At 40.0% G+C, this 905,606-nt stretch overlaps 91 protein-coding genes, 10 long non-coding RNA genes, 2 other non-coding genes and 2 pseudogenes across 228 annotated transcripts; 52 read left to right on the plus strand and 53 right to left on the minus strand.

Annotated features, from left to right (window-relative positions):
- Window positions 1–685: 685 nt before the first annotated feature.
- Cph (BCL11 transcription factor chronophage) lies at window positions 686–155,166 on the minus strand. 3 transcript variants are annotated; one of them, XM_077424082.1, is made up of 8 exons: window positions 154,935–155,166; window positions 153,937–154,010; window positions 153,449–153,536; window positions 152,752–152,861; window positions 152,345–152,487; window positions 152,017–152,068; window positions 15,526–15,975; window positions 686–6,434 (listed from the first exon to the last, which is right to left on the minus strand). In XM_077424082.1, the coding sequence occupies exons 4-8, from the start codon at window positions 152,807–152,809 to the stop codon at window positions 4,255–4,257; spliced, it is 2,883 nt and encodes a 960-aa protein (XP_077280208.1). In that variant the 5' UTR covers window positions 152,810–152,861; window positions 153,449–153,536; window positions 153,937–154,010; window positions 154,935–155,166; the 3' UTR covers window positions 686–4,254. The 3 variants fall into 3 exon arrangements, with proteins under 3 accessions (XP_077280208.1, XP_077280207.1, XP_077280209.1); XM_077424081.1 differs by lacking the exon at window positions 154,935–155,166 and adding an exon at window positions 154,540–154,634; XM_077424083.1 differs by lacking the exons at window positions 152,017–152,068; window positions 152,345–152,487; window positions 152,752–152,861; ... (1 more) ...; window positions 153,937–154,010; window positions 154,935–155,166 and adding an exon at window positions 34,203–37,914.
- On the plus strand, window positions 52,508–143,918 carry LOC143907360 (uncharacterized). The gene is made up of 3 exons (XR_013259835.1): window positions 52,508–52,554; window positions 96,173–96,297; window positions 141,319–143,918. It is a non-coding gene; the product is annotated as an uncharacterized LOC143907360 (long non-coding RNA).
- Window positions 155,167–155,270: 104 nt separating the features above from the next.
- Window positions 155,271–159,259, plus strand: Tip60 (Histone acetyltransferase Tip60). The gene is made up of 6 exons (XM_077424085.1): window positions 155,271–155,314; window positions 155,395–155,463; window positions 155,569–155,626; window positions 156,099–156,167; window positions 156,244–157,333; window positions 157,418–159,259. The coding sequence occupies exons 2-6, from the start codon at window positions 155,419–155,421 to the stop codon at window positions 157,524–157,526; spliced, it is 1,371 nt and encodes a 456-aa protein (XP_077280211.1). The 5' UTR covers window positions 155,271–155,314; window positions 155,395–155,418; the 3' UTR covers window positions 157,527–159,259.
- Rsh (Rap GTPase activating protein radish) lies at window positions 158,979–286,079 on the minus strand. The gene is given in 22 exon segments (XM_077424079.1): window positions 158,979–165,625; window positions 165,802–166,323; window positions 166,735–166,844; window positions 167,122–167,273; window positions 168,528–168,683; window positions 169,121–169,360; window positions 169,706–169,877; window positions 170,320–170,554; window positions 170,699–171,095; window positions 171,406–171,910; window positions 173,948–174,120; window positions 177,448–177,550; window positions 191,507–191,618; window positions 192,089–192,296; window positions 192,727–192,901; window positions 193,190–193,331; window positions 193,578–193,983; window positions 194,240–194,480; window positions 195,072–195,515; window positions 196,239–196,375; window positions 285,975–286,045; window positions 286,047–286,079. Coding segments are annotated over 22 exon segments (4,890 nt in total). The 3' UTR covers window positions 158,979–165,469.
- LOC143907362 (uncharacterized) lies at window positions 204,807–248,280 on the plus strand. Its single transcript, XR_013259836.1, has 3 exons — window positions 204,807–206,070; window positions 207,174–207,342; window positions 248,041–248,280. It is a non-coding gene; the product is annotated as an uncharacterized LOC143907362 (long non-coding RNA).
- A 28,406-nt stretch (window positions 286,080–314,485) lies between the features above and the next one.
- Window positions 314,486–323,338, plus strand: LOC143907428 (uncharacterized). 2 transcript variants are annotated; one of them, XM_077424230.1, is made up of 10 exons: window positions 314,486–314,883; window positions 316,391–316,588; window positions 316,693–316,839; window positions 316,930–317,250; window positions 317,348–317,471; window positions 317,555–317,766; window positions 318,039–318,184; window positions 318,892–319,436; window positions 319,514–319,935; window positions 320,729–323,338. In XM_077424230.1, exons 2-10 carry the CDS (start codon window positions 316,463–316,465, stop codon window positions 320,846–320,848), a joined length of 2,163 nt encoding a protein of 720 aa, XP_077280356.1. In that variant the 5' UTR covers window positions 314,486–314,883; window positions 316,391–316,462; the 3' UTR covers window positions 320,849–323,338. The 2 variants fall into 2 exon arrangements, with proteins under 2 accessions (XP_077280356.1, XP_077280357.1); XM_077424231.1 differs by lacking the exon at window positions 314,486–314,883 and adding an exon at window positions 315,062–315,635.
- Mrpl41 (mitochondrial ribosomal protein L41) lies at window positions 323,237–325,829 on the minus strand. Of its 3 annotated transcripts, none has more exons than XM_077424234.1 (3): window positions 325,697–325,829; window positions 323,885–324,054; window positions 323,237–323,666 (listed from the first exon to the last, which is right to left on the minus strand). In XM_077424234.1, the coding sequence occupies exons 2-3, from the start codon at window positions 324,042–324,044 to the stop codon at window positions 323,329–323,331; spliced, it is 498 nt and encodes a 165-aa protein (XP_077280360.1). In that variant the 5' UTR covers window positions 324,045–324,054; window positions 325,697–325,829; the 3' UTR covers window positions 323,237–323,328. The 3 variants fall into 3 exon arrangements, with proteins under 3 accessions (XP_077280360.1, XP_077280358.1, XP_077280359.1); XM_077424232.1 differs by lacking the exon at window positions 325,697–325,829 and adding an exon at window positions 324,283–324,435; XM_077424233.1 differs by lacking the exon at window positions 325,697–325,829 and adding an exon at window positions 324,250–324,365.
- A 324-nt stretch (window positions 325,830–326,153) lies between these two features.
- Crag (DENN domain-containing protein Crag) lies at window positions 326,154–335,825 on the plus strand. Of its 3 annotated transcripts, XM_077424226.1 has the most exons (19): window positions 326,154–327,166; window positions 327,265–327,864; window positions 328,001–328,581; window positions 328,660–328,900; window positions 328,986–329,256; window positions 329,324–329,415; window positions 329,511–329,761; window positions 329,841–330,011; window positions 330,087–330,215; window positions 330,328–330,574; window positions 330,654–330,804; window positions 331,044–331,247; window positions 331,611–331,838; window positions 332,244–332,339; window positions 332,512–332,753; window positions 332,842–333,100; window positions 333,169–333,570; window positions 333,776–333,945; window positions 334,113–335,825. In XM_077424226.1, the coding sequence occupies exons 1-19, from the start codon at window positions 326,839–326,841 to the stop codon at window positions 334,247–334,249; spliced, it is 4,800 nt and encodes a 1,599-aa protein (XP_077280352.1). In that variant the 5' UTR covers window positions 326,154–326,838; the 3' UTR covers window positions 334,250–335,825. The 3 variants fall into 3 exon arrangements, with proteins under 3 accessions (XP_077280352.1, XP_077280354.1, XP_077280355.1); XM_077424228.1 differs by lacking the exon at window positions 332,244–332,339; XM_077424229.1 differs by lacking the exons at window positions 331,044–331,247; window positions 331,611–331,838; window positions 332,244–332,339.
- A 1,028-nt stretch (window positions 335,826–336,853) lies between these two features.
- Window positions 336,854–377,385, plus strand: LOC143907257 (unc-112-related protein). Its single transcript, XM_077423903.1, has 8 exons — window positions 336,854–337,541; window positions 371,644–371,877; window positions 373,403–373,671; window positions 373,959–374,378; window positions 374,986–375,414; window positions 375,689–375,901; window positions 375,982–376,218; window positions 376,620–377,385. Exons 1-8 carry the CDS (start codon window positions 337,403–337,405, stop codon window positions 376,818–376,820), a joined length of 2,142 nt encoding a protein of 713 aa, XP_077280029.1. The 5' UTR covers window positions 336,854–337,402; the 3' UTR covers window positions 376,821–377,385.
- Window positions 361,099–373,393, minus strand: LOC143907262 (uncharacterized). Its single transcript, XR_013259810.1, has 4 exons — window positions 373,283–373,393; window positions 362,482–362,552; window positions 361,472–361,583; window positions 361,099–361,373 (listed from the first exon to the last, which is right to left on the minus strand). It is a non-coding gene; the product is annotated as an uncharacterized LOC143907262 (long non-coding RNA).
- Window positions 377,386–379,449: 2,064 nt separating the features above from the next.
- On the minus strand, window positions 379,450–382,265 carry Tssk (Testis-specific serine/threonine kinase). Its single transcript, XM_077423916.1, has 4 exons — window positions 382,128–382,265; window positions 381,689–381,862; window positions 380,737–381,402; window positions 379,450–380,285 (listed from the first exon to the last, which is right to left on the minus strand). The coding sequence occupies exons 1-4, from the start codon at window positions 382,209–382,211 to the stop codon at window positions 380,124–380,126; spliced, it is 1,086 nt and encodes a 361-aa protein (XP_077280042.1). The 5' UTR covers window positions 382,212–382,265; the 3' UTR covers window positions 379,450–380,123.
- Window positions 382,266–382,386: 121 nt separating this feature from the next.
- Window positions 382,387–391,044, minus strand: Gluprors (Glutamyl-prolyl-tRNA synthetase). Its single transcript, XM_077423898.1, has 13 exons — window positions 390,819–391,044; window positions 389,561–389,743; window positions 388,989–389,389; window positions 388,548–388,899; window positions 388,296–388,467; window positions 387,609–388,010; window positions 387,081–387,534; window positions 386,788–387,000; window positions 385,260–386,726; window positions 384,786–385,184; window positions 384,307–384,695; window positions 384,077–384,220; window positions 382,387–383,243 (listed from the first exon to the last, which is right to left on the minus strand). The coding sequence occupies exons 1-13, from the start codon at window positions 390,859–390,861 to the stop codon at window positions 383,075–383,077; spliced, it is 4,788 nt and encodes a 1,595-aa protein (XP_077280024.1). The 5' UTR covers window positions 390,862–391,044; the 3' UTR covers window positions 382,387–383,074.
- Window positions 391,045–391,600: 556 nt separating this feature from the next.
- Pkd (serine/threonine-protein kinase D3) lies at window positions 391,601–400,128 on the plus strand. 3 transcript variants are annotated; one of them, XM_077423901.1, is made up of 14 exons: window positions 391,665–391,978; window positions 392,252–392,533; window positions 392,930–393,214; window positions 393,317–393,448; window positions 393,577–393,782; window positions 393,930–394,209; window positions 394,290–394,444; window positions 394,541–394,602; window positions 394,736–394,865; window positions 394,960–395,092; window positions 395,248–395,427; window positions 395,619–396,374; window positions 396,512–396,597; window positions 396,680–400,128. In XM_077423901.1, exons 2-14 carry the CDS (start codon window positions 392,530–392,532, stop codon window positions 396,791–396,793), a joined length of 2,523 nt encoding a protein of 840 aa, XP_077280027.1. In that variant the 5' UTR covers window positions 391,665–391,978; window positions 392,252–392,529; the 3' UTR covers window positions 396,794–400,128. The 3 variants fall into 3 exon arrangements, with proteins under 3 accessions (XP_077280025.1, XP_077280026.1, XP_077280027.1); XM_077423899.1 differs by having other exon boundaries at window positions 391,601–391,978; window positions 392,930–393,448; XM_077423900.1 differs by lacking the exon at window positions 392,252–392,533 and having other exon boundaries at window positions 391,639–391,978; window positions 392,930–393,448.
- Window positions 400,129–400,564: 436 nt separating this feature from the next.
- On the plus strand, window positions 400,565–401,891 carry LOC143907264 (uncharacterized). Its single transcript, XM_077423917.1, has 5 exons — window positions 400,565–400,692; window positions 400,760–401,033; window positions 401,135–401,408; window positions 401,479–401,639; window positions 401,748–401,891. The coding sequence occupies exons 1-5, from the start codon at window positions 400,580–400,582 to the stop codon at window positions 401,889–401,891; spliced, it is 966 nt and encodes a 321-aa protein (XP_077280043.1). The 5' UTR covers window positions 400,565–400,579.
- On the minus strand, window positions 401,084–405,962 carry Dhap-at (dihydroxyacetone phosphate acyltransferase). Of its 2 annotated transcripts, XM_077423905.1 has the most exons (7): window positions 405,660–405,962; window positions 405,002–405,332; window positions 404,356–404,766; window positions 403,769–404,282; window positions 403,299–403,579; window positions 402,818–403,071; window positions 401,084–402,735 (listed from the first exon to the last, which is right to left on the minus strand). In XM_077423905.1, exons 2-7 carry the CDS (start codon window positions 405,291–405,293, stop codon window positions 402,400–402,402), a joined length of 2,088 nt encoding a protein of 695 aa, XP_077280031.1. In that variant the 5' UTR covers window positions 405,294–405,332; window positions 405,660–405,962; the 3' UTR covers window positions 401,084–402,399. The 2 variants fall into 2 exon arrangements, with proteins under 2 accessions (XP_077280031.1, XP_077280030.1); XM_077423904.1 differs by lacking the exon at window positions 405,660–405,962 and having other exon boundaries at window positions 405,002–405,609.
- On the plus strand, window positions 405,890–407,837 carry LOC143907265 (uncharacterized). Of its 2 annotated transcripts, none has more exons than XR_013259812.1 (4): window positions 405,890–406,022; window positions 406,744–406,883; window positions 406,961–407,218; window positions 407,483–407,837. It is a non-coding gene; the product is annotated as an uncharacterized LOC143907265 (long non-coding RNA). The 2 variants fall into 2 exon arrangements; XR_013259811.1 differs by lacking the exon at window positions 405,890–406,022 and adding an exon at window positions 406,091–406,216.
- On the minus strand, window positions 407,589–423,580 carry Kua (Plasmanylethanolamine desaturase Kua). Of its 5 annotated transcripts, none has more exons than XM_077423907.1 (5): window positions 423,442–423,580; window positions 413,375–413,973; window positions 412,715–412,926; window positions 412,412–412,630; window positions 407,589–412,223 (listed from the first exon to the last, which is right to left on the minus strand). In XM_077423907.1, the coding sequence occupies exons 2-5, from the start codon at window positions 413,604–413,606 to the stop codon at window positions 411,963–411,965; spliced, it is 924 nt and encodes a 307-aa protein (XP_077280033.1). In that variant the 5' UTR covers window positions 413,607–413,973; window positions 423,442–423,580; the 3' UTR covers window positions 407,589–411,962. The 5 variants fall into 5 exon arrangements, with proteins under 5 accessions (XP_077280033.1, XP_077280036.1, XP_077280032.1 ...); XM_077423910.1 differs by lacking the exon at window positions 423,442–423,580 and adding an exon at window positions 422,536–422,554; XM_077423906.1 differs by lacking the exon at window positions 423,442–423,580 and adding an exon at window positions 417,771–417,910.
- LOC143907261 (uncharacterized) lies at window positions 413,440–423,445 on the plus strand. Of its 26 annotated transcripts, none has more exons than XR_013259788.1 (6): window positions 413,440–413,582; window positions 415,193–416,677; window positions 417,631–417,774; window positions 419,039–419,189; window positions 420,495–420,714; window positions 423,222–423,445. XR_013259788.1 is itself a non-coding variant. In XM_077423912.1 (4 exons), exons 1-4 carry the CDS (start codon window positions 416,570–416,572, stop codon window positions 423,229–423,231), a joined length of 246 nt encoding a protein of 81 aa, XP_077280038.1. In that variant the 5' UTR covers window positions 416,459–416,569; the 3' UTR covers window positions 423,232–423,445. The 26 variants fall into 26 exon arrangements, 3 of the variants coding, with proteins under 3 accessions (XP_077280038.1, XP_077280037.1, XP_077280039.1); XR_013259789.1 differs by having other exon boundaries at window positions 415,193–416,430; window positions 417,631–417,804; XR_013259787.1 differs by having other exon boundaries at window positions 415,193–416,430.
- A 1,652-nt stretch (window positions 423,581–425,232) lies between the features above and the next one.
- On the minus strand, window positions 425,233–425,622 carry LOC143907266 (uncharacterized). The gene is made up of 2 exons (XR_013259813.1): window positions 425,411–425,622; window positions 425,233–425,341 (listed from the first exon to the last, which is right to left on the minus strand). It is a non-coding gene; the product is annotated as an uncharacterized LOC143907266 (long non-coding RNA).
- Window positions 425,623–432,186: 6,564 nt separating this feature from the next.
- LOC143907068 (uncharacterized) lies at window positions 432,187–432,588 on the plus strand. Its single transcript, XR_013259709.1, has 2 exons — window positions 432,187–432,410; window positions 432,480–432,588. It is a non-coding gene; the product is annotated as an uncharacterized LOC143907068 (long non-coding RNA).
- An 8-nt stretch (window positions 432,589–432,596) lies between these two features.
- Window positions 432,597–434,334, plus strand: LOC143907067 (U6 snRNA-associated Sm-like protein LSm4). The gene is made up of 5 exons (XM_077423581.1): window positions 432,597–432,723; window positions 432,803–432,844; window positions 432,944–433,042; window positions 433,604–433,781; window positions 434,050–434,334. The coding sequence occupies exons 1-5, from the start codon at window positions 432,721–432,723 to the stop codon at window positions 434,148–434,150; spliced, it is 423 nt and encodes a 140-aa protein (XP_077279707.1). The 5' UTR covers window positions 432,597–432,720; the 3' UTR covers window positions 434,151–434,334.
- A 572-nt stretch (window positions 434,335–434,906) lies between these two features.
- On the minus strand, window positions 434,907–440,909 carry Hel25e (ATP-dependent RNA helicase 25E). Of its 2 annotated transcripts, none has more exons than XM_077423564.1 (11): window positions 440,757–440,909; window positions 439,552–439,784; window positions 439,120–439,340; window positions 438,642–438,825; window positions 438,320–438,438; window positions 436,519–436,650; window positions 436,003–436,149; window positions 435,742–435,879; window positions 435,389–435,506; window positions 435,238–435,297; window positions 434,907–435,150 (listed from the first exon to the last, which is right to left on the minus strand). In XM_077423564.1, exons 2-10 carry the CDS (start codon window positions 439,751–439,753, stop codon window positions 435,284–435,286), a joined length of 1,275 nt encoding a protein of 424 aa, XP_077279690.1. In that variant the 5' UTR covers window positions 439,754–439,784; window positions 440,757–440,909; the 3' UTR covers window positions 434,907–435,150; window positions 435,238–435,283. The 2 variants fall into 2 exon arrangements, with proteins under 2 accessions (XP_077279690.1, XP_077279689.1); XM_077423563.1 differs by lacking the exon at window positions 440,757–440,909 and adding an exon at window positions 440,278–440,299.
- A 537-nt stretch (window positions 440,910–441,446) lies between these two features.
- Window positions 441,447–445,301, minus strand: LOC143907061 (N-alpha-acetyltransferase 30). Of its 2 annotated transcripts, none has more exons than XM_077423574.1 (3): window positions 444,683–445,301; window positions 444,121–444,293; window positions 441,447–443,904 (listed from the first exon to the last, which is right to left on the minus strand). In XM_077423574.1, the coding sequence occupies exons 1-3, from the start codon at window positions 444,996–444,998 to the stop codon at window positions 443,587–443,589; spliced, it is 807 nt and encodes a 268-aa protein (XP_077279700.1). In that variant the 5' UTR covers window positions 444,999–445,301; the 3' UTR covers window positions 441,447–443,586. The 2 variants fall into 2 exon arrangements, with proteins under 2 accessions (XP_077279700.1, XP_077279701.1); XM_077423575.1 differs by having other exon boundaries at window positions 444,713–445,292.
- An 804-nt stretch (window positions 445,302–446,105) lies between these two features.
- On the minus strand, window positions 446,106–447,549 carry LOC143907064 (uncharacterized). 2 transcript variants are annotated; one of them, XM_077423579.1, is made up of 4 exons: window positions 447,338–447,549; window positions 446,981–447,103; window positions 446,629–446,895; window positions 446,106–446,535 (listed from the first exon to the last, which is right to left on the minus strand). In XM_077423579.1, the coding sequence occupies exons 2-4, from the start codon at window positions 447,099–447,101 to the stop codon at window positions 446,366–446,368; spliced, it is 558 nt and encodes a 185-aa protein (XP_077279705.1). In that variant the 5' UTR covers window positions 447,102–447,103; window positions 447,338–447,549; the 3' UTR covers window positions 446,106–446,365. The 2 variants fall into 2 exon arrangements, with proteins under 2 accessions (XP_077279705.1, XP_077279704.1); XM_077423578.1 differs by having other exon boundaries at window positions 446,981–447,116; window positions 447,338–447,545.
- A 49-nt stretch (window positions 447,550–447,598) lies between these two features.
- LOC143907059 (epimerase family protein SDR39U1) lies at window positions 447,599–449,234 on the plus strand. Of its 2 annotated transcripts, none has more exons than XM_077423571.1 (6): window positions 447,599–447,911; window positions 448,017–448,123; window positions 448,205–448,475; window positions 448,544–448,809; window positions 448,887–449,000; window positions 449,075–449,234. In XM_077423571.1, exons 1-6 carry the CDS (start codon window positions 447,887–447,889, stop codon window positions 449,177–449,179), a joined length of 888 nt encoding a protein of 295 aa, XP_077279697.1. In that variant the 5' UTR covers window positions 447,599–447,886; the 3' UTR covers window positions 449,180–449,234. The 2 variants fall into 2 exon arrangements, with proteins under 2 accessions (XP_077279697.1, XP_077279698.1); XM_077423572.1 differs by having other exon boundaries at window positions 447,599–447,907.
- A 217-nt stretch (window positions 449,235–449,451) lies between these two features.
- LOC143907060 (uncharacterized) lies at window positions 449,452–450,692 on the minus strand. Its single transcript, XM_077423573.1, has 2 exons — window positions 450,418–450,692; window positions 449,452–450,193 (listed from the first exon to the last, which is right to left on the minus strand). The coding sequence occupies exons 1-2, from the start codon at window positions 450,512–450,514 to the stop codon at window positions 449,463–449,465; spliced, it is 828 nt and encodes a 275-aa protein (XP_077279699.1). The 5' UTR covers window positions 450,515–450,692; the 3' UTR covers window positions 449,452–449,462.
- Window positions 450,693–452,845: 2,153 nt separating this feature from the next.
- On the minus strand, window positions 452,846–469,847 carry LOC143907069 (uncharacterized). Its single transcript, XR_013259710.1, has 2 exons — window positions 467,448–469,847; window positions 452,846–460,526 (listed from the first exon to the last, which is right to left on the minus strand). It is a non-coding gene; the product is annotated as an uncharacterized LOC143907069 (long non-coding RNA).
- A 3,762-nt stretch (window positions 469,848–473,609) lies between these two features.
- Window positions 473,610–475,820, plus strand: Emc (Basic helix-loop-helix domain-containing extra-macrochaetae). Its single transcript, XM_077423580.1, has one exon. It carries the CDS (start codon window positions 474,179–474,181, stop codon window positions 474,623–474,625), a length of 447 nt encoding a protein of 148 aa, XP_077279706.1. The 5' UTR covers window positions 473,610–474,178; the 3' UTR covers window positions 474,626–475,820.
- Window positions 475,821–477,737: 1,917 nt separating this feature from the next.
- Window positions 477,738–482,983, minus strand: Psa (puromycin-sensitive aminopeptidase). Of its 2 annotated transcripts, none has more exons than XM_077423551.1 (4): window positions 482,599–482,983; window positions 481,857–482,101; window positions 481,500–481,647; window positions 477,738–481,146 (listed from the first exon to the last, which is right to left on the minus strand). In XM_077423551.1, the coding sequence occupies exons 1-4, from the start codon at window positions 482,944–482,946 to the stop codon at window positions 479,062–479,064; spliced, it is 2,826 nt and encodes a 941-aa protein (XP_077279677.1). In that variant the 5' UTR covers window positions 482,947–482,983; the 3' UTR covers window positions 477,738–479,061. The 2 variants fall into 2 exon arrangements, with proteins under 2 accessions (XP_077279677.1, XP_077279678.1); XM_077423552.1 differs by lacking the exon at window positions 481,500–481,647 and adding an exon at window positions 481,311–481,461 and having other exon boundaries at window positions 482,599–482,976.
- Window positions 482,984–483,712: 729 nt separating this feature from the next.
- Eip63e (cyclin dependent kinase Eip63E) lies at window positions 483,713–492,344 on the plus strand. Of its 4 annotated transcripts, none has more exons than XM_077423553.1 (7): window positions 483,713–484,556; window positions 486,141–486,230; window positions 486,598–486,729; window positions 487,235–487,419; window positions 487,523–487,908; window positions 487,994–488,538; window positions 488,640–492,344. In XM_077423553.1, exons 1-7 carry the CDS (start codon window positions 484,511–484,513, stop codon window positions 488,729–488,731), a joined length of 1,476 nt encoding a protein of 491 aa, XP_077279679.1. In that variant the 5' UTR covers window positions 483,713–484,510; the 3' UTR covers window positions 488,732–492,344. The 4 variants fall into 4 exon arrangements, with proteins under 4 accessions (XP_077279679.1, XP_077279681.1, XP_077279680.1 ...); XM_077423555.1 differs by lacking the exon at window positions 483,713–484,556 and adding an exon at window positions 484,940–485,160; XM_077423554.1 differs by lacking the exon at window positions 483,713–484,556 and adding an exon at window positions 485,352–485,451.
- Window positions 488,755–499,887, plus strand: Znt63c (solute carrier family 30 member 1). Of its 5 annotated transcripts, XM_077423557.1 has the most exons (9): window positions 488,755–489,711; window positions 493,659–494,077; window positions 495,590–495,781; window positions 495,883–496,105; window positions 496,951–497,212; window positions 497,306–497,423; window positions 497,519–497,734; window positions 498,181–498,291; window positions 498,367–498,871. In XM_077423557.1, the coding sequence occupies exons 3-9, from the start codon at window positions 495,605–495,607 to the stop codon at window positions 498,607–498,609; spliced, it is 1,350 nt and encodes a 449-aa protein (XP_077279683.1). In that variant the 5' UTR covers window positions 488,755–489,711; window positions 493,659–494,077; window positions 495,590–495,604; the 3' UTR covers window positions 498,610–498,871. The 5 variants fall into 5 exon arrangements, with proteins under 5 accessions (XP_077279683.1, XP_077279687.1, XP_077279688.1 ...); XM_077423561.1 differs by lacking the exon at window positions 493,659–494,077 and having other exon boundaries at window positions 498,367–498,874; XM_077423562.1 differs by lacking the exons at window positions 488,755–489,711; window positions 498,367–498,871 and adding an exon at window positions 498,915–499,887 and having other exon boundaries at window positions 493,688–494,077.
- A 512-nt stretch (window positions 499,888–500,399) lies between these two features.
- Window positions 500,400–503,794, minus strand: LOC143907057 (inactive CLIP domain-containing serine protease A3-like). Of its 3 annotated transcripts, XM_077423566.1 has the most exons (8): window positions 502,979–503,794; window positions 502,736–502,892; window positions 502,482–502,581; window positions 502,086–502,171; window positions 501,624–501,856; window positions 501,220–501,450; window positions 500,796–500,994; window positions 500,400–500,664 (listed from the first exon to the last, which is right to left on the minus strand). In XM_077423566.1, exons 2-8 carry the CDS (start codon window positions 502,772–502,774, stop codon window positions 500,506–500,508), a joined length of 1,047 nt encoding a protein of 348 aa, XP_077279692.1. In that variant the 5' UTR covers window positions 502,775–502,892; window positions 502,979–503,794; the 3' UTR covers window positions 500,400–500,505. The 3 variants fall into 3 exon arrangements, with proteins under 3 accessions (XP_077279692.1, XP_077279691.1, XP_077279693.1); XM_077423565.1 differs by having other exon boundaries at window positions 502,736–503,794; XM_077423567.1 differs by having other exon boundaries at window positions 502,708–503,794.
- Window positions 503,795–503,944: 150 nt separating this feature from the next.
- Window positions 503,945–505,752, minus strand: Pex16 (peroxisomal biogenesis factor 16). Its single transcript, XM_077423568.1, has 5 exons — window positions 505,482–505,752; window positions 505,153–505,399; window positions 504,793–505,069; window positions 504,378–504,481; window positions 503,945–504,291 (listed from the first exon to the last, which is right to left on the minus strand). Exons 1-5 carry the CDS (start codon window positions 505,603–505,605, stop codon window positions 504,036–504,038), a joined length of 1,008 nt encoding a protein of 335 aa, XP_077279694.1. The 5' UTR covers window positions 505,606–505,752; the 3' UTR covers window positions 503,945–504,035.
- Window positions 505,753–506,395: 643 nt separating this feature from the next.
- On the plus strand, window positions 506,396–511,258 carry LOC143907063 (lysoplasmalogenase TMEM86A). Its single transcript, XM_077423577.1, has 6 exons — window positions 506,396–506,785; window positions 509,059–509,222; window positions 509,316–509,509; window positions 509,619–509,734; window positions 509,899–510,009; window positions 510,095–511,258. The coding sequence occupies exons 1-6, from the start codon at window positions 506,765–506,767 to the stop codon at window positions 510,197–510,199; spliced, it is 711 nt and encodes a 236-aa protein (XP_077279703.1). The 5' UTR covers window positions 506,396–506,764; the 3' UTR covers window positions 510,200–511,258.
- Window positions 511,259–511,589: 331 nt separating this feature from the next.
- Window positions 511,590–513,255, minus strand: LOC143907062 (3-oxoacyl-[acyl-carrier-protein] reductase FabG). Its single transcript, XM_077423576.1, has 4 exons — window positions 513,116–513,255; window positions 512,381–512,697; window positions 512,068–512,269; window positions 511,590–511,975 (listed from the first exon to the last, which is right to left on the minus strand). The coding sequence occupies exons 2-4, from the start codon at window positions 512,695–512,697 to the stop codon at window positions 511,733–511,735; spliced, it is 762 nt and encodes a 253-aa protein (XP_077279702.1). The 5' UTR covers window positions 513,116–513,255; the 3' UTR covers window positions 511,590–511,732.
- Window positions 513,256–513,789: 534 nt separating this feature from the next.
- Window positions 513,790–517,339, minus strand: LOC143907071 (tetratricopeptide repeat protein 27-like). The gene is made up of 8 exons (XM_077423584.1): window positions 517,124–517,339; window positions 516,135–516,987; window positions 515,995–516,061; window positions 515,592–515,924; window positions 515,346–515,519; window positions 515,122–515,274; window positions 514,875–515,036; window positions 513,790–514,652 (listed from the first exon to the last, which is right to left on the minus strand). The coding sequence occupies exons 1-8, from the start codon at window positions 517,194–517,196 to the stop codon at window positions 514,089–514,091; spliced, it is 2,379 nt and encodes a 792-aa protein (XP_077279710.1). The 5' UTR covers window positions 517,197–517,339; the 3' UTR covers window positions 513,790–514,088.
- Window positions 517,340–518,382: 1,043 nt separating this feature from the next.
- Window positions 518,383–525,338, minus strand: Mdu (mitotic spindle positioning protein meduse). 3 transcript variants are annotated; one of them, XM_077423586.1, is made up of 6 exons: window positions 524,545–525,338; window positions 524,148–524,206; window positions 520,569–520,706; window positions 519,874–520,319; window positions 519,323–519,488; window positions 518,383–519,139 (listed from the first exon to the last, which is right to left on the minus strand). In XM_077423586.1, the coding sequence occupies exons 4-6, from the start codon at window positions 520,308–520,310 to the stop codon at window positions 519,035–519,037; spliced, it is 708 nt and encodes a 235-aa protein (XP_077279712.1). In that variant the 5' UTR covers window positions 520,311–520,319; window positions 520,569–520,706; window positions 524,148–524,206; window positions 524,545–525,338; the 3' UTR covers window positions 518,383–519,034. The 3 variants fall into 3 exon arrangements, with proteins under 3 accessions (XP_077279712.1, XP_077279711.1, XP_077279713.1); XM_077423585.1 differs by lacking the exon at window positions 524,148–524,206 and having other exon boundaries at window positions 524,545–525,337; XM_077423587.1 differs by lacking the exons at window positions 524,148–524,206; window positions 524,545–525,338 and adding an exon at window positions 521,890–522,320.
- LOC143907073 (uncharacterized) lies at window positions 523,947–528,266 on the plus strand. The gene is made up of 3 exons (XR_013259711.1): window positions 523,947–524,078; window positions 524,171–524,337; window positions 528,041–528,266. It is a non-coding gene; the product is annotated as an uncharacterized LOC143907073 (long non-coding RNA).
- On the minus strand, window positions 526,923–534,207 carry LOC143907070 (uncharacterized). The gene is made up of 6 exons (XM_077423583.1): window positions 534,039–534,207; window positions 532,834–533,208; window positions 532,271–532,647; window positions 532,032–532,140; window positions 531,432–531,873; window positions 526,923–531,179 (listed from the first exon to the last, which is right to left on the minus strand). Exons 1-6 carry the CDS (start codon window positions 534,085–534,087, stop codon window positions 529,781–529,783), a joined length of 2,751 nt encoding a protein of 916 aa, XP_077279709.1. The 5' UTR covers window positions 534,088–534,207; the 3' UTR covers window positions 526,923–529,780.
- Window positions 534,208–534,992: 785 nt separating this feature from the next.
- On the plus strand, window positions 534,993–548,517 carry LOC143907394 (UPAR/Ly6 domain-containing protein crok). Its single transcript, XM_077424171.1, has 5 exons — window positions 534,993–535,137; window positions 535,941–536,064; window positions 536,311–537,058; window positions 542,256–542,417; window positions 543,163–548,517. The coding sequence occupies exons 3-5, from the start codon at window positions 536,989–536,991 to the stop codon at window positions 543,423–543,425; spliced, it is 495 nt and encodes a 164-aa protein (XP_077280297.1). The 5' UTR covers window positions 534,993–535,137; window positions 535,941–536,064; window positions 536,311–536,988; the 3' UTR covers window positions 543,426–548,517.
- On the minus strand, window positions 537,454–543,156 carry LOC143907398 (uncharacterized). The gene is made up of 3 exons (XR_013259842.1): window positions 542,934–543,156; window positions 542,161–542,435; window positions 537,454–541,990 (listed from the first exon to the last, which is right to left on the minus strand). It is a non-coding gene; the product is annotated as an uncharacterized LOC143907398 (long non-coding RNA).
- Window positions 548,518–550,699: 2,182 nt separating the features above from the next.
- Gcl (germ cell-less) lies at window positions 550,700–553,691 on the minus strand. Its single transcript, XM_077424145.1, has 8 exons — window positions 553,290–553,691; window positions 552,998–553,121; window positions 552,316–552,412; window positions 551,827–552,196; window positions 551,441–551,719; window positions 551,137–551,355; window positions 550,967–551,057; window positions 550,700–550,885 (listed from the first exon to the last, which is right to left on the minus strand). The coding sequence occupies exons 1-8, from the start codon at window positions 553,433–553,435 to the stop codon at window positions 550,760–550,762; spliced, it is 1,452 nt and encodes a 483-aa protein (XP_077280271.1). The 5' UTR covers window positions 553,436–553,691; the 3' UTR covers window positions 550,700–550,759.
- Window positions 553,692–554,413: 722 nt separating this feature from the next.
- On the plus strand, window positions 554,414–557,848 carry Mppe (Metallophosphoesterase). Of its 2 annotated transcripts, none has more exons than XM_077424160.1 (7): window positions 554,414–554,900; window positions 555,128–555,337; window positions 555,458–555,638; window positions 555,714–555,845; window positions 555,922–556,056; window positions 556,381–556,612; window positions 556,690–557,848. In XM_077424160.1, exons 1-7 carry the CDS (start codon window positions 554,884–554,886, stop codon window positions 556,860–556,862), a joined length of 1,080 nt encoding a protein of 359 aa, XP_077280286.1. In that variant the 5' UTR covers window positions 554,414–554,883; the 3' UTR covers window positions 556,863–557,848. The 2 variants fall into 2 exon arrangements, with proteins under 2 accessions (XP_077280286.1, XP_077280287.1); XM_077424161.1 differs by having other exon boundaries at window positions 554,416–554,900; window positions 555,458–555,620.
- A 207-nt stretch (window positions 557,849–558,055) lies between these two features.
- Window positions 558,056–560,087, plus strand: LOC143907390 (DNA polymerase beta). The gene is made up of 6 exons (XM_077424165.1): window positions 558,056–558,588; window positions 558,699–558,898; window positions 558,974–559,134; window positions 559,196–559,490; window positions 559,561–559,756; window positions 559,837–560,087. The coding sequence occupies exons 1-6, from the start codon at window positions 558,522–558,524 to the stop codon at window positions 559,929–559,931; spliced, it is 1,014 nt and encodes a 337-aa protein (XP_077280291.1). The 5' UTR covers window positions 558,056–558,521; the 3' UTR covers window positions 559,932–560,087.
- LOC143907380 (heparan-alpha-glucosaminide N-acetyltransferase) lies at window positions 560,084–586,071 on the minus strand. Of its 4 annotated transcripts, none has more exons than XM_077424143.1 (12): window positions 585,938–586,071; window positions 562,914–563,115; window positions 562,732–562,844; window positions 562,534–562,643; window positions 562,337–562,446; window positions 562,164–562,258; window positions 561,980–562,087; window positions 561,652–561,904; window positions 561,275–561,566; window positions 561,062–561,186; window positions 560,787–560,970; window positions 560,084–560,567 (listed from the first exon to the last, which is right to left on the minus strand). In XM_077424143.1, the coding sequence occupies exons 2-12, from the start codon at window positions 563,055–563,057 to the stop codon at window positions 560,389–560,391; spliced, it is 1,713 nt and encodes a 570-aa protein (XP_077280269.1). In that variant the 5' UTR covers window positions 563,058–563,115; window positions 585,938–586,071; the 3' UTR covers window positions 560,084–560,388. The 4 variants fall into 4 exon arrangements, with proteins under 4 accessions (XP_077280269.1, XP_077280266.1, XP_077280267.1 ...); XM_077424140.1 differs by lacking the exon at window positions 585,938–586,071 and adding an exon at window positions 563,709–563,865; XM_077424141.1 differs by lacking the exon at window positions 585,938–586,071 and adding an exon at window positions 563,523–563,698.
- LOC143907383 (caspase-1) lies at window positions 565,197–574,533 on the plus strand. Of its 9 annotated transcripts, none has more exons than XM_077424151.1 (8): window positions 565,198–565,584; window positions 569,600–569,697; window positions 569,988–570,128; window positions 570,934–571,073; window positions 571,518–571,762; window positions 571,917–572,095; window positions 572,259–572,394; window positions 573,147–574,533. In XM_077424151.1, exons 2-8 carry the CDS (start codon window positions 569,680–569,682, stop codon window positions 573,392–573,394), a joined length of 1,107 nt encoding a protein of 368 aa, XP_077280277.1. In that variant the 5' UTR covers window positions 565,198–565,584; window positions 569,600–569,679; the 3' UTR covers window positions 573,395–574,533. The 9 variants fall into 9 exon arrangements, with proteins under 9 accessions (XP_077280276.1, XP_077280277.1, XP_077280274.1 ...); XM_077424148.1 differs by lacking the exons at window positions 565,198–565,584; window positions 569,600–569,697 and adding exons at window positions 565,603–567,151; window positions 568,495–568,601; XM_077424149.1 differs by lacking the exons at window positions 565,198–565,584; window positions 569,600–569,697 and adding exons at window positions 565,603–567,151; window positions 568,504–568,601.
- Window positions 578,078–596,959, plus strand: LOC143907374 (high-affinity choline transporter 1). Of its 4 annotated transcripts, none has more exons than XM_077424125.1 (13): window positions 578,078–578,284; window positions 584,208–584,439; window positions 585,954–586,061; window positions 586,326–586,554; window positions 587,369–587,597; window positions 587,899–588,136; window positions 588,275–588,381; window positions 588,456–588,559; window positions 588,889–589,019; window positions 589,412–589,683; window positions 589,758–590,366; window positions 591,035–591,284; window positions 591,719–596,959. In XM_077424125.1, exons 2-13 carry the CDS (start codon window positions 584,262–584,264, stop codon window positions 591,997–591,999), a joined length of 2,736 nt encoding a protein of 911 aa, XP_077280251.1. In that variant the 5' UTR covers window positions 578,078–578,284; window positions 584,208–584,261; the 3' UTR covers window positions 592,000–596,959. The 4 variants fall into 4 exon arrangements, with proteins under 4 accessions (XP_077280251.1, XP_077280252.1, XP_077280253.1 ...); XM_077424126.1 differs by having other exon boundaries at window positions 584,214–584,439; XM_077424127.1 differs by having other exon boundaries at window positions 578,079–578,284; window positions 591,035–591,285; window positions 591,729–596,959.
- Window positions 596,960–597,090: 131 nt separating this feature from the next.
- Window positions 597,091–608,437, minus strand: LOC143907371 (uncharacterized). Of its 4 annotated transcripts, none has more exons than XM_077424116.1 (4): window positions 607,749–608,437; window positions 607,505–607,641; window positions 605,092–606,772; window positions 597,091–604,993 (listed from the first exon to the last, which is right to left on the minus strand). In XM_077424116.1, exons 3-4 carry the CDS (start codon window positions 606,770–606,772, stop codon window positions 600,234–600,236), a joined length of 6,441 nt encoding a protein of 2,146 aa, XP_077280242.1. In that variant the 5' UTR covers window positions 607,505–607,641; window positions 607,749–608,437; the 3' UTR covers window positions 597,091–600,233. The 4 variants fall into 4 exon arrangements, with proteins under 4 accessions (XP_077280242.1, XP_077280243.1, XP_077280241.1 ...); XM_077424117.1 differs by having other exon boundaries at window positions 607,477–607,641; XM_077424115.1 differs by having other exon boundaries at window positions 607,459–607,641.
- Window positions 608,438–610,158: 1,721 nt separating this feature from the next.
- Window positions 610,159–635,147, minus strand: Nab (NGFI-A-binding protein homolog). Of its 2 annotated transcripts, XM_077424139.1 has the most exons (11): window positions 634,252–635,144; window positions 615,756–615,857; window positions 615,304–615,441; window positions 614,494–614,867; window positions 613,859–614,095; window positions 613,351–613,601; window positions 612,723–612,825; window positions 611,638–611,708; window positions 611,123–611,234; window positions 610,961–611,017; window positions 610,159–610,711 (listed from the first exon to the last, which is right to left on the minus strand). In XM_077424139.1, exons 1-11 carry the CDS (start codon window positions 634,562–634,564, stop codon window positions 610,604–610,606), a joined length of 1,866 nt encoding a protein of 621 aa, XP_077280265.1. In that variant the 5' UTR covers window positions 634,565–635,144; the 3' UTR covers window positions 610,159–610,603. The 2 variants fall into 2 exon arrangements, 1 of the variants encoding a protein (XP_077280265.1); XR_013259841.1 differs by lacking the exon at window positions 610,159–610,711 and having other exon boundaries at window positions 611,123–611,229; window positions 634,252–635,147.
- Window positions 635,148–640,523: 5,376 nt separating this feature from the next.
- Girdin (protein girdin) lies at window positions 640,524–648,320 on the minus strand. Its single transcript, XM_077424123.1, has 23 exons — window positions 647,629–648,320; window positions 647,408–647,496; window positions 646,992–647,301; window positions 646,765–646,878; window positions 646,474–646,661; window positions 646,225–646,306; window positions 645,986–646,164; window positions 645,761–645,887; window positions 645,549–645,672; window positions 645,141–645,475; window positions 644,774–645,055; window positions 644,603–644,709; window positions 644,310–644,501; window positions 644,059–644,206; window positions 643,801–643,983; window positions 643,419–643,706; window positions 643,110–643,310; window positions 642,877–643,022; window positions 642,666–642,758; window positions 642,502–642,565; window positions 642,326–642,434; window positions 642,144–642,244; window positions 640,524–642,062 (listed from the first exon to the last, which is right to left on the minus strand). The coding sequence occupies exons 1-23, from the start codon at window positions 647,677–647,679 to the stop codon at window positions 641,802–641,804; spliced, it is 3,774 nt and encodes a 1,257-aa protein (XP_077280249.1). The 5' UTR covers window positions 647,680–648,320; the 3' UTR covers window positions 640,524–641,801.
- A 170-nt stretch (window positions 648,321–648,490) lies between these two features.
- On the plus strand, window positions 648,491–649,626 carry LOC143907397 (baculoviral IAP repeat-containing protein 5-like). Its single transcript, XM_077424174.1, has 4 exons — window positions 648,491–648,704; window positions 648,938–649,138; window positions 649,223–649,343; window positions 649,443–649,626. Exons 1-4 carry the CDS (start codon window positions 648,685–648,687, stop codon window positions 649,551–649,553), a joined length of 453 nt encoding a protein of 150 aa, XP_077280300.1. The 5' UTR covers window positions 648,491–648,684; the 3' UTR covers window positions 649,554–649,626.
- An 805-nt stretch (window positions 649,627–650,431) lies between these two features.
- LOC143907395 (baculoviral IAP repeat-containing protein 5-like) lies at window positions 650,432–651,666 on the plus strand. Its single transcript, XM_077424172.1, has 4 exons — window positions 650,432–650,685; window positions 650,847–651,047; window positions 651,155–651,278; window positions 651,397–651,666. The coding sequence occupies exons 1-4, from the start codon at window positions 650,666–650,668 to the stop codon at window positions 651,526–651,528; spliced, it is 477 nt and encodes a 158-aa protein (XP_077280298.1). The 5' UTR covers window positions 650,432–650,665; the 3' UTR covers window positions 651,529–651,666.
- Window positions 650,482–651,458, minus strand: LOC143907399 (uncharacterized). Its single transcript, XR_013259843.1, has 2 exons — window positions 651,299–651,458; window positions 650,482–650,516 (listed from the first exon to the last, which is right to left on the minus strand). It is a non-coding gene; the product is annotated as an uncharacterized LOC143907399 (long non-coding RNA).
- A 321-nt stretch (window positions 651,667–651,987) lies between the features above and the next one.
- Window positions 651,988–653,474, plus strand: LOC143907391 (exosome complex component MTR3). The gene is made up of 4 exons (XM_077424166.1): window positions 651,988–652,194; window positions 652,533–652,786; window positions 652,929–653,075; window positions 653,153–653,474. The coding sequence occupies exons 1-4, from the start codon at window positions 652,047–652,049 to the stop codon at window positions 653,450–653,452; spliced, it is 849 nt and encodes a 282-aa protein (XP_077280292.1). The 5' UTR covers window positions 651,988–652,046; the 3' UTR covers window positions 653,453–653,474.
- Window positions 653,475–653,586: 112 nt separating this feature from the next.
- LOC143907372 (putative ATP-dependent RNA helicase DHX57) lies at window positions 653,587–662,253 on the plus strand. 4 transcript variants are annotated; one of them, XM_077424122.1, is made up of 10 exons: window positions 653,587–655,374; window positions 655,681–655,992; window positions 656,095–658,475; window positions 658,552–658,868; window positions 658,946–659,441; window positions 659,778–660,154; window positions 660,227–660,345; window positions 660,453–660,772; window positions 660,853–661,437; window positions 661,535–662,253. In XM_077424122.1, the coding sequence occupies exons 2-10, from the start codon at window positions 655,941–655,943 to the stop codon at window positions 661,676–661,678; spliced, it is 4,791 nt and encodes a 1,596-aa protein (XP_077280248.1). In that variant the 5' UTR covers window positions 653,587–655,374; window positions 655,681–655,940; the 3' UTR covers window positions 661,679–662,253. The 4 variants fall into 4 exon arrangements, with proteins under 4 accessions (XP_077280248.1, XP_077280247.1, XP_077280245.1 ...); XM_077424121.1 differs by having other exon boundaries at window positions 653,587–655,176; window positions 655,267–655,374; window positions 655,681–658,475; XM_077424119.1 differs by having other exon boundaries at window positions 655,681–658,475.
- Window positions 662,254–663,409: 1,156 nt separating this feature from the next.
- On the plus strand, window positions 663,410–666,032 carry LOC143907384 (uncharacterized). 2 transcript variants are annotated; one of them, XM_077424156.1, is made up of 2 exons: window positions 663,410–664,623; window positions 665,472–666,032. In XM_077424156.1, the coding sequence occupies exons 1-2, from the start codon at window positions 663,577–663,579 to the stop codon at window positions 665,511–665,513; spliced, it is 1,089 nt and encodes a 362-aa protein (XP_077280282.1). In that variant the 5' UTR covers window positions 663,410–663,576; the 3' UTR covers window positions 665,514–666,032. The 2 variants fall into 2 exon arrangements, with proteins under 2 accessions (XP_077280282.1, XP_077280284.1); XM_077424158.1 differs by lacking the exon at window positions 665,472–666,032 and having other exon boundaries at window positions 663,411–664,931.
- Window positions 666,033–666,731: 699 nt separating this feature from the next.
- On the plus strand, window positions 666,732–671,783 carry Cass (apoptosis inhibitor cassowary). The gene is made up of 9 exons (XM_077424144.1): window positions 666,732–666,947; window positions 667,803–667,964; window positions 668,084–668,249; window positions 668,369–668,529; window positions 668,609–668,806; window positions 668,930–669,121; window positions 669,257–669,640; window positions 669,773–669,923; window positions 670,012–671,783. Exons 1-9 carry the CDS (start codon window positions 666,873–666,875, stop codon window positions 670,098–670,100), a joined length of 1,578 nt encoding a protein of 525 aa, XP_077280270.1. The 5' UTR covers window positions 666,732–666,872; the 3' UTR covers window positions 670,101–671,783.
- Window positions 671,784–672,253: 470 nt separating this feature from the next.
- On the minus strand, window positions 672,254–673,596 carry Med7 (mediator complex subunit 7). 2 transcript variants are annotated; one of them, XM_077424170.1, is made up of 3 exons: window positions 672,917–673,596; window positions 672,671–672,823; window positions 672,254–672,572 (listed from the first exon to the last, which is right to left on the minus strand). In XM_077424170.1, the coding sequence occupies exons 1-3, from the start codon at window positions 673,244–673,246 to the stop codon at window positions 672,405–672,407; spliced, it is 651 nt and encodes a 216-aa protein (XP_077280296.1). In that variant the 5' UTR covers window positions 673,247–673,596; the 3' UTR covers window positions 672,254–672,404. The 2 variants fall into 2 exon arrangements, with proteins under 2 accessions (XP_077280296.1, XP_077280295.1); XM_077424169.1 differs by having other exon boundaries at window positions 672,254–672,602.
- A 172-nt stretch (window positions 673,597–673,768) lies between these two features.
- On the plus strand, window positions 673,769–708,677 carry Btk29a (tyrosine-protein kinase Btk29A). 7 transcript variants are annotated; one of them, XM_077424129.1, is made up of 15 exons: window positions 673,769–673,906; window positions 674,448–674,630; window positions 676,725–676,989; window positions 677,750–678,064; window positions 704,578–704,639; window positions 704,730–704,813; window positions 704,945–705,009; window positions 705,343–705,408; window positions 705,622–705,750; window positions 705,883–706,076; window positions 706,217–706,388; window positions 706,558–706,726; window positions 706,829–706,947; window positions 707,059–707,311; window positions 707,389–708,677. In XM_077424129.1, the coding sequence occupies exons 1-15, from the start codon at window positions 673,904–673,906 to the stop codon at window positions 707,488–707,490; spliced, it is 2,181 nt and encodes a 726-aa protein (XP_077280255.1). In that variant the 5' UTR covers window positions 673,769–673,903; the 3' UTR covers window positions 707,491–708,677. The 7 variants fall into 7 exon arrangements, with proteins under 7 accessions (XP_077280255.1, XP_077280256.1, XP_077280257.1 ...); XM_077424130.1 differs by lacking the exon at window positions 673,769–673,906 and adding an exon at window positions 674,064–674,180; XM_077424131.1 differs by lacking the exons at window positions 673,769–673,906; window positions 674,448–674,630 and adding an exon at window positions 675,780–676,132.
- On the plus strand, window positions 687,831–689,425 carry LOC143907387 (uncharacterized). The gene has a single exon (XM_077424162.1). The coding sequence runs from the start codon at window positions 687,902–687,904 to the stop codon at window positions 688,940–688,942; it is 1,041 nt and encodes a 346-aa protein (XP_077280288.1). The 5' UTR covers window positions 687,831–687,901; the 3' UTR covers window positions 688,943–689,425.
- Window positions 690,193–692,421, plus strand: LOC143907385 (uncharacterized). The gene is made up of 2 exons (XM_077424159.1): window positions 690,193–690,526; window positions 691,042–692,421. Exons 1-2 carry the CDS (start codon window positions 690,263–690,265, stop codon window positions 691,861–691,863), a joined length of 1,086 nt encoding a protein of 361 aa, XP_077280285.1. The 5' UTR covers window positions 690,193–690,262; the 3' UTR covers window positions 691,864–692,421.
- On the plus strand, window positions 697,343–700,529 carry LOC143907389 (uncharacterized; annotated as a pseudogene).
- LOC143907388 (uncharacterized) lies at window positions 700,669–702,920 on the plus strand. Its single transcript, XM_077424163.1, has one exon. The coding sequence runs from the start codon at window positions 701,065–701,067 to the stop codon at window positions 702,100–702,102; it is 1,038 nt and encodes a 345-aa protein (XP_077280289.1). The 5' UTR covers window positions 700,669–701,064; the 3' UTR covers window positions 702,103–702,920.
- Window positions 708,678–708,786: 109 nt separating the features above from the next.
- Impl2 (Ecdysone-inducible gene L2) lies at window positions 708,787–712,514 on the minus strand. 2 transcript variants are annotated; one of them, XM_077424167.1, is made up of 7 exons: window positions 712,121–712,514; window positions 710,413–710,589; window positions 710,213–710,280; window positions 710,038–710,122; window positions 709,743–709,926; window positions 709,342–709,655; window positions 708,787–709,143 (listed from the first exon to the last, which is right to left on the minus strand). In XM_077424167.1, the coding sequence occupies exons 2-7, from the start codon at window positions 710,587–710,589 to the stop codon at window positions 709,126–709,128; spliced, it is 846 nt and encodes a 281-aa protein (XP_077280293.1). In that variant the 5' UTR covers window positions 712,121–712,514; the 3' UTR covers window positions 708,787–709,125. The 2 variants fall into 2 exon arrangements, with proteins under 2 accessions (XP_077280293.1, XP_077280294.1); XM_077424168.1 differs by lacking the exon at window positions 712,121–712,514 and adding an exon at window positions 711,137–712,068.
- Window positions 712,515–714,295: 1,781 nt separating this feature from the next.
- LOC143907378 (uncharacterized) lies at window positions 714,296–719,979 on the minus strand. 2 transcript variants are annotated; one of them, XM_077424136.1, is made up of 12 exons: window positions 719,847–719,979; window positions 718,750–719,744; window positions 718,460–718,619; window positions 718,096–718,370; window positions 717,705–717,889; window positions 717,421–717,571; window positions 717,291–717,344; window positions 716,998–717,169; window positions 716,392–716,789; window positions 715,951–716,246; window positions 715,763–715,870; window positions 714,296–715,687 (listed from the first exon to the last, which is right to left on the minus strand). In XM_077424136.1, exons 2-12 carry the CDS (start codon window positions 718,831–718,833, stop codon window positions 715,552–715,554), a joined length of 2,019 nt encoding a protein of 672 aa, XP_077280262.1. In that variant the 5' UTR covers window positions 718,834–719,744; window positions 719,847–719,979; the 3' UTR covers window positions 714,296–715,551. The 2 variants fall into 2 exon arrangements, with proteins under 2 accessions (XP_077280262.1, XP_077280263.1); XM_077424137.1 differs by having other exon boundaries at window positions 718,750–719,899.
- A 351-nt stretch (window positions 719,980–720,330) lies between these two features.
- LOC143907416 (type I phosphatidylinositol 4,5-bisphosphate 4-phosphatase-A-like) lies at window positions 720,331–722,920 on the minus strand. 3 transcript variants are annotated; one of them, XM_077424210.1, is made up of 6 exons: window positions 722,607–722,917; window positions 722,372–722,529; window positions 722,065–722,271; window positions 721,838–721,987; window positions 721,706–721,757; window positions 720,331–721,592 (listed from the first exon to the last, which is right to left on the minus strand). In XM_077424210.1, the coding sequence occupies exons 2-6, from the start codon at window positions 722,429–722,431 to the stop codon at window positions 721,507–721,509; spliced, it is 555 nt and encodes a 184-aa protein (XP_077280336.1). In that variant the 5' UTR covers window positions 722,432–722,529; window positions 722,607–722,917; the 3' UTR covers window positions 720,331–721,506. The 3 variants fall into 3 exon arrangements, with proteins under 3 accessions (XP_077280336.1, XP_077280338.1, XP_077280339.1); XM_077424212.1 differs by lacking the exon at window positions 721,706–721,757 and having other exon boundaries at window positions 722,607–722,920; XM_077424213.1 differs by lacking the exons at window positions 721,706–721,757; window positions 721,838–721,987.
- A 656-nt stretch (window positions 722,921–723,576) lies between these two features.
- Window positions 723,577–725,322, minus strand: LOC143907417 (type 1 phosphatidylinositol 4,5-bisphosphate 4-phosphatase-like). Its single transcript, XM_077424214.1, has 5 exons — window positions 724,917–725,322; window positions 724,432–724,521; window positions 724,089–724,226; window positions 723,948–724,005; window positions 723,577–723,834 (listed from the first exon to the last, which is right to left on the minus strand). The coding sequence occupies exons 1-5, from the start codon at window positions 724,926–724,928 to the stop codon at window positions 723,716–723,718; spliced, it is 417 nt and encodes a 138-aa protein (XP_077280340.1). The 5' UTR covers window positions 724,929–725,322; the 3' UTR covers window positions 723,577–723,715.
- Window positions 725,323–725,544: 222 nt separating this feature from the next.
- Window positions 725,545–728,766, plus strand: LOC143907414 (protein odr-4 homolog). The gene is made up of 8 exons (XM_077424208.1): window positions 725,545–726,033; window positions 726,508–726,687; window positions 727,037–727,242; window positions 727,331–727,502; window positions 727,585–727,764; window positions 727,843–728,056; window positions 728,132–728,314; window positions 728,404–728,766. Exons 1-8 carry the CDS (start codon window positions 725,938–725,940, stop codon window positions 728,586–728,588), a joined length of 1,416 nt encoding a protein of 471 aa, XP_077280334.1. The 5' UTR covers window positions 725,545–725,937; the 3' UTR covers window positions 728,589–728,766.
- Window positions 728,767–728,977: 211 nt separating this feature from the next.
- App (Palmitoyltransferase app) lies at window positions 728,978–737,248 on the minus strand. 3 transcript variants are annotated; one of them, XM_077424203.1, is made up of 9 exons: window positions 736,257–737,245; window positions 734,756–734,916; window positions 734,434–734,592; window positions 734,145–734,282; window positions 733,883–734,037; window positions 733,689–733,806; window positions 733,442–733,554; window positions 733,203–733,305; window positions 728,978–730,824 (listed from the first exon to the last, which is right to left on the minus strand). In XM_077424203.1, the coding sequence occupies exons 1-9, from the start codon at window positions 736,403–736,405 to the stop codon at window positions 730,520–730,522; spliced, it is 1,401 nt and encodes a 466-aa protein (XP_077280329.1). In that variant the 5' UTR covers window positions 736,406–737,245; the 3' UTR covers window positions 728,978–730,519. The 3 variants fall into 3 exon arrangements, with proteins under 3 accessions (XP_077280329.1, XP_077280326.1, XP_077280327.1); XM_077424200.1 differs by lacking the exon at window positions 728,978–730,824 and having other exon boundaries at window positions 731,969–733,305; window positions 736,257–737,246; XM_077424201.1 differs by lacking the exons at window positions 728,978–730,824; window positions 734,145–734,282 and having other exon boundaries at window positions 731,969–733,305; window positions 736,257–737,248.
- Window positions 737,249–737,500: 252 nt separating this feature from the next.
- LOC143907413 (uncharacterized) lies at window positions 737,501–743,618 on the plus strand. 4 transcript variants are annotated; one of them, XM_077424207.1, is made up of 7 exons: window positions 739,344–739,605; window positions 739,709–739,909; window positions 740,806–741,047; window positions 741,173–741,691; window positions 741,794–741,901; window positions 741,990–742,154; window positions 742,247–743,618. In XM_077424207.1, the coding sequence occupies exons 3-7, from the start codon at window positions 740,811–740,813 to the stop codon at window positions 742,631–742,633; spliced, it is 1,416 nt and encodes a 471-aa protein (XP_077280333.1). In that variant the 5' UTR covers window positions 739,344–739,605; window positions 739,709–739,909; window positions 740,806–740,810; the 3' UTR covers window positions 742,634–743,618. The 4 variants fall into 4 exon arrangements, with proteins under 4 accessions (XP_077280330.1, XP_077280332.1, XP_077280333.1 ...); XM_077424204.1 differs by lacking the exons at window positions 739,344–739,605; window positions 739,709–739,909 and adding an exon at window positions 737,501–737,669; XM_077424206.1 differs by lacking the exons at window positions 739,344–739,605; window positions 739,709–739,909 and adding an exon at window positions 738,780–738,935.
- Pcna (Proliferating cell nuclear antigen) lies at window positions 743,536–745,821 on the minus strand. Its single transcript, XM_077424209.1, has 4 exons — window positions 745,455–745,821; window positions 745,040–745,205; window positions 744,825–744,969; window positions 743,536–744,317 (listed from the first exon to the last, which is right to left on the minus strand). The coding sequence occupies exons 1-4, from the start codon at window positions 745,673–745,675 to the stop codon at window positions 744,064–744,066; spliced, it is 786 nt and encodes a 261-aa protein (XP_077280335.1). The 5' UTR covers window positions 745,676–745,821; the 3' UTR covers window positions 743,536–744,063.
- Window positions 745,822–746,872: 1,051 nt separating this feature from the next.
- On the minus strand, window positions 746,873–750,485 carry LOC143907239 (uncharacterized). 3 transcript variants are annotated; one of them, XM_077423875.1, is made up of 6 exons: window positions 749,934–750,485; window positions 749,005–749,658; window positions 748,446–748,936; window positions 747,888–748,338; window positions 747,285–747,656; window positions 746,873–747,199 (listed from the first exon to the last, which is right to left on the minus strand). In XM_077423875.1, exons 1-6 carry the CDS (start codon window positions 750,030–750,032, stop codon window positions 747,134–747,136), a joined length of 2,133 nt encoding a protein of 710 aa, XP_077280001.1. In that variant the 5' UTR covers window positions 750,033–750,485; the 3' UTR covers window positions 746,873–747,133. The 3 variants fall into 3 exon arrangements, with proteins under 3 accessions (XP_077280001.1, XP_077280003.1, XP_077280002.1); XM_077423877.1 differs by having other exon boundaries at window positions 749,824–749,951; XM_077423876.1 differs by lacking the exon at window positions 749,934–750,485 and adding an exon at window positions 749,814–749,932.
- Window positions 750,486–750,714: 229 nt separating this feature from the next.
- Window positions 750,715–754,018, minus strand: LOC143907240 (uncharacterized). 2 transcript variants are annotated; one of them, XM_077423879.1, is made up of 6 exons: window positions 753,676–754,018; window positions 752,756–753,415; window positions 752,167–752,675; window positions 751,621–752,095; window positions 751,066–751,392; window positions 750,715–750,985 (listed from the first exon to the last, which is right to left on the minus strand). In XM_077423879.1, the coding sequence occupies exons 1-6, from the start codon at window positions 753,685–753,687 to the stop codon at window positions 750,917–750,919; spliced, it is 2,052 nt and encodes a 683-aa protein (XP_077280005.1). In that variant the 5' UTR covers window positions 753,688–754,018; the 3' UTR covers window positions 750,715–750,916. The 2 variants fall into 2 exon arrangements, with proteins under 2 accessions (XP_077280005.1, XP_077280006.1); XM_077423880.1 differs by having other exon boundaries at window positions 753,589–754,018.
- Window positions 754,019–754,152: 134 nt separating this feature from the next.
- LOC143907307 (uncharacterized) lies at window positions 754,153–766,517 on the minus strand. The gene is given in 4 exon segments (XM_077423991.1): window positions 754,153–755,631; window positions 756,704–756,933; window positions 760,748–761,868; window positions 765,281–766,517. Coding segments are annotated over 4 exon segments (3,429 nt in total). The 5' UTR covers window positions 766,479–766,517; the 3' UTR covers window positions 754,153–754,751.
- Window positions 757,263–759,474, minus strand: LOC143907243 (uncharacterized). The gene is made up of 2 exons (XM_077423883.1): window positions 759,159–759,474; window positions 757,263–758,642 (listed from the first exon to the last, which is right to left on the minus strand). The coding sequence occupies exons 1-2, from the start codon at window positions 759,405–759,407 to the stop codon at window positions 757,821–757,823; spliced, it is 1,071 nt and encodes a 356-aa protein (XP_077280009.1). The 5' UTR covers window positions 759,408–759,474; the 3' UTR covers window positions 757,263–757,820.
- Window positions 762,169–765,274, minus strand: LOC143907242 (uncharacterized). The gene is made up of 2 exons (XM_077423882.1): window positions 764,060–765,274; window positions 762,169–763,549 (listed from the first exon to the last, which is right to left on the minus strand). The coding sequence occupies exons 1-2, from the start codon at window positions 764,312–764,314 to the stop codon at window positions 762,728–762,730; spliced, it is 1,077 nt and encodes a 358-aa protein (XP_077280008.1). The 5' UTR covers window positions 764,315–765,274; the 3' UTR covers window positions 762,169–762,727.
- A 1,264-nt stretch (window positions 766,518–767,781) lies between the features above and the next one.
- Eif4e4 (eukaryotic translation initiation factor 4E4) lies at window positions 767,782–769,407 on the plus strand. 2 transcript variants are annotated; one of them, XM_077423888.1, is made up of 4 exons: window positions 767,782–767,940; window positions 768,451–768,632; window positions 768,746–769,063; window positions 769,142–769,407. In XM_077423888.1, exons 1-4 carry the CDS (start codon window positions 767,911–767,913, stop codon window positions 769,254–769,256), a joined length of 645 nt encoding a protein of 214 aa, XP_077280014.1. In that variant the 5' UTR covers window positions 767,782–767,910; the 3' UTR covers window positions 769,257–769,407. The 2 variants fall into 2 exon arrangements, with proteins under 2 accessions (XP_077280014.1, XP_077280015.1); XM_077423889.1 differs by lacking the exon at window positions 767,782–767,940 and adding an exon at window positions 768,187–768,320.
- Window positions 769,408–769,454: 47 nt separating this feature from the next.
- Window positions 769,455–772,453, minus strand: Fadd (fas-associated death domain protein). 4 transcript variants are annotated; one of them, XM_077423886.1, is made up of 5 exons: window positions 771,190–772,453; window positions 770,679–771,045; window positions 770,410–770,601; window positions 770,205–770,335; window positions 769,455–770,070 (listed from the first exon to the last, which is right to left on the minus strand). In XM_077423886.1, the coding sequence occupies exons 2-5, from the start codon at window positions 771,001–771,003 to the stop codon at window positions 769,936–769,938; spliced, it is 783 nt and encodes a 260-aa protein (XP_077280012.1). In that variant the 5' UTR covers window positions 771,004–771,045; window positions 771,190–772,453; the 3' UTR covers window positions 769,455–769,935. The 4 variants fall into 4 exon arrangements, with proteins under 4 accessions (XP_077280012.1, XP_077280013.1, XP_077280010.1 ...); XM_077423887.1 differs by having other exon boundaries at window positions 771,201–772,452; XM_077423884.1 differs by having other exon boundaries at window positions 771,185–772,452.
- A 227-nt stretch (window positions 772,454–772,680) lies between these two features.
- Window positions 772,681–775,552, plus strand: LOC143907241 (RNA-binding protein NOB1). Its single transcript, XM_077423881.1, has 6 exons — window positions 772,681–773,217; window positions 773,435–773,567; window positions 773,821–774,032; window positions 774,104–774,548; window positions 774,855–775,189; window positions 775,274–775,552. The coding sequence occupies exons 1-6, from the start codon at window positions 773,146–773,148 to the stop codon at window positions 775,532–775,534; spliced, it is 1,458 nt and encodes a 485-aa protein (XP_077280007.1). The 5' UTR covers window positions 772,681–773,145; the 3' UTR covers window positions 775,535–775,552.
- A 227-nt stretch (window positions 775,553–775,779) lies between these two features.
- On the minus strand, window positions 775,780–775,852 carry Trnam-cau (transfer RNA methionine (anticodon CAU)). Its single transcript has one exon. It is a non-coding gene; the product is annotated as a tRNA-Met (tRNA).
- An 81-nt stretch (window positions 775,853–775,933) lies between these two features.
- Window positions 775,934–778,508, plus strand: LOC143907405 (ribonuclease P protein subunit p40). Of its 6 annotated transcripts, none has more exons than XM_077424186.1 (8): window positions 775,934–776,176; window positions 776,476–776,638; window positions 776,719–776,863; window positions 777,196–777,360; window positions 777,512–777,637; window positions 777,725–777,914; window positions 777,998–778,281; window positions 778,369–778,508. In XM_077424186.1, exons 2-8 carry the CDS (start codon window positions 776,519–776,521, stop codon window positions 778,494–778,496), a joined length of 1,158 nt encoding a protein of 385 aa, XP_077280312.1. In that variant the 5' UTR covers window positions 775,934–776,176; window positions 776,476–776,518; the 3' UTR covers window positions 778,497–778,508. The 6 variants fall into 6 exon arrangements, with proteins under 6 accessions (XP_077280312.1, XP_077280314.1, XP_077280313.1 ...); XM_077424188.1 differs by having other exon boundaries at window positions 775,934–776,169; XM_077424187.1 differs by having other exon boundaries at window positions 775,934–776,109.
- An 8-nt stretch (window positions 778,509–778,516) lies between these two features.
- Window positions 778,517–783,694, minus strand: Kap3 (kinesin associated protein 3). Its single transcript, XM_077424176.1, has 16 exons — window positions 783,454–783,694; window positions 783,136–783,253; window positions 782,879–783,047; window positions 782,605–782,811; window positions 782,310–782,446; window positions 781,719–782,231; window positions 781,443–781,611; window positions 781,211–781,311; window positions 780,912–781,130; window positions 780,669–780,834; window positions 780,417–780,542; window positions 780,230–780,334; window positions 780,015–780,100; window positions 779,746–779,932; window positions 779,570–779,660; window positions 778,517–779,468 (listed from the first exon to the last, which is right to left on the minus strand). The coding sequence occupies exons 1-16, from the start codon at window positions 783,477–783,479 to the stop codon at window positions 779,333–779,335; spliced, it is 2,556 nt and encodes an 851-aa protein (XP_077280302.1). The 5' UTR covers window positions 783,480–783,694; the 3' UTR covers window positions 778,517–779,332.
- A 320-nt stretch (window positions 783,695–784,014) lies between these two features.
- On the plus strand, window positions 784,015–785,370 carry Med9 (mediator complex subunit 9). Its single transcript, XM_077424195.1, has 3 exons — window positions 784,015–784,174; window positions 784,918–785,023; window positions 785,085–785,370. The coding sequence occupies exons 1-3, from the start codon at window positions 784,053–784,055 to the stop codon at window positions 785,223–785,225; spliced, it is 369 nt and encodes a 122-aa protein (XP_077280321.1). The 5' UTR covers window positions 784,015–784,052; the 3' UTR covers window positions 785,226–785,370.
- Window positions 785,371–785,602: 232 nt separating this feature from the next.
- On the minus strand, window positions 785,603–790,337 carry Gtpbp1 (GTP-binding protein 1). Of its 4 annotated transcripts, none has more exons than XM_077424185.1 (11): window positions 790,320–790,337; window positions 789,230–789,545; window positions 789,029–789,140; window positions 788,770–788,950; window positions 788,496–788,674; window positions 788,268–788,420; window positions 787,848–788,097; window positions 787,605–787,749; window positions 787,209–787,527; window positions 786,862–787,133; window positions 785,603–786,709 (listed from the first exon to the last, which is right to left on the minus strand). In XM_077424185.1, exons 2-11 carry the CDS (start codon window positions 789,308–789,310, stop codon window positions 786,527–786,529), a joined length of 1,875 nt encoding a protein of 624 aa, XP_077280311.1. In that variant the 5' UTR covers window positions 789,311–789,545; window positions 790,320–790,337; the 3' UTR covers window positions 785,603–786,526. The 4 variants fall into 4 exon arrangements, with proteins under 4 accessions (XP_077280311.1, XP_077280308.1, XP_077280309.1 ...); XM_077424182.1 differs by lacking the exon at window positions 790,320–790,337 and adding an exon at window positions 790,141–790,292; XM_077424183.1 differs by lacking the exon at window positions 790,320–790,337 and adding an exon at window positions 789,978–790,115.
- A 77-nt stretch (window positions 790,338–790,414) lies between these two features.
- Window positions 790,415–792,335, plus strand: LOC143907406 (18S rRNA aminocarboxypropyltransferase-like). The gene is made up of 5 exons (XM_077424193.1): window positions 790,415–790,609; window positions 791,181–791,408; window positions 791,473–791,636; window positions 791,716–792,103; window positions 792,183–792,335. Exons 2-5 carry the CDS (start codon window positions 791,276–791,278, stop codon window positions 792,290–792,292), a joined length of 795 nt encoding a protein of 264 aa, XP_077280319.1. The 5' UTR covers window positions 790,415–790,609; window positions 791,181–791,275; the 3' UTR covers window positions 792,293–792,335.
- A 436-nt stretch (window positions 792,336–792,771) lies between these two features.
- Window positions 792,772–799,339, plus strand: LOC143907402 (protein Aster-B). 5 transcript variants are annotated; one of them, XM_077424178.1, is made up of 14 exons: window positions 792,773–793,174; window positions 793,283–793,375; window positions 793,521–793,797; window positions 793,880–794,078; window positions 794,260–794,540; window positions 795,315–795,467; window positions 795,882–796,062; window positions 796,374–796,532; window positions 797,011–797,132; window positions 797,213–797,405; window positions 797,853–798,077; window positions 798,215–798,368; window positions 798,449–798,569; window positions 798,888–799,339. In XM_077424178.1, exons 2-14 carry the CDS (start codon window positions 793,326–793,328, stop codon window positions 799,017–799,019), a joined length of 2,247 nt encoding a protein of 748 aa, XP_077280304.1. In that variant the 5' UTR covers window positions 792,773–793,174; window positions 793,283–793,325; the 3' UTR covers window positions 799,020–799,339. The 5 variants fall into 5 exon arrangements, with proteins under 5 accessions (XP_077280305.1, XP_077280306.1, XP_077280304.1 ...); XM_077424177.1 differs by having other exon boundaries at window positions 792,773–793,023; XM_077424179.1 differs by having other exon boundaries at window positions 792,772–793,375; window positions 798,449–798,597; window positions 798,888–799,123.
- A 181-nt stretch (window positions 799,340–799,520) lies between these two features.
- On the minus strand, window positions 799,521–801,551 carry Rps27a (ribosomal protein S27A). The gene is made up of 4 exons (XM_077424194.1): window positions 801,451–801,551; window positions 800,393–800,506; window positions 799,817–800,034; window positions 799,521–799,694 (listed from the first exon to the last, which is right to left on the minus strand). The coding sequence occupies exons 2-4, from the start codon at window positions 800,493–800,495 to the stop codon at window positions 799,545–799,547; spliced, it is 471 nt and encodes a 156-aa protein (XP_077280320.1). The 5' UTR covers window positions 800,496–800,506; window positions 801,451–801,551; the 3' UTR covers window positions 799,521–799,544.
- Window positions 801,552–801,910: 359 nt separating this feature from the next.
- On the plus strand, window positions 801,911–802,029 carry LOC143907438 (5S ribosomal RNA). The gene has a single exon (XR_013259846.1). It is a non-coding gene; the product is annotated as a 5S ribosomal RNA (ribosomal RNA).
- A 168-nt stretch (window positions 802,030–802,197) lies between these two features.
- Window positions 802,198–804,560, minus strand: Ip259 (NSA2 ribosome biogenesis factor-like IP259). 2 transcript variants are annotated; one of them, XM_077423800.1, is made up of 2 exons: window positions 804,298–804,560; window positions 802,198–803,460 (listed from the first exon to the last, which is right to left on the minus strand). In XM_077423800.1, the coding sequence occupies exon 2, from the start codon at window positions 803,416–803,418 to the stop codon at window positions 802,639–802,641; it is 780 nt and encodes a 259-aa protein (XP_077279926.1). In that variant the 5' UTR covers window positions 803,419–803,460; window positions 804,298–804,560; the 3' UTR covers window positions 802,198–802,638. The 2 variants fall into 2 exon arrangements, with proteins under 2 accessions (XP_077279926.1, XP_077279927.1); XM_077423801.1 differs by lacking the exon at window positions 804,298–804,560 and adding an exon at window positions 803,932–804,078.
- On the plus strand, window positions 804,325–806,281 carry LOC143907308 (uncharacterized; annotated as a pseudogene). Its single transcript, XR_013259829.1, has 3 exons — window positions 804,325–804,402; window positions 805,049–805,429; window positions 805,511–806,281. The product of XR_013259829.1 is annotated as an uncharacterized LOC143907308 (transcript).
- Window positions 806,282–806,338: 57 nt separating this feature from the next.
- On the minus strand, window positions 806,339–807,667 carry Rpl30 (ribosomal protein L30). The gene is made up of 4 exons (XM_077423808.1): window positions 807,570–807,667; window positions 807,423–807,470; window positions 806,889–807,034; window positions 806,339–806,561 (listed from the first exon to the last, which is right to left on the minus strand). The coding sequence occupies exons 2-4, from the start codon at window positions 807,441–807,443 to the stop codon at window positions 806,384–806,386; spliced, it is 345 nt and encodes a 114-aa protein (XP_077279934.1). The 5' UTR covers window positions 807,444–807,470; window positions 807,570–807,667; the 3' UTR covers window positions 806,339–806,383.
- A 457-nt stretch (window positions 807,668–808,124) lies between these two features.
- Window positions 808,125–818,501, plus strand: LOC143907186 (uncharacterized). Its single transcript, XM_077423784.1, has 5 exons — window positions 808,125–808,769; window positions 809,891–810,012; window positions 810,116–810,268; window positions 810,351–810,718; window positions 810,804–818,501. Exons 2-5 carry the CDS (start codon window positions 809,892–809,894, stop codon window positions 814,533–814,535), a joined length of 4,374 nt encoding a protein of 1,457 aa, XP_077279910.1. The 5' UTR covers window positions 808,125–808,769; window position 809,891; the 3' UTR covers window positions 814,536–818,501.
- Window positions 818,502–818,590: 89 nt separating this feature from the next.
- Window positions 818,591–820,231, minus strand: LOC143907197 (COMM domain-containing protein 3). 2 transcript variants are annotated; one of them, XM_077423804.1, is made up of 4 exons: window positions 819,982–820,231; window positions 819,525–819,814; window positions 819,165–819,439; window positions 818,591–819,023 (listed from the first exon to the last, which is right to left on the minus strand). In XM_077423804.1, the coding sequence occupies exons 2-4, from the start codon at window positions 819,655–819,657 to the stop codon at window positions 818,856–818,858; spliced, it is 576 nt and encodes a 191-aa protein (XP_077279930.1). In that variant the 5' UTR covers window positions 819,658–819,814; window positions 819,982–820,231; the 3' UTR covers window positions 818,591–818,855. The 2 variants fall into 2 exon arrangements, with proteins under 2 accessions (XP_077279930.1, XP_077279932.1); XM_077423806.1 differs by having other exon boundaries at window positions 819,977–820,231.
- A 199-nt stretch (window positions 820,232–820,430) lies between these two features.
- LOC143907189 (F-box/LRR-repeat protein 4-like) lies at window positions 820,431–824,824 on the plus strand. The gene is made up of 8 exons (XM_077423789.1): window positions 820,431–820,886; window positions 821,789–822,036; window positions 822,157–822,259; window positions 822,355–822,805; window positions 822,893–823,124; window positions 823,213–823,570; window positions 823,651–824,011; window positions 824,123–824,824. Exons 1-8 carry the CDS (start codon window positions 820,883–820,885, stop codon window positions 824,466–824,468), a joined length of 2,103 nt encoding a protein of 700 aa, XP_077279915.1. The 5' UTR covers window positions 820,431–820,882; the 3' UTR covers window positions 824,469–824,824.
- Window positions 824,825–824,857: 33 nt separating this feature from the next.
- Window positions 824,858–831,802, minus strand: LOC143907190 (polypeptide N-acetylgalactosaminyltransferase 1-like). 4 transcript variants are annotated; one of them, XM_077423790.1, is made up of 12 exons: window positions 831,595–831,747; window positions 831,288–831,357; window positions 831,002–831,137; window positions 827,659–828,077; window positions 827,172–827,360; window positions 826,868–827,034; window positions 826,429–826,603; window positions 825,957–826,287; window positions 825,648–825,833; window positions 825,337–825,585; window positions 825,095–825,238; window positions 824,858–825,018 (listed from the first exon to the last, which is right to left on the minus strand). In XM_077423790.1, exons 4-12 carry the CDS (start codon window positions 827,862–827,864, stop codon window positions 824,869–824,871), a joined length of 1,797 nt encoding a protein of 598 aa, XP_077279916.1. In that variant the 5' UTR covers window positions 827,865–828,077; window positions 831,002–831,137; window positions 831,288–831,357; window positions 831,595–831,747; the 3' UTR covers window positions 824,858–824,868. The 4 variants fall into 4 exon arrangements, with proteins under 4 accessions (XP_077279916.1, XP_077279918.1, XP_077279917.1 ...); XM_077423792.1 differs by lacking the exon at window positions 831,002–831,137; XM_077423791.1 differs by lacking the exons at window positions 831,002–831,137; window positions 831,288–831,357; window positions 831,595–831,747 and adding an exon at window positions 828,172–829,442.
- A 123-nt stretch (window positions 831,803–831,925) lies between these two features.
- LOC143907188 (ribosomal protein S6 kinase-like 1) lies at window positions 831,926–835,876 on the plus strand. Of its 2 annotated transcripts, XM_077423786.1 has the most exons (7): window positions 831,926–832,130; window positions 832,225–832,383; window positions 832,452–833,570; window positions 833,763–833,896; window positions 834,127–835,255; window positions 835,343–835,438; window positions 835,630–835,876. In XM_077423786.1, exons 2-7 carry the CDS (start codon window positions 832,279–832,281, stop codon window positions 835,732–835,734), a joined length of 2,688 nt encoding a protein of 895 aa, XP_077279912.1. In that variant the 5' UTR covers window positions 831,926–832,130; window positions 832,225–832,278; the 3' UTR covers window positions 835,735–835,876. The 2 variants fall into 2 exon arrangements, with proteins under 2 accessions (XP_077279912.1, XP_077279914.1); XM_077423788.1 differs by having other exon boundaries at window positions 831,927–832,374.
- On the minus strand, window positions 835,874–840,530 carry Smc2 (structural maintenance of chromosomes 2). The gene is made up of 8 exons (XM_077423785.1): window positions 840,239–840,530; window positions 839,704–840,126; window positions 839,342–839,620; window positions 838,225–838,998; window positions 837,549–838,136; window positions 836,714–837,335; window positions 836,396–836,649; window positions 835,874–836,299 (listed from the first exon to the last, which is right to left on the minus strand). Exons 1-8 carry the CDS (start codon window positions 840,404–840,406, stop codon window positions 835,874–835,876), a joined length of 3,534 nt encoding a protein of 1,177 aa, XP_077279911.1. The 5' UTR covers window positions 840,407–840,530.
- Window positions 840,531–840,793: 263 nt separating this feature from the next.
- Window positions 840,794–843,579, plus strand: LOC143907193 (uncharacterized). The gene is made up of 7 exons (XM_077423795.1): window positions 840,794–841,260; window positions 841,609–841,785; window positions 841,914–842,295; window positions 842,449–842,642; window positions 842,748–843,086; window positions 843,161–843,289; window positions 843,389–843,579. The coding sequence occupies exons 1-7, from the start codon at window positions 841,069–841,071 to the stop codon at window positions 843,461–843,463; spliced, it is 1,488 nt and encodes a 495-aa protein (XP_077279921.1). The 5' UTR covers window positions 840,794–841,068; the 3' UTR covers window positions 843,464–843,579.
- Window positions 843,286–847,688, minus strand: LOC143907194 (uncharacterized). 3 transcript variants are annotated; one of them, XM_077423798.1, is made up of 4 exons: window positions 847,441–847,688; window positions 847,205–847,331; window positions 846,631–846,888; window positions 843,286–845,794 (listed from the first exon to the last, which is right to left on the minus strand). In XM_077423798.1, exons 3-4 carry the CDS (start codon window positions 846,718–846,720, stop codon window positions 844,487–844,489), a joined length of 1,398 nt encoding a protein of 465 aa, XP_077279924.1. In that variant the 5' UTR covers window positions 846,721–846,888; window positions 847,205–847,331; window positions 847,441–847,688; the 3' UTR covers window positions 843,286–844,486. The 3 variants fall into 3 exon arrangements, with proteins under 3 accessions (XP_077279924.1, XP_077279923.1, XP_077279925.1); XM_077423797.1 differs by having other exon boundaries at window positions 847,434–847,688; XM_077423799.1 differs by lacking the exon at window positions 847,441–847,688 and having other exon boundaries at window positions 846,631–846,884; window positions 847,205–847,415.
- A 170-nt stretch (window positions 847,689–847,858) lies between these two features.
- LOC143907196 (uncharacterized) lies at window positions 847,859–850,705 on the plus strand. 2 transcript variants are annotated; one of them, XM_077423802.1, is made up of 3 exons: window positions 847,859–848,619; window positions 849,730–849,921; window positions 850,055–850,705. In XM_077423802.1, the coding sequence occupies exons 1-3, from the start codon at window positions 848,347–848,349 to the stop codon at window positions 850,289–850,291; spliced, it is 702 nt and encodes a 233-aa protein (XP_077279928.1). In that variant the 5' UTR covers window positions 847,859–848,346; the 3' UTR covers window positions 850,292–850,705. The 2 variants fall into 2 exon arrangements, with proteins under 2 accessions (XP_077279928.1, XP_077279929.1); XM_077423803.1 differs by having other exon boundaries at window positions 850,109–850,705.
- Window positions 850,706–853,069: 2,364 nt separating this feature from the next.
- Window positions 853,070–856,163, plus strand: Rbsn-5 (Rabenosyn-5). The gene is made up of 7 exons (XM_077423794.1): window positions 853,070–853,584; window positions 853,707–853,829; window positions 854,030–854,170; window positions 854,280–854,441; window positions 854,533–854,884; window positions 855,048–855,444; window positions 855,754–856,163. The coding sequence occupies exons 1-7, from the start codon at window positions 853,449–853,451 to the stop codon at window positions 855,979–855,981; spliced, it is 1,539 nt and encodes a 512-aa protein (XP_077279920.1). The 5' UTR covers window positions 853,070–853,448; the 3' UTR covers window positions 855,982–856,163.
- Window positions 856,164–856,392: 229 nt separating this feature from the next.
- Rps15 (ribosomal protein S15) lies at window positions 856,393–857,453 on the minus strand. The gene is made up of 3 exons (XM_077423807.1): window positions 857,296–857,453; window positions 857,014–857,099; window positions 856,393–856,789 (listed from the first exon to the last, which is right to left on the minus strand). The coding sequence occupies exons 1-3, from the start codon at window positions 857,302–857,304 to the stop codon at window positions 856,441–856,443; spliced, it is 444 nt and encodes a 147-aa protein (XP_077279933.1). The 5' UTR covers window positions 857,305–857,453; the 3' UTR covers window positions 856,393–856,440.
- Window positions 857,454–858,259: 806 nt separating this feature from the next.
- Window positions 858,260–862,696, plus strand: LOC143907424 (uncharacterized). Its single transcript, XM_077424223.1, has 6 exons — window positions 858,260–858,489; window positions 858,575–858,871; window positions 858,975–859,105; window positions 859,179–859,428; window positions 859,492–859,607; window positions 859,705–862,696. Exons 4-6 carry the CDS (start codon window positions 859,283–859,285, stop codon window positions 862,323–862,325), a joined length of 2,883 nt encoding a protein of 960 aa, XP_077280349.1. The 5' UTR covers window positions 858,260–858,489; window positions 858,575–858,871; window positions 858,975–859,105; window positions 859,179–859,282; the 3' UTR covers window positions 862,326–862,696.
- A 462-nt stretch (window positions 862,697–863,158) lies between these two features.
- On the plus strand, window positions 863,159–873,315 carry LOC143907423 (uncharacterized). 2 transcript variants are annotated; one of them, XM_077424222.1, is made up of 15 exons: window positions 863,162–863,361; window positions 863,756–863,819; window positions 864,006–864,076; window positions 864,181–864,319; window positions 865,303–865,492; window positions 865,612–865,725; window positions 865,805–866,083; window positions 866,250–869,585; window positions 869,993–870,107; window positions 870,938–871,151; window positions 871,267–871,447; window positions 871,636–871,821; window positions 871,898–872,050; window positions 872,137–872,235; window positions 872,366–873,315. In XM_077424222.1, exons 2-15 carry the CDS (start codon window positions 863,817–863,819, stop codon window positions 872,548–872,550), a joined length of 5,265 nt encoding a protein of 1,754 aa, XP_077280348.1. In that variant the 5' UTR covers window positions 863,162–863,361; window positions 863,756–863,816; the 3' UTR covers window positions 872,551–873,315. The 2 variants fall into 2 exon arrangements, with proteins under 2 accessions (XP_077280347.1, XP_077280348.1); XM_077424221.1 differs by lacking the exon at window positions 863,756–863,819 and having other exon boundaries at window positions 863,159–863,361.
- A 426-nt stretch (window positions 873,316–873,741) lies between these two features.
- Window positions 873,742–902,369, minus strand: LOC143907426 (uncharacterized). Its single transcript, XM_077424225.1, has 7 exons — window positions 900,714–902,369; window positions 884,814–885,500; window positions 882,786–882,957; window positions 880,415–880,476; window positions 879,624–879,756; window positions 879,364–879,466; window positions 873,742–879,236 (listed from the first exon to the last, which is right to left on the minus strand). The coding sequence occupies exons 1-7, from the start codon at window positions 900,814–900,816 to the stop codon at window positions 879,138–879,140; spliced, it is 1,359 nt and encodes a 452-aa protein (XP_077280351.1). The 5' UTR covers window positions 900,817–902,369; the 3' UTR covers window positions 873,742–879,137.
- Window positions 902,370–905,606: the final 3,237 nt, after the last annotated feature.

The following is a 905,606-nucleotide window of genomic DNA, read 5'->3' on the forward strand; positions in this document are numbered from 1 at the left end:
GCACGTGGAGGCAAATGATAGTGATTCGGGACGAGTTAAACAATTTATGTAACGAGCTTTCTACGCGCATGTTGAACAGAGACGTATCAGAAACCAATGTCGCGCGGACAGCTGCGAGTGTTTCGTTTTCCGAAAAATCAATCTTCATGGCTATTTATAAAATATATAGTAAATTACAAATAATTTCACGAATATAAATACAATTCACATAATGTCAGGGCACGTGGAAAGTTTCGACTTTTCTTGGAAATTAAAAATGTATAATTATAAATATATTGTAATTGATAAAACTGTTATTTAAATTGATAAAAATATGCACAGTTACTATTTATTATTACTGCCGAAGAATTATAATATCGAAAAGTAAAAAGTTAATAATTAAAGTCAAATATGTCTCTATAATTTATCATTTATTTTAAAATCTAAAACGTAGAGAATTTGAACATAAGAATATATATAATTACAAAAAGTTTGAAAGCGATATATAAAATTCGTTAATTGATATCGAGAATCGGAAGGATAGGTGCAAGAGAATAAGAATAAAAGGAACTCGAATAGTGTAGGTTATTTAAAAACAATGTCGTTTATTTGAATCGCACAAGACACACACATACACCGTATCTGCTATGTTTACAATTAGGGACCTCTGCGAGGTAAAGCTCGGCCAACGTTTGTCGCAAGCCTCGGCCGAAGTTTACTCGGAGATGCCTCGGGTTTCTTTTTTTTTTTTTCGTATTGCCTTAATGTCGATCCTCGGTTAAAAGTGTTCAATGCCAGGTTTAACCCGGTCACGTACTGTCCTTAGAAACCGAGCTTCGGATTATTTACCCTGGATCAGAAGATTTCCTAAAAGTCCAATTTCCCTGCTACGATATTATCGTTCCCTCTTGCATCTCTTTTTTTCTCCCGTAATCGACTCTATGGAAAAAAAATTCTTTCGTTCGCTCTCTCTCTCTCTCTCTCTCTCTCTCTCTCTCTCTCTCTCTCTCCCCCTTATTATAATTATAGGAAATACTTCGTAGCTTTAAATTATATCGACTGCCTAGATACTTCGCTCGACTATACTCCTGACGTTCGTTCTGGGATTATCTTTTAGCATTTTACGTGATTTACCCTGTAGAAACGTTAGAAACCAACCGGAGGACACGACGGGACAGTCGGATTAATTTATTATTTAATTATTAATACGTCAATTAATCGAGATAATGAGGAGTCGGTGCAATATCATATATTTTAGATTACACATTATATAAACGCTGATGTTCCGCGACTGGTGCGAACCGAGCAGGAGTTGCCAGTGGCAATCTCCATATCGGATTCGCATTACGATTTATCATGACTGCAGCGCTTACCGTGTATCTCTCTAACGTGAGGACATTCTTCCGTGTCGCATAAATTCGTTATTGTCCTCGTCGCATCCCACCGGTCCGATCGCCCGCCGCGAGATTTGCATTTGACACGTGTCACTCCTTTGTTTCGGTGAGGCAGGGAATTTGGTCCTAGGGTGGGATAAAACTTGAATAAGAAAAGTAAGAAGAGAAGGAGGAAGAACTTTCCGAAATCAAAGTACGCGTATTCGTGTATGGTACGTGACGTGCCGCAGGATTTTTATTTCGTCGATTACACACACGGTGCTCGTCAAAATTTTCTCTCTCACACCCACACACACACACACTTTTTCTCTCTCTCTTTCTTTTTCTCTCTCCATTCATTCCGCGAATTCTCGAAGAGGATTGTCGTCCCCATATCTCCATCATTATTTTAGATCCAATCTCCGTTCACAATCGTTGTGAGCGACAAAATACGCCGTTGCACGAGAAAAGGAAAAAAATCACCGTTTAAACTTATCTTTTTTTTTCCTTGCTATGATCCTTTAATAACTTTTCGACGACGCGGCTCTTTCTGCTTCCGAATCATCGCTACGGGCAGTGCCATTATTTACAGTATGTCGTATAAACGCGGAGCCTGGCATGTACGTATTTCAGGAATCGATCTAACAAACTTTTAACTAGATAACGAGAGGTTTTTCTTTTAATCTAGGGCCGTACACGTCTAACACCGAGAGAACTATCTGATATGAGTTTTTTTAATCGCTTTTATTTTCGCGTTCTCGCCATCGAACTCACGCACACGCGCGCAACATTCATCCCCGGAACGAGAAGGATAACACGCACAATAAAATCACATAAAGACACGCAATCGACATTCTCGCACTCCTTCGTCGTCTCTCACGCATCGCGAAGTTATTTTCGTTTTTATCTTATTGCCTACGTATATATATATATATATATCTCTCTTTAGGAACAGTTCTCTTCGAAAACGTTTACGTCGACGAGGCGTCGTTGAGGAAAACAAAAGGAAGGGTAGAAAGAAAAATTATTTCGCTACTTAAAATGGAACGCAAAAACTTGAAGAACAATCGTCGCGTCGCCCGAAAGCCTCAGTCTTGGACGAGGACGAGAGAAAACGGAAAATCGATTCTGATTGCGCCTCGGTCTGGCCGTGGGACGATTTTCGCAGGATCGATGCTCAGTATCGATTCTGCGAAAGCCGAGCACGGTTCGACACCGTGACGGCAATAAATATAATCAACGAACAAAGCGCGCTGATAATATTCTCGACGTGGCTACGAGGTGACCGTCGAAGGAGGAATTTTTCCGATTGGGATATTTTCTCCACAGGATTGTCCATAGGATCGATTAATTTATCAGCTTAGATTATTATCACGATGGTCTTCATTGAAATGCTGCGGCAATTTTTTTCAGACGATTCCTCCACCTCGACGGGCGCGTCGTGCGATGCAAAATCAGCGGCTATAAACCTAAACAACTTTGGCATTATCTTAATCTTTAAAAAACATCTGCGATAATAATTTAATATTAGAATAAAATAATGAAAGCGGCGCTTAAACTTACTGCAACCGTAATGATAATAGTGACAAACGTAATAATAATAGAATGGTAATAATAATAATAATAGCAATAGTAATAATAATGACAATAATAATCATGTTACAAAACAATAATAATAAAGACAATATAATAAGTGCAATAATATTAATAAAGGTAATAGAGTCGTCGATAATAGATATAATACATTGTACATAGGATCGAGCTAGAGCTTATAGATACTAGCTTCTTCTCATATATTACTTAAATCAATAATTCACAATTATCCTATATATTGATACATATATATATAACAGTATTTCGAGTATCGATGTTTTTAAATATGTACATACAGGATCATTGAAGGTGCCAGTTCTCCTTATGTTCTAAGGAGAAATCGATGCATTTCAAAAAGAAGACGCGTCGGTTCCATTGACGCGTTCTTACGAAGCGACGTCGTGCGTAATGTACAAAAAGACTCCATTCCAATTTGTCCCTATATAATACACGGCGAGTTGCAGATTTTCATAATATTTATATATATATATTACGTTATACAATATGTATATATATATATAATCTATTATTAAATAAATAATCTTCAAATGCGAGATAATAAAGTCACGAACTATTGTTCGTTATCTTATTTATAATATTTATATTCTTTGTGTATTTGCATTTCTTTTTATATCTATATATATATATATTTATATATATTCATTTATCTGTATGTATATATATATGCAGCTTTATATTTATAGTTTATGTCTTTTCCCGTTATTTATAAACTATATTTATAGCGATATATATAATTTAAATAGCTGAGTGTGTGCTGAGACTTGCAAACTGGTAACCATTCGTTCGTTTTTTTTTAGTAAGTTAAAATGCGGAGCAGGGTTTCTTGTCGAGTACCTTCTTTCTTTATTCGATCGCTTTGTTCTCGCGTCATCTGGACATCATCTTCGCATCGCGTACAATCCTCGGAACCGTGTGAGGATCCTTCCTTGCTCAAGCTAGTGGAAACTCCGGCTTCGCTAGATCTTCCAGCTCTTAATAATTTTTTTTACAACTTGTCGACTCGATCAGCCATTTCCAGGCCGTTCGGTCGGAGATTCTCGAGATCACGCATCGACCTACCACCTCTCCTAATCCCGAGAGGTGACCTCGGACATTCCGCGTCAAGAGATCCTTCTGAGGTCGCGCCGTCTCGATAAAATCGAACCGGCCTTGCGGGACTCAGGGTTCATCAGGTATCTCTTCTTCTCTCGAGGTCCCTGAAGAGGAAGATCTCTCGTCTTCAGTACACCGGATAAGGCGGCCTGTGCGGCCACAACGGCGGAATCGGCGGTAGGCTTCCGTTCCAGGATCAAGTATCCTTACTGCTAAGTGAAGAATCCTCGTCCTTGATTACTGGGTAAGGTATGTCCAGCTTGGGGCCCTGCTGCACCACCACCACGCATTTCCTCATGTGCTTTTCCAATGTGCTCGGCACCGAGAATGGCATCTCGCAAAAACGGCATTTATACGTGTCCTTGCCGTGTCGGCCGTGGGTCTTCATGTGCCTGGTCAGTTTCGAGCTCTGGGCGCACGCGTACGAACACAGCTCGCACTTGTACGGCTTCTCGCCGGTGTGCGACCGCCTATGCACCGTCAGATTCGAGCAGTTCTTGAAAACTTTACCGCAATACTCACAAGTGTCGTTTCGGCCGCTCCGCTCCTTCTTCAACAGCGGACTTGGCAAGCCCTGAAGCGCCAAGGTGGACGTCGTGGCCTTGGACGCCTTACGGAATTCATTGTTCTCCAGGTAGTGCGGACTAGGTAACCAAAGACCTGTGAAATCCGGCCCTGAAGATCTAGGAAATCCCTGGCCGGAAAAAATATTCGGCGTCGTTGAGGAATTAAAATTTGTCGGCGAGAGAGCACTTTCTTTCTCCTTGTTATTGTTGAGCGAGTTAGTTAGGTTGCACGGCGAATCGGTTTTGAGGAAGCCGCTGCGATGATTTTCCTGCAACGCTTGCCGATAAGCTTCCGAGTATTGAGCGATGTTGCTCAAGCCAAACTTCTCCATGAGATCGCCCACCAGGCTGGCCGGCTTCTCCACTCGACCTCCGCTCTCCTCGCCGCTTTGCCCCTGAGTGGTGCTTAGGTCCTCCGGCGTGTTTTCCTCCGCGTCCTCCCGCTCGGCCTTCTGTTCGCTCTCCTCCATCTCGTCTAGGTCCATGTTTTCATCGCAGCTGGATCCGTCGTCCGGCACCGTTTCGACGCTGCCCTGCGGACTAGCAGCTGAATTCAAGTGCTCTTGGTGTTCCTTCCTCATGTGCTTCCTTAGCTCGGCGAAGTTCGCTACCTCAATATCGCACACCTCGCATCTCGTCGGCGTACCTTGCCCGTCCTGCGTGCTTTCTCGTTGCTGGTATTGCCTTTCCTTGTCCCGATGACTACGACGATGGACGATCAAGTTCGATTGGAAGCGAAACTTTTTGTCACAAATCTCGCACGTGTACACCGTCTCGGACGAAGAATCAGTAATGATCGGCGTGGAGGCTACTGGCGGGCTGGTCTTCTCGCTGTCGGTCGAATTATTGTTGTTGTGATGACCCACCGGGCTTTGACTATAACAGGGCGGCGAGTTCTCTTTTTGATGACTGCCATGGGTTAAATTCGCGGGGTTGGCCGAGGCCGGACTAGGCGGTTCCACAGATTGTGAATGGGGCTGTGATTGTTGTTGCTGCGACTGCTGTTGCTGCTGTTGCTGTTGTTGCTGCTGCTGCTGAACACCGCTGGCGATAGGGACTGGCGGTACCGGCGGTACCGACGGAGGAGGGGGATTCGTCGTGGGATTACCGCTAGGTGTAGGTGGAGCCGCGCCTAAGGACGGATTAGCGAGGCTCCTTAGGCGCGCTGAGTAAAAATCCAGGTTCGCTTCGAGTGGTGGTGGGTGTGCTTGGCCCGCGAGGCCGCGGCCGTGCGACAGCTCGGCCAGATTCGCCAGGTTCCGGGCGTTGTTCAGGGAATCCAACGAGCTACGTACCAGTGGATCCCCCAGATTTAAACCGTCCATACCGCGAAGCGGGTCGCCCAGGTTTTGCAGATTTCGTGTAGCCGTCTGCAGCTCCTGAAGACCTCTGTATCCCGCCAAGGGATTCAGGGTGAGGAAGTCGGGCCTGAACATAGGCGGGAAACTTCGCTCCAAGTGCTGGGGTAACCTTAGGAAACTGTGAAGGGGATCGCCCACCAGGGACGAGGTCTGAAGCTGCTGTCGGCCACCGCTACTGCCACTCGTATTCGTACCGCCGGAAGAATTCGCCGCCGAGGAACTTCCGGTGGACTTTCCGCTCAAGTTTAGATGATTCGGCGGACTTAGATGGTGCGCGTGCGTCGGCGTAGGCGTCGGTGGACTAGGCGCCGGAGTGTTCGACGATGAGTTCGTCGACGAGGAGGGGGAGCAGTAGAGGCGGGCGCCGTGCATGCTCTGTACATGCTGAAGGAGCTCCCACGCCGAACACAGCCGCCGAGAACACTGCGAACACTGCAGCCACCTTGGCTCTGAAACAGATTCATCGACGTCGTGATGTTAAGGGTCACATTGTCTATGCGCGGGATGAATTTTGTTTTAGCGTTTTCGAGAAAATTTAAATGTAGCGAATTCTACAAAGTTTACGAAACATTGAAAAAGAAGATTGATGCGTTTGTCATTCACGTATAATCACGAATTCAACTTTCACACAGACAAATTAATTATCAATTTTAAGTTATTAAGATAAAACATTGGAATTCTCATCATTCTTTCGGCTTAAACGTTTTCAACGTGTAGTCCACGGCTATTTCAGAGATTAAAGTTTATTTTTGAATGAGAAAGTGAAAGAGGGTTGTGTTGAAGCTGATATAATTCGACGGGTTATAGCTTATAGCCACGAATAAGATGATTATAAGGCTTTAGATTATATATCTGTATATCTTTAGATATATATCGTAATAATCTGACGACAGAATTTGAAGCTTCACGGTGATTTCGCGAGCATGTGACGGCAGCTCGTAAAACCCGCACGTACACACATAACATGTGCGCGTACATGCCCCCGAGCCACGCTATCAATTTTCGAACCACCCTTAATTTCGCGGAATCGGGACAGAGATCGGACCCGGCCGATTGAATTCGGAATTCAAACGGCGCGTCTGTGTCAAATTGCGGTTCGGGCCGGGCGCGGCGAGTTGCGGGGGCTTAAAAATAATATCCTCGTCGAACGGCGGCCGACAGGGAGCGCGGGAGGGAATCGTTGCGGGCCAACGGGGGTCGGTTACTATGGCATGCGGCTGAAACTGACCCTTAACGACTTCTCGACCCTCCTTCCCTATGGCGCGCGCGAAAGCTTATGATGCGGGAGGGACGGGTTTTGAATTTCAATGTTTTTAATCCGGAATATCAGATTTTCGGCCATTTTTCACGCTCCGCGTGGCACAGTAGACGCCCGTCGCGCGAGTCTGTGGGATTTTATTAATTCGACGTCGCCTCGGTGGCGGGAATGAGAGACTGTTGAGAAAAGGGAGAGAAAGGCCGAGGATGCACGCACCATGTGCTTAAGGGCGACCCTCACTTTGCGAGTAAAAGCACCGTGGAACATTACCCGGGCAGCATATTCTCTTGGACCATAATGCCGGACGTTAGGGACTGAGGAGGAAGATTTAAATTTACGTCTTAAGAAACACTAAGAATTCGCTTAAGATGTGAATTAATTGTTTTTATAGAAGTATTCTTTTACAATATATGTGTCACTTTCTTAATTCAATAATCTCATTTTTTCCAAAATGCTTAGATAAAATATATTTTTTATTTAGAAAACAATTTCTAACGCGGGCATAATCTTTTTACAGAATAAAAAACAATTCTTAAACTGTCTTAATATAAAAAAAAAGAAACATTTTGGCTATAAAACTTTTCTCGAACGACCACGAATTTCTTTTTCTTTTAATTCAGACTTGTCGAATTCGAGAACGCGAGCATCTCGCACAGACGAATAAATACGCACGCCGCATTATTCAGGAAGAAACTTCTTAGACGAGATAAATACGAGCGCGTTGTAGGGTATACTTCCTCTTGTAAGAGATTAAAAAGTTCAGGACTCGCCCTCTCCTCCCCATTGTACCTCACTGTCTCGCGGTACTTGGACGACGGGAGGGAAAGTCAGCCGGAGACAAAAGGCTGCAGCAAAATAAAGTGGTCCTAATTAAATGGCCGTTCGGGATACGGAAAGATCTTTGTTAGAAATAAAGCTTCAAGATCGTCTTAAAGCCGAACGATCGCCGAACTGAGGCATATTTTTTGTATATTACACTTATTAAGAACATTATTATCATAAAAAATAATTATTTTTTTTAACGTAGTAGATAATAATATTTATTGATTTAACCTAAATATATAGCTACCCGATCATTTACCTGATACTACATGAATCATACAAATATCTTCACCAATCTCAGAATTTTACTTCCTCATTTTTTCGTACACGATTAAAATTTTACATTGACGTAAAATTACTCAGAGCAATTCGTAAAAATGTTGCTGTGAGAGATCAGCCCGATGACGACGAGCAGGATGCGAAGACAATGAATCTTAAATAAAATTAGGAACAACTCAACGCCGTCAACGGGTAAATGATAGTTTATCTCGCGACAATACACAATAGAACACATTTCGTTGCATGTAACAAGGTGCTAAGTAGAATAACGAGCCCGACAGTGGGCGAGGGACTTTTCTTCCTCATCTCGCTGACCTTTCACCAGGATTACGCTTACAGCGTTTTACGCGTCGAGCGTGGAATGAGAGACGCTCGTCGCAATCTCATCTCATTGACGCGCGCGATTTTTCGATTGATAGAAAGAACGTGGAGAAAGTCACGGAGAAACAAGGCGCAAAAATTGCGAGCGAATAGGCAAGATATTGTCGGTGATTTCCTGAATTGCTAAGAAGTTTGCATGCTCGAGGGGAAAAAGCGTGTATAAAAATATGAACTATTATAATTGTACAATCGTATTTCTGACAACTTTACTCCAACTTTACTTTCAAATTCATTTAAATTATACTTTTATAAGAGTTTCATAATTCTTTTTAATTGAAGTTCCAACTTGTCTCAATTGAATTTTTCTTGAAACGTTTTTTATACTTATTATTTAATATTTGTATGATGTTATTAATTTATATACTTTTCTTAGACAAACAATATTTGTTGCAAGTTGTTAATATTGAATACTAACTGTTTTAGTAATTTAATCAAAAATATATTTTGTAAAAGTTAGTTTACAAGAATTTATACAAAATTTTATCGAAACATGGAATTTTTTGAAACTGTCTTTTTTTTTATTTTATTTTTTTTTGTTCGTGACTGTATAATTCTCATCACTTTAAATCAGAACCTAAAAAAACAATGAAATTTACGTAAAAATGTTAACGAAAAGACCAGCGGTTCGAATTGAGCAAAACTTCTCAGACTTCAAAATTTTCCGAGTCATCTTCAGCTTGATCCTTCGACAGAAGGAACGTGAAATACAAATTGGCTCACGGTTTCGGCTCCGGACAAAAATTAAAGTGTGAGAGAGAGAGAGAGAAAAAATCATGCGAGGGAGAGAGAAAGAAAATCATAAAAGAGAGCGAGGATAAGACGGCCGAGTCATTCCTGAAACAGGCGTCATATAGCCAAGTGGTGAAGCGCAAAATTCGACGTATTGTTTCACGCTTCGAGCGTTCACCACGTTGCTTTCCTTTGCCCTCGTCCTTTCTCCGTGCGGCTAGCCGGCTCCTTTTTTCCTTGAAAGTCGAAAATATTGCCGACTTCCCCGGGGAGGAAAGATGCCGGCGGGAAGACGAGAGAGATAAGCAAGTGCTTGAGCATAATAAAAGTGTATCGATTCACGGCCTCGCGCTTTTCATATGCAAACCTCACGAGTGGCCATCTGTTAGGATTATTTCTTCAGATTTTCATGGCCGTGTCTACGAGAAATGGTTGGCTTAGCTGGTTGCAATTCGGGGACGCGTTATCTGCGATGACTTTTTTTTATCGGAGACAGAGGTGAAGAATTCAATATATGTTGCACAATTGTATCGTCTCGACGTAATATCGCGCAGTAAATTAACGCAATATTGTAAGTTCTTTTCAAAAGAACTTTATTTATGTTGAAAACAGTTGCAGTAGATGTAATGTAAATAAAAATTAAAATAGTTACTGTGATCCTCAATTCGATATTACATTATAGATTTAAAGAGGCTGACTATCCTTCAAAGACGCGTGAAAGTAAACAACATAATAAAATTATTGATCGATGAACATACGTGCACATTAAAATTACAATTTACATACAACTCCAATATTTTTCAAAACGCATGACATGTATCCGCGTAGAGAAGTTTATAAAGATTTATACCTAGAAGGGACAGCAGAATCAAATGAACAATATGTCTGCACATGAGACTCGGCCCTCCGTCGGTAGTGACCGACCGATTTTCTCCAGAAATTGCCCGACAAATTGGCCTATGCGACGTTTACGGGCAAATCGTTCGGAACGCCATTGTTTAACAACGATTCGAGTCCCGGTCATCCTACGAATACTTCCTCTCAACTCTCAACCCTTTTACGGGAGACTTAACACGAACCCAACTGTCTCTATTCAATTTTTCTCAAAATACGTTTCCACGGGCTTTTTAAGTTTGTCTCTCTGTTACTAAAATACAAATGTTTCAACAAGTAAATTATTTCTCGCAAAATTTTCAAATAAAGGCCATCGAGTAATTTTCATACGATTACCAATTAATTATGATTAAATACGTTAAAATAATTGAAATATAAGTTTCAATTTTAACAAAAGTTTAAATTAAATCAATGTTATATATTTTTAACAACTCTGTAGTAATAAGAGTATAACTGTTGTGCTTTATTATTGCTCGAAAAATTTACACAGGTTGAAAGGAATTATTTGCGATTACACATATAACCGTAAATGTTATGTGTATACGAGCAAATTTTAATCGTGTAAAGAACGTTGCGCCGCGCTCTCGGAAATCTTTTTGGACGGGACACATCTGCCGCTCAATGACGTCATGATATACACATACACGCACACACAACAAACACACATAAAGGCCTTTAATCCGGAATGGCGTGTGACAATATTAAAATATCGATTAGCTAACGTATGCGACGTATGCACTTTGTCGTCGATACAAGGGCTACACTTAAAAGGGACAACGCACAGCGGATCATGTCCACGTGGGTAGTTTGCGGGTGATTTTAATCATTTTACTGGACCCATTAATTAAATAACCAGCTGAGATAAATATCACGCAGTAACGAGAAGTATCCAACACGTATCAAAAAGAAAGTAAACAAATTGCATAATACATATAAAAAATAGCAGACAATATATAGCGACTTTCATTAAATTAAAATGTATCAAAGAAATTGTTCAGAAATAAGGCAAGTTATTTTAGAAATGCGAATGGATTAAAATGATTTATTTTTTAATAATAATTTTATTTAAATATATATATATATATATATATATATATATTAGGCATGTGAAACAATTCAAATAAAATTTAATTAAATATCAATAAACTCCAATTAAATGTTAATTTCAAAATTTAATTAAATATCAATTAATATATATTGCATTGTTAAAATATAAAAAAATCGTATGATTGCTACTAATATACGTTCAATATCGTGTAACCGTATATGCAGATTTTTTCCAGTAAATTTTTATTTACGACCCGTTCAACCGCAGAGTGTCGCACGACAAAGAGCCAAAGCCGTTATAATCGCGAATATGTCGACCGGCGCGATTCCATCCTCTCTAAACGAATATTCGAATGGTCGCGTAACATACTCCTTGTGGTCACTACAATTCCGCGATAGGATTGGTCAGGCTGCGCTTCACGAGCTTTTATGTCTACCGTTACTCAGTTTGTCCGTCCAAACCGCAAACCTTGCGAATGGACCACTGCTCGCTATTAACCCTTCCCAGAGAGGGCCGAGTCTTAATTTATTAAAAGAATTTATTATTTGAGTTTTTCACGACTTAACGCGACGAAAACATGTACTTAAAGCGAAGCTACAACATCGAGAATATGAAATTAAATATTTTTACACATATTATAAATAAAGTTAAATGTATAATTACGGGCATATACTTAATCTGAAATAATTGAGTGATAAAAACGTGAAAACGCATCTTGCTATGAGAACGTTGGAAGTTTGAAAAAAATCTAGTGCTGTCTATCCTTCATCGAGATCTGCTTTTGCAGCTACTTCGATTTTCTTGTAGTGCAGTGCACCTTCGAGAGAAAGAGGAAAACGCGGATGACGGACTCGTTTTACGACACAAGGACGTAAGGAAAAAAAATTAATCAAAAAGTCACTCGACCTGGCAATTTAAACGCATCGCAGCGTGCTGAAGTCGTGTATATTGAACTTCTGAGCTTTGTAAGCTTTGATGACGTTCTCTCTCTCTCTCACTCTCGCGGGCTTTCTTTTACACGGGGGCGCGCGAGGTAAGTGCAAAGGAAGCGAAGAACGCAGTCACCTCGTCATTGTCAAAGAAGAAAGAAGGTAAAACATGAACTGAAGTAGTCGAAACGGAAGTAAACTTGTCAAAGAATCCGCCTGATGATTCGCGATACTGATGAATACACGTTGATTGTTATAATGGCACGCGCTCACGTGTCGTTTTTCTCGTGATTCTATCGACGGAAAAAATATTATTCATAAAACGCGCGCGATTAAATTTTATATTATGTATATAAAATATTGAAATTATCAAAATAAAACTAACCAAAATACATGAAATAGCGATAAAGTACGAAATAAAATACAAGCAGGCTGGTATCCGGCGATACGCGTGATATATATAGCTGAAAAAGTTTCTGACGCCGGTTTTTAGGCGTATCGCTCGCGCACCGTTCTTGTCGACTTCCTTCCGCGAGAACGGAGGAAACGGAAGGATGAAGGACGCGAAAGTTGCAGGATCCCGAAACCCCGAGCGACAGCCAATTCGCAAGCAATTCTCCGCTCACCTCGGGCGGTCCGGGGAGTCGTCGACTTTGCTAGGCAGGAAAGAACGGCGAGAGAGAAACGCGGGAGGGTCGGAAAGGAGCCATAAAGCTGCCAGAGAAAAACCTCACCCACGGACGAGAATTAATATTCCCAGACAAACGTGACAGATAGATCAAATCTGCATCTCACCGGGAGCGCTGGTTGGTGTCAATTTCGACGGATTATCGCTCCTTTTTCGTCGCCCCTCCTCTCCGTCTTCCTTCAGCCTACGCTACAGCCTTCCTCCGGACGTATATCGTCCGTCACGGTTCTCCAACGCCGTTCTCTTACGCGACGCGCGCTCTGCTTGTTCTCTATTTTCGCGTATAACCGAAATCACAGATTTTTTAAATCAAACGTGCATCTTTCCTCAGCCCAGTTAGACGAAAATGAAAAAAGTTTTCTAGAAAGCATAATCCTACTTTTCGAAAAAATATCATATTGTATTACGATTGTTATTTCTCGATGTGTTTCATAGTCGAGAGAATAAAAATATCAGAATTACTGGAAGGGAATTACAATACTCCGAACCGAGTACCGAGGGTCCTGGCACATCCTGTCAATGTCACCCCACGTGCGCGTTTCTGATACGCGTTGCTTTACCTGTTCGCACGTAACGCTCGAGACTCGCGATCATCTAACACCGGCGCGTCCGCCCATATGGGCACGCTCTCGCGTGGACGGCTCGTGCGGACCACGTGGCCGAACAATAGGACGATTCTAATTGGGCTTTTCGACGTGGTTGTCCGGTAGCAAAAAATCCGACAAAAAAGGCGACAAAAGGGGCTTAACCGGCGGACGAGCGGCGGGATGAGCACGAGCGAGGAGTATTCTTATGGTCGTGGACCAGTTCGGAAAGGGTTAACTCTCTATCTCGTTCCCGGAACGTGTAGCTGGCAAAAGGGGGTTTGGGGCGAGTGCCCCGGAGCGTGATGAAACTTTAAAGAGACACCGGTGCGCGAGAGCGACCGCCGACGCGACGCAGCGACGTGCTGCTCCTCGAGAGACACAGTTATGGTCGTCCGCGATAGCCGCCCTCGTTTCTCGAAACGATGCAAGTTTACACATTCATTCTTTAATTTTTTTTTTTTTTTTTTTTAGAATTTTGGATTTTGTATTACAAATATAAGAGCTTAAAAATTTACATAATATCTATAAGATTAACTTTTAAATCGAGGAATGGATTTGCATGCGCATGTATTAATTCATGATTTGTTAATATTTTCTAACTGTTGAAATTTTTTAAATAATATTTGCAGCAAAAATTTTATCTCATATATGATCGTAAAATATAATTAAATTGTGAAAGAAAATAAAAGAACTAGCGCTGGTTGTCATCGGAGGAAGGCCAATTTCGTTCTACATTGCAAAACTCCTTGCGACGATTTGTACACTTAAGTATTGCATAAGAATTTCAAAAAAGGAGTGACAGAGAATGACTCATCGAGAATCTTGTAGGCAAACTTGAGGCCAATAGATTCTTTAAATTGAAATAAACTTCAATTCCGGGATTATTTTATCGGTTGCAAAATTAAAACTAGTTTTAATTATTCAAAAAACTTATAATAATAAATATATATTTCTTCATTTAATATAAATAGTATAATATAAATTATCGTAATTCATGAACTAAAGACAATTTATCAATTATTATATAAATTATTGTTGAAAAATTAATATGTCAATAACGATTTTTATTTGTAAAAAAAATACTTATAGCTGTTATATTTATAAAAACGAAGAGAGAATTACAGCAATACATTTCTAGATCTATTTCAAACAATACAATATTCTCTAAACTTCTCTCTTTTTATCTTTCTATAATGATATTATAATCGCGCCAACGTGTATATATTAAATATACAAACTGCGAACAACAACAACAATAAAAGTTAAAAACGAACAGCGTGACTTTTTAAACTTCGTTTCGATGTCACATAAAAAAAAAACGCGAAGATATCGTAGCACTTTCATATCCAGGGTGTCGCGTCGCCGAATGAGAACGCTCGCGCGTTAAACCCTTCGACGTACGACAATGTACTCCCCGACAAAAGGGGGTCAGAAGAACGGCGGGAGGGGAGATACGAGGGGCAGGTTCACCCCAATCCCCGAGCGGGCGGTTTAAATTCAAAAATCGAAATCCACCGATCTATTGTTCGTGTCCGTTCGACCAGGTTCGACATCACATGGCAGCCCCCTATAACTGTACTTTAAAATATCCTCTTCCACCCCTCTTTTGAACAAATCAACAACTCGCCAAACCAGAGAGATTTCGAAACGGCACGATAGTTTCCTCGATGCACCTCTACTACGATCAGAAACCCTGACATATATTTTCTCGTTCTGATCGCGTTGCCAAAATCGGAATCTATGATACAAAAACCGAATGCAAAATTGGAACTTGAAATTATTTTGTGGCCGGATCACGTTACGTATCTCTTTTCACGACACGATACAAATCAATCAATTGATTCTAATAAAACGCTCTAAGATTTTAGTTTAATAATGAAATATGTAATAATAATCCAGAGAGAGAAAGAGAGACATAAATTTACCGGAATTGACTGTGTTTGTGTCGGCGTCCACGGACTCAGTCTTCTGCTTCTTCGGAAGATCTTCCTTGTCCTCATCCGGTGCTTCCGTCCGTCTTTTTGGCGTCGAGCTGGCGCTTGCCTTGAGGTCGATCGGACTACCGGTATCCGGCCCCGGGCCCTGAGGCGCCGGCGGACTCTCCAGTCGGCCGCTTCTCTTGTTGATGGGCGCGGAGATGCTGGGCACCGAATTCAGCTTCGAGTCCGGGTCGACGGTCTTCAGGGTGAGGGCATCCTCCGGATCGGAGTCCTCCGGCGCGGCCGTCGCCGGTGGACTGTGGCAGCCCTGGAGGGTGCTCCGACAGTGGTTGACCTTGTGTTCGATGAACCGGACAATTTCTCCGAGGGGATAGGACGCCCTGCAGCCCCCGCATTGGACGGTGTCTGGGGAGGTGGTACTTTGCGAGGTTTCCGCTGTAACAGAGAGAGATATGTCTCGTTTAGATGCATGGGAATTTTTATTAAGCGGATGGCGAGTTAGTCTGATTATAAAGATGCACGCGCAGCATCGAGTTTGGCATACTCTTTCTGTTATTTAATTCTGATATACTTGATTATAATATTGCCATAGTAATGTTAACTGTTCATGAATTCTTAATTGATACTGATTTAATAAAAATATTGAGCAGTCGAAATTTATTGATGCACCTATTGATTTTCAAAAATAACGCTCTAGATATTCTTTTGTGCTTTTTATTTGCAAAAAAATGTAATAATATAATGTTTTTATCATTGTTATTTAGTTAGGAAATAATTTTCTTTACAGCAGAGCAATTATAAAGTTACGTTATTCGAGCGATGCGGAATCTGTGGTGGTACACAATATTCAATTCTGTTGTATAATAATATAACTCATTAATGCAATTGTATCGCAAAAAAATTAATTGTTGTTTCCCGACTCCGACTATTTTTTGTGAAAGCAACATCAGTATCGGTTTATTACTATCGATATGTACATGTTACAGATACCATTATATAATCAAGTGTAGACATATGTCTCGCGCATTATTCACAGCGGGGCATTAATCATCGCGATTTACGATACCTATTAACTGACTGCAGCCATAATCCTGTGATGAGATATCAAAACGAAAGATTCTATGACTCGGTAGCCGTAAAATTTATGTGCGTATATATGTGTGTGTGGATATATGTGTATGATAGTGCATGTGTGTGATTAATTGAATTATAAAAATATAAAATTAGATCTATATTTTGAGCAACAAGTTTGAAAACATTCTCTGTGCCACGTCCTATTATTTTTTCTTTTCATTCAAGAGATGGTAAAAAAATATATCAATATCACACATATGTATATGTATACGCATAAGTGACGGGATTCTTTTATCTATCTCTCCTGAAAAATTTCGGTTGTTTCTTTTTTTCACATTTTCATGATTCAATCTCCATCACTTCCTTTCGACGATAAATAGACCGCAGACGCGCGGTATTCGCCTAATCTGAGCGAGCAAACTTTCCTCGTAACAAACAGGACTAATTTCCTCTTACGCAACCGTTATAATTCACCGTCGTCCGAGGGGCAGAGGGCCCGAGGTCAGCCGCAGACGTAACAATTCACTTTTGAGTGTCCTTCAAGAGAAACTACAGAACTCCTCGCGATGTCTTATGTCCTTCCTCTCGTACGTTTCGCGCATTAACATAGAGATTGGCAGAGAGTTTCATACATCGATCTTTTCCCTCGCGTCGAGTTGAGTATCCGTATCTATATCCGAATATGGGGACGCCAGGCTCGCGACGAAACAAGAAAAATCCTCCACCGTCTTGGCAGTCGTTTTTCCTACCCCCTTCCACCGCCTTCATTCCTATCTCGCCCTTCGAGTTTCTCCCTTTGTCTCCGTTCTTGTTACGTATCTTTGTCTCACTTTCGTCGTCGCGCTTCTCGAGGGATCTCCACTCCTTCTCTTTCGTGCGCTTCTTTTTTTGCTTCCTTTACACCAACCCCTGTTTGTTTACCCCTGGCTGCTGCTATCTCCTTTTTCGTTCGTTTCTCGCCTTTCGTCGGTGCGCCGACGGCGTTCGATTCTTTCTGGGCGGAGCTCGCTTGACCATTGGCCAGGGCGCAAACTCGAGCACGTTTCAACCCTTTAGGAGTTGCGAGTTACACCCCGATCAGTGGGTTGAACTTGAGTTATAGTCAGCTTTCTCTCTCAGCCGATTATACAGCTATTTCATATACTCTCAATTATTCTTTATTTATTTTATAGTTATTTGTTTTTCTCTGTACATAAAGTATCTCGACAATTTGTTGAATCTATATTGTAAGAATTTTTAGTTACAATTGCAATGGTAGCGTGAATATAAATTCTCTTGAATATAAAGATTCTTGGCACCTTATTTTGCGTGCATGCATTATTGCCGAACATGAGAATTTATTGAACATAAAGATTACCCTCTGATCTATCATACATTACTTGTAAATTCTCTCAACATTGTCTCAAAAATAGATAACTTCCTAATGGCATCGTAATAGCTCAAATGACGAATGTAACTCGGCAATATTCCATAACATATATCGTTGATATCGCGTTTCGATGTATCTTCTCGACAACAAGCCAAGAAAATATTTTTATATTTCCAAGCCATGAAAATATTTTCGTGGGTTCAAGTATATCGAGAGATTCCGATAAGAATCTATTTCTTGGTCCTTTACTATTCAAAATCGGTCCAGTCGAGCCGTGAAGCTTTTTTTCACGCCTCCTATCTGCAACTTCTCGTTTTTCACCGGAAGAATGACGGTAGCAAAAAGCGAGATAAGTTTCGCAAAGTCTCGGTGTGTCGAGAGTCGTGTTCGGACGAGACAATTGCGCCTCGACGACATCCCGCATTCTTTGTAGGAACGCGAGATTTTAATCGCGTTTGTCCGAGATCGTCGTTGACATTCGAATGCGAGAGAAAGAAGGGAGCGAAATAACGATGGTAAAAATCCGATAAAATTTTTGATAAAAACTCCGAAGGTAAGGCGAGGCGAGGCGACGTCTGGCCACGTCTCGGTTTGTGGTTCTGTTGCCGGTGAAAAAAGGAAATCGGTCGAGCTGGATGCACGACGAGCGAGCAGAGGTTGAGCGAGAGCGAAAGGAAGAAACGGTGAGTCGCCTGAATGGACGGGCCTCTCTCGGGATCCGTTATTCGCCTACGATTCAAAAGCGCTCGGTTAGAAACAAGAGACGCGCGACCGGTCGTTAGCGACAATGGGCTTTTGTTTTTTCGGAGGCAGATGTTGGACCAAAACTGTCGGCAGCGTAGAGAACCCTCCGCAACCCCTGCGCGAGGACCGGCATCAGCCTCGCGAGCTTAAGGTGAGCGAAGGAGGAAGAACGGGGTAGACACGTGTCTCTTCGCCACTTCATAAATCACCCGCCTATTTATCCGCGTGCGTCTTCTGGCCCCGTTTAGTGTTCTTTTTTACGCGATGTGACCCACAGGGTGTTTTAGTTATATTGCATTTCTTTGGAATCTGTAAATGTTACCACTCTTTTTCTCTTTTTCTCTCTCTCTTTCTCTCTTTAGAAATTGTTCTAGAACGATAACATACCGATAATATTAAAAACTGCGATATAAGTGCACTTATATTATTAAAGATACAAACATAAAATTCGGGAAAAATCATATGCGGGGAACTTATAAATTATTATAACTTCTTCGCGTTAAAATTTATGCTTAGATATACACAGGAAACAATTATGGAACAAAACTTGATATTAACATTAAGAATTCTAGATAATTTATAGTGCATCAATTTAGACATATTCAACAAATATTTTAAAAAATATATATTTATAAATAGGTATCTTACTACACAACAAAATTCTCATTAATAGAATAAAATATTTTACGTAAAAAAATAGAAAGCAAATTTTATTATCAGTTATCATTATCAGTTAGCGGAAATATCAGCTTGCGTACATTTACGACGCGAAGCACATTTCCGATTTTGATGACGACAATTACTTGCCGCATAAAAATGAATGCGGTTGCATCTGGACGAATCACGTATATACGAGAAAGGAGGGAGGATGTGAATTGCCGGGAAAGAAGATAACGTAAAAATATAATATTGCCCGGCGAATCTAAGTCGGATTGCTTACAAATTGGCCTATACATCCGTAATGTTGCGATCACCAAGCCCGGTGGCCCCTCTATTGCGGGCGTCCTTGTAATTTCTATCTACGAGTGGGAAGGACGCGTACCGGAATCTCTGCGGGAAATGTTCCGAGGTTATTAGTTTTCCACATTAATTTTCCTTCTTATGTCCTTAGTAAGAGATACGCCAGACCAATCGGAGAATCGATTCTCAGCGATAGTTCGCGTACGACGCTATCAATTGTTTAATGTCCAACCCGAATAAATCTGATTCTTCAAAATCAATCTAATTCAAATCAAAATCAAATTTTATGATTTGTGATACTGGTTGATATAATTCTTTTCAAGATGGATTTAAATCCTGATCTTATCATTTACATATCTATGCCGTATGTAATATTATTACATATATTAATTCGTTAAACGCAGTAAAAAAAAATTATCTCTTTTTATAATTTAGAGTTAAAAGTTGAATATAAATTTGTTCCTAAAAATTAAAATTTCTTGCTGTAATTGTAAAGACTACATTCAGTGTAGGCCATAATATGCCGTAATGTCGAATCGTATAGCCCAACATTTAATTGTCTCCAATTTCGCGATACGGATAATTAAAGCGTTAATGATAATTCTTTACAATATGTTTGACCGTCGATGGGAAACCACATTCGTTACACAATTCGTCGTTTTTCCACGACATTTTCGTTTAGCTCCACGCTGTGCACATTCGCCTGCACACAGAGAGACGGGCGAAGATATCCCGAGGCGGTATCCTTGTTAGGACATCCGTCCTGTCAAAACGTCCAGAGGACACATCGGAGCAATTGAATTACGATCATCCCCAGGGCGAGTTCCGACCGTAACCAATAATTCCATTATCCATTAGTATTGGGTCGCGGCAATTTCCTTCGCCGACCGAGGAAGGCATCGGACGCCACCGCGCGCCGTCGCCGCCGCGACGTACGTGGCAACCGATCTTCCGGCGAAATACAGAGACTGATCGGAAAACGGATAGATTCCCGGCACACGTTCGTATCGACGCGCGCGAGATGGACAGATCCGTGACGCGATCGCAAATATCATTTTATCCATAATAGAACGTCGTCGCGTCATTTATCGGCGCCTGGCACGTCATACTTTCGCTGTTATCTAAAAATGATTCCTTCTATCACAATTTTCTGTAATTCGATATAATACGGTGGTATATTCGTTTTTTTTTGCACTTATCATCTTTGAAATCCTTCGAATCAATTCGTAAAAAGCATAAAACAAATGTAACAATGTTTTATAACGGTAGGGCAAATTGAAGATCCGCGCTAAATCCAAGCGTGAAATTGAAATCTGAAACATCTCTTCATCATGTTCAATCAGTCGTGATAACATTCATGTGGAAACCACTCTACAAAAATACCGTCCCAAATTATGTACCTCCAGTACCTCGGTAGCAAAATCATATTCACGTAATTCTTTGCGACTCTTCATCGCAGGTTATCTGGTTATCGCCGCTGTATTTATGTCTTGCGCAAATCGCGCCTGATAAGAGATAACATCGCTTACTTAGAAACTGCCGACTTTGCTCGTATCGGCCATAATTACCTTTGTGCGCCATTACCCGTCGTCCTGCGTCAGTTATTGCGTCACGTATCCGAATATTTATTTGTCTGGGCCAAATTCACTGTCAGAGCCAATCGTGAGGATCGATAGCGCGATCGCGAATTCGATTGAACGCGACGCGAAATCGCCGTCCTAGCGGGGCCCTTCGTCCTCGCGAGCGACGCTTTCGTTTGATTTTCGGGGGACGCGAATCGATTCTCATTGCCGTGCACGAGGTCTCATTTCGCCCATGCTCGGATGCTGACTGGAGCATCGGGACGCGTACAAGGCCGGCCAAGGGCCCCAACAGGATATCAGAAGAATAGAAAGGACCTACCGGCATGCGCACCGATGGAGGGGGCAATTTTTATACGAACCCCCACTTTATATTCTGTCGTCCTCTTTTTCTCTTTCCTTCTCTTCCATTTTCTCTCTCCGCCCTTATTTCCCTCTTTCTTCCTCTCCGAGAACACCCTTCGTCGTCGGGTTTTTCTCGCGGGGTCGAAGAGTTTTTCGAGTTAACCCCGACATGTTCCACTACCGTGCGTTTCGTTCGGCTCCGTACAAAGGATCCAAAATGGCGCTTAGTGCGTAGGTCGTTTTTTCTCTCGTACAGGGCCTTTCCACCCTGTCGTGTGTGTGCGCGCACGTCGTGAAAAAACAAGACCGACTAGAATCCGTTTGTGCGAGCGAGCTAGATTCGAGAAAGACCAATGGTAAGATCTGAAGGTCCATCGACCTCGCTCTCACAATTGGATCGATTTTTTTATTTCGCCGTAGGTTTTCTCAAATTTCTTTAGCTACCTTTTTCGATCTAAGGGCCTCCCCCCGTATATCTTCGATATCACAAACGGTACCTCTAACGGGTTTTCTCTTTTCAAGCGAAATAGAGGCTGAACGTTTTTTTTAACCGTCATTGACCTTGTTCTGAAGAGTGAGGGTGCGTTAAACTGGATGACCACACAGGTAATTTTCTGAGATTTCGAATTATGTCTCATAAATTTTTTATAGAATGTTGATTTCATTGAAACTTCATTTTAAGAATGTTAATATTGAGATGAAGCAAATGAAAATAATCTTTTTGTACACAGAATAACAGTCCGAATAGAGTCTATAATTATGTCTTGTAAATATTGCAGAATATTAAGAAAGAAGGACTAAGAAGCACTAAGTTAGTACTTGCTATTTTATATCCTTACTAATCCCATTTTTATGAATGGTGATATTAAAATATGCATGACTGCAAATTATTTTCTTGGATTCCAACGATATCGAGATAAATGCTGCAATTACATTACGTGCATGAATATCTAATTTAGGGATGTCTAATTTAGGGTACATAACAAATATGTTGATCTCGTTCTCTTAAAAACAATAGAGTACGTACAAATCTGTTATGACTGTTAAATACTCTCTTGGATTTAAAATTGCACATTCAGACTAATTTTCTTTTACACCTCTCACATATATGAAATATGAATTATTTAGAACCAGCATATGATCAATTTAATACTTAATAAAACAAAAAATATAGAAGGGGTTTGATAATAACCTCGCCACATATTGTCATTCGAAATTCTTCCTGCCATGATTCACCCCATAGGGTAAACCTCTTTTATGTTCCATACATCGCACGAACTCTTACGGAACAGTGCCGTCCTCGGAAAGTGAAACGTATCGCCAAGACGTACCAAAATATCAGCTCGATCTCAAGCCGAGCGCCGAGCTACGAGAATGTGTCCCGAACAAACGGGTGAAATCAGTGACCACATTGGATATCAGAAAGGCCTCGGGGAGATCGGAGTCGGTAGAAAACTACGTTCCACTGTTCCGCGCTCGGCGGCCAGACGGTTATGAGAAATATGAAATCTGGTTCTCACGGATTCTGAATGGGGTACAGGCCGTCTCTCTCCCGCGTAGACGCTCGTCATCTCGCTCGCTCTCGCGATCCATCGCTCCACATGCGTATCGTGGGAGGATCTCGAGACCCGCGGGTCGCCCTTTGTGAGCCCGCCAGCAGGACATTGTCCATTGAGAGAACGGGCAAACAGGTCCTAGAGAGAGAGTTGACCTGTCCCTCCCGTCCCTTTCATTTCGCGCTCCTTTCAAGAAAAACCCCTTTCCCCGATTTCTCGATCAAAATAAATCATATAGGCATACAGTTATGTGTATCCGCGAACATACAGCTGCGTCGCTTCTTGACATGCGGCGCAGCTTGGACATCGCGGATTTCGTATGCGCGTCTGCCCTCGTCCCGTCGTGCCCCCGCCGTGTTTTCCAGGGTATTTCTCAGGCGCGCATGGCCATGCGTGGCCTTTAATGCGGCGCACGATGCGTTATTTCACCTTTCGTGAGACTCAGCTTCGACGTTTCTCGCATCTCCGTGGACTCCTGGGAACTTCGTCGCCATCGCGTCTCCAATCGCCGCCGCAATCGTTTTCACAACTGTGCCGCGGCTTTATAGCAGACGTGGGAAGACGATCGGCGATACGGAACGAAAAAATTTCGCGATTTCGGTTTCAAAATTCCGCACGGTTTCATTTCAGCGCTTATACAAACGGGCGATGATGATTGATTAAGAAGAAATCATTAAGGATATTATATGATGATATTATTACGCATTTTTATTTTTTAATCATACACAGGAGGTCTGAGATTATTTTAAATTAATCTGATAAATTAATGTCAAGTAGAATTTGCGTCGGGAATAATCGTTAAAATCCGATAGGCCGATGCCGACGTGACACCGCGTGACACCCCATTCAACTATAGGACCGCGGACATGTTTTTCGTCCAATGATGATGAAACCACGCACCGATGGTTCGCTTCCATGTTGGCCCACCGTGCCCGACAATGGCGGAAAAACAAACGGCGGGCAACGAGAGCGGCAACGAGGATCGCCAATGGGAAACGCGACGGAACGCAAAGCGCGCAAAGCCGCGCGCCGTGGCTTTGTATTGTCCGGCACTGTGGTTTCTCCCTTTTCCTCTCCCACATCCTCTCTCATCTCTGCTTTCTCTCTTGCTCTTGCTGGTTAATTAGAAAGTTCCGCGGTAAAGAGACGAAAGAGGGAAGCAGGGAGGGGGCGGCGGGCGTAGGGAACGGCGGAGGCTGGGGTTTCGTTGTTACATTATTCAAAACGTCCCCCCCCCCCCGCGACGAAACTCCGCACTGTGCTACCGCAAAACATCCGAATGCGAACTTTTGACAACGCGCGAAGTGCCGAAGCGTGTCACGCGAAATAATTAACGATCGCGCGAGTTTTCTCGGGCGAGAATTAATGCGCGCGTGGTTCGCGAAGCTCACCGTAATTTTCGAATTGTGCGTCTCCGACGCGTCGTCGCGCGGAGATGCTATAGTTGCGAACGCCATACAACGACCGCCTCGATACGCGAAGTGCAAATTTATTCGCGGCACGACACTTCGCGACTGACGAACGAATTTTGTGTTTGTAACTTTCCGTACCCGCGATTACTAGATCAAAATTACTATATATTATTTATTTTAACGCTGTGAAACGATATTACTTCTTCAGAAAGATTACATGTGTTAAATATCTGGGCTGCATCTCTTTCGTGTTATTTTGCCTGTTATTCTACAAGAATTTGCAATTCTGGAACTTCTTATGTATATTATCTGATTATTGAAATTAATTAAAAAAGATAAGATTAAAATTATATCAAAATACTTATTGACAATAAGTTAAGATTTGTAGCAAATTTTATTAGTGTAAAAATAACATTTATCATGTTACGATGATTATACAGTGCACAATACATCTCAATAATTTTCTCAATAATTTTGCCGATTATTGATAACTGCAATTGGCGCTAACGGATGCGTAAGAAACCGTGACCCCAATTTTTTTTTTTTTTTTATAATAGTCCCACGTCCGGGGCCTCCTGCTGACCCATCTCGCAATTGGTCCGGTCCCGTAACAATGGACTCTCCTCGGCCAGTCCTTCACGCGTTTTCCTCTCTCCTTGTCTCGATCGCGCTTACTAAAAATCGAGAACCCCGCCGTGCAATTCTACGTCTCGCGACCAATCGAAAGCCCTCGCGTTTCAAAGCTGACGCTTTTTCCACGTTTTATTCCGCCTTCGAGCCGTCGAGCAATGGCCGGACGTGATTTCTCGCGCCACCTTTTGTTTCGCCGCTTTGCCTCGGTCTCGTCTTTTTGACCATTACGTCGCTCCTTTATGTCGCCCATTATCGCCTCGTCAAAGCAAATATCCGATCTGGCTCGACGACCCGAAAATCACGTTCGACGGCGTCATTTCCCCTTCCGGTATTCGATGACATATTCCTTACGCTATAGATCAAAGAAATCCTGATACTCGAATGTGATTTCTTTAAATTTAACGCGGATAAATGCGTCTATGCGCTTACAATAAGAATACAGAATATTAAAAAAAAAATGTTAATGACCGCGTCTTGTTTTAAACTTGTTAATAAGATAATGCATAGTCAAGACTTTGGGGAACGAAATATTTAATGAGCTTGATCTTATTTCTATTTAAGTATATAATCCCGAAACTTATATTCGATGTTGTGTTATATTAATGCTGATTAGCTGAGTAGCAAAGATTTTCAAGGAAAGACCATAATGCGAATGTATTAATAGATAACATTTATTAGTAATATTATAATTTGCACTAATTCTAGCGCATTGTAACATAAATAAGAGAACGTAATGTCGAAAAGATGCTTAATGTTTATCAGCTACGGATTGCACGTGCGAGATTAAGAATTAGTAGTAACGTCGAGCAACCCCATCGCATTGTTGTTTCCTTACAGCGATCTTACTGCGCGGAAACATTAAGAGCGTGGGGACAATTTCGGAGAAACTCGGCTGTGCTTCAGACACTTCCTCGGTAAATACGACTTCCTCAAGGTCCAACCGACGCGCCTAGGAGGCAACGAACCCGCCAGGTATCGAACGCATACGCCTCGCGTGAAAAGTAATGTTCAAGGACGCGTCATTATGCGGGAGATCCTTTTTCCTCCCTTTTAATTACGCGCTTCCGGCACTCCGGAACAGCTCCGCGAGTGTTCCCATTAAGAAGCGGGAAAGTAGCTCTCTGGCCGAAGTTTCTGCGGGGCCAACGCTCGCCGTGGGGCCGAAGGCGAGAGAGTATAGAGAAAGAAAGAGAGAGAGAGAGAGAGAGAGAGAGAGAGAGAGAGAGAGAAAGAGAGCGCATAACTAGATCCAACCTCGAACCCGACACGACGAGTCCAAGGGAATATCTATAAAAGCACCACAATCCTCCCTATTCCCCTGAACTTGGTCTCCAACATGTCGTATTTATAGAATGCCGCGAGACGCCGTGTATATATGCACCACGTGGTTTACATACGCGCGCCGGTCGTGGAGGATTAGATTATAACGGGTGGCCACACGAGAAAGGAAATCCCCGTATCGGTAGCCTAAGAGAGCTTTGACACGTGCTTTGACACACAATATAAATTACCATTCTGCTTAATGATGCTTATTATAAAAACAGGCAAATCGTAGTTGGTCCTGTGGGAAACGTAAATCTTTCCCAAATTTCTTGTTATATAATTTTGAATTTGAATTTGATTTTCTATAATTAATTTTCTTTATTTGTTAACTGAAATAAAGCATAGCAAATTAAAAATTGTTATAAAAAAATTATTTTACTTATGAGTTCTTAAAGTACTTCTCGCAATGAATAACGTATGACACGCTTTTCCGAAAGACAATAAACAATTAAACTACTGCGTGATAGCTATTCTATATACGTTCATGCGATGACAATGACGATGGGGAATAGATAAAAAATCTTAATTAGATTTGACTCAGTGACGAATTCACTTGTGAACCGGTCAGATCAGATTGCTTCAATTTCTCGGCTTGGGAGGGAGACACGCCGAAGTGACCCTTGTCAGGTGACCTACGAGGTGTCGTCGATGATCGCCGGAAAGGGGACCGACCACCTTGTACTTCCTAAGTGGAAGGAGGCGCTTCGTAGTGACCCTTGGTCAGGTAGCCGGTGGAGAGTCGGTCCATCCCCTCTTCCTGCTTACCGACAAGTGAACGGCCGACAAAGCGTATAATAATACGAGCAGATTATCGTTTCGAAAGGTGTTCGCACCTCGGGAGGAGGGTCTCGGACAATGGTGGACAATGGACCAGGAAACCGACACCGCAAACAACATAAATTTTCCTCGCAGCGCCTTCTCGTCGCGCGGACAGTCTCGACTTACCGAGGACGGACACCTCCGTGCCCTTCTTCTTTTTTTTACGCGGCAACTCGATGCTCCCCGGTGCTTTTCTTCGGGGCGACCGTCTTTCTCGCGCGACAAGACCGGCCGGCCACCGTCGACGCGCTTGTAAATCCATTATTTTGAATAAAAGTCGAAAAACGACACGATCCTCTTCAAAGTCTATTCTGTCCCCCATAGAATCGCTATTTGAGGGGACAAAATATTTTCGCTTGTGGACGACATTAAGACGATGAACGGGGATTTATCTGCGATGCATACATAGATCATCTGCAAACCATTTCTCCCTTTTCTCTTAATCCCCTAAGTATTTAATCTCTTTAATGAGATACTTTCCGTTTCTCAATGAATATCTCAATAAAAGTTCAAATCAGCATTAAAGATTTTTTTGAACACTTCGCATATCGTCAACATTTCTTAACTATCAGGCGAGTTTACAAGCTCCAACTATTTCTTTTTACCTCGCACAAAGTATATGAATATAAAATCAATGTAAGAAGAGCGATTTCTCGAATAACGTAGCTTAGTCGATTCATTGCGCATCACAGATTTACTAGTTTCCAAAATATCGATCGTATTCTATGTTTATCATTTATATTCGCATTCGTCATGAAAAGATGACTGTTCGCGCGCGGTTTCGCGATCTTAACCCCCTTTTTAAGGGTGGGAGTACCACGAAGGCCAATAAGCCCGGACGAAGAGTCTCGCGAACGAACCAGACGACATCGTATTTCAGCCGAAATTGCCCACCAGCAGATTGGATGGACGATATACAGCCCCGTTGTTACCGAGTTCGGCGAAGACGTGGAGAAACTGTATCGACGTCGTCTGTCCTAGCAGTAGAACCAGGAGGATTGAAGGAGAGTCCGATGAGTAATTAATGCCTGTCCCATGTAGTCTGCCCCATTTTCCCCTGGTAACTGGTTCGATGCTCCGTATCGGAAACGTAGTTTTCCGTCCTGCATTGTTTCACCTCACCGCCAGTTTCTTTTTGGCGTATCTAATCGCGATAATTAATGTGGCGCAAGCTAGGCGAGCTTGCTTTGCAAAAGATCGAACAAGGAGCTTTATTAATTTTCGCGTACCATATGGTATCATATCTGCTAATTTTAATAGCCCGACTAACTAAAATTCGTGAAGTGAGAAAATATTTAAAGTACTTCATCATCAGCGTTTATTCTTATTTAATTTTGTTCATCTCGCTATTCTTACGCGGGTAGTTCTATATTTTTGTGTTTAAGGAAAACCGTTTCTTTCTTATTCACTATTTTATTCACCATCTCGTACTCCATCTTATAATCTATATTGTAATTTAAATTTGCGAAAGCTTTTTTCTCATAACAATTATATGTGGAAAAATTGTTTTTCTTGTTTTGCTTAAGTGAGAAAAGGCTTATCGGAGCAAGTGTTAACATTCAGTAGCGAACGTCAATGCGACATCAGACAGTGATGATAAGTGGTGCCATCTCGATGTCGGGCCCCGAACCGATTGATTTCTCGAATGCATTATTAATTAAAATGTATTAATGAGAATATCATATCATTAATTCCAAGTGACATTCTCATATCAGTTATACTGCGATAAATCAATAATATATAATACCTCTATTTAATTTCTTTTATTAACCTGATATACATGATATATGCCATTGAATTATTTATTTATCAAATATAATAAGTTTCTCTCTCAGTATTAAATAATATAATTTTTGCTTAGAAACTTCGATTCGATTAATGCAAAAATTCTCACATGCGAATATCGATAATGCTACCAAGACGTTTTGCTTGACTAACAATAAGTATAACTAACTCAAAATTGGCACCTTTTATCGTTACAAATATCACATCTATCTACGACATGCGTCTTCTCCGCAAAGCAAGCTCGCAAGCTGTTTCTTCAATCGGCGTCATAGTGCATAAAAAATCGAAAGTGCCTTCGCCTTACCTGGTCGCGTGCTGGATCCCGATGCAAAGGCGAAGGAGGGGAAAGCATGAAGAAGAGGGCTCGTGAGAGGGAGACTAAAGGAAAGGGTTCGCCACGCGCCCGGCGCCCTAAAGGTTAATCTAGAAAATCAAATCAAAGCGGTTTTTTGGTCGAGGGACTTGCTGAAGACGCGCTAGAGGAGTAAGAGGAGAGGACGGAGCCGTAAGAGGACGGGAGGGTGACGCGAGAGAAAGGAGACGCGAGGAGGAGACGAAGGGCTTCCGACGGGCCGCGCATCAAAGACAATATTCAACACGTACGCCGCGCCGTACGCAAAAGGCGCATATGCCGCGCACGTGCCGGCGGGGGGGCAAAGCTTTAGCGCTCTGTTTGCTAAATAACATCCTCGGGAGTACCTCGAGACTAGATACGGGGCGAGCAAGAAACCCTTCTCGCGGGTCAGCGAGTGTAATTGCGCGCTTATTAACCTTTGCCGCGTCTACCTATCAACAGAAGAACTTCGCTTTAAATTAACATAATTAACTTTCGTGCATTTTCGAACTACTTCTGCAAACTACTTCATAGACAAAATATTCTAGGCATAGTTATCCATTTTCTGAATAATTATCATTTTTATAATTGCAAAAAAAATAAAATAATTTTTACCTTATTTAAAGTAAGCAGTATATATAGAAGAATAGAATTTTTGCGTTGTAATTTTAAAGCAGAAAAATAAACGCTGGCATAAGTCGGCGGTCTGATTGCGCGATGATCATCGTTCATGACAAACCGCAAACGCGAATGGACAAAGCGCGTGGCCAGTTGAAGAACTTTTCGATGACGAGTGACTATGCGGGCTGGTCAGTTAATTGATCATTCGGCTTCTAACACTTGAAGGCTTATTGCGTTGTTGCAATACCTACGGCAACTCTATTGACTATGACATTATGTGGTTATCGTGGTCGAAGACAAAACGCGAGTGGTGGATGATTTATAGCATTAGATTGCAGTGATATCTTGTTATTCAGAATTTACGAAAGACGTACATACGGTATAAAATGACGACCTTAACGTCACCTCGACGTTGGCAGTGATATATAATTTCGCATTCGGAAGAATACATCGGGCTGATTTCTCATTGCCGCTGTTTAAGAAGCGAATATGCATGTATATAATGACGAGCTCGTACATTATCTCCACGTAGAACACGTAGCATACGGAGCATTAATGAAAGTTTCTAGTATCAGCGATACGTAAGCGAGTATATTTTTCATATCGCATTTGAAATCACGTTCACAACTAAATTCTAACAAATTAGCGTATCGAGGGATCGAGGGAATCTACGTATCAACGCGTCTATATTTAAATCACAGTCAAATTAATTTTTCACCATATATTAATGATTTTTATTTTCAGATATCTTATTAGTTTCATCGTGTTTATCTTCCCAGTAATTTCCGCTAGATTTTCGCTTCGAAACGTTCAACATTTCTCGCGACGGTCACCGACGTTAACTCCGCGAGTTTCGGCTGACCAGATAGCTCGTACACACACGTTTCTTTTGCCTGGCGCGTCGTTATGGGAAGGTGATCGTACGATAGGATATGATACTTGCCGTTCGACGAACGTAAGTAAATGCGCGATCTATTTGCCGCCGCCTGTCTATACGTATGCACGTCGGAGGGAACACGGGTTAGCGGGGAGACGGGTAATCAAAGTGTAGACACGCGACACATCGTTTCGAGAGAGAAAATAATGATGCGTTGGCAAACACGGATTTAAACTAGAAACGACGGTTTCTTGAGACTTGAGACGTGAACGCGATGGTACGCCCAATGGCTGCAAAGTCTGCCGCATTTTCTTTAATTACCGCGTGATCGAATTTTCATGGCATGCATTCCGATAACTTTTACCGCTAGTCGACAGATCTGTCCGCGATTTGATTGTAAAAAAGGAAACAAGGTCTCATTTAACGCCAACGGAAACTCACCTTAACGCGAACGATGGACGATACCATTCGCGTCATCATCGATTCACCGGGTATCAAGTAAGCTGCGGCAGAACGAGGTGAAGCACATCCGTCATCATCATCGTATCTACGTTCACGAGGCCGTCACTTCGTTGTCAGCCGTCAAGTAGTTGGCCGAGAAGTAGACAGGACTGTCTTAGTTATCGCGAGAAGAACAGCAGTCCTTTCTCGGCATCGTATTCTAGAGGTCGATTCAAATTAAAGAGAAATTGATCTCGATTTTGCCCGAAATATATGTCATAAATATGGCCATTAATTGGCTTCAAGGGGATCGACACTGTCACTGTTCCTCATTAATTTCGCCTCAAGGTGGCAGATACGCAAACTCGCGAATTCGCGATCTTGTCCATCGCGTTGCTGTCATCTTTCTCCTCCTAATCGCGACGATCGATCGTCGCGCGCTGTTATCGGTCCTCTCCGTCTTAGAAACCATGGCCGTTACGTTGCTCGTCGTCACTCATCACGGAATCAACGTGGCCCATTGATCTATCGATCGCTACGCTACCCTGTGACGAAGATCAACCAGTAAGGAGTAATCGGGACGATATGAGGGGATAATCGGTGCCGGAGAAATATTCCGGTATCTTTTCGCGGCGGCGTCATCGCGCGAACTAAAGAATATCGCAGTTGTAATTAAGAAAACGGAGCCGCCGCCGCCGCCGTCGCCGGCGTCGCCGCCGTTCCGTAGAGGCGAGGGGGTGTCTCGCGGACGTCGCGGGGGCGGGTGTTGCCGACGAGGGGTAGCAGTCGCGGGGGTGGAAAAGTCTGTGAAAAACGCGCGCATGACAATGCCGCCCTTTCTAGCCCACCCCGCGTCGTCACCTTCTCCTCCTCCTTCTCCTCTTCCTCCTTCTCCTCCTCCTGCACCTCTACCTCCTGCTTCTCTCCGACTCCTTCTCCACCACCTTCGCCGCCTCCACTCTCCTCGCCTGGTGGGGACTGTCGCGGACTAATTAAAAATTCAGCCGACGAGTTACCCGAAGACGTTGGCCTTCCATCCCTCTTTTCCCTCTTTCGCTCTCGTTCGACCTCTTCTTCTCCCCCTAGTTCATTCACTCACACACACACTTTCTCTTTCTCCTTGTACCCCATACTTCTCTCTTTCTCTCTCTCTCGTTCTCTTTCCTTCCCTCCTTCTGTCTCTCTCGCACTTAACTTTCTCGCGCTTTTCGTAGCTTTTTTACCTTCTCTCCGTCCTCGGCCACGCGACCGCCGATCCTTTTCACTTTTTTTTTGTTGCACCACGCCACGAGGAACGGCCGCGCGCTTACCTCATCGACAGGTTGCCCTCTTGATCGAGACGCGGATGCTTTTTTGCAAGGAAACGGAGTTAATTACCGGATCGCGACCGGGACACCGACCCGATGCGGAAGACTTGTATTATGACTACCGCATTCAATTCTTTTCCCCCAGAAAGCATCGCTTGCCAAGAAATTAATCGCGAGGGGGATCTGATTTTGAAGTTTCGCTTTATTTTTACCAGAGCGCACCGATGACGTACAACGCCAATGAACCGAGACGGATCATAAAATGATTAGGATCGAAGTAGAGCGTGCCGGACTTGCGTGACTCGATTTTAAAACGATTTACGACGATCCGATCACGGATCACCGTGCGGAAGGATTTGCTGGCCGCCGACGAGCGCCGAGAGTTTCTCGTTACAAATGGCACGAATTTGTCGGCGGCGGTTAACAACCAGGAGAGAGATTGCTTTTGATCTGCTCTCGGAGAAAACTTAAAATCGAGTTACGTCAACATAAGCGATTGGATCCGCAAGTAATTATGCTTCTGATTAACGATCTTGTCTACACACATTGATACGAAAAATTAATATTAAAATTTTCCGAAAAGAATGCAGAACATCTCAATACACGAGAAATATGAAATTTCTTACGATAAACCAAAAACACTTTATTTTACTGTTTTTTCTAATATGGTAACATAAAAATTTGACGCATACACAATAAGTGTAAAATCTATAATAAAATGAAAAATACTAACTTATGAAAAGTATATGTTTATTGAAAGAAATCTTTTTGAAACAACGATTGCGTTTCAAATATTTATGTTTTTGATCAAGTTTTCCGTCGTTTTTGTTTGTTTGTTTGTTTGTTTGTTTTTTAAATTATTCATAAAGTTATCTACGGAGTGATGAAATCGATCTAGTTATCTGGTCTTCTTGTAGGTAGACATTTATCAAAAATACAATTATGTTCTAATTATCGAAAACACTTAGTTATCTTGGTCGTCAAATTGGACAAATAGAGAAAACGTACGAGCGTACACGGTCAAATCTAATCTAATCACATACCATTGGTTGACACACCATTAGACTAAGATAAATTTGAAACATTCTAAAGTATGGTGGCTTTATGATTTTAATAATTTCGTTGTCTCGTTTCATCCAACCGCGTGGCACAATAAACACGCTCATAAACGCGGTACACGATTTCGAGCGCATCGTCTTCGCAAACGTGATAAATATCACGCATTTAGCGTGTGTCTAATCGCGTGTTTTCGCACCATCGGCCGCCACAAAAAAAGTGTTTTGTTTCCGTATCAGTTAAATCCATAGTGATCCGCAAAGTGGCCAATGATTTCGGATTGTATTATAATCGGCTTTAGCGCTTTTGCCCAAAAATTACATCGGCCATGTAAACACGAAAGAAAGAGCTCGTATCGGTCGACGGGCAGGTCGACGGATAATATTTCGTGGCAATGTGTTTTTTTTTGTTATTGTCGTCACTCACCTTGCGCGATCCTGACCGCGGGCATTTTGATCCTCATGGTGGCGTTCGCGATTTTCGACTCTCGTCACGAAACACTTGTCTCTTGAAGAACGAGCTTCAGCTCCGGTCGTCCAGGACGGAAAAGGGGTTGCAGTTGCCGTTGCAGTTGTTGTTTGCTGGGACCAAGGGCCAGTTCTTCCGGTCACCTGGATCACATCCGCGGGAACGAGATGAGGAAGGAGGAAGCGACAAGCGCACGTCGGTGACAGAACAACAGGACAAAGAACCCGATCCCGATCTCGGCCGTCGTCACGCTTCCGCCCTCCTCCCTCTCACCTCCGCCGCGTGTTTTCGCCCTCCGCGAGAGGGTCCATCCGATTTTTCCCGAGATATCGAAACACTGTCTTCCCGTCCTTCTTATTTCTAGGGACACGCCGCGTCCGGTTCTCTCTATCTCTATCACGATTCGCGCTCTCTTCTGGGATATCTTATTCGATACGTCTCGCGCACCTGGGCACCGCAACCTGGACACTTCTTCGTCAACTAATATCGGTCCTCATGGTCCTCAATGGCCGCATTCTTTCGCGGCTGATGCACTGCGTTCACCACCGCGAGAAATACGCGCGACATATATGACACCGCGACTCCGCGAACGATAGTGTCAATATCAGGTTGACCGAGCGACTAACTGACCGGAACACGATCGGCCGCGCACAGGTGCGGGATAACGTTTACGCGCCCGTCCGGCGGGAATGCTGGCGCTTTCCCGATTGACAGTACTTCTGCGCGTCGACTCGCCGCCAGCCGATTTCCCTGCGGCACCTGCAGAGCACCGATGTTGCGCCGACACGCGACAACAACCGCAGGAACTTTTGATCGCAACCGAACGCGGTGGTTCGTCGCCGCGGTCAGAGTTCACAGTCACGGTGGGACTCCCGCGGCGAATTCACGATATCCCAGAATTGCTCCTCTCTCGTTGACTGTTCGCTCACTTCTGTCACCTTCGCGAAATGGCGAAAAGTGAATAGGAAAAAAAAAAAGGAAAATATAAACAAGTCCAAAAGCGTCGCGCCGCGAGTGTCGCGCAGAGTGTCGCGGCGCGATGTTTCACGCGGGTTCGATGAACCGCAGTTCCCCAGACGGTCGTCGTCTGGCGGTATCCTCGAATCCTTCGACGTCTCTCTCTCTCTCTCTCTCTCTCTCTCCTCTCCGTAGCTTCGTTTCAGTGTTACTTTCTTTTCTATTTTTAATTGCCGGCAATCGGCGTGGCGCACCCGCGGTCCCTGGACCGATCACGATGACGCGACGTCGACGACGACGTGCAACGACACCGCGTCCTCGTTGACGTACGACCTCGACGGGCTGGTGCGGCCGGGTGCGGCTGTCTGGTGCGGCGGCCTAGTGCCGACGGCGCGGGTGCTGGATGCCTGATGCCGGCGTGGACCAGAGCGACGACGGTCCAGCATGGGTCGTATCGCCGAGTGGACTGTGCCGGACTGTGCGCGCCTCTAGTCGTGTGCCGTACGAGGCCTGGTGTGTGTCGGGCACTGCGCTCGCTTCGGACGCGTTCGGTTCGCCTCGGCGCCGAGGCCGGACACCCCACGCGCTCTCGGGGTAGTTTTCACCCCCCGTGGTGGGGGTAACGCTTCCTCTCTCTTTCTCTCCCTATCTCTCGTTCTCTCTCCCCCTTCCTACGTCGCGCGCGCTCCCTTTCTACACCTCCTCCCCAGTTCTTCTCCCTCGCTTTCGCTCTCTCTCCCTTCCACTCGCGAGCGTTTGTGTAGCCGCGAGTACACCTACGGGGTCCGCACATACACACGCCCGCGCGCTCGTTTCTCTCCGTTTAACGTTGGCCATCCAGATCCGCTTCTCTCTCTCTCTCTCTTGCCGTCTCCTCTCGCTCACTGATACCGGCGCCGGTGTTCGTCGTCCTTGTCGCGCGGGAGATAACCGCGCGAGGAGGGAGATCGCGTCTTCTCTCGCGCGGGTATCTCTAACGCGACGGATAGTAGGGGAAAGGCGCGCTTTTTCCAAAACGCAACCCTTCCTTCGCGTCGCGGCGCGAACGCGGCGGATACGATTTTTCCGGCGCGTTCCAACGGTCGCGAGGAGCCAACGGTTCTGCATCCGGCGCGAGAAAATCCGCCGTTGTACGGGATGCTCGGAAAACAAATGTGAAATACTATAGTTAAACCGATATTTTTATCGAATTTCGTATTTATTTAATCTGTTTTTGATAAGACAGTGACAATTTTACAATTTACTCATACTCTTGCAACTATCTTCGATGTTAAATAAATCCTTAATTAAGTTGCGATTTAAATATCTACAAGACTGCTTACAAATTTGACAAATACATTATTCGTGCTTCTGTTACAATCTTCTGATAAGACCGCCAGCCTTCACGACTGCTGACCAGGCGTTTAAGTTACCGCAGTAATATCCAAACGTATTAATGTTGTTTGGAGCGGTGCCAAGTTTTCGTTGCTGATCGTTGCCGCACTCGTTATACACCGACGATGAGTTTCTGTAGCAGAATTCCGGCGCGCGTGACAAATTGCTTCAAGTTACTTTTACTAACTACAGAAGACTTTTTGAAAGTTGCAAGTCCAATTATATTTTATCAAAGCACGAAAGACAGAAGTTCTATGTATAAAATTTACTTCAATATCATTGATTTAAAAACTTAATTATAAATATAACGCATAACACATTTGATGTTAATAGAAGATGTTAATTAATCTTTTGGCAAAATAGGTCATGCTTTCTCTGATCACGACACGAAATAAAAAAAAACTAAAAAATTTGAACAAAAATTTGAATAAAAAAAAAGATCCAGATATAAATATATAATATAATAATAAATTTATATTTTCTAGTATTCGAAACTGTGTACCGTAGAATGAAGAAAAAACGGCGCCCCGAGCATCAAGCGCGCGACGCGAAATGGTGCTAAATGCACGGGTCGCAGCCAGATTTACGAACCGATCGTAGCGCGATGCACGCTCGTCGTCTCTCGAACTCGCCGTAAACACACGGCGTCGAATCACAGAGAAAGCGGAGAGGAGCACACAGAAGTACCTGCTCTCTCACATTAATTATTCCGCGACTAAAACCCCTCATTCTACTTGTGGGATCGATATCCGCGACGCGGATCTTTCCACGTCGGGATTACTCGCTGGAGGATCTCGATCCTGCGACCAGGCGAGCGGGATAAGATGCGGAACTGAGGTAGGAAGATAGCAGAGAAAAGAGAGAGCGAGAGAAGGAGAGGAGAATGGAAAGAGACGCAAACGTGGCGAAGAACCTCGCATTATCCTGGATGCGAGACGTTCATCCGTCTACAAAGAGACACGGCGGTCGCGATAGGAAGTTCGAAGTTTCAAAGGAAGCGTGTACAGCTTACGTCATACGTATGCGCATTCGTGTATCTTACGTATTACGTATATGTCGTGTCTCTCTCTCTCTCTCTCTCTCTCTCTCTCATCTCCGATTCGTGGTGACGGACCGCGCGATAGGATGCGCCCTTTAATTTTCCGTCGAGGTAAGGAGGGCGATCTCTTTTCTACTTTCCTCGAGTCGTGTGGCGAAGAGGGGGCAGGAGGGGAGAAAAGGGTGCCGAAAACGCTTCCCAGGCCTCAAACGCAGCCTGTCCTCGGTCTGTTTCTCGGTGGAGGCGTCTCTGAAGTGACTTTTAACAATCCCCAAAAAATTATCTAGTGCTGGCCTTAAGCGTTTCGGGCCTCCTGGACAGTGTTTCGTGGGCCCGTCCAGCGTATCTCGACCAGCCAATCTGGAAAAGGGCGAGAAAGGTTTTCGAGAATTTAATTTATTTTTCGATTAGCCTCATGAATTCTTCTTCTCTTTTCCATTTCACAAACTATCTTAACTGTTTACTGATAAATATAACAAAAAAGTCTGTTAGAATTTTCCTGCGCAAAAAGAAAGAGGGAGATGGAATAGCTTCAATCTTAAAAAGTCTGATTGCAGGCAAAAAAAATTCACTCTTCGTTTTATACAAATGATTTGACCAAATTATTTATTATAAACTTTTTTAAACGAAAACGGGTCAGAGATTACTCCGAAGAATCGCAGTGCAAATTTTTCTATTCATTAAGCAACATGGTCAATGCGGCGGCATCGTGATCGCGCCTAATCGACTGATCTCGAGGTTCAAAAGAGAACTCGTTACTACTATTGCGATTGCCGAACGTATGTAGCGCAAAAAATAGAGATTTCACAATAAAGAGTAACGAATGCACGGCACGCGAATCACCAGTGTAAGTTTAAACCCGGCGAAGTGTTTCGAAGATTAATTCCGCGTTCTTTACGACGCGCTTGCATAAACGTCGCTTATTAGCGCTTATTTGAATCCATTACCTTTTCTCGTTTTCATTGAGATGACTTTGCAACGAATAGTTTTCAGAAACAATTTGTTATACTCGATCCAGGGAATTCATTCGCAGTTAAATTCACGGCAGGTGCATTTTGAAACTGATATACGATATGATATGTGATCATATACGCGATCATATACAATAATTTATTATTAAATGAACACGGAGCTGTGTGAGTGTATGAGCGCTAGAGAATGTCTCTCTCGGTTAGATTGCCCGCACTGGATGAATTAACGAATCCAGATCGCGCGAGGAAAGTTGCCGACGCGCAATTTAGCGAGTGCCTTTCGCGAAACATCGCGTCGAGAGGACCGCGCACATTTATACGATGCGCTCGCGAATTTATATGCGCCGCATCCAGTTTGTATATCTTATTTACGGCAGCGCTATAGATAGATAGTATCGCTCGTTCGGAATGCATAAGTTATCAAGCGGTTTATTACTAGCGCACACATTAGGATACACTTTGACTCGTCTTGCACCGGCAGAAGGAAAGAGAGAGAGAGAGAGAAAGAAAATGAAAAAAGGAGGGTGGGAAGGAGAGAGGGAGAGAGAGAGAGAGTGTGTGTGTGTGTGTGTGTCTGTGTGTGTGTGCACTCCAAGTGCACCTTGCACGTATCTCTAGAAAAGGCAGCGATCCGTTGACCCGTGTGAAATTCCCACATTCATTACCGTGAGGCCACTGTATTCCGGACGACCGCAAGTTCATAGAATTTTTCCGCGCTCTATGGCTCTCGGCTCACGCGTGTGTTTCTGCGATTCTCCTTCAGACCGCGCAGACAGCACGGTTCCTCAACAAGACGCTCCTTCCTTGGCCTGCAACGAAATAGGCGAATAGAAATGGATTGACAGAAAGCCCAGTTCCGGCAGATTATGAATGCCTCAAGTCTCTCCGACTTCGAAGTCGGAAATAATTCTGAAATGTTCAAGTTCCTTCTATATTTATCCCATTTTTTTATTATGACGTTTAAATTTTTAACAAGAAGTAGAACGTGAACGTTATATAACCAGAAGTATTCTACAAAATTTGATAACGCAACGATTACGTTATTAAAAAGTTACGTATATATTGACTAGGCATTGAGTGAACAATTTATCTACTAAATAATATCTAAATAATTTTTAGAGGTTTCTTCAACTAATTATGCGAGTCAATAACGTATAAAAATTAGTCTCTAATTTCAAGAATTAAACGTTTAATTTTATAGAACAAATTTTCTATCCATACAATATACAATTCTTTTTAATTCCTTTAATCTTTACAAAAGAATTATTCGCACTTGAGTTATTATATTTTCCGGAGCATTCTGAATCGGTTTTGTCGTGTGACGACACATGCCCCCGTACATTGGCGCGTTCATCTAGTTAAGTCAAACAATACCAACAGACCGCGATAATGTCCTCGTCACGCGCCCGCCGAAGTGTGTCGCCGATACGACGACCACCGGGTGATCTGTGATAGCATAATGGCACACGATTGCGAGATGTCGCGTCTTCTCGGGTCAGTTCTTTGCCGTAGCGTACAATAAAAAAATATTATTTTAGTTTCCTCGAGCTCTTAATCGTTTATACGATAAATATTTGCCGATCGAAAAAAGTATGAAAATATTTTTATATTTGACAACTTCTTGTCGAGCCCTTTTTTATCGGAAGATCATCCTCCAGTATTCTCAACCTCTCCCGGCCGCAATGATCATCGCCCAAGCCGCATTTCCGACAGATGCGGCCGAACGCATCGTTCGAAACGGAGAAACAAGTTGGGCGCGAGCCGGGCGAGCGAGGGACCCTCCGTGTCGCAGGACGTTAATTTCGGACACCCGTTACAAGAAGACGAGCCGTCCAAAGGGTGAAAAAACCGTGGCTGCGTGGACCGTCTTGGTGACGATGCCCGCGCGTTATCCTCCTCTCCTTCCCCCCTCAGCTCCCCTATCCATGATCCCTGCCCTAACAACGCATCCTGTTCGGGGTTTTAAAGATTATTTTTACTTCGGGACAAAAAAGATCTGTCTGGCGACTCGGCGACGTGCACATGTGCCTCGCACCGACGACGACGACGACGACGACGACCACGACGACGACGACGACGACCAAGACGGCGGCGAGGAGGAGGTCCAATGGTTTCGGCCGCGCTCCCGTTGCCCGCGTCCAGCTCTTCGTGGGAGTTTATCGTTCCCTCTCCGTTCCCCGCGAGTCGCTCCTCGGTCTCTCTTGACGCTAGCGTGAAAGAGGGACAAGGAGGTTCGGAGATATAAAAGCGAAGCGATCCCTAAAGCGACTGCGCGCCGGCGTTGGTAATCGTATCGGTGACCTGAGATGGTCAAGGGGTCACCCGAAACCGTACTTTGGTCTCCCGAACTGCTTTCGAACATTTTTACATTTGGAGATCTAAATAAATCTTAATACATAACTTTTGAGAACTGCGTAAATCGTTTTCGCGTTTTATCGAAGTAAGTACTTCATGTTATTACGAAATATTTAACACCGTCTTTCCTCGACACATTCTTCAGTTGAACTTGATATGATATTTATTTTTTACTTTATTGTTGTGTAACTTAGAACAAGAAGATAACTATCGCGGTAGCAATTTTATTGATTAGGCAACTCGTACATCGTCGTTTCGATTATATGCGAAGCATGATTCAATTTTGTTAAAAGAAAGCAATTGACCACGCGGACTCGCGATCTATTCGTGGCTACGCCACTGCGGCATGTGTTGTGCTTGAGAAGAGACAGTTACCAAATATAACCGGAGAACGGACCCCTTGCCAAGGGTGTTTAGAGAAGTTTTGGACCTTCCTTGTCGCAAGGGTTGGCCCCCGGTCCTCGTGCACGGCGCGGCCCATTTTTCCCGGAAAGTCCCCATCGGCACGCACGCACGGGAAATCGGCTATACCCTGCACCGCCTTATCGTTTTTCTCCCGGCCGCGGGATATTTCTGGACGAGCCCTCGTAACCGGATATGCCCTGACTAGCCGCCAAGCAAATTTTTGACAATCGTCAACTGCGCCGAGCTGCGCCGCTGCCGAAACCCGCGCGAACCTCGAAGGTCATCGAAGTAATTATTAATACATCTCAATACATTTTATATACTTCGTGCAGCATACGTACATATGCGTATATGCATGATCGCGATTTTTAATGTCGCTGTTTTTTTTTTATAAAACATGAATTATTTAAAATGGCGATGTAAATATTTTTATTAATATATACATATACAATATGCATTAATAACGTTTTCTTTAAAATGATATGTATTAAAATTAGTTGATTCATCGAGAAGTTTTGTTTAATTATTCAACAGTATCGAGAAATCTTACTAATCATGAAAATATATACCTAATTATATTTTTTTTAAAGATGACGAGTTTGAAATATCGACAAATCGAAAAGTGTGAGAAACTCTGTCGTGCATGTGTGCGCGCGTATATTTTCTTAAGTTTTTTTTTCTTTGACGAGAGTTCGCCTGGTGAAAATTGGATCGATATGTATCGGTATGTGCATCGACGATGCCTGTCCGATCATCGCGGATGATTAACGTCACGTAGAATTCGCATTTCCATAGGACACCTTTCCGAGGACAGGTCGCCATCGATGATTTAACGGTGTACTAAATCAGAACTGCAGGAAACAACGGAACCAAAGGAAGAGAGCGAGAGAAAAAGACAGACAGAGAGAGAGAGAGAGAGAGAGAGTTCACGCGAGAAAAAAAATCTATATATTTATTTTTTTAGTTTTAGACCAAACAGTATCAGAACATAAGTTGCTATAAACAGAATATACATAAAAAATAATAATAAAGATACATATGCGAAATATTATATAAATATATATAATGAACAAATAATAAATTATTAAATATATAATAAATTTTAAATTTCTTCTAATTTATTTATAGACTGTAAGATTCGCGCGCGATTTCGTACTATTTGAGATGCTTGTCGATAAATCTATCTTCATCTCCAATATACAGATTTCATAACATGAATTGTGATTCATATCGCCAGCTAGCATTATATGTATGCTTTATGGAATTTGTGCATTATAATCATTAGCGCAAGACGAATTATAATTATCTACAAGATCCGGCTGAACTCTGATCCCAAAATTTTAATTTAACTTCCAGCGTAATCTGATTTCCGTCACCACAGATAGTGAAGTGGGTCATTAGATTCTGGTAGTGAACCTATAGTCCATTTTGTTCGGAATTAATGAGATCCATACAATTGCTGTCTATCAATGTATCTCAATATAACGAGTCAGAAATCTAATATATATTATTTTGCGTTTTATTTTCGACTTGTTACTGAGATTCGTCTTGCATATTGTATGCAACTATGTGTAAAGGAAAATTTCGAATGACACTGATATTTATAATAAGTATGTCATGACAAAACAATCCATTTTGCATGTTTAAAAAAATTTCTGTCGAAACTTCATAATTTATACGTGCATTTTAGTAAGTTCAGCACAACTTACAATTGTAAACTATATCTTTAATTATCATAACGAATACGATTCTCTCAATGGATTGGAAAAAAATCACGTCCAATAATAATTAAAATATTTCCGGTTACTCTCCCGACGCATCTTATCGACGCATCTGGCATGTGACGTCGACGTTCGACCAATGTTGGTCCATGGACTCCCGTTTTTTCCCATGTCCATTTTTGCATAAAAAAATTCTCACCGCGCCGGCTTTCGCACGGCCCACCGCGGCGCACCGGAAAAAAACATCCTGCGCTCCTCCCGGGGGTAACGCACCGTCGTGCCGATGCTGCTCTAGGTGCATTCCTCGTCTATCACGATACATAGTGTGTACGCGGCGCGAACGGGCACCGTAGGGTGGTGGCAGCCACCATCGAGGGTGCCTAGGCATTTTTTTTCTTTCCCTTCTGCTAGAGGCCAATAAAGACAGAGAGAGGAAAAGGGGGGTCAAGGCGCCGGAACTGCATCAGGGCGGAAACACCTTGTGGATGGTGAAAAAAAAACAGCGGGAACAAGGGGGAACGTACTAGAGAGAGAAAGAGGGAGGGAGAAAGGAAACGACCCTTACGGTACTCCGAATGGCACAGATTCTTCTCAGCGGCGGAAGGTGCAAAAAAAGATTTTCGGGAGGGGAGTAAAAAAACTAAAATACTGCTAGGTTGTTAGCCCGAGTCTACATACCCGCACCGTGGATCGACGAAAAACTGATGGCAAGCTCGCCGCTGAAAAATTTCGGGAAAACGCACGGTCGCGCCTCCCGTTCGTGAGAACGGACCGCAGTTGGCGTGGCACTGACTCTTAAAAAAAGTCTCTGTTTCGGGATAACAGCGCCGTTATGAGAAAAGGTGTTTCACGTTACATCCAAATTACTTTTAATAAATAGATAAATCGATACCGCGCGCAAAGGCGATGCGATGTGAGAAAAAATACTCGGTTAATTGTTTGGACAATTAAATATATATAAGAGAACTATGATTTATTAAAATAAAAATTTTTTAAATTTACTTCAAAAACAATTTTTTTTATAAAAAGATAACTGAAGTAAATGAAGTAGAAGTAACTTTTTATTAAGCGTTATTAAATCAATTAACTTCTCGTTATAAATAATCATAATTTTACTAATTTTTGTAAAAATTGTTCTTTATCTGTACTAATTGCAATTAAGCCGCATTATATAGAGAATATTTTTTATAAAGTGTTATTCAAATATTGGCTATTTGGCCACTTTTCTTGTAAATCTCTTCTAGTCGCAGGCTGCACATCGGCGTCATCGAACCGATTCTCATATAGATGTGAATCTCGTCCTACAGACATAGAGAAGCTACTGGCTGAGATCTTAAACTGGGCCTTAAGCCATTACCCCCGGATGATGGGCTTCCTCGATCGCCTCTCTGTTCTCCATCCGTCTTTCTTTCTCCTGAATACATCCTTTGCTCCATCGTGGATCATCTCTCGCCTGCCGTTCCACCGTGTGCGCATCCTTCTTCTTCTTTTCTGGCCTAACCCCTCCTCATAGATCCTGCATCTTGGCCGCCCCTTCCGTAGCGGCAGATGGCCGGCCAAGGGGTAAGAAAAAAATCCTAGGGCCCCGTAAAAGGAGGAGGTATATAAAAAGCGATCCGAGAAAAAAGTGGGAGGGGTGGGGCGCCGGGGGCGACACGAACCACGTGTGTTCTTGAAAATTTTCCCGAGCGAGGACCCTGTCCTTCTTCGTCGTCCAATATGGCCGATCGCCCCCTTTGATCGAATTTCGGCCATTCATCGGGATCGATTATACGATCGAGCTTCCATTCTTCGTTACCTCGGCGACTCGATCGCTCTCGATATCCAGATCTCACATTAGCGTCTCCGGTGACGGGCCGCGTCAATTTCCGAAAAATTGACTCCACACAGCTGGGAGTAATCTCTGCGCCTCTCATTTTCCTCTTTCCTTCGTATCTCGCTCGAATTGTTCCTGTAGGATTCTGCAGCGCACGATTTGCATGATATTGTGAGGCTTCGTGATGCATTTGATCATGTCAGATTTAATCGTAATCGTACAGCCGCAGCACATCGCAAAGGAGTACATCTCAGTATTTAAAATGTAATATGCTATATTAATAATTAATATACAATTAGAATACGTCTAAGTTAAATTTGTGAAAAAATATTTTTTTTTTGAGTACTTTATACTTTACGTGCAAGACAAAATGATTACTCCATTGATCGAAAATATATTCAACAATCTCTTGCGGTTTAATTTATAAAAACGCACGCGTCAGAAACAGAGTTTAGGAAAATTCTATGCCGGGGCTACAATGAGGTGATAAGTTCTCATCCGGTATCTCATGTGGGAATCTCTTCGCGTAACTGTAAAAGAGATCTCGTACGCTATCCCAGATTTCGGATGACTCGAGATAGATCCCAGGTAGAAAAATCGAAATTCGTAAAAAAAAAGAGTGAACAAGAGGAAAGTAGAGGAGAATCAGGCGAGATGGGCGGATAGAGCGAAAGATCGTCGCTTCTGGACGCAGGCCAGCTGACCACCAACCGTGGGAAGACGTGATTTGGACGGCCTCTTTTTTAAAAGGATTCGAGAAAATTACTTTTAAATTGGCGAGCCACCGGAATCCCTAGATGCACCTGAACAGGTAGATCGGTCAGTCCCGTCGAACGTTTCCTCGTAGATCTTTTCAAAACGGTTCGCCGACGACTTTTGACTTTGCCAGCGCGACTAAACGATTAAATCGCTCTTATACACGTAATGAATGTTAAATATAATTGTTTTTATTTTTTATCTTTTTCTCATTTATAAACGCTCATTATGTTCGCAGAATTTCGTGCAAGATTAATATATCGTTATATTAAGAAATCGCGAATATGTTTACAATAAAAAATGTTCTTAATTTAACCAGAAAATATAAAGTTTTTGAGAATAGTATTATATTATAATTTTACGATTATTCGTTTTTCGTACGCCGATTACTACTCGCATTTTTTTTCAATTTTGTTGTACCGCAATCGAGCGCGTCATCAGGATGGATATCGGACACCTCCTTGAAGAAGGGATTTTGGTATTTGTAAAACACTTGAGAAGAGCAGAAAGTTTTCTTGACCGGAATACGTGGCCCGCGTGGCCGTCTCTCTGAAATAAACATTGTCAAGAATATCGACGACGGATAAAACAACCTTTCTTTTTCCTTCTCTTCTCGGCCTCCTTTCACTCGTTCTCTTTCTTTTTCTCACGCCATTACTGTACAATAAAATTCGTTCGCCCGTTTTTCTTTTCTCTCTCTTTCTCCGTTTCCTCGATTTCTTTCGGAAGGGAGGCTATGCATTTTTCGTGCGTTTAAAAATAGGCGATTCGCTGTACCGCAGACTGGCCAGAGGTCAGTAACTCCTTGGGCGCAAGACTGCGCAAAAATAGCCGGCAAAACGGAAAAAAATAATGTTCTTCTCCCCGAGAGCTCTCTCGTCGACAATTTCAGATATGCAGCGTCGTCTCCAATTGAATCCGTCGTTGATTCACATTTAATGATTTTTAATCTTGTTTATATTGGATTTTATACGTCAGGTCGCATATTAATTTAAAGTATCTTATTATGGCTAAAATATTTCATGCTAATCAGCGCAAAATTTCTAGTAATCCATATAAAATCCATATAGAATGTTCCGTGTAGTTATCACAGCTATTATAACAAGAGATATACTGCGTAATAGTGTTATAACATATATACTTTCATAATAAATATTTTCTTTCATAATATTCTTGCGCCACATCTCTACGCCTTAATAGAAGTACGTTAAAATCTATTTCAAGCGAGGATCGTAAACGATTTAACGGCGTTCAACGATTCGGAAGGTGTCCAGTTGCAGCGCATGTTCCTAAAGAAAGTCACACATTGGAAAAGGGCCTTCTTTCTCCTCAGGCTCCTTTCCCTTCGGCGGATACTCGCCTCTCTTACCTCACTGGGCCCGCCGATTGCGAGATAGGTCCGAATCTGCAACGTCAGTTCTGCCAGATTTTTCACGGTGCCGATGCCCTTTTGTGGGGGGCGCTGCCCGCTTGTCATATTTGCCTATGATGGACGATTCGTCCGAGAAAGAGCACCGCGACGTGACACGGAGTCCCCAACAGGAATGACGAACGCACTTCTCATTCAACGCGCGCACCACATTTCGGCAATTCCGCCGATCCTGATTATCGCCGCTTCCTCGGATCGGCCAGTCGGATTTTTTTTTCCTTAGGGCCCCGGAACCAAGCATCGCGAACACCCTGCCTTTTCTCGGCTGAAAAGCGAATCGTCGCCGCCTCCGATTCGTGGCATTTCTCGCACGATTTGACCGCGAGAAGACCCGCAGCTGGACAGTTACGTCGTAGGTTGAGTAAAAATAGACACCAGAGTGTCCTAGCACCCGCTTCTTTTGGTTCCCGAGACTGCAATCGTTGGGTCCACTGCAATACACGAAGAAACCTTCAGAAAAGTGCGCTCGATATGTCTGATTTTACTTGTGAAAAAAAAAGAGCAACAAATTTGGAAATTGATTTAAAAATTTCAGGAAACACAACGCAAAATTATTTAGTGGAGCACCATTTGATTATTACTCGAAAATGATGCATTTTTATTAAATACAATATATATATTTACATAATGAGAGTAGATCAAAAGATTATACGGAAAAGAATAATAAATTTTATTAGTAGTATATTTCGTGTGACTGACAGTTGTTCATCTATAGAATCGTCTATCCTCTAATCGTAATTGGCATTGAGTTGAAAAAAGTCAAGTTGACATTGTACTTATTCATCGATACAAATCGAAATTAACATAATCGCATAACGGTTCCGACCCAATAGTAGTTTCGTAATTAGGAGATGGATCGGCGACAGAAGGAATCAATTATCATCAACGATCCAGCGTTCGATGTCCTTTCGGAGTTCCTTGCTCTTAATCCTCTTCCTCCCCGTAATCCTCCGCATCCTAAACACGCGATCTCAATTTAGAATTGAATCCCGGATCCGAATAAGCGATGGTGGAAAAAAAATCCCCCATGCTCCCTACACAAATCACGCGCTCTCCCCGCGCGTTCTCCGACAAAGGAGAGGAAAAGGATCGAAAGGAACGATGAGGAGACAATCGGCGATATCCTCGCGGCGGAAGCGGCTCGGCGCCCCGGGCGTCCAGAGAACATTGCTGCAACTCCAGATCCGGCAAATCGCACGAGATAAATTTCCCGATGACGTCGCGTCTTCCCTAATTCCACATTTCTCTTGCCTTGTCCGAGACTCACATATCATACAATATCCTATTGAGAAGAAGAATAATGCAACAAGAATAATAATAGAGCTATAAGAAATAGGCGTTACGAAGTATGTGATAAAAATAGAAAATCTAGAAACTGTAGATATATCATGTAACTTAATCCTTACTTTTTTTACTATTAAATTATACTTTTTACTTTTTATCCTTCTATATTTAATTATTATATTTCTAATTTTCACATTTTTGTTAGTACCTCCCTTCTGTATTCTCATTTATTTTAAGAATGCTTTTACATTCTTACGATTTTCCTCGTTTCTAAAGAAATCTCTGTTGGCTCTCTTCCGGCTATTCTCTATAGATTTAGATATTGCTCGAGGGATACTGCCCGAGGGACAGAAATTCAGAATACCCGGACCGAACTGTGCCGGAATGAATGTTAGGTCATATACCGATGCCCTCGCACCGAACTCGCCGCGACTTAATCGTTTTAGGAGTCGACAACGGCGACGCGTCTGCGGATGATCCCATCGGGCGGTCGAATCGGCCAAGGAAAGTACGTGAAGCTTGCGAAATTTTCGTTTACACAGCCGCGCTCGGCGAACCGGCGCGCTTTTGCCCGTATATCAAAAGTTTAATTGAATTTTCGGCCGTGGCCCCGGCCCGAGAGAGATTAGGATCGCGTCCGCCGGTCCGTTCTCTCTCTCTTTCTCTCTCTTTCTCTCTTCTTCCGCCGCTCAGGTTCACCACCGCCTTCTTACATCTAACGGATGTATTGTGCCCGCGCCCTGATCGTCTTGGCCCTGTTCCTTATCCACACCTTTATCTCGCCCGTGTGCATCTTTACGCGCGTGTTATTCTAGCTGCCGTACGGTTTTGTTTCGGGCGCTCACGAACGCGTCGTAATGTTCCTCTCGAAATGTTCGCTTTCGTTTCGTCGTCTCTGTCTTAAAAATTCACACGCGGCTTCGTATACAAAATGTTCCACAAATTTCGTGAGTTAATATTTTGTCTTAACAAGACTCGATGCGCTTAATCGTTTTGTTTGTATCTCTTTAGTTTTAAATATATCAATAAAAAGAAACTTAACCACTTAATAATATATAAAATTTAAATATAACATTATCTCACAAAAATGTTTTTACTTAAAATGATCTAGCATTTATGGATGAGAGCAATATTCTCGCGTAACTGCGAAGATACATTCGTCGTGCGACCTTCTTTCCGCCGGAGACTTCGCATCGCAGATTTACATAATTACGCGTTTTAATGTACCCTCCGGTCATGAGGGTCAGATCGAATTTATCTCATTGGCCCTCACCTGTCCCATACGATGCGGGCCTCGTCGGGTCGGGGCAACTGACCACCTGTACAGTCGCGGCAGCAAAAAAAGGAGGACACCGGTCGAGAGAACGACCTGCGCTGTAATAGTAGCCACTTTTAGAAAAAAACTAGCAATCGGTGAAATCTCAGGTGCGTACATGATTATGAGTGGTTTTTTTTTTAATTAAAAGGATGGTAAGCCAATTCTCGATCCTCAAATTAAATAAAAAACTGCGATTAATCGTTTTATTACCAAAAATAAATCGAAAATTTCAAATAGACGCTAAAATTGATAGAAACTAATTACTGAAAATTAGTTTCTAGCTCTCCAATTTTTTCATCGTAAATCTAATTACGCCGGAATAAAGGCTGAGCGGTTTTTTAACGATCTTTTAACACCGGCGGGGGGTATCATTACGCGCCTCGTTCGAATAAGACGGGGCATATCCTCGTCGCGGCGCTTAATTCAACAGCGGCCGTCGCGTTGGCCAGGTCGAGGCACCCGCGCGAGACAATAGAAAAGCCATAACTTTCTCCGCTGTGCTCGTACAACCTATATCCTGTCCCCGCAACGTCGTCGTCGCGGACGACGCGGACGCGCCCAAAAAGATCGCGCGCGCCTTCTCGCGCTCGGGGATGCGAAGGGAACGAGCTGCGGCTTGCGCACGGCGTTTATGACGCACGCCTGTCGATGCGTCGGACAGAGAATTGCTAAAACGCCGCCCGAGCAAGGTCGTGAAATTCGGCACCGTTATGCACGCAGTTTAATCAGAAAATTGAATCGCTCGTCGCCGGCCCTTTCGGCTCACCCGGTTTTCGAACCTCGTTCCGACTCTTTCTTCTCTCTTGCTTTTTCTCACAATGATGACCGAAAAAGAGTTCGTGTCCTCGTCTCTGTCTTTCTCTCTCTTTTACATTAGTTTTTTTTTTTTTTTTTTTTTTTCGATCTCGGACTGTACGACCCGCATAGTCCGCGTTGTGACGCGCGAAGAGGTCGAATAGGTCCTCGTACGTGAATATGTGTCTGCGCGTCTGGAGAGGCCGCACAATGGGGACACATGTCAAAACAATTGGCACACAGGTGTATCGAATTTACCGAGGAACCGATGGAGGACGTCCACGTCAAAAGAATCGTGGAGTTGCGTCACGGCGTCCCGGCCGCTATCAATGAATTTCCGTCGGCCATTCGGGCGACGAATCATCGAGCCAGCGGCTATTAAGGACGCGTATTTACATTCGACAAATGTTCTTTTTATCAAGAGTATGTTACTCGCCTACCTCTTATTTCAGACGAAGACAACTACTCGAAAATAATTCTTGCCTTCTTATACGCATGTATGAATCAATATCATTATTTTTTGTTGGCACGACAAAATTAACTCGAAATTATATTTATTTGAGAGTAACTGTGTCACATTGTTCAGGCATTATTTGTGTTTAATAATTTTTAATATTTCTTTGTTAAAAGTCTCGTATCTGATATAAATTCCTTTTTTCTTTCATATTTTTTTTGTTTATGTCGCCTTTACAAAATTGATTTTAAATTAAATTCAATATTATTTCATTTTGAATTAAAATTATCTATATATGTCTATTGAACTTCTCGGAAAAACCATGGCTGAGTCATACAGGTACATAAACTCCGAGAAATTGAATGAACACGACTCGCTTAAGTCGGCGAACGCCCGCGGTCGATTCGTCTCGCTCGTTCGTAACGGCCGATCGTTTTGCGCATCATCGCCAACGAAAGTTACGATTATTGTCGCCGTTTGTATACGACGTACGCAGGTACGCGGTCCGCGGTCGACCAACAGAGGCGCGCGCGCGCGCGCGGCGCGGCGATGAGCCTTCCTCAGCACGCGCTGAAAGACGCGGCACGACGAAGATAGAGACCGGCGCGAAAACCTTTGGACGGATAGAGGGGAATCGTTGGACGCGGAAGGGGGAAGGAACGAGCGAGTAAGAGGCGGTATGAGGGAGAATGACACGCTGCGAGGGACGTAGGAGTAAGCCGAGACTCTCGCGCGCGCGCGCGCGACGATGAGCGGGACCAAGAGAAAGAAGAGAGTAAACGGGACGAGAAGGAATTTCTGAGTCCTCCCCCTGTCTCTGCGTGTCTCTCCGTCGCCGGACGAAGGAAGGAGAGAGAAAGAAACGTCTCTCTTTCTCTCTCGCACAGGGCCCACGGACGGAGATTGTGTGTAAGTGTCGGTGACCGGCACCGGGCACACCGCGCCGCGGCCGGGTAGGCGAGGAGAAGACGGCGCGCGGCGGTGAGAGGGAGGGCTAGTGGCACTCTCGAGAAGAGGAGGAGATGAGGGGGCGAGGGGACAAAAATGACAATCATCGTCATTTTAATAATATGCAAAGGCACAGTCGACTTCCACGCCGGGCAAGTGCGGCCACAATGGCGTTATATAATGACAAAGACACGCCGGGTCGGCTGGGTGCCTTTCGCTCGACAAAAGGCGCGGCGTTAGGGTCATCCTACCGGACCGGAACATGTTTTGTCCGGCGCGGACAAATGTCACCGATAATGTTCTCCAGTGCCTGCGGCCGTAAAAGTCAAAATAACAGTCGGACCGAAAATACCGTCGTCAAGTCGAGCGCCGCCAAGAATTGCGTACGGTGCACGCGCTGTTGCTAGCCTCTCTGCTCTTTTGGACATTCGCAGAATTTCGAGTTTTAAGACGACTCAATCAAAGAAAATAATTCATTCTCACATACACACATCTGTCCTCATTCCTTTTTACTTTTTATTTTTTTCTTTAGGAAAATATCTTAAGTTTTACATAAAGTATTATATCATATTTTATCAAGTTTAGTTTGCTATATTTCATACCTGGCTTTAATTAACAATATAAATTTTTGTTTCAGATAAATGCCTTTCGATATATGATTTGGACGACAGTGATTAAGCTATATTGGGTATGTGCTTTAATCTTTCATTTTTTTTCATCAATCTACTCTCAATGATAATGGCACGATTGACATAATGGGCAACGACCAAAATTACGTTGAATAATACTCTACATCAAATTACTATTATAATATAGCCTGCCAAATCTCGTTTAACTTGGAACGTAAAAATCGAGTTAAGTTTTAAGCACATTTCTTGATAGTCCATTTGGCCGCACATTCCAGATTCGCGTTGCGCAATGTTTAGATATTTTACAATCGTCTGAGCGACTCGTTCTTTTCTCATTCTGTGACAGTAAAGTCGATATGACAGTCGCACCGAAAATATCATGGTACGTATGCGGAGGAATCGCGCAAACGCCGCGCCGCGCCGGCACGTTCGATAGTTGTCTCTCGGCACGTCTACAAAAATTCGGGTTTGAAATAAGTTAATCGTGAAAGTTCAATTCTTCTCATTTTCTTCGTATTTTTCGGAGCCGAAAGTAGATACATCTCTCACACACACGGATAAAAATTTGGATTCAATATTGCGTCATATGGCGAGTAATCGCGAGGAAGCGAAACATCTGAAGATATCTGATACAATACTTTCCAAAATTGAGAATTTTTGAATAACAAGATGAAGACGTTTTAATGTCGAAAAAAATTTACTTATGTGAACTAAACTAACTATTTTATACTGTACTTTCAGGCTATTATTCGCCGAAGTTGCCTTTTATCTGATTAAATGAGGAAATTTGCAATCAAGCGAAAATAATCAGCAAAAATTCTACAAAAATATGTATTTTTGTTTGCACAACGGGGTTTATTTGGCTGAGTTTTTTCACGAGCGTACTTTAACACGTCATACTTTAACACTATGACGCCACATTGCTGAAAACAAAGATGAATTACGTGAATTCGGAACGGGCAATTGCGAAACTGTCGGAACTATATACACACGTCTTGAGTACGACGATACATCAAAGTAGGAATTTGTTTATGCTAATAAGCGTTTTTTCCGCGACTGACACGATGAATCGGACGATCTCGCGCACATGCAAATAGAATTGGTCTCGTCTCGCTCGAATATCACACGCCCGACAAATTCGTCTTAGCGGGGCTATGCCCGTTACGAGAATCCCCTTGTCATCGTGAAAAAGACACGGGCACCCCGTTCGTTTTTCGTTTCCATCCGGTGTTCGTAACCTTTCATTGAATATAAACTGGTCTTGTAGAACTCATTTTTCTTATTTCGATATGTTCTTTGCTTTAAATTTAATTATTTTAATATTTTGGTGGTGTTTTTTTCTATTTTTTTTTTTTATTTTTGTATGTCAATGCCAAACATATAAATTTATTTTTATTTACACATGTCTTACCTCAGTTGTATGTAATTTCATTTATTTTTCGTTTTCAACTTATTTTGTTTTCACCAGATGCATGCAATTTGTTCACGCGCTAGTTCTTATTTTGTATCTGATGTTTGTTAAATCGCCTTTTGCTTTTTGCTTGGCGAAAATTTTCTCAGAACGCAACAAATTTCCCTCTTTCTTCTTATTATACATCAGGAGCAGATGCAACGGGCGAACTTTAACGCACCAGTGGCCATACCTACGTGCCATAGATTCACACCCACCAATCGGAATGTACAGACGGTCATAAGCCGTCAGAAACGCTAAGCGCGCGCCACACTATACGCGAGGTTTATGATCACGAAGACCAAAATGATCTTCAACATCGGTCGTCTTCAAATGCTCGTCTTCAGACATTCGCTGTAGCTACTAACTGTATGCACTCAGTTATCATGTTATTTAATTCGTTATTTTCCTAAAAAGTTGCTCTTTCTTTTAGAAAATTTGATTTTATTATTTCCATCACTTAAAAGGTCTGCAATTTTCAATGTTACATGTTCTTGTAACGGAATTATGAATGTCCGTTTAAGATTAACATAAAAGAAGAGTAACACCTTAGTAATTAATAACTCAAAAATTGATATTCCAATAAAGTCCACAAAATGATGCTCCAAAATTCAAAAGATGTACTCTTTTATTGTTTATTAAATGCGATGAAACAGCCCGATCGATTTGTTGTCACGTCAGCAGTCGTGTTATCGCCACCTCCTTAATTTTGCACGTTTCGCATCTGCTCGAGAATTCTCGTACATTTTTCCATGTAATCGTAGTTTCTCCTCCATTAAAGACCGCGACTCGATCTATCGCGTGATGTTGGGCTCGCCTAGGTACGTGCCACCGATTCACACCCACCAATCGGAATGCATGGGCAGGCAAAAGGCGCCAGAAACGCTATGCTCGCACCGTCCTCGTATCGCTTATCGCGATAGGAAAATCGCGCTAATATCATTTGGCTCAACTACATTCCGGCTGTAAAGCGCAGTTTATTATATTCGAATATTCGGAATTATAGCCGAATTAGTCTTACGATATATAATGATCCTCTGATAATTAATATAAATCAACTCTAGGTAAAACAAAAATTTGAATTATAATAAACCAAAATTTTGGTAAAATAAGTATTCGTCTAACTTGCGATAATTCAGTTTTAGATTAAACAGGCAAACAATCGAATGATCTGAATGTTGTGTATTTAAATTTTTCACATTACACGATTCCATAATTTAGTTGACTCGCCCGAATAACAACTTAATTCATTTGAATTACTGATATCTTTAGATCTCTAATTCTGACGCGATGTTTACGATATCAGCCGATTTTGCTTTTTGTCGAGCTACTACAATAATATCTCACTAATTTAATTAGTATTATTATTAACCTGTGTATAGGTCGATTAGCATTCCTCGACGGGACATTCTATTCTATACGCGATCTATTCTGTACATGATCTTTCACGATCGATCTTCTGAGATACGTAATATAAGCACCATATATCGAGGCATCATGTAGCTCCTCTCTCTCTCTCTGTCTTTCTATCTAGTTTATCCCTTTCTCGTTCTCTCGCTTTCTTCCTGCGAATCTATATTCAAATTGCGGAAGAAGGCTAATCGCAAATCTGTTCTTAACGGTACAAGAGCAAACAGCGTCGTAATTCTCCATGATTATATCAGGAGGGGATACAAATTTCGGTGTCGCCTTTTATCTAGTCACGGAGTACCCAAAGTATTCCAATTCACGCAGGCAGCTATATCAAAGTATTTTGTCGCTCGTAAATGTCGCGTATAAGAATAAAATAATTGTTTATGGGACATCTTCATTACAAACTGCTTGTGATATTGCACAATGAATCCTTTATCCTGCACGCCGTTGTTGATGCTCTATGTCTATGATATCCATTATTCTTTTTATTGTTGATCTAATAGATCTATTTTTCCTACGTTTCCCATTTTCTCTCTTTTTCTGTGCGAATATATACATAAGCGCTTCGTTTCAAACGATATAGAAAAATACGATTATAAAAATAATGCACCTGTTACGTCGAGAACGCGATATCGCGATTTCTCACCCGGCTAACGCTTTCCTCAATGTCTTACTCGGGCTTAATGAAAACCTCTCCGCTCATGCTTCAAAGATCGAGCGACGAGTTTTCCGATTTCGACGATGAGACGCCGCGGCGTCTTCCTCCCGGCTTTTTCCCTCCCCGCGGCGCATAAATTTACATGTTCCGGGAAACAGGTAGGACACCGAGGACGGGGTGCGCGAGGTACGGGAAAAAAATGTGGAGACAGTCAGGTGTTTTCGCGACGAGAGCTCAAGAAATATCGGTCACCCGCGGGGACACGGAGCTCCGTGACGACGCCGACGGGCTCTCCCGCTTCGCGGCTCCTCGCGCGCGAAGCCGCTTAAAAACTCGGACAATACTTCCCCGGGCAACGGGGCGCATTTAAATGTATGTATTCATACGTTCGTGAATCGCTTTGACGAGAGGTGTGGTCAAAATTATTCAAACTGACCCGGACTCTTTTTTCTCCTCTCAGTCTGGGACACTTTCTAGCACCGCTGCACCCACGTACCACCTCGCCCCTTCGCTCTCCTCTTCTGTTGCTCCGTCCTCTTCTCTCTTTTTTTTTCTTCTTTCTATCCTCCTCTATCCCGACGTCTTCCTTCATCGTCATCGTCTCCCGCTTCCTCCTCGCATCCTCATCGTACTCTCTAGCCATTGTCCCGATGCCGAATTCGAGATCGCGCCCGATGACCTCGTTGCCTTTATGTATTAGCTTCGTCGCGGGTATAGAGCGATTCGCGAATCACCGCGCGTCGGTGATTATTACCGGATACAATTGCGAGATCGGGACGACAAGGGGATCGAAGAAGATGCGTGTCAATCGTTGTAATATATACTCGACGCCTACGTGTATAAATCAACTTAATGATATTTGAGTTTTACGAGTTAGGATTAATTAATTTACTGGTAACCAACACGATTTATTGATGTACTTGCTCGATTCCTAAATGATAAGAAATTTTATTATTTCAAGAGCAAAAAATATTCGCGAAGTATAAGTACTCGCGCTACTTAATATCACAAAAAATTGAAAGCTCAATCACATTAAAGGAATTCTTTTACGGATAGGATGCGCTTACTACCCGTCAAACCGACTTCCCGCTAATAAACCGTTGTAATCGAGTAGATGCATCCGCGCGTCGAACGAATAATTTCGGAGAAAGGATCGGCGAAAGTGCTATCGTCGAAGAGTCGAACGTCGAACGTCGAACGGTTAAAGCGAGAAGGGAGAGAAGTGACGCGCGATGCGGCAAGATGCGCGCGATTATGGCACCGCCGATCCTCTCGTGTCGGCCACCCACCGAATTTTCTGCTACATATCGTGAATGGACAGAGCAGAGAGAGCCCAAGCTGGGCTCTCTATGCCACGGCATGCTCTCGGCCGGGCCGACTATGACATATGGGTAGCGCAAAAACCGCCAATGCTGATCGATCGGCCACGCTAACCAAGCCCCCTCCGATACACTCTTTTTCTCTCACGTTCCGGCTTTATGTGCTAGTCGCTACCTTTCTCGGGGCTGCTACCGGAATAGCGCCGACCAAAGCAAACAGAGAAGATGAAACTGTGCTCGCGCTGCAGCAAATTTTGCTTTTTTTTTCTCTTCCTCTTCGCTGACTTCTCTCCGCTCTCGACCGACCACAACACTCGTAATGAAGTAGCAAGGATTTCAAATTATGACGAAACTTTTAATAGAGTAAATGACCTACGGCGAGACAATTATTTTCTTATTGTGGGCTTTTCTCCTTAAAGTTATTTATTGCGAAAAGAGCGAACTTATCGTTCGACAATTTCGCAATAAAATGGCATCCTAACTGCATCGGGGCAAATATGTGGGAATTAAATTGTATTATCGAATGTCTAATAAGTAAAGTTCACACACACTTGAAGTTACGTAAAAATATTATTTTTCTTCTGTTTGAGTTTTTGAAATTTAATTTGCGGGACTCCACAGATTTCTAAATAAATAAAAGACTGGCGCCTCTAGCTATCCGTTAACAAAAGATATATTTCAAATTGTAAAGAATTGTTAGATATTTTTAAATTATTCTGGTTTTTTTTTTTTAGAGAGAGGAAGGATTATAGCGTATGATAATATTTTCCCTTACGATACCTTAATATCCCCGCGATATTCTCAACATGCATAAGTGTAGGTTTGCAAAACGATCTCAATCTCAGGAAACGAACGGGGAACCTCGATCGGCGATGCGCGCGATCGGCATCGCGTCCGATATATCGAGTCCTACAAACGACTATAAAAGGTCCCCGTTCCCTTTCTCCTACTTCTCTTTTCACCGTTCCGCAGGCCTCCACGCCGCGCCGCCTAGGCCGCATTCGCACGATCCTCAACGCCGGGCCACCTTCGGCACGACCTCTCCGCGGTGCACCTACGGTGAAGGTTTAGCTAGCCCGTGTCGTAGGTGGCCGCTCGCGCGCGCGATAGTGCCTGGTGTCTATACGATGGTCGTAGCTGCATCTAACTGCACGCGCGCCTATGCACGTTCACGTACATACATAGCGTGGTAGATGGACGGCGGTCACTTAGTCATCGCGCTCCACCGGGAGCCGAAAGTTCATCGGTACGGTTAGCCGGCACGACCAGGCATCTGGTTGTTTTTGTTCCTCCTCCGTTTTTCTCTCCTCTCGCTCTTCTGCATCTTCCGTCTTACACCCTCGTTTCTTTCCCCGCGCGTCTCTCCAGTTTCTATACGTGCCCTGGAGAGCGGCGATCCTCGGTGAGCACTTTGACTCGGCGTGCTCGATAGGTCGGCCGAGTTCTAGTTCCAAAGGACATCGGGTGCCTCGTTGCGCTTAGCTACCTGCCCTGTGATTGATCCGACCGCCATCGCGCACACTTTCGAGGCCTGTGCAATTCACAAATTAATATAAGCGATTGTCGCGCGTTCAGATACGTTCAGTTGGGAAATTGCGACGACGCAGGTCGTTAAAGAGAAATTAGCGATCGTCGTTTTCTAACGTCCTGTTGTGCACGTGTTTTAGTTCGATAACCGCACGATTGCGCAGAAAGTCGTCATTGATGTCTGTTATTGGTCGTATTTTTTAATCATAAACTGTTGTGGAGTCAATTTTTCAATACAATCAATTAAAATTTTTTTCTGAATTGATATGAAAAAAATTAAACAGATTTGGTCTAAATAAATGATCGAACTATTATTTATGTAAAAGCAAAAAATTTAAGTAGTTTTTTATCTTATTTATCAACTTCGGTTTTATTTTCCTGAAATAATGATAATTTAAGCATTTGCAAAAACAATAATGAAACGAGAATACGAATGATTTATGAGATCAATGTATATGTAAGCGCAAATTATGCACGATAGTTTATCTATTTATTACTGTCCTACGTATCTTTAAAATCGATAATTAAGAGATTCGTAAATATTAGCGAATTGTTTCTTATTGTGATCCATTATAATAGAAGCTGAAGATAAGCATGTTCAACGGTCTCCTCGGCGAATCTAAGATGACATCTCGCACCTCCATCCTTCGCGATCGGCGAACTGCATGGTAGCGCGCGTGCGAGCAATCAACGCGGGCTATAAATTACGATGTATAACTCCGACTGTCTGCGGACGTTGAATTACGAAGCGTAATCGGTAACGTGATAACTGGTCGCGTCGGACTCTTCCTACAACGTCATAAACCGTCGTAGCGGACAGACAACTTCTATAGAAGCGGCATAAATCAGGCTCCCCTGGAAGTTGTCCTTAATTCCTCCGCGATCGTGTCACCGAGTCAAAGGTGAGCACCGGGACCAACGATGGACGTCGGCCAGCCGGTAGAATCTAGCGCGCGTTCAGAAGCCAAAAGTTCATTGGCGGCTACCGTCCATTACCGGCTCAACCAGTAGATCCGCTATATATTAGGTCAAAGTACTCACGCTTGCTGCAGGTATCAATATTGAATGATGATATTTGTGTTAATATAGTTATAGTACATCGCGCTAATAATCTATTGACGAAAGAAGATTATTGCTACTAAAATTAATATTTTTGAACAGGGAGATAATGACATGAGGTCTTCATGAATTATTCTGTTGGAAGAATGACGCGCACGTAAAAATATAATTTTTATTTTTATTTAATCTTCCAATTTATTTGTTTTAATTACTATTTTTTTAAATGCTCGAATTTTTCCTCTATCACAAAAGCGCGATGTGTGACAGACGCTAATGCGCCGGATTGGGCAGAATTTATCGAGGCGAAAGTACCGATATCAACTTTGTATTTTGATATCTCGATTTGGTATCTTCAGCATTCCTATAAGCACGGTCTCAGGCTCCCGCTTGTCTCATCCCTACATTCCCTACCTCTCGCTCTTCTTACGCACGCTTTTGGCCGCAGTATAGCGAGCAGCAATCTGACGATTCTTCGCCGCTGGCGAAAAGTCGAGCAGAAACCATCCGTCCATCCTGTCGACCGACCGACCAACCGAGTGACCGACCGACCGACCGACCAACCGAGTTCGAGGTTTAGAAGACGAAGCGACACACGGCGCACACATGAGAAACGTGAGCGAGCGTCATTCCTCTCCCGGTGATTCTACTGCTCCCGATATATAGGGCAACCGCGTAGACTCTCACGGTTTCTTCGAGCTATTCATCTGCATATACGCTCCTCCGCCTGCACCTACCTATCTTCACCCGGCCTCTCTAGCCCTCCTCCGCCGCCGCCGCTCCTTGCCTCCGCTCGGCCACACTCTTCAAGAAGCGTTTCCATTATCGCGGCCGGACCTGGCCAAATGTCGCGACCCCCGCGGTGTTTCTCGCTGTAACATCGCTTTACTTGATGTATGTACTTGTCTCACTGATATTTTTATCGTCGCGTCTTGGCTTATACGTTCTCAAGGCGTTCGTCTAACATTTTGCTATTTATTTCTGCCTATATTAAATTTCATGCTTCTTCTCCTAGAGCTCGAAGTCTTCATTTTAATGACAGATTTCTTTAATCAATGTTACATTGAGTGTCTCACGAATGTTAATTAAGATTTATCTACGAACGCATTAATTTAATTGTCATTAAAATTGAAGTCAATATTACACATGCAATTAGTCTTTCAATAAAAGTTATACATGTTTGGTTTATTTTATTTTTATAAATTGATAAAAGCCTTGTGATCTTATCCTCATAATAATTTTATCACATCTTCTAATTCCACATAGAATCATTTATCCTAATTCCGCATTCTCCGGATCACAAAAAAATACATTTTCTTGTTTTCGTGCCAAAATGTTCCGTTCTACGTTTCTTATTGCGAGAATGGAGATACTTCTTTATTTTTCTCTTTAACGGCGTTCTCCAATCCGCACGTGCACACCGACGCCGAAGCCGTGGAAGCCCGCGCGAATTTATCGTGATAATCATTGTCGTCTCGCGCGACGTTATATCGTCAATTTTTTTCGAGAGACTCGCCGCGCGCGTCCGCGTGGGCGGCCGGGTAATTATCGAGACTCGTTACAGAGGCGGACTCGTATTGAAAAGAGGAAGACAATACTCGGAGGGAGAGACAAATACGAATCTTTAACGCGACGGATATTTAAATTCGAAATGAAACAGTTCTCCAACATATCCTCGACGATATTTTTCACGCAAATCGATACATCGATCTAATAAATATGATCATCGACTTTATTTTTATATAGTATTTTTATATCCATATAGTGGATAATAGAAAAAAAAATTGTCACAAATTAAGAAGATATTTGCGAAATATGTTAATTGACTATAAATATCAATCCGTTAAAACAATCAAGAAATAAGCTTTGTCGACTTCATCGTTGCACTTTTAGATTGAGACTAACTGAACAAACGGTTTTAGGATATGTACGCGCGCGTAACGTAGAACTTTCTACGATATAGAGTATAGAGTAACAGCTGTGCGAGTACTTGGACTCGTGACCGAATGATCGAAAGATACTTATACTGACAACGAGAGAGAGACCGATTAATGATGTTATACGGAAACATCGATGAATCGAGAAAACCATAATCGAGAAAAAAACAGGTGCGCGCGACGTCTCTCTATCTATAGACAACGATAACGCGTGCGAACGGCAAATAAACGTTATTTTAAAAAACACTTGTTACTATAAAAATTTTTTTTTCAAAACTAACCTGAAGATAAGTTACGTCTGAGAAGTGAACATTCCGTAAGAATCGAAACACGACCCAGTAGTGCGGCTATATAGACTTTGCGAAAAGATTATATTCTTGACTTCGCAATCGCCTTTGTCCTGCGAAGGAGAGAACCGCGGGAGTAAATTCGTCGTCGTTGTCACAATAGTTCCTTACGGTAATGTATAGAGTGTCCCAGACTAAACGCTTAATTTTTTTGATGATATGTATTTGAAGCAATTTAAGAACTAAAATCTTAATCAGGTTGTGACAACTTTAAATAGGAAATGATAACATTTAAGCAGGTTAATTAAAATCCACATATACAGAACACAAAATATATTAAAAATTTTTCATACATCAATATATAAATTTTACATATTGTTAACTTAGTTTCTTAAACATAGATTTTTTTATTTAGAAGTTATTTTGTTATTTAAAAAAACGTAATTTATAATATAAATTTATACTAATATGTATCATTGAATATTATAATGTACGTTAATGAATATAAATGTAAAAAATTCAAGACATATTTACATAGAAGTCTCACGAATCCGCTATTAAAAACTAGGTGTTTACTCCGAGACACTCTGTATGAGAAGTCCGCATTCTAACCGGGAGAATAAGGAGAAGTAGGAAGCAAAACGTCGAGGCGGCGGCGGCGGCGGAAAAAGAATTGGCAAAGCACATTACGCGAAATCACAATGTTTAATGAAAATTGCGAATGGCGCGGCACACGAGGCGGCCGCGGCGGGCGGCGGCCGCTTGCGGCGTCGCGTGCGCCGCGTTGCGCCGCGTCGCCTCGTGTGACATCGTCCCGCGCGGAATCGTGACGCCGCGAAGCGGTATTCAGATTGCGCTCTTAGCGGTTTCGCCGACTTTTTTCCGCCGCGACAAAAGGAGGATCTCTGTGTAACCGCTGGTCAAAAGCTGCGCGCCGCGGCCGCCTGACAAGCAACGGCAAAAACGTGCGATGGACATATCGCGCGCGCGCGCGCGCGCGTTTCTCGGTTTTCGCCGCGTTCCGTGTCGCAAGAGAAATTTCAGTTGCGGCAGACGCTATTATCCAAATAGGATGGAATTGTGAGGGGTTCTTCCGTGGAAGAACTTGAGTCCGAAAATGTGGTAGTGAGAAAATCGAAAATGTATAAAGGAATCCTCATTTTTCAGTCAAGTTTAACCATAGATTTCTTTTCGCATTTACGAAAAGAATATAAATAATATTAGTGCAATATATGCATTTTTTATAAATTGTTAGTTTTTAATTTCAAAATCTTATTTAAATTTTTTTTGTATTTATTTTTTACATTTTATAAATCACATTAGTTTTTAATTTAAAAACTAACAATTTAAAAAATTGTACGTATTTTAATTGAATATATTTACAAAAGTAGAAAATAAATACGAACTTCAAAAATCTCTTTCCACAAAGTTAATGTTTTTCTTAAAGTTTCAGTATGATTGAATTCTCGTAAATAAATTGGAATTAAAAGTTATTTAGCCGATCTGTCAATTGTGATGTCATGCACGAATTAAATGTATAATGCTGATAATTTTCTTTCTCTATAACAGGATATTAAAATTCAGAAAAACAAATATTTATAATCCCACGTGGTTAAGTAGGAAACACAAGTTTAAAGTCATACGTGAAAGAGTCCTGACTGAGTCACGCAATTGTTACATTGATCGTAGACAGCGAGGAAACGCGCTCGCGTTTCCATGATTACCTGGCCGACTCTATCAAGCTCCGAGTCGGCAAATTGCGTATCTAATAGGAACATTAGTTTCTTGACCACGTAAGCGATATTAGTCATCTATTATCCGTTAGTTAATATTGCCGAAAGATTATAGAAGCAATCGACCGACTTCTTTCGCCGCGTTCAACACTTTTCCTCGCCTACGAGACGTCTCTAATACATAAGACATGTCTTTAAATGGCAGAAGTTATTATGATTAGATAATCATAATCTAATATCAACTCCCGACTTTGGAGAAATTTTTTTAAAAATTAACAGATATAATTATTCATTGTGAAAATCTTGAAAATTTTCACAGAATTTTCTTTAGGTATCAGGTTATTGAAAGTTCACATTCTCGAGAAATATTTGATTGTGCAACATTTCTTTTAGAAAGGAGAATTTTGCCAAGTTGATTTCGTCCCATATGAGAGCCCCGCACGAAAACAGCATCCGCGAAATCGATCCCTCGGATCGATCGTTTCCACCAGATCAGCGACAAAAATTCTATTCATCGTTACAACTCTTACATATATAGAAAATCGATATTTAACGTACGGCCGCTATATATCCGATTGAAGAGAGCACGGTGCATTTCGATCGTTACCGAAACGAGATTATTATCGCGATACAGACGCGCGATATATCACCGGCGTTCAAGACTCGCGAGCCATGTTCCAAGGATTTCCCTCAAGACGCAAATCTGCCGCGCCGAATATCGCCGCCGTTCTCCAAACCGTTGTCACAAATCTTCAAAGACGCCGATCAACTTTTCTCACGTACCGACTTTCGTTCGAGGATGAAATCTGTGGTCTCGACTTTATTACTTATTATAACTTTAGAATTTGATATTGAACTCGTCAAAGAGAGAGTACGTCTGTGAAATATCGTACAAAAATAAATTTTCCAAATTCTTGATTAATGACGTCTTTCTCAAATCAATGGAGATCGATCGAGCGTGTTCCCCCTTCTCTTCTAGAATTCACGTGACACCGCGATGACAATCCGCCGAGCGAAATACGCTCGAAACCTCGCTCTTGTTTTTCTTTTCCCTCTTCCCTCGGTTCCTGCCTCCCTTGCGAGGATTGTGCTCGCTATTTAAAACGTGCCGAGCGGCGCGCTCGCTCTCGGTTGGGCCCGGCGTCTTCGGACGTATACCTATCTCGCGGAATCGCGCGAAGCCCGGCCGCGGCGCGGCGACGACGGCACGGCGGCTGCCGCACCGCTGCCCGATCCCCGAGCGAAGTGAAAGTTGGACGTGTGGGCACGGGATGCGCACGAATTCATTTTTTCGGCCTCGCGCTGGACGTTTTTTCTCCTCTTCTTCCCGGCCGGCGCGGCGCGGCGCGGCGAGGCGCGCGGCATCAGTTCCCATGTATGCACCGCCGATCTAGCCTACGCGGCCGACTCGCGCGCGATACCCTCGCGCTCGTGTGCATCGCACGTTTCTCGCCGCTTCTCACTCTCTCCCTCGCTCCTTCTCTTTTTCCCCGCTCTCATCCTCCCGTGTGCATCGCACTCGCTGCCCGTGTGTATACGCGAACACACGTGCGTCTCCCATCCCTGCGCACACGTACGTACGCGCACGTGTGTGGTACAGATGGTGCTCTAGCCCGGCTCTAGCCCGTGACTTATCGGCTCCGAGCGCATCTTACGATGTATCCTTGTGCCGCACGCCCGCGCGAAGTATCGATTCCGGATGACGCAGAATCGATGAACGCTACCGCGCCGCACTGACTGGGATGGAGATCTAGCGGTTCTCGCGAATCCTTTGACCGCCGAATAAACCAATTTTCTTTCGACTCGCATTTAACATTCATTAATGTTAACTGAGAGCCAACTGTCTTAGAAAGAAATTTTATCTCGTATTTTAGGACATGAGTTCTCTCAAAATGCAAAACAAAGACATTCGTTAATATAACGAAAAATATGCATTGCTGTTTAATTTGAATTTTAAATATGCAAATATATAATAAAAAAAGTTAACATGTAAAAAATTATTAATCGATAAAAATAATTGAGTAATTTTTAATGTAGGACAAAACCGTTAGAAAGTAACGCTATCTCGGTTAATGAGTTAAAGTTTATGAGCGAGCGACGAGTTGGTTGTCCACGCGCGCGCGGGCGCTCGTGACACAATAGCGTAATCAAACTGAAAAACCTGTCACTTTTGACGGCTAATGCGTTTGCAATATAATAATGAAATAACAGTATCCATTCTGTAAGAACCTGTAATGTGCTACCTCGACAGAATGTTCTATTACGTGATTAACTCATTCATTCATCCATATCCGCGTGTATCGATAAAGTTTACTCGGCAGATTCATAGATGTTCCATTAAGATTGTAAGAACGTGATAAACTTCTTATGTTATAAGATATTTAAAATGCAAGAAACTGAACCGTAACTTACACGGCGCGATCGAGATGTTGAGAAAGGAAATAACATGATTGCTTCATTATCCGTATTAGTCTGACGTTTTATTTATGAGATAATTGACAGATTTTTTTAAAAGTATATCTATGTCTGCAACATTTTTCGACAGATTCGGGATGTTGTGCACAAGCGTTGCGCAAAGGAACAAAGTTGCTCGCGTACGAGACTCGCTCTTTGTAGCCGGCTTTTCACACATCTTCCAGATTAGAAATTGCCATTACTCTTTACCAATACGAACGGTATAGCCGCGCTCTGGTTTTAACCGTGACTTATCAGATCGGTGCACGTAAGAGACGTGCTCCAAGCCTGAACCGATTCCGCATGACGCGCATGGCGGGCTCGATGAGCGCGCGCTAACAGCGTCGTGGGATCGTACTCCCTCGCCGTTAGATCTTCGCGATCGAGATATATTGGGCCGTTGCGCGTCAAGAGAGAAAGAGAGAAAGAGAAAGAGAGCGAGCGCAACTCGCCGCGTCGCCATAAACACGAGGCAAATGTGCGACCTTTCCGATTAGTCGCGATCGCGCCGCATTTTTCCGGTTTCCATCAGTCTCACCGGCAACGGTGCGGCGATCCCATTGTTTCGCGGGATTATCTTTGCGACCGGCGGCACATCCGCGCGGACTGCGATTTATCAGTTGTTAACTGCACCCGAGATGCAACCGGTAGATCGATCCCGGATGACGTTGAGAATCGACGAGCACGATCGCCACGCGAGGGGATACCCGTCGTCGGAACTCTCGGGCTACAACCCGTAGAAAGCAGCTGGTCCCGCATCGGCCGCTAATTATCTTCGGGAGGCACGTTGCTTTCTATCGCCGGTCCGGTGTCATTTAATTTGAAGAATCGGCATATGCCTGCTTGTACTTGCAAAAGCTGGTACGCACTATAGGCCGGGTTATTAAGTTGCAAGGTGTCTCTCTCTCTCAGAGAAGGAGAATATAGGATAAATGACATATTATAAGCGCTCGCGACACAAGCTTAAGCTATATTTACGAGAAAAGGCTGAATACGCTACTACCAGCCGTTCGGATAAAGAAAAAGGATTATAGGGAAAGGATTAACACGATTCAACTATTCTTATAGCCATATTATAATGATATAATAATTTATTATCATATGATGTATGTGCATTATAATTAGCAAATTAATGAAAACTATTTGCGAGATGTTTGAAGTTTTCCTGAGTTTTAGATTTATATTATTCTGTGATGAGATCATCTATATAATGAAAATCACGTAATCATCGCTTAGCTTTTTAATCGTAAAAGACTTTTCAGATAAATTGCAACACACACGTCATTCTCAAAGCTCTTTATCGTGCGAAAAAGTATATCCCGAGTATATGCCGTATAAAAATAAACAATATCGCAGGGAAAAAAGGAGGGTGGGTACGAAGGGAGACAGGGATATGTAGGCGTAGCAATCAGGATACGCGCCGGTCGTCTTTCACTACGGGGGTTGACGAAAACAATAATGTACAAGAGTATGAGGGAACTATCGATCGACACCCGCGAAACAATGGCTCCGACTACGACGTAACAAATGATCGCCTTCTTATCGGCTATACGGTGGCGCAACGTCACGGTCAGCTTTCCCGCGATCGTGGAAATCGTTCTTTTTCGCACAATGCGCAAAGGACAATACCTATGTCTTTACTACCACTACCCGCATTAGTTACGTGCTGTCCTTATTGCAAGAAATTGCGAGACTTCTTTACTGTATCTTAACTGTACGAGTCATATCGTATACAAATTTTAACATCTTTAATATTTATATTATACGCCACAATAGTCGCAATAATACTTTTATGAAACGTATAACGGTATAGTGATAATTAGTTTCATATTTCTTCATTTTCGATATATATATTGTCTTAAATTTTCTTTTTGTGAAAAGTGTGGAAAAATACATATTACTAGATATATTATTTATTTTATTTTTATTTCTTCTCTGTTTACAATCATCAGCAATTTCAAATCACCGGTATTAACTTTTCTAATTTTATATCAATATTCAATGGCCGTTGCATTATCGAATACAGACTCCATCATCCTCGATATTACCCATCCCATGCATTACCCCGTAGCTGTTACGACGTCGTCGCTACAAAAGAGACTTAGAGACGTTTTTCTGTCTCCATTTTGCCTCGGCGGAGCCGAGCAGTGTAATACGTTATATCATAGAACAAGAGGACTTTCCAGGTAGGATCCGGCGAATCCCCTTGTCCGCGAGTATACGTGACTCGGTGCCAGTATATGTGTGTATGCACGCCGGGCGAATAAGCAGCTCGACTCCGAAGCCAATCAGTTCGCGTAATGGAGATCGATAGCCATAAGCCGATCTTCGCGAGCACGATACACGTGGTGCTCCAATATAATGCACCGTCGTCGTACCGTTCCATCGACAGGCGCGAGAGCTCTCCTCCGAATCTGCCTGCACGTCAACCGAATAGCCGCGCGTTACTCGGCGTGCACGCACACACGTGCGCACGGAGTAAAGCGATAAAGTAATGAGATCCCGTCAAAGTATTGTGAAAATGCCGGCCAATGGCAACCTATTCTGGGAATATTGTAAATCCACGGAAAGAGCGACCGTCGCGCGCGCCCGCGCCGCGCGCCGTCTCGATCCGGGGAGTCTTTATGCGCTATAAATTTCCCATTACGCTGCGCCTCGCCGCTAACAACGTTCGCCGATGTTCTCTATTAATGCGAAAGGTGACAGAGAAGTTATTATTACCGTGTGCGGATCTTCATATCTTGCAAAAATTGTAGAAGTTGCAAGAATCGCTGATAAAATTATGGGCATGAAATAATAAAATTACCGATAACGTTGACGTCTCTGGAAAGTTTCTTTAAATTTTACAGCAAAATTTTAGATACCGTCCGTAATATGACACATCTTTTTCTAGAAATGTTGATAATGTTTTATCAGTCTCTTAATTTTTATGCCAAGTTTTAGAAAGTTGATTACTGAAATGTGATTTTTTTCCATTTTTACGTAAATTTTTTCATCCTAAAATTTAATTTCTTATAAAAACGGAGTTAAAATTAAAAGTAACGTTATATATTTCTTAACTAATTACAATTATTTTTTATAGAATACGTAACCCAGGCAAATTAAAAAGTTAAAAAATGTAGCTTTGGGATTTTTGTTGTATACTCACGAGTTATATATATATTTTTTTTATTTCTTTCATTCAATACAATTTCAAATGTCCTTCCTGCGGCTTTTTTAGTCTTGCCAAGTTTAAAGTCGAAGGATAAACGCGGATGTGTTCATAGGAAAAATATTTGTGGCCGCAACGTATAGAGACAACGTTGCGTCTTTTATAGTTTCCGCGAGCGCGTAGAGTCCGTTCTTATCGTTGAATAAACCGAAACTAAAAAACGGACGGACGAACGGACGTCGCCGAGATGAAATACCAGCACTGTCCACTGTGCCCCACCTGTACCCTTATCTGAACAAACACGCGTATCCCGTCTCGGTTACAAAGAAACGTGGGTCAGTCTAATGCACGAATATTTCCTCTTTCCTTGACTCGCAGAGCTCCGAGGCGTTATAATGCACATAAGCGAACAAGCAGAGATAAGATATGACGTGTTATAACAATCATTAAGATAATAATGCATATTTCAGCGATTAACGCGGAATTAATCATCGTAGCTATCTACTGTAGAGATTATTATTGATTGCAGACTTACTCTTACATTTAATATAAGCCTATTTCAAAATTAATTTAACATGAAAGATATGTCAAGATATTTTTATATAATTAATAAATTTTATTTATTATATATATATTAATTTAAACATTTTATAATGTAATTAATTGAATTATAATTTATATTTTATATTTCAATGTTTTTGTTGTCTTTTTATTATATGAGAATCTCGCAGTATTACTATATCTTAATTTAAATGTGTCTTATTATATTGTATTATTGTGACATATTGATTCGATATTGAAGCGAATAAGTGAATCTTGAAATATGAAGACAATGAATCGGGTATTACCGGTCGGAAAACAGTTAATAATGTATAACTTAATGTACATTGCCTATGCGCTCAATCCTATAGTATACCTCTCTTTTTCCGACGCGATCGCTCTTGGAAACCACGGCGCGCGCGGTCATAAACTGCACATATACACGTAATAGAACGACGTATCTACAATGCATCGTATCTCAGAGTTACAAGGGCCCGCTGGTGGAGAGTGTTAAGTGAAAGTCTGGTAAAATCCCTGACCACGATGCTCTCCGACCCTCCATTTGCTTCACTTATCCGTTGAGAGCCGCGCTGCTGCGATGCGATTCGCAGGCACGTGACTGTCGGAAATGATATGCAACAAAACCCATTTGCAGGGACGTCTTTGGGAAAAAATCTATGGACCATCATAAATGATGCCTAAGAAATTGGCTCTGTTAAATAAGGCGCGCTCTTACTCCTCGAGGCCATTCTCGTATTCTCGAATCGAATAGTGCGGTAATGTCAAATCTTTAATGTAAATGCCACTGTTCCTTTCTGCACAACGATTATGTGTCCTTTATCTCGAGGGAAATCTTAGGAGATTAATTTAAGAGAACAAACACACACACACACACACAAATCGGGAAATAGCCATTTCTATATCGGTTTATATAACGAATACGTGATATCAGCTATCTTTATCTGTTTAACTTGTTGAATAAATTGAGTCTGTATATGTACGTTTCCATTTTTGGACAATCGAAAAGATTGGTTACGACGAGTTTACTCGAGCGAATATGTCCGTGATGATTCTGAGAGGTGAAATTTCCTGAGACCCGCGAGAAGCAGCGACGGCGACGTCTGCAGATGCGAGAAAAGAGGATCCATTGATGCTAGGACAACATCCTGCCGTTGGCACGAGATCGAGTCATGATCTTCTTCCGACACGTTCGTGGACAGTCGGACGCAGCTCCGCGTGACAAATTACGGATCGTTTCACGCCTATGACGTGCCTCCTCGCACGTCGAGCAACCAACTCGTCGCGGCGGGTCGGGCGCGGTATAGTAAGAAGAGGCGTCCGAGGGTGGATTTTTATCCGGGTCGGCGACAAAGCGAGGCCTTAAGTCCCCGGGACAGTCGTGGCTGGAAGAATGCCCCCCCGGATTAGGATTATAGCAGCGTGGACCACCCAAAAAAAAGAAAGCTGAGAAATCGCGCGTAAAATAGCGTGGACTATTTCATGTCCATTCAAAGTCTAGTACGGAAGCTTTAACAACTGAAATTGAAACCTGTGCCCCAGCTAACATTCCGACAATTCTAAAATATTTTCTTCGATATTATTTTACGTACGGATATTTCCAAATACTTTCAATGACATGTAAAATCTTATCAAGCGATAAATTGTAAAGGAACAAAACGTATGTGAAGTATCACATGTGAATGTTCCTACAGCGGGCCGTATCTTTTAAAATTACCGTTTCTCCTGCCCGTTTATCGACACACATCGATCTCACCCCTCATATATAGGAGTGGAATAAAAAAATCGTCGAAACCAGCCGAATCTCACCGAAAGTTCCCATGCGCCTAACTGTTCGGTCTAATATTTGAACGGATCTCTGGTTTCAATTGAAAATCAACAACGGAGAAGGAGGAAAGTAGCCTGGTCCGAGAAGGAAAAGAGAGAGAGAGAGAGAGAACGAATAGACGATCGACGGAGAAAAACCGGCGACCGGAGTCCGAGACAAAGATTTTTAGGCAGAGAAGAGGGGCGGAAAAAACTGTCTGCCCTAACGGATTCTGGGGTGGAGCGAGGGGTTCTGGCGAAGGTAAAAAGGGCGAGCTGCGCTGCGAGGGGAGAGAGAAGACGAAGACGAGGAAAGAAAACTACACGGTGTTCCGTTTTTCCTTTGGCCAATGCACCTTCGCGGCTCGTAAAACCTTCATCTCGCTTACTTCCCTCTCCCCAGCCTCCCCAGGGTTCCCCCTCTCTTTCACGTTTTCTGGCTCGCTCGCGCCTCGGCACAATCTTTGGTCTACTCCTGACCTGGAGTCTTATCTTTACGATATTTGCGTGCATTATCTCGCGCAAGAAGTACAAGGCACCGGGATTTCTTCGAGAGACGAGCCACGCCGCTTCGTGGAGAGAAAAGGGAAGAAGAGAGCGCGAGAGTGCCTTCTTTATCTGCGAGCGAGGAATTAATCCAGCCGCCAGAGACGAGCTCTTTCCACGATCTACCGCGTTCGGGGAAGAACAATTTCCCTGGCTTCCCTCCTCTCTCTCCCCGGGATCCTCCCTCCCTTTCCGGAGGGCGTTATGCTGAAAAATAGTCGTCGGTACCTTCTCCGTTAACCCCTGGTACGATACCTCCCCATTATGACGTTACGCCGGTAATTAGCATAGTCATCCACAGGTGGTTGATCGTGAAATATATCGCTACCGGAATACATAGTTATAAGTTATGTATGTATGCGTGTAGGAGTAACTCGGCGAAGCCGAGAAGAAAAGTCTCGTCCTTGAATTTTACAGAGTTGGCGGTTCTCAAGCGCGAAGAAAATACGGCTTTTAGTAGCTAATCGAGATCGACGATGCTCGTTCAATTAAATATTAGCTTTACGAACGAAACTGGGCGATAAAATGTTGATAAAACTCCGTAAAACTCCAACAAAAGGAAATTAAGGAAGATTCTTTTACCATCAAAAAAGTTATAATACATAAAAAGTGGAAAAATACATTCCAAAAATAGAATTGTTAAACAATTTAATTTATGTCAAATAATTATAGCGAGGAAATGTATACACACACTTGGAAAGTGTTATCAAATTTTTCGAAAAATAATACATTATTTTTACAATCATTATTTTATAGCAAATTATATAATATATAATTGATAGGAAAGCGTAATTATTATTTCGTTACGTATCGCAATTACTGCACTATAAACTTCCACCTTTACTAAAAAAAAACTTGGCTGCGATACCCGACACAATCTGCGCGTGCATGATATATCATCAAATTCGTGAAGTCACGAAGATAAGAGATGAGTCTACTGTCGGCACGAATAACGGGATAGTCTGACTGTAAATAAGTTAGTCCGACCACGTCCTTGATTTGTTGTCGCTTGTCGTGGAAGGTGCAGATCGCCGGACGAAAACTCGTGTCGTAGACTCATAGCGTTTTTCACTGGCAGAACTGGTGCGCACTCAGTGCACATTAAACCCGTTGTACACTGATGTCTCTAATATTTAAAGTAAAATGCAAATATTTCGACTGATAAAATACTCAGTACATATTTTACCAAATAGTGCAATAAAGAATATTGAGGATTTCATGATTTAACCCGATTATATTAAACGTACACTTTACGTTGGTTTGTGCGTACGACGGCTTTAATGTGCACTGAGTGCGCACCGGCTATCATTCTCGCCGTAACTAAAAACCGCTCCTCCGTTTCTCGGGCGATGAACGCGTCCACTTTAAAACAAAGGACCCTATCAGATAAACGCTTTTTCGATACGAGAAGCGGACGCATGAGGGCTGTCCACTGCAGACTGATGCTACGGCGCGATTAGCTTCAAACATAACTGCCCGCCCGTTGTCCAGCCTACGCGTATTATTCTGGAAAAAAAAAGATTTATTTACGCTTCCTTTCTTTTTTGTGATAATGCTGGGGACAAGTCGGGTCGAAATTTATCTCGATCTGCAATCTGAAAATTATTTACTGCGAAGAATAGGAACACACACAAAATTGTCACGAAGTAAATTTAAGTGTCAAAACTTTGACATTCTTCATTAATTTTGTTATTTTCATTATTTCATAAATATATTTTTAGCAGAAGCTTCTGTATTGCTTCTAATAAGTAAGTCGAAAGAAAAATATTTTTTAAGAACACGTGTCAGAGAAGATTATTTTCTCAAGTATATTTATAGGAAAAAAATCAATGGTTGGTGCAAATAACGAACCGCCAGTTCGTTTGGAGTATCTCGGAAACGGGTCGTGTGAACGCCATAGAAAAAGAACATAGCGAAAAGCGCGTTATATACTATTATAGTAATCATAAATGTTAATAGCTTGCGAGATATGTCTGAAACTTCGGGACATCCGCGAGAGAGCTGGTTTGCTCGACTTGAATTCAATGTGCGAACCACATGCAACAAAGAAGGTTATACCGCGTACTCTCCCGATGCTAACAAGGGATTAGAGCCTCCACGATGACTACTAAAGAAGCAGTTTTCTCAAAATTTACCAATTTGTCGATACCTCGCTACGTGGCAATTGTCCATACAATTCTAATTTAAAATATAAAACTAAACTTCTCTTTGATGAGAAAAATCAATTCTTTCAACGTAATCAAATTTCAATAAATTAACGGTTTGATTTATTATGTACTTTACTTGATATTAATATTTTCTAAAGCTAATCCTTTTCTCTCTTTGTATCGAGACACTTACTTAGGTAATTCAGCATGGCTGCGTCAATCCATAAAATCACCTGTTCCTGTTTCTCCTTAAGGAATCTTTAAGTCGTACCATTTAAATCAACAATTTTTGAATGTAAATTGTCTTATCCTTATCGCAGTAATGTATCTACACGACTTAAGACTTAATCATCATCGACAAGGCGTAGGTAGGTCAGATATGATCGACGAGAGCCGCATCTAAGCCATTCGCGGAACGTTTTCGCGTGCATCGGTAACGAGAGGCAACGTTAAAGGCGCAGGCAGGGCCAGTTTCTCACAGAGGCATCGGGACTTTCTCTGTATACGTCGCGGATTTTTCCGAGTGTATTCGCATAGGTCATGGCACGGGGTCAGGAATGCCCTTAATAAAGTAACCGCGTGGTTGTAAGTATCCGTGCCATGAGGCGCTCGTTACGCGGAATAATGCCACTTTCCTAGCGAGCGAACGCCTGGACATGCCCGTTAATTTATGCGAATATCTTTTTTTTCCGTCGTTGAGGATATTTTAATACCGTTTTGCAATTCCGTCAGTCGGTTACGCACTGCACGCGACCGCGACGAAAATAGCCATATCGTTGACATTCGCAAGATACGTATTAAAAGTCAATCGTTTAAAGTTAGAGATTGATTCCAAAATTAAAAAAAAAAAGATTATTAAATATGATCTTTAATTTAACCATTGTTTATGATGTAATTTAGAAAATGAAATCAAATGTTTGGAGATATTATTTTTACATTTTTTTTAATGAACATCTCTCCTATATATTAATAAAAGTAAATATCTAATATTTTGTAATATTTATATATATATAATATTTTTCGAAGTGAGATATGATCTAGTGACAGATTAAAATAGAAATAGAATGTGTACATTATGTAATATTCAATATCAAATTGCCGTCGAGATTGAAGAAAGCCGAGAAAGATGCAAAGATAATCACTTCCGGATTGTTACGGTATTACGCGATTATTTTCGCGGGGCGCAATTTCTACCGTTGCTCCGAAAATCCTGATAAGCGCCGAGGGAAGAAGCCGGGAAGATCTCGCGTCGTAGGCGGACAGTTAACATTAATGAAACGGAGCGTACCCTACCTGGTGTCTCAAGACGAAGCGAGCGGAGATCGTAGATAAGTTACGTGCTAAAGGAGCATACGTCGTAACTACCTGTATAGCACACGGAGCACCGTGTTCCGCGCGCGGTCATTCGCGTCCTTCTTTGAAACTACCGAGTTTCCCAGGCGCTCGTAATGTAGCGTGAGGCATAGTACTTTCGCGCCATTGATAGCACTCGTGTGTCGCTCATTAATTTAATTAAAAATTTATGAAGTCCATAAAAAAAGATGTATCCCGTTGTTGCATTAATTGAAAAAGAAACTAAGATAGCAGGACTTAAATAAACGATTAAAATATATGATTATTTTAATTAAAATAATCACGTAAAATAATAAAAATTATTTATCCATTTGAGAGAATATATACTCATCGAGATACACTCGTTCTCAATCGTATTAGCAACAAGAATTAGATATTTTCTCATTTCATGTTAAAATTTATTTCCGTGGAATTTATATCTTCAGATTACTACGATCGCGTTCATATGTTCTACATTGTATAGCACTTTATATTTCTAATCTGTGATTCAAGTCGCACATATATCATCGATTACTAAACATTCTGAAATCCATGCATGCATTCCTCATCAGAAAGGTCTCGCGCTATCCTTTAAATCCGTTCGGAAGACATATTCACGTGTTACTGGATTTCGCATATTAAATATAGAAATTTATATCACGATCTTATAAATCAAATGTGATTCGTGCACACTGAAGAAATATAATTTTAGCATCGAGACATCAAGATATAAAATTTAATGTATCTGCCGCTAAAGGCGAGATGCATATACCTCTCTTAAAATACGCGCTTATGCCGGATGTATTAATTAATAATTATGAAAATCGTTTGGTTTAATCCACCCGAATCGATCGCTTTCATCGCTTTTCGCTTATGGTTCGTCATCTTATCCGCGGTAGCAGCGGCGCGATTATATATAATAAATGTCTCGCTGAAATCTTCAAATGGGTCTCATTTTACCAGAAGGACCCGCTCTCTCGCGAGGCCCGGTCGCTCGTTCCCCGGAGGTTCGTTCGGTCTCGCGAACGTTCGCTCGGAGGTCGCCTCGTGAAACGCTCGCGGACGCTCTCCTCTCTCTGGGGTCCTCCGCGCCGCGTCGAGGAGGAGGATGTAAGGGCGTGAGACTCTTTGAGTGTGGGAGAGTACAAGGCGCATTGTAGAAGTCGGAGCGCGCCGACATCGCCGACACCGATGCGGCTGCCGTATAACGCGAGTCGACGCGAGCGGCGGCGCGGGCCCCCCCTTGCGGCCCCCTTTTCCGCTGCTTTTCCCCCCGCGTCGGCTCCTCCGCCTCCTCTCCATCGTGAAGCGGGGAGCCCCCACCTCGCCCCGCGGGCCTCGCTCGTGCGAGGCGGCAGGTCGGCGTGCACCTCCGGAGGGTACCTCCGCGAAGTAGTCTCATTTCTCGTGTGAACTGACCACATGGGTCACGTACCTATTATCATTTCCCGGTGTCTAAGTCGTAGGAAAGAATGAAATCTAGATCGGCCGGAAGCTCCTCATAATTAACGCGCCCGCGCGAATGGTATGCTAGAGACGAGGAGGGGACGAACGGAGGGGGGCGGCGGGGGGGGGGAGTTTGCGGGTAACACCGCAACACCGGACTGATGGGAAGAAGGATACGAGAAGAAAGAAAGGACGGTGGAAGCGCGATGAGGACGCGCGAGGTACAGATTCGAGTGAGTGACCCGGTAATATCGCGTGCGCCGCGCCAGTACGCTGCGAATATCCGATGACCGATATACCGGGTGCTCGAAGTGAATTTATGGCCGGTCTATCGCGATATCGTGCTAGGTAGCGGAAGTAGGTCTTCGACGGAATATTCACGAGTGTTTCTGATCTCCGGTATCGGAAGAGAATAGATCTACATCAATGATTGGTTTCTGAAAATAGTATTTATTTATCGACAGTGTAAATCGATATCCTTATTCATAATTAAATGTTTTTATCGGGAACTAAAAATTAAAAATTAATTTCGGATCAATAAGCTTGAGAAAACATCATGAGTTATTTATCTAATCAAAATGTAATGTTTTTCTGAATAAATTGGTAATATAAATATATAAAACTTTCAAAAAGGTTCTTGTCTGGCTAACTTTATATATTTTCTATATATTGTTTAAATCTTTCTCTCGTTTAGATTCTCCTTAGTTTTCCCTTTTCAACTTTAAATAAATGAAAGTAAGAAACCCGAAAGACATATGTAGACCATACTACCACAAGTCCATGATTGTTATTTTACACTTGCCTTACGGCAATACATTGCTTTCTACTGCCAAAGTCTACAATATGAAACTCCTCGACCAACCGCGACATTAACGCGTTGGATTATTAAACGTGTCGTGCCTCAGATATTAGATCGATTTTCACGGTCGGCGAACCGTGGAATTCATCCGGAACGTCATTGCGCACGGCATTGCCATCCGAAAATCCGTGTGTCTTGCGTAACCTCCCCGCGGCTTCGAGGCCCCAGTGGACCAGTGATGGTCAGGCGAAGGGTTGCGCTGTTTTGACGCTCTCGCTGTCGTCGTCTCGCTGGCGCAGCTGTTGTTTTGTTGTTGCGCAAACGGACCCGCACGGGGGATTTTCATGGGGACGTCGGACGTCGTCGAATCTGTCCGTCCGTCCTAAGCCCGAAGAAAGGGTTCCCGTTGTGCTGCGAAGTTCACACATGTGGAACTGAAAGCCCCCGACGTCCGTCCGTCCGCCTGCTTCCATTATATCACCTACCACCTTCGTCCACCCCCTCGAATACATATGGCCTACGAGAGAGGGCAAAGGGAAGGCGCGTCATCTTGCAGCTTGCGTAATGATCGCGAGGACCAGCACAGCGGCACCTCGCCCCCTCCCCTATCTCCCTCTGTGTTTTCCTCTCATTCTCGGCAAACGATCATTTTCGTGAAAAGGGTGGGGAACTCCATTAACGGCCGCAGCGTGAACTGCTTCGCTTCCGGTGTTAGCTTTAACCCTAAGTTTGACAGTATATTATACATAAGATAAAAGTTTGTGTGTGTAGCAGAAAATATTGAATAATAAAGTAAAAAAAATATATATAATATTAATAATAAGAAGATACGTTAATAACGAAATTAGAACTTTTATAAATAAAATTTGCATAATTTAAAGTATGCAATTACGCAAAATATATTTTCAATTTATATACTTTTTATATAATTCTCATGTCTCTCGTTTATATTGATAATAATTATATTTTTATTTTTATTTAAAAAATTATTTTGTCGGCTTTCAATTAGTATTTCTTTTTTGAAAAAAATAAATATGACAATTGTAAACTTTAATCAGTAAATTTTAATTGCGTAAGAATGTGTGTGTGTGTACACTACGTCATGTATCAGACTAATATGTAAAACCGCGCATATTTATCGCGAGGTGCAATGCATTTTAAGCATTAACCACATAAACTTGCAAAATATACATGAAACACGTTTTATCGCTGCACAAGCATTTATACAATTTTCATTTATATGCTTGATTTATGTTCAATTCAATGATATTCGATCCATGTAATTTAATTATAAGAATCGACTAACGGATTACAGTTAATTGCGCGATTTGGGTTTCAGGTAGCAAAACATGATGCAGATTTTCAACGACTGTCCTTTTTGAAAGTCGATGAGTGCCGGCAGGAAAAAGTCGTTTGTTCCAATGGAACCGACAGGCAGCGTGCTATCATGGATATATCTTACCACATAAGGGCTACTTACGGGGGTAAAACTCGCAACGGGGAGAAAGAGAAAGAGAGAGAGAGAGAGAGAGAAAGAGAGAGAGAGAGAGAGAGACAGGGGTGAGCGACAGGGCCATGAAAAAATTGGGAGGCTGGATGGCTATTAATATATTTTTTTTTCTTCGGCCACCCCTATTTAGCATAGGCACGAAAGCGGACTCCGCTCCTCTGGTGTCTCATCACCCCACCGCGCGTAATCTAACCCTTTGCAAACAGCCTGAGAGAAAAAAAAGAGACAGGCTATATCAACCGACAGTCGGGAATCTTCTGGAACGAAAAAGCGCGTCTCACGGTACGCTCCTTCTGTCCACTATCTCGTGGTAAAAAAAAACGTATCAAAAAAGCACGATGCACCGTGCAATCGCGTGTATATGTCTAAAAAATTATAATAAAGTATCTATGATTAGTTACACGTATATGGAGGGACATCGTCGTTAATGGCGTGATTTAATGAGAGATTAAATTTCGTGGGGTCACAAATTAAATAATGAAATTACTCATAACGTAAAAATAAGATAATATTTAAAAACATAATATATCATTAATTAAAAATTCCTTATTTTTTTCTATGTGTCACATTTTTAACACAAACTAATTTACATATTTTTTAATTATACTCAATTATTCAACGTAAAAGAAATCTTGTGAAATAAAGGATTCTCTCTCTCTCTCTCTCTCTCTCTCTCTCTCTCTCTCTCTCTCTCTCATAATCTATATTCTACTTTACTCTAATTTATGTATTGATTTGTGTGTAATCCTTTGCTTTGTGGTCACTTCCACTGTCGAGAGGTCACTGGATGTTGATCCTTTGATCAACCGGTACACATTGCTCGGTCAATAAGAACGAACAGGCCATTTCATTATCCCGACATTAATTAATTATTCTTGTCCATCGTCAGAGTAATTAATCTCCGCTGAGATAGAAGCTCTCCGCTTCGCAACCACCTGACAAATGTATTCTTTTTGCTGAATCGCGCGAAACCCACCCTAATCCATCCATTAATCGAAAACTGATCACGTTGCCATACAATGGACATGAAATAGATTTAGCTCGCGTAGTATATCTGCACCCATGTGTATTGTATAGTAATAAATTTATGACTTATGACGCGTTTACTTCAAGCAATCACATTGTTACGGATATCTAAACATTCAATGTTATTAATAAAAATCACAATTTCTCTGATCCAATAATTTACGATAAAGTTTATATCGAAATGCTCAAAATAGTGAATCGCGTATTTTTAAATACCTCTGGAATAAGTTAAGATATTTTGCAATTTTTTCTTGTGAGCATAATAAAAAAAATACTAATTTATTTATAAGAGAGTATAAAAGAAGAGAGATTAAGGAGTGAACCAACATTAATATTCTCGATACGATTTAGCTGAAATTAAAACGGTTGCTTAACATTTATTGAACTAGAACTCGGAGCGAAATGTTGCCATTGTCAAATAGAAACAGCCGGCTGCTTTGCCACGAAAGTCAGAATAATCCAGACACGTCAGATTTGCCTCGCCATCGAAATCTCTCCCAGCGGGCAAGCTTAACGTGTCATTACCATCGAAGGTCACTGCCGTCACCACCGCGAATGGTGGCGTAATTTGACTAAAGCTAAACGGAAAGAGGGAGAGAGATGGAGAAAGAGAATGGTCGGTTATTCATGGTCGTTCGCGTTTTCACGAGGGTTTTTCGTATCTTTTATTGCGCGAAATCAATCGATCGCCGTCAGTGCTAGGGCCCGAAATTGGTGCAACAACGCCGTCACATATGGTCAAACGGCCGCAAAAAAAAAGAGGGTGGCGCGGAATGACCAAACAGCGGAAGTACGTCGAGGAGGCGACCATGCGAAGAACGATGTTTGGACGCACATACGCATTTTGTTGCATCCACAACGAGACTTTTTTCCACGTGTTAATAGAATGGGTGCATTCTTGAACCGTTGAACGATGTTATTGGAGAATTCAGCGAACTTGTCGATGTTGTTATTCTCATATCACATATACTTACCGGATTTGAATAATATATTATCTTGAAAAACTGATCGAAAGATACAATGTTTATGAGATACTGATCACTAATTCCGCGGAAACATTGCTTCGATCTCTAACTATAATAATTGCGGAAGTTAATATCGTTATTTTCGAATAAGATATAAATGATCGTGTTATATAATTGTACGACATAAATATAGATTGAATAATCGCTTGCCAATGCACCCACGCTATTTTCGTATCTAATAAAGCGATCGGGATGTAAAAGCATTCATCAAATACGTAACAAACTTTCTTGAAGAATTCGGTTTGCTCCCTCTGTCCGAAGAGGCGCATAAATCTTTAAAGTAAACGCGCCCGGTCTCGAATTTCACGTGAGTAATTTTACAACCGTAAATCGATCTTTCAACGATCTTACAACCCGCGGAGAAAGAATGACGGAGAGATGTGGAGAGAGGGAGGGAAGAAGAAGAGAGAAAAAACGATTGAAAAACAACGGCATAAAGAAGAAGCAACGCGCGACGCTTCTTCCCGTCTTCCTTTCATCCCGACGGAAAAGCTGCAAAAACCTGCGTGTATAAATCGTATGCAAAGACGAGGTGAAAGCGCGGTCGGGCCCTTAATTTAGTTAATTTAGATTTTATCCGTTGCCCTGAGAAGGAGCTTTTTTCGTCGTGCGCCGATTCTTCCGCGGAGGGGAAAAAAAGCAGTCGGTACACGGGAGACAACGAGGAAGGGGTTGAAAACAAGCCGACGGCACCGCCGGCATTATTATATACTTATTTAAGATATGCAATGTGCGAGGGTCCCTCCAACGGGACTCTGCTTTCCTGTCTTTTTTCGAGAACCCGCATGATTTTTTTCTGTCGCTCCATTCCCGCTTCTACGTTTCCCCTCTCTCCCGTTGTCGTCTCGTGGAGGGCCTGTCCTAAAGCAACGATAAATGCTGCTCTCTCTCTCTCTTTCTCTCGAGGATTCTCTTCTTTTCGCTCGCTCGCGGCTTTATTATAATCGGTGTGAAATGATAACCGATCGCGGGATCTGGTTCTCGCGCGACCAGACGATACGGCACGACGCCACTATGTTTTTGTTAGCGCAAAAACAAAACAAAACCGTACCCCGCGCGCAATCCGTACGAGCGGGTAGCGGGTTCTAAGGGGTGTAAGAGCAGAAACGGGGCCGGTGGTTACGAGGTAAAAAATTTACGGGTTTAAAATCACGCGAGAAATTATTATGCCCGACGGAGCCGGCCGCCGAAGGGTTGAATCTGCGTGAGATTTCCGACGCGACTTTTTGCATTTTGCGCACACACTTTGTTTATCGCGGTATCGCCATTCCCGACTCTATTCGTATAATTCACTCGGCTTCATCGCCAACATCTTTGAATACTGATGAACGACTTTGATTTTTTCGCACCGAGGATCGCGACTATTTGTCTCGCATAAACTATATAACCATTATTTATATATTTTTGTTGATAATATTTACATAATCTCAACATTGATATGCGTATTTCATTATAATGGAAATAACTTTAACAAAATCGAGTCAATCGTGAATTAATGTGGTGTAATATTATTTAAGTCTGAAAATGGAACACATTATTGAATAATAATTTTGCAATAGTTTTTAAATGTTCCTTATATATTTTCATTTTGCAACCTTACATTTAATCTGTTTTAGAAATCAACTTTATAGAAATCATCATTATTAAAATTATGATTGAAGATTCTCTAATTCTGTGAACAGTTAGTATAATGTATCATGAATCTTAACTGTCTAAACATGATTCGCTTGTGTACGTTTTTCATCGAACCATCTTCTATTAAACAAATTTTCACATTTTATTTTTACTCATTGCTCATCTAGAAAATTAGACCGTAACAGTTATAATTACCAACTCTAGCTTTTTCCGTGATTCTTGAATTGTGAAGAACGACATGGAGCTGGGCCAAGTGCGAATATACGTGACTTTCGGAAAAAAGGGAAGACTCACGTAGAAGATAGGGCGCTGCGGGGTGTGCTGGGGTAGAACAGAGGGGTACGCGCTGGCTGACCGTGCCCGGGGGTGACTTACGATGGACATGTGCAATTTGACCTGTTGACCCCGGAGGCCCGTGGCGCGATGCATGGGGGCGAAATGTATTTGGGGTAAAAATAATACAATTTACACATAATAGGGGAGGAGGACGAGACTGCGCCGGGGATACGTGCGCGTATTCAAATGACGTGAGCACGTGGGGCATACGTATGGGGCGAAGATGCAACGCGGGGGGGAATGGGGGAAGGAGGACAGTGTGCCGACTGATGCACAATAGCCGGGCCGAATCGATCGATACCTCGTCACCTTCGATCGCTCATGAATACGAAACAAACGCGACTCCGGTCACTTATGGTGTTTTCCCTCGTTCGTGCGCGTTTTTTCTTATCGATATGTTTGGTCTCGTTAAACTTGGAAAAAAGTTGTGCAAGAAAAAATGAGCGACGAGCGAAAGACGATCAAAATTTCTCACGAGTACCTCAGCTGCTCGGTGCAAAAAAAGCAGCGCGAATATTACCACGAAGTCTCGAATCACGAGATTAGGGAAAATTTTCGAAGAGTGTTTTACCCCCGCTGGACGCAATTTTCTCACGAGCTCTCTCTCTCTCTCTCTCTCTCTCTCTCTTTCGTACGTAATTTTTTATTAGAAAAGTTTTTTAACTTGCATCATAGTATTTTTAACGCTGGACGTCAGCTGTCTTCAACAACTCGTATAGCAGCTAGAGAAATCTGTCACGTAAATTAAGCGCATTTCTTTAGACATCTGCTGCTTTTTCGGCTGCTCCTGACCGGAAAAACATTCTTGAAAAAAAAAATGTACTGCTCTTTTTCTTAGACGACAATGGCGCACTGTTAAAAACTTGGACTCACACTGCAAATCCAAGTGTGTTATTTCAACTGAAGCTCTTCCTCACACATTTCTTGCCGTTTTAAATCACGTCGTTTAACACGGTTGAGCGTATTAACTTTCAATTTAATATGCGAATTAAACGTGTTATTTTAACACGCAACAAAACATGTAAAACGAGCTTTAGTCAAATGTGTCATTTTTAGACGTTTATGCGTGTAGAAATAACACACTTTACAGTGCATCGTCCTCTTATACCATCATTTTATTTTGACTGAATTCTCGTTTTCCGCACGGATTAACGCTTGAGAGATAATTACACTCACAGGGCAGCGAGATCGTCTTCTCCATATCTACGCGAAAGACTCGAATTTTGTCGACCGTGTCTCAAGACGGGAACTTGAAAATAGCCCCGGGACATACATACATCCGTTGCAGGGGCTGCGCTACTGCCGCTACTGCGTGCACGCAACGGAACCCCGAGTTCTACCCGGTGACTATTTCTGTGCCGGCTCACAGATTCGTGTGTTATGTCTTGTCTCGCGTGAAAATCCTAACATCCCTCACACGGTTCCTGCCTCCGCCTCCTTCCCCTTTTGCTTTCCTTATCGGTTACCTACCCCTAGCCTCGTCCTTTCTCGTCTACGAGGACGTCAGCCCATTCGTTCTGACTCACTTAACGTAGCCGCGGATAAGAACGACGAAAATAACCGACGCACCCTACGACAACGGGGAAAACATTGCATCAAACCGTTCGCATCGTCATTTCGTGAGTTTGCTTCTACGCTCACTCAGTCTTTACTCCGAGTAACCAACAGATTTAGCATATACTTATTTATAAAATATCAAATCTTTTATAAAAGAATAATTTGCTTGATATCTAAAAAGTGTGTTAATTCACTAATAAAAGTATATTCAAATACATATACAAATATATATATATATATATTTTTTTTTAATAAATAAAACTAAATAAACTAATAAAATTATATTAAAAAATATTTAATTAATTAATTAATTAATTAAGTATATTAATATACTAAAAACAAAATTGAATATTCGAGATATACCATAATGTGCTGCAACTTTCTTTTCTAACTGCTTAAAACATGAAATTAAAAACTTCTATATATTTACTATATAGAAGTACACTCTATTAGTACACAGTATTCATAATTGATTACAGTTTGACACGAGAAAATTGAATCTTTTTTCAATTTTACAGAGCCTCATCGCTTTTTACTTCCTCTGATTTATCGCTCTAATCGGCGTGTAAATTGTTTGATATGTTTTCAACTGCGAGACAATAAGCAGCGTGAATACGACAATATTGTATTTATGTATTCGCGATAACAAGTTTTTCAGTTTTAATATCTGTGATTAAACACGCGTTTCTTATCTGATGCTAATTCGGTGTACCGAGTCGCAGAATTTACAGACGGCCGCGGCAGGCGACACGGTATCCGAAGACACCCGTTATCATCTTCACGCGCGCATACGTATGTAGGTATATCGCACGTGAATCCGATCGGCGATAATAAACAAGCCATTGACAAACGATAGAGAGCTACAGCATTACGTGACTCCCTCGCGACGACGACACGTATACATACGCATGTACATATACGTGAGTGCGCGCGTACTCGCAGCGATATTTATCGCCTCCGGTCGAGCACAATTAATTATCCTCCGATGGGAATAATTAGCCTGGTCACGGAGATACGCCTAGAGAGAAGTCACGTCCGCTCGACGATCTCGTACGCCGCGATCTCGAAACTTCGCGATGAGGCATAACACACTCGTGAGCGACTTTTTCTTTCTCACTCGACGATAGCGCCGAGCGAGTCAACCGCGAATCTGGGAACACCCCATTTGTATGGCATTGCGCGAGGCGGCCAGGCTGATTGATGCCTAATTGATGTTTCGCGACCGGTTAATTATAATTAACCCGGCCGGAAGTAATTAGAATAATTAGTGAGTCTAACGACGAGAAGCCTTTTTACGTACGCTCACATATACACATCAGAGAGTAATGAGAGAAAAAAGACCGTAATCGAAATGACGGTTTCTGATTAGCCGTCTTGACACATATCTCTATAATGATCGCACCGGAGTCTTACTATATTTAGAAAAAATTTAAAAATTTATCTAAACTTATATTATTCTGGAATTTTATAAAATATTGTGTAGTATAATTAAAAAATACATAAAAGAGAAAAGGCTTTTTTATATTATTAAATTATTAATATTATAACAAATAAAACGATGTTTTTATACAAGATTTAATTTTTTTTAAACTATAGTATAGAGAATTTATAGATAAAGTTTTTCAAATTAAAGTAGGGCTCTGTTATAGTTTATAACATATTGCGACGAATCGTAAAATAAATAAAATAAAAATATATTTTTGCCCGTCACGCGTTCTCGGTATATTTTCGATGCAGTCGGTGTCGAGCGCCACACACGATCGCCCACATCGACCTGGCTGGTTACGTTTTTCGCGGCTTGTTCCCGCGACGTGTTCCGAAGGTCTGAAGGTATTGACCGGTGGCCCTCTTGGCACAGCTCGGTACCAAGGCCCCCGGTAAGGCGCAGCGGCTATATGGCCATCCGTGCTGGCTGGCACCGACTATCGAACAAACTGACCAGTAGTCACGATATCCAACCGAAACCAACCCTCGCGAAGCACTTCACCCGCGATAGACTTAGCAGACGCCGGACTCTGAATTTGCAGCTTGATAGCCGCCATGCACGAAGGAAGATATAATAATGAAGTATTAAGAAAATATAACATGAACAAAAATATAAACGTAATAGTTTATATTACAGTTCACATGAGATGTGAAGATTCTTTTCTATTTAAATATCTGTTATTGCATTTTTTTAAAACACAAGTTGATATATCATTATCATTAAAGTAGCATTATTATTCTTAAAAATTACACGCTTGCCAAATGCGAAATTTAAACGGATTATACTTAAAATCTCAATGGATTAAAATTTGACATGTGCACGTCACGCTAAATGTTTTAGCAGATTCTGGAACTCTATCGGAACAGTTTTGTATGAAATTTATGACGTGCTCGGATCTTACAAACTCCTCGTGTGAGACGCGGTATCGATTCATACAGGCCAGTCAAAAATAACTATTTTCACGTGAAAAGATTATAAGATTTAGTTCGACGTGACAGATAATTTACCAAAAAGACTCTGATGTTTTTTTGCTTATTATTTATTTTTTGCAAATAACGCGATATTGTAGACTGTGACTTTCTTGTTTCAAATATCAACGACACATTTTTTAGTTTATCTAAATGACAATTGTACCTTAACTTATTGTTCACACAAACAATATGATCATTCAGCATTGTACTATTAGTTCGGAAAATATAAACTTTTAAACGCATTAAAATTATTTGGATGAAAAGAGTTCGTAACTCATTTTGCTTGAAATATCTAATGCGTCTTTCGTTCCGAGTCCCTTCGCTTCCATTTGTTATTGTGTTTATCTGTAGTTATGAGGACCGGGAGAGAGAGGGAGAGAGAGAGAGGACACATCTCGAATGCGCGTGATCCTTTGTCCCTATGAAATTGGAAGAAACACTCGGCAGGACAACGAGGCGACGCGACGGTCGAACTCTCTCACGAAGGTGCATCCGTTCTTCCGTGAATGGGAAGCGCATGTAATACATACGCGTGCTCACACGCTCACGATCGCAACCGGAGGAGATTCAGGGCGATCCTTTTGCGCGACCACTGAGAAAGAGAAGGCAGGACGAGGCGAAAGGCGACAGTTGCGCGAATGGGCCCCTACGGGTCGCGAATGGGACCCTCGGCTCCTTGGGACGCGAGAACGGCGCGGGAAAAAAGGGTTCGTAAAAAAATGATCGGCCAGGATCTAAGATATAAAAAAAGATTTGTCCCCCTCGCGCCGGTGCGCCCTTACGATATCCTTTCCCCGAGGGCTAAGAACGCACGGCGATCACGGACGGGCCCCGAGGATCGAGGGGGTTTTTGCAGCTGGCCCCGTCCCGAATTACGGACGAAAAGGATTCGGGGGTCCATTCTTCTTCCCTGGACGAATAAGCTCCAAAGGACCTGCGTCCATGCGAGATGCCTCTGACCTGCACCTCATCCTCTACCGCTGCCCTCGATTCACGTCGGGGCCTCGAAGCCCTCCACTTATCGGTCTTTCTACCATTATGTCCCCTCGACTCAGAGACTTCTATATACGTGTCTTCTTTTTTTTTATTGAGTTGGTTCTCACCCACCTCCACCTATGATATGTATTTCATATGCGATCATATTATCATAGCTTTGTATTCTATTGTGACGAAAGGGTATAATCAAGAGGACTGTCAAAACTCTCGACATTTATTCATAATGTTTACATAAATATACATAAATTGGTAAAATATTTATTTTAATGAATGGAGGTGTTCTTTCTTTAAAAAAATTATTCTATCAACATTTTAATCGAAAATCTATATAAATGGCAGAATTATCGCGCAGAGTTACATGCAGTAATTCACGACATAATATTATGTTATCCTTAGAAACCGTTTTATATTGTACGCATAAGATGCTATTACAAAAGTTGCTAGTTTTTGTGAATATCATACGCATTGTGCATTATCTTTTGTTGATATAACGATTTCAACGGACTAAGTCCATATTACCAAGTAAAACAAATAAATTGTAAATTGCTGTCGGTGGCGACCATATCGTACCAGGAAATTTTAATCACAAACCCAGATAAGCTTCTAAACAAAGATACCGGCAGATCATCGCGTATCTTTCTGCAGCAATTTTTTTTGTCACTCTTGGAAAGTCCCTTTGTACACGGTACGTTTTTGTATTTACGAAACTTGGCTGCGTCCGCTTCTTTCCCGGGATTCTTCGTCAGAAACGCGAAGCAGAAAAGCGTCCGACAGGATTATGTCACATGGTCTAGCACGCCGGGCGTCCTCAAACGAGATTCGTTTTCGTGGTCCAGCGAGAATCGTGAAAGATCACAAATTGCTCGGACAATTTTCTATGGGGGATCGATCTTCCTTACTAAATGCCCGCTCCTAGAGACGTCGAATGGGATTACGTCGCGTGAAACGAAATGGATTCGCTCGACTTACACGCTGGAGGAAAGGTGTTTCTAAATAACGGGCGCTAAAAGCAATTTTATAAAAACAAGCCTAAAAAATTGTGACCGATTGATTACTTAAAATCTTAATAAAAGTTTTACCTTCAAACAGTCATCGATCGACTAATGTCGAATGCAATTGAAAGAATCTTCTCTTATTGAATAGGGAATTGTTATTTTTTTAAATTAAGTATACATAGCAAAATTAAATTAGCGTTTACGTATTTTTTTCGTCGAAATGGTAGTCGCCATTGCGATTATCACGAGCTCGAGTTGCACGCCTTAATGGCGGAGGAAGGAGGAATCCGAATTCTTATCTGTCTCGAGTCTGCTATCGTCGTTATTGGAATATTAGCGCGCGACGTCATTGGCTCGGGAATATTTTCGCTCTGCGCCGCTTAATCCGATGAATAATCACGTGCTCGCACTTCGACCGATCCGAGCGCGGCGGCTGCGATTGATAACCCGAATGAAGGCGAGCGTGACTCATCAATGTTGGGCGGAGCGTTACGATGCGATTCGTGCAAGTCGGTAGAATAATTGAAAAAACCGCAGATTGCACAAACGTATGGATTATGAAAGGTAAATATTATAAAAATTAATTTAAAAAAAAAACTGAGAAAGATATGTGATTAAGCGATCTGCATGCATTTGCTCGTGACAAACGTCATCTCTTGGGCAAGATCCCTTATCAAACGCCATTGCCGCAACCGCAATCGTGGAGAACCCGCGGTTAATACTGACAATAAATTAATTCCAGATGGCTTAAATCACCGAAAAACCGTCTGCCCAGAATTTTTCGTGGTCACGCAGAAGGTGGTGGCATTGCGCCGCGTCGCCACACCTCGGGTGAGGGAGCAAACAATTGTACAAATAGCGCCGTATTTCATGATAACACATGTACAAACAGCCTTACGTAAAGCTGGCAATTACGATAAAACTGGACGGGCGAGAAAAAACATGCGCGCCGCGCACTTTTCGTGTACACAACGAGGGAGAGGGAGCTTGGCGAGAAGACACGTGGCTCTTGGGTCATCGCAAGCAACTTTGCGTAGCAACTGATTATGATTGTGGAACGCCCGATAAAGTTCGGTATAAATAACGAGAAACTTTTAGAAAATCCATGTCGCTGTATGCTAATGAAAATGCTTTATTTTACGAGAACGTCAAATTTGCGCCTCTTAAATTGGCAAAAGGAAAAGAAATTAAATAATAGCTAAAACAGTGGTACATATGGTGTATTCTTCTGTTAAGATTCACCCTTATTACAAGTGCGGACTTCTTTTTATATATAAAAAATCTGTACTGGCGGAGATGACAAACTTTAACAAAGTTCTAGCAAACATTGAAGAAAACTTTATTTCTGTCACGTTTGAATCTTTATTATTTCGCGATTTATGCGATTTGTGCAAAAGGCAAAACAGCAAATTACCGTAATTTGCCGTAACGTAAAATAGAAAACGGCTTATACGATTAAACGCGACATAATCCGCGATCCACCAAACAAGTTATTTTGGCGCCAATTAAGGCCTATTATCCATCAAAAATTTAATTAAATTCACATCGCACGTTACGAGCGCATGTGCAACGCAAATTAAGCGCATACGTGCTTGCCTCTGTGATTGTCACTGGGCTCTTGTTGAAACGCCCTACGGTATAGGCCCTTTGTGAACATGTGTGCAGGGTTGCTTTCCCGCAGGTGCAATCCTGCAAGCCTAAATTAACATTCCTGCAACCGTCTCGGCGGAATTGTGTTTGGACGGAAGGTTGATTAATCATTATCATATCTTAGGTAAAGAGAGCGACGCGTGAATCATTGGCTCGTAAAATCGCGAACTAATCGAGTCGTAACAGTTAATACGTTGTTAGGTTTTCTTAATTTTTTCGACGCGATAAAAAAATGTATAGCATTGTAATGTACAGTGTATATTAAACAGAAACTTGCTATCACCTTTTGATATTTATTTGTCTAGTAAGTATCTAATTTTATATCTAATTAGACTTATACGTATATCTAACTTTTTTTACATTTGAATAACAAGTTAACAAGACGGGAAAACATGTCTCAATGTATCTGGATTTAATATTATTTATAGTCGTCCGATGTTGTTATTATTTCTGCGGACAGGGCGGTCGATACAAATTAAGCAAATTAAATTCGTGAATGACGGATGAATGCATGCAAACACAAGCGTAATTGAATTCTTGCAAGTACATTTTCCATCTGTATTTCTGTAGCGCATTTTCATCAAAAACTGATTAGCATCCCTCCGATCGACCAAGATTAACCCTCGAACCACCCTAGGAAACGGAGGTAGGTGCCCTCTGACGTGGAAAGGGAGAAATCTCTGCTGCTCGATTCGGTTTCCAGGCGGGGCATGCGCCGACTGTACGTCAGGCATCTGCCCTATCGATCGTGTGTGCGACAGGGGTAACAGGAGACTCCAGAAGATCGGTTCGGGGAAGAGCCCGGGCTGCACAACTCCCGACCCCGAGTCCCGTGGCTTCGTGTGAACGGGCCCTAACGCGCGCGTGTGTGCGTGTCGCGTGTATGTGGGGCTCCTGCGGCTAGGCAACCCAACTTACATGAGATTACGCCGAGCCAATAGCACGGCAGGAGCGCCCGTCAAAGGCATATCTCAATGTGTGGTATGAGCCGAGTCTCTAAAAGGGGATTAGAGCTCCTCGTATTCCAGAATATGCGGCATGCGGCCGCACACGCGCGCCTCGGCAGACACGTATCCACGTCGAATATACGCGCGAATATACGGACGTGAGTTTGCGTTCGCGTGTGTGGGCGTGTGCGCAAACGTAAACGCGTACGTAAGGGTGTGCGAGGCTCATCGAACACCGCGCAGGAAGTCTCCGCGAAAGAACGGATTCTCGAAGACGCGATCAAAGAAAAGAGCGAGGGGCCACACACATAGGTGAATAAACGGACGGATAAAATGGGGAGAGGGGGGGGGGTGAGAAGATACGTTTCGCGAGATACGTCGAGCGCACTCGCGACCCGGTATGTTTTTGACAAGGAGCATTACGTGGATTTAAAGGGCGCATTCGCGATTTGACATGTTGCACCGATCTGTTCGTGGATCCACGTGAATTTCAAGAATCAAAAGAATAGGAACGCGCTTTAAAAAAATTATAGAATTTAAAGTTGTTGTCAGAAATCAATACGGTTAATCGGAAGAAAGATATTGTATAATCTGAGATTGCGATTTACATGACAACAGGATTATGAATAATATTGTGTGCCATTTTGAAAATCATTCTTTATTATAAATTATTTGTTTTTTTATTCTAAAACTAATTTCATCTTTATATGTTTATCAATGATAAAATTTCACATTTCACAATTATTAATTGCTTTCAATGTATCATGACATTGCAAAAATTGTCCAAAAGATCATGACAACAAGCGAGACGTCAAACTACAATAACATTTATCAATTGCCAATCAATCACGCCAGTTGATACGGCATTTCTGAAATCCAATTAGGAATGTCATTTCCGATTTACTGAACGGAACCTACTTACGCTATTACGAGGAAGATTCGATCGTTCATTCGAGGCTTATCGCTTATTCCTCCCGCGTCGCGCCCGATGCGATAGCGGGAGAAAACTTTTCGCGGCATTTCGCCGCGAACGAAAGTTTAACCGTCGAACGAAACTCCGACGATGAAATAGTGCAACGGTGTGGGGGGCTGGTTTTCAAAGTCGCCGTTGACTTTCACCGTCGCCAATTATATACGAGTGCGGCGTTTTGCGGCGCTTTCGATTTTTGCCGTGTGGTCCGCGAAGTCGCGCGTCCGATACACCTTAATTTGAATAAATTTCCGAAGGAAAGTGCTCGCGGCTTTCCACCTCGGTCTAGCCCCTTTCCCACCCATCGCTTTCGAGCCTCATTCAACCACCTTCCTTCCAACTCTCTCCGCGGCGGCGGTGTCGTAAATCGCGAGTTCACTTTCCGCACTTTTCACCTAGTTGGCGCGCCGCCAGAACGACGAGTAAAGGGGTGAGACGCCTGAAAAAAAGCTGCGAGGGGGGAGGGTGGAGATCGCGAGGAGGGAGAATGCCGAGCCGTGGAACTTTACCTTACGGGGGTGCGAAACTTCCCCTTTAAGACGCAACGGCCCACAAACCGCCGCCGTCGCGTCGGCGCCAGCGACATTTTACTACATTACTTCATGCTTATCCCTGCGTATTACTTCGCTCGTCTCCACCGACTCTGTTTTTAACCAGCTTCGCGAACAAATTGCCACGTTTTGCGGAATAAATTCAAGGTTTGTAACGTGAACAATTGTGGCGTGAAAGATTATAAGACAACGTGTATCAAAATTAATCCTTCAGGCATGTAGAACTCTCTTTATCACGATCTTATCTCAAATGCGAAAAATAATCGTTTTTAAAGAGGCGATATAATACTGTCAGTGCAATTAAAATTGTATTGCTAAAAAGATTGTAAATATTATAAACAACATACACATGTATATGTAATAATATTTTTAATATACTATAGAAAAATAATATATATTCTACAACGTATATTAAAAAATTGAAAATTACACAATTACAGTTGCGCATGAATGATCATTGCAGGTCGATAATCCATTTAAAGTGCTCTTCCCCCCTCTCTCTCTCTTTCTTGGGCACACATATAGCAAATACCAAAAATATCGAACGAAAATTCCGCACGTGCGGTCACGGGGTGGCACGGGGGGAGATCATCCCGATGTCCAGTTCGTCTAGTGCCGGACCTGCGCGTTTCGCGTGGCAAGATCATACGGTGAAGACCCGGGATCCGATTGGGCCACCGGGTTTCGCCGGGGCGGGTTCTAAGCCGGTTTAGGGGCAGTTTGTGCGTGGAGCCACCCTCCCATACCACTCTGGCCATAGGGGATATGCGGCACTGCCGCGGTCGTACCGACCTACGGTCACGTGCTGGACAAGACGCGATAGCTCCCTCGTCATACTCGGCACGTGCTGGACGCGTGCTGTCAGGTGACAGCGAAGATTTATGACGACGGTGTACGAGAGACATTGGTCAATTTTCGTAATTATTAGGGTCGAAGGAAATTCTCTCATTGCTCGTTGCACGAATGAGCTAGCCGGATTCCGCTTTTTCTCTGAATTATAAGTTCTTCAACGAGAACTCATCTTTAAAAATTTCGTAATGTCTATGATATATATTGTACCGTTTATTTTTATTATTATATCTGCACGAGAGAGAGAGAGAGAGAGAGAGAGAGAGAGAGAGAGAGGACGCGATATACATTTGTCATTGTAAAGAAGTTCTGCTAAATAGAAGACATACTATAAATAACTAATTCATTTCTCAATGGATTATATACAATACATCATTCCTATATATATACGTCGATTTAATTTCATATGTATCTTCTAGCTGTGCATGTGACATGAATTAAGTTGACACCTCAGTCTTCGACTATATCTTGATTAATCCTTTACGAATTCACTTGCCCTTGATCCCGAAATTCGTCCGTTAATTTCATTTCGCTTTGCTCAAACATTTGCAAACCACTCGGGACGCGAAGTACTCGAACGCACAAGTCCAGTGTCGTGTCCGCACGATGGACGAATCACGCGCGCGAAAACACACCACTACGTTTTTCCTCGCGGGTGGCGAGGAGGGAAACGGCGGGTCGGGGGTTGGTTATGTGACACACGAGCCACCCCTGCGAATGGCCGAGCGGAGCCCGGCCGCCAAACAATCGATATATGCGTTCAAAATGGCCGCCAGGAACGCCACCCACCCTACTTCAAATCTCCCTTCGCCCCGTCCCACGTATACCCCTTGCCACCTCCTCCCCCCTTTCAGCCACAGTCCTCACCCCCGTCGAGCTCTCTACATCCCTCTCACGTATGCCCCCGAAGCTCTTTAACTTCGAAACCCAGCCACTGACTGCCAACCAGCCAATACTACCCTCATCGTCCCGCGAGGGTGTTTCGTTCTCTCCTTCTCTCTCTCCCCTTCTCTTTCCTCTCTTCAATTTATCCTCTTTATCCGTCTTTCGACTCCTTTCTTTTATCTTTCTCGCTTTTTCATTTCTCTCGATCCTCTTTTTTTTCTCGGATATCTGTTCTGTTCGTCTCCAATGAATGAGCTTGGTTTCTACCCTCAAAAATGACGCCCTCGTAGATAGGTAAAGCCTGTAAAATTTATTGCCGCGCGCAAAGTGCTGCGACTATCGCGCAAGCCGTGCATGAGTCGTGATGAAAAACGAGGGGCCAAGAAGCAGTCTGGGCCCGTAATCCAATTTGGATGCACGAGAGCGAGTTTAGATTCTTCGTCTTACCGATGTGCCTTGAGACTAGAAATATGCCCCTGTACGTTACATATTATTTCTTTGTTATATATTTTAACGAAATTGGAACCAGTGACTATCTTTAATTGTACAACGAAACGTTTCTTTTGTAAGTTTAATTTGGATATTAATTGCGATAATAGCGAACGGTCGAGTGATTAAAAATGATAAGTGATAACGCACGCTAAAGAAACTTTTGGCTTTGTTTTTTAGCGCTGGAGTATATGTGGACTCCTCGAGGCGGAGGTCTCATCTGACGTACTTCAAGTTCCGAAGAAAATGGAAGGAGACGATAGCGGCGACGAAAAAGCGAGGCGGGAAAAGGAAGGAGGAAACTAGTGAGTTTATTAAAATATAATAGCGTTATCAGGACGGCCGCGAGAGAGTGAAGGGAAAGGCGTCAACTTTAAGAGGGAAGTTTTCTTAAGTGTTCTTAATTAGAAGGGACCTGTTGCTTCGGAAAAAACCAGGTCACGGCCGTAGACACGCCGCCGACGACGACGACGCCCCTACCCTGCCCCCGTCCCATCTCCGCGACGCTCGCCACCCCCCGGCAACCCCCTGGCTCGCCCCGACGCCCCAGACTCGTAACAGTCATTATTTTCTTCTTATTCTTCTTCTCGTTCGCGCTCCTTCTCACCTTTCTTCGTCATCGTCAATCTTCTCTTGTTCTTCTTACCCTCTTCTTCTTCTTCCCTTACTATACGCCATCTTCTCTTTTTCCGCATTTACTTCTTACCCTCGGGTACTACAATGCTCCATAGAATATTTAGCAGGTCGCACCTCTTGCTGAACGTAGTCGCTTTAAAAGAACGTCACCGCGACTGAGCGAGTACTCGAGCGTGGTAACGAACACGGTAATATTCACGTACCGGGTGCCCCGAGAAAATTCTCGTAACCGTGAATGGTTACTTCGATTCTGGAGCGATTGGTTGACGAATTCTGTTGATGCTTACCCCAAAGTTAAACCCTGTCGCGATCCTGCTTATTCTTTCCTTCCGATATACCCGTTTGAGTTTTCTAAAAATTGATATCCTCGGATCCCTTCTTGAATGATAGTCTATTTGATTTATTGAAACCTGGAGTGATCTGTTTACATTGTTTCGGTACATTCCACTCGAGTATTTTCTTGTTCGCGAGCTCTGGAATGTAGAATGCCGTAAATGATGATAGCACAGATATAATTTCATGAAAGACATAATAGATCTAAGTTTGTAATTAATTAATATCTTTTAAGGGAAAGAATAAGGGTTAATACTATTGTATTATATTATATTACTTTCAGAGATGTGGCAACTGCTTTAAGCAGATATCACATGCAACTTTTAATGCGTCAGGGGTTTAAACGTTCTATATTTCAGAAGAAAAATGTATAAACATTCTCAATGTAAAATGTAGTATTATCATACTATAGAGTGAAAAGCAAGAAATGTAAAACCATCTAGCCAATCGTCGAATCTTACCAATTAGGTCGCTATAGTTTCCCCATAACGCATTTCAATAAAAATCGGCGCGCCCATTGTATCTTTTGCTTCGAGACTCTTGTTCGCGTCGAAGGACCTTGTAACGCGACACCGTCTCTTTTCTCGAGATCTAGATCTTCCGGCGAAGGAAAACGCCGCCCGAAATATCGACGACGAACAGTTACCACGTGCGGATGCGCGCATCTGTCTCGGCGCGGTTTCCGTTCCAGATCTAGACCGCGAGTATCGACGGCCGAAGGAGGAAAAAAAACGAGCGAGATGCAAATTCTTTTTTCCCCGTGCCCTTGCCAACCCCCAGTAACTCGCACCGGTTACGTGTAACGGTTTTCGTTGCGGAAAAAAAACGCGAGGAGAAGAGAACGAGAGAAAGAGAGAGAAGATAAGAGTACAGGAGAAGGGCGGGCAAGGAAGGGTTGAAGGAAGAGGAACCTCCGTCAAATAAATTTGAATATCGATGCCCATTGAATCCGATCGAAGGGGTTCGGCAGAAGTCTCCTTTCACATTGCGAAAGGGTTGCAATTTGAATATTCTCGCCGGGGTAACTAGGACGTATCGTACGGGATACCGGAGCGAGGGGGGAGGCACCCGGGACGGGCACGTAGCGACCTCCCCCTTGCTTTTTTCTCTATTTGTATACTTCGCGTAAGGCATTGTACCCGCGAGGAAAACCCAACACCCAGCCACCAGCCCTGAGGCCATTCTGTTCCCTTATTAAAGTAATCAGCGTCATTGTGACGGGCGTTCGGTTTTGACTAATATAGAATATCGGCGGAGGGATCGAGTCCCGATCGGCAGGTAACCCCGTTCAGAGGTTAAATCAACTTCTCGCGAGAGAAACAGTTTCCACGACTCCGTACGCTTTGCTATCGCAACGGGAGATTGAAGATCGAAGTCTTTTCTCGTACGTTATCGCACCTCTCCGACGGTTGTATATATCTTCAATAATATAATAAATATATAGATCTAACTATATATATTCCGTATAGTAAAATTAATTACGATGTGAAGAATATGCATTTTGGAATTAAAATTTCTCGTGAAAAAGTTTTGTAATTTGTAATTTTCATAATTAATAAATATGTTTTTGCAAAGTGACAATATTCAGTGGTCTCAAGTAGACGAACATTGTTGTAGTCACAATTAAATTTAATAAACTTGAAGCATGCAAATCACTTGACTAAATGTGAAATCAAATTCAAACCTTGATACCAGTCATTGAATAAGCTTACGACTTCGGACGGCAAACCGGCTTAACTTTTCATTTGCCGTTACGCAAAAATAACAGAGAGCGCACAACGAAGAGGACGAATGGGATATTAAAAATTACGACGGGCTGCGCATTTGTGAGCGCGGCCGGCCCGGCGCGGCGCGGCGGCCGTCGGGGCCGGAATTAAAAGCGGCGAGAAAGCCGAGTGTCCTGAAGTACCCTCGACGCGATGCAGACTATCTCCAAATCGCGAGGCCCATCGAGTGCCCTCGAAGATAAAAATCAAATTCTATGCGTAGCGGCAGAGGTGCGAAGCCCGTGCATGCATGGGTGACCGCATTGTCGGTCCCGGTGACGTCTTAACTAAGTCCCACGTACGTACGTACGTACATGGGAAAGGGTCGCTCGTCACCTAGGCCAAGGTTCAGATACTCTATCGGTCAGAGATTGCGATTCCTCACATCTGCCGCGAGAATGGACGTCCACGAACGGAATTAGAACAGATCCTTGTCAACGAACGGCTTTAATACAATTCAAACGTCACGTCAGAACGTACGAATGAAATGTAACATTGGCGAACGCTCAATGAAACTACATAATTGATATATTAATCACATACACGTAACTGTAACATTTTATTTAAATGTAGCATTCCTAATTTTTTTCTATCACTTATTATGTAATTACTTCGGCAAGTTATTTGATGAAGGAATTATATTAATGCAAATTTCTAAAAATTTTACCGTACATGATATAAGTGTACAATTGTTAACAGAAATCGATTTTTGATATTTTAAGAAAAAATTGAAATCTTAATGCGTAATAATAACGTATCGAGTAAAAACAGTTTGGAAAAAGATTTATATAGTTTAATTAATATGGTGAAATCTTTTATAAAAATTGAGCGGATAACAGGTAGAACATATAATCAGCATGGTATTTTTTTTCTATCGTATCAGATAATATTTCAAAATATCCAGAAACTTTGAAATTATTTGTACACTTCGTGTACTTTGCATTCCTTCAATTATCTTGTTAGGAAATCGGGGGAATCCACTACCGCTATTCGGTCGATGATCGCAAAAGAGGAGTATCGAATCGTATTTTTTACGGCGGATAAATAGCTGTGGCGATTCGATGAGAGATCAATGCTTTGGACGAATCATTAATTATCGACACAGGTATTTGGAGATGTGCGGATATGTCCGTATGAAAATCGCATTACGATAAGCAATAGTTGTCAGAATGACTGCCTCGGGGTTCACAGGGCCTCTCTTCTTCCCTTCCTCTTTCTTTCTCTCTTTCTTTCTCTCTCTCTTTCTTTTTCCGTATGGCTAAAAAAACTTTCAGGTAGCTCGTTTCCCGTATATACGTACACGGGGGGGGGGGCCCATCTGGGCCCCGTGCGTGTACACTCGCACGCGTACACGCGCGGCGTTAATGTGAGCGTGCGTAAGCGCTGGTATCAGGGTAGGAGACGCACATGGGACCCTATGGAATATGCATGCGTTTTGTATTCAGGAATATGTTAACCCTTTCGCTTAGTCTTTCGATTGGCGTCGCGGAGGCAACACCTCGACGATGGAGCGACGGTGTTCCAGACTGAGACTGTCGTGCCTCTTCAGGTGAGATTTTACGTTCTCTATACTTTCGGTTCGCGACAAACGTTGCATTATGCGTTACTCCCGCGCGTTACTGTCTCGCGCGACGTTACGAGTTCGTTCGCGATGACGGAATATTCGCGTGTCTAAGATAACATCGACGAATTGTGTTACACGGGTTGACATTGAACTTTTCGTTCGTTTAACAAATTTTACAGATATTAGAGATATTATTTAAGATATAGTAATTGAAATATTTTTAATATTTAATTACGATAAACTACGAAAATATTATATATAAAACAATAATTACGTGAATATACAATGTCGTGGTCGTAAATCTTAATACAATAACGGAATATTATATAAGTTGTGTTATATTTTTCAAATTTATCTTATTTTTGTGCAGTAAAGATTAAACATGATACGTTTAAAAAAATATATAATAGCTTTACATTCAATTAGAGGTTACATTTGTTTTATAAACAAAAGTTTTTCATCAACTAGTAATAGAATAATCTATTAGATAAATTCTAGCGAGGAAATATGTTTATTCTCTTCCATAAAAAGAAATCAATTTGATTCGTTTGTTGTATCTCTGCAAATGTTTATATATTGACACGCCAGGAAGTGCTTTCAGCAATAGCTTTCAGCAATGACGAGTATGCGCGCGATACGCGTCACGAAAGATGGAAGTAATGCAAAAGTAATATCACGCTCGGAGAGCATCGCGCATGTATAATAGCCGCCTGAAAAATATACGTCCATCGACGCGAAATGGCGCGGTAAAACCTCTCATTGAATTACCGGTCGTTAAGCAACACTCGAATTCTTGCGCTGCGATAAACCGCTTTATTTGGACTCGATGCAAATAAAATTATCGTGATGAGCTTTGCCTCGTAAAAAGGATGCAATTGCAATGATATCAAACATTCTGAAGTTTCCGGCTGAATCGTTCGACATTAATACAATTACGATGTCGCTAATAAAATGCAATTTTAAATGAGATCCTTAAGATATTCCTCGTTTGCATTTGCCTCGATGTATAAACTAATTTAATGAATGATTAAGTATAGTGAATGATTTAGCGAATAATTAAGTATAATATTATATATATTGAAAAGATGTGTCTTATATTTTTCTTTAACACTTTTTAAATATATTTTCTATATCTTAATAACACTAAATTCTGTTTCAATTTGCTCTAAAACATTTAAAATATTAATATTTGTCACATTTGAATATCTCAGCTTTCAAAAAATCAATCTTACTTGAGGCACTTTAGCTCGATTCTCTGATCCGAAAATGCAACATGGAGCCATTTTGTAAAGATTACCCTTCATCTAAGCTTCGACGGCCATCTCTGCACCCCCGCGGGCGCCATCCACGAGGTCATATTCCGTCCAATTGCCTCGAACTGGCGTGGTTTGTCGACTTCTCCCCCAGACTTCCCGCTGGCAGGCAGTTGACCGCTGGTCAGTTCTTGCTTGACCGTGAATAATTCGATTGTCGACGATAGTGAAAAACCTTTAGACGTAAACCGGGCATGCGCGAAATTCAATCAGACGTTAAACAAACTGTTCAGTAAGCTTTTCACCACCTACGGCGTTCGATTTGTTACGATTTTCTGTTAATATTTGTTAATAACCATCTTAAAAACTAATGCAAAGAAAATAGATATTATTGATGGTGCATTTAGTACACCATCGATAATACTTAAGTAGAATATTGATGAAGATTGATGATATTTTAAAGGAGATTGCTTTTAAAAAATTCAACTTACAATAATCATGCATATACACGAATATATTAATACTGCAATACTTTTCCGCTGCTATAATGTTCATTTGACTTACGTAAAAACTTCATGTTGTCACCGGTTCTTTTGCGTCACGCTTATCTCTTCCATTATTCATTATGAATGTCGGTGAATTAACCACGGTGACGCACCTAATATTTAAATTACGCAACAGACTGTCACCCAATTGAAGATTTCGACGCCGCAGCGACTGTTGTTTGACAAGCTACGGTTTGCTCGGCTACGAATCACGTGGCTCGTATAAAACTCGAAAGAGTCCCCCTTTCCCAAGTAAACTTGCCGAATGCTCCGGGCGAATATTAATTTTCGCGGGCTCGAGACGGGACGGTAGGTGCTAATAAACGATTAAACATCGGCCCGCCGATAAATCACTCGCGGAATATGGTGTCGGGCGTGTGCCGTGAAAAGGAGTGACCGAGCATTATCGTATTGGCTTGAGTCCAGGTCAACCTGGACGAAGGGAGAAAGACAAGCGCGAGTAGGAAGAGAGAGGGAATCTGGTTGGCGGTTGAATTTCCGGTTTCGCGTCCCTCGGCCACTCCGGGGGTCATTCGGGCCCCCTGACCCAGGTCGAGGGTCAGCCCAAACAACCTTTCCTCGGGGTCAGCCCACCGCGCATTACGATTCTGATTTACGGCCTACGTTTCCACGCTCGATCTACGCGGACCGCCGAGAGTCGATGACCAGAAAGTGACCAAATTGAAGTGACGCGGTCCGACAGCGTTCAATTAATCGCGATTGTACCTCGCTCGATCGTCATAACGATGAATATTCTGTAATGGGCATGATGCATATAATAATTTCTATTTGGAATACTTTTTATGAAACAAAGGATAATATTGTATATTAGAAAAATTACATAAATTAAAGTCTGAAGGATGGATTTAATTTTCATTTTAAATTAGATATTTGGACAGTAAGAAACATAAATATATCCAGAACATGTAAAGAACATTAATCAAGAACCTTAACATTTTGCGAAAACCAAAGCTCTACCGTAATTAATTATATATTAATATCATCGAAAGCTAATTAAGTCAACACATAATGCGCCAGTATGCAAGAAGCAGGCAATTAGCGATGAACACTGGCATACACCGATGAAATCTTACGAGAGAGCGAGATGTAAGAGAGACATGTAAGAGCCGTTCTAAAAGAGATTACTAGAATTCGTTGTCGGCTTCGGAAGAAGCCCCGACGCGAATCCCCCTGGCGAGCTGAGGGGCGGGAAGACGAGCGAGAACTAGCGAGCGGTTTAGAGCAACGACAAAGATTTCTAAGAAGCGATGCCAAACACAAATTGGCGCAAATTGGCGGCGGTTTCCGCGCAGGACGCACAACGCAACTGCATAAGACGCTAAGCCACCGGCAAGCAATTGCAAAGTCTCGCTACATCGAGCCGTACCGGAGTTTAGATGTGAAGGCCGAAAGAGGATGGGGAGAGAAGTAGAATAGACAGAAGGTAGAGCCGTAGAAGGCAGCTACGGCGAAACAGGACAGACAGGAGGAAAAGGAGGGCGAAGGACGAGAAGAGGAGAGACGGGAGAGAGAGAGAGAGAGAGAGAGAGAGAGAGAGGCAGAGAAAAGATCGTTAGGCGTCTTACGTCTTGCATCCTGCCAGGACGACGGAGGCTTTATCGTGCACCGTTGCACGTACAGCATGCCCCTTCTGCTCCTCCGGTACATGTACGCGCGAGAACGTACAGTAGGGTGGTTTTGGCAGGGCCACCCTCCCGCGTCTCGACCCCGAAAACCACCCCCTCGCGAGTAGCGAGGGTCACAAGCCGGCGTTGCATCGGTTCAAGGCGTCCTCCGCCCCGACAACATGGCGCTGATCCATGTCTCGTGTTATATATTTGTGTATCAAGAATTGCCTAACGTTACACAACATATCAAATAGCGACTTGTAAAAATTGACATTGAAATCTACGAAAAGAAATTTTGTGCATAGATATCTTTTATAGGTGAACTTATTATTCGTAGATTCAAGAGAATTACGCGGTAGTAAATATAATATTCGCAAAATTCAAGATATTTCCAAATAATTAGGCATGAAGGATAATTCCCATTGACTGTAATATTGATTATAAAGGCACGCGTGATTATTCTCTGCTTGATTATTCTGTCTCAGATTGTCTCGGAGTTGCTATCGGCTGTGGCTTTTTCCGAGAATCGCGTAAGGAGCGGAAATTAGAGAAGCTTCCGAGAGATCGAGTGGTTCGAGCACTTCCCTAGGTACTTCTCCGGCGTGCAAGTTCGAAACTGCTTCGTTGGGTATTCCTTATTGACTGGCAGGCAGTGGGAACAGGACATCTTGTGGCACGCCAGGGGGCGGAGGTATTGCCGTATTGCTTAGGTAACTTCAAATTAATTTCAAACGCAGTTTGAAACAATACCTAGTACCGATGTAAGTCGCGCGTCGCGTACTACGATAAACAGTTTTTATTAGGAAGTTCAAGTACCGGAAAAGCGAATCCGTCTTATCGTCACAATGCCACAAAATCAGTATTTTGGAATTTGTCTGTCAAAAACGCGAAACGCGTTTGTGATTTTGTTGGATTCCGTTAATTTCTATCATATCTAACTTTAGAAACGTAAAGTATAATTGATCATTACAAAATCTTTCGTGTTCAAGAAAACGAATGGAGTTATTGTCCTAATTTCTTGATAACAAATATTTCATGTATCTATACTGAAGAGTTGAAATTTCTTTAATGAAAATTCTGCATCGTGCAAAGGATTAACGTGCGTGCGAAGGTATTAATTGCATCCATAGTGAGCACCGTTTGGCGAAATACGAGAGCGCGATGTTAATGGAATTCGACCCAGACGAGGTGGTTTCGAGATTCTATCTACTAGAACAGGGAGAAAAGCAAGGAAGTTCGAACCGCCGCGCAAGAGAGAGAGAGATAGAAAGATAGAGAGAGAGGAGGAGGGAGCGAAGGAGAGAGAGAGAGAGAGAGAGAGAGAGAGAGAGAGAGCGCTCATGTAATTACGACGTGAAGACTCAGTGAGGCTGCTGCAGTTTCGTACTTTGGTAAGGACGCTCCCGTGCCGGCAAGTGCAGGCACTCGTGCAGCCTGAGGACACGAAACATCCTTTCTGAAGGTGCCTCCGGGTCTCGTTGAGTATAGGATCTCCTCTATTCCACGAAATACTCTTGCACACTTAATCGTGTCGCATCTTGTTCGCCGATACTCGTGGATGCGCGTGCAAAATCCGGTGTACTGATGTAAAAGTTCGTGTTAGTTCTTGGAGAATTAAACTAGCCCGAAGTCTTCTCGTACTGATGCGTCTCTGCCATGTCTCTCGAAGAAACGTTTAATAAGAAGGACATGTAGCAGCGATACTGATATTCACGTGTATAGTGAAACGCGAGATTTTATTCACGTTTCACAGTTAACTAGATTAAGAGAGGCAAAGAATTGTCGTGATTAAACCAAACACGGTGAAGGTAATTAAGATAATTATGTAAACAGATAATTGCATGATTACTAATTTGTTTTAAAAAGTCTGAAACAATTTCGTGCCTGAGTATTTATAAAATTAATTCCATTATAAGATAGAAAGATGGGATTGTATTTTATCCAAAATGCTCCCCTTATCACGAATGTTATTAAATTATATCATCATAGAGGTAAATTTATATGTGTGTCATAATTATTAGATCATAATTTCGCAATAAAAATCTACATCCTGAAAATGAGATTGAGATCAAGCTATCTATAAACTGCTGATAGAAATAATTCATTCACATAAACCTCCAAAAGTCATCTCAACTCAATTAACTCTTAAATCGATGTTGCCCCGATATCAAAATTTAATCTCAACAGAATCTATAATAGGTATAAATCTCACGGTAAATGCAGCGATTTTAAATTTGTGATTATTATAATTATATTTTCAGCTTTCTCGCTCGTCACAATTTCTAATGCCGCTTCCATTACTGCTATTTTTACTGCGATCATACTACCAGTCGACAATACTGACGTCGGGATTTCGCGCAGTGATGCGATGTCGCGAGAACATCGAGGAAACTCGACGCATAATGCGTTATTCACGCGCGGCACCCGGCGTCGTCATTTATTAACAATTTGTTACGCTCGCGCGACGCATGCGAGCCCGATAACGGATTCCGCGCGCGTTTCGAGGGCGCATCGCGATACGAAACATTATCACGCGGTCGGTCGGTCGAACCGTCCTGACGTTCGATGATGACGAACGACTTCAAAGGCGGAGGAACCGACGATTTCCGCTCGAGGGACGTCGAATCTCCTCTCCCCCGTTCTCTCTCTACCCCTTCCTCCCGCCGTCTCACTACCCTCCGCGACTGGGAATCCATGTGCATAGGAGATCCCGTAGGATCAGGGTCTTTGGCCGTCTTAACCGGCAACACGATGGATCCCCTCTTTTGCAAGCCCAGAAGGTTACCATGACGACCAACACGTGACGTAACCACCCACCGCTGTGCCCGCTGAAACAAATGAAGGCACGTCCTTCTACCACCCCCGCAGCCCCTGGCTATTGCCGTCGCCACCGCCTGGTCTTTCTCCTCTTACACCTTCTGCCACCATACCCGCGCTCCTTCTTCCTCTCTTTTTCTCCCTCCTCTCTCTCTCTCTCTCTCTCTCTCTTTCTCTCTCTCTCCCTCTCTCTCTATTTCTATGCTTCCACCTTCCGCAAGAAAACGTGTGGTGTAGGACGACATGTGGTGGCGAAGAGAGTGCGGAGAGGAACGTAGAGAACAAATGCTGTTAGGCAAAATTGAAAGGATCGCGACTTGAAAGATATCTGATCTGATCCGCAGATATCGTAAATGGAAAGAATTAGTCTATGTCTCGATCAATGTAGGTTTTTGAAACTATGTAATGAATGTGTGTACGATGTTCCAAATTTTTATGACAAAATAGCATAGGAGATAGCATTTTCCACTGCATTAATGATTTATCTGAAGATTTTATATAATAAATTATATAAAAGATACGTTGCTCACATGTGAAAAACGTAATTGCCATTATGTGAAGAAAGCATTAACTGCATTAACTGCATTAACAGACATGAAATCTATGAGCAATAATTTTTCTTTATATTTGCATTTTGTTTTCAAACGTTCTATAATATTCGGCGAGTGAAAAGTGTCAAAAAGTATAATAGAACCTTAGATATAATGTAAAATCGTGTCTATCATTTCTTTCGATATATCCGTAAGACACACTGTCCCATTTCTCTTTGATTTTGTTCTGCCTTTTCTGATTTCACCCGGGTACACCATCGCCATTTTCCCGACGCGACGGGGAGGATTCGATTCCGTACTCCCAACACGCCCAGATTTTTACGAAGTCTTTTTACCGATTTTACCATTCCCTCTGTCTTTATCCTCCTACCCTCTTCCCACTTATCAGCCTCTTTCTGCAATCCGTCGGATCCAGGACGTTATCCTTCGGCGGGAATACATAACGAGAGGACGCGCGAAAAGACAAACTTCGAATCAGGGTGCCTGAAGGGACGGAAGTCTTCGGGCCGAAGGGCAAAAGGGCGGAAAAATATTCCGGAATCTTCCGCCGAATCTACCAGTATCCACTGGTTTCAAATGATTTCCTCTCTGTCCATCTTTTTATCATCGACAGGCGCGATTCCTTAAAAGAAATTTGTCGCAAATTCTTGCAACATGACTGTCACGAAAGGAGATAAAAGAGTGTGCGTGCCTCTTGAATTTTAGACAGAAAATAGAAATATCACCGTTATCAAATACGATTTTATGTAAGATTTGTTGTTAATATTGTCTTAGAAATTTTGTTTTCTTGCTGTATTATATATACTAATTCTCTGAAAATATTTAGAAAGCACCGCAGAGATAAAATGATACATGCGCTTTTATATGTATCAAAAATATGATGATAGAGATAGAACTTCTGGTTACATAGTACATTTCATTTTTGTTGTTGTTAATTTTGTAGTACATTGGCATAGCACTATCTGCTATAAATATTTCACATTACAATATCATTGTAAATCCTGTCTATATTATACTAATTAAGAGATCACTCTGTTTTAAATAATTATTATTAATTATAGTATGAACTACAGCAACATTGAAATAAATATATATATAATTATAATCTCCTAATATATTTTAAACGAAGTATAAATGATATATATTCTATCGACATGCATGAGGTACCTCGGGAAAAATTCTGGCAGGGTTCAACCTGCAGAAGCGTACAAACAGGGATAACTCGAGGCCGAGAAAAAGGGAGCAGAATTTCCGTATTAGCAGCCGTCTTTGATGAAATTCGCCCTTCGATTTCTTCCAGCCCATCGCTCTCCCCGCCTCTCGTGCACGCTCATATGCGTGCGCGGCCTTTTATTCTTCTTTCTTCTTGAAGCAATATGACGCGTTGGAGGAACGTCTTGGCGCCGCGTGCACGTGACACGCTCAAATACGCGCGATTTCCTTTCCTTCGGGGGTCAATTTCCCTCGCGAGCTACATCAAGAATCGCACGATCCCACGAGCTTGGAATTCCGCTCGCGTCTGATGTAAAAGCAACAAAAGAACAAATCCTTGATAATAAAAAACGATCCGTGACTTCATAATTGTCTATCGAGGAAAAACTTCACTCGGAAGGCTTTTATTTCAGCCAATACTTTTCGTCGATTTTAGGAAAAAGAGAATTATTTATGCTAAATTCGAATGAGAAATGTATTTTTAATAATAGTTATTGACAGTAATATAATTGTTTCAATATTAATGGGATATTAATGAAGTCTTAATAATGGAGTAAAATGTAATCTCTTCTCAATGATATTAGATTTAATTTGTCATTTAATATTCATGTAATATAATAAGAGAACAATTATCGTCTAGATCATAATATTATAGAGAGCAAAGTATATAAATATAACTTTAGTATATCAGAATTTTCAAAATATATCTTTATTTCGTAACAAAGTTAAATTTGACACTTGATTCTTTTTATGTAAATACCGTTTATTTGAAATAATACTATCTCACGAAACAAAGACATTATTCTCTTTTTCCATCTCTTTTCCTTTGAGTCTTTTGCCTGCATATTAATAATTTGTAATAAGATATACTCATATTAGTATGAATCGCGTAAATTATTATAAATTAAAATTGGCCTATACGGTCGTGCTTTATGATACTCTTGAAATTTATTAGATCCACGACTGTGTAAATAATAGGCTATTGAAATCAACATTTAATTTTGTTAATAATGTTGTGTCACAACATTTAATTGACCTTTGAACCTATCAATAAATACCAATTAATAAAAAAATAATTGATTTTAAAGCCAAAATATAAACGATCGACGGGGACTCACGTGAGTGAGATTCAAGAGAAATAAAGGGCACCGATCGTTTATCCCGGGTGTTACGAGTCGAACCATTATCCCTTCAGATTGGTTATTTTCCGTAAATACCATTTTGAAAAGCCAATAATGCTGTTCCCCATTGTACTGGCTTCGTTTCTTTGGTGACATGTTTTTCCTTCTCGCTCTTGCTCGCGCGTGATTTTCGCGATCGCCACGTTCGCTCGTCCTTCTCTCTACGGGGTGCCCCGACAACACAAACCGACAAAAGTAATCCCGAAAACGGCACAGGTGATGCAGCTTCCAGTGGGAAAAAAAGTGGGTCCGGAACTTACTGCGGAAAATGCGTCGCGAGGGGAACCCCAATTCAGATAACGGGTTAACCCCTGTCACTTTCGAAGGACTGAAGGGAATAGAGAGAGATAGAAAGAGAAAAGGAGAGAGAAAGAGGAGGTGGAGAATATATCCGAGCATATACCTGTAGTTTATTGCGCGCGTATCGGGAAATCTGAAGAGGAAGATAGAGACACACAGGGGTAGATAGAATGTGCGAAGGCCAATTTTCGAGTGGTGCCGCCGAGGATCCTACACGCACATGTGTTAGAAAAAAGGGGCATACGCTCCTGCTGTCGAACGAATCAGGAAGTCACACTTTACAAATACCTGCGATGTTTCGCGTAAACTATCGCTTTCAAGACTGAAGGTATTAGAAGAAGCGGAGTAGAAACAAATGATCTAAACAAAAATATGAAGCACAAAAGTGTGAGGAAAGTCAACGACAAATCACAATTAGTTGTAGATGGAAATATGCATCACATTAAGCGCTTCTATATTATTGCTAAATATTTCAATTGTATATTGAGCGACGTATTAGTTAGAGCTCGGGGACCAATTTTACCACTTTTTCGAAGAGCGGCATATTCGATCACTCATTTAAATGTTTAAACTTCATTTGCTGAGGCTTCAACGTCAAGTTAACAAGTCGACGTATCGCGGAAAGTTTCATAATAACGGCAGCGTAATAAACTTCGGCGCGTATAATGATGACAGCGAGTATGCATGAACTTGGCGCACACTCTCATGTCATGTGTACTTAGTGGATTAACATACGTTGCTTTTTCATCGCGAATATGAAAATTATAATGTATACATTTCAGTAACAGGATAAACCGTTTCCAGTGATTCATAAATAGTAAACGCCATTCACGATAGAAATAATATAGAAATCATAGTTTTCTCTTTGCTAACATTATATATTTAATATTAAGTAAATGTGCGCAATATTTATTCAATATACATTCCCTCTTTTTTTTCTTCAAAATCGTCATTTACTTACTAAGAATTATCTATATATTTTTTAAAACTAAATAAATCCCTCTACAAAACTATTTTAAAAACCCCATAATTGCTTAGATATCTGAAAATTTATTTAATTTAATAAATTGTATAAAATTAAATAAAATGGATATACGTGATATATTAAGATAATCCCATATCGTAGTCGCGAAACATTGAGCTTCTGAATTTAGCAGAAAAAAAATCGTTGAAAGTTCTCCGAGAAAGCAGCGAAAAATCCGAACGACGCTATTACAAAGAGCGAGAAAAAAGGAAGAAAATGAATGAGAGAGAGAAAGAGAGAAAAGGGGGAGCTGAGAGACCTGGTAGGCAAGGTGGGAAGTGCAAGTGAAGGTGCAAGCGTTGAAAGAACGAAAAAGAGGAGCCAAGGTGAACCTCCCTCGAGGCGTCGGCCTTGAACTACATTTTTAATTGCAACTTCCTCGCGCAGCTCTCCTCACTCCCATCAGCATGCCAGCGAGCTCCTCTGGACGATAAGAACAAAAGGGAAACAGTTTTCTGTCGACGCCGCCGCAGACGCCTACCTCGTCACCCCCTCTGCCACGGTGTCCGCCTACCGAGCTCCCTCTCCCACATTAAGTCTCCCCGCGTATTCCTTCCCTCGCACGGGGGCCAACTTTTGCCCCCTACCTCGCTGAGCTGTCCCCCGCCGCCCCCTCATCCTTCTCGGAGCTATCGCGGCCCGTCTGCACGGCCCACCCCTTTTCTCCGTGCAACAAGTAGCGCGTTCATTTAAGACGTGTCGGCGTTCTTTTGTTCGTTTTAAAAAGCCAAAGCACCAGCAAAGTTCCGCTTTAAGGAGGCAAGACCGTTATCCCCACCGTGAGCAAAGTTCAGGGGTGGTTGGCGGGCGGAAAATGCGGTAGCGTCTGTTCCGTTAGCTTCATGCCAACAGATACAGTTTACAGCTTACGTTCTCTGCCTTTTTGTTCTCTTTACCAGCTCGTTATCCCTCGATCGATTTCAGCAGTTGCATAATTTATTATTCGACCTAACTAAATTGTACAAAAATTACTTACGATCTTGTATTTCCGTTTGTCGCGTAATTGATTAAAGTTATACGTAAAAATTTGCGTTGCAACATAGGCTATCGAAGGAATATTTAACCGATCGTAATATTCGTATTAGAAAAAAAATGACTGTGAGAAAGATAAAGGGGATTAAAAATGGGGCAGGTTGTATTCTCAGGAAGGGTATCTTGGCATATGGCCGCTGTGCCAGTATCTACCTAGTTAGCGTTAGCTTATGCATCAATATTCTATACTTGGCGCGCAACGCCATACGATCGGAGACGGTCGTCCCAGCATCCCATTGAGATCCATTCAATGGACCATCGCGCTTCGTTAACCAGTCTGTCGCATTTTTTACCTATCACCTATATAACCTTCCCGCAAAAGGTACAACCCTTTTTCTCGCAATTTGAATACATTGTACCCTCGGCCGACATACATATGTATATCCGACCGATACTCTTCCCCTCCTCCCCCCGTCCGTTCTTTCTCTTTCTCTCTCATGTCGAAGCGCTCCTTCCTGATACCTCTGTATCTTCCTTCTCTCTCCCTCTCTCGTTCTCCGCGACTCGCTTTCGCACACATATCGCAGTTTCTACCTGGCTAACCCTACGGGGGGTTTTGTTGTAGCTTGACCGAGTTTTTCCTCCTTTCTTCCATTCTTTTTTTCCCGTCCTACCCCACTCTACCGCGCGCCGCCCCTCACAATACGCCTGATTTTGATTTATATGACGCGACCGACAGCTCAAATCACCGAATCACCAACGAGGGAAAGGGGGGAGAGGGTATCGCGGGATGCGTGGAAATTATAAATTCATGCTTCCCGTGCGTGTATAATGTATACACGTATATGGGAATCTGAAGACCGCGCGGCTCGTCTCCATGTTTCAGAGACCCCCCCTGCGCAATCCCATCCCTTTCCCTGTTTCCGTCGCCTTTTATGTCACCCTTTTTGGTCCGGCGAATATGAAAACGATTTCGATGACGCGCATCGCGCGGAAACGCCCGAGGTATTGTTCGTAAGAGCATCCTCCGTCGATTGAAGCCACATAAATATTTCGACGGATGGATGAACGGTTAGAGGAGTTTCAAGCATTTCAACTGTAACTGTTTCTAAAATAAAAAAAAAGGAGAAATCCAGTAGAGATCCATTTTAATCGATGCCCGCAATCACTGTTTTTTTTCCAAGATACATGTTTTATCTCTAATTGTGTCAGTCGCTATTTCACATTATGTATTTTTTTTTTAATTCATTTCCACCACCGCTGTATCGCGCTACGCCCACTTTTCCATTGATGAGAAAATCATTGCACGTTTCTCCATCTACGGCATGAATTACGACGATGACGCGTGCTTCTCCGTCACATTTCATCCCGCGCCCGCGAACATCCGCACTTCCACCGCAGACGTCACTCGAGAAACCGGGGAGTACTCCCCTGATCCGCGGCGTTATCGGGACACGCGACACGCGAAATCGCGATTCGGAATTAACCACGTACATAATTCCGCGTGTCGCGTCGATCCGACTTAACCCAGCCCGTTTTGGCCCCGTAAGCATCACGGGGAGCATAATTCCATCCGTGATCTCCCCTTGATGTCGTCGGTCCCTGCCACCGCCTAAAGACGCGGCTGTGCCATCAATAACTGATATTCGTCTTCCGCTTAAAGACCCCGAGGTCCCGAGACCCTCGTGACACACATAAGCATTATACGTTTACATATACGCATACGTAGACACGCGCGCGCACATCTCACCTCTACGAGCAGACAGACATTACCAGCGTCGCTAATGGGAGCGGAAAGTTCTCTCCGAGCGACGAATCTGCCCGATAGAAGGTTAGCGGGAACGAAAGAGACTGTCGATCTTCTCTGTCGAGAAGAAACAGTGAAAAAGACGGCGCGGTGGGACCGTAGTAGAAATTCGAGACACACCCTTTCGGAGACTTTTCACGCAACCCTTTGCCTCGCAACCCTCTCGCGGAGGATGCGCGTGGAAACCGTACACGATCTCCGGGCTCCCTCGTGTGCCTCTCTCGTTGGCCCGAAAATTTCGTACGTGACGCTACATCCGGCGGATGTTCCTTGAGAATTGCCTTCCTATAGATCACGCTTCAAAGGGTTACGGAACGAATGGATCGTGCGACATCGAAAAATATTCCCATGTAAATGAATGACGGGAATTGAGATAAATTTAAATGGCAATACTCTCCGGTTTCTTTGTAACCAAAAGCCTGAAGCAACGAAACGCGTGAAAGAAAAATACGAGATATTTAGTTTACATTTATTTGTTTTGCGATGTTAAATTTAAAATCCTATTAACTCAAAGTCACATTAGCCTTTTAACACATTTATAATTTTAAAGCCAATAAGTAATTTTTTATTTAATTATTTTGTGTGTTTATGTATTAAATATATTAATTTTTAATATATTTAACGTAATAGATAATAGATTTACAAGTAATATTTCAAACAGCAAATTACCTGATTATTATTTGTGAAATAGCGCAGCTACAGATTGTAATATTTCAAATGTCCACAGTGATCTTCGTATGGATTAGATATGTCGAATCATATAGTTTTATTTGCAACAGTTCGCAAATACCGACACGTTCATCTAAACATTCAAATTCAGAAGCCGCTGGGAATAATGAATGCCAGCGGGTTTTGTTGCGAGGAACAAGCAGCTAGCTAGAATAACATCTCTCGTCATCGCACAGAATCCGTGGCACAAAGTAGTTAGGAAAATATCTTACTTAAGAGAAAGTTCGTCGACCGACAAGGGTTGGTGACGCGGTAACGGGGCGAGGATCGTTGCAAGCGACCCTGGCCCAGAAACAAAAGCGAGAAGAAGCTTGTGAATAATTCAACTATGCGGGAAATGAGGAAAGAGTTCGTTGAGAAGTTTTCGCGAAGAATTTTACACGCCCCGCGCTTCTTTGATCGCCGTATCCTTGAAACTCGAGGAGAAAGTTACGATTAATCCTTTGCCACTTCGTTTTAGCCAATTAATACTGCGAACAACCCGCCCGTTTATTTGTACAGAATGTCTCCGAAACGTACGTGATGAAATTTCTCAGAAAATGGTAATACTTCTCCGTAGCAGAATTTTAACTCACCACCATATTTCCTCCGCAACATCTTGATTTTCAGCATTCAACATCTTACTGACTAATTGTAAATTTCGTGTTAAACACTCAATCAATCTTAAAATCGTCAACATATAGTCAAAAAAATAGAAAGGGTTGCAGCATCATAAAATTCGCGTTCAAGGAAAAGTTTCTGGGGTGTCCGTTGAAAGAAAGATGTATGTGCCGAGGGGGTCTAAAACACAGGCAGGTGGAACGGGTGCGGCTCTGATGGTGGCAGGCTACCGTACGGACTACGGTAAAAGCGTAAAACAAAGGACCACGGGGACAAATTACGGATTCAAACGGCCGGCCTTTGTCTTTCGGTGTTTATTTCTTTGTTTTTGCGCAGGCTGCATTGTTTTAGGTTAGACGGCGCGAGAGGGGAGAGAGCGAGAACGGTAAAGCCCGGGCAACGGGCTTTGTGGGACCTCCGACGGCTTTGTTGTGTGCCTTATACCCCGGCTCCTCGTCGCACATTCGCGACTTTCTTCCTCGCTCGAGCTGACCCGCTCGCTCTTTCCTTCGCTCTTTCTGTTCGCGTATGAGCTGCACCGACCGACAAAAATTGTGGCACGATTGGACCCCGGGTGATCAAACGACAATTTGCCGTCGCTAGTCATCAATTGTTCTCCATATATCACAAATTTGCACGTCGCTAAATAATATTGTATCGCTCGCGGAATAGTAATGGAATAACTTAATATCCTTCATCATTATAGTTTTGATCCTAAAACCAATCGAGACCGAATCGAATAAATTCTGAATAGGTATTATTTTTAGAATAAAAACTGTCTGGACATGTCAGGATCTATCTACTAACAGATATATAACTACGTCTGATATCATTGTTATACTCTCGGTTATACTTCTTTTAGTACGCGAATAACATTAATCCGATTTCTCTCTTGATATTGTTTATCCGTCATTGAACGTCTGACCTAATAGTACGGAAGCAGATCGTTCTTTTACTTCCTTCCTGCAATATTCACGTCGCGAAATTTCGTACAGCCAATGATTCAACCAGATCTCACGAAAGAGAATTACTGCAGACTTACAGGATGCAGACGGGTTAATCTTAATACCGACGAATCGACTAGATCGGACGGTTATTTCGAGCCGATTAATTAACGAGACTATTTGTCAGGCCGCCGACTCGAAGAATATAAATCTTTCAAGAACGACGGTGGCAGGGGAGGGGAAGGGGGGAAGAGGAGAGCGATAAAACGGCTTTTGGGAACGAAAGCCGTGAGAAGAAGCCGGGGAGAGATGGAGGGCAGATGGAAGGAAGGCAAGTGGAGACGGAGCTTGCAATTTAAACGTGCAAACGCGCGCCTTCGCGGTAAACTGACAACGAACGTGACGTCGTTCAAAGATTCACGAGGCTCGCTCTCCAGCAGCCTCGGAACCTTGCTTTTCTTGCGCGGTTGCCGCTGGGACGAACGATAACGAATAACTCAACGACGTAAAATTCTGGCGACGGCGAGAGATGCCGAAAAGTCGTTCCGAGACGGAGGCGAGGACGAAGACCTCGCGTCGAAGATGAGAATGTTAATCCGGGTCGAACCCGTCAGAACGCTAAATGAATATAGACGAGATGGTCTTGCAAATAAAGAAAAATTAATGCCGTACGAGATGGGATGAAATAACTAAGTGACATCGTTTGAAATTGAATGGAACAGTACTATTAATTAAATCCCATGATAAAATTATATATATGTTTATTAAAGAAATTTGGTTAGAAGAAGCCGAACGTGCGGCATTTAATTCTATTAGTTTCCGTTTATATAATATCGTGTATAATTTTATATTTTGATATAAAGAACTTTAGATTTCCTTATAGATATACAAAAATATATTATATAGTAATTGTATTTTATATTAAATATTTCCACAAGAGCTCTTCCACTACTTAAAATAAGGGAAACACTGTTACAATACTGTTCTAACGTATCCAACGGTTTACATAATCATTGTTTTTAATTTCTATTTTGGTCTTCGCAAAAATTCTCGCGATAAGTGCACAAAGTTATTGCTTTCCGATATTTTCGTATATCAACGCGACGTTAGTATGACAATGGCGATCCAGTTTAAAAGCTTCGTTAAATATTAATAGTCACTATATCTTACGTGCGTACAGATGCTTCTAATTGGGCCGAATTCGCAAATTGCATTATACATAGCTGAAGCTAGCCGATTTATATCGAATTTCCGGGCTTTAAAAGCCTCGTTTTGTCTGATCCAATTTCCGGATGCTTTAATTAATACAGACGCAAATAGAATAATGCCGGCACAAATGACAAGTGCAATAATTATCCGGCGACCAACTCATGATAATCGTGTTTTCAAACGCGATTGAATAATGAATTGCATAAATTATTCAGTGTGGATTCTTCAGGCCTCGACGAAGGAATTGTGGTACGATAAATTGGCCGGATGACCTGCTTCGATTCAACTATTTGTTTTCGAAATCCAAAGATTGTCTGCCGAAAAAATGGTCAAAAGGATATATTTTTAATGCCAGCGATAATAAAAATATTATTTTAATAATATTATTATAATAATAAATAATAGCTTCGTAAATTTTTAAAAGTTAAAAAAATTGTTAGTTGAATAATTATACATATATATCTACACTAAAACAGTATTTAGAAAATGAATTAAACAATGATATTTTTGCGGAAAAATATTTCAAGGAAGATTATATATATAATTTATCGCTGTGTTGAGAGCAAGTAAAAAAAAAAGTTGAGACAGCACGAACGGAATTACGTTACACGCTGGTCAGGCTCGACCTTTTTCGGAGGTTGACGACGAGGACGAAAGAGCAGAGCGAGGACGCGAGGGCGAGAGGGGTGAGGTGCGGAAGGTGAAGGGGAGAAGACGACGGTGACGGAGTGCGGAGGGGTGGCGTGCGACGGTCGGCGAGGACCACGAGATCAATATGTATGTTGGGGGATGTGGACCACGTGGGTCGGGGGTGGCCAGCAGCCCCCGGCTGCTGATTGGCCAGCGGCCACCCTAACGCCACGCCCACTCCCACACACGCTGTCTTAAGCTCCCCTCGTGCCGTACAGCCACCCTGTACATCCACCGTAGTGGTACCACCGCAGTTGGCGGGACAAGGGGGGAGGGGGATGCGGGGGTGCGGGCCGCACAACTCCGGGCAAAGAGACTCTACCTACTACCCCCTAACACTGTTACCGAATTCGGTGGAATAGTCGAGAATTGAAAACTGCCTTAGCCCGCGCCGCGCGCCGCGGTCCCGCTAAGTTTCGCCGGTGTACTACGAAACTACCATCTCGTGCTGTTCCCTATAATCCGATTAAATATGTTACGCCCGGTACGACCCTCGCGCGCTGGAGGAAATTGCTGGAGCACGGCGGAGCTTGGCGCGGACCCGGAAGGGCGGAACTGGGTTTACCGGACGACACACACGTCCCGGGTGTAATCGTCCAGAAGCGATTTCGGAGAAGCCACACGATAAATTTACCATGCGCGCTTCCTCCAAACTGAAGTTATTTCGTCAATAAAGCAACCGTAGTAGGGTTCAACCTGGGATACCTGAACCTTTGGCTTTATCTCTCGCAAAACATGAGCGATACATTTATGATAATGTCATTGAAACTGCCCTAATTATGTACGCGTTAAAATAATTCTTGACACAATTAGAATTCGGGAAATTAAAAAGCGCAAAAATCTGAAGAAATTCTAAATTTATCTTACCGTGCACCGATTCTGTGCATCTAATTTTTTCTAGATATTAGATATTCATAAGGAAAGAAGTAGAAAATAATTCATAGCTTTCTCTCTCTCTCTCTCTCTCTCTCTCTCTCTTTTTTTTTAAAGACGAATAATACAATATAACGTTATTTACTTAGTTGACTTTAATTGACTCTAATATTGAATGTAATATCGTAATTATGAACGATATATCTGTTGCATATTACCGTAGTTATTTTAATTTTAAATTAAACAAAAATTTGTTAGAATTTAAAAATTTTTTGCACATAATGGAGAATCACAGAAGATACATTGTCATTGACAAATACATCACGTTTCATAGAAACCCGCGAAAACAAGGATTGAATAGCGAAGTATTTAGTTAATCGATAAGGCAACTTTGAATGAGAAATTAATCAGCGGCGTTTTCATTCGTCGCCGACTACGACATTGTCGCTGACGACGCAACTGCAATTGCCAGCTTGTTATTGGCAAGTTAGAGAGATGCCGAGCGATGCAATGGATTTAATTAGCCATATAGATCCGAGTGCGGATGTGGGGCGATGAGGACGAGTAACGACGTTATCCGACCCTCGTGACGATCGTCGATAAACGAGAGCATCACCTTCGTCTAATGCTCATTTGCTCGCCTGCTGGAACGAAAGGAAGAAACCGGAAATTGTACGCTAGATAGGCAGGAAAACAACGCGGTCGTTCGCTCGATAAGTGTCGATATACGAGAGGGAATAAAGAGCTCGATATAAAATAGGCATTTTACACGTGAAAATTCGTCGTCAAAACTGGAGGCATTTTTTGGGAGATCAAATCGTGGAAGATACAATTAAATTTCACGCGCGCGTATAAAATATTATCTTGTAATATATAAATTCAATATTAACAAAAATATCAACTAATCTTTTCTAGATATTGTACATTGAAAATTATATAAAAGAATAATTTAAGCCACACTTCTCTCTAACGAGATTTAATAAAATTATTTTAGCAGACTATTGATGAAACGCTAATGCGCTGCCAGTATTGCACGCGACGATGATGACACCAATATATTGGCGTTTTCTAGCTATTTCGATAGTCATCGTTAAAATAACGATTGTTCTCAATATATGGTACAATATTCATCGCAGTTATCAAATTAATATGCTTATTTAAATTTCACTCCTCGCAGTTTAGATCTGCAATTATTTCCAACACAGTCTCTTCGTGTTCTCGAAGAAATTATATTTTCCAGCATGTATACCTATTTTCTCGCATTCCAAACGGAACGATTATACGTCGTTTACGCAAATCCGCGAAGCGCGCGATCCATGTTTCTCTCCCACTCTAGATTCAGCGCCATCAATACTTCCTCACTCGACGGCATTCGGAATCTAATTGCGCCGGGCGCAATTATTCCATATTTAAGCAGCAAATCAAAGAATACGATCATGATGGGATCGTCGATCCGTGGGCTTATTGCAGGCACTGCGCGCATAACGCCGCATTCCCCGTTATGAATGCAATATCGCCGTCGACATCGTCTCCTCGCAAAGGCATTCTTCGTTTAATGACAATTAGCTCGCGTATGTCTCCCGTAAGATTAACCGGGTGCCTCCGTACCGCGTTCGCTCGCGCGCACCGATATATACGCGTCGCCGGTAGCTAAGATCATTGGAAACGCATTCGTTCTCGAGAACGGCCGTCGCAATTGCGGTTGCCCATTAAATTTGCTAATTAGTCGATGAGTCTATGAGATGCCACTTACACGCACGGAATTAATTATGCCCCGTGTGCTGTGCCGACACGCTTGGATGCACCGAATAAATCGTTCATCCCTCGTCGGGACAGCTCCACCTTGGAATCGCATTCTGTAAAACTTGTGCATCGCTGAGTAAATAATTTGCTGCGTGATACGTTTGTGATCAAGATTGATTCGGAATTATGAAACTTATAAAAGAATTAAATAATTTTGATTATTGACGCACGTTTCTTAAGATTTCACGAATTTGTTATATGTATTTATCCCTTAATACTTTTAACATTTCACATATGCGATTATATGTTTCTAATATATCGTGAAGCGTGACATGTGATAAGACTTTATGACTTCGCAACAAATACACACAAAACGCGATATGTCACGGTTTATCCCGTGCTCAGCGGGCACGGTGTAATTTGAATTTTCGCCCGCGGGCAAGACGGGCTTAAGACAAACGAAACGGGGCCGCCGTCTTATCAAAGCGAAAGCGGCTGGCTGATACTGACGAGGCAATTTGTGCGCGTAGCGTAGCGGCTCGTGCAAACATATATGCTCGCGCGATGGTGCACAGCCGTCTGCCTGCACGCTCCCAGGATTCGTTAAGGAGTAGATGGAAACAGACCCCCATAGGTACACTTCGGCTTAAGCTGCATAATGGAAAACGACACTCCGGCGACTCCCGTAAGTCTTGAGGATTCGCGCACGGTTGACGTAGAAGCGACGTAGAAAGACGACAGATGGAATTAATTGTTACATATAAATCGTTACAAGCAAAAATTGAATTTTTTACGCGGGTTATTTTGTGTGTCAATATTATCACTAATAATTACTAAAAAGTTGATTTTGTTGAGCAATACCCTTTACATTTTATTTTATAACCGGTTCCTATATATAGTGCTATATGATGAATATATTTTGTAATCAGTATAATGTATAACAATATTATTATAACGATCGTTCTACGCAGCTTTGTTATATATTTATCTTGCTTTAAAATTTAAGAATATAAAAGCGACCTGTCCGCAACAAAACTCGGGCCTTCTGCGGCGGGTGTGGTAGCATGAAACTTTATGATAACGCAGTTTTCCTGCGGAAGAAGAGTTTAAGGGACAACGACTGACTTTACGGGGTGGAATAGATTGTGAAAGTTAAAATACTACTAGCCTATACTTGTTTCTACCGAAATGGCGGAAAAGTTCATTCTTCGTAACTGTTTGAATAGGTAACTCTCTCATTCATAATTGCAAGAAAATGCAAATAAAAAGATATGCTGGTAACAAAATACATATTAATAACAATTAACGGTCTCATGAAAAACTATTAGGTTCAAGTAGAAAAGTATTTTTCAAATAATAAGAAAATGCATTTAACAACAAACTACATATTTTTACTATAATTAAATATCTTTTTTTTTTAATACTGTAAAAGTTTTAGGTTGATAAACACTATAGTTTAATTCCACAGTTTCAAAAATATAATTTTTATAATAACATTTTTTAAAGTATTTTTATCTCTACAGAGAAAAAGACATATTACCTCCTAAATATAATCCTCAATTCAACAATAATACATATGATACATGTGTCATATAGAATTTAACATTGAACCAATAAACTCTCGCAAGCATGGAGCGCGCCGCAATTAAGTCGTCATCGACGGCGGAATCCTTGGTCTTACCGAAGGCGGCGAAGAAAACGCGGAAGAAAAAAGAGGAAGACGTATGCAAAGCAGGGTTACGTAATCACAGTTGCAGCGCTTAACTGCGCCAAACTCTCTTCTCGTCGCGATGCCGCGGGGATGGCGAACTACTACTACTACTACTACTACTATGCTTCTCCCGCTCCTCTTCTCTGCGTGCTCACGTGCACGCCTCACGACGCTTTCATTCATAATTAGAGAAAAAACAGAGGAGTAGCGAGAAAGAGCGCGCCGTCTCGGAAGGAAGCGTGGAAAGAAGAGGGAAACGAGACGCGCGAGAGCGAGACTGAGCGAGACGAAAGAAGCGCGAGCGAGAAAAGCGCGGTACGGCTCGCGCGTAGTGGAAAGAAAGAGTCAATGAAGAAAGTGGCGTAGTAGGGCGGGGGTTGGGGTTGGGGTTGGGGGGGAGGGCGGGGGTCGGTTGCTCAATGAATAAGAGAGTAAGAGCGCGAGAATGCCGGCGGATGAGGATGGCGGTACTAAATGGTGGCAGGAGTGGCAGGCGAGGTAAGAGGGTGAGCTGAGACGCGGCGAATCTTAAAGACTTTCGCCGTTCTGTTAATTTTCTTCTCAAAGTGGGTTAAATTATTTTACGACTTCCAACGCCAGTTTCTCGCCACGGGCGGCTCTCATTCTCTTTCACTCTTCCCATTTCCTCCCCCCTTTCATTCTTTCATCGGTGCAACGTGCGACGGCGGCACTTAGCGAGGCTTATTTTCTCGTTGGACCTATCATTTTCTCTCACCGCGAATTCACGTTCCTTCTTTCTTTCTCGCGAATGCACCACGAATTGCGCGCGAAACGTGTAGAAACTTTTTCATTAAACTTGTTTCAACTTGTTGGTTATCCACTTATTTTAAGATTAGGGTGAAACGCTATTCAGAGACTTTCGATAGTTGTGTCTCAAAATGATTTTGCGTCTATTAACTAGATCCAAAACAGTTTAAAAAATATGAATTCTGCTGGTGCCTTTGTATTAAACTTTCACCAAATAAAATTTAACTTGTGAGTTATTTTAGGAGAAATATTACGTATTCTTCGTGTGACTTTTAAATATTGATAATTTATGATAGTAGGAAATTATCAATATTTAAAAGTCACACGAAGAGTACGTAATATTTTTTAAAAAATTATGTTATTGATGGAACGTCAGTTTTATGTAAAAGAATTTTACTTTATACCCCAAGGGGCCTTAAGGGGCGTTTTGAAGGGACGTACCCAACCCTAACCTCTAATTCATTCACTACCTTAACTGTTTCTTGCTTTGGACCAACGGTTTAACGTCTCTTCCGAAAGACGGAGCCCAGTTTTCTCCGCATCTTGCACGGAGGGGCGCGGTTTTTCGGAAAAAAACTTTTCCATGTTACATGGCTCTAGTGGACTCGAACCTGGTTCTTTAGATTACGAGTCTGGCGCTCTACCACTAGACCATACCGCCGCCCTAGTCAGTTTTATGTAAATTATATAATTAAAAAAATAAGATTAATGTTATAATTTTAATGATAATTCCATAGATACTTTTTTAACGAGCAATTTATCTTGTTTGGAAGATCTTCATTTAACGTGACGTCATAAAAATGTTGCATCAATAAATAAACTCTCTCGCAACTCCCACGCTTAAGTAATAAAAAAGATTTCCCAGTTGGCTAACCGAGATCTTAAGCGAGAATCTTTAAACTCTAAACGCTTAAACGAGCGAAATTAGGTGACGAGAGTTGATAGTGAAGCCGTAGAGATTTTCTCGGGAAAGTGCACGCCACTTCCGCCGACTTCCGTTTTAAATAAATTCACCGCCGTAGCCGGCCTGATATTTCCGACGAGAGAAAACTTAGCCACCGCTGAGAACTTTATAAAGTTTCTCCATTTACTCGTACAAAAAGGAACAAAGTGGCACTGGCAAACAGAATCATGCTTCAAAACGTAGTCTTCGACCTTCAACATCTTTCCCGCGCGTAAACGATGCGATCATTTCCCGCCGGTATTCCGGACTCTTTATTTGCGCCCAGAATATACTAGTGAAACTATTATGGACAAAGTGATGCTTTATCCAACCCATTTGTCGACCCTTTTGTCATTAAAATAATTACAAATCTCTGTAAAAATAGTAATTATTGTGTATAGGCCACGATATATAACATCACAAAAAATTTACTTCGAACTTTCAAACATTTAGATTGCTACTTGTCTGACTTTATCTATAAAATACTTTATCTACTTACGCCGTTCGTTATATCTTCTATTAATTGTTATTTATCTGAATGTGTGTTAACGCTAGGATAGAAATAAATTTTTCCTAAATAAGGTTGTAAGTAGATTATTATTAAAACATTATATTGCCACATTTTAAATCCTTTTTTAAGCCTTCATCTACGGTTTAATTACGGATTTGAGGATGTGTGATATCGGAGATTGTCGCAGACGGCCATCGAGAGAGCTTTTTCCCGAGCGAATTTTCTCCCCCTGGAGAGGGCTGTTGGGGATATGTGCAAATCAACGTGGACAGTGGCGAGAGAAAGCGAACGCGCGCGTGCACATATACACACACACACGCGCATGCATGCACGCATTCACGCACACGTGCGAGGGGGATCGGTCGAGGTCCCCGCGCCGGCCAATGGCGTTTCACCCCCGTGCCGAGGGTGGGTCGCCATAGCAACCCCTCGCCATGCCACATATACGCGCGCGTAGAATCACGTGTACATGTATACGTGCGCCACTCGCGTTGGGCGCTTTCGTGAGTGAGTCGAGGGATAGGGGGAGGACGACGAAGGAAGAGAGTACCATGGGGGAGGATGAGGACGGCCACGGGAGGGATACGGGGGAGGGGGGGTACCTCTTCCACCCTTGGACAAGCCCAATCGATCGAGGTGTGCTTCGACCGGACGAAACTCACCCCCTGTCGGTCCGCCTCCCCCGATCTACCGCTACCATCCACCCAACTTCCACCTACATCCTCCTCGCCCCTCATCCATCCTTCGAAGCGGCGGTGCCTGTTATTTGAATGAGGGGCTGCCGACGGTGGTCGGGGGTTGAATGTGACAGAGTGCCACCCCCGAGGGCCTCTCCCGCCGCCCGTGGAAAGTGCGGCGAGCGAGTCCTATCTCCCTCCCCCCCTCCCCCGCTATCTTCCTTCTATCTCCTGTCAGTCTTGTTCTCTTGTGCTCCTTCTCTCTCTCTCTCTTTCTCTCTTCCCGTCTTCCTCTCTCTTCTCTTTCATTCGCCCTCTCTTATTCTCTCCTTCGGCTTTTCACCTCCCTCATCCCCCACACCTGACGCTGCCACCTCCCGTTCGAGCGTAGGACGGCTCGCGCGGAGGTTACGGGGGGGCCGGCGGGGATGGCGTGGACAGAAATCAATATAAGACGGGCCTCTACGTACTCCATCCCTCTCCTATGTAGCCCTCGCTTTCGCCCTCTCTGCCCTCTCTCACCCTCTCATCCTCTCTCGTTCTCTAGCTCTAACCCCCCCCGGTTGCCCCCTTTTCCACCCTCTCTTACCTCTTCAACCCCAACATTCCTCATCCTCTCTACCGCACCATGTTCCCTCGAGGGTGGACTAGCATACATACACATGCACATATACACGCACACATGCATAAACATACGGCTGTACGTGTACGGTGAGCACCAACGCGCCGGCAAACCAAGCATTTCTGTACAGGGTGTGTTTCGCTATGCAACGGGTGACCCATGAGTGCTGCTGGTGCTATAGTAGCGCTTGGGATAAAGTTGTTTATTAAGTAAAACTGATAACGATAAATTTATATAAAATAGTAATATCCTAGCATTATTTTACATTCCGTTTGGAAATTTAACATTCTCAAACGTTCTCATCCTATTATTTAATATATTATGATAAACTTTTTTATTACAAATCCAGAATTATCAATTGACTCTGATGCTAAATCAATTTTTATCCGACCATCGTCTATTAATTTCAGTTGAATTATGTTATTTTCATGAATATGTTTACGCAAAAATTTATTTTTATACGTATCTTAATGAAATGCTTATCTGCACAATATATCTATACCGGTACTTCTTATAAAATTGGTAACGTAACAATCGAATGATGATCAGTACAGAATGGAGATGATTCGACGATGCTATCTGTCCCTACCCGTTCCAGCAAAAATTGAAAACCGATAAGTCTTGAGCGACACGAATTTCCGTGAGAGTCTGGCCGAGCGACACTTTGCGGACACCCGTTTCGTCGCGGTATATATAGGATCGATAGAAGGACAGCAAACGTGTGGGGAGAGTGGAGTTCGTATCCTGCGGATAAGGGAACGGCATCCATAAATTACGACGCAACTCTGCAGGGTAAAAGTCCTGTACGGAGAGACCTCCTATATACGGCTGAGGTCTCTTCCACCCACCTTCCTCTTTCTTTCCCCCCTCCCTCCCCGTGCCTCACCCTCGTCTTGGCTCTTATTTCCACCCTTGGCATCCGACACTCAGCCCACGGTCGTCCTTTGCCGGAGACGACCCTCCTCTCCGGCCTCCAGGCCCCAGGGAGGGCTAAGGGTAGGCGTGCTACGGAACTATAAATTTTATCGTTAAGTTGTTTAGACCCCGCGGTCCGCAAACTGCTCGAGCCGCCGTTCTACGTTATCCCCCTTTGGGTCTCCTCGGCCGCCAACCCCTTGTCCCCCCTTCGTCTTCCTACCTTCTTGCGCTTAGGGGTTGATTCCGAAGACTCACTTTCTACCAATTTCTCTGCTCTCAACCCACGATCCCGCGGGGTCCACCGATACTTCAGCCATATATACGCTCGATGGGACGCGCGCGACTGAAACGACTGAGCGAAATCGTATCTTTCCGGGAAGCGCCATTCTATCGGCAGGAAGCTGCTCGACGATCGCGATGATCGAATTCCTTTTGCGCGCGAAGTCGGTCCCGTGGAAAGAAACTGCTCTCGATCTGTAGAGAAGTAGCGATAGCCTCTCATCTGATCGAACTCGATGCAGAATTTTTATATTATAGCAAAGAAAAATATAAAAAATATATATTTTAGAATATTACGTTACAAGTTTGTAAAATTATGTAACGCCTTAATGACTAATTTTATAAAAAAGAGCGAATTTTTAAGGTTAATATTAATATTTTATCTTTAACTAATATTAATATTGTACCTCTTGACTTACAATTAGTAAAAAGATATTTTTATTTCGATGACAAATTCTGCAATTATATTCGAAATAAATGTTACTTATTTCGACAGTATATGTGAGTTTATTTAAAGATGTTCAAATATTATAACAGTTATTACATTAGGAAGTATTTCAAAGTTATATTTGTTAGAAAAAAAAATCTTAAATCTTGGACTTCGTGATATTTTTCCAAGGACTATTTCAATTTTATTCGGTAATCTCAAATGTTGCACTTATCGGAGCGCATAAAAATCTCGTGCTATCGTCGCTTTTTATATAGGCTAGGCAGATTTTCCCCGAAAGAGACGCTCCGTGAAACGCGCGAGATCCTCGGATGAGTGGAAATATTCCATGTGCTATGCGGGGACAGAAAGAAACAAAGAGAGAAGCCCGCGTCGTCGTCGGGGGGTTATCACGTAGACGTATAAGGGAACGAGAGCGGACATGGGGGTGACAGTGGTGGGATGCCGAAGTCTGCCGAACAGCCAGAGGGCGGTAGGAGAGGGTGAGTTCGATTCCGCGAAAACTGTACGTTTTTCTCGCCGATAGAATGGCCGGGACGTCACCTGAATACATTATGTGTTTTCCACCCCTGGGGCTAGGATATTGAAATTTTTAATATCGAGGGCTGGCGACCGGGAAGGAGGAGGATGAGGGGGCGGACGGACGGAGCCAAACGTCTATGGCTTCGCGAGGCATCCCTCGTGTAACCACCCTCCCATGGCGATCCCTTATTTTGCTGTCGATATAGCTGGCTACCGATATATTTTTATATACGAGCGCGAATGTGTCTATATGTATGTGTATGTTCACTTGATCGTGCGAAAACGTCGCCACTTGCACATTTTATTGCATTATCATCGGTTGTCTCTTGAATATTGCCAACGAGGGTCTGAAGTGGCAGAAATAACGAAATATTATTTTAACGAAAGTATCCTTGAACTTAATCTTGAATTGTAAAAATTAGAGTTGAACGAATATAATTCATAATTTTTTTTAAATTTTTAAGTAGTTTAATTTTTGACAAAATTTATTTTTGACAAAAAATGCAGATAACTGGAGAAATAAAAAGGATTTGGAAAGCTGTTATATAAAGTAAGTGATTTTGCAGCATTTATGTAGTTTGAAAAATAATGCCCTTTTAGAGATTTCGGTGATAAAGCTCACTTATCTTTGATAAGAAAATCCTTCTTTATTCGTGAAATATAAAACAGATTGTGTGCACAGTGAAAGTGGCTACAAGAAAAATGTATTAGCTTAAAAGTAGATGGGCAGTCCCGGCAATGAGACCGATTGTAAGTTAGAAAAAGGCAACTTTTGCCAACCGCGACTAACGGTTCTCCACGTCCACGTGCCGCTTTGAAAAGAATCCAGTTTCGCCGAAAATGACGCAGGTGCCCGTCCGTCCACATACTCGACGCCGCTATCTGATCCCTACATGATCGTTGAAAACGTTAGTACGTTTCACGATGACCTACATTTCGACCGTCCGTGTCGTCCTCCAATTGTCCTGGTTGTCTACCTGGACGCTCCGTACCCGCCGGACAGTCCGATAATTTGGACTTCTCTGACCGGTATCGCGACGCGACCCTGGGCCTACGAAGCTCGGATCGGACCAGGCCGCCGAAATGGGCCGGGCGCGTGCTAGCAACCCTTTTCGCGCGAAATTTCGGGGCGCGACCGGGTTGCCCCGCGTCGGATCATCCCTTGACCCTGGGCGTGCGGCCCAGCCTCGGGCCCCTTCGGTGGTCAAAACAGGCGGAAACATGGCCTGACCCTCGTACATCATATGAGTCGCCAGCGGATTTTACCTCAGCTGGGCGTTCACCAATTAAAAGGAAATTCGTTTCCTCGGCGATCACATTGATCGGTTGATATTCTTCCAATTTAATTTTCACATTATTTAGTTAATGTATTCATGTGGACACACACACACATATTTCGATTATTTCAACAAATTTCTCGAGACGCTATATTTTACCTCATTTTCTTTATATTCTCGACGTAATGGTCGGTGGTGTTTTATCGGGAGTATATACGAAATAAAATTTACATACCTTTGCAAATACAATGTTATATTTATACAAAACGGAGCTTCATTGCATCATAAATATCAAACTGCTCTTTTTAACTTACACGAAAGCGTATTAACTTTTCGCAACCGCTATAAACCGCTAAAACACGGTTGCCTGTAAACATGATGCAAGTCATTACAGTATCATGAGATGAAGATGCTAGAATTATTATAATAAATCAAACGAATACTTTATAAAAAATTGGCAATCGTACAACGTTATCTAAATATCTGTTTTATCTTTCCAAATAAAAAATTCCTAAATTTCTTATTAAAAAAAAAATATCAAGGTCCTCATCAACTTTTCGCACGCCATGTGACACGTTTAATACTGAAAAGACCGAATAAATTCATACACTGCTTTTTTCTCCGCCATGCATCTACACGGTGGCGGATGATTTTATTCAGCAGAGGTGCCCCGGCCGACCGGGGTACGATGTTGACGACGACGTTGCCCGGGTTGTGGCGTTCGTGCTCTCGTTACAGCGCCTCCACTCTGCGAGATTCAATATTCTAACCAAAATCCCCGGGGCAACGGAAGGAGGGGGCCGGGGATAAGGGCGGTCTCTATGAGGAACGGGCGAGGGGGTGAAGCGGTGGTGGTTCGCAGAGGGGGTGTACAGGGCAAAACTTTCCAGGCGTGCAGCCACGGGAACGCTCGCTCGACATGCAGCCGTGAACGTGAACGGGAGGCGCATCCGGGACTAAAGTTTCCCGAGTAGGAGCGACGTCGCCGATGTCGTCCTGTCCTCGTTGACGGTAAACTCGCGCGGTCCACACACGAGAACTCCGAGGGACAGGGGGGGGGGAGGAGGCGGCGTGAGCGAGGGTGGCTTTACGAGCGAGTTATACTTGACGGACTCGACGTCGCTGCCTCGTACAGCTACCGCCAGGAATCCGGGCCGAGGGAGAAGAGAAATTTTCACCCCTTCCTACCGCGCCCTCGAGGAATTTGGGATAACGACAGACGCGGCATTCGGACATCACGAATCGGAGACATATTCTGGAGTCATTTCAATGACGATTTGACTAAGCATTCTTTATTTAAAATACAGCCATTTTTCGCACTTTAGTTCTGATTTTAATCTTACTGTTAGCTCTGAAAATAATTGTTATACATTTTTGGGAACCATATAGTATTTGTTTTAGGGGGAGTTCCGTTGATAGGATGTCCCATCATCGAACGTTCTTTCTGATTGAGCGAGCGTTTCGAGCTAAGAAAATTGGCAATTATTTCAATGTAAAGTCGTCGACGTAGTTTAATACCTGGCGGGATTTAAAAGGCTTTTAAAAAACTTATTGAAATCGTTGTCGACTGTGTTGCGAGTGCGTATATACACATGTTTCGCTCCTTTAACGTTCACGCCGCCCTTTAAAATCTGAATCTCAGGATGAGTTTTGCGAAATTCTCGCTACAACAATCACAAATACATCTGCAAAGTGCAAAATCTCATTTAATCCTAATGGAGCTTGCGCGTTGAATTAACCAGGCGATGAACGCGCATACACATTCGCGCGTGTATTCGACGATTTTTCACACGTACGCGCAATATTTCTCGCGTCAAGAAAAACCCGAAAGCTAAAGTACGACGAAAGCTCTTCCTTTCTGAGTTTCCTTTTCCTTTTTACATATTTCTCTTACGATATATGCGTAGCACACATATCGATATACTTCTTGAATTCACGAGCAAGCCAATCGAAGTCATTGGTTCTATATATCGGCGAAAATAAGAATGTCACGCATGTCACGATGCAATGGCTTCAAATACAGAGAACGTCTCCTAAATTTATCATTCCACAAATTTTCGAAATTCGCAGCCTGTAAGCAAAACGATGCTATCGCCAAACATACGCGGATAATATTTCGTCAATTACGTCACTAATTACACATCTATAAATATCCTTTATTATTGGATATTTCAATACGATTAAAATTAAAATAAAATTCTGTTTAATCTGCATAATTCTTTTTAAAATAATTTTTTGATGTCTGAATAAAATTATACTTTTCGGTTTACTTTTTTAACAGTACGTTATTTTTTGTAACGATATAGCTGCAGAAAGATGAAAATAATAAAAGAATTATATAAGAGATTTTACGTTTCTTCTCCTATATACTTATATTAATAACTTATATAATAACTTATATATATATTCTTCTCTAACATTTTTTTATATTTCCTCTGACAGTTATTTTGCTCAATTCGCTTCAAGTCCGGGTACCCAATCGAGCTCGCCGATCGTATCGAAAATGTAAACAACGAAAGCGGAATGATTTTGCAAGGGAGTGGTGTACACTTTACCACCGACTGTACTGCCTCGGAAGTACGTATAGAGCCTTCCCTCCGTACAGAAGGAAAGACCCGGGGCTATGGCTTCCCATCTTACTCCGGGTCTTGTCCTCTCTTTTTCTCCCCGTTTCGCCCTCCGGCGACTACCACCCCTCCCCCCTTCTCTCCTCTCGTCGTCCTCTCTTTCCGTCTGGTTGCGCGTGCATTCTACGAGATATGGATAACAAAATGCACCGGTGATGGTGCACGCTCGTCCGTTACAGGGCGCCGTAAACTTTTGATGTGAGGCACTCGACGACGGAGATCCCCCACGTGACCTCGTTTCTTTAACGCCCTCTGATGTGACGTAGGGCTCTTTGAGCATCGTGCAGGGAGGGTTGGCGGCGAAGTATTGGTAAGAGGTATCAAGATTCGGACGCATTACGTGAAGTCGAAGGTTATTTCAGATACGCGGAGTCGCAACATTTGCATCAATAATGATTTCTGTATGATCGATTTGCATAAATTTCGGATCACTTTTTTGTAGACTTGTGTAAAATTCATTCCGTTTATTTCACGATGATGTTTGTCAATAAATATGATAAGGGAAGATAAGTATTAAATAGTGAGAATTCCTTGAAAGTATTATGTCGACTACACTGTGAGTTGTAAAGCACATATAATATTATGTATGTGTATGTATGTGTGTACATAACATAGTTTATATACATATATCTAACTACTATTCTAAATTACATATGTATACATATATAAATATTGTTTTATAAAATATAAAAGAATATAAATTTAAATATTAAACAAGAGATTAAACAACAGTGGCAGAATTTAAAATAATATCTATTTTCACACATAACACAAAGTATAAAAAAGAAATATAATAAAAATTTAAATAATATATATAATATAATATAGCCGAAATGTTTCTTGACCTTTCTCGCTTAATGGAAATGCAATTGCTGAAAGGAATTATAACTCCAGAACTAATTAACCAAATCTTAACGAATTGTATATGAAATAGGGGTAGAATTTTCCGGGGAGTACTATAGAGTGTATAGTTTTTTGTTACCGATTTTCTGGAAACCGTTTTTTTTTTATTTTTCTAATTCTTGAATAAAAAAAATTTGACGAAGCAAAAAGAACCCCTTGATTATTAGCAATTTTTATTAATTCTATATATTCTTCAGTTTTTTCTACCCCTATTTCATATATAATTTGTTAAGATTTGGTTGATTAGTTCTGGAGTTATAGAAATTTCGGTAAATTTGGCACATACATACACACACACACATACACACATACATACACACATACCGACATTTTTTTAAAATAGCGATTTTTCAACGTTTTAGAACATTCTGAACACATTGGTAAAAGCAACTAAAAAAAAATTTTTTTTACGAAAACTTCCTCTATGAGGAAGCAAAAAATGCCATAACCGACAAATAGATCATATAATTTGATCGGTAATGATTCTGAATAAGACACATATAGACGTCTTGAAAAATTTTGACCGAAGAACCAAAAAAATATCCTTGTGGCTTTCGCACAGAATGAACAAACAGTTCTCGAAATATTTGGAAAAAGTCGACTGTATCGAGAAATTCTGCCGTCTGGCACTAAAACTAATTACGCACTACAAAATAAAAGAAATTAAAACGAAAACACTTCACTGTTTCAAATATCTTTTTAAATCTCAAAATTATGAAATGGAGGATAAACGAATCGAGAAGGTCGTTTCTGCATTGTGATCATAATAGAACGATACATGACGCTATTCCGCATCAGGAACGAAGCGGGAAATCCAACAGGGCAAGAGGGGAGGAAAAACTCTTGGTGCGCCGGATTTAACGTTTAGCGCGACTCTAATGAGGTGCGTTCGCGCACTCTCGTCGTAACCCGGTATTTCTGCGCCAGGTAGACGTGCCCGATTTTTAATAGGGCACACGGCTCGCGTGCTCTCCTTTTTTTCCGATCTCTCCTCACTCCGCTGCCGCTCACGATCTCGCAACCCTTTCCCGTCTCTTACCTGAGGACGTTCTAGGTAGGCAGGCAGATAACCCGCGGTCCGGGGGCCCCCAAGGGGTGAAAGCACCGCGCCGAAAAGTGTCCGCGCGCCACGCCGTCGAGATTGAAATTCAAATGAGACCGCGAGGATATTCTAATTCCGTGCGGCAACCCCTTTTTTGCATATCGGGACCCACGCAGCTGCCATCGGGGACCCAAATTATATACATCGCCTTTTCCATTCTCTCGTTGCCGCCTTTCTCGGTTTCCTTCTCTCTTTTCTCTCTCTCTCTCTCTCTCTCTCCGCTCGCGCTGTAGCTTTGTTTCCCTCTCTGTTTTCCTCATTTGCCAAGCGCACGTTTTTCGACACTTGCATTTGCGTACAATCTACAACAATCGAGATTCGATAATAAAATTCAAATTCGTCGATGTAACCAAGGGTTACTTGGACCCGGATTAAACCCCGGATGACGTGAATCCACGAATTATACCGTTACTTAATGTTACGCACGATATAACGATCTTTATTTCTGCAATAAGAGCTTCAATAAAGTGAGATCAAAACTTTATTTTACTGCGCTGCAGTAGATGAGAAGTTAAGCATGTTTTATACGAATTCAGCTAATGTTAATAAAATTTTACGTAAAAATATATAAATGCAGGCAACACATGGAATTCTAATGACGATGACAATACAGTTTTATTTAAAATTCAAGTTAAGAATAAAATAGAAAGCAAATTGTTATTCTGAAACTAAATGCTTGACATTAAATAGTTGTGAATACCAAAGATAAAAATCTTAAAATAATTTTCTCGACACTTTTAAACAATGTGTTGAGAGAGAGAAAGAGACAGAGAGAGAGAGAGGAAAGCGTACAAAAACAATATTTCCTACATTTACTTTGCACGTTATGAATATTTTCATGAATGTACATGCAACTTTTTGCAACACGTATTAATTTAAGGCATCATATAAATTATTTTACGATATAAAAATAATTTTACTTTTTACTTAAAAGCGTCATTTTCAATTATAGATATTCGATTTTGTTTTTTGTTTTATCAATTCTCCTGTCTCTTGAGCTTTATCCGCCTTTTTCTTTTTTATTTCTCATTCTTTCGAATGCAGTTTTCGATGGTGCGTTATCCGCGACAATCGAGAAACGACAGTATGCAAATCTAGTGACGTATATACCACCTACAGGTACCTAGGCTCGAGGTTTACCGGTTACCTCAGAGGACTTCGATCAATTTTGCGTTATAACCAAGAATAATGAAAAAGGAAAATGGCAAAAATGTGAAATAATACCTTCGATGGTGCCACGATCACAGTGCCAACGGAAAAAATATTGATCTACATGTTATATTATGTACCAAGCCTTTTTCTGCCTATTTCTGTGTTTGATAAATAATAAATAAAAAAAAGTTCATAAATTTTGAATAAATTTATCTGTGGCGCCAATTTGGGCAATTTGTATTTCATACTGAATTTTGATTATGAATATTCTCATAATACTTTTATAAATTTTGCGAACTATATTGGTGATATAGAAGCAAATAGAGCGTCTAATTGAGAATATTAAATATAGTTTATTTTAAATAATGAGTCTCCGCGCAAGCAGAAATTCTTCCCGCAATATATTCTTGCGGAGACACCGGCGCCGTTATGGAAATTGACTTTCGTCCTGCCGGAAGTAATGACCGAATGCTGTAGAAGAAAATCCATTTCCGGCCGGACCGGAGCGATCTTCGGACAGACAAACGCGAAGAAGAAACGTCGAAAGATGAAGTATTTCATCGGCGATACTTCGAAACGCGCGTTGGTTATTACTTCTGAATAATATGATGTCGGAAGAACGCTTTGTTTAGTACCTCGTCGCGAGCCCGGAAAGATTTATGATTGCGACAAGAAGTTGCTTCGATATAAAGTGTACAGCCGCGCTTTTAAAATGACAGCGGGTGTTTGCCGCGTCGTTTCAGACTGCAGTGAAAATTACAGAAAGAAGTGTGTCTCGTCTGCCGTTACAAAATAAAAAGCCTAAAAAGAGAACCAAGCACATTATTCTACATTTAATTTTAAATTTATTATTATTATTTATAGCTATACATATTACTTGGTAGTTAAATAAGTATATGAAAAATTGTTGAATGATGAAAACCAATACTCGTTTATGCATATGACATGCTCGCAAAACCTTCACATGTTAAAGTGATTGAAAAGGACGTTCTTTTCAAATATATCTTCAGTGCTAAGCTATCAGAGATCACGTTAATAAAATTTTCAAATTTATTTTTAATGTTAAAAATTAAATAATCGGTATTAATGAACGAAAGTGGTATAGAGCTAAGAAATTACCATCATCTAGCATAAATGGCAGCGCGAAACGAGATACGGTAAAACGTATCGAGAGAAAAAGTGGAAACGGACTAAGAAGGAGACTGCCGCTTTGCATAATCAAATCCCACGACAATGTACTAGAATGCGAAGTGCACCCCTTGTAGCGCCCGCCGGGAGGGTGAAACCTCGCCGCGAACACGCGAGGCTTCCGAAAAATGCAGTTCGCCCTTCTACAATTGTTACATGGACCGATGGGCCCCGCGCGGTCATAAGAGGGATTCTTCACGGGGTGCGTTGTTGGCGCGATCACCCTTCACAGCGGAATTCCGGGAATAAACCGGAAACACCCACCCATTCTGCGCGCGCGAGATCTCATGAATTCTCGCGGCGATGAGTGTAAGGGTGACTCGGAGTGGCCCCCGGCGCAATCAAAATGGAGCTCTTGTACATTGACTGTGCAACATATTCAGACTACTGAATAATGGTCGTATCTTTGGCGTGGGACTAAAAATCGGCACTAAAAGTCGAGCGGCGTTGCAAAATAGAACGACTGTTTCGTGTAACATTAAACGGGGTAAAGTAAAATAGCGCGAGAAATTCTATTTAACTTCTTAATTTTTAAAATTTTTAAATCGTCTGTTTACTAAAATTATAGCAGTGTAAGATTAGAGTTGGTAATCTTGGATAATGAGAATGCGATAGAAATATAGAATACGTAGCACAGAAATTGCTTTTCAATTTCTATTATAATAATATGTTTATTATGAATTTTTATGTCTATTACAGGTTTTTGTAAAAAATTAGCATTCCTACAAATTATAATAATTACGAAATTTATAATATATATCAAAAATTGATTAATTCTCTTGTAAAGTCAATTCTTTTTCTATTCGCTTACACAGTTAAATGCACTGGTAGAAGTATCATCGGTTAATACGATAACTACTAATTACAATTAATTGACAAAGCAACCTTATTGAAAGTTGCATCCTTATTGAGAGAAAACTCTACACAATTACGAACGTGAAATGTAACTCCAAGAAATATTTGGCGTATTTGGAAAACAGCAGCGGATGCTTCGACAGCGCAGCGAGAGAAAAAAAAGCCCTACGGAATTCCGTAAGAACCGGAGGGTGGCTGGTGAAGGGTGGCACGCAGCCCGTCGTCAAAATGGACGGGCTAAGCCCGTATAAGTCTAACGGGATTTTCGATCGTAGGTGGGCGGGTGAGTGCAGGCCGCAGTCCGGGGATGAGAAGGAGTAAAACCGAGGGGGTGAGTGCGATAGAAAGGGTGAGAAAGGGACAGAGAGAGAAATAGAGCAGGTAAGGGGAGTCCTTCAAGATGGCGGCTATAAGGGATGGTTTAGGGCGCGTGAGGGTTGCGGGTGAGGCAATATATCAGAGGAAGACCCTTCTCGAGGGTTGCTTCGCTTCCGACCGTGGTGGCCGTTACCACCCCCTTTTCTCGTACTCCCCCTTTTTACTTCTCCTTCCTCTACTCCGTTTTCCTTGCCACCTTCTCCTCCTCCTTCTCCTCTTCCTCCCTATTTCTCCCGCATCTTTTCTCACTCCCGTCTCTGGCACCCACTCGATCACGACCACCCCCTTAACTCGGCCCCGTACAGCCCCCGGGTCCGTTCTCTAAAGTATAAACGTCACTGGAGACTGATGGAAATGGACGAGATGAGGGGGAAACGGACAATCGGGAAATGGTAGAAAATCGAATGGGGGAGGAAGAAAATACGAAGAACCAAGAGATCCCGTAGCTGTTAAGGGGGGAGGGAATTGGAAATTCGCCTGATCCTTACACAGTAACTGCTTTATTTTTTAGGTGAAGAGATATGCGAAATAAAGTACATTAGAACCATACTCCCGATGTCGACGAGACTAGGATTTCGACTATTGATTGCGAGTATCGAAGATATAAATGTCTTTTAATGCACACGTGAATTTTCAATGTTTTAGAGATTGTTTTATGTCATTTCATGTAATTAATCAATTTTTAATATGATATGACTATTAAAAAGGAGATCATTGTCACTATTTTAATATAAAGGATTATTTTTAACAATAAAATGTATTAAAAATGTGTTTTAGCTGTTGAAACGACTTCAGTATTGTCATAAATAATAAAAATATTTTTTATAAAGCTAACATTAAACTTTTATGCACTCTTAGCGTTATGTATCTATTGTTTATTATTAATAACGGCGGAGAGATATGTTTCAGTGCTTAATAAGTACATATTAATAGATATATAACAATATATTTATTCTATCTTATAATGAAATACACAGAAGGAGATAAAACGTACTTTGCTGAGTAAACACGTGACAAATTTTTTCGTAATTCTGCGTAAAGAATGAACATCACGAGTCGGTTCCTTTCTACTTTGAATTGAGCTCAAGATGAAAGTGCAACTTGCCTCGCGTTTCGAGCATAGAAAACGCGATGTTTAAGTACCCTGAGACGCCCGCATTTTCCCGCCTCGTGGCTCAAAACGAGCGGTAATGAACGTCGATTTTTTTTGCTCAGCCACGTTTTGCGCTCGCGCCTCTTTGCGCACCTTTTTCTGTAATGTTCGCGGAAGGGATAAAACGTATACCTATAATTAAGTAAAAAATGCTAAAAATTAATTTTTTTCCACTAATTATTTTTTGGAAATTTTTTTGTTTTGACTGGTCTTCTATTGAAATTAAATTACAATTAATTTCAGCAAATGAAAATAATTAATTGTTTGTGCTTCGTGAGGTAGTAATAAAATTTTCGGTGCTCGCATAAAAATGTACAAATTATAAGCATAACAATTTATCGTGAGTGTAAAAATATTGGATTATTTTTGCAAAAATAAAATACTTTCTTCTCTTCTTCCTTATTGTCTTACTTAACAGTATAACTGTTACAGGAAAAATGATAAAAGGACCTTCCTTGGAGAACTGGCTTTCTTAACTTGCTAGTCTCACTAGGAAAATTCTTTTTCCGATACAAATCGCTATTCTTAGTCGTCTAGGCACAGTTTGAATAGATCTCTCTTTTATTCCCGACTTTTCCTGTCTTCAAGTCACCCGAAATGCATAAGAATTGCAGAAATGCAAGTTGCATGTAAAATATAAATATATGGAGAATATCTGTATAAATATCTACATGTAATATGTAAATATGTAAGAAAACATTTACTTTTTATAATAACTGAATAACGTGACAGATTAGCTAGATCAGATATAGAGAAGATTGTATTAAAATACTTTTAGAGATAAAATTATTTAATTTTAGGTAAAAAATTTTTTTCATTTATTAACAGTTCAAAAACTTAATTTGCTAAATATTTAACTCGAAAATTGTTAGTGACCTGAAAAGATAAGTTTCAGAATTCATTATTACAATTTAGAGCAAGAGAAACATCTATTACGAGAAATAAGAAACTCGATTATATTTTTTGAAATTGATCATGTTTCTTTTTTCAATGTAAGGAGAATACACGCATGAAAACAGGACCAAGAACCGAGGGAAGAATGCTAAAATCGTTACGCAACGCAAACATGATATAAAAGAAATGACGTTAGTGAACAACTCGCTTCTTCCATTCACTGTCTTTTTTATTCCTTGAATACATCAAGAAGCGCAGCCGCGAAGCAAAACGGGAAAAAGAAAACGACGCGACGAAAGACACGACGAAAGTGAAAAGCTCGCGGTAAATATCGAGCGTGTAATTTACTCTTTAAAGAACACTCGAACGATAATTAAGCCGACCTGCCAGCGCCGTGCCAGGAAGCTGGAAAAAGCGAGCAGGAATACTTGAACGGATGGAGTGAGGGAGAAAAGTAGAGTGCGGAAATATCGGGGAGGAAAAATAGAGAGAGATTAATGCAAAGAAAGAAAAACGAAAAAAAATAAAAGAGAAAGAAATGATGAAGGAAAATGAGGAAAGGGATGCAGAGACTATTGCAAGCAGAATAGGCGCAACTTAAAAAAAATCTTGTGAACTGCTTTTAATTAGCAACCAGGTTGTACTTGGAAAAAAAAGCTAAAATTAGAACTTACTTATCCATCTGAGTGATTTCTCTTCGTTTTCTAGCTCGTTCACAACGTCAAGATTTCTTAATTAGAAGAGAAAGCGCTGCACTATTGCCAATGTAACGGCCAGAAAAGGAAAAAGATATAATATTGACCTTTCTTACTTACAAATGTCAGTTGTTCGCGTTTACTTCGAAAAATTTGATGATTAACATCTCAAGAATACATTCGATTTTTGACACATTTCTTTCTGTTGTAATAAATCATGAACACATTTTTGGAGTAATATCATTGTTCAATTTTCGTTGACAAGTTATATCAGACGAACACATTTTCGAAGTAATATCATTATCCAATTTTAAAGTACTATCAAAAATACACATACAAGTAACATTTATTAGTGTTATAAGAATTTGGAAAATCGATATAATTCTCATGTTTATTTGCAATTTTAATTCTTTACAATTGCTTTTAATAATTATTATTCTTTACACATGTTATTAAAAATACTGTATCCATGATATTTCATTTATTTTACGCATAATTTTAAATATTTTTTAAGCAATTCATTACTATCAATAAGTAAAAGTTTATTTATTCACAATTTGGTTGTTCATATGCCACCTGAGAAAATATTTCAACGTCTTAAGAGACGAGATAGCAGTCTAATAAATAAATGAATGCAGTCTAACTCTTCGCCTAAATAAATAAAAGCAGACCGAAAGGGTGTCGACTCCATGCATTTCTCCCCTTTTTTGCGCGGGGGTGGGCGAGCCGGAGGAGCAACAGCAGCAGCAGCAACAGCGACAACGGCTGCGACGGGAGGGTGAGTCGTACTCAGCGACGTTTTATACGTCGTCGGGTTTCATGCGGCGGGGCAATTTTTTTATTAGCTTGAAAACCACTCGACCCGTCGTCGTCGTCGTCGTCGTCGTCGTCGTCGTCGTCGTCGTCGTCGTCGTCGTCGTCGTCGTCGTCGTCGTCGTCGTCGTCGTCGTCGTCGTCGTCGTCGTCGTCGTCGTCGTCGACGTCGTCATCGTTGTGTCGCGCAGCATGTCGGTGAGATCTACCCTCCCCTCCCCCCCACCGAGAAAAAGATCGACTACTCCTCGCGCGCTCCTGTGTCTATGTTTTTACTCTTTTTCCTCCCGCTGTTCTCCACACCACACACCGTTGCCACCCCAGTTTGCTCTTCGCGGATTAATCGCGACTTCTCCCCCCGTCCATATTTCGCCCGTCAAACAGTCAAAAGAACCACACATTCATTTGCTTTATTAAGTAGTTTTGCGCGAATTTTAAGAGCACACTCGCTCACGGCTTTATTAACTCGCGCGTTCTCATCTTCTCTTACTCTCTTTTTCGTTTTTGTTTCAGTTTGCTATCCAACGAGAGATGAGACCAATTATGCGACACGACGATCGGCGCACAAGTACGAACATGAGTGTGGAACACATTGTTGAACTTGGAGTTATTTCGGATGGCAGACGGCCGATTTCGAAGACCGTTAATGTTAGGCACTCAGCGTGTCTGCGATATAATTATCACGAGCGCCAATTAAGTATTCTCGTTTGCGGTCGATTGCTCATTCGTTATTAATCGCGCACGTTTAATGCAATTTTCAACGACAGTTTTCGTTAGGCATGATCCTGAAGACCATTATACTATTACGAAGATAATTAATTCCTTATTAATAGTCTTTCAAAAAAAAATACGCCCTATTAAATATTCACAATTATCTATTTACGGTAATCTTTAGCAAATTATTACTACTAAATATTGAGTAGGTACCTAAATTTCTTTAATTAAATATTTTCGGTGAATGTGTGTGAGATATATGAGCAAAAGAATTGTTCGCCACACCATCCTTAAGTGTGTAATCTGGCGCGAATGGCAAATTTCAGCTTCGGCAAATTCCGGAGGAAAATTAAGGTACTTTTTCTCGACAGGTTAAAGTGTCAAGAACTTAAGACCTCGCGAGCAACCCCTTCTCGGGGTGTCGAGACTGCTTAGAAACTCTTAAAGGGTAATAAACTTGTTTCACGTGCACGCGTCGCTTATTATAACGAGTTTGAGAAATGCCGACAGGTTCACGTTCTTCTGTTCAAGATATTCAGGTTACCAAACAGGATTGCAAAACGTGAACTCAAACGTTAACGCGGACTCTTGTATTTCTCGGGTTATTTATGTAAACGACATATAACAATCGCTGTACACACATATATTCTTTACTTCGCGCAAAATATCGTATAAAAAAATGATGTTTATGTTTCCGTTTGTAGCTCAATATCTCAGAAATGTGTGAAGTTAAACGATCCTCGCGGTTTTCGAGAGGTACGGGCTTCCCTTCGCGCGGCAAAATGAGACCCGATGCGCGCGATGGTGTCAGAATCATAGGAACGGAAGCCATCCTACGGAGGGCCCTCCGGTATTAATGCAAAGGAGAAGCCCTCGGTTCCCCGATTCTCCCAATCACCGGCATAAATAAATCGTGCTTCCCGTCTATTCCTTCGCCGTCGGCCCGGAATCCCCGCCACTCGATCAGGCATCGCGAATACGCCGCCAGCGTGCATAAGAAGAAAAAGGAAAGTGATCGGATGGGACGATTGTGCCGCTTCCCGCGATCGGATCGGAGATCTGTCGTTAAGCCGCGCTTATTCTCTGCCAGTCCCGCGGAACGATGTGTAATCAGGCCGACGTTCCCGATTTATTTGAGACAGCTTTATCACCGCCGCCGCGACCGTACAATACTTACGGCCGATATATCGACGACGATAAAAGAGATATATTTTTGCACTTTCTCCCGGGTGACACATCGTACGCGACGCTCTCGCCTCGCTCGCGAAACAGATTTATCGCCGTTTCCGTGATGTGCATACTATTAACGTATTATATTAGCGAATGTGGATGGTGTACATATCTTTATTTATAAATTACTTTCTCAGTTATGTCTTTTTTTTTTAAATCGTTCTTGCTTTAATATACATTTCTTCCCAGATGCAGATTTCTTTATCTGATTATAGGATTATTTTTAGACATTATCATTTTAGCGATATTTTAAAAAGCATTCATTTATGGCACATTTTAGCGCGCGCTATTGACGTCGAATAGTGAAAGTAACTTAACGAAACACCGTAAATTGGAACATGAGAAGGCAACTATATGAAATCCCGAGGCGAATTCTTAAGGGGGAAGGGTTCTTGGTACGACGCTTAAGCATGGACTTTAACCATTAGTCTACGAGCCATTAACTAAATTATGCAAGCACCGACGAACTCCTGCAAACGTAAGCACGCGTAAACTTCAGCCATCGCGTTGGGATCCGGATCGATCGAATTATTTATACCATCCACATATGCTGCTCTAACTTACGTTCATCATTAGCCCTTCGCGACCTAGTACGAAGTTTCGCAGTTATTTTTGCTCGTAAGCTCCGCGTAATAGATATCGCATGTACATTATAATGAATCACGTTAAAATGAATATCAACGTACGTCGTTGTTCGGTTTCTCGTGCGTTTTATATTATTATAGATATGATAAAAAGAATCTCGAACGTGTTACTTTGGTACTGCTTTGGTGAATAAATTAGCAGTACTATTACGAATAAACGCAATTAAGAAACTTGTCCATGTGACCATTACTTTGCTTAGAGTCTTTTGCGGCGTATGTCTTTCAAGAGAGGCAATTTATCAGAGGTAGTTCGAACACGAATTGATTATGGATTTATTTACAGCATACCCCGTCCGAGTTTTTGAATTACGAGAAACTAAAAGCCCCCAAAGTTGGACTCGACCCCGAGAATGTCCCGCTAGTGCACAGGTGTGGGTCACGAGAGGGTCGTTAACGCGCAGCCTTAACTTAACTCCCGGCGATTAATCTCCCCACGCTAATTATTTAACCGGTTACCGGGAGAGTCCCGAACGGTCGAATAACGGCGTTCCGTTATCGGATGTAGCAGGATCGTTCGAGTGGAGTGGCGGCAGCGGGGGGTGCGGGGCAGAGGCATCAGTAGCGAGTAGGGGGGTTTAGGGGGGTGAGATCTTGAGGTTCGGTCGCGCTTACGAGGATACGCTTGCACGAGGGGTTGGGATCTCGCGCAAGAATAAATTGATTAGAATTAAAGGGTTGGCTGGCAGGTGCTGCTACGGAGGCTGTTGCAGACCTACCCGAGGAAGAAGAGACCTCGAGAGGAGAGCGAGTAGCGGCGAGGAAGAGCCACGTCGCGAGAGGAACGGAGGGAATCCCAAGCCAAGAGGGAAAAGCAGCAGGACGTGGGAGGGAAAGGGGGGGCGAAGGTACAACGGTGACCACAGCCTCGACGCTGATTGGTCGAGTCAAGTTTGTGGCAAGATGGCTGGCTGGCTGGCTGTTGCCACCGCCGTTGCCGCAGCTACTGCTTCTGCTTCTGCTTCTGCTTCTGCTTCTGCTACTCTATACTCACGTCGTCCTCCCTTTCTAGTCCTCGCGCCCACCATTACCCCCCTTCCCGCCTCAACCCTTTCTCCGGCTCTACGGAGCCGCGCTGCCGTAGTTCCCTTCTACGCGGTCTCTAAGATGCTTTACCTATGTGCCAAATAGATGTATGTACGTGTACACGCCTGTTCGAAACAATGCCGAGCGTGCAACCACTATCGCGCGCTCGCCCACTACCCTTTCTCCGGCCCACCACCCTCCGCGACGCGCCCCCTGCCCTCTTCCACGAGGCTGCCACCATCCTTACGTGCCACACCAACCCTTACCGCTACCTATACGCTCTACCGCCGCGCCGACCACCCACATCGCCCGTCTCTTCCTCCGGCTACCCCACCCTCCCCCTCCCCCCGTCACCCACAGCTTTCCATCTCAACTCTGTGAGCACGGCGTCACTGCTTCTACCATCCGCAACGCACACCACCACCCACCCTCCTTTCACCCATCACGTACGCCGTCCTTCTCCCCCCTTTACCGTACCTTTCTCTTTCCCTTTCTGTTTCCACTTCCGTCTTCCTCAAACGCCCGATCCAATCCACCCGACGGGTAAGACCGTACGGTGCCGTAAGTACGGGAACACCGGCGCGGTCTCTCAAAGAGAATGCGATAATACGAAGAACTTCGACTAATGAGTTAATAGTTGGTGCCTCGTGTTACCGGCAGTACCGGGAAGTACTTTATTCGACGTCGCTGGGAGCAACGAGATTATAACGCGGCAGAGTGGGTGTGAGTGAAGCCACACTCACACACACACACACACATACACATACATATTACACGCGCGTGTATACACACAGCCACACGCTCGCTGATATCCGGAAGAAGTATATGCGTAACGGCATTGTCGACAACGAGCAAGACCGTTGAGAAAATTCGTCCGACATAATCAGACGACTATCTCGTTTCCATCGCCCACCTTCCGAGTTCTTCAAGTAGCGCCGATCTCTCTCTCCTCAGCCTTGAACGACTTTTCCTCTTCTTTGCCCGCAAGGTCGCCCGCGGCGGCAGCTGATTTACTGTCGGCGCGCGCCGCTGACGCCGATCGAAGCGGCGTTCATAATCGCGCCCTCGCCCCGTGCTAATTAACAGGCCTTTGGATCCTTCGCAACTCTCGCGGCCGAAACGAGGGTAAAAAGTAACTAATGGGTAATGCCGGCTAATGGAAAAAACTGGGGTTGACATTTTGATTGTTTCTTCTCATTGACTCACGCGCGTGACCCGAGGCTATAAAACGTTATAATAAATATGCAAATAAACATATCGAAGACTTTCAACCCTAGCTAGCCACACTTCTTTTCGAATCATTAATTCACCACACTCCGATCTGTGAGACCACTCGGCTTTGTCGCACTGTCATTTTCTAATTAATATCCTTAAGCTTGTAATGTATTAGAAATTGGAAATATACGGAGTCTGAAGAGGTTTATGGTAATATCAGGCCAAGAAAATAATTTGAGTTTAAATTGAATTTATTGTAAGAAAACTAGAAAATTTTATGTTATCATGTGAAAACTAGAATACCGAAAAACGTTTAACGGTCCACTAGACCGGAATGTGGCGAGCTAAGGTTAACTTTAAAATTTTGTAAGAATTTACGCCAAGCAACACAATAGTTATATTTGTGATTGTATCAATAAATAACAAGCTATTCCCCGACCATAATCTTGATCAATTCCGAAGTTGTTTGTTTTTTTTTTTTTTGGAAAAATTTTAAGAAAGGTTAGCAGATTATTTTTATTAACAAAGAAAAGCGAATTAGAATCGTTCCGCTATCATTCATATTAATGCGAACACATGCGAGATTCCTTTCAGTTTGACGAATATATCCGGTGAGGGAGGGAGGACGAACGCGGCGTTCAGAGAGCCTTCTTGCATGGTTTAAACGTCGCGGAAAAATTCACGCCTCGAGATTCTCTCGTGACAACACGAAAAAAGGAACGGCGCGAACATGCCCGCTCCATAGCCGTTCGCGTAGAGAAAAGTGCAACCAATAATTTTATTTTCCGCGATAAAGCACGGCGCTCGCGTGGCGTCGCCAAAGCGCGGGGGTGGCGCATGGGCCACCATGAGGGATACGGGATTGGGGTGCGACGGGGGCAAGCCGCGTATCTTTAGTAAGTAAACAGAGCGCCTTATGAATTTTAAGCAGCACGACGGAGAGAGTACCAGAGTCTCTCTCTGCAGCTCGCTTATTTTCGTCATCTCTCTTTATCTTCTCTTCACACGCTCTTTTTCTCTCTCTCCTTTTTTCACTTCTCTCTCTTTCCTCCATATCTCCCAGCACTCTCCGTTGCTCGTTTTCACTCACTTTTTCTCCTTTGAGGCGACCTCTTATATGCACGAACCGAGACGGTGAAGAAGGGCAACGTAATTTAGAAAAGTAGATGCGCCAAGATTGTGTAAGCGGCGTTCTTTTCCTTCGGCTTGGCGGTCAAAACATGAAGATGATGACATAGGCAACGAGGTCGTTACTCCGTGTTACTTGAAGAGCGATCCGTTGCGAGATTCTCTCTTTTGCACGTAAAGAATATCTTTGTCAATAATTACAAGATAAAATATTATTACTAATAATAACGTTAATTATTTTCAAAAGTTGTTTAATATAATTTAATATAGGAAGATGATATATATATAATATATATATATATATATATATATATATAACTGTACCTGAGAAGTAAAGAATCGTATCTTTTCATTATTATAAATGTAGAGAAAACAGGGTTTAAAGTTTATTATTTCTATGAAAATTTCCAATACGACTTTTCCTAAACATTGTATCTTAGGAACTAGTAATAATGAACATTGACAAAAACTGGCGATGACTTTTTACCTCTAAAAAGTACAGATATATAAATTATATTTTATTTTGTATCTCCCTCTCCCCTCCTTTCAATTCCCCGGCGCTTTAGCAGACCGTGATTTCCGCAATTATTCGCACCTACATCAGAACCTGCTGCTCGACGAAGCAATTCTGCGCACGATGGAGAAAAGTATTCTCGTACTGACAGAATTCGTTCGCGAGACGACGACAAAGCCTCGGGATTTGCGTCGTCTCACGATTGTGGGCGGTCACGCCGTTGTTTTGATATTGATCTCCGGATAGGACAGCGTCGTCGTCTAAGCATTCTAATGGCAAGGGATCGGGATTCTGCGCGCTGCGAGGCGCACGTGCTTCTAATGATTTTAGTATACCGTGGTATACCCTCACTGGCAATATATAGGCGGGCACGTATAGCCACGTATCGTATCCACGTTACCGGGGCGCGGTGTAATATGTCCCGGAGAAGCCCGAAAGGGTGGGTGCCAAAGAAGGGTGGGAGGGAGGCACTCCCCGGGACGGTCTTGCGGGATTCTTAATGGCGAAGGGCCTCCGAGGTAACACTACGGCTATTAAACGCAGACCCTACCACTTCGTCTTCTCTTCCGACACACACTCTCCCCATATACGTATCTCTCCTCATCCCCTTCCGTGCAATCCCCGATATATAGTTTCAGACTTTGCGACCCAAAATTTCGATAGGAAACTCGTGGAAAGTGTCCGGAAAGAGTTTAGTTTCCGTAACATTTTTGCGAGAATCGATTAACTTTGATCGATCTTATCTTATGAGAATTCAGAATTGCCATGAAGAATTATGCAGAATTATTTTCACAAGTTTTGGCTGTTGAGCAACCACGGTTGCACAGCTATTAAATAAGTGCAAGTTTTGTACAGCTCTATAGCCAATAATTTTCTCGTTGAATGAAGATAATAAAAGTCGATCTTATATAAAATAAGATTTTAACTAATTTCTAATTAATAAAGTTTGCAAATAAAGGACAAGACAATTGAAATGTAGCTAGAGAACTTGAGTTCGCAAAAAAGCGATAAAAAAAAAACGTTGGGCAGTGAAACGAGCCTGCAAGTAAAATTACAGTTACGCGTGAAAGATCGTTCGAGAGGAACGGGATTCGGGAGTGGCGTGCAGGCGCGGCGCGGCGTAGGTTGCTACGGGGGGTAAGTAAGGAAAATGTAAGCCTGGATCAACCGCGCTCATCCCCTTTGGCGTCGGCGTTTGACGCGACCGCTGAAATTTTTACTTCGTTCGATTTGGTCTTTCGGTGAGATTCTCCCCGTCCTCTGATTGGTGGACCCTGGCCACGCCCTGCCACGTAAGGGTAACTCGCTCGCCCGAGCACTATCAACCCTTATGTAGATATGCCCGATGCGAGCACACTTATGTGTGCCGGCACGCGTACACATGTGTATACGCGTTTATTTGCGGATGTATGCGTCTATGTGTGTATAAGTACGTGTGCGTATATACGTGTGGGGCCGCAGACTTCACGGGTACATACGTGAATACATACGGCCGATACATAAGCATATATAGGGATGTATATACCGGGTGGGGTTCCCGTTCGAGAGACGGCAGTGGGCTTTCGATACGACACGGTCGATCGAACGGCTCGTATTTTCGGTATCAAGGCGTTATCTCTCGGGAAGATAAGCGTGCACCACAGAATGCCTGAAAAATATTTCGACACCGTTTACCGGTGACTGCGTGCACTTATGCACGTATGCACAGGTACATACGAGGAGTGTGTCTGAGATAGCATTGCAGAGATTGTCGATAGGACAGAGAAAAAATTTCATGCGAAACAGTTATGCTTTATACCTACTTTGGAATTCAGATATCGGATTAATATTTTTAAAAATTTTATACGAAAGTTTAGCCCAACAAATTATCTACTTTATAATAATAATTACATTTACATCATGATGCAATAATCATGAGAGAAAGAGAGAGAAAAAGAGAGAAAGAGAAGAGAGAGAGAGAGAGAGAGAGAAAAAAAGAGAGAAAGAGAAGAGAGAGAGAGAGAGAGAGAGAGAGAGAGAGAGAGAGAGAAAAAGAGAGAGAGAAAGAAACAATTTGACAAACTATATTAATATGATATAAGAAATTAATTTCTAATTCGAAAAAATCAAAATCTCGATAACATTCTTCTAAAAATTAATTATCTCCATTCAAATTTAAAAAAAAGATGTACAATAATTCTGCAATGTCCATATATTGTTACAAATAATGCTAAAGATCCGTATAAGTCATACGTTCGTTAGCTTGTAAGTGAAATAACGAATTCAAAGTACCCAGACAAATTCTATTATTTTTACTTTCGACCACCGAAGTGGGACAGCTCGTATATGTAACACACAACGAGTAACAATAATTAGCGACGTTAACGTATAAGCAACGATAATATATTGCCCGGATGCACGTCGCGTTGTGTTCATATATATTTCGAGAATGAATTCCATGTATAAAAATAAAGAAATCTCAATGCGAAATTATATATATCTGGATCGCCTGATTTAATTTTCGGGTACACCCACCTAACGTTCACCACGCCAAGTTTAGCTTCCCTGTATTTAATTACATATAGCGTATGATATCTCATTCAGCGTTGCTATTCCGTAGCAATTGTACGATATATTTAATATTTATGCGATTCCATGTATTGATTTGTTACAGATCTATCTACATTGTGACATTTGCCAAAATTAGAAGAGTACAGGCTTGCCTCTTTTAGTATACTTAAGTATGTTTTATAAAATATGTATATACATATAATATATATCTTATAAAAATATGAAAATAACAAGCATTATATATGTAAATAATGATGTCATAAATATGCAATATTAAATAAACGATTACGCAAATATAAAAGTTAAAATATTATTTAAATAATTCTTTCTTTATCTTGTATGAATTTGTGTACAATAACTTTTAATATGTGATAAGATAGCCGTTATAATAGAATAACCATTAAATGAAATATATATATATATATATATATATATATATATATAAACGACTGACTGCCAGATTATTGCGACTTACACAGATTATTAATTATTATAGAATATTTTCTATATGTGTTAAAGGAAAGAAATTTATCTTTTTAATTAAGGAATATTAATAAAAAATAAACCACCTTTGGCTATCCTGTTCTTATACATATATATCATAACTTTTTTCTTATTCTTTCTCTATTTCTTTATCATTCTCATCAGATTATATGCTTTTATTCTTTCTCAAATATTTATACTATTGCTCGTAAAAATGTTTGTATGCGGATGTATATATAGGGGTGTATAAATATATGTAAATATCCGCAGTATATTGAGCTCGGGTCCGTGGGTTCGCTAACAATAAGCCTAAATGACTGTGCGGATCAGTCATCCCTGCGGAACCGCAGATTCCTAGCAATCACGTAAAGTGCCATCTAGACCTACGATCATCATTCGGAACCTTGTAGAGAACAACTTGCTATACCGATAATGACATCATTTTGACTGCGATGCGTCCCTTGGAAATAAATGCAAACTCGATGAATAACTCGGTGAATTCATACTATTCATAATAACGAATTACGAATCGCGTAATCTGGCGCAAACTTTAAGATTAAGAAATTTTGATATTGGACACTTTCTTTATACTCTAAGATTTTATTCTTGAAGTGACTTTCAAAGTTTGCGAGTTGTGAAATTTATCTTTTCTTCCCGCAGATGCCTCTTAAATAGCAATATCGAATTACTTATTATTAATAAATCATATTATTTTCCTAACAATACTATTTTTTAATATTAAATATTCCACTTCTTTTTTTAAACATAGACTAAATATAGTATGTAATGTCCGCGGTGAGAACGAGAGAGACGCGTTTCCCTCAATACATATATATTACATACAAGTATATATGATAATTTTGAGAAAATTAATATTTACATATGTAATCTGAAAACATTAGCAAGTTAAACTGTATTACTTCTATTTTTTATTTACGTATTTATCTATTTACGTTTTTTTTTTTAATTCTCAAGGTCCAAAAATTTATAGTTAACAGCGCCAGTGATATGTAGCGCGTTTGGACGATTAAACGGTTTGACTGTGTCTTTTTAGAATTGACCACCGGAGTTACAAAATAAGATATAAAAGCAGAGACAAACAGGTATATTTTCTCTCATAAATCTGACCGATACCTGTAGGCCTATTCTGTAATTCTTAATAACAAAGTCTTTAGGACTGCGAAATCATTTTTGGCCATGAGAAGACAATGAATATTCATCACTGTAACAAAACAAATGATTGCGAGAATGTCTGTACCAAACAATATTCGATACACCAGCGAGAAGAAAAGATCTAAGTTGTGATATCATGAAAAATAATTCTAAAGTATGCATAATCACGGTCGCATGACAAAAATTTCAATATGAATCAAAAGTGACCCCAGTATCGGTCCCCTGCGTTGCTGTTTATGGTTGTCATTCGAAAGTATCAATAATATTCACCCCATTCGCTATATCAATCTTGGAAGAGTTTCAGGAATATTGAGAATATTCTTAACTTTTTCTACTAATTCTAGAGAATCTAGAGATTCTAGAGAAACTAATTTATTCTTTTTAAGGCAACGGATGTATAGAATGCTATATTCTTATACATATGTAGACCTTCGTATTGTTATCAAATTGTATACAATTATCTGGATATATGGTAAGTATATTTAATAATTTTCCACACATCCGTTACCTCAATAAATATGTAAATTCATCACTCACCGACCCTGATTCGCAACAGCGGAATTATATCTGCCACGTAGCTACGTTGAATCTGTAACATACAAACATAAAATTCATATTAAAATAGTGTTAAAAAAACCAATGTTTTAAAACATATAACTATGGCATCAAATCTTTTATCATTTATCATTCAATTAGATATTTATTTAAATAATTATTTTCCTAAAAAGATCTTTACAATAATGAGCTTTTATAAAACTTCAAATTACCACTTTCTTTCTAATTATTATGTCTGAATTATTGTGAAATAAAGCGATTCAAGAATAAACAGAAAAAAGTTGCTTTTACACAAATAAATAATATTTACCGCAAAGTTGTTCCGCTGGTGCCTGATGCCTCTCCCAGGCCTCCTCCTCCTCTCAGGCTGTCCTCTCGGATTATCAGCTCCCTCGATGCAACACTCGTGTTCCCTCGATGCGAAGCTGATGCTTCTTCCCGCGTTGATATTTTCTGTAACATAAAAATTATCGAATCGATTAAATATATAATTGTCACGCGCATCGAACATCTTATTCGTTATTCAGATTAATATACTTTTAAATTACTTCTTCGCAAAAAAGTTTCTATGTTAGAATCAACTTGAATCAAAATTTTCAAATTACTTCTTTTTACTAATTTATATTCCGAATCACGGTTTAACATGACAACTGAATAAAGATAAACAAAAAAAGAAATTCTATAACATCTGTAGAAAAAATAAAAAGTAACACTTACCAGAAATGTTGGTACGTCGATGCCCGATGCCTTTCGGGATTCTCTCAGGTTCTTCCATCTGAACCCTTTTCTTTTATATCACACAACAGTTATATGTATACAAGATTGATCTGTAACATACGAAAATATTCAAATAAAAATAATGTCTAAGATAAATATCCTGATATCCTAATATAATTTGAACTACTATACATTTTAATTATTGAGAAATTATTTAGAAAGATTTAGAAACATTTTATATATTAATAAGTAATATTTTATACAGTATACCTATAAATTTTATATTAATCAAGTCATAAATAATTTATTATATATTTAAAAAATCTTCTCAAACAAGCTAAAATATTTTAAACAACAAATAAGTAGAATAAGTAAGTCCGTTTGTGTTTTTTTTCCGAAAAACTTTCTGAAATGGTGCAATAAGTTAGAGTGAGACAAGTGTATTTTGTTTCACTTATATTTACTGCACTAGTGCACCAGTTCAGGAAGTTCTTCGAAAAATAACAAACGAAGTGAAATACGACCGTATGAGATATACAATAAAATTACGGAAAAGCTGTTAAAATATTTCATTAATTACACAATGTATTAGACATTTAATACACTATTACATACAGTGATCTGAAAACGATATACTCCGCAAATAAATAATTATTTCCTTTATTAACAATTAATGAATAGATTATGAAATGCTCACCTTATCTGTTAAACCTGGCCGCCTCCTCGGCTCCTCCTCTTCTCTTCTTTCTCTGTTGCTATTTCTTCTTAACATTCACATCTGTTTCCTAAAACACACAAAATATTGATTACAATTAATCGATTACGAGCAATCACTAGAATACAATAATCGCGCGGCTCTGCCTCCTCATTCTTTCCTATACTTTCTACGATACTCTCGAAATTAATCACATGAGTACTTAATCATATTGCGACAGCGGAGAAATAAGAGAAAAAATCATAGTTCGATATCAGCGATATTTCACAAATAAAAATCAATACAACGAAATGTATCAACAAAACGCGGCGTCGCTAAATTGATTCGCGCGATAGATCTTCGGCCGACCAAGACTTTCGAAATACGCGTTCGAACGGATTATCAATATCCGAGCGCCGAATCTATACCTTTCGTGATAGGGGTACTGCAATAGATATTAAATGCAAAGTTAATTTACATGTTATACTCACCAATATCACTCATTCCGGAGCTGATCCGAGAGCTGATCCGTCTCATCGTGTCTGTCCACTCTGTCCGCCGCGTTCTGTAAATGAAAGGGGATTCGAATGTTAGGCGCTTCATCTTCCGCGCGCGATTAACGTCTCGCGGTCTCGCACCAAAAGCGACGCGGCGCGGCGGCGCGGACGTCATAATGCGTCTTAACTTCGCGGTTATGCATTTCTCGCACTTCGAGTAGGAAGTACTATAGGTGCGTTCGGGAAGACGCTATTAGTGCTATTTGCTTATTTTATCCTTGTTTTACACCTGACGAGCGATAAAGATAGAATGATGCAATAGCGCTAATAGCGCGCTTCCCGAACGCAGCCTATATATGCTTGCCTTTTACTACAATTATTATTTTATTTGCCTCCTAATGAATAGGCGTATCCATATTAGCAGATATCCGCGATTTCGCGACTGACCGCACGACGCGCCTTCGGCCGAACAAGTACCGCGAATATGTATTTTCAAGAATCTAACAATACCGAGCGCGCCAAATGTGTACTGTACGCGCTAGATAGTATAGTTGTAAAGTAAATAACGAACGCAAGGTTAATATATCTTATTTTTACCAGTTAAACGAGTCGCGACGCCACTCGTCCCGGAGCCGATCCGCCCTGTGTCTGGACTGTCCGCCGTCCGGGCCCGGAAAGACCGTGACGTAATCAACATGGCGGAGGCGCCTCGTTCCCCGCGCGCCTCGCGGTCAACTTCACGCGACAAGATTGACGCGGCGTCGCTACGCGTCTTGTTCTTAACTTCAACGCGATTATACATTTTCCGTACTCCAAGTAGCAAATACTGTGTATGCTCGCCTTTTATTACGATCGTCGAGCATCGACAATTAAGTATTCTTCTCTTTACAAATTACTTTAATTGTGCAACGCAAATATTACTTATATATTACTTATTTCCTTGCCTTCTATATGATGCAAAATTTACGCTCGAACGGAAATAGCGTACTTACAATCTCACGACATTATGGATCCGACCGACACTCGTCGACGTTCCGCGTGAATGCGTGAATCGTGAATTGCGCGGTCAACTTCGCGCGATGCTACACCTGTTTGCTCTCAACTGCACTTTCGTTTCGCGGACTTTTCACATTTTGGGTGCGTTCGCACCCAATAACGGAGCGCGCTATTAGGGCTGCGTTCGGGGAGAGGAGACGCTATTAGCGCTGACAACGTCATTCTGTCTCTGTTACTTACTGAAAGTTGAACAAGGACAGAGCACGCTCATATAGCGCTAAAAGCGCGCTCCCCGAACCCAGCCTAGCAGTTCACTGCAGTTCACCGACCGATGCCGAATGCCGACCGAGCAGACCGAGACGCTTCCTCGCCTCAGGTAGTTCCGCACGAACGGCGCTCGCGTCAGTACTGTGTGGTACCGTGAAAGCTTTAAAATAAAATTCTGCTTGTTGACAGGGTTGAACCGAATTTTAGACTGAAATGATCGAGGAGCACGACGAACGCGAGACAATATGCGACTCGGTGGTAAGCGTACGCGATACGCCGTGGGCGGGAACACCGGCGGGTCGCCCGGGGACGCACGCGACTCGCAAATGCACGTACACGATGATGATCTAACCTAATTTTCAGAATTCACTGGTAGAAGGCTGTCGTTTGCCGGTCAAGATGCACAGCACGGACGATTGGCGTAAGTAAATTGTACGCGCGTGTTGTTCTGTTCATCCCAAAGAATATGTCGTTATAAAAGGCGTGGCTTTTTCTCTGAAATCCACCACAGTGAGCATAGTTGCGATCACCATGTGGCGAGATTGAGCTATACATTGTATTTTACGCTACTCTGTGATGAAGATATTCTGATTGCAATTATATACATTGATCTTTATTGAATTATAGTGATAAACAACACACTTGATAAGGCCGATTTTATTGCACATGTATATATCACATTTCTGACTGAGATACTTGCTCCATATATAAGATTTAAGAATACATTACATTTGGATGTAACGTAATTTTGTTTACAATTTTGTTACAATTAATATATTATATTATATGCAAATGTGTGTGTGTGTATTATTCTTAAATATATAATAAATAATATTGTAGATTAAAAGTCACAGCAACACAATTTAAACAAAATCTTTTTGTCCTATCTGTAGCACTAGCTGAAATCATCAGCGTTAAGGAAGTACAAGGCGTCAAGTGCTATTACGTTCACTATGTGGACTGTAAGTAAATCGCTTTGGCGTTTAAGTATGAGAATCATAAATATCGACAAGTGTTATCAAAACTGCGCTATTTCAGTCAACAAACGATTAGATGAATGGGTTATGGAAGATTCTCTGGACACTAGAAAAGTCCAGTATCCTCGTCGCGAAGGAACAACGCCCGGAACTGGTGCGGCGACCCCCAAAAAACAGGCCGTTAGTAGACCTCCTAGTCCCAGTAACGTTAGCAATGAGCCAGTCAACGGTAACGCCGTGCTACAAGCGGCTCTGCAAAAGAAAATGTCTAGAAAAAGGAAAGCGACGTTTCTAGAAAATGAGGACTCCCAAGATGCCCCGCCGCCGCCGCCGCAAACGCCGGGTCCCAGGCCCACTGGCTCCTTGGTGGCGCATCATCACGATGATGTAGTCACGAGAATGAAAAACGTAGAACTAATTGAATTAGGCCGCCATAGAATAAAGCCTTGGTATTTTAGCCCATATCCGCAAGAGATGGTAAACTTAACTTGTATATATATCTGTGAGTTCTGCCTAAAGTACAGGAAAAGTCGAAAGTGCTTAGAAAGGCATTTAGTCAAGTGCAATTTACGTCATCCACCCGGAAACGAAATATATAGGAAGGGATCTATATCGTTTTTCGAGATTGACGGCCGCAAGAATAAGAATTACGCGCAAAATCTTTGCCTACTGGCAAAGCTATTCTTAGATCACAAAACTCTTTACTATGACACAGATCCATTTTTGTTCTATGTAATGACAGACTTTGATAGTAGAGGGTTTCACATAGTAGGCTATTTTTCGAAGGAAAAGGAATCGACGGAAGATCACAATGTAGCATGCATTCTTACACTGCCACCGTACCAGAGAAGAGGTTACGGCAAGCTTCTAATAGAATTTTCATACGAGCTGTCAAAATTTGAAGGAAAGACTGGTTCTCCCGAAAAGCCTCTGTCCGATTTGGGTTTACTTTCGTACCGAAGTTACTGGGCTCACACGATACTCGATATCCTGCTGAACGTAAAGCCCGTGGTAGAAAACGAGAAGCCGCAGATAACGATAAGCGAAATCTCCGAATTGACGTCGATCAAGAAAGAGGACGTAATATCGACTCTGCAAAATCTGAATCTCATTAACTACTACAAGGGACAATATATTGTAACATTAAATAGGTAATTTACGGTCAAAATGAAAGAAGATTATGATTTATCTGAATTCGGTGAGATCTTCATAATGATGCATATCTTTATTCGCAGGGAAATTATCGAACAACACTCAACTGCAATGGAAAAGAGACAGATCAGAATAGATCCTAAGTGTTTGCATTGGACACCGAAAGACTGGAGTGTTAGAGCCAAATGGTGAACTTATAGCTCGAGTTGACAATAAAACGATGCTGATTTGTCTTGAAATTATTTTTCAGGCATTCTGAAAGCGAGTATGGTTAAAACGGGTGTACAAAGTTGTACATATATATGTTAATTTGACCTTGATGGTCTAGCGTTTTAATAAGACTGTATCTGGCGTTATTTACGCTTATTGCAATGCTTTAGAACTTGTCGACACACGCAGATCTCGATTACAGAGGACTAAGATCGTACTGCGCGAGCGCTCGCGAATTTTACCTGACAAAATATTTGCTGTAAACTTATATCTTAAAAATGCAATGTTTTAATATGACGATTAGAATTTTTTTAAAGATTCACAAACCGCTGTACAGTGGTCGAATTTGTACAAATAGTCTACCGCTCCTGTAGAATTGTAAATAAATGTGATTTTATAACATACAATTTCCCCACAGCTCAATTGTATACAAAAATTTTATACAGAACTTTATATATGTAGATGTGATCAGAATACAGATTGCTATTTGTAATCCGATTTTTAGCACGCACGGAGACAAATGAAGACGTGCATCATACGTATTGCGTGTATGTAAATATGTACACATCTTTTTCACACTATATATGTATATTATCTTGACGTAGTACCGTCACGAGTATTATAAATTATATAAGTACATAACGCATTAACGTATTTATTAATATTCATGCAAGATGTAGAGATCGCGTAAAGCAACTTTATTTTAAAAACTATTTCTTTGGACAGGGACAGGCTAAATAGCCTGTCCAATATAGAAATTATTTTCTAAATTTCTAATTAATGTTATTGAATGCCGTCCGGTATTTACTTTTCAGTAACTTTATTAGAAGCTAAAAATTAAATTTTTATGTTTTACAAGTAGTGTAGTATTATAAGTTTGTAGATAATGAATCCTCTCCATGTATATTGATATTGATTTTCGTTCTGTAACAGAGAAACCATATAGAGTTACCAATATAAAATAAATTTCAACTCAATTTGCCAATTCGCTCTTTTAATGTCGTTATTATATATTGAATGCAATATTTCTTAATTTTGGAATATCATTTTATATAAAAGTTTTTAATAGGAAATCTTTTGGTACAAAATTCTGAGTTTGTTTTATAAATTTATAAAATTAAAAAATTGCATTTATAAATTTTATATTGGTACAAACTTTTAAAACAAGATTTGATTCCTTAATCATGCTTTAAAGAATAAAAAAAAGATTATCAAATCTCACGTAGCTTATTCTCGATTTCCTCATGATCAGAAAACGTCCATATAGTATATTGAAATTCTACTTTTAAAAAATTAATTTTTATGATTTACGCAAAATGCAATAATGTATACCAAATGAAACGGAGGGAGGAAAAGTTCTACTAGTTCTACAAGCACTTACATTCCATTATGCACTTTGACGAGGTTTACACGAGCATACATATAGAAAAGATCTAGCACAATACATTTTTATTGCCTATATTACATAATAGATCAGTCACGTTGTCATCTTTAAAAAATAGTTTGCTTGTACGAATATAAATTACAATTTCACTTTCACAGATTCACGACAGACTTTGTTTCGGTGAGCGAGGAGATAAAAGAAAACAATCTTTAGACACGACTTTAAATACAGCATCTTTTATGTAATATATATATATATATATATATATATATATATATATATATATGTATGTATGTATATATATATTATATATTTTTTTTTATATTCAACAGTAACATCACAGTAGCTTCATATACAATAAATCTTTGTTCATAATTTTATCTGTATTCTTCTTGTATTCGTTACCACGTAAGCGCGACACGGCGAGTTCCTAAGATTCATCACGACGATAAGCGGAAGGAAGAAACTCGTGTGCACGCACTTTTCACAATTGTCAGGTCACAATGATTTCACATCGATATGATCGCATGAAACTCGAAACGCTCTTTGATATTTTACGAAAATTGATATCCGGTAACACTGTCCGTTACACGCACTATTTAGTAACTTGAATCCACGTATACAACAATGTGAATGCGATATATCAGGATGAAAAATTATATATCAATCAATTAATATAATACAATATCATGGCGAAGCAAGTTGAAATCTGATCAATCGATAAACGATCAATCATGTTATTAATATAGTGGAATTAAACATCCGAATGAACGAAATAACATTTGAGCTAATTACAAACTGATATCGATCACTCAATATTTTCATACTGACAATGAGAGAAATGTATAGTTGCAGGAATCGAGAACCACGACTTTTACTTTTATATCGACCACACTGTGGAAATAATTTGAATATCGGTTGGTTATTCATAACAAAATAGATCGTTTTCAGTTTAAGCATATTTAGGAATGATATTTTGTCATTATCATTAAAATTAAATTAAATGCTTTGCAAAAATCCGAACACACATTCTATAGAATTTTTTTTATAAAATTATACAGGAGTAAAATTGAAAATTTATCGTGGTTCACGGGAAGAGTACAGTGCCGCGAAGTAAAAAAAAAAAGAAATAGTCGTGGTATCTCGTCGCTGCCGTCTGTGCGTGCAATTGAATGAACGGACAATACGTTTCCCCCTTAACAATAACGACAACAACAACAACGAGACGATGAAAATCCAATGGCAGCGATATAATGTCGAGAACAACAGCGAGTATTTAACAAGATAAGAATGACAACACGTACACGGCATCACGACAACGGCATTTATATAGACTATCGCACAAATAACCAGACGCATACCGGAGAATTCGCGAGAAGCGCTTAAGATTATGCACAACCCTCGTACATCGCACAAAACGCAGAGATTATCCTTAGCCAGGCACACATTGAGTCCTGCGTGATACAGTGGCACGTCCATGCACATGCATCGTCATTCTTAATTCCGCGGAACGTCAGAATTTATATAATCGATCAACGTATTTAACAGCCTATTGTAACTTATATCCAAACAACGACTTACAACTGTTTGATAAAATTTATAACAGTATTTTGATTTATTAGAGTGAATTAATCGTTAAAAACTTGTCCACTATAAAATGTACAACAGAATGTTACCAGCAAATTTTATATATACAACACAAGCAGCCAAGAAAGATTAAGAGACGATAAACCTTCAGTTTTAATCCTTCATGATATTCCATTTGATAGCAAATTATTGGCAAAATTGATAAAAATAATCTTACATCCTTTAGGGCAAAAAGATTATTTTAACGACGCGATTTTTTTCCCTTTCGGAAATCCGCCTCAATGTGCGTCTGATATTACACTTACTTACGCTACTTATTCGCCGGAGTCCGCTCACGTGGCTCACAATATTTCGTTACGCAGTTTTGACTCGTCGCATTATACTCTTTCTCACCCCTCTCTTTATACGTGTGCAGATGTAAATCATGTGTACGTGTGTGTTTACATCTTAATATATATGTATACGTATATATATATATCTCTCTCTCTTTCTGTTTATTTTTTTTTTCATTTGCCTCCTCTATCCCTCTGCGAAACAATTCCTTTACACATTTGTGTGAATGTACAGTTGAACAATAGGCGGCAATGGCTGGACAGAATGGCGTTCGATGACTTTTTTCAAATTTCCTTTTTTTTTGGGTGTTCTCGAGGGGGTACCTCGGCTTGGCGCCCTACATTCCCCCCCTTTTCGCTCTATCTTTCTTGACAACGAGCAACGCCTGGACTGTCGTCGAATACAGTAAAAAAAGTTTCGTTTTGTACATTAGTATATATACTCGTACCACGGCGCGAGAGGAGGAAGAGTTATACACACGACAGGCGTAAGTTTGTACTGATTCGTGATATTTTTTTTTTTTAGCAAACTCGAGCGCAGGTTCAGATCTTTTCAAGCAAAGATATTTGATATCGGTATAATTTCAGCTAGTTTGATTTTGATGCTACAGATAGAATAAAATAAACCACACTACGAGAATGTCGAGAATGTTTTTTTGCGTGTCTACGAAATCGAAATACAAGCTTGTCAAAATTATGTCGGTTTTCCAGATATGCTGTGTTTCGGATAAACGCGAATAGACGACTCGATGCATTTACATTTGCCAGCTAGATGTTCGCAGAACACAGTTGCCATCGAGTCGCGATCGATTGAATATCGTAGATTAAATTGTTTAAACGCACATTACAAATATTACATATCGGTTCTTAAGCGCAATGCTTATGTCAATTTTATCGATAATCATATTTGAATAAATCTCGAATCTTATAAATCACTACGCAATTACGTAATCGTAATCGTAATCAGCAATCCTAAGTGAACCTGCGCCGAGTTTTACTTCGATAAATATAACGAATGAATAATGAGCTTATGGCGCGTCTCTACATAGATTGGGAGACGTCGTAGATACAATGAACAATCGAATACACTTCGATCACACACTAAAACTACGCTTACACACTGACGAAGTAGAATTTCAAATTTCACCCGCTTCGCGATCCGTTTTCTATTATCGTGTCCTATATTTGAATTTGTTTTCTGGAAATTATGATTCACTTATGTGAAGACTTTAATACTCATCATTCAATCTCCAAGAAAGTTACTAACTAAAATTAATTAAAAAAATAATTATTATATCCGGGAATTATACACTTGTATCTTAATTTTTTTTTTGTTATGCGGTAAATATATTTACAAAAAAATTTTTTTTGTTAAGAAAAAAAGCGAATCTGCATAATAATAAGAGTAAACAAATACATGAATTAATCTGGATAATCGGATTTCGTCGAATGGCGATATTTCGAAACTCTACTTTCGTCCAGCCGCTTGCCTGAACAATAAGACACTTAACAGTTTAGCGCCCTCCGTAGCGGGAGGAGACCGATTTTAATCCTCAACTACTATAAATATATGTATTTGAATGAAATAACAACTACAAATGAGATCAATTTTGGACCCAATGACAGAGTACAATCATTTTTGATTATTATTGATGTGCCTGTCTGGTTCTATTATTATGTTCGACAAAGAAAAAATCATTACATCTTTCTAGTAATAGTAATTTTTAGTAGAGAGTAAAAAACAGAAAGAGAGAGATAGAGAGAAACTCATAATATTATATATTACTATAACTAATGGTACATAAAATGAACTTTCACGTAGTTATATGTAAAGTAGTCAAATTATTTCATTTCAAGCCCAAAGGTTTGAAAAACATATAGATTGTGAAGCACAAACAATAGTCAGATATACAATCAGACACTATTTCTGGCGCAAAATTGAAAACTGAGAGATCTGCATTGGGAACAGATTTGAACTCACCGTAGTGGTTGAGGATCAACGGTCTTATACCTTTACGCGCATTATACAAGTACCATAATATTACTTGTTACATATATAATAACATAATATACAGCGGGAAATCGGCGCTGGAAAATATTACGTCGCATCGCGGACGACCAACCGAGATCGTGTAAAAATATTTCCTCCTTTGGAACATCGAAGAAGAAATCGACTCCTGAAAAATATCTTTGAAAAAGGAGATCGCGGAATACGTGTTCTGCGTGTGAAATCGCGCGATTTCTATCCCATTTATTCTCTTTTCGCCTCTCTCTCACTTTTTGATATAATCGTTACTGGAGCGCTGCCGGAATCAGGCTAGTCGAGGTCTCGTTTGATATTCGCAAAGATTTCGTCGAAATCACGAAGTGACTCTAATGAAAATCCTCTTCCTTTCGGAAAATCCATTCTCCCATCGGAGAGAGATCGTCGATATGTCTCTTCTCTTTGTAGAACAGGAAGGTCGAGTGATTCACGATCGTGTGATAAAAAATTTTGCGGCCACGATTAAGTGTTTCCCCTGTGGGAAAAGGGAGTCATTTTGCTAAACGAAAAAGAGGCCCGCGCGTTTTTTGTCGCGCGAAAAATTCTTTCTCCAGCCTGCCCTCTCCGTGGATTTTAGAATCTCTGTCTTAGAGTATTTGAAAATATAAAATCTACGATAGAAAACAGAACAGACCTCGAATATATATATTTATATACATATACATATGTATGCGTATATACATATGTATACGTATACGTATATTTTTTTCTCCCAACATTCAACATCAATTCGCTTGCGCTATTATCGTTATTATATTATATTTTACACCTCATTTTCATTATTAGCGTTATTATTTTTATTATTATTGTTGTTATTCATCGTTTATCGTTTTATTCTTATGTATATATAACGATACGTATATATATTATATGTATATTTATATATCTTCTTTTTAAGCTTACGTAATAGTAAACCATCTTACGTGTTATTAGTAGCGTTTTCTTTTATGATACAGATTGTCATGTGTCGGCAATTTATTAAGTGCCGCCGATACGATGCGCGCTCTCAATCAAAAGCCTTTTTGATCGATGATCATTAAAGTGAATATTTCTTAACTCTTTACGTCGACAACGCTATCGTCAAGTGATTCGTTCGCTATTTTTGTCTTTGTCGTTTCACCAAAGACAGAGGACAGATGACATTGTCACACGATAAATATTACTAACCAGATTTGTCTTCGTCATCGTTCACCTGTGGTATTGAAATATAAGAAGTATTCCTTAAATAATTACCTTGACTTTTAACTGATCAGAGATTTTAGTTGCGTGATTCTTCTCATTAAAGGTATGAAAAATTATGCTTTTCCCACGTTTCTCGCGTTACTCGCGCTCTCAATCAATACTTTACATTTAATTTTATCAATCACGTGTTAAGAATATATTAATATAACAAAGTCTGCGGAGATTGATAACGCCTATTTACGAAACTTTAGCATGAAAGTGACGTAACGTATTTCTTGTTTTATTCCCTGCTTGATTTATTGATATAATGTGTACTTGCTGTCTTATGACAGCTTGGAAGAGCTTATATTATCAAAAATAACGCTCCTTATAATGGGTGCATTCCGATATTCACTGTCAGCAACTTTCAGTACTGAAAATTTATAGTATACGTGACGTAAAATATAGATTTGCAGTACTGACAGTGAATATCGGAATGCAGCCAATGATATCGAATCATAAAAATTCATACGAATATTGAATTAAAATAATATAATGTGTATATATATTCATAAAAAGATATAGAAAAAATAAGCAATAAGAATCATCTTTAATAATGCTAGATATTATCTAATTTTATGTTTGCTCCAAAACTAAATGGGAGATTACGAAATGTATGTCATGGAAGCATTGTTATAAGACAGTTTCTGTATATTAAAAATCGAAAACAAAGTACATATAAATTTTTAATTAATAATAGAAAATTTTGTGTTATTTGGAAATAATTATTTACGGAAATTATTACATGTTGAACTCTTATTTACAAACGTAAGCTGGTATTCCACAAATTTAACTGACATTTGTCGGATAAGCCAAAAGTTTCTCGAACAGGAAACTTTTTCAAATCTGTCAAACTTTTTAAAGAAACTTTTAAAAATTCTTTATCAAGTATACCTCCATTAATATCAGCTTTATAATATTATTCTCCTCACAGACGATTCACTTTGATAACAAAACAAGGATGGCAGTCTGATACGCCACCTGATATAATTGAATTACTATAGACGAGTAATTTCAAATCAAGTTTATGCGAATGGAGCCGAGATTATGTTTAAACTTATTATTCGTCGAGTGGCTCAGCACAACGACCTTGTGTAATATCGGAGAAATCTATCATAATTCGTGTCAGGCCTCGCAGTGTAATTATCGACATATCACGGTCGTAGTCGGAGTGATCTAGTTGCAGGTCATTGCCGTGAAAAGACTTCGATTATTCGCATGTAATATCAACTAACGCGAAAAGGATGCCGCAACGTTACAAGAGAATAATCATCAGAAAAATTCATGGGTCCTTTATCGTCACGCGTTTTTCAGGTACACTTCGTCCTTGCGGCACCTTTCGCGTGTTGGTTAACTTTCATAGTCCACAATCGAAACTTTCTTGATCCTGCAGATGCATCCTCTGATACGCCTCCAAACAGCTGTCGATGTTTCTGTATATGCCTGAATTCGCTTGGTACATCAGGGTGTCAAGGATCCTCTCGTTCTTTATAACTTTCGATGGTAATACAATCTGAAAAGACGAAAAACAATTCTTTTTGTATTTAGAATAACGAAAGAAATAATTTATAAATCTATTTTACAGTAGGAGTTAATCGCGCCATATGATTTTTAATCATTTACGTAAGTTATACTTAATTGCTACTTTTTATTCTTTAATATCATTCACATTTTTCTTTTAATATCTACCCTGATTAGTTCTTGAGGCGTTATCTTATGTAACTTGAGGTCCCTGCTGAGCCTGTCCATGATGCACTTGAACTCCACCTTGGCATCGATCTTGGTCGACTTAGTTTTGATTCTGTGCTTCGCCCAGTTCAGCATCGCCTCAAACTTCTTGACCTCCGCTAGTTCGAGGCTACGGCACATGATCATCTGCACCATCGATTCGCTCAGAGTAACGAAGTCTGGATGGTTAAACAGCAACTCGGCCCGCGTCTCAATGAACGCGAGGATCATGTTGACCAATTCCGAGGCGGACGTGTAACGCCAGTAATAATTCTCAAGGGCGCACAACATCACGCAGACGATCTCGACCCTGAGGAATTGCTTGGCGTGATGGAAGCAAGCCTGAAGAAGTTCCGGCAGGTCGTAGTGCTCCGCGGCGCATATCAGACCAGGTATGTTGCTGCATGTCAGTGGACAGGACCCGGTGTGCAGGTAGTCCAGCAGAATTCGGAAAGTCTCTGGATCGAACTCGATGATGTCAAACTGAAAATATTGATATTTATTAATAGAGGATCAAAACTACAACCACGTGGCCAATTGTGGCTTCGAGATTTTTTTTAATTGGTCTATAATATTTCTTAGAATATTAATTTAGTGATGATTTAATATTAACCACATCACTGGTTATATAGCTGGAATAAACATATTAAACATTAAAACTTATTTTAGGGCAAAATAATAGAAAATAAAAACATTTCATCTTACAGAAAATATATTGCAAAATATTATTAGCTGTTTAACATAACTTTAACATAATTTTGATACAAGTGATAAATCGATTATGTATTTCTCAGCAAATTTTAATTTCACACGATAACGTGAACTTTCTAAAAATCCTCTACAATCATTTTCCTCAGTATCGAGATATGCATTAATCGATAACGTCTCACTCACCTCGGTCTGTGCAAGTTTGGTTCTATCTACTTTCTGCGCGTCCGCGCAAACGCTGAGTCGCGGCACTGCCAATGATTGGGCTACTTTATCCTTATCCTTTGCTTCCTTATCTGTAAAAATGATAATATTTAAATTTCATCTTTTCACCCTTTCACTCAGTCGCAAAGAACGCAACATTATGGTACGAATACATCTTCATATGTCGTGTTATTAAACATTCATCATTACTATTTTATTATTACTATTTTATTATCCCTTTATACGACATATTTATCTATGAGTTTAAAATTATGCATTTTAGTAAAATTAATTTAGTAAGAGTAAAACTAATAAGTATCTGATACGAGATAAATTGGTCCTTTTCTTCGTAAGAATTGAGACACGTACTACTGCAATCCTGCGAGCTGGCCCATCGCTTTCGATCCTCACTCTGCAGGGTACTGCCATGTTTTCTGATACTCCTTCCCCAGCCTGCCGTGATCGTACCCAGTCGAGAGAAGGCCCGTTTCACCATCGGCGACGAAGGGACACTTTTGGGCCTAAACACATCAGAACCAGTATCTCACAGAAACCGCGGAGCGGCACCTCAAGGTATGGAGATGGGATTTACGGGCATTTCACGCAGAGACAAGGACGACTCCGGGTCCAAGGGAGGGGAAGGAGGACTGAGTACAATTGTAAGGGACAAATATCGAATATAAAGTCACGAAAGAAACAAAAACGAGACAACGACGAAAGCTCACTCTCGAAATTTGTACTGGACAACGTGCGAAAGATCGAAACAATTTGTGCGCATAATTCATCGAATCCATAGCAGCGATATAGAAACTTCTTGTCAATTTAATCAATACAGTTGGCGATTATTACATGAAAAGAATATAAAAAGAACAACGGTGAATTGCACTAATCTAAAATTATTGGCAATAATGCCACAATAAAGGTAAACGAAAGAAAACATACGTGATATCAACATAATTGACGGAAACGAGTGAGAAAAGAATATATATAACAGATTATAATATACAGATTCTTATTTTTCTAAGATACAGATTATGAGAGAAAAAGAACGTATCAGAAAAATATTGACGAGCAAATGACAGATTTCATTCGTAGAATATTGAACAAGAATTGTCGTTTTTTTCTTCAGTGATCCAAGCGAAGCGAATTCGCCACGTGAATCGTATCATTCGACAGAATATTGCAAGTGCCTCTCAGAGAAGAGCATGCTTACATAAAGTCCAATATATTGATGATACGTGTTTTGATTAAATTTGCAATTTTTATATTACACGGTAATAAATAAAAAAAAGTTACGAGATAATCATGCGGTGCCATGAGGATAGGAGACATGGATGTGCCGTGAAAAGATACATATATTACGATCAAGTAACTATATAGAAGAAACATTCGACATTGAAAATCGCAGGCATTAGTCTCACCGTTCAAGATTTTTCAATTTATTCTCATTAGATAAATCCAATTTCTATCTCACGTAAAGTATCGCATAATCCACATTCTTGCTCGATCTTTGATTGAGACGAGGCCGTAGCCGGCGTTCTAAGCAAATGCTCACAAATCGCCAATCAATTTCGCAACCAATATTTTGCGGATTTGTTTAACATTGTTCTCAATTCGTTTAATGATTTTAATTTTTAAAGCTTACCAATTTTCATAATGACGCATTCCAACGCTTTAACGAAGCGAACTTCAATATCAACGATTCCGAACTGGATTCATGAGACTAACAGATAAATAACGGGCTAACGACAACATTCATGATTATTGAAACGCACCTAGGACTCTCCATGTCGGGAACTTGTAGGAAATTCGAGCTCTTCGGCTTCTGCGGGCTAAGCAATGTCGGCGCCGGTCTTGCGAGCAACTCAGCAACCGGTACTTGCGGGCTTCCGAAGCCCGCTTGAATTCCATATAACATTTCTTGAAACACTCTGTATAAAGACAAATGCATATCGATCAATTTTCACAATAATGTTAACGTTAGAACATAAACAAGTGTTTTACGCTCAATTATTTTTTAATGCTTCTGCTTAACAGATATGTCTTTTACATTGTTAATCAACCTGTCTAATTAGCGGAGTTTACTTATTCATTTATTCTCTTGGCTATTTCATGCGCATCTGTGAAAAACGTTGAGCTAATTAGAAAATACTTATTAATATTTTATTTGAAATTAATAAACCGGAAAAGAGGAACCGTTGTTTCTGGCCAATAAATTATCGAAAAACATTTTTCAAAATTAGACAGATATAATCAAAGACAATAATTTAAGTTTGTTAGACATTAATTTACATCTTCGCAAAAATTATTATATCCTAAACTTTATTTTGTTTGCGAAACAAGCAAATGTCATGCTCGTATTTGTTACCTGCTTCTTACTGCTAGAATCGCCCTAACACCGATGAATCGGACTTTTTGTTTTTGCTGTCCCGGCACGAGGAAAGACACGTCGAAAAGACTAGTGTTTAGCGTCACGTTCGCTGAATTATTGAGGAAGACCCTAGTAAAGTCCTTTGCAAGTTGATCATAGTCTTCAAACTGATCTCGCACAGAGTCCAACAATGGTGAAGACGGTCTCATGTGTCCAATCGGTCGCCAAGAACCTCGTCTGAGAATCAATAATCATAAATTTAATCCTACTGATCGAGCAATATTAATCGAATATTTTAAAATCGACTACGCAATTAACAAATTACACGCAGAGTTCATTAAATAAGTTATTTATTAAATACATTTTAATGTAAAAATAATATTTTGTATACGTTATATAAAATATACAAGCAATACCAAGTCAAATAACAAAAACTTTAATGGAATTAATGCATTAATGCATATTAATTTAATGCAAAGTATTTTCAGATTGCTTTTTTACACATACAATACCCGGTTTTACGTATACAGTATCATTTTAGTCGAAATTTTGAAATATTATTTTGTTATGATTGCGTCTCACCTGTATGGTTTCGGAATCTGGCCCGTTTCCGCGTGATTAGCGAGATTCGCCACGATATCCTCCAACATTTGACTTCTCGTCCGTTCCTGCATTCTCGCGAATTTCGGCGCGGAGTAACTCGCCCTTTCGCCATTCACGATTTTCGTTAATATCCATTCTCGGAACATCGGACCTGTTGCGCCCGAAAATCCAATTCAATAGATAAGTTCAACGTAAGGGAGATTTTAAATTGATATAATCTTGAGATAGCCAGCCAATTTAATCTTATCATTTACATTGCCATTATTATTTTTCTAATTAAAAGCTCGATAATTGTAGCGTAACGTCAAAGTGGAAATTAACAAAATAATATCAAATTTATTGAACTTTGTCGCAAACCATATATAGATTATAATGAGGATTATTATGCAAATTATGTAATTATATTGTCATTTAATGCATCTATAATGCCAATGATTAAATGTTAAATAAAATATTTGCTGTGGTAGAAAGAAAGAAAAATGTATAACTCTCTCTGTTTGATGTGATAATTTTTTATAAAAACAGTTTTAAATCGAATAAAATTAAATTCCCTCGGTCACGCTAAATTTTTTTATATGAAAATGTAATGATACCTTTTTCGAAGACACTTTGCTCCCATAGATACGGTTTGTAGGCCCCAACTTCATCTCTTGTAACTACGGACACCTCGTATCTCGTGATTTTCCGCTTTATCCGTGGACTCACTCGCACCAAGATAAATGTGTGCAAAAAGTGCGACTTGATGCAAGCTGGACTGAAGGTCGTGTTGTCGGCTTCCAAAAATACGACGCACACTATATCGTTGCCAATGTGCCTTTTTCTCTGAAGCTGCGCGAGCGAAGAGAGAGAGAAGGAAGAATTTTTCAATTAAATCCTCTTGGCGCGTTTTATCATTTAAAATTTTTCTATCGCGTTAAACGAAATAGTTCGATAAAACTAAAATTGAGACAACAGTGCAAATAGATAGCTCACTTTTTGTGGATCGTGTTTCTCGTAAGGCAATAAGGTAGACACGTGGAACATTATCTCGATGCCCCTCCAATTGGTGTAGACAGAATATAGGCCCGTCAAATCGTGTACGGTGTCGAGACCACCTTTGTACTTGTCAAATCCCTTCAGCCTGATCTTGTCCCCGAGAATCTGCAGGAACTCCTCGAAGAGCAGCGAGTTGTCGTTGTTATCGAGTATCTCCTCCTCGGTGTACTGTTCTTCCTGGACATAAATCAGCCCCACCTTCAGCTCAGACTTGATAAAAACTTGATCGAGCTTCAGAAGTTCTTCGGGCGTATCTGGCAATTGGCCCAGGGTTAACGGCGGATTGATGTTCACCTCCTTGCCGAGACTACGTACCACTTCTTCTCGATTATACCTGCAAAAAATATATGTCTCATGTATCCTCGAAGAGATATTGATTGTAACATTCATTCAACTGACAATTTTAACTTGTTGAATGTATTTGACTGCCAGAATAAATTTCCAATGCAATTCTAGTACATACATGATTAACAACGTGTTTTACCACAACTTTCATTATTCTAGGAACATCTAAAATATTTATATTTGGTGTAATAATTTATTTAGTCTTATTAACGTGTGTAAATTAATTCTTTTAACAAAAAATATTCCTAAATACGAAATACTACATATACGCTAAAATAAAACATAATTTGGGGAATTACCGGTCGGCAAAGACGCAGCTGGCGGGGATAAGGCCGTGGACCGTGTAACTGATGGCTCTGACCAAAATCCTGAACTGGTCACGATTGTTGAGCGTCTCTTGTTTGATGCTGAGTATCACCGGCCCCAAATCCTCGTCGTTTGTAAAATAATTCCAATGCTCCGAGCCATAGAAATATTTCTCGTAGGTCTCCTGTTCGACGGAGGTGAGCTCGAAACCCTGATTCTTTTCCCATTGCTCCTCGATGGTGGTCTTCTTTCGAGGTGGATCGTCCGTGTCGCCTGTCTCATTTTCCGCTTCGAATAGGCAGGAGCTCTTATCCTGCCGCTTCAGCATCGACGGACGCTCCTCCACGCTTCGTCCATCTACCTGTTCGGGATCGGTACCCTCGTGTTCGCTCTCACTCTCGTCCCAGATCGTGTCTGACGTGATCTGTTGCCGCGAGCATTCGATCCAGTAGCCGGGTGTCGCTATCAGGTTGTGCGGGAACTCTTGACAGAACTCGTCTACGGGGAAATTTATTTTCAACTTACGTCTATTTCTAATTCCACTCATTATAGACTTTATTTTCTAGAATGAGCAGTGACGAGCAAATTAAATCTCTAGAAAAAATACAATTAGAGTAAATCGTTAGAACGAGTACAGGATTTCTATGTGATAAGCCGTACTTGCCGGAATTCTGTGAGCTATTTCGATTCTGCCTTCGAACAGTAGAAGTTTTGTAGATCAAGCGAGAAATCATTAAAGTGTGTAATATCATAGCGCAAAAGTTATTACATAGTCGTGGCACATCGTTGTACGTAAATGCAATAATCCTCAACGTTTTCATCATGAAGCGGACGTCGATTGGGCAATTTCGCTCAAAGCGAGATTAACGTTAATTAAACCCGTTCGACCAGCGCTCTTCTCAGCGAAGCAAATTGGTCGGCAATGGCGCCGATGATGTCTTTGTTCTCCGCGGATACGAAAAGAATTGGTCGGATCATCCTCGAGGCAAGACGAGGGTTTGTTTAGGAATTAGTGAAACGAAGAAAACGAGATGAGAGTAAGAGGTAAAGAAAGAAAGAGAGATGGACATCGAGAGGAGAAGATGGAGTAAATAATATCCAAAGACAAGCACTCTGCCTGAAAATAATTAGAAAGGAATCTGATCCAGCGAAATAGCGCCTCGAGAACAAATCGACCGTGAGGTAGTTATTATTTTTCAGACAGAGCGCTTATATTTTTGGATATTATTTGCTCTGTCCCCACCTCTCGATGTCCATCTCTCTCTCTCTCTCTCTCTCTCTCTTATTATTGTAGAACCCAGATGCGGAGATTTTCCTTCGCACTACAGCGCCGGACTCACATCCACTTAAGTACGTATCTCCGGTAATATGTTTCTTCTTGTCCGCCCCCGCGCGCTCTGTCGCCTCGTTTTATCAATCTTCGTCTTCCTCTCTGCCCGCTGCTCCTTCTCCCGGCTGTCGACGATACCGCAGTCGATTCACTGTAAGGTAGAACACCAAGCTGTTTGCAAACAGGGCTTGGTATTCGAACTTAGAGTGAGCCGCCCGCGGTGCCCTCCTCTTCTATGGCTCTACGGTTCCGTTGCTGCGAATCGACCTAATTGCCGAGCGCTTTGTTCGCACATAATGGCCATCCATATCTCACTGGCAACCCGAATTTCGACACGCCGCCGGTGGCTATGGTTTCCTCGACCTCCTTGAGGAAACCGTGAGATTTCTTCAGTTCCCGAAAGGGATTGTACGTCAAAGAAATAGATAAGATTTCTTAACGGATCAACATTTTAATACCGACTGATATGTGTATGACACGCGGGGTAAATAAATATATTGGTATTTTTATCGATCAAAATCCGACGTCTAATAATAATTTTTATAAATTTTACTTTGCCTTCGTGCCTTTGAAAACTGAATAACGGCACGTTCAAAAGCATAAAGACAAAGTGTATAAAATTCACCAAAATTATTATTAGACATAAGAATCTCACCCGATGACCGAACATATCAATATTTATTTATTTTAGGATGAATTGTTATAACGACGATAGAAATTTATGCGAACATTATTTCAATGATCGCTAATTAATACTTGAAGATTACATCAACGCTCGCAATTTAATTTGCTCTCAAATTATCCGATGCACGCGATGACCCAATGCATCGAATACAAACTGGAGAAACGCGACGGCCATTATTTCTTTTTTGACAATCGTAACTCTACCACATTTTTAGACTGTGAGACCTACACTCGACTATTCGAATCCGGCATGACAAAGTAACTTCGTACATATAATCATGCGTAATCTCAAGACAAGCGGAACCACCTGTAGCTTCATCTCATACATATGCACACTTCCAAAAGTCGGTGACACCGGGCTCGTTTGCGAAAACACGGCGCGACGATGAGAGAGAGAAAGAAAAAGAGAGAGAGAGAGAGAGAGAGAGAGAGAGAGAGAGAGAGAGAGAGAGAGAGAGAGAGAGAGAGAGAGAGAGGAGGAGGAGGAAATGACGGCCACCGGCAACGGTGACAGTACTTACCGGAGCACGCCTGAGGTGGCAGCGGGAAGATCAGGGTGGTCGAGGACTTTCTTCTCGCAACTGCACAGCCTAAACTTTGTGGTTTGAAGCTGCGCAACTGCTGCATGAAGTCCGAGCACTCCATCAGCGCCACGTCGGCAAAGTGCAGATCGCAAAGTATCTGGTTCTTGAATCTGAAATGCAGAACAATCCTTAGAGTCATTCGTTGAAAACGAGCGGTGCTTTCACGCGGCTGCTTCTCACCCAAGAATTGTAGAAAGGCATCTCTAAAACCGCGTTTACAGCATCAAAGTGAACATCAGCTAATGGCAATGAATGACAATAGAATTGTTTTCTTGAAATTAATCGTAAAAATATGAACAAACGGATCTTATATCGAGCGAATATAATAATTGCGATATTTTCATTCGGTGGTGCGATAATATCTTCTTTTATCGTGTAATCTTAGTTGATTGAATTTGATCATGTCAATCGTGGAAACTACAAACGATCGAATCAATATTCGCAGTAAAAGCTAAACGTACTTATAAAGAAAGAAATAATTGAGTGGTCGGATCTGATTATGTTAGACGACAAAAAACCTCTTCGATTGATGCATTTCATTTCATTTCAACGTGATAAAGCTCGCGAACTGAAACGAGTCTTATCACGGATGAAAACAATCAAGAGGAACGAAGTTTCGCGAGAGTTGAGATCGCTCGATAAAACGTGAATCCGTTCTGGCGTCCCGACGGCGCGGCGGCTGTTATTGGAACACGTCGCTCCCTTATCTCCTTTATCGTTCACTTTTATCGCATGGATTTACGCGATACCAATTAAAATCATGGATCACGCCGAAATTCGCTATAATAGAAATCGTGATGATCCCTAAAAGACCACGTTTGATCTCTTTGCAATTTATTTATTTTCCGCGATATATCATTAAATTTCGAAAAATATTACTCTTTATTATCAAAAATATATAATTATTTGTCTCAAAATTATAATATTTATAAATTTAAATTAATATTATAGCAATAGATATTTCTTCCTTTACACTTTGCATACAATTTACAAACGGGCCAAAATATCGATTTACTTCTGAAAAATTTCAATTTATATATATCATATAGTATCACACTTGCAACTAAATTTCTCAATGTACTCTTATACTCGTTAACAGTCTCGTTAATACTCGTCGATATTTTGCGAGTTGTGTTCGATAATGACGACTGCCACGGACACAAATCATAGAAAATATTATTTCCTATAGGCTTCACATGACGTTTCTATTTATATTTCCCGTGCGGTGTCAGGCGGCGGCCTCATAATAGTGACGCATTAGCGACTTGCGTAAAGGTTGTAGAACGACCGGTAATCGCATAACGTTATACATTAAAATGTCCGTTCCAATTCCGGTTTGCATCTGACAGGATTCCGCGCGTTATTTCCACGGCCTGCCTGCCGATCCGCGCGACGGAATAATAAAAATATTTTTCGATAATCCCTCGCGCTCTCGGCGGAGAAAGCTCGTCGAGGGATGACATTATGACGCACTGTGACGCGGGGTTTTCAACGCGCGGCATTGCAGCCCGGCGATAACGCCCGTCGTAACGTTCGTTTTGAATTCGCAAATGGGCTTCTGAATCGGCCGGTCCGATATGGAAGGATATCGTTCGTCCTTTTATCCGCGGGAAGGCCACGTTAAAATCGCCGATTCAACTCCACGTCGCACGTGACTCGCGATGAGATGGCTTTCCGATCGACCGAGCCTCGCCCCGATGATTCCCCCGTATGTGTGACGTAAACGTTCTCGAATGGGAAACGCGATATCGATAGCCGGGCATTCATTTCGAGACACCGAATCTCATCGGCCATGTAAATTCGATCGGATGCACGAGCGTGCGAAAGTGCGACATTCTCGCGCGGAGGCGGCATTTGCGACCGGCCGGAACATCAGAGCGCTCGCGTGACTTTCTAACAAAACCGAGATGATTTTCCGTGAGAAGCGTGTCGCAATTTCGTGGAATTTCAGCCGCGTCCAATCAGATTAATCGGGGATCGAATTTGCCGGCGGCCGAACGCTTGATTTCGCGCTTCGTCTTTCGATTGTCCCCGTGTCCCGTCATGTTTATCGGACGCGGGATTTCTACGTTCGTCGAGAAAGTGGTATAAAAGTCGAACGGCGACGTGATGTATTGGCGGCGAAAAAAGCGCGCCTTCCTCTGTCGCGATCTATTGACGTCTTTCTCACCCTGGCGAACAAAGTGTTAAATCGCGAATGGAATCTCTGTTTGTACGGCGATGCGTTACACAAAAGCGCGCAGCTGCGCGACTGACTCCTCGACTGACTGACAGTGACTGAGTTTCTCGCGCTATACATCAAAGGACACGCACGTGTTACTCGTTCTCGTATACCTTTATTTCATCTGCGGATTACTGCGCAGATTGGTGACACAGAATTATGCAACACATATTCAAAAGATGAAAGAAATTATTATGTATTGTATACTTTTCACTCCAAAAAATAGATCAAGTTACATTTATTTATCGATTATATTATTTTAGGCGTCCGTGAAATACGACATCCATCTCATCATGTCTTGAGTATTCGCTGCTCAATCTCCAAGACTGAAATATCTTGAGAATTCAGCATCATGGGACCGCGCGTTCATGCCAGGGGGATCTCGTTTCATAAGCGTCGGCTTGGTTTTTAAAATATGAAAAAGGAGTCGAGAGTATAATAGCATCGAGAGCAAATAGCATGAATATAATCCTGTTGAATGCCGTATATAGTTATTTACGTTCCCCTTCCGGCAAACAGTGTTAAATTGTAAATAAAAATTATTCTCGCGCGCAACATTTCGCGTTGCCAATATTGTAGTTATCAACAATAAAACTTGACGCGCTTGACTGTATGATTTACCGTTATCCAAAATAATAGCGCTCTCAGACATACAAAATGTAAAGCGTATTCGCTCGTCGGACGCGGCTCCATTTTGCACGCGGCTGAATGCAGATTGCGTGAAATCAGGTCGGGGGTAATAAAAAATAATAAATCGACGAGCGAAATAATAAATGATAACCCGGATGATGCAATCGCAAATTGTGACTAAGCATTTTTCTGGCAATTTCCGGGGGCATGCATTACCTTTCTGATGCACACCGCGAACCGCGAGGCGATATAAAATCATAGAATTTCATGCACATACTATAAGCAATGCAAAATCGAAACCTTTCAATAACCGGAGTGTCCAAGAAAAAGTGTATCTGAAGATTTTTACGAGATTAGCATTTCTCGTAAACGATTGGGTTAACAGGCGAAATCATTACAATCACGTGAGCAGTTTCGAATGGGAGTGCAATAAAACGAGTATGATAATAAAAGGATAAGGAGGCGTGCTCCCACGCTAATGAGCCGCGGCTTACGACAACACTGATTAAGGACAATATCCGTTTTACGAGTTTGCCGAAAGCGTAAACCGTACCGAGAGAGAGAAACGCGATTCTATCTTACTCACCGTCTCGCCCGCTTTTGATTGGGTCCCGTGAGATTCAGGCCGCAGCTGTTACATTTTAGGCACTCCTCGTGGTAGTGGTTGTTGTCGTACAACGGCGACGGTTCTTGAAACAATAAGCCAAGAGATAGAGTTCCGTCTTCAAAAGGTGTCGCGTATTATGTGGGAAATGCTTGCAGCGAATAGATGTCAAAACAAGAAAGAAAATCCATAAAGTTTTCAGAAAAATTTTATCATAATTGAACGCAGATTCTGCAATGCGGAAGCAATTCCAAAATCTTATCTTTCTCGCCGGAGCCATGTTCGCGAAACAAGAAATAAAATTATGTGCCAATGTTATTTCAAATATAATATGTGACCGAACTATCCTCCTCAAATATATACAATTCCACGTGTTACATGGGTTTTTAGAAAATCTCTGGCTATCCACAAAACAGAGAATAAAAATCAATACAGAACTAAAAATTACGAAAAAGTGGCGCTTGATTCTTTATTGCACAACTGCATCCAATTAATAAAGTATCTCTTATAATAATAGATACTCCGAATGTGCGCCCTGTATTCGGTAAACAATTCTGGGGGTCACAATTTATGCTAGGTTTCGTGAGGGAACTGCAAACATCCAACGTAAATAAATCATTTGTGCAGTAATTAAAAAGAATAAACGTTTCTCTTTATGTTCGCGCGGATTTTTTGCTCGTTTTCGCATCCTTCATTCAATAAGCATCTCTCACGCGCGCGTCGCGCGCGTAATACCCTCTTTCTCATTATCGCGCCATTAAAACCACCCGGCTGTTCGAGAGAACTTGCGCATCATCCCGTTCCATTTACACTATTTTTCTACCTCCGTGTTTCCCGACACCCTGCCCTCCCCCTCTCGTTCTCGTGTCCTTACTTAACTATACCCGTTCCGCGAGGTCGTGTCGAGCTAAGCTGGGGTGTGGTCGGCGCTCTCTCGTGACACCGCACACCACCATGGCACGGCACGGGACGGCACGGCACACCGGAGGCCGTAAAGAATTCCAGCGCATGCCAGGCATGGAATTTTGATATCGAGAGGAAAACGGGCGTCACGGCGCCACGCCGGTCTCGCCAGGAAGCAGGACGACGCGACGTGGCGTTCGTGACCGCCGCGATATGTACTAATTGCACGCATGCACGCATGCACATCCGTCAATGAGAGGCTCTCCTCTCTCACACATATGCGTACTCCATTTCGTGACTACAGAATTAATGGAGTTGTTCCAAGTTAGAAATATTTAATGAACGTGATTCCCATTCTTAGTTCTGTATTTAGCAAAGCATAAGGATCTTAAGACGGTACGTAATAAAAAGGAAATATGTTGAAATATAGAGGAGACGTAATAATAAAAAATCTAAAAAATTCCTTTTTTCCTTTAATTCATTAACTTAAAATAAATTTTTTGCAAAACAAAAAATATTTATAATATGTAATTAGAAAATAATTTATGAATGTTAATTTATAAAACCAGATGCAGAATGATGCATTTTTCGGAGGAAAGTCGCGATATGAATATTCGTGTAATGTTTGTTATATATTTGTAATATTAAAAGTTGTTCGAAAAGATTATTCGTACGCTTTACAATCGCTCAGATCAAGTCAAAGGTTACAGCAGAAAGTCAGGGAACGCTCTAGACGTGACAAGTGTAACAACACTCCTTCCCGCATATATACGAAGCATATTATAGATTATGCCGATTTGTCTCGTTGTTTAACTTGAGTTGTTGTTAGAAAGTTAGGTATATACAATGTAATTATTATTATGTTTTAACAATGACGGCGTATATCTTGAATAGAAATGGCGAACTCGTACTCGATAATTGAAATTTGATGAGTTAAAATTGTAATGGCTTCATCACATACACACGCGCGCGCACACACACACACACACACAAAAGATGTTTGTTTTAAATTAAACGAGAAATTCATATGTATTAAAAATCATATTTAATGTAATTTTAATTGGTGCAGCATTTTGCATAATTCAAATTGTAATATTAATATGATATAATAATATTCTATACAAATAACATGTTATAGAATAGAATAGAATAGAATAAAATATATTGCTATTTCGCAAGTAAATATAATTACGGTATTGTAACGTTATTTTCATTGGCAAGTATATTTTTAGTTTACGACGGTCTGACAATTTTATAGTTTAACATTTTATTTTTTTGAATAATTTTTCAATTAAAATAATACAAGAAAAAGTATATGTATAAACTCTAAGTATGTACAAGTTTTATAAAATGTTTTCAGCAAAATAAGTTTACAAAATCGACTTTACCAAACGACATCATTTCGAACGTATTCCGAAAAGAGAATCGTATCGAATAAGTTATTAATATTTACGTGCTGTATCAAGAAAAGTTTAGGAGGCGCCGATGAATTTGAAATATAAAGTAGCTATACATCGCGACAATCTCGTTACAAGTTTTCACGGACCGCAATATATTCCGTGCAAAATATCCAGATGACGAACGAAATTATTCGTGGCGCAACTGTAGCACGTGATATTGCTTCACCCAACGCATTATATTCTTTCTACCCTCGATTTACGCCATCCAATATACTTTACGTGCGAGCTTCATGTACTTTAAGCTTCTCCCTTTCTCTATTCTAATGTATTTTAGAAATCAAAATAAATTCCGTGCTTCGCAAAAATCCTTTTTTATCGTAAATAAAATTTAACGCGACGCTATCAATCATCGCGTATCGCGTATTAAACGTAAAACATAAAATTTTCAACACCTTTTTTGGCGTCCTAATATCACTGAAAAGTACTTCGTATCACGCATGATTTTTGGCGAAAGCAAAAATTGAAAATTTGGTGGGATAAAACGGATAGAATAAATTCGCAAGAAAAAAAACATGAAGCAAAAACGCTCGCATCGTAACGCGAATCGACGAAATGAAATTGCATAAGGCCGCAAACGAAACTGCGAGAAATGTCGATTAACCCGCAGTTTGTATGTGCAGATGATACATGTATATGTCAACACACCCCCGTCGCGGTAACGTGATGTGTACATATTTCTTCAGGTTTCGTTTTTTTATATCTCGAAACACGGCGCGATGCAAATCTCGTCTGAAATATGCAGGAGCCAGGTCAAATTCTAACGAGCGTCAACCACCGAGATAAAACATGCGCTTTACCTCGATCTCAAGCAAAGATTCGGAAAAAAGTAGGAGGTGACGAAGGAGTCTCCTACTATTCCACACGTGCCGCGACGGCCTTTTTAACTCTTCACCTACGACGATTATGCCACGTCCAAAGATAAAAAACCGTGTTCTTATTTGTACATCATTACGCGACAAAATAGAGTGTCAGGAAAATGTCAAGTAATATGAGACGTGTAATCAACATTTTACAGAAAAAAAAACCTTGCAATATCTCCGCGCCTCTAGGTAATTTCAATCGCAATACTGACAAGGTACGTTCGAAAGTTGGACAAAGTAAAAAACAATGATGATGTTAGAGGCGCGAATGAAATAGAGGACTTCAGTGTATTGCACCGGAAGTGTTTGAAAGTATTACTTTGGAGTTGCGTGTTTGTTATTCCAGGCAGGTTTTAGTAACGAGGGAAAGTATAATAGCGTGCACGTACGAACGCGGTGATATTGACGCAGCCTTTATCAGTACTTTAACACGTTAACGGCGGACTCGATTTACCAGGGGTCGGAGCTTCAAATTTTCGGATTCGTTCCATTCAATGAAAGGCCCTAGCTTTTAGATAGAGCGTGTTTCATTTCTATTTAGTTTTTTTTTCCAAATTACACTTAAAAATAAACAGAATAAAAAAAAGAATTTCAGTAACTTTTACTCCTGCATTAAACATTTTAATCTCATTTAATTCCGTAGCTCTTGTTACTCATGATAATAGGTAATTGCAACAATACATTTTTCTCTGCATAAAAATGAAGACACGCGCGGGAAAGCAAATAAGGATACCTTGGGAATCTAATCTGATTTATACAATTAACGTAAATACATTTTGCAACATAAAGAAGGTAGCCCGATTTCAAAGAAATTAGCAAAGATTGACGATCACATGGTTCTGCAATTAAAAATGAAACTTTACGATTTTTTTTAGGAAACATTTACTGTACGTTAGATAGAATTTTTATCATAATTCCTCATCTTAATTCCTTTTTATGATGGACGTCGTCGCGACAATCTTCCGTGTTATCTCACGACTACCAATGGAACTAGCGTTATATAGATTGTATCTCTCTCGCCACTCCTAATTAATTAATTCCACGTTGTCGTCCCGTTACTCCCGTTTCTACCGACAAATGCAATTTCGCGCGCATACAATGCCCTTCGTAAAGCATCCACCGCAAATAAAATTTGCGAGCTTTATTCCCAAGAAAGAAAATAAAAGCATGAGCGTGTGTAATATCACTATCACGGCCGCACGCTGTCGCTCGCGTTGTCTCGATAACTTTTATTGACGCTTTGACCCTCGTCTTTACCACGCGCTCAGATCAGGTGGTTTATCCGTCGTCGTTAGTTTACAGCGTCTGAGTTCAGTCGCGGTTAATGATAAAATAAAACTCGTCACATCCAAAGCGACAAGAAAGCCGGATCCGAAGCAAACTCCGAGAGCGAGTTACGTCGCTTAATTCGCATGTAAAACGCAATTACACGCACGTGCCGAGTGCGTAATGCAATTGTATCTGATAGTTCCAGAAGATGACGCCTTTAGGCAACGACGTTCGCAGTAAAAACCGGAAAAAGATGTTAAAGCGAGATGCTTTTTCAGCGTTACCTATAACATTAATTTTATTATTAAATATTATTATATCTATCACATTAAAACGAGAGAAAAACCTCGCGGTAAAACTGAAGGTAGAATTAATTATTAGATAATTATTCCAGGCAATTTGTGCTCGTCGTTCCTATGTTATCATGCACGTATATATTCGACATTTTAATAATAGCATGTAAACGCATAATTAATGAGAGCTATATATGTAACCGCAGTTAACCAACTTTAACCTTTACCAACTCAGGAAATTCAATTAAAATCGGATACACACAATGTATCAGATTTCTTGCGCGTTTCTTTTTACTTGCAGATTATGTGTATTCAATTAGGAGTCAATTATTACCTGATAAAAACGTCGAGGCATTAATATGTCTTGTGTTCTATAAGCGATTGAAATTTCGACGAACTACGTGAGGAACCTGACACATATTTTGCGTATTTTATTTTGTTTTATACGTAAGTAAATATATGTGTACGCTATAAAAATGTTTTTTTCAATATTTTTAACTTGAGATGTTTTCAGATTATTTTTCAGAACAGATATAAAATAGCACGTGCAAACTGTAATAAAATTGGAATCAAAAAGGTGGAGATTGGTGAGATATGATATTAATTTAGGGGCAGTACAGCGCAAACTTTCAGACAATATAAACCAAATTTCCCCGATTATATAAGTCCGAACCACATGGCGGCACAATATTGACATCGGATCATTTATAGAGTTTTCCAATATAGAAACGAGGATGGAAACTCGTTACGTATGGTATTAGGCGCATTGAGTGCGATTAAGCTGAGTTTATACGGTACATTCTCACAATGACCATTTGATATAAATCATTAGAAATAAACGGAAAATAAACCTTAAACTTAACGTTTCTGCAATAGTTATTTGTGCAACAAGTGCTGTAAGATGAAAATTCCCGGGTGCGGCGTTGACGCACGAGCCGAAGGCGATTCCCGCACCCGAGAATTTTCATCTTTACACACGACTTGCACACCCTAATTTATGTTGCACGCGTAGCGTGCGCAATGGGCCACTTTCCATGCACGTGTTACATAAAAATAATTTTCTGTACTAAGGGATGAAATCCTCGTGGAAAATAATTATTATTAGCTTAGCGAAGCAAAAATTCGGGAAATCCTTATAATCAGATGACTTAAATATGCGCACATATGTTATAAAAATTTCGAAATTAATTTTAACAGATAATTCTCCACAGGTATATAGAATTGATTCTCTCTAAAAAGACGCCAATAACTTTTGAATTACAAATCATCGAAAACAAAGGGCTCAGGATGAACTTGAGCTTGCCGATAGTTCACTTCCGATTCATTCACTTGGGACGATTTACCCGGGAGGTTCGCCAAGAGCGAACCGCGTAAATTCGGCTTTAGCAATGAACGCGGTCTTGTCGTTGGGAATTGATGACCGGAGAGCGCGACCTCGGCTGGTCGCTCGGCAGAATTGATCGAAACCAATGAAATTCCCGAGAGTTCTCCCGGCGACGATTACCAACGGTCGCCTTCGATGGAAATAATAATTACATCTCGCACAATTATTACACTTGGAATTCTTCCGCGGTTCGCGCGTCGCGGATGAAAGAATTAGACCGCTCGTGAATCCACGTTCTTTTTTTGCCTTTTTCTCTCTTTCGCACTATATTCTTCCAAACTAATAAATCTGCACAGATCTATCCGTACTTCGAGAATAGCCCGTGCACCAGGAAAAAGCTTCGTGCAGGTTTACGACCATATAAAATTTTAGATTCCAAAATTGGAATTTTAGAAATGGCAACTTTTCCAGGGAGAGAATTTTTATGTGCTTCATGAAATCACAATGAGGAAATTTTATTCTCAGTGTCGTACATCATGTGTCAGTTTGCCAATTAATCTGTGCATGGATTTGCACGGTTGAATAAATTGCGGAGAGAGAGAGAGAGAGAGAGAGAGAGAGAGAGAGAGAGAGAGAGAGAGAGTGGGCAAGCCTTAATCACAATACACGCGGTTGCGAACAAAATGACGATTATTTACAGCCGTATATGCCAATCGGAATTCCTTTTTAATTCGCGAGCACGCCGCGCCCTTTCCGTCAATACGATTAAACGAATAATTGATTTGTAATTACCGCGAGCAGTTCAAGGCGGATTAGAGCGCAAATGAATCCTTAATAAACGCACATGCGGGAGAAAGCCCGAGCAACGGCCGAGATTGATCGACACGTGATTGATACCGAGATGAAATTTACGGCCACCAATCATCAACACCCCAAGCGTCTTCTCGAGCATATCGATTTGTTGCTCGATTCGTTATTATCCTTTAATCTCGATCCTAGACTCGATGACGCACCTTCATACAGTCAACACATTTCGCGGCGGTCCTTTATTTGTGTTATTAATAAGAGAATACGGCAACACAAAATTATCAGCTATAACCATCAATTAATTATTTGTACGTATAATATTCGGGAGATAATGTAACCATTATGCGGAAACAATAAAGCACAACATGAATTATTAACAATGGATACGAACCTTGTTTGCGATAGCTATAATAATTTTCAACGTTGAGTGACCGGAATATTAGATTATATATTATTAGAATATCGCCCACACATAGCCGAAGCCGATATATACACATATATATATATATATATATATATATATATATATATATAATACTCTTTCAAGTGATAAATGTCCTCCGCATTACAAACTTCGTTTTCTACAGATTTATGATAGGGAATTTTCACTGAGACACAGATTACTCGGATATCAATAATGCGACATCACAAAAGAGATTGCTTCTTATCCTCATTATTATCATTTTATCGACACATCGCGTATCGACAGAAATTTATTAGCTTCATTGTTAACGCGCGTTTGCCAATGAAAGCATTCTTCATAGCTGAAAAATGGGTAAAGGACGATTGGGAGAATTTTCGAGATTGACGTAAAATAAGCTCGGAAATTTTTCCACGACGTCGCGTCGGCTACGGCCGATTTAATATGTATTTCTCGATTAAGGACCCATTAGATCGCGTTACACGGTGAACGAGCGAGGAATATAATACGATCAGGCCGTTCCATTGAATTTCAACATTCGAGGCGCATGGTAATTTCCCGCACTTCGTCCGTTGTCACCTTCCCTTTCGTCGCTTCAATCTCGTGAGACGTGAAACAATTGTGTTCCATTTCACGTTTACAAGCGGTCGACGCGATCCGCTATCCGAAAGGCTTTTTTTTCATTTAGCTCTACGGCGAAACGGTAAGGTATTCCTATCCGTTCCGCAAAGATAATCCCAGGGGAGCGATATAAGAATACGAAAGAGCAACAGCTACGGTATTTCAATGATAAAAACATAAAAAACATCGTCTGAAATTAAATATATAAATGTACAATTGAAAAAATTTAACGTATAAAATCACGGAAATATTCGCGGTCAGACAATCTCGAATAAATTAAGTAATTAATACGGCCAAGTGTATTATTGAAAACAGAATGCGGCTTAAGAATGTCTTATTAAAATTCTAGTACTGTGTATTTTTTGTCTTAGCATAATCTTGAATAAAGAAATTTGAATAAAGAATAAAGAAAAAAACCTTAGAATTATGAGATAACGAGCGGACGAACGTTTAAGAATTAATTTTCAATTACTATTCTTAAAACCGAGGCGCCTAATTACCGTGGATTTTTCATTGTCACATTGCACAAATAACCTTGTTTATGTTTTAATAAAGGAAGCTACTTACAATTAGTAACGGATATTCTTGCAACCCTTATCCTATCTTAAAAAATATCTGCCGCGGGAAAACAAATTTAACTCTATTGCTGAGAGTAAATGTCCTGCATGCATTTCCCGACAAGAAAAAGGTTGAGAATGGGATAAACTGAAGGACGAAGCGAAAGTACTCAACGTAAAAGTCAGGGCTCTCTCACCTTGTTTAACGGAAGCCCTCCTTTAACGGGAACGCGAAAACACACGAGAGCAATTTCGAAATGGACGCAGAGTCGCGCGACGAAGAGACCATCAGGCCGATCTGGAAAATTACATTTGCCAGTGGCGCACAAATTACGAACAATTTGTTCATAGTCCCTCTGCCACCTTTCCCTGGCCGTGTTGGCTTGAAATGTGCATCCACTAAATTATTACGCGAGCGCTGGACGAGTCTCGAAGATAAGGAAAACATAATTAAGAGCGCATTGCGGTAAAATAAAAAGCTTACCACAAAGCTGAAAGTTAACGAGGTGTTGCGCAGAAAGAAGATAACGAAAAATGTAATAAGCCGCAGATCTCTCTCGATGAACATCGCGCAGCGCGGCGCACGTAATGAGTTCTAATTGCTGCTCCGGTCGGTAGAAGTACGTCAAAGTGAAATACTAAAGAGTTGTATTTTTTGTAGATAGAAAAAATTACGGCACAACAAGCAAATCAAATATAATTTATTTTTTGCGAATTGTTTTATATAGTAACCGATGAATATTTTTTGCAGTTGAAATATTTTGATGTTATACCTGCACGCACGGGTCGGTTAATTCAGAATTATTGGAAATGTTCCAGGTGGACACACGAAGTTAATTCAGGAACATGGGTCGGTGGTAACTCTATTACAATTCGCGTGTTTCTGCGTATTCGATAATTGTCTCTAATTAAATCGTCGATGGGTTCGATTGGTTCATTTAAAAGTACGCACTTACTACGCATATATACATAGGCGTATAAACGCATTAACATACATACTTAATGTTACCCGCACGAGAAAGGAAACGATTGCGTTCGATGTAGTCACGCGTTCATCATTGATGAAATATTCAACATTTCGTAAATTAAATTGTTACAAATTGTTTCTACGTCGACGACCGAGGAGCAAAATTTACAAAAATGATTTATTCCCCATAGCTCCTACGCAAATCTGTTCGTACGATGGAAAATCACACGTTTAAATGATTAATCGGCCGTGATTGTGATAATCAAATTAATGAAAATCCCGCGTTAATGAGCAAAAATAAAAAACCGCCCCCGGATCAATCAGCGAATGGGAAACCCGTTTGATTTACGAGAACGAATAATCAACGTTTTAATCTCGCGGTGCTCGAATATTAAAAATAAGAACGCGCAGCAGGACGTTAACACCGAAAGAATGATTTTTATAATTGATTCCGACATGCGCAAAACACGCGTAAATAAATAAAACTTCTCTCTCGATGGCGCGTATTAAACATGACTCACGCATGAAAGCGCTTTAACAATTCTCCGCGCGACTGATTACCTCTGTCGTAAAATTCGCAATGAAAATATTTATCGTTTTCGATATCATCGAAAGTGTGTTTCGGAAAACACAATTACGAGTAGGTACATCGCGCGTCATAACTTCTCGAACGCACTATGAGCTCGGCTAAATTACCCGCTCGAAATGTAAACGTGGTGCACTAAAATTCTGTAGTGTTTATATCATCGATCCGTAAAAAGACGACACGCATCGCGAATGAGTATGATTAATCGTCCTCCACACGGATACGGCGAAATAAGGCTGAATATCGTACCTTGAGAAATTCGCGAGTTTAATTACGGATTCACTGAAATGGACACGTATCATATATATATATATATATATACGCATGTATTAAGTTTTAAGTAGATCGGAGCAAATTAAGTCTCCTCGGCATATATACGTCCGCAAAGATTTAACTTTGACATTTGAACGCATAATGCGTCGGTATTCGTAATCTAAATTGGCGACTAACCATGAGTTAACATGTATAATTCGTATTGACTTATTAATCTCAAGCATCGTGAAACACGACACGTTACAAATTGCGATACGACACGCGATAAGCTTCGCTCTAACTTCTCATGAACGTTCAACACGTGACACATATCATTTTACTTTCCTTTACTTTATGTTATTTCATTGTCCGTAAAATGAAGAGAAAATTTTATATCAGAAGCTGTACAATACCTACTGTAATGTTGGCCATCAAATTTCCAAAAAGTATCATATTAAACTTTGTCTCGCATAAACTTTGTCACTATCGTAAATATTACATTTATAAGGGATAATTAGGTGCTTTCCATTTACATCAAAACTCAAATAATTCTCACTCGTGACGTCGTTCTATCCTTTTTGGCAATTAATGAATAATAAAGACAGAATGACGTCACAAGTGAGAATTATCTGAGTATTGATGTAAATGGAAAGCAACTATATTCACTCTCTTCCTCTTTCTTAAACATAATTTTAACTTAAGATTCATATTCCGATATATCTAATCTTTCTTTACATTAAATTGTATTAAATAAAGTGTATCAAAAGAGATAATGAGAAAGATATTTATCAGAGTCTAAAAGAAAATCAACTTTAAATTAATAATATATGCGAATTTTGAAACTTTACGTTGCACATAAAAAATGTCCTGTTACGCATCAATGATCACACGAACAACGTATCGCGTTATGCAAGTCAGATTGTCAGAATATGGCTTGAAAAAATGTATCGTACCGTAGTGCTGCAGTAGTACGGATCAATGATATTCGTGGACATGAATCGTTAACATAAACTGAATTCTTAAGAAGACGAATGTATATACGTATAATAAATCATTCGCTATGACGCTTATTCGGAAAAATATTGTCAATCCGATATTCCACGTAGAGTATCGAATTCCACGAATATCAGATATAAAATAAAATATATTCGAGATACATTCTTATAATAATGATCGCGCATTGCGTTACACGCGGAAGGAGAAACGGGAAGTTTTATGCTAGAAATAATAGCTGATACGATCGGGTCATACCTGACGTGGATCGTCACTTTCGTGAAAGTCTCCGGTGTCACGACGGGAAAGCAACGGAGTCCTCGATCGCCAGGACGAGTCCTCCTCGCCATCGCTTACGACTTTCGCGTTGCACAGAGAAAACACAATCGCGGCACGCTATACAGCCAATCTCACGCGCGCGGCCGCGGCTGTCAAACGATCGACATAACGCGTCAAGGACGTCCGGCGTCGCCTCGAAGGTCACGGAAGGACCTTTCGGAACGTCCGATGATAGGACGCGTTAATGCCGCGCATTGGCCGATTTCCAAATCGCTCGCTTTGATATCGGGGGCCGATATCGAAATATATACCGTTCGCCGGGCACCGCCACAAGTGGTTGTGTCCCGCTGCCACCGGGAAAACACCTGATCCTGCGCTCCGTAAAGTGAAAATGACTTGGACGAGTACGTGGGGGATATGCTATGCGCGAGAAAACACCTTTTGTTCGCGCGAAGATCTTGACAGTCTCGGTCTTAAATCCGGATTTGTCCCCACCGATCAAAGCGTTTTCATCGCTTTAATGGGCAAACTCGAACGGTGTCATCCTTCCGCGGGAAGACCCGCGCATCGCACCCTCTCCTGACAGCGTGGCTCGTCAACGAGCCCGTTTGTTCGTTCGATCGCCCGGAGGATCGATCCTCCGACGCAAGTAAACACGGATGAAGAGAAGAAAAGTGGGATGGGCAAGAGTATTTGCTGCCGCGCACCTTCGATTGAAGCACGAGGGATCAAGCGTGTCGTTCGATCGCGGAGCAGGGTCCTTTCCCCTTCGGGAGCGATCCTTTTCTTTCGCTCGAATTCGATCGTCGATCCTCCGGGACGGCGCCGGCGAGACAAAAACACTCGTCCCTGAGTTCAACAATTATTTTCGATGTCTTCGTCTCAATGTAAAACGCGTCCTAGCCCGGCTATCCTTGCGTCTTTCTGTAAAACGACGCGACGGGAGCACCTCGCGCACGAAGCGGAGCCGCGACGAGTGTACACACGCTACACGCTCACGCTCGTCCGCTCGTCCTTAGCCGACCCGAGGGGGTGTCTCGCGACTCGCGAGGGCTAGCTTTTTCTGTTTTCCAGCCTATCGACTGCCGTGCACCCCCGCGTTATACCGCAGGTACTAAACCGGCCACGATGACGCCTGCGTCCTGCGTCCTGCGACCCCCCGCGTCCGATCGCGCATGACGTAGCAATAAGGGCGCGAATTTAGCGCAACATTCGAGATAGGGAACACCTGATAGCGAATACGCCGACTTGCTGGCTGTCTACTACGATTACGTAGTAGATTACGTAGTAAATCTTTGATTCGAATGGGTTCCGGGTTTAGTATGAAGGTGAAGAAACCTCGTCTACGTTTGTTCTAATTATATGTAGAAATGAAATTAATAAAATCCCTAAATTGGAAAAAAAACTCGTTAAAAATAAAAGAGAGATAAAACGCAAGATTATATATAAGTATATGTGTATGAAATATGATATATAATGATATGCGACGTATGAAGTAGAAAATAGTTATGGAAAGGATATGAAAAATTAATTATAAAAATTATAAAAAATAAGTTTGAGGAAACAGAGATTACTGACAATTTTTGTGTTCCGATCTTAAAAAAAAAAGTTGCACTAAAAATAATTTTTTTTACGATGGGAACACTGAGATACGATACCGCATTGAGAAATATCATTGATACGTACTACTGTGGCATGTCGCAATCCGATTATAAAAATCTCACAAAAAAAAGAGATAAATTTATTTATATCTCTCTTCTTCGTGTGTTAAATAGTGTGAGAATTTAAAACTTTTTATTATTCTTTTGTCGCTTAAATTTTTGCGAGAATAAATATTAACGAATATCTATAAATAATATTCATGCTTAAACGATGTAACGACGACAATAGTTTTTAAATTTATAAAAAACAAGTTTCGATTTAAATTCCCGTTAAACGAGACGGATCAATAACGCTGCGTCAAGGTAGCTTTGTTCATTACGTCGTTCATTACGGTACAAAATTTAACATGTGAAACGTATCACATGAGATTAAAAAGAAAGATGTAGGATTTTTTTCAATCGAATCAAACAGAATAGTGAGTATTTGAGACTGATAAATGGGAAACAAAATTAATACATATTGGAACAAATAAAAATGTGCAATGTGTCCTATGATTTCACGGTGATATTATTCCCGTGTAACTTAATCGTCGAATAAAAATAATTGTCGTTTCAAGAAATAGATCCTACAATGCAACGCGGAATGTCTGAAGTATATTGAGAATTATAAAATCGTTCTCGTAAAGAATCGCTGTTATCGGAAGTCAAAAGTGAGCATGGATGGAACTTTAATTGGCATACGCTGAAATTCGCTGTGCGCACGAACGCCGCGATTTAAAATAATAATACGCGACCCCTCCGCGCGCGATAATTGTTATCGATCGACAAAATTCCTTTTAATCACTTACCAGTTTGGGTGCTGCTGTCGAATAAGGTGCTGGACGTTTCAACCGTCATCGATGCGAAAGTGCCATCCGTGATTTGAGCCGAACTGTCTCTTCGTCCGCGAAATCTCTGAGCCTGCAAAACACACAATACATAAATTTCTAATAACCAGATTAATTTAACTCGTCAAATTAAATTAAATAAAATTTAAGTCATTAATTAAAAGAATTTAACAACTTTTTATTAAAAGAATAAAGAATTTCTTTTGTGTTTTTTTTTATGTAAGAAAGATAATTTAAGGTTTCTTTTCCTTTTAATACTTGATTTTTAAGGGAATATTTAAAGAAAACATTTTGTAAATATTGTGTTTAAACTTATTTTTCTTCTCAAGAATAATTTTTGCCTTATAAAATTCCCTTTCGAAATAAAGAAAAAGCTAGAAATTAAGGAGGTATCTATTCGATGTCTTCCATCTTGGAAATTTTTATAAAAATTCTTTGCCGACTTGATAAAGCTTTTGTTAATAGAAATTCGAATGGTTACTTTTCTTAATGCGTTTATCGTAAGACGGGGTTCATTACTGCGAGTTGTCAAAAGAAACAAACCACGTCGTCACTTTGAGAGCTCTGTCGTCTAAAGTTGCGGCATCGTATCATCTCTTCGGTGGTGCTCTGCCGTCGAAAACCGCGCGCTATCAGAATCTCTTCCGTGGTGGATTGTCGTCGTACGATTTTCGGCGCACGGTGAATATTATCGGGTGCGCGGGCGCAAGGACTGGGCTCTCTGGACGAACACGAGGAACTATCCGGCGATCTGCAATACAAAGTTCAATATGAGACACGGATCGCCTAATAGTGAAAATTTAAATTCAGAATTATAATGTTTTAATTAATTTAAGTAAACTTCACCTTGTGCAATTACAAAATAAATAAAAAACATCTTAATTATAAATTAATTCCATTACTATTTTTATCTTGTTTAGTAAAAAAAAATTCGAAATAATATAGGTATCTAAAAATATTATACGTGTATGTATTATAAATTTATAAAAATAATTTGTAAAAAATATTAAGTAATTATGTAACAATATTTAAATACACAAAAGCTTAAGCGTACGCAACGTTAAAATAAAATATTTAAAAATAAACAATTTAAAGTGTCGATAATAATTTCTCAGATCAAGAGTCTATCGAAGCATCGGTGTTCTTACTGTACGTTAAAAAAATCAATAGAATGTAGGTACCGTGGTGGCCGACCAGCCATGGAAGTGGACTGTCTTCTTAAACGACCTTTTCTCTGTCCGATAGGACTGATGTCTCTCTTATCGGTTCTATCAGGACTCAGATGACTTTTTGAATCGCGACGTCGCGGGTAGGAAGCAGAATCCGGGCTCAAGGAGTCTCTCCGTGCTTTCCGACCTTCAACCAAGATAAATGTAAGCCGTCACTTATTCAATTATAGAAATATCTTCTTCAATACTTTTGCCAATCGTTATTTATATATAAGAGAAATTTTTGCAAGACGTTTAATTTACGAAAGGTTTAAATTTTGACATACTGCAATTAGCAAAGTTTAAAAAATTTTGACGATATGTTTTAAGGTAATCGTAAAATAGATAATAAGATGAATTACAGATAATGTACAGAACTTTGCTTTTATATATCGTACAGAGAAACAAATCAGCTGTAACAGCCGTTGGTACCTACCCCCGTCATCGGGATCCGGTGACAAAGTTGGCTGGCTGCCACGACGTCCCGTTGGTGGCATCGATTCGTCAATCGCTGCTTGCTGGCGTATCAACCTCGACAGTTTACTCGGCGAGACTTCTTTACCCTTTGCGAAATTACACTGTCGAAAAAATCAATGAACGTTATAAAAGCTACCCTCGAGTGAAATTAAAGATCTTTAATCGAAGAAGCAATGAGCTCACTTCTCTCTCTTATTACAATTATTAAATAATTATTAAAAAAGCAGTCGAAAGGCTTTCAATTGTTCGTTAAATATTGATCAAGGCTCAGCTTATATCTCATCGCAAACTAAGTTACTAGCTGCTACCCTTTGCCGCTAGAAAAAGACTTTATCGATAACCGCTACCTGCGTGGTCGAGTCTCTTCGAGCGTACGGATGCGTAGGTGTGTTGTTGACGTTCGGGGAGCCGACCGGACTGGAGCTACCGGAAGTCGAAGTGCCGGGAAGCGGAAGGCTACTTCCGGCCGTCGGTGAGATCGCCGGTGGCGTTACCGAGGACATAACGATGGTCGGTGGGCTCACGTCCAGGCTGGATATCACTGGCGAGGTGTCGATCGACACCGTCGTTGTCCTCGTTGATTCGGTCGCCGTTGTAGTGACCACGGACGCCTTGCCGTTGACTATCAAGGACGACACCGTCATCACCGTTTTTGTATCGATCATCGTGGGACCCGTCGGTTGAGTCTTGGCTTCGAAACTACTCGATCTCTCGCTTCTTTCCGTAGAGTTTCTCGGAGCCTCGAGATGTTCTCTACGATGGGAGAAAATTAATGCGCGAGACGCGTTTTATTATTCTATTGATACGCAAAGCCCAAAACATGAATAATATGTTGTTCTAATAGATACTGAAAAATATCTAGTACGTTATATTATACGTAACATACGTATACAATTCCTTACGTATCAATTATTTTGAAAACAATTAATTAGAATAAGTCACTTAAATATTTCAGTTATATTTATTAGGTACTTATGAAGATCTAATTGACTGTTGTAATTTAACTAACCGAACCGTATTACTGCCCGCGCTGTCTGTGCTGGAAGCGCTCGGTCTTTGATCCGTTCTGTAATACTTGGTAGGCGTGACGCCACCTCCGTCGACAGACTGTTGAGATTGCCTACGTCTGTGATGACGACAATTGTGCTTACGGTCGCCGGGACTCTGAGATTGTCCGGTAACCACCGAATCCCTCCTGGATCTCGCGCTCTCGCCCGAACCGCGACGAGAGTTTCTCGATTCACCCGAGCCTGCAATAATATAGTAATTAACAAGATGCACATGTACACAATTCGTTAAATAATTTATATATATATATATATATATATATATATTTATTTATATTTCTTTCGTAAATGATTGTCTTTATATCGTTGAATAAAGTTCACTTAAAGTAACGAAATCCGTATAACATAATTTATAAGATTCCATACGAGTCTATATACGTATACACGCACACGGGTTAGGTTAGGTTAGGTACTTATCGCCATAACCGTTTGGACGAAGTACGCCGGTCGTCTTTTCCAAGTCGTTTTTTTCCCACACTCGACTAGTCTAAACCGAACTATAGCGAGCAATGAAACTTTATTTTTCCAATATAAAATCCGCGATTCCATATTCAGGACACATCGACCCCCCAAGGTCTACTTTCAGCGATATCATGACTCGCGAAATTCGCGAATCCGTTTTCGCTGAATCCACGAAACGAGGGACGACCGGGCGAGGGTGTCGAGGTCGAGGGTTTCTATATGTATAGCTCAGTAGCTGCAAACGCGCTATTTTTAGACTAGTACTGGTATCGAAGAGCGAGGTGCTTTCTTCTCGCTTCTGAAAATTTTCACCTCGACGTGGCGTGGGCGAGATGACCGTGGGCGGCGGCTGCGGCTGCAACAGCACATCCTTCTTGCTCCAGAGTCTGGCTATGTCGTTCTTAAGGTCACTGATGGCGGAGTCCCGTCTGGACTTGCTCGACACTTGACTCCGAATCCCGCTGTCGACCGAGCTCTCCCGCCTCTTTCGCAGACTGACCAGGTGGCTGGCATCGGTGGTGGTTTGGCGCGACCACGGCAGTGACTTGGCGATGTCCGCCAAGGTCTCCCTTCGGCAGAGCTTGTTGCTGCGGCTGCTTTTCGTCGAGATACCCCCGCCGCCCCATTCACGCAGAATGTCGGTCAGCTGAGCGAGGCTCGATCGCCGACGACGCTGGTTCGTCGGCGAGCAATCCTGAGCCTCGTTCGGTGGCGAGATCGACGTGATCTGCGCCGCGGAATCTCGCCTGCCTGTTCCTACGAACAAACGCGTTCGGCTAAAGAGAATCGTCGTTCAATAAAATTGTAAGATATGACGTTGTCTATAGTTATCGAGTTGCTACAGGAGAAGACTGGGTGCAATTGTAGAGTTGTTATTGAGAAGTCTGATGCAACGGTAATAGGAGTTTGATGGCAGTTTTTGTATCCTAGGCTTAAAGTCTATCCAGACAAACTTGCATAGGTGCATAATCATGTGCATAAAGAAGTTTGGATTATTGGTCTATTTCCTTATGCACATGCATATGGACCACGCAATTCTCTTATGCTTATGTTCATGCGCTATGCAGGTTTGTCTGGATTGACTTTAATAAAGAGTAAATTATAAATAGTGAGATATATTATATCTTGCGTATGTGTAACGGAGGAAATTATACAAAAAATAAAAAAATAAAAAAAAAATATTAATCAATTTCTTTATACTTAAAAAACATTCGTTTGTACACTATGATGTTCGTAATATTAAAAAAAAAATGCGTTTTGCTCGAAAGAGGCGGAAAAGAATACAAAGAATATAAATACCATTAACTTTCAGACTTTAATATTCCCGCAGAACGCACACGCCGCCCGTTACAATCCGCATGAAAATAAATGCAAAGCACTTTTGCACGAGGAAGACCAAACGAATTTCCATAATGTGCTTTCGTGCGAAAAATTCCTGGTTACGGACTAAAAGCGTGTGAGCGTGTCTAATGCGCATACCCAGGCGTTGCCTCAGAGTGGACTCCTCCACCTGCTCTCGCACGAGGTCGTCCCAGCCATTGCCGCCCTGCCAAATCAGCCCGACCTGATGACTCAGGATCGGCAGGTTGCACACGAAGCAGATCGCTGTCATGGTCCTGAAAAAGAGGAAGCGCCCGGTCTCGGTTTAAAGCCGGCAGGTAAGCGCGACGTCCGCTCGCGCGCAAGCGGTATTACGGCAGAACTTTCAACGGAAGAATAAGAAGGTGCATCTCTCAACGATATAAAAGTTATGTGAAACCAGGCCATGCCAACAGAGCGCTTAAAAGTGATATAATTTGTCGAAGTCGTGGTTTCTCTGATAAAACCCTCAAAAGAACAAAACAAAAAAAAAACGGTGAACGAGAGACAAAATTGTCATGCTCGATTTTGCTTCAAGCTATTTTCCGGTATTGCAAGATACAGCGGGCGGAGGCGCGCCAAGTATTTTGATATATACAGATGCGAGCCTCTTCCTGCCTCCTCTTATCGTCGCGAAACCACGCTTCGTCTACTTCGCCCACTTCGTGGATACGATCGAAAGAACTTAACGAGATATCCAAGATAATACAAACGTAGCTAAGTAGAACAACACTCTAACAATGTACGATAGACACAAGAACGCAAGTGTATAGTAGTCAAAAACGGGAGTGGCACAGTTGTGTAAGCTCGACTATGTCGACTTTTGATAGAAACGCATGAGAGAATAATCATGATAGATCTCTTAGGTTTACATTAGCGCGAATGTGACAATTTTAAAACAGCGCGGAATACTTTTGAAAAATTGATACGCCACGAGCAGAAGTTAGATCTTGCAACAAATATCGTAAACATTCTCACATTAACATTTAGATATTTAGAAAATCAAAGGAATATTTAACATCAATTTGTGATCACGAACACGACACTTATAGATATAAAATACTGGAAAAAAAACAACAATTTTTTCACGTTTTATCTTTAGTTTTAAAACACACACGCACACGCACACATTCGCGCTATATACTGCGGCCGTGATATACATGCCGTTTAATGTTTAATATATGTAAAATTGAATTCTTTACGTCGTCCGGAATTAGCATAGATTTAAATATGAAAGATATGTAGACTTCGGGAGCGTCGAGTAAACGCGAGCGAACGCATTCTAACATATGCAAAGCTCGAGATCGTCGAGATCACACACGTCGATATCAGCCTCCAGTTTAGAAATGTTACCGCAGCGTGTTTCGCGAGCGCCGATGAACGTCATTCCAAAAAGCGTGGATGCATAAAGAAACTCGAGATATATATATTATACAATTACTATATAGAGCGAGAGAGCCGCATATATATATATATTTTTTTTTCTCATTGTATACAGCACATACTGAAAAGTTTTTTAGAAGGCATATATCTGATTTGATGTTTCGACCTGTAATGTCGAAGTCTGGGGCTCTGCAACGACATCGCATGGCAAGGGCCTGGCCGACCTGCAAAAGATACACACACACAAACTTTTTTTTTTCGATCGACCGCTTCGGTAGTAAAGTAGTTGATGTAGAGAGGCATCGCGCTCTCGATGATGCTGTATCCTGAAAAGGCGCATGATACTCGAGATAGCGATCATCACTTTTAATTACAAGAGTCACGTTGTTTTTATACGTAAACCGACGCCACCATCGGTTTCTTATAAGCGTTATCGATAATCGATGACGTGGTAAAGAGACTGGACAATGGGAGTTATGATAATGCAATGCGAGAACATTGTAAATAAATAACGTATGTTGCGACTAGACAAAATGTAACGTGATATAATGTTTTATTTATACATGTATATGTGTGTTTCGTAGAATAATCCTGCACACGTATCATCAAAATGTTTCAACAGTTGTTTAACAGTCAGCCGGATCGCTATGTGATATCAAATTAAATATAATGTTTCATCGTGTATATGAGAAGAAATGTGTGTTTAATTATTAAATCTATTTTTAAGTACGCGGAATATTATCATAAATGTTGCGTGAGACTTTCCGCATCACTTTGGATCTCACCTCCGGTTTCATCCACATCCGATACTCGTACATTAAGTGAAATTTGATAGAACTGCATTCCCGTCGAATATATACGTGCAAACTTTAACGCTAGAAATTTTACTCAAATACGCACTTTCGTCTATAATCATCTTCACACAATTCCCGCGAGAGATCGATTCGCTACAACCTTTGCCATATTAATATAACATTCCCACTGTGAAACCCCCCACTGTGTCATAATGGTATTACCTCGTTAAAACTTAACTGTCGCGTAGCCTTGTGTTAAGAGAAATCGCAAGTCGACCAACTCCAACCCATTCGTATGCTAATACAGCCGGTCGTTAACGGCGAAGTTTAACGGCCTGTAAGTATAAGACGAATTAAGAGAAGTAATTCGAATGGGTGACAAAAGAGAGAGCGTTTCGGTAAAGCGCAATTTCGCCAGAAAAACCGTAGACCGAAAAAAACTGCAGCTTGTTTGAAAGCCGGACTCGAAACGTGAGCGGACAACAATTAATTAATCTCCCTGTCAAAGCCACAGGGCTTACTTATGCACAAAGTGACCTAATTAGCGATTCACTTGCCCCAATTACTTCGCTCCGCCAAACAAACGAGCATCAGTAACGAACTCACGTTTAATATCGATTGTCAATAAGTTTGGACACAAAACTTCTTTGAAAATACGAAAATTTTGCATATTAGAAAGTTTCAGGTAATATTACTTGCAAATTACTCAATTAAAACTTGCAATTTTGTGATTCTCATACTCTTTGTTCTCAATTTGAGTATTTTATTTCATTTCTTTGATTTAATATTAGTTTTAATTAATGCTGCAATTAATACCGAGTAAAAATGGGCGGAACGTGCCCTGGATTCTTTAAAATTCTTTCTCTTGAAAAATTCCTGGACGCGAGTGTTGTGAAACAATTTTCCGTCTACCGTCTACGTAAGTACGTATATAGCTGTAGGTGGTCTGGTAACTGAGTATTAAATGTGTAGCGTGTGCGAGACAAATAAAAATTTAAATAAAATGGAGAAATTCAAAGGAAATTCATAAGAAAGCGTTAACAATATTATTGTTGTGAATAATCTATTCTGGAATACAAAAAATTTCCTAGTACAAATCTCAACGAGAAACATAATTTTTTCCCTGTTTTTTTTTTAGTAATGTTATTTGAAGCGGGAACGTATAATACAGATGCAACGCAGAGATTGCAAACTTTTATTTGTCTGCGTTAAAGCCGCATCCCAAGCCATGCTGAGGTTTGTAAAGCGCGAGAAACTACGCGAAAAAGTGCATTACGATAAAGAATATAAAAAGATTGACAGCATAAAAGTTTCAATTTTCCTACTATTACATATAATCATATTAAGTATATTTAATCGAATTAATTACGGTTTTTATAATGCAGCGTGATAAACGAAGAAATGCGTATAACAATTTTTTTATTGGCCATCACGATTTCGTGCATTATTAAAGGCGATTGTAGCGGGAAGTGTGTTTTAATCAATTTTACAGAATGCTTTTCAAATCGTGAAAGTCAATCTTGAAAGTAATGAAATTAACTTATTGATATTTAGAAAAACAAATTTTAAAAGTTAAGATTTTTTTCTCATTGCACTGATTTTACATTGATATTGAGATGTATCAAACACATCTCTTTTTAAAATTACAAAGCATACATGGGATATAAAACTGTCTCTGGTAAACTAATGCGGTGTGAGAAAGTTTTAGGGATTTAATAAAATTTTTAATAAAAGACTTGGTTAAAATAATTAGAAATAATGGTACTTGGAATTCTTTTTATGTTCGTTAATCGTGAAAGATCGAAATTTATTTTGCATTGTTAAAAGAATATTACGTAATTTTAAGAATGCACGTACGGAGATATATTTTTGATTCCTTTTTATTAATGAATATTGAGTGGATTATGCGTGTAATATATTTCTTCGCGTTATGACTTTTCCTAATGCTCGATTTTAAGATATACATTATGGTAACAACCTAACAACGCATGCCAAGTAGACCATCCGGATCACCACCTCGCGTCGCCATAATACGTGGTTTAACGTCACATTGTGGCTTGTATTATCGGCCAGCGAAACGTCATTAATACGACAGCTTTGACATTTCCTGTTTCAACATCCATTGTACGTTAATAACGCCGATTGCGAGAGCTGAGTGGAAAATGGCTTGCGTTACGCGACGATAGAGCGAGACAGAATTATTTGAAAATCAAAACAAAAAATAAAATTCATTTCTGTAAAAAATTGTTTATATTTTCTTGTTGTTGCAGCAACGTATATTTTCAAGAGAAAAATGCTAGGTGGAATGATTTTAAATTATACGCCGCGAGCAATATTAAAATGAAGAAACTTTTCTTATTCTCGTATCGTGAATTATTATATAATATCCTTTATTTTATTATCCTCCAGTTCCGCAATTGTGTGGTGTAACTTATTTACGCAACGTGTATAAAATGAATTACTCGCCTCACGTTAACATTAAAATTATGAACGCGCAATAGATATTCCGTGATATCATATTCGCTCCTAAATGTAATTTTGCGCAACACGACACGCGTGTGTAATTCGAAGCGTCGTAACCGGAAACTACCACATATAGGTAGGGTACAAGAAACAGGATTGCATATTTCAAAAATTTATGTGAATATGCATTCGTCAGTCGTTGCGTTCTCAATTATATAACCAGAAATAAAATGTAGCGATCACATTTTACTTACTTAATCTCCTAATACTAGTTCTTTTCAAAGTTTAAACCATTATGTGATAAAACAAAAACTTGGGGAGCTCATTTTCCAGAATAAAATATTTTCGATATTAAACGTGGAGTGGTTTCGTACATGTTTTACAGCACAAAGTGTTTTGTATTTCGACGATTATATAATTTCTCAGACATTACGTTTAGTTATACATATATATACAACGGCACGTGGTAAAGTCTCTCGTAATGGCGAGAAATGTCTTAAGACGTGTTTGCTCGAAGGTAATAATAACTCCTAGAATATCGCGAGAGATCACCGTGATTGCGGTCTCGTAAAAACGAGCAAAGTTTATCCGCAGAAGAATTCGCGGAGGACTCGGCAAGGTATAGTACCTGCGCAAATTGAAGGACTCCGTTTTCCTCGCATCGCGGATCTCGACGCAGTCCACGCGAAGTACCTTAATAAAATCCGACCCCAAAACTCGTCAGAAGGAAAAACTCATCCGGCATCGTTTCGAAAGCTCATCTACGAACAAGCTGACGGCCAGTAACGGTTAGATGAGGGAGAACGAGATGCAAAGAAAAAAAAATACGAAAAAGAGTCATCCTTGAGATAAAATAAATCCTCTCTGCTTTCATCCTGGATGAAAATCGCGAAAGGTTTTCCAGGTGAAAAAAAAGTAGAACAAAGAACTTCCCGAGCAACATTCATCTAGCCTTTCTCGATATTTTTTAATTGACACGATACTGTTACTACGCTCTTTTACAGTTAAGCTGTAAGTTTTGTTTTACTTGAAAATATTATTATTGTCTTGATTATTCTCTGTTTACGCATTGCTTTGTAGTAAATGACGTTACATGATAGCATTCATTTATTAGAGAGAACGTGAACTAAAATAATTTTTTGAAACAAACTTAAATATTTTTATAAATTAAAAACATAATTAAGTCTATGAAAAATACATAATGTAAGTAAAACAACAGAATAATATTCATAAAAATGTGGCGGTGCAATGCGAAAACGAGTTTTTTTCGTGCTTTATTCGGAAACGTCAGAAACGTATTACGAGATGGAAACGGCATTCTCCACGTAAATGATGATAAAATATCCCTTTATCGAGACGGTGCGGTGTGCACATTTAGTAAACTCGATCATGTCTGCCACGCGTTAAAGCTTTCTATCGAGTTAAATATTTGAGGATGACAGGGAATCGATAATGGAGGTATCAATATATGCTTTACACGGAGATGTTTGTGTGTGAAGTAGCAAATATTTAAAGAATATTGTTCGAAGAAATGCGATTTTTTAACATATATGATATAATATATATATTATATGCACGTATATATGTATATGCATACACATGTATATGTGTATGTATACACACATATATACATAGATGTATATGGGTATATAGAAAGTTTTAAGTGTTTTAATTATACTGAATAATTATACTGTGTGTAGTATACTGAATCTATATAAATGTCAATCAGTTTATAATCTATATTAATTGCAACAAAGTATGATTATTACTGCGGAACAAGAATGTTTAATAAAACCAAAGTTTTAAAAATATTGCACAAATTAATCACCTGGGAAAAAAATGAAAATTTTAGGTCGAGTATTTGATTAACTTTTTCACTACTCTTGGAATATGTATGTTTCATGGAATTTCTTTCGTTTCTAGAACGAGGTTTTCCGTCCACTCATACATATTTTTAAACTCAAACGACTTCAAACAATGTTACAGAAAGATTGTAGCGTTGAAAGAATTAAAGACTGTTGATATCGTCCAAAAACGTATAACATATGTTGAGAATCGCTCGCTAAATGATTTAAATTAAAATAAAATTAATGTGTCACCAATGGGAAGTGTAAAATAAATGGAGGATAAAATAGATCGAAAGGAAAAGAAAGAGAGCATTATATATATATGTACGAGAACAGAGCCAAATACCAAGAGGATCGCTAGCCTTTTAATATTGAAATTGGCATTACAGCCGACGATAATTGCTTCCAAGAGAACTCCCTTGACTCGCAAAAGACCCTTTCGTGCGAGGATCTATTTTAAGTGTTTATTTTCTCTATCGGACACGGTTCTCCAATTTTCTGCTAACCCTGACTGATGTTTTCTACATATATCGTAGGATAGTGGTTTCCACCAAATCAAGCCATTCGAGGCAAATCGAAAGTAACTTATACGAGGGTAGCGGAACGAACGGTCCATATTCATTTCCAGTCGACGACATGCGACTCGCGATTATTTCCTATCGAGGGATCACATTTCGTGATACGATCGTTCGTGATGGACGTAACAATACGAGCGCTGTTAGATACTCGCCCCAAGTGGTCGTATCTAAGGGGCTTGATACTTGGGAGAAATACTCTGATCTACAGGTGGGCGTTAAAAGATGAAAGACATGACGGCGCCGTCGGTCGGTAAATATATCTTCCTCGAACATCTCCACCATCGGGAAATTCTATCACGAACAATGCAATTTTTTGTCTGGGGGATCTACCGTCACAAGTCAGTTAACGCGAAAAATATCGTGTACAATTGTTCATCGATATCCTCTCGAGCTTCGCAAAATTACAGGAAAAGTGACAACAAAGTACAATATTATCTGAAAAATGGTTACACGCTAAACATATCGATTATCTATCGCTATTTTATGATGCTAATACACGGTTTGTGACAGAAAGTTAAAAAAACCAGCGGGAGAGAAGAATTTCAATTTCCTACGCAAATATTTCCTCTTTAAACGATACTATGATGTTTATCACGATATTTCCCCTCGGAATCGTTCCGAGGAAAATCCATTCGGTCATCCTGAATAGCCAAAGAATCAAAAGATGATATTTGGAATACGATGATGACGTCCGAAGAAAAATCTGTGGCTACCCGCGCTTCCGGAGGATTTATCCGGAGAGATAAAACACGAGGATATATAAGACGCGCGTAACAACGTTTTCTTCGAGGTTGGACAAGAAGCGATCTCGCTGACGAATGAACAACGTTTCAACGTCGCGCGAAAATCCCAGAAGGCTCGTGGAATGCGATCGATGGTAAAAGAGGAAGGAAACGAGGGACGCGCATCGAGCCACGTGGATCAAACACAAAGAGTGAAAATCGGGCACACCGTTGCTCGACGCCGAACGAAAGCTGCGAAGGGTATTCCCATAGCAACCATCGCGACAACAACGTTGTTCGCTATAGGAGTAGGAGAGAAGAAAGAGCGAGACGAGCGACGTACAACGGAGACGTCGCGATGACGAACGGAACGGGGAGGAAGGAACTGAAGGATCCGCGAGATTCCCGAGGGCGAAGGAGAAACTAATATCCTTTCTCTCGTACCGGCAAGCGGAATTTATTGTTCGCGCGAAGACCGGATTACGGATCAAGCCCTGTGACCAAATGAAACTTTCTCTCTCGCCGCAGCATATATAAATATAAATATCAGATATATTTCTGTCTTTTCTCCTCAGTATTACATTTAGTGCTATGAATACTGATAAATCGGTGCTACTCAACCTGCGATCTTATTGCACGCTGCTTCACATTTATATCTCGCTGTACGAATAAATCGAGGAATCTATTTGTGATTTGTAAGTTCAACGACAATTCGCCCTTCGACACAGCGCGAAATTGTAAATTGTATATAAACCAAAATTGCTCGATCTACGATCTACTTACCGCGATTGTCACGCGTATTTCAGAATAAGTGACATAAATGTAAAAGATTATAATAATAATAGAAAATTGTATCATTTATAAATTTTATAATAATTATAAAATATTTTTTACACGCCGACTAAACGAGATGCAACGCAAATAATATAAAGGCAGATACGATAGTTTTCTCTCTCGAAAAAGAAAATCTGCCCTTTTTTTATAAATTCGTATAACGTAAACAGATTCGTATGCGCGTAAAATGAAACTACTTAATATATTTTCAACGTTGTATTAAAAATATCAGGAAACATTCTTGTTCGTTATCGCAATTAACTGATAAGAGAGAAATTCTAAAAAATTTTCACGAAAACTGTAATTGATATAAAAGTATCAAACAACGTCTATATTGTGAACAACGTCCAGGCGAATTTTGGATCGTAAATAAAACCGGCAGAAAACAGGCGCCATTTTATCGTCTGGAAATACGTGGAAACTGCAAGAAATGTTTTCTACGTAAACTTTTCATACGTCAAGTGCGACGACGAAAATATTCGGCGATGCTTCGAATACCCGGCATCGTGAGAACCTATTAAACGCCGAACTAGACGAAACTTAATCAGACACGAGCGAGATTTCATCCGTTTATTCTAAAATCTAATCATTTCTCAATGTATTCATTCTCATTAATAATATTCCAAATATCGCGCCGCTAAGAAGTTTTCCCGCGCGAATGAGCGAATAGGAGCGAGTAGGATGCGTCACGTGACTCGTCAGCCTAGCGCTTGCCGATTAGTTCACGTCGTACACCGTATACACGTATATGTGCATCATCGCGTCGCGGATGATTGCTCGTCGCTCCGCGTTTCCGCGTCTCTTTGACCGATCCGGGCGAATTTTGCGCACACGGACAAGTGTCGAGTGTGATGTCGGGAGTGTCGCGTTCGGCTGCGGACCATTGTCCCGGCCGGGGTGTGTGGGAACAGTTTGGTATCGATCGCGATCGAACGCGATTAACTCGCCCGTCGTTGGCGTCGTGCGTCGTTTCGGCATTCGCGATCCGCTGTCTGTCTCGCGTTTCGACGTCGGTCGGCATGTCGGCACGTCGCAGTTACTTACAGGCCGTTGTGTTAGTTGGGTATTTCACGTGTCGCGAGTGTCCGGCGACCGTGTGTTACTGCCGTTCAGCATCTGGGATCGCTGAAGGAGCGTCGAGGGATCACCGCGAGGGAGATTCGTCGGGACAGGGTGATTCCACCGAGGATTACGCTTGTCTGCGATATTCGCTCGTGTCCGCCATAATCGCCCGAGACGTGATACTTTTCGTGATTTTCTCGACGTTAAGTGGCGTCAGAATTGCCAGAAACGCGCGTCGCGTCTGACGATGACTCCGGTTAAATTAATCGGTAATTAATTTATTTTTCGTTAATTTCTTGTTTAATAATATATGGAAACAGTTTTGAGAGAGAGAGAGAGAGAGAGAGAGAGAGGGGGGGACAGGGGGAAAGGGAGTGAAAGAGGGGGGAGGGAGAGAGAGAAGGGAGAGAGAGAGAGAGAGAGAGAGAGAGAGAGAGAGAGAGAGAGAGAGAGAGAGAGAGAGACAACGAATTACATAGTTGAAAATTTTATCTTAATTAAGCAATCCTGCCGATTAATACCTGTACTATTTTATTAACATAGAAAATTATTAATTTTTTGTCTGACGCATAGAAAAACATATTAGATTACAAGCAATGTATAATTGGTGATTAATTTATTTCTGGTCAATTTATTAATTTCTTGTTTAATAATGCATACGAGAAAAAATATTAGGAGCAACGAGTTATACATTTAGAAATTTTGTTTCAAGCTGCATTTTTGCAATTCTATTGAATTAATCGCTCCGATTAAGGACGTTCTCCGATCCTTATACCAGAGAAAATCGATTTTCTTAGGATTTTCTTGAAACTGGGAATATACGTTAATTTAGGTGTGCTTTATGCGTGGTATAACGTTCAGCACCTCTTCCGGGATAAAAAATAAAGATACTGAGCTTCAAAGTTTCGAAAAAAAATTTTAATCTTAATTTTTTTTAGTTTTGGCATTTTTTCCTTACAGAACTCGACGAGAGCAGGAGCAACTTTGGTCCTTTTGGCCAACCTCGTATCTCTTACCGTTTGGCCTGGAAAACCTTTTCCGTAGTAAAAGTTGAAACTTTGAGGCTCAGTATCTTGATTTTTTATCCCGGAAGGGCTACTGAACGTTATACCACGCATAAAGCACACCTAAATTAACGTATATTCACAGTTTCAAGAAAATCCTAAGAAAATCGATTTTCTCTGGTATAAGGGCCGGAGAACGTCCTTAAGTTGATCGGAGTTTCGGCGAAATCGTCCTAAATCGGAGTCGATGAATGCCGGATGAATCTGACGAGCAAACTGTACTGTATAATAAATAATTGGTCCGCCGCGCGATCGCGTCTAAACGTATGTCTTATTTCTGCATCCACGCGATTGGCATCGTTCGACAGAGAAATTCATTCACTGGTTTGCGCATTTCACGAACGCGTCCGCGAGTGTGTTGGAGTATATCCCAGGTGCATCGGAGAACATCAAAGAAAATCGTGGCGGTGAATTATACGGAGTACAGAGGCGAAACATTTCGGGTCCACGACACGCCGCTCGCAACACCGGATGACGGTGAGTATCCTTCACTTTTTTTTGCCCGCTAAATTATTACCGGAATATTTCCGTCATGCAAGGTAAAAAAGTTTGCTTGACATAGAGGTCCTTTCTTTTTACGGCATCTCTGTGGCTGACGTAAATAACGAAGTTGCTTCAGATATACCTGATGTGATAAAAAAGAAAATATCAGTAACTCTTACTGTTACTCGTTACCAAAAAAGAGAGATAGAACGACGTTTGTGTCGTTTGTTGAAAAACGCGCACCAAGCGCCTTATAATCCTTATAAAACGTGTGTGTATCAAACAACATAATCGCGGCGACGACAAATGTATCTGTTTGATATATTCGTCTCGCTATAGAAGCGAGTCTGGCGAATCTTCTCGCGAACCAAGTAAGTAAGGTAAATGAATAAAAAAAAAAACAGATTTAATTGTTATTTTTCAATTTTTATCGAACAACAAATTTTCTATGTATTTAATTAAAAAGCCGGAATAAATTTAAAAAAAGTCGAAAATCGTCGGGGGGCGCAACTGCGAAATTAAACGTCAAAAATTCAGGCCGATCTCTTGTATATTTCGCTATATCTATAAATTAAATCGTTGTTGCCCACCGGTCAACTACTCGTCAAAACTGTGGAGCAAATTTTTGCGAGGGGAAAAACTATAGGAGGAGCGGGGAGGGAATAGGAATGACGCGTGCACGCCCCCGTTTTCCCGCCAGCGGGCACGAATGCGATTTAAAAGTCAAATTTTCAGCGACCGTGAACGGGGACGATAAAGCGAGGCATTAAGTGATAAACGGAGGAGGAGCGAGGATGACGCGCCTCGCTAATAATTCACAATAAGAACTCCGCGCGATTAATTAGGCAGACGCTGCCTGTCGCTCGGAGACGGGGAGGGGGACGTCGCGAGAAAATATCTAGCCGAAAATATCACCTCGGGGAAGGAACCGTCTCCCTCGACTTCGGGCTTGATGAAGCGTTTTTTTTTCCGAGGTTAATGCACGTTATCACGCTTCAAAAATAGAACGGAATGAATCGTCGAAACCAGAATGGAAGGAATACTCCGATAAACGGGACGACGGCCGCGAATCGGGGCTCGACGTGTTCGATGAAACAAGCAACTTCGTGGTGCATCCGAGCGTGAAAATTGTACGCGAGCTATAGGACGCGCCTTCGGTGAAATCAATTCCAAGTATTTCCATTTCCGCGGGGAACTCCGAAAGAGTTGTTGATAATGCATGCGACGCAACACTCGGAGATTTATCAAGTGCGACCAAGTATTTGCGTTAATTAATTATTCGTGTGGACATTTAAGAAACAGGATTAGAATGACGGATTTAAACTTGTTAAATTTCAAAGATGGCTCTTCGAGCGATGGCTGCGTATGTATCGCGCGCGAAGCCACGCGGTTTCGGAGCCGTTTTTCAAAAGATTAAAGATCTTGATCCCTTAATCGGCTTAATCGTTCGAATATTTCAACAAGAAATCTCCTTGTAATTATCATCTTTAATGCTCGGGGATCAAGATATCTCGTAACTTTTAGGCAAACTTCAGTTACTTACTCGGGAGTTGTTTACTCAGCAATCTCGCTCTGTTCCGTCCGTATTATTAAGACGGAGGCGCGTTGAAGACGAAGGTATGGGGCGTTGATGGAACGTGCTACATATCAATTTCACGATTGTCGCGAGGGATAAAAATTGTAATGCGTAATGCAGACGTGTGTATACCCTTCGCCGTTGGGGAGCGATATCGCATCGGAAGCGATATATAAGCAGGAGAAAAATAATGTGGCGGCGTTATTTATAGTCCTGCTTCGAGCAAATATATCACAAGCCACTAGCAGAATTCTCTTTTATCTAAAGGAAAGCAAAAGAAACTGACAGACATCCCAATTTCTTTCGTGTCCATCTCGAGAAAAATAACTACTTTTTTAAAATTTTAATTTGAGATTTTTCTCAAGGAGATATTTGCCGCAAGCTCAAAGCGCAAGTCAAAGAATTGTTCGTTAAAATGATGAATACAGATTCTATAATATTCTTTATATGTGTTACGGTTCTGCAAATAACAAGAGATTTGTTTATCGACAAGACTTGTCGAAAAGATTCGACACATTTCGACAACTAACGCGGCCCAGTTGACGGATCGTCAAATATAACAGGGAAACATTTTCGGATACGGCGTCATTTTTACCCATCACTCATTCTCAAAGGAAGATCCATCGCTATCGATTCTTCTACGCAAAATTGCAAAACATCAGCGATTCTACTTGCGCCACGCGGGCGCGCATTTTTAAGCCCCTGCGCATTCAACTATTTTCCGCTCTTAACCCAGGCAGACAAGATTTTCCATTTTTTAATAGTCTGCTCTCGAATTCCCTTTTAGTGAAATGTTTATAAAGATGTCGTTTAATCCTCGCCTTTATCCGCGCAGCAAGATACGTAGAAAAATCGATAGCGACACTTTTAAAAGCATACACGGCAATACGCGCAAGATGTAAGCAACGCGGAAGCTTTCGCTCGAGACCCTTGCGCTATATTTCATCTTATAAGAAGGATATAAATAACGTCTGTGTGATAACGAAGCAAGTTAATCGTTACCTCTATTCGTATAGGTACGAAGCAATTCATATTCCGAACGTGTGTTCGCGCGATTCTCGCCCTATAAGCAGCTTTGCACATACTTTCCACACATTCGGATGCGTTTTCGATTATTTCGGAAATAAACGAAACGACGCGTGCAAAATTAGTATAATTCTCCGCTTTCTATATAGCATTCACCAGACGCGTAAAAGAAAACGACGCGGCAGTCCGATGATGCTTTTTCGTGATATATATATAAGTTATACCACAGTGCGCACTGCGCCTAGGTCATTCTCGAGCTCTCTCGTCCAGCCATTATCCTTGGAGAGGATTCTGTGCTGCTCGTATACCTATCCATTCTGGCGCAAAAACGCGGACGTACCGATTCTCGTACATTGAAAGCACCTCGCGTTGCTAGAGGCGAAAAAAGCACACGCATCTCTTCAACGGCGATAGAGAGGACAAAGCGTGTTACGAGAGGTCTTATAAGACTTATTTTTTTATTCGAGGAAATGCGCGAATTAATTTTTCGCAGGAAATCAACGAAGAGAAAAAGAGTGAGCTTGATTCACCTCTCTTTTCGGAATTATAAAAGTTACAAAAGTCCGCGTTACAAATATATACTTCCGAAGAATGGTGGAAAGAATTAATTTAAAAAAGTCAAGATATTATGCGTCACACACGCTTATAATCTCCGATTTGTTAGTAAAATGCATTCTGGGAATAAGAGTTTAATGCACTAAGCACTAAGCACTTATGGTTTTTTAATCTGAATCTTTGTTCAATATTTTTATCGCATACATAAAATATAGTTGCCTAATTCCGAATTTTATTTGTATAATATTGAAATAAAATGACGACTAGACAAGTATATTTAGTGATAAATGTATAATTCAAATATAAACTTTTTTTATCTATTTATTAGTACTTTCTATATATCTAAAAAAAAATTTTGTTAGTGGAATTAGCTATTCAAAAAAATAGATATCGGTTCGATATCGTAAAAATCTGTTAACTCCTCGACTCGGAACGCCTAAACTGTTTTCTTTTTTTTTCTTTTTTTTTTAGTAGCGTTGAATTACTCGAGAAAGCGTTCGATCTCGCAACCGATAATTCATTGTTAGGAGCATAAAGATACGGGAGGAAGGTGGATTGCATTGTATAACCAAGGTATTCGATTCAGCTACAAGCGTTTATTGAAAACTACCTCTTACCGAGTCCATATAACGTTTCATATTGAATCTGTTAGAAAGCTTTTCGATCTACTCTCAGCGCGATGCGATTAAGCGATTTAAATCGCACGTGTCAGCGAAGCGCGTGCGGGCTCTCGCACGCGCAGCTGAGCGACAGTCGTAATATAAAACTTATTGGCGTTACAGCATCTGGCAGTCCTAATTTCACAGCAGACATTTTGCAAATTCTCCTCTTTGACATAGATTTAGCTGGGACAAATTTTATTTGCTCTTTTCTCGCAAGAAGTCGACTGCTGAATCTCCGACGACGAAATAATGAATGATGGGTTTCTAAAAAAGCTTGAAGACGACTTTCTTCCGAATCCTTAAAAATGAAGCTTCGAAATGTATCTTAAATTGAACCGAGGGATTTATATGGAAAATATAATTCATAGATATATCAATATCTCGAGTTTTTTTATCGTTTTACACAATTGAACTTTTTTTTACCTTATATTGTCGTATACGCGAGATTTCAATATTGAAAGAAGATATACTTTGCTCGACCAGACAATATGTATACTCGGCAAAATACCGCGGTTGGCCGCAGTACGTCAATAGCTCTCATAATCATCTATCGAAAATCGATACTCGACGGAGGGTCCTTATAACATTTCGTCATTTCAAGGGTCTTCTCTCCTATACATATAGTTCCGTATCGGGTGCCATCCCGTGATGCCGAAGAAGCGAAACTTCGATCGTGCGATCGTAAAACAACATATAAGATTGCCACCTATATTAGAGTGTATTTTTTCTGCTTTATTGCACCATTACGATAAAGCAAACCGTTCACAAGTCGCGCGTGGAACAAAATAGAGCTTAAATGTGCAATCACTGCCAGGAGTATTCCTCGTAACTTAACACGTTAGAAGAGAATCGTAATTATATAAAATCTCAATAAAAATATCGTCGGTTTTCTTTTTCTATCGACGTTCTCGCTACTCTATCCACGTGTGTTTTAACTATTGAAGAGGAAGAAAAAGAGAAAGAACGGCGACAATTAAAATATTTTATATATTATAAATCCATTTAATGTCATCAGAACAGCTTTTAGCATATGATTTTTATTTTAATTTCTGAAGTATTCTTAAATGTTGAATAATTTCTCTTTCTAACGAAAAGTAGCCGTAATACATGAAATTAAAATTAAAATGATATATATATTAAAGCTTAATACTGAAAGTATACTTTCAACCATAATTCTACAACGCATATGACGCGCTTAACATCGCGAATGCAACGTCGGATTAAAAAGTCTCTCATTCCGTATTCATGGAATGAAATATCTCACCGACGAAACTACTTTAGATATAATTATAAACAATTCGAGTATTGAGTTGCCAAGAAATGGATTATTATAGCATTACGTTATTTTCGATAAATCGTGATAAGTATATGCAATATAGTCTTTGGATCGATTTATCATTATACTATATCGCAATATATATTGTTAAGGAATCTGACATTTCTGTATCGTGATACTTGGGCGAGATAGGCGATTTTCAAACGCTGTCACCGATACCCAATTTTCCTTAACGATCGACCCGTTCGGCACAATACGATGATGTATGATCCGGCGATCGCGAGACCACGAATGGTCTCGGCCCGATCGAGTGGGAACGAAAAATCGCCGACCCTCGAAAGAGATTGTCGCGACGAAACACCGTCGTGCGGTAAAAGGGTATACACTTTCACGCGTAGACCGCAATATGCACGTTTTTCAGGCAGCGCGGCGTAAAGCTCAATGGCGAATTGCCGTTACGAGCAAGCGAGCAAGCTTTCAAATCCAGCCTTTTATCGCTCTCTACGTGACGGCAATGAGACCTTCACGTTCACAGGGATATGAATTCGCATTTTTCCGACGCGACGCCTTGTCGGTACTTTTTCACCTTTGAAATAGCGATGTTCATTGTCCTAACGCGATACGCGCAAATACAAAGAGAAGACGAACAGAAGACTGTAGGTCTTATACTTAAGTAGGACAGCATTTTGCACACGTCAGATTTTTCGCGACCCGACTTGCCGATGTAGCGCGAAATAGATAAGTAAAGCCCAGAGGAGGAGGAAAGGACGAGGAAGGTGCGGCCGAGATGCGCTTTTGACACTCCGCAGAAGTCGCACGTTCTTAATCAAGCTGCGAGATGAGAGTGGTTCCCTTCTTATTTACTGTCGTTTTATTTTATTCTTTCACGAAGAAGAGGAATAAGGTGTCTTGGGAAAGAAAAACGCCGCGAGATCTTCGGAAACGATGTCGTGAGGCTGCGAGCTGAATATTAATACCATCGTAATGTCTAGTCGCGACTTTGAAACTATGGCGGTGAGCACGCGGCGATTTATCTCTTCGGACTTCCGGACGAAAGTCCGAAGAGATGCAGCGATGCACTTTATCACGTACTCCGTACGAGAATAGCGAGGTATTATGAAGTTTCTATCGAAACCGACGGATATATAAATTCATACAACATAGATTTCAATTTTATTTGTTTTAGGAGCAGAAAATTGCCGCTATTAATATCGACAAAAGTATATTTTATAAAGTTTCTGTTTATATAAAAAAATATATCGAGAAAATCGCGAATAAAGATTTTAATTTCAAGTTTAATTGTGTTTGCTGAATATATATACAGGGGATTCCGGATCAATCAAAAAATATATTTTATAGATGAATATGAGAATAAAGATATTCTAGAAATTAATTCTTTATTAAATTTTATGAACAATTTTTAGTTTTTTTCTTAAAGAAATCTTTAACGTCATGTTATTTATTTAACATTCGGCAGACGTAAAAAAAATACGATAGATTTGGAGTAAAAAGAAAAATTTTCCCCTTTTGATCCCAATAATTTATCAATATCTTGTTCACGTTATCGTCGAAATTTTCTCCGTTCATCCGCTGACAACGTAATTTGTCCGGGCACATATTTCCCGGACCCCTGCAATATCCCTCCATCACCGTCTGGTGGGAAATTGCAACGGCGGTGATTCCGAGGCTTTCATTGTAACGAAATTATCTGTAAAGATGTCTCGAGATGTCCCGATAGAACATTTCTCCGAGATACGCGCGGCCCAATTTCGGGTCTTATCGGTCGACCAAGAACGGCGCGAACATCTCGTGACTCTTCCTGCTCGTATAGGAACCTCGGAAATTTTTAACCGACGAAGGGACGAGAGCTCGTGCATTATCCGACGACACTGTACAAGGCGTCGCACTCGTACTCGCAAATTGCGCGGCCATCCGTAGCCTAATCGAATTTCGGCTCAATTTCGTGCGCTGCATATCCTGGGAAACTTTGGCATTATCGGCTACCGGTTTCGCATGCACTGGATTTCTCGCATACTCCAGCTTTCGATAAAGTATTTATTTCGATCCGTTATCGAGACAGAATTATACCGTACTTTACTTTGAACGAGATGTCCGCCCGACGAGATTTTTCCGTATAATTATCGATTATATAGAGTTATGTAAAGTATCGATTGAATCTCTAAGACATTTAATATACATATCTAATTTTTCTACATAAATTCTTATGCAAAATGCCTTTGCGAAACGTGCGAGGAAAATCTTGTGCTATATGCTATAAAATGTTTCTCTCTGCGGTTATATTTAATCCTGACGTAACAAATTATGTTAAGATATTAATAATCGATTTATTATTTTCCATTCATTATTTTATTATATTATCTATAATAAAAATTTATAAGAGATAGATCGAATTTAATTCACGTTGGATATTTTGCATACAAAAATCCAAAGTCTTAGCAGCAGAAGTTATACACGCGAGTTTAAAAAATACGTATCTATTATCAAACGTGTATCATTTTCTAACTTATGATATATAAAAAATTATATACAGGCACACACACGCGCGCACACACACACACACACACACACAATCAAATCTATTGGCTTCTGGGCTTGACTACGTATGCAATTCACGTGCACGTGTCAGAAACTACCGACGCAGTCTGACCGCAGTTACGGGGCAACTACTGGCACCGATCAGACACGTACAACATAGCGGAAGGAACGTCGAAGTAAGCGGAGTGTAACGGCGATAGCCGCTTGCAGCAGGCAGTGGTAATACGTAATACCGATAACTCAATCGACACGACTGCATCGCGCATCCGCGTATATAACGGAATCCTTGTTCAGCCGGGATACTCCCGCGTAACAGGATATAGCGTGCACAGCCAGCAACAGCGAGAACTGCTGCTCGCAATCGCGCCGCGCGATCCGACTATTAAGTCTGATTAAGACTACATCGAGCAACTCGTTAGCGACTTGTTACCGATGCCGAGCGACGCTGAGCATTAGTTTCTGTCTCATCTACGAACATCCGAGAGCAGCTTGGATTGAAATAATTGATTGTTGCGGCATGAACGCGTGCCTGCAGCAACCTGTAACATCTAAGTTTCGCTGCGGTTGAATTAGAAATGCATGCTATGATTCGCAGAATAGATATTTGTACACTGTATTAACGCAACTGAAAGCAGAGTATTAATGCCTGCAAAAAATTTTATGGGACGAGGTACCGAAATCTATTGAACGCGCGTCAGTAAAAAGATATCTATTTTAATGTCTTAATTTGGATTTTATTAGAATGACGAGAGAATTATGAATATTATAAAATATCCTGCAGCGATTTTCGCGAACGTCAACGAGTAGAACGAATTAATTTTATTCCACGAATTCAGTCATTTGTATTATTTTGCAATGATACAAAATAATATTGTTTTTATGTTTAGCAGAATATGTATGGAGTAAATCATCTATCAATAAGGTGCTTATGATACGTAGTTTTATGACAGTCTTTAACATTGATTACTAAATTCGTTATAAGCGTCATATTCAAAAGTAATAACGATTTCTGACAATATGAAACAAAAATAATGCCACGGAAAAATATTCACTCAGCTTTTGTCTCGAGCGCTCGTTATTTCTGTCGAAGAAATTTGATTCAGATGACTAAAAACAAAACGACTGGAGAAATAAATGCGACAAATCCAATTCGTTCTTATTAAAACGTTAAACCGTCAGATAAATTACCTTTTTTCCATCTTTTAGCTCCATTTTCTTAATTTCGTTCTATTAACGAGACATTATATATATTAGTAGAATAAAATTAGTAAAAAGTAAAAATTAAAATATGCGGCAGTTGCACTATGACTGCTAGGTCTCTGTTTATATATATTCTACGTATATATAATACCATTGTCTAATGCAGACTTGGATCTATGTCATCTAGCGGTAAACGCGTAGGATTGTGGGCGACCGTTATCTCCGATGAGGGAGATGCGTACTGACCTAGTGATTGCCACGGTATGCACGCACTCACTCTTGCATGCATGTCGAGTTTACCTGCAACCTGCAACAATGCGGGACGGCACACAAAGCGTGGGCGCGCAAAGTAATAATAAACTACGAACAGCGCGCTTTGTGAAGGTCCGCAAAGTTTCGAGGCGCGCACGTTAGTTAGTTTGGCGTCGGTCATTTCCGATATAAAGCGATGAAATATAAATTTGGAAGGTCGCGAGGGGCTGGAGTAAATGACGTAGATATGTCGTTCTCGTTGCCGCGACCCTCGCGATTAGTGCACGCTGTTATTTGATATTAATTCAGCATGGCTTAGCATGAGTTAGCAACATGGCCCAGGCGCGGCGGAATAAGCAGCCGGCGCGCATAAACGCTTTGCGTTCATTCAAAGGGATTGTCAGCGACAGTCCTTCGTCGGAATCTAAATCGCACTGTATATAAACGCATGTATAAGCCAGCATTGTAAATTCCCGCTTTCTGCGTATGGCATTAATTCACGAGGAAACGCTGACTATGAAACAGCTAAACGTCCCAGTCGTTAATAAGGGCGACAGCACAATCACTGTGAAATCGTTTCCAATGCCGTTTTGAATTAATTAATATTAGTGTCGCTCCTATTACAGAGCGACTTCCATTGCATTAATTTTATTTAAAATCCAAAAAGATACTTATTATATTGCAATAGATCAATAATGGTGAGATATGAATTACATAAATGCCTCGAAAGAATTTGCTCCGTTTTCTCTCTCTCTCTCTCTCACTCAAACACACACACACGCACACAACACACACACACACACACACACACACACACACACACAGAAGATGATTTTATAAAATATTGTATACATAAACAAAAAAATTTTATTTTAAATGGAATTTCTCTTTCTAAACTGTTCTTTTGATTTCTCTTATTTTGATACATGTATAATAGTTTTTATTACGTAAAAAATAAAAAATAAAAAAAAATCAGACAAGTTTTTTTAAATGTACTGACATTTTTTCTACTTTCTATTATAGTTTCCGACTTTGTTATGCTTAATGTGTATGTGTAGGCGAGATAAGAATATCTATTGAAATGGAATAATCGTTTTAAAGGTTGGATAGAGTTCTTGTGACTTTTATGGCACTGCAAGCATGCAATACCATGTACATTGACCTTTAAAGGCCAAAACAGTTATTTCCATCTATGCTAACAATAAGAATAAATTTAATCAATATTAATGAAGTTATTACTGCTTCTTATTTACTTGTAATCTGTAATTAATTAATGCATATGAAAATTAAAAATGTTTTTGAATAGTTTTGAATTAAATTACAGCACACACATATAATTCTATAACTTATATAATATTAACGGACTTAACATTTGTATATACGCAATCTTTTTTCTTTATTTAAGATTTTTGAAAAAGGTGTGTCAATTCGGAATTTTCATTCTATGTATAAGAAAGTAAATTTTTAGCTGATAGTAATATACGGATCTATTTATACCAAAACTAAAAAGTATAAAAGATATTATTACAGCTCTCGTATTTTATATTCTTCGTGAGTTATTACTCAGTGTCGAAAAATTTATATGATTATTACAGAATCCTAAGCACAGGGCAGTGCTCTAAGACGATTACCGTCTTTTGCTCTAGTTTTGCTTACTAAATTTCCTCTGAAATTTGATCAGACTTTCCCATGGGGAATTGTTGTGGTATCGTAATTGCCAATATATTTGCACTTGGAAACCGATCATTCAATATATCGATCGCATGACGTCATTAAGCCTCTATCATTTATTTTATTTTATTTTGAGAGAGATGCGTGTTTCGTGCAGTGACATTATTGCTTTTAATGAAGAAAAATGCGTAAAGATAGTGAGATTTTGATACTATTGATACTATTGAATTTTGATACTAAAGTTTGATGCTATAGTATGATTGTCGTCTATTTGGATGCTATTTGAAAGCAACACCATGCAGTTGACAGTTAAAGGGGGTTCGCGCGAGAGTTTGGACAGTGAACGTGAGTTTCGCCTGAGCAAACGATCGATTTATGAAGCATGGCAATACCTAAAGGTTTACTCACACAAGTCAAGCGAAAGGTACTTATATAATCCAAAGAATACTATCATCGCTCAATAAATTTGTTTTAAATACTAAAAAAATAAACATTCTAAGAATTAGTAAGAAATGCTTATCAATGATCTCTATCTCAAATTTCAATTATAAGCTTTGTTCACACAAAAAAAATTTTATAAAAATAAATGTACAGTTATATATTACATGAACCGATTTACACAGTTATAAAGTTTCACTTTTTGTCGCTTATTGGATTATTTAGTAAAAGATTAGTATCGCGATTTAAATTACTGATGAAAAAATTTGTTCGTATAGTAACGCATGGAATCGACAGTAAAAGTTCCCGCTTATTACTATAGGTGTAAATGCACCTTTACGCATCGCTTGAATCGCAGGTGTGTTTCGCGTGCGATGTACGTATTGCGCATGTGTATCCAATAACGCCAGGCATATTATTAGGCACGACACGTTGACCAGCCGATCGAGCTCCAATCGAGATAATGGAGGTAACATGGGCGAGCACGCCCACGCGCGTACCGAATATTCGCTCGCATCGTTTATGCAACTACCAAAACTAATGGTATAATTTATGGACGACGTTCACTCGCGTGGAATTGCAATCAAGATGCAATTGCTATGCCCCATGGCTTCGACTTGTGGCTTCGAGTTGTTCGAGTTGCGCGATGCCAGAACGGCATCTTCTCGCTCGACATCAGTAAACGCGATCGCGTGGGAAAACGAATAAAGAATGAACGTCTACGTCTCCAGAAACATAAATATACGTCTTTGCTAGATCGTTTGTTAGCAACAGTTAATAAACTTGGACGAAAATTTATGTCCTGGAAACGTTCACTCTCATTTATACAACATTACATTCACAGACACACAGAATATAATTAATTATTAGAAAAAAGACACCGGAAATATAATCCTAATTAATCTAATTTAATTCGCGTTAACGAAGTTTAACGAAGCAAGCAATAATGCACGGCATGTTGTATAACCTTTTAGTAATTAATTTAGTAGTAATAATATATTATAATGTAGCGCAGTATATATGCATAACTGCAATATGTCTCTAATAGAATTTTATACACCGTATCCGGAGAATTGGCCGTGAGCGATAATAAAATTTATTTTGTAATAATTGTAAATTTATATATTCAATATCTTAAGTAAATAGAGGAGAAATAATTAATCTTTGACTGTCGAAAATCTCGTATTTGTTTCCGGCTTCGTCTAATTGCCATGCTGTGGATCCGTAATTTAGCATGTGTGTCGGCATTTGCCTTAACTCGGATTATATAATCTGTTCTACAGCTCTCATCCTGTGATAGTGCTATATAACACTATTGTTTAAGCACATACCGCTATATAGTTTAATTTTGTGGAAATTTTAGAAAGACAAGCACAAGCTTGCGAAGGTTATTCCCAGTAGTTATTCCCTGCATATTATCCATCGATCGAAATATAAACAAACACTTACGTAAGTTTAAATTAACTCAACAACATCTGTCACAATATTTATTACGCTTAAAAATTGTTAAATATTTTTTTATTACATAATAACCATGTTGATTTTTTAACGAATACGCGTAAAGATTAATGCGTAAAAATAATAATTATCACATATTATTTAATCATATAATATACTAGAATGCACTGAATGAATTTATACGTTTTTAATTGAATTTTAATTCACGCGTATAGATATATCTCTATCTTTTAAAATCTGGAATAATAAATTTTCATATATGTGAGTAACGCATATTATGCCTCTCAATATTTGCCTTGTTGATTTATGCAGCTATCAATTAAAAATTAATTAACCATTAATTTAGATTAATAATTAATTGTACCTACTCATATTCGTGTAATGCAAAAATAAAAGTGATATTGTACGATAAATATTTTCTATCACTTTTGATCGGCTCACAAAAATCAGTTTTTACACAAAAGCGATTGTCCTACAGTCGCAGTCCTATATACATTATTTTGTCGCTAAAATGTCCCTCTGCCATAATACAACTGCAGAAAAATAATTCGTTGTAATGTGAGACTACTGGCCCGTTTTTACGTCGCGAATCGTCAAAGGGACTCGATAAGCACGAAACTTTCGTGTGGTGATTGTATCGTGATTCTGATATGACGCGGCATGGAGAATCTGTGAAATGCGCGAGCAACGTACGCCGCACTAGCTACATTGTTTCTAAACAAAGTCGCCCTCTTGGCACAATACCGAGCGTTAACAAAGGTTTCGGAGACAATGCATTCGCGAAGGAAGATTGAATTTCCCGCTAATTCCGCTGCCTTTTGAAAACTCTTTTAGGCCTCGTTTGACGAACACAAACGCGGCATTTCACTTCGATTACCTCATTCTTGCATCATGTATCTTTAATAAACAAAAAAAGTGCGAGACAAAACGAATGACGCAAGCCAAGAGACAGATCCACGAAGTTCAGCGATGAATGTTTAATTATCGCGAGACGTTGACATTAATTGCGATCGTCGCGATTATTAGTTGAATAAAACAGAATGAGACATGCTTAACGTTACATGTGCAACGCAAGTGGAAAAATCAGAGTATCGCAGATCGAATTAATTTTAGCTGTTTAATCACATTGAGTAAGAAACTTTCTAATTAAGTAAAGTATAATATGTTTTCGAACTGCAAGAGAGATATTCAAATGTCCTGAATTTAGTGGATTTTGTATCTTCCAACTGTTAGCATTTTTCGGTTTGCCTGAAGTTGATAAACAACCGGACTGTTACAGTCATGAATAAATGTACACGAGTTCATTAAGCAGATACGCGCGCGAGTGGCACGAGGCAACAGTAAATAAGGCGGTGTTCGTGCCTAGGCGAGATGAAAACCCGAGTAAAACGTAGGGTATAACCACCTTTTGTCGTAAACGTCACGGAGGGAGGTCTTCCCTTAGATATTTGCAAAAGTGCTGTTACGTGCCGTTCCAAGCGCAAGTGTTGTCCACGGTTAACGGTATATATATATTTTTTTTTCTTTTCCTTTTTCACACACAAGGCGCAGCCTTTTGTAACCATAATACCTCAACGTTCTTTTGCTCTTTTTGAAGAGCCCTCTCAAACGTTCCCCCTCGACCTAAGAAATGATAAAGGATAACTTAACGAAATATTCACGAGAATCCCAATTACGTATATACAAAAGCCGAAAGTGCCGAAAGTTCAAGGTTGGCCGAGACGCACCTGTCACGCGTGGTTAATAATTCCGTCTCAAACGAGAGAGGACCCGAAGCGATCCGAATCGCCTCCTGACGTTTCAACGGGAGCTTAATGGATCAATAGAAATAGAACGCGCTAAGAGTATCACCGAGAAGTCCGCGGGATCCTTTTTTAAAAGCCGTCCGTTGTATCATCGACCCGCCGCCGGCGCCGCGCGCGCGACCAATATCGCACACTTTGTTGACGTCTCGCGGCTGACCCAGCATTCCCTAATGGCTTTGAGGGAAAGTCCCACCCCACGTGATTTCTCCCCTGCGAATGCCAAAAAAAGAAATGTCGATTTCAAATGGTCCACTCGAGGTTTCCTTTTTCTCATTTTTGCAAGAAACGAACGGAGGGTAGGTTAAGCTCAACAACGAAAGCGATAAAAGATGAAGAGGGGACGACGATGATTAGTTGTCATTGATATACGAGACTTAAGCGAGAGTTTCTGTTCTTCAAGTTTCATAGCCTCAAATCAAGATTGATTGTGACTCAATGTAAAGCTTGAGAGACTTGAAGGAAAAAAAAAAGAAACTTGCTTCATCTTTTATAGTTTTAATCGTAAGTGATATTATGCCGAGTATTTCCAATAACTAGGACGAATTGTCGTTATTTTTCGCTTGGAAAATGAAGAATATGGTTAAGGAAAATATTAAACGATTTAATTTTTTATTTTTTACCTTTTAACAAACAATATATATCGTAAAATATTTATTTTCTTTTTTTGGTGAGTTTTAAGTATCTTTTTATGCAAATTAATTGAGAAAATATATATTACCAGTGTAAAAAAAGAACATATAACTGAATGCTTAAAACAGTGCAATTGCACTGCATACATTGGCTTCTGTTATTTTTATCTGTTTCCCCTTCGAAAAGAATGTCAATCCATTTCATTCCTTGCTAGAATCGTCTCGTTCCTCACATTCCTGAAAAAAATAAATCTACCCTAAAATAAAAAGATTCCAACCAAGCTATTTCCATGAAAGCACGAATTTGCACATCAGCGAATCGTGTAAAAGTACGGTTGCAAGTTATATATATACATATATATATATATATATATATATATATATGTATATATATAACTTGCAACCGTACTTTGCATGATTTCTCCGCGATAAGTACTATATTCACAATATTCACTACGATATGAAAACAGCACCCGTTGTGACCATGATGAACAATCAAAGTCCACGCAATGTCATCGAAAACGCAAAAAAAAATATTACTTTATTTCGAAAACTCGTTTTATAGAACTAAATTTATCAAGAAATAATTTAGTACCTATATATATATAAATAATTTAGTACCTATATATATATATATATATATATATATATATATATATAAAACGAGTTTTCGAAATAAAGTAATATTTTTTTTTGCGTTTTCGATGACATTGCGTGGACTTTGATTGTTCATCATGGTCACAACGGGTGCTGTTTTCATATCGCAGTGAATATTGTGAATATAGTACTTACCGCGGAGAAATCATGCTCACATCGAGCGCGCCGCATGTCACCGCTCGAAACCCATTCATTGGGATGAAATTTGGGGAATATCGCCGAAGTAACTTCACGTAATGTTTTGAGGTACAGCATCATACACTTGGTGTATCCGTCACACGCGTCGAAACTACGTTTGTAACTTTGTAACACTCAGATCAGTATCACAGCTGGCCCGTCCTAACAATCATGATTTTCTCATGCATAACGCGAGAATTCAAACCGGTTGTGACAGATGTAAATTTTCCAAATTTCGATGTTATGGACAGATAAAAATTATCTTCACGTTTATTCATAATAATAATGTATTAAAAAATATTTAATGGAAAAATTGATCAAAATAATTTATCACATTATTTATTATACACTAAAATAAACATTGTTTCATGTAGATATTTTTTTTCATTTAGGAACACAATGGTACACGTACGTGCGTATACGTATCATATTGCTTAAATACCACATGCGCACGAATTCAATTTTTTACAAAAAATAGCCAAAGGCAACTGCATGAAAATTTAAAAAATCCACATAATTCGAATGATTGTATTACATTTTTGACCGTGTTATCCTTTTAAACAAGTTTATTTAAACAAGTTAACAAGTACATTAGTGTTAAAGCTATGTTTCTTTAGGCAAAATATAAAAGTTACGACATATCTATATGCTTATGTAGATTTAGAAATATTCGGGAAATTTCACGTAACATCCTCGAAAAATGTTTAAAGCACGGAAAAACGAGCTTTTTGTCAGATAAAATCCTACTTCAAAAATGACGAGTGTTACATAATATCCATTAAAACAACATTCGCAATCCTTTCTCTGCGATGAGAACAGCTCTCTGCAAATATTCGAGCAGGAATATTTGCAGCCGTGAATGACGGATTAATAAAATATCAAATGAAAGTCGTTATTAAAATACATCAATTAAATCGCAGTTGCTTAATTGGAGAACGATCGCCTAACGACTTCCTGGGGATGTTTTAAAAAGCGTTCTCGCGCTGTGAAATCCGCGCTAGGCAAATTTAGAATGTAATAAAACGAGAACTTGTTTTATGTCCGATGAATGATCGATTAAAATGGTAATCGAGGAGCAGCGGTATCAACAAAACAGTGCACGGCATCCGTCTAGACCTACGCGTGAAATTAAATTGCATCGCGATTAGGGCCGATTAAACGTTAATTGCAGGAGTTTATGCCAATTTACGCACGCGTTCGCGGCGCTCGACGTGTGTATAACCAGATCTCCGTATACGCTGTGCGCGCAATCACAACGTTCTATTTCCATTTGTCAATTGACGTTTGCTTGCGCAAACGTTCGCGCTACTCCGGTTTCATTATTTTCTAAACATGCCCGTTATTATCGCAATGTATTCACAAAAATACTTTACAATATAGCTATTTACAATATTTACATGTATGCAATGCTAAAATCAACACACATTCCTAATTCTTTTACGGAAAATTTTTTGAAATAATTCTTAATTACGTTTACTTAATTAGTTAAGGAAAATAATACGTGCTTGCTAATGCCTTTATTAAATACATATACATATTGAAGTATCTTATACTAAGAAGTAAATTTTTAATTCTTTAGTTTAATAATTTAATATTTACTCCGTTTTTTTTTACGCGCGCGTATGTTCGAATAATAAACTAAAATATTTGATTTTGATCCCATCTACCAAGAAACCATAAAATCAATTTTAATATAATTACAGTTACGCGTTTACGGTGAATGCAGTATGTTTGCATATATTTCTATGTTTCGTTAAAAAAAAAACGTTCTAAATACATATAACCATAACACCATTATGATTATTATATACAATATGTTAAATTTGTACAAAGTTTTATAAGTCGCGAATGTCCGTGGTAGTATATTAAGCTCGGATGGATTCGCTAAACGCAAATGACTGCGGATCAGTCATCCCTGTGGGATTCTCACTTCTCACAAATCGTATACGGTATACGAGGAATCGCTCGCTCTCTGTATTTCCGAGCACGGACTTCCGTGTAAAGGTCCGATAAATGGCGCTTTTCGCACCGTTTGATGGCTTGAAACTGTGCCGTGACCGCGGAATTAACCGCGCTGGAACTTTCCCGTCTCACCGACGTGCTAATCTGTCCCCGCTAAGTGCATTATCATAATTGAACGGATTCCATACTCCGCGTCGCCGTTAATTTAATCACCGAGTGAACTGAGGACATTTACGGGCACGGGTCCGTAGAGGAAACGATCAGCTGCTGTCGCCAGATCCTACGCCACAAGGTTCTTTGAACTGTTCGCGACAGTATCACGAAAGTGCCACGGCAACTGACTTGTTGAGCTCGTTAATGGACACTTCGTAAATTCGTGAAATGAACAACTATAATATATATAGTCGTTACCACAAAAGCAGCCAAAACTTTCAATTTTCACAAAGTGTGGCTTATTAAAGATTCTTAACAATTTATTTTAATAACGATTATATCACCAATTATGCTATTTCTTACATTTCTTTCGTTTTTCTATAGCGCTTATCGATTCTATTTATTTGCATTTAATCGGGCGGTAATTAGCAATCTATTTTTGCCGGCACAATGACAATTCGTGGATTTATTAAGCGCTATTGGAATAAGCCAGCAACAAGTGAACATTTTGTGATTGAAGCCGCAATCAAATATATATTAATGAACAATCACTATTAATAGAACCATTATCAATTTTACCCCGATATAGAATAATTCATGCGCATCGGGGTTGAAATGTTTACTTCAACATGGGGAAACATTTAGTCAAATTGCTGATATAGATCTTGTATTCATACACCAGTTAATCTGATTTTCATTAGCTCGTTGAAGGATAACTCTGATTAAGGCTACTCGATTTAACATTCAAGCGAAAGAGTGAGCCAATTTTCACTCTTGGAAGGACAAGAGGATTTTACGGGTTGACGAGGTTTAGCACGCTTATAACGGGGCAGATTCGCTGCTCGGCGTCCACCACCGTTAATTTAAATTGATTACCGTCTAATTAGCAGTATCGTTTATGGTCACGGCCAGCAGAGAAAACGATTTACCGGTGGCATCGTGATAGCAAGACTACCAGCGTCGTATTTAAGTATTTGTGATACTATTACAGAACTGCCATTAAGGGTTTATTGAGTTTCCCTTCGTACTAAATGGCATTCGGTAAACGCAACCAAGCCGCAACGACCGCGCGTGGCTTTCTCTTTGCCTCTCTCGCTCTTTTCATCTCTTCCCCCCTCCTCTCTCTCTCTCTCTCTCTCTCTCTCTCTTTCTCGCTCTCTCTCACTGCCAGGTGTGGAAAAGCAACTAAATTGCATGCACCGATAGAAAGGCATTCTCTAATAGGTCTACCTCGAGCAGGACCAACGACACGTCCCGCAATAAAACCGCCCACATACACCAGCTTTATTAGACCGCCGTTGTTGCAATATATTACGCACCAATACGTTAGCGGTAACGTTTCATAACATTCGCGCTGCAATTACTTTAACAGAATATTACGTCTTAACTTCCAACGTCACGCGTCGAGTAACGCGATATATTGTTATAGTATTGAATTTGACTTTAGTAAAAATCGTGTAATATATATCAAAAGCAACAAGGAAATGTCATTTTTTTATTGTCGATCTCGATGACGAATATAGACCTTTTATGACTCTACTACTCGTTAAGTTTATTAAATTGTTTATACAGATAACGTAAACGCGCTGATCAAATTATCTATTTTTGAGAACCAGCGGAGCAATTCTCTCTTTTTATGATGTAGAAGAATTTTGTTTGCGTCATTATTTCATAGTGATTTTCCGCCTTTAGTTATAATTGTCGTCTCTCAAGCACTTCCGCATTATCATTGATCTCGTCTGCGTGGTGTGACTATTTGTCACATGCAAACATATCGGTGTCATGTTTGCAAATGTACGTGTGCATAGACGGGTCGGATGTGTTGTAGGAGGCTAACGAAGCTCCTATTTTGCGGTTCGTAAGGTATTTACGAGGAGGATAATTAGATTCTCGCCCTCATCGATAAATTACTCCCGTATCGTGCATTAAACGTATTTGTGGTGATGAAATAGGTAATTATTAGTCTAAAAAAAACTTTAAAAAAATGTATCCCCAGGATCGCGTTCTATAATTATTAATTTTGTATTCAATTTTATTCATATATATTAATTTATTTAAATTTGTTATCTCACACACACACACACACACACACACACACACACACACACACACACAGACACACACACAAATAAAATTTGCAAAGTGACAGCGAAATAATTTCGAAATAATACTAACTCTAATTATAATGCCTACATGTAATATATTACTTTATTCCTATACAATCGTTATAATTAATTATCTACAATTTATCTTTAACGAATATTTCACTCGGTTTATCTTTCTAAAAAATTTTTACTAAAATAACTTTTAATGCAACGTGTTTAATATATATGTTAATGACTAAAGTTATAACTGATGTACACGTGTAACTCGCTTCGGGCGTAAATATTTTCAACGCAATTGTAACTTAATTTTTTCTTTAAATTTTACGGAGTATGCCGGAGGCACATGGAAAAGCGATTTACACGAATATTAATATGAGAAAGAGAGAGAGAGGAGGAGGAGAAGGGAGAAGAAAAGGGAGAAAGAGATAGAGTTGCGGGATGTATCTAATATGCGTAGGTAATTCTTTTTCTATGTGAATATTCATTTCCTTATACCAGAATAAATAAGTTTTAATGACAGCACGCTGGCTGCGTTCACTCGTCGTCGTCGTCAGCGGTCGTAAAACGATTGGAGATGTAACTTTTTTTTTTACATCCGCATCCCATGTTATACGCGTTCTTATACTCCCCCAGGAGGAGTGCATACGCAAATACTTTTCTGCGCGACCATAATCACCGCTCCGCGTTCCTGGGCATTGTGTAAATACTCGTCGTCGTATTTGCGGCGTTATGGCGAACGACGGTGTACTTAGCGGCCCGGTATTTCCTCGAGGCTCGTTCACGTTTCGCAAAATGAGGCTTTCCTGGCTGTCTTTCACCCTTGTCGTCCCCGCCGCGAACCAACTTCCGCTCGTATCTAATTGACTTCCGACACGTGCATCCTGACGAATAGCCAGACGGACCTACGTGAGGTCACCCTTTAATCGTGTTTTGCCTGTGTTCAGTGTGCCTCCAACGTAACTCCTCTCTATGCTAGTTTCTACACTGTCCACACTTCGTTTAAATTAACGAGCGCGGACACAGTCGAGGTCGACACCGGGTTTATGAAATCAACTGTATAATTCACCTTCGTGCGGAAATAGTCAATGTCTAGCTATTAACAATATAAGCAAATGGAGTAATTTAGACGATTCAATTGAATTGAACTTTTACATGTAATTGAATGCTGCTATACATATATAACTTAACTGCAATGGAGATAATTTAGAATTCTTACATTGTCCTTTAATGAAATATATAATGGCCAGAAATATATATAAACAAAAGAATATCCAGTTCTCAATGCTTGTTAAATGATATATATAGTAGATCAAGTTAATTATTGACATTATTAAATTTATTATTGAAAATAAAGTACAGTTATTTTAAAAACCTATAGTTATCGCGTGCACACTTTTAAATCAATAAGAAACTTATTAAACTTATCACTGACAAAAGTTTCAACGCAACATTATAAAATTACGCGATATACACTCTGTTTCTTATATTCTTAATAATTATTATTTTATTGAAATTGATGGAGAAAATATTTATAAGATTATAACAAAATTAAGAAATTATCAAGACAATTTTCGTGGGCCTCTTTTAACAAGCTCTTCAATAAATTGACATATTGATTTATCACATTGTCAGTCATATTACAGATCTAAATTTTTCTTATATAAGCTTTACTTTAATGGCAAGAAGCCTTCTGATTTTTACTCCTTATATTTGTATTTGTCCTGTTTCGTTCATATATACGTATAATATTGAAGGAAAAGAAATTATTTGGAACATCCAGTGAAACATGAATCACCGTTGACATATTCGATCATAGAAACCCGCGTTGACAGATATCAGCCCGGACATCCCGGGACATACGCCTTGAATATCGATCTTCCGAACCGTGCCGCCGCGCCGCTCAGCTTGCAAGCAAATCAGACACAAATCAACGACGCGACGACGCGATATCTCCCGGGAGCTTTGCGTCCACCGACGCATTTGCTCTCACCCGTCGTTTTCCTCGCGATAATTTCTCGTAATAATCTCGCGCTCCATTAATAAACTCGTTCCCCGTAAAGAGATTTTATTCCGCGCATTTGAACTATGCAATTTATATCAATAATTGAACTCGCAACTTAATTGAAATTTCTTCCGTTCGACTTGTACATCATTTGTACGCACCTTATTTGTACGTACCTCATTATATTTCTATAATGAGTTCTATAGGTATTTACTTAAATTTGTAAACGTTATTGTCATGTACGGCACTGAAATCCTACTAAGTATAATATATATCTGAAGAGACAGTAAACCCAGTACAAAAAGTAGGTCAAAATTGTAGAATATACGATAAAGCAGTTTTCGAGATGAGGGAAACGATTTTAACAACTTTCAAGGAATTTCATTGCAATGCTTATTGCTAAGCTCTATGCTACGGAATAAGACACGAACGAATATATTGCATATTTCGCGAATAAAAAAAAAGAAAGGATATAACAATCATTATATACAAAATTCTTCGCATATTGCGATAATCGCAAAAAATATTCATCATAAACGAGCTTGCAATTGTGAAATGAGAAGCTATTCGTAGAGTCCTCAATTTCGACGGGATTATAACGATATTTGTAACGAAGATCCATGCCCTTTTGCAAGCTAATGAGCTATATGCGAAATTATCTAATAACGAATGGCGTCATCAGTCTCTCGCACTGATGGGTGCGTGTGACGGTTTATACAGTCCCAGTCTGTATAATAGTCGATATCAGAGTTGTAAGCTTAGAAGAAGGGAAGCGAGGAAATAGGAGACCCGGTAAACCCTCACTTGGTCTTGCCGAGTTTGACAGCTCTGTCGATGCGAGAACTGTTTCACTGGTCGCCGTTCCACTGGTGCGCTCGGGAGAACTTTATTCTCCAGCTGGGGAGAATCACCGAGCGATTAAGAAACTCTTGAATTGTATATTTAAGTATTTTCTTGTTATTTTTTTCTTCTACTCTATGTAGACTTAAACAGAATTTCGATTTTTAATAAAATTGTTTATTATAAAAATATTTAAAATTGAATATTAAAAAGTAAATGTCTAAAAAATTTATCGTTAGTCATATAGTTTAGGAATCCAATATAATTATCCAAGTAATACTTTAAATATTATTAAAGTGGAGTATATTCAAGTGGGATATATTTTTCGCTAACAAGATATTATTACGAACGAAGGAAATACAATTTGTTACAAAATAACCCAATATCTTGTATAATAAACGAATATTATTTCACATTTTAAGGTATTATTTAAATTACGGCTCGATATTTTTTAGATGTTACAAAAGGGGCAATTTTTATGCGGAGCTGTGCATCGCCATTAATTAAATTCGGTCGCATCTATAAATCATAATATCCGCAATATTTAATTAAAAATGTAACGCTGAGAGATAATTCATCTCTAATTTAGGTACCGCTGAGGAAACGATAGCACGTAATAAGCTGGTTCATCCAATTTGAGATACATGCCGGGGAATGTACAGTAGGGGGACGGTGGGTGTGACACGACGTCTAAACCACGGTGGTGGAATGGGGAAATAATAACCGGAAAATAATGGTCGGCCGATGACCGCAGAACTTCTAAACTCGCCGCCATGCATGCCCATCCCTTACTCAAATATCGGCAAATATTTCAATTACTGGGCACACGAGGTCGAGCGATCCCTCAATATCCGATATCGACTACACGCTCTTTCCATTATATGTTAATAAATTTCGCAGTGTTTCGGATAGTTCCCATCTCTCTCGAAAGTTCCTATGTATGTATAGTGCTCCAATCCTGTCTATCTTTTTGTTGATTAAATCGGCTCTCTATCCACTTCAACGCGTTTACATGTTTGCAAAAGAGAAATCAACCTGTAGATGTTAAAATATCTGCGTGGATGTAAACATCTGAAGACGATGAATGAATAATTATTGATTTTGTGAAAATTTATTTGTATTAATTTGTATTCTATATATTTTTATACTTTATAACTATGGGAAAAATAGAATTTTTGTCATTTACACAATTGTTCCTAATTTGATATGAGTTTCAAAAACAAATATAAATATTACATAGTCAGAAATATTCAAATATTGCCGTGAATTCGTATTTTGTACTTTACAGTCTTTACAGAGTATTGTACAAGCTTATAATTTACAATTAGCTTATATAACATTAGTTATATAACCGAAATAAGGATTCAAAGCTATCATGGAACAATGGTATAAAATGGTTTTACCGTAACAACGGTATTATGAGTCGACTTAAACTATCATCGTCTCAAACGCTTCGGCTAACTCAAAGCCATCGCGTAACAGACGCACTGACAGTAACTCGACCTCATAGTAACGCGAGCGTACCACTAGTCAGCCCAAAGGGGTTATTGCGGATGCACCGCGGTAGTCGGACAGACAGTTAGTACGAGCGCTCCGCGGGTCATCAGAAAAGTAGTGCTGGCGCGCTAGTCAGCCAGTGATACGAGCGTGTCACTTGCCAGCCACATCGGCCGAGCCTACATGCAAAGTATCTGCAAAGTATATGCCTACCCGTTAAGAGCACGTCAAATATTTTTCCATCGCTTTTGCAGACATGCTTTTGAAGAAATCTTTCGCGACAAAGTTGCACAAAAGGACACTTAGAGCGGAAGGTACGATGATATAAAAATAAAATTTCTACGAAATTGCTTTCATAATTTCTCATCCTTTGTCGAATGTATGCTCATAATCCGTAAAAGCAATCTTTCCGCATTCCCTCCCACGTTGCGAGCTATACGTGTGCGTTTGCAGGAACGATGTTTCGGCGTCCACGCCCACGCCAGCGGCGCGCGGCGCGATGCCGCATCTGGACGCGTTCATCGAAATTCCACGAGTTCCCATACATGTAGGAGGTCGATTTCACGATCCTTTTGTAACCGTTTCTCGCGTCGAGCATCGTATACTCACACACACGCACGCACGCACGCGTATCATCCAATACCATTTTCCGCTAACTCGTGATCGACAAACATATCGCGCCCGCGCGCGCGCATACGGGCGCGCACGCGGGCACAACGTAGAGCGGAATTTCTTATAAGTCTATATTCGCCTTTTCTCACGCGCGTCTCATACATGCATGCATGCGATTGTGGTGTATAAATGTAGAGAATCGCGGATATGCAACGCGACTGTCGGAATGCGGCGCATTCGGTTCTCGCGTGAAATATATATGTATCGGGGAAAGGGAAAGAATCGCATGGCTAGCAATTTTTATGTGAAACAACGATCGCGTTACGCAATATATGTATATATATATACGTACGACTGATGCGCGTATACATGCATATAAACAGTGATGAATAAAAGAATGCATTGATGCGATAAATAGTACTGTGTGAAATTTCGTTACGGTGAAGGTATTTAGGAAAAATTTATTTTAAAAAAGACAAAGTAGGATTACTGCAGCGTAACAAAAATCTATAGAAAGTTTTAACGACTTTCATCAAAATTCCTGATTTCCATTATGCAGAAACATCTTCAATAATCTTTCTTTTATCTTTTTCAGAACGACAAAATGCAAATCTGTAAGAAACGTAGGAAATAAAAATTCGTGAAAGAAATGCAACATAAATAATAAATATCCTGAAAAGTTGTCGTCAAAGAAAATTGCGACATGGAGAAAAATGTGACAGAATAAATTTAAATTTAAATGTACTCTTTAATACAAAGCGAAAAGTTTTGGTGACTAACAATATTTAAAATATAAAGTTATTGCACGATATATTCTTAAAAATTTATCTTCGCAAATTTATAACCTATATAAATCATTTCTTTCTGTTTGTATTTAAAATTGTTGAATGCATTTGTTTTAATTATCATGCTTATAAAATAAAATAAATTTTTCTACGTCACTTTTAAATTGGTTGATTTACTCGGTCGACTCGGAAATATTCAAATGCTTAATACTATATAATGTACCGCGAGGATGATAAATATATCGAGCAAATTTGATGGATATTATAAGCGCGCAATGTACAACGCGCGGAACGGAGCAAGTAAGAAAATATTCGTTCCTTTATAAGAACTGTGCACGATGATATTGAATGGAAGCAAAATGCAGAAGAACACTTCACTTTCCGATGATTTTACGCGGCATTTCTCCTTTCATTTCACACGGAGCTAAAGATGCACAGCATAGCGGAAATGATTCTTTTGCTTCTTTTGATAGAAATGTATAAATGGAATAAAGCAGCCTTAAATGACGATTATTTTTATATGTCCGCATTCTGCGCTGTTATATATAATCTTTTGATCATTATTGTCTTTTTTTAAATCATTATGTGTTACGCGTAGATATTATATACATTGAATTTTACGTAAGCAGTTTTAACTCAACATCTAAGTAATAAAGATGTTTAAAGATAAATGTTAAAAGCGCAGGAAGAATACAATATATGTTCCGTAACGTATAATATATTATGCGTGTCACGCGAGATAAATTTGTAACGCTCCAGTTAATCACGCTTTATTCAATTTGCATTAATGGTATCTTAACTTACATCCACCTGCTGTAGAGTACCATGGGAGAGATTATATCAATTTCCATATTCTGCGCCCCAAAGAGACGCGAGAGAGAGGGAGGAGGAGAGATAGAGAAGGGTAGAAGCAGAGTTCATCGAATATATCGATCATGCTAATATCGTATTCGACACCACGGCCTTTATGCGTCGGTATCCGTTAACGTGATGCCCATAAAATTGTCTTTAAGGTGATTTGCATTTAATCGCGCTCGGGTCGACGGCGATCAGGGACGTCGACCGTGATCAGTGCTGGCAATTAACCCGAAACGGGTGGCACGATCGTTACAATGGAATTACCGCGAAAAAGGCACATTTCTGTCACGGGGATATAGAGTACGACCGAGGCCGAGGGTTCGAACGATTCAATTCAACCGCCCCTCATCCGTATATAGGTACGTAGCTTCGGGTACGAGGGTTCGACTCCAGTAAGTGATATTAGTCGAAATGAATCAAGGGCCATTTGCACGTTTTCGCAGAAATCGCGATCGGAAGTAACGAGAGAACGAAGAGAATTCCGAAGAGAGGCTAGCGTCATTTGCACATTCACGGGCATTATGCTCGAAATTTGAGGTAGATGTGGAAATTAAGGACTGTGGTAATCGATGGCATCATTATTTTAACAATGTTTTAAATTAATATCGAGCGAATTCATTAAAAATATAAAAGAACGGAGATACTATCTCTACTCCGTATATTCCTGTAAGACATCATTCCACTATAATTATCCAAAATTATCCATGAGAATTTTTTTCACTTCACTCGTCTGCAAATTAATTATCAAAGTAATTATTAAAGCGGCTAATGCCTGATTACCTTGTTAAAAGAATAAAGTCAATTAAGATTAGTATATATGAATTGCGATACTCTATACGCGTTCGAGAAGTCCTTTTCCAGCCTTTTTTGCCTCATATATTTTGCTCATCCTCCCGCACCGGCCCCATTGAGTATTCATTAAGAATTACTCACACAGCGTCCGAATAGCACAATGGGATCCAATTACATTCGGGCATAAATTATTCTGACCGCTCGTTATTTAGACGCTCGAGATACATCGAGCGTTCTCGTGACAGCCTGTCACCGCGTTATCAGTTAATTTGTCACTCGGTTAATCGTTCGTGTACGTAACACGTTCTTTCCTCGTTTACGAGTACCTAATACGATGCACCACGACAATGAGCGCCGGGAAGAAACGAATAACGTCGCAGTAACATCGCAGAGTGCCAATTAGTATACCTACTGTAATTAGCTGTTTTGCTCTACTCGCGTGAACGATCGGCACTCGCAACTAATCACGTATTTTGCCTAATCAATTTTAGAGAACGAACGGTTTTACTGATACGTCGACGGACCTTTAATTCGTTGAAAGAAGAGATTACGGTCTCGTAATTAAATAAAGAAGAAGCGGAAGAGATTTTGTTCGCCGATAAATCTCTTCCTCTTCCAGACTAAAGGATAATTTGTCAAATCCGAATTACATTTAAATGAACTACAATATATATTGTCATATTACATATATATTTCTTTTTCATAATTTCCGTCTATAATGCCAGCCGCAGAGCTTTTACGAATCTTTAATATTGTGATATAAAGGCCATTAGATATTACAAAACTGATTGCGTAATCGGTTAATTATTTCAACTGGCTCTCCCTTTCTTTCAAATAAACCGCATATCAGAGCGCGTATATAACTATAAAGTAAAACGACATTCGGTGAAGTTCTCGACTGTCTATAGAACAAAGAGATACTCTTTTGTTCTTTAATCGAATCGGACAGACAAGAAAGTTTTTTGTTCACGCGTTTGCTCTGTCCATATGAGCAGCGCAATATATGAACCTCATAAAAGCGAAAAAAAAAAAACGTCAAAGTCCGTCGATGGTATAAGTTAGCGCAAAGCTGATTGATCATCGACATTAACGAAAACATCTATAGCAAGTGTTATATTCTGCATTTTAATCTGGAATAACGAACACTTGTCGGATATCGATGGGTATATTAATAATATGTTAATAACACAACTATGTAAAATTTCATCACATGAAATAAACATTACAATGACGAAGCAAAATCTTTTTTGATTGCTAGCGGTAATTTTATGTTTGAACATAGTATATAGATGTGCAAATGAGATTTTGTATATTTTAAATTATAATTAAAATATATTATTAAATGCAGACTGAAAGACTGAAAAAGAACGAGGAAAGAGGAAATACTGAATTATAGATGGGTAAAACGAGAGATGGATAAAACAAAAATATTTAATGGAAGATAAAAACAACGCTATATATCTTTTCGTGTGGAGAAGGTGCGAGCCACTTACATTAACGACAGGACCATCTGTCCCTTGATTATCTTTAAAAATTGTATGTGTGCATGTAAGCGTGAAAAGAAGAAAAAGGGGAGAAACACGTGTTCGGATAATGCGTCCGTAAATGCTGTGTTGAAATGGTAGCACGTTTTGCCGAAAATGCACACTCTCGTGAGACGATGATACCCGCTAATGGAACACGTATTCGTAAGATTAAAGCACATGCTGTATACCTTTGTGCGTATACGTAACAATATACCACACGACCATATACATATAATAATTTCTTTCCCGAAGAGCAACGATAAATAATATCTTAGATTAGAAGAACGATATGGGCCACGATGGAAAATATAAAAATGCGAATGTACAACAGTATAACAGATACTGTTTCATGCATAATATTACACAATTTTAGATTCAATATTCTTTGGTAAAAAGCCTAACATTTTCCCCTGCGGCACACGTGTGAAAAACTACATTTACTTGAATAATAATAATCTCTTTCGGTTAGAATATGTTTATCCACTCTATATGTCTAGCTTAAATATTTAAGAAGATGGCCAATAGGGGGACCCCTTGAATCTGCCCCAACGGGCTTTGATATAAATAAAAAATTATCATCACTGATGTTAAATAATTGAGGAGAAATTAAAGGACTCGAGATGGCGAAAGCCCTGTTTTAGCGGGATGGATCCCACGGGCGGATAACCAACGGAGGAAAATAAATTCTTTATGTTTGTGAAAAGCAGTGCGGCTTCCCGAGGGATACCCGAGAGAAAGGCGACGGCGGGTGGACGTACGCGGACGAGTGTGTATAATACATTCATGTAAAACGGAGATAAATAGGGTAAACACGTGACGCGCAAAAAATGTATTCGTCTCGGTGCGGCAATTTGATTAATATTTATGATACCAAGATCCAATTAGAGAGATCGTGGCATTTCGAGGCGAGGGAAAGGCTATATGGAGGCGACAAATATTTGCGTTACTCTCGTTCGCAGTAGTGCATGGACGTCGTCATCTCGGGACATAAGTTTATACCCGAGTTTCTGATTACAGACGGCAGCGAGCGAAGATGCATTTTGCGCCATTCTCGTAAGCAACGGCGCAATTTGTTTTTCTCTCTTCAGTCGCGATCGCTATTGTTATACTCACGGCCGTTCGTGTCACGATGAAGGAAAACACGGTAAGTACGATCCAACACGGAGGATAATGATGAAATTCTTTGTCTTCTCGTCGCCGAAGGACGATGTTGCAACGGTATCGTAATCAGATACGGGTTCCACGTAAATGGCGGTTCAGTTTTACTTGCTATGTAGTTCGGAACGTATGAACAAGACGAGAGTTATCGTCCACACTTTTCAACTTTCAAATATTTACATTTGTTGTTGTGAAATAAGATATGGTCGAGTAGTTTTAAGTATAGAATTGATTTGAACGGGAGAATGCGAATTTATTTAAAAGCCGAAACGTCTAAGAATGTTTATTTCAATTTCAATCAGTTGAACATTTTTCTGAAAAAAAAAAAAATATATATATATATATATTTCAGTAAAAGTTTTTTTAATCAGAGAGAAAATGTCGGGGACGGATATTAATATACTGACATAAAAACAAAGAAGAGTTTGCTCCCAAATTCGAACAAATTACGTGCCGAGATAAACAAGCAAGCTGCAAAAGGAGTTCCAATTAAATGCCAAGCAAGCACATGTCAAGCTTTATTTTCTCTATATACGGAACTGGCTTTGTTCGGAATTTGTGCGGCTCGCTGAAATCCTCCGATTGACCGAAAAGCGTTATCGAAATAATTGCGCAATCAATTATCTGGAACATTCCGAACAAACGATTTCGTTCGGCAATTAGCCCGGCTAAACGCGCTCTTTGAATTTCACGCACGGTCGATTGCAGCCGATCAATTGTGACGATGAAGATCTATGTGGGCGGAACAATCTTTTGGATTATAACGTCAGAAGTGAGGAAATACACGTGAACGAGTAATTTTTCAATCACGCCAAGAGCTATTCACACAAGTGGATGTGAAAGAAACCTATTTAATTAAGCAAAGTAAAGTTACAAAGCACATGCACCCAGAAATACAATATATTACGCAAAAGAGTTTCCGAAACCAATTATATTTTTTACAGATATATAAAATAGATTTTTATAATTGACCTAAATGTTAAAATTCGCTTTTACATGATACATCGGTTAATGCAAATTATTAGGATATCTAGTTTCTATAGATAAATAATGGTTTTTAAAAATCCGTATTTCTCAAGAATTTAAAATGATAAGTACTTTATTACGATCTGTAAACTGTACTTGTTGTACATACTTTCGAAGATTTTTCCAAATGATAGAAACTGTTTGATCCATATGTCGCTTGTTCGTTGCGTAATATCGATAGCATCGAATGATCGAAATTGTCTCGTATCGCGCGGGTTAAATGGATCTTTAGGGCAACACCTCGTGTCGATGTTCGTCGCCGGCATTGCATCGGCGCCGCCAAGAAAAGGAATCTGACAAGTAAATGACAGCTTTTCCGCCTTCCACTTATCGCGCCCATGATACCTAGCTGTCGATACTCGACACGACGGATATAAGAGGTGCGAGATATGCGAACAGGCGTGAATAACGAATAGAATACATGAGGATTCGTATATACCGCTCGCTGATAATCATTTAAATTAACGAAAATCCGCAGCAACGTTGGCTTCCTAATTGCAATTAATGCAAATTTACACATGAACGATTCGGTAGCTACGCGGACACTATTGTTTTTCGTCGTCGGTACGCTGTATACCTGTATTGTAATGCGCTGCATCTGGGGTGGAAAATTCTTCAGGAGAAAGAGACGTATACGTTCACGCGCGACACTTTTTTGGATATTCTTGCAGTAGATTTATAATACGACATTACTTGCAGATTTTAAACGGGATAAAATATGCAGCAGTACGAACGAATAGATTCAATTTTTACCTTTTTGAAAAATTCTTTCTTATATTTTTAAAATAAATAGTGATTATCTCTCTGTATAGAATGATGAAATTATAAAATTCTAAAAGCGATAGTAGATTTTAAATTATCTATATTGTTCATCCGCAAAATTTAATGTTTAGCTTTTTATGAAATAAATTTTTTCAATATATCCTTATACATTTATATTATATATATATTTTTTAATTTGTGATATTGAGTCATAATGCCGATGCAACGCGAACACGTGTGCGGTAGAATGGGATCTAATTTTCTCTTTAGAAATGAAATCAGCACGAGTATTTCCATTTGTAAACCACGATAGCGTCTATATCACTATAGTAACAATAAATCATTATATTAATTAATCCATTAACTCGAAATACGAAAGTACAAATATACGAAACGGTCGTCACGGGAGAAATAAAACAGTACATCGAGCGAAAATCACTATGCATTAACGTGATCAAATTTCTCGCTAAGTGTAACCGGAGGAACACGAGAGCATTCAAAATTTAATTTGCCAGTATTCCGCTTTACCGCAGGCCATAATTTAATTAACTTACACACATTAGTACCGCGCAACGACCTCATCAGTTTAATGGTTACGCAGAAATTATTTTGACAATATTTACCATGCATTTACGACCATTTAAATATCAACGCGGGGTGGGCATAACATAATGACGCAAAAGCTATCGACGTCCTTGGTTTTCGCGCATCGCTAAATTCACCGGCGAATTCCCCGGCATGGAATATTTTGCGCGCTCACCAGCACCGCCGTTTTCTATCTATCCACTGATAATCTATCTCTCTATCTATCTTTCCTTCTTCGGTAAATGCGCTTTATTTATTTACATACCTCGCTCGTGATCATCCTCAAAGTTCGAGGGCGAGCGCCGGAGGTACTTGCGGGTACCGGTCCTAATTAATAATTCCAGCCGATTAAGCGGCAGGCAACTCGTGATTCACAGATTAAATCAGCGCTACTGGGATTATCGCTAGCGATTACATCCACGCTTTGACTCGTTAACGAGATTGCGCGAGATAACTTCCGCGATGTCGTTTGTCGCGTCCTCTCTACATTGACTCTTCCAGATCTATGCAAAGCGCGTAACAGCTGCCAACATTATCGTGTTATCGATTAATTCAAAACTGCCATCGTGGCGCGTCGGATCCATCAGCAGAACCACAAGTTTAGTTCGAAGCGATGGGCCATCGGTTATTAGTTGCGCGCTGGATTGGATTTAACAAAGCATAATTTATTAAACCTGTCTTCCTGTGACAACGCCGTTCAAAATTAAAAGCGATAAATACGCGCGATTATCGCGCCGATAATTAGCGAATATAATAATTTCAAATGTTACACGTGGTAAAACGTGTAATTCCATTTCTCCTACCTATAACATTTCAAAATCAGCTTTGAATTAATTTGAAACAAATAAATGTGTTTATGTCATAAGTAAACGATTTTATACACAAATGTAACAAATAAAATTGCATTTATAGAGAAACCGTTTAAAATAAAAATTAATTGTAATTTCTACTTTTTCCAGTTTATTTAACAATTAATATTTAAAAAATATGTTTGTACCGGTTGGATTGTACTTAATCCACTATCGCGATCTATCAAGTGGCAGATTCTGCATAATAAACATCTTTATGTAAATCGAATTGGAAAATCATTCCGCGCGCGTTATAATAGTTTAGAAACGAGGATAGGATGCTTTCGTTTGCGAGAAAACCGCAATCGCGGAAAGTCACATCGGTAGAAAACGTTACGGGCTATTGGAATATACGTTTTCAGCGACGATTTCCCGGCGACGCAGCGGCCACTTTACCTTGACACGTGCTTTGCATTCACCGTTTTGCTCATGACCGCGATCGATCAGATTCTACCGCGCATCTTTCGCTCGTCTCTTACCCCGCTGCATCACGAAAGATCACCCTCGATATACCGAAATAGATGCGACAGATGAAAATCGTCTATATATTGAGACGGAGCCGATATGTGCGTGCATCGAATCTGTTGTCCCGCGCGCGTCTATATACCGACTTACTTCTATATCAATTCTGTTTGTGATTTACGAACCGAAACACGACTCGGAAGCCGAATAGCATCTCAGCTCTCTTAGCATTCATGGAAACCGTTTGAGATAAGTGATAACTTGGGATGGTCGTGAGTGCACCATTCACAACCTGTGCTACGTTGGCGTAGAAAATAGTAATGGCATGCCATAACTATTTTATAATATGTCATTCTGTAATAGTAATGTACAGAACATTCGACAAAATTTAAATAAAATAGTTCAATAATTAATTTAGCGCTCTACAGAAAACAATACCTATTAGAAATCTCTCTCTCTCTCTCTCTCTCTCTCTCTCTCTCTTTTTCTCTAAGAGTCTTTTATTATACTTAATTAAAGAAATTAGATAAATATATACAAGCAGTTTAAATAATTGAAGATTTTATTTAATTATTAAAAAGGGAGACTATAGTATATATTCTTTTTTCGTGATATTAACTTCACAACTTATACGCGATATTATGTGGTAATATACATTTAAATACTTTACGTAGCGACTATAAAATGGGTGACTAACATTACTTCTTATCGGTATATGGCCAGAATCATGTTACGAACATACACACGGCGAAATGTCCCTCGAATGCGGGTTACACACTTCAACATTCAGCACCCGAGCATCATCAGCCGAAATAGTCCAGTCACTATGTACAAAAAAACGGATTATAAAAGACATAATTCTGACCCAGGATTTTTCTTTTGGGGGGTGTTGGGGGGCTCAAGAAAAGCTTAATCTCAAGTTTTCGACCTCTGTTTCCCGCTTGCTTTTTTTACGGGAGTAAAAAATGTGAAAAAATGGTTTTTCCGCGATAACTCGGTTTCTAATAAAGTTACAAGGTCGAATCGGAGCTCATTTTAAAGCTTTTTTTACGCTCTACAAATTATGTCGTATGACATTTTTACGTATGATTGATTGTTTTCGAGACATCGAACGAGAAAGGGAAATAAAAAAGTATGAGAGAGATATATTTAGTTTTTTCTTTTTACTCATTATTGTCGTCCGAACTTGCAAAAATGCTTCAAATAAAACTTGTAGAGCGTAAAAAAACCTACAATTTTTATTTGTTATTTATTTTATTTCGTTGAAAATTACGCCTTGTAGAGCGCCTCAAAGTGGAGAGTCGTCGTCATCGCGTTAGCGGCGCGTTGGTTACGTCGATACGCGGCACCGAACGCTTTCGCTAAGATTTCCGACTTCATTGACGCAAATAAGTAACATAATAGGTGTTTTTATAGGATTTTTCCCGCTCTACAAGTTACGTTCAGTGATATTTTGGCGTACGATCGATAGTTTTCGAGATATCGAAAGAGAAAAGGAAAAATTGAGCATTTTTGTTCGTTTTTTTTCTATTTTATCGTTTTTCGCACACGAATCTGTATAAACGCTTCAAATAAAACTTGCACAGCAATAAAATTCGTAAAATGTTTTTATTTATTACTTTAATTTCGTTGAAAATTCCATATCGCACTACGCCTCAAAGTTGCAAATAAATCTTGCAAAGCCTGAAATTATTGTAGCGATTTTGAAACCGTCAAGTTTTCTTAATTACACTTACCGTTTCATTGAAGAATACATGAAAGCGTGCAGTTTTATATCTAAGTGACAATATTTGTGAAGTAAGTTTATAAGAAAGAAATACTTTATCGCTGACGCGATGGCGACGACTCTCCACTTTGAGGTGCTCTACAAGGCGTAATTTTCAACGAAATGAAATGAATAACAAATAAAAATTGTAGGTTTTTTTATGCTCTACAAGTTTCATTTGAAGCATTTTTGCAATTTCGGACGACAATAATGAGTAAAGAGAAAAAACTAAATATCTCTCATACTTTTTTATTTCCCTTTCTCGTTCCATGTCTCGAAAACAATCGATTATACGTAAAAATGTCATACGACATAATTTGTAGAGCGTAAAAAAAACTTTAAAATGAGCTCCGATTCGACCTTGTAACTTTATTAGAAACCGAATTATCGCGGAAAAACCATTTTTCACATTTTTTACTCCCGTAAAAAAAGCAAGCGGGAAACAAAGGTCGAAAACTTGAGATTAAGCTTTTTTTGATCCCCCCAACACCCCCCAAAAGAAAAATCCTGGGTCAGAATTATATCTTTTTTAAATGTACATAGTGACTGGACTAAAAAAGAACCGCAGAATAGCCTCGGCCGAAGCCGTGATGTTGGAGCATTCTGATAACCCTCGTTGTCCAGGGTCTTAAGCTCTATCGATTTCGGATGAGAGTTGCTGACTCTTTCACTCGCGTTCTTCTCTCCCTCTCTTTTCTCTGTTTCATTCTCTCTCTTTCTCTCTCTCTCTCTCTTCCTCCGGCCGCGATATTAGTCCCCTTGCATCGATGTATATCTCTCGCTACTACAGATTCTCACAGGGGTTTTAAGTCGTGAGAATCTTGAGGGCGTGAAAGCGGCTCGAGGGAGCGACATCGAGAGCGAAGCGCGAGAGATCGAGAGTTGCGAACTAAGACGAAAGGTGATATAACAAAGAAGTCGAATGCGCACGACCAAGGCACGTCGAGGCTTTTAGAATATTGCTTGTCGAATCTCCCCCAATTGTGGAGTGGAAACTAGGTGGCCGATATCTAATTTCACGAAAACCCCTGTAAAAATAAAATTGTGATTTTTCGTCACGAAAACACGCAATCTCTCGGCGTCTTTGAACAGAAAATGAGTAAAGAAAGGAAATAAGGGTATCAATCAGTAGTGTTCATCAATAATTTCATATCCATGTTTACATAAAGTATTAACATCATTTTTTTAATTAATAAAATAGAATAAATCTGGATTTTTAATAGTAAAATAGAGTTTTTAAAAATATTTAATTGAATTTAATTAGCAATTAAATAAAAAATACATATGAAATAAATGATGACGAAATAAAAATAACATTTTTATTTAGCAATATAGAATATTAAATTATCTATATACTGATATTTCTCGACCCTTCATTGTTACTCTGCCTCTTCCTTACGTAGCGCATGACCGTCTTGGGATCTTTCTTCCTCGTGGAATGCTCGGTACAATTACGACTTAACGAGGAATGGAGCTTGCGATTCGTATTTATAGTGAAAAGAAGAAAAGAGGAGGGAACTAAAATGTTGCTATTGCGACCGGAATTCGTGTTCGAAGGAACGGCCGAAGAAAGCGAATTTGTGAGGGTATATCGGGGGCTGCTTTTCTTTCTTGCAAGAGGATTATCCGCGGGCCCCTAGAAAGACGGTCATGACCGGAAAAAGTATAACGATGGAACTTTTAAACTGGGCACACAAACGAATTATATGACATTTCTCGTTAACAATAAGCAGGGCGAATAGCGCGCGCGATTTATTCGAGGGTAGCCCAATATGTGCGTGTGCGAAACATTTGTCAAAAAATAACATATTAAGATATTTAACCATTTATACCCAAATACATAACAAACTAATTGTAAGATAAATTTAATATTTTTAAAAGAATATTAATCAGTAATTTTTTGCACAGGAAAACGGAGTTAAAATAGCAATATTATATATATGCGATTAACCGTTTACTCATGAATTGGTATTTGGATACTATCGAGATACTTCTCGGTACTTAGATGTGAAAGCATCGTATCGCTATATCAAACACGAAGTTTCTCGTAAAACGATTATCGTGTTGGTGATGATATTATCCTCTCTCCATGTGCTAATCAAATTTACAGGTTTCGAGCAAGTTGACGCATCTTGTCGAAAGGTCAGGAGTTGCGTGCACAATTAGACGTTACGCGTAACTTCATGATACTTAAACGTGCGTATTTGCACGTTAAAGTGCATTAATTAATGTGCTCTCGCATATGTATAGACGCTTTCTAACATCGAAAATCGAACTGTTTTAATTAACCGATTATTTAATTATAAAACTTATAAAAAAAAAAGAAGATACTTTTATGTCTCAGAGATCTCATCGTTCTTTTTAGTTTTGAATACGCGTGCATACTTAAGAGAATAAAATTAGGAATGCATTAGATAAAATACTTTAATCATCGTCGTTTTGAAACTTCTGCGTTCCCTCTTCTATTTAACATTTCCTGTTTCCTGTAAACAGATCGATAGCACTCGAGATCGATTGATTTTTTCGGTGTATTCATCAGTTCGCCTCTCGCATCGCCAATAAAATCCGTAGTCGTAGCCATCATTCGGGCCAGAATCAACAGTTTGCTCTATTGATTGCTGAATATGCCTATTGAAAGAGGCAGCAAACGTGTCACTGACAAATGTTACATCGCCCATTTATCAAGCACAATAAAAGATCAGGAAAAATCCTTTCAAATGTAATTTTTTTGCTTAATATTTATCACGCAAAATTAATTCTACTGGCGTAATCTAATCTCATGTTACGTTTATTAAATTTTATATGTATTTTGTAATTTGCTGAAAACTGCACCTACATTATCGTCTTACAATTTTCGTCAACAAGTAAATCATTTATAAACAGAACAGCTGCTGAATCGCATATTGCTATAGAATTATCACAAAATCCAAGAATATCTCTTGTTCTATAGTATTAAGACTGTTGATGCGAGTCGATTTCTTACATTTCTTCCATCGCGATTTAGTCTAATGATACAATCATCCCCCAATTTCTTTTCACCCTCTTAATGTCCCTATCAAATCTTCCTCCCGGTTAGAAAGCGAGCATTATGGGATGATAAAAAGCGATTTCGACGGCGTGTCTCGCCGAACGCGGAAATCCGGCAATCCGGGTTCGGCTTGCCTCTTCCCGAAATAGGAAAGGTGGCGGCAATTTCCGGATAAGTTTTGCTCGACGGTCGAAAAATACGGAGGGTTGAAGCGGAGCTGGGATATCGACATCGAATCGGCTGACACAATTTCCTCGAGTGAAATTAATCGCGTCTGAAGCTAATTATCTTATTAACGGTATATTTATGTCTATATAATCTAATGCGAGTAGGGATTATAGTTTCATAAAATTTTTCATAAAGTTTTTATTTTTAAGAATTTGAACACGAATTTTTAGATTCTCTGCACTTTCTACTAAAGTATTTCAAAGATATCTTTTATTTATTAAAAAAAACGTGTGACATTGCTTTTGAAATGTCATAACTAATATTCTCTTTATAAGATTACATGATTCAAAATAACTGTTTAAGTAGTAAGTACAGGTGTATCATGGATTAACAATTTTAAGGATCTTTTAAAAAGTTAGTTTTGCAAAATTTCAGTCAAGTTTCAGAAAGTCAATAACTGGAAGAGTTTGTAAATCACTCTCGATGGAAGTTTGCACCCTTCGGAGAAACGAAAAATGATGCTAATGTTCTCTATCCGATTTTATCGATTTATGGAAATTTTAAAAAGCTCCGGAAGAAGGGTCAAGTTAGAATACGTGCTTAACGCGAATTCTTCAGAAAGTGAAAATTGATTATTGGACTAAAAAACCAGACTCGCGAAACTGAATTGATCCATGTATATCTCAAATAACCTCGAAATGCAATTTGCAAACATCTGTTTACCTATACTTCTATACCATGTAATTAAATGAAAAGAGTATAATATTTATAATTATCTCATAATATGCATACTGTACATTTATCGAAACTTTACCGACGCCGTTTTCAAATATTTAGCGCAAGATTATTTCGTAATTATGATCAAACGAGTCTTTATCTGCCTCATGTTTCATTAACGGTTCGTACCGCAATTATACACCGTAATACGAAGTTTTAGTTTGATGATTATGACTCCGTATTTCCGTTTGCATCCACATCATCAAAACGAAGTTATTAAAACGAAAAATATTTTCCTCGCGTAATTTTACACGTTCAACGATACTTCTCAGCTACGGAGCCAAAACTACTTTACCAGATTGAGCGACACATACTATCGAGAAGTAATATTCATTGACGTGACTTTTATTAATATCCTTTGATTTATGGAAAATCGATTTTGTGTATTAAGTATGTAATAAATCTTGGATGTTGACATTATATGAACGCGGTCTTTTGTTTAAACTCCGCAATGAACCAGCGGCTGTTCGACAAGCGCAATAATGCGCTATGCTATGATGTTACAAAAAAATCTCGTCAATCAAAATTAATCAAGAATTTTGATCGAGTGCAATATCGCGCAGCAATGTGTCAGTGCTAAATAAAGTAATTTTAATTATTGAGATTCACGCTGATTTGATTACGATCGCATCTTGTTACACATTATCCGTTATAGACCGTATGTCAATATTTATGCAAAATGAAAGATTCGCCGGGAGCCAGAGCGTTGAATCGATATCATATTTCTCGTCATACGACGTTACTAATTGGGAACCGGACGTTAAAGCATTTCACTTTGCCGCTTTGTTGAAATTTCAAGCGAGCTTAGCGAGCTAGCGATGTTACTTTATACTTTATGTTAGCGATTTACCCGTTTGGCGCGCCATTTTACCGCGCCATTGAAGCTAACGAATCCGACGATAAGCTCGTCCAACAACGCGTTATGACGCACGTATGAAGCGCTTTATTGTCGACTGAATCAAAATAATTAGTGGTTCTTTCACGTTCTCCCTCTTGTGTCAGACGTACTCGAAATTATATTTTTCATTTCTTTTTTGTTACAGGATGGAAAGCCAGAGGGACTCAGCAAGTCAGCGATAATTTAAAGCGCGAGACTGTGCTTCGCGAGTGCTTCATAGAATCACGAAATATTACTACGCCCGGAACTTCAAACATCTCTAAACAGGTCCGGTAAGCTCGATTTGAGTTCACAAATGAAATTCCTTTTCTTCCGTTGGGATCATTAAAAGTTCGCTGGTGCCTCTATTTCGTGATTGCGGCGCGTGAAGATATAAAGCATTGCACGAAACATTATATAATATCAGCGTTACGTTCTATCAATCGATATGAATCTAGCAATGAAGCTCTTATCATCATTTCAATGTTTCCGAAAAGCGCATAAGAAATAAAAACACATGATATTGATCGTTAAGAAGCTCTTAAACTGTATTAATATCTTTCTCTGATTTATATCCATAATTATCTTTCTCTTACATAAAGAGCATATCGCAGTAAAGTTATACTTTAAAAGAAAAAGGATATTTGGATATTTTTTAATATATATCTGTGACGTGATCATATTTCACAAATATTTCGCCCACAGGCATTGTTAGATAATTCCAAAATTATCCCCTTGCTTTAGAGTTAAGAATTGCATACGCATCATCAATTTAGAATTAGAACGGTATAGGTAACGAGAGAACTTGGTAGGCGCGCGATAGAACGAGAGAAGCTCCATACGCGGCAGACGAACGTATATTAAGGATTACTATCGCAATTGGAGTTCACGAGAGACCCGACCGTAAAAGCCGACTTACACTGCCAGCAAAGTTCTCCACTTTAATACCACCATCGCAGCCAAAAGCCCATTGCTTTAATAAAACTCGGCGCGAAAAAGGCGCACAACGAAAGAAAAAAAAGAACGTTTTCGTTGAAAAATATACTTGTGCACTAAATATCATTCGCGAGTTTATTTAAAAATCGCAGTTACCTTTTTATCGGTATTAAAACGGCAAGGCGGAATTAAATATGCACATATTCGGGCTAGGGATAATAAACTAGGTCAGTTAAATCGCTATCGCATTACAGATTCCATAATATCTTTCTTCCGAAAATAATTTCTGCGCGTTTACTTCAGCGAGCGCATTACGCGTTATTACGCCGTCTAATTGCTGCCATGCGCTGCCCATAGACTCGTGAACTCCCGTATCTCCCGCGTAATTTCGGTGTCAAATATTTGAATTATGAAGGATACTCGGTTGCCGCGCTATTCACCGTATTATGTCCTGCTCCATTGCTTATTAATCTATCATGAAGAAGGAATGGTATAAATTCCTTATTCAGACCTTGTTCGAGTTTTAACCCAGCCCGATAGTATTTCAATTACCAAGAACACCTCTGACGTAAGTGAATATATTGATTCCACGGTACTCGCTTAAAAAAAAGGAGGAAATTATACCATATTAAGATCGTCCCTGAGTTGTCAGTTAAATTTACGGGACAATGTGCAGCGTACTGGGAAATACTAAGAACCGCTGTCTCTTGGACGATGAATAAAAGAGCGTGACGCGTTCATTACGTCTTTTTAAACGGACATTTCATTACACTTTGTAAAGAAGCAGACGCAATCGCATTAACATTAACTTACTATTATTAAAATTAATATTGAACATTATATATAAAAATGTTTATACATTTTTTTATCATACTTTAACAAGTGATTGTTATGAGAAGCAGCTCTCAGGTAAACGTAAAATAATAACCGTATAATTACTCCCAAGAGTGTCTACAGTAATACTTAATTATTTTTAAATGTAATATAAATTCAGAAAATTAAATGTCAGGAATAGAATATTTCGCTGTGCGCAAACGCTATCGTAAAACGATTGTATTTTCTCTATTTCTGTCATCTTTTTAACTTATTCATTAATTTTTTATATTTATTTTATCATTCTCAATTATATACACGAAGAAAAATCGTAATTAAATTAACAGGTTTATCGTTACGTTCCTTTGAATTTTGAAAAGAATCAGGAATAAAGACGATACGTGTTCAAAAGTTAGACATAGTTCTTAAAAATATCTTTATACCTACATTTTTCCCTTTGATTATGCCAGAAAATGTTTATCGTATTCGAGATGTAAGTATATGCCTCAACAGCAACTCATAAATTTTGTTGCGAAAAAATATCGGTGTAATAATTTTATTCACGTGTTTGTCCTCCGTGTTTTTTCATGCCCAACATTCTACATCATCATTCTTCACAATTTTCGAATTTTCGAAAGATATGCGCGAACTAAAAATAAATTTGCTCAGTTTATTTTTAAGATTCGTTACAATAAAGACGATAAATAAAGGTTAGATAGATAATGAAATCTTATTCTTCATTTTATATATCGAGCAGATTTTTATGTCAATAAAATTTTATATCTATGTTCAATCAAGAGTTTGATATTTGATATTCAAATTCACTGTGGACGTCGTTATTCGTTCACGAAAAATACAACAATACACCATGCAGAGACTCGCCTGCGTTTCCAACTGCGACCGTACGTGTGTCCACGTGCGAGCATGTTTCGAGCAAGTGCAGTGTTGGAGTGTTGCCAGTGTTGCAAACGACAGCCGAGTATCGTCCATAAAAAACAAAAAACTGCGATGAAGAGGAAACAAACGGCACGATCCGCCGTTAGACATCAAAGGGCCAGTCGCCCGAAACGGCCGTTCTGAAACGCGTTAGATTTACAGCTAGGTGCGTTTAACGCTGTTACGTTGACAAACGCGATCCCGGCAGGCGATTTCCGCCGGCCGAAAAATATTTAATCGCGCGGATTTTTATGATTAATTTTATTGTCCACTCGATACCATCAAAGAGAGTTCCACGAGAGAGTGTACAACTCTCGCGGAAATGAGGGAAAAAAGGGATCCGCGCGTTCACGGTTCGCTGACGATTCGGGAAAACGGTACCGTCACGCGGGATGTGGAACGGGAGAGAAAAGTTTCATCAGGCTAAAGCGCACGACTAGAAATACACCCGGGACCCGAAGTTTCGCGCGGTTTGGCACGACGACGGCAACGATGGCGGTCGTTCTCCAAAAATTACAATTTACGGACCAGCCCAGAAAATTGTTACGAGCAAGCATACGGGTCGATACGGCGCAATTCCGCGGCGACAATTTCACCGTTTCTCTTTTCACCGATTGCTTATTCATTAAGAGGAGAACATGGATTTTTTGGGGTTTTGTTCTAAAAATTAAGAACAGCTAGACAAGATGAAAGAATCTTTTTATCGTGTGCTCTGCGCGTGCTACTCGAATTTATACGTAATATTTCTTGATAATAATTATTTATAATTTTTCCTATTATGACGAGATTTAATAAAAACCTGCGTCATCGCGGCGATTCATCACCTATAATTAAATTCAATGCAGCCTGAAACAATGGACGCGCGTTTCGTTTGTGGTGCATCGTATTATTTAAACATGCAGCTTACATTTACATCATCCGTATATAAATCAGATAATACTTTCCACGGTTCCCTGTATTTTTTTGCCGGATTTCAATCCCAGCTGTACGTATTTATTTCATGCCGAGATCCGAACGTCCGATACACAGGTGCAGGCCGCGTCGACTGCCAATAAGTAAATGAGAAACGTGTTCCATATAAACTCCCGAGTTACATTAATTCTTGAAGGCACATGCGACTCGTGCCTTCGATAAATTTATATAGATCGGGTAAGCATATCCCGCAACACCACTCACAAATCTAGGTGGGACGCACAATTGCGAGGTATAAATCGAAGGTGCATGTCGAATGTATGTCACGCGCGATTTGATTTAGGATGCCAACCGAATTGTAATCAGACGTGACAACGTTGCGATCAAACGTCAACGAGTCAATTTTAAGTTATGAATCAGCAGCTACCGTTAAGAGATATGCAATTTATCAGGAAATTATCCGGTATATACGAATATACTCAGAATAAAAGTCAGAGCAAAGATGAAACACTTGCAATGCATAATTTTAACAACGTACACGGATTATTCTGGTCTCAAAATTGCGTAGCACAAAGACGCGATGCCAATTTATTTTTAGTTACGCTTTTTTATATTTTACTTTATAATTATATCTGTCCTTTTTTTGTCGCGTCTCGTTTTACTCAGGAATTTTATCGTGCGCATTTTACGATTACCCGAGCCAACTTTAACACCAGTTGAGTATGGCCGGAAGTGTTACCTCGTATGTGCAAATAGGCGTTGACGCGTACGTGGGGTGGTTTGGAAGGTGGCGGCCGTAAGGCGACGGACGAGTCTCGCCCTCTTTAATTGTTGCTTTTCTTTAAGTGGCGCTTAAATGGCTCGCGTTTCCTCATTGAAAAACACGCCGTGAACGTGCGTCGCTGCACCGCCTTTATGCGAGAAAAACAGGACCGCGCGTCTGTGCTGGCACCGAGAATGCGCGCATGCAAAATTTGCATGAAATTTGTCGCGCGAACGAGGAGAACGTTTTACGGTATTACAGCGACGACGAGTCCCGAATGTCAATTCGAGTGCGACGCGCACGTGAACGAATTACAGGACGGATTGCGGCGGCGAATTACGTCGCGAGAGAGCAAAGCAGGAGGAGCCCAGGATCGCAAACCCTAATCATATAACACACGGAAGATTCGTATAGCCTTCAGACCTGATGGTTCGCGCTACACTCCGTGACGACAATCTGCCGCCTGATTCAGCCTTCAGGCACTGCTGCGAACACATAGCTAAATGAAAGTATCGATCTCTTCTCTGACAGGATTTTAGATAGCTTATATAGACGAAGGCACGGCGTTGTATACAAGTCGTCTGTGTTAATCGCAAATAAAATAAAATGAAAATTTCGCGAGTTCAACAAATTGACACGTTTATGTTTGTGTTTAAGCTTTATTATACTTGATCAATAGAAAATTTATTTCTCACAAGCCTGATCGATGTAGAGTCGGCGCTTAATCAAGGAGGAGCTAATCGTATCTTAGCAAGTAGTCGCGGTCGGTTATGTAGTCGGCCGTATATAGTCTCTTCATGAAATGCGGAAGATAGCGACATTTCATAAAAATTGACCTATGCTATCGTACTATTTGCTCTACGTGTTATCTTCTCCGAATCTTGTTTCCTTTTATATTAAAATTCATGCAGCAGCAGGATATTAAAGAAAACGTAATGAAAAACCACGGTGGAATTTGCACAAGCATCAGAACAAATTATTGCGCCCACACGTATATATCGTATACCAATCGTATGTCATGAACGCACTTTCCCGTAATGAATCTTGTATAAATTTCACATCAAATATAGAAGTAAATTCAACGTCATACCTAAGTGCTTTAAAAAGTTGCGGATAAAAAATAAATTATAAAAAATATTTCTTGAATAAGTTTCTCCCGTTTTTTTTCTCCGTCGGCTTCTCTCTATAGATCACTTACTTCAACCGTGGAAACATGATTTAACGAAACCATACTCTTGACCGTTATAACCGGTCATAAAGCGGCCACTTGCAAGCATAAAAAATTAACTGTCGGTTCTCCGGTCGGGTCGCGGAAAAGGCTGTTAACGGTTCATAATTGCGTACAATAAGTCGAGCAACGTAAATTAAAAATTAATCCACGTAGTTATTGTACGTATACCCCGCTGAGAAATTATATCGTTCTCTAGTTATATACTTTTATGTGAAACACAAGTTTTCATTACGATCATACGGGAGCAATGGGAAAACCATCGTCTATATACACGCGTTCGCGAATATAACGTATAATCTATTGCGACGCGAGTACCCAAGCGCGGTTCGTTTTTACTCTTTTATTTATTTCCTCGCCTTGATTAAATTTCCGTCGACAGCGGGCAATCACTGGTTTTCCTCTCGCTCGTTATTTACGCGTAAAACGCTTAATCGCCTTTAAAAGAGGAAAGCCGCGATGCTAACTTTTTATATCCGAGATCAGTCGCCTCAAATCCGAAGGGTCCGCGTATAATCCCATATTTTTTGTTTTCGTTTCGCGGTAGATATCAAAGTTTCGAGACCTGAATTTTAAGAGTAAATCGAATAGTAATTGAACTTTAGTGATCAATTTTCATAGATAAAAATGCAAATAATCGAAAACCGTTGTTCACACATAACTATTTTTTAGTGCTTCTCGTTTGAAGCGCCGTTAATAAACTCGCGGTGTAAATTTATTGCGGGAGTAAATTATCTATTTATGAAATGTCATGTTTATCTGCATTAATCTTGCGTAATGATACGTAAGCAAATTTACATATATACTTTACATATGTTTAACACAACTTTAACAGAACCAATTCTTCGAATTAAAATAAGAGATAAATTTAACACTCACCGATACGACGCGCAGCAGTATAGGAGTGTTATGAATATATCAACTAAGTACGTTGAACTATAAAATACGAATGTATCCAATTTAGGCAATTTATAAAATCGCTCGAAATATATATAATTGATATTTTCAAAAATAATTATTACGCGGATCGAATAATTAGAAACAATTAATTTTGCGTGTAACAACAATAATAAGTTACTCACTTCATGGTTGCTCCGCTGTCTCCTGGCTTCCAGATTTGCTCCTCTCTTCCTCTTGCTCTTCCTGTCAGGCTCCTTCGTCGCACTCACACAACACTCACGAGAACACGGTTAATTTCGATCGCGCGCGCATTATAATCGCTGAAATACAAGAAACGCCCGGCATTTCGCGCAACACTCCCGGCCTGAATTGCGTGTGACGTGCGCTTTAATTATGCTTTATTCCGTACAACAGAAGGGTAACGTTTGTTAGTCATTACGGCGCGGCGTGCCAATAATCGCTAATTGTAATAATCGTAATAATCGTGAGGGATGATTGCGATCGCAATCTCGAGAGATAATAACGCGCGGAGCGTCTGACGCGCCACTAACAATAAGTACCTGCCGGCTCGAGTCTCGTCGCGTGAATGATAACAATCGTCCTTGTTTGTTGCGTAGAGAGGCTTGAGTGCGAACGGTTTGTCTCGGCGAATAACAAAGCAAATACGCACATACGTTCGTCATATATACATAAGAAGATAAACCACGCGTCTTAATGCCAAGCAATTCTCGCTACGAAATATTTAATTTATTAAATATCTTATCTAACTGTGTGTGAACATTCTCCCTATTTCGACATCTTAAATTATTCACTAATAAGCATATCGATATTTCTGCACGATTTTCTATTATTTGAATCACACGATTTGACATCTCGTGGATTATTCCGCGTTCTATCTTTATCCGACAATAATATAGGCAAATATTTTAATCAGCAAAATTATTCAAAGACGTTTTTAAAAGACATTCATAAAAATTATTTAAATTTAAGTCGAAGAAATTAGACTGCATGTACATATGATGAAATAATTTTTATAATTCCGATCTTCGATCTCTTTGATTATCATTTTAAATGTAAAAATGGCATAAGATTCTATTTCAAATGAGAGCCACCGTTTCGATACAAAAGTTTACAAATCATTAATTAATTTCAATAATTGTAAGAAGAGATATTGTTTAGTCTTTCGGTCGCTATATTCGGTATTATCGCGTTTATGTGTAAAACGATTCTTCTTTAAAGATTTTTACTTTCTATATACGATACGCGCGGTACCACGTTTCGGAAGATAATAACGATAGTACCTCACGAAATCGCGTCTCGAGTATTAATAGATAACACAATAGGCGGGGCGGCTCACCGCTCATCTCCTACTTTTTGCCGTCTCAAGAATGATAAACAACCTACAGCACGGTGCTACGTCACGCGTCGGCCTGCGTAGTACTTAAGTACTTAGGGAGGGCAGAGCGCGTGGGCGCTCTGTATATCTTATTTTATTAAGTACGGGACGCGAGACACGGTCATCACGAGTACTAAAAGAGAGAAGACGTTACTACTCTCTACATATACGATATATGATTAACAGATCCTTCAATTTCCGCGATCCGTAGGCGTATCAAGGCGACGACAAATGAGCGATATAAATACCGTACACGACTTACTTAAAATGTGTAGCTAATGAAACAGTAGTGGATGGGAATTACAAATTATTTTTCAACCGGAATTAGAAATTATGGTTGTTTTAACAATGCCAAATTTTTAATACGTCTGACATCTTTGATTCTTTTGCTGATTTAAATATAATTTGCCCGCATTTCTTTTAATCGGAAACGCGAAATAATGCACGATAGAAATCTCCGGATAGAATAATATAAAAAAATGATGAGAAAGGCATGGCACGGTAAATCGATCGTTAATAATACGCATATTTAACAAGATTTATTTATTTATTCAAAATGTATTTCTTATGCGCAATATTTGAATTCGTATATATTTTTAACTATTTATTTTAATTAATTGTACGTCTTAAGTCTTAATCACTAACTTTATTTTAGTAAATGTCTTTCACGATATTAAGATATAATTGCCGATGCCATTCTCGAATTTTTCTTTCGTTAATTAAACGTCGCGGAAGAGATCAATTCTGTATCGAACGGTGGCACGACGCGTTTAATAAGCAAATATAATCGTAATTTATATATTTGTCAGTATTTTAATTTGCGAGTCGCAGTTTGGATTGTAGCTTTGTTTCATCTTTCCTCTTATTATTCTTATGTCGCGCGGTAATGTAATAAGCGCACGTCGTTTGTTATTAATGTAGGAAGTGCTGTACAAAGTGCCGGTCGTCGTATTCTTATGATTAATGCGCCGTGCGATCGTAATTGTGTTTTCGCAATTTAAATATTGTGCGAGTGTTACGGAGAAACAAAAGGAAACGGAAGAATAAGAGAAAAGGAGGCATCAGGCAACGGGACCATCATGGGGTAAGTTGATTATTTTTTATATGCTGAATCGCATTTGTCCCCGCGATGATCGTATTGTGCTCTTTGTGCATCGTTTGCATCATTGTGAAGTCTCTTTTGCGTAAGAAATATCTCTAATCTTGTTTTATAGCCAGCTCTTTCTGACGTAATATATTTTTTAACAAGATTTATAGTCATATTGTTTACTTGTATGAGAATTAAACTATTGAATTGAGGCTCGGTGATCTTGCGCTGAAATTGAATCCGGCTACTAAAATCAACATAGAAATTGTTCGTCCAATGTATAGATAGTCCTATTACCGCATCACCACTCGCGATGAGGGACGTGAAGCTAAACGCGCGACGGTAAACGAACAATGCTTCCTGAAACGGCCATTTTCCCGACGGCATAAAGAAAACCGATGAACACTTCGTGAGTACACAAATAGACTGCGTATATTCTAAAGCTGCGTGCATCTACTCGGCCACTATTCACGAACAATGTCCGTCTTGATACGTGCTTGAGTTTGACGAGAAGCCGATATGAAACGCTTGTGCTAGTTCATATTACTGTTGACGAGCTGTAGCGAAACTCGTCGTATACTCGTCTGATACAGACGAGATTGGTTAATTATTACGTGTAAGGAAATATAATTCAGGGGATACTATACGTGGTACAGTATTAACTTGAATAAATTACCTGAGATAGAAGATAATTACTGAGAAAACGAAATTAATAAAATTTCTAACACAATCTACTTTTATTTCCCCCAAAAGTATCGTATCGGTTAACTTATCTAATTCTACAAATAACCGGATATTTATTACAGAATTAATCTCTTGATATTACCTGCCTTATAATTAAGGTTAAATAGTTAAAACAAATTTTAAGTTATCCTCATGGATAGCTGCAAGCAGCTTGAGAAAAGAAATGCAACCTCAAAAATGATGTCTAGTCAATCTGTCCATAAAGAAAAAATGAGTCTCTTAATTTGAATAATTTATTAGGTAAGCTAAATAAGATAAATTTTCCAGAATATAAAGTTGCAAAAGTGTTTTCTGCGATTTTAATGGCTTCTCTGAAGATGTTTCGTTGGTGGACATTATAAGTCGACGTTAAGATGGTTCTCGTGTCCGTCCAATTTTTGCTTTTAAGCGCAACAGTGAAGTGAAAGAGGAAACTTAATTGGAAAAATGTGTTTATCCCGCTATTCGAAGAAAAAAGAAAATTTTTCGAGCATCTCGCGACTTGACAGACTTTATTATATGGAACTGTTTATAGGCTGAGTAGGTCGCAATCGATTCCGGAGGAAAACGGATAGAAAATAGATGGTCGTTACGTGAAGGGCGAGGCAAAAGAGCAGAAATATCGTCTAGTGGACCTCCATAAGACGCGTTTGTTTTCTTGAATGCCACGAAACAGAAAATAGAATACAGGGCAAATCGAATATTACCGGCTAGTATGTCGCTATTGTAGAATCTTTGTACAACTGATTGAAATTGAAGAAGTTGCACTGTGAATTTTATTCTGTTGCTTGATAATATTGCTGCTCAGTTAACATTGATTTTATTATACAGTTTATACATATATTAAAGTGTGAACATTTTAATTCTCTATTATTCTTTAATTTAATATATAAAACTATGTTTATATTTGACAAAGTAGCGAAGACTAGAGAGAATTATTATAGAGTAAATTATTAGATTAAAAACTAGCGTACTAATTTAATTTGACCCACTCTAATTTATTATTCCATTAACTTGTGTTTTCTAACCATTAATAAATAACGGTCATTATTAGACCATTCATTATTGGTCAGAAAACACAAGTTAATGGAATAATTATTATTTCTATGCTTCTTCTAACACGAAAGCTTTTTTCGTATTAATGAAATTCACCCTCTAATTCTAGTCCTCGCCTCTACATTATTACGAAGTTAGCGTAACACTGTTACAAGGTTTGACACGAATAAATTTTAGTATTTTGGAACCGAAAAAGTTCTAATAGACGCTCCCGGAAGGGACGAAAGAGAGATCTATCAAAATAAAGAAGTTTCCCCCAAGGAAGCCTCGTGCCACGCGGTCGAACACCGCGCGTGGAGGCAGCGAACGAGAGCGAAAGGAGGTAGATGCGTGAGGCGTTTCGGCAATTCCGTGAAAACGAGAGAATAAGGAGAGACCGAGAGAGAGAGAGAGAGAGAGAGAGAGAGAGAGAGAGAGAGAGAGAGAGAGAGAGAGAGAGAGAGACCGCATGACTGAGGGGGTAGTTTCAGGGACGCGCTAGGGGTGGCGGGGGTAGTGACGACGACGACGGGTGGGAGAACAGAGTCGGGGCGACCCGCGGTCGGTCCAGGGATGATCCCGGCTGTGTCTATTTATATGAGAGCCAGGGGAGCGCGCAACCTGTTGGCCATGCTCCAGACTGGTGTGCTGTACAGCGGGGCGCGCGTCATCGTTCTACACGGCGTTCTCGATACCGTGTATACAAGCTGGTTGGCTGGCTGGCTAGCCGGCTACTTCTCTCTTCGTTTCTCATGCGAGTTGCGCGCACGGGCGCACCATTGTACACACACGCACGGCCGACCGGGCGCATACGCGGCGCTAAACGAAAGTGGGTCAGCCACCAGCGTGTAACTGGGTCGACACTCGCCGACGCGACGCGTCGTACTGTTGCATCCTTAGTGATATCAGACTCTCGCCCAGACAAGTTCCTCGTGGCGAGGAACCGACACAGAATCCGGTGCTTCGTATGCAGTCAGACTATATTGATAATAAATAACGCGGAACACGCTTGCCGATAAGAATTTCTAATGAACCGTTTCCGAGAAAATTTGCATTTGCTGGACTCTAGAATTTAATATACGATAGGTAATCGAGAAACATACAAAAATCAACATTACATTGCTTTTGTTCATACTTATTTGTTATTTATGACTCTGACGTTGAATACAAGCTTCATAAAACAATCTGGTACAGGTTGTCCGAAATGTAATAGTCAATAAGAGTGTTTGAAATGATGCGAGCATATATCAACAAATTTCGATTTTAAAAGCCAGTGTGTTGATTTTATAACGAATACATGCAATCTACGGCTATTTATAAAATGAGAACTCAATATTCTACCAATTGTGTGAAATGTACAGTTTACTCCATAAAAAAAGAAAATTAAGTTATTGTGAAAATGTAGAATAAATTTATTTTAAAAGTACACATTAGCAATCATAACGGTTCGGAATAAATCGCATTATAACTTATATTGTATACGTGCTATTCGTCACTGTCAGCGAAAAGAAACTTCAGATTGCGCTTGTCTTTTAATTTTACAAATTTTGCAGGATACAAAACAGATTAATTTTGACATAATAATATTGCGAAATGTCAGGATGCCTCTAAATCCGGTTCAGACAAGCGATTAATTATTTTTCATGATAAAATTAACGTTTAGGTCGCCTAAATAAGGGGAAATATCTATTGCTGGGGCTAGCTAATCCTATCATCTTTGTTGCGTTTTCGTAAATCTCTTGTACCTTTGGCATTATTTTATAACACGATGGAGTGTTTTTTACCCCTCTGACCGATTATCCTCACGAAACTATTTTCTCATTATTCTGACACCTGAATTTGTATTCATTTAATTTAGGCCTTTATATCTTTCTACCATTTTGTTCTTTAATTCTAGCATTAACCGATGATGGCGATGATTAATTTCTACTATTTAAGTATACTATACATATTATATTTTTTAAAGAGTTAACGGGAGAAAGTAAATTGATCGATTTTTAATCATTTACATATTGCAACAAAATGGAAAATCTTACAAAATGCACCGTATAAATTTTGAATCATTAAAAAAAATTAAATCCTTTTTGGGCCTATCCGATTGACGATCGTCTGGATTGTCTGGATTGCCGACCTGACTCGATATTGAACAATCAATGTGACGAGGATTCGCTCCACTTCGTAAACAACTTTCGCACGAGCGGGGCTTATATTAGGAATGTTAAGCAGGTCAGACGCAGCGAGCTTATTTAGAAGCGCTATTATATATATCATTCATTGCAATCATTTAATTACATTCCTGCACGGTTTCCTGTGAACGCCGTAACTCCGTAAGTTTCGAAGCATCCGATATTAGAAACCCATGATTATATTATACGATCGGCCGTGGCGTACGTTATTATTCTATTTCTATTTTAATATCGGGTATCTTATCGGTAAAAATAACTAATACGAAGGACGTGGACTGACCTTTGTCGTTTTAACCGCATCTAATACCTTGCAAACCCGAAATGTGCGTATTCCGTGCGTTTTTTTTTTACGTCGGTTCGAATCCCCCACTTTGCTTGTCCCCTTCTGGAAGTTTTATCAATTCAAATGCTGTGCCAGAAATTGTTTGCAATTTAGAAGATTATACCTGATTTTAATCGGACAGCTTTCTCAGGGGAAAATATGCGCTCCGATATAAAGTCTGAGAAGAAAAGTTTAGAAAAGAAACTTTAGAAGTTTCCGAAGTTCTTCCTAGAGAAAAGAATGCGTTATTGCTTTGCATTCCGCAAGAATTATAAATTTACCAACTTCTACTATAGTCAAATTATACATATAGTTAGCCTGTAGTTAATAACTGCAGTGTATTATTTACAGTAATCATATATACAGTAATTTTCTGCTCTGGGATCTCCATTTACGTAATTTCTGTATTCTGTACACATATCGACATGCTGGGCGAAATTCGAATAATATCGGTTATTCAAATTACTGACCGAAGTCGGATTAAGTGAATTTTTTTTCAAAATGTTTAAATTACCTTTGCATCCGCTCGATCGCATTCCGCGCGCAAGTCACCGGAATCAGTTACCAGCCGCACAAACGCAGGAGTATCGCTATAAAAGAGAGGAGGGATGCGAATGAATTTAAACACCAGGCTCATATTTAAACACCGGGTCGCGTTCGCGCGATCGAGTAAAGTCTCGCGCACGCGACAATAATATACGTAACATTATAGGTGAACACTACACGCGTGTTCGATTTCACGCATACGCGTCCATAGACCGGTCGGTGTGTTTTATTAAACGCTTCGCGAAATAACGCGCGAGAGATCGCGCTTGGAGCCGTAATGAGACGCGCATGAACTCTTTCGCGTAATTCTGTATTATTGCCCTCGCATTGCGCTTCGTGTCACGCTCCGCTAATTAAAATGTCCACTCTCGCGGTAGAAAACAAGCATGAACGTCGTAGTCAAACAGAGAGAGAGAGAGAGAGAGAGAGAGAGAGAGAGAGAGAGAGAGAGAGAGAGAGAGAGAGAGAGAGAGAGAGAGAAGGAAGGAAAGCGAGAAATGCGGAGAAAAAGAGAAAAAGAGAAAAAGAGAATATTATTACGACGAGTTTATCAAAGCTCGCGCCAACTCTAAGACGAACTTTTCGCATCGCGAAATACCGTAAACTTCCTAAGGATTCCTAATTCGGGCTCAGATAAAATCTTTAGCGAATAAACTTACGCGCAAGTACTTGGCAAATGCACAAAGTTTCGAAGCTTGTCGAGAAACTCCGCGTACCCGCTAATAAACGAACATATGAATCAAAGAGTTTGGCGGGTAGGTGCTTAATAATTGCAACGTACAGAGTCACATTATAGTCGGAACGCGTTTACGTATATACACGTGTGTGTGTGTGTGTGTGTGTGTACGCGCGCGTATTTCCGTGTGTGTTATATGTTCGCTGCTGCAACTCGTTCCCGCAAATTCGTGACTAACTTTCCGGGAATGTTCTGGTTTTCGTGAATTCCACTGCAATGTTATGCACGCGGGACGAAAGCATTATGTACATATACCTTAACTGAATATGGTTTCTAAACAAATGTGTATAAGCACGCAAAGATCGAATAATATCTTTAGGAATATGTGATCGAAATTGCTTTCAACTTGAATGTGGCTCTTTCTGTTTCTTCCATTCCAATATTACGCGTATTTTCATTGAAATCGTAATATAACGTGATATCCACGGTACATTGCTGCTGTTTTGTTTGAAATATAAAAATACGCGACCAAAATCGCATGAAGGTAAATTTTTTACAGCGGTTATTATGCTTTTAATTAGTTTATTTTTCCAACCGTGTATGTCACAAGAAGTCAGGAAAATAGAACATGAAATTATTCTTATTTTTAAAAATGTTTTAAAGAAAGAAATTGTTTAAATTATAATACTGACGTATATATATCGCGCTAGTAGTATCATTAAATATTCGTGTCAAACGCACCATAAAGCTGCGAGTAACGACATTTCGGTAATACCGTCGCTAATCCATCTCGGGGACATTCGTTCGTTGAGCCGTTGCACGTCCACTCGACAAACGCACGTTCGACGTGACATTCAAACATTCCCGATTAATCCGTATTACGTCAGTTTTACGATGACAGAAAAAAATATATAAACCGATATAAGTATCAGCGTAGCGGGAACAAATGGGGATTAAACCGAGCGCGAACGTGTCGAAAGCGAAGAGAGATTCGTCCGGAGCCGAGTCCACGCTGTGCGTACGAATGAATGCAGGAGAGGGCATTTAACGTGGCAAAATCCCCCGCTACGCAACGATTAAATTCAACGAGTAGACGTATATATGCGACATTATATCCAGCGTACATAGTACATACGTTGGCTAACAGAATGAAAGAGTATATGTAATCAGGATCCAGTTTGCGACGCAATTGCGGCCGTCGAATGAATAACTGATCCGCACTATTGATTCGCATTTGTTAGTAATGAAAGAACGTCATTAGACAGAGTAGATACGGTTCCACGGTTGTTGAACGAAATAATTGATTATTACAACGCACATGTTCGTTCACGCTGGGCAGTAGAGGAATGCTGTTTAGTCGGACTGTCGGACGAAGAGGGTGCTCGCGCACCTGCGGTCTTTACTCGTCAGTAGTGAAAGAACGTCGCTGATCCGGCTGAGGAAGAAACCCGCGATCGACGAGCAGGTTCTAAGGTGATCGCCGCGGAAAATCCGTAATTTCCTCGTCGCCAGTGAACCGCCGGCGGTCGATATTACACGCCAACGGCGCGGTTGCTCTCTGTCGCGCGATTGAATACCCGGCGAAGCTATCGTCCGATATTGTATTTACGCCGATAGCGGTTACCAGGAGTAGGCGGTAGGCACGGCGACGCGTTCTCTCTCTCCTCCGGCACGGTCGAAGCGTTCTCCGGCGAGTGAACCAGCCGAGAACGGACGGAGAGAGGCCTGACAGGCTTGCAGAGAGACTATACAATGCCGCTATTGTGCCAGGAACTCCATTAGAGGCACCAGACGATTCTGCCGTGCTTGGGAGACAGCGAGAGGGAGAGCAAACGCGGGCGAGAGCGAGAGATCGAGCCCGGGGAAAAACAAAGAGCCCCCGACGTCTTTTATCGAGATTTCGCGCAACCGCATACCGAGTACCACTCGACGATTCATTACATAGGTACGGAGAATTGCCCGTCTCACATCCCGAGATCGATTTGATTAACTCGGGGAAGAGAAAAAAAAAGGCTCGATTTTTTCGCGACGTAAGCGAAAGTGGTCCGTCAATCGGTCTCTTCATCGCCGGCCGCGAATCAGCGCGATAATTCGTGTTTTCTCTTTCGATGATCGGACTTCATTCGTTTTGGTCGAATTTCAATCGGAAGCGCGTTGTATTCATCAATGGCCTGGATTTACACGTTTGGAAAAAGGGGAATTCCGCTCGCCTATATTGCGAATGAACAATACCGTGTAGAATGAGCGCTTTAATCACTTGGACACTAATATCTGCCTAGCTAATCCCCCCGCCCCTATTTTATCAAAATTTAACGAATAAATTATATAATATTGCATAAATAGCGCATGCGCCAAATCGATTATTCTGAGCAGGAAACTCTGAACAGGAAATCGGTTCAGAATTCAAGATTAACGGCCGACGAACCTTGGCCCAGATTATTCACGACATTGCTGATCGTTCCCCTGGGTGAAATATTTACGGCAATGAAAGTGGGCCGGAAGAATAATTCCTCTGTGATTGTTTCTCCCTTAGGGGAGAAACGTGCAGGTATAGTCGATATTCAGTTAACTCTTCGGCCTAAGACCCTTCGAAAGATCCGCGCGAGGGAAAATCTTTTCAGAGGAAAATTCTTTCTCTTCCCGATTGGTGGTATCGACTACCTCTCCGGAAATTCTCATCAAATCTGAGGAAATCACGCGTACGACTACCGAAATTTCATCCCTCTACTGTCGCATTTCGATCAAATTGGATCAATGAACGTATCGAAAATTCCATCAGGAAATCTACGGACAAAAATGGTAGTACAGATCAATGCGATATTCGAGGTACATACCTACATTAAATTTAATTTCATAGCAATAGATACAAAAAAGAATTGAATTTTAGTTGCTTTTTCTTTTCTTTTTTTCTCATCTTCAATAAAAATACCTTAATAAAATTTAATACTTTAATAAAAATTTAATTTGAGGAATAATATTCTAATTACAAATTTATTTATATATGTATACTTAACTGATAGACTTTTTAAAATAAAATTTTTATTAATACAAAATCAATTTTAAATTTGTCCTAATAATTATATGTGGCTGCAAGAACATTTGATGAATTTTGTGATACTCTATATAAATGCTATCCAAGTTCGAAATTTTATTAAATTATCTGTTTCATAATTCTCTTGCGGGAATGCGAAAATCTTTTACTTTCAAAAACAGGACAACTTATTAAAACTGCAATTTATCGATGAATAATTCACATAATAGAATGTGCATATGTCGCAAAAAAGTCTGTACGCTCGAAGCCTGTAAATATAAAGTATGCGTATAAAATAAACATTGCATCGCTATCTAGTATATAAATTTTATTCGCGGATTTATATGTTCGGCCTGTTCAATATACGCTCAGATACGTCGAAATATTGCATGGCTCGAAAGATATTTCTTTTAACTTGCACCATGTTTGATTTTACGTGATAAATCCATATTTAAAATATGAAAAAAATATTTTGCTATTGCAAATTTATATTTGCAAATTTTATATTTTTTACCAAAAGAATCATTACTTTGAATCATTCATTTCACTTATTAAGAAGTACCTAAATTAAATGTAAAAGTCGTATATGCATGATTGGAATCTACTATATATTTAAATAGTACCGCGCGCGTGTCACATCTGAGATTTGGTGGATAATGGAAGAAAGTAAAGCAAAGGGTCCTCCAAAAAAGATCCTCTCTCTTCGGGGAATATCCTTGGATCACGACTTTGCTGGCGTAATCTATAGATGGCTGCGCAAATTGAATGAAACGTCGACGCAAATTTTTGGAACTCCCTTTGACATATATCAAGATTATCAAGCTTACCGCTGTGGATGGCGAATCCTTACTCAAATTCGTTGTGCGAATATAAGATTTAGTTGGATCGTTGATCTGGGAAATTTGCTTGATTTGAAAAATTTTTATTCTATTATAGGAAATAGATACGTAGATATATATATATATATATATACTTACACTTGAGATGTTACGTATTGGAATATAATAATTTTTCTTACATTTACGCAGCTTTGAGGAACATTTTTATTGCGAATATAAAGATTTCTTTTTTCTGTTATTGATAGTCAATATATATTTTTAATTATTATTCCATTTAATATTTTTAAGATTATTTTAAAAAATAAATTATTAAAATAACTAAATAATCTTTTTAATTGCGATAAACTCGCTAAATAAGTATTTTCAACACACCTTTAAAAATCTAAAGTATTTAATAGAAAAGATCTGCCTAAAATTTATAAGAATAAATTTGATTTTAATGCTTTAAATAATCAAGGTATCGTTCAAAACAGTAGGAATTAGCGGAAAAAACTGGGAGATTTTTTGATTTTGACAACCAATAAATCCCGCTCGTTTACCTTTGAAGGTTATTCAAACCGCAAACAGCATAGCGGAAATGAAGCTATCAACATGAAAGAGAAAACCGCACGCGAGGGTGGAGACAGAAAAGACTCATTTCGCCGTAATCTTTTTCTAATCATTCTCTTGAAACGCTCTATCGACAAATCTCTAAATGAACTTCTCGACGTGAAAGCGTTAATATTCGATATCGGAATGAAGTCGTGACGTTCGTCCTTCAATGACGAACGTACTTCAATGAAGCTTTATAGAAATAATCTTCGGAATTATGGGAATTATGCAATTTTCTAAGAGAGAACTCGTGAATTCATGAAATTGTATCTCACTAAATTAACATTTCCAACTTAATTAACGTTGAAGTCAAATATGGTATATATGTGCGTTTAGATGTACCTATATATTGTATTCATATTCTGATCTTCTTCCACCTACTGACACATTTCTTTCTTTATATCCGCTGCACGAAAACGACATCTTAAAATTCAAACTCTTACGGAAACATTTTCTTTTCGCGTAAGAACTCGATCCAGCGTTAAGCTCTATAATATGCTATTCCATTGTCGGACGCAGATCTCTCCCATGACTTATGGATTATTTTACAAGAGCTTATTTCACAAGACCGCTCCCCTCGTCTCTCGCGTTCAAGTGCAAGACTGCAAGTGTAATTCTTTAAAAGTTTTTTCGTTAAATATTTTCTTGTTAGAATATATACCACGATATAATTAAAGTATTACTGCATAATATTTCATGGGTGTTGAAATAAACCTTAAAAATTAATATTATAAAAAACGCTACTATATTCTTCTCTCACATGATAACGAAATGTTTGTTAATTCATTACAAGTAGTTTAACAAGATCTTGATTTTTTAGCATTGTCAATTTATTAATATAATTACCATTCTATATATATCTGTCTCTAAAGAAGATTCTTATGATAAAGCCGAGAAACTTCGAAGTACCCTGTACGTCATATCCCGACACAATCTCGAGTAACTGACACTCAAGCACCGACGAGCCTCGAGACTTTTCTCTCTCAACAGGTGGTGCTGGGGGGATTTGAAAGAGAGGTGGTAAATGTGTACCTTGGCTTTCTCAAAATTGAAGCGAAGCCAACAATCACTTAGAGATTGGCAACGTACAGCTATAGTCGCTCTGACTCGCATGAATACCCGATCGAACATCCGTGACGATCCGTGACGATTCACAGTGAAATTTTCTGTGACACGACTGAATTTTCTAGCTAATAAAAATAATAAGTATGTAAAATTGCGGAATATAATTTTGGCTTACCGTTTACGATAGATTTACAAATCGACCGAAAATCACATTGCTTTGAAACAATTACGAGACATTTTCCGTAAAGTAAATGAAAGAGGCAATAAGATAAAAATAGTTGAGTGAAAATAGCAGAAAGTTATAAAAAGTAAGAATAAAAAATATGGTATATGAAATTAATGAACATTTGCAAATTAATAAGTAGAAATAGATTTTTATATTAAATTATAATTATAATTATATAGATATAGATAGTTGATTTTTCAAGCTTATGGTGCACGTTAAATGTGTTCGCACATTAATAAGATAATTGACAGATTGATCAGAAAATACAAAAAAAAAACAAGGAAGAAAGTTTAATTATCTAAAGAATAAGAATTGTCGTATTGTTTATAATATTTATTCTTAAAGCTAAACTGACAATCTCGAGGGGAATCTTCAATATATGTTATCCTGTAATTATGCTTAACAGGACATGAAAAAGCCCTCCGTTAGTGGCCGATTGGAAGATAAAGAACATGAAGCAGAGTCCCCCTAACATGTGGATCGCGTATCGATACACTGTTTGCTCTGCGTCGGATTCTTATATATTTACTCCTTATATCCTATTCTCTTATATTCCATCATGCTTCGAGCCGAGACAGCGGGAAAGGGACTCGATTTTCTCGAGGCTCCAGTCGACCCAAGTTATTTTCAGAGAATCGATAACGTGCACTCCGACGGGATATACAGAAGGGGGAGGGAGCCGCTGAACTTTGTCGGTTCCAAACGCCCCGCGGGTCCGAAGCCACGCGTCTAATTCGATGGCGTAATTTTGGTGGGCGTTAGAAGGGCTGTCGGCTAGGTACACAGAGAGGCAAGAGAAAACAAAGGCAGCAATTTGCGGTGGCAAACGTTTGAGAAGGTGGGAAGCGAGGGCCTACGAGATTATCTATAAACCGTAACGTGTCGTTGCGATATAAGCCGGATAGTGTATAAATCGGGTGATCGAGAGACCCCAACCCTTTCCGCCGGCACATAATGTACTTGAAATTTTCCTAAGTCATGTCCCTTCGGTGAACTTTTTTAAGTGTCGTGCCTACGCAAAGAAAACGAGTCTTTCGTTAAATAAGGAGAGAGAACCATAATTGATACGGGATTACACCTGCAGGGAGACTGTTGATATTTCTCGCTCAAATAAGCAGCGTATAATTAATGTTTTTTTTTTCCCAGATTTTATCCTTATATATTTCGTGGAAAAAATCAAGAAATTAAATAAAAAAGTTTGAACTTTTAATTATAAAACTTGTATTTCCTACCGAGTTAAGATAATTATTTCTTATTTTAAATGTTTATTGTGATATATGTATTATGTTTTTGGTCCTGTAAAATTTGTAATGAATTTTCCTCTTAATTATAAAAGATTATAATCTGGAAGAATTCAGTAATACACACTCTCTTTTAAGTCAAGTGAAATTTAATTTAAAAAGCGTTACGTATGTGAAAATGCGGAAGAATAATTTCCTAGAATTATATTATCAAACCCTTTCGGAAGATTCTCTCTAACAGATCCTGCCCTTGGCAAATGATGGAATGTTCACGATTCTGAATGCTGACAGTAAAAAGAGACAAATCCAGTCTGAGTAGCAATTCGCAGATGGTGCTCGTTTCAAATTCTACGGGGAAACCAGGTGGAAAATTTATGTAAGACGAATGTAAACGCCCGCAGGACGAATTTGCATTAGCGCGCCGCGAAGACAAAAGCGCGAAAGAAAAGATCGAGGCAAATGCGCGTTTGAAGGCAATGTCATTTAACGAGATAGCAATTCAATTCAAATAATATCGAAACACAGGGGGAGGCGAGAGGAGTGTAAATTGGCAGAACCGAGTGGAGTTATCTGGGAAATTCGACTTTTGACTCCATTAGAGTAGTTAGAGTATGAGATATGACATCACGATAAGTCAGCCATCAGTTAATGTTACTAACTTAATATATGTGAAATGTTAACATAATTGACGACACGGAAACCCACAAAATTCAATGAAAGAGTAATTAGAATTCTATTATTTAATTTTTCCTTTTAATTTTTTATTCATATAAATATATGTATATTCTGCAATAAAAAGCAAACAAACAACAATAGCGATCTATGACGTGTAGTGCGATTGATATTTGCCATATCGTGAGATTGAAAATCTAATTTCCGTTTGTAATGTTTATGCGCGCATTAACGAAGTAACACAGAACGGTCGTTGCGATGAAAAACGTTTCGCGATTCGTGAAGTTATCTGGGCTCCACTCGCGAAATAACGGGGCTACCGCGCAAAACCCGTGAGAACGATTTCGCGGCGACGTTAATTACTTTTGCATGTTACGTCTAAAAACTGACGGTAATTATTCAATTTAGCGGCTAGCCCGGTGAATAACGCAATTGAATTGTAAAGGAGTTGCCTTGTGATGTACAATGTGCATAAACCGCAACGATATTTCAGACGTTACACCGGGATTTCTATGTTTTAGCATAATGGATACCAAGAGCTGGAAATTCGCGGTGTGCCTTCATTCAGGCAGAAATAGATTCCGCATAACGGAATCGTGGAATTGGGATTCCCACGGCGAAAGAGAGAAAGAGACGCGGATTTTCAGCCGCTATTACGTGACGATATTTTACATTTGATGGAATTGTGTACATTAGATTTTATAAATATTTCGTGGCTACGCGTAACTTTATCAATGTCAAATGTGTGTCAATTTTGTCGTATTTATAAAGAATGATCAGGGCGATCCTGCCGCATTGATTAACTGAAAGATATAATTGTATCACAAGATTTATATGGCACGGCTTATCTAACGTATTCATCAATCACGCGTCGATCTCGACGTGGAGCTGATTTATACGATCGTTCAATATGTTTCGCCTTAGCAATCGATGTAAGGACTAATTGAATCCACAATGGCACAACTGTATTTTTTGCTACCGCGTTATTCAACCGTTGTTTAAACGTCACATTTGCGCAATAACGATTTAATGAGAAGCTGTTATCGCATATTCATGTTGTATTCTATGCGGTTATCCGTCACCGTTATATCATTGTTGCGCGATACACAGTGAACTTTACGGATACTTCAGTGAAATATTACATCAACTCGAAATAGAAACTTGCATGAAACCGCGTAAAATAGCATTTTCTCGTTAAGCTCGTATTAGTTTGCGGTAAAACTATAACGTGCTCGAAAATTGTTATTTAACTATGAAACTTATTATTATCTGATTTCGATATTATACATAGTAAATCGTTTGCCGATAAAAAATTTATGGACACGTTAACGCACTTTAACCGTACTACTTTACGATCCATCGAGGCATGCTTAATATAAAAACAAGTTAGAAATATATATTGCACAATGTTAAGAAAATTTTATTATAATTCAATACGAAATTTCAATAATTACCAAGATATCTGATCTGTTTAAGATTTATTATGAGGTTACTCAAGTTAAATTCTAAAAAGGGAAAAAGTTTAAAGCAATTTTTCATACTCATATTGTCTAGCTGCATCCGCTAACAAAACCTTTTATCTCTTACCTTCGATATAATTTAGGAGTAATCATTTAGAAAGGGAGACAATAAAATAATAATTCAGCATTTAGCCAGAACATCGTCGATGTGATCGTGTCGTCTGACAACAAACGTAATCGCAAGCGTTACTCTCGTATTTAGAGATATCCAATGTAACACTTTGTACATACGCACGATACGCGTCCGCTTGCTTTAACACTGGCGATCGCCCGTCACGGGGTATTTACGTACCGGAACGCATATCGGCGACGTACGCTCATAAACGGAGCTCTTCACATAGTATAGTAGCTGCGCTCTGTTGCAACTAGGTAACGATGTTACCGACTACCATTCACGCAAGCATAATTGATTGCGGTCGATTCACGTCGAAACCAACTATTCAAAACTACACAAGGAAATCAGTCATTTATTAGCTAGGCCATTTTTAGACTTCTGTATTGTTGGAACGAAATAAGCACTTACTGTGCAGGGGGAAGGGGAGAAAAATCTATAAAGTCTTTTACTGATTTATTACGCTAAATAGAGTGGTTTATCAGAAAAAATCTGAAATATATCGAGACATCAAATGTCAGAAACAAATAGGTAGGTATCCAGGTTTTATCGACAAAAAATAAATTTCTAGTTTTATATACAATCGCTATATAATAATTTTGTAGAATGTTTCTCTAATCATATGTATTATTAAACAAGTTTCCTTATTATTGCATATATTCTTATCACACTTTGCAAAAAAATACTGAATATTTGAAATTTATTCTACATAAAAAGAAATTAGAATTAATTTTTAAAAATCGAATTACTTTTGTGAGTTGATTATTTGTGCATAGAATGTTAAAATTTTTTCTGGCATTATTAAATTTTAACGAATAATCGTAAGATTGTCAATATCGCATTTTCAAGAAAATAGACGATTATACCCATTTATTAATTTTTTAATGATGAAAAGCATTTAACAGCATTTGTGCGCATAAAACTCGTTAAGTTACATGATTTGCCCGATAATTACAAAGAATGCGTAATGATTTTTTTTTTTTTCAATTGAAATTGACTTTTAAACGAAATTGAAAATGTTATGGCCACGTGTTTGACAGTCGAGCGGCAATTATTAATCGCGCTGAGCTATAATTTATACGCATGTACATAATGCAACGCATACGTGGCCGCAGAAAGAGAGCTGCGCGATTTCGCTGTGGCGCTTTCCGTTATACAATTTCGCGAAAATCCGATTGTACGCGCGTTCCGTTTAATTGTTCACCTTCTGTAGTTGACAGATCGCCGCGATATTTGTCGAGAGCAGAGAACAACGTTTTTACTCGCGCGATTTCGCGAGGTTCTTGCCGCGAGTTTGGCGGACTTAATTGCGTTCCGAACGTTGCAAAGCGAGTCGCGAGCGCAATCGACCTGCACCAGATGCATGCATAACTCGTTGCGTATTTAGAATCTGCAAGAATATGCATATATGTATTGGAACGGATAATTAAGTTTTTTGATTAATGTTTAATGTTTCTTTATAAAAATGGTAGAGGTTGCAATGCTTGCAATAACTCCTTGAATGTAGAATATATATATTTTTTTTAACTTTTTCTAATAACCCCCATACATCATCCGAGAGATATATCGAAAGACATTTTAAACAAGAAATTGAAAATACTTTTAATTAATTTTGCGCTACCGACAATTTAAGGAGAGAAAAATGTGTATCAAACATTTTTTTTTATTAATATTTTACGCAGCAGGTCAAGATATAATAAAAACATTATTTTCATGGAAAAGCATTACTTCCAAGCTGCAGAATGAATATGATATACAGTTCGTGTCTTAAGATATAAAAACCGAGTACAACTGTCTTACATAGCGCAAGCTGCACGTATCTCCACCTCGTCTTCTGCATTCCAGAACTGATGGAATTTCCGACCGTCTGGAATTTCGTTCTGTTTATATAAGAGCGGAGCAAAAGAATAGAATAGAACTATCCTGCGGATGGTTAAAGTCGAATATCATTAAATTGGATGATAATCTCGAAAATGATACATCAAGATAATTACAGCCTTTTAATTCACCTGCCGTGTCTCATTTTCTACTTGTTGCAATTATATTATCGTAAAATTGGCAAAAAAATTTTACTGCAGAATTTCTCTTCTTTTTTTTTTAAGGTGGCCTTAAAATTACAAAAATACAATCGAACTATTTTGTTTGTCTCGTTCGATATGGCTCTCAATTATATAATGGCGGATTGAAAGTGCATCAGTATCGGGCTAGGTACACGAGTTCAAGGAATAACCCTCAACTATCGAGATAGACACGACAAAGATTCCGATCCCTTTCCTCCTTATCGGTGTTTTCTCCTTTTCTCCGCTTTCAGCGTTCTATTGAAAGCCAACCGGGCTTCTTGTCTTCTCGAATTTTGTTACGCCATGAGGAAACAAGTTTCAAAGTACAAGCAGAGTTATTTCGTGCCGTTGGTTCTTCTGTCTGAAGAAAAGCAAAAAATAATGTAATTAAGGAAATGACTGCAATAACTGCGGAGTGAGCGAGAGAACACAAAATCCACACACTTTTTTCGCGAAAGTATATACGAGATGTAATAATGAAATAACTATTTTTATACTTATTTTAAATTTTAATATTACAACTTTGTGTCATTTTTATATAGTTTAAATATTTTGTGCAAAATCTCTTTAATAATAAAGTCTATAATAATGAAGAAACGAAATAAAAATTTATTTTGTAATGTTTTCATATATTATTATATTTTCATTATTTAAATACATATTGTTCTATACATCTCTTTATTTTACGATATATATGTTTGATTGGACGTTGAAAGTATTTCGAATTTTAAGGCATTTGATCGATGAATTGAAAGAACAATCGAATGATATAAAAATATCTGCCTACTTTTCTTTACTGCTTTGTGGATAGTCATTTACTTGCAATTTATTTGGAATTCTTTTTTATCGTTACTTAACTTTCCTCCCGAAAAACGTTTGCACCGGCTTTTCAACAAATTCATTTAGTGTCTCACTCTTACACATATACGTACAAAAATAATAACGAAGATAAATTTTCTCTTAAAGAAGAAGAAAAAGTTGTTTTTTTTATGCGCACGATATAATTACTTTCATACAGCTTTAATGTGCAAATTTTAATTAATCCGAGAATTAATCATAAAATAATGTTCAAAACTTGCAAAGTTGTGCACGATAAATTGGTATTAAAAAATACGAAAGTTATTACATTATCGCACATTACAAAACTTTGCAATGGTAATCTCTGCATAAAACTAATTTATACCTATTTTACATCCATCGAATATAATAAATTTATCAAAAATTTTTTTTATATCATGTATTATAGATAGATAAAAATAAGCGGATTTAACTTCAATCTAAAATATAATCTATTTAATCTATCAAAAATTTATTTATTATAGACATAGTAGGCTTTATTGATGAAATTTTTAATTTGCTCATCTATGAAATTTTTTAATTAAGAATATTATAAATATATATTTGACATTTTATTACCAATAAAGCTAGTCATAATGAGGAGCGATTATTTAACCTAAATTTTTCACACCATCTGTTTTAATTATCACGAGACGTGGTGAGAAGAAACAATTTGAATTGCACCTCTCGCGAATTACGTATCGTAATCGCTGGCACGTTTTGGCTTTATATGATTTTCTCGGATCTGTCCAATTCTTTTTCTTCGATAACTCGATGGTCGTTAATTAACCGCGCAGAGCTCACTAATCGAATAACGAGAGGAAATATGATTTATCGACGATATTGGTTGACACGTTGGAATTAATAAGCCGACGGTGACAGTTAACGATCAGCATGAATGATTCGTAATGGCACGAGAACGACGACGACGACGACGAGAGAAAGCAAGCCGAAGAGGGGAAAAAACAACTACGAGGATCACAGTTTGCGCGGGACAACTTTTATTTCATCTTGTTGCAGCGCTGCTCGTCCAACCTACTTAGCGTCAATTAATGGATTTAACGGTGATAGACTAACGGGCAGTCAATATCGGCGAGGACGCGCTTTGATAAAACACCGCGGTGGCGATAATTATAAATCCTCGTTCTCCCGACACGCGAAAAGAGCGGAACAATAAGCCGAATGAAAAGTACACGTCCTTGGTTCAGAGAAATTGCAACGAGCGATTATATATATCCATCTCCTTTTCATACTAATGGCGTGGCGCGATAATTGTCATCGACATCGTTCGATATGGCATACACCGCGTAAAAAGAGATAGTATCTTATTGATTAACGTGCATTCATTGTACTGTAAATTAGCGGAATCCCTGGTATTATTCTAGCTATTTTTGTAATCTAACTAACATGGAAACGAATCAAGCATCTATAAATAAACTAATTACACTTTACAAGCTAATAAGTATATGTTTAAATTTGTAAATTTAATCGATAAAGAAGTGAATAAAACAGGGAATTTTATAACGACTTTTTTTCTTTGCAGCTATCGATTTTCATTAACTTAATTATAGAATTTATCGGAGAGAGAAACGTTCGTTAAGCACTGAAATATATAGAAAAGATGACTATTCAATTAAATTTTTGTCCAGAAAAGGGCGATTTCAAATTAGCTGGGAAACTTACCCCAGAGATATAATCAAAGATATAAATAATCCAGAAACTCTGTATGCATAGATCTGTGACATCTAATAATTTTGTGGAAATTATATATTTTTTTAAAGAGCTAATATCTCCTTTACAAATGTCCTGCATTTCTTCTTTCAAATACATTCGCATCAGGATTACAGGAAGAAATTTTAAAGGCGAAATGCATTTATGTAGCGACGTGACGATTATTGCGAGGGAATGCGAGCAAATTCTCTTACAATTATGCAACAAAATGGCCCGTCCGAATCTGGCCGAGCGAAGTGATTAATTGCTACTGATCGCGCGCAAATCCGACAAATAAACGTTTCGAGAACACCCATTACTGACACGTTGACAATCTCCAATCACAATGTCATGCGATTACCGCCGTCAATTTGCCCAGAGCTAATATAAACGGACGTCGTTTTGTAAATCTGCGTGGCCGCGATCGCGCAATAAGATTCATTTCACTCGCGCATTAACATATTAAAACGAACGCCCGCGAACACACGTGCGTGTTTCGTTTGTCGTGGAACATTGGTATTAACGTGTTGCAAAAATTCCGCGACTCGCAAAGCATTGCCGCACCCCCTGCTGACTGCCGCTTCCATTTGCAATAGCGGAAATAATGCGTGCCGTATTGCCATCGCCCGAAATTGCGCTGTGACAGTTCATTAACGCGTCTCGCACGTCATGTGTCCTGCGAAAACTCCTCGCTGGTCGAATATATTGGATAATAATGATTAAAGGTATTTGTATCAAAAAGATTCATCTTGCGGATCCTTTTGATCAATCAAAAAGAAAGTTGATTGAGTGAATGGAAAAAATATATGAGAAATAAATTTTTGCAGAAAGGAAAAAATTCAGCCATTGGTCCTAATAATAGAGTATATCACATACTGTAAGAAATATTAAATACTAAATATTAAAAGGAAAGTGTGCAACGCAAATTTCTCCCAGCTATTTCTATTATAGTTTGATAAATAAAAATTTCATCAAGTTTATTGCATCAAGATAAGAAAATTGTATACAAGAATTTATGTGTACCAAGATTTCATACTCAAGTGACACACCACTATTTTAAAAACTATTTAATGCGACTATATCGTCTTAACTCTGTAAAGTGTAGCATCTCGTAAACGATGCATAAAATAACTGCACATAAAACGCTGAGTGTCCCTATATCTTACGATAATTACTCTATCTAACTATAAACGGATAAATTCCACCGTAGGCATCGCCTACGTCTCGGTGGTGCATTTGCGAACTTTTTCACTGTGTAGCGCAGCGGGGAACGCAGAGAGAAATGTCAATGCCTATCACGGGCACACACATCCATATATATACGCACGCATGTATGTACGCGCACCTGTTAAACGACGGGACAACTTCGTTACTAGACACGTGCACACACTAATTAAAACGTCCTAGTTCTCTGCGGCTGGTCGGAACAACAAGTGGCACACGGCATCTCCTCCGCCAACTTCATTTTGCCCATTTACCCCGTTATTTAAGCGACCTATTAGCAAAAGCAATTATTTGTCGATTAATCGCAGAGTTGTAAAAAGAATTGTAAAAAGAAATAGTTCCGCTTCTCTTTATACATATATTATACGTTCGTCGGTGTCGAGAAACGATTTCGTGCGTGGGCCCGGACCTCCAGCAATTCGTTGCACAGCTGCACGACATTTTTAGCTCAATCGAGCAATTTATTTATTACGAGATGTTGCAATATTTGACATGAAAAGCACGTGAGAAATCCGAAAAAGGAATGACGGTGCGGCACATTTTTCACGCGAGTACGATTACTTACAAGGTAAAATGTCGCAGCATCACGAAACGAAGTATCGCTCATTCTCGATAATAGAAATTTTTAGCGCGCAATCTGACACATTTTTTGGAATATTTAAGTAGCAAAATTGTACTCTCTCGATGAGAGAAGATAAATATTTGACGGCAAGTGCCTCTTTGCGCCCGCTTCGAAAACCGTGTAACAATCGAACACGTGGATTACACGGTTGATTGAAAAACTTTGCGCCAGTTAAGCACCCGGAGTCCCTTTATCGATCGAATTTACGTTAATCTGAAATCCCATCCGAATGTATAGTCTGCCTCTCTTCTTGTCGAAACAATGAAATTTCAAGCAATAAGTTTGAATTTGGTATTTCGACTGGCAGGAATGTCATCGAAATGTATCTTTAATCTTTATATTTTTTTATTTCCGACAATGGAGAAGCGTTATAATTGATGCGATAACATAGAGCGTTTCATATATTTTCAAAAATAACATGAAAAAACTTTGTCGAAGGTAAAAAAAGAGGGTAATTATTTTAATTACGAATTTAATTAGATCCGATTATCTTATTGTATTTTTTTTTGCCGTACTTTTTTGTGGCTCATTGCAGCTCCGCAAAATCTAATTATAAGTCCTTGTATTTACTTCGACATTCTCTATTTCTCTCTTGGAAACGTCGTATAGATGTACATTATCATGGTTGCATGCTGCTACTCAGCATAATGCACAGCTAGAACGACCTCGAGAGAATGCCGAGGCGTGTGTTTACGTCGCCGTGATAACGAGGGCCACGCTTCGGGGGAACGGAGCTTTGATCTCGCATCGTCGATCAAAGAAAACGCGACGACTCGCACTTCGTGCTCTCGCGTTACATAAATGCCTGTAACTCGTTACTTTCCGAAAGATTACTTGGCGCTACGGTAACGCGATGAAGCCGAACGTCAAATATTAGAGAAAAATTTAATAAACCGTAATTCGCAAGAGAGCGCACAAAATTCGCAATAATGTCGTTAAATCACAAAATCAGCATTTATAATTTAAAAAAAGATAATCTAGGATTGTCGTGGTTAGCGGTACAAAGCCTCGGGCGATTTATCCAACGATGTAATTCATTTTAATCAACGAATCGCGCTTTGAGTTTATTGTTAATGCATTTACGTTTACAATAACGCTTGATTCCTGTCACACAAGTCGCGTACAATGTAATCCCGCGTAGAAACGCATGTTTCATTGTGCCTGCCATGGCTGCCATCCTTTATGCATCCTATCGCCGATCTGCGCGATGTAGGTATAGACGCGGGCTCACGCTTGCGAGTACCGACGCTGTCGCATCGCACGCAACGCCATGCATAACCGGAATCTGCAATAGCGGGATATAGTGACGAGCCTAAACGGTCGATACCGAAGTGAAACCGGGGCGCAATTCGCTTTTGCTTTTCACAGAGAACAATACTTCGGCCGGACCACCGGCGGATGCGACACCTGCGTATAACGCAACTTCGCTCTCAGTAAATCGAGTTTGTCTCGCCAGGTATAAAGTGCCGTTGGATATCACAAGGGGTTTATATACGTCAGGGAAAAATAGCCCCTATATAACAGGCGAAAACACGCAACTGTCCTTTCTCGATAAACTTCACGATAAACTTCACGATATGTCATAGATTAGCTCGAAATAATATAGACTCGTCTTTATCGATCAGGATATCTCTCTGATATCACATCTCGGAAGCGCAACGTTAAAAACTTGGAGGAACTTGTTCTTAAATTCTCTAAAAATTTTATTTTACGTGAAATATATATTTTCAATTTTTTTTTTAATTTGTGTTAAAAGATTGCTATAATTAAAAAACATCTAATCATCTTATAACAAAATTAAAATTTTAGCTGTCTTAATATTTTATAATTTTACGTCTGTATTGCAGATTTTTAAAACTCTTCAATATTCCCGTTTGTCACAAAGATATATGTTTTTGCATATTTAATGTTCTTTCCCCGTAAACCCACGACATTTTGCGGTTGAATTGCGCATTCTTCACACAAAGAAAAAAAAATTGAATCATGTTTGGCGTTAATTAACGGTCAATATTCTCCATGAAAAACGAAACATGTCGATGCATAATATCCTTTAGTATGCATGCATGAGAATTTTTGGGAAACGAACTTTTCCGCCGCAGGAAATACATCTCGGGCACTACAATTTGCAATGACTCGAATTAAATTATTTGAAAATAATTTTTCCAATTTTCGTATTACATTATTTAAATTATTTTATGTTGCTTTTTTCTACCAATATTTCCTCTCTACAATGAATCAAACCAATTTTATTTTATTCAAAAAAAATATATACGTATATTTCGCTGCAAAATAAATACTGCAACGAAAACATCGCGCGAATATATAGATGTTGATTAACGAACAGATATTAATTCTTTTCTGAAAAAAAAATATATGCGCAAGGGCAATAATTTATGAGCAAACGTGACAGAATCTATAATGCGATCGACACTACACGCAAGAATCCATACATCATTTCCCGGCACAGTAATAAGAATAGCATCTCGTTTACCTCGTCTACCTCGTCCATGAAAAATCTCTGCGCAAACGTAACGTGACCTCCCTCAGACAGATTTCCCGGCGTCTCCCATTTACAGAGAGATTACTCTTCGCAGTTGCCTGATCGATATTTCCATATTCAGAAATGTCTGTGTGTCCCCGGCTTAACTCGTTCCAACTCCAAAACATTGTCTTTTTTGTCGTTTCGCCGGACTAATCCTTAAATTTATATTCAACGACGGCCCGTCCGATGCCCGAGGGAGTCCGCGAGGATCGGCGTTGCAAAAGGATGCATCGGAATAGGACGATTCCAACAAGGAATAAGTTGATCGATATCTCACCCGCCCTGTACTTCGCGACTGGGATATTTTCTCCCTCCATCTGCTGCTCCTATCGCAGATTTCTGCTTATCCGCCGAAACGACGTTGAATCAGTGACACGTGGCACGCTTTTATATCGCCGCTGGATTCGGCACACTTCGATGCCATCTACACTTCGATACTATCTAAGCACTCGCGTAAGCACTTCAACGAGAAATGATGAAGGGTAGGTGAGGAGAGCGATAAAGGGGCGTCATAAATTGCACTTTTCCCTCCTTTTCGCTGTTCAGAGAACAAACCTCATCTACTCTTCCGCAATGTGGAATAACTGACAAGAGCGATCAAGTAGCTCCTCGAAACCTCAAACAACGCGCTGGGAAGATGATAAATTTTGAGCGCAGAAACATCTTTCACACAAAGTTCTCCAATCTTATGTTCCAAGTTTTTGTTTCGGCTCTTAATATGAATTATTTATCTTGAAAGCGATATATGTGAGATTCCATGAAGAAATTCTATCGTAAAAATATTTTCAATAGATGACCGTTTTATATCGTCAAAATAAGCTACATCGTTCTCGGTGCTCCATGATCGCTTGTTTGGAGGGGAGGAATTCGAAGAGGAGATGCTTCCGAGAGACATTACGTTATCCTTATTTACCCAACTGCTCATCTATCAATAAAGTCATCCAACCGACTGTGACGACATAATATTTTCCAGCCAATATTTGTCCGCGATTTTGCGTATTGATATGGAGAGCCAGCGATGCATCACGGAAATATCGAGTCAATATTGGCAGGTTATTGCGATACTGATCCGCTATATACACCGGATATTGCCGCGTACGTCGTCATTATTGTCGTCGTCCTCGTCGTGGTCATCGTCGTCAGTAGCAATAACAACAGCAGCGTTTTTTATTATCCGTATTGTCTCGAACAATATAAATGACCGACCTTTAAAAATAGCCCGTGTACGAGTTATAGTGATTGCGCCATCGGCGGAAATGCACGACTTGCATTGGAGGCAGATAGACGCGGATCAAAATAGCGATAAGCCGAACGGATCGCGAGCGAATGGACAGAGTCACTGTTTCATCCATTTTGAGGATATAAAGTCCATCCGGCGCAACATTTTGATCTTGTTTACGATTTTACCCGACACACACACACACACACACACTCTCTCTCTCTCATCTCTCTTTCTTTCTCTGCGATACAACAATACGTAAAAATTCACGGTTCGATTTCGTCGTCGAATCACGATTATGTTGGTTCTAATTCCGCTAATTGTCAGTAACGAAACACCTAATTTTAAAGTCACATCGTTATTTTCAAAGATAACATCATTAAAACTTTTTGATATAAAAATATTTCAATTAATTTTCAACTGTTGCGATGAAGCAAGAGAAATATTTATGTGATAAACGAAATATAGAATAAAATTTACTTGTTTTTTTATTTTTCTAATATTTTTGCGCGAAATATATATATTTTTTATACATTGTTGCAGTAAATTTAAAAAAAATAAAGAAAAATAAAATGGATGATCGTTGATTCCTCAACTTATGTTAAGATAAATTATATATCATGTATTTATTGAGGCACTTATACGGCAAATTGATCAATTGTTACGATATAGTAGTTAAAAATTAATCATTAGCGCATTAAAGGCAATAATACGTAATTTTAATATGAAATTAAAACAAATATTGATCAAGCGATTAATTATTAAATCTCCAAATAGCAGTTTGGAACGCAGCAGTTCATAATTTTGCAACGAGGCGCTAAAGTTCGTCGAAATAATGGACAAGGACACTTGAATGATCTTTTATAAAACCCTAGTGAGAGTGCGTTAGTACGTCGTATTAGCTTAACCCTCGCATAAAGCTCCCCTGCGCCAATGAATTTTCGCCGAACAATTATTATCGGTAATCCATATCGTGTATTTTGTGCTACCTGCCGCAATATTCTGTGATATTCTATCCGGGCTGATACGCGTGTAATCAATTGTTCGTTACAGAAGGTAGATTCAGAATTAGCAATCGCCCTATGGTCAATCGCGTATGTTTTAACCTCCAATTATTATGATAATGCCGAAACCGATCCCAACGTAGATATTTTATATCGGTATTAAAAGCTTTTTAGCTTTTTTTTTCCCCCCCAATTTCTTCCCCTCCCGTTTCATATAGAACTTACTTTTATCTACTCGCCATGAAGGCGAATTATTAAAAGCAATTAACACAAAATAACAACGCCATTTCTTTGTTACGGTCAGTTTGATTCGCAAAACGTAATTACTTTGTTCCAACTATAATAGTTGAGAGTTAATTACATAATTACAGTTGTACAGATGTACTATTATCTGCGAAATTTTAGATATTTTACAAATGTGTGATAATAGATGTTTTACGTGTGGGCTATGTGCAGATTATATATTTGATATATTTAAACAGGGTATATATATTTTTTTTTTAGGATAACTATAACGACCGCATACATAAGTAAGATTTGGTGCTTAGATATTTACCGTGTGATTCACATCTATAAGATATACATACTCAGGGGAACAACGTATCATGAAGGGGGTTCAAGCTTTCGATTTTTATATCTAGGGTGTCCCAAAAACCAGATGTTTTTTAATAGGTTTTGAATTAATTATTAATTATTGAAAATGTCGAACTCTTAAAATTTTGAGCTTGAAAATATATAACTCTTTGATTAAGTTTTAAAACAAAAATTATATTACAAAACTATATATTTTTAGTGATCATTTTAGGTATGTTTTATTTTAACAGAATTTTAATTTCGGATTTCGAAAAGTAACGGTAAATATTGTGGTGAGCAGCGATAACTTTCTCGATATTCTTGATGCTTCAAAAGAATCGAATCCCCTTTTTTGCAAAACCAAGGAGTTGATGCTTCAGACATCCGACGGTTTTGGGACACTCTGTATAATATTTTGCACATAATGCATGAAGATGTTCTTATGAATTTTAACAGATTGTGTACATAGATAGATCTTGTGAATTTTCTAACGGAAGTAGGACTCGTGGTAGGCGGGTCAGACCGCTGTTTCTTCTGCAGCGAAAAAAGAAAGGGACATCCAATATATCGTCGCGTAACATAATCGCACGCTCGTCTTAACTTCGTTTCCTTGATAGTCCGGAACTGTAACCGCACCTGCCGAATCGGAAATCCTTAATTCTTCACTATCGATAAAGGACGCGATACTATATCACTACAGCGCAACAATATATCCACGATAATCCTGGATGACCACCTCATAGTTGACCAAATCATTCGCGTGACACAATCCTGTGGAACGTAATATGTGCATACCGAAGTGAAAATTATTTCAGTTTCGTTTTATTCGATTTTTTCACGCTAAATTTGACAAATGCATTTTTTTGAAATACATTTTATTATTTCTTTTATCTACATTGCAATTTCTTGTGTAAGTTTTCCAATAGCGATTGAGATCAGCGTAATTTATATTCACATATTCTATTTATCTTTATCTATCTAATAAAAATTTCAAAACTAAGCTAATTAGAAAGCTAAAAAAATTTTAAATCTTTACTTATATTTTTTGGACTTGATGGCGTATATTTTTCGCGATACAATTTTTTTTCTTCTTTTCTTTTAGCACACTTTTAGAAATTAAAATATTTAGAGTGTTGCAAGAATATAAATTGAATATTTCCATTGCATTTTTAAATCATTTTTGGAGGAACGACGAACAGACGAGCCGTGTGGCAAACCTGTCGAATGTAGATAACTGTGTTTCTAATATAAAGCTAGTTTACGAACGTTATCCGAGTTTGAAAATATTTCCACGAAGACTTTATTACTAACTTTGCCTGTGAGTTTAGCTTACCGGATAACGGCACGATCAATAACGTCTTCAGATCTACAAACTCCACGTACATCCATCGTCGTGATTTAGAAAGATACTTCCCGACTGATATTTTTCGAATAAGATTTACTCGAAAGAAGATTTACTTTCTTTAAATCTTCAAAATTGTTTCTGTTTTCTTAAGCAATAAATTATGCAAAATTTTGCGTAGCATCTTTTAATTTAGCAGACAATTGCATTTTTAATTTCGCGAAATTTAGCGAATAAGTGTAAGAAGATTTAAGTCGATTTAACGTATCATAACGAACAAGGTAAAAGAAAAAAGGTGCGAGATAAATGTTTAGTTTTTTCTTTATTCTTTATTCTTCATAATTGAGATTTGATTGATTTGAAACACATTTTTTATAGAGATATAATAATGATATTAAGTAGAAGAGGTGAGTAAATGTAACTTACGCGAAACGTAAGAATCATCTCTTATATACGATGCTATATAAATGATACGAGGGTGTTTTTACTTTTTATACACAGCACTCAATTGTAAGACCGCTTCAGCGATCAAGAAAACTATTTGCCGCCGATAAAAACCTGCAGCAGCCAGCAAGTCCTGAATGAAGAAAATGAAGCTTACGACTCGCACGTTATTCGCTACTCTAATCTCATTCTCTAAAGTTATCTCTCCTTTAAAGTCATTTCTGCTCTATAATGGCAAATAACGTGAAACTGTTTCACACAATATCACGCGACTCAGTGTAAACTCGCAGATTATTCCGGTTAGATTTACAGCGGTAAATCTGGACCAAGGAAATGAAAAGCTTTATAACGCGCACATTACCCTCGCTCTAAGGTCGCTTTCTACAATCGTCTCCGTTATTCCGACAACCGTAAACGACCACGAAGCGCATTTCATCCGGATGTTTTCCGATCCGGCGCGTACCAAACGGAACGGCGGAAAACTTGGCCGGCGCGTACCACGAGATCCCCTTCGCGGACACTATGTATACGGGTGATAAAATCTCGCGACGATGAATATAAGAGTAAAAGACGCGAGGTAGAGGGGAAAAGAGACGAAGAGAACGAGAAAAAGGGTAACGGTGAGGTGAAACGAGAGAGGATAAAGAGATATATAAGCCGCCGGAAAGCCACCGTATATAAGAGACGGCGAGAGATAAAAGAGGAACGGAGAAAGAGAGATAGCGGAAGAATGAGCGAGAGATCAGCGAGTGTGCAAATTTACTCACGATTGTGTGGTACGTTTTGGCGGTGCGGCAGGACTGTCGTCGCCGAGGGTGGAAAAGCACGTCGGATCCCCCGCGAAAGAGGCTCACTCCTGTCCCGGTCCTCATCGCGCAGACGTGCTTTTCCATCCCCTCTGCGTTTACGTGTATACACGGCTGGAGAGCGGGCGCGGGGGTTGAACGTGGGCTGCACGACGGGAGCGAATGGAGGGAGGGTGGTCGGAGGCCGACGAAGGGATGAGGCTCTCCTCAGGATTGATAGGTGGGACGTGGCGGCTGGGAAAACGAAGTGAAGAGATCGCTTCTTGCAACGGCATTACGTGATATGTACAATTAAATGTTTTGCGTATATATAGACAAAAAACTGTTTCTCTCAACCGAGGGAAAAAGCAGTCTATTTATTTTCATTTAGGGAAAATTTCGAACGAAAGGGTCCATTTCGAGAAGATTTTTAATGGAATTGCAATGCGAGTATTAATTAGGATTACATCTTAAATTATGGATACATCTTCTAATTATTTATGGATATTTCCATTTCCTTATAACTGTTGAAGAGGTTTAGAAATTTGTTTTGTTTGAAAATATATCTTAAACATAAAGTAAATTCTTTATGATAGCACAAACTAGTGGGAAAAAAAACTATTACGTGCATCCGTACGATGGAATTCTAACAGTGCATCTCGTTGATTGGAAAGAATTGTACGGCTCTGTGTGCGTTTATCATGATTTTCAGTGATTGAAACATAAACATGTTGCGATACACAGATATGTTTTGATCGTATTTTCCCATACGGATTTATGTGCATTGTGCACATAGAGTTAGAAATTATGTCGCTGCAACGAACCCTCGAAGAGGGTCTCCCCTAGGGTTTGTCTACCCTACTTTAATATAATGATAACGCTATAGAAAATACTTCACACCCGATCGTCTCGTGTGGGCTGTGCGTCATATTTCATTAATCTCTTTCTCTCGTATTTAGCCATAATAAGCAAAAAAGGAATTCACTTTAACTTCCCGCATATCAAAAAGAGAATTCCGCAAAGTAAGCAAATATTTGATCATTAATTGTATGTACAACGATATCGCATTTGCCGAACGATATTGCATCCGCTGTCTATGTCTATATTGCGCACGATATTTCATCTGAAATATACCAAATGTTACGTCGACAATTAATTGTATGACCTGGTACCCGTATTTACATTTGCTTTTTTTTTTTTCCGACGCGCACAGTTCAAAAGGACACGGAATTATTGCAATCCGATATAGTTTCCTTAACATAATCACGTAGAAAATGTAATTTATATTATCATATTATTCATAATATAATATTTTTGTGAATAAAAAAAGATATATAGAATATACGGTTATATCCTCTTCTCATTTACAAAAATAATATGAGCGTATGATAATATAATATAAATTATATTACATTAGTGAAAATTATATATATTTTTATATATATTGAAGAGGAAGCTTCAATTTTTTAATGACATTACATATTCTTTGACGAACTAGGAGCCTATTACGCGAAGCCATAAAGGCGAGATTTATTATAACTTCTTTATTAAGATTATGTATCTTAGTAATTGGACGAATACATCGAAGACATAAAAAGTCTATCCGATCTTTGATCACAAAGTTTTACTTCTTATATTCTTGTTATCGAAAAAAAAAATTAGGTCCATATGTTGATCAAAGAAGCCATCTAAAATGAGAATCGAAAGTTCCGAAGCGTTTTATATCTTCCGTGACGCTTATTCGAAAATTAGCAATGATATAGATGTCAAAGTTTCGATTGACTGAAGAAAACCCTTGAAATCGAGTTTCGGTCCAATACGTCGAGGGTGTTTCGAATTCGAAGGGGTCGCGCGACCTTTATCGCAAGATGAAATTCTTAATCACTCGATCGAGACAATATGTGGTAGTCACACGAAGCGAGCTCATCAGGTAACTGTCTTCCGTCGAGGAAACGGATTCTGTAACAGCAGCCCGAGATACCTCTTTGAAAATTGCGGCTAATTCCCGCCGTTCATGCGGCATGCCAAAAACTTAATTGCGCTACGGGCGCCGCGGCACCGGGAACGGCAACCCTCTAATATAATTGAGATGCCAAGAAATGTTAGAAGCTTCATTTTTCAGTCCTTACGGTATTAATGAACTTTGTTACCCATCGGTGAAATATTTTGTAGAATAGCTGTTACGAATAGCTGTTATTCAATAACGTACGTCGGTGGTGCGTCAGGAAAGTTTTTAATTACATTATAATAGTTACGTGTCGTCGTTTCCAACATTTTCCTGTTAAATTTAATTAATCTGATAAATTTCGCATTTGTGCAGGCTCGGCTATCGCGTTGTTGCGCGTCTTCGAAATGCAACGCGTTCCCTCGACAAAGTGGCAGTATCTGATAAAACAAGAAAGCGTCATGAAGTTAGTAACGGATTCATTTTGCTACACACGAGCTCGTTTACGGTGGATCTAACGCGATAATTTACAGGAAGACAAAATTGACCGTTTTCTCAGCCGCTTCCCTGGTAAGAGAATACAACCTCGAAAGATCGTATACAAGGAAAGAAAATAATGACGGGCATTATTCAGAGAGATCCCCGCGCTCCAAAGAGCTGCCTCAAAACTGACTTTTCAATATCCACAAATGATGCTCTCGATCTTTAACGTCGGGAAAATAATAAGAAGCTTTACGTTATAGATGATTACTTATATTACATTCCTCCGCTTCTAATTGCTCATAAATTGCTCGAGAACACTTAAATCTTCGCAATAACGCGCAACTACTACTTCCTTAAAATATTACATAAATTATTACAATATTAATAATCGAAACATAATACCAATAATATAAGAAAAATGAAACCTTTTATAGCTGCAATTGATTACAGCCGGAAACGCATACGCTTCAGTTCTATTTTTTTCGTTGCTATAATCGTCGAGAAAAGTAGAATTCTCTGCAAATTGATAATTAGAAAATTTGTCAAATATATGAGCCTAATTTTCTTTGCTTCTGTAGACAAAAATTTAAACAAGCAAGACATTTCTGCGAAGAAATTTTGGCGGTTGAACAATCTTGATCATTCGTAGTACGACAAGGAATTAGGCAGAAAATGAAAATGCGGACAGTTATCGTATATTTTAAGAGCACGTATTCTCGTCCTGAGATATTCATCTCTATGAAGCGCAACGTCGAGAAAGAACCATTGTCTTGATTAAGTTCCTGATGACACCCTGCCGAGGGAATCGTCGTCGTTTATCGATGATATTATTCCCTAGAGAATATCCGCGTTTCCATTTACGAGATACTGTCATGGTAAATCTCTAACACTTTAATTAATTAATACTGCCTGCAAACTGTGCAGATATTTTTACAATCCTTTTCGAGATATTCATAATAATAATATCCTCTCCGCAGGGACGTATCCTGTAATTGCAATTTTTTTGTTTCAAAATGTGATGAACATAAATTATCCTTGCAGACGTACTTTCTATAACTCTAATATACAAATTGCTCTTCACAGAATAACCATAAATTCTCTCTCTCAAGGACAGAATGCGTCTTGTGAAATATAACAAAGTGTATTTGGTCGGGTTAACTTCGACGTAACTCTCTAGAGCATTAAATCTTTGTTTCATCCAAACGCGGGCGTAAACATTTGCTCATTTGCCAAATATACAGCGGTAGTAGCTCTCTGGGCGCGATTTCGTCTGTATATAGACTGCGCGATGAATCAAACTTTTAGCATCGTGCTAAAATGTACTAAAACGTTACAGGCCGACAGGCTGCGCGTTCCGTAATGGATGAGATAAGTCTGTAGTATACTAGCAGCGCATCTAGACGCCGGAAAAAAGGGGGGGGAAACGGTGAAAAAACGCGACAAGGTTAAAGACGAATTTATACGGTGAACTCCTGGTGAACCGGAGCAAAAGAAAAGCGACTTGCGTGTACCGTAAAATTGATCATCCACGCGGCGTTGAATGATGGAAGAAGTAAAGTCACCTTTCTTTTTTAGCCTGATCCAAGATTCGAGATTCTCTTAATCAATTATACAATTACAGGCATAATTAAAGTTATAAATATGAAAGAACTAAAGTGTCGCGTTCGACGCAAAAAAAGGTTTTATCATTCCGCCTTCAAGTTTGTCAAAGAATATTTACATGGATTCACCGCAGGAGCGAAGAAAAATCAATTTTAATATCCGCCAGATTTTTATCTGTGCTCGCATAAATGCATGCACATCTCTTTTCAATTCTCTCTTTCGAAATACTCTCGCTAAATCTGACCGGATTACGTTTCGTTTCGTCATGGGAAATCCACGACGTGTTTTGCGACGTTTGCCGGCGCTCATTAAGCTGCGACGCATCAATTATGCATCGTGTCCCTTACACGCGGCTATAACCCTGGAAAAATCGTCTAATTAAAAAGTTGCGACGACGAGGTGCGTCCGCTCGTGAATCTTTCATGTCCGCGCGAGAGACTCGCTCGTCCATTAGGACGCCGCCGACGTTCCACCTGCTCCCGAAAGGCGGAAGAACAAAAAAGAGGAAGCTAAAGCCGGCTGGCAGGCAAGGTGAGAGGACAAAAGCGCAACCGATTGAAATACGGTCTTCTCAGATCCGACTATAGACATTCGTGCACCCTGAAGCACTGCATCAAGACCGAAAAAGAACCAGAAAAGATCTGCATGTAAATTAGTAATCAGAAAGTATTATCATATTAAAATTAATATTGATATTCTCGAATTAGTTATCGCGATTGCTTTCAACATTATTGTAATCGACACGCAATGTGTTACTATAATAAACAGATATTACGAGTGCGTAAGTGTGATTCATCAATAATATCCCGAGATAAATGTAGATTTAATTCATTCACGGCCACGTCTACGTAGCGTAAAACTATAGAATCCCCCATTTGATCTGCTCCATTTATCTCTGAAGACTCTGAACACTTTGAGTGCCATATATTTTTTCGAAAAAGAGCCATATGCGCGACGGAATTGCCCCATGTCCCAAAAACTGATATCGAAGATACAGAACGGTGTTTCGTATGTGACAAAGTTTTGGCGAAACAGTATGCCCGATTGATACAACCCCAGGAGACGTGTACCGTAAACGCGCTTGCAGCCGGCCCTGCACATCTGCAGTTCGCGTTATCGTCCGGCAGCGAGCGGGATAAACGAGCGGAAAGCGCAAGCGGGAGCAAGCGAGATCGATCGTTCGCGAGGGGCGCGAAGCTTCGAACTTGGTTGCCTTGGTTCCTTTTTCACTCAGCGTAGCTCACGTCTATTCGTCTTATTGCCATCCCTGCAAATACGAGAAATCACACGCGTGTTTCTCCGAGGGAGCGCGTTGCCAGTCCGTTGACAGGCTTCGAGGGATGACGAAGGATTTGACGGCGAAGAAAAACGCAAAAAAAAGACGAATAGACAGACAGAGAGAGAGAGAGAGAGAGAGAGAGAGAAGAAGAAGAGACGGCTACGGTCTCTCAGGTAACGATTGGTTCGCTTCGTAAGTTCATGGGGTATTTTAATAAGGGAGCTACTCATATCCTCTGCACGGCGCAAGCGCCGAAAAGCCACCTGTAGCCCCAGCCTCCAATCAATACATTACATACACACGGAAAGAGAGGCAATATCGTGGAGATCTGCCTGCTTGCCTGCCTGCCTGCCTGCCTACTTGCCTGCCTATCTCCCTGCCTGCAAAATGGAAATTGGAATAGACATGAAAAACAGAGAGAACGAGAAAGAGAGGGAGAAAGGGAAAAAGAAAAGAGCGAAAGAGGGAGAGAGGAAGAGAGAGAGAGAAAAATAGAGGAAAGAAGTCTCGAGACCTCTATTCTGCCTGCGTCGGCCAGAAGTCGCCTGTTGCTGCCGCCGCCGATGTTATATGCAGCTCCGTTACCGCCGACCGCTGCGTTCTGATTTTAGACGATTGCTCGCCTCGAGCAACGAGTATCCGTGCAGCCACAATCGATATCACTTTCGCTATGCGAGAGTTCGCTGGGTTAAATACACAATTTTGCCCGTCGGTGGCTCGGGCAAAGCGTAGCGCAACGTTTTTCACATCCCGTCGTCGTATTTCGTCATGGAGAGTAGGCACGCGGAGTGGCGCGCCGTCAGATTAATCACAGATTGTTCTGGACGATTTGTTTGTTATTAGCAAAACTGCGTGATGCTTTATCGGCTTTAAAAAGTAATCAAAAGTAAAATTATCACGTCTCAATTCAAATGTCAGATTCATAATAAATTTTAAATTTTGTATAATAAACCTCAATGGTACCACAAAGATTACGGTGTAATAATACATTATATGTGTGTATTTTATATATTATTATTTAATATATCATACATATATTTTATATATTAGTTACGTACTATTATATGTGTGCAGTATTTTACTCTTAATATTACAATATCGTACAGGCTGGCGAGTTTTTCGCTCGAAAATTGACTTTATTTCACCGTGTGTTGCAAGCAGCTTCTTTACGCCGCAACTTCTTTGTAGGCCGCTAAAGCGCCGACCGGCGCGTGCCCTCTTTCTTACACCCCAAGCGCCGCGAGCATGATTGCAGGCACTTCGTTGAGGCCACTTGTTACGCGGTAAGAGGATCTTCGACCCTCATTCCGCCACGATGTTCCCTGAAGAAACTACATAAAATCGCTCTTCTTATATACGGCGGCCGACTTAACTTCGACATCTTCGCGGCCGCAAATACGAACCGGATTTATTATTTAACTTTGGGACCCGCGTCGATCATCTCGATCGCAAAACTTTATCATTCAAATTACGCCCATATTCCCACCAGTCACCAGTTGCCCCTGACAGCCCGTGTTCTGCGTCTTGCGATCGTAATTTTCGTGGTACCATAAAGGTTTATGAAAAATATGTATCCACGTGTTTTTAAATTTATTATGAATCTATAGCCAACCAGCGGCAGATAAATAATTGAACGCGTATATTTGCAAACACAAATACTCGTCGGGATTAATTATAAATAATTCTGCGTGTATAAAGATTATATGGCACTTTAGAAAGGCGATTTCGAGGAGATGTATGAAAATGATCGAGCAATCCCTTTACGACTGCAACCGTATCAAATATTGCAAGAAGTACAAAGACAAAATAAAAAGGTGGGAAATAATAAAAGACTTTTGAGATTTTTGAGAACGTAAAATATCGGGCATCCAAAAGCGAATCCTTTATCATGAGACAAACATAACGGCATAATATTTTAGTATTTCTAAAGTCCCGATGTACATATACAATACCGAAACTGTCATGAAAGAAAGAGAGAGAGAGAGAGAGAGAGAGAGAGGGAGAGAGAGAATAAAAGTAAAAATAATTTCCTGTGCAAAACATGAGTTCTATTGATCACAAATATTCAAAAGGGGTTGTATAAAAATTATTTAAATAAAATTAAAAACATATTTTGTTTAATTAAAATTGAAAACATTTTAAAACCTCTCTTATTTTTTATGTGATTGTATTTTTTATTATTATATTATATTAGATTATATACGAACAAAGCGCGCACGCTTTTAGCAATTAACGAGATTAGCACAAAAGAATTTTAAGATATAAAAAAGTAAGACAAGAAAAAATTTCTTTCTGCATCTCTTTCGGATCGTCAACTAAAATTTACAGACAAGAGACAAAGATGCAGAAACTTGTAAAAGCATGGCATAGAATCTGAAAAACTAACTTTTCTGCAATACAGGAATAAAATTTTATCAGAAAAATAATGTGAATATCTAACTGTCGTGAAAGAAAAAGTATTCTGAAGAACGACTTAATTGTAGTTCTTTTATTTTACATGTTATTTTTTTCTTTTATTATAATAAATAATAAAGAAGTTAGTAAAATTCTATACTAGATGCATTTCGTATTACATATATTTTATACAAAAAGTAAAATATGCATAAATTTATAAATTTCATAAATTTCTAAGATGTTTTTAAGCCTAAAGAATATAATTCGTTAAATATAATAAGAACTATTTTTGAAATAATTGGAAATTTCTGTATAAAATTTCCGAAATTCTAATATAATCTTCCGAGTAACATGCAGTTACCCAGGCAGTAACAGTAAACACCAATAACACTTTTGACATAAGGTGCGAAAATTATTACCGCACGAGGGTGAAACTTGTCTCTCGACTCGCACGTTTCTCGACTCGCACGTTCTCCCTCTGTATCTCTATCTTTCTTTTCACTCAATTGCGGCGTTTGCGACTTCTCTTGTGCTCGGGCCTATAATAAAAATATCGAACGACCTGCCGCGAGACTGACAGACTGAGCGATCGACGTAGTGGACTCTCATCGAGCAGAGAAAGAATCAACCCAAAGTGCTGGGCCATATGTCAGAGTGCTCGAGGATCCCTAGAGAAGTTTTACGCTCTTGGTTTCCATTTAATTATTGAACCACCCTTTTTGCTTTATTCGCGCTGCAAACTCTTGTTATATTTTTTTAAGAGTACACGTGCTTAAGCCATTATTACAAAACAAAAAGTGACCAATGCGTCACAAAGAGTATAGGGAGAAATATAGATAGATAGAAAAAAAAAACTTTTGAATAAAAAAAGCTAAAAAAATTATACGATGCTTGTACATGGAAGAGCTTTTTTTTTATTTAACGCACAAGAAATTACTAATACATAATTCAATTAACGCGCGTTTTTTTCTTTTTGACATCTATTTTTGGCTGTGTATGCAATAATAGAAGCACCCGAAAAATTTAGCGAAGCGAAGTGACAAGGCAAAAACAAAAATCTTCGGAAAACTATTTTTAGTCGACAATACCCGATACACAAATTTTTTTCGCGACAAAAATATTTCGCACATGCAAAAGAAAAGCGCAAAAAAGTATAGGCAAGGCAAAAAAACCATAGAGAGATCCAAGAAATTTCGCGCGTATTGTAATTTTATTGTTGCACTCTTCTATCGATCGCATAAATTAATGTACAGTATTGTATGTCGGACGATTTGATGTCGATGATATATATAGCTTCAATATGAATCCCCCCCCCCGAATACACCTTTTACAAACACATATGTTTCTGGCTGGCTCGAGCGGGCGGAAAATAACTCTTGTTATTGCGATATTCGATAGCTATGGTAACGTTAAACAACGGGATACCAAATCGAAAACGCTTCCGATATTCAGTTTACTCTTTTCCCAGAATTCGCACATGATATAGCCGTCCGTGAGAGTTGAAACCTACAATATATCGCGATACGCGTGTAATTGTGCTAAGAACACTAGAACCGTACACAAGTGGCGGACACGAACGAATTGCCTACAGTAACATAAAAAAATATCCGTAAATCCCGTGTGTCGGAGTCGATTGAGCCGTTTCCGGACGCCGATATCGCGCGTTTGCGTTTCCACGCCTCATATCGTCATCAAAATCACGCAAACGTATACCTTCGATATTTAATATCGGGCGCGAGTTATATATATATAGCTTTCGACGATTCGCAAACGATATTGCACACGCACGTCGCAATAAATAAGCGCGTGGTTACGCACTTCTATCTCGTAATTGGGAGCATCAGTTTGCGCGCTTAGAGTCGTGGAATTAATTTATCATTCGGTAGCAACGCAAACGATATTGAAGTGCTGTCGACTCGTCAACGATTATAATTTGCGCGGGGATTTGCGGCGAAGCGCGCGGAAACGCCGGTGAAAAACAAACGAAACGCCGTAGGCGGAGAGTGTAATAATACTGCAGAATAGTGAAAGATAAAAATTTCACATTTGTGATATATATATATAATATCCAACCTTTTGTTCATCCATATTACCGATCAATTGATGTAAAATAATCAGATTTTACTGTGGGAAAAAACGGCCGTTATATACATCCCTATCGTCAAATGAAATTGAACTATCGAAATGTATTTGTTGGCAAATAGACTTTATAGTATTACATATAGAAAGTATTTTCGCGCGCGCGCGCGCGCGATAATATGACTGCTACAAATAATAATAACAAATATTTAATCTCTTGCGCTGGCATTTGATTCACAGACGCGCGTACCCAAATCATCCGAACCAATTCGCAGTAAACATTTAACTTGAAATTATTTCTATAAAAATTTTAGACAGACCGCGTTACCTACTGACTAAATTGCATATTTCACGCAGCAAAATAAACGACATGCTAAACATGTCATTCAAGGCATGCGTTTGTTTATTCCCCATTGGAGAAGCTATTGGAAAAATAAATAAATATATAATACATGTAACGTGTGTATTATAGATACACGCAAGCCTTAAATTTGAAACAAATAGCAATCGACGTGTTATACGCACGTCATTTCAGCCAATAGGTTAATGTTAATATGCGGCAGGGAACCGATTATAGTCCAGAAAAATTAATATCTAACAATAAGTTATAAAATAAATTATATTTTGTTTGAAATGCATTCTTTGTGAAATGAAAAGGAAATTCTGCAGATATTTTTCAATTCACAGGATTCATTTTTGAACCCTTGAAATAAAATGCATGGATCAGATCGATTTCGCCGTGTGACGGAATATACTGTATGAATGCATAAGGTCGCGAGAGATGCATCGTTCTCGGGCAGGATTCAATTTCGCATATTGTATGTAAAGCCGCTTTCTGCTCTGAAGATGCTCCATGTGAAGGAGCATCGCTAACTACGTTAATATCGGTTTCCACAGCGGCAATTGAGCGAGCCTCACCGAGCTGCACATTGCCACTCGACGACGAGGGAAGGGTCCATCTAAATATAACGTTTCAGCGAGGGCTCGCGGGTATCGAGGCAATCCTGGATAATATTGATCTTCGAACACGCTCTGGCGACGCACGGTAGGTACTCGCGAAAGTATAAAATACCTGGTCGAGAGGAGAGGAAGTAGATATCCACGGTGGGATAAACCGCTTTCGGTTGATAACAACTCCTCGCAGCAGCGACTGAGGTTTCGCTCGATCGATCGCGATTACAGCTGACTCCTCGATAGATATGCTGACGAAAGTTCAAACGGATTGTTCGTTAAGTTAAAAGATAAATTGTGGATTATACTATGTAAGATACAAGAGCGACATATAAAGGGAAACTTGTAACTTATTGTAAACGTTATATTTTAACATAAGCACAAATACATATGCGTATACATCTAACGGCTTGATATATTATAAAGCTTTTTTTAACTACATTTTTGCAAGATTTATTACTATTCGTGCTGATTTAAATTTGTTTTTAAATTTTGATTACGATATTTCCCAATGGAAAAAGGTAGCTTATGATCTAGAAAAAATAGTATAATTTAATTTACACTTTTTGATTTGTCTGGAATATGAATTTTTTTATAGTGGGTAAATTTAGATCAATAAAAGATGGGAACTTATAAAATGTAACAGACTAATATGGCAGTTGCTACCGTCTGCTGTTATTATTTACCGATAGCGGGGAATTAGTATTCTTCTCTGATGATAATTTGCAATTATTTTATAATCTCTTTTTTCCTACAACTTATTGATTTAATAATGTAACAAAAAAAGGAGCAAGAGTAAATCTTCTGCATATGATTTGTATAAAAAATAATGAAATACAATTTGTTGTGTCAAATGACATTTTATTATAACAGATAAGTCCGGTTAAAATTTTATCACGAATTAAAATTAGGTATGTCAAAATACTCTCTGTGGCACTATAATAATATTGCATCGTTGACATTAACTTAAATTTAGCAAACATTTATTTTTATTACATTTGTTACAGCAAACACTTTGCTGTATAAAGCGTAGGATTTAACGCTGCGAGATGTCACTAGCAGTGTTCGAATCATCGCGCATTTCGTCCACTTGTTAAACAAAAACGATTGTTGAACTCGCATTCGTTCCAATTTTCACATGCTCATTGCAGCTAGCAATAAATTCTACGCACGTTCTCGAAACGAGGGTGTACGTTTACGATGATCTTGTCGCCGTAAATTTCACTCCGCCAGGCTCTCGGTCGATAGAGCGAGCACGGCGATTCGAGCGAAAGGTCTTTTGTACGAGCTTAAGTAATTGAAAGCGTTGTTCGTAATTGGAAATGCCACCCTCTGGTCAGCCTAACGCGACGTAACGCTCGCTTCTCACCGTGTGAGAAAATCGTTACAGCTCACCGACGGACGGGGCATCGTGACATGCACGATGCGTTAACGACGAGCTCGTATACGCGAAATTAAGATGCGAGCCGACGACGGCTCGCGAGATTTCCCAGAGCTGCGTGAGGAGAATTTACTTTAATTTAGAAAACGGTGGATTCGAGATAAAAAGCGCGGGCAAAAACGTTCGTATTTGCTGTAACGCTTTCAACGCGGGGAATTTTGCGAGAAACTATAAGAGCGTATACCAAACATCGCTGCAATCTGCATTTCACTGAAGACTCGGTAAACAACTTATTTAAGAAAACACGGCGAATTAGCGCGATATTTCCTTTTTGCTCTTCGTGACGATATATTAAACGCTGATTTTAATGGATTTTTCTGAGGGCGAGATAACATTGTTGATCAAAACTTTTCACCGACATTTGATTGTAACGAAACATTATTATGAAATTTTTGTCATATCTTTATCTCCCTCGAGTCTTAATTTAAAAATTTTACGATTTAATAATGTGAATATCTATTTATTAGATAGTACTTGGCGAGTACACATTTTTAAAGAATATGAATTTTATACAGTATTTAATTAAATATTTAACTGAATATTTATTACATCCACATTATATACTAACGGACAAGTTAATTTTGAATAAACATGTTTTCTTCAAAAAAGAAGCAGTTAAATATATTAATTTTAAGTTGAATAATATTAAATGAAAAATTTATAATTTTATTTATTCTGACGTATTCCGTATAAAAAAATCGGCGTCATCAAAATATTGTAAAACTGAATCATAATTTAACTTTCTACTGACCACGTGACTTACTGACGCGCGCGATGTTATTTAACACAACGTGACGGCTGAAAAAAGAAACAAAGAGTCGGAAATATTTATAGAAATACCACCGTCTTTTGACAAAATTACGCACGTTAATTCTGCGATTTTTTTAAAATTGTCTTTATGTGTCATAATTGTGCTTCTCCATTTGACGCATGGACACAAAGGGAAATCATGAAACCGAACGATATGATGAATCATATAATTATAATACATGAGAAATCGACTGTCAGCGCTTTCAAAGTATTTGCATAGATAACTCGAATCTCAAAGAACTTAAGACTTATGTAAGCAAACTTAAGTAAGTGCAATACGTACACTAAAAACTTGTGAGTCATATCATTGCGATAAATAAGAACATTTATTACGTTATTTCAAACGATTATAATTTAGTACGGTTTTTGATTAAAATATTTTGGCTCACTTACAAGAGATAATTAATCATAATTGGATATAATTATTTTTATTTTCACTATCTTTCGCGAAACTGTGTCTTCCGCGTTAGCGAGAGAGAGAGAGAGAGAGAGAGAGAGAGAGAGTGAGTCCATTTCTCTTTCCACATTTCAGTCTATTCCTAGATGAAAACAATCGTTTCTCGAGTCGTCATTACTCTTCGCTTTGTCTCATTTCAACTGGCACTACTCCACGGGAATGTTAGTGATGCAAAAACGTCACTCTAGCATGCACATGACGATCTGCTTGTGCAACTGTGGCGTATTGCACGCGTGTCTTACATGCGAACGGATTAAAAATAAATCGTCACGTCACGATCTGCTGTTCACGATCTGCTGTTCGGATAAGAGAACGCGTGTCGGATTCTTCCGACTTTTTTTGCGATCACCTGATGCATAAACGCAGCCTTGAGAACGTTAAATAAGAGTATATGTATATAATTGAAGAGCGTCGTTCCCCTGAAATAACGTATATCATTAATACTTTGAATAATCCATATCGGACTTGAATCATCAGTTATTCGTAATACTTATAGTAATAGTCATTTACAAGAATTTTTAACAAGTGTAATAATTTCATTTAATTACGATTTCTTTTAATTTATTTGGAACAGTGTAATTACATTGATAACGCAGGAGATATTATTATTTTTAACGACGTAATTTTATTACCATTCTGTTATCGAGAAATAAGGAAACAAATAAAAATAATGTTACGACCAATATCAACCACAAATTGCAACTTCGATAATCAAAGAAGCTACGATGAAAAAAAATTGTATTTTGGTGCGCAAATTTCCGATTACATTACAGCGTTACATGTGAACGTCGAGCAAGGCACGGTTGAAAAACCTTTTCGCACAATGTGCCGGAGAGGAACAAAAAGGTTTCGCCTCAGTCACCCCGGCTCTCGTACGTACTTACATACAATCCCCTTAATAGAGGCTCGCGAGCGGATCGAACGTCGTGCATGTCGGAGGTTCTCGAGATCGCATCTGTTGACGAAGGCGCCCTCACGTGATATCGCTGTAATGTCATACATCGCAGCGTGATACGACCCGTTATATACCGTATCGAACGCATCTAATATTCACGCCTCCGACATGATTCGCGAGACGCGAACTCTGCGCATTTGCGAATCTTCGTCTTCTGCAGTCTTCTGGTGCCCCGATATATACCCGAGCCAAAATTTTCGCGACGCACGTCAGAGACGCCCATACGATATCATTTTGACCCAACGAACGTGTTCCACGTGAACGTAACGTGAGAATCATTAAATTAAACGCTAAATGGATCTAGAGAAAAAGGGAGGAAGGTAGAGAGAGTAGTAATTGACGTTTCTCTCGTAGATCTTTTTTAGTACATAGACGCGTTCCGCACGTCTTCTCTCGCGGGAATAAAGGGGAAGAAAGCGAAAGTTACGAAGATGCATTCGTTTCCCGGGGGATCTGTAATTTTGCGCTGTATATTGTTGGTGCGCGTAAATAAGAGGTGAAACAAATGGGTAAAGTTACGTGTACGCGCGTGTATACGGGATACCCCAGTTTCCATAGTTGAACTTCCTTCTATGTATACGGATTCTTGGGGAAAATTGAAGATGATTTGTTTCTTAACTTAACTCAAAAAATAGGCCACCGATAGCTATCAAATTATGGACGATGGAAAATTTAAAGAGCTCGAGAGAAATGCCGGAGCCGCGGATAACGAAACTTTATATTCTCGATCTTTGAATTCCATTTTCGCCTGGCTTAGGAAGATATTTGAAACGCGCGCAGTTATGAAATTGTACAGCGATCGGCGGTTCTTGGAAATTGTGCGAGGAATTTAAAAGTAAATGCATGATTTTATATATAGTTTTCCTTATTATACATATTAGCAACGGAAAATCTAATTTCCTATATAAGATTAATTCCTGGCCACGGCCCTGGTACGCATATCTTGCACTTGCTATATCTAAATATGTATTCCGCGGATAATCAGAAGAATTAATCTGTTTTTCAAAAAAAAAAAAAGAAAGAAAGGAGAATAACTATTTAACATCTTACGTCGTTTCTCTCTCTCGGTTTTGCATTTGACGTGCCCCCCTTCCTACATAAATATGCAATACAGTCTACAGTCCAGAAATGAAAATGAAAAAAGTTGCATAATTTATAAGTCGCGTTACCCAGTGATTATTACAAACGATATAATATATCAAAGCGTTATCGAAAAAAAAATCGATTAATAAGTCTACACGCTTGTGTGCATTGTGTTGCGTGATTTTTTTAAATTACGTAACAGTGGCAGCAATTACCTCTAATTTCGTGAAAAATGTATGAGGTTAAATTCATTACGCCACGACGGATACGTATACAGATTCGAGATTAAAAAACGTATCGCACGCTCGCACGACCGTTGTATAAATTGAGCACGATTTGTTTCTAACATGTCGAAAAGTACGCGCGCGTCTATTATTAACTCCTTTTAACAAATATTCCTTGTTGCTGCGCGTATCACGTGGCGCGGCTTTCCTCTTTCGCTGACATAACGATCAGTGTCACGTGCGTGCTTAACAGATCGATACAGCGTGAAGAAATAAAAATCCTCGAACATATATCCCCTTTATCAGTTAACTAATGTGTAATAATTCGTCAAGAGAAAGCGCGCGTGTGGTAGCAATTCCGAGAAGCGTAAAAAGCGATAAAAAAAGAACTTCGCGGACCTTTTTTTCCCTCGCAAACGTTTCTACGATAAGCACGCACTTTTCGCGTGGTCCGAGGTTTTCGTGCGTCAGACATGTAATTATACGTTTACCTAAGACGAAATCGGATGAAAAAGATGGACTTCGTGGACAGCGAGGTGACCTTTCTTTCCTGAAAATCAGCAAAACGCGATTGTTGAAGATTTAAAAACCGTCACTGTTTTCGATGACATTCGATTCGATGTAAAATTGAGAATTGATTTAAAAAAAAAAAAGATTAAAAGTCTAAACTCTCTCGAAACATTTTAATCGACAATAACGATAAGAAAGTTCCGTTGCCGTATATATATTCGAAATCAACAGGTAACAATGTTGCTTCGCGATGCAACGTTATAATATTATTGACAATTCATTACAATTACGAACGTGAGTGGTTGATTAACGGCACGTTAGTGACAAGTCGCTGGGCCGATTAAAACAACGATTCGCCGCGGATTTGCATAATCACCGCCCAGAATCATCGCGACGTAACGCGATTAAGCTTGACGCGGCCGACGAATTAATAAAATCACACCCGGCGAGTGTCGTTGTAGCGACGTGTCGAGTAACGAACATTCGTGTCTCGCGATGGATTTTGCATTATTAACGAAGCTCTGATTAATAATCCACGGTCTCGCAATTTCAGCGAGCAATCTCAGAAATAATCGATGAGCGTTGAGCGCGCGACTACTTGTATCGTCAAAGAAAAAAACGTGAATTTTTTCGGGTAAATTTTGGATGCGTTATATATTTTTACGTCCTCTTCTCCATGCGAGATCGCAACGTCGACTCGCCCAGAGAGGTTGGTGGCTTCGACCGCGGATTTCGCCATTAGAGCGAGATGTTAATTACTTAGCGCGACAACGGTGCGCTTGATGTACCTCATCAATTAAAGCACGCGGTGCTTTACTCAGCCTCTCCGGCACCGCATATTATTTTTATCACCAACGCATTACGTTCTTTAATTTTTATATATACATTTCGATATCCCAGACAGATAAAAGCATGAAGAGTATTGACGCGCGAGAGATTAACCGGCGCGTCCTGTATCTCTTTTGAATTGACGATACAATTGTGTCTCGCCGATCCGCGCGATCGCTTTTATCTAGCGTGTAACCGACCGCGTCAGCCGATTTCATTTCGAAGCTATATGATAAATTTAGATAAAACGGCCACAAATCGTCGAATCTCGGCGGAGTGAGACGCGTGCGGGCGCGTACGAAAGCGTTTTCGCGATTTCGCGAGGAGAGGCACTCATTCTTTCTCTCTCTTTCTCTTTCTCTCTCTCTCTCTCTCTCTCTCTCTCTCTCTCGCGCGCGCGCTCTCGCTTTATCACTCGTTCGACCGTATTGGGTGTCGTAGGAATTTTCGAGGGCTGAGGTGACGGCGGCAGCGACGGCGGCGATGCTTCTTACGTCGGCGCGATAAAGCGCGCTTCAAAAGAGGAGGCCGAGGAGTCTGGTGGGGTCCGGGATTGACGTCATTCGATGACGTCAAGCAGGACCGTACAGAAAGGAAGTGGGGGCCACGCATATCGAGCTGCAGCTATACGAGTGATAGCATTTTTCTCTATTTATCTTCAAGAATCAGTACTTCCATTGCAATACGTGAAATATCCTCGCGTAACGTACGATCCTAACGTTAAGGCAAAAAATCCAAATCGCGTTTATACGAAGACTCGTGCTGCGCGTGCTTCTCCCGGAGTACGAAAATCCAAACGAGCGTAAAATTACAATGTTACACTTTGAAAGAAGCGAAATCTTTAGCTATACAAGCAAGAAAATTCCAAATTTTTATTTCTTTTTCGATATAATTATTTGTTGATAAACTGTTCGAAGGATAATTTCGACATGTCAAGAGCGATACATATTCGCTTACGCGAATATTAAACGTATGCGTGCTCTTGGTACGGACCTTGGAAATTTAAGGATGCGTTAACAGGAAATTGAGTGTTCCACGGTGAAAAAAACGGGGGTTCTGAGGTCAATGCCGCGTCGATTAATCCAACATATTGTATCGTTCAATGAAAATTGCTATTTGCGTCTTGTCGATCCGCCGTTAATCTCGATACGCGACAGAAGCGAGGAACAGAAATGGAGAACCGCCCCGCTCGTTTCGCGCTTCGTTCCCGGGCAGTTTGCTCTTTTAAAAAAGCCCGTGTTTCGCCACGTTCAGGCTTTTTTCGCGACGAGCCGCACTAATTGAACATCGTGATCGCGCTACTCGAGGCTGGTTATTTATTCATAACGAACGGGGTGTTTACGTGCCGTGGCGATGTGCTCGACTCGCCGCGCGAACGAATCGCGGGCACGGGCGTCGGGCCACGCGGTGGCAACGTGCGGCGAAAATCGTAATCGGCCCGCCGCCGCCGAGTGTTTGTAATGCGATAATGCTGTCGGCACTGTCGTCCGAGGCGATGATTCACGAAATTACTGCCGCGTACTTTACGGCGGTCGCACGTTTCCCCACGGCGGAAATAGCCCCGCGATGTGCGCGAGTGAATTTCGTTTGTTATTTTGCAAATGGGACAGTTCTAAAATCGTATGATTAAAGGTGTGATCTAACGCGCGGATTCAAAAGCTGAAGAGAGAGAGGGAGGGAGGGGGGCAGCCTTTTCGGTAATAAAGCAGACATTGCGTGACATCATGTCATTTACTATTAAATGAGTTTTTTTCTGCAAATTGAAACAAATTAAAATCGAAAGATTTAGCTTTAAAAAATGCAAATAGAAAATAAATCCAGGTTGAGATATGTGTGATAATGACGATAAATATGCTTTCAATACAAAGAACAATTATAAATCAAACTTCTCTTTCCTCTCATTCTGATTCCTGTAACTATCGGTATGACAACTATTTTTCGCGTTTTTATGTTTATATACTTTAATATATCGGCATTTTAAAAATAAAAGTATAATTTTATCAACCGCATACCTTTTTGTTTCTACTTCTGCTTTACGTTCCGAGCGATTATAAAAGAATCTTTTGATTAAGAAAAATTCAAAGTTTCTTAATAATTATGATTTCTTATCGAGACGATGTTCTTGGTAAGTTACTTAAGTAAGTTACTCAGAGGAACTCCAGTTTCTATCTGTAATAATCGTATTACAGATAGGAGATGATGTTCTTGATAGCTCAATATATGTTAGTTTCCGGAGAAAAAAATCGAGTGTAAAAATAAGTAATTTGTACATAAATCAAAGTAAATGTACATGTTAATATGAAAATATGGGAAGACAGAAATGAGGGGAGAATGTAAGAAATATATATCAAAATACAGAGTCTGACATGCGCCGGTGCGCGAGTGCAGCTAAAGGTTGGAGAGGGCGAGCCTGTTAAATTAAAAATATAATGGCTCGCGACCTCGGGGGGCGTGCGATATATTCAGTCGAAATTACCCTCATAAAAACGTGCGGCGAATAGAAAGCGAGCGCGTTCACGGTCGCGATTATTACATAATAATAAGGCGATTATTACATAATAATTAAGTCGTTTACTCATGACGGGCGTGCTTATTAAATCGGATTAGAGATTAAGAGAACTCGATCGTTTCTAACAAGTACAGTTACGCATGGCATTAATTAACCTGCGGTAAGTTCCTTACAGTTGCCCGCAACCCGAAGCCCATGGCCCGTATTATACATTTCTGCTTTTATCGCGAGAAACCGCGCGAATGATTAAAAAATAAGAAAGTAGTTTCGAAGAGATACGGAATTGCTTGTGAGCATATGCAAATATTACAACCAAGAGATATTGCCTTCATTCGGCATAATTTTGTGAAAGCAGCTGTCATAGATATTTCTAGTTGTTGGCAATGTGTAAGAGAAGATATCTTTGTTTTCTTATACATTTACATTTATCTTCTAATAACAGAATTATCATTAAGAAATGATACGTCTTCGCTTCTAAAAAATTTGTAAAAACCCGCTTGCTTATTAGCAGTTTCTTATTAAGAATTATTATCAATGCACAAATACAAATTCGTATTAGTCACTTCTACTATACGTTACTTATATATATACTATCTCAAAAAACTGACTCAGTTCTTTCTTCAATTCGACGATTTAATTATCCTGGAAATTTTATGCGGACGTCATGCGGCGTTTCCGCGATTTCTATCTGCTTTCCCGTCAATGGGTTTTCGGCGTGTACTATCTGTGCTCCGCGTACTTCGGTAGTTTTCATCGTGACGCACTCCGAACGCATTTACGCCGACGATACGTCGATACGAGATGTCCGATGACGTTCGTCACGAACGGTGAAATCGAGGGGGTACGCACACCGAGTTAAATTACAAAATTCACCGTTAAATTAACTATATACGTATTTTACACGGGATCTCACTCGCACGACTCGTCTCGACATATATACGAAATCGCGCACAAAAGTCACATTTACGTCACGTCCGTTCATCTCGGCCTGCATCTTTTTATATCTCGCATTTAAAACGGGACACGTATATACAGGGTACCTAACTTTTGACCGTTCTTTCCCACAAAGGACTCTTTGCTTTAGAGCGGAACGTTACTCGACGATAATTCGAGCGTGTGTAATTATGCTGTAACGCCATGCACGGGAAAAGAAGAATATTCTTGATTTGAAAATACACCTTTAATCTTAACGTGAAAATCTTGAAATGAGATTATATTGCGTTAAACGAAGAAAACTAGCTTGAATAAAGTTATTTTATATAGTTTAACCAAAAAAAAGTTGAAATAAAAAGTTGAAATGCGTGCATATAATTTATCCTTTCATAAAAATTCGATTGCAGAAAGGTCTATTTTGAAATGACTTTGAAATGACCGTAATAAGGAATGGGTAATACTATTCCCAGTACGGTAAATGCATGCGTGCGTGCGCGAGTCCTCATTTGCGTAAGACGACGTAAATTGCACGCGCCGAAACGAAAATAGCGACCGTAATCTTAAGTTCAATATCAACCGCTAATACCGGAGATAAGATCGTATTTTATGTGTGTGCGTCATTGCTGACATAACAACGGGTCACACGGTGCAAGAAAGTGCACGCGATACACGATGCTGCGAGCGACTTTGCAGCGAAGAGGATTGTCAATATTGAACGCGATGAAAATTTGCGACGCGCTGCTCGAAGAAAGAAATATAACATCTGCGAAATTTCCGCGTAAGCGAAATTAGAAATCACGCGAAGACGCACCGTGGTCTCGCTGGTACAATAATTAATATCTTATCGTGTAAATATTGACTGCAACGACACCGACGGTTTACACTATCGTTGCATCACAGTTTTACGATTGGCATAACTACTTCCTGCGTTTGTGTGTGCTATTTCGTCGTGACGTCAAAATAGAAGCGCGAAGAAAAAAATCGTGTTCCTAATTCTCTTTCTCTTTTTACTGTTACTTCACTACCAGTTCCTTTTTATATAATTACTGTTATTTGTCACTAACTGTCTTTGACACACGGTCGCGAGAAATTTTTCTCGTCGGTCAAAAGCGTTACCTTCCCGTTCGGGCTAGAATAAGCTTGGTAGCTGTCGCGGTCTCTATACGAGAATAAAAATTGAGTTCCATGGCATGGCGAACAAAAGCGGTTTGTCAGACAAGCTCATTATTGGATAACGCGATGAAAAAGAAACGGATAATCACTGCGGTTTCTCAATTGCATAATCAATGATGAAAGGCGGAACTGTTGTATGGACGTTGAGCACGCGCTCTTGAACATGTGCGGTGCCTTCTTTTCCTGAATTTTACTCGGAGTGCAATTGAACCGAACAGGCAGCCAACGAACTTGGTCTGAGAAATGAGAAATCCTATTGAAATTCCTCGCTGTTCTTCCATTCTGCAGCGGGCTTTTCATCACGTTCCCCTTTCTCTTGGCTAAACATTTTAAAAACTTCTTGCCTCTATCGGCACGATATTGACGAGAAAGGTGTTGTAATTAGAAATATAAATATTTCGTTTTCATCAATTTTTATATTCCTTCTTTGCGGCTAGACATTTTTAGAACTTGTAACAACTTCTTGACCGGATATTGACGTGAGAGGTATTACTGCAATTGAAAATATTAATAAAAAATTGACCAATCTGTACGTACATTTCACGTGTCAACTTTCCATGCGGATCCTCTCAGAACGTCCAGCAGTATCCGTAGCAGGAGTCTCGGAGGAAATAGACATAAAAGTAGGACAAATCTTTCTCTCTCTTTCTCGGTCTGTCTAGCTTCACGCTGCTTCCGCGTGAAACTTCGTGGAGCGTCAAAAATCGACGGATTCTGCCGCAACACGATGATTGCCGAGGTCGCTCGCGTGCGAGCGCGAAATCAAGCCGATTCCGACCTACGACAAGCGGAGATGCGTAGGCGGTATACAGGACCCGTCGGAGAGGAAGAAGAGAGGGGAAAAGAGAGATCTGTCGAAGCGAGATTCAAGTTCCTCGCGTGGTGTCGACGAGCATTTACGTTCGCCGGACTTGCTCGTTGCTCGTCGCGAACGTCTTTCGCTCGTGACGACAGCGACGACGAGGAAGCCGCTCTCTTCTTGCCGACCTTGCCTTGACGGTGCTATCGATTCCGGCCGACCATGAAGATTCCGAAGGATATCCGCCCGGGATGTGGAAAGACCGTCTCGAGTGCGACCTACGACAAGAGAGTGAGTGCGTACGCGCCGCGGCGTGGGTGCGCGAAGGATGAGTTCCCACGTAATAAGCGCGCGATTAATATTCCCGGGGTGTCCTTTACATATATTCGTCGAATTCCGAGAACCCATCACGTCGTGGACACGTGTCGCGAAAAAAGAAAAATTATTTTCCGAGAAAAATTCTTCCGAGAAAGAACTTTCACGTACGTTATAAATTGGGGAGCAATAGTATTAATTTGCTCTATTCTCGGCTTTAGTATAACACGTTTATATGAGAAAGGTTGTTAACTTTTTTATGTTTTTTTTTTGCGTTTCTTTCACGACGCGTTTTTTTTGTATGCTTAATTTGAATATCTCGCTACGTCAGATTTACCAAATATTTTTCAACGCCATTATTTGAAGCTATACGAAGACATACTTGGTTTTAAATGAAGAAGCAAATTTTCATGAATTATATTATGTCAAAACATTAATAATAACATTTATAATAACGTTATTTTTTCTCGTAGGATAAAATATTGGAGAATGAGGGAACGCGCCGTATATATAACACATTCGATGCATTTCAAAAACTCGATTATAGTTTGCCGCTGCGGATATTATTAGCTTTAGGAAAAATTGCAACGTTGGTTGGCACGAATATTACATAAGAGAAACTTAAAGTAATATGTTATATTGTAATCGATAGAAATTCTCTCCGCGCGATAGTGGAAGCTTTAGCTTGGGAAGGTAGGTACATGGAAAACGATAGCTCGTAGCTGCAGCCTGCCAAGAAAGGCGGGTCGACGTTCTATGCGATCCCTGAAAATTATGCGACGTATTTGCAAGTAAATAGAATTTTCGAAATTCTAAAAAAAATATGTATTTCGAAATACGGGTTTGTCTCGCAAAACGACGAGCAGGGCAAACTATATAGGGCGCAACGAGATTCGACTCAAGGGAGAACTTCTCTGGAATAACCGATCTCTGCGGGACTCACCTGAGGGATTTGTCGTCTCGAAATAGCGCTTTATTGCGCGTCTGTAAAAACATCTACGCTTCTCGTTTATGAGAAGGTAAAAATATGGGAGATCGAGACTTACGAAGCGATCTCTCCAGCGCCGGCGACGCATCGGTAGATGGTATCCTCTGACGAAAACGCCCGCGATTGACGTCAATTTTCTAAAAAAAAGAAGAAGTAAATTGTGCGGGGACACCGATTAAAACCAGACGTGGTCGTCATCAATTATTCTCAATCTTCTTTGGACCGTTCCACTGAACTGGCCGACGATCGGTAGAGAGAGGGTCCCAGGGCAACTGTCACAACATCTGTTTTAAGCAATTATTTAGCGCAATTATTTCATTGACCGTTAAGGGGATTGAATAATGCGGCTCGGACAGAATTCGCTCGATTTAAAATAGCTGCTACCGACGACCTGAGTGAGTTGCAAAAATTATTTATTCATAGTACTTTTTCGCGATTATCTTGCCTTGTAATCTGGAACGTCTATATTAGGTATACGAGAAACGAACTACTTTCGGATCATTATAGGATAAACAGTTTTAATTAATAGATGAACGATTATTTTAAACAGTATAATTTCGTGTCTGACGCGTCGTCTCGCGTTTTTATAACAACCGAAAAAATAATTGCACGTTGTGCGATACTTGAACCGAGCACGGTGTACACGTGCGCAACTTTGTCCGATTTCGTAGATCGATGATCGCAAACGTTCCGCTTCCGCGCTCGCTATAAATTTCAGTCGATCGTTAAAACGGCGAAACGGCTCTTCCGCACGATCGCGTTACGTTCGATTCGTAACAGAGGAGAACGATACCACCTGCGAATCCCGAGCTAATACAGCTTGTTAACCCGAACGTATCCGAATAGGTAACGTTCGTCGGCGCAAGTATTTTCGAGACCTGCACAGATTTAGAATTATTTATTAGAATAGTCTTGTATAGGAAATACGTCTAGTCGTTTGAAAACTTACATGAATATCCTTCTCGGAAAAGAACTTGTTTTTTTTTTTTTTTTTTTTTTTTTAATACTAGACACAATACAGAGGAAAATTCTAATAATTTAGTAACTTTAATATATGTATGTTATTTAAATAATAATAATTTAATTACTACATTTTTAACAGATTACATTTTACACTCTCGAGAGGTGAGAAGCAACGCTATAATGGACAGATTGCGCACAAAAGGCATCGATTTTCTGAGTCGGACGTGGGTCTGACTAATTCACGGTCGCATCTACTTAGCGCGAGAAACGTGTCGTGTTAGTGACGTGCGAGGGACGAGCCTTTGTTCCGAGTGCGGTAATTATCGTCGTTGAAGAAGCGTAACGCGGATAGAGACTGGGTCCTCGCGTTTCCTAGGAAATAGTACACCGTGTCGAAGTTTATATTGTGCTTATTCAAAGCGGACGATTCGTTCTACGGTCTAACGGTCGCGCGTCGTGAAACCGCGCGGCGTGCACACTGCGCACACCACACGCACGCACACACGCTCATCAGTAAAAGTCCGTTGACGTCAATTAGCCCGAACAGAGAGAATCGCGTTCGTCGTGAATTACCGATCTTCCACGAAGCGACTCAGAGATCGACGAAAAAAACAAAGGAAAGTTATTTATTAAACCCATCACACGTATATATATATACGTATATAAGTTGTACCCCGCTGGTTGAGTGCCCGCCGAGATTTGCCCGACCTTCACATTTCGCCTATAAATTTTTTTCCGTCCGACGACGAATTACTTAAGTATGCACGCGAGAAATGTAAATAATCGTAATAGTCGCACTTGCGTCTCTCGATAAATATTCATGAACGCAAGTAAAAACGCTGAACCGCCGTAGCCGCGTGTATGAACGCCTCTATAGTCGCGCTTATAAATATTGATTCCTCCCGTGAAATACGACCCGAATGAATCTGATTAATCCGTTCCTGTGGTTCGAAGGTCAACGAAAGAAACTCTACTCGCGCGGATACGCACGCTGCTCCCGGCCCGCTTATGCCTTTTTTTTTGCCTTTACATGCGTAACGTTACACTACCTCGCCGGTGAAATCGGCGAGTTATGAAAGGGAAAATTCGGGCCGCGTGTACGATGCGGCAACGCGTGCATCTGCAACGGGGGACCGTCTCGCTCCGCCGAGCGACATTCATATTCGCGTTATATCGCAACTTCCATTTCGGTCGGACGGACTCGATTGCCGGCACGAGGATCATAATGCCGATCGAATCGAGAGCCCGCGCGTTTCCCTCAGCCCGAAATACCCTCGCCCTATTCGATAGATACGGGAGAAATAACGATTCTCTCTCCTCTCTCCTCCATTCCGCCCCCGCCTTCGCCACCCCCCTCCCTCTCGTCAACACGTAAATCGCCGTTATTCTCTGCGCGTCGTCAATATGAATTTATCATACTGTCAATCCGCGAGCGTATGACCATGCGACTATAACGTGCAAAGAGCGACCCAGTACCTTCGATTTTATTTCCGTTGGCGCGCTCCTCGGTCAATCTAGAGAGAGTCGTTCGTTTCATGCCATCTAAAGTTTTATGCCAGATAGATGTGACCGTGATTTAATCGCGGGGGAGACCTAAAATAATTTCGCTCGAGAGACGGACAACGTCGCGTTTTACATTCGCGAGCTGTTGTATACCCGCTGTCCGTCGAGGAATGATTATCACGTCGGCTGCAACGCGTCATTCATATATGTGAATGACATTCGATTTCACATGAAAAACTCTCCCAGGCAGCCGGACACGTTTTCCCCTTCGTAACTTATTCTTCCTTGCCATAAAAAATTAATGTAGATTAAAATGTTAAAAGGGTTCGTAATGTTTTACGGCAGGGAGAAGAATGAAAGAAATTTTTTTAATTATGAAAGGAAACATGCGTTCTTGAGTTTTTCATGAAAATTGAACGTCATCCGAACGCGAATGACGTGACAGTCGATATGTTAAATAGAAGAAGGCCGTAAGCGCTTCCACTTGTATTTTAACCACCGTGTCTTTAACCGACTCGCGATCGATCTTTTATCAATCCGTTTTGCGCCAAGCAAATATACGACCGTGAATTGCAATAGAATGTCAGAAAATCGTTAAAAATTATAGGTACAAATTCAATATACCTATAATTTTTCTTCAATTAGATTATTAGAATAATATAGAAATAAGAGGAGGTCGAAGCTTCAATTTGTATTTTAACTACCATCTCTTTGACTGACTTGCGATCGACCTTTTATTAGCCCGTTTTGCACCAAGTAAATACGACTGTTTGCAGTAGGACTTCAGAAAATCGTTATTAAATTCGCAGAGTCAAATTATGCTCAGCTTAAGTCACTTTTAATCGTTCCTATAGGTCGCCACTGCTCCTACACAATTTGTCGTTAATTTAACTAAACCAATGTTATTGTAACCAAACTAATGGAATTGGAATAATAAATTTCGACCTTAAATATTTCACAGTGTACGGTTACAAATTCATAATGTATCTATATTTCGTCAATAAAATGAAGTTCCAACTTACATATTGCAACGGCTGTCTTAACCGACTTGCGATTAATCTTTTATCCAGTCCGTTTTCGCCAAGTAAATTAGCCGCGTGAATTACAGAAAAACCGTTAAAATATACAAGTATTGTACAAATTGTACCCGTAAATCATCAATCAGGATAATACAGAGATTGTGCAGAAAGCGTTCCGCGAACAATTTCTCTGACTTTCGCGTTTTTAACCAGAGCCGCTCGCGCGATTTTACTATCGATATCGCTGAGTAGCAACAGTAATCGTCGATCATGCGAGGACTTATAAGCGGCAAGATAAATAAAGAGGAGAGGAATCGCTCTCGCTCGAGAGCAAAACGACCGCGAGGCCAAGAGCGAAGATTAGCAGTGTGCACGCGGGAACATCGCTTCGGGAATGTATCGCGTCCCGTTCGAGAAATTTCGTCTTTTCGCCCCGCGACGAGGGGGCGAGAAGCGGTTTTTCGCGATGTCGCTGTCGCGTTAAAAGATCATAATCGCACGAACGTGGTTCCGTCCATTCCGTCCCGCAGATAAATGCCAGGTAAATAAACGCGCGACGCCCGGGCCGTCCAATTTCTTCGATCGTCGACCGAGACCGACCGCTCGCCGCTCGCCGAGCGTAATATGCAATCGCGCTTTACGCAAAGTGCCCCGAATGGACCTATAAGGTCATCGGCGAGAGCGCGACACACGCCCCTCGCCGTATATATTTTCGCTATTCCATATATTTAATATTACCTACTCGCGTGTGTGTGCATCTCTGCTCCGGACTCCGAACGCGAGCCGCACGGTCGTACGCGTCGGACCGGAGCGGACCGCGCCAGGCCGGTCACGTGCCGACGCGTGGCGTCCGCTACCTCGCCGTATACAATCGCATCGAGAAACAATTAACGATGAGACAGACACCGCGGGCACGTATACGTGTGTGACGTCAATCGTCGAAGATAACGGGCGCGAGCGCTCGCGGTAGTAATCGGTAGTGGTGGGCGTCGGGTGCACCGACGTAGGTTACGTGGGAGCAGCGGCGGGTGGGCAGGGGGTGGGGGGTGCGAGGAGGGGGAGAGGGAGACGAGTCGCGGGGGGTGGAAGAGAGAGAGAGAGAGAGAGAGAGAGAGAGAGAGAGAGAGAGAGGGAAGGAGGGAGACCGAGAAAGGAAGCGAAAGAGAGGGATGGTCCGCTAAGAATGGCCGGGGCGACGCGACGTACGAGGAGGCGGCGAGGGCCGAGGGCGCCGACACCGTCGTCGTCGTCGTCGTCGTCGTCGTCATCGTCGGCGAGTGCCGGAGCAGCGGCACGCCAGGGGGGTGGTAACATGGCCGCCGGTCAGTCGGTATCGAACCGTCGCGCCGAGCGGAGCTCCTACGCTGACTCGCGGCGCGCGTAGGCACGGCGACGGTTCGATTCCGCTCCGCTCCCGCTACGCTCCGTCCGCTCCGGCGGTGGTGGACCCCAGGGCACCCTCCGGATATATCTGGCGGGCGCGCGCGCGTCGGCGCCTGTCTTCTCTCACCTCCGATGGGTCCCCTGGAGTACCGTCTCCCCGTCACCGTCGCCATCGTCATCGTCGTCGCTGTCAATTCCGCCTGTCAGGCCCCGCGCGTTCACCGGGGGATCCTCGAGGTGGCCAACCGGTAATCGCCGAGCCAAGGTGGGTGAGCGACTCGAGAGAGAGAAAAGGGAGTCGACCCCCTCGGTACCGCCCCCCCCCTTTCTCTCCTCCCTCCCCCCGGCCTGAGAGAAGTTCCGCGCGGAAACTCGTCCGAATCGCGAGCGGAATTTCGCGTCCGTGTCCTGACGTCGGCGACCTCGTCCGACCGCGCGCGCGGGGTTCTCCGTCATCGAGGAGTATCGACGGCGATCGATCGGCGGGGTCTCTCTCTCTCTCTCTCTCTCTCTTTCTCTCTCTCGCTGGGTAGGAGGTCGTTGTCGATCCATGACGTCAGCCAAGGATCTCTGTTGTACTTGTTGCGGGCGGAACTTTGTACCCCGTCCGTCGGGACCCGCGAGGCGAATCCTTGACGCGCGAATATCTTCCTCTCTCACTCTGTCTCTCCTTGAGACCGTCCGTCGGCCCCGTTTACCTTCTTTCGCGCCGTTTCTCTCCCCCTTTTATCTTCTTTCTCCCCGTCCGGGATACCACGTCGCGTTGCGGCCGTCCCCGACGTCCGTCGGATCGGCCGGCCTTGCGAGCCCGCGTCAGAACGCGGCGAACGCGTGATAAATAATTATCGTGAGTTAGACGGTCGCCGATATCGCTTCGAGATATACCTCCGGGGAGCGAGGCAGCGAAGATATTGATAATATTCGCCAGTTGAAGAAGACTCGCGCGCGCGGGACAACGAGCCGCAATTATACGAGCCCGTATAAAAGTCCGATCCGTCGGGGATCCGACTTTTCGAAGTAGGTCTTTATGAATTTTCATCGGAGCTCGCGCCTGCGTATAATTGCTCGCGCAAACATCAACACGTAAAAACGAGAGCGGAAAGTCACAAATGGTCGTATGCGACAAAAATTGACGTTTCGGACGATAGCGAGAAGAATAAAGAGCGTGGTCAAAGCCGGTTATTAAAAGTAGCACAAATGATGACGTGAGTAACGAGCTTCTCAAGAAAGTTTTTGTTTTTTTTTATGTACGAGAGATCACGTTCAGGCCGCTTGCGACTCTCCGCTCCAACGATACTGATACGATATGGAGATTGGAGAGAAAGAGAGAGATACCGTAGTATCTTTGCACAACTTTACACCGTTGAATTCATAGGGTCAAATGATATTCAATTTGTTTTAACCATTCCTATAAGTCCGCCACTGCTCCTACTCGATATGTCGTTAATTTAACTAGCCAATGAAATTAAGATGCTACTGTTTATAATAATAAATTTTGATACACGTGGTAGTTAAAATTAACAAAATGTTGTTTAACTCAAGGTATTGGCTTAAATAATGTCGTTCAATTTTTTTCCTTTAATAACGTGTACTATTAATGTTATTTTATATTACAGTTCCTTATAATTTTCATTCGCAATCAAGACAATTGTTAAATAATACACTTGTTAATTTTACGCAAAGCGTAATTTTGTGAAACTGTGTTAGAAACTAGAAAGGGAAACTAGAAATCGGGTTCCCTTTTAAAGCCGCGCGCTCCGCGATTGTTGCAGATTAGCGAGGAGATCGGAGGGAAAAGTTAACTTGTAAGAGCGTGCGAGTTGAAAGAGAAATTGACGGTAAACATGGACACTGGATCTACGCAGGGTAAAAAGCAAATCCGCGTCGGATTTTACGATATCGAGGGAACGATCGGCAAGGGTAACTTTGCCGTTGTAAAGCTGGCCAGACATCGAATCACGAAAACGGAGGTACGCACGCGCGCTTTTCCCGATATTTGTTAAGCGACGACGTTATACATCTGTGAAAAGAAAAAGAAATTGTCATTATTGCTGATTCGCATTTTCCTCCACAGGTGGCTATCAAGATAATCGACAAAACCCAATTAGATCCTACTAATCTAGAAAAAGTTTACAGAGAGGTCGAAATTATGAAGCAGCTGGAGCACCCGCATATCGTTAAATTATATCAAGTTATGGAAACGAAGAACATGATTTACATGGTAAGAATAACGAAGATGTTGCAGCCGTTTCCCTTCTCCCCGTTTCTTTTCTTGCCGCGAATAAAACGCGAGACCTGGTCGCTGTTGCAGGTGTGCGAATACGCGAGCAAGGGTGAGATATTCGACTACATTGCGCGATACGGAAGAATGGGAGAGCCCAGGGCACGTGCGACATTCGCTCAGATACTCTCCGCGGTCGAGTATTGTCATGTGACGGGTGTGGCGCATCGTGATCTGAAAGCGGAAAACCTGCTCCTCGACGCCCAGATGAACGTGAAAATTGCCGATTTCGGCTTCAGTAACAGATTCGCCCCGGGGGAACGATTGAGCACGTGGTGCGGTAGCCCTCCCTACGCTGCTCCCGAAGTCTTTCGTGGGAAGCATTACGCCGGACCGGAAATCGACGTGTGGGTAAGTCCTGCGTGACGACGCGCTTCGCAAAAATCGAGATGGCAAAACGAATTTACATTGATCGCACGTTCGAAATAAATATTCTCGTTTTTTGTAGAGCCTGGGCGTTGTGTTGTACGTGTTAGTGTGCGGAGCACTGCCCTTCGATGGATCAACTCTTCAGTCATTGAGAGATCGTGTGCTAAGCGGCAGATTTAGAATTCCTTACTTTATGAGCACAGGTGATTATGATAAATATACATTTTATACGTGCATTCGGTATATCCAAGTATTTGCACTGCATATATCGAAATTCGTGTTACAGATTGCGAAAGCCTAATACGCAAGATGTTAGTGCTGGAGCCTTCCAAACGATACACCATTCCACAAATCAAGAGGCACCGTTGGATGGCGGGGACAGCAGATAGCATTTGTTCGGTGATCGTAACGCGGCCATCGTCGTCCATTCGGGAACCAAATGAGCAAATACTTCGACTCATGCACAGCTTAGGAATAGACATTAGTCGCACTAGAGAGGTAAGAAAACATTTGTTTCATTGCTATCTTACACATAAAACGGAGAATATATATATATAGTATTTATCTATATATACGAGATATATTTATTTATTCATTAAGAAAGTAATCGTATTATATTTTTGAATTATACACCTCGTTCGGTTTCGAGAAATAAATATGCGGCATTGTCTAGCGACGTAGAAAGACAGAAGATTTTTACAAGCTACGCACATATTATTTCGATATATTTTCTAATGCGCTATGTAAACATGAGTGTTATCTTTTAACAGTCTTTACGAAACAGCAGCTACGACCATCACGCTGCTATTTATTTCTTACTGCTGGAAAGGTTGAAGCAACATCGCGTCAGTAGCACCATTAATAATGCCTGCTGGTCCTCAGTCGCAAGAACGAAAGAAGATAAATTTAAATCAAGGTACACATATATTATCAAGTACCATCACGTATACCTTCTTTTGAAGGACTTGATTTCAAATACCGATTTCACTTTAGTTACTTCCAATCCTACCAGTCGGAGCGATATCGCAAGAACAATGCCTTAATGTAATCAATTTTTATTTACAGCGATAGCTTAGTGGGACGTTGAACTTTATTGATGGGTGACGCACATATTGAAGATTTTGTCAGGTTGGATTGGAAGCACATTGCTGTCGCTTTATTTTTGGTAACTCCTCGTTTCGTTTTCTTATTTCTTTCTTTACCCTGAATCCTGATTTTTTATCATAATTTTAGTTTGGTTTTTTTTATTACGAGTAAACAGCACATTATTATTTTTTAAATGTTTTTCTATCATTGTGTAAGATGATTTCATATTTTTCATATTAATCATATTTGACTGACAAAATCTAATACCCTGCAAATATATTTTATACTCGACATTCATTTTATGCTACTAATAATAAGTACCTGAATTAATTTATGGTGTAACTCTCCCGTAATGGAATTTTCTACAATTTAACGACAGACTAAGGCTAAAAGATGAAATGATGAGAACACTTGATTAATACTCTCTGAATTCATTGCTGCATAGACCGCCTATTCGCAGTCATCGCAAAAACTGCAATGGCAGAATAAACATTTATTTCAAATATTAACGAGACAAAAATCTTTTTCTTGTTCCAGAGCAAGAGAAGATGGCAGCAGAGGGGGAAAGAGATTTAGCTCGACGAGTTCTTCGACCGATGAAGGTTGTTGCAGCGCGGAAGGTGATTTAGAAGAAGGCCCAAGCGGAGACGAGTTGCGCGAGGCGCAAATCAAACTGGAAGAGCATAGATTAGGCCTAGATCACGATATCAGTCAACGAATTGACAGTCAGATAGTCAATCGAAGATTAAGTGATTATCAACATCATTTTGATAACCCGCTTATGGATCCTATTGATCCACCCAGTCGAACGACTTTGTTTATGGCGGGCGGTACCGGTAGCTCGTCGTCGGAACTCTTCGAGTCCAGCTTCGATTCTGGCTGCCCGCCAGATTATACAGGGGCGAATTGTTTCACGAGCAGTTTACCATCTTGCACGCCACCGCCACCCAAGAGTCCATCCCCTATCACTGGTCGAATATCTCGAGTCTCTCAGGGACGAAGAGCGTCCGATGGTGGACCTAGATTACTATTCTGTCAGCAAGGTGTCGGCGATAGGCCATCCAAGCAGAGAAGTATTCAAGGTGCGTCACGTCTGTTTGTTTGTTCGTTCGGCAACTCCACGGTTTACGATAACGCAATAATTTAATCGCTTTTTTAGATTCGGGAAAAGCTCGAGGCCACCTGGATCTAGTCCATCTTAGACCACCGTCCACACCGCCCGATAATCAACAACAATTTAAGATACGCGGCGACTCGGGCACGCAACTGCAGCTTTTAGTGCAGCAACGTATGCTGCAGCAAAAGCGTAACTTGTATCATCGACACAGGGGCGGCGGTAGCCCGACTCCGATCACAGTTTCCACCAGTGGCAGCACTAGTAGACGTGGCGATCACGTACCGAGGCAAGACAGCTACAAGCTGGCGCAACGTACACAAATTTTGCCGCCTCTCTCTCAGGGACACGTAGACCGAGACTTCGACAGAGATAGAAAGCGAGACGAGGAAAGGTGGAAGAGTCTACCGTCCCGCTTGGCAGCGGATTGCCAGTTGGCGGAGAGGTCGCTAATATGGAGCCAGCAGGTAAATTCATAAAAAAGTTACTGAAGTAAAAATAGATAGATCGGGCAAACATATGAACGACTGAAGCGACGTGTACAGCCTTTGGAGCGCTTTTTACAATTGGACTGTGATTTTGACACTCTCTATTTGGAGGAAGTAAATTAATCGATACTGTAGAAAATAACACTGTAGAAAATGAAACTGGAAAATCCTTGTACATAGTTCACTCAATGTAGAAGATAAGATTTTTTTTTTTTTAATTGAATGTCTGGGCATTATTGTAAATGCTTTCCACATTTGCAATAGTGAGCTAATGTACATAATGTTATCTAGTACCTATAATGTTATTTAGTACCTGCGATTTATTAGCACAATTATTTATGTTAAATGCAAATAAATGATTATTTTTCTTTAATTTGGCAGTTATCTTTTATTCTAATTTGCCTTACTGCATGAACCATCCTTGATATAAAATTATCATCTTGTTAGTAATTCAATCTTATACGCACTTCAAACAGGAAAACTCCCTCCTAATACGGAGAAATTATATATTATTGTATATAATTGATTCAATTTTTATATCTTTATATTTTTACGTCAATTCTAATGAAGCAATCATGCGTATTTATGTATATATATATATTTTTTTTTGTATCTATATGCATAAGAAGTGTCTATATCCCACAATGCTTCCATATCATTTTGCTTGGCATATATTTTCTCCAAGTTTATGCATATAGATACAAAAATATAAAAAAGAAATGAATTATTCACATGCCAGATGTTAAATAACTCATACAATATGAAACATTAGGTGGGTCTTAGTGGAGGTGCGTCTTACTTGCCACCTGGCAGTGTAGGTGGTTTCTTGTGGCCCGCCACCAGCAATCCACATTCAACCATCTTCGAGAATGTAGGGGATCCAATGGAATAAATTTCTGCCCTATCGTTATATTAGTAATTGCCTCGAGATCTTGCGTATGAAAAGTCAGCTGAATTATTATATCAACTCTGTCAGCAGTGTTCCCTCCCTAGTCTTTCCACGTTGACTTTTATCAACATAGTTGCACATCATTTTGCATCTGATAGAGAAACGCTAAGATATATACGAAGGATATACGAAGGATTTAATGACGTTCACTCATCTATGATAATTATATATCTTTACATACTCAAGATCTCCGATTAGTTGTATGGTACACGTTACTGAATGCCAAAGATTTACAATTTTTTACTTCTATTGGCCCGAAACGTTGGTACTCGTCGAGGATTTGACGAAGCGCTAAAAGCTGCGTACAATATTCCATACAAATCGTTCGCTAATGTACTACTTCGCAAAGTTATACTTGACGTTATTGTACGTCTGCATGAGTACACACAGACTACGTATACATGACTAAAAAAAAGTTCTCGTGCAAAGGAATCTTTATCATACAGTAACACGTGTACCTGCCTTATTAAAATGACTGATTCTACCAGTCAAATATCCAATTATATCATAGACTGATAATTAACAAGCTGAAACACCAACCAAGTTTAATCGAAGAGCAAATGACATAGGACTTGCTTCACACACTCCGCTATTGAGAGTATGACAAGACGGAAGGAGAGAGAGAGAGAGAAAGAGAACTGCAGGATTTTTAAGTATTGTTAACGAGGTTTTTAATTGACGAATTCAAGTAGACTTAGGAAGCTTGGAGTTCGTTCATTTTTGTAACTGCTCATATGTATAATATAAAAACGAATAACGGAATATATATATATTACGAATTTACGCGAATATATAAATCCTTAGAGGGATATTCTGTACTGCCAATGAGTGAGAGAAATGCGAATGCTCAAGTTGTTGACGAGATATTATAAATATGTTATAGAATAAGGCGTAAGAGAGAAAAAAACGAAATATCGACGATAAGTATAACAGCGACTGAAATAGGATTAAAGTTCCGTCGATAGCGGAGCGCAAGTACTATGCCATTTTCGCTTTTCCATTAATTTAATCGAAGAGTGGAAATACGACGCGGGTTGAAAAGAACGTTCCATTGTACAAAATTAGAGATGTTTTCTTCTTCCACTCTTCACCGATGGTGACCATAGAGAATAGAGAAAATAATAACGAAAAAACAATAATATTAGCGGTAAATAGTAGCTAATGTGTCAGAAGTGCTGCATTCTGTAAAGATGTTTAAACAAATCATTTACGCGATCATTTCCTAACATAAACATAAGTTAACTGCATTTTATATATATGTTATCTCTTTCTAGAAATATTTAAAGCCACTGTATATTAACAGTCGCACTACTTTTATACAAGTATCTTTCACGAATCGTTCACCGATATCCTCCGAATATGATTTCTCTTTTCTAAACGGGATATTTTCTATTTCGACAGCTCTGCTTTACGAGCTTCTTGCGTAATTATAATTAATTAGGAGAACATTGACGAGAAACAATAATTGCGAAACCGTTTGTACGTTTGATATGAATACAGCACTTAAAAAAAACAGTATATACATACATATATTATTAGAATCTAGTAATCTAGTCAGTAGCAAGCAATACCGGCCGCGCACAACTGACAACGACTTTACTATTCAAATTTTTCGCCATTTTTTACCCGACAGGAAACAATCAAACTTGGCTCAAAAATCTTTTGATAAGCGAGACATAACCGTTAAGTTAGCCTAATCGCAAACGAAATCCACTATCTGCGAACGGACATCGACGCGAGGTATCCATGAATCTCAGGAATTGAAAATCAATTTCGGCATTGTTGCGAATTCTTATAACACGCCTGTCTTTTCCGAACTCATATATAACTCTTTGGATTGCGTAAAAAAGTAGAAAACCAGTATCGGGTTTTGGTAGCAATAAATTGATTTCACCTGTCCATAAAAATGCAAAACACAACTATACGACTCCGACGGAAGATTCTGCGACAATTACACGCGATACTACTTGTTTTATATGTAAGCTATCGTTTTAGAATATGTAATCCGTTTAAAGATAAAGACTACAATCCGTTTTGCGGAAGTAATTATTTGCTATCAAGCACTGACTGCCATACAGACACGTTGTCGCGAAGAAGAAAAAAATTAAGAAAGAGACCTGAGAGACAGAGGGTCGCTTATACGCGTATACAATATAACAAATTTCGTTTCTCACGCTCTTAAGCAAAGTGCGCACATACTGTCACTTCAACAGTCATATACGATAGTAAGTAGTTACTTTTTGTAAATTGCAAAATTGTCGACATACGCATACATGCGAGTTCTAAATAAAACATATGCAGATTGAGATCCAAACTGACGTGTTTCGAGCATTCGTAGAAGTTTTCTTTATTTCGACACGGTACATATCCGCGTAAGAGCTTGTATTTACAATAGCGTTATCGATTAAAATGTCTAGCGGAACTTACAACGGATTTTTCTCGTCGAAAAGATCACAGCCCGTTCTCCCAGCTCGATCCTTGGCTCGCCGCGGCGTGAGCTTCTCGTGTTCACTGGGGTTCAACGGCTCCCCGTTCTCGTCCAACTGGCCGTTCGCAAGGTCCTCTTTTATCTTTTCGGAATACACCACGTCAAACAAATCTTGAGCAGTGAACTCGGGCTCTGTGATCCCCTCCGCTTTATACGACACGTATGGTTTCAGGGTGAAACCTTCCAATGAAGGAACGATTAATTCAGGAACCATTTCTGGCACGTGAATCCATTTGTCGCCAAGTTGGTACCCAGTACTCCTCGTACCTCTTCCTGTAATTTATCATAGTGATTCGTTAACATATTACAACATTACAATACACCTTCGATTTACGCCATACACATATCGTTAATCTATCTGATTGCAGCGTACTAGCGACCAGTCTTTTTCTACGTTATTCATTGTCTTCTATGCAATGAAATTAGACCGTGTTTACTCATGAAAATAATTTATTACTCCAAAACGTCTTGTATCGAAGGCAATAACTTACTATCTATTGGTATGTCAGGATCCGGATTCTTCATTTGTTGCTGTTTGAAGTTGCGACTGCCGCGTTTGCCGTACAGCAAGAATTTCCGAAAATTTCGCTTCCCGTTGCAAACGCAGGAAGTCGCGATTCCACGTCGCAATATCATGCAGGGTGACGCCATTATCGTGTTCCTGGTTAAGAAAAGCAGATCGATAAAATTACAAATAAGTACATTACATTCAAATATTGATTCGGGTTGTAACAGAAAGCTATCGACGCTTGCGAGGATGGCATTAAACATAACCTAATCTACGATCGCAACTAAATCACGGATTTGTATCGACGATACTGATTGACGTTGAAACGTGGTATTTACTGAATCTTACTTAAAATTCACGTTATAAAATAAAGGGACTAACGCTCTGTGATTCGTGTTGCAGGTTAATGTACAGGTTACGTTTAATCAATCAAGCAGAAGCGTTCGCTTCGCGTACTCTCCACCACGCCATTATTTACTATTATTATTATTATTTCGACAGAAGCGCCAAGATCAAGTAAATCCTGCATCAAAGAACTCCTCCGATAAGATTTTTTTGCAAGATACCAAATCAGAATCATCGGCTGTCGATATAGAATTCTCGACCGCCGATGTAAATGTCACAAAACAATTAATTATTCCTTCCAATACATATACAATTATATGTATATGTATACATTTACGTATATCACGCACACTTGTTTCAAAAAATGCAAATAATGCAGTTAAAATGAATAGCAAGGAAAGGCAAGCGTGGAAAGATTAGCCTGAAAAAGAAAAGAAAAAAACCTATAACATAATTAATTTACCAGCTGTAATGGAGGCTCTTTATGCGTTTCTCTGCGCTACTTTTTGCGCTCAAAATGAGATAATTATACATTACTGACATCTTAGTAAAGGATTAAAGATGAAATACTAAAAGCACGGTAATGAAACGGACATTGCTATTTGTAAGCCTCCATTTGCAGCCCATGATAAGAGAAAATCAAAAGATGCACTCGGAGACCTGTGCGATTACTAATCGTGCTAATCTATGAATGTATAAGTTGTTCTCAAAATAAATTACATATCAGTAAATAAAGACAAAACATATATGTATATCTGCCCCACGCGGCAATATTTTTAGTTATTTCGGTTTTGTAAAAATATGGAAACAAAATTTACGGACTTGATAATAACATTTATATTCAACAAATTCAAATCGTTCAATGTTTTTGTTTTAGAAATATTAAGATAATTCAAAAATTACTAAACAGTATTTTCTCTCGTCAAATAATAACATTTAATAAACAAAGCGAAACAGATGGGATATAGAAAAACGGAGCACAGACGGGACTGTGCCGAATCTGTCTCCAATCTATCTCTCTCTCGCAATTAGAATAATAGATCCGTCAATCGTAATACGGATTTCTTTCGTCTCCGTCGGCGCCCCGAGGCTACGCGACCGTCGCGGCTCGCGGCCGTACCGGGCCGTATGTACACAACGGACTCGCACGATGCGCAATTAATTCCTCGAGCGTCACGCAACTCACGCATTCGACTCTCGTTTACATCTGTTATTATATTTATCCCCGACGGCTCGAGTGACCCCGGGACTCTCGAGACCCTGACGCTTCCGATAAAAGAGGCAAAAAAGGGGAGCAAGAGAAAAAAAACAGAGAAACAGGTACGAAAAAAAAGGAGGAAGGAGGCTTGACGCGCCGCATCAGCTGAGGATGCGAGGCGAGGAGACGCGGCGGCCGACGCGCACGTCGTCCCCGGACACCGCGGGCGCGCTACCGCGATCGTAGACGCACCAGAAGAAAAGGAGCACCGCCGCGTCCGCCGCTCGAATCGTCCTGCCGTCCTCGGTCGGCTCTCGGTCAGGTTTCGCGCGCGGGACCACCAGGACCACCTTTTCGAAGGAGCCGCGCCACGGCGATCGGCCATTTTGCCTTTTGCCAGCCCAGCCGCAGAGCGCAGTAGCGCAGGGCTAGCGGGGACCGTGGTCGGTGTGGTCAACCGTGGTAACCATTGGCGTGTTGAGGAGGTGCGTTCCGCTCGTCGCGCAAAAAAAACCACGGCGACGCAACAACGCAGTTTCGTCAGGTGTGCGTCAGCGCTCGCGGAGATCGCGACCGCGACAGCGACCACCACCCCCGCACCCGCATCCGCGCGACAGTCGCGGGACCGCGCAACACGCGTTCTCGTCGTCGTCGTCGTCGTCGTCGTCCCGCGAGCGCGCTTGTGCAACCGCCTCGTCGTCGTCGTCGCGCGTGCGTGACGTCTAACCTATGACTCCGTTCTGAAAGGAGTCGGGATAACCACCGCCGTCGCGTCTCTCTATCGCGCGCGCGCTCGTCGCGCGGACGGGGTGCGATCGCGACGACGGCCGACCGATCCGCCGGGCGTCGACGACGTCCGCGAGTGAGAACGCGGGATTACACGCACACGCCGGCGCGTCCGCGCGAGAGGAACCACGCGGACGTCTACGTCTACTCCGTGAAGCGGGGAGACCGAGCACGGTCGCGATTGTGCAACGCGTTCGGACGACCGAGCTTCGCCCAAGCGATAACGCAGGCCAGGCGTCGAGGAATACTCCACCGTTGCGGCGGGGACACGTATCGATGAATAGTCGAAATATTTTTGTAAGGACCAGTGAGGGCTACGATGTTTCTCGTTACAGCGATACCGCATCTAAGGTATTAAGGAGTTAACCGAGGGAGAGTGTCACTCTCGCAACTCGCAACGCGAAACGCGACGGGAGACCGCGCTATTTCGAGTGCCGCGCATGCGAGGGGAACAATCAGCTTAGTGCCATGTACAGAAACAACCGGAGTAGCCACCGAGATTGATATCTGTATATCTGTCGCTATACCTGCGACATGAGGTATACCGCGAATAACATTTGACCAGGGAGGATCTTGGACATTTTGGTAGTCTGCCCCGTTGAGAAAATATGGACGACCGAAGGGTAGCGGATTATTTTGTTATCGCCGGACTACCTGGCCAAGACGACGAGCTTAGCGACGACAATGAGAGCAACGATAAGCTGGAGGATTGGTGTCAGGAGGGCACTCATCTCAAGGACATGCATATGCCACCTCCCATCACGGATCTTGCCGTAATATTCCCGGCGCTGGGGGAACGCTGTCCGGAGGGGTACGCGCTGTTGGAATATACCGTGTCTGGTTTTCCGGCGGACTTGAATCACGGGAGCTTACGAACGAACGAGTGTTACTTGTGCTATAGAAGAGGACGGGATAAACCTCCCTTGGTTGACATTGGTAAGAAATAGGAGCACCCGATCGATTCTAGATATTGTCCAGAAATTATTGCCAATTGTCTTTTGCGTTACGGTATCTGAATGTTTTACTTTTTGCAGGTGTAATATATGACGGAAAGGAACGTATAATGCAGGATGCTGAAATGGTATTGGAGACCCCTAAAGGTCACGTGGCAAATGTGAATAATTCTACTTCGAAAATTTTTGTAACGTACAGACGGGCGAGTCGGAAAATGCCTTGCAATTCCCTCGTGGTTACGGACATATGTGTTATCTTGACTAATAAGGGAGAGAGCCCGCCGCACGCTTTCTGCGTTATCAATAAGAACTTGAACAAAGGGATGCTCGGCAGCGACGTATTTTTGTGCTATAAGAAGTCTATGAATCGCGCTAATTTGGTATCGTTTAAACCAGCGATACTCTACAAATATCCCATGGCGGATTACAACGGCTTCAGCTTTCCTAATTCTGTCGCCATGTTTTGTCTACCGATGGGCGCGACTATAGAATGTTGGCCTAAAGTAGCGTGTAAACCTAAGCCGGTATTCTCGACGTTTGTCCTAACGGTTGCCGATGCTGCTCAAAAAATATACGGTTCGGCAATAACGTTTTACGAGGAGCTGCAAATGAAGCCCGATACTGCGAACTGCAAAAATAATCGGGAGATCATGGACACGGTGGAGAATAATAAAAACAGTGGTAAATATGTATTTCATAATCCTAATTTGACAGTCCTGACTTTTCTGTCGGATAATCTTGAATTTGTAATACGGAATAAGAGATATTTTTAACATCCCATTTTGTTACGTAGCGTTGTCTTTTTTTATTTCGGCAGATAATATGGAGATAACTAAAGATAAGCCGCAAGTGAAAATGAAGTTTAAGAGATCTGGTATACTCAAGAAGCTTAGTATATTGGAGTTGGAAAGGTTGCGGTACGCAGATCCCGCGAGCCAGTCACTGAATATTAGTAAATCTATATGTATACTGTCTCATTGGCCGTTTTTCGATACATTTGAGAAGTTTTTGGTTTTCCTACACCGGATGGTGAACGACCAGCCGCAAAGTGTCCCGATCGAGAAGTATATCTCGTATTTTTTATGCGACATACCGTTTCCGAGTCCGCAACGCCCACGAATCTTGGTACAGCTCAGTAGTCAGGATAGACTGATCTTGACTCAACCGGAGGACTTGGCTCTGCCTAGATCAGGCGCGAGTTTCAGGCAACTGCTGATAAACTTGGGACCTGACAATTGTTTATTGATACTGCTATTGATATTGACCGAGCAGAAAATACTGGTTCACTCCTTACGTCCGGATGTATTGACTTCCGTGAGCGAGGCCATTGCCATGATTCTGTTTCCTTTCAAGTGGCAATGTCCTTACATACCGTTGTGTCCTTTAGGATTAGCAGAGGTAATATATAATAAGCCTGCGTACCGTTTCCTTGTTATACGATTGCAAAAAATAGAAAGGCATCTATTTAAATTGCAGGTATTGCATGCGCCATTGCCATTCCTGATCGGTGTGGACTCAAGGTTCTTCGATTTATATGATCCTCCTGCTGATGTCAATTGTGTGAATCTGGATACGAATAACATTGCGATATGCGACGACAAAAAATATTTAAATGTTAAGTTACTGCCTAAAAAGGCAGCTAGACAGCTCCGAAATTGGTTGGAGCTCTTGTCCTCCAAGATAATTTCGTGGGGAAAAACTAGCTGTTCCCAAAAAGGTATGCTATTATTTATTTCTTTCTACTATCTTCTCTTTTACTACTATCTCTTATTACTAACATTAATTTATCACTTTCATACTAGATAGAGGAGATGAAGACTTTAGTGTGGACAGGGAATTTCAACAAAAACGAAAGGAGCAAGCTTTAGAACTTGAAATACAGGACGCTTTCTTAAGGTTCATGGCGACGATTCTCAAGGGGTATCGAAGCTATTTGTTACCGATTACAAAAGCACCTACCGTAGGAACGACAGATCCGACAAGTTTATTTAATATCCAAGCGTTTTTGAGAAGTCGCGATAAAGCCCACGCTAAATTTTACACCATGCTCGCCAGAACGCAAATGTTTATCAGGTGAATTATTTTTTCTCATTATATTTATCATAATATTATTCATCTAACAAAAATGCAAATTTTATAGGTTCATAGAAGAAAGAAGTTTTGTGTCTGACATGGATATGGCGGGGTTAGCATTTTTCGACGAATGCACAGAACGAGTCGAGGAGGAAAATGGTATAAAATTAAAATACATAAATTTTTCTACGTTATTGGTGCACATACCATAAATATTTGCGTAATAATTTTTTTATTGCTCGTTTAATTTTCAGTAACTCTTTTGGAACTGGATGAATCTCAACATAGCGAACGTACGGTATTTATACCTCCACCCGAAGCGGGGACAAATCAAACGCCAATAATATACAAGTCGTTCAAGTTGAACCCGGATCTAATGAGGCCTCAGAAGAATTTCTGTTTAAAAAATCCATCTCTAAGTGCCTTTGGTATGGTACCTGGGAGTCCTATGGCTCGTAGAACGAAGCATGAAATCAAAGTTGCTCAAAGGATGGCTCGAAAACAAGTAAGTGAAACGATTGACTAAATATGAAAATATTCTCGCGAGCAAATATGCATGTGTGATTTGTTGTTTTTTTTTTCAGGTTGCGATGCCCGACAGATGGGGCAGATGCCTGCTCGTTACATGTCACAGTCTTTGGTTTCTGCATTTACCAGCCATGTTGCAAGTCTCTAGCCAACCTGCTGCAATTTTGCATCAGGCTTACGAGATATTAGTCAAAATGCAGAAGTTACATCTCGATCCTATGGAAGAGGTACAAATACTAAGTTCTAAATAAAAAAAAAAGTAGACCCATCATTTTTAAACGAGTACTTGTTATTTTTGTTAGGTATGCTACAGAGCTATGATGCAACTTTGTGGAGTATACGGGCAACCAGTTTTAGCTGTAAAGTTACTGTTCCATATGAAACGCAGTGGTGTTCAACCTAACGCTTTAACGTACGGATTTTACAACAAGGTAGTTTATCGATTTTTCTAAGCTAATAAATATAGTAAAAAGAAATATACATATTATATAAAGTTTTTCAATCATCTTGAGAATTTTAGTTGATCCTCTATCGTGTTTACAGGCTGTTCTCGAGGCAACTTGGCCTTCCGATATGACAAACTCAAGTCAGTTAATGTGGAACAAATTACGAAACGTCATCGTCGGTGCAGCTTTATTTAAAAAAGCTGGGAAAAAGAGCGCTAGAAGACGATTGAGCTCTAATGTGGATTTCTTAACCGCCGATAAGACTGAATGCATGGAACACGCGCTCTCTCGGTCTAGTCTCGACAGTTCCCATTCTCAGGATACTGAAGCTGCTCACAGTGATTGTAAGTTGATTTTTTTTTACGTATGGCAGCTAAATCACACCAGTTTTCAAATAATAATATTTCTTTCTTTTTCCGGCAGCCACCAAGGGCAGTTCTGTGTCAGATCTACCTGGATTCGGATCATTCGAATTAAAAGCCAAGCTTCTTCGGCAGAATAGTATAGTGAAAGATCAAACAACATTAAGTATTTTACAATCGGACGAATTGGAACAAACACCAAGTAACCCAAGGTATTTTATTATAAATTCACTTGAAGTCGTTAGTGTCGCTCTCAGGTTTGCCCCATTTGCTGGAACCGCTTGTTTAGACTATTGTTTCATTAGTATTTATAGTAGCGGATGCAAACGAGTATTCATTGTGTAGATTATTTTCTCGTTGTCAAATCTTACGTAATTAATCTTTTCGTATTAAATTTTACAATGCTAATTTGCATGTATAGGCTTATGTAGATGTAATATTTTCCATGTAGGCTAACGCGCAGTGTCGAATCGCCTTTAAAAAGTCCCATACGCACACCAGTTACGGAAAATGACCCATTGGGTGCTCTCATTAATGACGAAACACCGATTGTGTCGCCTTCCGAGGAAAACGATTCAAATTGCTCAACAAGTACTTTAACCGTTTTAAATAATATGACTGAAGAAAGACCAGGAGGGCCGCTCTTATTTAGAAGGTATGGTACTCCATATATTGTATTCGCATGAGTGAAACATTTTTAAATATTTAGACGAGGAAAATGAGATTTAGAAGTAGAATACCGCAGAATTATTTCCGAAAAAGTTATAGTTATTATAGTTTAAAAGGGTAACTATTTTCTCAAAATAAAGACAAACAGGGAGAAAGGAATACATAAAAATCGTAACTTGCAACCACTTAATGGGAGACTGTTACTGGTAATCAAAGTTATCGCGAGTACTTGCGCAACAAAAATATTTCCTTCGTGGAGAGACCATTGTATTGAACATGCTTTGTGATATCCAAAGATAAGTATATGATTTTAAATACGAAAATTACTGTATAAAATATATGTTTACAGCAACATCCTCCCACGTAGTGCGACGTTTCATCAAGCAGTAGATGAAAGTGGCATGACAGTGGGTGGGCATTTGCAGAGGAGTGAGACGATGCCTCACTCCGTGGCGCAACAAGGGGAACAGGAGAGAGAAAAAGAGAGACTGGAAATAAGCAGTCTTTGGTCTCAGAATAAGGATAGTGTAACGTCCAGCCTCTCTAGCTTAGGATCTAGTCTTAAACTTAGTTTCGGGTAAGATATCTGCGTATGTTTAATTTAATAACGCGCGCGTAGTTACCTAACACCTCGCATAACGCATTATGTTTTAATTCCTCCAAAGTGTGACGTGATGATAACACATTTGCAAGACTCGGTTACTTTATGTTTTGTTTTTGTTTGTAAAAAAAATGTAGGATTATAGTGATTATTAATATTTCAGTTTTTTAACAAAATAAAAATATACGGTATCGATGGAAAAAGTAAATTGTTATGTATTTACTTATCTATTAATTGTTATAAATTTGTATATACGTAACAAAAGTGACAAGTAAATACGTTTGTAATCACACTGTTAGAGGAATAATATAATTTTATTTTTGTTTATTTTTTTGCATGCGCATTTGAGTTGGTTTTTGTTATTTTATTCATTAAATGTAGACGATACTCCACGGGTGGATTGGCATTTGCTAAAAATAAGGATTTAATATCATCAAATCAACTTATTGAATCTCTTAGTCTCTCCAGCTATATCAGGTACGTATAATATATGTATATGTTAGTTGCATAGATGCTCATTAGACATGTGCGGTCCTGTCTTTGTGTGCCTCTACATTATTACAAAATAGTAAATACACATTTTTAATATGTAAAACTTCTTTTGCTCCTTCAGATTCTAAGTTTTTATTCATTCTTTATTTTATTTTAGCCCGTCGAGTTTAACGGGAAAAAAGTCCAACGAAATAATACTTGGTGGTCTAAATAGCTTGAAGTCCGCTGCGACAACTGTGGTTAAAAAATTTGACGAAATAAAAGAAGCCATTTCAGCGACGAGTACGCCGGTAAAAAATAAGGAACGCGAACAAAAAATAGCTTACGGGATATCACATGAGTCTCTAGACTCCCTCACCGATGGATCCATACAAGATCGAAATGAGACAAGGGCATCAGGTAGAGAATATAAACTACGATAATAACGATAATATCATATAATTACGCTTTGCAGCGGGGTATTCATGTTTTATTTTTCTTCAATCAGGTGACGGAAATTTAGATTTGTGTTCATTATACGAGCTCGCGGAGTGTCTTTATCCAAAGGGCACTAGAGAGTTAGAGGAACGTCTTGCCATTGAGCTTGTGCTTTCCAGTGCTAGTAGATGCCATCACTGCGCCGCCATCCTGTACGACGAGGAGATAATGGCTGGTTGGCAGCCGGAAGATTCCAACTTGAATACAGTCTGTCAATATTGCGACAAAGCTACCGTACCCCTTCTCACAGCTACGATATTAGATTACAGGTGACTAAGCGACCATAAGCGATATTGTCCTTGATAAAATTACCATCAATAATATATCTGTTACGTAGATGCGAAGCAAGCGAGAAGAATAATGATCCTTTAATGGGAGCATTGGTCGAATTACTGGATCAACCGAAAGAATCGTTGGAACCGATAACCGTACCATATCTAAATCCGTTGGTTCTGAGAAAAGAATTGGAGAGCGTGCTGAGTCAAGAGGGGGACGCATGTCTCACCAAGCACAGGTTTATTCAGGAGCATCCAATAGTATATTGGAATCTGATATGGTACTTCGAAAGGATTAATTTAACGAGTCATCTACCTGATCTCTGGTTGAACAACGATAAGAACTCGGAACTTCAAAGAACCGTAGGATCGGTGGGTGTCAGAACTATGTGGGACAACGAACGACTGCACATGGATCGTTTGCCTATGTATCTCCAGTGGAAGTCAAATTCAGAAGACAGGACGTAAGTTTCAATAAATCACCCTTCAAATTATTAATGACGCGATATTTAAATTTTAAACGTAACCGAGTATTGTGTGTAAATAATGAAGGAAGATTAACGGTTGTCCGGATTAAGAAACGATAATTAAATAACGATCAGATTCATTTTTGAACAGATATGAGAAATGATTACAGCTGTTATCTCGTTAATCTTTTGCTTGCTCTAGATTGATGCAGGCAGTGATAACGTATGTCCGTTGCAACGACTTAGCGGAACCTATAATAAGAGTGGCCTTAGAAAGAAGTAAACATCAAACAGGCGATCATCCGTTGTCCATATACAGGGATATCTTGTTCCTGGCATTTACTGTATTGGGAAGAACGAATATCGACCAAGGTAAGCTATGTGTACACGATTAAAAGATTATATAACGACTCGTCTAAACAAGTCTAACAAATTTATACAAGATGTACATGCTTCCCAAAATTACTGATCCACTATCGAAATACTTGTCGAGTTTGCGTTAGCGTCGGTTTGTCTAATAACGATTTTTGTTCTTACAGGTGTCTTCGACAGGGAATACGGTTTATCGCTGGAGAAATTCTCCGAGAACGAGGAGAAATTATTGCATAAAATTGATGCGCCGCCGACAATGATGTCGGTGTATTGCAGGTATTACTTCAAGCAACTAAACGTGTAAGGACCGCGCGAGCAGCCGTAATTCCGAAGATGCTTGAAAACAAATTGTTCCGCTACATGTTGAATGTTTATTATTATCTAACACGGAGGACTATTAATGTTATCGACGACGAATTACGCTCGAGTCCGATCTAAAGTACCGTTTCTCGAAATGCGATCGGCGCCATAGCGTCGATGTGCGAACTAACGTTACCTCATCCTCGTTTCTTCATAAGACTCCGCTTTACTCGCTGACACCCGTGATACTTGTCTTTGCTTGCGCAAGAAAACGTAGACGGATCGTCGGATTCGGGCACACAGTTCTCGAACTTCGATCACGCACGCACGCGAAAACTGACGGGAGTAGCCATCGGATCGGTTGCATCGATATCGTTTTAGCGCTGATTAGTTAATCGATTGACTGAAGTTTCTTGTGCGCGACGTGAAGGAATGGGGAAATCATTAACCAGTCGGAGCTATCGATGCTACCGATCGCGAGATAAGTCAGCGCAATAGAAGTTGAACGATAATATTTTTAACTAATCGTACATCTCTGATCTTCGTATGTTTATAATGTAATTGTTTTTAACAGTTATTGACTCTCTTCTTTGTTTTTTTTTGTTTTATTAATAAATCGGGTCGCGCATGCCTCTGTTTTGTGATTCAGTAACTTGTGCAGCGCATTAGCGGTATCTAAGAGTACAACATTGAAAAGTGTTAAGTACCAAAGAATTTACGGACTGTAAAGCGACTGCAAGTTCAATTCCCTCCAGGTGTGCTGTGACCTTAAATACGTTTCAGTCCGACACGTAATATCCACGATGTAAAGAAAAGAAAAAGAAAGAAGAAAAAAGGCGATGTTAAACGAAACAGCGCCTAATACCGACTATTTTTTTTACCGCGAGAAAGAGCAAAAGAGAGAGAGAGAGAGAGAGAGAGAGAGAGAGAAGGAGAGAAAGAGAAAGCGTGACGTGAAGTATAGCTTGTGACATGACGAAACGCAGTATTCTTTCCTTGTACTCTTAGATAGAAACGATCGTTTATCGCACGACAAAACACACAGCGTACAAGTATCGTTTCTCTGCGTCCCAGGTGAAAAGTGTTCTTCACATCGGGGTGTGAACGCGTTGAACTCGACTACTTATCCTCAAACGTAAATGCTTAGCACGAGAGTGAATATTTTTATGAATTTTAGACAATTCGAAGCATTCGTAAATAGATTAGCGGAACACAGAGTCGCTGCCCACGATTTATTCATTGTCGAAATGAGATGAAGAGAGAGAGAGAGAGATCGGTCGTCGCTAAGAGGACTCGCGAAACGCGGCCTTTCGGTGCCGTGCACTTTTCACCCTGGACAAACGTGGATGAACGTACGTTCATTCATCACAGTACTATGAATGTAGATTATGAAAATAAAGTCAGTTGAGGTATTTTACAAAAGGCGTTGGCGTTTTGCTTCAGACAGAACTCGTTTCGCGGTATCCGTTTTATTCAAACTAAGATTAATTTTAGTTTAACATTATCGCCGATATTACTTCTCCATACTTTTACGAACTTTACTTAAAATTTTCATGTCAAAAATATTAAATTTATCATAATCCTGCTTTTAAATCCCATCCATTTTATTTTCAGAGAACTATTAATCTATATAAAAATATTGTAATGCAATTATCGAAAAGTAAAAAAATAGAGATATATTATTTAAATGTAAAAAAATACATGTTTCTCATAAACTATTCACTTTTCGATAATTTTTTGCTTTAATATTTTACGTGCAGAATAACGCAAAAAATCAATTTTTGTAAAAAGAATCATATTCCATTTAAAATAGAGATGTGTATGTATAAAAATATATATATATATCGATAAGAGGCAAAAGGAATAATTAAAATACGTAGAGATCTAAAAAATCATCAAAATTATTAGGAGAGTACATTTCGATAAGAAATTAAATCCAATTAAAATTTCGCTGTTTCTGGATATGATTAATTAAAATTAAAAGATAAACTGAGATAGGTTGCGAATTCAAATTTCGAAAGCTAACTTCTCGGGGTTAAAACATTTGTCTAATAGAGATAAAACAACTTCAGTTTGCTTAATTAAAATTTGTTCGCGTTGTCTTTCATCGAAACTAATCCTTCTCATCTGATCGACTTGAAAAGAGAGGGAATACGATTGCAGTCATTCAAGCATTGAGATATATGTATTTGAATGAATTTAAGCGAATGAATTTACGAGTAAGTACAATAGAATATTCGCCGAAGAAATGAAGAGACGAAAATACTGGGAGAAAATGTTCCAGGTGCGTCACGAAGTCGCTCGTTTCTGGAACGCGGAGCGTTCTCCGCAGTTCGATCGTTTCGTTCGTTAATATATCCGCTCTCGTCTCGCGCACGCGTCGTCTTCCCAAATCGGGCCAAATCCGCCGCGTTCTCGCTGAAATCGCGAGCGCAAACGTACATACATACATAATACATTCATACATATACCCGTTTCGTACGTCGCGGCGTCGCGTCGAGAGAACGGCTACGCGCGAAGCCGAGCGCCGCCGAGCGCGGCCGAAGGTGACCGAACGCGAACGCTCGCGCTCGGCTCGGCGCGGCGCGCCGGCCGCCGACGGCGCCGACAGAGCGGACAGTAGTCGGCTCCGAGCGAACAAAGACGGTGGATTCGTGCGCGCGCGCGCGCAGCTCCATTCAATCTCCCCGGTGTTCGGTTTTCGCCGTTCGCTCCACTCAATTACGCGCGTATACGCGTATGTGTACCCCGTGTGTGCGACGTGTGCGTGCGCCCAGCAGCGGCGAATCCGGGGGGGAAGGCAAAGCTGGCAAAGGCAGTCGTCGCGCGGCAGTGGTGCGTTGCGTACTGCGGCGGTCGTCGTCGCCGAGCACCGGTGGAACGAAACCGTGGACTGGACGGTATATTACGCGCTCGCGGGTGACATGTTCGCCAGGCGTTGAACCGCGCCGAGAGTGCCGAGGCCGAGACACTCTCGAGACACGAGCGCGCGCGTGTGTGCGCGCGAAACCGGACCTCCGACACCGATTTTCCCTGTTCCCCGTATCTTCCCGCCGCCGCCGTTGACATCGCCGTTCGGCGAACAAGGATAGAAGAGAGAGAGAGAGAGAGAGAGAGAGAGAGAGAGAAAGAGAGAAATTGTCCAGTATCTCCGGCAATGTACTCCGACGGCCACGAGGTGGACGGCAGCTGGGTGCTGCGCGTCTACGTGACGGATCTGCAGGTCGAGAGGAGCTTACGCGTCAAGGGCGAGCTGCACATCGGCGGTGTCATGCTGCGCCTCGTGGAAGACCTCGGTGAGTCCTCTTGAAACATACGCATAATACTCTTTCTCGCTTCTTCGTCAATTTTTTCTTTCCCACTCTCGTTCGTCGCTATCTCCTCCCCGACTTCCTCTCGCGACGTAAAATGTGGCCGCTCGCGACTCCGGGTTCCTCCTCGCGTTCGCATTGGACGTATATCGTACGTATATAACGTATACGTACGTCGCGATGCGCGACAGGTGGAATTTGAGCTGCTTGTCGGTGGCGCGCATGCATCCTGCGCGATCGGAACGCGTTGCAATTCGAAACGGAGCGAGCACGCTCGACGGGTCGGTTAACCGTGTACGTTCGTCGCGAGGGAGGCAACGCTCCGCGAGAGTAATCTGTCGAAACGAAAACGATTGGAGATCGTATCTTAGGTACCTTACGCTTCTGGACAGTGTCCATAATTGTACATGTATATGGAAGAAGCAAAGGAAATAGAAAACGTGCCGCGCGATCACGAAATCAATTGGACACGCACCGTTATCGCGACGCGATCGAGATCGAACGTGTAATCGTTGTATAAAGCGACCAAAGTTTAGATTAAATTCTTTTAACTGATTTTAAATACTGATTTGGAAGTGTATCTTATTTGTCCAAATATATTTGGAGGAGATATATACACGCCAATATTATCGATATGACGTAATATAACTCTAATTAGAATACAATATTGTAACATTAATAAATAATAGTAATGTGTTGGTTTGATGGTGCGTTGTATATAATATTATCACGATGTTATATAATATATCGTGTTATACACCGAAATATAATATAATTTATAATTTATATGATAAAAATAATTAAATGTATTGAGAAAGAACGCGAATTAATTTTATTTATTGATTTCAAAACGGAAGAAAATTAATCGATAAAAAGAGACCTTGGAGTTTGCGATTCTCCGCAAAATTAATTAAGTTAACTAAAAATTCTCAACTCCGATAACTTTGACCGCCGATTAACGATTTTTCTGGTAGAAAAAAATCGGTTAATTTTATATGAGACTGAAAACATCGATCGCCCTTGCATCGGCACAGCGTGGATAATTATAAGCCAAGCCGATGCAGAACGGTTTTATCTTCGACGAATTAACCAATTTCGATCGATCGAACGAGCTGGTTCCCATATCCCCGGTTATTGCTGTCCGGAAAAGACGATGGGAAAGATGAGCACAGATTAAGATTTTCTCACGTGCAACTTATATGTAAAACTTTATCGTATATCTCTCTACGCATTTTTTTCAATTCTTTAGCAATATTCGATATATTCTATAATTTTTTTCGATAATACTCAGCCCTTTTCCATTTATATATCACCACTTACGATAGATCATTTTGCACATACATTGCACATGCAAACTTGATGAGAAATAAATTCGACAAAAGGAACGGAGGAGAGAAAAAAGGGGGAAGAGATGCGATTTCTTCGTCGAACCCGCTTTCGTTCGCGGAAGTTTATTGTTCGCTTCCGCGAAATAAATTTTCGCGCGATACGGAGACCGCGGCGATATAAGTATGTAGAATTGCCGGACAAACGTATAGCGAGGAAACGCTTCCGGCGAAGAGAAGAATTTCAACGCACCGTTTACCTGACGGTCGCGCGATAAAGGAATAAACTCGTCGTATCTCGAGTGTGACGCCCACCCCTCTCCCGGGTGGCGATAATGATAATCTCACGCGAGTGCCGATATCTTATGTTTTCGTTCACCGAGTATATTCACTGATGGGCGCGCTATATTTCAATTAAATCGATCTGTCGAAACGCGGTTATACGATACAAAATCAACCCCGAACTTTATCGAGCGATTCGATGAAGATTAATTATGTATGTATATCGATGCGGAAAAAGTTTAAAGTCTTTGAAAGGTATATATCGAACGACCGTATACTTTTATTTTTAGCCTGTGATAGAATTTTTATTTAATTTGATTATTTCATATTCTTGTGGGTTTTTTTTTTCGCGCGGATAAATGGCATTTTCTAATACTTCCGAACAAATCTCATTTTGAGCGAGAGAGCAGATAGACCTAAGAAAGTGATTTTTTAATGACTTTCCAATCTTCGTTCGCGCAAGACAATGGTCTTTCAAGCTAAGAAGATTATTACCTCTTATCCTTACCCGGGGGTAAGGGGGGGCCCCCGGCCCGAGTAAAATATTTATCCCAGTAACGCCCAGCTCTCATCCTTCGCGTGATTCGCAGATCGCCGTGACTCATAAATACGTTATCACGTGAAGCAACGAGTGCAGGTGCGTTATTCAATCGCGGTGTTTCCGGCGCGAATTCGCCGCGACCCTCGAGGGATAAAATCGTTTTCAACAAGGGCGTTGTTGAAGAGAGAAAACCGACGAACAATTTAACTTATTAGTCGCGGTCGATTGTTTGTCAGAAACGCCTTTGAAAGCGAGTTGAATAATTTAATTTCGATATTCAACGACTAAATTTGTCGTAATTAATTAAACCTTGTTCTCCGGCAAGATCGATCAATCTTGACTCTGTTCAGTTTGTAAATAACAGTATCATTGTTCATGTTTGAGAACGTCGGGGAAATAATGGATTTTTAAAAGAAAAGTGCATCGCGCGAACGTCGCGGATACGACACGGAGCCAGGTAGAAAAATCCAGCAGCCATATCTTTTGTCGACTGGTCCTCTTATACCTTTTTTTGCTCCACCGCGCCGGACCCAACAGGTTAGCGTGGCCGTGCTGCAGGTTCTCGCCGCATCTCGCCACTCCACTCGACGATTTCGAACCGGACCGGAGCGACGCGACGTGTATTACCGGCCTACGTGTGGCTGAGCCTTATGTAAATACACCGGGTGTCCCGGAGTGCGCGTAGCCACAAACCGACGTGTCGCAATGGGTCACGCGTACTCGAGCGGTTTTCTGTCGAGCGTGCGGGGCATTGTAAAAAAAAAAAAGCTCGGAATTTATAGCGCACTCGATGCTGACAATGAGAAAATTGGGTAAAAAAAGAAACGTTTAATCGACACGGGTCGAGAGATCGACCCGTGCCTCAAAGTTGGAAGGAGCTGTTCGATTTTCGCAAAACGGATAATCCTTCTTTAGCACTCTCTATCTCTATCTGATTGTGAGAGACGAAAAATAAATAAGCTCGAAGCAATCGATTTAGATTTCGATTTATATCGCACCAAATTAATATTGAACCGCATAAATTGATCAAATTTCCAAGTAATTAGTTGAAAACGTAACGGCATAATGCGTTGTCCGTGTTGAATTTGTAAAGAATGAAATCGCCATAAACTTGAATAAAATTTGCATGTTCCTAACATAATCCAAAAAGACACTATATATCAAGGTCATCCAAGGTGGTCCCCCCCCATCTAAACAATTACCATTTAATCTCATTAATTAAATTTGAATCAGAGCGCCTATATACGATTTTGAACTATTTCGGGTTTCCGGCGGAAAAGTACATTTTTGTGTACATCGTGCATTCTTTTGTTACTCCGATCATCGATACGATAAGTAGATGAAGTGGTCGAGATAATTTTGAGGCGGAAAGAACGGTGTCCTTAAAGTGGAACTTAAGAAATATAGAACGCGTTCAGGTATAAAGGACGCCTGCTCTTTGTCGGTAGCAAAAGAAGCGAAAGCAAGAAAATGTCATATGGCCGTTCGATATCGAAATACTTTTACATAACGATAGAAATATAATCTATTTAAATCATGATAATGTAAGTTGCAAAATTTGACGTTAGAAATTAAAGCTAATTATTACGTTAAATATGACATTGTATGTATCAGAGAGATAGTTTATCGATCGTAAAATTTTAAATTATAAACATGTGTTATATTTCCCATAAAAAAAGTGCTTAGACTTAAGTACTTCAAGATAATACAGTAACAATAACTATATGTACGTTACGCATAGGAGTCTCGCGCCTACAGATCGAGATCTCGAGCTCTCTATTCTTTTTTAGCCGCTTCGTCATTCTAATTTGTTCATTCTATAAATTCTGCGTTACAATGCGTAAACACATTGCGTAAGCATCTTCGAAGTAGCCTGATCATATTTCGTTATGCAACATTCATTGGTACTTTGCGAAGCGGTGCGATTTCCTATTTTACGAAATTTTATCTTGTCTCTCGAGACTTCAGATATATTTAGAATCATATTTCATTATAGTTGTGCCTGTATTGTATTCAATTATTATATCATAATTATATAATTTTCCATTGAAGATTAGAATACAAGATAATTGAAATTCCGATAGGACTGAGAGTGATCACGTTTAATAATATTTCCATTCAATAACGTAATAGTAGCGATATCTATGTAACATTAAGGTATCATTAATAACACGTTTATTAGATTTTGAAATTTTTGTTTATATATCGGTATTCGAAGCTCGTTAAAGATGTAATTACCGGTCTCTATTATTGCATTTTGCTTCCTCATAGAGGAAGCTTTGTTTTAATAAGAAAACAGATATGTTCGGTATAGATATGGAAATATTGATAAAAATATACTGATATTGAATATTTTCGCGCGCGGACTATTATTGTTGAAACTGATGTTTTTTTTCGAAACTTTGTCCAAATTCTTTCTTTCTCTTTTTCTCTCTTTCTCTCGCCATATATGATTTAAATCTTCTCTGAACTTTACGATCGGTTTAACTTCGTAACATCTATGCTTTATTGCCCCGAGATAAAAACAGATAAGATAACTGAAATAAAGTAAGTAAGTTTGGAAATTTATGACAAAATTCCAAATGTATTGTTATGTATATCTCAGCTCTCCTATGTCCCATCGATTTTATGAAACGTTCGCGGTGCCCGGTTGTTATCGAAATCAGCCTCGTGTAATTGACGCTCGCTGGTCAGACACGTGGTTTCGTGCCGTCGCGAAGGGAGAAAAAGTCGACGAGATATCCGAGCCAATGTACCGTACGTACGTCAGTTAACTCGACGGCAAGGCTGCATTCTTCTTACGACTCTTCCGCGAAGCCGAATCCGAAACTACGGCAATGCCGTCGCGCGCAAAGCGAGACTTTTCGTCACTGCGAATTCCGCGATCGCCTAATGTCTAATTAAAAACAATAATCACGAATATGTCAAATCACAATTGGGGAACGGTTTAACGTTAAAAATAGCGGACTAAGTTGCTACGAGCTTTTCAATTCTAATGACAGATTCTTCAAAGATTCTGCGGATTTATAATGGTGTTTTACGGGTGATAAGTTCTTTTGTCTCTGCTACGCCATCCGTAAATTTTTCACGATGTGTCTCATTGTCAGACGAAAGAAATGCGAAGGGAAAGGAAAAAAGAGAAAAGAATATGGGCTACCGCGCGCGTGGATTTTCATCGTGGATTTCCTTCGTCATCGAAGCGACAGCCGACGAAGGCTAAATCCGAAGGTCGACTCACCGCGAAGCTGTTAAGTTGAATTATCTGCTCGGATTACGTGTACAGGGTCGGATTACCGTAAATTCATATGATGTTGGCTACCTTACGCGATTCGCAACGGGGTCGAAACGTTTTCACGGAAACAACCATACGATATATTGTCGCGCACGCTACAAAGTAATCTGCATTTTATTAAACAAATGTAGACCTTTACACCAGAGAATCTTGGGTCTTTTTAACAAAAAAAAAATCTTTGGCAATGCGGGAATGCTTACAATGCGTCTTCGAATAATGCAGTTTAATTGCATATTGCTGCAGAATGCAACTTTAACGTTTCTCGCAAATTACGATATTTTTATAAACTGAAAAAATACGTTTAGAATAAAAATATCATTTTTGGATGATTTGGCTCTGTTCAGAATAAATTATACTTCTCTCAACTCGGGCGACTGGTCCAGATGGCAAACACTCTTCGACAAGATGTGCCATATGCATTGTAGTTTGTAGTGAGGTATATTAAGCTATCTGAGCCAAATTATCAGAGCACAAAAAATTTTATATGGAATTAATTCGCTTTTTTTTGCTATTCTTTGCTTGCAAAAATAATTTTTTTTGCTCCAGCTATTAAAAAGTTACGAAGGGCTGGATAGTTTAAGATTAAGCTATCCCTTCGTAACTTTTTAATAGCTGGGAGCAAAAAAATTATTTTTAAAATAAAAAAATAACAAATAATTATATATATATAGCAAATTAATTCCATATAAAATTTTTTGTGTTCAGATAGCTTAATATACCTTTTGCAGTGGCACCTGGGTTGTTTCACCATTTGGAGACGACGTTGTCTCTTACGGTACTTCGCACGAGTCGTGCAAAACGCGTACGGGGCATCACGACCTTCCTGTAACCGGGCTTCTTAGATTTTCTAATTTACATGTTCGATCGATTTTTACGATCGAATGAACATGGAGAAAAGAAACCTGCCGACGTATATTTTATACCGCAGTAAATTTTCTTTATTTAATACAAGATACAGTTTCTCTCTTCGAGAAACGACATGGGAAGAGGAAACATTTGTTACTTCTGCTGAGACCTATGACTTTTACAGATGAAACCACGTATGTATTGTTCGCGCACGTACGACGTATCGTGTCGATTATAAATGAGAATAGAGGGAGAAGGGCTGTTTGCACGTGTGTGTGATATTGGATCGAAGGATCCTGTTCCTTCTCGGAAGGAACTTAAGAGGATTAGGTTGTCGTCCTTTGGACGCTCTTCGAAAATATCATTTATTCGAGTGACACGCGTATCTAGTTTTTCATTTATTTATCGATTTTTTAGATTTATATAAAATAATTATATAATTATATAAAAAGATTTTATTCTATATTTTACGACTTATATTTTTTGTTCGTACATATATCATTATCTCTATCGGTTGTACAATTGAGCTTCATATACGACGTGAGTTTTTTCGATCGTAATAAAGGTTGTATTTCTGTCGAAAGTGTTTTACAATTTTTATAAAACAGTAAAATCGTATTTCGAAAGATATTAATATGTACTTGTATAGCTTATATTTCTGTGGCAATATACTTTCTCGTAAAATATCTTGATATATAGAATGAGACTCTATTTGTATTCTACTATAAGACTTTTTCGGCGCGATAACCTTCGACTTAATCCTTGATCTTCCAAAGTCCAATTCATTCGGACGTTCCTATAATACGAGACGATAATTGGCATTGAATTCCGCTGATAATCTCACTGCCATTATGAAGATATGCTAATAGCTCGCTCGTAGTTGTTACTTGCTGTTAAGGCTTGCGATAGGTCTCGGCTCGATTGGTTAGCGTCGATCAATGTTAATTGAAGATGACGTTAAGAATCAACTGTGTCGCTTTTATTACGAGTAGACTACGAATAAACGCGTCTCTTTCAATATACGTTACTTGTCAATTGAAAGAAAATAGTATAAATTATTACATCGCGAATTATACCGTTTATCTCCGGTATAACTCCCGCAATAAGATAACTTCGCAGCCTGTTTTATTTTAGATTTTATGTAAATTTTATCAATTTTTATTAATCTCATCAGAGACATTGACATTTACGTATACGTTTAGTTCTTTTTTTTATTCTAATATTGCTGACAAAGGAAAGACAATGTGGCAAATAAGTATATAAAATAAAAAAAAGAAATCCTGCCGTACGATGGCAGATGTAATATTTATATATTATTTAAAATCGTGCGGTAATATATATATAAAATACTTTTCTATTTCTCTAACTTAGAAAATTCATTTTTGAAAAAATTAATACGAAAACACGACAGAGAGAAAAAGAGGGAAATGAAGAATTTTTTACGAACTTAAATAATTGATAGAAGAAGAGCTGTGAAAAATACAAACTTGTCTTAAAAAATAAAAATCATATTTTGTATGTTGAATACTAATACCGCATAATAGTATTTAAATTTCGATGACGATGCTTACATATTAATATTGTGAGTCATGAGAAGAATTCTATATGAAATTCTTCTCTCTTGACGAAGTAAGTAAATGCTTACCGAGTAAACCGATTACCGAGCAAAGGAATGTTCTGGATAAATAATTATATGTGTTTAAACTGTCGAAACTTTTCGACTCAAATAACCGCATTCGACGTATCAAACGCACTAAACATCGCGAGTATCTTTTTTTCATTTTTTTAACATTAGAAAAATCTCGTTATATAATTCAGCTAAACAATAAATCTCCATATGGTGAATTGGAATGTTTATTCTAAAAGCAATATATCAATTTGTTTAAGAAATTCTCTAATTTTTTTAGATTAATGCGTTTCAGGATCAAGCTTAAATTACGTATCGCGCGTATGTAACCGAGAATTTTTCGCTCGGATATATGAATAATAGTTACACCGAGAGAGCGGGTGACTTCACAGTCCGACGAACGTGCCGGTTTCGTATAACCGAACGAGTGAATCACGCGCGATAGAGACGCGATAGTTGTTCTTCCGAATAATTCGTGTACGGAGGGATATCCGTCTGTGCGTGCCGAGAGCCGAACAACACGTTCCCGCCGAACTGAAAATATTCGAGATGCGATGACGAGAGAGCCTTGAATGGTCCGACACGCGCCGCGTGGACGAGGAAACGGCGTCAACGACGGCTGCTTCAGCATGCGTCGACGAAACCCCGCTCTGAAACCTTGACCGAGTGACTTCATTATTGCGGTTTAATGGCACGAAGGATGAGCCTTATAAGTCGACGAGTCGCGGACGACGAATTCGTGACGATTAACACGAATTCACGGCGCGGCGGTACGAATCCTCGCGATCATCGTCGAATTTAAGAATGTTATATACGAAACGCTAATTAAGTATTAATCAGGGGTGGACAAAATCTTATTCACAAATATTAGCTAACGAATAAGAGACGTAATCCTTAATTTGTTACAATATATCGATACTTTGTTTCGTTTGTTCTTGCGATATAGGTTAAAATGCATGATTTTGCAAGCATAAATTTAATTTACATAATAAACCAGAAATGTTTTTAAGAGACGCCTTGGACATCCGGTGTAAATCTTACGAATGCTGTTAAAAATAGCTCAGCAGGATGTTAATATTGCCCTTGGCACATATAGCGTTGTTTTTTTTAACGGACAAGTAATGTCCTGAAAATATGACACTAGCAGAATACGTCGTGCCTTTCGGCACGAAAAATGAAACGGTCGGGGATGCGATATCGTTACCCTCGAATCGTACGGAACTTTTCCCTGGTGGACAACTTAGTATGAGTGAGTTAGACGACGATGGGATCAAACAGACCGCACCCTCGTTAATGTGTTTCTTCTTGCATCTATATAATGTCTCAAGAACACTTGGAACAGTTGACCCACATCCTACGATTATGAATTTTTCTTGAAGGGAAATTATGAGAACTCGGAAAGAAATTACTATCGAATAACTAATAATTTTTGGAACGCGTGGAGTTTTAGCAACTTGCCCTATTAGTACTAGCAACTATTGTAGCTTCTTTGCTACAATAACAGAATATATGTACATATGTATGTACATATGTATTATATCCACTTTTACCCTGCAGAGACATAAATAATTTCTCGTATACAAAAATACATACAATTGGTTATAATAGACAGTTGGTTATGGATAGATAAAGAATCCATTTTTTTGCCATTGTATGTTATTGTTTAATACTTGTTAATTTTTGGAACGTGGGGTTTTAGCAGCCCCACCAATAAATTGAAAGAAACATAATTTATCATCAGACGAAAACGACTGAGTCGGTCTCTATTTTTCTTTTCTTGACACCACGCAGTTTCTTATACTACTGATAGTATAGGTTTAATCGGTAATTTTGCTCTGATGAATTTAATTTGGGAATTTAGACAAGTACACCACACAATTAAAATTAGAACATTAATATATATTAAATCTGTAATCAAGTCGGAATTATTTTTTAAATAAAAAGATGTAAAAAATTTCTCATTAAAGCATATTTATTCTTACTCTAAGCTAAAACAGCGATAAACGATAAAGATATTAGACATTATTGTAGTAAGATCAAAATATTCTCTTCGTATCTTCCATTTTTTTTCAAGTTTTTTTCTGTCTTTTTGTACTTTTTTTATTCGCTTACACCCACGTATTCCTTTCCTTATATTTCTTCGGTTTTATTGCTCGATTTGATGTTCCTCTTAAAACCCGCGTGTTCTTTGTTCGGTAAGGAACTGCCTGGAAGACGATAACATTTCGTTCGCGAAAACAGCGGAGTCCACCTACATAAAAAGTCCACTTCCTCGCTTGTATCCCTTACGTAATGCGTTTAAACTTATTATTAAAATTTCCTGCGTAAAGCGATTAGTAATTTCTGATTGATTTGTATTTTTGATTGTAGATTTTTAAGAATCTTTATTTAACAAACATATCCAAATAATATATCAGTTCAGGACTCGGTTAGTGCTGTAAAATAGACGATTTGAGTTTCTTATATCAGTTGCGTCAGCGGAGGCTCGTCGGAAAAAATAGCGGTCGAGGTCGACGTCGGCAAACGCTTTTATGAAATAATAGCAAGACACATACACGTTACCCGCGCATAGGCAATGGAACGCAGGTGGTACGATATGCCGATCGAGCGTCATCGGAATTCTTCGTGGAGGTCCCATTATGTCACGACTGATTAAACGTTATAACTGTCTATCGAGGGGCGTGAACGTTAACGGTCGGTCTATCGCGGTGATCCACGCGCCGCGGTAAAATTGAATCGGCTCGCAAGCATTCGTAATCAGCTCGGTTCATAATGCCTGATGCAATGCGTTTCTCTCGCCAGTTTCGCGACAGAAAATAAGCCGAAAGTAATCGTACAAGTAAAAAAAATTATTAACTTACATTACGCGATTTTATGAATATATTATATACATTAAATTCTAATTAGATTAATCTAAATTAAGTTAATTAGTTAATTACTAACTGAAAAAATTATGTTATTTAATTATGCATTATCCGGCAATTAGTATTTCATATGTTTATTAAATATGTTCGTTTTTATGTGTAAAAAATGTTGCGCCTAACGCTCTAAAGACGATAAATTCGGCCTTCGTCGTTTATCTCGCGAACGAGAGCGTGCGTGTACGCGGAGTATACAGTTTCGTTGATCGCGAGAGGGGGAAAACAATGTGCGAAAAGTCGACCGTGCGGCCAGTTGGTTCGATGGAATAACTACCGACCACCCCGTAATTCATTCCGTTCAATTAGAGCGTCCGTGTACGGTTCTTATTGGAATATACCAGATCGCTTCTTCGGTCAATAACCAAGATGAGTAACCTCAGTTCATCTGATATCTGATATCTAGATGTATGTACCTACAACCTAAAAAAAAAATAATCTTTTGATCATGTGATGTTATTTACATTTTTAGTAATTTTAACTGTTTTCATTCAATTTTATCATATCGTTTTTAAATAAATTTACAGTATTTTTTCATGACTATACGTCGTAAGCTTTTCGTTCAACATGCACGATCTATAAAAGTCGATGCAACATACAGAGAAACGGTATTCATCGGACGATATCATTTATGAGACGTTACGGTATTAAAATCAGATAAGAAAGTTAAAAGCGCATTAGGCATTAAGTGTCGCATTTATTTTTAGATACACATTCTTTCACGCTTGATTCGAGGTAGGCATTACAACGTCGCGCTCTGTGAATCTATTTTCTTAAAACGAAACGCTGCACGAGCAGCAAAACAATGCTGTCGCGTCGGATGATGATTTAATAGGGGTCCCGACCGACTTGCTTCATCCTTCTCTGCCTCAAATCGCGCGTAATGTAGATCGATTCTTGCCCATTCTTGCCTCTACACGCACATAGTGTGTGCTGCCGGCGTTCATTGGCCGTTCAATAACGTGACGAATGTGTTTTCTGTCACGTGCTTCGGGATCGGCACACCGACACTCAACAGAATACATCGAACCGAGGCCTGTCTGCAATAGAATAACATAATTTAACAATGGCATACCGCAATCTCCTAGTAAACAAAAATTCTAACGTACAACAATGCGTGCGTAATAATTAGATCGATTACAGCACAATGCAATAAATTGCAACACGGTTGATTAATAACTATTTAATACAATCGTTTATTTGAGGAAACAAATTAAATATTGAATCACTTTATCTCAATTGCTAATTTTATTTCAATTAGTAAATACATATACTCATCGGGGTAATGATAGCGACAGGATTTTACTCTCGTTAATATAATTAATATATTAATCGATTCTTCTCTAAACTTGGGATTATTTGTCGCTGCGCGTTATTACCGTGAGATTAATTTTAAACGCGTAGTTTCGTGCGAGTAAACGAGATTTTACGACGTATCGTCGAGCATATATCGTAAGATGATATACAGGTAATTGACTGCCGTTACACGATCACGACGGGTCGTTTGAATGGGTCCACTGTTGCACATTTTCTGAAGCTTTCACGTCCGGAAGCTGGCCTGACTGCACGACTGACCCTTCCGCGAGCAATCTCCTCTTTTAATCAAAACGAAGGAGTAATATGCGCCGGAATAATCGCGTGATGGATAGCTCGAGCAAGTAAGATTCGAAGAAAATCGCGAACGAATCGAAAAAAAAAAAAGGAAAACGAGCAACTACATTGACGCGTCATTTGTGCCGCAATAAATTGATAAATAAAAATAGGCGGAATCGCGGCGCGTATATGTCTGCTCTGCACTCGATGCTCGATACGTGCGCTCGCAATCGGCATAATCGAACCTCTGTCCCATCAGGCCGGCGGATTCGTAGTGTATCCGCAGTTTACTATTATTATTGGTTTGAGACCGTCGATCGAATCTCGATCGGGGTCGATCGTTCTTGCGACAGCAGACCGTGGTCGTTCCGGCCGATGGCACTCGCTCGTGCAGAACGTTACTTCGTTCCTTTTTGCGATCGACGGCACGGCTATAAAGCGATATACGCTCGAGTTTCGTTCGAACGAGGCCACGCCGAGCTACGCGCGCGAATTCGCTTCGTTGTGCCCGCGGGAATCGACATAAATCGATTACACTCGGCAGATACGATTAATCTTGACCGGGGAAGCGCACGTTTTTTTTCCTAATCGAAATATAATAACCTCAATTAAGTTATTAGCCTCTTCTATTAATTAATTCTAACATTGCAAAAACAAATACCAATTAAGTGGAATTAGCAACTAATTCCGGCGTATTTGTTTCTTCAATTTTTTCTTCTCCCGTTAAGTCAGCTTCCCCATTATGTATCTAATTTTAATTCTGCCAAACATTTTCGGCTTAAACGCTTAATTAGCACTTAATCTTACATACATAAGAATTTAACGTAATAAGAGGAGGTTTAATTTAATAGGGGTGAAATGTGAAATAATTGCCGGTCGTTCGCGATCGAAACTGGATGCTCGCTATAGAACGGAATGGGTCGAGTCGCCGCGTCATATGGTATCCTGTTTGTCTGTATCGTATTATCCCGTTTTATCCGGCAGCCGCCCATTAAAGCTCCCGAGTAAAGGTCTCGACTGCAGTGATATAGCAAACAACGTGCTACAGCTGCTCGCATTTCGATTGCAAATATCTGAAGGCAAACTTGATATGACTCGCTAATTATGCTGACGCCAGGATACTAATGTTACGGTGGAACGAGCGCTAATTCGCAAAACGTATCCGCTTGCGGATTAACGTGGAAACGATTAGACGTCGATGAGACGTCGTTACGTGTCGCGACCACCGAAATCGCATTAAAGGCAGGAAGAACGATGACTCACGCGGACGCGACTCTGCATTCTGCGAGCCGGCCTCCTCCCCCGTTCGATGCACGGGGCGTTTCTGCATATCATGGGTTTTTAACCGAAAACACAGCTGACTCGCTGACTTACGCTTTCGTCAATAATTTATCTGTGGCGATTACATCGTCACACATCCAATCGCCGAAATGATTCGAGAGGGCTCAAATAAACGAGAAACAAAAAATGAGAAAAACATGTAAACACGTTTACAAAAGAAAGTAACGACAAGCGAAAATAACAAATTCGATATACAAACAATAAACATTCGCGAAACTATCGGTTTATTGTTAAACCGATCTAGATTTGCCGAGAGGCTTCTCGAAGGGTACGGGATCCTGAGAGAGAAGAACTATTCCACGTAATCGGAGCGAAAGACAAGAGGATTCGACTATCGGACTCGTTCGCGTACAGACGTGCCTGCGCAAAGTGTTAAGAGACAAAGGTTTAATTATCCTCGCCTTTGCCAAGACTCTTTTCCACAATCAACCTCACATTCCTCTCACGTATAATATACGACTAAATATCTTTTTTTTAATTAGCTCTTCTATTAAAATATTATTGAATCATTTTTTCCATCATTTTTCCCATATAATATTCTAGTTCTTTTAGTAATTTTTTTAAATATCTTATAATTGTTTCAGTTATTAATGTATTATTTTTTGTAAATTTTTTACAATGTTATCTTATCTCTCTTATTGTTCCGTATATAGTTGAAGACATCATTGTACTGAACGCCTTTCTTTTCACAACATTTGTAAATTGGCATCAGATTAGCATTTTATTTTCGGGCGCGTCATAGAATCATGCTGTTACGTTCTTGTCATGAATCGTCATGATTATTACTCGACATGACTGTTTTCCGCGTTGAATAATCGCCCCTCGAGACCCAAAGTTTCGCGAGTAAAAACGGCACGATGACTCAACGTCCGCGATCTTCCGCAGCGCATTTATGCCAATCGTTTCGCGTGCAAAGTGACTAGACCAGTATAACTAGTCTACATTTTCAAATTATATTTTCTCTCTCCTAATTTTGACATGCAAACAACCGATGGCTATTCGTATTCGAAAAGAAGACGCTGTTCTACGCGCCGTACAAGATAACTAATCGAAAATGACTATAATTTTCCCATACGAGCCACGAGGTTTCATTTTCGAGATAAAATATTTTGGAAAGTAGAAAATTAACGCGCATCTAAAATTTCAAACTCGGAGGGAGGCGACAATCCGCTTTATATATCCGCGAACGTAGACCAGCGTGTGGATTCGCGCCGCAACGTAGAGAAAGGAGAAAGGAAATTGAGAGAGACAATGGTACATTGTACGAGTAATGGCGGGAATACGGCACGCGGTGCAGCGCATCGCATCCGTTTCTGATCTCTCACGCGCTCGCTTACGTGGGACACGATTGCTCGCGTGCGTGCAATGCGTGCGGAGCGTTGGACTCGATACCGGGTTTAAAGATAGCTCGTGACGTCAGCGGTGCCTTTGCTCCCGAACTGCTGCTGCCGCCGCTGATGCTGGTACCAGATATATATATACACGAATAAGTCTGGAACTCGCGCCGTCCGATTTCGCTCGTTCTCGCGAATTTCGTAACTCTGTCGACCGTAATGTCGACCCCAAGTTTGTCGAACCCGCAAATTTTATTACCCCGATTCCGAAGAAATCTGGGGATTTTTTTTAATATATATTATATATTTGCGGGGTAGATGTGTGCGGTAGATGCGAAGTTTCAGACAAACGTAATCGTCAAACGAAGCGCGCGACTTCGAACGATACAAACTGTTGTTCGATCGTCCGATCCGAAGTGTGTTCTCTCTCGGAAAGGAAACGTATACGGGATCGCGTATCGCGTGAAGCGGGCAGTCGCAGTTCGCGCTGAAAGTGCACTCGCGCGACGGATGCACTCCGCGACTCGAAGTGCCATTACGGGCGACGTTGAAGAGTAACGTCCGCCGAGTAACTCGCCGGCGTAATGGATTTGTCTTGCGAAAATAGCCGCCGCTCGAGCGCGCTGAAACGCGCGAGGAACGACGCGATCTCTGGCGAATTGCATCACGGCGAAAAAAAAATCTCGCGCGACACTTAATCCGCGAATGCTCGCGGATTCCTGCTGCGTGTGTGCTGAGATTTAAAATTGTCTTCTTACGACAGTCTTCTGCACAAAACATATAGGCATTTCGGGAAGCTTTGAAAATTATGCGACATTGAATATATGAGACAGATATGCGTCAACTTCCTTTATTGCGAAAAAATTGAATTTAAATGAATAACTCGACATATAAAACATTATGTATCTCACTAAATACACGCGTTACATCGAAGCGCTCCGGGCATTTTTGGGCAGACGATCAACCTGACGTCGCGAAAAAGAAAACGGCGCGTTATACTCGAGAGGGAGAAAGTGTAGTCTCGTGTACGCGAATTATCAGCCTGTGCTAATATTATGTCCCGCAATTATCGCCCCATTGCTGGTCTTTATCTTATCGCATATTTTTTTTTCACGTTAACGTGGCTACTTGTTGGTTTCACCTTCAAGCGCGTTCACAGAAACTAATTAGCGTGCAATCTAAATCATTCTCTCGTAATGATCCATCGTCGAGACAGCCATCCGCGATAGCGACGGCTTTCCTCGTTACGCAAACGGTTATTCTATTTCCTTTAAAGATTCGCGAAAGTTCATTCGAGATGAATTAACCGCTTATTAATTATTATCATAGAATCGGTACTAGAACTCTCACATAATCAAGTCTCGTCTAAATTATCTTAATCATATTTTTACATATTTGTTATTCTAACAAGACTGGCCATCTCTCTGCGATTCGCGACTTTCGTATGAATCGATCGTTAGACGCGATGAACCCTCGCCTACATTCGCCACACGTATATAAGGCCCCTTCCATCATCTGCAACGTCTATTAGCGCGTAACTATGGTGTACCGACATGTACGTTATCCGTCTACCTGTATGGGGTCCCGACGCGTGTGGGCGGAACTTGTCTCTCGCGCTTTCCATTCACTCGGATGGACGCCTTCGTGCCCATTCATGGCGCTTCGGTGCCGTACAATGTCGCCGTTTGTCACGCGTATCTGCGCGAATTCGCGCGATTTTCATCGAACACGCCGAGCTTTCGAATCGCCGCGATCACGAGGAGGTCTCGCGTCTCCATCGCGAGAAAGTTGACTCTTATTTGACTGCATGACCAGAACTGTAAGCATGTAAACATAGCTGAATAAAATATCCATCCATAGACACTATACGAAACTGCGTGGTCAAGAAAAAAAAATGGAGACTTCACCGGACCAGTCGTTTTCATCTGATGATAAATTATATGTTTCTTTCAATTTATTGGTGGGGCTGATTGCTAAAACCCCACATTCCAAAAATTAATGTATCGAAAAGTGATCATCGCGCGAAATATTCACAGTAAATGAGACTAGTACATTATAATCTGTCTATTATAACCAATTGTGTGTATTTTTGTATACGAGAAATTATTTATGTCTAACTCCATCTGGAGGGTAAAAATGGATATAATACATACGTACATACGTACCACATATTCTGTTACTGTAACAAAGGACACGTGAATTCTCCCCCCCCTCCCTCCCTCCCCCCCCCTTTCTCTCTTTCTCTTTCTCTTTCTCTTTCTTTCTGTTTTAGATTGCTCGGGATTTCCGCTCGTTCTCGATATCGCCTTTTCGCGTGCAATATATTGTTCCTCTCGTTGTGCGCCTCTTTAAAGCGCCGATTGAGCGACGCGTCTGTACGATGCGCTTTATGTCGAATTATCAAAGAAACGTTACGCGCCGCTTTATTTATAGATACGATAATTAAGCGCACTTGAAAAGTTTGAATGGCGCATGTGAAAGGCCGATGCTCGACATCAGTGATCCACGATATATGCAACGAGGAATAATAGCCGATAAAAGTCATTCGAGAGTCGTGCGGCCGATCGAACCTACGTCGTCGTCGTCGCGTCTATCGTTTATGCCCGTAAATCGCAATTTTCTCGCGACCCACGTGAACCCGCGTACTCACGTGCACGATCCCAAGAATTCGATAAGTGTCGCGACTTAAGTTGACCCTCTCTATGGTTGAACTGGAAAGATTATTAAACAATTTTTACATAACAAAAATTGGAAGCTCTTCTAATGCTCCTAGTATCCTGGAGTCTCTATCTTTTACATCTAATCATTGAAAAACTCTTGTTAAATATATTTTAATTATACACTACTAATTTCTTTAGAATATAGAACTCTGGATTGAAGTTCTGTTACAATTTTAACGGTGAAGTCTTGATTCTTCACGTAGACGTTTGCGGAAGACAAAAATATTGCGATATTTATGTACGGTGTGTCGATTTATGGCCAAGTTACACGTTTCCATTACATCTATACTTCTATTTCACGCGTGCCATTTATCGAACACGATGCAGGAACACTATGCGTGTACCAAAGTGTATCTCGGGGGAGAGAGAAAGAAAGAGAAGGCTCTTAACGTACACGAATCGGAGTGTTTATCGGCTTAGGAACGCGTGGCTCTCGTATGAAAGGGATCCATTCATATATTAATCGGAGTGCCGCGCACATGGAAAAATGCGAGTGGTATCGCGTAATTACTCCGATCGACCTACGTATTAATACACACTCGCGGCGCGCCACTCGTAGAATCTTGAATCGATTAATGCGGAGAGGAACAAAGAGACCATGTATGCAGTCACACACATCATCATTGTTTCCGGAAGTAATCGGCCGCGTAGTTATCAAGCGTTCCGCGCATTTTTCGCCGTTAAATGCTATAAATATTAAAATCGAGCCTATCTCTCGGAATTGTATTCAGAGAATAGACGTTACGTTTCTAAGTTATCATTTTTATTCTCGCTTTTATTTGCTAAGCTCTACATATTTCAGGCAATCGTATGGCGTGACCATCATTTTATCGAATAACACAAGATGTATGCAAAATGCACGTGTCCGTATAATTAAAAGGGAGTCGCCGGGACACATCTTTGATAAGCGGGAGTCGCCTCGAAGAGGCTGTTACTGATTGTTAATCGCGCGAGTTGGTTAACCGCGCGACGCCGCGGTGCGACGATCGCTAAATGTTCGTAGGGAACGATCGCGTCGATAGCAAGACGGTGATACGCGGCATGCACCGCTACCTGCCCGCTCGTGCGAGTCGTGCGTCGTGCGTCGTGCGTCGTGCGTCGCCGTGCGAATGACAGCGGCGACAGCGCAGCGACCTTGTGTAAGTACGCGAGAACGCACCGCACGCGGGTGCGACCAAGGTCGCATGCCGATCGATCCGTTGTGTCCGCGCCGAAATATTTCCACTCCGCCAAATAAATTCGAACACGTACACCCTGTTCGCTCCTTTCCCGTTTCAAACTAACGTCCGCAAAGATATCGCGCAGATTTTGTTAAAAAAATATTCACTTTTCTCGGTCGAAAGATTATTCGTAGAAAGCTCGATCTGTTCTTCCTCCAAATTTTCACATTCCGCGCGAGATAAGTTTACGTTATCTGTTCTGTGTTGTGTGTGCTGTGTTAAATTTAAATATGTTAAATTCAATTGAATTTTATCATAAATCGAGAATTACTGTATTAAAATTGAAAAAAAAAATTAAATTGTTGCGTAAGTGACGATTTTATCTCATCTTCTTCATTGAAATCACACATTTTTATTTCTTTCGAGATGTAACAAATTGAAGAGAGTAATAAATGATTACTTTTTATAAATATTTTTTCGATTGAAGTCAATATTATTTTTTAATGACCATCTGGCTTAATAATTTTTTTTAAGAAAAGTAATTAATTGTTTATACAAAAATTTTGATTAACAAGAATTTAAGAATTTATAATTCGAAAACCTATTGTCGACATTTTCGATTCTAATTTCGCGAAAGAATACGCTGTCAAAGTATTATATACGATGATTAATACTTGTACACGGAAAGAGATGTAAATATTTCTATTTTTAACGCGCGGCGTGTGCGCGAAATCATGCTTCTTGAAGTTAATAAGATCTCAAAGCAGACACAATAAATCGCTGGCTATACTTTTTTAATTTTCACAATTCTGCGTAACATTACAAAATCGTTGAAGCGGAGAATTTAAATATATTTTCTGCATTACATTCGATAAATCAATGAATATCGCAAGTACATAAATTTATTGTCAAGGTTTGCGATATGAAAACGGGAAGAAAAACAGGATAGTCGTGAATTTTATTCAGCAATTTTTGAGTTCGACTTCGCGTTTCGCCAAACATTTACCGTCAAGATGTGAGCGTCGTCGAACAGTGGAAAGCTTCGCCAAGCTCACTTTCTGCAGCGGAAATACCATTTACGGGGAAAGAGGAGATCTGACATCAGCGGAAGTCGACGATAAGTACTCAGCGTAGAGTTAAAAGATACGCGAGCTGATAAAGCGACCGATATCCTTGCGTTCGTACGCACACGGACGCATTATTTCCTTCCGCGTAACCCTACTTTTCATTTCGCGCTTTTCAGGATGGAAATTTCGAGCATCTATCACAGTCGGATGCGATACACGCGTGACTTATCTTAAATATTGTACATCTTAACATGGGGAAGTAAACGCGAATTTAATCAATTACATAGATAATGAACAGATTGCCTTAATAATCCATAAAATGGTATTTAAAAAATTTTTTGTTTTAATCGACACGCGTTGATGACTCGTCGATGACCTGTCGTGATGCAGTTCTTAGTCGCCTATTTGCCGCAATCCCGCTGAGCTATTTATTTGTAGTACGTAGTCCAGCCTTAATGGTTTTCGTTTAACGACGAAAGAAATTATCTCCTTTATATAGAAGGATATAAGAATTATCAACAAAGTTTAGTTTCGAAACAGCTTGAGCAATCTCTCTCTCTCTCTCTCTCTCTCTCTCTCTCTCTCTCTCTCTCTCTCTCTCTCTCTCTCTCTCTCTCTTTCTCTCTTCTCCCTGATTTACGAAGGCGACTTTATGCTTTCTTATCCCGCTTGACACAGAGGGATGGATTTCCGGGAGGGCAAGGAGTCCCGTACATAAAATATACCAGAAAGAAAGACCGAATCAGAGGAATAGCGATAGATCGATCGAGAGACAAAGCGAATGGCATGACCGTCGCGTTCTCTTCGTACTCTAGCCCCGAGCTAACTAACTTTCGCGGCATGAATATATTCTGCAACGTTAAAACCCCTTTCTCTCACTGGTTCTCGTGACCAGAAAAGGTTATTATTATCTACGCGAGGCGAGGTTTTACGCGAGTCGTTTACGAGCCGCGCGTTTTATGACGCGTTGCGAGCGTCCCGGTTGCGATTTCCTCATGCAACGAAAACGACGGAAAATGGCTCGGGATTCCCTTTAACTGTCAAAGAAGAGCAACCCTGTTACTGCAATATTAACAATATGCGAGTATATATCACAATCGGATGAATTAACGGATTATTTTATCAATTATGATGGATTTAAATTATTTATTGTGGAAATCAAATCAATCGTAATCTAATTACGATTGAAATCAATCGAGAGCGATCAGGTATATTTGAGACAATCGAATATAATATATTGCAATCTTATTATTTAAATTTATTTTTCCTAAAAAGGTGACGATATCACAAAGTGTCAACTGAAATAAAATTTCTACATGTTATATAATTCTTTAATTCATACTTTTTTTGACATTACAAATATTATATTTAATAAGATATGGTTTTTGTGTAACGTAAAATCAAGTTTCTTAAGAAAAATAAATGATATTTCGGCATTTTCATAAAAAATTTTTGACAAAAGGAACGAGAGGAGGAACGACACGCCGGAATTACATCCCGGAAGCGCGGACGCGAATCCGACACGGCTCAGCCGTGTCTCATTACCGCGTGCATTTCCCGTGGAGCGACTAATTGCACTTGCCTTTCTATCCATCCATTTTCCCCCTCGTTCTCCCCCGCCTTTTCCGCTCGCTTTCACACGGCGTCGCGCGGAAAACGGTCGCTCCCGACAGTCCTGACACACCGGCGATCCGCTCTCCGGAATACCTTTTGTGACCGCAGCCGAGGGTGAAATCGATTTGTCTCGCGATCCTGCCTCGAATTCCCTCGCACCCCCGCGGCGACCATTCTCGCATGCGTTGGGGGATCGGGCTAGTCGGAATTGTGAGCGCGAGTAACAAGAGATGTAAATTCAACGGTATATTTTAATCGTAAACGCGCTAAACTCATAATTGACGTAAATTGTCATGAATTTAATAAAAAAATTAACAATCCTCGTGATTATTAACTCTTTCACGAAGACATGTAGACTGCAATAAATTCGGAGTAATTTGCTGTTATAAAAAATACACTTTTTCACATACAATTTTAACATCAAAATTATCGAATAAAAACGATTCTTGCTCGGATATTCGGCTCGATAGAACAGCGCGTGCATCTCTCTGCGCCACAATCGGCTGAGAATAAACAATCGTAAAAAGTGTATTTTGACCGTCTCGCATAAGAGACATCAAAAGAGACATTCTTATAAAGCAGTCTTTTATACAATCTGCCAAGTGCGTCTTCTTAAGGCGCACACAACTCGGCGATTTGTTTGAAGAAGACACGGAGATCCGCGACTGTACTATCGCGAGGCTCCAATAATATACCTCCGTGACTTGCCAGTCATCCCCACCTTCGGGAGAGAAACTCCCTTTCTATAAATATGTTTACTGCGACCCAGTTTCCCTCGGAAGGGCTGAAGAGAAGGAGAACGGCAGACGCCATAAACCAAATTTATCATACGACGCCATATTCCTCCGCCCGTTGCCTAACGCCTTCGGGAAAATATGAGAAAAATATATCGTGCGCGCGAAACCAGAAGCGGAGCTACGCAACCGTTCTGCGAATTCTCATTGACGCACCACGAAATCCTTCTCGGGGCGGTATTGTACAAAGGGGAGGTTTCTCGACAAGTATGCGCTCACTTGAGGAATGATATCTCCGCAGACGGCATGAATGTTTTTGACTTTTCCTTAGCGGAGATTGAACTTTTTTCACAATGCTTTTTTTAACTTTTAATATTAAATTTATAAATTGAAATGACAAAATTCTCAGTTTATATAATTTTGACGTCGCGGTTTCCGTAATAGATTCGGGATAAGTATTTTCTCTCAGCGAGGTTTTTTTCTAGTTACACTAATTTTGCCCGTAAGAAATACGCGTCGACGTCTTTGCGAAAACAAGATTCATCAATCTCGAATTCGGGCATCGCGATGAGGATTTTGTCGGCCACGACGGCCGACAGTCCGTCCGGCCAGCCACCGGGAGGTCGTTGTTCTGACATTTATTGTCCTCCGTTCCGCCCCCTCCGCACGTCGTCCTCCGCTCGCTTTTGCCGCTCGTTCATCTTCCTCCCTCCCTTTGTGGGACTCTCGTTTTTTCTCCACGTATTCCCTCCCGTCCCTTTCTCCCTCCGACCGGCAAGTCTCAACCGCCGCGCCGTCCCTCGTCATCCGTGTAATTGTACATGTGTAGCTATTCGCTTGTATACGAGTTCTTCGTCGTAGAATTCCCTCGTTTCCATTCTTTTGCCTCTTTCGATGATTTTGGAAAAGTTTTATTTATGGCAGAAATCAAATTTTTACATGCTTTGTCAATTGTATGATAATGAAAACAAAATCGAGAAATCACATTTCAGAAGTATCATTATTTTTAGGGAGAATATCAAGTTCTTGTTTATACTGACAATGAGAGAAAAATCTTAATTTTGTTTATAAACCGTATTAACAATGTTATAATAAAAACAAAACATTAACGGAATATTGAGAAATGTTTAGACAAATTTTAAGGAAGTTTGAATGTTGTAGCTTTATTGGTATATATTTGATTATTTGTGACTTGTTTCTGTTATAATCACTTTGTAAAAACATTCTGGAAATTTTTAGAGGCATTCGTAACATTCTCCCTATATACTGCTGATCTCGACCTAAGTTCTTCAACTTTATTTCCTTGTGTTACGCGCCGTATAAACGCAACACGGAATGCATTTTTTGCGTATAGCGGTTTTCCGTTCACTATGGAGGCGGACTTCTAAGGACCGCTACGGCCGACACGAATATAGACACGTCACTGTAATATACGTAGGATTATGCAAAAGCACTTCCTGCAATCTTTCATCTCCCGTGATAGTGCGCGTGGGCGATGCACACATGAACGTCATTTCGTACCTGAAGACCTGAATCCGAGATTGGAGAGTGCGTGTAATAAAGTTTAAATGTAAATGTTGTTTCTTGTTCAATTTCCATTTCGTTTTCTTTTGTTTCCTTTTGGATAGGTGTTCTGCAAAAACAAATTGTTGTGACACGTTAGCACTTCTATTTAGAATTTAGAATTGATATAGAGAGTCTCTTCTTCGAACAATTCTATAATTACTCATACATTTTAGAGAGAAATTAAAAAATCATTTGAGATAGAAAAGAAACGTAATCGAGTCGGTAATTGAGAAACGAGCGAGTTCTCCAATTAGGGTTTAATTAGAAACGATTAATTCAATGACTAATGTATCAATCCGAATCATTCGATAAGTTCTGTGTTGAAACTCCGGCGCGAATTGTACGCAATTATGCGGAAAACGAGTAATTAATTGAATGGAATTTTGAACATCTTTTACTAATTTTTAAATTTTTTTTATCTCTTTATTACGGAAAATACGTATTATATTACTCATAGTAGAAAACTATGAAAATTAAATTGTCAGAATACAAAATAGTGATTTTATAAATATTAAATTTTATCGAAAGTATATACACGTAATTCGCAAACAATATAATAAACAATTAGAATTTATTTACTCGACTACAATTGGCGGTTAATGTCTTGACGATTAATCGGACCAAAACCAATTTTCGAATCGTCACGATGATTATCCGCCAATTGTAGTCAATTAAATGAATTCTAATTTTTTATTAAATTTTATAATTATTAAAAAAACAAAGTTCTTACTTTATTCTTAATTCGACATTGTTGCAGAAAATTTATCTTTAACGTTCCTTTAAAACAGTTATATCCGCGAAAGATTGCGTTTTAAACTTGGTTTCTTTCTGCAATAACTACGTCCAATTGGTCTAATTCGTTAGACACACCCGCGTATATCGGCCCACGTTTTCGTCGACACGATCGATATGTTCTTGCATCGTTATCTATACACAGTCACCACCTCGGTCACCACTATACTCACTCTCTCGGTATCTTCCCACCTATTCGCTGTGTGTTTTGTACGACGCCTGATGTCCACGGTGTCTGCCACATCTACAATAATAAGTTACATATCATTCTCGTTATTCGATACGAGATTTTAGCGGCAATCTGTCGCCAAACTTTTGTTTGATACATGCCTACACATTTTTTTTAAATCTAATCTTCTTTTCTTCTAACAGTCTCACGCGAAACCGTCGTATCGATCATTTTACGGATACCAAATATCGAACGAAGGAGTGTTCCGTCCTGACCTGATTTCACATAGTCGACATACCACCGGTATAGCCTCCCACGCTTCAGAAATTCTCCAGCGCAAGGTCTTTTCTAATACGAGCGAAGATTTCCGCCTTCCTGCTCTTTCGTTAATGAAACGTTATTGTTTTTAATTTAATTCCGTTTGACACATCTGGCAGAAATATCGCGAAAAAATACAACGCTCATTCGTTTATATTTGTCTGTTCATTTTAGGTCGCATATTTTTGCTTCAGGAAGCTAATAAGAGATGGAAATAATAATGCATTTTTTTCTTAACCCCAAATCAAACCAAATCAGAAACTTTTACTTTACCCAATAAATAATTAACAATTTAAAAATTTGTTATTTGATCTAACTGACTATCAAAGCATTATTATTTCTACTGGTTGTTTTTATCTGAAAAAATGTATTAGAATAATGTTATAAATATATACGTAAGCTACTTGACTGAAATTTCTTCGCTAGAACTGCTCGTGTTTTTACGCAAGGCGTTTACAGTAAGTTCAATTATCGTCTCATATATTGAAACATTAAGGATTACGAAATGTACCTTCAAGCAGCTGCTTGCGCGCTCGCTAACGGCGATCGTGCCTACTTTAAATAACAAACTCGCGTGAGCTCCGATAAGATATCTAATGCAAGACAGACGTTACTGTACATATCTTAATCTCGCTGCGCAGATGCCGATTAGATTGCAACAACTGGAAAATATTCTTCCGCGTTCTGCGAACTCACGCTCGCTTTCCACTTTCCTCTCCTTTGCTGAGAGAGAGAGAAAAAAAGTCTAATGTGCTGTTTAGTAAACGCTGGATGCTGATGAAAGTAAATTCCTTACGAAAGGATGTAATAAACCTATCATATTATAGTACTCGTCAACGATAGCTTACTGGTTTCTCTTGTTTTTCTTTTTATTGCGCTCTACTACATACAACTTCTAATGCCGTCGTTCTTTAAAAAGGGGACTGATCGCTAATCAAACGTCAACGTGTAGTTTCTGGGAAGGATGAACGGCATCGGAAAGAGATCTCAGAATGACGATAGCGGCCGGCGACGGCGCGTTTGCAATGGAAACAGTTGCCGCGGCCTTGACTCGCTAATTAGATTCAACATACATATTCATTGACACGGAAGAAGTCCATACGGATAGCGTCATCGTCGTGCCACGCGTCAATCGTCTTTTCTCTTCTTTTCATTAGTTTTATCCTAAAATGGGCATTGCATGATCACGTTTACATTATCTACACGTTACAATACCGATTTCTTTGTAAAGTTCGAAAGTTTCTTAATGAAAGGAATAACGAATCTATTTTGGGAAACATCACGATGCTGCATTAGGTTTGAAAAGTTCGCTGTAGCGAGTAAACAAACGGAAGAAAAGACTTGTGCATGGCGTATTTTTATCAGACTTTCGTGCCTTCCGGTAAATTCTAACGTGCCCGTTATTTCTTAGTTATCTCGAACTTGACGGTGGGGGAACGTGAAACGTGGGAAACATTTTTAATCAGATACCTGTTGCGCGATGCATAAGATCTCTCGATGACGGTGATATCTACCTCCCGAGCATACCAAGAAAGGAAAGGATTCGCTTTGCACTCCTACGTGCGTTTAAAACCTTACTTTCGAACGCCTTAATAGTATTTTTTTATGTCCAATCGAGAAGGTAGTTTTTAGATCGAGAGATAAATCGAGAAAGTAGAACAATTTTTTTCGCACGTTGTTTTTTTTTTTCTCAAAAATCTATTTCGAAAATCAAAGAATTGATAATATCTCTGCGATTTATACATATAATTGGTATCACGTAAAATAAATCATATGACAACGTCAAAGTACGAATAACATTCAGAACTAGAAGATTTTATACGAAAAGATTTTATTCTATTTTTTATGTACTTTTTTTTAGATAGAGCCATTTTTTTCTCGATTGTGCTATCGATAACGGATTGTCCCTGTGTATTTTATTCTAACAAATACTTTTATGGAATAATAATTTCAATGCACGATTATGCAAGCTGCATTGAACGGACACCTGTTGCACGCGCGTCCGAGCGATCAATACCACGTGATACTTCACTACATGCAGTCTTACATGGTTCTGTCAATAAATGTCTATGTGATACGAAAGTCTGTAAGCCCTTCAACTGGTTGAAAATACGAATAGCAAAGTTTAATGTCATAATGAACTAAAGGATATGTTAACTCTAATTTGATTCTTTATTTAACTCTATTTTGTTGTTAACGAATAAAATGAACTAATTGCTTACGAACATAAAAAAATGAGTCATATTTTGTTATAAATTTTGTTTGAAATATCTAGAACTTTGAACAAATTTCTAATCTTTTATAAATAAGAAAAATTGTTAACTATTTATTTGCCGAATTGTTCTTACATTTAAATATAAATTAATTTGACTACAAATTAATCGTTTCGATATGCTATGTGATTAATTAAGATTATTAAATTCGAATTTTTTTAAGACTTACATTATGCAAAATTTTGAACATTTTTTTTATATAATTTTAAAATAATTTAAAGTGCTTCATAGCAGACTATTACTAATATTTAGTTGCATAAATTTTATTTTGTTTTAGGTCATTGAGATAACTTGAAAAAAATTTACTCCGTGCGATCTCGTTTTGCTTCAAAGTTACACGGTAATTACATCTAACTAACCGTCCACAGCACGTCGCTCTTTCTCGAAAAGTTGCAAACCGCGTGGCGTGTTACGCCGCGCGATTACGCGGCTCTCACAGACACGCATATTAATATTTCTCGCGGGCACAGAAATTCCATTTTTAATCCTCGAGCGCGAACACGCTAGTTTATGTCGCTGGGGACTACCCTATTGCTAATTGCTCCAACTTTACGGTCGTTTATTTACCCAAGGTTGTTCTCGCATTCTAAATAAAGAATAATGAATAATAAACACTAAAATAATAGGCAATGAAGATAACGGATAATGCGAATCGCGCAATTAACGAATAACGTGAATGTGTAATGAATAATATGAACTTTTATCTGCGGGGTAACGAACTAAATGAAGATTTTCGTATCTGGGAATTCAGCTATATAATGCCAAGTCGTAATGATAACATGCTTGCTTTCCTAACGCCTCTTCACAAAACGAACTGATCGTTTCGCAGCTGATCTCCCATCTTACACTCATATTAAATTACGAGTGATACATATGGAGCTTCGTATCGCGACGTTATACAAACGGATTAAGCCGAGTCAAAGGCGTCGTGTCTGAGTAAGCGTATATTTTAGAGCAATTAAGCCAGAGCATACGAAAGTAAATGTCTTTTTTTTCTGGCTACCTTAAATTTTCCTTCTCCGCTGGCATTCTCCGTTCTTCGCAGTGTTTCACAACAGAACTTTGTCTATGAATTCTATAACGAATTTTTTGTTTGACCAACTAATTTTTTCGACGAACTTGTAGTCATTATAGCTTTTTTACTTTTTTATATCAAAAGAAAAAATTCGTTCACAGTTCAGCATTATATATCTGGTATATTTTATACAGTAATCAAAATTTTTTAATGTATGAAATATATACGTCTATTTTTTTACATAGTTTTATTAATATCCGTGATAAAGTAATATATGGTGCAGTTATAATATGATGGACGATAAGTATCGAAGTATCACTAAAGTTACGCATTCCTACCGTTACGCCATACTAGCAAACGTAATCACGCGACATCAATCAAGGCGATTGCTCTCCTTCCATTCCCCCTGCGATTCGATCACCCATACCATGAAAATCCGATTATGCTAGAACGCGATACAAGAGGGATTTGGTTTAAATATAGAACTCAATGCAACAGGTTCACCAATTTGCATATCTCCCGCCTTCGCCGTCGACTGAATGACCCCCTGGGTCTTAATTGTTGATACTTACGTGTTTCCCGTTCACGTAATATACGTGAATGAATTATAGGCGAATTAAAAAATTATGAGCTTTTGATAATACCTGTCAGACGATATCTGATTTTTATTTATCTACGTCATCTATACGCGCATAATTCATGAACAATTTAATTTTTTTATTTATTGAAATCGCACCGAGACCGTAATGCTTTGTGCCACGATCTCAAGATTCTACCATTTTGTGGCTTTGATTTCGTATAGCTACTTGGGACTTGGGACTCCGGCGTTTATAAAATTGCAAAGAGAAAGCGACGCGGTTAATTGGGCGAACAGTCAAAGGGACTGAGGCGCGTTCCGGTCTCCGTGTGATACTCCCGGCTACTACTGTACACGCACGCCTTTGTACATCGTAAGAGGGTGGCTCGACAATGTTGAAGCACGCTTTGGACTTTGAAGTGAAGAGGGACGAGAAACACGAGTAGCGAGGGGTATACTTGGACAACGCCTTCGTTTGGGTGCGACTCACACTCGGATTTACGCGCGTCCTTCGTTTTTTTTTCTTTCGAGCAAGCGAAGTTAAAGACGGTGTTCTACCAAGGCGAGACGACTGTTAGAATATCGTATGTTGTCGTAAATGTTAGGGCATTTACTATTTACTAGCATTTAGGGTTAATTGCATTACTATTAATTTGTACATCTCCAATTCATTCTCCAATTAATAATTAACAGATTCCTATTTTATTTGTTAGCATCTGTCTCGGTTTATACATACGTACGTATTATCAGGTATTATTCAAATTGTTATCTCTACACGTAACTCCTCTGCGCATCTAGCGCGTGACACTTTTGCAATATGTGAAAAAAGATAAGATATACGAGATATCATGTAATATCACACATGCCAATCATCGATATCTGTGCGTCGATGAAGCATATGATTTAAATCTTCGTCAAAATAATTCAGATAACAAATACAAATTACTTTCAATTTTGTTTTTTAGCGTTTCTTATTTACATTAATCGAGATATATTACACACACACAAAGAAATATATATATTTTTTTTCCAATTAGTTTTTGATTTTACGTCTATCTGGTGAAATCCGTGAGCTTATACGATATTCATCTTGATTCTCAAATTTGTTCTACCAAATTTTGAAGAATTTTATGCAATAATTGAAACTTTGCGTGCAAATTATTTATTTACGGGAACAATCGATACAGGACGTTGCTTTTCGTAGCGCAGCGTCGAAATTACGCTTTTAAATATCTGCAATGTTTCACTTCTCGATTTAGTCTTGCCCCCTCCTCTTTCGATCTCGACAAGCTCAGTAGCACGTGTGTCTTTGTACTTAATCCTCTTTCCCAGCGCTGAATAGCTCGCGTTTCTTCACGCGAAATATGGAGAGAGTCAAGGGGGAGAACGTGAAAAGGAGCTCCTTGCTTTCCGCGCTGGAATTCACGCAGAGAAGAGGGAGAAAGAGAGTTCTCCGGTTCTCTTGCTGCATATATAATGCATAATACACGGATTACGAGTGCCTCGTTATCGCGTCTCATAATTTTATATATCCCGACTTCCGCGCAACGTCCGTCGTCGTAAGGGGGTAAGGGGGATGTTGGTGCGCGCCGCCACGTGCGCGCCCCGCTTTGTTCCCTTATTAAAGCTCGCACCCTCCTCGCGCCGAGCAGCGTTTGTAAACGCTCCTTCGGAGTTTACACAGGCCGCACGTGCCCCGTAAGCCTTTCGTCGTTTACAGCCAGCGGATGTTCCGTCCACACAACTTCGCAATACCGCCACCGTGGATCGAGGCCTCTTTCCAGATTTCCGTAGCCATGTGTTAACCAGAAAGCCGTGAACGTTACGCCGTATTTTCGTACAGCCCGTTTCAGCTTCTAAACTTGTTTTCCATTTCGTCAGAATTATTTCGTTTGTCGCAAGAGATCGAATGCGTGCTCTGTTCTAGTCCAGTATAATCGCTCTCACGTTATTTCCATGACGAAAGATCAACGGAGCAGGGAGCCGTTGAATCGTATGCTGTTGAATTCTCTTGATGAAACTCTCGCGTCGGACCCTCCAAATCCAGACACGAGGATGCTAAAATAGGATTCTTGTATCAAGCCGACCAACTCTTCCGCTCTCCTGGATACCTTGCTCGAGAACCGCGTGCGGGTGAGAGCTCTATAGCTCCCCCGCAACTCTTCGACGACGTAACGAGAACAGACGAACTGGCTCTGCCTCCTGCCTCGCACCAGAGACTGAATTTCACGTGTCGAGCCGCGGATGTCGCGTGTATGAGTCCGTCATACTCTCAAGGGAGTATAAATAGGTGCCGTGCGCAAATATCGCGGTCGTTGCTACCGAGACGTGCCACGAAAGCAATTCGTGAACGCAAGTCGAATGGTCTAATCCGCATTCAGCGACGTTCTTGATTTTTACTTTCCGTAATTGCACGTATTCGTCAGACCGCTTCGTAAAATTCGCCCGCGCGACGAGTACGCGTTCCACGAAGAGAAGAAGATACGAGCTTAATGAAATATATGTAAACTGTTTCTAAATTATTATTAGTTTATCATTATAGTCAGACTTTTTATAAGATCGAAAAGCTTACCTTGACGTATGTGGCTTGTTTTATCGTTACAAATTATTTCTATGGCTCGAAATTCTATTATATTCTTTTTTTTTTTCTTAAAGAAAATTATAGAGGTCTATTTTCGTTCATTTATCTAGAAATATTTGGTTTTTTGTTATTTAAATCAAATTAAATGTAATTAGTGTTCTTTATAGTGGGATTATATTAAATTTATTATAATGGCAAATTTCGTGAAAAAATAGAAAATATTTTGAAAAATTGTTAAATATAAATTTAAAGAAATACTTTTGTTTTAATGCTGAGGCATTGAGGTAACTTTCAGTCTTACATCGTTGCAATTTGTGTTAGTTACTAATACAGTAAGAATCTAACATTCGGAATTTAAAAAAGACTGTACTCGAGCTGTTAGCCAAAGAAAAAAATCGATTCCAAATCGGTCGAGGAATCACTGGGTGAAAGGAACGACGAGAGTGGCGGGACACCCCGTTTACGACTTGTTGCTCGATGTCAAGTCTATCAATCACGCGTACTCTCTCAGTGTTTTGTTGTTTCTCGACGATTAAAACGAAGGCGGCGGTATAGCGAGTCATAAAAATATTGAAGGGACCTCAAGCACTTTTGTGACTCATTATACTCTGCAGTATGTCATTATTCGTTATGCACATTGTTTTACTTGCTTTCTTTCACCTCAAGACGAAATGTCTCTGACTCGTGCGTCAATCCAAATAAATAACTGGAAATGAACGTTACTCGGGGATAAATCACATTTTAACATTTAGCCAGCATTTTCTTGTGGATGCAAGCTGCAACAATATCGATAATTCTCGTCGTCCACGATGATTTCTCTTCTTAGATCTTACCGCTAACTCGCAGAGTACGTACATATTTGTCCATAGCGATTTGCGATGATCTCGATTCTCGATCGTCGCGTGGACGATATACGTTATATCACGGCACGCGCCGTCGTCGCCAGTTAAATGGGAACGAGAGAAGACGCGGATGTGTGCGTGTGGAAACAGAAGAGCAAGAGACAAGAGATAAATCTGTTCTCTGTCTTGTCCGTGCGTGGGCGAGTCCGGGAAGACGCGGAGTGGCCGGCTATCCGAACGAAAACAAGCAGTTAACGATCGAGCGGCCAATCTGAAATCCGCGAAATATTTATAGATCGCAGCTGCGATCGCGGTGGAACCGATCTAGACAGGCAGGAAAAACGTATTTCGTTCCGGCTACACGCGAGTTTTTAAAAAGTGTTATTTAGACTTCGCAGATCCACGCCCTCCTTCGCCATCGCGTAATTCAGGTTCCAATCGGCTCTTTTCGCTTCTCGTTACGGAAATACCCTTCGCAACTTTATATTTGTAATTAGATTATAATTGTGTTCTCATATGTGTACATTTTACATTTCCTCTCATTCGTATCCGATTTCGGGATCTCCCTTGCGCGTCTCTGCACGCCAGCCCCTCGCGATTGCACAATCCCACATGTCTATATATACGGCTTAATGGTGATTTTAAGCGATACTTCCCGCCGGCGCGGCGCCCCTCTCTCCCCTGGGGACCCGCATCGACCTTCGGTACCCCGAAATCGTTAAACGGAGCACGTATAGGAAATGTGCTACGCGGCGCGAACAGCTGTGAAAATTGACTTTTCGACGAAGCGTAAACGCTCGTTTGCGCTCCGTAATTCCGTCGACGGATATCTTGTTCCCGACCCGCGCGAGCGGCCCCTGCGGTTTTCGACGGACGAAACCCTTGAATTTACTCTCGGCATTGCACTCTTCTCGTCTTCGCATCCGATCTCGCCCGCTACCGAGCCCTTGAGTATATGTTTACTCGGGATCAACGTGCACGCATAAACATCGTGTTCTCCTGTTCGAATGTCCTCAAAAACCGACAGATATAAAATCAGGTTCTCCGCACATTTCGAGAAAACAAGATAATTCGGCCAACTGTAATGTGATAATTCTGAAATTTATGTATCCGTAACTAATTATTATGAAATGATGAAAAAATAGTTTTGAGAATTATTTAAATACACAGCGACGCGCGAATGTAACGTTGGATATTAACATTATTTCATTAGTTACTTGCAGCTATTAAAGAGTATTGAAATAGCATCAGAGTAAATGTAATATATATATATAGAGTACCTTTTTTTTAGACCTGCCATGCCACTCATTATATGTAATAGTATAATATCGACAAATTCGTTTTAATAATTTTAGTAAGTTGTTTTATTAATTAATTTTAGATATGAGAGAATAGTGAGCCAACGATTCAACGATACGAGCTAAACACAAGATGTTACGTTAACAATCGTTGGCCCACTATTCTCATATAATTTAATTAAAATTCTACTTAAAAAAAAAAAAAAAAAAAAACGATTTACTCTTCGTACTTGAATTAAATTGTTTACATTTATCGTTACAGACATCGCTATGGACTGGTCGGACCACGCGCTTTGGTGGCCAGTACGGAATCACTGGCTGACCCGAACACGCAGCACCCTGGACCAGTATGGCGTGGCGGCGGACGCGTTGCTGCATTTCACGCCGATGCACAAGACCCTGAGGGTGCAATTGCCGGACATGCGATGCCTCGACTGCCGCGTTGACTTCTCCGTCAAGACGTTCAACGCGGTCATCAATTTGTGCAAGGAACTCGGTGAGTGTCCGCGAACCCATTGACACCATTTAAGGATGAGTCGCGATGGAAACGAGCGAATCAATCGAGCGTGGCGGCGTGCCTTCGTTAACGACGATTACGAGGAACGAGAGAAAGAATGTCGCGAACGTCAATCGATTAACATTGTAGATATAATGTACAGTTAGTAGATGTATTTAACTAGAAAAATTTCGCGTCTCTTTTACACACGCATGCTGCAGCGTCGTGTTTTCAGCTTTCGTTGAAAATAGAATACGCTTCGAGAAAAACGGGATACTCCGTGTATATATTTCGACATGATATTACGTAATCCGTTTTGCAACAGCAGCCTGGCTGCTTCTATATGATTATCCGAATGACTTTACGTCGCCTCGTCTCTTTCACGACAAACCGATTGAGCAAGAAATCTCCCCAAATTACGAAATCGTTTGTTACGTCGCGTTTTCAGGGCACGTCGAGAAATTTATTACACTTCGTTACAAAGTTTCATGTATTTATTTATCAATAGATAAATGTGGCAAGGGTCGCGATGCAAGCGCGTCGCAGCACGAGGTGGATAAGCATGTCAACGCTATAATTAATATTGCACGTGGCAACGAAATAGAAGCGATAAGCTCACTTTTGTCACGCGAAGGTCGCGCATAAACCGTCGCGGCTGTCGATTTCGCCACCGCGGCATGCTCACCGAGCTCGCTTTTTAATCAAGGAAGTGGGTTAACGCGTTAACGCGATAATTCCCGTCGCGAGGTTTAAGCTGACTCCCGAGTAGGAGAAAGTACCGTTGCAGATACGCGCTTATCATTCTGCTAATGACCTAAAAAGTAATTCCGCGTTCGGGAAATATTGCGTTATAACATTGCCTTGAAGCGAGGTGACCGTTGATCTTTACGCGACTCAGCTCGTTCCAAACTCGCTACCGTTTTTGCACTTTTATTATATATATTATTTTTTTATTATATTATATTCTCGCATAATTCTCCTTGGAGTGAAATTTCACCCTAAATAGAGTGAACATACTGACTCAAAAGAGTAAATTCAAACTCTCCACAACGAGTAAAAATTCAATCCAATAATTTTGAATATTCAGATTATTCCTTTATTATTTTTCTCTTTTGAATATCTGGATATTCAAAAAATAAAAATAATTCGGATTATCCGCCCAGTTCTCTCTCTCTCTCTCTCTCTCTCTCTCTCTCTCTCTCTCTCTCTCTCTCTCTCTCTCTCTCTCTCTCTCTCTCTCTCTCTCTCTCTCTCTCTCTCTCTCTCTCAGTGATTCTATTTAATAAATAAGCATCGAGATCAGTGTGTCATATTCATAAATAGACACCAACGCGATCTTTGTCCGTCAATTACTCCATTTCCTTGTAAGAATATATATGGGAATGAATGTCATGATTGTTTTTACCTCGCCTTTGGCTCCTCGCGCTGAAGCGAGGGAGACACGTTATCTCTCTATCTCTCTCCTCAGTCGAATAGACTTGACTCTAACGCGAGATTAATCAAATCCTTACGATCGTTGCCGCAGGCATTAGACACCCGGAGGAGCTCTCGTTCTGCAAGCCGCTCGAGCCGAATCACCTGAAATACAATCTGAAGGATCTGCCGGCCAAGAAGAAAATTGAGAATCAGAAGAACGGGCATTGGAACGTACCGGCCGACACGAATACCTTCATCCCAGCCAGCCAGAGTCCCAGGGGATCCACAGGAAGTTTAGATCAATCGAGCCCATTCATGTGCGCGCCGGTTACGCCTAACAACAGAAATCACAGCACGCCGATCAGCTCTCCCGTCTCGGTAGGCCTACCGTACACAAACGATATCTTTCTTTCCTTTCGTTCCTACTGTGATCATACTGCTAAATATTTAGAATTATGAAATAAAATATTACTGCTATCTATATATTTTCACATATTTGTATCATTAAATATGTATAGTAATTTCTTTGAAAAAGGATCAAAATAGAATGAATTTTATGGAATGTACGGTCACGATATGTTGGACAGATCTGAATAACGTAGATAACGTGATCATGTGGTAGTTATTTTATGACGACGCATCAAATTTACGCTTGCAATTTCCAGCATACCGGCACGTGGAAGAGGAACAACAACTCCTCCGGCTTCGGCAGCACCGGCTCCTTCAACGCGAATAACAGCACTATGAGCCTCGAGGCGTTGAACGGCGGACTGACGGAGTCCTTGGCGCAAAGCCCAACGTCGATCTCGCCGGAGGTGCGGGTGAAGCTGGTCAGGCCGAAGAGCCTGATCGAGAGGGCGAGAATGAACGTCGCCTGGCTGGATTCCTCCCTGTCGATCATGGAGCAGGGTATTCGCGAATTCGACACGCTCAGGCTGAAGTTCAAATTCTACTCCTTCTACGACCTGAATCCGAAGACCGACGCGGTGCGCATCAACATGATTTACGAGCAAGCCAAGTGGCAGTTGCTCGCGGAGGAGATCGACTGCACTGAGGAGGAGATGCTGATGTTCGCGGCGCTTCAGGTATCTGAACGATCATTGTGTCGGCAGAAATGATCATTAATACGTTGACTCTCTCTCTCTGGCACGATGGTCACTCGTCATATGCTGTCGAAATTTTTTAAAACGCTTGTAGAAAATAAACGCGGTCTAATGTAAAATGTTAAATGGTATAAATAGACCGACGTGACAAGAACCGATATGGAGATTCGCTTATAAATATTACGACAGATGCAAATGTATCACGCAGGCGGATAGAGACATTGGAATGCGTTCGTATCTCGGTTTTCGATATTCGATCCTTCCATTCTTTGCGACCATATATACGACTCACCGTGCCGGTTTGTTCTCGATATATTTATGCCGCTCCGTCGCGAGGGAGGAACCCCACGCGACGCATAATACATGCAACGAGCCACGTCCTTGAACCGATTGCTTCGCCAGCCGGTGTTCCACCATAGCCGCGATGCCGTCACGTGACAACACAACCAAGAAAAGATATGTGATCATCTCGCCTCGACCCACAAAATGTGTTTTGTACCTCTTGCACACCCACTTTCCCCGTCCTCGCGACGTTGAACGGAAAGGAAAAAAAAAAACAAGAAATGTTACCTACGCTTCTCCATTGCAGGTACAAGTGAATCTTCAGGCGAGCGTGCCGCAACCCACTTACGACAGCAACGGAGCGACTTCGCCCGTCGAGGACGATATCGACGCAGCCTTGACAGATCTGCAGGTGACCCTGGAGGGCAGCAACATCAGCAACGGACCCAGCGACATTACGCAGGTGCCCGAGCTCTGCGACGAACTGCGTTTCTTCAAGCCGAAGCGTTTCACATTGAAAGCCTTCAAACGCTATTGGTTTACGTGCCGCGATCTCCAGCTCAGGCTCTACAAAAGCAGAGAGGAGGCGGGTGGCTCGGAATCGCCGGTCTACGTGATCAATTTGCGCGGCTGCGAGGTCACGCCGGACGTACATCTGTCGCAAGGTCGCTACGGGATCAGACTGGAGGTGCCCAGCGCCGAAGGCATGACCGAGATGTGGATAAGATGCGACAACGTAAGCGGATTAAACTCGCATTAATGTGGCGTGTCGTCGCCAAGCAGCAGCATTATTGAATTAACCGTTCTCAAATGTAATTAACGCTTGTCACACGTTGGAGTTTGGCCACACGCCAACATATAATAACATACATGTTGCATCGAAAACGAACGGAGTTCTCACGAGTGGAGTTTCTCTCAAGTTTTACGAAATAAAAACTAAATGTTAGAACTGATTCGATTCCCAGATACTCGCTTCAATTCGATCCTATCACGATTCTTTATTATTCTAGGAACAACAATACGCAAAGTGGATGGCCGCGTGCAGATTAGCAGCCAAGGGCCGCACCCTCGCCGATGCGTCCTACGAGAGCGAGGTCAACAGTATCACAGCTTTTCTGCAACTGCAGAGGCCCGCGCCCGCGCCGGCCATCAATCCGAGCGCTTTGGACATCGTACCGGAAGACTATGTCGCGCCTAGATTTGCGAAGAAGTTCAAAGGAAAGGTAACAAATCATTCGCATTCGAATAAGTGATGAATGATCGAAACAACTAGTCGCATTGACACTTCTTGTTTTCCACATAGTTGGTGCAGAGAATCTTGGAAGCACACGCAAACGTTAAAGACCTGCACCTCATCGAGGCGAAGTTGAATTATATTAAGGCATGGCAGTCTCTGCCGGAATACGGTATCTCGCTTTTTGTCGTGCGATTTACCGGTAAGAGCAAGGACGAGCTGCTAGGTATCGCCAATAACAGGCTAATGCGGATGGATCTTCACAGTGGCGATCATCTAAAGACTTGGAGATATAACACCATGAAGGTACGTATTTATTTGCATATTTTATGTGTTGTTTGTATCTTCTCGTAAACTTTTATTCGCGGATATCCCTAAACGCGCTTTTTTCCAGATACTTGGGGCAATTTTGAACTAATTTTTTTTTTTTTTACAAAAATATCCGTATTTCTTCTGATTATGAATTAAAAATAATGGATCCCCCGAAAATTAAATTCTAGAGCAAGAAAATAGATATATTCTTTTAATATCTTTTTAATTCATACAGACTTTGGTAAAGTTATAATGTTTTGAAAATCGAAAAGTAACGATAAATTTTGGATACAGAAAAATCGTTTAAAATTGACTGGAGTTCCATAGTTCTAAGACACTTTTAATGAAAAATATATATCTCAAAATAAAAATGCATGACCTTATCTCTTTTACAGGCGTGGAACGTTAACTGGGAAGTAAAGCACATGATGGTACAATTCGAGGAAGAAAATATTATTTTTGAATGTCAATCAGCGGACTGCAAGGTTGTCCATGAATTCATAGGAGGCTACATCTTCCTATCAATGCGCTCGAAAGAAGCGAATCAAACGTTGAACGAGGAGATGTTCCACAAGTTGACCGGTGGATGGATTTAATCCAGTACTGCAACGAGTGTATAAAACCGAAACTAACATATTCTGAAAAGCGATGATGAGATGCGTTCCACGCATTACCTATTCGCGCTCGTTACGTGCCTGTTCAAGGACCGACCGTTTTTGCATGCTGGTTGACACTTGTAAAAATATTTAAATCTGGTCGTATTTATCATGTTTTAACATTGTATACTGTAAATAGAATATTGTGCCCCTTCTACGCGTAAGCGGTAGTGGAGGCAAATTAGGTTTTTATCTCGGAACCGGTTAAAACTACTCGGATTTAAACGTTTTTTTTTTTTTTTTTTATGTAGGTATTTAAAAACACTACAATGTTTATAGGTTAAAAATTGACGCTTTAAATAGGAAATTCAAGAAAATTCCGAAAAATTGAAATTCTAAGACAAAACATTTTTTAAACGTACTAGCTTGCATTTTTTGCTTATAAACTTAAAATAATTATAAAAAAGAGGTTTATCAGATAGTTAATTATGTTTTTATTGATTACAATTTATAAAATTCGAAATGTAATATTTTACAGAATAAAAAATAACATTACAAAAGTGAATAAATGTGATATATTTTAAATATTTTTTTAAACTTTTTCCTCGAGTTTTTATTTTCTACCAAAATCGTAGGGGAACAATTGGAGCAGTTGTCGCCGTTGCATCCTGAGCAAGCTGGTGAACAGAATAATCCCGTTTTCCTGCCTGCATCCACAATTTCCTCCACATCCTGATTTGCATTTGCAAAAGATGATTTTTATCAATTTTTCAGGGGCAGGTTGCCGATTCATGGGATTTGGCATTAAAAAATTACCAATTTTCCATCCCCATTCGTTTGGTATAAAATTATTACCTAACCATAATTGCGTTTGAAGATGAACTTTTTTTAAGGTAGTTCTCTTGTTCTTATACTAAAGAAAATCGATTTTCTATAGATTTTTTTGAAACTGTGAATATACGTTATGTTAGGTGTGCTTTGTGCACACCTTATGGTGTTATAAATTTCAGTACCTCTTCCGGTATAAAAAATCAAGATACTGAGCCTTAAAGTTTCAACTTTTACTAATGAAAAGGTTTTCCAGGCCAAACGGTAAGAGATACGAGGTTGGCCAAGAGGACCAAAGTTGCTCCTCTCGTCGAGTTCTACAAGGAAAAAATGTCAAAATTAAAAAAAATTAAATTTAAAAATTTTTTTGGTAAAAATTGAAACTTTGAGGCTCAGTATCTTGATTTTTTATACCGGAAGAGGTACTGAAATTTATACCATGCATAAAGCACACCTAAATTAACGTATATTCACAGTTTTAAGAAAATCTATAAAATATCGATTTTCTCTAGTATAGCATAACGAAAAATATTCGGGTACAATTATTCAATTTACCGTGCACAGCTGATGCAGCTCTAGAACACTTAAAAAAAGTTTATCTTTAAACGCAATTATGATTAGGTAATAATTTGATACCAAACGAACGGGGATAGAAAATTGGTAATTTTTTAATGCCAAATCCCATAAATCAGCAACCTGCCCCTGAAAAATCATCTTTTGCATCTGCAGATTTTCTTTTGCAAATCAAGATGTGGAGGAAATTGTGGATGCAGGAAAACGGGATTATTCTGTTCACCAGCTTGCTCCAGGATGCAACGGCGACAACTGCTCCAATTGTTCCCCTACGATTTTGGTAGAAAATGAACTCGAGGAAGAAATTTAAAAAAATATTTAAAATATAAGAACTTAAACATTTAAATTCAAACATTGTGTAAAGAAACAATATAAACTATTTACCTACTTTCATATTTTGTATCACATTTATTCACTTTTGTAATGTTATTTTTTATTCTGTAAAATATTGCATTTCGAATTTTATAAATTGTAATTAATAAAAACATAATTAACTATCTGAGAAATCTTTTTTTTATAATTATTTTAAGCTTATAAGCAAAAAATGCAAGCTAGTAAGTTTAAAAAATGTTTTGTCTTAGAATTTCAATTTTTCGGAATTATCTTGAATTTCCTATTTAAAGCGTCAATTTTTAACCCATAAACATTTTAGTGTTTTTAATTACCTACATTTAAAAAAAAAAACGTTCAAATCCGAGTAGTTTTAACCGGTTCCGAGATAACGCACTTTTTTGGTCTAATTTGCCTCCACTACGGAAGAGTTTTAGTAACTATCGTAACTATACAGTTATTTTTATTCGACAGGAGGCTAATTCAGAAAAATGTTTACCGATGTGTTTACCTTATTATTAAGGTACTAATAATATTGACAATCGTCACAATTATGGTTTGTTTTGCACGAAAAAAAAGTTTTCTATATTTACAACGGTTTTATAAATAAACATCTGCGAAACTACTTTACAAAGATGAAGATTATACCTTTATACGAAACTTTTGCTATTTAGAAAAATAATTGATTAAATAATGCCGAATTTAGGAACAAATAGTAAAGCCCGTACAAGCAAAAATCTATGGAAAATATCGCGGAATGTTAGATAACGCTTTACACAAAAAAAGTAAGAAGGATAGCGTGAAACCGTCTGTGGTTTCGAGTGTTTTATATTCTACAGCTGTCCCAAAAGAGTTAATCCGAAAATTATTTTCAAACGGCAATTTCTTTTCCGTCGCATAAAAAACTTAATTCTTATAATCTCCCCTCTCATATTGCGTGTCAGTATCCTCTTCAGTGTCACAAGGTGCTATACTAACCGAGCTCGACTTCACAACGCAAAAGATCGAATCGTGTAAATTATTTGTTATTTTCATGTAAATTAGATGTAGAAGAAGAAATATATCACTTATATCGTTATATATTACATTCACAGGAGATACCCCATTATATGTGTATGTAACAAAAAAAAAGATTATAGTTTTGTATATTAATAGGCAGTAACTGTACAATAAACTTATTAATGTATTCGACAGATTTTTTAATTCCTATTCTCTCCATTGTGCCGTGAAATCAATAACATACTATAATTCGACAATTTATAGAAAAAAAGTGAAAATTGATTTTATTAAATAACATTTAACGTTAATTGATTAAATTTCCCTCGTGTTACTTTTGACAGGTAATTTACATCAACTTGCAATATTATAGACTTTATTAAGCAACAATATGTTATCAACATCCATGTAAGTTTGCATTGGTCGTGCAATCCAATAGGAAATTAAGAAAAAATATTCGTAAAAACAAGTGTAAATGTTTTCGAAAATAATTGTTTGACATTTTTAGCCTGCAATCTCTTGTATTTTCAATTTTATAGCTTGTCGATGTGTGATTAATTCTCTTCGCGTGTCTTCTTATCCCACGGTGATAGGCAGTTGCTGATCTTTCCCCGAGGTATTTACCGTCTTCGAGGACGGTTGATTCTTATTGTCCGAATTTTTCAATGCAGGTAGTGCCCTCGTTACGACAGGTACGTTTCCGATTCCCGACCCGCCCAGATTACCGCCTCCGCACATCTAATTGCACAGGCGACAAATCGTTATACGCTTCTTCGAAATAATTTTTGTGCGGCACGTTGCAATTATTTCTCAGACTTATTATGTGAACAATTGCGCGCTCAAAAGTAAATTAATTTTTATGTAGCAATCTTTATAAAACCCTATGTTACGTATTTAAAAACTCTTGTATCATGTCGATCAAGACTCCTGGTTTCTCACTGCAGGTGAATTATAACAGCGTAATGTAAGTTTTGTCTTTACACTTCAAGACACATTAAAATCAATTTTTTGCACACATTGTAACTCTTATTATAATAATCTTACAATGCTATTTCAATTAATAGCTAACAAAAAAAATGCTTTTTATAATGCATAAAAAACATTCCTCGCTTCTGTTATCATGATCCACTATGACTAAGAGACCAGGAACCTTTAATGTAATTCTATAATTAATGCTGTTTGTCGTAACCGGAGTATGACTAGGCGGTGCTGAGTGGACGAGTCTGCCGACGAGGGAGCCCGTTCTATCCTTCCTCGCTCTCACCCACTCGTGGCCCAGCACCCTCTCGAGCGTAAGCCTAAGAGTGATGTCCGGCTCGAGGATCTGCCGGACGATGTTCTTCGCCAGCGCGGACACGGTGTCGCGGACACGGGACCTGAATACCCAGTTGCGCGACATCTGGTCCTTGAGGAGCTTCCGCAGATTTTCGTCGTCGAACGGCATCGTCGCGTTCATCATGATAAAGAGGATGATGCCGAGCGACCAAACGTCCGCCAATTTCGGATTGTACGGAGTGCCGGCAACGACTTCCGGCGCGGCGTAAGCCGCCGAGCCGCAGTACGTCTGGCTTAGCACCCGCCTGCCCTCGTGGTCCATGCAGAACCTGGCAAAACCGAAGTCCGCCAGTTTCACATTGAACTTCCGCGAGAGTAGTATGTTCTCGCACTTGAGATCCCGGTGGGCGATGTTCTTGCTGTGCAGGTAGTGCAAGCCGGACGCCATCTGACGAAACCACAATCGCGACTGTTGTTCCGGCACTATGCCGTTGGTCTGCACGAAGTCCAGGAGATCGCCATTGTCGGCGTAGCGCATGAAGATGAAAACGCGCGGGCCGCGCTGCAGGATGCTGTGCACCTGTGCTCGACGAAATTAGGATTGCTGACGCGTTAACGTCAGAATTGGGCGAAATGCGATCAAATTACATTAGATTACAATTGCTAATCGTCATTACATTAATCGCAATGATCCCTTATCACCCACATAACTTTATTATGATAATAAAGTTCCAATATATCCCTTTTCGAGTAGAGAACTCAAAGTTACTTTCAATTGCCATTGTCTCATGAGTTAACGTATGAGTCTCCAATCATTCATCCCTTATCAAAGACGAAGAGATGAGCATTTTCCTGGTTACTCTTACTTGAATGATATGCGGATTTTCTATCTTCGTTAGGATTTCAAGCTCGCGGGGAAAAAACTTGTCCAAGAAGTCGTTTGGCGCTTTCTCCTTATCGAAAATCTTACAGGCCAGACGCATCTTCTTAGAACTCGCTCCATCGATATACTCTGCTAGATGGACGGTCGCGTAAGAACCCTGAAAACGATAATTCCGCGTATTATAAAACGCAAAATTTGTAGTCATGGTATCTGGCGCGGTCGACCAACACCATCAAACAACAAGATGAAAAGAGATAAAAATCACCTATGTAATAAATAGAAAACAGTCAAGAGGCTGATTAAATAGTAGCCAAAAGCCATTGTACAAATTGAAGAAAATGCTATCGCGAGAACGGACGAAGAAGCGGGAAAATATTAAAACGCGTAAGAGAAACGAAAGACAAGAGGGAACAACGAACAACCTGTCCGATCTTCTTGCCTATGAGATAGCCCCGCTGCTCAAGAGCGTTCACCTCCGAATTTCGGGGGCTGAGTCGCGTGGCCATGCCAATAATCCTTCATCGATTCCTCATCACTGACCCTTCCCCTCCTGAGGACGGGCAGTCAGTCGAGTCCTCGATCGTCTTCTCGCCACGACACGTGCGTAAGAGACGTTTGCAGGATTCACCCGGAAAATTTCTCTATTTTGCTCCCTTCGCGTTCACGCGCGCTATTCCTCGGCCGGCAGTGGCAGGTTTCGTTGACGCGATCTCAGCGGTACGCGAAGCATCACCGAGTACCACGACGGAATGGTGTTTCGCTGCTACGTCGACGCTTCCGGTGACAATGCGGATCCGTTCGGTCATTTGAAGCGGCTGCGAGCACTAGAATTTTGGACAAGCCCGGGACCAGCTTGTGCCTGGTATGCGACGGGAGGAAGGTAAGGATCCGCGTCTCATTCGAGCGCAGCCATTATACTTGGAAAAGTGAGAAACAATCAACGCGCGGAATCGATCGTGCGTGCGAATCTCGGACCGCTTCTCGCCACGGAGTCCTGAAGCTGCCTGAAGCCACGAGTCAATTTTTGGGCCATGCTCGCCGGCGACTCCGTCCCCTGAGTCTCCTCGTCTCTCCTCAGAAACATAATAATGCTAATTTCGTCGAGAGAGAGAGAGAGAGAGAGAGAGAGAGAGAGAGAGAGAGATCAAAAGAAATAAATAAAAATCAAATAAAAATGGACAATACTGGAGTGGATAACGAATGTTGAGTGAAATTAAATATAAGAACTATTTGCATTATTAAATATATGTATTCATATATATAGAGTCTATAATTATAACTTTAAATGACAAATTCCATATTACTTACATACAAAAATCTCAGTAAAATTTATTACATATTATATGTATATGAACCTTTTGTGGATGCGTTAGTAACTACGTCCAAAAAGTGTATAAAACTTTGCTTTGTTCTCGCAATCTTGGTAAATACATTTCAACTCATTGATACTTTCGATAGGTTTCGTCAATTTTGGCTGCTTAAATGGTATACACAGACTCTTGGCGCCCATAGTTACTGTTCCGTCCATCGTGTTCAATCTGTAATTAGTCATATTGAGTAAAAAAAGAAAGCTGCTTTAGCTTAGTCACTAAGTGACTAAATTAAAGAAAGTTTAGATATATTTTTAACAAATTTCATTTACATTTAAATTTTCAAATTATTAATGTAAAAAAAACAAATTGTAATATGTAAATACTATTAATGAATAATATGTAACATAGTGATTCAATAAAAAATAATTAAAAGGTGCAAGATGAAAAATTATTAAACAAATTACTTATTTTCACGTTTCTTTCTTTCGTCACTGAGTTAGAACATTTTAATCATCCCTTTTCTCATATGATTGCCTATATTTTATTCCAACTTTCATTATAATTTAAAAAAATCAATTCATACTTTCTTAGAAAAAGGTACATAGAAGTCGAAAAATATAACTTTAAAGAAAAGTGCTTCAAAGATTTTTTAATATTATATATCGTCACAACTCTATATAATATCTTTTGTAGTGATTAATTAAATTTTTTCTATTTATTTCGAATAAAAACTATAAATAGAGGATGTCACTAGGTGACAAATTAAATGAAAATTTAAAGCAAGATTTGTTAGTTATTTCTTAATCATCTGTTTCAACCATTAAAACCGCGGAAAAACTGATTACAATCTCTTTCAATACATAGATATTTAAAAAGCATTCCGACTAACATCAACTCAAAATGTACAGAATGTAATCTACTAAAAAAAAAAAAAAAAAAGAAAAAAAAAATTGTTTTAATTTAATATTTTAGTCATTTATAAATGCATTTTTCTGAAGTTTATGATGAGCAATATAAAGTGCATAAAAATATTTTTTATATACAGAAGGAAATTTTACCGTGCGCTTTGTTGCTTAATGTTATCTTCACACTCCGGTTCTCCGCAGAAAGGTGACAATAATAAATTCTTTTTGTCGAGCTCGAGTTTGAATTCGTTCCAGTTTTCTACCTGTTTAATATGCTCGTCTAACTTGTGCTTCGCTCTATAAACAAATAGATGAAATTGCGTGACGTCAACCATATGTTATCATGAATGTTATTGATTAAAAAATTTTTGAGTAATGTTTACCTCTGTAACAAGCTGTCTTGCACCTTTTTCAGCATACAAGTTACCGATAAAATTAACTCATCTCTTTTGACAACTTCTCGCTCAAAGTTATCTCTTCGTACTAGTGTTACTTCATTTCTTTCCATGTCTCTTGGACCGAATTCAATTCTGATTGGTACGCCTTTCAGCTCCCAGTGGTTGAACTTCCATCCAGGTGTTCGATTAGGTCTAAAATCATCCCGCACTCTTAATTTATTTATTTTCAGTTGCTTGACCAGACAGGCGCATTCATTTCGAAGTTCCGTTTTCTTTGACTCAGACATGCTTGCGACTATACCGCAGGGAATCACAATAACTTGTATTGGTGCTACATTTGGAGGTAATACCAAACCTCGATCATCTCCGTGTACCTAAATAAATAAGTATTTATTATAAAATACATAGCTTATGATGCAGCATGCCATGTGTCATCTATATATAATGATAATAATTGTAGTAACCATTATCATGACTCCAATAGTTCGTGTAGTTAAACCCCATGAATTTTGATAGACGAACGTTTTTTCTCCATCCGCGATACCTTCTACTTGGACATTAAACATTTTCGAAAAGTTTTGTCCTAGATGATGGCTCGTCGCTCCCTGTATCGCGCGACCGTTAGTTGAAATAAACGCCTCGACAGTAGTGGTATAATCGCCACCCGCGAACTTCTCCTTTTCAGTCTTACAACCCTTGATGACGGGCACCGCTAACAACTCCTCATAAACTCTAGCGTACATATCTAAAATGATCAACACTTCCTTCTCCGCTTCCATCTTCGTAGCAAACGCGGTATGACCCTCCTGCCATAAAAATTCTCTGGTGCGGAGAAACGGTTTGGGATCTTTAAATTCCCATCTCTGCAAACAAAAATAAGATAATTGAAACGGAGCAGTATTAAAGTAGAGTAAAGAAAAAAGACTAATAATACTTACCACAACGTTGTTCCATTGATTGAGCTTAAGAGGTAACTCGGTGTCAGACCTCAACCATTTGGCATAAGCCGGGTACATAACAGTCTCCGAGGTGGGCCGTATAGCTATGGGCTCCGCCATATCGTCTTCGCCGCATTTTGTTACCCACGCGACTTCCGGGGCAAAGTCCGTTATATGCGCCTTCTCCTTTTCCAATGCGCCACGAGTAACGAACATCGGAAAATAGCATGGTTCAACACCGAGCGCCTTTATCTTTTTATCGATGTACTCCTTTATCATCTCCCAGATCAAGAAACTCCACGGACGAAGAATGTAGCATCCTGACACGTCATAATATTCAATCATTCCGCTCTTCGTGATAACTTGCGAATACCAATCAAAGAAGTTCTCTTCTTTCTTCGCCTCCAGTCCTAATCTCGTCCCAGTTTTGCTTGTATCTGCATCCTGACTATCCGCGTTTTTCGCAACTTCTTGCTCCGACGTTTTTCCGGGCTTGGGAGAATTTTGCTTTTCCTTTTTCGACGCTGCCTCCGAATTCGCGGGCTTCCAATCCTGACCAGTCGTATTTCTATAGTCACTTTTCAGGCTTAAGAGAACCTTCACTTCTTGATCAATAACGCTCTTATCGGATTTCGAGCTTTTTAGATTTCGTACTTTGTCGCCCTGCTTCTTTATTTCTTCGGATATCTTCTTCGCTTTTGAAATTTCTTTGTTCTCTGGCTTTGTTTCACTTTCAATACTAGCAACTTTAGTGTCAACTGGTTTCCAATCTTGACCAGTCTCATGTTTATAATCACTTTTCAAATTTAAGAGAACCTTCACTTCTTGATCAATAACGCTCTTGTCAGCTTTCGAGGTTTTTAGATTTCGCACTTTTTCGCCTTGCTTTTTTATTTCTTCCGATATCTTCTTCGCTTTTGAAATTTCTTTGCTCTCTGGCTTTGTCTTACTTTCAGTACTAGCAACTTTATTGTCAGCTGGTTTCCAATCCCGACCAGTCGCATTTTTATAATCACTTTTCAAATTTGAGAGAACCTTCACTTCTTGATCAAGAACCTTCAGTTTTTGATCAATAATACTTTTTAGATTTTGCACTTTGTCTCCTTGCTTCTTTATTTCTTCGGATATCTTGTCTGCTTTTGAAATTTCTTTGTTCTCTGGCTTTGTCTTACTTTCAATACTAGCAACTTTAGTGTCAGCTGGTTTCCAATCCTGACCAGTCACATTTTTATAATCACTTTTCAAATTTAAGAGAACCTTCACTTCTTGATCAATAACGCTCTTGTCAGCTTTCGAGGTTTTTAGATTTCGCACTTTTTCGCCTTGCTTCTTTATTTCTTCAGATATCTTGTCTGCTTTTGAAATTTCTATGTTCTCTGACTTTGTCTTACTTTCTTCTATTTTTTCTAAAGGATTTCTGTATACGATCACTTCATCTTGATTGCTGACGCATTGCATTTTATCTTCCTAAAAATTTTCTCTTTTACTTATTGATATTAATTTAAAGATAAAGGTATACTGATTTTACCTGTTGATTACGTGACACTACAGGCGTCATATAAGGTGTTGTTGTATGTCCATCGGGTATATGGTACAATATAATAGGTTGTTCCCGTGATGAATAAGAACTAATGGTGGCATACGGAACGTCACAAATGAAAAATCCCTTCCTCTGCAGTTGAATTATCTCCCCCTTCTTCACGCGTTTGAGTTCCACTTCACCCAGCATTTGAACCTCTTTCTAAAATAAGAATTTTTATATACAATTAACGATACACATAGTAATTGCCAGTTTACTTGTTTGTAAGTAAAATTCTTTACTCTTGTATCCTTGGTAACAAAGTTTTTAAAATCGTCGTCTTTACTCAAAATCGGCACGCTCAATATGTGATCAAAGTAAACAGCATAGCATTTTATTGGATTTGACTTTTCCGCTTTTGTATCAGATCTGGGTAACGACTCAGCCAGCCATGTGATCTTCAAGGTGTTTTTGTAATTTTTATCCTCCAGATTTAGTCGTGCTTCCACATCTACTATATTCCCAGCCTCTTTATTTATTTTTAGTATCATTAAATTACCCCAATTGATAAAGGTTGCATTCTGTCCTTCGATTAATCTTTCAGCATCCTCCTTTTCTATCAATATTTTAGGGCCCACTCGCACTCGTTTGGTACCTTTAGATGAATCTTTAGGATGATTTTGCACACTCAACCACTCTTCTTTAGCATCTACTACATTCACCGGTATCATTTCATTGTAATCCAATGAGGTATACCTAAAATTATAGATACTTTTAAAAAATATCAACATACTACTAATCCATCAAACTTTTAATTATATTTTTATTACCTGACCGCGACTGGGTCGATGACTTTTTTGTTAAAAGCCCATATTTTATCCCACTCCATGAAGACCACCGATCTGGAACTACCTTGTGCGATGATAAATTGTTTCAGACCCTCGACTGTCATTCCTCGTCTCAGAATGCCTCTCACTGTCGGAAAGCGTGGATCGTCCCAGCCATCGACTAGGCCTTCATTTACGAACCAGGTTAACTTTCGTTTAGATAAAACCGTATGCGTCATGTTTAACCGTGAATATTCCCAAATGTACGGGCGACGCAATCCCAAAGTCTCGATTATCCAATAAAATTGAGCATCTCTATCATGATACTCCGTTGTACGTAGAGTGTGAGTAACGTTCTCAATAGCGTCGACAATTGGACAGGCAAAATCATACGTAGGATACACCCTAATGTAAACAAGTAAAAGCAATAATTCTATAATAAAATTGTAATTTTTAGGCTGTACCGTAGCTCGTATTAATACTGATATAAAACAGTATTGTTAACCAAATTTATATATTTTATATTGCGAATATAGTATATAAAAAAAATAATTAGTTTAGTTATTAACATCAACAAAGTAACCCATATTAAAATTTTTTTTAAATTATAACTAAACCTTTCAAGCTATTTTGTAGATTAATAATATATAAATAGGTCTTGCTAAAATATGTATTGAAAAATATAAATACTTGTATTTGTTTCCAGTACGCGGATGAGATTCTGGCTTGCAACGGTAAATTGTTGGATCGCGCATGCATCCGTTTGTTGACTGATAATCGATCTTTGCCCTAACACAGTACTTTTGACCCTCCTCGGTACCGCGTTTCATTTCTTCCCACAATGCCAGATTATCGTCAATGGCTGTAAAGGCGGAATATTATTATTACAATAAATCGAGATAGAAAATTAATATAACGTTTTTTCTCAAAATAATTATTTACAGTTATCTCGATACGTAGATTTCAATCTCTGATCGCGTTGTTCTTTCATAAGATTCGCCGGGGTGCCATCCACGTATGCCTTTCCATTCTTAATTAACGTAGTACAATAGTCTTGTAATATCTCAAAGTAATCCGAGGTATGCGTAAAACGATCAGGCTTAATTTGCAGTAATCTTAAATCTTCCAATATAGCGTCCTCAAATTCTACGGTCTCCTTCGCTGGATTTGTGTCGTCAAATCGCATGATGAGCTGTCCTTGAAAAGCCTCGGCATAATACTGATTTAAGAGAGCTGCTTTGGCATGACCAATGTGCAGGTAGCCACTTGCTTCCGGTGGGAATCTTACCACTACCTGCAGAAGATGAGTGAACATTTTTTTAAAAGTTACAAGAGTTAAAAAATCAAAATAAATCTACTTCTCATTGTACCGCGTGACTTTACCTTGCCCATTTCTGCTCCGGGTAGATCGATAAACTTGCCCTCCTGTTTCCTTGTTTTTGTCTGCTTGGGGGCAGATTTTTCCTTCGGTTTTGAAGATGGAGGGCAGTTCTTTGCAATCATAGATATCGAGTTGCTGACAACAGGAAGCGATTGCATATGCTTGTACCATCTAGTGACGTTACAATACTTATCACTTTCGTGCAATTTTATATATTCTTCATTATGTAAAACGGAAAACACATGAATATCGGCCAATGTTAATCTATTGCCGACCAGCCATGTCCGTACTAGTAACACATCATTCATAAAGTTCAACAGATCATTCTTTTCTTTATTTTGCGATGCCATGGCACAGGAGATCCAGTGGTCGACTTCAGTTCTTTTATGAGGACAGGTATCACCTAATAATAATAGTACAAAATAAGTCATGTAATTCAATAGAATATATCTTAATTGGATTTGACATATTTGACTTTTTTTTTTTTTAGCAACTATACTTAATATTAACAATTTAGACGTGCAGATTTTTCTCTAGTTGAGCAATTACACAAACACATTTGCAAATTATATACCATAAAGCGCAGGATTTATGATCCTTGCCAAGTACCGGCTGATCTCGTTATTATGTTCGCCCAATACTTCTTCATTTTTGTCGTACAAGCAAACATTCGAATCCTTATTCCAAGTTTTGTCCCACGATATCGTTATATCTTTCTTATTTTCAGATTTGATTACTTCGGCCACTACCAGCACATCTGTACAAAATTTAACATTCAGATAAGTGACAAACAAAACCAGCATATTTCTATATCTTTATCATCAATGTTAATTAACAGACAATATCTAGTATCTATGTGTCTACAACGGTAACTAATTTGTTTCATAGAAAAGATACTTAAACAACAGCATTAGACCTATAATTAATTTAAAACGATAATTATTACACTATTACGTTGCTCTATTCCAAATTAAATTTTACACGTCATTACATTATTTCATATATAAAATACTATTACATTTTATGCCAAGTTGAACTTTACGATAAATTTTCTAGAATATCGATATCTAAATAATTGTTAAAAAATTAGAAATTATGACGCAATTTTCAATTCAACTAGTTTTACGTTTTACAGTAAAGTCTGTTTGACATCCAGTTTCGACATTTCCTAAGTAATATATAAAAGTTCTTAAAAAATGGACAGTCTTGCATTACGCAAGCACGTGGGTTACAAACTGAACAAGCATGACGAAATTATCGAACGAGTTTCACTAATTGTTCCTCAGTAAACTCGTGTATTTTCCACGTCGCGCTAATATGTAACGACTAACGACATGTGACGCGCTACTTGCATGGTATTATTATCGAAAGCGTCTTTATTCATCGCGCGTGAAAAAACATCTGGAATATTTGAATTGCTACACGACTCGACGTGACGTGACGCAACAAACGTGAAAAATGTCGATAAATGCGGCAATAATGCAGAAAGTAGAGAAGTATAAATACTTTTAAAAAATTTGAAAATCTATTTAAAAAAAGAGGGGAACATTCGTCGCAACAATTATTATTTGTCTCCCCTCTGTTCCAGACAGAGAACGCTCTTCGTAGAACGTTCCGCGCGAGGCCTCATTCTCGAAAAATATCCCATACGATATTTTATGAACGTCACGTACTACTTATGAATCACACTTTGCAAGTGTGCTATTGATTGCAAAGTGTGATATTCGTAACATATCGTATTGGATATTTTTCGAGAATTAAGCCCCAGGGAAAGCTAAAAAATGATGAAACGGACGTTCAGATTCCGAGCCATTGATCTCAATAGATTTTACCTAGCGAAGGACGCGCTGGGTCAAGAACAATTTTAAGCGCCATTGTCTTCGCACGTTCACTCCAAGCGAAACGGATTCAGTGTCAGCATGCGCCGATGAAAGTTAATGTTGTTAATAATCACACTCCACACGGCAGATTCAGCGTTGAGGTTAAGCTCTCGCCAGAATCCGGAGTGGCTCGTGGTTCGTGGCCCGTGGCTCGGGATGGTGTCTACACTTACACCGCTCGGGAAAGCGAGGAAAGGCTGGGTTGGCTGTCGGCCTGGGACACGGTCTTACATAAGACCGTGACTTTAGTGAAGGTTCTATTTTAGGAATTTATTTTATTATCAAGATAAATCAAGGATTTTTAGTTTATCAGAATTTTATATATAGTAATAAAATACTATAAAATAATATTTTATATTTTTTAATAAAATAATGTGCTTTAATCAGACTAAAGAATTATTTCAAAAATGATTTTTTCGAGTGTTTGCTATGTAGCGTTCTTGCTCCGTCCACCCTCTTTCCTTTGAGCCAGATAAAAAAATATCGTTTTGATTTTCGTTTGAAAAGGATCTTTGCGTTCGTCGAATGGATTTTAATCCCAAGAGATATAACATCAATAACACAATAAACGTTCAAGTGAAACGCTAACTCGAAGAGTTTTTTTCGCGATTTAAAGTATATATACCTATATAAAAATTTAAAATTGCAGATTTCCCTCCTGTCGCTGTTACCATCCGAACTCATTTCGTTCGTTTATCGTTTGAGAGATGCCGCCCCGGCAGTCGGCAAAGTAGTTTCTCGAGAACGCTCATTGGGAACCATGGGAACGCTGCTGATGGGAACTCCGAAGAACGGCGAGCGTGGCGCCTCATTGCCGCTCATTGCCGAATGCCGCGGCATGCCGCGGCGAATAACTGGCCGCGCCGGAGAGGGCTTCGCGTCAAGGTGGGTCGGTCACCTGGAAATAACTGTAAAATGTCATCGGCGAATGTGTGTCAGGCATGGACTTGACGTCGCGCGCACGACGGTGACACCGCACGCTGGCTGGCTCGTGACAATCGTTCTGTCAATTATGCGTATGCCGCCGCGTTTCTGAGGTGAGGGTAGAGCAGCCGCGAGTCCGCACCCTGCACATCCGAGATCAGAGCTGACCCGACGAGGCGCACGAGGAAGTACGTAAGAGGTCGGGATCCCCGAAGAAAATCCGTCGGGGAATCCGTCTTTTTGTCACTCGACCACTCGTACGCTCTCCTTCGCTTCTTCCGCTCCAATTCTCTCTCTCTCTCTCTCTCTCTCTCTCTCTCTCTCTCTCTCTCTCTCTCTCTCTCTCTCTCTCTTCTTCCCTCTCTCTCTCTCTTTTTCTTTCTTTCTATCTCTCCTCTCCCTCTTCGTTTTTTTTTCGCTTTACAAGAATTCTCACGGGACGCACCGGGCGTGTTGCATAGGTCGATTACGAAACTCCTGCGGATAAACCGCGTTATCGAGGATACTTTTGGCCCGTAAGGAGATTATATTGCGTCGGGAGTCCGGGACACACCTCACGTTCATGTCATTCGGCTGTTACAACTGGGAACCCTCATCGGAGCGATGAATGATTCACTGGCATGGAAAAAAGCCAGCTCTTGAAAATCGTGAATAAGAAACTCCTTCGCGGATTATTCTTGTGACATTACGGCAAGAGAGAGAGAGAGAGAGAGAGAGAGAGAGAGAGAAGGGGAAAATAATGAGTGAGATTTAATTATTTTTAAATATAAATCAATTGATAATGATACACTGAACGCATTTATTTAGTTGTTTTTATAATCTTCTTTCACAATTATATTTTTCATTGATTATTCCGGATGTCTGTTTACACATCTGCTATACATCCGGCTTACTTTTTGTTTTATCTAGGACCTTAATCTAAGACTTTCTTAATCTAAATACTCTATATTCATACTTCTCTCATTAATCTCAAATATATGTTACAAATTATAAATTTTCTTTTATTGGAGAGAAAAAAATCATCACGTTTTTCTAACTGTTTGACAAGATGAGAACTCGGACAGAGTTGAAATATATTGCAAATTTTTGGATGTTACAATTTTGATCTGTGCAACTCTAAGTTCGTATATACGTTACAGGAAAAAAGTCGCAAAGCGCCATGGAGGGGACGGAGGTTACGTTTTTATTCCAATTTGGTCTGATACGCGATACAGTCACGGTCGATAGCAGCACGCTTACTCTTAAGGCCCTGAAAGATCTCGCCTGTGATTTTATAAACACCAAGTGTCCAGAGCACGGACTGAATCATCTGTTTGAGAGATTAATTTTGTTCAAACACGATTACAATTCCACGAATGTATTGCAACTAGTTACAAACGCTACGGAAGTGGTTGACGAGACCCTGGTGGAAATCGTGTTGACTGGTAAGAGAAGCTCTTGCGTCGCAGCAATTTTCACATATCGATTGCTCGCGCGTTGCATAATACGTGATAATCATAGAAGAAAAATTGTTTGTGATATTTTAGCACAAGTGCCAAACGAATACATTCCCATTCGACCTCATGCCTTAGCAGTACATTCCTACAAAGTTCCGACATTCTGCGATTTTTGCGGCGAAATGTTATTCGGGCTTGTCCGACAAGGTCTCAAGTGCGAAGGTATATAAATTCATGATAAATATTTTATATAAAACTTTTGCCATTTGTAAGTCAAGTATATATACGTTTCCTTAGGTAATGTTTGCTATTTAATAATAATTTTAAAAACCGTTTGCATAACTTTTTAGGTTGCGGTATGAACTATCACAAAAGATGCGTCATCAAAGTACCGAATAACTGTTCGCAAGATGCGAGTCAAAGACGGCGCAGCTCGGCCATGCTGAACGTACCGAGATCGCCGAGTCAGGGTTCCACTAGCAGCCTGACGAGCAATACCGACGATAATTACAGTTCAAATAGTACACTCAACACAAGCCAAAATAATAGTACATTGGTATGAGCGAAAGTATATTGTTCGACTTTAATTTAATGTGTACACTTTTGAAAGAAAGAAAAAACAAATAAATATGGCTGATATTTTTCTTATTCCTTTTTATTTGCGAAATTCGTGTGTCTGAATAAAATATATGCTATCTTGTAGGCAATACCGAGTATAATAGCACCAAAACAGTCCTCCTCGCCGATATTGGGAGGGCGACCCGTTTGGGTCGAGCGAGAGCTCGCAACGCGAATAAAAATCCCGCACACATTCGTAGTGCACACGTATACACGTCCGACTGTATGTGGACACTGTAAAAAGTTGCTAAAGGGTATATTTAAGCAAGGCCTTCAGTGTAAAGATTGTCGATACAATACGCACAAAAAATGTATGGATAAAATACCAAAAGACTGTACTGGGGAAAATCCACGAGATAATACAGGTAGTGTTTTGTATACATAAATTTTTAACATATCGTAGTTTCGTATTTCGGATGTAATAAATTTAAAAATGCTTCCTTAGGCGAGTACACGGACAGCGGTGTTGGCAGTGAGCTAGAAACCAAATGTGATACTAGGAATGAAGAAGCCGATGCTGACAGCGACACGGAATCATCGCCTTTAATACAAGATGCGTCGTTCACGAATAACGAGAATAAGATATCCAGTGATTATCCCGTAAGTTCAGTCTCTTTTCTACGAATGTCTGTAAAGTCTCAAAATGGAGATGATTTTCGAAAAGAAGCTTCTTAATATTAAATTGTGTGCTTACAGGATCATCCACGATATAACGATACCGTTGCTTGTGATGAATATCAGAAATCGCGACCGTCAAGGCAAGTTTCTGTTGTACTATTCGCGTTTTCTTCTTATTTTTATCTTATTTTTATTTTATGCGAAATATTTTATCTAGATACATAATTTTTCTAATATTACATTTTCTCTTCCTTTTTATAAAAAAAAAAACAGCTGTAATTCAACACCAAGTAACAACATTCCATTAATGCGGATAGTACAAAGTGTGAAACATACTAAAAAACGTGGGTCTAAAGTATTAAAAGATGGTTGGATGGTGCATTTCACAAATCGTGATCCAATCGTGAGTATTCAATATTTTCTGATATCATTTAAATTATTAATTACTGAATATAAATATATAGACTCGAATGAAATTTATTTACGAATCTTTTCAGAGAAAGAAACATTATTGGCGGCTTGACACAAAGTCCATAACGTTATTCCAAAGCGAGAATGGTTCTAAATATTATAAGGAAATACCGTTGGCTGAAATTTCAGCAATTGAAACCGCTAAGACGCCTCGTTCGTGTATGTACTTGCAAACGAATTAGAAGTTATTTCAGAAGTTGTTTTTAAGTGCATTTTCCTCTTTTTTTTCTTAGTTTTTTTTTTAAAGAATTTACGTGTCAACAAGCTTTCTTCAGTTGAAACTTCTCACACATTCTGCCTACTTTGTATTGTAGATATAATGCATTGCTTTGAGCTAAAAACTGCCAATGCCGATTACTATGTCGGGGAGGATCCATCATACGGAGAAAATTGCGGACAAGTCTCTCCTCCCGAAAGTGGTATCGGAGCTCATATAGCTAGATCGTGGGAAACTACAATTAGACAAGCACTTATGCCCGTAACTGTGTCGAATAGTATGTATATTTGGTTCGCTATCATGACACCTTTTGCAAAATGATAACACAAGATCTTTTCCGAGCCTTTTATTAGTTTATATTTTACAGTTCTCTTATTATTTAAATTACAATAGTGTATCTATATTGAAGCATTATTTTGTTTCTTGGAGATAAATGGTGGTACAAAAGGTATTACGTTTGTGTTATAGATCAAGAAGAACCTGCCGAACCTAATGAACCCGAGGAAAACGTAACTGATATGTCACAATTGTATCAGATCTTCCCGGATGAAGTTTTGGGATCCGGACAATTCGGCATAGTTTACGGAGGTGTGCATCGCAAGAGCGGCCGCGCGGTTGCCATAAAAGTAATCGACAAGCTACGTTTTCCCACCAAGCAGGAAGCCCAGTTGAAAAACGAAGTAGCCATCCTGCAAAATCTATCGCATAGCGGAGTGGTGAATCTAGAGCGTATGTTCGAGACAACAGAACGGATATTCGTAGTGATGGAGAAATTGAAGGGCGACATGCTGGAAATGATCTTGAGCTCCGAAAGGGGACGACTCAGCGAACGAATAACCAAGTTTCTCGTAACGCAAATTCTGGTCGCGTTGAAACACCTCCACAGCAAGAACATCGTGCACTGTGATCTGAAGCCGGAGAACGTATTACTGAGCAGCGACACGGATTTCACCCAGGTGAAATTATGCGACTTCGGATTCGCACGGATAATCGGCGAGAAGAGCTTTCGGAGAAGCGTCGTCGGCACGCCGGCGTACTTGGCGCCGGAGGTTTTGCGGAATAAGGGTTACAATCGATCATTGGACATGTGGAGCGTCGGCGTCATCATCTATGTGTCATTAAGTGGCACCTTCCCCTTTAACGAGGAGGAGGACATTAATGAGCAGATCCAGAATGCTGCCTTCATGTATCCGCCAACTCCGTGGAAGGAAGTCTCAAGCGATGGTAATTAACACTTCTGTTATTTCTTCGTGGATTGCTTTTAACGAGCAACGTAATATTGGCATACAAAACATATCATTTCTTTCTAAATAGTATAAATTAATATAAAAATTTTTTTACGTTATTTCTCCATCTTTCAGCCATTGATTTAATCAATAACCTTCTACAAGTAAAACAGAGAAAGCGGTACACCGTGGACAGAAGCTTGCAACACGTGTGGTTGCAAGTAAGCATTATTTTCATATTTTATTCGACTATGTTTATCTAATTATTATTAATTATTAAAAATTTATTTTTCTTTTTTTAAGGATTATCAAACATGGTGTGACTTGAGGAAATTGGAGCAGAAGGTTGGCTATCGCTACCTGACCCACGAAAGCGACGACGCACGTTGGATGGCGTACAGTAATCAAGAAACATGACAGAACTGTTCGCCCGTTTTGAACATCGAGGCATTACCGACTTCCTTGTCACTGCACAAAGGCTGGGCCCGATATGCTCGAGCTACTCTACGGCGATTTATTCGTGCCTGACTCAGTAAAAGTACGTAAAAATTAATACAACTCTGTCTTTCGGACGATATTCCGAATAAGTCGTTCTCCGTTCTAGAATGGAATCGACAGCGGCATTCTGAATTTGCATTTCGGGATATTGCTACTTCCTCCAAAATGCTTAATAGCATTATTAAACATAACATTCAGAAAGCTTCCATAACGTTAACATTCCCACAAAATGATCCTAGCACAAAAGGATTTTGATTCGCGGTATATTATATACGCGTAGTGATAAATATAAAAATGATAAGTGAAAAACGCTCTACGAACAGTAGCCTTGTTCGTGAGACATTAGAGACCGAAATGCCGCGGTTTAACAGATCTTACCAAATTCCATTTTAAATATCTACTTCAGATTTTTTATTTGTAGAGATATGTCTTTATGTAAGCTATTTAAACTACATTATAATTATGTAGACATTTTTATTGCTTTAATTCTCGATTATATATTTAGAATAACGTTATTTTATAAAGCATTTTAGATGTTTTATAAATTTATTTTTAATTTTTATCATGCTCTTTTTGAGGTGACTTTATTTTATTGATATAATTTGCCTTTTTAATGCATAATGATAATTTCGAATTTATTTCCGTGTACTAACTTGTAACTTGTAACTTGCAATTTAAGATATACAGGGAATTCAATTAAAAACTCTATTTGTTGTTATAGCAGATTAATAGTGAATCTATCTAACCCATGCATAGAATACTTTTTACATAAATCAATTGTATTAAATTAGTATATTTTTATTTCGCGTTAATACATAAATATATTTTTTTATTTATTCTAAATTTAAAATATATTGCTAAGTTATTGAATAGAATTTATTATGGATTATTATGGATTAATAATTGCAATGATTATTTTATCATTTATTTCAATATTTATGAAGAAAACCCACACAAGCTATACTTCTAAAAAAATCTCAATTAATTTTTAAATATTCTATGTATGAGTATAGATATAAAGCGCACATCGTATATAGAAGTTTATATCGATCAAATAATTTATATTGCGATATAATTTAAATATTTTTATGTATTTTTACATCTTCAATCTCTATATATTGTGTTATAATTTGATCTGTTTTAAATATTTGAAAAAGAGATTATTAGAAAAGAAAAAAATGTTATCGAAATTTTTAAAGATCTTTTAAAAGTTAAGATTTGTTTTATATATCTATACATTTTAAAATTTATAAACATTGCTTCCAAGTGATAGATGTTTTATATATAAAGAAAATATAATCATAATATATATTAATTTAAAATATAGTATATATGTTAATATATGTTAATTTAATGTATAGTAAGGTGATATGGGGGGTATCTCACTTTTTGTTAGCAGCAATTGGCGAATCTCTATATTAATTATCCAAACTTTATAGCTTTAAAAGAAGATATATATTAATTTCTCTTTGCGATTATTATATATGATATTAAAATGTTATGCGTTGAATGAAATGTATGGGATACTTGAATAGATACTTAAATGCGGCGGCTACATATTCTCTTTCTAAAATTTTCTTAGCGATAGCATGGAACAATGATTGTGTCAGTAGTCAATATGATAAATGAAGTTGACGACTAGCAAGCTAGAAATTAGTATTATGCGAGAACTTAAAATTATTAAGATGGTGCAAAACAGATTTGTCATGTTTGTTAAATAGAAACTTGAAAACGAAGTCGCATAATATATATCTTGAAACTATTTTCATTAAATAAAATAGTTACATTAATTCCAACACGTTTTTTCCACGGAGAAAAACTCCTCCAAAGAATATCTTTTTTAAAGAAGATTTTTTAGATCAATAACTCTATTTAAAACAAAATTTAATTTTTTAAGAAGTGACGAAGCTTTTGCACCACCCTAGTAATTGATTTATTATAAATTTAAAACATACCGCGGAGAAAGACGTAGTTCTACGTCAAAACTTATTCGAAATATTTCACAGTTAGATAGCTGAGACCAATAAGGTGCAATTTTTCCGGAGAGGAAATATTTCTATATTTAATAACTATTATAAGGAGAATATATATATTCGACTTCGAATAGTTTGGTACGCATTCGATCGTAAATTGGCATTATATACCCTTAAAAACGGCCTATATCTTTAACAACCTTTATAAGTAGTAGGGTAGAAAATAATTTCTCGTTTTGTATTGTGTAATTAAACACAATAGTGCAATTTTTACGTTCATTAAGAACAGAGTAAATATATCCAGTGAGGATACTACAATGCAAAATGACGATAAACCATAATCGATATACTTGTAATATAAGAGATATAAAGGCGCGCGCGCCAGCAGGCGTTAATTGTTATATTTTATAACAACTTTTAAAAATTTATCGTAATCTTATCTGTAGAGGATATCGTAGATCAATGTCTTGTGCGCATATTACACGCGTCTATATACTTAAGAATCTATTTACGCTATGCAAATGTAATCTCTAAGTCGTGCGCGCGCGAAGCCAACTTCGCGCTCACGGGAAACGCATTTACAATACTCGACGCATTTAATACCAGGCATTTAAACGTTCTTCCCGCATAAAGAGGAAGGAAGATACTCTAATGTAGAAACAAACGCTGTTATCGTAATCTCTTATATTTACTATCGCGCTAATCTTATATATGCTTTTACGCGTTCGTGGTTCGAAGGCAGGATATACCGTATGTATAAGCAACGTTCATACTTAAAAAAAAAAAAAGAGTTTTATTGACTCTCATGTAATTGCACACAAATTTGACTTGCATTTTATTCCATATTTTAAGCGGAGAAAGTTAGTACTTTCTAAACCAAGACAGTGATGTATCGCGCAGTTAGAAGATGCGTATAATTATTACGCAATTTGATACTCCGAGAGAAGAAAGGAACCAAAAACCATCGCGTTATCGCAAAGCGCAAACGTCTTGAACGATAATGGATTGCCGGCTTATGTACTTAGTGCCAGGTGAAAGTCCGAATTTATATGCTAATTCTGTTTTTGTCGTAGCATTAACGAGGGGTAATCGTAACAAGCCCGATTTATGTATACGCGCGTTTCTCCTTCGTAATACGTTTTAGATCGAGCGAAAGAGAAGATGGCTTTTCAGTGCCACGTGTGAATTTTGATATTAAATTGATTTGTATAACATCGCTCTAAGCCTTCTATCTGAAAATGGTACCAATAAACTCGGAATTTGCCTTATCTCATCCAGAAACTAATGCTCTACGTTATTTATTCCCCGCAAATTCCTCCCTGAAAATCTTCTTTCTTGGAAAATCACGTCTCGTTGCCACCGGTATCGCGAAAGAAAGACAAATTGAATTAGCATCATGCGAGATAATAATATGATTGAAAAGAAAAAGACATAAGGAATGCGGCTTTTTCCGTCGAACAACCGTTCCCGGCGCGTGAGCATCATCGGCCGTTTCGTTCTCTTTAATCCTAACAGAACATCTCTGCTGGAAATAATGGTGTCCCCTCGCGCGTGTCACCTGCGGCATGTCCATCCCCAACGCCGGACAGTTTCTTCCGAATTACAGATGTACAGTAGGGACCGAGAAAATTCGCGGTGTTACTCGATTAAGAGACACCGCTCGCGCCCGAGAATGAGATGCGTTACACTCGCGGGATAGCGTACGATAATAAGTAACGTTACGCGCCCAAATATGTTCGTGCGCGACGCGTTTTGCGCTCTGTGCACCGTTCTACTTTGCCTGAACGTTAACGTGGCAGAATGGGTGGACATGCCGCAATTCTCGGACGAGACCAAGATTTACAGGTAAAGTCAGTTACACGTCACATTCTCTGGGTTATCCTAGATTAATATCGCTTATGTACTCTTTAAGGATACCTTCTGTACAGCACGATCAGTTTTACAAGTTCAGGCGAGGCGACGCGGACAGCATTAATTTTCCCAACGGTCAGCGAAACGGCAGCCAAACTTATCGTTATCCAGCTGAAGCCACGCGTGTGACGCATAATAAAAGAATGGAGATTAAAAGGATAAATTCCATCGCGTTGTCGACAACGCCGGCGAACTTATTTCCCGATCAAATCGCCGACAGTTTCGCGGACACCGGTACAAGTCGCACCACAACCATCACCGATACCGTGACCGAGGTAACGAAAGGACGTTGGATAAAGAGCTGAAATTAATAATAGACAACGTATACATATAAAACAGTGTATTTGTTCGATTAGACACTATAGATGTGTTTCAGAATAAATTAAATAACAAAGGCGATGCGACAATCTCACCAATGGAGGATACAATGATTAACACACTTACGACTCAACCATCACCGAATAATAAGCAAGAAACATCGCGAGATAAATACGACAACGATACGTCGCAGCAGGACGACGGTATATTCCAATATTTGCCCATAGACCTACTTAAAAGTGTTCACCGTACTTTACAATCGCAGCCAGGGTCGATCGAGGGAAAACTTTACTTCCTTAAAACGTTCGAGAAGACATTGATGTCAGAGATTGGTAAAATTTGTTCGTAAACTCTCCTTAATTTCGAGACGCGAAAAGTATTCTCACGTTATCTTATTCACAGAATCTCGCCTTACCACTTCTATGGCACCGAGTCGCAAAATAAGAGGTGCCGATTATCACGACAACCACGACGACCATTCTTTAGGATTCCCTTCGACAGAAGGCACACTGATGGCCATATCGTTTCTCACGTTCGCAGTTTACCTCGTCCGATTAGTCATGGTAACGAATATTCTCCTCGAAACTGATCGTTCAACAATTAGTTCTAACTGTAAAATTGCACTCTACCTTTTTGGCGTGTATATTACTGATAAAATAAAATCATTGCAGCTGCTTCTCCGGAATATGAACACGCCTACGACTACTACAACCGCCGCTACAGTGTTTCTCGGCAAAAGAAAAAGATCCACCGATCTCGATGATGACACCGCTAGAATACTTAGCAACATTAATAGTTTCGTTTCTGATTTTTAAATTGTAATATAAAATAGCGTGTTACTGGTGGTGGGAACAATTGAAAAATGGGTGATTCTACATGAAAAAGTATGTCAAAAATATACGGCAAACTTTTTTCATACGATGCTTTATTTCCGAGAAAAACAACTTTGAAATTAAAAGAATTGAAAAATTTGAAAATTTTGTGTGTGCATATAGAAAAAAAATTGAAAATTATCCGACTATAATAATGATAATTTCCCGATTTTCATCTACTTCTGTAAGAACAAAGCCTTGTATGAAAAAATCTTACTAGGATATTTTTTTTATCTCTATCTTTCTTCACGTAAGATTAATCCTTTCTCGATTATACTTTCTATTAACGGCGTATCCTATATATCTGTAGCTGAAATTAAAGCGAAATGTACCAGCAACGTACCAACGTATATATCTCACAGTTAAAATCGATTAATTGTTATTAATTAGCGCCATTTTTCATACTGTTAGTCTTGACGTACAGAATTCATTATTTCACGGTAAACGGCTGTTACAACTTAGCCGGTACATCTATCGATGATGTTGAAATAATTAAAGGCAACGCACCGACGTAGCTTTCCGCGGGACGTTGTAACGGTAATTCGCGCAATGCACCGATGAGATGCGCCAATTTTGCTTTATCCGTTCGGTACGTACTGGTATGTTTATGATACGCGATGATATCTTGCGATAATAAACTAGACCATGTTGCGTTATACAAATCAAGAGATAAACAGTAGGGATGTTGACACCAATTTTTAGTCTCGAATATTAATCTTTCTACTTCTTTCTGCATTTCGACGAGAATCGTCCGATCCGTGAGTTCGATCGACGTTCTTTCAGTCCACTAAAAAGGAGAGAAAACATATCGTTTAACGAACTGTCCCTCATTAGATTTAGAGTTTCTTTCAGAGATAAATTCCTCTTACCTCAGACAATAAGATACACATCACATATATAACGTCTATGAAAGGTAATATAACATTATGCAAGATAGAAAATAATTTAGTGTTATTTCCTATAAAAATTAAGTCATTCGCTGTATACAAGCAGTTCTGTGATAGCAATATATTCAACGACTTTTCCCACTCTGTTTTGATTAAAGCTCTGTCTTCAATCGGACGCATCGCAAACTCTGTGCTGAGTAGTCTTCTTAATAGTTCATATCGTTCCAAAGCTACTTCTGCAAATAAAATATGAGACTGATAATAAAACTATTGCCTTTCTTTATCAGTGCAAAAACTATAAGAAATTTAATCGAATAAGTCTTTTGATAAATTTATTATATATTTGGATGGAAAAAATGGTAATTACTTTTTACCTTTTGTATTTTATTATTATTATTATTATTATTATTATATCAATCACTAAATAAATAGAAATATTCATTGTTATTTGTGTTTGCATTACCAGTTTGGGTGCCATTCTCTCCTACAGTTGCAGTAATGAAAGTCGTTTCCGCCAGAAAAGCCAAGGTCGGATTGATATAAATTGCAATATTAATAGCAGATACCGCTATTTGCAGAGTCCGTTCAGACAAAGTATGTCCCTTGATATTTGAATGATTTATTTGTTTCGCTCCTTTATGCCTTTGTTTGATCTTTAACGTGTTCGACGAATCAAGCACTATGAACTCGTCATGCGGTTTTAAGGATTCCAATATTTCTTGTTTGGTCCTATAGTTATCGGTACTGCAACAAACAAATCACATAATGTATTCTGAAGGAGATTGTTAACAGTCATTTAAACGTATCTACAAACGTCTCTTACAGCTAAGACAATTAATGAGATTGAAAGCTAAAATGATTAATATTGTACATGCATATTAATTGTCGTAATTGTCAAGCTACATGTTGCAAAAAAATAAATCTAATACTTACGTTTCAGTTTCATACATCAAAGCTTTTAGTGATCTAGTAACAAAGCTTTTAAACCACTGATAATCTTTGACCAATGAATCAAGTGTATACGGCTCCTTTGGTTTCGTCTGGATTCTCTCAGTGAGAAGCAAGGCGATGATATTGATCGGCATAAGTACAGTATTCTTCTTGTGCGATTCTATTATAAGATAAGCTATATTCTCCACAACAGACGATGGAATTTTGAAGGAAGACTGTAGAATTTTCCTCTGGCGGTATGCCTTGTCCACGAATCGACTGGTGGATATCGGTTCCCCGATATTAAAGAAAATACGTCCGTGAGAGAAGGGTTTTTGCAGAATGGAGAGCGACCGAAACAATCCGGCCGTACTTTCTTTTGGCTTCGGCACCCCGAGCATTTCGTAAACGAATAACAATTCCTCCGGCGGTCGTTCGTAATTAATACTCATGGGTACAAAATGTATGTCAGGTACGTCGCCTTGAAGCAAACTTTCTACGATGATGGACAGAAGACCTGTGAAAGAGCGACATGAGATTCAATATCGATTCGTAATTGGAAATTATTTGAAAGTCTTTTTCTTGCCCACCGTATTTCGGGATTGTGCTCTTCTGACTACGGCTCCGCGTACCCTCGACAAAAAATTCAATTGCCCTATCGCTGTGGCTGACGATAGCGTTGATATACGAGCGGAAAATTTGCTTGTACAATATGTCATTGGAGAAACTACGCCGTATGTAAAACGCTCCGGTTTTTCGCAGCAGTTCTCCCACTATCCTCATGTTATAAAAATCCATGCCGGCCGCGATATTCGGCAGCGCCATGTCGTACGAAAAGAGAATGTACGACAGGAGAATAAAGTCCAAGTAACTTCTGTGTGACGGCACGTAGATGTATTGTACTTGAGATATTCGCGTTTTCCTCTTCAAGTCAGAGAGCATGGTCTCGTTTATATAAATTTTCGAGAACATCCTCTTCATGGCTTTCGTGATAAAGATACCTGAAATTTTCAAACACAAATTTAATATATTTTCAGGAAGGGAATTAACTTGTACAATAGTTGTAATTATTGAATTAAAGTTGCAACATTATTTCACTGAGATAATGAGCGCGAAGCATCGTTAACTGACGACAAATCACACAATAGTCTTTCTAACTTTTGAAATATATGTTAGAAGATGAAACAATAAACACGTACATGGAATTTAAGATAATACAATGTTCTAAGTATATACCTAGCCAGCGAACCGTCGTCAAATCCGCTTTACTGGCCATCTCGTTTATCATAGCGCTAGCATTATTCTCAACATCCTTAACTTTGACACCAGTCGTCCTCGCTAGCGTGTCGATTGCAAGTCTGACTTGCTCGTCGCGCAAAACAGCTTGTATGATCTTCTGCCTGTCGTAGACCGACTCCGGTGGCAACATGTGCGGTAAGGACGGATCCATGGAACGTGTCACCCATAAAAAATCACAGTCCCTCCGTCTGTCCTCCAGCAAGTCGACAAACCCGGTGTTCTGCTCCATCTCGCCCAGCCAATATGACGCTCGCCGACTTGTTGCTCACTGTACTCCGAATTGCAATAATTATTGCAAAGGCCAAAATTTGCAAGACAATCGGCTCGAGTCCGTCGTTTTTAAGAACACGATTTAAAGCGTTCGACCGCCAGATTCATTTCAAATCTCACGTGACGCGAGACTTCATTCTAATCTCTCACATGATAAGAAACCTCGAAGATGTTTCTTGTACGTAAACGATAAAAGATAAACTGTCTCGTCAGTTTCGACGAGACAGTTGTAATAAATAATTCTTTCTATATATATATATATATATATATATATATATAAACCCACATTTGCGAGTTGACGTTACAAATTGAAACTGAAAGAAACCTTTTCACGTTACTTCGTCACATCTGTTTCTCCGGGGAGAGCGGGGAGACAGTATTATTAATGCCTCATTAGTTATCAATTGTCATCATTAGCTGCCCCGGTGTGCCCTGGGGTCAGCGGTCAGCCGAGCCCTGGTGCCAGCGCCAGCTGGTCACCGCCATCTTGGAATTCCTGGAGCATGCTGCTTGCTGCTGCAGAGAGCTGCAGTTATATTTTTTCTTCACTCGGATATCTGCACTTGGAACGAGATAAATATCGCGAGATATATAAAGAGAAAAGGAGGAAGGGCGAACAATCGAGGTGTGTCCACAGTCCACACTGTCCACCTGCGAGGAACGAATTCCCCATGGTGTAAATAGACAGGTGAAGCATTCCCGATGCTGCGCACTCGTTCAGTTTTTGAACCAATCAGCGCGCGACCTTTTTTGCGAGAAAAGCAATATGGCTGCTTCCATCAATTCGTAGTCCGTTATTACGTCCGTTATCCGTCGCGTGCGTCTGTTGTGCGGGAAATATTTTGTGTTCAACTTTTGCGACTTTAATAAAACACATACGCAGTAAGTAGTAAATATAATTATAAATGTTGAGAGGCATTTATATTGGTTGATATTTGCTAAATAAAACCCAAGTAGCAAAAAAATATTTTTCAACGTTTTTAAAAACATTTTTAGTAATAAAAAAAATTTAAAAAATATTTAAAAAACGTTTAAATTAATAGAACAGATCCTTTTTTTCTTATTAGAAAAGTATTTATTTTATTGATTTTTTCATTATTCACTGGCGATTTAAATTCTTATTTTTGCTGTATTTATTTTAACATTGTAAAGAAAAACGTTTTTTTAACATTAAAAAAATGTGTTTTTAATTATTTTAAAAAATTAAAGAATTTATTGCGAAAAATATTATCTCAGACGCTCTTCACGAAATGAGGGATGAGGTTCCAGGTTCGAATCCTGGCTCGAGGTAATATTTTTCGCAATAAATTCTTTACAGTTTTTTAAAATAATTAATTCGCGTCGTATTATGTATTACGTATTATGTATATTATGCGTCGTATTATGTGCGTTGTATTATGATCATCTAGGAATCATGTGCCGACTTGTTGCGTGAGAAATTGCAAAAGTCGTTCCGGTGGAGCTACAGACATCAAGTTCTTTCCATTTAAAAGAAAAATGGCTCGAAGCTTGCCACCGAGAAGAAGAAAATTTTAACATAAACAGAGCGGTAAATTTTAAGAATCATTTGAATTCGTATTATATGTATAATTTGTGTGATTCTGAAAACTTATGTGTAATTTTTAGCAAGAATATGTGAGCGACATTTCTCTTTGGACTGCATGGAAAACAAATGGACAAAGCCACGTACGCTGAATACCGAGGCTCGATTAATGCATCGACTGAAGCAACCCGGTTCGATTCCAACTCAATTGCTCGATTTACCAAATCAACGTGACGTGACTGTTTTTATCGGGCACTTTCCACGCACGTGTTACATAAATATACATTCGCGAGAGAAAGAGAGCAAGATTTCCGGCGAGACAGCGAAACGCATCTCGAAAGGTATAGGAAAGATGTATATTTTATTCAAACATTTGTTTCTTTGCTGGACGACGCAGAGCGACTTCGGCCAAACTCTCTCGTTAATTTGACGGTTCACGGCGATTAACTTGTAGCGATACTTCTATTACTGTTTTGTTAACGCGGATAGAATAATTATTTCATCATTTATATTTAACATATATGAAAAGAAAGGTTATTAGGGACGACGAACTATATGTTGTGTAAATATACTGTATTTAATTCCACCTTATGTATGAATTGCAGGTGTATGCAAGGATCTGCGATGTTTGCGAAGAACCAATATATCGAGCTTATATGAATAATCTTTGTCCTCTGTCGTTCAATGGCGAATAAATCGGACACTCGGAGCTAGAATAAAGTATTTTATTACACTGTAACAGCATACACGATTTCCACTGGTAGTCTCAGATAGTTTTTCCCCTTGATTATCTTGACAATATCAAAGGCATTACGATGGATCGTTCAGATGATTATCATGTGTGTGTGTGTGTTATTGAATCTAATTTACAATTACTTTAGAAAATTCATCCTGTCGTTTTACAGGAAGAAATATACACGGAGCGTCTCTAATTCGATTCTTCGTGGCAATTACGTTCCGGTGACTGTTGAAAAAATAACATATTAGATGAAATGTGCAGTAAGTTAAGAAGTCTTCTTCCTTTCAGGAGGATGTCTTATTTGAAGATCATTAATTATGTTTGAAGATTTATCAATAACGTTTATTATTTTTATTGAATCTCGCAAAGAATTATGGCTGTATGAATGTAATACATAGTAAATAATAAAAGGTCCCCTTCGGAACGGAGTATCGGTACTTTGATCTAAATAATTTTCCTGAACAGCCACCGGTGTCAGAGACAATATCGCGTGGAAAGATTAAAATTGTTATATCTATTTATGTATAGTCCTCGGTTCAATCTTCACACGCACCTGTTTCCTATGCGACAAGCTTTTTAAATGCTTCTATTCTCTACTTCATTGCAATTATGAACTCCAGAGGTATCAGTTATCAATGATAGGTTTTATAAAAAAGTACTTGGAGCAATAGGATTGTGGCTCGTTTTGATTTTTGTATCGATTTCGTCGGATTGCTCTCCTAATTGGTGTTTCATGTGAGTTGATTAAGAAAAAGAATACAAAACATTACAATACATTAGTAATTCGAACAAAGAACCGCTAAGATTATATTATAAAAGCGTCATTAGTCGTTGTTGGCGATCCAATACGTATACATATTGTAAATAGATAGGCGCATAGGTAACGTATATGCAGTTTTTTTTTTTTTACGCGAATATAAAATATGTTCTAATATGCAGGCTTAGAAGCAACGAGCTTGTCTTTTATTCTCTTTGTACTTTCAGCAGCAGCGGATGCGTCAATTTGCTCCGTATAACGTCTCTTAGTACTTATGGAATTGTGCTGAGACTTAGGCGAAATGGCTCGAGTTATGTGGTTGAAGAAAAAGGTCGGTATAAACGAAATCTTCTCTGACATTACGTAAAAAATATTTGATTAATTCGCATTCGACGAGAAATATTTTTACAGTAAAAACAGGTATCGTTAAGAACGATTAAGACAATTAGCGCAATGTGTGATCAAGGAGCATTATACGATCGTATGAAAATAGCGGTACAGCTGCATCAGCTGCATTTTTTTCTTAGCATTTTTATCGATTATTTTTTACGTATGCGCGACGGTAGCATATATAAATATTTCGCGGACATATATAAAATATTTAGAATACACGTGAATTTGCATCTCTTTTTCTTTCTCATAAAATTAACGCTTCGCGCCACTACGAATTTTAAGGTCGGATGTAGATAAGAGTCTGATCTCAATTTTTGAATATTACTGGCGTTATCGTGTCGCTTACAGCTGTACAAATTCCTTGCGTTATACCTAGTTCTCATTCGGCGCGTTTTAACTACTTTTCACTCTTATTATTGTTATGAGAGCGAACGAAATTCTTATCTCTCATATAGAATTGCTTACACACAAGTGAGTAAAATATATGAACGGAATTAACACAATTCTTTCTCGTTGTTTGATCTGAATTGTTCCTCAATATTGTTAACGTCACAGTCGGAATAAAGTGAGCACGGCCATTATTTCAAATTCAATAGATAACGTACATATCGGCTATTTATCAGTAATGTTAATTAATTGTACGATAATTATATACGACTCTGCGAATGCTCTCTTTCAAACCGACTTCTGGAATGTAAGTGTGCTAGTCCGATATATAGATTCTCATCAAATTTTCTATTACTGTTTTGTAAATAGATCTACATTTCTATCTGTGTCAGAAATTTCTAACATTTGATTTAGCAGCATTCTGTATGGCTTGATAAATGTCTTTCGTTCGCATTTGCTTAACGGAATTTACTTTTTTTTGTAGCGTTGTTTTCTCGTTATTTATTGTTATATAAAATATGTTCATCTCCCCCGTTAAAATCAGAATTTAACTCAACCATTCACTATTTTTGAGATATTTATAAAATTATTTTACATCAACTCATATCGTAAAAACATCGCATGTGAGGATTAAAAAAAAAAAAAAAAAAAAAAAAAAAAAAAAAAAAAAATCTGTGTTACACCTCGTACTTGTGTGAGAGAGAGAGAGATTTATGTGTAATTATTAAATAAATAAATATATTTATCTCTTTGGATCTAATGTTTCACAGCAAGAGTAAATCATTCGCGACGATATTAAAACGATCCACGCATCGTAAATGAGAATGAGGAAGTTTCAAACCCGACTGGTTTCTTACCTGATGAAGTTCATTTAAACTTTACACTCAGTCTCTTGTAACAATAACAACAACAATAACAATGAGTACGGTAATTACGGTATATAACTGCGATTTCTTATAAATATTATTTCGTTCAGAGGGCATTATTACTGATTTGCAGGATTTGTGAGGAACATAGATCACGGTAAAGTTCTACATAAAATATGCTGAACGTATCCGCGGCGATGCAGTTGAATTCTTCGATGTCGAGCGAAGAAGCGTTTGTAGATAAGCAAAAATATTTTGTTAAACAATTTGGACGCATCAGTATACTTCACTTAAATTAGATCAAGCATTCAGAAAATCGTTAAAAGATAGAGCGATAAAAAAAAGTCTTGTCTTTGGTCCCTGAACCTACGACTTGTACTTATGCTTAGCGCCTCGAGATTTTTCTCCTCTGATAACATATTGCGAGCTAAGAAGTGTAATCAGTGTGTAGAGGAATATGCGCATCGTGTATAACATCAAAGTTTAATAACACGTACTTGTTTAGAAATCTTCATTTCTTATAAATTATTCATGTGCATTTTGTTATATTTCTGCTCTGCTTTGTCTCAATCGTTTATATATCATAACTATTTTAAAATATTATTTCTATATAAAAGATTCGTCCATCTATTCTTATATTACGTTTTGCGTTCAACCTGCGTATTAATTATACGACAGGATTACTAAGCAGGACACAATGATAGCAGGCAAGCGTCTAACGTAGCACCGTACAGTTCTTAGCCCCAAGTTTAAATAATAAAATCAATATCCTTATAAGATTGAAAACCTGATTGCCAATTTTGTAAGAATTAATGAATACGTAAAGAAATTTGTCAAATTATCACAAAATAAAAACATGTTATTTGATAACATGATATTTTTTACATTCCGCTTTGATAATATTATCTTTTGATGAGATATCAAAAAAATTTATACTAGTTGAAAAACTGTGCTGTTGAATATACATTGCGAAAATTAAAAATTGGCAATTTGGATAGTTTCAATCGGTGTATTTGTACGTGAAAACAGTACAAATTTTGATTAATCTCACGCGAATATTTTATAAGGTTCAGGGAGTTCAGTTTTGTTTACGTTACGTAACAAATAATATTGAAGCGCTTATATCGATAAACGTTGCAGTTGCATTCTAACAAACAAAAAGAAAATAGATTTTGTTAATAGCGTTTAAACATTAACATAATAAACAACGTATGTACTTCGTAGACGATTTTGCATACGAAATATATATGTGCATATCTAACATGCGTTATTATGTAAATTTTATAATGTTCACTTTTATTTGTTTGACCACATATTAGAAAAATGCAATCATATGTTTTAAAAAAATATGAGGTATTTTAGCTTATTATTATCTACGCCTCTCGTATCTCTAATATCACGGTTGCCTCTTGAATTACTCTGTATATCGTGTTAAAATAAAGGTTTATAGGTTTGTGCAATACGATACGCTGATGATTGTGCGATACATAAAGAAGTTATCGACATAGTGGAGTTGACAGAGTTGTCAGATTGCAATTTCGTAAGCGTGATTCTGAAATTTATGCTTATTCCTTATTTGTCATACATATATTTATATACACGTATCATTGCGCGTACGTATTAAAAACGTGTAAAGTTTAAAAGCATATCGAGTAATGCTATTTTATCTTTACATACTTTATCTGTCTTCACAAAAGGCCTCGTAGTATGAAAAAAAGAAGTATTAATATGTAATATACTCGATAGTTCGATACCTCTTCGAACAATTGAAGGTTTCACGTATACAAGCTTTTTTTTACTATTGCCCATACAAATCTTCCACTCAATCTCTATTTCGTAGTTCGATGTTTGCGGTTTTTGTGTTTCCGACGTTTGGCCGTACGTTAAATATCTCGATCGTACAGTAAAATGTACAGTAGCGAAAGGAGGACGATTATTAATTCTCAAGAACGTTTTTGCGCCCATTTCAGATCGTCGGCTCTGGGTTTACAACCGGTGGACCACTCGATTATCACTTCTAAGATGTACCAAAAGTGAAGTTTTTCTAAAGGCCAGTTCAGCCATCCCGTGGTGATGCAAAAGTAAGTCTCGTGGGGCGCGACGTGGTGCACGCGATGATGCTTCCTTGGCAGAATAACCCTGTGCTCTTGAAGCCATACAACCCAGGCAGGTAGACCGAAATACGTATGCGACCACTTATGTATCTGTAAAGTACATTGTATATCCTTTAATTACGCAACAGTATATGAAGCAGCGTGATTTCTCGTGAATATTGTTTATAATTAAAATTATATATAGAGCATATCATTAATTCTCTAAAAGGTGATTTTACTAGAATTAAAATATTTACGAGATATATTTTTCTAATATTTCTCTAATTAGATATACTTACTTGATTAGTCATTGCTACAAAAATGGCAAGCAGGAACCAATAGCACGTCCACACGAACTTCTGTTGCATTTCCACTTCGGGCAACGTTAGAAAGTCCCACGTGAGCTTGGACAGGACTGGTATCGCGACCATAAAATTATCACCGTTAGTCTCTATAAAATCGTGTCTCGTTATACTGGTAGGATCTATGTGATGCTCGCGAAATGGTCGTAGAAAATTCTAGAAAAAGAGGAAAAGCTTTTCGTAAATTAGAATTCACGTTTTATTCCGAAACGATCGTTTCTACATTTTAGATGCCTTTACCTTCCCCAGAATCGGGAGTTCAACGGATCCCCAGGTATCCGCGGCCCAATGAACCAGACCAGAGCCAAAGTCGGCCGTGACGATACCGCACAGTGCAGCTATTGCTATGGAACTCAAGTTTTCCAGTCGTAACCTGATGAGCACGAACAGAGAGTTCACGGCTATAAGAGTGATACAGATCCCCACGCAGATGCCTTCTTGTGTTCTCTTCCCTGGAAATTGTTAGTAAAATTTGTTGTTAATAGTTATCGTAAATATATCTTTAATATATAAGTATTTAACACATATAAATATGTTTGACAGTATATGTGTGTAGAAACAGATTTTTTCGAAAAGTTTTTAAAAGTTTTTAAAAGTTATAAGCGCTATGCTAAAATAGAAATAGTAAAAAATGCGTTTATTATCCTGCGTTCGCTTCTTTCAAATTCAATGACATACACACTTACATAAATAATTGCATACGTTGATAAATATTGCTGTTCTTTTTTCTCGTGACAAAGCAAAAATTTCAAGATGTATACGATATATATAACAGATTCTTAGCAACTCGTAAATTTTAAGAACAGCGGCAGTTTTATTATCGCTTTGCAAATGCTTGCAGAGATACGAAACGAAGGACAGTCGTTTTCGACCGTACTCGCGATAAGGAAGTCTACGTACCAGTGCTATACAGATTCGCGAGTTCCTGGGCGCCTTTGTGATTCGGGCCCCATCTGGGCACAGTCCTGTCCTCCTGCGAGGTCGGCACCACCGAGTTGGCATTGGGATCGTCCTCGAGCATCGAATTTTCGTAGATCTGACGCTCGGTCTTCACCGGCGCCAGGAAATTGGTCGCCAAAGAACACGCGGCCGACGCGGCCTGCTCTAGGTTCGGCACTTTTATATCCTCCATATTCTCCAGCCAAGAAATTCTTACGCGAGTCTACGCGAATGAACGATAATATTCTAGCATGCCCTTTTAGGACTGAGGTATGCGTTTGGCAAAAATTGCCCCTTTTCCGGCATCAGGAAACACTATCGTTTCGCTTGTAGAAGGATAAATAATGCAACGGAGTTTTTATTTCAAGACGATCGTCACATTATGCGCGTCTCCTTCGGTGTCCTCTCCCCGTCGCATGAGAAATTATGCACTCCGGTCCGTGCGATAAAATCATGAATCGTCAGTTGGCGCATTATCCTGAGAGAAATTTAAAATCGTTCACCCGTAATTTAGTTCAGATCTCCCATGTTTTTCAAATATCGAACGTTGCTGCGAGCACCTGCAATTAAATGAAACATTCGTATAAAGATGCGATAGCTCCATTGCCTCTTAGAGGGAACGTCGAAACTCATTGGTGCCTCGACGTTCCCTCAAAGCAGCAATTTGACTCGAAACACGAAGAATCCGCGGTTCAGAGAAGCAGTGTGGAGATATCGCGTTTAGCGAGAAACACTCTCTATATTAATATATATATTCGCGCAACGTCGACAACTGATGTTATCTAAATTGATATTACCCGTTCGTACACGATTGGGTACGCAATTATCGTCAAATATTACACAGTCGCGTACATCCATTATGTACGCGGTACCAGTTATTTACATATCATAATTGGGCAAGGTAATATCGTAACGAACGAAAGCCGTGCGCCGAAATACACGAAACTCTACTCAATTTCAAATTAGTAACTGCGCGACCGTAAAGTGGGTTAATTCCGTACTTACACGAAACCGTGGAACGTTATGTCTTCATATCTCCGCGCGAGTGCTCTCGGATTCACGCGACATTCACAACGACATTCGCGATCGAGCCTCCTACGCGCTACGTTAAAATGCCTGCGCGTATTTCTCGTACATGCATTAGCGATTCTCGAGCGATAAACTAAGAATTACACATATTTGTAGGTGTTAACGCGTTTACGTGAGCGCGCAATACGTAAGAATACAAGAACGTATCGATAACGACGCGGAACGTCGTAAAGTACCCACGTATATTGATAACGACGCAGAATATATCTACACGTCTTTAAAATGTCTAATTTTAACGTAAAACATTCGGAATGTCACGTGATGGTTGTAGATATACACATAGATACATATCTTTTGTATATAATTGCTAACTTTAACTATAATTTACTTGTATATAATTACAAACTTTTTTTCTTTAAAGCACGGATGCTTCAACTAATTTTGAATCGGTTTTTTAAATCAAAATGTTGAGATACTCGACAACTTTTAAGTTAACTACTGAAAATATGCTGAAAATAAAATTATATTTATTATAAATTATATTTAGAGAATTTATTTTGATAGAGTTTCAATCTGAAAATTTGTCGCAGAGATACGTAACATTAAAAATTTAAAAACTGCAATAAATAATTATCACCGATAATTTCGCTAAAGGAAAATTGATTTACAATCGGTTCGAAAATATATATAGTTCATAGGAAGTGTATTCAGTGCGAGGAACACTATACATATTTTTATATATTTTTGCAGCGGCGGATCAGAGCAAAATCGTTCGATGAAACAACCAACGACGAAAGGGAAAACGATGTCGCAGCGCAAAAAAAGAAGGAAAGATTTCTTCTCCCGCAAGTCTCCGCGTGACGCTCGAAGGATTCGGGCCCTTAGAAGACCATCGTCACACTCGCAACGTGGGAATCGCCGCTCGAATTGAATTTCGAAATATATAGGCTGGCTTTTTAATGCGTCATCGTCAAGGGATCGCGTGCCGGTGATTAAGCCGCAAGGCGAAGGGTTAAAGGCTCTCTCGCACAACAACGTAACCGATCAATTTCTACGCTACTACAGGCGTGTATCGCGTACGTCATCATCCTCACGCGAAATTCACATTCTCGCGTTGCGCAGACGCTCGGCTCGCGGCTTACTTTTGATGCTTAGCTTATCGCGGTTTGCCTGGACGGTTGGACGGTACATACGCGTCGCGTCGGTCCGCGCGATAGGCGCGTTATTAAATTAGAAAATCTTTACGCCCTTTTTTCTTACTATACCACATTTGTTATACATTCTCATTAATACGTAACTTGCTATTCGATAACGAATTACCAACGACTGTCCTTCGACGTGTCTTGACATTGCAAAAAAATTATTTTTGCAATCTGCATTCATAATAACGATACATATCAAAGAGAATGGAATATTTTTGAAAAAATTATTTACAATTAGTCCATTTTTATGTAGTCTTTCTGTGCAATTATAACGATGCAACTAATACGCGGTCTCATATTTAACGATAAATGTAACAATAAAGTAGCTGATCTAAGAGTTTTTTCTTTGTCGAATAAACACGGGATAGAGGACCGTATAAACGCTGCTGACGCAACAGATCTTACGCTACCGGACTCATCACGCGCGGCTGCGAAAACGAGATCAAAGAGAACGAAGGAGAGATGGACCGAAGTGTTCTCGTTTGATCGCGCCAAGTCGTAATCTCCGTCGCATCGTATACGTTATGCGTGCATCGTATATCTTTCTATGGTTCAAAGGTTCGTACATATTTACGCACGCACCACTTGCGGACAGACGTATCTCGCGTTTGGAGCACCGCCGCGCGATGTGGTCGATGGTTATATACATACATACAGGACTCGTGCAGGAGAAATGGCATCTCGTCCATCTCGTTAGGATTCGAATGAAACGCGAGTGTACGCGCGCGCATACACGTGCGTAACACCAGCGTATTACACGCCTGTGCGAGCGTTCTCCCGCGATGGGTAAGTGCGTGCATTCACGTACGGCACATGAGCAATGAGTCACATTAGCGTTCGTACTGTCATCCAGCTTGTCCCATTCCATCTAGCTGCCTGACTCGTGACTTCGAGCGATCGATATCTTCGTAGAAGACAAAATATCATGGTTTGATAGAAATCTTGATAATAAAAATAGAAATAAAAGAGCTTTACACACACACACAGCAGAACTGACATCACTTTCTAAAAATATATATCTATATACACGTGGGTACGTTGAAATTATTTAAAAAGTTACTTATTAATTATATTAAATCTGAAGGCGATTCAACGCAATATCGGTTATTTAAATTAATAATAACTCTACTCGACACACAAGTGTCCAGTTATGAATATTTTTTATATCAATTTTCCAGTATTTCACTTATTTTTTTATTTCCGTTACAAATTACTAATCTTTAATAAAATTCACGTATGAATCGAAAGCTTTAAAATTGACATAAAAATTCTCTTTGAAAATAATATCGATCATTCGAAGTTAATTTGCAGCGTATGAATATGTTTTTGTGATTCATTGCGTATATACGATCCGCATGGTCTGATTGCGACATGACAGCATCGCCATACATAGATGTAACGCGCGCTTAAACATTCTGCTCGCGCATTCAAAACGACGGGATCAGAATTTTAATAGAAAAAAATTGAAGGTATAATTTAAATTATCGACGGACCGATGGATTTGCGCGATAATATCACTTAAATGAGGTCCGCACGAACGACGTTAATTATTGATTTAATTATACTAACAACGTGTCAATTTACGTTATATATAATTGAAACATATAGATTCCGCATAGCTATATATCAGCAAATATTTTCATAAATAGAATTCGCGACAAACTCTGTTGTTTAGAGTTTGATATTGAATCTAATGACCGAATCTTTATCGCTATTGGACTATATAATGATATTTAACATATTTACCTTTATATATATATATATATATATATATATATATATATAAAGAAAAAAAAACTACCCATAATCCATTCCTCAATTACGAGACACAAAGCACGCTAAACTCTCAAAAGCTTGTTCGCGTACATAAAAATAGCGGCGTCAGTGAAACGCAAATTTTGATCACTGATATGAGCGACCATAACGAGAAGGCTAAAAATAAAAAAAAGAGTTAATTTATTTTAACACGACACTCTTCTCTCACAGGATTCGAAAGGATTGGCGCGCGCAATCAACCACCGCTTGTGCCACGAACCGACACTGTACGTCATTTCGCACGTGAGCGAAGGTAACGGCGAACTGCTGAAAGGATATAGCTCTAACGAGGAGGCGGGGGAGGTACTTACGAAGGTGAATCCGATGGTTGGACACACGCGCACGGTATATACACTCGCGCAGATATATTCGATCGGATAGGCTTCGCGTTCGTCGCACCTCCTTGCTACCGTTGCCGCTGCTTCAAAGTGCCTCCTTGACGACGCGCGACGCGGCAGCCACGCGAAGATCGGTCTCCAGTCTCCGTCCGTCGCCGAGCTCACGTAGTCACCGGCAGGGTGGTTGGAACGAGACACCGGCGATAACGGTGACGCAAGGGGAAGAGAAGATAGGCGGCCGTCTTGCACCGGCACGGTGACACACGCACACGTACGCGCGCCGACGCATCGTGCCGAACACGCCGAGTAGGGTCCCGGGTCCCGGGTTCCGGCACCGGGATCGACTCGAGCGACGAAGGCTGAGGCTGAGCGCCGAGCGTAGCCGGGTGAACGGCGAGCGACAAGCACCGCGATACGAGCGACAGTTTCCGGACGAGCGTGCGCTGACGCGAGGAAAGCGACGGAGCGGAGTGGACGAAAAAATATGAACGACGGAACGGAAGGAGAGGAGGCAACGGTAGAACGGGGTAGGAGCTAGCAGCGAGAGCCGCGGACGGAACGAGCGACGGACTCCTTTCGCGGTCTCTATGTATGTAGGAGCCGCGAGAGAGCGAGACTCGCACGGCGAACCGAAGAGGCGACGCCGCGACGCGACGAAGCCCTTTTCCACTCTTCCCGTTCTGTCACTCGCCGCTCGCCGCCCGGACCGCACGCCGCGCGTATCGTACACCGTACGCTCCGCCGCGACCGGCGCCGCCTGCCGCCAGTGCCGCCTCACGCCTGACGACAGCGTCGCGACGCCGTTTCTCGCGGGCCTCGTGGCGCCGTCGCGCGGTCGGCGCGACTGGACGTGCCTGGGTGCACCGGGTGCACGTGTCCGTCGACGCCGCGCTCCTTCCTCCTGCGTGTGTGCGTGAAGCGCGACGCGCGACGCGACCGTCGCGTCGAGGTCTCCGCCAGCCCCATCCTTTCGCGGAAAGTGAATTCGCTTCGTTCTACACTGTACCCGCGTCCCTTTTTTATTCCGATTTCTAAACGAGCAGAATATTATTTGCGTAGAAAACTGTAATTCGCCTCGAAAAGTCACGTATTCCATATATTCTACGATCTATTCGGTAAACCGCGAGAAAAGAGAGAGGGATATCGAATAATTTTTTTTCTCGATAATATTTCGTTAGAATTAAGTTGTCATTTCCATATAAAGTTATATCTCCGTTATAAAGTTTACGCAAACATTGCAGGCACCGAAACCCGAGACCTCGCATTTGTATTTATACGTGCCGAAGAGAATTATGAGATTAAAGCTGGTACCGTAAGGTCATTTAATGAAGCTTTTCGTAGTTGCAAGGACAATTATATGTCTCGTAGCGGCTATCGGAAATCGTTGATGACGTAAGTGACATATATCTATCTATCGATTTTACAATTTGGACGATTTCTCCGTCTACCTGTTAATCCCGCGCTGCGTCATTTATCCTCAAAAATACATACATCCAAAACTTGGACCTTCAATTTTTTGAAGACGGTCAATTATTTCCGGTAAGAATTATAGTCACTTATCTCTCGCTCGTAATATAAGTTTTTTCTCTTAAACGCGTGTAAACGTTAAATTCGCCGATATTTATATCTATACATTCCCCTAATTGGCCGGCCTCAAAAGATCGCGGCTACATTTTATGCCTCTTACATGCTTATTTCTACCAACGTAAATTAACTTAACTTACTTTTTATCTTTTCTTCCGTTCTGAAAATTAGAAGAAGATGAAGTTAAACCGAGATTAAAGTTAATCTATACCTCGCGTCCATTTCTACCCCAATGTAGATTAACTTTAATCTCGGTTTGGTTGATTTGTTATCTTTTTCTAGTTTTAAGAATTAGAGAGAAAAGAATAATATAAGTAAGTTAAACCGAGATTAAAGTTAATCTACATTGGTGGAAATGAACGTTAAATAAGAAACTCGTGTTTTGGTATACAATTTATGTATAACGCTCCGAATGTTTTAAACGCAAAAAGCGTTTAATGCGTACACTATATAATATACATAGTATATAATTTAATACATATAGGCAATGATGCGTAGACTCGACCTTGAACCGAAACGCAGGTGGTAAGAGGTAAAAGAGGTATATAACATGTGGATGTTTCACAGAACGTTCATACTTTATTTAGGATTCGATTCGGCCTTCGTCGAGGGCGAGCCTCGACTTACTTACCGAGCCTCGCGCCTTGCGTTAGAGACATCGCGGATTAAGTATACCACGACGCGAAATGCGCTCACGCTCACGATAACGAAGTCGAGCGCGCGTGGCCCCCCTCTCGACTCCGGCGGTCAGCAATTTCTATCAAAGCCGATCGATTTCTAATCTATATTATAGCAGTTCGCTCGCGGAAGAACTTGGCCGTGGTGATTTGTCAATATTTGCGAGTGTCGACGCGACTCCGATCGCAACGTTGTAACGGAGATTGATTTCATTCGCGTACTTAACGCGGCCTCTATGGCGGACCGTTAATTATTTACGAGACATCGCGTCGCACTTTTCGAAAGTGTAATTCTAATGCGGCAACTCCCGTAGATATATAGAGAGAGAACTGCCACTACGCTATACCGTTAAACATTTCTAAGTGTGCTTACAAATTGTGTTTCCCCGGAAGAATGTTCCAGTGTCGCGATAAGAACGTGTAAATTCTTTTTCAGATGAGATATCCGCAGTCCCTACTTTAGAGATTGCGAGAGCCGGAATTGCGTGGACGACTTTTTATTGCGAATCAGCGCACGAAACGACGAAATTTCGCGCGAGGAATTTAATTGGAACACATCGTGGATATCTCGATCGAGTGATTCTTCATCCCTATAAAAGTGGAAAAACAACCAGCGAAAATTGTCGCGCGAATTTGTCAGAATCGCAATTACGAAGGTATTTTGATCGGACGAACGTCACGTGCATCCATAGGCGAAACCTTATAGCGGCATAAATTCATTGCCGATCGGTTAAATTGGATATATTATTGCATTAGGAATATATTTGTCTGTGCAAAGCCAATATTTGCTGTAAATTAAATTCAAATGCGTTGTCCGTACACTATAATGATAGGATGAAAGGCCATATTGACATATCAATCGTTCGATTACATTTGATTTAATACATACGCGTACAGTCGATGATACTTTGGCTTCTTAAAATATTTTTTCTTACTTCTAGTACAAACTTCAAAATTGAAATAAAGAAATTCAGATAAAATTAATTTTTTATTTTTTAATCGATGTAACAATAGCCTGGAAGAAAAGTTAATTTCTTAAACTTTGAGTTTTCTTTCGATTAATTAATTGTCTTTTATTCTCAATTAATCGTTATAACATTGATTGAACTCGTTATATAAGAATTCTATTAAACTTTAATAAAAATAACGTAAAAGCTTTTCCTAAAAATCATTTAAATTTTGATTGTAACGTGGACACCGCGTCAATAATGTATGATCTTTCACCCTATTGGAGAAGGTACGAAAATTCGCTGACGACGACGTGACGTCGAGACATCGATAATGTTCGCGCGCTGTCGCATCTATCGTAATGTCGATACCCCGCCTTCAACGTGTATATCTTGTAATACCTTGAATGCATATACTTCGAGAGGGCGAGAAAAAGCCTATAGACTCGTACTGCGCGACTTTAAGGCGGGAAAAGTCGATACCTCGGTAACGTAAGCCTCGACCGAGCCTCGTTTTACGGCGAAACGTAAATGAAGCGGCGCGTACGCAACTTTGTGGCGGCCTCTTGTAATCACGCGTAGGCGGCAAATGGCCACGCGGTTGCAGCAGCTATTCCAGCCAAGTCGCGGCTGGCCCGAGATGGGCCTCTATTAAGGCCCGGACACATAGAAAAACTTAAGCAGTAAAACTCGAGCGGTAAGCAAATCAGCCAATCGTACAGTCAAGAACTTAAGGCACGGCCCTAAGCGGTAGCGAATCCATACCGTTGATTTCTTACCGCTTAAGTTTAACTGCTTAAGTTTTTCTATGTGCCAAGGCCCTTAGACTTGCGCAGCTCATTTCTGCTTTCATCGATGTATCGTTACGTGTACGTGCCATACGTGTTCGTGCTACTCGTCGAATCGATGATCGTCATCTTTTATCGGTATCGCGCGATACGTACTTATTCCCACTTCGATCTACATTTGCGAATTACAAATACCATTTCAATTATTTTCGTTCTGTCGATTAGGCTTCCCCGGAAATATAATATCGACCGACGAACCTTCCCTTAAAGTTCGTGAGGGGTCTTGAGAATAATTTATATGATAATAACAGCTCTGGGTGAAAAGTAGAGCGTTATTAAATAGCGAACGACACATTCGCTGTTTTATTATCCGTTAAAAGAGAGGATAGTAAAACTTTGTCCAGTTCGAAATATATAGATCAACGACAATTGTCTTCGCATTGTACGTCAATATGTAAGATAACATTATCGTTATTTATTTCATCTAATATATTCGCGCGTGATATATGCATAACTCTTGCGATCTTATCTGCAAGAGGTGATTTGCACTTATCTTTTTCATATGACGTATATCACGCTGATAGTACTATTTAATCGGAGATAACGCGATCTAATACTAGCGGACGAGCACATTACCGAGTTTTCTCTCTATAATTTTTTCTTCTTAAGACTGACAGCTACATCCGCATTTCGCGAGTGTCACACGAGCGTGGATCTATGATTTTTAAGTTGCAGGCTCTACCTTCCTAATTTAATCCGTACATTTTATCTATTCAGCTTTTTCTAGCACCGAGAGATAACGCAGATGATATCGTCACCGATTCGCGCGTGTCGATCTCTCGGCGGAAATTTAATTTGCGACGCACCGACACACGATTGTCTTTATTTCGATCAAGTTCCGTTACCGATTCGCAATTTTCACTGAGAAATCATGCTTCGCGGAGAGGAAATTGCGAGATCTCACGAATTCTGCGTATCATAGTTTATTTTTATCGCATTATTATCAGTCAAGTGATGGCAAGTGAGTTTTATAAAATGGATCCCGAGACTTTGAACATCTTAGACATTTAGCGATAACAATGATAAAATATCGCCAGTAGAGCTTTTGAAAGCTATTTTATATATAAGAGCCATTTACGTTTCATATCGCAAAGACAACTTGGAATACACACAAATTGTATATAAATTTCAATTTAATTTTTTTAATTTTAACTTGTGCAAAAGAGCTATTTATATATTTGGGATCGTTCGCACGATGTCGCGAATCGCTATCGAATGCATCGATGTTTCAACCGTTTATTGAAAATTAATTATTAATCCTTCGCGGTCCAAATTATTTTCCACAAATGAACCAAGATCAAGTATCTTGTTCTCAATCTTATCTGATTGATTGGTCTAACGTGAATCAAAGAATTTTTATGTTTGCAGGAATTTATGAAGAGTCTAAAAATATATTAGCGATTACAATCTCCCATAATCAAATTCGAATGCCCAAGGAACTATATAAGATATATCGTGACACATTACGAGTCAACATAGGAGTAACACAGGACCGTAAAGAAGTTAAGAAGAGACTGTTTTCTCTCGCAGGCGGGCACGAGGACGATCGAGTCCTTGGAACGACGAGGGACGATTTTCTCGTACTCACAAAATTACACGCCAGTCATCGGATGAGCGTAGACACACGTGTTTGGGATCCCTGGTTTCCAGTTTCGCAGCAACCGATCGTGTCCGTTGTGTCGACCCGCGACCGCACGATAGCCCGCCGCGACGAACGGCGCGAAACACTGCCGTGCGCGACAATGCCGAGTGTCGCGCGCACGCGAATTGTTTTTCGCCGCGGGTATATGTATTTTACCTGCGAGCTTGCGTGCCGACGAGGAATCAGCCGCGACGACCGCGCGTACGCCCGCTTGAGGTGCGACACACGGCATTGTTCGCGGACGTAAACATAGGGGAGACAATGGCACGGAGAGGGGCACCGATTAAAAAACACCGATCCGTACGTTGCTTTTACGAAACGCAAAGAGCCGCTGCGACGATCGCATATATGTGTATAATAACTTAACGACGTAATCCGCGCGATTGTCGTGTAATCCAAAGTCTGCGACGAGCGGAGGCTTCCTTTTCATCAAAATGCGAAACTAAAACTCGTCTATTTTATTTATATTTGGAGATAAAAATTAAAAAACTATATATTTATATATACAATATTTTATACATTAAAAAAAGACAGTCAAGTTAAAACTTATGAATTGTTTTAATATTTATATAGAAATGTTCCTTAAAAATTAAGGAAAACTAGTAATTTTATATATATAATTTTATAATTAAATATTTCTAAACAGTAAGAGAATTCATGAGTTTTAACTGTTTTTTTTTTCCTCGCAAACATTCTCCGTGCTGATGAAATGTGTTTGATCAGACAGCCGGTCTCGAATACAACGCTAACGAGCGATAAATCAAAGCGAAATTGTGTTATTCAATGTCGTAACGATCTCGCCGGGGATCTTTAAGTAACGTAGCGAGCTTATAATTCGTCGATATCGTGCTGACGTCGCGAGACGTTTTCATTCGCGAAACTGCTCTATTTATGCTATTTCTACATATTATACAACGAGCAAACTTGAATGAACGCGGTTGTTGCAGCCGCGCGTATATCGATCGGACGATTTGGCAGCCTAAAATCGAAGCTTGTGTCCGTATAGTTTATCATCGCGGCGATCGCGCGCAGATGATGAAATTTCGATATGATATCGATAAATGTGAATGAGTACGTTTTTTTAGATATATATATATATATATTAATATGTAATCTGTCATTTTAATCTCTCCATTCGTATTCAGTATTCGAAAAATGTAGATAAGATGGGAAACATATTTGTCTGAAAATAAAATTTTGTTATTGTCTTTTAAGAGGTAACAAGTTTTAAAAAAAGAGCCCTATGACACAAAATTGAAATATATTAGTAATGCTAAATATGTATATTTGATAATTGTACTATTATCAAAGATTAAATATATGTATATGATAAAAATTTGTATTGCGTTGATGACTAAGTGCGCTGATAAACGCATCCTTAGATTCGAAGTTAAGGCTTTCTAGTTTATCATTGTAGTACGCGCGCGCTGGCCGATACATACAATAAAAATGCAAGATAAAATCTTTTTCGTGGAAACAAACGTGTGCTGAAAAATGCACGTGTCATTTAAAAGCGCTTTTTGCATTATTTCATGTGTATTATTCTATACATTATATTAAAAGTACAAGTATAATCGATATTTTGAACTGTATAATTCGCACGCATGAGTAAAATACGAGCGGTGCAACCGTAATATTCTTATGCGATTGATAATACGGCCATGATTGCGCGCCGTGTTGCAGCCATGCCATTTTAGACCAGGGGCTCCATCGCTCACTGTAGAACACCTCTATGAAGTTGGCCGGACAACTTCAACGTATCGAACTTTCATTAATTGGAATCGATTGGTGGTCGTTTGGTGGTCTTTGGTAGTCTAGTCCGATCGTTTGGTGGTTAGTCGTTTTCCTGTAAAATAAAAATAAAATTTCTGGTGTGAAGTTAGCCGGACAATTTTTATTTTTCAACCAATTTAACTTTTTTATAGCTCATTCGACGCGGAATCGTTTGGTGGTCACGAATATAACCGGTAAAACGTTTGGTGGTCAACCGTTTTCCCAGAAAATAAAAAAAACCGTATGCGCATAATGCCGTATTTGGAACAATTGTATTTATCACCCAAATTGACTTTGATAGGGCTCAATCGACGCGGAATCGTTTGGTGGTCACGAATATCGTTATTAAAACGTTTGGTGGTCAATCGTTTTCCTAAGAAATAGAAAAAACCGTACTCTCACGCCATTGGTCGCATGACTCCGTGACGTTAGCTCGGTAATTTGATGGATAAACATTATTTATCAATCAAATTGACTTCCATACGGCTCAATCGACGCGGAATCGTTTGGTGGTCGCGAATATAATCAGTAAAACGTTTGGTGGTCAACCGCTTTCCCAGAAAAAAGGAAAAACCGTATGCTCACGCCATTGGTCGTATGACCCTGTGCTATTAGTCAGAAAAATTGTATTTGTCACCCAAATTGACTTTGATAGGGTTCAATCGACGCGGAATCGTTTGGTGGTCACGAATATTGTCATTAAAACGTTTGGTGGTAAATCGTTTTCCTAAGAAATAGAAAAAACCGTACTCTCACGCCATTGGTCGCATGACTCCGTGACGTTAGCTCGGTAATTTGATGGATAAACATTATTTATCAATCAAATTGACTTCCATACGGCTCAATCGACGCGGAATCGTTTGGTGGTCGCGAATATAATCACTAAAACGTTTGGTGGTCAACCGTTTTCCCAGAAAAGAAGAAAAACCGTATGCTCACGCCATTGGTCGTATGACTCTGTGCTATTAGTCAGAAAAATTGTATTTGGCACCCAAATTAACTTTGATAGGGCTCAATCGACGCGGAATCGTTTGGTGGTCACGAATATTGTCATTAAAACGTTTGGTGGTAAATCGTTTTCCTAAGAAATAGAAAAAACCGTACTCTCACGCCATTGGTCGCATGACTCCGTGACGTTAGCTCGGTAATTTGATGGATAAACATTATTTATCAATCAAATTGACTTCCATACGGCTCAATCGACGCGGAATCGTTTGGTGGTCACCAATATAATCACTAAAACGTTTGGTGGTCAACCGTTTTCCCAGAAAAGAAGAAAAACCGTATGCTCACGCCATTGGTCGTATGACTCTGTGCTATTAGTCAGAAAAATTGTATTTGTCACCCAAATTGACTTTGATAGGGCTCAATCGACGCGGAATCGTTTGGTGGTCACGAATATTGTCATTAAAACGTTTGGTGGTAAATCGTTTTCCTAAGAAATAGAAAAAACCGTACTCTCACGCCATTGGTCGCATGACTCCGTGACGTTAGCTCGGTAATTTGATGGATAAACATTATTTATCAATCAAATTGACTTCCATACGGCTCAATCGACGCGGAATCGTTTGGTGGTCGCGAATATAATCACTAAAACGTTTGGTGGTCAACCGTTTTCCCAGAAAAGAAGAAAAACCGTATGCTCACGCCATTGGTCGTATGACTCTGTGCTATTAGTCAGAAAAATTGTATTTGGCACCCAAATTAACTTTGATAGGGCTCAATCGACGCGGAATCGTTTGGTGGTCACGAATATTGTCATTAAAACGTTTGGTGGTAAATCGTTTTCCTAAGAAATAGAAAAAACCGTACTCTCACGCCATTGGTCGCATGACTCCGTGACGTTAGCTCGGTAATTTGATGAATAAACATTATTTATCAATCAAATTGACTTCCATACGGCTCAATCGACGCGGAATCGTTTGGTGGTCACGAATATAATCACTAAAACGTTTGGTGGTCAACCGTTTTCCCAGAAAAGAAGAAAAACCGTATGCTCACGCCATTGGTCGTATGACTCTGTGCTATTAGTCAGAAAAATTGTATTTGGCACCCAAATTAACTTTGATAGGGCTCAATCGACGCGGAATCGTTTGGTGGTCACGAATATTGTCATTAAAACGTTTGGTGGTAAATCGTTTTCCTAAGAAATAGAAAAAACCGTACTCTCACGCCATTGGTCGCATGACTCCGTGACGTTAGCTCGGTAATTTGATGGATAAACATTATTTATCAATCAAATGGACTTCCATACGGCTCAATCGACGCGGAATCGTTTGGTGGTCGCGAATATAATCAGTAAAACGTTTGGTGGTCAACCGCTTTCCCAGAAAAAAGGAAAAACCGTATGCTCACGCCATTGGTCGTATGACCCTGTGCTATTAGTCAGAAAAATTGTATTTGTCACCCAAATTGACTTTGATAGGGTTCAATCGACGCGGAATCGTTTGGTGGTCACGAATATTGTCATTAAAACGTTTGGTGGTAAATCGTTTTCCTAAGAAATAGAAAAAACCGTACTCTCACGCCATTGGTCGCATGACTCCGTGACGTTAGCTCGGTAATTTGATGGATAAACATTATTTATCAATCAAATTGACTTTCATACGGCTCAATCGACGCGGAATCGTTTGGTGGTCACGAATATAATCAGTAAAACGTTTGGTGGTCAACCGTTTTCCCAGAAAAAAGGAAAAACCGTATGCTCACGCCATTGGTCGTATGACTCTGTGCTATTAGTCAGAAAAATTGTATTTGTCACCCAAATTGACTTTGATAGGGCTCAATCGACGCGGAATCGTTTGGTGGTCACGAATATTGTCATTAAAACATTTGGTGGTCAACCGTTTTCCTAAGAAATAGAAAAAACCGTACTCTCACGCCATTGGTCGCATGACTCCGTGACGTTAGCTCGGTAATTTGATGGATAAACATTATTTATCAATCAAATTGACTTCCATACGGCTCAATCGACGCGGAATCGTTTGGTGGTCGCGAATATAATCACTAAAACGTTTGGTGGTCAACCGTTTTCCCAGAAAAGAAGAAAAACCGTATGCTCACGCCATTGGTCGTATGACTCTGTGCTATTAGTCAGAAAAATTGTATTTGGCACCCAAATTAACTTTGATAGGGCTCAATCGACGCGGAATCGTTTGGTGGTCACGAATATTGTCATTAAAACGTTTGGTGGTAAATCGTTTTCCTAAGAAATAGAAAAAACCGTACTCTCACGCCATTGGTCGCATGACTCCGTGACGTTAGCTCGGTAATTTGATGAATAAACATTATTTATCAATCAAATTGACTTCCATACGGCTCAATCGACGCGGAATCGTTTGGTGGTCACGAATATAATCACTAAAACGTTTGGTGGTCAACCGTTTTCCCAGAAAAGAAGACGGCCGGAGCAATAACTTACTGGCCGATTCACATCGCATAAATAATGTTTATTCATCAAATTACCGAGCTAACGTCACGGAGTCATGCGACCAATGGCGTGAGAGTACGGTTTTATCTATTTCTTAGGAAAACGATCGACCACCAAACGTTTTAATGACGATATTCGTGACCACCAAACGATTCCGCGTCGATTGAGCCGTATGAAAGTCAATTTGATTGATAAATAATGTTTATCTCTCAAATTACCGAGCTAACGTCACGGAGTCATGCGACCAATGGCGTGAGAGTACGGTTTTATCTATTTCTTAGGAAAACGATCGACCACCAATCGTTTTAATGACGATATTCGTGACCACCAAACGATTCCGCGTCGATTGAGCCGTATGAAAGTCAATTTGATTGATAAATAATGTTTATCTCTCAAATTACCGAGCTAACGTCACGGAGTCATGCGACCAATGGCGTGAGAGTACGGTTTTATCTATTTCTTAGGAAAACGATCGACCACCAAACGTTTTAATGACGATATTCGTGACCACCAAACGATTCCGCGTCGATTGAGCCGTATGAAAGTCAATTTGATTGATAAATAATGTTTATCCCTCAAATTACCGAGCTAACGTCACGAAGTCATACGACCAATGGCGTGAGAGTACGGTTTTATCTATTTCTTAGGAAAAAACGATTGACCACCAAACGTTTTAATGACGATATTCGTGACCACCAAACGATTCCGCGTCGATTGAGCCCTATCAAAGTTAATTTGGGTGCCAAATACAATTTTTCTGACTAATAGCACAGAGTCATACGACCAATGGCGTGAGCATACGGTTTTTCTTCTTTTCTGGGAAAACGGTTGACCACCAAACGTTTTAGTGATTATATTCGTGACCACCAAACGATTCCGCGTCGATTGAGCCGTATGGAAGTCAATTTGATTGATAAATAATGTTTATTCATCAAATTACCGAGCTAACGTCACGGAGTCATGCGACCAATGGCGTGAGAGTACGGTTTTTTCTATTTCTTAGGAAAACGATTTACCACCAAACGTTTTAATGACAATATTCGTGACCACCAAACGATTCCGCGTCGATTGAGCCCTATCAAAGTTAATTTGGGTGCCAAATACAATTTTTCTGACTAATAGCACAGAGTCATACGACCAATGGCGTGAGCATACGGTTTTTCTTCTTTTCTGGGAAAACGGTTGACCACCAAACGTTTTAGTGATTATATTCGCGACCACCAAACGATTCCGCGTCGATTGAGCCGTATGGAAGTCAATTTGATTGATAAATAATGTTTATCCATCAAATTACCGAGCTAACGTCACGGAGTCATGCGACCAATGGCGTGAGAGTACGGTTTTTTCTATTTCTTAGGAAAACGATTTACCACCAAACGTTTTAATGACAATATTCGTGACCACCAAACGATTCCGCGTCGATTGAGCCCTATCAAAGTTAATTTGGGTGCCAAATACAATTTTTCTGACTAATAGCACAGAGTCATACGACCAATGGCGTGAGCATACGGTTTTTCTTCTTTTCTGGGAAAACGGTTGACCACCAAACGTTTTAGTGATTATATTCGCGACCACCAAACGATTCCGCGTCGATTGAGCCGTATGGAAGTCAATTTGATTGATAAATAATGTTTATCCATCAAATTACCGAGCTAACGTCACGGAGTCATGCGACCAATGGCGTGAGAGTACGGTTTTTTCTATTTCTTAGGAAAACGATTTACCACCAAACGTTTTAATGACAATATTCGTGACCACCAAACGATTCCGCGTCGATTGAACCCTATCAAAGTCAATTTGGGTGACAAATACAATTTTTCTGACTAATAGCACAGGGTCATACGACCAATGGCGTGAGCATACGGTTTTTCCTTTTTTCTGGGAAAGCGGTTGACCACCAAACGTTTTACTGATTATATTCGCGACCACCAAACGATTCCGCGTCGATTGAGCCGTATGGAAGTCAATTTGATTGATAAATAATGTTTATCCATCAAATTACCGAGCTAACGTCACGGAGTCATGCGACCAATGGCGTGAGAGTACGGTTTTTTCTATTTCTTAGGAAAACGATTTACCACCAAACGTTTTAATGACAATATTCGTGACCACCAAACGATTCCGCGTCGATTGAGCCCTATCAAAGTTAATTTGGGTGCCAAATACAATTTTTCTGACTAATAGCACAGAGTCATACGACCAATGGCGTGAGCATACGGTTTTTCTTCTTTTCTGGGAAAACGGTTGACCACCAAACGTTTTAGTGATTATATTCGTGACCACCAAACGATTCCGCGTCGATTGAGCCGTATGGAAGTCAATTTGATTGATAAATAATGTTTATCCATCAAATTACCGAGCTAACGTCACGGAGTCATGCGACCAATGGCGTGAGAGTACGGTTTTTTCTATTTCTTAGGAAAACGATTTACCACCAAACGTTTTAATGACAATATTCGTGACCACCAAACGATTCCGCGTCGATTGAGCCCTATCAAAGTTAATTTGGGTGCCAAATACAATTTTTCTGACTAATAGCACAGAGTCATACGACCAATGGCGTGAGCATACGGTTTTTCTTCTTTTCTGGGAAAACGGTTGACCACCAAACGTTTTAGTGATTATATTCGTGACCACCAAACGATTCCGCGTCGATTGAGCCGTATGGAAGTCAATTTGATTGATAAATAATGTTTATTCATCAAATTACCGAGCTAACGTCACGGAGTCATGCGACCAATGGCGTGAGAGTACGGTTTTTTCTATTTCTTAGGAAAACGATTTACCACCAAACGTTTTAATGACAATATTCGTGACCACCAAACGATTCCGCGTCGATTGAGCCCTATCAAAGTTAATTTGGGTGCCAAATACAATTTTTCTGACTAATAGCACAGAGTCATACGACCAATGGCGTGAGCATACGGTTTTTCTTCTTTTCTGGGAAAACGGTTGACCACCAAACGTTTTAGTGATTATATTCGCGACCACCAAACGATTCCGCGTCGATTGAGCCGTATGGAAGTCAATTTGATTGATAAATAATGTTTATCCATCAAATTACCGAGCTAACGTCACGGAGTCATGCGACCAATGGCGTGAGAGTACGGTTTTTTCTATTTCTTAGGAAAACGATTTACCACCAAACGTTTTAATGACAATATTCGTGACCACCAAACGATTCCGCGTCGATTGAACCCTATCAAAGTCAATTTGGGTGACAAATACAATTTTTCTGACTAATAGCACAGGGTCATACGACCAATGGCGTGAGCATACGGTTTTTCCTTTTTTCTGGGAAAGCGGTTGACCACCAAACGTTTTACTGATTATATTCGTGACCACCAAACGATTCCGCGTCGATTGAGCCGTATGGAAGTCAATTTGATTGATAAATAATGTTTATCCATCAAATTACCGAGCTAACGTCACGGAGTCATGCGACCAATGGCGTGAGAGTACGGTTTTTTCTATTTCTTAGGAAAACGATTGACCACCAAACGTTTTAATAACGATATTCGTGACCACCAAACGATTCCGCGTCGATTGAGCCCTATCAAAGTCAATTTGGGTGATAAATACAATTGTTCCAAATACGGCATTATGCGCATACGGTTTTTTTTATTTTCTGGGAAAACGGTTGACCACCAAACGTTTTACCGGTTATATTCGTGACCACCAAACGATTCCGCGTCGAATGAGCTATAAAAAAGTTAAATTGGTTGAAAAATAAAAATTGTCCGGCTAACTTCACACCAGAAATTTTATTTTTATTTTACAGGAAAACGACTAACCACCAAACGATCGGACTAGACTACCAAAGACCACCAAACGACCACCAATCGATTCCAATTAATGAAAGTTCGATACGTTGAAGTTGTCCGGCCAACTTCATAGAGGTCTGTAGAACTGGCCTGACTGGCCAGCTGGCGCTCGCGAACGATTATTTTCAAATATAATCACTGTTGACACATAACCTCGCATAACCTTCGTGGATAAGTCAGTTTTAATCAATTATAATAATGGTAAGCTTGGTATTTTCATTACGATTCAAGAGCCGGCTTTGCACGTTTAATACGTGTTATATTTAACTTTTTTTTCCAGTTACCTCTGACTTTGCTGAAAACAGCGCAAAACCACCCCATGGTAGGTTCCTGAATTTGTCTGTAATATCTTTCGAAGACAAACGTTTAAAGAGTCTTCGCACATTGCTACATTGTAATTCAACCAAGTCTTTTATCGCAGTTGGTGGAGCTGAAAAACGGGGAGACGTACAACGGCCACTTAGTCAGCTGCGACAACTGGATGAACATAAACCTCAGAGAGGTTATATGCACTTCGAGGGTAAGCACTTTACCGTGTGCGCGTTGATTCTAGAAAAGCCCCTTGTTTGTCTCACCATTGGCGTCGTTAGCTATAAATTTTTGGCACTTTGGAAACTGAAGAAAAAAATAAGACAAATATATAAGTAAGAAATAAAAGAAATACAGTGTTTAAAGTATAACTTGTTAGGGTAGATTTTCAGACTATGCGTGCAGACATTACTTTAATTTACTCATGAATTATCGTATATTTATGTGTACATTAGGAGGGATGCGTCCCTCTCGTTCTCCCTTCACCGCTAACGATTCCTGAGCTCAAGTTTAATTAGATCTGTGAAGTAACTAGAAAGATTGCGTCGGAACGAGACGATTGAAATGGTTTCTTTCGCGATATAAAACTTATTATTGGTATATATTGGATACTTAAATATTGTTGCGTCTAGTATATATGCTGGTATATAGACATTTACTTCATATATCTTACTTTTTTTTATCGGAAGTATTTTTAGTTGTAATTCAGTAGTCCTAGAAAAGCGTTAAGCTATAAAAGTCTTGACTCGTTAAAATCTGTCGATTGTATTAGGATGGAGACAAGTTCTGGAGGATGCCGGAATGCTATATAAGAGGCAGCACAATAAAGTATTTGAGAATTCCTGACGAAGTGATAGACATGGTGAAGGAAGATATACAGATGAAATCGAGGGGTCGCGGCGAGATGAAGGGTCGAGGCCAGAATCAGAGGGGCCGCGGTGGTAGTAGAGGTAACGATCTTGCTTTATGAAATTATAAACTCTATCTAGGGACCGTCTCTAAGCGTGCCTTTTCCAAACTGTTGATTTTTGAGTAATTTTTTCTCTCGACAAAAATGTCAAAATATTTCGTGGTTTATAAACTATAAGTAGCTGAAAATGAAGGGCTTTCTGAAAACCAAACATTGAAAGGACAAGTAAATGAGATCGTGAAGATAATGATCAATGAGAATCTGATCTTTAGAGTAGTTCGTTGATCGTTGTTCGCTATACGTTGCAGGTACCTTCGGCAGAGGAGGAAGAGGTCCAGCACCGTTGGGTCGTGGAAGTGGTGGCACACAAGTCGGCAATAAATCACAAAATAAACCGAGACCTAAGTGAATCTAAATAGTATTTTTATTCAATTTCGGTTGCATCCATCTAACAGATACCTCAAAAATATTAATCTTCCGTAGTGAAGAGTCGTCACTATCGAATACCTTAATTGTTTCATATAATTTTATATGTACATATAAAATTAATATCTCGATTTTATGATTACTAAAAAAGCACATTGCGTTTATGTCACGAATGACTTAGTTCTACGTACATTTCTTACATTACCGTAAAAACTATATGTTCTATACTATATTTTTTTTTATTAAGGATCTGTATTTGTTTTCTATTAAGGATGCACTTTACAAAAAATCTTTCTCGTTGAACCCCTTTTTGCAAATTGCATTAGTTATATAAAAGATCTTTGTTTTTTGTTGTTGTAAGAGTTACAGAGCCGTTAGAACAAAACTAACGATGCACGATATGCAACTCTGCACGATTAATTTCAGAAAAAATCATGTTCCAGTATACGTGAATATTTTTGTAAACGACGAAATGTATCTTGGTTTAGTTAGTCACTTCATACCGAAGTTGGAAAAATTTAACTTATCTTCAATTGTTACCTTTAAACTATCAGGAAAGTTATCATCTATTGTAAGAAATAAATTTGCGTTTATAAAAGGAATTTTTTATTTTGGTCGTTCACGTTCTTACAGGATTATATAACGACTCTCTTTCACTCTCACTCTCTTTCTCTCTCTTTGAAATATATCTACTATACAGAGCACTTAGTTTCTAAGAAATGGAATAAGACATGTAATATACATTTTCATCAATAGCTTTTATTGTATGGCTGTCAGAATAGCTATGATTAGATTAGTATTATTATTATGGTACGATTACGTCAATCGATCATATATAGTGTTCGATATCATTAAGAAGAGCGGATAAACTTATACAAAACACGACTTTTTGCAGTGAATGCAAAATATTACTTTTTTTTTATATATCGTAATTATTATTTGGTGCCCATCCTTGTGTTATGAATAGGTGGAATAAGACGTTACTGCAAACAAAAAAAAAGAATGAATTATTTAAATAGAGTTCTATAAAGATTACTTCATATTTAATCTAACTGATCAAATGTACTCACTTAAATTATGTGCCTTAAAAAATATTGTGACTTAGTGCATTTTAATTCATCGTCCCTCAACTGAAAGTAAAAATATCAGATTAAAATATACTTTTAATACAGCATCGACGGATAACAAGTATAAATTGAGTTTCCGAAAACTTGAACTTACTGTATGAAGCGAGATCGATTTCGTCCGGTAATTCTGTAATATTTACGTCAAACCTTTCTTGAACATCGTTTAATATTTTGGCGTCACTTTCATCGCTCACCAATGTAATAGCAAGACCCTGTAGAACAATCCCAGATGAGTATAATTAGCGATTATGTTGAAAGTTCTAAGATTCAAAATAACTCTGCAGCTCGAATTAATTGCCAATAAAGTCAATATTAATTGCTTCGCTTTTATTTCAATTTTATCAACATAAAATATAACAATTTACATTAAGGAATCTTATAGAGATTCTAAAAATGTTTTTGTTTACACATACATCGTGCTCGAATACTTAATAAATTATTCATTACCTTTGTACCAAAACGACCAGCGCGTGCCACTCTATGCAGGTATGTGTCGGAATCTTCTGGCATGTCATAGTTGAATACAATGTTGACACGTTCTATATCCATACCTCGTCCGAACAAGTTTGTCGCCACTAAGATACGCTGAAAAGGTCATTCATTTTTCAATCACATCTCACATGATCTATTTAATCCGATTTATATTATATATGTCTACATACATAATATAAATCAAACCTCATGGAACTCGAGGCATAAACTACTTACTTTCTGGAAATCTTTGAACTGTTGATATCTGGACAGTCGCTCCTCCTGCGTCATGCCCCGATGAATCCCGATCGCAGGGAAATTCTGTTCCGTCAAAAGTTGCGCTAAAGCCATACATCTTTGTACCGACTTCACAAATATGACAACCTATGCAGAGCAATTATAAGATAAATCGCATTGACAATGGATGCATCCAGGAGCACTGCTGACCCAGTCGTGCTCCTGGATGCACCTAATACCATTGGTGTATCTCGAGAAGAAACAATTCCGACTTAACTTTTCTTTCTGAATATTTTCGTCTCAAAAATACTAAAAATTTATTAAATAAATTTAATGTGCAAACCATTAATAAATTTTGTTAACTAAATACTTGGAAGAATCTTCATCAGAATTGGTGAGTAGTGATAAGATAGTCATCACGGGGTGGTAAGAAAACTTGTATCGTCACGTAAAGATTCTCCGCGATAAGGAAAATGTGCACATCCACCGTAGATTGTCCCCAATTTGCAAACAAACCTGATTAAACTCAAGAACGTCAAGTAGTTCAAACAACTTCTTGTTCTTCTCGTTCTCCTTCAATTTAACGTAATGTTGCTGGAGACCGTTCAAAGTGAGCTTTGCCTCGTCATCGACATAGACCTCCATGGGCTGCACAAAGAATGTTATCTCATAAAACAAACAAATCCATGAAACAAGTTATAGTGCCTAACATGTAATTCTCAGGCTGCAGGCTATTGCGGGTATCCGTAGTCATGATGTCGTTTTTCGCCGTCCAACAGTCGAATGTAATCGAATGTATGAAGGGACGTTCGTTCAAAAACCAGTAAAAAAAAAAAAAAAAAAAAGAAAACCAAAGTGATACTATTCCTTGAAGCAACTCATTTGTAAGAATAAAAAGTTGGCGTTTTATAAATATTTTAAGCAACACAAAAAAAATAAAGACAAAATTAAAAACCATCTCTTTTCTTTTAAATATAAACTTCCAAGTATTTTTTTTTTCTTCCTTCGGAGATGGATTCGTTAGATTCGAAAAGTTACCGTATACGTCCATAAATATCGAAAGTCCCAGCAAGAAAGACTCCCGCATTTCAGTAGCGGAGTATAATCGTCGAGCGTGATTAGTCATACAGATTACATACGGTCCGGCGACCTCCATCTCTGGGTAGTGACAACAATGAAAACTCAGCAGTTCGCCCCAACTGAACTTAAGAAGGCGGCACTCATGACAGAGAACGTTCGGTCACATCCGCTGGCCACTCGATGCCAAAATCTCTTCTCCAAAATTTCTGGCACACCAAGAAGATGCCCAGAATCGACTCGCATTACTCTGGTTGGTATAGACGCTCGGCTTTTTCACCTCCGGTAATCCGCTAAGCCGCGACCCCGACTTCCGTCACTCGTGCGAAATAAAGAGCGCGATTCACGATACACGAAGATTCGCGTTTTAGCTTTCGCGTGATTTTAACGGCTCTCTACGACACGAAATCGCTCGATTTGTGCACGGCACTTGCATCCTTAACTTCACTCGTACTAAAAGACCGTAATCGAAATCTTTGCACGAGATAAGAAGACTAATGCAATGTATTTTTAATTTGCGATCGAATGAACGCGAACACGATAGAGCTATGCTACGCTTGCATTTTATATTTCTTTTCCCTAACTAATCCTAATCATTCCCGAGTATCCTCTTGCATCTTCTTTCTTGCGCTCTTCTGTCTTCAGGTTGTCTTCAAGTCTTCTTGGCCCCCCACCCTCTCAATAGCAGGCAAATCATACAGATTCTAATTCTAATCCTCTGATTACTCACAAGAACGTAGAAATATTTCATATCCCTATCTCTCTCTCCCCCCTCCCCTTATATTTCCTGACATCAATATCTTTATACCGTGTTGTCCCTTGAATATGCGTAGTAACTAGCAAATTAAAGGACTTTATTATCGACTGGTACTCTATTTCGGACCGTGTTTTGAACGACTGAAGACTCGATTTTAGACAAAGATTCTTCCCCTTCATATGCATATGCGGATGACGTGACACATCCAGAATGTTTAGACTCGGAATCGGAATCGGAAGGAGTAGCGAGATATTATGTTGGACACGAGTGTCAAGCATATGACTGCGCCGTTTATCGAACGAGATTAATTTTTTTTTAAACTCGGTACTCGTTTCTTCAAAGCGCCGTCTAAGTTGTCTAACCCGCGGATGCGCCGATATTGATATTTATAGCGTGGCCTGAGCTTTGTCCTGGGCACGAATATGCCAATGAGGTAGGAGCAATTGCAGTAGATCGAAGTGAAGAGGAAGATTGTGTAATTACATCTTGCATGAACTTTTTGCAGACAGGACGTATCTCCTTGGACAGGGTGGCACTGAACATCATGACTTGCTTGCTGTGCGGTGTGCTTCTGAATATTTCCTGTACGTCCCGGCGCATATCTGTAACAGCAATGCGACATAACCAATTATTTATCAATCAAAACGAAAGGTCAAATGTAGAGTAAATTTTGAAGAATCGCTCAGTTAATAGTGGGTAGTGGAAAATGTAGTCATCATGATGAATTAAGATTGTTTCATACATCATGTAGATTCTTCTCGATAAAATATTCTTTTTTGAAATTGGCGAGTTGTTTATGACGAACCTAATAATTCAAGCATTTTGTCGCATTCGTCCAGTATAAAGTGTTTCAGGTGTTTCAGATTCAGTTTCTTGTTCCGTACAAGGGCGAGGATACGACCGGGAGTGCCGACAACGATATGAGGACATACAGTTTTCAAGACTTCTTCATCTTTCTGGATAGGTAAACCACCGAAAAATACGCCAACCTGTAATAAAAGAAATTTTGTCTCAGACTAAAAAGATATAAACCTTTATATATTTTTATGATAGTACAGAAAACATCGAATCCATTAAAAGGTAAAAATATACTGTTGTGACAAGTTCATTGAAAGTTGTTTAACGTAGAAAGTATATGTAAAATATTTTTATAATTAAAGAATTTATGTATATATATTAATATAAAATTTTGTAAAATAGAAACTTGTGTAAAAAATCTCAATATTCATTATTCTACTTATTTGTACGTAGCGCGCACAGAATGAAGACTTTGCGAAACTTACCTTTACATGTGGCATGTACTTGCTAAACCTTTCGTATTCTTTACTGATTTGGAAAGCCAATTCTCGAGTATGACACATTACTAAGACGTAGACTTGATTCTCCGTTAATTCCAGCTGTTGAAGAGTAGCTAATACAAATACGGCTGTTTTCCCCATACCCGATTTCGCTTGACACAGTATATCCATGCCAAGAACCGCTTGAGGGATACATTCGTGTTGCACTGTAAGCAGCAAATATTTATATACCGTTAATTTATTATACAAAAAGTATCGCACAGTTAAAAATAGAATGAGACAGAATACATCAGAAATGCTTATTTCGATCAAAAAAATTTCAGTTGTCCCTATCTAGCATTAAAGATATTCATCACCTGTACGTCTGAATAAGCAAAGATAAAAAATAGAAATTGTTACAATGAGACGGTCATTCACCTTCGGATGGGTGTTCAAAGCCACAGTCGACAATGGCACGAAGAATCTCCGGCTTGAGAAGGAAGTCTCTAAACCCACTGCTGTGAATAGAGACATACGTGCCCTTCACCTCCTTCTTGGCGGGAACATCTCCGCTTCCGTCGACTACCTGCTCAGTCTGTTCCTCATCTTCGTAATCCAGAAGATCATCGTTATCCGCCATTGTAGCCTGGATAATCGCTTCGATAGAATCACTAAAATTGAGACAAAATTTGCGATGCAACAATGCAAATCATAGAAAATACTCGACTTATAATAGGAAATCAAAGTTACTACAAATAAAATAGGAAGAAGAGAAGAAGAGGGATCGAGTTTCACAAATTAACTCCCTCTTTTCTTCATTTTCCATGTATATTCTTAGCACAAATATAACAAATGTACATACATAATAAATTATACATTAAGTATATACATATCACACATAATTAAGCAAGAATGTATAAAAAAAATATAAACATCCGAAATCGAGTATATAAGAATATCAAAAATAAAATAAGCACATAAATTAATTCAAATTATATAAAAATTATTCACACGCACAAAACGAATCAATCTACTTGTTCAAGGCTCGCAACGCGAATCATCACTGAAAATTTGCAACAAAGATATAAATTTGCTAAATCAACATTTATATTTCGATCATATAGGACCCGTTTTCCATAAATAACGCCACGGCGAGTTACCTACGCGATCATAAATACACGTGTTATTACCGCCGCAAATATATCGGTCCGAAAATAACGATTTCGCGGAGAAGCGTTCGCGTAATGGCGGTCGCCTCCAAAGTCCAACGCTTCGCGCCAACGGGGACCGGTCGGTCCGCGGAAGCCGCGCGGAATCGGAACAATCGCGAAACGTAGGGGGTCGGCGACGAGACCGCGGCGGCGGGGTGCGGACACGCTTGTCCCGCGCGATATATTTCCAAGTTTATCGGGAATCGGCGGCGCCACGCGACGCCGAGATCCGAGATGCCAGTCGTTCGCGCGCGTCCCGAGGATGATCCGGCGACCCAGCGGCTGCACTTACGGACGCGAGCGCGGCGAAAATACGGAATCCCGCCGACGATCGGAGACACGCGGAATATTATTTCGTGCATTTCGCGAACGGATCGCTTTTTCATTGACGACGACGACGCGGATTACAACGGCGCGTTCCCGATCACTCACCTCCTCGTGATCCCGCGGCGGGCTGCAAGCTGCAAGCCGCAAGTGCAAATTGCTGCAAACGAATCGACGCCACGAAACGAAATGCCTCACAGCAGATGGCACAAGTCGCACTGGGTAGAGCGGCGACATCGGGCGGTACGAGTAATGGCGGATCCACAGCGTAGCGCTCACATCCCACATCCGAGAATGACGCCATATGATTGTCCACGTCGCCGATTGGCCGATACAATATCGGGCAGCCTTCTGATTGGTGTAATACCGGACGCACTCATTGGTTACCGGAGGTCGGAAAGAGTCTTTATATGTTGAGATGGAAAAATTGTTTGCTCATTTTCTTTATTTTGTATCTTCGGGATGAAAAACTTATATCGCGAAGAACAGATATTATATTACGATGTAACGACATCGGCGCATCGTGCTGTTCAATTAAAAAATATACAAATAGAATTAAATTTAAATATAATTTAAATATTTATAGTTGTACTTTTTTAACAGGCATCTCGAACAATCGATTAAAAAATATAGCAACGATACTCGTCCACATGAGTATGTGCGATTGAAATATGCGATTAGAATACGGATACGGATTGCCCTGCCCGAACACGGTTGTTCGGCAGGCGGACGAGCGTATAACGTAAACGAGACGCGTGTAAAAACATTTATGTATTTTTATTAACATTTTTTACATTGTTTTTTTTCTTTTTTTTTTTTTTTTTTTAATAGTTACATTATGATCTGTGCTTCGCATTTATTTTATACAAAGATAGATATAATAGGTAGACAGTAATGCGCGTATCACCCCCCACTGCGTTAACCGCGTGAGGCGCACTTCCTCGCGAAACATTTCAATTTCGTAAACGATACGTTCTTATTTCCTTCTTTTTTTGTCCGTATCAGTTTTGAATTTATATATATTTATATATATAAATATCGATATTTCCGTGTATCACTTTACAATTTCAAACGGAAATACTTTTTCTAAAGTTTCGCCGTTCTCCGTCGGTCTTTGCTTCCATTTCTCTTCTTTTTCCTCGTGTTTTTTTTTTTTTTATTTCCATCAAACTGCCGTTCACACTGACAAAATTGTACATTCGACGCAACTTTACGCAACAGCGATCCGTTGTACAATGTGCGATATAGCAATTTTCACATAACATCATTGACTCTAACGCAATCTTATAATCATTCCGTGTCGAAACACTGAAATTAAAGCAAATAAACTGGGTCCATTAGAAATATTGAAAAATAATAATAAAAAAAAATTTTATATAAATATCTCACGGCCTCTCGTTGATTATATCTTAAACATTACTTTGCAATTCTATTACAATACGAATTATATTTCAGTTCCTTTTCTTGATTGGAGATTATGCATCTTAATATTTGGAAATTGATTCCATCATAATTTATAGTGAATCAAGAAATAATAAAATCAGTTATACGAATTCGGTTTTTCATAAAAATTTATGCGAAATTAGTTTTAACAAGGCCAAGTAGGGCATACGTTTATGAACCTTTTTGATCACTTTTCACAAGAGAATCTTAAAAATTTGTAATTTAGGGTGTAATTAAAATATATATACAACCACTGACAAAGTTATTAGGTACCTGCCCTTTTTCTTCTCAATATCTTGGAATTGAATAAGCATAAGCTTTTTGTTGTTCTCATCCTTATTGGCTGTGAATAGTTCGAGCAATTGAGGTACAAAGTCTATCTTTTTTAGGGAAACAGCAATATTACTTAGAAAACTGTTCACTTCGTATTTCAATTTTGATTAATACGGGAATAATCGCGGCTGTATTAATCAAAGTCGAAATACGAAGTAATATTGCTGTCCCTCTAAGAAAGATAACGAACTTATACCTCAACTGTTTGAACCATCCACAAGATCAATAAGAATGAAAACACCACGTAAACAGAATATTCATTCGTTCCAGGATATTTAGAAGAAACAAGGGTGCCTAATTTTGTCTATGGCTACATATATATATACACACAATAGTATACAATATATATATATATTTATTATATATACTATATACATATATAAAGTATGTATATAGCTAAATATGCCCATTTCTAACCAAATATATGCCCTTTGCGTATATTTAGTTGGTTGTACAAAAACGTGTCATGCAAATAAATTATAATTGTGATGATATAAAACTCATAAACTTTTTTCGAATCAGTCAAACTTGTATATGCTTCCAAATGCGCACTTTATCAATGTGAGCCCCAGCAAAATACATCGATTATTTTCAGTACTTTTCACAGTCTCGACTTTATCTCTTGCTCTCTCTCTATCACTCATTAATTTTATAATCTTCAAGCTGCAATTGAAACCTATCTCGATCACTGACATTAATATCAAAGGAATTGCAGCAAATTCATAACAAAATAACTAACTAGTCAGGCAACAGTTAGGCACTATTAACAAATTACTCTGTACATATATTACGCCCTTAACGGACATACCGTCAATAGACTGTTAGAGATCTCATTGTAGTTATCTCACAATATGGAAAATAAATTTGTTAAAAAATAAATGGTTTCCAAGCAGATATAATCATGTTGCGACACAAAGTTCATCCATCGCGATACATTTTACTCATAAATAACCTAACTAAATAAATCAGCTCTTTCAAGAAAATAAAGAGAGTAGTCGTACGACGTTGCAACCGAAAAACACCATTTGTGCACGTAGAAACATATAATCTCTTTGACATTAATGTCGTCCGTTTTTATCCCGATGTAGTAGAGCATAGACGTTACATCTCTTCAACGTTGTAATTATTTAAATACCTATTGACATAAGCACGCGGATGAATTTCACCTGAGCCATAATTTCAGTCGCAACGCATCCACGCCATTTAAGTAATATCGAAATAATCGTTTGTCCCGCACAAATCCAAGATTTTCGTACAGGCGCAGCGCGGGCCTGTTAGTGATTTCCGTTTCCAGAACTACCTCGTCAGCGTCGTCCTCCACCATCGCCTGGATAGCTTGTCTCACCAGGTTTGATCCGATCTTCCGTTTCCGATATTTCACGTCGACCGCCAGCATTGCGATATAGCCACGCTTTATCACCTTCCTGTGGATGTCTAGTTTGCAGACAATGGCACCAACGCACTCTTCACCATGCATCGCCTTGACGAACAAAAGAAGAGCTTTCTATAAATTCTATGCCCGAGAGAGTCGAGAGAGATTTTGAGCTAGATTCTTTACAATTTTTTCACAAGTTTGTTATTATATAAAATTTTTACAATATCTTTATTGGCGTTATACGAACGGCACACTTGTGAGAACACATGTATCGGTTTGAATGCGCTAATGTAAGCTAGAGATTTTCTGAAGAGCACGTACCAGGAAGCACAATTTCGGCCAGTTATGAATAAAATATCTATATGTGTAAATAGAATATGGTTCACTTAGGTCCTTCTGTATTAATTTCATAATATCAGGCATTTGTAATTCACTTGTATAGCTAACATATTGGACATCGTTGTCTTTACTTTCCATGGATAATCCTGCTTGTTCTGTAACATAACAAGAAGCGGTTTTCATCCATTCCCAGCGTGCACAGTCGTACGGTACGTAAGAATTATTCTAGTCGAACAAGATTTTTTTTTTTCTAAACTTCACAATAGTTTCTCAGATTTAACGTAGTAATTTAAAAACTTGACAGGCAGAATTCTCAAGATGTAAAAGAAACGTTTCAAACCAGAGTTTGATTGGATATCTCCTATCGATAAAAGAAAACGCACAAGTCCATCGCGTAAGATCGGCAAGTTCCAAGGACCTTTTGCAAGAAATGGATAACAAATGGATAAGGAACGATGAAATATTTTTGGCATACTTGTACATATAGGAGCGTTTTTTATTTTATCGTTATGTATACCGAGTCTATCTATCGTATCTATCGCACCGTGAGTAAGCTGGCGAGTAAGTTGTATACCGTGTTGGTTTAAATGACTAGTTTCCATTGTTTTAGATTGCGGGGGCGGGGGATGATCGGTGACGGCGGCAGTTCTTTGAGGGGAGTCGCAGATACCGTTCACCTGAACCACCCCGTTGACGTGCGGCTCGCTGCAAGCCTCCGCAGTCTCCAAACTGAGACGCGACTTGATGTCCAAGGTTGTGACGTCCGCTATCGAGTCACGTTTCATCGCCTTGATTTTGCCAGCCGCCTCCGGGCCGCTCGCTCCCGCGCTATTATTCTCCACCATCTTGTCCGTATCCATTTTTCAATTTTCCCTACTTCCTCCTTCCTCGAGCTCCGAAAATTCACCTTCCGCGCGCTGAAGGGGGCAACGGAGACGGAGGGATCTCGACCGCACTCGATCTCCCCTTCACGGCTGCCGATCGTGCGCGAGACACAGTGGCATGGGAACGTTTCACGTGCGGCCCGGCGCTTTCAATCGAATTTTCATAATTATTGCTAGCCACGCGGTCGCCGGACAACGATTTTATCCCGAAATACGGACATCCGAAGTGAACCGCTGAACGACGGACACCATATTGGATTTTCTGCGGTGACTATTCGGTCGCGGAATACGGATCTTTCTCGAGACTCGCCCGCGAACGGGAGAAATCAGCAGGAGAAATGGCCGCTTGTCCACCGTTGCGATTGGCCACTGGCCACAGCCACTCACAGCCCCCGGTGCTTGGAGTTTTTCCACCGGACCAGCCAATCAGATGTTTCTATTTTAAATCAGCCAATTGACGAAATGAACCAAAGTTCTTCGTCATCTTCATCGTGGAAAGAGAAATGAAGGACTTTGAGATTGGTTCGTTCCCTTATCCAATATGCATTAGTCTGGGGTGCGTTCCTTTTGGGCGCTCACGCGCTGTAAGCATCGCTCTATCTTCGTTTGATATTCGATGTGCAACGAAGATAGAATGAAGGTGCATTTTCACGTGCCGCTGAAACTGATCGTTTGAGCGACAAAAATGATCACGTGACGACTTTTGTCGCTGAATTAAACAGCGATAATTTTTGTACATGAAAAGGGTAGCAGGGCGACAGAATTGAAAGTTGAGAGACAGATTTTGCGTCGTTTGTGTAATCAGTTAAAAACAAATTTTGCACTATTTGTGTAACCAGTTATATTAACTTATATATTACGCGATGGCTTCTAGAAAACAAAAATATTACAATTGGCTACTAAATTGTAATCGTATGATTCAAGAAAGTGAAATAAAATATAACAATGATATTATTTTTGCCATTACTTTGCTGTTGACAAATCAAACTAAAAAAAGATATTATTCTAAAAAAAAGTTTTGGGTTGCACCGCTGTTTCAAAATCGTAACGAGCATGGCTTTTATAAAGCTACCTTACCATATATAAGATTAGAAAGTGCAAGATTTATTAATTACTTTCGCATGTCATCAACACAATTGGAAGATTTGTTACAAATTATTGCACTAAAACTCCAGAAGCAGACATTTATAAGAGAGCCTGTCAGTGCTGAAGAACGTTTGTGTTTAACTTTAAGGTTTGTTTTATTACATTTTTTAAATAAACAAAAAATATAAAAGCGACATATAGACAACTGATTATATGGATAATTTAAAATTTATTACTAACACACTATTGTCTTTTATTTATAGATATTTGGCTTCTGGCGACTCAATGATATCAATATAGTGCTGCCACTTGCTTTTCTTAGTAGGTCTTTCCGATCCACTTGCTAATGATTCAGTGTTGATGATTCTTCTATATGCATCATGTAATGACTTGAATTTTGCTTTTGCTTCAGTTTCTGATAATTTTCCTAGAAAATCATTTTATTAATAGATTTATATTTAAGAGTTGCATACTGTTCTTGTAATAATTTTGTTATTCATTGAATATATACTTTGCTTACCATTCAAAGCTTCGGAGACTTCTTTCCACAATTGTGCAATAGCTTTTTTACTACGAAGTGGTAGCTCAATTTGTGGATTCCACAAAGGTTCGCGTGCATGTACTTCAAAAATTAGTTGCTCTTCCAGTTCAAGCAATTTCTGTTTTTCATCGACATTCAATTTCTTTCTTATATTTTTTCTTTTATTTGTTAGTATTGATGATGGGTTTTCTTGAACTGTTAGCTCTTGATTATTAATTAAACTTCGTCGTAATATACTTCCATCTTCTACAAATTGTAACAAAATAAAATATTATTTTTAAATATTATTTTAAACAGATAATAGATATTAATTTATATTACTTTCACATACCACACACGGGATAAAAATAACAAGTATTCTCATCCATAAAATATTCAGTATACCCTTGAAGGCACTCGTGTTTTGTGACGTTATCTGCTTCGCATATAACCTCACATAGTCCACATGTCATGACTGGCACCAATGTCTATAGCATTAAAAATACATTTACACTTCATAATTATACATATATGTTTAGAAATATTGACTTTTTTTGGTTTACGTTTAAAGATGTAAATGGCTTTATTATTTGATTTTAAAACAAAATATTCACATAACATATATCTATTACAAGTTATTTCAATCAAGCACAATTGTTTCTTTTAAACACCATTATAAAAATAGCTTGTTTTATGTATATATACTTACTTCTTCATGTTCATTTTCCTCGAATGAATTCATCTTTGCATATTTGTGGTTATGTTTTCTTTAGTATACACGCTGTATACACGACACTATCGACTATCAACTGCTCAACTGCGTTTGAGCAGTAAATGCTTTGTAGTTGAACTGATTCAAACTACAAAATTGTTGGCGCTGGAATACGAGCGACAAATTTGTCGCTTCAATCGCTTGTTTTAGCGGCACGTGAAATTGCGCCTTGATGCTTACAGCAGCTTACAGCGCGTGAGCGGCAGTGAGCGGGAGCGGTGGCGGTGAGCGCCCAAAAGGAACGCAGACGCTGCCTCGATGCCTCGATGTCCGGTGCTTTCAGCTTTACTCCGATGACGACCTCCGATTAAAGGGAGAGATTTAAGCGATGTTTATTACATAGAATAACACGTTGCATGAGAAAAATGAACGTTGTAACAATTTTGTGAGCTATATTTGCGTTCTCGCGTCGTCTAAAACGTGTTGCGGCTGTCGGAGCTTCGCGAATTTATTGTTAAAATAAAGTGCGTCAGACTTTTCACGAACATGGCTCTAAAACACGTAGTGGTAGGTGAGTACGCTCGCAAATTGATCTATTACAATTTCATAACGTAGCGAGAAATTTATGTAATAAAGTCTCTCACGTCACACAGTAAGATTACATAATAATTTTCAGGCGGTGGTACTGGCTTCATAGGATCGCAGTTAATCAAATCATTGAGCCTCGAGGGTATCTCCTGTACGTGTATCTCTCGAATGCCAGGACCGAATAGAATATCATGGGTATAGATCAAATAAGAGAAATGAAACTCGCATGCCAACCAGTAAGAATCAATTCAATTATAACCGTTGTAAAATCTGTAGAATGATTTAGAACGCTACGGCCTACCGGAGGACACGTCAGCCGTCATCAATGTCGCTGGACAGAACGTGCTGGATCCTACCCAGAGATGGTCGCCTGGCTTCAAACAGAACGTTAGGAACAGCAGGGTGAAGACAACGAAGGCTCTGGCGGACTCGATACGGAACACTAAAGCCACGGTTTTTGTATCTATATCGGGAGTCGCCTACTACAAACCCAATAACACCGTATACACGGAAGAGAGCGAATGCGAATCATACGATTTTCTATCAAGTAGAATCTTATTTCCTATGTACGTAACGCGATACTTATATCTGTAAATTAATTGTCAATTTTGTCAGGGCTCTGTCACGATTGGGAGGAAGCGGCAAAATTACCGGAAGACAGCAACGTTAGACGAGTGACGATAAGATCTGGAGTTGTATTGGGAAGAACCGGCGGCATGATCAAGCAAATCTATTTACCGTTCTTTTTCGGTCTCGGTGGGCCAATAGGAAGTGGAAATCAATACGTGCCCTGGATACATATCGCTGACTTGGTTCGCATGTTTATATTCGCGCTTAAACACAGCAATGTACACGGTATATTGAACGGAGTGGCGCCCCAGGTAATACCAACGGTTTTATATGGTTCTCTAATTGAAATATATAATTGTTAATCGTGTACGTGTCGCTCCGTGAATAGCTTATAACGAACGAGGAGTTTACGAAAGCGTTTGCAGCAGCGATGAACAGACCCGCGTTTATACCTCTTCCAAGTTTCGTTTTGCAAATATTATTCAGTGAAGAACGAGCGAAGGTGAGTTTGTCATATATCTAACAAGCTTGATATATACTTAGTTTAATAATTTGATACTTGTTTTCGCGTTTCAGATCATGTTGGAAGGACAAAAAGTTACACCAAAGCGTGTTACGGAGCTAGGCTTTCAATATCAATTTCCAGATATCGAGACCGCTTGTAAGCAGCTCGTTCAATGAACTCGATGCTTTGTAGAAAGATTTATTTAATTGTTATAAAAATCGATAACGTTGATATATATAGTAACATATGTTATTCTGATTGTTGATAACTGATGATGAATCAAGTTTTAACGTATCCTCTGATATTTTCAAACAGAAATTATTATTTAGTAATAAATTGTTTATCGTAACATAGAATGAATGAATGAGATCTTGTTTGCAAATTTATTTGTAATCTCGAATTAGCTACAATGTTAGCAATGTCGAGGACACGTACACAACATTAACGAGTGACATTCGATTAATTACATTCTTCGTGAAGCTTGCATAAATTGCAAAGCGTGGGAACGGCGCGAGTGTTCCTGGTATACTTGACGTAATTGAAACGCGTTGAATTTTCCGTATAAGGGCCCCTTCTCAAGTTTGCCAATTGATAACTCTTAAGTTGCGTTCCGCGCATCAAGCTTGGGTAACTCAAATTCTGCTGCACCTGACAGCACGTCCTGCCCGAAGTACCGCCCAAAACATTGTCCGAGACGGTGAAGTCGTCGAACATGGGTAGACTCGCTCTTGGCAAGTTTTGCAAGTATTCCTCGGAATCGGAAGGGAGTAATAATCGATCCGAAGAATCGATCGGAGAATGATCGAGGTATTTGAGCCGGCTCATGTTTAGAAAATGACTGATTTCTTTCCTCAAGCTTTGTATCTCCTTTCTCGTTAAGCCTCTCATGCTGAGAGCGATTATATTCCCATTCCTGTGAAGAATAAAGAGACCCATCTCGGTGGTGACCCCAACGTGCCGGATGTCGGTGAGTCTCACGAAGGAGAATTCGCCCGAGTTACCCGAGCACAGTTTGTCACTCCAAACGGATCTTTCGACGACAGCTTTGTTCTCGTTTCTGTACAAAATCAGGTCTTCCCATTCTCCAAAGCTGTCCAATCCGAACATGATCTCACCCAGAAGCAAGATAATCAGTAAGTACACGTTGCTCGTCAGGCGGCTTAATATTCCGATGAAGATTATCGCCGACACTGGAAAACGTATAGTCCGCTCTGCGTATGACACATAATGAGAATAAAAGTAGTTGGAAGATAGAGATTTTTACGTGTATTTCTGTTTCACGTATGATAGCTTTAAGATTAAACACCGTTTAAAAAAACGCAAAAGATATTAAATAAAATTACGATTTAGAAAGAAAAGAAAAGAAAACTTGAAGACACGGTAATCGCGATAAATTCGATAAGTCAACTCTTACGGCCGAGCAACAGCCATGCGGTGCATCCTGGCCTTCGCGACACATGTAATTTATTTTTATCCAGTATCTTAAGCTCTGGCTTCGCAATCGGAATCATATTGCAACCGTGAAGCTTGACGAAGCTCAACGTTGCAGAAAGAATTTCGACAAATGTTCCAAGTCGTACGAGACGATCGGTAAAAGGAAATTTTGACACATATGGTGCGAATTCGAATTGTCAAAGATTAATTAAAATTGCATCACGCATTTGTTATTTTCGCGGAGCGTATCGATAAGTGGATTTGTCGTCGATATAGATTTAGGATCCCCTTAATTGCGCGATTTTATCTGATAATGCATAATTTAATTTTATTTAATTTGGTACTATTATTCACGTTTACTACCGATATATAATTAAAGGTTTATTTATACCACGTTTTATAAAAATTCAGATATAGCTGTGCTGAAATTGTCCTTTCGAGCAAAATTATCTAAATAATTAATAATATTTAAATAATATAGTTATCATTTTTAAACCGGGACCTCTCGAACACCTATAATTTAATTGATATCGCTTTCTAAAATCTCTGATCTAGATTGTCATCTAGAATTATCATTCCACGCACTCGAAGTACCGCGAGACCAACGGTTTGACGTCTCTTTCCGAAAGACGGAGCCCAATTTGATCCGCACAAGAGCCTATCTTGCACGGAGGGCGCAGTTTTCGGGAAATAAATTCGCCATCCATGCTCCAAGTGGACTCGAACCTGGTTCTTCAGATTGCGAGGCTGGCGCTCTACCACTAGACCACGCACTGCCGCCCTCGAGCGTGCTAATGATTGCATTGCATTATTGCTTTCTAAACTGGAAACTAATTAGACTTACTTTTTTTTACCACGATGCATATCGTTATCTGAAATTCTCTTGATTTTTAAAAGGGAAATAATGTATAAAAAACTTCCATGACAAATTTGTCGCGTTTTTACATTTGATCCCGCGACTGATCCCTCTTCACGATAGTATACCGATAGTACGGCAAGAATAATGAATATGCAAGCTGTCCAGACATTGAAACTATACTATAAAATGCAGATGAAACTCTTCCGCGCGTGAATCTATATTGTTTAGATGTTCAGAGAGTGAGATGCTTTCTTCTATTTCATCATATAACTTTGTACGTCATAGCAGTACCGTGTAATTGTTACGCGATTTTAAGTGAAAAGAGAGAAAAGGCTATCAGATATTTGATTTAGATATAAATATTAAACTGATCCTCAACCATTTACAATCGAAAATCCTCGAGAGCGCGAATAGACCGCCATTGTAAAACTCTCGATGACGATTGCAGGTTGATTATACGCTTCTCTGTGCGTGCATCGTCTTCGGCCCGTGTCAGAGAGAAGCCTGAGAGAGGCCATTTTCCGACACTGCCAATAAAACATCATTGACGGGCGCGCATCCGCGTTATACATCTGCAAATGCATTGGTGTACGCACGATTATACATTTGCAGATGTAGCATGGACGCGCACCAAAATGATGTTTTATCGGCAGTCGTCGGCATCGGTGTCGGAAAATGAACGTACACGTAGTAATGGCGGTGGTGTACAGGGGCTTTCGACGGTCCTACGAAAAAAGCCGGGATTGGCCGGGATAGCTTCTCTCAGGCTTCTCTCTGGTACCGCAGCCTCTCGTCTCATCGCGGAAGAGAAGAAATATATATTTTTTAAATAAATGTTTTCTTCCTACGCAAATCAGTGTAACAACAACGCGCACATATATGAAATCGTGATAATTTATCGCGCAATTTAAAATACCCCTGCGTTATAGCGTTTTTAAATATAAAGTTAAGTTTTGTAGTTGATACTCACGCAAGATGTCGCGATCTGTATGTTGCGCGAGTAGCGTCGATGCCGCAGAAATGACCTGATCTGCTCGGTTAATTAGACTTGATGAACTTATAAATCCAGCTTGCAGGTAATCAGTTAAAACACAGCTTTTTGTCGAAACAACAGTAAACTCACGATAATCGATTTAACTTTTGATACTAATGAGCATCCTTTTTAAATCGTGTAAAGAATTTAATGAGCATTGCGAAAAATATCATTCCCAAAATCATTTTTTATTCATTTCATGATTACTGTATCTTTTATACAATTTTTAGTCAATACTGACACGAATTTATCATAGTAAAATAAGTATATCTCAATGTATATAATATTAGTACAGTGTTATCGATAAGACCCATAATCGATTGTCATCGACAAATCTTCTAATCTTATTTTATTATCTCAATATATTGTCGTCGCACACAATTGAGAAAAGGATTACGTAATTTTTATCTAAAATTTACGGATCGGAAGAAATTTACGAAATTTAGGAAAATCTTAGCAATGAAAAGCAACATTAACGGTTTTCTTAAATCGATGTAATATGTTTCTTATACCTAATAAATATGTAGTTATTTTATTATTCCAACAATAAATTCAATATAATACGTTTTACAACACATATATATCACATACTCAAGAGACTTTATAAAGTTCTTATTCTCGTTGTTATAAAATTGAATATCCTCTTACAAAATCAAAGAATCAGACTGACGAATCGCAAAAAATATTTTCCGCACCTATAAACTTTACCGTCGCTTGAAAATTACTTACATTACTTACTTTATTAAGAGCGCGGATATACATTGTTTACTTTATAACGCAAAGTGTCGTTCGAACAAATGCCGCGTCATGGTCCAATATATCTACACGTGCCGTTTACGCTCTCCCACTTTTTCCGCGACGCGACGTACAACTCGTCAGAGAGTGATTAAGCGCGTATCGAGCGAAAAGTGTTTTCGACATCACAAAATTTACTTTGCTACCGATACACATGTACGCTACACCACGCGTGTCTACCAACTCGTCGACTAATCCGCGAACGATCGTGTCCCGATGGATGGCCTCCTAAAACAGTTTTTTTTTTGTCTTTTGTCTCTGTTTTTATTTCTTAATTTTCCATTTTTATCAGAATTGTACCATAAAGTTTTATTATAAAATATTCGCTGTCTTATATCGCAACGCGATTAACGTTATCTTTTTTTTTTGTTCATAGACGATGACCCCTAATGTGATTTTTTTCATTATTATATCGGCCCGCACGAATATATGCATCTCAGAGACGGCAATTAATCTCGTACGAATCTCTTGTGACACGAGGGTGCCCCTTATCTGTTAAGCACACGTGACAATTCCAACGGTGGCAATAAATTAAACCGCACGAGTAAAACCGCATATTTATCGCATGTCGTTTTTTCCGTTTCGCCTTGTAAATCCTGACTCGCGTTATGGCCGATTGATTTTCGCCACTTTTACATTCCACGGTTGCAATTTTCACGCTTCGAGCTGCGAAAGGACGATCTCTCGACACTCTCGATATATCTACTTTCCGCTGAATTTAAAATTAATTTCACAAACTTGAATCGGCATATTAATACAGAATTATAGTTGACACGGTCCCCACCTCGATTCAAAATTTAAATGTTTAATTAAATTGTAATTCAAATCGAGCATTTATATATCATCTGCAAACTAAAATTAGTTTTACGACAGGCACTTCTCAATATGGAATAGAGTTATAAAATCGTCAGTTACGACGTAATTATTTAAGTTGTCGAAATAGATCCTTTTGATATCTTAATTTTGACGTCTTGTCGTCAATCCAAGCTTTTGACGTCTTAATTTGCTTCGTCTCCTTGTCCAGCGCGATAAACACGTGGAATATATGAGCTGGAATTATAAAATCGTCAGGTTACGACGTAATTATTTCGGGGAGACGGGACTCTCCGATACAGAACCTAAGCTTTGACGTCTTAATTTCATCTCCTTGTCCGGCCGGCGCGATAAACGCACGAAGGACAAAATCGCGCGGCGCTACCGCGAGAGCGCGTAAAATCCGATATTTAACGAACGCGATCGTCGCGATTTGCATAACGACCTCGCGTTAAAATCACGGTCGTAGCGCGCGGATCTTATAAATATAACCGTTGTGTGTGCGAAAAGGTCAGATGTGCAAAACGGGAGGCGCACCGTACTTACACGAGAGAAACGCAGTGCCGCGACAAAATAAAACGGACAATAAACGGACAAAAGAGAGAGAGTGGAAAGCGGAAGTTCGGGGTGAGGTGTATCGCTCCCGCGGTCGTTTCCACTCTCGGGATCCATTACTGTCCCCGGAATCATTATGCGCCCGGGATAAATCCGAGCGTACGTCGTAATCGCGCGCACGTACACACGCACACAGGCGGCTAATCGCGATGTTCGTGTCTCGTGCCTTATTTCGCCGCGTACTCTGCCGCGCCATATGCACGAACCATCCGGCGCGAGCATACCGAAGCTTGGCGCTCGCTTTATCGCTCCATCGCGCGCGCTCGGGCCTTCTCCAAATTACCTGGCGATTTTCCTGGCTCCTTGACGGAGTCTGGAAAGGAAGGCCTCCAGAAAAGAGATCTGAAACATATCTCGTTGCAACGCGACGACCCTGCGATGGATTATGGACAAGAGTGTCCAACACACACACGCCTTATCTGAATTTTACATTTTATATATGGGTAAAATAACGCGCGTGTGAGAAATTATTTACGCGCGCGCGTACTCGAGTATTTCATTCATCTCTCTCGGTAGATATTACCTGAGTTCTCGCCGGTGCCTAAAGCGGATTTTGTAAAGGACAGGGAGGACTAGTCTACTTCTCCTGCGTCGAAATTACGTGGAATAAGGAGAGAGACACGCGACTAGAAACCAGCCGTCTCTAATTACGCGGATATACGCCACATGTGTCGGATAATTAATAAACATCGTGGCTAATTGCGAGTTATCCATATTTTACAACTAAATTTGCTATACATCAGTATAGCTAATCCTTTTTTCCCGCTTTATATTTTTGTATTTTAAAATAGCGATATGTCACACTCTCGATGCGGATCAGTCGTATTGAAACCTCCCGATCCTTCGTAAATAATTAACTAATTAATTCTTCATCATATACACGCGTATTTCCAAGCCCTAACGTTTTTTAGTCGACAATCTTAAAAATAAAAGATAAAATGAAATCAACTCGCATATTATTAGGAAATAAATAAGAGATCGAATTCGAGCAAGGCATTTTATGACCCATGCGTTGTTTTGATCAAATCGTATCCGCGTATAAGATGGCACGCCGCGCGAGAATATCGACGACGGCCGAGGAACGAGCGCGTTTTCGCACAGAGGAAACGATAAAGGGAGAAGAACGGAGGAACGCGCGGGATAAAAAGAAGGTGGGAAATAAGACTGAGCTCTGAAAGTGGAACGGGCCGTGCGCCAGTGCGGGAGATAAGCGCGGACGAGAAATGCACCGGCTGCGGCACCGCGTGATTCGTATCTTTCTCTCTCTCTCTCTCTCTCGGCTCCGCGTCGTCTTCCCCCCGCGGAGTCGCCGGAGTCCGCGCCCCGGTAGGTGCGCCCCTGACTGTCGGCCGGAGCGAGTGCAGGTGCGCGCCCGCCAGTCTGTCGCCAAGTCCCCTCTCGATGCCTCTCGAGTATTCCCCCCCCCTTTCCACCCCGCGCCGCGCCGCTCCGCAATCCCCGCCGCCGCCACTATAGCCGCCGCCGACGAGATCGCGCGCACTATGTGTGTGCATGGACCCCTCTCCGCTGCCCCCCGCCGTTCGGCCATGGCGAACAAGGTGGCAAAGGGAAGAAAGGCACGATATCGCCGGCACCTACCTTCTCGTTTTTCGGTCTTCTCTCTCGCTCTCTTTCCTCTTTTCTCTCTCTCTCTCTCTCTCTCTCTCTCTCTCTCTCTCTCTCTCTCTCTCTCTCTCTCTCTCTCTCTCTCTCTCTCTCTCTCTCTCTCTCTCTTCCTCGCTCTCTTCCTTCGTTCTCCGCGGCTCACCTGAATCCCTGCGCGCGTACGTATGTATCTACCTACATCTCGGCCGGCTTCTTGTTCTTCTCCGTTTCCACCTCCTCTTCATCTTCGATCTCGAAAAGAGAGAAATTTCCCTTTCTCTGTCTTTCTCTCTCTCTTCTCGCTCTTTTATTACGCGCTGCTATCTAAGGCCTCCCCCCCCACCGGCCCGTCTCGTTCTTCCGATTACCTCTGTCCCTCTTGCCCCGCTGGTCAGGCGCGGTACGTATTCACGTTTTTTGTTGGTCGAACGTGCGTACATACGTGCTCCCGCTGTGACTTCTTCGCGAATTTTCAGCTTAATCCTCTCGCTGCTCGCGATACGGTATTCTAACTTCGCGCTTTGTACCCCGAGCCAGTTGCATCCTCGTTCCAAGCCGACAAATAAATTTTACGTATTTCGAGATAACGGAATAACAATACTCAATTGCGAATATTGCGATACGCCCGAAGACTAATCGTAACGCTCTTTCAATTTCCATCTGGATCGCTCGTAGATTCAAGAGCGTTCGCAAGCGGTAATTCGCTGCGAGTTGGTAGCGAAGCACCAGCAGATAGGAGTAATACTAGGCTCGGCCTCTCGACAGGATCGTGTAATCTCGGTAGATAAACAGACGCGCCGCCGCACCGTGATGCGCGATAAATCGGAGAGGAATTTCTGGCAGGAGAGAAAGAGAGAGAGAGAGAGAGACCGTCGAGACCGGGTGGTCGTCGCTCGTGGGAGAGACGACGAAACTCTCATCCGGCCTCGCACGGGCTCGTACCGACCCGGTGAGACGAAGAAAAGGAACGCGAAGAAATGGCCGGGCACATCACGACGCTCGGAAACACCCGCCTCGAGCTCGGAATGCGCCTGGTTAATCCCGCGAATGCCAGCCGGGGCAGCCGGGTGCGTGGGTACCGCGTCCGCGTCCGCGTCGCGCGAAACACTTTTTTCTCTCGCGCTTCGATACCTCGTATATAAATATTCGTACAAATATTGGTAATTATTCGAGAGTCGGAATTGTCTCCTCTTTTCGGGAAGAAAACAGCCGGCTCCGATTTGCGACTTGAACAATTTTTTAATTATCCGAAATATTGCTGATGGACATTAAATACAATTTTATATTAATGGCAAAATTTATTATTATCAATGATTTCCATTGTAAAAGTGGAATCTGTTGTCATGGAAGTCATCAGAATTTTCGATTCACGCGCCAATTTTTCTACTATTGATACAACGTATAGTTATTTTCTCTTGAAATTTCTTCACACTTGTTATCACGATACTCTGCTATTGCAACCGACATAATTAATAAAATAGAGCTAGCAACGTGTCGATCGTTCTAAAATTCTCAAACGACACTGGAGCACAAATCGTCATATAATGTATTCTCTTGTGTTTTAAAGTAAGTTTTTAAGAATGAAAAGCAGATATCGCGATAACAAGTGTTTTCGTAGCGAAGAATAGAATTCGTCGATTGAATACAAGTTTTGTTTCTTTAGAAAAATTTCACGAGTCACACTTCTCTCTCGTCTGGCAGAGCTCAGCGAAATCTGACGAATAAAGTTTCAGCAAAAAACGTGACTCAATACCGCCTTAGTGACCGATCATTTCGGTCGATGAAACGACGTGTGTCCTTTAACGAGGTCGTTCCTTAAAGAAAGAAAGACACCTGGCGTCGCCGAGCGATGTCGGCATTCGTCGAGCGCGCGATCGCGAAAGTATTGACCGAAACCCTGAAACAACGGCACTTCCCTCGAAAACTTCTCCTCCGTCGAAGCTCCTTCGTCGACGTAGAGACGCGACAAAAAATCGCCCAAAAAAAATCCAGCAAAAATGACGATTCGCTTTTTCACGGCGTTTTAAGAGCGCGAAGGAGCGACTTGACCATCCGTGCGCTATAGAAAATTTTCGGGGAGCCGTTTCTTCGATACATAATTTTGTTCGTTTTTTTTTCCTTCTTTTTACAAGAATCTCTAATACATTTTGGTCACCTTGATCTCCGACCGAGCTCGGCTTGGAATTTATTGCGCCAGCGCGGGCGCGTTTGCAACGATCGCGTCACCGAGAGACGGCCGAGCATTCTTTTTCCGTCTCTCCGTCCGCGTGGCCAGGAATAAAAAACGTTCGCCCCCGTTCGCGTTCGTCCACGTTCGCGTTATACGATCCCACTTCCGTGTGCTACGCGGAATTTTGTTTCTCTCGGAAAGGTATACCGGCCCGCTTTCGGGGAGGGCGGGAGGGGGCGAGGGGGTCGAGGTCAAGCAGGGAAAAACTGCTGCGCGCGGGTTTATCGCGAGAACCCACGTCGGGTTACCCCCATTCGTAATTAATGAAACGCTTTGAAAGACACCTGTGCGACCATCTCTGCCTGCCGCACAGGTGGCTACCTGGACTGTTACGGCGATAAACCTGGTCTCGCTCAGGTGTACGGGTGCGCGCCGGCAGGTACGCCGGCACTCTATGAATCGGCAACTCGGCCGCACCGACGCGACAAAATCCCAGTCACGTGGACGGACGCTGATGTCCAATGATTTCGCGCTATCGGCACTTGTCGCGGTCGCCCGTTAATGCCTGGAAAGCGCCTCGATTCTCATTGCACATTTCGCACATTTTAGATCCGTATTACACTTCAAAAATTGTTCCCTTCGTTGATTCCAATATTTTTCCATTCAACACGTATCATAATCCTCGTGCTCTTTAAAAAAAATTAATTAACCGTTAAGATACTACATCGAGCGGAGATTCTTCGTTAGAGATTTAATATATAGGACAATATTTTCCGAAGATCGATAGGATCTTCTGGAAGAGGACCGTATATCGTCGATAAGCTGTACTTATAAGCTGTACTTTAATAACGTGTATTTATTCCTCTGGAAATCCCTCCTTCGAGAGACTTTTTTTTTTAAAGGGTCCAAGGACGTATCGCCCAAGGCGCGTTCACCGATCTTGGCAGAAATTCGAGCTCTCCCTCTCTCTTCTGTCCGACAACAAAACGATGACGAGTTGGAATCGCGTACGCGGTGAAACGAGGTAAGAACGGAAAACGGGCTCCCACGAATCCGCCCCCCCCCGCCGACGCTCATTGTAAAACTGTGTAGGAAAGATTGCGGCAGAAGGGTCGGGGGAGGAAGACGGTTTCTTGATCGTGACAGCTACAAGATCAGTTCGAGCGCGTTCTCGCGAAAAGGCCGGAAAAAATATTGGGGAAAGAAGTGCAAGTTTCCCAAATAGAATCGGCCGTACAAAATAAAGGGGTCAAAATATTAGTTGCGTCATATAAAATTGCTATTTTCGTCGAAACGTATTTTCAAAAAGATAGATCTTAATTCAAATATGCACCATCAGCATTAATAGTTTTTCTCTAATCAAATTATGTATTTCATCAGCTGCACTATCCCAGTCTGAATTTTGAAATCGTACAAGAAAAAATATTTACAATTCATATTGTTCATTTTTAAGGAAGAAATTAATGAAAGCAAAAACGGCTCGTTTAAAAGAATTTAAGAGCGCAATATGTTTATATAAATCATTATTCCATATCATCGCGGAAATCTATCAACTTTACTAATCACAATTAATTGAACACATATATTAAAATATTTATAGGTACGATGCTATAGAGTGAATTTTAGAATTAACGACAGTTGTATTAAATATATTTCTCTCCGTTGCATTTCTTTATGCTCGTAGAATCGATATTACGTATTATTTATTAAATTTTTCCCGATCAAAGAGATTGTCGCAAGTAGAAAATGCATTTTGAACAGAAGGACATATGTATCGCAAAAGAGAGACAGCTGTGAAATAATTAATGCTCTCGCGATAGCCCCGTGCGCCGCTTCGATAACAATATACAATAGGGAAGCACACGGGGGGGGGGCGAGGGCCACGCCGCGCGCAAGATTCGACCATGTGTGTGCGCAGTGCGCACTTACGGGTTCACGTAGGTTCACATACGGGCGTTTACCGCTCCACGCATCGCATGGCCGACTTATGAATGGTATCTGCACACGTTCCCACGTCACTGAATGAGCCTCGGATCCCTCACGTCCGTCCGGCGGCATATCGTAACCGCCTCTATTCCACGCGTAAATCGTCCAATTCTCATCTCGTTCCCCCTCTTCCTTCGAGGCTCTCAGCTTTCGTTCGGATATAGTGTGACCATTGAGGCGTAGATGCCCGCGCGTGATAGTGGGTCTCCGTGACTAGAAAGTATCCGAGAGATAATAATCGGGAAGAGAGGCAAACGCGCGCTCGTATTTAAAGGCGTCTAACGTTGTTTATAGCAAATCAGCTTACAACTTCGGCGACGATCGCGTACAAGTTTGCAGCAAGTCGTAATCGTCAGTCTTACGTATCAATAAACTGATAAACTAATTTAATGATATTAAGTAAGTCACGACCGACCTGATGACAATCGAGTAAACGGGAAATGTGCCAATATGCGCTCGGCTTGGATCTCGTGCAATATTTTTCGCGTGAATCTATGTACAATTCAACCTTTCGCGCAGAAGAAAAAGAATTGTCAAATCAAAGTTTACATACCGTAATAGATATACGCGATCTATAATCTTCAACTTTTTTCTCGGTTGAATTATAAATGATTTTATTTAAGCAAATTTTCGTTTAACGCAATACAATCTTGTTTCAAGATATCCACGTTGAAACTATAACATTTTCAAATCAAGAGTATCCTTTTTGTGCCCGCGTGTTTATTTCTACTTCTATCCTCGGAGAATTCTAATCGAGTTTACGAGCCGTCTTGATTTTTAATTCTCTCGATCGCGGACCCCCCTGCGTGTCTCGAGCTAAGCGAAACGCGACGCAATCGCGGTCGCGTCATCAAACACGCATACGTCGGCCTCGACGGGAAACAGGTGTCGGGTCGGCTCGTAGAAGCCGTTGCTACGGCGCGGCGGCCGCGGCCGGCCGGCTTAGATTGCGGCACTGACAGAGACGCACCGGACGGACGGACGGACGACGGACACCTGCGCGCCGCTGATTGCACGTAAGATCGACGGTACCCTACCTGCCCCGGCTACCCCCCGGCGCGGCGGCGCTCTTCTCCGTGGCCCCCGTGGGCCGTGTGTGCGACTCGACGCATCGCGATACTCTCGCGATCGATCCTCCCACGGAACGCGGAGGAGCGGAACCCCAAGGATGTTACCCACGTACGCGGCACGCACTCGCGTTGCGAGATAAGGAGAGAATCAGAATTGTTCAGAAGTCGGAGAAAAGAGCCGAAGGAGAGCGGCGGGGAGAGAAAACCGCTGCTTAAAATGGAATGGGCAATAATGGCGAACGTTCGGGGCAGAAAGAAAGAAAGAGACAGAGAGAAAAGGAGCGGCAGAGGGACACACCGCCATGGGTCGCCGCACGCACGGAGCGGAGACGCACGCATTTCGCGCCACGAAACACGCGGTCGATCCGCATTGCCGAGAGAAAAAGAAGAAAACCGGCGTCGGAAAGAAACAGTTCGACAAAATGGGGAGAGGATGAGGGAGAGGGAAAGGGTGAGGGAGAGAGACCAATGCCTTTGAGAGACGAGGTCGAGGGAGCGCGACGGAGAAAAAGAAGGAGCGAGCGAGAGAGAGAGAGAGAGACGCGCGACGAGGACGGACGAAGCGGCTTGAAACGCAACGAATCGGAGAAGGACGACGAGATTGGGTTATGTCGGAGGCGCCGTGATTCAACCGAACGCGCAGGTGTGCCGCAGACTGGCCGGCGCCTCTCTGGAATGCAGGCCCCCCTCGGTCCCCCTCCCTCATTCTTCCTCTTCTCGCCTCCCCCGTCGCCGTCGGTCGGGCCGGGTCCCTCCGCGCTGCCCTCTCTCGCGCGTCCCCCTTCCCTATACCCCCAATCGTTCCACACTCCGCGTACTCCGAGCTCCCTACGGGCCCCACCGCCGCGCCGTGGTACCCGCGCCCCGCGCGACTTCAACCATCTCTCCGCACCACTACCATCGCCAATTACGGCACGCAAGCGCAAGTGCGAGCGCACGGGCGAGAGCGAGGCTTATGACGTTCTTGCGTGTGGGAAATGCGCGCGCGCGCGAAGCTGTGTGGCTGTGTGCGCGCGCGCGTATGCGCGCCCCGACGACGCTACGTCACGTCCTCTCCATGGCAATCAGTGCAGCTGGCCACCAACGCGTTCCCACGGGGCCAAACCGACCAGGCCGGCTAGCCTCGGTCACCTTTGCGCGCGAGAGCTCGCCTCTTACCTGTCCCTCACTCTTTCTCTTTTTCTCGATCTTTCTCCCGTTGCTCCTCCGAGCCACTCGGTTTCCTCTTCCTCTTCTTTTTTCCATGGCTCGTCCTTTCTTCCCGCCCGCCCCTTTGTACCTTCCCGCGTCGCTCCGCGAAGATTATGCTCCCTGTGCCCGCGAGCGATGTTTCAATACCTTCGGAAATCGCTACGGCATACCTCGAGACAACGAAGGAGCGAGGCGGGGGAGAGGGTCTCTTAAAATGTATAAACTCATTAAAATAAAACCAACACCGTTGAAAACCGCGGTTGCCGCCGTCGCGAAAATGGAGCTTCCACGCACGCACGAAGCGCTCGCTTTTGGTTTTAAACTTAGAAACCGTTCCAACGCGATCAAATCTGTTTCGTGTCTGAAATAAATTTGGTAATGGACCTCGCGGGGAGAAAAGGGAGAAAAATTTCTCGTTGGCACAGAAGAACTTTTGTGTGTACTCGACGCTGCGGTGTGTTCCGGCGCGTCGGACGGAAAGCGGTGTCGAATAACTCTCACGGGTGGCCGCTGGGTGGCATTTCTGGACTTTTTCACGCGACTCGCCTAGTTTTAGAAACACGAGAGCCACACAACGAGGCTCGTTGCTCGAGAATTATGGCGACAGGGGTTACGGGGTACCGCTGTAATCAATGAGGGTACCGTAATCATAATCCGATCTTTACGACCGCGGAGTCACGATTTTTCGACTGAAACAATGGTGGCTTTCAAAGAGTTTTTGCCCTAAAAAATTCCACTATTTTTTCCCTCGTCTGTACAACTCTTTTCCAATACTTGGTTGAAAACGGGAAAGAAGAAATTTTCCAGGTGAGAGAGAGAGAGAGAGAGAGAGAGAGAGAGAGAGAGAGAGAGAGAGAGAGAGAGAGAGAGAGAGAGAGAGAGAGAGAAGACCCAGGCACCGGCTCGAAGCAGGTGTCTTATTTCTACGATATTCCGAGTCTCCGTGGTATTCCAGAACGACTCTGCCTATACACATTGTGGAGAACATGCCTCTCTATTATCTGCAATCGATGGTTATAACGGTGCCCGTTGAAAACCCCCCCGGTTTTCGGTATTTCGGTTAATACCACACACAGGGTGCCGCGCCGGCACGAAGTAGCCGAGTTTCCACACACACACACACACACACAACGAACAATGTACCGCTCTCCCTCGTCTCTCACCCGTGTTCGAGGGCACCTGAAAAATACCAGATGGATCTCGTATTTCTGCCGAAGATGGCAGGATGGTCCCGGAGGAGAGCCTGAAATTCCCCCGAAATACGGATTAATACCAATAATACCCTCGGTACAGCTTTATCCCCCCCCCCCATCGGAAATGCAAGGACGTTCGCTCGATTTTGCAACGATTTATATATTTTACGATTTCCTTCTCGATCTTTTTTCGCGCGTAGGAATAAATTCGAGATGAGATACGTGAACAGATCATACTAGAGTCACTATCACAAGATACAGCAATATAATAGTTCCTGTTGCGCCTTAATATATTTTTTTTATAATAATGATGTTTTTAAAATGTCAAAATATATGTTTTTTTACGATTCACTTTATTTGTCATGTAAGATACGTGTAAAAGTACAAACACATTTTTCGTATAGTTGTTAAGGAATTCGAGAATAATCCTTTTAACTTTTAAAAGGATTAAAGCACGAAAGAACCGTAAGAGATAAGACGAACGTAATTATATATTTAAAATTGTTTCCGGTTAAAAGGGGTATAGCACAATTGAGAACGTAGGACTTGAAGAATAATTAAATTGCGCTTACACGCTGTGTAACGTGTGACTTGAAATTTTTCAGCTCGCGCGCAGCATTCTTTTACGATCGCGACGTGTAGACGCGGCGTGGAATTCTAGACGGCCGTTTCCTGTGAAAGTTGCAAAATGGATGAATAACACCAATCTCTGGTGACGAGCGAGTGCTCCAGATCGCATGACGACGACGACGGAGGACGAGGACGAGATACACCTCGAGAAACGGGTCAAGATGTTTCTCGCCCCGTTAATGACTCGCGCCGCATGTGCATGCACGTATGCACGCCGCCGTGCCGCGCCGTGCCGCGGCATTAAAATACCAGAGGATTCCGGGTATTTTAAAAACGGATGACGAGGTAGTATTTTCGCAGTGCGAACGCGGTTTGAACAGCTGCGCAAATAATGGATCCACGCGCTTCCTCGGTTCGCGATTTCTGTCCCCGGCTCACGTTCCGCATTGCCATTTTATCGCCGGTCCCACCGAGAGAGCGAGAGAAAGAGCAAACGTCCAAACGCTGTCACGACAATTCCATCGCTTGCCGAATCGATATATGCATTTCAGATTGGTCACGGTGGGCAAGTGGAACGATCGTATTCGCGGGTATAATTTACAATATTTACGTCGAAGGCAAAGAGCAGCGGACCAATGACGTTACTCGCAATCTTTCAGTGCTTTTTAACTCGTTTAGTTCTTAATAATGTACACATTATACATGTTCTCACCCTCGTGTGTTCTTTTATATAATTTATGATTTATTTACTCTACTTTGCACTCTTGAGGCTTAAGTGAATAAACAGTAATATGCATTGCACACACGCGTAATACACGCACGCGATACACGAATGAAACAAATAATACGTAGGTACGGCACATTTCCAACGCTCGTTGTTTTACCAGTTGAAAGAACCGAAATACCGATGACGATCTCGCTTCGATTTTCAAACCTCTACTATTTCTTTCGCTATGCCGAATCCTCTGCATGATGAAGGATTGTATTTTCCTTTCGAGGCGCGCTTTATCAAGATACGACGGTACTCGCAATTAGCGCCATAATACTCCGTTCGACGAACAGAGATTGTACATAGGAAGGCGAATAGATAAATGAGAAGGAAGGAGCGAGATATGAGGGTTTAACGAGAGAAAGAGTGCGCCAGACGAGGCAAGCGTGAGCGTATGGTTATAGCCGTCTCTCTCTCCTTCTCTTTCTCCCCCTCATCACCCTCTCTCGTTCACCATGCCTCTTCCTGATACGATGTTACAGTCTTGTGGGCAGCCGGGGATCGGGAGAGTCGCCCCACAGCTAACACGTGCAAGGCGCACGTGCACTCCGAAAGAGAGACCGACCACTCTAGCCGCTGGCGCACAATCATCGGATGCCAAGATACACTCCACGGAATAATTTTCGATGGGGCACTCCCATGTGTGTGCGCGTATGTGTGGGTGTGTGCATGTGTGTGTCTTCCTCCTTCTCTCTCTTCTACTTCTTCTTCTTCTGCTTCTTCTTCTTGCGGTCAGGCAAAATCGAAAAAAAAAAAAGAAGATCCGCCGCGAAGGCGAACGAGCGTTGTACTTAACATCACCTCGTCATCGATTCGCCGGCGAATAACGCGATAAATAATCGCCCGTGTCCTTCGCCGTTCATCGAACGATGACGCGCTCCAAAAAGTACGCGCGATTTCACCTTTCCAGACGCGTATATAGGACTGCGTTCGGATTCCCCGCCCGAGTGCTAAAAATTCTATAGTATATGTTAAACGCGCTATAGATTTTCAGCACCCACAGGTGGGGAATGAGGAATCGGAACGCATCCCATGATGTAAGAAAGTTTTTGGCAAAAAAAAAAGAAAAGAATGGTTGTTTCGTGCCATGCGAGAATATTTGCGCGGAAATTCGAGCAATTGGACTACGAAATCGTATTCGTTGAGAGATCGAATAAGATATCGAATTGACGACGGGAAACGTTATTTCGTAACGCGTCCGTTACGCACGGAAAAGAAGAAACCTCGTGCCATGGAATCAGGTTTATCAGTTCTCGCATTGCGCTGTTAAACTTCCTGCCCGTCGCGGCGTCGCGTCCGTCTCGACGAATCGCGATCTCGCATCATAACCGGCGAGCTATCTATCTAATCTTATTTAAGTCGCCTCGATTGATCCGCAATCAAGATAATCGTGTTTTGATCGAAGTAAGCGGTGTGTTTACGCTCGATTCTACGTACAATTGCACTAACGACTACGCGCGTACGCGTAAAGCCGACAAATCGCAAAGATTAAGAAACCAGACAGTCGTAAATCAAGTACTTATCTATACAAAAAAAAAAAGAGTATTCCTGATTTAAAAATATTTTTAGCTTCAACGTGAAAACTTGAAATCTCGAAGTGAGATTATATATTGCGTTAAACGAGGAAAACTTGCTTGCATAAAGTCACGTTACATAGTTCAACCAAGAAAACAAGTTGAAATGAAAAGTTGAAATTCTTATAAGAAGATTATAGAATGTTACGTATGTGTACGAAACAAATGAACGCGTTAATTTAAGTGTTATAAGTTTTTTATTTGACGCTTCTTTTTTCTCTGTGCAAGACATCTATGTGTGTCCAATGGTCTATTTAAAAAAAATGTTCCGTCCTAAGGAGAACAGAAAAGTCAAAATAATGTCGATGTGACGTTATTTCAGACAAAAGTATAACATAAATTTGTCAATAGGTATATGACAAACTGACGTCATTTTAACTTTCCGTTCTCCTTGGGATATTATTTGTCATTCTCACCTCGTCGTTCTTCATAAACGCGCTCTTTTTTCCTTTCGCAATTTACGCGGTTGCAAACGAATATCCGCGTTTATTCGAACACGGCAAAGGTGAAGGGAAAGAAGGGAGGGAGGGGAACGACACTACGCGTGGGATTAATATGCAGAAGAGCGCGGCGCGGGTCAAATCGGGGCCGTGGCTCGCATCTCAAAGGGTTTTAACTCTCGGAACCCCCCCGTCGGTTTCCCCCCTGCAATTTTCTATGCGGCGCACGCACGGCGGCGCTCCGCAAATTTATTCGTGAGAATGTATACGACATGCGCGCGCGAGACGTGGACGAGCGTGCCTGCTTATACCTATATCACCACCTACCTATGCGGGCCATCGGATGATCGGATGGAAACGGATGCGGCCGCGCGGCAAGAACAGGAAGCGCGCGATTATACGCTCCTCTCGGCTCGGCTCACCTCGGACTTCGCGTTCCCCGGCGTTGCGTGTAGCGCGGCAGCTGTGCCGGGAGCGGGAGCGGGGAGCGGGAGAGACGCGCCACCATCGCGCCGCGATCGCACGTCGCCGTCCCGATTTCGAGAAAGGGACACAGGGCGAGACGACGATTATTATAGGTACCTACCGACGCTTTTTCTCCGCGTCCCGCGGCAACGGCGACGGCGGTCGCGACGTCGCGCTCGACTCCGCCGAGTCACCGCTGATAAGTTTCCGTTCGACGTAGCGACGTGCGATCTTCGAAGGAGCGCGATCATCGTTGGTTTGAAACGGGCTAGCGAACTCGGCGAAAATATCGAAGTAATTATACTTCCGATAATTAAATCTCGATTAAAAAGGAAACTCTTCGTTGGTTTTTATCGTTAACGAGAGTAGCTCGACAAAATTCTACGTTTAATGCATATATACTCAATCATTTCGAATTAGAACATATTAATTGCAGGATATGGGATACAGGTAGCAGAGCTTCGAGATTTGAGAGATGTAGGAATTGGTGCCTAAAGTCCAAGATTCGATGTTAACCCTTCGCAGACCACGTGGGGCTTTCAAGACCCACTCGATATTTCAATTTCGAATTTTACGGTGATTTTACGGGCTCATAAAAAAACCTAAACAAGAATCAAGCACGTATAACGGTATAAATAGATTCTTAAAACCTTCGAAAGTATACTTGAATTTTTTCATATTTTTTATGGCACCATTACAGCTTAGAAGAAAATCTTAACTAGGCATAAAAGACCCAGGTGTTCGACGAAAGTAGTAGAATTATATGTGTTCCGCGGAGAGTTAAAGAGACCTCGGACATTGATACAAGATATCGTGATTTACGATAGAATCGTTAAATCTAATACGTAAGATATTTAGTCTTTCTATAAAGACAGTTATATATATAATAAAATAAAAACTTGACGAAGAATAACGTTACCTTAATTAAATAAAAATCAAGAATTCTGAAGTAAAACGTACACCCGCACGCACAGATTCTCCTTACGAATTGGATTACGTAACTGTAACATATTTATTCGTTCGACGTATAGAATTTATCGTAGATTGGTGGAGCAAATACAACGCTCAACAATTTCTCACGATTGGATCTCTCGCCGACGATAATCTCCCTTATCAAATATACGTGGAAGTGACTCGAGAAGACGATGCCGAACGTCGATTATCGAGCCCGATCCAGTTGTACTTCGATAGAGCTTTTGGGTACGCTTGAACCGAGAAACACAGGGCGATAACGTTAAAATCGGGCGTTATCGCGCCGGACGATAAGATTTGTCTTACAATTAGCTACGTGCAGGCGTAAAGTGCGAGATGAGTACGGACGAACGGATCGACACCCGGTCGATCGATCTCAACGATTCACACTTCCTTCGGTGATTCATTAGAACCTGAATTCTCGACTCCAAGTTTCTATATGTAACTCCGAGGCTTCTTTCGGCAGGAACACAGCTGCTAGGAATTATTCGCCATATGTGCGCGAGAATACGCACGAGTGCTCCGCGGCTCTGGTTAAATGTCGAATTTCCGAGCTTTGTTTTTAACAATCTATTTTTTTTTCTACGATTGGAGGTCTGAGGAATTGTCGTCGTCAACATTTTTTGACACAACGTTAGAACAACCGTCTGAAATTTTTATTCCGATGTATCGTGGGTTTTTATCGTTTGTTTATCTCAAGTTCGTTGTTCGTCATAATTTTATCGTTTTAGAATTTTTACACATATTTAGAAAATAGAAAATTATACTTGGAAAATACTTAGAAAAAAATATAGATACTTATATGCATTTTTATATCTATCGTATATGGGGAAATTTTTAATTTATTTTGTTCCAAGAATGTTTCGAAATTGGACCACGTGTTGCGGATATTTAAATTTCGGACTTGTCGGAATCATTTTGTTTCTTCCGAAACAAATATATGTACGTGGGAATACAAATACGAGAATTTCAACGTACAACGCCGACGGGCTAATCTTACCTCGCGACGTTACGGCGTTAGCGGCGGATTAACATTTCCGATATTAATTAAGCGGTTTCGCGGGCGATACGGCGCGGCGCGGCGCGGCGCGGCGCCAAAGGCGTCGGACGAACGAACGAACGAACGAGTCTCGGACAGCCCCGTGCGGGGATCTCGATGAAAAGTATCGGTAAATTCTCTCGATAGTATACAGGCGATAGCGTGCCGCGTGGCGCGTTTCCTCGGTTTATTTATTCCCGGGGGTCAAGGGAACTTCGTTTCTTAAACACCGGGGTCAAGGAGTCAATGAGATCCGGTTGCTCAGGTATGTAACCGCGCAAGTGTTTGCCCGCCGAGTCTCACGGGCGTTTCGCGTTCGGTTTTATTCCCTGTAATTTTCCACGGGATTGTTCCTCGCGAGCGTCTCCTCCTCCTCCTCCTCCTCCTCCTCCTCCGCCACTTCCTCCGAGAGAGGGAGAGAGAGAGAGACCTCGTCAACAACGACGGCCGCGAAATTGTCGTCGCCGTTCCGAATAACGATCGTCGCGATAATATCCGTGAACGGCCATCTTTTTGCGCGCCGGCAATATAGGTGTGACTCGACTCTTTTTATCCTTATCAGCCACGTCGACGAGGAAGAAACCGCGAGCCGTCGGACGACATTGCGAAAGAACGTCATATTTTTTGCCACTATTTTATGGAGTCGCGCGCGCGCGCGATATCGGACAAATAAGTCGACGCGTGTTTTTCGCTCGCCCGCGATAGTAATAAGCTCGCTCGCCTTTTTTTTTTCCTTATCTGTGCTTATCGACGCGAAGAGGAACGCGTTAGCCGTTAGAAAATGCCGCGAGTGTTATTTATTTTATACATGGATGACGAATAAGACGGGAAATTTTTACTCTCAACGATAGTAAGATTCGCTTCTTCGGTCAGACTTTCCAGTTTCCTCGAACTAGTTTATATCAATTGGATCACGCGTACGATATAGCGATAAAAACACACATTTTCCAATTACTACGATACCGCCCGCATCGTCTGGAGGTGATTCGTACCAGATTGAAATATCACGAACATAAAGAGATATCGACCGGAGTTGGTGGAACAAGTCTGTCCTCTTAGCCGTAAATTGCCGCGTAAAATTTCGGCGCAATTAAAACGATAAGTTCCTGATATAATATCAGGCTTCCGGATGTGCTTTCCTTGGAAGACTCTGATCGACGACGTTATTTCGAGCCGCGCGGAGGTCGCGGTTTAATCTAAAGAGATTCGATGATTTATTAGCCACTAACGTAAGTACACATCGATAAGACTCGGCGCGGTTATTTGGGGATCTCGCTCGAGAGAGAGAGACGGACAAGGGGAGAGAGAGAGAGCTTTTCATGCAGCTGCGGCGTGGATCGCGCGAGTATCTCGCGAGCGGTTGTCAATGATTCCGCGCGTCCACCCCGCCGTCTTCAATTGTCTCCGCAGGCCGCTTCGCTTCCTCGGACGAGTCCCGGAGTCCCGGGGCGCGCATGTCGACGTCGCCTGGAAATTCTACGAAGCGTGTCGCCGCTAGTCCGGTCGACTCTCTCTCTCTCTCTCTCTCTCTCTCTCTCTCTCTCTCTCTCTCTCTCTCTCTCTCTCTCTCTCTCTCTCTCTCTCTCTCTCTCTCTCTCTTCGTCTATCGAGCGGCCGGCCGGCCGGCCGGCGCAGCCACCTCTCCGTTTTTATTTAACTCGTCCGTAGCGCCGGACATCGGGCGGGTTCTCGTCTTCGCACAACCGGTAACGAGACTCCGCACGAAGTCACGAAGCGCGTACGTGCGGCCGGGGGAGAGCGAGACGGAAGACGCACAAAGTACGATGTAATCGCGACGACGACGACGACGACGATGCGATCGCCTCGCCTCGAGGCGAGGGCGAGGGATATATTCGTTGGGAAGATTGAGCCGTCCGAGGGACGAGGGACGACATTTGCGTTCGCCGGTCCAAATAAAGACGGACGAGAGCGCGCGGAGTCCGAGTAACTCCGGTGGAAGTTGTCGCGAGGCAAAGCGGGCCCGGAGCCGGGCATTTGCAGAAAAAGGGTCGTTTATACGAATAATAAAAGCCCTCTTTTCTCTTCTCGAAACGACGAGACTCGAGCGCGGTAAGTATAATCACGGCGCGGCGCGCAGCGCGACCGCCGTGTTGCCTCGAGCGAAATACCCGATCTGGAAGGATCGAGCTTGCCGCTCTCGAAACGACTCTCGTCAAAATGTAATCCGAATAAAAGCGGCTGAATGTATATACTATATAGCGTTTCTTCGAGGTCACCGCGAACAATAATTTGAGTCGAACATTCAGAGAGGCTGAACGCATTCGTGTACAGCTCCTGACACAAGTTGCAGCATTTTAAATTGCCAATGCCAGTAATGTATATATAATTTTTTTTATGTTCTAACAGAGATGTTTCAGAAACAGGTAACTTATTTTATCGTTGGCAATTAAAAGAAGAGATATGAAACAATTACTTTTTGATTCAATAATGATTTCTTTCTTTCGACGTACTAGATCGTTTACCGCTCGATGCATTTCAAGAAAAAAAAATAGTATGAATGACTAGAAACGTGAGAAAAAAAATAGTATTTCAATTATATTGTGAAACTGTGATAAGAACAATGAATAAATTGTACGAATTAACTAAAATATAACGTAATAATGTCAATCATTTGTAGCAAATGTAAGAAAACGGCGATAAAAAGTTTTATTAAAGAAAAATATATTATTAATCCTAAAAGTGTCATTTCGGCTGTGAATGTTTGTCTGAATTGACAATGAGAGATCATATAACGTTACACGAATATTACAGTCATCCCGCTATTTTCATATCAACGTTCAACTACGTGAATATAATTCGACCAAGCGTTGCAAAACGTTAAATTACGTCATATCCATTTTGCCGCGATTACACATTTTGATATTTCTCGATTTATATATTCTCACGATTTTATAAAAAAAAATAGTTGCGAATATACTTCAATTTCAGAATTATCAGAATCTTCCCCAGAAGCTTTAAATCTCGCACATACTTTATTCGCAAAGTTACGTACTCGCGGCGTGATTTATATATAACGCTTAATGATCTCGGCGCAAATGATCGGAATTCGCGAGGCGTCCGCGGAGCGCGCGCGCGCAAATTTCTTCGCGCGACGCTCGCCGCCGCCGTCGTAGAAGAAAATCGCCGACGGCCGGAATCGTGGTGCGCAGGTTAGCGAATGACCATCGCGGGCCCGTGCACGTCGGGCGTCGGGCGCATAGAGCCCGGAACGGTGGTGGTCGACCGCCCGTTACGGAGCGTTGGTGGGCGACGTTGTTGTCCTCGTTGGTAGTGGTAGCCGTGACGGCTAGTGGCTGGCGCCGCCGGACGTTCAACAATGGTCGCGCTCCCCTTTCCCGTCTCCCTTTTACACCCCCCGCCTCCTCCCCCGCCCCTCGTGTCCCACCGACGCCGCCGCCGCCGCGCCGGTCGCGTAGCCGTCAAACACCCCCGACTACCGACAGCTTCGAATCGGACCCCACGTGCGATTTTCACGCGCGAGAGACCCGACGGTGCCTCACGTTCGCGACGCGTCGATCTCTCGGCAGCTGTTCCCCCTCGTGATTAGTTAATATCTGTTAAATTGGATCGCGTAAATTTAATCAGTTTTTGGTCAGCTATTTTTTACGCGAAAGATTCGTCAAAAAAAAAAAAAAAAATCGTTCCACGTTAATTTATCCGACAATCGACGGACTCGTCGGAATTCTTTCACTTATTTTCTTACTTATAGTTTACATATATGTATAAACTGTGTGTCCCGGTTTTTATTCTCCAATTCTTTTTTTCAAACAACTTTTCTCAAGGATATCCGCGAGATTCTCGTAAAATTCGGGGTACGAATAAACTCTGCGGAAGTTACGTTAGAATAATGAAAAATTGGAGAAATCCGAAGCCGCCGCTAGTGCCGCTACTGGCTACTCCACTCGGGCAGCGCGTGCGCCGTACGAACGCTGGAAGCGTCTGGCGGGTACGCGCGGGGCCCCGGGGTGGGGCAAGGCTATAAAAAGACGCAGGTGAGGGGCGGAGGCCAGTCGGCTTCGATCCGTCAGAGCGCCGATCGTGCGTCTAATTTTAGTCGACGGTCGCGTTTCGGCCGCCTCGCTGTACCGTGGTTTTCGTACTTGCGGACGATCGCATCGAAACTCGTCATCGTCACGGCGCGCGCAGCTGTCGCTCGAGGATGACGCGGCTGGTCGGCGATACGAGGAGTACCGGCACCGCGCGATCTCCGCACGCGTGATTTCACGCGCTCGCAGACGCGGAGCAAGCGGAAGGAAAGAAAAAAGAAAACGCGTCGGAGCTCTATCCCCCGCGCGGAAAGAAGAGATAAAACCCGCGAGAGGGAGGGGGGCCATCCCGCGCGTCTCCGCTCCGCGCTCTTCGCGCGCATATTTGCGCCTCGCGGTGTCGGTGTCGGACGGGCCCGGCGATCGATAAGGGGCGGGTGGTTGCGTACGCGTGTGTGTGTGCGCGTGGGCGGCGTCGACGGAGGCAGAGGAGAGCGCAACGAAAATCCCGAAGATCCGCCTAGGCGCCAGGATCTTCCCGATCGATCTCCGGAGCGTCGACGTCCGACACCCGGATGAAGGCGATGGTGGTGAGCCCGGTGAGCGGCCGCGTGCCGCCCAATCATCGCGGCGTTCCGCACAACGGGCTGGGGATCGGGGGCGCCAGGCGCGACCTCGAGGCCGAGGAGGTCGCCGCTTACCTGACCAAGCTGCGCTCCCTCGTCCCGGACATGCCGCGCAAGCGGAAGCTGTCCAAGCTCGAGGTGATCCAGAGGGTGATCGAGTACATCTGCGACCTGCAGACCGCCCTGGAGGAGACCAACGCCGCGCATCAGGACGCGAAGACGACGACGATCGCGACGACGACGACGACGATGTCGACGACAGCGGCGACGGCGACGACGACGCGGTCGTCGAGACAACCCCTGCAACCCCTGCCGAACGCCGCCGCGTCGATCGCCACGACGACGACCACCACCACCACCACCACCACCACCGTCGCAACGGTCGCCGATCGGTGACCCGCCGGCCGGACCCGTTAGGGCGTCGTTGAGGTCGTCGGGCGTCGAGGCCACCCCCCTCGTGCGTGGGCGCGTGGATCAGGTAGATCCGCGGCTCCGCTCTTCGAAGAGGGACGACGTCCGCCCCGCGCTGGGTCACGCTGGAGCCGCTGGAGGTGCCGATCGTCCGAGGGGCGCGCCTACGTCCGAAGGCGAAGATGCGCGACGGTGACGAAGAGAGCTGCGGAACACCCGCGCCGTCGGTTTTCCTCGAGCTCTGTCCTTGGGGGGAAATTGTAAATACATTTGTAAATACGCTCGTCGCATTCCACGCGAGATCTCTCACGGTTGTAAGGATTCGGCGCGAACCTTCTCCCCCCCCCTCCCTCCTCTTCCTCCTCCTTCTTTTACTCCCCCGGACAGCACCGTGTCCAAAAAAGGCGTCTTACGTCCCGATTTTAGCCGTAAGATCTTATCGTTCCAATTTTTCGGGCCGATCGCCGATCTCCGCTTTGTTACGGAGCGGCTCCGTTTCGCGATCGACGAGTCACTCTGTGCCCGCGTGAAATCGGGAAAACCGAATCGCGCGATTCGAGCCTCCCGAGGACGAGCCCATCCGGTTCCTCGATTTCCTCGTCGATCGCGTCGCGACGCGACTTCGAGCGCGCTCGAAACGTTCGTTATCTAGCGCCCCGCCCCAGCCAGTCTCCGCCGATCGATCGCCTTTTCTCGCGGAGGTCCTCCCCGGAGAAGAGCCCCCGTTCCTCGAACAGCGGGGACAAAGCCGCGTGACGATCGGCGAGCCTCGGATTTCGATCGACGTGGAATTATATCGAGGACGACGCGCGAGGTGACGATCGATCGGATGGGACCGGCCGCGCGGACTCGAGATTCGTTTGAAAGGCGATTCGACGAGGCCCCCGGTTATCGTTTTCCAATTTTCGAGTTTCCGCGCTCGGTCGCTGGTGTCCCTGATTACTGTATTATAGTTATCGCTACGTCGTTGTTATTAGCCTCTTATATTATAATTTAGACAGTGCCGACACATACCCCCCCCCCCCGCCTTCCGTCTCTCATCGACCCGCGTAAATATTGTATATTTGCAAAGACCGAAAGGCTGTATAAGTACGTCGTTGCGCGGGCGTCCTGCACTCGTGCGCGCAAACACGCGTACACATCAACACGAAATAAATGCAAGCTGTGTCTATATAAGTTAGTCTCGTGCGTTTGTTTTTATCTTGCGAACGACGCAATTCCCTGTCCCCCGACCGCCTATTCCTATCGATCGCGCGGGTGCGCGCATATAAATTGATTAAAAGTAGCGAACAATTCCGCAATCCCTTGAAATCTGTATTTTTCTACGAAATCAAACACCTGGGAAACGTCAATGTCGAAAAAATAAAGACGCGTGTTACGCACGCGCTCGTTGCTTTTATCTTGAAAACGGAAGATTTAAATAACGCGATCCTACGTAATCGTTGGTATTGAAATAAATGTATATCCATTTTATTATCCTCTTCCGAATAAATGAAACATACTTGTATACGCTTATATATATATTCCTGAAAAAGAGTAAGATCGAACTCGGAGGAGTCTTCTCTTTGTGCAGTGCTTTCCGCGTCGTTTGCTCTACGTTCTACGCGTAAATCTGCCGAAGATTCGACGATATCGGGAGCGGAAGCCGGAGGGGCGGCGAGGCGGACGGCGGACGGGAGGGTTGAATAGGCGCACGTGCGCGCAACGATCTACGCACACGTGCGAGGCGAGGAGGGGTGACGTGACGGCCGTTCGCCGTCGCCGTCAAGCTTCGTCGGAAGGCGAAGGATGCGCGTGCACGGATTGTACGTACAAGGGCGGACGCGCGACACCGTCGTTCCTCCGCGGTGGGGTTGGGGTGTAGGAGTTTCGCAAAGTCCCGTATTGATCGTCTTCCGACTTCCGACGCGGGTCACGTGCGCGCGTGTTCCTGGGAACGCTCGATCCGGGTTATACCCACGGGAACCGACCCTTTCTCCCTCCGCCCGTCCTTCTCGTCCTCGCGCCGCGCACGCGTTTCCCCTGCTCGAGCGAGCGAACGAGGGGGTGCATTTGTCACCCCACGGAGAGGATTCGACGTCTAAGCGTATTAACCCTTCGTGCGATTCCTCTCGACTTGGAACGTTTAAGAAATCGTCAAAAGTTCCAAGTCGATTCACTGGCGCGGAGGAAGTTATTTTTCATATTAATTACCCTACCCGCCGAAACACTACCGTGCCACTAATAGAGACTAATAAAGTCGAAAGGAATAAAAATGACAGAGATTTCGTCTCCAAGTTTTCTCGCGATTGTATTTTTACTCCATCGTCGTAAAGGATTTGACGATAACGTTCGATATCGCCTCTTGGGATCGGCCGTTCTCAGAAATATCCGTTTAACGTTTAAATTAGTCATTTTAAACAGCAGCACCGCGCACGTCCAAGGAGAAGTATTAAATTTCGAGCCATTTCGTCTGTTTGTAACAGAGACGAATAGACGGAGGAGGGTAAAATCTCTCCTCCAACGCGAGGGTAGCAGCGGCTACACTCCGTAACAGCCGTCGGCTGATGATTGCGAACAACGCGCCGATAATGGAAATGAAGGCTGACTCACTACCGGGATCATCTTCCTTCCTTGTCTCGGCACGCGCAACCATCAAACGCGCGGGGAACTGCGTTCTATGACGGTCGATATGAAAAGTGTCGCGACGTCGAGCATCGAGAAGCGTCGACGTTTCACTTTTATTCCTTGAAAGCAACTTTATCTCGATAGTAAATATTTGTTGAACTCTCTTGTCAAATCTTAATCAAGTTTACACCTATACGAAACATGTTTGCCATCGTTTCCTTCGTCGATAGTCACACGTTCTCGATACAATTTTAGAACTTAAGTTTCAAGCTCAAATTGCGGGACCGATCAAATGATCGATGTATGAAATACAGATAATATAGAAAAACAGCAAATTACAGGTACGAAGAATCGATTGCGGACTAATCGTATCGAGAAGAAAAGTCGACGCCAGCTATTTTTGTTTTTTCCACTACGACTAAAGGAAGACGATATATATTTATTAATGTTTGAGATAATTATGGCACGCATACCGCATTTAGCATTAGCGTTAACACCTGAAGTAAACAACCGTCTATATTACAGATTATAATTTGTACATATTACGCATGGGGTTACGTACTAATAAGTTTTGTATATAACTAATAAAAAGCTAGTGCTATCGTTATGAAATGTTATTGATGGTTGAGCAGAGGAGCGCGCTAACTCTGTTATACGTGACGTAACGCAATAACCCAAATACGAAAATCCAAGAAATATTTCAAGTGTCTATAAGGAATATCCAAGTTTTAATACGTGACAAATTTCAAAAACTTGAAAACTCCCGTAGAGACATCTTTACGTCAAAGTTTAAAACTTAATATTCCATTTAAATATGATACTAAATTCAGACATTTAATATAATTGTTCGAGATATAATTTTTTTTAAATCGGATTATCATCCTGTGAAATAGTGTTAAGTCATATCGGTTAAATAAATAAAAATGCGTAAACAATCTTTCGAATTATTCATCGGATTTAAGTTTGACCTTTTATTTTAATAAACAGAATAGTAGGTTTTTTTTCCATAAAAAGATCCGTGTTCAAACGTAGTTCTTTTACATGTTGGTATAGTTTATCTAAAAATCGAGAGCAAATCTTGCAAATAGCTCACGTAATATATGAATAAACAACAATACAAACGCATTAAACTTTCACGACTGGCTTTTCTAAATTACATTTATATATAAATGAACAGTCTAAATTACATTTATATATAAATGAACATTCCAAATTACATTTATATATAAATCATGTTTCAAATAGATTTTCTGCTTTAAATACTGCAGCAGTATTGTATGCAAATATTGCTTCGGTATGTTACGGAAAATTAAAAGTATCGATATAATATTCAGTTTTAACTTTCCTCGTATATATAATATAAATGAAGGAAATATTTGAAATATATTAAAGCGATTGTTCCAAATATTTCAATTTTCCCCCATAAATGACGACGATGGAATCTAATACCGGGCAAGAAATAAACGGATAAGAGAACTCTGTAAGGTGTTGGATTACGCCATGACTCGTCAATGAGGTATAATAAGTGTATACCAAACTGTATTTCCTTCCATGTTTTTTTTCCACTCGGTTAAATTTAGAGCCAATATTAAACGACGTATAGCTTTTCGTTAAGCGTGCGTACACGTGGTTCGTCGGATTATTTATGTATTGTCTCGTACGCAAATCCGTACCTAATCAACGGTCTCTCGCAATATCAAGCGGTACCATAAATGTTCGCGTAATAAAACCGTTTGGCTTGTATGCGGTCTCGAATTATGCCAAAATGTCCTATTAAGGTAACGGAGAAAGAAAAAAAAGTAAAAACTGTGTCTTTACCAGACTCGAGTGGTCAGATATTTTTTGATGGAGTCTTTTTCTCGGCTGAGCCATGCCGCGTTCAATCTAATGGACTCCACGCACTGCTGCACCGTTCTTTCGGTGCCCGGAGTCGGGTGACCCTCGAAGAAGTTCTCCACATCTTTGGCCTGTTCCTCGGTGACGAAGTTCTCCGTGGTGAACTTGACCAGCCGCGCCAGTAAAAAGCCGCCCTCGTAACGATCCATCAGGGTCTTCCATTTCTCCTTGAAGAAGTTCCACGCCATGAGACGTCCTTTGTACGACAGTCCCACGGACATGATGGCAAATACCGTGTCTTGAGCACGGACCTCCTCGCTCATCGCAAAGTCCAGGACCTTTCTCAGCAACGCTTCGTCCTTGATCGCGCCGAGCGCGCGCAGAATCCGCTCTTTCTCCTCTTGAAGATCGGCCTCTTTGTACAACTTTATCATAGCGTCGTAAGTGTTGGCGTCGCCCACGGATAGTATAGCTCGATAAACCGGGCTTCGCAAATCAGCAGCGAGCGACGTCGCGCCGTTCACGTGTAGCTCGAATCTCCTCTTCGCTTCCTCGATAGTAGGTTGATCGTTAAAAGCCGCCATGCGGCCTAACACGAGAGATCGGAGCAACGTGGTCAAGTGACTCTCGTTTGGCCTAGGATCCCAACCCAATATCCCGTTAACGTCGCGGAACAGATCACGTCCGAACGCTTTGAAAGAATCTTCGAAGTCTAAGTGCGAGACGAGAATGCCGATTTTACTTAGGATATTCACTATGGTAGACCACACGGTGTAGTTGTCCTCGTGCATGAACGCTCGCGTTAATTCGAGCACCTCCACCGTGGACGCGTAACCCGCCTGTACCATCGCGAAGAGATCGTCCAGCAAACCCAATCTGTCGAGAGGAGGTAACGCGTGATTCTTAATCGCGGGCAACAGAAGCGACAGAGCGGTTTGACTGTAACGGGTTCGATAGAAGCCAATCGTACCGGGATTGATCTTCAGCCACGTGCCCTCGGGAACGTTTTGGATTACAAATTCCTTGGATTTCGCGTCTAAAATGCCGTCGAACATCGTCTTGTTTGGATTTTTCGCAGAGGTTACGCTTATCGGTATGAGCCACGTATTATCGGCATCGCTATCCACCGATCCGTCAGCCAAGAATCTCTCCTGAGACAACGATAAGATCCTATCGTCGCCCTCCTGGCGAAAGTCGACCTTGACAACGGGGAAACCCTGTCTCTTGGTCCACGACGACATCACTTTACGCACAGCCTTGTTACTGGCCTCCTCCAACGCGGCCCAGAGATCCTCGGTCTCCGCATTGGCGTAGCTGTGCCTTTTCAAGTACAGATTCATACCCTTCCGAAAATCGTCGTCACCTATGTACGCGTGCAGCATGCGTATCACAGAGGCGCCCTTGTGATACGATATGTCGTCGAAGATCTCGTCGATCTCCGACGGATGGCCGACCGGCACCTCGATCGGATGACTGTTCTTCAGAGCGTCCAGTTCCAACGCTCGGATGTACGTGTCCGTCACGAATTGCGTCCAGATATCGTACTGCGGGAACAAATGGGCGACGCAGAGAAACTCCACGAACGACGCGTAGCCCTCGTTCAGCCACAGATGCGTCCACCATTCCATCGTCACGAGATTGCCGAACCATTGATGCGCCAACTCGTGCGCTACTATCAACGCGATCCACTGTTTGCGCACCGCCGATGTATTCTTCGGATCTACGAGCAAACAGGTCTCGCGGTACGTGACGAGTCCCCAGTTTTCCATAGCGCCGGACGAAAAATCGGCGATCGCTATGAGATCGATCTTCGGCAGGGGATACGCGATACCAAAGTAAGTCTTGTAATAAGGCAGCACTTTGGTGGCCACTTCCAGAGCGAACTGGCCCTGCTCCTTCTTGGATTTGGGCACGTAGACTCGAACCAACACACCGTCGCTAGACGTGTCCTCGACGTAATCGAAATCGCCTACTACTACGGCCACTAAGTACGTCGACATAACGGGCGTTCTTTCAAAAGTCAACGTCTCGTAGTCGCCGTTTGTAATTTTGCTTTTCACAGGCTGAAAATTAAAACGTACATCAAGAAACGATCAAACGTAAGAAGAGCGCGAGAAATGAAAGAAAAATACGCACGTCTACCTTAAATGTAAATCGGAAGATACGGAACGAAAGAAAAAAAAACAGAGAAGCGCGAATAATATCGCAGATGCCGGGCGCTGCTTACCATATTGGAAAGTGCCGTAAGACCGATCGGTACTTTTAGCGTAACGTCAAACGTGGCTTTGAGCGCTGGTTCGTCCCAGCATGGGAAGCAACGTCTGGCATCTGTCGGCTCAAACTGGGTAACCGCCGCGTGTTCAACGGTACCGTCCTCTCTGAAATCATAAAAATTCTACATCGCAAGGTCGCTCACCATATTCGATATTCCGACCAGGGGCGTCTGAGTCGGGACCGCGAGACGTATATCGAAGGTCGCTTTGACGGACGGTTCGTCCCAACATGGGAAAACGCTCCGCGCCGACGTGGGACACAAATAAGTTACGGCACAGTAACCGTCTCGCCTTTGAAAGATACATACAACACACGCAGTTTGAACATTGCCTTCGTTTACCCACGCGTTATATAATTTTGTCAGGTGCTAAAATTAACAAACAACGATCGAAACGTATCGTCGAAAGGGTCCTTTTCCCAATCAAACGCGCAGACAGAGGCGAACGCCGCGATTTTGTAATTCTTTCGTACATCGCGAAATTGCGAGCCGCAGTCTCACCCGGTATATTTGCTCCTGTACAAGCCCTTCATCTTGTCATTGATCTCGCCCACGAATTCTATATTCAGGTATCCGCTCTTGCCGGACGGCAGAGCTTTGGGAAATACCAACGTGGCCGTTTCTTCGGAGGCTGACAGTTCAATTTTCTCGGCAGCAATGGTCTTACCGTCGTTCCCGTTAAAAGTCGCGCTTTTTATATTAATTTCCAAAGAATTCAACACGATGGTATCAGTCGAGTTTTTCACCTGTAATCCAGAAAAAAGAAAAAAATCAGTAGTCAATAGAGAGAAAGAGAGAGAGAGAGAGGGAATTTGCAGTAGTCTGAGTAGTCGTCGTACGTTGCAAAGATAAGCGCGAGATACCACTAAACAGACACAGTCTGAGGAAAAATAACGAGATAACGTCGGCAAATAATACAACTAGAAATCAAACGCGCGCGTCATCGCGGAATTAACGAGGCAAATTGTCGAAAGGATTTAAAACCGCGATTGCCGGCAATTAGAGGAGATAAAGGCGGTCGGTGTTTGCCTATCAAACTCGAACCTAAACGCTATTCGAACAGCCGTGTAGAGCCGGCGGGGAGGGGCGTTTCTTGGTTATGTTTCCCATATGGCTAGCGGCCGCTTTGTTCTCTGTCTCTTTATTCGACTCTTTTTCTTTCGTTCGAGGGGAGGCGGCGAGAGAAAGAGAGAGAGAGAGAGAGACAGAAAGAAATCGAAATGTAGATCACGACGGGACTTACGTCGAGGTGCACGTTCTCGGTTCCGTCGAAGGTGAAGGCAGCGAGATTCGGCGTCAGCGAGATATCGTAGCGATAGGGACGCACGCACAACGGCAGACGGCGAAACGGCTTCTCGTCGCCCGACATCGTCGCTCCGTTCGGCACGCTGACAACTTCACTCGCGCGGTCACCGCGATAATTCGCGCGCAGGGTCTCACCGCCGTTCCCGACGGTGCTCGATCCTCGTAACAGCCGCGACGACGGACTATCGCCAACTCCCTTCCCGTTCCCGTTTCGCTGAATCACAAGGCGACAGCGCACACTTACACCGACACCGACACGTGCGACGACGCGCGAGAACATGAACATGGCCCAGGTTGGCGTTGGCCGGGGCCAGGTTGCGCCCGGGCGGGTATCGATATCGCGCGTTTACTCCGATATACGCGGTTACTCGCGGTATCGAGGTCTCGTCGTCGAGTATCGATATAATGAAGACCCAGGCGCGGTCGATCGTGGAGTTTCGAACGAGGTGAAAATTACAAAAGCGAACCGATTTGCTAAATTTCGGTAAATAAAATCGTAGATGTTCCAGTTAATTTCCTCACTTTTGTACTTTTACCTCGTTTCAAGATACACAATCGACCCTCTACGCAAAACTGTATATTATATGTATTATATAGTTGTTTTTTTTACACGCAGAGAGAGAGAGCACATATTAGGAATCGGGAATTAGAAATAATAATTAAACGTAACGCACAACACACACGAAAAGGAATCAAATATAAGATATATATAAATATAGAAATATTCGTACATCTATAGATATCCTAATATTTAATATTTATTACAGGAATATAGTTTCCCTGTTTATATATCCTAATATTCGAGAGAGAAACAGCGTTCGGATCTTTCCCGCGCGTCGCGCGCTCGGCCAATCTAGGCCGCGGTCCACTTGACGCCACAAATGCTTCGAAGCATTCCTTTTCTTCTTTCTTTCAATGAAGAAAGAAGGATAAGAGGAACGCTTCGAAGCATTTGTCATTTGTAGCGTCAAATAGACCGCGCCTCTAGTTACTTTCACGGCGTCGCCGTGCGCGCGCGCGTCTCGGGCCTCGGCTGAGCTCGGCTGGCTCGCTCGCGACTCGCGACTCGCGACTCGTCGCGTCGTGCGGGCGCAGTATCCGCACTATCCGCGACGTGCGAGAGACAAGGGCTTCCGGGACCGGTCGGGTCCCGTGTCCCGTCCCGTTCGCAGATGATTTACCGGAGCTAGTGCGTGTGCGTGTGCGTGTGCGTGGCGTGCGCGAGCACCCGCCGTCAGCAGGGTTAAGCGCGACCGGGGAGGAGTTGCTCCGACTCCGACGTCGCGATCCCGTGGGCGAGAAGAGGAGAGGAAATACCAGAAGGAGGAGAAGAAAAAGCCAAGAGTGTGTGCGCGCGTGAGAGTGCCACCGCCACCGCCACCGACGTGTGAACCTTGCCCCTCTCGCGGACCGGAGAGCCGATCTCTCGGTGGTGCCGAATTTCGCGGTGGTAATATTCTCGCGGTGGCGCACACCGCGCGAAAAGACCCCATCGCCGTCGTCGCCGTCGTCGTCGTCGTCGTCGTCGTCGTCGTCGTCGTCCACGGGGACAACGCGGAGGCGTTTTCATGGCGCGAGGCGACGCGACGTCCGGGACCGTGCGCGCATCGCCGAGATACGAGACGACGGCACGAGCGACGTGAGAGGAACGCGCGCTAGGGAGCACGGCGCCCGGGATCGCCGCAGGAGCATCGGCCGAGGGAAAAACACAGCGGCGGCGGCGACGGCGACGGCGACGGCGACGGCGGTAGCGGTAGCGGTAGCGGCGGCGCGTACGCGCGCACACCCGCAGCCGAGTGCGTCACCGCCCATATGTGATGTGTCCCGCGCGTGCGAGCGAATGAGTAATCATGTATTATCCGGACAAGGGTTCGACCGCCTCCAAGAGCAAAGAAGGTGAGTCGGATCGTCGGAGCGCGCGGACGCGCCTGACGCGCATCCTTTTCCCATTCGACTCGTTCCGGCTCGTCGCTTTTGTGTGTGCGTGCGAACGAGAGAGAGAGAGAAAGCTGGAAAGAGAAAGAAATAATGTATGTGTATGTGCGCGCGTGTGCGACAGAGAGAGAGAGGGAAAGAGGTAAGGGAATTCCGTTCCAGGATCCGTAGAGATGGAAGAAGGACAACGGTCGGGGCAACGCGACGGAGAGGAGCGGAGTGATAAAAAAAGAAGGGTGTGGGAAGAAGGAGGAGAGAAAGAAAATGGATAATTCTCTCTCTCTCTCTCTCTCTCTTCGCGCGCGTCTCTGTCTCATACGTGTACGTGTACGGTATCGTTTCCCGATGGCGGAAGAGGGACGAGAGGGACGGAGCTCCGGTGTGCAACTCGGGCACTTCGGGCAGAGAGAAACCGAACGTTTTTCTTCGCCTCGGCCCGCGACGTCGCTTTGATACGCGCTTTATATCGGCTTCAATCGCAGGCGGCGGGATTCGCGTCTCCGTGGATCAACGTGGCTCGCCGTCGAGCGTCGAGCCCCGCGCGACGAGACGAGTACGCACGCACGTATGTACAACGCGATCTCTTGTGCAGCGCGAAGGAAGCCCGCGGCGTTATGTCGTTTTGACGCTCGAGCAGACGTTCGTTATCCGACGCGTGAAACTAAAATGCATATTGGTTCGTTGACCCCCACTTCGCTGTAACCTGTACGCGCGAGCGGAACAACTGTTTGCGTATGTATATGCGCGAGTGTGCACAACTGTACCGTACTCGTGTGCGTGTGACGTACGTGTGACTGAACGGCGTGTCATGTGCCCCGCATGCATATACGGCGGTTTCAAAGTTTTTATCGCGACGGTGAGTGTCCCCCCGGTGAGAGTTTGCTTCGTTGCGCGGCTCTCGCTCCAAGAAGCACGATGGTCGAACGCGACTTCAGACTTCAGAACGCGTATCTTCATCGTTGTAAAAAATCTGCCAACTTTCGTATCGCGATTAGATGAATCATCTACGTTCGAAACGAATTACATCATTCCGCTTTCAGATAAAACGCTGCTCGAGTTACCTTCATTGAGTGTCGTAACTTCTCTAACTGAGCGGTCGAGTAAGAAGAGTGAGGCACAAGTTTCGACCCTTGTAACGTTGTAACGCGAAAAGAATCATTCTTCGTCCGTACCTGTTATATCCGTTGTGTCAAACGCGTGTTACCCGCCAGAAGAGAAATTGGTAGACTCCTTTCTTTTTTCCCCCCCCTCTTCTCATTTGTGTATTACGCGATGTACTTAGTCGTACGGATATTTTTTAGCGTGCGTGTTTCTCGTCGTATCAAGTTCCTCGCGTTGTCATTTAAGAGGAATGTGACGCGTATATGCCTCTATAGTCATATTATTATAGGGAACACCAGCGTAACACGGTGGATGATGTCATAATGATCTGTTATAATCTAAATTACTCGGATGTTCTTGGCCTTCTGTCGCGATGTCGTGCTATCTCAACTTACGTTTGGCGTATCAAATGGTTGTTTTAAATATTACCCTTGTTACGTGCAGGGCCTGTGACAATGCGGGATAAGAAAGGCGGTGCTCTCAGCAGAGTGCAAAAATTAAAGAAACGCCTCAGCCACAGCTTTGGACGGCTTTGTAAGTACAAATCATTTTGTATGGATTTTTTGTACAAATAATTAATTTTTTTCACACCGATAAAATAAAGTAGTATTTGTAAAGATTAAACTTTATTATTTTTAAATGTGTGTGTTTTTTTTTCTTTCTTAATATTATTGAATATATATATATATATAATTTATATCGGGCAAATACGTGTTTTTGTAGACTGTAATCGAACGACGTCTACGTGTTTTATATTTGATTATTAACGTTATAAATATTAAAGATATTTGTATTACAAATAGAATAAAGTAGTTTGACACAATTAAATCACGACGTATTTGTTAACTAGATATAATTATGATAAATATCGTACATTTAAATGTTGTTTATTTTATTACAGCTATATCAAAAGAAGAGGCTGATGATGCAGCAACCAGAGGTCAATTGCCATATAATGGTTATTCTGAGGAGTTCCTAGACCGCTTGGAGCCAAATGGCAACATACCTGAGGATAAGAAAGATCGTCGTTATGGTGAGCTTTATCGTGAAAACGTTATAAATATATTATAAATATATGTTCGTGGGTTTGATAACGTCTTTTAGACAGAGTTTGATATATGTTTATATATTTTGTGAAATTGAGACGGTATAATCTAATCGATGTTGTACGCACGTTTACTAAGTTATTTATTAACTCCGTCTCATATATAAGAATGCACTTATTCGCGATATATTATTAAAAACACTAAAAAGATATCGCTAAAAAATTGTTTATCGATATGTATCGAATATCACGTTTTCATTTTTGTGCGTAGGTATTAATTATGCATGGTTGAAATTGTGCATGTATAAGAGTAGTTATCTCGCGATTATTTAAAATTTTAAATGTACAAAATAACCAAAACATATAGATATGTTACATATAATTTAAAAGACACAGAATTACTGTATATCCTAGAATTTTATAAAAGTCTGTGACTTTATCCACTTCTATTGCTGTTATTTTAAGAATGTTTTCGGAAATTGGACTGTCGTAGAATGGGGCAACCATGAGAGAGTGCATCGGCAGCTTTCGGTTTCTAGCGATTCAAAGCTTCTCGATGAAGATATACGGGAGGAAGCTAGGGTAATTTTGCGGCCCCGACGTCCACCGCGACCCAAATCCGAAGTTTTTCTTGGTCCGGACCCACCTAGAAGAACTAAAAGATTCTCCGCTTTTGGGGTAATATTATACTACATACGTACTCTCTCTCTCTCTCTCTCTCTCATTCGTATATTCACTTTCCAGTACGATACTATACATTAATCTGAATTTGTCTCAACAGGGAGATTCGCCGTTCGGTAAATCTGAAGCTTATATAAAACTGGAGCAGTTGGGAGAGGGATCATATGCCACAGTGTTCAAAGGCTACAGCCATCTCACTAATCAAGTGGTGGCTCTTAAAGAAATTAGACTGCAAGAGGAGGAAGGAGCTCCGTTTACTGCCATTCGCGAGGCAAGTCTCCTCAAAGAGTTAAAGCATAGCAATATCGTGACTCTACACGATATCATTCATACCCGTGAGACGCTCACCTTCGTGTTTGAATACGTTCATACCGATCTATCGCAATATATGGAGAGGTATGGAAGCGGGAACGGAGGATTGGATCCGCGCAACGTTAAATTGTTTCTTTTTCAACTGTTGAGAGGGCTGGCGTACTGTCATCGCAGGTAATTACATATATATATATAGTACGTAACGTCGATGTCTTTATCCTGATGCGCGTTGATTAATTTGTGTTACTGCATACTTTAGGAGGGTTCTGCACAGAGATGTAAAGCCACAGAATTTATTAATCAGCGAAATAGGAGAACTTAAATTGGCAGACTTTGGGCTAGCAAGGGCCAAATCCGTGCCATCGCATACATACTCGCACGAAGTCGTGACCTTATGGTATAGACCGCCCGACGTTCTTTTAGGTTCCACAGAATACTCCACCTCGCTCGACATGTGGGGAGTAGGTTGCATATTTGTGGAAATGTTAACTGGCGAACCGACATTCCCAGGTGTACGCTGTACGTACGACCAACTCGATAAGATATTTAAAGTGCTGGGCACACCTACCGAGGAGACTTGGCCAGGTGTTACGCATCTGCCCGGGTATAAGGCGCATAGACTGATATTTTATCCCCCGCGGAAACTGGGACTATCGTTTCCCCGGCTCTACGATATCGCCGAAGGCGATAGTATGGCGTCGTCGCTCCTGCAACTGAATCCCGATCAACGGATAGGAGCGGAGGAAGCGTTACGACATCCCTATTTCGCCTCTCTTCCTAGGAAACTATATGAATTACCTGATGGTAAGAATTTTTTGTGTATAAAAATTACGTCTAGCGCACCGTTGCAAATATTGTCGTGAAATATATGTCTCTCACGTGACAATCTGTTAATTCTGTTGCAGAAGTGTCGATATTCAGCGTAGAAGGTTGTCACTTGTATACAAACTCGAGGCACGGGTGCGCGGATACGCGTCACACGACTCTTAAGACTTGAGGTTAAAGCAAACGTTAAAAAGAGTAAATTATAAGTAAATTCGCAATTTACACGTTGAGTGAAACATTCATCCTCGTGAGATTCATACGTGTGGACGTACGCGCGCGCACACAACACACACACAGACAAATTATACTTAACAGATTTACACATACGCAAAACAGACATACACACACACACACACGCGCACAACACAACCATGCGCGCGCGCGCGGATACATAAGCGCACATGCACTACTCCCAGATGCGTTGTTCGCTCTCTCTCAGGGCTGCTCCATGATTTCCGCCACTGTTCGTTTTACACATGCAATAATAACATTCTTTTTCTCCTTTTTTTTCGAGAATATACGTATCGAGTAAATTATTAATTATTAACGAAGATAAATCGTAATTCTGGTCAAGGAAACAAGAAAGTAAAGCTTACGGCTACAAGTAAAAAAAAAAAGATTATAAGAACTTGCGCACGCTCGATTTAGGAAGCAAAAGCACGCACGACCCATCCTCGCACTTCGTCCAAATACTAGATTTAGATCGATACCAATCAAAAAGAAGAAAAAAAAAGAAAGATACCATACCGCCGCCCTGCGTCTCCCCGATCCCCAGCCCAAGCCAAGTAGGGCGGACGGTCGCTGGTTAGCAAAACTATTACGAAGTAATTATTACTTATCTTAGAAAAATTGTGGAAGACCTGTAGCACTTTATATAAACGAATTTTAAACTGCTGTTTCGAACACGATGTTGGTCGCTAGGACAGTTGAGAATATTGATAGATAAAAATAGGGAACCGTTGTTCGAGTTAAATTTATTGTTGGACGTGACGATAGCGTGTAAGGTGTTACAAGTTTAGGGAGGGGGGGGAAACAAACAAACAGCGCGTCAGTATTAGTCAAATGTCGTAGTAGCCAACATCGCCGGGACGCAGCGAGAGAAAACTAATTGAACGCTCATCGTTAATAATACCCGATTGTAGCGATCTAGACGTAAGTGAATTAGCATTAGATCGTATTTAATATCAATCGAAGTTTATCGACAATGTCGCAACGTAGCGTAAATGATAGCAAATCGAGACAGACAGAGGGAGAGAAAGAAAGTGGGAGAAGTGAGGTAGCGATTTTAGACTTGTCGAAATTTCATTTCAATTTGCTTTTAATTATTATTGACATTAGCCAAATATGGTGCTCGAGCTGTAAACTGTGACATGTTCAATCGACCTCGTACTCGTGATATAATTATTCAACGAGTATCCGTTCGATTTTTCTATAAAAAAAAAAAAAAAAAAAAATTACTACCGGATAAATTAGCGTTGGCAATAGTAGAAGTAGGGAAACGTAAAGAAGAAAGATAAAAAACGGCGTTACAGTTCTTCCAAATTTTGTCTAAGCTACAATTGAACGATTATTGCGGTAATATTACTCCTTTTCGTAGGTTACATTTATACCGATTTTTCAGCACACTTATTAAAAAAAGAAATATATATCAACGAGGTGAAAGTAAATGATAGGAGGGGGAGTTTCCGATGAGATTTGAAAGACGCTATTGCTATTACTACCGATTATTGCGTTTATTTCGGTAGATTGTAAATAGTATTACCAGATTCGTATTATCGATGATGCTGAGATAGCTGAATCGTGATAATAAATGTGACTTTGTAATAAATTCAGATGTATGGTACTCTGGACCCAGTTCATCCTTAACCCGGCAGTGGTACCACCAGGGCTAGGCGAAATATCCTGCAAAAAAAATTGCATTTTAAATGCAATCCAAAATTTACACTTACAAGCTCGTGATCGTTTTATGGGAGTACACGCGTTTAAACTACTCTCTAAACTGAAACGCCAAATGTTGTAAAAAAAAAAGTTATATTTCGTCTGTATAAAATACAGTTATATAAAGATTTATTTTTACATCTTATAAAAAGGAAATATCGATAAGCCACGAGATAAATCCTGCAACGAAGATTAGAATTTCGAGAATGTTACGTTTCATTTTTGTACTCGCGCGATGCAGAACGCGCGTACGAGAAATATTTTCTCTCATTGATGTTAAATGATGAGAATTTTCATCTCTTTATTTAATTTCTATATTATAGTCAAAAAACGTTTGCTTTATTGTAAATAGGTTGCAGTTCCAATATACATATTTCTCATTATCTTGACGTTACTACTTGTTATCGTTCGTATCATCTTTTGTCGAAGTTAAATATACATAATGTAAAATTAAGCTTGTTTAAGCGCTTCGTAGACGTTTAAGATTCTTCGTTTCTTATCCTGCCATTTTCGTGAAGAACGGGCATTTATAGAATGAATTAAGTAGGTTGATATCGTAAATCATAAGTATAATTTCCTACGTTTATGGAATTTCGATAGATATTCCGGCAGAATTGGTTTTTAGGAAGCGGTGCTAATACTTTTTTACTCTAGTGTGAAATTTGTAACTTATCCCATCCTATGGATGGTACCTTCGAATTTTGTTTCTAGAAAGAAATTACGTTTAATGTAAATATTAACGTGTAAACATGAATCCGTTTACATCGATCTCAATAAATGTAAAAATAGAGGAAGAAAAAAATTTAAGTGTCACAACTTTTTTTATATGTGAAGAAATTTGTTTCTTATTCATATATAAATTTAAAAAATTAGATTTTTTGTTTCTAATCCTATCGAAGTATATTAATTTATTTATTAAATATGAAAAATGATACACACACACACACATGATACTTCAAGAAAAGTTAAGTTTCAAATATAAATATAGGTACAGAATTTCTCTAGATTGACTTTTAAAACTTAAGAAGAGTAATGCGAAAAACGTAAATATAAATATAAAGATCGACTTTGTATTATAAAATTTTGTTATTTACATTTTGTGTATATAATAATATTTGTGTCTTTCACACGCGCGTGCATATGTTTTATATTATATCTAATCCTGATATATATAATGACATAATATTTCGAAGTGAAGTTTGTTTAACTCCATATTTATTTATCAGTCTCTCCTTAAACTTACTTTTCCTTAGTTTTTAATTAATATTTATGAATAATAAATAATTCCTCAAAAATGACGCATCTCAATTTTCTGCAAGAAAAATATAAAAAAAGTTTATATAGGTCTCTGAAAAAATTCCGTCGTATCGATAACAAAAATTCTACCACTGCCGAGTTAAACGTTTACCATACATGTTTCATTTAATTTTCTAAAAATACACAAGAACCTTCGTAGCTTTAATGTGTACTTAATACGTTGTTTAAGTATCCGATATTTTGTACGCGTATAGAAAATCTTCCGGTCTTCGACTGTAAATTTTATTTGTAAATTCTTTTTTTATATAAGAAATCGCGAATACTTTATATATCGAAACCGCTGCGGAATTGCGTATTGAACAAGAATTTAAAAAAAGAGAAAGTGGAGGAAGAGGAATTGTGTTTTCGCGCATAGATTTTGCGTTCGAAAATGGACATTTTCTTGAACACCTCGCGTCGTTAAGAACATGTGTTACATATGTCTGACGATTAGACCGATTGATGATCGATTCCCGAATTTATTCGGAAGTTGAACGTATTGTGCCTGTGCTACAAATATTTGAAATAATAAAGATACAACTCTCGCTATATACAGATATATTATATACCGCTTATGAATCTTACATCTATTTTCGAAATGCATGATGCATGGCATTACGTTCTCGACAAACTGCTGTTTTATGGCTCAAGTTTCCGTGCAAGCAAGAATTTGAGAATAATTTATATTTGCGAAATGAAATTTCTTCAAACTCCAAGTAGTCGTCTGTCGAAGGCAGATCTTGCAAAATATTTGCTGTAAATTTTATCGACGAGTATCGACAGAATCTGACAGAATATGGCAGATTGCCAGCAAACGCCGAGTATTAGAATCTGTGGAATATTTCATGTGAATAGTTATAGACGGATTCTTCTCGGTCTGTCTGCTGATAAAACACGAGCTCAATAAAATTAACGTCAATCGCAATATTCTGTTCAAATTCTGCTGGAAAATTACTAACTTTTTGTTTATTGGAAAACTTTTGGATATTTTGTTTTCTTTTCTGCAGCTTGAGGCACGAAATATTTTCAAGTACTTGCCAGCATTACAAAGATTTCTTTTCATTGCAAAAATTGTTATACAAGATGACGATTTTGAGAAATTGCTCAAACTAAACTGTCACACATTCCGTTTATCATTTCAAGGATTATCTGCTTCTGTTATTTTCGCGAATTAAAAGCATGTACCAGTTTCATTCCAACTTTTGTATACGAATCATATATTCTATGCGATTGCTCACGAGTGCTCTCATTATGAGCGAAAAAAGTTTTTCTTATCAGTTATTAACGGAATTGCGGCTAAAGCGAGACGAGTAGCATTTCGTTCAACAATCGTGGAGTTATTCGGAGTTAAAAAAAATTGAACAATGAAAATAAAATTATTTTTAGTTGAATATATGATGTATAAACAAAATTATCGGTTTTTTTCGGGAAACAAATGGTTCTAATTTTTTGTCGACCATCTTCACAAAAATCATTCTTTCCTTTCGTGCCATTTTGATCGAACAAAAACAAAATCTTATACGGGCAATTCAAAAAATTATTCGGTAACTTCCAGTTTTAAAAAACGCTTTGACCCTCTTTCAATTTCAGGTGATCACCTTGAAAACATTCAATTATTTTAATATTTTTCCTCAAATTTTTATTAAGTAAGTAGTTTTCGTTTTGTATGCTAAAAATGACAGATATTCCTTATATATCTAAAATCCGTCCGACAAATCGTTTTTCAACAATTTCTCAATTGTCTTAATTATACCTCATTTAAATCTAATAAATGCTTTATTACATGCCACAGCGTTGCGATAAAATCTAACACATCTGCTTTATTCCAATTGAATTTCAATTCAAATCTCAGTTCCAATCCGTAGGTCCGATACGGGCTTAACGCCGCGCGATTGGTCGGCCGCGAGCGGACGAGGCCGCGGGGTTTTACGAACGCGGGTGTCAGCGTCAGCGTCAGCGTCAGCGTCCTCGTCCTCGCCGCCTCGCGTCCAACGTCCAACGTCCAACCCTTTTTCATCCGCGGTCCGCGGTGTGCGCGAAGGCGTCAGGCGAAATCAGTTTAGCCATGGGCGGCCTGGGCGCCACGGTGCGCTGTGAGTTCTTCTTGTCGTGTGCCTTGTCCGTACCTGCCAGCGACGCGTGATCGCGCGCGCGACGGAACATGTCCAGGAACGTTCTTCACGCGCCGTGTTCAATCAGCGTCACTTGATACGAACGGTGGGGCGAAAACGCGAGGGCGATATACGGTGAACGGGCAACGGGCGCGACGAATTCCCTCTCGCAGGTAAGTATACCTTTCCTCCCCCCCCTCCGCGCTCTCCGCGCCCGTTGTGTTGTGATACTTGTGATACCATTGTGACGATCTCGCCGCTGATGATTCTGGATTGTACTTTTCGTTACTCGTTACTCAATTGGTGAACCCGCGACGATGATCAAAGATCACTGATATTTGATCGACTATTCTCTGTTCGAAAAAAAATTTGTGTGTGCGCGCGCGAGCACTATACAAAAATTTATAGTGTGTGCAGGGTGTGTATATAATTATTGTATATATATATATATTATATATAAATTCGCTGTATGTATATTTGTGAAGCCGAAGGTTTGTAAATTACAAAATCAATTTCGCACTACGGAGTAATGTCCATTTTACCAATGTGCGTTAATTTTAATCTCGATTTAACGTGCTTTTTATATTCTTCTAGTTCTAAAAAGAATTAGAAAAAGAGATAAGAAGGATGTTGAGTCGAGATTAAAGTTAATGAACTACGTTGATAGAAATGGACATGTAATTCTTAGAGCTAGAAAAGAAAAGATAAAACACACAAAGTAAGTCAAACCGAGATTAAAGTTAATCACACAGCCTTGACATAAATACTCATCCGCGAACGTTCGTTTCAGGACGATCGGTAACGTCGGCGCTCTTCCGTTACCCTCCCGAGCCAACACTCGATACACTTCGCAGCAGCCGCAAAAATTTTTTTGCCCGGAGCCTGCTGCCTTTTGCTACGATCTCCTCGTCACGTCGGTGCGCCCCGAACCGAAGCCTTCTAGATTCATGGCGCATGAATTCTCTCTCTCTCTCTCTCTCTCCCCGCGCGACGAATCACGTCCGTACCTTCCTCGCCGTTCCGCCGTGATTCACGTTCATTTCCCTTTTCTTGCTCTCTCTCCCTTCTCCCGGATTTATGGCAAATGGATATAAGGAAATTGCTTTAACGCGTAACGATTCGGGGCGCACGTGTGTGTAGCGCGTAGCGCGCGATCCCGTCGTCCTTGATCGTCCTCCGAATAAGAGAGGCCTCCTGTTCCTCCCGCGGCGTATCGGGACGTGGTCTCTCGCGCCGAATGATCGTCCGAAATTCGCGTCTGATCTTGCTAAACAAACAAAGAACACGAGAGGGGGAAAGAGGTGCATTGGATATCACTGGATCTCGAGCGCTGTCCCCGTCAATTTTCGTCGTCCCGTTTTCCTTCCCGGATTGACAGTTTTCGCGTCCGACGGTCCGACGTTACCGCCTCGTCCGCATCAGCTGACTTTTGGTATTTGAAACATCCGATATTTGTGCGCGACGGGAGAAACATATATTTTCCATTCTTATCGTTTGCAATTGCAATGCGACCAAGTTACTCGAATGTCGTACAGCCCCTTCTTCGGTCTACAGGCTCAAAGGGTTATAAAAATATCTGTGCACTATTAGAAACTTTCTTTGCGGAGAGACGATTGTATTCCCGAGGTACTTTGGTGTACTCGGCTTTGTCGCAAACGCTTACATATTTCTTTTAATCTTTTCAGGTCTGCACAGATACCATGGGTCGTTACACGGGGAAAAAATGTCGTCTCTTGACAATGTTATGGCTGACAGCTTTATTTTTCTTAGTCGAAATCGTAGTCGGTTACGTCACCAACTCGATGGCTTTAATAGCAGATAGTTTTCACATGTTGTCGGACGTGGCCGCTTTGGTGGTGGCATTTCTCTCGGTGAAGGTAAGTTTCGTGCTTATTTTGAATTTTGTTTCGTAAAATTTCAGACAACCATTCTACTTCCGTAACATTGTTGATTGTTTATAAGCGTTTTTACGTTGCAGATGTCACCGAAGAAATGGTCCAAAAATACCTTTGGCTGGGCCAGAGCCGAAGTGTTGGGAGCCTTGGTAAACGCCGTGTTCCTGGTCGCTTTATGTTTTAGTATTACCGTGGAGGCGTGTAAGAGATTTATCGAGGTAGAGGAAATACACGAACCAGAACTACTCGTCGGAGTTGGAGCACTCGGTTTGCTGGTGAACGTGATAGGTTTATGTTTGTTCCATGGTGAGTATCGTGTAAATAGAATTTTATTTGTTTTCGATTAAGTTATACGAGGGTGACATTTATCCTTGTCTTGAAGAATTTGAAGGTTCTCTGAAATTGTCCCAGTTATTAAAAGTATAAAAAGAGAATTTCGTATAATAAATATTTGTATATTAATACGCATATTTGGAAGAATATATATACGGAATACTTGTACAGAAATTTTCACTGTTACTTTCATTCTGTTAGATAATATTTGTTAAGTACTTTACTCCTATTTTATATTTTAATAATTATCCTCCTCGTGTCTAATCATATAATATCTTAATATCTTAATTATGATAATGGATAACTGTATTGTATATTCAAATTGCTGTTTGCATATACAAGGTTCTTTGTTCATTGTCGCGATGTTATCTTATTATTGGTGCTCAAGAGATTTTGTCTTGGGTCAAGATAAAGAGAAATTGATTATTAAATGTATATCTACTTAGCAAACGTATTAACACAGCAAGATTTGAAATAAAAGACTTCTGTAAATATAAGAGAAATAATATTCTTATTGTAGAGTTGCTGCGATAGATTTATATCTCAAGATTGCAAAGGGAAAAAATATCGGAGCTACGATGTAAATGTTAAAAATTCTCCCCCCGATGAGGAGAAGTATCGATAATGCTTAATATATCTATTTCATTAATTTATCGATATTAAATTCTCTGTAACTGAATATTTGGGGAATAAGAAACAGCTAATATTTCTTCCTTTTAATTAATCGATTTCTACATCGTCTATCTTATATAACAAATAAAATTAATCTATTTTATCGATATATAAACTGTAGATATTAATAAGTGCGATTATTGTAGAACATGGAAATGCTCATGGTCACTCGCATGGTATATCTCGAAGTCATAATAGACTAAGCACCTTGGTGGGCACGGACGACAATGAGAACGACGAAGCTTATAGACCTTCGACGCCCCAAGTAAAACGAGCGCATGGCCATTCGCACGATGCAAGTCAGATGAACATGCGAGGAGTGTTTCTTCACGTACTTTCTGACGCGTTGGGCTCCGTCATCGTAATTGCGTCTGCCCTAATTGTGTGGCTGACAAAGTGGAAGTACAGGTGATTGAAAATACTCTACATTTTTACGTATTTTATACGGATACCGAAGAATTGAACGTGTAATTTAAAATTTGTTCATTTTTTTCTACACAGATTCTACATTGATCCTGCATTATCGCTTTTATTGGTCATTCTTATCCTGCGTTCCGTGTGGCCGTTACTTCAAGAATCAGCTTTAATTCTATTGCAGACTGTGCCAACGCACATTCAGGTAACATTTTTCCGGCTTCTATAATTTGGTACATAAGATCTTTAACATGTACGATTAATATTTGCATTGTCTAATTTACAAATTTATTCGTACAGGTCGATGCTATACAGCAACGTTTATTAGAGAATGTGGACGGTGTGTTAGCTGTACATGAGTTTCATGTATGGCAATTGGCGGGTGATCGTATTATAGCTAGTGCGCATATAAGATGTAGAAATCTTTCGGAATATATGAAAATTGCCGAACAAGTTAAAGAATTTTTCCATAACGAGGGTATACACTCGACGACTATTCAACCAGAATTTATTGATGTAAGCAGATATAGTAACGTTATAAAAATTTGTGTGCACGCACGCGTGAACGCAAAAAGCGTTGGTTAAAACAGAATTTAGATGTAAAAACATCACGATAGAAAAGTTTGCGCAAAGAAACTAAGTAAAAATGCATGCAATTTCCGAGCAACAGTCTTTTGAAATACATTCAAAGCTATGAATGATCGTAAGTTGTGATTAAAAAATATGTCTGTGAGTCACGCGTGAAGTTAATACACGATATCTTTTGTCCAGCGTTAATGATGCGTAAAGTGAACATTCACCGAACTATCCGCGACTCACGGATAAACGGTGCTTCGGTAGCAACTTACGATTGCTTCTAAAATAGATACTTTTGTTGCTAGATATTTTTAATAAGTTGCAAAATACATTACTAGATACTTTTAGTATATTAAAGACATTTTTCTATCGTTCTATCGTTCTAGTATCATTCGAATAGCGAAATTAAAGAGACTCCCACGGAAGATTGCGTGTTGGATTGTCCAAAGACTGATAACCCGTGCAATCATGCAACGTGCTGTGGTCCTTCCAAACAAGTAAGTGCCAGTGCCGCGTTATAAATTTTTTTATTCTTGTATCATTCGTCATCCGTATATTCTTTGGTTCCTTAGTATGGCTTGGAAAGAGATATAAGTCTTCCATTGGAGTCCCCTGAGTCAAAATACCTCGGACGATGCTTAGAAGGCTTAAAATCAGAATCAAATACGACTGTAGATCGCGATAGTTTGCCTACTACGTCTGGGAACCTAAATTCTGTATTTCATCTACTTGAAAGTACAGTTATATCTGTTTGCGAAGAAAAAGAATTTTTACATGACGAAGCTTCAATCGACTTAAATTATTTGAAGAGTTAACCAATTATTTTACGATCAAGTTCATATTATTTATCCAAATTCAATATCAGGTTGCAGTAAGATTGATATAGTCAAGGATACAAAATGAAAATTGTATGTAAATTTTATTTTTATGTTTGTATTTATTTTTTATATTTGCTTTGACAAGATAAAAAGAGAATTGTTACACGCATTTAACACATGTCATGACAAATATCTCCTATATCATAAAACTTCATTTCTTTGACATTTTGTTTTTTATCCATCTAGCCTTACTGATAAGATCTGTAAATAAGATTTATAAGACAATAACTTACGTAATACAGGGTCGTGAGACTCCTTCACCTGGAGAGACGCCATACATGTGCAGACAGCGTAATAGCCTGGCGCGTTCGACCGGCTCTATAGGAGGAACAGAGCAACAAGAAGTGAATGAAATGGAACGCGGACACTTGTTATCACTGCCCGCTTCGCATCCAACAGCGTTCCACTCCGTCCAAGTTCCCCACACTCACGTTAATGCACCAACTGTCTGAGCTCTCATTGCATTATCGAATATCTACCTCCATAGTAAAATACGCGAGATGCGTCACGATTTATTGTACGAGTATACAATAAATGTGTACCTACATAGAATTCATTAATATCACAGTTGATGGCAGTGGTGGGATGACATTAGGCAATTGCATATAGTAATTAATAAATTAATACATTCACAAGGTCATGTGAATTAAAATTATTATTAATAAATTTCTCTTCTTCCTGACATAATTTGGCGAATAATCTGTTAGTTTCTTATCTTTGCCATCAATTTACTTATAGTAAATAATTAAGATACTTGATAATTAAAACCCAAAGGCATATTAATACCAAATATATTACGTTACATAATGCTCTATACGCTCTATATGCTCTGATATAAATAATAAAATGCTAAATTTTTACTATAAATTTCTTAGAAAAAATTTCAAAATTAGAGGACTTTGCGACTGTTTGATGCATAATGTATCATATAAGATATATATATATAGTCTAAGTTAGGTATTTTTTAAATCTCACTTGTACATTGACGCTGGTTTTATAAAAACTCACTTTGCGAAGTTCTTTATTTATATGTAATTTTTATTATGTTGATTTTAATACGTAATTTTGTAAGATAGGACGCAAATCTGTAAGCAAGAGTACCAAACTCTTCGTTATATCTATATTTTTTCCTCCATATATAATTCTTAAATGTTAAGTCTGTATATTTTTTATGTATTTCTTATAGATTTAAGCAATTATAAAAGAAAACTGCAAGATGTGTATTAATTATTTCCGCGTTCCATATTATAATACTTGTACAATACCTGCAATTTTAGAAACAAGAAAAAATGTCAATTTTTTTGGTAGCTTCTCTTTCTCTTATAACCTTGGAAAACTTGTGTGTCAGCTTAGAGCAGTAATACTACTAAAAATAAAGTAAAAAAGATGGTCTTTTTATATATATATAAAAATGTCAATGTGTTGCAAAAATGTTTATCCGTTAAAAAATATGGACTGATAAGTTTTCCTTATGAATTTGCAATGATTAGGCGAGCCTATTCATTTTTGAAGTGAGTTTATTAATATAAAATGACGGCAAAAAAAACGAATTTCTTCAAAAACTTTGCTTTTTACATTTTTCTGAAGGAAATAAAAAATTTTCTGACGATATTCAGGTCCAATTTGTAGAGTTCTATTACAAAATGATATATTAACATGTATATGTATATGTGTGTGTGTGTGTGTGTGTATGGGTTAATTCTTTCAAAATATGTTTTACATTGATATATTTTAATCATTTTAATAATTTATTGCAAATATTTTACAAAATTTAGCTTGATGTGAACATTATTTTCTTGCTTAATTAATTCTTACGCTGTATATTTTCAAGAGCTATGTCATTTGTTGCGTGATCCAGGGAAGGAAATTGTACACATTAGTGTATACACCAGGTACTCCCGGACTTGCGCAACCTATACCCCATGTCACCAGCCCAACAACTTGATAGGGCCCGTTATTTGTTGAACACACCATCGGTGAGCCTCCGTCGCCCTTTAAAGAAAATTCATAATGCTATTGTTAGAATTAATTAATGAACACATGTTAAATTATTAACTTTTCGACCCGGATCGTTATATAATTTATACTCTTAGCAAGAGACGATATATATTATATTCTCTTACAGTGCATGCGTCTTTGCCAACTTCCCCTCCCGCGCACATGAAACTGCTGTCCAAAACAAACATGCTACCGAGTCTTGTCGTCCGAAGGGCTGTTTGGCAATCTGCTTGACTCACCACAAGTACGTCTACCTCTTTCAGGATATTTGGATACATACCGCTACTTCCAAAGGCATTTTTTCCCCAGCCCGACACCCAACATCTTCAAGATATTAATATTATATTTATATATAATTACACACAAGACGTTATCTATTACAATATTAAAATTTTGAGACATTTCGACGCTTAACAAAACAATGATATAAAAATTAATATGACTGCAGTACAAAATAGAAAGTACACAGATCATTATACATTTCGTTGAGATAGATCGAAGAGAATTATATAAGTGACTTTGAATATCAAATATATTAATTATACATGCCTCGTTCCTACGGCAGCCGGTGCAGATGGTGGACACGCCGTGTTGATGTTAGGACTAGTTGCGATGGGAGCAGCCGAGCTTAGTTCAAGCACCGCTATATCATTCTGGAGGTTTTGCGAATTATATTGAGGGTGCAGGGTGACTTTTGAAACGGAGATCTCTACGTACGGATTAGGCTCATTGTTAACTGGAGTGTTCCATTCACCTAATCTCACTTTGATCCCACCATTTCTGTAACGCATTTTTAATAAGAGAGAGAAAATATGTATTATACAAAAAGAATGGGATATTAAAATCTAAATGTCATTGTCATATTAAAGACAGTTTCAGAAATTAATCCCTTCGAAGATCCTATAAGAAGATAAAAGTCATATTCTTCTAAAACTTGCGCATGTGATGCTTACACGTAACTTGCGACTTTATGAGCGACGGTAAGGACGTGCGTTGTACCGATAAGCACTCCTCCCCCGACATAAACGTTGCCGGTGGTCAAAATAGCCACCATCCAGGGATATGCGCCATAAGCAGCTTGTCCCACTGGATGCGCGGTGGGTGTGATTTTTCGAATACCGCAAGAAGGATTACCTGGAACGCCGGATGGACAACAGTACACGTATCCAGCAGGGCAAATCATTCCCTGAAAGGGTAAAACTGTTGTTAATATAATAATATATTAGTATATAATACAATAATCATCAAATAATATATTTAAAGAAACGTACTTCTTTTTGTATGAAATTAATTTACACGTAGAGAATCGATAATTCCAATTTCTCTACAGATATAGTAATTAATTGTTTCAAAATGAAGCGTTATATCGAAATAATTTCTTGTCGTACTCGTCTTGCGAACTAAAATGTAATTACCGCATTCACTATTCTGATGTCCATGCCGCCAGTGCCTGTGGGACAGGTAGCTCCCTGATAGCATTGACATTGATTCACGATAGCAGCTGATAAAAGACAATGAAATACGTCAGAAAATGTTAATACAAAATAGTTTATAAATTAAATGTGTTAAAATAGGAAATTTGTTGATACTACATAACACGCTTAAATAATGAGTAATCATATGAGAGTTAATCTTCTAAGTAGTCATTAATATTTCTCACTTATATATATCCCCGCAGTTAATAATTTTTTTATCCATCTATATTATTTTTTCTTATTACTTATTGTATTTCATATCTTGTATCAGTATTTCACATTTTTCAAGTCTTACAACAATAATACATATGTACTCATTGTCAGTGTAATACATACTTGTTGCCGTTCCTGTGGTACCAAAAATAATCTGCGCAGAGACAAACGTTTGCTGCAACAGCTGGCACAACGACAGCAAAATCAGGAAGACGTTATTCATCTTGAAGAGCCCAGAATTTCCAGATCAGAGAGAGAGAGAGAGAGAGAGAGAGAGAGAAAGAGTTGATTTGCACGCCTTTCCGAATGAAACTGACCCGCAGCAAATAAAACACGAAGTGCGACTTACCGGGATTTATATATAGATATGTACATACATAAAATGCATCAGCGCGTTGCGGAGCGGTAATACCCATTTCCGTTATTAGTTCGCGCTACCGGACGAGATATAATGCATGACCTTTCACGGCGCGCTAGAAACGACAGTTCTTGACAATGACACTCTCGGTGGGCTCACCGAACTGCGTAAAATATCTGTCACAAACATGGAAAAAAATAGAATAAATTGCTTCCGATTATAATTACGATTATGTGTGTAATAATCCGTAGCACGCTCGCACCGGTAATAGGCGCCCGGTGGTATTCCCGGCGGATCAAAATATAGCCGCGCATCCATTTAAACGCGGAGAGAAAGAGCAAGGCCATCCCCGTCTCATTGATAAATAAGCAACGAAGGTCAATAATAATCAGGAATCACTGGTGCGAGCAGATCGCGCAGATCGTGAATCACGCGTCACTGATTTCACTCAACATCATCGTCATCACAAGTGTATTAAAATATACATTGTTGTAGAAAGCATTGTTTTACAAATGGCGATAAATCATCTCGCTCACGTATCGCGACACTCGTGACAAAAGTCTGCAACATAGAATCGTGTTTACAAAAAAAAAAGCGATATCTTCTATACTCCGTATTACAATTAGCGGAGCTTCAAATTTATCAAGGAAACTGAAAGTTGCCTTTAAAGAATTTTGTCAGTTCGATGAAAACAAAATTACATACGTCCCAGACAGCACGCATGTCCAAAATCGGGACACGAGTAGTCTAAAAGATATCTTTTAAACATCTTTTAAACGTCTTACAAAATGATGGCTAAAAGACATATAAAAGTAGACGTCTTAAAGGCGTCTTATGTCCCGTACGTCAAAGTTACGTCATTTATGAATCGTGAATAAAATTGTTCGCGTTGCGTGAAGAAGCTGTAACAGGAATCAGGAAAATCCGTCGAAATATATATTCAGGAATATCTGTCGAAATGTATCCGTCCTCCTTTACGCTTCACGCTTACGCGCTAATGAGATAATCGGGACGCTGATAAAGTTAATCAGAGCGACGCGATGAGATTACTGAAGGAGATAATAACTTTTCTGTGCCCTTCGTTTAATTTATTTCTATAAATTAATGAACACACAATAAAATATACCAATTATATAAACACCATTGCTTAAAATTCATCCCGAAACAGTACAACAGCGAAAGGTATATAAAAATAACATAACTCCATAATATTCCAATTATTTATAGATTATGGATTATGGAATGCTTAGATTATGCGGCTTTCGTATTCGTACAGTTCAGCTCACGCTTCCTTTGTACCGAGCTTTGCGTTAGTAAAGTTAGCGCGACCACATATAAAAATACGTACTCTGCACGTACGGCAAATTTTTTTCAACGGCACTGGCCAAGTACTTGGCGAGAGGCACAGAGGTAGATATCGCGTCGAGCAGCGAGTTTATCTTATTACGGCTGTACTTGTCGTAAAACGGCGATCTCAAGATATACAGCAGCAAGCTCAATCTTCGACGCACGAGTTCTTCTTCCTCCTCTTTGCTGAACGATGCTTTTCGGGCGTAACGCGTGAAGACGTTCAAACTGCGCAAACGACAACGTTCCAATTATATGTATAGAAAATATGACGTTATAATTTATCAATTATAGTACGAGTTTATGCTGTCTACCTGGCTACATCGATAACGAGCGACAATATCCACGGTGGCCACTGTTCCCGATTGGTGAGGTACGTACACCCAAGATGAAGCAGTGGCTTTGTCACGTAAAGACTCTAGAAGTTGTATATTTTGTTACGTCTCTTTTCACATTAGCGCGTAATCATATTTTAAATTACACCGTACAGAATAAGAGAATAAAATGAAACAAGACTAAATACAGATAACAAATTACAAAAAAATTTAGCTACGACTATCGTTTATATCTATCCTAAAATTTAATAATCTAGATGTATCCATTTTGACGAGATTCATAATAATAACAATACTTTGATTTTAATAAATTCCAGTGTAAATTAAGACATTTTGATTTTTCTTTACACTCATCATCGATCACATGGAATCGTAGCGTTATACCCCAACTGACCTCAGCTAGTTTAAGATTCCTCTCGGATTCCTGGTTTTTGGCCAGATTCTCATTCTCGTCTGCGACAGGAGGCAAAGCCTTCCACGTTCGCATCTCTATAGGAGCCGAATACTTGACGCTTCGAACAACGGTGCCCGATCTCTTCAGCATAAAGCCCTCCTTCGACCGCGCATCGTCGACAACTTTATTGAATTTCTCTCTGTCGAGCGGCGGCGTCGCCGGGCTCTTCGTCACGCGTTCCTTACACACGTGAATTAACAACAGTCGCAACACGGACCTGGAATGAACAAACGTTGGTCAACGACGGTGAAATCAGGCTCGATGCGTCACCGAAACGAAGGAGAGCGCCGGAGTGCTTACTTGAACAATTGTACGACTACGATTATCAACCACCTTCCCTTCGGGCCCCACAACTTCTTGGCGGTCACCTCGAGCAGCGTCTCGGTGTACTCCACCACGGTCAACCAAATCTTAATCTTCGAGTCGAACTGAGGTATCTTCAAGTGCTGGCGTCTACCGCTGTACATGAGCAGGTCGTTGCAGAGAACAATCAGATTCGGCATGGAATAAATCAGTTCCACGGCCAAGGTCGAATTACGGAAGTGTCCTGCGAGAAGAAGCATACATTTCAGTCGTGGCACAGTGGTAACGCGAATAAACGCGTTTGACAGCGCGATTGGTTCTCTAACCGAAGCTGAAGTAAGACAAACATCTGACGGTGGCCTCGATGTCCGTCAGTAACTGCGGATTCGATACGATCCAGTTCTTGTAAGACTTCAGTAGACCGTTTACGGATCTGACACAGCTCGCCATCTCGTCGTATTATTTCAGATTATTTTTTTTTTTACAGATAAATATCCCGCAAACGTTCGATTCTGCTTATCTCGTTATGAAAACGTAAATCATCGCGTTGAACATATATGTTGACGAGGCCGCCATGTTCGACACCGAGGGAGTCGAACTCCGGAGTTTCGATCTTTCACGCTCGATCCTTCTCGTGCGATCGACGCGAATCGACAAAGTCTCTCGATGGACAATCGATCTCTTCGAAAATCCATTCCGAAAAGTTCCGTGTGCCCATATGTATACTTGTAAAAACGTTTGTAAAACGTGTGTGAGCGTGCAAGCGTCCAAAGCGAACGCAGTTCACGTTTAGTGGCGGCTCGGTTTTACTTTTATCTTTTTTTACTACACACGAAATAATCATATATATAAACAACACCTAGCTTTTTATCGGCGACAAATAAGGGGCGCACAATAAACGGAACAGGGAACAGGGAATAGGGAACAGTTCAAAATCATATCATATGAAATTCATTAACATAAAATTTCTCAATTATTACACAGAATAGAGGAACGGAGGAATAACGCTGAGGAACAGCGATGAAATTTTATTCTATGTTCTGTATGCCGTGTACATAACGCATATATCATGTTAATATTAATAAATATTAAAATGTTCCCTGTTCCCTATTCTATTTACAGTGCGCAGCCGCTAAAACCGAGTCGGTTTTTGAACGCGCTGAAACATATCCCGATGGCGCTCACGGCGGCGTTGGTCGTCGCCGTCGTCGTCATCAGCATCAGTATCAGTGGTTGGCCGCACTGGCGTCCTGGCGATGCGATGTGATCGCACAGTCCACAGATCGCACTGATCGCGCGGGTGCTGGGCCGCCAGGGCCGCCGCGCGCGACGCGCCTGTGTGTGCGACGTGTGCGTGTGCGACGCGGTGCCGCGTCGGATCGGAGCGGAGAGTCGGAGAGAGCGCGAGCGGTCGCATAAATAAACGGTCGACCGCCTGCGCGAACGCTCAGCATTCGCGAGGTCCCCGTCACGGCACGTCAGGGTCGCGGTCGCGCGCGGTCGGTCGGAGAAACATCGGAGTTCGGAGTGACACGGATCGGCGGCTGCTGCGGCGTTGCTCCCTCTCGCAACCCTCTCTCGCGCCCCCGTCGGTGTCCTTCGACCGAGGATGTCGTCGCCAACGCAAGTGGTAAGAGGACGAGGCTGCGATATAGGCAGTTTTACGCCGATAAAGGCGACTCGGTATCTCACCCTCCGTGCACTCCTCAGTTTTAGCTTATTTTATATTTTGTTTTATTTATTATTATTATTATTTTTTTTTTTTTATTAAATCGAACGTCTCGATCGGCCGCTTAATTCGCGCCGCACACCGTTTCGCTGCTCGATTTAAATCGTGAGAAGTTGATGCTGCATGCTGCTTTGTTTTGTTTCCCCCCTTTCGTATGAATCACGTTATTCGCTCTCTGCCCCTTTGTTCGAGAGATATAAGGCGTTCGCGTAAAAATAGAACCTATCGAATTAATCGAGATCGCGGTGGCTCGCGCGCGCGGTGGTTGAAACTGAGGGATGATAAATCGATTTCTTTTGTTTCGAGCGCATCTCCGGATGGAGAGATCCTTAATTCGATCTTAAAAAAATACTCGACTTATATATTTATATTATCAGGACGATTTTTATATCATCGGACAATTTGTATTTTACGGAAAGAATTTTTCTCTTCGGCGGATATACTCGCGATTCGCGTCGTCCGCGCGCGGGTATTATGCGGTTCAATTGTGTTAATTAAAAAAAATTACATTCTTCCTGGGAGATAAGAAAGAGGAAACAAGACGCCGTGCCTTCGCGTCTGCGCAAAGTATTTTATGAGGATATGCATAATTACTTATAATTTGCATACATTTCGCATTTGCATTTCAATTGCAAAAGGTAAATGCGAAATGTATGCATAATAATTACATATCGATACATATTGATACTAAAATGTTATACATATAATATTAAAGGTATATGTTAAAAATAAATATATTTATTTTTAATACAAATTATTTATTTTATACTTATATGAATATTTGTTAAATACTATATATATATGCAATATTATTTAATATAATGCATTGAAAATTGATATATTTATATTTATATCTCTTTATGATTTTATATGCGTTATCTTGTTAAATTCTTCCACCGAATTCTCTCGCTTCCAATATTTCAAATAACCGGATAACTAAATTGTGTTTAATCATTAAAAGTTGCAACATTGATGAATCGCGAAAAGTGAAAACGGAAATTACAAAGTGAAAACGGCAAAGAGCTAGAATTTCCCTGTTACGCGTATCCTGTTTGAGATGTTCCTTAAAGATCAACCTATAATGCGGTTATTGCAATAGAGTGTCGTTAGAGAAACTACCGTATTGGCATAAAGTGACTACTCTATCAGAGGCCATTGTGCATCCTGACGGTACCGGTATTAGATAATGTACTGTCATGTAACTAGCTGGATTAGGCTTCGGTAACTGTGGATAAATCTCAGTCAGACATGCACTATCATTACTCAGATTTCACGGATGATGAGCAGCTTGCTGGGAATCATTTTGCTGAACGTTTGAATATATTTTGATAATAATATATATACATATTTAATCATTTCTTTTTTTTTCCTCAAAGAAATTAGGAAATGTATAAAAACGACAAGAAATATATAAATTTGAGGAATTTCATGTCGTATCGTGCCGTTAATAAATGCGATCACAAATTAAAAATTAATTTATATAATTACACTTTGCTTAAACAAAATTTGCAAGAATAGAATTAAGGAGGTTGGTTGCTCAAATCAGTATGGTATGAATGAGTTGAAATTTATGGGGGATATTCGTCCATGGGAACTGTCGTCCATGCCAAAGTTGAAGACCATTAATTGGCCGCATAGTTGTCGAGTAATTAATTATTGAAGTTACACTCTTATCTCTCTCTCTCTGCCGGGGAGAGCACATAAATTCTTTTATTTCATCCGCCTCACGAAACATGTTTACTCGATCTTGTGATTAGAGCGTTCAATCATTCCATTGCGAAATATCAAAGATAATTAAAGAACTTTTGTAACGTAATCTGCAATGTTTTCTCAAATACATATATCATTTTTATCATCTATTATTATTAAACGGGGTTTTTCGATAAGATAACTTATACGAATATAAGTTATCTTAAAATATCCGTTTGCTACTAAAAGCAAGCATTAACTTTGTTAATTTAATGTTAAAATTGATGTATGAATAAAAATGCATTGTGGAAAATCTTTCCTATCGTGCAACTGTTCTATGATACTTGCGTAGATAAGTAGTTGGGAAAAAAAATAAGTGGTCTATTACAATTATCGCGCAGTGCCTTTTTTTTTACCGTCACATTTCTGCGCGTCAGTAACAAGTTTTTCAACGCGTAACAAGAGGATATATTTTCGTGTTTCAGATAAAAAGCGTTGGACCGAAGCTGGTGCCGTTCTTTAAAAGCGTGTCCGTGTATTTTGTATTGCTCGCTGAGCAACCATCCCTGCTGACGGCGTGTTTCAAATGCCTGCCGATAATAAGTCTCATTATTTTTGTTTTGTTACACGGGATCAGTTTGTCCAAAGAGTAAGTAAAGATGCTCATTACGGATAGCTTTATTTCGCGGTTACCTTTCTTGCGCTTCAACGTTGCTAACGTAAGCTACTCCTCTTCTTGCAGATATACCTACTCCAGACGCATATTAACGGGATTAGTGTTTAGTTGCATAGGTGACGCACTATTGGTGTGGCCTAATTGCTTCACCGCCGGGATGTGCATGTTTGCCGTTGCGCAAATTATGTATATATTTGCATTTGGATTCAAACCTCTCAATTTAACGCTCGGGGCGATACTATACGTGGCTTGTGCAATTGGTAAGATTCGTAAACACGGATAATCGGATCGTAAATTTTTTCTGGTCAGACGTTGATTTTTATCGATCGCTATCCGTGATTAATTGACAGTGATGATTAACGTTTCCAGTTATATATGCATTGATGCCTGGATTGAACGGGGTTTTAGCAATAGGAGTGCCAATTTATACAGTATTACTTGTCGCTATGGCATGGAGGGCCATATCGAGAGTACGATTCTTTGAGGTAAGTTTATGTAATGATACAAAGAGAAAACTATGGAAATAGCATTTGACTTTATATCTGCTATTCGTCTGCGTTTCATCCCTTTAAAATATGTGACATTTATTTCTCTGACAATAAATTGTTATTCATTTGAACGGAGAATCAATCATAATTTTATCTGTCAGGAGTTATGGACATGGACTAAATTGTGCAGTTGTATTGGAAGCATTTGCTTCGTCATATCTGATACTTTGCTCGGATTTCATTATTTCCACAGTCCGTTACCTTATTCTCAGGTACGTACGTTATTCCTGAAAAATAGCCTTGATGACTACGATCACTTTACAAGGGGTATAATAATAATCGATTTTTACTTTGTAGGTATCCATTATGTTGACATACTATGCAGCACAATTAGGCATAGCACTGAGCGTGGTAGATTCGAAAAACAACAGTAATAACAGAGTACCTGCTAGTAAAGGCTGAAATATTTATTCTTAATCGTTATTCGAACACTTATCTGCAGATGCAAAAGCGGATAATAAAAGAGATCTTTTTACACGTCTGCTTTAAACTGTGTGCATAATTCCAGTAGGACAAATCGTTGTGATAATCGTCTCTGACATGTTGAATATTTCAAAGCCATATATTATTGAATGAGATTCGAGGAGAGTCGGTGACAGGATGTTGTACCTTCGACTGTAGAAATAGACTTATATTTCTTTTTGTATCATTAATGCAATGCAAAGAAGTGTCCTATAGAGATTTCGTACTAGCCACGTTTGTGGCTTCCTATTTTTTGTATATGTATGAGAAAATATACTATTAAGGATAGATATATAATGAAAGAAAATGTTAGTTACTCTTATAGAGAAATAATTTCTTAGCGGAACGTTTGTTGTTTTTATTAAAGAAAGACAATTACGTTGTAGTGTTGAAATAGAATCTTTAGATCGAGATTTTTCCTACGTAAAAAGAAGATATACATATTGTTAGCATTAAGCGTTTCTTAAAAAAAATCACATTTAACAAATTACATATAATTGATTATTTTTAATATACATTTCAGCCAAAATGCAATAGTTTACCTGCGATTCATCATATCGCATATGATGAATATATTGCATATTACTCTTGTAAGAAAAGTTATCGTTGTATATATACGTTATATGTATATCATGTATGATCTATACTTGTTGTCAGTGTTATCATCCTTCAATGTAAATTATCATCCTACGGATGACGAGTTGCAATATAGCTGTAAATTGTACCATAGAAATATTTCCTACTTCAATCTATAATATATTGCGTTGCTGTACATATCATGTTACGCGCGATACGTTATATGTCTCTACTGTTATAACGTGAATCGTTATTAACACTGCCATTTTCTTTGGCAAGATAAAAACTAAATGATTAGTTCACATGTTCAACTGGATGTCTAGTTAAGTTAAATTTGTCAATATTTTCATAGTGAAAATATATTTATAAACATATGATGTATAATTAGGAATTTTTATCAATTAAATTTTCAAGTAGACCATTTCTCGGCTTAATTAAATAAATGTCCTACTCATTTACCTTATGTCATACACATATGTTAGTCTATTTACTCTTTCGAGAATTAAATTTCCCTACTTTAATATAAAATTCTCTCATCTTTTTCTACAAAATGCGCATTATAAAATTGGAGATATTAAAGTTAACTTGGTGCATTTTTTTTACAACGACAAACTAATACTTGTACTCTAGCTGTGCTATATTTTTATTTTATTTTCTCTTCTTATATACTAGAAACAAACATATATAAGTATGTTTTAATAAAAATAACGTAGCGAATATAACAATTACGATATATACTTATATAAATCTGGAATATTTTTTCACAAAGTGTATTTTCTTACAACTGTTTTGACAGAGTAGAGTACAAAGCTTTTTAAAGCACATATGATATATATGATGTATAATCTATATGTATAAAAAATATACCATATCATTTATAAGAACCAGCAAAGATTTTTAACGAGGACACATGGCGTGTCTGCCACCGTCCACAGGTAATGTCGCCCCTGTTATGAAACTAGCGTCGTCGCTCGCTAAAAACGCAATGGTCTTTGCGACTTCCGAAACATCGCCGGTTCTTCCGAGAGCATGCGTCTCTTTACTGTGGTCGAAAAAGCTCTTGAGCTGCTCCTCGCTCATTCCACTACTCCTATGGAGATTTGTTGTTACAACACCAGGATTCACAGCATTCACACGTATCTAGTGCAATTTAACGAGATAACAATGTGAAGCGAAATAACGTTTAAAAATATTAAGCCTGAACAAAAAAAAAGATAGTTATTTAGACGCACCTGTTTAGATGCCAATTCCAAAGCAACGCAACGCGTAAGTTGATCTACGGCCGCCTTACTCATGCAGTATGCCAGAGCACCCGGGAAAGATCGTAGTCCCGTTACACTGGAAACGTTAACGATGTTGCCTTTCGTCTTGATTAAATGCGGCACTGCCAGCGCTGTCAATTGGTAGACCGAGCGAACGTTTACGTTGAAAACGCTGAAAACGTAAATTTACATGATAAGAATGTTTTCTCAAAATAGGCAATTTCTTTATCAGTACATATTCCCTCTATCGGCACATATCGTTATACATATTATATATACATACTTGTCGTACTGTTCCAAGCTTGTGGTCTCTATACTACCACTTTCCAGAACTCCAGCATTGTTAACTAAAACATCTAATTTGCCGTAGTGCTCGATCGTCGAGTCGATGATATTTTTCACGTCGTTCTCGTTCGTTAGCTCTCCCGTTACGATAAATGGCTTGGATTTGCCGCACTGCTCGGCTACCTTGTCTAAATTCTGCTTATTGCGTCCACTTATCGATAACGATGCACCAAGCTGAGCCAGGTGGATAGCAGTAGCGGCTCCAATTCCTGAACTGGCTCCTGTTATCAGGACAACTTTCCCCGCGAAGGACATCTGACAAAATAAACAATGTTCTTCAGCATGTATCATCCATCGTCACCTGGCTTAAGCCTTAAGCCAATGGATCTGTTTTCTATTGCCGAACTGGCTGTCCCAGTTCAGAGTTTAATTTTTTTACTTCACATTGGAAGGAAAAAGATAAGACTCTGAGCTGGTGCGGTTAGTTCAACAATAGAAAACAGATCCAATAATAAATGTTACAATTCCAAATCTAATGTTATTACAGCTAATGATATTACATTTGGGCCTTGCATTTGCAAGCTTAATTTAGCTTATATTCGGCAGAAATATATATTTCTTTTTGAAAATGGGTTAGGTTATTGGGAGAAAAACGAGAAGAGATCATGAATATCGTTTTGAGTTATGTAAAACGATGCCACATTTATGTTTTAACAAATATATGAATACTTACTGTGATAGTACGATAATATCCGCAAAATTTGTAAACTTGATAAGAATGCGATATCGCGATCGTGATAGCCGGTTTCAAGTCGTAGCCGTACTGAACCGTACTACCACTAGTCTACCAGCTACCAGTGCCGTAGCGCAGCGGTAAACAGACACGATAAATGACTTGGCATTCACGTGATACTCTTATATAGAATCTACCCCACTCTTACATATTCACACTTCGGAACGATATATGATGCCTAGCTTCCTACCCATTTTTACCAACGACAATTAATTTTAAAGACTTATTTTTTCTATAGTTTTAAGAATAATATGGTCGATGCTATCTGAGAAGGAAATACTTATGTGAGCCATAAATAAGACAAAGAAGATTTTATTTCTAGTTTTAAGAATTGGAAAAAGATAAAAAGAGCAAGTTGAACCGAAATGAGAAGAGAGATTAAAGTTAATCTACATTGTTAGAAAAATGGACATAAATATGTCGCCCAAAAGTCTTGTCACACTTTGAATGTTATTGAAAATTAGAATATACGCGATATATTCTCTCATTCTTTCGAGATATAAGATCTAATATATTGTCTTATAAGCATATGTTTTCTCGAAAGACAAACAATTTAAATCTATAGAAATTTATTTATTAAATTTTATGAAACCAATATATATATACAGCAGGTGTTTCTCAAACTTTTTAGACGACTTATTAAGGAACTGAATTTAAAATATACGTAGAAAATGTAAGGAAGTCTTTTTATATTAATTCGTTTCTAATGTATGTAGCATTATTATATCGACGATAACTAATTACAATAACTAATTGTACATACATAACGCGTATGAATAGGATTTAAAAATGCATCTGTTCTGTTCGTTGTAAAACTGTTTTAATGGAATCAGTCATATAATTGATTTCATAAAGTTTTGTACAGGGAGAATTCTTCAAATGCAAAAAATATCGATACAAGTAAGCAATATCCTTATTGCGTAGGTTTTATTTGTTCCAATTCGTTTATTATAGTCGCCAAGTACCTTTCAACTGTCATTAATTGGTTCATGATATCCGCATTATCCCACGCTTGTTCCTTGATCTTTTTCACGACTCCTTGCAGCGATAATTTAGCGCTTCCCAACATCTTCCTTTTCTTGACGATCGCGATGTCAGTGGCACAACGTAAATATGCTTGCGCCAGGTTACAACATAATTCCAGCACGTTTAGAGTCGTATCTTCGTTGCGACACCATTTTGGATTTGAAGTAATGAAACGATACGCTTGCTGGAGATACTGTGCCGCTCTCTCGTCGTCAACGTCCGTTTTTCTCAATGCAACAAGTTCAGCGTACATTCTCCAGATATCTGGATTATTAACTGCATTGGAAGTGATTCTTCCAAACAATTCCAAAGTGTTTTGAAGCAAACGAGCCGCTGGATTTCCGTCCGCGTCATTAACATTATTTATTATAGCATTTGTTAATATTTGAAGAACTTGGATATCCGAGTGGTTATTTTTCAAGTCCAAGATACGATGATAACTCCGAATAACCTGTGAATAAATCCAAATTGTTTCAAGATATTGATAAGATATTTAATGTAAAGATTTAGAGAGAGAGAGAGAGAGAGAGAGAGAGAGAGAGAGAGAGAGAGAGAGAGAGATGTATCTAATATAAATAATATAACTCATTGAATTAATTCAAAATGTGTTAGCACTCTTAAAATCAGTTTAACAAATAACTCCTGTAAAAAATTGTCATATGTGGATACTTACTTCTGAAAAATGTCCCAGATCGATGCTCACGACCATCAAATTGTCCCACACTTCCCAACAATCGTAATTACATTTTATGGCATCCTGCAGAGACTTCCAAGCTCTTGGTTTATCTCCCAATTTTATGTACGCTTTTGCTAAATTGTTCCATGCTTCAAAAGTCTGAAATTTTTATATAAGAACAAGAATTTTATTTAATTCGTGTCAACTGTAAAAATAGCAATACCAGAAATATATGTATACGTACAGATTGTTCTAAAGCACAGTAACGTCTATATGCCATAGCGGCTAACTTCCAATCTTCTATCTGTAACGCTGCATAGCCCAGTCTAAACCATACACGCTCTTGAATATTATTCAATTCGACCGACAGTTTTAAATGTGGTACAGCCTCAACATACTGAAAAGTAGATATTACATTTAAGATTCGAATAAAGTTTTGCATTGGCGATCAGTGGCTTAAATACCAACATCTTTCTTTGCGAAATAATAGAATCCCCAATGTTTTTGTACTCTACTGCTTTTTTCTTCAGATAATCTCCATGCCGTTTCATAATGACTCACATCTCCAGTTGCATCTCCCAATAGACACCACAATTTCGCCGTTGGCTTTTTAGATATTTCTTGCTCAATAATCTCAGCTGCCTGAAAACGTTTGCAAGTTAATTATGTAATTTTTTCCATCATATATTACACTTAATATGAAATGTACATTACCTTGTGCTTCAACGTTAACATGTTGTAACAGGCAATTACTTCTTCCCATAATCCCAGTTTTGTAAAAACTTCCAGAGCTCCCTTCACCAAGCCAAGACTAAACATTACGTTAGCCCATTTCTCCTCTAACGTCCAAACGGGTCTCATACCGCTCGCGAAAAATATATCCATTCTTCTGGCTACAGGTGCTTTTGCGTCATTGTAATCATTCAGCAGAGACTCCGCTTGCATCATGGATCGCTCGACGGTTCTCTTATCGTCGGACTCCAGTGAGCAACGGTAGCACAAAGAAGTCATCTTTAACGACCAATTTTTTGTGCTATCCACAACTTTCTGTAAGAAATATTTTTTAATATTATTTGTCATTGACAAAACAAAACGCAATGATAACATTGTAGCTTACAGTCAGATAGGGTCTAATTTCCTCGTCGGTGAGTTTGTGCTTAGGTTGACACAGCTGCAACTGAACACTGTTAACTATTAAAATCTCTCTATACGTTACAATGCTATAATTTATATAAATATACGAGCTATTATACTTACTATTTTGCCAAAATTATCGCTTCTTCCATCATACCCAGTTTAATCTCTTCTTTGCGTTCCGAAAATTCAATGCGCTCCAATCTCAATTCGTCATTTAAGTTCAAAGATTTCGGTATATTTTCGCAATCTATCGAAGGAAAAGTATCTCTGTCCATCTCTGTTTTGAGGTACAACTGCGCCTTTTCTTCTCGCTGATACTTGGTACGCTTTCCCATTGCACCCTCCAAATTTAATCTTAAGCCCGCTATTCTCTGCGCACGTTCAAGATACTTCTCAGAGTTCTGTGTTCTTCTATAGTGCAAGTAAAATCTAGCAGCTTCTAGATCGAATAAGAGTTCGCAAAGGGAATCCTCTAATATATTTAGATTATTAATTTTCGTTATTAGATTCTCAGTTTCCTCAAACAGCACCCCTGAGTTTTCGTCTAACGCATGCTGATGTAAGAGAGTAGCTCTAAGCAGCCACCAAACGCAGCTTCTGCATCTAAGCTGCAGATCCACGTTGGAGAATATCTTGTTGGCCAGGTAAAGAAGCTCTGGTTTCCGTACATTTATATTACATCCGTCGTGCAGAGATAAGTGTTTCAGTGCCTCATCTCTTCTGGTTTTCAACCAATCGATATCATTGTCAATGGGAGGACCTGTCCAATTGCATTGGACAAAGTATAATAATGAAGCTATTCCTGTACACAGCAATGGCAAATGCGCGTGGGTGCTGGATAAACCATTATGTATAATTTCTTCTAAGCTATCGCCGTTCCTTACTGCCTCGATAAACGTAGAAAGTTCATTATTTATTGTATCTTCGTATTGGCCGTTTAATATGCTACGTACATTGTGTGGCAAATCTGAAACTAAAATTAGAAATAACTATTGAGAAAATTTAAGTTTAAATATATACAATCATTGAAAATTTTACGATTTTACTAAAACATATATATATATATATATATATATATATATATATATATATATATAATCAGTACATACCTTTATTTACGGAGAAATTAAGTAAAAGTTGAATTTCTATGCTGTCGTCTATTTGGCTTGTACATAGAGCCATAGTGTCATAATATAATTATAAACACGTGACAAAATACTGCATTTATTTTATGCTGGGCTGGAACTTGAATCTCGCACGTGAGTAGAAAACAGTGAAAACACCTGCGACCACACGCGACTGTTGAGTAGATTGACGTGAGGTTAGGTTTAGATTTTGGACTGAGCGGCGAGCTGGCAAGCATCGAGCATCGCAAATATCTGCATCTGTTTTGAGAACCACTGTTCTAAGTATTTCTTACAGAAAATAGGAATGTTGAAAATGAAGCCAAAAAAGATGAATTAAGAATTAACTGTTCATTATTTCTCGTCTTGTTCACTATTTCTTACTTACACGATTCAATGTTTACAAGGAACAAGTCAAAATGTAAAAAAAATTAATTTTCTATTCTTATAATATTTAAGAAAGAAGGTACAGTCTTATTTCTTATTACTAAAAATAATATACTCGAATTATATTTTCTTTACTCTTTTCTTATATAATTGATTAATGTTCTTTTTCTTGAACGTTCGCTCTTCTAATAACTCAGCCAGGCGGAATGTATCTAATTCTTTTTTTGGATCTATTTATACACATCCAAAAGTAATTTTATATAGCTCAAAACGTGCAGAAAACAACCTACTTTTTTTAAATTAAAAATTAATATTTTTATCAATTTTCAAATACATCGACTTTCGCTTTAAAAGATATAATATATTACAGCACAATTTTTATTTTTACACGATATTTTCTTTATAAACTTTTTAATAATATATTTTTCTATTCAGTCTCGATCAGTATGTATCAATTTATTCACACTTAACATTTTTATTTATTAATAAATGCAATCAATATTTCGAGGTATTCTGGCCTATAATCAAAATATCCATCATCTAGAAATTGCAAATTTGCGCTAACGGCAAATATTAGAATGAGAAGCTAAATCAGTATGAATTATGATAAAATATATAACGTATCGTGCCGTTGACATTTACACATGTTGGAAAATGTAACACAATTGCAAATTATAAAATAAAAACTGCAGTGTAGAGACTAAATGTATAATTTAATATTGCACGACCGAAAACCATGCGTAATTTTCAGTTTAGTCCAGAGCTATATGTTTTTGTCTAATAATCTCGCGCATAATACTCCGTAATAGATAGTAATTATTATTTGATATTGTTATTATGATTGAATTTTTCAGGTGTATGGAGGTATCTATCGAATATTTTACTATCTTTACAATATAATATTACTCTAATTAATATTTAATATAGATATATATATAATACTATACATGCGCTGATCGAGTAAACTAACGATCGTTATAATTAATAAGCACTTTACACCCGGAAAGTTACGTTAAACGACAAACGTACGAGAACTTCTTCACTCGCTCGCTCGCGAGGATATTTTACATATCGCATTCGTGTTATCCAATTCATCGGAAACGAATCGGAAACAAAGTGTGTACCCTATTTAAAAAGATCCTTCAATTTCATAAGCAGTTGAGTTTTAATAACATTTAAGCCAGCACAACTTTTAATACTGATAACACACGCACCGGCGACGTGGTGTATATTCTAATTATTAACGCTGGAACGCATAAATATATAAACGCAAAAAGAAAATTGTTCATTCGTAAACAAACTATACATATAAAACAAGAAGATATCCATGCATTTAAGATACGCTTTAAAAAAAAAGCGGAGCAACGGTCTTGTTACAATACAAACGGTTGTTCGCTGTAATATTAATAAGTATTACCGATTTACGATCGATCATTTAGATAGAACGGAAAAACGTTAGGATAAAGATAAATATAAAGTTGCAAACAGATACGTAAGGCTATAGAACTTTCAAAAGTAGCTGTCTTTTTCGTTGTTATTTTCGATAGACTCTCTCTTGGCGGCTATCAAATTTTCCCATTGCGCGATGAGCGTGTTGCGGCGTCGTGGATTAGGCTGTAAATGAAAAGAGATCTTTTATCGCTTATTGTTAGTCAAATTGTCGACGAACGCGTTTCAATGAATATTGAATTGCCTTCGTTACAAATTACGCGTTTGTTTCGACGATCGATTCTAATCGGTAATATTAGTAATTAATTATAATCGTATCGATTATAATTGTGTGAAAATATTGCTAACCTTGTGTTTTCCCTTATGTTCTCTCTCAGTTTCATCCTCGTTCAAAGTATTAGTGGAAGCGCCGCTTCTGAGAGAACCGGAGCCGTCGTAAATATCGGAATCGTTATCGTTTCCTATGTCAAGTAGATTCGGCTGAGACTTCGCCAACATCTGCGATCTCATTAATCTGCAAAAATAAACGTAATTTAGTTTGAGTTTCCAAATGTAATAATTAAGTGAAATTACTCTTTAAAATTTTTATTACAGCGTGCAACAATTTGCCTTGACAATGTAGCGTTATATCTTCTTTAACGCTTCATTTATTGCAAACAAAATCAGATGTTAAATAAATCATCCAAGTTAATCATTATTTAATTTGTATTAGTAATTATTGTCGCAGGATTGGAAATATAAGAAAAATTACTTTTCAAATTACATTTTAAAAATTCTTAAAAAATTGAAAAGTTAATCTCTCAGATAGACTTTAAAAATCTTCTTCTTTAATTTATTATTTTAAAAACGGTTTGGACCACACTCTCGCGTTGAATTGTTTAATCTAAAAATTTCAACACCTCAATTCGTTCTCTCGTTCTCTCATGTCATGTAGCTCCTTTTGAATCTTTTTCTCGACAGGAACGTATCCCTTCCTCGTTAATGGCTTCTTTGGCTCGTCGTCCGGCTCCAGTGGTATCTCCAACGTTCTATCGAAGGCCTTGACGCTCAGAGGATTGAGCGCGATGGTGGGCGTTATGGGAGGACTCAAACTGCCATTGTTCGGCGATTTGTTCCTGTAGAGCTTTCCTCGGGTAGCCAGGAACCTGTGCATCAGACCCTTCTGGCTCGGCGTAGTCGCGAAACGCAGCGGTGTCGGCGTGGTGCGCGTGGATATCACGCCGTTCGTCATCTTTGGCGTCAGGTTTGGCGACAGCGGCGTCGGGCTGACTGTCTCCAGTATCTGCGGCGTGGACGTTGTCCTTTTCAGCTTGCCCGAGACCAGAGCCTGCGGCATACGACGCACCTACGCAGTAAAATCGCTAGTTAAATATTTATTTCAACATACAAACGGATCTTTTTCGCGCTTAAGAATTGATTTCACGAGTCTTCAAGCGTATCCCTTTCTTCGGGCACTTGAAACTCAGAGAAACTCTACTATTTTTATTTTTACAGATAAAAAGGAGCGTTAAAAATACGCGTGAGACTTGCGTAGACGGAGAAAAGCACAGACGCCAAACCGTGTTATTTATTGAAGCATGCGTTTCGAAGATACCTTGCAGTCCACTGTCTCGTGGGATGTGGTTTTAATGCTACCCACGTTCCGCAGTTCGTGTTCCCTCTCGGTGACTTCTTCGATTTCCCTTTGTATTCTGTCCGTCGCCCTCTTCAACTGCTCCAGTCTACGCTCCGCCTGTGCGCGCATATACCGAAAATTTCTCATGAATGTAAGAATATAAAACACCATATAGGTGAAAATACAAGCACCACCCTGTGTTTATATTTTCACCACACATTTAACTCTTAACTTTTCTTTAGGAGAAGATACACGAGATTGATTGCTTGACATAAAAAACTTATATGCTTCTAATCAGAGTTCCGATCTCTTCGCGAGGAATTCAGAAATTTCAAGACATTAAAATTGCATTAAAAAAACGGAGCATTAACTCCGCATCCAGTTGATATCCGATCGAAGAGTAGATCGAATAGTTTTGAAGAATTTATCTGATTCTTTTTGACGAGTGTTAGAGTTTCCGATAACTGATCCGCAGATACCGAAGGACACGTGCGGTCTTTTAAACTTTTAATGTTCATCGTTTTGCGTATGTGCGCAATGCGTGTATCTCTCTCGATATCTTTCTCATCGCATTTATATATCTCGTTATTCAACGCCGATTAATGGATCGATTGCAAACTATTGATAAAACAGATACGCCGTCCCATTCGAGCGATACCAACCACTGTGGAGAACGAGACCGCTTTCAAAGAATTACGTACATATCATATACGCGCGGTAGGAAGGTGAAAGGGTTTTTCAAGCGGTGCAACAAATCGCTCGTTGCAACAATGACCGTCATCCTCGCGCTCGCCTCTATCGATCACGTATCGCGAGCGTTATCAGTTTTATCTCATAGAAGAAAGTATATCGCCACCTCTCTGCAACGCCGCCCGACACGTCATTCGTGAAGCCCCGAAGCGGACAGATAAAATGACACATTTCCCGAAAAGGGTATACGGGCGAAATTGCGATCGAGCGAAGACCTTCGGTCAAAAACATCGAGGCTCTCGTCGAGAAACATTTCTTTCTTTTTTCGTACTTATCAGCGAACACATCGATCGGCGCTTTTGTCTTTTGTCACGATAAAAATCTCTCTTCTCTTCCCCACCACTTATCGACTCACTTCCGTTTCGAATGTTTATACCGAAGTTTCAGAATTAAGCCTGTGCCCTATCTCTATTTATATCTCCGCGGTTATTCATCGATTCGTAAACCTTTACATTCACTCGGGTATCATTAAAGATCTCGCTCGGATAAGTGTTTCGCGACGATTACGTTTTCAGACCTGAAAAGACGCCAAGGCCAGTTTCAACAATACCTCGTCGGTGTGTCTCTCTACGGCAAGAGAGGTGCCGTAAAAGGGTTGACGTGGAACGTGCACGAAAGGCGAGGCGAGGACAGAGAGCCGCTACCGAGCTGCAGCAGCCGATATAGTCGAGGATTTCTCACGAGGATTTCCAGCTGTGACGCGACGCCGGTCAGGAATGCCGTCCACACAGAAAACTGAGCGAGCACTGACGAAGAGCTAACGGCTTTAACTGTAATCATCTCGTTTCCCTTCTAAAAGAAATGGGCCACGACTCTTCCTACCGCTCTTTTCGTCTCTCTTCTCTCGACCGTGCACCATCTTCGCTATACCTTCGAGAGTGCCCGGACGACCGACTTAAGGACCGAGCAACATTTGGAACGTCAAAAATCCATTCTCCTCCGAGTATTATAAATTATAAAATGCAGACAACACTTAAAAGGAAAGAATATTGAAGAATATTAGGGGGCTCGTTAGCCTCGTCACATGTACGTAGAGTAATAATTGAGAATTAAAACGTTAACAGTCATATATGAAACTTCAATCAAATCAACTTTCAGTCGATTTTCTTTATCCTTGTCACAAATAAGGTTGCCATGTGAAAAAGGACAGCCTATCTAAGCTAGATCGCTGCCTCGACTTTAATTGTAATTCGTATAATCATTTTGCTTTCTTTTAGAAACAGAGATCCATGTTTTTACATTGTATTTAGCATTAAATATAAATGCGCTCATTCCATTCCGATCATGAGCTTACAATTAGTATGATTTCGTACGAAGATCGCGTACGATATTACGTCAACCGTGAGTAATAGTTCGAAGTCAATCGACTTCGGAAGGATCGGTCTTCCAAGGTCTCTCATCGATGCCGGTTTCAACTCGTGACATAGTACGATTGTCTAAAAATGCTAATTAATGAAATCGAAAATGTCACGTCGACTACGCATGGACGACAAGCTACTGTATTTTTTATTTTTTTGCAAATAGAGACGATTCATTCGTATTTCTTTCAATTTTTAAATGAAATTGATGTCTGTGTAACTTTTGTAAAACATTTCGTTCGAAAGAAAGTAAGTGGAAGTAATTAATATCCCAAGTTTCTCGTCGATAGCCGCTTTAATTATTATATATTTTCTAATGCGGAAAAATAAGCAAAGAACCAGCGGTCGAAATCACTGGCAAAAGTATTGACTCAAAAGGCACATTTAATACTATGTTATTATAATATAACTATATTATATCTCAAAATTCTGTACTTTACGAATGTAATTACCTAAGAATTCCATGCCACAAATTTGTTTAGAATTTAAAAAGGACGAACAAAAATTTTCCGCGATCGTATAAATAGGAAAATCGCGATGACTTTGCAAATATCATTTATCGACTGATGTTTTAACTATACCAGACGGTAATATTACGCAAACTATTGTCGCATCATCGGTCTAATTGTTTTAGATAACGGAATGGAACAATTGTATAAGCAAGCGTTTATTTTAATCGTTTCTGCTGTCATGCGTTGCGTTAGCGCCGTTCTTGCAATTAAAACGCCAAATTAATGAACTCTACGGAGAGGCAGTAAAGCGAGAGATACGATATCAACGTTACATAGGCGACTCATTGAAAAATGTCACCGTAAACACGGTAGCAATGTCAATAGAGATTTAACTCTCGTCAGAATCCAAATCTCTCGTCCAGATCGCTGTAAGTATCCGTCGCGCAAATTGTAAAGTAACGAAATAATTAAGTCTTAAAGGTACTCTTTTTCAAGCTCTTTATTTCCTCATTCAATAATTGCATACGTTCATTTTTATCGTCTCTATATATGTTCGCATTTAGTTTCATTTTATTAATTCTCCGAGAGCGAAAAAGGTCCAGAAGAGGAAATATGCAATATGTAAAATCAAACTATGATAAAGCAAGTTTTTTTTTTATTTTTTACTTTCAAGCAAATACGAAGAGATGTCTCACGGATCGTATAGGTCCACGTTTTGCGTAACTGTCAAAGTCCTTTCGCTCGAAGAAGTCACGCTTATATGTGACAGCAGATTTATTCCGTTTAGTTTACACTTTCCCGATTTGCCGATACTCGCTTGCTTCTCCGCCCAGCTTTCCTTCTATAATGCTCATTTTCAACGCGGATTAATTTCAATCTCGTTTAACTTACTCCTTCATCTAGTTCTAAAACTTAAAGAAAGATAAAAAGTAAGTTAAACCGAGGTTTATATATAAAGTCAATCTACGTCGACAGGAATAATGGAGACGTAAACGTACGCGGATTTCATTTTAAATCGCAGGAAGCGTAAGGGACACCTGGGACAGGATCAGTCACTCTGAAAACATCACGAAGATATATACGTCTGAAGGCTTCGCAGCTTCTATGCAAGGGTCGTCTGAATGAAACCTAGACTAGCCGCTTGAACAAAGTGCTAATTCAAGACAGCGTAGGAATGTGTACAAGCAGGTAAATATACGTGTCACGTATGTCACCGTTGCCGATAGCGCTATATATAGCCACCCCTAACATATCAGGCAGATGTGGACAGGTATCTCATCTCCAGTGACGTCGCTATTCAGGCAGCAACCCGAGTCTCCACGTCTCACTTGGACGACCCTTGTCGCGCTCCTCGAAAGAGAGAAAGAGAGTATAGCGTACGCGTGAGGGACTCACCTCCATTTCGCGCGTTTCCGCCAGCGGGAATTGGGGAATGCGACGGCAGGCCGGCAGCGGCGACGGAACCGGACTGAATCTTTTATCAGGCTTCTCCTCCGCGACGGATACGCGAGCGGCGGCGGCGACGGCGGCGGCGGCGGCGGTGCGTCGACCTCGGGGCGGGGGCGGGGAACAATTTCGTGCGCTTTATCTGATCGCGAGGCGCGCCGACGAGCAACGACGTCCCCGCTTATTATCATGCCTCATGCCTCGCGCGCAAACTAATATTGCGTCACCGGTCGTTCAATATTTACGCCGACGGCGCGTGTCGCCGCGCGCGGGTACGACGCGTCGAGTCGTTTTCGGGGTACTCCGGAATGACGGGGATCTTCTCCAATCTTCTCGCGCGCATGGTATGTACACGCACGGCCGACGACCGCTGCGAGTTCCGGTGTCGCGCACCAACGAGCGCCGCTACCTCCAGGTGCGATAAAAACTCCTCTTATTGTTAGCCTTGACTTTTTAACTCCCGGAGTAACAGATGCCGTCGCGTTCGTAGAGCCTCAAACACCTTCTCCGGCCAAGAGCCGCCGCTGTACGCGCACTCGGTGCTCGGTATATCGCGTCGCTGAAAGCGCGAGGACTCGCCGTGCCCGTGCCGAGGTACCGCCGCGCGAACAGTTGGTCTCGCCCGTTGCGCTCCGTTTTTTGTTTGGAGACCGAGAGCGCGACCTCCGTTCCCCGCTTTCGTTTCGGGAGAGCGACGGCGAGATTGCCACTTGCCACCGGCCAGTCGGCACTCGGCACACCTGTTGCGATCGAGTCCTCGCTCGCCGCTCGCCGCTCGCGATACTGGCGAGGCAGATAGCAGATACAGGTATATAGTACAGGCACAGTATTGTGGTATACAGCTAGGTATACCGACGTCGTCCTGTAACGGTAAACACGCCGAGGAGCGGAATCGCGCCCGTTGCCGCGGCGATCGTCCGGTGCGCGACGCGCACGTCCTATTTTATCCTGACCCGAGCGGGGCCCGGCGCTCGCCATTTTACCCGCGACCTTGTTCCCCAACAAGACCGGCGCCGACCGCGGCGACCGGACCGCGCGTTCTCCAACGAGAGCAACGGGACGCGCAACCGGTTAATTGTTTGCCGGTCGCGCGCGCGCGCGCGTTTGTTGTCATCGCCGGGCCGGGCACGGATCATTTGCCGAGATGCCCGTAAATTGGCGTAAATATTTTGGATGCTTCCCCCGCAGGTCGCGGGCTCGGTTCAACGGAGATGTCGAGTGAAATCGCAAACGAGGCGTATCGTGGCTTGGAAATAATTTTGATCGATTGAGATACGTGCGTCTTTTCCTCGTATAGAAAAGAATTTCTGAGTGATCTTCTTTAGAGCGAAACAATTTCTCATTTTCTTAGAAATCTAAGAATTTCTCATATTTTATATTTATGAAAAATACTTGTGTTATGTGTAAAACTTTTGAGATACACTTTCAGAAATAATTGGATGAGGATTTTTGAAATATTTCTGTATCTACAATATGAAAAATTCTGATAAATTGCGTGGATTTTCTCATATTTATTCAGATTTCTACAAATATGTTGCTGCCGAGAGAAATCTGAAATATATCTCATTATTATTTTGTTTGACTTTTTATGAAAGACGTCCCAACGCGTGTAACAAGTTCTGAGAAAGTCTTAAAAATTTTTCGTAGAACATCTGATTAATAACATGAAAATTTCTGGGATATTTTTCCAGGGTTCCCGAATGTAATTTGAATCGGTAATTTTATTTAGACGGAGTAGACATAAGGACCTAATTGGAGATGAGCCGACAAAGGAGGACTTGGTCTGATTCGCTCTTATTCTTCCACTCGTTGCAACTGTTTTCGAGCTCTCTTTACGTGTCCCGATTTTTCAGTTCCGGGCCGAAAAGTTCTGAAAGATTTCACAAGAGAAAGCCAACGAATTCCAAAATAATATCAATAATCTGGAGTCGACATCTCAATCGAAAGGACAGGTGTTTCACGAGTATCGTGTGCTAATTGTAAAACATTCTACTAGTAGCGCATGAGTGATAATTACAAAGGGAATGTATAATATTGTTATACTTTTATGTAAAATAATGAAAAATTATAACACCCCAAGCTGCAAACTGACATTATTCGTCATTTTAATGTCAAAATAACGTCAGTTTACTATACCTGAGACATATAACTTGTCCATTGATTTAAAATGTTCACAAAACAATATAATTAAACAAATTAACTCACTCGTTATCCTCTCGTATTATGAAGGATATTCGTAGAAAACTTTAACGCCGCTTACACGCCAACTCCCTTGACTTTGACTTAAAAACTACTTAGCGGGTAATCGGAAATGATCTCGCGCGGAATATTTTTAGAAATTTATTCGTAAGTACAAAATATACGTAGAAAAATACATTATTCTAGTAAGCAAAATTATTGTTCTTTACATAGCCGATAACTTGAGGCGCGAATTAGGCTGCTCACGGTTTCAAAGCACGCTGTTATTGTGTATATATGTAATAATCATGAGCGAGCCGCGAAAATTGTACAACGTAAAACTTCTGCGAGAACGTTCTTGAGTAAATTTGCGTCACATAAGCCTTTCGTCTGTCTAAATTTCTACAATGTTATATGCAATCGTCAGACTGGTTATTATTAATGCAAATAATTTTATAGAAGATTACATAAAGATTATTTGTTTTTTTTTTTATCCTCTATCATTACGAATATCGTAATTCGTAAATATTTAATGTTTATTAGCTATGTTATTAGCTACCGCACTTTTGTAATCTGAGTAAGTCTTATTTCTATTTTATCAAAAAGGCACCCTTTATATAATAATATTGTTTTTAGACATAAGTTGTATAGTATAATATGATCTATCTTGTTAATTAGTATCTTGACTATTGTTATTTTATTCGTCATATTCATTATCTTATACATATTAAAAGTTATCTGGTTATTATAGTATATAAATGCATCATTTGTTATTTATTACTGATATGTTTGTTAAAGAATTGGATCTGCGAGTTATTGAGACTGTGAAAAATTGATAGTACGAGAAACGATAGTACAGGATGGCGTGTAATATATTATAATAGTAAGAGACTGTATAGACTGCAACAGGCTTAATAGTCGATTTTCTCGTAAAGCGTAGCTTCGTAGAGACTTGTTCTATAGTTTCGATTTTCTTTCTTTACACGAGCAATTATTTCAGTTGTACTACCGCATTCTATATATACATTAATCACATATCGGTACATTTATGATCATTATACCTGCGTAAGAAATGTTGTGAAATTATTCGAATCGATCACTTGTACTATTTATATCGAGAAAGTTCCGAGTTTAAATTTACTCCAGATAAGTAAAGGATATTCGGTTAGTTTTGTTTTTGGGAACTTTGTCTGGTTAACGATAGACAAACTAGTATACGTGAACATTATGCTGTACAACAATTCCAAATGTTATTTTGTGATTACAGAACCGAGTGTAAGGAGTAGGCCTGAGAGAGAGAGAAAACTATCGCCCAAGTTTTCTGGACCACTACAGAGTTTAGTTGTAATAGCTGTGCCTAAAAATCTGCAGAAACTTTTAAGTATCAGATTTTTCACAGGTTTGTTCAACATACTTTGGCATGAGTGTCGAAAACTGTGAGCAGTGCACATTTTGTATCTTATCGAATAAAATCTGCAGATTAAAACGTTAGTTCTTTCTTAGAAAAACTTTTACTATTAGGGTAAAAATATTTAGCTGTGGCATAACTGAAGGTGAACTAAAGTTCGATTTGGCGATTTTAGAAGATATTTTATATCACCAAGGAAGACTGTAACAGACTCATATATATATATATATAGATTGATTAGTTAAAGATGCCACTAAAGAAGAGAGTTCAAGCCATTAACAATTAAACAAAAATCGATTAATAATGTTCCTAATTAGACCGCAATCAAATGAATCTCGGAACTTCCTAGACACGTAAACTTTATACAGATAAAATAATTTATTTTTACGTTATTTAAAAATTTGGGAATTTGTAAATCAGATGGAAAATGTGGTTTGCGAGTTATCTGCACTTAATGTGTACACACATAGTTATCGATATTTAATGTGTGGATTCTCGAATATTTGTAGCTCAATAACTTACTGCGATAAATATCTTGAAAGATAAATTTTTTTTTTTTATAAAAAAGATGTACTGGCCAAGACCGTTGGGAAAAAAAAATGCTAAAAGCTGCGATATTCAAAGTGCGTTACAGTGCACATTACACAGTTTGCAAATAGAAAAATCTATTTAACATAGACAACTGAACTTTGTTTTTAAATTGCACGTAAACTTATAAACGCCTATAATTTGCTCATTTAGACAGTATAAAATATAATTGCTTCACGAAATGTTAAATGTGTTATTATTACTTAATGCACTGTATAAAAAAAATCTCTTCTAAAATAATAATTTTAAAAACAGCAGAGATAAAAAGCTTCAATAGAATTGTTATAAAAATAAATTATATAGATAGCAGTACATTTACGACCCTCCACAATCTTAAAAAAATGGAAAATTTTATATGAAACTAAATCAAGATTATATAGCTGTAATATACTTTCTTACATTTGGCACTTTACCATATTTTCATACTTTTTTATGATTGCTAAGTAAATATAAGTTAGTAGGACCACATCTAATAAAAGTAATAGATGTGAAACTACAAATAAACTGTATAAATTTATTTTCCGTACATGTCAAGAACGAAATTGAAGATTGTAAAATTTAATTTTGAATATCAATTTGACATTAACTTGGAAATTTAATAAATGCAGGTAATTATTGCAATCAATACAAGCTCATAACCACAGTTCATAAATAATCTCTTAAACTGTAAAACAAATAAATGCCAGCACTATTAACTCGCATTGCTTACAATAAAAATACCACGCATCGTCAAATCGACATTTAATTATATCTCGTAATAAAAATGAGAAACACGATTACATCTATTTGGTTTTGCTTTCTAAATATTTATATAAGCAAAAAACGTGTAGCATTATTGCTGTTATTTCTTTCCTTTTAAGATTATTATATGTTACAACGATTATTGCATATGTACTTCAATCAATCGATCGCGTCTATTAGCGCATTGCTATGTTACAAAATATATTTTGAATGTAATCAACGTTAAACTTTACATATCTTATTATACAAATATTATTACTTTGCATCGATCTATCTCTTCAGAGCTTTGACAATAATACTATTCTTGTCAATTTGAAAAATGCTACTCTTGAAACTATCGCTAGACAGAACTAAAATCGTATTTTGTTTGTCAGATTGCTTTATAATTGTTCGTATATCCTCATTTATGATATATATCGATTTCTGGTTGTCCACCTTCGCTTGCAAGCCATGTTCGCGACACAACTTGATCTGATGTAGCGGTATGGTTACGTATTTATTCTGAGCGATTAGTTTACTTAACTCTTCGGAACGGACGTATAAATACTGATTATTTTGTCGTTGATCGGTTTCCTGAATCGCCTCGACAGAATCTTTCGGAGAAACATTTAAGATTTCTACCACATCTGTCGCAACAGACTGAGTTATACATTCATTTTCTTGCAATATATTTTGATTTTCTGGAATACTCTCTTCGCTATCTTCATTCAATGTCTGCGAGATATTAATATTTGCGTATATAATCTGCGCACAGATGTTATTTCCTGGATACTCTTTATTTTCAATATCGAAATTATCAGATTTTGTAGATTTTTCGTTCGTGACATCGTTCTCCGCAATGACGTGTACATCATATTTTTGATCATTTTTATTGGAACTTGCAGCTTCCGTTTGCTCTGTTCTTAAATGTCTGCACGTTGTGTTTCTTTCTTGTGTATCATTGTTGCATATTTCCTTCTGATAATCATGCGTAGATTTATGCCACACTTGTAAATTGCTTTCGTCTTGTTCTTCTGGAAAATCTGCGTTTATCTCCATTACATCTTCTTTTTCTTCATTCTGTGTCTCGTTTCTACCATTCACTTCGCATTCATTTCTCATTTCATTACTACACTCGTAAATCTTATCCCGATCTTCGATATTATGCTGATAGACAACATGATTTTCCTCATTATTAGTTACTCTTAAGTTATCGTAAAAAGGATCTTTTAATTGCAGCAGGCCATCTCCTATACCGTTAATACATTCCACATTGACATTACTGTTCTCCCTATCGGGATATTTACAATCTACAGCTATTTCAGTCTCTATACCATCAGTCTTATTCAATTGAGATTCCGAGCAAATCTCAAAACTCCCAAATTTATCAATCTGTATTATATTGTTCGTCTCCCAATTTCTGTTACTATCGATATCCTCTTTCAGAACATACTCTTTTACTGTATTTGTAATAACTTGAGTTTCGTCATGGTTTGTGAAATTTACAATTGCATCGGACGTGATGTCATCGACACTCGTCGCAACTTCTACAGTGCAATCCTTTCTTTTTCGATTAGTCCGAGCTTTTTGAACGTCTTCTTCCGGTGGATGCAAGACTTCGCCAAGTGTGGTGAGAATTTTATTGTGTCGTGTTTTTAAATGACGTTTGTAAGTGTTCCTGGTTTTGAACCTAACACAAAAGACAAAATATTAATGTTATATAGTCGAAACTATCGATATCAATTGATTCTTTGTCTCTTTCTCTGGAGGTAGAATTAGAAAGATGGAGCATTTTTTTAGTTGAAATTAAATTAATTAAATTTGAAAATCTTATTTGGCCTGAACTTATTTTTGAAAATAGTATGTAAACGTCTGTATATATAAAATATATTACTATCTACATAATTCATAAATATACTGTCTAAATAATAATTCTACTAACCGTTGCCCACAGTCATCACATCCGAACGGCGCTTCTCCAGTGTGCCTACGTTGATGCTCTCTAAAGTGAGACGGATGCCTGAACTTCTTTCCACAATCTTTGCACGTGAAGCGCGTTTCATTTTGATGAATCAACATATGGTACTTCAAGCTGTGCCTTCTTGTAAAAACCGCTTTGCACATCAAACACTCGTACGGCTTTATTCCAGCGTGACTCCGATAATGGGAGACTAAAGTTGTAGGCGCTGTGAAACTACGAGGTGGATCGCAGATGCGACATTGAAGATTGTTTCCCGTAGGATTACCCTTCTTTTTAATACGTTCTATATATGCTAGCGCCATTTCCCTCTCTTCCTTGCTCGTGCCAATAAACTTTGCTTTTCCTTTAGGCTTGGTGGTCGTAGATACCTCTACATTTGATTCCGTGCTGACTTGAGTTTTATCTGCTCATAATATATATGTATAAATATAATAGAAATTTACATGCGTTATACAATTATATTTTAGCATAATAGTATTCGTCTCTGTAACATCAATCATAAGACAGTGTTGTATTTTATGTATTTTATTCTATAAATTATAAACTAAGTTAGGAACATACCTGGCGAATAAACAATATTAGAATCTTGAGAATTTTCAGCTAATTTCTGATGAACGTGAGAATACTCTTTCATATGTACGCTATCAGTACCAACGACCATAAACACAATCTGGAAAGAAATATATATTTGTAAAATATAGTACGTATATCAAATGTAACGTATATTTTTCACAATTATATACTGTTTTAGATTGTATACTATGTTAAGAATTTAGGTTATTAATAGATCGTTCACCAACATTTTCTTCTCCCGTTGTATTATCAGGGACATTATTAAGAGACGTTTCTCTCCTATTAGGCATCTCGTCATCCAATCGTTCGGAATAACTATGATCGCCGAGAACCTTAATATCTATTTGCTCAGAATTCTTTGATTCAGAATCGCGCGCTCCCTCCTTTTCCGATCTCTGAAAACATTTCTGCTTCTCGTTCTCTTTAATGTTAATATCGTTTAAATGTATTTTACGTAAATAATTGGGTTTTTCCAATATCACATCTTTGTTCTCCTTATTTAACGTTTCTTGAGGTTTCTTTATCTGTTGTATACGACTTTTCTTACTTTGCAGATTAGTCTTCAAATTCTTATGGTTTATACTTTTCGCTGTAAATGTATCATCTATAACATAAAAAAATTCTTTTAACAGTACTAAACTTTTCCAGGATTAGCATTTACGTGTCATTTTCATAAATTTAGAATTTAATAAAATTAAACAATCATAAAAAGTATCGTCGAAGATTTCTCTTAATATAATTCTATGGATTTGTAATAACACAAGACAACAATAAGCTTACTAGTACGTACAAGTCTCTTTATCTGCTTTCAGGTGTTCTAAATGCTCCTCCAGGTGATTTTTAATGCACACCCTAGCCTTTTCCTCGCTAGCAAAACTGGTATATGTCTGATGGCAACCAGGCACTAACGCGCAGATATAGGAATATTGTCTTTTGAGCTCGTCGCTTGTAAAAACGGCAAATTGCTTAACGAGATGTGAAACAGACATGGACGCGAGCTGAGGTACGGTAAAGCATGACTCTTTCCGTTTCACACTCGCTGTTTTCGGCTTGTATTGCAGCGTCAGCATTGAGTTAATATGTTTCTTTTCGGAGTGCAATGTTTGCGAAGCAACCTCTGCGAGTACCTCCAACAATGCTGACGGACTGTCTCTTCCTATAGTGTCTGTAAAAGTTTTTACAATTATTCTCAATTATATCTATATATTATTTAATCCTGCGATACTACATATATATTTTCAACTGGAAAAAAGTTAAATTTTCTGAAGCAAAAATCAATTCTTTCAAGACGTAGCGTTAGAAAACTTTTATAAATCGTGTTATGGAGCTTTAACGAAAGACAAATACTGGAATTACAATATTTTCTTTGTCGACGACAGATTTTGTTTCACATATGCGTATATTTTGTATCGTTACACGTCTATTTCTATCAATACAGATTAATTTCAATCTCGGTTTAACTTATTATCTTCTTTTCGTTTTTAGAACCAGAAAATGATGAAAAGTAAATAAACTGAGATTAATGTTGATCACATTGGTAGAGATGGAGACGTAAACGGGAGAGATACGTAACAAGAAGTGCATAAATGTTCTATTCTATAAAACACGCTATTGTCAACATGAAGTTTCTCCGTGACCTCAGTAATTAAAGTTAAACTAGTAAAGATCACGCCTGAAAAATATACATTTCAATTATTTAAGAAAAAAAAAAGAAAAAAAAACTAAAATCCGTGCAATCCGCGTCGGATGACGTTGATCCCATTCTTAAATGAAGCAACATCGCTGGAACGCTTCCATATACGCCGAGCAAAAGTTGTTTTCGTGCAATAGCAGACGCCATAAGGACGCCCAGCAGACGGTTTTTCAGTTTACCATCTTTACGGTCGTGTCGCGTATACGCGCGTTTTTCCCCGATCAGTATATACGCCGCGCGCGTCTGCTCGCGCGACTCGACAATATTACGCGAAAGCGAAGCGTGGATCGCGGCGGGATTACCTCCGTTGTACGAATCTGACACATGCTGCGGATTTCTTTTGGCGTTCATGATGGCATTCACGTTCACGGCGTGCCTACGTTCCCTGACCACACTCGTTCGCGAACAACAGGTTCTCCGTTTGTTGGCCAAATTCCTCCCCTCCTTTTTCCTCCGTCCCTTCTGTCTCTGTCAATCGTCGACACTGCTGCCAACAGTAGTGCCGACGCGCGCGCGCGCGCGCGCGAAATCAAGGGGAGAGCGCGCGGATCACGGGCATCTCATTGGCCGCGTTCAGCAGATACAACTGTCGAGTTCGTCTTATCAACACTCCGCGTTGATTGGTTGGTTCTAAAAGTAAAGCCTTGTGTACATACACGATGAAATCGGTCCGGTCCGAGTTTCGGTGTCTACGATGCAAGAACTTGGTCCAAGTTTTGGTTTAAAAAAGCCAATGAAACTGCTGCTTCTCTGTGTTTTAGTTTTAATCGTAAGGCCGTAAGAAAATAGACCACGCACACTTGATTATTCTTCAAGCGCGAGGAGAATAATCGACTGTGATTGGTCTATTTTCTTACAACCTTACGATTATGACTAAAACTTTGTTAGGGTTGATTTATAATAGCCGTAACCGTTGATTTAAGCTGTAATCTTTAAAAAATTGACTAATCACAGTCGATTATTCTTCTCACATTCGACTGTAATTGGTCAATTTCTTAAAGATTACGGCTTAAATCAACGGTTACGGCTATTATAAATCAACCCTTTTACAGAAAAGCAGCAGTTTCATTGGCTTAAACCAAAACTCGGACCGATTTCTAGTATCGTGTACACAAGGCTTAAGAGCCAATCACGTTCGACTGCTACTCGGCGCCGGTTTGGTCTGCTGAACACGACCAATCCCCAACCCGTAGTGTGATACAGGCTTTACGCTCGGTAATGGTTCGTGTCTTTGCTACGATTCGTGTCCGAACTAAAGACGTTTGTATTACCGACCGAATTCTATATCTGTCCCTTGTTTGTATAGACAATGATGAAAGACAAGGATAAACATGGTTATAGGTTATATAATTTCTTCGAAGCTCTCATTTTTATTCCAGGCTTTCAATCTCTATTTCAAAGGTACGTTATTGTTTGCGCACGTCTTCTGAAGGGTGGGATACATTTCGTTTCGTAACGTATTACTTATACAACTGTTTATATTAGAAAATAAGGTAACAGCATTTTTAATTTTTTTCAATTATTACTAATTATTTTACATTCCCACCCTTCATTAGTACCTATACTTTACTCCCGTAAAAGGATTTTGCGATCTATAAAGCCGTTTCAAAATTAGACCTTTGACTGTAATTGTCGGTAATTGAGTCACTTTAGCATCTCCTCGCTGTCTGTAATACCTACACTCGTTTTTAACAATATTTACTTCGTATAAAAATTCTACAACTTTTGATGTTACAAAATGAGGGTACAGGTCCATTCAGTAGACATCAAGGAATATCATACCGTTTGTAGAATTAGGCTGAGACTCCAAACAAAAAAGTTAAGCGAAAAGTACGCGTACGTGAACGTAATTATATCTATATGAACGTAATGAGCTTGCTACAACACTTCATTTGGAATAAATTATGTCGTAAGTTACTTACAGAAGTAACGCTCGCGTAAACTATTGTAGTATATCTACAAAATCTCTGCATGTATAATCTATAGTTTTAAAATTATCAGAATTAGTTGGCAGGACGTTATATTTTGTTTTTCTCTAACAAAATGAGTGTACGAGCCAGAAACATATAATACAGAGCAAGTTGTCTTCTACAAAGTTTATAATTTTTTTTATAAAAAAAATAATATAATTTTTTAAATAAAAATTATTATGATTTTTAAATTATATTGTGATATAAAATTATATTATGATATTTTGTTGACAGGAATATAAATCGAGGAAATTAGGACGGTACGTGTGCGAACGTGGCAAATGGCAAAGTACCGAGAAGCCGATAGTTCTAAGCGGAAACTGCCGCGAGATATCGTAGCACGTTGTAAAGGATGCAGGTATGTATTATATGTATATAGTATATATGTATGTATAGAAAACTAACTAAAATTAAAATATTCGGTAATCAGCCGTGAAAAAACACGCACGGAATAATAATTTTGAAATAGGATATATTTTTTTTAACTTTATTCAAACCGGAGGCGCCGTGTTCTTTTTTTAAATATTTCTACTAATCTTTTACACTGCTTAATTAATTACAAAAATTATGAAATTTATAATTATACCAATATAATATTTTTTAGATATTCCGAATTGATTCTTATTGTGTCTTTAACTGATGTATCGCGAACCTATCTCTTCAACACGAGACTTCGAGGGGTCGAACGAAAGTGTATCGCGGCGAATCCAGGGGTGCGCACCCCCGAGCACCCCCGAGCACCCCCGAGTGGCAACGTGAGGTCGTTTGGAAGGTGACGAGGGAAAGGAAAACGGCGCGGCGCGTGCACCATCGACGAATGCATCGGCGCGGCACGGTACGGCGGCGAGCGCATCGCGGGGGAGTTCGAAGAGGGGGTGGATCTGCCGCATAGCGTGAGGATATAGAGTGCCGAGGGAAACTCGGTGACTCGGTCGCGTAACGCGCGTCAGCGTCAGTCGGTTGCTATGCGTCCGGGTGAGGTGGCGAACGCGGCGCGCGACCCGGATCACCGTCCCTGAAGGGAACGGAAGTGTCCGCGCTCTCATCCCGGCCGCTTGACGCGGGAGGCGGCGACGGCGGCAACGACGACGACGAGGACGACGGCGACGACGACGACGACGACGGCGAGAGGCGAACGCGTACACTCGCACGCTGTCCAATCCTTTCCCCGGCGACGGCGACGACGGCGACGGCGACGGGAGCACCTATCGTGCGGCGACGCGATTAGACACCCCCCGCCGGGCACGAGCCACGAGCACATGGTCCGGCGATCGCGACGATCATGATCGCGTACCGAGCCGCGCCGATCATCGGCCTCGTCTTCGTCGTCCTGGCGGCCACTTTCGATCGCGGTGAGTGCCGATCGAAACTCGGCAATCGTCCGGCGGTTCCGTTCGCGGAAACAGAGGAGGCTCTCCCGGGAACAGCGATCGATCACCCGTTCGCGGAACACGCTCGATTGAAGCGGCGCGGCGCGAGGGCCTCGATCCCGCGACAATCGAAAGACCGAAATTTCGCGCGCGGTTGCGAGAGCGATCCTTCCTATTTTCATTATTTTGCACGCCCGATTCTTTACGATAAATATGAGGTATTGATGTAGGTATTGATGGTAAAATGACACGAGTGACGATTCTCATTTGGGACTGGGAAAAGAACAAACTTATCTCGAGAGACGGAAACTCCCACTTTGAGAAATGCATTTGATATTTTTACATGCTTTTACTTCGTTTTACAAAATATTGATAACTATTAATAAGAAATATTTTATATTTGAAAGCTATTATAATTGCATTGGCAGTCGATGCAGCTTTAATACTGCGTAAAATAAATGAGTGTTTTAAGCGCGTTCTTTTAAAGATAGGTCGTCTCTCTTGTAGTCATCTCGTTCACGGAAATTTAATTATTGAATTTTCACAGAAATTGGATTTCACTTTCCGGAATAGCGCTGAAACAAGTTTGAAAGGCAGTTTAAAACCGCTTATACATATATGATAGACTGACGTCCTTACGAAGGTTCTACATCGTCTAACTCGCGTTAGTTTCGCATCAATGCGGTACTTCCCGGGAAAATACAGGAGATTGTTCGACAAACGTACAGAGAGAAGTTTAATGTTTCCCAGGGGAATGTACAGGATTTCGACAGGCACTTGGAACTTTCAGTGGGAAAATTGAGCGAGAGGCTCAAGTAGAAGCCCCCGTTAAGTTCGTCCTTCTCGCACGAACTTAATTCAACATACTTACTTGATATAAATCGGACTCAATTGCCACTTTTGAACATTGCCTCGTCCGAAAGCGTAGGAACGATCGATGATACGACCTCGTGCACTTTATTCAGGGAAGGAATGAGGAAAGGAGTCGTATATACATCACGGGCGCAATGCAGAGGCGATGGCAGGGAAAGTTACCGCCGTAAATGAGCCGCCCAGACGGAGACGTCTCGTCGGGGTGGTTGTAAAAGGCCAGATAAGCACACGAAAGTTTAGAAGATGTTCAACCCTTCGTGATCCAAGTTAATCTCGACGCGACGTTAAATCATCTTTTTTTCCCCCTTCAGCATCTCGAGATTTTGTAGATTTGTTCAATATTCTAGGAATGTATGCGCGTGAAAGTAAAAACGTGTTACATACGGTTTAAGAAGAAGTTCCGCAATTTTCGAAATTCTAATCTTCTAATCTTGAATAATTCAAATCTTGTAAAACTCTCGCGGGATTTCTCTGTCTTTTTACTAATATTTTAGAGAAATTCTCTTTGCGACGCGCGTTATCGACGTAACGATTCGTATTTGCGATATTTTATTTAAATTTTCTCACGTGTGTGTCTCGAGCAAGCAAGTGTTATATTTTATATTATTTATTTATGACTGTGCAAACAGATCTAGTTGTAGCAACTTGCAGACAATTTCTCATGAATGAAATACAGAATGTATCTTTATACGCGAACCCCGAGAACAATACTGTTACAATTCAAAATTTCGCAATTTTTAGAAGAGAAAAAACAAATTTAATTCAATTTGTTTTAAATTGTGATATAATTAACGCAAAATTATTTACGATATTTTATTATAATGAACTTATACTGTTTCTTGAACAAATCTGTGATTTATTTATCAGTAAACTTGTGATATATTATTCGTTCAGGAAACTGCAACATAACACCGGTTTAGATTAGATTAAAAAAATAACACCACTTCCGTCCGTTGCAACGGATTTAGATTTGCGACGCTATTATAGCACATATAGATAACATTTTATGCATACTTTTTACGGGCTTAACTCAAAATTAAAATTTTTCGAGTTGTGACAGTATATACTCTTCTCGGGTACATTGAGATACACTGCTAGTGCCACGGATAAAAAATTAGGTCATTTAAAATGAACTTATCGCGACGTTCTAAATTCTTAATGTTCGAAATTTGAGATTGGTTTCAATTTCTTTTTATATCTTTTTACATCCGTTTATTTTAACGTTTACAAGAAGCAATCGGGAATCAAGAAAAGCATCTCCTACATCATTGATAAACCCCTTAAAATTTAGATACTTCGAGACACTTTCTCTTCTCTCGTTCAATTTTAGAGAAATGTCTCCCAAGCCCTTTTAATTCATCTATTTTTCAGGGTGGATTGGAAGGCAATAACTCGTTTCCTCTTTCGGTCAGCCCTTTTTCGCATCCTTCCACGGATTTCGCAAGAAGACAGCGATATTTAGCATCGCTGGCGGTCATACGCGGGTATTATATCGTTAGCAAGAATACTGGTCGGCGAATTCCTACAACGGTAGCACTTGTGGTTCTTCGGGCCGCGAAGATGGGCGTACGCGATTGTCAAATCGAATCCTATTACACCGTGCTAGAAAAATATCGCGATAACTCCGCTTGCCGGGAATGTCAAATTTACCCAAGGGTATTTACGGAATGATCATCTCAGTATCGCTCAAAGACGAATTAAGAAAAGAAATTGTCTGTTTGTCGCGGCTTTAGCGAGATTATAAAATAATGTCGTTTAACCTTATTTGATCGTATATCCACAATTTTATTGAAAACAGATTATTTTAGGACGATATGGAACTTTATAAAATTGCATTTGTGCAGAATGATGAAAAATTATTACGACAAAACGACACGTTGCATATCTTGCGCTAAGCATCTTTGAAAAATTTGCATATATTTGTTCTAAAATTTATTGCATTATTTATAGCGCGCGATTGTTCGTTTAATTAAGAATCAAACGGTCTTCTTTTTTTTCCAGAATTAAGTTCTCGCCAGACGCGGCCTGGTTTCGCGTTAAGTAAATTCGCGTCGCCGCGCCGATGAATCGGGCGAACTTCGAACGAGCTTTTCCCTCCGTCGACGTTTGTCGATACACATCCGGCGACGCTTCGACGGCGGAAAAGTCGAATCGGGGAAACGACCACAATATAGATATTCGTTTCCCTCCGCGTCTGACAGAACACGATCGGAGACGCGATGTCGCTATATCTTCCTGCGTCGGGACGATCGTTTGCTTGCGGTAGACGTAACTTTCAGCGGCGCAAAGGTGAAAGATGAAAGTATTCGGACGAAAATGACGTAACTCGATCAGGACTGTCTCGACGCGGGATTTCGTCGCTTCCGGATTTCTGCAGCGATCGCGCTGTGACGGACCCTAGAGGCCTAGATGATAGACCACACCGAGTTAGATAGTCGATCGTTAACGCGCTCAGCGCGAGAATTACTCGATCGGTCTCCCTCCACCCGATCGAAGTAATTGCCGATACGAAATTAACGATGGCATCGGCAATCCGCGCACTACTCGAGATATCGCGGATGAATCCGATGAATGCGCTATATCCGACAATTTGTTGAAATTTAGGGTAGCGCGCCTACACACGACAGCCAGATCGTCGCGAGGGCTATCGAGCGACCCACTTTCTCCTTCTCCGACCCCTTTCCTCTCACTTACCGCCCCCACACGCCCCTCTGCTTTGCCCCGTGTACTCTCGATACACAGTTTTTGTTTATCTCGCTTTTCTTATCTCACGATGGCATTGTTCCTTTTTTCCCCTATTTTTATACTCTATTTCCCTTTATATCCTTTCTCTTTTCTTTTAAAAATATATTTCCAGTTCTCTAATTATATACAGCACATTATCTATCTCTATGTCGTGGGATCTAAAGAGAACTTTAGATCCAGAAAGTTGAAACGTTTGTTTTATTATTTCTGATGAAAAGCTAATTTGTTTACCTCGAGAAAATAATGGCGAAGTTTTAATTAGCAGACTTTTACTTATTTATCTATCCAATATTTTCATTGATATTTTCATATTTATCTCATTTTGCGCGCGCGTTTCTATATATTTTGGAGGAAAATGCATGCAGAAGCGACGTATGTTCAGTTTCGTTAACGATGAATAAACTTTTGTCAAATAACGACCATTTATCCGAATTTGTCCTTATTTCGCGGGCAAATGCAACTGCATAATGCAAACGAAATAAACCATATAGATTCACTCAAATTATCTGTTGTCGATGAAATCCGCGTAGCGTAGAATAATCCAATTGTGAATTTGGTTTCAATGAAATTTGGTTCTCTTCTAAGTTTGACGAGATACTGCTTTCATATATTTAAGTATCAGAGTTTTATTCACCGTAATGAAACTTTTCGACATGCACGCGTTCGATTTTATTTATAACAATATTTAGAACATAAGAAAATTTCTTTTACATAAATTTTTATGTATTATCCAGAGTACAAAGATTTGTTGAAATAACAGGAAGTTAAGTAGCAACACATAATAATATCCTGCTTTGTTTTAGAATGCGTTGGTCTAAAAAAAGATATAACACAGAAATAGCACAATAATATAGTAAAATAGAAAAGAGGTGCATAAAGAAGAAGAGAGGATAGCTCGAGCGAAGGTCGTGTGCGAAGCGAATTGATAGTGAAGTTCACGTCGTTCAATGTTAATATAGCGGCGGTGGTGAAGTGGTATGAATTCGTTACTTATATTTGTTCCCAATCGCCCGATTACGGTATCCGGTTGTAAGAATTCGGATTCTTCGTATCGATCCGCGAGAGACAGCTGAGTGGTAGAGGTCTTCGCGTGCGTCTTGCCCCGCTGTTCGATATCAGCTGGCGCCGTATCAGCCTGGCTGGTTCCGGTATATAGCCGTGGGATGCGCACCGGGACGCGCGTGCCAATGTTACGTCACAGAAGGGCGAGACGTGAACCAGACCTTTTCCTCCCCCCCAGATTTGATTCTCATCGCGGCTGACGTCCGTTGATTTCGTCGGCGAGATCTCTGCTCTCTGAAATACGACTCCTTAAAATATTCATAAAACACAAAGGGAGGGAGAAGATTTTAGCTGGACCGTTAATCCTCACACCGCGATCTTTCGTATATAAACGCGCAAGATCGAGTCGCCTCCGTTTAAGTCGCGTTGCAGTATCACACAGTTAAAGTTTCACAGATACATACCTTTAGGGATTTAGGGGAGACGATTTTACTCGATCTTAATTCGAATCCGAGGCGAACGCGAGTGGTGATCGAGTTCTTTTTTCTTTTGATTTCAGGTGAAGCGATAATATGTTATCAATGCAACAGCGAGTACGACCCCAGATGTGGCGACCCGTTCGATTCGTACAGTTTGGGGACTGTGAACTGCAGCTTTCAGCCTCGTCTGGAGCATCTCAGCCACTTAGAGCCTACTCTTTGCCGAAAAATCAGTCAAACAGGTGAAACCTCGCTTGTTTCTATAACACGCACATTTGATAAATTAAGCTTCGACCGAAATTTTGAAAGTTTCATATTTGTCAAAGTAGTCCGCGCTTATCAGTCCTCCATTTAATTTAATTCCACATTTAATTAATTTGGAATTATTAATTTTTCAAATAGCAGCTCGTAACCGTAACGATTCGCCGTATGTTTTTAAAAATTCGATTCGTCGTTATTTAATGAAATGCCATTTATATTGTGACATCCTACGCTCACATTACGTTTTATAGATAATACGTAATAGCGTTGCAATAATATCACTTTGATGTTATAACTGATATAGCTCTAACAATTCGTTAATGCAATAGAACGGAAATCGTCAATTATTTATACATGAGCTTTTTCATTCGGAATTAGTCGACTCTAAATCTAAAGAATTCATCTGTCATTGAGCGGCAAAGAACAAATTCAAAACATAAGCGACCGCACGTTTAAAGTCTATCTTAGATTTAAAGTTTAATCTAAGTTTATCTTACATCTCTAAACAATTCTTAATCCCTAATGTCCATTTCTATCAATGCAGATTAATTTTGATCTTGGTTCAATTCCATTTTGATCTCTTTCTGACTTTTAGAACTAGAAGAAGATGAAAAGTAAGTTGAATCAAGATTAAAATTAATTTGCATAATGTGGAAATAAACATAGCGGAGCGAGGGGGTTCAAGTAGAGAGTTCAGGTCGATACTGATCCCCGTTACTGTTGCAGTGTACGGCAAGGTGAGGGTCGTCCGCAGCTGCGGCTACATCACGGACGAGAAGGACAACGGCGAGTGCCTTATGAGGAGCGGCACCCACGATGTGCGCGCGCTATACTGCTCGTGCACCGGTGATCTGTGTAACTCCGTCGAGAGTCTCCGCACGCCGTCCCTACTGCCACTGGCGTCCCTCCTGACTGCCGTGCTGGCGACACCGAGCCTGCTCCTATCGTGCCCGACCGCGCCGCTCCGTATCTCTCTCTCGACGACCTAATTCTGCCTAGTCTCGTTCGAGTCGCACCCCGAGGATCCCTGAGACTCTATCCCTTTCCCCCTCCGGCCCGTCGTCGCGCCGCCACGGACCGTTCGTATCCCAGGACTCGCAACCGACCTTCCCTGTCGATCGTTATCGTCAATTTTCCTCTATGGATTTTCCCGATCACAAAGAGAAGATCGCGAAAGGCCGAGGGAAAAGGATGTTTCGACTTTCAGTATCGTAATTACCGGCTTTCTGCCTAATTAAACCGCGCCGGACAATGATAGAGACGCGTCGATCATCTCTACGTACGTCGCTAACGAAAAAAAAAACCTCGCACCCCGAGCGATCGAATTTTTTCCCTCTTCTTGTCCCGAAGTAGCCGGATATCCGATATTGTACAACGAATCCGACTCGAGATTGTATTGGTTTCGCGACGTGAGTTTCGAAAACTCCCTCCGGCCGAATTTCTCGCGCGTTTGTAACCCGCACGAAGGCCTTGATGACGCGACGAGGGATGAAAGACGACGCACGCTTCGCGATCTTCTCGTGGATAGTTACGAATTTCCATTATTAACGAAGAGATTTTAGATCGACTCCCTCTTCCCCCCCCCCTCCGACGGTGTCTTTGACTGCGGACGGTCCGTAACATAGCCAGATTAATTAACGTAGCGTAACGGTGATAACTGCCAGATGCGCGAGGGCGACACTTCAGTAGTATACATATCTCTGCGAAAAAAATGAGAGAAAACGCAAAAAACGATACGACGGCCTCTGCGTAAAAGAAAGAAAAAAAGATTTCAAAATCGATCACCTCTCGTGTTACGCCGGTGTATCGCGCGCTCGTCGCGCAATTTTCATTCGGGTTCAAATCCGCTGTCGGACAGAGGATATTTTTTGCACAGGTAGATTATGAGGAATCGATTAAGAATTCTTTCTGCAACCAATTTACTGATCCCTCTCTCATTGTTCTAAACGTGTTCAAATTATCCTCTCAACGTACATTAAAAAATTAATTCTCCAGCAACGTTAATGCGATCTCTTAAATGCGAACTGCGAGGTCTCGCAGTTCTCTCGCGAGAAGAAGATTGAGGAAATCGTGAATCTCTGCAGAACGCATTCCCATCGATTCCTGTCGATTCGCCTACTTTCGTAAACGGGAACGAGCCGAATATCATCTTATCGCGCGCGACGAGCGTGAATATCGAGGGTGAGAAGGGCGCAGCAGGGGAGGCAGATATGTCTCACGAGAGAATTTATGATTAGTAAAAAACAAAAAAAAAAGAGTCTCACACGATAACAAGTAAAATGCAAAGTAGCGGCATCGCGATAACACATTTTCGCACCCCGCGCCTGTTACCCGCCGAACACTGATTGGCGTGTCTGTGCATGAGTCTGTGCCTGCCCGGTATGTGTGTACGCATTAATTACGACGTACGTATACGCACGCGAAGTAAAAAGTAACATAAATAAATATATTTTGTTGTCGAAAGCCTAAATGGAATTGCACGCGAGATCGACGGGCATATGCTTATTTCTAGAGGTGCAACGACACACATAGCGTTCGCGAAACGGAACGGGATATTTAACACGAGACGTATCCACGTCGCGTCGCATCCATTCGGTCTATTTCAGTATTATTTATCGCGCATCGTAATTCAATCGTGATATAATTATATAACATAGTTTTTTCTATTTACATAAAACGTTTGTGAAACGTCCGATTAAATTATTATCAATTTATACTCAGAATTACAATTTAATTGTACATCATCATAATAACAATGTACATACAAATTGCATAACTAGATATTATAATTTATTCAAATGACAAATTTAATAATTATTTTAAATTTAGTAGGAAGCAAAAACTCACGATGATGTAAAAGATTAACGACGTCGACAAACAATTGTTTTATCGAGAGATTATGATCGCTAATTTATTGGAAAATTGTTACGTTCATCTGGAGCTCTCTCCATTCACTTGATATATCTATTCAATTCAATCGTCACATTATATCGAGTTTTTCGAACTAAACTGAACGTAATCTGAACGGATACGACGTACCGCTTCTTTAAACGGGTCTACGTATAAGACGAGCTGTGTAAAGAACGGGGATAGGTATAATATATATATCGACGATATGTCGGGAGAGACCTCGCAATTTAGATGCTGTAAGAATCGAAGGTCCGCCGTCGCGTCCACGATTATTCCGTGTTTCGCGGAACCTTGCAATAAATGTAGTTTAAGCCTGAGTCACCTGAGCGTACAATAATCGCCGTTCGGTATGCGTTTCTTCGAATGCTTGGCATGTTTGCGCGTCTGTCTGTGCAATAATTAATTGAGCGTAACGCTAAACTCGACAGCTCAATTAGGGTCGGTTGTTGCACCTTCGAGTGTCCGATAATTTACCAACCAAAGTCTTCTCTGTCTCGTTTTAGAACGCGTGCATGTTTCGCCGCTAATATAATAGACCCAGGGATCAGTTGAAACCGACGTTGGAAAAAAAACCGGCTCTCAATAATTCGTTGTTGCTCATTTTGCCTTGTGGCTGATAGAAGGGAGAGGCTGATAAAAAAAAAGTGTTCGGTAAATACAGGATGTTCGGTGATAAGCGCGTCGTGGTGAACGGCGGTCCAGGTCGGAAACTGAAGCTCTCTTTCGTTGCCGAAATTCAACGAGGTGTTACACGTTTTTCTCACGATTTTTGGAAATTTATGTTAAATATCATTAAGTCGAGATAATGGTGAAAATTTTTCTTAGAATTTCTCATAGAATATTTTTCAGGACTTTTATATAAAATTTATAACTTTTTTAAAAATTTCTCAAGTTTTTTTGGAATTGGAATATTATTTCGAAAGTCTGCAATCTTCTACAACATGAATTACGTGAATTCTGAAATATTGTAAGACTTCTCGTTCTATAATTTCTAAAGAAAGTTTATAAAATCTGAAAAAGTTTGATATTTTTTTAGAAATCTTCACAAAATAAAATATAAAAAATATTGAATTTTTTTTCACCAGGAAAATCCGTCGAAAGTCATTTCTTTTCACAACTCAGAACCTACTCATGATATTTTTAAGAAGGCGTTATATTAGCAACTGCCATATGTATATGTGCCTAAACTGCAATAATCGAACATCCTCTATAATACTGATGCTAATAATAATAGTAATAATGATGGCAACATCGCAGCAACGTGCCGGCAAATGTAACGAACGAGCAATAACATATAATGACAAAGTAGATGGTTTATTGACAAAAGAAAGAGAGGGAGAGAAATTATAGACGAAGTAGGTGCGCTTGATCAATATAAATTATGTCACTCTAACAGCCCTGCAAAGTGATCATCTCTATATAATGTTGCTGTTACCACCTGTCGTCGCCGTTATCGCCATCGATATGGTCGCTATTAACTACCCCAGTCAGCCAAGTCTGTTAAGAACAAATTTTGCGAAGTTCTCTGTTACAAATTTTGTCGGCAAAAAGATTTATATAAATTCGATACAGCATCTGGCGTATACAATGCTCGTTGGCAGAATTGTAGCGATATTTGTCAATAAAATACGATGGAAGATTGATGGTCGAAATCAAGTGGATGTTGACACGTTTTCTGCACAGCTTAATGTAGACGGAACTGAAGCAGAAAATCTCTGCGTTCGACAGATTCCGCTTGGTTTCTTGCGGTCGAATTATGTCAGCAGGTTTATGTCCATTTCTACCAATGTATTAACTTTTCCATAGATTAACTTTTCTTCTTGGTTTAATTTATCTTTTATCCTCTTCTAGTTCTAAGCATTAGAAAAAAAATAAAAAGTAAGTTAAATCGAGATCAAAGTTAATCTGCATTGATTGAAATGGACATTAGTCGGCAAAATACGAGCTTAACGCAGACGCGGGTGATGCCAATTTGCCAGCGATTTCCGATCGAATTTGCTATCAATCTGCTCCCACACACTGCGGACAGTTTGCGCTTACTGGGATATCACTATCATCACTTACTATTACTATTATTATTATAGTTATTGTTAGTACCGTACATTACCGACCCGTTGTTACAAATAATACCGCTAATAATTATTATTAGAGCGCAAATGTGGCAACAACCGTGACGGACGTGATGGTACCGATAAGATTGGAAACGAGGGGGAATAAAGATAGGGAAGAAAGGGAGAAATCATAACGTGGATATAGAAGAAACGATTTTAATTCTGGCAATTGTCACAGATTATAAATTAATATAAATCACGGTTCGCCAGTGTGTTAATTCTTCTGCGACATAATTAACACTGAAATATCACGCGTGTGATCTTCGTTAATTTACAATCTTTCCACCTGACATCAAACTGATCGTCCTGCGATTGTCCGCGACTCCCTTCTTCCCTGTTATAGAATAATTAGAACAAGATAAACTTTTTGTTATCAGATTTGCATGAAAAGTCGGTTGCGTTAATCGGGGAAAAAACTAACCGTATCGCTTACAGTTCATATTTTATCGTGGAAAGAATTTTATTCAGATCTTATCTTTCTTAGACAGATCCTTGCGTGTAGGAAAGACAGTAATAGAATAAGATCGCGATTGAAATATCCTTATAGGTACATCGATGCTGTTTTTTATGTTTCCTAATCATTCTACAACGATGGATATGTTTATTTGCGCGCTTTCGCAACTGATTTCATATGTAAATCCGATAGAGAGAGATTTACTTCCAAGAAGAGCTCTCTTTCGTCTCCTTCGTCGTTTCGAGATTGACTTTTATTCGATGGGATATTCTGGGACAGCCCAGACAATCGGAAGAAACGTGGAGTTCTTGTTGTTGAGACGATTCGCCTCGTACTTCTTTGATATATGTCGCAAATAACAATCGGTTGTAAGCGATTGGAAACATCGTCGTTGCGCGACAACTGCGGTTTGTTATATTTTCAGGGTAACTTACGACTAAATGTTCCGCAATTATTTATTGTATTAAAAACTGTATATAGAACAGTCATCGCGATCAATTAGCGGGAATCGCTCGAACATTAATTTCGCGATCTTCTCCGAGCGAAAAAAAAATTACCGTAGTTGCCGAATGATCGGATAAAATTCTATTGCAAAAAAAAAAGAAAGTAAAAGTTATAGAATAGGAAATGTCAATCTATACAGTTAATACAAAAAAATAGCTGCCGTATCTTGAAAGTAGCGACACAGTTATTATAATATAATATTGTAAAGAGTATCGCGTGTAATAAATTGTTATGTAACAGTTTCTTTAGTTATAGGTCGCTGTTTTCAAGCTGGAGCAATATATCTCTCCATCGAAACGTCATGCTTTAAATTACGAAAATTAATGACACGTCGCATCGATTGAAATCGGCCTGGTTATCTTCCCGAAAAATGTGAAATTTACGAAATTCTCCGATCTTTCGTACGACTGCCGTTGCTGCCTGCGACACGTATCGAGAGAATGCGATGTATCTCAAGCCTCATTGAACATGTTCGTAATGATCATCGTTGAGTGACATTACAACATCATATATCATGTACAGAGAGAAAGAGAAAAAAGTATTCTGCCAATAATAAAAGTGTTAAACGATTAATAAAAGTGGCATGTGTTCGTCGCATGAATTTTCACCTTCCTCCATACGTTTAATATGTCGCAAAGATTCTGTCAAACAAAAAAGATGGAAGCTGTGCGACATTCGTTTCCAAAATTTACGCGAAAAATATTACTAATCGATAAGATTACAGTAACTTCTTACACAAGCGTCGAAAAGATCGTTTTATAAAGGTAGGTGACATGGGAAATCGCATAAACTGCGTGTTTACATTTTTATTATAATTTCACCGAACAGCTGTCGTAGTAAGAAAACCTTTTTTACAAAAGAAAATGCTACAAAATTTATCTTAGTATTATGAAAGTTAGTTTGCTTATACACATTAGTTTCGCCCTTTTTAATAGATATTAAAAAAGCACCAGAATATTATCGAAGAAAAACTCTTTGCTGACAGGAAGACGGAAGAGCGTTCGACCATTTCCCTATATAACGCGTTTAAATTAAATATTGAAGTTTCTTTCTCTCAATTGTTTTCTTACGAATAGAGGATACAACGTAAAAAAAACACGTAAAATTATTTTCAAGTTCTTCAGTTGTTTTTAAAAAACTTTGAAAAACGTAAACAAAAATTTAATACTACAATAATGATATACGAGATGCGAACAGTCTTGCAAATAAAATGATACGATCATTATCGAAGTGTAAACTATTGCGAACTAAAAGCGTGTGCAAAACAGGTAACTTCATTTGCTTGTACCTTCGATCTCGATAAACGCTCCAAGTCTTTTTTCCTTCGATATCGATTAACTTTAATTATGGGTTCTCCGTTTCTCGCTACTCGACTACGGAAAAAGATAGGGAGATTGTGCAATTGTAGTCAAAGTCAATGGACATTGAAAAAAAAAAAAATATCAGTCCTCGTCTAATAACCATCTAATAGAATTATTTGGTATTGCAAACTTGCATACAAATCAATTACAAAAAACCAATCAAGATACTAAACAGATAAGCGGAATTTTGATTGATTGCATCGTATCCAACTTATCAGGCTATAACTGATGCAATTTTAATCAGTCGAAACGTGTTTAGAAACAACCACATTAAAACATCATTTAATAGCGTTAATATACACCGCACCGCGATGTCTCTCAATATACGAAGGAAGATTAAAATCTACCTAGTGACTAAAGCTTGTTGGAATGACCGCTATAATTAATGTGAACTACATCAAATGCATCAACCGTATCAAATGCATTAATTAATGTACACCGATGTACACTGATATACAAAAAATATGTCGAAAGTTCCGTTCCTACCGTGTTATTTTTATATAATGGCCGATTCTTTAGCCAATTTAAAGATGGTTTTTTTCTTATTAAAAATATTGAATTGCATATTTATATTTTCCACAATTTTCCAATATTATATGTCGCAATACATAAAATTTAAATTTTACTAAAGTTGAAATTATTGTAAAAGTATGATTTTATCTATTTAGATGATATAAATTGAACTGTCTATTATTTGTTGTTAATTTAAAAATTATAAAACATTTTCATTGAAAGATCAACTCCAAATTGACTAAAGAACTTGTTAAAAATGAACAAAAGAATATATTCTGTGTATCTCCATAAAGAAAAAAGTGTCTACTGGAGATCCATGTCTCTTTCTATTTAAGTGTTGTGCCAAATAGTAACGTGTGCCTACGAACTTCGTCTAACATTCGTAATTAAATAGATTATGTTACAAAGCGTCAATTGGATCCCATGGCCTTTATCTTTACATATTCATAGAGCATTACATTCTCGAAGTGCTAAGTATCCGAAAGTATGACGGTCGTTGTGTCTTCTTCTCCCAATGTCAGTGGAGTGACTAGTTGCATGTTAACCGATACGTACAGAGGATAACATAACTGTTTGTCCAGAGTCATTATCTCGTGCTGAAAATATTAATACGTGACGTAATGCGCACCATATAAATTATATAAGAACGCATGCCGTTGTTTTCAATGCTGACTTACTTCTGTGTTCCTCCTCAAACGTAATCTTAACATACGCGAGTCTTGGACATGTTTTACTTGACGTTGTTCATTCAGTGAAAATAGACAGACTCTGAAAAAAATTTCATATTTCTGTTATTAACTTCGATCTAAAAGTATTGAATCAATCAACTGATAATCTTAAAGCTTACTTTATCAGAATTTTATGCTCTTTGTGATTTGCCTTGATATGCTCACAGTCTAATCTGTGGTTTCTTTCAATCCGCAGGCTAGTTGTGTCTAAAGTCATTAGTAAATCTAGTCCATAATGGAATGCCTTCCATCTCCAAATGTGTTCGCCTGGCTTCTCGACACATCTGCCGCACCGAAAGCACTCCTTGGAAAATTCCTCTTCCGTCATTTGCGCCGGACTGCACGTGGAGCAGAAAATACGTAGTTCCGTCTATATTGATTCTATTAAAAAAGAAAAATTTAATTGCAGCACTTGTAGCCTACCCTCTGTCTTTATTTCCATCCACTCTTAACAAGTGAAGCCACTGTTCTCTGTAAGCACCGTGCAGCCAGTCTGGTGGTATTAAATTATCACTGTATAAAATCTTGTCGTCTTGTTCATGTAACAGCAGATATTTCATCCTCAGGGCTTTGAAAGGCGCTGCATATTCCTTGCCCTCTTCAGTCGTTAAAAACGGCTCGGTCCACTTGTGATTTTTAAAGTAGTCGTCAATTTTTAGCGTCTCCTCGTAATTATACAGTGTGCATAGGTGTGCAAATAACCTGGAAATAGAGCAATCACATATAATTACACAACAAACACAGAGATTCCATTACTTGTTACTTTCAGAAGTCAAATATGGATATCTGTATCGCATTTGCAAACGTACCACAAGCGTAGCATCATGTATATGCAAAACTCTGTTTGCAAAACAACCAAATCAGGACTGGCGACCAATTCTGTCATCAAGTCTGGCAAAATTTCCTTCAAAAAGGACGGATGTCGCCATCCGTAACCCAACAGATTGACTTCCAGCCATCGTTTCGCAGCTGCTTTCACCGTGGGCACACCATACGACACAGCTACGTTATAATACGACACAACAGTCTCACTGTTCGTAGTCTCCACCATTATGTCTACGCACTCGTCTATTAAGCCTTGCAGCTGAAACAGTGTAGACGTTGCCAGAATAGAAACCACGTCTTTCGGCTCCAAACTGACCTCGTCTTGATACAACGAACCCAATACCACGGACAATGCTGGAACAATTCGAGATATTATTTCTAGACGGCGCGATATAAATCCTTTCACATATTATTCTTCTAGTTATTTTTCCGCAGAGTAATTTGTACGTTTTAATTCCACGACGCGTCCTTACAATTTATCGTAATATTAGGATCCGTGATTTCGACACTGATGACTTTTTCGTTAGCCTCTCTCCAAGAACCGGAAAACATACTAGCAAAATATGGACTCTGAAAAAAGAACACATTTTTCTTCACATATCCTAAACTTACATACCGTTGACTAAAACCACGAATGACTAATTTGAAATCGACATTATAAACATCTTAATGAAAATATTACAACAAAATATTAAAACGGCAGCATCAGTTTTTTAATATTACAAGCTGTTAAAATGTATAACTTTTTACAATCAATAATTGCAAAATACAAACTAAGAAAGTTTCATTTCTCCTTTAATTTCAACAAAGTTTGCATCCAAGATTTCTATATCCAAAATTTAATATAAAAAAAATAAAAAGCCGTAGCAGGTGATGAGACACCGTCGAATTTCAATCAAATAATAATTCATCGATGGGATCTGTTGTTGATTTAGTTGCTTTCCATTTACATCAAAACTCAGATAATTCTCACTTGTGACGTCATTCTGTCTTTATTATTCGTTAATTGCCAAAAAGGATAGAACGACGTCACAAATGAGAATTATCTGAGTTTTGATGTAAATGGAAAGCACCTATTTTGTGTCTCTTAAAGAAGACAACGGAGAGGGGGCTCGCGCGCGCGCGCGCGCGCGCGCGCGTAGGGATGAGTCATACCTGACTAATATAAACTTTGTGCAATCTCCATGCACGTCCGAGTATGAGGACAGTTATGTCACTGCCTTTCTCCTCTTGGTACAGGGTCTTGTATATGTACTGCGCCGTTGTCAGCAATTTTCTCCTGCGAAAAAGCACACGCGGAAGGTGTAAACGCCGAAAACTCTCCCGCGCGACGGTCGTGCGGGTCGTGTCGTCGTCGAATCCGCGGCCGAAGCGCGAGAGTGAGAAGAACGTAGAAAATTAAAAAACGCCCGCGGGACCGGACCGGAGAGATCGACCGAGAGCTTACTTTTTCGGCGTGTGCAGCGTCCGCTCGATGTAATCGGACTCCGACTCGCAGTCGTACTCCTCGATGTACTTGCGCTTGCAGCCCCGGTACACATTGTGCACGGCCAGGTTCGACATCGACGCGAGCCTGCTCGCGTAGCCACCCATCGTTCACGGCGACCGCGATCGCGCGACGCGCTGCGGGCGCTGACGTTTGTTTTCCTCCGCTTTCTTTTCCAGTCTCTCTCTCTCACGTTTCCACGACGCCGCGCGTTGTTCTCCCACGACGATCGCGCGTCCTCACTCGACTCCCGTTGCCGTCGTCGTCGTCGTCGTCGTTCCGCGGTTCGTCGTTCGTCGTCCTCGCCCCCTCCAGGAGCCGAAAAACCGAACCTGTACAAGCGCGTAGGTGTAAGTACTGGCGGATGGGCGGAAGCGAGCCGCGGACGGCGCATGTAAACACTCGACATATGTTGCGGCCAGGGCCGACCATTGACGAGGGCCCGCCGGAGGGGGGGGGGGCTCCCGGCAAGCGCGTGTCAAGGATTCACGAAATTGACATGGGCCCCAGTCGTCCACGGTGTTTAATAAATATTTTACACGTCTATAATTATACGTCTATAATAAATATGTAGATAATAAATATGATTATTGCCTACCATAGATCCTTTCCTGGTGAAAAAATTTCTTATATTTCTTTCTCCGAAATTTTCTAAGAATTTCTCATATGTTTTTAGATTTATGAAAAATTCTGGAAAAAATATGTCAACTTTCTCAGATACTTTGGAAATAATTGGAAAAGGATTTTCGGAATACTCCGGCATCCGAATGAAAGTTTCTGACAAATTTTCAGATTTTCACAAAAGATGCGTTGCCAGGGGGAAAATCTAAAATATTTCATTAATATTTTATCTGAGTATTTCTGAAAAGCATTCGTGTAAAAAAATCTGAGTCTTAATCAAATTTTTATAAAAATCCTGATTAATAATAAAAAATTCCGAGACACTTTTCTCTCTCCACCAAGATATACTAAAAAAAAAACAACCTATTTTATTTATTATTCAATTTTCTTGTTATAACAATTTGAATTTTCAACGCGGCTTTTGCAGCTCTATTTCGCGACGCCGCGTCGCGTTGCCGTGCCAGTACCCAGTACTGTACTGGCAGAAAATATGACGCAGCCTAAACCGAATGAATGCAGTATATTTAAAGTAAACAATCCTTTTTTTCCAATCATGATCGCGCAGACCGATCGTCGCACGTTTCGATAATTACCTTTAACAGCCTAAAGAACGCGGGTCCGTGTGCCCGAGGGTTTCAGGGATCAATAGCGATAAGATAGTGGAGTAGAAAAGTTATGCTCGCCTCGTGTTATACACGGCCGCATAACCTCTCGTAATATTATCACGTGCCAAAAACTGGAGCAGCCAGTTGGAGAGAGCAGACACGGCGAGATGGAAGTAATCCTGTCCCAAACGTATTAAAAGGAAAAGAGTCACGTTGTGCCAATCCGATCCGATTGCTATTGAAACTTATGATATCGATGAACGAATTCTCAGGTCTGCGTCATTGAGTTTTTTTACCCAACGCGTTGTACAATGCTATAAATCACAGAGATGTTACGACGAAACAGGTATTCCACGCAACGTAACGCTTCGTTTTCCAACAAGCGACGCGAGTCGACCCACACACGTCGCGTTCTGTGTCTCTCTCTCTTTTTTTTTTTGCCAATAGATAATAAAAACAGAACGATGACACTTAGGTCGACTCGCGTCGCTTTTGTTAAGAGTTACTTTTCAATGCGACATATTGTGGAAAAAAGTAGACGTATAGATGATTAACAATCTACACTATTTACAGGTTGAAGCACCGAGTAATATCCATTAGCGTCATTATTCTCGCGACAATATTTTACAATGAATTTCTCGTATACGAAGTACAAAAGCTCAAGTGGGCCATGCGCGAATGCTCCGAGTGCGTTAAGATTCTTCTTGTCGCGGACCCGCAGATACTCGGTGAAAAATATGAGAATTACTTTGGCTCGTGGATAGCGAGATGGGACAGCGATAGGTAGGTCCAGAGCGAACGTCTATTAATTTTACTATGTAATCAAACGCTACACGCGGATCGTTTGTACCCTGTCGAGATAAATCCTGAGTTTGATCTCATAGCGTTGTGCTCTTTCACCAGGTACTTAGAGAAAACTTTTTCGAGAGCGATGAAGTTTTCTCAGCCACACGTCATTGCCTTCTTAGGTGATCTCATGGACGAGGGTCACGTAGCTAATGCAGAAGATTTCGATAGGTACAAGAGGAGACTGGATTCAATATTTTCGATGCCAGACGACATAATGGTATTTTACTTTGGTCGTGTAATATATTTTGTTCTCTTTTTTTCTTCCTTCTCGAAGAGAGCGCGTTTCATCATCGATCTTGTTTCCTTTTAGAAAATTTACTTGCCGGGCGACAATGACATCGGCGGCGAGGACGATCGGGTTTCCGCCAACATCCACAAGAGATTCAATTTTGCATATACTCAGCCGGACACGTTGGTGTACAAGACCGTCACCTTCTTCAAAGTAAACAAAAATTCTCGAACTCTGTACGATCCTCGCGATTATTAAGAGATAGATACACGAATATTATTCGTTTTAGGTAAACAGATTGACGCGCACGATTCCGGAAGCACCGAAGGATGCATTTCTCAACGATTACGCAGAAAGGAATACGACCAATGTTATTCTTAGCCATATGCCTTTGCTGTTTACGCCCGGGAGTTTCGTGCAAAATGTACGGTCAGGCCTTACGAATCCCGCGGGGAGGATTGATCCGCACAATCCTTTGGATTTTAACAAACCTACGGACTCAAGTTCAACACTGCGGACACACACACTCACACACACACACACATACAGTGACACGCTACATACACTCAGAGACACGCATTTCCGACTTTGCATCTTAGTATTGTTTGATATTTGTGCTTTCGTAGACTTTGGCCGTATCAAAGCCGATTGAGGAATCGAGTGCCAGATCCTGAAAAAGAAGAGGAATCGCGGAAGAAGAAAACTTACACGCGCTTGACGACTCACTCTGCGCCGTTGTCTGTTACAGGTACTCAAAGAATTGTCGCCGCAGGTCATTTTTACCGCGCACGAACACAAAGCGATGCACATAAGTCTAGACACGGCGACGGATCAGCTGAGCGACGTTTGGATCCTGCCGCCATACGAAACGCCTCTGTACCAATTAAGAATGGACGTAGGCGACATTCACGAAGTACAAATACCGACTTGTTCCTACAGAATGGGTACGCCGCACATGGGTTACGGGCTCGCCTACATAGGTACGAATCCTTCAATACGTCAGTTATCGTCAGATCTTCTGAGATCTGTCGTTACATGATGCGCACGTGTGTTGCAGATACTCAAGAGAAGACCGTCGAATTCACGATTCTGTGGTTGCCAGGCAGATTCCCGCAGCTGCGTGCTTACGTGTTTATCGGTATACTGGTCATTGTACTTGCCATTTGCTGTTTCCTCTCAGGCTGCTGCGTAAAAAGCTACGCGACTTACACTCGTATACCTTCCGTATAGGATTAGCGTTCAAATCAGAAGTACTTACGCGTTTAAACGGTGAATTAACTTGGCGTTGTGAATTAGGTACAAAGATCCGTCCAGATTACATGGTTCTCCAACCGTCTGTCTTAAATCCCGAGGGAAACGAGAGTAATAGCTGTTTACTAACTTACCACGTTGAGACAACTGGGTTACAACGACACTTATTTAGCTCTGAAAAAATTTAGATCTCTGAGGTAGGACGCTTTTAAGAAACCTCCTTACCTTTCTGCGAAGTTACTTACGACGAATATATTCATTTGCCTTAATCATCGTCAGACAAGACTCAATGCAATGCCAAATATTCTATCGAACAATAGCGCTGGCTTTGGGCTCTGTATACTTTGACTGATATCTGAATTATAATTCGAGTGACTTGCAAAATCTAAGCAAGATTCATCGTAAGCTTAGATTTAACGTAAAGGAACAGATGACAGTGAATTCTCGTAAGAGCGTTTAAGTTATTACGACTGAAATGTAGTCTGTATTCCTGATTTCCTTCGGTATTCTAAACGACTGTTTTTTCAGCCTTAAAGTCAGCGCGGCGTAAAATTATTATTATTATTATTATATATAGCGATATTTAATATAAATCTCGATGTTCTATTGTGAAATCTTTGTGTGTACACGTAAACGTGACATGCCAAACGTTTCACATATATCACTGTTACTTAAACGATCTCTCCCACATTGGGTAGCACGAAGAGAAAATCTATATCTTTAAATCTATATATTATTCTGTGCAATGTCAATAAGGTAATAGAAGAGATTATACTCTCTCTCAGTTGACGAGATAAGAGATTTTATTGTATCACGTTACACAAAGTACAGAAATATCTATATAAGTAAGAATTGTTGAGCAAGAGAGCGCGTTTTAGACAGAGATGTGAGATGAGTATATTTCTCTGTGGACCCGTATACACACAGTATTTATCTGAAATAAAGTGTCGAGCGTTGAGACGTGAGCAGACGTGAGTCTGGTGAATCTGTTGTATATCGCCTTTATAAAATATTTTATTTTTATGTTTACATCTTACATCTTATTATTTCGTTAATTAATATTAACGAAATGACAATCTTTTGGACGATTTTTCGAGGAAAAATTCGCCCTCGAAGGACTTTATTAAAATAATGGTCTGTAAAATATATGGACCACGTGGCTGGGTTACCACGTGGTCCATGCCCGCGTTTTGGCTGATGTATACCCGAATCCTGTAGGTAATAATGTGTATGTACATTTTGTGGTTCTCTTCCGTGCTATGCCCACGATTTTGTGATAATGTCAACGATTTTGTGGTTCTCTTTCGTGTTATATGTTCGCGATTTTTTGGTCCTCTTCCGTTAGATTCACGATTTTTTGTTTTTTTTTTTTCCAAAGAGAATCAAAAAATCGTGGACATAGCACACGCACATTACCTACAGTCAAGCGCATGACCACTCTCCATCATTATTCTCCTCCTCTCATCCGTCTCTTTATAGTTTAGTTCTATTTGCAAACAACGTACGCTCCTTGAAAGCTCCACCGGTCATTTCGTCGTAAATATAAATAAAAAAATCACTCGTGGAACGAAATTAAGAAGTGACAAGCTGTATCGATTTCCTCGAAATTTGAATCGTGTTTTCTTTAATGTACGTATAATGGGCAAGAGGAAGGCCACGGGAAACGCGAACAATCCAAATCAGGACCTGTGCGATTTTTTGTCGGGTAAGCGACGTCCTTCTTGCGCATTGTAAGACGATTTTGGAAAAGGGAGCATAATCCCGTTTAGATTTAGTATGCGCGATACAAGTACGCAACGAGATATCCATTTGCAGAACTGGCAGATTATGAACGTAATGTCAGTAAGAACGTTTTCAAGTACAATGCGTATCGCAAGGCGGCTGGGACATTGGGCGCCCTGACGGAGAGAGTCAAGAGCGGCGAGGAGGCGAAGAAGCTACCTGGAATAGGAGCGAAAATCGCGAAGAAGATAGACGAATTTTTACAAACTGGGAAACTGCAGAAGCTGGAGGATGTACGGTCTCGCTAACAGGAATGAGAACTTGAAACGTATATACAAATCGCTATATACACTGTGTTCTCTTTTCAGATTAAGAAGGATGATACTAATGTCGCCATTAGTCTGTTAGCCCGGGTGACTGGCATAGGTCCTGCCAAAGCGAGGGAATTGGTGGACGCTGGTATCAAGACTTTGGAGGATCTCAAGAAGCATCAGGACAAGCTTACGCATCATCAGAAACTGGGATTGAAGTGTGGAATTGATTCGTCGACACTGGAGAGACACTTTGACTGATGCGACGAATTCTTTTAGGTACTTCGATGACTTTGAGAAGAAAATACCTAGAGCAGAAATTGCGCAGATAGAGAAGATACTGAAGAATGCCATCAAGGAGCTCGACGGGGCTTACTTCGTGACCATCTGTGGAAGTTACAGACGCTGCAAAGAGGAAAGCGGCGATATCGACGTTCTCGTGACGCATCCTGATTATACGTCGAAAGCGAGGGATGAGAAGAAGAAGGCCGTATCGTTAAAAGCAATTGTCGAATGTCTTGAAAAGAAACGACTGATTACGGATACGATATCGCTCGGATCTACTAAATTTATGGTACTGAAATAAGATAATGCCCAAGAAGCGAGGAAAACATTTTTTTCAATTGTATATTGTTTTTGTATAGGGAGTGTGTCGGTTACCCGAGGATGAAAGCAAGCCTTTCAGACGATTGGACATACGTCTCACGTTTTACGATCAATATTATTGCGCCATACTCTATTTCACGGGAAGTGATCTGTTTAACAAGAATATGAGAGCACGTGCATTGGAAAAGAAATACACTCTGAATGAATATGCATTGAAGCGTCTCACAGCCGAAGGTAGTGAACGAGAAACGATATGTAAATAATACGTGAAAATGTAGCAATTCGAGGGATTTCGTAAGAAAATTTGTTTTCAGGTTGTCCGGGAGAAGCGGAGAAAATTACATCTGAAGAGGATGTCTTCAAATTCTTAGATTTACCTTACAAAGAGCCAAAAGACAGAAATGTGTAAACGATGATATATTCCTTTTTTGTATTTATTTATAATAATTTATTGCCACACACAAATATTTTATATATTATTATTCATACTGTAATATATTTGTTATCGAAAAGAAAATTTACTTCTGTCAAAATTAATGTTAAAAATATAAAATGGTTCGATAAATCTTATAAAAATTTTATTTCAAAAACTTAATATACATAATAATGATTGAGGTGTTAATTGCATTGTTTATATAATTTTACAATTGTCAATAAACGATGATTACTTAGAAGAGCAATCAGATCTTCTCTTTGTTTCGTCATTTCTCTTATCACATTCTTCTCGAGATATTCGACTTCCTAATCGCATACAGTCTCATAAGCGCGTGCAAGCATTGTAAGCATAGCAATCCGTAATAATTTATCTAATCCCTTTCATATACAGGATTATAACGCTTTATCACGAAAGAATACCTTTGACAGTTTTAAATAGATATAATAATGTCTTTTAAATACAACCAATATGCGATAACACCCCATAAAGTTGTGGTCCACAAATTCATAGCGAGGACTGACCAGTGCGTAGCATGCACAAGTTTCCAAGCCCATGGAAATAAGCCCATGGTAAGAGTATGCCCAACATAGAGAGTAATTGGATTCAAACCTGAAATAAATATAAAATAATGAATACGTGAAGTTTATCTCAGTTGACGCATACTTAAAGCATAAAAGGAACAAACGATGAATATTTTGACATTGTAGGGAAAAAAGAGACAAAGGACAAAGTTTAATATAATTAGAACAAAGATTAAAGTTAAAAAAAAAGTTAGGAACAAAGTTAGAACAAATTTGAAAATGTATTGTTGCAGAAAATGTTACAAACCTGCGTAGAAGAATGGTGCACCGCTCCAATATTGTTTATAATCGACAAGGAAATGTAAGATTGCGTATAATAAAAATGCAAAGCAAGATACCGTCAAAATAAACGAGAGCGACATCATTTTCTTACTGACTGGTATCACTCCGGACTCTTTATCAAAGTGACATAATGATCCAGCAATAATACCCTGAATATTAATATCAATTATTATTAATCGTACAAATTGTATACCTTCTTTCTGTTGCCTTCGTGTTATATGAAAAAAGATTGGAACTTACGGTGATGGCTGAGTACACCAGCCAGCGTACCACTCTAGCATTACATTGGTAGTAAAACAATAAAATCCTTCCAGCAACGATACCCATGTATACAACAAATATTATAGATACCGTGTTCATTAGCCCTGTAAACGTTAATTATACAATAGTATTGTACAAAATTTATCGAGCTTTTATTGGAAAGAATAAAATTTGTCGGGCATATATATATACCTTCAGGATCATGAGGCAAGATGGTACCGTACACGGGATTTTCTGTTTTGGAATACATATGACTGCCAAATACAAGTCTATCTATGTAACCGGCTGCGCCTCCCGTACAATTGGAGAAGTTTCCGAATCGATGATAACCACCAGGTCCCAAATATCCCGTTGGACAATTTGGGACAGGCAGGAGAAACGTGATTAGGGTATGCGTCGCCGTAATCGCTAAAATGATCATCCACTGCGCCGAATTTCTCAAGTTGTCTCGCAGGATTGAAAATTGGCCGAACAGTAACACATCCTAAAAGATTATCAATTATCACAGATCGGTTCATCACATATACGCGTAACACGCTGTCATAAAGAAGGGAAAATGTAATTCAAACCTGAGAATGCGTCCACATAAATATCGTCTCGATGGTGGCGCATACGAAGTACGAAACGGCCAGCAACTGAAGAACTCCCGGAAACCGGAGATCCTTCAGCGACTCCGCGTGAATCGAGTTCACCATCAATCCTAGAAGCACGAGGATAACCGCGCGTTGCAGGCAACGCAAAATAATCTTCCCGCGCGAGGTCGACACACGAAGCTCCGATCGTTTCGATATAGCGATCGAGAATCCCATGATCCACGCAAACCTGAAATCGAAGCGTGGGAATGTGAGCAGTAGAACGGAAACGTATGTAAAGTGCGAAGGAGTACAGATAATTTACCAAGGTAAAACCAAGTCGGCCACTGTCAAACCGTTCCATGCGCTATGATTGAAAAACACGTATCTGCCACCGCCATTATTGACAAATATCATCAGTAATATAGCAATCCTGAAATTATTTTTACCATATTTAGCATTACGTCGATCGATGATTGTATCGTTTTACGCGTAAAGACGAGAGGTACCCTCGGAACGTATCAACCGAACGGATCCTAGTACTAGATCTGTTTGTCCTGACTATCGGGTTCGGCGTCTCCGTTTCTCGAAGCTCATCCAAATCCTGAAAGTACGCATAGCATTACATCCAGAATGGCGCGTGTGATTGCACGATTATATATATTTGTGCAGAGACACTTACGTCGCGTATATAATCCGGAGATAATCTTCCCTTTACCACACGCACGATAACTTTGACGGTGGCAAATAAAATCGTTAACAGAACATACGCCATAAAAGCTGCAAATATCGCTGCGACAAAGAACGATCATCGATTAGCACACCAGCCACGTCGAATCAAGATTTAAAAAAAGTTTGCTATAAATTCTTTCTACTTACGAAGATAACTGTTTATCGGTTCACGAATCGTATAAATTTCTGAGCACACTCCTTGCTCCTTGGAAATATTCCAACCGTAACTTCCATGCTCTTTAAAATCGAACATTGTCCTGTAAGACAATCACATATTTCGGTATCTCGGCACAAGATGTAACAAGTGAGACAATCATAGAGCTCGTACATTCCTGAGTTACTTACCGACACAATTTGAACTCGTCCTCCTTGTAAGATACGTACAAAGGATATTTCGTAGGTACAACCAACGTGGTGTTTTTTCCCGCTGGCAAGGTAGCTTGCGGTACATCTTCGCACTGCAATAGCAAAGGACATTATTTAAACGGCCCAAACACAATAAAGACGTCCGTGTGTCAAATACATACCCGATAGCAGTCCGACACCTGAGAATACAACGTGACAGATCTGGAATACTCGTTTAGTATGCTGAAACACGCTTCATCTATTCCGAGCGACGCATCAGCGTCGAGACAAGGATTGGCCTCGACGCGTTGGTTCGTAACAGGCATTTTGCTACAATCGCAGTTGCCTCGTCAAAATTAGGATCCTCCTCTAGTATAAGTGCCACTGAAAAATAAATATATGTATAAAACTCCGGAAAAAGAAGGAAGAAAAGAGGAGGAAGACACTATTTTTCAACACGGACACGACAAAAAAACGTGAAGAGAAACATAGCCTAGCAGGAGTCGACGCCAACTGTCATCGCACGATCAAGGGAGTAACGAGAGTTATCGATCAGACAATTAGAGACACAAAACAATTCTATCAGCTGATTTCTCAGATTGACGTTTCGTCCGTCACGCGAGGCGAGTTTTTCGACATTGCTGGGAAAAGTTCGGACGAGGGAAAGTTCGCCAGAAACTCTCCCTCCTACGTTTCCTAAATGTTGCCTAATGTTTCCACTTTCCAGCACGAAGCATCGGGCTTGTGCGCAGTTTACAGGCGGCCTTTAAACCGCGACTTCCTTCGCCTACCTGCTTCACGCATATGATCGACAGTACAATAATGGGACGGCGAAACGCTCTCGGACGGATCAGGTAGCGAGACAGGAGACCGAGGCGAGGATCTCTATTTTGGGACTGGTGTCCGCCTTCTCAGCTTTTCACGCTCGACACGGTCGAGCTTCGACAGTCTGCGTTCGACGTTTACAAATTAGTTACCTCTTCCGATCAGCCTCCTGCGGCGTGGGCAGGGGAGAGGCCGAGCAGGCCAATAGTGAGAGGGCAAGCAGCCTATTCAGGAATAAATTATTCGCACAGCACGCGCACTACGTTTTCTTCCTTGTTGCAATTCCGCGGCGCGGGTGGGAAACGGGAAGCGCGCGCAGCGTGGATCCAGGAACCAGGATCCAGTGAAACCGCGCTACAAGGCAAAATGTATCGCGATAGGCCACGATCGAGCCAATCGCGTCGAAGTTTTAAAGACGCGGTCGCGGGACTTCTCGAAAGAGCGTAAAAATGGCTTGTCTAGAATTAACGAAATTCTGATCGACGTTTGAGAAAAAATTGCGATTAAATTATACAATATTCTATATGTAATCTCATATAATTATATTTTACATGCAATTACTACATTTATGTATAATTATATATGAACAGTTTTTCTCATTTTTTCTCAAACTTCATTAATTATCTTTTGATTCTTCTTCTTATTATTATTTTTTCTTGTGAATAGGAACAAAGATTATACAAGAGGAAAGGAAACATATATACATATATTTTATATATGTAATTATATATGTGAACAATTTTTTCCCAGAAAGAGTTAGACATTTCATCGTGAACGATTCTGTTGTTCACCGAATTAAAAGAGAATAATATATAGACTTCATTTAACCCGTTGAGGCCACATGGGGTCCAGTGGACCCCAGGCTTTTTTTTTCTTAAAAGTATACTATTTTAAGAGTAAAACACAGGAAGTTTTTTTGCTATCTCAAAAATTTTAATAAATATTTTTGTGAAAAAAGTCAAATTTCTCGGGAAAAAAAAAGTTTTTTTTCTCGCTTTTTTTCAACATAAAAAAATTTTAAAAATTATTGGATTATAAAGAGGAAGTCACACACACATAAACTAAATTCCAGTTCAAGGTTGAGTCGATACATCAAAAAGATGTATCCTCATGTGACCTCAACGGGTTAACGATAATTGCCTTTAGATAAACATTTTTCTGAAACTACTCGTTATGTCAATGACACATTGAGACACTTTCTGTTCATCAATAATATACTTTTTCGTAAAAAGTATTTTATATCGCTATTTTTTTACTTTATTTCTTATCTATACAGTTATTATTATTAAATTCTATTATTTGTGCTATTATTTTTTTTCTGACGTCTACTAGCTTATTTCAAAAATGGAAAAAAAGAAAATACTAAAACTGTACGTTTTATAAGTGCAAACGAAATTATACATCATAAAATGGCAATAAAGATGACAAAATATGTCAATACAAATGATAAGAGATCCATATACATACGCGCGCGGCGTGTAAAATTATATAAATGAAATCCCGAGCCAGATACTTTCCCAGTAATAAATTGTAGGTAACAGTCCTATACTGTTTACGGTGTGGTGACCTTTCCAAGGTATTCTATTATTACGCCTCGTAACCGCGAGCATCCTGCGACGTCCGCGTCACGAGGTCCCTGCGGTTTTATGAATAAACACACGCGTTTTTGCTGGCCGCTCGCGACGGATAGCGGACGCGATAGCGATCGAACGTGATAAGACGGCCGATAAGCCGACCACCTCGGTAGGACTTCGATAATCACACACGCACACGGACGACGTATATCTGTATATCTGACACTTATCAGTCGAGATTGACGATTGACCTGCACAGTCGTTTTCCTCCGCGAACGCGATCCGGACGCAGCGCGGTACGCGGTACCCCGTTCGTAAATTTCGTGGATACCTTCGACGACGCGAGGAGAGCAGCGCGTACGCGGTGTGTGATCTCGGGGTGGTAATTTCTCTTCCATGCGACATGGAGCTGATGGAGGTGTCGGCGATCGGCGGCGATGCCGAGGCGCAACAGGTAAATCGAGCGCGTGCGAGAGAAAAGCGAAATCGATCAAATCTCAACTTTCGATTACGTGTCGCTAAACGCGAAGGAATAACGAGACGTACTGTAATGCCGAATTCGATTTAAGTGTGCGCAAAAAAAAAAGTCTAATAATAAGTCTTGCATCAGCCGCCACTGGTCTCGCAGTCAGTCCCTTTGTGTGGATAAACATAAGAATCGCTTTCGCATCGAAATCTAAACTTAGAGAGGAATTATAGTATTGGAGAATACTTTGCGCCCCCTCAATTGATTTCAAACGATTTTTTTTTAATAGAAAAATTGCTATAGGATCTTTATTGACAATTTTATATATGTATACATATATATATAATTACGTTTTATATGTAAGATCCTTATCGATAATTATAATTGTGTTTTATTGTATGTGAACGCGATATAAGTTTAATTAGAAGATAACAGCTTTGCTAATGAAAGCTCAAGTAAACAACAGGTATTCGTGTTGTGAATTGCAGGCGTATGTATAATCGAGTCGTTCAAATCCGATCTCGATCCAATTTTGCTCGAAGTAATATATACGTTAATATACAGCATCGCATCGCTAAGAACGATCCGATTCTGAAATAATAGGTCGATAGTACACACTACTATTCAAATTTCTTTTCGTGCTTCATTCTTGTAAAACTCTCCTGTTAATAAAAATTTCATCATGTTACTATTGAATATATATTATAATATATTAATTATTTGAAATCAGCAATAAAAAAAAATAGTTTTATGATTCATTATATAGTCTTTACAAAACGCTGAACTTAGCGCGTTTGCATTGTCTCAACTAAAAATCAATATAATGGCAATGCGGTACTGCGTAAAAAAAAAAAAAAAATGTTTTTTTTTGCGCGTCTATGTATTTATATAATTTCTAGCATAGGAAAACTTTCTTTCGTTTCTTCTATGAAGGCCATAATGGCCTATACTCATCCCTTTGTTCACGTTCTCTTTGTTCGCCTCTTATACGTCAAGCCTCAACAACGAAAGCGACAAAATGTGCGCTAAATCAAATTCGTGAGTAAGCTCCCATGACGTTCTCAGGCGAAGAACAATTCACACCAAGGGCCGATACCACAGTCTCCGAGTAACGTGATCCTCCGATTAAACTCGCACTCTTCGTCTCTTTCTAGAGGGACAGTTAGAAAGAGATGCGGAGTGAGTTTAATCGGAGACTGTGATATCCGCCCCGATTCAAAGAAATTCTATCATTAAAAGACAATAAAAAGCGTGAGTCACGCCGCATAAATTTAAATATTGTTGCGCCCGTGCTGGCCGAGACTGCCGTCTGTCAGATTCTTCGCTGGGCCTTCGTGTCGAACAGACGTGTTCACGAGCCCTTCGTTGTATTCGCTGATACTCATTAAACGATTTCCTTTCTTATTGAGAGAGTCTTTATTCGCGGCAACGAAATCGCGCGCCGCGATCGCGAGTGAGTGTGTGTTGTGAGTGCAGCGAACGCGCGGTCAAGCTCAACGATATGTACAATTATCGGCACTCCTGCCAATGACGATCCGAATCATTGATAAACAACGTTCGTTTCACTGTCGCTTTGGCGAAACTTTTTTTTTTTCTAATCTGTAAAAGGATGACTAACTTAGTAGCTCAAACACACCGCGATATTTTCGTTGCGAAACACACTTGTGCGGGCTTTTGTTGCATCGAGAGCTTCCGTTGACTCCGATTTCATCATCGATCGCTACTTTCTTTCGAGATTGCACTTGATAGATGGATAAGGGAGATTAAGATTGAATCAGCATTAATATTAATAGCTGTCGACGTGAAATTTGCTTCTGACAAAAGAGAGACATGCCGGTGCCTTAGTATTTAGTATTAAGTATAAGACGATTTCTCGAAATGTCTAACGTTTTTTCGTTCGTGGAAAGAAATTGCGGTTTGAATCATTTTTTATCTCAATAGTTTTTTATATAGCTTTAAACGTGACAAACAATTATCTGGTGCCTAAGTAAAAATAATAATAATGAAAATAAAAATAATTATATATCACAATCAATTTAAGATATTTACCAATAAGGAAATTCTTTTCTTCGCCAGTGAATAAAATAAAAAGGAGTAGTAATGCGATGTAATTTGAACACGTGATAAGGACCGAAAGTGACGGTCGAAACGTCGTGAGATAATTAAAAAATTTTTATATTGCCAGTCAGTGTCAATTATTACTACTTCTTTTTAAGATATTTGTACGTATATCTTAACGCGGAGAGATTGAATGAGCGGTGCGCGTAATTTTACAAGCTGTCCATATTACGCAGTATATATATATGTATATATACATTGCACACTGACCGTCAGAGCAACTCATTGTCGACAACGAACGGTTTTCCGAAAAGTAGCTTGCTAAAATCTCCTTGCTACCAATTGGCTAAATCGTTCTTCAGGTATAGGTTAAACCTATTATATATTTAGCTGAACTTCTTGCACGCTTCATCTTTTCTCTTTTTCTCATCAACGTGAAAAGAGAAAGAAAGAGAGAAAGAGAGGAAAGATGAACCGTGCAAGAGAAGTTCTGAAGAATGACGAACGATTTTGGGGAAAAGCTTTTCGCCCCCTCTCTCCTAGATGGAAACTACCTGCTTTAACACGTTTCGTCATCTCCCGATACAAATACGACGCATTTAAGCGGTAGAACGTCCCGGAAAGAAGTCGGTACTTGTTGTTGAACGTTTAGGAGTGAATGTTACCCGATTGTATAATTTAAGCCAAAAGTTATTGTAAAGCGTTATTGTAATCGTTGTGACACGTGTTTATTTTAAGTTACAAATTTATTGGCCGCTCGACTATTTTAAAGCGTGTTCGGAAGCGATCCCAGAGAAATCATGGATAAATTTGAGCAACGCATCAATCTCAAGTTTTTAGTCAATTTAGGAAAAAGCGAACACGACGCCTATCAGATGCTAAGACATGCGCATGGGGAGCGTTGCATGTCCCGTTCTCAAGTGCACGCGTATTATGAGGAATTCAGGGTAAGCTTGAAAGCGCAGCGCAAAGTGAAAGAAACTAAAAATGTTAGTTACGAAAGTGAGAATACACAGTTTTCCCTTTTTTTTCTTTTTATCTGGAGATTTTCATATTCCGAAGGATGCAAGGGTATTACCAAATTGTCTCGAATTTGTTCTTGTCTATGGTTCTTGTTTCTGGGAAAGAGTGGAGTAATATTTTTTCCACTCTCGAAACCTTAACGGAACATCCAGATTCGTACCCGTAGATCTGTCGCTCGATAAACGACTATTTTGTCATCTAAGCTATCCAGCATCCCGATAATAACAAACAAAGTAATAACAAAGTAATAGACCAACAACGGACGGTATTCTCATTCTCTGTCTTTCTTTTTATTCCTTACAGATAGCTGACGTTATTTGTCGTCATTTTTTGACGATAAATAATGTCAATTTATTACTTGCGGGCAACGGGGAATATTTGTTCGTCGAGATAACGTCGTATTCTGCGTCGAGACAACCTGCCAGAGTTTTTTCAAGTTTTTCCGTTAAATAGTTCTTAAGTCAACAAAACGTAGAATATGTCTGCGATTTCTTCTTTCTTTATTCTCTAAAATAGAAACCTGAAAATGAGGATTCGAGGATTCAGACCCTTCACAGGTAAGAAAATGTAACGACAAAGGACAAGCAACCTCGATGACGAAAAAGGAGCAGCCGCACAAATAAAAACAGAATAATGTTAAACCGGTATATGAACCGAGAGATGAAAGACATATTCTTCGCGTGTTATTATTTTTTAATGATATACAAATAACGCGACAATTTTCTAATAGAGTAAAGCTCGCCATGAAACAGTTACCCGAGTTTACCCTATTGGTAGAATTTAGGTTTATTAACATATGAATAATGAGAGGGCTAAAATAACAATTAAAGTAGCAAATCTCTTTTAGATTTATATAAATTTCTAAATAAGCGCATTTACTTTCTATTTTTGAACGTTTTATGAATTTCTCATTCTTGTTAAGATGCTTAGGCCTGGTCTCAAGGAAACAGAGAAATAGCGGAACGAAGTTATTGGCTACTCTCCCACCTAGAGAGCCTCGGGATGCACCTTTATAGAAAGGTTGAAGAATTGTATCATACTTTGTGTGGAAAACTTAAAGCTATATTAATCGCCATTCGTTTATCTTTGATAATTTACTCGCATATGTATAATATTTGATATAATTTGCATAATTCTTCTTTCTCTTTCATTCGTTTTTTTTCATTCTTCTCGTTATCTGAACGCGTGCGTTCAGCTTTTATTTTTTAAATTATTTGCTGATTCTTTATTTTAGTACGTGTACTAAATAAAGAAATTTTCAACAGATAATTAGATAGATAAATAAATAACGTCAATCTTTATATTTCCAGACGGAGACGAACAATGTTAAGTCAAGGAGTAGATCCAATTCGGTGGTTGATTCTAGCTCATGCTTTAGAAAATATTCTACGGTTTTTGAAGCTAGGAATATCCGAAACCGGAGCAAATCTGTATCTACTACGGATTACTTTGTATGTAAACTTACGTTGCGAGGCTTTCGTAATGTACTAATTGTAATCGAATAGATAAAAATTATATATATATATATATATATATATATATATATATATATATATATAAGGGGCGGTATTCATACTCGAATCTTATATCTAAGATCGTCTTAAATTGTCTGGTCAAAGGCAGTCTTAAGACTCCGTCCAGCCAGTCAAATGACCGTATTGGCAACTTAAGACATTACTTAAGACGGTCTTGAAATAAGATCCGACTATGAATACCGGTCAAGGATTGTCTTAGATGTAATAATATGGTATTTTTAAATGTATTAGGACTGATGTAGAATGTATTTGATTAAGTTCAAATAATTTCTCAGTTAAATCTTATCTTTCTCGGTTAGATAATAATTTGAATATTCTCGTTACACGATTAACCACTTTTCCAAAAAAATATTTTACAATCAGAATACCATATAAACTATTTGTTAAAAATATAATTTTATCCGAGTAACAAATTAGAAAAAAATTATTTAATTAAATGCCTATTTCTGACAAAGTGTAGATGGTACAAGAATTGTATTGTTATACACATTTTTACTTTTTGTCCAAATCAAGTGAAATTTTTCTCTTCTCTTCTCCTCTCGAAATAACATCAGAATTGGCGGCTTTAATTTTACAGATTTTTCGACACAAATTTCGAACTAATTTTTCTCGATGAAAGACATCTCGAATTTATCTCGCGTATCTTTTTTGCAATTAATATGGTAAAATTATAAATTGCAGAACATAATTCTTTTCTGATGCAAGCCATTTATTTTCTCAGATGTCAACGGAGCAGCAAGAATGTAATACGGACGATTTGTGTATTGCCGGACCGTCCCAATCCAACGAGACAAAGAAATCAGACACAACCGACGCTAAAGCCAATAACGTTCCAGTTAACAAAATCAGTGACTCTGCTTGGTAAGGAAACGGATTATTAACTTACAGGAGTATTAATTCTGAAACTAAGCGGCGCGATCCAATAATTTTTTATAATGATATTAAATTGAGAAATAATTACTCAAACACCAAATAAAAATATTACTACGAAAATAATATTAATTTGGAGTTGAATAAAAAATCAACTTTTAATAAATGCGTTAGTCTCTCTGTTTAAACATATACGTAAGTACTTTTTTAAAGTTATTATTAAAAAAACGTTAAATATTGATAAATACATTGTTTAATTTCACTGACGTTGCTTACATGCTAGTTCCAGTTTTACAATCGCCATGCACTATAAATATTTGCAATTGCTTTTTATTCATTAACATTCAAAGGTAGATTTTTTTAGGGATTAGGATTTTATATATTTGCATCGGTAGCGTTTGTATACTCTGTATATTTCCGTGCTTTCTTATTCAGCACCTTCAAAGAACCCACCGCATACGCGTCAGTAGCGAAGGACGCGGAATCCTACAACATGAATCACAAGAATCGCGGCATGTGCATAATCTTCAATCACGAAAAATTTGACTTGAGCTACGATACGCGAGAAGGTTCGGCATTGGACGCGCAAAGATTGGAGAAAACTTTCGGAGATCTTGGATTCGACGTGGAACTTTGCCACGACTTCACGCACAGCGAGATTATAGATAAGATAGAGAAAGGTAAGAAACGATATCTATCACGTTTTGCACCGACTCATTTATATCCATCTCCCTTGAAGTCTCGAGTTTGTGTATCTTTCTTGCGCTCTGACGCAGAGATTTAAATTATATGTTTATTCAATTAAATTTCGATGTTCAATTGTGCGTGTTACAGTGAGTCAGGTCGACCACACGAATAATGACTGCCTCTGCGTGATTACGCTAACCCACGGGGTCCAAAACGACCTGATATGCGCGAAGGACGTCATTTACAAGTCCGACAGGCTTTGGAAGCCTTTCGCCGGTGATAAATGTATAACGCTCGCGGGCAAGCCTAAGCTGTTCTTCATCCAGGTAAAACTGTACTGACATTTTTTTTTTCGTGAGTTCCTGTTCTATTTTGAAATTACATTCGTGATATATCTCTCTCTCGTGAATCGACATATCGTGATATATTTCCGCTTGGTTTTTATTCTACCCGGCTAGCTCACCCTGGTGCCTCTGGCTTTTTGTTTAGGCTTGCAGAGGCGACGAATCCGATAGCGGTGTTATGCTGTCCCCTCGCACTTTAGTAAAAACAGAAACTGATTCGGTAGTTTCTTATGCCATTCCGACTCACGCAGATTTTCTGATAGCTCACAGCTCGGTTCAAGGTAAGTGCCTAATACCTTCTAGATGACGTACAGAAATTGTACCATTTTGTAAAGGCATATTCCAAAGCGCTAAGGACCAGTACGTAGTTAATTGTTTCTTCGATAAAATATTGTTTTACGTGATATGTAAAAACGCATTTTTTTGGAGTCGTACAATACGTAAATTCGAATAAGTACAAAAAATCGAACATTCTTAATAAAACAAACTATCTAAATATTTATCATTGTATTAATATATTATTGTAATATTATATAATTAAATGACACATTTTTCAAATTATGAATATCGAAACATAAAGTATAAAAATAAATATCTATAAATGTTTCTTGAAAAAAGAAAGCTTAATTCTCATATTAACTCAAATATTATATAACTTGAGCGATTAAATTTGTTGATACCCAACATAGTGTTACAGCTTCATTGCATATATATATATATATATATATATATATATATATATATATATATATTTAAGAAAATGATTTTTAATATATATTGATTATTGAGTTTCTGTTACTAAAGATGCAAAGTATAACAATTCGATCTGTTGGAGAATCTTGGATTTGCGAGGTCCAATCATTTTTGCTAAAAAAAATTAAAAAAGAAATAAAAAAAAATTAATATAGCCAAAAAGTAGTCACGGTAACGTAACGTACAACAGACGCGGGGTATTGATAAATCTATGAATTGATATGTAATTCAATGTAATTCTTATTTCGTAATTCTAATTCCTAATTCTTCAATTCTCAAGGCTTCTTTACCTGGAGGAATCCCTCAGAAGGCACGTGGTATATACAATGCTTGTGCGACATTTTGGATGAACACGGGACAACGATGGATTTGATGAACATATTGACACTGACGGCGCGAAAAGTCGCCACCGAATTCTCATCCGTTAATACCGATAATTTAGCTTTGCACAATAAGAGACAAGTGCCGTCGGTGACGACGATGCTGATCAGAAGCGTTTACTTTCCACCAAAATTGAGAAATGAGTGATCTCGTAAAGCAAGTTGTGTGACAAAATTTCTGGAAGGCTAGAAACCTGATAATAATGTAGAATTTTTTGAATTACTTATAACTACTGAATAATTAAGTAATTGTAATTGTTCTGGTAAGTCAGGTAAGTAACGACGGAATAAAGAAGGGCCAGATACTATACGCGCTAAAAAGTTAGAAATAAGTGAAATATCTTTTATGAAAGATCGAATTAAGAAAAAGAAAATTTCTTTTCTGGCTTCGCAGACGTTAATATCTTTATGTATTCTTTTTGTATTCGATCCAAAAAATTATTCTGATAATGTCACGACGTTGTAGGAAATTAATAACTATCGTGTTTTCTAGAATAGATCTATTTACCTCTACCTATTTTACAGATTATTTCATGATATGACGCTAAATGTACGATTTTTATTTTACAAAAAATTTCAATAGATAAGTATCTCGTACTTATTACTAAAAGTAAATTTAATAACATAAAATTATGAATGTAACATGTTATATTATAGAATCTAATTTTAAGTTCTACCTTATTTCATAGTATTAGTTCTCATTTTATATACGAAAGCATTATTTTTGTTTTATACAAAAAAATTGTATATATACCACATATTATACATATGAAGACATGTATTATGTATGTCGCAGCGACTTTGTGTAATTCGTTTTTTTTTTTTTGCAAAATTCCTAAGAATCCACAAAAAACCGGGATAGTGTGGGAATGAGTAAAAATTATAAATATAAATATAAATATAAATGTAAATATAATTTATAAATGTAATTATATTATACATTTATATAATTATTTTTATATTTATAAATATAAAATATGAATTAATAAAAATTTCAACACAATTTCACTGACAAAACTTAGGATTTTGCAAAATTACTAGTAAGATTGTGTAACTCTTATTCCACGATATCCCGGTTTTTTGGTGAATTCTCTAAAAATTTAAATAATAAAAAAAATACACGAAATTTCTGCGACATATGCATAATAACTACAATAAATAGAATAAGTTCGTAGATCATATTCTAGATATACAAATTAGCAGATAATTAATTTGTAATTTGATAACATTTCTTACGACGACCTTGTAAAAATTTTTATGTTTCAATAAAAGCAACAGTTAAATCGATTTTTATCGCAATTTATTAATGCTTATTTATTTATAAACAATGTAATCTCATACAATCTCGCTTGCTTGAGTTGCTTGTTGTAACGTGACGTTATTTGATCATGCGTCACAAAGATTGTAAGACCCGCCTGCAAGATTCCAGTTCGAGAGAGAGCATTTCCACGATTGCGTTGCTGATCTCTTTGTGAGCGATCATTCTTTTTCTCTTTATTAACATATTTAACAGTTATATCGAGGGGGATACCGTACGCTAAAAAGATTTATGACGTATTATTGATATAGAATATGTAAAAATGCTGTGGAAGAGATTCCCAAGAGAATCATCGAATTTTGAAGGAGGCAGTAGCAACTATCGTATTAGCTCTCTTTCGCTTTCACTCACATTCCATTCATTGACACTGTCTCACTAATTATCTTGCAGCATTCTAGATGAGGTACATCGAGGTACAAAGAGCGAACAATATTGTAATCAATGAAGAGGAAGAAGAAAGCGTTAGAGATAATGCAGCGACAATAAGATTGTCGCCGGCAGAGAGTTCAAGTGTATAGAAAAGGCGCAATAACTGTGAAGAATGTTGCGAGGATTGCGAGTTTGAAAGAGCACCTCGAGTTCATCCTCTCTCTCCGAAACCTTTCTATTTTCAACCTTGTTCAATTTGTCACTTCTCATTCTTCCTTGAAATTGTTCGCGTTTGCACACTGATCCGTCGCACTGATTCATCCGACTCTCCCCGTCGCCGTTTTCTTCCTTTTCCCTTTTCCCGTGTCTTTCCCCTTCCTCCGTCCGACCAAATATCCCATCCCGTTGGGCCGCTCGACGCCCTCCAACATTTAATTAAACGCCGACCGCCTACGGTCGAAAACGATACAGCTTGTTCAACGCACGAAAACGACATTGTTCCCCATCCGTCGATCACACGCCACCGCAACATCGTTAACGCGCTCTACGTCGTTGACGCAAACCGCTACCGTTGTGCCCGCGTAATTTATTCCCGCCTCTTGTAAAAAGTCGGTAAATGAAACAAAATTGAACATATAGTTTTACGAATTCGTAATTTGTAAATTTTTAATTCTCGAAAAATTTGATTCTCAGAGAGATTAATTTAATTGTCCACAAATTGTACCGGGTAGAACCGTGACATCTCGCGCACGTTTATACAACTTCGGAATGATTTCCGTCGATTTTTTTTTCATCTACCTGTTCTTCTGCAATTTAAGTTTCAGCTAAAGTCGCGAAAGTTCTAGCTACATATTATTGATGAAAGCACGTAGAAGTTGATATCGACGTTGACGCAGGCAGCGACAAACGCATCGGTCGCACCCTCTGCAGCAGCGACAGCCCCTCCGTCAAGCTGTGACCCGAGGAGCAGGGTCACGGTGCGTCTTCAAGGTGGCCTGGTAATTGCATCAATTAGCTGTGCGAGAAGGCATTTGAGCACGATCGAGCATTTTATCGTGGAGCTTCGCGTGAAACGCGCGTTAATTCTACCGTGCAGAGCGATTGAGAATTAGCGCGTCTGGCAGAAAGCAGAAGCGTCTGATGATTTTACCGTGACTTTCAACACTTCCTTCAACGTCGGCGAGACGCGTAATTACACGTTACCGTTCTGAAAGACGAGAGACATCGAAAAATGTCGCAAGGTTGTGATAAAAACCTTGGAAACTGGGAGAAGAAGATAATAATTAGCGTTGTATTAACATTTTGATAATCGCAATCATAGATGCCGGAGATACGACGATTTTCAGACGATTTTCCACGACGATGTGTATGCGGAGTCGAACACTGTTAAATTCGTAATGTCAAATTATCCTCGATTTGAGTCTTAACCATTTCATATAGGTCACCACTGCTCCTACTCAATGTGTCGATAATCTATCTAAATCTAAAACAATGTTAATTTAAAACTAAGCCAATAAAGTTAAAATAATAAATTCAACACACACGGGAGTTAAAAATAACAGGATGTTATTTAACTCAAGGTATTGGTTCAAATTTCATCGTTTGACATTTAACAGTGAACGAGACAACGAGAAAGATTGACAATGTCATTGTGTGTCAATTGGGATTTCAAATAAGCGACGGAGACAACGGGATCATAGTTGGACCTCCAGAGGACTCTGGACCGTGCATTTGGAAGCTACGAATGAAACAGGACGAGGGTGGAGACAAGTGGGGGCGAGAGTCGGTCGCGGAGGGAGCCTAAGGACCAGGAGTTTGCGCGAACAGATCAATACGGGGGCTGCCCCCGCACATGAACATGTCTCCTTCCCACTCTCTCTCTCCCTCTCTCTCTCTCTCTTTGTATTCATCTCCTCGCGCCGCTCTTTCTTTCTCTCTTTATACCCTTTTTGCACATTTTTGTATCTCTGTTCTCCTCTCACATGAGTTGGTCGATGTAAGATTGTATTTTAATTCTCCATTATTATGACGCCGCACCCGTCATTCCTTTTCTATTCTTTTACGCTTGCTTTCTAATAAGCCCTTTCTCTCTTTCTCTCTATCTGACATAATAATAGTACAGAAGGGATCTTACGTGCTCTAGAATGTTTTTAATAAATTTCATATTTAAAAATTATTTATTTGTCTATATTTAAGCCCATCGATCCATCCATGTATTTTCCCCTCCCCTAATTTGCGATCCTCACAATCCTCCCTTTTACTCCATAACCCATATTCCCTGTGTCTTCTATTAATATTCACGCTCGATTGAATTTCTCGAAGACTCTGCCTTAAGCTCAAGATATATCCAATTCGTTCTTGGTATATTCTTGGATTCATCCATCTCGCGCTCGGATATATCTTTTCCTGTCCTCGCCTCACGATATGAAATTTTGTTCGGGCGGCTCTAAAATCTATTTCAAATCGCCACTCTGCTCTATGATATCTATGGCCCCGTAGCATTGACACTGTATCGTTTATCACGCTGAAACATTGACCCGCTGCGCTGCGCGTAACTGTCCTTCTCTACTTTTACCAATTTTCCCCTCATCGCCCTCTCGTCTCCTTACATCGCCTCTCACCACCTCTCTTTACACAGATCTATCTCCTACTACGTCGCGAGCTTATACTTCTCTCTTGTTCGTCTCTCCCCCTTTATCACGGCCCCTAGTTGGATCAGTCCTACCTCTCTTTCACTCGCTCGCTCTTTATTCATATATAAGGTGTCCGGAAATTATCGTTATTACTTTCAATCATTTCGACTAGCCTCAAGTCGGCGAAAATTGCGTCGTCCATCGTGCTAGTTTATACTTTTACATTCGATAAATTTACTTTTCAATCAAATCTATCAAAATTTCGTCAATCCAAATAATTTGGTCTTCGTAACTTTGCCGAAATTGATCGGTGAAAATTGTCTGGGATTGCCAGTTTATTTGCCGATTGCTTTTTCAAGTGCTATCAAGTGAAAGAAGTTGCCCATATCTCCGTCGTGTCTCCACATCGCGGGATCATCCGACTTTCCGGTCGGTACCACCCTGTACATCTGCATTATGCGCGCGCGCGCGTGACCGGCGCTCCGTCCTTGTCCGTGACGCGCGCGCTACCCCCAGCGAGGTGGTGGCGGTCCAGCGTGTTAGCCGTGCGGGATGCTGAATCCGTAGAAGAGGCTCAGTCGTATTGCCTGGGCCCTCTCTGTCGCACGGCTAACACCCGGATTTTTCGTCGCGACGGAAAGGAAATCGTGACGCGCGGCGGAATGGATACGTCCGCGTGAGAGGGATGCGCTGCACGAATTCACTGGGGTAGCCGGCGGTAAGTAGTACGACTCGGAATTTTTCGACCCTCCCTCCTCCCTCTCTCTCTCTCTCTCTCTCTCTACTTTTCTCGTTTGCTCAACAATTCTTGAGCATCCTGCCCGCGGTGCTACGCCTCATTGTAAACTTCAATCAAGCATGCACGTCCGTATAATTCCACAAAGTTCGATTTTAGACGCTACACATTTGGAACAATCCAGCTTCTGTCAATACTCTTGCACTTTATAGATATTTTTATTATTACGAAACAACGTGGAGATGTATTCATGGCATATCGATAGTATTGCAAATATATCTCTTCCTGCAAACGTTACGAATAATGATAATAATGTCCTAAATTGAAAGTTAATTAAACTGGGTGCTTTATATTATATATTTTTCAATGAAGAATTATTAATATAAACAATTTCGTCTTTTTACCTAATTTCTTTTACGTTACTGCAATTTTATGAAAATTGTCGAAATTGGGCGTAGACGGCTTTAAACGATGCAAACCGATGAGGCTCGTTTACATGGCTATTACATTAAAAATAATAAAAATCAATTCTTTAATCTCATACCTCGTCTATTACATTGTCTATTATGGGAATACCACCTGAACTATCACTACTCACTGTTGATCTTCTTCCACTTCTTAGAATTAGAGAAAGATAAAAAGTACAAGTTAAACCGAGATTAAAGTTAATCTGCATTGAAAAGAAGGTAGGAACGGACATTATTCGGAGAGATCGTTCGAAAGAAGCGCAAGATAGCGCGAGCAAGTATCTTCCTCTTCCTCGCTTATCTCACAATCAGAGGATAGGATCGAAGTGAAGTGCGGATCGATACGCGGCTACTTGGCGTTCGCGACGTTAAGACGTTGTTGACTGACACGAAAATTTGGCAGCAAACGACCCGGTTTTCGTGTTTAAAGATAAACCGCGCGCGCGCGCGCGCGCGCGCTGATTTTACTCGTATACGCCGCGAGGCAAGGGCGAGCCAAGTGAGAGAGAGAGAGTCATCTGGTCATCTCTCCGGACGAATCATTGCTGGTCCTCGCTTTTCGCGGAAGCTTCACAGCGACCAATCTTACCAGCGATTTACGAGCGACCAATTTCTCGAAGCCGGTATACAACGTGCTTGCTCCTAACGCAGCTTCTTTTTCAGCCTCGCCAGAAACCGATCGCTTCTAAATTCATAACGCGGGTGTTGCAGCTAACGGCGATATTATACGTAGAACTTCAGTTCGACGATCGTATTGTGCCGTAGTCGCGCTGCACGCTCTTACATTTAATTATGTTATTCGCCGGAAAACATAATTAGTGTCATTAGCATTCCGTGAATAGACTTAGGGAATTTTCGTATACATCCTAAAAGCTAAAACGATCTGTTTAACGTAAATTTCGAGACTTGAAGCTATCGACGTACATTGAAGAATACGCGATGCCTCGACAATTGTTGACAAGTGTGATAAAATTAGACAATTGACAAAATTTCACTGAATTTTCCATCGCTGTCTCTACCTTTGCGAAATCGAGCTAACGCGGTCAGAAACACGTATTTATGTCTCTTGTAAAGTTGGAGAGATGGCAACCATACAGCTGCAATTCAAATGGAAATACTTTGTGTTTTGACAAACATATTAAAGCTGAGATTATACTTGAGGATAATGATGGGCAAGCTATATATATATTTATGACATGATATATTATGTATGTAAGGTTTCAGCTGTATTATTTGCAATATTTGTTAAGCATATTATCATTCGTTCCAATCATAACAGAGCAGAAGAAGCTATTCAATGCTTTGAGAAGCAATGTCGTTTCATAAAAGTTCTACCAGAAATTAGAAAAAGATTGACAAAAGGAAAGGAGACAGAAAGAGTATCTGATTATCTGAGTAAATTATTTCAAGATTCTTGATCTCTAACGTAACAGTAAATCGAATTTTTTCACAGTTAATAATAATACTCAATAATAGTAATTTTTCGTTCGCTATTTTTAAGCATCTCTCGAGTCAAAATCGATATATATGATAGTTCGTGCTTCATTTTTATCTCGTTTATATTTTCATCCGGTTACATCGACGAGCTTTATATCTCTTTCAAGAGCATCTTCTCCAACGGTACAGCAAATATAATCTCTCTCTCTCTCTCCCCCTCCCCCTCTTTTCCTCTCCCCCTTCCTCTATTCTTTCCCTTTATAACCGGCCGTGATATTCTCAATTGGGAATATCCTGTTGAAAAATTCTTCCATAATTGTTCAGCCTTGAAAGATGCTTTTTAAAATTAACGTCGGTCGCCTCTCGCATCTTTTTCTTCGCTTTCCCACACCCTTTGAGGGCTGCTTACCCTTCATCACGACCGAGCATGTATTAGCTTGTCCTTCTATTTTTGCGTCGGTGAGATAATGAGATCACAGGCGTGAGCACATTATCGACAAAAGATTACTTCCTACCTCGAAGAAGTAAATTTACTCGCCACAGCATCGCGTTTTTAAAGCGAGACAGCTGCCCATTTGTTGCTAAATAAAAAAGTTAAAATTCAATCTGGCGTTGGTTGTTCTTACCGAAAAATTTAATCATTTATTGGGTGAATGCTCAATTAAAAATTAAATTAAATTACTTTTATAATTTAACCGTTTCGTTTTTTAGTGTGTCACGCAGCGCAATCACGCTGTTCACTTTTGATGTACCAAATCGCGTCGCGGCAAAAACGTGCTGATAATACGCTCTACCACAATTTCCAGAACTTAATTAAGTTATACAATTAAAGTGTTTTTCTCTTAATTAAAAAAAAAAAAATGGATAAAAAAGTTCACATATAGTAAATTTTATTTTTACTTATCATGGCATTATTTGATATGGAACAAAAAAAAAGACAGACGCGCTGCTAGGCATTTGCTCATATAAATTTTTACGTTCACCCTCCAACATCAAACGATTAAATTTAAAACTCAACTAGAGGCTTTTTATTACAGTCACGTAAAAACAAGTCGAAAATAGGTGACTTCTTCACAACTCACTTTTATCTTCGAAGCTTAATTCGCAGACTTTTCTCGCTCCTTCATTTTATTGTTATTTGTAACGCACAAGAATGACTAACGCGGTCCAATATATTTTTATTGCATAAAATATGAATTCTAAATTAAAGTAAAGAATATTACACTCTTGAAATCGAGACCCTTTTTCTCGCTAATTTTTTTCTTTTTATTTTATTCCTACCGTCAGATATACAATTTTGGAGTAAAAAACGTCGCTGCAAATCAGGCGTGTTTATCGATTATTGAAGTTTAAGTATATGTATAACCGTGCTATATGTCTCTATATAGCGCGGATGTTAAATAGATAATCAATTGACGCGGTTGTATTCTAAAACTGTCCACACGTGCGCGAGCGTATACGTAAAAGCTCACTTTAAAGGCGCGTTTTAAAAGAGAACGTGCCGATAGTTTTCGAACTGCGAGAAACGAGGAACAAACGCTCGTCTCGTATGCGCGAACGTATACGCGGCGACTTTAATAATTTAATCTCCAAACGGTTTTTATTTACGCCGGAACTGTAAGAGCGTCCGACACGCGCGTTCCAATTCAATTCGGTTCATAACCGGTTCAAACGTTCGCGATAATACTGTCTAAATTTTGCGTGAAAATTTTGCGAGAGACAGAAATGTCACGAACATCCGGCACCTTACTTAGGGGTCGACATCGTTCCCTCGACATCTCGTACTTGAAAATTCGCTTACCCCGCCGGAGATAGCTTCAGCGAATATCGCGAACAGAAATATATATCTTTCGCTCGCTCTTTCTCTCTTTCTTTCCTCTCTCATTGAGCAGCCCGCTTACGTTCCGCGCGCGCGCGTTCGTATACGTGCATGCGTGCGAATAAGTAAATTCTTCCGTACACGTGTGCGCGCACTCCAGCTGTCCGTCAACGTCAGCTTCTCTCGCCCCGGAGAGCGAGCGCCGTCGCCGTCTCTAAGCGCAAGTTAATAATGCAGGACCGTCACGGAATTCGACTGAACTTTATACGTGACTCCGCGCCGTGCGCCGCGCTTCAGCCCGGGTCACGACCCTACACGACCCATCCTGTCCGATATCTGGGGCACACTTGAATTTTAAACCGCGTTATTGCGATTGCCGTGTCGCGCTCGATTAACTCTTCTCTCTGCGCGACGGGCCGCCTCTCTCGGCGCAGACTCCCGCGAAATGTGTTCAATAGTAAATGTCAACCTGTATGTCATCGGTCGCAGAAGCTGCCGCGCGCGGCCAAAAGAGATCTCTCTCGACATCGGAGGATACGTGTAACTCGGCGTCGCGTAACTTTTCATGCGATCTTTCTTTGGAAAGAGATCATATTGATCGTCCCGTAAAATTTGCCCTTAAAAGATCGATTAAGTTTCCTGCAATGCGTTCCAAAGTAGCGAGGTGACGTTAAGAGACGTAGTGACGTCTGGTAGACGTCATTATGTCATTTTTTTAACGTCATTTTTACGTCATGCACACACACACAACTTGGGTCATATATTATATATATATATATATATATATATATATATATATATATATCTGTACCTTAGAAGTGAAGAATCGTATCTCCATTATTGGAAATTTAGAGAAAACAGGATTTAAAGCTCATCGTCTCTATGAAAATTTCTAATACGACTTTTTCTGAACATTGTGTTTTGGGAACTAGTAATAATATATAGACATAAGATCCTTTATCATTATATAATTTAAACTCTCGATATGTATTGGAAAAATATATATTAACTCTAATTTTGACAAGAACTGGAAATACGATTCTTTAGGGTACCGATATGTATAACGCTATACGTATCTTTTTACAGAAGAAAAGTATATTGGAGTATATATGTTCGTCTACACGCTTCTACATGAAATCGAATCTCTTTTGACGGTTTTACGCGGTCAGACAGAACGGTAACAGTGTGCTAACGTAACGTGATAACGACATGTAAATTAATATTTCCGATAATATTAATGTTCTCTTCTCTCGGGACGTGTTGCTTTTCTGTCGAAGGTCCACGGCGGATATCAACTTTTTTAAATATCAAAGGCCAGAAGCTCCTTGTATCGACTAACGAGCGGAGACGATACCTACGCGGGCTTATATGTACGGCAAATGTTAATCAAGGAGACGGAATAATTAAGGCGGTATCGATCGCGAGAGCGCGGCTTTACATCCGATTAATCCGTGTGTACCTTCGTGCTACTCCATTGCCTATCTACAAATGTAACAGTCCCATTATTAGACTTGTTAAACATTATACCGTTAAGGGAAGCACTCGGAGATGTACGTAATAATAATAAAATATTCAGTCGGTATTGGATATTACACGAAACGCGCGTCAAACTTGTCACGATACACATATAATCTCGTACGACGAATACTATTAACAACGTACATCCGGTTGTTTATCAACCATTACAGCGCTGTTATTGTGTTACATAGTTCTATGTTGTGACCAACGACGAGAAACATCTTGAATGCTTCTTTAAAATTGCTCGTAAAGAGCTATTGAAAGAAATAAAAGAATCTAGCATCAAACGACTCTTATTAGGAGCTACTGTAAATTTCGATAAGTAAATAATTCTAACAAGGAGTTTCAAAAAGTAGGAGTACAATAATCGGGAAGCTCGAGAGGAGCCTCTAATTACCAAAGCGTATCAAAAGTGTCGAATACGCAAAGAACTATTAAATTATTTCTCGATATAGCCGGTATCCGTTGAGAGCTTAATTTGAAATACGTTCTTGTCGATAGAGATCCCGTAATACCCTCTTCCAGAAATGGGACCACCAATTGAATCACTGATCAAATTAAGTCAATACGTTCAAGGGAGGGGAGAGGAATACGACTTTTGCGACTCTCTGTGTAGACGTTAGCGACGCTAGTTATTACGCTGCTCTTACTATCAATCATTCAGTTGCAGAACTCACATCCGGAAGCGGACGAGAACACGTACGGTGCGGCGAGGAGGATGGGGGTGTACGTGACGGGCGTAATCGGCGTGATTGTGTTTTACATCGCGGTGCTGGCCGTCGGCATATGGGCTGCGGCGTTCAAGAGAAGGCAGGCCGCGCAGGGCCACCTGCAGGATGACATGATGCTGGCGAACCGACGCCTCGGCCCCCTGCTCGGCGTTCTCACCCTTATCGGTAATTGTCACCCAAGGATCTTCACAAATAGAAGGAAAAAATAAATCAATTTTGTAAGATCGTTTCGTTACGCGTTGCGCGTCCGATGACAATTCCGCGTTCGGATATTGAGGCAAAACCTGCTTTGCGTTAATTAAAATAGAAGAATTTTCCTGCCTGATTTTTTTCGCGAAAGCGAAATGTAACTCATGTCGCTCATGTAACAATGAACAAAATTTGTTACGAAAAGAGTTCTGCGTCCATTTATCGCACCACACGCACACGCGTGACCTCGATTAGAATAAACACAGACCTATTATGTGGATTTCCTGCTTCGGAACGTTTCAAAGGTCAAGGATCAATCTACAAGATGTTGACATTATGGATATTATTAGAGAACGATGAAAAATAATGCCTACAAGCTCTATCTACGAGTTCCTCTACGACTGATTCGAAGTCGAATTTTTGCTCAACGAAAATTTGATTAAGTGCTATTATTTTGTACATTTTCTTCATTCTCGACGTTTGATAAGTCGTTGCCATCTTTTTGTACCGCTTAAAATAAATGCATAGAAATATTACTGAAAATTAATTCCCGATTTCGTGAATGAAAAATCTATAACTTAAAAAAATTGCTGCGGCGCAGACGTCAGCTTCTGCAGGCATTGAAATCACTCCGCGGAGCTGACAATCTGTCGCGAGTTGCCGCGCCCGAGAGAAACCGCCTCTTTTCCAAGTTCGTTATATCCGTCAGACTTTACGAAATTATCTCGCAAAAAGCACGACCCCGATATCGACATGTGTCAACCGCCTTGCATCGTAAAGTGTAACGCCGTAAAAGGGAACATTGGTTGCACCTTTGCTTGTCTCATTCAAAATTAATTCTAGCTCCGCGCTCTCCGATATATAATATGTTTCCGGGTTTCACTATTTTTAATCTAGTCCCAATTTTCGAGAAGAAAGACCTTTTATAACTTTGAAGTGGATTTCGTCTCGTTTTCTTCCGATCCACTTTGCTTTTTACGGACTACTCGCGCACCTGATGATAATCTCGTTTTCACTCAACCGTTTCAAATTTTCTCATTGGTCTCCCCTGCAATGAATATATCTTTGCATTCTCCATTACCGTAATGACCACTCCGCGATATGCATCCGTAGAAAAACGCGATGTCAAGCACACCCCCATCCCTCCTCCTCTGTCCCACCCAATTCGTTTATCTTTCCCATTTCCCTCCCGTTCTTCGTATAAACGGACAACGAGATAGGAATAATTTACCGTGCATTCGCTTCGCTATTTATACGTGCGCAGCTTACGCGGAAAAAATTCTGCCAACGTAGCAATCTTTATTGTTGACGTAGCAAGTCCCGACAGTTGTTGCAATACATGAGAATGAAAAGGTTTAATTAATGCAACCAACCTATATATATTCTTATCCATAAAAATTTCGTAATTTCTTCTAAAAAAATATCAATTTCAAGTCAACAATTGAAGGGATATATGAATAATTTTGCGACTCACCGCTATATATGTGCAGCGACATGGGTCGGAGGAGCCTTCGTCAACGGGACCGCCGAGGCCATGTTCACGAGGGGTCTAGCCTGGTGTCAAGTGCCTATCGGGTACAGCCTCAGCCTGATTTTCGGTACGTCGCACGATCTCCCGATTTGGGCTCCGTAAACCCAATTCGCTATGGAAATGTCAAAAGATACTTAAAAACAGAAACTATATATCGCGACTATATAACGATCGCAAAAATAGAACTGGTTCTTGAATAATTAAATCGCAAGTGAGCCCTTCCTCTTTTAATTTTTCACATCTTTACATCATCTATCGAGTCCGACCTCGCTCTATCCGCGATTAAATCATTTTGATAAACGTCACCTTTCCAAACGACGAATCATCGCAGGTGCCCTGCTCTTCGTGCGCCCGATGAGGAAGGCCGAGTACGTGACGATGCTGGATCCCTTTCAAGAACGATACGGCGCGGGCGTCGGAGGCTTGCTCTTCCTTCCGGCGCTCTGCGGCGATCTATTCTGGTGCGGCGCCGTCCTGAGAGCGCTGGGAAGCTCGCTGGCGGTCGTCGCCGGCGTCGATCCGAACATCAGTGTTTGCGCGTCCGCGCTCTTGGCAGCCGTGTAAGGACAACGCTTTAACAGAGACAGAGGATCCCGTGTCCGTCCGCGTTCTTATTTCAAGTCTTGAATATGTATCTTAAAATGCTAGTACATCTTCGTAATTGATTCATAATATATCTTGAGATTGTATTTAACCTTTAACTGCACGCGGGCGAGGTTTGTTACGCATTTTCTCAGTTGTGCGAAATATCAGTTATGTATTTTATTTATTATGTATACTCTAAAAAATTTATACATTTCTTACATCACTTTTAGATACAACAAAAAAACTTGTGGGAATTCCTGCAGACGCAGTATAAGCAGATACAGTATATTCACTCGTGTCTTCTTCTTCCTATGTCTATTAGAGCCCCTGCCTCTTTTCGGAGGACAATACGGCCAAATTGTTCACTCAGGCGAAAACCCGTGAAATGGTTTTTACACACTCAACAATATGGCGGTCAATAAAATGGAGAAGGAGAAAGATCGTATGTCCGTCCTTCTCCCGGAACGGGATGGAGAAGGGGACAGACGTACGATTTCCACACTCAACATCATGGTGGACCATTTCACTCAATTTCACTTCAGATCAAAAGTGCCGACACGGAGTGGACCTACTTACTGACTTATACTGCGCTGCAGAGATCCCACCTGTGACTATTATATAGTAAAAATAACGCGTGTACTTATAGGGTACTTTAAGGTTAAGACCTTAAATAAGAACGATCTATATAGGAATACCACCGGCCCAGGGTGACGCTCGATACACGTAACTTGGCGAGACCGAATTACAAAAGCGAGACGAGAAACGCGAAAATCGAAATGTACTTTTCAGATACACGGTCTTCGGCGGGCTGTATTCCGTGGCGTGCACCGACGCGCTGCAACTGCTGTGCATCCTGGTGGGTTTGGCGATAGCGGCGCCGTTTTCCATGGTGCACCCCGCGGTGTCGTTCGAAAACAATCTGACCACGAAGGACTGGCTGGGACACGTGAAGAATGAGGACCTGGGCGAGTGGGTGGACGGTATGCTGCTGCTGGTGTTCGGCGGTATACCTTGGCAGGTATAACTTGATTCTTCCGTGACTTGTAAACGACGTTGAAGCTCAAATTGTATGTATTATGTACATATGTATATCCGAAAGATTATCCGTTCGCGAGAGACTTGAAATGGAACGAACTGTAGAGCTTTATAGAGCCTTGCGCTACTCGTGCAAAAAACGTCTCGTGTCACACATTTGAAGAAAATTACTATATAAATAATTATAGATAATTTTTGTTTATTTTACTTATTTATCAGAAGGTAATTTAGTGTTGTAGCAAAAATTTGACACGTTGTTTATACATTTTCTTCCTCTTCTTCAGGGTTACTTTCAACGAATCCTGAGTATCAAGAGCACTTCCGTTGCAACGACTCTATCAATCGTCTCGATGTTCGGTTGCCTGATACTCGCGGTACCATCGGCCGTAATCGGGGTGGTCGCACGTGCCACCGACTGGTCCATGGTCCCGGGCTACAACGGAACGTTCACCACGGACGACGGAAACGCCGCGTTGCCGATGGTCTTGCGGTATCTCACGCCCCAATGGGTGTCTTTCGTTGGTAGGTCTTGGTACATCCTTAAATTACTTCCGCGCTTTCTCTCTCTCTCTCTTTCTCTTTCTCTCTTTCTCTCTCTCTCTCTCCGATCGTAAGAGGAACATTCGAATTCACTTTTTGCAAATGCGTTAATCTCCGAAGGTCTCGGGGCGATCTCGGCGGCAGTAATGTCCTCGGCGGACTCCAGTATACTCGCCAGCAGCTCCATGTTTACCAGAAATGTCTACAAACTCACGATCCGGCCAAAAGTAAGCGTAACTTAGGCTGATTAACCGACAAATTTGCGCCAACAAACGTCATTGAAGCCTCGTTTTCGTTACAGGCGTCCGAGCGTGAGCTAAACTGGGTCCTGAGAATTTCCGTAATCGCGGTTTCTATCCTGTCCACTCTCGTCGCCCTCACGGTCAGCAGCGTTTACTACCTTTCGTAAGTAAACACGTTTCTGTTCATTTTTTTTTTATGAGATGTATCTACTTGCGCTATGTGTCTACTATGTCCCGATAATTTTCGCAATGATTTCGCGTACGAGCAAATTTGAAAAAAGATTAAATTATATTTAAGATAATAATTGGTAGAAAATTTTTCAGCTGCTTCTTTTTCACTCAACTTCGTTCTTTTCTTAATTTTCTGTTTTTATTTTTTTACATTACTTTAAGTGTCTATTCGAAAAATTAGTCCGTTTATATAATTACGAATTTTAGATTTAATAATTGTAACGATCGATGTACTAAAATACATCGCACTTTTGTTCGAAGGTACTTGTGCTCCGACCTCGTCTACGTCGTTCTGTTTCCGCAATTATTAGCCGTTATTCATTGGCCTACTATGGTGGATACTTACGGCTGTCTGGCGGGCTATTTCATCGCTATCGTTTTGCGTCTCGGTGGTTGGTTACAATTCTTAATTATCAAACATCACTCAAATAAAATAAACTACACAACAAATAATGTCACACAATGCTTAAAAACTCTTCTCTCTCTCTCTCTCTCTCTCTCTCTCTCTCTCTCTCTCTCTCTCTCTCTCTCTCTTCTCTCTCTCTCTCTCTCTCTCTCTCTCTCTCTCTCTCTTTGTTCTATCGTTTATATCTTTTAGATACATTTTGAATTTTTATTGCTTAATTACTTAAAGGATCGAAAAACATTTTTAACTTCTTGCAATCTTTTTTAATACTTCTTTCAAATCCTTTTAATTTTAAGCGTAAAAACGTCTTCTCAGATAACTGAAATATCCTCTAGAAATCTACTAGGGTTTCATAAGTAAACGCGTGAATGCTTTCAGGCGGTGAAAGAGGCCTCGGCATACTTCCGCTGATCGAATATCCTTTCTACGATAAGAGAACGCGCACTCAGAAGTTCCCCTTTCGCACCGCCGTCATGATAATCGCCCTCTTCACTCAGCTCTTCACCAGTTTCCTCGCCAGAACTCTGCTCGGAAAAGGATACTTTCCACAATGCTGCGACGTGTTGAATATCTACTCGCCCGGGAAGTCCAAAGAATCGTCGGGCGTTGTGCAAAGCAGCTCCGGCGCCGCTCTCATGGATTCATCTTCGGTAATTGCGAATTGCAAGTTAACTGTCCTTTGCTTCACACTTTCAGTCAATCGATGACACACCCATCTTTTCAGAAATCGACATCGGGCATAGACTCCTGCGACGGCGTCGGCACATACATTTATGACGATGAAAGAACCTGCGGCCACGAGGACGCGACCGATCGCGGCGACGGCGACGCGATGATCGTCAGCAATCTCGCCTCGCCGAAGGTGAAGAACATCGGGACGATCATGCCACGTGCGAACCACAATATGCCGAGTCAGCAGAATTTGCGTAGCGCGGTGCCGACGCCGGCGCGGCACGTCTCCATGGCGAGTCCGTTGTACACGCCGATACTGCCGCTACAGAACGACGCGTGCAGAGATCAAATCCTCGCGGTGAGAAATCTGCGCAGTCCCACGATCGGTCCCCAGATCCTCTCGCCCACCCGGTCGATCGGGATCCCGGCGACCCCGATCGCTCCGTGCGCTCCCTCCTACGCCAAAGTGGGCTGCGAGCTCGGGCCGAGCAGCGATAAGACGCGGAACAACGACCGGATCAGCATCGTCGACAGGAGCAACATGGAGTATAATGCAAACGCTCAAGAGAACCCGCCCGCCAGCGTCGGTCCCAGAAAGTGCGTGAAGGGGGTGAAGCTCGTCGGCATGGAGGGCGGCATGCTGCGGAGACCGTCGCTGCAGGTGAGCGACGACCTTCACGAATCGTCGCTTTTGTGAAGCCCCGCGACAAGTCGGGCCGCCGTTTCATTTTTGCGCGCATTTTGTTTTATATCTTCAGTTATCTGTATGAGTTATTTTATTAAATTCTATGTATTGGTTTTACGTATGTGTATGTTTGTTTATTTATCAGCGGTACGATTGTCCATCTAAGATGACGAGGTCTCAGGGGATTCCTTAGAGAGTCCCCCGCGGAGAAATCTCAGGTATTCCCTCGCAGCATCTTCCATACGTAACTTCTCCCCATGGTATTTAATCTTAATACGCTGATGAATTCTATCTTTGTTGATTTATACTATTTTTCTCCGCGTATCGCGGCTTTTCGTTGAACTTTGAGAGAAAAAGAATTTATTAGTAGCAACGTGCTTGATTCTGAAATATTTTATTGGCATTTGTTGATAGATGTAGAAAATTATTAGTTTCTTGTCTAGATTACTTAATTGAATTTTACACATTTATCTTTACGCCTATGTTTGATTGCTTGGCACAATTGTACGTCAATAAGAATGGTGAGGATTCGGAGGATTCTCAGAGAATGAGGCCCCTGAGAAAATCGGGGAGTCCTCAGAGAGATCCTGCGCGATCTCGCAATCTTGGCTTTTGGAGTATGTATTCAAATAGATTTCCCATAGCTTCCGGTACATAGCTCCCATGAGACGGCGTTTAGTGTCGCGAGTCCTCAGAGCACATTCTCGCCGACACCATCAGTGGAGCTGGTCAACATTCTGGAGAGGAGACAGAGCAACGGCTCGTTCGGACCGGGATCCCTGTCCCCCGTGCCAGCGGCAGGAGTAGAGGCATGCAAAACCCACGGAACCGCGTCTGAGGGACAGACCGGGAACGAGCATTGCAAGATAAAGAGAGGCATCGTGCGACATCACAGGTATCTATGAGGGAACGAGCGAATAATGCAAATTAGAAGAAAAGATTTTAGAATCTTTATTTTTTTTAATCTATACTTCTTCGTATTGCAAAAAAAAATTACGTCTATCGCGTTGGGAATTAAATACAAAGATTGCAGGATCAAAGAAAGTCAAAGAGATATTCCTATGATATTGTAAACTACAAAAATTCCAAATTCTCCTTTTTTCTTCACTTATAAAATTTCTAAATCTAAATTTCTAAATCTATAAATAAAAAAAAATATATATAGCACATATATATAGTATCATAAAAAAGAATTACATATACATGTATAATTCTCTACAACGCGACGGGGTGCTGTTGAAAATATTTTATAGTAAATTTGTAAGAATTGAATATTCACTGTAAAAGGTCCGAATTGTCGAACACTCTCTCCGGTAATTCTCTCAAACGTTTGCGCAGCTTCAATGACACAGGCGACCGATCGTTGACGACGCTCGCCAGACAACCGAATTACCCGTCGATGCCGCTGAGGCCGGAGGATTGCCGTATGACATTAGCAAGGAAGGACAAGCGCCTGGCCACCATCGGCAGACACTCATCGATGAACGAAACGGAGCTCAGCAGTCACACGAGTAGCATGATTGTCAGTCCCACCTTCAGCATGTACAATACGGCCGCAAAGAGCTCTAATTATTTCGTCACCGATGACGAAGCGATCAGCAGATTCTAAAGATCGGAGTTCCTAGGATTTCCAGAACCGAAAACGATATACTTGCAAACACTTAAAATGCGAATGTCGACATCGGTACGTTCAGCTGATGCAAAAGATTCCGTCGTTTTTTCAATCATCAAATTATATCATTTTTTTCAGATAGGAGATAGAGAGTAAAATTAAGAGTATGAGATTTTGTAAAAAAAAAAGGGCATTGAGAGAAACATTTCTCTAAATGGAAGGAATAAGAGCAACGATGATTATTTTGATTGAGAACATTACCTATAATTTCATTTTCGAATATTATATTTGTCATATAGAACAAATCTCTCGCATCAGCTATTCCACTGTTACGTCCCTCTTGTAAGGCACACTTGGAGAACGCGAAACAATAAGGACAATCATAACACCCGCCCCCGTCACTCTCTCGGCGTGCTCAATCCTGTAATTCTGTTCGTTGTACGATGGATTCTATCTAGAACTAGAAGAACAATAGAATTTATACTGAGAGTTTTGTATTACTCGACTCGATACAAAATGCATTACACACTCATACATTTGTGATAATTTGCGTGCTGCAATTTCTGTTACTATTATATATGTTATCGCATCTCACTCCCTAGTTTGAGTAATATTCATTCATGAAGAACCAAATTAATGAAGAAAATATTTTATAGTCTTATGAAAGTTAAAAGCAAGTTATTATTACTATCAAAATTGGACATTACGACATGTGTGAATCTAATTGATCTTAAAAATAGAAGTACATTGAAGTCGATCGGTACACATTTAATTCTATCATATATATGTATATATCTTTTATTCACTTGCTTCTGAATAATTTCGGGATAAAAAGATGTTAAAGTTATTTGCCGCAGTTAAATGAAATTACACAACGAATTGTTAGGAATTCAATTGGTATAATTATAATTTTGTACTCTTATAAGTAAATCTTTTTGAATTCGTTTCAATTCGTTTTACCATGCGTGCGTATGTGTGCTTTGTTATTTGTTGTGCGTGTCTTTTGATATTTGTTGTATTTTTTATGTACGTGGAAGTAACTTGTTCCTTTTTCGCAATTAAGTAATTTCTTGTTACTCTACTTTGACTATATCTTTCTTTTTTAATGACACTTTCTTAATTAATTAGGAATTTGTATATTACACTATATATATATATATATATATATATATATATATATATATATAATGCGAGACTAGAAACAGCGTTTTATAGTTCATAAGACTCACTTACCAATTTTCAGACTGACAACCATGTACCAAATGAACCAAATAGCTCGTAGCTGATGTAACCAATTTTGTAAATCACACATCTCCTACTTCGCAACATTCCACTTAAACTTAAAGTAAGACAAAATCCAATGCGGCCAATCTATGATTTTGTTAAGAAACCAAGAGGCTTGGCTATAATTGGTAATGAATACTAAATATTAAAAATTTTTGTACATACGCACACCCGATACGTATATACCCGATGTATATACGCGTACGCGTAATCGAAAAGGGTTTCGATGCATTTGTAACAATTTTAATATGAGTTAGTTAATTACTAGTACATAATAATACCTTAAGGATAGACATGCAACACTTATATATTCGAACATCTTAAATTACGGTGTCAAAGACGAGAGAACTGGATGAAAAGCACTCGAACGATCCTTTCACAGCATACAATTCCGCGTATAAAACTTAATCGATAAAAATTTAATCGATAAAATCTGTTCGATAAAGAGAAGGGCATAAAATTTAGAGCGGTACATCACGTGAAATAATTTCAAACAATTACAGCATAAACGATAAACGACAAGCTTGACCAAAAGCCGAATAATTAGCGAAATAATTCTAAACGACTGCAATGACCGTGGATGTTTAATATAAGTGTCTCATACTGTTTTGATCAATTATATTTCCGACGTTAATCAAAATACTTATATTCTATGCTTATGAAAATCAGCACATTTCAGTGAATTTATACATATCTTTTTTTTTCGATTTCTCTCGTTTCTGACGTTACGCAATTCGGCGTTATGTTAAAATGAATCTGTAACGTCAACTACATGGCGCCGAGTATAATATGTATTACCAGAAATTGAAACGAACGCATTTACTATTTCTCCTTAGTTTAGTTCGAGAAGAAGAAAGAAGAGAGAGATATACGATCCGATAAGCGTGGTCGTGAGACAAAGCGACGCTGCAAGCTCCGCCAAAGCAGATCTCTGCAGAGCTTACATCGTTGATAATAAACGGAACGTCCAGAGAGTGTCACGTGAAAATTTACGATATGCCAACAAGAAAGTACGATATTTTTCCACCGACGCGATATATCCTAGCTCCGTAGTCTTGTACAGCACAACACACAACTATATATTGTACAAGTGTAGTTACAAACGCGAATTACTTGCGGTTAATCTGCGTTACGTTAGTGAGGAACGTTCTCCTCAAGCTCAATAATGTATCTAGAAGAAATGAATACGAACGATAGAGTTAGAAGTAATCACCTGATACATATAAATAGCGGGACACTTTTATATCGCAAAAGAACTTCGTAGATAGCAAAAATACCTTTTCATGCGTGATGTAAATATTTGCTTATCTCACGTTATGTTGTTCTTATTAATTTCACAGGTAAAGATTTATCAGTATTGTAGACATTTATTATATCGTAGACAAAGCAGCCGAATGATTGGCGAAATTTCGGCTGCGGTTGGCTGCAGTTTTGTTAATATTTATCGAGCAAAAATAACGTAAAGATAAAGCCAAGAAACTTGCGGGAGATGATATCGTTTCTAAATGCCATTCTCTCGCTGATTTATACCTTTCTATTGTAAAATAAGCATTAAATTTTAGGAACTAGCACAAAGATGATTGTAGTTACTTAAAATGAGTGAGACTTAATTCATACTCGAATCGCGCATCTTTATAGACTCTAAACTTTTGTAAGACGCGCGCGTTGTAAAATATAGCGGAGCGAGATGAACATCGAATACCTGGATCAGTATTATTAAATTTAAGAAGACGAGCATTCGATACTTAAAATCGACTCGTGAAGAACTCAATGAAAGTCCTTCATAGTGGTACTTAATTCTTTAAGGTAGAATAATTCATGATTCGATGATCGCACGACGCGCGTTCTTTTCTTCTAAGCATTTCTCCACCTCTTGCAGAATTAACCATTAACTCTAGTCTATTGCAAACATAGTATTAAAATTAATTAATTAATTAATAGTAATATCAAGTAACTCTTATGAAACACTTGACGCTTCACTGTGAATTCGTTTTCTTTAATAAAATTCGTATAATATTTAAACTTCTCAAGCAAAGTGATGCCAAAGGATAAAATGACGTCTAATAAACGTCACTCTGCTACTTGGATTCCGTAACGTTTTATCATTTCTGTGATATTCTTCATGTTTGCGTACGAGGTAACCCACGATATTTATATATACATATATGCCACCTGTATACATATATTATATATATCTTTTTTCTCCGGAGACTTAAGCATTTCCTCGATCGCGTGCGTATGCGACCATCGGAGCTTTTGGTAAGAAATACCCTTTGTAATGTATGTACACGTTTATACCCCTATGTCACGTATTATACACGATATACTGTTAATAAGTAGTTAATAAGTTAATATATACGACAAGTGTACTCATCTTCGAATAAATTACGCGATCGATATATTGAGCAACGTGAATTATGTGCCAAAGCGTAAGATGTAAAGAGAATGATACGTTGAGGAGGATTCAACGCGAAAAAATGTCTAAATCACTTTAATTTTAGAGTCGGCCTGAATTCCGATGCTCTCGAAGAAATTTATATATAAAATTATTCGCAACAGCGAAAACAGCAACATTCGACAGCACTAACTTATGAATTAATTGAAAATTCGAACCGCTGAAACCGGTTTCGAGAAAAAAGCGCTTAAAAGCGCTTTTTACTAGTATAGTGTATACGACAAATGTATTCATCTTCGGATAAATTACGCAATCGATATAATATTGTGCAATGTGAATTATGTGCCAAAGCGTAAGATAAAGAGAATGCCATTGGCCTGACCGCGCCGATAATATATGTCAAGAAGGATTCAACGCGAAAAAATTTCTAAATCGCTTGAATTTTAGTGGACCTGAATTCCGATGCTCTTGAAAATATTTATATCTAAAGTTATTCCCGATAACAAAATCAGCTACGATATTGAATCCAATTCTTTTTTGATTCAATAATCAATTTTTTTCTGAAACTGATGGAAGATCAAGATTTTAAAACAGATCCGTTGAAAAAATCCACAAAATCTTTCGAAAATATAATTTAGTGAACCTAAATGAAATTTGGAAAAAGCAAACAGATTTTACGATCAGCTCCTTGAATCTTTTTGGCGGACACGGTCAGCTAATGTACAAGTTAGTCACATAAGCTCGCCTTGATATAAGAATTGTTCATCATTAAGATCGACAGAAAAGAATAAGCATCGACGTCCGATATTTGCAACGAAATTCCGGAAAGACTTTTCTTCCGATTTTCACGAAATTTGATGAACATATCTCAAACGTCGAGACTACATTTGGGATATATTCGAAAGGAATCTGATTAATTCAAATAAAGTTTTGTCAAGATAAAAAAGATAACATCTAAATATAAATGTTTTGCGTAAAAAATCCAAAATGCGTGAAGCGCTCCTGGATTTAAACATTTGCTTTAATCAACATTAAAAATCTTTCCACACAAAATACTCATTTATAAGACATTTTTACTAAATCTCATGATAATCGGGAGACCTTTTCGGAATTTCACCTGATATTTGTTTTAGATATTTTTCGTCGTAGTAAATCATTCGCATTAATGATAGTCTCTAATGTTATCACAGTATATTTGTCATGATCGCAATGACTAGGATAATAATCGCTGTAATGAATGATGTCGCTCAAAGTGCCGAATAAAGGAGACGAACGTAAGTCGCAATAACATATTTATTCAAAAAAGCATATGTATCTTACAATAATATTCTTTATCGTACAATATTATACTTTATACTAATTTTTTTAACTTACGTTATCTCACCCATATTTTCGTCTTTTGATATAAATTGGTACAATGCTCTCAGATGCGGTGAGAAGGCTGTCAAAATTTTACGTGCCAAATTTTACGCGTCCTATCATAATTTTGTCAGAATCTTGTACCAACGAGCCCTGGTCTTCCCTAACATCAGCTCTTCTTTCTTGTTTTTCTTCTTATTACTAAGTTTCCATACAATTAATTTTTGTTTCGCCCATGAGAAAAAAAAAAGTCTACAAATAATCTCAAATAAATAAAGATAGGCATTAAGAGTGAGAAACATTACACGAATTATTCTGACACTCATCAATTATATGCTTTTTGTGTCATATAGAATCAGAATTTATTCGCATAAAATGTCTTAAAATTATCTTAAAAACATTCAAAATTTCAAAGCAATATATCATAATACTTTCTGGGACAGATATAGAAATGTGATTAACGCGTTTTATTAAAAATAAAGATGATTTCATTCGATGAATAAATCTCGAATATTACCAAGTTCAATGAGTCTAACAGCGTTATAATTTCGGTATCAGAAAATATTCAGTGATATATTGTTCAACTTTAATCTTGCAATGAGACGGCAACGCGAGTTGCCGTTACACAACAATGGATTTCCGGAAATCTCGAGTTCTAATATTCGATAAATGTCTATTTACAAGTATGCAGTACAAAGTTTTACAATATTATGTAAATGTGTATGTACACATGTGGCAAAAAAGTATTCGGGTTCTCTTAAATTTTTACTTAATAATTTTACTTTATGTTTTTGCTAGAGATGTGAAAGAATCCTTATCGAGATAGGAATACATGTATATTGCATGTATATTGCATTGATTAAACACTTTCGATTAAAATAAGCTTGATGTAAAGATAATATAGTTATAATATAAACGGAAATTTTTAATCAAAGTTCCATAGTGTCTTAGTTATGTTTTAATGAATTATTATCTTTCAATAAAGGTAAAACCAATCGAAAGCTCACAATTCAACGCGGTATACATTCCTCTTGACAAGAATCCTACAATATCTCTCTTAAAACATGTTCAGGACAATTAAAGGAATACGAATACTTTTGTGAATCACTGCATTGCTCCAAGATAGACGCTATAGATACATTCGGTCACACTCGCAATCATCTCTCTTTCGCTTCGTAAATATAGGAATTTGCAACAGTATGCGTTCGCAGGAGTGCGTAATATGTACTTCTTACAACTACAAAATTTTTAACATCTCAATAATACCAAAATCTCGAGTTGAAAAACTCCGTATCAACGATACAAATAACGTAAATTGTTTATTATTTTCACCAATGCTATACAAATGATAATAACCTGAAATAAAGCTGGTAATCTAGACTCTAGAGTAACTAGAATAAATAATTAGGCTCTATATCAGAACTCGTCAATTGTTTTATATCAATCATATATTTTATTTTCGTTATTTTGTTCGCTTTACAAAATCGCGATTGACAAGAAAATCGTCTGCGAAGAATATGTCATTAAAATTAAGAGCTAATCTTTTATAGACATACGCAACGTGACGGACAAATAATATCATGTACAATACTGCTGTTACAATGTAAAGTACAAATTTCAAAAAGATAATTACTTTAAATATCCTTGATATATAATTACTTTACTTCTTCCATACTCTATCTTGGAGAGTATACAAACGTTAATGTATTAAAAAGAATGAAAGTGTACTCATTATTAACTGAAACGTTAATGGGCAAATGGACAAGTATTGAAATTGACTTTTCTTTAGCGAAAAACTTAATGCAAGATCAACATTTGGTGCAACGTTTCAATCGATAATGGATTAATAGCCTTGACGATTGCAAAATATTAAAATAGTTCGCAATAAAAAATATATATAAATGTAAAGAAGTGATAAATACAGTGTCGGCAAAGAAAAATTTAGTTAATGTAAACAAACATTTATTTATATTTATCACACTGCTAAATTTCGTATTGTAAATACCTTCCTGAAATTTCGTTGTCTTCAAATTTTATATTACAGACATTTTAAATAATGTATCAAATCTATAAATCTCTCAAATGAAAATCTTAATAGTACTGAAATTGTTCACATAATAACAACAGCATTAACAAATCGCGATAATGTATTGATATTAATTATAATGTGTTTTCTAATGACGTATCTCTTCTAAGTATATATAGTAGATACATACAAAGTATTATTTTGGAGTAATAAAATCTCTCGTTAAGGAATCAAAGAAAAGGCGAAGCGATTGATTCTTTGTTTTAAATAGAATCAACTGCGAAATGCTATTTCATTATAAAAATTCATTCACTTATTCTTCAGTAGAAGTACGTGCAATCGCTAGAGACGTATGTTCCGTTATTCGTTCGAACCACTTCTCGAAATACATATCCGGTATTATTTTGTGCTAATTTCGTACTCATATACAAACGTTATTGTTAACAGGTTGCTGTACAAGAAAAGAATATCAACCATTTAAAATTGATTTAGATACTAATTTTAGTCTTTGTATTTCCGAGAATACTCTTCAATTGTTGCACTTGATGCGAACGGTATTCCTGACATACAGGTACTAAGAATAGTTTGGTCATTCTTTTAGCAATTTAACTATCTGGTAACATAAAATTATTTTGCAAAGTATACTCTGCTGGTGAATGAACACTTGTATACAGCACCGATACAATAAGAGATATTTTAATTTTTGTAGAAAATACAAATCATGATTGTGGCACATGTTAAATAATCGTTTACAATATAAATTAATATCTATATCTTCTATAAATTTAAATTGTTGGTATTTTATCTTCTTTAATGACATACGAAATCCTCGCAATTTATGATTAAGTAGCAACTAATTATAACGATAAATTGTATCGTTTAATCAACTTAGACAAATATAAATGATTATATATCGTTTCTAGATGTGCTGAAAAGATTGGTCAGAATATCTCCTATTCAGACAAAAATGCATTTATATACATCATTAGCGGAACAAGAGCTCATAAAAACTATACTTCGATTGCATTCAATCAGAATCACGCAATCAAAATGTCAATTAAAATGGTATAGAATTTCTCTTTATCGGTTAGTGACTGTAAGTGTTCCTAAACTTCAGCGTCTTTTTTTGTGCCGAGGATGTAAAGAAATATGAATGTCACTGACGGTTTACGCTTGAGGTACATAAGCAACGCCGTTGTAATGGCTGCGGGCTTCGTGCTTCGGCGAATGCTCATGTAACGTGAATTCTTGCACCGAGCCGCACTCGAAGCCTGGACAGTACAAACAGACGTAGCGATCCGGATTTTTCGAGGTCTGGTGCATTGTGTTCACGGGAACAAGCATAACATTATCCGAGCTCGTTGGTATCATGTTGCTCGGTGACAATAGGTAAGACTGGCCCTCCTTGGATATTACGTATTGCATAACGTTATTACCAATATTCATTTGCTGTTGCTGCTGTTGCAACGGTTGTTGCGGTTGCATTTGCAATTGTTGTGTTTGTTGCTGCTGTTGCAATTGTTGCAGTTGCTGCGATTGTTGTAGTGATTGTTGCTGTTGCTGCTGCTGTAACTGTTGTTGCAGTTGCTGCTGCTGCTGCTGTAACTGGTATTGCAGATGCTGCTCCACCTGTTGTCGCAATTGTTGCTGTTGTCGTAGTTGCTGCGGTAGTTGTTGCTGTTGTATCTGTTGCAGCTGTGATTGCTGCAGCTGTTTTTGAAATTGCTGCTGCTGAGGCTGTTGTTGCAATTGTGGCTGTTGTTGCACTTGTAGTAACTGTTGAAAGTGTTGCGGCTGTTGTTGCAGTTGCTGCGGCTGTTGCTGTTGTGGATATGGTGGCGGAGGAGGCCTGGGTGTTTGATAAGCAGTTTGTAAGAACGGTTTAATTGCTACGGTGCCAGTACTCTGTTGCTGTTGAGTAAGTTGAGTTGATTTTTTTAATGGATGGCTGACATGAGCCGGCAAGTTTTGATGATAAGCTGTCTTCTGCGAGCTATGCGGCGTAGCACCGACATTGTTCAATGGACGCGTCGCTTCACGAGGTAGCGTCTCTTTCGGTTTTGATACATCTGCAATCGTGTTAGACTTGACCGAATTCAGTGGCTTCACACCGATCACTTGGTATTGTCGAGAGTTGGTGGTATCAATTACTCGGATGGGTGTACTCGGACGCACGCTGCTGGATGGAGGCACGTTGGCGGTCGACGCTACAGAAGGAACGGGACATTCCTGGGTCGATGTCGTAGGCACGGATACCACGGGATTAATCGGTTTCGCCGGCCGGGCTTGCGCGTTATCGGATGAAGAAGTTTGACCATCTTGCTTGCCTTGGCGAGCCAACTGCATGTTGTGTATATGTGTACATACCGGCACATGTCCTCTCAATTTGAGCCGGGATTCGAACGACATACCGCACAACCGGCAGAAGTGATTATTTGTGAGTTCCGCCAAGGACTTGACGCGCAAGAAGGACTTTGGCACGGAGCTCATGGCGTTCTTCGGCAACAATTCTTTCGAAGAATTCGCGTCTGAGTGATCTACACAATTCTCGAGAGTCTTATTTGCATCAGATATCTTGTCATCCTTTGAATTACTCACATTTGTGTTCAGCTGCGTGTTCGCGGATTCCCTCGGAGTTATTACGCTATGTCGGGCATTTGAATTCGCACTTATACTCACGTCGTTCGAGGTTGATGCGACGGCTGAATCCGCGTCGTTGGAACATTGTATTTGCTCATCAGTAACAGCAGAATTAGATGTTGATTTCGCGTTCTTTTGCGTATTCGGACGCTTAATGGAAGGCGTGCTGTCGATATTTCTCGAAACCGAACTCTCTTCACTTTCCGACAACACTATCGTTAGGTCCTCTTCCTCATCAGAATCATCATCACAATTTCTCAAATTGCTGTTGTTACTTCGTCTCGACTGCGTGACTGCGACATTGGGCGAAGGAACTTGTACCGGAACCTGCGAAACCTTCTTGGTTGCTTGTAATTCTTTATTGGAGCCTACTGATAATTCTGGCGATATTACCGCCTCTTGTGCGGGTCGATTCCCAAACAAGATTTTCTCCAGCACTGATTGAGTCAGCTCATCTATTTCGCGTGATTTGCCGTTCACAGTCTTCTCAACGTTGAGATCGTTGTTGAAACAAGTCAAATCCATATAAGGTAAATCATCTCCAGCAGCGTCTTTTTGCGGATTCGTGGAGTTCAGGTTACTGATATCGCGATAGACTACCTCGCAAGTGATCGGCATCTGTTGCATCTCGTTGTTGCTCCTGTGCACGCTCTCATGCCTCTGAAACAGATCGATACTATTGTAATGATTACGGCAGCGGGAGCATATATAGTCCTCCTGCAGCGCAGCATGAGTCTGCCAATGTTCCTCGAAGCTCTGCAAAGATTGCCACATGGTTGTGCACACTTTGCAGATATATACTTTCGTTACGGCGGTGACAGCCACGCAAGTATAGTGCAGATGCACATCCCGTTTCTGCGTATGCTCCAATGAGTGCACTTCAAAAGACATCCTGCTGTAAAACGTCTTGTTGCAGAATCCGCATATCAGCATAATTGGTATTTTAGTGAATGTGATCGAGTTCGATGATCCACTACGAGGATCGGCAGACGTGGTAGTGGCGTTTGGACAGATCATCTTGTGCGATTTCAGAGCCTGCAATGTCATGAAGGGTATTCTACAATCTTGGCACACATAATCGGCTATCTGCATATAATCCTCTGTCAACTGGTCATTGTCGTTGTCCGTCGACCGAAACTTAATAAGTTTCGAGCCGATGAAGGAAGGCCTCGGAAACGAAAGACGACTAGCCAGGAAGAACGGGTTCTTCGCGTGATTCTGGAAATGGTTGGTGAAGAGCTGTCCGAGACCATAAAAGATCACCCTGCATATGTTGCACCAAAAAGTCGCCGTGCTTGCGCGATAGAGCCGAGAATGCATCACCAAGTGAATGCCCAGCTCCTGGACAGAGTTCAGTGTCTGCTGACAGTTGACACAGAGCAACGTGGACTTCCTACCGTTCCGTCGGTTCTTGTTACAGAGCGTGCCTTCCGCAGAACGCTGCGCACAGTGCGCCTCGAAGCATTCGAAGCGTCGAAACAGCGTCTGGCAAATGGTGCACAACAAAACTATCTCGATCTGAACCGGTGATTCGTTGCTCGTCTTGGGCCTGTGGCATCCGCAGATGGTGAAGGACTTCGAAAATTGTTCCGAAGACGATTCAGCGACACACGTTCTTACTTTCTCCGCAATTTGTACATTCTTCGCTACAGGTGCCGACTGTCTTTGTGAGTCTCGTTCTACAGTGTTTGCCGCCGACACATTCGAAGCATCGCTTCTTCCCTTAGTTGCATCGGGCTGTGTTACTCTTGAAGCAACAGGATTCTCCGCGCTTGATTTGTTTGTATTTTCTGATCTCTTCTCTTGACCATTGACACCGTTTTTGGCTACTTCGACCTCTTCCATAACTGCTTCTACCAAATTTTCTCCTATGTCGTCGACCTGATCGTTATTCTCGTTAGACTCTTGCGAAGTAGCATTTTCTCCTACATCATCGACCTGATCGTTATTCTCGTTAGACTCTTGCGAAGTAGCAATCTTAATCTTTTTAATCGTCGTGTACATACTCTTGAGATCGTGGGCCATATGCTTAAACGTATGCCGAAACAATTGATAAGAGGTATCAAAGACCTGCAAACAAATCGTGCATTTCCGTCTTATTCTAGAGTTCCTCGAACGATTCAATTTCACATTCTTGGATCTTAAACTTTTCGCCCTATTTGACGAATCCAGTTTCAGATTGGACTTTGACTTAGTCGTTAATTTAGCCTTAGTTTTCTTAAGTGGCATCTTAGAACGTTCGTGGTGCGTTTTGACGACTCTCGGTGATAACGAGGAAGAAGAGGACGAGATTTCCATGTCAGAATCAACAATAGATTTATCCGATTGATGCGAACTACCTTCTCCATTAACAGAAGAACATTGCTCTTGCGATGTCGACGGTTTCGACCTTTCCAAATTTTGACTGTTCTTACTCACGACTGTTTTGTCTAACATCGAGGCTTCCTCAGATGTCGATGCATTGCTAGATGCCCACCCAGCTCTACATGTATTATGAAAATTGGTGATCAACATGTGTTTCACCAACTGTTCCCGATTCTCGAACAACTCGTTGCACACGGTACATTTGTATGTCTGGTCCCTTCTGCGTAGTGGCCGTTCAACGCCGTGCATGTCTGGGATTATCGATTTTACAGACATATCCAAAAGAATTCTTGATCCAAACTTGATCGTTTTCTGATGAGATTTCCGTGTCGTGTTTGATATCTTCTTGCTCGAATTTAAGAAAGCGTCTGATATAGCAACGTCTACCTCTTTTGCGTTTTTACATGGACTTTTAGAAACAGTGTTTTCCTTAGATTGAGTAAAGTCGCTATTGGAGATGTTCTTTTCAACATTTGGAAGATTCTTACTGCTGACTGATGACTTGGGCTTAGATGTGTTACACTTCGTCGGCTTTGCTGAGGCTTCTGTTTGTTTCTTCGGCGAAGCGAGTTTTCTAGGAGATCTGACCAGTGTACTGTGTTTTGGGGAAGACGAGGTAGATGTGGAAGGCAAAGTGAAAACACTCTCACATCTCGCAACCACCGATTTCTTCGGCGAGTTTCGCGAAATAAGGGGTGTTTGTGACGTTGACGTTGACTGCGCAAAAGTGGTTTTCTTTTGCGGTTTTTCCGAGGTCGTCACTACGCGAAATGCATTTCGCCATATTTCTAAACGCTTCTGTGATGAAGGACCACTCTTCTCGGACGTCCCTGATGATGAAGAAGATTTACTCGAATTTTGGATGACCTTTCGATGGATCTTGAACGGCACATCTTCATCGCTGTTTTGTACGGTTTGAACGTCTGGAACAAAAAATTGGAATTAACAAAATCGTATTAAACAAATTATTATAAAAAAAAAATAATAAAATTAAGTAAGATTACTTTGAAGAGAATTGTACCTTTTATTGAACTTTTTTCTGTAAACCGTGATTTAAATATTTCGTTCGTACTTTGTCTTCTGGACAAAGTAGGACTTGTATTATTATCTTCTGCGGTATTTTCTGCGTCTATTGGTATTCTCTGCGTACTTCTCTTTTGTAAGTGCGCGGGTCTATACGTCTTTGACCTACGAGTTTCATGTTGGCTATTATAATTTATCACAAAGGTCATATATTCCTTAGTTAAACGATCGACCTCGATCGCCGAATATCTGCCATCCTTGGAAGAACATAAAGTATCCAGATCTATCATTAGAACTCTAGGCTTCCTGAACAATTTATATTTCTTCCTTATCTTATTCCACCTTGACTTTAGCGCAAGGCGTCTTTCAACGTTCCTAGATAATGGAAAATCCTTAGAAATAGGAGGCTCTTTTGTTTCCAACAAACCGTCTTCTCGCGGCAAAATTAATTTATCTTGAGATTCTAAAGTTACCAAATTTTGTACTAGCTCCAGTCGGTCCAATTGTTGTTTTTCTACTGGTTCAGATGCGGTAATATCTAAAGGCTTCGTTTTGATCTCTCGCCACTTTATAACATCCTCATCTTCCATTTCTTCCAATTTTGTTAAAATAACCCGAGCCGATTTAACCTGTATATCCGTTTCTTTTTTATCAATCTTTTCAAGAGACAAATGAGATTTACTCCGGTTATTTTCTTTGTTATCTTTATTATTATTATCAATCGCTTCCGCATTACTTACAGATATATCTTTATTATCAGATTCATTCAATGATATTCTTCGACGTCTTTTTTTTAAAGGCATCTCTTCAATTTCACTGTCAGATGAAGTATACTTTCTTTTAAATTTCCATTCATCCAACTGGTTTCCCTTAACTCTTTTGGCCATAAATTTCAATTTTGAATGAATCAGTCTTTTCGTCGCGTTTGCACTATTTGAAGACGAACACTCAGACAGATAGGATGTGTTGCTGTGCAAACTCGGCTCTGCGTTCTCGCTATTTGGCGACAACAAAAATGAAGGAGTGGTATTTTTCACAATGGTTCCATCATCAAACATTTTGCCACTTTTCCGATGAAATTCGTAAGGTAAAGTACGTGCGCATACATAAGTTTTAGCGGCATACGAGTCTTCTTCTTCTTCTTCTTCCTCTAGTTCTTTCTGCGCTTGACTCGTCGATGAAATGAAACTTTTATTAGTCTCGCTTTGTGCATCTTGCTCGTTCTCCTGATCTCCTTCGGATAATACTTCTACATCATACGAATCGTTCAAGGGTGTATTTTCTTCATTTTCTCTATCTTTCGACAGTATCGATATATCTTCGGTGGTAGTAGATTCCATCTTTTGGAATTGTAGAGATCTCGAAGGTATAAAAAAAGAGAATTTTTTTCGTTTTTCGTTTTTCTCAGACCTCCCTTTTGTCCAAACCTGTCCAAATTTCCATAAAAAACGTCTTTTCTTTTTAGCTAAATGCAAATGTGTCTGCAGCTCTTTCTCTATCTTTGCATCTGGTAAACGCGTAAGCTTCACCGAAATATTTTTTGTCGTCACATTATTGGAATCTCTCTCTAGGGTTGAATCCAGCGTTAAATCCTTTGCTTGCTGCGTCAAGTTCAAACTCGTGTTCGTTGAAGTACTACAACTCGGTGTCGCATCAAACAGTTCCTCGTCGGAGTCCATCTGTAATATGTTTAGCGTGGATTATAAGTCTTCTTAAAATACGCATTATATCTTGCAGAAAAAAGTGTAATAGTAATCAAACTGTTTTCTCTAAAATCACTAAACATGGCAATTTTTATCAAACATGGAATTTTGCTCTTTACGGACATAACGGACGGAACATTGTCTTCGGACATTTTGAAAGAGGCAAAAGAAGACCCTTCCCAGCTTAAATGTAAATAAAGTTACGATATTCACCGCTAGTACTACAAATCTATAGTGTAACATATATCGGAACGCTGCCTGTATTATTGCATTAGTTAACCTATATTCAAAGTCTACTTACAAACTTGGTTAAAATATTTTCTTAGTGTTAATGACCTTCGGTCTGAATTTACAACCCAGATTAATCAATCTATTAAATACTTATAAGCAGGATTGGAATGCGTAGCTAGAAATACAACTAAGCAATTGGCATAAAAACAATCAACACCTTATAATCTTATTTTGTAAAAGCAAATCACCACCATTGCTACCTTCCGTCACATCTTTCATCACAACTCTAACTACGCAAAAACCACAAAAAAATGTCGGCCAATTTTGTTACATTAAAAGGGATACATTTAAAACTTTTTTGTTCCATGTAAGAAACGTAGAAAAATCCAGCTCACTACTTCCAAGGGTTAAAAAATCGTATTGTTATTTACTTGCAGCTTTCTCATAACCTAAAATGTGATTGGTATCTCGACGTACTGAAGAAAACCGACTCGAAACTCGCCGAGGGATCCATTCGCCGCCGATGAGTCCTGCATTATTTCTGCGCGTTAACTTATATATTGACACATACTGACTCTTCTCGATAAATCACCCAATCGTTCTATTCACTCAAACTGGAACAGAATATAGCGCGCGAACGCAAGAGGCACAAGAAAAGCATAAATTGAAGGAGAAAATGGAGAGTAAAAACTAAGAAAAACAGGCCGTTGTCTTTACTCACTTGTTCGAGCTGCTCGTCGACGTACAGATCATACAGGTTAGCCGATCGTAGCGGCTTTTTCTCGCGCGCTCCAAGACACAAGACACAATGCGGCAATGCGGATGCGGAGCCCACTACCCACTACTCCCACTTCGCGCCTCCGCGTCGTCTGGTCGAGATCTCGAGGCTCGAGCGCGGCGCGAAGCTTTCCCAGCAGACGTCGACGACGATATTTAGACCTCTCCTCGCGCGCAGCTCAGGTTAGGTTAGGTTAGGTTAGACCGCGATGACGACACGTGGTGCGTCGCAAGTGGCAAAGTGAGCCGAATACTTAGCCGAAGTGAGTTTTCTCGATACGTTGACCGTTGAGACCTCCTTGGATTTCGATCGCCTCGAATCCACCGCTCGCTCGCGACTTCTCAATTCGAAGCCTTGTCTCGTCCTCGTCGCGAATCCGTTCGTTCGTTGTTCGTCTTGTCGTTTGTCGCGTGACTCCCACGTGTTCGTCGCTCTCGTCTCGCGCCGACCCGCCGACGATCGATCGTGTATCGTGAATGTCAAGTTGACGCACGTCGCCGGAAAGTCATGGTTCTTCGGTTTCTTACACCGTTCTTCCTTGGCACGGGAAGTCGAGGGTCGAGGTCGGAATACGCAACAGGAAGGCACAAATCACCCCGGCGCGACTGGACTTTCTTTGTGTATGCGTCATGCGTAGCACGTAGCACGTGAAGCACGTCATCGGTCACGTGATCATTTTTACAGTGGCGCAACGCAGGGCGCTTTTTAGTAGCGTTTTTTCTTGGCTGCACTATTGCCCACTAGTGCAACACTAGTGCAACATTAATGCAACGCTATTGGGTAGTGCAGGGCAGTGCAGGGCGATAGTGCAGCCAAGAAAAAACGCTATCGGTCCTGCTCGTCATGATGCCCCGAGGCGAAGCCGAGGCGCAGGACCGAAAATTCAACTTTCGGCCCTTGTAGTGTAATATACTATTCTGTAATATTCGACGTTTATATGTTTTTTGTAGACATTTAAAGCAATAATTATTGTTGAAAAATAAACTCGTTTATATTTGTCGCGTTTCAAGTTTTCGCATCCTCAACAATATACGAAATACATTAAGTGCCATGTTGAATACATACACGTATTAAAATCGCTATATATAAATACTAACAGAATATTTATTAATTTTGTAAAAATTCAAACGAACAAATGTACCGAAATTGATAAAATCCTAATTTTTCTCTCCACATATTTCATATATTTCATCTGAAACAGATTTTTGGATAGAATCTTTCGAACAAAATAAAAAACTTGCAGATATATAAATATTAGAAAACCTTGGAAGATGCAAATTTCTTTTTGCGTATCCAAAACGAAGATTCATGAATAACGAACAAAAGTGAGCTTATGCATCCGGTATACTCCGGATATCATTTCTTTTTCACGACGCCGCCGATATCATTTATTTTGTTGAGATACGTACGCTACTGCGTGTTAAAGAACGCGCGCGCGTTACTGCGCATACGCGAGATTTTCCTCGCTCTTGTGTTGTCGCCTACGTCGCGCGCGTAATTTGCCATAATATTATAATATATACTGATAAAGAAACTAACATTAAACAATTGATAAAACCGTCGGAAAACGAATTGATGAAGCCCGTGATGCATTCTTGACTTCTTCTTCGACCCGCACCCTTATATTTTAAATCAAAAGTAGCAATAAAAAAATTAAATTTAAAAACTATTTTAAAACGGAGTAATAATTTTAACTTTTTGTATTCGTGCATCCTGTGATAACACAGCATTAAATACGTCGAATTGTAAAAAAAAATCTTTTGAGAATGTTCGAGATTACGAGTTCCATTATTTATGTATTTATAACTTAAAAATTAGCAGCGCTAGACTCAACAAAAATATCGCGGCAATCTTATCAATTCTTTTCTCTGTGTTTTTATATATCATTGCGAACTCGAGTCGTTCTCGGAACTTCGTCGGCACAGCCTTTTCGGCGATCAATATTTAGACGAGAGATGATCGTTAGCGCGATGCAGCTGAAACTATATCATAATTCCGCGAAATCCATTAGTCTATCTATTTCCGCTAACTGTTGCCTCGAAAAAAGAACATTGTAGGAAAGATGATTTATGAAAAGTTTCTTTTAAATATTTAATGCTGTGTAGAGACGATTATTTTTGACGAATAAACGTACCATAAACGTAAAAGAATCGTTTATCTCCTTTATAATCTTTTCGTGAGAGCAACAGGGAGTTGTTACTCAATAAAATAATTAACGTGAATATTAAACATAAATTAACGTAAATATTCGATTAAAAAATATACAGAGGACACGGGATAAATCGATCGATCGCTCTGCGAAAGGTGATTTCGTATATATCTTTCAAATGAAGCTACGACGCAACGGCGCATGTAAAAAAACGGACCCTATATATTTACCTATATTTACATTTGCTTATAATGTACATTTTATAATGCTATACATACTTCAGTCGACGGTCTTTTGATTTAAACGGCTTGCTTTTATTCATCTATCGCCTTCTAGAAACGTTCATCGTAATCGCTATACAGTATCGTGTTTCCTCGTACTTTGTTATTAAAACTAGATAACGTCGTCAAGAGTGTCTCTCGTTCGGACAAGGATAAGCGAGACAGGTCGCTCCAGCCGATGTAAAATCCTAGCGAGTAAGTGTTGTATTATTCCGACGAGCGCTGCCGTGAGTGCTATCGTGATCAATAGCACACGTGGACGATGTTTGCGCGGATGATGATCGGTGACAACGGCGACGACCGGCGAGGACGAGCGTCGTTCACGTCGCCGTGACGTCGGTAGCGGCAGTAAACGCTAAGTAATAATATCACAGGGTGGGTTTTTCGTCCGCGGGCTCCTCTTTTATGGGATGACTGCATTCCATTAGCGCAGGATTCGCCACGGCGATTATGTTGTCTCCGCGCGAGGCTATCACCTACACATAATTTATGCGCGAGTCATTAACGACCTGTAGTAAAATAGGCGACGTCTGTTTTTCCTACCGTTCTTAAGAAGCATATATTATTCAAGAGCTATAAAAAAAAGAGAACGGGCATAACGTATAGAGAAAAAACACTTGCGCGACGCATTTAGCGGTTTTTGCAAGCGGTTTTTCTAATGTCCGAGCAAGAACGAGCAAGAATGACGAGAGACGAGGACGTTGAATCGCCTGTTCGTCGCTCACCTTTAGATTGAAGTCGCCTTCTTTGTCAGTGTTCTCAGCCTCCGCCTCGTTTGTATCCTGAAACATACACGGACATTATATTGCCGTTCACTCGTTCTTAGCTTTCTATCGTTAAGAATTTCTACGGCACAGGTAGATCGTTTTTCTGAGTATCACACGTACGTGCATAGACGATGATTCCTCGTTAGAGAAGGAGAATTGGCTATCCGAGTCGCTGATTTCCTCCACGCTGGCGCTGAATATGCCGTTATTACTCTTCTTCCTCCAGACTGGACTGAAACAATGCGAACGTCGATGTGCACTCTTACCGCATATGTAATGATAAATGCAACAACGCGAATATATTTGTAAATCGAAATTAAAATGAGGAAAGAGACATAACTTTCGAAAATCAAGAATGTTGCTTCTACATCTTTATATTATTAGACATAATTTATGTATTAAATATAAGCGGCAATCTATATAAAGAATAATTTTTAATTATTGGATTACAGCGGAAGGCGGATACTTTTTTCGAGCATTTTAATTAATTATTCATATATTTTAATTCGTTACATATTATTATATTAATAATATAGAATCGTCAATTTTAATTTACTGAGAAAAGAATGACGTGTAATAATGACTTATCCATATTCATACATAAAAATATCGCTATTAAAGCTAAGGATAATCACCTCGACGACCTGGGTCTTCTCGTGATAGAATTGTTAATATCCGTTCCAGAACAGCGTAGATCCAATTCATCCTGAAACAGTGAACTGCTACAGACAGTAGGAGTAGCAAATTGGATGCGCGAAAGAAATGAGGAAAATAACAGAGGAGAGGTGCGGGAATATGATATACGGAGAGGCCAGATAAGCGAACGTATAAACACGACTTGGGATACCAGGCGCAAAGCATAGAGTCCAAGCAAGTCGTGTCGAATGAATCAACCTTCGAAACGACCGAGCCAGCAAATCTAATAAACACGTAGTACGAAGTAAGACCTTCCAGTTTTATCTTTCCACGAAGAATTCCATGCGTATCGTAATTTCAAATATCCATTCAACATGCACATTGACGATTTAGTAAAAGTACACGCAATATAAGCAAAAAGAAACCACAACTAATTCAGTTTTGATAAAAATGATTGCATTTATAGAGTGGCCCTAAGAATTTGACGAGAAAAGAAACAAAACTTTCTTGTACAAACTTTTATTAGCAAAAATGTTAAGACATTAATAGTTTGCATGCTGTTGAGTCGTTAAAAGACAAGCGCAAATTAAATTTAGGTATAAATAAATAAATAAATGAAACATTATTTATGGTTAATCTAAAATGAACTTTAACTTTAACCAATTTATATTAAAATTTAAATATCAGATTTAGTTATCAAAATATCAAAAAATTTGAAATGTTTTTAAAAAGCGAGAATTATTTTACAAGTTTTAATAAGTAAACGCGCTTTAGCGCTTAATAATGCACACCACACAGTTGCAAATTGCGAAAGAGAGATCTTAGGCAGATCTCTACTGCGATCAAAAGACAGATCACGCGAATTCGATTCAATCGGAAGAAGCGCAAGCCATGCACGTGCTTTTGCAACTATACTTGACCTTTTTTTGCATCCGTTCTGTTTCGCGCATCTAAATTAGTGCAGACGGTTAGTGCGAGGCGATCTCTACGCGATGGGCGTACGGTTAATGATTAGCGGCCATGCGAGTGCAGCAGGTCACAGTGCACAGTGAACGATCTATTTCTGTGGCCGGGGTGATCTAACCTGCGTCGCGTCCTCACCCTCACCCTCCAGCTCGAGCTTCGGGCGTTTCGTCCGCTCGCCGTCGGTCTCCTCCCCGTTCTCGCGCGGCCTCGACATCGACAAGCTGCAAGAACATCAGATGCCAGGGCTAAATAGGAATTTGTAAGTTGGACCGCATCCTCAGTCAAATTGAAAATATATTTTGCAAAATGCTGAAAATTTTATCGGTGGAATATAAATAGAAATATGACACAATTCGCTAGAGATATATGATGACGGATTGATTACAGAACCGAGCAGAATTTGCCACACACATTTCTTAACCATTTAAATAATACGTTCTTAAACGATAGGCTCCGCCGGAGAACACGAGCTTCATGCAGACACAAATTATATCAGTTCACCGCGATATTTTGCTTCAATCTGCACATTGTTAACAGTTTACTTACTGATTTAGCTGGAACTTTATTCAAGAGGATACGCTTGATTGCAACTTCAATTACGACATTATACTCGCATCTATCAATATCATTCTCTAGTTAGATTCCAACCCCCTGATATCTCGCAGGATTGGGATTAGAACAAATTTGAATTTTGAGCCTAAGAATTCGCAGATTCCACGAGGTAGACGCGAGCCTGCGTTACTTACTATTGACTTTTCGAGTAGTGGTAGCCGGAATCACGGACGACACGACGCGCTAAAGGAAATAACGCATCCCTCCTGGTAAGGAGGGCAGGCACGAATCTGCAGATTTGCGCCGCCGCTTCGTTCACCGACACCTCGTGCAACGTGAGAGGCTTCTCCGGCTTTCTCTTGCAATCGAATCTGCCGTAGATCGCCGCGTACTTCCGGATCTCGTCCATTTTGCGCGGATCACTGTCGGACATCGTCATTACCATCTGCAACGAAATGCAATCCGCTTTATAAAATCCGTTTTTGCAATATTTCATTGCTCGCGTTAGAATTAAATCGAAAGCGAGGGCCACCGCCGCGTGACGTCTTATTAAGCGATCGTGTTTTAAAGCGGACGTCAAATTTTTCACGGATGTGGTATCTAGCGGTTGAAAGCGAGCACGGTTGCCGGTCCCGCGTATAAGGAGCATACGAGGCCTTCGTATTTCGAGCACGCGGCTGCCGGTCGAAATTAACGAATCACCTCCAGGTTCTTGCAGAGTTTTTTCTTCACGTTGTGGGGTTTGGGATCGACGGGCCTTATGGTGGCGACGAGCCTCTCCGCGGCCTCGGCGAGCCGCTGCACCTGTGACTGCAGGAGGGTCGGCGTCGGTTGCGGCGGGCTTGCAGGTGCACCACCGCCGCCGCCGCCGCCGCCGCCGCCGCCGCCGCTCGGGCTCGGCGTGGTTCCGCTACCGCACGAAGACTCGCACGTTCCTACCTGTACGCCCAACAAAAGTGCGCGATGAAGCGCATAAAAATAAGCGAGAAAGTGATGCGAGCAAAGATTCGGATGATTACACAATTTTTCGTATACAACTCGATAAAAATAGCCAATAAATGTTCAAACGTCAGTCACAATTAGTTCCTTTCCTGTTAAATTTTTAGTGTCAAATTATACCTAATTTGAGTCATTTTTAATCATTTCTATAAGTCGCCACTGCTTCTATTCAAAACATGTCGTTAATTCAACTAAAGCACTAAACTATAATGGAGTTAAATAATACTATTTTGTATTAGAATAATAAATTTCGACACACGTGGCGGTTAAAATTAACAAAATGTTATTTTACTCAAAATATTGGTTTAAATTTCATCTATAAATATTTAACAGTTTACCTGTAACACATTGGGGCTATGAGTGGTCACGTAAGGTAAGGACGTGTTCGGGCTCGGACTCTTGCGGAAGGTCGTGGAGGATGCCGACGCCGAGGACACGCTGGTGACCGGCACGACCGGGCTGGCGCTTCGGCAGGGCAACGGCGTCAGCGGCACGTGGGGCGTCGTCGACACGTAGGACGTCGGCGTCAGGGTGGTCTGGGAGGTCGCGGCGAAGCCGGTCGGCAGGCTTTGCATCTGCGGCCTCGGACTCGCACAGGCGAAACCCACAGCGGCGGCGGCGGTGACCGGGCTCTTGGCGGCCGCCGCGGCGGCGACGACGGCGGCAGCGGCTGCAGCGGCGTTCGTCGGCACGACCGGTGTTTGAAACAACGCTGCGAGATGCAGAATTTCAGATTTCGTCACGCGCCGAGATCTCATCACGTTTCGCGCGATGTATGGACGCTTTACGTTTAAATGTCACATGAAGCTACACGAGCACTAGCGGATCCTGACGTTGATAATGAGTGTTCCGGCAAAAATTATTTGATTTGATATTCTTAGTATCACGCTTAGCTTTCATTCCAGGATCAACGACGAGGACGTGGTGATACTTCTGATCCCATTTTTACTTTAACAAATTTTTTTCTGTATTTTTTTTTTTGTTTTTTTTTCCCCTAGATTTTTTAAGCAGACCCCACAAAACTGAGTTTTTGTTTTATTTAGAAGAGAGTTTTAACACCAAAACACTCCCCTAGGATCCGCCAATGACCAAGAGGCTCGGACTCGAGAATCGAAATCGCGCAGAGCGCGTAAAGCGTGATACTTTACAGGGATTAGTGAGCCACTCCTGCAAAGCTTTCTGAAGCCTCCTGACGTGAAGCGGCTTGCTCGCCATGCCCACCAGAGCCATGATCTCCAGGAACTCCTCTTCGCCCGCGTCGCACAGCTGTTGCACGTCGTCGCCTCCTATAACGCGTCACCAGCGATATCAGCGAGTCACTCTTTGCAGAGAACCACGAGGTGTCATTCATTCTAATTTTGAATCGTTCTTTTCTCCTCGTGGAAACATCGGAGTTCGCTACAGTTTTTTAAGTTATAATCGATTCAAAGGGAGGAATTTTTTGAAAACATAACTTCAGACGAACAAATTCATTATAAAAAATCGTGTTCTTCTGAAATACTTATATGATCCCGGGATCTGCAATGACAACTACGCATTAAAATGTTTTACGGCCCACGCGCGCCCATAGATACGTATGTGTCTCCGGTTGCGTGCTTACCCATTTCGAGGAGCGTGTCGTAGTATCCCAGCAGCGAGGCGCGCTGCATCACCCTGTACAGCTGCAGCTCGGCCTCGTTTTGCGGCACGGACGTCTGCACCACTGGAAATCGCACACCGCATTCGTTAAGGAGATTCATTAAGAGAGAGCCGCGGTGCAATTAGCGGCAAAGGATCGGTTCCGACCGATCGGCGGTTTTTCGTCTTTTCAGAATTTATCATCGACAACAGTAATAATTGGTAAGTCTGCCCCGCTCTCTCTCTCTCTCTCTCTCTCTCTCTCTCTCTCTCTCTCTCTCTCTCTCTCTCTCTCTCTCTCTCTCACCCACCTCGTTCGCGATCTCGACAATCAATTACGTTGTAATTAGACAGTCCGACGGACGCAAGGACCGATTGGATTAAACATGAAAAACGTCGAATATATCACGCGTTATTCTCACGGGCTTCTCGAATTCTAACATGACGCTTACCATTCTCTTTGACTCAAGTAATACAAAATAAAACCAGGGCGTGTGGAACGATATATACACGAAGCGACAAAAAGGGAATCAAAAACCGCTCAATGTTCACCGTTTTATCGACGACATTTATTAATCACTACTCCGGAGAATCGGATACTTTTTCAGGAAACAGCTGAAAATATCCAGATCTCTGTTACCTAATTTTTTTAAAGATAAAACGTACCCTTGCGGAATTGTGTCATTAAAATATCTCTAATATATCTACTTTTTATTACATATATTATTTTTAAATTATAATATTATCATTATTGACACCATAGGTTTAAGTAAATTAGGGAAAGGGTTAATTCAGTCTGTCAGTAATCGCAATCACTTATACCCTCGCGTCGATCACCCTCGATCTTCCGCGCCGTGCCATGCTGGAACGATCGCGCGAGTTCGCCTCCTCGGACGCCGGAGTGTCCGACTAGTTTCTTGCAAATTTCGAGGAACTGCGAGAAAAAGCGGCGTGCACACACGTACCGCGTATAAATTAATACCGGTGCCGCCGTTGGAGAGAAAGGAGGAGGTAAGGGAGAGGGAGAGGCGCGGGGTAAAGCCGAAGAAAGAGGCCGTAGAGGTAGAGAAAGACTGGTAGAAGAGAGGAAGAGACGGAGAGAAAGAGAGAGAGAGAGAGAGAGAGAGAGAGAGAGAGAGAGAGCGAGAGGAGCCGGAAAAAAAACTGGCCGGCGGGTCTTATTACGAGCCCGGGTCCCGGTCTCACGCTCGTGCATCGCGGCCTCTCGAGCCCGCGAATAAGTCCCCGCCGTCGACGGCGACAGCGACGGCGACGGCGACTCGTTCCGCGAGATTTTTCTAGCGCGAACCGCGACCTGCGAAAAAAGGATCTACGTGGAAGAGTCCGTGCCTTGGGTCAGCAGGATCGGCGAAGCGATAGGAGGGCGAATGAAGAGGGAAAGCGCGCTCATCGTCGACCGAAGCATGCGAAGAGGGCACTCGTGCAAGGTAGTTAAGTCTTTAAAAGACCAAATTGACATCAACTTCATAAAATTAAAAGAGAAAATTGATGAAGTCATCGTGCATTCACTCAAATAAAGAATACCGGTGGATTAGTTTGGTTTCAGAAATTGATACGTTGATTGAATTATGATTCATTCATCACTGAGTTGTTATCTATTGAGTTTTACGATCTATTCCTTATCAAATCTTTACTTTTTTAAATATTTGGAGTATTTTATATTAATCGTGCTTTTTCTGATCCGTGGATATTCTTTCATTTTGAAACTAAAATTCTATCGGAATCCACTTGGAATTGCTTAAGTAAAAAAATCTCGTTATTTATTTATTTCTCTAAAGCATAATCTGCAAAAAAAAAAAACATTTTATTTTTAATCGCTAAATACTCGAAAACCATAAAATACCGGTATTTTCGCAAGAAGAAAACAGATTCCAGAATATCAGCGAATCTTGTAAAAAGTATTCGCCGGGTGAAAATATAACGTTTTTCGTATCCCAATTGTATTTTTCGTCTGTTTTTAAATTTTTTGATATAATTATCGAGCAAAAATGTGTGGGGTCATTCGCACAGAGTCAAATATTCAGTTCCCGTTCTCGCAAATCTTGCATTTTCGCGAAATCTCGAAAAATTCCTATATAGGCGTGATACCGAAGTACGCGGACTCCACCCCACGGTTTTTGCATCGATTCCCGCGCTTTACGCTTCGCTCCCATTATTATTGCCGCCCGCCATTTATTTATATCGCCGTGGCTGACATCTTATTCACGTTTTCACGACTTTATTAATACCGCCGTGTATGTGATATACACGTTGTTGATCATCTAGCCGAGCCTGTCATCCGCGCGATAACACTTCGATCGAGCTTTTGTTAAAAAATAAAACCACGCGCAATCGTCCGCTCATCGTCAACTTCACGCCGCATTAACTGAATTTATTAATAATTTTTCAATCCTGCATTTTTATTCCGTATATTTACTCGACCTAATTTGAGAATCGGACGTGGGATAATCTTCAAAATATACTCATTAGAGCAATTGTATACAATTTCAAGTTTCAAGCAGCCGATCCTATCTCTCGAGGAAAATATAATATTAAAAAATTCGAATGGTCCATAATTATAAAAATATCAATAATACCACTCGTATCGATCGGATTCTGCTTACCAGTTACCGAAATCTCACCCTCGCTTCAAGCAACCGATCTTTCGTTCATCCGAGAGCCTATACGTGCGCAAAATTGGTAGGCTGTTCAGCCGATTATTTTCCCCATTGTTCGTCCTCGGACCTTCGAACTGGAAATCGTCATCGAGTTGTCATTCGAGTCGCGCGACTCACCCTGTATACCTGTGACCGACAGAACAGCGCCAGCGGTGCGGCTCTAGGCCAGGCTCTCGCGGCGCATTTACATAACGACTTTTTTGGCACGGGGTGGCTCGTTTTTGTCGGCCGGGAACGCGAACGCGGCCCGGAGGCGGAGAGGCGCGTCGCGACGGCGAGAAAAACCTGATCCCATCGGCGGCGGAACCCCCGAAGGCTCGCGCGGGTCCTCGTCGCCGTCGTCGCGAATCCGCGCGTTCTTTATGGACGAGACGGTGCTCGACCGGTCCGGCGCTTTTCGAGGGAAAAAAAAAAGAGCATAAAGGGGAGAGGGCACGCGGGCAAGTTCAGGGACGGCGTTATTCGGATGAATTTTTTTGTCATTCGTTCATTATTCAATAAAAATTTTGTTCGTACGTTACCCGTTGGTAAGATCTATCCGTTGTTTGCATTAATCGTCGTGCTATTTTTGATTCGCGCCTAAACTCTGCCGTTCTCCAACTGACGGGGTACTGTGCGGATGCGGTCGCGCTAATCGAGCGTCATATTATAGGTGCTTTGGTTCTATATGCCGGAAAATATCAGGTATCCTTGTTCAAATATCTGATATATTTCGAAAGGATATGTTTGATAAATAATGTAGTAATATTAATATCCGGTAACGTCTAACAAGTATAACGCGCGATAATTTCTTTGCGTCATACAATCTCGAAAGAATTAAGATGAATCGTGATTACTTTTGATATACAACGTTAAAATGGAATGTCGCGACAATTTTACTCACATACGTTAAATAAATAGTAAAATGTATGCGACAATGGAAAAAGAGAAACACGAATCTCGCATGCGGATTTCCGAAAGCGGAAAAATTCCCGCGAGGGGCCCAAACGGCGGGATCGCGGCCGCGGCCGGTGCCGACAGCCCCGGGATTACCATTGTTTTCTATCCTTGGATATGTTTTACGATCGTTGTGCCGAGAATTAACTCGGGTTCTCCGACGCGATTCCGGGGAGCGGAGAAAAACGGCGTGGCGCGCGGCCCACGATTCGCGAAGGAGAAACCAGATTAGACGCGGCCGCCGAAAAAGAAACGCGGCGGCGGCGGCGCGCTAAATCAGAAGCGAATCCGAACCCCGATGGACGCGCCGATGCGCGCGCGTAACCGTCATAGTTCGCGTGATGCGAACGAATGCGCGCGCAAAAAGCCGGGGCGTTAATTGTATTTTTCCTATATAGTATAATAATATAATTGTAATATTGAGAAACGAGTGGAAGAGTCACCCACCGATTCGCGACACCCCATGCACACATGTGACGCTGTCTTACAATTAAGTAGAGAATAAGAGACCGAGATGGAACCGCGACGAAATGCAAGAGGAAGACACCTCTCCATCGCCCGATTTCGCGAAACAAAAGAAATTCCGGAAGAAACAAACGCGGAGTTTCTTTCGCGGATTTGCCTATGCGAATGGGCGCTCTTTTGTCGCTCTAAGTTTCTGGACGGTTTGATACAGACGATAGATTAATCGGTGGATTGCGAGAAAAAGACTAGAGATAAGATCGATAATGATTATTAATAAAATTACAATCAAGTCGGAATAACAAATGAAATTGGAACGCTATAATTTCGCAAACGTGTCGTCGACGCGATTGTCCGATCGAATTAGAATCAGATAAGATCGTCCGTTCAGCTAATCGACGAAAGAAAAACGCTTCGAGAATCCCGCAGGGGAGAAGGTCGTCAGATAGATTATCCTCTTTTCGCGCGAATTCGATTCGTGATGATTACGCGCGCGATGGAAGACGATGATTCCTAAAGGAAATCGCCGTGACGGTATCCCGCGGCGAGAGGGGACCGAATTGTCGCTACGGGAGTCAAATGACAACGGTGCGACGGACGATTGCCACGGATCGAGACGGAGACTAGGTCGCGGACAAAAGGTACAAATGAAATCAAACTGTGCGATCGCGGGTGCGTTCGAGATGAAAACGAAATGGAGAGAAAAAAAATGCTTTAGATATTAATATATTGACTACTGTGCAATTAGGTAATTTTGCCTCCATTTTTATACATATAGCAGCACATTATTTTAATGTACTTATGAAATATGCTATTTTAACACCCTGTAATAGATAATTATTTAACATAGCATATTATTTTAATATGCTTACTATATATATATATGTCTATTTAATATCCTATATTTATCTTAACACACGTACTTAATTATATTCATTTTTTATTATTAGTAAAACTTTTATTTCTCCGTTCAAAAAAATTAATCGGCAAACAGCTGATATCTATAACATTGCTACCTACGAATCGACTACAAGTATTCGACAGTCAACATAAATCAACTCGAATAATTCTAGAATTCAAACGGAAAGCTTGTTCGAGTAACGGAAAATCAATCGAGACATATAATTTCGCAGTATATTGTGTTGTCTTGGGACCTTTCGCCGAAATCCGTCGGTTTCTATCGGTTTTCCTCGTGCCGCGGATAATGGATATCGCTGTATCAAGGTCGCGATAGATGACAGCGATTGCGAGAAAGAGATAGATAGAAAAGTAGAACGCGCTAGACCGTGTCGATTTCGTCACAAGCGCGCGCGCGCGACTCTACCATTTTTATTATAATCTTCCGTCGACAAGAAGACGCAAATGTTCGTGGCAGACAGTGGCAGCAGAGGTGCGATATAATCGTGTCCTTTTTGCATCGCGTCCAATGCAAGAGGTTATCAAGGGCTAATGACCCACCCGGGATCAACTCCAATTAATGGCGATGCCTGAAAGATGCAGTGAGATAACACATCGGGCAACATTCGACGACTCGACGATGATGTTGTTCCACAATATGTATAATGATTCAAGTCCTTTAGGGTCGGTTGTTCAACCTATATTGGTAAGCTATACCTATAATAGTTAAATCATATGTCTATCTTCGCCCAATGTGAAGAATAAACAAAGCATACATATATGATTTAACTATTAGTAGGTGGTTTAGCAACAGGCTGGAACAACCAGCCCTTAATTAATCGTTTAAATTACAAGAGTTTCTATCCGAATGAAACAAAGTTCGTAGTTTCTATTAGTTTTCAAGCTCTTTGTATTTAGACTTGTAATCTTCGCAGAGACGCGTATTAAAGTTCACGATTATGCAAAAGAATCATCGCCAATTATACGATTAGAAGTCTATTGAAACGCGTGGGAAATCGTCAAGGAGTGTTTTCTAAAATGAAAAGATTTTATTCGTGGCAATATCGGCAAACGTCGTCGGCGAACGTCGACGCAAAAATTCCAGTCCGTAACATTTCGCATTATATACGGTTCCGGATCTCGAGGGACTCGCGGAAACTGCCTCAACGATCTCGTCGCGCCAAAGGTCAGGAAATCTCGCGGCGCCGTCTATGACCGCGCGAAATTACTTCGTCCCGGGTAGAATGGCGCCGTTTCACGACGAAATCGACCATCGATCCGACTCGCGTCAAAGTTGGGTAAATGTACGAGAAAAGCTCTGTGAGGTGTTGTAAGTAAAAAATATAATCCGCTGTTCTCGAATAAAAACTTATTCGTGCGCTAAATGAATATGATATCTAAATGTGTTTTATATATTGCATTCGAAACAGTTTTATTCGGATTATCAATACGAGTAATCTTCGTGTTGAGTTTGTAGAAAATATACACACACACACACATACTGATGCACAAAAAAGTTATTTTTGTGCCAGGTTTTTACAATAATTATACCTACATTCTTGTTTTAATTAGATTGCTGGAACAGAATCACCGTGGTGTGATCTCTGTCAGATAAAATAATGGCGATCAACGCGAATAATAATGCCAATATAGAACGAGCAGGAAGAGTATGTAAATTGTAAGGAATAATGTGAAACTAACAAATCAAATTATATTCAAATACCGAACTAAAAAAATTCATTTTAATTGCAAAATGTCCAGACTAGCTCACCGCGAGCCTCGAAAGGCTAACTTGCCTCGTTCCGAAGGCACCGCGAAATACCGACAAGGAAAACGAAGATAATGGGGCGGAAAGAGGAGAAAAGAAGGAAAGATGTGTGAAGGGAGAGGGCGGTGGGTGGGTGGGTAGGTGGAAGAGAGGGAGGGGGCGAAAGGTCAGGCCGGTGAAGAGAGACGTAGGGTAAACGGGGGCGGGTTACGGGCGCCCGGATCACGGGCGATGGAACCAAGAAGGTTCATCGGAGTGGCGAGAGACGGAGAGCGAGGGAAAGGAAGGGGAAGTTAGTGTGGTGCACGTTCTTTGTCCGATACTTCACGGAGAACGGACGCTCTCCTCCGCTGCCTCTGGTCGCGCAAAAACGAGTCTAGTTTCTTAGGAGCGCGCACTCCCTCCCTCTTTCTCTCTCTCTTTCTCTTGCCTTGCTCTTCTCTTCCTCTCCTCAGCGCGATGTGGCGCGGCGCGGCGCGACGGCGGTTAGTATTTCGCTTTTTGCCGGCATTGTAATCAAGGAAGGGTTAGGCGAGTTTTTGTCGCCCCGCCGCGCGCCACCCCTTCGTCCCTCCTGCTCTCCTCTCCTCGGACAAAACACCGGGCAGATGGACTGACTCGCCGTTCGAATCTTTCCCTCCTCCCCTTCTCGTATCCTTCGCGCTTCTCTACGCGGCTCCGTTCCTCGGCCTTGTTCTCCTTATCCTTCGTGTCCTTTTACCCCGCTTCGCCACACAGCAGCGCAGCCCCCTAACACGCCCGATTCTCCTTTTTATACTTTGTGCCACTTTGCACCACCCGCTCGTGCGCGCCTGTCGTTCCTTGCCCCCCATGTCTCTGTCTCCCTTTTCCTCGCATGATTTCTCTATACCTTGTATTTCTTATAGTATGTGTCTTTGTGTTATTCGGTTTCTCCTAATCTTCTCTCTTTCTTCCTTTCTTTCTTGACTCTCTCTCATCGCTTCGTCAAGCCGCGCCAAAAATTCCCGCAGGACGGTCGACGAGCGATTCACCCCTCGAAAAAGCGTTAGAGAAAAAGCGGATTTTCGCTCGATCAGCGAGAGACGAGAAAACGCCAAAATGATAAAGGAAATAAAGCATATAGGTACGAGAAGAGACGCGGGATTACCGTAAATTACCGATCAATGAAATAAAAATTCTCAATTTTTAATATTAATTGTTGCGATGTACATCAAAAAAATATATCATATTGTAAAAAATACACTGATATACATATATTTTGCACTCGTATATTCAGAGAGGCAAGACGATGTAAATCAAAGAATTTAAATTTTCTCAAGAAAATCCGCAGAGATTTAAAATCGGCGATAGTTTAATAGATCGAGAGAGAAATAAAAACAGAGAGAGAGAGAGATTAAAAGAATAAAATAAATAAATATAAACGATTGCGTTGTATATGAACGTGATTTGTCGCGCCCTGTTTTGCAGGAAGATCACTGCCCTAGTTGGGAGTATTAAATGGTCTTCGAATGGAGGTCGTTTAAAAACGTCATTGGTATTGGTTGGGTGAGTGATCTCATAGGTCCCAAGGGTGCAGCCCATATCCCAACCCCTCGATGAGGGGTTAAGCCCTACCTCATGTCGCGGTTCTCCGATTGCCGTTGAGCCGACCGGTCGAATTGTTACGAGGGTACAATTCGCGCCATTTTAAGAATGCCATCGTGCGACGATAATTTTCTTAGTCTCAAAAAATTAAGACAGCTTAAATTTACCATATCTATTCAATTTCTGCGTTAATTCAAATATTTTAATAATAAAATCAAGAAAATAAGGATCTTATTTTAAAATCTTGTAATAAATAATGCAGGAGAAATATGACAATTTTGCGAATGTCAATGCGATTAATTATCGAATATTAATTCAATATTCGATTTACAAAGTACAAAAATTTTTAACGTAATAATTATTAGAATCAAATATGCGTTTACGTTTAATATATCTTAAATAATTAATTAAAATTGCTATAGTAGCATCTATTAATATACAGAGGCACTACTAATATGCTAAGAATTTAAAATATTTGCAATTTTTCAAATAGATACAAAAATATTCTAAGCTTCTTTTTACTTAAATTAAATTAAATATTATAAATTTATAATATTTATTAATATTTATAATATTTAACTACGTTTAGTTTTTATCGATTTTGACGCATGCAAAACGATCGATGGATGATAATACACGAGATAAAAGAATAAAGGCATTTGGGAGCTTAAGAATACCATAAGAACCCTGTAAAAAATTAATGAGACAAGTTCGTTATAATGCGAACAAATTTCGAGATATCTCAGCAATAGTTGTCAGCGTCAAAGTTTTTTATTTCTCATAAAGTAATAAATATTATCGCATTGTTCGACAACGTAAACCAGATTTTTCTCGGAGCTTGAGAGAATGAATCAATATAATTACAATTACGAAATATCACGAAATCAACCGTGCGTTTCAAAATGTATCGTCTCAATGATTTTTAATGTAATAATTAATGTGATTTTATAATTAGCTAACAATTGTTGATGTAACTTTATTAATACTAATTTTCATAAATATTTTACATATAAATATTTATTTATAATTATGCAATAATAGGTACTTCATCATTTTCAAGATTAATAATGTCTAATTTGTCGAATAGTATTTTCTTAACAATATTAGTCTAATTATATTTCCATGCATTTATATATCTTTCGTGCATTTAGAAAAAAATTGATTTAAAATTCAAAGCAATATCGTTACTATACTAACATTGTGTTAGAAAAATAAAATTTTTTATTTGAGCAATGCTTTACTGCGAAAAAAAACACACATTGTCTTATCCTTTTCAAGTTATCACGTTTCGCTCTGCAGTCTTGTTAGGTATAGACGCCGAGCGTTTGTTTAGATAAAAATGTTATTGAGAGACTGTAAAAAACTGGTTTCCCACAGGCCTCTTTTGAATAAATGGTTTTTTTTCTTTTACGGAAGACCCTTTTTTGACCGTAGACGCGAAAGGGTTAGCCGCGGTACTGAGGGGTTCTTTTTTCAGTGGACGAGCTCATCACCTGCGGGAACTAATCGACGTGTCCATTGTCATCGTTAATCTGTATCTACACCTGTAGTCGACTATGCGACGCAGGCCTCGTCGTCGCTCACGCATGCTTCCTACGAAAACTAAGCCAGAAATGGCAGGAATACGTCGCCAATTACGAATCGATCGCCAATTCAATTAGAAACACGTGTATCGAATATTTAAACGGAAAAATATTATAAATGGGAATCGTAATAAGATAAGAGTTCGGTTAAGAAACGAGTATAAATTAATATCAAGTTGAATAAGACGTTATTTTTCCCGATAATAATCGAGTATAAGACACATATATAATTCAGTATAATAAAAATATAATCTCTACAATAAAACATTTACAAGTATCCATTTTTAAACGAAATGGCGCGAGCGAATTCCTTGCCGAGATAGTATATAGCCGCGTCACCTGGAGGAAGTGACTGATCGTGGGATACTCTAGAAAGATATCGTCCTTCATCCCGACGAGCGAGCGTATAATGTCTTCGCGTGTGACTCATGCAGATCGAACGGCCCCGAAGATAGAACGGAGAAAAAGTTGCCCCCGTCGCGCGGTCGTCGCCGTCGTCGTCGTCGTCGTCGCGAGGGGCCCCCACGGTGGCAAAAAAGTCGAAAGAACGTCCTCCACGGGGGCAAAAACTCGCTGGGAATGGAGCGGAGAGGAGACAGCCAGCGCGCCGGAATTCCTCCCGAGGTCTCCACCTTTTTTTTCTCTCCCTCCCTCCCTCTCACTCTTTTTCTCTTTCTTCCACAGCCGGTTCTCCTTTTTTTCTTTTCGCTCGCTATCTCGCACCAAGGGACGATGATATGCATATGCGTCGAACGAGGAGGGAAAGACGAGAGGGAAAGAGAAAGAAAGCCCGCGGGGTCATCGGGGGCTTTCGGGTGGACCCCGAAAACAGATACGGACAGGCGCGGGCGCATCCGAGCATCGCCCTGCCGGATTATCGCTTAGAACAAAAAAATGCGGACAAACGGGGAGGCTCGTCGCCCTTTGTCCGCCGATGGGGTGTGGAACTGAGGGCCCGCAAGCCTTTTTAATTTATTCGCGCGCCTCGACGCGCTCCTGTGGGAACGGCGCGGCGGATCCAAGAAACGATACCGACGCGGCAAGGTGGCGATGAGAATGAGGGATGATCGTTACCTATATCGTTAGCGTACCTGAGACTGTGAGGGTTATCGCGTCAATTCGAACATTCGACGAATGTCGGAATTAATTTAACGACTTGTCTGCGTTATTTCATTATTCTTGTCGATTATACTTAATAAAAAATAATACCACGATGTACGCGGGATACGCAGATAAAGTTCTTTTTTTTTTTTTTTTCAAACCCAAGACTATTTACTAAAACTGAAAATTTATTATCGTTAACTTCGTCGATCTGTGTTTTCCGCTTTCGTTATTGAACTTAAATGACACAATTTCGGCGCAACGTCCATCGAGGGTGGAAAATTAAATAAAATTCCATCGAGTAAAAAATACGAACTTCAGGTAACGGATAATAGATAGAAAAAAAGACGGGAAGCAAGACGAGGGATTCCTAACGCGTTCGCAGTCGCGCGGCGGGAATCGCGGTTCGTGTGGGTTCCAGACTCGCTCGCCCATCAGGCAGATGAAGCCTTCACGAAAGGGTGAGGAAACCTCGCAGCGGTCTCTCTCTCTCCCGCAACGGTCGGTCAGCGGCAAGATGTACAAACGGAAGCGTACCGTCTCGTCTTTGTACCGGCGAGCGCCCAGAACGCGAAACCCATTCATATTCGTTGCTCGAATTAGGCGCTCTTATTCGAGTGCAGCCACCCACCGGTACGTACCCGGGCACGGTGATCGTATTCAGATTAGGCTCTACTACGAGGAGACTCCCTTTTTGATTTCGGGTCGCGAGCGGCGGTCGTCCACCGGGCGTGAACGTACACAAAACTCGGGGCGATTCGATCAGGAGGAAAGCCCGGGATAAGCAGCTGCTGCGGTGGTCCCTCCCTCCCCGCTCTCCTCGATTGCGTAAAGCTAAGAGCACGTGTATTATCACGTCGCGCCAGCTTCGTGTCGTGTCGCGCGCTATCAAGACCAGGTAACGCGGTCTCGGAATGCCCCGTTATCGTCACTATACTATAATGAGTAAAAATTAGAAAATTTGTCGCGTGCTTAACGTAGTGAAATATCTCTATCGTAATCGCATATAGCTCGACTCTTTGAACTCTTTTACTCTAATTTAAAGAAAGAAACGATAATCTCGTGGCAAAGAATAAGTTTTCAACATTAAATCTTCCTATTTTCTTCTTATTAATTCTATCTTATTTCTGAATGCAAAAGGTAGCGCGTTATTTCAAACTTATCCAGAAAGAAGAGAGACATCGAGTAAGAAGAGAGACATCGAGAAACGATTACAAAATCGCCAGTGCGCGGGCCAGTCGCTATTAGGGCGAGACAGTTATTGCCCCGTGGACAAAACTGGGCTGTAAAGCAGCAAACGATAAGGTGAAAATATTAATGACCGCCGAGCGAACGTCCGTAATGAGCGCAATAATGCCCGACGTTTGCTCGTGCTAAACCAGGAGAGTTTCGAGAACTCCGTCCGCATAAATAAAATACGATGCACCAAACCTGTCGTTAACATTTTCAGGGAGGATCACGATTTTATATATCGTCAAGAGGTTTCGTAATATCTTTAAATTCGATAATAAATTTCCAACTGTGGGACTTGACATTTATCCGACCAGCGGCAGCGTGTGCAACACAGTCGCATAATTTCCATATTATATAGAGGCAGATTTAAGACACGATTATACGAATATGCTCTTTTCCGATTTGGTTTGAACTTTATGAAAATCTATACAGTTATGATACACAGATAATATAGATGATTTTTAAGCGCGTTTTCAGAGCCGCGCAAAAGTAATGAGAGAATAACCTTTTGTTGCGATTTCTGCAATGGGATATAATTAGCAGCTTCCTTAAGATTACTGATTAAAAATAATTAATGTACCGTGCAATCAGCATCGAAGATAAAATATCCCGATACAAAAGGTACAACGTAATTAAGTATATGCAGACGAGTTCTTGACGCGATTAACCGCGCCGCGTTTGACTTTGTTCTTCTTTCCCCCTTTTTATAGGAATCCGCGTGTATCAGCGGCGCAAATTTTCCGACGTGTAATACGTAACGCGCGCGCGCGCGCGCGCCAGAGAGAGAGAGAGAGAGAGAGAGAGAGAGAGAGAGAGAGAAAGAGAGATGGAGGAGAAAATGCGAGGCGAACATGCGAGACTAGCCGAGCTCTCTCGCGTCCGACGCAAAAAAGCTACGCTCGCCAAGTTTTCTTAAGCGAGGGCACGAGCACACGGCAAACTTATCGCAAAAAAGCGAGAGCTTTTTCGCCGTGCATCAGCGCCAGCGCCGTCATCGATAGAGAGAGAAAGAAAGAGGGAAGACGAGAAAGGGAAGAGAGGGAGATGGAGAAACAGAGAGAGAGCCTCTTTTTATCCAGTGTAAAATGTATAATGTCGCCTATCAAACAGCCACGTAATAACGCGGCGTGTTACGGTAACTTCGGTCTGCTTAGTGCCTCAGTTGTGTTCGAAGTCTGTTTATCTAAAAAAAAAAAAAAAAAAAACCCAAATTGCAACTATAAAATAACAATAATCCGATAATACTCCGACATTTTCGGACGATATAATTAAACGTTACATTTTTTCCACTGCAAAAAATGACTATTTAAGGTGGTCCTTTCGTGAGAACAAGTATTAGATAAGTACCTAACGTTGATATATGTTAAATATACAGTAATAAGGGACATGTGTACGAAAAATCAAGTGAGGTACAAGAAATAAGTCATATTCTAACGGTGCGTTCGCGGAGCGTGCCATTGTCATTCTATCCTTGTTTACATCTACGGAACGAGAAAGATAGAACGATGCAACGCGCCACGGCCGAGGTTTTCAACGAATAATACATGTACTTAGCGATCAGACGAATACATTATTCATGTCTTAAAATATTCCCTGAAGTTTCCGGATTTCGTACATACCTTGAAAATAAGGGCTTGCCGAATGTTTTGCTCCGATATATGAGTAGTGGATCCACGCGCATCGTGCTTTACTCGTACTGTCATGCCTGACCTAACCTAACGCGAGTCCAACCGCGCTACTATTGTGATATTTTTTTAATTAGGAAATAATTAAACACGATTAACGCGTGCGCGTAAAATCATGTTATATTATTATAATTATTGGGATGTTGTGTGTAATGTTTGTCACTGTTTGTTTTCAATTACCTCATATGACGGACTGTTCTTGACTAGCTGAGTCCGCGAAAGGACCACCTTAACAAAAATTAAAGTAATTAATAAAAAAAAACGTGAGAGAGAAGAGAATAAGGCCACAAGGAACGAGAGGACCGCTCTCGCGGCGAGCGACTCTTTCGGCTTCGCAATTTCGCCTTTCGCAGAAATATCGCGGGGGCAAAAGCGCGGTGCTTTTTGCCGCGTGCATCGTCGCCGTCGGCCGTCGCGGTGGTCAACGCGCTTACACGACCGCGCCGGCCGGGCCGCTCGTAAGAAGCCGGCAAAAACGCCAGCGTGCAATAGTTGCACGCCGGCCAAGCCGGCGCGGAAGAAACGGCACGCGGTTTTGCGCGACGCCCGCCGCGCCGTTTCTTGCGGGCGGCCCCGGCGTGAGTCACGCCGCATCGCGAAACGAAGAGCGGACAAAGCGCGGCGGGACGCATCGAGAAAATGCCTGGCGATATGCCGGGGCATCGCGGATAATTCCGGAGAGAAGCGGGAGCGCGGAGATCTTCGGAAATACGGGAACCCTGTCGAAGGGTAAGAAGTGCAATTCGGCGAGAGGCTCTCCGAGGCGTCCGCGCCACCTCGGCGCGAAGTAATCCACGGCGTGACGAGGTATCCAGCGATACGCGGTATCGAATACCCGATACTCCGATATCAATTACAATGATTAATAGATAAAATCTACGTCCCGCGTAAATAAAATGTCGTGCCCCCCTCTCTCTCTCTCTCTCTCTCTCTCTCTCTCTCTCTCTCTCGTTGAAATATACCTCGCGGGATAAAAATATTGTGTTTTTAATGAGTATGTTTTTGCTGTTTACTAATTATTTGCTTCGCTTGCTGCTCGCTTTGTCACGTTAATGTTGCTAGTAGAAACGGTAAACATTTCCCGCAAAAAGCGTCCAAGGGGCGTTACACAGTATCGCGTTGCAATATACTACTTCTAATCATAGCTTCCATGAAATTACATTGCATTTTGGTTTTAACGGTGTCACGCGAAGCGATGTAATTGCGTCCTATATTGAGGGGAATCGTCTCCGCCGAATCGTACCGCGGCCACCCCCTCGAGGACGAGATAACGCCTCTCTCGCCCGCTCCAGGACGCCCGTCGAGGACGAAAATCGAGAAAATTACGGAAAAAAGGGACAAATAGCGACGATAAGAAGCTTCGCGTGGCCGAAGAGAATTTTTCGAAACACAAGCGACATATCGAACTCGGTCGCGCGCTTTTTGCCGCGCGATGCACCGAGTTCGGGCACAAGTGAAACGCCTGGAAGTAGACGAAGACGAGGAGAGAGAGAGAGAGCTCGGCCGCGGTTTCGTCGAGATAGAGGAAGAAAAAGCCCGCTTTTTCTGACGGGAGCTGCGCGGAGCTTTTTATCGCTGGCGTGACTCATCCAGTTTCTCGGCGCGGGCGTAAGAGGAAGAGAAAGAGACGCACTACACATACGTACGTACGTACACACACACACACACACACGCGCACAAAAGCGAGATGGCCCATGGTAGCTTTTCGGTCGAAACTTCTTCGCTTCGCCGGGAGGTAACTGCCAGCGATTACGTTTCTTGCGTAAACTCGCCGCTCGGCGAGAGAGAGCCAGCGCTTCGCTATATCGAGATGCGAGTCGCGCGCGCGGTTTAGAAACGAGCTCGCGGATATACGAGTGCGATAGCGGATCGATCTGCAAGAAACGAGAAAATAAACTGGCCTCTGGCGAGAATCCCTCACGTCAAAATCCAACGGCCTCTCCTCGCTTTCCTCGATAAATGAACCGGTAAATGCTTCCGAGTCCATATACTTTCTGGATCGCAAATGTTATCGGATTATTTTTATTTCGTACTTTTTTTTTAAATAAGGAATTTCGAAAGTTTATATCAAATTTAAAGATTACCTCGCTAAGAATTGTTGAAATTTTAAACTTTCCTCCCATTTTTCTCAAACCCTTGAATAATGGAACTGGCATATAACTCTACCGTCACGAAAAGCAAAGGGATAAAGTAAAAGAGTTACCCACTTAAAAAACGGAACGTCCGAATATCTCCAAACGAATTTAAATAGAACGTAATCAAATCGATGGCCAATTATTGTCAATGATAATAAAATTAATAATTACGATTACGGAGCATTCGGTAATCGCGAACAAATGAGAGAATTAAGTTCAATCAAGTCTAATCGCATGGCTCGTGATTGAATGATCACTAATAAAAAATCGATTACATCGATTCAGTAGTAAATTAATATACATCCTTGAAGTATCTTAATAACTTTATATTAAAGTACGCGTGTATATAGGTACGCATAAAGAATTTTTTTTTTTAAATAAGTAGATTGAAGTATGGATATATAATTTCATCATATGCAAATATTAGTAAATTAGTAAAGATGCTCTATAATCGAGAATTCAGACTGATATTCTATTTACAATTTTATGTATCGTAAAATGTGAAAGACGATTCAAGAATTGGAAAATATACACACATACGCGTATAAAAATATACATTAAAATACAACATGCACGGGATAATAATTGTAAATTATAGAGATGCGTCGATTCCCGTTCTGGGATCGTCCAAAGCGAGCTTCGAAGAACGCGGTTGTCGAAAGGTATAACGTTTATATTTGCGACACACACACGCACGCGGTCGCGGTGTGCACGGGGGTCTGGACGTAATTAACGAGCGATTTCATACCCATCGGTACGCGTGAAATCGATCGGACACCGCGATTCGATTCGTAAATATTCATATACGTTACGCGCGTGATTGTCGCTCCTTTGTAAGAGGCGGCTGTTAAACGAGCTCTATATTTCGTCAATGGATCAGCTGATTGTGCGAGCGCGGGCAGGATTGACCGGGTCTCCTTCTTCATCGGCCCTGGCAAAATACACCGTGAGCGCGCGTTCGCCGATAGACGACAACCTCGAGGTAGCGCACCATTCTTTATACCCCCGAGCATGCAAAAAATTAACGGTATAGCGCGCTTCTTATCGCGTCATTTTAGCCTACGCGCGTAAACCACGCCGCTTGTTGGCCGTTTGAGTTTACGAGGCGCCTTAACGGGCGGATTTTACTCTTCAAATCGATCCTCGACGGTTAGAGACGTTAGCCGAAAGATTAACGGTGTTATCCGAGCTGGAACTAATGCAATAACGGGATATAGTCGCTCATTAATTCTCGGAGAAAAAAAGAATATGAAACGGAAGATGGAGCAGAGAGATGTAAGATGCTTAGGGGCGTGCGGAGGAAAAAGATGAATTTTTCGAGCGAATAACTTTGCGCACAATTTACTTTTACGTAAAATGAGAATTATGACGAACGCAATTTAAATAAAATTGAATATCTTTTTATCGTAACCAAGGATTATGATTAAAAGAGATAATTATTTTAGAACTTATTTTATAAGTTGAAAATTTCAAGGTATCCCATATTACAATTCTTTTCTCGATTACTCCATTCGCTTACAAATAGAAACACGTTATATCTCTTCTAACGCAAAACTACTGAATTGTGTCGAGCGTTTTTATTCGTATACAGCGAAACGTAATCCGAGGACAATGAATCTCGATTTTTCGCGGTGGATTGCGCGCAAAAATTTGGAACAACGCACATTATAGATTCAAATGCAGATTCTCTCTGCTCTGATTATCGAGCGTATCAATAAACCGAAAAAAAAAATATTCTTGTTTTAAAAATTAAAAATATCTTCAGCTTCGTGGAAATCTTGAAATGAGACAATAGGTGCTTCCCGTTTACATCAAAACTCAGACAATTCTCACTTGTGACGTCGTTCCATCCTTTTTGGCAACTGACGAATAATAAAGACAGAATGACGTCACAAGTGAGAATCATCTGAGTTTTGATGTAACGGGAAAGCAACTGATATTGCGTTAAACGGAAAAAAACTTGCCTGAATAAAGCTATTTTATTTATATAATTCAACCAAGAAAAAAAGTTGAAATTATAAGAAGATTCTAGATTGTTGCATATATGCGAAACAACAAACGCGTTAATTTTAGTATATATATAAGTTTTGATTCGTCACTTTTTTTTCTCTGTGCATTGCGTTACATGCATGAGTTTTGAGCAGTTTAACGATTAATGTCCATTTTTACCACCAACGTAGATCAACTTCGCACGCAATCTCGGTTTGACTTACTTTTTAATTTTTTTCCAATTCTTAGAACAAGAGGCCTGTTCGTTTTCGCCGCACTTCTGAACTAGTGCAGCGAAAACGAACAGGCCTAAGAAAAGAGATAAAAGGTAAGTTGAACCGAGAGATTAAGGTTAATCTACATCGACAGAAATGAACGTAAGACATCAAAACTGTTGCGATCGCGACACTTGGACAGACAATTGGACAGTTTTCTGGAAAACTTACGCGTGCCGTTGACGTTCCTGCTGAATATCCTGGGGACGGCGGCGACCGGCACCCCGGTCGGCTGCTGACGGTTGCTGGAGGGATTCGCGACGACGACGACCGGAGTCTGCGGGGTGCAGGGGGCGGACGCGAGGGCCGCGACAGCGGTAGAACTGCCGCCGCCGCCGCCGCCGCCGCCGCCGTTGCCGCCGGTACCGGTGGTGCTCGGCGCCGAGGGCACCGGCGAGGGCGTCGCGACGCCCCGCGTCGCCACCGCCACCGGCGTCTCTTCCGCGGCACCAGCCGGCGCATCGAGGACCACGCGCGCGTCCATCGCGGCCACCAGTGCTACCTAGGGCAGCGGCAACGGCAACGACAACGGCAACGGCAGCGGCAGCAGTAGCAGCGGCACCCGTTCACGGCAGCGGCTTCCAGGTCGACGACGCGCGCTGCCGGCAGCATCCAACGAGGCGCATTCGATCGCCGCGCTTGCGTTTCTCGCCTCCCCCCGAAAGAAAGTGGAACGTTTTACGGACGAGCGCGCGAGACGGACGTCCTTAAAGATCTCGCTCTCGCGCTCTCACCTCTTCTTCCTCCCTGGCCTCCCTCCTTCCCTCGATCGCGCGCGCTATCGCGTCGCGACGCGGATCGCGCGAGTCATCGTCTCGCGACGAGAGAGACGATCCCGTCGGTCGCCGGTCGCCGGTCCGTATGAAAGAACGTAAACAAACTTTGCGACTTACTCCCCCGCGGAACAGGGGAGAGGATATAAGCGCGAAAGTGTTGAGTCTCTCTCGCACCTGTTTCTCGTTTCTCCTCCCGATCGTCCACCCTGTGCGACTCGCCGCGCGAGAGAGCGACACCGACACCGACGCGTTTCGAACGATGGCGCGGCGCACATTGCGCGGCCGTTCCTTTCGCGCTTTCCCCCACCACCGCGGCGCGACACCGACGCTTCCCTCCCTCTCTGCCCCGCCGCGCCGACCAACGACACCGACGGCGCGCGCGACGCGCGACGGTTCCCGGAATCTTCGTCGAAGCGGTTTAAGATCGGGGGATCGCTTAACTTGTTAATTCCTAGTTTAGCTTCGTTATTGCTAATCGTAAATGTAAAATTTCTTCGTGCGACGTTCCGTTCTTTCGAGAGAATAAAATCGAAAGCTGAAGGAAGTTTGTCCCATCTCTTAATTGTATACTGTTCCACAAATTTGTTTGAAGAAATCGACAAATTTTTTTCAACGGCATTTATAAAATATTGATAAGGATATAATTTGTTTTAAAAAATAAGACAGAGCACGGAGATGTATCTTTGATACTCTTCGTAAATGACTCATTCGAAATTTTAATGCTTTCCATATTATTTTTTACAATTTAACATTGAAATCTTTTATTCGTAATTTGGTAGCGTCGAATTATAGATAACTAAAGTACATTGATCCTTCGGTTTTGAAAGAAATGTATAACGTGAAAATTATACTCGCTGATCTTTCGATAAAATGTGTGCAAATATACTATCACTAGAATATGTGTATAAACAAAGGATTTATTATTTTTTTAACGATCATACAAAAAAATGCAGATCTAAGAGGGATATGCGCGGTCAGAAGAAAAGGTTGTAAAACTGGAACACCTTGTATGTCACGGACGAAGCGTAGTAAACAAGACTAATTGCGTCAATGATCGAGACTTAGATACGGGCGACGGACGTGTTGCTTTTGTTCGACTTTTATGTTGTCGTGGCTTTAAAGCGTTAATAGAATAACGGACAGAGAACATCCCGCCCCTTTCAATGTCGCATATTAATTTAGAATCTTACATTAATTTATTACACCGTGTTTTCAAATTTCTTTCAACGTCAAGAAAATTATCGATTTTAATTCCTCGAAGAACATAAAAAGTTTTAGATATATGTTTCACGACTTTTTTCGAAGATCGTAATACTTATGTGTTTGGAAATAATAAGATACTAAAAAGACGAAATCACGTTTCATCGTCTCACTAAAATTATTTTATCGATAATAAATCTTCTAGCGCGAAAAAAACTAAAAGTTACAACTCGTTAACGGGCAATACAAGCTGTGAGAACCATATAGCGCATCTAATTAAATTTTTAGACGAAGGATCGTTTAGCTTCTCTCTCTCTCTCTTTCTCTCTCTCAACGTACATACGAACATTCGTTCCGTTCGTCAGTATAAATATGGCTCGCCGTACGAGGGTACGGCGGATAGATTTAAAAATTAACGTACGACATATACGTTACGGAATCGAGGAGCGGGATGCGATCTCTCCCGCGCGACGGATAATCAGCATCGTTGCTCCGGAGCGGCTCGTACCCCGGCGCATCCGGCGGGGGGGTTAAAATCCGCTGCTGCTAGGGCACGCCGCCGAACCCATGGCACGGACCCGAGCCATCGTCAGCCACGTGAGAGGCGTGGCCTCGCGGATCGGCCGGAGGTCGCATTCCGTGTGGGCTCCGGCACGCGGGGGTCCAGAAGAGAATGATGCGAAAACCCGTGATGTCCCCCCCTTCCCGCCATTCGTCCCCAACCGCTCGTCTTACCGGTGTCGTCGTGGTGTAGGTACGCAAGCTCCTCCCTGGCCCTCGCCGTGGTCGTCGTAAAAACGCGCCCCTGCCTCACGCCGCCCCTGCCGCCGAGGCTGAAGAGGGACGGAGGGGCGGAGAGGAGGGTACGGCACGACGGGGAGGGCGCGCCGTAAAAACCCATTTTCCCTCGTGTCCCCCTCTCCCTTCCCCCCCTCAACCGCTGCACCGCGCAACCCCTGATGTGGATGCGCGACCTCCTTACCCCGCTGTCTGCGGCCCCGAGGAACCGACATTTTTGCAGGGTGGTACCCGAAACCCACCCGGCATATGCGGTACCCTGGCGAAGTATGTATGTACACGTCCTACCCCCACAGCCTTCCGCCCCACCCCTCCGCTCGATCCTTGGCGCGCACGTTTTGGCATTTGGACGTTAAAGGGTGGGCCCAGGAGGAAAACCGCGATGGCACATGCTCACCTAGGGGTGATCGTGTCTTCGGGGGGGTAACGCGGCCAGATTTACGATCTCGGAATTAAAATATAGAAGAATAAAGGGATCTCATCATTAATGTATTTCGAAAAATTAATTTTTCATATGTTTCAAAAAACATGTGACGGTGACAATGTAAAACGATACCCCCTTTACCGAATTTATACCAAAATAGTTTCCGGGCGCGTAATATCATATGACGTAATAACACGCAGCGTGATGACATTTGATCGCGCAACGACCGAGAACGTATATTTCTCGAAATCTCACATCCCGGAATCTCGGTTTTTCTCCGAAACTCTCTCTCTCTCTCTTCGCTCAACCCTTTCCTTTCGCCACCCCTTCGTCGCTTCTCGCGCGGACTGCTCTTTTTCCTCCTTCGCCGACATCGCTACGATTCTTTTTGCCGCCCCCCTCCAACGATCGCCAGACCGCCGCCAACCCTCGTGTACCCTCCCGCCGCTCTTATTTTTGCCCCCTTCCTCCCCCTGTCCCCGTTCCGTCGCCCCACTCCCGCGGCCTTTCTCCGGACCGGTAGGAAAAGCGCGAGAGACTTTTATTTTCGCACGTAGAAAAAGCAAGGCGGAAAGGGAGGTTTTGCCGGCAGACCGTTACTGCGAGGCGGACGTTTTTTGCGACAGCTCCCGTAATCCGTGAAAGGGTGAGAGAGCGCCGGGAGAAGCCAAAGGCGCCGCGCCGCGCCGCGCGACGCGACGCTCGCTCGCTCGCTTCATCCGTCCGTCCGCTCGCTCGCTCGCTCGCTCGCTCGCTCAATCGCGATTTGCATAGAACGATCCGGACGCTCTGGCTCCGGTGAGACCAGCGAGATCGCTTTACGTCGCGCGATTGCACGAGCGAGTCATAAGGCGGATGCGCCGGTTAATTGTTAGATAATTCGATTTCTTCGCTGTACGGGATACAGTCCATTATTGGTACTGGGAAGAAAGATTTTACGTTAAAATCGTCAATCCCATTAACGATTTCGCGTAAGGGAGAAGTGCGTTCGAGGGGATCGAATTACCTTTCTTTCTTAATCAAGGAATGTAAAAAAAGAATTTAACCGCGTCGCCCGCTCTGCGTCTGCGTAACAAAATTATACGAGCTCAGTTTTTTATTCTTATTCATCTTATTATGTTAGGTTGTATCTTGTTTTCCTCTTTTTCTCGAATGTTTACATCGCACTGTCCCTCGTATGTGAGTGCCCACAGTGTCAATTTGCTAAACCCAAATAACTTTGCGGATCGGTCATCCCCACGAGAAAACATAATTTTATACAAAATCTCGTGTACGAAGATATCGTTTTGCCAGTATATAGCGCGCTATATTCTTGGACCGGATTTTCTGGATATTGATCTCTACGATCTTAATTATTTGCTACAAACGTCGAAAGACGTTCACTCGTCTCGAAAAGGTCAGGGCGCGAGATTGGTTCCGCGACTTCCGGTTTCAATAAATGCAATAAAACTCAGGATAATCTCAATATAAAAATTAATGTTTCAATATAGCACGCGATATCTCATTGCTTTCGAGTTTCGTCATCTCTCTTTAAAAAATGTCCATTTTTGCGATATCTTATTTGGAAAAGGAATAGCTAGGTCTTTGGAGCTACGCGTGGATTTTAGGATCTTAATATCTCCGTTCGCGCGAGAAAAAGAGGTTTAACGGAACGTGCGCTTAACGAAGTAGCACGGTTCCTTGGCTGGAAATATGCAAATTTACAAGAACGAGAGAGGGAGAGGGAGAGAGGGGCCTGAGAAACACTTGGGAAAGGGGTCGCGCGATGGACAATTTTTTGACCAGAGCGTATACTAATGTCAACCGTAGAAAAACCGACAGAAAAACGAAGGGATAGGCAACCGGCGAACATTACTATGCGTGAGATTTTCGTTCGAGATGCCGTAGTATATCGCAGCAGCTGCTTTATTTCTCGTGGAAATTACGCGAGGATCAGGGGGGTCGATTGTCTGTTTTGAAACGAGGTAAAAATTACAAAAATGAGAAAATTCATTAGAGTATCTACAATTTCATTTTTCGAAATCTAGTAAATCTATTCACTTTTGTAATTTTCACCTCGTTTCGAGAGACACAAAATCGACCTCCAGAACCTCATTTCAAGATTCGAAAACTTTCTCAAATATAATTTTAAGAAGAAAGAAAAAATACAAAACTCACACGAGTCATGATGCATCAATTACCGTTTATAATTTGCTTTTTGGAATTTGAGAAATCATTAATGAAATATACGAGATTCACAACTACGGTTTTTACTGTCGAATCATGTAGTACCTGCGACTGATCGAGAAATGTAATATAGAATCGAAAGTATCTGAGAAAAACTACTGTTATATATATATTTTTAGTTTTCTTGGGAAAAAAACGGAGTTTTGGAAGATAATGAACTTATAAATAATTTTAGAAACATGACTATTGCGTAGAAAATAAAAAAACTGCTCCAATATATACACAGGTGTTTGTACCTTTAGCCGATATTATGTGTTTACACTATGTTACAATAATGAAGTAAGATTTAAAAAAATGAGATTGTACGTTGTAACATTATTCACATAAAGGATATTAAACATTTTTTTATATATATAAAAATGTGTTTTTAATTAGCATAATTTTATTAGCTTTGAAATAGTTCTTCAAATATTTCACAACTCAAAAAAGCAAATTACTTTGCTGTGTACCCATTTTGAGAACCTTTCCGTTCCATTAATATTCCTAATTGCATCAGTTACAAGATACAAATGCTGCGAAGTTGTTTCTAGAATGTAAGAGGAATTTCACAATCTTATGCCGCTTGCAATTTACAAACAACTGAAACTCAGATTTCAACGTCACAAAATAAATCGATGTCCGCGTTACATAAGTGTCGAAAATTTATATCTCGTTAATAATTAGCAATTAATAATAGCAGCAATAATATTAATAATAGTAACAAAATGGTATCACATTATCGTATCAGATATGCCATTTGTGTGACGATTGGTTTCGCAAATTTGATAAACAAGTGGTTCTTTAACAAAACGGTAAAGCATGGATAAACGATATATACATATAGTACGGCGGCGCCCATATTTTTGACGGCTGTCAAAACATAATTCAAAAGAGTTGCATAAAATATACTGTAATTATGAGAAATAATTATTTCTACAAATTACTTGAAGATCTTTTTTTACGTTTTTAATGTTTTAACTTACCGTTATTTATTAAAGATAAATTACGAGCCCAAGCGGGAATATTGGTATCACTTTAAGTATTGTACTTCTTTTTATTTAATATGCAATGATGTAACGGATTTGCAATTACAAATTGTATCACGCACCGATCGCGATGATCGTATTTCGTTTTGCGGGAAGACAACCATTTAGAAGGCAGTGCTTGGGAATAGCAAGAACATGATAAGACATTATTTAATACTGAATTCTTAAGTACTCGATTATGTTCCTGTGCGAAATCTCTGCTTGACAAAACTTTTAAAACGCAGAAAACATATAAACACTATATCTATATATACTTAACACATACACAATCGTTATAAAAGTATAAGTTATCAAAATGTAAAAAATAGCCTATTAGCTTACATCGATGCGATAAGTCGAGCGATAAAGAGGTAATCGGTGTAACTGCAAAAGCAAATGCATGCTTATGCCATTATTATCGGCATAAACTCTTGTCACCATAGTGTATCTTGTCTCTATATTAGTCTTAACGTCTAAGAGAAAAGTGAACAGTTATATCTTACATTCTGAAGAATATAAACATAAGAATTCTACCTACGCGTCAACAGTAGGTACGTGGCATTGAACAACTGTGAACAATAACGTAACAGAAAACTTCGACGAGTATGGAATACACGTAAATATGTAAAAAAACCGGTTAAACGTTAAATAAAATCAAGCACACTATAATTAATTGCTTCAATCTGATTATCTCATGTTTTCGTAATTATTCACGGAGGTCCGTTAATAAATTAGTTACAAATCATATCCATCCAGTCTCTTCTACTCGCGAATAGAATGAAATTTATTATCAAAATCTTATCTGCGAAAAGATTTGGATTAAAAGTACATGAGATAAAAAAACACATCACACGATAGATTTTCAAATCGAGTCGACGATAAAAATATTTTTCGACTGATCTTAACACAAACAGCTTTTTAGGAACTCGTAGGCGCTCTATTCTTAAGGCTACTTTGTAATTTCGGGAGCGATGCGTCGACAATTATGGTAGTTCGCTTACTAAAGCTACAAAATATAAATCTTTAGTATATATAATACTTTCTGTGACGGTTTTGCGATTCTTTTTGAACAAGTATACGCTCGTATTGCGTTAGCTTTCGTACGTTATAAAATTACAAAATAGTGCGGTTAATGTACTAACAAGGGAAAAATGCATCGAAATCGGCAGAGGAAGCCTTGCTTTCTAGAAAGCATATGTAAACTAGTGAGAATATACATATATAAAAACACGTTCTTTTTCTCTCTCTTCTTGTTTTCGGACATATTAATGGAAGCATCAGGGATGTGGAAGATTATACACAACCATACTCGTACCATATCGGACTGCCAGTCTTTGGCTCTTTCTCAGCGGGAGGTTCTGCGAGTGCTTCATCTTGCGCTGCATCCTTTGGCATCGGACTGCCAATGTTCTTCGACTCGTTTATGACTGCCGATACTTTATTGTAGATCAAAAAGGGACGTGACTCGACTTGCGCTTCCGGTTTCGTTTCCATCGGCGCGGCGTGCACGTTGTCTCCTTGTTCCTGGAAGGATTCGCTCAGCAACTTGTCTGCCTGTGTTTCAAAGATTTCCTTGATAAACATTGCATTCTTGTGACAGATTATTATTTTTGTTATTATATAATTATTTCTTACAGGTAAAGAAGCGGACGATGGTGGGGAATCATCGGTATAGTACACCGTTCTTCTGGTTCCAGCGTGTCCAAGCGCGTCCGATCCAAAAACTCTGCTCGGTCCTGGAAAAAAAGTAGTAGCTACATTGCTGATATTGTCATAATCAATGAATTAAACATCTCTTATTCTAAGAAATCATTTACCGGGTAAACGATAGTCGTCGGTGCTCGCATCTGAATCGTTTCCGCCTGTGTCCGACTCGTATGTTTTACTGTCTGACTGCTTGGAATCTTCGGCCCATGAACGTCGATTCTACAATAGATAAGCAAGTTTTACTATGAAGTAAACATAGTATATTTTATTATATATAATTATTTACCTTATTGAGAAGTTCCGACCCGGCTTTTCTGACTCTGCGAACTAAACTGGCCCCAAAACCTTTCCTGTATTAAAAACATACATGTGTAAGTTTCGATAAGAAGCAAGTTGTATTATTTTAAAGAAAAAATGAATCATAAAATTATGATTTTCTGGTAAACGTACTTCTTGGTAGTGCAACTGTTCAATTTTCTGTAGTGCTCCATAATCTTGTCTTCCAACTTTTCTTTTTGTCTGTACAAATGATTAACTTTATCCCTGTAACGCATACGTTAATAAAATGAGTTGCCGAATAAAAACTGAATTAATATAATTAATGCATTAAAAGACTCGAAATATAATGTTATAAAAAAATAATGAGCTGTCATATACTAACGCGAATAATTTCTCTTCCATGTGATAATGCTCCTTGTCTTGAAGCGAATGTGTTAAAAGTTCGTGGTATTGTGTAAATAATAAACTTATATGTTCCATTAAAGAACGTCTGTCATTGTCCAACCCAGAGTTCATTTCCAGCAGCCTCTTTAAAAAAAAAAAGAAATAACATGCATTCTAGTTTTTCTCATAATCAATAAATTGTAATATATTGTTATAAAATCATATACATACATCGCATCGTTCATGAAGGCTATTGACCTCTAACTTCAGATCCGAGCATTGTTCGTCTTTGACACTGAGTTCGCCCTGCATTTCAGTCTGCTTTAAGCTGAGGCGGTTCATCTCAATTTTATTCTTTCTATAATCATCCTGCAAATTTCTATACTCTGCTTTCAATCTTTCACTCGCAGTATATAGGTTTCTAAAGTCATCCTAGAATATTTGCAGCGTAATTAAAATCTAAATTTTAAATTATCGATAAAACGAGATTTATATACAATATATCCAGATATTTCAGTCATATTTCTTACAAATAGATACCTTCAACTTGGAATGTTCTCCTCGCAAATTATTTAAGCTTTTCGTGTTATTAATCAGGGCTTCCCGTTCAGATTGCAGTGTTTCACTTCTCGCCTCTAATCTCTCACGGGTCTCGCGCAACGTTCTATTTTCATTCTTCACGTCTCTTAAATTCGATTTAAGAGAGTCCCGTTCACGACGCAGATTCTCATACTCGTTGTTCAATTGTTCATGCAAGGATTGTAAGGTGTTTTGATCGTGAATTAGCGCGGAATATACGTTCTGCTGTGTGCTACGTTCTTTCAAGAGCTATATGTGCATACATAATGGTTAAGTATATAGAAATTTTAAGATAGAGCATAATAAAAGAAACAAAATAAAAATTACATAAAAACACAAATACCTCTTCTTTTTCCGCAACAAGTTGCGAATTGGCCAATTGCAATGCGGTATGCTGCGCGGTTAACGAATTGCTTTGCGACTGTAACGTTGTTATGTGAACCTGGAGTTTCGCATTCTCGGACAATAGATGCTCCACTGCCGTTTCAGACATAGATGCCTTTATTCGCAAATGTTTCAATTCTCTCTAAAAAAAAAGTTGGAGAATAAAATATAATATATAAAGTGCAAACAATAATGGAAATCTTTTAAATGTAAATACCTTTAAAGGTTCTATCACGATCTCTAAGGTCTTATTAACATCGCTTTCCTTGTCGGTGCAAGCTGTGGATTCGGATGTCGTTTCTTCACTGCTTTTCGATACGAAGGATTTTTTAATAAGATTGATCACTTCTGGTATTTGAGCAATTCTACAACAATTAAATTTATATACATAATTACAAACTAGCACAAAAGCAAATTTATTTCCGCATTAATTTCTCTGTTATCCATACATAATGGTTATCCACATACCTTTCCAATATAGTTTCCACAGGTTGGGACAACAATATATTATCGCTAAGTCCGAGTTTCTCCAAAACCGTGTACAGCTGTTGATTACTTAGCTTTTCTGCGACGAGATTAGATTGAAGTATCTCTAAAGTTTCTCTATCAATCGCAGCTCGTGAGTCGAGCTCTTTGCTGGACCGCTCAATTTCTTGCAATCTAGAAAAAAAAACATTTTTGATATTTTGATAAAGACCATATTCAAAGTTATTAAAAATAATTAATTTATTATACAAACAATAGGATTTCTTCAAACACACCTCGATATCTGCGTAACACAATCTTGCAACTCTTGCTCAAGCTGTACTACTTTCCTCTCCAAAACTTCAATTGTATTTGTTGCTTTATCTAAGGCTACATCTTTCTCCTAAAAATCACGCAAGATTGTTTACGTCTATATTAAGTATTCATAATATGCGATTAATATTCACCTCAATTGTTTCTCTATATTTGTGAACATCACGTTGTGCGACATCTTTCTCTTTCTCTGTCGCCGTTAGTCTTGCTTCGAGATCGAGGCACTTGGAGTTAATATCGTTGATATTGTTTTCGATGAGCTTCAATTCCTCAACCTTTTGATTTGTCGTTTCCAGAGTGCGTTCTAAATCATCGGCACGTCGTTGCACGCTCTCTAATAATAGCTGAACACGTTGTTTCTCTTTCACCGCCGTATCATAATTTTTTTCCAGTTCCATCATTTTTACATGGTGAGTCTAAATATGGCACGAAACAAAGATTAGATAAACACATCAATATTGAAATAAAGTATTCAGAAAAGCATAATTTGATCTAACATACTTGGACTTCTTGTTGCTGCTTCTCGAAAGAGGTTCGTTGATTTTTAAGAGTATTCTGAAGTTTCTTGTTTTCTTCTAATGCCTGCTTGCAGACTAATTCCAAGTCGGTATTTTGTTGCGCGAGTCTTTCTTTATTATCGCTCAATGATTCAATCTTCAAGGAGAGTTTCTTTTTCTCCTTCTCCAGTTCCAAAACGCGAGAGGAATTTTCATGGAATGAACTCTCTTTCAGTGAATCGATTAAAGTATTTAAACGGCGATTTTCCAGCTCTAATTTTAATGCTCGTGTCTGAGCGTTGCTCGTTAATTGTTCGGACAGTCTGTTATCATTGTGCACTAAGAACATTAATTTAATGTCATTTAGTTGTCTTAAATAATTTTACTAATATTTTTTTTAACGTAAGATTACCTGGTTCTTCGGAGTCACTAGAGCCAGCTAATGCAGCCTCGCTAGCAGCAGCTTTCGTTAATTGATGCAGTTGTGTATTTTCCTCAACGAGCTCTTGATATTTTTCTTTGTCAGCAGCACGTTCCTGTAAATTATTTTTAATTTCCTATTTACATCTTATTACGGATACTATCAGTTTCGCGTTGATACTATAAAATTCCTGAAATTCTTACCAATGCCACATCGTTAAGCAACTGCTTATACTTAATAATTTCAGATTCGAGCTCCAATACTTTGTCCGCTCTGTTTCTTGACGAGCTTAATTGTTCTTCAAGCATTTCTCTGGTCTCCATTAAAACTCTTAAATGTATATATAACAATTAGTAAATGTATAATAATTACTTTACTCATTGTACTGTTAAAATATTACAGAACATATAACGTTAAAAGTATATTACCTATTATCCTCACGTAACTCTTCTATCCGAGTCTTATAAAATTCGATGTCCGTAAGTTTTTCTCTATAACGTGTGACCTCTATTTCTAAACGGTCTGCTCTGTCCGCTCTTTCAATCACAGCATCCAATTCATCTCTGTATGATTTAGCAGTACGAGCTTCGTGCATCAACTCTTGATTCTAAAATTATAAACTTTATGTACTCCACACTACAAACATGCAAATTACTCGACGTATTACCTCTTGCCTTAGTTTTACAAGCAATGTTTTATTATGCTCTAGTTCTTCCTTACATTCGAGTAGAGCTTCCGTTTTTTCTTCCCTGTAAAAATTATACACATGAAAATTTATAACAATTCTTCACAAAAAATAAATATTTAAAAATATAAAATAAATTTTCTCAGTTTTAACCGTTCTCAAAAAAATTATTTTATACATGAAAGTAGTAGTATCTATAAGAGAAAGTTGGATTTTTCAGAAAATACGTACAATTCCTGGCGCTGTTTCCGAACCTTAGACTTCCAGTCAGCCAATTCAACCGCGTAATGATGATTGTCTTCTCTTTCCGTTTTAGCGACAGGATGAGACTGCTGCGCTTTACTTATATCTTCAGATTCTGCACTGATAGACGAATCGTTTCGTTCAACGCTATCGTCCAGCACTGTGTCCCTCCACTTCTGCTTTCACAAAATGTAATATTATAATAATTGTAATATCAAACTGCGCATACCCTTTCAAATGTACAAACAAAACAATTATCCAATTAGGAGACTGGCGTACCTCCCGATATAAATCCAATTCTTGGATCCATTTTTTTATTTGGACAAACAGGTAACCCATATTTGCATTCTCCATAGCATCTTGCGTAACAACTATGTCTCGGTGATCCGTAACCTGGATACATACATATTTATACATAAATTTCACTAATATCATTTTTTCAGCTATGTTAATATAATTTACTTCTGTGGTATCTATCTTTATTAGTAATTACTTTCAGCGAATACCTGCTTAATGCACTCCACTATCGCGAGCTGAATGTCGACGTGCAGAGTCTTTATCTCGGTAATAAACTTCTCCTTATTCGGACACTGGACAGCACATCCGAGAAGCAACAACAGCAACAACTTCATATCCGCTATGTACAATTCTGGCTCCTTTCCCAAATTCGTAACGTCGGGCAATTTTAAAATCACGTGATCTAACTCCTCTTCGTAGAATTGTTTTATGTTCTGTATCACGGTCCTCAAGTTTTTCGTACGGATAACGGGATTGTTGTTGGACGGCACCACTTCATCGTGCAGCGGTTCTGGATTGCTACAAGTAACGAAAGCAAATATTAACATTACACATTAACATCTCAATGTTCCACGATCGCAAACCGATAACTCAACATCTCCTCTCGTACACTTAAAGGACTCACATCTGCAGGAAGACACTGTGCAACAAGACACCGTCCACCAAGTCCTCGTAGTTCGCCAATACATTGGGATCTTCCAAACAGCTAGCAAACTGAAGGCAAACCAAAGAACATTCTTGATCAAAATCTCACCCAATCGAGTCGATACACGCTTCAATGATCTCGTCACACATCCTCGTGCATCGACAAGGAAACATTCGAGAGTCTCAGTCGAGAAGACTCACCCAGGTGACCAGCGGCCCCGCCAAGAAATCGTCAATCTCCGAGGAGGCCATTTTCGTGGGACTCGACGCGGGACGAGCGTGTACGCGGTTATCATCTGTCTGTCGACGTTGACGTTTACCTTTCCCACGACGGGGCACCGCGAGGGGGGAATCGGTGCCGTCGGAGGCTGCCCCGCGGTCGCGCGACTCCAAGCCCACGCCCCCCCCTCCCCCGAGAGCCTACGGCCTACGGTGGGAAACCTCCTCGGAGGCGAACCTCTCGAATCGCTCGCGAGGACCCCCGCGCGTTCAAATCGCCGCACGATCACGTCGGCGTCGGCGGATCGTCGGCGCCCACGGCGTCGCGACGCACGTCATTCGCGCGGGAGGAAAACGCGTTCCGTCCCGTCAACGGTTTCAACCGAAGCCGAAACCTGCCTCGCTACCGGACGTGCGGCCGGTACGACGAAAATCCTCGGGCTCGGGAGCTGCTCTCACAGCTGATCGTTTTCATAACAAAAACAGCGAGAACGCGACCATGAGCGTCGCGCAGGCTCGATCGTGCGCGATTGGCGATTAGCTTAAAGTCCGTTCAGACGGACTCGCGCGCGTTGAATATCAGCGGGCTGGCGCGGCGGGCTGCGAGTCCGAAGTTGATCCGACCAATCGGACAACTTGCGTCTCAATTCACATCGCGTCAATTTTGGTCGAATAAAATTCTAATATCAATTATCAATTTTGTGAAACTAATTTGGCACAAACGTTGAAAAATAGGCTCGCAATAATCGCAACGATTTACAAAGAAAATCTTACGCTCGGAAAAATTAAAAATAATTATTTCTGTCAGCTAGCTCTGCTCTGCGCGAGGACACGTGGGGTGGGGATTGTTTCTTGTTTCTCGAAACGCCGACAGGACAGCTGCAAACGAGAGATAAGAGGAGTGACGTTTGAACGTTTCAATATTCGGTTCATTTGGTTTCGTAGCGGATGCCGCTGAACACCGTTGAATCTCGTTGAATCTCGATAAAGCGGTCCTTTTCTTTCATAATTGTCGAGAAAGTCAATCGAGCGTTCAACATGGTCTTCGTGGGGTTACCGTAAGTATTATTATTGACGAGATAAACATAGGTCAACAACAAAATCGAAACGAGACCAGAACGCTGCACGTGCAACGTATTTATTTAAAAGATTCCGATTTATCTCTCTTCAACAATGTAATTTCGAACTTCGTAATCTCGTTCTATCACGATTTACAATCGTGGACCACTTGGGGGTTTCGGGACAAGATCGCGAGAAGTTAGGGTTATTTCACCTCCCATCTTATTTTCAGGGGGACTACCGCCTACTTCTGGACGAAGAACAGAAGGGCGACGTACGGTTCCTGGCCTTTCGAGGACTCCGATAAGTGCAACGCGGAGCGCATGGCTGCCGCTGGATTTTACGTTATCGGGGACAACAAAGAGCCAGACTTGGTCGAATGTTTCATTTGTGGCAAGCAGCTGGATGGTTGGGAGCCGAACGATGATCCGTGGTAGGTCGAGCAACGACGTGATTTGTATGGACATTTATTATTGTTATTTTTGTCGACGAAGACTTTAAAATCGAGAATTTGTAGGAGCGAGCATGAGAAGCATCAGTCGGATTGTCCGTTTGTCAAATTAAACAAGCAAAATGAAATGGAATGGACGGTGAATGAATTATATGATTTATACAGAAAGTACAAGACGAAAGAATTAGTAAGTGTAATTGTACGTGCTTTAAATTATATTTGATTGTCGATACCTATTTAGTTTACGTTATACTTAATAACAGTACCACGCAAATCTATTTTGCAGAAGGACGAATTGAAAAAAAGTGTCGAGACTCTGAAAGATAAAGCGGCACAGTTAACGAACGAGCTGTTTGTACACAGATCATCGCACAAGAATAAGAAGAGCATCGGTTAATTATAGATTTTGTACGATATGTCTGCCCTATTTTGAGAACTAATTAAATATATTTTGTAATGCTTGAGAAACATATTGCGTATAAGCAATCAAATTTCACCTTTTAATTATTAATTAATTTAAGCGTTAGTTGCAAAGATATTCAACAGACAAATAGGGGACACCCCGTGTCATATATTTATATACGATAGTACTGAAAATCTATAGGATATAGGTAACGTGAAGCGAGATTTTTCACCACGTGCTGTTGTGCTTGGTTGCTACAGGTTGCTGCGAGATGGAGGGAAAAGCTCGCGCTTGCGCGTTATAGAATATTTCAGCAGCCGCTAAAATGCTCATTATATAGTCACGTACGCAATATGTTGTATTTAAAGGTATCGTCAGATCCCTCCTAGCAAAGGTAGAAACGATATTAAAAACAAAATACAAAATTTTTATTAAATAGATAAATAACAGCTTATATAGAAATAAATTTATTCGTTGCTTCCGTCAACTTATAAAAATACTAACATTTGAACATTAATATTTTAAGCATACAATAATTGTATCATTATTTAAAACTATTAACCACGTCTTCTGCTGCATAAATTATGTTACTGAATAATTTTATCAAATTGTTTAATATATAAACGTTTCTTTATTATCATATTTTCTGATAAATATTTTACATATAATAAGTTACTTTATATACCAATATAACACCACAACACGGTAGTAGTGAATAAAAAAACAACAAATTTAAAAAACTGTACATGGACCCCGAGAGAAGTGCCTCTGGCATTGCGTCTCTAAATACGAGCCTATCAGACGTGACCACGCGAATTGATGACGTAATGACACACGTGTGCAGGTGCAGGAGTCTCCGGGAAGAGATTCGTCATTTTTCCAATAAACTCCACTGACTCCAGTTGGTTTTCGCGCACGGGACGCTGAACATTACGGAACGCAATTGAACGCAGCCAGCTATGAAAGAAGAAAAATAAGAATATTTAAGCATATGAATTTTCGTTCCTCGCCGGGACGCCGTTGAATCTCGTTGAATTTGACAAGGCTGTCATTTTCTTTTATAATTGTCGTCGACAATTGTCGAGAGAATCGATCGAGCGTTCGAGATGATCATCGCAGAGATACCGTAAGTATATTTTCGGCACTCTTGAAAAAAATGCAACACACTTATTGAAAGGACCCTCCGATTCATCTTCCGCTCGTCATTTTCGAATCGCTCGCGTTCTATTTGATTCCCAATCTCGACACGATAAGCTAGATTACTTCATCACCCGCGTCTTTTCGCAGGAACACTACTTCCTACTTCTGGAAACGAAACAGAAGCGCAACGTACGGCAGCTGGCCTTTTAAGGACTCTGACAAATGCAACGCCGAACGCATGGCTGACGCTGGATTTTACGTTGTTGGAGACAGCAACGAGCCGGACTTGGTCGAATGTTTCATGTGCGGGGGACAATTCAGTGGTTGGAAACCGGACGACGATCCATGGTACGTATACGTCGCGAGTCGCGACAAAAGTAACTTGCGCGTGTAGACATATATTGTCATATATATTTTTCAGCAAAGATACACTTGAAAATTATGAAAATTTACAGGCGCAAGCATACGAAGGAGTATCCATTGATCTGTCCGTTTGTTAGATTCAACAAGCCAGACGAGAACAAATGGTCGATCAAAGAGCTATGTTCTTTGTGTAAAGAGTACGATATAAAAGTTGATGTAAGTATAATTGTACGTACTTTTAAATTGTGTTTTTTGTAAGCTCCAGTTGCGTCGATCTGTTTAGTTGATTTGTTTTACGCTCAATAACAATATGTTACGCAAAACTATTTTGCAGATGGACAATGTGAGAGAGAGTCTCGCCAAAGTGAGAGCTGACACGGAACGAATAATGCACGAGCAATCTATAGATAGGATATTAAATCAAGACAAATATAGAAAAAGACCTTATCGTATTATCAACGTGTAGATAGTTTAAATGTTACACTGGATAGTAATTGCTATCAATATTATTATAATGTAACATCCGTTCTACCGTTCTACTTTAGAAAATCTGAATGTTTAAATATATTTTTGTGATACTTTTCTTAAAAAATTTATTGTGTGCGCACAATTTTCAGTTTCTCATGTCTCTTATCCAGCTAATCCAATTATTAATTTAAGAAGCAATGACATTTAATGCACACAAATTTGCGACAATTGATGGTCACGAGCGTCGCGAGATGAAAATTTTGCCTCAAATCGATCAGTTTATAAACCTCATTATAATTAAATAAGGCACCCTGAACAGAGAGAAGCATGCTCCGAAATGTACTGAGTGCCGCAAATCTATAGTAAACGTTACGTGAACTATAGATTTTTGGTATATTTGGGAGTACATACCACCGATACCACGTGGAGCTGAGAGCCGGCATGATGTGTTTATAGGCATAGGTTATAGGTGCTGCTGTGTCAGCTGTGTGTACATACGTACAACACGAGTGCACGATGCCGATCGACCAGAAACGTATTAACGGTCCAGACGCTTCTACGCCGTATGATATATATATTCACTCCGAAGTGAAAGAAGATGAGATACAACCCGGTGCCCCGAAAAGGCACGACGGCCGTTCAAATAAGGAGCTTAGAAATATATGTAAGGTTGAGGTTATGTCACATGTAACAACAAGCTCCATTTAGAACAACTTTGATTAAAGTCTGGTCAATTTAATCGACGTTTAACTTGTCAGGAAATATCTACGGTATTTTGTCAAAGTCGACAAAATTATTTACTTTCTTTGTTCAACGGAGACAAAGATTAAAGTTGAATATGAGGAATTCGTAGTTATAGAAGTTTATTTTAGGAGATTCTCTAGCTAAATTAATCACCGATAAAGTTAACCAGAGTTTGGCCACCATTAAGCGGTCAAATTTCTTAGTTAGGTCTTATAAAAAGAAGGCGTGAAGTAAACTTTGTTGAAACTTTGTCGACAGTTGTGAAAACAGGCATAGTTAGTCAGGCAAAAGGTTCTGCGTATATCGAGATGGGCGACACCAAGGTCATCTGCTCGGTATTCGATCCTAGAGAGGTGCCGAACAAAACTGGCTACTGCGTGCAGGGGGAACTGTTTTGCGAATTCAAATTCGCACCCTTCTCTCATCGCAAACGGAAATTACATCAGCAAGACGCAGAGGAGAAGGAGTACAGCTTGATATTGCAAAGGGCTTTAGAACCAGCGGTGTGTCTGGTACGTATCTTCCAGTTTCTTTTTTTTCCAATCGAGGGTTCAAACTCAGAATAATATGCACAAAATCATTGCGAACACCGATAACTTGTGCAACGTCAAGACTGTGTCTGTAATATTGTCACGTGTCGCGCTCTTATTTCAGCAAGAGTTCCCCAATTTTCAAGTCGACGTCTACGCGACAGTCCTTGACAACGGGGGATCCGCGCTGGCCGCGGCGATAATGGCAGCTAGTCTAGCTTTGGCAAACGCTGGAGTACCGATGTTTGGTTTAGTCACCGCATCCACCGTTGTGAGTAAACGTCTGTTCCGAATTTTTATCAAGTAACGACAAAATGTATGATGATAAAATTTTGTGTCTCTCAACAGGGCATATGCGATCGGACATATCTAGTGGACCCAACGGATGCGGAAGAAACTTTTTGTTCCACAAAGGCTGTGCCAGGCACGGCGGACGATCACGGGATCATCGTGCAAGCCGTTCTTCCACAGCACGGCCAAATTTCCGAAATGTTCGTGATGGGCAGCATCGACATGGACACTATTGAACGTTCCATGGATCTTTTGAACGATACTCAAAAGGATATATGTCCCATACTAGAGCAATGTCTCGTAAAAACTGTGTTCAAAGTGTTTCGCCCAAGCGGCAAAAGAACAGATAAAAAATAAAGATAAAAATGTTTTATCCTTATTTTTTATTCTCATTTTTATCAATCCTCACTAAACTTCTGAGACTTGCACTTCTTCGAATTTCAAGTTTGAAGATTTCATATATATAACTATATATATATATATATATATATAACTCTAGCTTTGGGCAATAAGCGGGAAATGTGTTCATAGCACAGAAATTGATATAAATGTTTTGGCTGACTTAAAAATAGTAACATTAATTGATATTTATAATAACAATACATAAAAGTTATATATATATCTATATATGTAATATAAAAGTTATTTTTTGCCTGTCTATATTGCCCAGAGTTATCGATATTAGATATCTCTAGTGTAGCCCAGATCAATTTTGGATATTTTAAGTCTTCATAGATGAGTTCAGAAAAAATGTTTACGTATTTGATTAACGTTGCGCTTCTATAATCGACTTATCACACGAATAATCAATGCACGTGCTATAAAAGTAGAGAAAATTGCAAATAATTGCGCCAAAAATATAAAATTATATAAAACATTTACAATTCTAAAATTTAGCAACTACAACTCCTCCAATTTCACGAAAAATTAAAAAAAAGCGCATACACAAAGAAAATGACATTATATCCATTGTATACTTCTTTGTTTTTACGAAATTCTATTATTTCGTAAATGTAACATAATATCTATACACGTGTCTCTCCACACAATAAAATATTTAATATATTTTATATTTTAATATATTATATATAAGTTGAGTAATTTTGAATATATCTTATAATTAAATAAAGTCATTAATATTTTAGTAAGAGAGAGAAAAAATTATATATATTAAATATATAAGCTCTAAAAAAAAAAGCCCAACATTTCATCTATAAAGTACAAGCCTGTCCGGGATAGCGCGATGAGAAATGGAGAAAATGATGGAGAAGAGATTGAATAAATTCTCTCATTTATATATATATTTATAACGTTTTTGACCGAGCCGAGTTAAATGACGTCATATATCGAACAATAACATCGATTTGCCGGAATGACGTCCGCGGTCCAATCGAAAACACGTGCTACCTGAGTGTGACAACTACCCGAGTTGAGAAAAGCCTTTGTAACGCCGGAAGTTCAGACGGAAAAAGGTCCATAACTTTGTCTACACGTGTGGATTGGGAAAAAAAAAAAACGTATTGATTATATAAATAAATTTATTCCACATTGAACAGAAACGGTAATAATAATAATATTTATTTTGCCCGTGCCGAGACGCCCTTGCAAAGAAGTCGCGAAGCGTCCTTGACAACTTATCGATTAGTTATTGATTGGTCACGATTAATTGTCCGCCGAGTCTTCGATTCGTGTGAACGTGCTCGCATTTTTGATCGATTCCGTATCCGCTTGTGAACAAATGTGCTTGGTGTAACAATATTATTCATTTAAATAAAAAAAAAGGAACAATCCACAGTGATCTGTGAGTCGTACTACATCATATTACAAAAGAACGAAAGAGATGATGCTGAGTTGTATAAACAAGCTCGCGCATTACCGACTGTAATCTGTATTGATAGAGTGAAGGGACATTAGGCGTTCTACGTTATATTGTTTCGAAATTTTAAGGATATTTGAAGAAACGAGAGGATATAAACGTTCTGTTCGAACACGATAAATTTCGGTAATATACAACAAGCGACTCCTTTTTCCTTAGAAGAGGAGGATGTTATACAAATGATGCAAACACGTTACACAAATACGTAAGATAAATCTATGTATATATTTAAAACTTTTTATCATAAGAATATTAAATTAATGACTTTTTAATATGCATATATACATAATAATAGAGAAACATCTGGAGATGAAGATAAAAATGCCAACTGTTATCAACGTTTTATAAATTTCGAACATTAGTTAAACGAGCTGCGAATATCGGAAAAACGGAGAAGCAACAGGTACAATAATTTTGTTTATACTTATGAACATACTATATATATATATGAGTGGGTGAGATCATTTGGCTAAGTAATAAATAGTTGTGTATATAGGGTGTGCAATTTTAAATAATCACCCCTACAATTTTTATTTTCTTCTAAAATTAAAAAAAATGAAAATTTGGGGAATAATCGTTAAAAATAGGACACCCTGTATAACAAACAAAATATATATTAATCATAATATTATAATTATTTTGATAATAACATTTAATATTGATTGACAAAAAGTAGTAAAAAATATTAATCTTTCTATTTTGATTGTAGAATGTAAATATCCATATAAAATAAACCACCATATATTTACTTTCGTAAAAACAAAAGCCTTTTTTCACATGTCCAATGTATAAGAATAGTAAAAAAATTATACGATCATGCGTTAGAATACTCTGTTAAAGGCACTCCGTCAATATATTTAATGACTTTACTATTGAAAAATGGACATGCTATACGAGTTTACTTGGAAGCATATATAAGGGAACCACTTTTGAAGCCATCTGAGTCACTGTTTATAAGGAGAAGAGAGGATGGAGAATAAAAAAGACAAAGATATGAGAGAATTTGAGATTATAGTGAAAGGTACGACGGAACGAGAGAAAGAGCGTTTGGTTAAGCCAACATATGCGAGAGAGGGAGAAGAGAATATGAGTGCTCTTTACATACACGAACCACTGTTTGCAGGGGAACGAGAGAATAGAGAAGAGAGTTTGATTAATCATCACCTACTTGAGCTATCGTATTCAGAGGCACGAGAGAACAGAGAAGAGAGTATGGCAAATTCTTACGCACACGAACCACTGTATGCAAGGGGACAACAGGAAAAAGCAAACAATCTTCATGAGTTTGATAGCATCAAGAGAACTAATACTTTGGAACATAATACTGAAAAAAATGATTCGATGACTTATTATCACGTGAATATACCAAGAGAATCAGAAAAGCAAGAAACAAATATGATCAATCTTCACGTACTTGAGCCATTATATGAGGGGAGATTAGAAAAAAGTGAAGAATATATGGTCAATTATGATGTGCTTGAGCCATTATATGCATGGGAACCAGAAAATACAGGAGATAATATATTCTATTCTCAAGCAGTTGGACCACTGTACGCAGGAGTCAAGCTAGAAGAAAGTACGATCTATCCTTACGCGCTTAAGTCGTCGTATGCAGAGCAACCAGAAAATACAGAACATAATATATTCTATTCTCAAGCAGTTGGACCACTGTACGCAGAAGGACCAGAAAAGCGAGAAGAAAATATGGCCAATTCTGATGTACTTGAGCCATTATATGCAGAGCAACCAGAAAATACAGGAGATAATATATTCTATTCTCAAGCAGTTGGACCACTGTACGCAGAAGGACCAGAAAGGCGAGAAGAAAATATGGTCAATTCTGATGTACTTGAGCCATTACATGCAGAGCAACCAGAAAATACAGGATATAATATATTCCATTCTCAAGCAGTTGGACCACTGTGCGCAGGAGTCAAGCTAGAAGAAAGTACGATCTATCCTTACGCGCTTAAGTCGTCGTATGCAGAGCAACCAGAAAATACAGGATATAATATATTCCATTCTCAAGCAGTTGGACCACTGTGCGCAGGAGTCAAGCTAGAAGAAAGTACGATCTATCCTTACGCGCTTAAGTCGTCGTATGCAGAGCAACCAGAAAACACAGAAGATAATATATTCTATTCTCAAGCAGTTGGACCACGGTACGCAGAAAGACCAGAAAAGCGAGAAGAAAATATGGTCAATTCTGATGTACTTGAGCTATTATATGCAGAGCAACCAGAAAATAGAAGGAATATATTCAATCCTCAAGCAGTTGAGTTAATGTATGTTGGAACACCAGAAAAGCGAGAAGAAAGTATAGTCTATCCTTACATACCTATGCCATTATATGCAGGGGTACCAGGTGTGATTGATCTGAATATAATCAATTGTTTCGTACTTGTGCCAGTGTGTGCAGGGAGGCAAGAAAGGCGAGAAGAAAGTATTGTCTATTCTAATGTACCTATACCATCATATTTAGGGGGACCAGTGGTCTATCCTAACGCACCTATGTCATTATATGCAGGGGAACCAGATGTGAATATAATCAATTGTTTCGTACTTGTGCCAGTGTATGCAGGGAGGCAAGAAAACCGAGAAGACAGTATTGTCTATTCTAATGTACCTATACCATCATATCCAGGGGGACTGGAAAAGCAAGAAGGAAGTGCGGTCAATCATTACGTACTTGAGCCATCGTATCGTGCAGAGGAACCAGAGAAGAGAGGAGAGAATATATTCAATCCTCAAGCAGTTGAGCCACTGTATCCAGGAGGACCAGAAAAGCGAGAAGAAAGTATGGTCTATTCCGGATTTGTGCCATCGTACACAATGGGACCAGAGAAGAGAGGAGGAAATATGTTCAATTCTAACGTATCTATACCATCATATCCAGGGGGACCGGAAGAGCGAGGAGAAAGTGCGATCAATCATTACGTACTTGAGCCATCGTATCGTGCAGAAGAACCAGAGAAGAGAGGAGAGAATATATTCAATCCTCAAGCAGTTGAGCCACTGTATCCAGGAGGACTAGAAAAGCGAGAAGAAAGTATGGTCTATTCCGGATTTGTGCCATCGTACACAATGGGACCAGAGAAGAGAGGAGGAAATATGTTCAAATCTAACGTCCCTGAGCCAACGTGTGCAGGGGGACTAGAAAAAAGAGAAGAGAATGTGATCAATCCTTATACAATTAACCCGCTGCATGTAGGCGGAGCAGAAGAGCGAGAAGAAAATATGATCGATTGGTTACCCCTTTCCAATGACGTGACCAAACTCAACCATAGCATCAAGAAATATTATAATACCTTACATATTAATGAAGAAAACCATTTGATAAAAAAAGGATTTATGGATAAACAAAAAGACCCTACATATAAAAAGATGCAAGAAGTACGAAAAAAACTTCCTGTATGGTCTCGAAAGAACGAAATTTTGGAAGCTATACATAAGAATCAAGTTGTTATCATTTCTGGTGAAACTGGATGTGGTAAAAGCACTCAGGTAGGTCGCACTATTTCTTGATTAATTGTGTATAGATGTGACAGGATGAAATATAATCTCCATAAAAATATTACAGATACCACAGTTTGTTTTGGATGATTGGATTATTAACAGTAGAATACAGAATGGAGATAATCCGCATATTAATATAATATGCACTCAACCTCGTAAGATAATTACTACAGTACTCGCGGAAAGAGTAGCAGCTGAGAGAACCGAAAAAATAGGTGATACAGTTGGATATCACGTACGCCTAAAAAAAAAATTGTCGAGTAGGACGCGAGTGACGTTTTGCACCATAGGGATACTCTTGCAGAAATTAACGGGGGATCTTAATTTAACGGATGTAACTCACGTTATAATCGATGAAGTGCACGAAAGAAGTGCTGAAAGGTAAAATAAGATAAAACTTTATTTCTACTTTTGAGATCTTTCCCAGCACATGTTAATTCTTATTCTTTTTCTACCAGTGATTTTCTACTAATGCTTCTCAAGGATTTGTTACCGAAAAGGCCGTCGTTGAAAATAATACTGATGAGCGCGACGATCAATGCCGAGGTGTTTTCCTCGTATTTCGAACATGCGCTAGTCTTAAATATTCCAGGAACTTTCTTCTCAGTGAAGCAGATCTTTCTCGAGGACGCGCTCGAAGAAACGGGATACATTCTCGACGTAGATTCTAAATATATTTGCAGGCACAAGAAGAACGGAAAGGTGCTTTTTAAGAGGCATACCGATTTGAATATTAAAATCAAAGGCACCGTCGATTGTATTGCTGAGAAATCTACTAAGGACAAGGACTTGACGATGACGCAACTTATTAATAGATATCCTAATCGTTCCAAACAAACGTATAAAAATTTGTACCTTATGAATTACGATAAAATTAATTACGATCTAATAGAACATATTTTGGAGTGGATTATTACCGGAGAACATAACTATCCCAAAAAGGGTTCTATTTTAGTAAGTGTATTCATTTTCCGATTCTGCATCTATTTGTTCGTATATTCTATATATATGTTCGTATGTCTATATTTTTTTTCTGGCGTAGCAGTTGCCTATAAAGTGTGAGCAAAGTGTGTTTCCGTACGAGATATAAAAAGGGAACTCTCGTGCGGAGAAACTTCGTCTTTCGGAAGAGACGTTAAACCGTTGGTCCGCACATTAGTAACTGCTATGTATATATCACCCTATAAGTGATTACTGCAATGGTCCTCCAAGGTGAGGGGCCAAGCTTCGGGAGGCCGTGGCTCGACCTCGAGTTGCATCGATGATGATATATATGACTATATATTTCAGATATTCTTACCAGGCTTGTATGAAATAATTACATTGATGGAGCAGTTGGAGGGCAACTTTATTCTATCAAGGAATGAAATCATGATTTTTCCGTTACATTCGAGCCTTTCGATCGAGGAACAGAGCCGCGTATTTCAGAAAACCGAAGGCGTTTGTAAAATTGTGATCGGTACAAATCTGGCCGAAACGTCTATCACTATAGACGATTGCGTTTTCGTGATCGATTCGGGAAGGATGAAGAAATCCAGATTTAATTCGGACAAAAACGTGGAGTGTTTGGAGACCTGCTGGGTGACGCAAGCGAATGTCGTGCAGAGGAAAGGCCGCGCGGGTCGAGTAACGCCCGGAGTATGCATTCATTTATACACCTCGCATAGGTACGTACCAAAACTCTAGTTGAATAAAGTATAATGTATTAATATACGTGCAAAATGCATCTACTTTTGTAGATACGAACATTTCGCTGCACGTCCGGTACCAGAAATACTAAGAGTTTCTTTGGAATCGCTACTCCTACATATCGCGCTTATGCACGGAGGGAGGAAAGTAGATATGTACGCGATAATGCGTAAGAAAACTTCACCTTTATACACGTCTTGCATACGTCCCGTTGTCTCTTTCGAACGTAATAATATATAATATAATTTACGTTCCTTCTCAAATCTTCTTCAACAGAGAGAATGCTGGATTCACCGTCGCACCACCAGGTTACGGGCACGATAAAACGTTTGCAGAATGTCGACGCGTTCGATTCGGAATGCAAGTTAACGCCCCTCGGTCATCTTTTAGCCAAGTTACCCGTAGACGTAGGAATTGGAAAGTTGATATTGTGCGGCGCGATCTTCTGTTGCTTGGACTCCGCGCTTACCATCGCCGCGTGCATGTCGCACAGGAGCCCGTTTAGCGTGTCGCTTGAGTCGAAAGAAAGAGTCGATCCCAAGATGAAATTCTTCAAGGAGAACTCCGACCACCTGACCATTCTTCAGGCTTACAGGGTAAGATTTGTAAAGTAATTTCTGATAATTAATCTAACAACAATGTCCGATTTTTTATAATGAAGCTTTTATTTCCATAGGAATGGCAAAATATTACGTATGAGGAAGGTAAAAAGGCCGGCACAAAGTTTGCCAAAGAAAATTTTTTGTCCGTACATACGCTGTACACCTTAGTGGGCCTAAAGTATCAATTTTTGGAGCTGCTGGTATCGAACGGTTTCGTGCATATCGATTTAACGAGGAGGCAGCCTAACGTCGACAATATTTTCATAATTACCGGAAAGGAACTGAATAAAAACAATTCGAACGACAAGCTGTTGCAGGGTCTTATCTGCGCGGCTTTGTATCCCAACATCGCAAAGCTCAAAGAGGATCAAACTAATGCAAACTTCGACCCGCGGAATACCGTGTTCGAGACGCAAGGCGGTGATATTGTCAAAATCCATCCGTCGTCCGTGAATTTTCATGCCAAATCCTTCTCGAGTCCGTTTCTGGCGTACCAGCGGGAGCTCAAGACCAGCCAAGTTTTCATCTTGGAGGTGTCCATGATCCCAGTTTTGGCTGTAATACTATTCTATGGTCTCCCGAATTTCCAAAACTCACCCGATGGAAATTTTATTATTTCTCTGAATCATAACTGGCTTACATTTACAATGGATGCGGAGGTAAGATTAAAGTTACAAATATATATCTTCATATGAATGATTCTGACGTAACATTTTTTAACCGTACAAATATCGTATATTTGTTATGGTCTTGTAGGTAGGAAACTATTTGGCATTTATGAGAGAGAACTTGGCGAGATTGTTAACGGCCAAGATGAGAAATCCTCTGTTGAACTTCACAAAAGGTGAAAAAAACAAAAAAATTATAGATAGAATCGTACGTGCGGTTACAAATTGGTAGGCGAATATTAAAGCCTCCGTCATCCCATGTATTATACCTTGATTTCATAAAGGGGATTGAACATTATGATGAGTAAAGAGACAATGAGGTAAAAGGATAATCAGTTTTGGGAACTAGTTGTGTACGGTTGATGACTGGATAGCCCAAAATCCTTATGAAAATAGTTCTCTGACGTACGTTCACGTCTACTTTCGAATCTTTATAGTCATTTACAGCGAATTCGAGCGCTTTGCACTAGTGCATACTGAATGCGCACAAACGCATATTCTTAATCAATTGTTATATTTACAGCGCATCTTAAATATTTCTTAGCCTGTAAAATTATTTGTACAGCATCCATATAGATATTACAGATTGTTTTATTAGCTAAAAAATTTTTAAATGTGTATTTAAGCGACTTTAAATTTATATCAATAGATTATAAACAAGCCTTAGTGCGCACTCAGCGTGCGCTAGTGCAAGCGCCCGTATTCGCTATTAGAATTCGACCATTAGAAGCAGCGCATATCTTTCTGCGCCACAATCGCTAACTAATTATTACATTTAAGGGGAAAGAGTAGAAAAATGTAGAATAAATGTAGAATAAATAAAGAATAACTTTTTTATATATGTATTTGTATATATTGTGCCTTATTTGTTATAATTTTTATTGTCTTTTTAATATGAGAATAAAGTTCCATAACCCTTCAAGGGGCGCGTGAAAATTTAAAACGTAGAAGGGGTACGTGGATGTAAATTACACTCCACATTATTTATGCTGTAAGTAACAAACCAATTAATATTTTTTTGTTTTTTGTTTAATATTATTCATTGTTGCGCGCACATATCTTTAAAGTAGTTGTAATGTTTTTTTTTTTCGATAATATCGCGAAGTAACACTTACGAGAATTAGACTCAGTTCCCCATTATTCCCTCTACTGACATTAGGAGTTTCATTCAACCGAACGATCGGTTTGTCTACGCGATCGGCGGCTGAAGCGCGATGATATAGTGAACGGTTGAACTGGCAAATGTATATATCGTCGTATTTGAATTATTCGAGTACAGAAGGACGGATGGAAAGTGTCACGCGCGATAATACAACCGCGTGGACACTATTCAGTTTACTTAAATGGCGGGTAATCGAATTTACGAAGGAAGACGAATGAAGACGATTGTGTTTGAACAAGCCGTTGGAGATGAAAGGAGAGTGCGACAAAACTCCGGTTGTCGATGGACGTTCTGAAATTTCGCTACAAGTTTCGATATATTATCACCGAATGGTCAATATTTTTCTGTATTTGATTATTACACGCTTATTAGGCTTTATTAAATTATTATACAGTTCACAGTTATAGGTAATATATAGAAGTTCTAAAGCCTCCATCTATTCTTCAAGTAATTTTCAAGTGTAATAAAATACATTCTCGTACTGTAATAACATAAAAATTGAAGAGGTCAAGGGTTGATGGTTATCTTCTTCTCAGCGTTGAAAATGCTTCCCGACATAAGAAATAAATAAATAAATTTTTCAATCGCAACTTTATGCGTTATTATATTCGATGTTATAATATATGATTTGAACTCAATTAAATCAACCGTGATAATGTAACGAATAATCGATTCGTCCGTAGCGATGTGGCGTTCGGGCAGCCAGTTGATCTTCGTGTCGTTATATTGTCGTTATCGTCGTGAATTAAAAAACTACACAGCGCACCTTCAAGTTTAATTGACATTTCGTAATCGACTCCGGTTCCGAAAATCCAGTCGCGCTAGTTTCTCAGCAAGTGACGATAATCAATGCCAAAAGTCACGCTGCGCTATCTAATCGCTAACTCTCCACGAGATGTAAAACCCGTAATTGCAGTTGCGTCCGTGTCACTCGGTTAGGCGCGTCGACCGATTCGAACTCTCTCGCCATGTCGCGGTTTCTTCCGCTCTTTTCGCAAGTCGTCATCCTGTTTCTCTTGGCGAGGGCCTCGTCGGAGGTGAAGGAGACGACCTGCCAGGACAACGGGAACGTTACAACGTTACAACGTTTTGGTTACAACGTTTCCCACTGCAAGGGGGTCCTCGTCGAAGTGACGCACAGCCGTTTCGAGGACAGAGTACGGATGTTGGACCTCATGAACCTGGGCCTCTTGGCGATTCGAGAGAACGCCTTCAAGAACCTGCCGACGAGATTGTTGGTTCTGAGTAACAACCAGATATCCGTGCTCAAGAGGGAATCCTTCCGCGGTTTGCACAACTTGGAGAGCCTGTCCTTGTACCGCAATGTGGTACCGTTATCGGAGTACTTGTTCGCGGATTTGGGACACCTGGAGTTGCTGTGGTTGGGGTCCAACGAGATCAATTCGATACCGAAGGACTCGTTCGCCGGGCTGTCAAGCTTGAAAAGTCTCGACCTGCATTACAACGATATCGAAGCGATCGAGGCGGGATCCTTCTCGAATCTTAATCCTGGACTGCTGGACCTTTGGCTCAACGGCAATAAAATCTCTCGAGTCGCGCCGGATTCCTTCGCCGGGTTAACCGAACTGAGTCGCCTTCACTTGGACTACAATCGGCTAGAGGACTTGCCGAGCGGTGCCTTTCGAGGATTGAACAAGCTGGAGAATCTTTACTTAAGTAACAATCGGATAACAAGCGTCTCCAGGTCGCTCCTTCGCGACTTGGTCGGTCTGAAGGAACTCGATCTTCAGCGGAACGAGATCAGCGCTCTCGAACCGGATACGTTCAGGGATCTGTCTCAGCTGAAACGACTGGACCTGAGGGAAAACAAACTGTCTCACATTGTAGTCGGCACTTTTGCCGGACTCTCCAATCTGGAAGACATCAAGCTGTCCTTCAATAACATCAGCGCGGTAGATAATGGCGCTTTCGCTGATCTCGTCAAACTGCGATATCTCGACTTCACTGGCAACACTAGCAACACTGGCAACAACTTCACTGAAATCGACAAAGAAGTCAGCGGTCTCCCAAATGTCACAGTTTATTAATAAAGTCTTAAAGATCTGTTTATATCTCACAAAGGGACAAAACCTTGACCTCTTGAATTTTGCAAAATTTTTAGTATTACAGTACACTTCATTCACTAATACAAGGTACAGCAACGGTCCAATGCGCAATAGTTTATTGAATATTAATTGCTTATGCAAAGAAGTCGCATTCGTTAAATGTGCAAATTAGTATAATGTGTCTTAATTGTTTCTATGATAGATATTCTTCAAAAACATGTACAGATTGTGATTATAATCGATAGTGCACAAATTGACCGAAGATTAATTGTCATGGAATGTATTTTTGTTGCTGTGTATCTAAACAATTGTATGTAAACAGACAGGAAAAATTTTAAACATTAATATTTCATAAATTATTGTGTAACCAATGTTACAGCAATATAACCATTATAGCCATTGTGTACCATTATTGTATTTTTCACCGTCCCGTTTTGAAAAAAATCTACTCCAAAAACTTAAAAAGTACAATTTTTGGATTAGATTTTTTTCAAAACGGGACGGTAAAAAACTCCCAAAAAATTCACATAATTCTATTTTGCATTTCAAAACAACATATTAAAATTTCATGAAACTGGCTGCATTTTTAACATAGGTTTTTATGGGAAATGATATATTGCATATACCTTCAGAATGAAATAAGTGCAAGAAAAAATGCAAATGATAAGGAAAGAAAAATATGCACATGTAACTTAATAATTTACAAATAAATGAGCGAAAGAAAGGGGAAGGTTACCGCACATTTCGTAGAAAAATTAATTATTAAAGCATAACGTGCTTGATTTTTCGTCTGCTAGACTGCCACGGTCGTGAACGACGTGAACAGCAGCACGCATTAAGGCCCGGACACATAGAAAAACTTAAGCGGTAAAACTCAAGATCAGCGCTCTCGAGCCGCGGATACGTTCAGGGATCTGTCTCAATTGAAACGACTGGACTTGAGGGGAAACCAACTGTCTCACATTGTAGCCGGCATTTTTGCCGGGCTCTCCAATCTGGAAGACATCGCGCTGGGGTCCTCGAAGTTATGCGAAGCCTTTTCGTGGATCGATTGCCCGGGATTTTATGGCTCAGCGCCTTGGACCTCTCGGGGATCCGACGAGAGAACGTTTATAAGCACGTGTCGGCGCGCTTGTTTCTGAAATCAAGGCAACACCGGATATCCGTGCTGAAGATGGAAAGTTTTAAACATTAATATTTTATATTTAAAACATTAATATTTTATAAACAGCTAGAATTACTGTACTTTATATTAATGAATGGGGTTTACAGTAAGATATTAAAAATTTAAGAGGTCAAGGGTTGGTGTTGGTCCCCTTGTTATGAATTTCTTCGCGGGATAAAACAAATTAATAAATTATTTAATCACAACTTCATGCGTTATTTTATTCAATCTATTCGATTCATCCCCGCCCGCGTCGTCACGTGTGCGCGACGCGTCGCGGATCGATGGCTTGAAAAACAGAGAGAGAGAGAGAGAGAGAGAGAGAAAACGAATACAATATGAAGAACAAAGTTAATGCGCAGAGCTTAATAATTAAGTTTCCCGATCCGGATCTAAACAAGGACATTGTTAGACTGTTTTACCCCGGCATACTTCGAATATTTATATACTATTTTATTAACATAACAGAATTGTATTACTTTTTTTTGTTATTCGACGTATGAAAAAAAAGAGACAGAAAATCGTAATTTATCCCTTAATCCTCCCCCGAATCCAAGATTCGTTCTTTGCATTCGCGAATGACTTTATCGATTTATTTTCTATCGAATAAAATTCGAACGTCAAGCGTCGTTCCTAAAAGATAAACATTGGTAATCGGCAAATAATTTTCGAATCAAATGTCAAGTTAAGTATCAATGTCAAGGGTTCGATATCACAATTGCGAAATGAAATAACAAACGGATCGCAACGCACAGATTCAAATACGGCGACGATTGTCCGACGGTCGTCGCGTGATCCATTTTAATTCGCCCCGCCGCCGGACAGGTGGCGCTGAAACTCGTCCGCTCTCCTTCTTTTTTTTTCCTTCTCGGAGAGGGACCCGACCGTCCCGACCCGCCACGCTGCCATCTTTGTCGTCGTCTCGCGTGCTCCCGTTCGGCGTGTTTTGGCTCTGGGATCTCAGGCTGAATTTGCGTTTTCCGTGCACGATCTCGCGTCGACGATCGCGTCCAAGTCGCGTGTAAGCTTCACGATGAGTACCGACAGTATTGAGAAGCTGTACAAGAACTTCGGCATCCTCGCCGACGCTAAGGATAAACTCGTACAGGTATGTTAACATACGCGGCAACGTTGGTTGGTTACATCCGGCACCGGCCACGTTTCGGTTAAAAATGCATAAGTACGTCGAGACTTTGTTCTCTTGTGTTCGATCGAAGGCTACGCTTCGTCGCGACAAAGCGTTCTTCGTGCAAACTGCCGCCCGAGATATATCGGACGCATTCCGAAATGCCGGAGATACGTGACACATGTGGCGTCCTGCCGTGCGTCTAAGCGTCGCACAATCCGAACCATCGAGATCGGAGCTCTTTTTTTTTTTTTCCATTGTATATTGTTGATATTTTCACTATAAAAGTCTCGGTACTATAGTGGCTCGTCGAAAACCGTTACTGTGTACGAAGAGCCACTGTATTCATTCGTTGAATGTCTGGAGTATAATAGACATTGCGACATGGAGCGATTGATTGTTCGCTAAGCGGAAATTGTTTCTTAATTGACTTATAACGATTCGCGTGAACGTGGTTATGCATGCGATCCAGTTGCGTACTTTGATTTTATACGTGGGAAGAATTTGCGGAAGAGAATTCTCTTCCCACGTATAAAAATCAAATGGTTGGAGCTGATCTTTTACATTTCTATTATTTATCTGGAAGAGGTGAATGATAGAAGTTAAATAGAAGAAGATTGGCTCCAATCCAGAATACATATATGTATATTAAATATATACTATGTTTTCAAGCTTATATATATATATAGATTTATAGATATATATAGATAGATGTTTAGCTTGTACCCATCGAGTCCTGTTATTTATTTAAATCTTTCTAAACCGTTATATAGTATAAATTTATCAAGGAAACATCTCGTCGTACTTGCGAGTTATCTTGAATACCGTTTATTGTAGCATGAAAAAGAATACCTGGAAATACTGACGGCAGTTAAAGGATCGCCTAAGGAAAAACGACTGGCGTCGCAATTCATTGCTAGGTTCTTCAAGCATTTCCCGAAACTAGCGGATCAAGCTATAGACGCTCATTTGGACCTGTGCGAAGATGAAGATATGGCTGTAAGTTTTCAAATGAGGATCGAGCCACTTCCAGCTTTTTGAAAGTGCTTTAGTAGCCGAAGTAATAAATTGCGTATATATGATCCTTATTTTTTTTTTTTTTTTTTTTTTTTTTACAGATTCGAAAGCAAGCTATTAAGGATTTACCAGCGCTTTGTAAAGATAATAAGGAACATACGGCGAGAATTGCAGATATCTTAGCACAATTACTGCAAGCCGAGGACACTTCAGAGCTAGCAGTTGTACATAACAGTATTATGTCGCTTGTGAAGAGCGATCCGAAAGGTATTATTCGATGAGTTGCGATAATGTCTACAAATTCATTCGATTTGGATTCAGTTTGGCATTTGTCGGTTTGTGACTGTACGTTCAATTGTTGGATAAAAACAATTTTGGATTTATAGGTACTTTGAGCGGATTTTTTAGCCAGATCATTAATGGCGACGATGGAACGAGAGAACGTTGTATAAAATTTTTGGCTACCAAGCTTAAAGCGATAGGACGTGACATTATCACGAAGGAACCAGAAGATTTGTTGATCGCAGAATGTAAAAAAGTATTACAGGTAATTTTCTATGATTTCTAATATTACACGCAATAATGCATACGTTCGCTCTTTTCTTTAATTAATATCTTATTTATAGGATGTGACTGCTGACGAATTCCACAGTATTATGGAGATCCTTGCATGGACTAGATTGGGATCTACCGTCACTGGTCAACAAGAATTGATTGATATCACAATAGAACAAGCTGAATTATCTGTACCTTTTAAGCATACCAATGTCGAACAGTGGAACAGATTAGTTCAATGTGTTAAGCATGCTCTTCCATTTTTCAGTGTATGTACATACATATTCTCAATATTCAAACGCGATTAAATATTTTATATGTAAATATCTTATATATATTTGTTTATACTTAATATTTCATTTATATTTCGATATATTCTTATCCCTTTTCAGTCACAGATAGACTCGTCAAAATTCGTTTCGTACATTTGCGTGCAAGTTCTACCCCATCTTTCCCTGATGACTTCTCCCGATGGTAGAGATATTCAACTGGAACTGTTAAAGCTGCTTGCTGAATTAACCGTGTTTTGTGGAACTATTGAAAAACCCGAAGATAAAGTTCAACAGCTTTACAATACTCTTATCGTGAGTACTCTTTATTCTCACATATTTTAATAATCTCATATTTTCGTACCTGATATCTAATATTCATATTTCATTGATCAAAATTATTGCATATCGCTTATCGTTATTGTTTATTTTTCACTTTATTTATTTCAGACCTATATGCCACTTCCTCCAGCTGCAGAAATTACTGATGTACCAAAGTTACAATTTAGTCACGTGGAATGTTTAATGTACGCTTTTCACAAACTGTGTAAGCAGACGCCTGAATTTTTGACAAAAGATCCAGAGCAGCTCAAAGAATTTCGACTAAGATTGCAATATTTTGCGAGGGGCATTCAAGGTTACATAAAGAAATTACGTGAAGCTATCGGTGGAAAGACGGAAGAGGAATTGAAATCTGAGGAAAATCAGTTAAAAGTTGTGGCACTAAAAACAACTAACAACATCAATACTTTAATCAAAGATCTGTTTCATTCACCTCCTAGCTTTAAAAGCATTATACATCTCTCGTGGAAAACGCCATGCAATGACAAAAAGGTAATTAATTTTCAATACAACCGTTATAAATTCCAACAGTGTTTTCCGCGCAAATAAATGTATCTGCGATTTACATTCGTGAGTGCTTTGACTTGCAATAGTTTGATTTTATTAATTTCACGTCTGTTTTAGAGCGAGAAGAATTCCGTTCAGAAGAGACATACGCCAATCACATTTGGAAATGACAGCAGTCCGAATAAACGCAACAAGGAAGATAGAAACAACAAAAGAGAAATATATACACCTCCTAGTGGCAAATACAGTTCAAACATATCAAATTATGGTGAGTTAGGCGAATGCGTTGAAACTTGAAAAGAGACAAATTTCAGTTTACAGTCATAATTATCATTAATTTTACTTATTGTTTTCAGGCCGCGGTAGATTCAAAGGTAACAGACCTCGAGGAAGAGGTGGATTCAGGACTAGAGGTCGTGGTCCTTGGCGAAAGAATTTTTATTAATTTTGAAATTCATTACATTTGAAAACAGCTAAAATTGAAATAAAATTAAGCGCCTACTTGCTTTCCGATTCCAACAAAGCGCTCTCAAAGAAATCATAAAATCTTTGTTAGCCTGCACGACTAACATATAACAGAAATAATTTTGATAGTTTGACTTTGATAAATTCCCAGATATGTAAAAACAGGGGAATCAGAGAATCAATACTTTTCTAAACCATCATTAATATCCGAATGACACGGGAAGGAGATTTGGATAGAATGCAACTGTAGCACTATACGAATATTGTACTTGTTTAATTCTCTTATAATATGAATTGCAGTGAAAATCCAAAATAGTTCAGACGTGCAAAATTGTGGAGAAAATGAAACGTATGCAAACAATATGACGCGTATTAAGAAGATTAAGAAAGAACACCGTTATCGATTGGCGGATTGTACGAAGGGATTGGAACTATATATACGAGAAAATGAAGAAAGAAGACATTTCGGGACACGAGACTTAACAAGATGGTATTATTCGAGGAAATTGAAGAAGGGATCTGACGAAGAGATATGAAAATGAAAATGCCACGCTGTTACCAAATTGAAACCTGAAACCACGCAATTGAGTCACGAGACCAACATCAATACACCGATCACAGTTACAGAAGCACGGTTATGGAGATGAAAACGGTCCTTTCCTTATCAAAAAGAAACTTCAAGATTGCAAAAATATAATCTCCCATATCCATTCCTAAATTAGCTCTTTCCCTCCTCTTTCATATTTATCGATACTTGTTAATATTTATCTGTCGACAGGGTTGAGCCGTGCGTAACAGGGAGTTTGAAACCAGCCATGCAAGAATAGTTTGATCGAAGAAACACCAGATATAATAAATAATTTTTTTTATTGACAAGAGAAATATGTATATATATATATCTATGTACGTATGTATACACGTCTATGCGTATGCGCATATATATGTACACACACATTTTTTTGTATATATATACAATTTGGGAATTTTCTACTTCAAAATTTTCAAATACATATAAAATTTAACAAATACAGATATCGCTTCTCATATGTTGTATCTACCTTAAAAATGTTTTTTTTTTCTTTTTTTTTAATATACAAAATTATAATTATTACACTATCAAAATTATATTTTTAAAGTACATATTTTTAGTATTCTTACATATTTTACTTTCAATTATAAAAATAATGGTTTCATGATTCTGTGTTTCTTCGATAAATAAGACGAATAGCAATTGGAGCAGCAATTATTACATCGTTTACATTGTGTACATTGTTTTTCTTTTGCAGGAAGCTCGTGTTAGTGAGAGACTTGGAAATTGGTAGAACTGGGCCCCAGCACTATATAAATACTTATATGTAATTTCTTATCCATTACAGAATTCTTTCAAAAATGAACGCAGGAGCAGGAGGGAGGAATGCTGCTGCTCGGCGAAACTAATTAATATTTTTCTTTCAGGAGCTCAGAATGGATATTATTATGTTTATTATCATATATGTATATATCTCCTTCGTGTGATTGCTGTTTGTGAGGTGAGTTGAAAAAACTATTCTTCCATCTTTCCTTTCCCTCTATCCATTATCATTATGTAGAAACATTTCGTGTTATCTATTAAAAAATTCGTAAATATGTTTCTAATTATTTCAATAAATAACATTATTTAATACTACGTGGTGTTTTTTTACCCAGTAAAAGCAAGCGAGAAAATGACTTTAAAAAAAGAGTGACCGATTTAGCAACAATTGATTTTGAAACAAGTAGGTACATTATTTGTACGCACATGTTTACGCGTCTATATCTAATCTGTCCTACATTTAAGCTTTAATGTCGCATTAATATGTCTAGAACAGACACGTCTATGTAAGAATCGGTAGAATAATTGTGTTAAATGCGCTTAGATTTGCACAATCACATGTAATCTCAGTCTTCTTAAATCTAGAATTTACGCGAGTTCATATATATATATATATATATATATATATATATATATATAATTTTTGTCAAACTTATATATGTATAATTAATGTATAAAGAATAAAACGTAAATTTTTAAACAATTGGAATCCTATTCGTAGATGAACGAGCGATATAGGTACGTTTCAGATACCAGCAGCGGTCCTTTGTCCAAAGGATATATTTCTTTAAATATTGTCATTTTATTAAATAACTAATAACATTTAAAAAAAAGATCACATTTCATCGTTATCTAGCATGATTTACAGACGCAGTTAGTTCCAAGTACTCATTGGTGGATCAATTTACACACGGGAGTATAAAGAGCGATACCTCAGAACAGTCCATTCGAGGAAAGCATATCGTCTATCACTTTGCACATAATACGATCGCTTGGGCTGCAAGGATCCTGGCTCTGTTGCTCGAAGCCTAAGCTGTCGACGGATTCCATGGCTTCCGTGTTTATCGCGAGTTTGGAGTCCAGTTCCGTATCGGGAAGCATCTGTAAGGCGTGCCGCAGTATTTCTTGAACCTGGAGAATTCGATTTCAACATTGGCGATAACATTACGAAGAATCCAAAATCCGTTAGGCAAGTATACCTTTTCGAGATGTTTCTGAAAACGCAGCGCCGTCTCGTGACGTTGCCTTCTCTGCAGTTCCATCATGACTCGCAGCGTCTCTCTGGCCTGGTGCGGTCGAAATTCGTTTAGCAAGTGATGAATGTGTATGAACAACAGACTGAGGTCCTCGACCTGCAAGAACGTTGACCGTTCGATTACACAAAGTATAATCGCGATCTCTCTACGCACAAAGAAGTTTCGCTCAAATCAGACGTACGCGCGTACCTTCTCCGCGCGCCTCGGACTGTCGGGGCACTGGACGAGCAGGTCGATCAGATCCAGAAAGTTGACGAGGAGCGAGTGATTGAGCTTCTTGAGCTCGCGCCGGCGGTCGAAGTGCTGCGGGTACAGCCTCTTGATCCCCTGAGCCTCGAGCGGCCGGATGATGGTGTCATCGGCGTTGAACACGTTGCCGAACATGGAGTAGCTGTCGTGGATCGGCGGCGGCGGTCGCGGGGCGCGTCCCCGCCGCACGTTCTCGTCCGTGTACGGATTGATGTACTGGACGGGCGGCAGCGGCAGGGAGCTCACCTGTATCGCCTCGGGGGCCGCCATACCTGGGGACCTGGGGACGTCGTCGGCGTCGGCGTCGGCGAGCAACGGCAGAACGCAGAACGACAGCTCGATCGAGCGAAGAGGTTACGTCGCGCGCTCCCCTCCGGAAACCTCGCTCGCCTATCGGCGGACCGTCCACTTTCCTCGTCGTCGCGTCACGCCCGCGACGAGGCACGGCAAGGTAAACGGGTTGAAACGCACACGCACACGCGAGCGAGGCAAAACAACAGACACGACGACGCGACGGACGGCTGCCTAGTCCGCCATCTTGCTACTACGTCGCGGTCCTACGCGGATCGGCGAGCGACGGGCGACTCCGGCGCGTCGGTTTTTCCCCTCGCGAGATCCGGGACCTCCGGCGGCCCGCTCGCCGTTTCGCGTCCCCCGGGATAATCGCGCGAACCGCGGGACCGGCGCGGCGCCGCGCCCGTGCCGCGCCGGCCGCCGCGTCGACCAGCGTAGTCGGGCACTTCCCGATATCTCGCGAATTCCCCCAACGTCGACCGTTTTGACAGATCGTCGGTGTGCGCGTACGCCGTACTTACGCGCCCGTTCCACGTGAACTCTTTGTTTGGGTCGCCGCCGGGTCGGGGCGGTCATGCATCCGACGGGCGCCGGGACGACCGCGGGGTGGTAGCCGCACGTTTTCGTTTACGCATGGTAAGAGGCCCCGCGCCCCGCGCCCCGCGCCCCGCATCGGCGTCGCCCCCGTGGAATTCGAATCGCGACCGAAAACGGTCGTGGGCGACGACCGCGCGACACGCCGTCGCCGTCGCCGTCGCCGTTGCGGCCGCCTCCCGGCGCGGGCCGCGGGCGCGCCTCCCCCGGAGGAGCGGTTCTCGCCGCGACCGCCGACGGTCGCCCGTCGTTAATTCCACCGGACACGTGAGTCCGCGGCCCGCGGGCGGGTTATGGGACGAGGAAAAACACTCCGGTGTGCTATATTTAGATATCTCCTTCGCGTCCTTACTTATATTGGCGTTGGGTGAAAGAGGGAGAGCGAGAGAGAATTCTGTTTTGTTGTGTCGCTCCGTGGAGAAAGGTGTCGGTCGAATTAAGGATATTGTGCAACAAGTATCAATTCCACTAGCCGCGACGCGAAATATCGACGGCTGACGGCGACGGCTCCTCCCCGACGACGACGACGACGGGGGAGCTCGGTTTTGTCGTGCGGGAAAAATGATGGTTTCATTGTTGCTAGGGAGGCCCACCGGTGATGGCGGGGAAAGATGGGAAGCCAGAGTCAAAAGGTGGAGACGTTATTCGGCAGGGATTCATGGTGAAACGGTCCCAGAACAAGAAGCGCTTCACCCCGGTCAATTACAAGCAACGATGGTTCGTGCTGACGAAGCATTATCTCATTTACTACGACGGAGATGGCGAGGTGAGTTGCTCCGGATTCTCTCTCTGTGTGTGTGTGTGTTTGTGTGTGTGAATGTATATCTTTTCTTTTCTGTGAAATCAAATTCGACGTGCCTCCCGCCGGCTTTCCCTCTCGTTTACAAAATTCTAACGAGACACGCGTGTCATCGTCGAGGCCATTTATTTTGTCAGCGTTATTGCGTTCTAAAATTTTTGTTTCGCTGAAAGGGATTGCTATTATTGAAAAGAAAATTTTGTTATTTTCAAGAAAAATTAACAAACGATATCGCGTTCCAACAAAATTTGTTTTGATAACACAGGGATTGCTGTTATTAAAGAGAGAAAACTTTGCTATTATTGTAAAGAAAAACTGGAACACAAATAACAACTGAATGTGCAGTTACATGGAGGAGCAATTATAATTCCATGAGACATCAGAAATATACTTATTTTGAAACTTTCTTTCTTTACAATTACACAAAATTTACACACGCGCATATACGGGCACAAAAATAATATTAGTTAATTTCTTTTAATTGCAAAAATATGAATAATTTTAAATTCCAAAGATATTTTCAATTATTAAATTACTTTAATTATTAATATAATTGTAAATTTAATTAGCTATTAATAACAAAACACGGTAATATAATTACACGATGTTATTTCCATCGAACAAAAGCATTCGGGACAGGTGGGCGGAGAGGAGGAAGGGTGGGGGGGGGGAGGAGGAGATCTCCTCTTTGTCGCGTAGATCCTCGGTAACCGCGTGCGATCGTGACTAGTGCCACTATACCCACTAACCGCCACTAGCTATCTCCGTTGTTGAGCCTGAGCGAACCGTTAGGTGGACCGGGGGCTGCTTTCGGTAGGGGGTGTGTGCGTGGCGGATAACGTGCGCCCCGTGATACCGTGTGTAAAATCGGTGGCGCAGGCGCCCCGCGTGAATTCTCCATCCGTCCTCGTCCTTCCTTCCGCTTCGTCGTCGTTGGGTTCCCGATGCTGCTCGCTCGCTCGCTCGCTCGCTCAGTCAGTGGCCGTCGTTCGAGGTCGGTCTCGACGAAGCACGGACCAAGCTGATCTTCCGCTTTCGGTACCGTTCCGTAGCACTCGGCACCCTTCCGCGAGTTGACGATTCCTCGGACGAGTCTATGACGCTTTGATCCCTGGTCTCCCGGGGGCAGCGCCGGAGGACGGAGGAAGGACGACGCGCGATCCCGCCTGGTCCCGCGACGTAACTCAGCTGTTCCGACGAATCTCGAGCCTCGTTTGATTCCGATCTTGGGTCGCGAGATCGAGAATACCTTCCTCGGTCTCGTAGACGAAGATCAGCTGCGATCTCTGGATCTTTTCTCTCATCGCTCCGAGAGGATCGCTTCCGTTTTAGACGTTCCGACCGTTCCGTGCGTCGTCACACTGATCTCGGACCTGGACACGGTGGTCCACGTACGGATCCTCCGTAACACCGACTTCGTCGGATTCGTCTTGTTCACCGCGTCGTCAGATCTACCGTACAACGTGGAGGTAAAAGGGAGTCTGTGTGTTTGGACACGTTTTCCCACCGCTTCTCTCTTTCGTTTGATTAGACCGTTTGTCGTCGGATGGAAAATCCATGTTGCGCGAACTCGTATAAATTCCGCTAGGAACGTCCTCCGTTCGCGCTCGTAAATTGCTTTTCCATGCACGTCTGAAGTCTAGATATATCATATATGTAGATATATATTGTACCCCCCAGTACTCCAGAGATAGATCCGCTGCTATTACGGTACTGATGTCTTATTGCATTTTGGTTTTGTCTTCAGAAATCAACATCCGTGTGTTAAGGCTGTCTCATTTCCAAGTACAATTGGAACATCCTTCGACAACGAGCATCTCGACGTCGTTCCGACGCTCGACACATTTTGATATCTAAGATTCCTAATTTTGAAAATAATTTTATTATGTAAACATTCCTATTGTTTTCGAGACCCTACGTACCTCTTCCCCCCTCTCTTTCTCTCTTTCTCTAAGCTCCGCTCAGCGAAAGTTGTTGGTAGCGCCCGGATCCGGAGGTCGGCGCGATTTGATTTTTAATAAATTGTTAAATGTTAATCCGAGAAATCGTTGCTCGTTGCAGCGCCGCAAGGAACGCGGACGGATCGCCGTGGAGAGTGTCCACGTGGTGGAGACGGCCAGCCTCCATGGGAATGGTAGCACCGGTGCTGGAGGCGGTGCCGTCGGCGACGCGGCGGGCGGCGGCGACGCGGCCGGCGGGGGCGGCGGGATACCGTCCGGGCTGCCGTTCCAAGTGGGATATCGGGAAGCTGGTCAGGAGTACACGCTCTACCTCCTCGCCGCTCGCGAGCAGGATCGCGCCGAATGGATACGTGCCATACGCGCTGGTAAGTATTCCTCTTCTTCCATCCCTGCGTCTTCCTTACGTCCCCCTTTTTTTTCACGTCGCTACTCGAGTCCGAATTTTGCGCACGTGTTTCTTTCGATTGCACTTTGCGCTATATTTGAAATCTTACGACTAGGAATTAAGTAGCATTAACGGTGAGCAGCTCTCGGCCCAATTTTTACTACCGCAAATAGGGGAAAAACCTTTATATATCGTATATTTAAAAACAAGGATAATGTTTGTAGACGACATATGATTTTCATAAGAATCCCTGAGAACTTCTGACATTATGATACTGTACGTACAATATACTTAAGTATTTTCTCTTTTCAAATATAAATGACCGGTAAAATTAGTATTCATCATAATGGATAGCGCCCATTCGGTCAAAATGTCGAATTCCGAGAATAAAGTTCTAGCGCGCTCGGTCATATACGCTGCCGCAATCTGTCATTTGAAGCGCGATATATCATTCTTAAGGACGATTCGCGAGCAACACTCATTTTTACACAGAGAAAAAAAAGAAGTGGCAAATCTCGTATACTCGAATTAATGTGTTTATTGTTTCATATATACACAACAATCTATAATCTTCTTATAAAAATTTGATAACATATTTGATAATCTATTCTTAGTCAAACTAATAAAATGACCTCATTCAAGCAAGTTTTCTTCGTTTAACGCAATATAATCTCGTTTCAAGATTTCCACGTTGAAACTAAAGATTATTTCAAATTAAGAGTATACTTTTTTTTGTATAGTGTGCAGTGAGAATTCGGGCTTGAGCGGACGTTACCACGCGGGCCTGTGGAGCGGAAAACGTTGGTCCTGCTGCCGATTATCGACACGCTCCGCCGAAGGCTGCGACACTTGCAGCTCCTGGTCCTCGAAGCCAGCTACGAACGCTACGAATCCGTCCTCGACGACAACGTCGGCCTCGACAACATCGACGTCCGGCAGCACCGTTAACAACACCATTTCAACGACCACCGTCACGTCCGATCATCGCTCACAATCGACGAACGCCGAGGCGAATAACAATCCGATCGTCCAATCGCAGACCCGCTCAACAATCGGTTCGTACGTTACATCTAATAGATTTACACGCTTTCGTCCTCGTCTTTTGCAAAGCCGTAATTGGCTGCTGATGAAATCGATACGCTTCTCGTTTCAATGTCCAATTCCACGAAAGTTCCGGGATTAACGTCGTTTAATGATGGATTCGTCAATTGTCGGCTAAAAAAAAATTGATCCGACAAAACTTAATTTATTTACTTCCATCGAATTTTTTTTCATTCTCGATATATCGGTCATTTTTGTCATGTACGATATGCCTGTCGAAATATCGCACTTTGCAGCTATAGCTGCACATGTGCAGCTGTCAAACGAGCTGATTACGACTCAATTGGATTTATAAACAATCGCGATGTATATGAATGTTTTGGGTTATCGCGGAAGAGATATTGTCCGAGCGTATTGAAATAACGCATAAAACGAACGGTCGGTCAATGGTGCATGCGCGAATGCAGCAATGTGTAATTAACTTGGTCGCAGCTTTATCGTTAAATATTTAGCAACGCGCGTAATAACGAGTCTATCTTGTTTCAAGATCGACCGATACCCCGTTCGCTGGAGCGTTGTGACTCATTCTATATTGCCACTGAGCGAGATTATCCATATTGTGGATTAAGCAGCGGATCCCTCTACGAAGGAAAATCTTATTTTCCCCCGTTGGACTAGTGTGTAAGGACGGTAGAAAAGAATTTGTTTCCGAGCGATTGATTTTCTGAATCCGCGCGGATTTCTTATATCTTGCCTAACGGCTCGGAATCTCTATATAACTTGGAAAAGCTCGTGCATTTCCAAGGGCGGAACGTGCTTAAAGCTCGACGTATTTATGTAAGAGCAGACATTCAGCGCCAATTTTCGCATTGATCTCGCGAAACTTGGACGTTTATGTGATGGAAGAAAAACTGGGGACTATACATTTTTTAGTCATCGAGCAAAGAAAATTTTTTCTTATTTGATTCGAGTGATTTCGTTTCGCAAACAAGCACGATTGATAAGTTACACGTAACGTGTCCATCGATATACGCTGATATACGTGTTTTTTCGTTTTTGAGAGCCTTTTGCGTCGATCTCTCTTCGAGGATGAGACGGAAAACAATGAAACGGAAAGCTTTGCTGTAAACGGAACGGTATCCGAACCGGCGGCAATGTCTCTGGCGTCTGTCGCGAAAACTTTTCTCTTAGACAGCGGAAGCGTGACATTTTTCTGTAACGTAAAAATCGTCCCGGTCAAGTGTCATTCTTTCCCAATAACCCGAGCGCTCCAGTTCCTTTATCGCTCGAAGGCAAGAAGACAGCCTTCCGATTTCGCCAATAATGTCTCCCCCCTCTCCCCCGATGTCGCGTATCGGTAATTGAAATTTCGTATCTATATGCGACTTCGCGTAACGAACGCATTTCCATCCGACGGAAAATGGAATTCGGGACGGGAGAAAGAAATCGCGAACTCTTCCCCGACGTGGAGATTAATCTGATTATAAAGCTCATTACTCGGATCAAGGGTAAACGCGAACTTAAGGAAATAGAGTTGTCGCCGATGAGATATATGACGGTCACGGAGAAAGAGAGAGAGAGAGAGAGAGAGAGAGAGAGCCGCGCGGTGCGAATATATTGGAGCACGAGTTCGTACTTTGCGTAACTCTCATTCGCAAATATCCAGATGCCTGACATTCTACCCAGGGGCAAGTGACGCAGATGACAGTTTTTACGAAGGAAAACTTATTATTAGATAGTCTTTTATATTAAAAATCAATACACGCCGTGTTGAACGATCGCGCAAAATATATAGATGCCTGATGCATATCCCTTTGCCTTACGTTATATCGCTCGTATAATCCGCGAATATTAATGTGCTTAAATTGTTGGACGACTCCGTCATTTCCTGGGATGATATTTTTGACGGCGCGGTCTCTTTCCACGCGCCATTGCAGAGGTTTATCTTCCTCAAGCCGGTCCGTCATCCACGAATATATTGGCGGCGATGAACCGCGCGAGAGGAACTTGCGACTATCTTCGAAGACGCGAAGACGAGGTCGACCTACTTAACGGCAAATTGAATTTCAAGACATTTTAATTGCAAATTCGCGAGCATTGAAATGCGCTTAATGCGCGGTCGGGCCGCGCCGCGCGTGTATCGAAAATATAAATTCAATCCTGATTAGTCAAATTTATTTCGACGCGCCGAAGCCGGCGGGCGCGTCGGCAAATTAATCCAATTAATTTGCTAAAGAAGCATTTTCACGCACGCACGCCTCTCTCGCTGGATTTCATCGCGTTATCGTTTGCCAGGTTTTTTTTTCTTTTTCATCTCTTCCGATAGTTTCGCCGAACTTAATGGCGTTACGTAACGACCACTATCCAGTTAACAATTATCCCAACTTCGGCCGGAGTAATCGCTCAGGGACGTTTCTCGATAAATTGCCCGAAATAAAGTTCCAGCGTTGTATATAATACTTCGTTTAAATTGCGATCATCCCGGTTCATTTGAAATCGCGGCGATTCGACGAGAAGACCTCGCGTTCACATACAAAAAATAAAGAAGTGCGTCAAATCAAGACTTACATACTCGTATATATACGCAACAATCTGAGATAAATATTCCGATTAAACGAAAAAAATTTGCTCGAATGGAATTATTTACACAGTTCAACCAAAAAGGAACTTGAAATTTTATTCTTATAAGATATAAGAAGAACATAGATTGTTGCGTACACACGAGTACATAAGTTTTGATTTGACACTCCTTTTTTTCCCCCGTGCATCCAAATTGATATTCGCGACGTAGCGCCGACCTCCGCATTATTTCCACGGCTGATAGGCTTGCATTTATGCATGCAACATTCGATATCCTCGGCGTTTCTGACCTAATTAGGACCCGCGTCTTAATTTATGACACGGCGATCCCGGGATTTGCGGGAGCAACGGCGACGCGTCGTCGTCGAAAATTTCACAGATCTGGAGCGAACGATCGCGTGTGCCACACGTGAGATTTCAAAGCGACACAGAGATTTAACAAGTGGATTTGAATGGCCCCGGATAACGTTTCTCCGCGCTTTACCCGCTTGTTACTTTTTTATATCCTTTGACGGGCAACGGGTCTCTCGCGTCTCCCGCCTCCTGCCCCCCCCCCCTTGAATAATATCTTTCGCCGTTCGTTCGCGACGCGACGCGGGCTTCGCCTTTTATCCTTCGGAACCTGCCGCTTTAATTTGCCTCGCCGCGATATCAGACATGACACGACTCCATTACATGAACGTCGAGTAGGTCGAGCACGCAATTAACAAGTTTGCTCGAGACCGGAGCGCGCGACGAGGCGCCACAGTTAGCAAATGAATGCAGCCGAGAGCTAAATCTTAACTACCTCTGACGTTGCAACACCGCGCGGGGGGCGCATCGCGAAATGCAGTCGGCCTTTCTTTCCTCGAGGATCCTTGACTCCGTCGTCGAGCGACGGGAGTACATAGCGCGAACTGCCACGAGCCCCCCCTCTTTCGCTTCATCCCCGCCGCCGTTTTTTTTTTCTCCTGCCTTTTTCCATTTTCGCCCGGGAGACGAGATTTCCTCGGCGCCAGGGCGATCACGCGGATCCGCGACATTCCGAGTCGTCGATGCCTTCCGCTAATTGAATCCTTTCTCATCGAATGTCGATCGAAATCGACTCGCCTCTTCGCGATCGATTATTTTTACGTTCAAAGCGCGGCTTTTCATCAGCCGCTTCCGTTTCGCGTCTTTTCGAGCGATTGCTCCTCACGGCCGGTTATCGAGGGGGATATATATCCGAGGAGGCCGTCGAACAATCTGCACGCCGAAGCGTATGGCGACGCGAGAATACGGCGGATAATCAATAAATATAGCGAGAGATTTGATTAAATAACCGATAGAGCGCGACCGGTTCGAAATTCCCTCCCCCGAAGTAGTTTCGATCAAGGGAGGTATTGCAGGGCGGGGAGGAAAGAAAACGGAGAAAAAAAGATGAGAATGTAGCGCGGCGGCGGCGAGCTAAAGGTTGCCCGAGAGATTGCGTCTCCGAGAGGTGCCTCCCGAGCGAACCGTTCAGCCCGATGCAACCGCGTGCGCAGAACCGTTTCCTTCTTGCCACTCTCCTCCTCGGGTCTGTCAAATCCCCGCGGCCTTTAATGAATCCGCGAGAATTAAGGGCTCGCGCTCGCGGAAAGAATCGCGCGCCAGTTCTGGCCAGTTTGCCTTCCCGGAGACGCGAGACGCGAGGCGAATGTGCCGTCGAGCGGAGCTCTCGGATGATCACGATGGCTGATCCGAAAGTAGCAAGTGCCAATTAAGTCGGGAGGGTTCTTTCAAGCGGGGGAAACTCGCGCCCGTCGAGACGGACGACTCCGAGATTCTGTTTCTCGCGACACGCCGTTATTTGTCAGTGAAATGAGTGCCGCGAGGATATCTCTCGAGTGTCCTGTGGATGTTGTGATCCGAGGAATATATAGAGGTACAATTGTCTCCCAAATTCGACAGAACTGGTTCGTGAAAATTCCTCGCTAAAAGCTGCCCCCCTTCCGCTTTTTTTATCTTTCGACGGTATAGAAGCGAGCGAAAGTTGCCAAACGATTTCGATAACTCCTGCGGTCTTGATTGCGATCCAGGTCGGTCCTGACATCATCACCTCCCGCCTGGAAGTTTGACTGCGAACTTCGGTCTGACTGCCGCAGCAGTTGTTCGTTCGCACGCAAGCCGCGTATATATACAATGCAGCAGAGACGGAAGTTAAGTTATTCGAAGGACCACAACTCCGGTGACTCCGATTACAAACGCAGATCGTCGGTCTTCCCACGAGATCACCGTCACACGCCAACACATCTCTCCTTCCCTCTTCTCTCCCTCATTATACTAAACGTGCCCAAGATACGCGGAACGATCCGATGAAGTCCTTGCCAATTTGATTCGCGTTTCGCAAATAGGATTACAGCACGTTTTAACACGGAGATAGCCGGTTCGAGTCCCTAACCGCTACTTCGACATACCGGTTTCGTTCTCGTCGTAAAAATGCCTGCTCTATGCCGCCCGCGCCGCCCCGCCGACCCCTCTCACTGTTAAAAGGCAAGTTTAGTCAGCGATGCGTGCCGCGTTATTACCGCAAGTCAGATTACTTTCCTACGCACCACTTCCTACGTCACTCTCCCGGACCGCTTCTTCTTGAAAATTTCGTTAGATAGTGCCGATCGAGCTATAACACATGACGGGAGAGATTGCTCACGCTGCCGGCCAATTACCGTCCTTCTCGCATCGTTATACATCTATGAAGCATTGTTATCGTTACAATTATCAGAAATTCGATGAGAAATGTGATATTAACGAGACAGGAATGCGATATTATTAATTCGTTAAGAAACAATTGGATATACAATTAATTACACGAACACCTACGTGTGCTCATCGGAATATTGATGACTAATGATCGCTCGATATATATGGTATCTCGCGAATTATTCTTCTCTCTTTTGGATACAAGTCTATTTTTATCTTAGGTGAATTTGCGAGGAGAGATAGAAAATTTTTAAGACAAGTTATTTATTATAGAATTTTGAAATGTCTTACATATTGAAAAACAAACTTATATTATGAACAAAAAATACAATTTGGTTATATCGACTTTTTTATTTAATTCCGTCATATATTTTTAAATTACCTCACTGTATGAATGTAAAAGGCAGACGTTTATTATTCATATAACGTTCCGGGCTTATTAGTTTCGTATAATTTAATTTATATTTATATCACAATATACAAATAAATAAATGAAAGTGTATGCCGACCTTAATTTTTTTATTAAATCTTTTTTCGTATGCAATTCTGATACGTACGTTCATCTGTGTATCTTATTTGTCACGCAGAGACGAATCAGCGTTTAATTTAGTCTTCGTTTATGACCCGACTCGGTTATCTTATCGAATAAGCATAAATAAAAGATAAACGTTGACCCCATCCGTCATGACATTGCTTCACGAAAGTGCTCGACAGCAACAAAGTTTAACAATGTTCAAGCATCACCTAATTGCTCTCGTTTTTTCGTGCGAAATTCGCCGCGAGGATACAACGTGTACGCTTAAACTGACACTAACATCGGTCTAAAGCCGCCGGAATATTTTTTGCCGCGTCCGCCGGCCTCGTTGCTAAATTCAGATAAGCAAAACAGCACAGGTAATAATCCAAATAAGCGAAATAGTACGGTTTGTAGGTAAATTTACATTTAGTGATCTTTTTTTCGGAAAAGAGAATACAAAACGTACGGAGTCTTTTAAAATTTAAACTTTTTATCCTACTATTTTTTTTCTTTTTAATTTTGCAACCGCTTGGTGTTTTCGATTTAGAGGCAGGAAAACATCCTATCCAGACCATTTTTCCTCAAAGCTAGTGGAACTTATCAGACATGTTGACATTTGTGGGATTTCCCGTGACTTATTTGCCCGAGATTTACTTGCTTTTTTTTCCAGATGAGATGTATTACATAAATAAATAAGTATTTCTAGACTAAGAGACGGACCATTGCTTTATGTGACTCGAGGAGTATTGAATGACTTTATTTATTTACCCGTTAGAGGAGTCGAGCAAGAAATCCGTGATCATGAACGAGTGGACTAAATTGTCATTTGATAGTACGAGCATGGCACGCACAGGATTTACCCTCACAAAGTTACTTGGAACAAGGCTCGCCAGACTTGTATCCAGGACGGAGATAAAGAAAATAATTCACGATATACCGTGTATATTGAACGATTGTCATTGAATGGATAATATTACGTGTATTTGTATGATTAGCTCAAAGTCGCTTGTATCGGAGAAATTAGAAATATTAACGGAGAGGATTTCTCATCGTATTTCACACGTGATTAGGTCATTTGGCTATTATCAATTCGAATTCCGACGAAAGGATTCTTTCGCGTATGTTACGATAGATGAACGCGAACGCGACTTGGCTCGGTACTTAACGATCTTTACGAAGAAGGCGACTGATCGGTTACCATCACGGACCAGGCTATACAAGACACAGAGTATATCAGATGAGTAAAAAGATGGCAATGCATACCCGCATAACAAGGATAAGGATCAGAATTGCGCAATTCTAATTAAGATTCAGGGAATGCACAATGTAAACTACATAACACTGTACATTATTTCATTTGCGAAATCTCTACGTAAAACGTTACGTTAAGAGTTTATCGGTGCGTCGCAGATATAAATCGCGCGTGAATATATATTTATAATGATACAAATAAATAAGACTTTAACTTTCGCGTGATTTTTGTATTCTGAATTGACTAACATTTTTAGAGGACATCTTACTTTCGCGAACGGCGCTGATATCAAAATGTTTGCTGCGTTGTCGCAAGCTTGATTTCTCCTTACGCTAAACGTCGGAGGCGCGAGGAAGGATTGAATTAATCGCGAAGTGACATTTGCGAGAATTAGACTCAGTTCCCCATTATTCTCCCTACTGACATTAGGAGTTTCATTCAACCGAACGATCGGTTTGTCTACGCGATCGGCGGCTGCGCGAAGCGCGATGATAGTGCACGGTTGAACTGGCAAATGTATATATCGTCGTATTTGAATTATTCGAGTAAGTACAGAAGGACGGATGGAAAGTGTCACGCGCGATATTATACAGCCGCGTGGACACTATTCAGTTTACTTGAATGGCGGATAATCGGGTTTACGAATGAAGACGAATGAAGACGATTGTGTTTGAACAAGCCGTTGGAGATGAAGGAGAATGCGACAAAACTCCGGTTGCCGATGGACGTTCTGAAATTTCGCTACAAGTTTCGATGTATTATCACCGGACGGTCAATATTTTTCTGTATTTGATTTTTACACGCTTATTAGGCTTTATTAATTATTATACAGCTCACATTTAGGTAATATATAGAAATTCTAAAGCCTCTATCTATTCTTCAATTTTCAAGTGTAATAAAGTACATTCTACCGAACATCTCGATCATCCTTTTTCTATCTTTTATTCGTTAAAACATGTCATACTCGACGAGTGTGACATTTTGTCGTCTGTTAATTGCATTAACTTTCAACTTTAGCTTACATGGGTGTCTTATTCGCCATCCATCGTATATTATTGAATTTAACATTATTGAATTTTCTGTTCCCTGCCATGCCCTGACTTTTCTCTTTTTGCCTCACCTTTGTTTCTCCAAAACAATCCGCTTATCCCTGGGACGCGTTTCGCAAAGTCTAGTTTCTGCGGCGGAGCAGAGTCCTCTTCAGAGAACACAATGTTTCCGACTACCGCAACAAATAAGGCTGACTCGTACGCGCGCGTGACGGTATTGGCAAATGTAGATTCAATAAGAGAGGAGCGACTGGTGTGGCGAGACGAGATTGGACGTACTCGTAGTTGCTGGTCTAATGGCCTTGCACAAATAAATCGCGTATAACGTTTTGCCACACGAGAGACGGTGCAAAAGAAGTATTTAACTGCAAGGGCAAGGGTATACGAATGACGGGAAAATAAAAGGAACTCGACATGCTCACGGACACATTGAGTCAATCCTGCTCGCTTTTTATTTTTTATAGTGAATATATATAATAAATATACTTAATTATAATTATTAGGAATGTATAATAATTAGTGTATTTTATATATATATATATATAATAATTACAATTATATGTGTATATTTACAAAATATGTGATATACACTGCTGCATTTTGCGAAAAACATTACCATTACCATTACACTTGTCATATGAATATAAAATAATTAGGAAAAGTGTACGCGATGAAATATATAATAGATTTTGTACAATCAATAACGAGTTAATTACTGTCACGCATCATCAAGACGTATACCATGGAGTATTTGAGGCACTCCGGGGAGGCCTGCGCATAAATCCAAATGCATATTTGAATATATTGGACTGTCAGAGATGTTCCATAGCGCGCAATTGTGTCTCAATGGAGATTCGTCCGCGACCACGGAAACCGCAAATGGAAAACCGTCGTAAAAAGCATTTCAAACCTCTCCGTGCCTGCTTTTCGCGTATCGATTGGCGCGGTTCCGCATATTGCCACGACAGGATAGAAACTTCCAGCGCCCGTTTCCTATTTCTTACGTTTCCGCACCGATTCGCGAGACGCGAATCTCGGGAGAGGGACTCGATCGGTGGACTCGCGACATGGATTCGTGCCAGCATTTATCCTCTTCACGCTCGGAGAAGCCTGTTTTCCTTCTCGTCTCTGCAAAAACGCAGAAGGATGTAAACCGCTTTATACGGGAATACGCTGTGTCCGCGCGACGCGGCCACGGAGAGAAATCGATTGAAGCCAGGAATCCGGGACGACTCCATGAAACTCAATGAAATCGACCGCGCTAAGGTGGCGAATAAACGAATCGTTCGTGGCGATAGTTCGGTCAGCCGGCTAATCTGCTCCTCCAGCGAGGGTCTCTCGACTCTTTGATTGCTCGTTTACGATTAAAGCTAGCGCCAGATTGCGCAATTTGTGATGATTCGCGCCCTGCAATTTCGTCCGAAAAAGCCGCTCGATCGGTATAGGTCGATGGGGGAAAAAATCAAATATAGCATTTAACAACACGAGAAAATTATCTTCGCATTATCATCATCGTCATCGTCCGTGAATCAAAACTATGCACGTTCTATTTCTTCAACGTCTTCGACATTTTGTAATCGACCCCGCTTCCGAGAATGCAGTCGCGCTAGTTTCTCAGCAAGTGACGATAATCAATGTTAAAAGTCACGCTGCGCTATCTAATCGCTAACTGTCCGCGAGATGTGAAACCCGTAATTGCAGTTGCGCCCGTGTCACTCGGTTAGGCGCGTCGACCGATTCGAACTCTCTCGCCATGTCGCGGTTTCTTCCGCTCTTTCCGCAAGTCGTTATTTTGTTTCTTTCGGCGAGGGCCTCGTCGGAGGTGAAGGAGCCTACCTGCCGGGATAACGATGGTTACAACGTTTGCCACTACAAGGGGGTCCTCGTCGAAGTTACGCAAACCCGTTTCGAGGACCGATTGGACCTCAGCGACCTAGACCTCTTGGCGATTCGAGAGAACGCCTTCAAAAACGTGTCGGCGACGCACTTGTATCTGAATCAAGGCAACCGGATATCCGTGCTGAAGAGGGAATCCTTCCGCGGTTTGCCCAACTTGGAGCGCCTCCACTTGGACGGCAATGTGGTACCGTTATCGGGGTACTTGTTCGCGGATTTGGGACACCTGCAGTCGCTGTCGTTGATCTTCAACAAGATCGATTCGATACCGAAGGACTCGTTCGCCGGCTTGTCGAGTCTGATATGGCTCTACCTAGGTCACAACGATATCGAAGCGATCGAGGCGGAATCCTTCTCGAATCTTAATCCCGGACTGCTGTATTTTTGGCTCAACAACAATAAAATCTCTCGCGTCGCGTCGGGTTCCTTCGCCGGGTTAACCGAACTGAGTCGCCTTCACTTGGACTACAATCGGCTAGAGGACTTGTCGAGCGGTGCCTTTCGAGGATTGAACAAGCTGGAAGATCTTTACTTAAATGACAATCGGATAACAAGCGTCTCCAGGTCGCTCCTCCGCGACTTGGTCGGTCTGAAGAGACTCTATCTTCAGCAAAACGAGATCAGCGCTCTCGAGCCGGGAACTTTCCGGGAGCTGTCTCAGCTGGAACTACTGCGACTGGACGGAAACAAATTGTCTCACATTGTAATCGGCACTTTTGCCGGACTCTCCAATCTGGAAGACATCAAGCTGTCCGACAATAACATCAGCGCTGTGGATAATGGCGCTTTCGCTGATCTCGTCAAACTGCGAAATTTTTACTTCGGTGGCAACAACTTCACCGAAATCGACAAGGAGTTCAGCGACCGTCCGGAAGTCATTGTCAGGACGACGTCCTAGGGATCTGTTTATATCTCATAAAGCAACGATACTTGATCCTTTAAATTTTGTTAAATTTTTGATATGTTGTTTTTTTTATATTTCTCAATAAAAAATGGACCATGCTTATACAAGGAAGTAGCATTCATAAAACGCATTTGATGCAAATTAGTAATGTGTTTTAAATATTTCTTTGATAGATACCATTCAAAAAAACGTGTACATATTGTGATCATATTGATAGTGCACAAATTGACAGTTCCGACCCCGAAGATTAATTGCTATGGAATGTATTTTTGCTGTCGTGCGTGTAAACAGTTACCGACACGAAAAGTTTTACACATTAATATTTGATAAACTGTTGCGCACTAGACAGACTTACTGTACTTTATATTAATGAATGGGGTGTACAGTAAGATATTAAAAATTTTAAAACTCAAGTTGTCCCCCTTATCAAGAATTCCTTTGCGGCATAAAGAAAATAAATAAATCTTTTAATCACAACTTCATGCGTTATCCTATTCGATGTTATAATATTATTTGAAACTCAATGGACCGTGCTAATGTGGCGAATAAGTGAATTGTCCGTAACGATATCGCTTTCGGTCAGCCAGTTGATCTGTTTCTCCCACGAGGTTTCGCGACTCTTCGATTGCTCGTACGATTAAAGCTAGCGCCAGATTGCGCAATTAGTGATGATTCGCGCCCTGCAATTTCGTCCGAAAAAGCCGCTCGATCGGGTCGATGGGGGAAAACGTCAAGTACAGCATTTAATAACACGAGAAAATTATCTTCGCATTATCATCATCGTCATCGTCCGTTAATCAAAACTATGCACGTCCTATTTTTTCAACGTCTTCGACATTTCGTAATCGATTTCGCTTTCGAGAATGCAGTCGCGCTAGTTTCTCAGCAAGTGACGATAATCAGTGCCAAAAGTCACGCTGCGTTATTTAATCACTAAGGGTCAATTCAGACACAACCGTACCCTATCCGTATCGTTAACATTGGACAAGGATGGAGACAATAGGATGTCTTGTCTAATGTTTCTGTTCCGTGCACGGTACGGATATACGGCACGGCTATGTCTGAATTGACCTTAACTCTCCACGCGAGATACAAAACCCGTAATTGCAGTTGCGTCCGGCTGAGTTTTCACTGAGCGCGTCACGCGTCGCATTATCCAATCAAAACGTCCAATTTTATTACATTGCAAATAATGTTAGAAAATGGAATATTTTGATTGGTTAATTCGGATAACGCGACGCATGACGCGCTCAGTGGAAACTCAGCCTCCGTGTCACTCGGTTAGGCGCGTCGACCGATTCGAACTCTCTCGCCATGTCGCGGTTTCTTCTGCTCTTTTCGCAAGTCGTTGTCCTGTTTCTCTCGGCGAAGGCCTCGTCGGAGGTGAAGGAGCTGACCTGCCGGAACAACGATGGTTACAACGTTTGCCACTACAACGGGGTCCTCGTCGAAGTTACTACATCTAATCGGTCCTCGAAAAACCGTTTCGAGGACCGATTGAACCTCTGGAACCTGAACCTCTGGAACCTGAACCTCTGGAATCTGGACCTATTGGAGATTCGAGAGGGCGCCTTCACAGTAAAAAATTTTGTGTAATTTTATACATGTCCCAGAAAATCCACTCTAAATTTTAAGTTAAAATGACTCATTCATCGTGTGTTACTTGTTGACAAATTAGAAATGTTAATTAATTGACATTATACTTTACATTTATATTTGTTCTTTTGACTTTATTTTTTAAGTTATATATTAACACACAATATTAATTATTTTACAGATTTTACTTGAATTATATGCGTAATAAAAACATTTAATTTTGGTCAATTTGATTATTGTGTGTGTCAAAGTTTACGATTATTTTGAAAATTTACTTTAACTTTTACTTATGTGTTAAAATAACTTTAAGACGTGTTGATTTTTTAAAGTAATTGTGTTAAAAGAACTCAAAATAAATGTAACACATGAAAATGTTAAGAAAAAAATAACATACCTGTTGAATGTTAATTTTATATTGAAATAATCAAATCTTGGTAACACAAAAAAATTTTAACATTTGGACCGTTATGTACGCACGATTTTTTACTGTGTTCAAGAACGTGTCGGCGACGCATTTGTATCTGAATCAAGGCAACCGGATATCCGTGCTGAAGAGGGAATCCTTCCGCGGTTTGCCCAACTTGAAATATCTCTACGTGGACGGCAATGTGGTACCGTTATCGGGGTACTTGTTCGCGGATTTGAGACATTTGCAGTTGCTGTTGTTGGGGTCCAACGGGATCAATTCGATACCGAAGGACACGTTCGCCGGGCTGTCAAGCTTGGTAATTCTCTCTCTGGAACGCAACGATATCGAAGCGATCGAGACGGAACGCTTCTCGAATCTTTCCACTCTGTCGATGCTTTGGCTCAACGACAATAAAATCTCTCGCGTCGCGCCGGGTTCCTTCGCCGGGTTAACCGAACTGCGTCGCCTTTACTTGGACCACAATCGGCTAGAGGACTTGTCGAGCGGTGCCTTTCGAGGATTGAACAAGCTGGAGGATCTTTACTTAAATGACAATCGGATAACAAGCGTCTCCAGGTCGCTCTTCCGCGACTTGGTCGGTCTGAAGAGACTCTATCTTCAGCAGAACGAGATCAGCGTTCTAGAACCGGGAACGTTCCAGGAGCTGTCTCAGCTGGAACTACTGCGACTGCACGGAAACAAATTATCTCACATTGTAGTCGGCACTTTTGCCGGGCTCTCCAATCTGAAAGACATCATGCTGTCCAACAATAACATCCAGACAGTGGATATTGGCACTTTCGCTGATCTCGTCAAACTGCGATATTTCTACTTCGGTGGCTTCTTCGGTGACAACTTCACTGAAATCCGCAAAGAACTCAGCGGCCTCCCATATTTCACAATTTTTTAATAAGGTCTTAAAGATCTGTTAATGCCTCACAAAGGGACAAAACTTTGACTTCTTGAATTTTGCTAAATTTTTAGTATGTTACGGTACACTCCATTCACTAATATGTAAGATACAGCAACGTTCCAATGCGCAGTAGTTTATTAAATATTAATATGAAAAATGTTTTTTTTTATATTAATAATAAATAAATCATGCTTATTCAAAGAAGTCGCATTCATAAAATGTGCAAATTCGTAATGTGTCTTAAATGTTTTTATGATAGATATTCTTTAAAAACATGTACAGATTGTGATTATAATCGATAGTGCACAAATTGACCGAAGATTAATTGTCATGGAATGTATTTTTGTTACTGTGTATGTAAACAATTACGGACAGGAAAAATTTTCAACATTAATAATTCATAAACTATTGCGCATTGGACCGGATTACTGAATCTTATATTAGTGATTGGGATGTACTGTAACATAAAAATTGAAGAGGTCAAGGATTGGTTATCTTCTTTTAAGCGTTGAATGCTTCGACATAAGAAATAAATAAATACATTTTTTAATCTCATCTTTATGCGTTATTATATTTGATGTTATAATATGATTTGAACTCAATTCAATCAACCATGACCATGATAATGTAACGAATAATCGATTCGTCCGTAGCGATATGGCGTTCGGGCACCCAGTTGATCTTCGTATCGTTATTGTCGTCGTGAGAAAGAAATCAGGCTGTCGGACAATAACATCAGCGCTGTGGATAATGGCGCTTTCGCTAATCTCGTCAAACTGCGAGATTTTTACTTCGGTGGCAACAACTTCACCGAAATCGACAAGGAGTTCAGCGTTCTTCCTGAAGTTGTTGTCAGTACGACGCCCTAGGGATCTGTTTATATCTCATAAAGGGACAACAAACTCTTGATCCCTTAAATTTTGTTGAATTTTTGATATGTTGTTTTTTTCGATATTAATAATAAATTGACCATGCTTATGTAAGGAAGTTGCATTTATAAAATGCATTTGATGCAAATTAGTAATGTGTTTTAAATATTTCTTTGATAGGTACCATTCAAAAAACGTGTACATATTGTGATCATATTGATAGTGCACAAATTGAAAGCTCCTATCCCGAAAATTAATTGCCATGGAATGTATTTTTTTTGTCGTGCGTGCAAACAAGTACCGACACGAAAAGTTTTAAACATTAATATTTGAGAAACTGTTGCGCACTAGATAAAGTTAGGTACTGTACTTTATATTAATGAATGGGGGGGTGTACTGTTATTAACAATTTAAAAACTCCAAGGGTTGGTCCCCTTATCATGAATTTTTTTCGCGGCATAAAAAAGATACCTAAATTCTTTAATCACAACTTTATGCGTTATCCTATTCGACGTTATAATATTATTTGAAACCCAATCGACCGTGCTAATGTGGCGAATAAGTGAATTGTCCGTAACGATATCGCATTCGGTCAGCCAGTTTATCTGTTCCTCCCACGAGGTCTCGCGATTCTTCGTACGATTAAAGCTACCGCCATATTGCGCAATTCGTTATATGACTCACGCTCTTTCGTTTTGTCCGAAAAAGCCGACCCAATGATCAATTGGCACGAATTCAAACTCGACGAGGATTGTGTTCATTTACGCTATTCACGAATTTCATAGCGAACCAGGAATATATATATAGTCTGGCGTTAGAAACTCGCGATAGATTTGCAATAAAAATAAGGACCCGAAAATCGGCCTTGCACTTATCGCGGTGAAATTACGCTCGCTCCGAGAGTGCCCAGTTGGAACACGTACCTCTCTTCTCTTTGCGTTTTGACGGACTGATTCTTCGGGAAAACGGTCGCGAGACGCGCTGGTAGCGGCTCTGCCTGTGACAGACGCCTCTTGTTCGACTCACGGCTCACTATTTTCGTGATTCGGGTCGTACATGCCGGCGTATCGCGCTCAGGCTTTTGTTACGACGGCCGACGCGACGGCGCGGGTCGGAAGACTTCTCCCGGCCCGAAGAGCCCGAATGCATAATGTTGAGCCGCCGAGGATTTTGCACAGCAAATTCGGAAGAGGCGTAATCGATATTCCACTCGCTGCGCCGCGGCTACGGCCGGCGGCCGTGGCGCGGCGAGAGATTCGCGCAAATTCCGTGAGCCGAGAGTCCGCGGATTTCCCTGTCGAGCCAAAAACTTCCGTGCAGCATCCTCGCCGGCTTTATCCGCCGCGTAATAACATTGTTCTCTCGACGCCTGTATAACAGCGTGAGCCGTGCCGAGCTGATTTAAATGCGCGCGAGAACGTCCCGGAAAAACGTATCGAGACGGGTGCCGTCGAGCCTGTCGTCGATACGGCGGTATTCCGCCGCTGTCGTTCGTGCTCGGAAAACTCGACAAGACGTATCATTGAGCTCTCAAGTATACGGTGACGGAAGCCAAGGAGACGGGCATGAAATTCGATTTAGCGTGAGGCCCGATAACGACGTCGTCGCGCATACCGTCCCGCGGCCTCCACCTCGCTTCCTCCTCATCTTCGTCTTTTTTCCCTACCTACCTCCCTCCCGTCGTCGCCGTGTTCGCCGACGCTTTATTACGTCCTTTTATCTTCATTAGACCCGGGAAGTTTATTTATCCGCGTTGCGCTAAAAAACGCGCTTTATTTGTCGCCGGGCTTACACGTTTCCCTCCCCTCCTGCCGCCTGTGTTCTAAGTTGCCGCTTCCCGTGGCAATCTTAGCGCACACTTAATTGGACATCGCCGAGAGACCGGTACCAGATAGGTGCTTGTCGCAAAGTGCTGAGTTTGCTGGTAAGCTGGTCTACAACGTCACCAGCCATTTTCCCATCAGGTTCTATAACTTCTACACGGCGCACTCCGGTTACCCGAGAGGAATTGACGCGAGCCGACATCGATATTCGTCAATTCGACGTCGCGCGCAGAAACGGTCCGTCGTAGCGAACATCCTTATTTTAATTTTCCCCCTTCCCGAGTGTCTGCGACCAAAAAAAGCGTACGGTGGATTATTTTAGTTTATTCGAAAACAAGTCTCGACAAAATCTTTTGATTTTTTCTTCTAGATTTTTTTTTTATCGAATTACGAAGAAGAGATAAGTACCGAGAGGGTACTGGTACGATTAATAAATCGACTGATAAAATAGGAGCTCATTGCAGAGCAATAGGGAGTTCATGTCGTTAATAATACTTTTGTGTGAATTTTTGTATATTTATTCCCACTCACAATCAGTAAAAAAAAAAGCCTGTGCGCCGAGTATTATTTAGTTTTAAAATACAACTTATTATTGGAACAGTAAATCCACATAAATCCGCTTAAATTGATTATCGATTTAAGCATTTTTTATATTATTTTATATTAAATTATAAAATATTCTTTTATATTATTGATTTAAGCATCTTTCATTATTATTTTATATCATATCACTGTATAAAGAATTTATTGCGAAAAATTTCGCTCCATAAATATTTGATTCCCAATCGAATTTATCTTTATCTCTCACCGTATACAAGTCTCCTTTTTTTACTTCATTCCCTGATATGTTATATTAATTTCCCACGACAAATCGGAGAATCTCGCACCTCGTTCAACGCTTCCTGGCGTAATTGGTCTCCGGATTTGTATCAGTGATATTAGTTTCCGCGTTAGAGTACGGACAGAAACAACGTGTCCACGTAATGCATCGCGCGCGTCACGGCGCGTGTCGAAGAGTCGTCTTCGGTCTACGGTCGGCGGCATTAATCGGCGGCGAGGGAAGACTTCCGTGAAGGTGAAACTTTGAAAGGAAGGGGACCAAGCGAGACGGGGACGACCGGGACGACGACGATGTCGACGACGACGACGGGCTCGGTTCCCTTTCGCGTTGCTGCTCGACGCGAGCGACCAGTCGCGCGCGCTTAGACGTTCTCGAGCCGAGCCCAGTCCGCGTCGAGCCGCTTCCACGGCCGCTTCCTCCGCGCCTTTCCTCTCCGAGGCCGTCCACGTCTCTCGCAAAGTCTCGGTAGTCGAGAGAGCGATCCCCGTCGCGTGTGCCCCGGTCTGTGTGTGTGTGTCGTTCGTCTCGCGCGCTGCCTGCAGATGCTAATTGCGACGGGCAATTAGCCGGCCAACGGGAGCTATGCTGGTGATAAGCGCCTTAAAGCAGGTCGCGAACGCCGCTACCAACGCGGTACACTCGGCCACCGGCAACGTTACTGGACACAGTAATTCCGGTGAGTCGGCTGGACCATTTCGGAAACTTTCCTTCGCCTTTTGGAATTCGAAGTTCGATCCGCTCGCCGATAACGTCACCAGGCTGTGCCTCTGGTGTCGGTTTCGATTTTCTTCTGGTTCAGTCCAGTCGACGCGAGACCGATGACCTTTAAAACACGGAGTTATTATAGCATATTTTGCAGCGAGCCACTTTCGTTTTAATGAAATGAGAAGTTAAAATCGCTCTGTCGCGATTAAAAAAAAAACGCTCAACGCGTTGGAGAGGATGACGTGAAAAATTCGCGGAACAGTCCGCCGTGGAAACTCGCGTTCTCCATTCGTAACGTGGGATTTGTAAGAACGCTTTACACGCAGGTGAAACGATCCAGTGCCTATCGCGTTCTCTCTCTCTCTCTCTCTCTCTCTCTCTCTCTCTCTCTTCCCCCCTTCCTCGCTCCTAAATCTTCTCCCACGCTCGCTCCTTATTTTTCAGCTTTTCGGTTCAGCTCGCACCGTGGAAAGCATCCGCGTATACATTTCTTTATTATCCGCGCGCGGAGAAATATCGCTTGCGCAAAATGTAAAAGGTTACACGGAGGAGCGAGCGCGCGCGAGCACGACCGACCTCCATCGGTTTCATAAGAAACGGTACCACGACGCGGCGTGTAACTTTCTTGCCACGCCTAATGTCAAGATCGCAACGTCGATCGACATGTGGATCATTTTTCATCGCGCGTTTTGCGGAGACGCGTGCGTACACCCCCTGCGCGGACGCGCGAGTAATACAATCTTCAACAAATGAAGTAAAATAAAAAAAATCTGCGGCCGCGATCGCGAAGTACAGGTCTAATTACAGAGTCGCGGTTACGCGAGAGCGGGGAATTGCGATAAGAAATTGTCAACGAACTCGACTCGCCGAGAGTCGAGAGGTTGAGGCAAATGTTTCTCTCGCTCCGTTCCAAACTTGATCGTACGAACTCGGTAAAAAGTCCAGGCGGCTCTTATGTAAAACAGAGTGCTCCGCGCGTAGCGCGACTTCTCGTACGGAGTTCGACGTTCCACCACATCCTGTTAAGGCGATTTTCCACGTATTAAAAGTCGATTAAGAGTATACCTGGGCAAATGTCAATTACTTGCGCGCGTACTTACCGCGGCGGCGCGGCGTAATGCTGGCCATTACAGGTGACGTTCACCGGCTGCATAGACGTCGACACGTCGGCGTCGGTCGGGCCGCTGTAACGCGGTCATTGTATTTGCGCACCGGTTGCACGAGCGTTCCCCTCCGAGCGGAGGAGATACATGACGAATCTCGATAAAAACCCGATCGACGAACGAGGTTGTCGAAGAAGAACAAGGCTCTGACAAAGCGACCACGACGTGGAAATTGTTACAATAAATCGTGAGTTTGCTATAACCGACTACCCGGAACACGTCGAGGCGAGTAGTTAGCTGCAATTATGTGCTCGCGTATTTATTATCGCGTGCGTTTTCTTTCTTTCTTTTTTTCTTCGCGCGAGATAACAGACCGTGGCTCGCGTCATCGTCCTCTCCGAGAAGCAATTAAATGAAGTCGCCAGCCGAAGCTTGCTCTTGAGAAAAATGTCAAGCTATACGCAAAGCGCGAGATTCCGCCGCGACGAGCAACGCGAATACTCGATTCTCTTCTCCCTCGTTCGGCTGATATTTATGCGCCTTCGTCACATTAACGACTTGGGTTTGTCATTAGCCGCAGACCGAACGAGACCGCGGAGTGCTCGCGGATCGAGAAACCGAGCGAGCGAGTGAGCGAGTGGGATGTAACGTCGTTCGATGACCTCGCGAGCGAGAGGCGAATCGCTCTTCTGATGTTTTCACCAATACCTTAGAAAGTTCCTCGGCACCGCTCGCGAGACGCCGCTAGCCTTGAAAATCGCTCGCCGCGGTACATATTTGTCGCATCTCTCGACCGGGTTGCACGTATTTCGTTGCACGGATCGTTCGTCGTTCATTCCGGAGTCATTACTCGTCCGGAAAAATTCATATACTCGCTGGAAAATTCAAGATCAACCGCGGATCTTCGAATCCTAATTTTTTAGAGGTCTTGGAATTAACACGATTTTAAACTTTGACGGTAAAAGCGCAGCGCAGCGTGAGATAAACACACGCTGCATTTTTTGAGGGGGGAATTTATTTACGTTGGAAACATTTAATAACGCACGTGTGTACAATGACAAATATAACGTGGAATTATTGAAAAATACGAATTGCCTCGGGTTAAACGTATAGCAAAACGGATTATCCATCTCGGGGATGCTCGCGTTCTTATACAACGAGCATTATTTTTCTACCGTTTCGCTCCACTTTCCGTGATCGCCTCACTCGTCCCGGGTGCTCACTGGACTATTACGTACTTTCTACCGCTCGTTACGGACAATCAGTGGCGAATAACCTGCCATCGGTGATGCGCGCGGTTTGCTAAAAGCCGAGTTGCGATTGTTAAGGGCCGCGTTTAATGCAAGATATTCAGCTGCGCGCTCATCTTAATTGACGCGATTAATTCAGGCGTTTTGACGCTACCGAAATAATTTTTTTTTTTTTTTTAATCTGGTACAGGTCGATTCTGGGGAGAAACGCCAAGTTCAGCATTTAATAACACGAGTTTATTGTCGCGTCGTCGTCGTCTGTGAACCACACTTTTCCTATATTTGCAACTTTGACACTTCATATAATCGAATCCTCTTCTAAGAATGCAGTCGCGCTAGTTTCTCAGCAAGTGACGATAATCGATGCCAAAAGCCACGCTGCGCTATCTAATCGCTAACTCTCCACGAGATATAAAACCCGTAACTGCAGTTGCGTCCGTGTCACTCGGTTAGGCGCGTCGACCGATTCGAACTCTCTCGTCATGTCGCGGTTTCTTCCGCTCTTTTCGCAAGTCGTTATCTTGTTTTTCTCGGCGAGGATCTTGTCGGAGGTGAAGGAGCCGACCTGCCAGGACAACGGCAACGTTACAACGTTACAACGTTTTGGTTACAACGTTTGCCACTACAAGGGGGTCCTCGTCGAAGTTACGCAAAGTCGTTTCGACCAATTGTCCCTATTGGACCTCAACAACCTGGACCTTTTGACGATTCGAGAGAACGCCTTTAAGAGCGTGTCGGCGACGTAGTTGTATCTGAATCGGGGCAACCTGATATCCGTGCTGAAGAGAGAATCCTTCCGCGGTTTGTCCAACTTGAAGAGCCTCGACTTGGACAGCATTGTGGTACCGTTATCGGGGTACTTGTTCGCGGATTTGGAACACCTGGAGTTGCTGTATTTGGATTCCAACAAGATCAATTCGATACCGAAGGATTCGTTCGCCGGGCTGTCAAGCCTGATTTGGCTTGACCTAGGTCACAACGATATCGAAGCAATCGAATCGAAGCGGAATCTTTCTCAAATCTTAATCCCGAACTGCTGTACTTTTGGCTCAACAGCAATAAAATTTCTCGCGTCGCGCCGGATTTCTTTGCCGGGTTAACCGAACTGAATTGCCTCTACTTGAACGACAATCGGTTAGAGGACTTGCCGAGCTGTACCTTTCGAGGATTGAACAAGCTGGAGGATCTTTACTTAAGTGACAATCGGATAACAGGCGTCTCCAGGTCGCTCCTTCGCGACTTGGTCGGTCTGGAGAGACTCCATCTTCAGCGGAACGAGATCAGCGCTCTCGAGCCGGATACGTTCAGGGATCTGTCTCAGCTGAAACAACTGGACCTGAGCGGAAACAAACTGTCTCACATTGTAGTCGGCACTTTTGCTGGACTGTCCGACAATGGCATCCGCACACGGTGGACAATGGCACTTTCGCTGATCTCGTCAAACTGCGATATCTCTTCTTCGAAAACGACAAGGAGGTCAGCGGCCTCCCATACGTCACTGTTATTACGAAACTTTAGGGATCTATTTATATATCAGAGGCAATCAACCCTTGAATTTTACTTAATTTTTTATATATTACAATAAATTCCATTCACTGATACAGATGATAGTGACTCTGTTCAATGCGCAATAATTTATGAAATATTAATGTTGAAAATGTTTTTTTCGATATTAATAATAAATAAACCATGCTTATATACAAAGAAGTCGCATTCATAAAATGTGCAAATTAGTAATGTGTCTTAAATGTTTCTATGATAAATATTCTTTGAAAACATGTACAGATTGTGATCATAATCGATAGTGTACAAATTGAAAGTTCCGACACCGAAGATTAATTGTCATGGAATGTATTTTTGTTGCTGTGTATGTAAACAATTACGCGGACAGGAAAATTTTTAAACAATTTTATAAACTATTGCGCATTGGACAGAGTTAGTACAACTTTTATCAGTGAATGGGGTGTAGTGTAACATAAAAATTGAAGAGGTCAAGGGTTGGTTATCTTTTTCTCAGCGTTGAATGCTTCTTGTGTGACATAAGAAAGAAATAAATAAATTTTTTAATCGCATCTTCATGCGTTATCATAATCGATGTTATGATTAAATCGATCATGCTAACGTAGAAAATAAAGCGAATCATTCGTAGCGATATCGCGTTTGGTCAGCCAATTGATCTGCTTCTCCAGTGAGGTCTCTTCCATATTGCTCGTACGATTAAGGGTAGCGCAAGATTGCGTAATTCGTGATGATTCGCATCCTTTGATTTACTCCGAAGAAGCTGCTTGGTCGGTATATGTCGATGCTGGAGAAAAATGTCAAGTCCAGCATTTAATAACACGAGATATTTATCTTCGCATCGTCGTCATCGTCGTCCGTGAATCAAAATTACGCATCTCCTATTTCTTCAACTTTGACATTTCGTAATTGACTCTACTTCCAAGAATGCAGTGTCACGATGGTATCTCGGCAAGTGACGATAATCAATGCCAAAAGTCACGCTGCGCTATCTAATCGCTAACTCTCCACGGGATACAGAACACATAATTGCAGTTGCATCCGTATCACTCGATTAGGCGCGTCGGCCCCTTTCGGTCTCTTTCGGCGATGTTTTTTCTGCTCTTTTCGCAAGTCTTTATCCTGCTTCTCTTGACGAGGGCCTCGTCGGAGGTGAAAGAGCCGACCTGCCAAAACGTCAATGGTTACAAGGTCTGCCACTATAAGGGGATCCTCGTCGAAGTCATGCAACGTCGTTTCAAGAAGTTCCGCTTGGACTTCAGCGACCTAGACCTCCTGGAGATTCGAGAGGACGCTTTTAAAAACGTGACGGCGACGATCTTGCTCCTGTCTCAAGGAAACCGGATATCCGTGCTGAAGAGGAGATCCTTTCGCGGTTTGCCCAACTTGAAGATCCTCCTTTTAGACAGCAATGTGGTATCGTTGTCGAAACACTTGTTCGCGGAATTGGGACACCTACGGTACTTGTCGTTGGTCTTCAACAAGATCGGTTCGATACCGAGGGACTCGTTCGCCGGGCTGTCAACCTTGATAATTCTGGACCTGGGTCACAACGATATCGAGGCAGTCGAGACGAAATCCTTCTCGAATCTCAATCCCAGACTGTTGTACATGTGGCTCAACGGCAATAAAATCTCCCGCGTCGCGCCGGGTTCCTTCGCCGGGTTAACCGAATTGAATATCCTCGACTTGGGCTACAATCGGCTAGAGGGATTACCGAGCGGTGCCTTTCGAGGATTGAACAAGCTCCAGTATCTCTACTTAAATGACAATCGGATAACGAGCGTCTCCAGGTTGCTTCTCCGTGACTTGGTCGGTCTGAAGAGACTCTATCTTCAACGGAACGAGATCAGCGTTCTAGAGCCGGGAACGTTCCGGGAGCTGTCTCAGCTGGAACTACTGCGACTGGACGAAAATAAACTGTCTCACATTGTAGTCGGCACTTTTACAGGACTCTCCAATCTAAAAGATATCGTGCTGGCCGACAATAATATCCGCGCGATAGATAACGGCACTTTCGCTGATTCTGTCAAATTACGGTATCTCTACTTCGGCGGCAACAACTTCGAAATCGACAAGGAGATCAGCAGCGGCCTCCCACACGTCACTGTTATTACGAAACTTTAGGGATCTATTTATATATCGCAAGGGGCAATCAACCCTTGAATTTTGCTAAATTTTTTATATATTACAATACACTCCATTCACTGGTACAGAGTATATATAGTAACTCTGTTCAATGCGCAATAATTTATGAAATATTAATGTTTAAAATGTTTTTTCCGATATTAATAATAAATGAATTATGTTTATGCAAATAAGTTGCATTCATAAAATGTGCTTGGTGCAAATTAATAGTGTGTTTTAAATGTTTCTGTGATAAATACTATCCAAAAACGTGTATTGTAACCATAATATTGATAGCGTACAAATTGAAGGTTTCGACACGGAAGATTAATTATTATGGAATGTATTTTTGTTGTGTCGTGTGCATAAATAGTTACGCCCACGAAAAAGTTTTAAACGTTAATATTTTAACTATTGCGAACTGGACAGAGAGTTACTGTTTACTGTACTTTATATAAATGAATGGGGTGTACTATATCGTATTAAAAAAATTTAATAAAATTTAAAGAGTCAAGAGTTGTCCCCTTATCAGCGTTGAATTCTTTCGCAGTATTGGAAAGAAGTAAATAGATGCTTTGATCGCGATTTTGTGTATTATTCTATGTTATAATATGATTTATATTCCTTATATTGAAAAACACGTGCCAAAATTAATGAGACTCTGACTCAGCTCGTGGATAAACGTTAAGTAAACCTACAACGATTTTTTCGCTTAGATACGTGCAGCAATGTCTCGCTGAAGACATATACGGAGAAAAGAGACGATGTAAACGCTGGTGGTATTGCACCGAGATATTTCTTCACTTAACAATACTTCGCGTTTTATATATATATATATATATATATATATATATATATATATATCTGAATCAATGTTGAGAGTCGGATTCAATATCACGACGTCGCTATTTCAGACGTGACGTTTACCTTACCGTCTCTCCTTTTTAAGGCTCTCCCACTTATTGAATTTCTGCGAAAGTCGGAATATTTTCGGAGATGCACCGAGAAGAGACGCGCGTCGCCTCCGGCGGATTTTGTTACCCTCTTTTCACGTCGCGGGGCCTTGTGTCCCGGCGAGACTTTCATTACCGAGATATCCTCCTTGAGATTCTTCCGTCGCCACCTGTAAAAGCTTCTCCGCGAATCTGTGCTACCCCATTCACCGAGAAATTGCGCGCAAAATTCGAGGGCTATCATTGTGCGAAAAATTAACGGCTCTTTTTAAACGAGAAATATCTCTTCCTTATTCGGTTAATCTCGTCGCTCGATGGAGCATCATCTCTCACATATTCGCTTTATTTCATTTCCTTTATCCTGGGCGTGATAAACCGAGAAATAGACTTCGGGAATACGTAGAGCGGAATTAAAGCTGAAGGATTAAAATATTATACATGTGCCGACTCGCACGGAGTATCTCCAACGAGCGAATCTCCTTTTCCCTTAATTCTACCTTTGCCCCCGGTCAAAAAGGTACGCAGCATTCCGTCTGCACGGGAAATTTTTTTTCCAACGGGCAGAGAACTGCCCAAGCATGGCGAAGATACTCCAAATATTTTTCGCAAAGAGAAACTCTCAAGCGGAAGCCTCTACTCGCGTTGCCGCGGGATTGCCCCCGGGTAATAAATCTCGGCTCCAGAAGGAGGGACAGAAAGGGAGAAAAGAAGGGCCGCTCGAAGGAAACGAGCATTCTGAAATACAAGATGTCACGCGACGAGGGAGGCTGATTCACCGCGGCTTAAGCAACAGCGTACAAGGGTTCGTTGCTCGAGAGAGCGCTTTCGTAATAAAATATCAGATCGTCCACACACGAACTTCGTGCCAACAGTTCAGTTAGAAGCCACCAATTTTGCGCGCAGAGTTTCTAGATTTCTCGGTGGGTGTGTAATATATTTGCGGCATTTGCGCGCACCAGCGGTGGATGCGGCGCGCACGCAGCTGCAGGGCACGCGACGAGCGTGCACGTGCGAAACGCAGGACGGTGATGCTGAAGAGAGGATGTAGCCGGGGAGGGGATGTAGGAGGTTTGAGGTCGCATTGATTTTGTCTAGACAGGGTGGAGACTGCTCTCTCGTGGTAACGTTCTTCCGCGTCCACCGGTTTGGTGTGCTGTCAGTCCGGCGTGGTGCCGTCTCGTCGGTCGAGATGTTCCGCTTAGCTCCCGCCGTGCGTTGCCATGCGAGGAGGAACGCGTCCCGGTCCTCTTTTCTGTGAAGTCGAACGACGGACGCGTTTTTTTGATAAAATAGTAATTATTAGCTGCAAAATCTTTAGAAACTCTTATTTGTTGCGACAATTATCTTTTGACGCGATAATATGTGAAGAACGATTCTTTGCGAATAAACGTGAAAAATGTGGCGTGCTTAAAGCGTTATTTGAAAAAGAAGGAACTCGCGCGTAATAAAGAGATCAAAATGTCACGTCAAAATCATACTAAATCTTCCGCTCGCTCTTATTTCTTTTTTTTCTTTTTTACAGGAACGCCCTCGACCCCGATAATGCCAGGTGGTACACCCGGCACGCCATCCTCCAAAGCGAAGGTAAGTCCACGTTCCGTTGAAATGGAAACTTCCTCGTTCTTGGTATTTTTTTTTTTTACGTAATCCACGCAAATTAATTTTGTCTCGCAGGAAAAGATAATGCTGCGGGCGAAAGTTGTGGTGGCACTGTATCCTTTCCGAGCCATCGAAGGCGGCGATTTGTCTCTCGAGAAGGTAAAGACGAAGCGCCAGTAATAAATATTATAAAGAGAGAAAAAGTTACAAATTATTATAATATATAATATTGCATATAACATATTGAATTGAACGCAGAATATTAATTGTCTCTATTTTTACGAGTCCAGGGTGCAGAGTACGAGGTCTTGGACGATTCCCAGGAGCACTGGTGGAAAGTTAAGGACGAGAATGGGTACATAATTTCTCCCAAAACAAGCTTTAAAAATTGCTTCGCGATATTTAACTCTTCCGAAACTTCTTTACGACGAACGAGCCGCGACGTCTTATCTGCAGTAGTTTTTTTTTTTATCTCACGCTTGCGTCGCGGTGGCGGCGATCAACCGGCGTTCAATCGTGAAAAAATAATCGGTTGTACGGTGCGCAAACAGTAATCTCAGTAGTACTCTTGTATAATCAGCGACGATTATTCGTGAATAGTTGGATTGTTTACTTATGCGGCAAAATACGTGTACGCGCGGTGAAAAACGGGTTTGCAGAAAGTCATACGGCGCGCATTTAATTGCAGATCGATCGGCTATATTCCCAGCAACTACGTTAAAGAGAAGGAGCTGTTGGGCCTACAGAAATACGAGTAAGTCCGCCGTATATAATCTTATTTTCCTACAAATTATTGAATTTAGTTATCTTGCGGATTTGATAACGCCTTGTTGCCTCTCCCCATTTTTCGAATTATCAGCCAACCGTTTTTCCACCAGAACAGAGTTCTGGCAGAGACTTCACATAAATCGCAAGGTACTCGCGCGTGATAAAGATAAAAAAAAAATGGTTCCACTTGCTGTTGTAGATGGTACGTAGGTGATATGTCAAGACAACGCGCCGAGTCGCTGCTGAAGCAAGAAGATAAGGAGGGCTGTTTTGTCGTTCGTAACTCCTCGACGAAAGGGCTTTACACGCTTTCTCTTTACACGAAAGTGTAAGTTAATACTATCGAGACGATTACAAGTGGCTTCCGCCGACTGGGTTTAACTCCTAAATTGTCTCGCGCCCTTCGGCGTAGCGGCCGCCTCGCTTTTCGATAATTTTTGATTTTCTGTTTCTGCCACAGGCCACATCCCCACGTGAAGCATTACCACATCAAACAGAATACCCGCGGAGAATTTTATTTATCGGAAAAACACTGCTGCGGCTCCATTCCCGATCTGGTTAATTACCATAGACACAACAGCGGCGGTCTGGCCAGTCGATTGAAGACCAGCCCCTGCGATCGTCCCGTGCCCCCGACCGCCGGCCTCAGTCACGGTTCGTAAAATTTGTATATGTGCAACTTTCTCCTATTCCTCAATATGTGTGAAATATATAAAACGCGCACACATGGAGTACATAGAAACGGTCTCTCTCGTCTATACGACGTCACATAACGGCGGATGACTTTTTCACAGACAAATGGGAGATTGACCCGGCGGAATTACATTTGCTGGAGGAGCTCGGGTCCGGTCAATTTGGAGTCGTGCGGAGAGGAAAGTGGCGCGGCTCCATCGACGTCGCCGTGAAGATGATGAAAGAGGGAACCATGTCCGAGGACGACTTTATAGAAGAAGCTAAAGTAATGACGTAAGTCTCCAATCTAGTTTCCGTATCGAGCCCTTCGATGAACAATCAAGCGCTCGACTGGAATTGTTCTCTAATTAAATAAAAAACTGTACAACTTGTTCTCTAAGTAATATCGGTAGATCTAGTTAAAATACGTTTATTATATAACGAGTTTTATTCGTTTATCCAGAAAACTGCAACATCAAAACCTAGTCCAGCTATACGGCGTTTGCAGTAAAGATAGGCCAATATACATTGTCACCGAATACATGCGACATGGATCTCTCCTCAACTACCTCCGCCGTCACGAAACCTCGTTAGGTGCAAACGTTGGCCTCTTGTTAGATATGTGTATACAGGTAATGCAAATTCCGTCCTGCAGACGGTAGAACGCGTGGCTGTCAAGATAATACAACCGAGGTTTTCTGAATTTTTCATGATAATTGTATTTCTTCGTGCAGGTTTGCAAAGGAATGGCATATTTAGAGAGGCATAACTATATACACAGAGATCTTGCAGCACGTAACTGTCTGGTGGGATCGGAAAATGTAGTAAAAGTTGCAGATTTTGGTTTAGCTAGGTAAGCCACTTTATTTTATACCTTTATATCCTTACATTTTACGAAATTAGAAGATATTTAGAAGATATATAAGTGAGTATTGAAGCTTTAAGTGATTGCGAATATTTCCAGGTACGTACTCGATGATCAGTATACCAGTAGCGGTGGCACTAAATTTCCCATTAAATGGGCGCCGCCGGAAGTGCTAAACTACACGCGCTTCAGCTCGAAGTCGGATGTGTGGGCATACGGGGTACTTATGTGGGAAGTATTCACGTGCGGAAAGATGCCTTACGGTCGCCTAAAGAATACGGAAGTCGTCGAGCGGGTGCAGCGAGGAATCATCCTGGAACGACCTAAGGCGTGTTTCAAGGAAGTATACGAGGTAAATTAGCGTTTTTTCTTCCGTTCTCGATCGCGCGTCTCACGATGTACAGAATCATAAACCGATTCGAATTTCAGGTGATGCGTAAGTGCTGGGCACACAGTCCGGAAGTGCGACCGTCCTTCCGCGTTCTGAAGGAGCAGCTGATGAGCGTTTCTCAAGGATTGGTTAACGATTGACTCAACCTGCTGCGGTGTCTGCGCCTGTCCTCACCATCCTGCCGATCGATCCGATCGACGACGAAATCGTCGTCGCCGTCGTCGGAACGATCGCCCTCCACCGGTCAACCCACGTCGAATTTGCCGTACAATTCAGCAACGTTGCCGTCGCGCAAGACCCGCGCGCCGGCCTCCCCGCCGCCTTCCTCCACGATCGATTTCTCTCGTCGTTTCTCGTCGACCACGTGCAAATCAAAAAGAGAGGGCTCCTCGTCGCCGAGTACACCCGGGCATCAAGCTAGTCAACAAAAACCATCCTCGAGCTCGACTAATAACGTGTGTGACGTTTGCAGTTCCTACGGACACCCGTGGATCGAAATATGCAAGGCGATACGAGCCACTAAAGGTAAATGAGTAAAAAGAGTGTGCGCACGACTGTGCGTGTACGTGTAATTGAGTAATTTACACTTACTCTTCGATGCGACTATTACATTAATTAGAGAGCCGTACCCGTAATATGGAGATGCGATTCTAAACCCCCTCGTAAAGCGTTAACGCTCACCACTCTCGTCTTACCGTCTCCTCTTACTCCTACCCCGTGTGCATCTCCGAACATCTTTTTGGACAGATGTTCCGTACGTTACGTGACTTTACTCGATAATGGGATGCGTGATACTACGTGTGTTTCACATACTATTTTTCCCATATAATTTTTAGACTTTACTCTGTATCGTCATAAATACATTTCTATATAGAACAATAGTATTTATTGATGGCCTTTGCAACAGATGCAATATTCAAACTTGTGATTCCGCTTAGAATAAATCATTTTTTATTATTATCATTTTGACAAACGACGACACAACTTCGAATCGGAAATATTGTTTATGCTTAATAAACCGATTTAATAAGTATGCGTTTTCCGTCTGTTTATACTTCACGTTATAACTAATAAGAAACTGCGAGGCGGGAAGAAGGAGTGGAAGCTGTAAAGAGAGCTTACGTTTTATTCCGATGTGGACTGATCGAATGTAATTCTTATTTGGAGTTAACGGACAACCACGAGTGGTAAGTAACGTATAATTCGCATTAATTAATTAATGAATTCTTATTGTAAATTCCATCACAAGTTTATAAATTATAAACCTTGTACGAAATGTAAATACAATTAAATTGCATATGTAATAAAATTAAAATAGTTTAAGATACACGTTGCGTGGATGTCGATAAACCAAAGAACGTTAGCCCGCCGAAAATCTATATTTCAACACTTTTGCGGCAAATAGCGGGAGTAAACATTTCTTACAAAAGTATAGATGTGGTATAGGTCGCATTTATTAAAACTGTTTTCAATTCGTTTACAAACTTTCTTCGATGCGAGTACAAGAGAAGACTTTCTTTTTTGTGCGTCGATTCTACGTGAAAAGCGATTCTGTCGCTCAAATATCGAGCTTTCGAGGACAAGTAGCACTGGTATCGTAAATGTAACAAAAAGAAATAAGTACTTTTCTCTAATACATAATATTTCTAATTAAATTACATTCTATTTTTATAGACAGATAATAAGTGTAATAGTTTTTTGGTCACTTATGCATTCTCATAGCAAAAGGCGTTGGAAATGCAGGAATCTTTTCAAGCCTTTTCACACGGAACTCGTCACTCTTCCGTGTCCTCCTGAAACAAAAAATTACGAAGGATTTATGCATACCCCCATTTTGCAGTAAAAAAAAAGGAATTAATCAGATTGGATGTATCTCGCGAGAATATCACGTTAACGACGTCCGTTCATCGACGTCAATTATCGATACGTTTTTAACACGTTAGATACAAGTTATATCAGGTAACGTTGCGAAAATTAATTAATGTACGTACGGAACATACGGGATACAGAAACGTGGTCACGCTCTTCTCCGTATATCCCGACTGCACCTTGCAAGTGAAGTCACCCATATCTTCCCACTTGATATCCGTTATCCGCAGGTCGCCGCTAGGTAGAACGGTGTGTCTCGCGTGCGTGGCGGGGCTTACGGTCTTGCCCGAGTTGTCCATCCAAAACAGATAGGGCGTCGGCTGGCCCACGACCCTACACGGAAGAATTACCGTGGTCCCTTCAAGCGCCAATCGCCAGGAGTGGTACAGGGTGATGGTGGGCTGGCTCTCCTTGTTGCACTCGACAACTTTCGTACCTGTGGGCAATACAATGATATCGGACAATCCCGCGGACAATGTCCGTTGGGTCCAACGGTGAGATAATTGTCTATCGTCTCGCTTACTATTGACCAGGAGCGCCGTCGCCGCCGTTTGGACTATATTTTTCGACAAAGACATACAATATTTTAGACCCTGATCCTCAGCTCTGACGCAATCGATCACGTACGTGGAGGAGACCTGACTGAGCCCTTCCCATTGTGTCGACACGCCGCTCGCTTCCTCGGACCCCGCGAGCAGCTCTTGACTCTGCAAGAGGAAAGATAAACGGGTGTAACAAGGAGCGTCGCTCACACAATGGCCCGGCCTATCACAAATCATCCGATGGATTTCTTTCTAAGCGTTAATTACGAGACCGACCTGCCTTTCCGGCTCGTTTCCTGTTAGCCAATAGACCTGGGGCGGCGGATTTCCAATTACCTCGCAATGCAGTTCGACGCGGCTCCTAAATGAACACGAGCGGAATGCGATCACGTTACTTCCGCGTCTATGTGTGCGCACTAAAGTTACTTTATATATCGATGTATATATTTACCCGACGGCAACTTCCATGGAATCCGGCGGGTACTGCAAAATTTTGGTCCACGTTGTCCTCAAGTTTTTCTAAAAAATCAAAGATTTCAGATATATTACGAAAGGAGAAGGACTCGTAAATGTAAAGCGGAGAAAGAGTCTCTCAACGGTTTGTAGAGCTAAAAAACGGAGTCGCGAGAGGCCGTATACAGCCGAACGTACCTTTTTCCAGACAGCCGGCTTGGCGTTGTATTTCACTCTGTTCGCCGTGCCGGATTGATCGGCGTTCGCCCGCGACGACGCGTTCGTCAGGAAGAGCGTCAAGTAGCTTCCGAGGGCCACGTCGGCCAGGGCGACGAGCACCAGGAGGTGCGCGAGACTCGAGAGACACAGCCGCATCTGGAAAGAGAGTAAAGAGACAGAGTTGTCAAAGACGTCTCACGTCCCGATTTTCGACACGACGCTGGACACGGTCTGGATTCGGGCACACGCGTCAGAACTATCCGGGCACGCCTTCGAGAAATTGCGAGATTTTCTCCGAGATAGCGAAGGACAGGACTTTGCAAACCGGATAACGCGTCAATCGAATTAATCAACGCCGATTTGATGGAATTTTGTCGGGGAAGGGGAGGGGGGAATAGACGACGAAACGCATAAGTCTCGCATTAGATCTCGCGGCTGAAGAAACGTTCGCGGATGTCGCTTATTATTTCCACGCGTAGCATATGGTTGATCTCTCTCTCTCGCGCCGAACGGATCCTCCCGAGTCGAACATCAATCCTTCGGTCCGAATCGATTTTCCTTAACGCGGTCAAGGCGGGCCGTCGTTCTATCGCGACGCGGCCCTTTTGCCGAAGCGCGAGCCCGATTAATTCGTTCATCGCAAAGCCCGTCCGCGAACGCCGTCTCGCGTTAAAAAAAAAATCCGTTCGGGCGGGGTTTCTACCTGTCAAATTAACTGAGCAGAAGGAAACTTTTATCGTCCGCTCGTCCCCCGCATAGCTCGGCAAAAGACCTCCTCGATCGCTCGCGGCTCGAGAACTACCAGATACCTTTCCTCGCGAAAGGAGGGAAGAGGAGCTGACTCAGAGACGCGCGCTCGCCGCGAGGGAACACCCTCGTATACGTTAACGCGCGAATAGGCCGGGTAGAGATTAATTCAACCACATCGAGCCGTTTCTCGATGTCTCGCGTGTCAGCCCGGCCCGGCTGAAAGAGAAAAAAGGGTACCCCGCGCGCGCGATGGAGAGCGAGAGCGACAGATGCGCGATTTTGCCGCGGTTGCATCAGCCGTTGCCTTTAGCCGCCGCTCTAGCGACGGAGAGGGGAAAGCGGATCGGAACGACACGTGCGCGGAGGCACACGTTCCTTTGCGATGCGGCGATGCCTTAATTTTCTTTTTTCTTTCCGCGCGAAACCTTTCGCGGACCCCAGGCAGAACGGAAAGATTGGGTCGGAGTGACGTTCAAGCCAGTTCAAGCGATCTTCGAGTGACGAATAAAGTCGCGATGACGTCAACGCGATGTCCTGGGGGATCTAAATTGGATCCTCGCGAGGGATTCGTGAGAAAAATGAATTTTCTGCGAAACCAAGCGCGCGTCGTCTCGAAGAGCGCCGGAACGCTTTAACAAGCAGCAGCACGTTTATTTCGGATATGAAGATTCACGCGGAGGGAATCCGAAAGCCGGAGAGGTATCGAGCCGATGATAAATCGCCTCCGCGCGCAGAAGAGAAGTCTTCCGTTATAATTATTTCGGGACGTACGCGACCACGTGGCTCCTTTTCTCTTCTCCGGGAGCCGCCGCGCGCCGGGGAGATAATTTCCGGCCAGGTCTAGGTCGGGGCCGGGTTCGCGGGCGAAGGGAGGAATCGAGAGGATCGAGTCAGGTGGCCCCCGGCGTGGGGTGTGAGTCACGTCGGGGCGACTTACCTTCCGCTGCGGCAACTGGCAGGCCGGTCACGATTTTCCAGACGACGGTGCGGACCCGGAGAGACGGAGACGGGGTGTGAAGAAAAAGAAATACACGGGGGAAAGAGAGGCGCCCGGCGGTTTATCAACTGGTGAATCGAGGGACCCGACTGAACGGCGGTGTAACAGTTATTGGTCCATTTATATATTTCGAATGTAACAGCGGGCGCCCTTCCCTTTACCCGATTGGCCGTTATTATCGGGGAGTAGGGCGATAATACCACCGGCAAACAATCGAATTCATTATCCGCCACCGGTCGTTTGTACGGCGCGTAATAGATATCTCCCCAATTTGTTTCCTCCACCCTCATCTAGGCACTGTCGCTCTCTGTCTCTCTCTCTCTCTCTCTCTTTCTCTCGCTCTCACCCCACCCTCCCGAATCGATTTTTATCTCAAAAGGACGACACGATAATTACTTTTATTGAAAGAACGATCGTATCGAGAGGAAGATGACTCCAATTATCCGGCCAGGACCGCCGCCACCGTCTCTCGCGTGTGGAAATATTTTATATTATTTCATCGCGGCATTTCGCTCCCTCTCGCGTCGCGGCTTTTCTTCCTTTTTTTTTCTTTTTTTTCTTTTAAGAGCGACGGCCGGCGATCCACGCGGACGCGACTTTTAACTGATTTGGAAGGGATCCAGACTACATTATTCAAGATCGAGATATGAGGCGTCGGTCTTTTGGATCATCTTTTAAACGTTATATCATACATAAGACAGTTTATTATGTCTCGATTTCGGACATGCGTATGCCGTCTCGGGACTCGGGACATTCCTCGCGGATCGTCTCGATCATTGCTCTTTCTCGGAAGGAAGAAGCTTCTTCGTTCCGAGTTAATTCACGCGAAAATAACATTTTGAGATAGGACAACGCGGCCAACGCGCGAACATTATTACTACGTTTACGCGAGCGTCACTTCTGCAGTATAACAACATATACAATAATTCCTCCACCGCGTAAACGCGATTTTCTTTCGCGTAAACGCGGGATTTTGTGGTAAAACTTACGCTAATTTACACCTCGTAAACGAGTGAATTATCGTAAGTTACCACAGAAGTATAATAACGCTCGCGTAAACGTGTAGTATGTTAACTCGTATTCTACGCGCGCGCGACGTCCGTATTCACCGTTTTCATTAGCCGCCGCGCCGCGGTAATATTTCGCCGTTCGCGCTGAAATTTATCTCAACGTCCGCGAACCCGATCCGTCCGCGATCCGAAATATGCGGTCAATCGCGTGAGAAGACGAAGCCCCGGAGACCCCGGAAAGTGGTCGCGTTCGCACTAAAACAGCTGTGCCGTCAAATTTGGATTTTGTCAGCGGTATCGAGGTCGTTACCCACGAATTTTACGGGCGGCGCCGGCCGCGAAGGTGCCCGAAAGGCGCCAGTTACAAAATTATCCTCGGCCAACAATGGATGAGATTGTCGGGCCGTTTTAACATATATATGTTTTCATCGGCCGCTCGTTGAAACGCGCAATGTAACGGTTATTGATTCGCCGGACACGTAATACAATATTTCCAGAGTCCCGGCCGATCCGTTCGCGCGGAAATGTGTGTATACGTTACTCCTCCGCGGTAATTAGCTCTCTTTCAAGGCAACGCGAACGAGACACAACTCTTTTGTGTGACAGATTGCATGAAATGGCCTTTCGTTACGCGCAATTTCAAATAAAACATCTCCTCGTCCATTTCTGCGAGTGTGTGCGCGCGCGTGTGCGTATGTGCGTATGTGTGCGCGAGGCCCGACCGGTCCGACGACATGCGCCTGACCACGTGGAACAATAAACGTGCGTTCATTAGAATCCATTAAATGTGGAATGAGCGGATAATTTGTGCGTGTCACACGTCCATTGATACTTTATCAAATATTGATACCTTATTCGAAGTTTATTGTTTCTCAATATATATAAATACATATATCTTTATTATATAAAATATTTCATACACGGGAACAATTTTACATTTTGAAAATAATTTTGTTTGTATGGGTACATATATATATATTTATTTATTTATTTATTTATTGTTAGTGTTATTATTAAATATATTTAATATATTATATATTATGTGTGTGTGTGTATATATATATATATATATATATATATATACATGTATATTTTCTATAAAGTTAGTCCTGGCGCTATCGATTCTTTTATCAATCTGGCGTCGATTTTTCCTACACGACGCTGCATCCAAGCGTTGATAGTCTTAAAATAACTAGCGGTTAGAAATGAACCAGTCCTTTTACAAAACTATAATACCAAAGATGAATTTCATCTCATTGATTTCGTCAAAAAACCGCTCCGCTGGCGAATCGGTGCGAATGACGAACCGCGAATCACTTACCAACCACGAATCGCGCATAATCTAGCGCCAGCCTAAAATTTTAAGGGTGCGAATAATGACAAAATCATGTTTCTCGATTGATTGTAGAAAAATACATCAAAGATGGGCAAATCGCGACGAATAACGGTGTCGGACTCGACGTTTTCGCGCTGCAGGAAAAAATTTATTCTAATTGTAAAAATATACCATTAGGTGCCGATACAGTAGAAACACCCTATGTGTATAATGTAATATATATATTGACATTTGCGAATGCTTTTGATACACATGCCATAAAGTATAAAGGTCAAGATCTCACTTTATAGCATGATTTAATTGAGATTTTTTAAACGCGTGCCTATGACTAGGCAACCATTTCTATCAGTGCGCAGAGATATAAAATAACGCGTGCGGTTAAGAGAGGAGGAAATATAAATCGAAACGATAATAAATCGCAAATTTTTCACTAAGATCGCATCTTCGATAACGCTATGTATTTTCTTAAATCGCACCAACAATTACGAATAATTTTTATAAATATGGTCGTATGGGTAGCGCGAAATAAGAAACGTTATCGTAAGGATCAATTAAATAACAGATTTTTGTTTTTCTAGTCTTTTTTTATTAAAAATATATATTATAAATATATACGTCAAATATATATATACATCTCTGTCAACGTAATAAATGTGTCAAGTTCAGTTAAAACTTAAACTACGCGCGATTGTGTGAAATCGAATTCAGTGATTTACAAACAATTAATCCTAACGGTATGGGACAACAATCATCCTTATCGTCAATATCGCTGAAGAACTAATCAATAAATTGCTAGATTTACATTTGCCGCGAATATTAATTCCGTTCTGACGGAGGACATCCTGTAGACATATATATTGCCCTATATATAATTTTTATACGCATTTTGAGGTAGTATCTTTGTTATTGCAACAAATTTGTGCTTTCGCAATCACATTTCACGTTAAAGAAAAAACACGAATGAGGTATCGTTGCATTGGACAGTCGTTGATTTGGATAATGAGATCTTAAAATAAATGGTCATTTCATATCGTCGAGTCCATCTTCATAGATTTTAAGCGTTGCTGCGTCTGAGACTTATAAAGTTGGTGTACGAAAAGACGGTAAACATCTTCGTCCATCTTCATCTTGGATTTTGAAATTTTTGGTTTCGTCACCGACCTGAAAGCGTTCCAATTACAATTTCCTTACGGAACACTGGGGGGGGTGGGGTGAGGGATTACGCGACATACTTACAAGTCCGAACACAAGTGCACGAGATGCTGCGGCATGTAATATCGCGCGTGAGGGGAGAGATCTAAAAATGGATCGTCCACATTTGCCGTGCTCTCTAATCCTTCGAACCTGCGGTGTCACGAATAGTTGAACTTACGCACTTTGGATATCGAAAATAATTATCTAATAATAGTAATAATGGAGCTCACCTTACGACGAAGTGCCTGCGGTACTGCCGCTCGACGTCGTTTACGTTTACTTTGCTTTTTGCCACCTCGAGCACCACGCGAAATGCCATATCGCGGAAATCGTGTATCTCATAATATTTACTGAGCTTGTCCAAGCTCGTCTCGTCGTCCCTCGAGTTTGATATAACGGCGGATCTCGTGGCCGGTGTATCCATCCAAACGACGCGGCATCCATTATTAAGCAACTCGGTAAACCATGAAACAGCACCAGCCTTGGCCACTTCGTTCCATATAGCCCCGTCGTGCCAGTCATGCACCTTTACGAACAACAATCGTGAGAAACGTTCTTAACATTCAAGTTGCGTTACTTCACATAATATAAATTCGAAAACTGTAACTTTAATTTTAGAAATGTCAGAATTTTGTGTTACATGTACAATATATTATTAACGCGAAACTTACGGGACAAGAGCACATCTTGGCAAGTGTTTTACGAAAATTTTTCATCAATGCCATGAAAAATGGTGAACTGTTGGTGTAAAGAAGAACGATGTTGTCGCGCGAAGAATTATCGCGATCGATTTCCTTTTCACTGTCATCAATAATACCGAGATCGTTGGATTTTAGACAATTGGAATCATCGCGTTGCGAGTTTACGTATGAATTGATTTCCTCCCTTCGAATGCGCAAATAACGTCGGAAACATAATATTCCAATTACTGCCATTATGATTAATACAATGGCAATAATTGGCAACAACAGGTACGAACTTGCGCTCAGTAACGTGTCTGACTGTATCTGTGTTCTCGGTGTCTGAAGGTATTCGTATACCCAATGTTGTACGTAAGTTCGTCCGCAGTCTACAAATATAATTTGTTAAAACTATTATTTCGTGTCTGAACGAAAAATCTATTTTGCAAAATTAATATTTACGTGCAAAGTTTAAGCTACTATTCCTAATACGCCAATTGATACGATACATCGGTTAGAAAAAAACTGCTACTATTATCTTATTAATTCTACTTTGTATAATGTATTATTACATGTCCATCCTTAATTTATACTTACGCTTTACCCACAGACACGCTCTCCTTTTACTTCCCGATTGCGGCTTCCATATGGTATTTTTCGCACATCGCTCGTCATTCAAACCGTATGCAAAACAAGAATTTGCAGCTGGCGCTTCTATTAGAAAATTACATTGTACTCTCTTCTCATACCTCCTCTTTCCCGTCTCTACCTATTTAAAAGTTTTTTCTTTTTAATATAATTTACATATCTGAATATAGATAAGAAATGAATATTCTGATGACTTTAAAATAATATACAATTCCAAGATAACTAAGAAAAATTATATTTACGAATTTCACATCGCAATATTGATCCGAGAGGTTTTTCCATCCACTATCAACTCTCTGTAACAATGAAAATTTAAAGAATGTCAGCTGCTAAAAATAGGGAAAAAAGCGCATTTTAATAATTAAATATTACCAGGTCAATTGTCCATACAAATAATGGCAGTTCTGTTTGCCATAAACAACCTTTACTTCGATCTTTATTCCGCTGCGATATCAAAAATACTTTAAGGGAAACTCCTGTATCTGGCGGTAACGTAATATCTAACGTGAAATTCGTCATTTTGCTGTAAATATAGATATGCAATTTTCATTTGATTTTACGTCAAATCATTTCTAAGTTTCTCGAGAAACATACCATTGTCAAAAATATTCCGATAGGAAATGTATTACAATGGAAGGATTATCTTATCTTTATACCTTTCCTCAGGATTAGGACGTGCATAATATCTACAGATAAACTCCGGTTCCTGCACTTCCCTTCGTTTATAAGTAGCGTTCGCAAATGCAGGATTGCTCATTACATATCTCGGATTATGATTTACGTTAAAACGAACCACGTAGCATCCTTTAAATATATAGTTGAACAACACCCCGATCTTATCCTGGAATTATTTTTAATTTTTAAAATAAGTTTCCCTTTTAATTAGTGTGTGTGTGTGTGTGTGTGTGTGTGTGTGTGTATACAGATATTGCATGTACTAGTGCTCAATATATGACTTTGCAACATTTTGTATTACCGTTTCATATATATATATATATATATATATATATATATATATATATATATCAGATTAGCATTGTTCATTACCTCATACAGAAAGCCTGTCGTGTAATTTGTAGTTGTATATTCTACAAATGGATTATTGTGCTTGAAAACACACGTAGTCCTGTCTCGAGTGTGTACTTGCCAGTTGTCGTACGTATCAATAGTCTTGTCTGGGGTGTGTACTTGCCAGTCGTCGTACTTATCGCCAAACTCATAATCGAAACACTCATCTTCATCTTGGATCGAAGGATTAAATAATAAGGCTACTCCGTAGAAGCATTCTCTTTTAGGAGGTGTAAACTGCACCTCCATCATATCTTAGATGAAAGACAAAAATATAATTAATGAATGCGATTAGATCTAATTATTCTAGAAATTGATTACTCAATTCTCCAGAAGCACATACCGGGCCAGATTCTTTCATCGTCGTCGCTATACTTTAAAACATAGCGTACAGACTTATTAACCTCTTCAAGGGGGCAATACATAATGTGCGTAGAATTGACAAATCCAACCGTTGTGTTAGAAATGTTTTTATCCTTAGGGTACTTCTGTTTGAATGTATACTGAAAAATAAAATACACGACGATATATACATATGTGTACCTATAATATATATATATTATATACATGTAATACACAAAAATACACGGAACGTATTTATTTTCGAGTATAAATTTTGGTTGTGTAACTCACATCGCACGGAGATATCCAGTTTTCCGAAAATCCTCCATCTGGCCGAACACTCAGAATAAATAGGAGAAGAATGATACCATGCATTTTATTCTTCCTTGCTTTATTTAAAAAAATGCCACTTTTTTTAAACGCTACATGCGGTATCGCGTTGCGGTTAGCAAGTACTATTTCACCTATATATAGATTTGATTCGTTCCTTATTTAAAATAGACCCATCACCGGACGTATACATTTATCTGTGGTAATAGCAACGGCGGATTAGATATATTTTGTGTTTCTCATTTATCGGATCACCTTTATCGTGACCTTTATCAGAAACACGTTAGTGAACAGTGTTATTAGAAGTGCCATCACATTCTTCGCGCATGCGTGTCAGCGTGCGATGCGTGCCTGCGTGTGTTAAATGTCAATTGCGGTTGGTTTCAGCTTTCAGCAGAGAGGGACCTATATATAGTTCTTCTCACGGCCTTCCATAAGCTAATTAAATAATTGAAATTAAGATCTTATGATATCAAATTGAAAATACTGTGCTCTGAAATGTTATAATACAAGATTGAGAATAGATAAAACATCGTTTATCGTTAACATTTAGTTATGAAACGAGAATTGCTGCAATGGCAACATTTTTGATGATAAAATAATATTCTAACGAACAGTTTTACACAGCTGTGTTCTAGCTTGATATTACTATTTTATGTCTATTTATGTTTCCTTGCTGGAAAGCATTCATACTGTTATAAATGATCAATAATCAAGCATGGTATAGCTAGTTCATTCCACAGACGATTACAGTCAATTATTGAACTATCGCTCGGCGTATAGTTCAGGAATATGCCTTCGCGATTAAGGCTACGTTCCGATATTCGATTGCCAATACTGAGAACTTTGCACGTGATGTAAACTAAATATTGGAACGTATATAAGCCCAAATAGCTGTTACTCCGAGTTGAATATAGTCCAAATTCGTGATATGCAGATTGTCCTTGAAAAAAAGTCTGCAATAATACAATAACATTTCGGAGCTGTTGACAATTAATTCCAGATAAATGTTAAAACATTTGAAGTTTCTCCTTTCTAAAAAAATTTAATGTACTTGCATGTGATAAGAGGAGCATTCGGGTAGTTGCATAGACCGTGGTTGCAACACGCGTCTTTCGAAGAATACTTGAGATATCATTATAGTTATCAGGAGAGTATACATTTTAATAAAGAGATAGCGCGAGAGAGAAAGATGCATGGAAATTAAAACGCCATTTTGCTATGAGTTTCGGAACGCGATGCAATCGGATAAGAGTGATGCAATTTTTCGGATAAGTTTTGGAACGCATTTGAAACGCAGGACGGCTTTTTTCTAATGCGTTTCGGAACGGAGTTTTTCACGAATGCGTTCCGAAACTTTTTTTTATACATTGTTTGAATGTATATATATATATATATATATATATATATATATATATAAAAGATTTTTTTTAATCACCCTGATATATATATATATGTTTCGTATGGCAATTAAATATTTGCCCATTTTTTTCTCGGGTCGACAAGTTCATCTACGTGTTATGGAATAAATACAGCTGTTAGTATTTTACCAAACGGAATTTATTTTTTCAACAAGTATAATATATTTTCCATTATGTGATAAGGAAACTAATATGTATAGAGTTGAGAATAGTTGCTGTAGAAAGAGTTGCATTTGAAAGAGTATTGCAGATTATAAAAGGTATATGACGGAAACACACCTAATCAATAAGACTATATTTTCATGACCGATGATATCACGTGTACTTACAGCGAAAACTGAAAACATCTTACAGTATTCTTCACGTAATAACCAGGAAAATTCTATATTTGGATTTGTATCTCACTAATACTACGTTTACGCGAGCGTTACTTCTGTAGTAACTTACGATACGTCCTTCGCGTAAACGGGATTTTGTAGTAACCTACGATAATTTACTCCGCGTAAACGAGTAATATATCGTAAGTTACTACAGAAGTAACGCTCGCGTAAACGCGGCATAAGTGCATTATTTATATTATTAATATATACATTAGTATCATCCACGTAGTTTCATTCACGTGTTGCTACAAAATCGATATAAACCTAGAAATTTATTTGAAATAATGCGACTTTATGTTTTTAATATAGATGTTTTTATATAAAATGTAGGAATAAATTTAAAAACAGATTCGTACAGACTCGTATATGAGTTTTAAAACTTACTTCGTACGTACAAATGGAATATGAGTACATTTGCACTTTGATTCTATTTGTATACACTTAATACGCGTAATGTGTTATAGAAAGCATGTATGTAGGTACGTATATTTTAATATATAGCGTATTCGATAGTCAGTAAGTAAAATAAAACTCGGAGAGCCGACAGCTATTGCTTCTACGCTTGCACATATAAAAGTGCGTAGGAACAATTTATTCTTTGTATAAAAATACAGGCTTCCGAGAGAGATTTCCTACGATCGTTATCTTACCTAGGGAAAGCGTCGCAAACGTTTGCTTTCTTCCCGATTGCGAAACACATTCATGTGTGTAAGCGTATTATATAAGAATGTATACACGCATTGTAATAAACAATACAGATCCGCGTATAGCCATGCGTATATACCCATATAATCGTTCTTGCCTCAAAAGGGCTTGAAATGTCACGTTACCATTAACATTTGTTCTAAATTAGGTTACACGACATTCATCTCAATGGGTTTTGATTTATATTGCCGGTTGCTCACTGCTGTGGGAGACTAAACGGGATCCTCTATCAAACTGTTCTTCATCGTACAGTAATAAATGCCGCGACCCAAGCTTAGGAGCCCCAATAGAAATCCACCTGAAAATGATCCAAAAATGTGATGGACGAATTTTTTAAATAGCGACTCAATAGTAGAAGCTATTGACGAATTATCGACAATTTTCGAAATCTAAGATACCGCTTATACCCACTAATATAAATTAGATAAAATCCTCCGTTTCCTGCATACATATAGGTCCCGACCTATAATTATGTACGGTATAAAATTGATATTGTAGAGATTCACCAACAATACAAACAAGAAATTGAGTTTGTACACTTACCGTTAAAGCTATAGCAATTACTAAGGTTATAATCCCAACGAAAATTAATACAATCCCTTTTCTTCTAGCAAAGTTTGGACCATTTGGACCAACGGAAGATAACTTACGGCAATGTGGACATCGAACCAAATACTTATTTAACGTGTTAAACTGTAGAAGGCCACATTTTAAGACAAAAGGGCTGAAGATCGATTAAAACAAAATAACCGTAATCTCTGACGACTCACCAAGTATGTGTCATGGCAATAGGCACATCCCACCTTGCGCATGCCCGGTATGGGGTTCGATGTCAGATCAGTCAGATTGATAATACGTTTACAATTTGGCTTGGGGCAGCTGATACACTGCGAGGAGCTTTTACATAAGAACAGACAATTGCACGGACATCGTACGTACATCTTTCCAGGTGGTGCATCTCGTATCGGCTGGCATTCCTGGCAAGAAAAGAAGACAATGGAAGCACGATCTCAGCTTAGAGACACCTATTGTAGACCGGGACTCAGGGGCTCCGCTACTTTTAAACTAGACACGTACGTTTTCTAAACGGGTATTGTTTTCGCGATTTCGTTTTAATGCGATTACGAAGTTCGCCATGATGGCTCGGTTGACTTCCGATTGCCGTGACTATGAATACTTATCCCTTGTATTTCCTCTGTAACTTTGGCGTTTCCAGTTTGCCGACTTCCGCTAATCTGCAAACATATTTATTTGAAATATATATAATATGTATTGCAAACATATTATATATATATTAATATGTATATCTTACCTCTCCTTATATTTCTAGACGATGGAAAGTTATGAACTACGATTTCCACGTGGTAATCATGCTTGATGACCTTTTTTCCGCACTGAGTTAACACTGACAGCTGACAGCTTTCCGAGACGTTACCGCGGTTACCGGTTCTCCAAGAATCAACAGCGTGGCTCTTACTTTTAGAACCAATCGATCAACGCAGAATGTTGATAAGACGAACTCAACAGGGATCGTATTCTCGAGCCTGCTCTAATGATTTTCATATGCGACTTTCTATTTGAAAAGCATTGAATTTCGCATGCGAGTTTCATGAAAACGATTCGAGAATATAGGGCCCCAGCTGTTAAAGATATATACCTATTAGCTAGGTTGCCGATCACGCTAGGCTGCGTTCCAAAATTCACTCTGTCAACTAAAATGCTATAGTGTACGTGACGTAAACTATAGATTTTAGTTACCCAGAGTGAATTTTGGAACGCAACCCTAAACATTGTAAACACACATGTGTTTACATGTGTTTACATGTATGTCTCTGTGGCATATAATTCCTTATTTGTATAGACTGTTTATTCCACAAGGAAATGTCAGGAGAATACCCGATTATGATTGGTCAATTTTTTACGATGGGGGGGGGGCTTAGAGCTTAAATATTCTTTAAAGCAAGGTTGTAGACCAGCACTAATGCGTTTTGGAACAGAGTTTCTCACGACTGCGTTCCGAAACTTTTCGAAAGGGAACCGTGGTGTGCCCCTATAATTGTAAGAACGCTGTTCAGCGGGAAATTCAAGAGCCATGTTCGTCCCAAGTCCCAGATATCATTTCGCGAAGCTGTCTCGTTTATCCCACGATTTAGCGTAACTACGATTCGAAAAGTACGGATTGATTTGAATAATCTATAATCGACGAAACACATCCATACTTGGCGCGAGACACTATACCGTGTCTCTTGATACGCGATATTCCACTGTGAAACAAACACTGATTTCCGTTCATAATTATATTTTATTATTCTGAAAAATATTATTTCTTTCATTTCATTCAGAGAGAAGGTCTGATACTCAGCACCCGTACACTATTTGTTCTAAATAGGTTACATGACATTCATCTCAGTGGGTTTCGATTTATATTACCGGTTGCTCACTGCTGTTTGGGAGACTACAGGGATTCTCTATCAAACTGATCTTCATCGTACAGTAATAAATGCTGCGACCCAAGCATAAGAGCCCCGTTATAAATCCACCTGGAAATGATCCAAAAATGTGATGGACAAATTTTTTAAACAGCGACTGAATAGTAGAAGTTATTGACGAATTATCGACAATTTTCGAAATCTGATATATCGCTTATACCCACCGGCATAAAGTATATAATGTCCTCCGCCGTTTGTTTCCGCAAGTTTATAGGTCCCGACCTGTAATTATGTACGGTATAAAATTAATATTATCGAGATCACCAACAAAAAATACAAACAAGAAATCGAGTTTGTACACTTACCGTTACAGCTAAACCCACTACTAAGGCTATAATCCCAACAATAATGAATACAATCCCTCTTTTTCTAGCATAGGAACCAACGGAAGATATCTTATGGCAATGTGGACATCGAACCAAAGAGTTATGTAACGCGTTCAACTGTGGAAGGCAACATTTTGACAAAAGAGCTGAAGATCAATAAAACAAAGGGCGCGTTCAGCAGACCAAGCCGCTGAGTAGCAGTCGAACGTGCGTGGCTCTTACTTTTAGAACCAATCGATCAACGCAGAGTGTTGATAAGACGAACTCAGGATCAGTTGTGTCTGCTGAACGCGATCAAAATCTATAATCTCTGATGACTCACCAAAAATGTGTCATTGCAATGGGCACATCTCACCTTGCACATGTCCAGCACGGAGTGGTACTTTATTCCAGGTGGTGCATTTCGTATCGGCTGGCAAGAAAAAAAGACAATGAAAGTCAGCTTTGGGCTTAAGTGCCCATCTACGATAGGTGTTTTAAGCCCTAAGCCCTCAATTATTCTCCTCGAATTCAACTGTGATCGAACAATTTCTTAAGGCTTAGGGTAAAACACGTATGTACAAATTGATGCATGTAAGAAGTATGTATATACCAATATAGTAGCTACATTATTTTTGTCAATGCTCAAAGCGTACTTATTTTCGGGGTTTTGTAGTAACTTATTACGATAATTTACTCCGCGTAAACGTAGAAATAAAAATAAATAAAGAAAAATATAAGAGAGAAAATAGAAAACAACGTTTACATATTTTTGTAGTAAACTCTAAAAAAACTAAAGAATAATAATATCTAAAGAATATAACTTACGGGTGCCTCCATGTCGCCTCTATACCGCTAATACTACGTTTACGCGAGCGTTACTTCTGTAGTAACTTACGATGTATATCACTCGTTTACGCGGAGTAACGTATCGCAAGTTACTACAAAATCCCGTTTACGCGAAGTAATTATCGTAAGTTACTACAGAAGTAAACGCTCGCGTAAACGTAGTATAAGTACCACACAAAAGTTGCGCAAGCCGCAAACTCGCGTAATACGCAATTTTTTATACAGGCGTAACAGAAAACGCGGAATGTCTCTGATTAGTTATGCGATAAGCGTTACGCGGAAAATATTCCATGGGGGGGCCATGGGGCCACACCCTTAAGGCCATCGCACACAAAATTGCATAGGGTGCATAAGCATAGCATAATGCTTGTGAGTCGTAAGAATTGACCACGCACAGTCGATTATTCTCCTCAAATTCGATTGTGATTGGTCAATTTGACGGGAACAGCCATATATTGCTTTTCTTGCAAAACGGGTTGCGCGCTGCTTGGCTCAAAAATTGAACGAGTGCGCATGCGCAGCGTCGGGAATGCTTCACCGGCTTCACCTGTCTATTATATAAAGGTGGAAGCACATAAAATTTCAGGGACCGTATTCTCGAGCCTGCCCTAATGATTCTGTAGGTTTGGGTTCGGATTGCTTAAATCTCCATACATTTTTGCACTTGAAATGAGATAAATATATATTCGGCCGTTGGAGAGAGAGAGAGAGAGAAAGCGAAGATGCTGAGTGCAAAAAGTGCAAGCAACGCGAATGGAGTGCATGTTTCTATTTGAAAAGCATTGAATTTCGCATGCGAGTTTCGCATGCGCATATGGCCATATGGCTCCTGCTGGTGCAATTTTATGTGCTTCCACCTTTTACACCATGGGCTATGGGTGTGCCAGTGTCGCGACTGTCGCGCACGATTCGCGCATTGTCGCGATCCTGTCATCTGTCATTACTGTCAAGACTGTCAAGAGGAGTTAAGAAAAATCGAAGAGGATAGCACGCAGAAGAAATGGGACGGACAATTTATGCTGAGGAGCACCTTCGCACATATTTAGCATCCTTAGCTAAGCCGGATGGATACGCGATAGGATTGATTTTAGGACAGGTTGTTCCAGTTTTTCTGTATTTTCTCCGCATCGCATGTTAATAACGCTCTCGTTTTTTTAACATATACACAGCGTAAATTAACATAAGAAATGGAAAACACGCAACGTATTTCAGCGTATTCCAAGTTATTTAAAATTAACAGAAGTCGAGCAACGACTGTTAAGCCCATTCTACAATAGCCGTAAAGTATGCATTTAAGACGCAAGCAGTATAAGCTATTGACTAATGGGATTTTTACAATCCAAGAATGATCGGCTGTAGTTGGTCAATTTTTACTGCTCACGTCTTAAAACATACTTTTACGGCTATTGTAGAATGGGCTTTACATTCTTTATTTTTTTGTCTCTCTTTGATCGTTGGAACTGAAGGCAAAATATTTAATTTAATTATGTAATCGTGTGGTATATATTAAATTTAATGGTAAGTCGTATGTGACATTGCTTGTGACTTTGTCCTCTATTTGATATTACAGAGTTCCGGGCAAAAGGACTACATTGTGCACTTAGCGAAGACACCGCCTCCTCTTAGTAAAAATGTCGTGGAAGAAACATTGATTGGTTCCTCAGCGCCCGCAGAACAGGATGTAGCGAATACGTATATCAGATCTGTTAAAGATATACCTATTAGCTGGGTTGCCGATCACGCTAAACATGTGTGTTACAGTCTTTGTGGCGTAATTACGAAATAGGATTAAATTCCTTATTTTTACGGACTGTTTAATTTGTTATTGTAAGACCGAGTAGAAACAAGAGAAATATGATATGCTTGTTTCCAATCTAATAAAATTCTCAATGTGATATGTCAATAATTTCGATGGTATCTTTTTTATAAATGTAAAGTTCAATAACATTTCACAATGATACCATGAATATTTTGACTAGACAGATATACCTAAATATATAAACAATTTGAAAGATAAGGAATTAACGTACATTGAAGCAACCTAACATGTTACATAAAGCTGATCACACGTTGTTTTTTTTTTTGCGTTTGATTCACAGGTCACAAGAATGCTGCCTGGCGGAATGTGGGTACTTGGCATATTTATTGTCGGACCCGAGGATACCTTGGACAATACTAGCAATGTGCAGAAGCTCAAGTCGGTTCTTGGTGCAATTCACAAAACTTTGTCGTGGAATAACAAATACCTATGTGGAAATAATCAGGATGAGAAGCTTATATTAAGTTTCAACAGTGTCACGCAAAAGTACGTTCCTGCCTGGGTTCCTCAAGCAGACGCAAGTTCCACGCTATATCTTAACTAATTTAGTAATTGGATTTTTTTTTACTTTCAGATATATTTGCAAGTCTATAGACATCGCTAAGGACAGTATGTTGAAACCGGCCGATTGGAAATTCCAGGAAAAAGCAACCAGGTGGTATCAACTTGAAGCTCTGGTAGACTTTGACAAATTGTACCTCATTGCCGCAGACAAGGATCCCGAAACTCTTAAGAAGCAATTACAGGTATTGACAAATGGAACGGTTTATTTTTCTTTTACAATAACCCATTAAATATAGTATTAAGTATAGTATATAAATTTTACAGAATATCTTGACAAACGTGGTAGATTTAATCGAGTCTTCGCTCATCGTTATCGAGGGAGAGGTCAGATCTCCGGATGACACGTTAGAAATATTTGGCAAGAAAAAGAAGAACAATAAGGAGTGTAAAAATAAGACAAATGATAGCAGTAATTCACTTCAAGTTAGCCTATATATTCCTTGCGTGAGTATGAGTAGATTTATTTAAAGTTTACGAAAAGAGATAATAAAAAAAATTAAGCACAATTTATCTTATTATTAGTCACAAGATAACAGTAATATGGATGTAAAAACGACGGCATGCAGCGCGTTGATACGATTAATTGGACAATTAGTCAGCAAAACATTTGTACATCAGAAAGCCAGTGTCGCGGAGGCCAATACGGCTGTGAAAGAAGATATAGTGAGATCTCTGGCGAGTAGATTGGAAATGCATTGGGATAGTTTGATAGAGGAGGAAAACGGTTCTCCCGAAGGTAAATCGTGACTGAAGGACATGTGATATAAATAGTAGAATTTGATACTTATATTCCGCAAACTTGTGGTTTCAGAGAATATCACGTTGCATGAACCACCGAGACGAGTATTAATAGCGTTACCGGAAAATAAAGTCACCTTGTCGGATTATCTGTTTCCCGGCGAAGGGCCGCAAGAGGCGTTATTGTCGTTGCAAGAACTTCTAGATCTCGAAGTGCAAGAAAGTCAGGTTCAAAAAGAGGTCGAGTTACAAGCTGGTAAGTGAAGAAAAAAAATATGTGTAAAGTATCGTTGTAAGCAACTCGAAGTCACATACATTGTTTTACAACCGAACATATTGATGCAGATCCTACGGAATTCTACTGCCAAAGCGATGTCAATACTGAACAGTTGGACAATAATGCCGATAAAATTGGAAATTATCAAGCGGTCGTTTATACTACCGGTTTAAGCGTTGCGTTTATTTTAATGATGATTGCTATCCTCGTGCACCAACTCATGTATAACAATTCGTACAACAACGTGATGTAATGTATGCATTTGCGTTTTACTCACAGTGCACGTAAAACGTAGCAATTTGTTTATATAATATATATATCATGTAATATACGAGTGTCCATTTTAAAGTAATAATGAGTAATATTTGAAGTCGTGTAAATTTTGATGTAAAAATTTTAAAATTATTTAATATACACGTTTTGAAAGTTAACGTATATACACATTTCTTTAATCCAACTAATCCAACATTACGTTCTTCTTACGAGATAGAATTCTTATAATCACTTTTAGTTTAATATCTTAAAAGTGTTTGATTTTAGTGTGAAACAAAAATAATGTATAATTTGTTTAGCTCTCACACGCATGCGTTGTTCCTTTTTATTAATATATTTCGAGGAATTACAATAAAAATTATTGCAAAATGTCTTTAACTTGCTTTATATTATATGCGGATTTTATTATAACATCTACATAATATATACATATACCATATCATACACACGTACTTTTATATACAAAAGAATAGTAACCTTAGAATTTTTAGTCTTCGTAATGGGGCAATCCTTGATATCTTTAGTATGTCAACTGCTCTGTTATTAATATAGTCTTTAATATTACTCATATATGAATAATATATCGCATAATAAATGTCAAATTAGGTAAAAACATGCAATTTTGATACAAAATTTTTTTAATAAATTAGGCAGTGATAATCCTAATATTTAAATGCTCGCTATCAACTGCATTGCTTTAATAAATTTTGTAAATATTCTGTAAAATTCTTTATGCTAACGTGTATGAAAATTTTATTTACAAAACTTTTTACACTGTACACGACAAATCCCTTCGAAAAGACAATATCTCTAAGAATGTTGGGAAAACGTAACAGAAAAAATATCGTAGTTCTTAACATTTTTCTGCAATAAATATCGTTTACTCGTACTGAAAGCAACGTTCCTCTTTTCCTTCATTCTTATACTTTCATCCCGTTAAAACATATTTATTCCAGTCTCTATAGTGCAACTTTGATTCTTTTTCTCTCATTGAGTATAAGCACGAACAAGTGCCAGAAATATGGTTTGTACACACGTAGCTATCGACTTTTTACATCTATCGCAAAATCATTAGAGTTTTTATAATATCGTATATATACATATAAAATAATGCAAAATGTATGTATTTCTAACAATTAGAGATGCCATAAGTTGAAAAAATAAATTTTCTTATGTGCGTGACGTAACTTATACATATAAATTTGCATAAACGAAATTAAGTAGCATATGATTTTTTTTTTTTTATATCACTATAATATCTTCTTTCGAGCAAACATTATTTTGTTTTTTATAGAATCTTGAGTACTTTAGAGACTTGCGTGAATAATCTAACGTATATAATAAATTAATTAACTCGTTAATAATACTTTCCAAAAATTTTTCTAAAACCTCCTAGGCGGATTCTACATTCTCAATGACGATTCTACATTTTAACGCAGAATTATTTGGAAAAATGGAATATATCATCGACACCTTTCTGGCATATGATTATTATAGTTCATTGTGAATATGATATAATAAATAGTAGCCATACGAAATTACGATTTAAATACACATTATTGCAACACAATTATGCAATTATACAAATTTAATTATCAAAATAATCATATTTGTACTTTAATCATAGCAATGTGAATTCGGCCATTTCGCGCGTTTGTGACTTAATTTTCTAATTTTATAAATTTCTCGAAATCACTTTTTCTCCCCCAAAAAAAAGTATAACGTTGTGAATATCTATCCCGTTGCAATTAATGACAACAATTTACATTTGCACTTAATTATCATATGCGTGAACGCTTCTCGATGAAAATGCAAATTGCGTTCCTTATTTCAATACGTAACGTTGAAACTGCACTAGTCCTCGGACAGAAATCGATCATTCTTAATCTGTACGGCTTGCAGCCGGAAACTTTATGCTACGCCCATTTTTATAAGCCCCGACTGGCTTCCTCTACCGACGCTCGCATCTTCCAACGAATCCAAGTCTAAGGCGGACTCTATCATCGTCGTGTCCTGCAATAGTCTAAGTCTAGATGCAGATAAAGGGGTCGTTACAGTTACTGTTGGTATGGAAGATGTATCCAGAGCGGAAGAGACCACGACACTCTGACGAGAAGGCAGCGGTGCGATTTCGTCGATATCAATTGGTGCTATATTGAGAGACGCTAGCGGTATTTCGTTGGTAACAAGTTGACTTATACTGTTTGTGGTACTACCTAAAAGCAAAGTTCGTAATGCCAGATAAGTATATCTCGTTTCGGTGGTGTTGCATGGACAACTTGTACAAAAAAAAAATAGAGTGCACATACACACACAGAGCATTAAAATATAAATAAATTGCTATTAAACCGTGAAGGGGTACAAGCTGTTATAAAACCTCCTTAGTATCGACAGAAAAAAGGAAAAAAAATTATATTGTACAATTATCAGAAAGGTGCAGCGTTGTGGCCTTGTGTCTTACACACAATATATCAGCGATACAAGCTTTATCGTAATTTCAATTAACCCACTTAATAATGCACTAATCCTCAATACACATTCCTACATTCCGTAAAGTTAACATCCTACATTAAACATAGCATTGCAAAAATTTGTTTGGACACTGCTTTCATTTATGCGTAAAGACAAAAAAAAAAAAGAGTATATCAAACCATATTCGTCACATTCTTTGGTATTACAAGGTGTCTTATCGAATTTTGTAAATTTGTAAAGAGAGCATACGCACGTTAAAAAATAAAATATTACATTGAATTGAAATTTTCCCTTCGAATAAAAAGTAAAAAATCGAGGTATTTTCACGCGTATGTTTACTAACGTAAGTATTTACATATAAGATCTTATCTTGTGCCTATAATATAAAATCAAATTAAAACCGATTAGTCACAAGCCATAAACCCTGTAATTAATTGTATCGCTCCAAAATTAGTCTCGTAAAAATATAAGAGAAACATGTCACGTGTATGGTGATTTATTAATGCTAGTGAAAAGAAATAATCAGATCATTCGTATATTAAAACATACACTCAATGACGATCAAAATGTTTGAAGTGAACTTACCGAGTAGTACGCTCTGAGCCCTCGATAACAGGACGTAATTTTAAACAACAGAGAAATACAATTTATTGAATTATGTCGAAATTTTACTAATTACTAAGGAACTTAGTTAGATAAATATATATATATATATACAAATACATTCTGTCAGAATTGGAGGAAAAAAAAACACATCTTTGCATTATGCACTTTCATCGTTTTTATAATAGCGAAAGGAACTTATGCAACATTGGCAAAATTCATGAAAGAAATACGAAATAATTTTTTTAAACGGGAATATTGAATATGTGTAAAAGCAATAACAGATTTAAAAGTTTAGCATATAATATTTATTTATATAATAAGTAATATGTAAAATATATGAATTAAAAAGAATATCATTAAGAAAAGTCACATCAATTAAACATAATGGATATCGTATATACCTTAATTTATTTATATACCACCATAATATATATTTTTAAAATAAACATCTATGCGTGTGTAATGCAAAACGGTATTTTTAAAAATAAATAGATAGATCTCTTTTTTCAACAATTAAATTCAACTTGGCATTTGTACATATAATTTTTAAAAATTCCCAATTAAAGGAATCAAGAACAATCATATAACGATTTATATGTATATGTATATACAAATCAGTACATTTTCTCAACATGAGATTTTTTTTTTTTAGAATAGCACGATTCACGAGTCTAATCGTTAAAACTTTCTAATAAATTCAAGATTTCTTTAGTAAGAATGTAACAATAATAAATTATTTTATTGTTCATTTTCTACTATAAATGAATTTTATAATTCAAAAATGTGTTATCGGTTGATAATAGACGTTAAATGTCCTCATTGTCACTGAGCGAACTCATAATGAAGCGACGATTCAAGAGATCCTCTTCCGTACTATCGCTCGGGCATAACGAATTCTCCGCGTACGATAAATTATTAGTTAGCGGTCCGGAACCGAATCTGTTTACCACGAGGCCAATCGCGGTCTGCCCGATAATCGGTATGCCACCCGTGCCTAATATACGCGCCGGCAGAATGTTCTTCGTTATCGGATATTTTAAGCTGTGTTCGGCACATCTCAAATTGTTATATTTAAGCATATGCGGCGACTGCGAGAGCCGTAATGGATCTTCGGAATAGCACTGGGGGAACTTTTGCAGATCGGTATAACCGTTTTTCTCGCTCATCTTGTAACGCAAGGGATCCTCGGAGTATCTTTGAGGATATTTCTGAAGATCAATGCCGTATTTCTGCTCCCCTACGCACTGGTCGTATATAAGATTGTTATCCGAGCACCTATGATATTCCTCCCTACACCTATGAGGATATTTTTGCAAGCCGTCCTCGCATCTACACGGATATTTCTGAAAGTCCGGATTTAACCGATCTACCTCGGTGTAATTAATACGTTTCATAGAATCCTCGAGGCAATGCTGCACCGGATACGGCGGCACGTAAGTATCGTTTATGTATTGCCGCGGATATTTTGGTAGGTCCTCGGGACAACGCGTAGGATGTCTCAAGAGGGTCAACTCACCGTTCATTGACTCTATTCTTGGAGAATGTTGACCGCTGATCAAGTTGTTCATCGAGCCCGTGAGATCCGTGCTGGGGCTTGTCTGAACCGCCGTACCGTTCGACTGTTAAAATAAATAAAAATAACGAAAAAAATGTATATTTTATATTATAGAGAAATATCCTACCGCATTCAAATGCACGATTAAAGTAGGCTTATCAGCCTGTAACGCTATAATAAAGTTATAAATTTGTAATTACCTGAGGCTGCACAATTTTGGCAGTACCATATGTCTTATTATTAGTAATCACATTATCATCACCAACTCGTTCGTGTTCCGCGCGATATTCAGGCGTAACTATCCCCCTTCGATCTGGAACGATATGATTCGAGAATGAATTCAATGCACAATTAAAGGATGACGTCACAGCTATATCCTGAGCTTCTGTGACTTGCATATTCACATAGACGAATCATTATGCGACTTGTGCGCGCGAAAGATCTTACCGATTAAACTAGGTGGAGCTGGTCCACATAACACATAAAAACAATTCCCACAGATATTTCCTTGACTGTAAGGATTAAAATTGTCCTGTCCTCTTCTATTCGTGAACGACCCTTTAATCTACGAGGAGCAGCAGCAGCAATTGAGGAAAAATGCCGAGACATAATTGATACGCGATTTTGTCAAACGTACTTACATCTTCGTTAGTCGTTTGATTGCTGCTGGTTAAATACGTGTGAAAACCAGCGAGGCCCAAGATACTCCAAAGAGAGAAGAAGCATACGACTCCCACGATAACGCTGCTTGGAGATAGTTTTACAACTTCTAAAAACGGCTTATTATCTTTCGTAACTAAAATCACAAGTGGTAAACGGACATTGAAACGTTACGTTCCGATTTTATCATCATTGCATTTGCATACATTCATTTATAATGATCCGGAAATCAAGATTACTCACGCATAATCATATGTGTGACTGCACATATAAATATAAAAACGCAAAGGAATGCGAGGGATACTATAAAAGCATAAAAATATCTATAATTTCTTCTGCCCACGCAATTACCCACCCATGGACAGTGATGATCAAATCTCTCTGCAACAATAGTTATCTTTAAGACCCTCGCCCAATATCTGTGATTAAATTAGTATCGTATTCAAGATTAATTTTGACAAGTGTCTGATAACGCGAGAGTGAAAAGGAGGACGAACACCTCAGATATCTAATTTTGATTAAGTACACATACCTACGCAATTGTCGCATAAACTACAGTGAGAGGCTCTTGGCGGCCTAAATATCTTGCACGTAAAGCAATATTTTAATTTTACTGGTTGCCCTCTGATCAAGACTTCTTTCGTCCTAGGAGGGGGTCTGTATGTCTTGGAGTTATCATTGTTCGGTACTTCTAAAATCCATATAAAAAAATTTTTCGATTCAGCATTAAAAATTTTTACGATAAACACTTGTTATCTCCGAATTAAAACATTACTGGTCTTTGAAAGTAGCTAAACGAAACAGCGCAATCTCGCTATGTCTGTAAATACTCTATTCTATGATGATATTTGTACCGATTTGTTTTTCGATGTAAGCTGCCTCGTCAGGTGTTGCTCTTGGAATTACTCCAGGATCGCTAAAGCTTGTGCGGAACAAAGCAGACATTACGAATATAAATAATAAAGCTCCTATTACTGGTATCGCTGGTGTTACGTGTAGTGCCAGATACGGACAGCTGAAAAAGAAAAAGAAAACCGTTGTCCAAAAATTTCATCCCGTTGTATATAAAAGCTAATTTTCCCGCTGATAGACCGAGAACGATATTTACAGTCTAATCTTAATATACCGATATACTTAACGTATATTAGTATTGTCCCGTGTATGTGATCTCGAGATTCCGTACACGTTGCTGAATGGAATTTCAACATTAGAAATAAGACGATTTCAAATATAAGATTAGACTAACGGTAAACAGTACCCTAATCTCTAACAACTCTAATTATACTGAGGCTTATCTTTACAGTCAAACGTAGCGTATGCAACGCTTACTCAGAATCGAAGAATAATCCACTTGTTCCGCGACAATGAGGCGTACAGCGTGCTAATAGATTAAGGACGTTATTCATAGTCCAATCTTGCATTTAAGGTCATCTCGAGGATGATCTTGTGACGTTGTATAATCGTTTCATCGGCTGGATAGAATCTCAAGACCACCTAGGGTCACAGATGATCTCGAATACAAGATTGGACTATGAAAAAAGACCATCTTAATTTCATAAAGTATCCAGTGTACTTTTTCGTTACGATACAAGAGTTATATGATAATTATACCGAGGTTTATTTTTAACTCTGAGGTTATCCTTAACGTCAAATGTAACAATGCTCACTCGGAACCGAAAAACAATCTACTTATTCTAATAATAAGGTACAAAATATATTAACAGATCGAGGATGGTATTCGTGGTCCAATCCTGTATTTAAGATCATCTCGAGTATGATCCTGAGATATAATAATTGTTTCACTGGTTGCACGGTAGCTTAAAATCATCCGTGACTCCTAAATACAAGATTAGACTGCGAAAAAATACCATCCTAATCTAACAAAGTATTTAATGTACCTTTGATTGGGATACATAAGTTGCTGCAACAACTCTGCTGAGGTTTATCCTTAAAATCAAGTGTAAAGGGAATGCTTAATACTCAGAACCGAAGAACAATCTATTTGTTCCGATAAGGCGCACAACGTACCAACAGATTAAGGACGGTATTCACAGTCCAATCTTGTGTTTAAGATTCAAGCATATGTACACGGTTGTACGTATATAATTATATGGTCCAACGTGATCTCGGGATGCCGTATAATTGTCTCATTGGTTGGACAGAATCTTGGAATCATCCGGGATCAAATCTAAGACAATCTCGAACATAAGACTGGACCAGACTGGACGTAGGAATACCATCCTAATCTCACAAATGATCCGACGCACCTTCGATCACGGTACATTGAGTTACCAACGATCATACCCCGGAGGTTTGGCTTTACAAAGACAAAGCGTAACGAAGCGCGTTGCTTACTCAAAACCGAAAAACAATCCACTTGTCCCGACGATGAGGCACACGGTGACGTAGAACACTCCGGTCTGCGGTGCCATCATCACTCTGCCGTCGCAACAGAAGCGATTCCTGCCCGGGAAGAGTTCCCATTTTCGCGTGACGTGCGGCATCTTGCTCCGGGGTGAAGCCTCTCTCACGTACTGCCATATATGAACGTACGAATTCCGGCGGCAGGCTGGCGATTTATCGCAATCGTGCAATCGTGTCGTCCCTCGGACGTTCCCGCGCGCGAACTCGTACAGACGTATCTCATCTCGCCCGCGTCGCCCGGTGCCGGAGTGAAAACGCGGAAGCTGCGAACGGCCGCATCCATGTATCAATTATATCAATCGCTAACCTCCCCCGCGATTGTCCGTCGTCCGTCGCCCGTTGAGCTCGCGGTTCTACGTTCTACCTGCGATCGAGATCGCGCCACGAGGACGTTCAGGATCAAGCTCGCGTTCGTCGACTTAACCTTAATCTTCCCGCGCACGGTTAATCTCTCAAACTCCAGGAGTCCACGGCATCCTCGCGGACGAGCCAGCCAGCCTTGCTCCACGAGTTCCGGCCTGGCGAGTTCGGTGTAAAACTTCGGCTACCAGCGCGACGTCGACGTCATCGTCGTCGTCCGTCTTGGGAAGGGGGAGGGGGGAGACCACCGACAAAAATCGCCGAGAGGGTCGCGAACGCGAAGGAAGGGTCCTCGTCCTCGCTCGTCGGAATTGGGTCAACGAGGCCACTCGCGAGGAGCTACGTATACGCGAAGCACCGTCGGACAACGCGCCACCCGGGGTTTCTTCTCTTTCAAGCAACCGTCATCGTCCCCGTAGCGGTCGTCGCGATGTGCCCACGGACGACGACGGTAACGCGCGTTATTTATCGAAGACACGCACGCACACCGCCGTGCCGTCGTGCAACGTGATGACGTGCTCGCTCCTCGCTCGCTCTCTCGCCGTCGCTCGCGAAACTGCGAAACTCGCGCGCGGCGCCCCCTGGGCGGCTCGCGCGAAAGCGCCACGTGACTCGGCACCACGTGACCCGAGGGGGCCGACCCGAGCGATCGCGATTCAAACGTTCGCGCGACCTTTTCGCGCGGGGCGCGGGTCGATCGTCGATCATCGGAACTTCCGTCCCCCCGTGGCCCCCGTCGCGAATCGCGAAGTCGCGAACCCCCGACGGCCCCGACTCGTTCCTTCCTTCGCGGCTTCGCGACACCTTCGCACGTTCCGGCACGTTCCTCGGCGACCGGGAGACCGGAGATTGCAAAAATGCAAAGCCCCCGCAGCACGATTGAAAGAAAAAGCGAGGAGGGCGATCGACGGATGCAGGGGCGACCGCGACTCGAGACGACGGACGCGGCGGCGTGCCTTAACCGCTTCCCCGCAGCACCGGCAGGTAAACAAAAGAAGAAAAAAAAGAGAGAAGGAAGGAAAGGAGAAGCATTTTCGAGGGTGCCCCTCGATCAGCGAGCGTCGCGCGAGATGGATTATTAATACGGCGGGGGGAGGGCGGCGAGCGGCGAGCGCGCGACTTATCGCCCCCGTTGCAAAATGGGTCGTCGACGCAATGCGGCACGTCGTGCCGCGCACCGCACATATACTCACCCACATGACGCACGCACGCGGAGGTGTAGGGACAGTCGGGACACCGAGGGAAATCCTGAAAATCGAACAATCCCACCACCGGCGCCATCTTCGGGCACGAGCCCGACCCCCGACGGCCCCGACGGCGACGCGGTATCTCGATTGTATAGGATTTTTGCCAGGCGGACTGGAGGCGGGAGGCGGACCGCGGACCGCGGACGACGACGACGAAGCCCCGGGCCGATCTATAGATCCCCTCGGTGTGACGCGTCGCGTCGATTTCTCGCGCGACACGGGAATATGTATAGCGATTCCGTCGTACTCAGATACGCGCGTCGAGAGGTATTATCATTGCATATATATATATATATATATATCTATTACATTGACGAAACATTTTGTTTATCAATTCGATAACGGATGCTGGGATTCAGCTTGCAGGTCGACGCGAGAGCCGCGTATCCTTCGATTATTTAGACACACGTCGGCGTACCGATCGTATTAATCTCGCAATTTATAACGCCTTTTAATATCTATCGTTTCGTACGATTTATTAAATTTACATATTGATCGTAGGCCCAGCGTCAGCCGCGCTGCTTGAAAAAGCCGAGACCGCGACCGGCTCGAAACGAGAGACGAGGGACATCGGCGATCGTTATGTCGAACGACGAGTTTCGCTGAAGTTTACGAAATTTTCTAGACGTCCCACACGTCTGTAGGTATACCATGTGTACCGCGAACTCGCGCGAGCGAGAGGAGGAGGAGGACGTGATCCCTCGTCTGGACGGGGTAGATCATCGAGCGGCAGGTAATCGATAAGCCTGCGACAAATCGGAGTGACGTACGCCGCTGCTCGGAGTATATATTCTACATGCGCCTCAGGAGAAAAGCTCAGCTCTCTCTCTCTTTCTCTTTTTCTGTCTCGCGTGAGAGAACGCCACGGACGGACCCGGCGCGGCGTAGGATATCAACAGGCGTGAAGAAGTCGGCGGACGCGTCCATCGAGGTTCCAGCCTCCCTCTCGGGACGCGACCCTCGAGGAGAATCTCCTCGAGTCGAGTCGTATCTATAATCGAAGGTACAGCCGAAACGGCGACGGTGACGGCAGCGGCGGCGATGGCGGCGAGGGTCTCTCGTCTCGACGAGGGGATAGGGGTCGCGGGAAGAAGGGTACCGATGGTGTGAGGACGATAGGAAGGGAGGTCGCACGGGCAGAGAGAGAGAGAGAGGGGCGGAGGGGATTCGTCGGGAGGGTGTATGAATCGTCGTGGAGCGAGGCGGGCGGATGGACGGACGGACGCAAACGCTGAAATCAGCTCGGGCGATCGATGCGATAAATGGATGCGTGCGATTGGTAGCCGGGAAAATCGATGATGAACGCAGGGGGGCATACCCTACCTCCTCTAGCCGGCGAAAGCCGGCGAGGCGAGCCGCGGCGCGCGGAGAGGATGGAGCAAAGACCGAAATATCGATTTTTAGGCCCCTACGCGGCGGTTCGTTCGATGCTCGTATCTGCCCCGTGCCCCTTGTCCCTGTCCGCGCCAAGCGCCTTTCAAAACACCGACGACGCGCGCGAGCTACGCCGCGCTCGTGCACGCAGCACCTCGTCCCCGTCGACGTTGCCGTTGTCTTCGTTGTTCCCCCGATATATAAGTTTCGGATTTATCGTCGCGTAAAGTCGCGCGATTCGGGTATACCGTTCAGGAGTGGATCCTCGAATCGTTAATCCGGTGCGCCGATGTTCTCAGGTAAATCGCGGCGGCGGCGAAGACGACGTCTGGCCGGAGAGAGAGAGAGAGGAAGAGAGAGGGAGCGATCGCGAGGGTGCTCGACGCATTCTTTTCCCCGTAGATGACTCACGAGCTACGCGTCGTGTACGAGCGGTCGTAATAAATGCGGTTCTTTGGTGTATCGACACGGCCAAGTGTGATCCCGGGGTGATCGCGTATCCGACCTAAACGGCACACGCATCCCCGACGTCGACGGAAAGAGGGTGTCGAGTAAACATCGTTTACCGCGGCAAAGGAGACGGACGACCTGGAGCCTCGCCTCGTGCGTCCCGATTGAATTTGCGAGTTCGATTGAACTCGCGCGGCGGAATACGAAGGAAAATTGCGGCCGCAACACGGCGAGAGAGAGAGAAAGAGAGAGAGAGAGAGAGAGAGAGAATAATACGCGGCCGCGCGAGTTATCACGTTGCGCGACTTATCGGCCTGCATTGATCTTGTATACGGGCGGCGACGGCGAAGCAGCGATCGGAGCAAATTGGATCGTGGCCGCAAACGTGACCAAGGAAACACGCTTGACGTCTCGACCTCGCGTGCGGGTGGACTAACGCGATTCCGCGAGCTCGAAAAATATCGTATATCGGGATAAGCGCTCGCCGTGTTGTCTCTCTCCCGATCGATCTGCAACGATTTGCAATTAACGGCTTTGTTCTCTTTGGAGTAGCGACGCTGACGATTGATACGATCGCGGCGAAGGATAAAGTTGAGAGAAGGAGGAATCGCTAGATCGCGAGGCGAGATCATTGCAAGAGGGGGGGGAGGGAAGGGGGGGTAATTTCTATAGCTTCTCTCGGCCACCTTTGCGGATGACTGTCCGCAATCGCGATGATAGATCGATACGGATAAAAATGCGCAAGACGCTGAAGCCGACCGAAGGAAATTCGGTGCCGCGATATCCCGCCGCGAACTGTACAATTTCATTGTTATCTATCGTTTTACCGCGCAACAGGCTCGTTGTAACAGAGACGCGTTGAAATTCCACGAACACTGTGCAAGATTCTCTAGACGTCATCCGGGATCTTCCGTTCGCGATCGCTGATGTTTAAATAAATTGAACCGAACGGAACTGTTTATATTTTTTATCGCGGCGCGCGGTATGACAAACAATGTTTTTGAATTTTACGTCCAACGATAATCCGACATCGCTTTTGTCCGATACAGAAAAGATGGCCATCGCCGCCTCGGAGAATTACCAGCTCAAGTGGCACAGCTACGGGGCGCATCTGCACAGCTCCGTCGCGACTCTGCTCCATTCGGAATCCTTCGCGGACGTTCTGCTGGCCACGTCCTGCGGACGGCACGTGGCGGCCCATCGATTCGTCCTCGCGGCCTGCTCGTCCTATCTCAGTCACATTTTCCAGACGTGCCATTTCGGCGCGAACACCAATGCACCGATAATCGTGGTCGGTAATCAAACCTCCGGATCCTCGTTGCGTTAACGTTCCTTTCGCCAGTTCTATCAAATAGACGGCCAATTCGAAACAGCGTGATACAGAGACGATCCGATAATGTTATTTCATGCTTTTAGGTATTGCCCACGGAGATCGGATACCGCACGCTAAAAATCCTGATACAGTACATGTACAGCGGCGAGGCCACTGTGACGAACGATCAGCTGGAGGGAGTCCTGAAGGCCGGCGACATCCTACGTGTGCGTGGACTGTGGAGATCGAATACCGGCAGCAGCAAGAAAGAGAACATACAGTCGAACAATCAGAAGATCGAGCGCGACAAGCGGGAAACGTCGCAGCTGGCCGGGCAGATACAGAAGATCAAACTGGTACAACCGACCGCCGAGAAGGTAATCGAGAACGTGCAACAGGCGGCCGCGGCCTGCCAAAATAATATACAGCCGGCGAAGCCGGTCGAGAGGAAGAGCACCGAGAAGATCGAGGACAAGGCCAACGAATCCGAGATCAAAAAGGTCTCGGAGGAGAAGAGTAACGAGCAGAGCAAGAACAAGGAGAATCTTGAGACAAATGGCAAAAAGAAGAAAGCCGTTAGCAGCGACGTCGAGTCGAACAAGTCGAAGAGCGAAGGCGAAAACGTGAGCTAGTTTTTTTTTTCTTTAGATTTAGTAATAATGCAATTAATAAAAAAGGCACTCGTTCAACGACGTAAAGTCTAAAATGTTCTTCCTCCCTTTTAGACCGAACTAAATCTGGAACTGTTGGTGAAGGACGAGCCGATCGATTGGGAAGAGTCGATCGATCCGTCGGAATCGCTTACGATAGACCATGAGATCGATATCAAACCAGTGCGTAAAATAAAAAGTTACTACGGACGATAGTTGTTTCTTTTAATGTAGCAAAAAAACAATAACGTTTTCCTTATTCTCATCGCAGGAGATCGTACATAGCGCGGACGAGGATGGAGACATGGAGGAGGAGGAGTATACACCGCTGACGTGCGACATGTGCAGTCAAACGTTTAACAGACCGTCGGACTGGGTGAGGCATATAGAATTCACGCATGCTGACATGACTGAAAATCGGAGAAAGAAACGAAAGGTACCGTGTCGCGAATTCTTTATGGCGCGTATGCACGCGATGAGAGATCGTAAAATAAAAAATAAAAAAATAAAAAAACGCGGCGGTTTCAGGACGATACGAACGACGACAGCAAGGATTTCCCGCCTCTCAAGTGCGATCTGTGCGGCAACATGTATTCCACGCCGCAGGAATGGGTGCGTCACATACAGACGGAGCACACGGAGGAGCAGTTGGCCTTGATGAACAATTCGGCGCCCCCCAAGCCGAAAAGGGTTCACAATCACCAAAAGTTATGCAACATATGTCAAAAGGAATTCCCGAGTCACGCCTCGATGGTCATCCACCAAAGAACGCATACGGGCGAAAAGCCTTTCCTTTGCTCCTACTGTAAAAAAGGCTTCAACGTAAAGAGCAACTTACTGAGGCATTTAAGGACACTGCATGACAAATACGTACACCCTAGCTTATACGGGAGTAACGGTAGCACGAACGCTTAAAGACCTTTCACATTTCTTTCCGACGCAACAATATATATGTATATATATATATATATTGTTTTGCATAGCGTTTCAGTCGTGGAGAGACCATACAGTATCTTATGTATATTCAATATTGACTACGTAGACTGAACGCGTATCTATAACGTATAAAAAGGATGCCAAATCGGAGCACGACATGACGAAGTAACCGAGTCAAGATCTGTGTGAATCTCCACCGAGAGAAAGCATAACTGAGCGCATTTTAAAAATTCACAACGCATATTGGAGAGAAATCTATACAAACTATTTTTTCTAAAGAGTAGTTGTCGCATTCTTTATATAATAATCTTCTTTTCAATAATGTATAAAATAATAGAACTCCTCTCTCTCTCTCTCTCTCTCTCTCTCTCTCTCTCTCATTAAATAACTTTCGATTGAGTTGAAACAAAGAAAGCAATATCAGGGTCTTAATACCAAAGAGGCTGATTAATATTGCCAAAACGTCTCATTTGAATGTCAAACTTCTTTTCTTCCTCTTAATGTAGTGCACGTATATATAAAAAAAAGTTACTTGTTTATAAAAAGATTTTTGTTTAAAGACGAAGAGGACAAATGATGAATGATTTTACTATTTATAGAGATCTGACGAGGAGTGCTTGCGTGTAAAATAATTCTATAGTATAAATCAATATTTAATGATTAATTATTAACTTCATTATTTAGAGTAATTATAGGATAAATCCAAATTATGTAAGATTTAACTGTATACTACTTCTAGGCTATTCCATCCATGATAGCCCTCTTATTCCCTCAGCTCGTAAGTTAATTATGTATTTTTATATTAAAGTAGCGTATACACACAAACATATACGAAGTAAGATTGCATTAAGCAAAACTTGAAATTTCGATCTAGGCTAGGGTATAAGAATAACGTATGACATTCAAAATTTATCAAATTTTTTGAAAATATATTGAGTTCTTCTTACATATAAAAAAAAGAAAATGCGATATTATCAAAATACTGTCACAGTCTCTGGAACGTTAATAACGTGAATATTGATTAAGAGGACGACACCATTTTGCTATACCTGCTAATCATTGTGTCACTCTACTATAAATTTTAGTGTCAATTCTGCATTGCGCTAGCACTGTGACGAGCCAAATAACTTTTAAATGTAAAATTAAAATAATATATTACCTTAAAAGTACCTTTAGCTTTGCCTTACTTGTACCTCGATATCGAATAACGGAGTATTTAGTTTTCTCGATCAGCAAATATGTATGGTATCATCTCCTTGAAATTATGTCAAACCAATTAATCGTTTTCTATTGAAATAAACATATCGAACGCTAATAGGACAAAATTTTTCAAAAAACAATCAGTAACGCGATGCAATATCGTTAATGACAGTTCAATATATACGAGTTATATTTCTATCGTCGTTTTTTTAATTTTCATCCTCGTCGTCGATTTTGGGTGCCAGGTAATACCTAATGTGTCCAATATCGCCGATTTTGTATTCACATACCAAAGGCACATCGTCGGACATGGACAGTGTAACTTGGTCGCAAAGAGGACCAGCTTTCACAAAGCAATTCAGATAACGACAAGAAAACGTTAACTTTACTGGTTCCTGCATATTAACTATTACCGCTTCCTCTTCTTTATCCGCATCCGCAGTCTGTGCCAATTTGATGTTGGCTGCAAAGAAACGGAGGCAGCATGTAAGCCACTTATATGACGTATATATACAGAATGTCCCTGTGTAAAAATGATCATTTTCTTTAATCTTGAATATATTCTGTAACATTTTTATGAACATCGTAGCGTTTTCAACTCTTGCTTTGATTAAATCTGTATAAATGCATCTACCAAGCTTGTTCCATACAATTTTATTTAGCGATCAAATATCTCCCGATGGTAAGTATATCTCGTGGAAGTGAAAACGTAAACAAGGAAGAATGTATGTACAAATAACACGACCTTTGCCGACGAGATTGGAAAAACAAGAATTTAAACATAGTTTCAGTTAAGGCTCCCGAGGACGGTAACCCTGCAAGTTAGTCTCAATCTACTGCTGGACGGACGCGGAACAGCATCCAAGAAAATAGCATTGGTGCAAATAATTTTATTTTACTTCAACGTGAGTAAAGAGAACAAATTACACGTATTATTAATTTATCTCGAGAATACATATGGTTGATTTACCTGAACCGTAATCGCCGGACGCGCTGAATTTTATACCTTCCTTGGTACACGCGAAAGTTATGGATTCACCAAACTGGCTCAAGTCCCTACATATGCGGGTAAATTCTGTAGTCGGCATTTTCACGACGCACGAGTACGACGTTTCCTGTAGAGCAATTTGTTTTATGAGAACAATCTTAATATCGCCTCGTTACTTTTATACGCAAGTAACTCACGGGTATGCCCAGATGCTCCTGATCCATATTAATCAGCTTCATCTCGTACTCGGCTAGCTTGTCCTTGTTCGGCGACTCGAATATAAAGACGATAGATTCAGGATTGTCCCACGCCCTGAGGGTCACCGTGTCGTCCGCACCGGCGCATCGCAGTATCTTCGACATGCTGAAAAGGTTTCACGATCGATTACCATCGTGCCAAGCATTAATTATCGCAATCCACCGGCTCTAGACCTGCTCTTTTTGACGTGTCTCTAAAATCCCCCCCTTCCCCTCTACGACTTTAAATCTCACAAAGCGGAGCGAAAAGCGTGAAGGAAAAGGAATATACCGCAACCAAAAAGAACGCATCACCGTCCCTTTGTTCGAAGGGATAGCCGCCCGGCGCATAACCTTCAAATTAACCATGTCTCACCAACTGATGCTCATTCCCATCGACAGATTGCGATCGCAACGGTACTTGTCGAAACCGTCGCTCCTGAGATTCAACGAGACGAGGGAAACGTGCGCGTTGTCCATCGCCTGGACCTGAATCCCCGAGTCCGAGCATTCGAAAGTCGCCTCGGTCAGGAGATCCTTCACCGCGTCCAGCACCTTCTTCAGGATCGCGCTCTGGGTCAGGCGTGCCTCGAACATCGTGCCGCTGCTGCTCACGCGCTGACAAATTCAACGTGCTCAAGTAAGCAAGACTCAACGTGCCGCAAGCCGCAAGCGGTGAAAATTCGTCCGGAGCAACAAGTTTGTTCCTCGCTGCCCTTTTAGAAAGTGGAGTGGAGGATGGGTTTACCCGCGCTTCTGTCGCGCGCTCGTGAATAGGCCGGAAGTAGATGGCATTCTCGAGTTTCTCGAAACTCGAAAAGTTTAAAACTTTTCGGAATAACGAATAAAAATTGGCTATTTCGAAAATTAACCGTAAATTAAAGGTTAACAAACGTTTTGGGAATAATAACCCACGACGGTTAATTTTCAAAATAGCCAATTTTTATATTATTCGCTATTCTGACCGAAAAATTGACCGTCGGTTATTAATGTATCCGGTATTCAAATATTCCGCGATGTGCGACCATGAAACGTATATAATTATAAAAAAAAAAAAAAAAAAAAAAAAAAAAAAAAAAAAAAAAAAAAAAAAAAAAAAAAAAAAAAAAAAAAAAAAAAAAAAAAAAAAAAAAAAAAAAAAAAAAAAAAAAAAAAAAAAAAAAAAAAAAAAAAAAAAAAAAAAAAAAAAAAAAAAAAAAAAAAAAAATAAAAAAAAAAAAAAAAAAAAAAAAAAAAAAAAAAAAAAAAAAAAAAAAAAAAAAAAAAAAAAAAAAAAAAAAAAAAAAAAAAAAAAAAAAAAAAAAAAAAAAAAAAAAAAAAAAAAAAAAAGAAAAAAAAAAAAAAGCCGATAACGAATAAAATTGTTATTCAAAATAACGTAATTAAGGTTAACACGAGTTTGGGATAAACCCACTGACGGTTCAATTGCGACAAATAGCCAATCTTGAATTTTCGCTATCTGACCGAAAATTGACCTGTCGGTCATTACGTGATCCGATTCAAATATTCGCGGTGGCGTATATTGAAAAGAAAAAGACAATTATTCAACCGACGATTACGCATACGAAAAGAATTGTTATTATTCGTTAAAGCATTAACTGTGGTATATATATTCCGTAATGTACCAAATTTGCAGTCAATTATAATTGACACGTGGATTTGTTGATAAAAGATGTACTGATCGCGGTTTTTCGAGTTACAGCTTATTCACTGTAATTTTCTTTGTTAAAAAGAACTACCAAATAGAAAGACGCACGAACGGTGAACTGGGCGAACAGATTTATCACGAAAGAATTTACGTAAAATAATAACTTTAATGATATAATAGAGCTTATATAATGCTTCGCTTAAGCCTGATATTCATTGAAATTCATCGGAAGAAATAATAGTTACAAAATGCTTAAATATACGGCTATAATCGCTTACGCTACTATATCTAAATACATGCAGTCTCATTTGTTTATATTACGCAGCTACTGTGATATTTACACGTTATATATGGAATCAAATCTCATTAAAAGAACTGGGTCGGCGAGTATTAAGACGATGTTTCGTTCATTGTTTTAAGAAACCGATGGCGCCCGTCATGTTCTCCAATTCGCTGAACATTTTATCGAGGTGCTGGAACGAGAAGTCGAATATCAATGTTGCATACAAAATATTATCGAGATTTTAAAATATGCAATTAATCACGCGCTACACTCACGTCTGACGGTTCCTCGTCATTTCGCGTAGTTCTCGGTGGCTTAGCCCTAAACGCTATATTTCCATCATCGTCGATATCTTCATCTTCATCGTCGAAGTCTCCCGCATTGATATCCTCATCGTCATCAGAATCATCTGGCTCCTCGACATTATCGTCATCGTCATCGTCGTCGTCGTCATCGTCGTCGTCATCGTCATCGTCATCGTCGTCGTCGGTATCACTGTCATTGCGCTTCATCTTGAAGATCTCATCGTAATCTATGGGTTCCTGTTTGATCTCCGTAAGCATCACCATTTCCTCGACGGTGTTCGCCTCGGTTGGACATGGTGGGTTAACTTTCGACGCCGAAGGTATTTGAAGAGACTGTGACGTCTACAGAGGAAAATAAAAGCATTATTAATCTCTTTGGAATGATTGTAATATATATTAAACACGCAAAACACTATGTATCTTTTTCTATATTTCTTCTATATTTTGCCTAGTCTTTTAAAGATCAAGCATAACGAAATACGTTAAGTAGTTTGTCCAAGCGATACAATAAGTACGCACAATTGTGCGATACAACAATACGCAACACAACGATATTGATTTTATATGTATTACCCAAGGTTGTTGTTCTTCTTGCGTCGATAATCCAGGCAAATGAGAGTTTGTATTTTCCTGAACTTGCGAGGCTGGTTTTCTTCGTGCTTTATTGGAATTATCTTGCAATCGCGCTTCCGCGCTATCCACATTTTGATTTGCCGACGACTTATTTGCGCGATTGATCTTGTCTTCCTTCGTTTCTTCAGTGTTACTTTCTTCTTCTTTCAACTCGTTAACATTGAGCTCAAGTTCAACGTGATTCGCATTCCGTTTCTTCTCCACTTGTGCGACGTTACTTAGCTCCTCCTTAACTTTCTTAACGTCAAGCTTAGGTTCTTCGGAAAGACAAGTGTTACCTCTCTTCCGTCTAAATCTAACGTTAATACTCCTCTTGTCCCACATTAAACCGTATGCTTGTTTGTAATCTGATATCGCATCGTCCACGCTATTGTATCTCATAAGAATATTTCTGCAACAAAAAAAAATGTAGGGATAATATTATAAGAATAAAATTGTAAAAAAACTTAATAATTCATAGCAAATAAAACGAGTTAATAAGATATCCATATAACTCACCGTGTGTTCTTCATCTTTCGCGTTTCTTCGTCTTGCGCCTTTGGAAATTTACTTTTTATGTCGCTCGTTTTAACAGATTCGGGCAGATTTCCTATAAACAAGGTATAGGGATCTATCTCCTCGGGATTATCCTCGTCTCTCAATGACTTTTTCTCGACTTTCAAGTGCCCGACACCAAACTTGATTTTCTCCAATTCTTTTATCGCCTCGTCAATATTCACGTCTTCCGCCATTTGAATGAAGCAATATCTCGGCCCACACGGATTTTGAAAATGTATGTTTAGTATCTCAGGATGAAACTGGCCAACAATGTCCTTGTTTAGATCCGTATCGGGAAACTTTATTATTAAGCTCTGCGCATTAACTTTGTTCTTCACGTTATATTCACTTTCAATTTTCAGAGCCCTTTCCGCATCTTCCCTATTCCACGGCTTGTTGACATAACTTTGAGACATCGGCTTCCTCTGTTTATTCTTCTTCGCCACCTTTTCCTGGAAAAATTCAATCGTATTAGCCATCCTCGCGACGAACACACATACCGCTTGAAATAATTTCGTACAATTTTCACATCCTGATCCTCCGTCTCCTCGGTACGTCTGTTGCTCACGATTCCCGGTGGGATGGAAGGGATGGGATGATTAGGTAGAGGAACGGTCATGTGATTCATTATAGCGTCACTGGTCGCCGCGGGATAATTATTCCTTCGCCAGTCCAATCCGAGATTACCCGCCAGCGTTGCCCCGAAATATGCGGCCTGATCAAACTGACCCTGCGGCTGTCCGAACCGCACCACCCTTCTATTTTTACGAAAATTATTTCTCTGAACATACATATTGTTCCTATTGTGAAATCTCTCGCGACGTACGAAGTTACCCCTGAGCGGAATCTCCCTCTGAATCGTATTAGCGATATCGTGCGGAGTCGGATGCGGCAAGGGGGACGTTTGCGGCGCTATCCACTGCCAGGGGGTGTGCGCGTGGGTCCATTGAATGGGAGCCACTTGGGAAGGCACTGGTCCGAATACGTGCGGCGGAGGTGGGACTCCGCTCGGCGGAGGCATGGGAGGCAAGGGTGGCTGCCCGGGTAAGGGCTGAGCGATGGTGGAGGGTGTGGACGACGACGAGTAATTGGCGTACGAGGAGGCATCGTATCCGAAGCTGATGGACTCCTGCTTAAAATAGTTCCGTTTGCTCTCGCTGTTTTCCTCGGGCACCTGGGGATCAAGGAAGCACGAATTAAAACGGAGCGGGCGCGTCGTGACTCGGCGAATTTTATCGACGCGCACGGATCGGCCGCTGCCTCGTCGGAGGGAGCGCGCATTTCGAGCGACGTCGATGTAAACATCGTTTTGGCATTAGACAAATTAACCTAGAATAACCTAGAAGATTGGGAAACGCGCGCGAGAACGAAACGAGAGGGGCCACTACGCGTCCACCGACTGTCGCACGACGGAGAAACGACGTAGGAGGACGTAAGCTCGGGCATTACCGCGCGCTTCATGCTGCCAGTGCCAGGCTGAACGTGACTCGCCTTACAGGGCAGCAGCATTTCCTGAGTTACAACGTAAACACATCGTAGCGCGAGCATGTGTGACAAGCGTAGCCGCGACGAGGTGGCGCCAGGGGTGCCAATCCCCTTCCGCGCGCGCGTGCGACGATCTTTCGCGGGAGGGAGAGGTAAACAGAAACGACCCTGACCCGATCCCCACGAGGTGACGAGGCGAAATTGCGTTATTACGCAATTACGCAATTCATCGTCGTGTCACGCAATTTGCGAGCGCGTCGTTTGCATACGCGCGAAATGCCGAACATTCCCGCTTTCTTTTTCGTTTTTTTTTTTTTTTTTTTCCAAACTATCGATATCGATCCGCACGCGTTGGGCGCACGTGACGACGCGGACGCATCGCGTCGTTTGAAGTTCAAACGCGCGAATAAAATCGCAAAGATGACACTGTAAAGAGAGACTTCAACGTAAAGAGAATTATAGCTTGTAGAATTATTATTATATACTGTTTTATTTTTACAATGTGTAGCAAGCTCGCAATTTTTTAATTATAATTGACATCAATTTGTAATTGTGAGAGTCGAGGCGGTTTCTCGTGTACTACTGGCTCTCCCTGACTTTCTTTGTGTAAAAAAAAAAAAGGATTAAACGATACATACACAGATCAATTGACCACGAAGGATACATAAAATAATAACTTTAATGATACAATAGAACTTACATAATCATGCACATAAGCATGGTGTTTAAAATTCTTTGAAAAAAAAAAAAAAAAAAAAAAAAAAAAGAAAACAACAACACGCTTAAATACGGCTTTAAAATCGCTTACGCTACTGTATTTAAACACATGCAGTCTTATACGTATACATTACGCAGTTACTGATTTATACACATTATATGTGAAATTACATTTCATGAAAAGAACCTCGGATTCGAGTGTGTGATGGTGCGTGTCCAAATAGTAAAATTCAAGCGTTTTTCAAGAAACCAATATCGCTCGTCATATTCTCCAAATCGCAGAACATCTGGTCAAGGTGCTGAAATAAGATACGAGATATTTTGTGTTCTTAGTAAAGATATAATGTGTAATCAACAATTAATCGTGCGTTGTACTTACATCCGTTGGTTCTTCTTTATCTTGTACTGCTTTCGACGGTCTCGCCGCAAACGCTATATGTCCATTATCAACTTCATCTTCATCGTCCTCTTCGAAATCTTCCTCATTATTATCCTCGTCGTCGTCAGTATCGTCCGGCTCCTCAACATCGTCGTCATCGTCATCGTCATCGTCATCGTCGTCGTCGTCATCATCATCTTCATCCTCGTCATCGTAATCTATAGGCTCCGTTTTGATTTGCGTAAGCATCACCATTTCCTCGACATCAGCCTGCGGGCACGACGATGGACTTTCCGATGTTGAAGGTACTTGAGAAGACTGTGACATCTACATGCATATGACGAATAGAAGCATTATCAGCTGTTCAAGACGATCGTGATATATAAATCGCGCGAAACATTACACGGTTTCATAATGCCCGTTCTTCAAGGTCTATAACAATGAAATGTAATGAATGTCAACGAATACAAATTGTTTTTCCGACAGGTAACGTAAGAATTGATTATTTGCATACAATTGCAACGCAACATTATGCAGCTTAACAATATTTGTTACCCAGGGTTGTCGTTGTTGCTCTTGCATCGTCTTGTCTGACGTGATTGAGGTTGGCAACAAAGAGGAACGAGAGTTCACATTTTCCTGAACTTCCGACGTCAATTTATTTTGCGCTTTACCGGAATTATCTTGTAATCGCATTTCCACGCTCTCCACAACTTGACTTGTCGACGATTTATCCGCGTGGTTGGCTTTATTCTCCTTCGTTTTACCAGCGTTATCCTCTTCTTTCGACTGGTTAACATTAGGCTTGAATTCAACGCGATTCGAATTCTGTTCCTTCACCAGTTGTGCAGCGTTACTTGGTTCGTCTATTACTTTCTTAAGGTCAGGCTTAAGTATCTCGGGAAGATAAGAGTTACCTTCCTTTCGTCTAAATTTAACAATGATACTCCTCGTGTCCCACATTAAACCGTACGCCTTTTTGTAATCCGCTATCGCGTCGTCTACACTATTATATCTCATAAAAGCAAATCTACGACAAAACGTAAAGATAAGCACAATATAGTCAAAGATATATAAATATTTAAGGTATCTACAACTCACTGCGTGTTCTTTAACTTCCGTGCTCTCGATACGTCCACTCGTGCCTTTGGAAATTTGCTTTTTATCTCGTTTGCTTTAACAAATGTGGGCAAATTTCCTATGTACAAATTGTAAGGATTTATGTCCTCGGGCTTCGCGTTTCGGACATCCTCGTTTCTCACCGCTTTCTTCTCGACTTTCAGGTATCCCGTACCAAACTGAACCTTCTCCAGCTCTTTTATAGCTTCGTCAATATTCACGCTCTTCGCCATCTGAATGAAACAGTATCTCGGACCGCTCGGATTTTGAAAGTGTATATTCCGTATACCGGGGTGAAACAGTCTAACAATGTCCTTGTTTAGATCCGGATCGGGAAACTTAATTATCAAGCTCTGCGCATTAACTTTGTTCTTCATATTGTATTCGTTTTCAGTCATCAGAGCTCTCTCCGCATCCTCCCTATTCCACGGCTTACTAGGATAGCTCTGAGACATCGGCTTCCTCTGTTTGTTCTTCTTTACTACCTTTTCCTGGAAAAATTCAATCGCATTAGCTGTCCGTATGACAAACGTCCGTATAAAAACTGCTTGAAATATGTTCGCCGTAGTACAATTTTCACGTCCTGATCCTCCGTTTCCTCGCCATGCCTATTGCTCGCGATTCCCGGCGGAACGGAAGGTACGGAATGGGAAGAAAGAGGAACAGTCATGTGGTTTATTATACCGTCGTTCGCCGCCGCGGTATAATTATTTCTTTGCCACTCCAACCCGAGACTACCCGTCAAGGCCGCGCCGAAGTACGTATTCTGATCGAACTGGCCCTGCGACTGGCCGAAACGCACGGGCCTTTTGTTTCTACGATGAAAATTATTTCTCTGGACATACATGTTGCTCCTGTTGCGAGCGAACCTCTCGTGACGTACGTAGTTACCCCCTAGCGGCATCTCTCTCTGAATTGTATTGGTAATCTCGCGCGGAGTTGGAGGTGGCAGAGACGGCTGCGAGGCTATCCACTGCCACGGTGGATGCGCCCACGCTTGAATGGGAGTCACTTGGGAAGGCACTGGTCCGAATACGTGCGGCGGAGGTGGGACTCCGCTGGGTGGCGGAGGCATGGGAGGCAAGGGTGGCTGCCCGGGTAAGGGCTGAGCAATGGTCGAAGGAGTGGACGATTGCGAGTAATTGGCGTACGAGGCTGCTGCATCGTATCCGAAGTTGACGGACTCACGCTCGACGAAGGTCCGTTTGCTCTCGCTGTTCTCCTCGGACACCTGAGGACCGAGAAAATATAAATTAAAACGGAGCGTTCGCGCGTTGACTCGCGAATTTTATAACGCGCACGATCGGACGCTGCTTCGTCGGAGCGGCATGCGAGCAGCGTCAACGCGATAAATATTGCAACGGGTAAATATTGCTCGGCGTGGACAAATTAACCTAGAATAACCTAAAAAAAATTGGTCACGAGTCGAGGGGGGAAGAGCGCGACGCATCACCGAGTGTCGCACCGAAAGGAACGTAGCTTCGGCATTACCGTGCGCTTCATCCTGCCGACCTGCCGAGGATTCGACGCTTCTCCCTCCTCACGACATAGCAGCGTCTCGTGCGTCGCAACGTAAACACATCGTAGCTCGTAGTTCGTAGCGCGAACACACGAGTGACCGAGACCGAAGTGACAAGCGTAATCACTCGGATGACGCCTGCGCGCGCGCGCAAAATCTTACAAATTTTTATAAGATACGAAACGCGAAGTAAACGGGACGACCCTGGCCCGACCTTGACGACTTCACAACGGGAAATTACATGTTATGCAAATTATTATTGTATGTACACGCGAAAACGCGCGAGCGCGTTCGCGTCCATGAGACACCGGAGACACGTTTTTACTCTCTCTTTCTCTCTTTGTTTTTCAAGCCATCGATCCGCGACGCGTCGCGCACACGTGACGACGCGACGACTCATGACGCGGGCGGGGATGCGTCGAATAGATTGAATAAAACAACGCATGAAGTGTTGTGTGATTAAAGAATTTATTAATTTTTTTTATGCCGCGAATAAATTCATATAAGGGGACCAACCCTTGAGTTTTTAAATTTTTAATATATTTTACTGTATACACCCCATTCATTATAATATAAAGTACGACAGTAACTCTGTTTAGTGCGCAACAGTTTATAAAATATTAATGTTTAAAACTTTTCGTGTAATTGTTTACACACACGGCAACAAAAATATATTCCATGACAATTAATCTTCGGTGTCGGAACTCTCAATTTGTGCACTATCGATTCAGATCATATAATCTGTACATACATGTTTTTGAAGGATATGTCTATCATATAGAAACAATTAAGACACATTACTAATTTGCACATTTAACGAATGCGATTTCTTTGCATAAGCATGGTTTATTTATTATTAATATCGAAAAAAACATTTTCACACATTAATATTATTTAATAAACTATTGCGCATTTTAGACCGTGTTACTGGTACCTTGTATTAGTGAATGAATAAATGTACTGTATAAAACGTACTAAAAATTTTGCAAAATTCAAAAGGTCAAGGTTTTGTCCCTTTGTGAGATATAAACAGATATTTATTAAGACTTTATGAATAAACTATGACATTTGGGAGGCCGCTGACTTCTGTGTAGATTTCAGTGAAGTTGTTGCAACGGAAGTCGAGATATCGCAGTTTGACGAGATCGGCGAAAGTGCCATTGTCCACCGTGTGGATGCCATTGTCCGACAGCTTGATGTCTTCCAGATTCGAGAGCCCGGCAAAAGTGCCGACTACAATGTGAGACAGTTTGTTTCCGCTCAGGTCCAGTTGTTCCAACTGAGATAGATCCCTGAACGTATCCGGCTCGAGAGCGCTGATCTCGTTCCGCTGAAGATCGAGTCTCTTCAGACCGACCAAGTCGCGGAGGAGCGACCTGGAGACGCTTGTTATCCAATTGTCACTTAAGTAAAGATCATTCAGCTCGTTCAATCCTCGAAAGGCACCGCTCGGCAAGTCCTCCAACCGATTGTCGGCCAAGTAGAGGTAATGCAGTTCGGTTAACCCGGTAAAGGAATCCGGCGCGACGCGAAAGATTTTATTGCTGTTGAGCCAAAGCATCGACAGAGTGGAAAGATTCGAGAAGGTTTTCGCCTCGATAGCTTCGATTTTGTTGCGTTGCAGGTCGAGATATTTCAAGCTTGACAGCCCGGCGAACGAGTCCTTCGGTATCGAATTGATCCTGTTGGAATTCAAACTCAGCCGCGTCAGGCGTCTCAAATCCGCGAACAAGTATCCCGATAACGGTACCACGTTGCCGTCCAAGGAGAGGCTCTCCAAGTTGGGCAAACCGCTGAAGGATTCCCTCTTCAGCACGGATATCCGGTTGAAACCCAGATCCAAGTATGGCACCGACACGTTCTTGAAGGCGTTCTCTCGAATCTCCGAAAGGCCCAGGTCCCAGTCGATTACCAATCGGTTCACGACCCTGAAAACCGACAACGATAGAAAACGATAAAAAATTTCTTATCGTTTTCAATATGGTTAGTGAATCGTTTATTTACGATACTCTATCAGAAATTCACGTTACAAAATACTTGAAATCCCATTGTAAATGTCTTATCAGCTGCACATCAGTTTCTATCGTTTTTAATATGCAATGGTTAGTGAATCGTTTATTTACGATACTCCATCGGAAACTCACGTTACAAAATACTTGGGATCCTATCGTAAATGTCTTATCAACTGTGCACGTCAGTTTCTATCTTTTTTAATATGGTTAATGAATCGTTTGAATCGGTTTTAGTCAATCCATTTCAATCGTTACGAATCGTGAATTAAGGAAACAGATTCATACCGATTCATTTCATTTATTTCAATCGGAGTCGGAGGCCGCTCGGTGTTCGGTGCGGCTACCGCCAGGAGGTCCTTATGGAAAGAGATCCCTCCAGTTACGATACTGGATTTCTCTCTGCTTTTCGCCTCGCAGGGGGTCTGCTTATAAATTATTACTGGATGTATTTTAAATACAAGAAGCGCTTTCCATCATGCGCGGCCTATAATAGCGGCATTGTCGCAAACTAATCGCCGATTTGGTTGATGTGGATTCGATTTATATCATTGATATACGATAGAAAACGAACCGATTTGCTGCCGCAAAGAAGATGATAAGTTGTATGTCAGAAAATTCTGATAAGAAACGATAGATGTGTTGGTTCGGTTAAGTCATATAAATATCGATTGAGATGTCTATCATTTTAGTCTTATATATCCGTATTAATGCATACGGTAAAATTATTATCATAAATAACGATATATATACTATATCGTGTATATACGATTGATTCAGACGGGCAATAATTGTACATATTATATAGAAAACGATTCATAACTATAAAATTTGTATAGTTATTTCCTTATATTCGGATCTAAAACGATAGAAACCGATTCGATTCGATTAACGTTTTATCTGTCTTCTAAATATGCAACGATAGAACCGATAAGATACGATTAAAAACGATTATAGCCGTTTTTTATCGTTTTCCATCGGAGATGGTTACCAGGGGAAACGACTTTGCGTAACTTCGACGAGGACCCCCCTGTAGTGGCAAACTTTGTAAACATCGTTATCCCGGCAGGTCGGCTTCTTCACCTCCGACGAGGCCCTCGCCGAGAGAAAGAGAAACAGGACGACGACTTGCGGAAAGAGCGGAAGAAACCGCGACATGGCGAGAGCGGAGAGTTCGAATCGGTCGACGCGCCTAACCGAGTGACACGGACGCAACTGCAATTACGGATTTTGTATCTCGTGGAGAATTAGCGATTAGATAGCTAGTGCAGCGTGACTTTTGGCATTGATTATCGTCACTTGCTGAGAAACTAGCGCGACTGCATTCTCGGAAGCGGAGTCGATTACGAAATGTATACGTCAAAGTTGAAAATATATAACTGTGTAGTTTTAACTCACGACGACAATAACAATTATACGAAGATCAACTGGGTGCCCGAACGCCATATCGCTACAAGCGAATCGATTATTCGTTACATTATCATGGTCATGGTTGATTTAATTGATAAGTTCAAATGATATTATAACATCGAATATAATAACGCATGAAGTTGAGATTAAAAATGTATTTATTTATTTCTTATGTCGAAGCATTCAACGCTTAAAAGAAGATAACCAATCCTTGACCTCTTCAATTTTTATGTTACAGTACATCCCAATCACTAATATAAGATTCAGTAATCCGGTCCAATGCGCAATAGTTTATGAATTATTAATGTTTAAAATTTTTCCTGTCCGTAATTGTTTACATACACAGTAACAAAAATACATTCCATGACAATTAATCTTTGGTCAATTTGTGCACTATCGATTATAATCACAATCTGTACATGTTTTTGAAGAATATCTATCATAAAAACATTTAAGACACATTACGAATTTGCACATTTTATGAATGCGACTTCTTTGAATAAGCATGATTTATTTATTATTAATATAAAAAAAAACATTTTCCATATTAATATTTAATAAACTACTGCGCATTGGAACGTTGCTGTATCTTAAATATTAGTGAATGGAGTGTACCGTAACATACTAAAAATTTAGCAAAATTCAAGAAGTCAAAGTTTTGTCCCTTTGTGAGGCATAAACAGATCTTTAAGACCTTATTAAAAAATTGTAAAATATGGGAGGCCGCTGAGTTCTTTGCGGATTTCAGTGAAGTTGTCACCGACGAAGCCATCGAAGTAGAGATATCGCAGTTTGACGAGATCAGCGAAAGTGCCAATATCCACTGTCTGGATGTTATTGTTGGACAGCATGATGTCTTTCAGATTGGAGAGCCCGGCAAAAGTGCCGACTACAATGTGAGATAATTTGTTTCCGTGCAGTCGCAGTAGTTCCAGCTGAGACAGCTCCTGGAACGTTCCCGGTTCTAGAACGCTGATCTCGTTCTGCTGAAGATAGAGTCTCTTCAGACCGACCAAGTCGCGGAAGAGCGACCTGGAGACGCTTGTTATCCGATTGTCATTTAAGTAAAGATCCTCCAGCTTGTTCAATCCTCGAAAGGCACCGCTCGACAAGTCCTCTAGCCGATTGTGGTCCAAGTAAAGGCGACGCAGTTCGGTTAACCCGGCGAAGGAACCCGGCGCGACGCGAGAGATTTTATTGCCGTTGAGCCAAAGCATCGACAGAGTGGAAAGATTCGAGAAGCGTTCCGTCTCGATCGCTTCGATATCGTTGCGTTCCAGAGAGAGAATTCCCAAGCTTGACAGCCCGGCGAACGTGTCCTTCGGTATCGAATTGATCCCGTTGGACCCCAACAACAGCAACTGCAAATGTCTCAAATCCGCGAACAAGTACCCCGATAACGGTACCACATTGCCGTCCACGTAGAGATATTTCAAGTTGGGCAAACCGCGGAAGGATTCCCTCTTCAGCACGGATATCCGGTTGCCTTGATTCAGATACAAATGCGTCGCCGACACGTTCTTGAACACAGTAAAAAATCGTGCGTACATAACGGTCCAAATGTTAAAATTTTTTTGTGTTACCAAGATTTGATTATTTCAATATAAAATTAACATTCAACAGGTATGTTATTTTTTTCTTAACATTTTCATGTGTTACATTTATTTTGAGTTCTTTTAACACAATTACTTTAAAAAATCAACACGTCTTAAAGTTATTTTAACACATAAGTAAAAGTTAAAGTAAATTTTCAAAATAATCGTAAACTTTGACACACACAAAATAATCAAATTGACCAAAATTAAATGTTTTTATTACATATAATTCAAGTAAAATCTGTAAAATAATTAATATTGTGTATTAATATAACTTAAAAAATAAAGTAAAAAAAAAAACAAATATAAATGTAAAGTATAATGTCAATTAATTAACATTTCTAATTTGTCAACAAGTAACACACGATAAATGAGTCATTTTAACTTAAAATTTAGAGTGGATTTTCTGGGACATGTATAAAATTACACAAAATTTTTTACTGTGAAGGCGCCCTCTCGAATCTCCAATAGGTCCAGATTCCAGAGGTTCAGGTTCCAGAGGTTCAATCGGTCCTCGAAACGGTTTTTCGAAGACCGATTAGATGTAGTAACTTCGACGAGGACCCCGTTGTAGTGGCAAACGTTGTAACCATCGTTGTTCCGGCAGGTCAGCTCCTTCACCTCCGACGAGGCCCTCGCCGAGAAAAACAGGACAACGACTTGCGAAAAGAGCGGAAGAAACCGCGACATGGCGAGAGAGTTCGAATCGGTCGACGCGCCTAACCGAGTGACACGGAGGCTGAGTTTCCACTGAGCGCGTCATGCGTCGCGTTATCCGAATTAACCAATCAAAATATCCCATTTTGTAACATTATTTGCAATGTAATAAAATTGGACGTTTTGATTGGATAATGCGACGCGTGACGCGCTCAGTGAAAACTCAGCCGGACGCAACTGCAATTACGGGTTTTGTATCTCGCGTGGAGAGTTAAGGTCAATTCAGACATAGCCGTGCCGTATATCCGTACCGTGCACGGAACAGAAACATTAGACAAGACATCCTATTGTCTCCATCCTTGTCATTCCTTGTCCAATGTTAACGATACGGATAGGGTACGGCTGTGTCTGAATCGACCCTTAGTGATTAAATAACGCAGCGTGACTTTTGGCACTGATTATCGTCACTTGCTGAGAAACTAGCGCGACTGCATTCTCGAAAGCGAAGTCGATTACGAAATGTCGAAGACGTTGAAAAAATAGGACGTGCATAGTTTTGATTAACGGACGATGACGATGATGATAATGCGAAGATAATTTTCTCGTGTTATTAAATGCTGTACTTGACGTTTTCCCCCATCGACTTATACCGATTGAGCGGCTTTTTCGGACGAAATTGCAGGGCGCGAATCATCACTAATTGCGCAATCTGGCGCTAGCTTTAATCGTACGAGCAATCGAAGAGTCGCGAAACCTCGTGGGAGAAACAGATCAACTGGCTGACCGAAAGCGATATCGTTACGGACAATTCACTTATTCGCCACATTAGCACGGTCCATTGAGTTTCAAATAATATTATAACATCGAATAGGATAACGCATGAAGTTGTGATTAAAGGATTTATTTATTTTCTTCATGCCGCAAAGAAATTCATGATAAGAGGGACAACCCTTGAGTTTTTAAATTTTTAATATCTTACTGTACACCCCATTCATTAATATAAAGTACAGTAACTCTGTCTAGTGCGCAACAGTTTATCAAATATTAATGTGTAAAACTTTTCGTGTCGGTAACTGTTTACACGCACGACAGCAAAAATACATTCCATAGCAATTAATCTTCGGGGTCGGAACTGTCAATTTGTGCACTATCAATATGATCACAATATGTACACGTTTTTTTGAATGGTATCTATCAAAAAAATATTTAAAACACATTACTAATTTGCATCAAATGCGTTTTATGAATGCTACTTCCTTGTATAAGCATGGTCCATTTTTTATTGAGAAATATAAAAAAAACAACATATCAAAAATTTAACAAAATTTAAAGGATCAAGTATCGTTGCTTTATGAGATATAAACAGATCCCTAGGACGTCGTCCGGACAATGACTTCCGGACGGTCGCTGAACTCCTTGTCGATTTCGGTGAAGTTGTTGCCACCGAAGTACAAATTTCGCAGTTTGACGAGATCAGCGAAAGCGCCATTATCCACAGCGCTGATGTTATTGTCGGACAGCTTGATGTCTTCCAGATTGGAGAGTCCGGCAAAAGTGCCGATTACAATGTGAGACAATTTGTTTCCGTCCAGTCGCAGTAGTTCCAGCTGAGACAGCTCCCGGAAAGTTCCCGGCTCGAGAGCGCTGATCTCGTTTTGCTGAAGATAGAGTCTCTTCAGACCGACCAAGTCGCGGAGGAGCGACCTGGAGACGCTTGTTATCCGATTGTCATTTAAGTAAAGATCTTCCAGCTTGTTCAATCCTCGAAAGGCACCGCTCGACAAGTCCTCTAGCCGATTCTAGTCCAAGTGAAGGCGACTCAGTTCGGTTAACCCGGCGAAGGAACCCGACGCGACGCGAGAGATTTTATTGTTGTTGAGCCAAAAATACAGCAGTCCGGGATTAAGATTCGAGAAGGATTCCGCCTCGATCGCTTCGATATCGTTGTGACCTAGGTAGAGCCATATCAGACTCGACAAGCCGGCGAACGAGTCCTTCGGTATCGAATCGATCTTGTTGAAGATCAACGACAGCGACTGCAGGTGTCCCAAATCCGCGAACAAGTACCCCGATAACGGTACCACATTGCCGTCCAAGTGGAGGCGCTCCAAGTTGGGCAAACCGCGGAAGGATTCCCTCTTCAGCACGGATATCCGGTTGCCTTGATTCAGATACAAGTGCGTCGCCGACACGTTTTTGAAGGCGTTCTCTCGAATCGCCAAGAGGTCTAGGTCGCTGAGGTCCAATCGGTCCTCGAAACGGGTTTGCGTAACTTCGACGAGGACCCCCTTGTAGTGGCAAACGTTGTAACCATCGTTATCCCGGCAGGTAGGCTCCTTCACCTCCGACGAGGCCCTCGCCGAAAGAAACAGAATAACGACTTGCGGAAAGAGCGGAAGAAACCGCGACATGGCGAGAGAGTTCGAATCGGTCGACGCGTCTAACCGAGTGACACGGACGCAACTGCAATTACGGGTTTCACATCTCGCGGAGAGTTAGCGATTAGATAGCGCAGCGTGACTTTTGGCATTGATTATCGTCACTTGCTGAGAAACTAGCGCGACTGCATTCTCGGAAGCGGAGTCGATTACGAAATGTATACGTCAAAGTTGAAAATATATAACTGTGTAGTTTTAACTCACGACGACAATAACAATTATACGAAGATCAACTGGGTGCCCGAACGCCATATCGCTACAAGCGAATCGATTATTCGTTACATTATCATGGTCATGGTTGATTTAATTGATAAGTTCAAATGATATTATAACATCGAATATAATAACGCATGAAGTTGAGATTAAAAATGTATTTATTTATTTCTTATGTCGAAGCATTCAACGCTTAAAAGAAGATAACCAATCCTTGACCTCTTCAATTTTTATGTTACAGTACATCCCAATCACTAATATAAGATTCAGTAATCCGGTCCAATGCGCAATAGTTTATGAATTATTAATGTTTAAAATTTTTCCTGTCCGTAATTGTTTACATACACAGTAACAAAAATACATTCCATGACAATTAATCTTCGGTCAATTTGTGCACTATCGATTATAATCACAATCTGTACATGTTTTTGAAGAATATCTATCATAAAAACATTTAAGACACATTACGAATTTGCACATTTTATGAATGCGACTTCTTTGAATAAGCATGATTTATTTATTATTAAAATAAAAAAAAAACATTTTCCATATTAATATTTAATAAACTACTGCGCATTGGAACGTTGCTGTATCTTAAATATTAGTGAATGGAGTGTACCGTAACATACTAAAAATTTAGCAAAATTCAAGAAGTCAAAGTTTTGTCCCTTTGTGAGGCATAAACAGATCTTTAAGACCTTATTAAAAAATTGTAAAATATGGGAGGCCGCTGAGTTCTTTGCGGATTTCAGTGAAGTTGTCACCGAAGAAGCCATCGAAGTAGAGATATCGCAGTTTGACGAGATCAGCGAAAGTGCCAATATCCACTGTCTGGATGTTATTGTTGGACAGCATGATGTCTTTCAGATTGGAGAGCCCGGCAAAAGTGCCGACTACAATGTGAGATAATTTGTTTCCGTGCAGTCGCAGTAGTTCCAGCTGAGACAGCTCCTGGAACGTTCCCGGTTCTAGAACGCTGATCTCGTTCTGCTGAAGATAGAGTCTCTTCAGACCGACCAAGTCGCGGAAGAGCGACCTGGAGACGCTTGTTATCCGATTGTCATTTAAGTAAAGATCCTCCAGCTTGTTCAATCCTCGAAAGGCACCGCTCGACAAGTCCTCTAGCCGATTGTGGTCCAAGTAAAGGCGACGCAGTTCGGTTAACCCGGCGAAGGAACCCGGCGCGACGCGAGAGATTTTATTGCCGTTGAGCCAAAGCATCGACAGAGTGGAAAGATTCGAGAAGCGTTCCGTCTCGATCGCTTCGATATCGTTGCGTTCCAGAGAGAGAATTCCCAAGCTTGACAGCCCGGCGAACGTGTCCTTCGGTATCGAATTGATCCCGTTGGACCCCAACAACAGCAACTGCAAATGTCTCAAATCCGCGAACAAGTACCCCGATAACGGTACCACATTGCCGTCCACGTAGAGATATTTCAAGTTGGGCAAACCGCGGAAGGATTCCCTCTTCAGCACGGATATCCGGTTGCCTTGATTCAGATACAAATGCGTCGCCGACACGTTCTTGAACACAGTAAAAAATCGTGCGTACATAACGGTCCAAATGTTAAAATTTTTTTGTGTTACCAAGATTTGATTATTTCAATATAAAATTAACATTCAACAGGTATGTTATTTTTTTCTTAACATTTTCATGTGTTACATTTATTTTGAGTTCTTTTAACACAATTACTTTAAAAAATCAACACGTCGCTTAAAGTTATTTTAACACATAAGTTAAAGTAAATTTTCAAAATAATCGTAAACTTTGACACACACAAAATAATCAAATTGACCAAAATTAAATGTTTTTATTACATATAATTCAAGTAAAATCTGTAAAATAATTAATATTGTGTGTTAATATAACTTAAAAAATAAAGTAAAAAAAAACAAATATAAATGTAAAGTATAATGTCAATTAATTAACATTTCTAATTTGTCAACAAGTAACACACGATGAATGAGTCATTTTAACTTAAAATTTAGAGTGGATTTTCTGGGACATGTATAAAATTACACAAAATTTTTTACTGTGAAGGCGCCATCTCGAATCTCCAATAGGTCCAGATTCCAGAGGTTCAGGTTCCAGAGGTTCAATCGGTCCTCGAAACGGTTTTTCGAGGACCGATTAGATGTAGTAACTTCGACGAGGACCCCGTTGTAGTGGCAAACGTTGTAACCATCGTTGTTCCGGCAGGTCAGCTCCTTCACCTCCGACGAGGCCCTCGCCGCGAGAAAGAGAAACAGGACGACGACTTGCGGAAAGAGCGGAAGGAACCGCGACATGGCGAGAGAGTTCGAATCGGTCGACGCGCCTAACCGAGTGACACGGACGCAACTGCAATTACGGATTTTGTATCTCGTGGAGAATTAGCGATTAGATAGCTAGTGCAGCGTGACTTTTGGCATTGATTATCGTCACTTGCTGAGAAACTAGCGCGACTGCATTCTCGGAAGCGGAGTCGATTACGAAATGTATACGTCAAAGTTGAAAATATATAACTGTGTAGTTTTAACTCACGACGACAATAACAATTATACGAAGATCAACTGGGTGCCCGAACGCCATATCGCTACAAGCGAATCGATTATTCGTTACATTATCATGGTCATGGTTGATTTAATTGATAAGTTCAAATGATATTATAACATCGAATATAATAACGCATGAAGTTGAGATTAAAAATGTATTTATTTCTTTCTTATGTCGGGAAGCATTCAACGCTTAGAAGAAGATAACCAACCCTTGACCTCTTCAATTTTTATGTTACAGTACATATCCCCGCATTCACTTAAATATAAGATACAGTAATCCTGTCCAATGCGCAATAGTTTATAAAATATTAATGTTGAAAATTTTTCCTGTCCGTAATTGTTTACGTACACAGCAACAAAAATACATTCCATGACAATTAATCTTTGGTCACTTATTTGTGCACTATATCGATTATAATCACAATCTGTACATGTTTTTGAAGAATATATCTATCATAGAAACATTTAAGACACATTACGAATTTGCTCATTTTATAAATGCGACTTCTTTGAATAAGCATGATTTATTTATTATTAATATAAAAAAAAACATTTTCCCCATTAATATTCAATAAACTATTGCGCATTGGACCGTTGCTGTATCTTATATATCAGTGAATGGAGTGTACCGTAACATACTAAAAATTTAGCAAAATTCAAGAAGTCAAAGTTTTGTCCCTTTGTGAGGTATAAACAGATCTTTAAGACCTTATTAAAAAACTGTGACATATGGGAGGCCGCTGACTTCTTTGCGGATTTCAGTGAAGTTGCCACCGAAGTTGCCACCGAAGTAGAGATTTTGCAGTTTGACGAGGTCAGCGAAAGTGCCATTGTCCACCGTGTGGATGCCATTATCGAACAGCGTGATGTCTTTCAGATTGGAGAGCCCGGCAAAAGTGCCGACTACAATGTGAGACAGTTTGTTTCCGCTCAGGTCCAGTTCTTTCAGTTGAGACAGATCCCTGAACGTATCCGGCTCGAGAGCGCTGATCTCGTTCTGCTGAAGATAGAGTTTCCCCAGATTGAAGAGCCCGGCAAAAGTGCCGGCTACAATGTGAGACAGTTTGTTTCCGCTCAGATCCAGTTGTTCCAACTGAGACAGATCCCTGAACGTATCCGGCTCGAGAGCGCTCATCTCGTTCCGCTGAAGATCGAGTCTCTTCAGACCGATCAAGTCGCGAAGGAGCGACCTGGAGACGCTTGTTATCCAATTGTTTGTCAAGTAAAGATCCTCCAGCTTGTTCAATCCTCGAAAGGCACCGCTCGGTAATCCCTCTAGCCAATTTTTGCCCAAGTCGAGGCTGTTCATTTCGGTTAACTCGGCGAAGGAATCCGGCGCGACGCGAGAGATTTTATTCCTGTTGAGCTTAAGGAATAGCAGTCCGGGATTAAGACTCGAGAAGGATTCCGCCTCGATCGCTTCGATATCGTTGCCATCTAAGTTGAGATATGTCAAGTTTGACAGTCCGGCGAACGAGTCGTTCGGTATCGAATTGATCTCGTTGGACCCCAACGACAGCGACCGCAGGTGTCTCAAATCCGCGAACAAGTACCCCGATAACGGTACCGCATTGCCGTTCAAGGAGAGGCTCTCCAAGTTGGGCAAACCGCGGAAGGATTCCCTCTTCAGCACGGATATCCGGTTGCCACTCAGATCCAAGTCTGTCGCCGACACGTTCTTGAAGGCGTTCTCTCGAATCGCCCAGAGGTTCAGGTAAATGAGGTTCGCGTCTCGATCTTCGATTTGCGTCACTTCGACGAGAACTCCCTTGTAGTGGGAAATGTTGTAACCAAAACGTTGTAACGTTGTAACGTTGCCGTTGTTCCGGCAGGTCGGCTTTTGCACCTCCGACGAGGCCCTCGCCGAGAGAAACAGGATAACGACTTGCGAAAAGAGCGGAAGAAACCGCGACATGGCGAATAACTGGAGTGACACGGACACATCTGCAATTACGGGTTTTATATCTCGTGGAAAGTTAGCGATCGATTACATATAGCGCAGCGTGACTTTTGGCATTGATTATTATCGTCGCTTGCTGAGAAACTAGCGCGACTGCATTCTCGGAAACGGATGAGTCGATTACGAAATGTCAAAGTTGAAGATACAGGAGCTGTATAGTTTTAATTCACGACGATAATAACGACAAATCGATTATTCGTTACATTATCACGGTTGATTTAATTGAGTTCAAATCATATTATAACATCGAATATAATAACGCATAAAGTTGCTATTAAAAAATTTATTTGTTTATTTCTTATATCGGGAAGCATTCAACGCTGAGAAGAAGATAACCATTGCAACCCTTGACCTCTTTAATTTTTATGTTACAGAGTACATTATTCCATTCACTAATATAAGCTACGAGTAATCCTGTCCAATACACAATAATTTATGAAATATTAAAGTAAAGTAAACGAAATAATGCACAGTGTTATAGAGTTTACATTGTCCATTCCCTGAATGTTAATTATAGAATTGCGAAATTCTCTGATCCTTATCCTTTATCGGGTATGCATTGTCAATTGTCATCTTTTTATTCATCTGATATACTCCATGTGTTTTGTATAGCCTGGTCCGTGATGGTAACCCATCAGTCGCCTTCTTCATAAAAATCGTTAAACCAAGTCGCGTTCGCGTTTATCTCTCGTAACATACGCGAAAGAATCCTTTCTTCGGAATTCAAATTGATAATATAGCCAAATGACCTAATCACGTGTGAAATATACGGATGAGAAATCCTCTCTGCTAATTTTTCTAATTTCTCTGATACAATAGCGACTTTGAGCTGATTATACAAATACACACGTAATATTATCCATTCAATGACATTCGCTCAATAATATACCTATATAGTATATCATGAATTTTTTTCTTTATCTCCGGGTCGTTCTGGGGGTCGATTAAGTATACGGTTCAATCTTGAAACGGAGATGAAAATTACAAAAGTGAGGAAATTCATTAGCTTGTCTATTTCATTGGTTGAAATCTAGTAAATCCGTGTTCACTTTTGTAATTTTCACCTCGTTTCGAGAACCGTAATAATCGACTTTTTGGATACAAGTCTGGCGAGCCTTGCTCCAGGTAACTTTGTGAGGGTAAACCCTGTGCGTGCTCGTATATGTACCATCAAATGACAAAAGAGAACCATCTCTTTTATCTATAAATAATAAAATCGCTTGAAGGAGAGAGCATCCGACTTCGGTCGAGTCGAGCAGCGCCGAGCAGCGCCGACGGGGAGCGCTGCTAACGGACATATGTCACGGATGCTCCGCCTGCCAGTTCGCGGCTTTCACAGAGCGAGGAGCGAGCCGAGCGAGCGTGCAATCGTGCATATTGGAGTGACATGGCTACGAGTATCACGGAGGAAATCGAGGTAAGTATTTCGAAAGCGTGGCGCGCGACGGAACGCGTCGCGTCAGCGTGGGAACGCCGATCTCGCACCGCGGGATACGGCGCGCTCGGACGGCCGATTCCTTCCCGGCGGATCCTTCCCACATCCGCGTCCCTCTTTGCCTCTTCCACCGCCTCGGGCCTCCGCGTTACTCCGAAGGAAAGTGTCCTAGAGCCGCGAGGTCCACGACGCTTTTCACGCTCGCGAAGGTGCCCCGCCGTAGCCGGTCGCCTCCCCCCTCCCCCCTCCCTCGTCATCTATAAATAATCGCCGTTACGCCGGAAATACCTACCGCGGGGCGATCGCGAAAGGCGGCGCGAAACCGACCCGGCGAGACGATGCGCACGCGATCCGCCGTACAGGTTAGCCCGGCCACGCGTAAAGTCGCCCCCCTCCTCCCCCGCCGTGACCGCTGGAGTCGACCCTTCCCATCGTGATTCTGCGGGGATGCCGAGGGATGAACGGCGACCTAAACGTAAACGTCTTTTTCAGGAAATCGATCGTAAGCGGAATACGGAAGCAGCGAGCACCGGCGAGTTCCCACCCGAATACTTGATCAAGCATCCGCTGCAAAACACGTGGACTTTATGGTATTACGAGCCCGACAGGAATAAATCGTGGGAGGAGAGCCAGCGGGAGATAACGAGCTTCGATACGGCTGAGGATTTCTGGAGGTAGTTCTATGTTTCTCTACTTTCTTTCTTTCCTTCTTTCTTTGGCGTAAAAAAAAAAAGGTCAAAACTTACAAACGTGAATTACAACAAAGGAACTTTTTTTTTATGTACAGCTTATACAACCACATAAAGACAGCCTCCGAGTTAAGGCAAGGTTGTGACTATAGCATGTTTAAGCAAGGAATTCGGCCTATGTGGGAGGACGACCAAAACAAGGACGGCGGACGATGGCTAATAAATCTAGATAAGAAGCAAAGGGCTACGGATCTAGATAATTTTTGGTTAGAAATTCTGCTCTGTATGATCGGGGAAGCCTTCAACGAGTTTTCCGACGACGTTTGCGGAGCTGTTGTAAATGTCAGGCCAAAAAATGACAAGCTCGGTGTCTGGACATCGAATGCGGATTGCGCGGATAGCGTTATGGAAATTGGGTAAGGGAATTGGGCTAACTACTGCAGCGGGACTCTCGTGAATTTTTTTGAGCTTATCGACACTTTTATGATTTTTAGCCGAAAACTGAAGGAAAGATTAAGGATTACGTCTAAAACGATCATGGGATACCAGGTACATAAAGATACCGCGGCCAAAGCTGGCAGTCAAACAAAAAATACTTATACACTTTAAATTTCGCTAAATTTATGATATCACCCCCTGAGTTCATTAAAATATGTTTATTCAAAAGTCACCGGATTAGATATTGATATAATTGTGTGAAACTATATATTTGCGTTATGTTGAAGGAAAGAAATTAATAAAATTTTCATTTTCGAAAGCACGTTGCGTCGTCGTAGTTATGTTTCCGTAATAACGACAGAGACTAAATGAAAATCAATAAAGCATATATTAAAGCGAAATAGATAAGCATATTATTAATATAGAAACTTAGTTTAAGGAATATAGCGTATATAGTTAACAGATATAATTTAAGAGATACGCGCGGGCTGCTGTATTTTTTGTGGCCGATAACAATGTACGGCTCGATATATAATTTGTGCAACCTCTCATTTTTCGACGGAATAAATCCTTGTAACCTCTCGTAATATTTTTGTACGGTAGTAAGGCACACGTGCAATTATATACTCGAGATTTTCTTATAAATATCAAAAAGGTGTACTGGCATATGCTCTCGTACCTTTATTTATATATCACCTATAACTTTTACATTAAATATCTACTCGATATACACTATCGAGTTTCTTTTATCACCCATTGTATCACGTTTGATTAACAAAGAGGGTAAGTTTAAGGCACGACGTCGGCAAGCTCGAACGGAAGACTTGCGTAGAAAGATTTCGTATTGATATCATATATTCTTATCTTTCAATATTAATTCCTCTACAAGTTCCTTAAGATCTCTCCGTCTACCTTTTTCCAAAGCACGTATCAAATTTATGGCCCATTGCTCCGTGTTGCATTGCGACATATACATTTTCAGAATCTACAAACAGAAATTATTGTCTCAAGTTCGATACAAGTTTATATTTTAGATATATGCCTACATAGTATATATATATATATATACATGCATATATATTCAAAATACTTATTCTAAACGCGCATAATCTCTCTTACCTCGTAGCTTTGCTCCTTCAAATCATAAGGATATTTACTTTGTACAGCGTCAATTTCGTATTCTCTGATACCTAAATGTCTAGCTACGTCTCGCCAAGATCGACCCAGCCTATCTCTGACTTGCAGCAACGCTAGAAAAAGAAAGACGTTTATACATAACGAAAAGAAAAAGAAAAATATTGTAACTTGAGATCTTAAAAAATACCTGTTTCTTGTAGCAATTTTTTTCCTTTGAAAAGATTACATTGTTCTTCGTGTTCAGAATTACGCTGTAACGTCTGCGTACTATTACTGCATAACTTAGCTGAGCTTTCTATCGACGACTGAGACAAATCGTACATAGAATTACACGTGGACTCTGAACCTGTAGACTTTGAAGTTGATGGCAGTACCGAGGCTGTTGTAGAAAGGTAACGTATTAACTCCAAATTGCAGAAGTGTGTAAAAGCACACGATTAATTAAAAAATACTCACTTTCGTCACTTTGATACTTATATGAAGGTAACAATGGCACAGTCTTCAGCCAATTGTCATAATCTTCCAACTTGCTTTCTAAATCAGGCTTGTGAATATACTTCTTTGACATGTACCGAAATGGCTCTATGTCGCTGTAACTTATAATATCCCGTTTCTCCAGTAATCTTATAAACATCGCCAGATTCTTCACCTGGCTCAATTTACGTTTCGAATCGATCTCAAACGTGTAATTGCGTTTCAGTTGATCTAAGGCATCGCTGTCAATGAGAGGCTCGGCTACACTAAGGAAGTGTCGACGAAGCAGCTTATACCTCTCGAGCATCTTCTCCTTTCAAAGAGACACTCAATTTTTCAAGCCAGATTTCTGCGACAAATAATATATGTGCACAAATAAGAGTACAGTTTGAAAAAATATTTTCGAACGGATGCTTTCAGTACAATGCACAATGCATCTAAATACTCCGAATAAATATTTTATTCAAAATTTTCTAAACATTATATACCTTACGTATTTTACACCTTGTTTTACAATGTGTTTTCTTTGAAAGGCTCTATCGCCAGGCTGTTTAATTTTGGCATCCTGCCAAGTTCTCAGGTTCATATAATCTGCAGCACTTGATTTATCAACAAAATATTTTTAAATCTAAATAATTCGTTCTCTGATAAAGTACTTAATCGTCATAATATAATGCAGTTGAAGCGTAATCATTGAACTTGTGACAACTTAAATTCAAAACTGCGAACATCCGAACATCGGCGCTCGACGATCAAAATTATTGTAAAGGCTATTCTACAATTGCGTAAGCGTAAGGTTGTAGGAGTAGGAGTAGTAGTAGTCGTGAATGTTGTACAACGGTTCAGTCTACAATAAAGTAACGATACGTTGTAAACTTAATTACAGCAACCAATCAGAGTGCAGCGGAAAGTACAGAGGTCAAGGCACTTCCGATACTCGTCCAGCACAAACTTTTCATTTGTTGATCTTTGTGTGAAATGCATCGTTTTTTCCATAATAATTCGTTGCTTCTCACCAGCCCAATCAATTCTCTACACGATAATAAGTTTAAAAAAGTTTCATCTTCCTCGTACTGAGCACTTTCCTCGTATTCCATGATGAACACGTACCAAAAACATTACAATAGAAAAAAAGAATACTTTCGGATGCCGAGAAAGAATGTTATAACTTGACTCTTGAGATCTTTATATATAGCGGTCTTCGGTTCGGGATCACGTGTATTTACTGTTTCGACAAAAACAATTATGGCAGCGCGCGGCGTGATGACGCGTAACAGCACTCTGATTGGTTGGCTCTTACGTTCACATCTGGCGTAGTCGTGAAAGATGAAGTTCAACCATCTTCCACAACACGCTTTACAACCGCAGTACCGCTCTACAACCACGCCGTACAACACTCTTACAACCACTTACGACCACGCTTACGCAATTGTAGAATAGCCTTAAAAGTTCCGGGAAGTCCAGATTGGCCCCAGTTAATGACAGATTGACAGGTTCTTTCCTCAATCGTACTTGGTTCTTCTCGCGAGTCACAACTGATACCGCGTTCGCAAAGCCTTTCTTTTCGCTTTAGAGAAGCGTCTAGCGAGAAATCATTCAACGGGTGATCAAAGTCAAAGATCCCGCCTAATTAATTGCAAATTGGAAATTAGAACTCAATCAATCAGAACCAAATCAAGATTGAGGTTATTCAATTGATCGAATTCGGGCCACTTCGACCAAACTCCGATTAACCTAATCGTTGATTAGTCCATTGGTCCATTTGGAAATGACCAATCGCATTTGCCCAACATAAAATGCGGTCACCGCTTTGGGCGCTTTGCCGCTTTGCCGCTTGCCGCATTCCCGCACGCCCCGAGTGAGGTGCTGCCGCGCTCGGCAATTCTCGGTAACATTCGGCCGCGTTCAGCGACGATTAGTTGCGCGAGGCAACGCTAGATGGCGCTCGGCCGCCACCTATAGTTCAGTTTGGCGCTTTTACCACGCTGCACGGCGCGGCGTTGCGATCGACGTAAGATTCTCTTGACTAAATTCCGATTAAGTTAATCGACTGAAATCGAGTGATTAACCTTATCGAGCCGTATTTGTGGTATTTTACCAATGTAGAAATATGAATTTCTTGTTATTGGACACCTGGGAACCTGCTGGTTGAATTAAACTGAGAGGACGACCTCGATTAAGCTGCAATTTAGTTAATCGGAATTTAGTCAGGGTAATCTTCACTCTGAAGTTTGCCGTTCAAACTTCAATTCAGTTTAATCGGAGTTGGGGTCGTCTTCACCTTGAAGTTTGTCATTTGAGTTCGCGCACTTATTTCAATTCGTTCCCCGCATTGCCGATTGCCGCCATTGCCGCCGATTGCCGCGTCCTGTGAGCAGGAGCCAAATACCTACTACTCTTCTTTATTTCGCTCGTCGCAGTTGTATACACACGTGGGCCACGTGTAATCATGGAAAATAGGAATAAAGTGGAATATCTTATCGTCGATACAAGCGCTTTCATAAGAAATGCTGCCTTGCAGGTAATTATTGAGTGAGATATAAATTTATGCGTATAAATGAAGGCGAAGATATTTAATTCTAACCAAGAAGCTTGTGTGTACATGTGTGTTTCGTCAATGTATTTGCAACCAAAGATGTAATTTTATTCGAGTATCGCTTTATTGAAAATACAACGTATAAATATATTCTAGCCTCTCCGTTTCTAACGAAATTTTAATTTAAAAAATTTGCTTGTAGGACATTGGAGTCAACATTTTGACCGAACAGGCTGTCGTCGACGAGATCACGAGCAAGAGGCAGTTGAGAAGATTGGTCGTACTGCCGTACGACTTGAAGATTCAGGAGGCTTTTGCTGAAAACATTAAATTTGGTAAATAAAGCTCATTAGCATATTTGTGGTTGTCGAAAGTACGTGCGAGAAGACATATGATTGAATACGGCGTATATTCACTGTTGCGCAGTAGTCATTTCTTTGTTTCAAATTCTTTTTCCACTTAAGACAGTTTATCACTAATGCGAGGAACGAAAGCGCTGTATGTGTCATACATGCAGCAAACGATATATATATATACTGTATGTTTCTATGTACTCTTATGTTACTAATATTTTTAATATATTTACAGTGACTGAATTTTCAAAGAAAAGCGGCGACTACATCAGCTTATCTGCTACTGACATCAAAGTGATTGCGCTCACGTATCAGTTGGAAAAAGAGAAAGTCGGGACAGCACATTTGAAGGACGTTCCAACGATAAGGACCATTAAATCTGCGGAAGATAAACCAAACGGAGATGATCCTAAACTGCCAGTTGGTTTCTACATGCCGAAGAAAAGGGTAAGGTATTTTTAATTGTTTTTGTATACATATATATGCTTTATTAATCTAAATTTATATTCCGCATCTAGGAGAGAAAAGAATCGGACGTGGATAACAATGCAGAGGCTTCAGATAATACGGAAAAGACTGATGTTGAAAAAGATATCACGCACATACAGATTATAAGTAATTCGGCGGTAGATAATGCAACGAACGATGCAGAGATAAATGACACGGAAAAACAATGTACTCCTTACGTATCTGCATCCTCAGACGAATCACAGTCAGATTATGAAACGGCTGGGTCAGACGACGAAGACAAAACGGTTGATTTAGCTGATAAGTTTTCCAAATTAAAGTGCAATCCAACTGATTTAGAAGTAGAGGGTGAGAGCGAGGGCAAGTGTGTTGTGGATGACATTCTTGCTCCTGTCGATACGTCCAAAAGTGACGAATCGTCTGAGGATGAAGATGAAGATGAGGATGAAGATGAGGATGATGATGACGACGATGACAGTGGTTGGATCACACCAGGTAAATTTAATTTTGCCAATTAACTTTTTTAAATAACAATTGATGCATAAGTATATACAATTAAAATATGAATTTTTGAAATTAATTGCCATTAATCTTATATTCCTTCATTTTTTAAATCTTTAAAATCTCCAATCAATCTCGTATAAAACTAAGACATACATGAGATAAGAATGGAAATCGAACTCGAGATCTGCCGCGACTATTAATCAACTGCTCTCGCACAAAACGATACATCACTCCACACATATATAAGTACATGAATATATTCAAGAAGTTAATTTTTAATAATTTATCTTTTGACAGCAAATGTTTCCAATATAAAGAAGCAAATGGACTCGGAGATTCTCGAAGAAAAAGCTGCAACCGTCGCATGCTTAACGATGGATTTCGCGATGCAAAATGTGCTCATGCAAATGGGACTGAATGTGGTCGCACTGGATGGCAGAGTGATTAAACAGATGCGAACGTTCATATTCAGATGTTACGCCTGTTTCAAGACCACCAGCGTCATGACGAAGATTTTCTGCCCGCACTGCGGTAACAGGACGCTGAAGAAAGTCGAGGTCACGTTAGATGAGAATGGGAAACAACAGATTCACATCAATTTTCGGAAACCTCTCTCGGCCAAGGGAAAGAAGGTACGCTGCACTAGTTTCCGATGTGATCCGTCGAGTTATGCGAATGCGAAAGGTGGCAAAAGTAAAATTGACGAAATTTTTCAGTTCTCGCTACCGATGCCGAAGGGTGGAAAGCACGCCAACAATCCCATTTTATGCGACGATCAACCGATGCCGGATCAACGCCCGTCACGTTTGGCGCGCGTAAAAAATAATCCGCTCGACGACGATTACATAGCTGGATACTCTCCATTTGTTATGCGCGACGTAAACTCCAAGTCGGCTATGCTGGGCATAAGACCGGACGGTGCCGTCAAGTACTGGATGAAGAGAAACCCTAATGAATCCAAAAAGAGACGAAAATAAAAACTATTTAATTGTCAAGTCAACGTTGTCATTTCGAAAATTCACGATCATCCTTTATCCTTATGTTAGATGTTCCTGTAAATATTTGCATTTCTGCATTTAACAGTACCTACTTAATTATGTCACATAATTATAATTTATAATTTTTATAACATAAATTTTATAACAGTTTATTATATACGTAATAAGAACTTTATTTGGCAATTATCATGTTCGTTTTTGCAAAAATAACGTTGAAAAAAAATTGCCCCGGGTGAGGATCGAACTCACGACCTTAAGATTATGAGACTTACGCGCTGCCTACTGCGCTACCGAGGCTCTTGTGCTACTTGGTCTAAGTCCGCCAATATTAGGTAAAGCATAAAAATGACATTCCCAGTGCGCGATTGATTAATCAATAGTGCTAGAAGGATAGAGGAGTACCCTCAAAAACATTTCTCACTGGCGACAGCCAGAACAATAGATCACTTATTGCAGCATGTATAATATTCACGAAAAATAGAAAAAAATGGCCCCCTACTCCCCACCACGCATCATAGCTTCGATTAATCGATTGAAGATTAGGTTAAGTTTATGTATATGCACGAGACGACGACCACGTGGTGTGTCGGATATTTTGTGTTGTGTTTACACATGTGAAAAGTTATTTTGACTTATTACATTACGTCACGTTATAATACTACATTATTATATCATTTTTTATTAAAGTGGATTTCATTCTATTCATTACATTTCATTCATTATATTATATTGATGTATTTTTACATCATAATTCTGACCATCACATTGTTGTACTTTATTCGAAACGGTAGATAGTTGCATGTCAAACGAAAGATTCGAATTCTCAATCTTGTCACATATCAGGAATTTTAAGAGGAAAAATATTGAATCACGAGTTTTTTTTTTTATTAAATCTAATTGTAACGTGTGTGTTATTCTAGGAAAAGAAAAGCTACGATAGAAACAATGTGCTAAAAAAGAAACATGTTATATCCAGAGATATGGAATCTCGAGCCACCGCCGCACCACACTTCCGTGGAAACGATAGATTATAGGAAAGCAGACGTGCCTGTGGCAGTGAAGAATCATTACTTCAATCATTCGGTAAACTTGCTAATAACTTCTTTCAAGATTCAGCTCGCAACACGATACCTTGATGGCAATAAATGTTTTCTGTGTTCCAGATATCCGTGATACTTCCCGACACCGTTACCGTTCCTCAAAGTTTACACAATTGTCTGTCGGAGGATACAGATTATTATCGAGTAAATAAGCTGCGCGTCAGTGATCTCTTAAGTATAGAGTTCATCGAGGCTTTTGTAAAGAAAGGCAAGTTTATTATTGATTTCCTTCACATACTTGTGTATCTTACATTATTTGCGTAGTGTCTACTAATTGCGAAATAAAATACACTTAGTACATACTTGCCTACAGAAAAAAATCATTTTTTTCTTCAAGCTAATCAAAATGAGAAAAAAAAACGATACAGAATATCTTTACTTTTACATTTAATGAAAATTCTTGTCTGTCAACTTTAAGTTTAAAGATTGATATGGCATTATATGCAGTACGTAATATGTGTCAAGTTCTCAAGATACACATATATTCTTCTCTTAATTATATTCTTATATTTCTACTAACATCTGCATTTCAAATTTCAGGGGAAATCAATCTTCTGACAATAGAAAATAAAATAGACCTGCAGAATTCCGTTTGTCTAACTCCGACTGGACGCTTGGTACTCTCTTTGCTGGCAGATGATTACCAAGCACTTGGTTTAGAAGGGAAACCCTCTGCCTTCAGCCACAAACCTCATACACGCTACAGTAAGTCCGAGTAAATAATATAATTGAGCAATGAATTACATCCTACAATTACATTGTACAATATGACATATGTATTATTTATAGTCTATTTTAGTCGAATGTATATTTCTTTGATATAAATTTGAACGTTTCTTTTTTATATAATCGAAAGTAGTGAGAATCGATTTAACAAATGATAGTTTCATTCCTGGTAAGAAGAATTATGAAAGAGTTCGAGTAGCATTGGAAGAACGACTCAAACAGACATTTGATGTTATATTCTCATGGGATCCGCCAGGTACACATACTTCTGCCTTTCTGTAATAAATAACGTATTACAGTACATATACATTTCCTTTCTTACACAATTATCTAAATATTTCAGAGATCAACGTGTGCCCGTCATCTGTAGCGGCGTGGTTTCACACCCGCAATTATAACGTCTGTCTTTGTCACCAGAAACTTTCCCAAAGGACTAAATATTCATTGACGATTCCTACTTACGCAGATAGATGCAGTAAGACTGATACCGATTTCTTCGAATGGCTTGGAGTTTTCAGCATTGATGGTGATCTGTATGTTCGTTCGCGTTTTTAAATATATTTTCACGCATGGTAAGACTGAAGGAATATGACAGTGATAGTCATAATATTTTTAGGTCTACTGAAAAAGAGGACGATTATGCAAACGCATACCGGTGCCCTTCTCCTTCTATATATGTCGGACAGGTGCAGTATTTGCAGTGGACTGGATTCTTTACACGAAAAAAGATACGAGAAGTGTATAATGTGTTGAAACAATATGTATTATCGCGAAATACTTTGCAGTGGGTTAGTTTAGACGTACAAGGATTTGCAGACAGTCCCGTTAGTTTTGATTTGAAAGAGCACATGTTCTTCACTGACGGAGACAATAGTTATACTATTGTATTTCGACCTAAAGGTGAAGCCGTTATGCGAAGAAATTTAAGCTCTAATAACAAAGTTAAGTAAATTGTTAAATTGTCAATAAATATGTATTTTACACTAGGTCCATCTGAGTTTCTTTTTTTACTAAAGTATAATATTGAAACTCTGACAATCGAAGGTCAAAATCAAGCGAAAGAGAGTTTCGTGTTTAATAAGGAATCGGATTGTAAGGAAAATTTTTTCAAATAAATCAGCGTACACTGACAATCTACGAGATTCAATCATAATTTTATTTTATCACGTAGAGGATAATTGATGGCTATAAGTCATGCATTTTGTTGATATAGTAAAATACCATCTTACATTAATATAAATGTGATAAGTTAATAACGAAGGGACAAGAGGTGCAATGAAAAATGAAAGACAACACAGAATGTACACATATATGATTAGTCTCTAAAGAAAGTGAAAAAGAAATATATGTAGAAGTTAAATATACGCCTATATTTATATTGCACGATATGCTGCACGCATTGAATAAGAAAACGTTTCACTCTCAGAATATAGGTAATTCCATCTCTACCGTTGCTCTAAACTGTTCGGTATTTTCATACACCACTTGTCTTTTTATTAACCGATATTAACAATATAAATACTACGAGAAACCTCTGAACTATCATAAATACTAATTTTACATTAACCACATATACATTACCACACTATTTTGACTGCCTCAAAGCCTATCACAAGATAAATTCGAATAAACTTAATACTATTATTTTGAAACGTAATAAAATTATGCGCATCAGTGTAAAGCTGACACTTATAAATAAATTAAGATGTAAAGAGATAATACGTAAAAAAATAAAAGGCTAAACTAAGATATTTGACTATGAGATCAAAGCAGTCTATATATAATCAAATCTTTAGTTTAAGCAGGCATATCTCTGTAAATAGTAGCAAACGTTTCTGGTTTTTTTTTCCCCATCGAACATATATATGACGTTAACATAATGAAAAATGTCCTAGGCATCTTTTGTCAAAAGTTAAGTCACATATCTATATCAGAACGTTTGAATTAATCTTCAGATTAAAATGTGGGAATCCGAATCACCGAATTTCATTCTAGAATTATAATACAAATCCTCTATACCTGAAGCAACGGACATGCGAGACTTAGAACGAGCCACGAGTTCGCCTATTTCATCGAGATCTCGATACCTAAAATGTAAGTAATTAGTTTCTCGCGCAATCGCAATTCATTTATTTAGAATTAATGCCGCACCGTTGCGTCAAGTACATATGCGTCATCGAGTACGTACCTACTGACAGGCCGACTGGGATTTTCAGATGATTCCGATGAATTTTTCATAGTTGAAAATCCGTCATCTGCATTAAACGACGCCGCGTTACCTGTGCGAGCATGATAGTCTATTATATAGCTGTGATAGATAATAAATTCGTAAAAAAAAAAGGAAAATATAAAAAAATATATTACCAGAGGGAAATAATATAGTATGTTTTAGTAGGTCACCGCTAATGAACGGAGATAGACTATCGTCATCGTCCGGTAGCATATGATTGATTGAATCTGTTCCGATAGACTCGACCATTTCCAGCCATTGCTGATTGTGCGATCGGAACTTTTCCACCTTTATGCGGACCGCCCAATTCTTGTCGCACATCTAGGATAGTTCGAATAATTGGCATGTTATTTATATGAAAACGAAAAAATGAATTTGCATTCGCGTTTTTAGTTGTACTTACGGCAATAACATCTAAGCACGTATCACAGACTTTTCTGATTGCAGGATTTTTGTCGTGCATCAGATCGATTAGATATCCCGGGGCTTCTGCAAATAATATCACAATTTTCCACAATTTATTCATGTAGTTTAAAGATATTCGCAAAGTATATTTGCCGTGTTATTTTGTGTGTCTTTAACGGATCCAAACGATTGAGAAAATTGACTATATATTACCATTACCAGTCTCGCGAATCAAATAATCTCGGGTTGAATCATGTTTTGCAATTTGATAAAAAACATAAATAATTTGCAAAACCATTTCATCATCCTCTTGTTTGGCTGTAATGATATGATTTATTGTGAATACTTATTGTATTTGGAAATACGGCTTTCTGCACGATTTTTGCGTTTCAATACATACCTTTAAGGAGTTCGATAAGAGAGAGAAGTATATCAGCTTTACACAACAAACGAGCACAATCTTCATCGTAAGCTGCAGTACCCAGAAATATGACAATCTCAAGAACTATATCATCTTGTGCCTTACCTGTAGATATAAAACACAACGTGTATAACAAACTAACTAGAGTAAGATTTAATATTATCTCAATATTCTACTTATTAACATTAAATAAAAAAAAGAGCAATGTGAGATAAAAAAAAAAGATCGTACCTGGAACCAGATTGTTGCGTATCCATGGTATAAGATTGCAGCGTTGAATGATTTGAGAGTAATCCAAATCAGGCAATTCTAAATTGCCTAACACGCCGATTACTTCCAGTACAAAGTCTTGAGAATCGGACTGAGTCAGAGCCATAGCGAAATCACCGACAAATTCCTATTAAATACACGCGAGCAAATTATGATGTTCGATATTTATTGTATAATCCTTAACGCGTTAATGTTTCAACTCACGACAAAGTTTTCTTTCGTCGAATCGTGCTGGGAAATATTTCTAATCATCTTCATCACGAGGGCGTCTTGATTTCTAAATGCGATTTTTATGAGACCTTGCAAACGATTGTTTTCCACCATCAGTTGCGCATTCTTATCGTTGATGGCTAAATTTATGCCGAGCGCTATTAATTCAGATCTTACGTGTTCGTCCTCGGAATTTAATATCATGTTTGTTATCTAAACAAAACGTACAAACGTCGTGAAGTAAATTTCAAGCTTATTAAGTTTATATCGAAATTTCATAGATTTTTACATACCATAGGAATGCAGTCTGTATTTATGAACATTGCTTTCACTTTGTCGTCCATACTTGCATGATAGAGTAGTCCCACAATCGTGCTCTTATTTTTTATGTCAGCTGTGAACATAATATTGACACGACACATAAATATATTGAATATATATCACGTAGAAATTTTATTTTACACATTCTCATATTAAAAAAGGAATTATATACATCTCCTTAGTTACTTTTTAAATAAATCTTACCTTGGCTAAGCAATTTTATCCATTTCGGTAACATACCAACTCTAATCATTCTGGCTCTCAATTTAGCATCGAAAGAAAGATTAAATAACAATTTTAGGGTACTTAATATAAGATCAGGATTATTGTTTTGTAAGAGCCTCGGTAATTTGTCTATAATATTTTCTTCAGCCTATAAACAATATATGAAAAATTTATATTGTTACATAACGCAGATACTTGAAGATTTATATATATATATATATATATATATATATATATATAATATTTAATATTTACCATAAGATCTTTGTTTTCCCGAAAAATCGATAGTTTCTTCAAAAATGTGACAACCAGGATCAACAGATCAGTATTCGTCCTGTCTAACGTTTTAATCAGCATACCGATGACATTCTTTTTACGCATTTTCCTTTCGACTTCCATAGCATTCTCAGCAATATTTAAAAGTAGATAAAATGCAACTCGCAGCAGCTGCTCTTGCTTCTTAGTCAAACTCTTGAACTTCTTGCGACTTTTCTCGAGTTCCTCCTTCAGCTTCTTAACGTCACTCTCGGATACAGTCACAGATACCTCCGCAGATCGTCTCTTCACCTCATAATCCAACGGACCTTCCATATTCCAAATATCGTCGATGATCCTGATCTTCCTATCACAATTGTCATTATTGCTCGCCGGGAAAAACGTTAGACCGGTGGTGTTCTCAAATTGTTTCCGGCGTTTCTCCATGTCCTCCTTCCACTGGTCGTAGCGACGTAATTCGAAATCGATTATATCCATGCAAAGAGAGCCAATCTGTACGGGGGAAAAAAAATACGAATGTAGTTCCAGAGGTACTTGATTATCTAAGTTTCATCAGCATTCGCAACTTACTCTGTATTCGAGCACGATATTATGAAACTGGCTATACGTTGAGAAGCAAAAGAAAATATAAATGATGTTCGTAGACAATTCTATGCTGCGCCGCCAATCCTCTCTCAGGACTCGAGCTAATGCACTTAACAATGATTCTGTATGAGAACAAAAAAATAACTTCATTATAACATTATTATAACCAATAAAATATTTGCAACGGTATATAATATTCTCATCGCCACATGAGTCAAAAATTAAAATTATTATCCAGAAATTATTATTTATAGAATAAGGTACATAACGCGAGGATTACCATTTTTGGTCAATTCCAAAAGATTGTCAGGTACCCTCGCTAATTGTAAAATTAACGATGAACCTTTAATCTTGCCCGGTATTTCCTCGTACAATAACTCGATATAACTATCGACGTTACTAATGACAGCACGTTCAATCTCGCTATTCTCCGTGATCATTGAATTCGTCGACGCCGGTCTTGGCGGCTGAGAATTGCTACCGCTACCTACGAAAATTAAAAAGTTCAAGTAAACTTCTAGGGTTCTGCAAACGTAAAAACCGCGTTACGTTACCTGCGCCGATGTCATTGGTCCGACGATTTTGTAGATAGTAAATCAACTGCTCGACTTCGTGCAACTTTGATTCGTGTATCAACGAGCACTTTTCCATCACCTCCTTCGCCAAGAGAGAAACATTCGTGTCCGCGTTCAAGCTCTTCAGCCTGATTATCTTCTGGCATTCCTGTACGCAAGGGCAAAGTATCCAATAGAGCTCAGATCAATTGCGAGTCAATTATCTCTTCGCATAAGTGAAATAAGAAAATACGTGCCTTGCGGTCGCCAAGCATAGGATCACCCAGTTCCCCCAATATCAATGCCTCGACGTCATAATTCACCACCAGAGCCTTCTCCGTTGGGTGGACGTCCAACGTCCCGGATCTCACTTTCCTATAAACGTCGAATATGAGAATTACATAAATCTGCCGCGTTACAATTATTCAATTCCACGAGATATTTACAATATAACATTTACGCGAAATTATCGTTTATCGAACGTTTCAAGACACATCCTACGTGAAAATCATATTTGACAGACGACTGACAGATCGTTTGGCAGATATATGCAGAAGCAGACAGTCCTCCCTTACCTCTTCAGAAATTTCGCTTCGTCCATTTTATCGCTCGATGTCTTGCTCTGGAATTCCCGAGTAGAATATATTCCTCCGCATAGGCGTATGCCGTTCACGTACAACTCGCGAACTCTCTCCCTGTCAATTTATTCGCAGTTACTCCATCTCCATGGAGAGAGAACCCGTCGGAAATATCGAAGAGCAGAAGCGCGGACAGCGGCTGCGCTGCGTGGCTGCGTGTCGAACGGAGTGAACGTAGCGGTGCGTAGCGGGTACGGCAGCGGCACCAGAACGTCAGCAGGCTCTCAATTAAGCCCCGTTCACATGATTCTCGCGCGAGAATCTCACTGCTAAAGAAAGAAGCAGCTTGTTCTTTTTTGTTCCTCTTCTCCCTCTTCTCCTCTCCTCATCTAATTATACATACACTATTCCTTTTTTAATGCGGAAAGTGCAACATTAGTGCGAGAAACAATTAAATCTAATTATAACTTGTCAAATTGTTTAGATTTTTTCCCGACGCCGACGTCCAATCACGCGTGTCTGTACCTCAAGTGCAGAAAGTGACGTAGTGCAGGCACAGTATATACTGTGGTGCAGGTACACATCTCTTATTTGTCATGTTTCCGACACCCGACACAATGGAGGCGGTGGAGTCGGAGGACGTTTCGCCGAGGACGCAATTCACCGTTGACGATCTAGACGTAGAAATATTGCCGCTCATTTACGAGATTATTCGCAGGTACGTATTCCCGACGATCCCTCCTGGTTCCCATGCTCGGGCGAGTCGTCAACGTCCAAGATGATCACATAACCTCAAATCGACCTGGGATTAAAATTTTCTCAGCGTCGATTTCATAAAGTTTCGAAAAAAAAAAGTTTATATTTTTTTCCTTTTGAAGACTTCCAGGATATTAATCCGCGTTTTTTTATTGCATTTCTGTCGCTTCATCATGTTATTCGCTGCAATGTGGAAACAATTATTATACCTACTCGTAAAAAATAAATGCAAAATACATAACGGTGGTTGCGCAAGCGGCTATAAATTGAGACATAGCTTCAAGAGGAAAAGGGCAAACCGTCTCGCGTAGCGATTTAGTTTGTATTCTGCATTATCTGCACTCGTGTTATATGTAGAGAATACTTTAGCTATATACGTGCTCAAAGATATCAAATAATTGTAAACATTCATAAGAATGATGGTTGAGTCGCCAAACATAGACTGTTTCTGAAATGTTCGATCAAACTCCATCGATATGTTCCATTGATTAGGGTGATGTGTCACACGAGCGTAAATCTGCAAACGCTTGTTCTCTCACTTGACAATACTCGATAACTATATAACTGAAATTCCCGAGAGGTTTATCCAAGCGTTTCAGGAACGCTCTGTGCAATAATATGGATTGTCGGTTAAATGTGGATACACGAATGTTTATGTATCTGATGTATTTACACAAGATGATGCTGTCGGTTGTGATTTTTTAGCGTCGAGAAAGATCCGCATGACACTACGCAAAAGGCAAAGGAGTCGCAGGACACCAGCCACAAGATCTTGGAATTACAGAAGAAGCTAGACTCCGCAAGGTTGCAGGTAAGAGTCGTATTCTTTTGCCCAAGAGATGCTCGATATGACACTGTTGCACTTTTTGCAGATTAAGAGATTACCTGGGATAGAATATAGCAAGGAAGAACAGCTGCAAAAGCTCGAGACTTTGCGCAAGCAATTAAGACTGAAGCGTGAACTTCTATTGAAATATCGTAACACGTGCACGTTCGAGATACCGAAAGTATAAAGCGCGCATGTGTCCGCGAGGATATCTAGAAAAATAATTTTCGAGGATGCCTCTAAGAGCTCTCTTCCGGTACCTATTGAATAATGAAAACTTAATTAATAAGTTAGCAGAATCTAAACCAATAAGACAAACCGCACAATTTGTAGTGTACGTACTAATTAGAGCAGGTATGATTAACGGGACGCGCCGCCCTATCTCTAGTCCACAAGACTTTGTTAAACAGCTGAGAGATATCGCAAACCAATTAAAGCGACAATTAGAAGAACAAAAAAATAAGTTTAAGAAATAACCGATTTGTAGATCGTATACATTTATTTGCCAAACCTTACACATGGTTCCTGTGTTCAGATCGAACAGCGATGAGAATTGTTAAGTAATTTTTGTCACCGTGAAGGATGATGAAATTTGTAAAATTTTCTACGTAGTAAAAGAAGATTTTCGTTTATTTAATACATTTCTGATCACAATGTTTTAGCAATATGTACAACTTATAATAAATAAGCGTTCAATTATATGCTCGATTATATAGAAATGACTTGAATTTGTGAAAGAAATGTATCTTTCCTCTCCGTAATCAGCAGCACGCGAGTGATTTATCAGGGAATATACATATGTCTGATACAATGGGAATTTTTTTTTTTTTTTTTTTTATATTTGAAATATAGTATGATACAGCTCTGCTTAAAATTGCAAAATGTATTACAAGGTTGAACGAAGTACAATGTGATTATATTCTCTTGATATTAATCAATTGTCATACAAGATGGATTATTACGATATACACAGCATTGGCCATATTTCAAGTTTTATCTTTATTAAATTCTAGAAGCGTTAATAAAAGGAATTTGCATAATCTCTTGTACAAATGTATATGTATCGATACACACGTGTGTCATGTATTTCCTGATATTGATTTCATCTGTGTGCGATATTATTGGCTTAAGATACGCGCATACGCCTTTTACAAAAATAATTTATAAATAATTTATAATTTTTAAATACCGATTTATATCTTGTCACGTTATTAAAAGAATATCTTTTCAATATGATTAAAGTAGTCGAAACATGTAAAATTGTACTGCAATAAATTTGTAGTATCTGACGTGTTCTAATAAGTTTATAGAGAATAGGGGTTCTCCTACGTAATCTATAGGGTGGTTTTTTTCTATCGGGAAAAGAAAATTTGTTAAAGAATACGATAATTTTTCATATCTTATGTTATAGATCACATTTTGAGAAACTCATATGTAGCAGAAAGTTATAAGAACACTAATTACGTGTTCTTTGTACACTGACGGCTCTTACACTTTTGCAGGAGGGTTCTGCTCTGTTAAAGGCTGAATACTGTTGATAGCGTTGTGAGATCGTCCCCCTCTTCGACCTCTGCCTTTCTTATTCTGATTCAGCCCAGATTTCTGCGGCATGTTCTCCTGTTTAGCTGTTTGTGCTTCAATCGTCGAATCAGTTTCGGTCATTTCCAGTGCCTAAAACAGCAAAATTATTCGTTGTTACACATTTCTGTAAAACTAATAAAAATAGTAAAAGTTTTTGCATAATTATGCGAATCGAAAGAACGATAAATAAAATGTTAGACAATAATCATTTAAATTTTTATATCAAGTACAGCATAAGATACCTGCAAGTTCGCATTCTGCCGACTCTGCGATGTTTTATTCGGCTTATTAATTCTGGATGCCTGCGTAGTTATACTATTCGAATGCGGTATAAGTTTCACTACATTTCCTACTGCTTTAGTACGACCTTCTCTGAAGACCATTCTCTGTCCAGGTTTTATGTACTCAGGATGTTTGATAAATCTAAAATGTACCAAGGCTTTGTCGCCTGTTCTTAGACAATCCTGAGACATTGACAATATAGAAGCGGTTTGCCTTATACTGCCGCAATGTACTGCAATAATTTTGGGAATAATTTATTTATACGAGAGACGAGGGTATAACCATAATCATCCAAAACGATAATTACCCATAGCTTGATAACGGGAGCTAATTGTCGTAGGATGATGCAGGACCAAAATTTCACCTTCGAATTCCCAACAGGCCTGTGGATTAAGCGCAGGTGCGACCATTACCATACCCTTGCGAATGTGCGATCGTTTAATCTTTTTCAGAGCAAAACTAGCCGTCTGCCCACCTCTCACTTCGCGGACAGGCATCCTCTTTCGATGGATACTTTTGACGGTTATAGGTGTAAAACGACCGAGCGGATCGGGTCCCAACAGCAACGTGTCATTTAACTTTATGATACCCTTTAAAGTTGTACCGGACACTACCGTACCGACTCCCTGTAATTTTCAATTCTAGCAATACATTCTTGTCGCATACTCGCGAAAAAGATTTATGTAATATAACGCGTACGTACCGGCACGGAATATGTGTCGTCTATTTGAAACTCAGCAGGTTCGTCATCGTGACTAGTAATTCTCGCGGTCAATAAGTTGAGAAACATCTTGAGAAGATTTAGATTTTCGCCAGACACGTTGGACACTTGAAATATCGGACACAACCTGTACGAAACAAATATCGCATTATTTTATGAATATTATTCTAGTACTCTTTTCTTCCTTTTTTTCCACATAGAATTCCGACGATATATCGAACTAACCGTTCCGAGACAAAATTAGTAGCGCTAACTACCACGTCGTCGGGAGTCTTCACCGTAACCGGGACCTTCCTGCAACCAGGCGATTTCAGAATCCTTATCAACAGCTTCAGATTTTCTTGCAAAACATTCGGCGGGCACATATCGATTTTCGTCACGACAACGAATACCGGTACGGACAACGCTAAGGCAAGTCCCAAATGTTCTTTAGTCATCCCTACAATACCGGCGTTTGCTCCGATCATTAGCATACCTGGAATAACATTTGCATTGAGATTACGATGCGTTCACGGAGTTCTTTTGAATCGCATAATTGCAAACGTGCCGATATCGCGGACAAAGGAAATATCTTCGTTAACTTATTCCGACTCGCTTCCGGATTTTACCGTAGTTACAATAAACATACGCAACGTGTATTTTTACCAAAATCAGGAGCGTGTCCCGTCATTCCGAAGACAGTCGTCTTCAAATACCTCTCGTGACCGGCGAGATCGATAAATGTAATTACTTTGGAGGATTTCTCACATATCTTCACCCAATCCAATGACCCGTGCTCAGGCTTATTAACTACGTTACCTGTAAATATATAACGACGCTAATAGTATAGATGAATAATCACATAAAGCGCGCAAAGGAGAGCCGATCGCTCACCAACGCTATCGAATCCAAGTATATCATTGCCAACAGAACTAGTCCGTCCCGTTTCAGCCTCGTGCTTGTGGCGGAATAATTTCTGACGCGCCAATCCTCGTCCATTGTCAAGTTCACCGTGAGTCAGTACTCCCAATAGAGTAGATTTACCAGCATCCACATTACCGACCACGGCAACCCTGCGAACAGTTATTTTACGGCATACGTAATTCATCTTACAGCTAGGTGTGCACCGTCGAGCAGCGATCCAAAAACTATATTATTAACTACAAACCTGATCTCCAAGAAATCCTGTCGATCTAAACGTCTCCTCACTAGATACTGTCCCGTTAGACCGTGGTCCGCTTTACTTTGACGTAAAAGCACGCAGTCTGCCTCCAATGTCGCGGCGAGAGACTGTAAAGTGGCAACCGATGGTTCGTACTCATCTTCCTTCAATCCGTCCTCGGATCCATCTGAGAGCGTCGCACAGACAAAAAGTTTAACGCATATCTCTTCTTTTTTTTTTTCAATACATCTTTTCCGGTACTGACCTTCGGCGATACCAATGTCGAAGATCGTCTCGCTGCCTCCATCCTGAATCCTTTCCTTCAGCCTCCTCAGCAACAGTTCGTACTGATCCTCGGATGGACTGACCAAGACGTTCTAGAATTCACAGGAATCTACATTCTTAAGTGATACCGTGAAACTTATCGGGAGAGGTGACTCGGGATAAGACAAGCGTTCCGACATACCTTGCCTCTGATGCCGGAGTAATCTGCGGTCGGGACAGGCCCGTGCTCGGTTTGCGATACGATAGGCCCAGCGCCCGACATAGTATCCAGCTGGGGTGCACGCGTCGATAAGTTCAACAGTCCGTTTATTCCCTCGTAGCGGCTCGTCCGATTATCTATCGCTCCTGTACGCACGTGTCGGACATCTTCCAGTATTTAAAACCGAATCTTTTCCCATAGACCGCCAGCCCTCGCACGTACATAACTGTGGCACTTGGAAATTTCGCTTCGGGGCGGGATCCGAGGCTCAGACGCCGCTCCGGCCCATCCTCGTCATCTGCAACGACACATCGAGGATCAAGATAACGCTCACCCTCGAACCGCAACGAGCGACGAGGATTTCATCAGCCGAACGATCATATACGATTCACGCGACTCGACGATCGTTGCCTCTGTTCCTCTCTCAAGGATCGTAACGAGAAGGGGAAACGCACGTAGAAAGAAAAAAATAACCCGCTACCTGCCTCGAAAACATTAAAAAAAGTGGACGCGTACGCGCATCCCCGCACACACGGCGTTTGTCGCTCGAGCTTTTGCCAGGTGAGCGGATTGTGTAACTCGGGTGACAACATATTGTCGCGCACCGGGAGGGGACGATAAAGGACGTCGAGCGCGCCCGGAATGAGAAGCGATTTGCAAGAAGGATATCTCGAAGGGGAAGAAGGGATGCGAAGCTTTTCGCTCTCCTCCCTCTCGCGAGGGGGTATACCGCGACTCCTCGAGCTCCTCGTAGACGAGACGAGATGTACGGGTGCGAGTCTCCTCTCCTCTCCGTGGCGAGACAAATTCGTGATGAATCCGCGAGCATTCGCGACCCGTCATCTCCGGCGCTCCGTTCGCGCGTTTAAAGCAGTTTAAAGGGATGTATTTACCTGTTGGAAAGAAAAGAAAGAGAGAGAAGACGCGAACGCGCAAACGCTCGCGCCGTTGCGATTTCGAGCGAACTGACGTGACGACAAGCTGACAAGTCGCGGCGCGCCTGCGGGCTGCGGGCTGCTGTCAATGATTACGTGTGCCGGTGTCTGTATGTGTATTTTATTTGTGTACGTACATACGTACGCGAGAGGTGAACGCTTGAAACCTGCAGTGGATAAAAACTCGAAACACGCGGATAACTCGATCGTGCTTTTACGTAAGACGGGGGCCAATCCGGCCAATCGCTGGCGAAAGAGACCGATGACCGATCGTCGTCCGATCGGCTGTTATTTCGTCACGCACGTCGCGCACGCGGGGGGCACCTCGCGCGTTTCCGCGTTCTCTGCGGTGTCTATATCGCGTTTTTCACGGCGACGCAATATCTGCAAATCCGCGGCGTTTCTTTCTTGCTTACTCAGGACTCAGGTGCGCGAATACGCCTTTTTATGTCCGCTTCTACCAACGTATAGATTAATTTACATCGCGGTTCAACTTACTATTTATCTGTTTCTAACTCGACTTATCTAAAAAATAAATAAAAAGTAAGTTAAGCGAGATTTAAGTTAATCTACATCGATAGAAATTTTTATTCAACGTAGGTTAACCTTGATCTCGGCACGACTTTTTATCCCTTCTAATTCTAAAGAATTAGAAAAAAAGAGAAATCGAAAAAAGTCTTGATTCGAGTCGACGTAGGAGTATGCATGTGCGAAGCGTATGCATACATTTCGAGTATGCATACCGTACGTATCGATTGCGCCTGACTTCACGCCGTTCACGCGCTAAAGTCGCGTTCGTACGAATCGGCGTGAGTCGCGCGTCACGTGTCGCGTACGAGGAAATTGACTTGTCGTTGACCAAGACCATATGTTATAAATAATACGAACGTCATAATCGAACCTTCTTCTTAATTCGGAATCAAACTTTTAACCCGTTAAATTGTTTGAAACTTTGGCCCTCGCTCTTTTCAATCTTATCGCACATGCGCTGGTTATAGGTTATACGTTACGCTCACATATGTCGGAGAAATAACATATCTCCGGAGTAATCCAGCGTATTGCTGAGCACACAGCACTCCCGACGACCGGAAAGATGTCGGGACGTAGGAAGAGGAACAAGAACAAATTGTTGGAGAGGAGACCCCGTCGCGCACTCGGCAAGGAGCAAAAGCACTATCGGGAGAGCGGCGAGGAATCCGAGGAACTCGACGAAGACGACGAGGCAGGTTAGGCGGGTCGCAAACCCTCGCCGGGATTTGGCACCTTAACGACCTCGGTCTGTATTTGCAGAGGTCAACGAGCGGTCGGTCCAGTTTCCCGTGGCTATGTGGGACATGGAGCACTGCGATCCCAAGAAGTGTTCCGGAAGGAAGCTCGCCAGACACGGATTGATAAAGATACTGCGACTGGGCGCTCGTTTCCCAGGCTTGTGTCTCACTCCGATCGGCGATAAGGTATAGCCAGCGAACGAACGATGCTTGGCCTTGTTTTGTCAAGACTTTGACGACGACGTTGTTTCGCGTGACGTTACAGTGCGCGAGCCCGACGGATCGCGACATTGTACGGGAGTACGGCTGCGCGGTCGTGGATTGCAGCTGGGCGCGCCTGGACGACGCTCCCTTCAACAGAATGAAGACACCCCATCCTCGCCTACTGCCGTTCTTAGTCGCCGCCAATCCGATAAACTACGGGAAACCTTGCGAGCTGAGCTCCGTCGAAGCTATAGCGGCTACTTTGATTATAACGGGATTTACGGACGAGGCCAATCTCTATCTCGGAAAGTTCTCGTGGGGACACGCGTTTCTCGAGTTGAACGGCGAGCTGTTGGAGAAGTATGCTCGCTGCGCGAGCAGCAAAGAAGTGATCGCTACGCAGGAGGAATATCTGAAAAATGCCTGGCAAGAGAAATTGGATAGACTTGGTGAGGATGTTGAACGATCCTCTTTCCGTCCTCTGTCGATTAATTTTTATCTCGATATCCATTATACGTTTGTTCTTAGCGCTTCCTGATTTTCCGCTAAGCGATACGGAGTCCGAAGAGGAGAAGGGAGAGAAAGACGGGAATGCGGTAGCGGAAGCAACTGAGAAATTAGGCGATATAAAAGTGTAATAATATAGCGTGCCGATTAAAGATATTTGACTTTTTGACGAAATTCTTCATTTTGAATTTCCAACCACCGGGATCGCGGTGCCAGTTAAAAAAAATACATATATAAGATTTCTAAGCCCTACAAAAAAAGAATACGTTGTGTAATTGCCGGTATAAAATGCAGGAGAAAATTCAGAATTTAGAAAATAAAATCGGAGCATTTCGCCATGGATTCAAGTCGCGTTCGGCGGCGATCTGACCCGCCAACCGCCAATCCGTCGCGTCTACGCGAGATCGTCCGCGATCGGCGTCGGTCGCACGTTGCGTCTCCGGTGGCCGACGTTGCGCGTTTTTGAACGTAGCGTCTGTATAGCGAGCGCGTGCGCTTGGTCATCCCCCGGCCCCCGTCATTCCATTCTCCGTGATCGACAGTAAGTACGGTACCGCAGCACTTTCGTGAGTTTCGTGCGCGACGTGCGTGACGGCGTGACGATAGTGCCTTTGTGGCGTGTGTGTACGCGGGCGAGGGAGGAAGAGACTCTCGTATTTTTTTCCTCGCGCGATAACCGATAACGCGGGAGGAGAAAGACCAAGGTCCGACGAAACGCAAGCGACGAGTGTGACGACCGGTGACGACGATGTCCGACGGCCGCGGTCGTGCGACCGCCGTTGCCGCGATACGAAGCGGGTGATGCCTGACACGGCGACGACGCGCGGCCGCCCCTTATCTGAAATGTGTCGCTCTTATCGCGGTAGGCGCAAGCACCGATAGTCCAGCGCGCGGATAAAAAGAACGCTCCTCCTCGTCGCCGACTAAACGCATATAACTAACCGAACACGCACAACGCTTGTATCACGCTACAAATTGCCGCTGCTGTTCCGTCTCCCCCTCCTCTCGCTCCAGTCGGTAACCCGGTGAAGCCCACCCCTCTTTTCGCGTAACGCCTATTCGACCTAGACCTCGCGTCCCAGAGGAGAGCCACTCTCTCAAAAGCTTTCGATGTTCGACAGCTCCGGCCACGAATGCGTGGACGCTAACGCCGCGTGATTTGTTATGCGCTACGAGACGGAGACGGCGCAGAGGCACTACTCGGCGTCAAGCATGTACGTACCTGATCGTCGACTTCCCGAGCAGTCAATTTCGCATGATGCACCGCGAGAATACCCGGCCACAAAGTTCGTTATTCATTTGATCCCTGATCCACCGTTTCTTTCTCTCTCTCTCTCTCTCTCTGTCTGTTGTAAACAGGAACAAATCTGTGGAGAATCTCTTGATATCCAGCCACGAAGTGATCAGCGGCATCAATTCTTCCGGTCTGAGCAATCAGGGCTCGACAAATTTAGGAAACGAGAGTGCACAGGAGACGTCCGCCAACACCGGCGTCGATCGCAACAGCCCCGTGTCCAGTCCCAATCTGTCCCCGCGTCCCAGCCCGAGAGCCCGCTCCAGGCGAGAGTATTCCAGATTGAACTCCGATTCTGCCGTTAGGGAGTCGTTCCGCGCAAACAAGTCGGACGATCAGCAGGTACACGTATACCGACGCGCGTACCCGATGCATTTCTCGACGAGGTCTCGTACAATATATTTCGTCAACATAAATGTTGTAGGATATAATAAGTAGATCGTCCGACTCAGCCGATCTCAACAAGAGTTCGACTCACGAGAGTAAAAAAGAGGCACGTAGCAGCGATCGGGGCAAAAAGAAGTCTTCTTGGTACAATGTACTTTATCCAACTTATAAATCTCGCTCCGAGGACTTTAGGCGAATATTTAAAGATGTGCCTGACGACGAGAGATTGGTGGTAGGTAAGTAACGTTTTAAGAACGTTCTCTCCCACGAGGAATCGTATTACGGGACATTTGTATTCCTTACGAGACACTTATTGTAAACTCGAACTAACTTTACGTCCGTTTGTGTCCACGCGATCGTGACGACGCAATACTTAACGTTCCACGATTTAATTAATCTAGTTTTGTTGACTTTTAGATTATTCTTGTGCCCTGCAGCGTGAGATATTGGTACACGGTAGACTTTACGTGTCTCAGAATTATGTGTGTTTTTATGCTAATATCTTTATGTGGGAGACACTGGTCTCCCTACGTTGGAAAGACGTTACATCCATTACCAAAGAGAAAACCGCGCTTGTCATTCCAAATGCCATCCTGATATGCACCGTGACTGACAAGTTCTTTCTAACGTCGTTTGGAGCCAGAGATAAAACATATGTGATGTTATTTCGTGTTTGGCAAAACGCTCTTATTGGCGAGGTATGCGTATATCGTATATAACTAAAGTCCACTTTAGATGATTTGTAATTTGCGTTAGAATTCTTATTTATAATTTTACGTGTCGCGCGTAAGAGGAAAAAAATGTTGGAAGAATTAAAAGATATGTACGTAAAGAGAGAATTATATAGATCATCTATATATGAATGTGGACTTGATTCAAGATTTTTTACCGTAAAATTTTATTTTGAGAAAATCTTCATCTCTCGAAAAAAATATCCTTATGTCGAGATACATTCGTAAATAATATCTGGAAATTTTAGAATGGCATTGGATATAAAAAACCTTTAGATTTTCAGATAATTTATTTCTTAATTAAAATAAATTAAAGTAGAGATACTTCGAATGGGCTATATATTAAGACCTGGCTTTGCGTTACCCCATTCAATTGGCTCGCGTTATAGCGCGTTTTTGCTAACACTTGGTAAACTGATATTTTCTTGGAACACCTTTAATAATTCTCGGTACACTTTGGCTACAATAACATTGATAACACTGAGTATACCGAGTCTGCTTTAGTAATTCGATGTACTTCGTACGAGGTACGTTTCAGTTATTGAGTGTACATGTATTATTTGAGAAACGACATTTGTCTTTTCATCTGCGATATCTAGAAAAAGCCATCGATATTTTGTTCTATTTCTAAGAACCTATTTCTGTGAGCATTAATCGGACGTTATGTAGACATGCGTATTTCGTACTCTTAAAATGTACGTTTTTCCAAAACGAAACATTCTACTATTGCTATATTTTCAGCCAATGAGTATGGCTGAAATGTGGCAGCTTGTGCATACCTGCTATGGCGATGAATTAGGCTTGACGTCTGATGACGAAGATTATGTGCCGCCGTTACCCGTGGGAGACGACGACAAGCTAGCAACTCGCCTTTCTGTAGAATCCTTCTCCGAGGTAAGCCTGACAATATTTATAAACTGTTAAATAATATTGTTTTTTGAGAAATTGTCGTGTGTTGCGTTATTAATGTAAGGATAACAGCTTGGGAGAATAATAGCTCCATTTTCGTTTATCTACTGAAAAACTTTCTATAGAGAAAATGTATTGAAACAACGATGGCAAATTCGATTAACCAAAATTGTTAAAATGATCTAAATTGTATTTGATAAATGCGACAAATTTTTTTTTGTATTACAGCTTAATATTTTTGACTGATTTTGCATCTCGTAGATTAATGAACTCTTAACGTAAATTGAAGAAGATAAACATATATATCTATGTATAAACCGAAATTTGTACGATTAAAAATATCTAGTTTCTAAACATCAACGTTATTTTAAATTCCTTTTCTATTTAATAAAAATAAAGAACGAAGCAGTCGCTATGGAAAATACATCATCTCCAACCGCGGATCCTGTTCCTGCTGAGCCTTCTTCAATTACCGAACCTCAGGTTCAGCCACCAGCTCCGTCAATACCTAAGCCCGAACCTGTTCTCGATCCAACGGATTTAAGTGACACAACGGAAAGCGAGGCTGAGAAACATGCCTGTAAGTAGTCTCGGACGATTCTTCAACTTAATTATAAAAATATCTCCCAAATCCAAGTAGTTTAGTAAATAAATATTGCGTGCATCTGCATTACTTTTAGGCTCTTTTGTAAATATTAACATTAAATTTATTTTTCTGGCGAACTAACTCTTGAACCGCTAATAATGAGATATATATAATGCAAAAATGGAAACAAGATATGTCGCGTGACACTGAGAAATCGGGACCAGTCTGAAAATATATAAATGCTATTCATCTTGTTGAATTACGAATGACGGCACGTAACGCGGCCATGATAATGCTTGTTCCAGTGAAAATGAACATACGGAGCACCATGGTCTGTACCTCTCTGCATGAAGGTCGGCAAGTTAACAAAGCAACATTGCCTATCTACATCGACCAGCTGTTCACTCTGCTCTTCACGAATTCGAAATTCTTCTTAGATTTTCATACCTCTCGCAAAACTATTGGTAACAAGATAATAATTCCGTTGTCACGTCTGTCACGTTAAAGAATGCATCCATTTCAGATATTTCAGAGAATATTAAAAAGAGCTTGTTTCAAAATCGTTTTGAAGCCACGTTTTTAAAATAGAGATTACGGTTGCATTCCGATATTTACTGCCAGCAACTGTCAGTACTGAAAATTTATGGTATATATGTGACGTAAAATATAAAAAATATAGATTTTTAGTACTGATAGTGAATATCGGTAGCAGCCTATGTATTATATGATCTCTTCTCACTCTTTCTCTCCACTTTGTTAATACAATCTCCGTCTTTTTCAAATGTGGATTTAAAATGGTTTGTAAAAATAAACTTTAATTCATAGTTGCTGACATATTATTTATATGTATAACGTTATATATGTACATATATGTATATATGCACCGTATAAATAATATAAATTCATTTCTATTGCCTGTTTCTAATGTTTTCACTCGCGTAGATTTAATTCAATCTGCCTGGACGCAAAACAGTCAAACTGGACAAAAGATGAGAACTCTTTCGTACACGATGTGCTTAACCCAAGCTATTGGTCCGAGAACTTGCCAAGTTACAGAGACCCAGGTAAAAATAAAATTCTATCTAATAATTTATGTTATACATATTATGCTTTTTTTTTTTTTTTAATACGACATTTTATACAGGTGATGTTGCCATGTAGTAGACCAGGTCATCTTTATTGCATCGATGTAGACAGCGCTAATGCCGGAATACCTTATGCCGATTCCTTCAGTGTTTCCACGCACTATTGTATGAACAGTATTTCCGATAACGAGACAAGTCTTGTGATTTATTCGCAAATCAAATATAAAAAGAGTGTATGGGGTTTTGTGAAAAGTAAGTTTCAAAATTAAAGACTATAAATCGCAGTTTGAGGAAAAAGAGGGTATTATAAATCGATAAAAGTTCTAGAAGATTGCAAATTAGATACGGATTTAAAAGTTGAAGGTACAAACTTGCATTTAAATTATTTTCGCGGATAAGATTTAGCGTTATGCATCTTATCTGGAATCTTATCTGTTTTTTGTTGTTATACTATAAAGACATTGATTATTGTCTAAGAAAGTAGTCTGACAGCTTGTCGACGTGATAATTTCTTGACACGTAAACATTATTTTCTTATAGTTTTATAAATTTAGTTGAGCTTTTCGATTTCTTATATTTATCAAAAGTTTGCGTTTATTGAATTATAATACTCGCGTCATTCCAAGACGCGAAATATTTGACGTACACGCGATAAGATATTGAAGAATAAACTGGCGTATTTTGTTTCTGAAAAAATAGGTGTGATTGAAAAGAATTGCTGGGCGGGCTTGGAAGAATATACCAATAGTTTGATAAAAGCGTTGACGGTGGAGTCCGAGGAAGGTAACGGAAACGGAGGTTTAAAGAGAAAAACGAGAAAACGACGACGCGCGGCGGGTATAGGCGCTACATTGCAGACACACGCGTCCGAACATATATCTGCGAATCATCAAATTTCTCCCTCTAACTCGCCGCATATTCACAGTAATGATACAATATTTTTCTATTATACTTCTGTGTTATTATCTACGATACTACACAGTAATAACACAATAATTTTCTATTATACTCGCAATGTTACATAGTGTGAATTCAATGTACATGTTTTTTCTTCCGTACAGCTGCTAATACTAGGAGCGATACTAACATAATTCTCAGCTCAATGCTGCTAGTCGCTGTACTATGTTTAATGGTGATCAATGGTTTGCTATATTATAAACTATGGGGATTGGAGGAAGCTGCTGCGTACACCATCATGGACTTACACGTACTCAAGTATGTATTGTCGATTTCTTTTACATAGGGGAGAGTACCGTTCTTTTATATGTGTTACAATGTGTCTTCCCGCTTTTCAGAAATACGCCAAAGACTGAAGAAGATTGGATTAACCTTTTGCAACAGCAGGAGAGCTTGCACAACGTAGAGATGAGAAAATGGCAAAGGGTTTTGCACACAGCTGCACAATTGCTTAGACAAGTAAGGCTCAGACGATGACTTGAAAAAAGTATAATGAATTTAACGATACAAATATCGCGTGCGGAAAAATTAGTCGCAAAGTATTAAATATTAGTTATTCAATTGAGACGAAAATCTTTTTTTTTCCCACAAATCTACAAATCTATTAATACAATATGTACACAAAGAGATTTTTTAAACAGAGATAACAATTTTTTGTGCCCTTTAGTTTTTCCTTAGATTTGAATAAGTTCGAAATGTATCCGAATAATTTTTCCGCATTCTGTATATTCTATATAGACTGTTCTTGACGTTCATATTTTCTGCTTGCTTCAAAAGACAGAGGAATCTTTAACGGAGCTACAAATGAGCATTCATCCCACTGCAACGGAAAAGATGTTCTCCGTATTAAAGCCAAACTTGAAGAGTCTTAATGCACATACAGAACGGCGAGGCAAGTCGGAAATGTAAAAATCTATATACGTTAAGTAATTGTACGAACGTATTTGTGTATAAAATATTAATTCGAACGTTATCGGTAAATCTTTTTGCGCGATAGCGTTTAGGAATCATTATTATGTATATGTATTCTTCCTACTATTATTTTGGAGTTGGCGATTATTGCTCTCCATATACTATGTGTACAAAATGAATTAATTATAGGGCATTACGTTAAAGTTAACACGAACATTTAACTTGAATTGTATAGTTATACTAAATGTGTAAACGCGCTTTCTATTTAGGCATTGTGAAATAATGTTATGGAAAATAATAGATAATTTTTAGAACAATCCTTTGTGAGATCGAAGTTCTTTGCAATTTTCCAAGAGTAAATGAATCTTAACGCGACATTTACAGGACCGGTGTAACGTGAAAGAGTGTTCGGGGACAGATTAATCGTTACGTATTTCGATTAAATTATTTAATCAAATCAAATAGGATAACAAGGACGTAACATTTGCAAAAAATGCGTACGTGGAAATATATCCCGGGAATTTATTTGTCCTCTGGTTTATTGAATACAAGCGTGTATCCGCATTTGCCGCAATAATGACGGTCTTCCATTGCCGCCATGAATACACCGGCGCCACACTGCTCCATGGGGCATTCTCGTCTCAAACGGTGAATTTTTCCATTTTCATCTACCTGCAAAATCATTTTTCACGCTCGATTTAAGATGTATACCGCTGCGATAAAAATTATGACGAAAATAAAAAAAAGGGGAAAACTCGAGAATGGATGGTAAGAAATAAGAAGACAATTTTTACCTTATAATATTTGAGCACAGCAAGCTTGACCTTCTTCTTCTTGTGCTTGATTTTCTTGGGGGTAGAGTAGTTCTTCTTCTTGCGTTTCTTAGCACCGCCTCGCAAGCGCAGCACCAAGTGCAAAGTGGATTCTTTCTGGATGTTATAGTCCGACAAAGTCCTGCCATCCTCCAATTGCTTACCAGCAAAGATCAACCTTTGCTGATCCGGTGGAATTCCTGAAACGGTAAAATATTCCACTTAGAAATTCAAATCTACATACTAATTCACTTAATATTAATAAAAATGTATAACATTTGCGATCTGTTCCATTTACGAAACGTTCATCAGATAATACGCTTGGATGAAAAAGCCGATTTTTGTCAGATAAAAATACAAAGATTCAACAGTTGGTTTTCTCGAAATAAAAAAGACGAAATATCAAGATTTTTTTTTTTTTTTAAATTAAGTTTTAAAGGAGCAAACAAATATTTTTTCCATTTAATTTTAAATAGATCTTATTCAACGATCAATTTAACGTAAATTTTAAGTTATTCTCCAAGATTGATTCTTCCTGCATATCGAGAATTTTCTCACCTTCCTTATCCTGAATTTTCGCCTTTACATTTTCGATCGTGTCCGACGCCTCGACCTCGAGGGTGATGGTCTTCCCCGTAAGAGTTTTCACGAAGATCTGCATGATCAGCGATTCTATAACACGTCACATTGATTTATGTATTTCAGTTGGTCAAATTAATCCTTAAACCCTAAAAAAAAGATCATAGACATTGTGGCATGTTCCGAAACTTCTTCCTATTCATACACAAGAAGCATAAAAAACTGGGATATATATATATATATATTAAATTTTAAATATTAAAACTATAAAATATAATTTTTTTAAAGAATTTCATACAAATCTAAAAACATCACTAAATTAAAAAATGCAAATATATGTAACATTAGGATTGTAGGCCAGAAGAAAACAGGAGAATGGCAATTCAAAAATATATCATAACTTTAAGATAAATTAAAGATATGTAAAAATAAATATACACAGAGCAGAGTGGGGAAAAAACCTCGACGTCATGAAACACACATACTTTGCTGAAAGAGTTAATTTCTACATTTTTCAAGAGACGTCTTAGCGCTTCTGAAAAGTCGATATTGAAAGTTTCCGCAAGATTTTGCACGTAATATCAATATCTTTTTTCTCGGTAGGTTCCACCGGGGTGGTAAACCGAAGAGAGGTTAGAGGTTAGACGCGAATAAAAATGGAGACTACTTAACCAACGTATCAGTCAAAAGAGCGAAGAATCGTCAACCTTGGCGAACGCTCGTCCAAGTATCATCGATCGAGCGCAATTATCGCGGCAAATTGCGATCCCGTGCAATCGCTACAATATGGTCCGACAATAATAACCACGTGCTACATAAATAGGCGAACAATCGTCTCGGGGGATCACGTTTGTCACGCCACATGTCCCCACAGATATTTTCTCGCCGCGTCACGGACACAACACAACGTAAAATGTCATAGATCGGAAATATTTGACGTTTAGCGTAACAAAATGCGAAAATAAATACGGCAGCTTCGCGCGTTTGATCCCATCTTCTTTTCTAAATTATAGAAAATCAAGGCAGAGAGAACGTACCTCCGACCAGGCTGCGAGAACGCGAAAAAGAACGAGCGGATCTCTTATGGGAAACAAAACCCGAGAGTACGCATGTATCATAGATGTAGGAACAATGGGCGCGTTCGGCAGACCAAGCCGCTCTCGGTTGCAGTCGAACGTGCGTGGTTCTTGCTTTTAGAACCAACCAATCAACGCAGAGCGTTGAGAGAAGACGACAACGGTTGTTCCGCTGAACGCGGCGAATGGCTGAAAATTCCCTAGAGTATCTACGATTTCATTGGTCGAAATCTAGTGAATCTGTTCACTTTTGTGATTTTTACCTCGTTTTATACGTAATTAAGTAATTAACTCCCGGTGAGTGTTCAGCGATCTAATAATTCTCGCGATTTTCAATTATTGCTACATAAAAAAATCAAAATTTTGAAAATAACCAAATCATAACGCTGTTTAAATCGTTGACAAGTATCACAAATTAACGGGCAACTTCCATACCACGTTGAAAAAACCAGTTCTCGTCCGATCACTGAAGTCAAGCAACGTTGGGCACGGTTAGTACTTGGATGGGTGACCGCTTGGGAACACCGTGTGATGTTGTCCAAATTTTTTGTCTCTTCCCTTAGCATTTTTTTTTTTTTTTTTTTTAAACATTGTTATAATAACGATAGTAATTTTTTTGCTTTCTTCAATATATATCAAAAAGTATAAGCTAAAAAGAACAGACCTAAAAACAGACCTTACACATTGATAGAAATAAATATAAATCTATTTATTTAATAAAATAGGTTTTTATATTTCACGTAGATGAAAAATCACGTTATCGTCATACTTACGACAAAGATGTTGTTCGACGGTATGTGCGTGTTCTCAATTTTTTTGCATCATTGATATACAGTAATACAACATAGTGGTACATACATTGTCAAAATTAATAAATCAAATTATTTGAGCAACGCGCGAACAAATTAGATGACGATGATAATAATAAGTATTAAAACAACGCGCTCTCTTTATCTGGCTTTATCTTTACTATTATACGTCCAAAAAATATGTATACGCGTACTCGCAAGATATACTTATCCTTATTTTTTAATATAAACTACTACATACGTTGCCATCAGCCATACGTACCGTTTACGTACAATAAAGAATTTGAAAAATTATCAGTAGCGTCACAATTTAAGAATTATAACACAAGCGCTAAAAAGTCTATACGAGCAAAACGGAATTGATACATCCGTCATTCTCAGGATTATTCGTAACTTGAGCGAACTTTCCCCACACTACTTTGCCCGACTGCGTTACGAGGCCCAATTCCGAGATATTTACTTCGATAACGGTTCCCTTAGTAATAACACCTAAATTCGTGTACATGGGCGAGCTTGGATTTTTCTTGACGCCAATGATCGGCAGGGAGAAGGTCGCCTTGAGTTCGGGATGAGTGACGTGAGCGGTTTTGAATCTCAACGCCATCGGTCTGATGAATCTCTCGAATTTCGGCGGTTTCCTCGTGAAGTTCTCCCCGACGAAGGTCACCTTGGTCACCATCCGTTTCCACGATTTCCGTTTCGTCTTGCCGCTTCGCACCACTTTGAAAACCTCGGACTCCGATTGCGCGCGAACTTTCGGTATCGGAACGTCCCATTTGCCAGCTTTCTCCTTGCGCTTCTGCTTTATCATATTCGACAGCACTTTCGCGCGCTTCGTGACGTCACGATCCAACAGGTATACGGGCAACGCTCCCTCCGGCAGCTTGTCGGACTTCTCCTTGACTTTCTTCTCTTCGTGAGCTTTAATCTTCTTTTTCATTTGGATCTTCTCATTGCGTCGCTCCTTATTAAATATCTTAGCCTTTATGCCACGTAAACTGCGAGCTTGCTCCGCTCGTTTGTGAGGCGCACGGGCCTCTCTCTTCCTCTTTCTCTCCTCATAGTCCAGACGGCGACCGTAGAGCTTACGGTGCCTCTCAATGTATTCGTTCTGCGGCATTTTCCTACGTGGGTTTCTGTACTCGCGTGAAATTCAACCTTCCTGAAAAAACAAATCAAACGATTCAATATTGACCCACCGTAAACTTATATAATTAATCCTCTTACGTAACAAATAACATTTTAAATATATGTTATACTTATAACAAATACACAATTTCCTACAATGATAACTGTACAATGATGATATAGCCATATATCCTTATTGCATTTAACGCCGTAGAAAAAATGACATCCAATTGAAAGATAATTTCATTTGTATAATAGATTCTTCTATTTCATAATATAAATTTCTAGCTTACACACAGTTGATTTTAGTATTAAATATAAAAATACGTTTGTTAAATTTTTAATAAATTTTTGTAACTACCACACGTTGTCATAAAGAACATATGTATCACCTACAAATTCAGCTTGATGAAGGAAGTTACTTAAAATAATTACAACAACAAGAATTTTAATATAAGTGTTTTAAAACGTGTGCACATTTAGACAAGTGAAATAACCTCTGTACTTTTTAAGAATTTATCTCTCCCGAAAAAGTCTCCAAGTATTTACAAGATATTGGCATTTATGATCAATGACATCGTGTAACTTTGAAAAGAGGTTAAGAACGACGAAAGAAAATAGAGACTATTCACAAATTTATAAAACGTTAAGCAATATTTATCTCAACGAATATATTCGTCTGAGTATTGTCTCTGTCGAGTGCGGTTACCGCGAAAATAAATTGCAATTAAACGCAATCGCTAATCGCAACACGTGCCGCGGTAGGCACGCAGTTGCACTGGAAAGTGGAAGCACGTGTCCAAGACCAAGATATCCGAAGTAGATTATTTTCTTTTTTTTCGAAATCACAGACAGCTAAGTCAAAACCTACCTTCGCAGGAACACGAAATCAACGAAAATGCGCGAGCGGATTCACGGGAGAGAACAACCAGCTGAACCAGCTGATTCTGAACCAGCATACGAGACACGAGACGAGGTTCGAACCACATAACCCTTACGACCATCAGCAGCATTCCCGAGAAACTACTTTGCCGACTGCCGAGGCGGCATCTCTCAAACGATAAACGAACGAAATGAGTTCGGATGGTAACAGCGACAGGGGGAGGGAAAAAGTCTGCAAATTTAAATTTAAATTTTTATATACTTTAAATCGCGAAGAAAGCTCTTAGAGTTAACGTTTTGTTTGGATGTTTACTATATTATTGATGATATCTCTTGGGATTAAAATCCGTTCGACGAACGCCAAGATCCTTTTCAAACGAAAATCAAAACGATATTTTTTTCATCTTAATTGGTTCAAAGGAAAGAGGGTGGACGGAGCAAGAACCAAGAACACTGACCTTTGCCTCATCTCTGTAATGGGATTTTACCATTTCTCTTTTATCTTATCACGCTTATCTGTATCTATCGTAGTGCATGAAGATAATTTATTTTTTGTTGACAATGTTAAAAACATTTGTTTGCAAGTTCTCTTCTCTCTCTCTCTCTCTCTCTCTCTCTCTCTCTGCAAAAAAGTTGAATATAAAATCTCTTTTATACGTATAAATATTGGAGTAAAATACATAAGACAACGTTTAATACCGTTTTCCTTTTGTAATAAAAGTATCGTTACAAATTTTTAGGTAGTTCGTCTAGAAGTGCAAGAGCCTGTTAACAGTGAGCAAGCAGAATTTCCTAATGAATCTACGGTCACAGCTGTAACAGTACCGCCTATATTTGCTACGAAGGATCATCTAATTGCAAACTGGTTTTCATGGAAGAACGAAATCCTTGCTTACTTGAGGAGGATCGACAAAGCCGGAGACAACCGACACTTGTGGGGTATCGCGCTTCTAAATCGTATGGGTCCCGTTGGGCAAAAGATTCACAGAACGTTCACTTTCTACGACAAGAACGAGCAGGAAGATATAACTGCGTTAATTAAAAGATTTGATATCTACCGCATGTACGGAGATGCAAAAAGAGGCGGCGAAGACATCGACAGATACATCAATGATTTGGTAGTACGTATGGAAGTACCTGTGTAATGACCGTATACTTTCGAATGCAATTCTTCTAGTTATTTGTACATTTAACTTTTGCAGTTTATCGCTGTTACGTGGAATCGCGATGATCCCGCGGCAATTGTGAAGGAGAAAATTACACAAGATATAAGTGCTCGACGTTTCACGGGAAAAGCTGCGCTTCTCATAGAAAGTAAAGGAGAAAATTTCATACCGTACTTGCAATCGTTGGGTCTCAACGATATTGTTCCATTCTGGAAACAGTGTGAAGATTTAATGGCACAAAAGATCGAGGAAACACCGAAACGGGACTCTACCTATACCGAGCCCATTGGAATAGAATATACCTACTCGATCGAGTATGGAACACTCGAAACGAAACCGATGCCCGGCTTGGAGAAATTGCTTACACTCGTTGTTTTGTGCCCAATGCAACGAGTGTAAACAATTAAATTATTTCACGGATAGATATAAAGCTAAATACATATATAATTGTGCTAAATGTGGAATGAATCATCTCAATTTACATTGCCCGGCATATGGCGAACTGTGTACAAAGAGCGGCGAGAGAAATCATTTCTCGTTGAAATGCCCCTCCATGACAAGTTGCTCAAAATGTGGTACGAATCATGCGGCATCGATGGGTCCAGCGCAGGGTCAAATACATCGTCATTATAAGAAACCGAATCACTTGGAAGAACAATGTTCGAGCAAGTTGAACGATGGTCAACTTATACCTACGGCACATGAATCTTTCATATAAAATATTTTGGCTAAATATAAACTAATATAAAATATTATTTTGTACAAAATTAACAATTTTATGTGCGTATTGTATATATATATATATATATATATATATATATATATATAAATTGCATTTTGAGGACGAAAATAGATAGAAAATAATTTTTCAAAATGTTTTCGTATTATTTATTAGATTAAAAATTTACATTACGCCTGATCACCAGTCGGCATGGACTTTATAATGTCAGAATTGCCAGGATCTGTGATCGAGAGCGTACAGACACGGAAATATTTACCGCAGGCTGTACCTAATTCGATGTTGTTCCCCGTGTAATGATGCACGCCAGTTTTCGCCAACATCGCGTAGTACTCGATCTCCGATTTCCTGTTAAACCCAGACAAAGTGTGCTTTAGAACATTGGAGAGTTACCGAAGTTAGTTTAAAAACCCCACGCGCTTACAAGCAGGGGCAGGAGACTACTCCATAGTACTCCTATTCGATTTTTAACGCACAAATTGACAATCGTATCGCTGAACTTTATGCAATTTCAATATATGGACTATTTATTTAATTGATATTCCATTAGTTCTCAAAAACTGAGAAAATTTTATACTTATAAATTCATCAAATTCATCGATTCAAGAGAAACCATGTCTTTGTTACATATGTCAATTTGCTGAGTACAAAAGGAGTGCTACTTCTCAGTCTCACCTCAACGGCGGCGTGTTACTGGCAATGATGACCAATTTCGCTTTGCCTTGACGAAGACTCTTCAGAGTCTGCTTATAACCAAGAACGTATTTACCAGATTTCATGACAAGTGCTAATCTGGTGTTGATGCTCTCCTGAGCCTTTTTCTGTATAATCCAGCGATAAAATTTCATTAAATACGCTTAGCGTCATAGAGATAACGAGAAGTCAGATCGCAACGCGTGTCAATTAGAACGCTGATGTACTCGCTACGGTATTAGACGGAAATAAAGTTTAGAAGGAACAATATATGAATGCTATTCGTGTACGTAAGCCAACTAGTTCCCAACTGCCGCGACACGTGAGCTTCGTTCCATCAATCCATTTAATTGGAGAATAACCACAAATACGATTCGCGTGCATTACAATATAATTGTTATAATAATATTATAATAAAATACATATTTAAATTAACGTATTGAAATAATTCAACGTTAAACTTCGCTACGAGAATATTCGTGGCCGAGCACGTGGGTGCGGCGGCGGTAAAATTACCTGTTTCTTCTGAGCCACCATTTTTGCGATCGGCGGTTCTTCTCGCGGCTGTAACAATATTCGCGATTATTAATCCTTCATACGTTTAAACAATTAATATGCGCGCAACAATATGTACGTTCGGAACCCTAATTAGATCTCGCGTACCTTCCGACGAGACAGACGCTGAAAAAATGAACGAGGGAAGAGGGAACTCGTCCACGAATAGGCACGAGTTGTGAACGATACGTAGAAAGGAACCTATCGAAGCCAAATAAAGCCGCTGAGTAGCGGTCGAACGTGCGTGGCTCTGCCGCGTCATGAGTTATCCAATCGAAACGTTTTATTTTACGACGTCATTTCCGACCCGACGCAAGATCTTGTCGGAAATGACGTCGTAAAATGAAACGTTTTGATTGGATAAATCTTGACGCGGCGTCGTGACGCGACGCGCGACGCGTATAGTGGGAACGCAGCATTACGTTGACCGAGCTGGAATCCGATTGGCTCTCAATGAATATGCTACTTTTGGGATCCGATTGTTTTACTGCACCTTTTGCACTTGGATTTGTTATTCTTTCTCAACGTTTGAATATTATATTTACCTCCGTTAGTCGATTTTATCGGTCTTTCTCCATACTGTAATTCGCTCTTTTCAATATTATTCCCTTTTAGCTGACTTTTACATCCAAGGAACTTAAAGAATTATGAAGCAGGTAATATATGTCCCATATTAAAAATTGGACTCCTCGGATAAACTTCACTTCATGTGCAACAGCCATTACGCAAAATCGAGTGCAGGTAACCGCGAATCGCGAATCCTCCGATATATATGCAACGCGGATGCGGCGAGAATGTGGCTCTTCGAAATTGATTTAGCGATTGGTTAATCGCGCTAATTCATGTGAATAATTATGCACGGCCATTTTGTGCCGTGCGCTCGTTCTCTCTACATAATCGGCCGGACATCGGAAGTTTTTCGATGCCGGATCCCCGTCTGCATTTTGCGGCGCTGCGCAATGTTTTTCCCGAGTGTCGCACGTACTGCACGTAGTACGATTGTTTATCCGCCATTTTGTTCTCTGCCGTCGTACGCGCAGTTTTCGGCACGGTGGTCTCCACTTCAAGATGAATACGAGCCGCTGAGGGCGAATTCGATCTGCGCATCGTCTCGCCGCCTTGCCGTTTCTCCGCGAGAAGCGTTCGTCGCGCGAATAATGTGAAAAATCCGACGGGGGAGTCTCTAAAGGACGTATACCCGTGATGGCAACCCGTGACAAGTTTTACGTCCGACCCAACTTTCCTGACTTTTGAGGCCAAATGACGATTACCAAATAAAACGGACGGATTCTTCGCCTCGTTCGTCACGTAAGTCCGTCCGGAGCATTAAGCGGCGTGTGCGCGCCGAGCGACGCCGAGTAATGAAATATTTTTGTTCGACGCTTACGAGACGTCGGAAAAGTGATCTCGGATCGATCCGTGTCACGGTTGTACTAATGTGTGTGTGTGTGTGTGTGTTTTTTTTTCCCTCAATTTTGTGAACCGTTATCCGATCGCCGTTCCCGTCGAAAAGAAATGGTGTCATAACTGAATCCGTTAATCCTATTAATCTTGTTGTACATCCTTCGCGTTTGCTCCGATCAATCGTGTCGATTGCGCTTAGCAGCTGTTGCACCCGTATACTCCTTTTAGTTTGGTTACGTTGATGGTACAAGTTTATGTATCAGCTACGCATATTTTGTATAATAAAATTAAGGTACACTGATTCACGCCTGTTAATTTGACGATGACGTGTTAATCGTACGTTTATCGTATTGACAGAATAAATTTGTAATAATTTGTATATCCGTTTATAGAGAGTATACGTGGGATGACTGTCGTAGAAACAAGATACTTTTATAACACAATTTTACCGTAATATTCGGTAATATTGGATACAAGTTTTCGTGTAACGCTGCAATTAAGTAGATTCATCTTCTAATGGTTGAAGAAATAGTTGTTTTATCATAACACTGTCTTTTTGCACTTTTGCATGAAGGAAAACAGAAAAAATCTTACTACATCTTACGTGTTACGTTGGATTTAATTTTTCAACCTTTTTATTCTTTTCTGTGACTTTCAGCTATTGACGCACTTGCTATCTTGAACGACACACGATTTCGAACACTTTGGAACATTTTATAAAAATCTAAGTCTCATGTTAAATATAAGTTGCTTGTAGATTGTTCAAAAAGTACATCCATTTTATATGCTGGCGAGAGTTCGAACTTAATAGTAATTTGGTTATACATTTCTTCAATTATAAATAAATAAATATGGAAATGTGACGTAGATAACGATTAAGATCATGTATTATGTTATTACATTGATTTAGTGATTAAATTCTGTTATCTATATTATAATTGACGGTACGCTTAACATTTTGTTAAATTCTACTCGTGTACCAAAGGTGATATATTTGATGTTTATTTTTGAATATTGTGTTGTAGAATGTCAGGGCAGAGCGGTGGACGTCGAGCGTGCTTGGCCAAACTTAACGAACATTTGACATGCAAATTATGTGGTGGATATTTTATCGATGCGACTACCGTCATAGAATGTTTACACTCATGTACGGTATCTTTTTTTATAACGCTACGTGCATTCGAGCTACAACTGATGGCTGGATATGTAATATTGCTGTAAGATTTCTAATGTTTATTTTTTTTTTACAGTTTGCAGAAGTTGCATCGTTAAATATTTGGCGAATAACAAGTATTGTCCGATCTGCGAGGTACAGGTTCACAAAAGTAGGCCGCTGTTAAATATACGTCCCGACTATATGTTACAGGATATTGTTTATAAACTGGTACCTGGATGTTATCAAAGTATGCTTTTTATTTAATGGGAAGAGACTCGACTTTCTTGTCACATTAGGTATAATAACGATGACGAAAAATATTGTTTTAGACGAGATGCGATGTCGGAGAGAATTTTATGCGAAACATCCAGAGGCGTGTAGTCAAGATGCGATGCCTCCGGAGGCTCGTGGAGAACCTGCAGACTCGCACATATATTCTCCGGACGAATCTCTCAGCTTGTCCCTGGAATACTATAATCCTTGTACAAAAGATTTAAATGAGACGAATGCTGGGAAATCACTTTTAAGGCGATACTTTCGGTGTCCTGCAGCAGTTACTATATTCCATTTACAAAAACTAATAAGGGCCAAGTACGGCCTTGGTGATGCAAATAGAGTCGATATAATGTACGAAGAGGAACCGTTGTGCAGTAGTTATACGTTAATGGATGTGATGTATATCTATCATTGGAGGCGGGTATGTATTCAATTCATTTAACGTTACGTTAATTTCATTAAGAGGCATACTTATCCACGCTAATACTATATTTATTATATTGCAGAAAGTACCGTTACATTTAAGCTATAGGATATTCGAAACATCTTCGAAACGCCTGAAATTATCGGAAGACAACGCGAACTATAATAAATCGTTAATGGACGCTGGTATCGATTCCATAGATCTGAAGGACGAGAAGTCGTTGAAACGCGAGTGGAAAGAGGTGCAATTAAAAATATCGGAAACAGGTGTGATGAGCATAACCGATATATCGAGCACAGTGCTCAAGAGGGAGCCAGGAATTGAGACGTTGGAAGGTGAAAAAACTGGAGGGGAGACTGTGACTTCCATTGCGGAAATTAATAAAGCGGATTCAGTGAAAATAGAAAATTGTGGTGTGTCTAAGTCTTCTGTAGAAATAATACCGTCTACTTTGATTATTGACGCACAAATGACAAAAACTCCAATATTTTCTGAAACGAGCGACGCATTCCTCGTTACAAATGACATTAAGTTTACAGGCGACAATTTATCGACTAACTCCAATTGTACGTCGCTAACTAATCAGCAGAATGGGACTGCGACGAGGCAGGCGAGTGAAACGAGAAATTGCACCGCTTCTGCAAAACTGCAACAGGACGCACAAGAAGTAAAAATTCCCGATCGAAGCGTTAAAGTCGAAGATAAATCGGAGACGGTTTCGCAGGGGCAAAAAGGCATTGGTCACTCAGCGACGCAATTTACGGAGGAGAACGTAATTGTTATTGAAGACACGGAAAAGACGGATGCGCATGCGAAAAAAATGTCGATAAATAACAATAACAATAACGCAGATTTCCAGGCCGAGACTCAGAAGGAATGCATAAGAAGTTCGAACGAGGCAAAGATGGGAAGTGCTGGATCGAAAATTGACGCGTTGAGCGTAAAATTACAATTTCAACCGAAAATGGGTCAAGTTAATAACACTTACTCCAAGAGAGCGCCGAAGGAGAAGCGAGCGACTCTTCAACAACAAAGTGCGAAAAAGTCTGACGTAAAGTCATCGACCGAAGACGCAAAGCTTACTGACGCGAAAGCGCAAACGAACTGCGGGAGTGTAACGGGTAAAGTATCAATTTCGACGGCGACTCCTTCGCAGAAGTCAGCGTCCGCGTCCGCGTCCGCGGTGGCGTCTCAAAATACTTCGAACTCTTCGTCCGGATCTGACGAGCAAAAAGCTCCCGACGAGAGGGATAATCAAAATATAAATATCGATTTGCAGCAAGCTTTGAATTTGCTGGAGCAAAGAAACTCACCCGTACAAACGTCGACGGAATCTGTCCCGAGAACGAGTCACGCCGCCGATGTGGCCAATCAGAGATTACAGAGCAACGATATAGCGGCGGTGAATGAGAACATCGCGTCCACCGTACCGAACGTTTCCACATCCACGATCAGTCACGCGACGTCGACGTTCCCTTACACGCTTCACGACATCGTGGCCAACTCGGCCGTTCTGAAATCAGCACTAAATTCCAGCAGCATACCTCAGAAACCGTTAGGAACGCCTTCCATTGCTTGTTCAACGTCCAACAACCAAATGTGCCCGTTGCCTCAGTTCAACGTGCAACCGTCATCCATAAATGTGTATTCCATACCCACGTCGCTGAAGAATAACTACGGTAACGTCGGTCAGGATGTAAATACCGTGACGGCCATGTCAACGGCAACGATCACAACGACGGCAATGTCGAAACCGATGTCAACATCATGCCCGATACCTCCGTGTCCGGACGCGATCCCCATATCGCTGATGAAGCAGATGTCCATGCGCAAGCAGGACGTGACCGCGAAAGGTACCAATCTGAATGAGATTTGCGCGAAAATCGGCTCCAACACGATTGGCTCGAAGATCAACGATATCTGCGCGAAGATAGGGGAGAACTCGAAGGAGAAGAACAGAACGGACGCGCACGGTAAAGCGGACGTGCCGGATCTGCTTAGAATAACCGGTAAGAAGAACTCTACGCCGTTATTGCCCAATTCGGACACGGCGATCAAGCATATACCGAACATCCCGAATGTTCCGGTGTATACACCGAGCAGCAACGCGGCGACGATGGATAATAAGAGCACCAAGCCCGCCTTACCTACGTCGACGTCCGCCGGCGCGCTGGCGGTGCCGACGTCGTCGGCATCGGCGCCGTCCCACGCGACCCAGAGACTGGCGCTCCTCACGAAGCAGAGAACGATCGGATACAAGACCCTGCGCGACCCGCCCAAGTCCTGGAATCCCACGTTGTCGAAAAACAACTACGTGGCGGCGAAGAATCAGGCGAAGGAGATGCAGAATCAGGCACAGACCTCCGTATCCGACGGCGCGAACAAGCAGATCCCGTCTAAGCCGGCCAAGATCTTCAAGATGCGAAACATGCCGCGGTACCTGGGTAATCCCGCGTCAGGCGTGAAACCCATGTACGGGGTGACGAACGACGCGAAGGAGAAGGAGCAGTCGACGGCCAACGCGAAAAGCGCCACCCTCAACATGATGAAGATCGATCCCAAGACCCTGTCGCCCATCGTCTCGACGATCAACTCGCCGATCGTCTCGCCGCCGCCTTACTCGCCGAACGCACGGAGCTATCAGAACACCCCGTTCTCGCGGGACATATGCCGGAACACCGGCTCGCCCATATCGCCGAGGAACTCCCCGGTAAATATGCTGTCGACCAATCCATTCATACCGTCTCCCACGCCCAACACGAATCCCCGGATCATATATTCTCACTTTCCACCCCCGTTCCCAGATGCCAGCCGATTCCCGAATCCCCTGATACGGTCGCCCATCGGCATCCCGCCTCCCAGTGCCTTTCACAGCAGTCTACCGCCCTCGATCAACAAGTTGTACCAGCGGTCGAGCTACATCCCGCAGACTACCGGTTACGCGCCGGTTGTCGGCCAGCCGCCGACGGTACAGAGAATACCACCTAGCACGCACTCGTCCTCACCGAAGTCGCCCAAGGCCTCCTCGCCGAGCTCGATCTCCTCCGCATCGTTCAATCTCGGGAAAACGGAGTCACAGTCGCCGATCACGTCGACGGTGGACAGCGTCGCGCTGCTGCTCTCCAAGAGCGTGGCCGTGCCGGTATCGATGCCGGTGCCGGTGTCCGTGTCGCTGCAACGCGAGCTAAACGCGTTCAATCTATCCAAGACCGGCGGCTTGTCGCCGAGTTCGACTTCCAACGTCGTCAAGACGTCAACCGCGAGCGACGCTGACGTCGAGGCGCAGCCGAAGCCGAACTCCTCCTCGATGTCGATGTCGCTCAATTTGCCGACGAGCGCGGAGACACCCGAGAACTCGTCGAACGGCACCAATGAACGAAAGCAGGGTAAGGAGACGGAAGTGCGAAAGGCACAGGAGACCGCGCGACGTAAAGAGGACATTTCCAAAGCGAAGCTTACGGAGACGAGGTGCAGCGTCGAGACCGCTGAGAACGCTGCGAGCCTACGTGACAAAAGGGAGAGGAGCCAAGCGGCCAAGATCAACGGCGACGTTACAACGGAACAAATCGCGATTAAGAAATCTAAGGAGGACGGTAGTAGCGACGTGACGGCGACGAAGGCGGAGGCGACCGAACGAGACGGCCAGGTAGAACGGCCCTCGTCCAAAGAACGGAATAATATTCCGAAGAACAGCACTCAAGCCAATATCAACGACTCGCCGGCGGATGATTCCAAGAACGAAGATCTCTGCAAGAGCGGTGAGCAGATACAGGGTAATAAATCTGAAGTACAAAAAAGTGAAGCGGAGACGTGATCGTGAAATAAGAAGGATTAATCATCTTTAGATGCGAGTTGCAAAAGGTCTCGCTACGCGTATTCGGTGGCATTTAATTCGGCACAGTGCGGCTTAAGTGTAGAATGAATCCTGTAACAAGCTTATACACGGCCCATGTTCTGACGTTTACTGCCGGTGAATCTAGCATTTCCAACCGCACGATTGAGTGTGTGTATGCGTATGCATATTGTATGCATGATACATGTTTATATACAGAGTGATTCGTATAAAGTAACCGATTTGATTATTAGCAAAATTTGAAGACGTATGAAAAAGTAGCCCAAATGAATACTGTCGTAACTAAAAAAAAAATTTTTGATTTTGAGTTAAGCCCATAAAAAGTGCCTAAAATGATCTATGTTATGACAGTGTCACAAGTCTACATGCGAAATTCGTTGCACGGGGCTAAAGTGTCGTTCTTCTTTTGAGCCGGTTATATTCGCGATTTCTTGGATAATAGTATCGTAAGCTAATTGACAAGTGAATCACGGTAGACCGCTTCAAGAAACGGTATAAGTTATGTTAGGTCTGTTTTTTTTATTGCTGCGCTGGACTGCACTAGAACTTTCCTTCTCGCTTTCGCCAAATTGCAAACGTATACCCAGTTCACTTCAAGTACAGAGAGTGTTCACTATCACTAGTAAGCAATAGAAAATAGACCTATTGTAACAAAATATCATAATTGAAATTGCGTGAGTTCACAATTCAAAAGAATTGAATTTTTGTTTTATCTCTCCCCTGAAAATCGTGAATTGTTGAGTAGCGACAGTATTCTTCTCGGGATGCGATATAGTGGAAACGATTACTGTTAATTTCATTATTATTTTTTTAATGGGATGCTTTTTATTTTATAGTCTAATAGCCCTTTTTAAGATAAGTTTAATGATTATTATATGAGGACATTGAAGGTCAGTCAAGGTGTGTGTGTGTGTATATATATATATACACACACGCACACACACATACACACACTTGGATATTTGTAAAAATTGTGCTTATGCCATCTCTGCCGGCGCATTACGAAAAATGTCAGAAATGAGCTGGTTATGAAGCTGGATGCTGATAAGTTTTTACAACATGTGCATCATGTGAGGAGCAAAGAGCACTTATGACCATTGTTGAAGATGTTTCACGACGTGTTAGAAATCTGTATATTTCTGTAAATAGCAATCGCAAAAGATCTAATTATTTTATATTATAAATGAGTTTTTTATTATGACAAATATGTTGAATATATTATTTTATAAGTGTACGTTAATGATATAATTATGAGGTCGTCTGAATTTTCATACGCATATCTTTATATCTAACACTGATATTAACGTTATTGACGTTAATCCACCATTGTTACTGTACTTGCATACATGTATAGATGTGTATCTAAGATCCCACTTTTATTCCCTATATGTCTCTCCCATATATTTGTTTTTTATTTCAAATGAATTTCAAACCGATTTATGTTTAACGGACGTTTGTAACTCTTTGCCACCGCGATCCTTAGCCATTTCTATGATATTATTCGATATTGAATACAATGATTAAATTGTTGAACGATATTTTATTTATCAAAATATGTGAAACTATTTTGATACGCCACGATCATATATATCGTGTCATAGTATGAAAAAAGCAGTGAAATATGTTTCAAGTGGAACAGTCTCTATGTCATGTTTTTCTTACTTCGTTACACATATATTACATATTGCAACATAACGAAGCATATATATAATTATTTTTTTTTCACAGATACGAATATAAGTTGTGCACTGAGCACTTGGCAAACAGGTTATCTGTAAAGTTATATATTTAAATCAACTATATGATTTGTATCTTTTAGTGCATATGCTTGCTGTTAATTTGTTAATAGCGTTATGTATAATGCATTATAATGTCTTAATAACATATAATATGCGTTCTTGTGCATATTAAACGGATGCAAGTTATTCCTTAGCGTTAAGTAACTAAAAGTGTTGCAATCACTTTTTCGATAAATAATGTAATTATGGAAAAAAAAAACATGTTTATGGAACGTGTGAACACATATAATTATTCATAGTAGGAAGAGAGTACCCATACACACGAGCACATTAGATATGTGTATAAAAAAGTATTAAGTATAGTTGATCTAATTAAATTAATACTAATGTTACCTAAATTTAAATTATACATTTTTATATCATATAAGATTGATGAAAAAAATTTATATAGTCTGGCAGCGTTGAATATTTTTGAAAGGCCCTTTATTTATGTATATTAAAAGGGATTATGTAGGATTGTACTATATATATATATATATATATATATATATATATATATATATATATATATATGATGCAATAATGTTTCTGAGAAACAATTTTATTTCCAATTTTAATATTTTTTTAGATAATACATCTTTGTACAACATTTTAAGGATGTTCTGGACGGTTTGTCAAAGTGCGAAGTTGATGAAAATTTAATATCATGTTCTGTATCCTCTTTCAAAATTCGGGGCTAAATTTCAGATCGATTCACAATTCAGATAAAAAAAGTTATCAATTGTTTAATATCCGAGTTTTAGAGAGAAAAGTGTAAACATTAAAAAATGCTACCAATATAATGATATTTTACACACAAGTAGCAACCAAATTTGAAACAATTTACAAATTTTTTTTAGATTTTTTTGAAAAAAAAAACCTAACAGTTAGTTTTATATATATATGGTCACTAAATCTACGTCTTTTACGTTCTATTAGATTTGCCCTAACTATTTATATACATTTTTTGTCTTTAGATCCGGGGAGAATTAATAGCGGTGTTTTTAATATTTCCTCCATACTTTTAGTTGGGACGGTGCCTCCAGAACATCCTTAATGTATTTAATAAGCAATATCGGTTAAAGTATGTGAAAATAAAATTCTCAGTTTACATGTCATTTTGTACAATCGAGAGCCAAAATGCTATCTTTTTTTCGACGTAGAGAGATCGAATTGCACTTGCATCGAGCTTTTTTCTCTTTAGTAGATCAATGGTTGAATAAAAAAGCACAGCGAGAAGAAAAAAAAGAGACTAGTAGAGGAAAAAGTTCGAAAGCACTTCTATTTGCTATTTGAATCGATAGCATTTTTGCTTTCCACTGTATCTATTAGTGATCTGTAAAAGATAATAATTTTGGAAAAACGAAAATTGAAATGGAATTAACGATTTTTTTTTTTAAGATTACTCTTGTTATCGAAGTTATACAACTATATAAAATGTTATCAGTTAGAGTATTCATAATTACTAGAGCACACTCTATTTTTATTAAATTTTAGGTTTCTCACTTTCAGACCAATCCAGTATCAAAACGAAAGTAATATAATTTTCGAGGGTAATTTTGAAAATATTCGAAGAGACTGCTAATTGGTAGTGAAATCTCCGAGGCCTTATCCCGTCATATATCGAATAATTAATATGGAACAATAAAAATGATAAAATGTATATGCGATATGATTACGACAAAAAAATTAGTTGACAATTAAATACTGTGATCATTACGTTACTTCATCCTAGATGAAAAAGATATTTTAACAAAGCAAAATTATTAGTCGTAAATGCATAATATTTTTCTGTCTCTCTTTCCGTCTTTCCTCTCCCTCTTCCTTCTCCTCCTTCTCATCTGTTCTTTCTGCGTTTTATTTCTCCCTCTATATATCTCTGTATTTTCTTTCAACTCTATCTAATCCATATGTTTTTTCATTTTTAATAGTATATTTATGCATTGTATTGTCCGTTTATACGATTGTATGCATCGATGAAAAAGCAAACAAACGTGAATTGAGAGAAGCATCAACAAAGTGAAGTTTTAAATAATTTTAATGGTTGGAGATCAATTTCTCTTAGATATGCTAATTTTATTTGTATATAGTGTACTACGATTATAAAATATATATTACATAGTAATATAGAGAAAGAATTACTAATTAATATAGTTGTATATTTAATTAAAAGGATATAACCACACAGCATGTATCTTTCCGTCGAAACAAAAACAAATTTTTAGATAAATACTGGGCTGCAGAATAGAAAATATATTGTATTTTTAATCAGTTTTTATATATGTGTACATGTGTGTGCATATACATGTATAAACATATAAAAGTAATAATTCTATATGGAATTAAAAGATATTCTCTTCGCTAATAATGCAAAAATATAATTGACTGCACCTACATAAAACTGTATTATTAATATAGAACATTTATCCTTCATATATACAAAATCACTGTCAAAGCAAAGTTAAAGAATCTCTAAATTGCACGTTATAATCGTCTATCAGATTTATATATTGGATATTTTTTCAATGTGTCGTACAACATCCTTCAGCTTGTGCACCAACTCTTGCAGCTGTTGTACGGTACACGTAAATGTTACATGTCTCATTTGATTGCACTCTTTTGTACTCATTCGTATGTCATAAATTGGTACGTTGGTAAAACGAGTGCTCATCTGTAAACAATACAATATTTAATTATACAATTTTATACAGGTTACATAATGTAATTCACGAAAAATGTTTATATCGGTGAAATTACATTGTACGAAGTAATAAGATCAACGTAACAGTTGATTAAAGGATAGTGAATTTACCTTAACGCAATGATGTAAACGCCAATCTATGTCCACTACGTGCGGTAAGTTATTTCCTGTCAATTCCAATTGAGTCTGGATATTTTCCTTATTGTTCATGTACCTACTACATAGCGTATCAATTCTTTGCCCACTAATATGTTCGTTATATAGAAAATGTTTCAGGCTTTCTTCATCACAGTCGTGTCGAGCAGCCTCTACGAAGAGGCAAGATATATTGGCAAAAGCAGCTTTTAACAGATCGGACTTGGATGGATATACATTAGCGACAGCAGCTACAAAAGATATAATTAATTATATAAACATTTGTATTTCAAATACTTCTATATTGTGATAAACCATATAGCGATACCTACTTACTTTTTTCGTTGCTAACGTTCTTAGAAATATGCAACATTATAATATCTAATAATTGTAGAAACGTTTCTTCGGGTAAGACATTGCTATTTTGGATGTTTGCTACGCCGTCGATAATTTCCTTCGCCAATTCCATCTCGACGTAGTACAGTATCAATTGTTCTCATCAAATCTATATTAGCTGGTGCGCGCATGTACTCCAACAATTTGAATGATTTAAATCAGATCTTTGAAAATCATGAGGACTGATTAATGTGTTAGAGATGTTGTTTAATTACAGCCGATAGTTTTGCCTAAATAGAGATAAAATAAAAATTCGATTAATTAGAATTAAGTATATATATATATATATATATATATATATATAATTCTTTATAATAATAAGTGTATTTTATATAGATATTTCATATATAATCATGCCTCACATTTACTGAAATGTCAGAAAATTGTAATACCTCACCGTTTTTCGAAAAGATTTAAATTAAAATCCGTCTAAACATCACCCACGTCGGCCACATCTGAATTCTGAACTTCAACCACGCGAGGTTTGTGTTTTATAACACTAGACTGCATTAGAATAACAAAAAAGCACAGTATACATTGAGACGATCCATGGAGGCAGAGAGAAGGATGAGAGGCGCAATGACGGCGATTTTCTTGGGACGCTTTTGCAGGCCGTACAGTAGCGCCACACATCCACTTTCAGGAATTGGAACTACGAGTCACATCCACTTTTCGATGCTGTCGATGAGAATTTGGTTCATGTCCGTGCTATGTATACATCCACTTTTCGATATTGTCGGTCTTTGGTGGTTCGTGTTGTCATAAACCACCAAAGACTGACAATGGCGACAATATCGTGTTGACACAAACCACCAAAGACCGACAATATCGAAAAGATGTATACATAGCACGGACATGAACCAAATTCTCATCGACAGCATCGAAAAGTGGATGTGACTCGTAGTTCCAATTTCTGAAAGTGGATGTGTGGCGCTACTGTACGGCCTGCAAAAGCGTCCCAAGAAAATCGCCGTCATTGCGCCTCTCATCCTTCATCCTTCTCTCTGGTGGCACTACGAGTGGCACTGATCTCTTTCCCCAAGTCCCACGTGGTCCCCAGTCCCCACCAGTGACCGGTGCTTCACTCCCATTCGCTATTCACCCCCTCCAGTTCACTCTTTCAACCCTTCATGGCACCCCGTGCCCATGGCCATTGGCCAGTGGCCTGGCTACGTTGTATAGATGTCTGTAGAAGTGTGTGCTCACTGGTGCTCACCACGTGTTTCCGCATGTTCTCTCTTTCTTGATTTTTTATTTTATATACAGAAAAAAAATCAAACCTATACTTCGCATAAACAATGGGTGAGTATAAAAACCGATTAGTTTTTCCGATTAATTTTTAATTGCAGCTTCCGTCAAAGTTTCGATAATTTCTTTTATTCGCTATATTCATATATGTTTGACTTAATCGCTATTACATATATATATATATATATATATATATATATATATATATTGATATATTTTAAAATATATTAAACGACAAAAATATATACATTATTCTTAAAAAATATTAGTTATTTAGAAAAGTTAAACGTAAGTGCAGCGATAAGTAATTTTTGCAATTTTTCTCGTTTCTTCTTTGGTGCTCACGTGCTCACGATATCTCAGATTTTCTCAAAAATCTACCATTAATAGGTGTTACAAAACACCTGCATATTATTGATGTAAGATACGTAACACATAAATTCTTTTTAATTTATACAACTTTTTAAAACATTATTCGTACTTGCGCACTCATATTTCTCATATTTCTGTTAAATAAAGAGGTTTATTTTTAATGCCCGATTAAGATTACTTTCTGAAATCAGTATCAATGTAATTCGAAATTATCTTTACATCTTTCTAAATGAAGATAAAAATATACGAAATTCATTTATTACTAATCTCAAGAATTATTATTGAAAATTGTTAAATACAATTATTTTGTAAAATTAATTTTGATCACACTATACGCGCTGATTACCATTCGGCTAACAAATAGCGTTTGTATGCTGATGTATTTTAACGCGAACGGACAAAGTGCTGGCTATACTTTTGATCGTTAGTACTGACAAAGTGAAAGCGAGCAAGATGAACTTAGATCATTAATTTTTACAATATAATTATAATAGATATGTTATAGTACGCAGCATTTTTTAGCATATGCTAAAGAAAGCTCAAAAGTTACAATATTATTCTTCATATCTTTCATTTTCTTTCAGAGATGATAGATGATAAGAATGAGATACTAAAATGTTATCCTTCACATTGCACTGAATATCCCTACCTCGGCAGATTCGTTGCAAGAAAGGATGATATTACCTTCAGGTATCAATTTGTGAAGAAATTTTCTGGTCTCGACAATTGCGCCGACAATAATCCTAACATATATAAGTATGCCGACTATATATCTGGGATACCTAAAAATTTTCCAAACTATGGAGCAGATTTTCCACAAACGTTCGTTATGGTATGTATATTAATTTCCGTATATTTTCTGTTATTTAATTGTCCTGTAGAAAGTAATTGCAATATATCTTTGTGCTACAAAATTTTGTAACATTTGACACTTTCTGATTCTTTAATACAGAAAAATTATGGCGTGGATATCTCAATATCTCCATGGCGAGAGGAAGCAGAAGTTGATTATACACCAAGGGATATTAGGAACAAAAAGATCAGTAATTATATCGGTATGTAATATTGTTTGAATTGATAAAAATAAGATATTGTTTAAAGAAGATACTTCTGTGGAAAAGAAATTATAATTATATTTTCTGTTTTAAAGACATCGCGTTTGATACGTGTGCATATCCAATCAGAATATCTATATACGAGATATATAATCCTGGGAATGTAATTAAAATTTGGGCTCAAAAACCTAATGGTCAATGGGATCTATTGTGGGAGGGATCGCCTCAGATCGTGCCCCAGACATCAAGACTATTTTCGCCACCATTGCGACCGTGTAACTTCAAAACCAGAACGTTCAGACTGGAATTTAAGAACACCGTAATGAATTATGACACAGTGATAGATGCCGTGATGTTTATTGGAACATCAAAAAAGATCTATTCCAAAAACTTTGGAGAGAGTTTAACTGGTCTGCTAAAAAGAATAAACTGCACAGCTCTTCATCAGGAGGATGCTTATAATTTGACAGCAGATTATAAAAATGCACACTCGGATATATGCACTCTTCGAAAGAATGTTTCTGAATATTGTATTATTTATGAAAGGTGTTACAATCGTCGACATTAAGTAACGTTCAATATTTTTTTATTTTCTTAATGATAAAAATAAATTTGTTTTGACATTATTTGCAGGAATAGAGAAGAGGTTTCCAGAAAATGTTACGGGGGAAAATGTCATCGTGATTACAAACGTACAAAAGTATCTTGGAAAGATATCCCTGATTATGTTTCCAGGATTATGATGTCTCCGAAACATCATAATCAGAAATTATCAAAAAGTGATCTTGGTTCTTCAAAGCGTATAAATAAACTCTCTTCGGATGAATCCAGTAAACTGTCGCATTACAGTTTATCTATCTTTCCTGTAAAGTATCCTAAGAAGTCTATTTCTCATAATAATATTTATTGCGATGCTGTCTCATGTATTAAAGTTTTATATTTTATTTTTGCAGGATGAAATAATACTAAAAATATTAAAGAACTTGGATTTAATGACGTTATACGGCATGAGCTGCGTAAATAAGCGCTTAAATAATATAGCGCAGGACTCTAGACTTTATACACATTTGAACGTGCGAAATACCCGCGATATGCCTATTGCGTATATTAATAATATATTTTATTACTTTATGCCTAGATGTAAATATTTGGAACGGGTAGATCTTACACATAGCGACTTTTCTATTTCGCTTTTCGAAAAATTTCTTGACAATTGCGGGAAGCATTTAACACACTTACGATTAGGTCAATGCAGATCTGTTAATGATCATGTTCTACTCAAAATTTCAACAATATGCAAAAAATTAAAAGGTATGTATACGAGCGCGCGCGCGCGCGCGATTATCAAGATTATAGGTAAATTGTGTCTGACCAATACATATTCTTTTTAGAATTAGATGTAAGGGGGTGTCGAGACATTACGGAAGAAGGCTTTTCATATCTCGAGAATCTAGAGGGCCGGCTGGAACATTTAAGTCTTGGTGTTACATGTATAACATATCAAACTCTTTGTAAAATACTGCAAAAAAATCAAGGATTGCGTGAATTAAATTTGGAACGGTTCGAATGTGATCTTATATTTTCATTTGAAATTTCGGAAGAATCCGAGATATATTTCGAAAGAGTCATGTTAGAGTTGAGAAAGTCGTGTCGAGACTTAGAAAAAATAAATTTAGCAGGCGTATTTAATATTACACCGCAAAGTATTAAAATCCTTGGTAGCTGTAAGAATTTACGAAAAGTGAACCTTCGGTAAGTATGTGAAATTTGTATGTTTGCTTTTCTAGCAAGCCTCTTTAAAAAGTTACATTGATTTTCTATGTGCGATTGGAGCACTGTAATACTTATATAATTTTGTTACAGAATTCCGTACAGAATTCATGAGAATAACTACTGCAGGTTATTTTCCTCCTGTCGAGAGTCCTTGGAAGAAGTCCATTTGAGCAGGATTCGGTTCACCGATTACGTTTTGGGATTACTAGCGCAGTGCAAAAACTTGAAACAGTTATATCTTTATAGATGTAACATAGCGTATAATGCATATCTAACATATTCTAGCATTTTCGAGCAATGTCTCGAATTGCAAAAATTTCATCTTGTGTGCTGCGACATTAGCCGCTGCTTGGCGAAGCAGTGGGAAAAGCAATACCCACACGTGTCTATCCTCGTAACCGAAACCCCGCGTATAGTCCCTCGCTTGAATTATTAAAGGTCATTTTCTAAAAAAAGTGGATTTTACTATTATTTGTTTCCCTCTAGACCATACAACTTTTGTCCGATATATTTTTGCCTGATAGATTCTCTTAGTATTTTATTATATATACAGTGGCATCAAAATCAAACATCGGAATATCTCAAATATATATTATTTCTTTCTGATCATAGTCAGTGTCAGTTATAATTTATGTCGCAGGTTTTTTCTAAATCTAAAATATATAGTCTGTAAAACTAATTTTCCTAATGACAATAAATATAACATAATAACGATCTCTCAAACATTTGCAGACAATTTGAATATATTTTGTGAAAAGGGTAAAAAAATGTTTCTTTCTCAACACACGAGCAACAAAGTATATACGGTAAGTAACGAATACACAGTGCACGATACGCTATGCAGATAGCACTTTATTAGAGTAGAAATCAAATTTCCAGAATTGATCTGGTACATTACTACAACGAGTCGCTCGTACGTTCTCATCGCTATGTAGTTTAGTACCGTCGAGGCAGAGACCAGTTTCCACATGTATTATCCTGCCGTCCTATGGTTAAAAATAATACATTTTAATCACTCGTGAATCGTGCTGCGCTTATTAATGTCGGAAATTAATGTAGCACCTTCGTTAATACCCATTCCTTTCCACCTTTTTCACTGTTGCAGTCAGACATTTGAATTTGCGCATACGGTTTTGAATCAATATCCAATATTCTCCCACATGTTTCCTCTCTCCGCAATTCGCCGGACTTGCTCAACGAGAAAAACTAAATTTCCCAAATATAACGAATCTTTAGATTTAAACACGAGCACAGATGCACAGATGCGTTAACGTTATTGTAATCTGTAATCAGTATTTACATACCTGACTTGGATATAACTTGGTGTGACAATTATATAAACCTAAATTGTACGGTTTATCTTCTTCACGTTGCAGATTGTCTAAACACAGTCGTCTGTTGCGCAATTTGACACGGCCGTAAGCTATTGCGTTTTCATCGGGAATGAATTTTTCCGGATAAACATTGTCGAGATACCATTTAAAACTTTTACACTTGAGCTTTCTCCGCAATTCCAAACGTTTGCTTATGTCGCCAATGAGTTTTGGATTGTCCTACGGATATTATTTATCTATACAGATGCAAAGATCTTGATTACGTAATATTTTAATCTCACCTTGAATTCACTACGATGAAGTAAAAATAATCGTTTATATTCATCCATCCATACAAATGCTAAACGGGCAGTATTTATTCCGTGAGTATCCTTATCGTTTGGGAATTTATATGGATGAAAGTTTCGAAATATATGGCCAACGCGAGAGCAAGGAATGATTTCTAGCGTACCGCCGCACTGCCAAATCTGTTGAAGGATATCAAAGAATATAAAATATCTCATTAAACCAATATAACATTTTTAGCGTACGTGCTTGTAGTAATAAACCTACGTCATAATTTTGAATATACTTGAAAAAATTTTACTCACTCTGAAGGATATCTCCAAGTTTTCGCCTCCCCAGCCATCCATCTTATCGTCATAACTACCAATTTCCCAAAAATATCTTTTATCAATAGCAAATAGACCGCCTGCCATAGTAGGAGACCTAGTTGGCGATATAGGAGAGGAACGCGACTCGATCTCGTGTTTCTGAATAGTTATCCACGTGAAATGTCCCGACCATGTAAAACCACCAACTTGAAAGAAAAACGCCTCGTTATCGTGGAAGTATTCTAATGTCTCCTCGGAAATGTTATCAATTATTGGCATTAGTACAGCACTTTTATTCTCCTTTATTCGTTGTAGCAGAGGTTGTAACCTGCATTGTGTTAAAATGCATGTATTAATAAAGTTCTCTTTCTCTTTTATGCAAAGTTATTTCAATATTTCAGATTTAAAAAATCAGATATACGAAAAAACAAGTATCTTCTAATTAAATTGATATCACGGGTCAAAATACCAGTCTTTAATAACTTCGCAATGTGCATCCAGGAAGACGAGAACATCGCCCCTAGCAATTTTAGCTCCATGTAGACGAGCACGTATCAATCCTTGTCTATACGGTAATCTCAGTAGCTTTACTTTGGCGGGTAAACGCGTCGAAAGATAATAATCCAATTGTCCCTGAAGTTCTTCTACAAATTAACACAATCAGAAAATATTTTACATACAACGTTAATTATTTAACACATTGCATTCTGCCAAATGGTTACATCATTCTTATGTAATAATTTATCTTGTGTAACGATTATATTTTATAAAAAGAGCATTTTATGGCATTTGCGAATATTATTGCTAGACCTGAAACAATGTCTAATGACGTAACATAAATAGCAGATATACAGTTTAAGGAATCACCAATATGTTGATTTATATATCAGTTACATTAATTTCGATACCTTCCTCGCTGTGATCGTCCACTAAAATAATCTCTTTCAATAGATTTGGCGGAGAACCCTTCAAGACACTGTGCACTGTGCGCAACAGAACGCTCCATGGTTCGTTATAAAAAATAATTATTATACTAGCACTTGGTAATAATCTATCGTATGTAAGATTTGCACATCTGGAATCAGTAAATATCACATCCATTTAGAAATACAAAAGAGAAGGGATACTCTATACGTACATCTACATATATTATATTTATGTAAAAATATCTTTTCAAACGCGCTATGCGTACTATGCACATTCAAATCTTACAGGGGGTTGCGTACATCTGGTAATTTTCTAGTCAACGATATCTTATTTGAGAGGACGACATTCAACGCTTTTTTCGCAAGTGCCGCTTCACCTAAAACCTTATCTCTTCCGTATAGATAAGCGGGTTCGCCGTCGTCCCCGAGTCCAGGTACAACGTTGCGTTCCAATTTTGATATCTGCCGCTCATATCTAAAATATTATTAACTAGTATATTATTTTATATTAAAATTAAAAAAAAAATTAATAATTAATGTAAAATTTACAGATAAAACAGATTGCAATTGCAATAGAGTTGAGAAAAGTAGGGTCAAACTAATGACCCTCGAATTAGAGCCTGGCCGTAAGACAGCCAGTTTTTATTGTCCCGCCAGTTCTGTCAAAAGAGAAAGAGCAAGAGATATGAATGTATATCCTTCTCCCTCGCAGGATTTTGACTAAAACTGGCCGGTCTCTTATTATAGGGTCTCTACAGGTCAAACAAAATTACCTCTCCACCTGCAACCTCCGTAATGCAATGTCCACATCTTTCTGCCTCCGAGAGTTATTGCCATCCGTCGGGAATGGAAGCTGCTCCTTGTAAACCCTGGGATTGTCACTGGCACGAAATAATTGCTTGGCAATGATCAGAATACCGATTATGTACAATATGCAAAATGACAATTTCACCAGAGACTTGCGGCGGGTAAGCGCCATTCTCTCTCTCCTTCAGGAATATACCGTCGGATGTATCATCAGATGTACCGTCCGAATATACCATCCTGACGTCAACTACCGAACAACCGGCGGCATGCCAGCTGTTGCAATTATCGTTGATAAGACACAGCTGTCAGTTGTGCGCTAGGTTATGGCGGAGCAACACTTGTCGGATGAGCGAGGTCCTATACTCCGCTCGTATCACGTGCACATCTGCAACAGGTGAATCGAAGTACTCACAGCGTGAAAGCGAGCCACTTCGTACGTACGTTACATATGCGCAATAATGTGTGCCGGATATACTCACTCGCTTGACGAACGTAAGGAAAAAAGGACGAAAGAGAAGAAAAGGCTAAATTTAAGCATGTATCAGCGCCTGTGTAATGGAACCGCTCTAACCGGTTGTGCATTTAATATACGCGTGTCTATCTCTCGTTTTCTTTCTCTCCTTCTTTCATACAAGTTTGCAGAATTGAGCATATGGGTGGGTCATATCAACTCAGCTGACAGCCAGATCTGTCATATAATGGATTGTGAACTGCTGCAAGTGCAACAAAAACAACGCCAAGTACGACGAAATCTGCTAATAAGACGATAACGGCGGAAATCGTGCGAAATCTGCCATCCCCAATTTCGTAATCATTCGAATAATATATCCCGTGTAAATGACGATTACGAAACGACGGCTTCTGCTCGATCAGGCTCAATGTAGATTGACGTCAGTCAATCCGCGATATATTCTGCTATTCGTATCTGTTGACAAACTGGTGATATACTCGCTAACATATTTTGCTTAGAATCTCGAGCATTGAAATTCTCTTGCTCCTTATATTAGAAAGAAGGAAAAATAAAAATTTTGTAAAATTCGTACATAAAATCAATACTATTTACATTTTGCTGAGTAAAAAAGAACTTTCTAAATCTACATGTGCATATATACGTTTACATATATAAGTTAAACTTGTATTTAATTCCATGCAACAGAGTAAACGTTATTAGAGGGAAAATGGATGTCTTTTTAATAACAGGCTCTTTGGCTAAACGCTTTTAATCTGAAATGTCGAGGAAGGTCATTATCTATTGCAACTTTCTCTAATCCTTTGTATTTTATATTTTTGTAAGCCTGAAATTCGAATTAGAGCAAATTCCATCCGAAATCAGTTAAGAATGCACCTTTGTTACCCATTCGGCTTTTTCAGATGTAATTTGCAAAAGACACTTTTTTTCTCAATTATTTGTAATTCGAAAATTGATGCCTCAGTATTTTTGTTGAAGACAAATGAGACAAATTGATATTGGTTCAGCCGAGAAATCTATTATTAAAATAATATCCAATAACGTCGAGATATCTCCGTAAATAAATTACGATACTTGTCTACACACATAAGGGAAGAATTACAACATTCTAAATGCAAAATTATTCTACAATTTCTTCTAATTTATTGTCAAGATTGAAACACTAAAATGTTTCCTGTACATAATATTAGCAGTCCCATCTCTTCTAATAGTCCCCTTTGTAAATATATCGTGCAACACACACACGCGCACACAAATAAAACCAAAGTGAAAGCGGCAAAATTAAGAATTTCTAGAATTAGCATTGCGCGTTTTTCTCTCTTTAGCAGAGGAGAAGAACTTTTCAATATCGGAAAATGATTTGCCCAGAGTTTCGGGCAGAAAAAAATATACAAAAGCTGTGCCAGTTAGAGATATGAAGCTAAAAGAGAAAAAAATACCCTCGATAGTCATGCTTTTCAAAAGGTACGGATAGCTCTTTATCACAGCAAACATCATTATGTAAGCGAGAGAAACCATGAGACCCCCACCAATACCACGTATAGACACGGGTAATAGTTCCCCGATCATTGTCCACGGTATGACTATAAATCCAAGCGAACTAGTGCAGATGTAAGCCAATACGAAGAATAATAGTAGCCACTTTTGATCCACCGTGGTTTCCTCCGTATTACCATTTTCATCGTACGACAGCGCAAAATGCATATACATTCCAGAAAGAAACATAGAAATGGCCATTCCGATCCCACTCAAGATGCAAAGAACTCTCCTGCCGTATTTTCTACTACAAAAAACTGTTACTATACTTATAACGAATCGAACGATACCTAGCATAACGAGCGCGCTGTGTTCGTTAAAATTCTTGCCAAATGTTCCACCCATTTCGCGAAAAACTGAAATGGCATAAAATATGATCACATATGAGCCGGATAGTTGCTGCAGTAAAAAAAGGAAGAAAAGTATCAGCATAGGCTTATAGGCTGCCGGGGATGTAAACATGTGGTAATAATTTTTTATGGCTACTGCTATACTTTTTGGCGCTTCGTCACTCGCCACACGACTTCCGCAAGTCTCCATAATTCGCGAATATTCTCCCTCATAAATCTAGAAAATTTAATTTGTTCGTTGACACTCTGAAATTCTGAATGGACATTGCAAAACACCATATTGTACTCACTGTTTGCCTTCTGTTAAGCCGTTTCAAACTGTGTTTCATTTTGGAAATTCGTTTCTCATTAAACATGCCATTTTGAAAGCACATAAGCCAGTAGGGACTTTCAGGTATAAAGTAAAGTATTGAGAAAATACAACACTCTAATGCGAGGAAAATTATAGTCATTTTGCGCCAGTCTAGCATCACGGCCAGACAGCAGGTAATCAATATACCCAACGACACAAACACGGAAGTAAGGCATAGAAGCATCGGTCTGACTTGCGGATGTGTAAGTTCTGATATGTAAACCAAAGCGACGGTTGTTAACCCTGCTGCGATTCCGGCTACAACTCGAGCCGCATAAATAGTAATTAAGGAGTTGGCAAATAACAAAGAAACCCATGACACTGCTGCGGGAACGCAAGATACCAAACAAATTGTTTTGCGTCCAAATTTATCCATCAGAGGCCCAGCAATGATAGATCCTATTGGCAATGTTATTGTAACTAGACTTGCTGTAGAACAAAATAAATGCGAAGTAATACATAATATTACTAACTACAATTCTAATTGTCTATCGATTACCGTACAGCACAAGCTACATAAACTCTACGCTCTACGAACAACACTAATTTTCTACTAAACGTCTACTGTATTTCTTAAGCGCAAAATAATTTCAAAGACTAACCGATCCAAGATCCTTCGCTCTCGGTTACTTTTATATCAGAATTATCTGATTCTAATCCATCTAATAAAATGGTACTGTAAGCCATGTTTATACCAGCCTTTACGTTTATACACTGAATCATACAGCTTGCAATAATCTAAAAGATGATACGTAATAATTTATTTATTATCTAGTTTAGCCGCGCTGTATATTAGTCAACTAGATTCCGTTACGCAATTTATAGCACACTCATAAATTTGCTGTGCCCGTGTATTTTGCTACGCCTGTGAAAATATTGAGGCCTTACCTGTGGCATTATATCCGCCAATGTAATTTTCTCTTTCGAACTTCTATCGGCGATCCGTGGAAGAAAATTACTGCAAAAAATTTAAATTTTCTTCATTTTTTTATCATCCGCCCAGAGTTGTCGGTCTTTAACCAGTATCTCGTCGACGTTAAAACCAAGCAAAAGAAACAGAGAGCAAATAACGTTAAATACATTTCAAATTTAAACGCAAAAATTATTTTGGCAGATAATTTATAAATTGTACGTACAATAAAAAAATTATTCATATGTATTTATATTGCACAAACACACTCCGTTTTCATTTTACCTGACTTCATTGCTAAGTCTCTCATTAAGTTTCATAACTGTGCGCGTCTCTCCTTCATCGATTTCTCTCGTTTGATTCATTTCAAATAATAATATCCAAACTTGCGAAGATATCTCTGAAATATAAAAATAGACGGTAATGAAAAAGAATCTCTGATAGAGGATGAAGGTTATGGGTCTGTTTCTTTTTAGCTGCACCAGAGAGCTGAACCAGGCTGAACAGGTGCATTTGCTGCACCCCGCAGTGTGCACCAGTTCAGTCAGTGCAGCTACAAATTCCAAATCGAACTTTCGATCTGACCTAACCCAACTCAATTCAGTCTTCAGTCATTCAGTGTCGGGTGTCGGGTCGAGTCATCGAGTCAACAAATTACAGGAAATCGAAAACGCTATTATTTATTTCCATGTATAAAAAAATACATATCCTGTCGTTTACCGTTTCAGTCGAGTAATGGTGATACTGAGTTAAAATTCGTATGAAAATGCAAACGATATGAAGTGATAAGGCACACGATTTCACGGGTGTTCAAATGAAATGTCAGCATCAGCTCCGCGAGTGTAACATGTGTAATGAGACATGGAAGCAGACAAATTATATTACGTTTGTTTATATTTCACATAATTACAACAGACGAGGAATCTCAGTGATGTTAGAAAGACTTCATCGATCAATATAAATTGAGCGATGGCACCTGCAAAGGACAAATGGATCAGACGTTTTATAATTACCGAAACGAGACGGCACAAGAAGGGCTTTACAATTTACAAAGTTATTTCTATGGTACACTTGGTAATATTGTATTTTCTTCCTGGATTTCGATATTAAGTTTCTTATCTTATTTCTTTTTTTTTTTTTAGGTATTTCTGAAATCCTCTCGCGAGGAGGTGTCGAAGGTATCCGTATGGAAGCGTTACAACGATTTTAAAAAGCTGCACTCGGAACTTAGTCACTTACACAAGCGTTTGGGAACAAAGGAGACCTTCCCAACTTTCCCCAAGTCGAAATACTTTGGCAGATTTGAGGCTGAAGTTTTGGAGGAGAGGAAGAGATACGCTCTTAAATTTTTGGAGTTTGTAGGACGATACTCGTACTTATATTCGAGCGATATCTTTATAACGTTCTTCGAAACTAGTCACGTAGATAATTATACTAATGATTGCGCACATTCCCTGAATTCCGATACGTCCGAAGACGATCGTATTGCTGCTTTCGGCGATTCTGCGCTTGTAAATGATAATACAGTGCAAAGCAGCCTTCCGGCTCCATTGAAAGCGTCTCGCAATGTATCGACAAATCCATGGTCCACTTTGTCAAGCGTTACTTGTACGAACAAGAACGAATTGACGGTGTATCGGAGAAAGAATGAATCTCATGGCAGTATTAATCTACAGAATGCCAAAGTTAGCAGAGAGGAACAAAACTGTAAAACGGCAAAATTTCAAACGCAAGATGCTATCGTTGAACATTATGACGCGCATCAAAACAAAAATTTAGATAAAAGTGATGCGGCGACGCTCGGCGATGCGTCAGGATTTGATTGTCTGAACAACAATATCGGTGAACTTATTTCAAATTGCGATACACACCCTGTAATATTACGCAAGGAAGTTAATGTTTCCCAGGCGCGGACAGATTCTACGCAATATCTTTTGATAGCTGCCGCTCATATAAGTGCAGCCTTCAGGCATGAATCCATAGCGGAATACAAGGAAGCTTTCGCACAGTACAAATTGGGAATATCGTGTCTGATAAACGGTGTGCAGTTTGACACAGACGGCACAAGAGTACCAAGCATAAAGGATAAAATATCAAAATACTTGGCTAGAGCTGAACAATTATATAACAAGCATTTAAATTGTAACATTTCAGTAATACGCAAACCGATATCAGAGCTTCAATATTATAAAGTGCTTAAAATATTGAAATCCGTGATGCTTGTAATGGATATACGTTCCAATTGTAACAGAATAATCAAGGTAAAAGATTCTTAGCTACATGTTTCAGATACAAAGTTACTTAGCTATGTTTCACACAAGAGTATTATTTTTTAAATAATTTTATTATAAACAAAAACTTTATATAAAAGAACATTTTATGATAGTGATTAAATTCAGTAATACACGTAGCTTGAGAAAATTTTAATTTCTAAGTATAATTCATAATTTCAGACTGTAGAAAAATCTTGTATTTATGAAGACAACATAAGCAATTATGTGTTACGCAATCAAGTACCTTACATGGTATATTTATGCGCGTGTATTGAAACTGAGACTTCTGTATTTCTAGTCCTCCAATATGCAAGGTGCAGTATGATAATTTTATCTGTGATATTTTGCACGAGACCGTGTCGGACTACCGACTGCAAAGGCCGACCCGACTGCCGACTGACTGGATCGGCCTACTCGCGTTTAAATTGGAATCTATTTTTCGAGTCGGCAGTCGATAGTTACGATACGGGCCTTTGCAGTCGGTAGTCTGATACGGGCTACAATATCATTGACTTATATATATATTTTTTATATTGTGTTACAGTTGTGGAAAACTGTGGGACTTTGTAAGACTACGTTACAAAGTATCTGACAGTTCGTGTAATGTAATTTCAAATCACACGTATAATAGAGATATCAGTGGACAGGCCAATAGCAATGAAAATATTCGTGGACCAAATAAAGCAGATGAAGTTACGGAAAACAAAGTACAGGGAAATCATCGATACGCGACGGATATTCAAAGTGATAACTATATAAAAATGCCTACTATACAATTGTTAGAAAAGTCGCAAGAATTATTACAATCTGTTAACGCAACATTGAGGAAAAGCAACTCTATCGCAAATCGATTAAATGAATATAAAGAATTGAGACATTCAGAAAGTATACCATCGCTGAATACAAAAACTGTCACACAGTTCTGTAAGAAGACAGATCTCGCATTATCTAATACTCATCGCAACAAGTCACCAAATCTTAATAATATGAAGATAGATGACATCATTGTTGCAGAAAAGCCTTCGAAAAACAGTTTTGTAGAGAACAAAAATCCGAAAGGCGATAATTCTTCATTAACGAACAGTAACCAAGATCCAAATATGTCGAGAAACATTTGTGCATCTATATTAAATGGAAGTATGGCTCGTGATTCACTCAAAAATAATAAAATGGATAATTTATTGCGTAACAACTCTACTTCGAAGATTATTTCAATGCAGAACGCGTCGACCAATAATACAATACACATCTGTGAAAATAATAATACTGAAAGCATATCCAATCTCATAAATTCATCAAACATTAATTTTAGCACTGATGAAACACAATATTCGCATTTGTGTAAAGAGAATAATGTAGATGAAGAGCAGGAGTTTTGGCGAGTGCCGGAAAGTGTAATTCGATCATGGGCAGCGGAAATTCTTTTAGCTTTAGAAGCACTTCATCAACGGAATATCCTGATTCTCGATTTCAAACCCGATGATATTCTTCTCGACGACGCAGGACATATCCGGCTTACTTATACCATACCGCGACACAATGTTGAATTATCTAAACTAATATATCCATATTCGTCACCCGAGTCAGTAATGTTTTCTCCGACTATTCCCGTTACGTCCGCCACAGATGTTTGGAGTTTCGGAGTTATTTTGTACGAGCTACTTACCGGCACCGTATGTAAAAAACAAATTATATGTAAAAAATTATATACTTCAATAATATAGTTTAACAATAATAAAGTCCAATTTTGTTTCACACAGATGTTTGGCAGGAAACATCCAGGATCATTTCATTCACATTCCACAATTAACATTCCTAGTAGCTTATCGGAAAGTGCAAGATCTTTACTAGGCGGCGTAAGTCTACATTCTGTCCTACTTTTTGACATTGGTCTCTTGATTTAACTTTATGATGTTCAATTTCAGAACTCTGTTTTGTTTAATAAAACTTTTTGTCGCCATCTCAATATTTGCTATGCACTCGCACATGTGCGCATAATTATAAAAAGTGATACATTATAATGTTATTTATAAAATTATTGTTGCAGATGCTGAAATATCATCCAGAAAAACGACTAACAGTAAATGAAATAAAGCGTCATTCATTTTTTGCAAAAACTGATTGGTTGAACATGATTAATTCGCAAACTTAATGCTAACATTATTAAGAAATTAATCAATTTTACATTTGTTATAATAGTTATAGCACAAATATTTATTATTATATAATGAAGGTACAAATTTATTTTGCGGACAAAAATGTATTTCAATAATAAAACTTATGTTAGATAATTATTTAGATCTTACTTTTTCACTTCTACTTATCGTTGACATACCATCAATAAATCTAGTTGTAAATAAAACATTGGCATTGTTGAACATACCGTTCTTTAAGGATACAACAATAAATTGCGAACGTTTAAAATGTCTCTTTAACATTGTACCTATGTTTTCCGTATGTGAAAGATCCAAGGCGGCATCTACTTCATCCAGAATATAAAGCGGTGCAGGTTTATAAAGAAGCATAGCCAAGACTAATGACAAAGCAACTAGGGATCTCTGACCACCAGATAATTCTCCTAACGACTCTTTCCAGACACCTGAGAATCCAACTTTTACTTCTAAACCATCTGTTATCCTTTGGTTCTCCGGGGGTTGTAACTTGGCCGCGGCTCCTGGTAGTAAAGTACTAAATATGGAGCCAAAGTCCCTATTAACCTGATAAAATATAAAATTGATATATTTCGGACTTTGTAGATTTATACGTATACAATTATACATATATGTGAAACAAATTTTTCAAAGAATCATTACCTGTTTCCAAGCTACAAGTAAGGTTTCTTTTTTCTTTTCATCCAAGTGGTTAATCGTCTCGAGAATTTTATTCTTATCATTCTCGACTATTCTTTTCTTTTTTAACGTGTCATTATATTGTTCTTCTTCTTTATCAAGAAGATTGATTGCCCGCGTATTTATATTGCGACTTAATTTTTCACGCATTCCTTGTAGATAATGTACCTTTTGTTCCATTTCCTCCGGTTTATTAACTTCAAAATCATATATACCACCTAAAAGCATACAACACACATATGATATATCACACAATCGAGCAATATTTACTCCTGTAAATACCTTTTTTTCCAAAGTAAGGTTTCTCTTGCTCGATCCACTCATATTTTCTTGTGAGTTCCAAAACTTTTTGCTTACATTCCGCCGCACTTTTTTTGATATCATTAATTTCATGATTCAATTTTTTAATGTCCAATTCCTGATCTTTATTTTGTTTAATAATATCTTCCTTTTTCGCCGTCAACCTTTGTATGTCTTTATTCTGCTGATTAATAATATTTTTTTGCTTTTTAACATTATTCTGCAATTCTGTAACTCGAGCTCTGGTTTCTTCCAATTCTCGCCGAAGAGTTTCTTCTTTTTCTTCAAACATATTGCTTTCCTCATTTGCCTGAAGCAATTGTTTATTACCATTTTCAATGCTTTTCTTGAATTCTTTTATTTCCAATTCGAGCGTTTCCGACTCTTGTTCTCTCTTTTGCCATTCCTTGCGACTTTGTTCCGCTTTTTTCTTTAAGATATTCAATTGATTCTCAGCGTCCTTTAATTGTCTTTCACGAATATTTACTGCATCCTTTAATTGAATTTCTATGTCTTTTGCACGTTTTGTACTTTCCTTTTCTAAATTCTTTGCTGCAGCCATTCGTTGTGTAAGCTCTTCAATAGCTGCATTCAGAGAGATCACCTGAAAATAAATAAATAAATAAATAAATATATATATATATATATATATATATATATATTGTACAAAGAAGAGTTTAAAGTTAGACATCTAGTTTACCTATATGAGCAAAAATTTCTTGCTTATTCTCATGTGGCTTGTATTTAAATATAATTATCAATTTATACTTACATAAATGCACTACAAAATATTTACAGATTACATATGTATGCGTACCTCTTCCTTAATTTTATGGTAACTCGTTTGTTGCAATTTTTGTCGTATCATACTAATTTCATAAGTCAACAGATCATGTTTCTGTTTCAACGATGCATACTTTTCCGCGGTTTGTACAATATTTGATAAAGCAGTTTCTAAGTCTCTCAATAGCTGTTCTTTGTGATTCAGTTCATTCCGAATTTCTTTCAATTCTTCCAGTTTCAATATAACTGATCCAGATTGTGCTGGAGCACCGCCGGACAACGTACCAACCGGATCAAAAAGATCGCCTTCTAAAGTAACGCACTTCTTCATAATCCTTTCGTGGAAAGCTATTTTCTTGGCAGTTTCCATATCTTTGCATACAAATATTTGACCGAATATCCAGGTCATTGCCGGCCTAATATCATCTGGAAAATCTATAAGAGACAAAGCGGGTTGAACGTTCTCTTTCCCAACCAATCTTTCTGCCAAACTGATTGTTTGTTGATCCATAAATTTACCAGCCACTCGATTGAGTGGGATAATCGTAACTCGTTGCTGTAATTGCCCATGTTGGAGAATTTTCTTGCTGGTGGTATCAGTGTCAACTATCACATTATAAAGCTGGAACATAATTACATTCACAAAGATTATTTAATATCAATGAATTAAAATTTTTCACGAAAATAAAGTATAAATTAGAAAAAGTTACCTTTCCACCTGCGGCAACTTCCAAGGCGTACGCAGTTTTTTTATCCTTCACCGTAATCAATTTGCATACGACACCTTTTACAGATTTTGCATTAAAATTAGGTTCAGGATTCTGATACTGGAACCTCGTGCGAGGATATCTTGACTCAAACTGATCTAGTTTCTCACGCAATGGCTTCATTTCTGCGAGCAAGTTACTTTTTTGCTTTTTCAAGTCTTCCGAATAACCATCCTTGTAATTCAACTTTTGCATTTCATTCTCCAAGCACTTCAATTCTTTTTCTTTCTTTTCCAAATCCGTGTCACATTTCTTATATTCATTCTCGGTATTATACATGTCTTTCTGTTTTTTATTCAACTGTTGCCTATTGTGATTTAGCGTCATCTCACATTGTTTAAGCTCGGTTTGCGCTTGCGTCACACTTTGCTTGGCATTTATCAGTTGTTGTTCCAATGTCGCATTTTCACCGTCTTCACTCTCCAGCAGACCCGCACTAACCTTCTGGTATTTCTCTTGTGCATCTAATAGAGCCTCGACATCTTTTCGACACATTTCTTTCAAATTATGAAAAAGCCCTCCAACTTTCTCCAATTCCTTCTCCTTTAAGATGAGTGCATTGTTTTCTTCTGTTATATTAATCTGTATTTGCTCCAATGTTTTTTTCAGAGTTTTAATATTTTCCTTATTACTGTTTACTTCAGCTGATAATTTACATTGCTTCTTCTCATATTCTTGCAGCTCTTTCTCTAAAGATTGCAACACGCTACCTTTTTCCTGTTAAGAGATTATTTAATATCTATTAAATAGTAATATTTTAAATATTATCTATACTAATTGAAAGTTCAATACTATTATTGAAGATTATATTATTATGTATAGCAATGTCATATTTTTTTGTTCGTTATCAAAATAATATGCTAGATAAATATAATGAAAATTTAATACATCTAATGATGCACGATGCATATCAATAGATACAAGTCAAAGACATATTCTTTTAGTCTTGTCAGGCATATTGAACGCATATTGTTGGAAATACATAACATATAAAGTTATAAGTTGTCTATGTTACAGAGTTATACTAAAGAAATAAAACAAAAAACAAGAAACCACATACCGCTTCCTTTTTAATCAGCAATTCGGCACACTTTGCTTCTATATTCTTGATTTCTTCTTCGCCAGCAGCTATACTCTCCAATTTTGAATCTATCTTGCTTTGTACAATCTTGACATTTTCTTCTATCTTCTGACTATTATTGAAAGCAGCAACATACTTCCACGCAAGATAAATTCGTTTGCTGTGTTCAAGTTCTCTTTCTATTCCTTGAAATTCTACGTATCTCGTTCTCTCTTCTTTCAATTTGTTCAACTTTGGACCGATGTCTTCTTTCAAGATCTAAAATACAGCGAATAGAATATCAGGAAATCAAGATATCAAGATACAAGTGCCAAACATGGTATCAACAAAAAAATACATACAGTATTTATTTCTTTTAATTTATTATCCTTTTTTTCTATGGTGTTTAGTGCCAATTGCTTCTTCTTCTCGTACATTTTTGTCCCTGCTGCTTCTTCGACCATAGACAAAATCTCCACCGGTTTCATATTCAATACTTTCGTTATTCTACCTTGCATGATTAAAAAGTGTGGATTGTTCACATTTAATTGGACGGAACAGAACAGATCTGTAACCCGTTTATTTGGTACATTCGTCCCGTTGATCATGTACTTGTTTTTACCGCCGATCACCACCTGTCTCGTGATCACAATCTCTTCGTGTTGCTCATAACCCATGGGAGACGATTCTCTGTCACGATTGTCAAAAGTTATCGTAACGCTGGCCTTCTTTATCCCTGCTTGACCTGACTTGTAGACCAAGTCTTGCAAGGAAGTGGCACGTACCTGTATCAAATAGAAACAATGTTGTTGCGGTTACATAATTTGGCAGATTAATTTGGAACAAATCTCTCATGAAGTGTAAAATGCACGCGTGCGATAGACAAACAAAATTCACCTGGCCGAGATTGGTAATTCCCAAAACGAAGCATATCGCGTCCAGAATGTTCGACTTTCCGCTACCGTTGAATCCCGTAATCGCATTGAATTCCTTATCGAAACCATTTATTTCGATTCGTTTGCCATAAGATTTGAATCCTTCCAGTACCATCGATCTGATATACATGTTAAATCGGTAGTAAGATACGTGGTCACGGTACGATGAATTGGGTTTTGATATCAACAAAGATACAATTCAACAGTTCCCTCCGATTTAAACGCTTTCAAACCGATGACCTAACCTAACCGATGCCTCGCAGGAAGCCAACTGATATATTCGATCTGCACTAGGGACTTCGTTCAAGTCCCTTGAAGCCCGCGTAGCGTCCCGTTTGACCGCAGCCACTCACAGCCCCGGGTGCCTGGACTTTTTCCACTGGACCAGCCAATCGGATATTTTCATTGACGTGGTCAATTGAGTCCCACTCGTTGGCGTAATGAAAACGAAGCCTGTGATTGGCCAAGTTTCTTTACGCCATACATCGGTACGTATGTTATGTTACATACGTCGTATGCTGGGCATGCTGGCTCCATGGGACTTGGGACTTTACTCCGTCCTCCGAGTCCGAGTATTCTCTGTTCTGGCTCATCAGTCAGATTTGTTCTGCTACAACCTACAACCTTGTCAGATTTCAGATTTGATAGCGATGCACGGCTAGCTGCCACGGCTTGTTTTAGAAGAGAATCAACAAATACTCAAGCTCGACAATACAGTCCCGCATTTCTGAATATCATTCGCCTCGAATGTTCGTCTCGAAAAGAGTGGAAAGGAGATAAAATCGAGACAGCATGACCGACGCTGGCCAATGTAAAGTCAATCAGAGTTATCGCTTTAAATGGAACAACTATCAGAATCATCTGTCCGACGTCGTGCGGCAGCTCTTGAAGGAGGACTGCATGGTGGATGTCACTCTGTCCGCAGCCGGTCAACGTATTCGCGCGCATCGCATTGTACTATGCGCGTGTAGCATTTTGTTTCAAGTAAACAGCTTTGCCTCCGAGGAACTTGTTAACACGTACTACAGAGTAGTTCCGCCAAATTGGGGAGATCTCACGATTAGATTAGACGATTAGAAATATACAGTTGCACATTGTGTTTAGCAGCGGCGATAACGACTGCTCTTCGCTGGAGCAATATTCTCTTGAAGATTTGTTTTTAATTACTTTATTACGCCATTGTATGAATTGTATTGTCAGAGTAATATAACGCACGTTTATTCACAAAGTAACTCTAGCTTGCGTAACACATAATAATAATAATAACCATGTACACTGCCACTTGATGTGTACAGTAATTGATACGAGATTAATGTATGATATAATTTATAGGAAGTGCTCAGCCAAGTGACAGAAGATTGTCCAACGATTATTCTAAGCGATATATCACCTCAGGATATAAAATCAATTATCGAATTCATGTATCACGGTGAGATACGTGTTCCCGTAGAAAATATCAATAGTTTACTTGAAGCTGCACGATCGTTAAAAATAAACGGTCTCATCAACGTCAGTATCAAATTTATCGTTCACCGTTAATTATATTTTTTGTTATAGACTATCAAGTTTCAATTTGTTGTGAGACTTCACATTTGATATTTACAAATTTATATAATTGTCGCTTGTATCTTCAACAGATAAATGGAATTGGAGAGAACGTAATTGTTAAAAGCGGAAAGGATTCTGCGGAAGAGACTGCGACAGAGGTAGAAAAAATTGTAGACAATGCTGAATCCTTGGAGAACGACTCGCGGGAAGCGAGCACTGCTGAAAATTGTATATCAAATAAAAAGAAGAAACGTCGCCGCGAGACCGTGAAGAAAGATTACAACGACGACATGTTGGCGTCTGCGATTGATGACTTGAAATTAGGACAGACTTTAATAGAGGCTGCTACTAAGCACAATATACCACGCTCAACGTTGTATATGCGGGCGAAAGCATTAGGCATACATCTAAACGCATCGAGAAACGGATATCCCGCAGAGTGCATGAATGCAGCTATAAATGCCGTGATCAGTTAGTGCTTTTTCTTATACTTCGTTTATTTTTGTATGTATGTTTGTACGTATGTTTGTTTGTATGTATGTTTTTAGATTTAGATTATACGCAATGTATCTACAATTATTTATTTATATTTAAATCGTTTAACTTGTGCTAATTTCACCATAGATGGCTCGAGCTTGCAGCATGCATCAGAGATATTTAGAATACCTAAAACCGTGTTATGGAGGCGTATACAAAAGGAAGGCTATCAGACCCTACGTCCTGAAATGAAGAGGTCGTATGGTTTGGACACGAGACAGGCCGCTGTTAAAGCTTTAGAAAGAGGGGAAAATTTGACGAAAGTGGCTCTGCAATTTAAAGTAAATTTCATTACAATTTTATTATCACATTTTGAAATTTTTTGATTTCATTACATTTAACCGAATTGTTAACCGAATGTAACTTAAGACATCAATAATGCCTAGATACCAAAGACTACATTGTTTAGAGAAAAGGCACGGCTGGTAGATCAAGGTAAATTGCCGTTATCGTTTTGGAAGAAACGCAAATCTGAGAATGAGGAATTAAAGAAGTCGCGATTGGAAGAGGCTGTGGCTGCTTGCAAGGGTGGCAGAATGTCGCAAGCCGCGGCATCCATGACGTATCGCATTCCAAAAACTACGATATGGCGAAGGCTTCAACAGGAAGGGAAGAAGGTAGAAAGATCGTCGAACGCGAAGAAGAAACAACGATTGCCCGATACGCCAGTGCCGCACGACGCTCAGGCGAAGACGCAAGAAACATCCAATTTCAGTTATTGCGAGGTAATACATTGATTGCAATTTACGAATCTCTTCGGCATAATTTTTCGTTGCTGACGAACTCGCGGGTTGCGCAGGTTGCATCGGAAATACCTATAACTTATATAGATGAGGATAGTATACCCGAGGATTCCGTGATAATATTAACAACGGAGGACATGGACGAACTGAATCTGGAGGGAGGCAGACAAATTATTGTAAATTCGGTATGAATTTCTTGCATTTCTGACGATTTTACAAACTTTCAATAGCAGATTGATTGATTCTTATCTTTATCGCATAATCCATCTTTATCTCTTTTTTAGGAATCTGGACAGGAATATATTCCATATACGATAAGTATCGAAGATAGCTCAAACTATTCGGGGGCTGAGAGTTAGCGTTAGAGATATATAAATAATGAAAAGCCGATTAATAATTATTTAATATAAATTCAAGTTAATTAGTAGCGCGACTGTACAATTATTATTTATGATAACGAGGTATACTACGTAAAGATATGCTAAATGAAATGATACAATATTTATATTATTCATTCTTTTCAAGTGCATGAGTATCTTTTGTACAAAATTGAAGAATGTAATGTAATGGGGGCAAGTTTTATTTGTGTAATCCGAAGGATAAATTGTTTGCGAATATTTTATTTTTCCGTCATGTGCTACGTCATATTTAACTGCAAATCAAATAATATATTTTACAATTTGTACCGTGTAAAATTATATATATATATATATTTTGTAATTATTAATATGCGAACTTGAGTGCTCGAGTTGAGTACGCTCAATAAATTTCTCTAAAATTAACTTTTTAAAAAATAAATAATACAACATAATATATATACAGAAAAGCTTTGTTCAATATACTCTTGTGTAGGATCATTTTGTTTTCGTCATTAATTATAGAATTCTCTCTCTGTGTGCGTGGTGTGTTGTATAATATAATACTTAACTATAAGGTAAATGTACCAATGTCGAAACACTTAAGACCTATGTCCGAACACCTTTATCATTTTAGTTTTTAAATAAATATAACGCGAATCAAAATCAAAGATAAAAATATAATACAAGAAAAATATTTTTATCTTTGATTCTTTGACTTTAATTTGCATCATAACTTATTTAAGAACTAAATGATAAAAATGTCCAGCATAGATACGCGTCCAGGCATTGGTACATTTACCTCACTCCAACGAGAGCGCCATCCACGATCGGCGCATAGGCGAGCAATTTGAGGAGAGCGTGACACGCTGCTAAGTACCGTGTACGTAAATACGACGCGTTTTCTGAGATAAGTCAGCAGAATATGAAATATTCTAATGATAAATATACAAAGATGGCATAAAATTATAATATCACATAGAAGTTACGAAATGGTAATATTACACGCGAGCTTGACATACAGGATTAATAACCGCTATCAGAGGTTTCAGAATCTGTCTCGCCTGTGACGCGTAAGGATGTCCCGTCAATCAGTCTGTCAGCTATATGGTCGATCTCCCACATCTTTTTCTCTTTATCTCTAACTTGCTTAATAAAATTACTCCAATGTTCAGCCGTTACCTGATCGATACCTCGTTCAAGTAATAGTTTCACATCTTGAGTTTTAAAAGTGTTGTTATTAATCTTAACGTATCCCTTAACCATTGACCATACCATTTCAATCGGATTAAGTTCGCAATGATACGGAGGTAGCCTGAGCACCGTTTTATCGGCCTGTTTTGCCATTTCGTCCGTGACATATTTATCAAATCTGTCTTCGCGTAGCGTAACAATTTGCAAGAGTTCGGCCTTTACCATAGTCTCTGATATTTCTTTTCCTTTACCCTCTAACCATTTTATTATTTCGTCTTTTCTCCAGGAAGCATTCGGCAGTTCTTCCACTTTCACGGAATGATACGGAGCGTTGTCCATGACGATAACAGCATCGTCGTCCAGCGATGGCAAAATATTTTTGAACCATTCGTGAAATGCGTCGCCGTTCATTTCGCCAAAATAATCCCCCGTGTGTTTCTTCGATTCGATGCATAGAAGCCCGCCAGGAACGAAACCGGCAGCACTTCCAATATGCAGAACGATGAATCGTTTGCCTTTTCCGCTTGGATTAGTTCGCCTCGTAGTCAACGGAGAAGACGCGTCCTCGTCGGATTTAACTATTTCATCCACCCAAACTATATTCGTGGCGTCATCGGCGTCAATCCAGGTCTCGTCCAGGTAATAAATTTGCCGACCCTCTTCTCGGTATCTCTCTATAGTCCTCAGATATTTTCTCCTGCAAACAATTAGATCGTCTCTCTCTGTCAGGATGCTACGTCGGAGCCGGGTAGTGTACGTAAAATATAGTTCCTTCAACAATGAGTGAAAGGTCGATCGTTTAAAATTTGGGAGATTTTCGTCAGCGTTTACGGCTTGCAGAACTGTTCTCAACGTTGGACATTTTTCATCGGTATAAAATTCGTGAACTTTTTTCCGAATAGCGCTCTTGTCAATGTCGTCGATTTTTTCTTTAAAAGTTAGACGACGTTTCTTTGTATTCGGGGATGTAACCGTACCCGTCTTCTTATACTCCAACAATGTTTTTTTTATGGTGAGAGTACCAATACCCGTGTGTTCCGACAATTGTTTAATAATATCTTTCATTAAAATCGCTGGATTGTCTTTCATCAATTTTTCTCGTAAATTGATAATTATGAGCTTCTGACTTTTGTGGACCATCTGAAAGTGCAAATGAAAAATATACGTTACAAAAAAAGCAATAAACAAACTTTGAATACGTAATTTTTAATTGCTATCGTTTTAGTGGGCATATCATTTTTTTCATAAACATTACGTTATAAATACTTCAAAGTTTAGTTCCTTATACGCATAAATTTGAATTTCAATCAAAACAAATTTTGCACATTAAGTCTGTTCTGTTTAGCTGAATTTCTTTCACGGTTCATCTTTTCTCTTTTTCTCTTCAACAACGTGAAAAGAAAAAGAGGAAAGATGAACCGTCCGAGAAGTTTTTTCAATTAAAAAGTACAAAAGCATGGTCAGTGATTTGATGGCTGATGGGAGAGAGAAAGCTACATTCGCATATCAATTGCCGAATCATTTTTTGGTTTAAAATTTCAACACCGCGAGAAAAATATGTCGAAATTTAATAAAAATTCGTTTAAACAGTCACGAGTAAATATATAGATACTCGATATACATATAAATTTTACTTCATAGAAGCAAATATTGATTAAGGCGAAGTGTCAGGTCAACATAACCTCAAAAGAAAAAACTTCCAAATTTTAGCTCTATCTCTCTCGCGCGGTTCTTCACGGGTGCGAAAACGCGAGGGAGGCAGCTTGAGAGCCTCCCTTTATTTGTACTATAATGTATAAAGAAGATACATTCGTATCAAAAAGATATTCACTCGTTTATTATATTCAAACAATTTATTAAATTTCAATATTTTTCTTCTCGCAGTAAACTCATATTAAAAAGGATACTTAAAAATTTAAAGCCTCATCCGATATACGACAAACAAATTGATAATTTTTATTCATCATTGTTTTTACCTGGCCTCGCTTGTTTTTCCTCAAAGGAGGTGATATCGGCGGTATTTTAATATCCTCCAATGTCATCTCATCAATAGCCTCTTCTTTCATCGTGCCGTGTATAAGACTTTGTAAACACTTTACCGGCAGAAAAACACTCGTTATATTAAACCAAACTGTTTGATATTTATTTCGAGAATAAATGACTGCAAGTCATGAAGGGAAGGGCTTCCTGGACGTTCTGTGGGCGGAGCTATAAGACACGGGGCGGAGACCTGCCTGAAACAGACGAGTTCGTGGGTTCTCTCGCTGGACAGAGTTATAGCTTATATTTATACACACATATATATATATATATATATATATATATATATATATATATATATATATATATATATATAATATATATACATATATATATATATATATATATATATATATATATATATATATATAGTGTGTATACATGATGAAGCAAAATGAAAATTTTCAAATAAAATTTGATTGAGTAAAGCTCCGGATATTTGAAAAATTTTTTAAATATCTGAAATTATTTAAAGTTTAAAGTAATTGAACTTGTAAAATAAATACTTACATACGGCGGATGTCAAAATTAAAAAATGTTCCAGGACTTTGCAAGAATTTACGAGATGTTTATTGCGACGATTTTACAGGCACTTTGCGATGTAGCTTGAGAACAATTAAAGATTCCCCCACAGCGACTGAAAACATCAATATTCATAATTCATTCTTTTGTTCCGTCATCTACCGAGTATAATTAATATTCATCCTTGACTTTGACTCGATGCGGGTGAAATTCTAACCTTGCACCTTGCACCTTGCACGCGTCGCGCGCGCATCTAATTTTTCGTAAAAATAAATGTCGATCGATCGCGACGTTGCATATCATTTGACAATTAATACAAGGCTCGCGCCGAATACAGCGAATCCTGCTGCTTGCATGTCGAGACCGATTAACGTATCCTACAACAATGTTTCGAGAGAAATTAGAAAAGGACACCGGGGATGCGACGAATAAATCAAAGCTTATAAGGAATCGTCGGACGAAAGCGGAGAAATAAGAAATAAAAAAAGGGGCGGGGGTGATGCGCTGCCGATGCTGCATTCTTTAAAATTGAAAAGGAACATCCAAGCGCGCGCAGTGCGCGCACTGCGCAGGTCACGCGCGTCGGTGTGCACGGCACAGCACGGTGCGGTGTGCGACTGCGTGGTGCGTGGTGCGTGGTGTGCGGCACTGTCACGTATACGAGTATACGCGGCATCCTTCGCAATCTTCGCATACCTTCGCACGCATTACGGCATTGTACCGATTGTACGGCATATTACGCACGAACACGCGGCTGTGCGCGGCTGCCAGCGGCCACACCGAGGCCAACCGAGACCGAGAGACCGAAGAGGCTGGAGGCGCAGTGAGCAGCAGTTGAGAGTTCGCCTGCCTGGTTCGCCAGCCGCGTCGTTGCGCTACGCGAGAGAAGAGAGAGGCGGGTGGTTTTTTTTTCCCCTCGGAGAGGTGAGTCGCGAGTGCGGCCCAGGCCCAGGGTCTCCAGTCTCCACCAGACAGACGCGACGTAACGTCGCGACTCGTTGCTCTCCCGTCGAGTCGAGGGAGCGGCGCCCGAGATCGTCCAGGACTCCGCGCTCCTCGCGGCGGCGTCCCTTCCGGTCCGAGAGGAGGCTAAGGAGGGAAAGATACCGTCGTACGTGTCGCGGGAGGGTATGCCGGACAGCGGGGCCGTCTACCAGCCGACCACCGTCGGCTACACGTACGACAGCGGCGGCGACGGCAGCGGCGGCGGCGGCGGCGGCGGTGGCGGCGGCGGCGGCGCCGCCGGGCTCAGGCATGGCTTCTGGCGCGTCATGTCCAGGCACAAGCTCAGCTCCAGGAAGTGGCTCGAGTGGACGCTGCTGTCGGTCGCGCTCTGCTTCTTCGTCGCCGGCCTCACGACGATGTCGGTCAGCCTCGTCTCCTGCGACGATCCTGCACCGGAGGTACGAACATCGTGATTCTCTCACCGTAACACCTTTCAAACGTAAAGAGCTCCCATTTGTCAGTTTTTCCAAGCTCGTATTTTACATTTGGCTTGAACGAAGCGTATTTTGTTCTTTTTTTTTTATAGACTTCTTCTTCTGAGATGTTTAAAAATCTTCCCTGATTGTGCTAATGAGACACATAAATTTGCCTATAAAGATCGAAACAAAACTTTAGTACAAAAGGATTATTAAGCATCGTCGTTATTTTTCTTGGAGCTCTGTTACTGGGCCTCAAATCTATTTTATTTACTTTAGAGATACTTTAAGGTAGGTGTCTCGCTACGTGCTAGTCATGTGACTGTTTGTAGGTTTTCACGTTCAGAAATATATTTCAGGCAATTTTTGCTAAGGGAAAAATAATTTTATGAATTATGGTGTAAAATTTCATACGTGCCAAAGTATGTTACTTTTTCCAAATTATGTGATTTTTCTCATTTGACTTCCGTTTTGATCAGCTGATCATGCGAGTCGTCGAGAAAGGTTACAAGTGAGGTTACATCTCCTTTTCGATTGAATTTTGACAATTACTGAGAAAGGGTTTCAAAACGCATGACAGGGGTGTCAATTACTATCCAATTCGGCTAAGAAAGACGAGCCTCATAACCTGCAACTACAGTGATTAGCCAGCGGCTTGCCAAGTCTTCCCAACCTTACCTCGACCAAAGAATGTCTGCTCGATTACCGCATTTTCACTAAAATAAACTAAAAAATTAGCAGCGAAATCTCCGGTAAACTATATATTTTATGGTTGCATCGGATTCTTCGAAATCTAATGTACAAAAAGCAATGTTTTTTCTCACTTCATCTAATCGAAAAATGCGAAAAATATGTGATTGAAACCGTGATAGAGCCTTCTTTTTCTGGCCGTCTGTATGAAGTAATGCAAAATTTGTGATTTTCGAGATCGATTTTCTAGAGTAAATAGTCGGTAAGGAGCCACAGAAAAAATCGACTGCAAAGCTGATCATATAATTTGATATAAAATCCAAAATCGAAAACTTTATCTAATACATGCCCTGACGAGACGACTACCTTAATAATTGATACCGAACGATGTGACAACTACAGGCGAAGCCAGAAGGACGATCGACGACGGCTCCGGACGTACGGCGACGCGTGGAAAATACGGGAAAAAGTTCCGTAGCGTTGGGCGCTGGGATAATGCTGGTCGGCGTATTGCTCGGCTTTGTTTGGGCATGGCTTAGCTTCTTCCGCCACGGCAAATCGCCGAGGAACGGCATGACGAGTAGCAGTGGTCAGGTAAGAGCAAACGGGTTTCCAGCCGTTAACAATCGTTTTACGTCTAATTTTATTTTACCGGAAGCCATTCGCTCTCTGGTACGTTTCCGTACATTTATTTCTTTATCTTATGTACGCGTTGCTATGAGGAAAGATGTTGGGCGGTTTGAATCCATCGACTGACTTGCTGGTGGGTTCCACTTCGCAGTACGGGCCAGTACTCACGGAGGTGCCAAGCCAGCCGAAGATAAAGCAAGCCAACGCGCACGACATGCCGGCCGTACCGCTTTCCGACCAAGAGGAGGAAATGCACACGCTAATGCAGGACTCGGCGAGCCCGCCGTCGGTGTCCGTTGGATCTAACGCCATCGCTAATCAAATCCCAGGTTGAGTAAAAAATCGATCGCTCCCGTACGCGCGTACAAGCGCGCGTGTAACAACGGACATAGCTTTCGTTTTATAAATTTTCCAACATATTCCAAAAGATTTATTATCGTTTTGATTACGGTTTTGCAAGGGTTTCGTTTAAAACTCGGAAAGTCACGGCATTTATGCCTGATTCGTTGACACGGATCTTGCGATTCAGAAATTTTATTCCCACTTTTTGTATAGTTTATAGAAATTTTTATTTAGACTTAGGCACAAATGCGACTTGAGAGATCTCGTTTTACGGTACATTTAAGGTGTTGTAGTACTTATTTTTTTTTTCCATTTTTGCTTGTGTGCGTTCCTTCACTCCGTCCACTATCGTCATTAATACGTTAAGTGAGCATTGGATCCAGATAGAAAAAAAAAAAAAATACAATATGCGTTACGACAATGCGTCTCGTAAGTTTGATAACGATCCTGATATCGAACTGAATTTACTAAATTAAAAAAAATATTTTTTAATTTACATTTATATTATTAAATAATTATAATTTTTACACGCGCATATACGCTTTACGCAAGTTTTGCCTGCGTCTAGGCAAATCCTAAATCATTTTGCCTCGATTTAATATTAATATGCTCGTGGTATCGGTACGTATACCCTAATATCTAAGTACCAAATCTCTAAATTAGTAGTAACAATAGCAATTATTATTGACAATATATATTGTAAATTAAATGCATATTGGTACGTATATCAATTAAGTCGGTAATTATTACTGTAATTAGAATACAAAACGATTATGTATATATTAATGTAATGCGTATGTATGAAACACATCTGAGAAACGAAACGATTACAGTTTTAGAAGACGCTTGATTTGAAAATGTTCGCGACGTACTTAAGCTGCAATAAGGCACAAGCGTGCCATAATGCACAACTTTTTCACTTTCGTTTGTCTTACGTTTTTATTTTTAATTTGTGACATACACGATCGTAATTTTATATCGCACATGATACTGTTATATAAGTTAATCTTATACAATAGATATATTTGCTTTAATTTTGGATATCTATTTGCACACTTTTCATGATTTTATACAATCAATTTAATTGATCTTTCACGTAGACGTAGAGTATAAATGTAGAGTCCATTCTGTAAGATATTTTTAACGGAATATACAACGTTACTTCCGGGCATGGTACACAACATTGTATAAAACACTGATTTTTTGAGATAATTTTTATATGTCTGTCGTTTCTCGCTGAAACGATGCGTTCAGTCTTGTGCGATGAGAATTTTAGAGGAACCGTCGAAGGACGGCCTGTAAGTTTATCTGAATTCGATGCTGTTACGGATCAATCACACGTATAATAGCTTCATTTTTTTTTTTTTTTTACATTTACGTGACAACCTTATACTTGTGTTATTGACTTGTATACTAATTTATGCAAATGTTCTGGAATGTGAGACGAATAAACATTGAAAAAACATAACTCGCGACTTTTTTCTCTCCTTTCTGATCGTTAAAATATTAATTATCGTGATATCGCGTATAAATTAGCCAAAGAATCTGTTATTAAAAGAATATTCAGTGATCTTGAGATTCAACACTATGCCTTTAATGTATCAAATTCTTCATACTTTTTGTATCTCTCGTGCAGAGAGCATAGGTATATCTAATTATTTAAACAGTTAAAAATTAAATAAACGTTCGTACAATTTTTGAATAATACACTGTTGTTTAATTCTTAGCTTATGGCAACTTTGACCACACAATGCCCTAATTAACTTAATCAGCTATTAATTTAAATTGCAAAATTTTCGACTATATTATTTGTTGTTTTTCTGATCTGATTTTTCTTCCCGTGCGTCAAACAAAAAATTAATGATTCTATTCATATTGAAAAGATATTGCAGACGTTAACTTGATAAATTAATCGACGTACGTACAATTGTTTACAGCAGGATTTCTAACTACAATTTGTCATTCCTAGGTCTCCTTTCCACGTACTAGATAATTAGGTGATGAAAAATTAACAATTCTATCCACGCTGTCACAGATAGATCAAAGAACCTATAGCTTGTCAAAAGGAACACAGATACCATCATTTTTTCAATGGCATAACGTTCTCGGGGTTTAAATGAGCTGACACGTGCAGACACGTGCTACGAAAAATGGATGGCTTATCACAACATTAACGAAGAATTAATTTGATGAGAATTGGTTGGCGAATTGCTTTATTTCGCGCGACTTGGCATAATTTTAAAATTGGCATTATAATGAATTTTATACTCGATTCTTTACAAATTAATTTTTAGAATAAATTAATAAAAAAAAGAAAGTTTATGTGCGAAAGTTATAGAAAAATACATATAATATAAAAGTATATCTATTACATTGCAGAGCTAATTAATTAACGCGCTGCTAGCTGCTACTAGTATTTTGTAATGTTAAAGTAAGATATTGGAATTTTTACTACATTTTTTAATAAAAACTTAAAACTCTGAACTAGTCTTTACACGGCAAAGGCTTCTCTTTATATTAAACTTATCCAATTCTTCTTGTCTGAAATTTGACGAAAGCGAGAAGGGAAGTTTTAAAATCCAGTGCAAAAAAAAAAAAAAAATGCCTGTCAATTCAATTTTCAATAATCTACGATTCAAATAAGTAAAGCGCGTTACTTTTCTCAAGCCAGTTTAATCTTTCACAAAGTTATTGATGCTTTTCACACACTTATCTTCGATTCCGGCAAAATGCGCTTTATAACCATAGATAAAAATCAGGGTTTTTTTCGTCATAAGGAATACCGATAACGCATGACGCGATAAAATCTGCATCGGCAAGACGCATCGTCGCCTCGGGAAGAAAGCGAGTCACGTAAAAGCGTTATCGTTCGATATTTCGAGAACGGCTGACCCGTCGAGGATAAAAGAATACGACCCGGTTGCGCGAGGTTAACGCACATTTGACATTTCTATCGGATATCAGCTGTCGCGCTCAATATGGCTGCCCGCGCAAGACGCGCTTTCCTCCGCAGCGCTGGAGACTCTGGAGAGACGCCTACAATCAGGACGATTAGGACGTGGACGTGAACGTGGTTGAACGCGATCGAGGGACTCCTCCCGTACCCGTACCGCGAATCGCGAGGATATCCCGGCGAGAGGATATTCGCGATGGCGGGCAACGACGTAGTGCTGGAGGGATTTATATGCCCTATGTGCATGACCGATTTCAAGGCGCCCAATCACCTGACCAAACACTTCGAGGAGGTTCACAACGACGATCCGGAGATCCTGAGATCGCTGAAAGGTACGTACGCGGACAAGCGGAACGAGCTCCGCGGATTTCTATAGCGGCCGCCTTCATCGGTGTTAAAAGTCACCGTGCAGATGTACGGAACGAATCGTCGGAATATCGGATTTTTATTTTAGATCTGTTTGGCAAAGCCAAGAAGAAGATCCTGAAGCAGGACGATATCCCGGAGGCGTTTTCAAGCGCGATACCGCAGGACGAGAGACGGAGTCCTGAGATCAATTGGGGACCGCAAGATATAGGTATCGCCGTGGTACTTGTACGGGCCAAGAAGCTAGTTTTCGTGAGAAAAAGTTTTCTTATCAAAGTTTCCAAACAGTCAGATTTGGCTCTTCAGTTTTCCAAGTTCGGTATTTGGAAATTGCGTGCAGCATTTGCAAGCGGCGAGATACGCGATTGAATTTAATTTATCATCGTAATCGATTTCTGAAAACTATTCCAGGTGCAATTACATCTCACACAAAGTATTTTAAGGGTGTGAGAAACGCTCGGCTAGAGAGATACGCGTATGAAACAAATAAGCTTCTCATAAGGCTAGACAAATTATTAAATAATTTACCGTCCAATCCTGTCGATAGAAAAGGTGAGAAAATTTATGTAAATTCTTACTTACATCGAATCTACTAATACTATATTCCACTTGTATCTCGCTTGTACAATTGAGGCGTGACGCAAATGAAATTTTTCAACAGCTCACGAACGCGCCATTGTACCGTGGATCGACGAAAAGGATGTGAAATTGTGTCCTAATTGTGCTAAGAGCTTTCATTTGGCAAGACGGAAACATCACTGTAGATTATGTGGGGCGGTTATGTGCCATAATTGTACAGTATTTTTGTCCCTGATCGATGCACGTATGTAACACGCGTAACATTGTCATCTACGAAATGATTTAAATGCATGCCTAACATTACGCTTGGCCAAAATTTTTTTTTTTTTTTACAGGAAAAATGACTAGTCCTGTATCGATACAAGATGATTCCGCTCTGTCTCCTACGTCGGAACGAGCATTTACCGAGAGGGTAACACGTGCGGGTATTGGTCTCACAAAATTAGCGCGTTCACCTTCCAACGGTAGCCTGAACAGCGTTCTATCGCTGGTCAATGATCCGGCTAGCGGTGAACAGCATTTTAGAGTTTGTACTCACTGCATAAACTTGCTCGATGCAAGGGAGATGCAGAAAGCGAAGCAATTCAACAAACCGATCATCTGCGAATTCTACGAGAAAATGAGGGAATACATGAACGAAGCGTCGCAGTATTTAGCGATGTACAACAAAATGTGGGAATCGTTGAAGTATGTCAACTTATATTTAAGATAATCTATCTTTACCTGCGCAATATAATATACTGCATTAAAAAATTACACCGAGCGAGATTACCTTCGTGTGCAACCTATCGGTTATAAAACCTAGCATCTCGAAGGAACCTATATTAGAATGCTTATAAAACTGTTTTAGAGAAGGCGAGACTATATACGGTTTAGAAGATGCGCAATCGTTACGGGTCAAACTGGCAAAGTTGGGGGAAAACATAGATGCGACCGGTAAAAGAATTCTAGTCCATGGCGTGAAGAAAGGTACGGAGGATTCGCAGGAGGCATTGGGACAAGAATTGAGGCTATATCAGATGGTTAGAACATCGGCAATGATATTTCTGAAAGAGGAGTTGTTAGCTCTGCAGCCCTTGCCCTCGGTAGAAGAATATGCAGCTTTACAAGAGGAACGTCGGAAAAGGATAGAGGCCCGAATAGCGTACGAGCGACAATTGGAGGAAGAACAACGAGAGAAGCCGAAAGAACAACGCAAGAAAGATACATGGAATTTAGACAGCGGTCCATCTTTGAAAACCAGTCGGGTAACGTATACCAACAAATTAGTGGATAATTGAGGACACAAATTCCAAATTATAGTCAGATCTAATGTCGAGAGTCACGCAAAAACTTAATATCCGACCCAGTCTTTATTTTATGCTCTTAGCTTTTTTTACCTGCTATAATTATTAATTAATATCTGATATTTTTCAAAATACAAGATATCTATTTTTTACTAAAAAAAGATAAATTTGCATAGGCTAAGATTTCGTTGTCAAATTATCGATTAATCATTTGTCGATACTATTTGTCGATTCATTCAAGTTTCGTTATAACAGTTTTCAAATTTTTAGGCACAAGCGATGGTGACTCAATCTCAAGGCTGGGGTCCGTCTCATATTACACCCGTCATGTCTTCCTCCATGGATCCAATAATTGAACAAATGAGCAATCTTCGCGCGTACATTAAACAAGCCCGCGACGATTGCAAGTACGACGAGGTCGCAACGCTAGAGAACAATCTTCGAGAACTTCAAAGTGCCTACTTTGCTATGACACAAAGTAACGGTAATGACGGGTAGACATATTCGAATAACACATTTCTTACACTTTGGCATGTAAAATGTTGAATTCTTCTACGGTGTGTTACCTATTAATTTGCAAGGTATTTAATAAAAATCTTCTCGAAACAAAATCTTAGAGCACGCATTATATAATGAATAAATATATATACTCAAATATAATTAAATATATAAGAATATAATCTGCAAGATATTTCGATATAAAGATTCCTTATACATCATGTTCCTTCTAGTTTTCGTATTCATCGAAATTACTTGGTTTTCCCATACTTATAGATCATTAAATTTTGAGAAATATACTACACGTTAATTATTTTCTTTAAAACTTGGAAATTTTGCAAAAATATGAGTTTTTGTTCTCACAATGTTACAAATTTATTTGTGCAAATACTCGCAAAAAAACAAATTAACTCTTGTTACACTTTTGACAATTTATTGATGCACAGAGAAATACATTTTCTATTTAAGTGGAATAAATCGTGAAGAATGAGTGGCACCGATACCAGGTCTACCGTGTTTAACAGGTTTGTACGTGACGGAGAATTCTCCAAGATAATGACCAATCATTTCTGGTTTGATTTCAACCTGGTTGAAGGTCTTGCCATTATATACGCCAACAATCGAGCCAACCATTTCTGGAACGATAATCATATTACGCAAGTGCGTCTTGACAATCTCAGGCTTCTCGTTAGGCGGAGTCTCCTTCTTTGCCTTGCGTAGCTTCTTGACAAGAGCCATGGATTTTCTTTTCAGACCGTGAGAGAAGCGCCTACGTGCTCTCGCATGCATCAAATCCATCAGCTGTTCGCTAGAAAAAATATTTGTCGAAATGATAACTTTTCCTTTGTCATCTCTCCATGTTCAAATAATGTAAAGGATGTATCATAAAAATAAGCTGTGTTTACGTAAAATTAAATAAATCTTGTTCTATCTCAAACTTGTTAAAAGAAATCTAAGAGTGTAGATTGCAATACTATTTATTGGAAGGTTAAGAAATTGTTATATAGGTTATGTTCTGACAATCAATATTACTTTGGCATGTCCAGGAGTTGGTCGAGATCGACCCCTCGGAAGGTAAACTTCCTGAAGGTCCTCTTCTTCTTCTGAGTTTCATCCGTCTATGAAGAATACAGAGAAAAAAATAATTATTTAATATTCGTTAGATGCGTGTGTGACAATCCCATGTGGTACTTAAATATTATTTTACCGATATATTTAAAGAATCAAGTAAACCGTATAAATTGTACAATTACGCTTCGCATAATCGATGTGTGAGAATTTCTCGGATTTAATTATTAACATACAAAAACCTACCTCAGCCATTTCTGCGCTTTATACGGAGAAGAGACTCAACGCCAAAGAACAACAATAAAGAACGAAAGAACAGATTTCTCCAGCCAGGGTTGCGTTCCAAAATTCACTCTGGGTAACTAAAATCTATAGTTTACGTCACGTACACTAGAGTGAATTTTGGAACGCAGCCCAGCGGATTAGCGGAATAGCGGAAAATGTGCACTGTGCCGGACACTGCCGGAGCTGTTAGAAACAAAAATGTCACTAGCTAAAAAACTTTAAACAACAAACTTTAGGCTGGTTTCACATGGGGCGTAAGATGCGTATGCGTAACTTGCGTGAGCCAATCAAATCATCTCAGCTACTATACGCGTATGATACGATTAAATACTGAGACGAGATTGGCTGACGCAAGTTACGCATACACATCTTACGCCCCATGTGAAACCAGCCTTACTATTGGACGTCGGAATGTGTGTGATATAAGGGTAAGGGTGTATCTCCATGATGGAGGAAGAAATAGCGGAACGGAATTAAAGCCCGGTGTCCACGATGCAAGAACTGTGTCCGAGTTTCGGTTTAAGCCAATGAAACTGCTACTTTTCTGTAAGAGCTGCAAGTTGATTGGCTTAAACCAAAACTCGGACGCAGTTCTAGCATCGTGGACGCAAGGCTTAAGAAAATAGACCAATCACAGTCGATTATTCTCCTCGCGCTTGAAGAATAGTCAAGTGTGATTGGTCTATTATCTTACGGCTTTACGATTATGGCTAAATCTTTGTTACGTGCAATGGCCTTTAGGAAAATCCCGTTTACGCAAAAGAATTATCGTAAGTTATATAAGCATATAGAGTCCTTTCTTATTAAATGCCGGCTCCAGGGGGTGTTAAATCTTGACTGTTCATAAGCAATCTATGTTTACTAGGTCTATGGACCGGATGGTGACTGTCACTAGCGCCACGCGGACACATTAGGCGATCCACGAACATTCCTGCCATGGCTATGGAGGAGGGAGGCGGATAGACTTCTGTGTTCGTTCAATTACCACTTTTTCTCTCTCTTTCTCTAATCAAAGTTTTTATATATTTTGTACAAGAATGCAAGTTCGACATTATGAATACTGACATTTTATCACTTAGGATATAATTGAAAAAATAAGCGACGAATATATCGGATCGTTTAAATATGCTTCAAAAAGTGACAAAAATACAACGAGTAAGCAAATCTTATTTTCGAACAGAGTTTTACTATTTCATGTATATTAAACAAACTTGATGTTCACCGAAGTGTTTGTACACAGAATCATCATTGATGTCGTCGAATTTTCGAATACCAGCGCTTACCATCGAAGTATCCTTTAGAAATGCCAATGGGATACAGTTAACGCTGGAAGAGAAAGCAAGCTCGAATCTGTCAAATGCCAACATCATAAACTTTGCGTTGCGAAGCGGAAGGCATTTTAATGTCAGTCTGTGTTTAACGTTGGTCTGTGCAATTCTCTTTACATGGATTGTATCGGGAGCTTCAGTTTCTCTCATTGTATCTGCGTGTATTCTGATACAGCAGTGTAAATCATTCGTCACCTCTATCAAGCAGGGTAAATTTTAAATTTTAAATAAAAAATGAAGCTTTTAACAGAAACCATTTTTTAAAGGGATAAAATTATGTTTGTTAATACATATATATATATTGTCTTACAGATACGCTATTGGTTGTAGAATCAGTAGGTGTACATATCGAAAGTAAGAGAGGATTTGGCATTTTTACGTCGACAGAATTTTTACCATGGGACATAGTGGAAGATGTATTTATTAACGAAGTCATAAAAGGAGTAAGTTCATATATCTGTGTTTGTATGCGCTGTAGAGAGAAAATAATTCAAACTTCTAAATGATTGTTTTTAGCAAAGGGTGCTTTATTGTCTTGCGTTTATCGTGAAAGCATCAGTCGATAGGCAGGACTTGAGAAGATTAGTTCCGGTGTTCCAAGATCTGTTGCCTGAAAGAAAATGCCTGGAATATATGTACGAACGCTTAGCCAATTTGATTGGCTCGAACAAGAGAAAGAGTCTCTGTTAACCGTTCCTGGCTCTTATTGGCTGTGTCACAAAAAGAACATATACAAGTTTATCTTTAGATACCACCGTACAGTGAAGTAAGAAAATTTGGTATCGCCTTACTGTTAATTTTCGAAAACTTTACTTACATGTATTTTCAGAAATACCATGCAATTTTCATACGGACGAGAATTATTAAAAATTATTAGAAGAATCATAAAGTGTCATCCAACGCAAGGTCAACAATTTGGCACGCAACACCTTCTTGTTACTTACAGTATCCTTTTCTTATTGTTATTGATATTCCTTTTTAGATAAGTAAGACTTTTTAAAAAGCATAAATTCCTTTACTCTAACACAATTAAAAAATACAGACTGTACATCTTGGACTCGTCAAGACAAAATGTTTGCAATAATGAAATTCCAGCAGCGAACTAATGCTGCGGCGTTTTCACACGCGTTTGTATTAACTATAAGAACTTTGTCGTCAACGGAAAACTCGTTATTTGATTTAAAATATCCCATCGTTAAAGAAGCTGACGCCGGTACCACATTTAAAGATTTGAATGCCTCTTTGGATGCTGAAGAGAAAATGATCAATACCGCGATATCCACCACTGACAAAGTACCCTCAAGTAATGCAAAATGTCAAATTAAAAAAATAGATCAAATTTCAAAATATAATGCTTTCGAGGATGTATTGGATCAAGCTTTGAAAACAACGATCGATTCTTTTCAAGATGACATAAGGGACTCCGCAATCTTTCGTGAAAATCTGGATGAGAGAATTGGAAGTGGCGCAACTATAGCTGAAATGCATCTTGTTGATAAACATAATACAGAATGTCATAGTAACATACAAGAAAGTAAGTCTATAAACTGTATTACTGAAAGATGTGAGAAAAACATAGAACAATGTTCCACTGAGTGCGTACAAGAACAATCTTTAAGAGCAAAGAAGATAGATGAAATTGAAATTGAAAAGGCACATGGAATAGAAAAGGAGAAAGAAACAGATTTGGTAGAAATACAGAAACAAAATCAACATGTACGAGATATTCAGAAATACAAAATATCTTCTTCGTTAAAACCTTCTCTTACAGAAATAACAAAAGGTAGTGATGAGTTAGACGGTTTAGATGACAAAGAGATGACCAAGGGTGAAAATATTGTAGATTCTAGTAACGTACTAACGTATCAATCTTTCATTGAGAAAGAGACAGAAGGTGCAAAACCTAACTTGATTATGGATCAACCGGTACAAAAGGATCTGCAGACTGAGATAAAGGATATAAATAAAGATATAAATAAAGATTGTGTTCAAAAAGTGATTAAAGGGAACAACAAGTCTGTACACACAAAACAAAGAGAGATTTGCAACGAGATGGCAAACTTAGAAGTCCAAGAGAATGATAGGCAACATACTAAAACTACAATGAATATTGACGATAAACAATCGGAAGATAATGTGCACAGTAGTAAGTCGCACAAAATTCGTAAACAAAAAAGCAGAGAGTCCGAGAGAAAAACCATACCCGACAAGGTTTTGCGTTCCTCTAATATTACCGATTTAGTGATGGAGGGCCTGATGTTTACTATACGACAAGATCAGGATAGCGTAGCCGTCATTGAACAAAAGACCAAATTAGAAGTGGATGAAGTCTTGGAAAATTCGGAGAAAGTTGAAACGAAAGCTGGAGAAAAATGTTTATTAAATTCAAGCTTACTGAGGTTGGAGAACTTAGTAACCATGATCGACTCTCCACGCAATAGAGACAAAGGGCATAAAAATCAGCAAGCAATCAGCAACGGTGCAAATCTATCGTCGTTTAATGCTTTTCCTAGTGACGCTGTACATAATGTAAATACTAATTATGTAGATATAGGAATGGACAAATCAAGTGTTTCTAATTATGATAGGCATAATGCGATGAATCATTTAAATCTGTATCAGCCGCAATGGCAGCATCAATGCGTGCCCTTTAACATTAAGAATAATAGCGATAGTTGCTCGGCAGGAATATCGACAGAAGAACGCGATCAATTAATGGAGTGGCAAGACGATGACAATGGACAGGACAAAAATTATAAAAATAACACCGAAATGAGAAAACAAGAAGACGATATTATTCCCGAGATTTCATCATTTAAGAAAATAAATGCAGAATTGCGAGATACAAATTCACTGATCAGAAATGTCGAAGAGATAGACAAACGTGATAAATTAACGGATGGACATAATTCTGCGCTATATTCCTCATTAAATCCAAATGGAATGTCTACGAAAACAACTTCTGTAATTTCTAAAGAATCTAATTTGATTAATTTATTTCAACAGGAGGCAAATGTACCCAGGATAGTTTCGGACAAGGCTATCACCACTAAGCAAATGCCACCTGCCTTGCAGAAGGCCCTGCGACACACATGTAGAGCACGTAGGTTTTCGTCAACAATCGGCAGTGGAATGTTGCAGCAGGACGAACGGAAAATGCAACACATGGCATTGGCAGGGGACACAATTTCCAAAGCGGATGTCTTGTCAGAGGATAAATATACGGATCCCAATGTAGCGAATAACTCATTGTCTATCAAGTTAGCAATTGATTCTGAAAGACTAAAGCGCGACAACGAGAAATCTCGTGTAACGATCGATAAGGATGTTCCAGAGACTAGTAGAGATACACGCGTGAAGAATTCAATGAGAAAAAACGAGACTCATCGCACTTTACGAAGGAGTTCGTCATCGAAGCATGGTTCGCCAAGAAAATTACAGGATATCACAGAGGAATTTTATTACGACCTATTGCATGTACATAACAAAGACAATGCCATTCGACAGAGATGCCTCAGGCAAAAACAAAGGTCTTTGAACAATCTCGACGACATTAAAAGTGGCGGTAAAGTGCGTATAGAAATGTTAAAGTTTATTCAGGACATCACGGAGGGTGCTAGAGTGGTGGTGAGACGGCTGAATATAGACAATAAACCCAATTAGAGAAAAATTCTATTTCAATTTAACAATGTGCGCGCTCATTAAAAAACGCCGATATCTATGTATAAGGAAATAGCTTTATATCACACTCGCACTCACATACACTCTATTGTACGTTACATAAATACTACATATTCTCTAAATCATGATAAATAGGTAACATAACTTCAGATCACACTTAATATCTTACTCTTATCTTAATCCTTATAGAATTGATTAATAAACATGCCGTTGCCATTGTACACAAATTCTTATCAAAAGGACTCTATTATTTTAATTTTTTCAAGAAACGGGTGTTTAAAGAAAATGTTTTTTTCAAATTTTTATTTATTGTTGTCACGATTTTTTCATTAATAAAGATATAATAAAATTAATATTTGGAATATATTGGTTGAAGAAGATTTATTAACAAAGTGATGTAAATGCTATTCCCCTAGCATTGTTTCTATGAGAGGACAGTATGTATTTCTTGCTAGAGTTAAAATTTGATATATATATTTCGTTATTTTTTTTTTACAGCAATCTGTGTGTCAGTATACTCCATGCATTTTAATTCAGATGACCATTTTATTCAATATTTAAGAAATATAATTGGGAAATAAGAATAATGTAAAGAACAAGGAATTAATTTCGACATATAGGGCCCATAGGGCCGGTAAGTCTCCGATTAACGCTACCACGTGGTAGCGTGGTAGCACAATTGTTGCTTGAAACCCAAAAAAATTATTTACATGATATTAATTTGAAACGAGATAAATATATATTCGGGTGCTGGGAAGAGAGAGAGAGAGAGAGAGAGAGAGAGAGAGAGAGAGAGAGAGAGAGAGAGAGAGAGAGAGAGAGAGAGAGAGAGTGTACAGATTCTGAGTGCAAAAGGTGCAAGTACATGAAAATTAACAGCGGGAAAAGTGTTGATATTCGCATGGAGTAATGTTAGTGATGTGCGAGAATCGACAGTTTTCCGAAATAAGTATTACGTGCTACCCTTTGATGCAATATGGATAACAACATCACGGATTTTCACAATATCACGGACATCGTGAGTATAAAAACCGGTGCATTTTCTTAAGCGACTTTAACCGCGCGAGGATGCACGTTCGACAATGTGAGGTTAAGTTAGGTTAGGTTGTAACATTAGATTCTAATTCTATGTGTATGAAAAGCACAACTACTCTACTTTTTAAATATTTTTTAAACATTTTTCTCCTAATCTCTCCGAATTGTCAAGCTTGTAAAGTATATAAATTGTCCCTCAAAACTTTTTCAACGGCCGGAAAGCTTTCGCGATCACGCTGACGTGCCGGTAGCGTGGTCGTTTTTGTCTTCCTGTAGATTTGCTTTTTTGCAAATTTAGCTGAATATCACGTATTTTTCATCTTTCTTTTCTTTTTCTTTAGTGTCTAATTGTACTTATTTTTTTTTTTGGAATGCAGAAAGTGCAACATAATTCTGTCGGAAAGAAATTGATTTTATACTACTTACTGAGAAAAATCAATGGTGATTATAATTATTATTGCTGTTTTCTTCTCCTTATCTTTCGCTTTATTTTTATGTTGATTAAAGTACAAGCGTATTGAAAAACATTTTATGTACTATGGGATTTCTGTGTTTTTCGGGCTATTTTTGCAACATTTTTTTTCCAATCGTTTGAGGGACATGATTTAATCAAGAAATGATTTTCAGGAAGACGATTATAAGATAAAGAGAGAAAAAGATTCAATTTCTTTATTGAAACAGAAAATGTGTAAGACGCAGTAAGTGTTTCCTGTGTTTTTTTATTAGATTAATTTTGATACGCTATCAATATATATGATACAAATATCATGAAGAAGTTTGATAGAATTTTTATCTATTTCAGTGATTTAATTAAGCAGTATGCTAAAAATATGAAGCAAATTAATGATTTGAAATCAGATTTGGAAAATGCAAAGAAGGACAAAAAACACATGATAACAAATTATGGATCTTCTCTGCACAAAATAAGGGAGTTGGAGCTTGTAAATAATATAATATTCTACATTATTTATTTATTATTAGTATACTTTTTTTTAAATTATTTATAAAATAATTTAATAATGGCCTTCTGTAAATATAAAAGAATTGCAACTTTTCAAGCTGATATTTAGAAACATGCAAAATTATAAAACAGAGTATTGACGCGTAAGCGTTGTCCATTTGTGGCATGTATTAAAAATTTTGTTATGTTTATTCACGATTTGAATTCTAAAGTAGTCAATTTTGATAATCATGTTTAATATTGATGATTATTTAAATTCAGCTCTCGGAAAATCCTGTGATCTTGTTAGATCACATTAATGAAGTTCACTGTGCTTTTGACAAGCATACATCATGCTAAGTACTAAAAAAGGAGAGAAAAAGAAACAGGTTCATAGGTTCTATTAAATAAATTTCATCAGATAAAATCACAGAGTGATAACTTATTAAGAGGTGACGCTTGCAAAATTATTTTTGGGATATTGCGGATAATGAAATTTTTTATGTATGACTAAGCAAGTTTCGGTGACTATTGGCTTGAAAGGTTAATTGTTTCTATTGTTTTTGTTAGCTGATACGCTTTAATTTTGTCTGGAAAAATCATTTTATATCAATACGTACCGGCGCGAGCGCAGATTTTAGTACTATACAAAATTTACAATGAACATATATATATATATATATATATATATATATATATGTTTGTAACATATGTACAGTTATTTATATAGTATTAATTTTGTTTTTTTTTAATTTTTTATAAATAAATGTTAGCTATACCTAATATCAGACTGGTAGAGATTAAAAATATGAATGTTATATTAGTGTATAATTATATCGCTTTATATATCTGCGCTTGTTTGCTCATACTGACTGCTCATATTGACGTGAATGTCTCTGATTAGATTTTTCTATAAGCGAGTCGTTTTTTATTTTATTTATTGTCGTGTTTTATATGTTGGCAATAATATTTTTAAAACTTCAGAAAATTGGAGAAGACAAAAAAAGAGACGAAAAAAGAGAACAAGAGTTAGAAAACAAGATAAATGAATATGAGATAAAAACAGCTGCAGATAAACAGACTATACAACAATTAGAATGTAAAATAAAGCAGCTGGAGGACGAATGTTCTGCTAAAGTTATGGAATACGAGCTGCAAAAGTCAATTTTTGAAGGTAGCGATCAAATAAATATTTCTTTCGTACATTTTTTATTATTATTTATTATTTGATAAATACAGAATATTAAATTTGTTCATTTACGTTTAAAGATAAAATTCATTCTTTCTTTACAGACAAAATTAAAGATTTAGAACATGAATGTAAAAAGTCAAAAGCAATATCCATACCCAAGAAAAAGGAGAAAAAGATAATTTCTACAGACTCTGATATAGCTAAACCAAGTATAGGTAAGTACCAAACTAAAAGCAAATGTTTTCTCTATTCTCTATTCTGTTATATTCTTACTGTGTGAATTAATATTCCCAGGTATAAAATTAACTTCAGATATCGGTATTAATGCATCATTGGGCGATAACGAATTGAGCGTAAAACGCAAAGTTCAAGACAAAAGCATTTTGACCGACGAATTTTATAACATAAAAGACGATCCACATCCATTGTTTTGTGCAAAATGTGAAGCTCATTTGTCCCCGGATTTAACTCCTGAAAAGATATGCAAAACTATGAGCACATTCCCAGAATTAATTGAGAGAGATTTGTCTCCCCTATCGAAAAAGATTTTTTCGCCGCTGTGTTCATTACCTAGTAAGTAGCAATGATTCTAATGCATTGTCATATTACTCATGTATATATATAATATATATATATATATATTTCTACATGTATATTCTTTTATATTATATCTATGTCACATTATTTACATTATTTTATATATATATAATATCTTGTTTATATTTTTTAAAATCTTTAGGTACGTACCCGGACTCTACAAATAGAATGAATGAAGACGCTCTCTCTAGGACATCTATGCCACAATCCAGTTCATACAGTTCATATAGCAATTCAATAGTTGACAATTCAAAATTTCAATTAGAACAGTCATCCACGATGGCGCAAATTTGTGAAAATGTTGAATTAAGCAATATGGACATTTCACATATACCAGTTGTAGCCAGTTCACCCAATAATCTCGGCTCAATTCCTACAACACTGACTTTGTCTCAAAAAAGTAATTATGCAAGGGAAAATTTCTGCTCTAACGATTTACTAGTCGAACACTCTTCCTCTATTAAAGAAATGGAGAAAAAAATTCAGTTATTAGAAAGTAAAATGAAGAAGTTTCGAAGACTGAAGGAGAAAGTAGATAACAATTCTTGTTGTCGTTGCAGTAAAAATTGTAAGGATGATATCTCATTAAACACGAATCTGATATCTATAATCTGCAAAAGTATGGCAGAATATTACGATGAGAAAAAAGAGGCGTGTTTTAGGAACAAACGAAATGTCGATTCGGAACCGTGTACCTGTAGTATGAAAAAGGCAAAGCTGAATAGGAGACAACAACTGCACAAAAGTAATGCATGCAAGAACACATGTTTGTGCAAAATTGAAAATCGCGATGATAAGTATCAACTACGAGATACGTTTTGTAATAACACTGAGAATGCTGCGAAGACGATTGATATTTCACAATGTGAGCATACGTTGTCTGTACATAAAAATAATTTACTTTCGGATACATTCAATACGTCTCTTAACGACACTGATGAATTTGACAAAAGAGAGTTTGTTTCTCATGAAAAGAGTACATTGCATTCAACAGAAGTTGCATCTGTCGAAGATAGTTTAACATCATATTTAAGTGCCGATGAATCTGTAAACGACAATTTCTTAGATAAAGATAATGTAGAAGCTATGGATGTGGATAATAATACAGGAACTGAAACGATATTATTTAGCGATGAAAATTACAACGATCATACTTATAGCAAAATCGTTGAAATTAATGCAGAAGAAAATGAAATGAGAAATAAGGGAAAAAATATACACGAGGATAAGGTTGATGAAATATACGCAAGTGTGGACAATCTTTTAAACAAAGATGATTCAAAAACTATCGGCATGGATAATCAAACGAAAACTGGAACGATATTTTTATTTAACGCTAAACATTCCACTTATCATGCTGCTGGCAAAATCGTCGATATTAATGCAGAAAAAAATAAAGTAAAAAATAAGGGCCAAAATATACATATAAAAGATAAGGTTGGCGAAATACACGCAAGCAATAATCTTTTAAACAAAGATAATATAAAAGCTAATGATATGGATAATCAAACGAAAACTGGAACGATATTCGTATCTAAGAATGAAAATTCTACTGATCATGCTGATGGCAAAATCGTCGATATCAATGCAGAAAAAAATAAAATAAATAAAAGCCAAAATGTACATAAAGATAAGATTGACGAAATATACGCGAGTGATAATCTCTTAAGCAAAGATAATATAGAAGCTATGGATAACCAAACAATAACCGAAAGAACATCCTTATCTAAAGACGAAAATTCCATTAATAACCATGCCGACAGCAAAATTATTGATATTAATGCAGAGGAAAATAAAATGAAGAGAAAAAATATACAAAAAGGTAAAGTTAGCGATATTAAGGAAAATCGCCTATTAAAGAAAATTCGAAACTTGAAAAGAAAAACGCGAGCAAATTTGCCCATAAATAAGCATGAGAATATCGAATCATATTCCGACCATAGCTTTGAGTACAATAATTTGGCGAAAAAATCGCGAATTGAAAATGAGGAGGAGAGTGGCGGTCGCTCATTAGAAAATAGTATAAATGATTTACAGAAGAAATTAAATACACGAATAGAGTCCATAAATAAACAAGATGACAATAAATTATGCTCTGACGATTATGAACCGGTGAAAAAATTACGAATTGCACATACTCCAAAAACGTCAGTTTCTCAATTGAGCAGCAACGAAAATAATGTTACACATAGCACAATAAGAAATATAGCTAGCTCAATGACTCAAAGAAGTAATGGAATTCCACAACTAGGTATTCGGAAAAGTAATTTATTAACTAAAAGCAAAAAAAGTCGTACATTAAATGAGAAATGTGATGAGAAAAACGTCAAGTCTACCGAAACAAATAGTATTGACGGAAGGCCTGTAAAAAACGAAGATTTGACGAGTACTGAAAATTGTCTTCAAAATAATGATATAGCTCTGTCTGCTATCAATACCAAGCGTGTTTCTGAGTTTGAGAAATGTGATGACGTCTTGATTAAAGATACAAACAACAGAAGTATCCCAATGGATAGAGTAATAGGAGAGACATCGAACAACAATGGCGAGCCGAACGTATTGCATAATAATATCGCAAACGATTCGGACGATTTAGAATCAGTTCCATTGATATTGCGACTCAAAGCCCTGTCAAACTCCAGTATCCTCTGTAAAAAAGATAGGCTTACCAAAGCATTGAAAACAAATAAAAATAAAAAAGAGATAACGCCGATCGCTAATGAAGATTTGGAAACCCTTGGAAATAAGAGTCATGACGATCACAAAATATCAAAGGATGTGATTTCGAATGGCGAGTCGTCAGTTCTACACGACCGATCAAACGTGCCAGAAGCAATGCGAAAAATTAAAAAAGAGATAACGCCGACCGCTTATGAAGATTTGGAAACGCTTGGAAATGAGAGTCATGACGATCACAAAATATCAAAGGATTTGATTTCGAATGGCGAGTCGTCAGTTCTACACGACCGATCAAACGTGTTTGAAGCAATGCGAAAAATTAAAAAAGAGATAACGCCGACCGCTTATGAAGATTTGGAAACGCTTGGAAATAAGATTCATGACGATCACAAAATATCAAAGGATGTGATTTTGAAATGCGAGTCGTCAGTTCTACACGACCGATCAAACGTGTTGGAAGCAACGCGAAATAAAAGTCATAATAATAGCAATGTATCTGACGGAGCTACTGAAATTCTACGTTCACCATCACCAAGAGATAGTGGTATCGTTGTTGATTATACAAATGATACAAATGATACGAATAGTACGAAAGAATCTCTCGATCAAATAAAGGAAGAAACATGCGTTAATAATGAAACAAATGGAGATAAAGAAATGAAATTTTTCGATGCCACTCGTGAAGTCGAGAAAAAACTCCAGACGCCAAAGTTACAATTAATTAAATATATTAGCCAGAAACGTGTCAAAAAATACAAGATGACACATGCACAAATAGAAGGCGTTATTAAAATAACAGGTACGTAACAAAAATATGACTTAAAGAAGCAGTAGTTCTCAAAACGCATGAAAGAGCAAGTATTTTTTTTTTTAAATAAAAATACATATTGACTTGACAAAAATAATTTTTGAATGTTTCTTGTTTGATTTTCTTTGAAGCAACGGTTGCTATATATGTATATTTACATTTATGTCAAAATTGTCTAATGGTCTATATTTTAGATTCATATATGGTAATAGACTTTTAATACATGTAAATAATTGATAAACATGTACATATAAAGTTTTATAAAGAGAGATCAATATGTATTGTCTTAAAAAAGTTTAAAAAGAGAAACGCTTAAATTTAAATTCTTTCTCCTAAAATATACATTGCCCCTTTAATTGCTGAGCAAGATTACTAATATAATTCTATATATGTTTTAGATCGATTTGTTAAAAAGCAACTACGAAGACTTATAAGCAGTGCCTGGGAAGAGGCTATACATGACGATATAATAAAAAAATTAGGAAGTACATGCGGACCTCGTATCATAGCCAAGTTAGTATGACATTTTGTGATCTATTAAATATGCAAATGTTCAGATGAAATTGTATATATATTTAATTATGTTAAATAGGATAGAAATATTATATTGTGTAAATTAGTAATATATATACAGAAAGAACCTAAAATTAGTGGCAGTGTGTGTGTGTGTGTGTGTGTGTGTGTGTGTGTGTGTGTATTTTAGATATATATTTAATAAATAAAAACAAAGAAAATTTTTATATAAACAAAAAAACTAAAATCTTTAGATTTTTCATTATTGCACTTTAATTTTCTAATTCTAGTTATACAAAGAATAATATTCCAAAATAATGCATTTTGTAGAAATTGGCTGTTTAGATTGAATACTACTGTATTTCTGATATAGCATCGATATGTCTGATGTTCTAAAGAAATAAGAAGCTTGAAATAAGATAGCAATAGTAGAAAATTTAAAGATTTTAGGATGTTTACACGCAGCTTTTTTTGTTTTTTAAAATAAAATATATATTTAAAATATTGCAGCTTATTTTTTTTTCCGATATACCTTGTATAAACGATTGAAAAAGAAAAGCTTTTTGTGTGGACTAAATATAATATATATTTTACATACATATAATATATATGTATATATTACATATATATATATCTATAAAAAATATATACTAAATATATATATACAATGAATTATAATATATAATGTATGAATTAATATATAACGTAATATAATATGTGTTATGTATGTATTAGATATCCGCCATTTAAAAAATTTAATTAAGTTAGAAGTTTGCTTGTTAAAAAAGGAGACAAGAAAATACCTAATAGTTCTCTCGTGATTATTTTAGATGCATAGTAGAGTTTTTATTGGAGGAGGTCGATCATGATGAAGCTCTGGATAAGTCATTTACTCCTCCGGCACCATTGATGACAAAATTTGAGCAGAAGATCATAGTGTTATTGATCGATTTGGAGGTGTCGAAACCAACGGTGATTTATTTCGTACAAGCCGCCATCGAATACAATCTGTTTAGACTCACCAACGATAAGTCTACGATGAAGGTTTATATTTTATTTGTCTAATATAATATAACAAATTTTTTTTAAATTAGGTTGTTACAATAGCAAAGCGATACTTTCGATTCACAAATTAATGTTAACACTTTCGTACATGTAGATCCCAGTTAACTTGCTCACGCGGATTTATGTCGTCCTGTCACGTCTTCAGAAGGACAGAGAAAAAGTACGGATGATGTGCTGCAACGCTCTCTATTGCATGGGTCTCAAGTCAATAGGTGTTTTATATACAGTATTAACGTGCTGGCCTGAAGTTCTTCCAAACGCCGAGGCTAACAAAGGTATCGTACATGCTAAGATGCAAGAAAAACTATTTATCTTGTCGAGAGAAATAATGATAAATTCTGATTCACATCACTGAGCAGTGATGAATATTTTTGGCTCTGATCATTTAAATCTCTATGCACAAAATTACATCACTTGTGATACAAGATGTAAATTTATTCTTATAAATGTCGAATTCTTACAGGAATATTACCGAAGTGTATAGCCTTTCTCATCAGCTCGCTGCAAATTAAAAATCCTTATTCAATTCAGATGCCGTCAGTACAGAAATTAAACATATTAAAAGACCTCCTATCAAGATTTTATAAATACAATTTTAGCCAAGAAACAACAAGTGATATTGTTAAGGAACTTATAACTACTCTTAAAGGTAAGAACATTTTTCGCGTCACGTTTCTCTACGGAATTATATTAATTAATTGCAAATTATATTTTATTGTGTTTAGCTGAACGAGTCGATGGCTTAGATACGGCTATTATACTTGTCGCGAAGAAAGGAGGCTCGTCTTGGACATATAAAAATATTATTGAATCTTCTCTATTGCCAATGATCATAAGAAATGAGCATCCCTGTATATATAGTGCATTTTCTTTACTAGGTACACTTATTTTTTTCGTTTATTGTACTACTTTTTGACGAAAGAATACTAATGTATCTCACTGATATTATATTATATATTCACAGGAAGGCTTCTGCGCGCATTTACATCAGAAAATGAAGACAATGCCGTGAAGATTAGTGAGATTAGTGAACAGCTCTGTGACCTCATCAAATCTGGCCAAGGTGATACCTTCGTTTTGTATGAAAAGCTAGTTTTCATTACGCAACATAACGCGCGCGCGCGCGCGCGCGTGTGTGTGTGTGTGTGTGTGAGAGAGATATAATATACCATATATGATTTATTTTTAAACAGGTTCACACGATCAACAAGAGGGCATAATATCTGCATTGCTCAGCCTTTCCAGACAAAAATTCAACGTTGTCACGCCGTGTGTGTTAAAATGGGAGCCGAATAAACCGTTAAGGCCAATTGTTAACACGCAGTTACAAGCGTTTATAAAAGCACGTGATTCGAAATTTTGGAATAATTACTTATAGGTCTTTCTTAACCTGAATCAAAACGCTAAATAAACATCCAGAATGAAACATGAGATGTCGATTGAATTGAATAAATGTAACATATATCTTTTGATCATTGTGTAATCTGCTAACAGAAAATCCAACAGAATTACAATAAGAAATCAGTTACAATAAGTATCAGTTACGAATGTAACACTTAATGCTTAAAAATTTTCGATATAGTTCAATTCATGTATTATATTGTTTTAGGTTTTAGCAGAATTATAGTTTACATGATATATAATTTTACGATTTACAATAATTTGTTGGTAAACGTTTGATTCACACAAATCTAATTTATTTTATTTAATTCTATTAATTCACATGTTAATATATATTTATTTTTAAAATGTGAATTAATCTTTTTTCTTTTGAACGCTATATAATTCTGCACATTGTAAAAAAATTGTTTTTTAGTTTTAGTGTTGCTAGAAAAGAATCATATTTTGTTTTGTTATAAAATATTAAAATATTTCCTTGATTTGAAACAAATATCTCCTTTTGTAAAAATATATTATATATTATAAAATTATAAATATAAATAATTTTATAATATATCTTATTTATAAATATTGTAAAATTACGTCTGTGATATCGTTTATTTTTGTATGAAATTCCTCTGCTATATGTCCCAAAGATAATCCCGATTTCCATTTAAAGAGAGGCTTGAAATAACATTTCTAAATAACTAAGCTAAATAGTAACTTAAATAGATCGCGAATTAAAACATAATTAATTAAGAGTCGATTCTTTGCAAAAAGAATTACACATAACAGATACAGATCATTTTGTCAGTCTTTTTTACTTGATTTGACCAAAATTACATTTTATATTCCTTAAATTCTTTGTTGCTATCCAGCGAAAAGTGTAGTAAAACGAGATATCTAAATGATGAATATCTATAACGTTCCGATCAATTACACAATAAACGGCGTATTGAATTGAATTTCATTCCTAAAATGGCATTACGGGAGAAACGTTGATATAAAATCGTTTCAATGAGTATTATTTCTACTTTGTAATGTATTATCCGAATATATCACAAGAATAACGTCACTGGATACGTGTGTGTGTATGTCAGAATAAATATTATAATTAATAAAAAAAAAAGATATAATGAATGTGAAACGCGTGAAACATCAATACTCACGCTGTTTAAAAATTTCCAAACAAGATTTCATAGTTTTTATTTTGATATAATAATGATGATAAAAGTAATTATAGTAGCAATAATAATATATAATATAATAATACAATAATAATAATAATAATAATAGATAATATTTAACATATCGTAGGTTTCCATCCACAGAGCACGCTAAGTTAGTACATGTACAAGGTGTCTTTACAAAAATAATAACAATGTTCTGATGCAACATTGCCGATCGGTATCTCTTTTTTTTCGTCAAAATGCTGTTCAGTAACTTTAGATCAATTTTTTAGCCGTTTTCCTTTCCTCTGTCTTTCGCGCGCGCGCGCGCGCTTGTTCTCACCCTTTTGAACAACTAATTTGTCCAAAATTAATTGATGTCTTTGGTATGTTAACGTCAAGATATATAGTATACTATGGAGGTTTAGTACGTCGGATGAGGGTACCCGGTATTATCCACTTTGTCATAAAATGCTCAAAAGAACGAGCATTGCACGAAGAAGATTGTCATTTCTAAGAGCCAGCCATATTATCGGATGGTGACGCGGAATAAAGATCAGAATACATCTCTCCCTTCGAGGATTCACAAATTTCGAATAAGACTAATAAAACGGTGCCATCCAACAGAGCAAGGAATTAATGGCTGATGATGATGACGAACGTTATTGCTTTGATATTGACTAATTATTATATCTAATAGGTGTTCATCAATGTAACGAGCGATATCACACATTATTATTGCATCAAACTGAGGAGTGATAACGTTACGGAAATATTGATTGTACCGTATAGTTTATTCTGACTCTTAGCAGTTTCGCAGGGCCAAGATCCATATAATTACGATGTAAAAATCGACGAGAAGTATAATTTGGAATAAGGAGAATAAGGAAAGTATATCATAATTTATTTTGTCATATATTAAAGTCGAGTTGTAAAGTTTCGAAACGGGAAGTTTGTACTCGAATCCGTTGAAACTGTTGAATTCTAATAATTAATTAGCGATTTTAATAAAGTAATTTTGACCGACGAATATATTTTGTTCGGCTAGAAGAAACCGCATGACATCGTTTAATAGCGTTATTTTACACGTTTAAAATTACAATTAACACTCAACATGATATAATTTAAATAATACTATTTACCTCAACTATATCGTAAGAGATAATTATCGATGGTGCGGTGGAAACGGCATTTGTATGATTGTTTTTGGATGATATTTTGGTGTCGTTATTTTATAATATCTGTGTGATCTTCGCGCGGAATACAATATGCGACGCTGCCTGATGTAATAAAATTTCATCACTGGTACATTAATTAGCTACCCTCTCAAAGCTGGTTAGCATATAGTGCTTCGTTTATCATCTCTGTCGACGACAATTTACAAAATACAAATCGTAATAAGGCTCTCGTTTTGACCGGCCTGGATTCGGCCGAGTCGGGGAAAAGCGTTAGATTAGTAGAAAATACTAGTTAACCATCGGGTGACATGAAAGAGACAAGGATTTCAAATTCGCCAATTTCATAGAGTATTTTTAATTACAATGTCACAAACTAATGTTCTTCCAACAATAAATTGTTCAACGACAAAACAATTATGAGACATATTCATTGACAAACCTGCAACGTATCAGAATTTAAAGCAATCGACAATATTTTATATAATTTTTAACGGAAAGTGTATTTCAAAGTACATCATATTTGCTATAAATATATCAAATATTCTAATTACTTAACTTTGATCGTTATTTCTTTTGTTTCTTTTTATTATAAAACATCGTTTCCTTTTAATAAAATTCCTAGAATATTTGAGAAATTTTTTGCCGTTAACCATGATAATTTAATTAGCAAAAAAATCGTTACTCTTGAATACAGATGTAAAATTTCTAATACAAATGTTTCTTAGATTTATATCGTCGAGATTTTTAACTCTAAGATCATCGAGAGTACATCTATTTTATATACGTAACAAAATGTTTTTTAATATAATGAAAAATACATCCAGCTATTTTTAAAAGAAACTCAAGATTATTTCTTACATATACACAGATATACAAATGAAAGAAATTGACAATTTGTGTTTACGGAACAATTAATATTGTCGTGTTCGATTTGGAAACAGAAAGAAACATAACATGGTGCAAAATATAGGGCAGTCAATTTTACTGTTTAGCTATACATGTATGCGTACAATGGAAGTTCCAAGATATTACAGCGAATATTTTACTGACAAAGTTCTTTAGAAATAGCATCAAACGCACGAAATTAGAAGCAAATGCTATTTTTTTTCCTCTCGTGTCATCCGATGGTTCCGCTTTAAATACGCATTCTGGATTTGGATGTTGACACAGTGCACACAATCACACATTCTATTCTCAGCACTCGTTTCGATACTGTGTATTTCATACATTCCTTTTCACAAACATGTCCTTATTAAATAGTTCTATTAAAATAATAAGAATAATTTCTAATAGTAAACAAATAGTCATAATTACATTAGTTAATAATACTAATAATAATAACAACAATATACATCATTATTATTATATAGTATATTATATATATGTGTGTGTATATATATATATATATATATATATATATATATATATATATAGTAATAATAAATTAGGAACCACGTACAATATGAAATATGGGAAATTAAATTAGAATACATTTTGTTAATGAGGACTATAAATAATAAAAATACCATTTGTAATCGCTTTTATAAATGTTTAGGCCACGCTTTCGTTTCTTACTTTAAGCTTTTCCTCTCTTTCTCTTTGTAGTAAGCAGAAACCTTGAGTAGTTTGTATAGAGAAAGCCGTTTGTTGTCATAATTATCATTATTAAATGTGTCTCAAAGCGACGAGCGACGGGTGGGTGATTAATGTGAAAAAGATGAAACAAAATGTTTGGAAGCTTTTCTTTTTTTTTACTCGAGAGTATCTACAAATATACAAATTATTATTGAATCATCGTTCAATATATCTTCAGTACCTTTTCTGTCACCCCATCAGGTATGTTCTTTTAACGAATTATATAATTATAAAAATATGCATTTCGGTTTTTCTTTTGAAGCGCAGTGCATCGTAGTACGATGAGGTATCAGGCTGATGGAACGTAGTACAGCGTAATACGACGTGGCGCGACGAAAACGTTGCTTTTATTTTAATAATTAATATAGTTTACGATTCGGGATTTTCTTTAACATAAAATAACTTACTATTTACAAAAAGCTGAGACAAAGTGACAAGGAGGCTCAGCTTTCTACGCGATGAGATATCTCCAAATATACACATCAATTCCACTCTATTGCATTGTTAACAAAACACTTTTAAGGCTACATAAATCAGGAAAAGTTGGAAAGGTTCGAATAGAAAAGTGAAATGTGAGAAAAATGATAAATCTGGTTGCAATTGTGCATGTAATTGGAGACCAAGCCTTTCATCCAAATAAATAAATAAGTAACGAAACAAGAAAAAACGATGCGCATGATCAATATATAATTTAATATTAGACGATATAGCAGTTTCCTTGAGTTTACCTAATAATTTAACAATGCCGGCATGTTTACTCCTTTTACGTATGAGACGAATGCTAATGAGAAACGATAATTAATCGGAATTAATATCTAAAATGATATACGCGTATATCATTCGGTATTCATTTCATTGTTCTGGAATCGAGATAAATAGGACGAAAAAGTGCTAGAAATTCTTTGAATTTCATATTTAACTTTCTTCCGTGTAAACAGACGAGGTAAATTATGTAGTTGCAGTTTTTCTATCACGAGGTTAGCAAATTATAACCCTGCGCTTACAAAGTCATTGAATTTACCGTCTTCTACTTTATTTGTTGCTCTACTTTATAATAATAGCTAACGGCGCTTTAAATTCCGCTTTTTATTTTTACCGCTTACAGATGTGGAAATGAAAATTGATTCACTATAAGTACGTCATTTTTGTGTGCCATGTTTAAGATTTGGTAAACGATATTTCGCGTTACAGGAGCAAAACGTCTTGAGAAAATATTTGTCAATATGTAACAGTACAACGCCGGATGGCGATCTGACGTCAATAGACTTTCTAACTGATTAGTAATAAATAGCATCTCTATTTTTAGCGGCAAAATGTACTTCATATGTGCTTAGGGAACTATTGCTTTCTGGTAAGACATCGGATTTAATCTAGATTTAAATCTTAGATACTTCTACATAAGACACATATGTTCATTAACCCTTTGATACTAATGGTACGTTCAATCGCGTTCGCGAACATTCTTTGGAAGAGCCCGGTGAAAGTACAATGCAAGTTGCTGTTGATCTACTCGCGATGTATTAGACCTCTGCGACACAAGAACATATGAAATATCTCACAGAATGCATTTGTTTATCATCGTTATATATATCCAAAGATATATCAGATTAATGTCTTTCACGAATAACAAACGGAGTCAGGATCGAGCGTGAGTATCATACGTACCAAGGATCAAAGGACAATTACCTTGTCTACTATCAGCGCTTTACAGCTATTAATTTTCGTGTTTTACAAGAAGATTTCGTCACTAGCGTGTATCAGCGTCCTGCGCTCATAACACGGTTAGCAAATTGAACGACGCTCGTCGCGAATTTTTAGTGAGAGAAATAGACGGGCGATTTTCTCGTTCTCTATCTCCCTTTCCTATTTGATCTCTCTTGATCAGGTGTACCACAACTATTTGCTTTCTTACAAACGAGAGCAGAAAGGCACTACTTTTGCAACTGATGCGTGTATTATTTTTTTCTTTCTCTTTCTCTTCGTTGATAGTGAGTGATGACAATAAGACGCGATACTATACAAACGCTTTGCTATAAAAACAACATTCAATGGTCGCGAATCTGTCACCTTCACAGAAGAATCTACGGAAATGTTTCGTTTTCGAACGTCACATTATTCGTGCAAAGTCCCTTTTCGTTTTTAGACTTGGATGAAAAATTTATTCTTCGCAAATCGTTCATCGGGATGTTCGTTCGTAGAAGGAATACATGATATAATCGACGAGCGTCAAACGTTCGATCAAACGGAGGACACGAGTGCGACAATACGGGAATGTCTCGACATAACGATATAATAATCGAAGAAAGCCCGGCATCGTCGTGCCGGTGCGTGCCATCAGCTCAGAGAAATTATTAACGTGCTTGATTTACGTGCTCGATTTTTTTTCAGCACCGCGTTAAGATGGTTCATCACTCGCTGAATCAAACAATTGGTATATTCCCAACAAATTCGCTAATAAAGGCTACTAAAGGCCGCTGCTGTCTCAAACTACCTTCAGCTAATCGAGCATTTCACTCGACGATCATTCGTACATCTCGAGTACGTCGCCGATAACGAATCATCGCGGCAAAACGTTGTATACAGACGACGCGTCACGTAATTCGCTATTGGCTCGAGTGCTTGCTCTCGCTGATGGATGCCATCCTCATCGACTCCGTTTCTGGACAATATCTGTTGGGCATTCTCGTCTGCTCTATCGTCGCCTAAGAGGAGATATATTTCGGATGATGTATTATTATTACTGTGATCGTTGCAAATTATCTGCATTTCGTATTTATACGGCGTTAATATATTGATAGTGCCTCGATAGAGACTCGAGCTTTATCTTACCGAGCTGTTAGTATTCTTGGCCATGAAGATAAGAGAGCGGTTGCTAAACGGCCTTAGCTCCAGATCTCGGCCAGGACCATCCACCGTGTCGACGCAGTTATTGCTGCAACGAGAAGAAAAAAGCCGAATGTAATATTTGCTAGTAGTCCGTAAAGAATCCGTATCAATAAGGTCGCGAATTCCATCCGAGAAGTCAAAGCTGCGACCGAGTTCCTTGCTACAAATAAAATAATGATAATGGATAATGAACAATTAATTACCTCGACCGTAATTCCTTCTGTTTCCGCTTACAATGGATGTAAGCTGTTATACAAATGATAACGACGAGGAATACTGCTATTGTAGCACCACCGGCGATGCTGGCTGTCTCCAACATTACTCGTTGCCGTGAAGCTGTCAAGAAAAAGGATGACATTTTTATTTCTCATTTTATTAAATAATATATTTTATTAAATAATATTCGGACAAAGGATAAAATATTCCAATAACTTTGACAATGCTATTCAATAATCGCTCTTAACACTACGTTATTTGCATGGTTTTTTAACATAATTATTCGTATGGAGTGTACTTTATATTTAAACGTTATATCTCAATTTTCATTCTTCTCTTGGATAATTTACAATTAAATAAAAGTTGATAATATTCTATATATCTTCTAGATAAAGATAAGAGCTAAATTTATCTTGAATTGTAAAACATTTTGTGCAGCATTTGATCCATAAAAAAGTTTTATACTGTAATTTTAGTAAATTTCTAAGGCTAGGATGTTATCTTGCACCTATGCGAGTAAAGTTAAGAGTAGAGTTGTTTTTGGAAAAAAAAATTGTAGAGCATGAGTTTTTAGTTTTCGAATTATAAACATGTTAAATGTTAAATGTGTAAAAGATGTAAGAGGAAGGTGTAATTTCCTCTGGAAATGTCTATCATTAATGAAATATATTTTTTACTGTCATTTACATTTCAGTACTGATGGAATATTTTCGGAAACTATCCCCGTATCGCGTCGCCAAAGTTATCCAAAGAATCAAGAACATAAGAGTCTACTTACGTAAATAGGAACCATCCAAATCTTTAAACTCGCATCTTTGCCCGATATATCCATTGGCGCATCTGCGAAGCAAAATATCATAACTTCATTAATTGATATTATCGAAGCATCAAATGCGTGGTTCATACGTTTCCTTTTTCTTTCATAATTCGAATAACGGAAAGATATGAAGCATGCTCTTTAAACTCCAACTGTTTAAACTCCAAATACCGGTAATCAGATAAATGTATTTATATCGAAAGTAGCCAATTAATGAATATTTAATTGAACTTAATTATATAAACGAGAGTTAAAAAAATCGTTAGTTGATCAAGTAGATTAGTTTACCGAGTGCGTGATTATGTGATATAATCAATTTTAAATAACACTCAGATAATCTGACCCTCGCCAGTACAATTAATTAAACAAGATTGAAAAGAAAACACGAACATTTACGTTTACGAGTTTTGAATAAATAAATATAGCCTATCCTTTTTTAGTGTCTTATACTCTTCATTTTGTAAAAAATATTTTCTGAAGAATTTTTATTTTATATTATTTTTTATTTTATTATAAAATAATTAATAAAATAATAAATATATTAAATTATAATACGTAAGTTTTTGATTTCATTTTATATAGTAAACATTTCCAATAAATGGCCTGAAACTTTTGACCGGCAGTGTATTGATGCTCGATCGGACGCAACATTATTCGATGTATTATCCTCTTCGGTTTTTTCACAAAGATGGCATTGATCGATTAATCCTCCATTCACGTTTTGAAATTTACTTTAAGATTATCGATTGACGATCGACATCCTTTCGATATATCTCCTTACCGCTCAACTCGATCGCAATTTCACGCGTTACTGCTCGTAAAAAGAAAAGAAAAAACTTATTTATAGCTTGATCTTATTTTTAAGATTTTAAAAGGGTCTTCTGAAAGGGTTAAAAAACTTTCGTTCAAAGCCCGAAAAATATAAGCAATTTTTATGATTTTTTCTCATAAATGAAAAAACCTAGAAACTTGTAGCTTTGCATATGCATTTGTTACTATTTTATATATATATATAGAATATCTGTATAAAATTTGAAGTTAATCGGTTTATTAGTTTTTGACATATCATGGATGGCAACCATCGAGGACAAACATTTCGAAACGATCGCGCCTTATAGTTTAATAAATATTAATTATTTTCATATCAAAATAAAATAATAAAACAGTAACAAATACGCATGCAAAACTACAAGTTTCTAGATTTTTTCGTTTATAAAAAAAGATTTTCAAAAAATTGTCTATTTTTCAGGTAATTTTAAGCGAACATCCCCCTTAGTACAATATCAAGACGGGTCACTTGATTGGCTGGATGAAATCTTAAGACCGCCCATGACCAAACTTGAGACAATTTTGAATAAGATCGGATCACGAGTACCGCCCTTAAGTTCTGTTTCTCGGTTTCGTCATGAAACCACGCAAATATAATTATATATGTATATTATAAATGTAGGCAGTCAACTTCAACTGTTTAGTTTTTACAATTAAGTAATCGCGTGCTACGTATCGTTTGCAGTTTACCAGACTTTTTTTATTACTAGACCGCATTTGATAAAATTTGTTATGCGGTATTTAAAAATTCACGAGAAAATATGACTGTTAGATTAATTGAAATCGGACGCGACAAGCGCGAGATGAGAGACGGACTTCGGTTCAAGCGGCAGATCGCGGTCGACAAAGCAAACACCGTGGGAAATAGTACGGTTGAGTGAGCACGATGTGCTGCTCCGCACTCCTCGCGATGCTATCCCGATGTTAATCCGATTACTCGATACACTTTTTTTCCTATCGCGATATTTAAATTCAACCTCGCTGCAACCTCCAGCATTAATTTTGCAAATGCATCGAATCGCCATCGAACGATAGTTACCGTATTCGTGAAAAAAAAGCAAAAAGAAGAGGGGGGGGGAAAGAGAAATCGTCGATACAGATCGAGTCGAAAGAAGCGTTGGTAGCGAGTTCGAGAAAAATGTCAGTCGAATACGAGCCGACAGGAATTTCAACGTACGTGTCGAGGTCGCGTAGTCACAGATTAACGGCTAAACGACGCGAGTGGTGCCGTCTCTCCCTCGGTGGCTCTTTCGCCCGGAACCGCCGCGATTGTTCGTGGTCGCGTCGCACAGTGAGGCGCCCGATGGAGACCGGGGTCACAATACTCCCGTACGTGCTCTCGCACAAATGTCAGGACACTTTCAAAGATTTCGATCGTCACGCCGTAGTCTGCGGAATTTTTTATGCCGCAGGAAAATCCGCGGAATGGAATTTTCATGGCGAATTTATTGCCGGCCGACGTTTGTCGGGTGGGCGCATAGTTTCGAGATGGAGCCGTACTCACAGACAGTTGTACAGGAGGGAGTCGACAATTTTTACGGTGAAACACGTGGCGCCGTTCAAGCAATACCACTCTGCGTAATCCGGCGGACACGCGTACATGTGGAATGTGATATTCGGCCGATCCGTCGGCGTCGGCGGCCTAGGTTTCGGCGTTGAACGCGACGAGCAGGCATCTGTTGATAAAACATATAAAAGTCATTAGGTCCTCTTACATTTACATTGCATCGCGATTACATCGCGTATAACGCTTTTCTTCTTTCGCGCAAACGTTTTACCAGAGAACATTTCAAGTTTAACAATTTCAAATTTGCCCACTTCGATAGTATTACCTTGCACATATTACAGTTTACTTCTTTCATTACTATTATTATTACTAGAGACTATATAATAAAGTGTATCATTTCGCATTCCATACAGATAATCAGTTGTATCGAAGATAATTAACGACTGACGAGCGTTCCATTATTGAGAGCGGGCGAATAACCGGATAAACTACTGAAGGTGCTTCAGGAATTTTGTCGGTTTTTCCAGGTTCGTTGAACACAATGGACAGGGGCCGTGCTCTTCCTCGCTCTTTTACTCACACCCTCGCTTTTTTTCCAAACATCTACGCACGCGGCTTCGGTGGCGGTGGCCACCCTAGCGAATAGGCGAGATGAGGCGAGGTGCGGCGAAGTGAGGAGAGGAGATGCGAGGTGAAGCGAGGTGTGGCAAGGTGAGATGAGGAGAGAAAAGGAGGAGAGGATAGATGAAGAGAGGTGAGGTAAGGTAAGGTAAGGTAAGGCAAGCTGAGGTGAGGTAAGGTAAGCTAAGTGAGGTGAGGTGAAGTGAGGCGAGGCGGGGGAGGACGGAGGGGGATGAGAGCGCGTGCATCTCGCAGGCGCGAGACTGTACACAAAGCTGCAAAGTACAGCTAAGGCGGTGATGGTTGCATCTGTCCCGCGCGTGGCTGCTGTCCGTCACCTGTTGTAATTTTACAATCTGCCGTTTCCACACTCCGACAACGCTTCACGCTCCGTACGCTCCAGTTTATCGAGCAGGCGCGGCGTTTTATCTTTTCCTTACGAGAAACTCGCGTGCAATCTCTCTCTCTCTCTCTCTCTCTCTCTCTCTCTCTCTCTCTCTCTCTCTCTCGCGCCTCTTCCTCTCTTACCGTTTTGACTTTACTCATGGTAAACATTTTACAGTTAAAAATCATCTTTGAGTTTTACGATTAAAAATTACATCTCGTTACATCATTGTTATCCGGTTGACGATTCAGATTTCATTGTACCAGTCGGTTCGTCTTTACGGTATACCGAGAGATAGATACGCGAGTGCAGATGTGTGCGGGGAAGATAAGCGTGTTTGACAGGCATACGCTAAAGTTGGCGGAGCGCCTTTGTAATTGCAGCGCGACGCGAGAGGCGTGAGGAACAGGGAAACGGATAACGATACTCCACAACTCCACGTCGATTATCTCGACGGTTTTATACGTCGGGACCAGGTGCAACGTGACGCGCGAGTACTATTACATTACACACATTTGCTCGTATCGTCTGGTATAAGTCGCGCATAAAATGAGCGCTTTGTCGCGAGGGCGAAGGCTTCGCTCGGCACGGAAATATTCCAGTACGGCAGCACTTTTGTCTGCCTTGTTCACAAAAAAAGAGAGAGAGAGAGAGAAAAGAGGAGAGAAAAACGACAGATTGTAAGATTGTGGCGCAACGAGCGTAACAAGTGGCGAAGAACGTAACACGGGCGACTGATTCACCGTGTAATGCGAAACGATAATTTATCCTCTTTAAGTACACGTTATTTCCGTGGGCGTTTCTCCTTCTTCTCTCGTTCCCGATAATATAGACGACCGTCAAATTGTAACGTGGCTTACAAATGCAAATAAGGGGTATAAACGCAATTTTAAAGATATTCTGTTAAAATGTAGCTCGTTCCTCTAATTGTAAGCCGCGTCGCGTCTGTCTATATATATATACACGAACACGCGAGGTGCGCGAGTACGAGTCCGAGTATAATGCGTGCCAATACCAACCTGCTATACCGAAGAGAGTGTAGGAAAGAAGTAGTATAGTCGTGAGGTAAGGCGGAATTTTGCATCCTCTCGCCATGGCAGTGACGACAGAGGGGTTAGCGACGGCGGTGGTCGCGTTAGGCGAGGAGGTTCGTGCGAGAGGATGGACGGTCGTCGTCTCGGTTCGATGGACCTCGACTTCGGCATCGACGTCGCCGCTGCTTCCGGGAGACCGCCGATCGTAGAATCGATGAAGGCGAGGATGGAGACGTTCGAGACACATCTTATCGTCCTCCTCCTTCTCTTCTTCTTCGTCGTCGTCGTCGTCATTCTCGTCATTCTCATCGTTCTCGTCTCTCTCGTCGTCGCCGCCATCGTCGTCGCCGTTATCGTTGCCGTCGCCGTCGCTGCCCCCGTCGCCGATGTCCCTTCGATGGTGGTATCGTTGACGCGACGACGAATGACGATGACTACGATAACGGAGATGGCAGAGGTAAGGCGGCGTATGACGGTGGCCGGCGACGCCGTCGTCGTCGTCGTCGTCGCAGGGGACTTTGCTCCTCGCCACCGACGAGCTAATCTCCTCGATTGACGATACCCCGCCCGCCTCGCGGCATCCTCTATGGTTGACCTCTCCTTCTTGTGTTTCCTCGGCAGCGCGAGCGACACCACCTGGGCCCGAACTCCGGCGCACGTGCCGCCGCTTCCCTGAAACCAGATACCCGTCCCGGGCGGCCGTTTATAATGTGTTTTATCTCGGGTGAAGACTTCGGGATCTAGCGAGCCCCACCAGGCCTCACCGGGCCCACCAGGCCGATGACAGGCAGGATGGGACGGCTGTTGGGCCGCGTGAGGACTGTTGGATTCGCTTTACAATGTGGAGTACGCTCTTTTCGATTCGATCGTTCGCTGTCGTCTTTAACCGTTTCGCACGGATTCTTTTTTGAGAAAAAAAAATTATGCGCGCGAGAAAGAGAAAAAGAGAAGATATGAGTAAGCGAACGAGTGAAGACGCGCCACGAGCTTATGCTTCTATCAAGCGTTATTATATATACCTATAATCGTCAGGAAAAAAAAAAAACAATTCAATGGTAAATAATGCCTTTTCAAACCCGAGAAATAAAATAATAATTCCTCTAAGTTTTTAGAACGGGTATAACTCTGGAATCCCACATGGTTTCTTACGTCACAAATTTCTTCGAATTAAAATCGTGAAGAGAACTGTTTTAAGGTAGTCGTCTCGTCAGGGCATGTATTAGATAAAGTTTTCAATTTCGGATTTTATATCAAATTATATGATCAGCTTTGCGGTCGATTTTTTCTGTGGCTTCTTAAGGTAAAGATACCAATACCCGGACACTTAAGCATAGGAAATGTACCGATACCTGAACACGTACCTTTAAAGAAATATAAAATGAAAACAAACGTTTGGATATTACAACTGAAGTTTCAAACTACAAGAAAAAATACTTTTATCTTTGATTTTAATTTGCGTTGTACTTATAAATAATAAAGGTGTCCGGATATAGGTACACGTCCGGGTATTGGTACCTTTACCTTACCGGCTATTTACTCTAGAAAATCGATCTCAAAAATCACAACGTTTGCATTACTTCATACAGACGGCCAGAAAAAGAAGGCTCTATCACGGTTTCAATCACATATTTTCGCATTTTTCGATTAGATGAAGTGAGAAAAAACATATTGCTTTTTGTACATTAGATTTCGAAGAATCCGATGCAACCATAAAATATATAGTTTACCGGAGATTTCGCTGCTAATTTTTTAGTTTATTTTAGTGAAAATGCGGTAATCGAGCAGACATTTTTCGGACGAGGTGAGGTTGGGAAGACTTGGCAACGCCGCTGGCTAATCACCGTAGTTGCAGGTTACGGGGCTCGTCTTTCTTAGCCGACGTGGATAGTGATTGACACCCCTCTCATGCGTTTTGAAACCCTTTCTCGGTACGTGTCAAAATTCAATCGAAAAGTATTTTTCTCACTTGTAACCTTTCTCGACGACTCGCATGATCAGCTGATCGAAACGGAGTCAAATGAAAAAAATCAAAATTTGAAAAAAGTAACATACTTTGTCACGTATGAAATTTTACACCATACGTCATAAAATAAGCCCAGATAATACGCGATAAATATCAATGCGGTATTTACAGAAGATACGATTAGCGGACGAGCGAGATAATGTTGGTTCGAAAAATTTCGATCAAAAAATGAGCCTCGAAAAACGAATCGACTCCAAGAAGTTCATCATTGACAATGATGAGTCGTGAATTTTAGTGGAATCCGACACACGTCAAACTATGCGAGATATCGCAGAAAAACTAGGCGTGCATTACTCAACTGTTTCCCGTCACCTGCAAGCCGTTGAGAAAGTGAAAAAAGTTGCATAAATGGATCCCCCATGAACTAACGGAAAGAAATATAGCATGCCAATTGGAAGTTTGCAGCTCTCTTCTCGCACAAAAGGGATTCTTTTCTTTTTTTGTGGATTGTAATACGTGATGAAAAGTCGATTCTATACGACAATCGTCGACCCGCTTAATGGCTTGCTGACAAAACACCGAAACGCATGCCGAAGCGAACTCTTCATCAAGAAAGATATTACCGCCGAAAGGTGCGACTGTTGGTGACCTGCGGCCGGCGTTGTTCACTATTTTTTCCTCAAATGGGGCGAAACCAATAAAAGAATACAGAGATATATCGTGCGGAACATCGGCAAACCCAATGAAAAATTATATACGAGACGACCTACATCAGTCAATACACATGGTGTTGCTACTACTTTGTGACAACGCTCGATCGCACGTCGTAACAACAGTCATAATATTGACCAATTATAATATGAAACTTCTTTACTTCAGTCAAAAGCGTCTTTAGGGACAATTGATCGGATCGTTTCCAGAAATTCAGATTAATGAGGATATAAGCGCATTTGTATCACGTCAGGGAAACTATATTGCGTTTTATTGGCTTATCTCAATTAATGAAATGTTGTAAACAAAGTTACAATTTAAAATTTTACTTAAAAAATCACATTAGGTATACGTGAAATAATCTAATAGTATCTATTCAGAGTATAGTATTGACAATGATCATTGAGAGTTATTAATTTCGACTCTACTCAGATTCTGCCCAATCGGTGCACAAATGCTGTCTTATTAATTAAATGAACACTGTCGAATATTTTACAAATGCGTATCTTGATTTTTATGCGCTGCTAAATAAATAAGATGTGATATATACGCATATTGTATCTGACATCGCATGCAGAGATGTATAATATAAAAATAAATATAAAATAAATATAAATAAACATATTTTTCACAGAAACAATGTGCGCATACCAAACTTCATTATATATATATATACACACACACACACACACAAAAACATGTATAAATACATTAGTATTAGACTTGAAAAACAATTATAGCTAATGATATTTACACAATGGCCTTGTCCCAATAAACACATTGCCGTGAACACGGTAAGTAAATAGATCCGATTTACTTCTTTTGTCCTGAAAAAAAGGTTGTAAAAGGTGCAAGTATATATTCCGCTAACTTATCCGAGAATTACAATTAAGTAAGGTAAGAAGTCAAGCAATCGGATCTAAGCACCGTCGGCGACGCACCTTTTCTCGAATCTTATCGCACGTACGTGTTTCTATCGTGATTCATCACGGTTTAATTTACGGACGATACGGACTGCGTAAGTGATATAGGTGGTACCGTTGTATCTTTGTCATCGCGGGAGAAAACTATTGAAGTAATTTTTCCAAGTATCGCACACAACACGCGACGTGTGCCTATTCACGACACGCACGAGCGCGAAATCCTACGTCAAAGAGTATGACGTCAATCGCCGTTCAAATATTCAATCGCGACCGAGTCACTCTGTTACCGACACTTTTCACGTACGCACCTTTCAAGGTTCGATAGCAGATCGAAAGCAGTCGGGAGATCGTCCCGGCATCGAGTACATTATAGATTAATTAATGCGCGAGAGATATCCGGTATGCGGTTGCGAATGCACCTTACCTTACCTTACCTTACATTACCGCGATATCTCGCGTTATCTCCGAGCCTTTGCTCCGTGATGCGGAGCAATTTCTCATGTCGAATGAAACGAGGGAAAAGGACGACGTATTTACACGTAACGTTACGTTTTCCTCGCGAAGCGTACACGAAGCTCAACTTCGGAGGAAATATACGATGTCAACGGGGAGGGAGGGAGGGAGGGAGAAAGACCGAGATAAAAACGTACTCTGCCCTAACCAGTAGTGGACTTTAAGTACGACCCACGTTCCTTCTAATAATTGGCCATTTCCCTGCCGGTCGTGTCGCCTCTCGAGCTCAAGTTTCTCCTCGTTTCGACCGACTGGTGAAATAATTCTTAACGCGAATCGCGAATCGCCTTGAATTTAGGTTATTTTCTAATTGCATGCTTTTCAGCGTAACGTCCGCTCACGCAGACTCGCGCGCGCTTCAGCTACGAGCGGCGAGTATTATTTTAATGGATAAAACGTGCGATTTTATTTTGATGCATATTTACATCTCGAAATAATTCATCTCAATTAAAAAATTTAGAATTCAAAATACCCCAAATTCCATAATAAGCTTAATTACGCGAGCAAAGAATTAATCGAATGTATACTGAAAATTGTTTCAAATTATGGACTCTGACAACATAGTATAGTAATCGACAAGGAGATTCAAGATTAGATTTAACGTAAGCAAGTGAGGATCAACCATCAAAGGATTAACCATCAAACATTTATAATCCTTTGCTGATATCCGTTTCTTTTGCTCGAATTCTTGACAGGTGCTCATTCTAAAAATCGAGAAACCAACTAATCGAGATCGATGACTTCGCAGATACAGTATATGAAATATTATTTCTTATAAATATTACTCGAATCCTAAGAAAATAAAACTTGATTATTGGATTTGAAAGACATTTCTGATTTTACATATTGAACTTGATTTTATCCCTAATGGTGATCAGTCGTGGTGAAACCGTTCAACTATTTGAAAACGCGCTCTGTTGTATCACGCGTGTTATATATCGTACATCATCGGACAACGATCCTCAAGATCCTTAAAGACAGTATATATGCGCGAGAAATCTTGGGTGTGCCTAGAGTCACGTGTCTTTTGAAAGCTGCAGCTACCGATGGATGAAGGAAGAAAGACGGGACAGAGGGGGGAAGCGGAAATTTTCCGGATAGAGAAGGGTCCCGAATAGCAGCGAGACCGGTCCGGCACCAGCTGCGACTCGTCCAAACACGGAAATTTATAAGTTCCGAGAGATATGTCGACGAAGAAACAAGAACGCTCCCGTTTACCCAACGCTTAGCTAGCGGGAGCTTCAGCTACTCTGGTCAAGCTCCTAACTTTGAACCAAGCGCTCGAACAGACACTCGAGACTCGCGTGTCCCGTGATAAAATTTACGCACAATGGCGAAGTCCTTGATATCGCAGTTTTCAAAGTACGAGCAGTAAGCAGAAAACGCGCAAACGCGCGCAGCCGGTTTCTGCCAGGTGGCTGACGGATCTACGTTTAACGATACCATCGCGACAGAAATCGTCGGATTGGAAGTGATCCGTAATTGCCATTCGGTTATTATCGCTTTTCACGCTACGTTAATCCGTATCTCGATCGATCATCGTCCGCCCGCGAGCCGGAAGAAAACTGTTTACGATTATTCGTCGTCTCCGTGATTTCCGCGTATTTTTTTTTTTTTTACAAATACACGTTTGCTGGAATTCTAAAAAGGAAAAAAAAAAGGATACGAGAAAGGTCATACTCTCGCTCTCGAGGATCCTTCAACTCTTTCTCTTTTCTCCTTCCCAATGAAGGATAGTAATCAAAACGCGTATCGAGAGGAGTGGAAGGGTCGTGCTGATCGATGATACAGATAAAAAAGCAACGCGCTCTCGATAATATAATGCCGAACTAGAGCAGGACGTATCTTTTCCACTCGATATGAGCTCGGGGGCACTCATAGGCGGGGCCATGTGTCTAAAGAAGACGGGATCGCACATGTCCACCTCGTCCACCTCGGGTATTCATGTCGGTATTCATGGCGAGCAGCTGCCGAATGCACTTCAACGCCATTACCTGCTTTTTCGCAACGCTCGCATCGCGGAGGCGATTATGGGCCCCGACCGGCCCTGGCACGCGCCCGCTTCTACCGCCTCTATTTTTTTTTTTTTTTTTTTTTTAACGTATACCGCCAGTAATATCGTTTTGCAATCGTGTCGCACGATCAATTAGCTTTCCGCGATATTGTTCGCGATCTTCGATCGAAATTGTAATGGCTGCGACGTAGAACGGCCGAGTGGAACGCGCAATTTCCTTTTGCGAGGCGAGCACACGTGTGTCGTATGTCTGTAAAAACGTGATTGTGTAGCTGATTGGGAAAGTCGTTTTCCTTCTAGAATTCCATATGTTTGGAAAGTATATCAAATCGTAATAAAGTATCGTCAAATGCTGGGAATATTTAAAAATGAAAATTAAGCAACCGAGCCAACGGGAGAGGAGATACGCGCAACTGGCAACGGTAAAACGTACTTTTTAGATTTAACGTATTACACGTGCTGCGATATCATTTTTCATGCACGTTTATCGTAGTAAAATTATATGAATGGCGAAAAAATGGTAATCGGGAGCAAGATTGACGGAATCGCTGAAAATGCATGAGCGATACGTCACTCACGTTGGCGCGATTGCGTCGAAGCCGGTTACTGCGTGATAATTACTTCCGGATTTCACTATATTCTCACGCAAATGTTTCTGCCCGCCGCGTACGCTATTAAATCCGAAAGCTGGAAACATGCCATTCAATAAACCGAATAAAGTTTTCTGCGGATGTGGAAGTGGATCTCGATGTATGTACGCATCGACCTTCCTCCCCCTCTCAGCCCTAAACGAGAGAGGAGGGAGAAAAGAGAGAAAGAGAAGAGGGACGAGGAACAAGGGGAGAAAGGAAAAGGAAGGAGGAGAGGAAGTTCCTCAAAACTATTGGATGACAAACTCTTTGGTCAATTTAAAATTTAACTTTTTCTTAACAAAAATGTCCAAGTTGAATTTTTTGCGAATTAAATTTTGAGAAATGACTGGATGAAACATTTTTCAGTTAATTTCAGGTCAAATGCGCGAAGGCTTGTGCGTGCGTGCGTGTACATAATAATTAGAAATATTCTATGTTTAATACAATCACTGGAGTTAGCTTTAACTTGTTTGTTCATAGTCCGCTGCAAAATTTTAATTTGACGAGCTATCGATTTATCGGCGGAAAGAAAACTCGCGGAAAAGAAAACCGAATGGTAAAATCGATCTTCCAAATCGGCTTTTATGTGGCAACGATGTGCGAGGCGAATATTTTGGAGCGTTACCGCGTTTATCATAAAATTTCCTTCGTATTTCTTTTATTTTCCGTCAATGTAACGTATAATATACAAGAAGGCGGATTTGGAGCAGTCGACTTAACGCGGTGGGCTACGCAAGCTGAGTATCGTTGGCAGCCGGCACATGGTCCGCATCATGCTTTTCGAAGCCGCAGATGGTTCCTCCTGTGCGCGATTATAGTTTTTTTTGTCGTGCATGCCGCGCCCGTACAGGCGGTAAAACACGTGTACCTTCTCGATCATTTTTTCATCACAAAATTGATCGGTTTACCTAAAATGTCCGTCCGCGTATGCGACAGCGTCGCTATCCTATCATTTACGTGCTACAAAATATAACGCGGCACGCGCCACGCGCCACTTGCTACGTCGCGATTCATAATTCGTATAATCGTAACTTTATTTACTATCAATATCGGTTATTTCAAAAAGTTCAGTCAAAACTAAATATATATATATTTATTTTTAAACGATACGTAAATCATGACATTATATAAATATCAGTTTAATTATCAATGATAACAATATTTGCTTAACGATCAAATTTCCCACGCATTTTAATATACAGTTGATCGTCAAAATTCAACTGATCGAACCACCGGCGACTTCAGAGAGTTAATAATAACTCTCGACTGGCAAAAACATTCCTTTTTAAGTATTTCAACAATCATCACAAAGCGGACGGTAATTGTTTCGGTCGAGAGAAAGAAAAGAATCACGAGGACCAAAACTGATAAACGGCAGCAGAGAGAGAATGAGACTTCGGTCGGTTTGCTACAATAACGATAGCCAGGCCAGCTGTGCTATGGGCGAAAGTAAGATATTCCGGTGTGATGTAGGTAACTTGTCCATGCTTTCCATTTCAGCTATTTTTCACAATACAAACGATGCAAATGACGGCGATCGCACAGTCTCATAAAACAATCAAATTTCCAATTTCGCGTTCAAGTCTGTTTGCCGGAATTCCTGTGCTTTTAGAAATGTCAATTTCTCTGGTCGCTCGTCGTCAGATTTTACCGTCATAAACTCGCCCCTACCTCGTTTCAACTTTTTCAAAAAAGTTTAATGAAGGAAATGTTAATAACTTTGCTCGTAGTTAGTTTGTAATAGCAATAATCTTGTTTGTATTTCTAGCCATAAAAGAATGTAATATTTTGAAAAAATAATCGCGCCTGGCTATGAAGTACAGAAAATCTGATACGTTTTAGAATCATGTGTGATTGTAATTATTTTTCCTTGGGTAAAGTGAATTCTATATAGGTATTTTAAAAGTTGCTCAAATTTCATCCTTCATAAATTGTCTAAAATACCGTAATTTCTAAACGGTGCGATTACGAATAAAAATTTTATTCATCGTATATAAATTACCTACAAAATTGTTGCTAAATAAATACAAACAACATATTACAGACTTCTATTTTGAAAACTTTATTAAAAGTGAGATAACGAGTTTATATAAAGACATCAGATTTTTAAAGTTACTTTATTTCAAATTTAAATACCCTAAATAAAATAACAAAAAATATTTTAACTACATAGATTTCATGCTTTTATATTGATATGTTATAAATCAGCGATCTGATCATGTCCTAAAAAAAAATTACTTAAGGTATTCCTTTCATGACACCAAAGTCTTAAGAATTAACTGATTTTTTGGTACGAGAAAGTTAAAATGCATATCTTTACGCCAGAAAAAAATTAAACCACATTACCGAACATATATGACTTTGAAAATTCGATATTTTATATGTGACGTTATCGAAAAAGTCTATTTTCCACATTTCAATGTAATAATTTGTTTATCAAATATCTTAAGATATTAAATATTAACTGCGCTACACACACACACACACACACACACACATATTCGCTAAACTCTATACTTTCGATAGTGCCGATAAAAATACAGAGTCACCGAATATTTAAACAAAATATTTATGTTAAAAGTTGACTTGAAATGTGGTTTATAAGATGAATATTTTTAATGGCGACTTTCAAGGAATTATTTGGCAACGCAAGCTGTGCGCTCATGTCACACTTCAGTTCATCACATACGGTTTATTATCAACTTTTATTTTCACAACGTGTCCCTTATTTTTGCCCACATTACTCCTCACTTTATGTTTCTTATCACTCATTATTATTATAAAATCTCTCTTTGATAAAAAGAAAATGTCACAATATATTCTTTGATTGATGAACGTGACATGCACTACATTGACACTTTTGTTATCAACTTCACATTTTACACGCGGCGCCCTGAAAAACGCAGCGTTGCCATATTGTTCTGACAGTAAAATTTACCAAAAAATGAAAAATTTCTAAATACACAATGTTTTCACTTTTTTCTTATAATTAAACATAATAATCACGTATAACTTGATTTTATATAAGTTTAATGCAATATACAAGTTTGCTGAGGCCCTGCTTAAGCGCCTACAAAATACGCTCCTCCGTGAAAGGAATACCTTAATAACTGTAAAACACATTTGTATAAACATTGTATAAAAAACAAGAAACAAGAGTTGTTTACCGATAAATCAAATTAGACTTATCGTTGGAAAAAAAGAAAAACAAAACAAAAACAAAAAAAAATTATGATGGAAAGATTTTGGTTAAGTGCATATACCTGCTACTATAGATATTACTGCGGTACAATCAGCCTGAAATAATTGGACGGTAGAAAGATTAAAGAGAGAACTCCCTAAGAACTCGATTCCCTGCGGACCAAGCAAGAATGTAAACGGTGTCCTGTACTATCTCTCCAAAAATTTCGCAATTCTCCGTATCAAATTTCAAGTAGTATTCAACTTATTAGTTCTTTCGAATATAATTCAAAGTCGGAAATTCTTCAAAATCTTGATAAAAATCTTGAATATCTAAAAATTCTACGAACTAATTTTATCTATCTTTACACAAAATAGAAAATAAATTGAAATAATATAATATAAAAGTATAAAAAAGGGCAAATATTTTAAAAAATTTAAAAATGCCTTTTATTTCTAAACGATCCAAGACTTTCAACATTTTCCAAATTTCCAAGATCTTTTAATGTTACGTTCGAAATATTTCACTATGTAATGTAAAGTTGCAGATTTTATCGTGATGCTTTTATATCAGTATATAAACAGTTTAATGTTCAATATATTGTATCGATTATATATATTTGAAATTTTTTTAAGTGAACAAACATGCCTTCTTATTATTTCTGCCAGTTTCGCGGCTCTCTATGTGCAAAATTCCATCGTATCGCCATTGAGTTACACAAATTACCAGTCTTTTTACGATTATTAAATTATCCGAACAAAAAGATAAAATAATAGTCAACTTTTTATTTTTTATTTATCTTTTCGTTCGGATAATTATTGCAATCTTTTGCAATAAGTACAACGTAATTAATATTATGAGAACACATATCTTGAATATTTAATTACTGCAGTGTTATAATGTAAAGTCAACGTAAAAAGATCCTCATTGATTTTTAAAACTCGGCAGGTTGCTTCGATATGCAGATAAATAAATCAATAAAAGATCCGCATACGGACTGCTGTTAAATCGATCTTTCCGAAGCATCGCGTGACCGGCCTTGATTTCATCAAGTTCTCATCGCTCAAAGCCTGTTTTTTAGAGCTGCGCCTACGCGTTTATATGCATAGCTCCCCCCCGTCCTTCCCCAATGCAAAAGCCGTATTACCTACAAGTAACAGTGTAATCGACAATCGAGAAATCGTGATCCGACGCGAGCGAGACACATCGTGCTACGTTTTTCTCCGACTGTTCGAAACTGCATTGGTGTCGCGGCCTATAAAAGCAGCGATGATGAAAATATGTTTATGAAAATCGTGACATATAAGATTTGTATGTAAGATAAATACGTAGATATATATTATTTCAACATTTTTCTTAACGTTAAACAAATATTAAAAATATTTGCAAACTTATCTGATCGTTTTTTAAAAAACCTAATACATCGATCAACGATATGTTAATTAGAATCATTCGGTATCGTTGCCTCATTCTGACGAAATATTACACTTTTATCCCTATGAATGGCAGTGGGTAGAAAATATAGATCGCAATTCGACCACTTCATTCCGTTTCCGTCAGCCAGCCGGATTAATTGAGCAGTACTGTCGGATATAGATATTTGCTTCATAGGCAGCGCATAACGAGCCGCTTGATGTGTAAAGACGCCAATGGGGAAGGCGGATGGGCACACAGGAGGGTGCCGGTGCAGTTTGGGATAATATGACAAAGATCGGGAGGCACGAGACGATATAGAGGGCGAGAGTATGGACAGACATAGAAAAGCCAGGTGTTTCGTGTGGCATAGGACGAGACCACCCCCTGCCTGCCTCTTTACTCCCTCCTTAAGGGGCCAACCGTTCGGCTTGGGTCGGCACGACTCTCGCGCGCGTCTCTCTCCTTTTCCCGGTCTATCCATAAATTCCGCTAAGCGCTTTTACGATATTTCATCCTATCCAAATTCCTATTTATCGATCACATTTCTACTCGCTTACGCGCACAGCACAAACACATAATATAGATATCAATCGAGAGTGAGTTAAAATAAATAATGATGCATCGCAAACAATACGCGACCGAATTTATTTTTGTGTCACTACGTACATAGTATGTAAGAAAATATTATTGATAAGAATTTTTTTTCGCTTTGCAAACCTCACATCGCGAGTATTAATTTATCGAGAATCTTGACGAAACGAAACGACGCGACGTATATGCAATTTATGCGTACTCCATTGGCTTATTCGTCTATTCCATGCATTACCGATTTGTAAAAATAAAATTAGTTTTTAGTTTTAAAAGAAAAAATTTATAAATATAAATTAAACCAAAGAATTATTTGTTCGTAAAAAAAGACCGATATATATAAGCGCAGATGTCCGTGCAATAAAATATTTACATCGTATACTTTTCTGTACGTACGCGGAAGAGTGGAAAGAGAGAACGATCACATTCATAGATATGATATTATTCGCGTGATACTATTAGTTTCGATTTTCGCCAAGGCCCTCAGCCGAATCATTAACTGAATAAAACTGTAAATAAAACTGTACAACTATAAATTTTGCTGTATGCAATCCAGCACAAAACTCTAATATGGTCAGTGAATAATATCATTTAACACTAAATTAAAAATATAATCCACATCCCAAAAAATATAAAGATTTTTTAACGGCAAGATTAGTTCGATAGTAGGAACAGAAGAAATATATTTTACGCTAGCACGCACGAACGATGGTTTTATTAAAATTTGCGCGGAGATGTCTACAGCAATCCTCGATAGCATGTAGCACATGAATTATTACACGCGTATTTAATGCTGGCTTTAATTTATATCAAAATATTACGCGGCGAATTGCATAAAAAGAAACTTGTAAACCGATTATTCAAACCCGTGTGCGTTTTAGACTGTAATAAGTAGAATGGAAGAGAACGTGTTTCCGATCTTGTTAATGAGAGAGACATATCTACTATATTTATAAGCCATCATAAGATTTGGAATAAGAATTAAAAATGTAGTTGAAAAAAAAAAAAAAAAAAAAAAAAATTACGACGAGCGATTACTTCCTAGAGGCAATAAAATATGAAAACCGTCAAACGTTTGAATAACTGGACTCGCGCCAAATATCGATTCTCAATAAAATCGAGATGGTGGGTGTGTGATGATACGGAAGCCCGAAAAATGTTGGAATTTTTTAGCAGTTGAGTATGGGGAACCATAGCCCGGGGTGACCGTGCTGGAGAATTCACGCGATAATGTGGAAGTGAAAATAAAGAAAGGTTTAGGAATTAATTTTTACATTTTACAATCCATTTGAAATCGAAACGTAGCCAACAACGAAAAATTGTATGACGTTGCACCTTTCTATCACGGAGAAAAAGAATTTGCCGTTGTAGAAAAATCGTATTATTCGATTTTGCGACAATGTAAAATGTCAAACTATTAGCGCAATTTTTTCTCTCCGATCTTAACACTGGTTCTATATAAATTTTCAACTAGTTTGGTTAATCTTGAATCTATTTGAATTATAGTTAAATACAAAAATAGATGAGCGAAATCATTATAGAATTATCCAATAAATCGTTATAAATATTATTACGCAATTTTGTTTTAGTATATACTCTTTACCGTATTATTATTACAGTCAATTCTCGCGTATGCGCGTAAGCGGATTTTCAGCAATTTGAACTCTACTCGGCTTTATATTCGGACATCTATTTAAATTTGTCAAATAGCATGCAATATAAAACTTTTATTTCAATATATGTAATACATAATACTATATATGATATAAGATTATGTAAACAGTTTGATCCGTATCAATTCGCTCGTAGAAAACATTTTGTTATTCATTTTTCTAATTTTTAATGCACATATATATTTTTAGCGATGTGCGAGAAAATATCGCACATTTTTTTCCGTTGATGAAAGAAACCTTTCAAAATCCTTCAAACCCGATATTTCGAGGAAGTCAAACTTTCCAAGGGATTACATAAGAAAATCCTTTTTTTTCTAATTTTGTATGACTATGCACACAAGTGTCCCAAAATGCACGATACAATCCGATTTCAGAAGCAAAGTTATGTTTTTCTATATATATATTATTCCTTACATTAGAAATATTTTACATCCAATAGTTTCTGACGAATGTGAAACGTTTTTTCTATGTAGTCTTCAGAATTTATACTCGGCAAACTTTAAAAGTCATTTTTCTTGAAACATAGTTTTCTATAAAAAAAAAAAAAGTATTTTAAAATTTAAAGTTACTTTTTTTACGCAGAATCATTCCCTTTGGATTAACTATAAATTCTGAAACATTCTCACGCGCTCTCTCTTTCTCTGTCTATCCGGTATCGGTCTGTCGGCATTTGTCTGTCCGCTGCCATGTACGTGTACATACGAACGTGCATCGATATATGTATACGTACATATGTGCGTGCCTACGTTTCTCTCTCTCTCTCTGCGTCAATGTACTTAATCAAAGATCACAGAATACAGATACTTGATATAATTTTTTTTTAAGTTCTCGTTACACTTCGAACATTCAGGATGCATCGGTCGTCATCACACTTTTTTATACTCGAATCGGGCCATTTACGTATATATAAAAAAAAGCGACGGCTGGCGCCTTGTATACCGCGAATATCCGAGGAAGTAAAGAGAAGGTAGAAGAAAAAAAAGATCGTTAGACGTATGGGAACACTGTGTCTCTCGCACAAACTCTACAGTGTCGTCGTCTACGGTTCTGCCTTTTTTATTCTGTCTACTCCGCGCTGCTCCGCTACGTACATTTCCATTTAACACCGCGCGGTAGATCGTACAGCTCCTCGCGTACCGATACCTTCAAATTTCGAGGATTATAATAACCAGAAAATAAAACCCTTCGCTTCGCCAGTAATAACTAACAAAAACAAAAACGATTGTTTAATTCGACTCGACTGGCCGCACATTTTTTGAGTCGTAATTCACGGAGCGAGGATTACGATTCGGTAAATGTGGCCGGTTGGATCAAATTAAAAACCATCATTTTTATATTATATAATAACGTTTTTTTTATAGACAACATCTACGAGCTATCGTCGACGACGGTTAAAAACGTCGACGTTTTTATAAACGATAAAAATACACGGGTGCGACATTGAAACGCTTTTCTTTCTACTTTTGTGCAACACGCGACATAATATTACATGTTTCCCCAAGACAAGACGGGACCGGTCTTTCCGTTCCCACTTCCAGACGAAGCGCGAAGGTGTCGTCTGATGAATTTTTATACGCGCGGCTCTTAAATGCGCGGCTCTTTATCGTTGCGAAAGGTATTTGGCCCTTCTTAACGTTAACGAAGCACGTACGTGCTTTAGAAGTTTAAATATAATCGAATAACGATCGGGAGACAGGGAGACGCGCATTATTTGATTATATTTGCACTTCTAAAGCCAAATGTCGTTCGTAACGAATAAAGAGCCGTGCAATTTAGAGGCGCGTATATAGAAAATCGCATAAAAATCGCAGACAAATTCCTCCGACGACACCTCCGTCTGGGAACGGAAAGACCGTCTCGTCTGGTCGAAGGGGGGGGAAGGGGGAGAGGTGGAGGGACCCCAGAGTGGAAACGTTCGTGGCGAACTGTCGCGACACGCGACTATGCGACTTCGCGCCGACTAAATTCGCGCTAGCGAGCGCGAGCGCGGACGCAGATGTATGAATCGCGTGCATACATATATATATATATATATATATATATATATATATATATATATATATATATATATATTAGTTGCTTTCCATTTACATCAAAACTCAGATAATTCTCACTTGTGATGTCTCTCTCATTATGTCTTTATTATTCATTAATTGCCAAAAAGGATAGAACGACGTCATTCTCACGAGTGAGAATTATCCGAGTTTTGACGTATAAATGGGAAGCACCTATTGTAACAATCGTGTAACCACGAACCACGAGCGCACTAACCTGAAAGTCTGTCGACGAGACGAGACATGCCGGTGACGGTGAGGGGTACGTGGTGGACCGCCGCCGTCGATTCAGCGACCGAAATTCCATCGGCGATCGGCATTTGTATTTTTCCAGCGTTTCTCCGCGGATCCACGCACCGCTCTTTCCTCGATCTCTTCTCTTCCCTCTCCGTCGTGCCGTCCTCGTCCCTCGAGCGTGCACAAATCAGATGGAAACGGGCGTGCACGTCGAAGCGAGATGGAGCGCCCTGGGTCCGCTGCCGCACACGGCGCGCACTGCACAGCGGAGGAATGGAGAGGGAAGGGGGAACGTGCGTGAGTTCAGCCTAACCTAATCTGTCTTTTCTCTCTCTCTCTCTCCTCCTCCTCCTTCCGTTCCGCCACCTTCTCCACTTCTGTCTTTCCCGCAGAGATATACGAGATACGAGACACGGGAAAAGTTTTCGCGACCGATCACCTCAGTCCACGGTGCACGCGGGGCCCTCCATTGTCTGGGAATTTCCTCTTTTCTTTTTTTCCTCGGGTCTCGGATTCGGGGGGGGCCCCCTTCGAAGGCACGTATACGGCGGGGCCGGTCGCGCGTAATCTCCTCCTGGGGCCGCGGGCCGCGGGCCGCGCACGTACGCGGAATGTTTAACGCGTGTCGCCGCGGTGAAAACTCCGCTGGGCGAACAGGCGGAACGCGGGGCGGTCGCCGCTCGCGTCGCGAAGGCAGGAGCGAGAACACGGGACGGGGCCCGCCGTCCGTGTCCGGCTGGACTCTTTCACGCTCCGCACCGGGCCACTTCACGCGCGCTCGCTCGTCCCATCATCGCGCGTTCCAGATATGCCCGCGCACGACGGGTTCGCGCGAACGCGAAAAGAAATCGCGAGCGCCGAGTGTGCTTTGACACTGTTACTTCCGAATGGCGCCCGCCTGCCTCGTAACCCTGTTCTTTTTTTCCCTCTCTCTCTCTCTCTCTCCGTCTTTCACTCGCTTTCCCCGCGTCGCGCCGATACGTACGATCAATTCGGATTCACTTGTATTCCTTCGACAGTCGCGTTCTCTCTCTCTAGCTCTCTCGTTCTTCCTTCACGCGTATCGCTCTCGCGTTCTAAGCGTTTCCCGGAACTCGAACGGGCATGTGTATCTCTCGTTTAAAGTGCAGGACGCGACGCATCCGCGTCCGTCGGCGCGCTCTCCCCCTTTCCCCCGTCGTTGGGCCACGGGCCACAGCGACGCACTATCGTGGCAAACGAGTACGGTGTTGTAACGCCGTCGTTGTTATCGTCTCGGTCGCAGTCGCGATCGCCGTAGCCGTAGCCGCGCTTGTCCCAGGTACGCTCGTTGTCGACGACGTTACCGAATGTGTCATCGTGGTTGTAGGCTGTGGTAGGCTGTTATGTTTCTCGCGCGCGCGATCCCGACGTCGTTCCTCTCTCGCCCGGGCCCCGAACGGGCCCCCTCGTGGATATGTACGACGTACGATCGCGCGACGGTCCGACCGCGCCATGCACACTGTCAAACGCGAAACCGCTGTCCGCTACCGGGACTCCGGACTCCGCCACTCCGGACTACCGACCGCGGAAAGAACAGCCGAGCGACGAGCGACGACTGTCGAGAGTGTCGAGGCCACTGTTTCGCGACCCAACGGGCGACGTTGACGTTGTCAGGTCACCCGCGGCGCGCCTGCGATTGGCCTGAGCGACTGAGCGATCGTCCATTGACGGTTACCAGTTTACCAGTTACCACGCTCTCTCGGCTCTCTCTAGCGAGCCACGTGTCACGTGATCTCGCCTTCCGCTCGCTCCGCGAGGCGCACGCGCGATTGGTCGGTCTCGCGAGCGCGCTCCGTTCGACCGCGCGGCGCGCTGCGTTCCATCCGAGCGGCATCCAAATTGCATATACTTCGCGTCGCCACGTGGTAATTGGCCAGTTTAACGAAAGATAATCAATTATTGTATAAAGTTAATTTCTTTTCTTCAATTAAAATTTATCTGCAAATTGTAGTACAAAAAAATTATTATATGTATAAGTTATATTGATATATATATTACAAAATATATACAAAATTATTCGTGTGACTGCTGTGTGATTTATGTGCGATATACGCAACTTTTAATGGCGTTCCCCATTCTTGGAGGCAAAAATGGCGTCGAAGCGAGGTCGTTGCTTTAGGATTTCCGCAATATGATTACTTGGATTCGTGCACATTGATGACATCTGACGAGAAGAAAATTAAATCCTGCCAAAGACGTTTTTCGATAATTTGTATAGGTAAATCTTTTATTTTTAATATATATAGTATTTTACTGATATAAATAATTGTAAACGAATTAATTTTACGCAACAGTTATAGCACGTTGCAATAATTCTTATTTATATCTATGATTTATAATTGTTTGTATAATAAATTTCTTAAATTAAACTTTATCTCTGCAAATTATAATATAAATAAACTATTGAATAAAACGTATCGTAGGTAAATTATACTGATCTATATATATGTATATTATAAAATATATACAAATTTATGTATAGAAATACATCGTGTCGGTAGTTGGTAAAATAAATTGTGATCTTATCAATTATCGATGATAAATTTTTATGTGTACATTTGCATTTTTACACATTTTATTCATAAACATAATAAAAATGATCGTTCTCCCCCCCCCAATGTTTAGTAAAAAGGTAAATAAAAAAAGAAAATAATAGAAAATAAATATTTCTTCTTCTCTTTCCCATTTGCGCGATGACATTCGTTGTCACAGTCATATAATCGAACGCTCGGGAGTTTTGAATTCTCCCGGTTTTTCCGTTAGAGAAACACAATTATTTAATATAAATTTCATGATTCAATATAAATTACATTCTCCATTCCTATATTTTAATACTCGCGGACGATTTAATATTTTTATATAAAAAAGATCAAACGTTTCTTTCGATTTAAAATTATGATACTTGTAAAAAAATATAAATTTTTTTCTAAAGATATAGTTATTTTATAAGTTCTGTTCCTAAAAAAAATGTATTTCGTAACTAAAAAGCATCATGACTCACGACTCGTATGAATATGGACGCTGTGCCTTCACCGAGTCACCATTTTTAGAACATCGATTCGATTTAGACGAAAAGATTTGTTCTAAGCCTCACCGAAATATCGAGGCTCCGAAGGCTGGTTTGGCATCAGCAGCGTCAAGATTCCGCACGCTGCAAGAGTTAAGAAGTCCAATCGTGTGAAGAAAATTGAAGTAAAAAAGTGGGCATCTTCGATAGTTACGTTTTTATATGATTAGTTTATATAATTTTAATTAATAAAATGTGTATATATTTCTTTCATGGTGCTTTTTATTTTAGTTACAAAATAAATTTAGTTTGCTTAGGAATAGAATTTATGACTCGACCTGTACATTTATCTGTTCCGCAATTAATCGTTAATTGAATCAGAATAATGGATGAGATAATCGATTGTATTAATTATATGTGCGTGAGCCGTCGCGTGAGCTATTCAAAAGATAACTCAGCCACCCGCGCGTGATTGGTTCAACGATAAAAAAATTCTTTCGGCATTAGTTTTCAATTGTAATACCCTTTTTCTTAATTTTTGGAATGAATGATTCTAAACTATGGACTTTGGAATCTAAAAATAAAGCAAGAATTATCGAATCATCTCGTTCTTGCACCTGCCGCGATTCGACGTCCGTCTCTAAACATCTGCGATGTCATCCATGCGATCTTGATTTAAGATTTAAGACACCGTTGTTCCTCGTGACCGCGCATCGTCGAGTCCACTGTCTGTCCAAGTGGAAACTGATCAGCCTCGGAGCACGATCTCGGAATATTTTGTGGACGGTATACCGCGACTTGAACAAATGCGATATCGATTGTACAATTTTGTACAGTTGTTTCATAATATAATATAGTGTCATAATTAGTAATGAACGCGTTCTTCTTTTAAATACTTCTTTAGAAAGTTCCCAAATAATTCAATCATATATAACGATACAAATTATTTTGAATATTATTTAAAAAATTTTTAAAGAGTTTTAATAAATGAAAGTTTTAGTTAGATACAGATCTGAAATAAATTTCTTTGGGCTATCAAAATAATTATGTATAGGACGCTCAAGCATGATGATAAGCTGCAAAAAGTTTTGACATTCTAGCAACCAGCTTTAACATTATTTTAAATCTATAGCAAATATGTATTTAGTTAAATTTTAGATATACTTTAGCAACCGTTCTGTCCATACGTCATAAGGAATATAATACATATTATATCTGTTATCATTACTGTTTGCGTGTTAGAAAGACAAAGATATACACACACGTATATATATCATCCACGAAAATAGAATCCCGACAAACTCATCGCATTATTACGTCTGCATTTTCTAGTAAATCTATTTAATTTTCAGTAAATTATGACTATTTATTTTTTCACTGCGTATCTCACGTTACGAAGAAAGGGTAAATGTTATAAAAAATGTATATCTTTCGTATACTAGCTTCTGGAATGTCAGTGTGGCGTAGCGTACTATCGATTAGATGCTTGGAATTTTCAGCGAGCGACTTGCGATTACCTGCAGTAACGATGTGGTGTATGACATATGTATTATACAGTGAATCAATAATATGCGTATCGATCATTTTGTCGTAGTGGACAGTGTTATGGAAGCTTAATATCGTCGTTTCATTATTTATTAAAGGTTGTTAATAATAACTACGATATAATATACCTACATTTAACAATATATCTGATTAATAACACGCTATAAAAGATAATTTTTCACAGTAATTAGATACATAGTCGTTACAATAATTAGAACATAATTGAGTTAGGGACATATTGCACGATTGCGACGACTTTGGTGACGCAATTTAACGATCGCCTTAATTCTTCCAGCAAAA

Source organism: Temnothorax americanus, unplaced genomic scaffold, assembly GCF_048541705.1.
Source record: "Temnothorax americanus isolate GAGA-0224 unplaced genomic scaffold, ASM4854170v1 Scaffold8, whole genome shotgun sequence".
Lineage (NCBI taxonomy): Eukaryota > Metazoa > Arthropoda > Insecta > Hymenoptera > Formicidae > Temnothorax > Temnothorax americanus.

What these genes read in the sequence shown, in the direction of transcription:
- Cph (XM_077424082.1), bottom strand. Translation starts at nt 152,809, where the DNA reads ATGGAAGAACCTGAGAGAATCCCGAAAGGCATCGGGCATCGACGTACC. An exon ending in ACCAGCGGAACAACTTTGCG is followed by an intron (nt 152,069 to 152,344) that starts GTAAATATTATT and finishes TGTATGTTACAG; the next exon opens with ATTCAACGTAGCTACGTGGC. An exon ending in GCTGTTGCGAATCAGGGTCG is followed by an intron (nt 15,976 to 152,016) that starts GTGAGTGATGAA and finishes TCTCTGTTACAG; the next exon opens with CGGAAACCTCGCAAAGTACC.
- Tip60 (XM_077424085.1), top strand. Translation starts at nt 155,419, where the DNA reads ATGATCGAGGAGCACGACGAACGCGAGACAATATGCGACTCGGTG. An exon ending in GCACAGCACGGACGATTGGC is followed by an intron (nt 155,627 to 156,098) that starts GTAAGTAAATTG and finishes TCCTATCTGTAG; the next exon opens with CACTAGCTGAAATCATCAGC. An exon ending in TTACGTTCACTATGTGGACT is followed by an intron (nt 156,168 to 156,243) that starts GTAAGTAAATCG and finishes GCGCTATTTCAG; the next exon opens with TCAACAAACGATTAGATGAA.
- LOC143907428 (XM_077424230.1), top strand. Translation starts at nt 316,463, where the DNA reads ATGGACACTGGATCTACGCAGGGTAAAAAGCAAATCCGCGTCGGATTT. An exon ending in ATCGAATCACGAAAACGGAG is followed by an intron (nt 316,589 to 316,692) that starts GTACGCACGCGC and finishes TTTCCTCCACAG; the next exon opens with GTGGCTATCAAGATAATCGA. An exon ending in CGAAGAACATGATTTACATG is followed by an intron (nt 316,840 to 316,929) that starts GTAAGAATAACG and finishes TCGCTGTTGCAG; the next exon opens with GTGTGCGAATACGCGAGCAA.
- Mrpl41 (XM_077424234.1), bottom strand. Translation starts at nt 324,044, where the DNA reads ATGGCGTCACCCTGCATGATATTGCGACGTGGAATCGCGACTTCCTGC. An exon ending in TCCTGACATACCAATAGATA is followed by an intron (nt 323,667 to 323,884) that starts GTAAGTTATTGC and finishes GATAAATTACAG; the next exon opens with GAAGAGGTACGAGGAGTACT.
- Crag (XM_077424226.1), top strand. Translation starts at nt 326,839, where the DNA reads ATGGACGACCGAAGGGTAGCGGATTATTTTGTTATCGCCGGACTACCT. An exon ending in AGAACGCAAATGTTTATCAG is followed by an intron (nt 329,257 to 329,323) that starts GTGAATTATTTT and finishes CAAATTTTATAG; the next exon opens with GTTCATAGAAGAAAGAAGTT. An exon ending in CGTACGGATTTTACAACAAG is followed by an intron (nt 330,216 to 330,327) that starts GTAGTTTATCGA and finishes TCGTGTTTACAG; the next exon opens with GCTGTTCTCGAGGCAACTTG.
- LOC143907257 (XM_077423903.1), top strand. Translation starts at nt 337,403, where the DNA reads ATGTACTCCGACGGCCACGAGGTGGACGGCAGCTGGGTGCTGCGCGTC. An exon ending in TGATGTTCGCGGCGCTTCAG is followed by an intron (nt 374,379 to 374,985) that starts GTATCTGAACGA and finishes TCTCCATTGCAG; the next exon opens with GTACAAGTGAATCTTCAGGC. An exon ending in CGAAGAAGTTCAAAGGAAAG is followed by an intron (nt 375,902 to 375,981) that starts GTAACAAATCAT and finishes TTTTCCACATAG; the next exon opens with TTGGTGCAGAGAATCTTGGA.
- Tssk (XM_077423916.1), bottom strand. Translation starts at nt 382,211, where the DNA reads ATGGCCACGCGACTCAGCCCCCGAAATTCGGAGGTGAACGCTCTTGAG. An exon ending in AAAATCCGCATATCATTCAA is followed by an intron (nt 381,403 to 381,688) that starts GTAAGAGTAACC and finishes CGTCGAGCACAG; the next exon opens with GTGCACAGCATCCTGCAGCG. An exon ending in CACCGCCTAGTCATACTCCG is followed by an intron (nt 380,286 to 380,736) that starts GTTACGACAAAC and finishes CTGTGCAATTAG; the next exon opens with ATGTGCGGAGGCGGTAATCT.
- Gluprors (XM_077423898.1), bottom strand. Translation starts at nt 390,861, where the DNA reads ATGGCGCTTAAAATTGTTCTTGACCCAGCGCGTCCTTCGCTAG. An exon ending in TTGTTACCAAGGATACAAGA is followed by an intron (nt 387,001 to 387,080) that starts GTAAAGAATTTT and finishes TTCTTATTTTAG; the next exon opens with AAAGAGGTTCAAATGCTGGG. An exon ending in CAAGACAGCTTGTTACAGAG is followed by an intron (nt 384,221 to 384,306) that starts GTAAACATTACT and finishes ATTTGTTTATAG; the next exon opens with AGCGAAGCACAAGTTAGACG.
- Pkd (XM_077423899.1), top strand. An exon ending in AGATATCCAGTGATTATCCC is followed by an intron (nt 394,445 to 394,540) that starts GTAAGTTCAGTC and finishes GTGTGCTTACAG; the next exon opens with GATCATCCACGATATAACGA. An exon ending in GCCCGTAACTGTGTCGAATA is followed by an intron (nt 395,428 to 395,618) that starts GTATGTATATTT and finishes TTTGTGTTATAG; the next exon opens with ATCAAGAAGAACCTGCCGAA.
- LOC143907264 (XM_077423917.1), top strand. Translation starts at nt 400,580, where the DNA reads ATGTTCGTGCGCGACGCGTTTTGCGCTCTGTGCACCGTTCTACTTTGC. An exon ending in TCACCGATACCGTGACCGAG is followed by an intron (nt 401,034 to 401,134) that starts GTAACGAAAGGA and finishes GATGTGTTTCAG; the next exon opens with AATAAATTAAATAACAAAGG. An exon ending in GACATTGATGTCAGAGATTG is followed by an intron (nt 401,409 to 401,478) that starts GTAAAATTTGTT and finishes TCTTATTCACAG; the next exon opens with AATCTCGCCTTACCACTTCT.
- Dhap-at (XM_077423905.1), bottom strand. Translation starts at nt 405,293, where the DNA reads ATGGAGCAGAACACCGGGTTTGTCGACTTGCTGGAGGACAGACGGAGG. An exon ending in GACGACGGTTCGCTGGCTAG is followed by an intron (nt 404,767 to 405,001) that starts GTATATACTTAG and finishes TGAAAATTTCAG; the next exon opens with GTATCTTTATCACGAAAGCC. An exon ending in TGTGTATCTTATTGTCTGAG is followed by an intron (nt 402,736 to 402,817) that starts GTAAGAGGAATT and finishes TCTCCTTTTTAG; the next exon opens with TGGACTGAAAGAACGTCGAT.
- Kua (XM_077423907.1), bottom strand. Translation starts at nt 413,606, where the DNA reads ATGGAGGATATAAAAGTGCCGAACCTAGAGCAGGCCGCGTCGGCCGCG. An exon ending in CGCGAATCTGTATAGCACTG is followed by an intron (nt 412,927 to 413,374) that starts GTACGTAGACTT and finishes AACAATTTCCAG; the next exon opens with GGAAGAGAACACAAGAAGGC. An exon ending in TTGTAGCAATGACTAATCAA is followed by an intron (nt 412,224 to 412,411) that starts GTAAGTATATCT and finishes TGTACTTTACAG; the next exon opens with ATACATAAGTGGTCGCATAC.
- LOC143907261 (XM_077423911.1), top strand. An exon ending in CATTTCGCACGTGAGCGAAG is followed by an intron (nt 417,713 to 420,494) that starts GTAACGGCGAAC and finishes ATTCTTTTTCAG; the next exon opens with ATGAGATATCCGCAGTCCCT.
- LOC143907067 (XM_077423581.1), top strand. An exon ending in AGGTTATATGCACTTCGAGG is followed by an intron (nt 433,043 to 433,603) that starts GTAAGCACTTTA and finishes CGATTGTATTAG; the next exon opens with GATGGAGACAAGTTCTGGAG. An exon ending in GGGCCGCGGTGGTAGTAGAG is followed by an intron (nt 433,782 to 434,049) that starts GTAACGATCTTG and finishes TATACGTTGCAG; the next exon opens with GTACCTTCGGCAGAGGAGGA.
- Hel25e (XM_077423563.1), bottom strand. An exon ending in CAAAATGCTTGAATTATTAG is followed by an intron (nt 438,439 to 438,641) that starts GTTCGTCATAAA and finishes TTGCTGTTACAG; the next exon opens with ATATGCGCCGGGACGTACAG. An exon ending in CTGGTCGTTTTGGTACAAAG is followed by an intron (nt 435,507 to 435,741) that starts GTAATGAATAAT and finishes ATTGTTCTACAG; the next exon opens with GGTCTTGCTATTACATTGGT.
- LOC143907061 (XM_077423574.1), bottom strand. Translation starts at nt 444,998, where the DNA reads ATGGATACGGACAAGATGGTGGAGAATAATAGCGCGGGAGCGAGCGGC. An exon ending in TACTCGCCAGCTTACTCACG is followed by an intron (nt 444,294 to 444,682) that starts GTGCGATAGATA and finishes GTTATGTTACAG; the next exon opens with AACAAGCAGGATTATCCATG. An exon ending in GGCCGAAATTGTGCTTCCTG is followed by an intron (nt 443,905 to 444,120) that starts GTACGTGCTCTT and finishes TTGTTCGTCAAG; the next exon opens with GCGATGCATGGTGAAGAGTG.
- LOC143907064 (XM_077423578.1), bottom strand. Translation starts at nt 447,370, where the DNA reads ATGAATTCATTCGAGGAAAATGAACATGAAGAA. An exon ending in AGGAAAATGAACATGAAGAA is followed by an intron (nt 447,117 to 447,337) that starts GTAAGTATATAT and finishes TTAATGCTATAG; the next exon opens with ACATTGGTGCCAGTCATGAC. An exon ending in AGTCTCCGAAGCTTTGAATG is followed by an intron (nt 446,536 to 446,628) that starts GTAAGCAAAGTA and finishes ATGATTTTCTAG; the next exon opens with GAAAATTATCAGAAACTGAA.
- LOC143907059 (XM_077423571.1), top strand. Translation starts at nt 447,887, where the DNA reads ATGGCTCTAAAACACGTAGTGGTAG. An exon ending in GACCGAATAGAATATCATGG is followed by an intron (nt 448,124 to 448,204) that starts GTATAGATCAAA and finishes TAAAATCTGTAG; the next exon opens with AATGATTTAGAACGCTACGG. An exon ending in ATCATACGATTTTCTATCAA is followed by an intron (nt 448,476 to 448,543) that starts GTAGAATCTTAT and finishes CAATTTTGTCAG; the next exon opens with GGCTCTGTCACGATTGGGAG.
- LOC143907060 (XM_077423573.1), bottom strand. Translation starts at nt 450,514, where the DNA reads ATGATTCCGATTGCGAAGCCAGAGCTTAAGATACTGGATAAAAATAAA. An exon ending in CGCATGGCTGTTGCTCGGCC is followed by an intron (nt 450,194 to 450,417) that starts GTAAGAGTTGAC and finishes TACGTTTTCCAG; the next exon opens with TGTCGGCGATAATCTTCATC.
- Emc (XM_077423580.1), top strand. Translation starts at nt 474,179, where the DNA reads ATGAAGGCGATGGTGGTGAGCCCGGTGAGCGGCCGCGTGCCGCCCAAT.
- Psa (XM_077423552.1), bottom strand. Translation starts at nt 482,946, where the DNA reads ATGTTCATGTTCTCGCGCGTCGTCGCACGTGTCGGTGTCGGTGTAAGT. An exon ending in CCGAGAACGTGCACCTCGAC is followed by an intron (nt 482,102 to 482,598) that starts GTAAGTCCCGTC and finishes TCTGGATTACAG; the next exon opens with GTGAAAAACTCGACTGATAC. An exon ending in TTACGGCACTTTCCAATATG is followed by an intron (nt 481,147 to 481,310) that starts GTAAGCAGCGCC and finishes TTTAATTTTCAG; the next exon opens with CCTGTGAAAAGCAAAATTAC.
- Eip63e (XM_077423553.1), top strand. Translation starts at nt 484,511, where the DNA reads ATGTATTATCCGGACAAGGGTTCGACCGCCTCCAAGAGCAAAGAAG. An exon ending in TAAGAAAGATCGTCGTTATG is followed by an intron (nt 486,730 to 487,234) that starts GTGAGCTTTATC and finishes GGACTGTCGTAG; the next exon opens with AATGGGGCAACCATGAGAGA. An exon ending in AAAGATTCTCCGCTTTTGGG is followed by an intron (nt 487,420 to 487,522) that starts GTAATATTATAC and finishes TTGTCTCAACAG; the next exon opens with GGAGATTCGCCGTTCGGTAA.
- Znt63c (XM_077423561.1), top strand. Translation starts at nt 495,605, where the DNA reads ATGGGTCGTTACACGGGGAAAAAATGTCGTCTCTTGACAATGTTATGG. An exon ending in TGGCATTTCTCTCGGTGAAG is followed by an intron (nt 495,782 to 495,882) that starts GTAAGTTTCGTG and finishes TTTACGTTGCAG; the next exon opens with ATGTCACCGAAGAAATGGTC. An exon ending in CTGTGCCAACGCACATTCAG is followed by an intron (nt 497,424 to 497,518) that starts GTAACATTTTTC and finishes TTATTCGTACAG; the next exon opens with GTCGATGCTATACAGCAACG.
- LOC143907057 (XM_077423566.1), bottom strand. Translation starts at nt 502,774, where the DNA reads ATGGGTATTACCGCTCCGCAACGCGCTGATGCATTTTAT. An exon ending in TACCACAGGAACGGCAACAA is followed by an intron (nt 502,172 to 502,481) that starts GTATGTATTACA and finishes GTCTTTTATCAG; the next exon opens with CTGCTATCGTGAATCAATGT. An exon ending in CCGGCTGCCGTAGGAACGAG is followed by an intron (nt 500,995 to 501,219) that starts GCATGTATAATT and finishes AATATCTTGAAG; the next exon opens with ATGTTGGGTGTCGGGCTGGG.
- Pex16 (XM_077423568.1), bottom strand. Translation starts at nt 505,605, where the DNA reads ATGGCGAGCTGTGTCAGATCCGTAAACGGTCTACTGAAGTCTTACAAG. An exon ending in TTTGTCTTACTTCAGCTTCG is followed by an intron (nt 505,400 to 505,481) that starts GTTAGAGAACCA and finishes TTCTTCTCGCAG; the next exon opens with GACACTTCCGTAATTCGACC. An exon ending in CTCGTTATCGATGTAGCCAG is followed by an intron (nt 504,292 to 504,377) that starts GTAGACAGCATA and finishes TCGTTTGCGCAG; the next exon opens with TTTGAACGTCTTCACGCGTT.
- LOC143907063 (XM_077423577.1), top strand. Translation starts at nt 506,765, where the DNA reads ATGTCGTCGCCAACGCAAGTG. An exon ending in GGGATCAGTTTGTCCAAAGA is followed by an intron (nt 509,223 to 509,315) that starts GTAAGTAAAGAT and finishes CTCTTCTTGCAG; the next exon opens with ATATACCTACTCCAGACGCA. An exon ending in CGAGAGTACGATTCTTTGAG is followed by an intron (nt 509,735 to 509,898) that starts GTAAGTTTATGT and finishes TTTATCTGTCAG; the next exon opens with GAGTTATGGACATGGACTAA.
- LOC143907062 (XM_077423576.1), bottom strand. Translation starts at nt 512,697, where the DNA reads ATGTCCTTCGCGGGGAAAGTTGTCCTGATAACAGGAGCCAGTTCAGGA. An exon ending in AGCTTGGAACAGTACGACAA is followed by an intron (nt 512,270 to 512,380) that starts GTATGTATATAT and finishes TTACGTTTTCAG; the next exon opens with CGTTTTCAACGTAAACGTTC. An exon ending in TGGAATTGGCATCTAAACAG is followed by an intron (nt 511,976 to 512,067) that starts GTGCGTCTAAAT and finishes AAATTGCACTAG; the next exon opens with ATACGTGTGAATGCTGTGAA.
- LOC143907071 (XM_077423584.1), bottom strand. Translation starts at nt 517,196, where the DNA reads ATGGCTCTATGTACAAGCCAAATAGACGACAGCATAGAAATTCAACTT. An exon ending in GCGATAATTTTGGCAAAATA is followed by an intron (nt 516,062 to 516,134) that starts GTAAGTATAATA and finishes AATAGTTAACAG; the next exon opens with TGTTCAGTTGCAGCTGTGTC. An exon ending in TGTTAACGTTGAAGCACAAG is followed by an intron (nt 515,520 to 515,591) that starts GTAATGTACATT and finishes AAACGTTTTCAG; the next exon opens with GCAGCTGAGATTATTGAGCA.
- Mdu (XM_077423585.1), bottom strand. An exon ending in GAACGAGAGAACGAATTGAG is followed by an intron (nt 519,489 to 519,873) that starts GTGTTGAAATTT and finishes TTATTTTTGCAG; the next exon opens with ATTAATGAGATCGCAGATGT. An exon ending in AACATAAGGGAAAACACAAG is followed by an intron (nt 519,140 to 519,322) that starts GTTAGCAATATT and finishes TTTCATTTACAG; the next exon opens with CCTAATCCACGACGCCGCAA.
- LOC143907070 (XM_077423583.1), bottom strand. Translation starts at nt 534,087, where the DNA reads ATGAACGCCAAAAGAAATCCGCAGCATGTGTCAGATTCGTACAACGGA. An exon ending in GTCAGATTCGTACAACGGAG is followed by an intron (nt 533,209 to 534,038) that starts GTAATCCCGCCG and finishes AAACTTTTACAG; the next exon opens with ACACTATAGGAAGAGACAGT. An exon ending in ATACAACGGGAGAAGAAAAT is followed by an intron (nt 532,141 to 532,270) that starts GTTGGTGAACGA and finishes ATTTCTTTCCAG; the next exon opens with ATTGTGTTTATGGTCGTTGG.
- LOC143907394 (XM_077424171.1), top strand. Translation starts at nt 536,989, where the DNA reads ATGATCGCGTACCGAGCCGCGCCGATCATCGGCCTCGTCTTCGTCGTC. An exon ending in GGCGGCCACTTTCGATCGCG is followed by an intron (nt 537,059 to 542,255) that starts GTGAGTGCCGAT and finishes TTTTGATTTCAG; the next exon opens with GTGAAGCGATAATATGTTAT. An exon ending in CCGAAAAATCAGTCAAACAG is followed by an intron (nt 542,418 to 543,162) that starts GTGAAACCTCGC and finishes TTACTGTTGCAG; the next exon opens with TGTACGGCAAGGTGAGGGTC.
- Gcl (XM_077424145.1), bottom strand. Translation starts at nt 553,435, where the DNA reads ATGGGTGGCTACGCGAGCAGGCTCGCGTCGATGTCGAACCTGGCCGTG. An exon ending in GATGGAAATAAAGACAGAGG is followed by an intron (nt 551,356 to 551,440) that starts GTAGGCTACAAG and finishes CTCCACGTGCAG; the next exon opens with TCCGGCGCAAATGACGGAAG. An exon ending in GTTTGAGGAGGAACACAGAA is followed by an intron (nt 550,886 to 550,966) that starts GTAAGTCAGCAT and finishes TAATATTTTCAG; the next exon opens with CACGAGATAATGACTCTGGA.
- Mppe (XM_077424160.1), top strand. An exon ending in TGGTATTTTACTTTGGTCGT is followed by an intron (nt 555,639 to 555,713) that starts GTAATATATTTT and finishes GTTTCCTTTTAG; the next exon opens with AAAATTTACTTGCCGGGCGA. An exon ending in AGACCGTCACCTTCTTCAAA is followed by an intron (nt 555,846 to 555,921) that starts GTAAACAAAAAT and finishes TATTCGTTTTAG; the next exon opens with GTAAACAGATTGACGCGCAC.
- LOC143907390 (XM_077424165.1), top strand. Translation starts at nt 558,522, where the DNA reads ATGGGCAAGAGGAAGGCCACGGGAAACGCGAACAATCCAAATCAGGAC. An exon ending in CATCAGAAACTGGGATTGAA is followed by an intron (nt 559,135 to 559,195) that starts GTGTGGAATTGA and finishes GAATTCTTTTAG; the next exon opens with GTACTTCGATGACTTTGAGA. An exon ending in TCGGATCTACTAAATTTATG is followed by an intron (nt 559,491 to 559,560) that starts GTACTGAAATAA and finishes GTTTTTGTATAG; the next exon opens with GGAGTGTGTCGGTTACCCGA.
- LOC143907380 (XM_077424143.1), bottom strand. Translation starts at nt 563,057, where the DNA reads ATGCCTGTTACGAACCAACGCGTCGAGGCCAATCCTTGTCTCGACGCT. An exon ending in GACGAGTTCAAATTGTGTCG is followed by an intron (nt 562,644 to 562,731) that starts GTAAGTAACTCA and finishes ATTGTCTTACAG; the next exon opens with GACAATGTTCGATTTTAAAG. An exon ending in TTATGTGGACGCATTCTCAG is followed by an intron (nt 561,567 to 561,651) that starts GTTTGAATTACA and finishes ATAATCTTTTAG; the next exon opens with GATGTGTTACTGTTCGGCCA.
- LOC143907383 (XM_077424146.1), top strand. Translation starts at nt 568,455, where the DNA reads ATGGATAAATTTGAGCAACGCATCAATCTCAAGTTTTTAGTCAATTTA. An exon ending in TATAGATAAGATAGAGAAAG is followed by an intron (nt 571,763 to 571,916) that starts GTAAGAAACGAT and finishes TGCGTGTTACAG; the next exon opens with TGAGTCAGGTCGACCACACG. An exon ending in AGCTCACAGCTCGGTTCAAG is followed by an intron (nt 572,395 to 573,146) that starts GTAAGTGCCTAA and finishes TCAATTCTCAAG; the next exon opens with GCTTCTTTACCTGGAGGAAT.
- LOC143907374 (XM_077424125.1), top strand. Translation starts at nt 584,262, where the DNA reads ATGGGGGTGTACGTGACGGGCGTAATCGGCGTGATTGTGTTTTACATC. An exon ending in CAGCCTCAGCCTGATTTTCG is followed by an intron (nt 586,062 to 586,325) that starts GTACGTCGCACG and finishes GAATCATCGCAG; the next exon opens with GTGCCCTGCTCTTCGTGCGC. An exon ending in CTCTCATGGATTCATCTTCG is followed by an intron (nt 589,684 to 589,757) that starts GTAATTGCGAAT and finishes CCATCTTTTCAG; the next exon opens with AAATCGACATCGGGCATAGA.
- LOC143907371 (XM_077424115.1), bottom strand. An exon ending in AGAAAAAAGTTCAATAAAAG is followed by an intron (nt 604,994 to 605,091) that starts GTACAATTCTCT and finishes TTTTTGTTCCAG; the next exon opens with ACGTTCAAACCGTACAAAAC.
- Nab (XM_077424139.1), bottom strand. Translation starts at nt 634,564, where the DNA reads ATGGACGCGCGCGTGGTCCTCGATGCGCCGGCTGGTGCCGCGGAAGAG. An exon ending in ATAGCCCCAATGTGTTACAG is followed by an intron (nt 614,096 to 614,493) that starts GTAAACTGTTAA and finishes TTGGGCGTACAG; the next exon opens with GTAGGAACGTGCGAGTCTTC. An exon ending in AGGGTGAGGACGCGACGCAG is followed by an intron (nt 611,709 to 612,722) that starts GTTAGATCACCC and finishes TCACTGTTTCAG; the next exon opens with GATGAATTGGATCTACGCTG.
- Girdin (XM_077424123.1), bottom strand. Translation starts at nt 647,679, where the DNA reads ATGGCCTCCTCGGAGATTGACGATTTCTTGGCGGGGCCGCTGGTCACC. An exon ending in TAGTGGAGTGCATTAAGCAG is followed by an intron (nt 646,879 to 646,991) that starts GTATTCGCTGAA and finishes GTATGTATCCAG; the next exon opens with GTTACGGATCACCGAGACAT. An exon ending in TTGTAAAACTAAGGCAAGAG is followed by an intron (nt 646,165 to 646,224) that starts GTAATACGTCGA and finishes TTATAATTTTAG; the next exon opens with AATCAAGAGTTGATGCACGA.
- LOC143907397 (XM_077424174.1), top strand. Translation starts at nt 648,685, where the DNA reads ATGGTCTTCGTGGGGTTACC. An exon ending in GAGCCGAACGATGATCCGTG is followed by an intron (nt 649,139 to 649,222) that starts GTAGGTCGAGCA and finishes GAGAATTTGTAG; the next exon opens with GAGCGAGCATGAGAAGCATC. An exon ending in AGTACAAGACGAAAGAATTA is followed by an intron (nt 649,344 to 649,442) that starts GTAAGTGTAATT and finishes TCTATTTTGCAG; the next exon opens with AAGGACGAATTGAAAAAAAG.
- LOC143907395 (XM_077424172.1), top strand. Translation starts at nt 650,666, where the DNA reads ATGATCATCGCAGAGATACC. An exon ending in AAACCGGACGACGATCCATG is followed by an intron (nt 651,048 to 651,154) that starts GTACGTATACGT and finishes GAAAATTTACAG; the next exon opens with GCGCAAGCATACGAAGGAGT. An exon ending in AGTACGATATAAAAGTTGAT is followed by an intron (nt 651,279 to 651,396) that starts GTAAGTATAATT and finishes ACTATTTTGCAG; the next exon opens with ATGGACAATGTGAGAGAGAG.
- LOC143907391 (XM_077424166.1), top strand. Translation starts at nt 652,047, where the DNA reads ATGCCGATCGACCAGAAACGTATTAACGGTCCAGACGCTTCTACGCCG. An exon ending in TAAGGAGCTTAGAAATATAT is followed by an intron (nt 652,195 to 652,532) that starts GTAAGGTTGAGG and finishes CTTTGTCGACAG; the next exon opens with TTGTGAAAACAGGCATAGTT. An exon ending in TAGTCACCGCATCCACCGTT is followed by an intron (nt 653,076 to 653,152) that starts GTGAGTAAACGT and finishes GTCTCTCAACAG; the next exon opens with GGCATATGCGATCGGACATA.
- LOC143907372 (XM_077424119.1), top strand. Translation starts at nt 655,941, where the DNA reads ATGGAGAATAAAAAAGACAAAGATATGAGAGAATTTGAGATTATAGTG. An exon ending in GATGTGGTAAAAGCACTCAG is followed by an intron (nt 658,476 to 658,551) that starts GTAGGTCGCACT and finishes AAAATATTACAG; the next exon opens with ATACCACAGTTTGTTTTGGA. An exon ending in CATTTATACACCTCGCATAG is followed by an intron (nt 660,155 to 660,226) that starts GTACGTACCAAA and finishes CTACTTTTGTAG; the next exon opens with ATACGAACATTTCGCTGCAC.
- LOC143907384 (XM_077424156.1), top strand. Translation starts at nt 663,577, where the DNA reads ATGTCGCGGTTTCTTCCGCTCTTTTCGCAAGTCGTCATCCTGTTTCTC. An exon ending in TCACTGAAATCGACAAAGAA is followed by an intron (nt 664,624 to 665,471) that starts GTCAGCGGTCTC and finishes TTCGTCTGCTAG; the next exon opens with ACTGCCACGGTCGTGAACGA.
- Cass (XM_077424144.1), top strand. Translation starts at nt 666,873, where the DNA reads ATGAGTACCGACAGTATTGAGAAGCTGTACAAGAACTTCGGCATCCTC. An exon ending in CTAAGGATAAACTCGTACAG is followed by an intron (nt 666,948 to 667,802) that starts GTATGTTAACAT and finishes CGTTTATTGTAG; the next exon opens with CATGAAAAAGAATACCTGGA. An exon ending in TGTGAAGAGCGATCCGAAAG is followed by an intron (nt 668,250 to 668,368) that starts GTATTATTCGAT and finishes TTGGATTTATAG; the next exon opens with GTACTTTGAGCGGATTTTTT.
- Med7 (XM_077424169.1), bottom strand. Translation starts at nt 673,246, where the DNA reads ATGGCGGCCCCCGAGGCGATACAGGTGAGCTCCCTGCCGCTGCCGCCC. An exon ending in GTCCGAGGCGCGCGGAGAAG is followed by an intron (nt 672,824 to 672,916) that starts GTACGCGCGTAC and finishes ACGTTCTTGCAG; the next exon opens with GTCGAGGACCTCAGTCTGTT. An exon ending in TTCAGAAACATCTCGAAAAG is followed by an intron (nt 672,603 to 672,670) that starts GTATACTTGCCT and finishes CGAATTCTCCAG; the next exon opens with GTTCAAGAAATACTGCGGCA.
- Btk29a (XM_077424129.1), top strand. An exon ending in ACTACGACGGAGATGGCGAG is followed by an intron (nt 674,631 to 676,724) that starts GTGAGTTGCTCC and finishes TGCTCGTTGCAG; the next exon opens with CGCCGCAAGGAACGCGGACG. An exon ending in CTTTCTCTTTACACGAAAGT is followed by an intron (nt 705,751 to 705,882) that starts GTAAGTTAATAC and finishes TTTCTGCCACAG; the next exon opens with GCCACATCCCCACGTGAAGC.
- LOC143907387 (XM_077424162.1), top strand. Translation starts at nt 687,902, where the DNA reads ATGTCGCGGTTTCTTCCGCTCTTTCCGCAAGTCGTTATTTTGTTTCTT.
- LOC143907385 (XM_077424159.1), top strand. Translation starts at nt 690,263, where the DNA reads ATGTCGCGGTTTCTTCTGCTCTTTTCGCAAGTCGTTGTCCTGTTTCTC. An exon ending in TTCGAGAGGGCGCCTTCACA is followed by an intron (nt 690,527 to 691,041) that starts GTAAAAAATTTT and finishes ACTGTGTTCAAG; the next exon opens with AACGTGTCGGCGACGCATTT.
- LOC143907388 (XM_077424163.1), top strand. Translation starts at nt 701,065, where the DNA reads ATGTTTTTTCTGCTCTTTTCGCAAGTCTTTATCCTGCTTCTCTTGACG.
- Impl2 (XM_077424167.1), bottom strand. Translation starts at nt 710,589, where the DNA reads ATGCGGCTGTGTCTCTCGAGTCTCGCGCACCTCCTGGTGCTCGTCGCC. An exon ending in GAAACGAGCCGGAAAGGCAG is followed by an intron (nt 709,927 to 710,037) that starts GTCGGTCTCGTA and finishes TTCCTCTTGCAG; the next exon opens with AGTCAAGAGCTGCTCGCGGG. An exon ending in GACGGCGCTCCTGGTCAATA is followed by an intron (nt 709,656 to 709,742) that starts GTAAGCGAGACG and finishes TATTGCCCACAG; the next exon opens with GTACGAAAGTTGTCGAGTGC.
- LOC143907378 (XM_077424136.1), bottom strand. Translation starts at nt 718,833, where the DNA reads ATGCATGGTATCATTCTTCTCCTATTTATTCTGAGTGTTCGGCCAGAT. An exon ending in CGTCCTAATCCTGAGGAAAG is followed by an intron (nt 717,572 to 717,704) that starts GTATAAAGATAA and finishes CTATATTTACAG; the next exon opens with CAAAATGACGAATTTCACGT. An exon ending in TTGTATGGACAATTGACCTG is followed by an intron (nt 717,345 to 717,420) that starts GTAATATTTAAT and finishes TCATTGTTACAG; the next exon opens with AGAGTTGATAGTGGATGGAA.
- LOC143907416 (XM_077424210.1), bottom strand. Translation starts at nt 722,431, where the DNA reads ATGGCGAACTTCGTAATCGCATTAAAACGAAATCGCGAAAACAATACC. An exon ending in ACAATACCCGTTTAGAAAAC is followed by an intron (nt 722,272 to 722,371) that starts GTACGTGTCTAG and finishes TTTTCTTGCCAG; the next exon opens with GAATGCCAGCCGATACGAGA. An exon ending in TAATTGCTATAGCTTTAACG is followed by an intron (nt 721,758 to 721,837) that starts GTAAGTGTACAA and finishes ACATAATTATAG; the next exon opens with GTCGGGACCTATATGTATGC.
- LOC143907417 (XM_077424214.1), bottom strand. An exon ending in TAGTGGGTTTAGCTGTAACG is followed by an intron (nt 724,006 to 724,088) that starts GTAAGTGTACAA and finishes ACATAATTACAG; the next exon opens with GTCGGGACCTATAAACTTGC. An exon ending in ACATTATATACTTTATGCCG is followed by an intron (nt 723,835 to 723,947) that starts GTGGGTATAAGC and finishes GATCATTTCCAG; the next exon opens with GTGGATTTATAACGGGGCTC.
- LOC143907414 (XM_077424208.1), top strand. Translation starts at nt 725,938, where the DNA reads ATGGGACGGACAATTTATGCTGAGGAGCACCTTCGCACATATTTAGCA. An exon ending in TAGGATTGATTTTAGGACAG is followed by an intron (nt 726,034 to 726,507) that starts GTTGTTCCAGTT and finishes TTGATATTACAG; the next exon opens with AGTTCCGGGCAAAAGGACTA. An exon ending in TTCAACAGTGTCACGCAAAA is followed by an intron (nt 727,243 to 727,330) that starts GTACGTTCCTGC and finishes TTTTACTTTCAG; the next exon opens with ATATATTTGCAAGTCTATAG.
- App (XM_077424200.1), bottom strand. Translation starts at nt 736,405, where the DNA reads ATGCCGCACGTCACGCGAAAATGGGAACTCTTCCCGGGCAGGAATCGC. An exon ending in GGATTGTTTTTCGGTTTTGA is followed by an intron (nt 734,917 to 736,256) that starts GTAAGCAACGCG and finishes TTTCTTTTTCAG; the next exon opens with CTGTCCGTATCTGGCACTAC. An exon ending in AGTCACACATATGATTATGC is followed by an intron (nt 734,038 to 734,144) that starts GTGAGTAATCTT and finishes TTGTGATTTTAG; the next exon opens with TTACGAAAGATAATAAGCCG.
- LOC143907413 (XM_077424204.1), top strand. Translation starts at nt 737,543, where the DNA reads ATGCAAAGCCCCCGCAGCACGATTGAAAGAAAAAGCGAGGAGGGCGAT. An exon ending in CTTCCCCGCAGCACCGGCAG is followed by an intron (nt 737,670 to 740,805) that starts GTAAACAAAAGA and finishes TGTCCGATACAG; the next exon opens with AAAAGATGGCCATCGCCGCC. An exon ending in ATGAGATCGATATCAAACCA is followed by an intron (nt 741,902 to 741,989) that starts GTGCGTAAAATA and finishes TTCTCATCGCAG; the next exon opens with GAGATCGTACATAGCGCGGA.
- Pcna (XM_077424209.1), bottom strand. Translation starts at nt 745,675, where the DNA reads ATGTTCGAGGCACGCCTGACCCAGAGCGCGATCCTGAAGAAGGTGCTG. An exon ending in ATGGGAATGAGCATCAGTTG is followed by an intron (nt 745,206 to 745,454) that starts GTGAGACATGGT and finishes AAACCTTTTCAG; the next exon opens with CATGTCGAAGATACTGCGAT. An exon ending in GTCCGGCGATTACGGTTCAG is followed by an intron (nt 744,318 to 744,824) that starts GTAAATCAACCA and finishes GTTTCTTTGCAG; the next exon opens with CCAACATCAAATTGGCACAG.
- LOC143907239 (XM_077423875.1), bottom strand. Translation starts at nt 750,032, where the DNA reads ATGCTCGCGCTACGATGTGTTTACGTTGTAACTCAGGAAATGCTGCTG. An exon ending in AGGATCAGGATGTGAAAATT is followed by an intron (nt 748,937 to 749,004) that starts GTACGAAATTAT and finishes GAATTTTTCCAG; the next exon opens with GAAAAGGTGGCGAAGAAGAA. An exon ending in CGAAAGATGAAGAACACACG is followed by an intron (nt 748,339 to 748,445) that starts GTGAGTTATATG and finishes TTTTTGTTGCAG; the next exon opens with AAATATTCTTATGAGATACA.
- LOC143907240 (XM_077423879.1), bottom strand. An exon ending in AGGATCAGGACGTGAAAATT is followed by an intron (nt 752,676 to 752,755) that starts GTACTACGGCGA and finishes GAATTTTTCCAG; the next exon opens with GAAAAGGTAGTAAAGAAGAA. An exon ending in ATAAAGAAGAACCAACGGAT is followed by an intron (nt 750,986 to 751,065) that starts GTAAGTACAACG and finishes ATCTTATTTCAG; the next exon opens with CACCTTGACCAGATGTTCTG.
- LOC143907243 (XM_077423883.1), bottom strand. Translation starts at nt 759,407, where the DNA reads ATGTCGCGGTTTCTTCCGCTCTTTTCGCAAGTCGTTGTCCTGTTTTTC. An exon ending in TTCGAGAGGGCGCCTTCACA is followed by an intron (nt 758,643 to 759,158) that starts GTAAAAAATTTT and finishes ACTGTGTTCAAG; the next exon opens with AACGTGTCGGCGACGCATTT.
- LOC143907242 (XM_077423882.1), bottom strand. Translation starts at nt 764,314, where the DNA reads ATGTCGCGGTTCCTTCCGCTCTTTCCGCAAGTCGTCGTCCTGTTTCTC. An exon ending in TTCGAGATGGCGCCTTCACA is followed by an intron (nt 763,550 to 764,059) that starts GTAAAAAATTTT and finishes ACTGTGTTCAAG; the next exon opens with AACGTGTCGGCGACGCATTT.
- Eif4e4 (XM_077423888.1), top strand. Translation starts at nt 767,911, where the DNA reads ATGGCTACGAGTATCACGGAGGAAATCGAG. An exon ending in ACGGCTGAGGATTTCTGGAG is followed by an intron (nt 768,633 to 768,745) that starts GTAGTTCTATGT and finishes TTTTATGTACAG; the next exon opens with CTTATACAACCACATAAAGA. An exon ending in GATAGCGTTATGGAAATTGG is followed by an intron (nt 769,064 to 769,141) that starts GTAAGGGAATTG and finishes TATGATTTTTAG; the next exon opens with CCGAAAACTGAAGGAAAGAT.
- Fadd (XM_077423886.1), bottom strand. Translation starts at nt 771,003, where the DNA reads ATGCTCGAGAGGTATAAGCTGCTTCGTCGACACTTCCTTAGTGTAGCC. An exon ending in TAAGTATCAAAGTGACGAAA is followed by an intron (nt 770,602 to 770,678) that starts GTGAGTATTTTT and finishes TTTCTACAACAG; the next exon opens with CCTCGGTACTGCCATCAACT. An exon ending in AAAATTGCTACAAGAAACAG is followed by an intron (nt 770,336 to 770,409) that starts GTATTTTTTAAG and finishes TTCTTTTTCTAG; the next exon opens with CGTTGCTGCAAGTCAGAGAT.
- LOC143907241 (XM_077423881.1), top strand. Translation starts at nt 773,146, where the DNA reads ATGGAAAATAGGAATAAAGTGGAATATCTTATCGTCGATACAAGCGCT. An exon ending in TAAGAAATGCTGCCTTGCAG is followed by an intron (nt 773,218 to 773,434) that starts GTAATTATTGAG and finishes ATTTGCTTGTAG; the next exon opens with GACATTGGAGTCAACATTTT. An exon ending in TGCTGAAAACATTAAATTTG is followed by an intron (nt 773,568 to 773,820) that starts GTAAATAAAGCT and finishes ATATATTTACAG; the next exon opens with TGACTGAATTTTCAAAGAAA.
- LOC143907405 (XM_077424186.1), top strand. Translation starts at nt 776,519, where the DNA reads ATGTTATATCCAGAGATATGGAATCTCGAGCCACCGCCGCACCACACT. An exon ending in ATCATTACTTCAATCATTCG is followed by an intron (nt 776,639 to 776,718) that starts GTAAACTTGCTA and finishes TCTGTGTTCCAG; the next exon opens with ATATCCGTGATACTTCCCGA. An exon ending in ATTCTCATGGGATCCGCCAG is followed by an intron (nt 777,638 to 777,724) that starts GTACACATACTT and finishes TAAATATTTCAG; the next exon opens with AGATCAACGTGTGCCCGTCA.
- Kap3 (XM_077424176.1), bottom strand. Translation starts at nt 783,479, where the DNA reads ATGGACGAAGCGAAATTTCTGAAGAG. An exon ending in TCTTATCGAACTCCTTAAAG is followed by an intron (nt 780,335 to 780,416) that starts GTATGTATTGAA and finishes ATATCATTACAG; the next exon opens with CCAAACAAGAGGATGATGAA. An exon ending in GATTCGCGAGACTGGTAATG is followed by an intron (nt 780,101 to 780,229) that starts GTAATATATAGT and finishes TATTATTTGCAG; the next exon opens with AAGCCCCGGGATATCTAATC.
- Med9 (XM_077424195.1), top strand. Translation starts at nt 784,053, where the DNA reads ATGTTTCCGACACCCGACACAATGGAGGCGGTGGAGTCGGAGGACGTT. An exon ending in ATTTACGAGATTATTCGCAG is followed by an intron (nt 784,175 to 784,917) that starts GTACGTATTCCC and finishes GTGATTTTTTAG; the next exon opens with CGTCGAGAAAGATCCGCATG. An exon ending in TAGACTCCGCAAGGTTGCAG is followed by an intron (nt 785,024 to 785,084) that starts GTAAGAGTCGTA and finishes CACTTTTTGCAG; the next exon opens with ATTAAGAGATTACCTGGGAT.
- Gtpbp1 (XM_077424185.1), bottom strand. Translation starts at nt 789,310, where the DNA reads ATGTCGGGCGCTGGGCCTATCGTATCGCAAACCGAGCACGGGCCTGTC. An exon ending in CAGGATTTCTTGGAGATCAG is followed by an intron (nt 788,675 to 788,769) that starts GTTTGTAGTTAA and finishes AACTGTTCGCAG; the next exon opens with GGTTGCCGTGGTCGGTAATG. An exon ending in GGCAGAATGCGAACTTGCAG is followed by an intron (nt 786,710 to 786,861) that starts GTATCTTATGCT and finishes TTGCTGTTTTAG; the next exon opens with GCACTGGAAATGACCGAAAC.
- LOC143907406 (XM_077424193.1), top strand. Translation starts at nt 791,276, where the DNA reads ATGTCGGGACGTAGGAAGAGGAACAAGAACAAATTGTTGGAGAGGAGA. An exon ending in TCACTCCGATCGGCGATAAG is followed by an intron (nt 791,637 to 791,715) that starts GTATAGCCAGCG and finishes GTGACGTTACAG; the next exon opens with TGCGCGAGCCCGACGGATCG. An exon ending in AGAGAAATTGGATAGACTTG is followed by an intron (nt 792,104 to 792,182) that starts GTGAGGATGTTG and finishes GTTTGTTCTTAG; the next exon opens with CGCTTCCTGATTTTCCGCTA.
- LOC143907402 (XM_077424178.1), top strand. Translation starts at nt 793,326, where the DNA reads ATGCGCTACGAGACGGAGACGGCGCAGAGGCACTACTCGGCGTCAAGC. An exon ending in ACAAGTCGGACGATCAGCAG is followed by an intron (nt 793,798 to 793,879) that starts GTACACGTATAC and finishes TAAATGTTGTAG; the next exon opens with GATATAATAAGTAGATCGTC. An exon ending in ATGGACTTACACGTACTCAA is followed by an intron (nt 798,369 to 798,448) that starts GTATGTATTGTC and finishes CCCGCTTTTCAG; the next exon opens with AAATACGCCAAAGACTGAAG.
- Rps27a (XM_077424194.1), bottom strand. Translation starts at nt 800,495, where the DNA reads ATGCAGATCTTCGTGAAAACTCTTACGGGGAAGACCATCACCCTCGAG. An exon ending in GAAAATTCAGGATAAGGAAG is followed by an intron (nt 800,035 to 800,392) that starts GTGAGAAAATTC and finishes TTACCGTTTCAG; the next exon opens with GAATTCCACCGGATCAGCAA. An exon ending in CTGTGCTCAAATATTATAAG is followed by an intron (nt 799,695 to 799,816) that starts GTAAAAATTGTC and finishes ATGATTTTGCAG; the next exon opens with GTAGATGAAAATGGAAAAAT.
- Ip259 (XM_077423800.1), bottom strand. Translation starts at nt 803,418, where the DNA reads ATGCCGCAGAACGAATACATTGAGAGGCACCGTAAGCTCTACGGTCGC.
- Rpl30 (XM_077423808.1), bottom strand. Translation starts at nt 807,443, where the DNA reads ATGGTGGCTCAGAAGAAACAG. An exon ending in TGGTGGCTCAGAAGAAACAG is followed by an intron (nt 807,035 to 807,422) that starts GTAATTTTACCG and finishes TGGATTATACAG; the next exon opens with AAAAAGGCTCAGGAGAGCAT. An exon ending in AGTAACACGCCGCCGTTGAG is followed by an intron (nt 806,562 to 806,888) that starts GTGAGACTGAGA and finishes TGGGTTTAACAG; the next exon opens with GAAATCGGAGATCGAGTACT.
- LOC143907186 (XM_077423784.1), top strand. Translation starts at nt 809,892, where the DNA reads ATGTCAGGGCAGAGCGGTGGACGTCGAGCGTGCTTGGCCAAACTTAAC. An exon ending in GGTACCTGGATGTTATCAAA is followed by an intron (nt 810,269 to 810,350) that starts GTATGCTTTTTA and finishes ATATTGTTTTAG; the next exon opens with ACGAGATGCGATGTCGGAGA. An exon ending in ATATCTATCATTGGAGGCGG is followed by an intron (nt 810,719 to 810,803) that starts GTATGTATTCAA and finishes ATTATATTGCAG; the next exon opens with AAAGTACCGTTACATTTAAG.
- LOC143907197 (XM_077423804.1), bottom strand. Translation starts at nt 819,657, where the DNA reads ATGGAATTGGCGAAGGAAATTATCGACGGCGTAGCAAACATCCAAAAT. An exon ending in GAACGTTAGCAACGAAAAAA is followed by an intron (nt 819,440 to 819,524) that starts GTAAGTAGGTAT and finishes TATCTTTTGTAG; the next exon opens with CTGCTGTCGCTAATGTATAT. An exon ending in GTTTACATCATTGCGTTAAG is followed by an intron (nt 819,024 to 819,164) that starts GTAAATTCACTA and finishes TATTGTTTACAG; the next exon opens with ATGAGCACTCGTTTTACCAA.
- LOC143907189 (XM_077423789.1), top strand. An exon ending in TTCCACAAACGTTCGTTATG is followed by an intron (nt 822,037 to 822,156) that starts GTATGTATATTA and finishes TCTTTAATACAG; the next exon opens with AAAAATTATGGCGTGGATAT. An exon ending in ACAGTTTATCTATCTTTCCT is followed by an intron (nt 823,125 to 823,212) that starts GTAAAGTATCCT and finishes TTATTTTTGCAG; the next exon opens with GATGAAATAATACTAAAAAT.
- LOC143907190 (XM_077423792.1), bottom strand. Translation starts at nt 827,864, where the DNA reads ATGGCGCTTACCCGCCGCAAGTCTCTGGTGAAATTGTCATTTTGCATA. An exon ending in CGGAGGTTGCAGGTGGAGAG is followed by an intron (nt 827,361 to 827,658) that starts GTAATTTTGTTT and finishes ATAATATTTTAG; the next exon opens with ATATGAGCGGCAGATATCAA. An exon ending in CCAAGTTATATCCAAGTCAG is followed by an intron (nt 825,239 to 825,336) that starts GTATGTAAATAC and finishes TGGGAAATTTAG; the next exon opens with TTTTTCTCGTTGAGCAAGTC.
- LOC143907188 (XM_077423786.1), top strand. Translation starts at nt 832,279, where the DNA reads ATGGCACCTGCAAAGGACAAATGGATCAGACGTTTTATAATTACCGAA. An exon ending in ATTGTAACAGAATAATCAAG is followed by an intron (nt 833,571 to 833,762) that starts GTAAAAGATTCT and finishes TCATAATTTCAG; the next exon opens with ACTGTAGAAAAATCTTGTAT. An exon ending in ACGAGCTACTTACCGGCACC is followed by an intron (nt 835,256 to 835,342) that starts GTATGTAAAAAA and finishes TGTTTCACACAG; the next exon opens with ATGTTTGGCAGGAAACATCC.
- Smc2 (XM_077423785.1), bottom strand. Translation starts at nt 840,406, where the DNA reads ATGTATATCAGATCGATGGTACTGGAAGGATTCAAATCTTATGGCAAA. An exon ending in AATTAAAAGAAATAAATACT is followed by an intron (nt 839,621 to 839,703) that starts GTATGTATTTTT and finishes GCTGTATTTTAG; the next exon opens with ATCTTGAAAGAAGACATCGG. An exon ending in ACCATAAAATTAAGGAAGAG is followed by an intron (nt 837,336 to 837,548) that starts GTACGCATACAT and finishes ATTTATTTTCAG; the next exon opens with GTGATCTCTCTGAATGCAGC.
- LOC143907193 (XM_077423795.1), top strand. Translation starts at nt 841,069, where the DNA reads ATGACCGACGCTGGCCAATGTAAAGTCAATCAGAGTTATCGCTTTAAA. An exon ending in CCAATTTCAGTTATTGCGAG is followed by an intron (nt 843,087 to 843,160) that starts GTAATACATTGA and finishes CGGGTTGCGCAG; the next exon opens with GTTGCATCGGAAATACCTAT. An exon ending in GACAAATTATTGTAAATTCG is followed by an intron (nt 843,290 to 843,388) that starts GTATGAATTTCT and finishes TCTCTTTTTTAG; the next exon opens with GAATCTGGACAGGAATATAT.
- LOC143907194 (XM_077423798.1), bottom strand. Translation starts at nt 846,720, where the DNA reads ATGAAAGAAGAGGCTATTGATGAGATGACATTGGAGGATATTAAAATA. An exon ending in GGAAAAACAAGCGAGGCCAG is followed by an intron (nt 845,795 to 846,630) that starts GTAAAAACAATG and finishes TTGCACTTTCAG; the next exon opens with ATGGTCCACAAAAGTCAGAA.
- LOC143907196 (XM_077423802.1), top strand. Translation starts at nt 848,347, where the DNA reads ATGCCGGACAGCGGGGCCGTCTACCAGCCGACCACCGTCGGCTACACG. An exon ending in GCGACGATCCTGCACCGGAG is followed by an intron (nt 848,620 to 849,729) that starts GTACGAACATCG and finishes TGACAACTACAG; the next exon opens with GCGAAGCCAGAAGGACGATC. An exon ending in TGACGAGTAGCAGTGGTCAG is followed by an intron (nt 849,922 to 850,054) that starts GTAAGAGCAAAC and finishes CTATGAGGAAAG; the next exon opens with ATGTTGGGCGGTTTGAATCC.
- Rbsn-5 (XM_077423794.1), top strand. Translation starts at nt 853,449, where the DNA reads ATGGCGGGCAACGACGTAGTGCTGGAGGGATTTATATGCCCTATGTGC. An exon ending in GATCCTGAGATCGCTGAAAG is followed by an intron (nt 853,585 to 853,706) that starts GTACGTACGCGG and finishes TTTTTATTTTAG; the next exon opens with ATCTGTTTGGCAAAGCCAAG. An exon ending in AAAATGTGGGAATCGTTGAA is followed by an intron (nt 854,885 to 855,047) that starts GTATGTCAACTT and finishes AAACTGTTTTAG; the next exon opens with AGAAGGCGAGACTATATACG.
- Rps15 (XM_077423807.1), bottom strand. An exon ending in CAACTCCTGGACATGCCAAA is followed by an intron (nt 856,790 to 857,013) that starts GTAATATTGATT and finishes TATTTTTTCTAG; the next exon opens with CGAACAGCTGATGGATTTGA.
- LOC143907424 (XM_077424223.1), top strand. Translation starts at nt 859,283, where the DNA reads ATGCCTGGAATATATGTACGAACGCTTAGCCAATTTGATTGGCTCGAA. An exon ending in AGATACCACCGTACAGTGAA is followed by an intron (nt 859,429 to 859,491) that starts GTAAGAAAATTT and finishes ATGTATTTTCAG; the next exon opens with AAATACCATGCAATTTTCAT. An exon ending in ACACCTTCTTGTTACTTACA is followed by an intron (nt 859,608 to 859,704) that starts GTATCCTTTTCT and finishes TAAAAAATACAG; the next exon opens with ACTGTACATCTTGGACTCGT.
- LOC143907423 (XM_077424221.1), top strand. Translation starts at nt 863,320, where the DNA reads ATGGATAACAACATCACGGATTTTCACAATATCACGGACATC. An exon ending in CAGAAAATGTGTAAGACGCA is followed by an intron (nt 864,077 to 864,180) that starts GTAAGTGTTTCC and finishes TATCTATTTCAG; the next exon opens with TGATTTAATTAAGCAGTATG. An exon ending in GGACCTCGTATCATAGCCAA is followed by an intron (nt 870,108 to 870,937) that starts GTTAGTATGACA and finishes TGATTATTTTAG; the next exon opens with ATGCATAGTAGAGTTTTTAT.
- LOC143907426 (XM_077424225.1), bottom strand. Translation starts at nt 900,816, where the DNA reads ATGCCGATCGCCGATGGAATTTCGGTCGCTGAATCGACGGCGGCGGTC. An exon ending in TCTCGTCGACAGACTTTCAG is followed by an intron (nt 885,501 to 900,713) that starts GTTAGTGCGCTC and finishes ATCTGGTTTCAG; the next exon opens with GGAAGCGGCGGCACGTGCGC. An exon ending in TCCCTCCTGTACAACTGTCT is followed by an intron (nt 880,477 to 882,785) that starts GTGAGTACGGCT and finishes TTTGCTTCGCAG; the next exon opens with ATGCGCCAATGGATATATCG.